The sequence below is a fragment of the Eleutherodactylus coqui genome, chromosome 1, assembly GCF_035609145.1.
Source record: "Eleutherodactylus coqui strain aEleCoq1 chromosome 1, aEleCoq1.hap1, whole genome shotgun sequence".
In the NCBI taxonomy this organism is placed as follows: Eukaryota; Metazoa; Chordata; class Amphibia; order Anura; family Eleutherodactylidae; genus Eleutherodactylus; species Eleutherodactylus coqui.
Window position 1 is genome coordinate 121,923,408 of NC_089837.1, and position 1,053,194 is coordinate 122,976,601.

Here is a 1,053,194-nt window from a genome sequence, read left to right on the forward strand (position 1 = left end):
CCATGTCTAAAGGCAGTATCACGTTCTCTACAAGTGCATACCTGGCCATTGTAAAGATACAAAACGTAATAAATATTAATATAGTTCACATTGGAGTACTTGCACCCCATTCTCGTGTATACTTGGTGTAGAGTTATAGTATGTTGTACACCATTTTTGACTGCAAAGTTACACTTTAAAGACATATCCCAACATGGAGAGGTATCAAAACCCCCCTCCGTTTCCTAAGACACAGACTTACACTGCTGCAACAGTTTTTGTAAAGTTTTATTTGTAATTTCTTTTTTTTTTTTTTTTTTACAAAACGCACCAAATGTACACTGCTTTTTAGGTAGGTCACATTTTGTTACAATACCTATGGTTGCTCAGATATCTAACCACCGGTAAAAATGGAGAGAGAGTGGGTTCTTGTGCATGCAAAAGAAATAGGCTAGACAGTAATAAAAGACTTGAGAATGCGTCCACAGTATTTTGAAAAAGGCCAAAAGCGGCTTGAACAGACAGCTCTACGGTTGGGGTGATCACACAGGTCTGCACCCACTCTTCCCCATCGTGTAAGTGACCATAGCAGTCCACTGTGCAGCTTTGCTCTCGATCACCCTTCTAGTGGGCACCTGGGGAGTGGCACATAACAGGTGCTTTTTTTTTTTTGGCAAAAAAGAATAAAAAGATGTCTTTCTAGAGAACTAAGTGCCTCTATGCAGAAAGCAAACGGCTGAAGATGAGCGAGAACACGACACAAGTTTTCTTGCAGCATATAGAGAATATTCAATGACTCAGTTTTCCAGCTTTTGATTCTTAAATTAAAAAGAAAACCAAATTTTATACATTAAAAAGGTAGAATATTTAACAAACAGATAGCTTTCGACACAAACCCTACTTGGACTACAGGTATCTACATTGCATACAGATTAGTTCCACACAGATTGACGCTTCACTGAATAAAGTAGCTCCACAACAGCAGACCTGCTTTTATTGCTCTTATGCATATGGTGCTCTCTGAAGGCACTGTGGTATGGATTAGAAAACTTGGAATGACTTTGGTGGAATAGTTTGGAATGACTCGGATGATCGTTGTTTACGTCGTCATTCTGGAACAGGCAGTTTTGTGAAATCCGTTTTTCGTTGTCCAAATTAACAGAAAAAATAAATCAGAGTCCATGTTATACTTCACACAGGAGAATTGGAACGGCCGGAGAGAGGTTTACATGCCCATCCTAATGCTCTGAATGATCTGGAAGATTGCTGTGGAGAACAGAGAAAGAAAAAAAAGTTAGTCAAGGCAGAAAAGTTTGTAAGTGTAGCTTTTAGAATTCATGCAGCTATATGATGCATATTATACTGTAGCACCGCCTGTATGCTAAATGTGGCAGAATATGCAACAATTCGAGTACACGCCTCGCACTACATTATGCATTTTTAGACATTTTACTTCTTGCTCTACAAGGCGGCATTGCTTAAAATGTAACAACTAAATTTAGGTGTAATGCCAACCAGCAAGAGGTGTAAATTAGACAAGTGTGTCTGAAGATGCAGAAAGTTTATCATCCAGCACAAACTACAGTGATAGTTTGTGCAATTTTTTTTTTTTTTTTTAAGACTTCCTAGCAGGGCTGTGGAGTCAGTAAGCCAAAACTTCCACTTAGATCTTGACGCCTCTAGACTCCAACTCCTTGATATGACATATGTTTAAGTGATAAGTTCACTGCATTAACCCTTTCCAATCCAATTTGTATCCTGGTTTTCCTAGGGGGCTTACTCTCTTTCTGCTGTTATACAATGGCGCTATATGCTGGCTAAAGCCAGTACTGCATGAGGTGACACGTTGGATAGGCTCTAACAGCAGAGAGGCTGGCAATATACAGTAAGAGAACCCTGACGGACGTCTTCCAACATCAGAGCTGTACAGCCTTAAATCATAATGTCTTCAGAGGTCAGACAGTGGATTGGAAGAAATCACCAAACTAGAACTAAATATTTATTGGAATACAATTTCAGGACCCGTCACTAAGTTGTAAATCTGCAGTACACTATGTGTTTAGTAAGTCAAAATAAAAAAAAGTTGAACAGAAGTGTAGTAAATGACTTTTGAGCAGTCTATGAATTTGTTAAATACTATTACATTCTTCTGTTTAGAGGACCTCAAATCTGATCTCATTAAGCCCACTGGCTTCTTCCTCTGCAGCAGCTTCACTACTGAGCATGTGCAGATAGTGGGTGAACCTGTACTGTAAGCCTTGAAGAAGCAGCTTAAGGATACTTTGTCTAATGCAGGGGAAAGGCAAGATCTGATTTTCTAGTGCCGTTTCTACATACCAGGTACCAATGTTTTTAATAAATAGAAAATATTTATAGGACATTCCAAAACTAGTTTACTACAGTGGACAGATGTCAGCCACAAAGATCAGACACCAACTGTGGTCACAGAACATTTCCTTAGGGTATAAGACCCTCCAGACAAGACACCATATACTGTTTAGCACGGTACAAAGAACTACTGATGCCAAGATTACTTTTAGCACTTCATATGCACTCAGCCATAAATGCCATCTTGCTGCAAGTCTTCTGCCAATCGCTACCAGCTGAGGGAACACCACCGATCTCACGGAAGTAAGTTCACCTGTTACCATATGGTAACAGGTGAACTACTAAAAGGGGTTGTCAGATTTCCCCCATAAAACCCAGATCCTGCCGCCACAAACAAAGTTCTATATTCACCTCTTCCCGTTGTGTCCCGTGCCACTGCGACATATTTACAGGCTGCTGCAGCCAATGGCTTCCCGTAAATAGGAAGGGCTGCAGCCTGTAAACAATGGAAGCGAGGACGCAGGGCGATACAGTGAGGACAGGAGAGTATGAGTTTGTTTTCTAGCAGGGAGAGCTGGGTTTATAGGAGGACACAAAAAAAAAAACCTGCACTTTAAAGAGGATTCCATCACATCCTCTGATCAGCAGGCTGCAGACCTCTACAAAACCAAAAAAAGTGCAGAACACTAGTTTGTTTTTTTTCGTGGCATTCAAAAAAACTGGATGGAAGATCATAAATCAGACATCCTCACATAATAGAAGTTGAGATACACATCAAGCACACATGAATACATATCAGTAAAGTGTAATTGTAAATACACAAATACTTAACGCATATGTTTGTAGTGAGGCCTGACATAGTAGGTAACATACGTGGGGCCCCATCTGCCGTTTCAGCTCTCCCTACAGACACGTGATAAGTATTTGTATTTACAGTTACACTGTAATGATTTTTACACATTATGTGACTTGATGCAAATCCTAGTTTCTGGTTACAGCCCTGCACCCCACGACACTTTAGTCCTTATGTGGCATACTGTAACGATTCTATTATATTGCTATTAGGCGCATTTCATTTGCTAGAAATTCTGTGCAGACACTTTGAAATTTGACTATTATTACATACTATTACCTATGATGGTCAAGCGCCCCAATAGTATTGTAGATTACACTGTAAACCCTTCACAGCTGCATCCCTACCCACTTAATCATTTCTTCTAAACCCACCCCAATCAGCTGCCGTTACATAAGGAGCTCAACACCATCTATCAAGTGGGTGGTCTCCACTGTTCAGTGTCCATGACCTCCAGTAACAGATAGCAGCCACTTGACAGAAGTGGCTGAATGAGTACAGGGGGCCTAAAAGGAGACCCCCCCCCCCCCCCCCCCAAAAAAAAAAAAAAAGAACAACCCACATACTGTGCTAGAATCAGTGGTGATGTGGCTGTAGGAGACAAGCAGCTCACCCCACTGCATGCCATTACAGTAGCTCACCCATTACCATATGGTAACTTGCACACTAACTTCAGATACCAGCTATGCGCCCATTACAGCTGCTAGAGCTTGGCAGATGGCATTCATGTAGCCTTGGCGTTGGTAGTTCTCTGCACCATGCAGGTCCTCTAGAACATCCGCACCTCAAGAAGTTCTCTAGAGGAAGACTAATATTCAATGTAGCAGTCTATTTTGGCATTGGCACACCTCTGTATGACACTGTAAATGCTATCAGGGGCTGCAGAAAGCAGGATTCCAAGCCCTAATGTAGTCATCATCCGTGATCGGCTACCAGCACAGCAGACCAACATGTCAGACCGGGTCCAATCTGTTGTATAAAATGCAAACATGAAACGTTTCAAAGTCCCAACATGTTACAAAGAATCCTCATTCTGATGACGCTCCACTACGAGGAGGAGATAGCGGAGGCAGAGCTCCAGAGTGTCGGTGACCTGTACGTGCCGGACTTCAATGGCACAAAGATCAGATTTTGTAACCTGTGGCTCAAATATACTTGGACACCTCAATGAACCAGCAGCAATGCAAATACGAGCAAGTCAAAACCACTCACTAATCAGTTATTACAAGAGTACCCCTATAATAAAGTGTAACATGGCGCATCAAAGAGGGCACCCATCAACAAAGGGCCTTCCATATGGCATAGGAATGTAACATGCTTGAGACCCCTCCACTATTGGCCCAGCCAGAGGGAAGCAGAGGTGCAGGCACCCCAGAAGTCCTAGTAATGACCCAACACCTCCATGTCACTAATGTTATGGCAGCCGATGCCTTCCTTCTAGACACACCGGTTTCTGCTTCATCGTTGGAGAATATGGTCCTAACCACTCCACAGGTGAAGGAATAAGATACGGATGTGGCTGATCACCATCCCAGATATCAGGAGGCCATCAGTGTCAGCTGGAAGACTGCCTCCAGCAGGAATCCGGTGACCAAGTGCTTCTACAGTGGTTTTCCTTCTGGGGTTCCATCCCAGCTGTCACCATGACAGGGAATGGCTCTGTTGCAGTGGTGTCACAATCCCTGATGTGTAGGGAACACAATGCCACATGAACATCCCTCCAGTGGTGGCATGTCACATCCACCGCATTGTCACAGGATCATGACAGCTTGGGTGACACTGACAGGCTCACCAAGGAGGGACTCTGAGATGGTCTAGTCATCTCTTAAGACTCTACAACATCCCCCGTATACGGGCAACTGAGGACCAACCAATGGAGGACCTAAAGCCCACCCAGTAACAAGTGCTTCCCGGCATCGGTGACATTATACCATGTGGACGGACTCGCCTGTCAGACATGGTAAAGGGCAACTCCATCCTGACATACGGCCGGAGAGCCCAAGTGTAACAGTCACTAAGTAGCATCCAACACTGACAGATTTCAGGCTACGTTCACATCTGTGCCCCAAAAACTACCCGGGCGCAGATCCAGCGCCACAGCTCAAGAGACCCCCATTATAAGTCAAAGGGGTCCATCAAGCAACCTTCACATTCCATCTGCAACAGGCTGTGTCCTGATCCTACGCCACAACAGCTGAGGGAGCGTTCACATGGTGCTATACTACGGGCTCGGTGACCGCGGCTGAAAACCGCGCTGTGATGGAATCCCCGAAATGACACAAAAGGAACCGCCCCCTCTATTGTGACTCACGCATATCTTCACTGTCCGTTCTACAAGCTTCCCCTTATAGAGTATAGAATGGTGCAGCTAGTTACGTTATTCTACAACCCCAAAGGGAAACTTGTAGAACACAATAGAAGTGACGGTTCCTTTGGTTTCAGTCGTAGCGCAGTTTTCAGCAGCTGTCCCCAAATCACCCCATGGGGGGGGGGCGCTCCATACCGCCTATTTGTATGCGCTAAAGATACATTTTTTTAAAAATACACATCACAAGTGCATAAAAAAAATTAAAAAAAAAAAAAAAAAAAAAGCTAATACTTCATTTTCTGTACGTTTTTCGTTAAAAATACCCATTAACACATTAGAAAAAGCATTTACGGAGAGGATCTTGGGAGTTCGCCATCATCTGTCTGTTTCTAAACATGTATGGAGGATTGTACGGCGCAGCATACGGCACTATACATTACGCCATAATAAAGAAATATACTAATGCGCAATTGTTTTAGCGTGGCAACAATGTAGCGAACGATACTAGACTGCAAGACAGAAGAATGGATGTACAACCCACTAAACACAATGTATATATATATCCTACACTGTAACAGCATAACCGTGCCCAGCCAGCAGGCAGTGTGCCCGCCGTCCGAGTGCCAACGTCACCGGCTGTCAGGATGGAGCTCCCCCGTACGCCGGCTGTACTCACCGGAGCCGCACACCACGAAGATGAAGAGCGCCAGTAACCAGGGTCCTACCGACGACTTCTCGTCCACCGTGCTCCGCTGCAGGGAAGAGACACACGTTAGCCCGGGCACACATACACACCCCGCCGGCGTCCTCCCCGCACACCTACCCCGGTCTTGGCCACGTTGCCCCGCTGTGTGATGTTCTTGCTGTGTTTCTCGTTCGCCATCCTGATCCTCTGTTTGGCCACCATAGCTGCTAACGGGAGAGCGGAGGAAGAGCGGAGCGGTCACCACTGGGTGTGTGCTGAGCTGTAAGTACCGAGCCGCCGAGCTGCCAGCGTATGCAATTCCACAAGCCCCGCCCCCAACGGAACTACGTCCTCCTACTACCGCACACACGTCATCACTTCTGCTCAGATAGTCCGCGCAGTTTTACACGTGAGCTTGCACCAACCAGCGGTGGAAGGATACATGCAAACTCAAGCGGAAGTGTCCAGCGCTCTTAGTGATACGGCTTGTAAGGGTTACGTGTATCACGTGGAGGCTCCTCCTCCGCTCGCCTTACGTCACCTCTCTCTTTCCGGCACAAGATGGCGCCTCCCATACCGCTTATGGCAGGTTTGTCTCTTTAAATATCTCCCGAAGCCGGTGTTTTGGTGGAAGAGGGAGCAGTGTGCTGGCTGCACCGTAGTGCTAACTACATGGGAGACAGTGCCAGCTGCTGGGATTAAATGGTTTATACTGGACTGAAACTAATAGGCAGGGGATAGTGGAAGAGAAAAAGTAGTGCTCTCTTAAAGGGGGCTTCCAGGCAAATACCTGCTGTAGCCTCAGGATAGGTAGTTGATCGCAGGACTGTGCAGTCGTTACAGAAAACTTCCGGCTCCGACATACATGACCCGTGTCCCGGTGTAAGTTTACATACTGTTGCATTAAGTATCGCCCAGCTGGGACGTAAGCTTACATTCTGTGGCATTAAGGGGTTAAACGACCTCCCAGTGCAGTCATGTGGGTCCAAGAGATGCTGCCATTGTTATACACACAGCTGCTCAGCCAATCACAGGCTTTAGCAGTGACACCGCCAAGAACGCCGCCGACCAAAACAATATTATTATTGCCTTATTATCCGACCCGTCTGCCTTATTTTTCACTGCATAGTAAAGCACAGGCGCGTCTGCTTCCCTGCGCCAAGGTATCCTGTAACAGGTGTAAAGTGTAAAAAAGTTGCAAAAACAGAAAACCTATATAAATTTGCTATTGACATAATCGTACCGGCCTGCAGAATTAATTTAATATTTATTTTTACCGCACCGTGAATGCTGTATAGAATAAAAAACATGCCAGAATTGCAGGTCAGGTCCTTGGCCGAGGACCCAGAGCAGAAGGTAGAAGTGTTTTTGACTGCTTTTGCCTTCTTTCCAGGCTACATAGCACTCAATGAGCTCTATGTACTAAAGACTGGAAGTACAGCGATCACATGACCGCTGGGATCCCCTGCTGTAGCAGAGCTGCAGGATCCTACAGACCCTGATCAGCTCTGCCAGTGACTACTGTCACTACAGGGAATGCTTTTCCCTGTAACTGGGACTCCTATGGATGCCCCATCTACAGTGGAAAAGTGTGAAATTAAAAAACAAGGACCATGTAAATGTCCCCCAGAGGTCTTACATGACATCATGGGTGTCATAGATGGTAAAAAAAATTACAAAAATAAGTTTAAAAAAAAATTTACAAAATAAAATAAAAAAATATATACATAAAAAAGGGAATGACCCACTGCCGATGCCAACTAAAATTGTTGCCTTTTCCACCTTGTAATCTGAGACTATACAAATTATATATCAAAACAAAATGAGGAACCTATTCCTGTACTTTATTTTTAAAATTAGTATATTTATGCTAAAATAATTCTCAATTGAAAAAGTCATTTTTTTTACCGCTAATAAAACTAAAACAAAAGTCAGTGAAAAAAAGATTTTAAAAAATAGCCCTATATGACACGGAGGGGGGATGGGGGGGGGGGGGCGGCTGCATAAATAATTTTGGCTCCATAAATAATTTTGGTAGCTGAAGAAAAAAAATAGGGCAGCAAAATCCCTAAAAATTGCCTGGTTCTTTAGGACCAAAACAGTGAGGTCCTTACGTGGTTAAAGGGGTTGTCCCGCGGCAGCAAGTGGGTCTATACACTTCTGTATGGCCATAATAATGCACTTTGTAATATACATTGTGCATTAATTATGAGCCATACAGAAGTTATAAAAAGTTTTATACTTACCTGCTCCGTTGCTGGCGTCCTCGTCTCCATGGTGCCGACTAATTTTCGCCCTCCGATGGCCAAATTAGCCGCGCTTGCGCAGTCCGGGTCTTCTCCTGTTCTCTATGGGGCTCCGTGTTGCTCCGTGTAGCTCCGCCCCGTCACGTGCCGATTCCAGCCAATCAGGAGGCTGGAATCGGCAATGGACCGCACAGAAGAGCTGCGGTCCACGGAGGAAGAGGTTCCCGGCGGCCATCTTCACCGGTAAGTATAGAAGTCACCGGAGCGCGGGGATTAAGGTAAGCGCTCCGGTAAGCTTTCTTTAGGTCCCTGCATCGGGGTTGTCTCGCGCCGAACGGGGGGGGGGGTTGAAAAAAAAAAAAACCCGTTTCGGCGCGGGACAACCCCTTTAAGCAAGGTCACTAGTGATCTGATACCTGCCAAAGTCTCACAACATTACTGTGCTCCTCTTTCTCCACTCTTGACACAGGCGACTACTCCATCCTGTTACGAATTCTCTCATCCTTCGGCATCACAGACGTGGCCCTCTCCTCTCAAAACCTACAAATAAGGACTTAGGGTGGTTTCACATCTGTGTCCGGGGTTCTGCTACCTGGCTCCATTCGGGGTGCAAGAAAGCGAATTTCCCGTGGCTTAATGGCTCCGTCTCAGGACCCCATTGACTATAATAGGGTTTCCGCTCAGCTTTTTTGTATAGCACCAACTTATTCCGCAGTGCTTTCAAGTAAATAATTTATTAACCTTCCCACCCCCCACACCAAGCCGGGTACTTATTTTTCCAACCTCGGAAGGATGGAAGACTGAGTCAACCTTGAGCCGGCTACCTGAACCACGTGGGGATTAAACTCACAACCTTCAGGTCGTGAGCAAGAGCTTAGGACTTTATTTCTGCTTCTTTAACACTGTGCTTCATGAGGCTGTACACAGCAAGAGAAGAGAAAGTTGATAACCTCTTTATTGAAACAATACACTAAAATGGCAGAAGGAAAGTCATAAAGAAATAGCAAAATTGTGAGGTTACCAAAAAGACCTGTAATATGTGTATAGTATTGTAGCTCGATCTCATCGGGTATCGTAATAGGACTCATCCAAGCTAGCTCCAACATTCACAGTGCAACACCATATATAGCAGCGGGGAAGAAAAGCACAATACAGCAGATGTAGATGCTAAGATACATACAGACCCTCAGGTGTGGCCAGCCACCACCTGCGTTTCGCACATCATCTGCGTGAAGTCTAAGGCTGGATTCACATGGGGTGGAAGTTCCATGCGAACATTCCGAACTGAAATTCCGCATGCATTCTAAACCCCGAGCCTAAGCAGCAAAGTGGATGAGATTTGCAAAACTCATCCACACGCTATGGACAGTCCGCTGCAGGCAAGCCATGCAGACACTGACATGCGGCGCGGAATTCAAATCCGCGACATGTCAATTGTATCGCCGTCTCCGCTGCGGGCTCTCTTCTCTCTATGGGGAGAGATTTCGGCAGAAGAGTACAGGCGGACCAGCCGCTTCAAAATGAAGCTGCCTTTCCACTGTAGAAATCTCGTAGAATTTAGGTGGGGTCCTGCTTCGGACATTCTGCGAGATTTCCGTTCCTTGGGAACGCGGCCTAACTGTAATAAGTCCTGCATCTGTGTGATCATCGCAACAGAACAGATTTTCATCCAAGAAAATAAATAATAGATCATTTACAGCATACAGTGAATAAGCTTTTGGCCTTTCCATTAGGAAGTTACATGTAAAGTGGCGATATGCGTGGGGCTCGGGGCACTACTACAGGCATATATTTTGTGCCTATGTCAGCCTGGATTTATCATCCACTTTCTGGAGCATGCATGGTATTTAGGACTTTTTTGCTACTTTCCAATACCGGATCCTTCTATTCTATGTGGGACTTTTCAGTTCTGCACTTTATTATACTTTATTACTAGAGATGAGCGAGTATACTCGCAGGGCACATTACTCAAGCAAGTAGTGCCTTAGCCGAGTATCTCCCCGCTTGTCTCTAAAGATTCGGGGGCCGGCGCGGGTGACAGGTGAGTTGCGGCGGTGAGCGGGGGGAGAGGGAGAGATCTCCCCGCTTTCCCCCGCCGCTCCGATACTTGGCTAAGGCACTACTTACTCGAGTACTGTGCCTTAGTGAGTATACTCGCTCATCTCTATTTATTATCCTTATCCATTGGACTGTATGTGCACTTTGGTTGCTGCTCTTGTTAGGAGGTTTAGGTTTGTCCTTGTAAGTTGCCTGTAATGACTGTTTGCCTTATTGTAGCATAAACGGCATGTCTTTGGATTTAAGTTTTTTTAATGAGTATATGTGTTTTTTAAGTAAAGGTTGGTCATTTCATTTTGGGTGTGCGATTACTTTTTTGGATGGGACTTCTTGTTACGTCAACATCCTTTTTCGCAACCCTATTTTCCTTATAATTGTGGTTCCCATCTGTTGTGGATTACTGAAAAGGTGAAGGCTTCTGTGGATCGGATCAGGTAACTTAGGTTGTTGAACATGAGAGTGTACGTTTTCAGAATGTAACTTTTAGGGGTTTTTAGGAATGAAAGCTCCAGTAGTTGACAGCCTAGAGCTGTCACCTGGGCGGCAGTGTGCGATCCCCGGTCATGTGATCGCTGTTATTTAATGGATAACGGTGATCACATGAAAGTAAATTAAAAAAGGTTCAAAAAGTGAAAGTTTCTATGAGGGAGGCTAAGGCCTCCGTGATGTCCTCCGACAATCTCGTTATGCAAGGACCTTTTCTGCATATGCGCCGGCCAGCAAAATGGCAGACGCATGCACAGAAGCCGGGGAAGGCCAGCGAAATTTAAAATCTTGCTCCCGGCTGGCCTGGACCAGTAACCAGAGGCCTCGGTGAGCAGTCCCCGGTCACGTGATCATCGTCACCCAATGCTTTAAAAAGGCATAGCTCTACTTAATTTGGATCACTACTTGTAATGCCTACCTAATTTACAAGAAGCCCCGGGAACGCTCGCCTTACTGCAGTTCCAGGAGCAGCTTGTTGAGCGCCTTCTGTGTGAGACCGCCGCACTGCAGCAAGATAACAAAGCCTCACAGAGCGTCACTTTTTACACCCCATCCATGACGTTGAGGTCAAGAAATACCCCTCAAAAAGTGTCTGGTTTGCAGCAAGCAAGGGACGAGGAGGGATACCATGTTGCCAACCAGACCTTCATAATAACCCCTGGTTTGAGACCTACCACACAGTTTTACATTATTAATTTTATCTAAGATTTAGGGAGTGCCAAAAAGTAGGGTTGATTCTTTTTAGGTAGTCAGTCTTTTTTCTTTTTTTTTTCTGCGCAAGTGAGCAACGGGGCCTGGAATTTATTCAGTTGTCCCCTGAAATCCAATGGGTGTGCCCACCATTACAGGCCTAGCCATGTATCCAGTAAGTAGATTGGGGCTACAATGGGTATCCGGGGTATCCATTTTGGGGTGCAAGTCTTCATTCATATGTACGCTGTACAAAAAAAAAAGTTTTTAAAATGACCCAATTGCCAAAAAAATGAAAATCGTGATTTTGTTTTTTCCTTCTGCATTGCTTAGATACATTCAAAAACTGTGGGGTCAAAATACACAGTACACCCCTAGATGAATTTGTTAGGATTTAGTTTTCCAAATGGGCAATTTTTGGGAGGTTCTCTATTGTCTTGGCCGTTCAAGGGCTCTACAAGTGAGCTATGGGACCTAAAATACCTTCAAGCAAAATGTCTGTTCTGAAAGCCACTGGATGCTCCTTTCGGTTGGCGCCCCGTTGTGCATACTGATATAATATTAGGGCCACAATGGGTATGTTTCTGAACACTGGACAAAGAGGGGTATCCATTATGGGATGTAAATCCTCATTTTCATGTGCATTATATAAAAAAAACTGCCTTTAAAATGACATTTGCAAAAATCTGAAATTTTATATTTTCTCTTATCAATTGCATTAATTCTTGAAAAAGACTGGGGTCAAAATACTCCTGACACCCCTCAGTAACTAGACTAAGGGGTGTATTTAAAAAAAAATGGGGTCATATGTGGGGGGTATCTATCATTCCGACACCTATGAGCCTTTGCAATCTTAGTGTAGGAAAACAAAATGTTCCTCAAAATGTTAATAACATCGGGGAACAAATAAAAAAAAAAATTCATAACAGAAATTAATTGATATGTTTCTGTAAAATTAAAACCTGCTGATTCCACTGGTGACATTGAATACTAGCAGAATATCTCATTTTTAAGTTACAAACCATTTCCTTTATTGAAGATAACAGTTTAGACGGGCCGTAATATTACAATACAACTATTTTTGGTGGAAAATGACGCTTGGATCTTGACTTCCTCCTGTAAGAAACAGTCCTCCCTCTCTAGTGACCCTTAGGGCTCATGTCCACGGGCAAAATATGATTTAAGATCCGCAGCGGATCTCCCGCATGCGGATCCGCATCCCATAGGGATGCATTGACCACCCGCGGGTAGATAAATACCCGCGGATGGTCAATAAAAGGCATTTAAAAAAAAATGGAGCATGAAAAAATCTGGACCATGCTCCATTTTCGTGCGGGTCTCCCGCGGGGACGGCTCCCGCGGGCTTCTATTGAAGCCTATGGAAGCCGTCCGGATCCGCGGGAGACCTAAAATAGGAATTTAAAAGTATTTACCCATCCGGAGCGGACCGCGAAGGTCTTCTCTTCCTCACGGCCGCATCTTTGTTGCTTCGGCACGGCGGATGTGCCCGGCGCATGCGCGCGGCCCGTCGACGGCGTGCTGGCGACGTGCCGCCGGCGTGTCGAATTCATCCGCCGGCCGAAAAAGAAGATCCGGCCGTGAGGAACAGCTGACCTTCCCCGCCCGCGCCGGATAGGTAAATGCTTTTAAATTCTTATTTTCAGCGCTCATGTCCGCGGGGCAGGAGGGACCCGCTGCAGATTCTCCATGGAGAATCTGCAGCGGATCTGATTTTCCCCGTGGACATGAGGCCTTATAGTAGCCTCAGTAGCAATAGTAACCCCCACATTGGCCACATTAGTAAGTTTCCCCTATAGGGGCCCCAGTAGTAACAGTGTCCACTATATTGGCCTGAGCAGTAATAGTGATCACCATAGTAGTCCCAGGGATGCTGTCCAGCCACAGGCCAATAGCAACCCTCCCATTGGATAAGAAATAGGTAATCTGGCGTCACGAGGCACAGGTTTTATTGCAGAAGGTATATGTGGATACAGATTGTTACCAAAGGTTTCTCCAGTATACAGAATGATATTTGTCATGCAGAAATACCAGTCAGTATGGTGGTCTCTTTGTTCTCACCATACCATTGAAATGGCGAAGGGCCTTCTACTCTTGTCTTTCAGCCCCTGTGTGAGATGAGTGTTACATCACACACAGATGATGACGGTGCCACTACTTATCTTGGCCACCAAGCTTTATTCCCAAATACTTGTGATAGGCCCACTTTACCAAGGATGTTATTTTCCTCCGCTGTGTCTTTGTTGTGAACTGTCTGCAGACACGGCAGAAATTGTCTGGGTTGTTCAGACATCCGTGTGGCTCAGGCATATTGTTATTACATTTTGAAAAATAGTCCCAGTCCTGTAAAAACACAGTTCATTAATTACAACTTACTGATGGAGGATCTGCAGTGTTTCCGCTACGTGGAAACATACCCTATATGTTACATAAACCTACCCTTATAGTACTCAGTCAGCATGCGGTGTGTAACAGCGATTGCAAAATAGTTGCGCAATCACTATTGTTATTCCATTTATTAAGCAAGGTTAATGGTGAGCTACTGGATTAATTGTATGGGCAGATTTCCAAAAACTAAAGTACAACAGCAATTGGATTACATTATTCCCCATAACTGGAAAACCTTATGTGGCAGAAAAAAAACGGATATCATATTTGAATTCAGCGCACTAAAGTTACTATAAGCCGCCTATCTGTTTATCGGTTACAAAAACTGTGTTAGACAGTGTATTAATGTTAAATTTGTACGTCTCCTAAATGTTAAAATTCTTCTTAATTTTGGCACTTTTAATAAATTTATACAAATTCTATCAGCCTATTTTCACCCCCTAAATGAAGTACAATATGTGGCGAAAAACAATGTCAGAATCACTTGGACATGCAAAACCTTTACAGAGTTATTCTATGTTAACCCCTTGAGTGGCACGCCCGGAAAAGTTCCGTGACGAGCTCCACTGCTCATAGCAACATAGCCCGGAAGATTTCCGGGCTATGTATCACTATGGGAGCTGCAGAGCACACTGCCACAAGCTGTGACAGTGTGCTCTGCCTGCACAGTCCCACACAGAGCAGTGCAAGGGCTTTGAAAAACCAGCAGAAGATATTGCCGACATGTCGGCAATGTCCTGCTTTGTTTACAGGTTGCCATAGAGACCATCGGCTTGTCAGAAGCAAGCCGATGGTCTCTGTGGCAGGGAGAGCTGGTTGTTAGCTGTCAGAGGACAGCTAGGTACTAGCTCTTACAGCAGAGATCAGAGAAAACCTCCGATCTCTGCTGTGTTAACCCTTTACATGCTGCAGTCTATGTGACTGCAGCATGTAAAGGGCTGTCACTGCAGCATGTAAAGGGCTGTCACCATCGGACCCCTGGAATGTGATCAGGGGTCCTGATGGGTCCCTGTGGAAGTCCCCTAAAGGGACAAAAAAAAAAAAAAAAAATTAAAAAAAAAGTAAAAAAATTATTAAAAAAATTAAAAAAACACTTGTCTCCCTTTACTTTGTAAAGAATAAAAAATACAATCACACATGTGGTATCCATGTGCGTCCTAATGACCCAGAGAAGGAAGTTAATACATTATTTAACCCCTTAATGACATGGCCCCTTTTTTCTTTTTTCCCCCATTTCTTTTTTTTCCTCCCCCCTGTTTAAAAAATCACAACTTGTCCCGCAAAAAACAAGCCCTTATATGGCCATGTCAATGGAAAAATGAAAAAGTTATGGCTCTTGAGACGCAACTGCAAAACTAGTTGAAATTCAATGATTAGACCATTTTAAAAAACCTGCCCTGGTGGGCACGACAGGGTGGTAGGAAACCTGCCACTCAAGGGGTTAAAGTGACACATGTCATATTTCCAAAATCTGGCCTGGTCACTATGTGGTTAAACACAAGCCAGCAACAAATGAGAACCGCGAGGTTCTAGTTTGCCGTTGATTTTCGTCCGGCATAAAAACCAGCAGCAGCTCAGAGCTTATCGTGCCATTTAAACACTGATTGTTAGGTGTTCCCCATAGGAATGGTGCAGAGTAAACGGGCTGCCCAAGCGAGCTGCTGATGACGTCACCTGATCGTTCTGTTGGGCAAACGAGAACCGTGAGATTCGTGGCCTTTGTAAAAGGACCGTTACATATTTTAATATATAAAATTTTAATATTTAAATTTGTCTTGATTTCCTTTCAGTCAGAGGATCTGATGGAATCCATATGATCCAGGGGCCCCCAAAGATTGCAAAGTTTGATTCATTTTCATGGTAAGATTACTTATGTTTTCATACTTCTGCAGAAGTACAATGTTGATGTTGTAACTCTGTTGTTTGTGTTTGTACTGCATCTTCATTGTGTTCCTTGTCCGTATACATGTGGATTCAGTACATTGTCATTAGCACAGGCATTGATAGGATGTACCGTCATGGTCTGATTGGTGGGGATTTGACAGCGGGGGAAATGTTTAGAAAAATCTTCATGAACGGGAATTTATAACATTCCATTGACACACCGCTGACACATTCATCCGCTGAAGATTTTCTTTATTTTGAGTGTGTTTTGGGGATCCGGATTTGCAGTTTTCACTTACGACAGATGTTGAAGGGAAGAAGGATCCAGCATCTTGCGATACGAGTCTGAGACCGCTGTTGCGCTTTTAACTAGAGATGAGCGAGCATACTCGCTAAGGGCAATTACTCGATCGAGCATTGCCCTTAGCGAGTACCTGCCCGTTCGGAAGAAAAGATTCGGCTGCCGGCGGCGGGCGGGGGAGAGCGGAGTGGAACGGAGGGGAGATCTCTCTCTCCCTCTCTCCCGCCCCGCTGCCCACTGCCACAACTCACCTCTCGAACCTTTTCTTCCGAGCGGGGAGATACTCGCTAAGGACAATACTCGCTCGAGTAATCGTCCTTAGCGAGTATCCTCGCTCATCTCTACTTTTAACCCCACAATTTTCACTGTGAGCGTGATGCAATTTTTCGCTCACCCATAGCAAATAATGGGCAAGATTTCTGCAATATCAGAAAAAAATAGAACATGCTGCAAGACAAAAATCGCACATGTGATTACACCCATTGCAAGTGATGGGTTGTATTGCCGTGTGCCTTGTGAGACTATGGGCAATGTAAATACAGCCTAATAGAGGGGCATCTCAAGCGTAGTACCCTGTCTATGATACTCATATGCCTTATTAGGGCCTATGGACCGGTTATAGTCATGAGACAACCCCTTTCATAAATAAATTATAGCTCATACCTTGTTTTTCTTTTTTCTTTCATTCCAGGGACTGCAACAAAAGTTGTAAAGTATGCACTTTCAATCAGGATGGGAAGCTCTTCGCGTGGTGCAATGGGGAAGTGTAAGTCTTCATGCACTTTGGGATCAGTTTGTCAGCAACACAATAATAATGGTCATGACATTAATGTGTGCAAATTAGTAAAAATAAACCTGCCATAAGTATAACATAGGAGGGGTATTGTGCAGCTTAGATGAAATGTTATATCTAGAAATGAGCGAGCGTACTCGCTAAGGCAAGGAGCGGGAGGAAGAGAGTGAGAGAGAGATCTCCCCCCCGTTCCGCACTGCTCTCCCCCGCTGCTCTCCGCCGGCACCCAAATCTTTAGAGATGAGCGGGTAGGTACTGGCATAAGGCACTACTCGCTCAAGTAGTTTGCCTTATCGAGTATGCTCGCTCATCTCTAGTTATATCCTAGAATTCTGTGATCTAACATTGCATCCACTACTCCTATGTTATACTTTGACATGGATGCATAAAAGGACAGACCAACTGAAGCTGTTTCTGATTTTCACAAAATACAAGCTTGTTCTGTAATAGAAACTGTCATTTTTTTTTGCATTTCCCTAATGGCATGTAGATTCACTGCAAGTTCTTACTTCCCTTTAAGGGCCAAACTTGAGGCCCTTTTAGACGGGATGATTGTCAGGTGCTTAAGCACCCGACAGTCGTCCTAGTGATTATCACTTCTGTACCTTCACAGGAGCGAATCGTTCAGTGACTGGAGGAGTGGGCTGGATATTGCTTCCAGTCACCTGCCTCAATTCACTGTAAACAACAGGCAGTCATTCATAGATGAACGACTGCCTGTTTATACAGGCTGATCATTGTTTGATTCCATGCCGGCTGATACTGAACGATAAGCGAACAAATTGTTGCTCGATGTTCAGTTGCTGGCAGCATTTACACTGAATTATCGTTCAATCTTGCATTATTAACCCGAAAAAAGTTTGGACGTTGTGTAAAATGTAAATGAATGTAAAAAAAATTTAATAGAGAATGCATTGATTTGGAAATCTCATATATACACATCTTATTCACAATAGAACACAGAACACATATAAGACATTTCAAATTTTGATTTTTAGAATGGTAGAGTTGGAAGGGACCTCCAGGGTCATCGGGTCCAACCCCCTGCTCAGTGCAGGATCACTAAATCATCCCAGACAGATATTTGTCCAGCCTTTGTTTGAAGGAGAACTCACCACCTCCCGTGGTAACCTGTTCCACTCATCGATCACCCTCACTGTCAGAAAGTTTTTTCTAATATCTAATCTGTGTCTCCTCCCTTTCAGTTTCATCCCATTGCTTCTAGTCTTTCCTTGTACAAATGAGAATAGGGCTGATCCCTCTGCACTGTGACAGCCCTTCAGATATTTGTAGACGGCTATTAAGTCTCCTCTCAGCTTTCTCTTTTGCAAGTGAAACATTCCCAGATTCATCTGACCACAGAACATTTTTGCCATTTAGCCTTAGTCCATTCTAAATGAGCTTTGGTCCAGAGAAGTTGCTGGCATTTCTGGATTTTGTTTATATAAGGCTTTCTCTTTGCATGATACAGCTTTAAGTTACATTTGTGGATTGCATGGTGAAGTATGTACACAGACATTGATTTTTGGAAGTATTCCTGAGCCCAATGCAGTGAGTTACATTACAGAATCGTGTCTGGTTTTATTTTCTCACTAAAATTTTTTTTAAAACCATTCAAGGTAAATACAGATTAACGGCATATGCCACAGTGAACGTCGTCCGGAAAAAAAAAAACCCGCCAGAAATGCACTTTTTCAGTTACCCTGTCTCCCAGAAAAAACGCAATAAAAAGTGATCAAATGTTGTACGTATTCCGAATTAGTACTAACGGAAACTACTCGACACCCCGAAAACAATGAGCCCTTACTCAACTATGTCGACGGAAAAATAAAAAGGTTATTGTGCGCACAAGATGACCGCAGACAATAATTGAAAAAATTAAATGTCTTTGAAAAAAAAAAAAAAGAGTAGTACAGTAAAAAAAAAACTATACAAGTTTGGTATCGTAGTAATCGGACCGACCCATAGAATAAAGTTATCATGTTGTTTTTGTTGCAGTTTGTGTGCCGTAGAAACAACACGCACTGAAAAATGGCGAAATGCCGGGTTTTTTTTTCATTTTGCTCCACTTAAAATTTTTTAAAAGTTTTTCAGTACATTATATGGTACTTTAAATAGCACCATTGAAAACTACAACTCATCTGACAAAAAAACAAGCCCTCATACAGCGACGTCGATGGATAAATAAAGGAGTTACGATTTTTTTTAAAAGGGGGGGGATGAAAATGGGGGGGGGGGGAAAGGGCTGCATCATTAAGGGGTTAATGCAGTGACGCCTAAGTGTCTGTAGATCTCAAGCATCCAGTATTTACCATCGACCTTGTCACTTGTGCACATGAATTTCTCCAGACTCGTGGAATCTTTTGATGATATTATGTACTGTAGATAGTGGGATAGGCAAAGTCGTCACAATTTAACGTTGTTAACGTTTTTCTGAAATAGTTTCACAAGTTTGGTGTATTTTTCACAGATTGGTGAACCTCTGCCCATCTTTGCTTCTGAGAGACTCTGCCTCTCTAACATGCTCTTTTTAAACACATACACATGGCTTAGTAGAGCATTAACCCTCCAGCTGTTTTTCATTAGTGCCACTTACTTTTTCAGCCTTTTGTTAACCTCATCCCAACTTTTTTGAGATGTGTTGTTGCCATCAATTTGGAAAGGAGTTAATTTTTTTTAATAAAATGAAAAAAATGTCTCACTTGCAACTTGTGTTCTGTTGTGACTAAAATATGGTTATATGAGATTTCCAAATCATACGTTGCATTCTTTCTTTTTTAACATTTATTTACATTTTACACACCATCCCAACTTTTTGCAATTGGGGTTTTAAAAGGGCCGTTACACCAAGGCCTTATTGAATAGCTGTGACTGTAGTGTGCCTGATTTCTAATTTTGGATTTTGTATTGGCAGCATTGAAATGCATGTCAGAAAAGTTTACGGATGTGTAATGTGGTGTCCTTATCCAGTACTGCATTGGACCGAACGAAGATATAGAGTAGACCTGACGTGTGGCTTAATGATTAATGTGTTAAATCGCAATGCCTTCACATGACCCTTGTCTTTTCAGAATAAATATAGTGAGCACGGCTGACTGCAAGTTACTGCACACCTTTGATTTGCCCAAAGTTGTTGCCTTCGAATTCTCTCCAAAGAGCACAATCCTGGCAACGTGGCAGAGTTATACCAGTGAGTAAACGTCATCCTTATCGTTGGTGTTGTTCTCCTCTGCTGCTACTTGTAGCTAGCGTATATCAGCTCGGAAGATCCAGTTTACATATAGAATTACCCATCACTGGGAACTTTCCATTGACGTGTGTAAATAATAATTGTGTACACACCGCATTCACGCAGACATGAGTGATGCTAATCTGTTACTGCAGAAGTCACAGGTGACTTTTGTAGAAAATTCCTTCTCCCGTGACAACAGCCAATTTAAAGATATGGTACACTGTGTATATTATATAGAAAAAAATAACGCTTCTGAGCGCCACTTTTATAAAAAGGTTGAAGGCATTTGACACCAATCGATTGGGACATATAGTTCTGCCCCAAAAAAAAATTCGGCAGCAGCTGAGGTCAACAGAGAACTTATCACTATGATGACGTAGAAATGCTACAGGTAGCTACGATGAAGAAGAGATGTAGTATTACAGGGTGCCCATTCTTATAATAGGTGATGATGTAAAACATCATTATGTAGAGTCTTCCAGAGCAAGATCCCTCCTTGTATGACATCCATATGCCCTGATAAGACATATGGACAGGGTTATATGCCCTTTAACATACTGTTGTTCAAGAGGACCACTCACTCTGATTTACACTACAGGTAAAGGGGTTGTCCGCTTGCAATATGATTTTTGAAAATTACCATATATAAGCCAAGTTTTTTAGCACAACAAAAAGTGCTGAAAAAGCCCCCCTCAGCTTATACTCAAGTGAGGTTAAAAAAAACCTCGCAATACTCACCTCTCAGTCGGTGTCTGTATCCCCGGCGCTATGCTCTTCCCCGCGGTGTGGCAAGCTGCTTTAGAATGATCGGCTCGGTCATTCACAGCCATTCAGTGAATGGCATCAATGAATGGCTGTGATTTGTTTATCGAGCGCCGGCTGTGATTGGCCGGCGCTCGATCCAATCACAGCGCTTAGTTACACAGCGCTGACGGCGGGGGAATTGAAAATCGAACCAGAGAGATGACAGTGGGGAGAAGTCTGAAGCAGCTTGCCACACCGCCGGCTGAGAGGTGAGTATTGCGGGGTTTTTTTTTTACCCAGTATATACTCAAGTATAGCTCGGCTTATACTCGAGTCAATAAGTTTTAACAGTTTATGTGGTAAAACTTATTGACTCGGCTTATACTCGGGTCGGCTAATACTCGAGTATATACGGTAGATCTAAATCGGTTAAAACAATAAAATCCATAGTGATTACCTTCCCTTGGCCTCAGCGATCAGGCAGTGCAGTCCCACAGTCTTCCTGGTCTTTTTTGTGGAATGGAGGCCACGTAACCAATCAGAGCCCAGAGCAGTCGGATACCGTTCTCTTAGCATATCTACACAATGTTGAAAACTATAACGCCAGAAGAAAGGCACCTGACTGCTAGGGTCTCTGATTGGCTGCAGTAGTCACATGGTGTCTGTTCCACAGCAAAGACCAGGGATGGTCGGTGCTGGATTGCCAAGGCTTCGGGCGGGTAAGTACCACTGGTTTTATTGTTTTAACTGACTTGGATTAAATTTTAAAAAGTAACCCATTTAAGGGAAGTGTTAAATATTACAGAAATGGATTTGTATAATTTGATAGTCCAGCACATTTCACTGTTATTGGGCATTTCTTTCCCAAGAACGGGGAGGTCTTTCTCGGAGTTAGTGCGTTGTGCAGAGTTTGAACCGCACTAATCCAACTTTTATGGCATATCCGGTGGGCTTGTAGAGGGGAACTTTAAATTTTTTTTATTTGGTTCTTTAAAATAAAGGAGCAGATCTAACAGGTTCGATTGGTTGATGTTTTGTGAAATATTGTTTGACAGAACCTGGAAGTGTCTGTTTGCTTTAGGACTAGTGTAAATATAAGAAGCAGCTTAGAAACGTCTTCAGTGATCTCAGATGACAGCATCTAATCTTATTTGTACTTAAAGGGAATTTGTCAGCCCCTTGAAGCTCTATAAGCTAAGCTAATGGGCTCAGAGTAGCTGACCCGCTGAGTCCAGGGATGTAAGTTTTATACTTGCATTCCCTGCTGTTATTCATTGAGCTGCACGCAAAGTAGTCCTCCCATTCTACACCTAGAAACGGATGACTACTTAGTGTGTACCTCATTGCACTGCTGCAAAGAGAGGGAAAGGTAAGTATAAAACTTATGGGTTCAAAGTAGTGGGTCAGCTGCCTTGAGCCCATAAGTTTAGCTTATAGGACTCAAAGTAGCTTACAGCCTGTTTAATATACAACCATATGGATAGACCTAGGAATGATATATTCCGCCTTTATTTCGTATTGCGATTTGATAACTTGTGTTATTATTGAAGTCTGTTGAAGAAATACCAATTTTTCCAAATGGCAAAAACTTTGCATGATAACTTTTTAAGAATTTAAAGGGATATTCTCAAAATGTAAAGTGATGGCATATCACAGGAAACACTGTCACTTCTTAAATGTTGGATAACTGACCTCTGGGATCCTGCGGATCAGCTGAAGGAACTTGGAAAAAGCCACATTTTGGATTTTTTTAATTCACGTGCATGGAGCTTAACTAGTGCTGTGGCTTGGTGACAGACAAACCCCTTGCCATAATCTACTGATCACATCTAATAGGGAACACCTTGCTGTTTCTATAGTCCTCAAATACCCCCAACAGGTCATGATTTGAGAATATTCAAAAGAGTGGAACACTTTGACCCCAGCCGTTTAACCCTTTATTTTCCGTGGTCAATGCGATCATGGCATGTAAAAGGATGATAGAGGGGGCTTCCTCTGTCACCCATCAGCACCCCAAGATGTGATCACTGGGTCCCAATGGGTTGCTCTGGTACCCCGGTGACTTGAAGAGGGTCTCATAGTCTGCCATTTACAGTGGACTAGAAGTCATCCCACAAAAAAACAAGCTTCCATAGAGCTTCATCATTGGAAAAATGAAAATGGTAAGGCCCTTGGAACGTGGTGATGCTAAAGCAAATCTTAGAAAAAGTATTTTTAGGGTACAAAAATGGCAAAGCATAAAAATAAACTGTATAAACTTGGTATTGCTGGACCTAAAAAACAATGTTATAACATCCTTTAGGGCTTAGTCACACGGGCGCCCATGTGAGTGAGCCATTACTGCAGGAAGAAGGCGGACGTACTTCAAGACGGACGACTCCCCGCAGTGCTGAAGAAAGAACACATGACCGCCAATGAAGCCGGTCACATGTTCTTTCTCCCGGCGCTGCAGAGAAAGAAGTGCGGCCGTCTTCTTCCTGCAGTAACACGGGCGCCGATACTAAGCCCTTATTCTGAATGCTGTTAAACTGAAATCCATTCCCCTTAAAAAATGTATAAATTATACAACACATTATATGTACCCCAAAATGATGCCATTAAATAAATGCAACTTGTCCTGTATAAAAAACAAGCCCTCAGTTATGGCTCTAGGAATGTGATTAGAACCTGAAAAATGAGTTGGTCATGAAGGCGTGAACAGGCTTCGGTACTAATGGGCATAAAGTCGTTATTTGCTGGAATAACAACCTTGTTTCATTTCAGCTGGAAAAGATGGAGCAGCAGGAGTACCAAACCTCCAGTTATATGACTTGAAGACGGGGAAGTGCGTGAAATCGTTCATCCAGAAGAAGATGGAGAACTGGTAAATATGCAGAAAAAAAAACTCAGTCATCACAATAATAGTCTTATCTTAGGGCTCATTTACACGACTATGATTTCGATGCGTATTACACCCTCGATGCATGGCCATGTGACAAGCGATGAATGGAGTCAATGAAAATACATAGATTTTCATTGATTCATTCACACTAGCGTGTAAACACTGCGTGTAGCTACATGCGAAAAAAAGATTGCAGCACGCTTTTTCTTGACGTATCACGCAGTGTGAACCCTATACTTTTCTATGAGCAGCATATGCAACACTGTCCATATGCAATACATTGCATATGGGTAGTAATACATACGCAACCCCTCTATGAAACAGGGCGGGTAAATAAAAAAAGACAAAGTCACACTGCGCATGACTGCGTGCGTGAGATATGCGGTCATGCGCAGTGCTCTCGCTGTTATATGGAGTCTATGCAAGCTCACACAGACCGCGAAAACGTTGTGGGACCCCTGCAGCGTTTTACTCATATGGTCGTGTGAATGAGCCCTAAGCTAGTAGAAAAGTGTAGAAGAAGAAGAAAAATCGCTGTAGGCATTCTCCTGAAATGGTGACTGAGTATTGATCTACCTAGGCAGTGCTAGACATGACCCTCAGTCTTATGGACCCCTTTACAATACTTCAGCATTCTCCACTAGGAAAGCTTAAGAAGCTTATCTCTCTTAATCACCAGTTTATCAAAGTGAATGGCCACTTTCTGGCAACATTTGTAATCTGATCTAAACGTGTGTTTTATTATAGGGGAATCCTATAGATCAGGGGTGTCAAACTCAGACAAACACAGACGCACACTATTATACATATATACGCACAGACGCACACTATTATATACATACACACATATATATGTACACAAGGACACTTCTGCATTTTTATACTTATCTGCATCTAATATGGTCCCACTGGCAGGTATACCGGCTGCTATCAGTCTTTTTTGGGGCCATACTTGGGCCCCTCATGTCCCCCCAGGCCTGCAGCCATGAACAGAGGGAGGGCCAGTGAGAGGAGTTCAGCGCTGACCGGGCTCTCACCCTGCAGCTGCTCCTCCTCAGCGCCGCTCTCCTTGCATTAAAGATGATGTCTTCTGCAGTCGTCTACCCTCCTCCGCGGCTGTTGTCATGGTGATATGGGCACTCCTCTATTACTGTCTGCTGTACTGAGACAGAACAAGCCGATAGCAGATCGCATACTGACAACTGCACAGAAGATGAGGGAACTTGCTACACAGCCGTCCGGCCACAGAAAATGAGGTGGCGGGTCGTATTCGGCCCGCGGGCCTTGTGTTTGACACCTGTGCTATAGATCTTTAATAATTACCCCAGTTCTTTAGAAGGGCACCTGCCACCTGGTAAAAAACATTGAATGTGGTGCTTACCCACCCATACAAATGAAGATGGCAGCAGTCATGGCTATTCCCCCTATCTCCGTCCACTTCTGTGCAGTGTTCAGCACAGGTACAGACCGCAAAAGAACCTGTATCTATGCCAAAATGGATGGAGCCATGGAAGCCATCACATGGTTAGTTCACATGACCAGAGCCATCTTCATTTGCACGGACGGGGATGCATGGCCCCTACCCCTGATGAAGCTGGGTCATCAGTGAAACATGTATGGGGATGGCACAAAAACTTGACTTTTATTTAGCTGTTCGGCAGCATAGCAGTTCACTATTTCTTTCTGATTACTGTAGCAGTGCGCATACACCTAGTAAATACACTATGCTAGATTTTACAAATACACAGGCCACATGAACTTGGGACAGATAGGTCCATTCGGCCCATGTATATGTTATTCTGAAACTCTGCTACATTTAAAAAAAAACTGCTTAGGAGTTTGACTCGGAGCTCAGCTAGCACGGAGCGCACTGTCCTTTCCTTGTGAACACGCAGGGAGATGATCTGTCATTCGTGTAGACATTGACGTAGAGAGCAAGGTTTTTTTCCCGTGGCATAAGGGCTATTTTTTATATCTTTTTTTTTTTCACTGTCTGTTTTTTTGTCTTTTTGTTTTATTGGTGGTAAAAAGCTGAAATGTTTTTTTTTTTTTTTACATTTATAGTTGTTTTTTTTTAATTAGTTTTTTTACGCTAAAATAAAGCATGGGAATGGGTTACTCATTTTGTTTTGGACGTTTTGATATATAATGTGGTTTTAGATTATGAGGCGCATACAGCGATGGTTTTGATTGGCGTTGGCTTTGGGTTATTTTCTTTTTTTGTCTATATTTCTTTTTTTTATTCTGTAATTTTTTTTACTTATTTTTGTAACAATTTTTTAGTTCAATCGGTTTTTATTGGTTTTCAAAGAAAAGTATTATATAGACATTGCACAACATCGTTGATATCAACATGTGTCCGTATAAGCACAACAAACAACATATCTTGATTTCCTAATACTTATGGCATGAACTAGATTGTATAGCTTAATCTCTTGTGTCTCGTATCAGAAATTGGGAACTACGCAATGTAAGATTATAACAAATCATGAACATAACTGGGGGGGTGAGGGGGGGGGATGAGTGGAGAGGTGAAGCGGGGGTAGGGGAAGGGGGGGCAAGGGAAAAATATCAGCCTCGCTTACCCGCTCCTAAAGGTTGTTATCAACCTAACCGACCTGTTTCCAGCCATTTTTTAAATTGGTCTGAGTCTCTCATTGCGATCCAAGGGCTCCAGAAATCGTGGGAGTACAGTCGTTCCTGCTCGCAATCAGCCCCCTCCTCTTCATACCTCATAAGGAGGTTCAGTTTCTCAGCCCAAACTATTCTAGTGGGAGGGGTCGTGGATCTCCACAGCCCAGGGACAGACATCCTTGTCGCCAGTATCACCATCCTCAATAAGTCCGCCTTGACTTTGGCTATAGGTCCGGGGAGCATCAGGAGCAGGGTCATTTCAGCTGTCAGGGACACCGCCGACCTGGTCATCTCGTTGTATAATGTTTCTATATTATACCAGAGTTCTCTAACTGGGGGGCAGACCCACCAAATGTGCGACATTGTCCCAGAGCCTTTCTGGCACCTCCAACAGGTTGGGGGTATTTGTTTATCGAGTTGATGCAGTCTCGACGGTGTCCAATACCACCTGGATAGGACCTTATAGTTTTGCTCCTGGAGTCTCCCAAATCTGGAACTTTTGTGGCATAGAAGGAACGCTCTCTGCCAATCTGCCCTCGTTGGGCTTCTGCCCAGTTCTGATTCCCACTGGGCTGTGTAACTGGGTGGTTCGTCCCCCGTCTCCTTTGTCAGCAGCAACTTGTAAATAGTTGATATTCCATCCTCGGTAGGAGCCGAGGACATGCACAGGTGCTCAAACGGCGTCAACTGCTTATTACCACACCCCTCAGGCGCCAGGGACCCCACAAACTCCCTAACTTGAAGGTATCTCAGCCAGGCTCCCGGGTGTGGGATGGAGTTCCCGTGAATCCCCGTCAGGGACTTCATTCCATTTTGGGTCAGTACATCTCTGACTCTCGGTATTGGATGACTAGGGAGGGATAGTATCGATATAATGCTTCTAGTTGCTGGGAATTGAGGGTTGGCCAGTAGTGGTGTAAGGGGGCCCGGTACTGTTGCTAGACCTAGCTTTGATGCGAATGTCCCCCAGATCTTGAGAATCCCCTTGACAAGGGGTGACAGGGAGGTGAGGTCTCCCATGTATTGTCTTGGGATCCATGGGGCCCCCTGTATCGCCCTAGCATCTGATTCATGTTCCATTTCCACCCACAATTTTGTCGCCCTCCCTTGAAGTAGTGTGAGGACGCAATTGGCTATACTTGCTTTACAGTAAAGCGCAAAGTCTGGAAGCCCCAGCCCTCCCTCCTCCTTGGCTCGGGTGAGCACTCTGTAGCTAAGCCTCGATCTACGCCCTGCCCATACAAAATTAATTATTAGGGAGCGGATGCTGAGTAAGTATTGACGACCTAGGTGTATCGGCATAGTCTGACACAGATACAAGAACTTCGGAAGGGCGTCCATCTTTATGGAGTTAATCCGCCCCGTCCATGAAACATACAGTGGGCTCCACCTGTTTAGGTCTGCCCTCAGCCTATCTGCATAGTGGAGGAAATTTAGTTCGAATATCTGTGCCGGGTCCGCCGGTAGTTGAACCCCCAAGTATTTTATATAGGAGTCTTTCCATTTGAAGGGGAAGGAAGCAGCGAGTGCCTCGGCCTCCTCCTGAGGGAGGGTTACATTAAGAATTTCCGATTTCTGGAGATTCACTTTAAAATTGCTGACCTGGCCATATCTTTCAAACTCCTTCATCACCACCGGTAACCCCACTCTAGGGTTTGACAAGAACAGGAGGAGGTCGTCCGCAAATAATGCTAGCTTGTGTTCGGAGGGGCCCTCCGCCTGACCTCTAACCGATCCATTTTCCCTGATGGCATTGGCCAAGGATTCCATAGTGAGGGCGTACAGCAGGGGCGATAGAGGGCAGCCCTGCCGCGTCCCATTCTTTATCATTATCTCATCCGACAAGGCACCGTTTACTCGTATCCTTGCGGAGGGTCCATTATACAGCGCCATAATCCACTTTCTCATCCTTTGCCCCAATCCCATTCGGCAGAGGGTCCCCTCCAAGAAGCTCCACCTGACCCTGTCAAACGCCTTCTCAGCATCTGCTGCTAAGAGGCATAGCGGTTTGTCCGTCGATCTTGCGCGCGTAATTAGGGAGATGGCTTTGATGGTATTATCTCGCGCCTCCCTGCCCGGGACAAATCCTACCTGATCTTTGTGTATTAAGTCAGGAATGTGTCTACTGAGCCTGTTTGCTAAGAGTTTCGGACTCTTAGCAAAGGACTCGCGCAAGGCGGCGACCACATTTGTCCCCGGTCTCGTACACTTCCCTCCGCATTCTGTCTCTAAACGCTAATGTCTTTTGATCTAAGATTGATATTATTTTTTGTCTAAGTGTCGATAAGTCTGCCCGTAGTGTGTCGCTTGGGGACCTTTTGTTTGCTATTTCTTTTTCCTGTAGTGTGGTAAGTAGGTTTCCCAGTTCCTTTGCGCGTTCTCTTTTTAGCCTGGCTCCTTGTGAGATTAGGGTGCCTCTCAGGACACATTTTAGCGCTTCCCATTTAAGTGGGGTCCGTGTGGGGTCATTATTGTGGTCAATTAGGAAGTTATTTATGGTTGATTTGATCTCTTGCGCACATGTGGGGTCTTTTAGGATATTATCGTTGAGTCTCCACCCACGTGCCCGGGGGTCCCTAAGGGGGCCGTCCAGGTCTACGTATACCAGGGCATGGTCTGACCAAATAAAAGGTCCGAATGTGCATGCCGGCTTAAAGTCTAGGAGAGCGTGGGAGATCCAAATATAATCAAGCCTGCCATAGCTGTTATGGGCTGCTGAGTGGAATGTGTAGTCCCTGGCGCCCGGATGGAGCAAGCGCCACAGATCTACCAGGTGCATGTTCCCCAGCTCCTTAACCAGGGCCCGTGCTGCCAAGTGGGAGACCGAGGACTTACCTGAAGACGAGTCTAATTCGGGGTCCATCGCCAGGTTGAAGTCGCCTCCTAGAATAATAGCGGTTCCGTCCGCGAATTCCGATAATTCCCTCATGGTACCTATTCCAAAGGCGATCTGTCCCTGGTTTGGGAAATATAAGTTAGCTATTGTAATTATCCTGCTCGCGACATCAGCTTTGAGGAAGAGGTATCTGCCCTCAGGATCGCTCTTCGTGCCAAGGGGTTGAATTTGCAGGGAGTTGTGTAAAGCAATGGATACTCCTCCTGATTTGCGGTTTGGATTAGAACTATGGAACCATGTGGGGTACGCTCTCATGGAGCAAGACGGGATTTCCCAGTCTTAAAGTGTGTTTCCTGAAGGAGGAGTACCTTTCTCCCTTTTTTCTGCATGTGATACAGGATTTGCCCCCTTTTAGAGGGGATGTTCAACCCCTTGGCATTATAGGAGCACACCGTTAGGCTAGCCATAGGCCCAGATATTATGCAGGTTTCCTATGTGGCGTAAGCGAGGTCGTGGTTGGGTAGGGGTGGGAGAGAGGGGGGTTGGGTAGTGTCTGGGGAAGGCCTGGGAGGGGAAGATACAAACCAAGAACATTAATTGGCCTGTTAGGCCACTCAAATCAAAAATACTAAATTAACTGAAGTAAAATAAAGTGGAATACGCTATCCGTAGATGCAGCTTTGAGCTGCCTAATCTAGGTGGAGGAGAGGGGAGACCGACAACAGAGGTCTGCCCCCGCCTTCACCGCCGAGCATATGTATCTTTTGTTTTCTCCTGGGGAGAAAGAGGTAAGGTGGATCGGTAACAATTTTTTTTAAACATTTATGATTCCCATGATGTCCTGTAAGACCTCTGGGGGACATTGACAGGTCTTTTTTTTAATTACACATTTTTCTACTGTAGCTGAGGCATCCATAGGAGCCCCAGTTATAGGGAAAAACATCCCCTGTAGTGACATCAGTCATTAACAGAGCTGGTCACGATCTGCTAGGACCGTGTAGCTCTGCTGTGCCAGGGAACTTCTGGCAGTCACATAGTGGAAGTTATACTACCGCTTTCACTTCTTAGTACATAGTGTTCATTGAGAGCTATGTACCTGGGAAAGGAGAAGGCAGAACCCGTTAAAAACCGCTTCTCCTTTCTCCTTTGGGTTCTCAGCTGTGATCAACAGCTGACAACCTGACCTGCTCATGATTGATTGCAGAAGCAGAGACTTTCATCCTGCGCCGTACATCTGCTATCAGGTGGGATTAAAGCCCAGGACCAAGCGCCGCATTTTTACTGCGCTTGGTCCTTAGGCCTCATGTCCACGGGCACTTATGGATTCCCAGTGCAGAATCTTGCAGCAGTTCCCAGCCGTGTCCGCATCCATGAGGTCAAAAAAGACATTTTCTCACCTGTCCAGACGCGTTGTAGATCTCCACCATTGCGGCCAGATCTTCTTTCTTCTGCATGAAGGATGCATCCAGGCGCACTGGCGGTGTGCCACGCGCCTGCTTTCCCGCGGATCCACGGCACAGCCACAGTGTCACTTGCATCTGCGCTGTGGATCGAACGGCTTCCATCGACTTCAGTGCGGGAAACCGCAGAAAATGGAGCATGCTGCGATTTCCCACCCATGTGATTCGCACACCAGGATACAAATACATCTGCAGGTATTTAATTATCTTCCAATGTCCAATGAATGTCCATGGGCATATTGAACTGTGGCTTATTTTCCACAATTCAATTTTGCCCATGGACATGAGGCCTTAAGAGGTTAAAGGGGTTGTCCTGCGCCGAAACGGGTTTTGTTTTTTTTCAATAGCCCCCCCGTTCGGCGCGAGACAAACCCGATGCAGGGGTTAAAATAAAAACCGGATAGTACTTACCCGAATCCCCGCGCTCCGGTGACTTCTTACTTACCTTGCGAAGATGGCCGCCGGGATCTTCACCCTCGGTGGACCGCAGGTCTTCTGTGCGGTCCATTGCCGATTCCAGCCTCCTGATTGGCTGGAATCGGCACACGTGACGGGGCGGAGCTACGAGGAGCGCTCTCCAGCACGAGCAGCCCCATTCAACACGGAGAAGACCGGACTGCGCAAGCGCGTCTAATCGGGCGATTAGACGCTGAAAATTAGACGGCACCATGGAGACGGGGACGCTAGCAACGGAACAGGTAAGTGAATAACTTCTGTATGGCTCATAATTAATGCACGATGTATATTACAAAGTGCATTAATATGGCCATACAGAAGTGTATACCCCAACTTTGTTTCGCGGGACAACCCCTTTAATGACATTGGTTTGGTTTTTTTTGTTCTGCTGCAGAATAAATGTGGAGTCAATCAGATGTTGTTTTTGTTTTTTAGAAAAATCCTTATTTTGCAGCATTATTTCCACACCTGCCTAAAACATATACACAGCACTGTATGTATTTTTTATTCTAATGTATACAGCTACTGTCTCCATAAAATTAAGACATGGGCTAACAAACAAACAAAAAACGTAAGGACTCAGGGACAGATTTCGTGTAAATCAGGGTAGGTCAAGAAGATATGTTAGGGACCCAATAGACAATTGACCTATCTCTGATTATGATCCTGTAATTAGATCTGGGCAGAAATAATAAGATGCCCCTGTCACCTTTGTGGTAAGGTATCTAGAGCGTTTGCAGCAAACTCTTAATGCAATGCATAAAGGATATTGATGTCCTTCTGATATTGCATTGCGCTAATATAGTGTAAGGTGCACTACATATAAGAACTAATTCAAGCGTAAATGGTTGAATTGCTGCCTAAAGAAAAGTACTATCCCTCATATAGCATCAGAGTGCTGTGATACCGAACCAAAACAAATCAAAAAAGTAGTAGAGCCTGTGACTCTGATGGTGACTCATATGCCTTGACTCACCAACAGAATCACAGGCTCTACTATTTTTTTGATTTTCTAATTGGGGCAATAACTACCTGCCCCTGACGTATTACTGGCAAATTAACTTTTCTTGTTTCGTCCATACATACCTTGGGCAATACCTGGCTCCTGATGGACTACTGGTAATCACAGTGGGGAAACGCGTTGAGCTGCTAAATTTCTGTTGTTCCATCACATCTCATGCCAGTTATATCTAACACTCTGGGCTATTGGATAGTACAATAGACCCAGTTACAATATTGTCCTTACAGGATCATAATCAGAGATTGGTCAATTGTCTATTGGGTCCCTAACATATCTTCTTGACCTACCCTGATTTACACGAAATCTGTCCCTGAGTCCTTACGTTTTTTGTTTGTTTGTTAGCCCATGTCTTAATTTTATGGAGGTATAAATAAAAGTTATATTTTAGTTTGTCTATATCTGTGAAGGGCTTGAATTCCTACTACATAGACATATTTCTGCCCCTGTGATTCTCTATACAGCTACTGTAGTTGATGAGAAGAGGTAAGCTTCACTGATCTTAATTTTTTTTATCTGCTCTAGGCGTCCTCACTGGTCGGATGATGAGAAGATTTGTGCAAGGAATGTAAATAACGAAGTGCACTTCTTTGAAACCAACAATTTTGGTATGGTAACGGCCTGACCTGTATAAAGTAGCCCCATCCTTAGTTTAAAGATTACCTTATTACTATCTAACAGAGGGTACAAAACCATCACATTCTAAAACTATATGCTAATGTTCTGTTGTTTATGCAAAATGAGTCTCATGTATCAGAATCTAGTGATTTTGTGTGCTTACTATATTTCCTCCATAAGCAGACGGCTCTGTCTGACTTGGAATATAAGCCCTACCTCAAAAGCTACACTACGTGAAAAAAAGCAATACTCACCTAACAAGCGCCGTCCGGGTCCCTCCCTCTGTTTTCCGTGTGTCCCTGCAGGCTTCCGGGCACTTGTCATTGCTGACAGAGCATCTCTTGATAGTAACTGGGTTTAAAGACCATGCCTCCAGCAAGAGATTGCTCTGACTGGTTCATCGAGTGCTGGCTCAGCCAATCAGAGCCATCGCTCAATGCACCAATCACAGCCATTAAATGAATGGCTGTGACTGGTGCATTGAGCGCTGGCTCTCATTGGCTGAGTACGTGGCTCAGACAATCAGGGCAATCTCTTGCTGGAGGCGATGTTCTCAAATCCAGTTACCATTAAGAGAAGCTCTGTGAGCAATGACAAGTGCCCGGAAGCCTTCAGGGTCACAGAAAACAGAGGGGGGGACCCGGACGGCGCCTGCTAGGTGAGTATAAGGCCTCCCTCAAACAGTTTTGGCATTCAGCTTCTTTGGCAGCGCTTTCAGCTGTGCTGACAAAACGCATGTCAGCTCTGCTGAAACCGCAGTAAATGCAGTGTTGAAAAGGGAGGCCTAGGACTACAGTTGTCGGCATTGTTTGCAGCAGGCAGCTAATACCTTATGTAATGGGAGAGATTCATGAAAATTGTATTACAGAAAAACTATTTGCTGCTACTTTTTAAGAATAATAATCACCCTTATATAGTGTAATATTCTACAAGATGATCTTTCTAGCTAACACTGCATTGTCCAATGAGGAGCAGATTGTATTCCTTCAATGCATTAATTTCTGTATTTTCTATTTTTGCCAGATACCATTGCTAATAAATTGCACTTACAGAAAGTCAGCAACTTTGAGTTGTCGCCTGGAGAACATCCCTGCAAGGTATGCTTCATCATGTTCTAGAACTCTCTACTCTGTAAGCAACCAATTGAGCTAACATTCTGCGTATAAAATTGTTATAAGGTGTTAGGTGGCTTTTAATTTGGATTTTTCTTCTTTTAGAAAGTAGAACTCCTGAATGGAAATAAAAGTGCAATGTATGTTTTAACCCTTTCCAATCCATTTATTTTTTCTCACCCATTCTCCCCAGCTCCAAATAAATTGGAGCTGGGGAAAATGGGTGAGAAAAAATACATTTTCCCTGCACCCTCCTGAACTGACAGAGTTCAGGAGGGTGCAGGTGCTCACTGCACCGTGGAGGGACCTGCTTACCTGTCAGGCGTCTTCCGCATTCTCCTTCTGCCTCCCGCCTCGGCGATCATGTGACCGCTGGGCTCAGGTGGCACCTGGCGGTCACATGATCGCCGGGCTGGGAGACAGAAGGAGAATGCGCAAGACGCCAGTCAGGTAAGCAGGTCCCACAGTGCAGGCTCCCGGCTCGGAGTTCATGTGACCGCCGGGGGTCAGGTAACACCGGCGGTCACATGATCGCCGGCCGGCCGGAATCTCTATGCATTACATAGCGCTAATTGAGTGCTATGTAATGTGTAAAGGAGAAGGCAGAAAGGGTTAAAAACCCTTTCTGCCTTCTCCTAGGGGGTCCTCGATGGGGACCAGTGCACAAGTGTATCTGCACCCGATGTGTCTGCCGATCGGGTGCAGATGCACTCCTGCACTGCAGTGTCGGGCCTGCCCCGACATTGGAGCTGTGGAGGGAAATGATTATGTCGGGGCAGGCCCGACATTGGATTGGAAAGGGTTAAGACCAATCGCTCACTTTCTGAGTCATTTGGTTTTTAGCAGGACTAAAAACCAAGTGACTTTTGGCCCATGTAAACAGGAGTCGCTCAGTCTATGAACCCCTGCTTACAGTGAATGGAGATGGGCGCCGGAAGAGGTCTTTGGCCTGCTCCACCTTCGTTCACAGAACAACTATCGCTCCTGTTTAAGAGCAAGGAGTGATAGTCGCTGGGATGGCTTTTGGGCATCCCATGTATGCGTACCTTTATCCTTAGGATAGTTCTTTAATGTTTGATTGATGAGAGACTCCATCATCAGAAAACTAAGGGACACTGGGCTTGAAGCATATCAATGGGGGACTTCTGGCTGGCACCCCCACTGATTTAAAGAATAGGGGTCCCGTGTCTCCTCTATTTCACAGTTGAAGATGCCGGCTCCCATTTCTGTGGTGTAGTGGGGGATGGAGCCACTGGTTGGATATGCACAGCAGTGGCTCTATTCCTCTTAGTGGTGCAGACACAGCTGAGATCAGCTATCTGTCTGCCCCATAGAAATAAATGGAGCCTGCATCATCAACGGGTCCCCCATTCTTTGGATCAGTGATAGTCCCAGATGTCGGTCCCCCGCGGATCTATCACTTTTCACTCATCCAGCTGATAGGTGAAAACTTGAAAAAAATGACTTATAACTGGAATACCCCTTTAAGGATCAGTGGGGTTCCAATCTCTAGGATCACCACCAATCTTGAGAATAGAAGGGTGCAGTGCTTATTCAGTGCTGTGGTCTGTTCACAATCCTTCCCTGCACAGCACTACTTGGCGGATTAGAAAACTGCAGCCAGTCCCATTCATTTGAGTGGAACTGTAGAGCATTACCCCTACACAACAGGTATGTGGGCAGTGCTGTACAAGGAAGGTTTGTCACTGTACCCTTCTATTCTCAGGATTGGTGGGGGTCCCAGATGTCTGACCTCACCTTTTCATAAGGTGATGGGTATATCCTAGCAATATGCTGTCACTTCATGAAATAAATTTACTCTGGTTCATTTAACATCTAGCACTGTTTTTTTCCCCTAGGTAGCAGTATATGTTCCTGGAAGTAAAGGTGCCCCCTCATTTGTGAGATTGTACCAGTATCCCAATTTCACTGGCCCTCATTCTGCCCTTGCTAATAAAAGTTTCTTCAAGGCTGATAGAGTGACAATGCTGTGGAATTCAAAAGGTAATGATGGAGACATTGCTGACTGTGCTCTGATTGTTGTTAATATCTGACATCACTAACCTCGAGCCCTGTGGATGTTAACAATGGGTTAAATACAAATATCCTATAGCAATGTTTGCGTCGTTTATCAAACCTGTGCATTATACTGTGATCAGTGGTGTACCTACAGGGGTTGTAATTGTGACCCAGTCCCTAAGTTAGTGATGGTGAAGAAGAGACTGTAGTCCACGGGCTATACGGTACAACGAGGTATGTACCGCATGTAATCTTGTATGTATCACTGGGGTAAGTTATACCAGCTGTAAAAATATATAATTATATATAGTAGATACCCAGGTTATACCAGCTGTACATATATAATTATATATAGTAGATACCCAGGTTATACCAGCTGTACATATATAATTATATATAGTAGATACCCAGGTTATACCAGCTGTACATATATCATTATATATAGTAGATACCCAGGTTATACCAGCTGTACATATATCATTATATATAGTAGATACCCAGGTTATACCAGCTGTACATATATCATTATATATAGTAGATACCCAGGTTATACCAGCTGTACATATATCATTATATATAGTAGATACCCAGGTTATACCAGCTGTACATATATCATTATATATAGTAGATACCCAGGTTATACCAGCTGTACATATATCATTATATATAGTAGATACCCAGGTTATACCAGCTGTACATATATCATTATATATAGTAGATACCCAGGTTATAGTGGTTTCAGACCTGCAGTGGGGATTCCGCTTTTATGCTCTGTTTGGAGATCAGGAAAGGGGAATCACCACGTCCGAACGTCTCTGTCTCTGGACAGAAGCGAACAGTGTCGGACAGACCCTATTGACTATAATGCGGCCCGCCCGCTTTTCACACAGCTGCCCAGATTTTGGACGGAAGCAAGAGAGCTGCATGCAGCACTTTTTCTCCCAGTATTTTGAGCCGCATCTGTGACGGAACTCCAACATTCAAACAAAACAAAAACATGAATACATGAACACAGCCTACGGCCGGGCTCACAGGCTTTGTGGGTCACGCAGTATTTTACCGCTGTGGAGCCGCCGGGGACCTGCCCTACTGCCACATATGACAGCAAAATTGTACTGCGCATGAGAGCATATCTCACACACTGTCATGCTCAGTCCACCAGTTGTTTTTTTTTGTGTATGGAAGGGGTGGGGGGGGCATTGCTTGCACGCCGATAGAGAACAATGGGCTCTCGCGTGTAATATGCTGCAAAATAGAACATGCAACATTTTATGCAATTCCTACACGCAAATGTGAGCGGAACTACGTATGGCAATGTTTTTGATTACCTGCATTTTACAGCAAGCACCTTATACGTGGTAATCATATGCTTGTGTAAGAGTGGCCTAAGGGGTGCCAAACAAATATTCACATAGTGCAGGAAATGAGTCATGTTTGGAAAGCTTGTGCCAAGGGGCTAGATGATGTATTTAAATTCCCTTTGCAGTTGTATACTGCGCGGTTTAGGTACGGGTACAGGTGCGGAGGGGGGCAAGCTGAACTTTTGCTCCTGGACCCCTGAGCCTTTAGTTACGCCACTGACTATGATAACTATCTTTTTACCTGTGTTATTATCTCTTCCATCGTCTATTTCTTTGCTCCCCTCTGTGGCATATAAACATTGAAGTATAAAGCCGACATACTTGTCCTGGAGGCGTCATATTTGTGGACGGTGCAATAAATGTAACTCCTCTGTTAAGCCAGGGGTTAACTAGACTTATAAAGTTGGTAATTTACTACTATATTGTTTATATCATTGTAAGCAGTTTGCAAGAAGTCTTCACGGCCCTGACAACCCAGACATGCCCAGAGTGGCTCCATTTTTAGCTGGAGTGGCTCTTTTTAAGGATATGGGTGATGTTAGGATGTGTGATTGCTGTATGTACATCCTATCCTGATGGCTGATGTCCATGTACTGCTGAAATTCGGTATCCTTGTTACATAGCTTCACATTTCTTTATGGACATTAGGAGGTTCCATCTTGTTAAATGTAATTGATATATTCTTCAGATTTCTGGTTGATTTGAATTGATAAATGATGCAGAATGTTTTAGGTTAGAGAGATGGTAAGGAAACGGCGCTTCTTCTTTGCCTGCGATCTCCACCTTCATTGCTTTTATGTATCCTCCACTTAAAAGATGTCGTTACTTTCTGTTTTATAACAGCCACTGCCGTACTTGTGACTGCCAGCACTGATGTGGACAAAACAGGAGCCTCATATTATGGGGAGCAGACCCTGCATTACATTGCGGTAAATGGAGAAAGTGCCGTTGTACAATTACGTAAGTATAGAATCTCACATCCCGCTAGAACATCACTGTATGATAAAAAAAAATGTATAAAATTTTTTTTACTAAATAAAGTAAATATATACATATTCACATAAAATAAAACCTTGTGTGGCACAGTGTTAGCAGAAATGCACTCCTAAGATCTTGCTCACGACCTGAAGGTTGCGGGTTTAATTCCCGCGTGTTTCAGGTAGCTGGCTCAAGGTTGACTTCCATCCTTCCGAGGTCGGTAAAATGAGTACCCAGCTTACTGGGGAAGGCAATGGCAAACCACCCCACAAAAACAGTCTGCTAAGAAAACGTCATGATGTGATGTCACCCTTGGAGTCGGTCATGACTTGGTGCTTGCACATGGGGACTTTACCTATACACATAAAAAAGAAAATGACCCACCGCCGATGACCACGAAAACCTTCACCGTATGCGCCCTGTAATACAAAACTTTACAAATTATATATCAAAACATCCAAAACAAACTGAAGAACCTCTTCCCGCACTTTATTTGAACGTAAATATACTAATTTTAAAAATGACTATCAATTAAAAAGCAAACCCTTTTTCTTAGCTTCTTGCCCCTAATAAAACAGGTAAAAAAAAGGCCGTGAAAGAGGATATAAAAAATATCCATATATGTCAGGGGAAAAAATGCAGCAAAAATAATTTTGGTACCTGAACAAAAAAAGGGCAATAAAACCACCACATGGGTAAAATTCCAAAAAAGTGTCGGGTCCTTAAGGTACAAAACACCCTGGTCCTTAAGGGGTTAAAAACAAAGGCTGTAATCGGATTAGTAGCTATTGTCAACACTAGCATTTTTTTTCTAACTATGTCAATTAGTCCTCCTTAATGTTGGATGACACATAAGAGTGACACCACATACAAAACGTCGTCTTCCATGTTTAGGTGGTAGCAGACTTTTACCTCGATCACCCTGTCATGCTGCAGGACCGTTTTTGTCACTAAGTACATATACGGTATTACCAAATGATCCAAAAAGTCTTATCTGCAGAATGTCAGAGTGACCGGTTCTATTGGGACTACAGCTGTTAGCAAATTTGTGCTTCAAATTAAGGGACTAATAGCACTAATAACTGTTCAAAAAGTTAAAACTACTGTTTTATAAAACTTTTGACACGTTGGAAGTTTTGATTGGTGGATTTCCAGGTGCTGAGACCCCAGTGAAGGGACAGAACTGTTCATCTGAGCACTGTGCCTCTTCGTCTGTAGTTGACTCTCCTTGGGGAGCTGGGGACAGTAGTTGGCTCTCGTAGACTAGCTGCGATCACTGAGATTGGAGCTAATCTATTGGGCCATTACACAGACTGATTTGGATTTGGGGACAAACTATCATTAATATAATCCTTCATCCCCATAGAGCTGTCAGTGATCAGCTGCCCATATACCGGTTTACAGGGTCTGAGTCTCAGCAATAATGTGCCGAAGCACTTATTTGTAGTCAAGATGTAACATATTATACTTGGCGGAAAAACGAGTTTATACACTTGCCTCACAGGGACGGTGGGCCTGCAGTAGTAGGGAACATTTCTGGTTCTTGCTATATATACACATGTAATTGATTGCATAATTAAGTAATATTGTATTTTATTTATTTATTTTTTCTGAAATGCTCCTTTCTTCAAGCAAAAAATGGTCCAATCTATGATGTCGTCTGGAACAAAAACGCAACAGAGTTCTGTGTGGTCTATGGGTTCATGCCTGCCAAAGCCACAATTTTCAATCTAAAATGTGATCCCATATTTGATTTTGGTACCGGCCCTCGGAATGCTGCTTTCTACAGCCCTCAAGGACATATTCTGGTTCTGGCTGGTTTTGGGAACTTAAGAGGACAAATGGAGGTGTGGGATATGAAAAATTATAAACTTATTTCAAAACCAACAGCTTCCGACGCCACGTTCTTCTCCTGGTGCCCTAATGGGGAGCATATTGTTACTGCTACTTGTTCCCCAAGATTACGAGTTGGCAACGGATATAAGATTTGGCACTACACTGGCTCTATATTATATAAATATGATGTGCCGAACAACACAGAACTGTGGCAGGTGTGCTGGCAACCATTCGTAAATGGAGTCTTTCCTGCAAAACCCATTATTTACCAGCCTGTGCCAGGGGAGATTCCAGCTGAGGAGAACAAACCAGCCCAAGCTTATAGGCCACCCGCTCTGAGGAATAAGCCAGTGACTAGTTATAAACTGGTAAGTAACCCTTGTTCTAATTGATCACAGTTCAAAGTTCACATAGAAACCAGAGAAGAATGTATTTCTAATGTTACAACATATCTAGCCGGGTACAGTAGACACAATCTTTGAAGAGTAACTAAAGTTTTGTAATATAGTTTATGGCAAAGAAATGCCCTTTCTCCACTTAAAAGCCACTTCTCCCCATCCTCGACATCAGCAGTGATCACTCACTCTGACTGTTCTGGTAAGGTCTGTACACAGAAGTCCTTGCACAGAGAGATTAGATTACAGCTGCAGCCCATAGACGTCTATGCACAGGAGGAGGGAGAAAGAGAAGGGCACTGCTGGACGGAGACAGAGGCACAGAAGCAATGCTGCAGCTTCTAGTAAGTGTTTTTTTATTTTGGCAACAGTGCTGGATTGACTTCTCTATGTCCTTTGTGGTGCTGCTGCTTTTGAGGGTATGCGACAAAGAAATGGGGCAGCAGGATCTCCTCTTCTCTATAGGTATATTTATCATTACACTCTTGGATTACTCCCAGAGTAATCCGTGGCATCTTAGAGTGAATCATGTGACCTCCTGGAGTGCTCACGCTCCAGCAGATGCAATGATGAACAAATCGAGCACCAGCAACCCGAACACCCATGTCCGGAAGTGTGAAACAGATGTAACCTAGTTATCGTGAATTATTTGTACATTAATAGTGACAAGCTGAACATTAACATTCACTTATGCCCGATGCCCACGGATGGATTTTTGCGACCGGACACCCGCCGCGAATTCCACAGCAATGTCCATCCGTAGCATGCTATGTTAAAAGATTCTTCTACTCCCACGAGCGAACATCAACTGCAATTTTTCGCTTGCGGGGAAGAATCGCAGCATGCTCTATTTGTGCGGAAAATCGCACAGATGGCTTCCATTGCAGTCAGTGGAAGCCGTCTGATTCGTGGTGATTCCAAAATGTCAATTTTGAAGTCGCCACAGATCCGCGTCATCATCAGCAGAGTCATGTCCTGCACAGCGCATGCTCGCCGGCCAAGACACTCGCCGCGGATCCGGACAGGTGAGTAATATGGTCTCTGGCCCGCTTCGGGTCTGGTTCCGCTGCAGTCGGAATCCGACCTGGCCGTGGGCATGAGTCCTTATTAAGTTATGAAATCTGCAGTGATCCAACATAATACCTTAGCTTATACATGCTTCTATCATCAGCCTATACATGCTTTTAAATCGGCAGACATAAAAATAGCTTCCAAGTGGTGCATCTGTGCTGCTTGTTCTGCTTCTGCATCCAATTCAATGCTGTACAACTGCTGTGCAGGATAAAGGGGATCAGAGCCTTTGCACGCTGGCATTTTGATGCTCTGCTTTGAATCCTGTTTTTGAATGGAGCACAGCTAGCACAGTCTGAGTATGCTCTGTGTCGTGTGCTCCAGTAATGATGAACAGCCAGAGCATGTGTTCTGCACTCCGAGCATGCTTGTAGTGCAATGATGAATACACCTTATGTGTGCAGAGACAACATAGCAGCTAGTGTTCACCCTTGTGGAACTGAGCTAAAGAAAACTGATAATTGGAAATTGGGCCTACAGAAGAGAAAAAATGGTTAAAAAGAGCCAAATACAAGTCCTATAGTGGCCAGAAGTCCTTTTATTCCTCATGTACACACACTTTTTGGCTTATTCTGAAAAGTCATCCACAAACGTTTAGTTACACTTTAAATAATTAGCTGTGATTTACTTATTGTTGGAAAACTGCCATAAAAGTTGTACTGCGATGTGAAAAATAATTTTTTTGCCAAATCAAACAGAAGCTGAAGATTATTTCACTTTCTGTGCACCATAGCAATGTATGGCACTTGGTGCAAGTAATGGAAGGCTGATTGTTGCTGGGATAAGGGAATGCAAAAGGGGATCTTTTTCTGCTGTTGACACACTGAAACATGATATGCCAGGTTTAACCCTTACACTGTCCCAGACTGGCAGAGATTCGGGCATTACCATCCAATCCACTAGACCAGCAGGAATGCTGACAGTAATCTCCTCACTACACTAAACCAACCAAAAGATACAGATTATAAGTTTCAATACACTAGATTATTTTGCATGCTGACATTGAAGGGATTGGCCACCTTTATATATAATTAGTACTAAAGGGAGTAGGAAATTAGGTTATTGGTAACTTACTAATATGCAGTCTTGAGATGTTCTGCATTACCTCACGTGATCTAGACTCTATGCTTCTCTTAATACATCCCGGAATTGTGTTTGCCTTTTTAGCTGCTGCATCACATTGCTGACTCATGTTCAGTTTGTGATCTATTAGTACACACAAGTCTTTTTCACATGTGCTGCTTCTTACCTCAATTCCTATGATACATAAGTCGATGCTAGAGGAGTAGCTCTTGCTGTGGAATATCCACTATATAAAAGGGAAGGATCCAACGGGGAAACTTTATTTCCTTTTTGCCTAAAAGAACAGATGCCTATACATATCCCAAGATGTTCTGCAAATCCTTGTGGGTTTTTATCTGAATGTATGGGCCTCGTGACCCGGAAAATGAGGGTTTTAACATTTTAAACAGATAGACCTGGAATATCCGTAAGAATAAGCCATATAAGCAATTGTTGTTAATCTAGAAATATATGCAATTTATTTGTCTTCATGGAATTTGAACTAGTCACTACATTTGGTATTTTTCATGTAAATTTCAGCATGAAGAGGAACCTCCGCAGAGCACAAAGCCCTCAAGCACTGACAAGCCTATGTCCAAAACAGCTTTAAAGAACCAAAAGAAGAGGGAAGCAAAGAAAGCTTCTAAGCAGGTATTCCAGGGCTTGTCTTTACATTGTGGAGATGTCCGGACCAATAGAAGTAAGACAAGTCACACACAGAAGAGCTGTTGCCGCACAACACTAATGCGTGCCATGATAGTCGCTACCTTCTTTGATGTTCTCCTAGATCAGGCCTGCACAACTTGGCAGTAGGTAAGGGACAAAATTAAAATGGCGAACGTCTTGGGGCTGCCGATAGGTTTATAGCGGCTCACTTTGTACGTAATGGCCCTTTTACACGGGACGATGATCGTTCAGAATCGTGATGATTGTTCCATGTAAAAACATGCAGCGACTGAATGGCAGAAAACTGAATGATGTGTCATTCAGTATGAACAGCAGTCATTCATTTTTCAACAACTGCTTACTGTAAATGGAGGTGGGGGGCTGGAGAACCCTCCCATCCCCAGCCCGATTCGCCTCCATGCCAGCAGCACTGTGAGCGATGCCAACAATACTCGCTCCTGTCTAACGGCACAGGAGCAAGCATCACTGGGATAAGCTGCTGGGCATTGTTTGCCCAACAGTTCGTCCCATATGAAAGGACCATTAGCCACTAAAAACCTACAGCCTAATGATTAAACTATTTTGCCAACCCCAGAAGGCTCTGCAGCTAGTGAGTGGATATGAGCATGGACCTGAGTTGGTTCATGCTGCTATGTAGGGCTCATTCAAAGCGTATTTGTGTAGTGTATTACGCTTGCACTTTGCAGTGAATATAACCCATTGATTTCAATGGGTTCATTCATATGAGCTTATTTTTTTTATGGGATGTGCGATTGCGGGGAAACATAGGCAGCATTTCCCTTGGTGCATATTATGCACTGTAGAAGGCTATTGTAATCAATGGGCGTGCGTAAATACGTGCAAAATATGCTGGAAACCTGTGTATTCGCTGCATCTTCATGCACAAAATCAATGCAATCTTGTGCTTTCTTTTTCCCGTGCACAAATATGCAGTGTATTTGCACACACAGAATATGCTGCAGCGAGCGAAATACACGGATGTGAGCGTTTTTCACTCGTGTAAAAATGCAGCGAAAATGCGCTGCTCCCATTTTAACCGGCTCTTAGACACAGAATGTGTATCAAGGTATTTAGTAAAATTATAACTATGCACACTGCTGCACTATATGTACTTAGGAGAAAAAGCCTAAGCAGAATCGCATAAGATTTTTTACCCCACAGCGCACTTACTGCAGTGTAAACACAGTGCCAAATACTGTAGGACAGGCTGAAAGATTCTGCCGCACCGCCGCTCCCAGGGGCTACAGGACCTTCCCTGACTTGAGTGGTAGTCATGTGGCTGGTTGTATAACTGTCATTCACTGAAGGTCCTTTACCCCGCACAGTCATGTCATGCCAGCTGCTACTGCTGCCAGCTGTAAAGTTTAGGCTTTACTACTAGCAGCAGCTAGTGTGACATGACTGTGCGGTGGACTGTGGGATGACTGTGGCGTCAAGAAGCTGGCAACTAGCCTCCTGGCGTCATAGTCATGCCACAGTCCACCAGAAATACTCTGCTGGGCCGCATGTCACCCGTGGGCTGTATGTTGTGCAGGCCTGTCCTAGATGTTGCTTGGCAAGAAAAGTATACTGCCATAAGGAGATGCAGTGAACTTGTAGGTATACAGTTGGCGACCATCTAAAGATCTGCTCGCTTAACATTTTACGTTTTTTTGTAGTATCCTATGTGTATCTTTAAAAGTTGTGTAGCTTACATTTTTTTCAATACAGGAATAAACAACCAAAAGCTTTTGACAGATGTCTGCCCCATATGCATTGATGGATACTGTACCGTGTATATTCGGATTCCTTTTTTTCTCTCTCTCTCAGACATACACTTCCATTTGTATGGAAAATCTGAATGTGAATTGAGTGTAAGGAAGGTGTCATTTGTTCTTCTAGGAGGCCAAAGCAGATGACCCATCTGATGAGTCGGTACTGCAGCTTGGCGAGAACATTGCTCCAACAAGTGTAACAACTGGAGACCCTGAGACTGATAAAAAGATTAAAAACCTGAAAAAGGTGAGTATATAGTAGTGATGATTCCACAAGTCTGACATTTCCCATTAATGTATGTCATGTCCATCTTGTCCTTCCTCTTCAAGAAAAAGCATTGATTAACAATAAGAACATGAGGCGATGTGATACTGGTAGCATAATTCACTACGACGTCTTGCAGTGTGTTTCAGTACAAATGCACTTGATGGCTTTCAGGTATTACTTAGAACAAGATGAGTTGCGGACATGCTGCTCAGATAGGAAGCCAAGTTACGCTACTGTAGTGCAGACTGAGCTACATTTTAGTACTGACCTAACACAACCCAACTTCACTGCAGATTAATACTTGAGTTGGTGCTATAGACTTAATAGACTTATAGACTTTTGTACTCCGCTGTCCTAATGGCTGTACTTCCAGATCTAGCAGTAGATTAGCACTATTTTCCTAGAAGGTGTCTGTATCCAAAATACACATCACGGTCACATTTAGCTCATATACTAAAGAGTAAGGGTGGGTTCACACGAGCGTGTTTTTGGAACCGCTGCTGCCGGCGGCTCCATTAAAAACAACGGTCTACCGGCACTGCTGCATTCTTTTTCAGGGAAGGGTTTTACATATAAGCCCTTCCCTAAAAAAAGGAAACCTTTTAGTGTAAAAAAGAAAAACTTACCTCTTCGCCGCTGCCGTGACCCCCGCGGGCATGAAGAACACATCTGCTGCATGCGGCAAATGTTTCCTTCATCCCGCTAGTTAAAAGAATTCCCTGCTGCTAAATCTGCCACAGCTGTGGCAGATGCAGCAGAGGAACTCTTCAATTCTCAACCGCAGCTGTCACACATGACAGCTGCGGTAGAGAATCCTGCTGCCGGCATCCCCGTCATTGGGTTTCAGGGAAGGGCTATAAACATAAGTCCTTTTGTGAAAATCCAAGGAAAGTAGTGTTTAAAAAAAAAAAAGCAAGCATACTCACCTCCCTTCAGCTGCCGGGCTCAGCCGCGACTTCTGGCACTGTCCCCGGCTCTGTAGTTCTCAGCTATCGGCAGCCGGGGATTTAAAATCCCCACCTGTTGGAAGCTCTGATTGTGATTGGCTGAGTGCTTCAGTTCAATTACTATGATACCAAATTTTATTGGCTTGAAATATAAGCCCTCCCCCGAAAATAAGCTGTAGCTGAAGAAAATTAAAAAAAAAAAAAAATACACATACATCACCTTAGAAGCGCTGTCAGCCCGGCCGCATCCTTTCCCCGGGTCCCGGCACTGACGTTTTTTTTTCTCTTCTGGCCGGGGATTGAAAAATTCCCGCCTCCTGGAAGTACTAGCTGTGATTAAGCCTTTGCAATCCAATTTTGGATTCAGGGTTTCCTAGGGGGCTTCCTCTTTCTGCCATTATCCAATGGCGTTGTCTGCTGGCTAGAGCCAATACTGCGGTATGGGACATGCTGGAGAACCCCCTCTGACAGCAGAGCGGCCAGTAATATACAGTAAGAATACCCTGACGGACATCTCCCGACATCTGAGCTGTACAGCCTTCAATCAGAATGTCTTCAGACGCCAGACAGTGGATTGGAAAGGGTCAATAGACGCTTAGCCAATCAGAGCCAGCACTCGAATGCCTGTGATTGGCTAACCGTCAGCCAATCACAGTCAGCGCTTCCAGGAGGCGGGGATTTGTTAATCCCAAGCCAGAAGAGAACAAGAAGATCAGTGCCGGGACCCGGGGAAAGGATGCGGCCGGGCTGACAGAGCTTCTAAGGTGATCTATGTGTATTTTTTTCCTGCAGCTAGGGCTTAGGTTATGGCTTTGACAGTAGGATTTCCTACTGTCAAAGTTGCATCACACCACACAAAAACAGAGAGGAAGGCTCCATAAGGAAACATGGGCTAGAAAACCTCACGAGTCACATGCATATCGCAGGACCCATGAGGTTTTTGTGTCAGGTTGCTGCATGCTACAAAACGTGTGAAGGAACCCATAGAACAGCAGGCGATTTGTAGCATTGTAGTAACGCGACTTTGTCGCCCGTGTAAACAAGGCCTAACTCTCAATGTTCTCTGTCAAGACTATTTTTCCTTTGCACAGCCAGGCATGTGCTTTGATATTGGGGTCTTACGAAACTGCTGTATTTTGACCATTGAACATAGATATTGTTTTACAGAAACTGAAAGCTATTGAACAACTTAAAGAATTACAAGCATCAGGCAAGACATTGGAAAAGAACCAGGTAATCTATCCTCCTAAATGCAGCATGGCTGTGCAATGACATATTCTGATCACTTTTTATTCCATTTTTATTGGGAGATTGGGTGACAAACTGCAACTCTGCCATTATGTAGGTTGTTTCTTTTGTTTGTTTTCTGTAAGACTGTGTATACAGAAGTAGCTGTCAATCACTGACAGGACCGCCCACTGGACCCCTGGGCTCAGAAAGAGCAGAGATGTAAAGAACTGAAATAAGTTATGGTATACTGCAGTGATGGCGAACCTTTTAGAGACCTAGTGCCCAAACTGCAACCCAAAACCCGCTTATTTACCACAAAGTGCCAACACCCCAGGGCCTTATCACGAAGTATGATTTTACCCCCGTCATGCTAAAGAGTATTGGGCTGCTTCAAAATAGACAGCGTGCAGATTTTAACTGCTTTTTGGATGCAGAAATACTGCAGAATGTCCTCAGCGGAAATTTCTGTGGAACATTCTGCAGCATTTCCGCATCCAAAAAGCAGTTAGTCTGCACCCTGTCTATTTTGAAATAGCCCTGCCCATTTCCACCACATGTAAACATACCCCAGCGATAATAGTGACACCCCACAGCAGTAATAGTGACCCCCCAGCGATGATAATGACACCCCCCCCCCCCCAGCAATAATATTGACATCCCACAGCGGCCCTCAGTATAATAGTGATTCTCCCCCAGCGGCCCCCCAGCAGTAATAATAGTGACACCCCCCAGAGCGGCCCCCCAGCAGTAATATTAGTGACACCCCTAGCGGCCCCCTAGCAGTAATATTAGTGACACCCCCCAGCAGTAATAATAGTGACACCCCCCAGCAGGGCCCAGCAGTAATAATAGTGGCACACCCCAGCAGTAATAATAGTGACACCCCCCAGCGGCCCCCCAGCAGTAATAATAGTGACACCCCCCCCCAGCGGTCCCCCAGCAGTGATAATGCCCCGCCCCCCAGCGGTCCCCAAGCAGTAATAATGCCCCCACCCCAGCGGTACCCCAGCAGTAATAATGCCCCCCCAGCAGTGATGATGCCCTCCCTCCCCCAGCAGTGAAAATGCCCCCCCACCCCCGCCCCAGCGGTACGCTAGCAGTAATAATGCCCCCCCAGCAGTGATGATGCCCTCCCTCCCCCAGCAGTGATAATGCCCCCCTCCCCAGCGGTCCCCCAGCAGTGATAATGCCCCCCCTCCCCCAGCGGTGATAATGTCCCCCCACATACTTACCCCTCCTCTTCTGCCCGATCTCTGGTGCACACTGATGTCAGTGTGCTGCCGGATGCCTCCTCCCCCGCTCTCGTGGAACCAAGTAGGAGACGTTGGGGGACGGGGGAGGAGGATCCCGGCTGCACACTGATGTCACAGTGTGCGCCGGGATTAGCGCAGATAGCAGCACTTATGGCAGCGCGCTGATGAGAGAATGCCGACAGGGGAGCCGCGGCCCCTGCAGGCATTCACTGATGTGGTGAGCGGCTGATGGTGACGCGTGCCAGCAGGGAGGGTTCTGCGTGCCATAGGTTCGCCACCACTGGTATACTGAATCTTTTCACATAAAACTATATATCATTCCTGCTCAGCTCCTCCTGCTACCTGCAGTTTGGAAAACCTTTTTAAAGTGACAGGTTCCCTCTAAAGGCATTCTGTCACCAGGTTCATGCTGCACAAACAGGACAGCTATTGTCCATTACATGTTTTATTCTGATACGCTGCAGTGTTTTAGAATAAACACACTTTGAAGTTTGACTCTGAGTTGAGTCACATAGCATGATTTTCCAGAATTTTTGAGGATGCAAAATGATTTTTCAGGCTTTTTGAGGATGCTTCAAATATAAGCCCTACTCCAAAATTAAGCCCTGCTAACAGTTAATTAAAAAATTCAATTTAAATAGTGTCCAGGCAGCTATACATGTAAAAAAGTTAAACCTTTTTGAACAAAAATTAATATAAGACACTGTCTTATTTTCGGGGACACTATATATATATAATATAATATAATTATAGTAATTAATTATACACACACAGCTATTCGTAACAATAAAACTTATATTTGCCACTGACCTCTCGCAGCAAAAAGCAGATACCAACATTGATACAACTGCAGTGTGTATATACACCACCTCAGTTTGTAATAGGAGATTGTGCAGTCATAATATTTACGCCTTTGGCTCTGGCCTTTATAGATATCCTTGAGTTCAATGTTACCGCTGTTGCACTCTTTTATATTTTGGATCTCACCACCCACATATACAAACGCAGCACATCAGTGTTTGATATATTTGCCGTCGTCCATGGTCTGTACGTTGCCATTCTTTATCTTGATATGGGTATAGAATACTCCAGCATTGTAGTGCAGTTAGAGATTGAGGCCACTCTCCCACATGCGCTTTTTAATGCGATTACCGTGGCGTTTGGTACAACAGTCCCATTGATTTCAGTGGGACCTTGCAGACCTGCGCGCAAACACGGCATATTCGAGCCCCGTTGGCTCTATTTTGCTTCGTTTTCATGCTTTTTAACGCACCTTATCACCCATTACAGTGATGGGGTGCTTTAAAAATTGCTGTCGGACGCAATAGTCTGTGTCGAAAAATGGCGGTAAAATCACAGCAAAATGCCACAATCAAAATTGCTGCATTTTGTCAACTCTATGCGTGAGAGTTGCCTAAAGCGTTCTTGGTAGAACCGCCGGTACTGCTGAAATGTCTGCCGACTGCAGCACAATTACTACTTGCCAGCCTTGCTTATTATATGCCCAGACACTGGTGCATGCGTGTAGATGTTGAATGTGCGCCCTGGATGCAGTCAGATTGCCCAGCGCTATGGGATGTCTGTAAACCGCACCAGGTCTATTGCTGCTTGCATGCATTTAACTCCTCAGTGCCTGTGTTTGATTTTAGAATGGATCTCCGGTATCCATAATAGTTTGCAAGAACCAATGAATATACCCAAATTTACCAGACCTGTTTTGGAGTCATGGGACTCCTTCGAGCCCTGGGAGCCTTCACCAGGCCCATGGCTATCATAGCAACCACCAACTCCAGGGGACTGATAGTGACTCCCTTCCCTCCCCTCCTGCTGTCAGCAGGCATGTAAACTGTCAAATGGCCATGATTAGAGTTACCTGCGATTGTGGCTTCTGTCAGTTGTGTCACACAGCTGGAACCCATCGAGAATGCTCCCAAGCCTGCTTCATACCCAACCTCCACCTCTGTAACATACGTGTACGTCACAGAGAATGAAGGGGTTAATTATCTCCCCTTCTGATTTTGGTTTTATCAGTTGTAAACGCGTTCTATTCTATTTCACGAAAACTGCATATTAATTTGTAGCCAAGATGTTGTGATTTTTCTATAACTTTCTGTTCCTCTGTCAGCTTGAGAAGATGCAGAAGGAGGATGCTCTTCTGCAGGAGCTGGAAGACTTGGAGCTCGGAGAGTGAAGAACCGATTAGATGAACCATATCCTCTACAGCTGAAAAACCGTGGATTATGATTGACATACTAAATCTTGTTTTGTACATGGAAGCAAAGGGTTAACGGACATTGTTCTAAATTCTATTTTATGTTGGATTTACAATACAGACATTTCAACCATATGAGGAGTTCTGAGTTTTTATTATACTTACAGGAACACTATCTGAATATCCATCGCTTCTCTTCATTAGATCCGGTTTGCCTGGGGGCTTGGAGCATTTAAGCAATAGATGCTTAACCCCTTAGTGACACGGCTTATTTTGGCCATAAGGATACAATGATATTTTGGGGCTTTTCATCTTCATTCTTTGAAAGCCATAACTTTTTAATTTTTTTGTTGACATGGCCGTATAAAGACATGCTTTTTGCATTGGTAAATTGTAGTTTTATTACTACTATTTTTGGGTGCATACGGCTTTTTTAAATCGCTTTAATTGCACGGTTTGTTTGTTTTTTTAGGCAAAGTTAACAAAATAAGCATTTTGCCTTTGGTTTTTTGGGGGATTTTCTCTTTTTATGGTTCTTGCCATGCAGGATATATAGTGTGTTCAATGTATTGTACAGGTCATTACAGATACAAAATATGTGGGGTCTTTACACTTTAAAAAAATTTTTTTCTTTTTATACAAACAGGGGAAACTGCGCAAAAAGTTTTTTTTTGAGTGATATTTTATTTTTTTTATAGCCAGGTTCTTTTACACTATTTTAATCTTTTTTTTATGTCCCTCTAGGGCAGTGTTTCCCAGCTCCAGTCCTCAGGGACCCCCAACAGGTCATGTTTTCTGATTATCCTATAATAAGAACACCTGTGACAATGTCCGAGGCACCAACAATAATTACATCACCTGTGCAATACTGAGGAAATCCTGAAAACATGACCTGTTGGGGGTTTATGAGGATAATGCATTATCACAAACAATAGTGATCAGAGGCCATGGCAGGCCTGGACATCAGTGTATGGAATGGCAACCCAAACCCCCCTACCCTTCCATGAATACATCACGGAGGGCTGATGACATCACAGAGGGAGCTGTCTCTCTTTGTGAACCCTTTACATGCCTCAATGTCCATTGATCGTAGGTAGGAGGTTAAAAGCAGGGATCGGTGTTCTCGATCCCCTCTGTTGTAGCATGAGGCCGTATGTCAATCACAGCCGGCCTCCTGCTGCGGAATGGTATGGGCTTGCTTCTGAGCCTGCGCCATCCACTGAATGTGAGTTTATGTCCTGTTGCTTTGACTATCACCCTGCCAGGGCATAAACTTATGTCTTGTGGCATTAAGGTATTGTGTCAACATGCAATTACCCCTTTCAGAATAGAGTCCCCTGGACAATCGCCCCCCCCAGCATGCAGCTAATTTTACTGGAAAAAGCCTTGGCCAGTGAGTCATTTTCATGGCAGCATCCGCTGTAGGGGAAAGATAGTATTAGACGACAGGCTTTCACATAAATCGACCTGGCTACCCTTACAGCGTGGCTCTCTGTTCAGGCAATAGAGGGAGTTTGTGAACCTAATAGGGCATATAACTGAGATGCCATCTTGGCACCACCCCTTTAAGGTATCCATACACATTAGATGTATATCTGTAAACAATACTTACTTTCATGCCGTATGACTGGACTGTGGCAGCCAGAGTCTAATAAAAGGTCACCTCTTTAAAGATTTGCCTGTACAGAGAGATTTGCATAGAAGATAACTGATACATTGTCTTATAAATTGCTCATTTCTATTATTGGCTAGCGACTCTGGCCTCCCTGGTTACAAAGTCTCTGTGAGGCTGTATTTGCAATATATTGTTTGTGACATTGGTCCTGAATAGTCTTGTGCGTGGGTCTTATAGCTGCCTGCACATGGCAGTAAAGCAGCTGCAATGACATAGGTAATTACACTATTCTATACCCCAAACATAATGGAAACAATCGTGAACCTTGTAAAACTAATAGCAGTGAATGACCCCGTTTGTTTCAGTTTGGGGATTCCATCTCTGCACTGTTTTCAGCAGCTGCTACGGAACCCCCGGAGTGTATCACAGTGTGTTTGATAACGATAGATTGTGTTAAACTATTCAGTGTCGGGGTACTCGCACACGGACTGAAAAAAAGTTGCCCGTGAGATTCTTGGGCCGCACGCAGTCATGGTGTCCATGTATTATCCGTTGTTTCAGAGACTGCACACTGACGTGCTATTCTTGTCTAACATCTGTCATGCTGTGATAGCTTTTACTTGGACCACTCGTCTGTTTTGGGGGTTTTTGTTACTCAATGGCGTACACTCGTTCAAATGAATGAGTGCTATTTCCTTCCGATTTTCATACCAATTTTGCATCCTGAAAATCAGAAAAAAGACCGTGTGCATGCACCCTCAGCAGCGCCAATGACTGATCGACGAATGATAAATCGTTTGCTTGTCGTTTGTTGTTCTGTTTATGCAGGTAAAGCCTGTGGATAGTGGGCCCGTGTGAACCTGCTGTGACCCACGCGGGGATGAAGAACACATCTGCAGCATGCGGCAGATGTTTCCTTTATCCTCGCTAGTTAAAAGAATTCCCTGCTGCTACATCTGCCACATCTGTGACAGATGCAGCAGAGGAATTCTTTAATTCTCTACCGCAGCTGTCACACATGTCAGCTGCGGTAGAGGATTCTGCTGCTGGCAATTGATTTCAGGGAAGGGTTTAAATATAAGCCCTTCCCTGAAAATCAAGTAAAAGTGGTTAAAAAAAAAAAACTCACCTTGCTTCAGCTACCGGGGCTCAGCCACGTCTTCTCCAAATGAATGACGGGTGAGAGCTGCCTGTGATTGGCTAAGCACTCACATTCAGCTCTTTCAGCAGGCGGGGATTTTAAATCCCCGCCTGCTGATAGATCAGCACCACAGTGCAGGGGATAGCAGGAGAAGACGCAGCTGTGCCCCGGCAACTGAAGCAAGGTGAGTATCAATTTTTTAGATTTTTAAACCACTTTTACTTGATTTTCAGGGAAGGGCTTATATTTAAAGCCCTTTCCTGAAATAAATTGCCAGCAGCAGAATCCTCTACCGCAGCTGGCATGTGTGACAGCTGTGGTAGAGAAGTGAAAAATTCCTCTGCTGCATATGTCACAGATGTGGCAGATGTAGCAGCAGGGAATTCTTTTAACTAGCGGGGATGAATGAAACATCTGCCACATGCGGCAGATGTGTTCCTCATCCCCGCGGGGGTCACGGCAGCGGCGGACAGGTAAGTATATTTCCCCTCGTCATCCTGACAGCATACACATGGAGGTTGCCTGCTGGACACCTGTTGGGACAGGAAGCGGAAACTACAAAAGGCAACTCCCACCACCGGCTCACCAGTGTCTTCCTGTCCCTACAGGACAGTCCAAGCGGGCCTCCAGGTGTATCCTGGAGGTGAATGAAGAAAGAAGACTCCCATGCAGCCTGTCCGCCCGTGGGGGGACGACTCTCTGTTCGGGCTGGCAGGGCTTGCGCGGGTGAGACCCTACGAGGGGACCCTCACCCGCAGGATCTACCCAGCAATGTTCCCCCAGTGGGAAAATCCTCCCCCGGTACGCTGCCCAGTGGGGTTGTCGTACCGGTAGGAAGCAGCCCCGGTACCTGCAGGCTCGGACGCCGGTGTCTCCAGGGATCCACGTCTAGAGAGGTATGCCAGCAGCGCTCGAAAAAAAAAAAAAAAAAAAAAGTGCTCGCTTCGGCAGCACATATACTAAAATTGGAACGATACAGAGAAGATTAGCATGGCCCCTGCGCAAGGATGACATGCAAATTCGTGAAGCGTTCCATATAGCGCCATGTGTGTCTCCTAGGCGGCGGGTCCGGTCGGCGTCCCCACGTGTGTGCTGGTCGGCGGGCGTCCCCACGAGTGTGCTGGTTGGCGGTGTCCCAGTGTATGCGGTGTATCCCCCGGGTCCGGCGCGGCGGCGTGACGTCAGCGCGGCCGCATCACGGGGGGCGGGGCCTCACTTAAAGGGGGCGTGTCGGCGCCAAATTTGAAAATTTGAAAATTTAAAAGGACTGGATTCCTCTGCATCTCTCCTGACTGCACCTTACTGAAGATGTCAGCCAGAGAGGACACTGAAAGCAGCCTGCTGGTGAGTAGACTGCTTTGGGAGTACCGGGGAGGGAGGATTGAGACATCAGGATCTGGTGCTGGAAGTCCTTTTTGCTGTCTCCGTCTCTTAGGACAGAGATGCACAAAAGGTTAGAGAGGCGAAAAAGCGAGTGCGCAAATGTCCAGTTGGCTTGCGGCGGCTAGAAGAGGGCCACACCAAGCCACTATGCGCGGACCCTACGGAGAAGGTGATCCGCAAAGAGGGCTCCTCGGGCATGTCGGACATCCGATCCATGATCCGCGAGGAGATTGAAGCCTCGCTCTCCTCTCTTTCTCTGCCGCCCCCCACGGAAAGGGTAAGGCGGGCACGAATGGAAGAGTCAGACTCTGAGGAGGTCCTAGAAGATTCTCCTTCAGAATCCATGCCGCCCATGAAGGATACAAGGAAGTATTTCTTTTCATCGGTGGACTTGGGTCAGCTGTTAACTGCAGTCCGGCGCACCATGCAGGTGGAGAAAGAGGTGCCGCAGCAGCCATCCTTTCAGGATTGCCTACCACAGCCAAAACCGTCATTTCCAGTTAATGACACTTTAAAACAGCTGATCCTGACAGAGTGGAAACAGGCAGATCAGAAATTCTTCCTGTCCAAGGAATTCAAAGATCGGATGGTCTTCACACCAGAAGATATCGAGTTCCTAGAAACCGTCCCTAAGGGGGATCTGGCGGTTGCCAGGGTCTCAAAAAGCAGCCCTCCCCTTTGAGGACATTTCCAAACTGCGGGATCCACTAGACACCAGAGTGGATTCTGCGATGGAAAAGGCCTGGGAGACCGCGGCCCTGACCGTCAAAGCCAACATCATGGCCACATCTGTGGCGAGATCTATGTCAGTCTGGTTAGACCAACTCCAGACGCTGATTTCTCAGAGGGGCTCTAGGGAGGACATCTCCAGCTGCCTTCCCCTCCTCCAGAGGCAACCGGCTTCCTGGCAGACGCCTCTATGGAGTCAGTGAGGTTCAGGGCCCGTTCAGCAGCCCTCTCGAACACAGCAGGAGGGCTGTCTGGGTTAAGGCCTGGACAGGAGATAACGCCTCCAAGAATAGACTCTGTTCCCTGCCCTCCCAAGGACACAGAATCTTCGGGCCTTCCTTGGATACTCTCCTAGAGAAGGCATCGGATAAGAGCCAGGGACTACCATCGGAGAAATCGTTTAAGCGGCTTCCTCCTCCTACCCTCCTCCTTTTGTTCCCTCTAGAGCATACAAGGGGAAAGGGAAAACCGGACGCTGGTCCTATCCCAAAGGCGGAAAGGGTGAGAATCTGCCTTCCCGGATCCTACAAGTAGGGGGTAGACTGAAAGGGTTCGCCCTTAGATGGAACGAGGCGACCTCCAATCCCTGGGCCTTACGCCTAGTCTCGCATGGCTACAAAATTGAAATTTCCTCCCCGGAGGTTCATAGTCACCCCCTGCCAGTCACCTGCGTCTGCTCAGGCCCTCCAGTTGGGGGTGCAAGAGCTGTTGTCCCTAGGGGCCATCACTCGGGTTCCCGCAGAAGGACTATTCAAGGGGTGCTACTCCCCCTTGTTCCTAATCAAAAAAAAAAAAACAATGGATCCTATAGAACTATAATTAATCTGAAATTCCTGAATAAATCTATCACGTATCAAAGATTTAAAATGGAATCGGTGCGGTCAGCAATCCCCTTAATTGCGCCGGATAGTGTCATGGCCACCGTGGACTTAAAGGACACATATTACCATGTCCGTATACACATAGATTCCCAGCGGTTTCTGCGTTTTGCCTTGGTGATAGATGGCTCTGTCTCTCACTTTCAATTTACGTGCCTGCTGTTCGGGATTTCCTCCGCACCCCGGGTGTTCTCCAAACTGGTGTTAGAGATGGTGGCGGCACTGACAAGGTGTTGATTGTCCCATACCTCGACGATTTCCTGATCATAACAGGATCGGCTTCAGAACTCCAGTTCCAGGTCAACCTCACACTCCGTCTGTTTGAGTCATTAGGCTGGATCATCAACTCCTCTAAATCCAGTCTTCTGCCCGAGCAGAAAGAAAAAAAAAAAATTCTGGGAGTGATTCTGGACTCACACCATCAGTGCTCATCCCTTCCCCTAGAAAGGCAAAAAACGATCCAGGATGAGTGTCGGGCACTTTCTCTAACCACTAAAGTCTCCCTTAGGAGAGGCATGAGGGTCCTCGGCCTAATGACCTCTTGCATCAGGTAGTCCCTTGGGCCCAGTTACATTGTAGAACCCTCCAAGACTTTATCCTAAACAACTGGGATAAATCCCCCGGCTCCCTGGATCGGAAAGTCGTCCTTACCTACAAGATAGACATCCACCATTCCAAGGATGATTTTATCTCTAACCTTGCCAGAGCCACGGCTTGGTACCCCGCATCCCCAGTATCCATCTTTACTGACGCAAGTGCAACTGGTTGGGGGGCCCACTTAGGCCGTCATTACGTCCAAGGGGGCTGGAACCGGGAGGAAGCTGCTCAATCCTCCAACTACAAAGAACTTTGCGCTGTCTGGAAGGCCATTCGGGGCCTCGAGACAGAGATCAGGGGTAGACACATTAAGATCTTTTCGGATAACATAACAACTGTGTCCCTCATCCGCCACCAGGGATCCACGCGGAACCCCCGACTCCAAGACCTGGCGGCAAAAGTTCTCGGGTGGATAGAGCAGCGGATGCCTTCCGTCACAGCGTACCACGTAAGGGGCCCAGAGAACTCCATGGCGGACCATCTCAGCCGCAGGAAGATAGACCCCGGGGAGTGGACTCTACATCCACACGCGTTCCAGCTAAATTTAGAGAGATGGGGGACACCCAAGGTGGACTTGTTCACCTCTCGGGAGAACACCAAGTGTCCCCGGTTTTTCTCCATGGGAGCAGACGGGGGCTCCCTGGGAATAGATGCACTATCCCAGGCCTGGGATTGGGACCTTGCATACGCCTTCCCACCTATCCCCCTGATTCCTCGAGTCCTAAGAAAAATTCAGGAGTCCCCAGGCTCCGTTATCCTGGTGGCCCCATTCTGGCCCAAGAGACCCTGGTTCCCGCTCCTGGCCGCTCTCTCAACACAGGATCGCCTCTACATCTGCCGCAGAGAGACGACCTCTTTCAGCAGGGTCCCCTGATATGCCCAAAGGTCCGACAGTTCAGACTGGCGGACTGGAAGTTGAGCGGGTAAAATACCTGAGCCGGGGCCTATCAGAGGGGGTGACCACTACGTTATGTGAGAGCCTCAAAAAATCCACCTGAAAAATATACTCCAGGGTGTGGGATACCTTCTCTAGGTGGTTGGGGCATGGTATACATGACCACCAACAGCCCGACAGTAACAAAATATTGGAGTTCCTACAGGATGGTTTGGACATGGGGCTAAGACCTGGTACCCTTAAGGTCCAGGTGGCCGCCCCTGGGGGCCTTCTTCGACTTCCCCTTAGGCGACCATAGGCTAATTAAGAAATATCTGAAAGGGGCAGTCAGACTCCATCCCTTTATAAGAGAAACCATGCCCCCATTGGACCTGAACCTTGTTTTGCAGGCCCTCTGCGCACACCCCTTTGAGCCCCTGGAAGATCTATCAGTAAAGATCCTCCCCCACAAAGTTGCCTTTTTAGTGGCCATCACATCTGCCAGACGGATCGGGGAGATCCAATCCCTCTCGATTAGGACCCCATACATGACCACCTTCCCAGATAAAATAGAGTTCAGGCCTGACCCCTTCTTTCAACCAAAAGTTCTCACAGACTTTCACAGAGAACAGCGTATAGTACTTCCCTCCTTCTGCCAGGAACCCCGTAATACCACGGAACAGAGGTTCCATAATTTAGATGTTAGACGAGCAGTCCTGAAGTATTTGGAATTCACACATTCCTTCAGGAAGTCTAACAACCTCTTCATTCAATTTCAAGGTCCACGCAGAGGAGGGGCCGCTACTAAGGACTCCTTAGCGCGTTGGGTCAGGAGGGCCATAGAATAGGCGTATAGATCCCAGGGGACCCCACTCCCGGGCGACGTTAGAGCCCATTCCACTAGGCCGGTCGCCTGTTCCTGGGCGGAGAGAGCCCAGGCGACAACCGACCAGATCTGCAAAGCCGCCACGGGTCGAGCACACATACTTTCGTTAAACACTATCGCCTGGATTTGGAGGCCAACCGGGATATGGCCTTTGGGCGGAAGGTGCTACAGGCAGTGGTCCCTCCCTAAAGCCCTTGGTCGTTGGTATTCCTCCATGTGTATGCTGTCAGGATGACGAGGGGAAGACAGGAATTAGGTCCTACCTGTTAATTCCTTTTCTTGAAGTCATCCTGACAGCATAGGGGCTTTTCCCTCCCCTTCGGTTATATTTTACATGAAGTAACGTATTGTACTATGATTTCCATATTAGAAATGATTGGTTAAGCAAAGCCGGGTCACTGTAGTTATTTGGTACACACTGGTGAGCCGGTGGTGGGAGTTGCCTTTTGTAGTTTCCGCTTCCTGTCCCAACAGGTGTCCAGCAGGCAACCTCCATGTGTATGCTGTCAGGATGACTTCAAGAAAAGGAATTAACAGGTAGGACCTAATTCCTGTCTTTTTTTATTTATTTATTTTTTTTACACTAAAACCTTTCTTTTTCAGGGAAGAGCTTATATGTAAAGCCCTTTCCTAAAAAAGAATGCAGGGGTGCCGGCAGGCCATTGTTTTCAATGGAGACACCGGCAGCAGCCGCGGCTCCATTGACAACAATGCGTGCATTCCCTATTGTGCACGCATGTCCTATCTTTGCAGGCACATGCCTGTAAAGCACGGACATGTGAACACACCATAGGGAATGCATTATTGCAAATAGAAGCATGTTTTTGTGTGTGCGTATGCACACACAAAAACACGCTCGTGTGAAGCCACCCTAAGAGTCAGGGCTCAGCTGTCTGTGGATAACTGATTCCTGCTGTAACGACCAGGATCGGAGAAATCGCCGATCCTGGCTGTTTTAACACCTTACATGCCGTGGTCAATGGAGACGATTGCATGTTAGGGATTTCCAGGAGGAGACTTCCCTGCCAGCATCCTGCATGTAATTCTGGCTTTTCAATGGGTTTCCAGGGCAACAGTGGGCCAGATCAAGATTTCCTAGTCTGCCATTCAAGCCTCTAACAGGGTCTATTAGGACAGCTATCAAAGGCATACTAAAATAATAATGCTGTGTTGTAGACCATCGATTGAACGATCGCATCTTCAAGTCCACTTGAGGGAAAAAATGTGTTTATTAAAAACTTTTATTTATTTATTTACTTAAGAAAAAAAAAGTAATAAAAACAGACATTTTTTTCCACATAATCCTCCCTTTTTTTATGGAAGAAAAAAAAATTGGGTATCACAGTACCCACCCAAACTACAAAAATATTATGGCATGTATGCTGCACAGTGAACGATGTGAAAAAAAAAAGAGTTGTGATTTTCCATTTATCCACCTCCCAAAAAACACAATCAGGGCTCCTTCACACTGGCGATAAAATCGTGCGATGCGAGAGTGAGTGAAAAGGCAGAACTATGAAACCAATGTTTTTCAGTGGTTTCCTTTACATTTACGATGTTTTCACTCATTCAATGCTGCATGAAAACAAATTGCGGCATGTCCTATCTTTCTGCATTTTGCTTTTTTTTTATCTCCCATGTTCCCCCATGGAGCCTTTTTCTCACATCACAAAGCACAAACTTGCGATTTTTAACAATAAAAAATCCTATTGACTTTCTCGCTAAAAAATCGCAGCAAGATCGCAAGTGGCAGCAATGTTTTTGCGAGAATACATGGACACGCAACTAGCTGCAAAATAGGGCTGCTGTCAAGGAGGGGGGCATTATTAATATTATTAGATAAAGGTTGTCTGTCACCTAATTTTAGTGATACGAGTAGATTAGACAGTTACACATGAGCTGTTATGATTAATCCATAGATACCGTGTTAAATAAGTACTACTCCTAAAATAAGCCCCCCCCCCCCCCATCCTGATATTTGGAGGGCAAGCCCAGCTGTATGGGTCCTTCCCACTGGTCTCCAAAGGCCCGGCACTCTTGCCTCAGTCCTCGGCAGCTGGCAGAAGAGTGCTTGCTGGTAACAGGGTTTGTAAGCCCCGCCTTCAGCAAGCGATGGCTGTGATTGGTTCTTCGAGCGCTGCATTGATTGGCTGAGCCGTGGCACTCTAGAACCAATCAGAGCCATTGCTTCTGTTGCCAGGAAGCGATCTTCTGTCAGCAACTGAGGACTGAAGCATGAGCAGCAGGAAGGACCCGGGCTTTGCCTGCTAGGTAAGTATGATAAGACATGCCCTGAAAATAAGACCCTGTGTCTCTTTTGGGACAAAAATTAATATAAGACCGAGTCTTATTTTGGGGGCAACATGGTACCTTTATCAGTTTCCCGTGCAGTACCATTCCTGAGATATTCTTCCTCAATCGTGTCATGTGTGCCTTATGAAAATTAGCCCCAGACCATCTGATGGGTGGTCCATCTCTGTCTGCGGGCCGCATTTGCTTTCTTCCCATCGCCTGAAAAAACGCCCTTTCCATTTTGGGGGACTTCTCTAGCTCCACCCTGGAAACATCATGCATTCTTCTGTAATGTGTCTGCGCCCGCTCTGAGTGATCAGGCACATGTGTAGTCGCAGCACTGATGTCACCATGCATGCACGTTGAGGTGAAAAACTAGGATGTTTATTCAGGTGGTGGGAAGGGAGCAAGAATAGACCGGGGTGGACCGCCCATCGGACAGTCTAGGGGTTAATTTGCATATGGTGCATAACATTATTGAAGAGGGGTATCTCAGGAAAGGTAACACACTGGGAACTGACAAAGGTGTCTATGGATTCATCATAACAGCACATGTAGCTGTGTCATCTGTCCGTATCATTAAAATCAGATGAAAGGATCCTTATTGGTGGGGGCGTGGCCTAGGCATGGAGGAGTAAGGAAGAAAGGGAACGAGCTCCTCCGCCGTTAACAGCAGTAGAACAATTCCCCGACATCTCAGAGGAGAAATCCAGCCAAATGCCGGGAGGAAGACGCAGGGGAGACCCCCCACCAACCACAAACACGTCGCTGAGGAGGTACCTACAAGGAGCGGGAGCCACGGAGACGGACCGCAAGTCAGGGAACATGGCGCCGGGCAGACACGTGGAGCGGCATTCCCCGAGCTCCGCTGGTAAAGCGCTGCCGCCGGCGCGGACCGCGCCGGAGACACAGAGCGGGGACAGGAAAAAGAGCGGAGCGCTGACAGAGGAGGTTCCCGCAGTCATCCCCACACAAGAAGGCGCCCAGCCAACGGCGGGAAAAGACGGGAGGGAGAGCCAGTCACCGCTACCAGGCAGAGGAAGCTCCACAACACCGCAGGTACCGGGAGGGTCTCCCAGGGGCAGCCCAACACAAGTGCAGGAGGGCACTCAGAGCAGCCCCATGAAGAGAGCAGCTCAGCAAGCAGAAACACCTGCTCAAGATATGCAGAGAAAGGGGCTTAGCTGCAGAGAACACCCCAGTCAAGAAGCCACAGAGTGCCCACAACAAGTAACAAGCATAGAGGACAGGGCAAATGGAACAACTACTACCCCCTCCATCCTCACAGCAGCCCCAAACTCAGATGGCCCTGGGGGCTTGGGGAACAGCATACCCGCTAGTAATGCATATACAGCACCAGCCAGTGCCTCCCAAAAACCGCAAGAACCCCCGTCAGATGACACCCAGACCCTAAAGGCTCTATGGCAAATGATGCGTGAACTACCCACTAAATTGGATCTTGAAACGCACCTGAGGCGTATCGAAGAGAAACAAGAAGCAGCCATGTCAGCGGTGAAGCTCTCAGTACAAGAACTTACGGAACGGGTCAACACCCTAGAACAGACAACAGGCGCCCCGAGTATGGACTTTCAACATCTTGCTGAAACAGTGGAAAAGCAGCAAAAACAAATCAGAGATCTAACCCTGCACTTAGATGATGTAGAAAACAGAGGCCGCCGCAACAATTTAAAACTGAGAGGCATCCCAGAAGACATCCCGCCAGAAGCGCTGCACGACTGCGTCACGGCAATATTCAATAAACTTCTACAACGATCAGAAGATAGAGCAATAGAGCTCGACAGAGTCCATCGCCTACTGGGGGGGAGAACGCGGAATACGAATTTTCCCAGAGATGTCATCTGCCGGGTACATTTTTACCGACAAAAAGAGGAGATTTTGCGACTGGCGTGGGAACAAGGCCCGATCAGATTCAGGGGAAACGAGATCACCATCCTGCCAGACGTATCCAGATTTACCTTAAATAGCCGGAGGCTGATCCGCCCCCTATTAGACGCAGCAAGAAGAGCAGACGCTACCTACAAATGGGGACACCCCTTCCACCTGATCTTGCGCAAAAGAGGCCGCCTATACACGGTCAAAACACCATCCGACCTAGAAGGGGCGTTCGCATTCCTGGAAGAGCAGCCAGTCCCTATTCCAGATTGGACACAACCAATGGACTCACCTGGGATATCCAATTAAGGCGATGACTCCAGCAATTACCAGCAACCGAAAATAGTTACCAGCCACGAAGATCACCAACATCCTCAACGCAGAAACCCAAAGGAAAAAGAACTTTTACGCGGGCATCTTACACCGAAGCACGGAACTCGGTACTATACCCGAACGGGCACAAAGAGAATGGACCTAGCAAACACCACTCATATAGCCCGTTAAAAAAGCATAAAGCGGCCCCATAGAAGGAACTCCCGTCAATTCAGAGCTGTTATGCCTAAGAGCTAAAGGACAACCCACTTGAAAGGTCGGGGCTCCACAGACGTGGACAGACAAGCTACGGCGGAGCAGCTCACACCCATAATAGAGCGAATTAACCACCCTTCGCTTACGCCGGTCCGTGAAGACTACACTGCCGAGAAACATCTCAGAGAACGGACCAGCGGCCCTCTTCTCTGACCAGAGCCTTACCTCGTACCCCCTAATAGGGCGCCGGAGACCTTGGCCCAGCCTTCTTCTGGGGGGGGGGGGGGGGGGGCCAGGCCTCCAGATAAACTTAACCCCATAGTGACGAAGCCTGTTTGCGCCTTAGTGACGGAGCCAAATTTTGGAAATCTGACATGCGTCGTTCAACGTGGCGCCTTAGTGACGGAGCCAAATTTTGGAAATCTGACATGCGTCGTTCAACGTGGCATAACTCCGTAAAGGCTTTACATATCCCAGTGATTCTGACATTGTTTTTTCGCCACATGTTATACTTCATTTAGATTGTAAAAAGAGACCGATATAATTTGTGTATATTTATTAAAAGTACCAATATTGGAAAAATTTTGAAAAAATTGTCATTTTTTCACATTTTCAACCGTAATATCTCAAATATGTCCAAACATACTGTACAAATTTTTGATAAGATATGTATTTCCATCTGTTTACTTTATTCTGAATGCACACTTGAAAAACTTTTGTGTTTTTTTTAACCATTTAGAGGACGTACAAATTTAACATTACTTTTCAGCATTTTGAGGAGCACTTTGTTTTCCTGCACCAAGCCAAGTTTGCAGAGGCTCATAAGTGTCAGAATAATAGATACACCCACAAATGACCCAATTTTAAAAACTACACCCCTTAGTGTATTCACTGAGGGGTGTCATGAGTATTTTGACCCCACCAGTTCTTTTCAGGAATTAGTTCAATTTAGGGGACAAAAAATAAAATTTCATATTTTTGCAAATATGTCATTTTAAAGACATATTTTTTTCCTATAGAGCCCATGAAAATGAGGATTTACACACCAAAATGGATACCCCCGTTTCTCCCGTGTTCAGAAACATACCCATTGTGGCCCTAATCTTATGTCTGGATGCATAACGGGAGCCAAAATGAAAGGAGTAGTCGGTGTCTTTCAGAACATAAATTTTGCTTGAAGGCGTTTTAGGCCCCATAGCACTTTTGTAGAGCTCTTGAGTGGCCAAAACCAAAGAGAACCCCCACAAGTGACCCCATTTTGAAAACTAGACCCCTTAACGAATTTATCTAGGGGTGTACTGACCATTTTGACCCCACAGTTTTTGAATGAATTCAAGCCAAGCAAAAGGAAAAAATTGTGATTTTCATTTTTTTGTCAATTCTGTCATTTTAAAAACAGCTTTTTTTGTACAGCACACGCAAGAATAAAGCCTTTCATCCCAAAATGGATACCCCTGTTTCTCCCGTGTTCAGAGACATACCCATTGTGGCCCTAATCTTATGTCTGGATGCACAATGGGGCCCAAAACGAAAGGAGTAGTCGGTGGCTTTAAGAACATAGATTTTCCTTGAAGGAGTTTTAGGCCCATAGCACTTTTGTAGAGCTCTTGAGCGGCCAAAATCAAAGAGAACCCCCACAAGTGACCCCATTTTGAAAACTAGACCCCTTAATGAATGTATCTAGGGGTGTACTGCCCATTTTGAGCCCACAGTTTTTGAATGAATTGAAGCAAAGCAAAAGGAAAAAATTGTGATTTTCGTTTTTTTGGCAATTCTGTCGTTTTAAAAACTGCTTTTTTGGTACAGCACACACATGAATGAAGACTTGCACCCCAAAGTGGATACCCCTGTTTGTCCCGTGTTCAGAGACATACCCATTGTGGCCCTAATCTTTTGTCTGGATGCACAACGGGGCGCAAAATGAAAGGAGTAGTTGGTGGCTTTCAGAACAGAAATTTAGCATGAAGGTGATTTAGACCCCATTGCACACTTGTAGAGCCCTTGAGCGGCCAAAACGACAGAGAACCCCCACAAATGATCCCATTTTGAAAACTAGACCCTTAACGAATTAATCTAGGGGTGTACTGTGTATTTTTACCCTACAATTTTTGAATAAATCTAAGCAAAGCAGTAGGAAAAAAAATACAATTTTCATTTTTTTGGCAGTTGTATCAATTTAAAAACTGTTTTTTTTGTACAGCACACATAGAAATGAAGACTTTCACCCCAAAATGGATACCCCTGTTTGTCCCGTGTTCAGAACCATACCCCTTGTGGCCCTAATCTACTTAAAGGACGCATGGCTAGGCCTATAATGGAAGGAGCACCCGTTGGATTTTAGGGTACAACGGAATAAATTCCAGGCCCCATTGCCCACTTATAGAGTCATTGAGCGTCCAAAACTATAAAGACCCCCACAAATATCCCCATTTTAAAAACTAGACACCTTAACGAATTCATCTAGGGGTGTACTGCGTATTTTGACCACACAGTATTTGAATAAATTTCAGCAAAGCAGAAGAAAAAATTACAATTTTCATTTTTTTGGCAATTTTGTCAATTTAAAAACTTTTTTTTTTGTACAGTTTACATAGGAATGAAGACGTTCACCCCCAAATGGATCCCCCCGTTTGTCCCGTGTTCAAAAACATACCCATTGTGGCCCTAATCTACTTACAGGAAACATGGCAAGGCCTGTAATGGAGGGAACACCAGTTGGATTGCAGGGCATAACTGAATAAATTCCAGGCCCCATTGCTCATTTGTACGGAATAAAAATTGACTCCCTAAAATCCCCCCCCCCCCCACGCCCTTTTCGGCGTTCCCCAAATCTTAGATAAAAGTAATAATGTGAACTGTGTAGTATTTCCAAAGACGGGTAATTATGGAGGCTGGTTGGGATGGGCACATGGGGCAATAAAACCGGGTATCCCCCCTCCTCTCATGCTTTTTGGGAGTCATTTCTTGACCTCAGTGGCGGGTATGGGGTGTAAAAAGTGGCGCTCTGTGAGTCTCCGTAAGCTTGATGAGGTGCGGCGGTCTCACACAGAAGGCGCTCAACAAGGTGCTCCTGGAACTGCATGAAGGCGGGCGTTCCCGGGGCTTCTTGTAAATTGCGTATTACAGGTAGCGGTCTGAATAACGCCGGGCTCAGGCAGCCGTATGGGGAATCCGCTTGTGGAGGCCCGCAGCGGATCCCGGCTGTGACCCTGCGTACGGCCGCGTAATGTACTGCGCATAACTGCGTACTTACACGGGCGGTCATGCGCAGTACACTTTTTTTTGTTGTTGTTTGTATTTCCCGCACCGTCGCTTAGCGATGACGTGGGTACCCGCAGCCCGTATACAACGTAGTTGCGTATGGGCTGCGGGTATATCCATGACCATGGAGCACAATGGGCTCTATGTTGCGGATATCCGCGGTAAAATAGAACCTGCTGCGTTCTCTTTTCTGCGAGTGGATTACGTAATTCCAACCTGCTAATGTGAGCGGAATTGTGTAATCCAATGCGATTGATCTGCGTATTACCGCTAATCAAACGCATGCGGAATCCGTAATTCCTATCCGGTCATGTGAGACCGGCCTAAGGTAGATCGCTACCATTTTTTCACGTGACTGGGGACCGCTCAACGAGGCCACCCGTCACTGCTCCAGGCTCTCGGTGACCGTTGGTCGCCGAGAGCAAGGAGATATTAAGTTTCCTGGGCTCCCCGACTCCTGCGCATGTGTCCGGTGTTTTGCCAGCGGTCGCATGCGCAGAATACGGGAAAGTTCACGGAAGAAGATTGCGTCGGGGTGTAAATATGGAGACCTCCGGTAAAATTTTTTATCTCCTCTCACCGATCGCATCAGTGAGGGGAGATGAAGCTTCACCTTTTTTTAACTTTTACGTGATCGCCATTATTCTTTGGATAACGGCGAACACGTGATCAGGAACCGCTCACCGCGGCCCTCCGTGAGATCTCCAGGCTCTCGGCTAGGTTTTGTAGCCAGGAGCAGGGAGATTTTAAAAAACCACGGCTTTTGCGCATGCGCCTGCCACATTGGTGACGGGCGCGTGCGCAGAAGCTGGGGTGAGGTCCGCGGATAAATCCGCAGGCCTTAGGTACGTCATTTCATCCTCCCTCACGGATATGATCCGTGGGGGGAGATGAAACGCAAGCTTTTTTTAACTTTTTAAAACTTTTTTTTTACTTTTTGCACTTTTTTTTTTTACCTTTTACCCCTTTTTTTATTTATTTTTTTTTACTTTTTGCACTTTTTTTTTTACTTTACATGATCACTGTCATCCATTGGATGACAGTGATCATGTCCCTGGTGACATCCCTCTGCTCTTGGCTACACATGGCAGCCAGGAGCAAAGCAATTTTGAATTTCCCGGGGCTCGAGCCCCTCTGTGCACACGCCCGATGGCAATCATCGGGCGCGCATGCGCAGACGGGGATTTCGGGTCCCGGGACATCGCAGAGGACCGGGGGTGAGTATCTTCACCTCCCCTCATGGATCCGATCCATGAGGGGAGGTGAAACTTTACTTTTGTTTTACTTTTTAAACTTTTTCGCGATCACCGCTATCGCAATGGATAGCGGTGATCGCGGGCCCGGGGACCGCTCACAGTGGTCCCCGGTAACACCTCCTGGTTCCCGGCTACCTTCAGGAGCCGGGAGCCAGGAGATTTTAAATTTGCCGGGGACTCCCGGGCTTCTGCGCGTGCGCGTGACGTCATCGTCAGGCGCGCATGCGCAGAAGGCCGCCGGCGGGTCCGGGAGGACCAGATCTCCGGGGGACACCGCCGACAAGCCGTGTGAGTATTTTCAGCTGCCGTGATGGATCCGATCCATCATAGCAGCTGAATTACTACTTTTTAACACTGTTTTCTTTACTTTTTTGCGATCGGCGCTATTCATTGTATAGCGCCGATCGCAATGCCGGGGGGGACTGCCCGCATCCTGGGATGACAGCTCCATGCTGTCGGCTACCTGCGGGCACCGACAGCATGGAGCTGTCACGTCCTCAGGCCAGTGGGCATCAATCCAAAGAGGATGCATAAAACTACGTCCTCTAGGATTAAGGCCCACTTTCTGAGGACGTAGTTTCCCGATGGGGCCGTCGTTAAGGGGTTAAAGTATAGAGTAATTAATAGTTTATTCTTACTGTGTCTGTCAAATCCCCTGTCCACTAACCACCCCCTCTTACCCTCCCCTCCCATCCCTCCCCACATCTACCCAAGTTACTAACCACAAGTCTTTAATAACTGTCTTTGACTTCCAGGTTACCTAGCCAATTGACCATGTCTACAGACCACGCTAACCTCTCGGTGATTTCCATTAACGCGCAGGGGCTCAACATTCCGGAAAAAAGGTCCTCTATCCTCCATCTCCTCTGGAAGAAAAGGGCAAAGATAGCCTTTGTACAAGAAACCCACTTCCGCACAGACGCCGTCCCGAGGTTCGAGAACGCGAGATTCCCGAAAGCGTATCACAGCACAAACGCAGAGGCCAAAACAAAGGGGGTGTCAATCCTAATATCGAACATCATCCCGTGGGAGCATGGGGAGACGCGCGGTGATCCGGGAGGAAGATTCCTATACGTCAAGGGTAAGCTCGCAAATACACAAGTCACACTGGCAACCTTGTATCTTCCCAACTCCAACCAGGCGTCCTTCTTGGAAAGGGCCCTGGAGGACCTGGGTGAATTCAAGGAGGGCACCCTGATACTTGGGGGGGATTTCAACATGTCACTAGACCCACAAGTAGATACATCAAGAGGAAGCATCTCCCTCCCAACATCCACGCACCGCAGGTTCAAAAAGATCCTACACAAGCACCAGCTGATTGATGCTTGGAGGATCTTACACCCGACCACTAAGGACTACACCTTCTTCTCCCCACCACATAATGTGTACTCCAGAATCGATTACTTTCTGGTACACCACTCCTCCTTGGCCCAGCTCATATAAGCTGAAATAGATAGCATCACATTCTCGGACCATGCCCTAGTCACCCTCACACTAACACTCCCCACTATACACAAAAGAGAATGGAATTGGAGACTAAACGAATCCCTACTTAGAGATCCGACAGTAGCAGAGAAACTAAGCCTTACTCTACAAAACTACTTCGAACAAAACAACACCCCAGAAATAAACCCCATGTCGGTATGGGAAGCGCATAAGTGCGTTATACGGGGGTCTCTCATTAGCTTGGGGGCTCACATCAAAAAACAAAAAGGAGCACAGCTACAAGAGCTATTAAAACGCATACAAACCCTAGAACTGGCCCACAAATCATCACTAGATAGGACGCAAGGAGAGGAACTAGCACAATTGAGGGACAAAGTACGTAAAATAAGTCTAGACCAGGCGAAGACTAACCTGTTAAAGTGCAGAAGGAACTTCTTTGAATTCGGCAACAAGCCTAGCCGGACACTGGCACGGGCATTACGCAACGCCAGGGAGAGAACATATGTCCCACAAGTCACAAACTCTAAAGGGAAGACTCTGCACATACCTAAACAGATCTCAGAGGCATTTAGGGAATATTACCAGGAACTATACAACCTCCCCCCCCCCCCCAATCAGAGCAGGACAGAGAATCACGCAAAAATCGGATCAAGGAGTACATCCAACAAGCAAAACTAGGTAAATTTACGCAAGGAGCAATAGAAGTAATGGACGCCCCAATAACGAAGAACGAATTATCCAAAGTTCTGTCAGAAGCCCCCTCGGGGAAAGCACCAGGCCCAGACGGTCTAACCTCACCATACTACAAAAAATTCATAGAAATCCTATCACCCCAGTTCTTAAGGGCATACAACTCACTGACAATGGGGCACGAAATGCCCAGAGACTCACTGAGAGCCCACATAACTGTGATCCCAAAGGAGGGGAAAGACCCGGCGCAGTGCCAGAGTTATAGGCCCATCTCTCTGTTGAATACAGATTTAAAAATTTTTTCCAAGATACTAGCAAACCGAATATCCCCTTACCTACAGCAACTGATACACAAAGACCAAGTGGGCTTTGTCCCACAAAGAGAAGCCCGCGATAACACGATAAAGGCCATAAACCTGATCCATCTCGCGGAAAAATTATCCACCCCCATGTGTATACTGTCAACGGATGCAGAAAAAGCATTCAACAGGGTGGACTGGGACTTTCTATTCGCCACCCTGTCACAACTCGGGACGGGACCCCACATGACACAGTGGCTAGCGAGTCTGTACTCCAACCCAACTGCAGAAATCAGAGTAAATGGTCTGCTCTCATCCCCCTTTCCCATCACAAACGGGACAAGACAGGGATGCCCGTTGTCGCCACTGATTTTCGTCATATGCCTCGAACCTCTCCTAAACCATATCCGGTCCAATCAAGACATAGGGGGGCTAGCCCTTAAAGACACAGCGTATAAAATCGCGGCCTACGCGGACGACCTCCTATTTTTCATTACTAAACCGCGAATATCATTACCCAACCTGGTAGCAGAAATCGATAGATACACTAAATTATCAAACTTTAAGATCAATTACCAGAAATCCGCGGCAATGAATATCTCACTCCCACGGACCCTCGCGGAAGAGCTCAAAGACGCATTTTCATTCCCCTGGAGGAGAGACAAAATCCTATACCTAGGGATCTACTTGACGCCCAAGGTGACAGAGTTATTTCCCGCAAATTACCCGAACCTAATAAACAAGATCCGCATAGATCTAAATTCTTGGACAAAGGGGCTCTTCTCATGGTTCGGGAGGGGGGCCATATTTAAGATGAACATCTTACCGAGAGTGCTTTACCTACTTCAGGCACTACCGATACACATACCCAGGCAATTCTTCCGGCAACTACTCTCCCTTATGTCTAATTTCATCTGGGCATCTAAACCTACCCGGGTATCTCGCAACATTTTGACTAGATCAAAAAGGGAGGGAGGGATGGGCCTGCCGAACTTCCCCCGGTACTACCAGGCAGTGCATCTTGCTCGCATAATAGACTGGCACAGACACAGGGGAGCCAAACAGTGGATAGACCTAGAACAGATGGCGACATCGGTACCCCTAGTAGTACTCCCATGGAGGAATAATCTGACCACAACAGAACTGACAAACCACCCAACCATCGGCCCCACACTAACAAGTCTCGCTAGGATCACGGAGGAGGCGGGAGTATGTCCTAGACCCTCCCCCATGTACCCGATATTGGGCAACCCGGATTTCCCACCGGGCAATGAGGGCAAAATATACCAAGAGAGGCTTGCGAGAGGGAATTTCAGGGCAAGCCACTTCCTAAGAGAGGGCCAGTGGTGTACGGATGAGGACCCGGGAAGTGAGAGAGACCTAGCTGGGCTAACATTCTGGCAAAGTGTTCAGCTAAGACATTTTCTGCGATCCCTCCCCCACGCCAACCTGTACACGCGCCCTAAGACACAATTCGAAACAGCGTGTAGCGAAGAAGGTCCCTCTAGGCACACACTGTCAAGGATGTATAATATGTTAAACACACAAGAGGAAAACCCACCCCCGAGATACATGCTGCAGTGGGAGGAGGACCTAAATACAACATTCAGCCCAGAGGAAAGGGAGAGAATATACACATTGACGCACACAACTTCCCTATCAAGTCAAATACAAGAATCAGGATACAAGATCCTGTCCCGCTGGTACAGGGTGCCCTCCCACCTACATAAGATGTTCCCCTCGGTCTCCCCATTATGCTGGAGATGCGGATCAGAACAGGGGACACTACTGCACATATTCTGGGACTGCCCGTTGTTGACGAGTTACTGGGCGGAGGTGTGGAGAATTACATCCAAATTCACCACATACACCTTAAGCAAAACACCGGCCCTCTTCCTCCTGCACCACTGCGAGGTACCCATTTCTACATACAAGAACTCAATGCTTCGTCACCTAATTAACGCAGCGAGATCCTGTGTCCCCAGAATGTGGAGACAGACAGATCCCCCTACTGTAAGGATGTGGTTAAACGCAGTAAACTGGACGATGGAGATGGAGGACCTTACGGCCACACTGAGAGGTACGCAAAACAAATTTAGGAAGACTTGGTACCATTGGATAGAATTTCAGAGCACGACAGAGTTCGCTCAACTTTGAGATCATTCGTAGACGTTTGTGTACCCCACCTGCTCCTCCCGATCCTTTCCGCCCCACTTCCTTCCCCAATAAATGTGTGTTCTCATTAAGGTGTTACCCTGAGTAGTTATGCAGCAGAGATTAGTGGAAAACCAAAAGTTCAGACAGACTCGGTCCAGGGAAACAAGACTCAATTTCTGATAGAAATACAACTCGGACCAGCTAGAGTAATCACAAGCTGTTACGGGAATATCTGTCAAAGTTACCTAAATATTATAGTATCCAGTTGGAATCATTTAACAGTTAATCGATTGTATGTAAACCATAATGAAAATGTTTAATAAAGAATTTAAAAAAAAAAAAAAAAATCAGATGAAAGCCTTCATACTAATCATACTGGCTTTTCATCCAGCTGTTGCACATATGGACATCAGAAGTGGTTCCGGACCTGAACTTGTATGATGCTCTGAGTTTGGGGCTGTAGACCCAGTCTGCCTCGGACATGCTTCTGAAGTCCCTACATTAAACTGCGTGATGCACTAAAAATGGGCAATTTAGTCGTTCACAACCCTGAGCGACCCTGAATGCGAGCCTCCTCCATCTATAGTTAGTACACATTTACTTCTAAAATATAGTAGTGGGGGCACTGTGCCACCAGCTGGTACAGTAATAGGGGCAGATAGGGCAGCAACAGGCACAGAATTAGGGATAGCGTAAGGTAAAGGGTTTCTGTAGGTTGGGAAACGGTTTGGGGATGCTGGAGAGTGTGAAGCCAAAGGTATCCGATCTGCCCTGACCCTAGAAATGCCCCTGATGCTGCAGTGTGGAAGTACAAGGGTTAAAATTCACAGCAGATCTGCAATGACCACCATGGCCAAATCCACACTGTTCAGGCCGCTTCACTCGGGCATATTTGCTTGCGCTAAATTTATGCATGCAATACGCAGATAGTAGAACCCATTGATTTCACTGGTTCATTCACATCCCCGTATTTAGCGTGTGCATTTCAGTCGTGCAAAAAAAATAGAACATGCTCTATTTTCTGCGTATTTGTGCACCAGAGGACCCATTAAAAGTCAATGTGGGGTGCGCAAATGTAATACACAAGGAGGTGCGCCAAACACTGCGTCGTTCCACAAGACACTGAACACGTCTGGAACTCATTAGGGATTTCAATCTGTGTTTACTGGCCGCACACACATGAACATGCCTGGCAGGGACAGACAGTAAAATATACCGATGCGTGTGCAATACACGCAGTGCTCAGACACACGCAAAAGCACTTGCACTCATGAGAAGCTGGTCTTTGGTGCAGATTTGGCTTCAGTGCATTTTCAGAGTTTGCTGTGGGGAGCCTGTAGGAGGTTGGGTCTAGGAAGTGACCCAAAAGTTGCGAATACCCCAAAATGGTACCAAGAGGAACTGCAGCTCACTCTGCAAAAAAACACCCAAGGTTACTGAAAGATAAAAAAATTCATTCACACAACTACAATTGTATTTTTTCAGTGTTTTTCTTGTGCCCATATGGAGACACAGCCTGTATTTGGTATCACCAGAATCATATCTGCCTGCCATACTATGAATGGTGTAATAACCTCTTCAGTGTATGGGGGACATTACAGCAGCTAGTCTCCACCCTGCAGCTCAAGGACGACAGAGAGCCAGAGATGGAGCATCCAGAGAGGAAACCTGGTAATAAATACAGAAGCCCTCATAGAACGGCCACAAAGATTTTGAGAGGTCTTCTGAGACACGCAAGCCCCGCCCATCTCCATCCACAATCCCAGCCTGTCTGTGACGTCATGACGTAGTACTGGCACGCCTCCCTCAGTAGTCATGGTGAGCGACACTATTGGCCCCGCACTCTCTGTATACGTGATTACGTCACACAGGGCTGTCCCCGGCTCGCTGTAGTCCGGGATCAGGATGGCTGCTCGGTGCGTGCCGTGGCTGCTGCTGGTGAGCGGGGTGCTGGCCTCTATGCTGAGCGCGGCCTGGGCGGATGGCGACGGTGTCCCGAGCAGGAAGCTGCGCATGCAGTACACGGCGGGGCCGCTGCTCAAGTTCCAGATATGGTGAGTGAGAGCCCACCGGGTGTTTGCACAGCGCCGGGTCCTAGCGCCGTTCCGTATGTCCGCGGCGGGGTCACCTTGTGTCAGGGGGGCTCCAGGGCTGACCCCGGTGTTGAAGGGGGAAGGGAGTGCTGAGTAATGGCTGCACCTAGCGACGGGGCGGCCTCAGGGGAGCCGGGCATGTGCAGTATGGAGGCCGCTGCTTGTGCAACACTGTGCAATGGCTGCGTTGTGACAGAGGGGACTGGCTGCAGCCCCAGTCACTGCAGGCCTGTGCTGAGGGTGATGCAGGCTGATGGAATAACAAGTCCGCCTGGTTACATAGTATACAATGGTGATGTAGAGGGGCTCCATGTGGGGGGCTCCAGAGGGAGGCGCTGCTGTCATGGCCCCGCCGCTGCACTGATCTCACAAGTAATGTCACATCCGTGTCGGATCCTCCGCCGCAAAATCCTGCATGCTATTCGTCGGGGAAATGCCAGAAAGCGGGCCTGAAGCTGTACCAGCCCAGCGAATGGGGGTTATGGCGTGCCGCCCCTGCCCGGCGTGTCCAGATCCGGAGCGTCGGCGCCTATGACGGCTTGATCTAAGGAAATAATAGATGGCGGGGTGAGGTCTAAAGTGTTTTTTCTTTTTCTCCCAGTGTTGGCGGCCAGACTTATTTTTTTTGTTGACCGCCTCCCACTTAAAGAGAACCTGTCAACAAGTTTTTACCATAGAACCAAGCTCTGTGTGTAATAGCGCTGGCTATAAGATTTCCGTATCGCTGTGTAATATGCCGCGCCCGCCGCCTCCACAACCACCGTACAGTTTTCCTCCCTCGCACAGACGCGCCGGCATGTTTAATTTCTTCTTAGATGAGATCTCATGCGTGCGTTCTCCTGTACTCGCTGTGACTTCCAGAGCCGCGTGCGTCTTCACGACTGTTACCCGCAGTGTCACCTGATCTCATACGCCGTTCGCTGTTTAATGCCGAGGACCGTCACGCGGGCGGTGTTTTTTGCAGCGTATGCCGTGTGTGATGCACAGCAACAAGCTTTACATCACTTTAATTGTGCTTCGCGCACAGCGTGTGATGTGCGCACACTAAAAGGATCCCGGCATGCACTATCCTGGCGTACGAACACGCCAAGATGGTATATGAGGATCGTCAGCTAGTAAGCAGTGCATTGCGATCTGCTGCCTGCTCTTGCTTGGAAAAAACTCCCTTTACGAGAGCCCTAGGGCTGCCCCTGCTGTCACCGGGATGACGCTTACGTTGCGGGGATCCAGGCAGCAGATAAGGGGGAAGCATTAGGCGGCGGGCAGTGTCTGAGATGAGGGGACGCTGCAAGCAGTGGTTGTCACAGCAAGTAAAGCATGGCGCTAGTATGCAGTGGGGGAGCCTTTGCCATAACGTAGGTGATTAATATGCCTGTCCATCAAGAATGAAGGGCGTGCCAGTGCAGGAGAATTCGGGTTCTTCTCATCTCATTTTAGTAAACCCCGGAAAAAGGACACAGCTAGTAGTGATGTGGAGCTCGTTATCAGCATTATTATAGCTTGGCTTGTATAGTAAAAACTTGATGCCTCCATGTCTGCCTGTATCACATCTTGTATCCAAGCTAGAGGTGGTACAACAGGGTACTAGAGCCTCCATGCCCGCCTGTATCACAACTTGTATCCAACCTAGAGGTGGTACAACAGGGTACTAGAGCCTCCATGCCCACCATTTTTCTAGTGGACATGAGGCCTAAGGGCTCCTTCACACTGGTGAGGGCGACTTTGGGACGTGAATCACGGCCAGATATTGCCCTCACCATCATGTGGAAACAGCCGTGCATTACTGCGGGGATGAAGGAATCCCCCTCTGCAGAAGAGGATTGCGGAGTTCTCCCATTGTGTTCAATGGGGTCGGCGCTGCTGCCACCGACCCTTTTAAAAACCAATGAGTGAAACAAACGCGGTGCCATGCAGGAAAACATCACTAATGTGAATGAACCCATTCAGAAGACTGGGGTTTATATCTGTGCGAGATTTGTGTGTCTCACAGTGCACAAATCTCGCACTATTTCCGCGCCAGTGTGAAGACCCTCTTAAGGCAGCCTTCACACCTGCGGCTGGGGTGCCGTTTTCCTGCTCCATTCAGGTAGCAGGGATGGGGGGAATCCCCTGGCTGACCGGGGTCCGTTTTATGACGAGACCGAACAGCGCTGAACGGACCTCATGGACTATAATGGGGTCCGTTTGGTTTCCGCTCAGCTGCCTGGGATTTCTTTTGGTATTTTGTGCTGGGACTGTGATGGAAACTGAACGGAGGTCCCAGCGCAAATGTGAAGGCAGCCTTAGTATATGTGTTATGATCATCTCTTCTTTTTAGCTTTATTAACAAATGTAATAACAGGTAGCCCCATTCCATCCAGTTTCCATTTCTTTGGATGCAAAAAAAAGTCCTGCAATTGACTTAAGACAGTGGTCCCAGCGATGCCGGCTCCTGCGCCTTTCATAAGGAGTGAATGGAGGCAGAGAGGGCCAGAGAGTGTTCCAGCTCGCCTGCGCCCAATCACCGTAGACAGGCAGTCGTCCATAGATGAATGCGGGCCGGTGGTCTCCTGATTTACGTCCATAGATGAATGCGGGCCGGTGGTCTCCTGATTTACGTCCATAGATGAATGCGGGCCGGTGGTCTCCTGATTTACGTCCATAGATGAATGCGGGCCGGTGGTCTCCTGATTTACGTCCATAGATGAATGCGGGCCGGTGGTCTCCTGATTTACGTCCATAGATGAATGCGGGCCGGTGGTCTCCTGATTTCTTATTTTTTGTGCCTGCACAATCTGAACAATTTACAACTTATGGCTCGCTGTTCAGATTTGTGTCGGCATTTACACTGAAGAATCATTCAGATTCCTGACATCCAGCGAAAATCTGAATGATCATTCATTGTAAAGGAGCCTTAATATCTGCAATTGGGGAGATAGTTGGCTGACCTCGACACAGTGCTAAAATGTTCTGAGCGGTCTTTAGACTCCTTTCATTCAGAATATGTTGTCTGAGATGAGATATACGTGGTCTCATACACATCAGACACCTCAGAAGCCGTGCCTCCAGAGGAGAATACCGAGGCTCCATAGAGCTCCTTAATGTGTCCATACCCGTGCCATATGTTGCCTGATTTTGGTGAGACTGGCCAAATATCTGGCATCTATGAGGGTGTCTCACCTGACCACAGTTATGAAGGGGAAGAGGGATTGGGCATATTGGATTTCAGTATGCCTGATACTGTTCTCCAGGGGCAGATGAGCCGCTGTCTATGGTGTATGGGCAGATTTGGCAGGCTACGAGCAGCATATTTTCGGTAATCTGGCATGAGTCCACCTTGGAATCGTATCTGAGCGCAATTTTTTAACTTGTGTAACCAGTTTTCAGTGTTTGCTATGGAAATGATCTGCTGAAGCTTTCTACCTGTCTGTTTGGGTGCGTGCGGTGTAATATAAGGATGGTCTTGCTAATGGCTCCTCTGCAGTGCCGTTAGATGGGATGGTAGTTTGCAGGGCTGAAAAAACTTTTATAAATACACAACTAAAAAGACAAAGTGTGACGTGTTTATCACGGAGTGCACCTCAACTCGGACACCAATCTGTTATCAACTGATTATAATCAACACCTTCACAATTATCAGATGTATAAAGCAGCTGTAGTCGCGGGGATTTAGTAGTCAAACACTGGGGTTTTTTTTGTTTTTTTTTTTGAATCTTTAAAAAAAACAAAAAAACTTTGTTTTTCTTATGACCTTATGCCCATGATGGCACCCATGAGAGACCCCCTCCCATATACAGGAAACAGGAACCTCCCAGATCTCTATAAAAGTGGGAACACCCTTCATTTCCTCAGTTCTTGTTTCCTGTCCGTGGAACAGGTTGGAAAATGCTGCAGTAGCTGTTTGGCCACCTCAGCTCCTCCAAGGCTCTCTCCAGGTCTCTAAGGGCTCATGTCCACAGCGGGTTTGAATTCCGGGATTCATGTGGGGCACACGTGCGGATGATCTGGAGTTCAGGCCTCCCATAGACAATCTTCGGCGCCCGCAGCTTAATTATAGCATCCAATAATAAAACAAATTGCTGTGTCTTCCTGTGGATCCCGCAGGGACAGCTTCCGATCGATGGACACACACGGAACTGTCACTCTGGGTGTGCTGTAGGAAAGCAGGAGATTTAGAAAAAAACAAATCCCCACTGCACGTGTGCAGGGGGGGGAGGGGGGGATGCTGGCCGGCGGGCTTGCCCACATGCACGGACGAGACTACAGACAACCCACATGCAACCGGACTGGTACTTAATGCCCTCCTGTCCCAGGCAGGGTGGGATTCCGCCACGGGGCTCCCGCCCGTGTACATGAGGTCTTAAGGTGTCAGAAGTGGCATTACCTGATCAGCAGCGCTGCGCTCACTAGATGCCCCTGGGTGAAAGGCTGCAATGATGGCATGAAAAATTCAGAAATATGGGGAGTGCTGGGTCTCTCGAAGTCAGATGTGTCAACTCTGTTTTAGATGCTGAAATTTCGCAGAATTTTCTGCTGTGTAAATTGCCCAGCACTTCCGCCCTGCGTGAACCTACCCTAAAGAATACCTTTGACTGAGGTAGGACTGCTCTGATGATGGCATATGAGCAAGATGAGAAGAACATTATGTTCAGCTTTGGGTATACAGAGGTTGGGTAATGCCAGGTGAATGTTACCTCCCATGGAAGGTTTAGTATAAGAACTCCTCTGAAGCCACATCATAATGTGAAGGAGTAGTTGTAAGGTGCCTTTACCCTTGACTTTTTTTTTTGCTATCATTAGGATTGGTTTTTGTTACTCCCGTTGTGAGCTCTTACATGATGAGGTATCTACATGAATCTGCCTAATTTTCCTGTTTAGGGGTGTAACTCCAACCTCTGCTTGGCTTGTCTTTGGGTCGTATCATTCCATGTGCCATGTCTTGGTGTAATATTACATTATTTTCCTTTCTTGGAATTGCCCTTCCCTCTTATCTGGATGGCAGTGATGGAGAAAAGACTACAACACGGGCCAGTTGGGTGCTGGGGCTACCCAGCTGGCATATATTTGGGATAGTGCCTATACACCTGTGTGGCATGGTTTCTATGTCAGGAGTAGAAAATACCAGTATTTCCATTTATCAAATCTGCAAGGGCCAATGCCCACTGACGAATTTCTGTCGCGTTTCACGCGGCAGAAATCCGTGGTATTATCCTGCGGCTATTAGGTTCTATTGAACCTAATAGCTCAATGTTCATGCTGCGGAATTCCGCAGCGTGAAAAAAAAATTGCGGCATGCTCTAATTGCCATGGAAAAACTCACGTCCGGCTTCCATTGTAGTCAATGGAAGCTGTCCGTCACCTGATACTTCCGCTGTGCCCACAGTGGAAGTATCGCGTGATTACGCCTCGACGCTGGCCGCGCCATTGCCCACTGCCAGCGAGTTATGCGCTGTACTGCACATGCGTGCTGGATTGCGAGACTCACGCGGCGGATACGAGAGGTGAGTATTGGGTCTTTGGGGGGCGCCGTGTCGCTGCGATATTCCACTGGCAGAGTCCGCCACGGCTGTGGGCATGAGGCCTAAGACTGCTTCTTGGAGATCTGCTAGTACTCTACTGGTGGGTCCTCCGATCCAAGAGGCTATTAGCCATCAGTAGTGTAGTAATTAAGGCTAGCAACCACCCTAATTAATTATCTAGTTTAAGCTTTCATAGGACTAGTTGCCGGTCACTGTACCCGTGAATGAGAATAGCTGATCGATCCTGTTAAAGATAAATTGTATATTTGTTTGTCTAAACTGACCACCTGAGTAAACTGTGATGTCGGTCGAGTGAACGATAATCGTTTCGTGTAAAAGCACCTCAAGTAACCCTGGTGTTTCCCTGTAGTTGGGATACTTGTTTTAAAGGGACATACACGCAAAGATGTTTGCAATATGACAGTTTATTCCCAAGAAAAATTGTTACTAGAAATAACCTGCATTTACCTGAACTTTTTTTTTTTTGTTTCCTCCTTCCCACAGTATCTCCTGAGGTTATCGGCGGGTGTTTGAGGAGTACATGCGGGTAATAAGCCAGCGGTACCCAGACATCCGCATCGAGGGGGAGAATTATCTTCCCCACCCTTTTTATAGGTAAGTTGTGTGCGGTATTTGTTGTTCTACTCTCTCAGCTTTCTTTATCTTTATATAATGAAATGAACTCTGTATGCTCCTGTCCTTTAACCCCTTCAGTGGCAGGTTTATTATTACCATGTCAGCGCAGCAAGCCCCAGAGATTTTCCTAAGGTAATTCGAAGTGGCAAACGTGTACAGTGGCACAATAACTGTGTGTTCCGGCCAGCATTTCAGCACTAGAGCTGTCCACGGAAATCTTCCGGGGTTTAACTGCATGGTCAGTGCAGCAAGCCCTGGAGATTTTCCGGACGCGCCACTAAAGGGGTTAATGGGGACTGAATAACGTGAAATAATGAAACATTCCTATGACCACCGCTAAGGGTGCTGCTCTGACTTTCCAAAGGCCCTCCGAGAAATGAAAGATAGAGTTGAATTGCTAAGGGCAACTGCAACATTTATTTATTTATTTTTTACTAATTTGAGCCATCTTCCCGAATGTGCTTGTTGGCTGACGAATCAAACCATAGCATTATTATTGACCTATACCATACCTTTGTGTAGGCAAATGTTTTTTTCCCATAATTGCCACTGCAGTGCGTTGTGTTGTACCAAGTTATTCAGCTATTATATCATTCAATGAAAAGTCACATAAGAGCCACATTAAAGTGGTTGTATGAGATCGAGTGTGCGCTTTTTTTGCCCCAGAAAAAGAACACCATTTGACCATAACTAGTATCTCATATTGCAACTCATCCACGTTCAAGAGAATAGTGTTGAGTTGCAGTACCTGACACAGCCTGTAGACAAGAGTGGCACTATTTCCCAAGCTCGAAATTGATATATGTCAGTACCTACAGGCTATGACTACTTTTCCTCAGGTTTGCTCTTTGGCTGTATTAGGACAGAGCTGTTATCTGTGACTATATACTAGTTTAGCCACACTGTGTCTAATCTGTAGTAGTCTGTGACACAGCCCATATCTGCCTTTACTGCAGCCTAAACCAATGATGAGACAGGGTGTGTGCCAGACTACTTCAGATTACACAGTAGATAAACTGTAGTCCAAAATCACAGCTGTGCCCTAATAAAGCTCAGCTAAAAAGCAGCCAAGGAGCAAACACTGAGGAAAAATAAATGGCAGGTAATCATCCCCTGTAGGTACTGACTTAAAGGGGTTCTGCACACAAAAAACTATTGATGACTAGAGATGAGCGAGCGTACTCGGAAAAGCACTACTCGCTCGAGTAATTTGCTTTATCAGAGTATCGCTGTGCTCGTCCCTGAAGATTCGGGTGCCGCTGCGGCTGACAGGTGAGTCGCAGGGGAGAGCGGGCGGGAGAGAGGGAGAGAAAGATCTCCCCTCCGTTCCTCCCCGCTCTCCCCTGCAGCTCCCCGCTCCGTGCCGGCACCCGAATCTTCAGGGACGAGCACAGCTAAACTCTGATAAAGCAAATTACTCGAGCGAGTAGTGCTTTTCCAAGTACGCTCGCTCATCTCTATTGATGACCTATCCTCAGAGTTGTTCAGCTAGGGTCTGCTGCCTGACATTCGGCCAATCAACTTGCAGGTGTCTGCTGTCACACCAAGGAGTCAGAAGAAACCGCTGCTTCAACCCCTGTGTAGCGGTTAATGCTTGTAACTGCAGGCGCAGCTCTCGCTGAAATCAGTGGGAACTGCGCCTGCAGTTACAAGCACCGTCTGCTACATGGGTCGGAGTAGTGGCCTCCTCTCTGACCCTGTGTATTGCAGTGCTGACCGGTCAACCAGCACTGGATACTCCGGCCGATCAACCCATTGATAACCTATTCTGAAGATCGGTCAGTAATTGCATTTTGCATGAGAAATCCCCTTTAAATCAATTTTGAGCTGGAGGGTTGGTTTAATTTATTTTTTTTTTTTCTCATTTTAAGTTTACTACTACTTCTACTTTTAAAGAAGTCGTACTGGAGAAGAAAATACACTTTTTCTTCCAGAAACAGCTGCACAGCTGTCAGTGGGTTGTCTGGTATCGCAGCTGAGCTTCAGTACCGCATAAAGCCTGTGGACAGTGTGCTGCTGTTTCTGGAAGAAATGGTTCTTCTAGTTCTGTATTGTTTCCTAATAACTTCCACTGAAAGGTTTTTGTTGCCACCATCCGGGTATTGATCTGTATGCAGCTTCTACTGACCTTATGAGCTGAATACGCAGTCGGCAGATGCGTAACTTCACGTATGCTGCTGACGTCCTAGGAGCTAATGTACTCCTTTGTACAGAAAGTCAACAGGACTATTAATCATACTACTAGGGTTATAGGAAGTATTGTAGTGCGTATAATAGATGAAATGTAATGGTTTGTCTTCCCTTTAGACACATTGCATCGTTCCTGTCAGTCTTCAAGCTAGTATTAATAGGATTAATAATCGTTGGAAAGGATCCCTTTGCAGTTTTTGGCATGCAAGCGCCTGGTGTCTGGCAGTGGGGACAAGAAAATAAGGTTGGTGACCATGTACGAGTGACAGTAGGTCATGTACAGACAATCGGGCAATGATACCCGTTGGAGACACTTGGTATATCTTTATGCTTTTCATGCCTGGGGAAGGGGTTATGGATTTCTCGGTGCACACATACGTTGTTACTTGTTATATAATGATACCTGTTGCTGGCGGTTGCATCATCTTGTTCTCTGCGTCCAAGGAACAAAGTGTCTGCTTTGAGACCAAACATTGCATGCTGAGAGCAGGAAGATGAAACAAATAGACACAGTAGTTACTCAGGAAATGTTTGCCAATACTGTAAGACAAGGAAATCTTCTTAAGACATAAAGTGACTGTCTTTAACCCCTTGAGGGCACTGACATTTTTGTGTTTTATCGGTTTTCTCCTCCCCGCTTTAAAGTGGGGCACTCTATTTGGCACTGGGCATTTAAATGCCATTGCACAAATTGACAGCGGCTTTTAAATGGCTAACAGACGAGAATGGAGTTCTCTTCAATTGCATCCGCTATGGCCAGGTGTCAGCCCACACATGCCACTTATGGAGCTGGCTCGGCTCTATTCCGCTCTGTACATGTATGACGGATGTCTCCAATGGGTTAATAAATTCAGAGTAAAGCCTCTTGGTAACAAGGCAGATATGCTTGCATATGATATAAAAGGAGTGAAGGTGGGAGTTTAAGAGGACTAGGGTTTTATACTTGAGCCTTAGGCTGCTTTCACATGGGTGACAAAATCGTGCAATTTTTCTAGCAATGCGACAGTGCTACTAATCGCATGTATGTGAAGCCCAGGCTTTCTTATGGGTTTCTTCACACTAATGTTTTGTAGGCACTGAATGGCTGTGATTGGTTCATCGAGTGCTGCAGTGATTGGCTGAGTCGTGGCACTCAAGAACCAATCGGAGCCAGCACTTCTTGGAGGCGGGGTTTTTGAACCCCCCAAACTAGAGACTTCAAACTAGTGCCAGGGACTTGTGAGAAGTGCGGCGGAGCGGACAGTGGGTGTTAGATGAAGTATTGTGTTTTTGTTTTTCTTTTGTCTTTTTTTTTTTATATGTAGCCAGGCCTTATATTTCATGCCATGTACAACTATGTAGTGACATAAAGGCGCAATATCACGCAGATGCGATATTCTCGCGGGGATATCGTTGTCGCTTGTGTGAAAGGGGCCTTAATCTAAAGTACTTGGGTGTAAAGGGTAAAATGCATCACTTTTTTTTTTTCCCCCAACACCAATTGTTCTAAATTAATTAAGAAATTCCCCCAACAACTTTCAGCTGTGAAATGTTTGTGTTCTCTTAAACATGGATTATGGTAATGTGGTGGTTGACTTAATTTTACAGTTTGTGAATCTTGTGACATTGAGTAGAAATAATCGCAATATCCATTGTTTCTTGCCAGATCTATGCCTGTATGATGGTTTTCTTCCTCAGCAACATGATTGAGAACCAGTGTATGTCTACTGGAGCCTTCGAGATCACTTTGAATGGTAACTATTATACATTGTTCACGAGGCGCAGAATGGAGCGATTTGCATGTAGACCCTCAGCATGTAACTCTGTGAATGCAAAACTTTCCTACATATTGGATCTTGTATAGTCCTTGGGGGCTGGCAGTCACTTTTGCATTACTTTAGTTTCTTTAGCTGTCCTGTAACACAAACTGGATCACGTGGGAGTATTGTGAGGTCATTAACATAGTGATGCCCAGTAAATAGCTAAAGAGGTTTTTCATTAAAAATCTCCTATGGATGTGTAATAAATGCCTAATCGCTGGCGGTCCAACTGCTGGGAGCCTCAGCAATCCCTACACCAGCACACCCAAATATTCCATGTGAATGGAGCTGTGGTGCAAATGTGTGACTACCACTCCATTCACTTCTGTGGAATGGAGGGAGATCGCTGGCGTCATTCCCCACCTGCCCAATAAAAGTACTTCTTTACTGTAGTGCCGGTCTTGTGGCTAGGGAAGAAATGTCTTTAATGGGTAAATCCCCTCTAACGGTGTGTTTGGTGCTGTAGGTATAGTGTTACCTCTGCTGGTTAACCTTTGCACGGAGAAGTTACAGCCCGTCACTGCTTCTACCGTTTAAGTTACGAATAATTAACTAGTTAACCCTTTGTACTCAGGTCCACAAAGCGATCATAAAACTTAATAACTGATGCTGTTGAATCAAACCGTAATACATGCGTCACTGGAAAATATACGGTTTTCAGTGTATATTATGTATATTGTCTCTGGCATGTTTCCAGTTCTGAACACACCAGCAGTGTAAGGTAGTTGGATAAATCCCTAATGTAGAGCTATTGGTAAGCGTGTCTTAATTTAGCAATGAATGCATAGATAAATGAGGTAAATGTAGATTTCGAGGTTTCCCATCAGCCTCCTCATCTCTGAACTCTTCTGACTGGCACTTTCAAATTTTGATGTTGCAGCAATTTAAATACCTCCCCATTGGTCCACCAAAGGAGAAATTGTCTAAAATGATCTCTGGGTGGGATGGTGACAAGAGCTATTGCAGCACCTTTCAGGACTTGCTTTAACAGGGATGCATATAGGTCTCCCACCATAGAGTTGGCTCGCTCCACAGTTTCTGGGTCCTCCCGTAAGCCACACAACTTGTGTTCTACTACCACTTTTTGTAACATGACGGTGTGAGATACAGCCGCAGTTCAATTTGGACCATTTTCTGATGACTGTTCTCACATTTTTGTACTGTTTGGGCATTTTTGGTGGTCTTTCCCTGCATTTGTTAGCATTAGACCACTTGGAAAGTTTCTTCTGCCTTGTGTCACTATAGAAGCCCAGGTCACGGCAGGGATTGATTGACGATTCGTCAACCAGAGCATTCACCCTCACAGACAACTGTGAGCGGCGGGTGATTCAGAAAAGTTAGGTCTTTAGTTGTAATGTATAGCGAGCCCCAGCTACCCTTCCTCTTTCATCTTTCCCCCTATAGATTGTCTGAGTAATCCTTCACATCTTCTTAGTAAAACAATGTTGTTTTCTCTTGTCATTAAAAATTGCTGTATGTTTTCCAGATGTACCTGTGTGGTCAAAGCTAGAATCTGGTCATCTCCCATCAATGCAGCAGCTTGTCCAAATTATTGATAATGAAATGAAGTTAAATGTTCACATGGATGCGATTCCCAACCACCACCGTTCATAGCCACATCTTCCAGCACCAGATTAATCTTGTAAGTGTATGGATGCTTGTAGCCATCAGCAGAAGGTCTTATGCGGCAATAGTATGCCTGGTGTAAATGTAAAATACGATGAAACTAGAGGAGAATGTGTGAACTGCATCCGAATCTGCCATATTAATGATTACTCCTCCTGTTGTATAAATTCAAGGGGATTTCCAGGACTGAACTATTGATGAGCTATCCCCTGCATAGGTCACCTGTAGTTGATCGGCAATGGTCTGCTGCTCAGGACCCCTGGGGATCAGCTGTCATCCAGCCTGCGCACCGTATGGACAATGCGTCCACACTGCAGCGGCCCGGGGTTGGTAATGCAGGCACAGCTCCAATTGAATACCAGAGGATAGGTCATGGATAGTCCAGTCCCGGAAAATCCCTTTAAAGTTTTAGAGCATGGCACTAGAGAACAACATTTACGACTTACCTGTTAGTGTGTTGTAAGAAAACAGTAAAGAGAAGTATTAACAGGGGAAAAGGCAAATGCCTGCTCCATTACAGTAGATGTGGTATTAATGATAAAGCTGCTGAGGCTTTAGGCCAAAATTACAATTTCTACATTAACCAACACCTTAAATTTCAGCGTAGGGCAGTTTCACATGATCTGAAATTATGTGACCTTAACAGGGGTGACTTTCTCTATAGGTCGGCTAGACATTTCTGTGGATGCTAAATGATGCTTGAGCCTCTTGTCTAAAATAATGATCAGTTTGGGGAAGTTCACCTTGCAGCTGCTAAGACCCCAGCTGATGGCTAGAATGAGGGGGCTACAGCGCTCTGCCCCCTCTGCTATCTACGCTGTTTTTCGGCTGCTTTTGGCAACTGAAAACGGCTCGCATAGGTGTATAGAAAGCACTTTGTATGTATGTGCATAATATTGTGCAAAAGTTTTAGGCAGGTAGGGGAAAATGGCGAAATTGGACTGATTTCAAAAATAGATAGGTGAAAAGTTTTAGTTTTTTTTTCCCCTCGTCATCCTGACAGCATACACCTAAAGCCTCTATGCTGTCAGGATGACCTCAAGAAAGGGAATTAACAGGTAAACCTAATTCCTGTCTTTTTTTTTTCCAATTCACAAACTGAAGTGAATTAGCAAAAAATCTAAATCAAATCCTCATTTGGTGTGACCTCCCTTTGCTTTCAGAACAGTATTCTCTGTACATTTGCACACTGTTTTAGAAGAAACCCTGAAAGCCTTTTTATAGGCCAAAGGTGGGACCACTTTTAGGGTCTCAGGTGGTAAGACTGTTCATCTAATCGCCACAACTGTAATCATTTGGATATCTGCCTGAGATGTAACCACAAGTTTTGTAACAAAAAGACAACTCCTTAGGGGCTTCATTTTTTTTTTCTTGAGGAGTGTATATAATACTATATGGCAGTGTTGTCCAAAAAAATAATTCCACTCATGTAGCAGTACCCATATCCGAGGCATGGCAATTCATCAGTGTCTTATTATATGATACTAGCAGTGTACTAAATCATACTACCTTGTTCAAGCTGTGCTCCTCTCACACGTAGATGATGTCTTCCTGCCTCTTTCTTTGCAGTTGAGACTTGGTTGCTATCTTCTTTCCTCTACCAGGGAATGATATGTAAGCTCTGGGTCAGTGACACAGCTTTAGCTGGATGGTCCCATAATCCTAAATTGTGGGGTTGGAGGCTAATAAGCCTATAGTAGTAGGAAATAAATAAAGCACATTCATTAAATCGGTATTCATTAGTGATATCTTCTAATGAACTTTTGTTTTTATACTTTCCAGGCATGAGGTGGACTTTTGTGAAGGCATCAGCGGGGCTGGTGTTTATGAAGGCCTGCTCTGAAGACAGTTCCTGTTAGTGCAGGCTGGATGTCTCTGCCATCTCGTTGTACCTTTTAAAGTTCTACATGCAAAGTTTTCCTGAGTGCTGCCATCTTGTGGAGTTTTACAGACACAGTGCAATGAATTCTGTGTAGATTCAACCCGGTTTTACTTTAAAAGGGTTGTCCAGTTGTAAACTATTGATGGTCTATGCTCAGAATAGGTTATCAATAGTAGATTGGCAGGGGTCTGCCGCCTGGGACTCCTGCTAATGAGCAGTTTGCAAGGTCAGTGCACTTACAAGCAAAATTCCCATTAACTTTCTGCATAATACCAAAACTGGTCAATGCAGTGGAAAAAGAGCCGTTTGGGTCCTGCAGAAGTCAACTCTGTGCATAAGTGCAATAATTTGGCAAACCGCTCCTTGGGAGGAAGTCTGCTGCCTTTGACTTCCACTAATCTACTAATAAAGGGGTTGTCCAGGGTTAGAAAAACATGGCTGCTTTCTTGCAGACACAGTGCCACCCTTGTCCATAGGGTTGTGTGTGGTATTACAGATTAGCTGCATTGAAGTGAATGGGAGCTGAGTTGTCATACCAAACACAACCCTGTGGACAAGGGTGGTGCTCTGTTTGGAAGAAAGCAGCCATATTTATCTAATCCTGGACAACCCCTTTAATGGCCTATCTTGTGCCTAGTCTATCATTAGTTTATAACTAGGTAACTCCTTTAAAGCCATTCTTTCATTGTTCCATACGTCACATAATGCTGGCATTAAACCTTGTTTTATATTCATCCTTTACAGTGTTGGAATAGGTTATCTAATTTACTTTCCTCCTGAAAATTTCTGTCTTTGATATCTAATTTTTATAAGAATCTGTTCTTTTTATAGTTTCAAGTGATGCTCTAACGAAAAGGACTCCAACAACCCGAAACTGTTAGCGTTGTTTAGTTCTGTCGATGTTCTGTATAATAAGATTATATTGCAGATCACTAAGTTATTCTAAATTATAAACAAATTTTTTTGCCATTGAAGATATATCAGCGACTGTTTAAGATGGAGCTATTCTGTTGTATTCGACTTAATGTAGAGTTTTTAAACTGAGCCTTTATACTAGTCCTCTTTACAGAAGATGCAAATTAAGTTAAATAAACCTACCATTACAGTAAAACATCAGAACGTGTGTGGACTCCATTTGTATTATACATGTACACAGAAATCATGGGGCCCCATAGCAAGAACTAGAATGGGCCCGCAAAAATATACTGTGCTAATGTAGTGGTCTGGAGTGGCACTACGTATTTCATAGTCTTTTTTTTATGCATTTATGATATAGGATTTTGGTTGGAGAATAAACAGTTAATCACAATCTGCCTGGCAACCATTCCATTTCACTATTGGCTGTCCGTCACCCAGCTCCCCACTGGCTGGTAGACAGTTGGGTGATTGTGAGAGGAAGCCTGTGATTGGTGGAAAACTCTGCATGGGATGATATTTGAAAGCCAGGAAAAATCAGTTAGTGAGGAGTGAAAGAGGAAAGAGCGAGCATCAAGAAGGAGGAGGAGGAGGAGGAAACAGTGCTGTGAGAAGGAAAGGTGTAGGGTAATACAAAAGAACTTTATAATAGAAAGGCAGTATAAAAAAGAATTGTACTAAGAAAAAGATATTCAAAAAGTATTATATATTCAGAAGGATAGAGACAGTAGATTATAGAGGAGAAAGAGAGAAAGAGTTAATAGAGGAGAAAGTTATTGAATTTATGAAAGAAGAAAATCTCCAGTCATCAAACTTAATAAAGGACACCGACTACATGCCAACTGCCTGAAGAAAAGTGAGTTTTTTGTTTCACTCATTACCCTGATTCCTGGAGTTTCCTTCACACCAAAATAACTTAGCAGTGGCCTCAGGCCCGCCTGGTGTCACAATAGTTACCCTCATTACCTACTCGACAGAGTGGCAATTAAAGTCGTACACCAAATATTCCGTCGGCTGCCACCGTTTTGGGGAATAGCAGAGCAACTGCCACTGCCATCACCACAACCCCCCATTTTCCCCTAATACTAGCTGATCAGCCTTCATTTGACAATTTTTGTTAATACGTGGTTCCCAAAGAATATACACTTTATTCAATGACGCGAGAGAGAAAGCGTAACTAGATGTGCCATTTGGGAGTTTCGGAAAGCTTGCTGACAACACCTATGGGGTTAGATGATTGTATCGTTGTTACCCAGCTTTCCCAGAATCCTGACTCTACCAGTAATGAGGGCATGATCTGATAATCCTATCATGCTCTGCTTGGTAGATTCTGGGAAAGCTGGCTGCTTACCAATATGATCACCAGATCTCATAGGGTTGGTCATTTAGCTTTTATAGACTTCTGAATAGGATGTCATTTGATATGCCATTCAGAAGTCTGGGAAAGCTGGGTGACCACCGCTATGGGGTCTTGTGATCCTACTGGTTATCACCCAGTTTTCCCACTTGTTAGTATAGTGCAGTGGTGGCAAACCTATGGCACACATGCTAAAGGGGGCACACCGAGCGCCTCTCTGTGGGTACGCATGCTGTTCGTTACTAGAAAGCTGGGGGAGGGGGCCTGGGCTGTTCCCCTCCCCCACTTCATGCGCACATGAAGACATTTCTCACATCACCCGTTCCTCACCCCAACGCCAGCTCTTCCTTCTTCCAGTCTTGGGGTAAAGTGGCTGACGTGAGGGGGCAGCGTGGATGGCAGCCTGTAGCAAAGGTGATTCCGGTGGTGGGGTTGGAGGGGAGCGTAGCTCACAACGTGGCATAGCTGGAGGGAAACAGCGCTTGGGCCACATGGAAACATAAAACATGTAATTGTTGAGAAATGATTGAAAAATCACCCAAATGTGATGAATATTTAAGATGCCTCAGTTATCAGAACCCAAAGACCAGGCCTGGTCACCCATAGCAACCAATCAGAACTCAGCTTATATTTCTAAAGCTGCTGTGGAAAATGCAAGCTGCTCTGTGATTGGTCGCTATGGGTGATGGACTGCATATCTTAGAAAGTGATTTCAGTGCCGAAGGTTGTGCCATATTCACCCCTCCAAAAGAAAGCTTTCTTTCTTTGTCTGCGATTCCATACGTTTACCATGGTAGCACAGTTCATGGGATGGGCTGCACCTTCCTAAAAACAAAAAAACACTTCTCCATCCTATCCATGTGACCATGTTTCAGGTTCCTCATTTCAGACTTTTTCACAGTGGGGTTGCTCCCCTTCATCTTTTTCTACATAGTAAATCGCAACATGAAGGACAGAACAAGCATGCTTGTGTTATGCCTATGCTTTTCACATAGAAATGTACAACCCTGAACGACTAGTGCATGAGAACTGCGCAATTCTCAAGAGTCATGCAGGTGGTGATGACGTCATCAGCTCGTTCACTCGGGTACATGAGAATTGTAACCTTCTCGGCCTGTGTAAAAGGGCCATTAATCTGACGTCTTGTCTTGAGGAAGGAAGTTTGGAAGTCTTAGGATTAGTGATGAGCGAACATACTCCCTAAGGGCAATTGCTCGAGCGAGCATTGCCCTTAGCGAGTACCTGGCCGCTCGAGAGAAAAGGTTTGGGTGCCGGCAGGGAGCTGTGGGGGAGAGCTGGGAGTCTTCCCCCCCCCCCCCCCAGCTGACTGCCGCTACTCACTGCTCCCCCACGCCGGCACCTGAACCTTGTCTCTCGAGCGGGCAGGTACTCTAAGGGCAATTGCCCTTAGCGAGTATGCTCTCTCATCTCTACTTAGGATCCTTTTTACAAGTGACAACTGTCTCAGTGATAATCGTTCAGTGACTGGAGGTGGAGAGGGCCAGGGATCACTCTGACCGCTCATCTCCATTCACAGTAATCAGACATATGTTCCTAGATGAGTGAATGACTGTTTACACAGGCCAAATGTCATTTTGATTTGTATGCCTGCCTAAACTGAGTGTCAAAGAATTATTGGTCGTGTTCAGTTGCTAGCAGTAATTACACTGTGGGAGATATCCTATATGTTCACCATTTTGTATATATTTTCTGTTATCAACTGTGAATATAATGTATTTTCTATAATGGTCTGAACTTCTGGGAGAAGGGAACATCACCTCCCCCCCCACCTCCACAGCTAGTGCCGTGTGCTCAAGAACTGGAAAAACCGGTTCTAACTGGCAGAAAGCACATGGCTTAGGAATGTCTCTGTCCTTGGCAAACAGAGAGGAGATACAGGATGTTTCTCTCATGAAGCTAAATTCAAGAATGAACTGAGCGTGCTCACTGAAGTTCCTCCCAGATGGATGACATCACAAGCTACCTCACAAATACCTCCCTCTGAGAATAACCAATCGGCTCCCTAAATACTGTAACTGTAAATTACTTCATTTCCTGTGTTAAGATTATTTAAGTTTACGCGCGCTGAATAAAGACAGAGTTTGCTTTTTGGGGCACATGATGTAGCCGTGTGTTTCTTTGAAAGGCTCTCCAGGCCTGTACATATTATCTTAATTTGGAAACGCACAGTATATCTAAGATAGCGAATTTTGCGCTAACAAATTTGGAGGCACTGCTGAGATAATGAAGATACAGAGATATGAAGATATTTCATCGTTATCCGGACACAAGGGGACTTCGAAGCAGAGACGGACAGATAATGAACTCAAACAAGGTAATAAGCTATTCTTGTACCTGTCCCATCTCTCCCTCTCTGCTATGATCCGCCCCAGGCCGGGTGAGTTGAAATATGATAAGTCTGTATCAAAAGAACTATGAAATAGATATACTGTGTTGTTTTTATGTTGTCTGTGAAGTAATGTCCTGAGTGTAAGAAGGTGTGAGCTATGGGGGGTTATATTGTCTCTGTAGTAGTGAATGGTGTGAACAGACTGCAGGTTAATAAGGAACAAAGAAAGTAGAATAACTTGTTAAAAGAAAGCAAAAAGGAAAGTTGATATAAGCAATTTTAGCTGAAGGTTATAGTAGTGAGTAAAGTTGCTGAGAGTGTCCATGCGGTGAGTTTCCATTGTTCAACATGTGGCTGAAGAGGTCTCCCTTTGTTATGTGGGGGGAGGGGTGCACATGGAGTGCTTGCATCTGCCATGTCTGCATACCTCAACTCAAGGGAATTTGGGCTTGGAGTAAAGATGTAGGCTAGCCAGAGATTCTGCTCCGATTATGGCAGGCCAAGCAGGCTGTTGAGGTTCCACAATGTGGTGCCAAAAGTACAGATCTGCGCCATGAGGTGCGGGAGTAGAGAATCTCAATTAATTATTTTTTCCAATTACGACAAGATGGGCAGGGGTGAAATTGTAAGTGCTTATTAGTGGTAAGCCAGACCTGTGTCGTGAGTTGTGGGAAAAAAATATGACTCGCAAGCAAATTCAGTGAGATGATGTTTGTAAACATAACTGGACACACAAAAATGGGAAAGGAAAAAGCAAGTCAATGAGTTAAGGAAAAGTAGAAGGTTTAACAATGAACGGTGATAATGGTTGCTATCTGGAGTGGTGAATATAAGTATGTGGGTGGAAATGGGCATAAGTTGTGTTGTGTTTGTCATTGAATAGCCTATTCTGAACAAAATATGTAAAAACCGCGGTACATAAGAGTTTTCTTATATATATACTTTGTTCAATATGGGAAGTTCTATGAACAGTAAATACAATCCCAGTTTCTATTTCACATGAGATACTTATCAGTCTATATATATGAGTGAATTAAAACCCCAGTGAGTGTGAATTTGTGGGTATAAATGAAGGGCCCGTATGAGAGTTAGATTGTGTTATATGGTGTGTACTGTCCGTAACCAGGAATGAAATGAGGCAAGAAAGACCAAACGCTGAGCCAGGCCACAGGGGGTGGAGCTAGGTGATGTAAGGAGATGGGAGGGAAGAACAATAGGAAGAGGTCCTGCTCCACCCTCCACACAGACCAGCCTAGGAGAGAAGAGTGTCTCCATTTTAAGTGGATGTTGGTATATATGTATATTGTGGTAATGTATAGAGGGAAGGTCACTCTTAGACTCCATGTTAAGTCTCTCACTTGAACAAATGTAGGTGGCCAAAGGAGGGGCATCTAATTTATTTCTGAGGGTAGTTGTGTGAGATAATAGTCCAGGATTGCCACAGTATATATATATATATAGGTTCTTTGAGTATGTGGAGAATTTAAAAATATTGAGTTGTGTTATTTTGAATATCATTGAATTAAGATACTAAAATGAGATAGTTGTGTACTTGAGACATCTGATAAGTACTTTGGTCAAATTAATAACAAAAGTTCTATTTTAGAGTGTATCTCATTTTCAATTAACAACAATATTTTACATGAAAATAGTTACATTTGAAAAATAAGTAAATTTTTAATGACAGAATTTGAGTATATCCCAAATGGTATCAGGGGTACGAGTCCCTTAGTAAACCAGTAGTTAACCATCATTGGTGCAGTTGTTATGGTTGCAGATTGTAATAACAATATTTCCTCTCCTGTTTGCAGTATGTTTCGTACAGGTACCAGAGGTGGTGTGGGGCCCCCGTAACATCATGCTCCCTCAAGGGGTCATAAAATACTGTATAGAGTGCAAACTAAACATCTTTCAGCTTCCAGACTAGCTATGTATGAGACTGCCCTGCTAGCACCCTCACATATCGCAATCAGGAGGGGTAGAGTTCCAAATGTCGTTTCATGTCTTTTACTGAATTTAGAAGGTTGAGAGGAGGGGCAGCAGGTGCAGACCATGACATTAAATAGCAAGCACATGGTTGTATGATTGTCGGAAGATTAATGAAAAGAGAAACTAGGGGTCCTAACAATAATGTTGTAACTGCCATGATTAATGTAAATCTTGAGTTTTACCCATAGATGGTTCCAAATATCGACGAAATGGACAAGTAAAACAGGCTATGCAGTGGTAACCGACAGAAAGAGGTAATTGTACAAAAACCACTCTTTCCCTCCTGAGACACTCAGTTACTCAGGAAATAGGGGTGATGGCGCTCACTGAAATATGTAAGCTGGCTGCAGGTAACACTGTTTGTGTCTGCCCCGACTTAAGGTACACATTGGGAATCGTACACGATTTCACATCTTATGGGGCACAGTGGAAGTTTCATGGGGTCCTTGAGTAAGCCAATCCAGAACGCAGAAGCAGTGTCTTTGTTCTACAAGGTTTTAGCTCTTTCCGCACAGGTGACTTATCATCAGAGTCCAGGCTTATGCCACAGAGACAACCACTGAGGCTGGAAGGAACCAGAGAGCAGGCACCGCAGCAGCCTGACTTCCCTTGAATGAGGTAACGGCTGGTAACCTGCTTGCACCTGAAACAGGTGTAGATATTTCTCTGTTGCTTGAATTACAGGAACAGGCCTCAAAAGAAGAAAAAGGAGGAGTGGAAAAGCGAGCAGAATGCTACTGGGGTCTGGCAGAAAGGTAAAAGCCTGTGCCTCCCCTGCACACTGTACTCCATGATGTCACACCTGATCTATGAGCTAACCCATTCATCCAAGGAGGTAATGTGTGGTATGGTGTCTTCTGCTTGGCTTACCCCAGGGTTCAACACTGCTGCAATAGGGTTTGTACAGGGATGCATAATATGCGCCCATTACAATCCAGGCCAATTGGTCAAGGTACCTTCTCGGTGCGAGCCAGACAATCTGTATCAGTGACTGCAGAATGATAACATACAGCTACCACAGGTAGGTGTTTGGAGTTGTTGGTTTGCATAGACCTCTTTTCATGTTATTTGGAGGCGTGGCTTGAGAAATAAAATATAAATAAAAATAATTTTTAACACGCCAAAAATATGACCTAAGAATATGTTTTATGAAAGTAATTTTGAATATTTGGGTACACCAGAAGTAATAATAAATAATAAAGGTAAACATTTTATTAGTCATCTACTTGGTTAGAACCAGGCCTAAATATAAGACTAAGTTGAGGCCCTATGAAGGTTTTGTTTGGTAATGCTGCTGTAATAGGCCTACGCTTATTCCAGGCCAAAAAGGAGGGCCTCACCTCCCATGTGAGTGCCTTATATCAGGAGTTATATCATCTGTCACTCATAAATGTGTATTCTCCGTGTTTCCAGATCAAAATGCAAAGAATCCTTTCAAGTACTGTTAACCACTAAGATCACAGTGAAACTTCAAGAAAAGCTAATTTGGGTTCATGTCAGACATTGAATAAAGATAATCAAGGAAGGAGACAAATGTGGCCCATAATCCTTTGTTATATGTAGGACCCCTGCGGTCATTGGGCTGTCATTTCTCTTCTTCCTCATAAGGGATGTGGTAAATACATAAGTATTGATGAAGAGGATTATGACAAATCTAGGAATATTGCATTGTGGTGCAAATAATAATTGGCTATTTGTAGCCCTCCATTTTGTCCTTCATCCTCCATTTTGTATTTTCTTTTATTCTCCATTTTGTATCTTACATACGAATAGCTATGAACATTCATGTGGCCTTCAAACCTGTTTGGTGTAGGAAGCTTTGATGTAACTGAAATGTGACAGAACAATGCTACCTGCTTTTACTACAATTCCATTTGTATAGGTTTGTTTGAGCTCTGTCCATATACATTGTATGGCCAGGAATCTGTTGTCTTGTTAATCCTGTGATACCATCAGCATTGTCTAGGGAATTGAGTTGTTGATTCTGAACCTTTGATCAATGAAACTGGCTACTTCAGATGGTGGGGGGTCTCAGACTGATAACATCTTGGTTTACAAAGCTTGGGTATGACTAAGCAAGTTTTAGTGTATAAAATAGGACAAAAATGTCAACAGATACAATAAGGTAGCAGTAAGTGTACCAATGTTTCAGCCATATTGTGTAATCAGACCAATGTTAACATGTAACAAACAATATAACCTGAGATCACACTTAAAAAGCCGATCACAATAGACATGTTATATCATCTAAACTATGAACAAGGTGGCTTATGCAGAAAACGTGAAATAAAGATCAATCTTTCAGGAGCCATCTACCTAGAATACCGGTGGGAAACTGTAACGTGTTGTGTGGTATTTTCCTTATCCTGGATATCACCCAGCAGTAGGCAGGGATAAGGAAGGTGACAGCTAGGGTCCCCTGTAGGCGGTAGGGAAAGGCCCGAGAACATAAATAGGAAGGAAAAACTATCCAGGAGAATGAAAATACGCACAACAAAGGAGGGAATTGTGGGAGATATCCTATATGTTCACCATTTTGTATATATTTTCTGTTATCAACTGTGAATATAATGTATTTTCTATAATGGTCTGAACTTCTGGGAGAAGGGAACATCACCTCCCCCCCCACCTCCACAGCTAGTGCCGTGTGCTCAAGAACTGGAAAAACCGGTTCTAACTGGCAGAAAGCACATGGCTTAGGAATGTCTCTGTCCTTGGCAAACAGAGAGGAGATACAGGATGTTTCTCTCATGAAGCTAAATTCAAGAATGAACTGAGCGTGCTCACTGAAGTTCCTCCCAGATGGATGACATCACAAGCTACCTCACAAATACCTCCCTCTGAGAATAACCAATCGGCTCCCTAAATACTGTAACTGTAAATTACTTCATTTCCTGTGTTAAGATTATTTAAGTTTACGCGCGCTGAATAAAGACAGAGTTTGCTTTTTGGGGCACATGATGTAGCCGTGTGTTTCTTTGAAAGGCTCTCCAGGCCTGTACATATTATCTTAATTTGGAAACGCACAGTATATCTAAGATAGCGAATTTTGCGCTAACAACACTAAACAGTTATTGTCCAGAAGTTCACAATCCAGCAAGAATCGCCCATGTTTCCGTATAAAGCCTCCTTTTTATCTCATCGCACGATTTTGCGTTTTTTGTGAGATGCGTTTTAAACATTAGATATTCCTATTGACTTTCATGCTAAAAAAAAATCACAATCTGCAGCGATGTGTTTGCCAGAAAAAGAAGAGCCGACACTCAAGAAATCGAGGGGACAAAGCTGCAATTTTGCTGCAATTTTCTTGCGACGATATCGCGATCACCTGGGTGAAACTATTCTTACTGTTCACTGTCCTGCCAAGTTGTAGACTCACGATCAGGTCAGCTGGAGACACTTCCTAGATGGGGGAAGTATTATCTCAATATTGGAAGGTATTTCGCATAAGACCTCCTTCACACACCAAATTTTTATTTCATCTAGAAACCCCCATTAACATGTTGCATCTTGAATTTCACTGTTGTAGTCTGAGCAAATTGAAGTAGGTGTAGGGTGCACCACGGAGTCAGGGAAGTGGGGCCGCCATCTTTGTCCAGGACTGGATGATTGCTTCAAACACACTGATTTCTTCTGTGATTTTCTTCTGGAAATGTTGACATTTCTGTGACGTTATTATATATCTGAATGAAGCTTGTAAATATCAGTGCACATCCAACAATACTCCATGTGTAAGCATACCCTTACAGCTACAAGACCTGGATGCCTGTAGTCCTAGTGTACCGAAAGCAGATCACCATAGAATCCTGTAGGGATCTAAATCCAGTTCAGAAGACCAATGGGGTTTCAGGTATTGCAGCTGTAATATGAACTTAAGAAGCCAGCTAAAAATGCCATATTGGGACTTTTTTTTTTTAAATTCAGGATCATTTGAAGGCAGACGGCTATGATCACACAGACCGGAGCTGGAACACCTGAACAACGAATATGAATAAATTAACAGCCTTTTCACGCAGAGGTTTTTATGTCTGTTTGGCTGTTTCATCGTGGATACAGCAAAAGGGAAATAAAATGTTTCTGCTTTCTAGTCCACAGAATTGTATTGAAGTGAAAGGTCTTCAGTTTCAATCCATTCCTTTTTTTCTGTCTCCATTCTGTTTTTTACACTGGGTCAAAAGCAGTCTGCTGCAGCGTGTCTTCAGAATACTGTTTTTAATTTCTGGCAGCTCTTCTATAAATGTCGCTCAGTGGTTAGCACTCTTGTATTGAAATGTTGACTAGTCCTATGTTGAAGGACAATATCAGCTTTGAAAACCTCTATACAGCCATTACCCTCGGTTAGACTAGAACCTACAACTGTAGCACAGCAAGGCAGTAGTGCTAACCACTGAGCCACCACAATTGTTTTTAAATTGTTAGAGAACTAAAAGAGCAAGAAGAATAAACACAAAGAGAACGTAGCCCAATACAGATATCATTCTTGGTCAGATTTAGACCTACAATTCCAGCGCTGATGACTGAGCTACCATGCTTGAGAAGAATGAACACAATGAAAATATACAACCTCCATGCAGATGTCGTTCACAGTCAGACATGAACTAGAACCCCAGTGTTATGAGGCAAGCATTAGCCAGCAAGCTTTAAGCTTCTTCTTTCTATTTCTATTTCCCTCTTCTGCTTCTTCTTTCTTCAGAAGAGACTTAGAAGGGAGAAGAAGAATAAGATATTCTTCTCCCCCTTCAACTCCTTCTCCTTTACTTTATTCTTTGCTTTTTCCTCTGAAGGAAGAGGCAGAAAGATAAATAGGAAGAAGAAAGAAAAAGCATGGTGGCGTAAACATTACTATTGTTGCCGTGCTGGGGTCCTAGGTTCAATTTTGACCAAACACAACATCTGCATGGACACTTTGTGATTCTTGTTCTCCTCCAGAGAAAAGAGAAGGCAGAACAAGCATGGTGGTTCAGTCCATAGCATTGTTGCCTTGCAGTGGTGGAGTTGAAGGTTCATATCTATACAAGGGTGATGTCTGTGTTGGCTTTTTATGTTCTCTTTATTCTTCTTGCTCTTCTATTTCTCAAGTGTGGTGGCTCAGTTCTTAGCACTGCTGCCTTGCAGTACTGGCTTTGTAGGCTCAAATCAGGCCAAAGGTGATGGCTATATGGAGTTTTTCAAAGTTGATATTACCTTTGATGAGATTTGACCCTAGGACCCCAGCATTAGTAAGTCAACAGCACTAACCTCTGAGCCACGTTCATTGAACAGGCAACACAGCTACTACTTAAATGCTAAAAGAGATGCAAGCAGAAAGCTTACAAATGCTTTGCATTTTCTGATTTCCGTTTTTAATAATACTGGATCAGTCAAAAAAATACTAGTGTGACCGTAGCCTTATAATTCCCTTTACTGAACTTGTATCAGTGCGAACCAGTACGTTTTCTTGATGACCAATGCTTAATTTGAAGGAGATTGGTCATATGATACTTTTAACATTAACACTGAACTGTATCTGTGTATACTATATATCTTTCTATCGCCAGCAGAGGGCATGAGATTCTGTATTTGTGGAAGCTGTGCAGCTGATGCTTTCAATCTTTTTCTTGGAAATCTGCTCTCGTTTTCCTTGATATTGATAGATAATGAATAGAGATGAGCGAGTATACTCGGTAAAGGCAATTGCTCAATTGAGCATTGCCTTTATCGAGTATCTCCCCGCTCGAGATGGAAGGTTCGGGTGCCGGCGCGGGGGAGCGGTGAGTAGCGGCTGTCAGCAGGAGGGAGATTTCCCCTCCGTTCCGCTCCGCTCTCCCCCGCAGCTCCCTGCCCGCCGACGGCACCCGAACCTTTCATCTCGAGCAGGCAGGTACTCGCTAAAGGCAATGCTCGCTCGAGCAATTGCCTTTAGCGAGTATACTTGCTCATCTCTAATAATGAAGCATCACAGGGACTGCAGCACACATTTGCGTATTTCTTGCGCTTTTTTACATGCAAATTAACTTTTACATTTGTGCGTTGCGAAATGCACAAATCTCGCATAAATTTTGAATGGGGTCATACACCTGAGCAAACTTTCCCGCATGGCCACCACAACATTATAAATCACATAGTACATTGACCATAGGCCCTTATAACTAGTGTTGTGATCTGCCGGGTGATAAAATCGTACCAATTTTTGCAAAATCACTACATCACGCTCAGATTATCACAGTCCCGTGAATCCATCAGCCCTAGTCTGGCCAGAGATTTCACATTATGCAGTCTTGGGGAATATAGTACATTCACGCTTCCTTGATACACATTTGGCCATTCGCTTCTGCTTCTCTCTTCCTCTGTGCTGTCTCCAAATCACAGACCTTTCAAAGCATGCGTGACATATCTTTTTCACCACCGTCGCGATGTCAGGCACTGCAAGTAATGAGACTCCCTCTCCTCTTATTCATTGCAGGGCCCTTCACCCCAAACGTCTGTCTGTTTCTTCATCTGTGTGGCTTCTTCGACCCCAAGGTCTTCAGGGCCCTTTGATCTCTCTCTGGCCAGCTCCTAAATTCCAGGAAACTTCGCACTTTATGGTTCCTCTTCAATGGCTGAAACATAGTATGTAAGGTGGAATGAAGACAATGTCCATCTAGTCCAGCCTGTTTATCCTCCTATATTGTTGATCCAGAAGAAGGCAAAAAACCCCAAGAGCAGAAGCCAAATAGCCCTTTTAGGGAAAAAATTCCTTCCCAACTCCCTAATGGCAATCAGACTGTTGGCTGGATCAACCCCTAATAGTTCCTACCTGCCTGTATACCCGGATTAACAATTAATCTAAGATTTATATCCTGCAATATCCTTCCGCTGCAGAAAGACATCAAGTCCTCTTTTAAACTCCTCTATGGATTTTGCCATCACCACTTCCTCCACAGTCTAGCTGCTCTTACAGTAAAGAACCCCTTTCTATGTTGGTGATGAAACCTGCTTTCCTCTAAACGTAGCGGATGCCCTCTTGTTACCATTGCAGTCCTGGGTATAAACAGATCCTGGGAGAGATCCTTGTATTGTCCTCTCATGTACTTATACATAGTTATTTGATCACCCCTTAGCCGTCTTTTTTCTAGAGTAAATAATCCCAATTTGGATAGCCTATCTAGGTATTCCAGTCCCGTCATTCCATGTATTAGTTTAGTTGCCCTTCTTTGAACCCCCTCCAGTACTGTAACATCTTTCTTGAGCACCGGTGACCAGAACTGTGCGCAGTATTCCATGTGGGGCCTGACAAGTGCCTTATATAATGGAAGGATGATGTTCTCGTCCTTCGCCCCTATACCTCTTTTAATGCACCCCAAGACTTTATTTGCCTTTGCAGCAGCTGATTGGCATTGGTTACTCCAGTTTAGTCTACTATCGACTAGTACCCCCAGGTCCTTTTCCATATCACTTTTTCCTAGTGGTACTCCATTAATTGAATATTGGTGACATCTGTTTCTCCTGCCCATGTGCATTTAACAGGTCTTTGCTGATGCTGCTCTCCTCTGTTCTGGCTGCATCACTCCACACAGTGCTGGAGTTAAATTCCCTTTTTATAGAGCATCTGCTGCATCCAGAAGTCTCCTGAACCTTCGGGGCTAGTGGCGAGGCTCAGGTTGGTCTAGCCCCATACACTATCCCTAGCCTGGTGGTGTTCTTCTGGCGATGACATGCTAGCTGCATCACCGCTGTCTTCAAAAGGGAGTAGAACCCCTCACACAAAGCGTTTTCAACACTCTAAACAGGGCGCTCTTTGCACCATTCCCCTTCCCTCCCCGGATGAGGCTTTGGCTGCCAGAGGAGACTCTCTCACACAGTGCTGAGAATAGGACATCCAAAGTGCAGTGTCCATGGAGATGAGAAAACACATATATGGGTGTCAAGTTTACCGTCTGATGCTGGTTACGCCCAAGTTACTTGGGCACGACTCACACATGACCATGTGTATCCAGCCTAAGCTCTTATATACTCATGCATATGCAAGTTGCCTCCAAGATTCCCTGGTGCAACTCGCATTGGACATTGAACGAATAAATGTCTAAATACTGTCTGAGCCCCAAGGGTAGTGGACATTGCACATCCTACTTTTGTCCATGGTACGGACTAGAATAGGACATGCCACCAGGGGCGTAACTATAGAGGATGCAGGGGATGCAGTTGTACCCGGGCCCAGGAGCCTTAGGGAGCCCAGTAGTATGAATAAAGCATTATAGTTGGGGGCCCTGTTACAGGTTTTGCATTGGGGCCCAGAAGCTTCAAGTTACGCCTCTGCATGCCACAATATTTTGACATGGACCGGAGTTCCGTGTAAAGAATCACATGTGTGGAAGTGCCTATTGAAAACAATTGGTCCGTGTACTATCCGACTGTAGCCTGTTGCAAATATATACTGCACATGAACAAAGTATACAGATGTGTGAATAAACCCCTGGGATACTAAATAGTTAGCTGCTGTATAAAACTAGATGTGAGGATTTTGTATAGATGCTCTAAATTCCGTTGGTACAGTAGGTGTTGCGTACCGTATAGATATAGGTTGAGGCTATATGTTATAAAGGGAGAAGCAGTGGGAGATATAGATGGGTGCTGTTTATGTTATAGGAAGGAGCTTTATACTATATGCTGCACTACTGTATACAAAGGTAATAAAATTAAAAATGTATACACTATGTAGAACATGGCAGCTATCTGGTGATCATGTGAGCACACCCCATGCCCCGAAATCCTAATGCCATAAATGTTTGTAGCTGGCTGCTAATTACTTGTTTCCAGCACCAAGGTTACAAAACAAAAGCTGAGCTCTGATTGGTGGCTATGGACAAGAAGGTCAATTTTATTTTAAGACTTTTTTGATCATTTGTGACAGCGGTCATCATTCCATCAGATGACTGTCAGACACGACCAACATCTTCTCAGTATATGCGATGGAAGATCTTCAAGCGGTGACTCCAGATGGCTCTGTAGGAAGGATCGTATCCCTGTTGTATGCTCCTCTGTAAGGTCCCAATCACATCTGCATTAGACACTGCATTTGGAAACGGCAGAAAATCCTAGATGAAATAGCGAGTTGTGCTACAGTGTTTCATCCAGGAAAGTGCCAATCAGAATGCGGGACGTTGGATGGACCCCATCATAGTCAATGGTGTTTGTCTGCCGTTGTTCGGGTCAGGCATGTGCTGGATCTGGCGGTTCCTGTATTTTCATTGTTTGGCGCTGAGGCTGGAGCCGATCAACAGAAAAATAGCAAAACTGCAGGCGTGCATGTGAACAGGCCCATAGACAGGGAGTGATTTGTCAAAACCGTTGTTCCTTGTTTCATAGCTATTTCTTGTATAGAAACGAGAGATGAGCGAGCGTACTTGCTAAGGCAAACTACTCGAGTGAGTAGTGCCTTATTCGAGTACCTGCCCGCTCGTCTCTAAAGATTCGGGTGCTGGCGAGTGGCAGGGAGCGGCGGGGGAGAGCGGGGAGGAACGGGGGGGAAGATCTCTCTCCCACTCTCTCCCCCCCACTCCTCCCTGCTCACTCCCGCAGCTCACCGCTCATCCCCGCCGGCCCCCGAATCTTTACAGACGAGCGGGCAGGTACTCGAATAAGGCACTACTCACTCGAGTAATGTGCCTTAGCGAGTATGCTCGCTCATCTCTAATAGAAACAACCTCTTCCGGGCACATCAGGAGTTCTCTACATACATAGTCACTGTAATGACACTGGGGACACTGTTATGTCTCAGAAACCCTTATGATGTCCTTTCTGGGACATCATACACACCGTACATAATAGTCCGATGCACCCCTGATTGTAGAAATGCCAAATATGGCATGTATGAGAAGAAAGTGTTAAGTGTTATGGAGGATGCTGCCTGTATATAACATGTCTGAATATACCATTGGTCCCTAAGGAGAGCACCTAGAAGGTGTGAGGAGGCTTACAAGGCCGTGCTTGCTCCTCTGCAAAATAAGTAAGATGGAACAATACCTCTGCAGCGCCACCTATTGGATGGCAGTATTGTTGCAAGTCATTTTCCGTCTTTTGGTTTTGAATTCCCAATCGTTGTTATAAAGACTCAGACATTGATTTGCAGGAATGCTGCCATCTAATAGGCGGCACTGCAGAGGTTTTGTGCCATATGCATATACTATTGTAACTAAGCAAAAACAACTGAGAGAAATCATCATACACAGATAATATACTAGAAAATGTTCTATATTACTGTTGCTATGGCTTATACAACCTGAATACGGGAATATATCCTTGACATTACACACAGTGGTACGGTTTAGCTACTGCAACCCTTTGTAGTTGTTATTGTTTAGGAATATTGGTACCTTCAGAGTTAAACTCATAAAGTTATAAAGTAGCTGTTATATTATATGTTCTTGCTTGATATATTTTAGCTATTTTCATTTAGTTTTTTCTTGGTGACCAAAAAAAAAGCGCAATTTTGGCGTTCAGTTTTTTTGCAGGATAAATGATGTTATATTTTAATAAACTGAGCTCTTACTGGCATGGGAATACCAATTTAATTATTAATGTGATGACTAGAGATGAGCGAGCACCAAAATGCTCGGGTGCTCGTTACTCGAGACGAACTTTTCGCGATGCTCGAGGGTTCGTTTTGAATAACGAACCCCATTGAAGTCAATGGGCGACCCGAGCATTTTTGTATATCGCCGATGCTCGCTAAGGTTTTCATTTGTGAAAATCTGCAAAACCCAAGAAAGTGATGGAAACGACACAGCAACGGATAGGGCAGGCGAGGGGCTACATGTTGGGCTGCATCTCAAGTTCACAGGTCCCACTATTAAGCCGCAATACCAGCAAGAGTGGGGCCCCCCCCAACAACTTTTACTTCTGAAAAGCCCTCATTAGCAATGGATACCTTAGCTAAGCACCACACTACCTCCAACAAAGCACAATCACTGCCTGCATGACACTCCGCTGCCACTTCTCCTGGGTTACATGCTGACCAACCACCCCCCCCCCACGACCCAGTGTCCACAGCGCACACCAAACTGTCCCTGCCCAGCCTTCAGCTGCCCTCATGCCACGCCACCCTCATGTCTATTTATAAGTGCGTCTGCCATGAGGAGGAACTGCAGGCACACACTGCAGAGGGTTGGCACGGCTAGGCAGCGACCCTCTTTAAAAGGGGCGGGGCGATAGCCCACAATGCTGTACAGAAGCAATGAGAAATCCAATCCTGTGCCACCTCCATCTGGAGCTGCACACGTGGGCATAGCAATGGGGAACCTATGTGCCACACACTATTCATTCTGTCAAGGTGTCTGCATGCCTCAGTCAGACCGCGGTTTTTTATAAATAGTCACAGGCAGGTACAACTGGGAATCCCCAACTCCGCAATGGGAATTCCGTGTGCACCCACAGCATGGGTGGCTCCCTGGAACCCACCCGCTGCACATAAATGTATCCCATTTCAGTGCCCTGGACAGCAGAGCTAACGTCAGATGAAATGCAGGTGGTCTTCGGCCCACACTGCATGCCCCAGTCAGACTGGGGTTCTTTAGAAGTGGACACATGTAGTTACAACTCCGTGTGGACCCACAGCATGGGTGGCTCCCTGGAACCCACCGGCGGTACATAAAAATATCCCATTGCATTGCCCATCACAGCTGAGGTAATAATGTCATGTTTAATGCAGGTGGGCTTCGGCCCACACTGCATTCCCCAGTCAGACTGGGGTTCTTTAGAAGTGGACACAGATGCATTTACAACAACCTGTGGACCCACAGCATGGGTGGGTGCCAGGAAGCCACCAGCGGTACATAAAAATATCCCATTGCATTGCCCATCACAGCTGAGGTAATAATGTCATGTTTAATGCAGGTGGGCTTCGGCCCACACTGCATGCCCCAGTCAGACTGGGGTTCTTTAGAAGTGGACACATGTAGTTACAACTCCCTGTGGACCCACAGCATGGGTGGGTGCCAGGAAGCCACCGGCGGGTTAAATACATCCCATTGCAGTGCCCAACACAGCTGATGTAACGTCAGCTGTAATGCAGGTGGGCTAAAAATTAATTTGCTTACACTGTAGGCGAGGGCCCCCAAAAATTGGTGTACCAACAGTACTAATGTACCTCTGAAAAATTGCCCATGCCCAACCAAGAGGGCAGGTGAAACCCATTAATCGCTTTGGTTAATGTGGCTTAATTGGTAACTAGGCCAGGAGGCAGCCCAGTTAAAATAAAAATTGGTTGAGGTGAAAGTTTCAACGCTTTAATGAGCATTGAAACGTATAAAAATTGTTTAGAAAAATTATGACTGAGCCTTGTGGGCCTAAGAAAAATTGCCCGTTCGGCGTGATTATGTGAGGTTTCAGGAGGAGGAGCAGGAGGAGGAGGATGAATATTATACACAGATTGATGAAGCGAAAAGGTCCCCGTTTTTGATGGGGATACAGAACGATGCTTCCATCCGCGGGTGCAGCCTACGTATTGCTTAGGTATCGCTGCTGTCCGCTGGTGGAGAACAGAAGTCTGGAGAAATCCAGGCTTTGTTCATCTTGATGAGTGTTAGCCTGTCGGCACTGTCGGTTGACAGGTGGGTACGCTTATCCGTGATGATTCCCCCAGCCGCACTAAACACCGTCTCTGACAAGACGCTAGCCGGAGGACAAGCAAGCACCTCCAGGGCATACAGCGCGAGTTCAGGCCACGTGTCCAGCTTCGACACCCAGTAGTTGTAGGGGGCAGAGGCGTCACGGAGGACGGTCGTGCGATCGGCTACGTACTCCCTCACCATCCTTTTACAGTGCTCCCGCCGACTCAGCCGTGACTGGGGAGCGGTGACACAGTCTTGCTGGGGAGCCATAAAGCAGTCAAGGGCCTTAAAGAGTGTTGCCCTGCCTGTGCTGTACATGCTGCCTGATCTCCGCACCTCCCCTGCTACCTGGCCCTCCGAACTGCGCCTTCGGCCACTAGCGCTGTCGTATGGGAATTTTACCATCAGCTTGTCCGCCAGGGTCCTGTGGTATAGCAACACTCTCGAACCCCTTTCCTCTTCGGGTTTGAGAGTGGAAAGGTTCTCCTTATACCGTGGGTCGAGCAGTGTGTACACCCAGTAATCCGTAGTGGCTAGAATGCGTGTAACGCGAGGGTCACGAGAAAGGCATCCTAACATGAAGTCAGCCATGTGTGCCAGGGTACCTGTACGCAACACATGACTGTCCTCACTAGGAAGATCACTTTCAGGATCCTCCTCCTCCTCAGGCCATACACGCTGAAAGAATGACAGGCCAGCAGCATGTGTACCCTCACCAGTGGGCCAAGCTGTCTCTTCCCCCTCCTCCTCATCTTCCTCCTCCTCCTCCTCCTCACCGCGCTGAGATATAGACAGGAGGGTGCTCTGACTATCCAGCGACATACTGTCTTCCCCCGGCTCTGTTTCCGGGCGCAAAGCGTCTGCCTTTATGCTTTGCAGGGAACTTCTCAAGAGGCATAGCAGAGGAATGGTGACGCTAATGATTGCAGCATCGCCGCTCACCACCTGGGTAGACTCCTCAAACTTTCCAAGGACCTGGCAGATGTCTGCCAACCAGGCCCACTCTTCTGAAAATAATTGAGGAGGCTGACTCCCACTGCGCCGCCCATGTTGGAGTTGGTATTCCACTATAGCTCTACGCTGCTCATAGAGCCTGGCCAACATGTGGAGCGTAGAGTTCCACCATGTGGGCACGTCGCACAGCAGTCGGTGCACTGGCAGATGATACCGATGTTGCAGGGTGCGCAGGGTGGCAGCGTCCGTGTGGGACTTGCGGAAATGTGCGCAGAGCCGGCGCACCTTTCCGAGCAGGTCTGACAAGCGTGGGTAGCTTTTCAGAAAGCGCTGAACCACCAAATTAAAGACGTGGGCCAGGCATGGCACGTGCATGAGGCTGCCGAGCTGCAGAGCCGCCACCAGGTTATGGCCGTTGTCACACACGACCATGCCCGGTTGGAGGCTCAGTGGCACAAGCCAGCGGTCGGTCTGCTCTGTCAGACCCTGCAGCAGTTCGTGGGCCGTGTCTTATCTCCTAAGCTGAGTAGTTTCAGCACGGCCTGCTGACGCTTGCCCACCGCTGTGCTGCCACGACGCGCGACACCGACTGCTGGCGACGTGCTGCTGCTGCTGACACATCTTGATTGCGAGACAGAGGTTGCGTTGGAGGAGGAGGAGGAGGAGGGTGGTTTAGTGGAGGAAGCATACACCGCCGCAGATACCACCACCGAGCTGTCGCCCGCAATTCTGGGGGTGGGTAGGACGTGAGCGGTCCCAGGCTCTGACTCTGTCCCAGCCTCCACTAAATTCACCCAATGTGCCGTCAGGGAGATATAGTGGCCCTGGCCGCCTGTGCTTGTCCACGTGTCCGTTGTTAAGTGGACCTTGGCAGTAACCGCGTTGGTGAGGGCGCGTACAATGTTGCGGGAGACGTGGTCGTGCAGGGCTGGGACGGCACATCGGGAAAAATAGTGGCGACTGGGAACTGAGTAGCGCGGGGCCGCCGCCGCCATCATACTTTTGAAGGACTCCGTTTCCACAACCCTATACGGCAGCATCTCCAGGCTGATAAATTTGGCTACATGCACGTTTAACGCTTGAGCGTGCGGGTGCGTGGCGGCGTACTTGCGCTTGCGCTCAAACACTTGCCCTAGCGACGGCTGGACGGTGCGCTGACAGACATTGGTGGATGGGGCCGAGGACAGCGGAGGTGAGGGTGTGGGTTCAGGCCAGGAGACGGTAGTGCCTGTGTCCTCAGAGCAGGGTTGGATCTCAGTGGCAGGTTGGGGCACAGGGGGAGAGGCAGCGGTGCAAACCGGAGGCGGTGAACGGCCTTCGTCCCACCTTGTGGGGTGCTTGGCCATCATATGTCTGCGCATGCTGGTGGTGGTGAGGCTGGTGGTGGTGGCTCCCCGGCTGATCTTGGCGTGACAAAGGTTGCACACCACTGTTCGTCAGTCGTCTGCACTCTCAGTGAAAAACTGCCAGACCTTTGAGCACCTCGGCCTCTGCAGGGTGGCATGGCGCGAGGGGGCGCTTTGGGAAACAGTTGGGGGATTATTCGGTCTGGCCCTGCCTCTACCCCTGGACACCGCACTGCCTCTTGCAACCTGCCCTGCTGCTGCCCTTGCCTCCCCCTTTGAAGACCTGTCCTCAGTAGGCATAGCAAACCAGGTGGGGTCAGTCACCTCATTGTCCTGCTGCTCTTCCTCAGAATCCTCGGTGCGCTCCTCCCTCGGACTTAATGCCCTTACTACTACCTCACTGATAGACAACTGTGTCTCATCGTCATCGGCCTCCTCACCCACTGAAAGGTCTTGAGACAGTTGCCGGAAGTCCCCAGCCTCATCCCCCGGACCCCGGGAACTTTGCAATGGTTGGGCATCAGTCACGATAAACTCCTCTGGTGGGAGAGGAACCACTGCTGCCCAATCTGAGCAGGGGCCTGAGAACAGTTCCTGGGAGTCTGCCCGCTCCTCAGAATGTCTCATTTTCATGGAGTGAGGAGGCTGGGAGGAAGGAGGAGCAGCAGCCAGAGGATTCTGAATTGCAGCAGTGGACGGCGCAGAACTGTGGGTGGACGATAGGTTGCTGGAAGCACTTTCTGCCATCCACGACAGGACCTGCTCACACTGCTCATTTTCTAATAAAGGTCTACCGCGTGGACCCATTAAATGTTCTATGAATGTGGGGACGCCAGAAACGTGCCTCTCTCCTAATCCCGCAGCAGTCGGCTGCGATACACCTGGATCAGGAGCTCGGCCTGTGCCCACACCCGGACTAGGGCCTCCGAGTCCTCGGCCGCGCCCACGTCCTCTAGGCCTACCCCTACCCCTCAGCATGCTGTATTACCAGTAATGCAGAAACAGAACGCTGTAATTAAATGTGCCGCTTATTGGCCTGTGGTTGGAGGCTGAGTTCGCTTACGGAACGCCAGGAAATAATTTGGCGCAAGCCTGCTGTAACACTTAGCTGGCTGCGTATGATTTTGTAGAACTACTACACCCAGCACACACGGACCCAGAACACTGAGCACAGTGACAGGCAGGCCAAATAGATTTTTTGCCCAATATTTTTTAGAAAAGGCCCACTGCGTATATTCAATCAATAATATATGTCTTCTGGCCCTGCCTCCACACTTCTGTCCCTGGAGTATTACTGCAGAGCGCAATGCTCTGCACGGCCGATATACCAAAAAAAAAAAAAAGTGCAACACTGCAAAAGCAGCCTCCACACTACTGCACACAGTTAGATGTGGCCCTAAGAAGGACCGTTGGGGTTCTTGAAGCCTACAATAACTCCTAACGCTCTCCCTGCCTCCACACTTCTGTCCCTGGAGTATTACTGCAGGGCGCAATGCTCTGCACAGCCGATATACCAAAAAAAAAAAGTGCAACACTGCAAAAAGCAGCCTCCACACTACTGCACACGGTTAGATGTGGCCCTAAGAAGGACCGTTGGGGTTCTTGAAGCCTACACTAACTCCTAACACTCTCCCTACAGCAGCTCCAACACGATAGCACTGTCCCTCAGCTATGTCACAACGCATCTGAGGCGAGCCGCGGGAGGGGCCGATTTTTATACTCGGGTGACACCTGATCTCCCCAGCCACTCACAGCAGGGGGGTGGTATAGGGCTTGAACGTCGCAGGGGGAAGTTGTAATGCCTTCCCTGTCTTTCAATTGGCCAGAAAAGCGCGCTAACGTCTCAGAGATGAAAGTGAAAGTAACTCGAACATCGCGTGGTGCTCGTTACGAGTAACGAGCATTTCGAACACGCTAATACTCGAACGAGTAGCAAGCTCGGACGAGTACGTTCACTCATCTCTAGTGATGACCAAAAAAATTTTTTTTAACATTCAATATTTTTTAATGTGCTAATAATTGAAACAAAACTTTATTAATCTCATTTTTACAGTAACCATATGGGATTTGAACCAGGACCATATTTACAGCTCATGCTGCCCTAGGCACCAAGCCTGGTTACACCCCCATTAAAGGCACATTTACACTTGACAATTATTGTCAGGATATGTTGGTTTCTGAAAAAAATTATGAAAATTGCTGTTTTGAATCAGTTATAATAAATGTTACGTTTTAGGTTCGTTTCTGAGATTTGACTACTTACATGTTCAGGAACCCTTAAGGTTTCGTGAGAATTGCTTGTGTTAAAGAATAAGAATATTAACAATAAACTTATAGTTTCTCATTGGATATCAACTGCAGCAGCATTAAAATAAACATTGATAAATGTGAATCCCATTATGGTAATGGGAAATCCAGGGGACACCGTGCTGTACTAAAATCTGTCATCTGTATGCGTAGATTAGTCCCCATATAATAATAAATACAGTAACTAAATATTACCACCTGTTATCACTCTTAGCAAATAACTCCACCATATTGTGACTTACCAACACCTCATACAGTTACTGAATAAGACCACCATGGCCCTCCAGAGTCGGGGGCTCAGCACTGTCCCGAATGAGGGTAGTCTCCTGTATGCAAAAATGTCATTCCAATGTAAGGTAAAAATCAAGTGTATCCAAAGGACGAAGACACAATTGGCTGCACTGGATGACAAATTCTGGTCCCAGGTGGGCTCTCCTATCAATGGGACCACCTAGCGGCAGTTTAATCTTCACTGCTGCCAATTACCAATCAGCCAGGTGCAGCCAGGAACTTACACAGGAATGGCACTAACTTGGGATACAGAGTCTCCCCTCACTTCTTCGCGGTGCAGGACCCTCCATTGCCTGCCTAGTGCAACACCCATGGATATCTTCCAATTTTTTGAACAACGAAAAGAGGGACAACTGTAACAGTAAAGCCACGTCTTCTGTATCCCATAATAGTGTCCTTCAGTGACCTGCCCACAGTGATCGGGAATGAAACTGACTTATATTAATCGGTAATATTGAACCAAGGGGTATAAACCTCTGGGACCCTCGGCTTTATACACTATAAGGACTTGTCTGGAATTGCTGCTGATCTTTCATCTGAGAAGTAACAATGCCAGTGCATATCTGCAGCCTCTGTCCCCCTGTCTTCATCCCTCTCGCTCACACTGGGACTGAAGCCTCTCAGCACGACTGTATATATGGACTCCAACCGCTCTCTAACAGTGGGGAAATGTACTAAGCCCAGCATTTGCGACACCGGGCTTAGTATAATTTCCCCTGGTGCACGCCTCTTCATGTATTCAGTGCATCCTAGCATCTATGTGTGTCTTCTCAAAAATGTATGCCAGGTCCAACCTGACGTACATTTCTGGTATAATTTACGCCAGTTTCTTACGCCATTTAGGGCTCCCACCCATTGGCGATTTTTTTCACTGCGAAATTCGCAGGTTTTTTTTTCTGCAGGGGGTCTATGGGACTTGTAATGTAAAAATCGCGATCGCGCAAAATCGCGATTTACCGCGATATCGCGATTTTGCGCGATCGCGATTTTAGCTTTGCATGTCCCATAGCCCAAAGACCCCTGCAGAAAAAAAAAACGCTGCGAATTTCGCAGTAAAAAAACGCTAGTGGGTGGGCACCCTTATATAGAAGTTATTACCATCCTGCCCAACCTTTGACCAGACCCCCTAATAGAAAACAGGCTCCATATCCAATACACTAAAGAAATATAGATCCTAGACCCCTAAATACAGACCATAGATCAAAGTCCCCATCAATATAGATCACCACACCAGCCCTTCCCCTTACTACAGACAAGGCTTGCAAATACTCCCCACTGCCTGTTCTGCAGTCCTCTTCACTCCCTGTTCCTCCAGCCTGGATCCCTGTTCCTCCTCGTACCATCAGACAGGAATAGTCTGTCCTGCGTAAAAGGTCCCAGAAGCTGGATGCTGCATACCGACATTGGGAAAGTCAGCAGCATCCTATAGGATTACAGAACTTCTGAAATAGCAGCCTTAGCTATTGTGGGATATTCAAGCGACTGTCTGCCTGCTGCACTTATGTGAGAAAATCAAAGTATATTCATAATTGAACCATAAATAGTTACCCCCCCCCCCCTCCTTCCAGACACCCCAGACATGTGCCATCATGTGCCTAGTTATAAATATGGCCCTTGCTGGAATGACATTTCTTTTATTCCATGAATAACACTTTTAAGAGCCAGTTATACAGATTATGTGTTCTTTTTAATACATATCAGGCTGATATGCAATGGTTGTACATCTTTGTATATTATGATTATTATGTTATAAACCTAGATATGCATCACATTGTAAATTGTTGGGCTCTGAGAAGAAACAGTAAGGCTAGTTTGATTTTGCCGACAAAAATCGTGTCTTTGTTCTCATGATTTTTGAGCATCAGTGTTGCTTTTTTTTTTTGAGTAATCTCGCATCGCTGCCACCCGCGATAAAAATGCGCAATTTTTTATTGCAAATGTCAACAGGACTTTCTAATATTAAAATTGTATCGCATCACAATGCTTGTCTCGTGTTTTGCGATGCGATAAAAAAAGCATTCATAGAGAAACATGGGCAATAAAAAAAGGCAAAACGCAGAAAGATAGAATATGCTGCAAATACGAAAATTCGTATGAGTGAAAACATCGCTAATGGGAAGGCAAGCATTGTAAATGATTGGATTCTTCATCTGCTTTTAGCTTATGCTGAGATGGCGCAATCTGAAGCGTATTTTTCCACACGAATAAGCTGAAAATTTCTACCATGGATTGGCAAACAGACGTAAATGCTAATTTATCGCTGTCAATGGGCAAAATACACAAGCGAAATGACAGGTTCACATGGATCTGTATCATTACCTGCCCACGGACGGATTATCACTGCGAATTCCACAGCAATGTCCATCTATTCACATGCTGTGTTAAACTATTCTCCCCTGCCCACGAATGGAATTCCGCTTGCGGGGGAAAATCGCAGCATGTTCTATTCCATATGGAAAATCGCACAGACGGCTTCCATTGCAGTCAATTGAAGCCAACCGTCCTGCGATACTTCCGCAGTGAGCACTGCAGAATTATTGCGAGAATCCGCGTCATAGCCCAGTGCCAGCTTGATAAAGACTCATCTAGTTGAAACGTCGCCATTTTTATGGAGCAATAAGGCCTCATGTCCACGGGGAAAATCAGGCCCGCTCCGGATTCTCCATGGAGAATCCGCAGCGGGTCTCTCCTGCCCCGCGGACATGAGCGCTGAAAATAAGAATTAATAAGAATCAACTTACCCGCAGCGGACCGGGCACGTCTTCTCTTCTTCATGGCCAGATCTTCTTTCTTCGGCCTGCGTATGCACTCGGCATGTCGGCGGCGTGCCGCACGCATGCGCCGGGCACATCCGCCGAACCGCAGCAAGAAGATCCGGCCGTCAAGAAGAGAAGAGCTGCCCGGTCCGCTGCGGGTAAGTTGATTCTTATTTTAGGTCTCCCGCGGATCCGGACGGCTTCCATAGGCTTCAATAGAAGCCTGCGGGAGCCGTCCCCGAGGGAGACCCGCACGAAAATGGAGCATGTCACGTTTTTTTACATGCTCCATTTTTTTTAAAATCACTTTTATTGACCATCCGCGGGTATTTATCTACCCGCGGGTGGTCAATGCATCCCTATGGGGTGCAGATCCGCGTGCGGGAGAAGAGTTAAAATCCGCTGCGGATTTTAATTCTTCTTTTGCCCGTGGACATGAGGCCTAAATCTTTTTTCTATTTTACTACACCATTGATGCTGCTACTTCATTGCTGACTGCTGGATTAGTTTGGGACTGGAGATCCGTGGTCCCACAGGTGGCTTTGCATTTCCCTTTGCTGGAACCTCTGCATATGACTTGCGTTATAAAGGTGTGCTGCGGGACTTTTCACTTGCAACATTGAAGCCCAGCGCCAGCGTGTCACGTGCTACACTGAGCATGCGCGGCAGTTTGCTGAGCGAGACACTTGCTGCGAATCCGAAGAGGTGAATATAGGATCTCTGAGGGGTGTTGAGTCTGATTGGAATCCAACCTGGCCGTGGGCATGAGGCCTAAATATACTTAAAAAGAAAAAATAAACAGCTTCTTAGTCAATAATGATCAACTATACTAGAAAGTTCTTCTATTACTCCTAGATATTCAGCAGATTCATTACACATTTTTTCCTACTTACCTTTAATGGTGAAAACACACCGATATTGGAGATGGACAGGTGGGCTAGAGGGGTTATGGAGGAGGCCTATGCTTTTTAATTAGATTTTTTACTTGGTGTGCTTTCATCTGTTTGCTGAGAATATAGGGAAAAAAATTAGCTTAAAAGTGTAGCTACAAGGGCGTAAAGGTAGTAGGTGTGAAGCATGTGCCATTACTTGGGCCCTTAAAACTTAGGGATCCGTGATGTCTGTCTCTTCCTCATATGAACAAACGAGTAGTATAGATTGGAAGGAGTAACTAAAGTGCTTTTTGGAAACTGTAGATTTTACATGATATCAATGTGAGCCTAAACCTCTGTATGGGAGAGAACTTAGCTGATGCTTTGACACTACAGATTAACAGTTAAGTTCATCCTTTTGCTGGATTGTCTTAAAGTTTAGAGAATATTTGACTTCATTTTTCAATCCTGCTTGGATAAGTATGCCCAACGCACATTTTTGACATGCACTTGGTCATTAGGGGTTAAACACACTGTATTTTGTTTCGGCCATTTTATTTACGGACTTTGAAGTGTGTATCTGCCTGACCACTTTTCTCCAGACTCGAACTTCAACCATCATAAACGTTTATGATGCTCCTAGTTTGTGCCTGGAGACCCGCAGTCAGTCCAGGACACACTTCTGCAATCCTTAAATAAAATGAATGACACAAAAGACAGCGTGGTTAACCCCTTAGGTATTTTCTTTGAGCAGATGTGCAATGTTGATAATTGATGGTAACATATAAGTCTGAGCTCACATCTGCATTGTGCTTTCCGTGTATAACTACTGGAGTTTCTCTAAGTATTATCACAACGACAATATTACCGGCGAACCGAATTGCGTATGCCTGTGTATTGTTACTTACGTGTTCGACTTTGCACACAGCATACAGCATATGTTACTTTCGCAAAAATGACTGCAAGCAGGTAATGATGTCAGAAAGTTGCCCGACCCCTAGAAACAGCCTTCTAGCACTCAGGTGACCACTTGGCGACATTTTCTTGTGCTTTTGTCATGGTGAGAGCTATTACCTTTGCTCTGAGGACCGTGCCTTCAATATGGGATACTTCTCTCTGGGCTTGGCTGGTTTATACAACTTTTCTGGAACAGTCACGTCCAATGCTGGAGAAAGAGCCCAGAAGAAAGAAGTGGAGGTTCTGTGTTCACCCTTTGGTGTTATAGTGAGCCAGTAAGGGCAATTTCAACAGCCTTTGCTGCGATTTGTTAATGCATCTGGAAAAGTTCTCTGCCTTCTGCCGCATGTCCATGTCATCATTCGACAAGCTGCTGGAGGAGGTCCATTTCAGATTGAGCTACACCGACACTAACATGCACCGGTGAGCAAGCACGTTTGCATGTGTCTTTTGTGGTTTAGAGATCCTTTTCCCCTAGAATGTGTTTCCCTTTTTTCTTTTGTAATATCTTTAATATTTGTTTCTCTCTTTTCTTTTCATATTCCTCGCCCCCGGGAACTCATTTGCATCACTGTATTTTGAGTTCCTGCTAGGCCACTCCAGCATTGGTGGGATCATCAGGAGGACCTGCCATCACCCTCTCTGCAAGCCTGGCTGGACATCGCCAAGGGATTCCAAACAGCCTCAGGGCCCTGGATGTGACAGGGGCATTCCGCCATAGAAGACCTGTCAGAGCCCTAGTTCCGGTGGCGTCAAGATATACCAGTACCATTGGTGTGCAGTAGGTTGCTGGCTTGGCTAGTTAGAGTCCTGAAAGGGTAAGGTTTCACCATAGGGAAGAAAATTATAAGGCCATGCATACAGGAAGACAGAACAATACCTCTACAGCCAAAGAATGGCCTTATAAGTCTCTTCACTAGGTGCTCTCCCTGAGGAGGAACCATACCTTTCCTTACCATTATCATAGGCCTCTCACTAGCCAAGCCAAAAACCTATAACACACTAATGAGAGATAAAAACCCTGAAACAGTCTGTCTGTTATTGACTTGCAGGTCTGACATTGACTTGCAGGAATGTTGCCGTCCAACAGGTGGCGCTGTACAGGCATTATTCCATCTTCGTATTTGCATGAACTGGACATATGTATGTTTGTATGAACTATATTCATTCAGGTAATGCCAGAGCATGTTTTACAATAGCGCAGTGTTGTACTGTTATCAGGTTTAGTGCCGTGGAGTCCCTACATTTTTGCCTCTGTTTAATTAAGTTCTTTAAAAACCTGACAGCATCTCCTTGGCTTATAGAAGACGGCCCTTTACTTACTTATGGCTTAAACATATGGGTGTGTTTTATCCTGCTGTATGTAAAAAAGTATAGTTCTAGGTGCAGACACGTGTACAAATCAACCTCGTTCATAGCGCAAATCGTTGTGCTGAAGCGTGCACATCTACGCATATGCTCGTGTGAAGCTACCATGAAGACTTCTTCAAAGGAGCATAAGCGCAAAAACGCCCAGGTACTGCAACTTCACATGGGTGGGGGAAGCGCCCAGCCCCGATTTAAATGGCTAATTAGCCAAATAAGGGGCAATATTTGGAGAACACCTTGCATACATATGTGCGCATCTGCACACCCCATAGACTTCTTTGTACACAAAACTAGAGCATGCTGCTTTTTTTTTTTGTGCGAAGGGTCAAGCTGCAGTAAACTCCACACCAGTATGTGCAGGATGCCTGCAGATGTTGATATGGAATTGAAAATGGCTTAAAACCTGCCTGCAATTCCGCATCAAAATCCGCAGTTAGGGCGGCTGCACACGAGCGCATTTGTTTCAGTATTTGCACTCAAAAAATCTGTACAGGACATGCAGCAAATACGACGTGCTCTGGGCACATCCTGCTCCGATTACAAGGACTGGCACCATAAGTACCAGTGTTGGCTGGATGTGGAGCAGTGGGTCACAGTCAGCGCCCTGCAGAGAAGGCAATTTAGTTAGTGTTTAACCCCTTCCCTCCCCATGACGTAAGGGTACGTCATGGGAGCCGGGTACTTCCCGCAAAATGACGTACCCTTACGTCATAGGAATAGCGCGAGATCATGACTCAGCTGTCAGTGATAGCCGGCCTCCTGCTGCAACAGCCGGGGTGCTTCGGAGATGCGCCCCCGCTGTTAACTCCTTCCCTGCCGCAATCTATATAGATCGCGGCATGGGAAGGGTTCACAGAGGGAGAGCACTCCCTCTGTGAAGTTGTCGGGCTCTCGCGATATAATCGCAGAGAGCCCGGCCTGTTGCCATGGCAACAGGATGCCAGATACTGGCGTCCTGTGTTGCCAGTGCCTGGGATCGCTGTATAAGCGATAAGGCATGGCAGGGCAGAAGCGCAAAAGCTGGGGAGGGCAAGGGGAAATTTAAAATCTCCTTGCTCCTGGCTACTAAAGGTAGCTGAGAGCCTGGAGATGCCACAGGGGGTCAAAGTGAGTGGTCCTCAGTCACATGATTGCCATTATACAATGGATAATGGCGATCATGTAAAAGTTAAAAGACAGTTAAAGTTTGATGCTCTTTTTAGTTTGGACCCCATTGTGCATCCAGACAGAAGGTAAGGGCTATAATGGGTATGTTTCCAAACAGTACACCCCTAGATGAATTCGTTAAGGTATCTAGTTTTCAAAATGGGGTCATTTGTGGGGGGTCCTCCATTATTTTGTCCGCTCAACGGCTCTACAAGTGGGCAATGGGGTAATGGCGCCTTCAAGCAAAATGTCCGTTCTAAAAACCATCGGCTGCTCCTTTCGGTTTGGTCCCCATTGTACATACGGACATAATATTAGGGCCACAATGTTTCTGAACACGGGACAAACGGGGGTATCCATTTTGGGGAGCAAGTCTTCATTCATATGTGTACTGTACAAAAAAACCTGTTTTTAAAATGATAGAATTGCTAAAAAAAAATAAAAATTGTAATTTTTTACTTCTGCTTTGCTTAGATTCAATGAAAACGCACAGTACACCCCTAGATGAATACGTTAAGGGGTCTAGTTTCCAAAATTAGGTCATTTGTGGGGTCCTCTGTCGTTTTAGCCGCTCAAGGGGTCTACAAGTGGGCAATGGGGGCTAAAATGCCTACAAGGAAAATGTCTGTTCTGAAAGCCACCGGCTGCTCCTTTCGGTTTGGGCCGAGTTGTGCATACAGACAGAAGATTAGGGCCACGACAGATATGTTTCTGAACACAGGATAAATGGGGTATCCATTTTGGGGTGCAAATCCTCATTTTCATGTGCACTATAGAAAAAAATCCTATCTTTAAAATCACATATTTGCAAAAACATGAAATTTTATTTTTTCTCCTCGAAATTGCATTAATTCCTGAAAAGAAACTGTGGGGTCAAAATACTCATCACACCTATCAGTAAATATATTAAGGGGTGTTAGTTTTTAAAATGGGGTCATTCCTGGGGGTATCTATCGTTCTGACACCTATGAGCCTTTGCAATCTTGGCTAGGTGTAGGAAAATAAAGTGTTCCTCAAAATGTTGATAATTAATGTTAAATTTGTACGTCTCCTAAATGGTTAAAAAAACGAAAGTTTTTCCAATGTGCGTCCAGAATAAAGTAAACAGATGGAAATATATATCTTATCAAAAATGTCTATATTATGTTTGAACATATTTCAGATATTGCAGTTGGAAATGTGAAAAAAATGACGATTTTTTCCAAATTTACCCAATTTTGGCACTTTTAATAAATATACACAAATTCTTTCGGTCTCTTTTTCTGCCTAAATGAAGTGCAACATGTGGCGAAAAAACAATGTCAGAATCACTTGGAAATGCAAAACCTTTCTGGTGTTATTCCATGTTAAAGTGACATGTCAGATTTCCAAAATTTGGTCTCGTCATTAAGGCGCAAACAGGCTTGGTCACTATGGGGTTAAACAATCCAAGCACACATAAGTCCGTTTCACACGAGTGACAAAATCGTGCAATTTTATCATGATGCGACAGTGTTACAAATCGCATGTATATGAAGCTCATGTTTTCCCATGGGTTCCTACATATTAGTAATGTTTTGTAGGCTGCAAGAAAAAAAATTGTGTGTTGCTAAATATTGCCGCGATTTGTTTTGTAGCCCATGCTTCCCTATAGAGCCTTCCTTTCTGTTGTATCACATCGCACAAAAACAGTGTTTTCGTGCAGTGCAGTGCAACTTTTACAGTGGGAACTCCTATTTTTTGTCCCTAAACTAAGCCCTGCCTGCATTAAAAAAAATACAATGCATCACCTAATACCCGCTGTCTGCTCCACTGCACATCTCCTCGCAGATCCCTGACACTTGTTGAAGGTCTTAAGGCAGCGCTTCCTGGATTGTAGGTTTAAAATCCCGAGCTCCAGGAAACTCTGGCTCTGATTGGCTCTAATCACTGCAGCGCTTGATGAACCAATCACAGGCATCACATTGAATGGCTGTAATGGTTCATCAAGTGCTGCAGTGATTGGCTGAGCTGCGGCACTCGAGAACCAATCAGATGCAGCGTTGAATGGCTGTGATTGGTTCATTGAGTACTGCAGTGATTGGCTGAGCCGCAGTGCTTGAGAACCAATCAGAGCCAGCGCTTAATGGAGGCAGGGTTTTTAAATCTCCAATCCAGGAAGTGCTGCCTGAACACTTCAAACAGGTGCCAGGGACCTGCGAGGAGACGTGCAGTGGAGTGGACAGCGCCTGTTAGGTAATGTATTGTGTTTTTAAAAAACTTTTTATACAGCCAGGACTTATTTTTGGGTTAGGGCTTATATTCCTTGCCCCCATGAAAATCCTGGCAAAAGAGTGGTACAAAGTTACATGACTTTGTAGCACCACGTATGACTTTGTAGCGACACAAAATTGTGATATTGCCAAAAATGCAGAACACAGATGCGATATTGCTGCGATTTTCTCGTGGCGATATCACTGTCATCTGTGTGGAAGAGGTCTGAATGAACAAAGGACATGTGCCGTCTTACAAGTTTCAGGCAAACATATTGCCCTTAATCATATATGATTATTTCAGTAGGGTTGTTGATCCGGGAATTATTCCGATTGCCAGATTGGAGTCATGGAGAAATTTTTTTCCCTTAAATGGGGAAAATTGGCTTTTACCTCATTGGGTTTTTTTTGTATTCCTCTGGATCACCATTGGGGGGTAATAGGCTAAACTGGATGGACATGTCTGTTTTTTCAGCCTTACATACTATCCCACTATGTTACTCTGATGGTAACAAATACATTAGGTATTTGCTAGCTCTGATACACTGAACAATCAGGACAGGTTTTTAACCCCTAGATATAAACATGAATATTTACATTCACTGACAGGAAGCAGAGGTTTTGAAATAGTTTTGAGCTGAACCACATTGGGATGAATCTGCAAAATAGTTTACGCCAGATTTTAGCATTAATGGTAGATACGCTGACTAGCACTGTGAAGGGAGTGCAATCACAGCCCATCACACACGAATGTGCACCTTCTACTGTACTTTTCTACGCTGTCAGATCTGTTCACATCATTACAGGACACACCCGCGCCATGATTGAATCGGCTGGGCAGCCTAATTAGTCTCTGGTGTTATAGATTAACACAGTGAACTCACTGAGTTCCTGCGATGTGAGAGTGAGTGAAAACGCATAATTATGAAACCAATGATTTTCAATGGTTTCATATTCATTCGCAATGTCTTCACTCCAGCCTCGCAGCGCTGAGAAAAACCTGCGATATCGCCCATTGTTTTTAATACCGGCGATCACGTAACCGGGAGGCGGGTCCCGTGGCCCGGGATGACAGCTCCAAGACGTCGACTACCTCTGTTAACTGACAGCATGAAGCTGTCACATCCAGAGCCTGCAGGGCTTTACTCCCCAGAGGAAGCATGTTTTTATGTCCTCTGGGAATTAAGCCCAGCAGGCCAGGATGTAAAAGGGCTATGGGCTGGTCACTAAGGGGTTAATAAAAACTGAAAGCGCTTAAACCAACGCTGGACTTTCCCCATTTTCCTGTTTATCAGGCCTCATTCACACAAACGTCTGCATGCAATATAGCCGCGCAAAAAGATTGCGGCTATACTGCTCTAAAGATCGCGTGAAAGGATTAATTCAAGCTAGCCCATTCACATGATCTGAGGTGCGTGGTGCATGCTTTTTCAGCTCCCATAGGAGTCTATGGAAGGCATGCACCAAAGATAGGTCAGGACGGTCCTATCTTTGGAGGCTCCATGGAGCTTACATACGACATGCAGTCACATGTCCTATCTTTGTTAGGTGCGCGCAGTTAGCGCGCCTAAGAATTATTAATGTGAACGTATCTATAGGAACCGATTGGTTCCTATAGAAGTGCATTCAGTGTGCACCTCTAATGCGTGCCCACAGCGCTCATGTGAAAGAGGCCTCACTTGTGGTTTTTAGACAGTCCTTGTGTGGGAGCTTCTGCAGAGGAGCTGGATTCTGGTTTGCATTTCTCATTAATATCAGTGGGTTTGTAAACATTTCCCAGTTTTGTGTGTGCATTTCTTGCGTGCACAAAAAAATAGGACATGCTCAATTAATGTGCATTTGCGCACCAAAAGGACTCATATAAGTCTATAGGGGTGTGCAAATGCACATGTAATGTACAACGGGGTGCGAACGCAATATGCATGAAAAACAGCACACACCCGTGGGAAAAAGAACTTATCTGGGTCCAAGTAAAAATAGCTTGTGTATATTATCTCACTGAAATCAATGGGTTCTATTGTCTGCAGTTTGTGCGAACGATTTGGCACGCGCAAAAACGCAGAGAATAGAACCCATTGATTTCAATGGGTTCCCTCACATTCTGCATTTTTGCTCACAGATTTCTGTCTGAGCAAAGCAATTCACAACATGCTCTATTTTTGTGCACATTCGAAGTTCAATAGGAGTGTATGGGCATGTGCAAAGGGGCATGCCATCTGCACAAAATTACATGCCCAACTGCGCTATTTCGCTGTGTTAATTGCTAACACCTGGGACTAATTAGGCCGCTGAGCTGGTTCAAAATGGCAGCGCAAAAAAGGACAGTAAGCTGTGTGGAAACGGTCCCATTTACACGTGATAGTGCTTCATTCAGGATGTCTATCTCCTTGGTAATTCACTGCCCTTGAATATGTCAATTATCTAGCTTCACCCCGAGTCCCTCTCCTGGCACCGCCAGCAAACAGCTTACATATTGCAGGGACAGACCTATCTAGGCAGGTGTGTCCTCTGCTGCGGCCACTGCATGGGAAATGCAGTATTACTGTATGCAGTGGCCGTTCACTGTCCATGTAATACAAGGGTGACTCAAGTCCATCAGAATGACAGACTGACTGAAGATGTCTTCATGAGATAGCCCCTTTAAGTTTTGATCTGGAAACACTTCTCAAATATTTTATGTTATTATCATGATTGAAGTCACTTCCTGAAGTCTTCTGCTAAAGGACAGGGGGATAGCTATAGGGGGCAGCAATGGTACCCTGGGCTCTGGGGAATTCAGATGTCCATAACTGCTGAACCCATCAGCATATTACCTGCTGTATGAACTGTACATGATACACATGGGCTACAGCCTGCCATAAAACAGCACACATTGACTATCAAGGAAGAATTGGATATTATATACAAGGAGGTGCTGATAAGTCTTTGGCTTTTTGTTCTTTTTTTGTTTCTATGGTAACGAATGTTACATTACATGAAAGCCTTATGTGTCTAATATATGTTTTCAAAATTTTGTGTTTGTAGCTCATGACAACAGTGATCTAGGCACGCGGGAAAACTAAATGGCGGAGTCTAAGGCGATATTCACAGCAAATGAGAGCAGAGGAGTGATAAAATTCTTGTTTCTGCAAGGAAAGTCCGTGAAGGATATTCATGGTGATATGTCGCAGACATTGGGGGATCAATGACCTTCATATTCTACAGTTAAGAACTGGGTTGCCAAATTTAAAACGGGCCACTTCAGCACCAATGATGAGGAACGTCCTGGATGACTGAGAGAGGTTGTTGGTCCGGAGATCGTCGATGCTGTGCACAACCTCCTATTGGAGAATCGGTGAATTTCAGCTGAAGGAATAGCAGACATCATGAGGATTTCTTGTGAACGGGTTTGTGTCATTATCCATGAGCCTTTGAACATGAAGAAGCAATCTGCAAAGTGGGTCCCCAAATGTTTGACAACAGATCAGAAAAGCATGCGAGTGAAAACTTCCCGGTCCATTTGTCAGTGTTTCCGGACTGATAAGAACTTCCTGGATCGACTGGTCACTATGGATGAGACCTGGATTTATTTGTATGACCCTGAAACAAAGGAGCAGTCAAAAGAGTGGAGGCACAGTGGTTCCCCTCACCCAAAAAAGTTCATGGTGCAAAAATCAGCCACTAAGGTGATGGCGTCTGTGTTCTGGGATAAGGAGGGCAGGCTGCTAGTGAACTACCTTCAAAATTCTTCTACCATCAATGCAGGGTATTACATTGAACTTTTGGACCAATTGAAGGCAGCTCTGAAGGCCAAAAGGTGCTGCAAGCTGTCCCAAGGAATCTTGCTTCTGCAAGACAATGCCTCCACTCACACTGAACAAGCAACCACGGCAAAATTGGTGGAGCTAGGCTTCCAGCTGGTTGACCACCCACCTTATTTACCAGATCTAGCTCCCTCCGACTATCATCTGTTTCTAAACATGAAGAAACACCTTAAGGGTGCTGAATTTCACACCATTTCCAATGCCATGGCTGCTACGGATGGCTGGTTTGAGGCACAACCGAAATCCTTCTTTTTGCAAGGCTTACAGAACTTGGAATACCGATGTAAGAAGTGTGTTGACATCAGTGGAGAGTATGTGGAATAAATGTAAAGAGTTATCTTCCTATCTCGTGTCTTTCTGGGTAAAGCCAAAGACTTATCATCACCCCCTCATATATAGTATAATGCTCATCTAAAGGCAAGGACTATAGTTGCATGCTTGATCCACCTGGAACTGTCCTGGGTGCTGAAGTCAGTAGTACATAGGAGAGCTCCCAGAACAGGCAGCAGTGACATTGTGCAGACTCCTGTCTTCTCCTCCAAAAGGATTAATATGTGTTTATCTGTTCGGTCCTGTCTCCCTCTGTCTCTTGTGTCTCCATCAGGAAGCAGAACTCCCCCGCAGCCACTCCTCTCCTGCATACAGAGCAGGGATTACAGAGGGACTGGACAGAGCTCATCTAGACAAGTCATAGAGTATCCGAGGAATGGAGGCCAACCAGAGCCCCCTGCATGCAATCAGAGTTCTCACCACCAGTGTCTCATGGTGGCCCTTACACTTCTAGATAAAGGTGCCTCAAGAAGATGAGGTAGGATTAAGGTGAAGATGGGTCGTGGAAAGTACTTGTAGGGTTTTCACAAGATAGAAGATGTCCAACTTCATCTATGCTGCTCTCCATATTGCGCTCAGTATCCTCATCCCAGCGGCAAACATCCTGGTTATTGTCATCTTGTCCAAGCTGCTGAAGAAGAAGCGCTACAAGAGTTACATCTTCATCCTGAACCTGGCTGCAGCAGACCTCTTGGTTGGACTCATGTGCATCCTGGAAGCCCTAGATGATTTCTTGGATGATGAATTTGATACCAGCCTGTTCCTCTGTCTGCTAAGGTTGTGCTTCACAGTCACTCCTTGTATTGGATCCATATTAACCCTACTCCTAATCTCCCTTGACAGATATCTGGCAGTGATGATGCCCCTTTACTACATCAAGATTATGAATACTAAGTGTGTTGGCATTTCTCTGGCAGTTCTCTGGGTGGTCTCCTTCTTTGTTGGCCACATGCCTTTAATAACCCCCTCACTGCAGCACAGCAATTACACAGGAGTTTGTGGACTCTTCTATGCAGCAAAAAGTGACTATCTGTATGTTCTATGTTTCGTTATTTTCCTCCCAGCCTTAGTGACTATTGTGTGTCTACACACAGCTGTTGGAAGGGTTGCTTATCTTCACTACAGACAGATTCAGAGGACTAGAGCTGTTAGTGGGCTTCCCAGCAACCACCCCGCACGTTCATCACACTTTAAGGCAGCCAGAACTGTTCTTATAGTCATTATCTGCTTTGCCTTATCATGGGGTCCTTACTACATCATTGGAATAATCCAAGCCACCTGCACCTCTTGCAAGCTCGTGGACATGCTAAAGGACATCTTATTTGTCTTGGGGGAAGCAAACTCTCTTCTAAACCCTATCATCTATACCTTTTCTTGCAGAGACATAAGAAGCAACTTATACAAGTATGTTATATGCAGAAGGAGAAAAGTGAAGCCCCAGGGGCTAGCATTAGTGCACTTCACCAATATTGGAAAAGCAGCCACGCATGAAGACTCTACATTGGCCCACACGTCTGGTGAAACCATTCATAACCTGTCCATTTTCATAGGCAACGGTGACTATTGTAAAGGCACATCTTGAAAGGCACATTGCAAATAATGAAAGAACTACCTTCTAGATACAGTCTGCTGACTCTCATAGAAGCACAAGATTCTGCACTGCTGAGATGTGATGTTCTGTAACTTCCACAATACTGCTTGTTCAGGCATTATACCCTTCTCCTATTGTGATACTGCAGCCAGCATTGTAGTTTCACAGCTGGAGAGCCACAGGTTGCCTACCTCTGCATTAGACTTGGTGCTATGGACATATACTGTTCAGGGTTTTCATTCTTGCAATACAGTAGAAATGTATTTCTGTGCCAAACTGTACTTGTCTGATGTCAAACATAAAGCACAATTGTTGATCACAGGGTTGGTGATTGCAGATAAATCTATGGTGAGACGGCTCTGGAATCTCAGGATATTTAGTTCTTAATCTGCTGTGTTCCTTGTGTTGTCAGGAATTACATTTTACGGGATTTGCAGAACACGGCTCACGGTATTCCCAATGTTTATTCCGTAGCTGTGTGATACAGGGCAGGGGGATGCAGCTGTATGTATCGATTTATTTGCATTTGCAATGTCACTTTGTGATTTGGAACATTGTTTGGATACATAGAAACATGCAAAATATTTTAGCTAATTTGATTGGATGAAATATACAGCCGAGGAATACGCCAGGCATCCTTGTGCATTCTGTTCTCTCTCTGTGCTACTTTTACAAATAATTACTAACAAAGTGCAATATGTGTTGACATCCCGTAGTAACTGACCCAATGTTTGGATTTATTGCGCTACACAGCAATGAACACAAATTACGATGCGTTGACATTAACCTATTGTGAGATAATATACATTTGCACTGAGAATTGCACATACTTATTTTTTTTTTTAAATGGACCCACTGTGATTGGTCACAAATAGCGGTTTATTCTACAGCCAAACTCAATGGTAAGTGATTGAGGCGCAGATTGAACCCTGGTGCATTTCTACTGATCCATTTTTAACATTATTCTAGGAATTGGAATGAATTGTGTCAGATCTGTATTTTTACAGGACCAAAGTTGCAGTTATCTGTAACACGTCGGTATTACGGATCCGTATTAAACACACGGGCATCTCTTTGTCCTTTATCACAGCCGCATAACGGGACAAAACTATACCATTTATTTCAATTTGATTGGCAATTGACAACCTAATGAGGTTCAGCTGTCTTCTTCTGTGCGTTTTGCACAGTGGCAGACCCTTCCTCTTGCGCAGTTTCGCCCCTGCCATAGACTTGTATGGCAGTTTTGTTGAGCAAAATGCAGGAAAATAGAGCAAAACATGCTTATGAGAACAAACCCATTGAAATCAATGAGGTCTATTCTCTGTATTTTGCACGTGAAGGTTTTGCGAGTGCAAAAGCGTGCGCAAACAAGGAGCCCTTAGAGTAGTTTTAGATACAGAGTTTTTATGCCACAATGAGTCAAAGGCTGAAATGGGTTAAAAGGAGGACTGGATGTATGTCTTTCTCAACCTTACAAACTATGCAGTAATATAAGGGAAGGGCTTTAATTCCCCTTCCTGATTGATCCACTCCTGGCTTTGTCTCAAAAAACTGCATGGAAAATTGCAGTGTCGTTTTTCTAAAAAAAAATAAAGCAACATGTTACTCTATTTTTTCCCAGCATGTTTGGCAGAATGGCCAACTCAGATGCGAACAGAGCCTTAAGAGTGTTCTGTGAAAGTACCCCGACGTATTAGGGCATGCCTTCCTCTCGCTTTTTAAAAACATACTTCTAGGTTAACTGGACTTCTACTGTATGAAATAGTTTCTAGTCTGTGCGTGATATGGAGCCCGATTGGGATAGTTTTGAGTGATAATTTGTGCAAGATTATATGATGGATGCTGCACAGCTAGGGAACACCAATGAAAGTCTACTCACCTATTGCCCATGAAGGGGGGCGCTGCTTAAAATTCTAAATTCACACAAATATGGCTTCTACACTATGCCAGACACACGGTTATGTGTAATGCACCACGCTGGCTAAGGTTGGTTTCACATCTGCGTCGGAACCTCCAACCGAAGGTTCCGTCACAGATCCGTCTGAAAATACCAGAAGCAAAATACCCAGCTGGGCCAGAAGTGTGTGGACCCTATTATCGTCAATGGGGTCCGTCCGCCGCTGTTTGGTTCCATCCAGAGACAGAGCTGTTTAGTCACAGGAAATCCCCTTTCCTGCTCACTGAATGGAGCAGGAAAGTAAAATCCCCAGCGCATATATGAAAGCGCCCTAGTATGCTCATGTCTATACTATTAGATCAGGTGGGCTGCCCATGCTCAGCACCTTGTAAAAACACCCCACAACCTACTGACAGTCTTCCCCAACACCCCAAGCGCAGGCTGTATCCTTCAAAAAATGCTAAATATCAGGTACAAGCTGATAGCTTGGCATAATATGTAAAAAGAACTCAAATTTATAATATATCACTGAAAACTGCATACTGACTGCTAAAAGGGCAGGTAAAGCATCAGCATCAGCAGGATGGAGACAAGCCACAGAGTTGTATGAGGGAGGTGGGTGCATCCTGCTGGCACCTGGCGTTATTCTGTGATATGTTGTAAATTAGATTCTTCTTCCAGTGATGTAATTTGTGTGCAGCGATATAAGCAGAAGGAAATAAATGAATGCTATGTTTATTAGTAGAAATTACTTATGGGACATGCTTACAGAACGGCCTACATTGCACATAAAATGATACACGTAATTACTTATGTCAGGACTGCAGCATGTGACGTGAATGTGAAGTATCACTAATTGGGTAGATCACAGGCTACGTAATTGCTTAAGATATCCTGGATTGATGAGCAGACCTCCTTGTTAATGTCATAAGCGCTGCAGAGGTAGATTAGCTTCTGTGCCTGAGCCACCAGGAACGATGGCGGCTTCACTCTGTCCCACTGCTTTTTAGATGGGAAATTCAGGCACTCATGACATTTATTGATTAAGCTCAGAAACTTGATCTTGATGGCGAGCAGCATTAATTCCTCCTCTGCTGTTTCCTTCTGCACGTCGCTTTCTCTTCCCTCCACCTTTCAAATAAAGAGAATAGTAAAATTGTGAGAAAAAGCCATAAGAACATTTACAATTAAACTGCAGTATCTGTAATGATCTAGTCAGATCGTTTCCTGCTTCTACAATAAGTTATTTAGCGCAATTCAATGTTGAGTAACCTAGTATACACGATACATGTATATATGTATTTTATCACAAACCTTGGCTAAAAGTGATTACTGTACGGTCCAATGTCCATGGGTGGATGTGATTTGCAGAACCCCGCACGGGAGATCCACAAATCAAGCCGCGGATGTGATTTTTTTCCTGGTGTGCGGAAATGGATCGCAGCATGCTTCATTTTGTCTGCGCATCCCACGGGACGGCTTCCATTGAAGTCAATGGAAGCCGTCCTATTTCTGGCACAGCCACAGCTGTCACTGTGGCTGTGCTGCAGATCCGCAAGAAATCAGGACATTAAAAAAAATAAATAAATAAATTGCACTGTGCAAGCGTCCGGCATGTCTGGACGCAACCGCTGTGCTGAAGAAAGAAGATCTATCTGGCTCTGCGGAATACCGATGGCCACGCCGTTTCAAAAGCTGCGGCGAAAGGCTGCGGGTTTTGAAGCTACATTTCTCCGCTGGAAATCTTGCAGAATTTCCATGCGGTCATTCCACGAGATTTCCGCAGGATTTCGGAAAGATGCCCTGTGTGACCCCAGACTAAGGGTGTGACCCTGCGTAAAATGCAACAAAAAAAAGACAACATTTGGCACTAATTTGGTAACCATTCTATTCCACAGAAAGGGAGTAACACATGTGAGTATAAACTGGCATTTCAAGCGCAAAAGTGACATTGATATGCACTGGCTCGTGCATATCCGACGGATTATTGCCTCCCAAAACCTTGTTAATGGGCAAATACACTCCGTTGCAGCGAATGTATTTGCACATATGTTCGTCTGTGGAAGCCCTCAAGGAAGCTTACCGTCCATGTGCATGTCCAGATAATCCGAAGCCTGGAACCCACATAGCCAGGGAAAACATGTAGTAGAGGAACAGTATCCAGCTCCACAGACAGGGGACAGATCCTTTATTGGAGAACTTTAGAATGCAGACACGGACATCCCAAGCACCAACAGGTTTCAGACGTATGACAAATCCTTATTTATTGCCAACTGAATAAGGACGTGTCATCCGTCTCAAAGATGTTGGTGCCAGGGTCTCCCTTTAAAGTTCTCCATAAGGCCACTTTCAATCTCGTGTGAAGCCCATTGCTCTTTCTCATGTGAAAGAACCCACGGGCTTCACATACGTGCGTTTTGTAGCAATATTTTGTAGCCCGTGTGAAAGAGGCCTAAAGGATTTGTCCGCTGTCCGTGGAACTGGATACTGTTCCTTGACTACTAGTAAGAACTGCAACTGAGCTCAGAGCAAGGCTACAGGAAGGTATAAATATGGCTGAATGACCAGGCTGCCCTGCAGAGACACACATTAGCATTTGGAACCTGCAGACTGGCGATGTGACATTAATAAGACATTTAAGGAGTACAAGGCTCTGAAGCAATGGACAATCTGTACGCTCATGTAGCTTTTCACATGCTGCCCTCTACTACTACTTCTTTTTTGATGCAAGACACACGGGGAAATAAGAGATGAACTTGCATCATACATCCTTTTTCGTGTCCCCTCAACAAGTAGACATCGTCTCGCTTTTTGTCATTGCAGAATGTGAGGGAGGAGAATCCCAGATCTTTCCAAGAGACCCACAATTGCCAGATGCAACCCTGGCTGACAGCAAACTCTTTCTACCTTTTAACTATTACATTCAAAGTGTCTGATTTACAACAATGGATATCTTATATACTTAAGAACTGAAGCTGTCCTATGTATGTTCTTCTACAATTATCTAGGTCCTGTTTTGTTGCGCTTTTTGCCCCAATATCAGTACGCCCTCGTTTTGCAATGAGGCTCATAAACATTACCTCGGATATCAGTTTTTTAACACCAACACCAAATTTTGCTTGTTTTCCCATTGCCAAAAATGTAACATACATCCGGTCTTGTTCAAATATTCTGATGCCTACTTGATGATTCAAGGCTATAAAGATTGGTTTGAACGGAGCACAAAGCTTCACAATGTCAGGCCTCTTCCACTGCCATCGCCTTACTTTGCTACCTGTGCTGTCCAGGTACTGTCCACCCACAGCGTTCACGCTTATCCTGGATATTTAAAGACATAATAAAGCAATTAATGCAACTGAAAATGAATGTTAGCAGTGCACAAGGTAGCAGCTTGTCACCGCTGTCACACTATATACATAGTATTAATGATATGTCACTATCTACATGGTCTTACAGAAGACTCAACTGCAGTGCAATGCCATAGTATAGCAACTAATTTCAGTTCTGTGTAAAAGTTTTAGTCAGGTGTGGAAACATGCTGTAAAGTAAGAATGCTTCCAAAATAGAAGTGTTAATAGTATTTTGGTCAAGTAACAAAATGGAAAGTGAATGAACAAAAGAGAAATCTGAGTCAAATCGATATTTGGTGTGACCGCCCTTTACCCAAAAGAACTGATGCTGTTTTGAAGGCACACTTGTACAGAGATTTTGTAGGAACCCAGCAGGGAGTTTGTTTGAAACATCCTGGAGAACCACAGATCTTCTGTGGATGTTGTTTTGCTCAAATCCTTCTGTCTCTTCATGTAATCCCAGACTGACTAGATGATGATGAGATCAGGGCTCTGTAGGGCTAGATCATCACTTCCAGGACTCCCTGTTGTTCTTTACACTGAAGATAGTTGTTAGTGACATTAGCTGGATGTTTGGGGTCGTTGTCCTGCTGCAGAATACATTTGGAGTCAATAAGATGCCTTCTATTTTTTTTTTAAATACTTACTTTGCAGCATTTTTTCCACACCGGCCTAAAACTTTTACACGAACTATATCTCATTTGTCCAGCATGCTACACACTTGGGACATGTGGACTGTCCAGAATACTATACAATTGCTTTCTTTTTTCCTATTTAACACCCAGTTACAATTTCTTCAACTTGGCTGTCAGTGACAGCTTTGGGCATCATATGTGCCAGCAGACACTGGGCAGAAAAAGTACCCAGCAACTCTTAGGGTGGACACTCACTTGCGATTTTTTTCTCTGCGATGCAACAGCGATGAATATAAACCAATGATTTTCAATGGTTTCATACTCATTTGCATTGTTTCAGCAGAGCTGCGCATCGCAGAGAAGAAATCTGTGATATCGCTCAGTGTTTTAAATGGGGGAAGCAGCAGCAGCGCTAGCCCCATTGAAAACATAGGGTGAATATCACAGACTTCTGCCGCAGCTGTCACAGCTGTGACAGAAATCTACCATGCTGTCCCATTGCTTCCAATAGGTTTGGCGCTACTGCCGGCCCTATTGAAAGCAGTGGTTTGTGGCAGCCCCTGCAGTATGATTTTTAGGAAAGGGCTTGTGCTAATTGGCTCCTCAGCCAATTACAGGCTATGCTTTATGAATAGCTAAGCGCTGCCTGTAATTGGCTGAGTGCTCAGCCAATCAGCACAGCCCTTTCAGGAGGCAGGGATTTTTAAATCCCGCCTGCTGAAAGTGCTGGACAGCAGTGCCGGGGAGCCAGCTGGAGGACATGTCTGAGCGGCGGAGAGGTGAGTAATTTTTTTTTCTTTTTTTAACCAGTTCATGATTTTCAGGGAAGGGCTTATATTTCAAGCAGCGCCGAACCCATTGAAAGCAATGGGACAGCATGGTAGACTACTGCCACAGCTGTGGCAGAGGATTCCTTCATCCCCACGGTGATGAAGGAAACTCCTGCCACAGCTGTCACAGCTGTGGCAGAAGTCTCCTGTATACTCCTATATGTTTTCAATGGGGCTAGTGCTTCTGCCTTTGGCCGCATTGAAAATACTGGCGACATCGCAGTGTTTTTCTTGCGCTGCGAGGCAAGTGTTTTCACTTGTTCTCGCAGCGCAAGAAATAAAAAACGCCAGTGGGTGTCCATTCTTAATAGATAAATGCTTCCTTACTAGTGATTTTTTTTATTGGCAGAGACTAATTCAGGAAGAGGACTCTACATGCAGCAACTTCTGGTGTAATGGAGCGACCCGAGCGGGAGGCCCGCCGCGACGGGGGAAGACAACGTGGAAACCAAGATGGATGTCATGGGTGACTCTGGGATCTCTCTTGTCAACGGCACCAGATGGGCCTGGCTCAGTCGGCCGCAGTACATAAACGTAGCAATGAAGAATAAGAATGTCACGTGACGCCAGCACCCCTTCAAGGCCGCTATCCACATGGCGCGAAATAAAGAGTCCACAGTCCAATCATGAATTTTGCAGAAAAACAACCAGAGGTGCACGGTTGTACTTTTCACTCACAACTTGGCAGCTTTGATCCTTTATCAAGTAGTTACTGATGGGAAAACAACAATTTTCTGTACAAAATCTTTCTTCACTTGCACACCTTCACTGTTACACTCTTACTAAGAGACAGTCTTTCCTCCGGACCCTGAACTTCTTCAGTCCTAGTTATCCGATAAGACTGTCCATGGGGTATGCACTCCCGACTCATTAGCAGCATTCACTTAAGTTTCTTTGCTTTTGTTCTTCTAAATGACTTCCCATCTCTTTCTCTGGCAGGAGGACCAATACGCCATGCTTAGCTTAGTGCAGACATGTCCATCTCCTCTGACTACATTCTCTCAACCTCCTCTTCTAAAATCTGCTTTCCAACGACTCACGTCTCTCAACCACATCTCTCACGCAGTTAAAGGGATACACACACAGAACTTACTCACAGCAGTCATCCATATACATGCACACTACAGCTTTGGGCTATTACACTGGTGTACGGTTTGTTATCCAGTATGCGTTACTGACTGCCAGTTCAGGATGCAGCACAGGGATACTGGTCCTTAGGCTTTTGTTAATGCCAGATCTGGAGGCCATCATTTGGCCTCCGAATGCCCTAGTAACCATTGACACTCTGAAATTGTATCACGGGACAGTTTATGGAGTCACCTCTGTAAAGTGTAGTGTATACTGTAGTCAGCACTGACTGTGGCATTTAATGAGTTAAATGATTGAGAATGGCATTAGGTCTAATCCTGGTCAGAATGCGACAAAGGGACCCTTTCCCTGACGAGCATGTATGCGATATTGCGTTAAGGGGCTAATGACAAAGGTTTCTAGCAATGCATAGAGTAAAGCAGTTTTGCTGACAGTTTCTATGATTTCTTTCAGGTCCCTGTCATGTTCCTGGAATCTGATTAATTCAGTGCCATCATTTAACCCACCATGTATATTTATGTCTGAAATACATTTCTGATGTCAGCATACGCAATTAATCCCACTATATGTGGGCCAGTTCACTTACATGGTTTATTCAATCTACACCTCATTTTGGTGTAAATTGTGTTAAAGTTGCAACTAATGCTAAAAAAAGAAAATGTGAAAAGAGGGAGTGGTCAGATGGAAATGTTCTTTTAGCTTTGTTCATCAATGGCAAGGGTTACACATTTGTATCCTAAAATACAAAGCATTAAGAGCCCTACACTTTCCAAGCCACTAGCACTGTTATACTACATCCTTTATAAAGCAGATACCATTATCACAGTGCCGTAGAATGTCAAATCATGAACACAAACTCCCCAAAATAATCTATGCCGAGTGTTTGTACTTTCGTTACAAAAAGTCATATATTCAGCCATTAGGTTAATCATTCCCCATTAGCATTGCAACCCTGGGGCTGTTTGGACCCCTCTGACTAACATACAAACTGGCAGAAGTTAGAAACTTTTCTTTGCTGGTCACTAGTTGCTCCATGGTAATAGTAAAACTCCACTCAATGACTAATGATACTCCAAGCCTAAGGCCCCATTTACATGGGACGACTGTTGGGCAAGCGATGCCCGACACTCGTCCCCGCATGTACATTTTAAGCTGCATCAAATGCTGAATGATGATCGTTGAGTATAAACAGCAGATGTTCAGTACTGAACAGCCGCTGTGTTGTGAATGGAGAGGGGAGGGGGAAAGAAGTGAAATCTCCTGCAGCTGCCCGGCTGTGAGCCAATGATACTCTCTCCTGTGCAAAAGCACGTGAGCTAGTATGTGGGGATGAGTGTCGGGCATCGTTTGCCTGGCAGTCGTGTCATTTAAATGGGGCTTAAGCCTAGATCCAGACAATGACCATCAATTAAGCAAAACAGAGACGGACTTATCTTTCCATGTTGCAGATATTTCAGTAAAGTCATTTGTAATTGTATAATATAAAGGCGAGTACTTTCCAGGAATTGTGACGGGAAGATCAGAAAAAGAGTATGAAGTAGGAGTATGAAGTGAGCCAGGGGCATAACTAAAGGCTCAGGGGCCCGGGTGCAAAAGTTCAGCTGCCCCCCCCCCCAATCTATATCCATAACCAGAGACGAACTTGAAGATTCAGGTCCCCAATGCAAAATCTGTAACAGGGCACCCAACTGTAATGCCTTATTCATAGTACTAGGCTCCCTATGTGGAGAAGATAGGCGTTATGGGCCCCCTACGGCTACTTGGCCTGGGTGCAACTGCATCTGCTGCATCCCCTATAGGTACACCCCTAAAGTGAGCACAATGACCCTGAGTGGCCCAAAACAGTGGACATGAGTGGGCCAAAAAAGAAGACAAAATATGGTACATATATGAGTCAAAGAAGTAATGTTGTCTCTAGAGATGAGCGAGCGTACTCGGAAAAGCACTACTCGCTCGAGTAATTTGCTTTATCCGAGTATCGCTGTGCTCGTCCCTGAAGATTCAGGTGCCGCTGCGGCTGACAGGTGAGTCGCAGCGGGGAGCAGGGGAGAGCGGGCGGGAGAGAGGGAGAGAAAGATCTCCCCTCCGTTCCTCCCCGCTCTCCCCTGCAGCTCCCCGCTCCGTGCCGGCACCCGAATCTTCAGGGACGAGCACAGCGATACTCGGATAAAGCAAATTACTCGAGTGAGTAGTGCTTTTCCGAGTACGCTCGCTCATCTCTAGTTGTCTCCAATGATCGTGGACATTAGAGTGTTCCAGAAATTGAAAGGTGTCGTAGCTAAGCCTCTGGATAAAGTTTATGTAGGTTCTTACATTCATATTTGGGACCAAAACAGACCATGTTATTTATGGGTGCTACCCTTGTATATTCACTGGCTCCACCCGGTCATTCACTGGTGTTTTGGAACTTTTATTTTTCTGTGCTTAGTTTTGTGTAGATGATGTTTAAAGGGGTTTTCCAGGGAGAGTACTATTGAGTATGAATCCTCAGGATAGGTCATTAATAGTTAATCGGCTGGGGTCTGTCGCTCAGGACAGTGCCTCAAGTACACAGAGGTCAGAACGGAAGTCTTTGCTCTGGCCTCTGTGTAGTGGCTGGCTCTTGTAACTGCAAGTGCAGCTCTAATTGAAATCAATGACCTCTGTGTATTTGTGGTGCTGTCAGTGGGTGTACAATCAGCTGATTGGTTAGGGTCCTGAGCGATGGACCCCAGTCAGTCAACTATTAATGACCTATCCTGAGGATAAGTATAGCATCAATAGTATTCTCTGTGGAAAACCCCTTAACGACAGGAACTCAGAATTCCTTCTCTTGTGACTATTTGGGGGTCCTTTTGTAGTTCTTGAAGCAAAAACAAAGAGGACAATTAAAATTGGAACTCAGCAAACATCTTAAATGGTCGTTCACTGTGACTTCACCCTACTATATCCTCAGGCCTCATTCAGACAGGCGATGCATTTTTATGTCGGCTGCATCACAGTAGAAAATTGCGTCTATAAAGAATAGCCACAATCGAGTTTGGAGATTAATTGACGTTTTTTGTTCATTCACACGGGCGTATTGCATGAAAAATACGCTGCAGCGCAGAATTCCGTTGGTCGGCAGAAATCCTCGTAATGACTTCTAATCCTTAAATAGAGAAAGCTGTCTTCTTTCCCGAGTGCCGGACGCAGGTAAACTCCCTCCCTTTTATTTCCAGCTGTCATAGGAGTCTATGGGAGCCTCCAGCGTTTTTCATCAAAAGATAGGTCAAGACAAATCTTTTGATGCAGCGCGAAAAATCGACGATTGAAAACGGATACGGATTTGACGTTTTTTCACGTGCCCGAAAAGCACCCATGTAAATGAATGCATTGCAATCCAATGCTTCACATGGTCGCGATTTTCGGCCGACATTTTATCACAGCTAAATAGTTGCATAAAAACGCTTGTGTGAATGAGGCCTTAGGCTGGGGTCACACGGGACGGAAATCCTGCGCAATGACCGCACCGAAAAACCGTGAGATTTGCGCAGCTTCCAGACGCGAGTTTTGAAGCAGCATCACCGCCTGCATTTCCGCTGCATTCATCTCTCTCGACAGAGCTGAGAGAGGCCAATGCGGAAGTGAAAAAAGAATTGACATGCTGCGTCTTTGTTTTCCGTGCCGCATGTCTGTTTCCGCACGGCTTGGTCGCAGTGTGTGGATGAGATTTTTGCAAAATCTCGTCCACTTTGCTGGCTAATCCCGGGATTAGGAGCCGCGGGCAGAATTGCCGTGTGAACCCAGCCTTACAGCGCTCACAGCGACAGCACACTGCAAGTATTAAGCTATGAATGTATCAAAACTATTGAATGCTCAGCACTGACAGACAACCGTCTGTGAATCTGCTATATGGCTTCTTACTGCTTGTGTCTTGTTCACTTCCAAGAAATGTTATTTCAGTGATCATCAACCACACACTATAATCCTTCTGGCCGAAGCAACTATGTTAATACGTGCACTAGGCTTTGGGAGACTGCCAGCTTAGTTAATATTAGCAGCACTGGAACAGTGAAAATGCTGTGAATGTGCTGATCTGCAGCAGTCAGCAGGGAGCCGGCTCCTATCAATATCTGAGCATTTTAGCATTAGTACACAGATCTAATGATCACAGCATGGTTTGCTCAACTGAAAGGAATCACATAACCCATAGGGTAGTACAGCGTCATTATATAAGATGCACATGTGGATTATGTAAACCAATGTAACATACCATACATTCTTGTTTGGGTGGTAGCAAGTAGCTTTCCCAGAAGATCCGAATACTGCAAGGATGTCGGCGCTGTGCTCTTTGTCTTCTTGAACAATGCAGACAGATTCTTTTGTTTTACTTGGAATAATAATAATGGCCAGATTACCCGATGGATAGCTGCAAGATGAGGCCAATAACCAATATTGCCACAGACTTGTGCCTGTATGATACACACATTCACAGGGGTGTATTTAATTTTTGTGTATTTAGGGAGTTAAAGGGAATTTATCAGTTGCCACTTTCTGACCAAACTGCAGGCATGATGTTATAGAGCAGGAGGAGCTGAGCAGATTGATATATAGTTTTATGGGGAAAGATTCAGTATAAGGGTGGCTTCACACAAGCCATACGCGCGCACAAAAACACGCTTCTATTAAAAACAATGCATTCCCTATGGTGTGTTCACATGTCCGTGTTTTACAGGTGCGTGCCTGTAAAGATAGGACATGCGTGCACCATAGGGAATGCACGCATTGTCTTCAATGGAGCCGCCAGACAATGGTCTGCTGGCACCCCTGAATTGTTTTTCAGGGAAGGGCTTTACATATAAGCTCTTCCCTGAAAAACAAAAATTTTAGTGTAGAAACAAAAAAACAAAAACAAAAAAAAAAAAACTTACCTGTCCGCTGCTGCCGTGTCCCCGTGGGGATGAAGAACACATCTGATGTCAGATGTTTCCTTCAACCCCGCAAGGAAAAATAATTCTCTGTTGCACCTGCCACATCTGTGACAGATGCAGCAAAGGAATTCTTCATCCCTGCGGGGAATAAAGAATTCCCTACCACAGCTGTAACAGATGACAGCTGCAGTAGGGAATCCAGCTGCCGGCATCCTGTAATTGTTTTTTAGAAAAGGGCTTTAAATATAAGCCCTTTCCTGAAAAACAACAAAAAATGGTGGTACAAATAAAAAAAAAATCTATACTCACCTTTCTTCAGCTGCCGGGGCTCAGCCGCGTCCAGCCAGCTCTTCTCCTGCACTGCTGTGAGAAGTATTCAGCAGGTGGGGATTTAAAATCCCTGCCTGCTGAATGGGCTACCTCTGATTGGCTGAGCACTGTGACCAATCAGAGGCAGCTCACAGCTATTGAATGACAGCTGAAAGCTGCTTCTGATTGGTTTCAGCACTCAGCCAATCACAGGCAGCACTCACTCACCCAATTATGAATGTATGTGAATGAATGCATTGGAATCTAATGCTTCGCATGGTCACGATTTTCGGTTGACATTTTGTCACGGCTAAAATAGCCATGCAAAAACACTTGTGTGAATAAGGCCCAAGGCATATAACTATAACAGTGATGCTATAGAAGAATACTGGTTTTTGTTGCATATTGGATCCGGAGTGGGAGCTGCCCCAGCACCTCCTATTAACGGAATGGCGTGATTTACAAGACATTTATCATAAAAAGAAATGGGAAGTTTGGACTACAAAGGATACAAAATCTGTGCAGTTCCATCTGGAAAAATTGTGAGGAATTTCCTTCCTGTCCTGTAGTATTTTTCGACAACTCTCTCCGGCAACATCTGAAATAAATCATGAAACAGACTCATAGTGCCAACAGCATAGCATTAATATTCACACACTAGCACAACTGCTTTATTACTAAGGAAGAGACATAAATAAGACACCGACAAGATAATTGGAATAGGGATATACAGTATTTTTTAGTTATGTCATCTAATGGTATGTGTTTACTGGTCCTCGTCACCACCAAAGCCTATATTGATTAGATAAAAGTATATTAAGGTTTCATTTGGTTAATACAACTTACTATGACAGTGGAGTACCACTCCCAACAAAACAAAAAACAGATCAATTGGCCATTATGTAAAAAATTGTTTTAAAATTGTTTTTACTGCTGCCTATAGCAACCAATCTACTGAAGAATTCAATTTTCAGAGCAGGTTAGAAGAGTGAAAGCAGCAATCTGATATGGTTGCTTTGGGCATCACTGCTATTTTTTGTTAGAATAGTTTTTAGGCATATGGCTCATGATGCGCAGATTGAGAGTGATCTCTACTGCCAGCCACCCATTGTGTACTGTACTAACTGTATTTGCAAAAAGCATTCATTATAGAGCTTTAAGATTCTTTTAACATGTAACCTGACTTTTTCCAATACTCAAAATATGTATCACAGTAACTAACCATGAAAAGGCATTACACATACAGTGGGGGAAAAAACTATTTAATCAGATACCAATTGTACAAGTTCTCCCACTTAAAAAGATGAGAGAGGCCTGTAATTGACATCATAGGTAGACCTCAACTATGAGAGACAACATGAGAAAACACATCCAGAAAATCACAGTCTGATTTTTAACGAATTTATTTGCAAATTATGGTGGAAAATAAGTATTTGGTCAATAACAAAAGTTCATCTCAATACTTTGTTATATATCCTTTATTGTCAATGACAGAGGTCAAACGTTTTCTGTAAGTCCTCACAAGGTTGGCACACACTGTTGCTGGTATGTTGGCCCATTCCTCCATGCAGATCTCAAGAGCAGTGATGTTTTGGGGCTCTCGCTGGGCAACGCGGACTTTCAACTCTCTCCAAAGGTTTTCTATAGGGTGGAGATCTGGAGACTGGCTAGGCCACTCCAGGACCTTGAAATGCTTGTTACAAAGCCACTCCTTGGTTGCCCTGGCGGTGTGCTTGGGATCATTGCCATGCTGAAAGACCCAGCCACGTTTCATCTTCAGTGCCCTTACTGATGGAAGGTTTGCACTCAAAATCTCACAATACATGGCCCCATTCATTTTTTCATGTATACGGATCAGTCGTCCTGGGCCCTTTGCAGAGAAACAGCCCCAAAGCATAATGTTGCCACCCCCATGCTTCACAGTAGGTATGGTGTTCTTTGGATGCAACTCAGCATTCTTTCTCCTCCAAACACGACGAGTTGTGTTTCTGCCAAACAGTTCTACTTTGGTTTCATCTGACCATATGACATTCTCCCAATATTCTTCTGGATCATCCAAATGCTCTCTAGCAAACTTTAGTCGGCCCTGGACATGTAATGGCTTAAGCAGGGGGACACGTCTGGCACTGCAGGATCTGAGTCCCTGGCGGCGTAGTGTGTTACTGATGGTAGCCTTTGTTACGTTGGTCCTAGCTCTCTGCAGGTCATTCACTAGGTTCCCCCGTGTGGTTCTGGGATTTTTGCTCACCGTTCCTGTGATCATTTTGACCCCACAGAGTGAGATCTTGCGGGAGCCCCAGATCGAGGGAGATTATCAGTGGTCTTGTATCTCTTCCATTTTCTAATTATTGCTCCCACAGTTGATTTCTTCACTCCAAGCTTCTTGCCTATTGCAGATTCAGTCTTCCCAGTCTGGTGCAGGGCTACAATTTTGTTTCTGGTGTCCTTCGACAGCTCTTTGGTCTTCACCATAGTGGAGTTTGGAGTGTGACTGCTTGAGGTTGTGGACAGGTGTCTTTTATAATGATAACAAGTTCAAACAGGTGCCATTACTACAGGTAATGAGTGGAGGACAGAGGAGCCTCTTAAATAAGAAGTTACAGGTCTGTGAGACCCAGAAATCTTGCTTGTTTGTAGGTGACCAAATACTTATTTTCCACCATAATTTGCAAATAAATTTGTTAAAATTCAGACAATGTGATTTTCTGGATGTGTTTTCTCATGTTTGTACAAAAAAGAAAAAAAAGTTCAACACTACCAAATGGAAATATATCCCAATAGAAATGTATAGGTACACGTTAAACCATGGCTGCAACACACAGTAGAAGCGGAAACCAAAAAATGGCAACAGCACGCAAAATAAATTTACTATCAGGGGTATACTTACCTATAATCAATACTCTAACCAGATTAAATAATGCGGTGAGATTATTGGCCAATGTAATTCGATCAAATTATATACCAAGAGCCTTGCATTATTTAATGGGGTTAGAGTATTGATTATAGGTATGTATACCTCTGATAGTAAATTTATTTTGCCTCCTGTTGCCATTTTTGGTTTCCGCTTCTACTGTGTGTTGCAGCCATGGTTTAACGTGCACCTATACATTTCTATTGGGATATATTTCCATTTGGTAGTGCTGACCTTTTATCTTTTTTTTGTACAAATATTGTGAAGTTTTGGCTGCCTTCACTTGGTCGTGCACACCTGCCACCCATTTACCTTCTGTGCCTCCTACTGGAGCATGTAAATGGTATCCTACCTTCCCTGGTTTTATTTGTATGCTTAGTCCCAAGAGAGGAGCATTCTGAGAGGTAGGAACCCAACTTTTACCACCTGATATTAGCGTTAGGACTAGAGATGAGCGAGTGTACCCGCTAAGGGCAAATACTCGAGCGAGTATTGCCTTTTGCGAGTACCTGCCCGCTCGTCTCAAAAGATTCGGGTGCCGGCGGGGGTGAGCGGTGAGTTGAGGGAGTGAGCAGGGGGTAGTGGGGGAAGAGGGGGAGAGAGAGATCTCCCCCTGTTCCTCCCTGCTCTCCCCCGACGGCACCCGAATCTTTTGAGACGAGCGGGCAGGTACTCGCAAAAGGCAATACTCGCTCGAGTATTTGCCCTTAGCGAGTACACTCGCTCATCTCTAATTAGGACCCATTTGAGTTTGGTCACCTGGACGTTGGTAGATGGGCCAACGTAATTTGATCAAATTATATACCAAGAACCTTGCATTATTTAATGTGGTTAGAGTACTGATTATAGGTATGTATACGACTGCCATTTTTTGGTTTCTGCTTCTAGTGTTTTCTCATGTTGCCTCTCATAGTTGAGGTCTACCTATGATGTCAATTACAGGCCTCTCTCATCTTTTTAAGTGTGAGAACTTGTACAATTGGTATTTGACTAAATACTTTTTTCCCCCACTGTAATGGGTACAGCAAAGCCATTAAACTAACAGAAAAGGTTTCGGCAATGGAGCGAATGCAGACTGCACAACTCATGAAGGAGTGCTATATTAAGCCAACATGCCATATTCTGACAGACCATGCGTGTGAATGGCACACTACTCAATTTGCTGCTATGGGAGATTGTCGAGTGCATTGATCTTTGCCTGCCCCATAGATGAATGGAGTGCTGATGGGGCATTAGTAATGAGACAGGTCTGTTCTTTACTGTCCTCACTAAACTATCTGGAGCACTATAGTATAAAGGAAAGGAAAAAAAAACAAGACAACAGTCATCTTTTATTGACGAATCATTTTAGGTGATTATTCATCAGCAAATCATAAGTTAGGTATATGAGTACATAGGTTTACCTGCCCACGCCCTCTTGTAAACTGCTGTTTTTTTCTTTCTTCAGTATTTAATATGTATTCCTTTAATAGTCAAGGTAATGAACATTTATGAATGTTGTAGATTTTAAGAATTACCGTGTAACTAGTAAAGTCGTACACTAGTGGCTCTTGATCAGAAGATTCTGCACCAGATATTTCATGTTCATTGTTTGGAGGAATTGTCCAGCTGTCTCCTGCAGGAGGGGCATTGGAAAGCTGGTACGAAAGGGTTTTCATCGGCCTCCCATCTGTCATAGAAGTAGACAGTCAAATACTGTGAGTAGCTGCATTTATTCTCATATAATATAAGGATATATACCCTTAAATACATGGTTCACTGTTATTTCACAATCTAATTTGAATACATTGATTAATGGGCCTTCAGAATTTTTTAGTTGTTCCATTGGAACTTAAAGGAGTATCCTACCTTTTTTCAACTACGACCTATCCTCTGGTTAGGTCATCAGTAGTTAATGGACAGGGATTTGCCGCTTAGGGCCCACATCCATCTGATCGTCCAGCCAGCTGTCAGTGTAGAGAGGCCATGCAGCTAGATCAGTGGACAGGGGAGGAAGTGAAAGCGCCGATTTCACCTCGATAGAAATCAATGGGAGCACCGCATTTCTATTACACTTCCTGCTCCTGTTCCAGACAGGACTTGACATCCACAGCATAGAAGCATGGTGCTCCCATTGATTTCAACGGGAATGTAGCCAGTGCTTCCACTTCTTTACCAGTTCACTGATGAGTACGTCCGGCCCTGCTACACTGTCTGTGGGCTGGACGATCAGCTGATGGATCGCTGTCCATCTACTACTGATGATAGGACAAAAGACCAGAATAGTCCAAAAAATTTAGATACAAACAGCAAAACAAGCAGTTAGAATTCTTGTCTTTAAAGTTAACTTTCACGTTTCTTGTTTTGTCCTATCTGAGGAAAGTGCAAGGTTGAGGGGTGCACTGAGCTCCCATATACTTAGTTTTACATTAATTGATATTTAATGTTAGTGTAAAAAGTACTGAAATCAATATGTGCCATTCTCTGCAAAATCGCCTGTGTGCAGAAACCCTTACTGTGTAATTGTGTGGGCACTGGAAGTTGGACTTGTGGCTCTCTTCGCTGAGTCCGGGTTTGAACAAGCAATCACAACTATACGGTTTAGTCTGGAAGTACATTTGGACAGTGACACAGTTATATAGTTTAGCCTCCGTGCAGTACCACAAGGGATTTGAAACAAAGCTATGAAGATGTGATTGATATGAAGGCTTTTGGTCTTAATTTAAGGGATTAACAAAAATATTACCCTTGACAAATATTGCCCTCCATATATTATAGGCCCATAAGTGATTGGGGAGCAATTTGGTAGCGGTTTATGAAAACTCTAAATATGTGCGTTAAAAAGCTGTCAACGCAAGTGTAAAAAAAATACTCTATGGGAGGTAAATGAAAATGATGAAAATTAAAGGTAAGCTATAAGCAGCTATCAGTTCATATCTTGTCTGGATCCTCCTTACGGTCTGTGTTTTTGCCTATTACCTGTTTGTACTATGCAGTTACCAAGCCTGGCCACTACAGTGGGAATGGAGCTGCAGATATCGGCTCAGTGCACAACAATCAGCTGATCGGGGAGTGTTCTGGGTGCCATACCCAGCCGATCTACTACTGATGACCTATCCTGAGGATAGGTGATCAATAGTTTACAATTAAACAACTCCCTTAAGTAAAGTGGGATCAGTTATGGCCGGTAACATGTAGTTACAGTACATTTAATGGCACTTGAAACTGAAGCGCTTATTATGTCATATGCTTGCACAATAAAAGCCATATGAAGCAAATGAGTGTATTCTGCCACTAGTTAAGGACCAACTCTTCCTCATTTAACCATATCAACACAGCAATCTTTCAGCCATCCAAAGAAAATAAATATTGCCGGTTATAGTCCATTATAGCAGACCCTTCTTGTAATAGTAACATAATCCTGAGGATAAAGCTTTTTTATAGTCTGAAATAGAGGCAGCGTGTAAATACAGCTACAGCTGGGCACACACTGCTCCTACCCATGCTGCGGCTTAAAACATATCTAATTTTAGACCCGCACAGGCAAACATGTTACTGTATAAACAATGCATTATGTGAGATCTAGTCCATACTGACCTCGTGTCCACTCTTGTAGGAGATAGGTAGATAGACAGACAGACAGAGACAGATAACTAGATAGAGACAGATAGATGAGATTAAATAGATAGATATAGATGAGATAGATAGATAGATAGATAGATATGAGATAGATAGATAATATTAGATAGATATATAAGATTAGATAGATAGATAAATAGATAAAGATAGATATGATATAGATAGATAGAGATGAGATAGATAGATATGATATAGATAGATAGAGATGAGATAGATGTGAGATAGATAGATAGATAGATAGATAGATAGATAGATAGATAGATAGATAGATAGATAGATAGATAGATATGAGATAGATAGATAGATAAGATGAGAATAGATAGATAGATAAGATGAGATTAGATAGATAGATAATATATATAGATGAATAGATAGATAGATAAATGTAAGATATATATGAAATAGATAGATAGATAGATAGATAAAATGAGATTAGATAGATACATAGATATACATAGATAAGATGAGATTAGATAGATATGAGATAGGTAGATAAGATTAGATAGATAGATAGATAAAATGAGATTAGATAGATAGACAGATAGATAAAATGAGATTAGATAGATATGAGATAGATAGATATGAGATAGATAAGATGAGATTAGATAGATAAATAAATAGATAAAGATAGCTAGATATAGATAAGATAGATAGATATTATATAGATAGATAGATATCAGATAGATAGATAGATATGATATAGATAGATAGATATGATATAGATAGATATGAGATAGATAAGATGAGATGGATAAATAGATAATATATATAGATGAGATAGATAGATATGATATAGATAGATAGATATGATAGATAGATAAGATGAGATGGATAAATAGATGAGATTAGATAGATAGATAATATATATAGATATGAGATAGATAGATAGATAGATTAGATATTTCTCCCTCTTACATTCATTAATAGTTGTTGGCTCTGTCACCAGTGATTCGAAAACCCTTGCCATATGTCTTTGTCTTAGCCTGAGAAGAATAATACATACTTTAGGCATTTTGCACTTTGTTTTAAAGGACATCTGTAAGTGTCTAAACCAGCAGAACCGCAGGGACACTCATATCAGTGGCAGATTACACATATCTCTCCCACTCCTCAGCCTGCCTCAGGGACCCAAAATCAGCCCTTAAAACTGCTACATGTAAATAATGCCAGAGTGGTCTGAAGGGTGGATCCTGGGCTTTCTGAATTTAGCATTTAGCCTTCCCCTGGCTCTTGATTACCTACTAGCATCATACTATTGCCATCAATCAAGAACCAGTTGAAGGGGTTGACGGGATGCTGACAGATGTCCTTAAGGGTACTTTCACATGGGACAGAATATTCCGCAACAGAAAATAGCAGAATTCTTTCAGTAATACCGCATCAAAACTTGCAGTTAGTCGCCTGGATTTTGGATGGCATATTCCATCCTGTGCGAAAGCATCCTTAATCAGAAAAATCACGAGTAACGGGAACTGATCTTTTCACTCTTTTCTTCGTCTTTTCATATAAGATTATAAGAACAGTGACCAATTGAGGTTTTCTTTATATGCCTGTTAGACTCTGATGCACATAGCACACATTACCATAATGCATTCAACTAATCTCTTTCATGGAGGCACTTCATTTATTATTGAGGTATATTCTCTGAAGACTTGGGAGCTTCTTCCTTTGCTGCGAAAATCTATTCGGTTCTGAATCTGAAAAACAGCTTGTTCTATTTCCTGCCTATTTACGCATCAAAGGTTCCCATATAAGTCAATGGGAGGTGCAAATACATACGCAATGCACAAGGAGATGCGTAATATGCTGCGCAATTCTGCTGGAAAAGAACACATCTGGAATTCATTAGCCTTTTCAAATCGGTACATCTTTTTTGCCACGTGCAAATGTACATGCCCTGCGGGTGGAAAAAGTATAGTAACTATGCCAACATGTGCACAAAGAAGCATAGTTCAGCGCGCAAATACGTTGGGCTGCGGCACGCACAAATGTGTATAGGCTTCTGTAAAGGGGGCCTAATAGTTTAGCTTAGTTCCACAAGGAGCAGAAGGTAAAGTAAGAGGACATAAACCTATGAAAGCAAAATTTGTAAATACAAGTGTTCAGTGAGGTGAGTTTTGGTAATAAATGTAGTATGTTCATGTGCATTTAACAAGTATCAGTTTTAGTTTAAAGCAAACCTATCACTACAAAACAAAAATCACAATCACTTTTCCCCCAAAAAAGTGTGGATAGAAATTAAATGTTTTAGGGTATTCTCTAGAGATCAGCGAGCGTACTCGGATAAGCACTACTCGCTCGAGTAATGTGCTTTATCCGAGTATCGCTGTGCTCGGGTCTAAAGATTCGGGTGCCGCTGCGGCTGACAGGTGAGTCGCAGCGGGGAGCAGGGGAGAGCGGGCGGGAGAGAGGGAGAGAAAGATCTCCCCTCCGTTCCTCCCCGCTCTCCCCTGCAGCTCCCCGCTCCGTGCCGGCACCCGAATCTTCAGGGACGAGCACAGCGATACTCGGATAAAGCAAATTACTCGAGCGAGTAGTGCTTTTCCGAGTACGCTCGCTCATCTCTAGTATTCTCCCATCCTTGTCAATGACTTTTGAAAATACACATTTTCTATCTTTGTAGTTGCTAAATAACCTGTTTTTTCCTTTTGTGAAAAACCGGGTGATCGACTGTTTTGGTTCACTTAACACTTAAACAAAAGAAAGGGTAGGTCCACATGGGACGAAAACGCTGCAAATTTTAACGGTGGATCTGCGCAGGTAAAATTAGCAGTGGACACTACCAAGCATGGGGATAAGATTTTAAATAATCTCATTCATATGTTGCTAAATTTTCCCACATGAAAACTGACCTGCAATACACATCTTTAAATTCAGATCCTGTCAATTTCCATCGCGTGTTCTCACAGCGGATTCAAATCCACAGTGAATCCACAGCAAAATCTGCATGTTATGCATCCTGATCTTTCTGCAGATTCCCCAAGCATATGCGGTACAAAGAAATTGCCACATGTGCACCTACCCTAAGGATTAAGTCACAAAGGATAAAATTACCTGCATATTTGTGCAGGTAAGGGCTTATACAGACAACCGTATATCGGCCGGGTATTCACGCCCGGCCGATATACGGTGTCCCTCTCTGCAGGGGAAGGAGGCTGGAACAGCATGGAGCAGTGTTCTGAGCACTATTTGCAATTAGAGGGGACTTAGCTCCGCCCCCGTCCCACACCTCTTATTGCAAATAGTGCGGGAGCTCAGTGCACTGCTCCCAGCTCTTCCAGACTCCTCCCCCTGCAGAGAGGGACACCGTATATCGGCCGGGCATGAATACCTGGCCGATATACGGTCGTCTGAATAAGCCCTAAAATCCACAGTAGAATACAGCAAAAGGTAACTGGATGAGATTTTTACACGATTCCCTAACACCAGGTTATATATTCCTAGCAATAAGCCGTATTAAATCACAAGCAGACATCTAATACAGTAGGCAGAGGGTACGAATATGTCACCTAGCACTACTCAAGGATAGACATTTTGCTGCAGTTATGGCCTGAAAGAGTTAATGTGAATTTTGATAGGAAATACATTTTTTTTGCAAATACAATGTCACTATGAAATGTTCCAGGTCATTTTATTCCCATATTATGCCAGAAGTGAGTATTTAGTCTTGACAAGTATTTCCATATAAACAATGCTTCATCATTAGTCTACCAGGTTTCAGAAGCTCTGAGAATAGCATGTGGGAAAGAGCCGTGGAGATGGGATGTTACCTCTGTGCAGTTTTTTCCTTTGCTTTTTGTCTCTCAACTTCAGTTCCATAAGGCCCATGGGGGGCAACCGAGATTAGCTCAATTTCGTCTTTTTGAAGCCGACACTTCTCTTCTTTGAACCGATACTGGAACGTGTCTCTAAACTGCCTGCAGCAAAAAATCTGAAAGTGTCTTATGTTAGTTTTATTAGCTTCAAACTGACTGCGTTCCCCGTATGTCTAGAGTAAATATATGCGGCTGTGCCCTGGTTTTGAAGACCAGTGAGATTGTTGCATGGTTTTTAGAACACAGCTGATCCTTTGAAATCCATCTAAATCTATTTTCCCTGTTTATCTCAGTTCTCAATGACTGCAATAAACGCTTTATCCCCTGCTGCCTTTACAAGGCTTATCTTGGCTTTTAACTCTACAATATACAAAACAAATCCATACAGTTGACACAGGACACTTCCACATTATCCAGCCTGTCCTTTCCGCTGCATCGGCTTGTAGAATTTATGCGCTGGCTACAATGTTCATTATGATCTCTTAATATACTAGTTTTATCTGTGTCCTGGAGATACTCAGATCCCTTGTCTTAGCTTCAGCAGGATAGGACTCAAACGGGAAATCTATATTAAATAGAGCAACTAGAGTAAGAAAAGGTGCCTTTACACGGTACGACTATGGGGTCCATAAGCACACAACAGCCATTCCAGTGACTATCGCTCTTCTGCTTTTACACAGCAGTGATAGTCGCTCAGAGAATGGAGGTGGAGCAGGCTGGGGATCTCTTCTGGCTGCCCGCCTCCATGCACTGCAAACAGGAAGTTGATCAGAGATTGAGCAACTCCTGTTTACACCGAGTGAAAACTTGGTCAGTAGTCGCTAGCTGGCATAGCCAGCAACTACTGAGCAACTCCTCGCTCAGTATCCTGTCGGGGTCCTGTGTACACAGGCCAATAGTCGCCATTACTGCTCTTTTGATTTTTTTGGGCAACTTTCGGCACATGTAAAGGTACTTTGCCTGATTAGGTTACATTTTTGAGTATCTGTAAAGGGAAAGCTGTATTAAAAATTCCACATAAAGATAAAATGATTCTCCAATTACAGATGCCCCAGCAATAAGATAGTTGCCAGAGGTTCAGCTCCTAGAACCACTAGCAATTACCTGTAATCACAACAGGAAGCTCCAGCTAGTCGTACATTTCTGCTACAGGTGAAATATAGTGGTACATCCTGGACTATTTAAATGAAAGGCCAACGATGTAATATATGGACAGGCCAGGTCTGCCAGAGTGGAAGCTGCTCTCACTTAGGGCTCATGTCCATAGGCGGTTTTTCACCGCGTAATATGCATGCATTGCACGCATGCGTGATACAAGGTGAATGGAGGTAATGAAAGTCGATAGACTTTCATTGTTCCATGCACACCTGTGTGTGGACACTGCGTATAAACGCAAGTGAAATAAATCCCAGCATGCCCTATTTCTCTGCGTATGATACGCAGCCCTTCTATGGGCTGCATATGATATGTTGTCCATACACAATACACACACAAAAAAAAAAAACACATAGCACATGTCTGTGATGTCAGATTCGCGGGCATGCGCAGTGCCATACTCAACCCGTATGTTGCCTCTGTTGGCAGAGTGTATGGGCTGTGTATGTGTAAAACACACATATGGACAAGTTTGCCTTTATGATATAAGCCATTTAAAAAAATACTAAGCAGTAGCGAATGCAAATGTATTCTTGTTGTGACTTGATACTATATTGTTGTTCAGTTACTACTGGTTAACAAAGAGTGCCTGTTTTACCATAATTCTGGAGTGCAATAAGTCTAAAGACTCGATGCAATGTGATGCGTCTTTAACATCAGAAAGTTCTAATGACTTTCACGTTAAAAAAGCGTGATTTTCTCACGATTCTATTGCGGATGGCAGCGCTGCGAGATTATTCTAAGACAAGAAAGGAATTGTTGATGCTCAAAAATCGCAGGAACAAAGTGTCACATTTTAAAAATTCAGAAAAACAGTTGCTTGGCTGATGATAAATGTCTCAAAGGCCAATTTCACGGAATTGTAACATAGCTACATTTACAGTGACCTGAAGGCTAATTTTAATTAGTAATTAAATTAGTGTGAAAAATCGGCGACTGAAAACGGTAGCCGGCACGATATTTTCACATGACTGAAAATTGCTCACGTGAATGAATGCATTTGAATCCAATGCTTCACATGGTCGCAATTTTCAGCTGACGTATTTATGTGTCTAAATAGCTTGTGTGAATAAGGCCTAATACCCCATTTACACTTAAAGGGGTTGTCTCGCGAAAGCAAGTGGGGTTATACACTTCTGTATGGCCATATTAATGCACTTTGTAATATACATCGTGCATTAAATATGAGCCATACAGAAGTTATTCACTTACCTGCTCCGTTGCTAGCGTCCCCGTCGCCATGGATCCGTTTAATTTCGCTGTCTTCTGGCGTTTTTAGACGCACTTGCGCTGTGCGGTCTTCTGCCAGATGAATGGGGCTGCTCGTGCCAGAGAGCTGGTCACCGCGTCGTCATCGTAGCTCCGCCCCGTCATGTGTGCCGATTCCAGCCAATCAGGAGGCTGGAATCGGCAATGGAATGCACAGAGCCCATGGTGCACCATGGGAGAAGACCCGCGGTGCACCATGGGAGAAAACCGCAGTGCATCCCTGGGAAAGGACCGGCGGCCATCTTAGGGAGAAGATTTATATAACTCCATATTTCGTCGGATCTGTGAGTAGCAAGCGGTTTAAAAACAGCTTTAAATTGCTATTTTATGCCAGGGGGGTGACAGGGGGAATGGGATAATGTAAAATTTTGATGTTTGCCGCGAGACACCCCTTTAATTCACAGCAGGACACAGGCACAGAGAATCTTATCAGTGCAGCCGGCTGATTACAGCCAGCTCCGCTGATAACAGCTGATCGCTCAATTCTAGCAAGCTAGAATTCAGCAATCAATGACTCGTACACGAAAACTGCACGATGTCAGTGCATTTAGACAGAACGAGAATCGCTCAAAAGATTCTTTTGAGCGAATTTTGAGTGATTATCGTTGTGTCTAAATCAGCCTTGACTCTTGAAAGTTTCCAAGATGCTCGATGCACTATACTAGAAATAGAAGATCCAGCCAATAACTGGAAAGCAATGAGTGATGTTAGATAAGCTGCATTGTTTTGACAACCTCTCCAGTACACACAATGGCATGTACTCATTGTGTTATTTCCTGTGTTATTAAGGGCTATTCCCATCTTATAAAGTGATTAAATATTGCTAAGATATGCCATTACCTTATGATCAGTGGGGGTCTGACCTTTGGGACTCCCACCAAAACCTGAGAATGAAGAGGTGGCATTGCTGGTTTGCTGCCAAACGCATTCTAAGTTTTTTTTACACAGTGGTGTTCCCGGCCACTCGGCTATACAGGGAACTGCAGTAAGTTCTATTCAAGTGACATGTTTGAACATTTTTGGGTGTGTTCAATGACTTCCTAAGTCACTATCTATATTCAAGAAAAACCTTAAAATGTTGAAGTTTTCACATGAACCAACAAGCACGTAGTGGAACTAGACTTTTTGTCTCAGCAGTCATCTCATTATCATCACAGGTAGGATTACAATAGAAGGTAACACCACTGTTATAAAGCTAGAGGCAAATAAATGATGGTCACAGTTCACCTCCTCCTCCTCCTCCCTGCACAGTGATCTCTGCACTGGTTATAAACAATGCACACAAAACTCTCCAACAAAAGTCAATGCATTTTCTCTATTCTATATCCATGTGGCTGCTGTAAACACAAATGCTGAAATAAGGTTATATACTACAAGCGATGTTCATGCCCATGCAAAAACCCCTTTTGGAATACAAAGTTCAAGTGTTTTGGGTGTCATAAACAACTTCCATAAATCTCTCTACAGGTTGATAAATATGGAGCAGATATTATGTTTTCTACTACTGTATAACCTCTGCAATCTGACAGGCAGAATGCTTCTCTGCTTCATAAAATGTCCCTGCTGGTTGGTGCACCTCTCTCGCCCTGCCACAGTTTTCAGATCCTTAGGACGTAGTCATATGGGTGTAAGCGCATGTATGTGCACATTTGCGCCATGTATTTGCTGAAGGAACGTTGTGAATTTGCACATGCATGTTTTATTGCACTGTCTGCATGAGCAAATCGTGTACATTCGCGCAAACACAAAAAGCACGCAACCATGCTCTCATTCATTAAAATGAGCAATCAGTTCAATTTGTGATCTTCCCCTGCGCAAAGCACACGAAAATAAAGCGTGTTGCATATGTTTTTGCTTTAACAAAATGTCATCGCAAAATACGCTTATGTGAACGAACCCACTGAAATCAATGAGTTCTATTCAATGTGTATTGCAAATTTATCTTTTGTAATATGCTGTGCAAGTGCGTTCGTGTGAATCCAGCATTAGGCCTCATTAGGTGATAACATGTAGGCCGAAAATCGCAACCATCTGAAGCATTGGATTCCAATGCATTCGTTCAGATGGTCAATTTTACGGCATATAAAATCAGTCATCCAGAAAAGAAAGCACGCTTGTTGTGGATTCTGGCTGGCCGCTTTTACGCGCGGCTGCAAAAGATAGGTCTTGCCTGCAGCTCCCATAGAAGCATATTGGAGCTGCCGGCAACGAGAGGGGGGGGGGGGGGGAGTTTAGCAGAGCGAACCGCTGCTAAAGGGGGGGGGACTTTAGCAGTGGTTTGCTCAGCTAAACTCCCTGCCCCTACCTTTGCCAGAAGCTCCTATAGGCTTCTATTGCCACAATCAGCTAGCAAAGGGAGGGGGAGGGAAGGGGAGACAGCTTAGCAGCGCTTAACTCCACCCCACCTCCCCGGCCAACGAAATTCTGGGCTGTGGAGTATATACGCTGCACCCAACCGTGTGAATGGGAAAATGATAGATTTAGCCGCGATTTGGTCATGGCATTCTCTCGTTCATGCGATTTTCAGCTGCGATGCGGGCGGCTGAAAATCGCAATGCTCGTGTGAAAGCTGCAAAGTACTGATAAATCTGCCCCAATTTATCTGGAACTAAACCCAGGGGCCCAATGTCTGTTTCATACAGCAATAATTGAAGAAATTTACCTCATTAGAGAATGCTTCGTCTATGGTGCATTCTAGAGGAAATGGCTTCAGCTGCTTTCCACAGAATTCACACACTTCTTTCCCAGACTGCTCCCTTAGGATCTACAGCAGAAGAGAAGTACAGGCAAGAGAATAAGTGTGACAGTTTCACACTCAGCCTATTATATACATTGGGAATAATAGGTCACATAACTACTGGGATTGCTGAAATGTTCTAATAAGATTTCCTGGTACCTGATACCAGTGAGGATTCACGTCAGCACTATTACATTCATGACCTTCTTATGCAAATGATACAAGTGACTAATTAACCACCTTCATCATTGCCAGTAGACGGTGGTCTTCTGAGGATTCTCTTTTGTATGCCAGGATAGTAGGAGGACCAACACGAGGCAAAGTCTTCAGGTGTTTCTCAAAATATGTCCTGTAATCATAAGAGAACTACAAGAAAACTTCACATTTTGTATTAGATGATTCAGCAATGTATTACGTAAAAAAAGGATAAAATCCCATTACCTCCATGTCACAAAGGATGCTCAGCTCACTCAAGTCTTCTGACAAGGAAGAGTATAAGTCTGTAAGCAATGCAAGACATTTATGATAATAGCTAATACTATCAGTACGATACACAATTATTTCTGTGCTCTTCCTTACCTTCCTCTTGCTCAGTCACAGCAGATTGAATAACTGTTGGAGGAGAATCTGCCTCTAAAAATGGAAAATACGATTAAAACTACAAGAGCACCAGAATAAACTTCGATCAGACTGAAGGGCTTATTCACACGGGTGTATATCGGCCAGGTTTTCACGCCCGGCCAATATAAGCTGCCCCTCTGATGCATTGGCTTACAATGCATCAGTGCACAGTGGCGTATTTCCGTGGCGTAAAAGTGCCCGACTGGGCGCTCTCATGCCGCCGGCAGTAGCTGCATAAATTTCTATGGGAACCTATGCTAGATGCCGGAGAAGGGAAGTGGGAGGGAGTTTAGCAGCGTGACTGCTAAACTCCCTCCCCCTTATCTTCTCATCTCTACCCCTTGCAACTGTTTGCAATGGGAGGGGGTGGGACAGGGCCAGAGCTAAGCATTGCTAGCTGTGGACAAGGGGCAGGTGCTTAGCTCCGCCCCCTTCCATTGCAAACGGAGGAGGTGAGCCAGCGAGGGGGAGAGAATAGGGAATGTTTCCCTAGGCCCCATGGTATTGCGGCCTTGGTGTATATGTGCCCGGGCCGATTGCCATTCAGGCATTTTTACGATGCCGGCGAGCGCATGTCAAACACCTTAGGGCCGTATAAATGGGCCCTAAGGGTATGTTCACACAGCAGAATTCGAATAAAACAGGGTGTAGGTTTATGTCCTGGCTGCAGGGTACTTAACAGGACTTATCAGAAGTGAGCCCACGCAATCGCTCAGAAAGAGCAGGCTGTAACTGATAGCTGGCCTCCCGCTGCAACAGCGGGGTACATGAGTACAGCGACCCCCACTGTTAGCCCCTGGCAACAGGACACTATTACTAGCGATAAGGCATTGCACTACTGAAGTCCTGCAATGCCTTATCATAGCTGCTTTGGTTCACATCCTCTTCAAAGACAAAAAAATGTAAGAAACACCCCACATATTTGGTATCTTCGTGTCCGTAATGACCTGTACTATAGTTTGAGAAAACTATTTATTCTTCGAGGCAACAACCTTTAAAAAATTGAGGCAAAATGCTTATTTTGTTAGTTTTACCTCACAAAAAGTGTCATAAAAGCGTTCAAAAAAGCCATATGTACCCTAAAGTGGTACAAATAAAAATGACAGCTCGTGTCACAAAAAATAAGCCCTCACAGAGCTCCAGGAATAGAAAAATAAAAAAGTTATCGGACTTTGAATGCAGCGATGTAAAAATATTCATAATTTTCAAAAAAAAGGTTTTTTATTGCGAAAAAACTAAAAAAACTGATATTTTTGATATCGTTGTAATTGTACTGACCCACATAAAAATGTATTGTGTCATTCATGCTGCATGATTGACTCTGCAAAAATAATTAAAAAAAACAATGGCAGAATTGATGTGTTTTCTCTCTCTGCTATAAAAAAAGAAATAATAAAAGTTTTACAATACATTATATTCAGCCAAAAATAACACGCAATAAAGAAGCCCTTATATGGCCATGTCAAGGGGAAAATAAAAAAGTTGTGGCTTTTGAAAAGTGGAGATGAAAATCCCCCAAAATTCGTTGCGTCCTTATGGCCGAAATAGGTCATGTCCTTAATGGTTGAAAGGGGTTTTCCAGGAACTTGATGAACTATCTTCAGGATAGGCCATCAGTGGGGTTACACTACTCGGGGGGGATATCTGACAATCATCTGCGCACTGTCTGTGTAGCCAAACCGGATGTCTACATTGCTCCTATTATTGACTTTCCAACGTATTCTACTCGCCCACCTGGTTAAACTATTTAACAAGGCTTTCAACGGTATCCATTCCCAGCACAAACTTTAATTACATACGTATCAATTATATATTAATTCATAAAGAAGTGAAATAAACATGCATGCTCAGGTGGGTGGAGTCATATCCGTTGGCTGTTCGAAGAACAAGGCCAGTTAAGTTACTGTTATCACCAAACAAGATGTTATATTAGCCCTCGGCAACAAGTGATCAAGATTTGAATGGACTTAAGGCCCATTTAGACGCAAAGATTATCTCTCAAAATCCGTCTTTTTTTAGTGATAATCGTTGTGTCTAAACGCACGGCAATTGTGCACTGTTCGTGTAAGCTGAAAGAGAACGATGGGCCTTATCAGTGCCACGCACTGAGTTCTCAGCGGGATACGGCTGATACTATTGTTTCAGCTGGTATCCCACTAGGGGAACACAGTCGGAGTATGAAGAAGACAGCGGTCCAGCTGTGTTATGCATACCCCACTCAGAGCGTTCTGCTGGATACCAGCTGAGAGCTCTGAGAAGACAATAGCTGTATACAGAAGACAAGCAACCCGGCTTGTCTTCTACATACCCCACTCAAACCACTCAGCTGTGAACAAGCTGTGCGCTCCGTGAACACAGCCAGAGTATGAAACAGACAGCGCTCCAGCTAGGTTCTGCATACCCTGTTTGGAGCGCTCAGCTGTATACCAGCTGAGCGCTCCGAGAAGATAACAGCTGTATGTAGAAGATAATGGTCCCGCTTGTCTTCTGCATACAGTGTGAGCCTTCATTTACACACCTATGCAAAGTGAACACTCAAAACTGTCACTCAAACTGCTGTTTGAGCAAATTTTGCGTGATCATCTTGCCGTGTAAATGCACACAACGATTATCGCTCAAAAGATGTCTTTTAAGGCTTCTACCCACTTGCATTTTTTTAATGCTGCGATATCGCTGTGTTTTTTTATGCAGATGTCAATGGGACTTTCTAATGTTAAAATCGCATCGCACAAAAATCACAGAAGCGCAAACTTGCAATTTTTGTGCGATGCGATTTTAAAATTAGAAAGTCCCATTGACATGCGCATTAAAAAACGCAGCGATACCGCAGCGTTAAAAAAATTTTGATCGATAATAGTTGTGACTAAATAGGCCTTTAGGGTGGTTTCACATGAGCAAGAAAAACGCTCAATGTTCACCTGCTGCCATAGTCAGTAAAAAAGCCGTTTAGGAAACCAATGATTTACAAATGGTTTCCTTTCCATCAGCGATGCTTTCACCGATCCAACGTTGAAAGATAAAAAAATTTGCAGTGTGCTCTATCTTTCTGTGATGTGCGATTTTTTATCTCCCATGTATCCCTATGGAGCCTGCGTTTTATCACATCGCAACACAACAAACATGCGATTTTAACATTAGAAAGTCCCATTGACTTTTTCGGTAAACATTTTTTATCACGGGTGGCAGCGATGCGAGATTATTCTCTAAAAAAGCATCGCTAATGCTCAAAAACTATCCCCATAACTCCTGCTCATATGATAGCCAGTGTGATAACTAGCAAAACTACAATTTACTTTATTTACCTAAAATAATGTTTTTGTGCTGAAATATCCCTGTAATGTACTGGTCACTAGGGGTCTCCCTTTCTCCTAATTTCAGGTCCACTGCTTGCTGTCAAGTGATGTTGTCTGTGTAGTGGGAGATGCCATAAGAGGAAGTGTAGGGGAATGAGTCATTTTGCTAATTTAAGTCTATGAGAGTAGAGGGGAGGGTGAGGCAGAGTGAAGCAGAGAATCACATAGACAATCTACTAGAGTGAGTGATTTGCTGCTATTCAGTCACATCTCCAATGCTCAGTAGCGCTGTACACTGGTCTACATGATGATGTTTTATGTGTGAGTGTTTGTACTAGAGACAGTTAGGACCACAATCTGCAGTTCTCTGTGCAGTGTATAGAAAGCAGCTTAACAGCAGGCTTCTCCTGCCTAACCTGAGAACAGAATATAAAGCCTGCAGATGGGTAAATGGTGCTAAATACAGGATAGAAGCCAGACAATGGTCAGAAATAGTGTTATTCCTAATGCGCACACACACACAGAAGCTCATTCTAAAAAAAGGCATCTGAAAAACTAGGTATGTTTTAACTCTTTCCAATCCAATGTCGGACCTCGGCCGTCATTAAGATTTCCATGCATAGCTGCAATGTCCAACACATGGTTCTAACAGTATGCAGGACAGCGCTCCAATGTCAGTGGCTGTTCTGCATATGTATGCTACAGTATACAGGACAGCACTCCGATGTTTAGCATACTGTAACATACACATGCAGAACAGCCTCTGACATTGGAGCGCTGTCCTGCATACTGTTAGAAACGTGCTATACACATTGTATGCAGTTAAAGGATGCCTCTTTATCGCACTGTATGACAGGGATATCTATTTATCTATCATTAGAGAAAATTAGAAATGCACATGGTCTTATTATATAAATGTATGTTACATTAATATACTGTACATATATTTACAGGATTATTGCAAATGATCTTCCCCATGTGAAAAAAAACTCATAACTCACATTGAATTTTCAAAAGAATTGCTAATAAAATCATCATTTTTATGTGTTTCTGTTGCGTAATTCCAAAGGAACCCATAATGTGCTTTTCTACCCTAAATAAATAAGAGTTGGGGATTGTGCGGGGGCGGCAGGGAAATTGGATTAGAAAGGGTTAACGCTTGTAAATTAGCCATTTAGAAATGATTGTTCTTTCAAGTACATTTCACAGTTTAAAGGCTGTGTTTAGCAGCTTACAGTCCACAGGTTTATCATTGAGGTCAATAGGCGCTGTGAACGGGACCTCTGACGCTGATGTAAACATGCCCTTAAGAAGGATTTACGCATTTGATACAAATAGCCATGAAGACATTGTTACTGCACAACATATTTGTAGGCATTTAAATTCGAAGGTGTAACTTGGCTCCTGGGCCTCAGTGCAAAATCTCCAACAGCACTCCTACATACAATGTGCCATTTATGATACTGATGTCTAATTATGTGGCAGACGTGCCCTCGGGCCTCTCTTCTATCCAGAGCTGGAATGCATCTGCTATCATTGCACCCCTTATAGCGATGACACATCCACTTTTAACTTTGTCACTGAGACATGCCAGTAGATAGCATCAGTAGGGGACCTAAGGTGGGATCCTTCACTAATCACTAGAACAAAGGGGCCGGTTGAATTACAGCGGTGTTGTACAACTTTGGCTTTTAGCTCTCGGATTCCATATGTCTGAGAAAATCTACTTAAAAAAAACTAAATCGATATAACTTTAATAAGACATCAGAACATAGAAATATGGCTTTTGCTTAGACTGCGTGACACAGAGCAGATTTCCTGCTTGGAAAGCTCGAAAGAAGTTACTGTCAACATTTACTTCCATGTGAAAAACCAGTTCAGGTACAACAGTGCCCTAAGAAATCCGTGTAACTTCATATTCTCAGTGACATTAAAGGACAGCTCATTATTTAGACTCATTTTAAAGGTGCTATTACACGGGCGCCTGTATTAACCATCTTTAAACCCACTCATGTTCTTCTTGAGTACTGGTGCCCAAAACTATACACAATGGGGGAGATTTATGATATGGTCTAAAAGAAAAACTGTTTTAGTGGCCCATAGTAATCAATCACAGCATAGCTTTCATTCTGTGTTCTGCTCTGGTAAAATGAAAGCTGATGTATGATTGGTTCTTATGGGAAACTAAGACAATTTTTATTTTAGACAGTTTCCTAAATCTGCCCTAATATTCCATGTGTGGTCAGACCAGTGACTTGTAAAGATGAAGAACAATGTTCTTGTCATGCGCCCCTAGACCTCTTTTGATGCACCCCATGATCCTATTTGCCTTGGCAGCAGCTGCCTGACACTGGTTGCTCCAGTTAAGATTAAAGTTAACTAAAATCCCCAAGTCCTTTTCCATGCCAGTGTTTCCTATTTAGCATGTAATGGTGACATGTATTTTCCCTGCCCATGTGTAGAACCTTATATTTATCAGTGTTAAACCTCATTTGCTACTTTTCTGTCCAATACCAACTTATCAAGATCCTTTTGCAATAGCCTTCTGTCCTCTCTTGTATGTTAACACAAATAACAAATATGGAAAATAGGCAGAGAAAAATGCAAGACCAGCTCTATCCTTTTTTCATGATGACAACAGATAAAACCCACACGTATTCAGCAATACAATTGTATTGGTCTCAAACACATTTGAAAGCATAGAGTCCCTGCATCAGGTACAGTGAACCCGATTAGGAGGGTTCTACCTGCCAAGATTATAACTTACCATTTTTCTCAGGATTCTGCTCTTGTTTTAGGATAGTGCGACTTGTTCCGTCACTAGGACAGAAAGACACATTAACAGAGGACTCCGCAAATGTCAACAATATGCATTAGATCTCATTCATATAGTGAGCCAGAAGTTGATCCTTAACACAGAAAACATGTAACGCATATAGTGATACTGCTACTTTCTATTCTTTGATTTTGCCTATAAAGATTGATACAAACTGCTAATCAAATATGATTGTATGAACGGCGCCTTGAGAACTTATTAAGATGCCAATACTAATGTTTAGTAACTTGATTGCCCAGGTTCTGGTGACTTTTATGACATTTTGAAAGAAATGTATATTTCCAAGTCTGATGGTCAACTACCTGGGACATGCAACTGTGTGGTCAACAGATGGTAGCCTCAAGAAGGCATATGGCACTGTGTGGTACAATATAGTTGCATATGTGTGTGCTATACAATATGTTCAGTGTAAGGCCTTAGTCACACAGGCGTTTTTTCACGCGATTTGCGGATCGCATGACGGATGCGCATCCGCAAATCGCGTGACCGGTGTGCGCAAGTCGCCCGAAAATCTGCTCCTAGCCGCGTTTCATTAGAAACGGGTCGGAGCTGTCCAGCGCATTGCATTCAATGGAGACGGCAATAGAGCCGGCTCCATTTAAAGCAATGCGCTGCGGGCGAGCCCGGGATGAATTGTCGGGAAGGGCTTAAATATATAAGCCCTTCCCTGCAATTCATCCTAAAATGTGTAAAAATAAAAAATATATATATACTCACCTTCTCCCGGCAGCCGGAGCTCCACGCGGCCGTCCTGCAGTGGGTGTGAAGGGGGTGTGAGTCAGACCTGCCCCCTGATTGGCTCAGCGCTGAGCCAATCAGAGGCATGCCTCACTCACACCCATTCATGAATTCATGAATGGATGTGAGTCAGACCTGCCCTTGATTGGTTCAGCGCTGAGAGGCAGCAGTCACTCACCCATTCATGAATTCATGAATGGGTGTGTGAGTGAAACCTGCCTCTGATTGGTCAGGGCTGTGACCAATCAGAGGCAGATCATTCAGCAGGCGGGGATTTTAAAGCCCCGCCGGCTGAATAGTGCCGAGAAGCAGTTCAGAAGAACTGACAGCGGCCGCGGCTGGACTCCGGCTGCAGCGGAAAGGTGAGTATACAATTTTTTTTTATTTTAACACATTTGAGGATGAATTGCAGGGAAGGGCTTATATATTTAAGCCCTTCCCGACAATTCACCCCGCGCACGCCGGCAGCCCATTGTTTTCAATGGAGCGGCTGTATTGCCGGCTCCATTGAATTCAATGGGCAAACATCGTTCTTCTCTGTCACGGCTGTTACAGCTGTGGCAGAGAAGAATGATTTGTCTTCTATATGTTCTCAATGGGGTCGGCACTGCTGCCGCCGGCCCCATTGAGCGCATATAGAGAAGAGAACAGGAATCGCAGATCGCAGATAGGTGCGATCTGCGATTTCTGTTCTATAATAAAAAGCGCTCATGTGTCCGATACCATTGCAAAGCAATGGTTTTATAAAATCGCTGGACGCATGCGCAGGCGCAAATCGCGGCTAATAACGCCCGTCTGACTAAGGCCTAAATGTTGGGAGTTTTTCACATTGTATGTGCTGCATGTAAATCCAAAGAAAAAGAGTTAGCATTTAACTCATAGTAATTTTTATTCGTGCACAATAAATAGCATTGTATCACTTGCTATGGTCACAAGCATATCACATTTTTATGTTTTTTTATTGCTTTTATTTATTGTTATTATTAGTAATAATAATAGTGACAATAATATTCTACATTTTATTTCCCGTAAGTTTATTTAGTCCTATTAGGCATTGTTACAGTACAGTCCTGGGGATCTATGTTAAAGGGGTTTTCCCAGTAAATGTCTTTACTGGTAAATACCTGATCAAATGGGGGTCTGACCACTGGGATCTCCAACAATCATTCCCTGTGAATGAAGCAGCAGTGCTCTTGTGAGCAACGCTCCATTCACTTCTGTGGGACTGATGAAAATAGCCTAATGTGTTAATCTCCCTTGGTGCTATCAAAGTGGTAAAGCCCACTTGTCCTCGTAGAGCCCCGCACAGAAACGTCACTCACCGTCCGCCGGCTCCGGTCTGCGCATGCGCCGGCTGCCCGGCAGCTGGCACATGAAAGATCCGGAGCTGCGGGGCGCGGGTGAGTACGTGCTGCTCTCTGCAGGCGCTAGGGTCGGGTCCCGCGGCGAGAATTCTCGCTGCCGGATCCGACCCGGCCAGTAAAGTGTAACATTTACATTCGCTATACACTTATGCCTTGAATAGTATCACAAAGTAGTACATGAGACTGACAAGTAAGGACTAGTGTAGCATGTTATAAGCAGTAGATGGGAGAAGAACTCAATGCATTTTCTTTTATAGCAACTACATACTGGAATTTTTTGTTTACTTATTTTTTCTTCAATACTTAAAGGGGTTGTCCCGCGCCGAAACGTTTTTTTTTTTTTTTTCAACCCCCCCCCCCGTTCGGCGCGAGACAACCCCGATGCAGGGACTTAAAAAAAAAACAGCACAGCGCTTACCTGAATCCCCGCGCTCCGGTGACTTCTATACTTACCGGTGAAGATGGCCGCCGGGATCTTCTTCCTCCGTGGACCGCAGCTCTTCTGTGCGGTCCATTGCCGATTCCAGCCTCCTGATTGGCTGGAATCGGCACGTGACGGGGCGGAGCTACACGGAGCCGGCATCCTGCACGAGAGGCTCCATTGAAGAAAGCAGAAGACCCGGACTGCGCAAGCGCGGCTAATTTGGCCATCGGAGGCCGAAAATTAGTCGGCACCATGGAGACGAGGACGCCAGCAACGGAGCAGGTAAGTATAAAACTTTTTATAACTTCTGTATGGCTCATAATTAATGCACAATGTACATTACAAAGTGCATTATTATGGCCATACAGAAGTGTATAGACCCACTTGCTGCCGCGGGACAACCCCTTTAATTAGTTGAAGAGTTCTATTAGTGTATGAATTTGTACAAGCGGGAAAACAGATGGCCGCATGCAGTATGTTCTGCACATAGTAGGGTGCTTACACCAGGCTCTCATAAGGTCAACCTCTAACAAATTTCCTGGCAGTTAAAGAGGTGTTCTTGTACTCAATGCAGCAACAACTCACTTAAAGAGATACTAATAGTTCTGTTTATGTCCTGACTTCGTTGTCAAGTACATTTTGTACCGCATAAGTGATTAATAAAATATCGTCTGTACGATGGGGTTGTCGGTTTCAATTTTGTTTACTAAAGCCATTGTTTGTCATTCAGCCTCCATGGAGCAAACGGTCAGGGAGTGAAATTGTGCTTGTTGATGGAAACAACGGGCAGCAGTTAGGGCCAAAACAGATGGACGTAATTTCCTCATGCTTAGCGGGCATGTAAATCATGGCCCCAAAACATGACAAAACGAAACCATTGCGTTTCAATGGTTTCGTTTTCACTAGTGGGATTCTCATGCGTTAATACTCTGCGCGAGAAAAGATACAGCGGGGTCTATCTTTCTGCCTTTTTTTAACCGGTGAGCAATAACGTGAAATTTTAACGGTAAAAAAAAAAAAATTTTGCCTGGTTCATGCTCTAATACGCAACGTAGGGGCGAGCGTATTTGAGCATGCTCCAGTCTGTTTTAGTCCTTAGACTGAAGCAGAGTAGTCAATGATATGTATTACTCTCGTCCATGATTATGGAATTTAATAGGACATGCTGCGATTTTTTTTCACGTTATCGATAGGTGCATGAAAATATGCTCATCTGAACATCCCAATACAAATCGATGCTGCCTGTACTGTGGTCTTAAACAGGTTTTTGCACTCGTGAAATTCACACCCATAAAACGTGATGAAGCGAAGCCATTGATTAAATGGATATGTTTACGTGAGTGTTCTTCTCCCATGCCAAATCTGCGTGTGAGAAAAGACAGGCCAAGCCTTATCTTTGCTCCGTTGCGCCGAGCCTATTTATGTATACGTTCACCGGTTTAAGCCCTACATCCGTAAAAGAATATGGATGTTATATAGATAGAAAATACGCCCATGTGAAAGGGCTCTAATGGAGTGACTGGATTGTCCTTACTCAGTCTGAGGGGTTTGCTTTTCCATAAATGGGGATTGTTCTTCTCTTCTTGCTGTCATTATTGCTCGTGGGTAAAGCGGAGCTCCTGAAAGAAGAAGTGTAAGAGATCTACTGAAATACACAGTTTAGGAAAAAATGGGGTTCAATCCAATACAAATAATCTACAGATATATCTCTATCACAAAACAATGTACTCTGGATTGACCTACTGGGGGTAACGAACAGCTATTTTTTTTACGTTTTCTAGAATCCTTTAGGGATTAAACAGACGAGTGCATGTGATAATGAGCTCGCCGTTACTGCGCGTGTTATTGTGTTAGCCGATATACACTGTCCCTCTCTGCACTGAGCTCCTGCCCCTCGCCACTATGTGCAATGGGAGGGGCAGAGCTAAGTTCCGCCCTGTCCCATCCCTCCCATTGCAAGTAGTGGCGAGGGGTGGGGAAAGGGTGGAGAGGAGGCGGGGAGAGGGCGGAGATGGGGCGGGAGCTCAGTGCACTCCCTCCTGTACACATGATGTACAAGAAAACATGATTCATCAGACTAGGCTGCCCTCTTCCATTGCCCTGTAGTCCCGTTCTGATGCTCACATGCCCATTGCAGGTACTTTAGGTAGTACACAGGTGCCAGCATGGGCACTCTGACAAACTTGTGGCTAGACAGCCCTAAACTCAGCAAGCTCACCAGTTATTCTTCCTTGGACCACTGGAAATTACTAATCGCTGCATACTAGGAACACCCCACAAGACTTACCGTTTTGGAGATGCTCTGAACCAATCATCTAGCCATCACAATTTGATCCTTGTCAAACTTCTTAGAATCTTACACTTGACCATTTTTTCTGCATCCAACACATAAATTTCAAGAACTGACCAACTGCTACCAAGCACATCCCACTCCAGGTCCCTAATGTATTCCATCCCAATTCCATAATATATCCCACCCCAGGTCCCTAATATATCCTACCCCTGGTCGCTAATATAACCCACCCCAGGTCGCTAATATAACCCACCCCAGGTCGCTAATATAACCCACCCCAGGTCCCTAATATAACCCACCCCAGGTCCCTAATATAACCCACCCCAGGTCCCTAATATATCCCACCCCAGGTCCCTAATATATCCCACCCCAGGTCCTTAATATATCCCACCCCAGGTCCCTAATATAACCCAACCCAGGTTCCTAATATATCCCACCCCAGGTCCCTAATATAACCCACCCCAGGTCCCTAATATAACCCACCCCAGGTCCCTAATATAACCCACCCCAGGTCCCTAATATAACCCACCCCAGGTCCCTAATATAACCCACCCCAGGTCCCTAATATATCCCACCCCAGGTCCCTAATATAACCCAACCCAGGTTCCTAATATATCCCACCCCACATCCCTAATATAACCCAACCCAGGTCCCTAATATATCCTACCCCAAAGTCCCTAATATATACCTTCCTGGATCATTAATATATCCCACCCCGTATACCTAATACATCCCACTCTGCATCCCTAATACATTCCAGCCCAGGTTGATAATAAATTCCACCCCAGGTCTCTAACCTATGCCCCACAGGTCCCTAATGTATCCCATCCCAGGTACCTAATATATCCCAGCCCAGGTCCCTAATATATCCCAGCCCAGGTTCCTAATATATCCCACCCCAGGTCCGTAATATATGTCACCCCAGATCCCTAATATATCTCACCCCAGGTCTCTAACATATCCCAGCCCAGGTTTCTAACATATCCCAGCGCAGTTTCCTAACATAACCCACCCCAGGTTCCTAACATAACCCACCCCAGGTTCCTAACATAACCCACCAGAGGTCCCTAATATATCCCAGCCAGGGCCTTAATGTATCCCTAATATATCCCACCCCATGTTCCTAATATAATGCACCCCAGTTCCCTAATATATCTTACCCCAGGTCCCTAATATATCCCACTTCAAATCCTTAATATATTCCACCTCAGATCCTTAATATATCACAGCCCTGATCCCTAATCCCATGCCAGGTCCCGAATATATCCCACGCCAGGTCCCTAATATAACCCACCCCAGGTCCCTAATATAACCCACCCCAGGACCCTAATATAACCCACCACATGTCCCTAATACATCCCACCTCTGATCCCTAATATATCCCACCCCGTATTCCTATTATATCCCACCCCAGGTCCCTAATATATCACATACCCCCACCCTGATTTAAAAGGCTATTTATCCTAGTGAGGTCCAGATGTGTTCTTTTTTCCTGTGGTTTTTAGCTGTATTTCACGAATACCATTGCGCATTGTGCGTGCTTTTTTTGTCCCCCCCCCCCCCATAAACGTCTATGGGACCCTTTGGTGCTAAAATGCATGCAAAATAGTGGATGTTCTGTTTTTCTTTGTGCACTGAAAATAAGGGAATGTGAATGAACCCATTGAAACCAATAGATTCTATTCTGTGTGTTTTGCGCAGCTAATTACGCCCGTGTGAAGGAGCCCTTAGTGAATGAGAACGATCGGTGTTTAAACAGAACGAATAGTGAACAAGCCAACGCTGATTTTTATGCCGGCATGGAATAAATCAAAAGCAAACGAGGTTTACACTGAATCATTCATTTCTGCTCATTTGAATGAATCGTTCCAAGTAAAAGGGCCTTTTACACGCCCAATACGTCGAGAGTAGGACACAATGATGTCAAAGGGTTTGCACATATTCTCCGATTTTGTGCGCACAAACAAACAGAACATACTCTATTTTCCTGCGCATAGAAGTCTATGAGGGCTGCACAAATGCGCTCCGGAATGTATGGAACGCTGTGCAGTTCTGCGGGTAAAAGAACACATCTGGACTCGTCGGACTAAACAGCCATTTAAATTGGGGCGTGTTCATCTGCCATGCGCACATAGAATACTGTATATGCCTTGAATATTGCTCGCGCACTTGCAGACGCCCACAGGCACCTTTCCTGCGCATGAAAATAGAGAAGGTCCTAATTTTTTCCGTGCGAGAGACAAGTGCGTGCAAAATCGAGAAAGGTGTATGAACCCATTGATAAAAACGCGTCTAAATAAGCCCGAATGAAGGAGACCTTACTTTAATAAAAGCAATACAATGTAAAAGAATAACGGAGCCAGTTTTATGGCTCCTGCATAGGGGCGATTTTGCATACGTTTTGGCACGCACAAAATCACTTTTGCAAACCACTGACAATAATACCCATTGATTTCAATAGGTTCCATCACATTAAGTGTTTTTGCACCCGCATTTCCGTCAGGCCAAAAAAATATGCGTCAAGTTCTATTTTTTTGCGCACCCCAGGCACCAGTTTAGTTTTAATTAACAACACCAGGGACTAATTAGGTTGCTAACTGTCGCGGTTCTGTCCCACTCTGTGAACGGACCGACAGCGCAAAAAGGTATAGTAAGCAGTTTGGATATACTCGCGAGAACGCGTGATAGAGCTCTATTCACAGCGCAATCATGTCATCATCTCGCGAGCGTATCTACCCATACGCATTTGTGCAGGAGCCCTTAGTTCAGTCCTGCAACCTCTTAAAAAATAAACAAACAGCAATGGCTGCTGTTTTGCGCAGTGTGCGATGGTGCCGTGTGTATCTGTGCCAGCACTGCTAGTTCACATGGGTGGGAGAATCACCCCTGCCCGCATTTAAATGGCTATTGGGGCAAAAACACCCAGGCACATGCGCTATTACGCTCGCTGCAACAGAGCGCTTTAGCGCAGGAATCAGGTTTTTTTTTTCTTCTTTTTTTGACTAAACTCCATGTGAGTTTGAAAAAAACGGATATTAACTACGTGAGTGAAAGACAGGGCAGGTCCTATCTTTTGTCACACGTTGCAGTAACGTGCAAAAATCACGATAGTGAAGACAAAACTATTGAAATCAAAGCTTCGTCCTGTTATGCCGCCATGATTTTTTTACGGCCGCATAAAGGGACAAAAACACGATCATCTGTTTAAGCCCTAAAGCCAAAGAAGGTGCCGGTGTGCGTGTACTTGCGTACCGTATTGCGCATACCAACGCGTATATATACGTGCGCACCTCCCATTAACCTCTACGGGACACTTTGCGCACAAGATAAAGCTAGTCCTGTTTTTCACACGCGAAAGAATCGTGCCCGCAAAAACGACAAATGAGAATAAACCCATTGACATCAGCGGGTTGTATTCTCCGTGTATGTGGCGTAGAATTTTTCTGCATGCAAAAACACGATTTGGTCATTTCAAGAAGCTCTTATGCAAAATAAAGAAGATGCTTTACTCCATTAAGGCGAGGAAGGGGTTAATTGTTGCTCCAGCTTTATAAATATGCCGCATAAGGGTGACGACTCTCCTACAGTATATAGCTCTCCCTCATGAATGTGCCACTGCGGCCATGACAGCCGCCTCAGTCCCTCCGCACAGATTTCCAAGTGCCGCCATACTAAGCTAAAGTTCTGCCAAGTTGTGCTGTGAAGTATGGCGGGCTGTCCGCCTCCGTCTACACCGGGCCCTCCACACAGCCGGTACACCAAGCACTTACCCGTCGGGCCTCCTCCACCCTGTCCGCACTGCGCCCGGTGTTGTGGCCCGGTCTCCATGACAACCGGACATGGCTGCGCGCGTCTTCCTCATACACTGCAATGGTAGCAATGCGCCTGTCACAGACATGTCGTGATTCCTGTAGTATCGTCCTCAGTGCGGACATTACTGGCAGGTCACAAAGCAGGGGTACATATATGGCCACCAGAAGCTGCAAGCATAGATATGCCTAGGCCTCGTTCAGACAGGCGAATACGTATTTGCACGCGTTTTTGCATCGCATTGGCAGGTTCAAACGAGCGTGGGCACAACTACGCTCAGCGGCACTGAGCGGAGCTACACCCGAATGAGGGGAATCCCTTTCTCTTCACCGGCTTTTCAAACTCCGCACCAGAGCGCAAAAGTTTGAAAATAACTGCAGGAAGATAGGCGCACAAATGCGCACTAAATAGAGCACGCCCTATTCTTCTGTCCACGCGAGAAATGCCCACGGAAAAATGAAACGTATGATACCAATGGGTTCTATCCTCTGCATATTGCTCCCGCGAATCTTGCGTGCACAAATACGCCCGTGTAGAAAAAGTGCTACATGTCTTATTTTTGTGTGATTTTTCTTGAAGAAACTCACTCAATATTTTATGTGGAAACGTTCTAAAAACATATCACAGCCCCGTGCCGTGCGATTTACGGAGCGCAGTAGTGCATGAATACGGCTTTTTTTGTTTTGCGCGCAAATTTGAAAAAAAGTGGGAAGATGGGTCCTGCTCTATCTTTATTGCACGTGCGAGGAAAATAGGGCCGGCCTTAAAATTAACGTGAGAGAATTGCGCTAGTGAAAACGAAACTACTGAAATCCCATTGAAATCTGTGGGGGTTTTTTTGTCCCGTTATGCGGCCATGATTGTCCCAGCCATATAAGGAAAGAATACCGCGCTAATCTGAATAAACCCTGAATGAGGCTTTTTAGTTAAACCGTAGTTAACTAAACGGTTTGCGCATAAGAGGCATGGCCTTTTGCGCACAGGACACAACTACGCCCTGCTTTAACTGGCTATTTAGCTTAATGAGGTCCAATGGAATTGCGCAGTGCATCCACTTGCGTATTGCGCACGCAATTGTTCACCACCATAGACCTCTATAAGGATGTTTGCGCAGAATAATAGAGCATGTTCTATATTTTTGCACGCACGAAGAACATGTATGCAAAATATGGAAATGTGGACGAACGCATTGACAATGGATTCTATTCTTTGGATATTGCGCATGCGAACGTACCTGTGTGAAGAAGCCCTTAGTTGTAGGGGACGCAGGGGCGGATATGGCTACCGTGGGCCCGGGCCTGTATGAAAATTGTGATTCCGCCCCCCTTCCCTGATGAGTCTTAGGCCACTTTCAGCCACACATATATTCGCTCCGTATTTTGTGGACCGTAATATGGAGCTAATGTTAATCTATAGATCTACATACATATACATATTTTTCATGAACGTTTTCTAAAGTGCTCATGCCCACGACCGTGCTTTGACAGTGTATTAGGTGTGCGTAGCACGGCCGTGTGAAACACAGTGAATGGAGTCAAAGAAAGTCAATGGACTTTCATTGATCCATACACACCGGTGTGCAGACAGTGCGTATCGATGCGCATGAGAAATAGATCGCGGCATGCTCTATTTCTCCGCGTACCACACAGCATGAGCCCTGTATATTGGTATAGGGAGCAAATGAAGCACTGTCCATATGCAATACATTATGTGTGGGCGGCGTTTTGATACACTTCCCCAGTCTGAAACAGAGAGGAATTCGGAAAAAAAAGAGTCACACTGCGCATATCCGTGAGCGTGTGATACGCGCCCATGTGTAGTGCACTCACAGCCATGCACAGTCTCTGCCGCCTCTCTGCCAGCAGATCCAATGTTTAAATATCGGTAAAATGCTACTGGCAGACCCACAGAATTTTACGTATACACCCGTGGACAGGAGCCCAAAAATGGAGTATGACTTATTTTTTCCATTTTTGCCTTTGTATTGCTACTATTTCCTATTGTCCAGTAGAAAATAAAATATATGGCAAAAACAGATGAAATACTGATGACATACGGTTGTAATGTCATCTGTAATACGGATTCGTTATAATACGCTTGTCAAAAACTGGCCTAAAGTTTTAAAATAATCTGACATTTACTACATAGAGACAATACCAGAACCAAGCTTATTACATAGATATATCACAACCAAGCTTGCTACATAGTTATGGTACCAGAACCAAGCTTGCTGCATGGATATAATATCACAACCAAGCTTGCTAGATAGTTATGGTACCAAAACCAAGTTTGCTACATGGATATAATATCACAACCAAGCATGCTACATAGTTATGGTACCAGAACCAAGCTTGCTACATGGATATAATATCACAACCAAGCATACTACATAGTTATGGTACCAGAACCAAGCTTGCTACATGGATATAATATCACAACCAAGCTTGCTACATAGTTATGGTACCAGAACCAAGCTTGCTACATAGATATACAAATACGCTTATGTTTCCCTCTGTAAGAATTAAGCTGGGGATACACAGCAAAATTTAATCATGACCGGGGTTGCATAACCAAAGGTTGCTGTATAGTCCCGTGACCTCATATTCTCATTGAGGTCAACGGTGTCACGCTGCAAGTCACCTTGACCCATAGGTCACAAGGAAACAATATATAACCTCAGTGGATATTTTGTTGACCTGCAGGTTGGGGCAACTTGCAAGTCGCACTGTGAACGCATTAACACAGAATAGCACAAATGAATGGAAACATATCGAAACGGAGACCTACTTGTCTCTGTTTCAACGGTTTTCTGTAGTGACTAACATAGGTTCCATCCAGGCTCTAGCCAGGGATGCCAATTTTAAGATTTTAACCCCTTAGTTACCACTCATACGTGTTTTCACATCTTGGGTGTCTGGGTTTTATTTTACAGGGCCGTAAAAACACGACAATGGATAATGGCGGTGGCATGAAAGTTTAAAAAAAGTTATCCATGGGGGGGAGATGAAACTACTCACCTCCGGTCTCTGCGAGGTCCCGTGACAATCTGGTATTGCAAGGACCTGCCACCAGCTTCTGTGCATATGCGCCCCCGGCAAAATGCCGGGCACATTGGCGGACACCAGGAGAGCCCAGGAAATTTAAAATCTCCCTGCTCTCAGCTACCAAAGAGAGCCTGGAGATTTCACGGGAACCACGGTATGCGTTCCCTGGTCATGTGATCACTGTTATTCAATGCATAATGGTGATCGTGTAAAAGTAAAAAAAAGAGTTAAAGTTTCACCTCCCCTCATGGATCCAATCCGTGGGGGAGAGGAAATTACTTACCGATGGGCCATGGATTTGTCCCTCGACCGTATATTTATCCACGGAACTTTCCCTGGGTTCTGCGCATGTGCCTGTCAGCAAAATGGCGGAAGAAACCGCAGAAGCTGGGAAGAGCCCAGGAAATTTGAAATCTTTTCCTGGCTACCAAAGGCAGCTAAGAGCCTGGGGCAGTGGCTGGAGGCCTCTTTGAACAGTCCCCAGTCATGTGATCGCCATTATCCAATGGTATAATAAGGTAGCGATCTACCTTGGATAACAGCGATCACGTAAAAATGTAAAAAAAATTTAAGTTTCATCTCTCCTCACCGATGCAAAACTTCTTACTGGAGGCCTCCACATTTGTCCCCTGACATGATTATGCTCCACAGACCTTCCCCAGCTACTGCGCTCGTGTCCGCCGGCATAATGGCGGACACATGCACAGAAGTCGAGGTATGCCCGGTAAATTTAAAATGTCCTTGCTCCTGGCTACCAAAGGTTGTGCTCTATGGTCGCAGAAATACCTGCAGCCCATACGCAATTACATTTCGTGTGGGCTGCGGGTACTCGCGTCATCGCTAAGCGATGGCGCGGGAAATATAAACAAACCAAAAAAAGGTGTGCTGCGCATGACTGCCTGCGTGAATACGCAGTTATGCGCAGTACATTATGCGGCCATACGCAGGGTCACGGCTGGGCTCACAGCTAGAATCCCCTGTGGGCCTCTGCAAGCGATTCTACATACGGCCGTGTGAGCCTGACATTATTCGGATCACTACCTGTAATGCCTACCTAATTTACAAGAAGCCCCGGGAACGCTCGCCTTACTGCAGTTCCAGGAGCAGCTTGTTGAGCGCCTTCTGTGTTTACCAATTTGAGGAAGTGGAAGGCTCACAGAGCGTCACTTTTTCCACCCCATCCATTTTACTGAGGTCAAGAAATACCCCCCAAAAAAGTTTCGTGTTTGTAGCAAGCATGAGAGGAGGAGGGATACCCAGTTTTATTCCCCCATGTGCCCATCCCAACCAGGCCTCTATAATTACTCCTGTTTTGAGACATACCACAGTTTTACATTATTAATTTTATCTAAGAATGTGAACAAATCCATTGAAGACAAAGGGTTCTATTCTCCACGTATTGCTCCCATGTGAAGTGGGCCTAAGGTAGTAGTCGGAAGTGAGGGGTGCAAAGCCTATAATTTGGCCTCCATTTGCCTCAGCTGTCAGAAAGCCATTACACATCGTTTAATGGGGGATCTTCTCCCACACCAGGATCAGTGCATCAGTGAGCTCCTGGATAGTTTGTGGCTCTACTAGGCGGCGCTGGATGCACTCATACAGAATGTCCCAGAAGTTCTTATTTGGATTCTGGTCTAAGGAACCTGAGGACCAGTCAATGGCCTCAATGCCCTCATCATCCAGGAACTGCCTATCCACCCTGGCCACATAAGGCCGGGCACTGTCCTTCACCAGGAGGAACTCAGGGCCCTCTGCGCCAGCATAAGGTATTACAATGGTTCTGAGGATTTACTCCCAGTGCCTACCATAACAGCAGTCAGCATACTAGCGTCAATCACATGGATATTTCTGCGACCCTCCAAGATATGCCTTCCTAGTCCATCGCCAAACTGGTCATGCTGAATGATGTTGCAGGCACCATGGCTTCTCCAGACTCTTTTACGTCTGTCACATGTGGTTAGTGTGCAGCTCCTCTAATCTGTGAAGAGAACAGGGAGCTAATGGCAGATGTGCAAATTCTGGTGTTCTATGGTCAATGCCAATCAAGCGTCATGGTGTTGGGCTGTGAGCACAGGTTCCACTACAGGGCATTGGGCCCTGATGCCAGCCTCATGGAGTCTATTTTTGACAGTTTGAGCAGAAACATGCCAACCAGTAGTCCACTGGAGGTAATTCTGTAGGGCTCTGCGTACGTCCTCACTCAAAGGAATAGATACCGGTCCTGATGCTGGGGTGATGCCATTCTAATAGCCTTGTCCAGCTTTCCTTGTGTGATGACCCGTAGATCTGCTCTATGCACTTAAGTACCATCTTTCCAAAACTTACTTTGTAATGCCCCTGAAGAAATTGTACCTGCAGAAATGGTGTTTTAAAATTTTCCGGAGGCGCATGCAAATATATGCAGACTGGTTCAGTGGGCAGGACAGACCATCTCTACTGGTGGCAGCTTTCCTGATAAATACTCCCCTCTCTGCTTGTGACATTTGGGTGACATTGGAGATGTAATTCACTGAGCTAACCAAATCTAGCAAATACATTGGGAGTTCACCCACCAGCGCATGCGTAGATGACCGCGGCAAATCTGCCCACAAAAGGGAGAAATGTTCAGCGCATGCGCCGGTCCGCAAAAATCTGGTATACCTGTAAGCTTTGGATCACTCGTAATCACATACACGTCACTACCGCAGAGAGGGGCATGCTTATTAGGAAATCTCTGGCCAGCAGAGATGTTTCGGACCACCCACCGGACCCATCTGCATGTATTCACATGTGGCATGGAAAACTGTTAAAGCACTATATCTCCAGGTATGATTTAGTCTGGAGCAGAAAAAAACAAGTTTTTGAAAGCGCGATACTTATGTATTTTGCTGCTGTAGGCGGCTTAATATGTTTGGAAGTGATGATAGGTTCCCTTTAACGTGAACTCAATACTCGTTGCACACATTATGCAAATATAGTCAAGGAGTAGAAATGTATTACTAGGTAATTATTAGAAAGGTTATGGGAGGGATGGGCTGTAGGGTGAACTATTAGAACCATAATATGCCACTTACCACATTATGTAGATGTTTCCCACAGGATTTGACCTCCATTGAAACACAAGGAAGAACAGTTAGCATTTACTTCCCAGGATGCATGAGGGCTATCCTATCCCAGTGCCTTCACTTTGCATACCAATAATACATCTCATCCAGAAACTATAGTTTCCCTTATCTAATATTACATTTCACTTAAAGATTAGAAACTGTTCAGTGTGAAAAATCTAATATATGTATAAACAGTACAGCTTGTGCAACTCATGTATGTGTATATATATATATATATATATATATATATATATATATATATATATACTATGTAACTACATGTCCTGCCCAGCAGCAACCAGGATGGACAGAGAGGTTGTGCAACAATGTTAAATAGTCTGATAGCCCCTTTAACCCCTTTAGGGGCATGCCCGGAAAATCTCCGGGGCTTGCTGCACTGACTATGGAGTTAAAACCTAAAGGATTTCCGTGGACAGCTCTAGTACTGAAATGTGCAGAACACTGAGCTGTCATCAGAAATCTTTCTGGGGTTTTACTGTATACTCAGAGCAGCAAGCCCCGGAGATTTCCCTGCCATAATATGGTAATAATAAACCTGCCAGTGAAGGGGTTAAGTCCTGTGAAGTCATGGTACATCCTTGAATATATAGTAGCGAAGAGGAGCGCTGAGCTGCACAAGCAGAGTGAATAAGACAATGAAAGGACCTCAACGTTGGTTTGCCTTGGTTATTTTGTGTATTCAAAATAGCTGACACTTTTGTATTATAACTATTCCTGAGTATGTGTGTATATATATATATATACACACACACATACATACATTGCAGTCGCATCAAGAATTGGGGTGGAAGCTGTTTTCACTGCTTTGTACCTCAAGGCCAAAATGCGTTATGAAAAAAATTTAAGTTCCCTGCAGCAGCACTCCTCAAAATTAGCACTTTCTGTACTGAGTTTTATCAGTGACCATATGCATGCTGTAAGTCATTTTGAAACTAATGATATGTTTTCAATTCTTAATTATTTTTTTTTCTATTTATTTTTCAGTAATTTTTTTTCTTTAGAAAAACACCGAAGTTCAACTCATTTCAATGGAGCTGCTTTTCAGAGAGTAAATCAGGCCAATGATGAAAATGCAGTGGATCATAAAACCTGCGGTAGGGTCATTATATTAGCTTATGTGAATGTGACAAAAACTACACCACTCATATGTACTGCCGGTGGAGAGCTGTGACAGCTGTGATTGAGTCTTTTACAGCTAATGAACTCTGACGGATATCATTGACTTGTGTCCATCAGGTTTCTGACATTCTTTTTATGGCAAAAATAGCACCGCAGACAAGACTTGTTGCTGTTTTAATGAGATGACATTATGGATCTTTTTCCATTGCCATGTGAGCAGTGACATGCAAATACAAGGCAGAGGTCATGAAATACAGCACTGTGTAAAGATTTTAGTCAGGTGTGGAAAAGTACGGCAAATTAAGAATGCTCTCAAAAATGGAAGTGTTAATAGTTTATTTGTCAATTAACAAAAGAAAAACCTAAATCAAATTAATATTTGGTGTGACCACCCTTTACCTGCAAAACAGCATCAATTCTTCTAGATATACGTGCACATTTTTGAAGGAAGGGAGGTTTTTTTCATACATCTTGGAGAACTAACCTCCGAACTTCTGTGGATGTAGCATGCGCAAATCCTTCTGTCTCTTCATGACTGAGATCAGGGCTCTGTGGGATCCATATCATCACTTCCAGGACTCATTGTTCTTCTTTACGATAAATATCGTTAATAATGACATTAGCTTTATGTTTAGAGTCGTTGTCCCGCTGCAGAATAAATTTGGAACCAATCAGACACCTTCTATTTAAAAAAAAAAGAAAATTCTTACTTTGAGGCATTTTTTTCCACACCGGTCTAAAACTTTTCCACAGTTCTGTATTTTAGTAGAATTCCCCTTTCCTTAAAAGCTTTTCCCAATCTTTTACTATCGATGATCTATGCTCAAGAAAGGCCATCAATAGCTGATTGGCAGGATTCCATCTCTCTGGATCACTGAGGATCAGCTGATTGCATGACCCTCTGTCAGTGTAGCGGGCTGGACTTCATCATCTGGGTCCGAGCCGAAAGTGTTTTTTAGAAATCAATGGGAGGGAAGCCGCCTATTACATTTCCAGCTCCAACCATGATGGCAATGTCCAGCCCTGCTGCACTGACAGCGGGCCGGTTGATCAACTGATTGGTGGGTGCCCGAATGGCAGATCCCTGCCATTCAACTATTGGTGACTTATCCTGAGAATAGATCATCAAGGTAAAAGCCAGAAAAATGCCTTTAATTCCAATTTGAGACAAGTAGTAACAAAAGCAAATCAAATGTTAGTACACCTAAAATAAGACATTGGGTTTTCTGCTATATTCTATTCACTTTTCATTATTTACAGAATGATACAATGTGTTATATCATTTTACTGTTCGCTAACATCTTAAAGTTAACTATATGACCTTTCATGCACAGCATTTCACTCCATTATCTTCATTCATCAGTATGACAGGAACTTCACATGACTACTCTGTGCTGTTCCCTCAGTCCGCGGCTTCCTGTTTTTCTCTTTTCTCGACATCGTGACACTTATTACGCTCAGCTCAACCATCGTGATCACACGCCTGGACAGGTGATTGCCTTCTGCAAAAGCATCACACTGATCTGATGACACATAGAGATATTTGTTTGCATAGCATTTGTTTGCTGTCAAAGTAGAGTATACACCAAGCTATAAAGCATGGAAACGGAAAAGCCAAGAAAAGGTCTTTGACTATAAATCTCGGCCTTGAAACATTGAAATTTTAATGTAAAATACTTACAAAAATATTTCTGAACGATTAAAATATTCGCTAAAGATAGAGGAATTAATACATGCTGTTTATTGCTGTTCCAAATACACGTTAGAACAGCCTTAGGGCCACAAACAGCAATGAATCATTCAGTGTCCCTGGCGCAGTAAATACAGTAGACACGAAAATCAGTATATATTGAATTTGAAGAATTTGTCTATTCCGCTGTGACACGAACCTGACATTTACAAACGATTATCATCTGCAAGGTATGGGTGCCTAAATTATCGGGTTTAAGAATGCCATTTGTCGAAAGGAAGATAGGTACAAACCCCCTGCCTGGAGCAAAATAAATAAATCAGTATTCAAAACCTTTGCATTACCATTTTATTAGCCCTAGTCAGCTAGACCAGAGGTGCACAACCTTTTCTGGTCTGACAGCCACATTATCATATTAAACCACTCCCAAGGGTTGCAGTAAAACTTACAGGGGGTGGACAAAAATATGGAAACACTGTACGAAATACATGCCTTAAAATTGGTCTCTACTAGAGATGAGCGAACGTACTTGGATAAGCACTACTCGTCCGAGTAATGTGCTTTATCCGAGTACCTCCCCGCTCGTGCTGAAAGATTCGGGACGCGCTGCGGAGCGGGGAGCTGCAGGGGAGAGCGGGGAGGAACGGAGGGGAGATCTTTCTCTCCTTCTCTCCCGTCCGCTCTGCCCCGCTCCCCGCTGCGACTCACCTGTCAGCAGCGGAGCACCCCGAATCTTTCAAGACGAGTACAGCGGTACTCGGATAAGGCACATTACTCGGACGAGTAGTGCTTATCCGAGTACGTTCGCTCATCTCTAGTCTCTACCTGTCTTACTGAAATATGATTTATAATCCCATGTAACTTAAGTGGAAGTAATATGACACAGATGCTGCCGGGCAGATGTGAACATCTGCCAAGCAACAAGTTCCATTGGTCAGGGGTTTGAGTCACTCAGCTGCTGTTACCAGCTGGCTCCCAAAACCACCCAGAGCAGGGCAAGAGGTAAATACAAATTTGGCAAGAAAGCTCTCAGGGGTCAAAAGGGCAGCTCAGTGCTAATGGTTAAAATCTCATGCATTTCGTACAGTGTTTCCATATTTTTGTCCATCCTCTGTAGAAGGGTATTACCATCTGAGACATTATGGCATAACCCTCAACTAGCACTCCAAAAAGAAGTCCCTGCATGTGTATCTCTTCAATGTAGGTTATGAGTATTGTGGATACAGTCTAACATTTTACAACTAAGATAAACTACAATAGAGAGAGCTATGTGCAAAAATGGTCACTTCTCTAAAAGCTCATTTACACGCAAAGACAATCTTTCAAATGATTGAAAGATTGACAGTTCTAGCGATCATTTTGCATAAAGTGCTAATGAACATTAATGTCCATTAGCACTTTATTAGCTTCATTTGCATGTAAACGAGCCTCCAGGAGCTGTTTACAGAGCTCAGACTATCTGCTGTGTTCTGCAATCAGCTCCATTATTCTTGTACGGGGCTGTCAGCTGAATACAATGTAATCAGCGCTCCTGTGCAGAACACAGCGTGCGGTCTGTGTTATCTCTTCTCTGGCTGAAGGATGGATTTTAAGCTCTCCTACAAATCATCGTTCAGCTGACGAGTGAGAAATGGAAGCATTTACACACTACGATTTGCTCAAAAGCCATCATTTGAATGAATTTTGAGCGATAATCGTTGTGTGTAAATGGAGCTTTACTCATATACTTCTTTCTGGGGTGCCAAATGGGTCCAAGGACTCCTTTTGGCTAAAATATGGGAGAACTAGAGATGGCTACACAGTGCACCATTGGTTCTTGCCCATTCCTGTGCTTGAGATGTGTGCCACTCTTCTTCTGTCCCGCAGGTAAGCAGCCACGCACAGACAAGCATATCTGTATCAAGACGGTTGCGTGCCATATAAAATGCCATTGCTGGCTGTATATGGCATCTGGGCTGCAGGTTCTCCTCCTCTTCCCTAGACAGTAGAACAATGAAAAGACAGCCGGGTGCACGTCTCAACCCCAGATACCTATCACAGATGACCCATGAAAATCTAGATAGCACCTAGCTCTTGAGGTATGAACATTTCTCTGATGTGGAGTGTTCATCAATGCTTTAGTCAGTCATCGAATCAGTTATGGATAAATGAGCAGGGTGCAGATCATGAAAATCAGTTGATGTGGTACCAGAAATTTGTTACTTTAACCCTTTCCAATCCACTGTCTGACCTCTGAAGACATTATGATTTAAGGCTGTACAGCTTCGATGTTGGAAGACGTCCATCGGGGTTCTCTTACAGTATATTGCCAGCCTCTCTGCTGTCAGAGCCTATTCAACGTGTCACCTCATGTAGTACTGGCTTTAGCCACGATATAGAGCCTTTCGTAACAGCAGAAAAAGAGTAAGCCTCCTAGGAAAACCAGGATACAAATTGGATTGGAAAGGGTTAAAGCTAAGACACTTTAAGGGTATAGTCATGTATGACAACCACTTGAAAAGTAGTCTGGCAATGTAAGTGTTATAGAAGGATAAATTGTATTTTGACACGATAGCAGTTAGCAAACAGTGACCTAGAGGGTGGAAAAAGTCTATTTAATGACAAATCTAAGGCCACTACAATTTCTCCAATTGACTATGAAATATTTTTAAAGTAAAGGGCAGCAGACTGTAACCGGAAAATCATACCAGTCAGAGTGTAAATGTCTTATTGTAACCGTGGGAAGCTCAGTCATGCATATGCTTGCCATGATAATTATCTCATATATGCCCCACGGATGCAAATATTTGACATGTCATCAAGCAGCTGTATTTGAGACTAAAATAGAAATGTGTGCGCAGGAAGTATGTTCCTCAGGTACCTCATGATCTATCAATAGTAACAGAACAAGTCCAGTAATGGTGTGAGAGGTCTTCAGCCACGGAGCCCCTGGGGAACTATTAATATGGACTCACCGAAACGGGGCATGTTGAAAATCCTCTGAACAGAGTAGCTTGTATCCAAATAGAAAAATAACCAGGCAAATAACTAGAGTAATGAGAAAATTCACAATAATTTGTGCAATATTGAAGTCTAGTAGTTGTCTACAAATATTTTGTGCTGCATTGATATGCACAATGCAAAATTCTAACTTGAAACTGGAAAAATATCAGATCTGTGTCTACTTGGTTAAGCAGTATGCTGGAGTTGTTAAAGGGGTATTTCGGGTACAGACTAACATCTTAAAATTGAATGTACATCATCACAATAAGCTATTTTGTCATAGGTTCAATACCTGGTCTGGCTACTTTCTTCATTTCTATGTCACGTGACCCTCCACCCGAAAAATATCTCTACTTCCTCTGACATCTTGTTTGCATTTTCTACTTCTTCCCCTGCCCATAGCCTCCAACATCCTGTGAGCAGAGCATGATGGGAGGACAGGAGCGGAGGCACTGCACTGTATTGCTCATGTGCAATTCAGAGTCCCGGAAGGTCTAGTCTGCCTCAGCAGTTTTTTATGGCACTGTCAATGAGAGGGAGACTGGTGCTGGTAAGTTGCAGGACCTGCAATCTATGAGCGGAGCTACAGCACTGGCCAGGAGATAAGCCCTATGCATGCTGGAAGTTGCTGGCAATAGTCTGCTGCTGTGTTTACTGCGGAAGTGATGAATATAAAGACCGTTGCAGATCGGCAATTACACACGATGAAGTTGAGGGTCTAAAATGACAGATAAAAGGTACAGGCTGCTGCTACTTAGCTGTACCTCCTAGATTTCAGCATTTCAATATTTCCATTTTGTGCCTGGAAAACCCCTTTAAAGAGATTCTTTCATCAGGTTCATGTGGCCTGAACCACGGGCAGCATGAACCCAAGACAGTGATGCTTGTTACCCCATTCTGCATTTTATTCTGATATGTTGCAGCACTTATACACTTTAAAGTTTGACTCCAAGCTGAGTTCCGATTCATATGGCAGGTCGCACTGACCTCTCCCTGCCTGCTGCATGAAGGCTGGCAGCTTTCTTCCTATAGATCAAAAGGAGGAAACTGTCACTCGCTATTAGTGCATCTTGACGCCACCAGCATATGCTGGTGGAGCCAAGATTGACAGGGGGCGACGCCCCCTGTACCTGATAGGCTGTACAGCGGGGTCGGCTGCAGGTCCTGGTAGTCCACTAACGAAGAATCTACAAAGCACACAGCAGGACTCCAATGCAGCCGCGCAGGCCCATGTGAAAGTGCTTCACAAGGAGGCACCCCCCGTATGTGTTGCTCTGCGAAATGCTGAGCTGGGTTGCCAGGATGAAAGCCACCGCGGCGTGAGGCAGCAGTACTGCCGCCGAGCAGCTCCCCCCTTCTGCTCCAGATGTCACCTTCACCTCATGGATGGCAGTGGGGATCCGGCAGCGCCGGCAAAACACATTGTCAGAGCCAGCGGCCGCTGACAGCAAGAGTACAGCAATTAAATGTCACCTTCACTTTGGCCTCGGCAACGGGGAGCGGAGAGCGGCGGCGACACACGCAGTGAGAGCCGGTGGCCGCTGACAGCTGCAGCACAGCGCGGAAAGTAAGACAGAGCCGGCTAACAGCGCACGAGCACTGCACCAAGTAAGAGTGATTGAGCACATGCAGGGAGCCAACAGCGCGGGGACTGTGAGAGCCGCCGGTCGCTGACATCTACAGCACATCACGGTAAGTGAGACTGAGCCGCATAAAACTGAGGGACCTAACAGCGCCGGGACTGTCACTGACAGCCAGCTTACAGGACTGCAACACAGTGGCATTGCAGCAGCTTTTAGCACCTTGTGGTCTTCCGACAATCACGAGCTAGGGGTGTAACTGGGGCGTTCCTCCATGGAAGCCCTGTCAAACCCCTAGCTTCCGGTGGCGTCAAGATACACTAATACCCTGTCACTCTACATGCTGCAGGTAGGTTGAAGCTGGCACGGCCCACTTCTGTGACTCAGAGCTCAGTCCCAAGTCAAACTTCAAAGTGTATTTATTCTGAACAAGACCCCCAGGGGGACAATAGGCAAACATGTCGCCGGTTTATGCTGCTAATGGTTCAGACAGCATGAACCTAATGGACACAATCCATTTAATATATTCCTAGATGTGAATTAAAGCGTACCTAAATTTTCAGATGGCTTTTCAATATATGCTTCCATGTGTGTGCATGAAGATTAACCCTTTGCAATCCAATTTTGGAGTCAGGGTTTCCTAGGGGGTTTTCTCTTTCTGCCATTATACAACAGCACCATCTGCTGGCTAGAGCCAGTACTGCAGTATGGGGCATGCTGGAGAGGCCCCCGACAACAAAGCTGCCAGTAATATACAGTGAGAATACCTCTGAGCTTGTTGCTGAAGACTGCTATGATGTCATCTACACTATATGGACAAAAGCTACCTAAAAATGGAGCAGTTACAAGAGGGATGGGGTGCATTTTTTGTAGTGGAAAAGCAGCTGATTTTTGTCAAAATCGCATGGCAGAATCCATGAGAATTAGGCTGGATTCACATGGGTGTATATCAGCTGGGTTTTCACGCCTGACCGATTTACGCTGGCCCTCTGATGCATTGGTTTACAATGAAGTACTTCATAAGCCCTTCAAAATCTTGCTGCAATGTGAAGCCCGTGGTTTCCAATGGGTTCTTTCACATGAGCGATGTTTTGTAGCGAGATTTTGTAGCCCGTGCAGATACAGCCCCAGCAGTAGATTTTTCTGCAAATTTCATCTCGCTCATTTCAAGGGGTGAAATCTGCTGTGAAGATCCACAACATAAATTGATGTTCAGGTTGATTTACATTGCGTTTTTTTATGCAGCATGTGGTTGAGATGTCATGTGGGCTGCATTCACACGAACGTATATCGGCTTGGTTTTCACGCCGAGCCGATATACGATGTCCTCATCTGCAGGGGGGAGGATGGAAGAGCCAGGAGCAGGAACTGAGCTCCCGCCCCCTCACTGCCTCCTCTCCGCCCCTCTGCACTATTTGCAATGGGCAGAGGCGGGACAGGGCGGGGCTAATTCTCAGAACTTAGCCCCGCCTCCTTTCGCTGTGCCAAAAAATATGCATGTTCTACTTTCCTATGTATTTGTGCAAGGAAATAGAAAATATGGAACTAATTTAGCTAATTAGCCATTTCATTGTATGAAACCATGACTGCAAGTTTTTTGCGCACACAAATGCGTCCGATTTGCATGTGCGAATGTACAGTAAAAAAATGCAGTTGCAAATAGGCAAGCCTTCATGTGCAAAAACATCGTGCAAATACACATACGCTAGTGCGAATTCAGCCTAAAAGGGTATATGGCAAGAAGAGAAAAAATAGCAAACCCTACAGATTAGATGATCAGCAGGTTTGACCGATCTAAATCTAATAACCCTTAGGGCTTATTCAGACTGGCGTATATCGGTCGGGTTTTCATGCCCGTCCGATATACACTGTCCCTCTCTGCAGGGAGAGGAGGCGGGCCTGGCCGGGAGCAGTGAACTGAGCTCCTGCCCTCTTAGGTCTGTGTCACACAAATGTATTTGCACCCAATTTTGTGCACAGTGAATAGAACCCATTGGTTTCAATGAGTTTGTTTGCATGGACGTAATTTGTGTGTACATTAAGCTTGCGCAAAAAAATATGCATACTTGTGTGTTTTTTGAGCGCGTAATTGTGCTTGTGTAAAAAGTACAGTAAAACATGCACTTACATGCATAAATACATACCACTAGAGATGAGCAAGCATACTCGCTAAGGGCAATTGCTCGATCGAGCATTGCCCTTAGCGAGTACCTGCCTGCTCGGGAGCAAAGATTCGGCTGCCGGCGGCGGGTGGGGAGCGGCGAAGGAGAGTGGGGAGGAGCGGAGTTGAGATTTCTCTCTACCTCTCCCCCCCCCCTTCCCGCTCACCCCTGCTCATGGCCGCAACTCACCTGTCACCTGCGCCAGTAGCCAAACCTTTGCTCCCGAGTGGGGAGATACTCGCTAAGGACAATGCTCGCTCGAGCAATTGTCCTTAGCGAGTATGCTCGCTCATCTCTACATACCACCCATTGCGCAAATGTGCAGCACAAAAGCGTGCGTACAGGTGCTTGCACCATGTGACACCAGCCTTAGTCTTTCAAAGCAAATAAAGGAGCAAAATATATTCAAAAACCGATCTGGTTACAAGTTATGTCCCATTTACACAGGATGATTGTCCCTCAAAATTTGTTCAAATGAACTAAATTGAGCGATAAGCGTCCCATGTAAATGCACAAAAATTGTCTACTATTCGTTCACTTCTCGTTAACACTGACTGTGTCAGCATAAAAAAAACATTGCTGGATCATGGAATTCTCACTCGCTGTAAATGTAGAAGGTGATCTCTGCCTATCTAAATGCTCTGCATGAGCGCTGATGACCTTAGTGGTGACGTCAGCGCTCCTGCAGTCGTTTAGACCAGTATTTCCCAACTCTAGTCCTCGGGGACCCCAACAGGTCATGTTGTCAGGATATTCTATAGTACGAACACCGGTGGCAATGTCTGAGGCACCGAGAATAATTACATCACCTGTGCAATACTGAGGAAATCCTGACAACATGACCTGTTGGCGGTCCCTGAGGACTGGAGTTGGGGAACACTGGTTTAGACAACAGTTGTCCCATCTAAATAGGACATTAGGAAAAAAGCAAAATGAATCCTTGTACATAACTACTGTACTTTGACGTAATAAGACTCATATCAATATCTTGTTCTGCACTACATGTCCTAAAGCCTCAGGATGAATGTACAATACAAGTAATGCCTTCACTCCATGTTATTTTAGTAATGACCTTGGCACTTTTAGTAATGACCTTGGTTTAGAAAACTGCTTTTCATGAAGTCTATTAAACAGATTTAAAAAATTAATTGGACATCTCTGGAGGACCAGCTAATTTTGCCTTACTAATAGTTTCAGTGACAACTGTGTAATGCTTAATTTCCTATGTGATGGCACTGCAAGGAAACTGCTCTCCTGCTCCAGACTGTCTCTCTATGAGTCGGGGTGAAGAGCCCCCACAATGTATACCTCTCTCTGTCAAATTCATGTACATCGTCCTACCAAAAGTATTGGGACACCCCTTTCAATATAATGATAATGACAATAATGTGCTACCAACAACAAGGCAATACTCTGGTAATGGTCAGCAATACTTCCAACAAAGATAGGCCCGTAGCATGCAGCCACGTAGGGGTGTAATATATTCTATAAAGGAACTTAACTTGTACTAATCTATCCCAAGCACTAATCAGGAGAGGGAGGGAAGGGCGGGGGAGGGGGGGATCCGGAGGCATCCAAAAGGCCACTTCAGTCATCCGAGTCCAGGTCCAGTATATCTGAGCTCCATTTCTCAAGAGTCTAATCCTGAAGTAGAGTAAAGACCAATTTAGACAGGTTGAATGTCGGGCAAACGATGCCCGACACTCGTCCCTGTCTGTCCTCGCTCCCGTGCTCCTGCACAGAGCGACCAGCAGGTGGGCGGGTGGCTACAGGAGATTTCTCTCCTCTCGCTCCCCCGCCCCTCTCCAGTGCTTTAACATAGTGGCCGTTCAGTACTGAACAGTTGCTATATACACTGATCGATGAGCGATCAGCTGATCGTCCATCGTTTATGCTGTATAAAGCCAATTATTAAGTCAATGGAGAGGGTCTGGGGAGAGCGAGGAGTGAAATCTCCTCTGGCTACCCCGCTGTGAGACAGCGATACTAGCTCCTGTGCAACAGCACGAGAGCGAGCATGTGCGGGGACGATTGTCGGGCAAACGATGCCCGACATTCGTCCTGTCTAAATGGGCCTTAAGGCTACGTGTCAACTGCCTATAAAAACTAGAAAACTAGCGGTTTCAGGAGGTGAGCCATCTGTGCCAGGTTTTGCAGCTTTGTCAAAGCAAAGGGGATGTTCAGGCCCCCAAATTGGGCTCTAAGCATATGTCACAGTTGGAAGTATCTAAAGATGGAACTACTAGAGAGGACAAAACGTATCCGCAGTTGTAAGGAGCAGAGATTTCCCCCTTCCACTATATCAGAGAGAAGTGATTCCATGACGGCTGCAGAAGATGGTGCCTGGTGTACATTGTAAATGTGGAAGATTGAGATTGTTCCATAGGGGAGTGTGGGGTGACCATTTGGCTACTTCACCGAGTATCAGATGGAGGGCGATATTCCAGACCTTGAGTCACCTACATAGGTTTAGGTAGAGTACTTACACGTGATGTTTTTCCCCTTAGCAGCAAGCCCCTCAGACCTTGTTCAGGACCTATTATTCTGCGGTCAAGTCCTATCACTGGGTTATAATCAGTGGATGACAGCCACTACCTCGTGCACACCAACTGGCTAGCTAAGTAATAACAGTAAAAGTGGGGAAGAGCCAGCACCCCCTCTTCCAGAGATAAGAAGAGGATCTCCAGTTTAATTCTCATGGAGCCTCACCACAGTATACAAAGGAGTATCTTGCGCAGTGTTGTGAAGAATATTTTAGGGATTAAGGCAGGGGTATTCTGGAATACGTACAAGAATTTGGGCAGTAGCTTCATTTTAATTAAATTTATGCGACCCACTAGCGTCAATTGGAGTGAAGCCCAGCGTGTTGCCATATCTCCTGCCCATTCCAAAAGTGGAGCTAGATTGTCTGTGTAAAAGTAGTCAGTGGACCTCCGTACCACTATGCCTAAGTAGGTGACACTGTCTCAGAGGGGCAGGGAGGGTTAGAGAGGCCGCAGGGCTCTCAACTGCCATCAGTCCAGTCTTATCCCAGTTAACCTTTACTCCGGAGTAGGCTCCAAAGGTATTGAAAATAGAAATGACTGAGCGCCACGCGATCTTTATTGGTTCTCAACCAGAAGACTAGATTTTGATTGCAAGTGGCTCAATTGCAATAGCAAAAAGCGCTGGGGATAGAGGGCAGCCCTGTTGTGTTCCCCTGGCAAGAAAAACCTGCTTGGATATGTGGGTGTTTGTCCGTATCTGGGCTACATGGAAATAATATAATGCTTGTACCCATTTAATAAAAATTGTCCCAAATCGAAAGCAAGATATCACCTCCCACAAATATTTCCACTCCACTGAGTCAAAGGCTTTAGCCTGATCAATAAAGACCAACGTACGCTTCCCCCCGGTTGGAGTGTGACAATGCTACGTTAGTATAAAGTCGTCTGATGTTCATGGCTGCACTTTTACCCTTAATCTGAATTTGACTGATCTGCCTCCTCTCTACTTGACTGTCGAGCAATATTTCATTTAATGTCATAATCTGTGTGCAATGGTATGTTCCACTGCTTCATATAAACTGAATTTACTCCATTTGTTACCACATGTAATTTTCCCTATCACCTCTCCCATATAATAGCATTTTTCTCTCCTCTGTCTCATCTTAGTGTTGCTGGTCACATTTATGTTTATTTAAAGAGGCCAATAAACCTGTGTTCACTCCCCCTCTTCCCCCTATCTTATTCAGCAGCCATGCAAAGATGGAGCCAGCTTGTTGACTAGTGAAATCTAACTAGCCACTCCCAACTGAAGTCCTGCAGTCAGAACTTTGAAGCTAGTGATAGCCTCATTGCCATAAATGTGGTTGGCATGCATGGGTGTCCAGTAGTAAGTGTCCGGGAACAAGTGTCTTATGCAGTTGAATGATGCAGTTATACAGCGCAGTTCGCCAGAGCAGGAGACAGGTAAAATCCACAATCACCCATAGTCTGGAGAAAAATACCCTCCTATTTGCACTATCCTCCACCGCTATTCTCCTTTTAAGTCTTAACACTTTCTTCCTACGCCCAGCCCCAACACACTCTATCCACTTCAGCCCCTCCCTCCTCTCCTTACCCATGCAAAGCTCCCATGCACTTTTCACCTTCCTCAGATGCCTCCAACCCACCCATACCGCCAAGAAACCCCTCAGCCACCCACACAAATCCCCTAACCACGTGCTCACCCTCGCTACTCTGCAACTGCTAGCTGCAGGAGACATATCCCCCAATCCAGGCCCATCCCGTACTGCTCTCTACCACAATGCCCCCCCGCAATGGAACTCCCAATCAGCATGCAACAAACTCCCAACTATCCACAACCTCTTCACCACCAAACACTTAAACCTGCTCGCCCTCACCGAAATCTGGATACAGCAGTCCGATTCTACCTTCCCCGCCCCATTGTCCTATGATGGCCTGCAGTTCTCAAACACCCCCAGATTGGACAATAGGTGCGGCGAAGGAGTAGGCGTCATCCTTTCGCCGAACTGTACCTTCCAGGTCATTCCCTCGCTCACCTTCCAGTCATTTGAAGTCCACACCCTATGAATCTTCCGCCTACTGTCCCTGCGTGTCACAGTTATTTACCGGCCCTCAGGTCCCACCCACCTGTTCCTTGACCACTTCACCGCCTGGCTTCCCCATTTCCTATCCTGTGAAATCCCAACCCTCATCCTTGGCAATTTCAACATCCCTACTAACGACCCCAGCTTTGAACACTTACCTCTTCCCTTAGCCTATCACAAATCTCAGACTCCCCCACAGAGACAGCAACACTCTCGATTTAATCTTCCTCTGTCTCTGCTCTGCTTCTCACTCTACTAACTCCCCCCTTGCACTCTCAGATCAAAACCTTCTCTCTTTCTCCATCAGGCACCCTAGCATCTCTCATGACCCTCCTATCTATCGCACCTCTGGGAACCTCCAGTCCGTCTGTACCCAACAGTTCGCCGAGACCATCCAGTCCTTCATGTCCCATATCTCTCTCCTCCCTTGCCCTAACCTGGCAGCCGAACACTACCACACCACCCTCAGACGTGCCCTGGACGAAGTGGTAACACCCCGTGACCCGAACCGTCAACTGCAGACCACTGCAACCTTGGCTCACATCCCAAACGCCCTTCATCCGGTGGTGCTCTAGGTGCGCTGAGCGTCTGTGGAGGAAAAGCTGCCAGCAGACTTCCTCCACTGCAAATTCATGCTTAAAACATATAACCTAGCCCTTCACCACTCCTCACTATCCCACAACCCCAAACAACTCTTCGACACCTTACACTCCCTCCTCAGCCCCAAGGAACAGGCCCCCGAGCCGGATCTCAGTGCTGGAGAACTAGCCACCTATTTCAAAGAAAAAAATCGATAACATCCGAAAAGAAATCTTCAAGAACTGCACGGCTAGCCCCGATCCCAGTCTCCTCAGCACTGCATCCAGCACCCACTCACTTTCTATGTTGGAACCAACAACAGAGGAAGACTTCTCCAGGCTGCTTGCCCCACCACCTGCGCTAGCGACCCTTTCCCCAGTTCTCATTACTCACCTCACCACCATCTGCAACCTCTCCCTAACCTCTGGCACCTTCCCCTCATCATTTAAACACTCCATCATATCCCCTCTTTTTAAAAAACCAGCCCTGGACCTGGCCGATGCCGCCAGCTACCGACCCGTTTCAAACCTCCCCATTCATCTCCAAATTACTAGAATGCCTGGTCTACTTCCGCCACACATGCTTTCTATCTGACAACTCTCTCCTCCACTCCCTCCAGTTTGGTTTCCGCTCTCTACACTCGACTGAAACCACCCTCACAAAAGTATCAAACGACCTGATGACGGCAAAGTCGAGAGGCGACTACTCCCTACTAATCCTCCTTAACCTCTCTGCTGCATTTGACACTGTCAACCATGACCTCCTTCTCCCTATGCTTTGCTCTATCTGCATAAATGACACTGTTCTCTCTTGGTTCTCCTCCTCCTTCGCTGGCTTTATCTCCTCTCCACTTCCTTTCACTGTCGGAGTACCCCAGGGCTCTCTATTTACATAGCCCCAATTGGACAAACTATCCTCAAATTCGGCCTCCAATACCATCTCTACGCTGACGTCACCCAACTATACACCTCTTCCCCTGAGATCTCTGAACCATTCCTCCAAAATATCACCGACTGTCTGTCTACTGTCTCTAATACTATGTCCTCGTTTTTCACAAACTTAACCTCTCTAAGGCCGCCTGCAGACGGCCGGGTCGGATCCGGCTGCGGGAATTCTCGCAGCGGGACCCGTCCTGCGCCCCTGCACGGACCAGCGCGTACTCACCTGCTTCCACTGCTCCAGCTGTTTGATGTGCCGGCTGCCGAAGCCGGTGGCCAGGAAGTGAGATTTCTGTGCGGGGCTCCACAGAAATAGAGCAGGCCGCGTGAGATTTTGCGCGGACAAATTGCGGCTGTCTGCCTAGGATTACGTTTGCTAACGCAATCCTATGGCAGCTTCCACGGGCGGAAATTCTGCGGGAAATCCCACCGCGGATTTTCCGCCCGTGTGCACGAGGCCTAAAACTGACCTCGTCTTTCCGCCTTCCAACAACCTCACCTCAACATCTCCATTCCAGTATCTGGCACCATCATAACCCCCAGACAGCATGCCCACTGCCTTGGGGTCACACTGGACTCTGACCTCTCCTTTATCCCCCACATCCAATCTTTGACCCAAACATGCCACATGCACCTCAGAAATATTGCTAAAATTTGGCCGTTCCTCACCACGGACATGCTAAAGACACTCGTTGTCGCCATCGTCCACTCCCGACTCGACTACTGCGACTCGCTATTCATTGGCCTTCCCCACACCAGACTCGCTCCTCTCCAATCCAAACTAAATGTGGCAGCTAGGCTCATTTTTCTATCCAGCCATTACTCAGATGCCTCTGCACTGTGCCAGTCACTGCATTGGCTGCCCATCCACTGCAGAACTAAATTTAAACTCCTCACCCTCACCCACAAAGCTCTCCATGATCCCGCGCCACCGTACACCACCCAGCCTGCACACTTCGATCCGCTAACACACTCAGACTAAACACCCCTCTAATACAAACCTCACATGCTCGGCTCCAGGACTTCACCAGAGCAGCACCCATCCTCTGGAACGCTCTATCCCAAGGCATACGGACAATTCCCAATGCACAAAATTTCAGATGTGCCTTAAAAACTCACCTTTTTAGGGAGGAATACCGAATACCCTGACCTAGTCCCCCTGCCACTCCCTATGGTTCCCCACACCTTCCACCCTGCTTATTGCATTCAAACTCTACTCCCTCACCTTCTTACCGCCCCACCCCGTTTGCTTTCTAATTGATTTCCACATGTAATTCCCGTACTGCCTGTATTCCCCCCATGCCTTATCCCCCCCTCCCCTTTTACCGCCCCTACCTTGTTTGTTTCAAACTGATTGTATATCACATGTAATTGTTCTATTGTCTGTGTCTCTCTCATGCTTGAAAGCGCTGCGGAATAGGTTGGCGCTACACAAATAAAGATTATTATTATTTTATCCAGCATAAATACCAACTGATCGGCATGTATATGACTGAGGGTCCTCTTAACATCACCAATACTTGGGCTAGAATTTTAATATCACTGTTGAGGAGACAGATAGGGCGGTATGAGCCACAGTCCTCTGGGTCTTTCCCGGGCTTAGGAATTAAAACTCAGGTCCTCTCTCATAGTCCCCTGCCAAAGGATACTATTGTATAGAGCAAGGAGCTTTGGGGGCTATAAATTCTACATTCTTCTTGTACCATTCCCACAGTTTCATTCTACTACCTTATTAAATATAGGAATGTAAATTAATGAGGACTTTCCAGATGTGAGCTTAATTTGTCCTTGAGTTATATGTTACCCTACTTGGACACTTCACACCCATCAGTCTTTTCTGTGATTTCCTAATTATCACCTCTCCCCCTTTCATCTTATACTCAAGCCTAAGGGTGCATTTACACGTAATGATTCATCAGTCGCACGAGCAAATGATGTCAGAATTCGCTGGTGCATCCCATTTATACAGGCAGATAAATAGTGCGCTCACTAAATCGTTCACATTCACTGTAGCAGTCCATGAGAACAGAATGATCAGTATTTAAACTAACCGATTAGCAAACGAGCCAACGCTTATTTTCATGCTTGCAAGCAATGAATAATAAATGATAAGCAAACAAATTATTGTTCGATCATTAGCTGTGATTACAAACTTAAACGATCCAGTGGGGGTTTTTTTTTTTTTTTCAAGACTGATCGTTCCATCTAAGTGCACCTTAAGGCTGCATTCACACGAACGTATATCGGCTCGGTTTTCACGCCGAGCCGATAAACGTCGTCCTCATCTGCAGGGGGGGAGGATGGAAGAGCCAGGAGCAGGAACTAAGCTCCTGCCCCCTCTCTGCCCCTCTGCACTATTTGCAATGGGGAGAGGCGGGGCGGGGCTAATCTGCGGGAATTTAGCCCTGCCCCCGTCCATTGCAAATAGTGCAGAGGGGCAGAGAGGAGGCAGAGGGGGCGGGAGCTCAGTTCCTGCTCCTGGCTCTTCCATCCCCACCCCTTGCAGATGAGGACGATGTATATTGGCTCGGCGTGAAAACCGAGCCGATATACGTTCGTGTGAATGCACCTTAATGCTGCGCTTAGACAAAACAAACTTCAAAGGAGCAAAAGTAAGCAAAAATCGTTCAAGTCTGATACGTGAACCAACGCCTGAAGGACAACTGAGAATCATTCGCTTTTCATTTGTTGTTCAGTTTCTGCAGGCGTAAAAATCATTGTTGATTTGTTCGCTTTTCATTCGGTTTAAACAGTAATTGTTCAGTCCCTGCATTCGCTTAAAGAGGGACTGACTCGTTTGAATTAGCCAACAATGCATTTGTCTTTCTAGTCCAGTTGTGGCGAACCTATGCCACGTGTGCCAGAAGCGGTATGCGCCGCCGTCAGCTGCTCACCACGATAGTTATTACCAGATGGGGTGACGCAGCTGTCCGCCGGTAATCACACCACGCTTTATTACTACCATGGCGAATAATACTACTGTGGGGGGTTACTATTATTACTGGGGCTACCGTATATACCGGCGTATAAGACGACTTTTGAACCCCGAAAAATCTGCTCTGAAGTCGGGGGTCGTCTTATGCGCCGGTAATACAAAAAAAAAAAGTGTAAAAAAAAAAATCATTACTCACCTCCCCCGGCGTTCTGTCGCGCTCCGGCAGGATGTCGCTCGCTCCTCGTCCCCGGCGCAGCATTGCTTTCTGAATGCGGGGCTTGAAATCCCCGCTTCCAGAAAGCTAATACACACGCCGTCAGCCGGTACAGCTATTCAATGACAGCTTTGAATGGCTGTGATTGGCTAAAACACACGTGGCTTCAGCCAATCACACTATTCAATGACATCATTGAATGGCTGTGATTGGCTGAAGGCGCACGTGTGTTAGCAATCACACCCATTCAATGATGTCATTGAATAGTGTGATTGGCTGAAGCCACGTGTGTTTTAGCCAATCACAGCCATTCAATGATGACATTGAATGGATGTAACTGGCTGACGGCGTGTGTATTAGCTTTCTGGAGGCGGGGATTTCAAGCCCCGCATTCAGAAAGCAATGCTGCGTCGGGGACGAGGAGCGAGCGACATCCTGCCGGAGCGCGACAGAACGCCGGGGGAGGCGAGTAATGATTTTTTTTTTCTCCATTGTAATACCGGCGTATAAGGTGAAAGTTGGGGGGGTCGTCTTATACGCCCCGTCGCCTTATACGCCGGTATATACGGTACTTTGATATTGCTACTGAAAGGGTTATTATTATTGGGGCTACAGTGGAGGGGCACTATTGTTACTGAGGCCATTGTGGAAGTCACTATTGTTACTGAGGCCAGTGTTGGGGGACACTTACTACTGGGACCACTGTTGGGGTCACTATTACTACTGAGGCCACTCTGCACGTGGCAGCATACCTCAAGCTGACTCGGGGTAGGTTTACACATGGCAATTTCTACAGCAAAAACTGTCAAAACCGCACTATTGCTATGGCTTTTGACTAGAAATCAGTTGCCACAGCTGATTTCATCCTGTGCTGCGCTCCCCCTCACCTTCTCTGAAGTCTTCCTGACGTCAGCGCTCCTCAGCGCTCTGGTCAGATGCGGCGCCACTGGTCAGGTGAGGCTACTACAGGCCGCTGAGAACCAGAAGCTGGGGAGCACTGACAGTGGGAAGCCTACGGAGGAAGTGAGGGGGAGCGCTGCATAGTATAAAAATCGTCTATTTTGAAACTGCCCCGTCGTTTTTATAATAACTGAAGTAAAAATCATACGGTGTGATAAGCCCCGCCCCCTGACATGTTGGCACTTTGGGATAAATAAGTGGGTTTCAGGTTGCAGTTTGGGCACTCGGTCTCTAAAAGGTTCGCCATCACTGGTCTATTCTAAACAGGCTTAATTGACTTAGCAGGGATGTCGCTCGCTTGTTCAAGCGTGAGTTGGCTTGTCCAAAAGGCCCCTTATAGTCCTATACCTCTAGTTTATCATCACATATGCCATGTTCTTCATCCCATTTGTCATCCTGCCTTTTTTAAATGTGAATCAATCACACTATGTGTCTGTTCTGTATAAAGGTTTCCTCAGTTTCAGGCTACATTCAAACGGGCAAGCGCGAGCTCAGGCCGAGAAACTAGGCTCAATATCGAACTTGCCAACTGCTGTCGTTCGCACCGATGAGAGGCATTTTTCATTGATGCGCATCAGAGGGGGTGCAAGTGTTTCCTGGTGATTTCAATGGGAAATATCCTACTCGCTTGCACAGTGAGTGCCATGCAATATCTTTAAAGGTCCCACTGAAAACAATGGGCAAGGCGTTCTGCGGGAACATGGAACGATAGAACATACTGCGAATCGTAGCCTTGCCGCATCGCTGCAACGGGGGGGAAAAAGAAATTAAAAAAAGTAAACTCGAGTCTAAGGCCATTCCAAAGAATGGAGTTCATATTCGTGCGAGTTTTGTGCATCTCACAACGCATAATACGCATGCGAGATTCTCACACGTGGGAATGTAGCTTCAATCTGACATAGCTTGATGAAGAGACATTAACCCCTTAAGGACATGGCCCTTTTTCCCCTATTTTCATTAACCCCTTAATGACATGGCCTATTTTGGCGTTGAGGACCAAGCGATTTTTTGGTATTTTTCCATCTCCATTTTTCAAAAGCCATAACTTTTTTATTTTTCCGTGGACGCGGCCGTGTAAGGGCTTGTTTTTTGCGTGGCGATCTGTAGTTTTTATCGGTGCCACTTTTGGGTATATAGACAATATCGTAAATTTTTTTTTTTTTTTTTTTTATGATAACAGGGAGAGAAAACGCATCAATTCTGCCATAGATTTTTTTTTTTTTTTTTTTTACAGCGTTAATCATGCAGCATAAATGACACACTAAAATTTTTCTGCGGGTCGGTACGGTAACAACGATACCAAAATTGTTATATTTTTTTTAGGTTTTTACACTTTTTTGCAATAAAACCCCCTTTTTGTGGAAATCTTTTTTTTTTCTCTATAGCTGCATTCAAAGTCCTGTAACTTTTTTATTTTTCTATGTACGGAGCTCTTTAAGGGCTTATTTTTTGCGAGACGAGCTGTAGTTTTTATTGGTACCATTTTGGGAAATGTACGGCTTTTTTGATCACTTTTATTGCATTTTTTGTGAGGCAAAATGCTAAAAATTAGCATTTTGCCTGTTTTTTAGCGTTTTTTTTTACGCTTTTTGTCGTACAAAATAAAAAGCGTGTTCAACTTTTTGTACACGTCATTACGGACGCGTCAATACCCAATATGTGGGGTTTTAGTTTTTTTTCCCCTTTTTTTATGCTAATATTAGAAAAAGCATAAAAAAAGGGGTTTTTTACATTTTTTTTTTTACATTTTTCTTTTTTTTACACTTTTCTTTTCTTTTTTTTATACTATTTGAGTCCCTCTGAGGGACTTACATCACTGTGCCTATGATCGCTGTCATAAGGCATGGCAGAGCTACTGCTCTGCCATGCCTTATCGCTTGTACAGCGATTATAGGCACAGGCAATACAGGACGCCAGTGTCTGGCGTCCTGTTGCCATGGTGACAGGCCGGGCTCTCGCGATAACATCGCGAGTTCCGGCCGGAGACACACAGGGATCGCGATCCCTCTGAACTCTTTCCCTGCCGCGATCTACTTAGATCGCGGCAGGGAAGGGGTTAACAGCGGCGGGCGCATCTCCGATGTCCCCCCGCTGTTGGAGCGGGACGCCGGCTGTGACTGACAGCCGGCTCCCGCTGCGGGATAGCGCGGGATCACATGTGATCCCGTGCTATCTCCAGGACGTACCAGGTACGTCATGTTGCGGGAAGTACCAGGCTGCCATGACGTACCAGGTACGTCCAGGAGCGGGAAGGAGTTAAAAAAAACAACTAACTTTTATTTATCCATCACCATCGCTGTATGAGGGCTTGTTTTTTACAGGATGAGTTGTATTTTTGAATGGTACTATTTAATGCGCCATATAATGTACAGAAAAAAAACAAAAAAATTCTAAGGAGTGAAATGGAAAAAAAAACCAAAACAAGTAATTCTGCCATCTTTGAGTGCGTCTTGTTTCTACGGCGTACATACTGCAACAAAAATTACCTGATAATTTTATTCTATGGGCCAGTATAACTAAGATACCAAATATATATATTTTTTTGTTTTTTTTTGCTGTACTACATTTATTTTTTTTCCCTAGAGATATATTTTTTTAATATTTTGTCATCATCTTCTGACTGCAATAACTTTATTTTTCTGTTGACATAGATGTCGAGGCTCATTTTATGCAGGACGTCCTGTAGTTTGTTACTATTTTTGAATACGAGTTTTAATAGCTTTTTATTCTTTTTTTTTTTATTGGAGACGTGGTGACCGAAAAAGCACAATTCTGGCGCTCTTTAGTTGTTTTGTTTTATGACGCTGCCCGTGCAAGACAAATAATGCATTACTATGATAGATCGATTGTTACAGATGCAGCAATACCAAATCTGTATTTGTTTTATTATTTAGATATTATAAATACAGCAAAAGGGTTATTTTATAAACTTAGGCCGCCTGCACACAGGTGGAAATCCCGCGGCGGGATTTCCGCCGCTCAAAGCCTGCATAGGATTGCGTTAACAAACGCAATCCTATGCAGACGGCCGCGCACAGAAACGTCACTCACGCGGCCGCCGGCTTCGGTCTTCGCATGCGCCGGCTGCCGGCACATGAAAGAGCCGGGGCCGCCGGGCACGGGTGAGTACGCGTTCGTCCCTGCAGGCGCTCAGGTCAGGTCCCGCACCGGCCATCCGACCCGCCATCTCGCCACCGGATCCGACCCGCTCGGCTGCAGGCGGCCTTATTACTTTTTATAATTCGCAAAACTTTTCAACTTAATTTTTGTTTTAGCCCCCAAAGGGAACAAGAACTTGCAATGCTCTGATTGCTCCAGCAGTGTAATGTAATGCCATAGCATTACATTAAACCACAATCTGACGGGCACGGCTCGATAGAAATTCTGCTACAACAAACCTGGAAGGCGCCCGGCTGCCCTGGCACCCGCACGGGAGGCCATACGGGATCCCCGGACATCGTTCAGAGCATTTAAAGGGTTAACAGCTGAGCCGCGCGGCTTATCAAAGCTGTTGCGGGCGGGTGCCAGCTGTAAGAGCCGGCACCGCGATCTACCTTTATATATACCCTGGATCTGTAGGACGTAATCGTGCGTCTTGTAGCATTAAGGGGTTAAATAACCTTGAAAGCTTGCATTTGTTAAGATTTTCCTGGTTCACCAAATACTACTTTTGTCTTTGGCAGTACTGAGATTTTTCTAACAGTATAACACACTACTTTTGCATAAGGGATTATTCACACTTGTCATTTTGGATACATTTTTAATGTCCAAACCAGATGTACCTTTTTTGTATCTACTCCTGAATTGGGATTCAAAATACTGATTAAGTCACAATTGTGAATTTAGCCTTAAGGCCCTTTGAACAATTTTTAGAAATGCAGCCAGCTATCCAACGATAGTTTGCTTTTCATCCATTTAGCAGGTCTAAAAAAAAAAACAAAACCCATAATTTGCTTGTTTGGTTTAAAAATATTGCTCGTTCAGTCGTTTGCATTTACTTGTACAGTGAATGTGAACGACTGGATGATTTTCCATTTGAACGAGCCAACGATGTATCTGCTGTATAAACAGGCTGCTGAGCGAACTCCATCAGTCACTCATTCAATTGATAAAGCGTTTGGTGTAAAAAGGACCCCAAGAAAGAATGGTCGATTTAGCACAACCCCCGGGTGTACAGTTATAAATGCAGATTCTCCAATTCACTTAAAGAGGGTTTCCAGACGCAAAATGGAAATCCTTAGTCAATCAGAAGGTACAGCTAAGTAGCAGCAACCTACACCTTTTATCTGTCACTCTGGACCACCTTCATCCCATGTAGCCACCGATCTGCTGCTGTCTTTATATGCATCACTTCTGCAGCAAAAACAGCAAGAGACTGCTAACTACAACTACCAGCATGGATAGAGTTTGTTTATTGGCCAGGGCTGTAGCTCCACCCCCAGCTCACAGGTCCTACAACTTACCAGCACCAACCTCCCTCTCACTCACAAAAGCTGAAGTAGACAGGACCCTCCAGCACTGTAAACTGCACACGAGCACTTCCACTCCTGCCCTCCCATCATGCATTGCTTACAGGATGTTGGAGGCTATGGACTGAGGAGGAAGTAGCAAAAGATGTTAGAGGAAGTAGAGATTATTCAGGCGGAGGGCACGGGGCACAGAAAATGAAGAAAGCAGCCAGACCGGGTACAGTGGACCTGTTACAAAATAACTTATTGTGATGATTAAGTACTTTAGCTTTTAAAAGGTTGTTAGTTTGTGCCCGGAATACCCCTTTAAATCAACTAAATATACTAAATGGCAAAATTCGCACATAATCTGATCAGATTAGCAACATATTAATCCAAGTATGCTTCATTTTATTATACAGATGGTCAACCAGCACAACTAAAGAATCTGAAAGCAAACTAGGCTCATGATTCTGGATGAAACACTGCAAACTGTGTGCTTTACTATAAAGTTTGAAAGAAAAAAAAGAAAAAAATAGACTCTGGCACATAGAAGATTTGGTCTATACAATCGCTCACAAAACATTACACAGCAATGTTCCGCTGAACGGGGTTCTTTAGCACATACAAAACTTGACCTTTTTTATGACACAGACACCATGCAACAATGCTTAGGTTTCTCCTGTAGTTTCAAAAACTTCCTGACATCTTTTTTTAAATAAATCAAAAAAAAAAAAAAATTATAATAATGACAGTCACTTCTCATGGGAAATAATTTAAGGAAAAACAAACAAACAAAAAAAACATAAAAAAACCCCAAAAATCAGTATTACTTAGCTCTTTAGGTAACAATTCACAGCCGTAGTAATAATATGCAACTATTTACAGTCTCTATAAAATGTTGGCAATGGTTATTGGAAAAAGTGATTTCACTTTAATAAAATATAAAATGCAGACAGCACTATTCCAAATGAGCCACATAAATATCTAGACCACAAGAAGTTCACGGACAACAAGTAGATATGGTCACATTGATGCCCAGGTTCCCGTTATCAGCAAAAAGGTGTGCAATCGCTGTATCAAAAACTAAACAATCACTGTTCATGATGGCCGCTGCAACCCCATCATGGATGGACCTCGGGGTGGCTTCCCAGGTGAGACGCCTACGGTTTCCATTCAGTTCAAGTCTGTAGGCAAAGTTTTCAGCTTGTTTTCGTGTGCCTATTAAAAGGACGATGGCAAAGAACTGCTGGTGTCCCTCGTACTTCTCTTGTTTCTCCAGTACCAACATGAAGTGGTGGCTGAAACAGAACTGCATCATGACCCAGTCAACAGCTCCTGGCAAGTTAATGTCGGTAGCCAGGAAGACTATGTCTTCTCCTTGTAGGGTGGTAATGCTTTTGTGAGCATGTGTGAGGTGGGGCATAACCGCTTCCAGGGAACCTTGCCATTTACAAGAAGCTCCCGGGCAGGGGCAGGAGTAGGGGCGATATTCACAGACATCCTCGTGTTCAGGTTTTTCCGTGTGATGGAGAGACAGAGAGCATCCTGTAGAAGCATACTGGAAGAGAAAAGAGCAAAGAGTAAGCATCAATATATGATTCTAAGGTTGAAATGATGGTCATCGTAAATAAAACTGCATTGCATGACTTGTGGGCAACCTGCTAAAACAATAGATAACTTTACTCAACGATGTTGAACCAAGTGTAGTTCCCACTTCAAGTATATGCAAACATACTCGAGGGGTTTTTAAGGGGTAGTCTGAGAAAATATGTAATGTATTCACTGCCAAAATGCTGCTCTCGATCACATCTCAGTGATACAAGAAGGTCTGGAAAGCTCTAAGGGTCACTGGAGCAGAATTGAAAGTGCTCTGTTATCCACAGGATAGGGAATAACTTGCTGATTGGTGGGGGTCTCAATGCAGAAACCCCCACCAATCCCAAAACTAAGGGTCTTGTGTCTTCCCTCTTCCTCACTGCACCCCCCCAGCAAGGAGGAAGATGAATTGAGCGCATGGCCATACCATTTTAAAAGGGGACTTGGGAGATAGCTGAGTAGCAAGCACTTGAGTTTTTCCGTCAGCCTCATTGAAACAAAAGGAGCGCCAACTGCGCTCCATTCACTGCAACGTCCCTGCAGGAGGAAAAAGCATTCCTGCAGTGACGAGAAGAAGGGGACACTGGAACCCTGTTAGAGATTGGTGGGGTCTCAGCAGTAAGACCCCCACCAATCAGTAAGTTAGCCCCTATCTACAGGATATTTGATATAACTTGTAATTCTGGTACAGCCCCCTTAAGGCTGGGTTCTCACAGGGCAGATTCTCGGCAAGATTTCCGCCAGGAGAACCGCCGCTGCAAAACCCGTGGCGGCTTTGAAGCGGCCCGGCCGCTCGCTCTTCCGCTGCGGCCGGCCCTCCCATACAGGAGAGTGCGGCCGAAGTGGAAAAAAAAAAAATGAATATGCTGCGGCCGGCAAATCCGCGCCACAGCAGTGGCTTCTGCTGGCTTAGCCGCAGCTGATTTGCAGTCCCGTGTGGACGAGATTTCTGAGAAATCTCGTCCACATGGCTGGCTAATCCCAGGATTAGCGGCGGCGAAATTCCGCACGGAATTTCCGCGGCAAATCTGCCCCGTGTGAACCCAGCCTAACGCATCCAGATACCCCCGAAACCATCATGAACTTCTGCATCCCTAATACATCTATACACAGGCTAAAGTTGATAAAAACAGACAATTTCAACCTAAAAGAAGATCAATCCTCGTGTGATATATAACAACGCACAATCATTTTAGTCTCCTGAAGACAGAACATCATCGTCTGGAAAGAAGTCTCGTACAATTGAAATTTCCATCCGATTATTAGACGAAAGAGCTTCATTTGAATGAATGTCCCCAGAGAGATTGTTTGTCCATCGCCCGGTCAACACGTATGGCCTGTTTGAACTGTGACAATAAAACAGACAAAACCGTGTGTGGGCAAGTCTATGAAATGAACTACCATCCATCTATGGCCACCCTTAGTTAGGTGCAATGGATGCAGCCATGTGGTTCCAACTGGCCAGTCAGCTGAGTGGAACTGTCATTTACCATACTGGTCTTGATTTCTGCAAGATTGTGCTAGAATACCCAGGGGTTCTACAGCCAAACGTTTAAAGGAAAAGGCCTGACTACATCCCCCCAAAAAGTCTATCTGGTGAGAGTCTCATTAGTGGATGTGCCTATCTTTTTCTGCATCTTCCACTGTGACCAGCAGTAGGCAGTCAGTGGAGGTCCTTTCAGTAGGGCCAAAATGATAAAGACTGCCATAAATACACCATAAGAGTATGTGGCTGGAAGGACACTTCAAAAAGGGAATCTGTCACCTGCCTAAAGCACCATAAAATGACTTATGCCGGTGTTAGGGCAGGTGACAGGTCGCCGGCTGCTAGATTTTTCACACTCACCCGCTTTGTACCTGTGAAGTCTACACGCCGGCCGAAAATCTGATGCTTTTCATAGTCCCATGAGCGCTCTCCTATACAAATCTATGGGAGAATGCATGCGACTCAGGTTTTTGGATGGCTCGCAGACTTCATAGACAGGCACCGGGGATACCAGGAAGCGGGCGAATATGATAAATACAGCACCCAGCGACCTGTTTCAATGGCATCATAAGTTCATTAATGGTTCTGTAGGCAGGTGACAGAAACGGTGGGGGTCGGATCCCACAGTGGAATCCCAGTCGGTGACCCCTGCGTACCTGTCTGGGTTCTTGTTATCTGTGCTGCGGATGTGGTGGACGCCGCACATGGACAGATAATTTTGCGCCATCACTAGACAATGCTGCAGATCGGACGGCTTCTATTGACTTCAATGGAATCCCCGCTGGAATAGAACATGCTGTGATTTTTCCTTCGTGAGCAGGAAGAAAAAAAAACAAACAAAAACAACAAAAAAAAAGCAATTGACTTCCGCTCATGGACATGGAAAAGCTATTTTCAATAGCATGTCTATACACGCCATTTGCTATGAAATCCGGAGACGAACGCCTGCTCCAGATTCCGCAATGTAAATACGCCCGCGTGTATTTGGCCCTTAAGGGCTTAAATACATTTTAGTATGCACAATGAACATTAGCGCACCTCCCACTTGGAACACGACTCGAATAGATAGTTGTGCGGCAAGATAAACAAGAAGCGTGAATGCCTGATAGCATTTTACAATTATCATGTAATCTAGTTATAGAATTACAACCTGGCCTTTAATTAATGAAGCCTTTTGACCTGCCTTCTGTCAGCCGTGGAGACCACACAGCGTGCCTTCATCACCTACCCCTTCTAGCATGCGTGTCGTCAAAGAGCCACGTAGAACAGCCTGATTTTACTTTGAAGAAGTTGAGCACACAAAGGACATCATTGTGCAGTCGGGTAATCTGCCTCCATCGTGAGGTGCCCTACATACTTAAAATACCTTTTTCAAAGCACACATTTACTGGAAACTGATATTTCCCCAGACATCTGCTGAAGAATTAGACCTGAGCTGAAGACTTACACTTAAGGTGGCCATACACCTTAGATAGCGTTTTTTGGAGACCGATGCCTCCCACCCCTCCCACGTACAAGCCGAATGCGCTTGTGTCCTCAATATGACGCGGGGGATATGCTGCTGGCAGACTTATCACACTTGAAAACAAAGGATTGAGACTGCAATGTTTTCCTCCACATCTACTGCTGAGGGAGAGTTGGGACACTCCTGTACAAATTAGAGGGGTTGTCCGGTTAACAAATCTTTCCTCTATGGGTGCAGCTGTGCTAAACTAACAAAATGAGAATTACCTGTCCTCAGTCCCTGTGATCCAGCCTCTTCCCCCTCCATGGTCCTGGCATTTGTTGTGGAGGATGACGTCACCTGACCAATGCAGAATCATTGATGTGAACTACCGGCACCCAGGATGTGAGCGCTAATGCCAGGAGTGCAGAACAGTGATGCAGCAGCCTCCGATTGGCTGCAGCGGTCAAGTGACAGTGGGTGACATCAACCTCCACAACAAATGCTGGGACCCCGGTGGGGTTGAGGACGGGTAAGCACTGCTCCTTTTCTTATTTTAGCCCAGCTGGATCCATAGAGAAATTATCTGGTAACCAGACAACCCCTTTAAACCGTCGGTCCCATAGAAGTCATCTGGTTTAGCCGATGTTCATTTAATGGGCACCTCTAATCTTTTGATATATATTCCTTTGGTAACAAAGAGGTCTTATTGTTTTACAAAACAGAGTCCAACAACATATGACAAGACTGCAGACTAAAGTGTAGCCTTTGCTGAATCTATACTTATTAGGCAACTGCAGATTAAGACGTGGATCATTGTCCATAATCAAAGCATACGTTTATGGTATATTCATTCATGGCAGATTTAAGCATTATAGGGCTTTTCAGGCAGCGCTGGGATATACCGGGATCCAAGCGGAAGCCACTGCTCCGACACCTGTGTAGTGGCCAGTGCTCGAAATTGCAGGCGTAGCTCTCATTCATTTTGAGATGTACCTGCAATTACAAGAGCCATCAACAACACAAAAGAGACGGAGCAGTGTCTACCACTCAGACCCTAGTGTATCCCAGCACTGACAGACAGCGCTGTCTGGAAAACCCCTTTAAATTATGACACTATTCCAATCATCTGAACGGGAGTTACCCAAACCCATGTGATTACCAGTGAAAAACCCATTCAGCTGAATGGAAAAGATTTTCCAGCACAGAAATTGATGGTACAAATCTGCCATGTGAGAATTGTTCTTTAACCCCTTAAAGGACCAAGCACGGTCAAAATACAGTGCTTTGTCCTGGGCTTTAATCCCAGGCGATACTAGAAGTATAGCGCAGGATTAAAGCCTCTGCTCCAGCAATCAAGCAGGAGCAGGTTGGGCCCTTGGCTGTCAGATACAGCCGAGAACCTGGAGGAGTTTTGTAACTACTTCTGCCTTCTCTTTTCTAAGCTACAAGCTATGTACTAAAGAGTGAAAGCGGAAGTATTACTTCCACTATGCGACCTGGCGATTATGTGACCTCTGGGTGCCCTCTTTCACAAAAGAGCTGAAAAGACCTAGCAGACCCCGATCAGCTCCATTAGTGTCTATTGTCACTATGTGGGAATGTTTACTCCTGTGATTGAGGCTCCTATATAGCTGGGATGCCCCAGCTACAGTGAAAAAGTATGACAAAAAAAGTATGACAAAACATGAAGGTCCCCCAGATGTCTTATATGATGTCATGACCGGGGAGGGGGGGGGGGGGGGTCACAGAGGTTAAAAAAGAAAAAGATAATTTTGTAGCTGAAGAAATATATTATTGCAGTAGAACGGCCACATGGTTAAAAATCCTGGGTCTTTAAGGGGTTAAAGAGCAAAAAAACATTTCTCCTACTAGATTAGAAAAGCATAGTGGACATCAAATTCCTTACCATTTACTTGCACGTATCTCAGCAGAGGAGAGACAGCAGTTTAATGCAGCCTGTATCTTGCCTATATTGCACCAAAAACTGTACCACACTACGGGCTGCAAGAAAGCCACAGAGAATTTTCATGCCCCATAGCTATGTTCCTATGTTACTGATCACCACCTCTTAAAAGGGCTGGGCTACTTGGAAAAAAAAATAAACAAAAATGATTGAACTGATACTGGTGTCCTATGTCTCCACCAGAATGTGTGGAGACATGGTTTGGCAGTCCTGAGTACAAGGAAACTCCCCCAGCGGTTGATTGGCTGCCGCAGACGTGCCCCTCCTGAGCTTGGCCTCCTGTCTCATCCTCCTGGCCCCCACGAACGCATGCCGCTGCAAACGGCGCTGGCACTAAAGCTCTGCCCACTACTGCTGTTAGCCAACTTCCGCAGCAACCCCCCCTCCCACCGACCAGGAACACATGCCATTGGAAGCGACGCCAACACTCTGCGGTCGCTTCTGCTGCTGGCCGCCCAGCTCCTCCAACAACCCTCCTGGCCCCCCCATCAACACACGCTGCTGGAAGTGGCACCGACACTGAGGCCGCTACTGTTGCTGCCAGCCCAGCTTCTCCAGCAACCCCCCCGCCCGGCCCTCCACGAACTGTGCTGAAGGCTGCATGTGTACTACTGTAGCGCAGCAGCCAATCCACAGCTGGGGGCATGACCTGGCCATTCCCTGTCACTGAGCCTGGCCAACCCACGTCTCCACCCATAGTTCCGGTGGAGACATAATGCACCAGCACCCATTGTCCCAAGTCTCTTTTCCTTTAGAAGCTCTCTGGTTAGACACAAGACAGATCGTGGTCTTTGGAGAACATTTTTTCATATCACATAGTTTAAAAATTCAGTGGCCGGACGCTTTCAGATGTGGGTGGAAGGGTAGAGTGTGCTTTTGGAAACTGGGATGGAGAGGTGTTATGGGGAGTGTCGCTGTGACTACTGGAAAGGCTGCAGTCATGGAAACATTGCAGCAAAGCACATGTGGTGTAGTCATGGTATGCTAATAGTGTGTCGCTCTAGAAGTAGTTAGTTGGAGGGTAGATCAGAAACAGTGTTAGTACTTTCAAGAAAGTACTGTGTTTCCCTGAAAATAAGACCTATCCTGATAAGCCATACCCTAACTTGAAATAAGCCTTATGATAAAAATAAGTCCTAGCTACACTACATAGAAGGAAAAGAAAGTAATACTCACCTAGCAGGCGCCATCCGGGTCCTGCCTACTGGCCTCCGGCAGGCTTCTGTACAGACCTCAGTTTCGACAGAGCATTGTTTGCTGGTAACAGGGGTTTGTGAATTCCAACAAGCAATAGCTCCGATTGGTTCATCGAGCGCGGCGGCTCAGCCAATTGCATAGAATGGCTGTGATTGGTTTATCAAGCGCAAGCTCTGATTCGTTCTTGAGCGCTGCAGCTCAGCCAATCAGAGCAATCGCTTGCTGGAGGCAAGGTTTTCAAACCCCGTTACTAGCAGAAGATGGTCTGTCGGCGCTGAGGTCTGCACAGAAGCCTGACGGAGACTAGCAGGAGGGACCCAGACGGCGCCTGCTACGTGAGTATGAGACACCACTGAAAATAAGACCCTATGCCTCTTTTGGGGCAAAAATTAATATCAGACAGGGTCTTATTTTCAAGGAAACATGGTAGTAGATGCTTGCTGAACTTCCAGCACACACAGTAAGGCCGCCTGCAGACGGGCGGGTCCCAACCCGAGCGCCTGAAGGAACCAGCGCGTACTCACCCGCGCCCGATTGATGTGCCGGCTTGCCGGGCAGCTGGTGCATGTGCAGACAGGAGCCAGCGGCAGGTGAGTGACGTTTCTCAGAGCCCCGCACAGAAATAGAAGATGCCGCGGTTTGTTTGCCGCGCGAGATTTCACGCGGCCGTCTGCATAGGATTGCGTTTGTTAATGCATTCCTATGCAGGCTTCCAGCGGCTGAAATCCCGCCGTGGAATTTCCGCTCGTGTGCAGGCGCCCTAAGAAAGTCACCAAATGAATACAAGCTGCCTGGGATAAGGATATGATGTATCTATCAGAAATAAAAAGGAAACACCAGGACCAGGCGGTCTTTTATGTCTGTATGAGGAGGGAGCACCAATGTAGCAAACAAGGGGAGCTTCATTCTGACTACTGAAGGAAGAAACCATCCAGGAATGTGTACAATTAGTATTGCACATCGCAAGTTAGTGTAAAGACTGTTCACGCTATACGTTCGTGATTTCTGTTCCTCTTTTCCATTGTTTGGGGGGAGAAGAGAAGCTGAAATCAAACTGAATTAAACACTTCTGTCCCCACCTCCCGTTCCCCCCACCCCACCATTGGCTTCAATGGTTTTTCACAGACAGACGTTTCCATCCGACTCTTTTCTGTTACATTCATTTTTAAAATGGAGCAGTCACCAAATGAGGCCCTAATTCTAGTCTTACCGCGCCTTGTTTGTTGGCTCCTACCCCTGTTGTAGTTGTACCTTTAACATATACATTAAATACACGAGACAAATGGATACAAACATTTTAAGCATAGCTGTACATTTTTTTAAAGGATACCATACATTTCTATAGGTTTGTGTCCATTTTTACATTAAAATCGTATCGGCTTTTCACTGTAAACTCTTTTTTTAGCAAAGTTTTCCTTTGAGGCATTTGGCAACAAAGTGTATATGTTAAACAGCCATGGTTTCCATAGGTTGTCCACTGACACACTTTTTTTTTTATTATACACATTTCCATATGCTTTTTTTGTGGGACAGAAAAGTTCACAATTGTATGGGAGTTCAAACGTAGTCAATAGTATACATTTTTCAACCATGTTTGGCCCACACTATCCTATGAGTATTGTTCTTTTGTGTAAAAGCATATACGATTCACAAATGCTGAAATCCTAGTGTGAATGGCTCTCAGTTAGGCCGAATGCACTACAGAATCTGGAGCATGCTATGATTTCCTCTACAGGAGCAGAATTAGATTGTGATTTTCCGCTCGCGGAGGAGAAATCACAGCATGTTGGGATTCTGTGGGGATTCCACACGGATAGCCTCCATTGAAGTCAATAGAAGCCGTCCGACCCACGGCACTTCCGTAATCATCTTTACGGAAAGGTTGCGGGATCCACGTCATCGCCTAGCGATAGCATGGCATTATGTGTACCGCACATGTGCGGCGGCCGGCACATCCACAATACAGGTCAGAAGGATCCAGACAGATAATCGGGGGTCACCAGCCGGCACAGGTCGTGTGCATTCGGCCTTAAGGTGTTGAGTACAAAAAGTATCCACAAAAGCCAAAGTCATATACCAAGCCGGCTTGCCATATGTGTTCGAGGTATGAACTCGCTCTGTAAGTAACTTATCCTGGATCTGATTAACAGCATGCAATGGAACACAACAGTGACCAGGTAGAACAGTATATCAGTATCACATTACCACTGGAGTTATCTGGTTGCTTTATAGCCTAACCATTTGTTTTTGATCATTTGCTTTGGAGCGCTGAGCTCATTTATAGGCTGCAGCCACTGACAGCCAGTAAACCAGGCAGGTCTGTAACTGTCAGAGAGCGGAGGACCGAGCACGGGATACAGTGGGAGCGGGGAGTAGATCACCAATTTACTGCATGGGGTAGGTGTTATCCATTGATGTTTCAAGTTGGCCAACCCCCTTAAATTTTATTGAAGGCAGGGAGGAAACAAAATGTAAAAATGTTTTTTTTTGCACCACTGCATTCAAAAGTCCTAGAATGGTTTTGACATTTTATTATGTTCTTTTTGAAGGTGAATAGAATTTTTTGAAAAAATGCATTTAAGCATTTGCAGTGCAGGATAAAAAAGAAAAAAATAATTAAAGAATTGTGTAGGTCGTTACGGATGCATCATGGACTGACTGATTGGCTGACACAGCGCCGTCTTTCATTCACTGATTCTGCGCTGAGTTAGCCAATCAGAGCATTAGCTTTCTGGAGGACGGGCATTCAAGCCCCGCATCCAGAAAGCAATGCTCTGTCGGCGTGGAGAAGGGAGCGACAGCCTGCAGCAGCGCCGCAGATCATCACAGAACGGCGCGGGAGGGGAGTATTGTTTTTTTTTTTCTACAGGTAGTTAGTCCTGCGTATAAGACGACCCCCGACTTTGAGAAGATTTTCCTGGGTTAAAAAGTCGTCTTATATGCCGGAAAATACGGTACTTTTTTTTTTATGTCCCTGTAGGGGACTTGAACATGCAATACTATGACTGCACCGAAAATACACACCTTGTAAAAAAACATCAAGAACCTAGAAGGAGTTAACGTTTTGCAAAACTCAGCATGCAGTTACATTTAAAGGCCCAACACTCGTCCCCGCACATACTATACTAGCTCTCATACACCATGCAGTTACATTTAAAGGCCCAACACTCGTCCCCGCACATACTATACTAGCTCTCATACACCATGCAGTTACATTTAAAGGCCCAACACTCGTCCCCGCACATACTATACTAGCTCTCATACACCTGCAACTGTTTTTTTTGAAAAAAAGAAATTCGTTTTCTTTTGGATTTCATTTTTACGGTGTTCGCATGGAGAATAAATAATGCGATAACTAGAGATGAGCGAACGTACTTGGTTCGGGTGTTTTTGGACCTGAGCACCATTTTTTCCGAGTAACTGACTACTCGGACGAAAAGATTCAGGGGGGCGGCGTGGTGGAGCGGGGGGGGGGGGGGGGGGGTAGCAGTGGGAAACAGGGGGGAAACCCCCACTTCCCTCTGCAACCCCCCTCACACCCCCCGAATCTTTTCATCCGAGTAGTCAGTTACTCGGAAAAAATGGTGCTCGGGTCCAAAAACACCCGAACCGAGTACGCTCGCTCATCTCCGATAACTAGAGATGAGCGAACGTACTTGGTTCGGGTGTTTTTGGACCTGAGCACCATTTTTTCCGAGTAACTGACTACTCGGACGAAAAGATTCGGGGGGGGCGGCGTGGTGGAGCGGGGGGGGGGGGGGGGGTAGCAGTGGGAAACAGGGGGGAAACCCCCACTTCCCTCTGCAACCCCCCTCACACCCCCCGAATCTTTTCATCCGAGTAGTCAGTTACTCGGAAAAAATGGTGCTCGGGTCCAAAAACACCCGAACCGAGTACGCTCGCTCATCTCTAGTGATAACCTTACTCTCAGGGTCAGCACGATTCCGGTAATAAATTTATACAGTCAGTGTCGCAAATACACAGAGGTCGGAGTGGAAGCAGCAGAAGTCTCCGTGAAGACCTCTGTGTACGGGAGAGCGTTTGTAACTGCAGGCACAACTCGCGTTGATTTCAATGAGCGCCGTGCCTGCAGTTACAAGCGCCGGCCACTACACTGAGGTCGGCGTGGAGACTTCCGCTGCTTCTGCTCCAACCTCTGCATATTTACGGCGCTGACAGCATGCCCCCGCTCAGCTGATTGGTCAGGATCCCGTGTGATGGACCCCAGCCGATCAACTATTGATGACCTATCCTAAGGATACATCATCAATAGTATTCTCCCTGGAAAACCCCTTTAAGGCCTTGAGAGCCGATTTTCATTTTATATTAGGTCTTTTTTTGGGTGCGTTGCTAACCATAATATGCACTCTGTCATGCGGTTGAACTGCCCATTTTCCTTATATTCCTTTTTACACTACCTAAAGCTTGCAATACACACAGCCTACTACTAATCTCATGTCTATTAGGACAACCCAGCTGTCTCCCGGATATAGGCATCACAAGGGATTTTGACCAGTGCAATCCTTTTTCTCTCCCACGATAAGCGGCATGCCTGATGGGCAGCTTCTCTCCAGTCTGCTAACATATGTGACATCTGGGCAGCGTCAGTGCAGTCCACACTGGAGCACGTCTGTCTGCACTAAGTGATGCACAGCAGAGGTCTATATAAGGCCGTGCGGTGACTTCATGGAAAGCTGGGGCTAATTATATGTTCGTACAGTAATAGCACATCTCTCCCCCGGCTCTATGCCACCGTCGTGTGTCAGCGGGCAGCCCTGGGCACAGTACACACATTGTGACCACGTATGACCTCAGCTGTTTATGGCACGATGTTTTGGTTCCAGATGCGGCGCAGATCGCTGAGGTTACACGCGGTCTCACAGCGAAGACTCTTCTACTTCACATTACTTTATTTTCACTCACTTATAAATAGCAAGAATGTGGCAGAGTTATTTTTTTCCTGAAAAATCACACCATTTAGGGTAAGTGAAAGATGAACGCCTAGAATAACGAAAACAACCTGTTCTTGGCAAGTCTGCATTAGATGAGCCGTCAAGTTTTATGGCATATAAAAAAAGATATATATTTGTGATGGTCCGACCTCCGGGACCCCGACGAAGAGAACAAACGTTCCCCTTGGCTTTACCCTGCACAGAGACGCTCCGGTGCGGAGAACGGCTATACTGCTCCACCCGAGTCACTTGTAAGCCAGAGGATGGTGGGGGCTCCAGCAGGCAGACATGATGGCATGTCTTGGCAAGATGCCCTTGCTTCTTCTAGTGGGGAAGCTCCCATTGGAGTTACATATAGAACATACATGCATATGTAAAGACAACAGATAACACTGCCTAAGGCCCACAGCTGGGTCGGATTCAGACTGCGAAATCAGACCCGGTACCCAGCCAGAGATACATCCTCACCTGTCCGGATCCGCCGTGAGTGTCACAGCCGGTACACCTGCAGGGCATGACCCGGATCCGCAGTGATTTCAAAATTGACATTTTGGAATTGCCGCGATTGAACGGCTTCCATTGACTGCAATGGAGGCTGTCTGTGCAATTTCCTGCACCAAACAGCGCATGCTGCGATTTTTCCCCGCGAACGGGGGAAAGAGAAAAAAAAAATAAAAAATCTGTTAATTTCCACTCGTGGGCATGGAAGAATCTTTCAACCCCTTCCAATCCACTGTCTGACCTCTGAAGACATTATGATTTAAGGCTGTACAGCTCCGATGTTGGAAGACGTCCGTCGGGGTTTTCTTACTGTATATTGCCAGCCTCTCTGCTGTCGGAGCCTATCCAATATGTCACCTAATGCAGTACTGGCTTTAGCCAGCAGATAGCGCCATTGCATAATGGCAGGAAAAGAGTAAGCCCCCTAGGAAAACCAGGATACAAATTGGATTGGAAAGGGTTAACATAGCATGCTATGGACGAACATTGCTGTTTAATTCACGGCGGGCATCTGGTCGCAAATTCAGCAGTGAAAATCCGTCTGTGGGCATTAGGCCTTAATCTCTGTAGCAGACAGAGACGTAACAGCAGCATGTAAAGCCGTATACAGCAATACTGAGCAGTGTAGATGTGATTCCAGTAGCTGTTGTAAATCACTTACTGTTAGCTCCAGCAGTGTCCATGCAAACCTCTACTTGGCTCCCCCCATAGACTTCTATGTGCAGCATGAGTCATGACCCTCCTTTACTTCATATTATCCATCTTGTCATCTCTGTAACTAGGGATGAATTTCACATGACAACAGGCAGTGGATAACAGATTAGAATAGAGTGGGCAGAACGTTAGTGAACTGCATCGGCTTGCACTTTTGCTAGTTATCCCATAAACATAGGTTTGCTGAAAGTTTAGTGACCATTTAAGAGTAGTGCTAAAACGAGTGTTGGTAAGGGGCAGGGGTGTCTAACTTACAGAAGCATAAAGTATACCAACCAGCTTAGAGAAAGCTGAAACTGCAGGTGCAGCCTGGAGAACTGGTGGAAATGTCATGTACAATCATGTAATGGTCAGATATAGTATTATTTCTCATGTACACAAGACCGCTTACTCTGAAACAATCAGGTACATTTAAGTTCTCTTTAGAGAATGATCCATGGGGGAAACTGCAGCTGCTTTTCTCACCCTACGGGAGGGTCAGCTTTCTTGCCTGCCTGTTTCTAACCCTGAAATATATCTAAAGACACCGTGCGGTAGATACAAACTGGATCTCATCACTTGCACTGTCACTGTTTTCCTTCTACGACTAAGAGGGTCTATTTCTCAAAATGCATCCCAGAGAAACTGCTTATGTGAATATAAACAGGACCGGCGGGTCATTTAATGGGCATTATAATGGCATGCTACATTATAACGGCCTAACTGGATATTCATACTATGTGGTCAACTCAAAATCACAAAACTGCAGTCAGACTGTAAATACAGCCAACGAAAACCCAAGTAATGAGGGAGCCGGCTCTACACGGCTTCTGTAGAGAGCGACACAATCAATTATACCAAGGGCTAGGTGGGTTTTATTTGTATTGCCTATTACTAAGAGATTGTACCTCAATAGCCCACTTAGTCAGCAAAGGTGCAAAAATGCAATATTGAAGGGGTTTTCTGGACTTTAGTATTGACCTATCCATAGTTGATCGGCAGGGGTCCGCTGCTCAGGGTCCCCCACAGCTCTGTCTCTACTGCAGTGGCCTGGGCTTGTAACTGCAAGCAGAGCTCCTCCTATTGCTGACCCTGCAATTACCAACCCGGACCGCTGCAGTGGAAATGGAGCCGTCAGCTTCTGGCTCCGTCCCTAATGACAGCAGGCCAGATATCAGCTGATCACCAGGGCTCCGGAGTAGTGAACCACGACGATCAGCTATTGATAGGTCACTAATAGTCAAGCTCCGGAAAACCCCTTTACCACACACAGTATTTAAGAAAATATATAGGATCCGCTTTGCTTTTCAGGAACAGCGCCACAATGGACATATAGGTTACATCTGGTACTGCACATGGACAATTGTAGCACTGTTTCTAGAAAAAGGCACCCTTCTTCTATCTTTAATGTCCGCACACAACTGGCTGTGATACACGCCAGCCACATGTTGTATAGAGTAGAAACATATTTTATCAGCTGCTAAAGACGATCGCACATCCCCAACACAGTCCTCTTCAGAAGTGCCCAAAACGGTCCCTCGTTCTGTATCGCCGTACGACCTGAAATATAACAGATCCGTGTCTGCTGGAACCATCCGAGCTCTGACTATCATCGTACACCAGCAACAGGCGAGAAGAGTTCCGCAAGTCTGCAGTAAACTTTTCTCACTTAGCGAAGCTGCAAAATGGACCTTTGAAAGGGGTTATCCCCAAATCTAAAGTTATTCCCTATCCAGGGGATGAGGGGTATTTTATTTTATTTTTTATCAGTGGGGGTCTGTGCCCCCCATTTGCTTGTCACTTCGCAGATGCTTCTGCCACCCGCAGGGACGGCAGATAGAACGGAGTGCAGACCACACACGCTGCCCTCCAGTTGCTGACGGCTTGTACCTGACACTGCTCTGGCAGTCCTGATGAAAGTGAACGGCCCCAATGCTGCATTCTACCTGACATCACTACGGTGGGGTGAAGTAAGGAGGGGGGAGACACAAGACCCCTATTCTCAGGATCAGTGGGGGTCTTAGCAGTGAAACCCCCAATCATAAAGTTACCCCCTATTCTGTGGATAAGGGATGAGATCAGATTTTGGAAGAACCCCTTTAAGGCCTTTTCACAGACACGATACTGTCCAATCAGCAAACAAATACATAGACGCTCCATCAGCCAATCAGCTTGTTTGTTAGAGCGCGAGAACGCTCATTGGTCAGCGGTGTAAACGGGGAGGTGTGCACCCACGATAGCTGTATGGGGGCCAACTATCGTGTTAAGGGTACGTTCACACGTCACGAAATTAGTGATCATCCGCAGCGGGGTATCCACACTAAAATCTGCAACATTGGCGCGACTTGACGCAAATCCGCAATCTACTGACAAAAACAGCACCAACCGCTGCAGATTTTGGCACGGACCCGCACCAAGTTTCTGCTACGTGTCCGTGAACGCTAAAGGAGTTTTCTGAGACTTGCGCCGCTCTCACACATGCCGTCAGCAAAACGCCGCAATTTTACCGCTGGTTTTGGACGCTCTAACAGTGGATTTTAACGCACGCCATCATTGGGATGAGGCGCGTTAATTGCGGTAAACAAATGTGTGATAGCGGCTGAAGTCTATGTGACCCATCAGGATAGGCCATCGTTAGCTGATCGTCAAGGCCCGCCCCCAAGGATCCCACCAATCAGCTGAGTCTGTAGCGCTTGCCTGTGCTCCGGGGCCTCTACCCAGTCATGTGATGGCACGTTCAACGGTCACATGACTCGAGGGCCGCCAATTCACATCTAAATGAGCAGGACTGAGCTGCCATGCCAGGTCCAGCATGGACTGAAGTAACCAGGGCACTCACAAGCGTGCCATCAGCACCACCCCACCTGACAGTGGCATGCACCACATCTGCACAGGGCAGGTTTGAGGCTGTACCCACCTTGCAGGGAAAGAGGACAGCGGAGGCCACCTTCTCCATCGCCAGGTTGCGGATGCTGGGGGTAAGGGATGCCCTACACGAGGGGCAGCAGCTCAGCTTCTGGCGGCATTGGTTACACACCAGGTGCCCAGCCTGGCACTGCAGGATGGGGGGCAGCACGTAGTCAAAGCATACTGGGCACTCGAACAGGGAGGTCAGCTCGTGGTGCTGCTGCTGGGACACTTGTCCCGAGATCGCCGCTGCCGCCGCCGGGGACGGTGGAGGGGCGGCAGGGCCGGACGCAGCGGAGATCGTGGTGACCGCAGGGGACGGGGTGTGCGGCGGCGGTGGAGGCGGCTTCTGCTTCCCGCACGGCTTGCTAGCACACGGTCCGGCGGAGGACGGGCGGCTCATGTCGGTCCGAATCAACCATGGAAGTTGGCGGAGCGCTCGGGGGAGCGGAGAGGAAACTTCCCGAGACCGCGGCGACAGCGAGGACGGACTCAACAGGCGCGATGTGTCCCCGTCAGCAGGCAGCGGCTCCCGTCACTCGGCTCCACAACAGTCCGCCCCTCCAGCGCTGACAGCGGCCACACGGCGGAGACGGCCCACGGCTCTGCCTACCTTCTGGAACATTGTCACACGTCATCCTCACTGACGTAACAGCCGCCATGTGTGAGAGGACAGGGGGCGGGGCCGCCGAGATCACATGACTAGGGGATGTGACGTCAGCGGGCTGTTGGCGGGGAATGTGTACCAACCAGACGGGAGTCACCTGATGCGGGGCGGTCACGTGACCCCGCTCTGTGCTCAGCGCTGCGGCAGTTGTGTGGGGCTTTCCTGCGGGCTGTGGGGAGATTATAGCTAACGGGGCTGTGCAAAACAGCGTCTCCCCGCCTGTGGGTTGTGTGGAGTACTGCGGCGCAGCCATAGTCACTTCAATGGAGCGGAGTTACAGTACCAGACCTGGGTGAATGTGTTAAGCCGGGCTCACATGAACGGGTCGGATTCTGGCTGTGAGCCCGGCTGGTGGCCCTATGCACTGTGGAGGGTCGCAGGTGGTCACGCACAGTACAGTTTTTTGTTTCTACTTCCTGGGCCGTGGCTTGGCGATAACGCGAGTACCCGCAGCCCATATGCAATGTTAGTAGCTGATGGGCCACGGGTTGGACACCTCCATTGATGTCAATGGAGGCCAGCCACGCGGATTCCACAGTAAAAATAGAGCACGCTGCGATTTTTTTCTTCCACTTGTGGAATACGCAATTTGTATCCGCAAGTGTGAAGGAGAATTCATGACTTTCAATACCCGCGGGTCGTCCACGCAAATGGCGAATACGCAATTCAAATCAGGTGGTGTGAGACCGGCCTTAACCCAGGGATGTCACAGAGTGATGGCGGGGTCACATGACAAGCGGGAGCGGACGTCAGGGCCATGGCTTATACAGAGGGGTGTACTACAGTGGGGGGAGGGGAAACTGAGGGCGGAGAGAGAAGACAGGGTGAGAAGAAAGAGAGAGGGAGAGGAAAAGACATTTTTCCTGGCCTGACAATTATTTTAGCTGCTTTTTATTTTCATCACATATAGGGCTACGTTTAGAGACGAGCGAGCGAACTGGGTAAGGACAGATATTCGAGCGAGTATCGTCCTTACCGAATACCTGCCTGCTCGCCCGCAAAGATTCGGGTGCCAGCGGGGGGGAGATATCTCTCTCTCTCTGTCTCTCTCTCTCTCTGTCTCTCTCTCTCTATCTCTCTCTCTGTCTCTCTCTCTCTCTGTGTGTCTCTCTCTCTCTCTGTGTGTCTCTCTCTCTGTGTGTCTCTCTCTCTGTGTGTCTCTCTCTCTCTCTGTGTGTGTCTCTCTCTCTCTCTCTGTCTCTCTCTCTGTGTGTGTCTCTCTCTCTGTGTGTGTCTCTCTCTCTCTGTGTGTGTCTCTCTCTCTCTCTCTGTGTCTCTCTCTGTCTCTCTCTCTCTCTGTCTCTCTCTCTCTGTGTGTCTCTCTGTCTCTCTCTCTCTCTCCTTTAAAATCTATAGTTCTCTATTTTTAAAACGCTTATTATTTAAAGTGATTTAATTTTAGAAGTTAAAATAAAGTGCAGGAATGGGTTTGCCGTTTAGTTTTGATATATAACTTGTATAATCTCAGATTCCAGGGTGGATATGGCGATGGTTTATGTTGGCGTCAACTGTGGGTCATTTTCTTTTTTTCATATATATTTTCATTTTATTTTTTACTTGTTTCCGTAACTTTTTTAAACATCGATGTCCCAATAATGCCCTATAAGACCTCGGGGGGACATTCACACTGTATTGTTTTCTTTTTACTTGTGATTGTTCCCAGCAAGAGAAACCAAGTAATCTTGTAGATATGATACCTTTTACTGGCTAACAACAATACATGATGTAATAGTGAGCTCACGAACCTCTTGGCCCCTTCATCAGGCTAAAATGGAATCGATCCGAAGAGGCATGAATATTTATACACACTTATAACATACATACTTATGACATGGCACAGATATGGATGGGATTGGTTTGCACTTAACAGAAATACTGCAACAGAGACAAACATTTTTGACTAGGCTCTGAAGTGAAAGGGAGTGAAGGTTTTATGGTCCCTGAATTACTGCTGGAGGGTCACCAGGCCAGCAGTCTTATCTGTGCTATAGATGTTTTATACCTGCCATTCACCCATAAAACCTCGGCAATAATTCAATCCGCAATTGAACGTGTCAGAAGTTGTTATAAATTTATGCTCCCAGATTCCCCTATGGTTTTGTGACTTAAAACCACCCTTTAATATCAAAACTCTCATATCCCCTAGGTCAGTGGTGGCGAACCTATGGCACGCAGAGACCTCCCTGCTGGCACAGGTCACCATCAGCAGCTCACCACACTAGTGAATGCCAGCAGCCACTCAGCAGCTCTATATGCGCTGATCCCGACGCACACTGTGATGTCAGTGTGCAGCCGGGATCCTCCTCCCCTATCCCCCAATGTCTCCTACTTGGTTCTGCAAGAGCAGGAGGCGTTCGTCAGCACACTTACGTTAGTGTGCACCAGCGATCAGGCAGAAGAGGAGCAGCGCTTCCACGAGGAGGAAGGGTAGGTATGTGGGGGGAGGGGGGCATTATTACTGCTGAGGGGCGGGGGGTGTAACTATTATTACTGCTCGGGGGGGTCACTATTATTACTCCTGGGGGGGGGGTGTCACTATTATTACTGCTGGGGTCCTGTCACTATTATTACTGCCGGAGGGCCGCTGGGGGGTGTCACTATTATTATTGCTGGGGGACGTCACTATTAATACTGCTGGGGGGGGGGGTCACTATTATTACTGCTGGGGGGGTCACTATTATTACTGCTGGGGGACCGTTGAGTGATGTCACTATTATTACTGCTGGGGGGTGTCACTATTATTACTGCTGGGGGACCGCTGAGGGATGTGACTATTATTACTGCTGGGGGGTCACTATTATTACTGCTGGGGGACCGCTGAGTGATATCACTATTATTACTGCTGGGGGAGGGTCACTATTATTACTGCTGGGGGACCGCTGAGTGATGTCACTATTATTACTGCTGGGGGGGTGTCACCATTATTACTGCTGGGGGACCGCTGAGGGATGTCACTATTATTACTGCTGGGGGGTGTCACCATTATTACTGCTGGGGGACCGCTGAGGGATGTCACTATTATTACTGCTGGGGGCGTGTCACTATTATGACTGCTAGGGGGCCACTGGGGGGTGTCACTATTATTACTGCTGGGGGAGGGTCACTATTATTACTGCTGGGGGGGGGGTCACTATTATCGCTGGGGCACTCGGTTTCTAAAAGGTTCGCCATCACTGCTATAGGCCGAGCCATGATTAGAAAAGTGCTCGGCCACAGGTAATTCTGTATTCATCTGTTTAATTGTATGGTGGTGAAATCTCATGATATTAAAGACTGGTTTCAAGTCACAAAGCCATAGAGGAATTTGGAAATTCGTTGCTACCGCTTGTGTTTTTGCACATACGGCCATGTGAGTCTGCCTGAAGGCTTATATTTTGCTGACTCAGGAAGATTGTTATTAGCCTAACGAGTATTACCGCTATCTAGAAGGCCGCCTTAACACAAGATGTACAGTGCAAGCCTTGTGTACAAGATATGAAAAATCTCGTCCAAAAGAAGCAGAAAAATTCTGCTGTGACAGCTGTGGCAGGGGATTCCTTCATCCTCGCGTGGAGTCCCCACAGCACTGTCGCAGTGTTCAGTGATGAGGGGTCTGCAGTGGGGACAAAAGAATCCCCTGCCACACCTGTCACAGAAGACATCCTTCAAAACATACCCTTTTTTGATGAGCAGCTATATTACACCCTAAGGCCCCGGTCAGCCGAGCCATTTTTTTATGCGTGTCTATGTGTGCAAAAAAAAATTGCGCCTATTAGAACCATTGCTTTCCTATGGAGTGTTTACATGTCCATTTTTTTAGAGGCGCAAAATACTCGCACCTGCAAAAGATAATATAATAATAATCTTTATTCATATAGCGCCAACATATTCTGCAGCGCTTACAAGACAGGGAAAATAAAAACAAGACTACGGTTACATGAAGTGATCAATTGATGGAAACAGTAGTGGTGAGGGTCCTACCCATAATGCACACTGGAAAGGTCCATGCTGTGCGTAAAGACATCGTGTGATGTCCGTTAATCCCCGCGGGAAGTCCCCTCATCACTGAACTCTATGACAGCACTGTCACAGTGTTCACTGATGAGGGGACTCCCCGTGGGGATGAAGGAATTCCCTGCCACAGCTGTGGCAGAGGAGCACAATGCTAACCCATTGCTTTCAATGGGGCAAGTGCTGCTGCCGCCCCATTGACAACAGTGGAATGAAGGCAACCCCTGCAGAGATTTTTTTTCCGGGTGGGTTTGAAATATAAGCCCTAGCTGCAGGAAAAAAAAATAATACATCACCTAGAAGTGCTGTCTGACTCTGGTGCATGCTCTCCACGAGTCCCTGGCACTCTTCTTCTTCATTTTCCTATGACCTGGGATTGAAAAAACCTTGCCTCCTGGAAGCGCTGTCTCTGATTGGTTGAGAGCTTTGACCAATCACAGCCATTCAATGATGAACAAAAATTTATGTCACCCCCTACCTTGGAACAGCAAGATAGGCAGAAGAAGCACAGATTTTCTTTGTTGCTCACTTGCCCCCCCCCCCTCTGTTCCGCATACTGACTGGAAATTGACAGCTGTAAAATTCAGTATTCCCGACCCAAGTTTAAATGGCTGTAACTCCAGTTCTGTAAGTGCTCCCGACATGCTTTTATAGTGTTAAAATGACACCAAAAGCATGTCAGTAGTTAGAGCCAATTGAAATAGGACAAGCTCAGTTGGTCTAAAACTGTAATATCCTTTTCCTGCAGAAGAAACAGAGCTCGCCTTAAGGCCTCATTCAGACGAACATGATTTACACGCTGCTACAGCAGTGTGTAAACCACGCTGCTGACATGCAGGAAATTTGCGGTGAACAAGCTGCTCCGTGCTCCATGGAGCAGTCCGTTTACATGTCCGTGCCGCAAACAGAGTGCTGCTGCGGCTCCCATAAGAGCCTGTGGTCAGCACCATGGACAGCGCAGCAGCACGAAGCTGACAGGCGAGTCAGCACTCGTGGCCTATCTTTTTTACTAGCGCAGATTCTGCGCTTGTAAAAAAGCTCCGTGTGAGCGCTTCCATAGCAACCTATTGGCTGCTATAGAAGCGTGGCTTACACGCTGCTACAGCAGCGTGTAAACCACGCTCGTCTGCACGAGGCCTAAATTGTAGGAGGAGTAAATAAATAGAGCAATCTATAGGTTTTACTCTGTGTTCAAGAAATTCCATGCAGTGTATTTAAGCCTCATTCACATGACAATATTCTAGTCGGTATTTTGCAACAGTATTTGTTAGTCAGAATTAGGAATGAAATCTACAGATAGAAAGTTTAGCTTTTTTTCTGTATTTTGGACCCACTGCTGATTCTGGCTTACAAATAATTATTCACTGAAAAGGTCCTTTTCAGTGAATAAGAACCCTACTGTCTCAGTGAATAATGGCTTACAAATAATGATGCAAAACACTGACCAAATACTGCCAAATGAATGGGACCCTTTTTTATGATGCCTCATATTCCTAAATTTTGCATTACCTGATGGAATCAGGTGACAAGGCTAGTACGTATAATTCCTAGAGATGAGCGAGCGTACTCGGAAAAGCACTACTCGCTCGAGTAATTTGCTTTATCCGAGTATCGCTGTGCTCGTCCCTGAAGATTCGGGTGCCGCTGCGGCTGACAGGTGAGTCGCAGCGGGGAGCAGGGGAAAGCGGGCGGGAGAGAGGGAGAGAAAGATCTCCCCTCCGTTCCTCCCCGCTCTCCCCTGCAGCTCCCCGCTCCGTGCCGGCACCCGAATCTTCAGACCCGAGCACAGCGATACTCGGATAAAGCAAATTACTCGAGCGAGTAGTGCTTTTCCGAGTACGCTCGCTCATCTCTAATAATTCCAGCATTGCCTATGTTCACCACTGAGCCGCAGTAAATACACTCATGCTATATTTCCCTTTAAAGTTTATGATAGTTCCATTTCAAATTCCCTGTCTGCATATAAATGCCGAACAATGTGAGTCACTCTTCAGGGAAGTCAGTATTATATGGAAAATTATGTTGCCAGCAGTTGCTATAGAAATGGATAAATGACCTACATTTTTTTCCTGGCACAGGAAAAAAAATTTCCTGAGAATTTTTTTTACATGTCCTTGCTGAAATATATACTACACGTATTATAATGCTTACCATAACTCTAAATAGGACTAAATACACACCAAACAACTTAACAAAGTCTTGCAATCTACATCTCTTAGGCCACGCGATTTTACCGGTGTTTTCAGACGCAGTAACCTGCGTCCAACAGTGGGTTATAACGCACCCCATCATTGTGATGGGTGATGAGGTGCATTAAAAAGCGCAAAATTATGATTTCCGCAGCGTTTAAAATGCGGTAAAAAGTGCATGTGTGAGAGGTGTAAGACTAGATCCACACAGGTCAGCTCGGTTGCAATAAAAACCTCACCAAAAAGTGCTTTTGCAAAACTGCATGCAGTTTTTGCCACATTTTACTACAGACATAGTAAATACATGGTTTCACCAATGCACTTTCTGGTGCGGTTTTTATTGCAATCGAACTGCCCTGCAACGCCATTGAATGTAATGGGAGAAGAGCCCCGCTACTTACAGCAGGACATTTAAAAAGTGCTGCCTAGAGGCACCTTTTAAATGTCCCGCTGTTAACTCCTGTTAGTCCCCGCGAGGATGAGGATACACCCCAAGAGTTCCATTAATCCCCGTGGGGACTAACAGGATTTTACAACGGGACATTTAAAAGGTGCTTCTAGGCAGCACCTTTTAAATGTCCTGCTGTAAGTAGCGGGGCTCTTCTCCCATTACATTCAATGGGGCTGGCGCTGCTGCCACTCCATTGAAAGCAGTGGGATGAAGGCAAGCCCCGCAGAAATTTTCAGGGAAGGGCTTGAAATATAAGCCATACCCTGAAAATAAGCCATAGCTACTGTAAAAATATTTTTTTAATTTTTTACAGCAGCTATGGCTTAACTCTGCTAAGCTGTCTTCCCCCTTCCCTCCCCCTCGCTGACTCACCTCCTCTCTCCTTCCCTCCACCTGTTTGCAATGGGAGGGGGTGGAGCTAAGCTAAGTCCCCTCCCTGCAAACAGCAATGGGAGGGAACGGGCTCAGAGCTTAGCTCCACCCCCACCTGTTCCTGGCATACAGCCAGAGGAGAGGAGATAAGGGGGAGGCAGTTTAGCAGTCATGCCCTTCTCCGGCCGCTGTCATTGGCTCCCACAAGAGTCTATAGCAGTGGCCGTAGTCCAGCCAGGAAGAAAGTCCAAGAGCGATCTTTTTTGCCCGGCATAAAAGCGCAGGCCGGGCGCTTTTACGCCATGGGAATACACCTGTGTGATCTAATGCATTGGAATCTAATGCATCAGATGGTATCATATATCAGCCGGCCATGAAAATGCCGGCCGATATATGCTTGTGTGAATAAGCCCTTAGGCCCCCTTCACACGAGCGTCTTTGCATTTGAGCTCACCTCAACGCAGTGAACGAAGCTTTTTAGCACGCGCATTGACATTTTATTGTACTTTTTGCACAAGGCATGTTCATTTGCACGCGGCAAACAAAGACACACCAATTGAAATAGCTAATTAGTAGAGATGAGCAAGCACCCAAATGCTCTCTCTCTCTCTCTCTCTCTCTCTCTCTCTCTCTCTCTCTCTCTCTCTCTCTCTCTCTCTCTCTCTCTCTCTCTCTCTCTCTCTCTCTCCCTCTCTCCCTCTCTCCCTCTCTCCCTCTCTCCCTCTCTCCCTCTCTCCCTCTCTCCCTCTCTCCCTCTCTCCCTCCCCCTCTCTCTCCCTCCCCCTCTCTCTCCCTCCCCCTCTCTCTCCCTCCCCCTCTCTCTCCCTCTCCCTCTCTCTCCCTCTCCCTCTCTCTCCCTCTCCCTCTCTCTCCCTCTCCCTCTCTCTCCCTCTCCCTCTCTCTCCCTCTCCCTCTCTCTCCCTCTCCCTCTCTCTCCCTCTCCCTCTCTCTCCCTCTCCCTCTCTCTCCCTCTCCCTCTCTCTCCCTCTCCCTCTCTCTCCCTCTCTCTCTCTCTCTCTCTCTCTCCCCCACCCTCACCCTTCCCCTCCCTGCCAGACCAAAAATTTTCAAATTACACGCGCTGCGTCGTGGCAGGGAGGGGCCAAAACAGGAACGTCACAGCGGGGAGGAGCCAAAAGCTGGGGCAGGGTCGAACGCGATTTGATGCTCGTTCGAGTAACGAGCACCATCGAGTACGCTAATACTCGAACGATTATCAAGCTCCGCAGAGTATGTTCGCTCAACTCTACTAATTAGTCTAAATAATTCAAGATGTGTTCTTTTTACAGGAATTCTGCAGCTTATCTTGCAGATTGCGTGCATTTGCGCCTCGACCATTGACCTCTGTGGGGACCTTTGGTGCGCAGATTCGCAGGAAATTAGAGCATGCTGCCTTTTCTTTGAGCAGAGGAAGAATACACGCAAGTGAACAAACCCATTGCAATAAATGGGTCCTATTGGGACCCATTAAAGGGGACGTGGCCACTTCGGACTGACACATTTATGTATAATTGACACCAGAAATGTGGGCTAGATCAGATCTGACATTCCTTTCTAATGTACAGTCATACATATAATACAAGTGGAGGATTTACAGGTCAGGCTGCCTGCTCATTGCTTGTTCCTTGCATTGAGTGTCTGCAGCACAGATGCAGTCATTTATGGGATACATAACCCGGTTAGTTGGCTAGGTGTATCATATTATTAGGGCTAACATAACCCAGGCATTACCTTGAGTGCCTACAGTATATAAGCAGCGATCCGGTGTGTTTTTAAACATGAATCTCTTTAGGTTTTAATACAAATCTAATAAAAGTTAATTTTTACTTGTAGGACACAACCTTGGCCAAAGGTTTGTCTTTATGGAAAGTCGCGGTGCAGAAAAAAACAAACAAAAACACAGCGTGTTCTATCTTTGCGCGTTCCCTTGTAACGCCTCTCATTGCCCATTGTGTTCAATGGGGCAGCCACAGCATCTCACAGCGTGCGAGGTGCATGTGAGTGCAATGTGAGGTTTACCCATTGAAAAAATTTTAGACGCGGCGGAGGATCGCTACATCCCTGAAGGGATGCAATGCAGTTTTAATACGAAAACGCCTCGCATCCATGGGGGCATCGATGTTGACAAGTGCGATATCAGGCTGAGTATCATGGTCTGATATCGCACTCGTCGTGTAAAATTAGCCTGAGGCCACTTTCAAACGGGAGACAAAATTGCACAATTTTCTTGCAATGTGACAGTGCTACAATCCGCATGTATGTGAAGCCCATGCTTTCCTATGAGTTCCTTTACATTAGTTTTGTGTGATGCGATGTTGCAAGGAAAAAACAACTGTGATTTGCGAAGTTTTGTAGCTCATGTTTCCCTATTGAGCCTCCTTGTTTATCGCATCGCCTCTCCTAAACTAGCGATTTTCACAAGATGCGATTTCCTACTCCTAAAATAAGCCCTAGCTGCGTTCTCAGAAAAAAAAGGAATACTTACGCAGCAGGCGTGGTCCTGATCCTCCTGCTGCTCTTCGGAGTTTAGCCGTCCTCGTTCGTCCACAGAAGATCACTTCCTGGTTGCGGGATTCAAAAATCCCAACTCCAGGAAGCAATGGCTCTGATTGGTTCATCCAGCACTACTTAGCCAATAAATGCAGCACTCAATAAACCAACGCGAGGACTGTGATTGGTTCATTCAGCACTGCATTGATTGGCTGAGCAGAGTTTGAAGAACCCATCACGTTGTGAAGGCGGGATTTATGAATTGGCCAATCAATGCCGCAGCTCAGCCAATTCATAAATCCCGCCTCCACAACGTGACTGGTTCTTCAAACTCTGCTTAGCCAGTCAATGCAGATCTGGATGAGCTGCCGCCGGTCCTATTGAAAACAATCGGAGATGTGATGCGAGGACACCCCAAAAAATAGGACGTGCCACGATTTCTCACATCGCATTGTAATGTATTGCGGAAAAAAAAAATCGCAAATGTGTATGACCCCATTAGAATGGGATTCATATTTGTGGGAGTTTTGTGCGTCTCACAATGCACAAATTGCGCAGGATGTTTTCGTCCGTTTGAAAACAGTGTTAAGGTAGTTTTCCATTTCTAAAAAAAAAATGGTAATCAGTAGCTGACTGGTGAGGGGCCATTGCCAGGCAAAACCCCCTGATCAACTGTTTGGTGGGCCATTGTCACAGTGTATGGAGCAGAAATCAGATAGCTCTGTACATTGTGTAGTGGCCCAGCATGGTATTGCAGGTACAGTTCCAGGAGAGTTCAAGAGAATAGTATCTGTGCCTGTACAGGAGTGTGTTAATACATTATTAGTTTAAGATAAAGATGTTAAACAGTAATGCCTTATTGGGGTTTGAAATGTTACAAGAAAAAAAAAGACCACATATTGGGCCCAGTATTTGCTTCTTATGTCTGTATGGGTGTAATTGTCAGGCGAAAGCTGTTCTTGGTGTATGCACTAACTCCGCCTCTTCTGTAGTTTATCTATGGAATGCTCTTGTTTTTCAGGTTATGTACAATCGGCAACTACATATTTATTTTGCACTCGTTTATATACTTAGACAAGTGATATATTATATGCTGAATCATCTCATAATTTGAAAATTGTGTAAAAAATGTAAAATTATTTCACAGAAGACCCACAAATTTCTTCGGTATGGTGCAAACTGTCCCGGCTCAAGAAAATCTTCAGACAGGATATCCACTGGCTGGTAGCCAAATTTAATAAACAGAAAGTGTCCAGTGCTGAATATTATCATATCATTAATAGACTTTGTTTCCCTTAAAACCCATAGATGCTTAAAAAAATGGCACCGTCCCATGCCAATTTATAGCAGCCCCTTCCCATTTGGTTCTAATTATCATCTCCAATGAAGGCAATTTCTTTTCATGATCACTTTCCTCTATTTTGTAAGATCCCTCCCAGTGATGTGAATGGGTATCTGAAAGAAAATCAAGAAGCAGGCAGTAATACATAAAATAAACTACATGCTCATTTGTGAAATCCCATTAGGGATTAATCGAACTTCACATAACGCATAAGGCCTCATGCACACAGTACCCCATTACAGCTCTGTATAAACCTATGGAGCCGTAATACAGCAACTATAGAAGTCTATGGGGCTTTACTGTACTTTTGTTCACCTGTGATATGGATCTCTTTTTTTCTGTAGGATTCCTTGTTTATTGGGCAGAATTTTTTTCATGCTCCATGCGTAATATGGAGATTATATTGTATATGGTACCATGTGGAGGCACTATATGGCATGCAGAGCCTACAGTTACAAAGCCATGGGAGACCTAGTGGGCTAGTGTTGCTAGTCTGGGCTGCACAATGTTCCATTTTCACGATAGATAGCTGTTGGTCCAAGTCATGTAAAGGAAAAGTTCAGTTTGTATGTGTGATTGTCTGGTAACAATACCGTCTAGGTGTTTGTTGCAGTAGCATGTCATTTCATTCTATCCTACAATTTTATGTCATTGCAATGGTCACAATTTTGGTGGCACTACCACAAGACTCAGTCCACAAATAAGGTAGATTCATCTTACTTTTGCTTTATAATGGGTCGTTCAAGTCAGTTTGGGGAATAGCGTAAATGTCTGATGATTTGGGTCCTGACATTTATAAAGTTTATTCCTGCGTGCTGCTACAATAACCAAAAAATGATACCAACTGCAACCTTTACTGATGCAGTAACGTTTTTTTGAGATGTTGCATTTATAGAAGCAACATAGTAATTCCGTTTTTAAGGTATATTAAGGCGCCTGCATACAGCTGGGTCGGATTCCACATGTACCTCTCCGGATTCTTCTTATCTGTGCTGCGGATGTGTCGGCCGGCGCACATGCGCAGTATAGATAATGCCGCGCCATCGCTAGGAGATGACGCGAATCCCACGGCCTTTCCGTAGTGGGGATTGTGAAAGGGCTGTGGGTTGGACGACTTTCATTGACTTAAATGAAAGCCATTCGCACTGAATCCGGCTCAAAAGAGAGCATACTGTGATTTTCCACACAGAAACGGAAAATCACAATTGATTTCCGCTCGTGGACATGAAAACCCACTTTTATATTGCATGCTTATGGCAGGTATTTGCTGTGAAATTTGGAGGCGGACGCCCACTCCGGATTCCACAATGCAAAAGTGGCCATGTGCATTGGGCCCTAATGTCATGTTGCAGTGATGACCACCTCTAGTTGTTTGGCACTTGCTGTTATAGAAATCAAACCTATTTCAGTAGGATATTAGCAACTCCTCTTTGTATTCATGAGGTAGACTGTGAAATCTGACATCTACAGCAGCTAGGCCAAGCATTGCATGGATATGTGATGGATACTTACCGACTGTCAGACGTGCGGTTTGCTTTTGTGAAAACTGCCCATTGTAGAAATAGAGGTCAAACATATGCTCCATTTTCCAGTCCGATAATAAAGACATATTTGTTCCAAAAAGGACACTGTAAGTTCCATTAATATGGCAAAGCCAGATAGGGTACTTTGGCGTTTTTAGCATGCTGCCAACCTGTCAAACATAAAATGATGTAGATACATTAATCAAATAAAAGACAAGCATTATTAATAAATTATTGTACGGGAAATGCATTGCCTGCGCTACAGATGACCATGCAGGCACAGTGGGGTCAGTCCAGGGCAAATCGCCCAAACATTTTACATTTATTACAAAACTTTGCACATTTGTTTGTTAATAGAATATATATATAAAAAATCAGATAGATTATCACACTCTTCAGGTCATGGGGTCAAGAAGTACAAGGGGGTCACCCAAAACCAACATTTTTAGTAATTCGTGTCCCGGAAACTCTTAGGCTTCATGTCCATGGGCAGATCAGATTCCGCATGCGGGAGACCACAGCAGAATCCGTACCTGCCCAAATAATTCTGCACTGTTGCTAGGCGATGACACGGATCCCACTGACTTTCTGTAATGATGATTGTGGAAGGGCTGCGGGTTGGATGGCTTCCATAGACTTCGACTGCGTACCTGTCCGGGTTTCCTGCGTATCTGTCTGGGTTTTCAATTTTCTTTACTGCGAATATGTGCGGAAGCGCCGTCTGGCGTGAAGCCGCATATGCGCAGTAGATTTAGATTTTTTTGAAACTCGTGTTTCCTGCGGAATCTACGGCCTGTTCGCAATTCAATTGTAGACGGGCTGCGGATCGGACGGCTTTCATTGACTTCAATGAAAGCCGTCCATGAGGGAACCACAGTGAAATGGAACATTCTGCGATTTGATTTCCAGACCGAAAGGTCCGCAAAGCAAATCCGCATGCTTTAATTCATGTGTGGACACCCATGCTTCCCTATGGCTTGATTTGCAGATCTTCCGTGCAAGTGATCCGTGCAGATTCAGCAAATCGGATCTGCCCGTGGACATTGGGCCTCAGTGATGAACATGACAGAGATTGCAGTTTCAAGCCTCCTTGTGGGAGGAACAACTGTGGTAAAAAAAAAGAAATAAATATTTTCAAGTGTAAACCCCTCTCCTTTAAAAAAAAAATCCCCAAATCTTTATTTTTCCAATAAAACACTATTTATTATTGGAAAAATGCAGATAAAAAAACTAAAACACAATTTCGGTAACACTTGTAATGTTTGGTTCGATTAAATTATGATATTTATTCCATGTGGCAATCGCTGTTAATAAATAAATCAATAAACACAGTGCCAAAATCGCTGAGTTTGATTATCCTGCCTCAAAAACTGAAATAAAAAGCGATCAAAAAGTCATATGCACCCCAAAATGGTACAAATGAAAATATCAACTCATCCCACAAAAAATAAACCTTCACACAGCTCTGTAGAGGGTGAACATAAAAATGTTATTACTCTGAATGGAGTGATGCAAAAAAATGATGTCTGTGTTACCAAACCCGCTCTCGTTGCGTCAGTGCTTGAGGGAGGGGAGTTAGAGGGGGCAGGGAAAAGTAGTAAGAGTAAGAGAAAAAGAGGAAAGATTTAGTCGGAGGAGAGAGACTCGTAGAGGGGGCTTAGGCCTCCATGAGGTCGTGTGGGCTGAGCTCATGCCTGCCCCACCTAGGGTGAGTTGCGATCCCTACGAGAAAAGAGGAGGGACAAGATCAGAGAGAAAGAGGGCCAGCGGAGTATTCTGTGAACTCCCCTGCTTAAATTGAGACTTCAAGCCAGAGCAGACTCAGTGTATTCAAGTTGGAGAATGCACCTAGTGTGAGTGAATGTACAGCACATCGATTAGGTCAGCGGTTGAAGGTTCTCTATAACAGAACAAGCTTGTCCCATTTTCCCTCCAATCCCCTGAGTACACTCTCCGAGTTCGCCCTCGGATAACTGAGACTAACGGCTACAATGTCCCTGGGAAGGAGAGTTAACAAGCAAAGGTTTATCAGTGCCTGATATTGGAAAACTTGTTGGAATTGTTGTTACCCAAGATTGTCGCAGCATGTATTGAAACCCAACTTTACAAGTGTTAAGTAAACCGTGTGCCCCCGGTTCAAAGAACACTTTGACTACTAACTCTTCATTTTGTCCTGATGTTACGTCATACTCAGAAGCACTGGCGTCACGAAGAACTTCTGTTACTGGGTTCATCGACTATATTTGTGTGAGCCGTTAGCTGCACGGGCTCTTGTTCCAGGCAGAGTAACAACCACTGTGACAGAGCCTGAATCAGAAACAATCCGCTCGGGTTACACCTACTAACTTCAGCTCGCTGCAGATGGGAAAAAATCTTTTTCTCTGAACATATAGGCCTCATTTCCATGGCCATATTGGTAAAACACTGTGGGTCGGCCTGCAGTGGTTTACCTTTGTTTGTAAATTCCCCTCTCTGTTTCATAGAAGGGCTGAGTATAAAAACGTCACCCATACATATGGACAGCATTGCATACACTTGCCTATACAAGTGTATAGGGCTCACGCTGTGGGGTATGCAGAGAAATAGAGCATGTGTGTATCGACACGTAGTGTCTACATGCATATGTGCATGGATCAATGAAAGTCCATTGACTTTCATTGACTCCATTCGCCGCATATCACACGGACGTGCACCGCACACCTAATACGTGGCGAAAAAAACGCCTGTGGACATGAGCCCTATGGTGGTGAGAAATTTGCCTAATAAAAGGGAGGCCCCAAAATTCAGCAGGTGTTCCATCATTTTGCGGCCTGTGTTTGAGTCATGTTACGCACTGTGGCCACATATGGGATATTTATAAAAACTGCAGATTCGGTGTAATAAGTACTGAATTTTGTTTATCTGTAACTTCTGCTATGGTACAAAAAATATTCAAATCAAAAATCTGCAAGACATTTTTAAATCAATCCTCCAGTTTGCTTTAGTTCCTTTGAAACACCTAAGGAGTTAACAGAATTTCTAAATGCTGTTTTGAAAACCTTGAGGGGTCCACTTTTTAAAATGGGGTCTTTTGAATATATAGGTCTCTTAGGATCTCTTCGGATTTTATTTGGCCCCTAAAAATAGATTTTGGTTACTTCTATCAAAATTAGAAAAATTGCTCCCATGCTTAACAAGCTTTCTGACGTTGAAATAAATAAAAGGACAGTTTCCAAATGGTATCAACATACAGTGCACATATGTTAAATGTTATTTATTAGCTATTTTGTGTAGTGTGATTATCTTACCAGCAGAACAATTCAGAGTTTGAAAATCTGTAAATTTAGGATATTTATATAAATAAATTTGAAACGTATTGACGAAAATTCACCACTAACATTAAGTACAATGTGTCATGAAAAAAGCTCAGTATCACTTTCATAAGTAATAGAATTCCAAAGTTATTACCACTTAAAGTGACACATGTCATTTTTGAAAAATGGTGCCTGGTCAGGAAGGCCAAAACTGGCTGCAGGAGGAAGGGGTTAAACATGAAACTGAAATATTTTTCACATTTTTAAGGGATTGTACTATTCTAGAAAGAAGGTTCTGTTTTTTTTTAACCAGAAATAGCACCATGTCCATCCATGGGTCTTATCTGGTGTTGCAGTTCCGCACCATTGAGTTGAGTAGTACTGAGCTCCAATACCAGGCCCTGCCATGGATAAGAGCGTTGCCGCCCCTGGAATAACAAAAAGCAGACCCTTTGAAATTCTGAAAACTGGAATAGATAGAACTTCATATGGGATATAAGGATCTCATCTCTTACCTGGGGAAGTTTGTTCTGCTCCATTTGCTCTCTACTCCAATGTAGGTAGCCCACATCACTGCGTCCAAGGACTCCGTGATACTTCTGCTCCACGTTCTGATCATCCACTGCTTGGTCACCATTAAAGACATGTGGACTCGCTCTACCAGATAACATTAGGTTCAAAACTGCCTACGAATAAAATAGTCAAAGCATGCAGTAACTTTCTTCCCTCAATCATTGATTCAGGTTTTAATTCTAATGTATTGTTTCCTTACAGATCTGAAACAATTAACTGTGACATATATACAGTATACATACAGAATGGAATTATGGGAAATAGTCTTCCGCATCACTTAAATATATTGTTGTATGGCCCTGTGTAGTAGGGTCATGCACATAAGGCCTTATGGTCACTCACAAATGGCGAAACTCATCTCAGGGAGGCTATAATTGTACAATATTCCCGTGCGAGTTCTTGCGATTCCGATATGGATGGAACTCACGCAGGAAAGGAGCCCTTTGATTTGAATGGTTCATGCACACAAGTGATTTTTCACTCGGACTGATGTGCTATTTTTATTTGTGCGAGAATAGGGCTTGTAATATACATTGTCCTCCATATGAGACAGCTCAAGGATGGAGAGTCCATGTGCTATGTAATGCGAGTTACGCATGAGACTCTCGGGTGCAGCTCGCTTCGTTCATGTAAATACCTCCTGAAAGTAAATAAGCCATTTATGGAAAAATTAGAGATGACTAGAGATGAGCGAGCACCAAAATGCTCGGGTGCTCGTTACTCGGGACGAAATTTTCGCGATGCTTGAGGGTTCGTTTCGAGTAACGAACCCCATTGAAGTCAATGGGCGACCCGAGCATTTTTGTATATCGCCGATGCACGCTAAGGTTTTCATTTGTGAGAATCTGGGCAATTCAAGAAAGTGATGGGAACGACACAGCAACGGATAGGGCAGGCGAGGGGCTACATGTTGGGCTGCATCTCAAGTTCCCAGGTCCCACTATTAAGCCACAATAGCGGCAAGAGTAGGCCCCCCCCCTCCCAACAACTTTTACTTCTGAAAAGCCCTCATTAGCAATGCATACCTTAGCTAAGCACCACACTACCTCCAACAAAGCACAATCACTGCCTGCATGACACTCCGCTGCCACTTCTCCTGGGTTACATGCTGCCCAACCCCCCCCCCCCCCGCACGACGCAGTGTCCACAGCGCACACCAAAGTGTCCCTGCGCAGCCTTCAGCTGCACTCATGCCACACCACCCTCATGTCTATTTATAAGTGCGTCTGCCATGAGGAGGAACCGCAGGCACACACTGCAGAGGGTTGGCATGGCTAGGCAGCGACCCTCTTTAAAAGGGGTGGGGCGATAGCCCACAATGCTGTACAGAGGCAATGAGAAATATAATCCTGTGCCACCGCCATCAGGAGCTGCACACGTGGGCATAGCAATGGGGAACCTATGTGCCACACACTATTCATTCTGTCAAGGTGTCTGCATGCCCCAGTCAGACCGCGGTTTTTTATAAATAGTCACAGGCAGGTACAACTCCGCAATGGGAATTCCGTGTGCACCCACAGCATGGGTGGCTCCCTGGAACCCACCGGCTGTACATAAATGTATCCCATAGCAGTGCCCATCACAGCTGAGGTAACGTCCGATTAAATGCAGGTGGTCTTCGGCCCACACTGCATGCCCCAGTCAGACTGGGGTTCTTTAGAAGTGTACACATGCAGTTACAACTCCCTGTGGACCCACAGCATGGGTGGGTGCCAGGAAGCCACCGGCGGTACATAAATGTATCCCATTGCATTGCCCATCACAGCTGATGTAACGTCAGCTTTAATGCAGGTGGGCAAAAAATTTATTGGATTACACTGTAGGCGAGGGCCCCAAAAAATTGGTGTACCAACAGTACTGATGTACCTCAGAAAAATTGCCCATGCCCAACCAAGAGGGCAGGTGAAACCCATTAATCGCTTTGGTTAATGTGGCTTAATTGGTAACTAGGCCTGGAGGCAGCCCAGTTAAAATAAAAATTGGTTCAGGTGAAAGTTTCAACGCTTTAATGAGCATTGAAACGTATAAAAATTGTTTACAAAAATTATATGACTGAGCCTTGTGGGCCTAAGAAAAATTGCCCGTTCGGCGTGATTACGTCAGGTTTCAGGAGGAGGAGCAGGAGGAGGAGGATGAATAGAATACACAGATTGATGAAGCAAAAATGTCCCCGTTTTGGATGGTGATAGAGAACGATGCTTCCATCCGCGGGTGCAGCCTACGTATTGCTTAGGTATCGCTGCTGTCCGCTGGTGAAGAAGAGAAGTCTGGGGAAATCCAGGCTTTGTTCATCTTGATGAGTGTAAGCCTGTCGGCACTGTCGGTTGACAGGCGGGTACGCTTATCTGTGATGATTCCCCCAGCCGCACTAAACACACTCTCTGACAAGACGCTAGCCGCAGGACAAGCAAGCACCTCCAAGGCATACAGCGCGAGTTCAGGCCACGTGTCCAGCTTCGACACCCAGTAGTTGTAGGGGGCAGAGGCGTCACTGAGGACGGTCGTGCGATCGGCTAGGTACTCCCTCACCATCCTTTTACAGTGCTCCCGCCAACTCAGCCTTGAGTTGGAGGCTCAGCGGCGACAGCCAGCGGTCGGTCTGCTCTGTCAGACCGTGCAGCAGTTCGTGGTCCGTGTGCCTCTTCTCTCCTAAGCTGAGTAGTTTCAGCACGGCCTGCTGACGCTTGCTCACCGCTGTGCTGCCACGCCGCGCGACACCGACTGCTGGCGACGTGCTGCTGCTGACACATCTTGATTGCGAGACAGAGGTTGCGTTGGAGGAGGAGGAGGGTGGTTTAGTGGAGGAAGCATACACCACCGCAGATACCAGCACCGAGCTGGGGCCCGCAATTCTGGGGGTGGGTAGGACGTGAGCGGTCCCAGGCTCTGACTCTGTCCCAGCCTCCACTAAATTCACCCAATGTGCCGTCAGGGAGATATAGTGGCTCTGCCCGCCTGTGCCTGTCCACGTGTCCGTTTTTAAGTGGACCTTGGCAGTAACCGCGTTGGTGAGGGCGCGTACAATGTTGCGGGAGACGTGGTCGTGCAGGGCTGGGACGGCACATCGGGAAAAGTAGTGGCGACTGGGAACCGAGTAGCGTGGGGCCGCCGCCGCCATCATGCTTTTGAAAGCCTCCGTTTCCAGAAGCCTATACGGCAGCATCTCCAGGCTGATAAATTTGGCTATGTGCACGTTTAACGCTTGAGCGTGCGGGTGCGTGGCGGCGTACTTGCACTTGCGCTCAAACAGTTGCGCTAGCGACGTCTGGACGCTGCGCTGAGAGACATTGCTGGATGGGGCCGAGGACAGCGGAGGTGAGGGTGTGGGTGCAGGCCGGTAGGCACTCGTGCCTGTGTCCTCAGAGGGGGGTTGGATCTCAGTGGCAGGTTGGGGCACAGGGGGAGAGGCAGTGGTGCAAACCGGAGGCGGTGAACGGCCTTCGTCCCACCTTGTGGGGTGCTTGGCCATCATATGCCTGCGCATGCTGGTGGTGGTGGCTCCCCAGCTGATCTTGGCGCGACAAAGGTTGCACACCACTGTTCGTCGGTCATCAGGCGTCTCTGTGAAAAACTGCCACACCTTAGAGCACCTTGGCCTCTGCAGGGTGGCATGGCGCTAGGGGGCGCTTTGGGAAACAGTTGGTGGATTATTCGGTCTGGCCCTGCCTCTACCCCTGGCCACCGCACTGGCTCGGCCTGTGCCCACACCCTGACTTGGGCCTCTGCGTCCTCGCCCGCGTCCACGTCCTCTAGGCTTACCCCTACCCTTCAGCATGCTGTATTACCAGTAGTGCAGAAACAGAACACTGTAATTAAATGTGCCGCTTATTGGCCTGTGGTTGCAGGCTGACTTCGCTTACGGAACGCACAGCAGAGGCAGGAAAGAATTTTGCGCAAGCCTGCTGTAACACTTAGCTGGCTGCGTATGAATTAGGACAACTACCCCCAGCAGAGACCCAGTACACTTGTGGACAGGAATACAGCGGTGATGTAAGAGGCAACACAGAGGCAGGAAAGAATTTTGCGCAAGCCTGCTGTAACACTTAGCTGGCTGCGTATGAATTAGGACAACTACTCCCAGCAGAGACCCAGTACACTTGTGGACAGGAATACAGCGGTGATGTAAGAGGCAACACAGAGGCAGGAAAGAATTTTGCGCAAGCCTGCTGTAACACTTAGCTGGCTGCGTATGAATTCGGACAACTACCCCCAGCAGAGACACAGTACACTTGTGGACAGGAATACAGCGGTGATGTAAGAGGCAACACAGAGGCAGGAAAGAATTTTGCGCAAGCCTGCTGTAACACTTAGCTGGCTGCGTATGAATTAGGACAACTACCCCCAGCAGAGACCCAGTACACTGAGGACGGTCACAGGCAGCCCAAACAGATTTTTTTTCCCAAATGTTTTTGGAAAGGCCCACTGCCTATATACACTAAATATGTCTTCTGTCCCTGCCTCACCACTACTGGCCCTGGACAATGTAAAATTACTGCAGGACGCAATGCTCTGCACGGCCGATATACCAAAAAAAAAAAAAATGTGCAACACTGCAAAAAGCAGCCTCCACAGTACTGCACACGGTTAGATGTGGCCCTAAGAAGGACCGTTGGGGTTCTTGAAGCCTACAATAACTCCTAACACTCTCCCTATAGCAGCTCCAACAGGATACCACTTTCCCTCAGCTATGTCAGAACGCATCTGTGGCGAGCCGCGGGAGGGGCCGATTTTTATACTCGGGTGACACCTGATCTCACCAGCCACTCACTGCAGGGGGGTGGTATAGGGCTTGAACGTCGCAGGGGGAAGTTGTAATGCCTTCCCTGTCTTTCTATTGGCCAGAAAAGCGCGCTAACGTCTCAGAGATGAAAGTGAAAGTAACTCGAACATCGCGTGGTACTCGTCTCGAGTAACGAGCATCTCGAACACGGTAATACTCGAACGAGTATCAAGCTCGGACGAGTGCGTTCGCTCATCTCTAGAGATGACTTTATTACTTGAACACCATGTAAAGGCCCTTTTACATGGTCTGATCCCTTATGTACACATTCGAACATCTCTGTAAGAAACTCTCTGATGACCAATTTAACAAGGTTATGCTATCTGCCTATCACTACTCCTGTAACTACAGTGAAAAACCTTTTTCAATAAAAATTGAATGTTTAACCCCTTCTCTCCACATGACGTAAGGGTACCCCAGCGATAAGAGTGACTTCACCCCCCCTCCCGCTTCGCGGCCCGAGCGATAATAGTGACCCCCACCCAGCGGCCCGTGCGATAATAGTGACCCCCCCAGCGGCCCCAGCAATAATAGTGACACCCCCCCGCAGCGGCCCCAGCAATAATAGTGACCCCCCAGCGGCCCCAGCCATAATAGTGAACCCCCCAGCGGCCACAGCAATAGTAGTGACTCCCACCCCAGCAGCCACAGCAATAATGGTGACCACCTCCAGCAGCCCCAGCGATAATAGTGACCCTCCCCAGTGATAATAATGACCCCCTTCACCCACAGCAGCCCCAGCGATAATAGTGACATCCCACAGTGGCCTCCAGTATAATAGTGAACCCCCCAGTAGTAATAGTGACCCTCCCCACAGCGGCCCCCAGTATCTCAGTGACCCTCCAACAGCGGCCCCCAGTATCACAGTGACCCCCAGCAGCGGCCCCCCAGTAGCACAGTGACACCCCACAGCAGCCCCCCTACTGCACAGTGACACCCCACAGTGGCCCCTCAGTAGCAAAGTGACACCCCACAGCAGCCCCCCATAAGCATAGTGACATCCCACAGCGGCCCCCTAATAGCACAGTTACACTCCACAGCGGCCCCCCAGTAGCACAGTGACACCCCACAGCAGCCCCCCAGTAGCACAGTGACACCCCACAGTGGCCCCTCAGTAGCAAAGTGACACCCCACAGCAGCCCCCCATAAGCATAGTGACATCCCACAGCGGCCCCCTAATAGCACAGTTACACTCCACAGCGGCCCCCCAGTAGCACAGTGATACCCCACAGCGGCCCCCCGAGACCCACATACTTACCCCCTCCTCCTCCTGTAAGTGCGGCTCCTCCTCTGCCTGGCGTGCATATTAACCTTTTCCACACCACTTCTGCCCTATTCAGCAATTCCAGCAACCTGATTGGTTGTGTGGGTTGGCTGGTTCACAATTCCAGCAACCTGATTGGTGGTTTGGGTTGACTGATTCACCAAACAACCAATCAGGTTGCTGGAATTGCTGAATACGGCAGAAGTGGTGTGGAAAAGGTTAATATGCCTGCTGGACGCCTCCTCCCCCTGCTCTCGCGGAACCAAGTAAGAGACGTCGGGGGAGGTAAGAGGTGGATCCCGGCTGCACACTGACGTCACAGTGTGCGCTGGGATCAGCGCAGCTAGCAGCGCTGCTTAGTGAATGCCGGCAGGGGAGCCGCGGCCCCTGCAGGTATTCACTAACGTGGTGAGCGGCCAACGGCGACATGGGCCAGCAGGGAGGGCTCTGCGTGCCATAGATTTGCCACCACTGCTCTATATATATTATCTTAATTTTTAGATGATACACGTAAAAGTTTAATATTTTTTTTTCATAACTGCTAAAGTTTCTTATTAAGTAATGTAAGAGCACTTACCTGTCTGACTGTGTAGTTTCCCAGACCAAAATGTAAGAGGTGAGATGTTGTGTGATCCAGGTCTTGTTGAATTCTAAAGAAACAAAAATATTATATTACCAAACTAATAACATGTGTCCTTATAGCATGTACTACTCATTTGAATAGATTCATGCAAATAAGTGATTTTTCACTGTGACTGATAGCCTGAGTTTGAAAAATCACTGCATTTGGGAATGTAGTAGCCCCCTCAGTAGCCGGCTCTTGCCTTGGACTATTCACCCTCTGGGTTCTGTCAGCCAGGCATATGTGCTCATATAGCGCAGCCAGCAGCAAGGAGCTACAAGAAGACTAGTGATGGGGACTCTGCAGCAAAGTTGAGAAGGTGGGCTCAAGGAAAGAGGATCCTGGCTGGTTTGTCAATGCACCACTCATCCAGGGAGGCTGGGGCCCCACTTTTGGGTCAGGACACAATGGGGGATTCACCTGTTACCCTGTCCTGGCCTGTTCATCTTATACTCCAAATATATGATTAAAACAGTCTATGTCCGCTTTTATAAATGTGCCCCCACTATGTGTTTTGAAAAGAGGTGTCTATTAGGGTGTTAACACATCTGCATTGGGGATTCCACTTCACTGTTCTGTACGGGGAGCAGGAAAGGGGAATCCCCGCGGCTTAACGGTTCCATCTCTGGACAGAACCGAACAGTGCTGGACAGATCCCATTGACTATAATGATATCTGCCCACTTTCCACCCAGCTGCCCGGCTTTTGCAGTACTTTTCCTTCCATTTCTTTTCAGCCGGATCTGCGATGGAGCCTCTGGCCGGAGGTTCCGACACAGATGTGAAACCAGCCTAACTCACTTCTCAGCTAATTTACTAATTATTCCTATTTTATGGTTATACAGTAATTCACTGTTTACGATTTAATCCAAACCAAAGTTGGAAGAGAAATGTCTCACCTTGCAATTGTCCTGGAGAAAAGCAGACTGTACAAAAACAATATCACTCCGTGGCTCCCCTCATCTTTGAACTAACATGAAAATAAAAAAAAAGGCTATTCAGCTATGAATACAGAAAACTGTGAATTTCCAATTATGGCCCTTAGGTGGCAGTACTGCTTCATGTTCAATGCTTCAAGCTATTTCCCAATCTATAAGAAGGCAGATGGGGATAAATCTATCACCAGCAACAAAAGGCTAGTGCATATTTTCAGTGCTGTCTAAGAGTAGTAGTAATGGGCACTAATGGCTCACCAAAGTACAGATAGTCCCCTACTTGCGAACATTCGATTTACGAATTTCGCAAGATGCGAACTATGTGTCCTGCGCAGTATGATGTGGTGCTGTGGCATTACATCATACTTTGCAGGGACTGGACAAGCTTCTATCAAGCCTGGTAGAAGCCTGTCTGGTCAGATCGCGGGACACTGTGCGGTTGCTAGACAGCCGGGGGCCTTCTGAAAGGCCCTAGGGCTGTCTATGCATGGCGCCTAGCAAGCCGTGCGCTTGATGGGCACTCTGCATAGGCAGCCCTGGGGCCTTTCAGGAGGTCCCCGGCTGTCTAGCAACCGCACAGTGTCTCCCGATCTCATCGTGGAACGCTGTACGGGCCCCCTGAACGTTGGGTGCCGGCTGTTTCTTACAGCGGGCACCCGGTGGTAGCAGTTCCGACAAGCCGTGCCGCTCGTCAGAACGGTTAACGTATTTAAAGTGTTAACAGTTCCGACAAGCAGCGCAGCTCGTCAGAACTGCTGCCGCTGGGTGCCCGCTGTAAGAAACAGCCAGCACCCAACGTTGTATGGAGCGGGATCCACCCGCGATCCCCTCCATACAGCCATTTGTTCGGACTTGCGAACAGGCTCCTGGAACGGAACCTGTTCGCAGGAAGGGGACTATCTGTATTGAAGAATGGATACCAACATAATAAAACTACATGAATATTTTTATCTCAATAGACTGACACAGACAGACTCGGGTGCCTACAGCCCACCAGTAAAATTAATACTGGGGGTCCACGGTACAGCTTCACGCAAATATTATAGTTATTGCAGTTCGCCGCATTCTCTATACGTGTCAGTGGAAAGGTGGCTGCATTTGTATGCGACCATGAGTATTAGTGTATCTTGACGCCACCAGAATTACAGGTGGAGCCAAGATACAAGGAGTTTGACAGGCCCTTTAGCCACCACTGGAGTATATGATGCCAGCCCTGCTGTGCCTTTCCCTGGCTGCACTCTCCGACCTCCTGCTGCGTGGCAGTGTCCCAGCTCCGCGCACCCCACACCTGTGATTGCTGGCAGCCCTGCTTAGGCTCTCCCCGCAGACAGTTTCCCAGCTTAGTAGCATCCTGCTGGTTGCCCAGTTCCTCCTGCTGCTGTGCACGTCGCCTGTCATAGGGAGGGAGCTAGCAGCGCGGCAGCCGACAACGGAGGAGGGGAGTGTCAGCGCAGCTATGCGGCCCGGCCTGGTGAGTCCATTCACCAGAGGAGCGACGGACATCACTGGGAATGGGGTATTTCAGGCCGGGCCACGGGTCACCGCTTCGTGCAGAACAACCGCTGTCACCTTCCTGCACGCCCTCGTCAGCTGCCCAGCACTGCTCATAAGTTGCGGTGGCTACAGGACCTGTGAGGGCGAGGACAGGAAGCATGCAGGACAGCAAAGCAGTAACAGGGGGCGTCAACCCCCTGTTAAACTCCTTGTATCTTGGCTCCACCTGTAATTCTGGTGGCGTCAAGATACACTAATACCGCGACCATGTTTACACTGAAGCATATGGAGAATGCGTTAAGTGGGAATTAGTGGACTTTGGTGGCTTTTATGGTGTATCCTGTAAGAGCAAGATCACACATAACAGCCACAGCATGGCCAAAAACTGTACCAACATGTAGTTTGAGTCAACTCATACCTGCGTTAGGGCTTCGTTCAGGGTTTCCATCTCTCTGCTCCATTTTTCCCCCCACTGATTTCAATGGGATTTTACAAAAACAGAAAACAAAAGGAAAGGTTTCTGTTCTCTTATGTTTCTGGTTTTTTTTTTGGACAGAAAAATCGAGCAGTCTGTAGTTTCTGTTTGCTTTCCATTTTTTAAAAACCCCATTGAAGTCAATGGGAAAAAACATTTTTTTCCGTTTTGTTTCTATTTTTTTCTCCAAAAATGGAGCAGTGAGATGGAAACCTTGAACTAAGGACCCACTCTGGCTCAGGGCCTATCAGGGAAATCACCTGTACCCCTGTAGGCCAGTCCAAGCCTGGATTGGTAGGTATGGCCAAATAGATACCATTCAATGCTTATTCAATGTAGGATCATAACCAACAACATTGTGGTTGCAGCACATCTTAAGACTCACGCAGTGTATGTGGGCACAAAGGAACTTCTCTAGTTTGCCCTTTTCCACAAACTCAAATAACTGGAGCTGTCAATTTAAAGAAATATAGTTAAGAGTAATAATCAGCTGCACTAGTTTGCAGAACAGTTATTTGTCATATGTTACATTTTGCTCTTATAGCAACCAGTCTATCATTCTCCATTCCTTTTTTAATATATTGAGAAAAATACCGTAAAAGCAAAGATCCATCAGTTCTATGTGATGACATCCAATTTTGTATAGACAATACAGAGCAGAACACTCTTCTGGGTAATAGTGATACAGGGACACCCTCATATTATCTGATGGCCGCAGACCTGTCCTTTTGATTAAATATTACATTTCATTGTTGGATCGCACAAAACATAACTATTCAAATCATTTTTAAAAATTGCCCCTATGCCTACACATTGTTCTTGCAAACTTGTATCTGACACCTCCTGGTGTTCATTTCATTCCCCTCTCAGAACATCCTTAGGCTAACCTCACACAGGCTTAGTTTTTTTGTGTGCCGCACCATGCTGCTCACTACCTCACTGCAGACTCTACATGCTGGCTGTTCTCACTGCAGACACTGCACTTTAGCTGCGCTCTGCCCCCTTTTCAGATGCCGGTCCAGAGTTTCACAGAAAATCTCTGCATCCTGCATCCTCCTTAAAGTGACATGCACGAATTCAGGCACAATGATCACAAACATCCTTCACACAGCAGAAAATGCATACCGTTACATTTAAAGTTCAAGATGATGCTCCTGTCAACCAATCAGATCACCTGCTTCATGTTCAAAACTGCTGTTGGAAGAATGATGGCCGTTCCCTGAACGGCTGCTAATATTTTGCCTGCACTAGTTTTCATGTCTGATAATTACCTAATTATTAGTAATTCAATCACATCATGTTAGCAACAGAATTACTTATTTTGCCAGTGGAAATTTTTGAATAGTGAATCCACTGTAATTTGTGTTGGAACTCAAAAGCGAGTGTTTAATAGGAGTCTGTCAACTTGAAAATACTGTCCAAACTGCAGGTATCATATTATAGAGCAGGAGGAGATGAGCAGATTGAGATATAGTTTTTGGTTACTTGCACATGGACTATATTTCTGTCTGATTTTCTGAAAATCGGACAGAAATAGCACCCATTCATTTGAATGGCTGTATGCACATGGGCTGTTTGTATACTCCGAGGAATAATCAGAGGAGAAAAAAAATCACAGCATGTCCTATTCTTGTCCAATTATCAGATGAAAACAGCGCATGTCAACGTGCGTTGACCATGTTTTACGGAATGAAAGTTGCGCCCGAAGGAACTCGGGCAAAATGTTTAATCACTTGTACTAATGGGAAAAGATTCAGTGTAACTTGCATTTTATTCATTTACATCTCTGCACATTCTGAGCTGAACAGTCCAGTGGGCGGAGCTATCAGTGATTGACAGCCTTCCCTGTATGTAAAGTCATACACATATTGCTGTCAATGACTAATAGCTCCACCCATTGGACTGTTCAGCTCAGAATCTGCAGAGCTTTATATGAAAAAAAAAATGTAGGGACCTTTCACGTAGGATGGATTTATGCTTCAGGATGAAGCCAAATACATAGCTGCGGAATTCCATACCAAAATCTGCAGGTAGCCTGTGGATTTGGGGGTGGAATTTACTGTGGCTCATGGTGCGTCATGCAGCCTATTCCGTCCCATGTGAAAGGTCGCTTACAGTAAATCCTTCCCCATAAAACTATATACTAATCTGCTCGGCTCCTCCGGCTCTATAACATGCTGCCTGCAGTTTGGACAGCATGCTCAGGGCAAAAACAGACAGCCGTTCATGTTTTATGCAGTCCTGATTAATGAATACTATTAGGGTGCTATCACATGGGACGGAATATTATACAATCCCACATCAAAATCCGCAGTTGGACATGTGGAAGTCCAAGACGGCATATTTACAACATTGGCGCAGGAATATTGGGTCCCGTGTGAAAGTACCCTTAGGAGCGTTGCTCTTACATACTCTTTCTGTAAAGTTATCTGTTTTATAGTCAGGGCTCTCTGTAAAGTATGAATCACTGGTGATGAGGCAGACGGAAGCTCTCTTCATTTCTCCTGCTGTCCATAGGATATCCGCCATGGATGCCGCCAGGGCTCGCTCTTGCTGTCTTTGGCTTAATTCTGATAAACTAACAAGAGAAAACACAAAATGTAAAGCTTCTTGTAGTAAAATGTAAATTAATATGTGAAGGTCTACATATGTGAACTATAGGGTTACCAAACAAAGCGGATCGCATTCCTTAGAGGGACACTGACAATTTTTGTTCTAAAGGTCCCCCCAAAATAAACTGATCATAAGACAGCCTTCACACGGGTAGTAAATGTGAAAAAGTGAATGAGATTTGACAAATCTCTTTCATACATTGCAGATTTTTTTCTCCTGCAAAAAAGCATGAAATTTGAAAAACGCAAATCACACCTATTTATGTTGCGGAAACTGCGCTTATATGCTGCGGATTTCACCAAAAACATAAAATCTACACCATAATCAGCAAATAATTTAGTTGCGGTTTTTGAAGTGTTTCAGCTGCGGAAACGTTTTGAATCAGCCTGAAAATCCGTATTTATTGATGTTTGTTAATACAGTTTGCCGGTGCGGCCGCCTTCGCATGGCACGCACGGATTCCACATAGGGAATCCTGCCTGTGCCCGCTACTGGCGACCCTGCTTACCTGTGATTTCTTCTGTACTGCAGATGTGTCGCTTGTGCACAAGCCCAGTACGGATTTCTCTGCACCATCACTAGGTGATGAGGTGGATCCACGACCCATCCACAATGCTCATTGTGGAAGGGCCGCAGGACGGATGGCTTCCATTGACTCCAATGGAAGCCGTCCGTGCATAGCCCACTCTAAAATAGAGCATGCTGCGATTTTATTTTCAGCACATTGTGTCCGCAAATAAAATCCGCATGTGTGCGTGGAGCAGAGGAATCTACAGATACATCTATGGACAAATTGAGCAGAGGATCGCCTGCGCCGGTGACAAGCGTGGGATCCGCAGTTCAATTTGCCAGTGTGCATGAGGCCTTAGTGCAGGAATTACCACTACCATATCATAAAAACGCAACACATTCCGTGGCAGAAAATTCACACATAACTGCACAATTATATATACAGAATCCGCAACAAACGCAGTAAATTCCGTACGACACGTTAGTTCTGCCCATATGCAGAAACGGAACAGTAATTCTGCAGCAGATTTTGACAAAGCTCATTAAATGTCCTGTGTGAAGGTACCCCCAGGGTTCCCCTCCATCCCTATTTCCAGTATTGTATATTTTCAGTCCCTCCCATTTGGCGTGGAAAGATCACAGCCGAAGCTCGGGACTTCAGTGCAGAAAAGTCGTCCTCCGTTCATAGGACTTTCAGCAGCTATAGTTGTGATTTTCCATGCCCATGTGAACAAGCCCTCAGGTCGTTTTCACATGGCCGAGAAAATCGTTGATTCATGGCCGATGGTCGATTCATTGCGAAACGCACAAATCTCACATTAATATGAACCCCATTTTTAAAAAAAAAAAGGGGTCATACACATTAGCGATTTTTTTGGGGGCGTTCTCTCGGAATACATCGCATCGCCCATTGTTTTCAATGAGGTTGGCACAGCATCGCCAGGCGTGCAAGCGGCAGGCGAGTACAATGCGATATTTACTCATTGAAAACAATGGGAAACGCTACTTCTCAGAAGTAATGCGAGGCTGCTCTAACACAAAAACGCCTCGCATCTGTGGTGGACGTCGCATGCTGTTAAGCACGATATCTGGCCGAGTTTTACGGCCCAATATCACATTCACCTGTGTGAAATTAGCCATTGTTTTAAATGGTAGAAGATCGCACAACAGCCTTGGAATCCCCCTTAGCGAGGAGAGAGAGGGGGCCGAGCTACAGGGGATCTCTGACATATCTCCCCATATTTGGAGAGATAAGGGGCTCGGCTAAAGGGCCTTCCCAGGGTTTCCCCAAGAGTGGGGAAGAGGGATGAGTGATATTGCAGCGTTTTTGTATCGCAGAATGAAGACATCACAAATGAGAATGAAACCATTGAAAATCATTGGTTTCATAATCATGCGTTTTCTCTCACTCTTGCATCGCTAGAAAACTTATAGTCAGTGGGTTAGAGCCCTAACAAACAGAATTATGCTTATTTTATTGGTAATGACATAACTACTATTAAAGGGCCACTCTGGTGATATTTTTATTCATTCATTGTGTAGCTATCTCCCCCATTATATATAAGTCAACTTGTGTTACTTTGATTTGTTGTTTCTTTCTGTCTGAAACGCCTAGCCTTTTTTTTCTCAGAAGGTCATGTGATCTCCGTTCCAACCAGTTTAGATTTACTTGGGGGTTATGTATTCATTTTTTAGTCAATTTTACAGTCTTCGTGATGCTGTTACATGCACCTACCACAAAAAAAACAAACTGCTTAGAGGGGAATACAGACACTCCGGTCACTGTTACTGATGATAATCACACAGATCCTGTCACATAGGTATAATAGAGGAGATCACAGCTCATCCTCCTGACGGTATATTTATGGTCTGCAGCTTATTTAGGTGAATATATAGAAGGTAATAATAATTAAATTGTCCCCCAACAGGCAAAAATGGTATTACTTCAGCTAATGTAGATTTTTTTAGGGTGTAAAATACCTGTTCATCAAAAAAGACTATGTTTTGAAGGATGTCCTGAACTATCTATTATCACATTTTCACCTTTTGTACTTTGCTGTGGTTTTTATTTCAAACATGTTGCCATTTAGAAACTATATATATATACTTTTCATTCCTCCCCAATTATTTTCTTACCTCTTTACAGAAGTGTATTCATGTTTATTCTTTGTAAACAACAGGTACTTAATGATGTGAGCTTGTACCACTAGCTGTATGGCCCTTGTTCCACCCTTTAAAATATACATTTATACTATTATTATTATTTAGAAGACATTTGTTAGCCACACATACTTATGTTAAAGGGGTTCTGACATGAAAAAAAAAATTTACTCACCTTGCCTGGCCAGGACTGCTCGCCAGGCATGTCCCCTCCATCCGGCTTCTTCATCTGTGGCTTGTAGAAGCAGAGCAGGAGCAGTCAAAATGACCACCTCATGCTCTGTTCCGTCCGTCAGCCACTTCCGAGGTGAACAAATGGGCCGCCCACAGCAAGCACGTCACAAGCAGTGCTTGCTGTGGGCGGCCTGTCCGTCCTGGCTGAACTCCGAGATTCTGCGCATGCGCAGCGGAGACACGGCCTGGCCCGATTCTGTGCGCAATAGCGGAGTGGGGTGGCTCGTCGGAGGAAGAATAGGAAAAAGAGAGCCTGCTGGGAGATGACCCCCTGATGACAACAGAAGACAAGGTAAGTATTATGTTTTTATGCTTTAACAGCCAAAAATCGTGGGTTCCCTGTGTCCATTAGGCAGACCAGGGAACAATGGCTGCTAAAGCATAAAAACATTTAGTGTCAGAACCCCTTTAAGCTATCAAATAGTACATATAAAAAATCTGTATTTTTCACCTTTCTCTCTTTACAATCAACCTAATATTGTGGACACATTATAGTAGAATAGTCCAGCTCCACTGCAGTCTACCATATACACCGCCACTAGGGTGGTCTTTCTAACTGCTCCACTAATACCACTTTTTTCTGCTAGTTGCTTTACTGCTTTCTGTTCGCCTCCAAAATTTCACTTTTAACTTCTTACTGTAACATTCAAGATGCTCATTAATGATGCAGCAGTCTATCGTCTCTACTATCACCTCAGGTACACTGCGGTCTATCTGTCTTCCTTGACTATCACCTTAGGTACACTGCGGTCTATCTGTCTTCTCTACTATCACCTTAGGTACACTCTGCTCTGATGAGGACTGACTGTCTTCATCTGTGCTAATGAACTTCCTTTCCTGTATCCAAGACTTTTCTTGTGCTGCCATCTCTAACTTGTGCCCATTTACGCACACAGATAATCTTTCAAAAGATTGAAAGATCAGCGATCATTTCGCATTAAGTACTGATAGGCACTAATTGTTATTAGTACTTTATCAGCTTAATTTGCATGCAAATGAGCTTCTGGGAGCTGTTGCAGAACTCAGCAGGAGGTCTGAGCACTGTAATTAGCTCCATCGTTCAGCCATGGCCTGCTAAGAGAAAACAATGTATCCTCCTGCTCCCCATGGAGAATTCAGCATCATGGACAGCAGACACAGTGTGTGGTCCTGCTTATCAGCTGTTCTGCAGGCGGGGCTAACAGCTGAGAACAGCTTAAACAAAGCAATCAGCTGTTATCAGCTCTCCACCCCCCCCATATAAGCTGTTCTGCCGAACGATGATTTTCAAGCAGAACTTAAAGACATTTAGACACAACGATTATCGCTCAAAAGATAGCTTTTGAGCAAATTTTGAGCAATAATCGTGTCTAAATGAGCCCTTATTCCGCCGGGATCTAGCGGAATTTGCTGCTGTGCAATTCCGCTCAAAAATCTATAGGGCTAACTACGGATTTTGATGCAAGTTGCAGGCTGATTTAAGCCATTTTCTTTCCGTATCAAAATCCACACAGAGCATGCAAATTTTGGTGCGGAATTTACCGCAACTTGTGTGGAATGTAGATAATTTTGCCCGTGTGAAAGATCCCTAAAACTCTCCAACGGTGACTGTCGAAATTGCTCTCATCAAGGAAGCCTACTACAATACCAAGCTAATAAACCATAACTCTAGGTCACCTCTTTGACTATGTGCATCCATAGTGGATTGGATTCTGGTGTGCATCTCTGACTCTCTGTCAAAATTCACACTAAGAGCTTCTTCACATGACCATGTTTGTACAGGTATTTGCACACGCAGCCCGTAAATATGCAAGGCAGCCCGTCTGCAATTGTCAAGCAGGAGTTTGAAATAAATGTACTAGGCATGTGCGGAGCCGTGACGGACAGCACTTCCGCACACATCCGCAGTACAGACCTTCAAGACACGGACGGGTATGGAGGTTCGCCGGCTGTGTGCACAGACGGATTCAGTGTGGGATTCCCCATGCAGAATCCGTGCGTGCCCATGGACATGAGGTCTAAATCTACCTCTTCAAACCTCATTAATGCACAAATCTGCTGCGGTGTGGCAAACGTTTTTGTGCAAATGGTCATGTGAAACCACCCTAAGATGCACATAAAAACCCGCATGTAAGGGCTCGTTGACACGGGCATATGCGTTTTTGCTCACACATCAGTGCAACATATTTGTGCTATGTACGAGACTTTGAAGACTAGAGTTGAACCCAAAAAGAGTTAACCAAAAAGCTAATATGGACAGCTTCCTGATATACAGCAGCATTTGTGTTCTAGAAGAATTCAGTCCTAAGCTCTCGCTCACGACCTGAAGGTTGCAGGTTCAATCTCTGACTGGTTCAGGTAGCTGGCTCAAGGTTAACTTAGCATTGCATCCGTCCGAGGTCGGTAAAATGAGTACCCAGCTTAGTGGGGGGTAATAAATTACCTTAAAAGGGCCGTGGAATAACTTGGCGCTATACAAATAACAAGATTTATTTAGCATGTCCTATTTTTGGGCAATTCTGTTTAACAATTATCCATTCTACGCTATGGGAGCAAAAAAAATAAATTGCACTGTGCTCCCATGTACAAGCAAGTTTCATGCGAGTGTGATGAGATTCTTTTTTGCTCCCATTGGGAATAATTGGCACTTTTCATGTGTATTTCATGCACGTGAAAATTGCAAGTGTGGTGATTTTTCTCACAAAACGTATTTTATTTGCATTAAAAAATCACGGGTTTGTAAGTGTGATTTGGGTCCAAGTTAACTATTTGAAAAATGACTCACCTTCTCTGCTTCAATAGCATAAGCCAGTTCGGAAAAGGCCTCTCTGAACTTGAAAAATGACTTTTTCCATTCATAGTTGAACGTTTGAAATGTGTTTCCAAACAGAATTTTTTTCAGCGCCTTAAAAATATTGAATAATGATTTGTATAGTAATTATATCATAAAAAAAACAGTTTTCCCACATGGCAGTCAACTTTTTAAATTGTGCCTCCCTTCTGATCTGCAGATCCTTGCTATTCTATTTTTCTGCAATCCAAAGGGCCTATTAACACCAGTGTATATTGGGCGGCATTTTCACAGTCGGCCGATATACGCTACCAGCTGATGCACGGGCTCAGCGTATATGCCGTCGGAGAAGGGGAGACAGCTGAGATCTGCTAAGCTGTCTCCCCGTTCCCTCCCCCTCGCCGGCTCACCTCCTTTCTCCCCCCCTCTGGCTGTTTGCAAGGGCAGGGGGTGGGACAGGGGCAGAGATAAGCTCCCGCCCCTTGTCCGCAGCCAGCAATGGAAGGAGATGTGAGGGGGTGGAGCTTAGCCCCGCCCCTCCCATTGCAAACAGCCAGAAGAGAGGAGACAGGAGGAAAGAAGGAGGAGGAAGTTAAGCAGTCAAGTATACGTTCAAGATGTGTGCATCTCACAACGCAGAAATCTTGCACCATTTTCTCGCCCCTGTTGAGAAGCTTGCCTAAGATGTTGGTGTTTCTCTTTTTGCAGCTGCACTCCAGTCTGGCTAGTGGGGGACACCCATCTTTGATGTCCATCTGCTCTAATTGTCACTAATCACACGTACATGTGTAGGATCAAATTCCTAAATAGATATGACTACTGCAAAGCAGCTCCTGGAAGCCACCAGGCAAAAGACTGAAACAAGAGTTTTCATTCCATCATGTGTAACTGTTTCTTTATCTCCTGTGTGTACAACCTCCCTCGGACTTACTTGTGCTAATAACATTCTACTTGTTTTGGTACAACAGATCATATTTCCCGGGCTCTTTGTTGGTCCGGGTTTAGATTTCATCTGTTGCCTTACTGCCAAGCTCTGCTTACCGTTGCCATTTCTATTGAGATGGGCTGACCACCGAGGTCGGAGGCTATTATCAACTCTCCTGGAATAGAATAGAAAATACTGCCTGGAAATATCCCATGCTTCTTGCTTCTCGACGTCTCGGCTCTCTCATCGCTTTCCTCATCTGCTTTGTGGTGATCTTGGTTTGTCTTGAACAACAACACACAAAGTTAATGAGTGGAGAGCCAAGCACCATTGGATGTTGCAGACATCCGAGTATTTTACAACATACCATATGCAATGTGCAAGTTCAACAAATTTGGCTTGCAAACCTTTATTAAAGAGAGGGCTAGCTACATAGCTTTGCAGCTATAGCTCTGCTGAGTTTATTGCATCTTTCCTTTTTATCGTATACCCTGCTGGTCCCCTGCACTGACCTATGTTTCTTCCACCCACGGATGTCATCCATTGATAGTGTCACCTATTTGACAGAGTAAAAGCTCCAGAAGACAAATGTAATGGAGGTCAGTGCAGGGCAATGGGGAGGCATACAGAAAATAGAAGAGGTGCAATACAATCCTCAGGTACGTGACTGTAAAGCAATGCACCTGGCACACCGATCAGAGGGCATAATATGTCCTCTTTAAAGACCCACTAAAAGTATGAAGAATGAAACCACTAAACATAAAGAAATCTGAAAACTTACCCTAAAAGGCTGGCCCAGTTGTAAATCATTGTTGGCCTGTCCTTAAGATAGACCATCAGTACTAAATTGACAGGTGTCTGCCACCTGGAAGCCCACCGTTTAACTGTTCTCTGGACTGATGCTCTCATGCAGTGAAAGGATTTCTGCAGGAAGCAGACAGCTTTGTTCCCACTGCAGTGGCCTAGCTTGGTATTGCAGCTCAAGTACCCATTGAAGTAAATGGGAACTTTACCTGGATCATAGCTTTCTGCAGAAATCATCTTACTGCATGAGAGCATCAGCCCAGAGAACAGCTGATTGGCAGAAGTCCCAGGTGGCAGACACACACCAATCTACTGCTGAGGATAGACTGTCAACTGGACAACCCGTTTAATACTTCATCCTTTATGACCCCGTTCTGAAAATATTGTCAGAAGATATCCACTTTCCTTCCCACACCCTTGTACTTCCATGTTGAACTGCTACAACCCTCCATCCCATTGTCTAGAAAACTTAAGCCACATTGGTGACTACTAGTTTAGTTAAAGACAGTAATGTGGGTCCTGCAAGGGGAGCACTACTAAACTTAAAGGGGTTGTCCAAGTTATACAATTGTGATGTAAACAGGCTCTCTGTGGGTTAAAAGAACAAATAAGTTTATAATCACCTCTCCAGACTCCAAGCTGTGTCCAGCTATGCCACTCCGGGTCTCTTCTATGATGTCATGTTTACAGGCTGCAGCAGACTGCTTGCAAGACATCACAGGCTGCTGCAGTCAACGATTCAATTGGCGAGCTCTGTCATTGGCTGCAGCAGCCTGTAAACAAACATTAGGCTCAGACACTGTCCTGCGTGGGAGATGCAAGAAGCTGGGAGAGGTGAGTATAAGCTGAATTGCAGTTTCGACCCACAGAGAGCCTGTTTACATCACAATTGTATAATTTGGGCAACCCTTGAAATAAATGTTGTCATTTTTTTTTGCAAAAGTGTAGCTTGCTTAAGTTTGCTCACTGTGATCTTTCCAGATCTGTTGGCGTTAGGACTTTTTTTAGATCATATACAGTTATATAGTCATATACAGTGTACTCAGAATAAATATAATCAGTGCTAAAATGCAAATATTCACACAATGCAGGTCACACACACAAAACCTAGCAGTGATACAGATGACAAGGATAGGTACGTAAGAAGACAGAGCTGTTTTGTGAGTTTATTGTCAGGGAGCTGGGGTCCGGGTAACTGCAACCCCTGTCCCTACATACTTACCCCCCTGGGATAGGCCCCAGGGTGACAACTGTGTGACAGTCCTTAGGCTCACTAGGGATGCGGGGCAGGGAGTCAGACTAACAGACAAATACTGAAGGGAGTCAGACTAACAGACACATATAGGGAAACAAACAAACACAGAAGCAGGTCAGACAATCCGGGTCGGGAACAAGCGAGAGCGCAGTACAAGGGGTCAGGCGAAGGCAAAGTCAGGGTCAAAGCAGCAAGTCAAAACAAAGCATCAAATCAGGGATACGCGGGTGTAGCTGGAGACCAAACATACACTGGCAAACCTGAAGGAAACTGAGCAGTTTAAATGCTGTGAGAGCTCCCGCACCAGCAGCTGATTGGGACGGGGGAGCCTGACAGCAGCAGGACCCAATTACAGAACGCTGGGAGACAAGCCCCTTGCACCTGCAAAAGACGAGAGGGCAGAGCAAGCGCGCCCTGGAGTCATGGCAACGAGGACGCGGCACAGTCCTCGCCGCGTCCCTGCAACCCGGCTACCTAGGCGCCCGCCCCCTGAGCACGGGAGCGCGCCCGGAGCAGGCGTCCCGGACTATGGCGGCCAGGGGAGGTCACCAAGACCAGGGCTCCCCTGCGCCGCACCTCTGCAGCCTGGGTGATAGGACTGGTGGTGCGGGCACGGAGACCCCGAGAGCCGCTGGTCCTGACATTTATTACACTTTGGTCACATTTACCTCATTGCATGTTACATTACGGTGCTACTGATAATTTTTCTTTCATGTCACGGGGACAATTTGGAATTAAATTAACATTAATATGTTATAATATGATAGGCTGGGCTCACATGAGTAAAGATTACCACGTAACACGCGTGTAATGTATGTGCATGTGATACGTGGTAATTCGCAAGCAATCAAATTGCCTCAGGCTGTTTCGCTCACATTTGCGTGTAAGAATTGCTTAATGCACAAGCACAAAAAATAACAAAGCATGTTCCGTTTTGCTGCATTCTCTATAGGTGTGTAATCATCACCGCCCATAGGCAATTACCTTGTGGATGGGTGGAGTATAGAAGCTCCGTTGCAAAGCGACAGCGCAGGAACTTTAGACAAAAAAAAAAGGAAGCCTGCGCATGAAAGCATATCAATATCACTGCCATGTTAGGCTGGCTACCCACGTTTGCTGCCCTTTTGCTTTTCCTGGCAGATGCAGGTGTCGCTCTACTCCTCCTATATGAGTGGGCTTGTAGCTGTGTACTTTCCATTAGTATTGTAGTAGTTAATCCTACCCAGTGCTCTCAGCCCAGCTGCAGAGCAATAGACTATTGCCCTCCTATTTAGCTGAGCTGGGGATCTTCCTCCTTACCTGAGTATTGGTGTGCGTTGTTTCAGTCACCTAGCAAAGGTCTTCTGCTTCTGACTCCTGTGTCTGCCCAGATTCTGGGACTTATTACCTGTATTACGATTGGATTGGATTCTAGCTGTCTCGCTGTGCATTGCACCGGTGTCTCTGACTCCCGTGAGTCAGCTGTCAACTACACCGGACTACTCCAGGAGATAGCGGCCTGCTCAGTTTACCACAGTGAATTCCAGATCCCTGTACAGGGGTTAAAGGGTGAAATCCAAGGAATCGTCAGAATAATGCCCTTAGGATTTGCCCAAAGCCAAACTGGTTAGTTGGCACAGTGGGTACTCACTCACTGTCCGTAAAATGCTATATGTAGCGATAGGTAGGCTCACTGCCGGATCCACAGTGGTAAAGCCCTGCTTGAGTCACACAGGTTTTTGCGCATAGGGCCATGTGAGCCCAGTCTTAGGCCTTTTTCACACGAGAGTATATACAACAGCTATTTTAGCTGCGTGCAGAAATCGCGACCATGCGGAGCATTGGATTCCATTGTATTCATTCACATGTGCGGTTTTCAGGTGTTGAAAAAATTGAGCCGTCAAAAATGGAACATTTTCGGTCGCTGATTTTATACAATGCGTGAAAAGATAAGCCATGCTCTATCTTTTGCCGAGAAACGCTGGAAGCTCCCATAGACTCCTATGGGAGCTGAACAAATAGGGAGGGAGTTTAGCTGCGTACAATGCCCGGAGAGAAGATGGCTGGCTCTATCTAAGCATTAGTAGTCATTCCAAGGATGCCTGCCGACGGAGGGATTTCTGTGCTGCAGTGTATTTTTTTTGCAAATACATCTGTGTTATTCAACGAGAAAGCGCTAATTAAGACTGGACTCGATCGCGGCAATTCTTCATGCATGCAATTTTCGGCCGTGGTGCGCATCACTCGTTTGAAAGAAGCCTTAGAAGTACTTTTTTTCTAAAATATTAGGTTTTCCTTAAACAAACTAATTTCACACATGTGAATATATTTAGAATAATATAATATAATTAAAATTAATTATATAAAAAAAAACCACACAAATCCTGCAAGCATATTTTGAATGACATTACCATAAATTCAATACCTGACGCATACTTGTGCAAGGATCTGTACCAAACTACTACTGTTGCATTTATTTAGCTCTCGGTTGCAATAAAGTGGGGGGGGGGGGTCACTTACTATTGGTCTCCTCCTGACTTCTTCCTGCAGTAATTCAATGTAACTTAACTTTGTGGCGCCTCCATTTGGATGGACCTTTGCACACATATTCATAATAGCAATGTAACAGAAGAAGTCACAGATGGAGGCACTTCTTATCATGACTAATGGAAACTGCGGCCTCCCTACCAAGACCTGCCAAGATATTTCCTTCCCAAGTCTTCTCGATTACCAGATAATAAGACACTTTAAACCTTGGTGAATGGATAAGGTGCGCCATGGATGGAGGTGTATTTAACAAGACAGTGCTTCATGCAGGCCTGCAAAGCTCGGAACACCAAAGGAATGTGGAAAATCAGGCAATAGCAGAAGAAGCCTAAAAACCATTTGAACTATAGATCCACGCCTTAAAGATCTAACGTGTGATACAATATCAAAACTATTTGGGAGTAAATGAATCAAAAGAGGGAAAGGGTCAATGATAGCATACCTGGCAGTCTAAGGTGCAAAAAAAATTCCAGCATCCTTGTTGGTCAAAAGTTCTCAGCAGACTAATACTAGTAACTCTGGTGGGCTAAGGGCTCAGTCAGAAGGGCGTTTTTTGCTGCGCTTCGCGTCTATTAGAACCAATGCTTTTTAATGGCAGCGGTCACATGTCCGATTTTTACCTGAGCAAAAAATTTGCACAGGTGAAAAATAGGACAGCAAATTGCAAAATGCAACTAACTGCGGCATCAGGATTCTTTGCATGCAAAACCCCTGGATGCTGTCACATCCAGGGGTTTCACCTTCTGGTCAATGGGGCTGGCGGTAGCAGCAGCGGCGGCCCTATTAACAACATACAGAGAAGATCGCGATCCTCTGCCACAGCTCTGAACACTGTGACTGCACTGTCACAGTGTTTAGTGACAAGGGGACACCCCACAGGGATGAAGAATTCCCCTGCCACAGCTGTCACTTGCTGTGGCAGAGGATTGCAATGCTGTCCAATTGAATTCAATGGAGCCGGCACTACAGCCGGCTCCATTGAAAGCAGTGAGATGCTGGCAACCCCTGCAGTGATTTTCGGGAAAGGGCTTGAAATACAAGCCCTTCCCTGAAAATAAGCCCTAGGTGTAGAAAAAAATCCATCACCTAGCGGCGCTGTCAGGGGTCCGGCGCGTTTTCTTTCTGTAAAGCCGGCACTGTACTAAAGCATTTTCTTCTGGCAGGGGATTTAAAAATCCCCACCAGAAGAAAACTCTGCCTCTGATTGATTGGCTGAGCACTGTGACCAATCAGAGGCAGCGCTCAGTCATTCATTGAATAGAGCTGAGCGCAGGAACCAATCACAGGCAGTGCTCAGCTGTCAATAAATTTAAAAGTCTTTAATAGTAGTTCTGCCGACCAAGGAATTTTGGGGCTGCAGCGCAATTTCCCTGCAGTTCATTGCGCAATTGTGCAGGTATTGGATGCACATTTGTGCACCCCCACAGACTCCTATGGTGCCTTTGATGTGCAAATGTGCACCAAAATAGAGCATGCTGGTTTTTTTCCCCGAAAATTAGTTTTTTCAAAAGTGGAAGTGAGAATGAACCCATTGAAAACAATGGGTTCTATTATCTGCATATTGCACGTGCACATTTTATGTACGCAAATGCGTGCACAAACACGCCCATCTGAAGAAGCCATAAGGGCTCTTTCACATGAGCGTAGGCGATTTTTGGTCGGCCCTGTCACGGCCATAGAGCGACCAACAATCGAGTGAATGAGTGCGTCCGTTCAGATGGCCCGGATCCGGCAAGTATACAATGAGCCTGGTATACCGTTGGGCAGAAATTCGACAGTGCAACTGCTAAACTACCTCCCCCTTTCTGTCCCCTCTCGGCAAGGGGATGGGGTGGGAGCTTTTGTGTTAAGCTCTCGCCCCCTCTCTGCCCCTTGTCGGCTACCGGCAATGGGAGGAGGCGGGATGGAAGCTTAGCAACTTAGCAAACAGCCGGGTCATTCCATGTCAGTTCAACCAACGCTCCCAGTCGACCATCTCAGATTTCAGTGAAACTTTGCACAAAGATAGAACTTGACTAGAGATGAGCGAACGCACTCGGTAAGGCCGATTTCGCAATCGAGCACCGCGATTTTCGAGTACTTCACTACTCGGGTGAAAAGTACTCGGGGTCGCCGGGGGGCGGGGCGTGGCGTGGTGGAGCGGGTGGTAGCAGCGGGGAACAGGGGGGAGCCCACTCTCTCTCCCTCTCCCCCCCACTCCCCGCTGCAACCCGTGGCTCACACACAGCGCCCCCGAGTACTTTTCACCCGAGTAGTGAAGTACTCGAAAATCGCGGTGCTCGATTGCGAAATCGGCCTTACCGAGTACGTTCGCTCATCTCTAAACCTCACCCTAAACTAAGATAGCCAGAATATTAGGCTTCAAAGTGCTTTGGTTCACGAGCTACAGGTCTTAATCTAGGGGGTTGTCATGTGATTACAGCGTGCAACCTGAAAAAAGTGGCGATTTCAATCCATTGCCAAGCCAGTTCCAATGACTCTACAGCAATGAAACTTCACACACTAGGAGAACTTTTGGTGCTGAATCCAGCTAAGCTCCTCAGACTGCCACTCTTATCATCATTCTGCCACCATTGCATGTCAAAGTAGCGGAAAAATTCTATCGTGCAAAATAAAACTCATATTTTAAGCAGTAATAACTCATAATCAATGCAATCCAACTCAGCTCTGAATTTATCAATGTGTACTCCATAGAAATGTTTCTCATTATTCACATTATGGACCCAAAAGGATGCATAGCTCTTAAGATACAATGAGTCAAAAATGGCAAAAAACATTTTTATGCAAATTTTTACCTTTTTTCAGAGGCAAAAATCGGAATGTACTCCATTTTTTTTTTTCATTTTTGTTCTATTTGGAAGAGAATTTTTTGCTCTACAAGATTCGATGTTTTTCATTTTGTTCCCAGACCTTCTAGATGGGAAAATATCAATGCCTGTGAAGGTCCTATGCACTCGCGGAGGTCAAATAATAAAATAAGTGTAAGTTTTGCATGGATGTATAATTAGTTTAGAAATCATGAGAAGGTAAATTATTTTTGGAATGAGACAACTTTTTGTGCTCAAGAAACTTATGTGATCAAAAATTGCATGGCGAGTTCAGGTGAGCCACAAGCTTTGGCCTAAGATGGTCAGAATATCATTGAGTGTTGCATAATGATTGTGGTATATTACAGTGATCACTGGGCTTATTTAGCACTCTATCCATATTGGATACTAAGATTATCTAAGGCTAGCATTTGTGTAATAAATAACTATAGCTTACAAGTGACTGATTGTGAAAAATGAGCAGAAAGGAAGCGCAACTGCTGGATGCCATGTCAAGCTGTAGCATGCCGGCTGATCAACAGATCTTATGAAGCAGCTTAATGACAAAACGCAAAACAAAAATTTCCCATCTAGAAGGTCTGGGAACATAATGAAAAACATCGAATCTTGTAGAGCAAAAAATTCTCTTTCAAATAGAGCAAAAAAAAAAAATGGAGTACATTCCGATTTTTGCCTCTGAAAAAAGGTACAAATTTGCATAAAACAGTTTTTTGCCATTTTTGACTCATTGTATCTTAAGAGCTATGCATCCTTTTGGGTCCATAATGGGAATAATGAGAAACATTTCTATGGAGTACACATTGATAAATTCATAGCTGAGTTGGATTGCATTGATTATGAGTTATTACTGCTTAAAACATGAGTTTTATTTTGCACGATAGAATTTTTCAGCTACTTTGACATGCAATGGTGGCAGAATGATAAGAGTGGCAGTCTGAGTAGCTTAGCTGGATTCAGCACCAAAAGTTCTCCTAGTGTATGAAGTTTCATTGCTTTAGAGTCATTGGAACTGGCTTGGCAATAGATTGAAATCGCCACTTTTTTCAGGTTGCGCGCTGTAATCACATGACAACCCCCTAGATTAAGACCTGTAGCTCGTGAACCAAAGCACTTTGAAGCCTAATATTCTGGCTATCTTAGTTTAGGGTCAGGGTCTATCTTTGTGCAAAGTTTCATTGAAATCTGAGATGGTCGACTGGGAGCGTTGGTTGAACTGACATGGAATGACCCGGCCGGCAAGGGGCAGAGAGCAGGAGGGAAGGAGGTGGGAATTTAGCAGTCATGCTGCTAAACTCCCTTCCACCTCCCTTCTCCTGCAGCTCCCATAGGCTCCCAAAGGAGTATATGGGAGCCGCTGTCGAAAGATAGTTCTTGAACTATATTTTCTGGCCGGCGTAGAAACGCCCGACTAGAATGCGCACCGTATGCACTATCTTTGCCGGCCGGACATTTTCACGCCGCGGGAATACGCCCATCTGAACTGATGCATTGTAAACCAATGCATCAGATGGGCAGCGTATATCATCTGGCCGTGAAAATGCGGTTGATGTACGTTCCTGTGAATAAAGCCTAAATCACACAAATTAGTGCAGACAGGGGATTGAAAGGACTGATGTTTGCCCCCCCCCCCCCCCCCTTCCTGACCACCCGTTACCTTGGGGTCTAGTCATTTAGACAGATTGTGTATATATGTTTCCTAAATGCATTTTGCTCTATTCAATACTATGGCCAGCCACAGTAGGAAATTACATAAATAGTAATTCCTTAGTAGTATGTACTTGTCAAACTAATGTGAGCACAACAGTGGTAACTCTAGAGTTTTATATTCTCTACACTTTTCATGTGGGACTGTTCAGAAGAAGCATTGTCAGCTAATAATGTCTTATAAAGACTATTCCAAATCTTTACAAGTTTACATGCAATTTGCTAATTCTGCTCACATTCCAAGGTGAATAATGCACTATTACTGCTTGTACAGGAGCCGTTTCAGATATTAGGGAATTGTTACTCATGTAATTACCTACTACAAATCTAAAGATGGAGCATTACTTTGATTACAGAAAGCCTCATCTGAACTCATGTTAAAAGAAAACAATATGGGTGCACTCTCACCGACATGTTGACCCTTACACGGGACGAGCTGTGGGGAATATGATGCCGACACTCGTCCCAGTGATGCCCAATCCAGTGCGGTTACACAGTAGCGAGTATTGCTGGCATCACACACAGCGCTGCAGCAATGGACTTGGAGCAGGCTGTTTTTGCTAGTTTTTGTGTGCAGGAAAATCCCATCTGCAAAATGCAGAGAACAGAACTAATTTTTTTCAATGGGTTCATTCCCATCTCTTTTTTTCGCGCTTGCTGTTTTCGCAGGTTCAAAAAAATAGCACCTGCTCTATCTTGTGCGTATTTGCGCACCATAGAGACCTATAGAGGTCTATGGGAGGGGCGCAAACATTCACATCTGAGTGCGCGGGCATGCGCTAAACACTGCATAAACCCATGATCACGAACACCATGTTAGGCTAAATAGCCATTTAATTCAGGGCAGGGTGATTCCCTCGCCTATGTGAACGAGCAGTGCCTGTGCAAATACGCTAATTTGTGCAGGTATGCGCACAAAATACACTTGTTCACTCTGCAAAGAAAGGAGTGAGCATATTGCAATATATACTCGTCTGTTTAAGCCCTAAACAGACAGTTGCTCAGAAGCAAAAGCAAAATGGATTTCGTTCGGTTGCTGCATGCGTTTACACGGGACGATTATTGTGGGTGTGCGGGAATCTAAATGATTCTGAATGATAATTGCCCTGTGTAAAAGGGCCATTAGGTCTCCTGCAGACGAGTGTTTTTGCGCACGTTTTCACACACGTAAAATCGCTTGTGCAAACCGCAGACAATAGAACCCATTGATTTCAATGGGTTTCATCACATTCTGTGTTTTTATGCAAAATGTTTGCGCACGTGAAATATACGAGACATGCTCTATTTTTGTGTAAAGGAGTCTATGGGGGTGTGCAAATGTACATCCCATCCGCACAAAATTAGGCTACTCAGTCAGCTCAAACACGGCACGAGTGTGTCCTGCGCCGATGTGAATGAGCTCAGCAGCGCATAAAAGAACATTAACTCGCGATGCTAAAAGCACGTGATAGCACTCCCTTAACAGCGCAACCACGCCATGCTCTCGGGAGCGTATATACACCTACGCTCGTCTGCAGGAGCCTTTAGGGTAGCTTTATACAGAACAACAATAGGCTAAAATATCACTCAAAATACAATTTTCATCGGCAGTTGCACCATGCAAACATGGAACGTGACACGGCGCTAAGCAAGAAATCACTCAGTAGTCACTATTCACTTTGTTTCAGCTCACTGGAAGTGAGTTCTTGCTCAGTGTTCATTTTTGTACAACTACCTGTTCACAGTGCATGGAGATGGGTGGCTGGAAGAGATCTGCAGCCCCATTCACTGAACGACTATCACTCCTGTGTGAAGGCACAGGAGAGATAAGTCGTTGACATGACTGTTGGACGTTTATGTGCCCAACAATCATCCCATATATGAAGTCACCTTAGGCGTTGAGTTTATTTTAGACATTTCTGATTATAAGCCAGTTTCATATATTCCAAGCCTAAAATGCATTTATAAACCTAGGACTTTTTTTTTTCCCTACATCTCAAGATCCTCTTTTCCATTCAAGAAAATGAAGTTTTGTTTGGTAATTAGTGAGGAAATGATGCTGAGTATTGGCAGAAAACTAACAATTCCTGAAAGCAGACGTAATGACATTCATCTTTTCATTCTGTAACTTCTGTGTGATACAGACATTTGTTATTATAAGTTACGCTTCTCTGCACAATGCTCTGCTGTGAAAATGTTACATGCAGATTCCTAGATTATACAATCTCAATGCTGGGAATTCTCCCATCCCCACAGACAGTCTGGATCTTCGGCAGCCAATCAGCATGTGTATTTCACTGGTAAAACACCTGTATCCCAGAAGTACATGCTCTGATTGGCTGTCTAGTAGAACATTTCTACTGCCGTGCGATCCTACATGTTCTGTGCTATTCCTTTCCCTGAGCCAGGATCAGCTGTCTCTTTGGACACCAAATGAGAGTAGCTCCATGTTATTTTCCTGGTACACTGTGTTCTGTACAGAACCCCGGAGAAGCTCCTGTCCTCAATGCAGAAAGTAATTTAGAGCATCCAGCAGCTCTTTCTGACTTTTATATGTCAGAACTTGCTTATTTGTATCAGTTATGTGCTCCGTTGTAATGTTGGGGGCTTTGGAACCAATTACCAGATTTTCATAGAGTTACGGACAATATTTTAAACATACAGCGGTCATCTCTGAACCAATTAATATTGTATGTTGAAGGATCGCTGTATTATTATAGAGAATTGGGGGAAGCAATCTGTACATTATTTCCTTACTATCCTTGCTGTAGAACACTATAGAGAAGAGTCATAAGTGTCTGTGCAGTTCATCTACAGCATGTTGGGACAGCTACTGGGAATCTGTAATCCCCTGCCTTGTGCTTCTTTATGTTGAGAATGTGCCCACTGCTGTTTATGCAATTCCTATGAGACGTTTCTCATGCAATTTTTTTTTTTAAAGCCACAGTATCTCTCACAGTGTTTCATGCAGTTTTTTTTTGGCCCAAGCCAGAAGTAAATTAAAGAGAATGGGAAGGTTTACACATCTACTTCCTGCTGGATTAATTTTTGAATTTGACTCAAAAACAGCCTCAAAAAATTCTGTGGTGTTTTTCCCAAAAACACTACATTTGAAACCACCCCAATACTGTGTTTACAGTCTCCATATACCATACTGTTCATTACAGATCTTTGACTGCTGTAGTGCCATGCTTCTAGGAAAGTATATCTCTATAATATGGCATGCAATGACATCCATGAATAAGAAAACCTCTGTGTGCCTCAGTGTAAAATTAAAGATGCTTGGATATATAGTATGGACCAATAGGATACTAGGGTCGATGTATTACTGCACTGCTATGTGCATGAGCCTTTATACAATGTGGTTGTAAACTGGAGGAATGCATTCAAAACACATGATTATAACATTAATGTACATTGTAATTGTTTGTAACAAATACACCCCTGTCTCACAATATTTACCTGCCAACAAGATCTCTGTAAATTGCTATTCTAGACCTTTATATTTATTTATATATTGTGCTTACCTCTGTGTATATGACATTTTGTATAAAGAAGATACTGTTCTTGCCAAATACAATAACTACTTGAACAGAGATGATGGCAGAGCACCTGCCAAGGCCTGGCAGCCCTGATACTTTGTTGCATCATGTAAACCTGCCACCTTGCTAGTCATATATTTCTGCATCTCACATAAGTCAATGGTGATTATTGCACTATACACTAACTATAATTACCTGATATCCTGGATTTACAACCTCCAACCTGTCAACAACAAAAGATACTTTAAATATATTGCAAATTTCTGCTGGAGAAATAAATCAATACTTGCAATGTAATTTACCCTCCTAGTATGATTGATCACCTCACCCTCGAGAACTGAATATTGCTCTCCATTTGTCCAGTGCAGAAATTTTGGTTTCAATTTCTTCTAGTTCCATTGCTTTTAATATAGGATCTGTGGCCAAAGGTCTCTTGTCCATGTGAAGCTGGTGGGGACATAGAGAAGCCGAATAAGTAGATCCCTCTTTTATAATGGACATCAAAGGTTGACATTGCATCCTCAACAAAGGCCAGCCAGAAAGTTACTGACGAAGTGTCACCATTGAGAGTAGGCTGTAAACTCACACCGATACCTAATGATTAAAGTTTTATCAGCGATGGACGTACTTGTCTGCTCTTTCTCCTCACTGTACAAATTTAGATCATCAGCCCTTTTTTTAACAAAACACACGTTTAATTTTGTCTGAGAGTAAATATCTGTTTCCTCGGAGTATGAATTATTTAAATGTGTGAATTGTGCTCAAAGAAGAGATTATTTTATGGCATATTGTGTTGCATTTACTGCAATGAAATGGAGACGAAGATTGATCGGTTCTGACCTCTATAAACCTACACTAAAGACGCATGACTTTATATCAGAGAAAGGCTCTCCTCTTCACATTACATGGTAGTAAAGCATTTTTATTGAGTGTTATAAATATAAGTTCGTTTTGCAGCTATACACAGCACAGTTTAGGTATGGGTACGGGTACAGTTGGGGGAAAAAGTTGAGCTGAATTTTGCACCTGGGCACCTGAGTTAAGCTACGCCTCTCACCACATTCAATTGTGACTATTTTTTACAAGTCCATACTAGTTCTTGATCAGGGCTTATTTACACGAGTGTATACTATCTGATGCATGGGCTCGGCATATATGCCATCGGGCAGGAGGAGACAACTTAGCTCTGCTAAGCTGTCTCCCCCTTCCATTCCCCTCGCTGGCTCTCTGCAAGGGAAGGAGGTGGGACATGGTGGGAGCTAGTTTGCCTAGCTCCTGCCCCCTCTTTGCCCCTTGCCGCTGTTTGCAATTGGAGGGGCGCCCTGCCCTCTCCCATTGCAAATAGCAGCAAGGGGCAAGGAGGAGAAGAGAAGGTGGAGGGAGTTTAGTAGTCACACTGCTAAACTCCCTCACACCTCCCTTCTCACGGCTGCGCCAATAGGAGTCTATGACAGCGGCCGTAGTCCAGTCAGGGAGATAGTTCTAGGATTATCTTTCCTGCCCAGCGTAAAAGTGCCCGGCCGTTTGCTTCTACACTGCGGGAATACGCCTGTGTGATCTGATGCATTGGAATCCATGAAAACACCGGCTGATATTTGCTGGTGTGAATAAGCTCTCAGGCAGTGGAAGTAGAGTCTCACTGCAAAAACATGAAATCTTCCCAGACCTTATTCCCTGTGTTTGTGGACAGGATCTTCAGTACTTCTTTTTGCTTCCTCTATTATAAATGGGATTTCATTTGTATAGGCTAATTTATTAGGAGTTTCTGCAGCAGCTGTGGTTTGAATTTGGAGGTTCTGCTGTAGGTCCTTTAATCCTGTCCCGAGGTGAAGAAAGGGACCTGCCACGATGAAAGTTCATAAAAGGTTCCCAGACTACTTGTGTACACAAAATGCCTGTGTGTGCAGGGGGTATAGCACTGGCTGCTGCAGTAGCAACAAAGCGGATGGGATTTTGAGACACTTCCTTTCACATGTTGAAAAAAATGACAGTATAAATTGATCTGTTGTTAAATCCATACCACGTCAATTTATGCTGTGGATTTTCAGTGCAGATTTCACCAATATTTGAGCACATAGCCTAAGGTGGGCTACACACAAGGCGGATTTGCTGCAGAATTTCTGTGCAGACCCTCCGCACGAAAATTCGCAGCATTTACAGTAGCAGCAAAGTGGACAAGATTTTCAGAATCTCGTACACAAGCTGCAAAAATAACCCACACACTACCTGTGGAGAAATTGGCTTACAGTGTGGAATTCAATTCAACAGCATACCATTTGTATCGCTGTCTCTGCTCTCAACGAAGGGGTGAATTCCGCACAGGAATTAGTGATGAAATCCACTTCAAAACCAAATGGTGTGAGTCTGGAGGCAGGCCTTCTACGGCCGATCTGCAGTGGAATGCCGCTGAGGACATTCCACTGGAAATCAGTCCCGTGTGGACCCAGATGACTATGTCATCAAATCACTTCTGAATCCTTCACTACTTCAGTGTCTCCCCATAATGTCCCACATTGTGTTAGGGTCTTTAGGATCCCATGGAAATACTCTCTATGCAAAGTTGAGGACCATAAAATAGTTTTCCGACTCCAGATATGATTTTATGAGATAACAAAGATACATGAATACATTGTAAATTTCTCATGCATTATTTAAGCAAGAACTGATGAAAGGAACACTTTGATATGAGCTCCTAGGTAGATTTGTTTAGATCAAGTGAGGGCAAGCCTTTCTGCCATGGCAAGGTAACCGAGGTTATCAGGAACGCTTGGCTCCCTGGCTGCTTGTGCTACAGCTAAAACCTTCAGCTTTCATTCAAATCTGTCATAGCTGTGATAATGCCAGTGGAGGACAAAAGCATATTAACAAAGGTCTGCACACTAATGACTTCTCATATTCCACTTCCCGTTTTCTGGTATCTTTCAGCACGTTCTTAAAGTATCTGAATATTTAGTTATATGATACCTAAACAAATTTCACAGGACACTGACTGCCGTTATTTGCCTGTGCTTCAGCTTCATAGGGCTGGGTTCACACAGGGCGGAATTGCGGTGGAATTTCTGTGCGGACTCTCCGCACGGAAATTACGCTGCATTTACAGTAGCAGCAAAATGGATGAAATTTTAAAAAATATAGTCCACATGCTGTAGAAGTAACCCCCACAAAACCCGTGCGGAAACTTCATTGCGGCGTGGAATTCAAATCTGCAACGTGTCAATTGTATCGCCATCTCCACTACAGAAATTGTCCCCTCTCAATGTGGGGTGAATTCTGCACAGGAATTTGTGAAGAAACCCGCTTTAAAACCCGCACCATTTGGGGGCAGGCATTCTGCGGCTGATCTGCAGCAGGATGTCCGCTGCGGACATTCCGCCCCGTGTGAAGCCAGCACTTGCTGTATTTACTGCTGATTACACATCTCGTTATGTGTTCTATGTTGTAGGTTCGGTAAGTAAAAACTCTGCACATTGGACAGACCAAGAGAGAAGGCTCGCATCTGATAATCATGTGTGGGCCTCTTGCTGGGGTGACCTGCACCCATCCAGGGTCTGGAAAAATAAGAGGAATGTACATTTTCAGCCAATTCGCTGGTGCTATTTCTTTGAAAGTCTGCATGTTCTGCTCTATGAGCAAACTACAGACCACCATAAGTAACGGTATAAAGTAGTTGTGCTTACTGTACAGTAATGTTCTTTATTGTATCTGCTCTTGCTTTGGTACAGCTTGACTAAAGGCTATTGGCCTGACATTTTGACATTAAAGGGGTATTCCCATCTCAGGAATCCTATTTCAATGTGTTTGAAATTGCAAAAGAATGCACTCACCCATAAGATGTTTATTTCCACAATGCTCCGTTCTCCAGATATTGCAAATATTGATTCCTCTGCTCTCTGGTTGTTTACATCTGGTTGCCAAAGAAACAGATCACCTGTTCTATGGAAAGAAATAGCAGAGGAGGCCCCCACTTGTGCATTTTTAAAAAATCTAAATCTGACAGCTTGGCCACCAGCTACCGTTGTGCGCTACTATTGAAGAGGTGGCCTGTTTCCCTCACAACAACCAGAGGACAGAGGAATCGATAACTGCAATATCTGGAGAATGGAGCATATCTCCTTTCTCGTATCTCATTTTTCCTGTCCTGTTGATCATTAGTACCCCGACAATGTACAATGCAAATTTATGAAAACTGGATTCTACAAGGTGGGCATCTTGTCACTCCCTCCTGTTTGGCTGTTGTTTTCCTTTACATGAAAACAAGCTGTAAAAACATGATGTGAACATAGATTAACTGCATTCCTCCAAGCCACCCCAGATTCTAAGCAGCAGGAGGCATGTCTCGCGCCCCAGGTCTGACCTGGACCGAATATTCAGCTCATGCCATTCTAAGCACTCGTCCTGATTACACCCCATTAAAGGCCCATTTATACAGTATGTGCCAGCTATCACCATGATTTGTTCATTTCTAATAATTGGTCAGTGTTAACAAAGGCGAAGATCAATGATAAAACTGTTGTTTAAAATTGCTCATAAATTCTGATGCTCTAAAATTATTATCAGTGCCATGATAACTGTAAATGCCGCCTCTGGTTGCCTAGCTATGTGGGCTGTGCAACCACCATACTGTGACTGGATAATACCACTATATCGTGTCCATATAGTGCCCCCATACTGTGACTGGATAATACCACTATATCGTGTCCATATAGTGCCACCATACTGTGACTGGATAATACCACTGTATCATGTCCATATAATACCACTATATCGTGCCCATATAATACCACTATATCGTGTCGATATAGTGCCACCATACTGTGACTGGTTAAAGGTATTCTCCGAGATACTTTTTCCTTGAAACTATGTTCACACTCCAAGAACATAATACGCATACACTCACGTCTCCCAGCTCCCTGTGTCTCCTGCACTGCTGCTTAGTCCTCCATTCCCTTTGTTTGTTTACAGCCTGCTGTGAGCCTGTCAACGGAGCCTTGACTTCAGGGGAGATTGGTGGGATCAGGAGGGATGGCGAGCAGAGAGGCAGTGAAACAGTGAGGTAACTGGGCCCACTAATGGTGGTACTATTACTGCTGGGGCAGCTGACAAGGACAAATAGCTGTGTTGGGCCTTGTTTACTGTGGAAGGAGACATAGTGTTTTTTATTGCTACCATTTTAGGCTAAATGCAGATTTTTTATCACTTTTTATTGTATTTTTTTGGAGGGGGATCAATAGTAATTCTCGCTTTTTTTTTGTTTTGTTACACCATTCACCATGCATTATGAGGGCATATTCACATGACCGTGTTTACACAGGTATTTATCTGCGTTAAAAAAACGCCCAAAAATCGCGACCATGCGATGCATTGGATTCCAATGGATTCATTCAGATGAACAATTTTTGACCGTGTAGAAAAATTGCGCCGGGAAAAATTGCACATTTGTTACAGTTTTTGATCGCTGGTTTTATATGTGGTTTGAAAAGATAGGTCTTGCCCTATCTTTTGCCGAGATTTGCAGCAAACTCCCATAGACTTCTGTGGAAGCTGAAATAAAGGGAGGAGGAGGGAGTTACTTGCGTACAATGCTGGGAAAATAAGACAGCTGGCCCGATTTTAAGCATTATCATTCCGAGCATTTTACAACGATCAATAGTTTTCATTACTTTTGCGTATTCTTTTGCCGTTACACAGCAGCAGTCCGTGTGAATGTCGCTGCTTAAAATTTAGGAGGTATGCCTAACTGTGTTGGAAGGTTTTTCAGGGTAGGTTCACACATAGTGGAAATGCTGAACATTCCACGGCAAAATCAGTATTTCAGCATCAAAAACTGAGTTAAAATCTGCTGTTGATTTCGGCCTCCCACTCCTCTCACCTCGCAATCGGCACCACCTCACTGCAGCACATGCAGCAGCCTTCACCTGGCAACTGCTACTAAGCCCCCTCTTGCACATCCCATGACTGGCAGCCATGGCACTTAGTAGCAGATGCGGGGTGAGAGATGGGAGGGTGCGAGGTAAGAGGAGCAGCAGGCTGAAGTCAACTGCACCACAGCATTTCCACTATGTGTAAAACCTACCCTAATTTTGCCACAGAAGACCTTGCTGAAATGTACTGTACATTAGCGCTGGCGTCATCTCAGTACGAGAAGACGCTAATCACTTGATCATTTTCTCTAATTAGTACTTTATTAAGGTGCTTTTACATATAACAATTAATCATCCAAAAAAATCATTCAAACGGGCAAACATGAACAAAATAATCGTTTGGTCTAAACACGAACTAATGACTAAACAACTAATAAGAATCATTCACTTTTCATTCGTCATTCATTTTATGCAGACATAAAAATCATTGCTGGCTCGTTTGCATATCATTTGGCTTAGGGCTTATTCACCCGACGCGATGTAAAAATGTGTGAACGGGTGCACAAATCTAATGTTTGCACGCCTGTGCAGATGGTCTGAACCCGGCACATATACACCGAGCCTGCAATGCTGTTGGGCGGGGCAGACAATTTAGCTCTGCTACACTGTCTTCCCCTTCCCTCCCCCTTGCCAGCTCTCAGCAAGAGGAGGAGGTGGGACGAATTGGGAGCTCTTGTGGTAAGCTCCTACGCCCTCTCTGCACCTTGTCGGTAGCCAGCAATGGGTTGGGGCGGGAGCTTAGCAGCTAGCTCCCGCCCTGTTTCGTGCCCTCACATTGCAAACAGCCAGCAAGGGGCGGAGAGAAGAGGGAGGGAGTTTAGCAGTCACGCAGTTTAGCAGTCCCCTCCCTTCTCCAGCAGCTGTCATTGCCTCCCATAGGAGTCTATGCAGTGCCCATGTATTCCGGCCAGGAAGATAGTTCCAGGACTACCTTTCCTGGCTGGCGTAAAAAGTGCTTTAACATGGCGGAAATTTGCTCATGTGATCTGATGCATTGGAATCCTGTGCATCAGATGGTAGTGTATATCAGCCGGCTTTGAAAACAGTATACTCATACTCATGTGAATAAAGACTAAAACCACAATTGTTTAGTCGTCCTCAATCAGTTATACAGCAACTGAACTATTCTGAACTATTCTCTTTTGAACGAGCCAATGACTGCACAAGTGCGTACAAGTTAGCGGTGACATCACTCAAATGAGAATTGGCTCTTCTAAAAGGAGCATTACTTGTCTCTGATGGTTTGTGACCCCTTGAGGTTACAGTATGGCCGGCTGCACACAAACGGGTCAGATTTTGGTTCTTCTTTCTTCTTCATCTGTGCTGCGTATGGCCCGGACAGCTTGCCGTCACGCATGCACAGTACAGATTTCCCTGCGCCTTCGCTAGGCAATGACATGGGTCCCACAATCTTTCCACAATGTTAATTGCCGAAGGGCTGTGGGTCGGATGGCTTCCATTGACTTTAATGGAAGCAGTCCGAGTGTAATCCTCTCAAAAAATCCCCCCCCTCCGCTAGCAGAAAATCGCGGTTGGATTCCGCTTATGTGCAGGAAAAAGTGCTTTTCCATTGCATGCTATGGAAGGTATTTGCTGCAGAACCTAGGGGTGGACGAGTGCTCTGGATTCCGCAATGCAAATATTCCCATGTGCAGGCGGCCTTATGCATTGTACACTTTATGTAACAGCAGTTTATGTGTGATAGGAGCTAGTCATATTACTGCCGCCTTGACTATGTTGGTCCATCTTGTGTAGCACTGAGCACCTAACAGCATTGTATGAATATTACAATTACTATTACATGAATGTTACTGCTTTTATATTCTCCCCTTTTGGTGATGCTTCCTCCTTCTGCTGTGCAATACATTCTTAACCTTGTATTGTATCATTCAGTAAGGACTGTCATTTTATGTCCATATATTAGGCATTTATAGCCAATAGTGCTTGCAGGTGTTTGTTTATTTTAGGGCTTTGCCATGTGTTGATATACATGTGGTATACCACATATATGTATCTGTTGATAGTTTGTTATATATGTTAATGGGTGCACGGTTCTTTTAGTACTTGAATTCGAATATTTATCCTTGCCCTACAAGTGAGTGCTCTAATAAGAGACAAGGAGCTTAAATGTCACTAAATCACTTCTGAATATTCATATTTTTTCACTAATCAAATTCTAAACTTTCATAGGTTACACATGAATAGCTGCTAAAGCTCAGTCCTTGATTCCTGGGCACATTGTTGGCAGTACATGAACTAATGAAGGTATTATATGTCAACAAAGATTTCTGTTACTAGGAGACAAAGCGAGAAGTAACAAAGTATCCAGTTTGCAAATAGAAGATACTACATTAAATAATTAACACTCGGCACATGTATTGTTTCTTGTTGTTACAGCAGCTACAAGTAGAGTTAAGATTCAAGGTTTTTGCATTGTGTGATATGTGTATGTTTTATCCCTGCATTACAATTAGAATACCTACGGTAGTACACAGCTATGGGTTAGATTAGTTTATTCTTTATATGAACAAACCTTGTAATATACATCCTGCAATTTGGATACAATACTTTTATGAAAAATAGGAAAAAAATAAAACAGGGAAACAATGCTGTTGATTTCCTGTCAATACTAGGAAACACTTAGGCTAACTTCACACGGACAAGTGAGATATCGCCATATTGCACTTGCCAACATGAAATTTCTCCACGTATGTGAGACGGTTTTATGTCAAAATTGCCTTCCAGCACTTTGGGGAAGTAGTCATCCTCCACTATGGAGGATGTTCAGTGGGGAAACCTTGCATCACATTGCACCGCGTGCAAGTAGTATGTGGTGCGATGCTGCCGTCTGTCCCATTGAAAACACTGGGAGATGCAATGCGAGAGCACACCCAAAGATACGACGTGCCGCGATTTGTTTCCCGCTTCGCTCCTGTGTATGACGCCATTCAAAAGAATAGGGTTCATATTAGTGCAAGATTTGGAAACTGGAACTTTTTGGGCCTGTGGATCAGCAGTGCGTCTGAAGAAGGAAGAATAAAGCATACACTGTAAAGAACATGGTGAAGCATGGTGGTGGCTCGGTGATGCTCTAGGGCTTCTTTGCTCTCTCTGGAACTGGAAACCTGCAGTGTGTGGAGGGCAAGATAGATTCAACAAGTGTCAGCAAATCCCAGGAGAAAATGTCATGCTGTTACGATCGTGTGGGCAAACTGAGCACGGGGCCCACACGATCACGGCCAAGAGGAGGACTGTGTATGCACACGGGTTTCACCAGGGTCACACAGTTTTCAGGCAAACTGACCCTGTGCTACAGGGGAGGAATGGCATGGCTCTACCTAAGTGGGGACATTGCCCCAATAAGGGCAGTCCAGCGGTCTTTGGATCTGGGACCTAGCTGATCCTAGGAGCCACACATCAGAACAGGGCACATTCACATGCCACATGACAGGGACTGAACAACAGGACACACAGAGCCAGCATACACAGCATACAGCAGCCAAAATGCAACCACTAGGAACAGATAGGAAGCTGAATATAAATACCAGGTATTAGTTGACATTTTGTACAAAACATGAAAGCTAGCAGGCCACTTCACGGCTCCTGGTTATACTGCTAGTCCCTACACCAACCAGGAGTCCAGTAGAGCTGGACACAGTTCACACAGAATGCTGCAACAGGACAGGACACAGATAAAAAGTCACACAGCAAGCTAACACAAAACTGACAGAATATAAACGAACAAACGGACATGAACAAGCAAGACACACATCACACAGCAAACTTCAACAGACAAGGATTAATGACTGCTCACCCTGAACACCAGACAAAGACTGACCAGGAGCTGGGTTTATATGTGAGCACAGACCCAGGAGATTAGCTAGCAGGAAGAACCACACCCAGCCAGCTCAATCAATTAACCCTGTGAGGGCTGTGCTGCTAGGAAGCTTAGTACTACAGGTACCAGCAGCACACGTAACACATGCCTTCTTTGAGCAAGTCGAAGCTTGGGCATCATTAGATCTTCCAATAGTATAATGATTCCAAGCATATCTCATAGTTCATGAAGGCTTGGTTTCAGAAGAAGTCCTGGAAGATTCTGGAGTGGCCATCACAGTCTTCTGCATTGAACCCCATAAAAAATCATTGATGGGGTTTGAAGAAGGTGTTTACAGCATGAAAACCCAAGAATACTAGTGAACTAGTGCCATTACCCATGAGGAATAGGGTAAGATTCCTCAATAGTGGTATTAAAAGTTGCTGTCTGGCTAATCATCATGTCTGCAGCAGGTCATAACAGTAAAGAAGTGCTCTACTACAGTGGATATAAAAAAACCTGCACATCCCTGTTAAAATGCCAGGTTTTTGTCATGTTAAAAAATCCGACCAAGATGAATCATTTCAGATTTATTTCCACCTTAAATATAGCCCATTATTTGTACAATTCCATTTTATGGTGGAAAAATAAAAGTAAAATAAACAATGTGGTTGCATAAATACACACTAAGGCTAATTCGTGGCAAAATCACATCTTTATTCACTGCAATTGTGAGCATCAATGATGCTTTTTTTGGAGAATAATCTCGAATCGCTGCCGTCCGCGATAATATTGCACAAAGTCAATGGGACTTTGTAATGTTAAAATCGCAGCATGTATTTTTAGCGTTGTGATGCTATAACAAGAAGCCCCTATAGAAATATATTAGAGATAAAAAAATAGCACATGGCAGAAAGAAAGAGCAAGTGACGATTTGTTATCCTCTCAACGTCGCATCAGTGAAAACATCGCAGATGGGAATGAGACTATTGTAAATCATCGGTTTCATATTCTACTCTTTTACTGACTATCGCAGCAGGCGAAAATCACGCAACTTTCTCGCTCATGTGAAAATCACCCTAATACTAATATTTTGTTGTTGTACCCTTTGACTTTCTGACAGCATTCAGCCTTTTTAGTTAGATGTCTATCAGCATAGCACATCTTGACTTGCAATAAACCTCCAAATCAGTCAGATTGCGAGGGCATCTCGTATGGTGCCCCCTCAGACCAAACTTCTTCTGGTCTTTTCATTTATTTTTTGGAACCTTCTCCTGACTCATAGCTTTCAACAGTCAGATCCCTTTGATGTGCTATAAGCTCTTTATGGCTTTTGCTGACACATGCAACTTAGAAAATGTCAGGAACATTCTACTAGACCAGCTGAACTTTACATAGTGGTAGCTGTGTACTGACTTCTTTTCAGGTCAACCCACAGATTTTCAATTGGATTGAGGTCTGGGCTCTAGCTGGGCCATTCCAAAATCTTGTTCTTCTTTTGGCAAAGCCATTCTTGGAACCGTTCATAATACCGTCCACCTTGACTAAAGCCCAAGTTACATCAGCAGGAAACCAGCCCTAAAGCACAATGCTACCATACTTCAATGTGGGTATGGGGGTCTTTTGGTGATGCACTGTGTTGGCTTTGCACCAAACATATCTTTCGAAATCATAGCCAAAACGTTCACCCATAGTCTCAGCAGACCATTACGCGTTCTCCTACATACTTTTGGCAGACCTGATGTAGGTTTTGGCAAAACCTAGCCGGGCTTGGATGTTTTTCTTTGTTAGAAAAATCTTCCATCTTGCCCCCCTCCCCCACAGCCCAGACATATGAAGAATATGGGATACGGTTGTCACATGCACTGTACAACCAGTACTTGCCAGAAATTCCTGCAGCTCCTTTAATGTTGCTGTCGGCCTCTTGGCAGCCTCCCAGACCAAACTTCTTCTGGTCTTTTTATACATTTTTTGGTACCATTCTCCTGACTGATACCTTTCAACAGGCAGATCCCTTTGATGTACTATAAGCTTTTTATTGGTTTTGCTGACACATGCAACTAAGAAAATGTCAGGAAAATCCTACTAGACCAGCTGAACTTTCTATGGGGTCAATCAGAATCCCTTTCAGTAATGGCAGCGGAGTGCTGACTACTATTTATCATGAGTTTAAATGTGATTGGCTAATTCTGAACACAACCACATCCCCTAATATAAGAGGGTGTTCTCACTCATGTAACTACATTATTTTAGCTTTGTTATTTTTATTTTTCCACTTTTTAAAGTATTTCAGTTTGTTTTTCAGTCAAATTGCACAGATTATGGGTCACATTGCAGGTGGAAATGAATCTGATTTATCTTTTTCAGATGTTTTAACATGACAAAAACAGGGGTGTGTAGACTTTTTGTAACCACTGTAAGTATTGAAACCGCTTGTCATGAAGAGGTTGAACAATTCTGAGACTGCGGGAGTCACTGAATTTGACATTTTGTGTTGAATTTGATAAAACTGCTTGTTATATTCATTTTGCAAACTGCTGAAAGTTTGTAAATTTGACAAAGCTAATTTGCAATGGGGATTGAATCCTTTTGATTATAACTGTACTTTATTATTTTAGGCTTGTGTCTATTACATTGTACCAATGTAGGCATTATTTCATGGGATGCAGTACATTTCAAAAAATATACAAAAACAATCTATGATCACATTTTATCATGCTGATGTTGCTACACTATACACTAACAGTATGGGATTTTCTTGCAAGTGTGCCAGTTGTTACTACAATTTCAGTCAAAAGTTGACCCCCTTCTGACTGTATAGGAAATGACATAGACTTACTATACTGCTGAATACCACTTCTTTAGAAGAATGAGTGTATTTTTTAGTTCATGTTTGCACATCAAATATTTGAACACCGCATAACGTGTCACTGAAGCTACTTTGTATCTTTTGAGACACACAGCAAAAGTGGTGTGGTACCTCTGGGCTCCAAAACTTGCAAATATAATCTTTCTGGTTAGCCTATAAAGGTATCACCTCTATACCTTTTATACAAGAGTATTTACCACCACATTAATTTTTTTTGTGGAAACTGAGACCGTACTACAATACCATAATTGGAATAGTCTGCAGATGGCATTCTAGTAAAGAAGGACACGATGCACATTAACTCACACTTTATCCAGCTCTCCTGTGGCTCTACGAAGACTTGATCTTGTGTTGATCTCATAATATGCTTCTTCCCATGGAATAAAATGGGTTACACAGTGACTTTTGGAGGTGTCGTTGCACAATATGCTAGTGAATTGAAAGTGACTCGGAAATATGGGCCCTCCTACTGTCACTATGGATACATGAATACTTAAGCCATTAGTTTTGTCTTTGTTCTCCGCTATGAATCATGAAGCGTGACAAAGTGTGAGCACTGAAACCTCTCAAGGACGTGACTGAGCAGGCTCTGATATGCATAGAATTAGTATTTTCATATCCCTTAAAGACAAATGTTATCCCCCCGGTGGAGTCAAAGAGTTAAAACTATTTTGTGACTATTCTGGCACATCGGTGACGACTGAATTTAGCAATTGCTTAAATGATAGTTCCATAATTTAGTATCATTTTCATAATTGTTCATTTTATTTGTGACAATAGACAGAATTCCAAATGGGAGTACAAATAATGGAGTAGACTGTGTGCACCGAACCCATTCTGCATCGTTGGTACTCTATTCTCTTCAATCTTCTTCTATGTAAATTTATTTAAGAAATTATCACAAATAGGGAAAAAATAGTCATTGCAATGGAACTAAAGCTGGTCAAACTCCAGAGATAAATGTCCAAAACAACAGATTTCAGCCTGAGTGGCGTACAGTCTCATGTACATGGGGCCTCCCCTGACAGTGGGACATTGAATTTCAACATGTCTAATCTTTTCTTTCTGTTAGTGATAACCGGCTGCATGAGGGCACTGGTCCCTTTAATATGTGCAGCAATGCGAGACCTTAAAAACTTGCCCCACTCAGGGAGAGTCTGCACGATCCTCTTGTACACTAATTTATCAGTGTAGGGATAGAGCAGAAAGTTGAATCACATGTTGCATGACAGATGGGGGACAGTCTGTGACATATGGGACAAAAGAAGCAGTCTGAGAGAGGGGTGACCATGTAGAGGAGTCTATAGCAAAGGGGGTATTGGAAGCAGTGGTGTACTATGAGGGGTCGCAATGGCAACCTGGCCCTTGCGCTGAGGGAGCCCAGAAGCCCCGCCATATACAAAATGCACATTGCATGCATTATCGGCACTGTCGGTGCGTGATTGCTTCAACCGAAAGTGTGTGGTTGTGGGAGGAGGAGGAGGAAGTGGGAGGCAGAGAAGAGGAGGGAGGCGGGGAGACAGCACCGCAGGTCAGCACTCGCAAAGGGGAGGGCTGTTACCCAGGGTGCGGGCAGCCAATTACAGGCTGCAGACTCCCATGGCCATCCTACTGAGAGACTGTAGTTGTGAGTTGTCACAGCTGCAGTCTATCAGTCACTGCAGGACCTTTGATCAGCACAGATCAAATGAGCCGGCTCCGGTCATGTGATCAAAGGTCCTGGACTTTAATTTACAGGCTGCCCAGACACCGTTCCAGAGGTGAGTAGAGTGGGCAGTGTACTTAAATATGTATAGGTGGTATAAGTTATACCAGCTGTACATATATAATTATATACAGGAGATACACAGGTTACACCAGCATGGTCCATATCACTTTATACAGAGACACAGGGGGATATACATCTGTAAAAAATTATGTTTGTACAACTGATATAAGCTATATATTCTGTAAATAGTGATATAGACCACACTGGTATCACCTGGCCCAGTTTATATCAGCATGGTTGATATTACTATATACAGAATGTATAGCTTATATCAGCTGTGCATACATAATTTTATACAGAAAATACACAGTTTTGATAGGAGAGCAAGGATATGCCACAATATTTTCATGCGATGCGGGGAAACAAAATAGCTAATGTGTATGACCCGATTCAAAAGAATGGGCTTCATATTCTCAATGCACAAATCTCGTGCGATTTTCGCTGCCGCGTGAAAGTGGCTATGGGGCTGCAAACAGATTTGCACAGAAAATTTGTCATGTTTAGAAAGCTTATGCCAAGGGGCCAGGGGCGTAACTAAAGGCTATGGGGCCCTGATGCAAAACGTGAGCTGGGGCCTCCCCTCTATCTGTTTCTGTACCCGTACCCATACCTAAACCATGCTGCACAGAGACATAAGTTGAAGCTTCTGGGCCCCGATGCAAAACCTGTAACAGGGCCCCCAACTATAATGCTTTATTCATAGTACTGGGCTCCCTATATGGAGAAGAGAGGCATTATGGGCCCCCTAAGGCTCCTGGGCCTGGGTGCAACGACATCCCCTGCACCCTCTATAGTTACGCCCCTGCAAGGGGCTACATCATGCATGTAAATTAGCACAGTTTAGGTATCTGTACAGATATAGGGGAGGGGCCCAGCTGAACATTTGCACTCGGGCCCCTAAGCCTTTAGCTACGTCCCTGATTAGGAGCATACTTTGAGACATAGGGGGCAGTCTGTGTAACAGAAGGTGCCACGTGGAGCAGTCTGTAGAACAAGGTGGGCATGGGGTATAGTCCATATAACAGAGGAGATGCCATGGAGAACAGTCTGAGAGAGAAACCATGGAGAGCATCTCTAACAGAGTGGGCATGGGGAGCAGTCTGTGAGAAAGGGGCCATGGAGAGCAGTCTGTGTGACAGAGAAGAGCATTGGGAGCATGTGTGTAAGGGTGGATGTCTGTCCATTCTAGTATCAGCTTTCCTGTCACAGGAACACTAACATAGCCTGGCGGGCTGAGTAAAACACTGGATGCCAGTATGCAGCATTAACCCTTTCTCTGCCGTAAACCACCAGGGAAGTTACCATAAACCCATTAGCTACCCTAGCTAATTATACCAAATAATGTTGCACTCTTCAGCAATATCTATTTGCCACTGTTTTGGGTTTCTGAATTTGGAAGGCCCATCGCCCAGGTCTCTAACGTCTCTGCTCACTAGTTACAAAGGCTTAAGAGAGAATATTGCCTGAGGCGTTTGGTTGCAGCTTATTTCCCTCTTTTTTAAATAAACATTAAAACTCCACCAAGCCAAGTGAATGTTTATGGTGGAAGGCATGCCAAACAAGCTTTCGACCTGAAAGCTACATTGTGTCAAATGAATAACTGGCTTAAAACAAACAAATATTTACCCTTTTCAGCCCCGGCGATTCAGAGTTGCAGCACCGTGATTCTCTCCATCTTTGTTGACAGCAGATATAAGGTGACCACTGCCTACCAATCAGAGGCTGCAGCATCACTGCCCGCACTCCTGGCATCAGCGCTTACATACTGGGTGCCATGATACCAGGAGCTTGGAACAGTGATGCCGCAGTCTGACTGGCATGCAGCGGTCAGCTGACTAGTTCCATGCACACAGTCGTATTATGAGCAGGAGCCTTATTTTTAGTGCTGAGGATGGGACTTAGATCATGTCCTGTAAGTTCAGGTAAAGACAGGGATGTAACTATAGGGGATGCAGGCCATGTAGTTGCACCTGGGCCAAGGAGCCTTACCCATAAGGCCTTTCTTCTCCATATAGGGAGCCCAGTACTATGAATAAAGCATTTAGTTGGGGGCCCTGTTACAGGTTTTGCATTGGGGCCCAGGAGCTTCAAGTTACGTCTCTGGGTAAAGGCATTCCCACATTAATATGCCCTTGTGTATGAGCCTTAAGTAAGTGATGTGGAGCATGTCTTTCTGTCAGAGGCGTATATTTCAAGAAGAGTGCAATGAATGACAAAAAAAACAAACCAAGAAATATGTTGCCATTTTTATTGACTTTATTATTAAATTCTGATTTGTCTAATAAAAACATTCAGTTATCTCACATGCTTATCACCAAAATGTTTGGCACGATCATCATCATCATCAACATGAGATGTTAAATGAGGATTTCTACTTGCTACTTAATATAACGGGAGGTGTAGCTAGAGGCGATGCAGAGGGTACAGTCACACATGGGCCCTGGAGCTTGAGAGGGACCATGGAAGGGGACCAATGCTACAAATGACATGTGAGAATCGGAGAGCCCTGTTACAGATTGTGCACTGGGACACAGGAGCTTCCAGTTTCATATCAGTTTCATTTCATATCACATGTTTCAGTACATCGGCAGTTTGAGTAATAGCCAGAGTTCAATTTTTATGTTTCATGATTTTAGGAAATTGACTAAGCCCAGCATTTTCTGCACCAGACTTAGTACAATTTTTCCGGGCCCACCGTGCGCTGAACTCATGAAAAGGCGAACACCTCTTCATGTATTTGATGCATTCTCGGCAGCTCTTTGCACCTATTCAAAAATGTACGCCAGGTTCGACCTGGCGTATATTTTTGGTATAATAACTCCAGTTTCTTGTGTAAATTATGCATAAACCTTTTGGATCGGGGAAGCCACGCACCCTTTGACAAGCCCCACCCACTTTTTAAAAAAGTGTCAAGGTACAGAAAGGAGAAAAGTAAATAGTTGGAGAAAATACATGGTTGTACAAAAATCTGTGACTTTTTTAATATCAGAAACTGGTATAAACCCTTTCATAAATGTGCCCTATTGGCTTTTTTAAAAATTCTGTTATTATGACCATTTATGCAAAGGTGGCAACAGTAATTGCAGCCATGTTCCTTGTCACTTTCAAAGTAACTTCTCAGAAGCTGACAACAAATCTCTGCCTGTACAATGAGGTGACGCTTGCTGAGATGTTATTATAAAGATGAGGTGAAGACCTATGAATGTCCTAAAGGGCGGTTCCCCATTCTGTACCCCGTTCTGTAAGGCACAACAGAAAGCCACTCACAAATTGTGTTCCAGTGGAATCAACCAGTCCATGTACTACTGGGCCAGCCATTTACAGTATATGAATCAGCACATGTAAAACTACATTTCTCTTGCAGCAGAAACAACAGGGAAAATGTATATCCAATTGTAGCTTCCCCAGAAATGGATAGCACACCGGCAATCAGCTCCTTGCAGATACGGCCTTCTATGTAAAAGGCGTTGCTTATGGAGACAAATCTTTAGTGAACTTAAAAGGTATTCAGATTATGTGACATTATATCAAATTTTCACCTATCCACTGGATAGATTGGTGGGGGTCCAACCACAGGGAATCCCACCTATTGGTAGAAGGGGGTTTTGGTATCCACCCTGTTTGAATGGAGCTGTGGGTGTGCATGCACTATCACTCCATTCATCTCTATGGGACTGCTGGAGATACAGGAGTTCAAGCGCTTATCTCCATCAGTCTCATAGACGTGATTGGAGCAGCTGTGAGACTGCTCTATTTAAATGGGGTGGACACAGGACTCCTATTGATCTATCAGTTAAAAGGTTCCACCCTGCAGTGTCCTGAAACCACCAGCAAGTGAGTGTCAGTGGAGTGTTTTGTCCCCCTCCAGAGTGTGTGTGTCCAGGAGCGGAGTCATATAGATAACTTGACTGTAGGCCCGGTGTCATCTTGTGTCCATCTTTGTTCTTCCTGGACTGGTGTGTGAAATTCCCACAAAGAATTGTGAGTGTGTATCCAGATAATCTATCTGCAAGTAAAGTTCCAGTTGTTGACCTTCCCAGCAACTGAGTTTCTCAAGTTAACTGTGTGTGGGCTCTCTTATTTTTTCCCGTCGGATATCCTACGGACTAAGGATCGATGGCGTCACCCGTGACAAGATTCTTCCAGTCCACTACACTATTTCTTCAGGTAACCGCTGTCCTAGTGTTGCCTGGAAGAGGCCTGTCGGTGCCTTGGCCGAGTGTCACACGCGTCCCTCCGGGGAGGGCTTGGTAGTGCCACCGTGACATCCCTAACAACTACCATGCCATCTCCTCAGGGTGTGCCTTGTGCCTCGGTCGCTGCAACTTTACCAAATAAACTTTTATCACCTATCCAAAGATAGCTGTTAGGGACTGTTCACACAGGATGCTGTTACGCCACAGGACAGCCAAATCCACAGCTGTGGAATTTTACACCAAAATCTGCAGGCCTTTCTAATCAGAATTGCAGGCAGGTTTTGAGCTATTTTGAATTCTACATCAAAAACCCCAAATAGCCCAAGGTTTTGGTGTAGAATTTACAACAGCTTGCGATGCGTCGCGTGACCTCATCCGTTCCATATAAGAGATCCCTTAAAAGTATAATCTATGGGGATCTCACCACTGAGACCTCCACCAATCCCAAGAATGGAGATTCCATATCCCCTCTTTTTGTCACAGCGAAATCGTTGCACCCAACCGCAGTGATGTGGAGACTGAATGGAGCGTCGATCACACGTGCGCAGTGCCACTCCATTCATTTTAATGGGACTGATGGAAATAGCGGAGTACAAGCGCTCGGCTATGTCTGGGAGTCCCATTGAAGATGAACAGGGTGGTACCATGCATGTGCAATCACCGCTCAATTCAATCTCATCCTCACTGACGGTGGGTGCAGGAAGCCTGAAGTGAGGAGGAGAGGAGAACCACTGTTATGGGGATTGATGGGGTCGAAGTGGTGAGACCCCCTACTGATCAGACTTATTTTGGTACAGGCCCTTTAAGTTTGGGATTGCACACAGTCCATTTAATTTTCAGAGAGATAAAGACATGTTCATATTAATCCTGCATACACGAGCAGTTTATATCCCAATGTGGACTATTTTACCTTTCGTGCAATGAGAATGCCTCAGTGTGGTTATGCAAATAGGAAGATGGAACAATGCCTCTGCAGCGCCACCTATTGGAAGGCAACATTCTTTAAAGTCCATTTCAGACAAGCATTATAACAATGACTGGGAATTGTAAGGCAAGCCTGAACACCATACACAGACAGCTGTGCAGTAGGTTTCTGGCTTGACTAAAGAGCGCTATAGATATGGGTCAGAACTAGAGATGAGCGAACGTACTCGGTAAGGGCGATTTCGCAATCAAGCACCGCGATTTTCGAGTACTTTACTACTCGGGTGAAAAGTACTCGGGTGTGCTGTGGGGCGGGGGGTTGCAGAGGGGAGTGGGGGGTAGCAGCGGGGAACAGGGGGGAGCCCTCTCTCTCTCCATCTCCCCCCCACTCCCCGCTGCAACCCCCTGCTCACCCACAGCGCACCCGAGTACTTTTCACCCGAGTAGTGAAGTACTCGAAAATCGCGGTGCTCGATTGCGAAATCGCCCTTACCGAGTACGTTCGCTCATCTCTAGTCAGAACGGGTATTGCTTCTCTTTAAGGAGGACACCTAGAAAGTATGTGATGAGATTTATAAGGCCATCCATGCTCCTCTGGGAAATATGCAAATGGGATGATGGACAAAGATCTCTGCTGTGCCAGTCATAGTTATAAGGTTTATCTAAAAAGACTGACATTGACTTGCAGGAATGCTGCCTTCCAATAGGTGGTGCTGTAGAGGTATTGTTCCATCCTTCCATTTACATATTTCGCAGAGGAGCATGCATGGCCTTATAAGTCTCCTCGCTTACCTTCTATTTACTCTCCTCAAGCAGAAACTATACCCTTCCTCACCCTCAGTGCGGTTATATAACAAGATACAATCTGTCAGTAATTACCTGCCTACCACAACACTAAAGTATTATAATGGACTGTGAAATCATCCATTTTTTTTCATAAGAGACGTCTACTCTTACAGAACAGCGACAAATCTGTTCTGCGGGATATAGTTTTTTGCATGATTTTTAGTCTAGTGTTATAAATGGCTTACATTTGAAATGCAGTACAATGGCTTACATTCTCATAACACTGAATAGCCCATGTCCCCATGCTTTATGCAATCACTTTCGATGCTGTCCTGCTATTAAAGCATGAGGATTTTTCTTCAAAATGGCATCAGGGATCAGAACTAGAGTGGTTTCTGATATTTGGAATGTTTCATTTGAATCTCTCTACAAATACATATAGACCGCAGGGTGCTGAGTAACGTGCGCCTCATGTCTCATGCAGAACTAATCTCAGTACATCAGATCAATTGCTCCAGAACTTGTATCAAGCTCCTTTGATTTTGAGAAAGGAAAATCAAAACCAGCTAATCGAATTAGAAAAACGTTTGAAAAATGTACCAGAGTGCAAACCAGGACAATCCAAAATGAATTCTCAAAGTGTTCTGTCTGAGTCTTAAATAAAAAACCTCCTTCTTTGTAATTAGCTATCTTCTCTGACAGCTTATGCATCTTCACTTCAGAAGAGAAGAGGATTAGGACAAGACAGCCGCAGGAACCTATAATACAAGAACATATGCATCTATCAATGTGCAGTTGTGCTAGTGAAATATAAATATATATATATTTATTTATGGTATGCGGGGATGAAGGAAACTCCAGCCGCAGCTGTCACAGCTGTGGCAGAAGTCCCAGACATTCTATCCCATTGGTTTCAATGGGATCGGCACTGCTGCCAATCCCATTGAAAGCGGGATCGGCACTGCTGCCGATCCCATTGAAAGCAATGCTTTCTGCCAAGCCCCGCAGAATGATTATCGGGGAAGGGCTTGAAATATAAGCCCTTCCCCGATAATCAGCAAAAAGTGGTGGTAAAAAAAAAAAATATTACTCACCTCTCCGGTGCTCCGACCCGTCCTCCTGCTGGCTCCCCGGCACTGCTATTAAGCTCTTTCAGCAGTCGGGGATTTAAAAATCCCCGCCTCCTGAAAGGGCTGTGCAGATTGACTGAGGGCTCAGCCAATAGCAGCTAGTGCTTAGCTATTGGCTGAGCGCTCAGCCAATTACACATAGCCCTTAGCTATTCATTCATGTATTTTTTCAATATTTAAAAAATTTTTTTACCACTTATATTTCAAGCCCTTCCTCGATAATCATTCTGCGGGGCTTGGCAGAAAGCATTGCTTTCAATGGGATCGGCAGCAGTGCCGATCCCATTGAAAGCAATGGAATAGAATGCTGCGGACTTCTGCCACAGCTGTCACAGCTGTGGCAGAGGATTCCTTCATCCCCGCGGTCCCCGCGGGGATGAAGGAAACTCCTGCCACAGCTGACACAGCTGTGACAGCTGTGGCAGAAGTCCGTGGCATTCACCCTATGTTTTCAATGGGGCTAGCGCTGCTGTTGCTGGCCCCATTGAAACCACTAGCGACATGCCGGTTCTATACCGGCGTCTTTCTTGCGCTGCGAGGCAAGAATTTTCTCGTGCTCTCGCAGTGCAAGAGAGAAAATATCGCAGGTGAGTGTCCACCTTAGGGCGTCTACCCACTTGCGTTGCCGATTTTCGCTGCATTTTTTGCAGCCCTCCATTGACAATCATGGGTGCATTAAGAGAAAAATAAGGAGACATATGCAACTGACAGTTCCTATGTGAAAAACGCCACAAAACGGAAAAAAAAACCCAGATGGACAAGAACACATTCTATACTAATTGCTCTTGAGAAAAAACGCAAAACATCACAGGAAAAAAAATCGCAAGTGGGTAGGCACCCTTAAAAGGTATTTTGCCTTTTCTACATGTTGCAGACAATTAGTGTGTGTACTTTTTGTAAGAGACCTTACACACAAGCGGAATTATTCTGCACCAAAATCCCCAGGGCTAAGGGCTCATGTCCACGGGCAAAAGAAGAATTAAAATCCGCAGCACCCCATAGGGATGCATTGACCACCCACGGGGTAGATAAATACCCACGGATGGTCAATAAAAGTGATTTTTAAAAAAATGGAGCATGAAAAAATCTGGACCATGCTCCATTTTTGTGCGGGTCTCCCGCGGGGACGGCTCCCGCGGGCTTCTATTGAAGCCTATGGAAGCCGTCCGGATCCACAGGAGACCTAAAATAGGAATGTAAAAGAATTTACCCATCCGGAGTGGACCGGGAAGGTCTTCTCTTCCTCACGGCCGGATCTTTCTTGCTTCGGCTCGGCGGATGTGCCCGGCGCATGCGCGCGGCCCCTGTCGGCGACGTGCCGGCGACGTGCCGCCGTTGTGAAGAGTTCATCCGCCGGCCGAAAAAGAAGATCCGGCCGTGAGGAAGAGAAGACTTTCCCCGCCCGCTCCGGATGGGTAAATTCTTTTAATTCCTATTTTCAGCGCCCATGTCCGCGGGGCAGGAGGGACCCGCTGCAGATTCTCCCTGGAGAATCCGTAGCGGGCCTGATTTTCCCCGTGGACATGAGGCCTAACTGCGGATTTCGATGTGGAATTGCAGGCATGAGGGATAACTAGCTGATTGATGGGGGGGGTCTGACTATTGGGTCTACACTCCCAATCACTTCTGCACCACAAGTGATATCACTCGGAATGAAGTCCTGGCCGCACATGCCAATTGCCACTTAATTAATTTCAATTGAAAATAGAAGACTATTTCAGTCAGCCCCACTTAAATAAATGGAGCAGTACCACGTAGGTGCGGCCCACTCTCTATTCACTACAGTTGGGGCAGCAATACTGCTGTGACCAGAAGCTGGGCAAATGGGACACCTGTTCTCATGATTAATGGAGAACCCAGTAGTTGGAGCCCCACCTATCGGCTACCTATCCCCTATTCTTTGGATTAGTGAAAACCCCCAAAAAACGCCCCCTTACCGGAATACTGCTCTAACATGGTAATTGCACTTTAATTGACCTCCAGGTTGTACTGTAGGATGTTATAGGCAGGCACATGTATTTTAGTTTTGGAGTTCCTCAAGTACAAACATGATAAGTAAAAGGTAAGTACAAATAACAGAAGTAAGTGTGCATTAGGGCTCGTTCTGACAAGCATGTTTTTAGCTCTGCTAAGCAGAATTTAGAACACACTTCTATAGGAACCAATAAGTTCCTATAGAAGCGCTCACATGGACAATTGTTAGACACGCAGAATCAGCGCATCTAACAAAGATAGGACATGTGAGTGCAAACTCGCATGTTGGCTCCAAAGTGCGTGCAAAGATAGGACATATCCTATCTTTGCTGCATGTTTTCGATGGACTCCTATGGGAGCCTTGAAAGCACGCACCTCGCGCCTCGGATCGTGTGAACGGGCGACTTCACGGAGCTTGAAAACGCTCGTTCACGCGATCTTTTCAGGACCGTAGCAGCGCTGTTTTCTCACTGCTTAGCAGCGCAAAAACAGAGTTCGTCTGAATGAGGCCTTAGCAATATTTGCAATATTTGTATTTTATGTAATGTGAATAATTTAGCTTGTCAGTAAATATATGTTCACAGTCTTACCCTCTAGCATGAGAAAATTGTCTGTATAAAAAGCAAATTAACTCCATATAAATCTGAGTTACTGTAGGCACACCACTTGCAAAGTGAAGAATTAGTCCCCTAGGAGGTGTCCTCACCCAACCATAACCCTGAATTCTGCTGAAGCATAGTAGGATTATATGTCTGCTGTATAATCACTTACATGAGATGAAGCACCAGAGGTATAGTCCCACTGGACCATGTAGAGTTTCATATGGTTTTCCGAAGGCATTGAACATGAAGAAGCTGGTCCCCACCAGAGCAAAGACAATGAGCGCGGTGGTGAATATAACCACACTGACATGCATGCTGGCAGGAATAACATTCAGCAAGTCTGGAAAAACTAAAGAAAACAAATGTGAGGTGTTTTTTTGGAAAGACAAGTTTATTTTCAGTGAGTAGTCCAGTTGTAAACTTTTGATCCTTAGGATAGGCCATCAATAGTAGATCGGCGGGGGTTCCAGCACCCAGCATCCTAGTCAGTCAGCTGTAAGCATGGCTAGTGTGCTCATGCACTGAGCTAATTTCTGCAGGAAGCAGATGGCTCCATTCTCACTGCATTTGCAAGACTTCATATTACAGGTAAAGTTCCTCATTTACTTAAATGGGGACTTGGACTGTAATATCAAGCCTGGTCACTATAGCGAGAATGGAACTGTCTGCTTCCTGCTGAAATCAACTCAATGCACAGGCTCACTGACCCACCAAATAGCTGATCAGTAGGAGCTTGGGGCAGCAGACTCCCATCGATATACTGTTGATGACCTATCTTTCAGATAGGTCATCAATAGTAGTTTACAACTGGGCATCCACTTGTACCCCTTAATAACTGCCCATACACCATTTTGTTTGCTCAAACAACGGGGACTGGAGACACCTCTGATCCCCTCTGTCACCCATGAGATCCCCACAATGCAATCACGGGCTTCGAATGGGTTGCTATGGCAACTGGAGACTTAAATATGGCCTCCGGGACTGCAATGTATAGTGGCCTTTGAGGCTCAGCCTCTGGCTGAGCTTGATAGGCTTTATAATACACTAAAATGCTGAAATATAGCAGTGTATTATAAGGATGATGAAAGCTGCTGATATTCAAGTCCCCTAGTGGGACAAAAAATGAAAACATAAATAAGTATATTAAAAAAGTTAAAAAATTCACAATAAAAAGAATTGAAACCCCACCTTTCCCTCTTTACTTTGTGATTTTTTTTATTTTATGTTTTTTTACAAATCTGGTATCGCCACATTCGTAATGAGCCACAGAAAAAAGTTAGCATATTATTCAACCCCCACGGTGCACACCATGAAAAAAAGTACAAAAAAATCATAGCAAAAATAGCAAAATTTGCCTATCTTGTCTTACAAAAAGTGGAATAGAAGGCAAGCAAAATGTGGTATGGATCAACAAAAATGGTACCATTAAAGTACCACTCATTCAACAACAGCTAGAAAAAAAACCCTCACACAATACTGTTGACAAAAAAAAGAAAGAAATGTTAGGGGTCTTTGAATGCAGTGATAAAAAAAAAAAATTTAAAGTGTGAAAGAAAAAAAAACAACTATGTGAATTTGGTTTCGACATAATCGCACTGGCCTGCAGAATTACTTTAACATATTTATACTACTTAACCTATGATGTCATTGGAAAATTTTAAAAGTTACGGCTCTAGTAATACGACTATGAAAAAAGCTGGAAAATTAGTTGATCATTGGGGTGCAAACAGGCTTCGTCACTAAGGGGTTAATTGGATGTTATTACTTCTGTATAGGTTGAGATTATACATATATCTTGAAGAAATTAGGATAAGAAATGCAATTATAGCTGTCAGTCCAGTGATATCCCCAAGAACAGGGGCGTAACTATAGAGGATGCAGGGGATGCGGTTGCACCCGGGCCCAGGAGCCTTAGGGGGCCCATAAGGCCTCTCTTATCCATATAGGGAGCCCAGTACAATGAATAAAGCATTATAGTTGGGGGCCCTATAACAAGTTTTGCATCGGGGCCTGGGAGCTTCAAGTTACGCCTCTGCCTAAGAACATACCTTAACTTCACACTGGCAAGCTGTGAATCACACCCCCAAATCGCGCTCCCCACGTGTGATTTCCCCATGGATGCAAGGCTTTTTAATGTCAAAACAGCCTCGCATCACTTTGGGGATGTAGCAAAGCTGCAGCGGAGGATCGTAGAGTTTCTTCAATTGTTTTTAATGGGAGACCTGGCATCGCAATGCATGCACTTAGCACATGGTGCTATGCTGACAGCCGCAGTGAAGGATCGCTACATCCCCAAAGTGATGCGAAGAGTTTATATGGTGGGGAGTGCGATATGGGAGCAGGATTCACGTCCCCATATCGCGCTCGCCTGTGTCAAATTAGCCTCACAGTAGGATCAATTGAAATAAGGCCATGCAAGTATAATTTTAAAGAAATGTATCAGAGTAAACATGAATTTTGGCCAGTTTTCCACAAGCGTATGATAACACGTAATACCGACCTGTAATATAGGTATATTACAGATAAAATTACATCCATACTGCGTCAGTATTTCATCTGTGTTTGCCTCCATATTTGCTTTCATCGGTTTTATTTTCTACTAGGCAAACTTGGATCCACTTTTTGCCCAATAGAAAATAATATCAGTCAATGAAAGTACAGATCAAACCCTGATGAAGTACGAATGCATCCGTATTTTAATCGCTTTCCATGGACTTTAATGGGCATAGATTTAATAAAAATTGGCTGTGAAATATGTGGCCATGTAAACAGATTTGTGGACTTTCATCAGCTCTGTATAACAGTCCATAAAACACATATGGATTAAAAGGATGCTCATCTGAAAGTGGACTTTAAAAAAAATAGGTATGTCCAATCGGGGCTCCACTTTGCTTCTCCCTGCTTGGCTCAGCTTGATTGACAGGTCTCTCCCTACTTCTGTATAGGTAAAGAACTGTCATCAAGCCAAGTGAAGTTATTGGAAGCACAGTGCTATCACTATTGTGTATTATGCTGTCACAAGTCTTTATATGGTTCACAGTGCCCACATTGTTTATGTCGGGCGCTCGGCTGAAATATTCATTATTTGGCGCAGTCTGCTGACACTAGCTATGTATAAGACTTTTTGGGAGGCCCTCTGCGGGCATTGTTTATTGGGTCAGTCTGATTGCATTGCCATTGGAAACACTTTGGCTTTCCTTTGGGGGACATGGCCCGTAGAATTGGGCAGGGTTTACATAGGAAAAACCCTATGTTTCAAATCTTAGGCTGTGTTCACACCACTGTTTGGAGCTTCTTTTGCCTTTTTGGTATTTTGGACAACAAGAATAGTGCAGTCCACATCGCTATTGCCAGACATATAGCTGTAGCAGAATCACCGGGCAGGTTCAGCAATACTGTAACATATTCTGGTGCTGCTGGATTTAAAAATGGTCATTAATTTGACTTTCTGTGCTGCAGCACTATCAGTAAGTGTTATTAATGTACTCGAAATCCATTTTACAGACACACTGATAAATCTGCTCTACTATGTTGCTATTTATATGTTACACTAACAGATAATTGCGTTTCTCCCTTTTACTGTGAGCCGCAGTCCGCCGCTTGGTGGAAGATTGCAAATTGGATTTCCTTATTTATGTGGCCCAATGTGACATTTTGTTGGCAGTTCAGCAAAGGCATCATTAAAATTTTACATGGGACGCCAATACTCCACTAGGGGAAAAAAGGCAGTAGAGAAAATAATGAATAATTGTCTTATTTGTGTGGATGTCAATGACCTTTGTGAAAATAAACTGATGACCCAGAAATTGATGGGAATTAGCAGGGGTAGCTGAGACAGATGGGTTTTCCCACAACAATCAAGCTTACAGGACAAGCAAATTCCTCCACAATTAAGGGAGAGATTGGTTAGCAGCGAAAAACGTAACGCCTCGCCTCTCTGGAAGTGTGCAGTGTAATGTGCACTGTATGCCCTGCTATGTGTAAATGCAGAACTAATTCATTTATACAGCAAAACCTACATATACAGTAACATCTGGACTATTCATAAGAGTATGTAGAACAATAGTGTATATCGCTCATCTGGTAAAAAGACGTTCGACAAATAGTTAATAGTGTAAGAGTATCTCTACAACAAGTGAACTGTCCATGAAATATAAAGTGACTCACCACCGCTTACAAACAAGGAGAGATCCCGATCCAGGCAACGTGATATATATTCCCATTACTCTTTTTAAAAAGACAGAATTTCCAGATCTTAGGCCCAATGTCCACGGGCGGATCTGATTTGCGGAAGATCCGCAAATCGAGCCGCCTATAGGGATACATGGGTGTTCATAAGTGAAATAAAGCATGCAGATTTCATTTGCGGACCCTTTGGCCTGGAAAAAAAAAAATCGCAGCCTGCTCCATTTCACTGTGGAGTCAATGGAAGCCTTCCGATCCGCTGCCCTTCTGCAATTGAATTGCGGCTAAAATTGGGCTAAAAAAGTTTCACATGGAATCAGGCAATGGCAGTCCTGTATTGGTATCTAACTCCTGCTAGTCCTACCCTGTCATCCGTTCTTTTTGGAATGTGATTTTTGATCTTGTTTATACTGTATCATGTCATTTTGTGGCCCGGACCCCGCATTGTTTCTTTGTTTTTTTGCATCTCGTCTGGCAATTGCCAAAAAATGGAAATCCTCAGATGCACCTTCTTTGAACGAAGTTATTAATTCCATTAATCTTGTGTATCATTTAAAGGAACTATATTCTTATAGAAATGTTACGAAAACCTTTTCATTTTATTCCCGAATGTACACATTACCTACACTGTTCTTTTTTCAGAGATGCCTTGCCGGGGCCAGGCCTGTATACTATGGGAGACAATATGGTCTCTTTCGATCTGTTCAATCCCTGCATCTTTGTGCTTCTTTTTCCTTTATATGGTACTGAGTAGAGATGAGCGAGCGTACTCGCGAAGGCAAATTACTGGAACGAGTATTGCCATTTTCAAGTACATACCCACTCGTGCCAAAAGATTCAGGGGCCGGCGGGGGTGAGTTGCAGGAGTGAGCATGGGGGAGCGGGAGGGAGGGAGAGAGATATTCCCCCCCGTTCCTCCCCGCTCTCCCACGCCGCCCCCCAAATCTTTTTGGCACAAGCGGGCATGTACTCGAAAATGGCAATACTCGCTCGAGTAATTTGCCTTAGCGAGTACGCTCGCTCATCTCTAGTACTGGTAATGGTGGACACTTTACTCCTATTATTATTTTTAACATTTACCCCCTATCCTTTTGTACACTCATGCAATAATTTTAAATGTACACACTCTCTTTAGCACCCATTCTTCCCATATTAGGATATGTCTACCAAGCCTTTGTTTTAGTTTTGGGCTGTTACTATTCAAGTTTGTTTGTTCTGCTAGTTATTTCAAAATAATTTCAATGAAGCGATTTATTTAAAAAAATTAAATAAAATTAATATAGGAGATATGGTGTTTGACTATATTTAGGGGGTCTTGCCTAGGGTCTGAATTAAGTTAGGGGTTTGAGTATAGGAGGTCTGTGCTCTGAATATACAGTGTATGTATAGATATATGTAACAGAGGCCCTGTGGATGCACTTCCATGATCCCCACAGCAGAGACAAAATTAAAAAGATTCAATTTTTCTCCCGTTAATCTCAATGGAGTTTTAAAAAACAGACAGCAAAAGGAAAACTCTCAGTTTGCTTCAATTTCTTTTGGTTTCCGTACTTTAAACCGAACAAATAGCTCAGTCTGCAGTGCAATTTGTTCCATTTAAAAACAGAAACCAAATAGAATAGAGGCAAACTAAAAACTTTCCATTTGCTTTCCCTTTCCGGTTTTTGAGACCCTATTGAGATGAATGGGGTAAAAAAAAGATCAGTTTAATTCTGTATTAATTCCGTCTTTCTGCTTCAAAAACGGAACAGAGAGATGGAAAGTCTCAACGGAGGCAAAAGCTAGTGTGAATGAGCCCTACTAACTTCTAAGTGCACGCTGCATGGTATAGGAGTTTCATTAATAGTCATCACATTACACGAAACTAAGCCCTCATATATAGTTAGCCAGCATTGCATAGCTTCTGAAACTTGCCGATACTTAAATAATAACGGCTAAAGGAAAGCACCACAAAATGGATATGTATCCCACAGTATATATTCTGAAACTATTAGCCCTTTCCAATCCACTGTCTGATGTCTGAAGACATTATGATTTAAGGCTGTATAGCTCCGATGTTGGAAGACGTCCATCAGGGTTCTCTTACTCTATATTGCCAGCCTCTCTGCTGTTAGAGCCTATCCAACATGTCACCTCATGCAGTACTGGCCCTAGCCAGCATATAGCGCCGTTGTATAATGGCAGAAAAAGAGTAAGCCCCCTAGGAAAACCAGGATACAACTTGGATTGGAAAGGGTTAGTAGTGACCACCAATAATATAAAGTTAGAAGAACAGATCCTGCACTTGACATTCAGGAGAGAGAATAGTTCCCTGCAAAGGTCAATGACCAATTTAGCAGCAAATCTTGCAATTCCTATTTCAATCTTTAGCCTACAGTAAGTGACTGCCTTTAGACTGCCTTCTCACATGGCAGGATCGTGGTGAGCATTCCACAATGAGATACCTGCAGCAATTCCACAGTGGATTTGGCCACATTTTCACTTGCGGAATTGAACCCTTGTATTTCAAGGCTTCAATTCCACACCATAAATAGGCATGCTAGGGATTCGTTTCAGAAAATATCTGCACCATGTGAGGGAGATTTTTTAAATCCCCACCACATGGCTTGTATTGTAAGCACTGTGGAGGTTGCAGAAAGAGTGCAGCTCACTGTGCTATGCCCTATCATAACTTAGAGTCAGGAACGATCTTTTTTGCTTAAATGGGGAAAATTGGCTTATACCTCATTGGGGGTTTTTTTTTGCCTTCCTCTGGATCAACACTGGGGTGAGGGGAAGGTAACCGGCTGAACTGGATGGACATTTTTTTTTTTTTTTGGCCTTTTGTTACTTTGTATGTTACTGTCTTTTTTCGCACTGCTGTATATGATTTAGATGAGAGACAGAATATTCTGTGGATGTTGTAGGATATTGCTGATTTTGATGCAGAATTGCTGGCAGAATTCTATTTTCAATTCTAGATCAAAATCCACACGCTATATGTATGCAGATTTTGGTACAGATTTTCAAGCCGCACAAGACATTCCACAGCATCCTGCGGATATTCCATCCCATGTAAAAGTGACCTTATGGAAGAAAAATGTATAACCACATTTGTGAAACTCCGGTGAATGTAGTGTGTCTCAGAAATCTTCTCCTTAAGCTTTATTCACACATGCGTATATACGCGACTATGTAGTCACGTTTTCACGCCCAGCTGATATTTGCGACCATCTAAGGCATGGGTTTCCAATGCATTCGTTCACACGGGCAGATTTATGGCGCATAAAAAGACTCGCACGGTAAAAAATAGAACACACGCGACCGAAATCTGCGCCTACTATTATACGCTGGGTAAAAAGATAGTTCTGGTTCTATCTTTCAACCGATATATGCCGGCCGCTCTCATAGACTCCTATAGAAGCTGGAAAAAAAGGGAGGGGGAGGCAGTTTAGCAGCATCCAATGCTGGGAAAAGCTTACAGGTGCCTCTATTTAGGCATTTGAAGTCATTCTAAATATTCATGCCGAGCGAGGGATTTCTGGGCTGCAATGTATTTTTTCAGTAAAACGTCGCACCCAGCCACGTGGACGAGAAAACGCTAATTATTTCTGGGCGTCATTACGGAAAAACGTCTATTCATGCGATTTAACGGTGCGCCCAAGTGAATATAAAAACGTAGATGCTCGTGTGTAGGAGCCCTTAGGTTGTACAAGTATGATATGGGTCAGTGAAAATCGAATCTATATTGCATTCGTAAGACTGCGACTTTCATGCTTCTGTGATGCAATTCGTGTTAATGTGCGATTCGCAGTACATGCGTTTTTCATGAAAAAAAATGCATGTATCTTTAACAGTTAGAATGGAAAAAATGCATTGCACTGGCATGCAGAAACCCAGTTACATGCGATTGCAATGCCTTTTTTTTTTTTTTTTCGGCTTCCATAAGAAATAATAAACAATTCTCACTGTGGAATTGCCAAAAAAAGGACATGCTGCGATTTTTTTTTTAGTACGACGGAGAAATTGCTCATGTAAATTGACCCATTAAAAATAATGGGTTCTATTCACGTGTGGGTTCTTTTGCGACGCACAGAACTCGCCCACGTAAATATAACCTGAATCTTAGAGAAAAATAGGGCAACTACGGTAGAGTGCTACAGGTTCAGCAATCATTAACATGACTGATGCTTTATAGTAACTCCATTTCTAGCGTTGTAGTACAGTACATTTTAAATGTCAAGCTAACGTTTGCTCCATCTTTAGTTGTGAAAGCACAGGTCCTCTTAAATGGCAGAAAATCGGACGGCCACAGCAAACGTTTTTCTTTGCAGATCGAATTGTGAAAACTAATATAGACTGTTTCCCTGGTTCCGAAAATAATAAAACATTATGGATTGTGCCTCACGGCCCATGTAACACATAAGTGTGAATTGCAATCACAATGATGCAACTTTACATGTTTCCTATAGCTGAAAAGTCTCAAGTGACCACGTGTCAATCGCAAATTCACCGTTTTTTGAAAATTTGCGACATTCTCACAGTCACATCATTTTTTTCCTGAAGTCGCATTGTGACTGCACTTTTCCCATCATTCCTATCCAACTTTTTGTTACTGTGCAGCCCAAACCTAAATAACATGTACAGCCCTATAATAAAGCATGTAATATCAAAAGATGCCACAACTTTACATGCATCAATGCATTTGACACAAACATAAATTCACATACTAGTTACAATTTGTAGATTTGGGGTACTGCATAGGGAGTGAACTGGAATTACTGTAAATTACCACTATTCTCCACAGCTGTGGATCCTGAATTCAACATTTGGGGGTGAAATCTAACAAAATGTTGAGCAGTGCTCATTTTCTGTTTTCTGTATACACTGCCCAATACTTACAAATAAAGAATAAAACAAAGATACCGCACCAAGGGTACTTACATGAAAATGTAGTAGGTCTCCCACCAAGTCCACACTGCTTCACTCTCTGTCCATAGAACAGACCATACTGGATCTCCCCAATAAACTTTTGCAGTTCATCTCCTGTAGCATTGACTAAGAGGGCTCCAGTCTTACACAATACTGTTCCTCTTACCCATAGCTGAATGCCTAATGCTGCTGCAATTGCAAGGGCACAGGCGAAGCTTAGTGTACCAGCCAGACAAAAGAGAACTTTCTTCTGCAGTTTAGGCATGACTGCACTAAAAGTCTAGTTATTGTAGATGCAATTAGCACTGGAGTGCATAGAGGAGACTTGAGTTCATCCAAGATGCAAGCAAGTCATAGGTCACTGACTGCAGAAAGCAGAATAGTCTCAGTGGTCAACAGGATCTATCTGTAACCATCACAATACAAGAGCAAGCAGAAAGAACAAAGTGCTATTCCTTATTTCTTCCCTTTGACTTCACTCGGGCAGCAGATGGAACCGCTGTGTAACCTGATAGATGCTTCCTCTCTAAGTAAATGCATTCTGCCTGACTGGCGCAGATGAAATTCCAGAAACGGGCAACATTCCCATTTTAATTCACTGTGTATTAGAAAATGCACAAATCATCCTGTAATGTCCCAGGAGATCCATAGATCCTTATGAAAAGGTTGCTTTAAATCTCATGTCATGTTTACAATAACCTCAGCCTCACGCATCTTCATAGTCCCTGGCTCCTGTGTGGATCCTTGTGCAAAACTACACAATGTATCCCTGATCTAATTGTTTTGTTTCAATAGAAGGCATCACTTGTTGATCCTTAGTTTGGCTACGCTTAGACAATGGCCATCTACAACTACAAAAATGCTAACAAAACAATCGCAGCAAGTTCTGTATTTGGGCGTTCCCTCAGAACGCCTCCCTTGTGGTTTTCAATGGGACCTTCAAATACATCGCATGGCACCCATATGCTGTGTGATGTATGTGCAAGTGTGATGCGATATTTCCCATTGAAGTCAATGAGAAACACGTGATCCTTCCACGTGCGGCATGTGCCCAAGAATCACAATTTTACGAAAGCGATGCAATGTGATTCTTTTTTTCTTTTTTTTTTCAAAACTGCTCACATCACCATGAAAATCGCTGTCGCGCTCATCCGTGTAAATGTATCTTAGGCTGGTTTCAGATAAGCGTATTAGGCGGGCTTCGTGCATGCTGGAAATGCTGTGGCAACATTTCAACTATTAGCCGTGTGCAGGAGATTTCTAAAATCTCCTCCACACGGAGCAGAAAACTTCCACAATGAAACTGCAGTGTTTTTAAAAAACACTGAGGACTCTAATTCCGCAGTGTGTGTATTTATTTTACAAATGTATCCTGCAGTTCTCAACCCTTGACATAGGCCTTCTGCAGAATTCTCGCAGCGGGATCCAACCCATGCCCCTGCAGTGACCGCTGTGGCTCACCCGCTCCCGGCGTCTCCCCTCTCTGCTAAGTGCCGGCTGCCAGCCAGTAGATGCATGCGCAGAGTGGAGCCGGGGCCACCCGCACAGAAATAGAACATGCCGCAATTTGTTTTCCGCACGTGTTTTCACGCGGAAGCATCGCGGCTGTGTGCATAGGATTGCGTTATCTAATGCAATCCTTTGTCAGTGGGCATGGGCAGAAATTCTGCAGAAATCCTGCCGTGGAATTTCTGTCCATCTGCAGGAGGCCATAGAAGGGATAAAATCTGCAGCAGATCCGCAAAAAAATCCACAGCAACTTCCACACCATTTAGGTGTGAATTCGGCCATTGCGGATTTTCTGCATATTTGCTACTAGTTTTCCGCTGTGGAAAGCCCGCAGCAGATATAACGTGTGTAAGTTCTGCGTTGGTCATACCGACATTGTGTCCTCGCCCGGTGCAGGGTTACTGACCCAAAATCAGAGTGGTCAGATGTTAGTTCATTTGTACAAACTAAAAAAAACTTTCTGATGTACAGTTATGTGTTACCACTGCCTCCTGCCTATCTGGGGTGATTGGGTGAGAGATTACATGATTGCTGCGGTTAGGGATGGTGGGCAACAGTCTTATTGTTTGAGTACGGCAATAATCTTCACCGTACAGAAAAAATATAAAGAGAAGAAATCTAGCACAAAATAAGTTAATTTAAAATAAACTCTGCAATAAAGTATATATAGCAAAAATCTATAAACATGTCTAGCAAAATCCGTTGGTCATGATGTGGTTCGGCTTTTATCACGGTTTCCAATATTTCTCAGCAAGTAAATCCTGTGTGAAGGGTTATCTTCTGCTTATTGGCAGAGAAAGAACAGTAAGTTGTAGGACTTCACAGCACCACCTGCTGGCCGCCTTCAGCATTACACCAGTTGCATTAATAAAAAGGATAAAAGTCACCAGATTCAGTGTCACATTTTTCCATGATAGTGAAAAATAGAGATTGAAATTCAGACAAAATGTACATTGTCTGACCCGTGATTGACAGCAGCGGTAACAGAATCTCAATTAATTGCAGCATGAGTCTGTCACTTAGTGCTGGAGCTACATAAATACTATAGATTTAGAAATCTGCCCCAGTATATTTATAAGGGTGTACCATGGTTATACAGGGTGGCCACAAAAAAGAGTCGCGGCCCATACTGTTATAAAAGCTGTTTGGAAAAAATCTGCCTGTGTTGCCCATAGCAACCAATCACAGCGCAGCTTTTATTTCTTATACTGCTGAGGTAAAATGAAAGCTGCGCTGTGATTGGTTGCTATGGGCAACACAGGCAGATTTTTTTCAGACAGCTTACATAAGAGTGTGGTGCCGGCCTACTTTTCTGTGGCCATGCTGTATTATTAGGTCATCGATATCAGGTGATGGGGCCAATGCCCGGGCCCCCTGATGGCCAGCTGTACGCCGGAGCTATAAATAACACATCTCCGTAAACTGTACAGCAGCCCAGGATGGCGCAACAAGGGAAATTTAAAAATTTTGAATTTTTTACTTTATTTGCGACAACTAACTTTCACACGGGCGAGCGCTTGCCACTGCGTGTTTTTCACGCCGATGTGAGGCATTTTTAAATCAAAAACGCCTCACATCGCTTCTGTGACATAGCAGCGCCATGTGATGTCTTTGAAGCTCCCATTGAAAACAATAGGCGATGTATTTCGAAGGAACGCCAAAAGATGGAACATGCTGCGATTTTTGTCCTCACAGCATCGCTGCAATGGGGAAAAAGAAAAAAAAAAATACATTGCTCATATGAAAAGAATGGAGGACATGTGAGTTTTGTGCATTTTGCAACGCACAAAACTGATGCCAGATTCTCGCCCGTGTAAATGTAGCCTAAGGCTAGCTTCACACGGCCAGTGCGTTATCAGGCCATGATTCACACTCGCGACATACAATTTCCCCGTGGATGCGAGGCGTTTTAATATCAAAACCACCTCGTATCACTTCGTGGAAGTAGCAAGGTAGCTGTCAGGCGTGGCGGAGGATCGAGGAGTGTCTCCTATTGGTTTCAATCGGAAGGCCTTGCATCACATCGCACTCGCATGCACCGAGCACACAGTGTGATGCTGCCACCAGCCCCACTGAAAACAATGGGTTATGCGATGCAAGGACACGGCCAAAGATAAGGCATGCCGTGATTTTTCCTCTCTTATCGCATCGCGATGTGATATGGAAAATTTAAAAAAAAAAAACACTAGTGTATGACTCCATTTAAAAGAATAGGGTTGTAACGCACAAATCCCGCCCGTGTGAAGCCGGCCTAAGGGTGCTGGAAGGCAGCAGAAATGTGTCATCTTTTTCATACCATGCTAATTTTAAATGGTTTTCCTCACATGTCTGTTGGTCAGGGTGTCCGATCTTCATCCATATGGTTTGGAGGTGATCCATGAGCTGGATCCTTTTTTTTACTTTTTCATAGTTTGGAAAAAAATGCAGATGACCTTAAAAAAACATACAAATTCCGAGAAACCAAAATTAATTGTATACATAACCAGCATCACCAGTCCCTGTCCACAGTATTGGGAATTAGTTGCTGATCGGTGGGAGTCTCACCGCTGAGACTACATGCGTGAAAATATACGGGACATGCTCTATTTCTGTGCGCACCCAAAGCACTATAGGAGTCTGCGCGATTTTGTGGTGTTAATCGATAAACCGGGGACTAATTAGGCAGCACAGCCAGGTTAATCACGGCGCGGGTGTATCGTGCGCTGATGTAAACAGGACTGGCAGAGGAAAAAAGTGCAGTAAAATGCATGGATACGTGTGAGGTAATAGCGCAGTCGAGAGAGTACTATCGCGAACGTTTGTATGCCTACGCTGGTCTGCAGGAGCACTGAGTATGCTTACACGAGACAGAAATGCTGTGGGCTTCGTGCAGCAGAATTGGCTGCAGAGAGTCAGCAGCATCTTAAAGTGCTGTATAAGGCCGTGGTCAGACGAGCGTAGTTTACATGCTGCTTAGCAACATGTAAAAACTACGCTCCTGACATGCAGGAAAAGATCGTGTGACCGGGCTGTCTCTAGCTCCGTGGAGCAGCCCGGTCTCACGTTCGTGGTGCGAGCAGTGTGCTTCCACAGCTCCCATAGGAGCCTATGGTAAGCAAACTAGACAGCATGCACCATGGAGCTGACAGGCGAGTCAGCACTCGCTGTCTGTCCTTTTTTAGAAGCACAGATCCTGCGCTTCCAGAAAGGGTCCGTGTGAACGCTTCCATTGATTGCCACAAAAGCATGGTTTTAGACGCTGCTGTAGCAGCGTGTAAAACACGCGTGTCTGACTGAGCCCTAAGCATTGTAGATGGGATTCCAAGAAAGCTCAGTTACTTGACCCATGCAGCAAATTTTAGATCCACAGCATGTCAATTTATGCTGCCGTTGTTCATGGTGAAACCACACAATTTCATGCAGATTTGGTCCAGACTTTGCTGCGAATTTACCACTGCAGACCCATAAGTTGTGAACATGCCCTTAGGATATAGCCACACAGGGTGTATACAGTGTGTATTTTCTGCAGTGGAATTGTATGCAGAAATTCCAGAGCATTTACAATAGCAGCAATTTTAACAAATCCCATCCACTTTAACACACTGATGTTGGTGGCTCCCTGTAAACTGGAATGGGTCGTATATCCCAGTGTTCCCCAACTCCAGTTCTCAGGGACCACCAACAAGTCATATTTTCAGGATTTCCTCAGTGTTGAACAGGTGATGTAATTATTGACAGTGCCTCAGACTTTGCCACAGGTTTTCTTACCATAGGATATCCTAAAAACCATGACCTGTTGGTGGTCCCTGAGGACTGGAGTTGGGGACCCCTGGTCTATCTGAACCGCTAGGTACCTGTGAGAGGAGCAACCAGGCGTCTGCTTGTTTAGTAACCCATCAGACTGGCTGAAAACACTTTGTGATCACATCCAAACAAGGATGACAGGATGCTTCCGAAACGTTAGCAACAAGGATCTTTACAACTGCAATTCGTACAGTTGGTGATACGTCTCACTGCTTTCTGAGTCCGTGCGCTGGGCCTTATATGATGGAGACCTTGCAAGAAAACAGTCTCAATACTTTTACAAAATTTCTTCAATCTGTCAATACCATATCATTTAATCCCACAGGGATTCCATAGCGCCTAGACTGTATCCCTGTAATCAGCACTCTGATCTTCTGTCTCCACACTGCACATGCGTACACCACTGTGATTTTCAAGCGAGCTTCTCTCGGATGATCTCTTTACAAGGCCCATGCATTACACAAACTTAAAGTAACATATACTTTATTATTGTGTTATAGGCCTATTACCACAATGAATTCAATGAATGGCTGAGCGCTGCCTGTGATTGGCTAAATGCTCAGCCAATCAGACGCAGCCCTTTCAGCAGGCAGGTATTTTAAATCCCCGCCTGCTGAAAGAACTTCATTACAGTGACTGGACCCAAGGAGCTGGGCGTGCCCGAGCCCCACAGCGGCGGACAGGTGAGTATATATATATTTTTTATTTTTTACACATACTATGGATGATTTTAAAGGAAGAGCTTATATTTAAAGCCCTTCCCCGAAAATCACTGCGTGGGTTGGCAGCAGACCATTGCTTTCAATGGGGCTGTCAGCAGCAGCCACGGCCCCATTGAAAGCAATGGTGCACGGACCATGCATTTCCCACCCTAGGCTTATACTCTAGGCACCTAATTTTCCCAGTTTTTTGTGGGAAAATTAGGTGCCTCAGTTTATACCCAGGTCGGCTAATACTCGAGTATATGCGGTATATAAGACGGAGACTTGATCGCTATTTTTCTTCCATGCGATTATCTGGCAAACGTAAAAACACATACGGTTATGTGAAAGAGGCCTAAGGGTCGGTCGTAGGAAAGATTGGCGGCAGTGATAAGTTTGGTCTTGCTTTCTGACTTTATCATACTTTTCGGCTCCGATCCTGCTGATTGTATCATACTTTCAGGACAGTGGAGATTAGTGCTGCCGGTGTTTCGACCGTACAGAGGAATGCCTGCAGTTACAAATGGATACAATTATAGGGAACTTGGAAGTTTTAGATCTGTCCAGGTTTTCAGCCTCTGGGTGTCAACAAGATTGTTCCTATTCCGAATATTCAACATGCTGAGGGATTGAAACAAGTATCCGAGAAAGTTGCTGAATCTTTTATTACGCAATGATTAAAGATTTATTTGCTTGAAAGCACTTAATTTATATAACTTCCCTGTATACGGTTATTATCCAATATCTATGAAAATCTCTTCGACACAAAGAAACAGCATAATTATAATCAACCATTCCCATGAGCATTGCTGTGTGAGCTTAGCCGACACAAAAGAGCGTCCTTTCCCTTTAATATCCCTGTGACGTGGCCAGCTGTGAAGTGGGTTGGAAGCCGGCAGCCTGACAGACGTCAGCTTGTGCAGCTGGAAGAGCAAGTGCATGGTGGTGCTTTGATTCTGCGAGGAGCCAGGACTCTGCAAGCACTGCAGTACTCAGTGGATCCCTCCCAGAGCCTGCAGCACAGGGCTGCTCTGTTTACTGACCTGTTCTCTATAACCGCTGCAAGCCTTGTCATCACTCTCCCAGCCCCCTGATGCACTAAATAAGGGAGGAAAGCAATAGCAGTCCTGGAGTGCCAGCATCCTCCGCATGTACCACATTACTGGTGACACCTGCAAGTAGCCTGACTATAGAAGGTCTTCACACCACCAAGAGGCCGGATACCGCTTCTACATACCCTCAGGCCAAGGCAAGTAAAAGTGCACACATAATCCAGCAGCTGGTTGCATAAATAGTTCACTGCTGTTGTGTAGGAGTTAAAATTCTGCTTAGCAACTGCAGTCAAAAACTACTACAATAGTGTCATAGAATAATAAAGACACGTAGGAGCTCTCGGTTATTAACCCCGTCATTGCGTTAGCCGAGCAGAAATAGTTAATTGGTTAATTCGTCAACAACTATACAAACATAGATTTAATTGCTGTACTTATCAGCTTGCAAAAATAGCCAGCAGAGGATCAAAAGCTTCAATCAGGCTCTTTGGGACATTGTTTGCCAAGATTCATTCTTTTGTTCCTGATTGAACGATTCTTTCATGGAGCAAAAGCCTGTAGAGCCCAAAAGTTGCAATGGTGGAAGAGGTGCATGTTTAATGGATGTATTGTGGTAATGTAATATTCCTTGTGTGTTGAGAAAATTGGGTTTATTTTTAGTCATTTAAATAATTTTGATATTATACATATATTCTGTCGGAAAAAAAAAGAAGCCCCTAGAAGAAGTTGTCGTTTTGCTGCACAACTCGGCATGCAGTTACATCTCGGCAGGTATCCAAATGTTTAGAGTTGTGGCATGATTAGATGAATGGTCTTGCTGCCTGAGGCCATAAAAGTGGTTCCACCCTTGGCCTATAAAAAGGCTTTCAGAGGCTATTTGAGTGTAGTGACCTCTTTTTCCGCTTGTGTAGAGCTTGTTGACCACTACACGCCTCTATGACGCAGAGAAGAGATTTCACCCTGTTAACAGAGTTTGAGAGGGGCGCATTATTGGAATGTGAGAAGCTGGATAGACATATAAATTGATTGCCACCACCTGGGCCATTCTGAGCAAACTGTTAGGAGGTGTTGGGGGATGCATGAGAGCGTGCACACAAGGATGTCCTCGACAGACCAGTAGAGAGAGTCGTCTGAAAGTTCACAAGCAACAGCAGTTACAAATGTTTCATTGTCTATCATTCAGACAGGTGGCACCATTGTTACAGGCCCCTGTGTCTGTTGGAGCCATTTTCAGGCACTTGGCTGAAGGATATTTGGTCTCATGATGCCCATTATGTCTACTGTCTTTGACAACCACCATCACCTCCGTTTACAGTGGTGTTGTGGGCAACAAAATTGGACTGTTATAGAGTGGAAACGGGTTCAGGTTTAGTTTGGGCACTGACTATAATCATGTTCGTATCTAGAGACATCAGCGTGAGCACCTCAATCCTGCTTTTGCTGTGGAGCACACTGCCCCCACTGCTAGTGTGATGATTGGGGGGGCATCGCATACGACATTTGGTGATACGAAGTGGTGGTGGTACGAGGGACAATGATAGCTCAGCAATATGTTCAGGACATCCTGCAGCCACATTTGTTCCTCCCATGGCAGCTTCCAAGAGGCAGTCACAGCAGGATAATGCTCGGCCGCACACGCAAGGGGGTCACAGGATTGCCTGCACAAGCTTGTCACACTCCTGTGGCTACCCGGTTGCCAGATTTATTGTTAATAAAACATGTATGGGACCATCTGTTACACCAACTTCGACAGCTGACAAGTTTACACAATCTATAGGCTCAGTTACAGCAAATGCAGACTGATATGCTGCAGGATACCATATGGAACCTGTACACCTCCACGTCCACCTGTATCACATCTTGTATCCAAACTAGAGGTGGCCCAACAGGGTACTACAGTCTCCGTACCCACCCTATGACATCTTGTATCCAAGCTAGAGGCAGTACAAATGGGTACTAGAGCCTCCACACCCACCTGTATCACATCTTGTGTCTAATCTAGAGGCGGTACAACAGGGTACTAGCACCTCCATGCCTGTCCGTATTACATCTTGTATCCAAGCTAGAGACAGAACAACAGGGTTCTAGAGCCCCGATGCCTGCCTGTATCACATCTTGTATCCAAGCTAGAGGCGGTACAATAGGGTACTAGAGCCTCCTTGCCCCACGTATCACATCTTGTATCCAAGCTAGAGGTGGTACAACATGGTACTAGAGCTCCATGCCCGCCTGTATCACATCTTGTATCCAAGCTAGAGGCGGTACAATAGGGTACTAGAGCCTCCTTGCCCCTCATATTACATTTTGTATCCAAACTAGAGGCGGTACAACAGGGTACTAGCGCCTCCATGCCTGTCCGTATCACATCTTGTATCTAAGCTAGAGATGGTACAACAGGGTACTAGAGCCCCCATGCCTGCCCGTATCATATCTTGTATCCAAGCTAGAGGTGGTACAACAGGGTAGTAGAGCCTCCATGCCTGCCCGTATCATATCTTGTATCCAAGCTAGAGGTGGTACAACAGGGTAGTAGAACCTCCATGCTCGCCCGAATCATATCTTGTATCCAAGCTAGAGGTGGTACAACAGGGTACTAGAGCCTCCCTTCAAGTGTTCAGTTTTCCACAATAAATTCTTCCTTTGCTCTGATATTATAATCACTTATATCAATGTAACAATCACACAGAGAAAGTTTCATTCAATTTCGACAACTCCTTGCAGGGACATATGTTTTTTTGTATATTTTGGGGATGTCCATGGAGTCCTAAGTTAGCCTTCATGTCACCTAGCAGCCATTCAGGCACCATTAAAAATTTTTCTTCAGTTGTAAAACATACATTTATCAAAAATTTGAATGGTTGTGATTGGTTCATCGAGCACTGGCTCCGAATGGCTGAGCGCCATAGCGCTCAGCCAATCAGAAACGGCGCTTTCTGAAGGCGGGGTTTACAAATCCCTGCCCAGGGAGAAATGCCTGAAGATGCGCGGGATCTGACAGCGCTGCTTAGGTGATGTATGTGTTTTTTTGTTTTTTTTTGTTAGTTAGTTTTTTTATGCACCTAGGGCTTATTTTAGTGCTTTTACAGTAGGATTTCCTACTGTAAAAGTTGCAGTGCACAAAAAGCGCATTTTCATGCGATGCAACACAAAGGAAGGCTCCATAGGAAAACGTGGGCTACAAAAAAAATTGCAAATCGCAGATGTATAGAGCATGCCGCAGTTTTGTAGTCTCGCAATGTCGCAGGCTACAAAACATCGCTCGTGTGGAAGAATCCATAGGAAAGAATGGGCTCTACATACATGTGATTTTTAGCGCTGTTGCATTGCGACAAAGTCGCCCGTGTGAAAGAGGCCTTATGGATTTTCTGTAAATCTTTGGTCATGTTTTAGCAACACAAATACAATCCTCCATTTATTGTCTCTTAGATTGACAATGTAGTATGTTGACATGTAACAGATTTGCTGTGGATTTTCTGCAGTAGAGAAAAAGAAGACATACAGACTTGTTTGTACCAACTTTTTATGCCATATGTGAATCTACCTTTAGGCACTATTCACACGGCCGAGAGCGAGTTGCACCCAAGATTTTTTAGACACAACACGAGTACACCCCGTACATGTGCCACCCATTGTGTAAATAAGGAAGATGGAACAATATCTCTGCAGCACCACCTATTGGAAGTCGGCATTCCTGCAAGTCAATGTTAGACTCTTTATAAAAGCCTTGTAACAATGGGACACCACACTCTACATGTGCTAATCTCATGCGAGTCTCACAAAAGAATCAGACATGCAGCGATTTTTCAAACTTGAACCACTCAGAGTAAATTAACAACACTTGTGTAAAAGAACTCATTCAGATGGATAGGTTCCTTCCATGTGAGTTCTGTCCATCTCGGACACGGACCAAACCCACGTAGAAATCTTGTCAGTGTGAACACACTTTAAGGGTACAGTGACACGTAGCGGAATTGTTGTGGACTTTTCCACAGCGGAAAATTCTGTGCAAAATCTGCAGCATTTTGCCATCAAACCCATTGGGGTGAATTTTGACTCAAAATCAACTACAGATCCGCAGCTGATGCAGCACCGTAGGGCTTAGTAGCGCTTGTCAGGTAAGGGCTGCCTTGTGCGCGGCAGTGAGGGGCTGCTGTTTGCAAAGAGGAGCGGCAGGCCGGAGTCCGCTGTAGATCCTCAGATGATTTTGATGCAGAAATGCTGTAGAATTTTGCACTGCAGACAATCTGCAGCATTTCCACTCAACTTTTCAGTATTCATAGATTTTGCACTATGCAGAATTGGAATGTTGAGTACATGTAACTGAAGCTGTGAAAGTATGGTTAGCTGGCAGATTTCCTACTGAGGAGATATCTTTTAAGCATATAAAACAATGGAGGCTGAAATCCATCATACTCCTTGTCTTTTATAGGGTTAATATATAGGGCTCCTATATGGCATTGGTACCCTCTAGTAGGTTTAGGGGCTCAGCTGGTTCCTGGATGAACTATAGGGTTCTGGTGGATTCCTCTAGTAGTGGGGAGGGACCTCTCTCCAACCAGGGGGTCGCCTCTGGTACCTGGCCTTGAAGCTCTACCATGGACTTGCACATCTTGAAGTGCATCTGGCTCCACTCCTGTATCATACGGCAAAGCGGCTTGTGGGGAGACACAAAGAACGAGCCAGCCCTAATGCTGCTAAATGTTTTATTCCAACAAACATGGTAAACAGCTTCCGAGTGTGCAGAGCTTAAGTCTTAATCTCTCAAACGTTGCAAACCTATCATGTAAAGTCCCTTAGGCAATAAGAAGTGTAAGTTCCACTCACCGCCGATCACACGGACAGCGTCTTATTAAGTTTGAAATAAAATAACACTGGAGCATAAACAAGTAGTCGCACTAACAAACAGGGTTTGAATCGAGTTTGTGTGTTATCCAGTGAGTAGAAGGAATCCACATAGCAAGATCCAGAGTTGAGGTTGTTTTTTAGCAATTGTGTGCACAATAGAGATGAGCGAGCACCAAAATGCTCGGGTGCTCGTTACTCGGCAATACAGCCGGCTCCATTGAAAGCAATGGGCTGCCGGCGATCGCGGGATGAATTGTCGGGAAGGGCTTAAATATATAAGCCCTTCCCTGCAATTCATCCGGAAATGTGTAAAAATAAAAATCTGATTGGTCCCGCTGAGCCAATGAGAGGCAGCAGTCACTCACCCATTCATAAATTCATGAATGGGTGTGTGAGTGAGATCTGCCTCTGATTAGTCAGGCTGTGACCAATCAGAGGCAGCTCATTCAGCAGGCGGGGATTTTAAATCCCCGGCTGCTGAATACTACTCACAGCTGTTCAGAGCAGTTCAGGAGGACTGCCGCTGGCCGCGCTGAACTCCGTCTGCCGGGACCAGATGAGTATATATATTTTTTTTATTTTTACACATTTCTGGATGAATTGCAGGGAAGGGCTTATATATTTAAGCCCTTCCCGACAATTCATCCCGCGATCGCCGGCAGCCCATTGCTTTCAATGGAGTCGGCTGTATTGCCGGCTCCATTGAATTCAATGGGCAAACATCGTTCTGCCGGGACAAGGTGAGTATATATATTTTTTATTTTTACACATTTCTGGATGAATTGCAGGGAAGGGCTTATATATTTAAGCCCTTCCCGACAATTCATCCCGCACTCGCCGGCAGCCCATTGCTTTCAATGGAGCCGGCTGTATTGCCGGCTCCATTGAATTCAATGGTCAGTGCTCGTTTAATCGAGACGAGTACCGCGTGGTGCTCGTCTCGAGTAACGAGCATCTAGAGCACCCTAATACTCAAACGAGCATCAAGCTCGGACGAGTATGCTCGCTCATCTCTAGTGCACAACTCTTAACTCTTCACCTACGTGAGTCCTTGTATCCAGTCCTAAGTATCGCAGTTAGAGACACAAGCTCACAATGGTAGGGCATAAGGGTAGTCACTAGAGATGAGAGAGCACCAAAATGCTCGGGTGCTCGTTACTCGGGACGAAGTTTTCGCGATGCTCGAGGATTCGTTTCGAGTAACGAACCCCATTGAACTCAATGGGCGACCCGAGCATTTTTGTATATCGCCGAGGTTATGCTCGCTAAGGTTTCCATTTGTGAAAATCTGGGCAATTTAAGAAAGTGATGGGAACGACACAGCCACGGATAGGGCAGGCGAGGGGCTACATGTTGGGCTGCATCTCAAGTTCCCAGGTCCCACTATTAAGCCACAATAGCGGCAAGAGTGCCCCCCCCCAACAATTTTTACTTCTGAAAAGCCCTCATTAGCAATGCATACCTTAGCTAAGCACCACACTACCTGCATGACACTCCACTGCCACTTCTCCTGGGTTACATGCTGCCCAACCCCCCGCACGACCCAGTGTCCACAGCGCACACCAAAGTGTCCCTGCGCAGCCTTCAGCTGCCCTCATGCCAGAACACCCTCATGTCTATTTATAAGTGCGTCTGCCATGAGGAGGAACCGCAGGCACACACTGCAGAGGGTTGGCACGGCTAGGCAGCGACCCTCTTAAAAAGGGGCGGGGCGATAGCCCACAATGCTGTACAGAAGCAATGAGAAATATAATCCTGTGCTACCGCCATCAGGAGCTGCACACGTGGGCATAGCAATGGGGAACCTATGTGCCACACACTATTCATTCTGTCAAGGTGTCTGCATGCCCCAGTCAGACCGCGTTTTTTTATAAATAGTCACAGGCAGGTACAACTCCGCAATGGGAATTCCGTGTGCACCCACAGCATGGGTGGCTGCCTGGAACCCACTGGCTGTACATAAATATATCCCATTGCAGTGCCCTGGACAGCAGAGCTAACGTCAGATTAAATGCAGGTGGGCTTCGGCCCACACTGCATGCCCCAACCTGACCGGGGTTTTTAATTCATAGACACAGGCAGGTACAACTCCCTATTGTGAAGTCCCTGTGGACCGACAGCATGGGTGGGTGCCAGGAAGCCACCGGCGGTACATAAATATATCCCATTGCATTGCCCATTACAGCTGAGGTAATGTCATGTTTAATGCAGGTGGGCTTCGGCCCACACTGCATGCCCCAGTCAGACTGGGGTTCTTTAGAAGTGGACACATGCAGTTACAACTCCGTGTGGACCGACAGCATGGGTGGCTCCCTGGAACCCACCGACGGTACATAAATATATCCCATTGCAGTGCCCAGCACAGCTGAGGTAATGTCAGCTTTAATGCAGGTGGGCAAAAAATGTATTGGATTACACTGTAGGCGAGGGCCCCAAAAAATTGGTGTACTAATGTACGTCAGAAAAATTGCCCATGCCCAACCAAGAGGGTAGGTGAAACCCATTAATCGCTTTGGTTAATGTGGCTTAATTTGTAACTAGGCCTGGAGGCAGCCCAGTTAAAATAAAAATTGGTTCAAGTGCAAGTTTCAACGCTTTAATGAGCATTGAAACGTATAAAACTTGTTTACAAAAATTATATGACTGAGCCTTGTGGGCCTAAGAAAAATTGCCCGTTTGGCGTGATTATGTGAGGTTTCAGGAGGAGGAGCAGGAGGAGGAGGATGAATATTATACACAGATAGATGAAGCAAAAAGGTCCCCGTTTTGGATGGTGATAGAGAACGATGCTTCCATTCGCGGGTGCAGCCTACGTATTGTTTAGGTATCACTGCTGTCCGCTGGTGGAGAAGAGAAGTCTGGGGAAATCCAGGCTTTGTTCATCTTGATGAGTGTAAGCCTGTCGGCACTGTCGGTTGACAGGCGGGTACGCTTATCCGTGATGATTCCCCCAGCCGCACTAAACACCCTCTCTGACAAGACGCTAGCCGCAGGACAAGCAAGCACCTCCAGGGCATACAGCGCGAGTTCAGGCCACGTGTCCAGCTTCGACACCCAGTAGTTGTAGGGGGCAGAGGCGTCACGGAGGACGGTCATGCGATCGGCTACGTACTCCCTCACCATCCTTTTACAGTGCTCCCGCCGACTCAGCCTTGACTGGGGAGCGGTGACAAAGTCTTGCTGGGGAGCCAGAAAGCTGTCAAAGGCCTTAGAGAGTGTTCCCCTGCCTGTGCTGTACATGCTGCCTGATCTCCACGCCTCCCCTGCTACCTGGCCCTCGGAACTGCGCCTTCGGCCACTAGTGCTGTCGGATGGGAATTTTACCATCAGTTTGTCCGCCAGGGTCCTGTGGTATAGCATCACTCTCGAACCCCTTTCCTCTTCAGGTATGAGAGTGGAAAGGTTTTCCTTATACCGTGGGTCGAGCAGTGTGTACACCCAGTAATCCGTAGTGGCCAGAATGCGTGTAACGCGAGGGTCACGAGAAAGGCATCCTAACATGAAGTCAGCCATGTGTGCCAGGGTACCTGTACGCAACACATGGCTGTCCTCACTAGGAAGATCACTTTCAGGATCCTCCTCCTCAGGCCATACACGCTGAAAGGATGACAGGCAAGCAGCATGGGTACCCTCAGCAGTGGGCCAAGCTGTCTCTTCCCCCTCCTCCTCATCCTCCTCATGCTCCTCCTCCTCAACGCGCTGAGATATAGACAGGAGGGTGCTCTGACTATCCAGCGACATACTGTCTTCCCCCACCTCTGTTTCAGAGCGCAAAGCGTCTGCCTTTATGCTTTGCAGGGAACTTCTCAAGAGGCATAGCAGAGGAATGGTGACGCTAATGATTGCAGCATCGCCGCTCACCATCTGGGTAGACTCCTCAAAGTTTCCAAGGACCTGGCAGATGTCTGCCAACCAGGCCCACTCTTCTGTAAAGAATTGAGGAGGCTGACTCCCACTGCGCCGCCCATGTTGGAGTTGGTATTCCACTATAGCTCTACGCTGTTTATAGAGCCTGGCCAACATGTGGAGCGTATAGTTCCACCGTGTGGGCACGTCGCACAGCAGTCGGTGCACTGGCAGATGAAACCGATGTTGCAGGGTGGCAGCGTCCGTGTGGGACTTGCGGAAATGTGCGCAGAGCCGGTGCACCTTTCCGAGCACGTCTGACAAGCGTGGGTAGCTTTTCAGAAAGCGCTGAACCACCAAATTAAAGACGTGGGCCAGGCATGGCACGTGCGTGAGGCTGCCGAGCTGCAGAGCCGCCACCAGGTTACGGCCGTTGTCACACACGACCGTGCCCGGTTGGAGGCTCAGCGGCGCAAGCCAGCGGTCTGTCTGCTCTGTCAGACCCTGCAGCAGTTCGTGGGCCGTGTGCCTCTTCTCTCCTAAGCTGAGTAGTTTCAACACGGCCTGCTGACGCTTGCCCACCGCTGTGCTGCCGTGCCGCGCGACACCGACTGCTGGCGACGTACTGCTGCTGACACATCTTGATTGCGAGACAGAGGTTGCGTAGGAGGAGGAGGAGGAGGGTGGTTTAGTGGAGGAAGCATACACTGCCGCAGATACCACCACCGACCTGGGGCCCGCAATTCTGGGGGTGGGTAGGACGTGAGCGGTCCCAGGCTCTGATTCTGTCCCAGCCTCCACTAAATTCACCCAATGTGCCGTCAGGGAGATATAGTGGCCCTGCCCGCCTGTGCTTGTCCACGTGTCCATTGTTAAGTGGACCTTGGCAGTAAGCGCGTTGGTGAGGGTGCGTACAATGTTGCGGGAGACGTGGTCGTGCAGGGCTGGGACGGCACATCGGGAAAAGTAGTGGCGACTGGGAACTGAGTAGCGCGGGGCCGCCGCCGCCATCATACCTTTGAAAGCCTCCGTTTCCACAACCCTATACGGCAGCATCGCCAGGCTGATAAATTTGGCTATGTGCACGTTTAAAGCTTGAGCGTGCGGGTGCGTGGTGGCGTACTTGCGCTTGCGCTCCAACATTTGCGCTAGCGATGGCTGGACGGTGCGCTGAGAGACATTGGTGGATGGGGCCGAGGTCAGCGGAGTTGAGGGTGTGGGTGCAGGCCAGGAGACGGTAGTGCCTGTGTCCTGAGAGGGGGGTTGGATCTCAGTGGCAGGTTGGGGCACAGGGGGAGAGGCAGCGGTGCAAACCGGAGGCGGTGAACGGCCTTCGTCCCACCTTGTGGGGTGCTTGGCCATCATATGTCTGCGCATGCTGGTGGTGGTGAGGCTGGTAGTGGTTGCTCCCCGGCTGATCTTGGCGCGACAAAGGTTGCACACCACTGTTCGTCGGTCGTCTGCACTCTCAGTGAAAAACTGCCAGACCTTTGAGCACCTCGGCCTCTGCAGGGTGGCATGGCGCGAGGGGGCGCTTTGGGAAACAGTTGGTGGATTATTCGGTCTGGCCCTGCCTCTACCCCTGGCCACCGCACTGCCTCTTCCAACCTGCCCTGCTGCTGCACTTGCCTCCCCCTCTGAAGACCTGTCCTCAGTAGGCGTAGCAAACCAGGTGGGGTCAGTCACCTCATCGTCCTGCTGCTCTTCCTCCGAATCCTCTGTGCGCTCCTCCCTCGGACTTACTCCAATTACTACTACCTGAGTGATAGACAACTGTGTCTCATCGTCATCGTCCTCCTCACCCACTGAAAGCTCTTGAGACAGTTGCCGGAAGTCCCCAGCCTCATCCCCCGGACCCCGGGAACTTTCGAAAGGTTGGGCATCGGTCACAACAAACTCCTCCAGTGGGAGAGGATTCGGAACCATTGCTGCCCATTCTGGGCAGGGGCCCGAGAACAGTTCCTGGGAGTCTGCCTGCTCCTCAGAACGTGTCATTGTAATGGAGTGAGGAGGCTGGGAGGAAGGAGGAGCAGCAGCCAGAGGATTCAGAGTTGCAGCAGTGGACGGCGCAGAATTCTGGGTGGTCGATAGATTGCTGGATGCACTTTCTGCCATCCACGACAGGACCTGCTCACACTGCTCATTTTCTAATAAAGGTCTACCGCGTGGACCCATTAATTGTGAGATGAATGTGGGGACACCAGAAATGTGCCTCTCCCTTAATCCCGCAGCAGTCGGCTGCGATACACCTGGATCAGGAGCTCGGCCTGTGCCCACACCCTGACTTGGGCCTCCGCGTCCTCGTCCTCTAGGCCTACCCCTACCCCTCAGCATGCTGTATTACCAGTAGTGCAGAAACAGAACGCTGTAATTAAATGTGCCGCTTATTGGCCTGTGGTTGGAGGCTGACTTCCCTTACGGAACGCACAGCAGAGCCAGGAAACAATTTTGCGCACGCCTGTAGTGAGACGTAGGTGCGTATGACTGAGCTAGTGGAATTCACAGCGCAGAAGCAGTCAAGTGGCCAAAGGCCAGTAGTAGGCCTTAAGTATTTTGCTTCTATTTTTTTAAAATGCTGAGCTGATACAGCAGACAGATACTGTAGGCAGCGTATAATATTATGTATACTGTTTCCCTCTGGCGGGATGACGGTGGTGATGTAACGGAGACAGCAGAGCCAGGAAACAATTTTGCGCAAGCCTGCTGTAACGCTTAGCTGCGTATTAATTAGGACTACTACCCCCAGCAGACACGCAGTAAACTGAAGACGGTCACAGGCAGCCCAAATATAGTATTTTTCCCCAATTTTTTTGAAAAAGCCCACTGCCTATATAGACAGTATATCTCTTTCCCTGCCTCACCAGTACTGGCCCTATACTCTGTACAATGACTGCAGACTGAGGACGCAATGCTCTGCACGCCCGATATAAAAAAAAAAAAATTGTGCAACACTGCTAAAAGCAGCCTCAACAGTACTGCACACGGTCAGATGTGGCCCTAAGAAGGACCGTTGCGGTTCTTGAAGCCTAAAATCACTCCTAACGCTCTCCCTATAGCAGCTCCGGCATCAGCAGCACTTTCCCTGATCTCTGTCAGAATGCATCTGTGGCGAGCCGCGGGAGGGGCCGATTTATATACTCGGGTGACACCTGATCTCGCCATCCACTCACTGCAGGGGGGTGGTATAGGGCTTGAACGTCGCAGGGGGAAGTTGTAATGCCTTCCCTGTCTTTCTATTGGCCAGAAAAGCGCGCTAACGTCTCAGAGATGAAAGTGAAAGTAACTCGAACATCGCGTGGTGCTCGCCTCTAGTAACGAGCATCTCGAACACGCTAATACTCGAACGAGTATCAAGCTCGGACGAGTACGTTCGCTCATCTCTAGTAGTCACAGACATCTGAGGCTGAATCTCTGTTGATCCCAACAATGTGAAGATATCTTGGAACTTGCTAATCTCCTTACAGGCTGTAGGCCAAATAGCCATAGGCCATGCCATCCTGATGATAGGTAATCAATAGTATTTATGCCTGGAAAACCCCTTTAAGGGTCCAAAATACAGCCACCTGAAGCCCTTAAAGCAAACAGCTAGACTTAATTTCCCCTGTAGCAACACTGCTGGACAGTCAAGCACAACATACTACCTTATTGAAGTCTATGGGCCATTCATTTAATGCATGAATGTTTTAGTTCCTCCAGATGGACAGCAATTCTTTACACCTATTCTCTGCTCTGGCTAATAGAGGGAAGGAATCCCACTTTATTACATCCATATACCCTAATAGGACATATGGAAAGTGATTTTCTGAAGCAGAGAACTCCTTTTATTAGAAAGAAGTATTCCAGGACAAAACTATTAATGGCCTGTCTTCAGGATAGTTCATCAATAGTTGGTCAGCGGGAGTCCAACACCTGGGATCTTCACCCATCATTGAAGTGACATTATTGCTTAGGTGACCACCACTGCACCTTCAGTACATACCAGGAACAGTGCCATACATGGTTTACCAGCTATACCTCGTATTGCAGCTCAGTCCCTTTCACTTGAATGGGACTAAGCTGCTCTCAGGCCATTTGACTGATTAATGTGATGCTACATGACTGAGAAGAGGCCGCAGCGCTAACCCAAGTACCATGGCCTCTACAATCCACTGATCAGTGGGGATCCCAAATGGTTGCCCCCCCCCCCGGATGATCAACTATCGATGACCTATCCTGAGGATGGTCATCAAATAAAGAGGAGTATAGCAGCAGAGAGATGCAAAAATAAAACCAAAGCTTTATTCCTCCATTGAAAATTCATGAGCAGCAACATTCCGACCATGTGTTGGTCTTTCTCAAGCTATCCTGAGGATGGGTCATCAATAGCTTAGTCCTGGAAAACCCCTTTAAAATGTTGAAAATAAAATAAAATGATGTATTTTTTGCCCAGAGGACCATTATAGTTCAATGTCTTCTAAGCTAACTAGAGAGAGGTTCAGTTATGTATGTTTAACATTTTATGGACATCTACAAGCTCCCATATTGCAATTTGAGTCCTCTAGGTAATCAGTTTGTGTTGCTTATCTACGAGGAAGAGAATATACTAGAAGCCACATGAAGAACATTTGTATAATATGATCATAATTTTTGACTGCGTAACCTGCAAATTAGCTTTATAGTAAGTATACAGATCTGTAAAACTTTTTCTCCCTTTCAGACTTGCACACCGTTTTTTATTGCAGGTTCATTTTGTTTAAGCAGTTATAGAGCTTCCATAGAGATGAGCCCTTAAGGCTGCCTGTCCACGGGTTACCCGCGGTGATAATCTGTCCGCAAGTAAGCGCAGCTGCGGCGTCCACAAGCGGAGAATCATAGCGATTCTCCGCTCGCGGGATCTAAATCGCAGCATGCCGTTATTCTCCGCGGTGAACCTATCTGTCAGATAGGCTCATTGCTGAGACCTGTCAGGGCTCCACCCTGCTCCCCCTCAACGGAATATTGCTGGCGATATTCCTCAACGGCCGTGAACAGGGGGCCTTAGTGTATCTCCATATTTCCCCGTTTACATACAGAGGCTTTTTCTGTTGGACTCCATAGCCCATGCCCAGGCATCTACCATGTGCCCGAGGTCTTATTGCATGTTTTTCATAGTGAATGTTTTATGATCTGTAAACCGTTTTCAGAGAAAGGGAACCTAATGTTGTAGCACCGTTTTTATTTGCTACTGCATTTATATGGGCAACAGACATATCCAACCCCCTTATATAATAAAGGGTGTATTCGTACAGTTCGGTTCTGCAGTAGTTTTTAATATATGGTCAAGAATTGCATGACAAAAAGTGCATGGAGTTTTACTGTAAATGGCACAAAAACTGAGATAAATCATGGAAAACCCCTAAGTATTTTTTGCAGTGGGGTTCTTGGCCAAGCAGTAAAATCTTTGGCACAACTGCACCCTGTTACTTAATATACAGAAGTCTGGGTACGTTCAAGGAGGGAATAGAATGCATTTTAAATTTGTTCATTTGGTTGATTGATTCCTGCCATGAATGTGAAGAATGCTATCCAATGATAAAAGGAATTAAAAGACAAAAATAGTTGAAATATATCAGTCTGGAAAGGATTGCAAAGTTGTTTCTAAGGCTTAGGGGGTCTATTGAATCACAATGAAAACCACTTCAGATGGCGAACATATAACACAGTTACAAATATTTCTGGCCTGACTGCCCGAATTACCTCAAGGGCACAGTGACTACTTGGCTAGGAAATCACAAAACATCCTGTAAGAAAATCCCAAGAACTGCAGGATACAGCTAATGATGTGGATCGGGACCACAAAATAAGAAAGACTTGGCAAAAACTCATTAGAATCGTCAAGTTAACAACCACTATTACCAGTAGTGATAGCAATTTATATGGATGTAATATTAAGATAGCACATACTCTAAGTGCAAAAAAAAGATTTCTTAGAACTAGTCCTTTTGCATTCGGTTCCGAGTGTGTTCTGTCTGCTCTCTACGTTCTACTGCATCTGAAGTCGGTGACAGTGTGACTTCTGGGTATTGCACCACATTCTGAGCAGTTTAGAGTTCCCTACCATCCATGCAGAGTGATTATATGCCTGATCACCATGCAATGTAGCCTAAAGTTCTATTAACATATGAGCTAGGCTTTGGACAACTAAAAGGCCTGTAACGTCTGCTAAGAAAGCAAATGCAGAATTTCACAGTAAAAACCTCATATCGGCATTCAAACATGCTGATAATGATGTGTGCAACTTTTCAGTATTCATAGATTTTGCACTATGCAGAATTGGAATGTTGAGTACATGTAACTGAAGCTGTGAATGTATGGTTAGCTGGCAGATTTCCTACTGAGGAGATATATCTTAAGCATATAAAACAATGGAGGCTGAAATCCATCATACGCCTTGTCTTTTATAGGGGTAATATAGCTCCATAATATGAAATCCATGATGCTAATGTTTACATTCACTAATTTCTAAAATTCTGCATTTCTATAAGCTGACAGCAAAGCATACAGAGCAAGGAATTTGGTTATGAAACAAGAAAAAAAAACACAAGAGGAAGTTTACTGGATAGCTGAATGGTGGAGTAGGAAAATTTTAAGTTTTACATTGGTCTAAATAAGGTCCTGGATAATCTTGAAAGATAACACTAAGGGCTCACTGACTTAAGTGTATTTAGCCTGCGTATCACTGCGTACAGTGTATTATGTATGTTAAGAAAAAGTGTGTAATACGCAGGCTGAATACACTAGTGTCAGTGAGCTCTTGATGTGGAAGGAGCAGACAAGTAGTTCATCAAAAATAAGCCTACCTGTGTGTCTAAATAACACACCTAGGGCTCGTTCACAGGGGCGTATACGTACAACGCTGCCACTCTGCGACAGCGTTGTACACATTACAGCCCATATGTATACGGGCTGTGATTGGCACTGACGTCACAGATATGTGCAGTGTGATTCTTTTTTTCAGAGCGGGGAATGCATATAGAAACGCTGCCTATATGAAACGCTTGTGTATGGACAGCGTTTTATATGTGGCCCATTCATATGATACATGAAGAAATAGAGCATGCTGCGACTTGTTTCTCCTGCGTATCGATACGCAGTGTCCACACGCAGGTGTGAATGGAGGAGTGAAAGTCTGGGAAATACACATGTGTAATATGTGGTGACAATACGTCAGTGTGTATGACCCCTTATGCAAGAAGATTGAGCCTTCATAGTGATGCGGCATACTGATATGAAAGTGTAGGAAGCATATGTTTGCAGTTGTGGCTTCTTAAATTGCGCAAGCACTTATAATTTACACCTGGGTGACATGGATGTTCAACTTGAAGTGTTCACTCAGGTTTCCTTTGGCTAACATCATATTTTATGTAAAATTGTTAAAATGTCTTTATAGGAACAATCTTGAAGGGGCAAATACTTTATAATAATTCTAGGAAGCAATAGATATAACTTCTGAACTTCTGTCTTCTTTCTTTTCAAATTTAGTGGGGAATTGTCCTGTCTTTTGTCTCACTCCAGCACGTTATCATGAAAGATCATGGCTGCTTTGGGGATTCTTAGCTATGAACAAAGACCTCTGAAAAGACCTCGTCTTGGACCGCCTGATGTCTACCCACAAGACCCTAAGCAAAAAGAGGTAAGCATTTTTCTGTTTAACAAAATCCTGGGGAACACCGATAACTATTCCCATCAGTATATATGAGTGGGCTAGTGTTACGTTGGTTAGTTATTTCTATCTGAAGCTCCTGGCCTCCTTCTCCCTAGGTGGTCACCTGATCTCAATTCTAACCAGTTCAGATTTACTTGGGTTTAGGTGTTGTCAAGCTAGCCGGTTTCTCAACCAGCATAACTCCTATGTGATGAAATTACATAGAGGTAATGCAACATGCTCTATCTTGTCGCATAGCACGTGTGCCTACATGCCAAGATAGTGTATGGGGATCTGTCGGCATGCAATGCATTGTGTACTGCTGTGTGCTGCCCGCGCAGGAGATCCACTCATGTGAGATAGCCCTTAGTCCATTAAATCAGACACAATGACTTGCCTGCTCCACACCTCTGTTTTTCTGCCATAAACAGGAAGTTACAAGTCAACCCTTTTGCAACTTCCTGTGCTGATCTGTCAAAAAGAGGGTCTGCAAAGAAAGGATCATTTTAGATGGGGAAATAATTTAAAAACTAATTAAAAATTAGAATGTCATCCATTAAAATAACAGAAAACATAATTTGAACTCCAAATTCGAGCACCTAGCCTAAATCATATATTATGTTCTATAGCAGATAGAGATCAATGAGCAACCTATTGTGCAACTTACTCCCAGCTGTGCTCTAAAATGTCTAATTACAGGTTCAAATGTACAATTGTCATACACTACAAGTAACAGGGGATCTGATTATTTTTTTATCACCTGCTGTCCAAAGTTACCACATACAGAACTGAACTTTTTGGTAGGAATGACTTAAAGGGAAGGGAAGCCCCCAGGAGGTAACTAGCCAATAAGAGTGCAGAGAATAAAGAAGGCTCTCTGAAAACTAAGCCATAATTATGATCTCTGGGGAATGTGCAAATTCCTCAGGTAATATAATGTTTTGTTAATGTCATCACAGCTGCCAGGTCTCAAGTGGGCATTTAAGCATCTGTACTTTAGCTTGTGTGAGTCTACGTTCCCTTCTGCATTGTGAATACTGGCCTGACAGGTTTAACATTTCTCTACGGGTATGCTGAAGATAAACAATGTTAGTCTCTCTGAAAAACCCTACAATTTTTGCTCTGTTAGAATTAAAAATGACATAAGCATTAACCATATAGTGGAAAGAATCTGTGAATAGAGTGAATGTTCAGAACTTACTATCTAAAATATACACTTATCACAGAGACGGGAAGTCTATATGTAAATTTTTCTTAAAAGCCCTTCACAGGTATAGACTAAAAGAATATAGTTTATTAGAAACTCTTAAAAACATATACGGGCTGACTAACAGTACTAACATACATTAACACAAAAAAGAGGAGAAGATATATTTCGGTGCAAGTTTGAATTATGCATCCAATGTCTCCAATGTAGATAATGGTCACAATAGCATGGTCAGTATAAGTGGATAACTTTAGTGCATATACAGAGTTCCTGCACTGAATGACTGGTGACAGTCGTATGTAGAGGTCGAAGAGAACTACGGCTCTGAATGACTGGTAAAGTCACAGAGAAATACGGCTCAACGCGTTTCTCCGCTCGCTTTAGAGCGGTTCATCAGGAGCCACAGATGTATATTTGACCAAAAAATCTTTAGTGGGATTAATAGCGTCAATCATTTAATTGACTAAGCTATCTTCCTCTTTTAGGATATATAATCAGTAGGATTAAATTGGCAAGAAAGTGGGTTGTCTGCGAAGATGTCGCCAACAGGTATATATATATACCAGACACCGTTAGACAAAAAGCCAGCAGGGTACGATGGTATAGTGGCTACGTTGGTAAAGAAGGAAGGAGGACTCGGATAAAGAACTTATGCACTGACAGTAGTCACAAGTCAGATGCGTGTTTAGATATGTCAGCTATAAGGATCCTGTATTTAGCGCTGTATACCTATCCTCCTACAAGTGTTGCAATGTTAGCAGCACTAATGTAGAATTTCTAGTCATATGCACTGACATTAATAGAAAGTCAGGTGCATGTTCAGATAGGTCAGCTAAAGAGGATCCTGTATTTAAAGCTGCATACCTATCCTCCTAAAAGTGTTGCAATGTCAGCAACACTAATGTAGAAATGCTAGACTCCTATCAAAAGTTCAGACAACCAATCTAATATTCAAGCAGGCAGCCAAAAATAGGCTTCAACAAATGTTTCTGCTCAAACAATAGGTCCCCAAGATAAGGCTACCTAGTGTGCCAAACATAGAGTAAAATAACAAACAGATAAAGCCTGTGGCCCTGATGGTGAGCCACAGGTAAATGGTTAGCTAGTGTAAGATCAGCGCTGTATATACCAGGGAGAGAACCTCCCTGTGGGAGGGATTTGATGAATACACCAATGAGGGCTGCTGAGAGGAGAAGATCTGTCAATCATTCTTAATTAGGCCAAAAAAAAAAAAAACAAAAAAAAAAAAAACACTTCTAGGTTTACAAACATGTGGCCAGGTAGAGTACTTAATCCTTATGTCGATTATCTACCATTCGTGCTCCTTGATCATGGTGCAGTACCGGCGATTGTCCGTTAGTGATACGAATATAATGCCCATAACACGGACGCAGAGCAGTGACTCTGCGCATGCGCCCGTGACGTGATGACGTCAGAGCGTCAGATCATGTGCTTACAAAGGGGCGGAGACCCGTTGTTGTATCTCTCTCTCCGTGAGAGTATTCTTCCTTTGGTAAATAGATAAGGGGCACGTCATAGTTATGCTAATGTGTGGGCGGTGTTTCGCTATAGGTAAGCCGATCATTCTATTCATAAATATGTTGAATGAGCGGACATCGGGTAATAGTGACAACTCGAGATACAAACGGGCTGTTCTTTCAAATACTTTATGCACCATAGATGTATAGCTGATATAGAATATCTATAGATTGATTAAAAAGAAGATTTTTGCCTAGCACATTAATAGTTGTAAACTCTTTTTTTTTTTTTTTTTTTCCTTTTTTTCCCTTCTCTTCTTCTTTCTCCTTTCTTTCTGCCTAGCACATTAGTAGTTATAAGCTCTATTCCGACCTAGTGTGAAAATAATAGCATCTGAGAGTGATGCCATAAAGGTACTGATAGAGCAGTCAGGCGTTGTTAAAGGGGAAGTAAATAATGTGCTGCAGAGAATGATTGTTTATATCATTTGTACTAAAAGGAAGACCTCACAATAAGATGTCCAGTTTGCTTCATATAAGGTTAGGAGGATACAAATACAGCAGCAGCCTCATTGAGGAGTATAGGAATATCGGTATAGTGCTTGCCATCAATCGGTATGGAAAGAGTTAATGATGTCTATATTATACATAGTTTCAGATGATGTTCCTAATAGAATTGGTAAGGATGCCGTAAGATCGATATTCTCAGGAGGGATAGTGCGGAACAAATAATGAGAGTTGCGGAAAGGGGCTATTTTACAAAAAGCAGTTAAAACATAAACTCTCATTCAAGCCAGCAGGGCTTAGGGTATTCATACGATATATCCAGGCTGCCTCTTTTTGTAAGAGGTGCCTGTCAATGTCACCTCTGCGTCCGAAAGTCCTCAAGAGTTCAACTCCCTGGAATTTGAGTGAATTTGCATCACCGCCATGTAGGGACCAAACATGGTCGGCCAATGGTGTTGACTCTTTGCGATTTATATTGCCCACATGTCCCAAGATCCTACGTCGGAATTCCTGAATGGTTTTCCCCACGTAGACCTTGGGACAGGGGCACGTCGCCATGTACACTATGTTTTTGGTCCTACAGTTAATGAAACTGCGGCACTTGTATACTTTATTGTTGGAGGCACATTGGAAAGTATCACTTTTCAAAATGTATGGACAAGCCAAACAGCCATGGCAGGGGAAGGTACCGTTTGGTCTAGCAGATCCTAGCCAGGTTTTTTTGGTGTCATCTTGATACAAATGGCTCTTGACCAGATGGTCTTTGAGGTTATGGCCTCTCCGATATGTAATTAGTGGCATGGGTGATATTGAATCGCCAAGATCCATATCATTCTTCAAAATATCCCAGTAGTGACTTACGATGTTTCTGACTTGTTTGGAGGCCATATCGAATGTGCCTATAATGCGTGTGTACTGGTCAGTTGGACGTTTGCGAGGTGTTAAGAGAGTAGTCCTGTTTTGTTGCATAGCATGAGAGAAGGCACTTTGAATGACGTCTTCTGGATAATTTCTATCTCTAAAACGTGTCATCAGTTTTTGGCTTTCTTCTAGGAACGTGGAATCGTTCGAGCAGTTTCGTCGGAGCCGCAAGAATTGTCCCTTAGGGATTCCGCTTTTTAGAGGGACTGGATGATAGCTCTGCCACCCCAGTAAACTATTTGTGGCGGTAATTTTGCGGTACAATGTTGAGGAGATAGTGCCGTCCTCGTTCTTCTGGATCATTAAGTCTAGGAAAGGTAGACTGGTGGTGTTAAATTCACTCGTGACATGCAGATTTAAGGAGTTCTGGTTCAAAGAGTTCACAAAATCTTGGAAAGAGGATTCTGTTCCTCTCCAAAGGACAAGAATATCATCAATAAATCTAAGCCATAGTATGATATTATTTGACCATTCCATATTGTTGTAGATGACCCTTTCCTCCCACCAGCCCAGGTACAGGTTAGCATAGGATGGGGCACATGGCGTCCCCATCGCTGTACCCCTGAGCTGGTGGAAGTACTCGGAGTCAAACAAAAAGTAGTTATGGCGTAAGGTGAACTCAAGGAATTCCAGTATGCACTCATTGTGATTGATGTAATGGGAGCCCCTCTGTTCTAAAAAGAATTTTACTGCCTCAAGGCCTCCTTCGTGCGGGATAGAACTATAGAGTGCTTCTATGTCGAGTGATGCGAGGAAGGTATCTGGCTCAATTGAGATTCCATCGATAAGACGAAGAACGTCCATTGTATCCCTGATATGTGAGCGCAGGGATACGACAAAAGGGCGTAAGATGTTATCTATGTATGTACTTAGATTCTGGGTAAGGTTGTTGATGCCCGATACTATTGGTCTCCCTCTGATCGGGTCAATACCTTTGTGCACTTTTGGCAACGAGTAAAAAGTTGCCACTGTTGGATTAGTTGGATAAATAAATCGAAGTTCTTTCTCACTTATGCACCCCAGATCTCGTTGTCGTAGCAGTAGGTTCCTCAATTTGAACAGAAATGTATTAGTAGGATCGTTAGTCAAGCGACCATAGGTCGATGTGTCGCTAAGAAGTTGTCGACACATGTTGACATATTGCGATCTACTCATTACAACAATATTACCGCCTTTATCGGCGGGTTTCACAATAATTTGTTGATTAGATTCGAGGTTCTTTAGTGCTACGAGTTCACCTTTTGTTAAATTAGGATGTACGTTCTTTGGAGTACGAAGTGCCTTCAGATCTTTTTTTACTAACTTCTCAAAAATGTCAATTTCTGGACTTTTCAAAGCTGGAGGATTTGATTTATTGGAGGGTTTAAGGGTCGTGCAGGGGCCAGTACCCTGGTCTCTCTGGTTTTCAGCTTCTAGATCTAATAGGACTTGTAGTCCCAATTGGTCAGAGGGCTCTAGGCCCATTTCATTTAGCTGTTCTCTGTTTTTGATGCTGAAATACTTTTTCCAGCGGAGTTTGCGTGTGAAGAGGGAGATGTCCTTCGTCCACACGAACGGATCATAGCGGGTCGTGGGGACAAAGGACAGCCCCCTCTCCAACAGGCGAATCTCCTCTTTAGTCAGGTTACAATCTGACAGATTAACAATCTGTAACCTATCTTCAGAGATGTTGGCATCGATATGTGTAGTAGACTCAGTGGTTCTATTATTTAGACCATATGCTGACATGCTGGAGGGATGTATAAGGGAGCCAGGGATTGGTTGGTCCTGTGATGTCATTTCGATGTTGGAATGTCCCGTCTGCCCCTTAAAAAATATTGAGTAATGGGGGGCTCAGGACAAACACTTTCCTGTGGTCTCCTGCCTCTACCCTTATTGCGTGGTTGATGTCGGCTTTTATAGCGTCTATACCCTAATCTGTTAGAAGAGGAAGTATCACTTTCAGACAGATCTTGGTCTGAGGAACTAATCTCTGTTTCCGAGCGAGTAGAGGGATCAAAGTATGCTCTATTTTCTTTAAAATCCTGTAAATCACGCCCGAATTGTAGATGTTTCCTATCCTTTATTTGAGCAGTAAATTTCTCGATGTTGGAGTGTAGGATTTTTTCTTTATTTACAAATTCGGGGTCAGAGCTGAAGATTTTTACAGCTTCTATCTGTTCTTCTAGCTTTTTTTGATTAATTACAAGGGTTGATTTTTCCTCTTCCAACAGTAGGTTAATGAACCTAAGGGAAGACTGTGTTGATTCTTCTTCCCATTTTTTTAGGAAGGTCGTATTACGCAGTCTTTTGGGGGGCAAAATAGGGTTTCTCAGGCCACGTGGTACTATGCGATGTTCAATGTATTTATTTAGCCCTTGGACCTCCCACCAATTGCGAACATATTCGCGATATATTAAGGTGAGATCTTTAAACCCCTTTTGAATAGATTGTTCCTGGGGTGAAGCTCTGAATTCCCCCTCAGAGAATACTGATCCGGCATCGGTTAACCATTGCGTGGTACTTTGTAAGCACATGATCTGACGCTCTGACGTCATCACGTCACGGACGCATGCGCAGAGTCACTGCTCTGCGTCCGTGTTATGGGCATTATATTCGTATCACTAACGGACAATCGCCGGTACTGCACCATGATCAAGGAGCACGAATGGTAGATAATCGACATAAGGATTAAGTACTCTACCTGGCCACATGTTTGTAAACCTAGAAGTGTTTTTTTTTTTGGCCTAATTAAGAATGATTGACAGATCTTCTCCTCTCAGCAGCCCTCATTGGTGTATTCATCAAATCCCTCCCACAGGGAGGTTCTCTCCCTGGTATATACAGCGCTGATCTTACACTAGCTAACCATTTACCTGTGGCTCACCATCAGGGCCACAGGCTTTATCTGTTTGTTATTTTACTCTATGTTTGGCACACTAGGTAGCCTTATCCTGGGGACCTATTGTTTGAGCAGAAACATTTGTTGAAGCCTATTTTTGGCTGCCTGCTTGAATATTAGATTGGTTGTCTGAACTTTTGATAGGAGTCTAGCATTTCTACATTAGTGTTGCTGACATTGCAACACTTTTAGGAGGATAGGTATGCAGCTTTAAATACAGGATCCTCTTTAGCTGACCTATCTGAACATGCACCTGACTTTCTATTAATGTCAGTGCATATGACTAGAAATTCTACATTAGTGCTGCTAACATTGCAACACTTGTAGGAGGATAGGTATACAGCGCTAAATACAGGATCCTTATAGCTGACATATCTAAACACGCATCTGACTTGTGACTACTGTCAGTGCATAAGTTCTTTATCCGAGTCCTCCTTCCTTCTTTACCAACGTAGCCACTATACCATCGTACCCTGCTGGCTTTTTGTCTAACGGTGTCTGGTATATATATATACCTGTTGGCGACATCTTCGCAGACAACCCACTTTCTTGCCAATTTAATCCTACTGATTATATATCCTAAAAGAGGAAGATAGCTTAGTCAATTAAATGATTGACGCTATTAATCCCACTAAAGATTTTTTGGTCAAATATACATCTGTGGCTCCTGATGAACCGCTCTAAAGCGAGCGGAGAAACGCGTTGAGCCGTATTTCTCTGTGACTTTACCAGTCATTCAGAGCCGTAGTTCTCTTCGACCTCTACATACGACTGTCACCAGTCATTCAGTGCAGGAACTCTGTATATGCACTAAAGTTATCCACTTATACTGACCATGCTATTGTGACCATTATCTACATTGGAGACATTGGATGCATAATTCAAACTTGCACCGAAATATATCTTCTCCTCTTTTTTGTGTTAATGTATGTTAGTACTGTTAGTCAGCCCGTATATGTTTTTAAGAGTTTCTAATAAACTATATTCTTTTAGTCTATACCTAAAATATACACTATCCTATCAAAAGTAATTGGACACCTGAGCAAGTAGTATTTATTTACATATGTTACATTGGATACTCAAATAAGAGAGATGGAATAAATCCTCCACAGTGCCACCTATAGAAAGTCAGACCTTTTATACAAGCCTTGTTACAATAACCGGGAATTAAAAGCAAAGCCAGACTCCATGCACAGACAGCTGTTTCAGGATTTATGTCCTTCATCAGTGTACAGTAGGAGTCTGGCTTTGCTAGTGAAAGGCCTGGGATGGGGGTCAGAAACGCTATCTTTTCTCCTTAGGGAGAGCAACTATATACTATAAACTAAGTGAGAAGACTCAAATGGCCATGCACGCTCCTCTGGGTAATATGCAAATAAGGGAGATGGAATAAATCCTCCACAGTGCCACCTATTGAAAGGCAGCATTCCTTCAAGTCAAAGTCAGACTTTTTATACAAGCCTTGTTACAATGACCAGGAATTAAAGGCATTAATTAATTAATTCCTGGTCATTGTAACAAGGCTTGTATAAAAAGTCTGACTTTGAGTTGAAGGAATGCTGCCTTTCAGTAGGTGGCACTGTGGAGGATTTATTCCTTCTACCTTATTTGCATATTACCCAGAGGCGCGTGCATGGCCATTTGAGTCTCCTCACTTAGTTTACAGTATATAGTTGCTCTCCCTAAGGAGAAAAGATAGTGTTTCTGACCCACATCAGATACTCTCCAAGGCATACTTTCTACTGACCTCTGATACACTTCAGCTGGTATTTCCCTCCATTCATACTGCAAACATCTGGCAACTTCTCTTAAAGAAGATGGGTGCTGTTCTGTTCAGGTCAGGACTCTGTGCAGCCCACTTCAATCATGGAACATCCATATCCTCAGACCAACATAAAACAGTAATGGTTTTGTGACAAGGCGCGTTGTTTTATTGGAAGTATTGCTGACTATTTCCAGAGTGTTGCTATATTGTCAGCAGCACACTATTGTCTAGAATGTCAAGGTCCACCTCCTTGTTCATGGTTCTTGTCACTAAAACCAGCAGTCCAAGAACATGCCATGTAAACATTTAAAGACCATAATGGAACCCCCACCCTACTTAAAGGGACTATATTACTTTTTTTTTTAAATTAATTATAACCAGATAGAGAAAAATATATTCCATCTTTTAATCTGTTTTAATATTCTTATTGTAGATTTTTTTTATCTTGTTGTCTGTATATGACAATGGAGGTGACCATCTTGCTTCAGCTATATTTAAGGGCATGTAAAGCATTTGGAAGATATGCTTTACAGCAGCTTCATGGGCCATTCACACAATCACCCATGAAGCTGCTGACTTGTATGGGAGACTGTTCTAGGCATGTTCTGCGACCCGTGCAGAGGTAATTTTGCAGGGAAGGGGAGGAGATAGTCACAGCTGATCATCTAATCTGAATGGTGGATTTTGTGTTATCTACATAGAGGTGTTACATTTCAGTGTAATCCTGCCTGTGATGTCAGTGAGATGAGTGCTGAAAAGCTTTCTTATAGATCAGGAAGTGACAGAGTATTATTAGGTTCTGTGGTCAGTGTGAAAAAATGCTGCATTTTAGTTTTTTTTTTTTAATACAGATTGTGACCAAAAAAATAATCTAAATTTGTAAATGTTTAATATAAAAATGTGATTTAATTAATAGGTTATTTTCTGATGACCTATTCCCTTTAACTGTTGGAACATGCAAAAGGTGTTCCCAGGTATCGGAGTAGCATGACTGGTCACTCTATAGAACACTCTTCCAACAACTGTTCAGTTATGAAGTTTCTTGCAGAATTTTAGATGGGACAATGCATTGTGCTTCATGATAAGCGGCCTGTGGGCAGCAGCATAACCCATATATCCAATAGCATGTAGTCCTAACCTTACCTAACGGTATATTGTAGCATTACTTAGATTCTTAGTTTTTTCTTAAGTGGATATACTAATGATTGCTCATCAATATTTTAAAGGGGTTTTATCACTTTTTTCTGTTGATGACCTATCCTCAGGCCAGGTTGTAAATAGATGATCTGTGGGTATCGGCCAATCGATATCCCTGCCAATCAGCTGATTCCAATTTTGCCATTGTTGCAATTGGCAGCACATGCAGCGCTGACCATAGTGCAGCAGTCCAGGTTGGTATTGCAGGCGCATCTTCCACTGCATTCAGTGCATGTGCCGGTGCATGTCACTTCACTGCGCATACCGCAAATTACTTCGGAGGTGGCTTGTGATGATCTAAAGGTTCGTAGAGAAATTGATAACAGGAAGTGTCTGGATATATTTTGAGCTTGCCTTAGGCCCAATGCATACGGCCAGATTTGCATCGGGGAATCTGGAGCGGGTGTCCGTCTCTGGATTCCACAGCAAATATCTGCCATAGCATGCAATGTAAAAGCAGGTTTCCATGCCCACAAGCGGAAATCAATTGCAACTTTTGCACTGACGAGGGGAAAATCGCAGTATGCTCTATTTTGAGCCGGATTCCATGTGGACGGCTTCCATTGAAGTCAATGGAAGCCGTCCATCCTGCGGCCTTTCCGGCACGGTCACATCTGTACTGCGAATGTCCCACCAGCACACTGGCCAGCACATCCACAAGACAGAAGAAAAAGCATCCGGACAGGTACGTAGGGCTCACCAGCCGGGCACAGGGTTGAATTCCGCTACAGGGTCCCGCATGCGGAATCCGACTCAGGTGTGTGCATTCAGCCTTGGTATTAGATAGTCTGTGTATAACACTAACGGAGAGCTTTCTTAACTCATTACAGGATGAACTAACTGCATTGAATGTTAAACAAGGATTCAATAACCAGCCAGCCTTTTCTGGAGATGAGTATGGATCAGCCAGGAATATTGTCATTAACCCATCTAAGGTAATAGTCTTTCATGCTTTGATTCCTTGTGTACAATTCTACTAACCATTGGAGACCATTGTATAACCAGTATGACCTGTGTGATAGTGTGCATCATGCTACCAGCGCCAGTAAGCACCATCACCTCTCCTACAACTATGTAGCTGCTGACGCAGCACCTAATTAATTGCCAATATGCATTTGTTCTATTCTACAATGTAATATGTGTTAGGGTGCAGTCACCCCTAGCTGATTTTATTATGGATCTGCACAAACATCTGCATCAAAATGACCGATGTAGCTACTTTGTGAACCATCCCACAGCTAGGTATGCTGTAGTATGTAGTTCACGGACATAATAACCGGAAATGAGTTAGTGCAGAGAGGTTAAAGGGGTTGTCCCACGACAGGGTAGGGTGGATCGACTCCTATTAAACCTCCAGCTGCTTGTTATCGATACCTTTCTCCCCATTCAGTGTTCGATTTTTAGAGTCCCATTGGTTGCTATAGTCACGGTCAGCCAACCGTGGTTACTAGGAGACAAGGATGTGGGATTTCTGATAGGCTGCTTAGATGTGCCGATGCATGCACAATTAGCACTTGATGCTGCTGCATCTCCCCAGACTGAGTTTTAGTTGATGAAAACTATTTTTATAAAAAGACATGTTTTTGAGTAATTAGTTATTTTATTTAACCATGCAGCTTGTCTGTAAGACATTTGCGGAATACGGACAATTCTTAATATACAGTATTTAATTTTGCGCAAGTTACGGGTTGGGTATACTCATTGTGATTGGTGCAATCATTATATTGAATCTATATATACCCTGTACTTGGTCATTTTGATATGCCTAGCAAAGACCCTGATAGGGACAAAATATACTGGGCCATACATATGGATGCTGTCGCATGTGTATGGGTTATGGATTTTACTCTAGTGGTTTCCTGGATATAGGTGACTTTTGCAGAGTATGTTTGACCCCATATTGTGAGATGTACAGAGTGCTGCTGACTTCCTCTGGTTTGTAGATAGTAATTCTTGCTGGTATGCAGACCAACCAGGAAGAATCAGTGCACTAAAAGTAACCTCTGCTCTCTACCACTGGACACATTAGGCTGGCTGCACACTGGCGGGTTGGATTCCGCATGCAGAATCCGACTCTGTGCCCAGCCGGCATCTGCGCATACCTGCTTTTTCTTTCGCTAGCTGTACTGCGGATGGTCTGCACGGTGAGCTGCTGGACATGTGCGGTACAGGTTTTTTTTTCCTTTTTTTTTTTTTTAATCCCGGCTTTTTTGCATCATGACCTAGCGAATCTGCGACCTTTCTGCAATGTCATTGGATGGCTTCCATTGACTTCAATGGAAGCCGTCTGTGCGGAATATGCACAGAAATGGAGCATGCTGGGATTTCTACTCCGTGAGTGGAAAAATCTCAATCGTTTTATAGTTGTGTAGAAGAAATTGCGTTTTGCCATAGCATGTATGGGCGGTGCCCACTCCGGATTCCGACATGCAAATCTGCCTGTATGGAGGCAGCCCTTGGTGGGTGTTCTGAGAGGAAGTCAAAAGAACACATGGAGACCCTCTAAGAAGCATACTGTACAACAGAGATGTATGGACACAGGGACATTTTTATATGATTCTAAATAAACATGTAGGTTTTACTTGATCTAATAGAGTAAATTAATATTTAATTGTGGGATAACCCTTTAAGACACGGATCTTTTCTTTTCACGGTCTTTACAGCTATACACAGAGCTTTGGACCCAAGATGCTACTGTTGATACATTGAGTGGGACAAAGCTGCAATACCAAGCACAACCATTACAAAGTATGGCATATGCTGTACCAACTAGTGTTGCACTTGATATAAAGTATGTAGAAGCTGCAACACTCTGATGAGCACGGAGGCCCCTTCAAGCAGCTGATTAGTGGGGGCATTGGGAGTCAAACCTTTAACGAGCGAATATTGATGACCTGCCTAAAGATAGGCCAGCAATTCTAAAATCCTGGATGACCCCTTTTAATAGCAACCTCCTTAAGTGTATTCCCCTTATGTAACTGTTTTTATACTTCTGTAATGAACATATTTTCTCTTTTTTTCTAGATTGGAGCTTACTTTAGCAGTATTCTTGCTGAAAAATTGAAACTAAACACTTTTCAAGACACTGGGAAGAAAAAGCCACAAATTAATGCCAAAGACAACTATTGGCTGGTGACGGCTCGTTCTCAGGGTGCTATTCACAGCTGGTTTACGGAGTTAGCTGGTAACAAACACCTGACTGTTTTAGCTAAAAAGGTATGACATAGTATTGTATTGTTTAGCCAGAACGTTGTATCATGAATCATTTATTTAAAAGCCATGACGAACAATGCATGTAAGCAAAGTTTTTGGCACATGGTTGCAAAATTGGCCCCCCAACCATTTTGGGTCTGGCAGAGCAGTCCTAATTTAGGGGACTGTTCCACCATCTTGGGAGTCAGAAACACCATCTTTTCTCCTTAGGGAGAGCACCTAGATGGGTGCTATCCCTAAGGACAAAAGATGATGTTACAGGCCTCTCACTAGCAAAGCCAGACTCCTGCTGCACACTGATGAAGGGCAAATACCCTTAAACAGCTGTCTGTGCATGGAGTCTGTCTTTGCATTAATTTAATTAATGCTGCCTTCCAACAGGTGGCACTGTGGAGGTATTATTCCATCCTTATTTGCAAATTACCATCCTGGGAGGCATGCCACATGTTTTGCCTTTAATCGCACCACCAGGTCATGCTCCAATAAACTGTCGAGCTGCAGCTATAGCTTCATCACTCACTAATGCCGAATTGTGCATTCTGTACACAGCCTGACTCCTCCCTCTCCTGCTCTCAGTATGTCTAGAGACTGAGCAGCAGTCAGGCTGTTTGCTGCCTGACTCCTCCCTCGTATAGCATATATTTATTTATTTGATGAGAGTAGGGGCAGGGGAAGGGGGAGCAAGTCTGAGTTTTGCTCCTGGGCCTTTGAGCTCTATGTACACTCTGGTTGTGAACACTGCCGGATGCAGTGTATATGTACCCCCCATAACATCAGTGCACATATACACACTGAGAGTCCCAGAGCTGCCATAATAGGATGGGGATATGGCCCCTGGCCCAGCGTGAAACTTGGCTCAGCTATCGACTTCCCAACTTTCAAAAAATTAAAACCTTTTATTTTTTCATTGACATAGCTGTTTGAGGGTTTTTCTTTTTGCAGGATGAGTTGTATTTTTGAATCGTACCATTTAATATACTGGGAAAGTGGAGTGAAATAGGGTAAAAAAGGTATTTTGGCATGGTAGGGTAGGCATTGTTTTACAGTGTACACATTGTGCCAAAAATCACAGGATAACTATTTTCTGTGGGTCAGTACAATCACAACAATGCCAAATTTTTTTAGTTGCACTAGTTAAAAAAAGCTAACAAAAAGTCTTTAAAAAACAAACAAACCATATATACTGTATATTTCGCACTATAAGCACACTTGAGGGTTAGACAACAGAAAGCAGGAAAAATATTTCATACTAATTTAAACCTATTTGGGGGTCGAACAAAGTGAAGGGGCTATCACAATTAACTTTGGTGTTCTAGTACAGTGGTTCTCAACGTGGGTGTTATTGCCCCCTGTGGGGCTTTATTACTTCTCAAGGGAACGGTAGAATGAAAAGGGGTGGCAGGGAGGTATTGGAACCTTAAAGGGGTTGTCCCGCGCCGAAACGGGTTTTTTTTTTTTCAATAGGCCCCCCGTTCGGCGCGAGACAAACCCAATGCATGTGTTAAAAAAAAAAAATGTTTAGTACTTACCCGAATCCCCGCGCTACGGCGACTTCTTCCTTACCTTACTAAGATGGCCGCCGGGATCTTCACCCACGATGCACCGCGGGTCTTCTCCCATGGTGCACCGTGGGCTCTGTGCGGTCCATTGCCGATTCCAGCCTCCTGATTGGCTGGAATCAGCACACGTGACGGGGCGGAGCTACGAGGACCAGCTCTCCGGCACGAGCGGCCCCATTCACCAGGGAGAAGACCGGACTGCGCAAGCGCGCCTAATCGGGCGATTAAATCCAAAAAGAAGCAGGGTCAGGCAGCAGGTTAGGTGCTTAAAGATTTTAATGCATAAGCATCAGTTATAAACACCTCATAGCCATAAAATAGCGACGTTTCGACCCTATATAAAGCGGGTCTTTGTCAAGCCTGGAGATTAGACGCTGAAATTAGACGGCACCATGGCGACGGGGACGCTAGCAACGGAACAGGTAAGTGAATAACTTCTGTATGGCTCATATTTAATGCACGATGTATATTACAAAGTGCATTAATATGGCCATACAGAAGTATATAACCCCACTTGCTTTCGCGGGACAACCCCTTTAAGGGGGCAGTAGGGGGGCGTTCTGTGTTTGCTTTGTTAATTTTTTAATTTTCCATATAGTAACAAGATTTTTCTAAAAATTAGTAGTGATACCTCGGTTTTTGTGGATTTGAAAACAATTGGTGAAAACTGAAACCGATAAAAGCCAAGGCAATTATTTCCATATGAATCACTTACATGTAATGGGAGTTGTGTGCAGACTTCGTGCCTGTATCATAAAATGTATGACTTTTATAACTGCATGACTCCGCTACAAATCGGTCACACTTCATAACACTGGATAACCTACAGCACAACCTAACCTGCTGCATTCCATAATGTTGCCGATTGGCTGGAGCTGCTTCGAACTTTTAATTGTGTGGGTTTCTGAGAGTTGTAGTCTTAGTGAACGCCAAGTGTCTTTTCACTGATATAAAACTCCAAGAGACCCATACAATTAAAAGTTCCAGCCAATCAGCGGCATGATGGAATACAGCAGGTTAGGTTGTTCTTTTGGTTATCCAGTGTGATTGATCTATAAGCGCTGCGGAATAAGTTGGCACTATACAAATAAAGATCATTATCTGTAGCGGAGTCATGGAGTTGTAAAAGTCATACATCATTATATGATAGAGTGACATAAGCAGTGCATTCTTGAAGCATACTTTATAAAAATGACTGAGAAGAAGAAATGCCATCAATATTCAAATGAATACTTGAAACACGGATTCATCCCTTCTCCTACAAAAAGGACAGCTTCTCTTGTGCCTCATTTGTGAAAGGCATTTTTAAATGAAGCTATGAAGCCTTCGAGACTAATTACCTTGCAAAAATGCATTCGGACAAAGTGGGTAAGCCTATTTCATTTTTCCAAGGTTTAAAGTCAAAGTTTGAGAACTGCAGCACTGTAGGCAAGCTATTTGGAAAATCTGCTCTTAATGCTGACCAAGGCTTCCTTGCTTCCTATAAAGTCTCTTTATTAATAGCGCAATGTGACAAATCACATACTATTGGGGAAACAATAGTGTTACCCACAGTTAAAGAGATTGTCAGTACTATGCTGGGGCCTGACGCGTGTGCCATGGTCCAATCAGTCCTTTGAATAATGACACCATTTCAAGAAGAATTGGTGAGTTGGCTGCTGATGTGGAAGAAATGCTTTTGGACCTTAAAGAACATAGAATTTGTAATGCAAATTGGTGAGTCAACAGTTATAGACAATGAAGCATTGCTGCTAGCTTACGTTTGTTTCATTAATCGGAATGAAGAAGTAGGGGAGGAACTGTTGTTTACCAGAAATGTAACTACCGAAATGAAAGGCTCTTCTATATACAAAACAGTGGAAGAATTTTTCCCAGAGAAAAACATCCCTTTAACAAATGTACTTGCTTGTGCAACCAACGGAGCTGCATCCATAATTGGTCGATATCGCGGATTTAAAGCCCATTTAAAATCTACTATACCTAGCATAATGGCAGTCCACTGTGTGATCCATCGGCAGCACCTTGTTGCTAAACATTTATGTAAGAGATTGCATGATTCTCTGTGCAATTTCATTAATGCTGTTAACAAGATAAAACTCTTTGAACGAATGTCTTTTCCACAAGCTCTGTCAAGACCATGATGAAGAATTCGAACGTCTACTCCTACACACTGAAGTGAGGTGGCTGTCAAGAGGAAATTGCTTGTGACACTTCTATGAACCTTTTGACACAGTACTTGTCTTTTCGGCCGATTGACCCAAGCTTTTGTGATGGAATCGAACTACGACATCTTGAGTTGCCCATCTCGCAGACATATTTGACAAACTCAACGAGGTTAACATAAAGCTACAAGGAGACAAAATGAATTTCAGGCTAAAGGTATAATCTCTTTCTTCATTACCAAACTGGACCTTCATACCAATAACCTGAGTTGATGTGAGTTCTGTCAGTTTCCGAGTCTTCAAGAAATTGCACGTGAAGACTGAGACAAACTTCAAGATGCAGACTTAGACGTTTTTTGCTCACACGTCAAACAAGCCAAAGAAGACATGCAAACTAAGTTTCATGATCTATATACCCTTGAAATACCAACGTGAGTATTCAATCCATTTTCAACAGACGCGGGAGATTTTCATCCCAGATTACAAGAGCAGTTAATCAACTTGAAACACAGTAGTGAAGCCCAAGCACTTTTCCAACAATGTGGCTCGGAATGTTTTTGGGTGAAAGTGAAGAATTCCTATCCTGTGGCAGGAAGTTAAGTTGCTCGTGCTAGCTTTTATATCTACGTAATTAGTGGAGAGGGGCTTCAGCGTGGTTCAGCAGCTCCTGACAAAAGCGAGAAACAAACTTTAGATATGTGTAAGGGGCGACTTGAGACTGCGGTTGACAGAGATAGAACCAGATATCACTAAATTGGCTTCCGCTCATCAGGCCCAAGGCAGCCATTAATGCCACAGATTGATTGTGGCAAATATTATTATCATTAGTACTAGTCGAATTTCATTGTTCTTGCATTTTAATTAGTCTTCTGACCATTAAGGATTAGGGTGCACCTTGCATTTTCTTTATACATTGTATGTTTTTATCGAATTATAATTAAAAGTGGTATTATTGCTTACTTCCCCCCAAAAATTATCTTCTGCAATAAAACCTGTTTTTAAATATTTAGCACCTACATTTTAGCAGCTAAAATTTAGCTGATTAAAATAATTCTTTGGTAATTTTTAAAGACATGTTTTCACAGTTAATGCTAATCTTTTTAACACTTTCAAACTTTCCAAAAAAAGTATTTGGTATTTTAATTTGTACTTTTAATTGGGAAACAAGGTAAACTTTTGACTGGGTTTAATTAGTAAGGCTTGGGGGACGCTGACTACCATCTCCATACCTAAAGGGGGCGCTGGGCTGAAAAAGGTTGAGAACCACTGTTCTAGTATAAGAAAGGGGGTTAATAGTTAACAGTCGTTTCTTATCAAACCTAGTGTGTCCGTCCATTCAAACAATGGCACAAGCACATACATTCACATTATACACATGCTCATTGTACATGCACACAGTTCTGCAACACACAACGCTACTACATACTCACATACAGCTGTGCTGCAAACATGTTAAACACTGATTTTTATTAACATTAAAGGTAACCTGTCACCTGCCTAAAGCACCATAAACTAACTTATGGTGGTGTTGGGGTTGGTGACAGGAAGCCAGTAGCTGTATTTTTCACCACAGGAACCAGCAAGTTAGTTTATGGTGCTTTAGGCAGGTAACGGGCTTCCTTTAAATCCCCACATACAAGTGTAGTGTGACAACTTGGGGGATGCTAGCTCAATGGATCGCCATTTTTCCTCCACCTAGACAGATGGCTGCACATCAGTAACCCACATCCACCCCAGATGTTTGGCAAAGACTCATAAATCCATCTTTCATTTTGGCACATTGATAGAACTCATAACAGTCTTCACACTGTTATACATCATGCACTTGCCATCTGGCCACTAAATAATATTTTGCACTTTTCTAACAAACAGGCCTAGTGCGTCAATCATAGAGCATTGTACATAACACCATACCCATCTAGGGTGTCAGTCTAGGAGGCGTCCTCCCCTGCCAGACTCATGGTGTTCAGCCACAGCACTCCCATGGACCCTCTCAGGGACACTGGACTTTACAAGTGTGGAGGGCTTGGTGAGACTCACCCTGTCCCAGAAAGCCTGCATTCCAGCCCCGTAAAGGCTATTTTCGGTATTGCATTATCACAGTAGTAATACATGACCCCCTGCTTCCTGGTCATCGGGTTAAGACATCATCTATGGTCCTGCTGCTACTGTAAGACCTTTTATCTATGCTTTGTCTGCCCCTGTGTGTACAGAGGAGGATCTGCACCCCGGGGAAGATGTGATTTATGACATACATACCCCGCACCTGGAGGACATACATGTACGTCCTTTTTTGGGAAGTGGTTAAGCAGCATTTACACAGTGTTTGTGTACACTCTGTGGGATTCCATCTTGTGGTTCCATCACAGGTGTTGAAAATGGCATTCCTTGTTATTAATCAAACGGATAGCCCTTTGGTATCTGTTTGACAAGGATTCTGTTAGATTCCAGTATGTGCGAATTCTGCGCGGAACTTCGCTGTGGCAAATCCACCTGCAGCTGTTAATCCCAGGATTAGCCAGCCATGTGGATGAGATTTCTCAAAAATCTCGTCCACACAGGATGGCCAATCTGTCGCGGCAAAGCCAGATTCCCCGGCCTCAGCATGTCTATTTTTTTTCCCCATTGCGGCCTCGCTTCTCTCTACGGCTAAGTGCTGCGGGTTTTGAGGCTGCGCTTTTCCGGTGGAAATCTTGCGGTTTTTCGCAGGAATACGACCCGTGTGACTCCAGCCTAAAGGCCCTTTAACACGCAATGATTATCACTGAAAGTTTATTCAGACAGCCAAAAGTGAGTGATAATCGTTACGTGTCAGCGCGGGCTGTCGTGCACTGTTCATTCACTTGTTGTTTAGCTCTGTTTTTTAGCTTAAAAAACATTGTTTGATCGCTCAAAACTCATTGTGTTTGAATGGACTTTTGATCGGCTGCAAGATGGGGTTTGTTTGCCTCCCATACATAATGAGTACACTGTTTATTCATTATGTACTCTGCTGGGAGGAGAGAATGGAATCCTGCTACCATTACATAAACATACAACCAGCTGAGCAAACAACTCATTGAGGAAATGCAGATGATTAAAAGCCATTATCTGTACGTATAATTTTATTCAAAAATGTCGGCAGTTGGTTCAGTCATGCGGTTGTCAAAAGCGATAATCGTTTGTGTAAAAGGGCCTTTAGCATGATATCAGGGTGGTTTATTAACACTTTCAATTACTTTATAGTGGGTTTTGTTGTGTTACCATAAGAGAAGAATAGCTTTTCAATGTGTTAAGATAAGATAAGTATTGCTGGAGCCCAGTTGGTAAACCTATTACTCAGGTGTGCTCATTTTGCTCTATTTTCCTGTGCATTTGAGCATGAAAAGAGCACATACTGAACAAATTACACTAATTGACCATTTCAATGAATGGGAGCATGGTTCCATGTGTTTTTTTTTTCTTTTTTTTCTTTGCGTGGAAAAAAAGTACAGTAAAACACGCCTATGCGTGCGCAAATGCCAATTCCATAAATACATGGCACAAATGCGCGTGTAAATGTTCTTATGCCCATGTAACACTGCTAACTCTTGCGTTTACCTGAAAACTGCCTGGCTACATCTGCAAGTCTATTACACAAGTATTAACGGCATGTAATAACACTTATTGCCGGGCCGCACCTGTAGTCCCGTAGTTATCAGAAAAATGCTAACTCTAACGGCTGCCACTAGAGCTTGTGTAATAGCAGCCTAAAGGCCCATTTACACTGGATGATTATTGGTCAAAATTCATTCAAACAAACAAATTTGATCAATAATCGTGCAGTGTAAATGCACAGAAACCGCCCACTATTCATTCACAGGTTCTAATTCCTGACTTTCATCTATTGTGTCATGGTTAAATAAGAGTTATTTCAAATTAATATTTAATTTGCTCAAGCAAAATACAGGATACAAATGGCATAGGCTTATGTCACTTATGCTGCTTTCACATCTGCAGTGGGGGTTCAGTTTTCCAGCTGTATTCGGGGAGCAGGAAATCCCCACGACCGAACGGATCCGTCTTATAACGGAACTGAACAGCACCGAACGGATGCCATTGACTATAATGGGGTCCGTTCGGTTTCTGCTCAACTAAAGAAAAAGTTCTGCATGCAGCGTTATTTCTTCCCGGATTTTGTGTCGGATCTGCGACGGAACCTCAGCAGATAATTAAGGGCAGGAAATGTGAGACTGGGGAGGGGGCAATGACCCCCACCCTTTTAATTATACCGCTCTGATCCAGGCAAAGAGATATATAGTGTATAGTCTTCGAACTAGAGACAGTATGGCTGCTGATGACAAAATGGCAGCCTATTCTTTCACAATCGCATGGTACCACAATAGCATAAAATGCTAAATATAATGCAATCATGAGTAATAGGGCATAAAATGATCTGGAAGGGATCACTTCTGCTGTGCCACCCCTATAACATAATCTTTTATTTATTATTGCAGGTACCTATACTTAGTAAGAAAGAAGATATATTTGGCTACCTTGCCAAATATTCAGTGCCACTTTTACGAGCTGCTTGGTTGGTGAAAACAACCTGTGCGTACTATGCTGCTATTTCAGAAGCTAAAATAAAGAAGCGTCAATCAACTGATCCAAATATCGGTAAGCTATTGATTTGGGAAGTTGGGATTAATGATGACCGTGACTTTTCTCCATGCACACAAATATATGCAGCGATGATCAGTTTGTCGGTGCAGGAGATTTGAATTTGTCACTTGCCCTAAAGGGGTTTTCCCACAACCTCTTAGTTGCTGCTGACCAGGACATGTGACTGCTGTAGCCAATCACTGTCTATAGAAGGTCACTGCTGTGGCCAGCAATTGGCTGCAGTAGTAACAGGTCCGGGTCAGCAGCAACCAGGAAGGGCTGTAGTCATTTTAAGTTATGGAAAAACCCCCTTAAAGGGTTTGTCTGAGTTATATATTTTTTCTTTTAAAATTGCTGCTCATGCTGAAAAACACCAAGCCAGCATATTCTCATCTGTCCTGGCTCCCTGCTGCTCCAGTGCTGCCTATCTATTCACCCTGTCAGCTCTCTGTTTACAGGCTATAGTCAGCCTATTGAGAGGGCATCGTAGGCTGCTGCACCCAATCACAAGCTTGGGTGGTCAACTGCTAAGGTCTGTGCTTGGCTGTAGCAGTCCTGTTAATAGGTTGACTACAACATCAGCGGGTGAACGGAGAGGCAGCAGTAGAGCTGCAGGAAGTTGTGACAGGTGATTATAGTCTGCTGTATTATTTTTCTACATGATCAACATTAAATGAAAACCCCCTTTAAAAGACACTGTCTCTGCATACACAGTATTTATTAAATTCAATGAACTAGAGCATACAGGAGAACGCAGCACTGATCAGATAGGCACAGGCTAAAAAAACCCCCACAATTCTATCCAGTGACCTCTTCTTATTTTGTAGATGTTCTCTTTTCTATAAACTCTCCATTTGGCTCAGACCACCATGATGCTTTTTCTGTCTAAGGAGTTTGCTGTCCTGACACCTTCCAAAACAAACTCCCCTTCATGGTGCTCCAGCAGTGTTCTCCTGCTGCTACCCCTGATGCTGTACCTGTTATCCTGCTCCGTGGCCCCAAATACTGTACTGCAGAGACACTAGCTACATAATTATAGTCCACCTAAAATAATGCCATACAAACAGTGTCCCCCAAAATAATTGTGCACAGACAGCGCCCCTAACAATACTTAGTGCTACGCATAGCAAATTAATAGTGCCAAGCAAATATTTCCCTGAAAGGATTAGGGCACATTCACAATTCCGCCTGTGCCCCTGCCTGATTTCTGTTATTTGGCTCAATCCTCAGAGGCAAACAATAAAAATATCAGAACTGCTAGATCCAGCACATGTCGGACTTGAACGGTGCTGGACAGACTCCTTTGACTATAATAGTCTGTCTGGTTTCTAGCATTCCGATCTGCATTTTCCTTATGAAATAGCTCAGCCTGCTGCACTATTTCATCCAGAATTTTATGCTTGATCTGCAGGGGGGGGGGGGGGGGGGGGGGGGAACCTCCGATGTAGATGTGAAAAGAGCTTTAGTACCACATATCGCCAGCCAAAAATAATTGTGTTCAACAGATCAACCCTCAATCAGTAATAGTGGTAAATCACAGTACTGTGCAGTGTTGGAGCAGGGTACATGTGGACCCACCAGACAGTATAATTCAGAGAGACCACCCTATACATTCGCAATGCATGCCCACTTTTAATTGGAATATAAATGTATGGGTATGAGAAAAGATCATATCCTATCAAAAAGTTGTTTTCTGCTGGACCTCATGTGCCCTCTTGTGATTGAACCCAATTATTCTTGGCCCACCTTCTCTGGTTGGCCGGTCCGACCTTGGCACTGTGTGTTTAAACTGTTAAAATGTTGAGCTGATTCTCATCACATATTATTTACAGATAAGGTTGTGGGTGATGTAAATGTGAGATGGTGTGAGACACACCAGTGTACCATAAGGGGCTGCAGTTGTGAGCTGGCCCCTTAGTGAATAGAGGCCTACGGACCCCACCATATACTATATGACTGCTGCAGCCTGGCTGTGGCAAGCACTCAGGGAGGGGAGGCTCGTTACCCAAGGCAGCTAGTAGCCAATTACATGCTGCACACCTCCCTGGGACGTCCTTCCATTGAGAGAATGCAATTGTGATTGGACACAACTGCAGTATATTAGTGTACTGCTGGCTGCACGATTGGTCCGGCAGCTGGTGCACTGACAGTGTCTGATAGCGGAGGAGGGGAATGACGATCATGCAGTGCAACCAGGTATGTACTGGATATAATCATATATGTATTGCTGGTATATGTTATACCAGCTGTACATACATAATTATATACAGGAGATATTGAGGTTACACCAGCATGCTCCATATCCCTATATACAGGACATATACATATATAGGTATATAGTGATATGGAGCATGCTGGTGTAACCTTCATATCTCCATTATATAGTTATATATGTACAGCTGGTATAAGTTATAAATATCCTGTATATAGTATAATTATATACAGGAGTTACCCAGGTTATACCAGCATGGTACATATCACTATACACAGGATGTATAAGTTATACCAGCTGTACATATATAATTGTATACAGGAGGTACCTAGGTCATACCAGCATTCTCCATATCACTATATACAGGAGATGTATAACTTATACCAGCTGTATGTACATAATTATATACAGAAGATATCCAGGTAATACCATCATGGTCTATATAACTATATACATGCTTTTTATCACTATACAAGACTACGTATATATGTCTCCTGTATATAGTGATATTAACCATGTGGTGAAACAAGGTATGTACCACATATAATTATATATGTATAGCTGGTATAAGCTATACCAGCTATAAATCTACAATTTTATATACAGAAGATAGCCAGGTTATACCAGCATGCTCCTTATCACTATATACAGCGAGATGTATAACTTAGAGCATCTGTACATATATAATTATATAAAGAAAGATACCCAGATTATGGTGGTTTCACACCTGCAGTGGGGATTCCGCTTTCCTACTCCATTCAGGGGGCAGGAAAGCAGAATTCCCGGGCCGAACTGCTCTGCCTCTGGACAAAACTGAACAGCCACAGATGGACCCCATTGACTATAATAGAGTCTGTCCGCTTTCCACCCAACTGCCTAGCTTTTGGACAGAAGAAAAAGCACAGCAAGCGGGATTTTGACGCTGGCCTGTGACAAAACCGCCAACCAGAAGCTCTGACGCAGATGTAAAGCCACCTTTCACCAGCATGGTCAATATCACTATATACAGGAAATGTATATACATCTCACTGTATATAGTCATATCGAGCATGTATATTCTGATATGGACCATGCTGGTATAACCTGGGTATCTCCTGTATATAATTATATATGTACAGCTGGTATAAGTTATACATCTCCTGTATATAGTGATAAGGGGCATACTGGTATAACCTGGGTATCTCCTGTTTATAATTATATATGTACAGTTAGTATTAGTTATACATCTCCTTTATATAGTGATATGGACCATGCTGGTGTAACCTGGGTATCTCCAGTATGTAATTGCACTTTACACACAATTAAAAAACACATTGCTCAATGCAGGATTCACTAAATCATCCCAGTCAGATAATTGTCCAGCCTCTGTTCTATTGAAGGAGAACTCACCACCTCCCATGGTAACCTGTTTAACTCATTGATCACCCTCACAGTCTAATATCTAATTTGTGTCTCCTCCCTTTCAGTTTCATCCCATTGCTTCTAGTCTTTCCTCATACAAATGAGAATAGGGCTGATTCCTCCGCACTGTGACAGCCCTTCAGATATTTGTAGACGGCAATTAAAGGGGTTGTCCCGCGAAAGCAAGTGGGGGTATACACTTCTGTATGGCCATATTAATGCACTTTGTAATATACATCGTGCATTAAATATGAGCCATACAGAAGTTATTCACTTACCTGCTCCGTTGCTAGCGTCCCCGTCTCCATGGTGCCTTCTAATTTCAGCGTCTAATCTCCCGATTAGACGCGCTTGCGCAGTCCGGTCTTCTCCCTTCTGAATGGGGCTCGTGCCGGAGAGCTGCTCCTCGTAGCTCCGCCCCGTCACGTGCGCCGATTCCAGCCAATCAGGAGGCTGGAATCGGCAATGGAACGCACAGAGCCCACGGTGCACCATGGGAGAAGACCTGCGGTCCACCGTTGGTGAAGATCCCGGCGGCCATCTTAGCAAGGTAAGTAAAAAGTCGCCGCAGCGCGGGGATTCGGGTAAGTACTATCCGTTTTGTTTTTTTTACCCCTGCATCGGGTTTGTCTCGCGCCGAACGGGGGGCCTATTGAAAAAAAAAAACCCGTTTCGGCGCGGGACAACCCCTTTAAGTCTCCTCTCAGCCTTCTTTTTTGCAAGAAAAACATTCTCAAATCCTTTAAAACCAAATGTATTCTTTGAATCCACATGTGGTTTTTAATAGTGTCTGCAGTTTCTTAAAAACGCACATGGTTGTTGAATACCGCATGCACATTTTAAAAATGTGATATTTAATTGTGGTTCAAAAATGCAACAAAAAAACATGAGCACAGCTTAAAGGGGTTGTCCCGCGGCAGCAAGTGGGTCTATACACTTCTGTATGGCCATAATAATGCACTTTGTAATATACATTATGAGCCATACAGAAGTTCTAAAAAGTTTTATACTTACCTGCTCCGTTGCTAGCGTCCTCGTTCCCATGGTGCCGACTAATTTTCGCCCTCCGATGGCCAAATTAGCCGCGCTTGCGCAGTCCGGGTCTTCTCCTGTTCTCTATGGGGCTCCGTGTAGCTCCGCCCCGTCACGTGCCGATTCCAGCCAATCAGGAGGCTGGAATCGGCAATGGACCGCACAGAAGAGCTGCGGTCCACGGAGGTAGAGGATCCCGGCGGCCATCTTCACCGGTAAGTATAGAAGTCACCGGAGCGCGGGGATTAAGGTAAGCGCTCCGGTAAGCTTTCTTTAGGTCCCTGCATCGGGGTTGTCTCGCGCCGAACGGGGGGGGGGGGGTTGAAAAAAAAAAAAACCTGTTTCGGCGCGGGACAACCCCTTTAAGGGCCCTTTCACATGAGCATAGGAGATTTTTTTTCAGTCGGCTGTGTCACGTCCACAGTGCAACCAAAAATCGGGTGAATGGGCGCAAAAATCTCCCGTTTGTGTGCCTGTTTAATTCCCTTCCACCTTCTCCGGCAGCCCCCATAGGATTCTATGGGAGCCGCCTCTGTATTCCGGCCAGAAGATAGTTCCTGAACTATCTTTTCTGGGTGGCATAAAAACACCTCACTGGAATGTTCACCATATGCGTTATCTTGGCCGGCCGGGCGCTTTAACGCCATGGGAATACTCCCATCAGAACTCATGCATTGTAAACCAATGCATCAGATGAGCAGCATATATCGGCCGGGAGTGAAAGTGCGGCCGATATACGCTTGTGTGAATGAACCCTAAGAGGCTACAAACAAATTTTCATGTAGTCCAGGAGTCATGTTTGGAAAGCCAAGAGGCTAGATCATGTATGTAAATTCGATTTGCAGCTGTATGCAGCATGGTTTAGGTATGGGTACAGTTCGTGGTTGGGGTCCCAAGCTGAACTCTTGCACCTGGGCCCCTGAGCCTTCAGCTATACCCTTCGTGGGACATTATAATTATACATTCTGCATCATAAAAGTGAAATAAAGATTAGCATGATGATAACTTTGAGATAAATGTGGCAAGCTACAGTTAAAGCAACCCTCCAACTGGACAAAGCAAGATGTCCACATCGTTTCTCTGACTGGCTGATGTATACTGTGCATTTGTAGTTCATTGGTAGTCTAAGGCACTGCATGCCACTTTGATTGGCAAGCACTGCTCACGTTATGGGTAATGCTTGTGTTTTACTGCTAAATGAGAAGCTTGCAATTGTCCCACATTGCAAGTCCAGGCTCAGCCCTGCAATTAGTAGTAAATGTGAATAAATCAAGGCAGATAACACATGTGCTAGCACCCTTAGAAATAGATCCTAATGGCAAGTAACATAGTATGTAAGGCCAAAAAAAGACATATGTCCATCCAGTTCAGTCTATTATCCTGCAATATTGATCCAGAGAGATTGGCACTAAAGCACCCAAGTAAAGCCAGTTATAAAATGTCACCCATATGTGAAATGTTCTCAGTCTTTTTAATGCTTTTTTGCAGAATGGACTCAGATCTTAACAAAATATCTCCGAGATCAATTGGTGAAAATTGCTGATTTTTATCATGCCAACTCCAGCCAATGCAACAATACCTTGGTGGTAACACAGGATATAGAACAGGCCTTAAAGCACTGGGAATACAATGAGAAGTTGGCATTTTACATGTTTCAGGTTGGTGTCATGAAATTCCATTGCTGTGATAAAAAAATTTAGTTGCTACTAAAACAAACCATATAAAGTTATATTAATATTAAACTTATTGAACAAGTGTGTAAAGGCCCTTTTACATTGGACGATTATCGTTTAGCTCGTCCTGTGTAAAAGCATGCTGAAACTGAATGACTGGACGGGAATCGTCTGCTCGTTCAGTTTAAGCATGCTTAAAATCCTGAATGACGATCATTCAGTGTAATGGAGAGGGGCGGGGGGGAGAGCGGGGAGAGGACTCTCCTCCAGCCTTCCTGACTCCCTGCTAGCCTCGCCGTGAGTGATCCAGCGATACTTGCTCCTGTGTAACAGCACGTTTGCCTGACAGTCGTTACATGTAAAAGGGCCTTAACAATGGCTCTCAAGTAAGAGACAGTTGATGTAGTTCAACAGGTTTGAACTGGAAGTCTTAACCAAGGTTGTGGATGTCAGCTCCATAAGATTTCTCACCAGGTCAGGTTCTGCCAAAGTGACTGTAGTGCATTTAGATTGTTCTACTCTGCCACTGTGGGTGTCTGAGTGGCTACCCTTTGCCTCACCTATACATCGTGGGGATGTACCAGTCACTTTGCAGAGCATTGGCTTGCGCCTCCTTCTTTCCTTGTGGCAGGTATGTCGCTACCTTTCATGGACTCCGACTTTCCTAAGGACACAAATGTTCCTCTCTTGCATACTGTAATATGTATACCATATACATATGTATATTCGGGCTCCCACGCACTTGTGTTTTTTTTTAAGGCTGTGTTAATGCTGCGTTTTTTTAACACGCATGTCAATGGGACTTTCTAATGTTAAAGACCCATCACATGGCAAAGCACAAACTTGTGATGCGTTTTTAACATTAGAAAGTCCCATTGACATTCGTGTTAAAAAAATTAAAGTGTGTGGGAGCCCTTCTACATCCATACTAGTGTTATAAATGGGAAAGGAACTGTCTGTCTGTTATTTTTCACGGCTAAACCGCTGAAGCGATTTTGATGAAATTTGGCAGTCAGATAGCTCGCACCCTGAGGACGGACATCGGCTACGTTTTATCCCGAAAATGTATAGAGTTCTCTAGGGAGAAGACGATTTATTTGGTGATGCACAGGCGCACTTCCACTCCGCTGCAGGTGCCATGCTGTGCGGCGAGGCAGAGGGGAAGGGGGTGAATCATAAACTATGCCTACACAAACGGGCAGACATTGTTGCTGCATGTATGAGATTATTAAGCTAGCAGGGGTACCCGGCATTGCCGGATTAAAACTTGAACAAAAGACGCATTAACATGGATTGAGATTTTAAAGAAAATATGTATTGCCCAAAGCAACCAATCACAACACAGCTTTTATTTTACCTCAGCAGTATAAGAAATAGCAACCAATCACAGCGCAGCTTTTATTTTACCTCAGCTGTGTAACAAATGGTTTCCTTTTTGATAATCGTATTTCCTATGCATTTTTTAGTCGTCTTTTAATATGCAACACAAACGGATGTCAGATCTAGCGTGGAGCTCTAGCAAAGCTGAGCTGTGAAAATAACTAGAACCCAAGAATCTGACGACCATGCTGAGGCAAGAAGGCATCAACAAGCTGAAAGACAAGCTGCTCTTAGAGCAGTAGAGACCCCTAAGAAGTCTCAGGCGCATTGGACTTTAGATTACGAGCACGTGTGGTATATTAAAAGACGACCAAAAATTGGATAGGAAATACGATTATCAAAAGGAAACCATTTCTTACACAGCTGAGGTAAAATAAAAGCAGCGCTGTGATTGGTGGGTTGGTATACTTTATACTGCTGAGGTAAAATAAAAGCAGCGCTGTGATTGGTGGGTTGGTATACTTTATACTGCTGAGGTAAAGTAAAAGCAGCACTGTGATTGGTTGGTTGGTATTTGTTACACTGCTGAGGTAAAATAAAAGCAGCGCTGTGATTGGTGGGTTGGTATACTTTATACTGCTGAGGTAAAATAAAAGCAGCACTGTGATTGGTGGGTTGGTATACTTTATACTGCTGAGGTAAAATAAAAGCAGCGCTGTGATTGGTGGGTTGGTATACTTTATACTGCTGAGGTAAAATAAAAGCAGCACTGTGATTGGTGGGTTGGTATACTTTATACTGCTGAGGTAAAATAAAAGCAGCACTGTGATTGGTGGGTTGGTATACTTTATACTGCTGAGGTAAAATAAAAGCAGCACTGTGATTGGTTGGTTGGTATTTGTTACACTGCTGAGGTAAAATAAAAGCTGCGATGTGATCTGTTGTTATGGGCAACACCAATTTTCTTTAAAATATCAATCCATGTAAATGTGTCTTTTGTTCAAGTTTTAATCCCGGGCAACACTGGTATCCCTGCTAGCTTAATAATCACATATGTGCGGCAACGACGTCTGCCCTCACGGGTCTGCCCGTTTGTGAAGGCCTAGCTTATGATGTGCACCCCTTCCCCTTCACCGCACTTAATAATCGCATATGTGCCGCAAGAATGTCTGCCTTCAAGTGTCTGCCTGTTTGTAAAGGCATAGCTTATGATGTACACTTCCTTCCCCTCCGCCTCGCCGCACGGAGGTGCGCCTACGCATCACAAAATACATCAGTCTCGCCGCGCACCCTAAAGAACTCTATACATTTTCAGGATAAAACGTAGCCCATGTCCTTCCTATCGAGCTATTTCGTCAGAATCGCTTCAGCTGTTTAGTCGTGAAAAGTAACAAACAAACAGACAAGAGTTACTTTCGTATTTATAATATTAGTATGGATCGCACGCAATACAGTATATTATAGGGAGAAGTATATACAGTGATGAAAACGTCAAAAATCAAATATTAGAATACGGAGCCACACAGGCATCTTTTGCCAGACTACATGTTTTTAGTTTACCCTGCACATGTCCTGCTGATCTTCTTCTGTTGTTATCCCTTGGTGACATACAGTATATTCTGCACCTAACCCCGACATAGGTGTTGTAGATGGGAATGTAGGCTGATGGCGCAGAATGGGTTTTACTCTATTGTTAACAGATATGCATTGCACTCTTTTTTCCATTTGCTCTATACATTCATGAAGAAATGGAATTACTAGAAGAAATGGATGTTCTCTTGTAGAAATCCCAAACCAGTACCACAAGGGGGCACTGTGCTTTAGGAAATGAACTGAACAACTAAGCTTACTATTTTTTTTTTCCACAGGAAGGTTTGCTAGAAAGGCATGAATACTTAACATGGATGCTGGAAGTTTTGGAAAAAGTCCACCCACTGGATGATGAGCTTCTCAAAATCTTATTACCCCTTGTTCTGCAGGTATGAGATATTTTTACTGCCAGATTTTATAGTAAAAGATATTAAATGGGAACTGACTTTAGAATTATGGGATTTTTCTAATAAATGTAGCAGCAGTTCTGTCAATAAAAAGGATGCATGTGAAATCCAAGTTCCTGCAATGAACACTGTCACCAAAAAATATAATGGAATGGTGTAGCTACACCTCTATTAAAGGGCCAAGGGACATTTTCTTTTCCATTCATTATGTAACTCGCCCACCAGTACATATAAGTCAGCTAGTATCGCATTTTTTTTTAGTTATTCCTTTTAATTTAAATATTCATGGAGATCTTCTCCTCAGTTGAGTCATGCGATCTAATTGTGACCACCTGGGAATTATTTGTTTCTCAGCTCTCTTCAGAAGTCATTATTTCAGTCACCATAACATCGTGTATGATGAAGCTGCATGTACTGTACATGTACTGTCCTTCAGGGAAGAACATAAACTCCTATCACAGTTACTGTTGATTAGACAACATATTTCACATGGTTCTAGTGAATGAGATGACAGTTAATACTCTGACCATTTACTTATGGTCTTTATAAGGCAATGATAATCACACATGGTATTGCATCTAGCTGCCCATGTGATGCTGTGCTTATGCATCATGGGAATGCTAGCACCGCATAAGGGCGAGCACCCACTGGCGTTTGCGTTTCCCGCGATTTTTCCGCGCGTTTTTCGCGGCGTTTTCGCGGCTTTTCCATTGACTTTCATGGGTGCATTAGGAGAAAAATAAGGACACATGTGCAACTGACAGTTCCTATGTTAAAAACGCAAACGCAACGCAAAAAAAACGCCAGTGGACAGGAACACATGTTATCTCTATGCCTGTGCAGGAAAAACGCAAAACGCAAAACGCAGGTAAAAAAACGCCAGTGGGTGCTCGCCCTTAAAGGAGGAGAAAGCTAGGAGAAATCTAAAACTCAAGATGGTATCTGATAAGTATCAGACAGGATGCTGCACTGCAGGGAGAGAAGTACAATATACTGTACATAGGAGACATCCAGAGTGTGACAGAGAATCAGGTGAGGGGTGTATTCAGGAGAAATGTGTGTTCACTGGAGTGGCCCTTTAAAGTTTGGAAATAAAATTGGAAAGTAGATTTCACCTGTCTGACCAATCAAAATACATTATCCTTTGCCATCATTATGCTGCCAGTTATGCAACTTTTGCTACTCTTAGTACCTGGTCATATACGTGACTTTTGATTTATAGTCTCACTTTTCCTTGCTAGTCTACTACCTCATTCCCATGTATTTCATATGACCGTTACTTGTTGACCCTCTGCTTTGATTTTTGTAAAACTTGTGCCTGACAATTTTGTGCAAGTCTTAACTACCAGCTCCATGTTTGTAACTTCTAGGGGTAAACTGGGTAATTGTAGTCACAACAGAAGTCTAAGCGCATAGGGATTGCTTTAGGTAATAAATGCAATCAGTTTTGACCTTTTGGTTAATATCAGTAAATCTACCACAATAAGAATCCGTAAGCTAGGTTGGTCGTAGCTTACAGATGGAGACTCAGTAACTGATTCTTTAATGATTGTGGAAACTGGACAAATGGCCACAACCGTAAGGCAACAGTCCTTTACAACCTGGCCCATACAGCCAACAACCTGGATAGTGACAGTACAGAACAGCCACAGCTACTAGGCTCATTACACCTGGACTGGTACGGGATTGCGTCAGGCTTTAGAACTATTGATAAGTGAACTTTTGAAAAGTTTGTTTTGGCTGGTTTGCTACACTTTTGCAAAAAGTTCTGTTTGGTCTGAATTCGTTTGAACTGAACCAAAAGTTCAAAACTGGTGTATAATAGAGATGAGTGAGCACGCTCGGATAAGTCAGTTACTCGAGCGAGCCTCGCTCTTCTTGAGTAACTGCATTCTTGTCCGAGCATGCGCAAGGGGGGTGGCAGGGGTAAGCGGCGGGGGGGGGGGGGGGGGGGGGGGAGAGAGATCTCTCTCACTCACTTCCCCCCTATCCCTACCCCCCCCCGAGCACGCTCTGACAAGAATGCAGTAACACGAGAAGAGCGAGGCTCGCTCGAGTAACTGACTTATCCGAGCGTGCTCACTCATCTCTAGTGTATTAACACTGTCTATGAGCCATGAAAGTCCTGTAAAACACTCTGTATAAGCCCTGTATAACACTTATACACTAGTGTTCAGGACTACCGTTGAGTGAACCAAACCAGTTCAGGTTTAATCCGATCCGAAATTTTAGCAACGTTCGACTGAAACCGAGTCTTACTGATTCAGTTCCTCAACACAGGCGTTTTTATACAGTGTTTAGTGCTGTGTTTTCAGCGCTGCGCTAAATGCTGTACAACGCACCTATTCATTTCAATGGGGCTGCTCACCCAAGGCTGAAAATGCTGCGTCTTCAACCCTGCGCTTTGACAGCGTTGCATGCTCTATCTTTGGACGTTTTCAGCCCTGCGCCGCCCATTGAAATGAATGAGCAATGGTTTTAGCACTGCTAAAAACGGGGCAAAACTTGGTGCTGCGTTTTTGGCAGCGTTAACCGCACACTGATTTTCGGGGGGGAAGGCTTGCAATATACGCCTTACCCCGAAAATCAGTCCTAGCTACACTAGATTGAAAGAAAAAAAAAAGCAATACTCACCTAGCAGCTGCCGTCCAGGTCCCAGCCGCTGATCTATGCCGCTGCTCCAGGCTTCCCCTGCACTGGCAGAGCTATTGCTGTAAGCGCAGTTTGAGAACCCCGCCTCAGCAATAGATTGCTGTGATTGGTTCTCGGCACCGGCTTGATGCCCAATCACAGCCATTCATTGACTTTCTCAGTCAATCAGCACTTTCTCAGCCGGCAAGCTTTGATTGGCTGAGACAGTCAATGAATGGCTGTGATTGGTTCTCAGGGGTTGGCTCTATGCCCAATCACAGCAATCTATTGCTGGAGGTGAGGTTCTCAAACTTGGCTTACAGCAATAGATCATCTGTCAGTGCAGGGGAAGCCCAGAGCAGCGGCAGAGATCAGCGGCCAGGACGCGGACGGCAGCTGCTAGGTGAGTATTAATATTTTTTTTTTATTTTCCTTGGCTGCGTTTTCAGCTGTGCTGAAAACGCAGCCAAAACGCTGGCATAAAGAATGCCAGCGCTGCTGAAACCAGGCGGAATCTGCAGTAAATGCAGTGTTAAAAAACGCTGCATTTTTGCAAATGCCTGTGTGAGGGAGGCCTTAATGTTGTCAATGCTCTCTGCACTTGCACAGCCAAGTCTCCTGAACTCTCTTCAGCAATCTCCTGTGCAGCGATCTGTGTTGAGGACTGTCTGTAGCCCCTATAGTATCACACCTTGCTGTAATACTCTCAACATTGTCAACAAAATGTCACACTGTCACTACTACGCCACACACAGTGCTGGGAACTGGACCTCCATACATGGCCTACTCTCAGTAACATGTGGGTGATATGCATATAACCATCTGCATGTGGCCTTACCATTTTATGAAATATTTAATTTGATGTCAAACAGGAAAAAATATCCTTTTCCATAAGGCATAAATTATGAAATAAAGCCCAAATTCCATGTTGGGTGTCTGCATTCCAGTTCTAATTATTCATATTTACAGATGCTTAACCAAAAGTGAAAACTTCCAATGCACAAATGTTTGTCATGTGGAATGACATCTGGAGTGAATGATGCTTGTATTGGAGCTTCATTATGGACTAATATGCGAAGTATTAGAGCTCTAATTAACAATTCAAAACATAATCGCTTGCAAAAAACATATGCAGGAAGCCACACTTTAGTACATTTACACGCAGTAGATGTGCTGGGACATTCCAATATTTCAACAACTGTCTCATTCAAATGAATGGAGTGATTTTCTGATACAGAGATTTCTCCAACTAACCTGGTGTATGAGTATATACCCTTAGAAGACTGGTTTCATACATAGCTTAAAAAAAAAAGTTGTAGCTTTTTTGTTGTTGTTCTTTCAGTCAAAACCAGGAGTAGATTCAGCAGGAGACATTTTCCGCAGCGTTTGAGTTCACTTCTAGCATTGTCTCAAACAACTGCAACAACTGTTACTATTTAGGTGACCAGCAGGGTTGTTGATCTCAAATGTTGATCCACGGATTACTCTGGCTGCCATTATGGAGTCAGGAAGGAATTCTCCTCCATAGTAGCTAATTGGCTGGCTGTTTTTTTTTGGCCTTCCTCTGGACCAACAAGGGTGGGGGTTAAAACAGGTTGAACTAGATGGACATTGTCTTCATTCAGCCTAACCTACTATATAACTTATTCAGTGCTGCAGAAGTGCAATACACATCATCTTCATGCAACATGAAAGACACTGACAATACATAGGCACGATACAAATGCATTCATACATTATGGAGGGGCCTCTTTAACTCCTGCCCACTACAAACATCAGCATTATGATAATGAATAGACTATGGAAAGGAAAGAGTTTAATCAGTGATTATATCCCTTCTAGCACTTTATAGTGGCAGGAACTGTACAGTTGCTAGGTATTAGTGTATCTTGACGCCACAAGGAAGTCCTGGTGGAGTCAAGATTGACAGCGGGGTGACGCCCCCTGTCATTGATTGGATGCTTATCAGCTTGGCCTGTAGGTCCTGGAAGGCCACTAAGCAGTCCACGAGGAAGACAGGAGAGACATAGGAGAAACAACTCGGCGGCCGGCCCGCTGTTTCGGAGGTGGAGCAGCACATGTGTGTGGGAGCGGGCCACAGGGAAAACCAAGGCAGTGGCGGCTAGAGGGACGCAACAGTGAAGGGGCGGCCGCCCGGCTGTCCGGCCAGCAGAGAAGCAGATGCGTGGGCAGCATATACCTTTTGCAGCGGTGTTGGCGGTGGATCGGCCATTAGGAAGCAGAGAATTCAGCTGGCGGCCGGCAGGCCGTCCCGCCAGCAACTGATGCAAGGTCAGCAGCAACATGGGGGATGAGCTGGTGAGTGGCGGTCATGGAACAGAGTGGCTGTGTTGGCTTCCGCACTCTGCAGTCAGGCATCGGGCGCCTGGAAGCCTGGGACGGCCGCTCCGCTCACACTCATCGCTGCAGTGTTTGCATTGATGACTGGCTGCCCTGCTTCTTTCGCCTGATGGTTAATTCTGTTCTTAAGCGTACATTATGACATGTTTGTGGTCCCAGCTTAGACTGGTAACATTGAAGTCACCGTCAGCCTAAGGCAGCAGGGCAGCTAGTCTTCAATGCACACTGTGCTGCGATGACCTTAGTGTATTGACCCTATCAGGAGCCGGTGGCATCAAGATACACTAATACCCAGTTGCTAACTATATTCATTTGGCTTTCAAAATGTAGTTTTTCTGACGTCTATCCCAGCCCCAGAAGATGCTGACACTCAATTAGTAACCATATTCTTGCAGCAATGTAATATATAGTATATTTGGTCTTAGGGAGGATAGAAAGGAGCTAAAGTTCCAATTTAATAGAGATTAAACCAGGCACTGCTCAGATGAGCCTGCAGCCTGTGATACTGGCCATTTATGACACCCACATTATTCTATAGCTGTTATTTTCCTATGGAAATCTAATATGTATTCATAGGTGGATCCATGGCAGAAATCTGCAGCTTTAGGGGTCTGGCCTTTACATGATGCAAAAACATTAAAAAACAATGGGTGTTGCGGGCATGAACAAGGTGGAACATATTGAGATTTGTTTCGTGCATAGCATTGCATTCCCGTGCAAGAAAACATTGCACATGAGTATGACTTCATTCAAAAGAATGGGGTTCATATTAGTGCAAGTTTTTTGCTTCTCGCAACACACAAATTTTGCAAGATTTTATCGCATGTGTGCAGCTGACCTTAAAAAGATCAAGATCTTGTTTTAAAGAAAGCAAGAGAAGTGAGTTAACGACAGACGGTCATTGTATAGCTGTCTTTCCAAATTATTCAGAGGACAGACAAAAAAATGGATGCAGCTTTAAGATGTTAAGAGAAGGTTACAGGGTTTACAGCTGCCTTATGCTACATTGTATCTGGCACGGTTGAGAGTTCTGATGCAGGGGGAGACTTTTTTTCTTTGATAATTCCGGGGATGTCGCCTCCTGGACTGATAAACATGAACAATACTTATATAACAGTGATAAGTAGTCCTTTTTATTAGTGGATTACTGATGGTGTATTTGACCGTCTGAAATGAGATTATTTGTTAGATAGGTGGGAGGCTCCTGGGCACTGCTCCTTAGTATTAGAGATCTTACTGTGATATTAGGATTTTTGTTTTACCATTATCATTAGAGCCCTAGGGCATATGGTATATGTTTATGAGGTTGGGTATGCTAGGGTGTTTTTTTCTTCTCCTCTACCATGCAATATGGCTGTCGTTTTAAATTCTATGTGTAAAACATAAATAATATCATTTACTACAGTTCAAGATGTTAACATAATTTTGTGGAATGTGCTGATTGTGGAGAACAAAACTAAAAGATATTATGTTTTTTCATCTTTCCAACAATTTCTCTCTGTCCAGATCATCTGCCCTCACCTTCCCATAATACAGTTGGCTTCTATTTTAGTTTAGCTCCTATCCCACCGCGTTGTCATTAGATCTAGAGATCTATTGTATTCTGTTACCACACCACTAGAGATGAGCGAACGTACTCATCCGAGCTTGATGCTCGTTCAAGTATTAGCGTGTTCGAGATGCTCGTTATTCGAAACGAGCACCACGCGATGTTTGAGTTACTTTCACTTTCATCTCTGAGACGTTAGCGCGCTTTTCTGGCCAATAGAAAGACAGGGAAGGCATTACAACTTCCCCCTGCGACGTTCAAGCCCTATACCACCCCCCTCCAGTGAGTGGCTGGCGAGATCAGGTGTCACCCGAGTATATAAATCGGCCCCTCCCGCGGCTCGCCACAGATGCATTCTGACAGAGATCAGGGAAAGTGCTGTCTTGCTGGAGTTGCTATAGGGAGAGTGTTAGTAGTTATTTTAGGCTTCAAGAACCCCAACGGTCCTTCTTAGGGCCACATCTGACCGTGTGCAGTAGTGTTGAGGCTGCTTTTTGCAGTGTTGCACTTTTTTTTTTGTATATCGGCCGTGCAGAGCATTGCGTCCAGAGCATTGCGTCCTGCAGTAATTTTACATAGTCCAGGGCCAGTAGTGGTGAGGCAGGGACAGAAGACATATACAGTGTATATAGGCAGTGGGCCTTTCCAAAAACATTTGGGGAAAAAAATCTATTTGGGCTGCCTGTGACCGTCCTTAGTGTACTGGGTCTCTGCTGGGGGTAGTTGTCCTAATTCATACGCAGCCAGCTAAGTGTTACAGCAGGCTTGCGCAAAATTCTTTCCTGGCTCTGCTGTGCGTTCCGTAAGCGAAGTCAGCCTCCAACCACAGGCCAATAAGCGGCACATTTAATTACAGCGTTCTGTTTCTGCACTACTGGTAATACACTATGCTGAGGGGTAGGGGTAGGCCTAGAGGACGTGGACGCGGCTGAGGACGCGGAGGCCCAAGTCAGGGTGTGGGCACAGGCCGAGCTCCTGATCCAGGTGTATCGCAGCCGACTGCTGCGGGATTAGGAGAGAGGCACGTTTCTAGCGTCTCCACATTCATCTCACAATTAATGGGTCCACGCGGTAGACCTTTATTAGAAAATAAGCAGTGTGAGCAGGTCCTGTCGTGGATGGCAGAAAGTGCATCCAGCAATCTATCGACCACCCAGACTTCTGCGCCGTCCATTGCTGCAACTCTGAATCCTCTGGCTGCTGCTCCTCCTTCCTTCCAGCCTCCTCACTCCATTACAATGACACATTCTGAGGAGCAGGCAGACTCCCAGGAACAGTTCTCGGGCCCCTGCCCAGAATGGGCAGCAATGGTTCCGAATCCTCTCCCACTGGAGGAGTTTGTCGTGACCGATGCCCAACCTTTGGAAAGTTCCCGGGGTCCGGGGGATGAGGCTGGGGACTTCCGGCAACTGTCTCAAGAGCTTTCAGTGGGTGAGGAGGACGATGACGATGAGACACAGTTGTCTATCACTCAGGTAGTAGTAATTGGAGTAAGTCCGAGGGAGGAGCGCACAGAGGATTCGGAGGAAGAGCAGCAGGACGATGAGGTGACTGACCCCACCTGGTTTGCTACGCCTACTGAGGACAGGTCTTCAGAGGGGGAGGCAAGGGCAGCAGCAGGGCAGGTTGAAAGAGGCAGTGCGGTGGCCAGGGGTAGAGGCAGGGCCAGACCGAATAATCCATCAACTGCCACTGAGATCCAACCTCCCTCTCAGGACACAGGCACTACCGTCTCCTGGCCTGCACACACACCCTCACCTCCGCTGTCCTCGGCCCCATCCACCAATGTCTGTCAGCGCACCGTCCAGCCGTCGCTAGCGCAAGTGTTGAAGCGCAAGCGCAAGTACGCCGCCACGCACCTGCACGCTCAAGCGTTACACGTGCACATAGCCAAATTTATCAGCCTGGAGATGCTGCCGTATAGGGTTGTGGAAACGGAGGCTTTCAAAGGTATGATGGCGGCGGCGGCCCCGCGCTACTCAGTTCCCAGTCGCCACTACTTTTCCCGATGTGCCGTCCCAGCCCTGCACGACCACGTCTCCCGCAACATTGTACGCGCCTTCACCAACGCGGTTACTGCCATGGTCCACTTAACAACGGACACGTGGACAAGCACAGGCGGGCAGGGCCACTATATCTCCCTGACGGCACATTGGGTGAATTTAGTGGAGGCTGGGACAGAGTCAGAGCCTGGGACCGCTCATGTCGTACCCACCCCCAGAATTGCAGGCCCCAGCTCGGTGGTGGTATCTGCGGCGGTGTATGCTTCCTCCACTAAACCACCCTCCTCCTCCTCCTCCGCAACCTCTGTCTCGCAATCAAGATGTGTCAGCAGCAGCACATTGGCAGCATTCGGTGTCGCGCGGCGTGGCAGCACAGCGGTGGGCAAGCGTCAGCAGGCCGTGCTGAAACTACTCAGCTTAGGAGATAAGAGGCACACGGCCCACGAACTGCTGCAGGGTCTGACAGAGCAGACCGACCGCTGGCTTGCGCCGCTGAGCCTCCAACCGGGCATGGTCGTGTGTGACAACGGCCGTAACCTGGTGGCGGCTCTGCAGCTCAGCAGCCTCACGCACGTGCCATGCCTGGCCCATGTCTTTAATTTGGTGGTTCAGCGCTTTCTGAAAAGCTACCCACGCTTGTCAGACCTGCTCGGAAAGGTGCGCCGGCTCTGCGCACATTTCCACAAGTCCCACACGGACGCTGCCACCCTGCGCACCCTGCAACATCGGTTTCATCTGCCAGTGCACTGACTGCTGTGCGACGTGGCCACACGGTGGAACTCTACGCTCCACATGTTGGCCAGGCTCTATGAGCAGAGTAGAGCTATAGTGGAATACCAACTCCAACATGGGTGGCGTAGTGGGAGTCAGCCTCCTCAATTATTTACAGAAGAGTGGGCCTGGTTGGCATACATCTGCCAGGTCCTTAGAAACTTTGAGGAGTCTACCCAGATGGTGAGCGGGGATGCTGCAATCATTAGCGTCACCATTCCTCTGCTATGCCTCTTGAGAAGTTCCCTGCAAAGGGGGGGGGGGGGGGAGGAGGACGCCTCTGCCCCCTACAACTACTGGGTGTTGAAGCTGGACATGTGGCCTGAACACGCGCTGTATGCCCTGGAGGTGCTTGCTTGTCTTGCGGCTAGCGTCTTGTCAGAGAGGGTGTTTAGTGCGGCTGGGGGAATCATCACAGATAAGCGTACCCGCCTGTCAACCGACAGTGCCGACAGGCTTACACTCATCAAGATGAACAAAGCCTGGATTTTCCCAGACTTCTCTTCTCCACCAGCGGACAGCAGCGATACCTAAGCAATACGTAGGCTGCACCCACAGATGGAAGCATCGTTCTCTATCACCATCAAAAATGGGGACATTTTTGCTTCATTAATCTGTGTATAATATTCATCCTCCTCCTCCTGAAACCTCACGTAATCACGCCGAACGGGCAATTTTTCTTAGGCCCACAAGGCTCAGTCATATAATTTTTGTAAACAATTTTTATACGTTTCAATGCTCATTAAAGCGTTGAAACTTGCACCTGAACCAATTTTTATTTTAACCGGGCTGCCTCCAGGCCTAGTTACAAATTAAGCCACATTAACCAAAGCGATTAATGGGTTTCACCTGCCCTCTTGGTTGGGCATGGGCAATTTTTCTGAGGTACATTAGTACTGTTGGTACACCAATTTTTGGGGGCCCTCGCCTACAGTGTAATCCAATTAATTTTCTGCCCACCTGCATTAAAGCTGACGTTACATCAACTGTGATGGGCACTGCAATGGGATACATTTATGTACAGCCGGTGGGTTCCAGGGAGCCACCTATGCTGTCGGTCCACACGGAGTTGTAACTGCATGTGTCCACTTCTAAAGAACCCCAGTCTGACTGGGGCATGCAGTGTGGGCCGAAGCCCACCTGCATTAAACATGACATTACCTCAGCTGTGATGGGCAGTGCAATGGGATATATTTATGTGCCGCCGGTGGCTTCCTGGCACCCACCCATGCTGTCGGTCCACAGGGACTTCACAATAGGGAGTTGTACCTGCCTGTGTCTATGAATTAAAAACCCCCGGTCAGGTTGGGGCATGCAGTGTGGGCCGAAGCCCACCTGCATTTAATCTGACGTTAGCTCTGCTGTCCAGGGCACTGCAATGGGATACATTTATGTACAGCCGGTGGGTTCCAGGGAGCCACCCATGCTGTGGGTGCACATGGAATTCCCATTGCGGAGTTGTACCTGCCTGTGACTATTTATAAAAAACCGCGGTCTGACTGGGGCATGCAGACACCTTGACAGAATGAATAGTGTGTGGCACATAGGTTCCCCATTGCTATGCCCACGTGTGCAGCTCCTGATGGCGGTGGCACAGGATTATATTTCTCACTGCTTCTGTACAGCATTGTGGGCTATCGTCCTGCCCCTTTTAAAGAGGGTCGCTGCCTAGCCGTGCCAACCCTCTGCAGTGTGTGCCTGCGGTTCCTCCTCATGGCAGACGCACTTCTAAATAGACATGAGGGTGGTGTGGCATGAGGGCAGCTGAAGGCTGCGCAGGGACACTTTGGTGTGTGCTGTGGACACTGGGTCGTGCGGGGGGGGGGGGGGGGCGCATGTAACCCAGAAGAAGTGGCAGCGGAGTGTCATGCAGGCAGTGATTGTGCTTTGTTGGAGGTAGTGTGGTGCTTAGCTAAGGTATGCATTGCTAATGAGGGCTTTTCAGAAGTAAAAATTGTTGGGAGGGGGGGGCCACTCTTGCCGCTATTGTGGCTTAATAGTGGGACCTGGGAACTTGAGATGCAGCCCAACATGTAGCCCCTCGCCTGCCCTATCCGTTGCTGTGTCGTTCCCATCACTTTCTTGAATTGCCCAGATTTTCACAAATGGAAACCTTAGCGAGCATCGGCGATATACAAAAATGCTCGGGTCACCCATTGACTTCAATGGGGTTCGTTAGTTGAAACGAACCCTCGAGCATCGTGAAATTTTCGTCCCGAGTAACGAGCACCCGAGCATTTTGGTGCTCGCTCATCTCTACACACCACTAATCCCTTGCCCCTAGCAAACAGTATAGGAGATAAATTATGTGGTATTGAGTGGGTGTGGCTACACAGTCTCTGAGATAGGAAAGAGAGGCAGCTGAGCTTGTGCTAATTCACGAGAGACCACCTAAGCAGTGCTGGGAACACCTAGCAGCTAGAAATCGCAATTGAGAATTTAAGGCAATGTCAGTGTAAGGCATTCTAAGTGCATGAGAACAAAAACTCAAAACAAAAAAAAATAGATAAATGCATTTTTTTTTTACTTCAGGGACTTTGTAAGGTATGTGTGTATTGATTTTTCATGCACAAAGCTTTCCATAGGCTTTACCTTTTTATGTGTAGCCATTCCCAATAGTCACAAAGCCCAATTCCACTGATCACAACCCCAGTTCTCAAAATTGTCATGTTTTCAGGGCCTTTTATGGCTTCCAAGCTGAAACTATCCTGCAGAAATAAGAACAGTTTGTAAGAATATACTCTATAATATTCTTAAAAAAGTATTCCAAATATGACAGACCAATAAATAGCTCAAATATTCCCAAAAGATAATCTGACCATATTAATAGACATGGTTTCAAAGAAAGACATGAGAATGCTTTTTTGTGCTTAATTCCCCAGAATTTGCAAGTTCCCTGCAGCTACAGAATTTTCCTCTTAGATCTGCACATTCTGAACGCGTCTGTGTAAATTTAACTAAATATATTTTGGGTTTGTATATATGCTGATTCGCGTAGTAGGAATGCACAAAATCGGACAAAACTCAGCACACAGACCGATAATTAAGTTCTGAAAAAATCAATTTTAATTTCAATGACAGGACGATCAGTAAGTAGTGGGGTACCATGCTGGGGGATGCAGTTGTTAACATGGCATGGCATTGATTCACTGAGTATGCAAATACTGCTCTTGGGTAGTGTTGACCATAGTCCGCAGTTCATCTTCATCACAAGGCTGTTGGAGAGCATTCACTGGATGTTCAGTCATGTTCCACAGATTCTTGTTTGGAGAGAGATCTGGAGATCATACTGACCAAGGAATCACATGGACAGCTTGCAATGCATACATGCTGATGTGTGCTGTGTGTGGCTGCACGTTTTCGTGATGGAAAATGGCTTTAGGTATGCTCTAAATATATAGTAGTGTGAAAGATTGAAGTAGATCGTCAACCTAATGCTGTGCCATGATTGTGCCCCTGAGGCATACTAGAAGTGATCGGCTGATGATGCTTATGGCACACCAAACCATGACTTTACAATGACAAGCTGTGTGGATTTACAAAATGACAGAAGGATAAGCCCAATTGCCTCGTTGACTCCAAACTCTCACTCAATGATTATTGTTGAGATGGAATCTCCATTTATTGCTGAACACCACATGGTTCTATTCATCATGCTAGGTAGCTCTGGAGCGACACCACTGCAACGTTCAGCTAATCTTTGAGAAACTGTCATTGTCGATATTATGGCATCGAAATCTGTCCTTACACCCTGTAGAATGTTGCCAGCTGTGGATTGTGGAGCTGCTACTGCATGACATTGGATGTGTCAATCTGTGCTTTGTGCATGGTAACAGTATCCCCCTACAAGGTAATAATGTCTCATTGTACCCCACAAAGTACTAGTGTTCCTTTTGTGACCCTCACAAAGCAGTAGTGCTCTTTGTGTTCTGCACAAAGTAATAATGCCCCTTTAGTTGTCTCACATGGTAATAGTGCAACATGATGTAATACTGCCCACTAAATGCCCCTTTTTCATTCCCATAAGGTAACAGTGTATTCTATGTACTTCCTAAAGTGATAAATGACCCTTTTTGCCTTCGATGAGTTCCTCTCTGCCTCTCCCTGGCTGCACTATTAATCATTTAACAATGAGTTGGATCCTTACTTCTACTTCACACCCTGTTGCACTGTGTGTATCCTCAATGATCCCCTTCTGTTTGCACTCTGCCCTACTCCAAAGCGTAGAACAGACAAGAGAGGATGATTAGTGATACACACACTGCTGAAGGATGTGGAGTAGAAGTAGGGAACCAACCTATTGATAAATGATTGACAGTGTAGCGAGTGTTAGTGTGGTGGTGGGGGGCCAAGGGGCCTGGTTGCAAGTGTGACCCCTGTAGCTACACCACTGACTTTCAGTATAAACTGACACCAATTGGACACATTTATTGTACCTAGTACTTGGCTGTCTTTGGCAGTTTCATTCACATAAATACAGTAGTAGTGTGCAAACATGACCACCTCTTTATCTGTTTGGGCATACTGTACACCCCAGCTCTCGGAATCAGTGGGTAGGGGTGGGGGGAGAAGTCCCAAAAGTCCAGCCCCCACCCACCAGTTACTACCCCTTAACCTGACTGTTTAAAGGGAATCTGTCATGTCCTTTATACTGACTTTATGCCCCACTGAGGGCAGCATAAAGTAGTGATGGACACACTGATTGCAGCAGTCTGTTGTGATTGATAGTTTTCTAGCTATTACACTGTACAATGAGAAAACTGCCAATCATGGAGGGTGAAAAACAACAAAAAAAAACCACACAATAACTGGCCATATACTTACTGTTGTGCTAATGCAAGAGGGCAGGTAATGCACCCATTTTTTTAACATGCAGACAGCTAAACTGCTATAATGTTGGAGCACAGGTGCAAGATACTGATAAACAACCACTCACACATCCTACCTAAATATAGGGGGACGGCTACCCAGTACCATACTTGCACATGGGTAAAGCATGCACAAGGTTTCAGGCCACATATTATATGTAGTACACCATGCAGACTCACAGCCTATTCATGACGCCATATTTGAATCTAGCGGGCTGCCCTGCAATTCTTAGGTGAACCGCACTGGCACTGGCACTGGCACCCCGGGCTTCCCCAGCATTCAAAGCTGCACTGTATGTTACTAATACATATTAACAATTCTTGATAAATACAAGGTATTGGTTAGTATTTTGGCAAATTAATTACATCCTAGGATACTAAAGGAAGCAGAGGAGGTAACTGCTGTACCACTCCCCATAAACTTTGAAAATTCCTGTAGAAAACAGGAGAAGTCTCAGAAGGTTGGAGAATGGCAAATATTGTCCCTATCTTCAAAAAAGTGAAGAAGGTGGATCCAGGAAACTACTGGCCTGTGAGCCTGACTTTTATAATGGGAAAGATCTTTGGACAAATTATTAAAGAGCATGTATGCAAGTACTTGGATGAGAATGCAGTAATTAATCAGAGCCAGCATGGGTTTGTAATAAGCAAGTTATGCCAGACTAAACTAATTTCTTTCTGTGACAGAATCACTGACTGGGTTGATCAGGGAAATGGCAGAAGCCAACTGGGAGATTTATTGACTTCCCAGTGGGCCAATCTAAGCCTGTGCAGTATGCAGGTTGTACAAAGTGTAGATCTGGGTGCTGTAGTTAATAGTTATAGCCCTTTTACACACAATGAGAAATGCCCGATTCTCATTTGCCCAAGCGAACAAGCTGATGACGTCATCACCAGCTCGTTCACGCTCGTGCAACCTGTTTAGACAGGCAGATCATCGTTGCAAATTATTCAGTTTCCATTGTTAAGCACTGAGTGAGGAGTGTTTAACCCTTTAGTGACCACCCAGACGTGTTTTCATGTCCTAGGTGTTTGGGCTTTAATCCACAGGGCCAATAAATACACTGGCCCTGTAGACTAAAGCCCCAGGGTCTGTGCATGTGGAAACTGTTATGGAGAGCCTCTGTGTGCGGCCCCCAATTTTTGAAAAGTAAAAAAAAAATAAAGTTTCATCTCCCTTCACAGATCCGATCTATGAGGGGAGATGGAAGTACACACCCCTGGCCTCCGCGATGTCCCATGGTGATCTGGTCCTGCAAGGATCTGCCGCCGGCTTCTGCACATGCACGCCACTGGCAAAATGTCAGGCACATGTGCAGACGCCACGAGAGCCCGGGAAATTTGAAATCCCTCTGCTCCGGTCCACCAAAGGTAGCCGAGAGCCAGACGATTTCATGGGGGGCTGCGGTATGCAGCCCCCAGTCCCTTGATCCAATGAATAACAGTGATCATGTAAAAGTTTTTTAAAAAGTGTAAAAAATGGAAGTTTCACATTCCCTCACATATGCGATCCGTTTCACAGATGTTGTAGTGACAGAGGCCCAGTGGTGAGGGGTCCTTGGTCACGTGATCACCATTAGCCGATGGATAATGGCGATCACGTAAAGGTTTAAAAAAAAATTTTACGTTTCATCGGTGAGGGGAGATGAAACTTCTTATCGGAGGCTTCCACATTTGAAGCCAGACACTGTCATCCTCCATGGACCCTCCCTGCAAAATAGCGGATGCATGCACAAAAGCCGGGAAGGACCCGGGAATTTAAAATCTCCTTGCTAAATCTCATTTTGGCAACTTAATGGCTCTACAAGTGTGCAATGGGGCCTGAGATTTATTCAGTTGTGCCCTGAAAGCCAAAGGGTATTTCCTTCATTACAGGCCTAGCCATGTGTCCAGTAAGCAGATTATGGCTACAATGGGTATGTTTCTGATCACAGGATCGACAGGGGTATCCATTTTGGGGTGTAAGTCTTCATTCATATGTGTGCTGTACAAAAAAAAACTTTTTTCTTTTCAAATTACACCATTGCGAAAAAAAATGAAAATTGTAATTTTTTTCCTTCTGCTTTGCTTAGATTCATTCAAAAACTGGGGGGTCAAAATACACAGTACACCCCTAGATTAATTCATTAAGGGATCTAGTTTTTAAAATGGGGTCATTTGTGGGGTTCTGCATTGTTTTGGCCGCTCAAGGGCTCTACAAGTGGGCAATGGGGCCTGAAACACCTTCAAGCAAAATTTCTATTCCAAAAGCCACCGGCTATTCCTTTCATTTTGGGCCCCGTTGTGCATGCAGATCTAATATTAGGGCCACAATGGGTATGTTTTTGAACACCGCACAAACAGGGGTATTCATTTTGGGATGCAAATCCTCATTTTCATGTGCAATATAGAAAAAAAATCTGTCTTTAAAATGACATATTTGCAAAAAGAAGAAATTTTATTTTTTCTCCTCTAAATTGCATTATCTCCTGGAAAAAAAACAGTGTGGTCAAAATACTCATAACACCCCTCAGTGAATATATTAAGGGGTATATTTTTTAAATGGGGTCATTTGTGAGGGTATCTATCATTCTGACACCTATGAGCTTTTGCAATCTTGGCTTGATGCAGGAAAACAAAATATTCCTCAACATGTTTCGAATTCTCTGAAATGGTAAAAGGAAACGACTTTATTCTGGAAGCACATTGGTTTCCTATGATGTCTTCACATGTGCGTGTTTTACAGGCGTGCAAACGCGCGCAGCTGCAAAAGATAGGACATTCATGCACATAGGTCAGTGCTGCGTATCAATATTTCACATAGGGAATTCCCTCATCACTGAACACTGTGACAGCACTGTCAGCAATGATGGCACTCCCTGCGGGGAGTAAAGAATACCCTGTCACAGCTGTGGCAGAGGATGCACTGTTCTCTCATTGGAAGCAATGGGCTGCGGTCTCATCACTTGCAGTGATTTTCGAGGAAGGCCCATAAATAGAAGCCCTTTCCTGAAAATTATTCCTAGCTTGCGTGAAAAAATATATACTCCCCTTTCTGCCGCTGTCAGGGCTCAGGCGCATTTAGCCACTCGGTCCCCCTGCACTGCTCTTAAGCTCTTTCAGCAGGTGGGGATTTAAATGAATGACTGAGCGCTGCCTGTGATTGGTTGAGCACTCAGCCAATCAGACACTGCCCTTTCAGCAGGCGGGGGTTCAGAGCAGAAAGAGCTTCAGAGCAGTGCAGGGGGACCAAGCTGCTAGACGCGCTTGAGCCCCTACAGCGGTGGTGTGAGTGTGTGTGTGTGTATATATATATATATATATATATATATATATATATATATATAAATTTTTTTTTTTTTTACACATTCTAGGGATGATTTTCAGGGAAGGGCTTAAATTTAAAGCACTTCTCTGAAAATCACTGCAGGGGTTGCCACTGGCAGCAACAGCCGCCCCATTTAAAGCAATGGGCACGGTGCTTCGCTCACGCGTGTTTTGGCACATCCGTGGACGTGCGTATTTGTGTACACATACGCGTACGCAAATGCACGCTCGTGGGAATGAGGCCTCACAATTAATTGGATATGCAAAACCTTTACGAAGTTATTCTATGTTAAAGTGACATGTCAGATTTCCAAAATTTGGCTTGGTCATTAAGGAAGCAAACAGGCATTGTCACTAAGGGGTTAAAGGCAAAGAGAAATGAAGGAGCCAACAAAGATTTTTTATGCCGGCTGAAACTGAATGACGATCAAAAAACAAAAGATTCTCTTTCGTCACTCAGTCATTGGCTCGTGTCTAAACTGAGCGATTATTGTTCACTTTTGTGCGTTTTAACAACTTTTTTGAACAACAACGTTACTTCTAAACGCATCTTCACTCATGCAAAGTGCGTGTAATTGTACTGATATATGTAAATATGGTGTTCAAAGCTTCCTTTTCTTTTAGAGGATCTTGAAAGTTCGTTGCATATAAAATACAGCTGAAGGCTGTTTGTTTGCAGAGGGTATCTGGATTTCTCATAAGTTTCTCACATTTGTTGGTTGATAGGAATGTGGCTTAGTTTCTTAATAATATATAATATAAACAAAGCATTAATACTGAAAATGATGTTGTTTCATCAGACTCCAATTTCTATGTAATTCGCCATCTTAAAAGAATGTGTTTTGAGAATGACCATGACTCTCACCTCTGACCGTTATGAGAATACTGGATGACTAGCATTTTAATATTCTTTTTCACGGTTGTGGGTAGTAGATAAGGAGGTTGCAGCTGTGTCTACTGGATGTGAATACATGAAATCAGAATAAAGTATGTAGTGCAATTTATTAAAGGGCCACAATGGGGATTTGTATTTTTTATTTTTCATTCAGTTTGTGGCTATCCCCTCGGTGTATATAAGTGAACTAGTGTCACTTTAGGTTGCATGTCCACGTGCGATGTAAATCACCGGCGAATCACACTGTCTGAAGCTTTCCATAGCGTTGCCGTGGAAAGCGCAGCTGCGGCGTCTGCGAGCGGAGAATCATAGCTTTTCTCCGCTCGCGGGATCTGACCGTGAGCATGCTGTGATTTGCCGCGATTCTCCATGGTGAGCTTATCTGTCAGGTAGGCTCAGTGCGGAGAACCGTCAGCTGTCTCCTGCTCCCCGGCAGCCACTCCTGCAGTGGAGATATGCCGCGGGATATCGCTACGCCCGTGGACTGGCAGCTTAAAGTTAGTTAGTTCTCTCTAAATGAAAATCCCTGCCACTTTTTCCTCAGATGGTCATGTGATTCAATTCTGTCCAGCTCAGATCTGCTTGGGGCTATGCTGTCTGAAACTAATCCATTTCCAAGTATGAGTGATGCTATGACATGGCCCCTACCACAGAAACATCCTAGATAGGGACAAATATACTCCTTTCACAGTTACTGATGATGATCACAAAGCTCTTGTCACATAGTTATAATAGAGCTCATCCTACTAACGGTTCTGCTGTATCTTGTCTCCACCGGAACTGTGGGTGGAGACCTGGCTTTGTCTGGGTGGAGTTAGAGGGAACGCCCACAGCTGGCGAGTGCCTATCTGGACGGAGGTAGAATAAAGTGCCTGACACCTGGCGGGGAACGGGGATACCAAAAGCTGCGTCAGCTTTTGAGGTGCCGGGGAGACAAAGAGCATGGCTGGCTTCTGGTCAGCTGCCGGACAGCATGACATATTGTATGAGAGTGACAGGAGGGGACATTGCAGAGATCCCGGCGGTGAGAGTCACAGCGGCGGAGGGGGAGTGCACGGAGACCAGTGGTGAGAGTGACAGCGGGGGACATTGCAGAGATCCCAGCGGTGACAGTCACAGCAGCAGAGGGGAGTGCACGGAGGCCAGCGGTAAGAGTGACAGCAGGAGACATTGCAGGGATCTCGGCGGTGAGAGTCACAGCGGCGGAGGAGAGCACACGGAGACTGGTGGTGGGAGTGACAGCGGGGGACATTGCAGGGAGTCCGGCAGTGACAGTCCCAGCGGCGGATGGGAGTGGCCATGCCGGCTTCTGGAGAAGAGATGCCAGACCACACTGACAGCGCCACTAGGAACCACGACGCTATAAGCGGAGAAACCAGACGAGGGGGGAGCTGACATGGCAGAAGTGTGGCAGCGCCAGTTGCAACAGTGGCACTCGCAGTGCACAAATAAGGCCAGCAGGGAGCTTACATGGCAGAAGGCTGACAGGGAGGCTAGCAGCAACGGCGCTAGCAGCTGAGAAATTAACCCAGCAGGGAACTTGCATATCAGCACCGCTACGAACATTGTCAGCTTCAATCTGAGGAGGAATTTAAGGTAGCCAATCACCAGCTGTGGGCGTACTCTTTCACTCCCCTGGACAATCCCAGGACTCCACCCATAGTTGTGGTGGAGACAAGATGCACCAGTACCCTTCCTAACTGTATACTTATGGCCTGTAACTTTTTTAGGTGAATATAGTAGGTAATGATAATTAAACTGTCACCTCAGCAGGCAGAGTGGTATAGCCTCAGCTAATGCTGTACTGATGTGTTATGAGATAGATTTAAAAGTGAACAGAAAAAAAATCTCAGCATGAAGATAGTGTGAAATAAGCATCAGATGGTGTGGGGTGGATTTTACACTGAAGCGTCCCTTTAAGACTTTGAAATAGCTTTCTAATATTGTCATCAAATGGGCCATTGGAGGTTCTTAATAAACCAGTGGAAGTGGCTGAAACTTAGGCTCCTTTTAGACTGAACGATTGTCATTTGAACGAGCCAGTGACATCCCCACTAGCTCGTTCACTCTTATGCAGGCTGTTTAGACTTGTTCAACGAAAATCATTTAATATTGTTTGGTGTTTCACATAAGTGAATGTAAAAGACTTAATGATTGCTGTTTAAACTGAACGAGCCAATGATGATTTTTATGCCTGCATAAAATGAACGACGAGCGAGAAGTGAACGATTCTCCTTCACCGTCAGTCGTTGTCTCGCATTTAGATTGAACGATTATTGTTCACTTTAAGGGTGCCTGTCCACGGGCATGACTTACGCCAGCCGACGCTTCCCATAGCATTGCAATGGAAAGCGCCGGCACCTGTCCACCTATCAGATAGGGCTGACCGGCGGAGAACTGGCGGCGCCTCCTGCGGCGGAGATCTGCCGCGGGACTTCGCATCGCCCGTGGACAGGGGGCCTAACTCGTTTGAACAATTTTTTGAACTGTAATCGTTTTGCCTACAAGCCCCCTTACTTTGAATAAGTCGTTTATATAATAATTAAATATTGTCAGCAGTTAACTATTTAAGTTACTATTTCACTTTGTGCCAGGAATCCACAGACTTTTGTGGTGATTTATTGCCAAAGATTAGTTTCTATCTTCTTGGCTGCAAAATATGTCTTAAACAGTAGATCAAATGGAGCAACACATCTGTTTCCTATCAAAAGGCTCTTTATTTTTTTAAGAGATGTATTGCTATTTTATTTTTTACCTCCTTAATGCTAAATATTGTACTTTAGGGACTTAAGAATTTCTGTAGATAGAAACTGTATTCTAAGTTTAATTATAATTATAAAAATAAATCCCAGTAAAGTACAAAACACCCTTGTGTATACTTTGCCATAGAAATATTAAGTGTTCTGTGAAAATGTTAGCAATGTGATGCACAGTGAGCGTTAATCTAAAAAAAAGAAGAACCTTGGACAAGCATTTTTGTGCCAAATGTTGGTAAAGATGTGCACATTTTGGTGTGAATTCTCTGGATTAGCATTTATTTTGTGTTCTAGAACCTGATTTGCAGTAGCCTAACATCTGGTGATTTGTCGAGTACCACTTGATATAGTGTGCAGTAGTTTTGGATGCTAGTCCCAACTACCCATTTGTTTGGGGGGGGGGGGGTGTCCCTTTTTAGTGTCTAATCATTAGTTGCCTTCGTTGCTTGTATACAGCATTTAGTGCACTGTTTTTTTGTGCTGACATACATGTTTATGCAATAAGTCAATGGACTCAGTGTCCCTAAAGATAAAGTTGCAGTCATCTAACAGTGGTTTTATCTTGTCCTCAAACAGCTGCTAATGGATTAATAACTGAGATTATTGTCATCTGTGTCCTTTAAAAAGAGGCGGTTGCGGAGGACGGGGTGGTGAGCACATGTAAGATGCTACTGGGGCATTACATGGGTGTTCCCTGTCACTCTGACTTCCCAACCCATGTCTACACCCCTAGTTCCAGTGGAGACATAATGCACCAGTACCCGTCAATGGATACCCTCCTGTCAATTGTGTTTATTGTCATGAGTTCTTCTGTAAGGCATCTCTAAATGATGTTAACTGCGGCAAAGGCAAGGTAGCTGTCCCCAAATTCATGTAAAAAAAATAGAATAAAAAAATCTACAGTCAGAAAATGAAACCAAATAGTGAAACATTCCATTTTTCTAAGTTACTAAGAAAAATGATAACTGCTACATTTAAGTTGTGTTTGACTAGCCTCTGACCATGGTAAAGGCCCGTTTACACATCGATTATCCTAAAACAACCGCATGACTGAACGAACGGACGACATTTTTGAATAAAATTATACGTACGGTGTACTCATTATGTATAGAAGGCAAACAAATCCTATCATGCAGCCACTCAAAAGTTGTGCAAAATTCCATTCAAATGGAATGAATTTTGTACGATCAAAAGATGGTTTTTATGCCAACTAAAAACCAGCGCTAACCGAATGGTGCACGAATCTGCATGTTGACACATAACGATTATCGCTCACTTTCGCCCGTTTGAACAAATTTTGAGCGATGATCATTGCGTGTAAAAGGGCCTTAAGAAGCCGTTCATTAGTGTTGACCTCAAACAATTGGCTTAAACTTTTTTACTACTTGCCAAGTAACTACTGACAAACATACTAACAGTTTCAATGTTTTTCTATTTTTCTTTTTAGCACTCTGAAGAATTTGTACAATCTGCGTACCTGTCACGACGCCTTGCCTACTTCTGCTCCAGACGCCTTTCTGCACTGCTGAGTGATTGTGTTAGTCCTGCCGCTACGCATACACCCATTGTAATGATGGGGCCTAATAATCCTCCTCTATCTGCTCCAAGTCCTAATACTGCAGGACCAGTTGTCAATTCTGTCCATTTGCCCTGTGCTGATTTCCAGACGTGTCCCCAACACCGCCCATTAGTATATGGTCTTAGCTGCATGTTACAAGTAGGTAAACATTCCTAAATGTCATAACGCAGCGTATGTTAATGATGAGGCTACGTGAATGGGCTTGTTTGCAATAGTATTCCATTCATATCCTTTCAGTGGTCGTCCACAGATGTTGTTGCTGTTAACTCAGAAGCCTAAATTAGCGGAACTGGCTGCCAGAATGCCTTTGGGGAATACACAACTTATGGTTTCAGAATGAAAGGGGCATAAAAATAGTAGCAATGTTTATTTGATGTGTTTTCATTAAATTGTGTGACTATCTTGAAAACCTACAGCTAAGTAAATACGTTCAAGTACGGACGTAAGAGGTGCTAACCTGAGCGGTCTTAATTTGGTTTTCTGGGAATTTAATATGAAAATGCCTTTGTATAAATAAATATTACTGGAAGAGACCGGAAGCTTATTTGTCACGAGGAAAAATCAGAATGCTGTGCTGTATTTTTTATGTTCACTTGTGGCAAATTTGTTGCAAAGTTTCCCTGACTGAAAGTCCATTCCATGAAAATGAATTTGACTCCTTCTGCCACGTGTGAACGGATTTTTTGCAAACGTGGTAAAGTAATGGAACAGTTTCGCAATACATGAACTTGTTGGGAGCTTGATTCTGGGGCTGTACTCTTGTTCTGGTGCGCTATGTATATTATGAGCTTGGTTCTGGCACATTATTTATTCACTGAGCTGTTTTGGTGTGGGTGTACTGCTAATTTTCAAAAGCACAATACATACAAACTGCCTATCAGTGCAATATATATAGTTTGTTTTCTTATGTGGGGGGAGGTGTTGCGTCACAGAAATTATGCATTTAACTGAAGGCCATCACTAGTAATGTTTGTGAATGCAACTGCTTAATAGCCTCCAAATCTGCTGGATTTTTATTTCCATATCACGTGACTTTTCCAGCATAGAGTTCAATATACTGTAAGTCAGGTGCGACTGACTAGGGTCACGGTGTAGCCATAGCTTTAGTGTTTCTACTTTTTTTAACTAAAGCTACATCAATGTGTGGAAAAAACAGTCTTCAGAGCTTTGTGAATTTATAGATCTCTCACATCAGGATCGGTCTATAAAATATTTTCCGCTAAAACATTATTTAATTTGGCCGTACTTATGAGTTCAACATTCATCTTGGGATTAGATTCTCATTGACTTTGCACTTCCATGTAGGTATTATAGTGATTAAAAACCCATCCCAACTCTCATGAAAGGAATAGATAATAATTCCAGCACCTCTGAGGAGGTGGATAATGAATGTTCATTTTAGGGAAGGAAAGAATCCACGTCTCACAATGCTGGCAAACATTTGTGACCGAGATACTCCCAGCCTCTCCTAATTGTCTTTTGTATTCGATCTGTAATATAGAAAGGAGTGGAGTGATTATGTGGGGTTATATAATAAGTAAAGTAGAATCCCAGCAACCACGGTGTAACATGGGAGTTGCTTACAGGTCATGGGGCTATTTAGGGTGGTTCATGACTCTCAATTGTTCTGGATTCCCAGAAGATTCCAACACTCCATATGTTTTTCCTGATGGTATCAAATGATAGTAATCTGGTTCATTGCTCTAGTTATTAGATTTTGATGTTTCCTTTAGACACAAGTTGTAATTTTATTAGTCTAAATGCTGTTCCTTTTGTGACTAACTAATGGAATAAGCCTAAGGTCAACAAATATTTCAAATATGTTCTATTTAATTATAGATATGTGTGTTCGGTGGAAGGGTCTACATTTCTTGCATATGATCAGTGATTATGACTGCTTAAACAACATTTACTGCACTGTTATAATCTCTATTAAATAATCAACTACAAGAGAAATCACTATTGCATTACTTTCTGCAGACTATCACTCTTTGCTGTCCAAGTGCCTTGGTGTGGAACTATTCCACAAATGAAAGTAAAAACACAAATCCAGGTTCTCCACTGGATCTTCTTCAGGTCGCCCCATCCAGTCTACCTATGCCCGGTGGAAACTCGCCATTTAATCAACAGGTATGCATCAATGATGAGAGCATTTTACATGGGGTACTTATCATGCATAAATTGGTAATATTGAGTTTGAGAGTTTAACCTCAAGACATAAATTATTATAACCCCAAGACACCTGCTGTCTTGGGGCTCTATTCGACTGCAATCTCCCCTTTATCCTCTACATGTCAGCTGCACCTCAAGAACATCGCAAGAGCATGCTCTTTTCTCACCATGGACACGCTAAAAATGCTTGCTGTTGCCTTTATCCACTCTCAGTTCGCTTATTGCAATTCGCTGTTGATCAGCCTCCTCCGCGCCAGACTCTCCCCTCTCCAATCCTTCCTGAATGCGGCAGCCAGGCTCATCTTCCTGACCAGCCGCTACTCAGACGCCTCTGCCCTGTGCAAATACAGAATTCAATTCAAACTCACTACCTTCATCCACAAAGCTCTCTTTTGCACCTCCCCGTCCTACATTGCCTCCCTCATCACAATCCACCACCCAGCCTGCGCCCTCCGCTCCACTCCGCTAACAAAATCAGATTAAGTGCCCCATTAACTCAAACCTCTCATTCTTGTCTCTAAGACTTCTCCAGAACAACACCCAAAACTATCCAGGAAATTCCTGGCACACAAGACTTCAGGTGTGCTCTAAAAATGCACCTCTTCAAGGAGGCATATCATATCTCCTATACCAAACCCCTCTTTCCTCCCCCTGATAACATGCTCCCTGTCCTTCTTACTGTAACCCCTGCTAGCCGTAATCCACCTCCCCCCGGTAATCATACTGATTCGAATACTACACGGCTCAATTTGACCGTTGTCTATTTGTATAGCATCCTTCATTCTCCTTGCCATACCGTGCACATTTCCAGCCCCTTGACCTTCTGTATCACCCCATTATCTGTAGTATGTAAGCTCGTTGGAGCAGGACCCGCACCCCTATTGTTTCCATCAATTGATTACTACATGTAACCGTGGATTCTGTTTACCCTATTTTGTAAGTGCTGTGGAATATGTTGGCATTATATAAATAAAGATTATTTGCAAATATTAGCTATTAAGGGGTTTTCCAACTAATATTTATCTTCTATCCAAAGTAGAAGTGAATATAGCAGTAGTCATGCATGCTCACCACCACTCCATTCACATGGAAGATTTGGCACACACAGATCTCAAGATCGCTGGGGGTCCCAGCAGTTGAACTCCTAACTATCAGACTTGTATCCTCTATCTTGAGAATAGAATATAAATGTAATTTGTGAGAAATCTCCTTTATAGTACAATAAATACATTGTCAACCACTCAGTATGTAATTGATTGGCACCTGGTTTCTCCAATTTTATCTTCACATGTAAAAGGATCCTTGAAAATTGAATAAAATCCCAGGGTATTCTACTAAAAACTCTACACATACTACTAAACTGAATGCATATGAGCTGCAAAAAGTAGTAAGGCTTATCTTGAATCTGATAGTCAGATCATATAAGGGTGCTTACAATAGTAATAACCAGTATTGCTGTACATTATATTACTTCAGTTTATGGGGATGGGCTGAGGGGACAGAGTCTCTTTAATGGTACAGTATAAAGGACATGGAGTTGAAATCTGTGATATCAGTTTTGTGCTTTCACAAAGGAGTTATGATTGAGCAGTGAATGGAGGCGGTGCGGGCTGTGGATCGCTCTGGCTGTCCGCCTCCCTTCATAGTAAACAGACAGTAGGTAGTAGATGAATGACTGCCTGTTTACACGGGCCGATCATCAATTGATTTTTTTTTTATGCATGCACAATCCAGGAGGAGACTGAATGGAACACTGGTAGTGCAGGCACGCTGCTGCTTCATTCACTGTCAATGGGACTGCTGGAGATAACTGAGCGCTAAATGCTCATCAGTTTCTATCAGCCCTGTTGAAATGAATGGAGCAGCAGCAGTGCATGCTCACCAAGCGCTCCATTCATTCTGACATCACTATGGGGTAGAAGCGACCCTACAGTGACAGGCAGAGGAAAGCTCCCGTTCTTGAGATCATGGGGCTTTCAGGAGTGCGACCCCCACCAACCAGCAAGTTATCCCATATTCTGTGGATAGGGAATAACGTGATCTTGCTAAACCCCTTTAAGGAAAAATAAATATTTACAGAACATTAATTAAAGGGGTTCCCTGGTTTGGATAGACCCTTGATAGTCCGGTCCACATGATAAGCTGATCGAGGGACATTCCTCTGATATGGGCTGTCCTCGGTAAAGGCTCTGCTCTGGCTAAAATAGGGGGTCTGAAATGGGAGACCACCTCTTTTAACCCTAAAATAGGATATGAGAAGGGGCTGTATAAACCAGGCAATTCCTTTTTATATACTGTTTACTAAACGAATGCTGCTCTTGGAAAATGAATGTCTGTACTGCAGAACAGTGGGAACAGCTAAAAATGATCTGTAACAAATTGGTAACATGTGTTCACTTATTTTCCTAAACAGTTCTGACCAGCTTTGGGAGCATTTGCAGTATTTTTCCAAAGCCATTAAAGACAAGGAGATGGTCAGAAGTTTGTGCCAAAACTATGATTGTTCTGTCTGGTTAGTGATTGATAAATGGTCTCTATTCCTCATTGCATGACCAATACACTGAGAAGCCGGACATGAGAAAATACAATAGTTGTTCTGCGCTTTATTCTGAATTAGTTTGTAACTCAAAAGATAAGAATTTCTTGAAATTCCCTATTGAAAGAATATTATTTATTTTCAGGTTCGAGCTAAAATTTATGATGTTGAACAGCAGATTAAACAAAGGGGTCAGGCTGTGGAAGTCCGGTGGTCATTTGATAAGTGCCAAGAATCAGCTGCAGGTAAAGTGACACCTACATGACATTCTGAAGACCATCTTTCTTTCTTAAATTTGCAGATTTTATCAACCTATTCTCAGATGGTTGGTACGCCCGGAGCCAAGCAGGTGAAGCGGTTAATGTTTTTGGTAGCTTACAGATTCGGCTGTTATTGTGTGGGATCCTCTATGTAAGGCCAGCTTCACAGGGGCGTATTTGTGCGCGCAATACGCAGTGAACAGGACCTATTGATTGCAATGGGCTCGTTCACATGCACATATTCTCCTGCACATTTTGGTCACGCCAAAAATAAACGAGAGCATTCTACATTTGCTCTCCCATAAAAATCAATAGGGATGCGCAAAAGCATGCACAATACACTAAGAGCTGTGTGATACACTGCGTAATTGTGTAGGAAAAAGAGCACATATTGAACTTATTAGACTAATTAGCCATTTCAATGCCTGCCTTGTGCACTGAAAAAACTGCACATTATATGCCAATGCTTGCACAAAAAGCATAGTTCATACCACAAATACACGGCGATATGAAGCCAGCCCAAGTGCTAATTTCCCCTGCGCAGCACTAAGTATACTTCTGCCAAAAGCTGGTTAGGGTAATACACTCTATTAGACAACTTTAAATTCTTGCTGGTAATTCCAAAATTTTAGAGAGAGCTTTTCCATGAAGGTCATTTATGGCATATCCTTTGAAAGAACACAACTTTGCCTTTAGTGAGGTTAGCAGATGGTATTAGTTATTAAAAAACACAGTAATGAAATGATTATATAAACATTTGCACATCGTTACTTTGTTAAATTCCACGACGTGTATGAGAATAACTATATGTATAACTATTTATGAATTGCTTAGAACCATCTTGAGAGGAAATTGGAGAATTCTACAAAATGGCTCCTATGGGTATATTTATAAGAAAACTTGGCACAGAATCTGTGTAGATTCCGTATCAAATCCATGGCAAATCTGCACCCCGTTACTTTCAGTGAGGCTCTGCACTGAAGTCTATACGACACAGATTTTTTTCCACATGTGGTTTCTAAATCTATGTGGGCAACAAAAAGTGACACGTCACGTCTTGACGTGGATTCCATGCTCCCATTGAAAATAGCAACATTCTCATGTGGATCTCTGGGTATAAATGTGCATAGCCATGGCAAAGATCTACAGTTTAGCCGCATATTTCTGCCATGGTTTTTAGAGGCGGAATCCACAAATGGTCTCATATGGATTTCACTGTAAAACCATCCTACCAAAGAATCAGGAGATTATTCAGTGCTGAATGGTGTGTGTCAATCATCTAATCAATATTTATAGCTTTCTAGTACTTCCTTGTAAGGAGTGATCATAAGAAGAAGTTGACTTAAAGGCATTAAAGTATCGGTTAAAAATAGGCAGCTCTAAACTGTAATGGTTTGATCATACAGAACAATCCCTAAAAATATGTTTCGAGGACAGAGCTCAGGAAGGGTATAGTTTCTCCTTAGGGAGAGAACCTAGAAAGTGTGAGGAGACTTAAAAGGCCATGCATGCTCCTCTGGAAAATGTATACAAATGGGAAGATGGAACAATACCTCTACAGCACCACCTATTAGAAGCCAGCATTCCTGCAAGTCAATGTCCAATTTTTTCATTTTTTTAACCCTCTCAGGGTAGTAAATGATTCAGTTGAATTTGTGGGCAATTTAAAAATATGGGGCAAATATGTCCCTTGGTACTCAAAAGTTTAACAAGCCGCAGTAGAGGCATGGTTTCATCTTCCCATTTACATAGGCAGAACTGTGAATGTTGCAAGGTGGTTGGACAGTTCATGTTATAGGAAAGTATACCAAAGATTAGGTGCACCACAGAAGAAATCAAGGAAAAGGGAGATTTTGATAAGGGGGAATGATAAATGTAGACCACTGGTGGATTACAGGGCATGGAGGGAGGTCTAGAAAAGATGTGCAAAGGCAAATAATTTATGAGAGCTTTTTAGGTGAGCAACAGAGTTTTGAATCTTATTCTATAAGGAACCAGAAAACTAAGAAATTGTTGGCAACTGCACTTAGGATGGATTTAGGTAAACGGTTATTTTTAAAAAAAAGAAACAACAAAAAACAAAAAAAAAAAAAAAAACAATTGGTACTGAGTTACAATAGTTGATGGGAAATGTGTTAAAATCTGAATAATAGTTTTAATTTTGGCAATGAGTGGAAAATGATCTTTAGATGATGGCAACGGGATTTGGCAATTGGATACAGGCAAGGTCTAGATCGCTGAGCCTGATATAGGAAGAATTGTAAAACAGAAATGTAGAATTCAGGTTTGGCATTTGATGCAGTTTCTACTATCAGCTGGAATTAAATCCCAGGACCAAGTGCTGTATATTTACTGTGCTTGGTCCTCAACAGGTTAAAAGGGCTGCGCTCACAAAAACCTGTTCCATATTTCATTTCGGCCTCTCACCTTAACCATTGCTCCTGTATTCAAACTTCCAGCACTAAAAACTGTCCATTACTATGTGTCGGTGGGAGAACACAGGACAATCTTCAAGAGTCCTTTTACTAGAAATCACTCAACTAAATCATACAAAACTATATAATCTCAGGATCAGTTTATCGTCTTTTCAATGCTTTTCCTAAGAACAGGAGAGCTGTTGGAGACGCATTATCATTTATTGTGCTATGTCTATTGGTTATTAATTTAGAAAGACACCAAGAGCCTCACGTCTTGAAGTTAACTCATTTCTATTTCTCTTCCAGGTGTTACTATTAGCAGAGTTTTGCACACATTGGAAGTTTTAGATCGGCACTGTTTCGACAGATTGGATTCCAGTAACTCTTTGGATACCTTGTACTATAAGATATTTTGCACAAATCAAAATAAGGACAGCCAGGAGGTAATATGACATGTTATAATAAGGGCTTCAATATATAAAAATAAATGACATTATGCCAAACCCCTAAAATACTCTGCAGATTTGATTCTATATTTCTGTGGCTCTTTTCTGTGTTATTGACCGTAAGACTGGAGGACATTTACTTAGGCAACCTACCATTGTAAAACAAACCTTTTGGTAACACTAATATTGTGTTTAACCAAACATACATTAAAGGAACCTGTCACCAGCTTCATGCTGTGCCATCCCAGGACAGGTAAACCCATTGCTCCCCTGTATGCCTTATTCTGCATTTCAGAATAAACACAATTTGACGGTTGTCTGTGAGTCATGGGCGGGCCGTGGCGGCCTCTTCCAACCTCGATCATGTAGATTGACCGCTATCTCCCTAAAAACAATTGATCCATGCTGTATAATGTGCTTCTATCTTCATGTCCATGGGCGGGTCGGAGTCCGCACGCGGGGGCCTGCAGCGGAATCCGTCCCTGCCCGGGCTGAGCACTGTGCTTACCGGTCCAGGTCTTCACTGCGGATGTGTCTGGAAGTCGTGCACACATGCCCAGTGGAGATTCTTTTTTTTAAATCTCTTGCTTTCCTGCTGAATTCGCGGCCCGTCTGCAATTCAGTTACGGAGGGATAGAGGATTGGACGGCTTCCATTGACTTCAATTGAAGCTATCCGTGCAGGAACCGCAGCAAAATTGAGCATGCTGCGATTTGTTTTCCAAACCAAGGGGTCTGCAAAACAAGTTTGCATGCTTTAATTCAGCTGCGGATCCTCATGTCTTCCTATGGGCAGCTTGAACTGCGGATTGTCTGCCCGGGTGCCCTGCCTGGATTCCACAATTGAAATTTGCCCGTGAACATCGGGCCTTAGTGGCATATGCAATGTTTCACCTGTTTTTGAAACCTATTGTTCTGTATTGTCCATGGGGAACTACTTATATGTTACATCCGTATTGTCCTCTACTGTCTCTACGTTCACAGTAGTGTGAAACCAGGAAGCAGAAGTGGTTTAGTAGGATGTGTCATTTTCAGAAACTGCATTTCGACTTCTTAGATTATTATCTTGACAAACATCTAATAGGAATCGCTCAATGTGTTTGACTTTGTTAAAGGAATTTTCAGTTTGGACAATTTCCTTTTTTGTAGAAGGGTCTCTAGATGATAAGCTGATCATGTGGTGTCCTACTGCTCGGACCTCTAGCCATCAGTTGTAATCCATAGAGCAATCTGGTAGCAAGCGTTTAAAGGGGTTTTCCAGCAAAATACTATTGATTACTTATCCCATAAAGTGGATCTGTTGGGGTCCAACTACAGGTGCAGCTGCTCATCTGTCCATGGGTTATCATTGAAGTGAATGGTTCCAATCCCCTCCATACAAAGTCCAATGCATAGGACATAACTGTGTGTCCTGTGTCATTAAGGGGTTAAAAGCCTTAGTAACCACCCTTTTTGCACCTTAAAGACCAAGTAATTTTATTTGTTCTTTTTCCCCAATGTTGTATTACAACAGCCATACCTTTTTTTTTAATCAGCTAGGGTTTCTTTTTTGCACAAAGCAGTTGTATTTTCTAATGACAGCACTTTGGGGTACATGTAATATGTTACATTTTTATCTGGGGTTGATTAAAAACTGAAATGCCTTTTTTTTTTTTTGCTCTTACAATATTCACCATCCAGTAGAAATAATATGTTATTCTCTGGATCAGCGTGATTACAGTGATACCAACTTTATATAGATTTTTTGTGTATTACTACTGTTTCACACTAGAAATACAGGAAAAAAAGAAGTTTTTCTGTGGCTGCATTACAAGTCCCATAACATTCTTTTATTTTTTTTATTGCCAGATTATTTTTGTAGGACAACGTGTAGTTTTTATCCGTACCATTTTGGAGTACAGAAGACTTTTTCATCGCTCTTTTATTCCGTTTTTTTGCGCGATAAGATTAGCATTTTTGTAGGATAATTGTGGTAGGTGTTTTTTGTGCTATGGTATTCACTGCGCTGAATAAATGATATTTTAGGTTAATGTGAAGTTCAACTTCTTTAGGGCTCCCACACACTTGCGTTTTTTTAACACCGCGTTAATGCTGCGTTTTTTTAACGCGATTGTCAATGGGACTTTCTAATGTTAAAAACACATTGCACAAAAATCGTAAAGCACCAACTTGCGATGCGTTTTTAACATTAGAAAGTCCCATTGACATTCGTATTAACCCCACAATGATTTTTGGCAGATTTTCTTCTCCATTTTTCAAAAGTCATAACTTTTTTATTTTTCCGTCGACACAGCCGTATAAGGGCTTGTTTTTTGTGTGGTGAACTGTAGTCTTTATCGGTGCCACTTTTGGGTACACAGATAATATTGTAAAACTTTTTTTTTTTTAATGATAATAGGGAGAGAAAACGCATCAATTCTGCCATAGATTTTTTTTTTATAGCGTTAATCATGCAGCATAAATGACACAATCCATTTTTTCTGCGGGTCGGTACGGTTACAATGATACCAAAATTCTTACATTTTTTTTAGGTTTTTCCACTTTTCTGCAATATAAACCCTTTTTTTTGGAAATCTTTTTTTTCTCTATCGCTGCATTCAAAGTCCTGTAACTTTTTTTATATTTTTATGTACGGAGCTCTGTGAGGGCTTATTTTTTGTAAGATGAGCTGTAGTTTTTATTGGTACCATTTTGGGGAACATACAGCTTTTTTGATTACTTTTATTTAGGGAGGCAAAATGCTAAAAATTAGCATTTTGCATCAGTTTTTTAGCGTTTTTTTAACGCTTTTTTCCGTGCACAGTCAAAAGCATGCGCAACTTATTGTATGGATCGTTACACACGCGACAATACCAAATATGTGGGGTTTTAATTTTAATGGTTTTAAGGGTTTTTTAAACTTTTTTAAAACCTTTTTCTTTTTATTCATTTTTTAAATCTTTTTTTACACAATTTGTGTCCCTCTGGGGCTGTCTGTCATTAAGAGGTAAAATTTAGTAATAAGAAAGGTCTTTTTTTTTTACATTTTTTTTTAGAGAAACCACTGTTGTCCATGAGTTGCAGCTCATCCCTATTCACATGACAAGAGTCTTATATCCTCATCTCATACATCCCCTTTTTAAGTAAAAAGGCATATGACACATTTTAAATATTTAAGCCCATTTTCCTATATCTACATGTGTAAAAAAGCATAAACAATGCAGTGTCCCCTTTTTTGTTGTGACCTCTTACCTGTAACTACATAATATTGCTTGTTATCAGACCTAAAATAAAGACATTTTGTAGGCTGTAAGATATGAGTTTAAAAAAAGGTACTGTCCCTTTAAGAATGTTGTAGCCAGTGTGCAGCTCTCACTTTCTCTTCTGTCAGTCATGATTCACTGCAGTAACTGAATTTCTTATATTACGGAAAAGAGAAATATCAGACACAGGGAATTTCCTCCACTTAGCTGCATCGTCATTGCTACGAAAAGGAAGTGAATCCAAATTCATAGAAAAGAACATGATTACCCAACTCTAGAGCGCTTTACTTCTGAAATGATTTACACATTAAGGGCCCGTTCAGACGAGCGTGTTTTCGCGCGCATATATGCGTGCACAAAGCTGAGCTCCTATATAAAACTATGGAGTTCCTATGAAGTGTTCACATGGCCGTGTTTTTAGTGCGTGCGAACGCGCGCAGCAACGAAGAAAGGACATGCGTGGCAGTTTGGTCCGTACTGCGCTGCTCTTAACATTGGCTCCTATGGGACACGCTGCACGCGAGTCCGGTCTTGTGAACGACCCAATAGGCAGCAATGTTATTTATTTTTTTTTTTTAATGCTAAAGCTAAATGCTTTTGTGTCTTTCCCTTTGCATAAAGCACTTCATGTTGTGTTCCGGATGTGTTTGGTTGTAAAGACCAATAAACGATGTGCAGCCTGTCATATAAAGGAAAAAGCTTAGTAATCCAAAGTTCGCTGGGGCGCGAAAAATCGTGTGTCTCACAACTATCAATACTTAAAATACTGGCGCCGTGTATATTGGCTGGGATGCTGATACAGCTCAAGGTATGAAGCGCATCTACATGCGCTCCATGCAGCCAAAATCACATTTGCTAACACGCATATGTAAAGCACGGACCTTCGTTCACGCGCATTTTTTCGCGCACGTTCAAACGCGCGCATGTGCGCGCACATTAGCGCATACGCTCGTCTGAACGGGCCCTAAGCCATGGCATAAATAAGCTTGAGATTTCTTTATGAAAAGATGAACCAGTGTGCCGGTGAATATTGACCCAGGGTATTATCGTACTTAGTTTCCGGTGGTGTCAAGATACAATAATACCGACCCAGTGCAACATTTGGCCATTATCCCCAGTTTAGTGAATGGCAATGCTTTTCATGTGGAGGAGACTTCAGGCACAAAAAAGATCATTTTCCCAGTCTCTGATCATTCTTACACAATGGGGCAAATTTATTAAAACTGTCTTGAAGTTAAACAGTGCTAAGACAGACAGCATTAAATTGTGCAGTTAGTTCATCACAGCTTGCTGGTTAATCTTTCAAACTTTATCGGCGGACTAACACGAGCAGGTCAGATTACGCATGCGAGAGGCCTGCAGGGGATTCCGGTTGTGAGCCCGGCCGATGACCCTGGGTATCTCACTTAACTGGATTGTGGATGACACTGGAAGCTCGCAGGCAGTCATCCGCAGTTCATTTTTTTTTTTCTGTTTGGATTTCCTTCCCTGTCGCTTAAGGATGACACGGGTATCTGCAGCCCATACACAATGTTAATTGCGCACGGGCTGCGGTTCGGACGCCTCAGTGGGCATCAATGTAGGCTGTCCAAGTGGATTCAGCAGTAAAATAAAGCATGCTGCGATTTTTTTTTTTCTTCCGCTCGTGGAATATGCAAATCATATTCTAAAGTGTGAAGGAAAATTAAAAAATGCATGCCTTTCAATGCCTGCGTTTTACCATGGAAAGTCCATGTAGCCTCCGATCACGGAATCCGCAATTCAAATCTGTTCGTGCGAGCCCGGTCTTAGATTGATTAGTCTAAGTTTAGACCACTTATTAGGTGCAATTTAGCACAATTTTTGTTGCAATTTAGGCCACGCCCTTTTTTGGACAAGTTAGAAAAAGTGTCTAAAAGATATGAAAGCGTATAGTAAGGTCTCACACCAACTTGCGTTTTTTTAATGCTGCAATATCGCTGCGTTTTTTTTCACGCAAATGTCAATGGGACTTTCTAATGTTAAATCGCATCGCAAGTTTGTGCTTTGCAATTTTTGTGTGATGCACTTTTAACATTAGAAAGTTTCATTGATAATTGCCTGAAAAAAAACGCAGCAATATCGTGTGAAAAAAACGCGCAAGAAAAGCACAAGTGTGCAGGAGCCCTAAATGTGAGACATGTAATACAATTTTCTGGCATAATTTGAGCCAGAAAAGTGTTGTATTTTAAATATTAAATCTGCCCCAATGGTTTTATTAGAAACCGGATATATTAAAGTGCCATCCAGTAAGTTAACCAAGCATATATCTCAATAAGCCCTACACATGTACATTGCATACTTCACCCTAAGGGCGTTCATAAGTGCATGGGTGTAAGCGCATATACGTTTGTGATAGCATAACATATATGTGCTGTGCAGAGAGCGCGATCATGTGCTATCATGCCCGAAATCTGAGCTTTTTACTGTGCTTTTTGGTGCTGCTGCGACTGCTCACATCAGTGCAGTCCTGGCAGCGCCATGTGTGAGTAGGCAGGCGAGCCTTGGTTCCAGTTGTTATCGACTTTTCACACGAAATCGCAGTTCAATGTGCAATTTCATGCAGACGGGGGTCTTTGGTACACAACTGCACACCAAAATAGATCATGTCGTGTCATCTAGCCTAAAGGCCCATTTAGACACCGATCATCGTTGTGTCATTTACAGCGTAAGACGATCGCTCAAGATGAGCAATTACCTTGCGCTGCCAACGGAGGATGCAGAGGACAAGCGGGGACACCCTGCTTGTCTTCTGCATCCAGCTGTTCTCTGCTCCGAGCGCCCGGCTGTTATACAGCTGAGCGCTCTGAGCGGAGGATGCAGAAGATAAGCAGGGTGTCCCCGCTTTCCTTCTGCATCTAGCTGTTCCCTTCTCTGAGCGCCCGGCTGTCATACAGCTGAGTGCTCGTAGTGGAGTATGCAGAAGACAAGTAGGGTGTCCCAGCTTGTCTTCTGCATCCAGATGTTTTCTGCACAGAGCGCCCGGCTGTTATACAGCTGAGTGCACAGAGCGGAGAATGCAGAAGAAAAGCGGGGTGTGCCTGTTTTTCTTCTGCATCCAGATGTTTCCTGCAGGGAGCGCCCGCCTGTTATACAGCCGAGCGCTCGGAGCGGAGGATGCAGAAGACAAGCTGGACAGCTGTGTTCTTCATACTCAGCCTGTTATCAGGGAGCGGGATACAGCTGAAACAATGGTATCAGCTGTATCCAGCTGTGAATCCCTGATAACGACAAGGATGAGCAACGGCATAACGAAAACTGCATGATGTAAGTGCAGCTACACATAACGATTATTGTACAAAAGACGGCTTTTGAGTGACTTTTGAGCGATAATCGTTATGTCTAAATGGGCCTTAAGGCTGGCCGTGGTCTGCCATTATATTGAGCTACCAGTTGTAATCACAGGAAGGGAGGGTTTGTGTATAAACTTCATCCATTCCTACTCATTAAATTTAATACAGTGGCCTGAATCTTTTGAGCACATTTCCAGTTTCCATATTTAAACACAATGCACTTGTACAGAGTTAAAAAGTAGCAAAGGTGGAAGAGATTCTAAGGAATTCTTGGAGTCATTTGGCTTTCACATAATTGTCATTGCTTTAGGGCTTTCCAGGATGCTACAAACTCTCGCAGCAGCCTGTGGCATAAAGTGATGATAAGCCCGTACTTGCCTTGTAATAGCTGTTGTCTCTTGTCAGTCTGTTAACACCACTGCAGTGATAGTGAGGTATACCGCTGTGGCCAGTAGTAATGTGCTTGGTTCATACTGACAGAGGACAGGCATTCCTCACCACCGCAGCAACGTAAGCACAGACTGCTACTTGATTGGCGAAGGAGAAATGATTAGGTACCTCCTTGTAAGCAGGTTCCAGGATTTTATCTTATAGTTGGACAAACCCACATAAGGTCCCTTGAAAACTTGCTTCTTCAATGTTAATGCCACATACAAACATCTCTTCGCATTAAAAAAAAAAAATCGTACCCTTGTTGCATTACGACATGCTTTATATTTATTTGTATTGACACAGGAATTGGCTTTCATCATACCAGTGTTCTCCAAACAGGAGCTGGGGGAACCACATGTGGCTCTTAGGCACCCTGTGTGTGATTTTCAAGCTACTGATGGCACCAAATGTTGGTATTCCTTAGTGGGAAGAGGGATTTCATATTACTGAAACTTGTCTCTACGGCCAAAGCTTTATCACTACCAGTTCATGTAACAGGTGTGATATTGGTACCTGCAATAATAGGTGTGCAGGTACCTGTTTTTAAAGGACAGTTATCCTCAAGTGATAACGGTCACAAAAAAGTCCACCCTGACCAGGGGTAGTACTCAGACTGAATCAGAGTTCATACTGGTAGTAGCTCATTCAGTATACTAGCTCTGAAGTCTCTGGTAACACTTTAAGCAGTTCCTGGTAGATACTTTCTATCTCCTAGCGGGTATATACAGTCTCCTTAGGATAATCCTTATCCACACACTAACATGTGGGCACAATAGCTCAAACTCTACACTATCCTTTATGGGTCACTCAAAGTGGTTGGTGAGCCGAAAAGCTGGGAAACCTCTACATTTTACCATAAACTGACTGTTCCCCTGGACAGAAGTACCGTTTTAGACATGTATTACTTTCCTCATCTTAGAGTGTAAGGTCTTACGGCCAGGGTTCTATCTCCTTCATGCTCACTCCTTTTGTTCGCTCTCCTTTTCTACTCGCTTGTTAATGTTTGTTTGTAGTATTTTTATTCAATATGTTTTGGCGCCATTTGTGAATACTGTAGTATATTATTTGTCTTTATAAGGTGCCTCCTAGTGATGAAGCAGTGGTCACTTTACTTTGTGAGTGGGCTGTGAGCTGCAAGCGGTCTGGAAAACACAGAGCCATGGTGGTGGCTAAGCTTCTTGAAAAGAGGCAGCTGGAAATAGAGGCAGAGGTAAGTGGAACTTGCAAGTTGTGCTCAAGGGCTTTATACTTATGGTTACATATGTTTGTAGGTTTATGTTTAGAGATGAGCGAGTAGTGCCTTAGCCGAGTATCTCCCGGTTCGTCTCTAAAGATTCGGGGACCGGCGGCGAGCAGGGAGCGGCGGGGGAGAGTGGGGAGGAATGGACAGGAGATCTCTCTCTCCCCCCTGCTCCCCGCCGCAACTCACCTGTCACCTGCGCCGGCCCCGAGATCTTTAGAGATGAGCGGGGAGATACTCGGCTAAGGCACTACTCACTCGAGTAATGTGCCTTAGCGAGTATACTCGCTCATCTCTATTTATGTTACATTTATTTCTCCTCAGAAGACCTACAGTTGTTGCAAAACTACAACTCCCAGCTTGCCCTGGCATCCAAAGGCTATGTGAACACGATGGGAATAGTAGTTTAATTTAATAATGCACCTTTATAGCACTTAGCACTAGTGATGAGCGAGCATACTCGCTACGGGCAATTGCTCGAGCGAGCATTGCCCTTAGCGAGTACCTGCCCGCTCAAGAGAAAAGGTTCGGGTGCTGGCAGCAGGCAGGGAACGGCGGGGGAGAGCTGGGAGGAACGGAGGGGAGATCTCTCTCTCCCTCTCTCCCCCCCCCGCTCCCCCCTGCTGACTGCCGCAACTCACCGCTCCCCCGCGCCGGCACCCGAACCTTTTCTATCGAGCGGGGAGATACTCGCTAAGGGCAATGCTCGCTCGAGCAATTGCCCTTAGCGAGTATACTCGCTCATCTCTACTTAGAACCCTTGATACAGAGAGCCAAACCTCCTACTTAGATACAAAGTTAAAGTGACCCTCTGGAGCTGAAGCAACAGAGATGGCTGCACCACCTCTCTGACTACCTGGTGCGCACTGTGCATTAGTATGCATCCTTATTCTAAGACACTACACCTGCTTTGTTTACACCGTGTAACATCATTTTTGTAACAGATAAGCAGATAGGCGGCTTGCAGTAACTTTAGTGTGCTGAATTCAAATATGATATCCGTTTTTTTCTGTCACGTAAGGTTTTCCAATTATGGGGAATGATGTAATGCCCGCCCACTCACTTCAATGGCTTATTGCAGTGTATAATACACTCCAACAAGGTCATGCTGCGTAATTTTTAACGCAGTTCTACATGGTGTGAAAAAATACTGTCATGTGAACCAACCCATTGAAATCAGTTGGTTCTATTCACTGCGTATTACACACACAAGACATCTCAGTTATTGAAGCCCGTTACAAAGAGAAGTACAATCCGAATATGATTGGCGACATGTTTCTCACCGGAGGAAGTCAAGATGCAAGCGTCATTTTTCATCAAAAACAGTCAAATAGTAATATTACGGCGCATCCAAACTGTTATCATAACCCCTTAGTGACCAAGCTTTTTTTCCATTTCTCCATTTTTGTCCCCCCCCTTTTAAAAATTCGTAACTCCTTTATTTATCCATCGACGTCGCTGTATGAGGGCTTGTTTTTTGCAGGATGACTTGTATTTTTCAATGGTGCTATTTAATGTACCACATAATGTACTAAAAAACTTTTTAAAAATTCTAAGTGAAGAGAAATGGGGGAAAAAAGGAAATTCCGCCATCTTTCTTTGCGTCTTGTTTCTACGGCGCACAAACAAAAATGACATGATAACTTTATTCTATGGGTCAGTACAATTACTTTTTTTCTGTACTACTTGTATATTTTTTCAAAGATATTTAATTTTTTTAAATCATTTTCTGCCACCATTTTTTGTGCGCAATAGCTGTTTTTTTATTTTTCAGTCGACATAGTTGTGCAAGGGCTCATTTTTTGCAGGGCATCCTGTAATTTCCGTTGGTACCATTGTGGAATACATACGAGTTTTTGCTCGCTTTTTATTGCATTTTTTTCTTGGAGACAGGGTGACCAAAAAAGTGTTCTTTATTTCTATTTTTTTCTGATGACATTCACCGTGCGGGGTAAATAATGCATTATTTTGAGAGATCAGACTTTTACGGACGCAGCAATACCAAATATGTATTTTTGTTTTATTAAAAAGCATATTAGCGGTCATGAAGAAGTTAAATAAAGGAAATGGTTCATAACTTGAAATTGAGATGTGCTGCTATTCAATGTTACCGATGTCATCAGCAGGTTTTACAGAAACCTATCAATTACTTTCTGTTATGAAAACTTTTTAAAAATTTGTTGCACAGTGTTATTAACCAGTGCTACCCATATGAACAGCGCTGGCCAGTCAGAGCAGTGTGTAGGGTCTTAGACTACCAATGCATACTAACGCACAGTGTGCATCAGGTTTTAGTCAGAAAAGTGGTATAGACATATATTTTTCTCCAGGCCTGAAGGGTCGCTTTAAATATAGAAATTCTGCCTGCAGTCACTACTAGATACCATTATGGGCTACATATTACTTTTTGATCACTTTTCATTTTACCCCTTCCCGCTCCAGGACGTACATGTACGTCCTGGAGCATCGGGGTGTGTATGCAGAGAGGTCGTAGGGCAATCTGTCTTCATACAGCGCGGACGTCAGCTGTTTATTACAGCTGACACCCGCGGGCAATAGCTGCTATCGTGCGTGCGGCCAATTGTGGCTATTAACCCTTTAAATGCCGCTGTCAGTTCTGACAGTGGCATTTAAATTTCCCGAACGATGTTCGAGGGTCCTGTACGGCCCCCCGCGGTGAGATCGGGGGAGCCGTGCAGGTGTCATGGCAGCCGGGGGCCTTCTAAAAGGACCCAGTCCTGCCTTAGGAGACTGCTTATCAATCATCCCCCTTGTGCCATATCTGTAATTAAAAAATCTAAATCATAAAATAAAAATACATATTTGGTATTGCCGCGTCCGTAAAAGTCCGATTATTTACCCCGCATGGTGAACGGCGTCCGAAAAAAAAAAAAGAAAGAACACCAGAAATGCACTTTCAGTCACCCTGTCTCCCAGAAAAAAATGCAATTAAAAAGCGATCAAAAAGTCGTGTGTATTCCAAATTGGTATTAACGGAAACTGACAGTGTAGTGTCTCCGTCACTGTTCCCCCCTGCTTACTCTGCTGCTCCTGGCTGTTTACTGTCCCTGGCGCTGTGCTGCCCTCCTTCTGCAGCAAACGGAGAACACGCCGTCGGTTTCACCCTTCCACTGCAGTCTGACTGGGTGCCGAAGCTCCAGCCAGTCGCTCCTCCGCAGTGCCTTGCTGCGGTGCCGCTACAGATGCTCCACGTCGCTGCTGTGTCCCGCTGCTGTTAGACTGCGCACCAGAGCTCAGGTCAGTCACTCCTGTGCTGGGGCTTCCGGCGGTGCCGCTGCTGACGCTCCCCGCCACTGATCAGTGACTCCTCTGCTGGGCCTTGTGCTGGTTGGCGCTGCTGACGCTCACCGGCGCTGTGTCTCGCTGCTCCTGCTGTGGCACTTGCATGCCCTCAGCTGTCAGTAGGGCTGCCGCTCTACCTTCACTCCGCCATGCTCCACCACTGTCTCCTTGCCAGCCTCCAATGAGGGCACAGCAGACAGTGACAGCGCAGGAGTCGGCAAGGCAACAATGGCGAGCGGCAGAGGGGGATTCCAGGGGAGCCAACAGGGCAGATAATGGCCACAGAAGATGATGGCCACTATTGTCCTGGGCAGCCAATTCTGGTGGGAGTGTTGGTTCAGGGCGTGTATCTTGTCTCCACCCATTCTGCTGGTGGCGTCAAGATACACTAATACCAAATACTAGTTTGGAAATTTCCCCAATGCACTTTGCAATAGTACTCTCTATTGGTTCGGAAAGTTCCAGATCATCTGCCTCCATTTTGACTCTCCCATTGGATCCAGAATTTATCTCCTCTAGTTGAGCTACTAGTCTTACCAGATATGACTGTATCTTCATATATCGTTGTCTGGCAAATTTTCTAGAAAAAACTGTAATTTCTTATCTTGTGAAAATTTTACGGAACTGAGAATTGTTTTATAGAAAGACGAATTATTCTTGAAGATTCCCTATGCACTTCCTACATTGATCTGGGCCATGTGCTGTCCATGTATCCAACGTGCAGTACACATCCTCATAACAAACTTCGATGGTCCATTTGAAAAAAATTGCTGCGTGTCCCATTGTGATCCATAATGCGTTTGTGTGTAGTGTCCAAATTTTATAATGTATTTATCTTTTGCATTCGAGTTCTTGGACTGAACAGAGCAACCCAAAGGGTGCTTCTACATGGGACGTGCATGAGTTATCGGGCAACGGATACCAACAGGTCATCCCAGCAATAATCTTTCCTGTGCAATGACACAGGAACCAGCATTACTGATGCGCTGACTGAATGGAGGCGGAGCAGCTGTGGATCGTTCTGGCCCGCCCGCCTCCATTCATAAATGGACAACTGCCTGTTTACACGGAACGATAGGTCAGTTTTCTGCATGCAGAAACGAAATGACGAAAGAGAAGTGAATGAGTTCTTGTTCCTCCTTCAGTAGCTGCATGCATTTACACTAGATCATGGGAATCCGAAGAATAATCGTTCCATGGAGTTCTGCAGTTGAGCTGTTAGTAGGTTCTTTTTGTGTTAGGCAGAGTAAAGAAAGCGATTTGTTACTTTATTCCCAAACATCTTTGTGTAAACGATTCCGACTAATGCGGGAAGCAATAGAGAGGTCGCTTTGGGGTGATTTCGAAGTTTCATAGAAACCTTAGACTAACACACTTTAATCCAGTGTATGAGCTCTGTCGTCTCTGTTTATCATGCCGTGCTTTGTGAACATTTTGGGCAGATGAGATATTGCTTAAAGTATTTGGGGTTTTTTCTTTGGTTTGTAACTAAAAATTCCAGTCCATACAAATCATGTGCTATAGTGCAAATAATGTTATGATCCAGTGTGCAATAATCACAGAGAAACTTGTTTTAATATCTACAATTTCTGTATCCATACAACACATAGTCTTTCTTTCCTGTGACCTTTCTGCCAATTAGAAGGGTAACATTTGTATTCCTCTACCAAGCAGTCACAACTTGTTTCTTAAACTTTTGGATCATTCTTATTTAATAAAGTTTTTTTCTGACTTCCCCCAGCGATGCAGTGAGTCGGAGGTCTTGGATGAAAAGGAGTCTATCTCTTCTACTTCTCTGGCTGGATCCAGCTTGCCCATCTTTCAGAATATCCTACTCCGATTTTTAGATTCACAGGCTCCATCTCTCAGTGAGAACTTTTGTCCTCTATATTACTGTTTTGTGTAAAACGTGTATTTAAAATAGTGGATTGAAGGGAAGAAAAAAACAGACCACATAACAAAAACATAATCAAACATACACTTTTTATAAAATAAAAGTTAACAAGTTGCCATTACACATTTGGTATCCCCATTACCGTAAAAACTTGACAATGAAATTGACCATTTCCAATCCACTGTCTGACGTCTAAAGATATTCTGATTGAAGGCTGTACAGCTCTGATGTCGGAAGACGTCCAGCAGGGTATTCTTACGGTAGATTACTGGCAGCTCTGTTGTTAGGGGCCTCTCCAGCATGTCCCATACTGCAGTACTGGCTCTAGCCAGCAAATGGCGCCATTGTATAATAGCAGAAAGAGAAAGCGCCCTAGAAAAACCCTGAATCCAAAATTGGATTGCAAAGGGTTAATATTCAACCTAAGGGCGAGCACCCACTGGCGTTTTTTTTACCTGCGTTTTGCGTTTTTCCTGCACAGGCATAGAGATAACATGTGTTCCTGTCCACTGGCGTTTTTTTTGCGTTGCGTTTGCGTTTTTAATATAGGAACTGTCATTTGCATATGTGTCCTTATTTTTCTCCTAATGCACCCATGAAAGTCAATGGTAATTTATGGAAAAGCCGCGAAAAACGCGCGGAAAAATCGCGGGAAACGCGCGGAAAACGCAAACGCCAGTGGGTGCTCGCCCTAACAAAAGTAAACGTATATGGACCAGCTCTCAGAGGATTGCTACCTCAAATGTCTACCTGAAAGGGGTGTTTTGTGCAAAAAAACACAACCCTGAGGGTTGCCGTTGCCATTTTTGCATTTTTGGTGCATTGCATTTTTAACATTAGAAAGTCCCATTGACAATTGGGAAAAAAAATGCAACGAATTCGCAGCGGAAAACAAACGCTAGTGGGTAGGCACCCTAAATCTAGATCCTCCTGAATAGTGATCTAAATGGTCAATAGCCAGATGTGTATAACAGGAAACCTAGTCCAAGATTATTGCTAATAAAGTATGGCTACTAGGGATGAGCGAGCGTACTCGGAAAAGCACTACTCGCTCGAGTAATTTGCTTTATCCGAGTATTGCTGTGCTCATCCCTGAAGATTCGGGTGCCGGCACAGAGCGGGGAGCTGCAGGGGAGAGCGGGGAGGAACGGAGGGGAGATCTTTCTCTCCCTCTCTCCCGCCCGCTCTCCCCTGCTCCCCGCTGCGACTCACCTGTCAGCCGCAGCGGCACCCGAATCTTCAGGGACGAGCACAGCGATACTCGGATAAAGCAAATTACTCGAGCGAGTAGTGCTTTTCCGAGTACGCTCGATCATCTCTAATGGCTACCCATGATATAAATTCAACGTCTTTCAAAGGTCCTACCAATAGTGCCTTCAGACCTACAACAAAGCAGCATCATTGTCAAAATACAAAAATTGACTGTTGTAATTCTGGATAAACCATGTCCCTATGAAAACACTGGAGTGGCGGGTCACAGGGCAGGGAGTGTTGGCATGGGACATGGTTAGAGAATCTCTTTCCTCACTGACACAGAAAAATAAGAACAGGAAAATGGTGTTTTCAGATTTTTCTTTTAGTTGCTTCAGAGCTTCTGTGCACTATTTTCGGAATGTGAAGACCCCGTTGTATTAGTGCTGCCTTCTTAATTCCGTTATTTACTTGAATATGATTAATGATGTGTGGCACAATAAATTATAAGACTTTTTTCTTTTTTTTGCAGATGATCCAAATGATGAACATGAGAAAACGGAATTTATAAACTTGATTTTACTTTTCTGCGAGTTCATCCGTCATGATATATTTTCTCATGATGCGTATATGTGTACTCTGATATCACGTGGGGATTTGTCAGCCAGTAACCGATCTCATTCACCAAATATGGAACATTTAGATGAGCATTACACTAAAGATCTCAGTGTCAAGCTAGAGGTAATTGTCAATATGTTATTAAGAAAAGCTGTGTCTTATGTAATACAAAAATCTATATAAAAATCATTTTCTTTCAGCTAAGATAATTGCATAATTTTGTAAGACTGAAGAAAGACATGTGTCCATCCAGTTCAACCTATTATCCTGCATTGTTGATCTAGGACCCAAGCATGACTGCTACTTCTGTGCCCCTTTTTATTTATGCCCCTGACTCTACAGCATGTATAAATTTACTTACCTGGTCAACCATCTCCCACGAATGGAGACCATCGGCTATCTTCCTGCTCTGAAACGCAGACTGGCAAACGAGCTGGTATGGACCATCGATACATGCTACCAACACCTCCTCCAACATAGAGTGACAACATTTAGTCTACACAGCTGCGTGAAGAGCAAGTAGCCTCAATCTAAGTTTATATCTGCATAACAAGCTGCATAAGATGACAGACATGACAGAAACACAACTAACTTTGTTATAGTCTACGAGGTCTGACCGGTGCTGCTAGTGTCCATTGTGATGGGTTCCATATTGTAGCAGAACTACAAAATAGACATAAAGTGTACATGTGACCATCCTCAGATATACACGTGTACACGGCCCAGCGGAAATAGATATAATCATAAGAGGAATCTCCGATTTATTTTTTCTAGTTATTTTGTAATACGGTTATTTTTACACGTGCGATAATTAAAATCAGGATATACATTTTTTTTTAATCTTTAGGAACAAAGTTTCGGAGACCAAATGGAGATTGACTCAGGAACAGCCCACCTCTTTGACGACATAGAGAAAAGTGATTTCAAGACAGAATTTGGCTCAGAATTGCCAGTAAGTTTATCTGTAAGATTACAAATGATGACCTAACCCGTGTGAACACTAATATGTGTACAGTGTGTTATATGGCTAATGAGGTGTGATCATATCATATTATGTTTGTGGTTCCAAATGCATTTTTTGCAGAGCTGTTAATTAGATCTATACACTGAGAGAAGCACTATATAATGCTAACTTTTAAATGGGGCAATTATTGCCCAAATTGCTGGAAACAGCGAATTTGGACAATAGCCATCCCGTGTACACACGGCCATCGAAAGGGTGCTAAGCGAGAAATCGCTCAGTTGTCAGAGTCACTTGGTTTTTAGATAATTTAAAAGCTACTATTGACCTGTGTAAACCGTCAGTCATTCATCTTCATGTTGATAGTGAATGGAAGTGGGCGTCAGATAAGATCTGTGGCCACTGCAAGTCCATTTCTGAATAACTATCTGATCCCTGCTGTTTAATCCATTGCATGCCGTGGTCAATGTGACTGTGGCATGTAAAAGGCTGACAGAAGGAAGAGGCTCTCACTGTCACCCATCAGACCACTGCAATGCGATCACAAGGTCTCAATGAGTTTCCATAGCACTTAGAGGTTTGAAGATGGCCCCTGGGTCTGCCATGTATGGTGGCCTATGAGGCTGAGACTCTGGCTGAGCAGTGTATTATAAGAATCAACAAAAGCAAAGATATTGAAGTCCCATAGTGGAACAAAAATAAAAAGCTTAAAAAAAGTGTAAAAAAGAAAAAAAGTTAAAAAAAATATAAAAAGAAATAAAATGTTAAAACCCCACCTTTTCCCCTTTAGGCCGCCTGCAGACGAGCGGAAATCCCGCCGCGGGATTTCCCGCGGGATTTCCGCCGCTGAAAGTCTGCATAGGAGTGCATTACAATACGCACTCCTATGCAGACGGCCGTGGTTTGGCCGCGCGAAATCTCGCGCGGCAAACAAACCGCGGCATGTTCTAATTTTGTGCGGAGCACGCACTCACCTGGCCGCCGGCTCCGGTCTGCGCATGCGCCGGCTGCGCGGCAGCCGGCACATCAAAGAGCCGGGGCCGCCAGGCGCGGGTGAGTACGCGCTCGTCCCTGCAGGCTCTGGGGTCGGATCGCGCGGCGAGATTTCTCGCTGCCGGATCCGACCCGCCCGTCTGCAGGCGGCCTTACTATGTAAAAAAAATTACAAATTTGGTATCATTGCATTTGTAATGACCCACAGAAAAAGGTTAGTACATGATTTAACAGGTGCGGTGCACGCCGTGAAACAAAATGACAAGAAACATACCGAAAATAACTAATTTTGTATATCTCGCCTCACAAAAAACAGAATAAAAAACGATCAAAAAGTCATATGGATCACTAAATAGTACTGAATTCGAATTCGACCCCCAAAATAAAAAAAAAACTCAAACAGCACAGTTGACAGAAAAAAAAATATTGGGGGTCTTTGAATGCGACTATAGAAAAAAAATCATCTTTAAAAAAAAAGAAAAAAAAATTGGTATTGGTGTAATCGTATTGACCCACAGAATTGGTTTCCTTGTTATTTATGCCACATGGTGAACTTCGAAAAAAAAGAAAGCCCAAATTGCAGATTATTTATTATTTTGGCCTTTAGATAAGATCTGAATAAAAAATGTTGTACGTTATGGCTCTTGCAATGTGGTGACACAAAAACATATCTTAAGTAGAGATGATCGAACATGTTCGGCCCCGCCCCTTTTCGCCCGAACACCGAACTTTGCGAGTACTTCCGTGTTCGGGCGAAAAATGTTCGGCGGTCGCCGTGGCAGCGCGGGGGGGTGCGGCGGGGAGTGGGGGGGAGAGGGAGAGAGAGAGGGCTCCCCTCTGTTCCCCGCTGCTGCCGCCCGCGCTGCCACGGCGCCCCCCGCCCCCCGGCGGCCCCCGAACATTTACGCCCGAACACTGAAGTGTTCGGGAAAGCCGGTGTCCGGGTGCGTAAGTGTCCGTAACGGACACGTTCGATCATCTCTAATCTTAAGCGTACAAAAATAGCAAAACATAAAAAACCTGTATAAACTTAGTATCATCGGAATTGTGCTGACCCAGAGAATAATGTTATCGCATTATTTATTCTGCATGCTGATCACCGCAAAAATGAAATAAAAAAAAATATTGTGGAATTACCCCCACCCTTCCAAAAAAGTAAATAAAAATTATACAATCCATTTCATGTACCCCAAAATGGTGTCATTAAAAATTACAACTTGCCCTCATTGGGCTATATTGATGTAGAAATTCAAAAATTATAGCTCTTCGAATGCAACAATAAAAAGAAGCTGAAAACTTGGTTGGTCGTTGGGCCATGAAATGGGCCAATCACAAAGGAGTTACATTAGAGTATTGTTTACCTGTCCGTGTTTACCTGGACATAGGCTTGTATGTAAATACCCTGGCCCTGACATAGTTCCGTGTTGGCTGCCACATTGGCACACAGGGCACATACTTTACTAGCCCCCCTCCACTTGCTACGCCGTGGTATGAGGGGATATTTTGTAATATACTGGGCCCCTCAAAATAGATCTCATGGAATAGGATCTGTGAACCACACTTGGTTTGTTTAGACATAGGATGAGGTATCTGTATATAAGTATGGGTGCGTTTATAAGGGACGATCATCGCTAGTGAATGGAGGTGTAATGGGATGGGGATCGTATCGGGCTTCCTGCTCCATTCACAGTAAGCAGGCAATCGTTCATAAGCAAAGGACTGCCTGTTTACACGGAGCGATAGAGCGTTAAATGTTCTGCGTGCAGAAACTGAACGACGAACTAGAAGTGAAAGACTTCTCATTTGTCGTTCAGTCGGAGCATGCATTCACAAGGAATGATAATCCTTCACATTTTTGCTGGATCTTGGGAATCCAAACGATATAATCGTTCCATGTAAAAGCAGCTTTAGAGAAACAATCAAAAGTAATGGAGGAGAAAGATTATATTCATTAGTAAGTCTGATGGTCACGCAAGTGAACAATAACAAAGGCAAATAGTGTTTTTAACCGGAGTCTCGTAATGCTCATGCCATCTCCATACCCACCTCCTAACTTGTCTATACCTGGTTTTTAGATCTTTTCACCGGTGTCTGGAGACTGCCATAATTATGACTCTCCATCACTTCATAGAAGAGTTTCTGCTTCCAGTGAAAAGTCAGTAAAACGAGAAATCATTTACCCTTCTACTTACGAGCTCCTGCGCCATTTACAGTATGCAACACACTTTCCCATTCCTCTGGTAAGTGCTTTAAAGTTTTCAGTGGGAGGACATTTGACTGTAAGTGATATTTGCTATTGCAAATCCTACTTCTTCCTACACAGGCTTTTATTCTAATGCTTCATGAATGTGAACTGAAGTGAGTTTCGTGAAATGTCCCATTTCACCTTTTCGGCTTTCAAGTAAGCTCATTGCTTACTAATATTCCAACTGCATTTATCTCTGCTTCCTCCGTCTTACTTCTGACTCATTTTAAACTTCTGATGTTATTGAATAATACCCAGCTCTCTACTTCAGTTCACGGCATAGACAGAGCTACATTTACCTGCTAGGCTATTCTAGTGCCTAGGGTAGAGGTTCTTAACCAGGCGTTTGTGGAGTCCCAAAGGGTCAATGGATAGATTTCAGGGGAGCCATAAATTTATAAGATTAGATTATATGCCTGTTTGCATTGCTTATATAACGCCAACATATCACATTAAACATTTTCTTCACTTATCGATATCTCTGAGTGTTAGGGGGCCACTCGCGTGCAGGAACAGCATGTTGGCTTTATTCTCCCAGGTACTTTTATGTGGATTCTCCTTTGTGCAGAAGATTTGCTATGTGACTTCTATCTGTTGTTACTGTTGATTGTTGCTCAAGTAAAAATGGTTATGAAGCCTTTTGCATTATTGTACTTCAGTTTACTGTGAGGTAGGTCATGGGGGACCACCCTGCTGTTTGAATTACACCATTGCTTCAGATATAATTGAATGTCATTTATATTAAACTCTTCTTCTAGGGCAAGAAGGAACAGTAAAAAATGTCATTTTTCTTTTTGACTTGAATTTGATTATCTTTTATATCACCCCCGCCCCCCCTTCTGTAAAAGGGTTCATACTAAATTGAAAAAAGGGTCTTATATTTACAGGAATGGTGCCACCCTTGTCTTTGGTCTGGTATTGTATAGATTGTGTTCCCATTCAAGTGAATGAGTTTTTGTTGCATTGCCAGATATAGCCAATGGACATGAGTTGTTCCTAGTCTTGGAAACCTCTTTAATAATTATCTGATTTTTACTTAAAAGTATTAGGACTCATGCCCACGAGCGTCGCAGGATACGCCCGCGGATTTATGCGGCGGGAGTACCGCATTTAAAACCAAAAAGTGCCTGCTGGTGATTGTAGAATTCCACGCAGAATTCTGTGGTCTCCTTTCATGCTATATTAATGGAGACCTCCTGCGGTGTAAATCCACGGCAAATAGAACATGCCGCGATTTATTTCCCGCTGCAGAAATCCGTGGTAGAATTCCGCATGTGAGCATTAGCAGGCAGAAAGCTATTAGGTTCAATAGAACCACGGGAAACGCGGTAGAAATCCGTCCGTGGGCATTTACACTTATATGGCGGAAATTTATTGTCCAATGTGATATGCAATGATACAGTTTCTAATGCAGGTTCCATTGATGTGCAGCACCTAGGCCAGAACCATACAACCCAGATTAGATTACATTTCCCTACAACTACCATATGTATGATCATTTTTGGATAGCTTTTATAATTTTTGGTTCTACAAATCCAGCAGTGTCCTACTTTAAAGAAGGAAAATTAAAAAAAGGCTATCATAGTTGACTCTTAATACATAATAGAAATATCCTCTGATCTCATATCACAGAAGGTTTAAATAAAAGTGTTTTACGAGGTAAAAAATTCTTCCAAAATACTTCTATTTTAAAAGGAATTTTTAGGCTTTGTTGTTTTTCAAACCCCTGGAACTGGCAAGAGAAAAAAGCTGATATTCTTCTCTTGCTAACAGCACCTCAGTGAAGCTTTGTCCATAGCATAGTAATCTCACCACTTTGTCAAATGGCTTTTCCAGGACATTATGCCACTATGAAAGGCAAAGGCAAGGGAAATGGTAACGCCCAGTTGTCAATTCATTTCTGTATTTCCAAAAGGTATAACAGAAGAATGGCACATTGAGGAGTTCTAAGATTGATTTAACAAGTAACGATTTATGGTTGGCACAAACTAACGATGTCAGAGTTTGCTTGTTCGCTCGCGCAGCCTGTTTATATAGGCAGATAAATCATTCACTCGCTACTTCGGTCAGTCATTTACATTCACTGTATCAGTGAATGGGAATGATTGAACAATCAATATTTAAGCTGAACGATTAGCGAATGAGCCAACAATGATTTTCATGCTTGCATGAAATAAGCGATAATCGAACAAATTATCACACATCATTCCATCGTTAGCTTCGTTTACACTGAATGATTATCTGGTGGATTTCTTTGAATGATAATCGTTCCATCTAAACACACCTGAAGTAAAGATGCCTCAGGGCCACATATTCCATTTAAAAAGTGTATCAGATACCAGAAAATCACTTTAATGTAACTTTGGATATCCTGTTTGATGGTGTATTCACTGGCCTACCAATAGGGGATGCAGGGGATGTGGTTGCACCTTGGCCCAGGAGCCTTAGGGGGCCCATAAGGCCTCTCTTATCCATATAGGGAGCCCAGTACTATGAATAAAGCATTATACTTGGGGGCCCTGTTACAGGTTTTGCATTGGGGCCCAGGAACTTCAACTTGCGCCTCTGCGTTTATTAGATGGTCTCCTTTAATCAGAGTAGTTCTTAATACATCAGTCAGATTTTCTCTCTAGTAGCCATGTTTTGAGCACTTTTCTTGCATGTCAGCCACACATATTTATCTAATCATTGTATATCTTTATTCATACAATACAGTTTGTAAAATTCACAAATGTTATTAGATGACATATATTGTAACAATTTGCCAGTTGTACTCACGCAATTACCATTTTTATTTTTTGTTTGTTGCCAATGTAGTTCTAGCTGTTGGATAAATCCCAATCTTCTAAACTCATAGTTCAATTTTCTACACTGCTGTATCAGTGGCATTCTCTCTCACAATCTCAACTCTTTCCTGTCTCTTTAAGGAGAACGTTTTACTTATTTTAGACCTAAAGTTGTTGGAGAAGTAGTAATACACAATAGGGTCAAAGCAAAGATTTGATACTGATAGTAGAAAGGTTGACTCCTTTGCAAGGAAGAGCACTTGCTTCAGGCTGCAGTCTGTGATCACATCATTCTGACTCAAGGTGTATGGGATTCGTACAATGTGGTAAGGAAGGAAACATATGATGTATCCTGCTGTTACGAGTAAGATTTTAATCAAAGCTGATTTGATGTTACTGGCTTCTTCACAATCCTTTTTGCTGTAAAGTTTCTTAATAGTAATGAAATTCGAAATCAGAATGATAGCTGAGCAGTTCAGAAATATAGCAATGCTGATAAAGTTGCTGAGTACATGCCAGTTTCTTCCCATCTCTGTTTTTAAGTCAATGCACCCCACATGTTCCCTCTCTGCGATGCTCTTTGTAGGTATCAGCATGTTTGGTAACATTATGGACAGTACAAGAATCCAGACGACTGTGGACAACATTGTTGCAAATCCTCGTTTCTGTATTTGGTACAATTTAGCGCTCTGTATAGTCTGGAGGCAGCGGTCCATACTGACAAATCCCAGGAATGTAATTGAAATGTACATGTTGATGTAAATGATGCAAGCCGTTACCTGACAGTGGAATATCTTCAACTGCCAAGATGCATATCCCATATCTACAATGATCTTGAATGGTAAGGCCAATGTCAGCAGGAAATCGGCTATTAGTAAGTTAATGAGGTACACGCTCAAACATTTCTGGTTGCTGTCTTTCCAAGTGAATGCCCACAATGCAAAGCAACTTCCAAAAAATCCTACCATAAATATCAACCAATAAAAATACGTGAATGGTTCCAAGTCTTTGTTCACGTCACAAGTCAAATTCGTACTCTTATATGTGTCCATTGTTGTGAAATAACTCTGTTACGTCCGAGGAAAGCCTGAAATAAGAAATGAGGAACAGAAGCAACATAGTTTATGATCGTTTATATGTGAAATCATCTTTTTAGAAAATGTTATTTTTCCTGTTAAATTTAGGGTAAGATGACATTTCTAGTGATGAGGTTGACTTTGTTATCGATCATATTCAGAAAACTATAACTGTATATCCTATTCCAAGCATATTTACTTAGAGCAGCTTGTTCATTAAAGGGATTCTTTAATTTTCATAATATTTATCATGTAGTAGAACTCTACATGTGATGCTATATATTGTCAAAAAACAAAAGTCAGCACACACAACAAAAAAAAAATGAAATATGAAGGAGCATGTAGGCTATGGCTACGAGAAATACAATAAGCTGGATACCCAGCTATGTACTTTCATTGATGCACCCCGGAAAGATGGGTGAATGGAGTGCAAGACATAAATGAGGGCTGCCACTTCCCCACCAATAAATTAAATGTGAAGGTGCACATTAGCCATGGCTGTGACAAATACAGTAACAGAAACACATGCCTCACAACTGTTGCCTCCACATGGTTTGCTCAAAATATGCACTATATGTGCCTTGGATTTTTATCCAGTTATTATAAACAACAGTTGTGCAATTTTATTCCGATATTAAAGGTGTACGAGTGCTGAAATTTAATCCTTGAACCTAGGACTGCTACTAAAGGCCTATTTACACGGAACGATGATCGCTCAAAATTCGCTCAAATGATTGTTTGAGTGACAGTTTTGAGCGATTATCTTTGCATAACTCTAAGTAGGTAATTAGCTACTAAAGAGTTAATGCAGGCGGAGCGGGATACCGCCACGATAGCTCCGAGAACAATGCAGCTGTTTTGTATATGCAAACAGCTGCTTTTTCTCAGCGCTTTCAGCTGGTGTCCAGCAGAGAACTGCCTGCGGGATACCAGCTGAAAGAATACTATCAGTGCTGCCCGCTGAGATATCAGCGTGCGGCGCTGATAAGGCTCATCGTAATTTCTAGCTGGCTAGAAATGAGCGATAAACGAACACGATGGCTGTGCATTTAGACGCAACTAGAGATGAGTGAGCATACTCGCTAAGGCACATTACTCGAGCGAGTTTTGCCTTAGCCGAGTATCTCCCCGCTCGTCTCTAAAGATTCGGGGGCTGGCGGGGGGCGGGGAGAGGTGGGGGAGAGCGGGGGGGGGGGGGGGCAGAGGGGAGATCTCTCTCTCCCTCTCTCCCCCCCGCTCCCCGCCGCAACTCACCTGTCACTCGCGCCAGCCCCCGAATCTTTAGAGACGAGCGGGGAGATACTCGGCTAAGGCACTACTCGCTCGAGTAATGTGCCTTAGCGAGTATACTCGCTCATCTCTAGATGCAACGATTATTGCTCAAAAGACGGCTGTTAAGCGAATTTTAAGCGATAATTGTTGTGTCTAAATGGGCCTTAAAGGAAGTGTGGAGCAGTGATCATTTACATACAAAGGGCATTCATATAGGTTGCTATAAATTAACACATTGCCTGGCTGAGATTTATATACACAGACTGTATTTTAACATACAATATATAACACAGTTGGGCCATAATTAACAGATTTTGGTATTAAATATAAAACTCCTTTTAATTATATACAATAAGAGCCACAGTACCGGGAAACTACAAAATTCTATCTCCGCCCCCTGTTACTATAAGGGCAGAAATCATGTAGGTAAAAGTGACAATACCTGGGACTGTCCTAATCGGGTGCCTGGTAGGACTGCACTGTAGTAGTCATCACATTTTCTGTATCTGATGCACACTACCTTCCTCCCCCTTTTCCTTTGCTGTAAACATACAGCATTGCGGTCCTAGTGGTTTCGCTTTTAACATGACTATTGACGTAGTTGAAACTGAAGTCTAGAAAAAAAAATTCCACCCTTGCTACAGTGAAAACAGCAGTCAGCTCTGTGATGTTTTACTCTACTAATTACTGAAAATTAATGCTTTTAATTAGAAATTATTTGCAGTAAATTTATAGTACTGTTATGAAAAACATCTGAAAATATTTAGGAGATGCTTCACTCCTATTTAATGTGCAGTAATATTAGTGGTATTTATTCTCCATAGACCACATATATCACTTAGAGCTCCCACACACTGACAATCGCAATATTGCTGCTTTTTTTTAGTGCAAATCTCAATAGGAATTTCTAATGTTAAAAACACATCACACAAAAATCGCAAAACACAAACTTGTGATTTTTGTGTGATGCGTTTTTAACATTAAAAAGTCCTATTGACATTTGCATTAAAAAAACGCAGCGATACTGCGATCAACAGTGTGCAGACGCCCTTATACAGATAAGAGCTGGCAGATTCCCTTTGATAAACCTGTGGATCCCATAAACTAAAATTAGGAGCTCACAAGAGATGAAACACTGAATTTTGGGATGTGGCTATTATAATTACCCTGCTTAGCATTCCCCGCTGTTCTCTTGTATTGCCGCAGCTACATGCAGACTACATAGGCTTGCCTCAGCTATGTTTCATAGTAACATTTCCTAGACTTTGATATTTGCCTGCTACCAGCCCTGACCTTTCCCTTGATGCCATTATTGAAGTTGCACTGCCAGACTTCACAACTGCTAGTAATACAGATAAGACCCTGTTCACAACATCATCTCTTGCACCGTGACCCAGCAGTAAAGACCAAATCTCACTTGGAGGGTCAAGGGTTAAAACCTGAGGTTTCTGGAGTGCAGTCTCCTTAGATAGCCCAAAGTCAAATAGGTGTGTTATAACTCCTGTCTGACGCCTACCTTTGTAGCCGGGATTCAAACTCTTTAGTTTGTGGACCTCATAGAAGTTGAAAGATTTCCTTTTTAATGGCTTGTATTACATCACTACTAAGAACTACAAGTTGGAAATCGTTTCTTATGTATTGAGGTTGTGAACATCAATTGGTTTCCCTGGTAGCTTTGTTTTAGAGGTGCTTTAAAATGTATTATACCTACATGTACAGTGTTGGGCTGGGGTTCTTAGGAAATGATTTTGAGGTCCAATCCTCCATCTCTACGGAACTTGTCAAAGTCTACTCTTAATTCTATTGCAAGCTTTGCTTTTATAAATTCGCACAGAGGGCATATCAATTAGATCTAATATGTTACTTGTTATTCAACCCTCATAAGATAGACTATGAAGGCAAGTGATTGGTTCTAAAGTCAACTCCAAATGAGGGTCTTACACCGGACCCTTGTGGCCTTGTTCTACTTGTAGCCCATTATTGTATCAGAGACAGAGTCAACTGGTGATTGCTCTGGTATGCCAACCTGATCCTGTGCAATATGGTTATTTTACAGTTCAGTCTGAGAGATCTGAGCTTAGGGGCTTTATTGACCCAGAAAACATATTGGCAAGTTCCAGGGTGTTATAAGCTAAAGTAAATTAACCCTATTTTTAACTTCCATAAAACAATTTTATACAAACACTAACCATAATAACATCTTCCGTGTGTACTTTCTACTATGTCACTAAGAAGAAATTAGTAAAATGATGGTGAATTCTATATTTTTAATGATCACAACATCAAAAATAATTTTAGACTGCATGATCTATGGAACAGTATGTATTTCGTATATCCGCTTCAGAATGGTAATTTAGTTATGTAGTCCTCATTATTTTTACTAGGTTGATACAAAGCGTAATATACTATAGGCTTGGGCACTGAACTGTATGCATTTATACATTAGTATTGGGTGCCAATGGAATACTTGGAAGCAGTCCTCAATACATGCAAAGATACCATACAGCACTCCAAAGATCCTTGTGAATGTAGTATTTTATTGGCACATGAAGTTCAAAGCTTTATTATCATAAGTTTGCAGTGTTAGTACATAGCAACCAGATATTGTTCAACGTTTCAGTACTTACGACCTTTATCAACAATGATGGCTGTACTCTTTAACAGTAATGCCTTGACCGTGCCCAGACCGTCGAGGCATTATTGTACAATACTACAATCAACATTGATAAAGGTTGTAAGTACCGAAACATCCAGTAATATCTGGTTGCTATGTACTAATATTACTTGCGTATCATATTAAAGCCTTGGACATCATATGTCAACAAATCACTATTTTCACAAGGATCCTTGAAGTGATGTGTACTTGCTTTATACTATAGACTTAGATATGATAAAAAATGTTACGGTACCTGTCTCCTTTGACGTCTTGTTTAGAGGCAGTGAGGTATAAGGTACATCATGAGAACATTACTGAATGAGCTGCTAGCTCGTACTACAGAGAGTATATTTTCAGACAGGCTGTTAAGAACTTGATCACTGCAGGAGGAACTGAAAACCTCTGAATTAGTAGGAAACCACATAAAAAGTATTTGAGCCGGAAACTAAACATACAATCTCATAGTAACAGACCATTTGTTTGAACAAAGAGTTACTCTATTCTACATACTGATATCTGCAGTTTACCTGTGCAGTTTTTTTCTTTTGTCTTGTACTGTAAATTTATCCATAATAGTACCCCTTTACTGTTTTAGGGAACAGTAAAGTACAGTATACAGCATATGGAAATAAAGCAAATGAATAGACCACACAAGTCATGTAGAGATAGGGATAGAGGAGGAAAGGTCCATGTACCTGGAAGCATCAAGTTAGTAAATGTCAACCTCAGACAATCCGTATGGAGAAATCCAAAACAGAGACCAAAAAGCCAACATAGTCTTTACCGCTTGGGAATGGTTACTCTCGGCTGCAATCATAGATTCCATATTTATGATGTGGTTAAGGGTATTAACTAGAGATGAGCGAGCACCCATATGCTTGGGTCCGCGTTATTCGAGTCGAGCTTTTCGTAAAATTCGAGAGCTCTACTCGAGTAACAAACCCCATTGACTATAATGGGAGACTCGAGCATTTTTGTATGTGGGACGCCGGTTCCCGACCTTTTTCGTTTTCAAGGTTCGTGTTCTCTCTCTCCCTCTCCCTCCCCCTACCCCTCCCTCTCTCTCTCTCTCCCCTGCCTGACTGCCAGACAAAAAATTTGCCATTGACGCGCGCTGCGGCGGGGAGGGGCCAAAACAGGCACGTCACAGCGGGGAGGAGCCAAAAACTGGGGCGAGGTCGAACACGGCTTGATGCTCGCTCGAGTAACGAGCACCATCGAGTACGCTAATACTCGAACGAGCATCAAGCTCGGCAGAGTACGTTCGCTCAACTCTAGTATGAACCCATTGGAGTCTCCTATCTACTTGCCATCACAAATTGGTATGAGATGCCCCTTCTCACTCTTTTAATAGAACTGGGAGACAGTGGGAGAATTGCAGGCAATAGAAAGGCCTGAACCTAGGCTAAAAATGTATATTATTGTATAGATCAAAGATGAAAAACCAAAATAGACTGGTACTAGGACAGGTCCAATGGATATGCTTTATAGTACTTGCTGTAGAATGGCATCTCCAGTAATAAGGAAAAATAAATGGGAAAAGTGTATAGTGTCTGTGTCAGGTACTACACCGCCATGATCAGATCATGTATGACTTGAACTAATCCTTCTCAGAGAACGCATGGCACAACTCTCTCTCGTGAACGGTGAAAGGAGGACTCAGTGGTGGTTGCTTGGCCTAATAACAGACCATATACAATATGAGCAGCCATTTTTGACTAAATATTTATTAGATACACCCTGTCCATAAAGAAATCATGCAGTTTATTCTATTAATGCTATCAGTGATACCACTCTTAAAACAGTCTGTGGTTGTCTCAGCCCCATACCTGTATCTTGCATCATTTAGTAATGATCTAAAGTTACTCACTTGTGTCAATATATATCCATTTGAGTTCGGGCTCACGCAGCCGTAAGCGTAAAACGCTGCGGGGATCACATATGTATGACGGCAAAATTGTACTGCGCATGACAGAGTATCTCCTGCATGCTGTCGTGCGCAGTACACTTTTTTTGTTTACATTTCCCTCGCCATCATGAATGCAATTGCATATGGGCATGTGTATATACGTACCCATAGAGAACAACGGGTTCTATTTTGTGTATATATGCGGCAAAATAGAACATGCTGCGTTCTTTTGTGTGCTCGCATATTATGCAATTGCGACACACTAATGTAATCGGAACTGCATAAGACAATGTAATTGATTGCCTGAGAGTTGCCACGTATCACACGGGCGTACAGCGCATGCGTAATACACAGTAATCATAGGCCATGTGAGCCCGGCCTATAGCACGTCCACATTCTTACAGTTTACATCTAGATATCTAAATAACATGTTGATTAGTATTATAAATACATTACATACTGATCCCTAGCTACATCACGCATTACACCCAATTTTCTTCCAGTTATGCAGTTCTTCAAGCTGCTGAGCTAAAAGAATTCCTGCGTGCCTCGCTGGCTTGTTGAGCTTGCTAAAATAGTTTTTAATCTGGGAAATAACTAATTCATGCATAATGTAGTGTAACCCTAATCCTTGCTATAGTGACTGGTATTTTGAGATGCTTCATATACTAAATACCTGAGCAGGTGTACAGCCTGCATTGTGCCTCCACAGGAGCCAGGCCCTTCTTCTCTGGTCTCCTCCGCCAAACTCCTGTGACCCATACTTTGGATTGCCGTGTCTTTAGGTTCCAAGTATCCAAGAGCAGGGAAGACTCTGGAGCCTGGCGCTGCTCTCTGCTGCCTATTATTATGATAAAGCACAAAGCCAGCCCAAAAAGCAGCGTCAACGGGATGCATCTTGTTCTTCCTGGTCATCACTGCCAGAATCGGGCAGTGTAATTGGCCAGTTGATCCCTGCATGCCTGCTACAGCAGACTACAGGCATGTACATTAACACTATCCTCAGTGTTTGACATATATTATAATTTATAATACTGTATGTGTATGTGTAACATAAGCATATATTGTTGTCTATACCCAATGAAGTTGAGCTGAATATGGCTGCAGTTACACACTGCGAATCTTCACTGTAAACGCAGATTGCCGGCTGGCACTTATAGTTGTCTCTGGTTTATTTAGTGAGTCCACGTGCCACAGAGCAGTCAACAGGGAACTGTATGGACTTACAGTGGGAATGTGTAATATGTATGGGTACCCTAATACCTCAACGTTTAATTGCAATGGGTTAAAGAAATTATACTTAAATATAATTAGCATGCCTCTACACACTGTGGTTGACCTGCTATATTTGCATGCGCATCACCACATGTTGGGCAGCATCCGGGCTTGTTTTTCAAGTTCAGGGGCAAACCAGCAACTGGCAGTGATCTGCAGGTGGTTAGAGTGGATCAATGTGTACAGGCACCTTTAGGGCAGCTTCACACACAACCAATCTGCAGCATGCCTATGTATGCTGCAGATTCCAATCCTTGAAATATGAGGGTTAAAATCCGTAGCAGATCTGCTACAAAAACTGTGCTTTTCAAGTCTGCAGTGAATATGGCCTGTATGAAGTTGGCCTTAGGGTGCAATTACCACGATCACTATTAATGCTCGTGTAATAGAGCTAACTGCTGTGTTGCACCTGCTCGTATAATAGCAGCCTTAGAATTATATGAACTATACAAATCTAATTATAAATAAATTTTAGGGGGCACAGTGTATACTATTTATTTCAGGGGCATAATACATACATTTTAGGGTGCACAATGAGTAGCACTCTTTTCAGGTGACACAGTATGTAGCATTATTATTTTCAGATGAGCCTGACATATATGGGCTGCAAGCTCCACAAAGAGAGCAATTAAAATTGGAGAAATCATGAAGGTCTGGAGCAGTAGGAGAAGAAAAGGAACAAGCCCAGAGGACATCACCTGTGAGTCACTCAGTGTCATTGTGCATTCTTTCACTGATCAGTATTGTGTTTACATGTAAGGTCCGCAGCATTCTAACTGGTGAAACTGCAAATCCTTACCATTGTAACATTACACATGCAGCAGGCACTTTTATTGCAACACTCATTTTGTAGTTTTCTTCAAATGCATTGTACAACTGACATGCTAATAGGCCCCCTGTCTATAATTCATGTATAATTCAGCAATTGTGTTCTGTTTACTATATATCTCTCTTCCTGTTAGATTGAAGGAACTAATTGTTTTAGCATTGGAAGGAGGAAATATATAAAAATAAAGGTATTTATTCTTTGGGTGTATTCACACAGGCAAGTTTCTTCTGTGAATTTTGTGTGTTGCGAGACGCACAGAACTCGCCCTGAAATAGAACACATTACTTTCAATTGGTGTATTTACATGGGCAATGTTTCTCTTGTAGCAATGTTGCAAGATAGAAAAACCGCAGCAAGTCTTAATATTTTGGGTGATATCGCCCATCATTTTCTATAGGCCGGTTTCTTACAAGCGGTAATCTCGCATGAGTTTAAAAAAATTGTGGCATGTTCTATTTTTTCACATTCCTTAGAACACATCACCCATTGATTTCAGTGGGACCTTAAATACATTACATGGCTCTCGCATGCCGTGCAATGTGAAGTTTCCCATTGAAATCAATGGGAAACCCTTCCAATTCTCTGTCGGGCATGAAACTCGCGCAAGAGACATTTTTGTCTGAAGATCACCTTGGATCCGCAGCTAAAACGCACGCTGACGTGTGCAACATCGGCCCGAGTTTCTTGCCCGTGTGCAATTAGCCTTCAAGTGTGATATCAGTCACTGTTTCTCGCTCTTGTTCGTGCGAAGGCACTTGGAACACAAAGACCGTATTCATCTATTTTTTATTTTAGAATTCTGGGTACTTTTTTAAAGAAAAACCACAAGTTCCTAGAAATGATTTTCACAGATTAGCTTTAATTTCTATGGGAGCCTTTAAAAAATGTATCTCAATCGAACGCCATGGCATTTGCATGCAGTTTTTCATTGACCAAAATCGCATTCGATGGTGTGAATATAGCCTTACTACTTTATGAAAATAACCAGTATGACAAGTAAGCAAATGTGCACAGAAATGCATCAGACCAAAAAGTCCAACTAATGTTGTGTATTATTGTTGTATTTAGGACATCTTACGATTTTTAACTTATGTATTCATTACTAAATGAATGGGATTGTTCTACATTCTATAATCACTCCATGTGGGTTGTCATAATTGTTGTTCCAATTAGGTTACCAACTAATGGCTACTATAGGCACCATATAGGGAAAGGGACTTGTTGTTTGTATAGCGCCAACTTATTCCGCAGCGCTTTCAAGTAATTTATTTATTACCCCCAACAAGCTGTGTACTCATTTTACCGTCCTCTGAAGGATGGAAGGCTGAGTCAACCTTGAGCCTGCTACCTGAACCATGTGGGGATTGAACCTGCAACCTTCAGGCCATGAGTGAGAGCTTAGGACTGCCTTAACACTCTGTCAATTATCCTGGGGTGCTTAGGGCTAATCAATAGAATGGATGCATTGTACAGCTACATTGAAATGTTACCTGTTGATGATTAGGGCTTCAGAATGCAGTAGTTTTTATGTCCTTTCAGTGTACCATTACAAGAGCAATACCTTTTTATTCCTGATGCTGTGGCCTGATACATATTATTTATTGATTTACTTTTATGCCATATTGTTTAATGAATCGTTACAATTGCATCAACACCAAATACATATTTTTTTTTATAGTTTATCATTTTTAGTTTTTACTAAATGAAATTATTTTTAATGTAAACAATGTGATGCGGTTGGGAAGGGGTTAAAGTGACCGGGAAAGTATATTAGCAGCTATTGATACAACAAGACCATCAATTTAGAATTGTAACTTTATACAGAAATAATTTTACATTGTATCACATTTGGACATTCCTATATCTGCATATAAACCTTTCTATACAAGATCTATAAATATGTTATAGTAAAAAATAAGAAGCTCAGCTTTTACAATAAATTAAAGAGGTTTTCCAGGATAAAAAAAAGTTAGGAGCAGAAAATGTTGGAAAATAAAAAAATACTGCAGTCTTACTTCCTCATGGCCGGAGTCACACGGACATATTTGCATGCAAAAAATATGCGCAAGCAATTTACAGAAAATAGAGCCCATTGATTTCAACAGATTTGTTCACATACGCATATTTGTCGTGCGCGACAAAAAATACACAGCATGCTCCATTTTCCTGCGCATTTAGCAGGGAAAGAACACATCTGGAACTCGGTAAACTAATTGGCCCTTTCAATGGCTGAGAGTATTGCTACATGTTTTGTGTGTGCAAAAAGTGCAGTAAAAACACTGTTGCCCATACAAATACGCAACGCACTATGTGCAAATATTCAGCGCAAAGACACTCCTGTGAATCTGGCCTAACTGCCCCTCCATCCAGTACAGGAGGCCCGGTCCGTGTTGCTCTGATCCTGGAAGAAGCCATAGTGGTCACATGCTGTTAATTTTGCATGTGATCATTCAGCCAATCACAGGCTTTAGTGGTCACATGCTGCTCATGGCATTGCTCTTCCAGCATCGATACCAGGACACCTGCTCTGGATGGAGGGGGGCAGCACTAAAGGAGGTAAGTATGCCTTTTTTTCTTTACATCATTTTCTGTCTCAGTTTTTTTAGTTGTGGAAAACCCCTTTAAGTTTTGGGTTAATAACCATTTTTGCACTGTATTAATAATTTAGCATGACTCACTGTACACAGTATAGCATACAATATATACACTCAGCATTTCACAGAAAACATGTAGAAGACATCAATGAGAGAAGATGGAACATGTTTCATTTAAAATCACTTCTAATGAATGCAGTGAAAGGACGGCGAGAAACAAGCACTGGACTCAATGGGGTTAAAATCTGTACACATTGTTGAGTGATGTTGTAGATATTTTGCTCTCCATCACTCAACTACAAATCTTGTATTAGTTTACATGATCTTTTCTTCTTTATTTACGTACAAAGTTAAATCCAGATCTCTGAGCACAGTGCATTGTGGGAGTGTAGATGGCAGTTCTATAATTAGACCCTGTTCTCATTTTTATGGTAGTTTTCCTTCAAGCAGTTTTTTTTGTTTAACAGTAAGTGTAGCACAATCTGCAGCTAAAATATTGGAACCCCGATATACAGTAAAGTCTATGGGGGTCAGGACTAAATACCATTCATTTAAACATACTGCAGGAAATGGTGTTGCATGCAACACTTTTTCTTCCAGTAGATTGCCGAGCATCTGAGCGTAAACTGAACAGACCCCATCATAGTCAATGGGATCCGTTCAGCGCTATTTGGTTCCATCATAAGACAGACCCATTTGGCCAGTGGATTCCCCTTTCCTGCTCCCCAAACAGAGCAGAAAAATAGAATCCCCGCAGTAAATTTGAAAGTAGCCTAACTTTTCATTTGATATACGGTAGCTATGAGGGCTTGTTATTTTGCAAGATGTGTTATACTTTAATTGGAACATATAATGTTTTGAGTAATTTCTATAATTTCATAATTCGAGGGGGTGTTGAGGTTTTTTCCCTTATTTCTGATTTTTTTAAATTAAACCTTCTTTGTCTAAATATAAGGCTTGAATATTTGATTGCTTCTATAACAGTATGAAGTGCTTGTTGTTGTAGCATTTAGGCAGGCATTACACAGGGCCTAATAGGCTCCGATCGCAAAGCTGGAACCCTTCTAAACCCCTAGGTGCCATCATAAGCCAGTAATTGTAGGGACTTTGACAGGCAAGGGTGAAGGGGTAGATATGGATTTACACTATAAAAACACTGGGTCACGTGCCTAAAAATCAGTGCAGTCAAAAGCTGGATGTGTAGCTCACTGCAACCAATAAAAATGTAGTTGACATTTTAACCAGCAGGTTAGACAATTAAGGCAGCGTCTGTTTGGTTGTTATTTGTATCTGCTCAGGTTTCGGTCTACACTATGTTTTAGACCTAAGATGCTACATTTGCAATATCTAATCTAGTCCCGTGGTCGCCAATCAGGTGATGTGGAAGAAGGTGCATCACTTGACAGGCAGCTGCAGCGCCTAGTGGCGGTTGGGGCTGCTTGGTGCCCTGCCTTGAGGGACTGCTGACAGCACGCTGGGACAAACGGCTGGCCAAAATCATGTGCTAATTTTGACTTTGTTTTTGTTACATAAATGCTGCAGATTTTGACGCAGAATTTTCTACTGTGTGAAATCCGCAGCACTTCTGCTACATGTGAGCGTACCTGTAGAGTTGGACTTCACCTTTGAATTACCTATTGAAAATATATCAAGGAACTGCTTGTTAAAGGGGAATTCCAAGCACAGACTAGAAAACCCTGTTTTGTGGAAAATGTCATTTATTGGATTTAGGTTCTTTTGGATATCACCCCTTAAATTCTCTAAAGTAATTTGATTTTCTCTATTTTACCCTTTAACATTATAAGTGTTCAGATTATCAAAGAAAAGGTTATGGAGAATTTGTTGCAAAATGGTTTGTTTCTCTGGATCTGTATGAGGCCGTAGGGATTTTTACATTCTTTTCAGCCCTGCCTGTTATTACCCAAACACTCCTTCAGCTGAAGAGATGCTATGACTATTATTATATTTCAGGATCGTATTGAAGTAATTCCCTACAGTATTCAATGTTTAATATTGCATTGATGATGTTTTGTTAAGCTAATGAAAGAAAGATGCAGCAAGATTCTACTATTGTCTCTCAGCCTGGACAATAGAATTAATATCCAGTTTGTCTGTACACATGGATAGCTACTTACCAAACCCGCACTCCCTTCCCACACACGTCTGCTCATCTGGATTACTGAAATTCATAATGCTTCTATAATTAATGTAGCCTACATGTGTGGTCCAGCACATCTGGACTGGGGCTTTTGGTGGTGCTCTTCTGGTTTATATTTTCTACTTTCCAAGTAAGGATCAGTTGGATGTCCTTTAACCCAATTGATGTTGTAATATCAGGACATCACCTATACACTATGCTAGGGGAAAAATTACATGAATTTAAAAGGGCTGCCCAGTAGCGCTAGTTACCTGTCCTCTCCCCTGGCGATCCAACGCTGCAGTCCTGTGGTCCTTGCAGTCTTTGTTTTGGAATGGTTACCACCTGACTGCCAATCAGAGGCTGCAGTGGTAACCTAGCATCCTCCTGGCATCAACACTGAGATTCTAGGAGCCACAATGCTAGGAGAAGGGCATCTGACCAATGCATCCTCGGACTACAGTGATCAGGTGGTAACCATCCCGAAACAAGCAGCAAGGAGAATGCGAGGCTGTAGTGCCGGATCACCAGGAATGACAATGAGTAAGTACAGCTACATTTATTATCTTAACAGATTCAGATCTATTTTATTTTAAAAAATTGTATAACAATGGACAACCTGTTTAGAGTAAATTCCCTTATCTCCATAACTGCTATTGCTGGGTCTGTAATCTGTAGAAGGGCAGTGGTTCAGGAATCAGTATATCCAGACTCCTCTCTTTTTGCAACACCTTGAGTCTTGAGCTGAACCTCTTGTCCTATTGTATGTATGAGAAATATAATGGTAACTGTATGTTTTCATTGTTGTATCCAGATGTAATGTAACATAAAGGGTACATCATGATAGCTCAATTTACCGCATTGTAGTATATTGTTAGTTATGATGATGTCTTAGATGTCAAGTTAAACATTGCTACATCTGTACGCGTTATACAGTGTTGTGAGCAAGAGATGAACTATTAATACTAACTTTACTATTTAATCAGATCTTCTTTGACAATAAAAGTTTCAGAAATTAGGAAGTAAAAGCAATCGGTTCTCTCCCTGCCGTCTCCTCACCGGCTGTGCTTGTACTGGACCCGTTTCCCTGTTTCATTTTTTTATAGAGCTATAGACCTTAGCAGCACATAACAAACCACTCCTTGCTGCTACCAGAAAAACGTTTCTGTCCAATAGGGGATTACCCTTTAATTACCCTGCTCATTTATACCGCAAACAATGGAAGATTGACTCTATCATTATTTTTTAAGTAGAAAACTGAAATGCTGGATTTACGTTGTAGAGAACAAACGGTTAAAGGAGATGTCCCGAGGCAGCAAGTGGGTCTATACACTTCTGTATGGCCATAATAATGCACTTTGTAATGTACATTGTGCATTAATTATGAGCCATACAGAAGTTATAAAAAGTTTTATACTTACCTGCTCCGTTGCTAGCGTCCTCGTCTCCATGGAGCCGACTAATTTTTGGCCTCCGATGGCCAAATTAGCCGCGCTTGCGCAGTCCGGGTCTTCAGCTTTCTTCTATGGAGCAGCTCGTGCCAGAGAGCGGCTCCGTGTAGCTCCGCCCCGTCACGTGCCGATTCCAGCCAATCAGGAGGCTGGAATCGGCAGTGGACCGCACAGAAGAGCTGCGGTCCACGAAGGTAGAAGATCCCGGCGGCCATCTTCAGCGGTAAGTATTGAAGTCACCGGACCGCCGGGATTCAGGTAAGCGCTGTGCGGGTGGTTTTTTTAACCCCTGCATCGGGGTTGTCTCGCGCCGAACGGGGGGGGGGTTTAAAAAAAAAAAAACCCGTTTCGGCGCGGGACATCTCCTTTAAGGTTTATTTTAGAAAATAAGAATAGTGGAGTTGTCTATAGCAAGCAATCAGGACGCCACTGTCACTGTCCCTTCTCAGTGGAGTTCCCAATATTTACAAATCAACAATCCCTTTTGTAAACACAGTTTTACTACATACAACTAATAGCGCATTTTAGAAAGCTATAGCATAACCCAATGATACAATAAATGACTATGTAGATGCACAAGTTGTATGTCCACCTCAGGCCTATTTCTTATGGGAAAACTATAATGTAAACTTTTATCTGTGGCCTTCAGCTAAAGCGAAGATGGAAGACTTTGCACACTAAGCATACATACTCTTAGAGTAATACACCGCCTGCATTTTGATCAATACCTGCTATCTGACTCCATGTGAATAAACAGTGTCTCTGTTTTCTTAGCGATTCTTGAGATTGGCTCTTGGGGATCAAATTTTGAGAGCATTTATATTACTCAACACTTTTTGTGCTCTATTTATCCATGCTGTCAAATATTTTACATAATTAGTGGGTTGAAAACATGACTTAAAGGGGTTGTTCAGCCTTTTTTACTTGTATGACTTCTGTGAACCGGTGCCAAAACCTGAAACCATATTTGGTGCTGTATGAAGGAGTAAAATAACATTTGCTTCTGTAGAAGACACGCTCTTTCTAATAGAAGGCACTTTTGTTAGCTTTTGATGCAGCAGAGTGGCATAGAGGGCTGTAATTTATTATCCATAATTACACACAAATCTTTCTCCAATTGAAGTGGTTGGTCAGCCTATTAAAATGTTTTTTAAAAAAAGGTTCCGAATAGCGTTAAATAGTACATGATATCATACCCCTCTTACCAAACCCCTGCAATTCCCGTATTGACATTTTCTGGATCTTCCACCAGTCTCTAAGACATGGTCCCTCAGGATATGTGACTACTGCTACCAATCTCTGGCTGCAGTGGTGGCCTGCTAAATTACCTATTGACTACAGCCTTCAAGTCCATATTGAGAGGGTCCAGGAGAGAAAGACCAAAGAGGAACCCGGCAACCATCGGACAAGGAGCTGTGGGGAATCTCTAAGGGGATTATGACTTATTGTACTATTTTAAATTATTCTGAGCCTATTTAAAAAATGGAATCAGCTGTACAGCTACTTTAAGTATATCATATTCAGGTATCGCAAAGCTAAAGAGCTTAGTCCATTAGTGACAATAGACATTCAATAAGTGCCTTAATGAGAGATACATCACAGTATGCAGGAATCGTTTGGTGCAAATACACCTTTGCAACAACTTTAACAAAGCAGTGAAGAAATAGAATATTTCATTATATAGTATTGTAGTACGTGTCTCATGCTACAAACATGTCAAGCAAGACGATGGATAGCCAATCATAACACTACATGAATGGTATGCCAGGTTAGAAGTTCTCAGTCATGGATGAAAATTGCGTGCAATGATTCCATATCTTGGTGAAAGTGACATGTATAATGAACATGGAATGATTCCATTAGCACCCTATTATATGTTTAGCCCACTACGCTTCACAGGCCATGAATCATTAGGAATTCAGTATTTGTATCTATTATGGTATGTTTGTATACTTTTTTTGCAATTTTTTGCATTTTAGTGTAAAAATATGAAGAGAAAAAAAGTGCAAATCCACATGCCAAATGGCAGCAGAATGCCATGGGGGAGATCTAAACTAAATGCATCAGAATCCTGGCTCAGTTTATGCTCAAAAAATTGGCGTACATGCCTTGCACCACATTCATTTTGCGTTTTAGACTATTTCTATACATTGCGAAATAAGTCCATGGCTTACATGAAGGGGTATAACTTCACTGCTCCATAATTGTGCCAAAATATTGTCATAAAGTAAACCAGTTAATAGGTGTAAAGTTTGACAAAAGTGCCTAAAGATGCACCAAATTTCTCATCCAACATGTGTTGCATTTTTAGACTTCCTGACATAAGTTTACACTCTCTGATATAACACAAGATTAGTTATTGTGCCTTCATGTGTACATACCCATGAGTGTAAGTGCATTTGCGGTCGCCTGAGTGCTGTCTTTTTACGGAATGAACTATGCTTTTTTTGCACGCACATCAGCATATTTTACTGTACTTTTCCCCCCTGCAAGGTACGTGGCAAACGCACACACCAATTGAAATGGCTAATTAGTTCTAGATGTGTTCTTTTTTCCAGCGCAATTACACAGTGTTTCACGCATCCCCTTGTGTATTGGGCACAACTTCGCGCACCCCCTATTGACTTCCATGTGCATACAAACTACAGAAACGTGAATGAACCCATTGAAAGGGATTCTATTTTCTGTGCATTGTACTCACAAATTTGGCATACACAAATACACTTGTGTGAAGCTGGCTTTAAAGGGGCTCTGCCAAGTTATAAAGTAATTCCCTATCCAGAGGATAGGGAATAACCTTATGATTGGTGGAGGTCTGACCATTGGAGCCCCCACCAATCCCAACAACAGGAGGTCCCTGCATGTATAGAGCAGAGATTGCACGTGTACTCCACTTCCTCATTCATATCAATGTGAGTGTTGGAAATTGCTGAGTAGAAACGTTTGCCAAACTCTGGTGCTCCCACTGAAATGAATGGAGTAGTGGAGCACAAGTGTGGCCTACACTCCATTCATTCAGGGACCTTCATGACCCTTGTTTTTGGGATTGGTGGGATCCCAACGGTTGGCCCCCCACTGATAATAATGTTACCCCCTATCCTGTTGATGGGTGATAACCCTATAGCTTGGCACAATGCCTTTTAAGTATCTAGCAATGTCCTAACATCTATCTTTGGTTTCATCTGGTAGATAGAAAATTGCTTTTAATTGGTAAGTAGAGAAGCACACAAGAGTCATAACACTATGACACATTAGTACTTGAGGTTACAGCTGAAGTATCACTACTATAACACATATTGCCCTTTTAAATTGATACTTTTTAAACCTTTCTGTCATTGTATGTGTTTTAAATATTACATCAGATTTGCACTATTTATGGAACCATTTGAGTGACATTTTTGAGATATGGCACTGGGGTTGCCAGGTAATTTATAAATTGTAAAAGATTATTACTGCCAATTACTGGTACTCTCTGAGAGCTCATACACACGGCTGTATTAGAGATCCCTGTTATACAGATATAGCAGTTGTTAAAATGACTGGCGTATTGTCAGCTTACCCTATGACTGACATATTTTCCTTTACAGGGAAGAATACAGTACTTTGTGAGATACCATATGGTGCCGAAAGGTATGCAAAAGGCTCCATAACATAGCAACATAGTCTTCAGTCCTTAAGAGGGATGAGATTTGTAAGAAGAAAAACAGTAACAATAATTCTACAGTATATGCAAACTGATGATACAGAAGGGATGCAACATAAATAAAAAAATGTTATTAAAGGTGTTATCCAACTTTTTTTAAGTAGCTAGCCAGGCCATAAAGTAATAAAAGAATCCGGATTTGCTTTTCTTCTTTCCCCGGTAAACAGCGTAGCAGCTCCTGTGTCCCCTCCTGTTTTTACGGAAAGCAAAAATCAGGTGACTGCTGTATCCAATCAGAGGCCACATCATCACTGTCTGTTCTCCTGGCATCATCAGCCCTTGCACTCTGGGTGCCATGATGCGGGAGTTGTAAATTGTGATCCTGCAGCTTTTGATTTTCCGCAGTGGTCACCTGTCTTCCACTGTCATTATAGACCGGCATGGCAGTAGTAGCCACTGTACCGTTTTTCACAGGGAGAGGCGTGTATTGCTTCTTTTGTTTATTTTATGGCAATGCCAACTGTTACATTTTTTTTCTACGTCGGACAACCTTTTTAAATGCCTCCATCCCTGTTTCTCAACACCACCATCTTCAATTGGGTTTTAACACAGTTCTTTTAGCTTATATCAAGCCTGGTTGTGAGGAAGAAACTTTACATGATGCTTTGTCCGTTTCTTGAAGCCTATCCTCAATGCCCAGTTTCTTAAATAGCATTTGTCGGAAGGGTTGACACATGAAGAAATAAATGACGGGATCGAGACAAACGTTTGCAGCTGATAGAAGCAAAGTCACCTCTTTTACATAAAACAAGCTTTTCTTCTGTTGACAAGTATAACCATTGTCCGTCTGACTTATTGTATACGGAATTCGACAGAGGTGATATGGCACAAAACAGACAAAGAATACAATCAAGATGCTGTATATATTGCGTGTGGACTTCCTACCAGCGTTTGAACCCCTTCGAAACCTCTGATGGGATTGGTAGATTTTCCTTGAGATCGAAACATAAAATATTAGCAGCAAAGAAAAGACCAGCACAAATATACCAATGGAGATATAATTGGAAATGATATGCCATGTTATGCCCAGGTCACTCTTTAGCTTGGCACACGTGACCTTTTTTGTTGTGTCGTATTGTTGGTTGGTTAAGATCATATTGGGGATTGAAATAAAAGCCATAAGTGTCCATACCAGTGCAGATATGAGCTTACTGTAGAAAACACTCTGAACAGAGGAAGAGCCATTAAGTGGTCGCACAACTTTGAAATATCTATCAGAGCCTAGAATGCCCAAGAATATGATTCCGATGTACATGTTCAGATAAAAAACTACTGCGGAGAAGCGGCAGACAAACACGCGCAATTGTTCATTCCCAAATCCGGCGTCGCTGATTATCTTCACCGGGAATGTGAAGATCATTAGTAGATCAGCAATTACAATGTTTTTCAGGTAAACAACGAAGCTCCTGTTACTGGGGATGTAGCAGAATATCCATAGGTTGAGTCCGTTTAGAAGTAGTCCTACAATGAAGACGAGCGTGTACATGGTAGGCAGAACTTTGGTGACTACCTCTGCATTGGGATCACAGTCGGAATTATTTTCCTTCGGCTCCTCAGTCACATTACTCATTTTTAATTTTCGGATGAGTGTGTTTTGGAATCGACTCTTTTATTACAGCAATTACAAGATACTGAGATTTGATTAGGGATATCAATGTCTCCTGTTAATGGACGACAATCTAATTTGTGAGCTTCCACATAAAAAGATGCAGCTAGCAGGAAACAAGCAGCAAATTCAAAGCTGCTGTAACTTAGCAAATGCCTTGCTTTGATTCATTTCTTTCTTCAGGTCGAGACTCCTTGGGAAATCCATTCTAGCTGTTATTGTGGCAATTATCCATAACCATCATTAAATCAAACAAAAGGCTGCTTCTTTAGGATTGAAGTTGCTTGGATAACTTTTTTGTCAAGCATTGTAGATTAGTACAGGGTGTTTATTTTGGATTTGTACCTCAATTCAGTTAACAATATTCCCAAGGGTGCTTTCTGCAGGTTAAATGTCTTCCTCTTCCACATGTAGCGCCTCTGTTTCCAGGAACAAGCAGCTGCAGAGAGAAATTCAGTTTATTTAGTTATATGATGCAGCATTTATTTCATCTTAACTATTATTAAATAGCAATCTCTATAATCTGGGATATCTGTGGGTAAGGTGGCGCCCGCAGCGGAATCCGGCTCTGACCCCGGCTGGCGACCCTGTGTACCTGTCGTCTTTTTTCATTGTCTGTACTGTGGATGTTCTGGACGGCAATTCGTCAGACATGTGCAAAACAGATTTTTTTTTTCAAATGCTTATTTTTCCCGCAGGTGACCCAGCAGCGAAATCTGACCCTGCCCGTGGCAGAGGACCCTGCTTACCTGTCCGGGTTGTAAGCGAAACACACTATACAAAGACCAATACTACCAATAACAACACTATACAGGGACCATAGTTTACTGCCACATCATGACCACTAGATAATCACCACCATAATTTTACTGAATAATAAACACAATACAAAAAACATTATTACCACCATTCAGTGACCATATATTGACCATATAGTGGTAGATATCAACTCTACAGATGCGCTCTGCAGATCGTTTAAGTGATTACAATACTGTTATATCCAATGATGACAACTAATTTTTCTTTCTCATCCAGCCCAGACAGCCATGATGACGTCTCACAACCATGGCTTCTATCTGCAATGTTTGCAACACATACATGCTTTGCTCCTTGCCTTTCTAGCACCATCTCTAACTTTTACCATTTTAAACAAACTCCCCATCCTGCCGCTACTCTCAATTCTATCTCTGTTATAGTTTCATCTGCTTCTATTACTGTACCTGCTGTGCCTCCAAATACTGTACCCCCAAAACTGCTGCCACAGTCAGTGCCCCTAAAAACAATAATGGCAGCTAGAAAGTGCCATCTTCTGTATCTCAAAGAGTGATGGTGATCCACACAATAACAGTGCCCCATTTGTTCTCCCACACAGTAATAATGTCATGTTTGTGTGCAAAGAAATGGTAGTGCCCCTTACAACATAACAATATCCATTTCTCTCTAGACAGTATAATTGTCTGTGTGCCCCTAGAAATAATGTCCCCATTTTTGCCTCCCAAGACAATCATAATGTCTCCAGGATGCCTTTTTGCATGTACTAATGCCTTTGAGTGCCCCACTGCGTGGTTCCCTTATGTAGTTATAATGTCGATACTCAGCTCCTTATAAAATGTTAATGCCACTGCGTGGCCCTCTTATAAAGTTATAAGGCCATTGCCTGGCCCCTTTAAAAAAAATTATTATAGCACTACGTGGCCCCTCCAAAACTATTAATAGTGCTGCAAGGCCCCTTATGAACTGACAATAGCAGATACTGATGAATACTGTGCTTGCTGGGAATTCAGGGCACCAGGCCAGAGGTTCGGGGCATGTGCCTGGGTCTCTGGCACTAGTTTACTCCACTTAATGAAGCGGCCCCATGAAATTTCCTTTGCAATATTTCTGTTGAAATGGTTCCAGTATGTTTTATATGACGTTCTTTACAAATCCTCACAGGAATATTGTTAATAAAATATCAATGCCATATATTCTTTTAAATATTATAAAATACCACAAAATATCTCAGAAAAAAAGAACCATTTTTTTATTTACACTGCTCCAGTAGATGACATGTACAATCCAATCCCATGTGTTTTTGATTTTTTTTGCTTTCTTTATTTTCTTTTCATTTTCTTTTGATTAATTAATAAGATAAAATAGGTGACAAGAAGAAAACATGGCAGGTCCGCAAAGTAACCTGCGTTTCTTACGTTATTAGTAAAAAAAAACAAAACTCTCCAGCATTCATACAGTTACGACAAACTTCTGTCCCAGGACTGGAGGGTATAGAGGGTATATTAGCTGCACCTGATCTTCTCCCCTGTCCCTCTGTTGCTCCAGTTCCAGTCCCATTTTTGAGTGGCCAAGAGGACCGCCACCATCTTTCGACTTGCTAATAACCCATATTGCATCAATAGTGTTAGACCACCAATGCACCATACCTGCTCTGTTATAAGCTAGTGCTGCTCACATGCTCAATGCTGGCCTATCAGAGAATAGTGTATAGTCTAGTTAGAAAATGGCAGTGGGCAGTTTAGCCACCCAAGAATGGAACAGGAACAAGCTCAATGGCGAGATGGAGGAGAAGATTAAATACAGGTAATATGCCCCCTCCAGTCCTGGGACAGAATTTTGTCCCTAAACCAGAGGGTCGCTTTAAAATTTTTCAGGTTTTATTTATTGCAAGACTCAATAAACCTAAAACTGATCCAGGTATATACATATTAATACCAGAACATACTTAACTAATCCTAAAGACCGACACAAACAAAAATATGCATACTGCCCAAAAGTAGGCAGAAATATGCAAATTTTATTACATTAGAAACCTACAGCTTCAAACCAGAATCCACCCATATGAAAGAGCGGAAACCGCTACAATATAATGAACATCCATAACCAACATAGTATGAGGTGAAGCATCCTTCCATGATCATAAGCCATACAGAATCATGAGAGTTATCATATAAATATTCACAATAAACAATATAAAAGTATAATGGTCAAGAAAAGCCACATATTACCTTTAAATGGACGCAACCCCATGCTCATATTGCGTGTTTTGACAAGCTTCGCAAGGAGGCGTAATCTTAGCAATGTCTGACCAAGTTTAAGAATGGGAGCGGAACCTATCCAAAAGCCAGATTGAAACCATCTGATCAAAGAAATGATGTGATATAAGAACCGATATGGTATACCCTGTGGTGCTATACTAAAGGACGGAATTCCTAGTAGAGCGATCATGTGGCAAGCACACGTGATCACTGCAATAGGGAAATGGCCTCAGCGATCACATCATCACCCTACTTGGAAGTTAACAGGTGAGCTGTGTGGGCAGCGGAAGGAGTGGCACAACAGTTGAGTAGCTTTCTTTTTTCTTCTTCTTTTTTTTACACCACTACTGAGTGAAGGGTCGTTGCTACTGAGTTGAAGAACTGGAGTCTATGAGGTTCACTGCTACTGAGAGGGGGGCTATGTGGGCCATTAACACTCAGTGGTGACCTGTAAGGGGTATTTTTACTGAATGGCGACCTGTGAGGGGAATAATTACTGAGTGGGGGCCTATATGGAACATTATTACTGAATGGGGGCCTATATGGGGCATTCTTACTAAGTAGAGCCTCTGAGGGTCATTATTACTGAGTGGAGACCTATATGGGGTATTACTGAATGAGGGCTAATGAGGGGGAATATTTCTTAGTAGAGCCTGTGAAGGGCATTATTACTGAGTGGGGGCCTATATTGGAAATGATCACTGAGTGCCAGTCTACATGGGGCATTATTGCTGAGTGGGAGCCTATATGTAGCATTATTACTGAGTGGGGGCCTACATGGGGTGTTATTACTGAGTGGGGCCTTATTTGGGGTGTTATTATAGAGTGGGGGCCTATGTAGGGCATTATCAATGAGTGGAGGCCTATGTAGGGCATTATCACTGATTGGGGACCTGTGAGAGCCATTATTGAATGTGGGCCTATATGGAGCATTATTACCGAGTTGGGGCCTGTGAGGGGTGTCATTACTGAGTGGGGGCCTATCTGGTGCATTATTACTGAGTGGGGCTTGCGAGGGGGATTTTTACTGAGTGGGAGCCTATGTGAAGCATAACTTCTGAGTGCGGGCCTATTTGGGGCATTATTATTGTGAGGAGGGCAATTTTACTGTGTGTGGGACATGAAAAGTAGCAGTTACTATGTGGGGCCTACAGGGAGCACAAAAAAGGGGATGCTTTTACTAAGTGGGTCACCTCAGGTAGCATTACTACTATCTGGGACCCTATAAATAGGAAGATAATGTGGTATTTTTTAAAACAAAGCTAGGTCCCTGCAAAATTGAGGAGTTAAAGATGTCTGTGTGTCAAATTCTGCAGACACAAGTTATAACCGTGAGAAGTTATTATGACTGTCTAGGCCAAATGAAGAAAAAGGGAAAGTGAATGATCCCAGTCAGAGGAGATATGGCGTGTGATCATTGGATATAACAGTACTGTAATCATTTATACGGTCTGTGTTATACATAGCGTTGTTATTGATAATATTGATTTTTGTAGTATTTTTTATTTAATCAAAGTGCTAACGTCCACTTGTCTGTCTTTCCGTGTGTGACGTGTGAGTTTAATGCAGAGCCTGAGAGCACCTGTAATGTCAGTTACCAGCTCTTAGATCCTCCCCCTGATCACATGACGGTGACATCATCATAGGTCCATTATCCTTGTGCAGTGAATGAGGGATTATGTGCCGACTACATCCCCCACAAACCCCCATGCCCTCAGTTGCTATGAATACGACAGTCCTCAGTCTGGCAGTTTGTAGCTGGTTGTGAGACAGCTGCACACTTGTGTGGAGACGCCAATAAATGACACCTCACAAATGTTCACATACATAGCTGGCAGTGCATATTGTCCAACAACATTGAAGCATAGTCCTTCCCCACTGTCTTCACATCTCCTGAACGTGATATCATGTCATCTCAAGTGCTAATGCCGCCAACACCAGTCCAGCCTTCATCTAATCATCAACCGCTGTCCAGTGTTGGAACTAACCATCGCTGTTGTGCAAACATGTCACCACAGAGGGTTCAACACCGCCGTGAAGATATTGCAGCTTACATGACACAGCGACAAGCTGCGATGTCACCTCAGCCACCAGCTGGAGTTCGTAAATCACATGTAGCTTATATGTGAAAGCAACAAGCCAACGTGTCTCCTCAGCAAGCTGCTGAAGTCTGTAAACCGCATGCAGATCATATGCGAAAACAGCGTAGCAGAGCTGTGTGTGTGACATGTGCATGTAGCAGAGCTGTGTGTGTGTGTGTGTGTGTGTGACGAGCATGTAGCAGAACTGTGTGGCACATTGTGCCAAGAGAAACACTGGTACTATAATTTTCTAATAATTACTAGTAACAGTATGTTGGCGAAAGTTGATCCATAGGGTGACCCAGAGTCGTCAACGACTGAATGGTTAATCATCATCATGTTGGTATTAATCAACATGGTATGTGGTGGCATAATGTGATCATTGTGTAGTGGTATTTTGTCCTTTTATATACTGTTACTCTTAGTAATGTTGCTTTTAGCATAGTGGATTTTGCTGAGTGACAGACAGTATGTAGCTAATTATATGGACCATGATGATTACAGGGATACTGTGTGTGCGGTTTATATTTAACCCATCAACAGGGTTCATTTACATGCAGCAAGTTTTGATAGTATGGTGCCACAAGGTAAACCATATTGGCACTCCTATTACATGATTTCTTTGATCAGATGGTTTTAATCTGGCTTTTGGATATGTTCCGCACCTATTTGTAAACCCTTTCAGACATCTGGCAAAGCTTGGGAGCATGCTGCTGCGGCTATTTAAAGTTAATACCTGGCTTTTCTTCACCATTAACCTTTTATATAGTTTATTGTGAATATTTATATGATAATCTTGGTGATTCTTATAGCATATGATCATGGAAGGAGGTTTCACCTCCTAGTATGTTTGTTTATTGACACACTACTGATGTGTTATGCAGATTTAATCTTGTTATAGATGCAGGGTTTCACTGGATATGATTATATTGCAGCTGCTTCCCCTCTTTCATGTGGGTGGGTTCTTGTTTGAATCTATGTTGTTAACTTCATAAAATCTGTATATTATTGTTGACTTTGGGTGATATGCTTATTTTTGTTTGTGTCGGTCTTTATATAAAAACTCCATTAAAATTCATCACAAAACAACAATCACAGATGTATTTTTCAGTCACACGTCTAAAATCGGGATACACCGAAGCATAAGTTATCTCCTAATATTCCTGGTAAATACGTACCTAACTCTCCTCCCAATTTGTGACAGGACAGCTTCAGAGGACGTTTTTTGTGCGTTCTTGTGTGCATAAAATAAGTAGAGAATAGAACCCATTGAAGTCAGTTGGTTCTTTCACGTTAATGACTTTTTGTACGTGTTTCGGCTACATACAAGAAAAATAGGACCTACTCTATTTTTCAGCATTTTTGCGCACCAAAGGGCCCCATAGAAGTCTATGTGAGGTGTGCAAATGGAGGTGGAATACGTAACAGGATGCGTGAAACGTTGTGCAAAACCGCTTGGAAAAGAATGTATCTGGACCACAGATACACGCGCATATGAACAGGCCCTGTGTGCGCAAAAATGTATTAAGAACACACATGCAAATTACCCTCGTTCACTGCGTAGCTACACTGCGCTGAGGCAAGTGTGTTTTGCGCATACGCTTATCTGAAGCCGCCCTAATGGTGAAATGTTTTCCTTAAGGGTATACAGAGGGTTAAACCATCAGACCGCGGTGTAGATATCATGGCAAGCTTCTTCAGTAGAGAAGAATTTGGGATATTCATCCTTGGAATCCAAAATTGCTTGTACTGTAAAATGTGGCAACTTTTCCGCATGTGCGCATACTCAACCGGTAGAGTAACAGGCGAGGAAACTGAGAAAGTATATAGAGGGGTAATGGGGTGATTTAGCAGTTTTAATAAGATGCATTGACATATTACTGTATTGTTAGCTGTTAGCAAAACTGTCATGTAAGAACATTCTCTGTAAATGGTAATTCAACGGTATTTTGCTGTGCCGTTTCTCCTAGTCGCCCTCTAATACTGGATTTATAAATGAACATAACATAACATGCTTCTCCTAAAAGGCTTTAATGTTTTCAGCAAATGATTAGTATTTTTTATGAAAAATGCGCAATTTTCTAATATATATATGGTGCATTAATTCAGGCTGACTTTCAAGAGCTCTGCTTGCATTAATTGAATTGGAGGCTTTGTTGTTTGCCTGCAGAGAATGAAGACCTGTCCTGGTCTTGTGATGGACACACAGGTGCTCAGCACATTACATTGGATCTGATCAGTGTACTGTAACTCTAGCGCCCCCATACTTGTGTGATCATCACATGACCAGTGCAGGTTTTCATCCTCTAGAGGAGAACAATGAAGGTTTCCATTCAATGTCCACAAGCTGACATTCGAAAACCATAAGAACTGACAAGAATGGCAATCATTATAAAATAACAAACTTATTATTATTAATAACAAAATTATTAGCAAACTATTTCAAAACAATCAGGACGGTATTCAGCCATAATAAAAACCAGACCAGAGGTAAGCAGGGCGAAACGTGCGTCGGGGCACCAGACTTTAAGTTTGCTATCATATTTGCTGCTATTGTATTTTTTGGCTAACTGATATAATTTAACACCTTAACGCTACAGGACGTACATTTACATTCTGGAGTAAAGGGTTGGTATTGAAAGGGATCGGGGGTCAATCCCGCTGCATACAATGCTGTTTCTTATAGCTGGCTCACAACAGCTCTGATAAGCAGTGCTGCTGATCAGAGCTGTTGACACTTTAAATGCCCCAATCGAAGTTCAGGGGTCCTGCATTCCCCCTGTGATCTCAGCAGTGAGGTTGTCATGGCAGCCAGGGGTGTTCTATATGGCCCCTGGGCTGCCATTGCAGATAGTCTATCAAGCCATGGCTGTCAGATTGCAGTGTAATGTAATAGTATGGGATTACATCATACTGCTGGAGCGATCAAACCAACACAAGCTCTTGTCCCCTACGAGGACTAAAAATTGGTTTTAAAAAGTTTTAATAAGTGTAACAAAAAAAAGGTAATAAGCTTAAGAAAAAACACTTTTGCCATATTTAAAAGAATATTCGCCATAATAAAAGAATCTAAATAATAAAACTCAAAAACATATTTGGTTTCGCTGCGTCAGTAAAAGTCTGATCTAACAAAGTAATGCATTATTTATCCTACATGGTGAACATCATCTGACCAAAAAAGCACAATTCTGGTGTTTTTTTGTTTTTCTACCGCTCTCCAGGAAAAAATTAATTTGAAGTGATCAAAATGTCACATGTGTACTTCAAAATGATACCAATACAGAACGTGCTGCAAAAAATGAGCAACAACTATGTCAACAGAAAAATAAAAAAAGTTAGGGCAGTCAGAAGATGGTGGCAGAAAATTTTGAAAAATTAAAGTAGTAAAGCAAAAGAAAACTATATAAATTTAGTATCGTAGTAATTGTACTGACCCTTAGAATAAAGTTATGTCATCTTCATTGCGGTGTATACGCCGTAGAAACGAGACGCACACAAAGATGGTGAAATTTTAGTTATTTTCCATTTCACTCCACTTAGCATTTTTTTTTAAAGTTTTTCAATTCATTATACGGTAGACTAAATGGTATGATTGAAAAATACAACTCGTCTCGCAAAAAACAAGCCCTCCTACAGCCATGTCGATGGGTTAATGAGTTATAATTTTTTAAAAGGGGGGGATGGAATGGAACGAAAATCCTGCGTCTTTAAGGGGTTAATACTTTCTTTGGTTATTTGTATTAAACTTTATAGAACACATTGTTTTCTCTCTAAGTACTGTTGCACTTGCACTTTACTATTGTTATGAGGGAGTGTTCTTTCAACTGAATACTATTTGTCTTTTAGTAGCCATTTGTCTGTTGTTTGCACTTTAGGCTTGTTGTTTGCTTACCTTTAGGCTTTATTCACACGACTGTATTTACGCTAGTATTTAGCCATGTTAAAATAAAATCGCCCCGAAATTGTGTTCATCCGAAGCATTGATTCCAATGTATTCATTCAAATGAACGATTTTTGGGCACGTAAAAAAATCACGACGAGAAAAATGGCACATACGTGACCATTTCTGGTTGGAGGTTTAACGCCTTCCGCTCCAGGACGTACATTTACGTCCTGGAGCCACGGGGTATGTATGAAGAGAGGTCTTGCCCTATCTTTTGCCGTGATACCCAGGAAGCTCCCTTTAAGCATTATTGGTCATTCCGAACATTTTACAGCGATCAATGGTTTTCCGCGCTTCTGTGTATTTTTTTGCCGATGTGCAGCAGCGGCCCATGTGATAGGCTGAAAATACGCGGCTAAAGTTCATAATTAATTTGTGCGATAATACGGTGCATATGGGCGCACTTAAAAACGCATATGGTCGTGTGAAGGAGGCCTCAGGCTGGTTTTTATTAGGGCTGTTTACCTTCCTGGTTATTTTACAATAGCTTACTAACAAAGGTTGTCTTGTTATTTTATACTGATTCTTGTGTTGGTGTAGTTTGTGTTTTGTTTCTAAGCTATTTACTATTGGTGTCATTATAGGTGTTATGCTTTCTGTATCAGTTCTTATGCTATATAGTAGAACATTGTTTTGTCCATTATACAATGAATAGCTTCATTTTCTGAAAACTGAAAACCACATGAACTAGGGCTGCATATTATATTGACAGATTCATTAGAGTAATTTAAAGAGGAGTTAATTAATTATATCGTTAAATATGATTAGAAACACAAAGAGCAAATCTCCCCAGACATGTCCTATGATGAATTGCAAACGAGTTATAGTATAGATGGAACATAGCTCTGTGACTCGCTGCGACTTACATAAGACTGCATATCAATCTACTACATTATCTTAGCTTGAAAAATGATGAAGATACATCGTCCATCCCAAATGTCAATGTACTATAGCAATTCGTATTCCGAGTATTGAGTAGGTGTTAGTCACCAGCAGGAGTAGCCTGGATATTTAGCAAACACAGACGGATCCTTCACCTGTTAGCGCAGTGACGAAGAAGCTGGAATTCTTTGTCGTCTTAAGTAAGCCAGTTATTTTGGAAATATGAATTAACTGTACACAAAATAGCTGCCATGATTCAATGCTTTACTAACAATAACTAAGTAGGAGGCGGAAGCCGCCATCGAGAATGCCAGCTGTTCTATTCCCAGTCACCTGCATGACTGCCATCTGTTAGTACACGCTTCAATAGTAAACGTATTACTTTGCTACTAACCTGAATCCACTGAGCTAGCTGAGCAAGTCTCATTTATTCCCGAGATCCACGAAGCTCCATTTCCTCTCTCTCAGGACTTCGTAACGTTCAGCAGGACGTCTTCAAAATACTTTTACAATTATTAAGCCGCGTGATTAAAAAAAGAGTGTTTTGGAAACGTCTGCCAAGAAGCTGCTTAAAATGTCAACTACTACAGATGTGGAGAAGGAGTTGGATACAGGGAGTGGAGTCTACGCTGGGTTTATTATAAGGAAATATACAAAGGTTCAGCCCACAAACCTCTAAAAGAGATACATGAAGAATATCTTTCCCATGTCTGCTGCTGACCTCTACACTACCATTGACTTCCTAGCTAACCACAGGACACATTGGAGGATACAGACTGCTCCTTCACTTCTCAGTTATTGGAAGCTCTGTTAGAACACAAGTTAACATCAGTCTGTAATGCTTTTCAGATGCAGTGAGTGAAATGAACCAGATTTCTTAAATAGAGCACTTGGTAGACCTGATTAGATTCATTGGATGCAAGTAAGACCCCATTTACACTGAAAGATGATTGCTCAAAAATCGCTCAAATGACAGTTTGAGTGACAGTTTTGAGCGATCATCTTTGCACAGTCTATAGTAGCTAATTAGTTACTAAAAAGCTATGCAGGCGTAGCGGGACACCGCGGCGTAAGCAAACAGCTGCATTGTTCTCCCCATTTACAGCTTGTGTCCCACTGTGAAGTACCAGGGGGACACAACCTGAAAGAATCTTATCAGCGCTGCCGACTGTGATAACAGCCTGCACTGCTGATAAGAGTTCATCACTCATTCAAGAAAACTCAAATTGAGCGATGAGCGAATCGTGCACGAAAACTGCACAATGTCCGTGTATTTAGTCACAACAATTATCACTCAAAAGATGGCTTTGAGTGAATTTTCAGTAAGAATCGTTGTGTCTAAATGGGCCTTTAGGGTCCATTCACACCTGCATTAAGTATTTCAGTCATGATTTCTCTGTTCCGATTACTTAAGCAGAAAAACAGAATTAAGCTTTTTTTTCCAAATGATTTAAATCGGCTTTAAAAAAAACGCAGAATGCCTTCAGTTTGCTTCTATTCTGTTATGTTTCTCTTTTTACCGGAACAAATACCGTTGCAGACTGCGCAACTCGTTCCGTTAAACAAAAAGAAGCCTCACAGAACAGAAGCCGAATGGAAGCACTCGCCTTTTTTTTAAGAACCTATTATAAAGAATGGGGGAAACATTTAATTCTGTTTTTCAGCTCCAAAAATGTAACCGAGAAATGTAATTGTGACTTTGTTAAATTCACTGATGGTTCTGATCTTGTCATGGCAAGTATTTGCCAATTAACCATTTGGATTTCTTTTTTCAACACCTACATTATATATGTAGGTTGGCACCCAGGTGAAACTTGGACATGTGGCTGTTACTGGGTTCACAAACTTATGGATTGAACTAATTTTACCTTGATTGTGATTGCTGAAAGTTCTCTTAAGGGTCATTTACACAGGTCGATTGTCACTATTAAAAAAAACCGATCCAACGGTGACGTCTGTCAATGTAAACGCTCTGCGCGAGCGCTAACGACCTTGGCGGTGATGTCGGTGCTCGTGCAGTCATTTAGCTGACTATCCTCCTGTCTAAAGATCCTTTTACACAGGCCGACAATCTTTTAAGCGACTACTTGAGCGCTGACATCACCACTAAGGTCATCGGCGCTTGTACAGAGCACTTAAACTGAAAGACTTGCCACCGGCTCGCAGGCTTCTTGCTCAATGCTTCCCACTCCTATGAAAAGCGCTGAGCGGGCAGTGTTTACACAGGATGATAAGTCAGTGACGTTTTTTTAAGCTGACTGAAAAGTCAGCTTAAACAACTGCGAACGACAAGTGAGCAATTTTTTTTCCCGCATTCACAAATACTTACTGTATTTCAAAAAGCCTTTTGTGGTCTATTCTGCCAGTGGAAGAGTTCTTCTTTTTGGCATATGATATTGCATGTGACCACTTGTAACCACCTTATGGGGTGTTTGGTTTCATTATACATACATTTCGCAACAAATTATCTTTTCCTTATCACAATAAAAGCCATTGAAAAGGCAAATAACAGTGATACAGAACTTAATCTTAATACATAAAATCTCAAGTTAAACTTTGCTATATCTGTATATTGGATGCTGGTGTTACAGCGCATTAGTAAAGTTTGCTGTTTTAGTATTGTTGACTAGCCATGTAAAGAGGCAACTGCATTGTTGCTAACTTTGCTATGGAGCCTCCTCAACATACTGTATCTCCTCCTTCAGCAACCAACTTATTTAGTACATTGTTAATCCGTACTTGTTATCTGTTTTACTGTTAAATATGGTTTACTCTATCCATTCTGGTCATAGTTGTCATTAAACCAGACTTTATCCTTGGTAATATTCAGGAGATTCCATCATCTGAAGGAGACTTCAGATGATGATTACAAGAATGAAGTGCAGCAACTCTGAAAACGTCTTGTGCCACGTTGTTTCTTGTTGAATCAGCTAGGTTTTTTTTCAGGTGGCCATTGGATTTCCAATGATCGCTGCCACTTCATTCTGGCTATCAGTACAGGCATAGTGATGGGACTGCAGTAACTTGAGCATATAGTGATATGCCATCAATGTCTATAATTGATATCTAATATAATTGATGTCTTTACTTTACATGGAATGACCGGCATCCCAATGACTTATCACTACTGTGCTTTCACACAAGAGCGATAGTCATTCAGTGTATGGAGGTGGAGCGCACCAGAGACCTCTTTCAGCCGCCTGCCTCCATTCACTGTGAATGGGCAGTTGCTCAAAGAAGAGCAATTGCCTATTTACATTGAGCAAGAATATTCGCTCACTAGCCACTTTGTTTCAGTGAGCTGAAACAAAGCAACTAGCCACTAATGAGCAATTTCTTAAGCCCCATTTAGACACAATGATTATTGCTCAAAATTTGCTCAAAACCCGTCTTTTGAGCGATAATCGTTGTCTAAATGTGCCCATCTTTCACTGTTCTGCCTAACGATGGTTTTCAGTTCTGCTTAAAAACCGTTGTTCAGCAGAACAGCTAATAAGCAGGACCGCACGCTGTGTATTGCCCGGGAAGCACTGATAACATTGTTACAGCTGTTCTCAGCCCCACCAACAGAACAGCTAATAAGCAGGACCGCATGCTGTGTTCTGCCCTGGTAGAGCTGATTACAGCTGATAACATTGTTACAGCTCTTCTCAGCCCTACCCTCAGAACAGCTGACTAGCAGGACCATAGCCTGTGTCTGCTGTCCATGGTGCTGAATTCTCCACGGGGAACCTGTGGCTGAACAGTGGAGTTAATTACAGAGCTCAGACCTCCTGCTCAGTTCTATAACAGCTCCCAGAAACTCATTTACATGCAAATGAAGCTAATAAAAGTACTAATAGCAATTAGTGCCTATTAGTACTTTATGGAAAACGATCTCTGATCTTTAAATCTTTTTAAAGATATCTGTGTGTAAATGGGCATTTACTCAGTACCCTGTTGGATATCGTGTTCGTATGGGCCAACTATCACTGACAGTTGATAGTTAAAGCGATTTTTCGGTCGACCATTCTTCCATGTAAAACCACCCTGTAGGAGGATTATGGGGAGCATAATTAAAAGGTCCAATCACCCTTTTAGTTATCAGTCCAGCATCTTCGGTGTGTCCCTAAATAAAGGGTGAATAACAATCAGTGATGTCCTTCCCCTTCAGCACACATTAGACAGAAGGCTTTGCCAGGGCTAATGATTCAGTAAAGTCATCTGCAAGGCACTGTTCAATTTTTCATTCTTCTAGTCCATGTAGGAACAGAAGAATAAAAACAAAACTGCTTCGGATGCCTTAAGGAACTCATTGACTATGATGGGTTTTATCTGTTTACGTCTGGGGGTTCCATCATTTTACCAGAAAAAAAACACATACTGTGCTAATTTTTCTTCTTGCATTACTGAACCTTTGGATGCAACAAGCGGACGAAAATCTGAATACAGCTTTACACTTTTTTCCCTCAAAATTTCTCTGAAGCAGCTGGATGAGAACAATACAAAATTGCCATGAGGTTGATGAGGCGAACACCCACATACTGTAGTCTGCATTATAGAAAGGAGAACACACAGTAACAAATGGCAAAACATCGGAAGAAATAAGCTAACACAATGCCCCATCAGATGCATCGTACCAGATTGTTAAAATTCCAGAATCTAGTAATTTCAAAAGATTTTCTATTCTTCCTTATACAAGATTGATAGCATAAATAAAAGGGGTTATCTCAGCAGGTTTTAATCTCATGCAGACACGCCAGTTGCGGCTCAGTCTTGAGGTGTAAAGTAGCTGCTGCTGTTCCTGCAGAGGGACTTCTAGAGATAGATGGTCCCATTGAAGTGAATGAGAGCAGTGGTGTACATGTGCAGCCACCTGCTACCTTATACTTTGGGACTGAGACATGGTAGGGGTATCTGCCTGACAGGTAAAACCTGTTGTGAGACAATCCCTTTAAGAGCAGAATTGTGCTGGTCATTAGCTTTTAATTAAACCGGAATTTTGCAGGCCACTAGCTTTTAATTAAAGCAAGGTATTACTTTCCATGACTATCGAATAGACTTTGAACCTGCATAGCTAGTAGGAAGGAAAATCATCACAGACCACCAGCTATTCAGGGCACCTTGACAAATTAGTTCATCTTCCCTTCCTAAACTGCTACAAATGTAAATGCTAGGACAATTGTAGCATTCTGGCTTTGTTTCAATAGACTGACGTTTTAAGAGAGTTTAAAAAAAAATGCAACTTCAAGTTATGTGAAATATCCTCATTACCTTCATGCAGTTTTTGGCTTTGGATCTTCTTTCATTACAACAGGTTTTCCTTCTCTTTAGTGGCGGAACTCCAGAATAAACCTTCCAGGCTGTATATACAGATTCTCTTGTCAGCAGAGTCTGATTGATTGTTGACTAGCGAGGTGGTCAGCATTGCTGTGTCTCCTATAGAATAACATACAGGATATTCTGCCCTCTAGCAGCTTGTGTTCCTCCCGTCTTATTGATGTGGTCACTTCTTATCATGCCTGGCGAATCATATGCTGCATCACAAGAATACACAGTCATTTATACAGAAGTGCTGGAAGTTCTACTTTCTGTATAATAGTTCTTCACACACGATCTCATCATCTCCTTTCCTCCAATTCTAATAAACAGAAAGTCATGGACGTTTGTTTTGTTTTTATATTGTAGGTAACAGAAAGTTGTATAATGTAGTTCAGAAAAGAGTCTGCTTATCAAAAGCAGCATTGTGCTATGTGAGGGCGCCTACCCACTTGCGTTGCCGATTTTTGCACGTGAAAAACGCGGCGTTTTCGCTCGTTTTTTGTGTGTTTTTCGCGGCGTTTTTTGCAGCCCTCCATTGACAATCATGGGTGCATTAAGAGAAAAATAAGGAGACATATGCAACTAACAGTTCCTATGTAAAAAAAACCCCACGAAACGGAAAAAAAACCCAGATGGACAAGAACACATTCTATACTAATTGCTCTTGAGAAAAAACGCAAAACATCACAGGAAAAAAAATCGCAAGTGGGTAGGCACCCTAATACAGAGTTTTGCCATTTAATGTAGTTAAACTAAAAATGTGTATATTCTCATAGTGTCTCACGTAAAAGCCTATATTATGGCTTTATACAACCTCCGAGTTGTAAAGAGCCATAATACAGCATCCATACTGGGCCATAAGGAGTTGTAGATCCTCTCTGTTCTGCCATACAGCCTCCCTCACATGGCTATAGCTCTGCCTTGGATCAAATATGGATGGTAGTGTACATGACCCAATGATATCCAGATGATAACCATACCTCAATACTCCATGCAAAGATAGGGAGAACATACAAACTCCATCAAATGTTGCTTTTAGTTAGGTTTGCATCCAGAAACCAGGTGCTAACCACTGAGCCACAGGGCTAACAAAAATGACAAGAGGCAGCAGTTTATAGAAATGCTTTATTTCAATGAACTGTAGTTGCATGTTGAGGTGCAATCTTCTGTTCTTATTTGTGTTTAATCTCTAAACCCAAAAGTAATATTTCACTGCTTACTGAAGTTTGAATGAATGAGAGAGGCTACAGCATGTCTAACATACAGGGATGAAGCATTATTGGTGCTTACATTGTTTTCTAGGAGGATATTCACATGTTGTGTTTTTAGATTCTCATCCATGTGTATATTGTGCTGATCCACAGCAAAAACCATGTCCAAATCTGCACCATTAAAGGGGATTTTGACACAGTTTTTTCCCCCCATGGAGCCACCGTATATTTCACACTCTCAATTAAAGGGGTGAAGTCTGTTGTTAATCCACAGCAAATTCTGGGACAAAATCCTCAACAATGGTGCAAATTTTGACATTTTTCACTGGAGAATTCCTGGTGCAGAAATTCTGCACTAATTCTGCTACATGTGAACGTACACCAAGATGTACTGTACTTCTTGGGATCGTTAAGAAAAACATATAAAGTGTATGGTTAAAAACTTAACTGCATGTAGTAGTAAAATAACTAGTACATGAAGCCATAGTGAATTACATTTTTTATAGTTTTTCTTATATGATCCCTCTTAAAGGGGTTCTGACATAAAAAAAAAAATTGTACTCACCTTGCCTGGCCCGATCGCCAGGCATGTCCCCTCCAGCCGGCATCTTCTTCTGTGCCTTTAAAGCAGAGCAGGAGCGGTCAAAAAGACCGCTTCCTGCTCTGGTCCGTCCGTCAGGCACTTCCGAGGTAAACGGACGGACCGCCCACAGCAAGCACGTCACAAGCAGTGCTTGCTGTGGGCGGCCCGTCCGTCCTGCTGAACTCCGGAGTGCTGCGCATGCGCAGTGGAGACGCAACCTGTCCTGACTCCTGTCAGAGGGCACCTCTCCACTGCGCATGCGCGCGATCCCGGAGCGGCGCGGCTCATGCAGACAGAAGAGGAGGAACAGCGCCTGCCAGGAGATGACCCCCCCCGATGTCAACAACAACAGGAGACAAGGTAAGTATTATCTTTTTATGCTTTAGCAGCCATTAAACCATGGGTTCCCTGGGTCCATTAGGCACACCAGGGAACAATGGCTGCTAAAGCATAAAAACATTATTTGTGTCAGAACCCCTTTAAAGCCAGCTAAAAAAGAAAGAATTCATGTATTTTTATTAGAACTTAATGACTAGAGATGAGCGAGTACACTCGCTAAGGCACATTACTCGAACGAGTAGTGCCTTAGCCAAGTATCTTACCGCTCGTCTCTAAAGATTCGGGGGCCGGCGGAGGGCGGGGACCGGCGGGGGAGAGTGGGGAGGAACGGAGGGGAGATCTCTCTCTCCCACTCTCCCCCCAGCAACTCACCTGTCACCCGCGCCGCCCCCCGAATCTTTAGAGACGAGTGGGTAGATACTCCGCTAAGGCCCTACTCGCTAGAGTAATGTGCCTTAGCGAGTATACTCGCTCATCTCTAGTAATGACTTTTTATTTTTTTGTGTAAAACACTGATTTTTGTTTTGCTTATTGATACTTAAAGTAGAAAATTGGCTTTTAGGGTGCCTAATAAAGATGAGCGAACGTACTCGTTTCGAGTAATTACTTGTCCGAGTACCGCCATTTTCGAGTACTTCAGTACTCGGGTGAAAAGATTCGGGGGGCGCCGGGGGGCGGGGAGAGGCGTGGCGGTGCGGGGGGTAGCAGCGGGGAACAGGGGGGAGCCCTCTCTCTCTCCCACTCCCCCCCCACTCCCCACTGCTACCCCCCGTGCCGCCACGGCGCCCCCCGAATTTTTTCGCCCGAGTACGGAAGTACTCGAAAATCGCGGTATTCGGGCGAAAAAGGGGCGTGGCCGAGCACGTTCGCTCATCTCTAGTGCCTAACCACTAGCGATTTTTTTTTCCCGCTGCGTATTTGCTGCGTTTTTTTTTTTCAATTGTCAATGGGACTTTCTAATGTTAAAAACGCAACGCACAGCAACTTGCGTTTTTGGTGCGTTGCGGAAAACAAACGCTAGTGGGTAGTCACCCTGAGATGTGAGATTTTCTTACTTTATTTGTCCTTATCCATCTAATCTAAATAGAGTAATATATTTTTATGAGTGCCAAGAGATTGATGCAAATCAGCTCGTAAGCTGTTTAGTGTCATGTGAATGACATTACTTATTAGCTTGTTTTTATTCCTTATTGGCTAATAAATGAAAGTTGTGATTTTGTACTTGAAAGGTCTTCTAAGTTCATGTACAACAGGGATGATGAATCCGGATAGGAAGTATTCAGATTTTTACATCTTAAGGGAAAACACCAATACAGCCGCACAAATTTGGGTTTTGGAGTAATAGTGAAGAGTTTTGAAAAAGCAAAAAAGTTAAAATATAGTTTTTGAACATATTTTCTTTGTTTCTATTAAATTATTTGGGAACAACCATCTCAAAAACTTCCGTGAGGACCAAAAAAACATAATCCTTGTATTGGGAAAATGGGAATTTAAAACATTTACATTTTGGGTGGTTGCACGCAATGTTTTTTTAATATTTCTTTAAGATGCATTTTTTGGTGTTTTTTCATGCATTTTTTTTATTGAAGGTCAGAAATGGATTCTAAAACTAATGGAGAATATAAGAGAATACTTTTAATTCCTCCTCAATCCACTTCTGGCTTTGGTTCAAAAACTGCATCAAAAACCTCAGTGGCACCTTTCCAAAAAGCAGCGTGTGTAAAACCACCCTTATGTTTCACACTGCGGTATTTTACATCTACAATCAGATTACAATGGCCCCAGGATACAATATTTTTAATTTACAGTGTTTTTTCCTAGACCATAATCAAGTGCAACCAGATTCCTGTGTAGTTAATCAAAAAGGCATGTAATTGGCTAGAAGATCCAGCCAAATAAAGCGATCATTTAACTGGTAATGCATCTGTGAGTGGCCACCAAGGATGGCCAAGTATAAGTGCTTTACGTTTAGAAATAAGTTTAGTGATTGAGGGCTTAGTCACATGGGTGTTTTTTCGCACAATTTTTTTGTGCTCATAACTGATGCGCTCAAAAAAAATCGTGTGACCGAAGTCAGCACCACGGAGGAAAAAAACGCTGCTAGCAGCGTTTATCCGCCCAAAGGGCTCAGTCACACGGGCGTTTGTACGCTTACAAAGAGCGTTGCCCGATATCCTCTGCCACAGCTGTGGCAAACGAGAATGATGTTCTCCCATTGAATTCAATGGAGCCGGCAATACAGCCAGCTCCATTAAAAGCAGTGGGCTGCCGGCAAGCGCTGTAGTAATTTTCAGGGAAGGGCTGCAAATATAAGCCCTTCCCTGAAAAGCATCCTAAAAAAGTGTAAAAAAAAAAAAAAAATACTCACCTCTCTGCAGCTGCCTGGGCTCAGCCGCGTCCAGCCAGCTCTTCTCCTCATCTGCTTTCAGTAGTATTCAACAGGCGGGGATTTTAAATTCCCGCCTGCTGAATGGGCTGCCTCTGATTGGTCACAGCGCTCAGCCAATCATAGGCAGCCCAGGATGGTTTTCAGGGAAGGGCTTATATTTGAAGCCCTTCCCCGAAAATTAGTACAGCACTTGCTGGCAGCCCAATACAGCCGGCTCCATTGAATTCAATGGGAGAACATCCTTATCCTCTGCCACAGCTGTCACAGCTGTGGCAAAGGAGAACGATCTTTTGTATATGTTCTTAATTGGGTCGGCGCTGCTGCTGCCGGCCCCATTGAGCGCATATACACAGGAACACGGATTTGCGCAGAACGCAGTTACATGCGTTCTGTGAATCGTTGTGTCCTATAATTTTCACCACATGCGTTTGTGTGCATGAAAAATGCGCACATGTGAACGCTCCTATTGCAAAGCATTGGGTCTATCTAGATGTGGATCGCAAACATAGCTGTAAATAATGCAAAAAAACGTGTGACTGAGCCCTAAGCGGATGTTGCATTTTTGGGGTTATTTTCTTAATGTACATTTTTATTTATTTTGAGTTATTGTTGTTGAAACTCCAAAAAAATATCAGTTCTCTATTTAGTTACAATGGACTTTACACTATTTATTGGTTACAGTTGTAGGACTAAGTATTACTGTAAAATGAGGGAGTAATGCGTGCATACCATCTAGTGGTATTTTTTTAAGTGTCTTTTTGTATAGGCATTTTTCAGTTGTTTTTGCATTTATATTGAACAACTTATTGAAGTATATGGAAAAGTCACCAGGAAAAAAACACCCCATATTTTCAGCATGCTGCATTTTTTAAAAAAGCCACTGTTTTCAAAAGCAGCATGAAAGCCCCACAAACCAAAACATTGTCTGTAGACCTTCTAACCATTTTTACAGACTCCCAACAAACATCAGGTCATAGAATGCGCCAAAACTGAGGCCAGCGACCCTGCGTACTTTATTTTCCTCTAATTAGCATGACCACAGTGGCTCGCCATCGGTTATGCGCAGTACGTTTTTTTTTTTTTACCCCCAACATTTTACCGTGCCGTCACTAAGCGATGATGTGAGTGACCATAGCCCATATGCAGTGCTAATTGCATATGGGCTGCGGGTTGAACAGCCACTATTGACTTCAATGGACGCCGTCAGCACAGAGCCTTCAGCAAAATAGAGTGCGCTGTGATTTTTCCTCCACTCGCGGAATACGGAATTCATATTTGGGAGTTACATGCCTTTCAACGGCCGCGTTTTGCCATGGTTCCTCTGTGTGGACACCGATCGCGGATTCCGCAATTGGAATCCGCCCATGTGAGCTTGGCTTATGAGTGAAAATTTAATAACCATTTCATAATAATGGAATATACGGTAATGCTTGAAGGTTGTGAATCCTTCAGAATTTTCCATATTTCTGCTTATATTTGACCTAAAACTACATCAGATTTTCACACATGTCCTAAAAGTAGATAAAGAGAACCAAAGCAAACAAAGGAGTCAAAATATTCAAGTTGGTCATTTATTTATTGGGGAAAAGTATCCAATATCACATGTCTATGAGTGACAAAAGTATGTGAACCTTTATGATTAGCAAATAATTTGTAGGTGAAATTAGAGCAAGGTGTTTTCAATCAATCGGATAGCAATCAGGTGTGAGCAGGTGACAGTTTTATTAAATGGGATCTATTAAAATTTGATCTTCACAACACATTTGTGGAAGTGGGCAGGGGGTGGACAAAAATATGGAAACACCGTAAGAGATGCATGGTATTTCAATCATTAGCTCTTAGCTGCCCTTTTGACACTTGCTTGGCCGAGAGCTTTCCCGACAAATTTGTGTTTATTTCACCTCTTGCCCTGCTCTGGTTGGTTTTGGCAGCCAGCTGGTAACCACAGCCGAGTGGCTAAAACCCACGACCAATGGAACCTTGTTGCTCTGATAGATGTTCACTTTTGCCCAGCAGCATGTGTGTCATATTATCTCCACTTAAGTTACATGGAGGATTCTAAATCATATTTCAATAAGACATGTAGAGACCGATTTCAAGTAATGCATTTTCTACGGTGTTTCCATATTTTTGTCCCCTGTATCATGGCATGAACAAAGGAAATTTCTGAGGACCACAGAAGACGAGTTTTCGGTGTTCATCGGGCTGAAATAGGTTATAAAACCATCTCAGAAATGTTTGGACTTCAAAAATCCACATCCACTGAGGAAATTGAAGACCATTATTACTGTTGGTCGACCATTATAGTGGTCGACCAACAAAGCTCACACTGTATAATGGTCTGCTAGTTCACAAAGGAACCCGTTATCCACTTTGCCTTTATCTACTTTTGGAATCTGATAGAGTTTTAGTCAAATTTAAGCAGAAATATGGCAAATTCTGACGGGTTCATCTCTGTAGAAATGTATATGTTAAATATACTCTGAGATCTGTCTAAAGACTGTATCATATACTATCAACTTAGCTACATCAATCCAACAGGAAACAAAATCCCAGCAATTATTCTATGATGTAGGTACATGCATGACACCCTGAATTCGAAAGAGTTTGTAGGTCTGGAGGTGGTTGAGTCATTGCATCATGTGCATATACTTCCCCAATTTCATATTTTTAGTAATTCTAGGACATGCGTGATAATTTCTAAACTCTGTGATTAAATTCTTAATAAGATACGTCATGTCTTGCCCAGACATAGCAATGTGAATCCACGAACGGGAAGCCTGCTAACAAAAGCATTTTTGTACCAAATCCAACTACTAGCCAAAACACAAACAAATAGCACTTAGTACGGAGGACAGGATACGTTTCTGTGCTTGAGTACATTTAAAATGATCTACGCATGGACAATAGCACATAGTTGACATCTTCCTAATATTTAATGCACACAAAACTGCACACTGGTTTACAATTCATAAATCACTCAAACAGGATGAAGATTTAGCTTTGCATTTATTACCATCTGCAGGTCTGCAATATACAAATTGATGTTATTACACTTTCATATTAATACAGTTCAGTATGTCTTTTCCACTCACTGATACAGAATGCATCAGCCTGTCCCTTATTTATGTTTTGCATAAACTGTTTTTTAGTGCCATCTAATGATAGATTATCAGTGCGGTTCCTTCTTCTGTGATGACACCATGCTGTATGTTACTTGTAAACTAAACAAATGACACAAGTGTATTAATGGTTAGCCATGTATCCCTATTTATTGCCCACCAGCTTTGTGTTCCTAATTGGTCACAGCGGTCAGCCAATCAGTTCTTAATACTTAACTTTATGCCTCTGATTGGTCACAGCGCTCAGCCAATCAGAGGCATCGCTTTGAGTCTCCGGCCACCAGAATACAGAAGAAGACTACCGGGGATGGGGATAAGAGCCGAACAGCACTTCTAGGTGACTGACTTATTTTTTTTCCTACAGCTAGGGATGATTTTTGGGGTATGGCTTATATTTCAAGCCCCCTCCCCCCCTCCGAAAATCATCACTGCAGGGGTTGCCTGCATCCCATTGCTTTCAATGGAGTGGCAGCAGCACCGGCCCCTTGAAAGCAGTGGGAGAACATCACTGTCCTCTGTGATAGCTGTGGCAGGGAATTCTTTCATTCCCCACTGCAGACCCCTCATCACTGAGCACTGTGACAGTGCTGTCACGGTGTTCAGTGATGAGGGGACTCTCCACGGGGATTAACAGAACCCTCTGCCAGTCCCCTCATTCCCTGTCACCTCTGTAACCTCACATGATGTCTTTAGGTTCAGCACGGACCTTACCGATGTGCATTATAGGCACGCATGTCCTATCTTTTGCAGGTGTGAGTATTTTGCGCCTCTAAAAAATGGACATGTGAACAGTTCACAGTAAACCAATGGTTCTAATAGACGCAATTTTTTTTGTGCACATAGGCGAGCAAAAAAAATTGCTCTTCTAACCGCAGCCTAACTCATCTTCTTGCATTTTGCTGCCTTTTTTACCACAGTGAGTCTTTCATTTATATAGATTAAACCATTTGCCTAAAGGCGCATTTACACGCCAAGATAATCGTTCAAAAGATTGAGCGATTGTTTTGCATAAACTGCTAATGGACACTAAGATCAATTAGAAGCTTTTCACCTTTATTTACATGTAAATGAGCTTTGGGAGCTGTGTGCAGAGAACAGCAGGTGGTCTGTTCTCTGCATTCATCCCCTTTTTACTGCCATGGGCTGCTGCGGGGGTTTCTGCTGAATACAATGTAATCAGCTGCTCCCGTGGAGAATACAGCAACATGGACAGCAAACACAGCATGCGATCTGTGTTATCTACTCTCTTGATGCTGATTTTTAGATAAGCATAAAATCCATCATTCAGCCAGAGTGAAAGATGGGAGAATTTACACACAATGATTATAGCGCAAACGATTGCTTTTGAGCGAATTTTGAGTGATAATCGTTGCCTGTAAATTCATTAGGAATACCAGATCATAAAGCATTAATTGACATTGCGCGCTGATTGCTCCATTGTAATGATTTCACTAATAAACAAAGTGGTCCAACCCTCTAATAATCTCCAAGATCCCTTGATTAGCCACACTAGTAGTGGTCACAGTAAATGGATTTATGAGATAAAATTCATCTGCACTTACCAATTTTTTCAGGATTGAAGATCTTGAAGGCAGATGTCAGGGGGAGGAGGGATTGGGCATGATGGATTTCAACATACCTAATCCTGTTATGCCATTTAAAAAAAAAAGCTGCTAACCGAACTGTCTAGCAGTGGCTATTTCTAACATCATCCACTTGAAACTGCCCACTTGTCTGAATATTCTAATAACGCTGAGCTCCACATCAAACGGGAGCCGGCACGGGAAACCTGATGTCATGCACTGAAGAATGCCTAGTTGTTTGAATACTGTACTAACCGAGAGGTTCTACATTTAATGGAAGCTAGCATGGGAGAAGGGAGAGTAGGAAATAACTATGCCAGAAAGTCAGTGGGAAAGCGGCTGCAGCCAGCCCTTCTGATCAACTTTTTTGGCTTAACAACAGCCTTAAAGCTGTATTTCACTGAAGTGTGACTGCCACAGCTTCCGAAGTCTGCACTTATGCTATTGGACAGAAGCATGGACTACTGGTTGGGATGTGGCAGTGTAAACCGCAGTGTTCCTGTTAGACGTCATCCTGTCGGGAGTGTTCAAAGCATGGTTAATGTGTATATGTGTGTGTATAAGTAAAAGTATGTGAAATGTAGTATGTAAAAGTAAGCTTTTGTGTATATTCATGTCTGTGTAAAAGCGCACCTATGTATATGTTCTGGTACTGTCTCTATGCAGTAAGCTTGGTTCTGTTATCACATCTATGTAGTAAACTTGGTTCTGATACTGTATGTAGTAAGCTTGGTTCTACTACCATATCTATATACTACACTTGGTTATGGTACCGTATATATGTAGTATTTTTGGTTCTACTACCATATCTATGTCACGCACTTGGTTCTGGTACAGTATATATGTAGTATATGGTCCTGGTGCCATATCTTTGTAGTAAGCTTAATTATGGTACTTTAAGAGAAAAAAGCTTATTACATGGATAGAATAACACATGCAAGCTTACTGAGTAGATCCTTTATATATGCAGTAGGCTTGGTTCTGGTACTATATCCATGCAGTAAACCTGGTTCTGATAGTGTATCTATGTAGTAAGTGTCAGTTCATTTTAAAACCTTGAAATGGTGATGGGGGGCACAATCTTCAAACAGCCCAGGGCCCCTGGTAGACTTAATCCACCCCTGCATGTTACAATAAATAAAATTACAATAGGAGGAATACACTACCCTGTTTTCCTGAAAATACGCCCTAACCCGAAAATAAACTGTAGTCTAATTTTCAGGGAGGCTTGAAATATAATCCCTACCCTAAAAATAAGCCCTAGTTACACTTCATTAAAAAATGAGAATACATTACCTAGCAGGCTCAGTACAGGTCCTTCTTGCTGCTTTCTAGAGGTTCGGCACGGAGCTGTGGAGAGCAGTGGGCAGAACCTGGACCTAGCCTGCTAGGTAAGTATAATAAGATCTCCCCTGAACATAAGACCTAGTGCCTCTTTTGGGGCAAAAATGAAAATAATACAGGGTATTATTTTCGAGGAAACACGGTAGTTAAGAACATAAGGCTTTCTCCAGACTCCACCAGCAGAATAAGAACATACACAAACAAATATAGGATAACACAACCTAAAATACAAACTCCAGTCTCCTAACCCATGAGGGTCTCACCCACGCTTTACAGACCTACCACACCAAGGCTCCTGTATATAACTGTCATTTTACAAGCTTACAAACCTACCATGCTTACTGTATATAATGCTGTGAAGAAGATGTTGCATTGGAAATGAAAATATTGATCTACAAATGCCAAACCAAGCAAAAGACGATCAGCCATATCTAGACCCTCTACAATTTATAGGCTTAGTATGTGTTACTTTAGAATTTCTTATAGCTAGTAATGTTCTCAAAATAAAGACTGCTATCATGTAACATGGTTATAAATCAGACATAACTTTCAAAGTGATGAGAACTTTTGCAGAATAGCTGGAGTTTGTCCAGCAGGTGGTTGTGTTGGAACTGTTGTAAGATCCCTGCTTGAAATTATTTAGATCCTTTTGGAGCAACCTGATTTTGTGTTGGCCTTAACAAGTTTTTCCTGTTCATCGGTGCCAAAAACGTGAATTATAGAGTTTATAGAACAACATAATTACACTCTTCTGGGTGTGATTACTTTTTGGGCTTGGATACATTTATTATATATGTATATAAGAATTTCTTAATCTTTTCAAGCCAAAGACCCCTTACTGAAATAAATAACATTAAATTACCCCCAAGGCTATGATTATGCACTGGTGCTCATTAGAACCAATGCATGAGGACAGTACAAATACTCTCTAAAAATGTAACGCGTTGCATGCATCACAGGTTGAGAACCTAGGATGTATATCATGTGTGTACATGTGCTAGATACGATATGCAGTAGGAACTGCTTTCATATACAATGCACTACTGCTACCTTTTGATATGTAGAATTACATTCCAGATTTTAACAGGAAGTTCTTAGAAACCTGAAAATCCCTTTGTTTATACTAGTATATAATATTGCTACTACACATGAGGAATGGAAACCATCACTATTTGTGGGAAATACATCACCACATTTCATAATGGAATTAATAGCTTTTCATTTGCATTGCAGAGTTTTGGAATTTATGAAACATTAAGAAAGAATTCAAAAATTGTTCATTTTCCAAAAAAGTTCAACTTGGGTTTCTCTATCACTCCAAGAATTCTTGCAAATATATCTTTGAATGTCATGTTGATGGTGACATCTGCTTTCATGGTAAGAGGGGTTTATCTAACTGTACAACAGCTGAGCTGTCTCTGCCGACTCGTTTGCTATCAAGGGAAATTGTTTGAATAGGGTCACGGTGTTTAGTGATATTGGGAGCCTAGTGTTGTTTACTGGAGAGGAAAAGGCTGTTACTTACTGAGCTTGTAAATAATGACGTCTCCTGTTTTGTGTCTAAACAACAATACTTCATTGGCCAAGAATCCAATATGAAACATCCCAGGAACTGTTATATGTCATCTGAACTAACTGACAGAGTATTCTTCATAGTTATTTATTGTGAAAATAAATGCAATGCTTCAGTCTAATATACTGTATGTTTAACTTTATAAGACACATTCATCCCCCTCCACAGTGTGGGTGAGGGGACAGCGTCCTGCAGGCCCCGCTCAGTTGTGGGGGAGGAAAGCAGTCCTCCTCCTCTCCCGCCTGCGCTTACCACCACAGCTGATTGGTGGTGACTGCCGACGGGAACTGCTGCTGTTCCCCCATCTCCACCAATCAGCTTCCTCTTGCTGTATACAAGAGCTGCTGTTACAGAGCTCTGCTGCTCCTGCTGTGGAAGAGAAAGGAAAGGATTTGTAGTGGCCCTCCATTACCCTGTATTATGACTGGCACTATCGCTTATAAAGTGAAAAATATGGTACCTCTCGAGTTCTATATGCCGAAGCTTTACAAGTTTCCAAAATTCATTATCTTCCCTGTGAAATACCCTGACGACTTTATTACAGACACTGGCCCATACATGGTTGGAGAACTTAGACATGTGACTAGAGATGAGCGAGCACCAAAATGCTCAAGTGCTCGTTACTCAAGTCGAACTTTCAGTGATGCTTGAGAGTTCATTTCGAGTAACGAACCCCATTGAAGTCAATGGGTGACTCGAGCATTTTTGTATATGACTGGTGCGCCGCTAAGGTTTTCATTTGTGAAAATCTTAGCAAATCACCAAAGTCATGTAAAAAACACAGAAATGGATAGGGCAGGCAAGGAGCAACATGCAGGGCTGCATTTCAGGCTCCGAGGTCTCACTATTAAGCCACAATAGTGGCAAGAGTGAGACCCCCCCCCCCCGCACTGATTGGCTCAGCTCAGCTGTCATTCAGCTGAGAGCTGTGCTGAGCCAATCAGAGGCAGCACTCACTTACCCATTCATGAATTCATGAATGGGTGTGAGTGAGAGCTGCCTCTGATTGGTCAGGCTGTGACCAATCAGAGGCAGCTCATTCAGCAGGCGAGGATTTTAAATCCCCGGCTGCTGAATACTACAAAGAGCAGTTCAGGAGAACTGCCAGCTGGCCGCGGCTGAACCAGGTGAGTATATTTTTATTTTTTTATTTTTACACATTTTCGGATGAATTGCTGGGAAGGGCTTATATATTTAAGCCCTTCTCGAAAATTTATTGTGCGATCGCTGGCAGCTAACATCATTCTGCCGGGACAAGGTGAGTATATATTTTTTTTTTACTTTTTACACATTTCTGGATGAATTTCAGGTAAGGGCTTATATTTTTAAGCCCTTCCCGAAAATTCATCCCGCGCTAGCCGGCAGCCCATTGCTTTTAATGGAGCCGGCTGTATTGCCGGCTCGATTGAATTCAATGGTCAGTGCTCGTTTAATCGAGACGAGGACCGCGTGGTGCTCGTCTCGAGTAACGAGCATCTCGAGCACCCTAATACTCGAACGAGCATCAAGCTCGGACGAGTATGCTTGCTCATCTCTACCTGTGACCTTAGAGTGCAGCATAAAATCAAGTGAGAAGTTTTCTGTGGATCAGTTTCAGAATGAATCCACATTAGAATTGGAAGATTGAGTGATTTGAGCTACTTTGAAAATGACCTGGTCGTCAGTGCTAGATTCGCAGGCCCAGGATTTCAAACACTACTGACCTTGTGGGGTTTTCTTCTAAGACAGTTTGAAGAGTATGCCAAGAAAGGGGTGATTGAAAAAATAAAAAGCACATAGAGAAAGGGGATACTGTGAACATAAAAACTTGTTGCCGAAAGGGGTGAGAGGAGGGTGTCAAGACGAACAGGTGCTGCATAGTCAAGAAAATTGCAGCTGAATACAATATTAGTTCTCCAAATAATGTGTGGAAATGTACAGCTTGTCATTCCTTAGCTCAAATGGGCAGACAACCAGTTCCTGTGCTATAGTGTCTAAGAGAAACAGAAAGGCAAGACTCCAGTAAACAGAAGAGCACCAAAATTGGATCACTGAGCAATGGAAAAACATCATCTGGTCAAACCAGTACAGATGTCTTTTGCAACGTTCTGATGGAAGGGTTGGAATTTGGCACAATCCGTATGAATCGATGAATCCTTCCCGTCAGGCATCAACAATTCAGGCTGGTGGAGGTGGCGTAACATTGTGGGGAATGTTTTCTTGGTCCACACCCTGAGTCCTCTGATTCTTGTGGATGGACACCATGAAGATTTGCTGTGATTTTGAAGGCCAATGTGCTGCTAGATGGGTGTCTATAATAACATGGTCATTCATTGTATAATACAGTTCTTTATAGCACATTGACTACATAGCTGCCATATGCTTCCAGTCATCAGGGTTAGTTTAAAATTTGACCCTTTTAAGATTCTACTCCACTTTCCAAGATGTCCCTCTGCTTTGTGGTGTTCCATGTTTGCAATAACATTGTTTCTCTGGCCTTTTTAAAGTAATTGGCGACTTTGGGTAATCCATCATTATTAAAACAAACTGATCAGAGGAAGTCCTACTGTGGGACTCCTAGGTATCAGCTGTAATCTGTGAAAAAGCCCTTCAGGAAGTATTTCTTTCCCCTGTAGCTTTAAATAGTTCCCATCTCTCAAGGCAGAACCCCATCGTACACCAATAAGAATTACACAATGTATTTAGTGTACTCTTAATTAAAGAACGCTGAGATCTTTAGTGTTTAAGGTTCATGCAAACAGTAAAACCACAAGCCTTATGCTGGAACACCTGGGTGATCTCCACGCATTGGAGAATAGGTATTGTGTGTAAGATGAAAATCCCCTACATTAATAAAGCTGATATACAAATCAGTTCCTCTATGTGAGTGGTAGCTATGATGAAAGAAACCTTATTATCAGACTGTGAACTTCCACATTTATTCCAATATCCCCCATATAGAAATCAGAGGACCCATGTACTGATAATCATATTGTGGATTACATATTCTCATCATAATGTAGTTTAAGAATTTTAATTCATGTTTTCCCGAAAATAAGACCCTGTATTATATAAATTTTTGCCCCAAAAGAGGCACTAGGTCTTATAATACTTACCTAGCAGGCTCGGTCCAGGTTCTGCCCACTGCTCACCACAACTCCAACGCTTACTTAAAACATTCCTCCTGTCACATATATATCTTTTCTCCCTTCAAGGATCATGAGTAGCACATGAACAAAGTGCCGGGTCTCCCAGCCAATGGAGAAGGGCAAAATATTTAAACTTACATTATACCAGCCGCAGTGGCAGCTATAAGATTTAATACTGATGTTAATTCTTATTCACTAGGGTTTCCTTGCTTTGTTTGCGAACAAAACTTTTAGGAGGCTCAAGGGCCGACTAGGGTTAAATTGTAACCAATCCCACCACAGTCTTTGCCATAAGCTGAAACCCACAGTTGGGTCTCCTTAAAAAGTAACCTTTATTGAAATGTAGTAAAATATATTGTAGTAACAATGAATTAAAAAGATCCGAGTCTCAGTATAGTGTGAAAGAGTGTAATATATTAGACAAAAAAGAAACAATATCCTGCCTTCTGATTATGCACAAATATCAGGGTCACGCCTATAACACTTGCTGCAAATGGTGCATGCTACTATGCGGCTGTACACTGCTATGTACTGAAGATTCAGCAAGTGATTAGGTCCCTGCACAAACTGCCAGCATGTGTGATAAATGCTGCCAGATAAACGGCATCTAACATAAGCATAGCAGAATAGACTACATGAGGCTCTGTGCCAAAAGACCAGTTCCCCCAACATGCTGGCAACTACCTATTAATAAAGGTAACTTTTTAAGGGGACTCAACTATAGGTTTCAGCTTATAATAATAATAATAATCTTCCTATAGAGCCAATTTATGCCACAGCTTTTGGCAAAGGCTGTGGTGAGATTCCTTGCTTAGACTGACCCAACTAGTTTGACACTTTTGCTATGCCACACTGTACTGCATACACATGCCACTACATCCCCTTTACTGAATCTTGGCGTGTCTTGATTACCCCCTCCACTACTGCTTTTGTATTGCCTAACCAGCTGTACTTAAAGGGGTTGTCCCGCGGCAGCAAGTGGGTCTATACACTTCTGTATGGCCATAATAATGCACTTTGTAATGTACATTGTGCATTAATTATGAGCCATACAGAAGTTATAAAAAGTTTTATACTTACCTGCTCCGTTGCTAGCGTCCTCGTTCCCATGGAGCCGACTAATTTTCGCCCTCCGATGGCCAAATTAGCCGCGCTTGCGCAGTCCAGGTCTTCTCCTGTTCTCTATGGGGCTCCGTGTAGCTCCGTGTAGCTCCGCCCCGTCACGTGCCGATTCCAGCCAATCAGGAGGCTGGAATCGGCAATGGACTGCACAGAAGAGCTGCGGTCCATGGAGGAAGAGGATCCCGGCGGCCATCTTCACCGGTAAGTATAGAAGTCACCGGAGCGCGGGGATTAAGGTAAGCGCTCCGGTAAGCTTTCTTTAGGTCCCTGCATCGGGGTTGTCTCGCGCCGAACGGGGGGGGGGGGGGTTTGAAAAAAAAAAAAACCGTTTCGGCGCGGGACAACCCCTTTAACTAATGTTTTACAATCCTGGCTACCCAACCATGTTTATGCCTCGTCCCAGGTACCACCTCTGTAACTGCCTGATTGCTGTTGCCAAGAGCTGTACTGCTAGACTTTACTTTAGTTCTCATCTTTGTGCTACACCTTTCTCAGAATGTTTATGAAGACATACATATGACATTGCTCACAGAAAAAACATATCTCTGATCACTCCTTCATTGATTTATCCATCAATTTAACCGAAGGAATTTTTTTTCTGGACAGCTTATCCAAAAATCACAGCCAGACAACATTTTTGACAGACACATTGGAAAACCATAATGTAAGATAAATATTCTAATTGATAACATGTTTATAGGCCAGATACTGAGGTGAACTCATTAACAAAATGTATTGTGAGCTGTAAAATTATAATAATTACAGACATTAAAATAACCTGCTCAAGTACCAACAACCTCAAAAAATTCACACCCGCATCTAATTTTTTTTCCACAGACACTAATAAATGAACTCTATTATTATAGGCTGTCCAGGAATATCTGGACGGTTGGCAACAGTGTGCAGAGCTAACTAGGTGTGATTGTTCTCAATAAGAGAAACCAAGTGATCTTGTAGATATGATACCTTTTAATGGCTAACAAAAATACATGATGATATAGTTAGCTTTCAGACCTCATAGGGTCCTTCCTCAGGCATTAACCCCTTGAGTGGCACGCCCGGAAATTTTCCGGGACGAGCTCCACTGCCCATAGTGATATACCCCGGAAGATTTCCGGGCTATGTATCACTATGGGAGCTGCAGAGCACAATGCCACAAGCTGTGACAGTGTGCTCTGCCTGCACAGACCCACAGAAAACAAAGCAAGGGCTTTGAAAAACCAGCAGAAGATATTGCCGACATGTCGGCAATGTCCTGCTTTGTTTACAAGTTGCCATAGAGACCATCGGCTTGTCAGAAGCAAGCCGATGGTCTCTGTGGCAGGGAGAGCTGGTTGTTAGCTGTCAGAGGACATCTAGGTACCAGCTCTTACAGCAGAGATCAGAGAAAACCTCTGATCTCTGCTGTGTTAACCCTTTACATGCTGCAGTCTATGTGACTGCAGCATGTAAAGGGTTGTCACTGCAGCATGTAAAGGGCTGTCACCATCGGACCCCCGGAATGTGATCAGGGGCCCTGATGGGTCCCTGTGGAAGTCCCCTAAAGGGACAAAAAAAAAAAAATAAAAAAAAAAAAAAAAAAAGTAAAAAAATTATTAAAAAAATAAAAAAAACACTTGTCTCCCTTTACTTTGTAAAAAATCAAAAATACAATCACACATGTGGTATCCATGCGTCGTAATGACCCAGAGAAGGAAGTTTATACATTATTTAACCCCTTAATGACATGGCCCCTTTTTTTCTTTTTTTCCCCATTTCTTTTTTTCCTCCCCCCTGTTTAAAAAATCACAACTTGTCCCGCAAAAAACAAGCCCTTATATGGCCATGTCAATGGAAAAATGAAAAAGTTATGGCTCTTGAGACGCAACTGCAAAACTAGTTGAAATTCAATGATTAGACCATTTTAAAAAACCTGCCCTGGTGGGCACGACAGGGTGGTAGAAAACCTGCCACTCAAGGGGTTAATGGATGAATTTAATAAATACACATGATCACATGGGAGGGCAGGAACATGGTGAACTTAATTTGCACTACATAAATACCAGAAACAGAGAGTAAGAGGGCACAGACATGTTGGGATCAATAGCATTTAGATAAATGGCAGGGAGGGATGACCATAACAGTAAATAATCAGCTAACTAGGAACACCTAAGTCCTAGACCCAGTTAATTACATCAACCCTAATTAAAGTCATGGGAATGAGGGTGCTGTAGGTGAAATTGTGTTATCCAGCTGCTTCTTTCTGAGTATCAGAGATCAGACTGTTACACGTTCACTTACAGAAAACTACTGATATAACATAGAGACATAGCCGAGCTTTCCATTGCTCAATGCTACTGTTTTTTACAACAAAGCCGCATAATGACTTGTTGAAATAGCATTACTCAGGCATACTGAAGACAGGCCATAAATTGTTGCGTCTAGATTAATTAGAAAGGGGTTGTCTCAGGAAGACTACCTGTTCGGTTCACAGAGGAAGGCTTGGGACCCCCTCCATGTGCCAGAATGGAGAGGCACTGTAAGAGCAGTCCATGTTCTACCAGAAGCAGGACTTTCATGCATCACATAGACAGTCATTCATTTCAAAGGCTGTCATGTATGCCTAGACATGGTTTTCACCGACCATCACAGCCAAATGTCGAGGGTAAAAGAAGCCGGAGCCACTGTCATCAGTTGATTGCCACACTGGCTTTACTTTAAAAGTGGCTGTTTTTGTTAGACAACCGTTTAAATGCTAATTGCTGAAAATTAAAACTGGAATTTTTAACCTTTTTTCATACTGGTTTTAACGTAGGGAAATTAAAAAAATATATATTTTACAAAACTGAAAACCTCTGCATCTAGAAATAATCACATCTAGAGGCTCGAAGTTCTGAAATAGGCCTCTGTGTGCAAACTTTTTTTATGCAGTCAGCTCCATTATCTTTTGATGAAAGTAATAGCCCCATCTGTTCCACTGGAAGGCTACTGGTTTACGACAAATACTACCTTCTAGAAGTTATTTATGCTCCCACATATCTAATCTAAAACAGCAATAACAAAAAACAACTTCTTCCCTTTGGCTATTTCCACACAAGTGAAAACAGGTGCATTTCTGGGACCTTATTACAGCTGAATGTCCCGGGCAGACTGTAGATGTAATGACCTGATGTGATGTCAGTTTGAGTCATTAGACCCCCAGTTGTGTTGCGACATTTGGCCATAAAATGGGTGCATACACTAATACCCCAATATTACACTTATATCAAAATAGCCTTTTGCAAATATTCTACAGAAGATCTTTCTTTGAAGAGTTGCAGAAGCTTCATGTCAGTCATTAATTCATAGGAATGAAGCTCCTCCCACACTTAAGGAAGAAAAGCCTCAAGATACACCCATAGAGATCACAGACGTTCAGTGCGAACACAACAGGGGTCTACTTTGGGTCAATCAGTAAGGCTGCATTCAGATGGCCGAAGAGGAGTTGTGCCTGAGATTCTGGGATGCAACTTGCATGGCACAGCGCACAGACACCCCTTTTGTGTTCTGTCCAATGTGCAGGAAAGTGTGTATTGCAAGTTGTACTCTTTTCCTTGAATTGGACCAGAATAGGACACGCTGCAATGTTTTTTACATGATCGTCTGAAAAACCTCATTGATTTTTATGGGTCTGACTTCTGTCTGAGTTTACTCAGTTGCAAACTTGGACAGAGCTCTGATCTAAAACTCGCCTGTGGGAGTAGGGCTTAATTGACATATCTTCCTAAATTTTCTTAAAGGCAAATTTTCTTAAAGGCTAAAATAAAAAAAAAATGTATCTGATCTTCACATCAATGTGGATACAGTGCTCTTTAGGTTACTACATACAGACCGGTCACACAATGTTTTGTGGTATTTTTCAGTTTCTACCAAGATTGGGCAGCTACGGCATTAGTCCTTGTGACCTACTTGTTTCTGAGTAGTGGGAATACCCTAACTAATCCAGATAAAATGCCACAAACTGGAACTTCTGCCTTTTCAGGTAGTGAGAGCTGCCAGTCTCTGTTACACACTTGACCATGCTCAGGTCCTGTGGTTACGAGGCATTTGCAGCTCGTTCTTTTTGGCATGATGGGTCGTGTGTCTTTTCTGCACTTTGCTGTAAACCCCGTAAGGCAGTTGTCAGTGAATGTGATGTATTCGTCTACAATGTCCATTTTGGGGACGGTCCAAGATGATTTAAATTCTGGACTCCTGGATTAACAGCACCCTACTCTATATATACAGAATCTAGCTTCCAAATCGGGAAATAAACTTTCAGATTTAACCAGTTCTGTGGAAGATGCACTCTTACTTAGTGCTAGCTTTAACTGGCTGATTATTGATCTACAGCATATTACAATAGTAGCAAAGTAGACTTAACAAATCTCATCAACCCATTGCGTAAGAAATCCATGTGAAAATTGAACAGCAATGTGGAATTAAAATCCCCACCAGGTCAATTTAGGCTGTGGGTTTTTACCACGGTTTCACCCCTTTTAATGAGCTGAGTGAAATCTGCGTTATACCTGCAGTAAAATCCACGGCAAATTCACTTGTAACACAAAAAAAGGGAAGTTTGCCATGGATTTGTTACAGATTTTCCTGCAGAATTGTTTCAGAAAATCCTCCCCAAGTGGCAGTAACTCTTGGATCGTTTATATAATACACAAGCATGTCATTTCCCAAACTTTCGGCACAGCATAGAGATCAGGACGCCGGCCTTTCTCTCTCATCCATTATTTGCCGTAATGACTACAAATCATCTTTCTTTCTCTTTCTATATTCATGGTACGTTTTACCCGTCTTATTTTTTCTAAAAGCATCACTATAACACCACTAGATGGCGCCGACTTAAAATTGTTCTCTTTTGCATCTTGTTCTATTTACTCAATTACTTAAAGTCATTAAACAAATAGTGTTTTTTTTCCTTATAAACAGGAAGCAGATGTATTGTACATATATTTACAGTAACGTTTCAGAATTTAATTAACTAGTAGGAAAATCTGAACATTCGGAATTCATTAAATGTATCAATTATGTAGGTTTAGTTTTCCTGACACTTGTAAATTTAGCTAGCAATTATTTAGCGCTATAATAAATGAAAAGAACGGATAAATGACAGAAAGATGGAGTGCCTTACCTGTTCTATCATGATGCCTTAATGTACTCTGTGGTCCCCTATACTGATGCTTGCCAACCCTGTCATGATCACAAGAGGAAGCACAGCGGTGCAGTCCAGCTCCAGGACTCCGACAGACTGAAGTCTGGGTCCTCCCCTTCTTCTCAGTGCTGTTGTACAGTAGTTACGTTACACAGATCCGTACTTCAGCAAATCCTGCTGTTTACCTAGCAGTCTAATAAAAACCTTTTATAGATGACCAGAAATCTGCAGAGATGATTAACTCAGCAAGAATTATTAAGGCTTGGCAAAAAGTGTAATATAGAAGAAAATCAAGTACATAAGCAATAATCAGTAATATATCTATTGCAGCATTTTCCAGGAACACTGGGGTTTCTTCAGCCCCGTTTAGGGGCTCCCCAGAAAACAAATTATAGCACTGCACAGCCATTATAAAAGGCATGGCTGACCTTAGCTATGCAGGGCACAGGTTGTAGGGGACACTGGCAGATTTAGGTTCACTCCTCTTAATTCCAGAGAATCTTTTCCCTCTGCCCAGGCATGTGGTAGAATCTTGTAAAGCTACATGAATCATCCTCCTTATGGCTCTAGGTCTTGCTCTACAATTACTTGGAACATCAGAAGGAAGGAGCGAGCGCCAGGAGTATAGAATAGCAGAGTAGACTTCACTATTGCATAGAAAGGGCTTAGTTCTGGTGCCATATCATGTACTGAGGTTGGTTCTGCTGTTGTATTTGTTATGAGCTTGATTCTGGAACCATATTTATTCACTGAGCTGTTCTGCTGTTGGTATACTACTATCTTACAAGCAGAATACAAACTGCTCATCAATGCAATATTCTAGATTATATGTATATATAATCACATCGTCCTGCAGCTCTGTGAATCGGGGTACCTCCAACAGACATCCAAAGACGCGTCCCCTACATCATGGTGCCAAACGTGTTGCAGATATGTAAGCGAGGTAGGCCCTAAGGAAAAAGCCAGCCATGTGCACACGACTAGTGACTTAAAAGCAGGCTGCATCGTACCCTGAGTCCTGTGTCGCCTGCCCCTACCTCAACACAAGAGCGATATTAGGGGTTCTCTTGGAGTAGAAACTATTTTTTAGTGGTTTCCTGTGGTAATAAAGTTAGGAATCACTGATATAGACTTATAGATGTAGCAGAGATGGATTAAGTCCTTTCAAAGTTGTACATTTGTGCATTGTGATAAATCTTTAAGGAGTTAAGATGCTGTCCTAGTTCTGCCAAAGAAACTCATTTTTATTGCATAGGCTTTTGTGCAGCATTTATGTACTTCCTACTTTCAGGCCGCTCTCACACAGCCCGCTTTTTACCGCAATTAGTGCAGGGTTTCAATCACTACGCTAATCGCGGTACAACACCTCCGCTGATTTCATTGGGGCCTCACAGACCCGCGCTTGAACACTGCGATTTACAAGCGCTGTCTGCTCCGTTTCTGAACATTTTAGCACTTTTTAACACACACATCACCCATCATAATAATGGGGTGTGTTAAAATACGTTGTCAAAAGCTGTACAATGCGGTGTTTTATGAACGCATATGTGAGAGCGGCCTTAGGCTGGAACGGCAAAAGAATAGAAATGCAGCAAATTTTGCCTGTGGATTTGCACTGGTGTTGTTTTTCACCAAAGATTTCAATCCGCAGTGAAATCCATGGTGGATCCACAGCAAAACCTGCTTTAATGAATAATTCTTGCCGGACTTGCCATAAACTCTTGCATAAAGCTGATGGTATATACTGTAGTCCTTTCCCACCACCAATACATCACTTCTCACTATATTCCCCACACGGCTGAGTCACTGTGTAATGACATATGGCACGGTATAGCATGCTGCTATTACACTGATCAGACCTTCACAGTAACAGCCTGACCCCAGTAATGTGTAAGGGAACTGAAATTGATTACTTAAGGATTACTTGAGTGTCATGAATAAGACTATACATACCTCTTCACCTGACCACTGTGCCCTTGTACTGTATGACAATGAGCTTGTTTCCTCTTTTGGGGAAATCCAAATTATCCTAATAATGCACATGATTTCCCAGTATCACGGGGCAGTGTGTGTGTGGGGGGCAGGGGTTCCTTTCTTCCTCATCTCAAATATGTATATTACTGACAATAGTGATCAGTACTCTTAAGGCCCATTTAGGCACAACGATTATCGCTCAAAAGCCGTCTTTTGAGTGATAATCGTTGGGTCTAACTGCACAGACATCGTGCAGTTTTCGTTAAGCTGTTGCTGATCGCTGGTCTTTCGGCATGCTTAAAGAGAACAATCAGCCTTATCAGAAGTTTACAGTGGGATACAGCTGATACTATTGTTTTAGCTGTATCCCGCTCCCTGAACAGCTGCGTTCTTCATCCCCCGCTCGGAGCGCTCCGCTGTATACCAGCTGAGCACTCCGTGAACAGCCGGGGTATGAAGAATACAGCGGTTCTGCATACCCCGCTCGGAGCGCTCGGCTGTATAGCAGCTGGGTGCTCCGAGCAGAGAACAGCTGGATGCAGAAGACAAGCGGGCCGGCTTGTCTTCTGCATCCCCCGCTCGGAGCGCAAAGTGATCACTCCATGTTTGAGCGATCACCTTGCGCTTTAAGGCACACAACAATTATTGCTCAAAAGACATCTTTTGAGTGACAATCGTTGTGTCTTAATGGGCCTTTAAGGTACGTTCACACATAGCAGAATTCGGTACAGATCCACACCAAAATCTGCAGTTCATTTTGCACTGTGGATTGTGGTTCAGCTCTGAACCAAAGTCCACATCAAAACCCACATCATTTGGTGCAGATTTTGACACACATCTGCAACAGATTTCACCTTTTCAATTGAAATCTGATGTGGATTCGAGTCAATATCCATGTTAGAATCTGCACCAATTGTGACGCAGATTTTGGTGCGGATTTGAAATTCCACAGCAATTCTGCTACGTGTGAATGTACCCTTAAGGACTTTTTATATGGAATGGAATTGATCTTCAGCACACAGCAAAATTTGCCAATGTGGAAATCTGTCTGAAAATCCTTATGTCAAAATGCGGATTTCGATGCGGAATCGCTGGCAGAATTAGGCCATTTTTAAATCTGCATCAAAATCTGCAGTTCGGCTACATTCACACGGGCGAGTAAGATATCAGGCTGAGATATTCGGCCCGATATCACGCTTGCCAATGTGCATTTTTCACGTCAATGCAAGGCGTTTTTTTTAATTCAAAAACTCCTTGCATCACTTCTGTAAAATTGTGATTCTCAGGCGAGTGTTTCATACGTCAGAGGTTCGCAAATGTCTCCCAATATATCAATGGGAAACATTGCACTCACATAGACATCGCACGGCATGCAAGTGATGTCTTTTAACCCCTTAGTGACGGCGCTATCGTAAAACTACGTCCTGCTGTTGCAGGACGTGTATGGAGGGAGGTAGTGCCGCTATCTCCCTCCATACAGCGCGGGCGTCAGCTGTTTATTACAGCTGACACCCGCGGGCAATAGCCGCGCTCGGCCTATTAACCCTTTAAATGCCGCTGTCAATTCTGACAGCGGCATTTAAATCCCCCGAACGCTGTTTGGGGGTCCCGCACGGTCCCCCCGCGGTGAGATCGGGGGAGCCGTGCAGGTGTCATGGCAGCCAGGGGCGTAATGAATGGCCCCAGGACTGCCTTAGCAGACAGCCTATCAAGCCATCCACACAGGGTGGCTTGATAGACTGCCTGTAAAAAAGCAGTATGACGTAATGCTATAGCATTACGTCATACTGCAGGAGCGATCAAAGCATCGCATGTTAAAGTCCCAAAGGGGGACTTCAAAGTAAAGTAAGAAAAAAGATCAATAAAGTTTTTTAAATTGTAAAAAAAAAAAAGTTATAAAAGTTTAAATCACCCCCCTTTTGCCATATCAATTATTAAAAAATCTAAATCATAAAATAAAAATATGTATTTGGTATCGCCGCGTCCGTAAAAGTCCGATCTATCAAAGTAGTGCATTATTTTTCCTGCACGGTGAACGTCGTCTGAAAAAAAAAAAAAAGAACGCCGGAAATACACTTTTTTAGTTACCCTGTCTTCCAGTAAAAATGCAATAAAAAGTTGTATGTATTCCAAATTGATACTATCGGAAACTACAGGACATCCTGCAAACAATGAGCCCTTGCACAACTACGTCGACAGAAAAATAAAAAAGTTATTGCGCGCACAAAATGACCGCAGAAAATAATTGAAAAAAATAAAATATCTTTAAAAAAAATACAAGTACTACAGCAAAAAAAAAACTATATAAGTTTGGTATCGTGGTAATCATACTGACCCAAAGAATAAAAATATCAGGTCGTTTTTGTTGCAGTTTGTGCGTCATAGAAACAGGACGCCCCAAAAGATGGTGGAATGTCGGGTTTTTTTCCATTTCTCTGCTAAGAATTTTTTAACAGTTTTTCAGTAAATTATATGGTACAATAAATAGTGCCATTGAAAAATACAACTCGTCCCGCAAAAAACAAGCCCTCATACAGCGACGTCGATGGATAAATAAAGGAGCTACGATTTTTTAAAAGGGAGTAGGAAAAAACAAAAATGGAAAAAAGCAAAAAAGCTCCGTCACTAAGGGGGAAAGGTCCCATTGAAAACAATGAAAGAGGCGTTCCAAAGATAGAGCATGCTCATGTGAATAAGTCCATTTAAAAGAATAGATTTCATATCCGTGTGAGTTTTGTGCGTTTCGCAACACACAAAACGTGTGCGAGATTCTCGCCCGTATGAATAAGCCCCTAAACAAATTCCACTGTGTGTTGTGGAACAATTCCACCCATATGAGAGGTCCCTTAGGCCACTCTCATACGAGCATTTTTTTGTTGCATATTTCATGTATGCGAAAGATGCAGCACTAAACCTCCATGTTTTTCATTGGGGCCTCTTACATTAGTGCTTTTCCAGTGTGTACTTTACGTGCGCAAAATCACATGTGGCATGTCCTAATTTCAGAGTTTTCAACTATAATGCCTTATTCATACTGCTAGGCTTACTTTATGAAGATGGGCCTACTGGACCCTGATGCAACTGGATCCTCTGCATCCACTATAGTTACGCCTCTAACAATAATCACAAACCTATAATATAACCTATACAGGTTGTGTGTGCTTTTATCTGTTTAGGGCGAGGAAAGGCGTGCATACATACAACAATTTATCTTCATTTGCAATCTATAAGATTTTAAAGACTCTCTTGGAAATCAAGTGCCGAGGCAAAAGCAACAGTTAGGCCCAATGTCCACAGGCGGATCTGATTTGCAGAAGATCCGCAAATCAAGCCGCCCATTGAAATACATGCCTTTCGGTCTGGAAAACAAATCGCAGCATGCTCCATTTTATTGTGGATTCTGCACAGATGGCTTCCATTGAAGTCAATGGAAGCCGTCTGATCCGTGGCCCGCCCACAGCTGATACTGCAGGCAGGCCGCGGATACTGCGGGACAGCAGGAGTTTAAAAAAATGCGCTGTGCACTGGCCGGCGCTTCCGCACACAAACCAAAGGGAAAAAGAAAGAAGATCCGGTTGGGACGCAGGAGACCTGCATCTGGGCCGGGCAGGTAATTATGTGTCCTTGGCCACAGGCAGGGTGGGATTCCACTGCGGGCTCTCGCATGCAGAATCTGACCCGCCCGTGGCCTAAATTAGCCATCATTTGCATGTACTGTGCAAAAATAGTCCAAGCATAAGGGTATGCATGTATGTATCTCACATCACATGGGATGTATTTTTTGCAGTGGACAATCCGCCATCAAAGATTTAACCTCATTCAATAAAATTGGTGAAAACCACAGATTCAAAATCTGCACTGCAGGTTCATTTAGGCTGTATACACACGGGATTGTAAACCTTTGATTTTCTATGCAAGTGCAATACATTGCGCCCCAAAAAATATTTCAATAGGAAAAAATATATATCACTTGGCAGTCACATGCAAATGGCATCTGCTATCAAGTGCAATGTGTTTTTTTTTCTTTTTCGGTCCATAGAAAATAATGGACGATATCGCCCAAAATTAGGGCATGGAATAATTTTTCTGTCTCACAGCATTACTGCAAGAGAAAGATAGTTTATGTGAATAAACACAATGCATTCAATGTGTTATTTTCACGTGTGGATTCCATCCATATTGCTTTTGGACGGAACTTGAGTGTGAAAATCGCCGGTGTGAGAAGATCCTGATACTGCAGAATGTTTTCTACAGTGTGGGGATGAGATGCGCTATAACCTCATCCGCTTTGCTGGTGCTGTAATAACTTGTAAATATTGTGCAGCCTTAATGATGATGCTTGGTCCGCAGTAATGGAATCCCATGCTGTGCTTTACGCTTCTGAGGTTCGTGGGGCTGGAGGAGTTTTGTTTGCTCTTGCTTTGGAAGAATGTGAACCTGATTCTGCTCTCTTTAAATCCTCACAGCTGAAGGTCAGATACATAAACCTCTGTCCTTCCTATTGTCCTTCTGATCTTCTGGACAAACCGAAAACATGTTTGTATGGATAAACTCTAAAACCATAATACAGTGATTATTGCATCGCTATGAAGGTAAGGCCGTGCTCACGCAAACTGGTCAGATTCTGCATGCGGATTTCCGCAGCGGAAGACCTGCGATACTTCACAGAGAATAATTGCGAATGATCGCGGTTTGCTGTGCGGATGTACGCATGTGAACAGCGTATCGTTCGTGCAGAAGAAAGATCTCCCTCACCCCTCTAGCCCCTCTATGTGTTCTCCTATCAAGGTGGGGGTGTTTCCGCCGCTCATTCACAATGTTAATTGCGTATGGCCTGAGGATCGCTGTCATCCATTCTTATGTGGAATTCGCATTAAAATAGAAAGAAATGTGAAAGAAAATTTGAAAACACGTGCCTTTCAATGCCACGTTTTACCGCAGATATTCCACCAAATCCTTTAGTGCGAGAGCCACCTAATTCAGCTTTACCTTGGAGCTTTAAGGTTACATTCATGCATGCAACTGTCCCAGGAGGGTGCAGAAAGTCATGCATATTGCTGAATCAAATGAGACAGACTTGTTTCAATGAATTGACTTACTAAGGCTAGTATCACACGGTCGAGCGCGATATCGGGTATTGAAACTTGGGCCGATATAGCACTTGCGAACGTAGGATGTACCTGCAGATGTGAGGCGGTTTTGTGTCAAAAACACCTCCCATGACTTCAGTACAGTTGCGATACTCCGGCACGGAGAGGTTTGGTAATTGTTTCCCATTGTTTTCAATGGGAAAACTCGCATCGCCCATTCTTTTCAATGGGGCCGGAAATACACATCGCATGTTGAGTGATGTGTTTTCCGAACCCATTGGAATGGGTGAGGCGTTTCAAAGAAATGCCCAAAGATAGGACATTATTTTTCAAAAGAACGGGGTTCATATTCGTGAGAGATTTGTGCATCTTGCAACGCACAAATCTCATGTAATTTTCTAGGGCGTGTAAAAATGGCCTAAGCGTGTTTTTACACTAGCATTAGTGGCAGCGCTGGCACTCTTCAGTTCCTGAAATTGCTGAGCTGAACCTGGAAGCACAGGTGCAGCCCAGCAATTAGCACTATTACAGAAGCATTAACAGTGCTTGTGTCATTGCACCCTAAGGTACTATTACAGGGCTACCTTCTCGTATGGCGGAGACACTGCAGCATTTTTACTGCAAGCTACATGGAGGGGATTTTAAAAATCTTCACATGGTATGGATATTTTCCACACCAAATCCATAGCATTGTTGAAAAATGTCTATTTATACTGTGGAATTGCGCGGTAGAATTCAATCCTTGAAATACAAGAGCTAAATTCTACAGCTTTTCCGCAAATAAAAACACGACTAAATCCACACCATTTAGGTGCAGATTTGGCCACCGTAAAATTCTTGCAGAATGTCTGCAGCGATTCCGCCATGTGAGAAGGTGACCTTAGGCTATATTCACACAGACGAGTGCGATGTAGGTTAGTGACTGACCATTTTACGTGGGATTTTGCAGCAATTTTCATCAGATTTGCATTAGATTTACATCAGTTTTTCATGGTCGCTTTCTCACGCTCTTGAAAGAATCTCATGTGATTCAAATAGTAAAATGCCTTAAAAAATGTATCACAGTTGCATGCAACTACCATGTTGTGTGACTGACACATTTTTTTTCACACTACAGTAATTGGGGATACCCTTGTGCTTTTTAGAATGTTTTATTGTTTTCATGAAACCTATGGTTACATTGCATCATATTGGTGACTGTTTCTTTAATGAATGACTGTGCATTGACACTGGGGGCGGACTTCTCCTGGAAGTGGGTTCTGGAAGAGGTAGGCCCAAGGCCAGTAGAGGTAGCACGCTACTGAGGCAAGTTTCCAAGTTTTGTGCAAAGCTTTGTTTTCCTGGGACTCCGTCATACGTTGGAGCTTGTATGAGGGAACGGCACTCACAGATGAAAGAAAATGAGTCTAACACAACTCCGGGTTCTGCTCTTGGGATAGAGCGCCACAATTAAAGTTTCTTCAAAGCACCAGCTTGTGGAGAAGATGTGGTCTCGACCCATCACCACGCCACTCTATGCTGCATATCTGGTGGATTGTTGGCAGTTCACTGCCATTCTTCCCACATTGGTTGCTGCACCCACCTCCATCCACATCCACTCGGCCCACTGGCTACTACACTACTGCAAAAAGTAATGGGCTATTCTTACACAAGAATCAATGAAAAATAGGACTGCAGCAATTTTTCCAACTCAGATTATCTGTCCGGGAGAAAAATTGCCTGTGTGAATTAACTCATTCAAATTAATGTGTTCCTTTCCTGTGCAATTGTTGTCCATCTTGGAATCAGACAGAACTCACATAGGAAATCCGCCTGTGGGAATATTCCCTGAGGCTGACTTCACATATTTGCGCACGCAAATTGGGTTTGTTCACATGTGCATATTTTGCGTGCGCCTTTTCGGCAGCGCTCTATCTTTTTGTGTATTTTGCAGTAAAGGTCCACATAGAAGTCAATTGTGAGTGTGCAAATGCGGGTGTAATACGCAAGGAGATGAGCGAAACACTTGGAATTCCACTGGAAAACGAACACATTAGTTAGCTGTTTCAATTGGAGCTTTTGTTTGCCGCATGCAGTGAACATGCCCTGCGGGCAGAAAAAGAGTCAAGTAGAATAGGGCAATATGCGTGCAAAAATACCTAAGGCTCCTATTACACAGCAGTGTCTCTTCTGTAACATTCTAAATCCACAGCGTGACTATTTGTGCTATGGATTTCAACTCTTGAAATACAGGGGTTAAAATTTGTGCCAAATCTGCAGCCGTTTGGCACAGTGTCTGCAGTTTTCTACTACAGAGATTCTGCAACAAATATGTTGTTTGAGAAGGCGGCCTAAGGATCCACACAATACAGATTCATCTGTGGCTTTCTGCAGCAGAATATCTCATAGCTAATCTTTACTGAGGTTAAAGGTGTTTTCCGGGCTTCTAAAACAATATATAGAATAATAGATGATACCACCATAGCATAGTAGTAATTTTTCCTTTTCATTGCCCAGCACCACAGTTTTAGAATATACTACTATTGGCATAACAGAAAAGACCAGAGGACCAAAGCAATAGCAATGCCTTTATTAATAATAAGCATTATATATTAAACCATAATAAACATGAACAACACTAATAAAGCATAACCAGCACCATTCAGAGTCTGCAATAGAGGACTAATTCTCCCTCGTAACGAGTGTGGATGAGGACTTGCCCACATAATAAACCTACACTACAAACAAATACAGACACTACGATGGCTCTACAGAAAACATGAGACATCACTGTTACATAAGGCTGCCTGCACACGGGCGGGTCAGTTCCTGCAACGGAGTTTGACCCGGTGCCCAGCGGGTTACCCCCAGTGTACCTCTCCGCTGGTCTGCTCCTCTGCTGCGAATGTGCCGGCTGGCGCACATGCACAGTACAGATGACGTCGCGCTGGCGATGACACGGATCCTGCGACCATTCTGCAATGATGATTGCAGAATGGCCGCTAGATGGACGGCTTCCATTGACTTCAAGGGAAGGCGGCCATGCGTAGCCCGCAAAAAATCGCAGCATGCTGCAATTTCTCCCCCGCGAGTGGAAAATTGCAATTGATTTCCGCTTGTGGGCAGGAAATTCTGTTTTCTCATAGCATGATATGGGCTGGATTTGCTGTGGAATCCCGCTCTGGATTTCACAATGCAAATCTGTCCATGTGCAGAAGGCCTAAAGTAATAGCTCTAGGAGACAGAAACACACCACCAAATTTACAGTCCTGTAATCTAGACATTGCTCAACACACCGACAACACCTTTAAGTCTTCATGGCCCAAGAAGGAGCTCTATGGTGGGCATACATTTGGTCTCAGTCAGGATCATGTTAACAAAACTGCGTCAAACTGCTGGCTGGCTTGGGGGAATATCTTTGGAAAAATAGAAAGGTTCATAGTTGCCATACAGGATCAAGTCATAAATACAAAAACTACAGAAAACATATCATAAAAGACACCACACTTACTTAATGACCCGTGTAGAAAATGCCACATGGTGGCAAAAACCATACCACACATTACCCCCAGTTGTAGCTCTTGGCACAGACAGATTTGCACAGATATAGTCAAATGGCAAATATAGTCCACCAAAAGTCTAGAAACTTTACATCTACGGTCCCCTGTCCACGGCTGTGACACGGGGAGCAGGGGGGAAGAGCTGTCTGACAGATAGGCTTACTGCGGAGAATCGTGGCAAATCGCGGCATGCCACGATTTGAATCCCGCGAGCAGAGAATCGCTAGGATTCTCTTCTTGTGGACTTTGGGGCTGCGCTTTCCATAACAATGCTATGGAAAGCATTCCCCGCGTCCAAATTATCGCCGCGGATAATGCAATGAACTATCGCCCGTGGACAGGAGCCCTAAAAAAAACTGCTCTTGTTGTTGCAGAAAGCAATTGTTGGGAAGTTTGTAGACCTGGACAAACGAATAAAACACACAGGTTTAATTTCTGCATTGTTTTGGTTGCTCTGCCTTGACCGTTGTCTGGCTCAGCACTTGGTATCAGCTTTAACCAAGTTAAACATTTTGCACATAGTATTAGATATTAATAAATTAGTTTATCACCGACACCCAACAATCGTCCCATCTGAAAGGACCCTTAGCTCATTCGCTAAGATTAATGAAGTTGTTATTTATTGAAGCAAACCATTCTTCACATCACATTCCATAGGTGCACATAATACATGGAAATGGATATACCCTCAATGCTCCATCAAAAGTTATCGCTGATTAAAACGTGTTCGCTGATGAAAAAATGCCCATGGACCTGAGGCCTAAGGTTACTTTTAGACAAGGTGATTCTCGTTTGAGCAATCAAACAAGCAAGTGACGTCACTGCTACCTCATTCGCTCGCGTTCAGCCTGTTTAGACAGGCAGACACATCGTTGGCTCATTCCAACAAGAGTTGTTCAGCTTCGCTCAGTTTCAGTATAAGCGAATGTGAAAGACCGAACAAGCGCTGTTTAAACTAACGACTAGTGAACGAGCTAATGATTGGCCCTTCTGGTCATCTGTGGCACTTGTGGGTGCAACAGATAGGCAACAGTATCTCCTCTGACATCTACACTGAATGGAACAATGCTCTTGGTCGTGGTCATTCCAGATCGACATTACGGACCCTTGCCGTCCAAGTTCAATAACTAACAAAATGAATGGGGAGTGAAAAGCGAACTTTTGTCATTCATCATTCAATTGTCGGCTTGCTTTTAGACGTTCACTTCCGCTCGTTTAAATTAATTTTTGAACGATAATCGCCTTAAGGCACCTTGTACACGGCTGGACAATCGGGCAAAAATGTCCGCCTCAAAACTTTTCTGCTCCATTATCGGGTTGTGTAAAAGTGCAAACAATCAGTAAATCCTCATTCGTCAGCTGATCTTTTTGTTTATGTAAGCATAAAAAATACTCCTTGTCAGCTGTACATATCCTTGTGTAAATCCTTAAGAAAAACAATTTGCATGCCTCCTTGTGAAAATGCCAGTCTATGAAGTTACAACATTTGTGTGTGCCATGTTATAGGTCCAAACATCATGGATTCGTAATTCAGTCCTGCACCTGAGCCCCCAGGGAGAGAGGTGTGACAGCTTCCCATTTTTGGTATGACAATAGAATGGTTGTCACTCTGGACCTGCTAACAATGAACAATGTCAGGCTGATGAGCTATTCTCTATTGTAAAAAAAGGAACTGGCAGAAACCTTACAGACACATTATCAGCTGTATGACCTGCAAATCTGTCATCGCCTTCATGGCTCCAGGAATAATGGAAGCTATGTCACCAGTGTAAACAGCACTTTGCACAGGTTAAATCACTTTTATTTACACTGTCTTATGTCACCCATGCAAAAGGTGAAACATCCAACAAAACACATCCATTAGAGGCTTCTTAAATGTTGGTGCACCTTAAAAGAGGCTTCTACCTTTGCAAGGGCATTATAAATAATGTAGATCATCAACTTAAAAGGAGATGCATGGAGAACGGACAAGCATGTAGAGTCAATGCGATATCAGACTATCGCCCCAGCTGTCATAGAGGTACACAGGATATTCTATATACAGTATAACCACAATGGTTTTCCTGTTTTAAATTTTACTTATTTTGAATGAAGAAGCACTTTACAAGTGAGAGACGTCTACAATGAAGTGTCTGCCTCAGCATGTACGGGCGGGCGCATTCATGGAAGGAAAAGGAAATGAAAGCAAATGTTGACAGATTCTATGCCCACAAAGTGGCAGCAGTCAGGAATTGTGTGTTGACCAGATGACTGCAAATCCATAACTTGTAAAAGTGCAAAAGAGCAAAACTAAAGTCATCAATTTTTTTTAGACGTTATACTGTATAGGACGTAAAGAGAGGGAACTTGTTTACAGGACAGCAGGAGAGAATTACTGTGTCAATGTAAAAGGGTCCTGGCCATGATGGTTCTGGTGCTAGTGAACGCAGATATACAAATATTTTTTTTTTGTAAAACATGTTAGATTCTTGCAATAATAAGAAACTTTAAGGGAAAAATGCGATTATTATTTTTTATTAATTTTTTTTAAACTTCTTTTTTCCCTAGACCTTTTTTTAAACTTTCAGATTTAGACTTTTTTGAACTCTATTTTCTTATAGCTGCACTAGGGAACTTGAATATGCTGTATGTTACAGCTGATAATCGCTGCTGATGGCACTGGCTTAGCTATGCTGTACAAGTACATAAGCTGTGAGGAAGGAGCTAAAGGGGTAGTTTATTTTGGACAATCTCTTATTGTTAGAAGGGACCGTTGGTGATAATCCAATCACATTCTACCGTAAATAGGCAGTCTATGGAATAAAACATGTCAAGTCCTCTAGATCAGTGTTCCCCAACTCCAGTCCTTAGGGACCCCCAACAGGTCATGTTTTCAGGATTTCCTCAGTATTGCACAGTAATTATTGTCGGTGCCTCAGACATTGCCACAGGTGTACGTACTATAGAATATCCTAAAAACATGACCTGTTGGGGGCCCCTGAGGACTGGAGTTGGGGACCCCTGCTCTAGAGTGAGAGAACAGTAGCTCTTCACTTTGGCTGATAGAAGATCCTTTTGATTAATTCAGAATTCCCAAGTAAAGTATTTGAAAATGTATTTTCTAAGCCTAATAACTGAATTTACTTTAAACACTTTTTTACTTAAACTTTATTTACCTTTATTTTATATATTTTTTTCAGGCCCACTTGGAAACCTCACAATGTGATCTACTGATCGCCTCTGTAATGCTTTAGAATACTCAGTATTTCAAAGCATTATGGCCTGTCAGTAATAAATCGACAGCAAATCTATTAGACGTTCAGCCAACATACAACTGCCCCCTCCAGTCTGGCTTCTGCCCCATACACTCGACTGAAACCGTCCTCACAAAAGTATCAAATGACCTCATAATGGCAAAGTCGAGAGGCGACTACTCCATACTAATCCTCTTTGACCTCTCCGCTGCATTTGACACTGTTGACAAGGACCTCCTTCTCACTATGCTCAACTCTATTGGCCTAAAGGAAACTGCTCTCTCCTGGTTCTCCTCCTACCTCTCTGACCGCTTTTTCAGCATGTCCTTCCATAGCTCTATCTCCTCTCCACTTCCTCTCACGGTCAGGGTCCCCCAGGGCTTGGTCCTTGGTCTCCTTCTCATCTCTATCTACTCAGCCCCAATTGGACAAACCATCTGCAAATTCGGCCTCCATAACCATCTCTATGGTGATGACACCCAGCTATACACCTCTTCCCATGACATCTCTGCACCATTCCTCCAAAACATCACCCACTGTCTGTCCGCTGTCTCTGATACTATGTCCTCCCTCTTACTCAAACTTAACCTCTCAAAAACTGACCACCTTGTCTTTCCGCCCCCAACCAGCTGACCTTCCCCCAACATCTCCATATCAGTATCTAGCACAACCATAACCCCCAGACAGTATGCCCGCTACCTTGGGGTCACACTGACCTCTCCTTTACCCCCACACCCAATCTCTGTCCTGAACATGCTACCTGCACCTCAGAAATATTGCTAAAATCCGGCAGTTCCTAACCACGGACACTCTAAAGACACTGCAACTCACTGTTCATTGGCCTTCCCTGCACCAGACTCTCCCCTCTCCAATCCATATTAAACGCAGCAGCTAGGGTCATTTTTCTAGCCAGCCATTTCTCAGATGCCTCTGCACTATGCCAGTCATTGCACTGGCTGCCCATCCACTGCAGAACTAAATTTAAACTCATCACCCTCACCCACAAAGCTCTCCATGGCACCATGCCAACATACATTGCCTCCCTCCTGTCTGTACACCACCCAGCCCGCCACTCCGATCAGCCAACACATTGAGATTAAACGCCCCTCTAATTTAATCGTCACATGCTCTAGACCTCTCTAGAGCAGCACTGATCCTCTGGAACGCTCTACCCCAAAATATCTGGACCATACCCAATGCACGGAACTTCAGACGCGCCTTAAAAATACACCTCTTCAGGGAGGCATACCAAATATGCTGACCTAGTCCCCTTGCCCCTCCCTTTGGCTTCCCACACCTTCCACCCTGCCTATCGCATACGACCTCTACTCCTACACCTCTTTACCACGCCCACCTCGTTTTCTTCTTATTAACTGATTTCCACATGTAATTTCCGTACACCCTGTGTTTTCCCATGCCTTATCTCCCCCCACTGTACCTCCTGTATCACCCCCACCCCTGTTTGTTTCAAACTGATTGTATATCATATGTCAAAGCGCTGCGGAATAAGTTGGCCCTATACAAATAAAGCTTATTATTAATGTACACCGATATCCTAAGAGTGTAATGGTAGGCCCAAATACAGAAGAGAGCAAAGAGTAGCTTCACTTTTTAACATAATGTTACATTCACGGCCGGCTTCACACGGGCACTAAAATCACCCGATATTTGAGTATTGTGAGACACACAAATGTGAACCCCATTCTTTTGAATTGATTCATACACATTAATGATGTTTTCCCGCATAGCATCGCAATGCCGCACTTTGTTTCCTGCATAGCACTGCATGTTCTATCTTGTGCATGCTCTTGCATCGCACTGCTCATTGTTTTCACTGGGGCCGGTGGCAACATCGCGGTCCCATCAAAAGGAATGGGAGAAACTTCGCGATCCTCTGCCGCGGCTGTGACAGCTGCCCCAGTGGATCCCTGCATCCCCGAAGTAATGCTGTTCTGCAATGAAAACGCCTCGCATACATAGGGATTTCATTGATATCAAATTTATGTATCTGAGGGTCATTAAATGTGAGTTATGGGGGTTTCAAATTGGGAAGATCATTTGTAATAACCCTGTATTGTGTTGTGCCCAGTGCAGAGACCAAGATTGGGTTTATGACCCGGGTATTCTCTTCGGGGTGTTCTTTGAATCTCTATGCCCTGCACAGCCTTTTTTTGGTCCCCAGGCACACAGAAATTCCATGTTCCAATAGGAATATTGCAGTGCAGTAGTGCACTTCTTATGCTACCAGGTGCATGAGAAACCACAGTCTCCTCTATGAACAGTGTTTTTGGGGAGAATACATCTATAAAATGGCGTGCTTTGGAGCATGCCCTAATTTTTTCATGAATTCTCACACTTGTGTAATATCAAAGACCTAGAGGGGTAAATTATGGGAGCATACAGGCAACGGGTGCCATATTTAGGGTCTGTGTGTTCTATGCATGAGGCCTAATCCAGCAGGTCTTCAATATTTTATACATATAGTAATCAAGCAAAGCATATGGTTTTAGTGTTTTATTATGAATATTTACATATGACATTAGTAATCTTACACATTATTTTCATACCTCTGTATAATCGCAGTATATCCGCACATCAGACTTCTTCACACTTTGTAGGGACCTTATGCTTTCACTCCTAGATCTGATGCTGGATCTGTTAAACAGCTTGTGAGAGAAGGATCTGCACATGAAGAAGTAGATGATAGGATCCAAACAAACATTGCAGGCAACAAGAATTAGTGCCCCTTCCTTGCAGTATAGCAGAATGGCATACATATGTTTCTCCAGGATTGAGTCCGGGTTGCTGAATAGGAAAGGCAACTCACATATATGATAGGGCAAAAAACAGGTGAAAAATACAGCCACCACTACACGTATACTTTGGTTATGTCTTCTTGTCCTACTGGAACAACTGACAAAGGGTTTACTAGATTTCTGTATGTGTCGAGATATTGAAATGTAACACACAATTAGCACAATCATCATAGTAAAAAATATGAACATATCAATATAAGAAATAGCTGTATGCCAATGAACTCCAAAAGGGCTCTTCAGCTTAGCACAGTCATTGATATTGTCTCTAGTTGGTTCGGCATTTGTCAAGATGACATTCGGCAAGGCAAGCACGGACATGAGTAACCAAACACCCGTGGACACCATCTTTGTGAACTTAATGCTGTACATTTTTGAACTGCCGAAAGGTTTCACCACTTTCAGGTATCTATCGATGCTAATTAGTCCGAGAAACACAATACTAATGTACATGCTTGTATAGAACAAGACATTGGTGTACCGACAGAGGTAGAAGTTGAAATTCCATTGTGCAATCCCAGCAGTCTGTATGATTTTGAATGGGAAGGATGTTGTCATCAAGAGGTCAGCACCCATAATGTTCTTCAGATACACAATGAAACTTGTTTTGCTTCGGATTTGGAAGAAAATCCAGACGGCAAGACCGTTGAGTATGACACTTCCCAGGAAAATGATGAGATATACCACAGGAAAGATGATCCTTAGCAATTCTTTGAGAGTTGTAGCATTTCCTTCATGACTTGTAATGTTACCGTGGAAGTCATTCTTTAGGTGTTCTGTGCAAAAGGATAGAGAAATTAGTTAAAAAGAATACTGGTAGCTTTGGAAACCTTTCTGCACATAACAACTGGAAGTAACCTCTTTCTGATGCTATCAACAAGCGGAATTAAAACGAACATAAACGGGGTCTACTCACAGACCCATATAGCTTGATGGACAAGAATATTTATCTGGCCATATGTTAGGTACAGTATTTGGGCACCAGATGACTTCAGAGTGGCTGCAGTCATCATGGAGGTCTGTAACACATGGACGTATTTGCACACACAGATTTTGCGCGCAATTGCGGTACACAAAAAAATGCAGCATTCTCTATTTTCCTGTGCATTTGCACAAGAAAAGAACGTTTCTTGAACCCTGAAAATTGATTTGCCATTTCAATGGCTAAGAACATCAGTGTGTGTCTTTGTGTGTGCGCAATTATAAAAGTACAGTAAAAAGTGCCGCAAAAACACGGCACTAATGCGCATGCACTCAACTGACTCCTATAAGTACTTGGATTAATTTTGCAACTAAACTCTGCAATATCAAACCAGTAACTTAACATTGGTGGTACAGTATTCACGGACAAGATAATGGAAACTCCCAGTTTCCTGTGAGAGAGCCTGGGACGAACAGTATGAAAAACCCAGGTGGACAGGCTGTGTTTTTGAAGAATATAAGCTTCCTTGAAAGTGAAAGTTCATCCATGAATTCCATTGCATCTAGATAGGTCCAAATAGGATCTTAAATAGGGATAATAAACTTCCTAATATATGTTATGGACCAAACTTTGATTTTCTGATATTAAGGTCCAGATCCTCCGTATAGATGTACAGTAAAGTTATACAGCTCTGGCTGATTGCAGCAATGATTCGGGGAAATTACATGCTTGTTGCGTGTGGTTTATGCATTTAACCGAACAACAGGATGCAGTAAGATGATACATTACCTCTAATATCTTTTGCAGGGAATTGCAATAATACAATTTAAGCCAATGTAATTTGTAATAGAAGAACAGCACTCCACTATACAGATATAATTAATCCGTACAAAGTGTCGCACCTGTTAAAAAGTGGACATTCACTTTAAAGCCTAAGGCCCCTTCACTTTGCACATGCAATATGTAGAGAATTTTCTGGGTATTTTCACACAAAGTCCCCATAAAAGGCAATGCAGGATGCGCTCAGAATACGCTAGGAGATGTATGAAACAGGAACTCACTAGACTAATTAGCCATTTCAATCAATGTGTCTTTGTTTGCTCCACGCAAATGAATGTGTCTTGTGGGTGCAAAAAGTACGGTAAAATACGCTGATGAAAGCATCATTCATTCCACAAATACGGAGTGTTCAGGCTTCCGCAAATATACATACGCTCTTGTGAAGGGGAGCTAACTCCATGCAAAACTTCTTTTTTTCATTTCACACTTAAAGTACCTCAGGTTGTTGAGATATGCAGAGTTTGTTGGTGGTGTCTCCACACAAGAGATCGGCTTTACCTTTCCCTGTCTGTATCATGGAGGCAACACAGTTTACCACATTTACTAAGTATTATATACATCTGAATTAGTGCAAAGCCCTTTAATAAGATGCAAAAAAAAAATATTAAGAGGAGCATGTATGAGGGTATGTAAAACATTGGGCTTGAAGGTCATCATTGGGCTTAAACTACATTATGGGGCTCAAAGGTGATGGAACTGGGAGTCCGGGGAGCTGTGTTTCCTTGAAGTTGCCGTTCACACACAACCTGACTTTTTTCAACTGTCTCTGGCATAAAGAAAAAGGGAGGATAAAAATAAATATTGTTATTTGTATAGCGCCAACTCATTCCGCAGCGCTTTCAAATAATTCATTTATTATCCCCCACCAAGCTAGATACTTATTTTACCGACCTCGTAAGGATGGAAGGCTGAGTCAACCTTGAGTCGTCTACCTGAACCACGCGGTCATGAGCGAGAGCTTAGGACTGCATACTGCTGCTTTAGCACTGTGCGCCACACGAGGCTCTAATGAGCACAAGCCCACTGTAAAGAGTCACACTGTGCATGTGCAGCAACTTCACGGGTACACGGCGCAGGAGTGGGGGGCTGTCCAGTGAGCATGAAACACAGCTCTCTAGACTCCCTCTTCCATCACCTTTGAGTGATACCATAGTTTATGGGGCTCAGACTACATTATAGTTTCCCTTTAAGTGCAGGCAGCAGAATAATTAGGTTTTGAGTTAAGACCCTATTCCTAGGAAATATTTCCTGATTCATAGTTCTTCAGTTTTATTCACTTCACAAAATGATCAGGTTTTAGAAGAACTGCCTGTACTGTGTTTTAGTAATAGTTTTGGTAATACATATTTTAAATGATTACTGTATGCTTAGCTGTGTATTTATTGTATTGGAGTTGCTGATACTAAAACTTTAATTTGATCCTATAAAAAACACTTAGGGTATTTTATGTAGAAGTTGTAGATTCTGCTGTCACAGCATCTAGAGTACAATATTCTATGCTAATGACGCATTATGGGATTCTATCATTAAACTACTAATAATTTCACGGTCTTGTATTAGGGACGCGGTAAATCATGTTCATGGAGTAGTTTAAGGAAATAAATCTTTTTCATTGCATAATTAAAATCTTGTCATTTTCTAATATACTTTGTCTAAAAATTGCTCTTGTTTTTCAAGATCCTTGATTGTAATTAGAGATGAGCGAACGTACTCGTCCGAGCTTGATACTCGTTCGAGTATTAGCGTGTTCGAGATGCTCGTTATTCGACACGAGCACCACGCGATGTTCGAGTTACTTTCACTTTCATCTCTGAGACGTTAGCGCGCCTTTCTGGCCAATAGAAAGACAGGGAAGGCATTACAACTTCCCCCTGCGACGTTCAAACCCTATACCACCCTCCTGCAGTGAGTGGCTGGCGAGATCAGGTGTCACCCGAGTATATAAATCGGCCCCTCCCGCAGCTCGCCACAGATGCGTTCTGACAGAGATCAGGGAAAGTGCTGTCTTGCTGGAGTTGCTATAGGGAGAGTGTTAGGAGTATTTTAGGCTTCAAGAACCCCAACGGTCCTTCTTAGGGCCACATCTAACCATGTGCAGTAGTGTGGAGGCTGCTTTTTGCAGTGTTGCACATTTTTTTTTTTGTATATCGGCCATGCAAAGCATTGCGCCCTGCAGTAATTATACATAGTCCAGGGCCAGTAGTGGTGGTGAGGCAGGGGCAGAAGACATATTTATTGAATATAGGCAGTGGGCCTTTCCAAAAACATTTGGGGAAAAAAATCTATTTGGGCTACCTGTGACCGTCCTCAGTGTACTGGGTCTCTGCTGGGGGTAGTTGTCCTAATTCATACGCAGCCAGCTAAGTGTTACAGCAGGCTTGCGCAAAATTATTTCCTGGCTCTGTGTTGGCTGTTACATCACCGCTGTATTCCAGTCCACAGTGCAACAGTTTGCAGTTATTTTACATACTGTAGGGCCAGTAGTGGTGACGCAGAGAGAGAAGACATATACAGTGTATATAGGCAGTGGGCCTTTCCAAAAACATTTGGGAAAAAAAATCTATTTGGGCTGCCTGTGACCGTCCTCAGTGTACTGGGTCTGTGCTGGGGGTAGTTGTCCTAATTCATACGCAGCCAGCTAAGTGTTACAGCAGGCTTGCGCAAAATTATTTCCTGGCTCTGCTGTGCGTTCCGTAAGCAAAGTCAGCCTCCAACCACAGGCCAATAAGTGGCACATTTAATTACAGCGTTCTGTTTCTGCACTACTGGTAATACAGCATGCTGAGGGGTGGGAGTAGGCCTAGAGGACATGGACGCGGGCGAGGACGCGGAGGCCCAAGTCAGGGTGTGGGCACAGGCCGAGCCAGTGCGGTGGCCAGGGGTAGAGGCAGGGCCAGACCGAATAATCCACCAACTGTTTCCCAAAGCGCCCCCTCGCGCCATGCCACCCTGCAGAGGTCAAGGTGCTCTACGGTGTGGCAGTTTTTCACAGAGACGCCTGACGACCGACGAACAGTGGTCTGCAACCTTTGTCGCGCCAAGATCAGCTGGGGAGCAACCACCACCAGCATGCGCAGGCATATGATGGCCAAGCACCCCACAAGGTGGGACGAAGGCCATTCACCGCCTCCGGTTTGCACCACTGCCTCTCCCCCTGTGCCCCAACCTGCCACTGAGATCCAACCCCCCTCTGAGGACACAGGCACTAACGTCTCCTGGCCTGCACCCACACCCTCACCTCCGCTGTCCTCGGCCCCATCCAGCAATGTCTCTCAGCGCAGCGTCCAGACGTCGCTAGTGCCACTGTTTGAGCGCAAGCGCAATTACGCCGCCACTCACCCGCACGCTCAAGCGTTAAACGTGCACATTGCCAAATTGATCAGCCTGGAGATGCTGCCGTATAGGCTTGTGGAAACGGAGGCTTTCAAAAGCGTGATGGCGGCGGCGGCCCCGCGCTACTCGGTTCCCAGTTGCCACTACTTTTCCCGATGGGCCGTCCCAGCCCTGCACAACCACGTCTCCCGCAACATTGTACGCGCCCTCACCAACGCGGTTACTGCCAAGGTCCACTTAACAACGGACACGTGGACAAGCACAGGCAGGCAGGGCCACTATATCTCCCTGACGGCACATTGGGTGAATTTAGTGGAGGATGGGACCGAGTCAGAGCCTGGGACCGCTCACGTCTTACCCACCCCCAGAATTGCGGGCCCCAGCTCGGTGCTGGTATCTGCGGCGGTGTATGCTTCCTCCACTAAACCACCCTCCTCCTCCTCCTCCTCCTCCAACGCAACCTCTGTCTCGCAATCAAGATGTGTCAGCAGCAGCAGCACGTCGCCAGCAGTCGCTGTCGCGCGGCGTGGCAGCACAGCGGTGGGCAAGCGTCAGCAGGCCGTGCTGAAACTACTCAGCTTAGGAGAGAAGAGGCACACGGCCCACGAACTGCTGCAGGGTCTGACAGAGCAGACCGTCCGCTGGCTTGCGCCGCTGAGCCTCCATCCAGGCATGGTCGTGTGTGACAACGGCCGTAACCTGGTGGCGGCTCTGCAGCTCGGCAGCCTCACGCACGTGCCATGCCTGGCCCATGTCTTTAATTTGGTGGTTCAGCGCTTTCTGAAAAGCTACCCACACTTGTCATACCTGCTCGGAAAGGTGCGCCGGGTCAGCGCACATTTCCGCAACTCCAAGACAGATGCTGCCACCCTGCGGACCCTGCAACATCGGTTTAATCTGCCAGTGCACCGACTGCTGTGCGACGTGCCCATACGGTGGAACTCTACGCTCCACATGTTGGCCAGACTCTGAGCAGCGTAGAGCTATAGTGGAATGCCAACTCCAACACGGGCGGCGTAGTGGGAATCAGCCTCCTCAATTCTTTACAGAAGAGTGGGCCTGGTTGGCAGACATCTGCCAGGTCCTTGGAAACTTTGAGGAGTCTACCCAGATGGTGAGCGGGGATGCTGCAATCATTAGCGTCACCATTCCTCTGCTATGCCTCTTGAGAAGTTCCCTGCAAAGCATAAAGGCAGACGCTTTGCACTCGGAAATGGAGGCGGGGGAAGACAGTATGTCGCTGGATAGTCAGAGCACCCTCATGTCTATATCTCAGCGCGTTGAGGAGGAGGAGGAGGGGGAGGAGCATGAGGAGGAGGGGGAAGAGACAGCTTGGCCCACTGCTGAGGGTACCCATGCTGCTTGTCTGTCATCCTTTCAGCGTGTATGGCCGGAGGAGGAGGAGGAGGATCCTGAAAGTGATCTTCCTAGTGAGGATAGCCATGTGTTGCGTACAGGTACCCTGGCACACATGGCTGACTTCATGTTAGGATGCCTTTCTCGTGACCCTCGCGTTACACGCATTCTGGCCACTACGGATTACTGGGTGTACACACTGCTCGACCCACGGTATAAGGAGAACCTTTCCACTCTCATTCCCGAAGAGGAAAGGGGTTCGAGAATGATGCTATACCACAGGGCCCTGGTGGACAAACTGATGGTAAACTTCCCATCCGACAGGGCTAGTGGCAGAAGGCGCAGTTCCGAGGGCCAGGTAGCAGGGGAGGCGCAGAGATCAGGCAGCATGTACAGCGCAGGCAGGGGAACATTCTCCAAGGCCTTTGCCAGCTTTATGGCTCCCCAGCAAGACTGTGTCACCGCTCCCCAGTCAAGGCTGAGTTGGCGGGAGCACTGTAAAAGGATGGTGAGGGAGTACGTAGCCGATCGCACGACTGTCCTCGGTGACGCCTCTGCCCCCTACAACTACTGGGTGTCGAAGCTGGACACGTGGCCTGAACTCGCGCTGTATGCCCTGGAGGTGCTTGCTTGTCCTGCGGCTAGCGTCTTGTCAGAGAGGGTGTTTAGTGCAGCTGGGGGAATCATCACGGATAAGCGTACCCGCCTGTCAACCGACAGTGCCGACAGGCTTACACTCATCAAGATGAACAAAGCCTGGATTTCCCCAGACTTCTCTTCTTCACCAGCGGACAGCAGCGATACCTAAGCAATACGTAGGCTGCACCCGCGGATGGAAGCATCGTTCTCTATCACCATCAAAAACGGGGACATTTTTGCTTCATCAATCTGTGTATTATATTCATCCTCCTGCTCCTGCTCCTCCTCCTGAAACCTCACGTAATCATGCCGAACGGGCAATTTTTCTTAGGCCCACAAGGCTCACTCATATAATTTTTCTAAACAATTTTTATACATTTCATTGCTCATTAAAGCGTTGAAACTTGCACCTGAACCAATTTTTATTTTAACTGGACTGCCTCCAGGCCTAGTTACCAATTAAGCCACATTAACCAAAGCGATTAATGGGTTTCACCTGCCCTCTTGGTTGGGCATGGGCAATTTTTCTGAGGTACATTGGTACACCAATTTTTTTGGGCCCTCGCCTACAGTGTAATCCAATTAATTTTTTGCCCACCTGCATTACAACTGACGTTACATCAGCTGTGTTGGGCACTGCAATGGGATATATTCATGTACCGCCGGTGGGTTCCAGGGAGCCACCCATGCTGTCGGTCCACACGGAGTTGTAACTGCATGTGTCCACTTCTAAAGAACCCCAGTCTGACTGGGGCATGCAGTGTGGGCCGAAGCCCACCTGCATTAAACATGACATTACCTCAGCTGTGATGGGCAATGCTATGGGATATATTTATGTGCCGCCGGTGGCTTTCTGGCACCCACCCATGCTGTCGGTCCACAGGGACTTCACAATAGGGAGTTGTACCTGCCTGTGTCTATGAATTAAAAAGCCTGGTCAGGTTGGGGCATGCAGTGTGGGCCGAAGCCCACCTGCATTTAATCTGACGTTAACTCTGCTGTCCAGGGCACTGCAATGGGATACATTTATGTACAGCCGGTGGGTTCCAGGGATCCACCCATGCTGTGGGTGCACACGGAATTCCCATCGCGGAGTTGGGGATTCCCAGTTGTACCTGCCTGTGACTATTTATAAAAGACCGCGGTCTGACTGGGGCATGCAGACACCTTCACAGAATGAATAGTGTGTGGCACATAGGTTCCCCATTGCTATGCCCACGTGTGCAGCTCCTGATGGCGGTGGCACAGAATTATATTTCTCATTGCTTCTGTACAGCATTGTGGGCTATCGCCCCGCCCCTTTTAAAGAGGGTCGCTGCCTAGCCGTGCCAACCCTCTGCAGTGTGTGCCTGCGGTTCCTCCTCATGGCAGACGCACTTATAAATAGACATGAGTGTGGCGTGGCATGAGGGCAGCTGAAGGCTGCGCAGGGACAATTTGGTGTGCGCTGTGGACACTGGGTCATGCAGGGGGGGGGGGGTTGGGCAGCATGTAACCCAGGAGAAGTGGCAGCGGAGTGTCATGCAGGCAGTGATTGTGCTTTGTTGGAGGTAGTGTGGTGCTTAGCTAAGGTATGCATTGCTAATGAGGGCTTTTCAGAAGTAAAAATTGTTGGGAGGGGGGGGCCCACTCTTGCCACTATTGTGGCTTAATAGTGGGACCTGGGAACTTGAGATGCAGCCCAACATGTAGCCCCTCGCCTGCCCTATCCGTTGCTGTGTCGTTCCCATCACTTTCTTGAATTGCCCCAGATTTTCATAAATGGAAACCTTAGCGAGCATCGGCAATATACAAAAATTTGACTTCAATGGGGTTCGGTATTCGAAACGAACCCTCGAGCATCGCGAAATTTTCGTCCCAAGTAACGAGCACCCGAGCATTTTGGTGCTCGCTCATCTCTAATTGTAATCTATAAACGGTTTAGTTCCTGAGGATGGAAAACTGTGCTGGTCCTATAATGCTTATCGACAGAATGAACTATATGAATGCATCAACATTAATGACCAGGGCAGATTTTCGTCTTTTAGAGGTAAACCATGACTATTACCGCCCACTGACTGGCCGAAGGGACCGCAGTGCTCGTGCGAGTGCTACACTTTCTTGAATGTTTATGTCTGAACACAATCCTGTCAGTGCTCAGAATTCTATATCACTTATAGTGGCTCTTCTGAGTACGACAGGATTGTCCCAAAGTCCTATGAGACAAGACTTTACTACTCATAATGGCTGCTATAGATAATATGATGTCCTGAGTACCAACAGATGCAAATAAGGAAAATGGAACAAAACCTCTGCAGCACCACCTATTGGAAGGCAGCATTCCTGCAAGTCAATGTCAGAGCTTTTCTACAAGTCTTTATAACAATGATTGGTAATTGAAAACCAAAAGCCAGAAAACCTTACACAGACAACTGTTTCAGGCTTTTTGCCCCTCATCAGCTTGCAGTAGGATCCTGGCTTGGCTGGTGAGAGGCCTGTGACGGGAATTGGGAGGAGTATCATCTCTCCTTGAGGAGACTTAAAAGGCTATCTTTGCTCCTCTGGGAAATATGCAAATAAAGAAGATGGAGCAATACCTCTGCAGCGCCACCTATTGGATGGCAGCATTCCTGCATGTCAGACCCTTTTCTACAAGTCTTTATAACAATGATTGGGAATTGAAAACCAAAAGCTAGGATCAGTGGGGGTCTCACTGCTGAGACCCTGACTGTACCTGAGAACGGGGGTGCCATGCTCCCCTCTCCTCCTCAATATGGATAGTTGATAAAAGTCAATTCTGGTAAAACTGCTTTAATATGAATGCTGTATTCATTTAAGTATCACTATATGGGGGATGCACAGCTATGTCTTGGACCAAGCAAACATTTTAAAGAGACAAGCATGTTTTAAAATGGAAGACAAAAAGGGAGAAAGATAATAAGTTGGGTTTATAGCATTGCTTCGAAAACTGTGCGGAAAGTCTCACTGGTGAGTACCTCTACATGTTAGGGAGTTACAGCTAGGTAGTCAGACGTGATTATAATCTGTTGCACAGACCTTTCTATAGTTGCAGTAAGTTCTAGTTTAGCAACATAACTGACTATTTTTCTCTTTATTTCAAAATTTTACTGGGTTGATGGGACACTTTTTAAGCAAAATTTAGGTAATTTTAAAAATTGTTGGCATGTGCTATGAACAATGGTGAGGCCTGGGTATCATTCTGTTCTGGCTGATGAGGTCCCAGTAGAAAAAGATTGAAAAGCTGTTGGCTAGAGTATGGCTTGAACAAAGGTTGGGAGCCAAACATGCCCCGGGGTGGTAAATCCGGTACTGTTATATAGGATAGGCTATCAATAGATAATTGGCGGGGGTCCGCTGCTTGAGATGCTGGCTGATCAGCTGATTCCCTGTGCCGCTGTTCATATGGTCAGTGCTAGAAACAGATAGTGCTTACAACATTGCAGTGGCCCATTTGGTACTGCAGGCGTGGCTCTCATTGAATTCAATGAAAGCTGTGCCTGCAATACAAACCTGGGCCATTGCAACTAGTTACAGTGGGGAAGAGAATTAACTAATTGGCAGGAATCCCGAGTGGAGGACCCCACCAATCATTTATTGATGACCTATGTGGTGAATAGGTCACCAATAAAAAAAAATGCTGTAAGTCCCGGACAACCCCATATAAGCAATGACAATATTTAATATCTTGTATTTAACTGATATTTCTTAGGGCTTATGCCTACTTCTGTATGTGTACAACTCTGATGGTCTCCCCGCGATATATTTTACACATTGTCCCTATGCACTGCCCTCTCTGTTTCAGAGCGAGAATGCATATGAAAAATGCTGCCCATACGCAATGTATTGCATCTGGACAGCATATCATATACAGCCCATACAGTAATATAGGGCTCACACTGCATACGCACGCAGAGAAATAGAACATCCAGCGATTTATTTCTTTTGTGTATCGATACACACTGTCTACATACCGGTGTGCATGAAGCAGTGAAAATCCATTGACTTTCATTGACTCCACAGCCGTGCAACACACACGCAACACACACGCGACACGGGGTGAAAACACTGTTGTGGACTTGAGCCCTTATAGATTGTGATATTGTGTCAAAACATCAGTATTGCAGTGTTTGGGTTACGCTACTTTTATTTTGGTGCCATTTACCCCCTTGGGCCTTTCCAGACATACTGTAGGGAAGGAATTTGCCCTCCTTTAACCCCTTAACGCTCCAGGACGTACATTTACGTCCTGCAGTGTCGGGGTATGTATAAAGAGAGATTGCGTGGCGACCTCTCTTCATACAGCGCGGGCGTCAGCTGTTTATTACAGCTGACACCCGCGGGCAATACCTGCAATCAGCTGCGTGGCTGATCAGCGCTAGTAACCCTTTAAATCCCCCCAAACCAAGTTCGGGGGTCCCGTATGGGCCCCCCCTTCCCGCAATAAAATCGCAGGGAGTCGTGCAGGTGTCATGGCAGACAGGCGCCTTCTGAAAGGCCCCAGGGCTTCCTAGCAGACTGCCTATCAAGCCGTCCCCATGGGGGGGCTTGATAGAATGCCTGTCGGATTGCAGTATGATGATATGCTATGGCATTAAATGATACTGCAGGAGCGATCAAAGCATCGCAAGTTGTGGTCCCCTGGGAAGGGGTAAAAAAAAAAGTAAAAATAAGATCAATAAAGTTTTACTAATTGTAATAAAAAGTAATAAAAGTTTAAATCACCCCCCTTTTGCCATATCTATAATAAAAAAAAATCTAAATCATAAAACAAAAATATGTATTTGGTATCACCACATCCGTAAAAGTCCCATCTATCAAAGTAGCACATTAATTACCCCACAAGGTGAACGTCGTCCGAAAAAAAACCCAAAGAATGCCAGAAATGCACTTTTTCAGTCACTCTATCTCCCAGAAAAAATGCAATAAAAACCGATCAAAAAATTGTTTGTATTCTGAAATGGTACCAATGTGAACTACAGAATGTCTCGCAAAAAATGAGCCCTCGCACAACTACATAGACGGAAAAGTAAAAAAGTTATTGCGCAGAGAAGATGGCAGCAAAAAATTATTTTTAAAAATGAAATGTCTAGAAAAAAAATACAAATAGTACAGTAAAAACAGAACTATACAAGTTTTGTATCGTAGTAATCGTACTGACCTGTAGAATAAAGTTATCATGTCATTTTTGTGGCAGTTCATGCGCCGTAGAAACAAGACACACCAAAAATGATGGAATCGTGTTGTTTTTTTTCATTTTACTCCACTTAGAATTTTTTAAAAGTTTTTCAGTACATTAAATGGTACATTAAATAGCATCATTGAAAAATAAAACTTGTCCTGCAAAAAAACAACAATCCCTCATACAGCGACGTCGATGCTCAAATAAAGGAGTTACGAGTTTTTAAAAGGGGGAGAGGAAAAAATGAAAATGGAAAATAAAAATAGGGCCGCATCCTTAAGGGGTTAATAGAACTAGTTTGCGATTGATGAAATGCAGTAACACGCTAATAATTCCTGACCGTGCTGATAGCTTCATATGACTATCAGTTTCCAGTAGTCTTCACTAAGGTTTATATCATTTACACTTGGTTTAAATATTTGAAAAGCAGTTGAGCCGTAATGCCTTGCTGTAAGGGAAGTCAGTCTGGTCATGTTGTAACCCATCTGGGTGTTCCTCTTTTACATTGCTGAAGAGCGTAGGTGGCTTTTTTGCTGAAGTAGGGTAATGTTGCAACATTTTCTGCTTAAATCCCTTCTAACCGAGAGCAGAATGAGTGCATACCAGGATGCCAACTGTTGTATCTTTAGTTTTGCTAGTTTGAATTCACTTCTAGCATTTTTTTTTCTCATGATAAATATGTAAAGGAAAAATAAACTGTTTAAATGTTTAATTTGCTTCCAAAATATCTTTTGGCACATTGTAGTATTTACAGTTTTGTTGTGTTTTTATTATTTAATAAAGCTGCACTTTTTTAGTACTTTAATCCTTTGCAATCCAATTGTGGATTCAGGGTTTCCTAGGGGGCTTTCTCTTTCTGCCATTATACAATGGCGCCATCTTCTGGCTAGAGCCAGTACTGCGGTAGGGGACATACTGGAGAGGCCCCCTGACAATAGAGTGGTCAGTAATCTACAGTAAGAATACCCTGCCGGACGTCTTCCGATATCGTAGCTGTACAGCCTTCAATCAGAATGTCTTTAGACGTCAGACAGTGGATTGGAGAGGGTTAAGGCCCAATGCCCATGGACAGATTATTGCTGCAGAATTCATGGCCAGATACTCGCCGTGAATTCCGCAGCAATGTCCGTCCGTAGACATGCCATGTTAAAGGATTCTTCCCTGCCCACAAGCGGAAATAAGCTGTGATTTTCTGCTCGCAAGGAAGAATCTCACCTGATTCTATTCTGTGCAGAAAATCACATGGACAACTTCCATTGCAGTCAATGGAAGCCGTCCGTCCTGTGGCGAGTTGTCGCGGATCCGCATCATTACTGGGCGACGGCATCATCATGCCCTGCACTGTCCATGCGCGCCAACAGCCAGCCAAGACTCTCGACACGGATCTGGACAGGTAAGTATAGGGTCTCCGGGGGGTGCTGGGTCTGATTCCGCTGCATTTCACAGTCAGAATCCCACCCGGTCGTGGGTATGAGGCCTAAATATTTTTAAACATTAATTGATGTAAAGTATACAGGCGTTGACATTCACCTACAGTGTAAACATACTGTATACTGAGACAGTGTCCAGCTATAAATGTGCTTGCCATTAAAGGGACACTATCCTCACCTTTTGAGCCCCATACACTGGGGCCCAATGTGAGGGGACGGGGAGTCCGTGGGGTGGTGTTTTATATTCACTGGGCACCCTGTTTCAGTACTGTATTCCTGAGAAGTCAGCGTGCTCCAGCAGCTTGGCTATTCCCACGCACACATCTCCCATAGGCTGGGGTCACACGGGACGTATTCCCAGTGGTTTTGCCGCAGTGAAAAACTGCGAGATTTCCGCAGGGAAAGCACCACTTCCAAACCTGCGGCACTTAGCCGCAGGTTTTGGAGCGACTTGGCAGCACGCTTTTCCGTTCTGACAGCTTTGCCTCGACGGATTGGCTGTCCCGTGTGGACCAGATTTTTCACAAATCTGGTCCACATGGTGGCTAATCCTGGGATTAGCACCCACATGCGGATTTGCCGCAGCGAAATTCCAGATGGAATTTCTGCTGCAAATCCGCCCTGTGCTGTTGGCACATGCTGACTTCACCAGGGACAGAGTGCTGGAATGCGGTGCCCAGTGAGGATGAAATACAGCTCCCTGGACGACTCTGTTCCCTCACCTCTGAGCTCCCTAACGTAGTTTATGGTGTTTAAAGGTGATGATAGTGCCCCTTTTAAGTTTCCTTGAATTGTGGTGTTATACAATATGTTCTGATACCTGCTTAATGCAACTGATGCCATCCAATAAAAAAAAGCTATAAGTGAAACATATATGTTTGTTAACATGGGCAGCGAGAACATGTTCAACATGTCATGCCAGTTAGATGGATATTTCCATCTCATACTTTTATGGCATATCCACAGGACTTTTAAAGCATAAAAGCCTAATAGGAGCAGGTCCTAGAGGTGGAATCTGTGCCTATCTCGCGTTAGAGCCCTGCTCACCCTTGGCCACTCTGAATATGGTGGTCAGGAGGACGTAAATAGCTGACCACCCTTTGCTATACTGTTTTTGTAGATCCTACAGAAGTTAATTAGAGTTATGTAACCAGTATAGCTCGCTATGCTGTTTGTGTAACTCCCTTTGACTTCTCAGCTTGGCTACCTTGTAATCAGCGATGCTCCCATCTTGGCCATGTGTACAATATATATGTTCTGTTATGTGGCAGAGGAACCTTGGCCCAATCTCAGGCTCCAGAGCCTGGGTTTGACTGCTACCTCTACACCCCCTATAGCAATGGACTTTTTTTTCTTTCCTTTTGTTCAACCTTATTAGCTATGCTTCTTCTGCTTCAGTCCTTTTAAAAACCGAAGTAATTTACATAATAGTAGCAAGTAGTCACACGTAAATCATAGTTCTAATACTAAGTATCCCTGGCAGTGTGAGGAGACTACATGTGCTATTTCCATCACCTTCATTCTTCTTGATAGGGAAGAAGGGCTCTCATGATGTACTACTAGGCAACCAACAGCCTCAATGCTCTTTCCATTGATAAATACTGATTGCGGAATTAGTCTTTGGAATCTGCCAAGGGGAGCATTCATGACTGTGATAACTATTACTCAAATCGTTTCAACTCGTAAAAACAGTGATTCCATTTATTTGATAGTATTAAGGAATAGCTGTGTATGCGATCTTCTAATATACAAGCAACCGTTTTCCAAGGCATAGCTATTAGAGATGAGCGAGCATACTCGCTAAGGACAATTACTCGATCGAGCATTGCCCTTAGTGAGTACCTCCCTGCTTGGAAGAAAAGATTCGGCTGCCGGAGGGGAGCGGTGGGGGAGAGCGGGGAGGAACGGAGGGGAGATCTCTCTCTCCCTCTCACTCCCCCGCTCCCCCTGCTCACCGCCGCAATTCACCTGTCACCCGCGCCGGCAGCCGAACTTTTTCTTCCGAGCGGGGAGATACTCGCTAAGGACAATTCTCGCTCGAGCAATTGTCCTTAGCGAGTATGCTCGCTCATCTCTAATCGCTATCATTACAGAAAGATAGCAATGTTGGTTGGGCAGGACCTTCCTGATGTCATGCTAGTGCAGCACTCAACCTCTCTTTTCAGAGAATGCAGTCTCACAGATACAGAAGGATTTCAGTCAGATATCACATCATTAAGAGGCATCTAGCTTAGTAGCAATATATGCTGTAGTCTTACCTGGTGAGTTAACATGCAAGTTGACATCCATATTTGTGCTTGCAGAATTCCAGGATACACTAGTCGCATTTGAAATCATTTGCCTCCTCTTGGCTCTGGGGTGAAAATGTATTAATAACAATTAGTGTGGAGCAGCACCTTTTATAAATCTATGATGGTATATTACAAAATAGCATTATGAGATTTCCTTATTGTATATCTATTATTCTAGACCTCCCCTCTCCCATATACACACCCCAACAATATGGGCGTTTAAGGAGAATGTCAGCAGGAGATTGTTTCCTTGTAGTTGCTGGTGTCATTGGCACCCCATCTGAGGGAAGGGACATTGTCAGGATCTAGCATGAGCCTACCTTAAGGGACCGATCAAAGGAATCAGCTTTGACGGTAGTCATAACCGTAATCCAAGTCAACTGTGGGAACTTTGAGAGTACTCCTGGGTGCATGGTTGCCAGGGAAGCAGCTAATGAGGTAGTAAATGATGAGCGTTGGGCCACATTCTTGGAAGTAACTTTATTAACGATAACTAGCAATCTTTGCTAACGCCAGTAGTAACTCTAGAGCGTCATCTCAAGGTGGTGGTAGGCAGCACTCACAGAGGCAGTACTCAGTGGCAAACCCACTAGCTATCCTTACCGCTAGATAACAAACCAATCACAACGCTCCACATGCGTGTTCTTTTCCAAGGAGGCTTGCGCAACTCTTACTCCTCTCTCACTTACTACATCACAGACTTAACACAGACGGTAACTGCTTCCTGTTTCCTGTAGCCTGTCCAGCTAACATAAAATGACACACCAAATGTACTCTTCATACTGCACCACCACTTCCCAAAACATGGCTGTCCTTCTTAAAGACACACATAATATCATTTTGCAATTACCATTTCCGCCCCCCCCCCCACCTCACCTCTGTCTTTTACCATCAGCAAAATACAGGCATTGGTTAGAGCAGAGCTGTTGCCATGTTGTTTTGATACAAAAACAGTCGTCTTCTCTCCCCAAAAAATATGCCAACATTGAATATATGAATTTGAACTGCATTACTGTGGTATTTTGTATGCATACAAATTTCAGGTGCTTGGTGGATATTATTGACAAATTTTGAGAGCCCATATGCCAGTGACAAGGTGACCTCATTAGAAGGGACCCAACACTAAGAGACTCACTGGGCCTTGGGCCTAGGACCCCCAAATGAGCTTGGGCATGCAGGGTCTAAGCTTCTAACTTAAAGAGTTATCTCAAAATGTAAAATTATCCACATGATAGGGGATAACTTTAGGATCAGTGGGGGTCTTCCCCCTGATCCCGAGAATTGTAGATGGGGGATAACTTTAGATTTTGGAATAACCCCTTTAAATTCCGTCTTGGCCAAAAGGGAAGTCTACAACAAGAATAGACTATGCCACATCCTCAAATGTGCAATTCAAAAATAAACATTTTTTACAGCTCATCCAAAATTAAAAACATATGTAGTTACTATGTACTGTAATGCAAAAAAGCATTTTTCTTGCATTGTGCACTCCTTCCCATTGTCCATGCTGATTTTACTTAGAATTTGGCTCCGACATGCCCTTGCTCACTTGGAGGGCCAAAGAGAGATGGTTCTGTTAGTGCAGGTCTTATAGAAGATGGTTGTTTTGTCACCGGCAGCAAATTGATCACAGTGTGTTCTAGGAGCCTCACATTTATATGCATAGTAAATGCAGCAGTAATACAGTTCAAATTAGTGTATTCCTTGTTGGCATATTTCTTGGCACCTGTAGTGTGCTCTTACACTCTGCTTGGCTCTTTACTGCATAAAGGTATGCTAATAAAGGTGACTACGAAGGCGGAGCACCAAATCAAAATTTATTAGGCTTTCACACACTATCGCACCTTGGCATTAATCTTCATATACCTCTGCATGCCTCGGTTCCCTGTTTTAATCAAAAACAATAGACGACATTGGGTTCTAGAGGGGTATATAGATATAGCCTGCTTCACATTTGATTTATCTACTAATCACTAAAAATGACCCCGATCAGTATCTGCTTTCTATTGATAACGTCCTCTATCTATATAAAACTAGAATAAAAGCTTGTGGAGGTTATATGGAAATCGGTATAAAGATGCTGTACTACTGTATGTCATGTGAGTTGGGGCTGCACATGGGCTTTTGTTACTTAACAACATGAACAGCAACTTGCTTGCCACTCGTGCAACTTTTTGCACCCCATGTCTTTTCAGTTTTTGTGCAACTACTGCAAGAAAATCCTTGCAAATAAAATTGCACTTACATCCGACTCCAGATACTTCTATGCCTGACAGTGACTATGTCATATAACTTCTGCAAATATCATCTGCTGTTTCAGCATATGTATAATAATAAAGCAAGCATTCCTATTCTGCGTGATGCTGCAGTCCCCTCTTATCATGCATACATCTCCGTAATGAATAAAAGATACAAAGAAGGATCTACAGGTTCATAAATGACTAAGTTGTTGGGATTCAGATGGTCAATGCTTTATATAATTTATACTGGCCTTGAAACATCGATAATTGCTTCATAAAGGTACTTACGCGCAGTGCTGTGTAGTCAAAAGGATATTATTACTGTATGACTTTCTATAACGGACTTATCAATTACGGTTACTAAAATCCGTTTACAAAACATTTAAGCCGCTTTCACATGTTGATATTCTAATTAGTATTTGACATCGGTACTTGTAAACCAACACTGAGTGGATCCGGCCGACAGAAACTAGAATGGAAAGATTGGCATCTCTTCCGTATTTTGGACTCTCCAGGTTTTGGTTTGCAAGTACTGATGCTAAATACTGACCAAAATACTATTGTGTGAAAGTGACCTTGGATTCAAAGTCAGGTCTTTACTAGGTGTTTTTAATGCTTTTACCAGCTACTTGATATCATATACTGTAGTAATGTCAGTTTTCTAGTCCATTTTTTGCATCACTATTTGTTACTAGAGATGACTGAGCACGCTCGGATACAGCAGTTACTCGAGCAAGCATTGCTCTTCTCAAGTAACTGCTTACTGGTCTGAGCGTGCTCGGGGGGGGAGGTGGTGGTGAGCGGTGGACAGCGGGGAGAGGGAGAGAGAGATCCCTCTCACTCTCCCCCACGCTACCCCCCGCCGCTTGCCGCTCATCCCTGCCCCCCGCCGCCCGCCGCGTGCTCATCTCTAATTGTTACCCAAAACCAGAAATAGAGCATAAACAGAGAAGAGTATAATGGTGAGTCGACACATGGCAGAGCTGCTGCGGTATTTCAGGTGAGGAATATGGGCTAAAATGGCACTGCAATGCACAGTACAATGTCAGTAGATGGGCTTTTAACAAAACCCATTCACTTAGGCTCCCTTCACACAAGCATGTATGTATGTGCGCACACATGAGTCTATCGTTTTTGCGGAATGAGCTATGCATTTTTGCACACACATCACTGTATTTTACTGTACTTTTTGCACCCGCAACGTATGGTCATTTGCCCGAAGCAAACAAAGACGCACCAATAGACATCGCTAATTTGGTCTAATGAGTTCCAGATGTGTTCTTTTTCAAGTGGAATTACGCAGCATATCACACATTTCCTTGCACATTACACGTGCATTCGCGCACTTCCCGTTGACTTCTATGTGGATCTTTTGGTGCGCGGGAACATACAGCATGCTGCGTTTTTTTTCTTCCCACAACCGAAATGCTCAGGAAAATATGCGCTTGTGGACAAACTCATTAAAATCAATGGGTTCTATTTTTTGGGTATTGCGTTTGCAAATATCCGCCGGTGTGAAGGGCTGCATTCACACGACTGCATTTGCACATGCAAACTTTGGGCGCAACACGCAGTGAATACAACCCATTGAATTCAATGCGTTTATTCACAAACATGTTTTTGTGCCTAATAAGATCACATCTTGAACTCATTAAACTAATTGGCCAATCAATGGCTGAGTGCTTGGTTGTGGTTGTTATTGCCCATGCAAATGCACTTGATTTGCAAGTGCAAACAGTACAGTAAAAAACACAGTTGCGAGTGCAAATATGCAGCGCCCGATACACAAAACACTGCGCAAATGCAAAAACGTGAATGCTAAAGTGAATCTGTCCTCACAGCGCAAAAAATTCCACAGAGGAAGACAGTCATGCTGTGTATTTTCACATCTGCAGCATGACTATTTGTTGCAGATATGCCGTGGATCTTCACTGCAGCATTTAGTCATTGCAATGCATGTGGATTTTGGTATGGATCTTCACTGCAATGTGTGATCATACTCTAATGGAACCATTTGCACCACCTCCATTTTTGGACACACTCCTGCTTTTCAATTACAATTCCTGATCCAAAATACTGACCCAAATGCTGCCTTGTAAAAGTTGCCTATAGTAAATTTCTCCGACCTCTAAATCATTCTGTTTTGTACATGCAAAGGTATAAACTCCAGACATAGATTAGCTGAATTCTATGTAAATCCAAGAAATAGACCTAATTTCTTGAATTTACATAGGATCCCTTTTAGACTACAAGTTAGATTTATAATATTCCGCCTATATTATGCATTAGTAAATGGGAAAAAAGTAAGTAAAAAAGTAAGAAGAAAAACCTACCTTTTCTTTCTGCATGGAGAGGCGTTTAAAGCTCAGTAGGCAGCAGCGTCTGATATGTGAAAAATACTGTGTATTTACACCAGGTAGCAGCAATAACACACATAGAAATCAGTGGCAGCGGAGCACATGTATAGCTTGCAAATGTTTGTACACCTTTGTATACCCAACACGTCTTAAGCTACAGGTTGGAACATGAAGGCAACAGGATACGTCTGAATTAAACGCTTGGCCATGGGACGTTACAAGAGTATTATTTTCATGTGTTTTGAATTCAAAGATAAATAGCTAAATTATATATGCAGAAAAATAAAAGCATGAGCTCATGAAAATATTCTGTTATTAAGGCAGACTAGAAAACAACAGACATTCAGTCTACCCTGCGGATGAATTAAAGATGACAAAACTTGTTTAGCAGCAAAACCCTCTGCAATACAAGATTGTCTGTAGTCATGAAATCCATGAGAAAGGCCAACTATATTATTAGTGAAACATTAATATCCCTTGGCATCACTTGGGTTTCGTGCTCTGGCAGGGATACAATTCCCTAACGATACAATTTACAGCCTCATCGCAGGCATACGCTGTGAGGTGCCCAATTACAGACACAGTTCATATACAATTTGAAAGTTAAGAAACTTTGCATAGACATTCCAGAGAGTTTTGCTTCAGTACAGATCACTATAGACATATCCTATTAACATTGACATAACTACGGAACATGGCAGTATACTACGTATTAAAAAGGCTCATGTACATAGGTGCATTATGACTCCATATAGCTTTTCAGTTTGGACTTCTTCAATGGGGCTCTACTGTCCCTCAGTATGCCTCCAATTTTATGCAGAGGCAGCTGGAGGTTTTTATATGCAATATGACAAATTAAGTTGTGGTATGCACTATTCAACATACTGGTAGTACTGCAGAGCTATGTTTCCCTTATAGCATTGCATCTACAAGGGAAAATCATGTAATTGGCGCAGAACTGAGTGGTTAGCGTTCTCTAAAATATAGAAAATGAAGGACCCTAATATAATGACTTGGCAATAAGGTTTGTGAAGTTTCCATCGCCTCTGCCTCTATGGCTGTGGTTCCCTAGCACTATAGGTGGACATTGCAGAAGCATGTAAACTATCTCAGTTAGCAAATTAATACATTTATATACACTATGATACATTTGATAGAATGGCATCACCCATGGCAACAAGTGACATCATTGGAGGGGTGCCTAGATATTTAGCTCAGGCACAGATCCAAACTATACCACTTAAACTATTGCTGAACACATTAAATGATAAATGGGAATAGATACTAATGCACAGAGAATGCAACTAGTAAAAAAACATTTATACTTGACATCAACTTTGCAGTTTTATGATGTTTTGGGACAGCAAACAAAGTAAATTCTCGCTAAACGCTAATAAGCAATTATTATAGTAACACAGAGCAATGTATCACAAAACTACAGAACACATTACAGCTTTACCTTCTTTTGGGGAACACACATATAGTTGTTCCTTGCAGGGGAGACCTGGTGTAGATACTTCTGAACTTGTTCCCAAGCCCATAATGTTGGTTGAGGCTTATGATTAGACGAGCCAAATCTTTATCATCTGAAGCAGAACCAAGCGCACAAGCTTAAACTACCCAGGGCACCTGCTGGGAGAGTCGAAAATCTTTTTATCCATAAAGAACCTACATCTCTCATTAAGAGCAGTGAGTCACTGGGAAGTGTAAAGGAGACCTATAAATTAATTGCTTATTCAAGTCTGAACTTCTCCTCTAACCAGCCTCTAGAAAGGTGTGTTTGTCATTTACTGGATCATGGGGCGGATGTGTATAGAATAATAGGCTCAGAATTGTCTTTAGAAATGTTTTGTAACTTGATTTAACTTTTTCTTCTTTGCAAAACCTTCTGTAAACTAGCATTAGATCATTATCTTTTACCAACTTGCAGTGCACATTAAGGGCAGTAGGCCTGAAATTTCAGTAGTTGCCACACATGGTGCTTAAAAACAGCCATTTATATTTTTTAAATCATGATATTAGCATACCTAACACTTAGATGATTTTTCTGAATAAGCTTTCATGCATATGTACAAGAGGAATAATATCACATCTGCCCATTAAATGACTTGCATCCTGTATTTTGTTTCCCATTGTCACCCTCTGCACCTGTATATCTGATTCTCAATTCTCTCAGGAAAGGTGGGGGGAACCTGGCTGCTGTGCTGTGTTCTTTAGACTGTACAGAGAATTGTAGATTCTGGTCTCTGACCGTCTGTAACACACACAGATGTCATCATGGAGGACACTACAGCAGTACTAAGCAGTGGAGATGTGATTTTAATAGCTAAAACACAGTAAACAGTCACTACCTATTAGCTGTAGGCAGTGCCTATGTGAGTCTCCTCTTCTCTCCTCCTCTTCCCCGACCCCTCTGCTCTCTATACACTTCATTGAGGTGACTCACCTCCCTCTTCCACTTCCTGCTCTGCTGTTGTCCTGTCTCCAATGACACACTTAGAATCAGGGAGTGGACAAAAAAATTAGGAGGGGAGACCCCTAGTAGGGTTAATTTTAGGTAAATAAGCTTAACTTGCGTTTGACTTGTGCTTTTAAAGCTGAATAAGGCGATGTGTTTGGATGGCGTCTATCCCAGAGTTCTCGAAGAACACCAGTCTGTAATTGCTACACCTACGATTTTTTTGACCAGTCCCTTCTAACAGGTGATGTTCTTGATGATTAGAATAGCCATTGTTGTACCCATCTATAAGAAGAGTAGTAGAGAAAAAGTTGGGAGTTATAGGCCAGTTAGTTTGACATCTGTATTAGTTAAATTAATAGAAACTCTCCTGAAAAAGAGGATATTTAACCACTTAAAAGCTAACAACCTGTTGGACCCTAAATAGCACGGCTTTACTGAGAGCAGATCATGTCAAACTACTCTCATTCATTTCTTTGACTATGTCACAAAAGTGTTGGATGAAGGTGGTGCCATGGATATCACCTATCTGGATGTCAGTAAAACGTCTGATACAGTTCCACGTAAAGAGCTTAAAGATAAGTTATTGAAATTTGGACTTAATCCTTTGATAGTCTGCAGGATTCATTGGTTAGAAGACAGATACCAGAGTGGTGGTGTTAGCTGAGTTTATTCTGAACAGGAATGAGTTACAAGTGGTGACTACAAGGGTCCGTTCCGGGTTCTGTTCTTTTTAATATTTCCATAATTAACGTAGGAGAAGGTTTAACAGGTAAGGTCTGTCTGTTTGCTGATGACACAAAAGTGTGCGATAGAGTTGTTACTCTTGGTGGTGTCTTGAACATGGAGACCGATTTTAAGGTATCTTTTCATGGTATAACATTGACTATCACTCCTGTCCTTTACACAGGAGTGATAGTCTTTCAAGTGAATGGAGGCAGAGCGGCAAGGGATCAATGGATAAATTATAAAAATATTGGAAACTGTAGTTCAGTGTTTCCAAATATAAAGTAATGCACTTAGAGGAGTGAGGACGTGCAAATCCTCCTCTCCTCCCCTATAATAGGCAAAATAGCTGGTAAAAAACAGAAGAAAGGTACCCAGAGATAGCATGGGAAACAAAAGTAGGAAGGCGTCATCCCATACCTGCTTCCTGATGAGAACGCCGTCTGTGTGAGGAATTCTGCGCTATCTGGCTAGTTCGCAGCAGGTAGAGGAGCAGCCAGCAGCGGCCAACATAGCAGCCCGAACTTCCCACGCGCCCAACCCAAGCACAGCAGCAGGGAAAACTACCGTGTTTCCCCGAAAATAAGACAACACCTGAAAATAAGGCACCCCCTGAAATTTGCAGAAGTCCCAAATATAAGGCACCCCCGATAGTAAGGCATAGTAAAGTGTGCAGGCAAGTCAAGAGGCCTGTCCCCTGCTGCCATCCCCGTTGTCTCCTACCTCCAGATGTATAGGTAGATCTGCAGACAGTCTGCTGTTATCCTGTCCCTGCTGTGCTGTACGAGTGTGCTGTTGTGAGCTCCCCTTGCTGGCTGGAAAAGTCCCTACTGTACGTTCTGTTCCTGCTGTACATGTCTGCTGTGATGAGCTCCCCCTGGTGGCCGGAAGCTGCAATACCATCCCTGCTTACAAGTGGTACAGGACCTTCTGTCTGCAGACAGGTACGTTACTTTACAGCCCTTATTTTTTTTATGGCTCTGTGTGTGAGTCAGGCAACCTGTGTGTGATTCTTAAGGCTGGGTTCTCACAGAGCGTATTTCCAGCGGAAATCTCGCAGTTTGGCCACAGCGATAAACAGCGAGATTTCCGCCGGGAAAGCGCTGCTTCAAAACCCACGGCACTCAGTCGCTTGTTTTGAAGCGACCTGGCTGCACGCTTTTCCGTTTCGATGGCCGGTGAATCCGCACCACAACACCGGCTTCTCCCAGCTTTGCTGTGACAGATTTGCTGTCCCATGTGGACGAGATTTCTGAGAAATTTCGTCCACAAAGCTGGCCAATTGAGGGATTAGCAGCCACAGATGGATTTGCCGCGGCGAAATAAGACACCCCCTGAAAATAAGGCGTAGCGCATATTTGGGAGCAAAAATTAATATAAGACGCGTCTTATTTTGGGGGAAACAGGGTATGCAGCTTTTGGCTACAGCTTCGCTGGAGTCAGCAGGCACAGGGAAGCAGCCACGAACAGGAGAGAAGTGCCCTGCACTCCTTCAGTACTCACCAGAGTTTCCATGTGGCAAAGTCTTGATGGAGAGGGAAAGAACACCAGGGAATGCATATTCTAGGGTACAGAAGCTAGATCCACCTGCCAGTCCTAAAGTATGGGGTTGCTCTCCATTCCCCTGCTCTCCCACCATTACACCATGCACTTCTGGTTAAATAATTCCCCCTAGCATGGAGCATAAACCAGCACACTGCACCCTAGTGTCAAAAATTTCAGCTACCAGCTTGCCTGAAAGTATTTAAGGCATTGCAGTATTATCTGAGATCAGAGATCAGTGCATATATCAAAACCATACCGACTAAAGAGCATGTGGAAGAGTATATAGCAAGATTGGAAATCTCATATAAAGTTGAATTGGCCACGGTCTGTGCAGACATCCACCAAGTCGACAGAAGACTCATTGCAATGGAGTCCTCCCTGGATAACTTAACAAAACGTATTGACACACAGAAGTCTCTGATAGTGGGCCATACCCACCAGATGCAAACCTTAATGGATTCCATGGACAACGTAGAAAACAGGGGAAGGAGAAATAATATGAGGATCAGGTGTGTCCTTGAGGAAGTGGAACAACAAAAGCTGGAGGAAACATTACGTCACATCTTTAACTCCATCCTAAAAGGTCTTGAGCTTGATTCGGCTCACCAATCCCTCTGACCCATGTCTAAAGCCCCTGAATGTCCCAGGAACATTATATATAGAGTCCTCTGCTACCAAGTAAAATAGGCTATTAAGCCAGGGAGTGCCAGCCGATACATCATCAGGGCAGGTGAATTCAGGTACTCCCAGACCTGTCTCAAGTGACCCTACTAAAGAGAAAAGCCCTCTGGCTTCTCCTGAACTCCCTGCATCAATATAGGCTCTCATACACCTATGGGGCATCTTAATCCAACATGAAACAAGACTCAAGGAGGAAAGGGCATTCCAAATATCGAGGCTTCTCCAAAAAATCCACACACCAGAAACTTCACACAAACAAACATTGTCTCCAACTATATTAGCAGACCTAGTCAAGGCCAGGAGACAATTACAGTCTAAGTTGGATCAAAAGTATCTTCACTTCAGGGAGCAATGCAAGAGATTCTAGTATAAATACTCTAACAAGGTGCGGAGATGCCTACCTCGCTTAATACACCCCCATGCGGCACACACATTCCTAGGATCCAAAACATTGTGTGTCTAGACACTCATAGCCCCTTGGAAATACTTCGCTCAATTATATGATACTACAGGACAGTTCATTGACATGAACTCATCCACTTTACTGTAACGTACTGTATCTCTGGATACATAGCAGAGACGGCTCTCCCAACACTTGGCAGCAACTCTATGGAGGTATTGGAGATAGATTTCACAGAAGGGAGGTTAAGGAGACAAATCTACGCAAGTTGGAATAAGTCCAGGGCCTGTTGACTTTACACCAGCCTTCTATACATTATTCCAGCAGCAACCTACTTCTTTCCTAGCTAAGGTCTTCTCTGCAGTCTCCCTAGAGTCCCCATTATTGCTAGAGGCACACATTAGGGTCTTACCCAAACTAGGCAAGGACCTCACAATTGCTACCATCTACAAACTTATATCCCTGGTAAATGTCAATATAACTTATTTTTATAAAATATTTTGGCAAATAAATCCTCTTACCTCCTTTCCATCATCCATACAGATCAGGTAGGATTTGTTAGAGGCAGGGAGGCAAGAGATAACATATTAAAAACTCTGTTGATAGTCTCCAAGACGCAGAAAGGATCAGATCCCTGGAGCCTTTCTTTCTGTGGATGCAGAAAAAGCGTTTGACAGGGTCCATTGGGGATTCCTTTCGAAAACACTCAAACCAATTGCTCTGGGCCCAAACTTCCTGGCTAGGGTCCTTGCTATCTACAACTGCCCTACAGTAAGGATACAGGTGAATGGCATGCTGTCTTCCCCCATATCCATAAAAAATGGCACCAGACAGAGCTGCCCTCTCTCACAACTACTTTATATTATAGTAATGGCAATTAGAAATAATCCTTCTATACAAGGTGTTCAAATAGGGGGAACCAATATAAAACCGCTATCTATGCAAATGACCTTTCATTGTATCTTTCTTTATCAGCCTTGCATCTCAATTATTCCAAAACTGAAGCCGTAAACATATCCTTCCCGATGTCAGATAAGCAACACATGTGGCAACAGGAGGCCATAAAGTACCTAAGGGTGTTTGTTCTCACAAATCGATCAAAATTGTTTACCGAAAACTACCAGACACCACTGGAATGCACATTAAAGGAGCTCTCTTCATACGCGACACGAGACCTATTGTTGTTTGGGCGAATAATTACGCTTAAAATGGATGTGTTGCCCAAGTATTTATATATCTTTCAAGCTGTCCCTATTATACCTCCTACATCCGTTTTCAAATCACTGCGGTTGGCTACGATTACTTTCGTATGGGGCCGTTAGAGACCAAAGTTTGGAATTCATGCCTTATTCTGCCCCAAAACAAATGGGGGGTAGGCCTGCCGAACCTTAGACTATATCATGCAGCTGCAGTTTTAATGCATCTAATAGACTGGCACCATCATGCTTCCCATAAACAATGGATGAATATAGAGCAGGAGGACTTCTCAATCCCATTAAGACTTCTCCTCTGGATCAGACCTTGCGACAGAGCCCAAATCTTCACCTATTGACCTATTGAAAGGGATGTCTAGGCTATGGGACTAAATATTAAAGCAGATATTATCACAGGTTAGTGGACCCCTTACACCGCTATTTTCTAACCTAGTATTCCCACCAGGCAATACACAGGAACATTTTCTGGGATGGGAAGCAAGCGAAGACACACGGGTGCACCAGGCACTGAATGTCTCTTTGTCCCCATCATTTCAATAGATTCAGAGAGTATAGCCTCTCTTGGTGGGAGTTTTATAAATTGTGCTCCTTTTTCATCATTCAAGGGGATGGAGGACTGTTTAGGGTAGTGCTCACTCCCTTTGAGCGTCTGTTTTCATGTCAGACCCTTTGACACATGCAGTCTCTCTGGTTTACGATTTGTTGATCCGAGAGACCTATGCAACAAAACCTAGCTTTAAGTGGGCCTAGGAACAGGAATTGGGAATTACAATACTGCAGAAAGATTGGCACACAGAGTTCATCTTTACCCATAAATTATCTATAGCCTGTGCCGCCCAGGACAAAAAAAATTACAAGATCAAGATAGTACAGACATCCAGTCCACCCTCTTGCCATGTTCCCTGCATTGACCGAGATGTGTTGGAGCTGTGGAACTGATAAGGGTACCATGGTACATGCATGGAGAAGTTGTGGAGTTGTAGCTTGCTGAGTTCATTTTGGGATAAGGTAATCTCCACATACAACTGAGTTAAGGTCCATTTACATACAACTATTATTGCTCAAAATTCATTCAAACGACCAAAAATGAGCGATAATTGGTACATGTAAACACGTACATCGTTTGAACGATCATTTAGCCACAGAGACATAAAGTGTCTCTCAATAGACCGCATGCTGTGTTCTCCACGGGAGATTACATGAGATTACATTGTAACCTGCCAGCAGCCCTGAGGAGAACAAGAAAGCTGTGCACACAGCTGGGCGTGTAAGTAATCATATGCTGGGCTCTGCAAACAGCTCCTGGAGGTCCTTTTACATGCAAATCCAGGTGAAAAAGTGTTAATGGCAATTAACACTTTATGCAAAAAGATCACTAAAACTTTTAATCTTTCAATTGTTTGAAAGATTATCTTTGCGTATAAATTGGCCTTTAGTCAATAATCCCCAAATTGCCCTGCTATCAATACTGCCTGAATTGATCAACTCACAAAAGAGCTTATTTAGTTTCTGGCTGGTGGGTACTAGGACAGTTATCCAGCACCATTGGCATTCTACACAAGTTCCCTCCTTGTCTCAATGGCATCAGGAAATGTCTCACTTATGCCACATGGAGGAATTTTGCGCAGAATATTCAGTGGACAATTAGAAGTTCCCGAGTGTGGCAATCTTAGATTGAGTTTGAGTGCATTCTGGAGTTTCAAAAAATTTCTTGTAGAGGCCCCTGGGTTGGCGTCTGGGGGATGCTTCAAGACTCAGACGAGTAGTGAGAAGCCATATTAATACTACTATTCCTACAATGATCACTACGGTTCTCAGGTGCAAAATTCCCCTTTTCCCACTTGTTACCACCTCCCTTTTTGGGAGGGGGGGGGGGGTAGTTCCTTCACCCTCCTTTTTCTCCCTCTTTTCTTCTTCGTTGTTTATACTTATCTATTTCTATACTCAATACCTCCTGGGACCGTTTCTCAGAAGATCAATTCTATGCTGTGAACAGGTATATTGCAATATTTCCCCTGTTAACAGGTTTTCTCAGTTCCCAGTTGGTGACCTAGATCACAAGCTAATAATTTAATACGTCAGGAATAATTAGAGTCCATCGTATACTTAAGTTCATTGCTTGTTTGAAATGTTAAATGTCTGATTCTTATACGTTTCACCATGTCCTGCGTGACCTTTGATGGACATTTTGTATTGTATTCCTGCAAAAAATGGAACGCAATAAAAATGGATTAAACATAAAATAATGCACTTTGGGAGAAGGAATCCTCAGAATATTGTATTGTTCTGTGTTATTCAGGACTTTAACAGAGAAGTATTTAGGGGTTCAGATTTCTGACAGCCTGAAAATGAGCCCATATTGCAATGAGGCAGCAAAAAAAAAAAGCAAGTAAAATGCTTGACTGCATAGCTAGAGGCATAACCAGTGGAAATAGGAAAATTGTGATCCCACTGTGTAGAGCTCTGTTGATACCGCATCTGGAATACAGTGTTCAGTTCTGGAGCCCTCATCTATAGAAAGACATTGGTAAAATAGAACAAATCCAAAGACAGACTACAAAAATGGTGGAAAGTCTCAAGAACACAACTTATCAGGAAAGACTTTAAAAACTTGATTTAGCAGAGGAGAGAATGGAGAGGGGGGCATGATCCAAGCTTTTATATATGTTACAGATATAACTAGGGTTCAGGAAGGAAGTGGTTTTATTAGGAAGCAAAGCCCTAAAACAATGGGGCACAATCTGGGAATAGCTGTGTGTGTGTGGGGGGGGGGGGGGGGGGGGGGGCAGACGATCAGAAATAATAAACACACCTGGGATAAACATAACAGAAAAAGGAAATATTGTGATGGCAGAGTAGATGGACCAGGTGGTCTTTTTCTGCTGTCAAGCAGATTGGAGAATAATTTAAAAAAGCAAACTATGCAGAGTATTTTAACTATTTAACCCTTTGCAATCCAATTTTGGATTCAGGGTTTCCTAGGGGTCTCTCTCTTTCTGCCATTATACAATGCCGCCATCTGCTGGCTAGAGCCAGTACTGTGGTATCGGATATCCTGGAGAGGCTCCCGAAAACAGAGCAGCCAATAATACACAGTAAGAATACCCTGCTGTACGTCTTCCGACATCGGAGCTGTACACGCTTCAATCAGAATGTCTTTAGACATCAGACAGTGGATTGGAAAGGGTTAAACTATGCACAGTATTTTTGTGTCTAACCATATATACAGCTATGCATCTGATGGTTAAGGGTATATTTACATTCGGCACTTTTGTTGCAAAATTTTCTGCAACTGTCCTATTTATCTGAATGGTATTTGCAAAAATCCATGCACGTGCTGCAGAAACCACCCTATCAAAGTAATCACTTATTTTAGGTGATACTCAATGGGTATCATAGCCTTATCAATCAGGTAAGCCTAATTATATATAGACGATGCATCGAAGAAGAGTTCAATGAGAAACACCAAAGTGATGTTTCCAAGCTCTTCTGTTTTATTCTTGCAATGCTAGAGGTTATATAGTGTGACAACCGCCACAAAGTCAATAAGTCAACAAATCAAAGTCTACAGCATGTTTGATACATCTATGTCAGTAAAAATACAAAGGTTGATTATGACAAAGTAGCATGCTTAGAGTCTGATACGGTTAGTTAAGTTTTCATTACAATATGTGTTTTTTTTACTCGTACTTCTTGATATACACACAACACTACTGCATACAATTTAATTCAATACGTCTACAATATAATTCAATACTTTGACAACCCTAACAATGTGAGGAATGGATTTCAGTTGCAGAAATCAGTGTAGCAAATTCATTTTATGAACATACCCTTACCTTTGCAGGTGCTGCGTTCGAGAGTTACCAAGCTTGGACCCCAGGGGTCACTGTTTCCTTTCCAAATCTCTTATCTTCATTATTGGTCCCTGAATGATAATATGTAATTTGTTTGTCACCCAAAGCATATAAAATTCCAATTTTATTTAGTGTTACAATAATTGCTACCATAGTTATAGGACCCCAAAAAATTATTTGGTTAGCCTTGCAGTTCCAAAGTGAACCCAATATGTGTAGGACATATTTTTTTCCACTGCTAGTCTAGAATAATAATGGGAAAGTAGCAACTAGTCTACAGATCAGCAGTTCAACTTAGAACTAGGCCATATTTACTTAGCACCTGCAGGGCATCAGCTGCCAACTCCAGTACTTATTTGATTGGATTTAATTGGCATGTTTGTTCAGCCAGTGTATCATATTATGGGCTGTAGTCTTATGCATGGTGCCAGGTTTCCATTTATAACCTGATTAACTGTAACTTCTATTTGTAATGATGGCAGCAGCCTAATATGTTAATTTCTACACTAACTTTATTATTTACATCTGATATCAGTTATATCAATTATACTTTATTATCAGTTATATGAATTATGCCATATTATGTCTTACTTGTAGCTATGCATTGTTATATTTACTCTGCATATTATCACATAGTATTGCATAGAGAACAAATGGGGATTTTAACGGCACACGTAGGAATACTCCACTGAAGGTTTTTTCATTCACTATGTGGATACACGTGTGTCGTTAAAATCCCCTACAAACCTATATGCCACATGATCTGTTTTGAATGCAAATTTTAATACAGGATAGGTGATAACTAGGTGATCTTTAATGGGAATCTGTCACCATGTTTTTGCAGTCCTCACTAAGATCACCATAAGGTAGTGTCTGTCACCCGGATTGCAGTGATATGTCTGCTGTGTGTATCTGTTTAGTAATTTTAGAGAAACCTATTTTATTAGTAGCAGCCAGACACAGAATTAGTCCTGCATATTGATGAGCTGTAGCCTAGCCACACCCACCTCACCCTCCAGCCAATGATTGGCAGCTCTCTCACTATGCACAGTAATAAGTAGACAGCAGTCAATCAGTGGCTGAAGGGTGGAGTGGGTGTAGCTAGCTGACTGCTCATGAATATCCAGGACTTTAAGTAGTCCTTGATCTATGTGCTGCTACTGAAAAAATGCAAGTTTCTCCACATCTACTGCATAGATCCACTCAGCAATCATATCGCTGCAACTAGTGTGACTGTCTCTACCTTATGCTGTGGGGGTGCTCTCTGCAAAAAAAAGTCTGCTAAGGTCTTACCAAAGGGATCCCCACTGATTGGGAAAACTGGTCCACTCACACCCGCATGCATGGAATGATGGTCAAACGTGCACACCACCGCTCCATTCATTCATTTCAATGGGACCGTCTTTGATGGTTAAACTGAAATGAACAGAGGTGTTGTGGATGTGTGACTATTGCTCCATTCATGTGGGGACACTCTTAAATCCCGTTCTATGAATTGGTGACCCCCCCAATTACCCTTTATCCTTTGGGCAAGGGATAACTTAATTTGATGGGACAAACCCTTCAATATCTGTGAATGATTTATATCCATATAGCAATTTTTTACAATAAGCAAACTGCTCTTTTCCAGTATCGCTATGTAAAAATGTAATGCTTGGGTATATTGATATACCATGTACTAACAATTAGGACACGCAAGTGAAAATCAGCATCTTGCTTTCTGCACATTTTGAAGATTGTAACTGAGTTTGCACATTGTTTTTATCCAGCAGCTGCTTTCTCCATCGGTGAAATCATTGCAATGGGCTCTGTTGCTAAGACCCCTTGCAATTAAAAGACTTAGAAGAAAGGGTCTGTGTTTCAATTCCCGCTCAATGTTACAAGGCTTATATAAAGAGTCTGACATTGACTTGCAGGAATGCTGCCTTCCAATAGGTGGCGCTGTGGGGGTTTTGTTCCATCTTCCTTATTTGCATTCTTCAGAAACAGCATGGCTGTTGTCTATTGACTGTATCTGTTCAGGTGCAATCAAGTGAATGGTGCTAAAAGTTGCATGGATAGGGGTGGTTCTGTCTCTGTGGAAGAAAGTCAACCTTTTTTTTTGCTCTCAGATGACCCCTTTATCCAACTTGTAAAACCTTTTTAAAACAGCTGTAATGTTCTGAAACATTTTAAGAATTACTACTCAACCATTCTTTTAACTGGCAGTCAAGTGTTTATGCTCGGCAGTCCTCCTGGTCTTTATAAACTGTCATTTTTATTAAAATACTTTAGATATAAAAAAGGAATATACTATTATTTTTTACAGGAGCTAGGGATGATTTTCAGGGAATGGCTTATATTTAAAGCCCTTCCCTGAAAATCACTGCAGGGGTGTCGGCAGTCCATTGCTTTCAATAGGGCCGCCGGCAGTAGCTGCGGCCCCATTGAAAGCAATGGGAGAAACTCAAGACTCGAGTATAAGCCGAGGGGGGCTTTTTCAGCATCAAAATGTGCTGAAAAAGTTGGTTTCTACTCAAGTATATAGGGTAATAAAGAAAACAAAATATTTTACGGCCATGCAAAGGCAATTGAGAAGAAAAGTAGGTTTAAAACATTAATACCTACCATAATTCTGGCATGAAAAAGTTACAGTTGTGGAGCAAAAATTATGAACTATTTGAGGGTTTATTCTGGGCCCACCAGATTTGGTATAACTTTCTCCATAAACTCTTGATAATAGCTGAAACCTAACTGACATATCTGGTGAAGGTTTCAGTCTGGTGCATGGAGGTACCACCAGATGCTACAAATGTGTTAGGAGAGTTACCATTCATCACATTTATAATGGTGGGAAGTTTACTTAGACTGGTATATGAAACATCATTCTAAGTAAATATGCCCCATTGTTTTAAAGACGATTTTCGCTCCAAATGTAGAAATGTACATAAACCAGAAGTCAGAACAGAAAAAGTTTATTGATATCTTAGGAATGGCAGTTAGTTTAGGAGAAGATAAGGAAACAAGTGACAAATGACTGTACTTCTTTGTATCACTTTGGCAAATATGGCTACTGCGACAAAGCAGAAAAATGCCAATAAATAAAAGAAACATAATAGCCAAACCTTGACTGTTGCCCTAACATCTACTAATGCGTGCGCAGCTTAGGGTGGAAATTCTCTTTTGCACTTAGTAGTGGCTTTTGCAAATAAATGTTTTATTCTATAACTTGCTTGTACTGATGGAGCAGAAATTACTTTATCATTTGGCACTATGTGTAGACTGTAGTTTCCCATTGAACTGCAAAGAAAGCCTAGTGAGTTATATTATCCCACAAGATACAGCTGAATGCATCTCTGCCACACGTGTAGCAGTCAGACAATTATTCTATTCTTTGGCTGCACAATTACCTCATCGGGATTTTATGTTAAATTTCATGGTGACTGGTATAATGATCCAGCTGGTCATGTATCAGGTAACGTCAATTATCACTGAAGACTTTGCACTCACTGCCAACATAACATACTGTCTATTTTGTACAGGTGTGGCAACTATTATAATGAGGGAGAACTGTGGGTGGCAATTTGGATAGAAAAGCAAGAAGTAAGAGCAGGGCCGGCTCCAGGTTCATGTGGGTTCTTGGACGATAGTCTCAGTGGGCCCCCTTGTGGTATTGCACAATACGGTGCTCCCTTAAAGGGGTTTTGTCATTAAACAAAACCCCTGTCTCCCAGCTGGGCCCTACCTAAAATTAAAAATGAGGGTATGCTGACCCTTTCTGGAGCCCTGGAACACAGCTAACAACCTCCACCGGTCTTGGTGTTGACTTCCAGGTAGACAGCCCGATGGAAGCACGTGACTGCTGCGGCTTGTTAGAGGCCGCAGCATCACGTCTCCAAACTCCTAGCATCATGACACCCAGGATATGAGTGCTGATGTCGAGAGTGCCGAGAGTGACGCTACAGCCTCTGAATGAATTCCACCTGGCTGTCTACCTGGAAGTCACTGCTGACACCGGTGGCTTTCTGCTCCACCCCAGGGCTCCACGAGAGGTGAGTATGCCCTTATTTTTTATTTGCCCGGCAGAGAGACAAAAAAGACCGCTCACCGCTGTCCTCGGTGACATCTCCTGCCTCCCGGCTACCTTCAGGTGCCAGAAGCCAGAACATTTTGAAATTGCTGTGGCTCCGGGCCTTCTGTGCATACGTGTGATGTAATGCTGCCTGGCACGCATGCGCAGAAGGTCGGCGCCTGGTCCCAGAGGACCAGATCAGCGGGGGACAGCACAGAGGACTGGGGTGAGTATTCTCAGCTGCCCCCATGGATCCGATCCATGAGGGCAGCTGAATCTCTAACTTTTTTTAAACTATTTTTCACTTTAATGTGATCGGTGCTATCCATTGCAGCCCAGGATGACAGCCGTTAGCTGTCAGTTACCTGCGGGCAACGACAGCATGGAGCTGTCACGTCCACAGCCCACGTGGCTTTAATCCCCGCAGGAAGCATGTTTCTACATCCTCAGTGATTAAAGCCCACTTGGACAGGACATAAAAAGACTATGGGCTGGTCACTAAAGGGTTAAAATCTCAATCCATGTTAATGTGTCTTTCGTTCAAATTTTAATCCTTGGCAACAACAGGAAACCCTGCTAGTTTAATAATCCCATACTTGTGGCAACAACGTCTGCCCTCACATGTCTGCGTGTTTGTGAAGGCATAGCTTATGATGTGCACCCCCTTCCCCTCTGCCATGCCGCGCTGCGCTGCGCTGGCGGCGGGGTGGAGGTGAGCCTGCGCATCACCAAATAAATCTGTCTTGTCGCACCCCCCTGAGATCTCTATATATTTTTGGGATAAAGCGTAGCCCATATCCTTCTTTAAGATCTAAGTTCCCTGCTAAATTTCATCAAAATCGCTTTAGTACGGATGTGAATCCATCCTAAAACTGGAATTCGCTTTGTCTCCGAAAGGCTAATATGTTTACTGTTTACATGTAATAATTATTTCCTATTTATTTATATGTATTAAAATGGAAAATAGAACTTTTAGGTTTTCAATACAATAGTAGAGTGTCAGTTGGCCCTATTTCCAAATATGCCTGGTATCACATGGCTGAAGGTTTTTTTTTTTTTTTGCTGGTGTACAAATTTATTGGCTTTCAGTGATCAGAAAACAATTTTTAAAATATTCAGAACTCTCATGTCTGGAGTTGTCTGCCTTACTTTATCTTTAGCTAAATAGACTTTTCGCTATGTCATGTGCCACCGCTTCAGGTCTCCCTTGTGACATATTTACAGGTGGCAGCTGCCTGTGTACGGGACATCACAGGTGGCTGTAGCAAATGACAGAGCTTAGCACTTGAACACAGTGAGTAGTCTTCCGTGGCCCAGTTGGAGAGCCTAAGGTTGGCCTACAATGGTACTTCCTAGTGATATGCAACACTTTATGAGATGGTAATACCTCTTTAGTAGTGATAGAGCTTCCCTTGGTTATGATTAAGGACTCAAATGAGTACAAAATGTGCCACCTTGTTTTTAAGATTTGCATACCATGAATTTTTAAACCTGTTTATAAATAAAACGTGAAGTTTTAATTTTCTCTTTGTCACTGGAGTCTACCATTGCTACAGCATATCCTTACCTGAGAACCAGCCTGCCACCCCCTCCTCCTTGCATTGATTTCTGAATATGAAGCATATGTATCCTCCTGTATGAGTGGAGTGCCGCTGATGTGTTAAGGCCCATTTACACGCAACGATTATCGTTCATAATTTACTCCAAAGCCATCAGTTGAGCAATAATCATTGTGTGTAAATGGTCCCATCTTTCACTCTTTCTCTGAATGATGATTTTTAGGTGAGCATGAAATTTATCGTTCAGCCTGAGAGAAGATAACACAGACTGCATGCTGTGTTTCCTGTCCATGGTGCTGTATTCTCCGCGGGAGCTGCTGATTACATTGTATTTAGCAGAAAGCCCATGGCAAAACAAAGGAGCTGAATGCAGAAAACAGACCACCTGCTATTCTCTGGATACATCTCCTGGAGACTCATTTACATGCAAATGAAGGTGATAAGCTGCTAATGGACATTACTGTCCATTAGCAGTTTATGCAAAACAATCGCTCAAAATCTATCATTTGAAGGATTTATCTTTGCGTGTAAACGGGCCTTTACTTTGCTTATTTATACCTTATCTTGCATAGTTGAATGAGGGTGGTGAATTAAAGGGGACCCGTCAAAGCCGCACAGCACATAAACTAATGTGATAGACTTGCAGAAATCTATTCACATGCTATAGAAACAACTCCATTCAGAGAGATGGAATGACATTTTTCAGTTACAGCTATTTCTGCAATGAAGCTACTGTGTGTGAATATAGTCAATATAGTGCATGCTGGTGATATAATCCTCTTCATTCACATATCACTGTCATGTTAATTTACAGTACCTCTTTAGATGTCATCAACTATCAAAATGTGATTTGGATGCGATAGCACACCCTGGTGATGCATAATGCAGTATTCTCATCCTCTTCCTGTTTATTTCAAGTACTTGATTTTCCTGATGAACCAGAATACAATTTTTGAAATCTACATTACACTACAGTATAACTCAATAACTTTCAGATTGTGGCACTCAGGAATCGTGTCTCCTGACAGTGTTTGCTCTATAGATCACATATTTATCAGCTACATCAGAAGGGCACAAGATAAAGTAGTCAGACATACCCTCTAGGCCAAATCTATGCAAAAGAGGGGGCCTACCGGCATTTATTTATTAGGTAACATGCACACAGCCTTTTAAATTGCATAACAACACAGAAAATGGCATATACTATAGTAAACGTCAATAGACAGACATCCAGTTGTATGGTAGATAGCCTTATATACATTTGGCATACAGCATGTATTTTGTGGAAAAAAAATAATTTTACTATATGCAACAAATGTGGTGTAAATGGAGGCTAAGAAGCTTTTCAGTGACATAATTACTTAAAGAGGTTATACAGGCTTTAAAATTGATAGCCTATCTTCAGGTTATGCAATCAATACTTTATTCTTGGGGTCTGCTGTCTGAGACCCAGCTAATCAGTTGGGGGGATGGGTTGTGGTGCTCATCCGAGTGCCACAGCTGCTTCAATGTCCAGAACGCCATGATTTTTATAGCAGCCATTTTGAGTAGTCTTACCGCATTGAAGTGACACATAGCAACACATGGTACAATTACACTAGACAACAAAAAAAAAGCGATTTTTGTGTCTAAGAAAAGTTTGTGTTCCTGTTAGCTTATTGTAAAATATAATGGAAGATAACTTTCATTTCCGAAAAAAGTTTGCTTTTGTGGTAAGGACATCGATAATTAACACTGAATTCAATGAATGGCTGAGCGCTGTGACCATTTACAGCCTCACTCAGCTGTCATTTAATGAATGGCTGAGCGCTGCCTGTGATTGGGTGAGCGCTCAGCCAATCAGACACAGCCCTTTCAGGAGGCGGGGATTTAAAATCCCCACCTGCTGAAAGAGCTTCAGTACAGTGTCGGTGAACCAAGTGGCTAGATGTACCAAACCCCGACAGCGGCGGAGAGATGAGTATATAAATATAAATAAATAAATAAATAAATATATATATATATATATATATATATATATATATAATTTTTTTTTTTTTACACAAGCTAGGGATGTTTTTCAGGGAAGGTCCTATATTTAAAGCCCTTCCCCGAAAATCACTGAATGGGTTGCCTGCAGCCCATTGCATTCAGTGTGGCCACCGGCAGCATCGGTGGCCCAATTGAAAGCAAGGGGAAACATTGCGTTCCTTTGCCACAGCTATGACAGTTGTGGCAGGGGGTTCTTTACTCCCTGTGGGGAATATTTACACGCAGCATGGACCTATGCGGTGCACGCATGTCCTGTTTTTTCAGGTATGTGAATTTGCACGCCTGTAAAACACGGACATGTGAACACACCAAAGTGAACCCATGGTTCTAATAGACCCACTGTTTTGTGTGGACATACATGCGCACAAATACATGCTCATGTGAACGGGGCCTAGGACTGTTTTCCTTCACATTAAATAACTCTTGCCGCTAAAGATTCTGCCCCGCCGCAGCTGCCAATAGCCTCTTGATTTTGCTAATATTATTGGCAAGAGTGTGTCGCCATTGGCTGCCTTGACTGAGCAGAGTTTCGGCCCAAGGGGTTTTTGCTATATGGGAGCGCTGCCTTATTATTTCAAATGTTAGTATATTACTTTTTAGCATCCAGATGGGTATCAATGTGGGTCAATATTAATTTTAAAAAGTAAGATGTGGTTCTGAACACTCTGGAATAAAATCCCTAAGGGTGCATTTATGCAGGGCAGTTTGGATAAGGTAAAAACTGCACAAAAAACACATCAGCAAAACCCATGTGTTTTTGCCATGTTTTTTTTTTTTAACCACAAATGCTGCAAAAATGTATGCTGTTTTGCTGACCAAATTTTGGTGCAATTTTTACTGCATCCAAACAGCCCCATGTAGGTTTTATTAGCCTATTCTGCACATTTTTCTTATATGCAAGTAAGGTGTAGACAGGGCTGAGAAATCGGTATTCATCTAGTACAACATCCAGCTGTGTCTGCACCTGTTCCTTATAGAACCGCTGTAGACACAACTATTCTGTTCATTACAGTTTATTGATAAGTGTCTTTTTTATATAATTTATTCTTAAGAGACTGTGCCTCCTGTGTCCCACCACCCCATGTGTTTTACAGCTCTCCCCTCTTGCTCATAGGTCAATGTCCCTGGGAGCTGTGAAGGAGAAGCTGTTCAATTCTGCAAATGGCTTCTCCTCTGCATAGTGCTATCTCCTCCCCAAACCCGATGCACTGACAAATTCAGAGCTTCAGATTGTGACATACAGTAGTGTACACCTGATGCACTAGTATGTGAGTGGGACGGGAGAGCGGTAAAACACACACAAATAATGGGACACAGGGCTTGTGAAAATAAGTTATATGTAATAGAAATACTTAACAAACTGTAATATGAGAACAGGACAGTTGTGTCTACAGCTATTCTTCAGAAAACATGTAGAAACAGCTGGATGGAGCGCCCTCTACTGTCCTACAGCTGGGTGAAGTTTGTTTTCTCAGCATCTTCTTCACCTAGCTGCATAGCAGTTAAAATGTACAAAATAGGTAGTAGGTAGTGTTTAACAATTAGCATACACAATAATGTCACTTTTAGAGAAGACATGGCCATGAATACACAGATCATTTTAATTGTGTGTCCATTATACAAAGTATTGTAACAGTTGTAATACACATTCAAACATATTAAGATATTGTAATCCTATTTATTCATTTAATAATGTAGTTTATAATGGGAAAATGTAATAATGTATTTAGGGAAAAGATTAAACAGGATCGAAAGACCACAGCAAGATAAGTCATGGTCTCACACAGGGCGTTTTTTTGGAAAAAGGCCACATTTTTGTGGCAGTTTTTCATATGATTTATTTGAGCCAAAGGCAAAAGTGGATTCAAAAGGAATAGTAAATATTAAGGAAGGACTTCTACTTCTCCTTCCTGCTGGATCCACTTCTGGTTTTACTCAAAAAACTGCATGGGTGTTTCTACAAAAGGCACTGTATGTGGAATCACCACTACAGTCTTAGAGAAGGTGTAAGGTGACAAGCCATAAAGACAGACCTGCAAATGGTATTACTGCGCATGTTGAGGGTGGAAGCATAGCTTTCATACGGATTCCTACTTCTAGTTATACAATTTATAATATACTGTCCCTTTATAATATGGCTTACATTTATTCTTATATGCAGTTTTCACCATTAATAAATATGTTAAATTAGTGCCATTGGTATGGAGGGTGGGTAGGTGCAGATGTCACAGTCTTGCCTAGGCTCAGGTACCTAAGGTCAACAAAGCCCCCCTTGTCACATGAGAGAGCATGCATACCATAAATACCATGGTAGAGGGTCTTAGTACAGACCTTGCATTGTGAAACAGAAACTTCTAGGTACATCTTTATGTTTTTTTTTGTTTTTTTTTACAAGGGATGATCTGTTGGGCAACAGATGCCTAACATACCGTCCCAGTAATAATCGTTCCTGTGCTTTTACACAGTAACAAGCGTCATTGGTGAATGGTGGCGGAGTGGGCCGGGGATCGTTCTAGCCCACCCGCCTCAATTCACAGTAAGCTGGCAGTAGTTCATAAGCCATACTGCCTGTTTACACGCGACAATACATCATTCATTTTTCTGCATACAGAAACTGAAGGACGAATGAAAAGTGAACAACTTCTAGTTTGTCGTTCAGTGGCTGCATGCATTTACACTGAACAGTTAATCTTTCAGATTCTCACTGGATCGCGGGAATCTGAACAATAGTCATTCCATGTAAAGGTATGTTAAGTACTTAGTCAGCCTCACATAAACACAAATGCATTTCACCTACACATCATAGTCAGACAGTACTTCCATGAATACTTTATATCACCACTGTTTTTCTTAATAAAATAATAACACTAGGAGATTAGGGCTATCCCCAAGTACAGTTCAGGGGCTGGCAAATTGTAGCCTGGGGGCGAGCACACAACACTGGCCCATGAATACAGACCCACTCCAAAGGTGGACACACAGTGCAGATGGCTGCAGAAGCCAAACTATGCCTGCTAACTGTGGCCAATGGCCAAACACATTATTACCACTTTCGTGCAGCCTTTGACCATTGTGGATGGGTGTAATTTTTCAATATACAGCCAGCTGCACTGCGTATTTCCACCCATAACCTGTTTATTTATTTAACATAAACATGGTATCAGAACCAACGTCAGTATATACATTCAGAACCAAGCTTGTGCCGTAAATACCACACCAGAACTATATTCTGTTTTTACTATATGACCAGTTTCAGACAAGCGTATTACAGATGCATTTGTGTTCCAGCCTTACCATGGGTCTACTGACCTGAACTCACAGCATCATAGAGGCACATCCTAATCAGTATACAAAGATCAATATAACCCCCATACATTGACCACAGGTGCTTTGTAAACTATATAAATGATTACTGTACAGTTATATTTAGTGACTCACTGATGACGTCCTCTCTGGAGTCATTCACTTTTCCTATCTTTTCCATGTGGCCCAAACCGTCATGTACTTTTTTTTCACAACTTGTCTCTGTAAAGTTTGTAACACAGACATATTTGCTTCTTTGCTTTTCCAGCATCACACTAATCCATTCTAGGCCTTCAAGAACTCCACTGCTGCCCCAATTAAGTGCCTGTTGTCCTATTTGCACGATTACTGTACCTGCTGTGTAGCATCGTCCCCAAAGTACTGCAATTCAGAAATAATGTTGTCATAACTATAATTACACCCCAAAATAGTGCCACACAGACAGCACTTCTAAAATCTGTAGTGCCCAATAGTTACTACTCCTGGAAATAACAGTGACAGACAGATAGTGTCCTGTATCCCACATACTGTAATAGTGTGCCACACAGTAAAAGTGCCACCTTTTGTACCACAGACTGTAATAATGCTCCTCTTAGTGCCCTGTTTATGCTCTCAAACAGTAATAATACCCCTTTTGTGCCCCCACATAATTATAATGCCCACCTTTGTGATCCTTACAAAGTAATAATGCCCTTTTATTACTAAAAGTGATCCCAAATTTCTCTATTAATAATAATAGTGCCCCAGAGTGCACACTTAATATTAAGTTCCCCCATGTGTCCCATTAATAATAGTTGCCCAAGTGCTCCTTTAAGAGTAATACTGTTCCCAAGCACCTCCTTAATAGTAATAGTGCCCCCAAGTGCTCTTCAATAGTAATAATGCCCCCAAGTAACCCTTTTATGGTGCCCTTAAATATGCTTTAGTAATGATAATCCCAACAAATGCCGCCCCCCTCCCCACAAAAAAGAGAAAAATTATACCTTCCTAACATGACGGAACTATTCTCTTCTGACCCGGCCGAGGCGACGTGATGCAGTGACAGCATTACGCTGTCTGCGTTTGGGATGATAAAAGTCCTGGCTTCAGTTTCTGAGCTCCTCTAGTCTGTAGGGTCGCCCGGCGTCCTGACCTTTTACTGGGACACTTGTCAGGATACTGGTAGAGAAAAGTGGCCATAGCACAAGTTAGGTCCCCAGTGACCCGAAATGTCTGCTGGGAGCCTGGCCTGGGGAGCATCTGCCTCTCTGCCCCCAAGCCAAGCCTGCCCTTGAGTACAATCACATGGTTAGACAAAGCTGCATCCAGGGCATATGCACCATAGAGGCAGCCATCCCTTTTTTTTGGATGCCACTATGTTTTGTACAGTGAAGAGGCCAAGGTGAGGTTTTCAGAGGTTCAACCTCCACACACTGATGGCTAATCTTAAAGATAGGATTTACATTTAGTGCTATCCATTTGATAATAACAGCCCCATTCAGTAAATGGGACCATTTTCCTGTATGTGTACATGTCCCTTATAGAACTGAATTATAAAATAAGAGAACTATTACTACAGAATAACAAAACCATTATTTACATATTCTAGCTGTATAACTGAATAGACTTACTGAATTGAACACACAGTACTACAGTACAACATATAAGGTTTATATAAGGGGGAAGAGTGGGCTATCCATTGTCTATGATTATAATTTAGATATGCTTAATTCCCTGCTGGAACTGGGTGAACTCTTAAATCCCGGTATCCGCTTTCTAAAGGGCCTGCAGAGCATTACATAGATCAGTGGATCCATTATCACATTGGTGGCTGCAATCCACTGAGTGGTTTCTTTTGCCACGTATAAACGGTTTTGCATTTGGCAATCTTTTATCATTCCAACCTGACTAAACGTATATGGCAACCTTAGAATGTGGTAAGGGGCAAAACACAAGAAAAACACAACAACCACAATAAAAACTTTAAATCTTATCTTCTTTCTTGAAGGCTTGACTTTATGCTTGGATTTAACGTAGGAATCATAAACCTTCTTGCTGATTATTGTATAAAACAGGGTCATGGAAATGAAGACAACCCAAAAAATGATAACCCCTATGTAGCTAACAGCTTTATGCCACTCTACCCCCAGCGGTGTTTTTAGAAGGGTACAGTCATGACTATCTTGCAGGTCTACATTTTTACTGCTCAGAATTATATTTGGTAGTGATAGTAGAGAGATGACTGTCCAGACTGCTACAGAAATCATCTTGGCCTGACTCACATTGTCCATCTCATTTATGCTGAATGGTCTTACAGTCTTTAGAAACCGGTCTAATCCAATGAGACCAAGTAGTATTATATTTATGTACATCGTTCCATAAAATATGACTGCAGAGAAGCGACAAACAATAACTGACATCTGCGATGGTCCTATGCCAGAATCGGAGAGAATCTTGAAAGGTAATGTGAGGATCATGAGTATGTCAGCTACCACAGTGTTTTTAAGGTAAACAATGAAAACACCTTTACTCGGAACGTTGAAGAAAATCCATCCAGATAGGCAGTTCATGATTATTCCTAACAAGAATATGACCGTGTATAAAACAGGGAAGACATATTGTGTGATTTTGTGATCACGAGTGCAGTTTACAGAAGTTGAGCCATTGGTGGTGTTGAGTGTTTCCAGGTTCATAGCTGTAAAATGAAAAAAATATATATTATTGAGTACTGTACTATATACATGTGTACCAATGGTTGAATGCCCACTTGGCAGACAATATTAAGCCCCATCCTATTTCTGCTCAGGAATATTTGCATACTGTATAAAAAGGATCTCCAAATTATCTACTGACATTGTACAACAATCACAGTACCACCCTTAAGAATTGAAAATGCAAAGTCAGAAAAGGATCCGCGCTCAAAAAATGGAGTAAACTGAGGACAGGTTCACATGTACGTAATAGAGAGGTCTAACACTTGCTTGAAAGGAGGGGGGTATGATGAACAGATGCCCCCTCCTCAGAGTGTCCTCCACAAAGTGTAAGATTATGCTCCAGGGTGCATAGTGATAATCCAGAAGTTGAAGTTCAACAAAACTTTTAATGAGGCAACGCGTTTCGGTGCAAAACAGGGCACCTCTCCCTGACTTTGCATATTCTGACTTTGCATTTTCTGTTATATCTGGGGGAGTTCTGGCCTCAGAACCCCCAGTTTGTATCTGCAGCTCTCCTTTGAATCAGAGGATTGGAGTACTGAGGTAAAGTCGCATTGTGACCGCATCCGCACATTCCAGCAAGGTCGGATTGGATATACCTGTGGCGCTCTCTACCTTTTTTCTGACTTTCAATACCCTTAAGAATGGGAGACATGGCACAACCTTCCAAAGAAGATTTGAAGACTAGAATCCGTGATATCTAACTTCTCTATTATTTAAAGCAACCAGCAGTGCTTTAGATAAAAGTTGCATAGGCTACTTTGGAAGGTTACACCATGTCTCCAGTTTTTGTTGCTCATTGCACTTGTATTTTCTCACGTTGACCTAATGGCGCGTTTACCTGGATGACATCATTTCCATAGCATCTCTCATACATTTTTTTTCTCCATCCCTCATGATCTTCACCAAGTATTTTAGTCTTTATTTTCACTACAGGTTTGCTGCATCCACTTCTTCTTCTGCACCTATACCCTTCAATGGGTTGTGCAAGATAAAGCTTCTTTACAAAAATGGGTGCCCCTTGTGGAAAATATAATAAAGAGCTCATATTCACCTCTTCCTGTTCCCCCTGAGTACAGAGGTCAGTATGAACTCTATATTATTATGTTTTACAATTGAGGGACTCGTACGTATAAAGAAGCTTTATCTCAGACAACTCCTTTAAGAATAATCAATGTAAAAGGGTAAAAATGGGGAGTGAAGGAAATAAGGAAACAAAGCAAGGTACTCAGTCAGAGATATGTACAAAAGTATTAAAGGGGTTGTCCCGCGCCGAAACGGGTTTTTTTTTTTTTCAACCCCCCCCCCGGTCGGCGCGAGACAACCCCGATGCAGGGAGGTAAAGAAAGCTTACCGGAGCGCTTACCTTAATCCCCGCGCTCCGGTGACTTCAATACTTACCGCTGAAGATGGCCGCCGGGATCCTCTGTCTCCGTGGACCGCAGCTCTTCTGTGCGGTCCATTGCCGATTCCAGCCTCCTGATTGGCTGGAATCGGCACGTGACGGGGCGGAGCTACACGGAGCCGGCATCCTGCACGAGAGGCTCCATAGAAGACTGCAGAAGACCCGGACTGCGCAAGCGCGGCTAATTTGGCCATCGGAGGGCGAAAATTAGTCGGCACCATGGAGACGAGGACGCCAGCAACGGAGCAGGTAAGTATAAAACTTTTTATAACTTCTGTATGGCTCATAATTAATGCACAATGTACATTACAAAGTGCATTAATATGGCCATACAGAAGTGTATAGACCCACTTGCTGCCGCGGGACAACCCCTTTAAATGAGTTTTCTGGGACTTTACTATTGATGACCTATTCTCAGGATAGGTCATGAATAGAGATGAGCGAGCTCCAACATGCTCGGGTGCTCGTTACTCGGGACAAAATTTTCGTGATACTCGAGGGTTCGTTTCGAGTAACGAACCCCATTGAAGTCAATGGGCGACCCGAGCATTTTTGTATATCGCCGATGCTCGCTAAGGTTTTCATTTGTGAAAATCGGGGCAATTCAAGAAAGTGATGGGAACGACACAGCAACGGATAGGGCAGGCGAGGGGCTACATGTTGGGCTGCATCTCAAGTTCCCAGGTCCCACTATTAAGCCACAATAGCGGCAAGAGTGCCCCCCCCCCCGCACTGTCAGCATAAAGATCGTTCTCCTCTGCCATAGCTGTAACAGCTGTGGCAGAGAAGAACGATGTTAGCCCATTGAATTCAATGGAGCCGGCAATACAGCAGGTTCCACTGAAAGCAATGGGCTGCCGGCGTGCGCTGGATGAATTGTCGGGAAGGGCTTAAATATAGAAGCTCTTCCCTGCAATTCATCCAGAAATGTGTAAAAATAAAAAAAATATACCATATATACCGGCGTATAAGGCGACGGGGCGTATAAGACGACCCTCCAACTGTCACCTTATATGCCGGGAATACAGCGGAGCAAAAAATAGAAATCATTACTCACTTCCCCCGGCGTTCTGCGGCGCTGCTGCAGGATGTCGCTCCCTCCTGGTCCCCGGCAGAGCATTGCTTTCTGGACGCAGAGCTTGAAATCCCCACCTCCAGAAAACACACGTGCCTTCAGCCAATCACAGCCAATGACAATGATGTCATTGAATGGCTGTGATTGGCTGACGGCGTGTGTTAGCTAATCACAGTAGCTTTCTGGAGGTGGGGATTTCAAGCCCTGTCCAGAAAGCAATGCTCTGCCAAGGACCAGGAGCGACAGCCTGCAGCAGCGCCGCAGAACGCCGGGGGAGGTGAGTAATGAATTTTTTTTTTGACACTTTCTTTTTTTTTGTATTACCGGCGTATAAGATGACCCCCGACTTCAGAGCAGATTTTTCGGGGTTCAAAAGTCGTCTTATACGCCAGTATATACGGTATATACTTACCTTGTCCCGGCAGACGGAGTTCAGCGCGGCCGGCCTACAGTGGGTGTGAAGGGGGTGTGAGTCAGACCTGCCCCCTGATTGGCTCAGCACTGAGTCTGACTCACACCCCCTTCACACCCACTGCCGGCCGCCGCGGCTGAACTCCGTCTGCCGGGACAAGGTAAGTATATATATATATATATATATATATATATATATATTTTTTTTTTTTTTTTTAATTTCAACACATTTCTGGATGAATTGCAGGGAAGGGCTTATATATTTAAGCCGTTCCCGACAATTCATCCCGCGCACGCCGGCAGCCCATTGCTTTCAGTGGAACCTGCTGTATTGCCGGCTCCATTGAATTCAATGGGCAAACATCGTTCTTCTCTTCCACAGCTGTTACAGCTGTGGCAGAGAAGAATGATTTGTCTTCTATATGTTCTCAATGGGGTCGGCGCTGCTGCCGCCGGCCCCATTGAGCGCGTATAGAGAAGAGAACAGGAATCGCAGATCGCAGATAGGTGCGATCTGCGATTTCTATGGCCTAAGAAGGACCGTTGGGGTTCTTGAAGCCTAAAATCACTCCTAACGCTCTCCCTATAGCAGCTCCGGCATCAACAGCACTTTCCCTGAACTATGTCAGAATGCATCTGTGCGAGCCATGGGCGGGCAGATTTTAATACTCGGGTGACACCTAATCTCGCCAGCCACTCACTGCAGGGGGTGGTATAGGGCTTGAACGTCGCAGGGGGAAGTTGTAATGCCTTCCCTGTCTTTCTATTGGCCAGAAAAGCGCGCTAACGTCTCAGAGATGAAAGTAACTCGAACATCGCATGGTACTCGTTTCGAGTAACGAGCATCTCGAACACCCTAATACTCGAATGAGTATCAAGCTCGGACGAGTACGCTCGCTCATCTCTAGTCATGAATAGTTCATTAGCGGGTGGGGCGGAGGAGTGGGGAGCGGGTTGTTGCTTGGGATCCACAATTTATATCTACCATTTATAATTTTAATGAATTTATTGTAATTAAATAAGTGTTTTTTTTCTCCTTTGTTATTGATGACCTATCCTAAGATAGGTCATTAGTAGTAAAGTCCTAGAAAACGCTTAGGCTCATTTCTTTTTTTTATCATAATATTTAAAGGAAGTCTGTCATCCATTTTTTTTGCTATAAATGGACTATACTATACAATATGCATTGTTACATGCATAGATACTTTTATTAGTTTTTAAGCGTGACTCTACTGTCCAGATTATAGCCTTTATGTTTACCCCGTGCCATATACAAAATATGCGGCACAAGCACGGTGATGATGGAATGCGTGACGTCTCCAGCTGTCACTAAGGCTGGACATGGGCGGTTTATCAAACACTGATAGCGTGGCTGTCTACTTTTGCCTTATTTTTTTCCATATCTTACTGTTAATACCGCCTTGATTTCGTGCTTCCCTCCTTTTCCCGCCTTTATTGTTCTGTCTATGTTAATTGTTTCTTGTCAGATCCATTAGCACACCACAAGCTTTTTTACTGCATCCAATTGTGAGTCAATTTACATCAGCAAAACAATGTTTATTATACAATCATACAAATACAGTCTCAAGTATCCAGACACAATGCAGGTAACTTACTGATCCCATTAAGAAATCCTTTTTTTCTGGCATCAAATCAAGATGGCAGAGCAGAGTAACAAGTGACGCCAGTTGCCTTTATGAAATGTAGATGCACATGAAATGGCTATTGTCCTCTACTTCACTCTGCTGTGCCATTTAGATGTGATGCCAGAAGTCATAAACTAGTTTGCTAATTTATTGTAAAGGATGCCTTCCTTGTAGCAGAATATAATTGTACTGCCGTTACAGGATTAGCACTGCTGCAGCACGATATGGCTTCTGACCGCCACGAGAATGTCTTCTCTAGTTAAAAAGGGATTAGGAGCACAGGGCAGGCTAAATGGGTCTTGGTAGTGGTGGTCTCAATTATTAAGGGAATATAAAGAAATGGTCAGGGAGGCGCTTCAGGTGGCTAATAGGGAGAGTATATTAAGGTGTCCATATGATGAAAAACGTGATAAATTGTAATAAAGTGGAATAAAATAAAATAAAATAAAATGACTCACCGGGTGTATGGTGAAAACTCCTGTGGAGAGGAGTCTCACCACCACCTCCAAGTCCGAGTTGGCTTATCAGATCTCTATAGGATCTTTCCTATGGCGTCCAACAGGTTCCCTGGTCGCTGGAGTCCGCTGCAGGGCTTCTGTGTCCAATACTAGATTGGACTCACGGTGTAGTAATAGGGTTTAAAAAAATAAAAAAATACTCCTGCGCTGCCTCAAACAAACGACCGGTTTTGACAATAGTGATTTTGTCTGAAAGGTTTATTTAGGTACAACGCGTTTCGTCGCTAAAAACGACTTTATCAAGTACTTGATAAAGTCGTTTTTAGCGACGAAACGTGTTGTACCTAAATAAACCTTTCAGACAAAATCACTATTGTCAAAACCGGTCGTTTGTTTGAGGCAGCGCAGGAGTATTTTTTTATTTTTTTAAACCCTATCAATTATTAAGGGGACAGACGGCAATCTGCCACAAAGACCGGGATTGAGGAGTGGTGTGTTGTCTTCTAGGTGCTTAGGTTCGACACATCACAGATTGGGTTGACAGATTAATGAGAGGGGCTGGTGAGGATCTATCAGTCATGGGACACATTAGGACCAATGACAGAGTTCGTGGTAGGTGAAGGGTACTTAAGCATGATTTCAGGGACTAGGATGTAAGCCTAGGACAAGGACCTCTAAAGTAATAGTTTGTGAAATACTATCTGTACCATGTGTCGCACCACAAAGGCAGAGGGAGATTACAGAGTTAAACAAGTGGCTCAAGAGTTGGTGTAGGAAGGAGGGTTTTGGTTCCTGGAGAACTGGGCTGACTTTGTTGTTGGCTACAGGTTCTATAGTAGGGATGGGCTGCATCTCAATGGGGAGGTTGCAGCTGTGCTAGGGAAGAATATGGCTAGAAGATTAGTGAAGGGTTTAAACTAGGGAATAAAAGAAGGGCATCCACAAAGAGAGGGGAAGACCATATAGAAAAGTTATCAGACATTAAGTAATAAAAATGGGGGTGAAGTGTTGGGATGGGTTAATACAGTTAGAACCGTTATTAGGGATACACTTAAAAAAAGAAAATAACCAAAACCTTCTAAACTATATGATGATTAATGCTAGAAGTCTGACCAATAAGGTTGACAAACTGAAAGTAATAATGTCTGAGGAAAACTATGACATAGTGGGAATAACTGAAACCTGGTTGGATGAAAGCTGTGGCTGGCTGGTGTACTTACAGAGTTATAATTTGTTTAGAAGGCATCATAAAAATGGAATGGGATGAACATGTGGAGTCTGTATGAGTAGAGATACATGAAGGAAAAAATTATAATAAAATCCTCATAGGGTTTTCTATAGGCTGCCAAATACAACAGAAGCCACCAAAAATATGTTACTGAGGCAAATAGATGAGGTAATTATTATGAGAGACTTTAACTATCCAGATATGAATTGGGAAACCGAAACCTGTTGATCTCATAAAGAAAATTAGTTTCTGTCAATAACTGTAGATAATTACCTTTACCTGTTGATCACATAAAGGAAATTAGTTTCTGTCAATAGCTGTAAATAATTACCTTTACCAACTCGTGAAGGGCCCAACTAGAGGGATGGCCGTATTGGAGTTTATATGTAACGGGTCTGGTGCGAGTTCAGAGTCTTTCTGTTGTAAACTGAGCAGACAGATACCGTAGTCAGAGGAAAGCCAGAGGTCGGTAATGGGTAATATCTGTTATGGTACAAAGGAGCACGCACATAGCATAGTCGGAAGAAAGCCAGAGATTGGTAACGGCCGGGTAATAACAATTCACGGTATGGAGGAGCAGGCAGGAGGTGAAGCTTGACTATTGACTGGGAGCACAATAATCACGCAGGGAGGAAGTGGCAGGGCAGGCTTTTATAGGACGTCCAATTAAGGGGGCAGAGCAAGTCAGGAAGGCAGGAACTGGATCAACAGGAGCAAGGACTAGGCTACAATTTAGCAGGGGAGCTGTCCAGCAAGCTAGTAGAGCAGCTGCATGGAGCACAGGAGTTTCCAGGTTCGAGTGCTCACATAATATTAGCCAATAGACCTGTCAGAATAATTAGGCGCATGTTGGGGGACACCTGGCAAATAGTGACCATAATATACTAAATTTCAGCTTGTCTTTCAATAGGGCTAATTGGGGAGCTACTAAAATACTAAACTTTAGGAAGGCAAACTTCAATCAGCTTAAAGATGCCCTTAACCTTATTGACAATGTCCTCAGAAATAAGAGTACAAACAACAAATGAGGAATTTTTAAATACTTACTGTGAGCAGCTCATATCATAGGAGTAGGAAAAAGATGTGGCTCAATAAAGATATAAAGGGGGCAATAAACAACAAAAAGGAAGCATTTAAACTACTATAACAAAAAGTCAACGAAAAAGCATTAAAAAGCTAGAAGAAAAAAATAAATTAGGTAAAAAGCAAATAAAAGCAGCGTAAGGGGGAGAGAGACAATACCAAAGAGAGTTAAACTAACTCTCTGTTTATCAACTATATAAATAGCAAAAAGATTAAAACGGAATGCGTTGGCCCTTTAAAAAGTAATGAGGGAAAAATAGTAGAGGGTCATGTGGAGAGAGCAAATCTGCTATTTTTTTTTGCCAGTGTATTCACTCAAGAAAATGAAATGTCAGTTAAAATTGAGAGATCTTTCCATTAAATTTCATCAGTCTAACCCAGGAAAAAGTGCAAAAATATCACTGGGTCGTGATGTCATACACCCATGAGTTCTAAGCGAATTAAGTAATGTGATAGACAGACCATTGTTTCTTATATTTAAGGACTCTATTGTGATGCGGTCTGTTTCACTGTGTTGGCGCCTACCAAGTGTGGTGCTGATATTCAAAAACGGGTGAAAAAGTGAACCTAAAATTTACAGGCCGGTAAATTTAACATCTATTGTGGGTAAAATGTTTGAAGGGTTTCTAAGAGATGCTATCCTTGAGTACCTAATTGAAAATAGATGTTTGAGGAGTCATTCCTGGCAAACCAATCTGATTAGCTTCTACGAGGAGGTAAATTCTAGATTGAAGCAGGGAGAGTCATTGGATCTCGTGTATCCTGATTTTTTAAAAGTGTTTGTTTTTTCCCTTTACAAATCTCTGGTAAAGTCGCATTTACACACAACAATTATCGTTTATTAATTTGTTCAAACTATGGCTTTTGAGCAATTATCGTTGCGTGTAAACACTTCCATCTTTAACTCTTCGTCTGAACAATGATTTTTAGGTGAGCTTAAAATCCACCATTCAGGTGGAGAGGGATAGCAGGGAACGCAGGCTATGTTCTCCATTGGAGCAGCTGATTACATTGTATTCAGCCGACAGCCTGTGGCAGCCCCTGAGAAGACAATGCAGCTGAGTGCAAAGTCCAGACCACATGCTGGGATTTGCAAACAGCTGTTGGAGGCCCATTTACATGCAAATGAAGGTAATAAACCACTAAAACTGTCAATTAGCAATCGTTTTGCATAAACTGCTAATGGACACTAATGTCCATCTTTCAATTGTTTGAAAGATTGTCTTTGCATGTAAATGGGCCTTAAGACTACACGTGGAATATTTTGTACAGTTTTGTGCATCGATACTCAAAAAGGATATATCAGAGCTTGAGCGGGTTCAAGAATGGGCAACTAAGTTAATAAATGGAATGGGTCGACTACAATACCCAGAGAGTTTATCAAAATTGAGGTGTAAAGACTGTGGATGTGGAATCACTGTGTCAAACTACCGGGTAGGTAAAGATCCGATCCAGCATGGCTGACAGCCAACCCCAGCATGGGAGGTAAGATGCCAGATGAACAGCCCTGTATATGGATGGAAACTAGGGAAGGTATCTTGACCTGAACTGATAACCAGGAGAGGGAGACCCCTGCCTTTAAGCGGAGCACTCGTCCTGATAAGGATGACCCCCACGGTCTTCCTCTAGGCGCTGACCTACCCTGATGGCCCAGAACACCTATAGGACAAAGATAGAACAACACCAGGGAGTACAGAAACAAAGGAGGAACAAGATGACAAGGATAAACAAAAGCGGACATTAGGAATAACAGACCACAGAGTACACGATCGAAGAACACAGAACATAAGCAGACAGCAAGGTAACTGTTAAAGCAGTGGCTGGACATCAAAAGATAGGGACAAACTCTCATCAACATTCCAGCAAAGTCTGGAAGGCCCAGGACAGCTATGTAGGGCTGTGATTGGAAAACGTGCAATAGCTGAACAGGAGGCCTGAAGCTATTAACCTTAGGAGTGAATATTAGCTCAGGGAACAGATAGATTGGGACGACACCCATGTTTGCCAGACACAGAAACAGAAGATTGTGTCTGAACAGTGCACCTAACATAGGGTTATTTAATTTAGAAAAGGGTGGCTGAGGTGAGACCTAATAACTATATATAAATATATCGGGGGACAATACAGAGATCTCTCCCATGATCTATTCATACCAAGGACTGCGACTGTAACAAGGGGGCGCCCTCTAAATCTAGAAGAAAGAAGATTTCTACACCAACATAGAAAGGGGTTCTTTACTGTAAGAGCATGATTACTTTAAGAGCATGATTACTTTAAGATTATTAAGATTATGGAACACTCTACCTGAGGATGTGGTGATGGCGAACTCTCACTAAAGGAGCTCAAGAGGGGCATGGACACCTTTTTTGAGTGTACAGAGGGTCCCCTACTTGTGAACAGGTTCAGTTCCAGGAGCCTGTTCGCAAGTACACTTGTTCGTAAGTCTGAACAAATGCTTGTATGGAGCAGGATCGCGGGTGGATCCCGCTCCATACAACGTTGGGTGCCGGCTGTTCTTACAGCGGACACCCAACGGCAGCAGTTCCGATGAGCCGCGCTGCTCATCAGAACTGTTAACACAGCGGTACTTAAAGTGTCAACAGTTCCGACGAGCGGCGCAGGGCTCGTCGGAACTGCTGCCGTTGGGTGCCGGCTGTAAGAAACAGACGGCACCCGACGTTCAGGGGGCCCGTACAGTGTCCCGCTGACGCTGTGCTGTTGCTAGGCAGACGGAGGGCCTTCTGAAAGCTTGATAGGCGCTCTGCATAGGCAGCCCTAGGGCCTTTCAGAAAGCCCCCAGCTGCCTAGCAACCGCACAGTGTCCCGCGATCTGACCGAGCAGGCTTCTATCAGGCTTGATAGAAGCCTGCCCAGTCCCTGCAAAGTATGATGTAATGCCATAGCATTACATCATACTGTGCAGTACAGATTGTTCGCATCTTGCGAAGTTCGTAACTCGAACGTTCGCGAGTTGGGGACTATCTGTAATAATATTACAAGTTATAGTCACTGGTTACGCGGGTAACGCATGAAACTTTTTCCATAGAATAACTATAGAAAGTGCAGCCCGATGTACACAAGCAGAAATCCGCCGTGATTTTCCGCTTGCGTATAAAAACCGCGGCATGCCATGATTTTCCGCGATTGCAGAAAAGCGCGGTGACTTTAAGTGTTCTCCCATGCTGGAAATACTCTTGCATTAAAATGCAATGCCCATGGAAAGGCTGCCTAATGGGGGATATATGTGTTGTGACGACTTTGGGGTTGTTAGCTCATCGAATCGCCATCCTTCATTTACCAGATGGATGGTCCCACACCAGTAAACCACGTTCAGGCCAGAAGTTTGATGGAAACTTAGGAAATCCATCCTTTTACTATGGTTAATCAACAGAAAACATAGCACAATCTCCAAACTGTTATTTGCCATAGTGTACACAAACATATGCGACTCCGTGCCCGTCTAGCTGCTAAATAACATAGTTTTTGGCACTTAAATAACTAACAGGCCTAATGCCTTACTATGCCTTAATCTTAGCCTAAGGGTTGTCCACCCTTGTAAGACTCCTGCCTCTTCTAGATAGTCGCAGGAGTTCCACCAGACCGGTGCTTGGTCTCCAACGGACTAGAATGTGCTTTGAGCTTCGCAAGTCAGGAGGTTTTCTTTCCTAGAGCTACACCCAATTGACAGACTAGACTCTTAAGGTCCATTTACACGGGAAGACTGTCGGGCAAATGATGCCTGACACTCGTCCCTGTGTGTCGGCACTCCCGTGCTGTCACACAGGAGCAACTGGTGCTGGCTTGCTCACGGAGCGGCCAGCAGGGGGCTAGGCAATGCAGGAGATTTCTCTCCTTTCGCTTCCCTGCCCCTCTCTATTGAGATAACACAGCCGTCGATCACTGCTGAACGACCGGTATTTAAACTGAACGATGAGCAATGAGCTTATCGCCCATCGTTTATGCTGCACTGCTCTGTCCCCCTGCTGGCCACTCCGTGAGCGAACCAGCTCTACTAGCTCCCGTGCAACAGCATGGGAGCAAGGAAACACCGGGACGAGTGTTGGGCATTATTTGCCTGACAGTCGTCCTGTGTAAATGGACCCTAACTCACTGGATGTTTTCTCAAACAGGCTGCTCTCCAGCCCCCTAAAGGCCATTTTCAGTACTTCACTCCTATAGTGTATATATATTGTTTATAGATAAATAGACTGATATTATAGGGGTGGAATGTGGCCACTGCTTCCATACTCTCCCAAACTGATTGTTAACCCTTTCCAATTCACTGTCTGACCTCTTAAGACATTATCATTTACAGCTCTGATGCTGGAAGACGTCTGTCGAGGTTTTCTTACTGTATATTGCCAGCCTCTCTGCTGTCGTAGCCTATCCGACGTGTCACCTTATGCAGTACTGGCTTTAGCCAGCATATAGCGCTGTTGTATAACGGCAGAAAAAGAGTAAGCCCCCTAGGAAAACCAGGATGCAAATTGGATTGGAAAGGGTTAAAATTCAAGCTGCTTTGCAGAACTGGAGAGAAGCAGGATGCCCACTTTACCCCCTTCTCTTTATGCACTTGTTTTCACGCCTTAAAAGCTTATTTCCACCACAGCAGGTTATCCCCTATCCATATCTTCTTCCTTTAAAGTTTCTGCACAATCTATGATACTGAGTATGTATATACAGAAGGAGTGTAAAGTAAAGGATGAGTGTAAGGTTTTAAATTCTAGCCTGGCAGCTAGCACTCAGTTTGATAATTTATAGGAAATGACTATTACAATATTTATTTACATCCAACATTAATGTATGAAATATTGTAATCGCTGTATTTAGTTATAGAAGTAGGAATACTTTCTGCTTCACTCCGGGCAACCACACATATATCTTTGTCGTCTTTGTTAAAAACTTAAATCCCACCCCTGGATGCATATACATATAATTATTTATAGCATGCTTACTAATTTAACTTTGTGCATACTGTAGCTTTACATAAAACATCATGTTCAGATACAATTATTTCTATAATATATTTAGCAATAAAAAAGGAAAAAAATCATACAATACATATTGGCATATTGGAAGGATAAGGAATAGAGCGGTCTCCTTACCGACACTGTATTGTCCTTGTCTGTCTTCTCTCTGCTTCTGGGATGTTTTCAGACAGGCAGAATAATGGAATTTCTCCGATATTTGTTTTTTTTTTTAACGTGGCGAGCCCCTCTACAGGTAAGGCTGTGTACGTGATGTTGCCTGTACTTTGTGGATATTGCTTCAGCTTTTACGGCTGTACTTGTATTACAGGAAAGATTTTCTTCATGGAACTTCTTAAAATCCTGCAGGGTAATGAGATGATCTCCAACACATAGCTGTGAAGTAAATGATTCACCCTTGCCCGGATATTCTTCATGGTGTTTGGGTCAATTACCATTAAGAGAAAGGAAGTCATTTATCAGATTTGCACTTTACATACAGTAAATAGACCACACATTTCTAATGTTTTGTTATCTTCTATGAAGAATCTGAAACATTTATGAAAATTCATGTAATGGAATTATTCATTTTATGATTAATGCTTGGCTTTAGACTTGTAGTTTTATCAGGTCCATATTTTGCCCGGGGCAGTAGAGGTCCAGTGTTGGATTAAGGCAGGTGGGTGGTATATGGCGCAGCAACTTCTGCTCACTGATGGTCCCCACTTGCTGGGTAGAAGTAACCCCATCAACACCGTCATCTCCCTTCTATTCCCTGTGTAGCGGCCCCTCCTTCGGCCTTCAGAACTGCAGCAAATTGTCATAGCATCCACCTACAGGTATCAGAGAATCCAGGGTGTGCCAGGAAAACCTTCTTCGCACCATTACTCTACCTCCACCAACAGAAATCTGCATTTACGCATGTTGGAAGGAGAAATATGGAAAAAAATAGTTACATCAATTGGGCCTTCTTGCGTTTCTTTACCTGCGTGAAAAACTGTGAATATGTGCACAGGTGAACTGGTGAAAGGCCTGGACTACACAGTTAAGCACCTGGACTCTTCTACTGTGAAGCCATGCTGTTGTGATGGATGCAATATGTGGTTTAGCACTGTCTTGCTAAAATATCCAAGACCTTCCCTGAAAAAGATGTTGTCTGGACAGGAGCATATGTTGTTCTATTGCCTCTATATACTGCTCAGCATTGATAGTGCCTTATGTACAAGTTGCCCATGCTATGGGCCCTAATTAGAGACGAGCGAGCATACTTGCTAAGGCAAACTACTCGAGCGAGTAGTGCCTTATTCGAGTACCTGCCCGCTCGTCTCTAAAGATTCGGCTGCCGGCGGGGGGCGAGGAGCAGCAGGGGAGATCTCTCTCTCCCTCTCTCCCCCCGCTCTCCCCTGCTTACCACCGCAACTCACCTCGAAATTTGCAGCGTTTTTTTTTTTCTGCAGTGGTCTATGGACTATGGGACTTGTAAAGCTAAAATCGCGATCGTGCAAAATCGCAATTTTAACATTACAAGTCCCATAGACCCCTGCAGAAAAAACGCTGCGAATTGCGCAGTGAAAAAAAACTGTAGTGGGTAGTCACCCTTAGGGTAGCTTCACACAAGCGTGTATTTGTGCGTGCATACGCGCGCACAAAAAAACACGCTTCTATTAGAAACAATGCATTTCCTATGGTGTGTGCTCATGTCTGTGTTTTACAGGTGCATGCCTGTAAAGATAAGACATGCGTGCACAATAGGGAATGCACGCATTCCCTTCAATGGAGCCGCTGCTGCCTCCAGCAGCTCCATTGAAGGGAATGGTCTGCCGGCACCCCTGCATTCTTTTTCAGGGAAGGGCTTTACATATAAGGTCTTCCTTGAAAAACTAAAATTTTAGTGTAAAAGAAAAATAAATGCTGGCATTCTCTTTAATGGAGCCGCTGCTGCGGGTGGCTCCATTGAAGGCAATGGTCTGCCGGCACCCCTGAATTGTTTTTCAGGTAAGAGCTTTATATATAAGCTCTTCCCTAAATAACTAAAATTTTAGTGTAAAAAAACAAAAAAAAAATAAATAGTACCTGTCCGCCACTGCCGTGTCCCTGCGGGGATGAAGAACACGTCTGCCGCATCCCTGCGGGCAATAAAGAATTCCCTACTACAACTGTCACAACTGACAGCTGTGGTAGGGGATCCAGCTGCCAGCATCCTGTAATTGTTTATCAGGGAAGGGCTTTAAATATAACCCCTTCCCTGCAAAACATGAAAAAATGGTGATAAAAATAATAAAAAAAACATACTCACCTTTCTTCAGCTGCCGGGGCTCAGCCGCATCCTGCTGGCTCTTCTCCTGCACTGCTCTGAGGAGTATTCAGATTTTAAATCCCCGCCTGCTGAATAGGCTGCCTCTGATTGGCTGATTGGCTGAGCTATTGAATGACATTGAGCTATTAAGCGATGAGAATACCCCTTTAATAGTCATAGGCTTCCTTTGAAAATTTGAATAATTATAGTGAATTAAACATAGCAGATTTATTCTTCTGATTGGGACTTGCAGAAATTCATACACAGGTTGCAGAGACAACACTATTCTGATTTATAGAATGGCTTTTTCACTCACAGAAATTTCTGTGTGTGAATATAGTCCACATAGTGCATGTTAGTTATGCAATCATCTTGATTTACACATCACCTCCATGTTATTTTACAGTGCCTCTTTATCTGTCATCACACATACTAACTATCAAAAGATGATCCGGAAGTGATAGCACACAGCAGTGATACATAATGCAGTGTTCTCACCTTCTTCCTGTTGATTATCCTGAGAAACCCGAATATAAACCATACTCTGAAATCTACAGTACACCACATTGTACTTTAGTAACTTACAGATTGTGGTGTTAAGAAATTATGTCTCATGACATTTTTTATTCTACAGTATACAGCTTTATGAGCTACATCAGAAGTTCACAAGAAAAAGTAACCAGCATTCAGTTAATAGCTAAATGCCATAACATGCACACAGCTTGCTAAATTGTATAAGTACTAGAGATGAGCGAGCACCAAAATGCTCGGGTGCTCGTTACTCGGGACGAAATTTTCGCGATGCTCGAGGGTTCGTTTCGAATAACGAACCCCATTGAAGTCAGTGGGCGACCCGAGCATTTTTGTATATCGCCGATGCTCGCTAAGGTTTTCATTTGTGAAAATCTGGGCAATTCAAGAAAGTGATGGGAACGACACAGCAACGGATAGGGCAGGCGAGGGGCTACATGTTGGGCTGCATCTCAAGTTCACAGGTCCCACTATTAAGCCACAATAGCGGCAAGAGTGGGCCCCCCCCCCCCTCCCAACAATTTTTACTTCAGAAAAACCCTCATTAGCAATGCATACCTTAGCTAAGCACCACACTACCTCCAACAAAGCACAATCACTGCCTGCATGACACTCCGCTGCCACTTCTCCTGGGTTACATGCTGCCCAACCCCCCCCCTCGCACGACCCAGTGTCCACAGCGCACACCAAAGTGTCCCTGCGCAGCCTTCAGCTGCCCTCATGCCACACCATCCTCATGTCTATTTATAAGTGCGTCTGCCATGAGGAGGAACCGCAGGAACACACTGCAGAGGGTTGGGACGGCTAGGCAGCGACCCTCTTTAAAAGGGGCGGGGCGATAGCCCACAATGCTGTACAGAAGCAATGAGAAATATAATCCTGTGCCACCGCCATCAGGAGCTGCACACGTGGGCATAGCAATGGGGAACCTATGTGCCACACACTATTCATTCTGTCAAGGTGTCTGCATGCCCCAGTCAGACCGCGGTTTTTTATAAATAGTCACAGGCAGTTACAACTCCGCAATGGGAATTCCATGTGCACCCACAGCATGGGTGGCTCCCTGGAACCCACCGGCTGTACATAAATGTATCCCATTGCAGTGCCCTGGACAGGAGAGCTAACGTCAGATTAAATGCAGGTGGGCTTGGGCCCACACTGCATACCCCAGTCAGACTGGGGTTTTTTAGAAGTGGACACATGCATTTACAACTCCGTGTGGACCGACAGCATGGGTGGCTCCCTGGAACCCACCGGCGGTACATAAATATATCCCATTGCAGTGCCCAGCACAGCTGAGGTAATGTGATGTTTAATGCAGGTGGGCTTCGGCCCACACTGCATGCCCCAGTCAGACTGGGGTTCTTTAGAAGTGGACACATGCAGTTACAACTCCGTGTGGACCGACAGCATGGGTGGGTCCCTGGAACCCACCGGCAATACATAAATATATCCCATTGCAGTGCCCAGCACAGCTGAGATAATGTCAGGTTTAATGCAGGTGGGCTTCGGCCCACTGCATGCCCCAGTCAGACTGGGGTTCTTTAGAAGTGGACACGTGCAGTTACAACTCCGTGTGGACCGACAGCATGGGTGGGTCCCAGGAAGCCACCGGCGGTACATAAATATATCCCATTGCAGTGCCCAGCACAGCTGAGGTAATGTCATGTTTAATGCAGGTGGGCTAAAAATTAATAGGATTACACTGTAGGCGAGGGCCCAAAAAAATTGGTGTACCAACAGTACTAATGTACCTCAGAAAAATTGCCCATGCCCAACCAAGAGGGCAGGTGAAACCCATTAATCGCTTTGGTTAATGTGGCTTAATTTGTAACTAGGCCTGTAGGCAGCCCGGTAAAAAAATAAAAATTGGTTCAGGTGCAAGTTTCAACGCTTTAATGAGCATTGAAACGTATAAAAAATTTTTTACAAAAATTATATGACTGAGCCTTGTGGGCCTAAGAAAAATTGCCCGTTCGGCGTGATTACGTGAGGTTTCAGGAGGAGGAGCAGGAGGAGGAGGATGAATATAATACACAGATTGATGAAGCTAAAAGGTCCCCGTTTTTGATGGTGATAGAGAATGATGCTTCCATCCGCGGGTGCAGCCTACGTATTGTTTAGGTATCGCTGCTGTCCGCTGGTGGAGAAGAGAAGTCTGGGGAAATCCAGGCTTTGTTCATCTTTATGATTGTAAGCCTGTCGGCACTGTCGGTTGACAGGCGGGTACGCTTATCCGTGATGATTCCCCCAGCCGCACTAAACACCCTCTCTGACAAGACGCTAGCCGCAGGACAAGCAAGCACCTCCAGGGCATACAGCGCGAGTTCAGGCCACGTGTCCAGCTTCGACACCCAGTAGTTGTAGGGGGCAGAGGCGTCACGGAGGATGGTCGTGCGATCGGCTACGTACTCCCTCACCATCCTTTTACAGTGCTCCCACCGACTCAGCCTTGACTGGGGAGCGGTGACACAGTCTTGCTGGGGAGCCAGAAAGCTGTCAAAGGCCTTAGAGAGTGTTCCCCTGCCTGTGCTGTACATGCTGCCTGATCCCTGCGCCTCCCCTGCTACCTGACCCTCGGAGAACTGCGCCTTCTGCCACTAGCGCTGTCAGATGGGAATTTTACCATCAGCTTGTCCGCCAGGGTCCTGTGGTATAGCATCACTCTCGAACCCCTTTCCTCTTCGGGTATGAGAGTGGAAAGGTTCTCCTTATACCGTGGGTCGAGCAGTGTGTACACCCAGTAATCCGTAGTGGCCAGATTGCGTGTAACACGAGGGTCACGAGAAAGGCATCCTAACATGAAGTCAGCCATGTGTGCCAGGGTCCCTGTACGCAACACATGGCTGTCCTCACTAGGAAGATCACGTTCAGGATCCTCCTCCTCCGGCCATACACGATGAAAGGATGACAGACAAGCAGCATGGGTACCCTCAGCAGTGGGCCAAGCTGTCTCTTCCCCCTCCTCCTCATCCTCCTCATGCTCCTCCTCCTCCTCCTCAACGCACTGAGATATAGACATGAGGGTGCTCTGACTATCCAGCGACATACTGTCTTCCCCCGCCTCCGTTTCCGAGCGCAAAGCGTCTGCCTTTATGCTTTGCAGGGAACTTCTCAAGAGGCATAGCAGAGGAATGGTGACGCTAATGATTGCAGCATCGCTGCTCACCATCTGGGAAGACTCCTCAAAGTTTCCAAGGACCTGGCAGATGTCTGCCAACCAGGCCCACTCTTCTGTAAAGAATTGAGGAGGCTGACTCCCACTACACCGCCCAAGTTGGAGTTGGTATTCCACTATAGCTCTACGCTGCTCATAGAGCCTGGCCAACATGTGGAGCGTAGAGTTCCACTGTGTGGGCAAGTTGCACAGCAGTCGGTGCACTGGCAGATTAAACCGATGTTGCAGGGTCCGCAGGGTGGCAGCGTCCGTCTTGGACTGGCGGAAATGTGCGCTGAGCCGGCGCACCTTTCCGAGCAGGTCTGACAAGCGTGGGTAGCTTTTCAGAAAGCGCTGAACCACCAAATTAAAGACGTGGGCCAGGCATGGCACGTGCGTGAGGCTGCCGAGCTGCAGAGCCACCACCAGGTTACGGCCGTTGTCACACACGACCATGCTCGGTTGGAGGCTCAGCAGCGAAAGCCAGCGGTCGGTCTGCTCTGTCAGACCCTGCAGCAGTTCGTGGGCCATGTGCCTCTTCTCTCCTAAGCTGAGTAGTTTCAGCACGGCCTGCTGACGTTTGCCCACCTCAGTGCTGCCACACCGCGTGACACCGTCTGCTGGCGACGTGCTGCTGACACATCTTGATTGCGAGACAGAAGCTGCGTAGGAGGAGGAGGAGGATGGTGGTTTAGTGGAGGAAGCATACACCGCCGCAGATACCAGCACCGAGCTGGGGCCCGCAATTCTGGGGGTGGGTAGGACGTGAGCAGTCCCAGGCTCTGACTCGGTCCCAGCCTCCACTAAATTCACCCAATGTGCCGTCAGGGAGATATAGTGGCCCTGCCCGCCTGTGCTTGTCCACGTGTCCGTTGTTAAGTGGACCTTGGCAGTAATCGCGTTGGTGAGGGCGCATACAATGTTGCGGGAGACGTGGTCGTGCAGGGCTGGGACGGCACATCGGGAAAAGTAGTGGTGACTGGGAACCGAGTAGCGCGGGCCCGCCGCCGCCATCATGTTTTTGAAAGCCTCCATTTCCACAAGCCTATACGGCAGCATCTCCAGGCTGATAAATTTGGCTATGTGCACGTTTAACGCTTGAGCGTGCGGGTGCGTGGCGGCGTACTTGCGCTTGCGCTTAAACACTTGCGCTAGCGACGGCTGGACAGTGCGCTGAGAGACATTGGTGGATGGGGCCGAGGACAGCGGAGGTGAGGGTGTGGGTGCAGGCCAGGAGACGGTAGTGCCTGTGTCCTGAGAGGGGGGTTGGATCTCAGTGGCAGGTTGTGGCACAGGGGGAGAGGCAGTGGTGCAAACCGGAGGCAGTGAACGGCCTTCTTCCCACCTTGTGGGGTGCTTGGCCATCATATGCCTGCGCATGCTGGTGGTGGTGAGGCTGGTGGTGGTGGCTCCCCGGCTGATCTTGGCGCGACACAGGTTGCACACCACTGTTCGTCGGTCGTCTGCACTCTCAGTGAAAAACTGCCAGACCTTAGAGCACCTCGGCCTCTGCAGGGTGGCATGGCGCGAGGGGGCGCTTTGGGAAACAGTTGGTGGATTAATCGGTCTGACCCTGCCTCTACCCCTGGCCACCACACTGCCTCTTCCAACCTGCCCTGCTGCTGCACTTGCCTTCCCCTCTGAAGACCTGTCCTCAGTAGGCGTAGCAAACCAGGTGGGGTCAGTCACCTCATCGTCCTGCTGCTCTTCCTCCGAATCCTCTGTGCGCTCCTTCTCGGACTTACTGCAATTACTACTACCTGAGTGATAGACAACTGTGTCTCATCGTCATCGTCCTCCTCAACCACTGAAAGCTCTTCAGACAGTTGCCGGAAGTCCCCAGCCTCATCCCCCGGACCCAGGCAACTTTCCAAAGGTTGGGCATCGGTCACGACAAACTCCTCCGGTGGGAGAGGAACCATTGCTGCCCATTCTGGGCAGGGGCCCGAGAACAGTTCCTGGGAGTCTGCCTGCTCCTCAGAATGTGTCATTGTAATAGAGTGAGGAGGCTGGGAGGAAGGAGGAGCAGCAGTCAGAGGATTCAGAGTTGCAGCAGTGGACGGCGTAGAACTCTGGGTGGTCGATAGATTGCTGGATGCACTTTCTGCCATCCACGACAGGACCTGCTCACACTGCTCATTTTCTAATAAAGGTCTACCGCGTGGACCCATTAATTGTGAGATTAATTTGGGGACGCCAGAAATGTGCCTCTCTCCTAATCCCACAGCAGTCGGCTGCGATACACCTGGATCAGGAGCTCGGCCTGTGCCCACACCCTGACTTGGGCCTCCGCGTCCTCGCCTGCGTCCACGTCCTCTAGGCCTACCCCTACCCCTCAGCATGGTGTATTACGAGTAGAGCAGAAACAGAACGCTGTAATAAAATGTGCCGCTTATTGGCCTGTGGTTGGAGGCTGACTTCCCTTACGGAACGCACAGCAGAGCCAGGAAAGAATTTTGCGCACGCATGTAGTGAGACGTAGGTGCGTAGGACTGAGATAGTGGAATACACAGCGCAGAAGCAGTCAAGTGGCCAAACGCCACTAGTAGGCCTTAAGTATTTTGCTTCTGTTTTTTGAACAGCAGAGCTGAGACAGTAGACAGATACTGTAGGCAGCGTATATATATATACTGTTTCAATGTGGACAGGATGACGGCGGTGATGTAATGGGCACCGCAGAGCCAGGAAACACTTTTGCGCACGCCTGTAGTGATACGTAGCTGCGTATGACTGAGATAGTGGAATTCACAGCGCAGAAGCAGTCAAGTTGGCAAACGCCACTAGTAGGCCTTAAGTATTTTGCTTCTATTTTTTGAACGGCAGAGCTGAGATAGTAGACAGATACTGTAGGCAGCGTATATATGTATACTGTTTCAATGTGGACAGGATGATGGCGGTGATGTAACGGGCACCGCAGAGCCAGGAAACACTTTTGTGCAAGCCTGCTGTAACGCTTAGCTGCGTATTAATTAGGACTACTACCCCCAGCAGACACGCAGTACACTGAGGACGGTCACAGGCAGCCCAAATATAGTTTTTTTCCCAAATTAGTTTGAAAAAGCCCACTGCCTATATAGACAGTATATCTCTTTCACCTTTGCCACTGTCCCTGCCTCACCAGTACTGGCCCTATACTATGTACAATGACTGCAGACTGAGGACGCAATGCTCTGCACGGCCAAAAAAAAAAAAATGTGCAACACTGCTAAAAGCAGCCTCAACAGTACTGCACACGGTCAGATGTGGCCCTAAGAAGGACCGTTGGGGTTCTTCAAGCCTAAAATAACTCCTAACACTCTCCCTATAGCAGCTCCAGCATCAGCAGCACTTTCCCTGATCTATGTCAGAATGCATCCGTGGTGAGCCGCGGGCGGGGCAGATTTAAATACTCGGGTGACACATGATCTCCCCAGCCACTCACTGCAGGGGGGTGGTATAGGGCTAGAACGTCACAGGGGGAAGTTGTAATGCCTTCCCTGCCTTTCTATTGGCCAGAAAAGCGTGCTAACGTCTCAGAGATGAAAGTGAAAGTAACTCGAACATCGCGTGGTGCTCGCCTCTAGTAACGAGCATCTCGAACACGCTAATACTCGAACGAGTATCAAGCTCAGACGAGTACGTTCGCTCATCTCTATTCCATATATATTGGACCTATGACAGATCCCAAGTATATATTAGAGTTATGACACATACGAAGGATCCCATTGACTTAAGGGTCAATGTCTCAGAGATGAAAGTGAAAGTAACTCGAATATCGCGTGGTGCTCGTTTCGAATAACGAGCATCTCGAACACGCTAATACTCGAACGAGTATCAAGCTCAGACGAGTACGTTCGCTCATCTCTAATAAGTACACAAAAAACATTGTATACTATAGTAAAGGTCAATAGACAGACATCCAGTTGTTGATATACAGCTTCATATGGTTTTTTAATGCAGTTCAAATAAGGGAGATGGAATAATACCTCCACAGTTCCACCTATTAGAAGGCAGCATTCCTTCAAGCCAAAGTTAGACTCTTTTTACAAGCCTTGTAACAATGACTGGGAATTGAAAGCAAAGCCAGACTCCATGTACAGACAGCTGTTTCAGGGTCTTTGTGCACTCCCTAAGGAGAAAAGTTAGCGTTAATACAGTTCAACATGTAGAAAATCCTAACCTACATACAACAAACATTAGGGTGATTGGAGCCTAAGAAACTTTTTAGTGACATTCTTACTTAAAGAGGTTATACGCTCTTTAAAAATTGATAACCTAGCCTCAGAATATGCCATCATTATTTTACAGGTGGGATCTGTCATTCAGCACCACGCCGATCAACATTGCAGCCGCTTCAACATTTACATCTGAGAGTGATCCTAGTCAGAATATTATTTTTAATAATGGCCATTCTGAGTGTTTCAGGCTTGTCCCATTTAAGTGACACACAGAAACATATGGAACAATTATGGTTTAAGCAAAAAATAATAAGACTGCATCCCCACACAGGAAAAACCCTTTGCAATTGAAACCCCACCAACCCAGAGCTGCTAACAGCCGCATGATCTTGTCGAAATTATTGGTACCATCGTGGGGCTATTGGCTGTTGCGGCTGTGTGGGGTTCCAATTGCAAGTAGTTTTTGCTGTATGGGAGTGCAGCCTTATTATTTTAAATATTAGTTTTTAGCATCCAAAAGGTAACGATGGATAAGGTAAAGATGAGCATCCCTGAGGATGCACTCACATGGTGCTATATGGACATGGTAAAAATGGCACTAAAACCTGTATTAGCAAAACTGCATCCTGTGTGAATGCTCCCTGAGAGTTATTTAGAAAATAGCAACCATGTTGTCATTTAAAGGCTATGGAAACCTTTGAGTATGAAACATCAATGCATACGTATCTTAGTCCCTGCAGAAAAAAACTGGAATTTATCTATTTGGGGTTTTCTTGCATTGGGTTTTCTTTCTCATGCATTTAGAAAGCTTCATACTTGATTTGCAGGCTCTCCTACAGTCATATTTCTGGCTCAGGTGCTTTATCAGCATGGATCAGCTGGTCTTGCACAAGCTCAGCTCAATCTCCCCACTCCTCTTTCAGAGGCTGAGAAGCATAACCAATACTACACAGCTAACTCTCATCTATCTCATCCTCTTTCTGAGTAGCTGCTTGTCCTTTCCCTTTCATTGCTGGTAAGAGCAGAAAATTTACCCAGAGTGAATTGCAGCCATCTGTAATAGTAGCTTTCTCTGCTGTATGTACTGCTCATCTCATCTACCATCCCCCAGCACTGTCATACTGTAATAGCTCAGTAGAAATGCAGTGAATGCATGCTCACAGTAGGGGGCAGCCTAGGGGAGGAGCTGTCAGTTTACACTTGCTGACAGAATTTGCTAAGATTTCAGTCCTCCAGTCTGCAGTGCCTTGAAAAGCAATGCAAGCATAGAAATCAAACAATATAAAATTTTTAATGAAAACCAGTTACAAAAAGTTTAATTTCCAAAAACATTGATTAAAAAAAGAGCCAAAATTGCAAGTTATCCCATGTCCACATGATAGGGGATAGTTTGTTGATCGGTTGGGTTCTCACCACTGAGACTCCAAGGATCTCAAGAATGGGGTTCCCTTGTCTCTCTTTCTCCTCACTGCAGGGTTATTGGATCTTCCGCACAAAAGGGGAGACTAAATGGAGCGCCGGTTGCATAAGCGCACTGGCGCTCTATTTACTTTCCAAGGGACTGTGGAGATAGCCAAGCAGCACCCACTCTATAATATCCGTCAGCCCCAATAACATGAATAGAGTGCCAACTGTGCATGCTCGCCCAGTACTCCATTCACAGTGACATCAGTGCAGGTGGAGTAGCTGTTCTTACAGTGACAGACAGAGGGGAACATGGGAGTCCTGTTCTTGAGAACGGCGGGGATCTCAGTGATGAGACTCGCACTGATCAACAAGTAATCCCTTATCTTTTAATTGTTCTAACTAATGCAGAAGCTCTAGGGTGCCTTTAAAAATATAACAAAATGCAAATTATTAATAAGTATAGTTGCAGCGATCATTTACATGTTTAATAAATTGCATATGCAATAATATCCGTTTCAGATAGAGGACAGCCATGTCAATGAATACACTGATGGTTTTAAATACGTCCGTTATACAGGCAATGTAGCAGTTGTAATAAACATACAAATTACATAAAGAAATGTTTGCATATTTACCATGTGAAATCATACATAATACGTTAAAAAATTTAATTAGAGAAAAAAAACAGGTTAGCAACACTGCAGAAGTCATTTATCTCTATAGGGCGATCTCTAACGCAGCTGTTTTTGGAAAAAGACTAGTTTTTATACACTTTTTTTTAGCAAAACCAAAATTGATTCAAAAGAAATAGAGAATATGAAGAAAGAGATTCATATGGGCATATGCAAGTTGCACGGGACCACACACAGTTATGCGTTGTCCAAGCCCCATGGGGAGAGGGGGCACATTATTGGAAAGCCAGAAGCTGGATGGTCATATCGACGAATTGCCCTCTACCCAGGCCATTCTGATCAGACTGCTAGGAGGTGTAGGGACAAATGGATGTGTGAGGGCCATCCAGAGACCATCATTACAGGTCCCTGTGTCTGTCAGAATAATTTCTGTGCTTGGCTGAAGGACATTTGTTCTCACGGTGCCCATTACATGTACAGCTTTTGACACCAACTGTTGCCTCTGTTTGGAGTGGTGTTGTGAACTATGGAATAGAACGGGGTTGTCTTGAGTGATGAATCCAAGTTTAGTTGGACCCTGACGATGGCCTGGAGATCTAGGAGTGAGCGTCTCAATCCTGCCTTTACTGTGGAGTGGCACAAGGAGGCTGTTTCAAACAACTTGCAGAGCTAACCACTAGAGATGAGCGAGCATGCTCGTCCGAGCTTGATGCTTGTTAGAGCATTAGCCTGCTCGATGTACTCGTCACTCGAGCCAAGCACCATGTGGTGCTCCAGTGCTCGAAAAAATGTCACCCTCTCCTCCCCAAATGTTTTCCGGCACCCCTGAATTGTTTTTCATGGAAGGGCTTTTAACATAGGCCCTTCCCTGAAAAACAATCATTTTAGTGTAAAAAAATAAATAAACTTACCTCTCTGCCACTGCCATGTCCCCCACGGGGATGAAGAACACATCTGCCGCATGTGGCAGAGGTTTCCTTCATCCCAGCTAGTAAAAATAATTCCTTGCTGCTACATCTGCCACATCTGTGACAGATGCAGCAGAGGAATTCTTCAATTCCCTACCGCAGCTGTCACAGCTGCGGTAGAAGATCCTGCTGCCGGCATCCTGAAATTGTTTTTCAGGGAAGGGTTTTAAATATTCATGAATGGGTAAGTGCTACTCTGATTGGCTGAGCACAGGGAACAATCAGAGGCAGCTCTCAGCTGTCATTCAATAGCTGAGAGCTGCCTCTGATTGGTCACAGTGCTCAGCCAATCAGAGGCAGCCCATTCAGCAGGCGGGGATTTTAAATCCCTGATTGCTGAATATTACTGAGAGCAGTGCAGGGAGAAGAGCTGGCTGGCCGCGGCTGAGCCCCGGCAGCTGAAGAAAGGTGAGTATTCTTTTTTTTAATTTATTTTATTCACAATTTCTTCTTGTTTTTCAGGGAAGGGCTTATGTTTAAAGCCCTTCCCTGAAAAACAATTACCGGATGTCGGCAGCAGGATCCTCTACCGCAGCTGTCATCTTTGACAGCTGTGGTAGGGAATTCTTTATTCCCCACAGGGATGAAGAATTCTTTTGCTGCATCTATCACAGATGTGGCAGGTGCAGCAGGGAATTCTTTTTCCTTGCGGGGATGAAGGAAACATCTGCCACATGCAGCAGATGTGTTCTTCATCCTGCGTGGACATGGCAGCAGCGACAGGTAAGTTTTTTTTTTTTTAATTTATATTTTTTACACTAAAATTATTGTTTTTTAGGGGAGGGCTTATGTTTAAAGCCCTTCCCTGAAAAACAATTACCGGGTGCCAGCAGCAGGATCCTCTACCGCAGCTGTCATGTGTGACAGCTGCGGTCGGGAATTGAAGAATTCCTCTGCTGCATCTGTCACAGATGTGGCAGGTGCAGCAGCAGGGAATTCTTTTTACTAGTGGGGATGAAGGAAACATCTTCTGTGCATGAGGCAGATGTGTTCTTCATCCCAGCGGGGGACATGGCAGCGGTGGAGAGGTAACTTTATTTATTTATTTTTTACACTAAAATTATTGTTTTTAAGGGAAGGGCATATATGTAAAGCCCTTCCCTGAAAAACAATTCCGGGATGCCGGCAGACCATTGTTTTCAATGGAGTCGCCGGCTCCATTGAAAACAGTGCAGAACATGGGTCACCTTGAAAGATGCTCGAGTCTCCCACTGACTTCAATGGGGTTTGTTTTTCAAAAGGAGCTCTCGAGCATTACAAAAAGCTCGGCTCAAGTAACGAGCACCCGAGCATTTTGGTGCTCGCTCATCTCTGCCCCATCCACAGAAGATCTGTGGTTAGTAAAGATTTCAAAGGAGACTAGGGTTTCAAGATTGGACCTCCATACACTGATGGCTAATGTTAATCATAGGATTTACATTTAGTGCTATCCATATGATTATAACAGCTTCAGTCAGTAAATGGGATGATTTTCTTGTATTTGTACATGGTCCTTATAGAACTGAATTATAAAATAAGAGAACTATTACTACAGAATAACAAAAAAAACTATATACATATTCTAGCACTATAACTGAATAGACTTGCTGAATTAAACATACTCCAACATGGGGCTAATGCCCACGGCCATATGTGTAAAACTGTGTGTATTAGGGTGACTACCCACTAGCGTTTGCGAATTTGCAGCATTTTTTTCAGGTGTCTATGGGGCTTTCTAATGTTAAAAAAGCATTGCAGCAAAAATCGCAATTTACCGCGAAATTGCGATTTTGCGCGATGTGATTTTAACATCGACAAGTCCCATAGACCCCATGAGAAAAAAACCGTTGCAAATTTCGTAGAGAAAAAGAACTGTAGTGGGTAGGCACCCTTACTCAGCGTTTTACTGCTGTGTGAGCCAGTGGTAAGCCGGCTATCACGTGTATGTTTGCTGTTGTGCACTGCGCATGACAGTGTATCTCACACACGGTGTCATGCGCAGTGTGACTATTTTTTTTCTTTTGTTTTTAAATTCCTCGCTATGTTTCATAGCAGCATTGCCTATTCAGTGCCGTAGATACGCAATGTATTGCATACGGACAGCGTTGAATACGCAACCCATAGAGAACAGTAGGGCTGTACGTGCGTAATATGCTGTAAAGAACATGCAGCGTTCTTTTTAGCACGCACATTACACGCAATGAATATTCGCCAGTGTGAATGGATCAGTGAAAATCAATGTACTTTCATTTAGTCCATTCACCATGTATTACACGGTGAACATACGTTCATGGGAATCAGCCCTTATTCTCAAAGGTATTTGTGGTGAAAAGGGGGGACTGTCCGTTATCAATGAATAGTTGGATATATATGTGACTCTCATTTTATGTCTGCTTCTTGGTTGGAATTACTTGAACTCTTAAATCCCGGTATCAGCTTTCTAAAGGGCCTGCAGAGCATTACATAGATTAGTGGATCCATTATCACATTGGTGGCTGCAAGCCACTGAGTGGTTTCTTTAGCCACATATATCCTGTTTTGCAGCTCGCAATCTTTTATTATTCCAACCTGTGTGAACGTATATGGCAACCTTAGAAAGTGGTAGGGGGCGAAACACAACAAAAACACAGCAACTACAATGAAAACTTTAAGTCTCTTTTTTCTTGAAGGGTTGACTTTTCGCTTGGAATTAATGTAGCAATCGTAAATCTTCTTGCTGATTATTGTATAAAACAGGGTCATGGAAATGAAGACAAACCAAAAAATGATAACCCCCATGTAGCTAACAGCTTTATGCCACTCTACCCCCAGCGGTTCTTTTTGAAGGATACAGTTGCGACTACTTTGCAGAATGATATTTGGTAGCCATAGTAAGAAGATGACTATCCAGACTGCTACAGAAATCATCTTGGCCTGACTCACATTGTCCATTTTGTTCCTGCTGTGTGGTCTTACAATCTTTACAAAACGGTCCCATCCAATGAGTCCAAGTAGTATTAGATTTATATACATAGATTCATGAAATATGACTGCAGAGAAGCGACAAACAATAACTGACATCTGCGATGGTCCTATGCCAGAATCGGAGAGAATCTTGAAAGGTAATGTGAGGATCATGATTATGTCAGCTACCACAGAGTTTTTAAGGTAAACGATGAAAACACTTTTACTCGGGACGTTGAAGAAAATCCATCCAGATAGGCAATGCATGATTATTCCTAACAAGAATATGACCGTGTATAAAACAGGGAAGACAGTTTGTGTGATTTTGAGATTACGAGTGCAGTTTACAGAAGTTGAGCCATTGGTGGTGTTGAGTGTTTCCAGATTCATAGCTGTAAAATAAAAAAATATATATTATTGGAGACTGTACTATATACATGTGTCCCAATGGTTGAATGCCCATTTGTCAGACAATATTAAGCCCCATACTAGGTCTGCCCAGGAATATCTGCATAATGTATAAAAAGGATCTCCAAATTATCTACTGACACTGTACAACAATCACAGTGCCACCCTTAACAATACAGGTGCAATGAGCAAAAAAAAAAATTGGAGACATGGCACAACCTTCCAAATAAGATTTGAAGACAAGAATCGGGTATATCTCAACTCTCTTTTATTTAAAGCAACCAGCAACTTTTAGATAAAAGTTGGATATCACTCCTTCTCACCTTCATGTCTCCAGTTTTCATTGCACATTGTACTTGTATTTTCTCACACTGACCGAGTGGAGCATTTACCTGGTTAACAGTTTTCCATAGCATCTCTCATACATTTTTTTTTATCCATCCCTCTTATGACCTTCTGTTGGGACTCGAACCAGGGACCTCCTGTGCTCCAGACAGTGGCAATCCCCACTGAGCTATCCAACTTGCTATTTCTAATTAGGACTTCCTTTAAAAGCCTGGCCTTTACTCAACTCCCTGCGGGATTATTGTGCTTCAGTCGTGATAAAGTTCCTCTCCTCCACAACAAGCAAACCTGAGACCCCCTGATACTGACCTCTGACTTTCCTCCTGACAACGATACCTACCTCCTCCATTATACTACTAACCTGAGACCACCTGATACTGACCTCTGGCTTCCCCCTAACTACTCTCTGGACCTGCAAGGTAACTACACTTGTGGCTCTGTACCTATCCAGTGCTGGAAGATGTTACAAAATAATCTCGCCTAAACATGGGGCCCATAGTGACCACCTTGCGGAAGCAAGTTACAGATCTCCAGAAATTTTGTGCCACCTATCAAGATCAGTTAAGTGGATTATAGGCACTGGTGCTGGATCAGCAGAAGGAAATCATCAGTTTACAGAGGCAACTTCTGGACTTACATCAATTAGACTCAGATGTCTGCATGCCACTGCCAGCAAGGTTCAGCGGGGATTGCCATCAGTATCGAGGGTTTTGAACCAATCGCGAATCTATTTCCAGATGCAGCCCACCTTGTTTATTGGTGACAGGAAGAAGGTATTTCTAATCATCAACCTCCTCACTAATGAGGCGCTTACATAGGCCTCGCCGCAATTAGAGACCAACAGCAACCTCCTCGACAACCTTGCTGCCTTCACTACTGCTATGGATCTGTTCTTTGATTATCCCAATCGCTGTGCTCCAGCTGAAGGAGGGTTGCATAATCTCCGGCAAGGGCGACGCTCCATTGCAGAATACATGGCAGAATTTCGATGTTGGGTGACTTATACCACATGGAACCCTACTGCCCAGCAGAGCCAATTTCAACGTGCATTATCTGAGAGTATAAAGGATGAGCTTGCTAGAATGGAGACCCCTGATAACCTGGGAGACTGTATTTAACTATGTATTCGAAATGACCAGAGACTTTCTGAGTGTCGAAAAGAGAGACTGCCGGGTTTTGGCAATTACCCCATCTTCTCCTCCGGCCAGTCCTCTTCGAGTCCCAGGCCCAGGACTGAGGCCACACCGCAACTAATGCAGCTGGACGTCTTCCATAAACCCCTTTCAACCACTGAAAAATAAAGGTGCTCTGCTGAAAATGTATGCCTTTATTGTAGAAGCCCGGGACATTATGCCTTAAACTGCCCAAATGAATGCCAGAGGACAGTTGGCCTAACCAACATCAAGGTTGCATCCAATCCAGCTGCTACGAGACAACGGGATACTGCCGAACACACCTTGTCACCCATAGTGAATGAAAACCTGTCCTCTGTTCCACCATTTTGTTCTCCAAAAAAAGATCTCAATGGGAGATCAGAAGATACAGTGCTCACCAATGTTAGATTCGGGAACAGTAGAGAACTTCATGGACTTAGGAGTCGCTCTTGACAAGAGCACTACAAGTGGACCAAAGCCCATACCTGTCGATACCGAAACTCTAGATGCAGGGGCGTACCTAAAGGCTAAGGGGCCTGGGTGCAAAAGTTCAGCTGGGCCCCCCCCCCTCTCCATCTGTACCCGTACCTATACCTAAACCGTGCTAATTTACAAACATGATGCAGCCCCTTGGCATAAGCCTTCTCATTATGACTCCTTTCCTTGACTACGTAAAAACCTGTTGGTAATGTCTTCGGCTGCTTTCACACGGCCGCAAAAATTGCGCGAGACTTGTGTGTTGCAAGACGTACAAATTGCACATGAATATGACCCCATTCTTTTGAATACGGTCATACACAGGAGCGATTTTTTTTGTTGTTGTTGTTTGTTTTTTCTCTGCATCGCATGAGAATATGATGATCCGCGGGGACGGCACACGTTGGCGAGTGTGGTATGGGGCATAGTTTCACCGCCTGATATCAGACTCACTCGTGTGAAATTAGCCTAAGGCTGGTTGCACACGGCTGGATCTGCATTCTGGAATATGGAGCAGGCGTCCGCCTACGGATTCCGCAGCATGTACCGCCCATAGCATGCTATGGAAAAGCGTTTTTTCCTCTACACGAGCGGAAAGCAATTGCGGTTTTCTGCTCACAGAGGAAAAATCACGGCATGCTCTATTTTAGTGCAGATTCTGCACGGACGGCCTCCGTTGAACTCAATGCAAGCCGTGCGACCCGCTGCCCTGACATTGCAGAAAAGTCGCAGGCACACGCGTCATCTCCTAGCGACGGCGCTGGAAGTCAGTGATTAAAAGAAAAAAAACTGTACTGTATACCAGCTGCACATATATAATTATATACAGGAGATACACAGGTTACACCAGCATGCTCCATATCACTATATACAGGATGTATATCCCCCTGTATATAGTGGTATGTCCTATGCTGGTGTAACCTGTGTATCTCCTGTATATAATTATATATATACAGGAGAGGTATAACTTATACCAGCTGCACATATATAATTATATACAGGAGATACACAGGTTATACCAGCATGGGACATATCACTATACACAGGATGCATATCCCCCTGTATATAGTGGTATGTCCCATGATGGTGTAACCTGTGTATCCCCTGTATATAATTATATATATACAGCTGGTATAACTTATACCAACCATACATATATAATTACAATTCCTTCTCTACTCACCTCTGCAGCAGTCTCTGGGCAGCCTGTAATGGAAAGTCCCCCGTCTTTTGATCACATGACCAGGCTGATCACATGACCAGAGCCTGGTCATGTGATCTGCAGCCACAGGTCCTCTCCCAGGTCCTGTGCATCCAGCGCTCCGGAGGTGAGTAGAGCCGCAGTAGCCCCTCCCCCTGGTAATCGCTGGTCGGCAGAGACTGATAGACTGCAGCCTATCAGTGGGAGGGCCTCGCCGTGGGAGTCTGCAGCCTGTAATTGGCTGCCGACTCCAGTTGTAACAGCCCTCCCCTCTGCTCTTGCCAACCTGCGGCGCTGCCTCCCGTCTCTCTCCTCTCCCTCCTCCCCTCTCAGCCATCATGCGGCCGATGGCGCCGGTCCCCTGGGCCCCCTCAGCTCAAGGGCCGGGTCGCAGTTGCGACCCCTGCTTCCCCCCACCGTACACCAGTGTCTTGATGGGTCACCCTTGTCCTTGGGGACTGTCACACAGGAGACAATTGAACTCGAGCTCTACATGAAACCTGACCATTAAGAAATGATCAGCTTCCAGCTCATCTCATCCCCTAAATTTCTGATGATTTTCAGGATTCCTTGGTTCTCTCCTCATGATTCCTTTATTGGCTGGGAATCAAGGACCATTGCCTTCCCTTTGTAAAGAGAACTGCAAGATGGCACCATCCGCCCTTAAACCAGTGCAAGACCCTGAGGAATGTCAACAGGACAAAGCAGGGGAAACAGTGCTGTATCCACATTTCGGTGAGGGCAAGCAGGTTGAGACATTTAGTGAAGCGGTTGTGTATAGTTGGGAGTTTGTTGCACACAGACTGGGAGTTCAAAAGGGGGAAATTGGAAGAGGACAGGGGAGGGTGCGCCAGGGCTAGTGGTTGGGTTTGGGGGGTGTTTTAGTGTGGTTGGTGGGCGGTTGTGGTAGGTAGCAGTAAGGCGTGGGCCAGGATTGGGAGAAATGTCCCCCACTGCTAGAAGTAATAGGGTGGAGAGCGTGAGCATGTGGTTGGGGAATTTGTGAGGATGGCTAAGGTATTTCTTTGCGGTGCCAGGGGGATTGAGGCACTTGAGGAAGGTGAATAGTGCATGTGAGCTGTGCATAGGAGAGGAGAGATGTGCTGATGTGGATGGAGTGCATTAGAGGTGGGCATAGGAAGAAAGTATTAAGGCTAGCAACTAGGATGGTGATAAAGGCTATACCAGAGATGATGATGTTGATGTGCAAGGTGTTAGGGTAGTTAGTGTAGTCCACCTGTCTACTGCCCCATCAAGCTGCCATGCTCGATTGACCAGTTGCGTTGTTAAGGCAGGGTGTATGTGGAGCAGGCTATTGCAGGTGAGGCATAGACAAAGGAGGATGGGGTCAGTTAGTACGGAATATGGTGCAAAAACAGTGGAGTGGAGATGCAGTCTTTGTAGATTATGAAGTATGTGCAGTAGAGGGAAGAAGTAAAGTCCTGGAAAACCCTGTTAGTTCATATCCATCTGTCACCCATTTTTTGCGTTATAAACGGACTATACTATACAATGTGTGATGTTACATGCATAGATACCTTTTTTTTGTTCATCATGACTCCACTATTCAGATATCAGCTTTTATGTTTGTCCCGCACCATTGGCAAAATAGCAGTGGATCGTCTGATGTGCCTTTTATCAATGTGGCAGAAGCACAATGATAATGGAACATGTGACATCTCCAAATGTCATTAGGAATGGAAATGTGAATTGTATAGAAAGGGAGCAGCCCTAGGATGTACCTGGCTAAATAAACATAATTTCCAAAAAATTGACAAAGGCAAAAAGATAACCTAATGGTTATACCCTCCCAAAAGAGATTATTATAAAATAATGTACTTGATTGATTATATATGCACTCAAAGCAAATGCCTGCTTCTTTTGTGTCTGTCTCTGACAGTGTGGCTGGCTGCTTTTTCCTTATTTTTCTTATCCATATCTTAAGGCCCATTTAGACACAACAAGCCATCTTTTGAGCGATAATCATTGTGTCTAAACGCGCTGCCATCATGCATTGTTCATGCACTATGAGTTCATTGCTGATTTCTAGCAAGCTAGAAATCACTGATGACTGTTAACAGTGCCGGACGCTGATTTTCTCAGTGGGCGGCGCTGATAGTATTCTTTCAGCTGGTATCCAGCTGGGACTTCTCAGCAGGATACCAGCTGAAAGCTCTGATAACAAAGCAGCTGTTTGCATATATAAAACAGCTGCTTTTCTCTGAGTTATCAGCGGTGTCCTGCTCTGCCTGCATTAAACTCTTTAAGTAGCTAGTCAGCTAGATCACTCAAAACTGTCACTCAAACTGTTGTTTTAGCGATTTTTTTTGAGCGATCATCTTTCAGTGTAGATGCACCTTTTCTATGAATACCTCTTGATTTCGTGCTTTCATCCTTTTCTTGCCTTTATTGTTAGGTCTATGTTAATTGCTTTTTGTCAGCAGAGCACAAGCTTTTTTACTACATCCAATTGTAAAGGCCTGTTTAGACGGGACAAGTATCGGGCAAACTAGCTCTAGCTAGTATCGCTGGTTCTAATATCACAGGAGCTAGTATCGCTGGCTCACAGCGTGGAGGCTGCAAGAGATTTCTCTCCTCGCGCTACCCTGCCCCTCTCCATTGACTTAACATAGCGGCTGTTCAGTACTGAATGACTGCTATTTACATTGAGCTGATCAGCGTTCAGCTCATCGTCCATCATTTATGCTGCAGGTTCACGGCACTCGTCCTGCTAAATGGTCCTTAAGTCTGTGTACCTCCGCAAAACAATGTTTATTATACAATCGTACAAATACAAATTCTCTCAAATATCCAGACACAGTGCAGGTAACTTATTGATCCCATTACAAAATCCTTTTTTCTGGCATCAAATCAAGATGGCAGAGCAGAGTAATAAGTGACGCCAGTTGCCTTAATGAAATATATATCCATATAAAATAGCTATTGTCCTCTGCTTCACTCTGCCGTGCCATTTAGATGTGATGCCAGAAGTCATAAACTAGTTCTCTAATTCCTTGTAAAGGATGCCTTACTTGTAGCAGAATATAATTGTACTACCATTACAGGATTAGCACTGCTGCAGCACGACATGGCTTATGACCGCCAGGTGGATGTCTGCTCCAGTAAAAAGGGGAATAAGACAGCAGGGCAGGCTAGACAGGTCCTGCTAGTTGGAGACTCAATTATTTGGTGTAGAAAGGAGGCATTAGTGTTCCTGGAGAACTAGGCTGGCTTTGCTGTTGGCTACAGGTTCTATCGTTGGGATGGGCTGCATCGCAATGCGGAGGGTGCAGCTGTGCTGGCGGGGGAGAAGATGGCTAGAAGTTTGGTGGATGTGTAAACTAGCGATTGGAAGGAGGGCAACCACAGAGAGAGGCGAAGAACAGTATAGAAAAGTGATCTGGGATTAAGTAATGCAAATGGGGGTGGAGTGGTGGGAGGGGTGAATACAGTTAGAACAGATATATGTACTTTTGTATCTGAACATTCAGCGCTTTACTCTGTTTCCTAAGATGGTTGAGTTCTTCTCCATTGTTTGCAGAATTAGCATGTTATAGAGCCAATGAGTCTTCCACCTGTTTTAACTTCCTTCTCTATAATCTTTTTCTGTAGCTCATGCACTATAACTGAAGCAGATGACTGAGCCTGAATCTGAGAATAGTATTTCTGTATCTGAACATTGAAGGCTTTATTTTGCTTCAGTAACTCCTGAAGGCTGTCATTTTGTCCTTTATCTATATGTTGCATGAGTCTCTCTTCCAGCTGCTGGTTGGGCACTATAGTGTTTATCAGTTTGCTGTTCAAGCTCTGGACTTCAGCCTCCTTATACATAAGTTTTCCTTGAAAATCTTGCTGACTCATTTCTAAATTGGACAACTGTTCCCTTAAATGTCTTTTAACTTCTTCCCATTTCCTTTTTGCATCTTGCATCTGAGCCTTCAGTCCAGCAACAGTCTGTTCATGGTTCTTCGTCTGATCAACAGCTTGCCTCTCTAGCTCACGGTCTCCAGTCTCTCTTGCTCTCTCTTCTTCCAACTCTTGAGCTTTTCTAATCTACTCTGATTATTCTCTTTCTGCCCTCTTTGTCTTCTCTTTATACTTATGCAACCCAAGCATGAGGTCCTCCTTTTCCTTTATCATGAGTTCCTTCTGCTTCTCAACTCTGGCATAGCCCTGATTAAGCTTAATAAACTCATTGGATTGCTTACTTTTCATCTGGTTGGTGGCTGAGCTCATAGCATCTCTTATAATACTCTTTTCTTGCTTCAGATGGGTGATCTGGCTCTCCAGCTGCTCAAGGAACTGCAGAAATGTATGCTATATTTGTTGAACTTCCTGTTAACTACTATGTATCTTGCCCTAGAAAACTCCATGTTCTTTCTCCAACAAGATGATTCGTTTTCTTGCTTTTATTTCAACTACAATGATAATCGTCCCTTTTAATAGGACCTTTAGTCCATCACCTCATACCCATCCAGGGTGCCAGTTTAATTGCTGTCCACTCTTGTAAGACTCCTGGTTTTCCCAGGTAACAGCAGGAGTTTAACAGCAAACCAGTGCTTGTTCTCCAATGGACGAGAATGGGCTTTGAGCTCTGCAAGTCTGAAGGTTTTCGTGTGTGTGTGTGTGTATGTGTGTGTGTATGTATGTATGTATGTATGTGTGTGTGTATATATATATATATATATATATATATATATATATATATATATATTTCTGATTATAGATAGACTGATATTACAGGGGTAGGATGTGGCCACTGCTTCCAAGCTCTCCCAAACTGTTTGTTAAAATAGAAGCTGGTTTGCAGTACTGGAGAGTGGTGGGTGCCCACTTGGCCCCCTTCTCTGGATTCAATTGTATCCACTCCCTAAAAGGGTCATTCCCACCACAGCAGTTTATCTCCTATCCCATGGATAGGAGATAACTTACCGATCAGCAAGGATCCAACCTCTGGGCTACCCAGGATCCTGAAATTTCAGCCTCTTGGTATTCAGAAGTGTAGGCAAAGGAGGTCGCTTACGAGTGCCTCCACTCGATTTACTTCAATGGAATTGCAGCAGATAGTTAAGGGCTTGAAATTGGCTATCTTCAGAACTTCCATTTAAGCGAATAGATTGGAGGCGCGCATGTGCAGCCTCTATTGGCCACACTTTGGTATGTGTCGGGGCTTAAATCTCACTTTTATTCAAGGAATTAAAAATACAAACACCACCACAGTTGGTGGCTTTGCTATCTTTTTGTATTCTTTTCTTTGGTTGTGCAAGGCAGTGATCTCTTCTCTTAGCTTTTTAGATCACTCTCATGACTTGACTATATTTCTAACATGCAGTAAATATTACAGTGAATGAAGCCCTAGCCAGTTACGGTATTTGATGTGTTTTGTCTAAAGCACACCAGATGCAACTAATGAAGCTCTTGATCAGGTGTGCTTGGGACAACACCTGATGGTCAAATGTGTGCTTTTATGAGGGATCTACTCAGGGATCTGAATAATTCTGAGACTGCAGTAGTCATTAAAAGTGGCATTTTCTTCCATTACCCCCAACCCCTCTCTCCCCACTTCCTCATACAGTAACCCCTCACCCAGCTCTTCAACCTTTCTTTTCCCTCTCTTTTTATACATTTCCCCCTTTTTTTCTTCCTTTCTGATCTTCTTTCTTTTTGTATATCTCTTCTCCTCTACCCTTTTTGATATACAGAGACAGGGTACTAGCAAACGTCTTAAAATGTTTTATAATGACTAATGTGATACTGATACGCAATAAGATTATGGACAATATGTTCAAGGCTTGTTCTACGAGCGACAGAGGGATTCTTAGGGGTCCTTTTCTACGACTAATAAAACAATTTAAACATAAAAGTGGCATTTTGTATTGAGAAACCACTTGATATATTAATGTGTTGAGGTATTTAAATTGATCTTGTTTGCTTTTCTACAAACAGATGAAATTTTGTAAATTTGGTAAATAAACTAAATTTGCAAGCGGGTATAGTTTTGATTGCAAAGACATAGTTTATTGATTAACTAGCCCCGCAGATAATTTACATATGATTCATTATACATTATGGGGTTAAATTTTGTGTGGAGAAGAGGGGGGTGACAAAACGCTTGGGGATTTGCCCAACAGGTGCCGCACAACTCAACTTCCTTTAAACTTCTTGCACAATCTAACTAAACTGATAGCACAATCTATGGTACTGAGTATGTGTATACAGTAGGAGTGTGACGTAAAGGATGAGTGTAAGACTGCATGTCCACGGGCGTTGCGGCATCCTGTGGTGGATCTCCGCCGCCCGGGAGCAGGAGCCGGCAGATGGATCTCCGCTGTCAGCCTGACAGATAGGCTGACCGTGGAGAATCGCGGCAATTTGCCTCATGCTGCGAATTGCCGGCCGCGAGCGGAGAATTGCAATGATTCTCCGGTCGTGGACAAGGGGGCTGCGCTTTCCATAGCAACGCTATGGAAAGCGTGCATTGTGTTTCCTGTGGCCGAATTATCGCCGTGGGGAACGCAATTCAATAACGCCTGTGGACAGGCAGCCTTATGTAGTGCATTGGGTGGTAAGTATATACTCATAGTGTATCAACTGAATTTAATCCCTTAGTGACCACCCTATAGTGTTTTGCAGCTGCAGGACGTGTATGGAAGGGGGTAGTGCCGCTATCTCCCTCCATACAGCGCGGGCGTCAGCTGTTTATTACAGCTGATACCCGCGGGCAATAGCTGATCGCGGCTATTAACCCTTTAAATGCCACTGTCAATTCTGACAATGGCATTTAAATCCCCCGAACGCTGTGCGGTGGTCCCGCACGGCCCCCCCACGGTGAGATCGGGGGAGCCGTGCATGTGTCATGGCAGCCGGGGGCCTAATGAATGGCCCCAGGGCTGCCTTAGCAGACTGCCTATCAAGCTATCCACACAGGGTGGCTTGATAGACTGCCTGTAAAAAAGCAGTATGACGTAATGCTATAGCATTACGTCATACTGCAGGAGCGATCAAAACATCGCATGTTAAAGTCCCCCAGGGGGACTTCAAAGTAAAGTAAAAAAAAAGATCAATAAAGTTTTTTAAATTGTAAAAAAAAAAAAAAGTTATAAAAGTTTAAATCACCCCCCTTTTGCCATATCAATTACTAAAAAATCTAAATCATAAAATAAAAATATGTATTTGGTATCGCCGCGTCCGTAAAAGTCCGATCTATCAAAGTAGTGCATTATTTTTCCTGCACGGTGAACGTCGTCCGAAAAAAATTTAAGAATGCCAGAAATACACTTTTTTAGTTACCCTGTCTTCCAGAAAAAATGCAATAAAAGCGATCAAAAAGTTGTTTGTATTCCAAATTGATACTATCGGAAACTACAGGACATCCCGCAAAAAATGAGCCCTTGCTCAACTACGCCGACAGAAAAATAAAAAAGTTATCGCGCGCACAAAATGACCGCAGAAAATAATTGAAAAAAATTAAATATCTTAAAAAAAAATACAAGTACTACAGCAAAAAAAACACTATACAAGTTTGGTATCGTAGTAATCGTACTGACCCACAGAATAAAAATATCAGGTCGTTTTTGTTGCAGTTTGTGCGCCGTAGAAACAGGACGCACCGAAAGATGGTGGAATGTCGTATTTTTTTCCATTTCTCTCCGCTAAGAATTTTTAAAAAGCTTTTCAGTACATTATATGGTACAATAAATAGTGCCATTGAAAAATACAACTCGTCCCGCAAAAAACAAGCCCTCATACAGCGACGCCGATGGATAAATAAAGGAGCTACGATTTTTTAAAAGGGAGTAGGAAAAAACAAAAATGGAAAAAAGCAAAAAAGCCTGGTCACTAAAGGGTTAAATTGTAACCAGGCAGGTAGCACACAGTTTAGATAGTAAATGACTATTACAATATTTATTTACATCCGACAATAACATATAGGATATTTGGAATATTGTAATCACTGTATGTGGTTATAGAAGTAGGAATACTTTTTCATTTCACTGCAGGCAACCACACATATATCTTTGTCTTCCATGAAGGGAACTTGTTTAAAACTTGAATCCCACCCCTGGATGCATATACATATAATTATTTATAGCATCTTTACTAATTTAACTTTGTACATACTGTAGCTTTACATAAAACATCTACAACTCCGCTTCATGTTCAGATACACTTATTTCTATAATATATTTAGCAGTAAAAAGGATAAGGAATAGAGCGGCCTCCTTACCGACACTGTATTGTCCTTTGTCAGTAGTTCTCTGCTTCTGGGATGTTTTCAGACAGGCAGAATAATGGAACTTCTCAGATTTTTCTTTTTTCAAACGTGGCGAGCCCCTCTACAGGTAAGGCTGTGTACGCTATGTTGACTGTACTTTGTGGATATTGCTTGATCGTTCACTACTCTACTTGCATTACAGGAAGGATTTACCTCATCAAATTTTTGAAAATTTTTAAAAAACCCCACAAAACTGTTTTAAAGTAGCAAAAATTTGCCTTTTGCCAACCTGCACATAATCTGCAGTGTTATGAGATGATCTCCAATGCATAGCTGTAAAGTTAATGATTTACCCTTGCCCGGATATTCTTCATGGTGTTTGGGTCAATTACAGAGAAAGAGAAAGGAAGTCATTTATCAGATTTTCACTTTGCAACGGAAACATTTTTAAAAATCTACGTAATGGAATTATTCATTTTATGATTAATGCTTGGCTTTAGACTTGTAGTTTTATCAGGTCCATATTTTGCCCGGGGCAGTAGAGGTCCAGTGTTGGATTAAGGCAGGTGGGTGGAATATGGCGCAGCAACTTCTGCTCACTGATGGCACCCACTTACTTGGTAGAAGTAACCCCATCAAGACCGTCATCTCCCTTTTATTCTCTCGTTCACACAGTTGTTTTTTTTCTGTCTCTTTTACACTTGTATTATCTACACTTGTAATACGGACGACATAAACCTCATTAATTTGCATTGGGGTATTCAGATGTGCGGTTTTTAGGTGCATGAAAATAATTGCAGCATGCCCTATTAGAGTTTGTATCACAGGCCAAAATTGTCCATTAAAGTCTACTGGATCACATAAAAATGCAGCAGATACATAGTTGCAAGTATATTCACTGCGTTTTTACACATCTTGGCAGGAGAAAGTATGGAAAAAAATAGGCACATCAATTGGACCTTCTTGTGTTTCCTTACGTGCACAAAAAAATGCATATTCTCAAATACGTGTACATACAACCCCGATTCCAAGAAAGTTGGGACGCTGTATAAAGTGTTAAAAAAAATAATATATATATATATATATATACTGTATATATATATATCAATGATTTGGAAGTCTTATATAAGCATATTTTATTCACAATAGAACACATATCAGAAGGTGAAAGTAAAACATTTCTGCATTTTATTTTAAAAAGTTGGGAGTTGGGAGGGGTAACATCATTCCTTAGGGAGACCACAGAGAAGGTGAGTGGAGAGACTTATAAGGCTATCCATGCTCCTCTGGGTAATATGCAGATAGGGGAGATGGAACAATACCTCTGCAGTGCCACCTACTGGATGGCAGCAGTCCTTCAAATCAATGCTTGACCCTTTATACAGGTCTGTAGAGCAATGATTGAGAATTAAAAAGCAAGCTAGAATCCATACACATCTGTTTTGGGCTTTTCAATCATTGACTCTTTCTGTGTGTAGATCTCCTATTCATCTCTATGGGAGGCGCGCTTACTGAAAGATTGAAGCTGCTGGCGCTCCACAACTTCACAGTGAAACAGCACTAGAATGGGGCATCGATGAGTATAAAACACAGCTCCCCGGACTCCATATTCCCTCACATTCGAGCCCCATAATGTTATTTACGGCCTTCAAAGGTGATGACACTGTCTTTTTAACCCCTTAATGACGCGGCCATTTTTCTTTTTCCATTTTCGTTTCTTCCTCCCGCCTTTAAAAAAATCGTAACTCCTTTAATTATCCATCGACGTCGCTGTATGAGGGCTTGTTTTTTGCGGGACAAGTTGTATTTTTCAATGGTGCTATTTAAAGTAGCATATAATGTACTGAAAAACATTTTAAAAATTCCAAGTGGAGCAAAATGAAAAAAAACAAACGACATTTCGCCATCTTTTAGTGCGCCTTGGTTCTACGGCGCACAATGATAACTTTATTCTATGGGTCGGTACGATTACTACGATACCAAACTTGTATAGTTTTTTTTTACTATACTCCTCTTTTTTTTTCAAAGACATTAAATTTTTTTCAATTATTTTCTGACCTCATTTTGTGCGCGCAATAACTTTTTTATTTTTCCGTCGACGTAGTTGAGCAAGGGCTCATTTTTTGTGTAATGTCCTGTAGTTTCTTATAGTACTATTTTGGAATACATATGATCGTTTTTTATTGCGTTTTTTCTGGGAGACAGGGTAACTAAAAAAGTGCATTTCTGGCGTTCTTTTTTTTTTTTTTCGGACGACGTTCTCTGTGCGGGAAAAATAATGCACTACTTTGATAGTTCGGACTTTTACGGACGCGGCGATACCAAATACATATTTTTAGTTTATTATTTAGATTTTTTAATTATAGATATGGCAAAAGGGGGGGTGATTTAAACTTTTACAACTTTTTTTTTTCAATTAAAAAAAACTTTATTGATTTTTTTTTTTACATTACTTTGAAGTCCCCCTGGGGGACTTTAAGATGCAATGCTTTGATCGCTCCTGCAGTATGATGTAATGCTATAGCATTACGTCATACTGCTTTTTGACAGGCAGTCTATCAAGCCACCCTCTGTGAATGGCTTGATAGGCAGTCTGTTAAGGCAGCCCTGGGGCCTTTCATTAGGCCCCCGGCTGCCATGACACCTGCACGGCTCCCCCGATCTCACTGCGCTTCAGAATTGACAGCGACATTTAAATGGTTAATAGCCGCGATCGGCTGCGCGGCCGCTTGGGGCTATTGCCCGCGGGTGTCAGCTGTTATAAACAGCTGACGCCCGCACTACATGAAGAGAGGTTGCATCGTGGCTGTGGCAGAGAAGAATGATTTGTCTTCTATATGTTCTCATTGGGGTCGGCGCTGCTGCCGCCGGCCCCATTGAGCGCATATAGTGAAGAGAACAGGAATCGCAGATCGCAGATAGGTGCGATCTGCGATTTCTGTTCTATAATTTATCGGACGAGCGCATAAAAAGCGCTCATGTGTCCGATACCATTGCAAAGCAATGGTTTTATAAAATCGCCGGACGCATGCGCAAATCGCGCAAAAAAACGCCCGTCTGACTAATCATTGCAAAAGGAAGGGGTGTCTACCGACATTCAGTTAGTAGCTTAACACCATATCATGCACACAGCTTGCTAAATTGTATATTAGAGTGGTTTCACAACTGCGTTGGATCCTCCGGTTGGCACAAAATACTGGAAAGAAAGCAGTGCATGCAGCACTTTTTCTTGCACTAAAATGCCAGGCAGCTGAACGGAAACCGAATGGACCCCATTACAGTCAGTTGTATCTGTTCTGTGCTGTTCGGTTCCGTCATAAGACAGATCTAGACAGCTAGGGGATTCCCCTTTCTTGCTTCCCGAACTGAGCAGGAAACTAGAACCCCCGGCACAGATATGAAACCAAAAAAGTTGTATACTAAAGTAAAGGCCAGTAGACGGACATGCAGTTGTGTGGTATACAGCTTCATATGGTTTTTGCATACAGTTGAGCACATTTTGGGGGAAAAATAAGAAGATTCTAACCTGCATATCATAAATACGGGGTGAGTGGAGCCTAAGAATCCTTTCAGCTACATTCTTACTTAAAGGGGATATCTAGGCTTTTGAATTTGATAGCCTATCCTCAGAATAGGGCATCATTATTTAATTGGTGGGGGTCCGTTGTTCAGGACCTTGCTTCAGCCGCTTCAACATTTACATCTGAGTGTGATCCTGTTTGTACTCACAACACTGTATTTTTCATAGCGGCTATTCTGAGTATTTCAGGCTTGTCCCATTGAAGTCACACACAGAAACATATGAAACAATTATACAAGAAATAATAAGGCTGCATCCCTCACACAGGGAAGAAACACCAGCAATTGGGAGCGCAGCCTTACTATTTAAAAAATTAGTTTTTAGCATCCACATATAAGTCAAAATTTGGGAAGTATTAATAACGAAAGGTAATGATTAGAGATGAGCGAGCACCAAAATGCTCGAGTGCTCGTTACTCGAGTCGAACTTCCCGCGATGCTCGAGGGTTCGTTTCGAGTAACGAACCCCATTGAAGTCAATGGGCGACTCGAGCATTTTTGTATATCGCCGATGCTCGCTAAGGTTTTCATTTGTGAAAATCTGGGAAATTCACAAAAGTGATGGGAAAGACACAGAAATGGATAGGGCAGGCGAGGGGCTACATGTTGGGCTATATCTCAAGTTCCCAGGTCCCTCTATTAAGCCACAATAGCGGCAAGAGTGCCCCCCCCTGCACTGTCAGCATAAAGATCGTTCTCCTCAGAGAAGAACGATGTTAGACCATTGAATTCAATGGAGCCGGCAATACAGCCGGCTCCATTGAAAGCAATGCGCTGCCGGCAAGCGCGGGATGAATTTTCGGGAAGGGCTTAAAAATATAAGCCCTTACCTGAAAATCATCCTAAAATGTGTAAAAAAAAAATAAAAAAATTTATGTCAGCATACAGATCGTTCTCCTCTGCCATAGGTGTAACAGCTGTGGCAGAGAAGAACGATGTTAGCCCATTGAATTCAATGGAGCCGGCAATATAGCCGGCTCCATTGAAGCAATGGGCTGCCGGTGAGCGCGGGATGAATTTTCGGGAAGGGCTTAAAAATATAAGCCCTTACCTGAAAATCATCCTAAAATGTGTAAAAATAAAAATAAAATGTATACTCACCTTTCTGCTGAAGCCGGAGTTCAGCTGCGTCTGGACGGCAGTTCTCCTGAACTGCTCTGTGTAGTATTCAGCAGCCGGGGATTTAAAATCCCCACCTGCTGAATGAGCTGCCTCTGATTGGTCACAGCCTCACCAATCAGAGGTAGCTCTCACTCACACCCATTCATGAATTCATGAATGGGTGAGTGACTGCTGCCTCTGACAGCTGAGAGCTGCCCCTGATTGGTCCCTGCGCTGAGCCAAGATATCTAAGATTACTTGCTTTCTCTTACTGAGAACAATCACATTTTACTAATGCAGCTTATATGACACAGTGGCAAGCCACAATTTCAGCTGTGCCACCAGCTGAAGTTTGTAAATCTCATGCAGCTCATATGCTAAAGCAATGTAGCAGAACTGTGTGTGTGTGACGTGCATGCAGCAGAGCTGTGTGTGTGCCGTGCATGTAGCAGAGCTGTGTGTGTGAGACGTGCATGCAGCAAAACTGTGTGGCGCAGTGTGCTACCAGAAACACTGGTACTCTGATTTCCTAATTGCTTATATATATATATATATATATATATATATATATATATATATATATATATATATATATATATTAGTAATAAATTGCTACTTGTCTTTCCATACGATGCTTTATCTGGGAGCCACAATAATACTAAACTTCTGGAAGGCAAAGTTTGATCAGCTTAATGAGTACAAACAATAAATTAGACATTTATAAAAAGTACCTTAAATACTCACGGTCAGTGGTACAAACCCTCCAGGAATAAAAGGGTTGGAAAAAGGAGAAAACCAATGTGGCTATATAAAGGGGGCAATAAACAGCAAAAAGAAAACACTTAAAACTGCTAAAACAGGAAGACAGTGAAAAGCACCAAAAACCTATAAGGAAAAATCTAAATTATGTAAAAAAAACTGGTAAAAGCAAATCTCATTTGTACTCATGTTAATTTACTGTTGATCTCTAAAAATATGACAGAGGAATTATTGATCTCTCTGACAGACTTTACACGGTCCTTGCTGAAGGATGACAGCTGTGAATCTGGGAAGGTCTTAATTTGTCCACATTACCAATCAATGAGAACACATAGAAAATGAGGGTAATAAGCCTTTTTCCTGCAACAGGAGGCCGCCACGCTCTTATCTTGCTGTAGAGAACTCTCCGTATACTCCTGCCCATCTCCGTTATAATAAATACCTCCAGCAATAAACCAGCATTTTTCTTGTGGCACAGTGTTGTATAACTAGAAGCATTCCAGAAGCCCCAACTATAAATTCTGCCAATTGGAGTCGTTATAAAGTGCAATACGAAGTTATTGGCTCTTATACTTGTTGTTATTTCATGTGTGATAGAGCAAAAATACAAAGTGCAAATGACATCTGGTTCTGTGTTTCACTAAGACCATCAAAGATAATACTATTGTTTGGTCACGTTCAGTTGGATGGAAGAGAGTCTTCCGAGCACACAAAATATTAATAACCTAATAGGAGAAGATAAAGTATGTGACCATCAACTATAAATGCAAGAATGGCATGTTCAGAAAAAGACTGAAACACACATTGTTTATTTACTGCTCTTTCATAACCGCTACGTGGTGTAGATACAGTCAGCTCTGGTGACGCCTCTGCCTAGGAGGCTACATTTCAATGTTCCTGGTAATGTGGATTATAGGGGTGTTGCAGTATCTTCCTGGCAGCATATAAGAGAAGCTGACATTTGGACACTAGAGGGAAAACAAACTGCTAGTCATCTGGGGAGAGATAAAAGAGATAAAACAGAAACCACTGACTGTAAGCATCAAACCACGGGACATCAGGGATAGACTGAGGCACAATCTACTAGGCATAGCCACTTGTCATCGGAGACTTGAGAAACTACCTGAGGACACCTTAGAAGGGTACTAAATCACTGAGCACCTAAGGATAAGATATTGACCACTAAATTGTTGGATTTCTAGGATGGACTAGCAGTATAAAATTAGTTAATGTTAGGAAATTCCCTCTAGTGATTGTTGACTTCCTAATAAGTCATCCTATACAAGGCTCAAATACTAAAATTATGGATACATATTCTTGACTCTAAATGTCTAATATGGGGGGCGTGCAGTTCACAGATAAGGTAAAATGTAAGAGATTTGGTCATTTTTTCAAGCAACTGATCATAAGGGACTGGTGAAAGAAAATGCATTAGAAATAGACTGAATGCAACACGTAAGTGGGTGTGAGGGAGAGAACGGAGCAACTGGGCATTAGGAACGGACTAGGGTACTAAACCACTGGACCACAAAAAAAACAGAAGCACCACAATACTGAACCTCAGAAACCTTTAGCCACAAATCTGGATAACAGGACTGTCACAAACTGGGCCATTACATCACGTGACATGGACACAGCTGTACGGGGTCGACCTAATTCCATTCCCTCAATCCTGCACTTGTTGCAAGATGAAGCATAATTCATACCCCAGCACAGTCCTACACACCCCAAAAATACATACGGTCACCAATGACTGGTCTACTGAAAGGCCAGTCAACCACCTAAATTTTGGGTACAGGCACTCATTGCACTCCAATGGTCAAAGTTACATTCTTGTCGGTGTCTGTAGGTCTTTTGGCTTAGAAAAGTCATGTTAATTCATGAGCTGCCAAGGTAACCATGTGCCCTCTCTCTTATTGCCAATTACACAGGAAGTTCTATCCATTTAGAGAAAGGGGGCTTTGGCTTGTACTCCTCATCTCATCTACCATCCCCCAGCACTGTCATACTGTAATAGCACAGTAGAAATGCAGTGAATGCATGCTCACAGTAGGGGGCAGCCTAGGGGAGGAGCTGTCAGTTTACTCTTGCTGACAGAATTTGTTAAGAATTCAGTCCTCCGGTCTGCAGTGCCTTGAAAAGCAATGCAAGCATAGAAATCAAACAATATAAATTTTTTTATGAAAACCAATTACAAAAAGTTTAATTTCCAAAAACACATTGATTAAAAAAAAGAGCCAAAATTGCAAGTTATCCCCTGTCCACATGGTAGGGGATAGCTTTTTGATCGGTTGGGTTCTCACCACTGAGACTCCAAGGATCTCAAGAATGGGGTTCCCTTGTCTCCCTTACTCCTCACTGCAGGGTTATTGCATCTTCCTCAAAAAAGGGGAGACTAAATGGAGCGCGGGTTGTATAAGCGCACTGGCGCTCCATTTACTTTCAATGGGACTGTGGAGATAGCCAAGCAGCACCCACTCTACAATATCCGTCAGCCCCAATAACATGAATAGAGAGCCAACTGTGCATGCTTGCCCAGTACTCCATTCACAGTGACATCAGTGCAAGTGGGGTAGCTGTTCTTATAGTGACAGACAGAGGGGAACATGGGGGTCCTGTTCTTGAGAACGGCGGGGATCTCAGTGATGAGACTCGCACTGATCAACAAGTAATCCCTTATCCTTAATTGTTCTAACTAATGCAGAAGCTCTAGGGTGCTTTTAAAAATATAACAAAATGCAACTTATTAATAAATATAGTTGCAGCGATCATTTACATGTTTAATAATTTGCATACACAATAATACCATTATAACTTCATTATACAGTCAATGTAACAGTTGTAATAAACATATAAATAACATAAAGAAATGTTTGCATATTTACCATGTGAAATCATACATAATACTTTTAAAAATGTAATTAGAGAAAAGATTAAAGAAAACAGGTTAGCAACACTACAGAAATCATTTATCTCTATAGGGCGATCTCTCATAAAGCTGTTTTTGGAAAAAGACTGCAGTTTTATGCACTTTTTTTGAGCAAAACCAAAATGGATTTACAGGAAATAGAGACTATGAAGAAAGGTCTCATTCATATTGGCATATGCAAGTTGCACAGGACAGCACACAGTCATGCGTTGTCCAAGCCCCGTGGGGAGAGGAGCGCATTATGGGAATGTGAGAAGCTGGATGGTCATATTGATGAATTGCGCTCTACCCAGGCCATTCTGACCAGACTGCTAGGAAGTGTAGGGACAAATGGATGTGAGGGCCATCCAGAGACCATCGTTACAGGACCCTGTGTCTGTTAGAATGATTTTTGTGCTTGGCTGAAGGACATTTGTTCTCACGGCGCCCATTACTGCTTTTGACACCCACCATTGCCTCTGTTTGTAGTGGTGTTGTGAACTATGAAACTATGGAATAGAACAGGGTTGTCTTCAGCGATGAATCCAAGTTTAGTTTGGTCCCTGACGATGGCCATGTTGGTGTCTGGAGATCTAGGGGTGAGCGTCTCAATTCTGCCTTTACTGTGGAGAGGCACAAGGAGGCTGTTCCAGACATCTTGCAGAACTAACCACTGATCTTCTGTGGATGTAGGCAAAGCTTTCAAAGGAGACTAGGGTTTAAAGATTGGATCTCCACACACTGATGGCTAATCTTATAGATAGGATTTACATTTAGTGCTATCCATATGATTATAACAGCTCCAGTCAGTAAATGGGATGATTTTCTTGTATGTGAACATATCTCTTATAGAACTGAATTATAAAATAAGAGAACTATTACTAAAAAATAACAAAAAAAAAACTATATACATATTTTAGCTCTATAACTGAATAGATTTGCTGAATTAAGCATACTTCGACATGGGGCTCATTCCCACGGCCATATGCGTAAAACTTTACTCAGCGTTTTACTGCTGTGTGAGCCAGTGGTAAGCCAGCTATCACGTGTATGTTTGCGATTGTGCACTGCGCATGACAGTGTATCTCACACACGGTGTCATGCGTAGTGTGACTAGTTTTTTTTTTCTTTTTTAATTCCTCGCTATGTCTCATAGCAGCGTTGCCTATTCGGTGCCGTAGATACGCAATGTATTCCATATGGACAGCATTAAATACACAACCCATAGAGAACAGTAGGGCTGTACGTGCGTAATATGCTGTAAAGAAGAACATGCAGCATTCCTTTTTGCACGCATATTACACACAATGGATATTCGCCAGTGTGAATGGATCAGTGAAAATCAATATACTGTACTTTCATTTAGTCATTCACCATGTATTACGCGGTGAACATACGTTCATGGGAATCAGCCCTTATTCTCAAAGGTTTTTGTGGTGAAAAGGGGGGACTGTCCGTTATCAATGAATAGTTGGATATATATGTGACTCTCATTATATGTCTGCTTCCTGGCTGCAATTACTTGAACTCTTAAATCCTGGTATCAGCTTTCTAAAGGGCTTGCAGAGCATTACATAGATCAGTGGATCCATTATCACATTGGTGGCTGCAAGCCACTGAGTGGTTTCTTTAGCCACATATATCCTGTTTTGCAGCTGGCAATCTTTTATTATTCCAACCTGTGTGAACGTATATGGCAACCTTAGAAAGTGGTAGGGGGCGAAACACAACAAAAACACAGCAACTACAATGAAAACTTTAAGTCTCTTTTTTCTTGAAGGGTTGCCTTTTCGCTTGGAATTAATGTAGCAATCGTAAATCTTCTTGCTGATTATTGTATAAAACAGGATCATGGAAATGAAGACAAACCAAAAAATGATAACCCCCATGTAGCTAACAGCTTTATGCCACTCTACTCCCAGCGGTGTTTTTAGAAGGATACAGTTGCGACTACTTTGCAGGTCTGCCTTTTCACTGCTTAGAATCATATTTGGTAGTGATAGTAAGGACATGACTATCCAGACTGCTACAGAAATCATCTTGGCCTGACTCACATTGTCCATTTTGTTCCTGCTGTGTGGTCTTACAATCTTTACAAAACGGTCCCATCCAATGAGTCCAAGTAGTATTAGATTTATATACATAGATTCATGAAATATGACTGCAGAGAAGCGACAAACAATAACTGACATCTGCGATGGTCCTATGCCAGAATCGGAGAGAATCTTGAAAGGTAATGTGAGGATCATGAGTATGTCGGCTACCACAGAGTTTTTAAGGTAAACGATGAAAACACTTTTACTCGGAACGTTGAAGAAAATCCATCCAGATAGGCAATGCATGATTATTCCTAACAAGAATATGACCGTGTATAAAACAGTGAAGACAGTTTGTGTGATTTTGAGATTACGAGTGCAGTTTACAGAAGTTGAGCCATTGGTGGTGTTGAGTGTTTCCAGATTCATAGCTGTAAAATAAAAAAATATATATTATTGAGGACTGTACTATATACATGTGTACCAATGGTTGAATGCCCATTTGTCAGACAATATTAAGCCCCATCCTATTTCTGCCCAGGAATATTTGCATACTGTATAAAAAGTATCTCCAATTATCTACTGACACTGTACAACAATCACAGTACCACACTTAACCCCTAACCACAGGTGTGATGAGGAAAAAAAAAATTGGAGACATGGCACAACCTTCTAAATGAGATTTGAAGACAAGAATCGGGTATATCTAAATTCTCTTTTATGTAAACCTGTGGCTCCATACCTATCCAGTGCCGGAAGACGTTACAAAATAATCTCGCCGAAACATGAAGCCTGTAGTGACTGCCTTGCGGAAGCAATTTACAGATCTCCAGAAATTTTGTGCCTCTTATCAAGAGCTGTTTACTGGATTACAGACACTGGTGGTGGATCAGCAGAAGGAAATCATCAGTTTAGAAGCAACGTCTAGACATACATCAATTAGACTCAGATGTCTGCATGCCACTGCCAGCAAAGTTCAGCGGGGATCGCCATCAGTATTGAGGGTTTTGAACAAATCCCGAATCTATTTCCAGATGCAGCCCACCTTGTTTACCAGTGACAGGAAGAAGGTATTTCTAATCATTAACTTCCTCACTGATGAGGCGCTTACATGGTCCTCGCGGCAATTAGAGACCAACAACAACCTCCTCGACAGCCTTGCTGCCTTCACTACTGCTATGGATCAATTCTTTGATTATCCCAATCGCTGTGCTCCAGCTGAAGGAAGGTTACATAATCTCCGGCAAGGGCGACGCTCCATTGCAAAATACATAGAAGAATTTCGACGTTGGGTGACATGGAACCCTGCTGCCCAGCAGAGCCAATTTCAATGTGGATTATCTGAGAGTATAAAGGATGAGCTTTCCAGAATGGAGACCCCTGGTAACCTGGAAGACTTCATTTAACTATGTATCCGAAATGACCAGAGACTTTCTAAGTTTCGAAAAGATAGAATGCTTGGTTTTGGCAATTACCCCATCTACTCCTCCAGCCAGTCCACTTTGAGTCACCAGCCAAGGACTGAGGCCACACCGCAACTGATGCACGTGGACGTCATCCATAAACCCCTTTTCACCACTGAAAAAGAAAGGTGCTGTGCTGAAAATGTATGCTTTTATTGTGGAAGCCCAGGACATTACGCCTTAAACTGCCCAAATAAATGCCAGAGGACAGTTGGCCTAACCAACGTCAAGGTTGCAACCAATCCAGCCGCTATGAGACAACTGGATGCTGCCGAACATGCCTGCTCACCCATAGTGCAAGACGGAGTGAAAACCTTTCCTTTATTCCACCATTTAGTTCTCCCTATAGAGATCTCAATGGGACATCAGAAGATACGGTTCTCAGCAATGTTATGTTTAGAACAGTAGAAAACTTTATGGACTTAGGAGTCGCTCTTGACAAGAGCATTACAAGTAGACCAAAGCTCATACCTGTCGATAGCGAAACCGTTGATGGGTCACTCTTGTCCTTAGGGACTGACACACAGGAGACAATTGAACTCGAGCTCTACATGAAACCTGACCATTAAGAAATGATCAGCTTCCAGCTCATCTCATCCCCTAAATTTCTGGTGATTTTTGGGACTCCTTAGTTCTCTACTCATGATCCCTTTATTGGCTGGAAATCAAGGACCATTGGCTTCCCTTTGGAGTGCTGTAAAGAGAACTGCAAGACCCTGAGAAATGTTAACAGGATAAAGCAGGGGAAGCAGTGCTGTATCCACATTTCGGTGAGGGCAAGCAGGTTGAGACATTTAGTGAAGAGGTTGTGTATAGTTGGGAGTTTGTTGCACACAGACTGGGAGTTCAAGAGGGTGCATTGGAAGAGGACAGGGGAGGGTGCGCCAGGGCTAGTGGTTGGATTTGGGGGGTGTTTTAGTGTGGTTGGTGGGATGTTGTGGTAGGTAAGGCGTGGGCCAGGATTGGGAGAAATGTCCCCCACTGCTAGAAGTAAAAGGGTGGAGAGGGTGAGCAGGTTGTTGTGGGATTTGTTAGGGTGGCTGAGGTATTTCTTTGCGGTGTCAGGGGGATTGAGGCATTTGAGGAAGGTGAATATTGCATGTGAGCTGTGCACAGGAGAGGAGGGAGGTGCTGATGTGGATGGAGTGCATTAGAGGTGAACGTAGGAAGAAAGTATCAAGGCTAGCAATGAGGATGGTGATAAAGGCTATACCAGAGATGATGATGTTGATGTGCAAGGTGTTAGCGCAGTTAGTGTAGTCCACCTGTCTACTGCCCCGTCAAGCTTGCATGCTCGATTGAGCAGTTGGGTTGGTAAGGCATGGTGTATGTGGAGCAGGCTATTGTGAGTGAGGCATAGACAAATGAGGATGGGGTCAGTTAGTACAGAATATGGAGCAAAACATAAGCAGGAGCAAAAACAGTGGAGTGGAGATGCAGTCTTTGCAGATTATGAAGCATGTGCAGTAGAGGGAAGAAGTAAAGTTCTGGAAATCCCTGTTTGCTCATATCCATCTGTCACCCATTTTTTGTGTTATAAACTGACTATACTATACAATGTGTGATGTTACATGCATAGATACCTTTATTTCTGTTCATCATGACTCCACTATTCAGATATCAGCTTTTATGTTTATCCCGCGCCATTGGAAAAATAGCGGTGGATCATCTGATGTGCCTTTATCAGTGTGGCAGAAGCACAGGGATAATGGAACATGTGACATCTCCAGATGTCACTAAGGATGGAAATGTGAATTGTATAGAAAGGGAGCAGCCCTAGGATGTACCTGGCTAAATAAACATAATTTCCAAAAAATTGACAAAGGCAAAAGGATAACCTAATGGTTATACCCTCCCAAAAGAGAATATTATAAAATAATGTACTTGATTGATTATTTATGCACTCAAAGCAGACAAAGACACTTTAAAATTAAGGAATAGGTGGCTGAACTAAATGCTTACTGAGAACATAAAAAAACTAAATATATATTTCTAGGCAGGGCAATCGTCTTTAACCACTAATATATTCACACAGAATGCAGTGTTTGGGTGAAAGATGTAACTGTTGGCAACCAATAATGGAGTGCACAGGGTGTTAGTTAATAGTATAAACAGCCAAATTATAAGCTTCCAGTGAACTGCTATGCTGATTATGCATCAGTCACAGTTGTGACAGAAGCTGAAGATGTCAAACCACAAAAGATTGCCTCAATGCCTAGCTATCTATAATAATTTTTTGCATAGCTGAGCCATCCCTAAACCTAGTCTAAAAGTTGTGTTACATGTTTTTTAGACTAGGTTTTAGAATGGCTGAACTAGCCGTTGCCACAGTCTTTTGTGGTTTGACATCTCCAGTCTCATAACATTATCATAACTTATGTTTTAATCATCCCTATGCTTCAGCACTGTTGCTCTAGGTCCTGGCTTTAAATGAAGCATTGAAATCATGTTCATTGTTCACTTGACTGATGCAGCTAATCACTGGCTTCAATGGCCATGTGTGCATGAACTGAATATTTGCATATGCCTGCTTCTTTTGTGTCTGTCTCTGAAGACAGTGTGGCTGTCTGCTTTTTCCTTATTTTTCTTATCCATACCTTAAGGCCCATTTAGACACAACGATTATCCCTCAAAAGCCATCTTTTGAGCGATAATCGTTGTGTCTAAACGCGCTGCCATCATGCATTGTTCGTACACTATGAGTTCATCCCTGATTTCTAGCAAGCTGGAAATCACTGATGACTGTTCTCAGCGGGCGGCGCTGATAGTATTCTTTCAGCTGGTATCCCGCTGGGACTTCTCAGCAGGATACCAGCTGAAATCTCTGAGAACAAAGCAGCTGTTTGCATATACAAAACAGCTGCTTTTCCCTGAGTTATCAGCAGTATCCAGCTCCGCCTGCATTAAACTCTCTAAGTAGCTAATTAGCTACTTAAGGGTTATGCAAAGATGATCGCTCAAAACTGTCACTCAAACTGTTGTTTTAGCGATTTATTTTGAGCGATCTGCTTTCAGTGTTAATGCACCTTTTCTGTGAATGCCTCTTGATTTTGTGCTTTCATCCTTTTCTTGCCTTTATTGTTAGGTCTATGTTAATTGCTTCTTGTCAGCACAGCACAAACTTTTTTACTACATCCAATTCTAAAGGCCCATTTAGACGGGACAATGTCCGACACTTGTCCCCGCACATACTCGCTCTAGCTAGTATCGCTGGCTCTAGTATTGCAGGTGCTAGTATCGCTGGCTCACAGCGAGGAGGCTGCAGGAGATTTCTTTCTTCGCTCTCCCCTGCTCCTGTCCATTGACTTAACATAGCGGCTGTTCAGTACTTAATGGCTGCTATTTACACTGAACAGCGTTCAGCTCATCGTCCATCGTTTATGCTGCAAGTGCATGGGAGCTAGTATGTGTGGGAACGAGTATCGGGCATTGCTTGCCCGACACTCGTCCCCTCTAAATTGTCTCAAATATCCAGACACAGTGCAGGTAACTTATTGATCCCATTACAAAATTCTTTATTCTGGCATCAAATCAAGATGGCAGAGCAGAGTAATAAGTGACGCCAGTTGCCTTAATGAAATATATATTCATATAAAATGGCTATTGTCCTCTGCTTCACTCTGCCGTGCCATTTAGATGTGATGCCAGAAGTCATAAACTAGTTCTCTAATTCCTTGTAAAGGATTCCTTACTTGTAGCAGAATATAATTGTACTACCATTACAGGATTAGCACTGTTGCAGCACGACATGGCTTATGACCGCCAGGTGGATGTCTGTTCCAGTAAAAAGGATAGGACAGCAGGGCAGGCTAGACAGGTCCTCATAGTTGGAAACTCAATTAATTGGTGTAGGAAGGAGGCATTAGTGTTCCTGGAGAACTAGGCCGGCTTTGCTGTTGGCTACAGGTTCTATCGTAGGGATGGGCTGCATCACAATTGGGAGGGTGCAGCTGTGCTGGCGGGGGAGAAGATGGCTAGAAGTTTGGTGGAGTGTGTAAACTAGAGATTGGGAGGAGGACAACCACAGAGAGAGGGAAAGAACAGTATAGAAAAGTGATCTGGGATTAAGTAATGAAAATGGGGGTGGAGTGGTGGGAGGGGTGAATACAGTTAGAACAGATACATGTACTTTTGTATCTGAACATTCAGCGCTTTACTCTGTTTCCTAAGATGGTTGAGTTCTTCTCCATTGTTTGCAGAATTAGCATGTTATAGAGCCAATGAGTCTTCCACCTGTTTTAACTTCCTTCTCTATAATCTTTTTCTGTAGCTCATGCACTATAACTGAAGCAGATGACTGAGCCTGAATCTGAGAATGGTATTTCTGTATCTGAACATTGAAGGCTTTATTTTGATTCAGTAACTCCTGAAGGCTGTCATCCTGTCCTTCATCTATATGTTGCATGATTCTCTCTTCCAGCTGCTGGTTAGGCACTATAGTGTCCATCAGTTTGCTGTTCAAGCTCTGGACCTCAGCCTCCTTATACATACGTTTTCCCTGAAAATCTTGCTGGCTCATTTCTAAATTGGCCAACTTTTCCCTTAAATATCTTTCAACTTCTTCCCATCTCCTTTCTGCATCTTGCATCTGAGCCTTCAGTCCAGCAACAGTCTGTTCATGGTTCTTCGTCTGATCAACAGCTTGCCTCTCTACCTCTCGGTCTCCAGTCTCTCTTGCTCTCTCTTCTTCCAACTCTTCAGCTTTTCTAAACTACTCTGATAATTCTCTTCCTGCCCTCATTGTGATCTCTTTACACTCATGCAACCTTTTCCTTTATCATGCGTTCCTTCTGTTTCTCAACTCTGGCATAGCCCTGATGAAGCTTAATAAATTCATTGGATTGCTTGCTTTCCATCTGGTTGGTGGCCGAGCTCACAGCATCTCTTAGAATACCCTTTCCTTGCTTCAGATGGGTGATCTGGCTCTCCAACTGCTCGCGGAATTGTAGAAATTTGTGCTATACTTGTTGAACTTCCTGTTAATTACTTTGTATCTTGCCCTGGAAAACTCCATATTCTTTCTCCAACAAGTTGATGCGTTTTCTTGCTTTTATTTCAACTACAATGATAATCGTCCCTTTTAATAGGACCTTTAGTCCATCACCTCATACCCATCCAGGGTGCCAGTTTAATTGCTGTCCACTCTTGCAAGACTCCTGGTTTTCCCAGGTAGCAGCAGGAGTTTCACAGCAAACCAGTGCTTGTTCTCCAATGGACCAGAATGGGCTTTGAGCTCCGCAAATCTGAAAGTTTTTTTCATCCAGCCACACCCAATTAGCAGACTAGGCCCTTTTCCCACTACACATGATCTCAAACACCCTGCTCTCCAACTCCCTAAAAGCCATTTTTGGTACTGCAGTTCTTCAGTTCTATAATAAATAATTCTGTTTATAGATAAATAGACTGATATTACAGGGGTAGGATGTGGCCACTGCTTATAAGCTCTCCCAAACTGTTTGTTAAAATAGAAGCTGGTTTGCAGTACTGGAGAGTGGTGGGATGCCTACTTGGCCTCCTTCTCTGGATTCAATTGTATCCACTCCCTAGAAGGGTCATTCCCACCACAGCAATTTATCTCCTATCCCATGGATAGGAGATAACTTACCCATCAGCGAGGATCCAACCTCTGCGACACCCATGATTCTAAAATTTCAGCCTCTGGGTATCCAGAAGTGTAGGCAAAGGAGGTCGCATACGAGTGCCTCTGCTCGATTCACTTCAATGGAATTTCAGCAGATAGCTGAGGGCTTGAAATTGGCTATCTTCAGAACTTCCATTTAAGCGAATAGAATCGAGGCACGCAAGTTTGGCCTCTGTTAGCCAGACTTTGATATGTGTCGGGGCTTAAATCTCACTTTTATTCAAGTAAATTAGAATACTAAGGTGCATAGGAATTAAAAATACAAATACCTGCCTAGCAAACCTGGGAGTGCTAAGCCACCAAATTAAACAGAAAATGCCACTGTATATCTAGGAACAGTTGGTGGCTTTGCTATCTTTTTGTATTCTTTTCTTTGGTTGTGCAAGGCAATGATCTCTTCTCTTAGCTTTTTAGATCACTCTCATGACTTAGCTATATTTCTAACATGCAGTAAATATTACAGTGACTGAAGCCCTAGCCAGTTACGGTATTTGATGTGTTTTGTCTCAAGCACACCTGATGCAACTAATGTAGCTCTTGATCAGGTGTGCTTGAGACAACATCTGATGGTCAAATGTGTGCTTTTATGAGGGATCTACTCAGGGATCTGAATAATTCTGAGACTGCAGTAGTCATTAAAAGTGTCATTTTCTTCCATTACCCCCAACCCCCCTCTCCTAACTCCCTCATATAGTAACCCCTCACCCAGCTCTTCAACCTTTCTTTTCCCTCTCTTTTTATACATTTCCCCTTTTTTTTCTTCCTTTCTGATCTTCTTCTTTCTCTTTGTATATCTCTTCTCCTCTACCCTTTTGCATATACAGAGACAGGGTACTACCAAACATCTTAAAATGTTTTATAATGACTGTGATACTGATATGCAATAAGATTATGGACAATATGTTCAAGGCTTGTTCTACGAGCGACAGAGGGATTCTTAGGGGTCCTCTTCTACGATTCATAAAACAATTTAAACATAAAAGTGGCATTTTGTATTGAGAAACCACTTGATATATTAATGTGTTGAGTTATTTAAATTATTCTTGCTTGCTTTTTTTACAAACAGATGAAATTTTGTAAATTTGGTAAATAAACTAAATTTGCAAGTTTTGATTGCAATTGCATAGTTTATTAATTAACTAGCCACGCAGATAATTTACATATGATTCATTTTACATTATGGTTTTAAATTTTGTGTGGGGAAGAGGGGAGGCAACAGAATGCTGGGGATTTGCGCAACAGGTGCCGCACAACTGTACTTTCTCTAAACTTTCTGTACAATCTAACTAAACTGCTAACACAATCTATGATACTGAGTATGTGTATACAGTAGGAGTGTAAAATAAAGGATGTCCAGCTGTGTTCTTTGTCCCCTGCTTGGAGTGCTCGGCTGTAGAACAGTCAGGCGCTCTAACCGGGGAACAGCTGTATGCAGAAGACAAGCGGCCCAGAGCTTGTCTTCAACAAGCCCCGCTCGGAGCGCAAGGTGATCGCTCAACGCATGAGCGTTCACCTTGCACTGTAAAAAAGCACACAACGATTATCGCTCAAAAGCGAATGAATTTAAATTGTAACCAGGCAGGTAGCACACAGTTTAGATAATAAATGACTATTACAATATTTATTTACAACCGACAATAACATATAGGATATTTGGAATATTGTAATCACTGTATGTGGTTATAGAAGTAGGAATACTTTTTCATTTCACTGCAAGCAACCACACTGTTTGTCTTCCATGAAGGGAACTTGTTTAAAACTTGAATCCCACCCCTGGATGCATATACATATAATTATTTATAGCATGCTTACTAATTTAACTTTGTACATACTGTAGCTTTACATAAAACATCTACAACTCCGCTTCATGTTCAGATACACTTATTTCTATAATATATTTAGCAGTAAAAAAGGGAAAAAATCATACAATACATATTGGCATATTGGAAGGATAAGGAATAGAGCGGCCTCCTTACCGACACTGTATTGTCCTTTGTCAGTAGTTCTCTGCTTCTGGGATGTTTTCAGACAGGCAGAATAATGGAACTTCTCAGATTTTTCTCTTTTTAAACGTGGCGAGCCCCTCTACAGGTAAGGCTGTGTACGCTATGTTGACTGTACTTTGTGGATATTGCTTCAGCTTTCACTACTGTACTTGCATTACAGGAAATGGAATTTTTGAAACTTCTTCTTAAAAAAAACCCACAAAACAAAAACCGTTTTAAAGTAACAAAAATATGCCTTTTTATGAACCTGCACATAATCTGCAGAGTTATGAGATGATCTCCAACACATAGCTGTAAAGTTAATGATTTACCCTTGCCCGGATATTCTTCATGGTGTTTGGGTCAATTACAGAGAAAGAGAAAGGAAGTCATTTATCAGATTTGCACTTTACATACAGTAAATAGACCACACATTTCTAATGTTTTGTTATCTTCAATGAAGAAAGTGAAACATTTATGAAAATTCATGTAATGGAATTATTCATTTTATGATTAATGCTTGGCTTTAGACTTGTAGTTTTATCAGGTCCATATTTTGCCCGGGCAGTAGAGGTCCAGTGTTGGATTAAGGCAGGTGGGTGGAATATGGCGCAGCAACTTCTGCTCACTGATGGCACCCACTTACTTGGTAGAAGTTACCCCATCAACACCATCATCTCCCTTCTATTCCCTGTGTAGTGTCCCCTCCTTCGGCCTTCAGAACTGCAGCAAATTGTCGTAGCATCCACCTACAGGTATCAGAGAATCTAGGGTGTGCCAGGAAAACCTTCTCCACACCATTACTCTACCTCCACCAGCCTGAACAGATATCTGCATTTATGTGACCAGGCAATGTTTTTTGACTGATGAGTAACCTAATGTTTGTGCTCTTTTGCCCAACGGAGTCTTGCATTGATGCTTTTCTTAGGGCTCGTTCACACAGTTGGTTTTTTTCTGTCTCTTTTACACTTGTATTTTCTACACTTGTAATACGGACGACATAAACCTAATTGATTTGCATTGGGGTATTCAGATGTTCGGTTTTTAGGTGCATAAAAAAAAAATTGCAGCATGTCCTATTATAGTTTGTATCGCAGGCCAAAATTGTCCATTAAAGTCTATTGGATCACATAAAAACGCAGCAGATACATAGTTGCAAGTATATTCACTGCGTTTCTACACATCTTGGCAGGAGAAACTATGGAAAAAAATAGGCACATCAATTGGACCTTCTTGTGTTTCCTTACATGCACAAAAAAATGCATATGCACCAAATACGCGTACATACAACCCCGATTCCAAGAAAGTTGGGACACTGTGTAAAGTGTTAAAAAAAAAAATAATAAAAAAAAAAAAATATATATATATATATATATGATTTGGAAATCTTATATAAGCATATTTTATTCACAATAGAACGCATATCAGAAGGTGAAAGTAAAACATTTTTCCATTCTATGGAGAGTTGGGAGTTGGGAGGGATAACATCATTCCTTAGGGAGACCACAGAGAAGGTGAGTGAGTAGACTTATAAGGCTATCCATGCTCCTCTGGGTAATATGCAGATAGGGGAGATGGAACAATACCTCTGCAGTGCCACGTACTGGATGACAACAGTCCTTCAAATGAATGCTTGACCCTTTATACTGGTCTGTAGAGCAATGATTGAGAATTAAAAAGCAAGCCAGAATCCATACAGACAGCTGTTTTGGGGTTTTCAATCATTGACTCTTTCTGTGTGCAGATCTCCCATTCATCTCTATGGGAGGTGCGCTTACTGAAAGACTGAAGCTGCTGGCACTCAACAACTTCACAGTGAAACAGCACTAGAATGGGGCATCGATGAGTATGAAACACAGCTCCCCGGACTCCCCATTCCCTCACATTTAAGCCCCATAATGATATTTACGGCCTTCAAAGGTGATGACATTATCCCTTTAAGGGCGCCCACCCACTGGCGTTTTTTTACCTGCGTTTTGCGTTTTTCCTGCACAGGCATAGAGATAACATGTGTTCCTGTCCACTGGCGTTTTTTTTGCGTTGCGTTTGCGTTTTTAACATAGGAACTGTCAGTTGCATATGTGTCCTTATTTTTCTCCTAATGCACCCATGAAAGTCAATGGAAATTAATGGAAAAGCCGCGAAAACGCAGCGAAAACGCCGCGAAAAACGAGCGGAAAAATCGCGGTAAACGCGGCGAAAACGCTGCGTTTTTTTCCAGCGGAAAACGCAAATGCCAGTGGGTGGGCGCCCTAACTAAGCTAATAGTAATTGAACAAAATAAACATTTGTATTATTCTGTAGTCTCCTATGGCAACTAGACAAAGTGGTTTGTACTTTTATACAAGTGTTTGTAAAGAAACACAATTCATTAAAAAATGCTTTTTAATAGCATGAACACTGTAATTCTCTGTATAGTGATGATCTCTGGATAACCTGCCATAACGCATTTCTCTATTGCTTGTTTTGTACACTGGTGAAGGCTACATTAGAGTTGAGCCAATGTACTCTGCCGAGCTTGATGATCGTTCGAGTATTAGCATACTCGATGGTGCTCACTACTCAGAGAGCATCACGCCGCGTTCGACCCCGCCCTAGTTTTGGCCCCTCCCCGCCACTGACGTGTCAGATTTGACCCCTCCCCGCTGCGACGCTGCGCACGTCAATGCTAGTTTGTGGCTGGCTTGAGAGAAAGAGAGAGACAGAGAGAGAGAGAAAAGCTTGGCAACTGGCCGGTCACATACAAAAATGCTCGAGTCTCCCATTAAAGTCAATGGGGTTCGTTACTCGAATAGAGCTCTCGAATTTTATGAAAAGCTCGACTCGAATAATGAGGACCCGAGTATTTTGGTGCTCGCTCATCTCTAGTGCACATTTAAAACCATTTTCCCGTTATTGCAATATGCTGTGTATGCAGCTCTTATGCAGACCTATGTGTATCTATGGTTACAAAATACACAGAAAACATGGTGTAGTAGTATTTTGCAAGCAAGTGTTAAGATACCTTAAGGGGCAATTGTGACGTGAACAATCACTGGAAATCGTGAATTCGGGTGATAGCAGTCTCATCTACACATGGCACCAACAGCAAGAAACTGCTTCCTTCTTAGGCAGTTTTTACATGAAAATCACACAAGATTTGTACGTAACGAGACACACAAATCTTGCACGACTATGAACCCCATTCCTTTGACATCCTTATTATAAAAAAATGCTGCTTGTCCTATCTTTTCGGGTTCCTTGGAACACATCGCCCATTGTTTCCAATTGGACGGTAAAACACAAATCGTGGCACGTTCTATGTCTGGGTGTTGCCTCATAATGCATCACCCATTATTCTCAATGGGGCCGGAAAATCATTGTACAGCGTGTGATGTGCATGCGTGTGCGATGTGAGGTTTCCATTGAAGACACTGGGAAACACTTGCCAATCCAGTAGTCTATAGCCATGAATATATAAATTTGCATAGGGGCTATAGACACTAATTAGTCAGTTTTGTGTCAGCAATACTATTTGAGGGCTTTTATATGTATTCGAGTAATGTACAAATGGTAAGAGGTATAAATACTGTTTAAAAGGATACATTCATTATTCTTTATAAAGGAACATATTATTTTCCCATTCATGTAGCTTTCTATGGGATAAGCTGCTGCTTCTATTCTCCTATTATTCTAATAATATTCAACATACTTTTTAAAGCCTATAGATACTTATGCATTTAACTTCTTACTGTCCATGTGCTGGATGATGGGGAGCGTGATTAGTGGAGACTGACTAGAGCCAAGCCAGGATCGAGTACCATTGCCGTACACTGATTATTGCCAGAAAGAGACCGCCTTTTACTCCTGTTCCTTGAAAGTCTCTTCAGTAAGGAACTGTTAAAGCATCAATATATAGCGCTATCTCTTTCTCCACCGTCACCCTGTCTCACCCCATGAGACACAACCTATGACTTGGTAAGACTTCATGAGATGCGAATCGCCTGCAGGTGATGTGGGTATGCCAGACATGGCAACACTAGCTGTCCGTTCTCCATGGCTCGGTTGGTGAGCCTGAAGTTGGCTTACAATGCTACATCCTAGCAATATGCATCACTTTATATGATGGGAATACCCCTTTAATAATCATAGGGCTTCCCTTGCAAATTTGAATAACTATAGTGAATTAAACGTGGCAGATTTATTCTTCTGATTGGGACTTTCAGAAATTCATTCACATGTTGCAGAGACAGCCCCATTCTGTTATATAGATACATCTTTTCAGTTACAGAAATTTCCGCTATGAAGCTACTGTGTGTGCATATAGTCCACATAGTGCATGTTAGTTATGTAATCATCCGGATTTACATATCACCTTCATGATATTTGACAGTACCTCCTTATCTGTCATCACACATACTAAGTATTAGAGATAATTCGGAAGTGACAGCACACCCCCGTGTTACATAATGCAGTAGTCTCATCTTCTTCTTCTTTATTTCAAGTACTTGATTTTCCTAATAAACCAGAATACAAACTTTGAAATCTACAGTATAGCTCAATAACTTACAGACTGTGATGTTAAGGAATCATGTCTGACAGTTTTTATTCTAAAGAATAGACTTGTTTATCAGCTACAGATGGATCCAATAAAAAGTAACCAAATCTACCCTCTTAGGCAAATCATTGCAAAAGGAAGGGGTGTCTACCGACATTCAGTTAGTAGCGAAACACCATATCATGCACACAGCTTGCTAAATTGTATATTAGGGTGGTTTCACAACTGCGTTGGATCCTCCGGTTGAAGGTTTAGGCCTCATGTCCACGGGCAAAAGAAGAATTAAAATCCGCAGCAGATTTTAACTCTTCTCCTGCCCGCGGATCCGCACCCCATAGGGATGCATTGACCACCCGCGGGGTAGAAAAATACCCGCAGATGGTCAATAAAAGTGATTTAAAAAAAAATAGAGCATGAAAAAATCTGGACCATGCTCCATTTTTGTGCGGGTCTCCCACGGGGACGGCTCCTGCGGGCTTCTATTGAAGCCTATGGAAGCTGTCCAGATCCGCGGGAGACCTAAAATAGGAATTTAAAAGAATTAACTCACCCGCAGTGGACCGGGAAGGTCTTCTCTTCCTCACGGCCGGATATTTCTTGCTTCGGCGCGGCGGATGTGCCCGGCGCATGCGCGCGGCACGCCGGCGATGTGCCGGCGACGTGCCGCTGATGTGCCGGCGACGTGCCGCCGGCGTGACGAGTTCATGTGCCGGCCGAAAAAGAAGATCCGGCCGTGAGGAAGAGAAGACCTGCCCGGTCCGCTGCGGGTGAGTTAATTCTTTTAAATTCCTATTTTAAGTGCTCATGTCCGCGGGGCAGGAGGGACCCGCTACTGATTCTCCATGGAGAATCCGTAGCGGGCCTGATTTTTCCCGTGGACATGAGGCCTTAGTTGCAGAACCGGCACAAAATACTGAAAAAAAAAGCACTGCATGCAGCAGTTTTTCTTGCACTAAAATGCCTGGCAGCTGAACGGAAACCGAATGGACCCCATTACAGTCAGTTGTATCTGTTCTGTGCTGTTCGGTTCCGTCATAAGACAGATCTATACAGCTAGGGGATTCCCCTTTCTTGCTTCCCGAACTGAGCAGGAAACTAGAACTCCCAGCACAGATATGAAACCAAAAAAGTTGTATACTAAAGTAAAGGCCAGTAGACGGACATGCAGTTGTGTATAATTAATTAAAATAGATGGTTTTATGGACATATCTATCAGTCCAGAACAATAGGCTCTATAAGTATTCAACTCGAAGGATAGTTGATTTCAAGTACGTATTCCATAATTATATGGGTTTAAATGAGGGCAGGCACCCGGGTTAGGCATAGCCGGACAACTGAGATCGGCATTTGACCATACTATATCGGTCCGGTACACTCTAACTATTCCCGATTGGGGGAGATTTAGTTTTAAGGGACCTCTCGACCCTAACCAAGTCCAACACTGGTGCATACCCTATTAAACCATCTGCTATTTATGCTCAAAGAAACGTTATGAAGCCCTGTTCTATGTATAGTTTTTAATATTGTAATTAAAGGTTACGTTTTATTTTCGAATAAAAGATTTCAATCTGTGAAAATGTTTCTCATATTAGCATAAAAAAAAATCCCACATATTTGGTATCGACGCGTCCCTAACAACACGTACAATAAATTGAACATGCTTATTATTCTGCACGGCAAAAAGCGTTTAAAAAAATGCTAAAAAACTGCGGCAAAATGCTAATTTTTTAGCATTTTGCCTCCCAAAAAACACAATAAAGGTGATAAAATAAACGTATGTACCCCAAAATGATACCAATAAAAACTACAGCTCGTCTCGCAAAAAATAAGCCTTCATAGAGCTCCGTCCATGGAAAAATAAAAAAGTTACAGGACTTTGAATGCAGTGAGTTTAGAAAAAAAAATTTCCAAATAAAGGGTTTTTATTGTGGAAAAGTGGAAAAACGTGAAAAAAATTTATGTAACAATTTTGGTATCATTGTAACCATACGGTCCTGCAGAAAAAATGTAGTGTGTCATTTATGCTGCATAATCAATGCTTTAAAAAAAGAACAAAAAATCTATGGCAGAATTGATGTGTTTTCTCTCCCTATGATCATAAAAAAATAATAAAAGTTTTACAATATACTCTATGTACCCAAAAATAGTACTAATAAAAACTACAGTTCGCCACGCAAAAAACAAGCTCTTATATGGCCGCATCGACGGAAAAATAAAAAAGTTATGGCTGTTGAAAAATGGACATGAAAAAATACCAAAAATCATTTGGTCCTCAACGCCAAAATAGGCCATGTCCTTAAGGGGTTAAACACTCCTATTGTCTATTGCGTGAAAAAATTGCGGGCGGCAGAGATACAGTGCAAGATTTTTAGGAAAAAGGATCGCTGATGCTCAAAAATCGCCTAAACACAAATATTGCGCTTGCCAGTGTGAAGGAGCCTGAAGGCAAATAGATAAAGCAGCAAATCACAAAGAGGTAATTATAACTATCCAGATATAAACTGGGAAACTGAAACCTGCAGGTCTTAGAGAGGTAACAGCTTACTTTAATTAAAGGTAATTACTTTCCCAGCTTGTACAGGACCCAACTAGAGGGACGTCCATTTTAAACTTAATGTTAACTAACAGACTTAACAGAATAGTAAAGGTGCAGAATAGACACCTATGAAATATTGACCACTAGGTGATATACCCATGTGTTGCACGGCGATTTTATGAATGGCAGACCTGGAATATACAAAGTGGGCCACAAAAATGAGTCACGCACCGCACGGTTATGAAAGCTGTCCAAAAGAAATTGTGTGTTGCCCATAGCAACCAATCACAGCACAGCTTTTATTTTACCTCAGCAGTATAAGAAATGAAAGCTGAGCTGTGATTGGTTGCTGTTGGCAACAAAAATTACAGTGGAAGTCCATGAGTTTCGATTTTTAATTATGCCAGTATTCGTCGCCTGGTGCTGCAGAACGCTCATGCAAAATGTCACTCAAATCGGACCAGAACAGGATTTGTATACAACACAAACAAACAGATTTTGCATTTTATCAAACTACTAATGACTATTTGTCCATCCAATTTGTGTATGTGACGTGTGAGTTACATGCAGAGCCTGACAGCACCTGTGATGTCAGTTATTACCGACTTAGCTTCACCCCCTGTCACATAATGGTGATTTCATCACAGGTCATTTATCCCTCTTCTGCAGTGAATGAGGAATTATGGGCAGACTACAAACCCCTGCAGCCTCAGTTGCTATGGATACAGCACTACTCAGTCTGCCAGTTTGTACCTGGTTGTCAGACTGCTGCACACCTCCAATAAATGACACCTCACAAATTTACACATACTGGCTCTTAGCTCCGCCTCCCTAATGACATGACGGTGATGTAATCACAGATCCTTTACACATACATAGCTGGCGGTGCATATTGAATAACAACATTGAAGCATAGTCCTTCATCGCTATCTTCACATTAGTATCTCCAGTGCTAATGCCACCAACACCAGTCCAGCCTTCATCTAACCATCAACCGCTGTCCAGCGTTGGAACAAACTGTCGCTGTTGTGCAAACATGTCACCAAAAAGGGTTCAACACTACCGTAAAGCTAATGCAGCTATAATGAAATACGTTTGGCACCGTGTTAGCCAGTGGAGCAAAATGTGATTGTTTCCAGCAAGAGAAACCATGTAATCTTGTAGATCTGATACCTTATGCTTTGATGAAGGACTCAGAGTAAGTCTGAAAGCTTGCTATAACATCATGTATGTTTGTTAGCCATTAAAAGGTATCACATCTACAAGATTACTTGGTTACTCTTGCTGGGAACAATCACATTTTGCTAATGCAGCTTACATGACACAGTGACAAGCTGCGAATTCAGCTCAACCACCAGCTGAAGTTTGTAAATCTCATGCAGCTCATATGCAAAAGCAGCATAGCAGAGCTGTGTGTGACGTGCATGTAGCAGAGCTGTGTGTGTGTGACGTGCATGTAGCAGAGCTGTGTGTGACGTGCATATAGCAGAGCTTTGTGTGTGTGATGTGCATGTAGCAGAGCTTTGTGTGTGTGACACGCATGTAGCAGAGCTGTATGGTGCATTGCACCACCAGAAACAATGGTACTATAATGTCCTATTAATTAGTGTGTGTGTGTGTGTGTGTGTATGTATATATAATATGATAATGTAATGTTTTATCTGGGAGCCACAATAATACTAAACTTCTGGAAGGCAAAGTTTGATCAGCTTAGAGAGTGCAGACAATAAATTAGACATTTTTAAAAAGTACCTTAAATACTCACTGTCAGTGGTACAAACCCTCCAGGAATAAAAGGGTTGGAAATGGGAGAAAACCAATGTGGCTATATAAAGATGTAAGGGGGGCAATAAACAGCAAAAAGAAAACACTTAAACTGCTAAAACAGGAAGGCAGTGAAAAGCACCAAAAACCTATAAGGAAAAATCTAAATTATGTAAAAAAACTGGTAAAAGCAAATCTCATTTGTACTCATGTTAATTTACTGTTGATCTCTAAAAATATGACAGAGGAATTATTGATCTCTCTGACAGACTTTACAAGGTCCTTGCTGAAGGATGACAGCTGTGAATCTGGGAAGGTCTTAATTTGTCCACATTACCAATCAATGAGAACACATAGAAAATGAGGGTAATAAGCCTTTTTCCTGCAACAGGAGGCCGCCACGCTCTTATCTTGCTGTAGAGAACTCTCCGTATACTCCTGCCTATCTCTGGTATAATAAATACCTCCAGCAATAAACCAGCATTTTTGTTATTTACTCTCTAGCCACTTGTGACACAGTGTTGTTTAACTAGAAGCATTCCAGAAGCCCAAACTATAAATTCTGCCAATTGGAGTCGTTATAAAGTGCAATACGAAGTTATTGGCTCTTATACTTGTTGTCATTTCATGTGTGATAGAGCAAAAATACAAAGTGCAAATGACATCTGGTTCTGTGTTTCATTAAGACCATCAAAGATAATACTATTGTTTGGTCACGTTCAGTTGGATGGAAGAGAGTCTTCCGAGCACACAAAATATTAATAACCTAATAGGAGAAGATAAAGTATGTGACCATCAACTCTAGATGCAAGAATGGCATGTTCAGAAAGAATGTAACACACAATGTTTATTTACTGCTCTTTCATAACCGCTACGTGGTGTAGATACAGTCAGCTCTGGTGACGCCTCTGCCTAGGAGGCTACATTTCAATGTTCCTGGTAATGTGGATTATAGGGGTGTTGCAGTATCTTCCTGGCAGCATATAAGAGAAGCTGACATTTGGACACTAGTGGGAAAACAAACTGCTAGTCATCTGGGGAGAGATAAAAGAGATAAAACAGAAACCACTGACTGTAAGCATCAAACCACGGGACATCAGGGATAGACTGAGGCACAATCTACTGGGCATAGCCACTTGTCATCGGAGACTCCTACCTCAGGACACCTTAGAAAGGTAATAAATCACTGAGCACCTAAGGATAAGATATTGACCACTAAATTGTTGGATTTCTAGGATAGACTGGCAGTATAAAATTAGTTAATGTTAGGAAATTCCCTCTAGTGATTGTTGACTTTAGTTCCTAATAAGTCATCCTATACAAGGCTCAAATACTAAAGTTATGGATACATATTTTGGACTCCAAAGGTCTAATATGGGGGGGCGTGCAGTTCAATCTCTTATGCTTTAGAAATAGACTGAATGCAACATGTAATTGGGCGTGAGGGAGAGAACGGAGTAACTGGGCATTAGGAACTGACTAAGGTATTAAACCACTAGACCCCAAAAAAGACAGAAGCACCACAGTACTGAACCTCAGAAACATTTAGTCACAAATCTGGATAACAGGACTGTCACAAACTGGGCTATTACATCACGTGACATGGACACAGCTGCACGGGGTTGACCTAATTCCATTCCCTCAATCCTGCACTTGTCGCAAGATAAAGCATAAATCAGTCCTGCACACCCCAAAATAAATACTGTCACCACTGACTGGTCTACTGCAAGGCCACTCAACCACCTATATTTTGGGTACAGGCACTCACTGCACTCCAGCAGTCAAAATTACATTCTTGTCAGGGTCTATAAATCTTTTGGCCAAGATGAGTCATGCTAATTCATGAGCTGCCAAGCTAACCATGTGCCCTCTAAAAGTGTCACTATTATACTGGGGGTCGCTATGGGATGTTACTATTATACTGGGGCTGTTGTGGGGTCTCACTATTAGTACTGTGGGCTGCTGTGGGGTGCCACTATTACACTGGGGGCCACTGTGGGCTGTCACTATTATACTGGGGGACTGCTGTGGGGTGTCACTTTTATACTAGGGGGCCGCTGTGGGGTGTCACTATTATACTGTTGGCTGCTGTGGGATGTCACTATTATACTGGAGGCTGCTGTGGGATATCACTATTATACTGGGGCCGCTGTGGGGTGTCACAATTATACTGGGGGCCTCTGTGGGATGTCACTATTATACTCGGGGCCACTGTGGGGTGTCACTATTATACTGGGGCCAATGTTGGGTCTCACTATTATACTGGTGGGCTGCTGTGGGGTGTCACAATTATACTGGGGGGCTACTGTGGGATGTCACTATTATACTTAGGGCCTTTGTGGGGTGTCACCATTACTACTGGGGGCCATGTGGGGTGTCACTATTACTGCTAGGGCCGCTGTGGGAGGGTCACTATTATCATTGTGGCTGCTGGAGGGGGGTTACTATTACAGCTTGGGTATGTTTACATGTGGCGGAAATGGGCAGGGCTCTTTTAAAATAGACAGCATAGAGATTTTGACTGCTTTTCAGATGCGGAAATGCTGCAGAATTTTACAAAGAAATTTCCGCTGAGGACATTCTGCAGCATTTCCGCATCCAAAAAGCAGTCAAAATTTGCATGCTGTCTATTTTGAAGCGGCCCTGTACTTTTTAGAACGCGATGGTAAAATCATATGTCGTGATCAGCCTCGCCCCCCCGACATGTTGGCACTTTGCGATAAATAAGTGGGTTTTGGGTTACAGTTTGGGCACTCGGTCTCTAAAAGATTCACCATCACTGCTATAGAGGATAGAAAGTGCTGGTAACAAATCCGTGGAAAAAAAGTCTAAGGACAGTAAACCATTTAACACTGGGGAAGTTAGAGGTAGAGAAAACTAGCAGATACTGGACAAAAATTTGTGTCAGGTAAACCAAAAAAAAAGTCACAATGGAACACCAAACTCCTCAGCAACATTGTCTGGTGCACTGAACCACAACAATACCGCTTGACATATATCTACAAAACTGGTATGATTAAGGAGGAAGCGAAGAAGGTTTTGACAGGTTTGCCTGGGGACAAGAGAGCTTATTCCTTTGCTTCCAGATATATTATATTATATGAGCCATAGGCTTGGTTCACATTTACACTAATTCCTTTATGTCAGGTTTTGTTGCTTTTTTACAGTCCAAATAGGGCAACATGTTACCCTATTATAGAAAGTAAACAAATGGAAACATGATGGATCTATTATACATTCTCACTGATCCCCGCTGTTGCAGCAGGAGGCCGGCTGTTAGTCACAGCTGCCTACCACTGCAGGATGGTGCTGGCTCACTTCTGAACCCGTGCCATCCACAGGATGTACATTTCTATCCTGTTAAGTTAAGTACCACCAAGCTAGGACAGGTCATCAATAGATGATTGGTGGGGGCCGGTGCTTAGGATCCCCGCTGATCAGCTGATTCCTGACGGTACTGTCAGCTCAGAAGCAGATTGTGCTTACTATAGTGTAGTGGCCCAGGTTGGTATTAAAGGTGCAGCTCCCATTAAATTCAGTGCGAGCTGTACTTGCAATACACACCTAGTCTGCTGAGCTATGTTTAGCGCGATCTGCTTTTTGCTCTGACTGCAGTCACAGCAGTGCTGGAAATCAGCAGCTCAACACTGATCCTGAGCGGTTGACCCCAGTAGAAGAATTCCAAAGAGGCCTGGAATACCCCTTTTACAGAATAACATAAAAAACATCTAAAATTTCAGTGACCCTTCAGGAATAGGGTTTCCATTGTAATTTCTTTACATCAACAGAATGGTTACATTCTAACAGTGACAATCATTTGGTTGGTAACATACATTCTGCTCAGCTAATCCCTTAAGAAATGACAAACTTACAGTATATACAGCATCTTACCTATATAATAATAAACGTCTTGGGCATAATATATAGCGCATACCATTAGTTGTATTATTTTGTGCAGTTGAACCCTCCAGATGTCCTCTTTGTGCACAGCTGCAACGGGTGCATTTGCTTGCTGCAGTCTTAACCTACATACACTTCATTACTACTACCATTTCAGTGTTTCTTTTTTTAAAACTTCATCCATCCACACCTTAACATATCTTGTCTGTTATTTAGATAAGCAGTTATATTAGGAATAGCCAGTATTTAACAGGAACAGTGTAATTTGTGTTTGTTTTGTAACTGTCTTAGATACATTGTGTTTGTATGTATGTGAATGTAAGGTTAGGTTCACACTAGTGCTGTGGATATCAAGTATTTGGCTCCATCCTAGGAACTGAACAAGGGAAACTGATGCCAGACCTGGAGGGTACTAAACTCCATTGACTTTGTCACTGGTGAAATAACATTTTTATAAGGGATTATATGCTGGATCAACACCAAAGACTCCAATCAGAGCTTCCAGCATAGATGTGAACCTAGCAAGGCCGGTTTCACATGGCCGAAAACTCGCAAGCGATTTGTGCATTGTGAGACTAACAAATTTTGTGTGAATGTGAACCTCATTCATTTGCGTGGAGTCATATACATGAGCTGTGTTTTTAAAAAAATTGCTGCATGCCTTATCTTTTTACATTCCTTGGAACGCATTGCCCATTGTTTCCAATAGTACAGTAAAGGCCCTTTTACACGCAAAGATAATCTTTTAAACGACTGAAAGATTGAAAAATTTATTTACATAAAGTGTTAATGGTTATTAACAGCTGCCAGCACATTCCTTTGTTCTCCTACTTGCTAGTGTAAACAAGCTGCAAGGAGAACAGCATGTAGTCTATTAAAAGATGAGCGATATACATTCAAATGGAATGTATTTTCTCAGTCTTTCAGACGTGCGAACGATGGATTTTATGTGAACTGAAATCCATCATTCAAATGAAAACTGCACAATGCCCGCATTTACCTGTAATGATTATCGCTCATTTTGGGCAATTTTGATGGATTTTGAGCAATGATCGCACCAGAGAATCGCTAATTTGCAGAAGTGATGGGAGGCATTTTTGGGCATTTAGGCTACCTACACACATTGCGTTTTCCCGTGTGTAGGTAGCCTAAACATAGAAATTTTCAGCTGTAAGCCAGTGAAGAAGTCACAGTTTTCATAACCTGTACTACTGGGACTGTATTATAAAGTGCAATATAGTATGTGAGTTCCATGCTCCGCTCCTCGTGACATCACTCCGCCCCCTGGCGACATCATCAAAGGTCCTACAACATATATAAAACACAGAGCCTGACCGACAGAAGAACAGCACACTGACCTACCTCCACCACAGAGATCTGGTGAGCTGAGGAACCTGTGGTGATATCACTGTTGTGGGAGGAGTCAAGCTGTGTTTGTCTTGTGTGGGAATCATGATGCATGTAGTAGAGGTGTGTGTGTGGATCATAATAGATGTACCAGAGCTGTGTGGTGCATTGCGCCACCAGAAACACTGGTGCTATAATTTCCTAATAATTACTAGTAGTTACTGACTGAGCATGCTTACAATATTTCACCAAACATCAAACATTTTGAGGGGGTAATTCAAAGATGGCAACAAAATGGCTGCACTCCCTTTTAAACCCTAGCAGTTGAGGACAAGCTCTGTTTGTTCTGCAGGAAAGGAACATTGCAGAGCTTGTTTCACTTTAAGCTGCTGTAGATTTGGTTTTATCAGAGTTAACAATATGATGGTGTCATTTTAAAGCTAATTAAAAGCTTTAAACTGACACAAAAGTAGCACTTACAGAACTGGAGCTACAACTGTTTTAAGTGGTGTCAGGAATATTGAATTTACAGCTGTTACTTTTCAGTTGGGGTGAGAGGATGAGAAGACAGCAAAGAATATTTGCGATTCTCCTATCTCCCTGTCCCAGGGGAAGGTTGATATGAATTTTTGTTCATATTATCACCCCCCCTCAAGCAGAGAATATTTTTACTCTCTGATTGTCATATATGGGGGTCTTTTTTCCCCAGAAAAGGAGTGAAATAAGTACTTGCTCATCACTCCTCCACATCGTTTAACCACAGATGTTGCAGTCATTGTTGATCGTAGCATCTAATTTTTTAGATACCAAGTCTTACACAAGACTTGGTATCACCACATCCATAAAAACCTGTACTATAAAATGATACATTTATCTAGCACAGTAAATTATGTTAAACAAGAAAATAAATTTGGTGTCATCTTAATAAATCCCAAAAAACAATGGCAAAATAGTTTTTTCCTATTGACAGCAAATAATAATGAAAAGTTTTTCAATACATTATATGTACCCAAAATTGGTTCCTATAAAAACTAGAACTCAATCAGCTAAATATAAGGTGTCAAAAAACTGCAAAAATAGTATGACCACCAGAACACAAAAGGGGAAATGATTTGCTCTACAGACTAAAATTAGTTATGTCACTAAAGTATTATAAGTACACTTAACCCCTTGAGTGGCGGGTTTCCTACCATCCTGTCGTGCCCACCAGGGCAGGTTTTTTAAAATGGTCTAATCATTGAATTTCAACTAATTTTGCAGTTGCGTCTCAAGAGCCATAACTTTTTCATTTTTCCATTGACATGGCCATATGAGGGCTTGTTTTTTGTGGGACAAATTGTGATTTTTTTTAAACAGGGGGGAGGAAAAAAAGAAATGGGGAAAAAAGAAAAAAAGTGGCCGTGCCATGAAGGGGTTAAATAATGTATTAACTTCCTTCTCTGGGTCATTACGACGTATGGATACCACATGTGTGATTGTATTTTTGATTTTTTACAAAGTAAAGGGAGACAAGTGTTTTTATAATTTTTTTTATAATTTTTTTTTTCCCCTTTAGGGGACTTCCACAGGGACCCATCAGGACCCCCTGATCACATTCCGGTGGTCCGATGGTGACAGCCCTTTACATGCTGCAGTGACAGCCCTTTACATGCTGCAGTCACATAGACTGCAGCATGTAAAGGGTTAACACAGCAGAGATCGGAGGTTATCTCTGATCTCTGCTGTAAGAGCTGGTACCTAGCTGTCCTCTCACAGCCAAGCACCAAGCTCTCCCTGCCACAGAGACCATTGGCTTGCTTCTGACAAGCCGATGGTCTCTATGGCAACCTGTAAACAAAGCAGGAGATTGCCGGCATATCGGCAATATCTTCTGCTGGTTTTTCAAAGCCCTTGTTTTGTTCTCTGTGGGTCTGTGCAGGCAGAGCACACTGTCACAGCTTGTGGCATTGTGCTCTGCAGCTCCCATAGTGATACATAGCCTGGAAATCTTCCGGGCTATGTCTCTATGAGCAGTGGAGCTCGTCCCAGAAAATTTCCGGGCGTGCCACTCAAGGGGTTAAGGTGGCTAACTATAAACCACAATAAACGGCGCTGCAGTGTAGCAGAAAATGGAACTTACTGGTACAGGCAACCTCCTAACTTGAGGAACTTTATAATCAGGAGTGCATTACCCTCTGACACAGAAAAAGGAACTTATCCCTGTAATGTAAGGAGCTGCAAGACCTGCTCACATATATACTGACTGCGGACAGGATACGGATCCCCAACACACAGCAGGACTATAAGATCCCAGGGACATTCACATGTTCCTCGTCAGATGTTGTGTACCTGATCATGTGCAGTAAATGTCCTGTTGGGGGTCTTTATGTTGGAGAAACAGGACAGAAACTGAAAGCAAGGATGAGATCTCATCGCCACACGATTAAACACAGAAAAAGAGAATTGCCTGTGGCCGAGCACTTCTCTAACCATGGACATGACACAGGAGACATGAGAGTTTTGATATTGAAGGGTGGTTTCAAGTCACAAAACCACAGAAGAATTTGGGAATATAAATTGATAACAACCTTTGACACGCTGAATACTGGGTTAAATTATTCCCCAGGATTTATGCGTGAATGGGAAGTGTGAGATATTAAGTGCACAGATAAGACCCCCATCAACAGTAATTCAGGGACCATAAACTTTCACTCCCTTATCAGTGTTTAGCTAAAAATGTTTGTGCACCTCTTGTAGCATTTCCAGCCTGTCCGACCCCCCCCCCCCCAACAGTAATTCAGGGACCATAAAACTTTCACTCCACTGTCAGTGCTTAAGTGCTTAGACAAAAAAGTTTGTTTGCTGTTGCAGAATTCCTTTTAAGTGCGAACCAATCACATCCATATCTGTGCCTTGTCATAAGTATGTATGTTATAAGTGTGTATAAATATGCATGCCTCTTCAGATCCAATCCATAAGCCTGAAGAAGAACCCTGCGTTGGTTCACAAGCTCGCTATTATTACATCATGTATTTTTGTTAGCCATTAAAAGGTATCATATCTACAAGATTACATCGTTTCTCTTGCTGAGAACAATCACATTTTGCTCTACTGGCTAACACGGTACCAGATCTTTGTTTTCATTATACCTAAAAATCTTAGAACCTTTCTCCTTTCAGTGATGTATGTATTGAGTACCTGTATTTTGTAGTTTGTTTGTAATTAAATCCCCAAATCTGCTCCTTCTTGTTGAATAACCCTGTATTTCACTATGGTCATCTACACCAAACAGTCAAAGGTACAAAGACACTCTTCCTCATTAATAAAGTGAGAGTATTTCTGCCATACCCTGCTTACAAAACTGGCAAGGGCTATCCTGTGCATGCACCGCCTATGAAACCCCTACTGCACCTTGATATAATGTGAGTTTGTGACTAATTGGCTTCCTATATTCATTATAACCTTTCCGACAGTTGCTTATTCAGTTGGTAAATCTGCCCTATTATTGTGAAGTGGAAGGGTTTAGCAGTAACGTCAGCTCAACCATGAAGCAGTATACCATGCTAAATCAGAGTGGGGTCATTGAGTCTTGAAGCATGTGACGTGTAAAAGTCTCCAATCCTCTGTTGCATCACTCATTACAGAGTTCCAAAATGCCTATGCAAGTGACAACAGCAGAAGAATTGTGCATTGATAACTTCACAAAGTGGATTTCAATAGTTGAGTGGCTGCACAGAAGCTTAAGATCACCATGATCAATGCCAAACTTTGGCTAGAGTAGTTAGAAACACATTGCAACTGGACCCTGGAGTAATGAAAAACATGATTTCTAGAGTGATAATCCACATTTCACTATTTGGTAGGCTGATGAATGAATCCAGGTTTAGCAGATGCACGGAGAACACTATCTACTAGAGATAATGCTTTTTACTTTAAATATTGGTTGAGGAGGGATAATCAGGGATGTAACTAGAAATGGCTGGGCCCCATAGCAAATAAGTGAATGGTTCCCCCAAGGCATGAACATATAACAGCCCTATGTATAAGTTCATGTAAGGACACAGTTTTCTGCCAGGTTGTGCCTAAAAATCCCTGCCAAAAGTCAGCTAGGCTGCTAAATGAGCCATGGTGTAAGACTATTTTTTATGGTTTCAGTTATGCCTTTAATTTCCAGTGAAGAGTTTTGCTAAGCTAATGTTCAAGGGGAGAGCGAGATTTCAGACAATTACTACAAGCTTTGTGGCAACAGTTTGGGGAAGGCCATTTCATGTTCTATCATGACTGTGCCTCTGTGCATAAAGTAAAGTTCATAAAGACATAGTATGACACGCTTGATGTGAAGGAACTTGAGTGACTGCCCAGATTTTAGACCTCAACAGCACCAAACACCTTTGGAGTGAACTGGAAAGCCAATGTCCCATCTGAACGGGACTCGCTGGATACGTAACCGGAAACCCTACGCTACTGTACACCAAACAGTACAAAATAAAAGACAATGGCAATAAGGAAACTAACTCTCCCTAATGAACTTTACCCAGGGAAGGGATATGCCTATCTGCAGGTAAGCTGTCCTGACAAGGATGAACCTGACCATGTACCTAGGCCTTTAGTTGTCCCTATGAGGGATAGGGGAATAATGCAGAAAACAAGATGAAACAGAAATAAACTGCTGTACTTAGTTTTGCGTAGTCATAGATAAACAAGAGAACCAGCCTCAAGCTCTAGCTTCATCCACAGCCAGCGGATGACTGAAAATAAACCACACCGAAGCCAAGTACCAGGCCATACTAAATAGCCCTGACAAATTACCCACAGGTGAGATCAAGCATGTCTCTCTAATACCACTCCCACCAGAGCCAGAAGACAGTCTGGTACAGGTCTTGTGTGTGTTTCTCTCTCTAGAAGGAAAGCGATCCCAGAAACGCCGCAACAGTCGATTGCAAGACCTTTTTTTCCAACATCTTTACATATAATAAGTGTTGTGGAGTAACATATTACGTCCAGCAATAATATACATAGATATTTATGCATAGGTATTTGTTTTCTCTAGAACCATCAGAAAAGTCACATGACTGTGTTTTACTCTAACTTTGAGCTGTCCTTTCATTGACTGATGGGCTACTGTATGTATAAAAGGCAGGTAGGTGGTGACTCTGCAGTTTTTGCAGAGAGCCTTGTGAGTGGTAAGCTGCCCCAGTGCTGCTGAAGAGCTGGGTTTTTCTTTACCATAGGGAGAGAGAGTTCAACTTGAATTCCTGGAGTGGTGCTACTCAGTTGATACAAAGTTGGTGTCAGAGGGAGGTCTGCAGACCATCGAAGGAAATGTCTGCTGCATTTACTGACCACAAGTGGTGAACTGTCACTAGGAGAGAGACCACCAGTGAGAGCTGATAGACCAACAGATGTTATCCAGATATTATGGGACAGTAACTGCATATTTCAGTTAGTGGATTTGGTCATTTTGTTAAGCAAAGTTACTGCCAAACTTTGTTACTTCAGAGGAGACTCTCATTTTCAAACCGCATATTTGGAGCTTTTATCCTGGCTGGGGTAAATCATTTATTGACTGATTCTATATTGCATGTACAATATTAAGGACACCCTATTCGTAGGGTACGGACTGAGTTAATTGAACTCTGTTTGTATTGTATGCAAATAACAAATCAACAGTTTTACTAAAGGCTCATTTACACGCAAAGAAATCTTTCAAAGGATCGAAAGATTGACAGTTTCAGCGATCATTTTGCCTAAAGTACTAATGGGCACTAATGTCCATTAGCACTTTATCAGCTTAATTTGCATGTAAATAAGCCTCCAGGAGCTGCTTGCAGAACACAGCAGGTGGTCTGAGCTCTGCAATCAGCTCCTTTGTTCTCACACTGAATGCAATGTAATCTCTGACAGCCCATGGAGAATACAGAGAACACAGCTCACCTTAAAATCATTGTTCAGCCGAAGAGTAAACAATGGAACCATTAACACGCAATGATTATCGCTCATATGCCATCCTTTGAACGAATTTTGCGCGCTAATTGTTGCGTGTAAATGGGGCTTAAGTGTTTTTATTCTTGTATTTCTCAGGTAAAACCTGAAAGTACCTCTAAAACCCAAATATACACTGATTTTGTGTGTAACGCTAGATATGTATATAATATTAGTAGAGGGGATAAAAAAAAAGTATGCCTCAGAGTTGAAATGGAGGAAGACCATATAGTAAATTTCTAATACACAAATCACTGCCCAAGTTCTAATATATTAGTGCTTTCAATATCTGAGGCCCCTATCACATCTGCGCTTTTATGTAGTCTCCAGCCCAGATGTGAAAGGGGCATAAATATCTAAAATGTATATTCCATGATCTGTAACAGACTGCAGTGTAACCTGCTGTAACTTGTGAGATGCCTTCCCATACTCCTGTCTGCATTAAACCAAAATGAGAATGTAATTATATCACTCAGTCTCCTGAAAATCACCGTGTTGAGGTATAAATGTCACCAGAATGTCAAGTTTTGCAAGTTAAATTGAAAGCCGTAAACCACTCAATTACAAGAAGCTTATCAGGTATCTTAAGAAACTTTTAAAGATTACAAAGTAAGCATAACTAGAATGTTTAATTGTAGTAATTTATGTAAAATAGGTATAACGCTGTACTGTGGATTTGACACTCTTATGGCATATTAGAATGTGTTTTTAAGGGTATTTTTTTCTTCTATTTAGATGAAGTACAGTTTGGGAGATTAAATCTCAATGGAATTAATACATTTTACTGACAGTAAAAGCTATGAACTATGTAAGAATTACATTCTACTCAGTTATATGATTTACTGTCATTTATGTCCTTATTCGCTAGGTTGATGACTTGACATTGGCTTCCAATGAGCTCCCTCTACTGGAAAGAAAACAAATGACACAATTAATGTATGCGTGCGGATACAATGCCATATAGCTTTAATAATTGCTTATTTTAACAACATTTCTACTAAATGAATGAGTTTAGTTTCTCTTAATGAAAACACAGGCTTATTACAAATGATCTTCCCAATTTTAAACACTCATAACTCACGTTTAATGATAATATTTGATATCAATAGAAACAGAAATTCAAAAAGTTTTGTTGCACAACATTTAAAAATGTTTTCCACATCAAAGATGCTTTCTGTGAGCCCCCTTTGTCACTCAACACAGATCCAGCCTGTATTCAGGTTTCTGCCATACATGTTGTAGCATATCACAATTGACTGATGTAATGGCTTCTGTGATACCCGTTGATCATACACGGTGGGCGATAAGGGGGGCATGTAGACTCTATCTTTAACACTACAGAGAACAAATTCGAAGGTGTAAGGACCGAGGATCATGGAGGCCAAGTAAGAAATTCTCTATTGTCACAACCTGCACGGCCGATCCATCTGTTTGGTAGTTGCCTACTGACCTCACTTCCGACTTCTTTGTAAAAATGGGGGGCGCCCCGTCTTGTTGTAATATGAAACCTGGGATTTCCTGTTCCAGCTGTGGCAGAAGCTGTATCATGTCCAGGTCCGAAAGCCCTGTGACTGTTTCCTCATGGACAACGAAGGGGGCCATACACTTTCCTACATGTTATAGCGCAAAACACATTCACCTTGCGGAAGTCCACATATGCTCCACGTAGACAGGTAGTTTTTCCCTCCCCCAGATTCTGACATTATGCTTGTTAACTGTGCCTGAAAGGCACACTAAACACTAAAGATTCCATCAAACCTTCGATATCCATTAGAGTTTGCATACTCTGACAGAGCGTTGTCTCACTTTGTGGTCTGGGTTCAGAGTCTGTAACAATTGTAATTGGCCATAGAAACCAGCTCCTCTGCAGTTGCTCCCATGCAAGGACTGGCTGGAAACCACAACAGATGCACATGGAGTAGGTCCAGCGTAGACCAATGTAAAGGAACTAGAAGCATGTCCCAGTGTAGTGGCCCAGTACATCATCCTGATCCCCTCCATAGATGTCATACATGTCATGTCTTGTGTTGATGCACTGTGCAAAACTGTCTTGTCATTCTAGTATGTGTATTGCACAGCTGCAGCAAATGATGAGTTAATGTCTGCAAAAGTGAGCTATCTGTAAATGTAGAAGAAGGACCTGGTACCGCTGTATGTGGTTCCCAGTCACATGATCACCATTATCCATCGGATAACAGTGATCATGTAAAGGGAAAAAAAAGTTAAAACAAAACGTTTAAAAAGTTAGTCGTATCTGTGAGGGGAGATGAAATTACATAACTAAGGTCCCCGGATTTGTCCCACATTGGGATCTTTATTCTCGGACCTTACATTGGCTTCTGTGTATGCGCACGTCAGCAAATTGGCGGACGCATGCGCAAAAGTCAAGGATTGCCCAGGAAATCTAAAGTCTCCCTGCTCTTGACTACCAAAGGTAGCCGAGAGCCTGGGGATGTCACGGGGAGCTGTGGTATGCAGTTACTGGTCATGTGATCGCCGATATCTAATGGATAATAGCGATCACAAAAAAGTTAATGCGATCGGTGAGAGGAGATGAAACTTTTTACCGGAGGCCTCTATATTTGAACCCCCGACGCGATCCTACTCCACGATCCTTACCCGGATTCTGTGCATGCAGCTGTCGACAAAATGCCGGACATGTGCAGGAGGAGGGCCAGGGAAATTTAAAATCTCCTTGCTCCCGACCAACAAGGGTCACTGAGAGCCTGGAGCAGTGACGGGTGGCCTTGTTGAGCGGTACCCGGTCACATGATAAACAGGTAGCGATCTACCTTAGGCCGGTCTCACATGACCGGATAGGAATTACAGATTCCGCATTCGTCTGATCGGCAGTAATACACAGATCAATCAAATGCATTGGATTACACAATTCCGCTCACATTAGCGGATTGGAATTGCGTAATCCACTCACAGAAAACAGAACGCAGAAGGTTTATTTTACTGCGGATATCCGCAACATAGAGCCCATTGTGCTCTATGGTCAAGGATATACCTGCAGCCCATACACAACTGCATTGTGTTACAGGCTGCGGATACCCGCGTCATCACTAAGCGACGGCGCGGGAAATATAAACGAAAAAACCTGTACTGCACATGACCGCCCGTGTAAGTACGCAGTTATGCGCAGTACATTACGTGGCCGTACGCAGGGTCACAGCCGGGCTCACAGCTGGGATCCGCTGCAGGCCTCTGCAAGCCGATTCCACATACGGCCGTGTGAACCCGGCGTTATTCAGACCGCTACCTGTAATACGAGAACGCTCGCATATCTGCAGTTCCAGGAGCAGCTTGTTGAGCGTCTTCTGTTTGAGACCGCCGCACTTCATCAAGCTTACGAGGCCTCACAGAGCGCCATTTTTTACACCCCAAAAAGCATAGGGGGAGGATACCCAATTTTTTTTTTCCCCATGTGCTCATCCCAACCAAGCCTTTCTAATCATCCCTATCTTTGAACATACCACATAGTTTACATTATTACTTTTAGCTAAGTTTTATGAAGTCCCAAAAAGGGTGCGGGGGGGGGGGGGGGGGGATTTTTTAGGATGTCAATTTTTTTTTTCAGCACAAGTGAGCAATGGGGTCTGGAATTTATTCAGTTGTGCCCTGAAATCCAAGGGGTCTTCCCTTCATTATGGGCTTGGCCATGTGTTCAGTAAGCAGATTGGTGCTACAATGGGTATATTTCTGAGCACGGGACAAACGGGGGTATCCATTTTGGGGTTAAAGTCTTCATTCTTATGTGTGCTGTACAAAAAAGACTGTTTTTAAATTGACACAATTGCCGAAAAAAATGAAAATCGTAAGTTTTTCCTTCTGCTTTGCTTAGATTCATTCAAAAACTATGGGGTCAAAATAAACAGTACACCCCTAGATGAATTTGTTAAGGGGTCTAGTTTTCAAAATGGAGTCATTTGTTGGGGTTCTCTGTCATTTTGGCCGCTGAAGGGCTTTCAAATGTGTCCAGAATAAAGTAAACTGATGGAAATATATAGCTTATCAAAAAATTGTGCAGTATGTTTGCACATACTTGAGATATTGCAATTGTAAGGGCGCCCACCCACTGGCGTTTTTTTTTTCCTTTGCGTTTTGCGTTTTTTCTCAAGAGCAATTAGTTTTGAATGTGTTCCTGTCCACTGGCGTTTTTTTTTTCGGTCCGTTGCGTTTTTTAACATAGGAACTGTCAGTTGCATATGTGTCCTTATTTTTCTCGTAATGCACCCATGAATGTCAACGGAAATGGCGCGAAAAAGCCGCGAAAATGCCGCGAAAACGCCGCGTTTTTCACGCACGGAAATCGCAAACGCCAGTGGGTGGGCACCCTTAATGTGAAGAAATGATAATCATTTCAAAATTTTCCCAATTTTGGTGCTTTTAATAAATATACATAAATTCTATTGGCCTATTTTTATCACCTAAATGAAGTACAACATGTGGTGAAAAAACAGTGTCAGAATCACTTGGATATTCAAAAGCTTTACGGAGTTATTCTATGTCGAAGTGACACATGTCTCCCTCACTAAGGTGCAAACAGGCTTGGTCACTAAGGGGTTAAAGCAGACCTGTCAGCAGACCTATGATATTTCAATTATTGCCCCTGGCAGGTTTTTCTGGCTGTCCTCCCTTTCACAGTTCTCCAACTCAGCTATCATGATGTGCAAGCACAAGTCTGAGTATCTTTGCCCATATATTCCTGCACTTTGGAAAAGTTACAGTGGTCTATGCGACCTTAAAGGGGCACCAACTTTTACAACAACTTCTTCATATCTACTAGTGGATATTAATCTCACTATTTCTGAAATACAGTTGCATTAAAAAATGTGTTACTTTACCACTGTAAATCACATATAAAGTGGCTGCCACTAGGGGGCCCCTTCCAGCCTCTATGCAATCTACTCTGTCCTTAGATGCAGAACTTCTATAATAACAAGGACATGGGTGTTTCCATAGCAACAGGAGGAGGGGCGGTCTTCACTAGTGGCTCCTGTGCACACAATTCAGGGTGAGTCTGCAGACACTGTGATAGCAATCTCCACAGTCGCTGTTTTTTCATTTGTACTTTTTCTGCCCACAGGGTTTTTTGGGGGGCACACCGGGCAAAAACCGGCACAGATTGAGATTGCTAATTCATCTAGTTCCAGATATGTTTTTTCCAGTGGAATTACACAGTGTTTCACGCATCTCCTTGTGTATTGCATGCACTTTAGCACATCCCCTACTTACGTCTATGGAAACCTTGAGTGCGCAAATACACAGAAAAATAGAGCATGTTCTATGTTTGGTTTTTTTTTTGCATGACCGAAATGCGTGCCGGAAAATACAGAAGTGTGAGCGCACCCATTGAAATCAATGGGTTACAATCTCTGCGTATTGTGCACACAAACATCGCATGTGCAAATACGTCTGTGTGAAGCTGGCTTAACTGTTATGCTTGTACACAAATGTGTGTGTGTGTGTGTATATATATATATATATATATATATATATATATATATATATATATATATATATATATATACAGTATATATATTACACACACGGAGCCGATGTATTATGCTGAAGTCTGCTGGTTTTCTTATCAAGGCTTTACATAATTTCCTCAGTAATGAAGTAAGTTCTGCATTCTGTATACTTTATACACCTTCTTTATGTACTCACCTCTGAGTGCTGGTGATTTTGGTCTTTTGGACTTCCTCAGTATTGTGTTTTTATAGCTGTCGGTGTACATAAGGCTAGAAGTAAAGGTGGTTAAGGTAACAGTTACTGTAAATTGGTGGAATTTTTAGCCCTGTGCTTTTTTTCTTTTTGCAGTTTTTTGACTAGTTTTATCAATACCAGTTTCTATAGAGTTTAGATGCTATATTTCTCTAGTATCATATGGAACTTACAAATGTAGCAAGTGTTAGCTTGACATTTAACACATTCTGGTAACTTGATTAAGGCCTAATTCCCACGGGCGGATTTTCGCCACGTATCACGTGGTGGAAATCTGCCGCGTTGCCCTGCAGCTATTAGGTTCTATTGAACCTAATAGCGCAATGCTCACACCACGTGAACGCACCCGTAATCACCCGCGGCATGTTCCATTTGCTGCGCGTGTACGCGTGGACGGCTTCCATTGCAAAGCGGAAGATAGCGTTAAAACGCTTCCCCGCCCACCGACGCCAGCGTCATATGATGCGGCCGGCGCGTCATGTGACGCTGTTGGCGTGTCATATGACCCTGCGGGTGCGTCATGCGGTCTATCGCGCATGCGCGCTGCTGTGTCATGCGGGACGTCGGGCAGTGGATCCGGAGGTAATTATGGGGTCTCTGGGGGGGGGGGGGGCGGGGGCCATGACAGACTCCACTGCAGAATTCCGCTTGCAGAGCCCATCACGGCCGTGGGCACTAAGCCTTACAGCATAGTAGTACATTATAGTGATCATGCTGTGCCAGTCATGTTAACAATCTGTACAACATTTGTAAACCAACTGTTATTTATAGATAGTTTTAAAGGATAATATGGATTTAAAATGATGGGAGTTGGTCATAAAGCTACATATTCCTGAGAATTCCACCTTATGCTGGGTTTTCACGGGTCAGTTTCACAGCGGAAATCTCGCGGTTTTGTCACAGCAAAAATACGCAAGATTTCTGCAGGATAAGCGCAGATTCAAAACCCGCAGCACTTAGCCACGGGTTTTGGAGCGGCTTCGCTGCCGCATGCTTTTCCCGTGGAGAGGAGTGAGGCCACAATGGAAAAAAGAAAGAATTGACATGCTGTGTCCCGGGAATCGGCGCCGCAACACTGGCTTTGCCGCGACGGGTTGTCCGCCCCATGTGGATGAGATTTTTGACAAATCTCATCCACATGGCTGACTAACATCGGGATTAGCAGCCGCAGCAAAAACTCTGCAGGGAAATTCCGCAACAAATCCGCCATGTGTGCACCCAGCCTTGAGGACACGGCCCTCTTTTTTTTTCTATTTTTGTTTTTTCCTCCGCCCTTTTAAAAAATCATAATTCTTTTATTTATCCATTGACGTCACTGTATGAGGGCTTGTTTTTTGCGGGACGAGTTGTATTTTTCAATAGTACAATTTAATGTACCATATAATGTACTTAAAAGCTTTTTAAAAAAATTCTAAATTGAGTGAAATACAAAAAAAAAAACTAAATTCCGTCATCTTCAGGTGTGTCTTCTTTCTGCGGTGTACACACCGCAACAAAAATGGCCTGATAACTTTATTCTATGGGTCAATACGATTTCTACAATACAAAATTTATATAGTTTTTTTTTTTAGCTATTTAATTTTTTTAAATTATTTTCTGCCGGCCATAACCTTTTTACTTTTTTGTCGACATAGCTGTGCAAGGGCTCATTTTTTTGCGGGATGTCCTGTAGTTTCTGGGGTACCATTCTGGAGTGCATTCAACTTTTTGATCACTTTTTATTACCTTTCTTCTTGAAGACAGGATAACCAAACAAAATCACAATTCCGGCGTTCATTATCTTTTTTCTGACAACGTTCACCGTGCGGTGTAAACAATGCATTATTTTGATCGGACTTTTACAGATACAGCAATAAAATATATATGTGTGTTTGTTTTATTTAGATCCTTTTATTATAAATATGGCAAAAGTGGGGGAAGGGGGTAAACTTTTTTTACCTTTATTTATTTATTTTTAATTTGTAAAACTTTTTTTAAACGTATTTTTACTTTTTTTTTTATTATTCCTTAGAGGGGACAAGAACATGAAATGCTTTGATCACTCCTGCAGTATAATGTAATGCTATAGCATTACATTATACCATGATCTGACAGGCATTCTATCAAGCCATGCCACAGGTATAGCTGATAGGCATTCTACTATGACAGCCCTGGGGCCTTTTAGAAGGCCTCCGGCTGCCATGACACACGCACGGCAACCCGTGATCTCCTGGCAATTCATGGAACATCGGTTGGGGGATTTAAATGCCACTGTCAGAATTTAAAGAGTTGTGTCTGTGATGAGACACGCGGCTTATCGGAGCTGTTGCTGATGGGTGTCGCCTTTTTTTAAATGCTGTCTGCTCTATTCTAGTACAATTCAGCGATTTTTGTTGATCAGGAGGGGTGTCATGTCTCTTTAGGAAGAGCACCCAAAGAGTGTGTGGAGACACCTTGGGGGTGAGTGGGTCTGGGGATGGCATAGTCTCTCCCCATGGAAGGCACCCAAAATGGGTGTGGGGACAACTAGAAGGTGAATGGCTTGGTTTCCTAGTCCCAATCATTGTTAAGACTTGTTAAAAAGTCACATTGATTTGTATGAATGCTGCCATCCAATAGGTGGCGCTGCAGTGGTATTTTTCCCATCTTCCTTATCAACAATTTTTAACACACCTCATCACCCATTGCAATGATGGGGTGCATTTAAAAACACAGTCAAATGCCTTTTGAAAACGCAATTTGAAAATGCTGTTAAATGCCGCATTTAAAAACGCATTGTTTTTAGACGCCTGTGTGCGAGTAGCCTAAGGGTTTAACTGCTCTCTCCGTTAATGATTGGGATGAGTGCTCTGGATATCAATAGACAAGAAATATGCTCTCAGGTCACAGCAGATATATTTCCCCTCTTTGTCTTTTATACACATTGTACATGTGAGGAGAAAGGCAAAATGGAACTGTAGTGATAACGTCCATTAACCCCTTGAGTGGCGGGTTTCCTACCACCCTGTCGTGCCCACCAGGGCAGGTTTTTTAAAATGGTCTAATCATTGAATTTCAACTAATTTTGCAGTTGCGTCTCAAGAGCCATAACTTTTTCATTTTTCCATTGACATGGCCATATGAGGGCTTGTTTTTTGCGGGACAAGTTGTGATTTTTTTAAACAGGGGGGAGGAAAAAAAGAAATGGAGAAAAAAGAAAAAAAGGGGCCATGTTATTAAGGGGTTAAATAATGTATTAACTTCCTTCTCTGGGTCATTACGACGCATGGATACCACATGTGTGATTGTATTTTTGATTTTTTTACAAAGTAAAGGGAGACAAGTGTTTTTATTATTTTTTTTTATAATTTTTTACCTTTTTTTTTTTTTTTAATTTCTTTTTTTTGTCCCTTTAGGGGACTTCCACAGGGACCCATCAGGACCCCTGATCACATTCCAGGGGTCCGATGGTGACAGCCCTTTACATGCTGCAGTGACAGCCCTTTAAATGCGGCAGTCACATAGACTGCAGCATGTAAAGGGTTAACACAGCAGAGATCGGAGGTTTTCTCTGATCTCTGCTGTAAGAGCAGGTACCTAGCTGTCCTCTGACAGCCAAGCACCAAGCTCTCCCTGCCACAGAGACCATGGGCTTGCTTCTGACAAGCCGATGGTCTCTATGGCAACCTGTAAACAAAGCAGGAGGTTGCCGACATATCGGCAATATCTTCTGCTGGTTTTTCAAAGCCCTTGCACTGCTCTGTGTGGGTCTGTGCAGGCAGAGCACACTGTCACAGCTTGTGGCATTGTGCTCTGCAGCTCCCATAGTGATACATAGCCCGGAAATCTTCCGGGCTATGTCACTATGAGCAGTGGAGCTCGTCCCGGAAAATTTCCGGGCGTGCCACTCAAGGGGTTAAACATGCTGCACTTACACAAGGAGAGAGGGATGCGCAACTTTTTTACTTTGTTTCTAATGGCAGCTGCCCAGATATTTATTTATAGAGCTCTCAGTGAATTTAATGGGAGTCTATATGTAGTAAACACCAAGTAGTAGCATCTGCAGGAAGACAGAATTTACTGTATTATTTAACCAGCTTGTGAATGGCAAAAAAAGTGAATAGTATAGAAAAAGAAGGTGGAGCTACCCAAATACGAAAAAAGGACATGCAGACTGTATTCTTTGTAGGGGTGTGTGAACTGAATCCCTTAAATAGGAAAGCCTTTTCTGTATAAGGGCTCCTGCACACAAGCCTATGCGCATATACGCTTACGAGAGCATGATGTGATTGCCCTGTGAATGGAGCACTAACGATCACGTGTTCTCGCAAGCGTATCTGTGCTGCCTAATATACTTTTTTGCACTGCCGGGTCTGTTCACATTAAAAGCATAAGTACACACCCGCACCATTTTTGAACCAGCAGAGCAGCCTAATTAGTCATTGGTGCTATCAATTAACGCCTTTTGTCGGAGGGGTGTGCAAATGCACATTTGGTTCCTATGGTGCCTGGGTGAGCAAATGCGCACAAAATAGAGCATGTCGTGTATTTGTTCGGACATGCGTGCGCACAAACGCTGGATGTGAAGGAACCCATCAAAACCAACGGGTTCTATTGTCAGCGGTCTGCACAAGTGAAAACGCACACAAAACTGCCCGTGTGAAGGAGCCCTAACAGGTGCAGCCAACCCCAAGCATCTTCTCTATGGACATGTCGGCTATACATGGCTCCTTGCTCCTAACATATGTCCCCTGCAAATGCCGAGGAAGAGCTTGATAGCCTCAAAGCGTGTATATATGCTAATTTTACACTAAATAGATAAATTAAGCAGAATTTCCCTTATGTATTCACATATGTTCCCAGGTTGTGCCTTATATCCAATTTTTTAACCCTTCTGGTATCAATAACAAAAAAAAAAGGATTTGAAGTAAGCCTTGACCCCTGTAAAGTTAGTTCATACAATTAATCCGCACAGGGGACTAACTAGCAAATACAAGCACACAAAACTGGCTTTTGAGTGGAAGCCACCATAAAGGTGCAAAAACATAGTGCAGATGGCTGCACAATGCCAAACCATGCCCACCAGCAGTGGCCAATGGACAAAGAAATTATTGCCGATATTGTGCTGCCAATGGCCACCATAGGTGGACGAAATTTGGCAGTGTGCAGCCAATACTCATATGTTTCTACCTTTAACCTATTTATCTTTTCCCCATAAGTACAGTACCAGAACTAACCTCAGTATATACATGTTACAGGTAATGTGTGAAAAGCTGGCATTGTATAGATTCCTTGACAAAGTACAAAATGCGTGTTTTATTTAAAGATACAATACACTTGCCCTAGGCATTGTACTTAGACAAAGAAAGAAAAGAAAGTCAAGAAAAGGCCTTTTACAGAAAAAATAATGTACTGAGAAAGCAGGAAGGAATACAAAACTAAAGTTCAGAACCTTCTTACTGAAAAAAAAAACAAGAGAAAAAAACTGTATTGACCTAGCAGTGCCAAGTGCCTGCCTTTCCAAGTTCTTTTAGGGCCCCACAGTGGCAGTGAGTGAGCCCTCTTGTATCTCTCTCTTTTTCTAAGTCAGATTTCCGAGGTGGTGGTGCCTGGGAAAAGGGAGCGGCTATTCTAACGAGCCCTGGCAGCACACAAGGACCCTGGTAGGTGGTAGTGCATAGGGCACTAAGTGACGAGAGCCGAAGAGGACCTGCATCTTGACTCAGCATCACACTGACAGACGGAGGGCCAGACCTGTCCAGCCTCGCATGTAGGCTCTGTCTGTCTCTGGAGTCTGGTCTGTCTATTGACATGAGTGCAGTGGAAGACCAAGACAGCAGGGGGTTTGGGGTGGCAAAGTCAGTGGACTGTAGAAGTGCACTTTGAAGGAGGATGAGGGTTGAATTGTGGGACATTGGAAGAAGATGATGCGAGGTGGATTGTGGGACATTGGAAGACAGTGGTGGTTTATTGTGGGACATTGGAAGATGATGATGGGAGTTGACGGTGTGAAAAGTGGAATCATATCTTTTGGTGTAGGGAAAAAATTAGGGTGCTTAGGGGGAGCTGAGACAGTCCACAGGTGGCAGGAGTATTTTATACTTTGCTGGTTTGTCTTTTCACTTTGCATAGCATGCCTAGAAAATTTGTGACATCTTCATCATTTCATGTTTTGATATCCCATTTTGGGCATTCTATACAATGACTCATTTCATACACTTTCTGTAACAGCACCAGAACTAATTTCAAACCATATCACAAGATCCAAGCTCATAACATAGGTACAGTACCAGAACCAAGCACATACAATAAATACCATCAAATGAAAGAACTCTATTCCTTCTCTAGATGGTCAGTTTCAGGCAAACATTTTATGAATGCACTTTTGCACTCAAAATCCCGGCAAGTGTCCGAGCCTGACTGCATGGTGACACAGATTATTTGAATGCCAGCACTATAAATATAATATATAATGACACAGATATTATGCATCTATGTGTAAGTGTAGCACATGTGCATAATCATATCCATAAATCGCCTTTACAAAATCCTTCAAAATCAAAATGTTAATAAAAACGAATCCCCTACAAATAGTTTGACCCCTCGCCACATATCTTGTGCCAGACATTTAATTGTTTTTTGGGGAAAATCTTGCCATAGATTTGTATTGTAAAACATGTTAGCTTTTTAGTCTTGCCAAGTTTATAAAACAAGTGAACATTTTATCCATGTAAAGCATTTTCTTATTTCTTCCTATGAAAAAGTAAGTATTCTGTTTATATTTTGTCCCGATACCTTGGTTACTACATTTTTTGAGTTTCACCTTACATTCTCAAGTGAAAGAGCAGCAAGATGTGCCTGTACTTTTTTCTGAAGTATTGTAATCGAGAACAAATACTGAGACTTGAACCAGCTAATTGTAGGTGATGCTTTTATTCTCTTCCAGCATGTACGAGGGTTGGGAGTCACATTAATATCAGCTTGGCGAGCAGCATGCTGGCATTGTGCAAAACACATTTACTTTCTTCTGCACCACTGCAAAAGACAAACAACTAAAGTATCCCAGCTACAGATGTGTTCTTTCTTGTTTCTCAACCTGACATATTTCAAGATGCATGGCATGAGATGCTAAATATGAAACAAAAGTATACATCTGATGCTTCAATGGATGCCATCCATCACCCATAGAATGCCATGCAGAAAAAAGCTTATTTACTGGCTAGTGCATTGGTGTCCTGAGAAGTTGTATAACTTAATGAAATTCAAGCTAAGTTAAATGGATTGTACCAAAATCTAAAGTTATTCCCTATGTGCTGTCGTTAAAATGAATTCAGCAGCGATGCAGATGTACGACTGACATTCATTGAAGTGGAGGCCATCATGACCCCCTCAGTACTTGTGATCGGAGGGGATCCCAGTAGTCGGACCCCACTGATCATAAAGTTAATCTGGGAGGAAAAATACTGCTTAAAACTGGGAATGATTTTGGAACATTTGCAAACACTTTGTAATATTAAATTATATTACGAGTCTTATGGCAGTTTTCATTGTCAGCTACCTAATAGCAATCCATTATTGGGTTAATTTACAGCTAAACTGGTAATAATTGTTCACAGTGGAGTTATGGCACAATGCAATGACATGTGAAACAAGAAAACGTCTACTATTAAGAGCACATAAAGTTTCCCTTTAACTAATTGTGTTAATATGTGTTAATTAGAAAAAGACACTTTCAGTTGCAGAAAGAATTTTGACAGTCCTCCACATCCTGAGTTTTGGTCGTAAGTTGTAGGTAAATGGCCAGTACTGAACGCAGCTCTTTCACATTTGGCGACAGATTCTTTGAACAAACACTTAATTTGGAGCCAACAATAAGAGGTAATTATGGAACAATGAAGTCATCTATTTCTTTAGGAGGAAGCTGGCAAATTCTTTTGAAAAATCTCTCATCATTATAGCAAAAGTTTGGATAAAGGAATATTGTCTGTTACATATGTATTCCTTGAAACTCTTTAGCATCCATGTAAATATTCTGAGAACCAAACCATGGGATTTGACATCAGGAAACAACCAGCTTCTTCTTCTATGTGCATCACTGCACTGTTATTCTAAAAAAAGAGGCGATTTTAAACATTTTTGTAATTTACTTAATTAGCAAATTCTGGAAGCGTTTAATAGAATGTTGCTCTAGAATGACTACTCTTATGTTGCTGAAGACCTGTTGCAAAGGAGAATCCATCTTCCGTTACATAGCTGACTAGAGCTACCCACGAGGGGAGATGCATTTAGCTTCTCCTGACAGTGCCCTGTATCCACTCCCCAAGTATCCTGTGCACTGTGTCTCATTGCATCTGGTATAATTCCAAGACAGTTTATCGGGTACTCAGTAAGTGAAGATGGGCCGTGACCATTACTGGAGCTAGATAACCTCTTCAATCACCAGTAATGCTGATATACAACTCAATATGCTGTTTATCCTTGTGAACCTGAGATTAACCACTGTGTGTTAGAGTTGCTTGGTCTAACTAGTTCCAACTCAGCTTGCATTGTAACAAATTCCTATTTAGATAAGAATAAGAAATCGTAAAAGAATACTAAAGTGAAGCAATGAACGGTTTGTTTACTGATCCTGAGTTACAACCTCTATAGTGTTTAGACTGAACAATTAATTGCTCAGTTGGCCTGGATATGTGTGAACAAAGCCTTAAGTATGTACGGTGATGTATGTGATTGGCTGTTGGAAGAACAAAAGTGAGTTTTAACACGCCCACAAAGTGCTTTACTATTGGCTGTTACACTATAAGGGCATCATAAAAACTTCAAAGAATAATTCGCCATTCCGATCTCCTGGACAGTGCTGTTGTGAGATGGTTCACTTTGCTATTTCGAGAGATACTTCAACTTCTGCACAACAGAATGAGGATTACTTCATGTGATCACCTGGAAGTATCGCCCTCTTCTTTGAAGGAATGTTTTAAATCACTTAAATGGTTCGAACTTTAAAGGTACATTCTGTTACTCCATAGCCTAAAGTACTATTACCCCAAAAGATCTGGGGCTGGTTTGGATGACGTTTACACACCAAGACACTGATACTACGACCTCCTGGTTTTCACTAAGGACTAGGAGGTTTCACGTCCTCCACAATGTGTTCTGAACATTGCTGAAGATGTTGTACTGGAGCCTAGCTGCGTATATACAATACAAGCAAGCCAGCCTTGGACAATGTAAGTACATAACTAGATATATCTCAAATAGCACACTAGTTATGTGCCTAACTAATGGTATTTTTTTAAATATTTTCCTCAGAGCACAACAATTGAAGACATGAACACCTGTGAACAGACCATCCAGAAGCAGACTACACCAATCTCTCAAGGCCATCCCACCTGACCCCCAAAAGAGCTTAGGAAGCGGAAAAGAGACGCAATGAGCTATTTGAGTAGGCTAAACAACTTTTCAAAAAGCAATCGGATGAGTTTGATGATATTGGCATTGCTCTGAAATTGAGGCGCATGACCGAGCATCAGAGGATACATTATGAGAGGCTTTTGCCAGACTTGAATACTAACTGAATACTTGGCCAACTTCATGAAGACAGTTGTATTGCAAATCGGAAACAGCCTGTGCAGCCTTCGTGCCGAGCTATCTACACTGTGGACCAAATGCCTGGGTATGGCTTCCAGCCTACAATAACTGTGCCGCTTAATCTGTGGCCACCACTTCCACCTCTGTTTATAAGGCCAATGCATTCCGTTCGGGACACTGCATACAGCTACCATATGTTGTAAGGAAGTACCATTTGCTCAAAGGTCATAACAGGTTCCCTTTAATGCCACTGGATGCAAACTTTCGTGACAGCACCAATCTAACTGTTAATGCCTTACGTGCTGAAATCAATGTAGATCATAAAAAAGGTAAAAAAAAACAAACTAAAAATAGTAAAAAAATAACAATTTACAAAAAACCTCATTAAAAATATAATGAAAGAAAAAAAAAACATATTTGGTAACTTCGTATCCGTAACGACTTGTTCAGTAAATGGAACATAGTATTTACCCAGCGCGGCATAGACTGTAAAAAAATATTAAAAACTGTCTAAATTGCGTAAATGCTTTTTATTTTAGCTTTTATGCTTTTAATTATTTTGTTCATTTTGCCTCCCCTAGAAAAGCCAATAAAAGTCATCAAAAAAGCCATATGTCCCCTTAAATGGTACCAATAAAAACCTGCGTATTTGCTGCAATAAGAAACCAATGTTATTTTGTGTTTTTGTCTTTTTTAATGCATATAAATAAACATGAACGTATTTGCACTGCGTATTGTGCTTACAAATTTGCACACGCAGAGAATAGAACACATTGATTTCAATGGGTTCATTCACAGCATCTTCTATTTTCCTTCCCTATTTGCGCAGGGAAAGAACACATATTGAACTCATTAGCCATCTCAATGTATGGGAGGAGTATTGCGTTGCTTTTTTTGCGTGCACAAAATGTACTTGCATTTGCGTGTGCAAATGCACGATGCCCATTCCGCGAATGCGTGCTTAAATATACATACACTTGTGTCTACATTGCAAGTCTATGGACGCATGGCAACCACACGTAATTGTGTGCGCCTGGCATCGCACACTCTTTGTATATATTTTGCTCTGAAGTTCACGTTTTCATACCCATGCAACATCCAGCCATGAGCCACAAGGGATCGCCACTGTGACGCTGGGAGACAATACTGCTGGTCCAGCGGATAGACCAGTATGATTATGATATGAGGAACGGACCCTATCAGCAGCCTAATCTCTGGGACCAACGGATCCCGAGGAAGGTGGTATGCGCGCTGCAAAGGAAATCTGGCACCGCCCGCAGCAGGGAGCAGCTGCAGAAAAAGTGGAGCGACTTGAAGCGCAAGGAACCGGACTGCTTGTGGGAGATCCTCTGGGAAATTGAGCACAAACATGGAGGTAAGCAGTGGTGGGGTATGTATGGAGCAGTGGGCGCTGTGCATGTGTCGTGGCAAATTTTTTTTCGTTTGCCTGAGCACAAACTTGGTGAACGGTTTTCTGGTTCTCTGTGCACAATTTCTGCAGTTGCCATTCACTGAAGGGATTTTCATTTTTGTGAACCTAGATTCGCAATGGGCGTAAGAGGGGTTGTGGTGTGGGGGTGCATAGTGTTCCCATTGATATTGGAGAATAGGTTTGAGATATGTATTGAACTGCGCACATATTCAGTTTTTTATTTATTCTGGTTGTTTAAGTTTTTATTGTTTATGCCTGCATCATTTTGCCAAATGTTTGTTAACTGTGGATATCGGGTTAGTGTGGGATTTCAGTTATGGCAAATATCTGTCCGTTGGTATACAGTGGGTGCCATCCACCATCTATTTGCAGCAGTTTTTGCATCCTTTTTGTGTGATGTCATTGCTAATGTCGTTTTTCCTTTTGTTTTTTGGCTACAGGTGAACACCACAGAGGAAGGTCATCATAGACTTTCTCATAGAGAGGGGAGGCCATGACATCATGCACCTCCACCACAGCCATCCATGAAGGAACTGACCAGTAGGTAGAAGTGCAGCACGAGTTGTTGTCTAGCTCTTCAGTGCTGCACTGAATTATATTGCTGACATGCTTTTTTCCTTTCAGTAGAGTCAGCAGAGAAAAAGTCACCAGCCCAGTTTTCTCCGCAGCTGGTGGCTTCAAGGTCCCCACGGCCCCTGGTGTGGTGGTGGTTGAGTCCCGCTGTGTGCCTGGTAAGTGCCAAACAATCTCATTAAGACCAGTTTCAGATGAGTGTCTTGTTACTTAGGCTTCCACTCACAAAGTGATTTTTGTTCCTGTGTAAAAGCATAGGAACCAGGGGCGTAACTATAGAGGATGCAGGGGATGCGGTTGCACCCGGGCCCAGGAGCCTTAGGGGACCCATAAGGCCTCTCTACTCCATATAGGGAGCCCAGTACTATGAGTAAAGCATTATAGTTGGGGGCCCTGTTACAGGTTTTGCATCAGGGCCCGGGAGCTTCAAGTTACGCCTCTGATAGGAACAATCATCGTTGGGATGACCTTCTGGCATCTGCACCCGACAAGTCATTTCGTGCAAAAGAGCCCTAACATGTTCGTAATACAGTTCCATATTACCAATGGTCTTTCAACAGAAAACCAGTAAGCAAATACGGACCTAAAACACGCTATTCTGAAATTGGTCAAAAAATTCACACTTCACAGTTTTTGTCTCCATTCTTGGAACAGAGAAATGGCAAGTATCCGATTTCTTGTGTTTCTTTGCTTCAAAAATGGAGCAGAGTGCTAAAAAGTGTGAACTTAAGACAGCAGCCCGAGTCCCTGTGAAGGTAGAATGCAGACAAGAAGTGACTTTTTTTCTATCTAGTCTGTGCATGTGCGCTTCCATAGAGATGAGTGGGAGAGCACAAGCACAAAGGAGACTGAAAAGAGTCACTTATAAGTTAACAGGGGATGCGGTGAGTATGGAACAGCACTCCCTGATCTTAGCAGACCAATATGTAGGCTTAAAGGTCATGACTTTTTACAGGGACCCCGTTATGACTTTTGAGCACCATTATGGGGTCAAAGGTCAGGGAACAGGAAGTACTGTTTTATACTCATTGCATTCCCTGTTCCTGCGCAATGAATGCCCAATGCTACAACACCTTTTTACTAACACGGTTTTTTAAAACTGGCTGTGTCCCTCGTTAATAAATTGTTAACAAAATTGTGTTCTAGCATTGTACATTCGTAGAAGGATGCGATGAGCATCGAGCAGTGCTCCCTGTTCCCTGTCCTTTGAGCCTCATGACAGGAGCAAATATGTTGGGGACAACAGATTACTGATACTTATTATTTATCCCACAGCGGTGCAAAGAAATCCACCTGCCAGGAGGGCAGAAGTTTTCTTCGAGACCATCCAACGCTGCAGATGAACAGCATGCAGACACAGCTAAGGAGCATACAGGAGGAGCTGGCCTGGCCCCAACAGTAGGGAGAGGAGGAATTTCCACTATGAGCTTCAAGTCGCTCCACTTCATTTGTGTTGGGTCCTTGCAGTGGGCGCTGCAAAACATCCTTTCCAGCGGCTGCAGAACTTTGATGAGGATCTGCTGCTTCCAAGAAGTCGGGTGCTGATAGAGTCCGTGTCATGTATTAACCCCTTGAGTGGCACGCCTGGAAATTTTCCGGGATGAACTCCACTGCCGATAGTGATATAGCCCGGAAAATTTCCGGGCTAAGTATCACTATGGGAGCTGCAAAGCACAATGCCACAAGCTGTGGCATTGTGTTCTGCCTGCACAGTCCCACAGAGAGCAGTTCAGGATTTTGAAATAAGAAGCAGGGAGATACTGCCGATCTGCCGGCAATCTCCCGCTTTTAATTGTAAACTCCTGCACTGGTTTGTTTACAGGTTGCTATAGAGACCATCAGCTTGTCAGAAGCAAGCCAATGGTCTCTGTGGCAGGGAGAGCTGGTGCTTGGCTGTCAGAGGACAGCCAGGCACCAGCTCTTACAGCAGAGATGAGAGAAAAACTCTGATCTCTGCTGTGTTAACCCTTTAAATGCTGCAGTCTATGTGACTGCAGCATGTAAAGGGCTGTTACCATTGGACCCCCGGAATGTGATCAGGGTTTCCTGATCGGTCTCTATGTGAAAGTCCCCTAAAGGGACAAAAAAAAGTAAAAAAATTATTAAAAAAATAAAAAACAAAAACACTTGTCTCCCAATTTTTTAAATTTACAAAAATAGCAAAACATAAAAAAACTGTATAAACTTGGTATCACTGGAATCATGCTGACTCACATTAATTATTCTGCACGCTGAACGCCGAAAAAACAAATGGAAGAATTTCTTTCTTTTTCCCCAATCTTTCTACAAATTTTTTTACAAAAGTTATGCAATACATTATATATACCCAAAAATGATGCCATCAAAAAGTACAACTTGTCCCGCAAAAAACAAGCCCTCATGGCCGTGTCAATGGAAAAATGAAAAAGTTATGGCTCTTGGAACGCAACTGCAAAATTTGTTGAAATTAAATGATTAGGCCATTTAAAAAACTTGTCTCCTGGCGTCCCAGTTAAATCAGTGTTTCTTGGGGGGGGGGGGGGGGTTGTACATTTATTTATATGACTTTTCCCATAAAATTATATATCAATCTGCTCAAGTTCATGCTGCTCCATAAAATGGGGTCAAAGGGAGTTTTTCATCTGAAAGAAGCTGTCCAAGCTGCAGGAAACATGCTGTAGAGTAGGACGATGTAAGCAGGTTGATAAATAGTTTTACTGGGAAAGATTCAGTATTTTATTCATTTTATATTTCTGCACATCCTGCCGATTGGACTGCAGACATGGTTTGCAGATATATCCTGTGTTTCCCTAAAAATAAGACCCTGCCTTATATTAATTTTTGCCCCAAAAGAGGACAGGCTCTTGTTTTCAGGGGGGGGGGGGGGGGTGTCTTATACTCACCTAGCAGGCGGCATCCGGGTCCATGACACTGGTCTCCGTTGCTACGGCAGGCTTTCGTGCAGTCCTGAATGCTGAACGAGTATCTCTTGCTGGTGACGGCCTTTGAATGCCCAACCTCTAGCAAAGGAGTGCTCTGATTGTTTCATCAAGCGCCGGCTCTGATTGGCTGGGGAAGCGCTCATGAACCAATCACAGCCATTCATTGATTGACATTTTCATGGCATTATTTTCGGGAGAGGGCTTATATTTCAAGCACCCCTTTCCCGCCCCCTCACACTACACCCGAAAATCAGGGTAGGGCTTATTATTGGAGTAGGTCTTATTTTCAGGGAACACGGTAAATGAATAAAGTACAGCTAAGGGGTCATTCACACAGGCGTATTGTCACTACGTATTATGCCCACGTATATCTTGTAGTGAATGGAGGCAATGAAAGTCAATGGACTTTCATTTTTCCATTCACACCTGTGTGTGGGCACAAGAGAAATAAATTATATGTGCTGTGTCTGAAAGGCTGTCCATATGTGTTGCATATGGGCAGCGTTTCCATATGCATCCCAGCTCTGAACAGAGTGGGAAATTAAAAAAAAATTAAAAAATCACACGGCATGTCTGTGATCGCGTCATTCGTGGGCATGCGCAGTGCCATACACAGCCCATATGCGGTCTCTACTAGCTCTACGCCAGGAAAGCATATGGCCTGTAACATTAACAACACTGCGGGAGACGTGCAACGTTGTACGCATACACTCCTGTGAAAGAGGAGTGAATCTTTCCCCATAACTATACATCAATGTGCTCTGTTCATCCTGTCCTATAAAATGCTGCCGGCAGACTTCCTTTAAAGGGAACCATTCATATAACAAGCATTGTATAGCCGACATATAATTCCAACTTGCCATGACACTCCACCAACACTGTTGAAATATGCTATAAATTGCTGATGAGACTGAATGGCACCCTTACAGGCACGGTGAACCTGAAGGGGTGGAGGGGTACGATCCCTTGTGTTTCTGAATGCCACTCTCCATAGTTGATTTGCAACGTGTTCATATTTTCGCTATCAAGTATCGCAGACGGGGAGTATGACAATGTATCCCCTCATTGTAAGAAGTTGTACAAGACACAACAGACCAGCCCTGCTGTATCGATTTTTTTCTGAAAGGAGTTTGCCTGTGATGTTGAAAATGTGGAATTGGTTAGCCATTATGCCAAAAGTGTTCTCCACTACATGTCCGGTTCTTGACAGCTGATAATTAACTATTTTCTTTTCTGGATCCAATAGTCTTTGAGGGAAAGGTTTAAAGGGGTTGTCCCGCGGCAGCAAGTGGGTCTATACACTTCTGTATGGCCATATTAATGCACTTTGTAATGTACATTGTGCATTAATTATGAGCCATACAGAAGTTATCAAAAGTTTTATACTTACCTGCTCCGTTGCTGGCGTCCTCGTCTCCATGGTGCCGACTAATTTTCGGCCTCCGATGGCCAAATTAGCCGCGCTTGCGCAGTCCGGGTCTTCTGCTGTCTTCAATGGGGCCGCTCGTGCAGAATGCCGGCTCCGTGTAGCTCCGCCCCGTCACGTGCCGATTCCAGCCAATCAGGAGGCTGGAATCGGCAATGGACCGCACAGAAGAGCTGCGGTCCACGGAGGGAGCAGACCCCGGCGGCCATCTTCAGCAGGTGAGTATGAAGACGCCGGACCGCCGGGATTCAGGTAAGCACTCTCCGGTTTGTTTTTTTAACCCCTGCATCGGGGTTGTCTCGCGCCGAACGGGGGAGGGGGTTAAAAAAAACAAAAACCCGTTTCGGCGCGGGACAACCCCTTTAAGTAGATGTGTCTGCAGTGGAACGGCCTCATCTTCAATGAACACAACATTTTAATTTGCTTTTGTCTCTGCATTGCTGGGGAGTCCTAGTGTGTCTGTTTGCAAAAGCTCCATGAATTTGGTGTGCTCCAAAACACCGCCATCCAATACCTGTCCGTTTTTTTGCCAATATCTACCTTCAGAAATTCATAGTTATAATTCAGGAGGTCCCTCAAGATTATACTGAAGTAACCCCTGTTACGCCCTGACAAACAGTCATCTCTTCCCTCGAGTCTGCGAACGACTGAATGAGCGCTGTTTAAACTGATCAATAAGTGAATGAGCCAACGATGACTTTTATGCCTGCATAAAGCAGGCATAAAAGCGAGTAGCGAACGTTTCTCATTCATCATTCAGTCGTTGACTTGCCTTTAGACTGAACGATATTATTCACTTTCGCTTGATTGAATGTTTTTTTTGAACAATAATCATTCCATCATAAAACACCATTAGCAAGCTGCCAAGGATTACATGCATTAGGCTAGAGCTACATAGTGACTCTGGCCGTGACCTAAAGGTCACAGTCGCAGCATCCTGCAACTTAACGCCCTTTTTCACACAAAGATGATCGCTCAAAAGATGTCATTGAGCGATCATTTTGCATAAACTACTAATTGGTACTAATGCCTATTAGTACCAATTAGTAGCATGTGAGCCGCCGAGAGCTATGTTCAGAGAACAGTGGGTGATCTGTTCTCTAAATACATTCTCCTTGTTCTACCGTGGGGCTGACAGCTGAGACAATGTAATCATCGCTCCCCGGGCAGAACACAGCGTGCGGTCCATCTTATCAGCTCTTCTGCCGAACGATTGATTTTATTCCGAACTGAAAATAATAATTCGGCAGAAAAGTGAAAGATGGGCCCATTTACACCCAATGATTATCGCTCAGAAGATGGCTTTTAAGCAAGTTTTGAGTGATAATCGTTGTGTGTAAAAGGGCCTTTATACTACAGCTTCACTGACTTCCCTGTCACGACCAAAATCACCATGTAGCCCCAGCCTTAAAAGAACACTCCATGCAACTGATATGTTCAGTGGTCTGTGTGTATTTTTCTCAAGCTGCAAGCAGCTGAATAACAGATGATAACTTGATCGCCTATTGTTCGTCATCCAGTTTAAGCAAGCGATGAAGAACGATCGGCCCATGTAAACAGGTGGTCATTCATCTATGAACATCTGTTTGTTTACTGTGCTTACAGGTGGATGGTCGGAGTGATCTCAGCTGCTCCACCTCCATTCCCAGAGTGGCTATAGCTCCTGTGTAAACGCACAAAAACGACTATTTGACTGTGACTACTGGTGAGCGCATCTGCGCCTGACAATCATCCCATGTAAAAGGGTCCTATCATTAGTCCTGGAGTATCTGGTCATAGAAACCAGTTTTTATTAAGTGTAACTACTAAAATATCTATAATTTATCAGCTGTAATGTCACATAGAAATAAATAAAAGCAATGTCCAGCAATTTGTCACTTAATTATCTTCTTACCTTTGATCCTTTTTAGTCTCATATTGCAATTAAAACTTATATAAAGAAATATTCTGCACCAATAGTTTAGCGATGCCCACTCTCCCCTCCTCCCCATACTCTGTATGGCTGTAATTTATCTCCAGAAAGAAACACTCGACCGGTTCCATCTGGTGAGACAGCCACTGGCCACCACATCTGCTGGGCAATGGAATTAGATAGGTTGCCAAGATTTCGGGAACAGCTGAGCAGGTGATTTTACCACACCATGCACAGCATAAAAGCTAAACCCAAGAACAATGGCGCAATTCTATTTTTTTTCATTTCACACTGTTCAAAAAATGTTTCACTTTCAGTACATTAAATGGTAGTGTGTGTTAAATGGTACTATTATATAATATAACTTATCCAGCAAAACACAAGCTCTCATATGGCTATGTCGATGGAAAAATAAAACGTTATAACTCTTGGAAGGTTAGGAAAATAAAATGAAAATGGAAAATGCAAATTGACTCGAAATGAAGCGGGGTATTAACCAAGTCCATCTTGGTAGAGTCTGTAAGCATTCCCTTCTGACTAGGTGCGCTGTAGCCATAAGGACGAGTTGCGTTGGAGAGGCTCGGACACAACTAACATTGGACAGCATACGGACAGTAGTCTGTGTACTGTCTGATACACACAGGCACAGCACAACATATGCATTGGCATTTCCTCTATCTCGTCTGTGTCTCCGGCAGCGGTGCGGCAGGCTGCGTGAATTCTCTCCACTGTCATCCCCCGCCGTCCTCTTTGCTCGGCTCTGTCATCCCCCGCCGTCAGCGTTGTGTAAATAAGAGCTGTGATTGGATCGAGCGTCAGCCAATCACTGTTGGTGCTCGATCATTCACAGGCAATCAAGCTGCTTTAGAATTCTCCCCGCTGTCATTTCCGTGCTCGGCTTTCAAATCCCCTGCCGTCAGTGCTGTGGAAGTAAGCTCTGTGATTGGATTGAGTGCCGGCTGTGATTGGCTGGCGCTCAATCGAATCACAGCACTTCCTTACACAGCACTGACAGAGCCGAGCAGAGAGGACGGTGGGGAGAATTCAAGCAGCTTGTCGCACAGACACAGACGCCGGCTGGGAGTATGGAGGTGAGGCTTTTTTTTTTTTACCTAGTATATACTCGAGTATAGCTCGGCTTATACTCGAGTCAATAAGTTTTCACAGTTTTTTGGGGTGGAACTTATTGTCTAGGCTTATACTCGGGTCGGCTAATACTTGAGTATATATTGGAATTTGTGTCTTTGCTGCAAAGTAAAAAAGCTGGGTGAAGGTTCACTTTCTAATTATGATGTTCTCATATTTTTGCCAGAGGTTGTGTTTTTTGGGCTAATGGTAGAGCAAACCTGTTCTCTTACTATGTTGTCCTTCAATGGTGCAGTATAATATGAAGAAATACCGGTTTTAATATATCCTACTTTTACCTGGCATAGAGCGACATCATTCTCCAGAGTACAAACAGTACCACTCAATTCAGAGAAATAGTTCAGCTGTGCTTAGAAAACCCCTTTGTGTGTATACATAACACCGCAATACTAAGAAGCACAGACTCCTGCCGGATGCTTACACAACCGGGAATGAAAGAATCAGGCTTTTGTAGAATGGAGACCGTTTATCTATAACTTGGCACAGTCTCTACCCTTATTATACAGCCTTAGTTTCATCTATTAAACTATTGTTCCTAAAATTAGCTAGAGCTTATTTGGTGCCAATAGCTGCTGCAGCTAATTCTAAAGAGACACAAATTAAGACATATTGCAATTAAAATAATACAGGTAGGATGGATGCTTTGTGGTCAGTAGTTATTTGTGATATCCAGACAGTCCTACATTAATGTATAAATCATCAGTGTCCTATGTAAAACTGTATTTCTAGATGAGGTTAATGTTATCTTGATGCAGGCCGTCCAAAGGGTTTCAGGGTTACCTTGAAAAACCATACAAGGAAATAGCAACAAGTTATTACAGTAAACATTTCTAGGTATCTGTGACACCTGAATACGTTGATGACCTAAAAAGCTATTCAGCCTAGGAGTTGAATACCCAATATTCCTAGTTGTTGATGGCAATTTAGGTGTCATTACTTAAGGCCCATTTAGACACAACGATTACACAGGTCTGCGATGAAAAAAATTGTAGCATATTTAATTAGTGGGTTTAACAGTATTTTTTGTGCTGATTACGGTAAAAATAGTGAAAAAATTCCATCACCCCTAGTCACAAATTTCACCTGAAATTTTCTTATTTTCAGGGTTTTTCAGGTTCGGTACGCGTACGACAACGAATCTAAACTGTCTGCTAGGCGTGACCTTGACTGCAGTCAGTGACTCAGTGTGGAGCCAGCCACTGTGGTGTACGCATCAAACAGTTTTGTGATACGGTATTTAGAAGAAATGGCTACTAGAAGATGTGTCAACTCTCCTAACTGTTTCTGTTATATTTGTGGGTCTTATACCATCAAGAAGCAACAAAGGAACATTTCTAATTTTGTTCAGAAGGTGTATTTTGCATACTTTGGTATGAAATTAGGGGACCAAGATAAATCTTGGGCTCCCCATATAGTGTGTTCTGTGTGTGTTGAAGAACTGAGACAATGGTTTCAAGGTAAGAAGAAATCATTTCGTTTTGGAGTATCCATGGTTTGGAGAGAGCCTAAAAATCACAGTGATGACTGTTATTTTTGTTCTTGTTCAGTACAAGGTTTCAATTTAAAAAACAGGAAGGACATTTCATACCCAACCAACATACGTTCGGCTATTCGCCCTGTTCCTCATGGACCTGACTTGCCTATTCCTTCACCTCCAGATACCCTGGACAATATTTTAGACGATTTAGACCAAATGTCACATAGTAGCAGCGATAATGATGACAGCTATGATCCAGGTTCCAATGACCCTGAACTTTTCTCTCAATCAGACTTGAACGATTTAGTACGAGATCTGGGCCTACCAAAGGATTCAGCGGAAGTGTTAGGGTCTAGACTTAAAGGGGTTGTCCCGCGGCAGCAAGTGGGTCTATACACTTCTGTATGGCCATATTAATGCACTTTGTAATGTACATTGTGCATTAATTATGAGCCATACAGAAGTTATAAAAAGTTTTATACTTACCTGCTCCGTTGCTAGCGTCCTCGTTCCCATGGAGCCGACTAATTTTCGCCCTCCGATGGCCAAATTAGCCGCGCTTGCGCAGTCCGGGTCTTCTGCTCTCTTCAATGGAGCCGCTCGTGCAGAATGCCGGCTCCGTGTAGCTCCGCCCCGTCACGTGCCGATTCCAGCCAATCAGGAGGCTGGAATCGGCAATGGACCGCACAGAAGAGCTGCGGTCCACGGAGGGAGCAGACCCCGGCGGCCATCTTCAGCAGGTAAGTATGAAGACGCCGGACCACCGGGATTCAGGTAAGCGCTGAGCGGTTTGTTTTTTTAACCCCTGCATCGGGGTTGTCTCGCGCCGAACGGGGGGGGGGGGGGGGGGTTAAAAAAAAAAAAAAACCGTTTCGGCGCGGGACAACCCCTTTAAAGAAAGACATATGTTAGCCTCCGGTGTTTCATTTTCATGGTACCGACTTAGAGAAAAGGAATTTGTCCCTTTTTTTACACAAGAGGGTGAACTAGTTTTCTGCAACAATGTACCTGGAATCATGGAAATGTTCAACATAACGTATGACCCAGAGGAATGGAGACTTTTCATAGATTCGTCAAAAAGGAGTTTGAAAGCCGTACTTCTTCACAATGGTAACCAATATGCTTCTGTGCCTGTTGGACACTCAGTCCATTTGAAAGAATGCTACGAAAATCTTGGGTTTGTTCTTAATAAGCTCAGCTACTCTGACCATAAATGGACCATTTGTGGGGATTTGAAAGTTATTTCCATGTTACTAGGTCAACAAAGTGGTTACACAAAGTTTCCATGTTTCCTCTGTGAATGAGATAGCCGTGACAGGAAACAACACTATGTCAAGCAGACCTGGCCAATCAGAAATGCTCTTATTCCTGGAGTTAAAAATGTTGAAAGACAAAGTTTAGTGGATCCTAAAAAGATCTTACTTCCACCACTTCATATCAAATTGGGACTAATGAAACAGTTTGTGAAAGCATTACACAAAGAAGGAGAGTGTTTCAAGTAACTTTGTGAACAGTTTCCTGGTCTATCAGATGCTAAGCTGAAAGAGGGAGTCTTTTTTGGGCCTGACATAAGAAAACTTTTAAAAGATGAAATCTTTGTCACTAAAATGGAAATGGAAGAAAAAAATGCCTGGAATTCATTTAAACTTGTTGTAACAGGCTTTCTTGGAAATAAAAAAGACCCAAACTACAAAACTTTGGTTGCTGAATTGTTACAAAACTACAAAATCTTGGGCTGCAACATGAGTGTCAAAGTCCATTTCCTTCACTCACATCTGGACTACTTTCCAGAAAATCTTGGGGCTGTAAGTGAGGAAGAAGGAGAACGTTTCCATCAAAATCTAAAAGAAATGGAGTGCAGATACCAAGGTCGATGGAATGTCAACATGATGGCAGACTACTGTTGGATGTTAAAAAGGGAAAATTCACAAGAACACAGCTGAAAAAGTACCAAAAGAAGCTTTGATGGAAAAAGAAAACGTTTTTGCAAAGACTTATAATAACTTTGCAACACATGTGTATCACTATTATGCTTATTTTAGCTAGGTATTATTGTTGTTTTTTTGCTTTTACTTCATGTTAAAATAATAAAAACAAATAAAACATTTTCCGTTTTTTGTATTTTTTCCAAATACTTCAACTTTATTTTGCAGGCAAGCCTTACGTGATAGAAAAAAACCCGTGTTATTTTTTAAATCTGTGCAAAAAACTACATAAAGATGATTTAACAAAATCAAAACAATTTTTAAAAAAGTTTTTTTTTGCAGACCTGTGTTATTGCTCAAAATTCGCTCAAAAGCCATCTTTTGAGCGATAATTGTTGTGTGTAAATGTGCCCATTTTTCAGTTTTCTGCCGAACGATGGTCATCATTTTGGCTTGAAAACTATCATTCGGCAGAACAGCTGATACGACGGACCGCATGCTGTACTATGCCCGGGGACTGCTGAGAACAGCTGATCGCATTGTCTCAGCTGTTCTCAGCTGTCAGCCCTGCCGGCAGAACAAAAGGAATTTATTCAGAGAACAGTGGACGGTCTTCTGAATAAATTCAGCTCCCAGCAGCTCACACGATGCTAATTGCTACTAATAGGCATTAGTACCAATTAGCAGATTATGCCAAATGATCACTCAAAAGCCATCTTTTGAGCGATCATCTGTGTGTCTAAACGGGCCTATAGTTTATGAGGGTCTGTGAGAATTAAGAGGTTAACTTGCATGTTGTGTCTATATAGCCTAATTGCAGTGTTTCTCAGGTGGTATTTGATTCAGGGTGCTTTTACATAGCGTAATCCATCGGGCAATAGATGCCCGACAGGATAATCCAAAGATAATCATTACTGTGCAGTTACACAGGACTGAATGGAGGTGGAGCGGACCGGGGATTGTTGCAGCCCACCCTCTTCCATGCAGAGTAAGCAGGCAATTGTTCATAACTGAACGTCTGCCTGTTTACACGTAATACTCCATTGTTCAGTGTTCTACATGCAAGAACTGAATGACGAGCAAGAAGCGAACGACTTGTCGTTCAGTTAGTGAATGCATTTACACTGAACAATCATCGTTCAGATTGTCACTGGATTATGGCAATCCAAACTATATCATTCCATATAAAAGCACATCTAGGAACACTATTTGAACAAGCTGCATTAGAATACCCCAAGACTATAATCATTGCTGCCTAATAAAAGCACAGCATAAGTACAGTATGAGTGCTTCCTAGAGCCGAAGGCCCCAATTTGTAGGATGTGAGACAATTTCAAATACAACAGGTGAGGTTGAGCTACAGAGCATCAAACGGGAAAAAAAAAATTAAAATTATGGACAAGTGATATGACTATTACCCTAGGGTGCACCGCCATTAATATGTTCTGATCCTGAAACCAGGTTTTAGTGCTGTGACCTCCAAATAGTGTACAACTAGATCTGCTACTGCCAAGTTGAATCTGAGATAGTTCAAAGTTTTGTAAATCCCCCATATATCATTTTCACACACAAAAAAAGAAAATGTTTGGGGCTTAAGGGGCTTGCCCCAGGAAAATACCTTATCCCGTGTACAGGGGATAAGTTCTTTCTGTGGAACAAGCCCTCTAAGAAACATTGAAGAGGGTTGATCATGACTGCTATTCTTTTCACTAAAATTAAATTTAAAAAATTGTCAAAATTATACATGTGCCCCAAAATTAATCTAATCTGTGAGCCGAAGCTAAATGGATGATTTTACAAAAATAAATACTTGACAAAAATAACCAAATGACCCCAAAACATCTGTTTTGTAATTTATTTCTAGTTTGGGACTTGCTGCATTTTGGCTTGGAGAAGCCAAATGTTCCAACTAGATCACGTAGCAGAAAGTGGGTTTTGCCCTAGTAATCAAAAATACAATTCATTACTAATTGTATGTGAATAATTGATTTTTCAAGGTGAAGAAGTAATTTCATTCAATAAGAACATCTCCCCAGAATTTATGAATAATGGGATTGCAGAGCAGAATAAATGCCCATTTACACGGAGCGATGATCGATTAAAAATCACTAAAAAGCGATCATTTTAGTGATAATCATTGCGTCTAAATGTGCGCCCATCATGCACTTTCAGTGCACTGCTAGCAGATCATTAAATTCAGTCCAACCTAAAAATCAACGTTCAGCCTTATTAGCAGTTTTCCACGGGGAGTGCTGATAGCATTGTTTCCCATTGGAGAACAAAGGAACTGAATGCAGATAAGAGCCCTTCGGCTATTACCTGCTTTCAGCTAGAGCTTCATTTGCACACTAAATTGCTATTAAGTAGCTGAGTAGCTACTTAATAGTTTATGCAAAATAATCGCTCAAAGCTGTCACTCAAACTGTCATTTAAGCGATCATCGCTCCGTGTAAATGGGCCTTAAGCAAAAAAAAAAAAAAGAAAATCACAGAACCAGGCATTGACAAGGGACTCTCCTTCACCAGGAAGAATATCCAGTTTGTTGCTCTGGCCTTGTATCTAGCTACCCTCCCTTCTACATTGTTATTGATTGGATTACTTTATCTTATAACATTTCTGTACTGTACACTTCTGAAAACTTAAAAAAACCTTTTTATATATGTCTGTTTATTCATGCCACAAATTACACAGCTTAACATAAAATCAGTATATTGTTTATATTCATACTTCGTTCTATCAAGCTAGACTGCCAAGTTCATTGCTGAAGAGTTCATATCTTTGTTTCAGCATTAGTTGTGTTATATTCCTGCCTTCGTGTATATAATGACAAACTCCCCCGTCTTTTCTTCCACATTGCAAGCAATGAATTTCGGAATGATCTGCAAAGAAAAAAGTAGATAAAGGGGTCCAAACAGGCATTTAAGGATGACAGGAACAAAGTGCTCTCTTTGACATAGAAAAGAGTATAATGAGCTGAGCATCGAAACCCATCCCGGGTTTGACTCAACGTATACGGAATCCTCGCAAAATGATATGGCACAAATGAAACGAAGAACACCCCGATGATAATGAACACCTTCATGTTGACTCTTTTCCTGCATTGTGTTTGCTCCCTTCTGGTCCTTTTATATGACTGAAATAGCTTTTTGGTTATGAGGAGATAACATACCACTATGATAGCAAATGTTACCCAAAAGATGATCTGGCATGTATAGTTCACAATTTCATGCCAAACCAGCCCAAATTCAGACTTCAGTTTTGCACAGCTCCGAACAGATTTAGGCGTCAATTCCTTGTTAGTTAGAATCATATTGGGTAACGAGAGAAGAAACATGATGATCCATATTGAAGCTGATAAGATCTTGGCTGAAAATAGATTTTTTGTGCATGATTTGTCAAAAGGTTTCACAGTTTTCTTATATCGATCTATAGTGATAAGGCCCAGGAAAATGATGCTAATGTACATAGTGAAATAGAACACCACCGAGGTAAATCGGCAAGCAAATCCTTTCAGTGGCCAAAGTCCAAGTTTTGCATCTCCTAGAATCTTGAAAGGAAATGTCATGATCATTAAAGTATCAGATATAACTGAGTTTTTCAGAAAAATGATGAAATTAGATTTGCTTGGTAACTGGAAAAACACGATAATTGCTAAGCCATTCATCATAGATCCAGCAATGAAGAGAATAGTGTAGGCCACAGGGAAGAATACTTGGTTGACTCTGCTATCTCTAGAGCATGTGATGGTACTTCCAGGATCAGTATTATTTTGTTCCGTAAAGGTCGACCCGAAATCTCCAAGTCCTGAAATGAAATAATTCTTCCAATTAATTATTCATTTGATATTGAGGAATACTGTAAATATAAATTTATCTTCCTGACTATGACGTAAAAGTAAGCTTGATATAAATAATACATAAGCTCTTTGCGCTTGATAATCATGATTTTGAGTTTGTGAATAAGTCATCATTTCTCTTCACTGTGATACTTCCAGGGCTGGTTTTGCAATAGACATACAGAAAAGACTAGAAGCAGTGGGATGGAACTGAAAGGGAGGCGACATAGCTTATATATTAGAATCTTTTTGACAGTGAGTGTGATCAATGAGTGGAACAGGTTACCACTGAAGGTGATGAGTTCTCCTTCAATGGTAGTCTTCAAACAAAGGCTGGACAGACATCTGTCTGGGATGATGTAGTGAATCCTGCACTGAGCAGGGGATTGGACCCGATGACCCTGGAGGTCCCTTCCAGCTGTACCATTCTAGGATTCTAAGAAACATCATTTGTCAGCTTGATCAACAGTGCACTAAATTAATAGCATAGTGCACCATGGAACTCAAAATCACACGCAGAGCACGGCTCATTTATTTTGAATTGGCAACAGACTACACAAATAGCCACATTCTACAAATTAAGGTGGGAAATGATACATTGGTATCATATGTGTAGCTTGTGCAGTTGCATGAGGGCCCAGTAGGTAACGGGACATGTTGTCACTTTAATGTCACCCTCCAGTTCTTTAAAATGCATGTAAGGGACTGGGTTAATCAATTTCATGTCTCACAATTACTAGTGAACGTAAGAGGTGCTCTATGATGTAATGCACAAGAGCAAGGGATCCATATACTATTCTTTTACAGTGGCTCTCTGCTGTCTCTGTCCATCCCTCAGTTGATTGATAAATTTATACATTTTTTAAGGAATGTGCTAATCATTGTATTATCATGATATACTCCAGAAGAAGACATCCATATTTTAGACATTTCTACTATTTCAGAAGTTATTTGTCCAGATGGATACAAGGCTGCTGCTACCCTCTCATTTACTTTAGGAAAATGAGATCCAAGTTATTCAATAAGCAAAGAAGGCTAACTGTCTCAAGATTTGTTATCCTTTATGCATCTTGAAACAAATTCACTTGTTTACATCTTTAATAACTCGCACTTCAATTGCCTACATTATTCGAAAGGGTATCACGGGTTCTTAATCCTTCTGAACAAGCATCTTCTGAAAAAAGATCCAGATTTGGTCATATAAATAATACAGTTGACCCAGTAGGGTCTGCAATATGAGTTATACTATTCTACATGCCAGTAGAGACCTCTGCACCATGAGTTATACTATTCTACATGCCAGTAAAGGCCTCAATATGAGTTATACTATTCTACATGCCAGTAAAGGCCTCAACATGAGTTATACTATTCTACATGCCAGTAGAGACCTCAACATGAGTTATACTATTCTACATGCCAGTAGAGACCTCAACATGAGTTATACTATTCTACATGCCAGTAGAGACCTCTGCACCATGAGTTATACATGCCAGTAAAGACCTCTGCACCATGAGTTTTTCTATTCTACATGGCAGTAGAGACCTCAACAACATGAGTTACACTATTCTACATGCCAGTAGAGACCTCTGCACCATGAGTTACACTATTCTACATGCCAATAAAGACCTCAGCAACATAAATTATACTATTCTACATACTAGTAAAGAGTTCAACATCATGAGTTATAGTATTCTACATGCCAGTAGAGACCTCTTCCCCATGGGTTCCACTATCCTCCATGCCAGTAGAGACCTCAACAATATGTGTTAAACTATTCTACATGCCAAATTAGTCGTGTTTATCACATAACCTCAATAGGTGAGCAAGTGTCCACCAGTTTGCCTTGACAATATGCCAATTGCTGCAAACCATCCTCAAGAAGTTTCATTATTTTATTTTGATTCTTTATAAAACGTTAAAGGGGTTGTCTCGCGAAACAAAGTGGGGTTCAGCACTTCTGTATGGCCATATTAATGCACTTTGTAATATACATCGTGCATTAAATATGAGCCATACAGAAGTTATTCACTTACCTTCCCTGCGCTGGCGTCCCCGTCTCCATGGCTCCGTCTAACTTCAGCGTCTAATCGCCCGATTAGACGCGCTTGCGCAGAAGGGTCTTCTGCCTTCGGCTCGGTCTGGCACGAGAGACATTCTGGCTCCGCCCCATTCTACGCATCATCGCGTAGCTCCGCCCCGTCACATGTCCCGATTCCAGCCTCCTGATTGGCTGGAATCGGCACACGTGATGGGGCGGAGCTACGCGATGACACGTAGAAGGGGCGGAGCCAGAACGCTGCTGCTGCCGAACCGAGCCGAAGGCAGAAGACCCTTCTGCGCAAGCGCGTCTAATCGGGCGATTAGACGCTGAAGTTAGATGGAGCCATGGAGACGGGGACGCCAGCGCAGGGAAGGTAAGTGAATAACTTCTGTATGGCTCATATTCAATGCACGATGTATATTACAAAGTGCATTAATATGGCCATACAGAAGTGCTGAACCCCACTTGCTTTCGCGAGACAACCTCTTTAAGTAATAAGAGCACCAGCCAATACACAGAGGTTGGCACGGAGACTTCTGCTGCTTCCGCTCTGACCTCTGTATATTTGCGGCGCTGACCACACCCACTCAGCTGATCGGTCGGGGTCCCGAGCGACGGACTCTAGCCGATCACCTATTGATGATCTATCCTAAGGATAGGTCATCAGTAGTATTCTCCCTGGAAAAGCTCTTTAATATCTGATTAAAAATGCACAATTGTTGTTTATACTAACCACATAAAAAGGTAGTTCAATGACAGTTATCCAGATTTCCCATTCATTTGGAAGCTTTTTCATCTAAAGAGAGGTACTTATAGCCCTTGGACCTCAACCAACAAGGTTCATCTAAACGTTGCGGATGGGCCCACATATTTTGATTAAAATGTGCACTAAGAACCTTGCATTTTTTATGCGGGTAGTATAACTGACATATGTAAATTTTATGCAGATATTACATGTGTATGAATGCTGAAACAAATGTTTCTTACTATCATCAGCTCATCCATAGTTAATTTGTGGATTTTTACCTGTTGGGATCCCTGCTGATCGGCTGGGCCCCAAGCTCACTATCAGTGTGGACAGTGCTAGAAGCAGATAGTAATGTCTGCATTGCGGAGGCCTAGTTTGGTATTGAATTCACTGGGAGCTGTACCTGTAGCATCAAAGCAGGCCAATGCAATGTTGCCAGCTCTATCTGTTTCAAGCACTGTCCACACTGAAAGCAGGTCTGAGGATTAGCTGATCAGTGGCATCCCCACCCATGGACCCCTGCCAGTCAACTATTGACCTATCGTGAGTATAGGTCATCAACTGAAAGTTATAGACATTAACTGTAAGTTATAGACATTTCTATGTCCAATAAGAGGAGAGATCCAGCACTCAGTTTATCTTCTAAATACTAGATTCTATCTACTATGATGACTCATGTGTTTAGAATTGAGTAACCAGATGCCGTGTTGTGGGAAGCTGAGTTACTAGATCATACAAGAAAGAAAAGGACTAAATACCCACATGTCCCCATATGCATATCGACATTCAGCCAATTATCCTCTGCAGCTGTATTCACATCTGTTTCTGAGCCACCGCTGCAGATTTCATCGCATTTGGTAAAGTAAATAGCACTGCATGCAGCAATATATCTTCTATCACAAGGATGGACACGTTGGCATAGCTCAACAGACTTCTTTAAAAGCCATTGGTATCCATTGTATGACAGACAGATAGATAAAAACAATGAACACAGCCTACATGTATACTGAACATGCCTGTGTTGGGGAGCAAAATAATTGATATGATAGCAAGATAGCAAGTTACCCTCCAACTTTTAGAACTAAATGTTTCCTAAATCAGAAAAATACATTTACTTCAGATCTGTATGGTGATAAAATATATAAACCTACCTGAATATTCCATGGTTACACTTCTTGCTGTCTTTTTGGAACAGAGCTAATATGTTGGTCATGGAGTCAGGATGTTTTCACTTGTTTCCATCCAGAAAGCAATAAAGTAATTGTAGTCTGATTTTTCCATAAAAATAACTAAAGTTTAGTCCGTTAAGCACAGAGCTGCTACTTTAGGCTTTAATTAAATGCACATGAAGTATTTATTAATGCAGTGTGTAGCACCATGTAGGACTGTAGATTTTACTTGTCAGTTTTTGTTCCAGATGAAGACATACACACTTCCGCTTTTACTTATTTAGCTGCAAGAGAAAAAAAAAAGTTCCTTAATATTGGGAAAGAGTATACACACTCTTATTTGCATTGCAAAAGGAGTCAAGGCTTATGAACAGTATAGTCAAATACTCTTCATTAACATCTTAACTACCTTATCTAAACCGGACATGTACATAGCATAACAGCTTAAAATATACTAATAATGAATACATGAAATTGAATTGCAATTCTGCTAATTATACTATGTAAATAATGAGTTATCAGCTCGTATTTTGATCAATTGTGAGAGCCCATCTGCCAGTGGCAAAACGGCTCCTTCAGACGCGGCCCTGACTATAAGACTCACCTCTCTTTGGGCCAGTAGCCTCCAAATGAAAGAGCATGTAGGATCCAGGCCAATTAAAATGTCTTAGACAGATGGGCACAGAGTTCACATCCAATATGGAGGCCACTCCTCCAAATGTTCAATGCAAAGGAAATCAGACAGCACATCCAAAATTAAATAAATATAGGTACATGTTTATTTAATTTTGGTCCACCCCTTGGGATCCTTGCCAATCAGCGGTTTATGGGTTGCTGTCAGTGCGCAGAGTGCTGGAAATAAAAAGTGCTGTCTGTACTGCAGAGTACTGAGTTAGAACTGCAGACAGACTTCTCATTGAACTCAATGGAAGCTGTGCATGAAGTACCAACCTGTTGACAGCATTATCTGTTTCCAATGCTATCTACAATGACAGCAGGCCTGGCGACCAGCTAAATGTCGGGGATTCAGAGAGGCGGATCCTTGACAATCAACTATTAATGACCTATCCTGAGGGTAGGCCATCAATAGTAAATGTTCTGGGCAGTGCCTTTCACTGTTACTGTCCATTCAGAGAGAAAGACAATTTATGAGAACTATCAGATGCTTTCAGCCAATTAAATAGCCAATTAGTTTAGTAAGTTCAAGATGTGTTCTTTTCCTGTCCATTTGCACTGAAAAACATGCAAATACGGTCATATGAATCCGGCCTAATGTATGTTAATTGTAAATATCAAGAATGTAAATATCCTCAATTAGATAATGTGATTTTAATTCTTGATAGCTTTTAAGTGAACCATTCTTAACAGTCTGTGCAATCATAGACACCAAGTCATTTCCAGAATCCCAGTTCAGGAAGAACACACAATTCTTTAATATGAAAGTTACAGCAAAGGTATGAAATGCCCACCACCCTGCCAAAATGCCATATACCTTTATCTGCATACCACACTTGTGATAGGTTGTCCCTAGGCATTGTCACACCTTTCATACATCCAGAATCCTATATATCATAGAAATCCATTTTGACCATAATAACCAAGGAGAATTGGATTGTAGAACACTGTATAACAAAGAGATTAGAGTTTTAGTTTTGTGATGGTCGCCTTCCTTTAATGTTGCAGGATGCAACGATAAAACGTTGGCATAGACATCTTCATTAGAACAAATGTAGAATGGGGAGAATTTAAGAGCACCATTTCTTACACCGCTCTTAATATGAACCCCACATTAGCAAGAGGTCCCTAATGAAAGGCACATTGGTAGATGAAGAAAAAAAACCTGGTGTAAATTATACTTTAATGTAATAGGCTGGAAGTCCATGCACCCTCTCATAAAAACAAAGCAGGTATAAGTGTCGTAGATTTTAAGTCACTAATTTTTTTTTTTGTAAGAAACAAGCACTAAAATGTACAACTTTTTTTTTTTACACTACTTTTGCCATGATGAATTCCCTCTTGTAAGCTGCAATGCAAGTTCTTTCCACTCTTCCTCTCTAGCTATGACTAGTGGTGCACAATACCTTATTTAACATTGCATTGTAGACCACAAAAGAGTTAATAGCAGATGCTAGCCACTTTTGTTTGTGTACTTAAGCGGCATATGTTTACTTTGAAACAATAATTAAACGAAGCAAATATCCGTTTATAAAGCGATCCCCTTTGTACAAATATTGATGCATATGTTGTCTTGATACCATTAGGAAGCCTGTTTCTAATTAGTATCCTTCCAAAATGTTACGTTTACTATTTATCAAACAACACTGATATTCTACCCATTTTACTTAATACTATAGTATCTGAACTGTATAAAGCGCACACAATATAGGGTATAAAATGCTACTGGAATCTTACAAAAATTAGTAAACTATCAGTAAATTAAGGGTTTGGTTCAGGGAATAAGGCTGTCCACATACATAAGATAGTTGCTTGTTTGGCTAACAGCTACTGGTACCTTTCCCAGAAACCGCATACACATGCATGCTTGGTTTGACTGGTTCGGAAAGCAGAGGAGAAAACCACCAGCAGAGTTGCTTATCTCCCTGAGTAACCATAGAATGTGGCGGTTGGACTATAACTGCCCAATTCTTTTCTCTGCTTATATCTGCCATTAAGGGAGCATTAATAACTCCCATGAGCAATAGATAATGGGCTGGACCCAGCAAGATCATCAGGTTCAGGCCATCAAAGTCTAATATGTATTACAAGCCTAACAATAATTTTCCTAATGAGAAGGTCCCAGTTTTTAGTAGAAAAGGTCCCATCAGCTCTCCTGATATGGTTGTTTTAGTAAATATTTGTGTTCCCCATAAAATAATGCTAGTGCAACCTTTCTTACAACATGGGTGTTACCATTGCCCATGTTAATTCGGTCTGCCCCTATTGTGGCAAGGCATTACACAGACTGACCTGCAGAGGGCGGTAAAGAAGGCATACTGTGTACTAATCAGCAGGGACAGCTGAATGGGTGTGTATGGAGGGTACTGTCAGCACTAATTGGACAGTGTTTAGACATGTCACATTTAAAAGGGGGAATAATAATGCCCAGTTGTCACTTTATTCATACATTTCCAGGAGGAATACAAAGGAAAAGCACAACACAGAAAGGGAACATTTATAAAGACTATTACACCAGGTTCTGCTTGCACTAAAAAATTATTATTATTTTTTTTTTGCTCCTCCACACTACTTTTCCGAAAAGGGGGCATGGATGCCCTGGATGACACATTTGTATATAATTTAAGCCAGAAAGTGGTGTAAATTATACCAGAAAGTTGTGGCAGAGTGGATCTGTCGTAGGAATATGGAGTAGCTGAGACGCACATAATATATGAAGATGCATGTGCTGACATAAATTATGTGAAGACCGGCGTTTCAAATTCCAGTCTTAATAAAATTTCCCTAGAATTCTTAGAAAAAATGCTTCAGAATTATTGTCTAAGCGAAAACCAGCAATTACAGAAGCAGATATGTTAGGAAAGCCAACAGTTCCTCTTTAAGAGGCGGATTGTGAACAGGTATCTTCTGTAATTCTCATCAGGTTGAAGATTAATGAGGATCCCGGTTGCTGGCTTCCCACAAGTTTGATTTTTATGAAATATCTAAGTGACATACATAAAGATAAGTACTTGACAGCATCCATGTATAACTCACGCTTGACAGAAGGCTGTAGTGTCAGCTCATGGGTTGCTGTATGAGGAACCCACTGGGCAAATTATTACAAAACATGTCTTGTCACTTGTTTTATAGAGGACTTGCATTACAAACATCTGCCTTAGGGCTTATTCCGACGTGCGTATATCGGCTGGGTTTTCACGCCTGGACGATATACGCTGTCTTTCTGCAGGGGGAGGAGGCGGGTCGGGCCGTAGCAGTGCACTGAGTTCCCGCCCCTCTCCACTATTTGCAATGGGAGGGGGCAGGATGGGCGAAACTTAGCTCCACCACTGTCCTGCACCCTCTTATTGCAGACAGTGGTGAGGGGCGGAGAGGGGGCGGGAGCTCACTGCTTTCGGCCCGGCCTGGCCCGCTTCCTTCCCCTGCAGAGAGGGACAGCGTATATCGTCCGGGCATGAAAACCCAGCCAATATATGCACGTCGGAATAAGCCCTTAAGTCCAATGTCCACAGGCGGATTTGACTTGCGGAACCCATGAGGTGGATCCACAGATCAAGCTGCCTATAGGGATGCATTAGCATTGGCAAAGCAGCAGAAAGCATGCGGATCAGACACGCAGGAAGAAATCGCAGCATGCTCCACTTTTCCTGTGGATCCCACAGGGACAACTTTCATTGAAGTCAATGGAAGCCGTCTGACCCGCTGCACACCCGCGGCTGACACTGCGGACGTGCCGCCGATCCACAGGAAAGCAGGAGATTCAAAAAAGAAAATAAGGCACTACGCATGTGACACATCCACCATGCGGAAGAAAGCAGATCCAGCCGTGATGGAGGAGACCCGCGCTGGTTCCAGAGAGGTAAGAAACTGCATTTTTCTGTCCATGGCCACTGGCACGAGCGGATTCTGCTGTGGGATTCGGCAATCTGTGCGTGCAAGTGGACATGAGGCGTTAAGATTATTTTACCCAATTCACAATGTGCCTAATATATGAAGAAGCACATGCCTCTTCATTCATCCTGGCATCTCCTTGCGCCAACCAGCAATGTATACTAGGTCTTATTCGACATATATTAAAAATCAAAATGTGTTATTCCTGGGCAGTCATGCCCTCTCCTAACAGACTATGTCCGCTTTTTGGGAAAGTGTCGTAAGGCAGCATAGTGGTCAAAAGTTGGACATTTTTTTGTGCAAGCAACTTTTGCACAAAATTTAGCAACTTTCTTACACTAGAATCTGGCATAAGATGCTTTGTGAATTTCCCCCATGTGCTATTGCTTCCTCAATTGGATATAATAAATGTTGAGTAAAGTTTTGAAAAGTTAGTTTTGTCCAGTTTGCTGAACCTTGGAAAAGCTTGGTTTGGTCTAAATTAATTTGAACCAATACACCTAAAACTGGTGTATAAAACTCTCTAAGAGCCATGAAACCCCTCTTCCTCTGTCTCGGTTACCTTGCTCTGCAGCACTGATGTCTAGCTTCCTAGGTTCAAAGCTGACCAAGGACAGCATCTGCATGGAGTTTGTATGTTTTTTCTTCTTAATAAATACATGTAGTATAAAAGTTGATTATTATGAGATAATCAGAAGAAACTCACAGAAGCATGGGGAGAACATACATGCAGATGTTCTGGTCCAGATTTGAACCTAGGAGGCTAAAAATCCAGTACTACAAGGCAACAGTGCTAACGAACAAGAGGAGGAGTTTTAATGGGTTCAGTAGAGGCAAGCGATCTGAGGTTCAAGTTCGTGCCAAACTTTTAGCAAAGTTTGACTCAAAACAGGGTTCAAATGTTTTGCTTCGCTCAACACTATATATATATATATATGATATCTAATCATATCATAAAACATAGTTATTGGAAAATTCTGGTAAATAAAGTATTGTAATTCTAAAGGAATGTAGAATGACTTCTCTTCTCATGTCTCTATGAACTGGATATAATATACCTTTATATATAATGTGCTAAGTTAATTAAAAGGTATAAACGGCTTCTACAATGCCTCAGCTATCATGCTGTATATAGTTTATTTTTGAGGTAAATGTCACAAAGGAAGTTGCAAAAGACATCCTCAAATGTGAAACTGTCACCTAATGAATCTTTTTTTCACTCAATACTTCTCTAATTAGGCTTGTTCTATAGAAAATATTTACACTAGTAACAGTTTTATATGTGTTGTGCAATATCCTTTAAACTCAAACAAAATGGTTATGACTTATAAAATGGTTTTAGGAACTAATCATTTGCTTCTGCTAACACTTCCACTGATTATTTTTCTTTGATAATCAGTAAGATTCAACAATTCTCATCTGGTTTTGTTATACAATGGATACAATGTTATCAGCACTCCTGTGGAGAACGTAGCATGTGGTCCCTGCTATCACAAAGAATGGATTTCATGCTCAATCAGTTGGCAGGAAAGCAAATGATGATTATTGCTCAAAAGCCACCATTTTAATGAATTGTGAGTGATCGTTGCATGTAAATCAGCCATAGGTCTTTGATGCCTAGTATAGATGAGCGAGCACGCTCGGATAAGTCAGTTACTTGAGCAAGCCTCGCTTTTCTCGACTAACTGCGCTCTTGTCCGAGCGTGCGCAGGGGGGGGGTGGCGGGGGAGAGAGTGAGAGAGATCTCTCTCTCTCCCCCCCTGCGCTAACACCCGCCCCCCCACCCCCCGGCAGTTACTCGAAAAGAGCAAGGCTTGCTCGAGTAACTGACTTATCCGAGCGTGCTCGCTCATCTCTAATGCCTAGCAAACTTTTAATGCCCATGTACATAGGACGATTATTGCTCAGAGTTGTTCCAATCCCAGTGAATCTGCGGTGTTTTGAACAATAGCCATCCCATGTAAATGTATGCAGGGCTCGAACGTCTGTCTGCTTACTGTGAATGGAGAAGGATGGGGGGCGGACGCTCTCCAGCTCGCTCAGCCCCAGTTCCAGCAGCACTGTGATCGATGCCAGCGATACTCGCTGATGTATAATAGCACAGAGGTGAGCTTCACTGGGACGAGTGTTGGGCACCATTTGCCCGACAGTTCATCCCATGTAAATGGGGCATTACCTGAGCAAACAAAGATCTGACAGGATGGGTTTTTCTTGTTCAATACTTTAGTCTATCATTAGAAAGGATTTTCCATCCATCCAGTTATCACAGGACTGTGACCAGATAAAGGAATAATAAAGATAGAATTAAATAAAACCAAACAGGAGATAATTTAGCCCTCCCTGTTTGTCAATCTGCAGGATTTTCAGACTATCCCTGAAACAAAGAGTCATGTAGAAACCCTGAAGAGTTCCATTTTTGGCTGGAAAATGGCTGAGAGGGTGGGGCTTAGCAAAGGGGGAAGGACTTATCAAACTTTTTGTCTTACTGCAGAGAGGTGAGGCTGCTGTTTCAGCCTTACAGTCAGGAACAGGGCAATGAGAAAGGAGGAGGACATGCCTGAGCTCCTAAGGCATATAGAGAAGATTTCTTCGTAGATTTCTCAGTTTTAATTGTAATATGAGACAAAATAAAATCATAGGAAAGGAGGAGTGCTAGTGTGGGGTTTGGGCATTTTCCATATTTAGCGTTCTTTTAAAAGGAAGCCACATGAAGACAGCTCCTTTCCATATAGCCTAACAGGACTGATGGACATCAAAGAGAGGGGTCCCCTAATGAGCTTCCATGTATCACAGAGGTGTCTGGCTAGACAAGGATTCCCTGGCCAAATCAGTTGTATGCGGAGGATGAAGGGAGCCTAACCCTTGACCATCAACTGATTTCTCGAAGTGGCCAGCTCTCATGGTGGTTGTCTCTAATAAGGGTACTTTTACATGGGACGATGTATGGGGCAACAAAAGCCCAACAGCTCGTCAGTTATAATTGTTCCTGTCTAGGAATGAGCATTGCTGACTGCACTAACTGAATGGAGGTGGAGCGGGTGGAGATTATTCCGGCCCACCCGCCTCCATTCACAGTAAGCCGGCAGTCATTCATAAGTGAACTGCTGCCCATTTACACTGAACGATACAGCGTTCAATTCTCTGCATGCAGAAACTGAACGAGAAGTGAAGGACTTCTCGTTCGTCGTTCAGCCGGTGCATGCATTTACACTAACAATTACACTGATAAACAAAGATTTTGCTACTTGGAGTAGAATATGTTATTCACATGAAATCGAGTGTGCTGACTCAAAATATGCGGTCAAAAGTCACCTAGGACATCTAGATCTTATAGTTCTAGGCCAACTATAGTTAGATGACAGCTTGGTAGATTGGCCCACGTACTGATGCAAGGCAGCATTATAACTACTGCACCATTACCTGCTTAATGCCTTCCATTGTAACACCTCCTGGCAGCAGCGGGTTCCTGCAGCATCTGGGCATATCTGAGCACATCTGAGCAGGTTGGTAAGCTGATGTCAGCAGTTACTAGGCCTATATAATGCAAGATGGGCCAAGCACAAGCTTATAGCTTACAATACTGTTTTCTTATATAGCTGTTATGTCTGTTTTAGCCTAAAGATGATCAGGCAGAGCTGTTAACCATCCAGACAATTGTTGCTACATTTGTGGCAAATACACCACATGCGTTCAGCGCAAAAACCTGACAAAGAGTGAAGATTGCTTACAAGTACTATCTTGGGTGTAAAGTTGGAGATCAAGACAAAACGAACTCACTACAAAAATGTACAACTTCACACTTTCATGATGGTCATGCAAAATTAATTATCATCATATTACAAGCTGGAAAATGACATTTGTTTCTGTACTGATGTGAATGGCCTTATGCTGGAGCTAGATTGCAACTATGTACCTGAGCAGTGCAGATTTTTTATAGACTCTGGCAAAGCTAGCCTGAAAGTGGTATAGCTGCACAATGGCAACAAATAGCTTTCTTGCTGTGGGAATGACAAAAAAACATTTGGTACAGTGTTAGCCAGTAGAGCAAAGTGTGATTGTTCCCAGCAAGAGAAACCAAGTAATCTTGTAGATATGATACCTTTTACCGGCTAACAAAAAAACATGATGTTACAGCAAGCTTTCAGGTTCTTCTATCAACCCTTCATCAGGCTATTTAGAAACTGAAAGCTCGCTGTAACATCATGTATTTTTGTTAGCCGGTAAAAGGTATCATATCTACAAGATTACTTGGTTTCTCTTGCTGGGAACAATCACACTGTGGGAATGAAAGAGACATACGAACCAATGAAACACCTTTTGAAGCTGATCAACTATTCCAATCATAACTGGAACATTTGCTGTGATCTGAAGGTTGTGGCACTCCTGTTAAGTCTATAGTTGGGGTACACAAAACACATGCTTTCTGTGCCTATGGAACAGTTGTGATGACAGCAATCGTTAGAAAGTGACATAGCGGCCGTCCAGAGCTGAGCACACTGTTGGCATATACAATAAGCTACATGCATCACTGGTTGATCCAATGATAGTGTACTTTCCACCACTTCACATTAAGTTGGGCCTAATGAAAAACTTTGCTGTGGATATGGATCATAATAGAAATGCTTTCCAGTATCTGAAGGACAAGTTTGAAAAAAAAATGGAAGTCAAACTTCGAAGTCAATCCGTGAATTAATGAGCGATGACACATTCAGATCCACATTGGGCACGCTTGAACTCACCACTTGGGATGCACAAATGCTACTTGTGCAAAACTTTCATGGCAACCATCAGCCTGACATCATGTTAGCAGTGTATCAGCAACTCGGATTTCAATGTCGCTCAAAATTCATTTCTTACATTCTATTCTCATTTGGAATTTTTGTGTCACGTGATTGATGAACATGGGAAAGATTCCACCAGGATATTGTTATCATGGAAAAAAGATATCAAGGGCTCTTCAACGCCAACATGATGGCGACTACTGCTGGCTTCTGCAGCAGTCAAGAAAAGACACTCACAAGCACAAAAACAAGTGCCAAAAGCACTTTCGAACAGTGTGTAAAGTGTTGCGTAAAGACTCAAGTGAACTTTTTATTTACACATTTGTTAATGTAACAAGTAATCTCTCAGTTTTGAAGCACAATTTATCTATGTGCAGTGGCTGTATAGCAAACATAAAATCAGTTTCTCGCGTCTGTATGAGTAGCCAATGATACCATGTAGAGCTTCAGAGCCTGATATCCTAGGCAAAATTTAACTACAGATGTGGGCTCTACAGACTCGATTTAGTATAGGACACATGAAATACCCCAAGTAGCAGGCAATATTTTTTTTCTATGATTCAGTGTTATCATTTAGATTCTTGTTGAAGTGCAGGAATCCGAGCGATGATCGTTCCATGTAAAAGCAGCTTAAGACAACCTTTTGGCCGCAGCGAAAAACCGTGAGATTTCTGCTGGGAGAAGCACTGCTTCAAAACCCGCAGCACTTAGCCGTGGGCTTTGAAGCGGCCCGGCCGCTTGCTCTTCCGCAGCAGCTGGCGCTCCAATAGAGGAGAACGCGGCCGCAGCGGAGGAAGAAAAAGAATGAGCATGGTGCAGCCAGCTAATCCGTGACGCAGTGCCGGCTTCTGCCGTCTTTGCCGCGGCAGATTTGCCATCCCGTGTGGACGAGATTTCTCAGAAATCTTGTCCACATGGCTGGCTAACCCCGGGACTTGCCGCGGCGAAATTCTGGACGGAATTTCAGCGGCAAATCCGCCCCGTGTGAACCCAGCCTAAGGGTGGCTTTACACAGGATGCCTATTGTCTGCATTATCGCTTGAATGAACACACGTGATAATTTCCTCTAGTTGTTTTGTTTCAGCTCACCTAAAAAGTAGTCACACTTGTTTGTATTTGACCGACGTGCGAACAGATTTGCACAGAGATATCCCCTACAATCAATAGCTCAGCGAGCAACTAATAAACAATAAGTGCTCTGTATAAAAGCTTTCAAATAACTGCCGTTCATACTTCATAAAAGCATACTTCAGCGAGTTTTCTTAGCGACTGTCTGAACTATAGTTGCTCAATGTAAAGTCTACTTATCACGTAATACTTTCTGTATAATAAAGCAAAAGTGTATATGGTTAATCAATCTCTGGTTACTTCCTTAAGGCCCATTTAAACAACGATTATTGCTCAAAATTCGCTCAAAAGCCATCTTTGAGCGATAATCATTGTGTCTAAATGTGCCCCTCTTTTAGTTTTCTGCCAGCTTGAAAACCATTGTACAGCAGAACAGCTGATGCGACGGACTGCATGCTGTGCTATGCCTGGGGACTGCTGAGAACAGCTGATTGCATTGTCTCAGCTGTTCTCAGCTGTCAGCCCCGTCGGCAGAAGGAATTTATTCAGAGAACAGCGGGTGGTCCTCTGAATAAATTCAGCTCCTAGTGGCTCACACACAACTAATTGGTACTAATAGGCTTTAGTACCAATTAGCAATTTATGCAAAATGATCGCTCAAAAGCTATCTTTTGAGTGATTGTCTGTGTGTCTAAAGGGGCCTTTAGAAGGGCTGAATAAACCCAGTTTAAAGATATCAAGAGAATCCCCAAATAGCCACTTAATAGCTAGTTTGTATTTCTATAATTTTTCACTAGTGTTCTATTTAGGGTGCGTGCACACGAGCGCATAAACGGCGCGTTTTTGCGAACAAACGTATATACGTGACCATCTGAGGCAATGGTTTCGAATGTATTCGTTCACATGGGCGATTTTACGGCGCGTAAAAACAGCAACCCGAAAAAAAACCGGAACATATGCGACCGAAATACGCGCCAACGCATATTCGATGGCCGAAAAGATAGTTTGCAAAGTAGGAACAAACGAAAATACGCTTTCTAGCTCTGGTCGTGATCGGTGAAAAACTTTCTCTTGGGCGATTATACGTTGCGCTCGTGCGAACGTAAATACGCCTACGCTCGTCTGCCCGCACCCTTAGTGTTAGCAACAAGGCAGACCCACTGATAATGTTTAGGACTTCTTGCATTCTTGTTCTAAATGCAAATCCTAAATTTAGTCAGCTCAAGCTTATCTTAAATAAACCATTTGACAATCTGCTGAAAGATAAACAAGACCTTGTAATGCATTTACTAGCTCAACTCCTTATCCACACTCTCTGGAACAGCCCGTCCCCTCCATCAATAGGCACATGGATTGCCAAGACTGACTGATATGTAGACTGATGAAACTCCCACAATGGGGGTTGAACACTTTCTCCACTTTTACAAGAATCGTTTTTAGGCTACCTACACACGGGCATTTTTGCATTGCGGAATCCGGGGCGGGCATCCACCCGTCAGATTACGCAGCAAATACCGCCCATAGCATGCAATGGAAAAGTTCTTTTGCCTGCACATGAGCAGAAAGCAATTGCGATTTTCCACTTGCAGACGAAAAATCGCAGCAGGCTCAATTTTTGAGCAGATTCCATTTGGACGGCTTTCATTGAAGTCAATGGAAGGCATCCGTCCAGTGGCCCTTCCACAATTAACATTGCGGAAAGGTCATTGAACCCGCGTCATCACCTAGCGATGGGGTAGGAAAATCTGTGCAGTGCATGTCTGACGGCAAGCTGTCCAGACCATCCTCAGTGCAGAAGAAAGAAAAAAAAGACAGGTACAGAGGTTACCCGCCGGGCACAGGGTTAGATTCCGGTGCAGGATCCCGCACCCAGAATCTGACCCATTCATGTGCAGCTGGCCTTAGTTGGCTAAAATATTGAGAGTCTTTCTGCACTAAGTGATTACAGACAGGCCTTAAAGCAACCTTCCTGTCCTCGGCAAAGATGGCTGCACCACCTCTCTGACTACCTGATGAACTGTCCATTAGTATGTATCATTAGTATAAGACACTAACTGGTCTTCTGACTGGCCAGTGCTACTCATGTAGGCAGTGCTGGCCAATCAAAGCAGGTGTAGGGTCTTAGACTAATGATGCATACTAATGCAGAGTTGTGATCAGGACCAGAGGGTCGTTTTAAGTTTTCTATACCCATTAGAATAATTTTGATGCATCCTTTCATTAGGGTAACCTTACTATTGTTGCAAGCCGAGTGTGCATGTTTATGACAAGATGTTATTCTTTTTCTGAAGGAGCATTCTTTTTTTTCCATCAATTAAGTTATTTAAGCATGAATTAAAAGTATGAAAGTAAAGTTGCATTGTAAAATTAAAAACAACAAACATACAGTAAAGCTCTATATTCTTTGGCCGTAGCTGTAGCAATCCGAGTATAAACACCTATTGTTTATACTTTTGGTTGAACTGAAGAGAACCGGATAAGGGTGAAAACTGGGGAGTATCCAAAAGAAAGAAGAACCATCTTCTGGTAGACAGGACATTACTAGTACAGGCATCTGTTGCTAGTGGAATGTTTGATAAAACTTAATGAGGTGGTATGCCAGCTGATGTTGTTGGGAATGTTCCGCTTGGTTGCAGTGTTTTTTTTTTCAACAAATTGTGCAGTTTTTTTTGCCTATTTGTGATGACTGATTAATAAAAATAGCTGTGAAATTTTGTGTCACGTTCGTTTTGGACTGCCAACACGAACAAGGTATGGGGAGGAAGCCAAGACGGACGTGGGAAAGCGCTGGTACAGGTGGTTAGATGCAGAACAGATAGAGAGCACCACTGCAGGAGGGTAAAGGCCTGTATATCTCAACTGTGCAATGTAAAAGCAGAATTAACTAAGGGAAATCCTTTCCCTGCAAACCCCTACCCTGGGAGGGAGCCCTGCCTAATCGGCGGGCCGATTGCTTCTGACAGGTGCGGACCCACACTTGTACCTAGGCCACTACAAATCCCTACCAGGGAGCCCTGAATACAGAGGGTACAGTGCACGGAAAGAAACAGAACAGGTACAGAAAAACAATAGACACAGACAAGGAACAAACCAAAGCATCAGAGCCAGATACACAGCAGCTCTGAGCAGGGGGACTGCTCAGGGATTACTGAAAATTAATGGGCCGATTGGCCGATTGGCTGACAGAAATGTCAATCACCAGCCACACCTCTCAGACACTAGAAGGACTAATTAACCTAGACTAGAAAGCAGAGGAGCTGTTAACCCTGGCTAGTCTGGATAGAACCTACAGAAACTAGGTGTGCTGGCAAATAATTAATCATGTGCTGACTGAGACGTGACATTTTGTTTCCATTTCCATTGCTCAAAACACTCATAAACAGCAGTCACATGGAGTGAGATTGGGTGAATACGGAGGGTGAGGCAAGGGTGTCATGTTTTTTTTTTCATCAAAAATTGCTTAATACTCAGCGCTGTGTTGGTAAACAGGTGATTTGTTCCTCCATTATGACAACTCCCCTGCCAACACAGTGCTGAGTGTCAAGCAATTTTTGACAAAAAAACGGCATTGACACCTTTGCCTCACCCTCCATATTCATTCGATTTCGCTCCATGCAATGCAACTGTTTACACAAGTGCTTTGAGCAGCGAAGACTGAAACATAATTTCATAACTGGATGTTCTTCAGATGAATCCGCCATCACAAAATAGGCAAAAATCTGAACAACTTGTTGAGAAAAAAAAATCCCTGGAGCCAAATGCAACCTTCTCCAACAATGTTGGCTGGCATACTGCCTCAGAAGAGTTCTGCAGATATTGACCTAGCAACAAAAGTCTTGACAAACTAATGACCCGACCACCAGAAAAAGATTATTCTTACATTTAGGTAGCCCCTTGTAGAGCTAAAGCTCTTTTTACATGGGCTGAGAATCAGATATATGGGGACAAACAAATGTTACTATGATCATTCATTCCCATAGAGCTGTCATTGGTCAGCTGTCATGTACCCGATCACATGGAAAGATAAGCAGATGACCAGTGCGTATTTTAAAATTCGTACAAAGACATGATCAGGTGACGAACGAGCACTTGCTCATTGGTCATAGTTACATAATAGGTCAGGCTGAAAAAAAAAATGTCTATCCAGTTCAGCCTGTTTCCATCCCACCCCACCTTGTTGATCCAGAGGAAGGCAAAAACCTCTAATGAGGCAGAAGCCAATTTACCCCAGCCTGGGGGGAAAAATTCCTTCCTGACTCCATAATGACAATCAGAATAATCCTTGGATCAACACTCTTGAGAGAAGGTTCCTTTCAGACCCAGGTCTGGTCAGCTGATCGTTGTCCCTTTGATATAACAAACTAATATCCGTGTCTGATCATATCATGTAAAAGGGCCTTATATTACAAATGTACTTATTTTCTTTTACATGGCTAAGAAGGTTAACAAGTTTTATAACCATTTTAATCTCTGGGAATTTTTAGGAATAGTCTTCTAAAACTTGAATAGAATTATAAAGCGGATCTACTTTCTTCTTTCCACAATTGGTGCCACTCCTGTCCTTTGCTAAGTCAAGTGAAGGAGGTTGAGTTGCAGAAGCAGCCACCTGCCATGGACTACAGTTGCACAGTTTCTGTAAATAAAATCAAAAAGATCCTTTTTCTACACTTATGATACATTTCCTGGACTTCTACATCTAAGTGACTCACTTATTAGTAATGCTTCTCATATATGCTTTGTACAGTCGATCGTGTGAAATAATAGTTACCAAAACCTCATGCATAATGGTGCATATACTGGGTGTAGTCAAAAAGACTAATCCAGTGCTATATCTCAATACTGGTGCCCTATAATGAAATAACAATAGCATACTTTAATAGGAAGGCATGGATGCGCGTCACATGTTGGTATGCTGCATGGGTTTCTGGGGGCCCTGGAATATGGATTTCAATTTTGTGTTGTTGCCCCTGTAAGAGATAGAGAGTAAAACTCAATTGCAAAGTTGAAGAGTAGCATGTGAGAAGCAGGAATCCAATTTCCGCATCTTTCTAAGTCCCATTAGACTGCTGCTATGAGTGAAGTAAGGAAAATGTACTTATAGTGGTCTTCTTCTGCTACAATTGGGCAATTGGGAATTCATCCACCATTGTCTGCAAGAGATTCAGGTATTGATCCACATTGAGAGTCCCTGGAATGAACACAAGTCCAAGGACGGCTGCATGCATCGTAGCTAGAGATGAGCGAGCATATTCATTAAGGGTAGATACTCGAGCGAGTATCGTCCTTTTCGAGTACCTGCCTGCTCATCAGAAAAGATTTGGTGCCAGTGGGGGGCGGCGGGGGAGATCTATCTCCCCCCCCCCCTCCCGCAACCCACCGCTTACCCCCTGCTCGCTCATCTCTAATCGTAGCAGAAGGAGACCACTATAAGGGGGCCTTTACACTGGCAAGAAAAATGTGTCATTTTCTCGCGATGCGAGAGTGAGTGAGAATGCATGATTATGAAAGCAATGATTTTCAATGGCTTCATTCTCATTTGTGATGTTTTTACTCCTGTGATGCTGCATGAAAAAATATCGCAGCATGTCCTTTCTTTTTTGTGATATCGCCAAACAATAGGAGAACATCGCAATCCCCTGCCGTGGCTGTGACAGCTGCAACTAGGGATTCCTTCAGCCCTGCAGGGAATCCTTTCAGAAGCGGCGGGGAAAACCCTTCAGCCACGGCGGTGGTGAAGAGATTTCCCGCAGTGATGAGGGGATTCCCCGCAGTGATGCAAGGCTGCATTCAAGGGTTTCACATGGATTGCGAGGGCAATATTGGGCTGTGAATCACGGCACGATATCGCTCTTGCCAGTGTGAAGGCGGACTAAGTACGCTTTCCTTACTTCAGTCATAGCAACAGTACCATAGGATTTAGAGAGATGCGGAAAGCGGATTTCTGCTTTTCTTCAACTTTGCAATTGGGTTTTACTCTCTATCTCTTACAGGGGTCACAACAGAAAATTGAAATCCATGTTCCCTCTGGGTCCCGTACACCATACCATCGTTTAGCATATCCATGCCTTCATGTAAGCTATTGTTATTTCACTATAGGACACAGTAGTGAGATATAGCGCTGGATCACTCTTTTTGACTATACCCTGTATACAGCTTATAACTATAGACAATGGTGTAGCTTTAAATATACAACCCTGTGTGACTGTTCTGCTAACTTTCACTAATGTAACCTCATTTTAATTTACAGGAGGCGTCATCAAGTCATGAATGTAATCAAAGAATGATACTACTATATGGAGTAGGAAAAGAGCGAGATGAGGCCAGACATCAACTTCGCAAACTTACCAAAGATCTCTTAAAGATTTTGAATACGAATGGCACAAGTGAATCTACTGGTAGGTCCTTTTACTGAATATATACCAACCTTTTCTATCAAGAGTTGCCATGTCTGTATCAGAAGGGGATATGTCAGTAAGAAGCATTGGTTAGCATGTGTATGTTCATCGTTGCAATGATTTCTATTCCACAATATTGTGATATTATAGGGGGTGCTGCATGAAACACTTACTGACTTCGGAAAAGACCTATTTTCAAATTAATGAGGCTCATATTATGTTGCCCCTTCACATACTTTAAATGGCTGTTAACTGGGTGTCAATTCCATGCTCAGTGCACCTCAATATGTTATCCTACAAATTTACAAGAAACGCACACTGGTGACTTGTTCCTGGTTGCTCACACCTTGTAGTATCTACTAGCCTTCCTATATTGTGCTATTGCCCACATGAAATTATTGCTCGTGCTATGGCTGTGCTTGGATATACTGTGTATTTGTTCATTTATTGTACTATGTGCCATGTAATAAATGACGGTATTAGTGTTTCTTGACTCCACCGAAAGCTAGGGGTTTGACAGGGGGAACTCCCCTCTCACACCCCCAGCTCCTGATTGGCGGCATTCCTGAAGGAGCTCGAAGGTCCTTAAACAGTGTGTAGCAGCTGTGGCTGCGCTCGCACAGTGCTCTGTTAGCCCACAGTATTAAGTGTCGAGTGGGAGCTGTTCTTGGAGTTTTGCCAGTCGCTTTGGGGACAGAGAGCACAGCTGTCACTCTGCCGTCCCTGCTGTTGGGCTATGTGCGGCTCACAAGTGTGAGGATCCCCCGGACTCCCGTGCGCGGTGTTCAGAGTTGTGCGGCAGTCACTAGTCCCCGGAGTCCGCAGCTCTAAGTGTGCAGTGGCCACACTACAGCCATGTGTGGCCATTGGCTGTGATGCGCTCTGCAGAGAGCCCTTGTCTGCAGCATCCTGGCTGCCTTGCCATTTCACTACGTACAAGCTTTTAATTTAGGTCCCGACCCGGCTGACACTGTCCGCCCTGAGCAGTGTAGCACTGAAGAGTGTGCTGGGGAAAGAGAATTGTGTCACCGCCCGGTACATTACATTGTGCAACGTAGCCCTGGGGACTTATTGCAGATGTTTCCCCGGAGCCTCTGCCAGCGGCGCTGCCGCTTCCGCCGTGTGCCCTCCCTGTTGCCGACCCTGCTCTGTGCTTTTGCACAGAACGGGGTGCCGCTTGCAGTAAAGGCCCTTGCACCTGAGGCTGCATCGGGGCCGCTCTCTCCAATATCAATCCATGGAGCTGTAGGCAAAGGTTAGTGGCCTGGCAGGACCTGTAGCCCAGCCTGCTCTGCAGCCTACCACGTACATGGGGCATCAACCCCCCTCACTCTTGACTCCACCAGCACTTGCTGGTGGTGTCAAGAAACACTAATACCATGGATGACATACTAAATGAAGAATAAGTTCCTGTAACCTGCATTCTGGTTATTTTCAAGTACATTAGGTGTGATGTGATTCACAGAATGGTAGAGTTGGAAGGGACCTCCAGGGTCATCTGGTCCAACCCCCTGTTCAGTGCAGGATCACTAAATCATCCCAGATAGATGTAAGTCTAGCCTCTGTGCAAGGTATTGGATGTGAACCAATGCGGAAGAGTGTGGGCACTGTTTTAAAACAATCCCATCTCTTGGACTACTTCATTAGTCTTTTTCAATGCTCCTAAAGGCCTATTTACAGGCAACAATTATCCATCAAAATTAGTTCAACTGGCCGAAAGTGAGCGATAATTGTTACATGTAAATGCGGGCAGTTGTCATTTATCGCTAGTTTTTATAAAAATAGTCGTTAAGCAGCTCAAAAGACATTCCATTCAATTCGTTCACTCTTTTGAGCGGTTGCTGACTTGAGGGTAGGTTAACAATGTACTCATTTTGTTTTGCCTTGCATACATAATGAGTATATTGTTTACTCATGTTGGATGAAGACAACAGAATCCTTCTGGTCAGATAATCCCTTGCAAAAACACACGCCCACCTGAGTAAACAACTTGTACTGAGTTTACTTTAGCGAATGAAGAAATGGAGATAATTAAAAGCCATTATCTGTACATGTAATTTTATGCAAAAATGTTGACAGCTCGTTTAATCCTGTGATAGAGATAACTGTTGTGTGTAAAAGTGGTCTTTACATAAATAAACTAGAACTAAATACCCCAAAGCTGTGATTTTGCAGAATGAGGGACAATGCAAGCATCCCTTACAGGTGTGGCATGTATGAGCTGCAAAACACCTATGACAGGTTGGGAAGCTAGGCTGTACACTACTAACATGGATGTTCTACTCCTTCTTTAAACCTTGTGCTCTTCACATTCTGTCATATAATAGCGTTTACTTCTGCAATATATTCAACATAATTTGGCTCCTTATTTATCCATAACTCTTGTTACGTTCTTCAAACCTCTGCACAATCCATAGTGCCCCAGATACTAATGAGGCCTCACGCTGTAAGTGCTACTTTTAGTGCCCTACACACTAAAGTGACCCCTTTACTGCCTCTTCAGTATTAATGGTAACTCTTCTACCCCATAATTAAAAATGTCCCTTTTCTGCCCCTTAAGTAATGATGCCTACTTTCTGCCCCCATGATTACTAATACCGCTTTTTCTGGCCCCTGTATTAATACTGCTCCTCTTCTCTCTTCTCCTCCCGTATTAATGCCATTCTTCCTGAACTCATAATGGAGAAGGCTCCCACTTCTACACACATAAATAGTAATTTCTGTCCCTGTAATTATTACTGCTCTTCTTCTACTTCTATAATAAATAATGCCACTCTTTCTTTTAATAGATAAGGCCACTACTTTTGCGCCTGTAGGTAAAAATGCCACCTTTTCTGCCCTAGCAAGTCCGTTGTCCGTTATTACTAAGGCAGCCTTTTCTGCCCCTGCAGGTTAACTGTCCTGTTATTAATAATGCCTCCATTTCTGTCCCTGTAATTAATGTCACCTTTTTTGCTTCAGTAATTAATACTGCCCCTCTTCTCCTGTAATAATGTAACTCTTTATGTATCCGTAATAGATACGACCACCACTTCTGCCCCTGCAATTAAACTGCCGCTGTAAGTAATATTGCCTCAATTTCTGCTCATTCTTAATAATGTCACCTTTTCTGCAACCCTAATTAATACTGCCCCTCTTCTGCTCCTGTAATAAAAATTGTCACTCTTTCTGCCCCCATAATAGAAAAGACCACCACTTCTTCCCCTGTAGGTAAAAATACCCCCTTTTCTGCCCCTGCAGATGAACTTCCCCATTATTAGCAATGCTACCTTTTCTGCTTCTATAATTAATAGGGCCCCTTTTCTGCTCCTGTTATAATGCCACTATAATAGATAAGGCCACCGCTTTTGCCCCTGTAAGTAAACTGCCCTTGAAAGTATTCATGCCACCTTCTCTGCCCTCATTATTAATAATGTCACATTTTCTACCCGTGTAAGTAACAACGCCGCCTCTTCTGCCTCCATTATCAATAATAGTGCTGCCTTTTCTGCCCCCGTAGGTAATAATCCTGTCTTTTCTGTCCCCATTATTAATAGTGCTGCCTTTTCTGATCCCATTATTAATAATGCTGCCTCATCTTCCCCCATTATTAATAATGCCATGTTTTCTCCACAGTTATTAATTATGATGGCTTTTCTGCCCCAGAGGTACTAATGTCGCCCTTTCTGCTTCAACTATAAGTAAAGTTGCTTATCAATAATGCCACCTTTTCTTGCCCAGTTATTAATAATGCCACCTTTGTTGCCCCTGTAGGTAATAATGTTGCCTTTTCTGCCCTGTTTTAAATCACGCTGCCTCTTCAGCCCTATATCAATCATAATGGCACTTTTTCTGCCCCCGTAGGTAAAAATTCTGCCTTTTCTGCTTACGTTACAAAGTATGTCGCCTATTCTGCCCCTGTAATTATTAATGCTGCCTTTTCTGTCCATTTTATTATTAATGTCACATTTTCTACCCCTGTAAGTAACAACGCTACATTTTCTGCCCCTATATTATATATAAAACACTAAATCTGTTTGTGTTGTATACCAATCCACAGTTCTGGTCTGATTTGAGTGAAGTTTTGTATGGACGTTCTTCAGCACCAGGTGACGAATACTGCCAAAATTAAAAATTGAAAACTCATCGACTTTCCCTGTAATTTTTGTTGCCAATAGCAAGCAATCACAGCCCAGCTTTCATTTCTTACACTACTAAGTTAAAATCAAAGCTGCGTTGCGTTTGGCTGCTAGAGCTCAGCTTTCATTTCTTACACAGCTGAGGTGAAATGAAAGCTACGCTGTGATTGGTTGCTATGGGCAACATAGATTTTCTTTTGGACAGCTTTCATAAGAGTGCGGTGCTGGGCTACTTTTTGTGGCACACTTTGTATGTTCATAAAATCTTATATTTAAAATGTAAAATCTGTTTGTGTCGTATACAATTCCACAGTTCTGGTCCGATTTGAGTGAAATTTTGCATGAGTGAGGCAAGAAATAAAACTCTAGACTCCCCGTGAAGAGATCAAAAAACACGTTTTAAGGCCTACTTCTACTTTCCCCACCTGGTACTTTCCCTCCAGTGTCCCCTCCACCTCACACCTTACATATTGGACTGTTTATGGAAGACTGGAAAGAAAAACCATTGACTACTTGCGTGAACGCTACACTTCTGTTTACAACGGAATTAAAACTACCTACTGAGAGGGAATACGCAAATTGGATTTTACAGATTTGTTACAGAAACTGTTTGATCGAACAAATGATTTGGGACAACTGCAAAATGGCGTAATAACATCAGTTATTATGTAGAAGAAGGAAATAACTTTGAAAGCCCAATTTTCAATAAACAGTCGCTGCGCTTATAGCGCTGTGCAACGCATGGGTGTATCACCTAGTTATTCATAATGCCACCTCTTCTGCCTCCGTTATTGATAATAATCCTGCCTTTTCTGCCCCTGTTATTAATACTGCTGCCTTTTCTGCTTTTTTTTAGCTAGCTGAAAATTAGGCCTCACTGGATCTACCAAAGCAGTGAGAGACAGTCTTTGAGGGCCACATCAGTCCACTGGAGAGCAGTTAGTCTGGAGGCCCCCTGAACATAGGGGATTGCAGGGCCAGGAACCAGTGCTCCATTGGCACAGTTGTTAATCTGGCCCTGATCCTGTGGCAAGACCCAGATACTCAAATACTGAAAGTCCAAATTGTCAGGCACAAAATAATAGGAAGTCCCAGTCCACAGTTCATTACCAATTGCTCAAGCCTTCCTTCTATAACAAATGTCCCCAATAACTAGTGTTATCTTGCTACCCTAAAAGCAGGCCTGCTAATCTCTGAAAGTTACTATGAGTGCACACTGTATTTGGCTTTTAATGAGGCCAACCTCACTTACAATCCGTTGACTTATTCCATTGGTGCAGTAACACGGTATCAAGCTCTCTCTCTTTCAATGTCGTAGGTGAACATACTCTGTCTCTGTAGCTTTACTGCTGTCAGCAGTCCTTGTGGGCTTTCACTCCAGATGTTCTCACACAGCAGTCTTGCTCTTGAAAATCATCTGCTCTTCAGCTGCAGTTTCTCTCTATCCAGTAGCCTTTGGGTTCCCTGCAGATCATTTTATCACTGCTCTGCTGCTGCTCCAAGTGCTCCTCTTCTGCAGGCTATTGTGCCCTCCCCCCCTAGTTCTGACAGCGCACTTTCTCTGCACTCTTTTGAGCTGTGGTACAGCTCAGAAGTTTTATATACAGTCTAGCCCTAGAACATTCAGACACTTTCCTGGGGGTGGAGCTTAGCCCTGCTGCTATTCCTTTGCTATGTGGGCTGTTCCTGCAGTTATGACTTCAGTGGGAGGGGCAGAGCCCTCCCTACTGATTCTCAGAATGTCTATTTCCCTGCAGGGACATATGCACAAGCAGGGGATGGAGCTTAGCACAGCAACTTTCTGTGGTGGCTGTGAGCTGCTTAGTTGTAGAAGGTAGAGCCGAGCATTGCTCCTCCTCTACATTTGCAATAGGTTCTACACTTTTTGCGTCTGTCTTTAAAGGGAAAATTCACTCAAAAGTGACCTTCTGACATGTTATCAAAATACTAACGACCACCTGTCTGTGATTGATGAGTGACTGTGTGAGTTACATGTGATGACGTCACTATCATGTGAGCAGTCACCGGGGCTCTGAGCTCCGCCCCTGATCACATGATGGTGACATCATCACAAGTTCTTCATCCCTGTGTACTGTGTGGAGACTCCAATAAATGACACCTCACAAATATCCACATACATAGCTGGCGGTGCTATTGTCCAACAACATTGAAGCAAAGTCCTTCACCACTATCTTCACATCTCCTGAACATGATATGTCATCTCAAGTGCTAATGCCGCCAACTCCTGTCCAGCCTTCTAATCGTCAACCATTGTCCAGTGCTGAAACAAACCGTTGCTGTCGTGCAAACATGTCACCACAGAGGGTTCAATGCTGCCCTAAAGCTAATGCAACTTATATGACACAGCGACAAGCCACAATTTCACCTCAGCCACCAGCTGAAGTTTGTACATCTCATGCATCTGATGTGTGAAACCAATGAGCGAACATGTCACCTTAGCGAGCTGCTGAAATTCGCAAATCACATGCAGCTTACATGCAAAAGCAACAAGCCAACATGTCTCCTCAGCGAGCAGCTGAAGTTCGTAAATCACGTGCAGCACATGGAAATATTTTGACCAACTCCAATCCCTTTCACTATATTATATATTAGTAAGTGGCGCTTTGTGCCACCGGAAACACTGGTACTAGTGTGTGTGTATATGTGTGTGTCAAGAGAAGAAATCCACAGTGTATGAACTTGGATCCCCACCAATTTTCAAAACTATAGTACTTGTGTTTCCAGATTTTTACAACTGGAAATCTCTGGCATTGCATAGATGTATTTGCTATTTATGTTTTGAGATAAAAGAGAGAGAATTTTACCATACTTGTCTTTAATGCTTTATAAACAGCCATACCATAAGAGGATATGGAATTTCTTTTGATTTCACTGGAAAGCTGACTGTTCACTAAATTGGAACCTATTTTTAAATGGCTTATCCCACTAACCTCATTTGTCACCCAGATAATAAGTGTTTGATTGCTAGGAAATCCAGGAATCAAGAGATCAACACAACTTGAATCCTCCAAGGGAATGTATCAGTGGAGCCACAAGCATGACCACTGCCCAATTCACTTTTATGAGACTGAGGGAGATAGCCAAGCACATTATCCAGCTGTCTCCATGGACTGTGAATAGAGTAGCAGTCACAATGCGCACCACTACTTTATTCCCTAGGGGGCTTGGGGTGCGCCTTACTCATGATCTCTATTGTCCCAATTGTCCAACTCCAAGCAATCAAACATTTTGTTTGGCTAACCCTTTTAATATTGACCTTTAAGCTGCTGGGTCTCCATTTGGGCCTTGAAATACATTTGATAGACATGATTGTTGTTGATAAACTCTTTAACTTGGTTGTTCAGGGATCAGGGCAAAGAAATAGTAACAGAGGCTCAAACGCAGAGAACCTGTCACATGGTACATGCAGTCCTATCAGCGGGCAGCATGGTATAAGAGCAGGAGGAGCTGAACAGATTGATATAAAATGTTGTGAAAAAAGTTTCCATATAGCTAGTATGTCATTTAATTCCTTTTTTAATCAATGAGTCCAGTGGACAGTATTATTAGTGATTGGCAGTTACCTCTGTATGCACAGTCCTATGGGGAAGGCTGTCAATCAGTAAGTAGGACCGCCCACTGAACTCTTAAGCACAGAAAGAATAGGGGCTTAAAAAATATTGTACTTAATCTTTCCCCACAAAACTATCAATCTGTTGAGTTCCTTCAAATCTTTTGCATGCTGCTTGCAGATCAGATCCTGTTTAACCCATTTTACCATCATTGTTATATTATTGCTAATGTAGCGGTCATTTGGAACCCCTCCCTTCTCTCTTACAGCAGAGCTGTTCTAATCACCCATCCTTGGACTGTCACGTCTCACATGTACTTCCCTCTGGTACAGTTACAGAACATCAGTGACATTATGGAAAACAGATGCCCTTTTTATAGTGAAATTAGTATTTGATAGTGTGCTGGTAGTCTTAAGATGCATGTGCTGAAGGACCTAATGATATTACTCTACTCTGCAGGTCTAATCATAGATCATTCTGAAAACAAGCCAAAGCAAGACCAAATATTAATATAAACAAGTCTGTAGTACAATTAATGTACTGCAGACCGCATAAACACAGGTTATGTACAAGAATACATGCTATATGGATATTTTGAGGGTATTATATTCCAGAGCTGCATTCACAATCCTCATCGCCAGAAAGAAACAACAAGCCTGTTCTCAGATAAATACCTAACAGCTCTTATAATGTGTTAGAACTTAAACCCCATTTACACACGATTATCGCTCAAAATTCGCTCAAGCAATGTCTTTTGAGCGATAATCATTGCGTGTAAATGCTACCATTGTTTGCTTTTCGTCTGAATGATGATTTTTAGTTGAGTTTAAAATCCATTGTTTTGCCAAGAGCCGATAGCTGCGACCGCAGGCTGTGATTCTCAATGGGAGCGCTGATATCATTGTTTTCAGCTGCAATCCCATGGCAGAACAAAGGGACTGTATGCAAATAACAGACCACCTGCTGTTATCCGCACACAGCAAAGGGAGGCTCATTTAAATGCAAATGAAGCTAATAAGCTGCTAATGGCCATTAGCAGCTTATGCAAAATGATCTGTGATTCTCCCTATCTTTTGATCGAATTTTCAGTGATCATCTTTGCGTGTAAATGGGGCTCAACTTAGAAGAGTTATGGCCAATTTGCACCATAAGATTTTTCATTTGAATGAGCGAACAATGTCAGAGTTCGCTTATTTGCTTGTGCAGCCTGTTTATACATGCAGATACATCGTTGGTTCATTCAAATGAAAAATCTTTCTGTCATTCACATTCACTGTATAAATGAATGAGAATAACTGAATGATTCGTATCTAAATTGAACAATTAGGGAATGAGCCAATGATAATTTTCATACCTGGATAAAATAAACGATGAATGAAAAACATCACAAAGGATTTATTGATCGTCAATCAGTTGTTGGCTGCGTTTACACAAAACGATTCGTTCACTTTCGCTAGTTTGAATGATTTTATTGAACGGAATCGTCCCGTGTAAAAGGGCCTCCAGTATTTCTTCATCATATTACTGTGTAGTGTGCTGTGTACAGACCACACATCCCATAAGGCAAATCAGTAGAGGAACCCAAGTGCAAGAACTGATGAGAGATCTGAACTCCGCAGCCTGCACAATTGCGGATACAACTTTGGACATAAATGGTTAATTACACAGGCATTCATTCAGAGTAAAAATATTTGCAAAGTTACTCAACTTTTCATCTACAATATATGCAATATGTCAAGCTGTGAACATACAGTAAACCAGCTTCTTCCATCTAGGGAATTACAGCTTGTGAAGTGACTAAAATATTGTCTTTTTTCTATTGAAGATGATGGACAGCGTATGAGAAAGGGCAAACAGGAAGCGTTTCCAACTCTAGAAAGCACATTTTCCAGGCTGCAGCACTTGTCCTACTTTGATCAACATCATATAACATCCCAGGTATTTTCATTACTCTTTTATATGAAACAATATTGCAGGTCACATTGAGGAACCTTTTATGTGGGTCAGTACAGCACGAAGATTAATAGGATAGTGTTAGTGCTTTGTCTGACTATTCTTCCCAGTGCTGTAATATACTGACTATCATACAGTCATGAGAGGACAGGGTCAAGGTCAACCGAGGAAAAACAATTCCTCCAAGCACTTTTTTCACAAAAGTAATTGTCCCCTACATACAGAAGTGACCGACCTTAACTTTTCTAGGCTTTCCAGTTCAGGTGGTCTCACATATACCATTTTTTGGGGGAAAAATTCCACTGCGGTTTATTAAAGTAGATTTTGAGCCAAAGTCAGAAATAATCCAGCAGGAAGGAGAAGTAGAAGGAGTGTTGACTAGAGTTGAGCGAACATACTCTGCCGAGCTTGATGCTCGTTCGAGTATTAGCGTACTCGATGGTGCTCGTTACTCGAACGAGCATCAAGCCGTGTTCGACCCTGCCCCAGTTTTTGGCTCCTGCCTGCTGTGATGTGGCTGTTTTGGCCCCTCCCCGCCGCGACGCTGCACGCCTCATTGGCAAATTTTTTGGCTGGCGGGCTGGCGAGAGAGAGAATGAACCTAGGAAAAAAAAAAAAAAAGTTCGGGACCCAGCGTCCCATATACAAAAATGCTCGAGTCTCCCATTGTAGTCAATGGGGTTCGTTACTTGAGTAGAGCACTCGAATTTTACGAAAAGCTCGACTCGAATAACGCGGACTCAGGCATTTGAGTGCTCGCTCATCTCTAGTGTTGACATGTTGCAAAAATGCTTTGGATTTTCCACTGTTGAATTTGCTGTGGAAAATCCACAGCATTTTCCAGGACCAGCCATAAGGATGCGCTTCCAAGAAACCTTGTCCTCATGCTCAGCAACACATCCACACTATAAATTGACCTGCGCTGCATGTCAGATTATGCTGTGCATTTTTACTACAGATTTCAACCCTTCAAATGAGGGGGTGAAATCTGCTGTGAATCTACACTATGTCCGTACCAAATCTGCACTATTTGCTGTGGATTTTCTGCCATGTCTGAATATAGCCTAACTGCAACCGATATTTCCGTTAATTTAAAAATCCTTTTCTTTTTTGGTAAAAAAAGTATCAAAGGTCACCTCAAAAAAATGTAACGCTACACATGGCAGATTTGCTGTGGATTTTGCGCAACTGAAAAAATCTGCAGTGAATCCATTACAAAATCCACAGAAAATCCACACCATTTAGTGTGGATTTTGATGCGCATCTACAATAGCTTTCACTGCTGTGGGTCAAAATCTGCATCAACTGTGGATTTTCATGAGGATTTCCTGTAGATCCTTCCATTTACAGAAAATCCACAGCAAAGCTGCTATGTGTCTGCACACCCTTAGAACTAATGCCCATGGCCGGATTTCTGCCACATTTTGCCCTGCAGCTATTAGATTCTATTGAACCTAATAGCTCAATGTTCACACTGCGGAATTCCGCAGCATGAAATAAACCGCAGCATGTTCTAAATGCCGCAGGAATACGTGCGGACGGCTTCCATTGTAGTCAATGGAAGACAGCCGTCACGCTATACTTCCACTGTAGCACAGCGAAAGTACCGCGCGAATACGCGTCCCCTCCCACTACGTCATCTGACACTGCGGGGGTGTCATGCATTGTACTGCCGTGCCCGCTGGCCCTCTATGCGGGGCGCATATGGCAGATCCGGAGTGGTAAGTATGTGGGTTTGGCGGGGCACCGTGGCAGACTCCGCTGCAATATTCCGCTGGCAGAGTCTTTCACGGCTGTGGGCATGACGCCCTAATCGTGGCATTTTTATCTATTTTTTAAAATGGGAGCCTATAGCCAAAGAATGCAATCCACCTGGGGCATCCGTATTGGTGGATGCCACCCCTCGGGTATAGGTATTGTTTTCTAACATCATGTGGTGATGGATGGCTGACGGATGACAACTATGGCAAGTATTGTAATCTAATCATCCATCAGACGTGTACGTTTTTTTTTTCTCATTTCACTTCACACATGTGGGGAAATGTTGCTTTAAGGGAGGACATGTCACGTTAAATGAATGACTTCATAGTTAAACAGGTTGTCTGGGATAATATGTCTTCAGATAGGCTTACGCCAGCATAATACGGATGCATTTCATACTACACTTGTGCCTCTTACTGATCCTTCTCACACATTTTAAAAGGTAATGTATCCAACCAGCTCCAGCATTCCCAGAACTGAACACCTCATCATGTAAAGGTTGCAAGGGCACAAAATCCGTATATAATCCTCTCCCTCCCAGCTTGTGCAATGTTATTTTTATTATTGCAGAAGCTGGTGGGTTGAAGATTTCGTCAGAATGACAAAAGCAAAAAATTCTACTTTGTTGCCCTCTCAGTTCTGGTTAGGAAGCTTTGTTCCTCTTATTGGCATGTGCCCCGTAAACTGGAACTGCTGAGTCTAATGAGCTGAGGATGTCTTCACCGCGCAGTCATATAGACAAGCATAAAAACTAGCTTCCCTTATTGTATTGCAAATATTACCATTTAATAGCAAGTAATATGATACTTTAAAAGACTATCTGAGTATAAATGTACATATAATATATTCTAGATGTATTACTCCTAAACCCGATTACCATGGAAATACACTTCTTTTGATTTGATTTATCACTAATCGATTTACTTACTGTGTAAGCCGAATACACCAGAATTCTGACTCAAATTGCAGCAGTAAACTGGTGTACATGCCCCACTACAGATTTGTTGTACGTTTTAGACACTTTTTGCTCTTACTACATGTTTTTCAAAAGTGTCTAGAAAAGGGAAAAGGGTGCACAGCTAGGTGGGCGTGTAAAATGCATCATATTTGTTAGCGGCACCAAAGTTTTGGCTGAAAATTCTGGTCTAATATAAGTCAACCAATAGAAAAATGGCTAACATATCTATCAAGATGCACCAAATCCATAACACAGCCTGTGCCATTATATTTAATTTAGTACACTTTGCGCCTGTATCGTCCAGTATGCTGTCTTAATTTTGAACAGAATGAATAACTCTGCCCCATTGTACTTATTTAGGTAGGTCTGTGACTGTATCACATAATTGTCTATTCACATGACACAGATTCATTGCAGAACATTTGACTGAACAATTCATTCCATACATCTGAATGAGGCTGTTTCTGCAGCATGTAGATAGATTTGTGCAAACCGCATTCAAAATGGGACTGTTCTCAGTAAGAGAAACCAAGTAATCTTGTAGATATGATACCTTTTACTGGCTAACAAAAATACATGATGTTATAGTGAGCTTTCCAACCTACTCAAGGTTCTTCCTCAAGCATAATAGAATAGATCCGAAGATATTTATATATACACACATACATATAAGGACGGTCTCACACAAGAGTTTTTTACTGTGCACTATACGCACGGGTTTTGCACGCGTCGTACGCGTAACAGACTTACATTACTTTCACCGATGCCTCTCACACACAGTGCACGAAATGCTTGCACAAGAAAGAACATGACATGGCACTATATTGACACATATTATGCATGCGTACACACAACACAAATTAATCAGACCATGTCTGTGCCATATATATATATATATTTATATATATGTGTATATATATATATATATATATATATATGTGTGTTTATGTATATAATATGATATATATACACACCCGATCAATTACACTATGTCTGATGAAGAACCCTAAGTATTTTCGAAAGCTCCCTATAACATCATGTATTTTTGTTTGCCATTAACAGTATCATATCTACAAGATTACTTGGTTTCTCCTATTGAGAACAATCATATTTTGCTCTGCTATCTAACACAGTTTAAAACTTTTTTAAAATTCTTTTTATCACCATTGAGATTAATGCAGTGGTCACAGAAATGTCTGCAACAAATCTGCCATGTGTGAGCATATCCTAAGAGCAAAAGTAACGTCTGCTTCATAATATGCCACCTGGGGCAAATATATGAAATGCATTAAGTAATAATTTGCCTGTCTCTCCAATAACTGTATGTCCAGGAAAATCTAATCTACTTTTTCCCATTTCACTACATATATACTGTCAATAATGAACTAGCAGTGAGCAATATTATAAGCTGTACAAGGTCATGTATGGAAGGAAACAAATATAATGTAATTCTTCTTATCAGAGAAAATGTCTCAGCCATGTGACCATTAAAGAAAACTATCTCCCCGTATGAGGGGTTACTGTGCAGTACATAAAGTGATAACAAAAGTTTACGATTTTACCTTTCCAACATTTTGTACACTCATCGTCTATTACTGTCATCCTCAACAACCTGCACTATTTGCCTGCATATTATAAAACAATATATCTAATGTCAAAATATGAAATATATTACCATTTGACAGAATGTATCTAGTTCTAGTGACAGGAAGCACACATCTAGCCATTGTTAAAGCGAAGCAAAGTACTTACGTCCAGACTATGTGATGTGCAGTAATTAGCTGTTGAGAAATGATTCTTCTGAGCTTTGGCTGCTTGTGTTCACAGATATCTTGTAATGTGCTGGAACAAATTACAAGCTTCGCTTCTGGGACTTCTTACCATCTTCCTTTGGCTCATCATGTCCAACTTATATTTGATTTAATGGAACCTGCCCTCAACATCAATGGTCTCATTGATTTTGCTGTACAGGTAACAACAGAGACTTCTCTCAGGCTAATGTTGTTCTTGGGTGAATGGAGATACCGGAAAGCTACGTCGTTCCAAGGCAGTAAATAATAGCAGCCAAGCACTGGAGATTGTCTTATTAAACAGACTGTGCCTGGAGCCAGACATTAATCTCATTGTGCTACCTTGCAAATAGAGGAGTTCTATAGAAATCCTGTGTTCTTTTTGATATACTGCACAGATATGGAAACTTTCAGATATCTGGCTTCCAATAATTAGTTTGGTCATTTTAAAGGACCCGGGGTGAAACACTTAATTATGTTTAAAGCTTGTAACATGTCTAGCAGAAACAACCATGATAGTTTATGGCCTCTCTGGGGCTTTACATGATATGCTGTACATGCACCAAACATTATGAAAGACCCTGTCAAAAATATACAGGTAACATGCACCTTTATGAGAGTGAATGCTATTGTACATGTGTGATGCATACGGAAAGATAGCAACATGAGTATAATAGCAGGTGAATGATAAAAAAGGAGAAATTTGCCATCTGCCAGTAATATCCTCTTTTAAAGAAAATTAGTTTGAATCTTCCTCTATAGAAATCAGGTCTTGATTTGCCCCGGTGCCTATAAAATAAACGTTTATTGGACATCTGCAGGGTGGGCCATAGAAAAGTAGCCCTGCACCACACTATGAGAGCTGTCTAAAAAATATCTGTCTTTGTTGCCCATTTCATCCAATCACAGCACAGATTTCATTTTCCCTCAGCAATATAAGAAATGAAAGCTGTACTGTGATTGGTTGTATGGGCTATGGGGTTCTTTTAGACCACTTTCATAAGAGTGTGCTGCCGGGCTACTTTTTCATGCCCATCCTGTATATAATCCAAGGCACGTGGAGGGACAAACTGTAGATCCTTTCTATGGGATCTGTATTATGGATGGATGCAACACTGATTCATAATACTTTTGTGTGCATGAGTCCTCCAGTAGGACATGCACATCAGATTAACCCCTTAATGACATAGCCCTTTTTTTTCATTTTTTTTCCCCATCAATATAGCTATCTGAGGGCTTATTTTTTGTGGGACGAGTTATATTTTTTCAATGGTACCATTTAATTTACCATAAAAGGTACTGAAAAACGTAAAAAAAATTGGAAGTGGAGTGAACTGGAAAGAAAAATTTAATTCTGCCGTCTTTGAGGGTTCTTGTTTTTACGGCATACAAAATGCAACAATGATGTTATGGCTTTATTCCGTGGATCAGTACGATTAAATACCAAATTTATATAGTGTTTTTTTTTTTACTGTACTGTTTATAAAAAAATAAAATATCTTTGGAAAAAGTAAAATTATTTTCTGCCACCCTCTTCTGACCGCCATAACTTATTTTTCCATGGACATACTTTTCCTGTTCATTTTTTTTGCAGGAAGTCCTGTAGCTTCTATTGGTACCATTTTGGAATACATATGACTTTTTGATCGCTTTTTATTAAATGTTTTCTTGGAAAGAGGGTGACCAAAACCACGCATTTCTGGTGCTGTATATATTTTTTCCTGCCGACGTTCACTGTGCAGAATAAACAATGTATTACTTTCATAGATCAAACTTTTACGAATACGGGGATATCAGTTATGCTTTTGTGATTGTGTTTTTTGTGTTTTTTTAATTATAAATATGGGAAAAGGTTTTTTTTCATTACTTAATTTTTAATACCTTTTATTTTTTTTCTAATAAATAATAGAACTTTTTTAAACTCATTTTTACATAATTTTTTTATTGGGGACTTGAACTTGCAATTGTTTGAGTGTAATACAATACCATAGTATTGCATTATACTGCTTTCTGGCAGGCTATATATCAAGCCATGCTACAGGCATGGCTTGTTGCACAATCGGCCACGGAAGTCCTAGGGCATGGCTACTGAGTGGCACCAAGCCATCTTATCGCATAGGGATCGTTCAGGACCCTGGAATATGGGCTGGGGAATTTAAATGCACTGTCAGAACGGACAGCAGTATTTAAACGGTTTAACAGACACAATCAGCATCAACACTGATCGTGGCTGTTGTGGGTTGAGTGTCAGTTGTCAAAGACAGCCAACACCCACATTGTATGAGTGAGATGGGCTCCCAGTCCTGCTCCATGCAAAAGCCGAATCCAATGATGTACTTGGGAGAGATATTCCATAGGTGTCTGGGAGAGAGTTATTTTCCTCTTCCCATTCAAAACACATGCATGTTCGGCCAAGTGTGCTTTTACTGTATGTAGGGTAGTCATAAGGAATAACTGCACAGCTGACTAAAGTGTATGGCCAGTTTTAGGCATCAAAATTAAATTAGTCACATAGAGTAACTAAAGCAAACTGTCTTTGTGCTCTATAAGCAAAAGGCCCATTTACACGCAACAATTATCGCTTAAAATTCGTTAAAACAATGACAAATGAGTGATAATCGCTGCGTGTAAATGCTACCATCGTGCACTTTTCGTCTAAACGATGATTTTTAGGTGAGTTTAAAAACCATCATTCAGACCGCATGCTGGGAGCAGTAGATAACATTGTATTCTCTCTACAGCCAGAGGGAGAAAACAAACCGCACACTGTCTTCTGCTCGGGAGCAGCTGATTACATTGTATTCATGCTGGCAGCCAGTGTGAATACAAAGGAGCTGATTGCAGAGCTCAGACCACCTGCTGAGTTCTTCAAGCAGCTCCTGGAGGCTCGTTTGCATGCAAATGAAGCTGATAAAGTGCTAATGAGCATTAGTGCCAATTAGTACTTTATGCCAAATGATCGCATGGTTTAAAAGATTGTCTTTGTGTGTAAATAACCCTTAAAGGGGTTCTGTCATTAAAAAAGAAAAATTCTATACTTACCCTTTCCTCCCAGCTATTCCTTCCGACTCACATCCCAATGTAGAAGGAGTTGTCTGCATCCGCCCACTGCAGTGATGGCATGGCCTGAGGACTGGTCACCAGTACTGCAAGGGGTTAAATGCTTGGAAAACCCCTTTAAATATACAGAGGCATACTTTTGGAACCTATATTAAAAAAATTGCATTTCCTGATTTTACAATGCTGTTGAGTAGGATTTTTATCAAGCTGATTCTGATTCACTTGCTTAAGTAAAAAAAATGTAATTTTAAATGCATGGCATGCCCAATCCGTTGCAAATATCCTGTGGGAATCACCATGGACTTTACTGATTGCATTATATTATGAAGTCGTCGGTGTAATTCACAATAAAAGCGGCATGCAAATCCAGTTAAAAGATGTTCCAGAGCACTGATGGAGATGTATCCTTATGAAGAAACAGCCACTTTCATCTAGTTAAAAGCCGGTAGCGGCTGCACCCTTAGGGTTCTGTGTGTACAGATATAGAAATTATAATATAACTAGTTTTAATCTCTGTAAATCAAACTGGCAGCTCATGAATTTATAAGAGCGAGTAAATAAGGAATACAGGGATGAAAGCTATAAATGATTGAAACATAATTTAGTTAAATGGATTGTAAGTTTCTTCAATAGACAAAACCTTTTTGTCAGGGAACACAAAACCTTTTTTTTTATAGCTATTTTCATAATAACGTTACTTATGATGTAACATTGTATACCTAAGCTTAGCTATTACATAGCGTATAATCATTCCACTGCCAGGACAATTTTCACACTTTTGGTAAACAAAAATAAATCCTAAATTATAAAATAAAAAGTAAACATTGTGTAAATGCTGCCCAGAACTTTACAATCACGGACGCCTTCATGCAGTTTTGCGTCAAACTGACATTTTTTAAGAAATGTATAACCAGTAGAGATGAGTGAGCACCAAAATGCTCGGGTGCTCGTTACTCGGGACGAATTTATCGCGATGCTCGAGGGTTCGTTTCGAGTAACGAACCCCATTGAAGTCAATGGGCGACCGGAGCATTTTTGTATATCGCCGATGCTCGCTAAGGTTTTCATGTGTGAAAATCTGGGCAATTCAAGAAAGTGATGGGAACGACACAGCAACGGATAGGGCAGGCGAGGGGCTACATGTTGGGCTGCATCTCAAGTTCACAGGTCCCACTATTAAGCCACAATACCGGCAAGAGTGAGGCCCCCCCCTCCCAACAACTTTTACTTCTGAAAAGCCCTCATTAGCATGGCATACCTTAGCTAAGCACCACACTACCTCCAACAAAGCACAATCACTGCCTGCATGACACTCCGCTGCCACTTCTCCTGGGTTACATGCTGCCAAATCCCCCCCCCCCCACGACCCAGTGTCCACAGCGCACCCCAAACTGTCCCTGCCCAGCCTTCAGCTGCCCTCATGCCACGCCACCCTCATGTCTATTTATAAGTGCGTCTGCCAGAGGCAAAGCAGGCACACACTGCAGAGGGTTGGCATGGCTAGGCAGCGACCCCCCCATAAAAGGGGCCGGCTGATAGTCCACAATGCTGTACAGAAGCAATGAGAAATCCAATCCTGTGCTACCTCCATCTGGAGCTGCACACGTGGGCATAGAAATGGGGAACCTATGTGCCACACACTATTCATTCTGTCAAGGTGTCTGCATGCCCCAGTCAGACCGCGTTTTTTTATAAATAGTCACAGGCAGGTACAACTCCGCAATGGGAATTCCATGTGCACCCACAGCATGGGTGGCTCCCTGGAACCCACCCGCTGTACATAAATGTATCCCATTGCATTGCCCATCACAGCTGAGGTAATGTCGTGGTTAATGCAGGTGGGCTTCGGCCCACACTGCATGCCCCAGTCTGACTGGGGTTCTTTACAAGTGGACAGATGTAGGTTAAACTCCGTGTGCACCTACAGCATGGGTGGCTCCCTGGAACCCACTGGCGGTACATAAATATATCCCATTGCATTGCCCAACACAGCTGTGGTAATGTCGTGCTTAATGCAGGTGGGCTTCGGCCCACACTGCATGCCCCAGTCTGACTGGGGTTCTTTACAAGTGGACAGATGTAGGTTAAACTTCATGTGCACCTACAGCATGGGTGGGTGCCAGGAAGCCACCGGCGGTACATAAATATATCCCATTGCATTGCCCAACACAGCTGAGGTAACGTCAGATACAATACAGGTGGGCTTCGGCCCACACTGCATGCCCCAGTCAGACTGGGGTTCTTTAGAAGTGGACAGATGTAGGTTAAACTCCGTGTGCACCTACAGCATGGGTGGCTCCCTGGAACCCACCGGTGGTACATAAATATATCCCATTGCAGTGCCCTACTCAGCAGAGCTAACGTCAGATACAATACAGGTGGGCTTCGGCCCACACTGCATGCCCCAGTCAGACTGGGGTTCTTTAGAAGTGGACAGATGTACCTTAAACTCCGTGTGCACCTACAGCATGGGTGGGTGCCAGGAAGCCACCGGCGGTACATAAATATATCCCATTGCATTGCCCAACACAGCTGAGGTTATGTCGTGCTTAATGCAGGTGGGCTTCGGCCCACACTGCATGCCCCAGTCTGACTGGGGTTCTTTACAAGTGGACAGATGTAGGTTAAACTCCGTGTGCACCTACAGCATGGGTGGGTGCCAGGAAGCCACCGGCGGTACATAAATATATCCCATTGCATTGCCCAACACAGCTGAGGTAACGTCAGATACAATACAGGTGGGCTTCGGCCCACACTGCATGCCCCAGTCAGACAGGGGTTCTTTAGAAGTGGACAGATGTAGGTTAAACTCCGTGTGCACCTATAGCATGGGTGGCTCCCTGGAACCCACCGGTGGTACATAAATATATCCCATTGCAGTGCCCTACTCAGCAGAGCTAACGTCAGATACAATACAGGTGGGCTTTGGCCCACACTGCATGCCCCAGTCAGACTGGTAATATGTACCTTAACAGTAACCTTGTTGGTGGTAATGTGGTAGTGACTGCGGACCTAGTAGCGCGGTTTTATGTAGTTGGTTTTCGGAATGTGGCCATGATTAAGTGGTCCGTGGCGGGGGGATGGTGGTGGTGCTCTCTTGTTGTGTCGTTAAAGGTGAAATTCTTGGACTGCCACCAGACGGACCAATGCAAAGGTATTTGCCAAGAATGTTTTCATTGTTGGAGGAGGAGGGGGATGTTTTGCAGGCACTATGTGTCCTCTCCACGTGTCCGTGGTTATATGCACCTTAACAGTAACAGCGTTGGTAGGAAATGGCCTCGCCGCCATCATGTTTTTGTGAAGCCTCTGTTTCCACACCCCAGTGACATACCATTAGCTGCGGTATAGGCAGAGCCCAGAATTATTAACATTTCAGCGGTAGTATTAGGGACAGGCCCCACTAACATATCACTAGCAGCAGTATAGGGGGAGCGCAGTCTTAGTTCCATTTCAGTAATAGTAGCACTCAAGACAGGCCCCAGTAACAATTCCGAAGCAGCAGTATAGGAGGAGCGCAGTCTTAGTTCCATTTCAGTAATAGTAGCACTCAAGACAAGCCCCAGTAACAATTCCCATTGCAGCAGTTTAGGGAGATAACAGTCTCTTTCACATTTCAGTAGCTGCAGTATAGACAAGGCCCCAGTTACATTTATGTAGCAAAAGTGTAGGCCAACCCCACACACCTTTCTGTACCATGAGTGCAGGCGAAGAACATAGAAATTACAATGATTACACTGTAGGTGAGGGCCCAAAAAAATTGGTGTAGCAACAGTACTAATGTACCTCAGAAAAAATTGGCCATGCCCAACCAAGATGGCAGGTGAAACCCATTAATCGCTTTGGTTAATGTGGCTTAAGTGGTAACTAGGCCTGGAGGCAGCCCAGTTTAACGAAAAATTGGTTCAAGTTAAAGTTTCATCGCTTGTAAGAGCATTGAAACGTATAAAAATTGTTTGGAAAAATTATATGAGTGAGCCTTGTGGCCCAAAGAAAAATTGCCCGTTCGGCGTGATTACGTGAGGTTTCAGGAGGAGGAGCAGGAGGAGGAGGAGGAATATTATACACAGATTGATGAAGCAGAAATGTCACCGTTTTGGATGGTGATACAGAACGATGCTTCCATCCGCGGGTGCAGCCTACGTATTGCTTAGGTATCGCTGCTGTCCGCTGGTGGAGAAGAGAAGTCTGGGGAAATCCAGGCTTTGTTCATCTTGATGAGTGTTAGCCTGTCGGCACTGTCGGTTGACAGGCGTGTACGCTTATCTGTGATGATTCCCCCAGCCGCACTAAACACCCTCTCTGACAAGACGCTAGCCGCAGGACAAGCAAGCACCTCCAGGGCATACAGCGCGAGTTCAGGCCACGTGTCCAGCTTCGACACCCAGTAGTTGTAGGGGGCAGAGGCGTCACGGAGGACGGTCGTGCGATCGGCTACGTACTCCCTCACCATCCTTTTACAGTGCTCCCGCCGACTCAGCCTTGACTGGGGAGCGGTGACACAGTCTTGGTGGGGAGCCATAAAGCTGTCCAGGGCCTTAAAGAGTGTTGCACTGCCTGTGCTGAACATGCTGCTCGATCTCCGCACCTCCCCTGCTACCTGGCCCTCGGAACTGCGCCTTCTGCCACTAGCGCTGTCGGATGGGAATTTTACCATCAGCTTGTCCGCCAGGGTCCTGTGGTATAGCAACACTCTCGAACCCCTTTTCTCTTCGGGAATGAGAGTGGAAAGGTTCTCCTTATACCGTGGGTCGAGCAGTGTGTACACCCAGTAATCCGTAGTGGCCAGAATGCGTGCAACACGAGGGTCACGAGAAAGGCATCCTAACATGAAGTCAGCCATGTGTGCCAGGGCACCTGTACGCAACACATGGCTGTCTTCACTAGGAAGATCACTTTCAGGATCCTCCTCCTCCTCCTTCTCCGCCTCCTCCTCCTCAGGCCATACACGCTGAAAGGATGACAGGCAAGCAGCATGGGTACCGTCAGCAGTGGGCCAAGCTGTCTCTTCCCCCTCCTCCTCATCCTCCTCATGCTCCTCCTCCTCCTCCTCAACGCGCTGAGATATAGACAGGAGGGTGCTCTGACTATCCAGCGACATACTGTCTTCCCCCACCTCCGTTTCCGAGCGCAAAGCATTTGCCTTTATGCTTTGCAGGGAACTTCTCAAGAGGCATAGCAGAGGAATGGTGACGCTAATGATTGCAGCATCGCCGCTCACCACCTGGGTAGACTCCTCAAACTTTCCAAGGACCTGGCAGATGTCTGCCAACCAGGCCCACTCTTCTGAAAAACATTGAGGAGGCTGACTCCCACTGCGCCGCCCATGTTGGAGTTGGTATTCCACTATAGCTCTACGCTGCTCATAGAGCCTGGCCAACATGTGGAGCGTAGAGTTCCACCGTGTGGGCACGTCGCACAGCAGTCGGTGCACTGGCAGATTAAACCGATGTTGCAGTGTCCGCAGGGTGGCAGCGTCCGTGTGGGACTTGCGGAAATGTGCGCAGAGCCGGCGCACCTTTCCGAGCAGGTCTGACAAGCATGGGTAGCTTTTCAGAAAGCGCTGAACCACCAAATTAAAGACGTGGGCCAGGCATGGCACGTGCGTGAGGCTGCCGAGCTGCAGAGCCGCCACCAGGTTACGGCCGTTGTCACACACGACCATGCCCGGTTGGAGGCTCAGCGGCGCAAGCCAGCGGTCGGTCTGCTCTGTCAGACCCCGCAGCAGTTCGTGGGCCGTGTGCCTCTACTCTCCTAAGCTGAGTAGTTTCAGCACGGCCTGCTGACGCTTGCCCACCGCTGTGCTACCACGCCGCGCGACACCGACTGCTGGCGACGTCCTGCTGCTGCTGACACATCTAGATTGCGAGACAGAGGTTGAGGAGGAGGAGGGTGCTTTAGTGGAGGAAGCATACACCGCCGCAGATACCACCACCGAGCTGGGGCCCGCAATTCTGGGGGTGGGTAGGACGTGAGCGGTCCCAGGCTCTGACTCTGTCCCAGCCTCCACTAAATTCACCCAATGTGCTGTCAGGGAGATGTAGTGGCCCTGCCCGCCTGTGCTTGTCCACGTGTCCGTTGTTAAGTGGACCTTGCCACTAACCGCATGGGTGAGGGCGCGTACAATGTTGCGGGAGACGTGGTCGTGCAGGGCTGGGATGGCACATCGGGAAAAGTAGTGGCGACTGGGAACTGAGTAGCGCGGGGCCGCCGCCGCCATCATACTTTTGAAGGACTCCGTTTCCTCAACCCTATACGGCAGCATCTCAAGGCTGATAAATTTGGCTATGTGGACGGTTAACGCTTGAGCGTGCGGGTGCGTGGCGGCGTACTTGCGCTTGCGCTCAAACACTTGCGCTAGCGACGGCTGGACGGTGTGGTGCGAGACATTGGTGGATGGGGCCGAGGACAGCAGAGGTGAGGGTGTGGGTGCAGGCCAGGAGACGGTAGTGCCTGTGTCCTGAGAGGGGGGTTGGATCTCAGTGGCAGGTTGGGGAACAGGGGGAGAGGCAGCGGTGCAAACCGGAGGCGGTGAACGGCCTTCGTCCCACCTTGTGGGGTGCTTGGCCATCATATGTCTGCGCATGCTGGTGGTGGTGAGGCTGTTGGTGGTGGCTCCCCGGCTGATCTTGGCGCGACAAAGGTTGCACACCACTGTTCGTCGGTCGTCAGGCGTCTCTGTGAAAAACTGCCAGACCTTAGAGCACCTCGGCCTCTGCAGGGTGGCATGGCGCGAGAGTGCGCTTTGGGAAACAGTTGGTGGATTATTCGGTCTGGCCCTGCCTCTACCCCTGGACACCGCACTGCCTCTTGCAACCTGCCCTGCTGCTGCCCTTGCCTCCCCCTCTGAAGACCTGTCCTGAGTAGGCGTTGCACACCAGGTGGGGTCAGTCACCTCATCGTCCTGCTGCTCTTTCTCCGAATCCTCTGTGCGCTCCTCCCTCGGACTTACTGCCCTTACTACTACCTCACCGATAGACAACTGTGTCTCATCGTCATCATCCTCCTCACCCACTGAAAGGTCTTGAGACAGTTGCCGGAAGTCCCCAGCCTCATCCCCCGGACCCCGGGAACTTTCCAATGGTTGGGCATCAGTGATGATAAACTCCTCTGGTGGGAGAGGAACCACTGCTGCCCAATCTGAGCAGGGGCCCGAGAACAGTTCCTGGGAGTCTTCCCGCTCCTGAGCATGTGTCATTGTAGTGGAGTGAGGTGGCTGGGAGGACGGAGGAGCAGCAGCCAGAGGATTCGGATTTGCAGCACTGGACGGCGCCGAACTGTGGGTGGATGATAGCTTGCTCGAAGCACTTTCTGCCATCCACGACAGGACCTGCTCACACTGCTCATTTTCTAATAAAGGTCTCCCGCGTGGACCCATTAATTGGGCGATGAATGTGGGGACGCCAGAAACGTGCCTCTCTCCTAATCGTGTAGCAGTCGGCTGCGATACACCTTGATCAGGAGCTCGGCCTGTGCCCACACCCTCACTTGGGCCTACGCGTCCTCCGCCGCGTCCACGTCCTCTAGGCCTACCCCTACCCCTCAGCATGCTGTATTACCAGTGATTTCCCAGCCAGGAAATAAATTGGCGCAAGCCTGCAGGCCAAATAGAATTTTTCCCTTTTTTTTAAAAGGAAAGGCCCACTGACTATATTCAATCAATTAACAAATGTGTTCTGTGGCCCTGCTGTGTGTCACAGAAGTGCAGTGTTATTAACTGCAGCAGAGCGGTGATTTTGCAGCCAGGAAATAAATTGGCGCAAGCCTGCAGGCCAAATAGAATTTTTCCCCTTTTTTTAAAAGGAAAGCCCACTGACTATATTCAATCAATTAACAAATGTGTTCTGTGGCCCTGCTGTGTGTCACAGAAGTGCAGTGTTATTAACTGCAGCAGAGCGGTGATTTCGCAGCCAGGAAATAAATTGGCGCAAGCCTGCAGGCCAAATAGAATTTTTCCCTTTTTTTTTAAAAGGAAAGGCCCACTGACTATATTCAATCAATTAACAAATGTGTTCTGTGGCCCTGCTGTGTGTCACAGAAGTGCAGTGTTATTAACTGCAGCAGAGCGGTGATTTCGCAGCCAGGAAATAAATTGGCGCAAGCCTGCAGGCCAAATAGAATTTTTCCCTTTTTTTTAAAGGGAAGGCCCACTGACTATATTCAATCAATTAATCAATTAACAAATGTGTTCTGTGGCCCTGCTGTGTGTCACAGAAGTGCAGTGTTATTAACTGCAGCAGAGCGGTGAGTTCGCAGCCAGGAAATAAATTGGCGCAAGCCTGCAGGCCAAATAGAATTTTTCCCTTTTTTTTAAAAGGAAAGGCCCACTGACTATATTCAATCAATTAACAAATGTGTTCTGTGGCCCTGCTGTGTGTCACAGAAGTGCAGTGTTATTAACTGCAGCAGAGCGGTGATTTCGCAGCCAGGAAATAAATTGGCGCAAGCCTGCTGTTAAACTTAGCTGGCTGCGTATGATTTTTTTACGTTCTCCACCCACCACACACGTACCCAGAACGCTGAGGACTGTCAGAGGCAGGCCAAATAGAATTTTTCCCTTTTTTTTTTAAAGGGAAGGCCCACTGACTATATTCAATCAATAATATATGTCTTCTGGCCCTGCCTACACAATTCTGTCCCTGTAGTATTACTGCAGGGCGCAATGCTCTGCACGGCCGATTTTGAAAAAAAAAAAAAATGTGCAACACTGCTAACAGCAGCCTGCACAGTACTGCACACGGTTAAATGTGGCCCTAAGAAGGACCGTTGGGGTTCTTGAAGCCTACACTCACTCCTAACACTCTCCCTGCCTAACCACCACTTCTGTCCCTGTAGTATTACTGCAGGGCGCAATGCTCTGCACGGCCGATTTTGAAAAAAAAAAAAATGTGCAGCACCGCTAACAACAGCCTCCACACTACTGCACACGGATAGATGTGGCCCTAAGAAGGACCGTTGGGGTTCTTGAAGCCTACACTCACTCCTAACACTCTCCCTACAGCAGCTCCAACACAATAGCACTTTCCCTCAGCTAACTCACAACGCATCTGAGGCGAGCCGCGGGAGGGGCCGATTTTTATACTCGGGTGACATCTGATCTCCCCAGCCACTCACAGCAGGGGGGTGGTATAGGGCTGGAACGTCACAGGGGGAAGTTGTAATGCCTTCCCTGTCTTTCAATTGGCCAGAAAAGCGCGCTAACGTCTCAGAGATGAAAGTGAAAGTAACCTGAACATCGCGTGGTGCTCGTTAAGAGTAACGAGCATCCCGAACACCTTAATATTCGCCCGAGCATCAAGCTCGGACGAGTACGTTCGCTCATTTCTAATAACCAGTCATGTTTATGGCTAAAAGTCTGAACTAATCAAAGCCTAAGACATACAAACTGCTTTAGTAGAAAAATAGAACCCCCCTCCCCAATGTGAGGCACAAGCCCTCTATGATTGGTATGGGTACTGGCAGACATGAAGGAATCCTTTCGATAGGTGATTGAATGTTTTTGGTCGTATAATCCTCAGGTCTTCTGTCTTGTCTATTTTAGTAATTATTGAATTCCCTATGAAAAAATTATTCTGGAGAGTCTCTTAGAACTGCATTGTGTTGTTTGTTATTCCCCCTCGAAAGTAATTTAAAAATCACAACTGGGTGCCACTGTTCCTCTTGCTAAAGAGTTGTGTAACTCAAGGCTAGGTGAAAAAGGGGGTGGGGGCAAACTGGGCTACTGCCCAGGGAGATTTTCCCAATGGGCCCCCTGGAGGAGGGGAGAGGCAGTACAGTATATGGGAGCTGTAATGACTCAGGAGAAGACAGTATATGGAATCCATGATGAGGGAAAAGAGACCAGTATATAGAAGTTGTGATGACTGGGGAGAGGACAGTATATGAGGGATGTGATGGAGGGTGAAGGGACAGTATATGGAGACTGTGATAATGGCGAGGTACAGTGTATGGGGAATTACAGAAGAAGGAGAGAGGACAGTATATGGAGGCTGTGATGAGGGGAAGAGGACAGTGTATCGTGGCTGCAATGGCAGGGAAAGGACAGTAAATGGAAGATTTGATGGGGGAGGGGAGGAGTACAGTATATTGGGGCTGTGATGAGAGAACAGTATAGGGGGCATGTGATAACTGTGGGGGGGGGGGGGGGTGAGAGAACAATATATGGAGGCTATGATGAGGGGGAGAGGACAGTATATGGGGGTTGTGAGGAGTAATGAGAGAGGACAGTACAGGATTATTACAAATGATCTTTTCGATTTGAAACACTCATAACTTACATTTAAAGGGGTGGTCTCGCGAAAGCAAGTGGGTCTATACACTTCTGTATGGCCATATTAATGCACTTTGTAATATACATCGTGCATTAAATATGAGCCATACAGAAGTTATTCACTTACCTGCTCCGTTGCTAGCGTCCCCGTTGCCATGGTTCCGTCTAACTTCGGTGTCTTCTTGCTTTTTTAGACGCGCTTGCGCAGATGCATCTTCTCCCTTCGGCTGGTCTTGGAAGCATCGGCGTTTTGGCTCCGCCCCCTTTTCGCGTCATCACGTAGCTCCGCCCCCGTCATGTGCCGATTCCAGCCAATCAGGAGGCTGGAACCGGCACACGTCATGGGGCGGAGCTACGCGATGATGCGTACAAGGGGGCGGAGCCAAAATGCCGATGCTGCCGAGCGGAGCCGAAGGGAGAAGACGGATCTGCGCAAGCGCGTCTAAAAAGGCAAGAAGACACCGAAATTAGACGGAACCATGGCAACGGGGACGCTAGCAACGGAGCAGGTAAGTGAATAACTTCTGTATGGCTCATATTTAATGCACGATGTATATTACAAAGTGCATTAATATGGCCATACAGAAGTGTATACCCCCACTTGCTGCCGCGAGACAACCACTTTAATGACACTCAGATACATACAGATCAGGAGTGCTCACTGTGAGCCACCTCTGTCACTCGACACATATCGAACCTGTGGTCAAGTTCCTGACATACACGTTGTAGCATATCACGATGGACTGATGTAATGGCTTCTGTAATGTGTACTCAAAACCATGCATGGTAGGTTATACATAGAAATGAGCGAGTATACTCGCTAAGGCACATTACTCGATCGAGTAGTGCCTTAGCCGAGTATCTCTCTGCTCGTCTCTAAAGATTCGGGGGCCGGCGGGGGGCGGGGAGCGGCGGGGGAGAGCGGGGAGGAACGGAGGGGAGATCTCCCTCTCCCTCTTCCCCGCCCACTCCCCCCCCCCCCGCGCTCGCCGCAACTCACCTGTCACTCGCGCTGGCCCCTGAATCTTTAGAGACGAGCAGGGACATACTCGGCTAAGGCACTACTCGCTTGAGTAATGTGCCTTGCGAGTATACTCGCTTATCTCTAGTTATAAGGTGAGCATATAGACTCTATCTTTAACACTCCCCCAGGCATATTTAGGATTTCAGCCGCAGTTCTGCAGCGCTGCTGATTAGAGCCACCTAATTGGCTCTTCGGCACCATGTGACTACACAGCGTGAACGCGGATTGCCTTCAGCAGCCGTGCACTACACACTACACTTAAGCAGCACGGGGTTAGGGTTTAGGGTTAGGGTTTAGGGTTAGGTTTAGGGTTAGGTTTAGGGTTAGGGTTTAGGGTTAGGTTTAGGTAACCCTAAACCTAACCCTAAACCTAACCCATACTGCTTAAGTGTAGTGTGTAGTGCACGTCTGCTTAACTGTAGTGTGTAGTGCACGGCTGCTGAAGGCAATCCGCGTGCACGCTGTGTAGTCACATGGTGCCGAAGAGCCAATCAGGTGGCTCTAATCAGCTGCGCTGCTGAACTGCGGCTGAAATCCTAAATATGCCTTCCCCAGAGGAAAAAAATCATAGGGCGTAAGGTTCAGGGAGCGTGAAGACCAAGAAGGAACTTCACTATTGTCACTACCTGCATGGCTAATTCATCTGTTTGGTAATCACCTTTTGAGCTCGGTTCTGACTTCATTGTGAAAATAGAGAAAAGAGGGCAGTATATGGGGGCTGTGATGACCGAGGAAGAGGGCAGTATATGGGGGCTTTGATGACGGAGGAAGAGGAGAGTATATGGGGGCTGTCATGACCAGGGAAAGAGGACAGTATATGGGGGCTGTGATGACTGAGGAAGAGGGCTGTATATGGGGGCTTTGATGACGGAGGAAGAGGGCAGTATATGGGGGCTGTCATGACTGGGGAAGAGGGCAGTATATAGGGGTTGTGATGACTGGGGAAGAGGGCAGTATAAGGGGGCTGTTATGAGGAATGAGAGGGCAGTATATGAGGGTTGTGATGATGGTGGAAGAAGACAGTACATAGGGAGCTGGGATAGCTAAGGGTGTGATATAACTAGGGGGGATGGAACCCTATCTTTCATGTGTATATAAGTTCATAGTCCATTATTTTACATAAGAGAATGGAATGAACAATTCCTTGATAAGCACTGATATCTGAGTTATTCCTTTCAATTCTAATAACACTGGTCAACAAATCAAAACATTCTTCTTTGTATCTGTTTTGGAAATAGCTTGATTCAACTAATCTTGGGGTGGGGAATTCAGTGGAAGAATCAGATTCTATCGATCACGTAACATTTCTGAGATACATAGCACTATTACATAGGCAATAATATGGTATTGCCAAATAATGTCTGGTTTTAAATGCAAGAAAAAAAAAAATTAATTATATACTCGAGTATTAGCCAACTCGAGTATAAGCCGAGTCAATAAGTTTCACCACAAAAAACTGGTAAAACTTATTGACTTGAGTATAAGCCTAGCTATACTCGAGTATATACTAGGTAAAGAAAAAATGCAATACTCACCTCCAAGCCGGCGTCTGTGTCCCAGGCGGAGCGGCAAGCTGCTTGAGAATTCTCCCCACTGTCATCTCCCTGGCTCAGCTTTGAATTCCCCCGCCATCAGTGCTGTGTAAGTAAGCGCTGTAATTGGATCAAGCGCCAGCCAATCACAGCCAGCGCTCGAAAAACCAATCACAGCCAATTCAGTGATCTCATCGACTGAATCGCTGTGAATGATTGAGCGCCGGCTGTGATTGGCTGGCGCTCGATCTAACCACAGTGCTTACCTACACAGTGCTGATGACGGGGGAATTCAAAGCTAAGCAGGGAGATGGCAGCGGGGAGAAGTCTCAAGCAGCTTGTCGCACCACCGAGGAGACCATCGCGCCGGGGACACAGACGCAGGTGAGTATTGCGGGTTTTTTTGTTGTTTTTTTATTACCTCACTCGAGTATAAGCCGAGAGGAGCTTTTTCAGCATAAAAAAATGTGCTGAAAAACTAGGCTTATGCTCGAGTATATATGGTAATTTTTCTCTATCTGGCTTGGAAACAGATCAATTTAACTAATTTGGGGGTGCTGAATTCAGTGGAAGAGTCTGATTCTGTCTATCACATCACATTTCTGAGATGCATAGCACTATTACATAGACAATAATACAGTATTGCCAAATATTGTCTGGTTTTAAATACAAAAAAATAACACTCAGAACTCAATAATGTCTTTCTGGCAATGTATTTGTGAATGACTCAAAAAATACCAATATGCTGAGGTAATAATCAAGAGAAGTGCTTCATGCAGATTACAACAAACACTAAACAGCAGTACAGATAGGCTCATGTCGGTAACCTTCCTGCTCAACTACATTGTTCTGCCATCTAGTGACCATTTTTAGAACTTCATCCACGGTGTATTACATTCAAATAAAGAGTTTAGCTTAGTCACTGATTTAATTTTATATAAATAATTCAGCAGAAAATGAGCACAAAACACAAACTTTTTTTTTTTAAAAATTGAAAAAATCTAAATTACATAAGAACATTATGTGATACATAATTTCGAAAGGTAAATATTAGAGATGAGCGAACGTGCTCGGCCCCGCCCCTTTTTCGCCCGAATACCGCGATTTTCGAGTACTTCCGTACTCGGGCGAAAAAATTTGGGGGGCGCCGTGGCGGCGCGGGGGGTTGCAGCGGGGAGTGGGGGGGAGAGGGAGAGAGAGAGGGCTCCCCCCTGTTCCCCGCTGCTACCCCCCGCACCGCCGCGCCTCTCCCCGCCCCCCGGCGCCCCCCGAATCTTTACGCGCGAGTACTGAAGTACTCGAAAATGGCGGTACTCAGGTGCGTAAGTACTCATTACGAGTACGTTATCTCATCTCTAGTAAATATGGATTCTACACCCAAAAATCCATAAGAATTGATATATCGCGCATCAGATGCAAAAATGCTGTTGAGCAGTATAATCCGTATATATTAAGGAATTTCTGAGATTCCCTTATGTAAAAAAAAGTATCCTGGTATGTTTAGTTTGCTTAAAAAAAGGAAAACTGAGATTACAACTGAAAAAGATTTTTTAAAAATCAATATTTTAATTTTAGACCAAATTGCCCAGTCCTAACTGTATGGTGGTGATATTTGGCCCTGGTGTAGTAGTTTTACTTGATATCTATATATGTATAGAAATTTTTGTTGTGTGTAGGGGGAAAACATATGCCTTGGGATTTGGGCACCTCCTGTCACGCGATAGAATCATCTGGGCTTTCTGACTCTTTCACCCTTTTATTCCTATACTCCTCTCACTTCACCCAGTGGACCTTTTTTAGGTCTGGCTTTCAGCAATGTTTCAAGTGTAGAAGGAGAGAGACCAAAAATGGCTGGTAGGTTGGCGCAACCCTCTTTGGAAAGATGTGCATGCACTAAAATATATAAGAGAAGTGGTTCTTTATTTTGTAAAAGCCATCCTACCAGCCATTTTTGGTCTCTCTCCTTCTACATTATCACCTGTTAATCATCATAGGTTGTACAGTCACTGGCTTGGCAGCACTTGAATTTAGATGCACATCTTTGTTCACACCACACGAAACTACTCATCGGAAAAAAAAATGCCACTGTATCACTGGATCCTCATTGGGTAGCTCCAATTTCCTACTCCTTTTTTTCTTCACTGCTGTTCCAATGTTTCAAGTGGGCAGTCTTCCCTGCTTACTCCCAATGAGTTTACGTCAGACTGTCAATCAAGTTTGATGTTACCCATTCATAGTGACCAGTGGGGACCACCCACTTGATACATTGAAACACGAGAGTCGTCTGGTCTCACCAAAATCAGTGTGTTTGGATGACTATTGTCAAATGCATGTGTGGGCCTTGAAAATTCTCTGTTTTGTATAAAAGTATCTATTGACATACATGTGACAATATTGTACCCCGCATATGTCTCTGAATTCATAAAGGTGCATATACAATGCCTTGCTCCATTGGATGCAGTATTAGGGATATAGAGATAAGGTGCCAAGTGGCGGCACCATACTGCGGCAAACAGAGAGCCTAAAGGTGCTTTTACACTGGCTGACAATCATTCAGATTCCCGCAATCCAATATTGCAGCTGTACCTGAAAGAAAACTAAAGGGGTTGTTCTATCATAGACGACCCCTTTCAGTATGCAGTTCCTTGACTGAACAGCCAATCACCATGGATCCCTCTCCCAGCTCCTCCAACAAATTTTGCTATTAAAGTTACAGCCGGCACAGAGGAAATTTAGTATGACAAAATGCAAATTCAGATGAATTGCCATCCTGTAATACAAAGACGATTGAAAGTCTGTCAGAATGGGATACTGAAGGGGTCCTGAGCGGATATAAGTTGTCTTTTTTTTTAATTGGGGGTCATGCCTAAGTAATTGACCTATGCCAAATTTATTACGCACCCTAGCACAGGTCCACACATATGTTGAAGATTTCAGGGCATCACTTTTAGTAAAAATGTCTGCTACATAAACACTGCATGACCCTTATTTGTTCCTTACCATAGCGATTGGTACACAATGTTACCGTCTTGCACTTTGCACTTTTGAAATTGCTTATGTGGACTTTTTACATTCAATTGAGATATATTTCTGGATTGGGGAAGCGTTTCTTGGTTCAGATCTTAATGTTTTGTCTGCTTTAAGGAAGTGAAAACTGGTAAATGTATCTATAAATGTTAGAAACCAAAGAGGTCAGCCGGATGAGACTAAAGTCAAACATCTGGCTGTTTCCTATGATATGCATTTACGTTAACCAACCCATCTCATGTGTTTCAGCTCCTGAATGAACTGAGCGTGGTGGAAGCAGAGTTACTGTTGAAATCGTCCAGCCTGGCAGGATGTTACACAACTCGTCTCTGTCTGTATATAGTCGCCGTCCTCAGGCGTTACCATGCTTGTCTAATTTTAAATTCTGATCAAACAGCACAAGTTTTTGAAGGGTTTGTAATTTGTTCATGAAGACTATGGGCTTTAGATCATGTTCATGCATCCTGTAGAGCTAGCTGTGTACAGAGGTCTTATGGATCATTAGTACAGAGCTGCACTGCTTCTGTACTGTCATACACTCTTTAGGATAGAACTGTTGGCCCCACTGTGGCTCTAATAACCCAAACTTACATATTCATAGACATATATATGTGAAGCCATAATGTCAGATCACAAGGCTAGTGATCAGGCTGGAAATTTCGGCCTTAATACAGATGTTAAAACGCAGCTATGCAGTAGTTGTCTGACTTAGTCCTAAGGTAAGGTGACCAGATGTCCCAATTTAGGCGGTATAGTTCAGCTTTGGGAACCTGTGTCCCACTTTCCCCACAGTCCCTAAGCAGGGAAGTCTTTTGTCCTGCTTTTGGGATGCCGGGTTGACATGAAGGAGATTACTAGCCAGGGTGCTGCGGCTCCCCGGCTGGTAACCACTTAGTGTTGCCATTGTGTGCACTGAGGATCCTCCTCCACTGACCTGTCTTCCTTGGTTCTGCAGGAGGAGAGGAGAAGGGAGGAGGAGTCTGGATGCATACACTTCCACATGCAGCAGCGCTGAGCAAAGGAACCCGGCGCTTTGAAGATGTGGAGGAGGTAAGTATATCAGTCTCAGGGAGGATACTATTGGGGTCACTATTAATACTGGGGCCGATATAGGGGACACTATTAGTAATAGTGTTCCCTATATCAGCCCTAGTAGTCATAGTATTACTACTGAAGCCACTGTGGGGGTCACTATTACTATTGAGGCTAATATAATGGACATTATTACTACTGAGGCTCCTGGGGGGGGGGGGGGGGGGGGCACTATTACTACTGAGGCAACTCTGCATGTGGTAGCATACCTCAAGTTGACTTAGGGTATGTTTACACGTGGCGGAGATGCTGCAGCATTTCCGCAATACAAAAAAGTAAAAATCTGCACCATTGGTGCAGATTTAGACTGCAAATCTGCTGCGAATCCGCAGCTGATTTTATACCATGTGGCGCTCCCATTCACCTCCTTGGTTTCCCGCTGTTAGCACTCCCCGGTTTCCAGTCCCTAGCTGTCTGATCAGGTGTGGCACCACTGGTCAGGTGATGCTGGTCAGGTAAGGCTACTACAAGACGCTGGGAAATAGAAGCCATGGAGAACTGACAGCAGGAAACCTACAGAGGAGGTGAGGGGAGCGCCACATAGTATTTCCAGACAAAATCTGCACCAATGGTACATATTTTAACTGTAATTTTGGATGTGGAAATGCTACAGAATTTGCTCCCTGAAATGGCCCTGTACTTTTTATATTGATGGATGTAAAATTATACGTCATAAGCCCCACCCCCTGACCACACCTCTCTGTCCCGCTTTGACCCTGGGTAAATCTAGTCACCTTACCTAAGGCTTAATTCACCACAAAATTCACAATGAATTCCAACTGATAGGACCAATTTGACAGGATCATGTCTAAAATCTGCTGATGAACTCTATTCACTTCCATTGTACTGTACTTTGTTGTGGACTTTAATTGCAGATTCAGCAAATGAAATTCTGCAACAAGTACGTGATATATAAACCTAACTTTGTAATTTATTGATCAGTCAATACTTCACTTCAACTTAGGTCACATATATGAAGTGGTTGAATAGCTGTATCCACAATATGGTCAAATAACGACCTACATAGAAGTGTAATCTTTGAGCAGATGAAGCAGTGTCTACACAGTATGAAGTAGTGCACATACAGTATAGTGTGCCAACCACATCAATGCCCATACATTTTTCAGCAATGCTTATGCCACTGAAGCTACTAGCCCCCCATGCAATATCTGTGTATCAAACAAAGTCCCTTAACTATCATGTGCCATTTATTGGCAAGGTTCCCCCTGGCAACAGGTGGAGCTGTACTTTCTGCATCCGTGTACCTCAACTACAAAGATTATTATTGCTGATGACTTTTGGATGTTTTGAAAGAATAGAAAAGTATATTTTATTCCTGCTCTGAGCAGTGTAGATGCCAATATCATCTAATATTGTACCTGTAGCGTTATAGAAGTTTGCAATATGAAATGGGCACTAAATCAATATTAACTACACAGTCAAAAGATTTAGGCTTGGGCAGCATGCAGTGTAAATATCCGCTGTAAATTCACCAGCAGTTTTTGTCTTGATACTGCAGCAAAATCCACATATGTAACATGGTTTTTGCCTCGAATATCACCCCTCTCCAATTGACATGCTGCAGAGCACAAAAGCGCATTGATTTTGCATATGAATATGCAGTGAATACTTATGTTTATTTATGCAAACCCATTGCTTTCAATGGGCTTCTACAGTACATAATACGCACCAAGATAGGACATGACATGTATTTTTTTTTGTGCAATCGCAAATTGTGTGAAAAAATACACTAATGTGAACCAACTCAATGAGATCAAAAGTTTGATTCCCTGCATAGTATAGTCTTTCTTCAAACTTACATATATGCTATAAGCAAGAGGTACATGTATTTTAAGAGATGCTATATGTTGGATACTTTTTTACCACTGAAATCTTGAAAACACAGCAAGATTAAGGCTGGGTTCACACAGAGCGGATTTGCTGCGGCAAAACCATGAGATTTCCATGGGATAAGCACAGCTTCAAAACCCGCGGCACTTACCCGCGGGTTTTGGAGCTGCTTCACCACATGCTTTTCCGTTGCCATAGAAAAGAGCGAAGCCGCAACGGAAAAAATAAAATAATTGGCATGCTGTGTCCCGGGAATCTGTGCCGCAATGCCAGTTTATGCTGCTATGCCGCGATGGATTGTCTGCCCTGTGTGGACAAGATTTTTGACAAATCTCGTCCACATGGCTGGCTACTGCCGGGATTAGCGGCCGCAGGTGGAATTGCTGAAGTGATATTCTGCACGGAAATTCTGCAGCAAATCCGCCCCGTGTGAACCCAGCCTAAAAGGTATCAAGGATTTGCATGTAATCAGTTGGCTTTTCGCCACCTCATAAATGATCAAAAATGAGGGGGTAAAATATATAGAGTCTAGTAACAAAACTTATTGTATTATGTAAAAGTGAATAATACAGTGCTTTACTAGAAAATAGGAGCTGTGATCTGTTCTGTTTGCAGATTGTGTGGTGTGGTCAAGCATGTGGTCAACCCCTCAGAATGCTCCTCTCCAGAACGCTGTATTTTGGCCTATTTGTATGACCTCTATGTCTCATGTAGTCATTTAAGGAGTAAATTTGGAGATCTATTCAGGTAAATACAAACATTGCCATGTAAATACAATTGCAACAACACAGTCAATAAAGAAAAACATATCAAACTTGAAACAACATTACCAATAATATCCCTATGATTTAAGGCTGAAGATAGAGATGAAAATATTAGCAGTTACCTACTTCCAGCTTTGGATAGCCTTCCTTTGCAGATGTATGTTGTGCATCTCTAGTCAGGAATCTGCATGTCATTCCAGTTCAGGGATTGACTATTTCACATTTCTCCTCCACTTGGCAAACCATAATTGTAATCCATAGCAAGTAACCGCCATGATAAGGCTTCCGCCCTCGTCTTCTCAAGTACTGCTGGACTTTGTTGAGCTTTGCTTGTTAATAAACCGAATAAACAACCAAGTCAATTTACTTTGCTTGGATGCAGCAGTCCTGAAAACTGTCCATTTAAGTGTTTACACAAGTAAATTATTTAGAATTGTTCAGAGCAATGTGTAATCAACAGTAAATCCCAACTAATGGTCCAATGCCTGGAGAGCTGGAAACAGATGGATAGTTTGCCATCTGCCATAAGATAAGGTGTCCGTCCTGGGCTTCCGATACAGCGCTATAAAAAGGTGCATGCGTCAAAATAAGGCTCATTAGTGACTACCATAAAAAGGCATAATGGTGGTCACTAATGGGTTAAGCGTATGAGGGCTTCTGCCATGAAAAAGTTGGCTTACTATTGATTTCAGAGAATTGTCACACCATGCAGTAAATTTGCCAATTATCTGGCTAAATACATAGCACATACACCTTTTTATGCACCAAATTGTGTGACTTTTCTTTGATCCTGTTTTTTAAAGACGGCATAGATTTTACTTTAGGTGCAGGCAAGTAAAAGATGCGTAACATATTTTATTAGGTGTGCGCATCTTAAAAAATGAAACGCATGTTACTCCAGTGCACTTTACATTAAGGGCTCAGTCACACAGGTGCATCGGTGCCCGTGTTACTGCAGGAAGAAGACGGCCGTACCTCAAGACGGACGTCTCTCTGCAGCGCTGGGAGAAAGAACATGTGACTGGCTTCATTGCTGGTCATATGTTCTTTCTTCAGCGCTGCGGGGAGTCGTTCGTCTTGAGGTACGGCCGTCTTCCTTCTGCAGTGAGGGCTCAGTCACACGGGCGCATCGGCGCCGGTGTACGGGTGCCGATGCGCACGTGTGACTGAGTCCTAAGGCAGGCATAGGAAACGCCTGTAGTTTATAAGGGCAGTGTATCCAACTTTTTTCCCATTAAACATTTCTTATAGAAATGATAGCGCTCTACAAAATGTACTCTCCAGCGGTCCACAAGCAGGAATACTTCTATGTTTTCATTGGCAACATCAACTGTTTGTGTTTTATTTGCTGTTTCCAAAATACCTGATAAAAGTTAAACATCTTGTAATATTTTGTCCCAGCTGTTGTTTGATTCATAGTAGCAGATTCATGGTCACCGCAAACATGTGTCCTAAACTGAACTGGGCTAAACACTAATTCACTATGTCCTACTTGAAAATACAAAACAATTAGCTTTGATCAGTCCTATCAGTTCCCAAAATGAATTTTATTTTTTGCATTTTTCACTTGCCTGTAGATAGGAGACAAGATTTTAAAACACACATATCTTGCAAAATAATTTAAAGAACATCTTCCTAAATTTAAGGCCCATTTAGACACCCCGATTATCGCTTAAAATTCGCTCATCTTCCATCTTTTGAGCGATAATCATTGTGTCTAAACGCGCGGCCATCGTGCACTTTTCACTGCTAAAAGTCAGCGATGAGCCTTATCAGGGCCCCGCACTAAGTTCTCAGAAGGATACCGCTGATACTATTGTTTCAGCTGGCATTCCGCTCGGAGAACAAATCACAAGTATGCAGAAGACAAGCGCTTCAGCTGTCTTCTGCATACACCCCTCGGAGCGCTCAGCTGCATACCAGCTGTGCACTCTGAGAAGAAAACAGCTGTTTACAGAAGACAAGTGGCCCTGCTTGTCTTCTCTATACCCCACTCGGAACACTCAGCTGTATACCAGCTGAGCGTTCCAAAAAGAGAACAGCTGTATACAGAAGATAGCGGTCCTGCTTATCTTCTATATACAGCTCAGAGCTTCATTTATACACTAATAAGCTGTTAAGTAGCTAATTAGCTACTTAACAGCTTATGGAAAGTGAGCGCTCAAAACTATCACTCAAATTGCCATTTGAGCGAATTTTGAGCGATCATCTTGCCGTGTAAATGCACACAATGGTTATCGCTCAAAAGATGGAAGATGAGCGAATTTTGAGCGATAAACGTTGTGTCCAAATGGGCCTATATACGATATATGTTCAGCACTATACATATTGTTTAACCCCCTGAACTTTTGTTCGGCACCTTACGCTAGTTGAATAGCCCCATTGTAGTCTACTGACTGCTGGGCTACTGGCTATGCCAATCAAGTTAAAGAAAAATACATCTATATGTGCAAGGACAGATTTCTTGGTGCATATGCCAAACATATTCATAGGCTCATATTCATCCGACAGGTGCCATAACAGTGTCCTTTCAGTGCCTGCCTCGCTTGTATATGTTCGTATACCTTTTTTAAACTGTGTGGACTATGTAATTCCATACATAGGAATGCAGTTTTTCTTTTTCTTTTTTCTTTTTTTTTTACCATAGGACCCTTATAGAGTAGCATATATTGAAGGTATGCATTGGGAAATCCTTCCAACATATACCTCTGAATTACACTACAAACACAGTGTGAATAGACTATTAGCCATTTAGGATGTGCACATGTGCACTAAAAGTAGAGAGTGACTAGATAACAATTATAGTATTCATCATTACGTCAGAGGATATGGAGTGCTGAAAACATGCTGTGCCTGTTCATCATTGCTCCAGTATCTCTAGAGTGCATGCTCAGGCCATTCATCATTACTAGGCTACACTCAACCGAGTATGCTCAGAGCAGAGGCGTATGTTGATGCTCCTGGGCCCCAATGCAAAATCTGTAACAGGGCCCCCAATTATAATGCTTTATTCATAGTACTGAGATCCCTGTATAGAGAAGAGAGGCCGTATAGACCCCCTAGGGCACCTGGGCCCGTGTGCAATCACATCCTCTGCATCCCCTATAGTTACGCCCCTGGCTCAGAGTGTGTGTTGCTGTGCTCCATGCAAAAGTGGCGTAGAAGGCAGAACATAAATATGGTGGTACCCAATTTAAAAGCTATCGTTCAATTTAAGATCAATACACAGTTGTACGTCATTGAATTAGATGCAGAAACTGCAAAGATGTACCATTCAAAAGGCATATTCATTTTTACATTGTTGGATTGCTCCCAGAGTAACCTGTGACATCATAGAGTGAACAGCGCTTATGCTCCAGCCGATGCAATCATGAACAACTTGTAGAGAGAGGATCTCCTACAGCCCACTCTCTTCTAACCTGCTTGGTACAGACCAGCCAGATCACACAAGTAATTATCACACTGAGAACTGCCTTTATACTGACTTGACTGGTACATTCTTGCAGTTTCTGCACAGCTGTCTGTTCAGGATAAACTGCATAAGATTTTTTTCACTGGCCGGATGGAGCACAGCCAGCACAATCCGAGTATGGTCCATGGGGTGTGCTCCAGTGAAGCAGGTGGGGGTGTTGTGTATGGCACAGCGGTGACAGATGGAGGAGGAGATGGCATACATTTTTAAAAAATATTTTAAAAATAAAATAAACGAACTTTACTAAAACATAAACGGTGGTTTTGTATCAATCCATAGGAGGGTACTTCATACTTGAACGTTACATCGTTTTAACAGAAATCCACACTTATACATTCACATATCAGGGGCAAACCTTGACGAGACGAAGCACTTTAAATTTCTCTCATTGCTTACTATTGTCCTTGTAGTACTCCACATTTTCTTCATGCTCTGTAATACTTTCTAGAAGGTCTGTGGCATTCCAACATTGCGATTTCATGCACTCTAGACACCTCCAGTAGATTATTGTCTCATGTCATCTTTTACTAGTGCATTTTGTCTTGCATCATCTCTTACATATCTATCACATCACATATTAACGGTAAAGGTCAAACTCTTGTATAAACCAGTAGCCCATAAATATCGCGTCACAATTCTCATATAACTACAGTTCCTTTAGGGAGGTACTCGCCCAATGCATATTCGTCTGTCAATGTCCCTAGTGTGTCCACACTACATTGCTTTTGGACCAGAGGAGTAACTTGAAGCTCCTGGGCCCCAATGCAAAACCTGTAACAGGGCCCCCAACTGTAATGCTTTATTCATAGTGCTGGGCTCCCTTTATGGAGAAGAGAAGTCTTATGGGCCCCCTAAGGCTCGTGGGCCCGGGTGCAACCACATCCCCTATAGTTAAACCCCTGCATTGGACTGTTATTACGTATCTTGAAGCTCATCTGCTCTAGGACCAAGTCCCAGCCTCCCTCTCCTTCCATGCAGCTTTTCAGCCCCAGGTAATCAAGACCTTTCTCCATCCTCAATTTCACCCCCCAAACATCAAGGCTCTTTTCATTCATCTGTCCTATGCAGCTCTCCCAGCATGGGGACAGTGCTCCAATCACTGCACTCCTATGGCCGCTGCATGGCTTCGATCTCTCCTGTATGCTCCTGTGCAGTACACACTCCTGCTGCTACTGTCTCTGCAGCTCGGAGACTTCTGTGACTGTGCTCTCATGGCATAGGTCTATCTCTCTATACAGTTTTCCCTATCTGGGGTTGGATCTTCACAGCGCTACATCATCTAAGGAGCAGAACCCCCTCCACACAAACTCACATGACGCTTCTGCAAAATGCCTCCCAATGTGCCCCTCTCTTCCACCCCAACTGGTCAGTGGAGGAGGCCTCTGGCACAGCGCTACATTATTCACCAGACACATACTGGAATGCGCCAGTCTCCTCTCTTTCTGCTCTCCCTTCCCACCCAGGTATCAGGCTGGAGGGGGTGGAGCTAAATGTAGCCTTGCTCAGGTCACTTCCCAGTGGCTGCATGCTACTTCTCTGTAAGGGGGAAAGCATGCAGCACTACCTCCTTACACCAGTACTGATGAGCAGCTAGAGAACAAGCTCAAGAGATGCTCCTGGCAATGATGAACAGCCAGAGCATGTGATCTGCACTCCGAGCATGCCTAAGTAAATATAAAGCCAGTTGTCTCTCTGATCATGATTTAGAAGCATGTAGAAGTTAGGTTAAACATCATGTTCAATCTGCTTGGTTCACTTTACAGTATGTATATCATCACTCTGCTATGTTTCATTATTTTCTATGTTGCTGGATTATATGTTCAACATACTGTATAAGTATTATTGCTCAATATGTTTATCATTGCATCTGCAGGAGTATGAGCACTCTGCACTCCAGCAGGTCACATGATTTACTCGATGTCACAGGTTGCTCTGGGAGTAACCCAAGAGTGTAAACTTATGAATACACCTAGTGATAGTGTCAGTTTAGATTTCGGGAGGCTGATTGCCTGAGAAGCCCCGTCGTCATGTGAAACATATCCACTGGAAAATTGTCACTCTTTCTGGCTAATCAAAATCCTTACCATTAACTTAAGTCAATAAATTAATGAATTTCAGCCAGCCATTCTCTGCAGTACATATTTGTGTTTCCACTGAGAGCTACTTGTAACATCGCTGATTATTGCTTATGTAAACAGCACAAGTTGCTCTCTGTAACTCGACTAATTAATACTAATAGAAATAACCTTCTGTTTGCATTGTTTCTTCCTCTCCAGTAGTGCTTGCTCAAAGGTAAAGCAGATAATATACAGCAACGTACAGCCGTCTAACTCCAATGTGTTGTGGGATCCAGACTTCATGGCAGACTTTATAGAGAACCCTTCTGTACATAACATCAATCACATAATGCTGGGAAAGATCCTCAGTGAAAATGCAGCAAATCGCTACAGTTTTGTCTGTAATGTCCTCATGAATGTTTGTATGGGGCACCAAGATGCAGAGAGGTAAGCACTGTCCATTCGTCCATATCCCACTTATAAATAGTATACTATATACTGGGTCACACTTTTTTTTAAAAGAAAATTTATGTTTACTAAATGTAGGTTTTTAGTCTATTTTCCTTACATGATTAACAGAGCAAACATCTTACCTGGGCAGTTCAACTAAAAAGAAACTATTGATTTCTATGGGAAAGTGTTGTGGGCATGCTCTGTGACATATGTAGAGGTACCTGTCCAGGGGAGGGAACATTGAGGTCTAGCTATCCTATTGCTTGTTTCCAACTTTTTAAAATTAGAGGTGTTACATTATAGTCCTTCCTTCTGAGGATAGTTAGATGACTGCTGACTGTGTAACCAGAGTTACATAACACACACATACATTGGGTATATGAACATTCATGGATGTAATAAATATTCATGTATCAATGCAGAAACAAATGCTATACAAACTCAATGTTTTCCTGCCCCCAAGATGTACTCCTTGCCATAAAGTACAGATGTAACAAAGTTTAACTTGACTGTGATAACTTTCCGCTACAAGTTATATAATGTTAAGCCATTAAAAAACTTTTTTCTCTTATATCAGCACGATAAAAGCCATTGTGAAGTAATTAGGAGGTTAAACAAACCTTGGCACAGAAAGTTCTCCTAATGCATTAAATGTTTCTCGATCTTTCTGAGCAGAGAACTTCTAGTCAAAGAAATTTGAACCAAGTAGATCCAAAGCTACAGTCCATAGTGATGGAATAATTCCATAATATATTGTGATGTGTCCATTTGGTCATTAATGGCAATTGATGCATAAATCACAACCAATGAAATACAATTCATTCAACAATGTGGAGATTCATCGGATTACCCTGATTTATACCACCATACCATGCCTACTTAGTACACCAATATAGTCTTCAATTTATAGACCCCAAGCAATTATTAATCAGTTCATGCCACAATTGAGTGTCTTATATGGTACTGTATGCTGGCAGTGCTCCTTTATTGTTACTACTGTAATTAATGCTGTCACAGAAAGTACAGTTACTTCAGCCACACACAATACAATTCAAGCCACCACCTACATGCAGTGCAAGTAATTCCAGAATCCACCTGATGTACAATTGATGATACCTATACACACATCTAATATAAAAAGCCCACAGACTCTTTCTTGCACCACGCTTTGACCCCTTTGCGTGAGCTTTGGCGGATGATTTTGGTGTCATTAGATTTGTGACATCCTCAGCACCGCTGTAAAATCATAAAATTTGATTTTGAAATATCGAATGACCTGTGAGGCCAGGTCAAAGTTCCTGTGTTAAGTCTAATGACACTTTTGTGCTTCAGCCAACATTGCTGCTATGGAGTCAGGGCTCCTTCACACTGGTGAGTGAGATATCGGACCGTGTATCTTGGCCCGATATCACCCTAGCAATCCATGTGGAAACCCCTGGATGTAAGGCTGAAGGAATCCCCCGACACGGCTGTCACAATCGCTGCAGAGGATCACTGTGTTTTCACATTGTTTTCAACGGGGCAATATCACAAAAACAATGGACATGCTGCGATTTTCTTCCCTACATAGCATCGCGTTGCCATGCAGGTAAACATCGCAAATGTGAATTAACCCATTTTATGTTTGCGTAGCGAACATCACGTCAATCTAGTTACAATAAATGCTGCTACTGACTCTCATTACAATTAATGTTACCCTCCTACCCACAGGACAATTAATGCTGTCACCTCTGGTACAATTAGTGCCCCCACAAAACCTCTGTACAATTAATGCAGCCACACACAATACAATTAAAGTTCAAGCAATCCACAGGAAATGCCATAAATATTTGACAATGCTGCTCGGCTGTTTTTTACTTCCCATTCATGCGTTTGACAAAATTGTGTCACTGCACCCGTGTAAATTCCACTAGATTATGAAATTCCCACCAGATAATAAATGTCTATTATAGGAGGATGGTTTCAAATGGCCATATGCATGACTATGCTCTCCACTACGGAGAATAGTTGTGCATAAACGGGTTTTGTTTTTTTTTCTCCAGCTCTTCAAACTCTGCACTATAGCGCAGAAGTTTGAAAAAAAACTGCAGGAAGATAGGGGCTGCCCTAACTTTACTGCACATAGTTAGTACTACATGCGGGAAAGATAGGGTAAGTCCTATCTTTTGTCGCCTGTACTGTTAACGGACGAGAATACCGGTAGTGAAAACAAAACCAATGAAATCAATGGTTACGTGTATGGCTGCATAATGGGACAAACATACGCTCATCTGAAGAAACTTTTAGAATGGTTTCCAACACAGATTTTTGTAGCAGTTTCTTGAGCCAAAGGCAGAAGTGGATCCAGCAGAAATGAGAAGTCTTTCCTTTATATTTCCCGTATCTTCTGAATCAACTTCTGGCTTTTGCTAAAAAAAAAAATGCACAAAAACGTGCTTTGTGGTTAATTTATGAAAATAATGATAAAAGGTTAGGACTGTGCTGTGATTTTCAGAAAAGCTCAGCAACACCACAGCATTTTACTGTGATTTTATTTTTCTGTGAAAATTGCAAAAAATTGGCAATAGTTGCAGGCTGCCTTCTGTATACCCCTAGCTTACATGGTATGTACCCTTAGGGCATGCATACCACAAGTTAAGAACTACATCACCAAGATGTTAATAAAATGCTTCTTTTAAAGAGGTTATTATTATGACAGTAATCCCTGTTGTAGCCCAGATGGCCCACAACTACAGAACAGTCTTGGTGGTGCATACTAGAAGCAGATGTAATAATATAATTATAATATATAATTTCCAGTTCTTTGTGAGAACTTGAAAGCCGTTTCACAGTGTAAGTTAAATGTGATTGTTCGCAGCAAGAGAAACCAAGTAATCTTGTAGATATGATACCTTTCAATGGCTAACAAAAATACATGATGTTATAGCGAGCTTTCAAACCTCTCAGGGTCCTTCCTCAGGCATAATGAAATAGATCCAAAGAGGCATGCATATAGATATACACATACTTATGACAAGGCACATGGATGTGATTAATTTGCACTTAGAATACCGCAACAGGATGAGTTGAGAAATAAATACATACTTAAATAGTCCACTGATAGAGATGTGAAGGTTTTATGGTCTCTGAATTAGTGTGAATGGGTCACCAGGCCAGAGTGTTATCTTGAAATAGATCGGAAGAGGCATATAAATACTGTAAATATATATATATACTTATTACAAGGCACAGACATGGATATGATTAATTTGCACTTAAAAGAATAAGGCGGAATTAATGACACCTTAAAAAGGTGACTTAAAAATAGAAATTTCCTTCACCTGGGTAGCCTTCAAAGGTAGCACTATAGATCAATTAATTTCACCATTTTTACTTGAATTATGGTGAAGAGCAGTTGGACAACAACTTCTATCCTGTTCACCATTCCTCATACCCCTGCACCAGATAGCTTTGCCCACATTCTAAATGTTTCAATCATGTTCATTTCAAAGATCTGTTCCAGGAAAAGCCATTTTATAAAACCAGCTTGTCCTCTAGGTACAGAATCCAATAATTTAATTCCAAAAAGAACTGAAGATAAAGAAACTTGTATGCTCTTTTTGCAGTATGTTTCTTTTCCCGCGAAACAGAAAATAACCAGTGGTATCAGTCTTCTCATTTTGTCATCCATTGGCCTCAATGACATAATTATTTTTCTTTTCAAAGATCTTTATATTTATTTTAAAACAGAAAAGAACAGGTTGTGACAAATGTAATAAGCCAAATGACAGAGGATGTGAAGGCGGTGGTGTAAACCAGAGCAATGCCCTTTTTACACCAGACGACCTGAACGATTCTGAACGATAATCGTCCTATGTAAAAGGATTAGGAACAAATTTAGTTGTTAGCAATATAGATAATAGAAAAGCAGTATTTTTTTGGAGTAATCCAGGTACTTAAAAGGTTATCTGGGGACATAATATTCTGTAAAACTTCGCTTAGCCCCTAGTATTAAAATAACAGAATACTCACCCTTCCACACTCCCCCATCGCTGCCATCTCACCAGCTCTCCGAGGAACTTCACTTCCGGGAGGCGAGTGATAACAATCCGATACTGGGTCATGTGAGCGTTGCAGCTATTTACTAGCTGAAGTGAGCCAGTGATTGGCTACAGCGGTCTTATGGCCCTTTTGTCGGGGACGTCATTGCCGACTCTCTGCATCAGGTAGTGAGGACTAGCGGAGACCGGAGAGCCGTCGAGATGACAGCGACGGGGAAGTGCGGAAGGATGAGTATGTATCCTGTTATATTAATACTGAAGACTTGGCAAAATTTTAAGTTTCTGGGTAATCTTTTTTTAAGATACCTTCACACGGGGTGATTATCATCCAAATATTTGCTGGAAACGATAGATTTGGGTGATAGTTGTCCCATGTAAAGTGGCTGCTGACAGAGCACTGAGTAATAACTAGCTCATTTGTCAGAGTCACTTGGGCTTTAGCTCACCTATAAACCAAGCGACTGTCGGCCCATGTAAACAAAAGTTGCTCAATTTTTGAGCAACTGCCTCTTTAATATGACTGAGGGCGGGCAGCTGGAAGAGATCTCCAGCATGCTACACCTCCGTTCACTGAATAACTATTGTAAAAGCACAGGAGCAATGGTCATTGAGACAAGTCATGCCCTGTAAACGTACCTTTAGGGAAATGAGTTTCAATTTATATATATATAGTAACATGGAAACTTTTTATCTTAGTGCCCTTTCATACAGGAGGATTATCGGGTGCAAAAGTGCCCAACATTCATCACAGGAGTGCTGATCGCTCAGTGAATGGTGGCAGAGCGGGCTGGAGATCGCCACCTCCATTCACAGTAATTAGGCCATTGTTCATAGATCATCATTGTTCAAGTTTTATACCTGTCTAAACTGAACGACGAACGATAAGCAAATTAATTATTCTTCATCATTCAGTTGTTGGCAGCATTTACACTGAATGATTATCGTTCAGATTCCCGTAATCCAAAGGGGCCCTTAGAACAAAATTCGGATGTCTTGGGTCAGTGAATACAACTACGGTAGTTGCCAGAGCTTAAATAGGTGAACAGGGAGAAGGGTAAAGGGGGGGGGTCAATGAACAGCATAGTATTACAAGGGTTGTAGTCAATTTGTGATGGTTGGTGGATTTTCAGCGGTTGTTAAGGGCAGTGAGTGGTCAAGGAGAGAAAAATAGCGGAGAGGCAGAATTTCCGTAATCGGTCCCATAGTTGTTTAAATAGCTGAACAATTGTGAGGCTAGGGCTTTATTCACACAAGCATAAATATGCGGCTATGTTGCCGCGTTTTCACACACGGCCTATAAATGCGACCATCTGAGGCATTGGTTTTCAGTGCATTCGTTCACATGGGCAAATTTGCGGTGCGTAAAAACGTTGCACGATAAAGAATGGGGCCAAAGGGTTAATTCACATGTGGCATAAAAATACTCCACAAACAGATCCACAGCTGTTTTACATGCAGATTTTGATGCAGATGTGGATTATCTGTGGATATGATGTAGAGTCTACTGTTCGCAAAGGACAAAATCAGCGGTGGTTTTGCTACAGTTTCATGGTACTTTGCACTATTGAGTGAAACGAAACATTAGAACTCTGTTTTGGGTTGAACTTTGCCAAAAAGCTCAGTTCAGCAAAAACCCGAAGGGGGAGGCAGTTTAGCAGCGTCCAATGCTGCGAAAAGCTTACACGTGCCTCTATTTAGGCATTTGAAGTCATTCCGAGGATTAATGCCAAGCAAGGGATTTCCGGGCCGCGGCATATTTTTTCACTAAAACATTGCACCCCGCCATGTGAATGGCTGAGAAAATGGTAATAAAGATCACAGAAAATCATCCATTCATGCAAATTTAAGGTGCCTCCGAATGAACGCAAAAACACATATGCTTGTGTGAAGGAGCCCTTAACCTCCTGTTTCTGCAATCAGGTATAATTGGTCCTCTTTAATTAACCAGCTACGGACTGATGGGCATTGCGAGAGGGGAGGCATTAATGTCATGATGATTTTTAATACCTGTACTGTGACTACATCCTTATCTTGTTCCATTGATAAGGGGGCCTCCTACAACATTGCTTTTGATTCATAGAACTGATTTATTATTGCTCTGCTCTCCAACAAGCAGTATTAATGTAATGTCTTATTTCCATAGGATCAATGATATATCTAACCTTTGTGCTGAGCTGACTGCTTGCTGTACAATACTCAGCTCAGAATGGCTTGGAGTACTGAAGGCTCTCTGTTGCTCCTCCAATCATGTTTGGGGATTTAATGATTTACTCTGCAGTGTGGACGTAAGTGCTGTTATACCAATATGTCCACCTCTTTATCTACAGGTGACCAATCAATAAAACATCAAGACCTTATTAGTACTTACGGTATAATAAAGGGGTTATACTAAGATCACAAGCTATCCGGGGGGGGGGGGGGGGAGGGGTCCCTTGTCCCATTGCTCCTCATTGTGGGCTTACTGCACCCTCTACGGTGAGGAGGAGACTAAATTCAGTGCTGGTTGTACAAGTGGGCTGCTGCTTAATTCACTTTCAGTGGAACTGCAGAGATAACCAATTGGCAAGCGCTCATGTTTTTCTGTCAGCTCCATTGAAATGAATGGAGCGCTGAACGCGCAGGTCAGCCAGTGCTCCGTTCATTCTGACATCACTGTGGGCGGAGAAGCGATCGCGCAGTGACAGCCTGAGGAGGACACGGGACTCCCATTCTCAGGATTGCTGGGGGTTTCAGCGGTGAAACTCCCACTGATCAGCAAGCTATCACTCATCCTGTGGATTGGGAATAACCTGTGATTCTGGTACAACCCCTTTAAACTATGAGTTGCAAAGTATTAATTACTGACAGTGTAGGCTCTGCTGATTGTCCACCAGGAGAATGCGTGGGACGAAATAGGCAAGTCACAGGCTTTACCCTTTACTGTTAGTTCTTCTATAACATGGACTACTGGGAAATGCCAAAGCAACAGATTAATGTTTACTATGTAAATAAGGCTGCACAGTAAATTGAAGAAATCCTACAAAATCTGTTGGACTACCAATAACCTTCCATCCCAGTAGGTGTTTACTATGACATACATCATAAGTTGTGTTACAGTATCTTGTACTGATACTGAGGTAGAGCCTGCATTATAGAGCTACAGGCTCGATGTCTGCTCTGGATATTGTGTTATGGTACGTTATCTGATGTAGGAAAAGCTAACTGTTCCACTAAATTATAGGACCTCAGCTAAATTGCCAAAGGGGAATAAAATGCAAAACAGTGTTCAGAGGTGGATATAAAATTACATTTTCCCAAAAAACTTATTTCCGTCAAAATGACCACTTGCATGCAGAAAGTTAGGGTGATTATACACATTTGCTGTCTATCAGCAAAACGTGTTAATTTCTGTGGGTCTGGCCAATCATCTAATGTGTATGGAGGCCTCCCGACTCTTCCTGATGGCAGATGTTGGGATAAGTATGAGGCAGTTGGAATTCAACTACCGGATTCTTTTGTTCCCAAGGAGTTCAGCTGCTTTCTCATTATTCTGAATGCATGTGCAGCGCCCCATAGGGACACCCCGGACACTTGACATACTTGGGGAGTTGGGAGGGTTAAGTGATGGCTTGTCATTGCGGCACCTACCAGGCTCCTTTCCCAGAGGGATAACACATAGCCAAGGCCAGAGTACAACTGCATGCCACCAAAGACACCCCTAGGATAGGGAATGCCAATAAACAGGATGATGGGGTCCTAATTGTCACGGGTGACGCCACCGTTCCTACACGTATGATATGAATAATCACAGACACACAGTCTTTAAGTACCTCGGGTCCCTAGGAACGGTCAGGGCCTGGTATAAACTTTACTTGAGTAAACTTGCAGAAACAATTATCACAAGGCAATTTAGGTACAGTCTTTACAGTGCAGTCAAAGCAAGAGATCAGATTTCAGGGAGGAAACACAGTATGACACCGCTCCTGCAGTCTACGTTATCTGTCAGGGACCGCTCCTGGAAGGGGAATACTCTGGAGGAGGAAATGGGGTAGGGGTCACACTGCAGACACTCTCGCAGCAATTATTGACTTTGAGTATTTTCACCACTCTCTGGAGACGCATGGGTGTAACAACTGGAGAGAGTACTTCTACGCGGTGATCCTGGCTCTGGATGGCCGTTTAGAAAAACTTGAAGAGTATTTACTTAGTACCTCTGCACTGACCTTGTCAGGAAACGTGATTACTTACAATGTCTCTCTCTATTTAGGGCCCACTCCACTCACATCCAGAATACATTCATCCCAGGATATCTCTCCTCTTCCTCCATCTTCACCACAAGGAAGCTGAAGGTGCTTCCCTGTGGCTATGTGTTTTAGACTCTCTCAACCTCAGAAGATGGGCTCCTTTTTCCGCTCTCAGTCACTCCTATTTATACCTTCACTCATACTACATGACATGACATACTGATACATTTACATGCAGACTATGATTTTATTAAAGTTAACCTCTCAAGCGCCGCAGCTGTGCAACTCACACACTGGAAATGACAAGACAGCTTTGCACAGTGTATCAACATAGGACAAACATGTATGACATTTATGGGGACCAGGATGATGTACTTGGCCACTAGACATGCATGCTCAGTAGCACCAAGCGTGTATGTATAAGGGGGTGTATCAGCCGAAGAAGCATACAACAGTCATGTCTATAGTAAAGTGTAAGGTATTTAGTTCTGATAAATACAAAGCAATGAAGTTGTTCATTAGTACATAATTAACACACATGCAACAGTACGGGAGATTTCTTTTCAATTGTCTGTGTTTTCAGAAGTACCTACATTTGGATTAATGTGCAGAATGAATTATGCTGGGCAAACTAAAATCTTGTATTGGATGATGGTCATACCATTGTATGTTATAGCAATGAGTAACGAGCAATTTACCTGCATGTGCTTGCCTTTCTAATCAGTAGGAGACCTAATGATCAAACATTGATGGAATATCCTTAGGCCCAAAAGTCTACTTTAATCCTTTTGTCATGCCATATTAGAAAAACCAAATTCTTAAACTGAGGTTTCCTTTTATTTATCAAATGAGCCTTGGGTGATGATTACATAGAGACTGGGTAAAATACAGTGACTGGATTATAGCACGCATGATTAGTTTCAGTCTGTATTCAGAGTCGTACCCAAACTTTACTTGACTTTATTCTAACTTTCCTCTTCTTTTCTAGGTTAGTGACCTTTCATTTCATGACTCACTAGCCACTTTTGTTGCTGTTCTAATAGCACGGCATTGCTTTTCACTGGAAGATGTGGTCCAGCATGTTGCGCTTCCATCCCTACTGGCTGCAGGTAGCATCCTTAAATTACTAGGCTTAAGATAGATGACATTAATGATCTGATTACTAGAATAACCTGTACGCTATTACACCTCTAGATTTCCCCTGATTGTTTTGTAACACAAATTGATGTTTGAAGGAACCTTAAGGCCTTAAAATCACGCATCTTGTAGTCTTTATAAATATGTAAAATGTATTGCAATCATAGGTGGTTTGCTTATTTGCTCACCAATACCAGTGGCAGAAGAACTTATGAAGGCTTCAAAATATGCTTCCAACCTTGGTTCCTGAAGATCAGGATATATTAACACAATGCAGACTTGTGTGGCAGAGAGAAATGCCAAAGCGTCAAGGGCAGGTTCATCTAGAATATGTTCTGCCAGAACATTAGTAATACTGAAGTCCATAGTTAATATTTGTAATTCTCCTGCTCCCCTAGTTCAGATTCTATGTCGCTATCTAGGAAGCCAGTCTAGTTTTTTCAAAAGCCCATCTTAAAACACTTTAGGACTAGAGATGAGCGAGCACGCTCGGATAAGTCAGTTACTCGAGCGAGCATCGATCTTCTCGAGTAACTGCATTCTCATCCGAGCAGGCTTGGGGGGCAGCGGGGAGGGAGCGGGGCGGGGGGGGGGGGGTGAGGGAGAGTGAGAGAGATATCTCTCTCTCTCCTCCCCCCCCCGCCGCCCCCCCCCGCTCACCCCTGCCACCCCCCCCCCTATTCCGAGCCTGACCAGTTAGCAGTTACTCGAGAAGAGCGATGCTCGCTCGAGTAACTGCCTTATCCGAGCGTGCTCGCTCATCTCCATTTAGGACTCTTACATTCAAATTCTACCTGCAATTATGTTTGACTATTTACATTATTAATAAAGGTAAGAAAGAAGCACTTTTCACAACTTTAAAAAGACGCACAAGTGGAATTCTATCTTTAATTTTCTGAAACTGTCATCCAAATGACTAAAAATTGACGGCACTTAAGTTGTCAGTAGGCAGTTTTTCCAGGTTGTCTCATTCATTTCAGTGGATGAAAGACATCAGGGATCCAGCCCTGGAACAACATCAGTTGACATCATCCTTGACAGTTGTGATTTTCATCATTAGAGTTTTAAACCTATTTACATCCACATTATGATAGAAGGAAGAGGCTGACCTCAGGGATGTACATCTTTGTATTATTTAATTTATTTCTCATATAAAAGGTTGTTTAAATGCTGCCAGGACTAAGAGAGGAAGTCTGTGAGCTCCGCTGCCCCATCCTAAGAGTGAGCAGCTTTCCTTTATGTTTATGTGTATACAGATAAAACAACGTAGAAGATCCAGATAATCTGTTTAAGGCCCCATTAAGACAGCGATACTCTGGTCAGTATTTAGTGTCAGTATTTGTAAGATGAAACCAGGAGCGGGTCCAAAACACAAAAGAGATTAGAATCTTTCCATTATACTTTTTCTGTATATGTTTCATTGCTGGTTTTGGCTTCCTAATATCGATGTAAAACATTAACCAGAATACTGCCGAATTAATGGGGCCGAAGGGTTAATTCACACGGGGCATAAAAATACTCCACAAACAGATCCACAGCTGTTTTACATGCAGATTTTGATGTAGATGTGGATTATCTGTGGGTATGATGTAGAGTCTACTGTTCGCAAAGGACAAAATCTGCGGTGGTTTTGCTACAGTTTCATGGTACTTTGTACTATTGAGTGAAACGAAACATTAGAACTCTGTTTCGGGTTGAACTTTGCCAAAAAGCTCAGTTCAGCACAAACCCGAACCTTGGTCATCTTCATTTTCTCATTCTTCTTCGAAGACGAAGGATCTTCTTTAGAGATGAGCGAGTAAACTCGCTAAGGCACATTACTCGAGCGAGTAGTGCCTTAGCCGAGTATCTCCCCGCTCGTCTCTAAAGATTCGGGTGCAGCGCGGGTGACAGGTGAGTTGCGGCGGGGAGCGGGGGGGGGAGAGAGAGATCTCCCCTCCGTTCCTTCCCGCTCTCCCCCGCCGCTCCCCGCCCCCCGAATCTTTAGAGACGAGTGGGGAGATACTCGGCTAAGGCACTACTCGCTCGAGTAATGTGCCTTAGCGAATATACTCGCTCATCTCTAATCTTCTTCCTTTTTTTTCTTCTCCTAAGAAGGAAGAAGAAAGAAGAAGACTCTGCTCCTTCATCCCTTTTCTCCTCCCTTTCTTCCTCCTTCTTCCTACTTCCTTTCCTCCTTCTTCCTTCTTTTTTCTTCATCACATGACTACATCTCTAACTACAGCAGTGCACAGTATTGGGAGGTGAGAGGAGTGCAGCACAGGCTGAAATCAATTGCCAATGGTATGGATTTTGCCAGGTTTTTGACGTAGAAGAGCCACAGATTTTGCTGCCAAGTTTTTTCCGTTACAGAGATTCCGCTACTTGTGACCATGCCCTTATGTTATTTTCACATGTACAGTAAAAGAAAAACACCAATTTGCTTTTTTTTTCTTTTTTTTAAGACATATCAAAATGTGTGCCAAAAAGCTACCCCAAGAAAAGCTCTAAACAAAAAGCAAAAGATTAATTGTGTTTTTACAAGGCAAAAAAAAACCACCACAAAAGAGTATGTGCCTAAGGGCTTACTCAGGCAGGTGTATAATAGGTCTGACTGCTGTCCGTATATTTCAGGGTCACCACATAGATCCATTATAGTCTATGGGGTTATTCAGATGGTTCACATGAAAGAAATTGCAATATGTCCTATTCTTATCTGTTTTAAAGTTTTCTATAGCTCATATAGTACACGCCTGGGTGTCCATGTGCTCTTCAATATGTGTTACTCAGGGCAAAAGATACTGCGGTTTCAAAAAAGGCTACAGATGACACCTCTGGGGTGGTACTTTAACCCCTTAGTGACCAAGCCTGTTTGCGCCTTAATGACCAGGCCAAATTTTGCAAATCTGACATGTGTCACTTTAACATGGAAAAACACCAGAAAGGTTTTGTATATCCAAGCGATTCTGACATTGTTTTTTCACCACATGTTGTACTTCATTTAGGCGGAAAAAAAGACCGATAGAATTTGTGTTTATTTATTAAAAGCGCCAAAATTTGGAAAATTTTGAGAAAATCGTCATTTTTTCACATTTCCAACTGCAATATCTCAAATATGTGCAATCATAATATAGAAATTTTTGCTAAGATAAATATTTCCATCCGTTTACTTTATTTTGGGCGCACATTGGAAAAACTTTCGTTTTTTTTTTTAACCATTTAGGAGACGTACAAATTTAACATTACTTTTCAGCATTTTGAGGAACACTTTGTTTTCCTACATCAAGCCAAGATTCCAAAGGCTCATAGGAGTCAAAATGATAGATACCCCCCACAAGGGACACCATTTTAAAAACTACACCCCTTAACGTATTCACTGAAGGGTGTCATGAGTATTTTAACCCCACAGTTTTTTTTTCAGGAGTCAATGCAATTTAGAAGAGAAAAACTAAAATTTCATATTTTTGCAAATATGTCATTTTAAAGACAGGACTTTTTTCTATAGTACACATGAAAATGAGGATTTGCACCCCAGAATGGATACCCCTGTTTGTCCCGTGCTCAGAAACATACCCATTGTGGCCCTAGTATTACATCTGTATGCACAATGGGGCCCAAAATGAAAGGAGCAACCGGTGGCTTTCGGAACAGAAATTTTGCTTGAAGGAGATTTAGGCCCTATTGCACACTTGTAGAGCCATTGAGTGACCAAAATAATGGAGAACCCCCACAAGTGACCCCATTTTGAAAAGTAGACCCCTTAACGAATTTATCTAGGGGTACGATGACTTTTCTTACTTCACAGTTTTTGAATGAATCTAAGCCAAGCAGAAGGAAAAAATTATGATTTTCATTTTTTTGGCAATTGTGTCAATTTAAAAACAGGTTTTTTTTGTACAGTGTACATAGGAATGAAGATGTTCACCCCAAAATGGGTACCCCTGTTTGTCCCGTGTTCAGAAATATACCCATTGGGGCCGTAATCTACTTAAAGGAAACATGGCTAGGCCTATAATGGAAGGAGCACCCGTTGGATTTCAGGGTACAACTGAATAAATTCCCGGCCCCATTGCCCACTTGTAGAGACATTGAGCGGCCAAAACGAAAAAGAAACCCCACAAATGACCCCTTAACAAATTCATCTAGGGGTGTACTGCGTATTTTGACCCCACAGTATTTGACTGAATCTAAGCAAAGCAGAAGGAAAAAATTACGATTTTCATTTTTTTGGCAATTTTGTCAATTTAAAAACTGTTTTTTTTGTACAGCACACATAGGAATGAAGACGTTCACCCCAAAATGGATACCCCTGTTTGTCCCCTGTTCAGAAACATACCCATTGTGGCCCTAAACGGATCCCAGCTGTGAGCCCGGCTGTGAGCCTGCGTACGGCTGCGTAATGTACTGCGCATAACTGCCTACTCACACAGGCGGTCATGCGCAGTACTTTTTTTTGTTTGTATTTCCCGCACAGTCGCTTAGCGATGACGCGGGTACCCGCAGCCCGCATACAACGTAGTTGCGTATGGGCTGCGGGTATATCCACGACCATGCAACACAATGGGCTCTATGTTGCGGATATCCGCAGTAAAATAGAGCCTGCTGCATTCTCTTTTCTGCGAGTGGATTACGCAATTCCAACCCGCTAATGTGAGCGGAATTGTGTAATCCAATGCGATTGATCTGCGTATTACCGCTAATCAAACGCATGCGGAATCCGTAATTCGTATCCGGTCATGTGAGACCAACCTAAGGTAGATCGCTACCTTTTTATCATGTGACCTGGGACCACTCAACGAGGCCACCCGTCACTGCTCCAGGCTCTCAGTGACCAACGGAGATTTTAAATTTCTTGGGCTCCCCGACTCCTGCGCATGTGTCCGGCGTTTTGCCGGCGGTCGCATGCGCAGAATCCGGGAAAGTTCATGGAGGAAGATCACCCCGGGGTGCAAATACGGAGGCCTCCGGTAAAAAGTTTCATCTCCTCTCACTGATCGCATCGGTAAGGGGAGATGAAACTAACTTTAAAAAAAAAAAACTTTTACGCGATCGCGATTATAAATTGGATAACGGCGAACATGTGATCAGGAACCGCTCACTGCAGCCCCACGTGAAATGTCCAGGCTCTCGGCTAAGTTTTGTAGCCAAGAGCAAGGAGATTTTAAGTTATCCTGGCAATCCACGGCTTTTGTGCATGCGTCTGCCGCTTTGGCGACGGCCGCATGCGCAGAAGCTGTGGTAAGGTCCGCGGATAAATCTGGGGGCCTTACATACGTAATTTCATCCTCCCTCACGGATATGATCCGTGAGGGGAGATGAAATGTAAGCGTTTTAAACTTTTCTTTTTACTTTTTAAACTTTTTTAAAAACTTTTTTACACTTTTTTTAAATTACTTTTTTACACTTTTTTTTAACTTTAAATGATCACTGCTATCCATTCGATAACAGTGATCATCTCTGCAGGGACATTCCTCTGCTCCAGGCTACACATGGCAGCCAGGAGCAGAGGGATTTTAAATTTCCCGGGTCCTGAGCCCCTCTGTGCATGCGCCCGATGTCAATCATCGGGCGCGCATGCGCAGAAGGGGACTCAGGTCTTCCGGGACGCCGCTGAGGACCTGGAGTGAGTATTTTCACCTCCCCTCATGGATCGGATCCATGAGGGGAGGTAAAATTAAGCTGATTTTTACTTTTTTTTAACTTTTTCGCGATCGCCGCTATCCACTGGATAGCGGCGATCGCGGATCCGGGAACTGCTTGCCACGGTCCCCGGGGACATCTCCTGGTTCCCAGCTACCTTCAGGAGCCGGGAACCAGGAGATTTTAAACTCCCCGGGGTTCCCATTCTTCTGCGCACGCGCGTGACGTCATTCGTCTGGCGCGCATGCGCAGAAGAGCCGCGCCGGATCCCGGAGGACCCTTTCTCCGTGGCAGACATCGGGGAACCTGGGTGAGTAATTTCAGCTGCCCTGATGGATCCAATCCATCAGGGCAGCTGAATATTTAACTTTATTTACTTTTTTTTACACTTTATTGCGATCGGCGCTATCCATTGGATAGCGCCGATCGCAATGCCGGGGGGGGACTGCCCGCAGCCCAGGATGACAGCTCCATGCTGTCGGCTACCTGCGGGCACCGACAGCATGGAGCTGTCACGTCCATAGCCCACGGGGCTTTATTCTCTGCAGGACGCATGTTTTTACGTCCTCAGAGAATAAAGCCCACTTGGGCAGGACGGAAAAACACTATGGGCTGGTCGTTAAGGGGTTAAAGCGATCCTCTGGTCCTGGACAAACACTGTGCATTAGTATACATCAAAGTCTGATTGTTTTCAGTGAGAGAAACCAAGTAATCTTGTAGATATGATACCTTTTACCGGCTAACAAAAATACATGATGTTACAGCAAGCTTTCGGATGTTCTATCGATCCTTCATCAAGCTAAAATGAAACTGCTTTGGATTGGGCACATATATAATATACAAATAACTCTATTTACTCATAACTCAGAGTCCCACCTCCTGTATGTGGAAAACAGGATCCACAAATTAATCTTTTGCTACCTTGTGGATGGTAGTACTGCCCAGTAAGGGCAATTCAGACAAGCAGGACTTAAAAGTGGAATACGGTTGATTTCATGCGCAGGTTTTTGTGCCAATACCAGAAGGGGATCCAGCAGGAAGGAGAAGTATAAGACCTTCTCTTAAAATTCACATAATATCTTTGGAATTCATTTATGGCTTTGGCTCAACTGTCAAAAAAACCTTGTGTGTAAAACTGTCCTACGGGTATATTCACATGTAGCGGAAAGCCTGTGGATTTTCCGCATTGCCTTCATTGGGAGCACATCTCCTGGCAGAGATGTGCTGATGACAAGTGAGCATTTTTTGCCCACACAAAAGAGCTGACAAATGAGCCTTTTCTTGTTTGTTGGCTGATCGTGGGCACATTTACATGAGATGATGATAAGATAAACAAATGTTCATTCCTAATCATTGGCTTAAGAGCTACCCAACTGCAACACAACTAAAATCATTGAATATACGTATGTAAAATGCATTAGTGCAATATTCTGTTTATACAAAAAAGTTCCAACCACACTTGTCTACTTGTCAATGTAAGGATGCAGTGCAGGTGATAGTCACCTTAAACACGGACATACTTAATGATAGAGCTTTTCTTTACAGCTTGTGGGGACCCAGATGCTGAACCAGGTGCTAGAATGACATGTCGCCTCCTTCTACATCTGCTGAGAACACCGCAGATCAGCACATATGGAGTGACAAATGGTGAGTTCGTTCTGTAAGCTAAAGCAAATGGAATACTTGGAAAATAGATTGCCTTAAATGTAATTGTGTGGTCTATGGCTGTATGCGTAATGGTACTGCACTTTCTTAATTACATACATGAATGGGTTGACCTTTAAAAAAACATTATACCACACACAAGGCTGATAATAACAAAGCCACATAGTCATATGCCAATAGTTCAAGAGTTCCTTAAACATAGTAAATGGTTAGAACCGGCAGCAGATGGGTAGACGAGCTGAGTCAATGCCAAGGGGTATAGCTTTTGCTGTTAACAGATACCTAAAGGGCCTTATTTCAGAGACCCAGAGCTATGAGGGAGAGTCCTTTATAAAACCCAGGGCAGCAGGTGTTTTGGGAATGACAAAGGAATTAGCGCTACTGGCGCCAGGGGCCACATGTGCAGATTGCCAGAAAAGCCAGAAGACCAAAGTGAGCAGCTGTGGCTCATTGAGGGGAGGAGGAGAGCACACCAGATAGGAACCCAATTCCACGGAGAGGGTGACCGCTGCCTGACCATATAGAATTAGGTAGTGAAAAAGTAGCATGAATATACTGTAGAACATGTAAACTTCATGGTGATTTTGCTCCAGTCAAAACTGAATGCATAGCTGCAACAATGCAAATGTTTATACTTCCAGGAAGCCCTAGAGCAGTCCAGGACTTCTGAAGCTTTTTTCTACTACGGCCTAACCAGACAGAACATTGTGATACCAAATTTATATAGGTTTTTTGTTGTACTAGTTTTAAATTTTTATTTTTTTTAAATAAGTTTCTCTCTGTTGCCATATTTTCACATTCATACCTTTTTTAATTTTTGCGTGAATGGTCCTGTGTATTGATTTGTTTTTTGAAGGATGACCTGTTGTTTCTAATGGTAGCATTTTGTGGTATATATGACTTTTTGGGTGACCAAGAAAACTGCAATACTAGTGTTATGTATTTTTTCTGTCTTCACCTTTATAAGATAAATAGTGCTTTACTTTAATAGACATGATTTTTATGGATGGGATGATACCAAATATATATATTTTATTATAAAAATGGGAAAAGGGTATTTTTAAACTTTTTATATATGTTTTATTTTTTTATATTACCGTATATACTCAAGTATAAGCCGACACGAGTATAAGACGAGACAATAAGTTTCACCACAAAAAACTGGGAAAATTTATTGACTCGAGTATAAGCCGAGCTGTACTCCAGTATATACTAGTTAAAAAGAAAACCTCCATACTCACCTCCCAGCTGGCGTCTGTGTCTGTGTGACAAGCTACTTGAATTCTTCCCGCTGTCATCCCCCGCTGTCCTCTCTGCCTCTGCCAGTGCTATGTAAGTAAGCACTGTGATTGAATTGAGCGCCAGCGAATCACAGCTGGCGCTCGATCCAATCACAGCGCTTACTTACACAGCACTGACCGCAGAGGATTTGAAAGCCGAGCAGGGAGATGACAGCCTGGAGAATTCTAAAACAGCTTAATTGGCTGTGAATGATCGAGCAATGGCTGTGATTGGCTGACGCTGGATCCAATCACAGCTCTTACTTACACAGCGCTGACGGCGGGGGATAACAGAGCCAAGCAAAGAGGATGGCGGGGGATAACAGCGGAGAGAATTGAAGCAGCCTGCCGCACCGCCGCTGGGGACACAGACGCCAGCTGGGAGGTGAGTATGGAGGTTTTTTTTTTAAGCCGTCCCTGACTCGAATATAAGCCAAGGGGGGCTTTTTCAGCACAAAAAAAATGTGCTGAAAAACTAGGCTTATACTCGAGTATATACAGTAATTAAAACTTTTTAACCTGTTATTATTTTTAGTCCCTACAGGTATTGCGTAAAAGGCAGGAATACATGGCGGCCCTGGAGGCCTCCACAAGGCCCCAGGCTGCCATGACATCGGGAACAGGTGCCAGCAATCTCATTGTAGGTGAGCTTTTACAGTGACAGAGGGAAGTCCCTCTCATTGTTGGGATATTTAAATGCTTCTGTCAGGATTGACAGCGACATCTAAATGGTTAACTTCTGGGATGGGAGTAATCTCCAATCTTGGCAGCTAAAAAATGAGCCAACACCTGCCAAACTTGAAGCGGGCATGTTGAACTTGACTGGGATGAATCCAAGTCACTTAAAAAAATTTATGTATGTGTGCAGTTAGACAAAAGTAAATTTTTTGATGCTACTGTCTATAAAGGCAATCATCTCCATGAGGATTCGGTTTTATGACATGCCCAGTAAAAAATTTAAATGCACTTGTTAGATTTTGTAGTTTTTTTTATAACCCCTTTCCTGTGTTTTATGGAGTGATGGAAACAGACCTGAGGTAAATGAATAGATGTATGATCAGTCGCTAGAACTTCTAACTGCACATTGGAAAAAATAAAGTTTGTGTACGAGCACCTGAGTTGTTGGAAGTATGTCTGACCAATCCAGCACAGTGCCCTCAGCGTGGAGGTCCTCCACCCTAATGAGATCTCCATCCGACCCTGTACAATACAGTCCAGTTTGGGACACAACTTCAATGAAAAAAAGGTTTAGGGAGCAAAATTCACAAAAGGGCAACTAAATTAAAAAGGGATGATGTCAGTTATGATTTTCTCCATGTACTCTATTCACCCTATAGAGTAAAAGGCTATTTATCTTGATAAAAATGTGTTAACAGTCTCTACATTTCTGTGATAGCGGACTGTATTTGTGGAGTGTGTGTATTTATATGCATATGTGTGTATTTATTGGCTGTGCTACATTATGATTTCACAATAGAGGGAATCATAAATGAAGCAATTGTGTATTTATAAGCTGCATATTCTTTTGTTATTACAGTAGAGTGTCTGCAAAGTAAATAAACAAAGTCTTGTATTTGTACACTGAGCTCTATTGTATCACAATAAAGCACCTCATAAAAATAAATGTGAAAAAGCCCTCATGTTTCGATGTCCTCGTGATGGTAGGATCAGAAACATTAAATTCTAAGCTGCCGGATCCCTTAATGATTTGAAAAACAATCAAAAAATAGATATGTTCACTTTACAATGTGGGCAGTCTCATTGCATATTTTCTAGAAGATTCTTACGTAAGATGATGGAGCAGCTCACTGATTGGGGCTCTGTGCCCTCTACCTTGTCAAAGTTAGTAAAGTTGTTTAACATTGTTGAAAAGGTAGGTGTTTTAATGTTCAGTGGTTATGTGAGAGTGCAGTATGGGGCTTGGGCTATAAAAACCATGTTCCCAAGCTGAAGAGAGGTTCTTCACATATTAGGAGAGTAGAACGGTTGGGCAGTAAGTACATCATGGTGGATTTCAAGTTGAGTGCTCCTGTAGAAGAATCCTCAGCAGTGCAGAGTTGTAGCAGTGGTGTGTGTACAGACAAAGTGACTATTGGAAATTATTGCCCCTGAACCATTGCCTGGGTTCACCCGAGTCTGCTAGAAGAGTGAATTCCTGGGAGGTAAAGGCTGCTGTTGTAGTGTATGAAGAGTGATCCAACTGGAGTAGCACTAAGCCAGTGCCAAGGCAGTAAACTATACTGCTGTTTCCATCATACAGTATCTACTTTTATACCAACATTCTGAGTTATCTTCAGTAAACAAACTGTGCAAGCAACGTATCATTATCTGTTTTCTCTTGTGCTATTTTGTCTGACCCCACGAGACACAAGCAATGATCGATATGACTTTTGCTCAGCTTGTACCACATCCATATATTTTGCACAGATCAGATATTGTTACCATAGCTGATCGAGGACCTCCAGACCCATTTGGTGAGTCGGCAGAATAGCTCTTAGTAGAGTTGAGCGAGCACCCAAATGCTCGGGTCCTCGTTATTCGAGTCAAGCTTTTCGTTAAATTCGAGAGCTCTATTCGAGTAACGAACCCCATTGACTTCAATAGGAGACTCGAGCATTTTTGTATGGGGCCCGCCGGGTGCCGAGCTTTTTTTTTTTCCTGTGTTCGTGTTCTCTCTCTCTCTCCCCTCTGCCAAGCCAGCCACAAACTACCGTTTATGTGCGCAGCGGGGAGGGGTCAAATCTGACATGTCAGCGGCGGGGAGGGGACAAAACTGGGGCAGGGTCGAACACGGCGTGATGCTCGCTCGAGTAGCGAGCACCATCGCAAATGCTAATACTCGAACGACCATCAAGCTCGGAAGAGTATGTTCGCTCAACTCTAGCTCTTAGCCAAAACAGTTATGTTATGTCCATGGACAGCCAGGAAGCACTAGAAAATGTTTATTTTTCAGATAATATAGTAATGGACAGTGATATAATGTGGTAATTCACAACATATGCCTATTCAATATTATGTATTTGTGTCAGTTTTGCCTTTTAAAACATATGACAGTTTTGATTACATAGTTTCCGCTCTTATAGGTATTGCCAACAACATTATGAAGAATTGTGTCTTTGACTGTTTTTTTTACATCAACTCGTGATATGTGACCACTAAAATAAAAAGCATCCAAATTTCTGGGGGGTGAGAAAGCAATACTGCTATCTAGAAAGGGATGTACCTAGCATATATGGAAACCAGGCAAGCAGCATAGGAGCTTTAACTGCTGAAGCTGGGAATCAGAAGGACCTGTCGTGTGTAACTAGCAAACAAAGCATTGCAAATTAAAGGGGTTGTTTAGGGTTAGAAAAACATGGCTGCTTTCTTCCAAACACAGTGCCACCCTTGTCCATAGGGTTGCGTCTGGTATTGTAGCTCAGCTCTCATTCACTTCAATGGAGCTGAGCAGCAATACCACACACAACCCTGTGTTTAGAAGAAACAGCCATGCTTTTTAACCCTAGACAACCCCTTTAATTAAGTTTTTGGTACACTTATTTTAGTACATCTGTGTGAAATAGAACTGTATTGAAAAAGGGAAAGACTTTTTGCGCAAGTTGTTGTCTGAGTTCACATGGTTTATTTGGCAGCATTGGGCTGCTTAAAAAGATAGAAGTTGACTAGAGATGAGTGAGCACCAAAATGCTCAGGTGCTCGTTACTCGGGACGAAATTTTCGCGATGCTCGAGGGTTCGTTTCGAGTAACGAACCCCATTGAAGTCAATGGGCAACCCGAGCATTTTTGTATATCGCTGATGCTCGCTAAGGTTTTCATTTGTGAAAATCGGGGCAATTCAAGAAAGTGATGGGAACGACACAGCAACGGATAGGGCAGGCGAGGGGCTACATGTTGGGCTGCATCTCAAGTTCCCAGGTCCCACTATTAAGCCACAATAGCGGCAAGAGTGCCCCCCCCCCCGCACTGTCAGCATAAAGATCGTTCTCCTCTGCCATAGCTGTAACAGCTGTGGCAGAGAAGAACGATGTTTGCCCATTGAATTCAATGGAGCCGGCAATACAGCAGGTTCCACTGAAAGCAATGGGCTGCCGGCGATCGCGGGATGAATTGTCGGGAAGGGCTTAAATATATAAGCCCTTCCCTGCAATTCATCCAGAAATGTGTTACAATAAAAATATATACCGTATATACCGGCGTATAAGGCGACGGGGCGTATAAGACGACCCCCCAACTGTCACCTTATACGCCGGGAATACAGCGGAGCAAAGAATAAAAATCATTACTCACTTCCCCCAGCGTTCTGCAGCGTTCTGCGGCGCTGCTGCAGGCTGTCGCTCCCTCCGGGTCCCCGGCAGAGCATTGCTTTCTGGACGCAGGGCTTGAAATCCCCGCCTCCAGAAAACACACGTGCCTTCAGCCAATCACAGCCATTCAATGACATCATTGTCATTGGCTGTGATTGGCTGAAGGCACGTGTGTTTTCTGGAGGCGGGGATTTAAAGCCCTGCGTCCAGAAAGCAATGCTCTGCCGGGGACCAGGAGGGAGCGACAGCCTGCAGCAGCGCCGCAGAACGCCGGGGGAGGTGAGTAATGAATTTTTATTCTTTGCTCCGCTGTATTCCCGACGTATAAGGTGACAGTTGGGGAGTCGTCTTATACGCCCCGTCGCCTTATACGCCGGTATATACGGTATATATTTTTATTGTAACACATTTCTGGATGAATTGCAGGGAAGGGCTTATATATTTAAGCCCTTCCCGACAATTCATCCCGCGATCGCCGCCAGCCCATTGCTTTCAGTGGAACCTGCTGTATTGCCGGCTCCATTGAATTCAATGGGCAAACATCGTTCTTCTCTGCCACAGCTGTTACAGAGAAGAATGATTTGTCTTTTATATGTTCTCAATGGGGTCGGCGCTGCTGCCGCCGGCCCCATTGAGCGCATATAGAGAAGAGAACAGGAATCGCAGATCACACATAGGTGCGATCTGCGATTTCTATGGCCTAAGAAGGACCGTTGGGGTTCTTGAAGCCTAAAATCACTCCTAGCACTCTCCCTATAGCAGCTCCGGCATCAGCAGCACTTTCCCTGAACTAATGTCAGAATGCATCTAAGGCGAGCCGCGGGAGGGGCAGATTTCAATACTCGGGTGACACCTAATCTCACCAGCCACTCACTGCAGGGGAGTGGTATAGGGCTTGAACGTCGCAGGGGGAAGTTGTAATGCCTTCTCTGTCTTTCTATTGGCCAGAAAAGCGCGCAAATGTCTCAGGGAAGAAAATGAAAGTGACTCGAACATCGCGTGGTACTCGTCTCAAGTAACGAGCATCTCGAACACACTAATACTCGAACGAGTATCAAGCTCGGACGAGTATGCTCGCTCATCTCTAAAGTTGACTATTGCTATTGTGGATAAGCACTATGCAACCTTTGCATATAAAACAGGCACAATACTGTGTGTGATGCTAGTTGCATGGTCACAGTAATCATTTTATTGTAATCATAAATACAATGAAACCTCCCCAAGACATCACTTCTTTAAGAAGACCACCCCTTTATCCAGATCACATGTTCTGAGACATTATATATATATATATATATATATTAAATGTCTTCTCTGTGAGTAATACCCCCTACAGAAGACAGGCTTTCAATGATCAATGTAAATTTGGATGGCCATCTAGATGCCATTCTTCCCTATGGGAGAAAATGCCTTGCGTTTTTCTCCCAATACACATCGCACTTGCATACAAATTGCAGCTTTGCAAGTGCAATATCAGTCCGAGTTTCATAGACCGCTATCGCACTTGCACGCAACTCGCTCTAACAAAGAACTGTGGTATGACCCCTCCAAAATGCTTTACATGTTTCATATATTATAAAATCCCGAGAGACCCTCTTAATCTGTTTACCTAAAAAGCATATTTATTAAACATTAATATTTTAATTTCTTAGGAAAACTTGCTCCCGGATTGTGCTCTTCATGTGATAGACATCTTTTGGCAGCTGCTCATAACAGCATTGAAGTGGGAGCTGTATTTGCAGTCCTCAAAGCAATCCTAATGCTAGGTATGTTTTAATTTCTAATGTACATATGTTCTAGTATAAGTTCCTGGGATCACCTTGTAAAATCCACAACTGTTGTATACTACAATGTACAGCTTTATTACGTTATATTGGACATGTGGTTAGTATAATGTTTCCAATATTAGCTGTAATTAGACTATAGTCACATCTGCCGTTATGAACAGAAATCACATCTTCAATTATACAGTCATTGTAAAAAAAAATATCAAGCACCTAGAAGGAGTTGTCAGAATCAAACTTTCTATGTGTGATTGTAACCTTGATATAAGTAAGTGAATATCAGAGCAAAAGGATAATCTATAGCATAAAACTGAACACTTGAAGGGAGGCTCTAGTACCCTGTTGTACCGCCTCTAGCTTTGATACAAGATGTGATACTGGCAGGCATGGAGGCTCTAGTACCCTGTTGTACCTCCTCTAGCTTGGATACAAGATGTGATACTGGCGGGCATGGAGGATCTAGTACCCTGTTGTACCTCCTCTAGCTTGGATACAAGATGTGATACAGGCAGGCATGGAGGATCTACTACCCTGTTGTACCGCCTCTAGCTTAGATACAAGATGTGATACAGGCTGGCATGGAGGCTTTAGTACCCTGTTGTACCGCCTCTAGCTTAGATACAAGATGTGATACAGACTGGCATGGAGGCTTTATTACCCTGTTGTACCCTGTTGTACCCTGTTGTAGTGCTATATGGGGCATTCTTCAGCTGCTTGCTGGAAGGAGTCACAAACATCCGAAAGATCAGAAGTACTCTTATGAGGAAAGTGCAGGTACTCTTTAAATTTAGGCTTAGCAGGCTCTGCCAAACTGTCCATCATATTGACAGGCAGATAGCCGTGCATGTGAACATAGCCTTACACTCAGCTGATCAGGCACCCACTATCAGTGCCGCAATACACAGCGGTCGGAGTGGAAGCTGCTGCTCTAACCCTTGTGTCATGCTTAGTACTAGTAACTGCAGGCTGTGGTCTCATTAAAATCAATTGGAGCTATAGTTATAAGCACAGGCCACTACACACAGGTCTGAACCCTGTGTATTGAAGCGCTGACAGCAGGCGCCCAATTAGCTTATGGACTGGGGTCCCTGAGGATAGGCCATCAATAGTATGTTCCTCTTTAAATGCATAGTCATATGTTTTGTCAGCTTTAACATAAAAAGCAAAACATCTGTCACTGTATGGCCTTAGTCACACGGGCGTAAATACGCGCGTATATACGCGTGACCATGTCCATTGCCACCAATATGTTCTATCTTTTGTAGGTGCGTTTTTACGCGCGTAAAAACGCCCGTGGGTTTTTATGCGCGTATGTACGCGCGTATTTACGCCGTGTGACTAAGGCCTAAAGCTGTATTTTAAATAAAGTTTTGTAGTTGAACACTTTTTTTTCTATTTAGCATTTGAGAACAAAACAATTTATATGTTAAAGGTAAAAAAAAAAAAAGTTTGACGTTTCCTCTTGACTGCTTTTATATCCCACAAAACAATGTAGACAGACATAATGGAGGTCAAACATAGTCAAAAGTATGCACATTTAAACTACATTAATCAATATTCTATGGATACGTCAAGCAATACTTGTAAATACTACTTTTTGTTTTCAAAACATATCCGCTTGACTGACGGCTAAAACATGATGTGAATATTTTAACACTCAATTGTCTTTTAAAAATTGTTGCCATTTATTGTTATAGTATAATGATCAACAATGCAGTAATTAAAATATAGACTGCAATTTAGTATTGCACATAAAATAGTAACATTAAAGGGGTTGTCCCGCGAAAGCAAGTGGGGTTATACACTCCTGTATGGCCATATTAATGCACTTTGTAATATACATCGTGTATTAAATATTGGCCATACAGAAGTTATATACTTACCCCCCCCCCCCCCCCGGTGTTGGCGTCCCCGTCTCCATGGCGCCGACAAAAGCCTTCTTCTGCCTCGATTAGACGTGCTTGCGCAGTCTGCCTCTTCTGTCCCGTTGAAGGCGCTGCTCCAGCGTGCTCGCGACTCACAGGTCTTCTTCGCATGCGCAGACCAGCTCTCCGGCGCGAGCACGCTGGAGTGGCCCCATTCAACGGGACAGAGAGGCAGACTGTGCAAGCGCGTCTAATCGAGGCAGAAGAAGGCTTCAGTCGGCGCCATGGAGACGGGGACGCCAACACCGGGGGAGGGGGGGTAAGTATATAACCTCTGTATGGCCAATATTTAATGCACGATGTATATTACAAAGTGCATTTATATGGCCATACAGAAGTGTATAACTGCACTTGCTTTCACGGGACAACCCCTTTAAGTAAGAGAATTGACAACATTACTGAAATTTTGTACTCACAGCTTAAGACTCCATTCACACGGAGCAGTTCAGTTGCAATAAAAACCATGCCAAAGAGTGCATTGGTGAAACCAAGTGTGTTTTTACTATGTTTGTAATAAAATATGGCAAAAATGCACACGGTTTTGCAAATGCACTTTTTCCTGCGGTTTTTATTTCAACCGAACTGCCCAGTGGGAATGGCGCCTTAAAGGGATTTTCCATGGCTTAGAAAAAAAGTCAAAAGGGCTTAACCCTTTCCAATCCAATTTTGGAGTCGGTTTCCTAAAAGACTTTCTCTTTTTGTTGCTATACAACGGTGCCATCTGCTGGCTAAAGCCAGTGTGTGTGTGCCCCAGAGAGGCTCAGACAGCGGACTGGCTGGCAATAGATGGTAAGAGTACCCTGTTGGACGTCTTCTGACATTGGAGCTGTACAAGCTTCAATCAGAATGTAGGAAGACATCAGACAGTGGATTGGAAAGGGTTAAAATAAATAGAAATTAAATTGAAAACTCGCCTATCCTGGCAGCTCCTTGTGTAGCATAGCCCCCAGCACTGGCCACATGGAATCTGGAAGAAGCGGCGAGCGGTCACGTGACTTTCGTTATGTACATGACTGCTCAGCTACTCAGACTTCAGGATAGTTGACTATTCAATTTTTGTTGATTTTTAGCCCTTCTAACTTTTTTGCTTAAGCCACAGAAAATCCCTTTAAGCTACTTTAAATTGAAAACGTAACTGCACTTTTTAAGAGCTTTGACATGTCAGTGTAACATGCCAAAGTTTTGATCAGTGGGTTTCACACTGCTGAGACCCTGCGGACCACTGAGCGCTGTGTCCATTTGGCTGTTTTTGCTGCCTGTCGGCTGCTCTTTGCAACTGAAGATGGGCACATAAATGTCTATAGAAGTTAGTGCATCTGTCTTTAGCTGCTGAGAGGAAATGACATGCAATAAAGACAGCCGACAGGGCACAGCGCTTGGGTCAGCACTGCAGCCCTTCATTTCCGCAAACAGCAAGGGTCTCTGCACTCGGACACCCCACTAATGAACACCATTGGCATGTCGCTCTGACATGTCAAAAGTTTTTTAAAAGTGTAGTAACTCTTTAAGCAATTGTAATCTGTCCTCTTAAAAATATTATTATATTTTTTGCATGAATTAAAATAATTATCATGATTGTTAATCCTTTTTTTTCATTAGGTTAAAGCAGAAAAACAAAACAGCCAAGTCTCAGCTATTAAGACAAAAATTGCATGTATACATCTTTACATCTCATGGCCATATTATAGATCCATTTTGCCGTAATAGGGCTTCCGTAGAGGTGCACAAGGCCTCTACAGTACCTCCATATATCTTCATACAGATGCATACTGTAATTTCTTCTGTCAGCTTTAGTAGAAATCTAACAAGGGCAATTGATATGTTCCATCTGATTCCCTATGTACAGAGGAAGGTACTACCCCTTTGAAGCCACACAACCTCCGTACGTACAGCACCTCATTGAAGCCTCGGTCAGACGACCGTTTTTTGCCGCGATTTGCGGATGCGCATGCGATCTGCGCATATATAGAACCATTGCTTCGCAATGGGATCGGTCACATGTCTGCTTTTTATGCAGATGTCCGATAAATTATAGGACATGACGAATCGCAGATCGCGCCTATCTGCGTTCTGCGATTCCTTGTGTTCTATATATGCGCTCAATGGGGCCGGCGGCAGCAGCGCCGACCCCATTGAGAACATATACTATAAAGATCATTCTCCTCTGCCACAGCTGTAACAGCTGTGGCAGAGAAGAACAATGTTCGCCCATTGAATTCAATGGAGCCGGCAATACAGCCGGCTCCATTGAAAGCAATGGGCTGCCGGCGAGCGCGGGATGAATTTTCGGGAAGGGCTTAAAAATATAACCCCTTACCTGAAAACCATCCAAAAATGTGTAAAAATAAAAAAAAATATATATACTCATCTTGTCCCTGCAGCCGGAGTTCAGCCGCGGCCGGCCGGCAGTTCTCCTGAACTGCTCTGTGTAGTATTCAGCAGCCGGGGATTTAAAATCCCCGCCTGCTGAATGGGCTGCCTCTGATTGGTCACAGCTATTGAATGACAGCAGAGAGCTTCCCCTGCGCTGAGCCAATCAGAGGCAGCACACTCTCACCCATTCATGAATTCATGAATGGGTGTGAGTGAGAGCTGCCTCTGATTGGTGAGGGCTGTGACCAATCAGGGGCAGCCCATTCAGCAGGCGGGGATTTTAAATCCCCGCCTGCTGAATACTACACAGAGCAGTTCAGGAGAACTGCCGGCCGGCCGCGGCTGAACTCCGGCTGCAGGGACAAGGTGAGTATATATATATTATTTTTTTTACACATTTTTGGATGGTTTTCAGGGAAGGGCTTATATGTTTAAGCCCTTCCCGAAAATTCATCCTGTTCTCGCCGGCAGCCCATTGCTTTCAATGGAGCTGTATTGCCAGCTCCATTGAATTTCAATGTGCGGACAGCGCTGCTTTGATCGGGCCCGTTTCGCCGAAAACACTGCTAGCTGCAGATTTTTCGGTGAATCGTCGGCCCGGTCACGCGATTTGCGGATGCGCATCCGTCATGCGATCCGCAAATCGCGGCAAAAAACGGTCGTTTGACCGAGGCCTGAAGCAGTACGGCAGAACACGGAGTTTGTGTGTCTTCAGTCTGGGGAGTTGTAACGCCTCTGTGCATTGCTAAACTGACTCAAGGAACAATCCAGGTGCTAAGACAGTAATGTTCCTGTCCTGTAAGAAATACTCATTATGCATGTACAGACTGCCATCTTGTGGTTACATGTTAAATTGTTTCTCTTAAATGCATCCTATTTTGCAGGAGATGCTGACATTGGTAATAGCAATATCAGCTCTTCTAAGCAGAGTAATGCTGATATGACGGAACAATCATTGGATGAAGGGATAACAGAGCCTCAACCACCTCTGCCGCCATCTGGGAAACCATTTGTTGTAGAGACAGCAAGTTTAAGCGAGTATGCCAAGTATGTTCTGAGAACAATTTGCCAACAGGTAATTCAGATGTGAAACTCCTAATTTCTTTGGACTGAGAAGGATTTGCCCAGAATATAACTGTTCTATTTTTCCTTGGGGAATAGGAGTGGGTTGGAGACCACTGTTTAAAAGAACCAGAGAGGCTCTGTACTGATAAAGACCTCATCTTGGATCCCGTCCTCTCAAATAAACAAGCTCGGAAGTTACTACAGTTGATTTGTTATCCTCATGGAGTAAATGATTCAGTTGAAGGAGATAACATCCAACGGCTCCATATTAAGCGTATACTACAGGTAGTATATTGGTTGGGATGCTTATATTGGTGGGCAGGTTATATCTCTCCTGTATTAAGGAGACCATTGCTGTAAATGATATATAATAGTTGAGGGACTATTAGAGATTTAGCATTTGAGTTTCTGACCTGAAATCCAATGTACCATAACCTGAGATACTAGATGTATATCTGTTATTATTCTTGGCTAATAGGACAGCAGCTAGCTCACAGAAAATACCTGTTTATTTCACTGGCGATTGGTGTTTAACTGGATCCCACAATCTGCATTGTCTAGGTGGGCTTCAATCACAATTGTTAACTCTAAGATGAACTAGTAGTAGCACTGGCCATATGATTATATCAGAAGTCCTAAACGTTACGTCCTTTGTATAGTTGTTTAACCCCTTAAAGATGGGTCCATTTTTGTTTTACTCATTTTTGTTTTTTTCTCCCCCATTTAAAAGAATTATAACTTCTTTATTTGTGTTCGACATGGCCATCGGAGAGTGTATTTTTTTGTGTTGGAGGAGTTGCATGTTTCAATCGTACCATTTACTAAACCATATAATGTGCTGAAAAAACTTAAAATTTTTTTAAAAAAAGGGGAATGAAATGGGTAAATTCTCAATTTCACCCTTTTTTTGGTAGGAGGGGGTGTCTTGTTTTTATGGCATACACTTTAAAGCAAAAATTACATATTAACTTTATTCTGTGGGTCAGTACGATTATGGCAATACCAAACTTATGTTTTTTTCTCATACTACTGTTAAAAATATAATTTAAAAAATTTCTATCGCCATTTCTGACCCCTCGTAACTAGAGATGAGCGAGCGTACTTGCTAAGGCAAATTACTCGACCGAGTATTTCCTTTTGCGAGTATCTGCCCGCTCGTCTCAAAAGATTCGGGTTCTGGTTGGGGGCGGGGAGCGGCGGAGGAGAGTGGGGAGGAACAGAGGGGAGATCTCTTTTTCTCTCCCCTGCTCACTCCAGCAACTCCCTGCTCACCCCCGCCGGCACCCGAATCTTTTGAGACGAGGGGGCAGGTACTCACAAAAGGCACTACTGGCTCAAGTAACTCTTTTTTTTCATCAATAGAACTATGTGAAGGTTTGTTTTTTGCAGGAACACCTGATATTTTTATTGATCTAATTTTGAGGTACATAGGACTTTTTCACCACTTTTTAGAACATTTTTTCGTGGAGACGGGGTGACCAAATAAGCACAGTTTTGACATTGTGCATTTTTTCTTATATTGTTCACCATACTGCGATCAAAGTTAACATAATAACATAGTAATGCTGAAAAAAAGACATACAGTATGTCTATCTAGTTCAGCCTATCCCCCCCCCCCCCCCCACAATATTGATCCAAAGAAAGGCTAAAGACCCCAATGAGATAGAAGCCAATTTTCCTAATTTTAGGGGAAAAAATTCCTTCCTGACTCCAATCTGACAATGAGAATAATCCCCGGATCACCGACCCTTCTAGAGTGATTACTGATTATTGCACATAATACTATCACACTCAAGAAAGGCGTCCAGGCCCCTTCTAAACTCTTTTATCGAATTCACCATTACCTCGTCCACAGGTTGAGATTTGCCTAGTCTCACTGCTCTTAAAGTAAATAATTACCCCCATCGCTGTTGGTGTAGAAACTTTCTTTCTTCTAGATGTAGATGATGCTCCCTTGTTACAGTTGCAGTTCACCAAAAAACAAAATCCCTCCTTCCTACACCAACCCTTAAGACATTTGATTACCACCCCTAATCTCCTGCTGCCTTTTCGGTGTGGCACGTAGTACAGGTAACATTCAGGAAGTACTACTTTGGAGGTGCTTGCCCTAAACTTATATCCTAGTTCCCTGAAATCATTTTTGGTTTCAAGTACTTCATTGGAAGTTTAAATAATACAAATTAGGCTAAATAGCCAAAATAATCTCCATGCAAGGGCTGCAATTTAAACAAAAACATAAAGAACAAAGAAGGACCATATATTAAATAGAAGCATTGGGTTATCAAATGAGATTGATAAATAACAAATAAAGAGAGTAAGAGAAATTGAGAGTCCGCAAAGTCTCTTTTAGGACTGGGTGTATAGGGGCTTCCTTTAAGTGAGCAATCTTCGGTGTAAGCGTGGAATACGTAACAAAAAAGTAGACCAAGGTTGCCATGTCTTCATGAAGGCCTCTATCCTATCATCTTTCATAGTGGACAGTTTTTTATATAACATCATCCTAGAGACAAAAGCTTTGACAGATCGGACCAAGAGATTAGCGGACAGCCATTGTGCAACCAAAGCTGTAGGACAACCATATGACCAAAGGTGTAACAGGGGAGGATTTTTAGAGAACTCTAGTGATCAAGTTGACTATCTGACCCCAATACAAGTGTATATTGGAGCAAGTCCACCATATATGCAATGTCGACCCCTGGTCCAGACATCCTCTAAAATAATTAAGGGGAGCATCTGGGGAAAATTTCTGTTATTCTCATGTGAAGCATATATGATTTGATCCATGTTAAATTTTTAAGGAAGATTCAGCCAAAATAACCTGGTGACTTCCCTTTGATATGAAGATGCAACAGTGATGCCATGTGGGAAGTGATAGGGAGATGTTCAGATCCTGTATGCAACGTTGCATGTAAGGCAACTTCACCCAAAGAGTTGGTTGGTTCATACCAGAATACAAAAGAAAAATCACCTCCAGTTGAAGTGGCCATAAACCTAGTCTCTTGAGGGAGAAGAACCAGTTAGAGACTGGCTAAAGCTATATATGTGAGAGAGTTCAAGCTACTTATGGTTAGGTAGTACATACTTTTCGGAGAATTGCTGGGGAGTAAGGAGCCTAGACATTAGCATGAAGTGACAAAGCTGAGTTAATCCCCTCTCTCTATACCAGCTAAACGTATCTGGCAACATACTCAGGAAAAAGGTCTGTTTGGGAATGATAGGGGGAAGTGAAAAGGGGGCCAACATGAGGAAATATCTGTACCTACTTCTTCTCCAGAGTGAGAAAAGATGATGGGTAAAAGGTGAGGTTGGGTGGATAGGTGAGGATTCAATATTTCTAGGTCGTCATCCCGACGGCCCCATTTACAATGGAGGTTTTCCCTCTGACCTTGGTAGGGACAGGAAGAGCCCTTAAAAGCACCTCCCTTCCACTATTCCTTAGTGTCTTCCTGTCCCTACGGTGGCCAGATGCAAGCTCCAGGGAGGTTTACCTACCGGAGGCACGTAGTGCTAAAGATCCCCTGGAGAGAAGAGGTCGGGGCAGCAGACCTTAGCAGTCCCTGCATCCCCGACTTGCGCCGCCATGGAGCTGTCAGTCGCCGAGCAGCGCAGGCCTCCTTGAGCAAGTCGGCATCTTCCGGCCGCCGCTGCCGCAATCAGGTAGTTCCTCCTGGCAGGGGAATGGCAGCGGCGGCCTCCCTGGTCCTCGGGGCTCGTAGTGGTGACGTCATCCGGTGTGGTGATGTCACGCGCACAATGTAGGGGGCGTGGCTACTGGCGAAGACCCGGAAATGGCGCCAAATTCAAAAAACTTCTTCATAAAGCAGGCTCTACTCCTCATAGAAGTTATCCTACAACTGCGAGAAGTGCCTTAGCATGTCTACACGCGACAGCTTAGCACGAGATGGGGAAGCAGATACCCTACAAACCGTGAGTGGCTATATGCCAAAAAATGGAATATGAAAACTTGTCATTGTGATCGATTGGATGCATATATGTTCCCTTTTTCACTTCTCCCCCATTTCTTGTATGGGTTAGACGGATAAGGACTAAAGCGGACCCCAGGAAAAAATATAGAAAGTGTGTTATCTGTAGTAAGAGACTAGAGGATAACTACAAAAAACCCTTATGTGAAGAGTGCACCAGGAAAATCTTAGCAGAGGAAAGGGCGGCGTTTAAAACAGATATCAGGTGCATGATCAAAGAGGAATTGCAGGCCTCTATGGCGTCCTTCTCTCACCCTCAGCCTGGTCCATCAAGGGCCCCTAAAAGGTCAAGCCAGGCGGAATCGGCAAGCACTATCTCCTGTGAGTCCCTGGAACTCCTATCAGAAGGAGAACTAGAAGATCCGCTGTTCTTACCAGAGGATGAGAAAAAATACTATTTTTCCTCAGACGACATAGGGCACCTCATTAAAGCGGTGAGGAAAACTATGCAGATCGAAGAGGACCGCCCGCCCAGACCCGTCCAAGACTAAATGTTCGGGGGTCTTCGGTCAAGGAGGAAAACCATGTTTCCTGTTAATCAAAGCCTGCAACAAATTATCGGGGATGAATGGCAGGAACCAGAGAAGAGACTATCTGTCTCCTGAAGATGTCCGCCTGTATAGAGAGACCCCAAAGGTCGACATGCAGATCGCTAAGGTGGCCAAGAAAACTCTACTACCCTTCGAGGATGCATCTCAACTCTCAGACCTGATGGACAAAAAGGTCGACTGTCTGGTGAGGAAGACCTGGGAAGCGACGTCCTTTACCGTTGAAGCTAATATTGCGGCAACGTCAGTACCCAGATCCGTGGCTGAATAGAATGGAAACCTCAATTAAAGACCGGGCTCCCAGGGAAGAATTAGCCAGCTGTTTCCCTCTTTTGAAAATGGCCACTGCTTTTCTAGCAGACGCGTCAGCAGAATCCGTTAGATACGGTGCAAAACCCGCAGTTCTCAGTAATACCGCAAGAAGAGCGTTATGGCTAAAATCATGGTCAGCAGATGTAACGTCCACAAATAAACTCTGTGCCATTCTGTTCGAAGGTAAATATATGTTCGGGCCCATCTTGAATAAGATACTCGAGAAAGCGGGAGACAAAAGCACGACCCTTCCAGATAGAAAATCCTATAGGAAGCCATCCTTTCCAAGGAGGATGTGACAGCCACCTCCAGAAGTCCAAGGGAAAGAGAAAATGGGGAGATGGTTGTACCCCAAAGGAGGTCGGGGTAAGGAAATTCAACCCATTTCTGACTCAACAGAGGGTAGACTAGCACGATTCCTGGTCCAGTGGCGGGGGATAACATCCAACCCCTGGGTATTTCAGATAGTTGAAACAGGGTATTGAATCAAATTTAACTCCTTACCTCCTAAGAGATTCTTCCTAACCTCCCCAGGGTCCCCACAAGAACAGAAAAATCTGCTAAAAGGCATCCAGGAACTGAAGGCGGAGTGCTACCATAAAAGCCCCTTGTATACCAACCAAGTACCGCAAAGAGATAGTTATGAGCGGTTGTCAAATGCCTTTGCAATGTCAAGGTCCAATACCACCATTGGAATTTTGTGAAAATTAGAGTTATGAATCAACTTTAATATCTTTCAGATGTTATCTGGTGCTTGTCTTAATAGGATAAAGCCTACATGGTCTTTATGTACAGTGTAAGGGACATTAGGTAATGGTTCAGACGTGAAGCAAGAATACTTGTCATGAGTTTATAATGTATGTTTAGTGGTGAAATCAGATGGCAATTCTTAGGAGAGGTGTAATCTTTATCGGATTACAGAATAACTGTAATATGAGCTTTAAGAAACTCATTTGGTACACGTTTACTGGAGAATATATCATTATAAAATGCATTCAAAGGTCAGGTAAAGGACCTTAAAGCTATCCGGTCCTGGGGCTTTGCCTAGCTTGAGGTTTTTAATGGTCTCTTCTACTTCTTCTTCATCTCTGAGCTGGTTGAAATGGGATCATTGATGTGCTGTAAATTGTGAAAAGGAGACTATTATAAGAGAATTATAGGGAGCCTTTAGAAATCATAAAAGGTTCTGGCTATTTCAGTTGAATTAGATGTACAATGCCCATTATTGGATCTGATAGCATATGCAGTATGAATATCCTGGCGAACCCGAAGCTTAGCTATCAGAAATCTATCAGGTTTGTTAGCTAGCTTAAAAAATGTGGACTGAGTCCAGTGAATGGCCTTTTCAACCCCGGCAGCATACAACAGATTACGTTGGAGTCATGTTTTGGATCTCTTTAATCAGAGCTAGATATGGTCTCTGCAGATTAGCTATTTCCAGAAGTGCTAGTCTCCTGTCTAGCGTCTGCTGAGTTCAGGATTTCTCCGCTTTCGTTTGTCCTGCAGTCTGAGAAATTTGTCCTCTCATAAAGGCCTTATGATCAAGCCAAATCCATATGGGTGGCAAATCAGAAGTTATATTAGAAATAAGGTAGGAATTAAGTTGTTCTAAAATTGTTGAAGGAGTTATAGGGTCCTTCAAGAGGGTTTTGTTAAGTCTCCAGCATCTGAAAAAGGGTGTTTTGTCTGAATCGTCTATTGGGACATTACTATAGTGTGGTCAAACCAGGCACAGGGTATGTGCCTAATGTGGGCCAAAGAGGGAAAAGCAGGTATAGAGACCAGCATCAATATGGGAATAAGATTTGTGAAAGACAGAATAGAATGTGTAACCCCTATGAGAACTATTAACCTCCCTCCAGACATCTGCCACGGCTAAGTTTAGAGGTCAGCAGGAATTACTGAGTACCACAGAGGTCATCAGGGCCCATCGATGTACAGTCTATCTATCTATCTATCTATCTATCTATCTATCTATCTATCTATCTATCTATCTATATATATATATATATATATATATATATATACAGTGTATGTATATATATATATATATATATATATATATATATATATATATATATATATATATAGTAACATAGTGTCCTCCAGGGGAGGGGCGGCAATGACACGCAGGACCAGAAAGTGCAATAAAACTTGCTTCCGTTTTATTTTTCCAGCACAGCCACACAGAAAAGGTCTTTCAAAGTAGCAGAGGCACCACGCAAGGTGCTCAAGACCATACAAAACACAAATGCAAGTTGCACCATACAAGGTGGTCAGAGGCTTCCTCCTCAGGCTGTCAGGCTGTATGCCTCTCCTAAGGCTGTGAGGCTGTACAGCCACACAAAAGATCCATATGACATAGTTCATCCAAATCTGCACCACGCAGGGTGCTTAGCTCCACCAGGCAAGTGGTAATCCCACCTCAAGCTGTTAGACACTGACTCCTGGGAGCTGCAGCCTTTTATGCTCCAGTAACGAGGTCAGTGCCTGCAGCGGAGGTACCTGAGAACCAGAGTGTAGTAGTGGACTGGATCTCCACCCTGTCCAGACTAAGAGCCTGGGAGGGAGATATACTCCATGCACAACTTTACCCTTTAACTACCTACAATATATATACTGGTGACTTGACGTTCCTAGAGTTTATTATATAGATGAATGAATAACTTAAATGGGTTGGTGACTGGGGCATAGGAATTTACTAAAACGATGCGTTGATAATTAAGGGAACCTTTTAAACTAACAAATGTGTCCTGAGGATTAGACTCTACCTTGTCAATCGTTATTGGAAGAAACCTATGTAAGAGGATCGTGACCCCCTGATGGTTTTTTTGAGTAGCAGATAAGTTTTACTTGTGAAAACAGGGAATCATAGTACCGTGGTACTGAAGAGTGAGAGAAATGGGTCTCCTGGAGACAAATAATATCTGGTCTATATTTGAGATAAAACTATAAATGCCTTGCATCTTTTAAGTGGTGATTTAAATCCCTTAATATTTTGGGAAATAATAACTAAAATAAGAAAAAGCTGGGATATCTGATGTCCCAGAGAGAAAAAAAATTGATATAGATCTGGCAGTGAGTGATCCATCTGCCAATGGGAAGAGGAGGCCTCCTTTGGGGAGAAGGAGCCATGGGCTGGGATTTTGTAACTTGTGAGCTATAGAATAGTTCTAGAAGGGTGCTTTGAGTTAAAGCTATGTGGTTTTTGTTCTCTTTGCCACTCTTGCTGGTCATTCTAGTTAAATCATGTAGATAGGGTCAGGCCAAAAAAGTATGCAGTGGGGTACATAAAGTTGTGCTAATACGAGGCATGAGCAAGACTCATGGAAGGGGGTTAGGCATTCCAGTTATCGTGTATGTGTCCTCCCTGTTGGGAGGTCAATGAGACTCACTACATAATCCCTTTAGTGTTCAAGAAGCTTGAGAGTATAATGCTGAGAAATGGCAGAGATTTTTTGCAGATAAACTGATCTGTAATTGGCTACAGGACAGCACTTGTAGTGTACAAGAGGACTTCCATAGAATGGGCCTCAAGATTTATGGTGTGTAGCTGGAAAGATAATAGCTGACTAGCAGCCTTGCAAACTAGGTGGGGTAGCAATGAAAAGTATTCATTAAATTGCTTTTTTAATGGTGTATAAGCTTAAGGGCTCCCACCCACTTGCGTCAGCGAGTTGCGTTTTTTTAGCGCTGCGATAGAGCGCTAAAACTTTATAGTTTGAAACAAATGAGTTGTAATGTGGCTATGCACATTTGCGTTTTTTCTCGCAGTGCGGTTGCGTTTTTTTATCGCTTGCGACTGCCCTATATTAGTGCAATGTCCTATTTTTTTCTCGCCCATGTAAGTCAATGGAGTGCTGTAATATCGCATCGCAAAACGCATAATGCGTGCGAGAATGCGATGCGATGGTGCTATGTTTTTTGTGTGGAAGTTTGGACAAAAGCAAGACCATAAGAAAACGGCAAAATACTCCTACCATGCGATGAGAGCTTTCAGAGAACAAAAACGCATTGCAATCGCACAAAAAATGCAAGTTCACACTTGCGATATCACTGCGATTTTTTTTTCTCGCAAAAACGCTAACGCAAGTGGGTGAGAGCCCTGACAGTGCTCTGCTACAATGTGCTATATCAGTATCTGCAGCCCAATCTCCTCAGAGGTAGGAGTGAAGCAAAGATCTCACCTGGTCTCTATAGCCGCATACTCAGGTCACTTAAGGCAGCAACGAAAACAGGAAGGAAAAGTAGAGGTGGCCCGGGCTCCAGCTAGAAGGATAGAGGTCAGCGGTGTGCTGCAGCAGGCCTTCGGCTCAGCCTCCTCCTCACTGTGTCTGCAGAATGTGTGGAACTGGATTCCACCACGGTCACAGGAGCGGTCCGACGGATGTCCTCTGGAACAAGTGTCCAGTCAAACTTTGGAGCACAGGTGAGTCTCCGTGCGCAAGTTTTGGTCCTTTACAATTCCGGCAGCAGGCCCAAAGCGATTAATCGGGCCTCAGAGCAGAGTCCAAGCTGAGTTCAGGCAGTAAGGCATCTGAGTTTTGAGTATTATGCTATATTTTGGGGGTTTCAGGAGAGAGCTTGGTGGATATGTGTCTACACATCTTGGTTGCTAGCCACACCCGCTCCCTGAAATCATTTGGAATAAAGACCCACCATCTACCTCTAACTTTTTCATTAATGTCAATGTGTACCATGCCACTGGATTCTCACCAGCCCCTCCCAGTAATCTGGCAACCCAATCCAGATGTTTTGAACTCGAGCGCCAGGAAGACAACACACCGTTTTACGATTCTCGTCTTTGTGGCAGATTGCCTTGTCTATTCCCCTAATAATTGAGTCTCCCACTACCAGGACCTGTCTAGCCTGCCCTATCCCCCTTCATAATGGAGCAGACATCCCCCTGGTGGTCAAAGGGGATGTCATATTGCAGCAGTGCTAATCTTATAATGGCATCCCCCTCATCTGCCAACTTTGCAAACTTGTTGGGGAGTGCCAGTTCCGGACTAGCCTCCCCGGATCTCTTCCCTTTACCCCTCCTTCTGACTGTCACCTAGCTAGCTGCCTGATCATTCTGCACTCCCATGCTAATATCCATCCTCACATCTACCCCAGTGAGTGCCCGCTCAGTAAGCAGCAAACACCTTTCCATATTGCCAAAGGATCTCAGTGTTGTAAGCTGCTCATTTAGATCCAGGATTGGGGCTTCCAAATGTGCAGTTATCTCCAATTGCACTTGTCGGCTGTTAAAGACAGCTGGCACCTACTCTGTACAGAGCAGGCTCAGCTCCTGGGCCCACTCTATACCAACCCCGCAACCAGAGGGCATACATGTACGCACTTTAGCGTTAAGGAGTTAAAAGTCTGGAAAAGTTGAATGACAACCAATACAGCATTACACCTTTTACCGAAAATGTTTGTGCCTAGTTATGTAGCAATATAAGAGGGGGCTGTAGATCATGGCTTATATAATTTAACATAGATTAAACAGCTTGTAGGAAACCTTCATTGTGAAGCTGAAGACGTATTAAATGGGTTGCGCAACATATAAAGTTATCCCTCATCCACAGGGTAAGCAATAACTTTTTGAAAGGTTGGAGTCTGACGACTAGAACCCTCAGCAATCCTCAGAAAAGGGGTTCTGCAAGTCCCCAAATGAATTGAGCTGAAGTTGAACTTGTGCACCACCACTCCATTCATTTCAATGGGATTGCCAGAGATAGCTGATGATAACTATCATGTGGATAGAATATAACTTTATATGGTGAAACAACCCATTTAATAAGCCATATAAGTTGGGTTTTTTGTTGTTGTCTTCAAATCGAAATGCAATGTTGATCAAATAAATTATAGTGGAAACAGAACTAATAGTAAAGCATATAAGTTAACAGTACACAAGTTATAGATGATTACCAAAGTTGTTACAACTTTAAGATGAACATTTATACCTTCATTACTACCATGTGCACTGAGTGGCTTAATTGCATATTTACTTAATTTCATACCATTTTCCTCACTGTACAGGGCCGCCTGGACATGGGCGGATTTGCATTGCAGAATCCGGGGTAGGTGTCCGCCCTTGGGTTTCGCAGCAAATACCATCCATAGCATGCTATGGAAAAGTGATTCTTCCTGCACATAAGCGGAAACCAATTGTGATTTCCGCTTGTGCAGAAAAAATCGCAGCATGCTCCATTTTTCTCCGGATTTTGCGCAGACGGCTTCCATTGAAGTCAGGGGAAGTGTTCCGACCCGCGACCCTTCTGCAATTAGCATTGCGGAAACATCACGGGCACCCGTGTCATCGCCTAGCGTCGGTGCGGGACAATCTATACTGCACATGTCCGACGGCGAGCCATCCGGCCATCCGCAGTACAGAAAAAGAAGATGACTTACAGGTATGCAGGGTCATTGGCCGCGGTCAGGGCCGGATTCCACTGTGGGATTCCACATGCGGAATTCGGCTTTGCCATGCGCAGGTGGCCCAGCAGTACTTTGGTTGCTATGAATAGCTGTAGACTGTACTATTAATTATGGTCTATATTTTCTCTATTTACTAGAACCTTGACCAGTGGACACTCAGGCAGTCATGGCTGGAGATTCAACTGATGATCAAGCAATGCATGAAGGAACCTGTTAGTACTTTATCTCTAGACTCCACATAACATTGTATGTAATAGAGATCATGACTTCTTATTACTTGGATCTTTATGAAGGCAGAACTATTAAACCAGGATTGTAATGCACTTTTCAGGGCTCCAACTCAGTGACTGAGATGAATGCACTTTTGGATAATATTGCCAAGGCCACCATAGAAGTATTCCAGCAGTCCGCAGAATTAAACAGCAGCCCCAATAATCCTGCCAGTGGTCTCTTCAATGCAAACTGTGCTGCACATGCGGAGACAAACACCACAAGATATAATGTGAAGTCAGCCTTCCTCAGGTAATTTTTACAGGATACACTACTATAAATTAAATAGATAAAGTGCTGTTATTTAATAAATTGGTGGCCATGCCACAACAGAAATATGAACTAGTCTGTGAACTAAATAAGACCTAATTTAAAGGGGTGGTCCAGTTACCAGACAAGATTTCCCCAATACTACTAACTATGCTAAAAAACCAAAAGGGTACTTACCCCTACTCTCCCCACCTCTGCCGCCGTGATACAGCACTACTGCGCTGTCATGGTCCTGGTGTTTGATGTGGCAGATTACGTCATCAGAAGTCACCTGACTGCTGCGTCCAGTCAGAAGTTGCAGCATGACTGTTCTGAACTCCTGGCATCACGTTGCCCAGGGTGTGAGCACTGATGCCAGTAGACTAGGAGGTGATGCTGCAGCTTCTGATTGGCTTCAGTAGTCCGGTGACCTCCACAGACGTTATCTGCCACAACAAACATTGGGACTGCAGTGTGGCTGCAGCATCGGGTCGTGGTGGCACAGAAGGGGGAAGTACTGATCCTTTTGTTATTTTAGGATCTTTGGTGGTATAGAGGGAATCTTATCTGGTGACTGGACAATCCCTTTAAAGGGTTTTTCCACAATTAACATACAGTACATTAAATTGTTCTATTGAAAAATATAACTTATACCCCCCAAAAAACGAGTTATGACTTTTAAAAAAGTGGATACGAAAACCAAAATATGGAAGAAAAAAAAAGGACTGTCATTAAGGGGTTAATAAACTGTCTTCTACTGTGATGTTGTTAGAATAGATTCTTCATTTATATGCTTTGTTATACTTTGTATCCCAGTAATCAGCATTTGAATCTGTAAACTGAGTTCTGCTGTAATGATGGCACAATACTCTGCATCTTTTAGCTTTCACAGTGATAATGTCACAAATTCCTATCTGTTCTTCATCATCTGTTTTTCATTTTGATTGTCAACACTGATTTCACACATAAATGGATCTGTTGCATTTTAACAAGAGCATAGATTTTTTTTTTAAGATCATACAACCCCCTTAAACTCATTTGTTCTGCAAAGCATTAATGGCACATAGCTGTTTGTTCCTTTAGAGGTGGCTTTTCTGCAGTGGGTCTTCCCTGCAATCTGCAGCAAATCCTTACGCATTACAAACATCCATGGTAATTATCTGCAGCTTAATTAGACTTGCTGCAAATATAAAATCTGCACTGTTGGTCAATTTCCACTGCAGATCTTCTTCGCAGTGCGTGGACGAGAAGTCTTAAAATCCTATTCTTTTTTTCTGGCACTGTAATACTCTACAAATCTTTAAAAGGTTGTCCCATTATAAACTATTAGTATATGCCATCAATAATAGATCGTTGGGTTCTGCCGACCAGAACCCCCGCTGATTTCTGCAGGAAATATTACCCCAGAAAGTTTCCATTCACTTCAAATGGAAACTTTGCCTGTAATACCAAGCCTCACCACTGCAGTGGGAATGGAGCTGTCTGCTTCCTAAATAAAGTAGCTTAGTGCATAAGAGCACTGGCCCAGTAAACAGCCCATTAGCAAAGATCCTAAGGAACACCGCCCACTCTATCCCCGCAATTAATAGTTTACAATTGGACAACCCTTTAAGCATGCAAATTTGCATGTGAACATACCCTAAGTATGAACATACTAGGAGAATAAGAGGATCTTCACATTGTTAGATGATGACTTGATACATATAATATCTGCATATTAATTTATCTGTATGATAAATTATATGATTTAACCCTTTCCAATCCACTGTCTGATGTCTAAAGACATTCTGATTGAAGGCTGTACAGCTCCAATGTCGCAAGACATCCGGCAGGGTATTATAACTGTATATTACTGGACGCTCTGTTGTTGGGGGGGCCTCTCCAGCATGTCCCATACTGCAGTACTGGCTCTAGCCAGCAGATAGCGCCATTGTATAATGGCAGAAAGAGAAAGCCCCCTAGGAAACCCTGAATCCAAAATTGCATTGCAAAGGGTTAATGGTTTAAAGTTATATAACACTATCTAACTCTTTTTTGGTGCAGCTCTTCAGAACGTAAAGGTGTCTGGCTTGTGGCACCTCTAATTGCTAAATTACCCACCTCAGTCCAAGGAAGAGTACTAAAGGCAGCAGGGGAAGAACTGGAGAAAGGACAGCATTTGGGGTCATCCTCAAAGAAAGAAAGAGATAGGCAAAAGCAAAAAAGGTACGTTACATATCTTTTTCACTTTGTTTTACTGAGATGCAATGATGATGATATAACATTGTCCTTGTATGTATAACAGAATTATATTTACAAGAAAAAGTAAGTGAACACTTTGGATCCACCTGCATTGATTACCAATAAAATGTGGTCTGATTGTTATCTAACTCACAATTATACACAAATATCTAAACTAATAACACAGAAACAGTTGTACCATTCATATATTTTATTGAGCACATTCATTAAATATCCACAATGCAGGGAGAAAAATAAGTGAACCTCTGTGTTAAAGGAAACCTGTCATAACCTTTGACCCCCATAAATTACATCATGAGGCTCAAAGGTCAGGGAATGGGGAGGCCAGGGAGTTGTGTTTGATTCCTTTAATGATAGGTTTCCTTTAATGTCTTCTCCAAGAGCTAACTGACCAAAGGTATTTCATTTAAGGTAATGAAATAGGAAGTGTGGTTCTCACATGTGCGTTGCTCTTTAAATGAAGGCACACAAAGAATGGTTACCGACAAATCTGTTCTCAAGACAGTTTGTTTAGTATAAACTGTGCCTTAAGACAAACAACTTTCAGAAGATGTGCTATAGAGAGGCATGTAGCTGGGAAGTGCTACAAAAGCATTTTCTGGGATTTTCTGATGTATTTAGTAAAGAGTAAAGAATAAATAAGACTAATGTTTGTGTATTTTCCATGAAGCATGTCTTTGCTAAGTCAGCATCCATTCCTATCCTTGGTGCTCACCTGTTTAAAAGGACAAGATGAACAGAGAGAGGGACTCCTGACATCACTACAAAACCAAGTAAATCAGGTAACTTATCTTAGTAATGCTAGGATATCCATATGTCATTTATCCCCTGGAGCTACATAATTGTACAATATACTGTACGTTTGTGTATACACCATTTAAACAAAAATCATTTTCTATGTCACATTCAAGAAATCTCCTTGTTCTAAGGCACTGAAAGGTAACATTTATTAACATGGTTTTGATTTTAAAAATCATTTCTCATTTATACAATTTGAGGAAACACAACAGTAGTAAGATTCTTTATAACCCACTAAGTACAGTAGAACCTCAACTAACGTTATTAATCCATCCAGAAGCAGTGGACTTTAGTAGAAATCAATGTTAGTTAAGGGCATTACTTCCATAGGAATTAATGTAAATCCAATTAATTGGTTCTAAGACGTTCCAAAAAACACACCAAACCCCATTTAATAGAGAATAACTCTGGTCTTTAATACCCAAAACAGTAACAATAACAATACTGAATGAGTATAAAACACAACTGTAAATAATTAATTAACATTTAACAGGTTTTTGGACATTTAGCATACAGTAGTACTGTACAGTATTATTCTTTGGAGGGGACATTTGGTCTTTTGGCACTAGGACCAGGAGGCAGGCAGACACAACAACGTTCAGCCGACACTGTGCACTGTGGAGAGGGGAGGAGTAGGCGTGCGCTGATGCAGGAGAACCAGGAAGTGACCGGCATCAGCTGCGCGCCGCCTCACTGAGCGGCGCCCGGGGTCATGGAGCGGTCGGCGCCATTATCTGAGGAATGCAACTTTATTTGAGGGACCGCCGCTGCCCTGACACATCGATGTTAGTTGACAACAGCCTTACTTAAGAGCAACACTACTCAAGGGTTTACTGTATATTGTATACAACATTAATATTCCTGGTGCAGCAGGAAAGAGGCTACTGAAGTGTGTGCAGAGTATGTTACTGTATCGAACTGTTGCTGTGGATTTTTTATGCCCGGCTGCCTGTGTATAGACCAAACACTAATTAATCAATGAACAAATGGTCTATTAGGCTTCCTTCACACATACAAGTTTTTCAGAATTTTTAAACACTTGGTATTTTTTACAAGTGATTTTGAAGACATTTTATAATTTAGTAACATTTAAAACATGTGCCTTTAATGCAAGCTTTCAAGTCCGATAGAGGAGCGTCAGATCATGCCACATTAAAAAAAACCAAAACAGCAGAAACGCTGTGTATAGCATGTAGACTTTTCAGCTATTTGCTGAGGACATTAAAATAACATCTAGTTGACGTGATTTTGACCTTAACAAGAAATTCTAAAAAATAAACTCAAAAATGACAACAAATTCACAGTGAAAAGCGCTGCAAAGCGGTGTATATAAGGCCCAATTCACATGGGTGTATTTGCACTGCGGAATCTGGAGCAGGCGTTCGCCTCCAGATTCCGCGGCAAATACTGCCCATAGACATGCTATGAAAAATCGTTTTTCCATGTCAATGAGCGGAAACCAATTGTGATTTTCTGCTCGCGGAGGGAAAATTGCAGCATGTCCTATTCCAGGCGGATTGCTTCCATTGAAGTCATTGGAAACCCTCTTATCATTGCGGAAGGATCACGGATTCCGCCTCATCGCCTAGTGATGGCGCAGCATTTTCTATACTGCCCATTTGGGCAGGTACGCAGGGGTCTCTGGCCAGAAACAGGGGCAGATTCCACCGCAGGATCCAGCATGTGGAATTCGACCTGGCCGTGTGCAAAAAAAATCAAGCACCTGGAAGGAGTTGTCAGATTGCAATGAAACTTTCTCTGTGTGATTGTAACATTGATATAAGTAAGTGATTACAATATCAGAGCAAAAGGATTTTATTGCAGGAAACTGTTGGGCCGCCTCTGGCTTGGATACAAGATGTGATAGGGTGGGGATGGAGGCATACAGGTTTAATATGCTATCCTGATTCATATCGATCTACATTTGCTGTAACTGAGCCTCTAGGTCCTGCAAACTTGTAGGCCTTTGAAGTTGCCGTCCCAGATCGTCATGTAAATGTTCTGTTGGTGATGTCTGGTGGTCAACAAGCTCTACACAAGCAGAAAAAGAGGTCACTACACTCAAGTAGCCTCTGAGAGCCTTTTTATAGGCGAAGGGTGGAACCACTTTTATGGCCTCAGGTGACAAGACCGTTCATCTAATCATGCCACAACTCTAATCATTTGGATACCTGCCTGAGATGTAACTGCATGCCGAGTTGTGCAGCAAAACGACAACTTCTATGGGCTGGATTTCTTTTACAACGTATAGATTTAGCTGGATATGTGACAGCTCTATTTCAATGGAGTTCTACTGTGTAAGACTTAACAAATACTGATTTAACTATTGGTACCTTCTTAGATTCTCAGTAATTGGAAAGAAGAAAAATACCAGGATGACGTGAAAGCGCGGCAAATGATGCACGAAGCTCTTCAGCTACGACTTAATTTGGTAACATTAGCTCTTCTACTCACATTATTAGTTATTTCTCATTGAATATATAGCCTTATCTCCTTCAATAGTGCTGTACATAGATTGTCATCACTCATAATTTAGTCGATTAAGTTTCTGTTAGAGTCTCCATTGTACATATATTATTTTCAAGGTGACAGCTTTCTGTACTTTCAGGACATTGTATGAGGTCCTACAATATATTCAATATCCTAAAAGTTCAAAATCTGCTTTCTGTTCTCCTCACATACCAGTAACAGCCCATACACGTATTTGCTTTCGGCAGTGACACCAAGGCCACCATTAGAAATACAAGCGACATAGAAACAACCCTGAGAGTGTGTCCATATTGCAGGAATTTGCCGCAGATTTTTCACATGGAGTCTCCGCCCACAAAATCTGCGGCATTTCCAGTAGCTGCAAAGTGAATGAGATTTTAAAAATCACATTCTCACTCTTCAGAAAAAAACAGCTGTGGAAATGGACAGGAGATGTGGGATTTAAATCCCCAACCTGTCCATTAAAGCAGCGGATTTTCAGTGCGGAGTCAACCTCTTCAAATGAGTGAGTGGTTCCTGCACTAAAATCCATTTTAAAAACTCCACCAAATGATGTAGAATGAAGATTTGCCCTGAAGATTTGCTGCGGACATTGCTAAGCAAATTATGCCAGATGTAGACATACCCTAATGCTGATTCCCACGTTTAACATCCCTGTCTAGTAGCTCGTGTCCTATCTAGAGATGAGCGAACACCAAAATGTTCGGGTGCTCGTTATTCGGAACGAACTTCCCGCGATGCTCGAGGGTTCGTTTCGAACAACGAACCCCATTGAAGTCAATGGGCGACCAGAGCATTTTTGTATTTCGCCGATGCTCGCTAAGGTTTTCATGTGTGAAAATCTGGGCAATTCAAGAAAGTGATAGGAATGACACAGAAACGGATAGGGCAGGCGAGGGGCTACATGTTGGGCTGCATCTCAAGTTCACAGGTCCCACTATTAAGCCACAATACCGGCAAGAGTGGGCCCCCCCCCCTCCCAACAACTTTTACTTCTGAAAAGCCCTCATTAGCATGGCATACCTTTGCTAAGCACCACACTACCTCCAACAAAGCACAATCACTGCCTGCATGACACTCCGCTGCCACTTCCCCTGGGTTACATGCTGACCAACCGCCCCCCCTCCCCCCCACAGCGCACACCAAAGTGTCCCTGCGCAGCCTTCAGCTGCCCTCATGCCACGCCACACTCATGTCTATTTAGAAGTGCGTCTGCCATGAGGAGGAACCGCAGGCACACACTGCAGAGGGTTGGCATGGCTAGGCAGCGGCCCTCTTTAAAAGGGGCGGGGCAATAGCCCACAATGCTGTACAGAAGCAATGAGAAATAGAATCCTGTGCCACCGCCATCAGGAGCTGCACACGTAGGCATAGCAATGGGGAACCTATGTGCCACACACTATTCATTCTGTCAAGGTGTCTGCATGCCCCAGTTAGACCGGGCTTTTTAATTCATAGACACAGGCAGGTACAACTCCCTATTGTGAAGTCCCTGTCGACCCACAGCATGGGTGGGTGCCAGGAAGCCACCAGCGGTACATAGAAATATCCCATTGCATTGCCCAACACAGCTGAGGTAGTAATGTCGTGCGTAATACAGGTGGGCTTCGGTCCACACTGCATGCCCCAGTCAGACTGGGGTTCTTTACAAGTGTACAGATGTATTAAAAACTCCGTGTGCACCTACAGCATGGGTGGCTCCCTGGAACCCACCGGCGGTACATAAAAATATCCCATTGCATTGCCCAACACAGCTGAGGTAGTAATGTCGTGCTTAATGCAGGTGGGCTTCGGCGCACACTGCATGCCCCAGTCAGACTGGGGTTCTTTAGAAGTGGACACATGTAGGTTAAACTCCCTGTGGACCCACTGCCTGGGTGGGTGCCAGGAAGCCACCGACGGTACATAGAAATATCCCATTGCATTGCCCAACACAGCTGAGGTAGTAATGTCGTGCGTAATACAGGTGGGCTTCGGCCCACACTGCATGCCCCAGTCAGACTGGGCTTCTTTAGAAGTGTACAGATGTATTAAAAACTCCGTGTGCACCTACAGCATGGGTGGCTCCCTGGAACCCACCGGCGGTACATAAAAATATCCCATTGCATTGCCCAACACAGCTGAGGTAGTAATGTCGTGCTTAATGCAGGTGGGCTTCGGCCCACACTGCATGCCCCAGTCAGACTGGGGTTCTTTAGAAGTGGACACATGTAGGTTAAACTCCCTGTGGACCCACTGCCTGGGTGGGTGCCAGGAAGCCACCGGCGGTACATAGAAATATCCCATTGCATTGCCCAACACAGCTGAGGTAGTAATGTCGTGCGTAATACAGGTGGGCTTCGGCCCACACTGCATGCCCCAGTCAGACTGGGGTTCTTTAGAAGTGTACAGATGTATTAAAAACTCCGTGTGCACCTACAGCATGGGTGGCTCCCTGGAACCCACCGGCGGTACATAAAAATATCCCATTGCATTGCCCAACACAGCTGAGGTAGTAATGTCGTGCTTAATGCAGGTGGGCTTCGGCCCACACTGCATGCCCCAGTCAGACTGGGGTTCTTTAGAAGTGGACACCTGTAGGTTAAACTCCCTGTGGACCCACTGCCTGGGTGGGTGCCAGGAAGCCACCGGCGGTACATAGAAATATCCCATTGCATTGCCCAACACAGCTGAGGTAGTAATGTCGTGCGTAATACAGGTGGGCTTCGGCCCACACTGCATGCCCCAGTCTGACCGGGGTTCTTTACAAGTGGACACATGTAGGTTACACTCCGTGTGCACCTACAGCATGGGTGGCTCCCTGGAACCCACCGGCGGTACATAAAAATATCCCATTGCATTGCCCAACACAGCTGAGGTAGTAATGTCGTGCTTAATGCAGGTGGGCTTCGGCCCACACTGCATGCCCCAGTCAGACTGGGGTTCTTTAGAAGTGGACACATGTAGGTTAAACTCCCTGTGGACCCACTGCCTGGGTGGGTGCCAGGAAGCCACCGGCGGTACATAGAAATATCCCATTGCATTGCCCAACACAGCTGAGGTAGTAATGTCGTGCGTAATACAGGTGGGCTTTGGCCCACACTGCATGCCCCAGTCTGACCGGGGTTCTTTACAAGTGGACACATGTAGGTTACACTCCGTGTGCACCTACAGCATGGGTGGCTCCCTGGAACCCACCGGCGGTACACAAAAATATCCCATTGCATTGCCCAACACAGCTGAGGTAACGTCAGCTGTAATGCAGGTGGGCTAAAAATTAATTTGATTACACTGTAGGCGAGGGCCCACAAAAATTGCTGTATCAACAGTACTAATGTACATCCCAAAAATTGGCCATGGCCAGCCAAGAGGGCAGGTGAAACCCATTAATCGCTTTGGTTAATGTGGCTTAAGTGGTAACTAGGCCTGGAGGCAGCCCAGTGTAACGAAAAATTGGTTCAAGTTAAAGTTCCAACGCTTTTAAGCGCATTGAAACTTATAAAAATTGTTCAGAAAAATTATTTGAGTGAGCCTTGTGGCCCTAAGAAAAATTGCCCATTCAGCGTGATTACGTGAGGTTTCAGGAGGAGGAGCAGGAGGAGGAGGAGGAATATTAGACACAGATTGATGAAGCAGAAATGTCCCCGTTTTGGATGGTGAGAGAGAACGTAGCTTCCATCCGCGGGTGCAGCCTACGTATTGCTTACGTATCGCTGCTGTCCGCTGGTGGAGAACAGAAGTCTGGCGAAATCCAGCCTTTGTTCATCTTGATGAGTGTTAGCCTGTCGGCACTGTCGGTTGACAAGCGGCTACGCTTATCTGTGATGATTCCCCCAGCCGCACTAAACACCCTCTCCGACAAGACGCTAGCCGCAGGACAAGCAAGCACCTCCAGGGCATACAGCGCTAGTTCAGGCCACGTGTCCAGCTTCGACACCCAGTAGTTGTAGGGGGCAGAGGCGTCACCAAGGATGGTCGTGCGATCCGCTACGTACTCCCTCACCATCCTTTTACAGTGCTCCCGCCGACTCAGCCGTGACTGGGGAGCGGTGACACAGTCTTGGTGGGGAGCCATAAAGCTGGCCAGGCCCTTAAAGACTGTTGCACTGCCTGGGATGTACATGCTGCTCGATCTACGCACATCCCCTGCTACCTTGCCCTCGGTACTGCGCCTTCTGCCACTAGCGCTGTCGGATGGGAATTTTACCATCAGCTTGTCCGCAAGGGTCCTGTGGTATAGCAACACTCTCGAACCCCTTTCCTCTTCGGGAATCAGAGTGGGCAGGTTATCCTTATACCGTGGATCGAGCAGTGTGTACACCCAGTAATCCGTCGTGGCCAGAATGCGTGCAACGCGAGGGTCACGAGAAAGGCATCCTAACATGAAGTCAGCCATGTGTGCCAGGGTACCTGTACGCAACACATGGCTGTCTTCACTAGGAAGATCACTTTCAGGATCCTCCTCCTCCTCCTCCTCCTCAGGCCATACACGCTGAAAGGATGACAGGCAATCAGCCGGTGTACCGTCAGCAGCGGCCCAAGCTGTCTCTTCCCCCTCCTCCTCATCCTCCTCATGCTCCTCCTCCTCCTCCTGTACGCGCTGAGAAATAGACAGGAGGGTGCCCTGACTATCCAGCGGCATACTGTCTTCCCCCGCCCCCGTTTCCGAGCGCAAAGCAGCTGCCTTTATGGTTTGCAGGGAATTTCTCAAGATGCATAGCAGAGGAATGGTGACGCTAATGATTGTAGCATCGCCGCTCACCACCTGGGTAGACTCCTCAAAATTACCAAGGACATGGCAGATGTCTGCCAACCAGGCCCACTCTTCTGAAAGGAATTGAGGAGGCTGACTCCCACTGCGCCGCCCATGTTGGAGTTAGTATTCGACTATAGCTCTACGTTGTTCATAGAGCCTGGCCAACATGTGGAGCGTAGAGTTCCACCGTGTGGGCACGTCGCACAGCAGTCGGTGCACTGGCAGCTTAAAGTGATGTTGCAGGGTGTGCAGGGTGGCAGCGTCCGTGTGGGACTTGCGAAAATGTGCGCAGAGCCGGCGCGCCTTTACGAGCAGGTCTGACAAGCGTGGGTAGCTTTTCAGAAAGCGCTGAACCACCAAATTAAAGACGTGGGCCAGGCATGGCACGTGCGTGAGACTGCTGAGCTGCAGAGCCGCCACCAGGTTACGGCCGTTGTCACACACGACCATGCCCGGTTGGAGGCTCAGCGGCGCAAGCCAGCGGTCGGTCTGCTCTGTCAGACCCTGCAGCAGTTCGTGGGCCGTGTGCCTCTTATCGCCTAAGCTGAGTAGTTTCAGCACGGCCTGCTGACGCTTGCCCACCGCTGTGCTGCCACACCGCGCGACACCGACTGCTGGCGACATGCTGCTGCTAACACATCTTGATTGCGAGACAGAGGAGGAGGAGGAGGGTGCTTTAGTGGAGGAAGCATACACCTCCGCAGATACCACCACCGAGCTGGGGCCCGCAATTCTGGGGGTGGGTAGGACATGAGCGGTCCCAGGCTCTGACTCTGTCCCAGCCTCCACTAAATTCACCCAATGTGCCGTCAGGGAGATGTAGTGGCCCTGCCCGCCTGTGCTTGTCCACGTGTCCGTAGTTAAGTGGACCGTGGCAGTAACCGCGTTGGTGAGGGCGCGTACAATGTTGCGGGAGACGTGGTCGTGCAGGGCTGGGACGGCACATCGGGAAAAGTAGTGGCGACTGGGAACTGAGTAGCGCGGGGCCACCGCCTCCATGATACTTTTGAAGGACTCCGTTTCCACAACCCTATACGGCAGCATCTCAAGGCTGATGAATTTTGCTATGCGGACGGTTAACGTTTGAGCGTGCGGGTGCGTGGCGGCGTACTTGCGCTTGCGCTCCAACAGTTGCGCAAGCGATGGCTGGACGGTGCGCTGAACTACACTGCTGGATGGGGCCGAGGACAGCGGAGGTGAGGGTGTGGGTGCAGGCCAGGAGACGGTAGTGCCTGTGTCCTGAGAGGGGGGTTGCATCTCAGTGGCAGGTTGGGGCACAGGGGGAGAGGCAGGGGTGCAAACCGGAGGCGGTGAACGGCCTTCGTCCCACCTTGCGGGGTGCTTGGCCATCATATGTCTGCGCATGGTGGTGGTGGTGAGGCTGTTGGTGTTGGCTCCCCGGCTGAGCTTTGCGCGACAAAGGTTGCACACCACTGTTCGTCGGTCGTCAGGCGTCTCTGTGAAAAACTGCCAGACCTTAGAGCACCTCGGCCTCTGCAGGGTGGCATGGCGCGAGGGGGCGCTTTGGGAAACACTTGGTGGATTATTCGGTCTGGCCCTGCCTCTACCCCTGGCCACCGCACTGCCTCTTGCAACCTGCCCTGCTGATGCCCTTGACTCCCCCTCTGAAGACCTGTCCTCCTGAGTAAGCGTTGCACACCAGGTGGGGTCAGTCACCTCATTGTCCTGCTGCTCTTCCTCCGAATCCTCTGTGCGCTGCTCCCTCGGACTTACTGCCCTTACTACTACCTCACTGCAAGACAACTGTGTCTGATCGTCATCGTCCTCCTCACCCACAGAAAGTTGTTGAGACAGTTGGCGGAAGTCCCCAGCCTCTTCCCCCGGACCCCGGGAACTTTCGAATGGTTGGGCATCAGTGACGATAAACTCCTCTGGTGGGAGAGGAACCGCTGCTGCCCAATCTAAGCAGGGGCCCGAGAACAGTTCCTGGGAGTGTTCCCGCTCCTGAGCAGGTGTCATTGTAGTGGAGTGAGGAGGCTGGGAGGAAGGAGGAGCAGCAGACAGAGGATTCGGATTTGCAGCAGTGGACGGCGCAGAACTGCGGGTAGACGATAGGTTGCTCGAAGCACTTTCTGCCATCCAGGACAGGACCTGCTCACACTGCTCATTTTCTAATAACCGTCTCCCGCGTGGACCCATTAATTGGGCGATGAATGTGGGGACGCCAGAAACGTGCCTCTCTCCTAATCGCGCAGCAGTCGGCTGCGACACACCTGGATCAGGAGCTCGGCCTGTGCCCACACCCTGACTTGGCCCTCCGCGTCCTCGGCCACGTCCACGTCCTCTAGGCCTACCCCTACCCCTCAGCATGCTGTATTACCAGTGATTTGATTTCACAGGCAGCTAATAAATTGGCGCAAGACTGCAGGCCAAATATAATTTTTTCCCTTTTTTGAAAACGAAAGGCCCCACTGCCTCTAGTGAATGTATAATCTAAGTTTAATAACTGTGCTTTTTTCCTGCTAATGTGTCACAGAACGTGAGGGTAGCAGAGTTATTAACTGTGGCAGAGCAGGTATTTTTTTTCCCAATTAAGGAAAGCAAATGGCGAAGCCAGGAGTAAAACGTAGCTGGGTGCGTCAGAGTTTTACAGGTTGCACACGCAGCCGACACGTGTCCACCGCCCTTAGGATGGACAGAGGCAGGACAAATAGAATTATTTTCCGTTTTTTTGCACCAAAAGGCAGCACTGCGTATATTCTATGAACATGAGAAGTTTAATAACTGTGCTGTTTTCCTGCTAATGTGTCACAGAACGTGAGGGTAGCAGAGTTATTAACTGTGGCAGAGCAGGTATTTTTTTTCCCAATTAAGGAAAGCAAATGGCGAAGCCAGGAGTAAAACGTAGCTGGGTGCGTCTGATTTTTACAGGTTGCACACGCAGCCGACACGTGTCCACCGCCCTTAGGACGGACAGAGGCAGGACAAATAGAATTATTTTCCGTTTTTTTGCACCAAAAGGCAGCACTGCGTATATTCTATGAACATGAGAAGTTTAATAACTGTGCTGTTTTCCTGCTAATGTGTCACAGAACGTGAGGGTAGCAGAGTTATTAACTGTGGCAGAGCAGGTATTTTTTTTCCCAATTAAGGAAAGCAAATGGCGAAGCCAGGAGTAAAACGTAGCTGGGTGCGTCTGATTTTTACAGGTTGCACACGCAGCCGACACGTGTCCACCGCCCTTAGGACGGACAGAGGCAGGACAAATAGAATTATTTTCCGTTTTTTTGCACCAAAAGGCAGCAATGCGTATATTCTATGAACATGAGAAGTTTAATAACTGTGCTGTTTTCCTGCTAATGTGTCACAGAACGTGAGGGTAGCAGAGTTATTAACTGTGGCAGAGCAGGTATTTTTTTTCCCAATTAAGGAAAGCAAATGGCGAAGCCAGGAGTAAAACGTAGCTGGGTGCGTCTGATTTTTACAGGTTGCACACGCAGCCGACACGTGTCCACCGCCCTTAGGACGGACAGAGGCCGGACAAATAGAATTATTTTCACTTGTTTTACAAGCAAAAGGTAGCACTGCGTATATTCAATGAATAATAACTGTGTTGTGGCCCTGCCTATACAATTCTTTCCCTGCAGTATCAATGGAGGGTGCAATGCTCTGCAGAGGCGATTTTGAGAAGCAAAAAAAAATGCAGCACAGCTAACAGCAGCCTGGACAGTACTGCACACGGTTAAATATGGCCCTAGAAAGGACCGTTGAGGTTCTTGAAGGCTACACTCACTCCTAACACTCTCCCTGCCTATGCAGCACTTCTGTCCCTAATGCCAGGTGCAACGCTCTGCAGAGCCGATTTTGAGAAAAAAAAAATTGCCACTGCTAACAGCAGCCAACACACAGCTATCAGTGGCCCTAATAAGGACCTTTGGGGGGTCTTGAAGCCTACACTAACTACCAATTCTTTCCCTACAGCAGCTCCGGTACAAACAGCACTGTCCCTCATCTAACTCACACGGCATCTGAGGCGAACCGCGGGACTTTTATGTTCGGGTGACACCTGATCTTCCCAGCCACTCACAGCAGGGGGGTGGTATAGGGCTTGAATGTCACAGGGGGAAGTTGTAATGCCTTCCCTGTCTTTCAATTGGCCAGAAAAGCGCGCTAACGTCTCAGGGAAGGAAGTGAAAGTAACCAGAACACCGCATGGTGTTCGTTACGAATAACGAACATCCCGAACACCCTAATATTCGCACGAATATCAAGCTCGGAAGAACACGTTCGCTCATCTCTAGTCCTATCCATTTACCACCATTTCCTTTTTTTTACTTACTTTATCATTGGTACTAAACTACACTGTAAGGCCTCTGTCACACGGGCGATTTTTCGCGCGATTTGCGCATGCGACCGGCGATTTTATAGAACCATTGCTTTGCAATGGTATCGGACACATGAGCGCTTTTTATGCAGTTGTCCAATAAATTATAGAACAGAAATCGCTCCTATCTGCGATCTGCGATTCCTTGTGTTCTGCATATGCGCTCAATGGGGCCGGCGGCAGCAGCGCCGACCCCATTGAGAACATATACTACACAAATCATTCTCCTCTTCCACAGCTGTAACAGCTGTGGCAGAGAAGAATGATGTTTGCCATTGAATTCAATGGAGCCGACAATGCAGCCGGCTCCATTGAAAGCAATGGGCTGCCAGCGAGCACGGGATGAATTTTCGGGAAGGGCTTAAAAATATAAGCCCTTCCCTGAAAATCATCCAAAAATGTGTAAAAATAAAAAAAATATATATACTCACCTTGTCCCCGCAGACGGAGTTCAGCCGCGGCCGGCTGACAGTTCTCCTGAACTGCTCTGAGTAGTATTCAGCAGCCAGGGATTTAAAATCCTCGCCTGCTGAATGGGCTGCCTCTGATTGGTCACAGCCCTCACCAATCAGAGGCAGCTCACACTCACCCATTCATGAATTCATAAATGGGTGAGTGAGTGCTGCCTCTAATTGGCTCAGCACAGGGATCAATCAGGGGCAGCTCTCAGCTGTCATTCAATAGTGAGAGCTGCCTCTGATTGGTTAGGGCTGTGACCAATCAGAGGCAGCCCATTCAGCAGGCGGGGACAAGGTGAGTATATATATATTTTTTTACTTATACACATTTTTGGATGATTTTCAGGGAATGGCTTATATTTTTAAGCCCTTCCCGAAAATTCATCCCGTGCTCGCTGGCAGCCCATTGCTTTCAATGGAGCCGGCTGTATTGTCAGCTCCATTGAATTCAATGGGCTGGACAGCGCTCCTGTGCTCCGGCCCGTTTCAAAGGAAACACAGCTAGGAGCAGATTTTTCCGGCGATTTTTTTGGCCCCGGTCACGCGATTTGCGGATGCGCATCCGTCATGCGATCCGCAAATCGCGGCAAAAAACGCCCGTCTGACCGAGGCCTTACGGTTAAGAGAAACAAATCCAAGGGGGGATTGGTCAAAGCACTAGCAAATTTTGGTACATGATTAAAAAAAAAAAAATTGTGACATTATTTGTTTTTATACTATGAACACTTTTCCAAATCTAGATGGGGGTTAGCTGAGGGTCCATGGAAGTGGTCTCCCACATATAACAAATCTTCTATAACTTATGACAGTAAATTGCACAAATTATGGTACAAATCTATTCCAGCTTAAAGTTGGCATAGATTTGATTTACTATACGTGGACTACCAAAGGATGGTCTGCACTAGAGATGAGCGAGCGTACATGCTAAGGCAAACTACTCGAGCGAGTAGTGCCTTATGCGAGTACCTGCCCGCTCGTCTCTAAAGATTCGGGTGCCAGCGAAGGAGAGTGGTGAGACGAGCGGGTAGGTACTGGCATAAGGCACTACTCGCTCGAGTAGTTTGCCTTAGTGAGTATACTCGCTCATCTCTAGTTTGTACCTCTAGTTGTAATAAATTTGGTGCACCTTATTTGAGCTCATTTATTACTAAGATAGGCATGATTTGAACCATATGCAGACTTCTAAACTGTACCATGAAAAGAACTCATCAAATCTCAGCATGGGAAATTCATGCAGAAATATTAGCAGTATTTTGAGGAAGGCACCCAGCAATGGCGGTACATCTCTTTCTTCCATCTTCTGCTGTTTCTTGTCTCCCACTTTCTTGATACCAATGAGGGCAGTTGAATTGCTAAGATTGGTGGCATGAGCAGCCTGTCAGATCATAGGCATATCCTATGGGCAGCACCAACAAGAGGACACCAATGGGGCCTATCCAGTTCTCTCTGCAGAAACCTAAGTAACATACGCAGCTGTATTCAATATATAGGAGGTTAATGGAATGGCTAGAATAGAACCTTGAGAAATTCAAAAAACATTGATACATTTACAAGTACAATTTTTTATCAAATGGTGTCCAGAAGTTCAAGGATGCATTAGATCATGTTAGTAGAGTCATGCATACAGTTATTTATAATATTCTCTGCTTTTCTTGACCAAAGGTCGGGGGTATGTTTGATACGGTGCAGAGAAGCACACAGTGGACTGCAGATTGGGCTGTTTTGCTCCTTCAGATTATTACTTCGGGGACAGTTGACATCCAAACTAACAAGTAAGATCTGTGAAGTTATCTTTGTTACCAGATTCTTTATCCTTTGATCCCTTATGCTAAAAAAATACCAATTGGATTCTTTATTAGAGATGAGCGAGCACCAAAATGCTCGGGTGCTCGTTACTTGAGTCGAACTTTCAGTGATGCTCGAGAGTTCGTTTCGAGTAACGAACCCCATTGAAGTCAATGGGCGACTCGAGCATTTTTGTATATGACTGGTGCTCCGCTATGGTTTTCATTTGTGAAAATCTTAGCAAATCACCAAAGTCATGTAAAAAACACAGAAATGGATAGGGCAGGCGAGGAGCAACATGCAGGGCTGCATTTCGGGCTCCGAGGTCTCACTATTAAGCTACAATAGTGGCAAGAGTGAGACACCCCCCCCCCCCCCCCGCACTGTCAGCATAAAGATCGTTCTCCTCTGCACAGCTGTGGCAGGGAAGAACGATGTTAGCCCATTGAATTCAATGGAGCCGGCAATACAGCCGGCTCCATTGAAAGCAATGGGCTGCCGGCGAGCGTGGGATGAATTTTCGGGAAGGGCTTAAAAATATAAGCCCTTACCTGAAAATCATCCTAAAATGTGTAAAAAAAAAAAATGTATACTCACCTTTCCGCTGCAGCCGGAGTTCAGCCGTGTCTGGCCGGCAGTTCTTCTGAACTGCACTGAGTAGTATTCAGCAGCCGGGGATTTAAAATCCCCGCCTGCTGAATGAGCTGCCTCTGATTGGTCACAGCCTCACCAATCAGAGGCAGCTCTCACTCACACCCATTCATGAATTCATGAATGGGTGAGTGACTGCTGCCTCTGATTGGCTCAACGCAGAGACCAATCAGGGGCAGCTCTCAGCACCCCTCTCGAGAGCATCAAGCTCGGACGAGTATGCTCGCTCATCTCTATTCTTTATTTGAAAATATAATTATATAAAACAAACAGCTCAAAATATGTAGAAATCTCCTGATAGCTCTTCTTTACATAGTTTGATGAGCTATGTACAGCACAAATGTCACCATATAGAGCCGAGACTCAAACAATAAATATTAAAATGTTCTATGCTAAAAACATAAAAATTGCTTTACTGGTGTCCTGCCAACAGGGGGAGCAGGAGGCTATGATATTTGTAATTCTTACTAGAAAAATTGAAATAATGAAAGAAGCAAAAATATTTGCAGTGAGCATCATATAAGGTACAACATCTGTTTATATATATACACACACACACACACACACACACACACACACACACACACATATATCTATATATATCTATATATATAAAATTGAATGTATGTCTGTGTGTCTGTCTGTTTGTCCTTTATGCACTACTACACCATTCATCCGATCGCCATGAAACTTTGGGAAGTTGTTGAGTACACTCCTGGGAAGATTATAGGCATAGTACATTTATGCTACAATAAATGGCGCGCGTGCGTCGTCGACAGTTACGACCCCCCCACGTAGATCGTTCGATTTCCATCATTGCCACTAATTCTCTCACTTCCCGATATTGTAGAAACGTGAAATTTGGCACGAGCATTGATTATGCCATAAATAGGAAAAGCTAATGGGTCCCAACTCGATTATTCAATTCTAAGCACCAAAGAATTAGCGTCCAAATTTTACGTACGGAATCTAATTTTCTCGCTTCCCAATGTCATAGAAACTTGAAATTTGGCACGAGCATTGATTATGTCATAAATAGGAAAAGGTAATGGGTCCAAACTCGATTATTCAATTCTATGCGCCAAAGAATTAGCGTCCAAAGTTTACGTACGGAATGTAATTTTCTCACATAGAAACTTGAAATTTGGCACGGGCGTTGAATATGTCATAAATAGTAAAAGCTAATGGGTCCCAACTCGATTATTCAATTCTATGCGCAAAACAATTAGCGTCCAAATTTTATGTACGGAATGTAATTTTCTCACATAGAAACTTGAAATTTGGCACGGGCATTGATTATGCCATAAATAGGAAAAGTTAATGGGTCCCAACTAGAGATGAGCGAGCGTACTCGGAAAAGCACTACTCGCTCGAGTAATTTGCTTTATCCGAGTATCGCTGTGCTCGTCCCTGAAGATTCGGGTGCTGGCACGGAGCGGGGAGCTGCAGGGGAGAGCGGGGAGGAACGGAGGGGAGATCTTTCTCTCCCTCTCTCCCGCCCGCTCTCCCCTGCTCCCCGCTGCGACTCACCTGTCAGCTGCAGCGGCACCCGAATCTTCAGGGACGGGCACAGCGATACTCGGATAAAGCAAATTACTCGAGCGAGTAGTGCTTTTCCGAGTACGCTCGCTCATCTCTAGTCCCAACTTGATTATTCAATTCTAAGCGCCAAACAATTAGCGTCCAAATTTTACGTACGGAATGTAATTCTCTCACTTCCTGATATATATAAATGAATGTATGTCTGTCTGTCTGTCTGTCTGTCCTTTATGCATTACTACACCATTCATCCAATTGCCATGTGACTTTGGGAAGTTGCTGAGTACACTCTTGGGAAGGTCACTGGCATAGTACAGCTATCCAACGATAGGTGGCGCGCGTGCGAGCATCGTCGACAGTTATGCCCCCCAGACAAAGATCGTTTGATTTCCATCTCAAGCACGAAAGCAAAAGGCATTACGAGCAACGGGAGGCGTGTTCAACTACAAAATGATGCATCCGCCGAACGCTTCGCAAGACAATTGCTGGATATTGAGAATGCTGAGGTAACATGAAAGCTGTGCTGTGATTGGTGGCTACTTCTTATACTACTGAGGTTGCATGAAAGCTGTGCTGCGATTCGTTGTTATATATTATACCACTGAGGTAACATGAAAGCTGTGCTGTGATTGGTTGCTATATATAATACCGCAGAGGTAAAATGAATGCTGCGCTGTAATTGGTTGCTATTTTTTATATTGCTGAGGCAGAATAAAAGTTGCGCTGTGATTGGTTGTTATTTCTCTTACTGCTAAGGTAACATGAAAGCTGCGCTGTGATTGGGTGTTATATATTATAAAGCTGAAGAACATGTAAGCTGTGCTGCGATTGGTTGTTATATATTATACCACTGAGGTAACATGAAAGCTGCGCTGTGATTGGTTGTTATCTAGATATATAAAAACGAATGAATGTATGTCTGTCTGTCTTCGCAGCAACGCGCGACGGGTAAGCTAGTATATATATATATATTGTACGTTCATAACAGAGTGATTAATCAGGGATCAGAGGGACCACTGATACCAGAAACTTAACATCCTAGATGCTTAGGTCAACAGTAGTATCTAACAAGCTTGAGGGAGGCATCCACACCCCACAACTCGATCACAAAGTGCTAGTATCTATATGTATATATATATATATATATATATATATATATATATATATACATGAGATAAAATACAGAAATACGGAAGATACATAGCTTGTAGGCATGATACAATGTATTACAACATTTTGCTGGACGCACAAATGCAGTTTTTGATGCAGTTTTTTGAGAAGTGGATCCAGCAGGAAGAAATAGTAGTAGAAGTCCTTCCTTCATATTTTCCATTTTCCATGTCTCTGTGTGTGGGAGGCCTATGCTGGCTTTCTGGATTTATGTTGATAAACCTTATTTGGTTTCCGCCAGTGCGGATAGTGTATCTTGCAGTTGGGTGTTAGTTTCCACTTTGTGACATACAGAACATTTTTGTCATATTGATCTCACTAGTGTTAGTGAATGCAGAAAAAAGTGACAAAAATGAAACTGTTACACAAGCGTACCTTTTGCCAGGACAGGAGATGACCCTGGACACAGCCTTAGTTGCCACGGTGAATGGCAACCTCATATCTACAGTATGGTGTTTGACAGAAGGGGGGCACTTCCTCTGTCACCCCATTGTCACCTCTCGTAACACAATTGCTGGGTGCTGATTGCTCTAACAGCCAAGGGTCCAACAATGCTCCCCAGCTCTGTCATCTTAGTGCACCCTCCAGCAGAGTCTTTTAAGGTACCTGTCCATGTCTTACCGACAAGCATAATACACTGCAATACAGAAGTATTGCTGTGCACACTGACATAACTATAGGGGATACAGGGGATGCGGTTGCACCCTGGCCCAGCGGGCCCATAAGGCCTCTCTTCTTCATATAAGGAGCTATAGCCCAGTACTATGAATAAAGCATTATAGTTGGCGGCCCTGTTACAGGTTTTGCATTGGGGTCCAGGAGCTTCACGTTACTCCTCTGGCAGTGCATTACATGATTGATCAGAAGATTGTATGGCCAAGTACCTTAGTAGGACTAAAATAAGTGTTTAAAAATATAATAAAATGTTGTTTAAAATATTAAAATATTCCCCATTAAAAATACTTTCTTATGTAAAAAAAATATTAAAAAGTACACATAATTGATTTTGCTGTGTCTGTAACATCCCAGGCTATAAAATTATCATATTATATGACCTTTACGGTGAATACTGTTTTAAAAAAATGCCACAATTGCTGTTTTTTGTTCACTTTTTAATCCATTTTTTGGGGGGGACAAGATGATCACAAAGTCATACGTACCTAAGATGATACCAATGAAAAAATAAACTCTTCCTGCAAAAATATAAAGCCGTCACACAGCTCTGTCAATGAAAAAATAAAATGTTATGGCTCTCCGAATATTTCATGTTGAAGCGGAATGTACAGGGTTCAAATCCCGTAGGTACGGACAGGAGGTAAAAGATTTTGCGCTGCACATGCTTCTAAGGTCTTCCTAACGTCTCAGACTGCACTATGTGCTCCATGTGAATACTATTAGCCTGAAATCTACTGGCTAAATCAATCATATTTGATCAAAATGTACAATTCAGTGAACAAATATGAGACTCTTAGAACATCTGGAACAAGATCAATAACTAAACAATTCGTATTTGGAGAGCATTTCAGATTTTCTGCTTGGTGATCTCTCCCCTCGGGCGGTACAGGGCAGCACAAAGCACACTTGTTACTGTTCTGTTTCAGAGTAATGAAAAAAAGCTCATGTGTCTTTTCTTCTTTCACAGTGAATTATTCACGACTGTTCTTGATATGCTGGGTGTCCTTATAAATGGGACCCTTGCCTCTGATCTCTCCAGTGTCTGTCAAGGAAGTTCAGAGGAGAACAAAAGGGCTTATATGAATCTGGTGAAAAAGCTTAAGGTAGTACTGCATGCTGACTCCTACTGTGCTGATGACGATGTGCAGAATAGACATAAAATATGTGCTTTACTGAAAAACATATGTCAATGTTAAAGCATTTCCCAATTCGTACACTTAAGAAAAAATTTACTAAAGATTGGCAATCTTACTCCAGTCTTTAGTAGCTGTGTGGAGTAAGATGTGCCAGATCCAGCAAGAGGTGCTCATGAATTAAAGAGTACCTGCACCTTGCCCTTTGGAGTGCTTCTGCTCTGTTGGCTGCTTTTGGTTTCTTTTCTTATATAGTGCTATATGGATCCGTCTTCAGCTGGCGGAAGGAGACGAAAACATCTGATGGAGCAGGAGGGCTCAGAAGGGGAAAGTGCAAATACTCTTATAAAGTTGCTGCATCGTTGACCAGAGATGCAAGCCTACACCGGCCATAGATTAGGAGTAAAGTTTACACCAGTTTTAATTTGGGTGTAATAGATTTCTGTGACACAATAGCTTATATTAAATGGGTTGTGTGTGTCCTTTTAATTGTTGCACTTTGTTGTATCAGGAGAACAATACCTTTTTAATGGCTTAAAGGGGTTGTACCAGAATTAACTTTTATCTCCTACCCATAGGATAGGTGATAAAAGTCTGGTAGGTGAGGGTCTCAGCACTGAAACCCCCACCAATCCCAAGAACAATGGACCTATGCCCCCCTCTTCTATCACTGCAGGGATGCTTTTCTCACTTGCAGTGATGTTAGATGGAACAGAGCAATGGCCACACTTGCTTGGCTGCCGCTATATTCATTTTAATGGGGCTGATGAACATAGTCGAATGCTTGTACTTTACTTTCTCCAGTACACCCTTTGAAAATGAATGGAGAAGCAACATGCATGCTCTGCTATTGCTGGCAGTAAGCATGCAAGTTAGGAGGAGTGGAGGCATGGGACCCCTGTTCTCAGGATCGGTGGAGGTCTCAGCGGTGAGTCCCCCACTGATTAGATTTTTAACACGTGATAAAGGTTAATTCTGATGCAACCCCTCTAAATCATTAAAAATGTGTTGTTCTCCTAATACAGCAAAGTGTAACAATTAAAAGGATAAATACATTTTGGCACTAAAAGTTATCTTAATGCTTTAGAAGGGCTTTTTGGGGACCTAAAGGATATAGAACTTAAATTAAAGAAAATCTGGATACTCACCCATCCTACATGTTCAGTACTGAAGCCCTGGTGCCCGCGTCACAGAACCCACGAGAAGCGGTGGGTGGTCACATGCCGTTCATTGTGCATGTGACCGCTCAGCCACTTGCAGGCTTAAGCAGTGATTCTTCCAAGGCCGGGGAAGGCTGTGAGTGGCTGAGCGATCACATGCACAATGAACGGCACGTGACTGCCTGTCATTTCTTCCGGGTTCTGTGCAGTGAGCACCAGGGCTCCATATGTCAGTGTTAAATTTTTCTTTATTTTAAAGAGCTTTTTTACATCCCGGAAAACTACTTTAGTTCTCAAGTTAAATTTTGCAACATCTGTACATAGAAGACACATAATTACATTATCACAAGTTCAGGGGCTTCTCATGGGTTATATTTCAAGATAACTCGCTAAATATTTTTTGCAAATAAAAACAATATGCTTCTTGATCACAATTTTCCATCAACATGCAAACAACCGACTGCAAAAATGGATTAGATCTAGAGATGAGCGAGCACCAAAATGCTCGAGTGCTCGTTACTCGAGTCGAACTTTCAGTGATGCTCGAGAGTTCGTTTCGAGTAACGAACCCCATTGAAGTCAATGGGCGACCCGAGCATTTTTGTATATCGCTGATGCTCGCTAAGGTTTTCATCTGTGAAAACCTGGGAAATTCAAGAAAGTGATGGGAACGACACAGAAACGGATAGGGCAGGCGAGGGGTTACATGTTGGGCTGCATCTCAAGTTCCCAGGTCCCACTATTAAGCCACAATAGTGGCAAGAGTGAGACCCCCCCCCCCCGCACTGTCAGCATAAAGATCGTTCTCCTCTGCCATAGCTGTAACAGCTGTGGCAGAGAAGAACGATGTTAGCCCATTGAATTCAATGGAGCCGGCAATACAGCAGATTGGTCCCTGCGCTGAGCCAATGAGAGGCAGCAGTCACTCACCCATTCATGAATTCATGAATGGGTGTGTCAGTGAGATCTGCCTCTGATTGGTCAGGCTGTGACCAATCAGAGGCAGCTCATTCAGCAGGCGGGGATTTTAAATCCCCGACTACTGAATACTACTCACAGCTGTTCAGAGCAGTTCAGGACTGCCGCCGGCCGCACTGAACTCTGTCTGCCGGGACCAGGTGAGTATATATATTTTTTTTATTTTTACACATTTCTGGATGAATTGCAGGGAAGGACTTATATATTTAAGCCCTTCCCGACAATTCATCCCGCGATTGCCAGCAGCCCATTGCTTTCAATGGAGCCGGCTGTATTGCCGGCTCCATTGAATTCAATGGGCTAACATTGTTTTGCCGAGACAAGGTGAGTATATATTTTTTTTGTTTTTACACATTTCTGGATGAATTGCAGGGAAGGGCTTATATATTTAAGCCCTTCCCGACAATTCATCCCGCGCTCGCCGGCAGCCCATTGCTTTCAATGGAGCCGGCTGTATTGCCGGCTCCATTGAATTCAATGGTCAGTGCTCATTTTATCGAGACGAGTACCGCGTGGTGTTCGTCTCGAGTAACAAGCATCTCGAGCACCCTAATACTCGAACGAGCATCAAGCTCGGACGAGTATGCTCGCTCATCTCTAATTAGATCCAAATATTTCCTATGGTGAATAACTGTGCGTCCTATCTTCTACCAGAAAGAACTCGGTGATAAACAGTCAGAGAGCATTGATAAAGTTCGCCAGCTTTTGCCATTGCCAAAACAGACCTGTGATGTCATTACCTGTGAGCCAATGGGATCCCTTATTGACACAAAAGGCAACAAAATCGCTGGATTTGACTCTATTGACAAGAAACAGGCAAGACTATGCATTTTATATCGTATCATTATTGAGTGTTATCTGAAATGTATAAATAGAAAAAAATACAAAGCAGACTTCTGACTTTTTTTGGAGGGGCCTAAAATATAGTCTCTTTATCCATTCACCATATTCACATATTTAATATTTTGACTTGTTTTTCACTTTTGACTTGTTTGCTCTTTAAAATAGGGCCTTCAAGTTTCAACTAAACAGAAAGTATCTCCTTGGGACTTGTTTGAGGGTCACAAAAACCCAGCTCCTCTCTCCTGGGCCTGGTTTGGGACTGTTCGTGTTGATAGAAAGGCGATAAAATATGAGGAGCAGCATCACCTTCTTCTATACCACACTCATCCAAAGCCCAAACCTCCAAGTTACTACCTTGAACCATTGCCACTTCCTCCAGAAGATGATGACGATGAAGAAGAACCATCAACTCCGGTATCTGCAGACCCAGATGGAAAAGCAACAGATTTCCCTGATCCTGCTAAATCAGCTACTGAAGAAGAAAAGAAATCCAAAAGCAGAAAGCGCAAGAGCAAGGCCAACCCACGAACAGATGTATGTTACTATTTAATTCCTTGTGTGCTCCTAATTTGTAGCAGAGCGCTTACAAGTTCCAGCGTTTTACCATAGTTCTTTGAGCTATTTTTTACTTTGTTCACTCACTTGAAAGTTCTATTTTCGTGTCCTTTGATGAGCAGCTCATCGGGAATAAACATGAGAAAACTAGACTACAAAGTAGGCAGCATACTATTTGATGGATTTATAGCTAAATGAATTATATGCTAGAAATACATGAGACATTACTGTACAGTAAACCTATAGAACCCAGATTCACAACTTACTTCACATACAAAGAGATTAAATGATTTTCCACTAGTAAAACCTCGCTGAATGATTCCCAATTCCCTCACTGAAGTGACAAAATTCATTTTCAGGATACTGCAAATGCCCTTTTACATAGGTCATCTGTTGGGCGCACCCAACAACCATCCCACCATTGATCGTTCCTATGGTTTTACACAGGAGCAATCAATGTTCCAGCCCGCCATAGATGAACAACCGCCTGTTTTGAATTTCTGGTCTACATGAAAGATCTGATCAGCGATTTGTCTGTGACCGGTCTTTTACTGCATGCGTTCACACGGCATAATTATCCTGCAAACCGCTCAATCTAACGATCAATTTGCATGATAATTGTGCTGTGTAAAAGTGGCGTTAGATGCAGCTCTCCATCAACTGAAGACCCATATAGACACACTGATTATTGCTCTAAATTCGCTTAAAAGCCATCTTTTCGGCGATAATCGCTGTGTCTAAATGCGCGGCCATCATGCACTGCTCGTTCATTGGTGATTTCTAGTAAGCTAGAAATCACTGATGACTCTTATCAGCGCGTCACGCTGATTTTCTCAGCGGGCAGCGCTGATAGTATTCTTTCAGCTGGTATCCTGCTGGCAGTTATCAGCGGGACACCAGCTGAAAGCTCTGAGAATAATGCAGCTGTTTGCATATACAAAAGAGCTGCATTGTTCTCGGAGCTATCGCAGTGGTATCCTGCTCCGCATGCATAACTCTTAAGTAGCTAATTAGCTACTTAGAGTTATGCAAAGATGATTGCTCAAAACTGTCACTCAAACTGTCATTTGAGCGTATTGTGAGCGATAATCATTCCGTGTAAATGGGCATTTAGTTTTTTGAATTGGAGGATTTTAATATAAATTGTGTGTCATGCATATTGTATTCTGAAACTCTGCAATATACTTTTAAAAGTCACTTGGAACGAGCCTAGGAGTTTTGAGGATGGGGTTCCTAAACTTCTCCTTGCCTGGTGTAGCTAACTGACAGATCTGTTTCTACAGTTTATACAAATGGGGTGACAGGTAGGGACCTGTCAATATAGCCGATTCAGACTGGGAAAAGTCGTCTGGGACCCACCCCTAGTTCTGGCTTTTAAAGTATGCTTTTTTTTCTGAAATTCAGGAACATTTCAGAATAAAACATACATGCCTACAATAGCTGTACCTTTCCTGAGTTCATGCTGTCTGTGCTTATTTTTATCATGGTCAGCTTACCATAAATTATTGTGGTTAGTATAACCCTAGTGACAAGTTTCCCATAAGGAACAAAGTTACTCCATTTACTCCATACCCGTCGTCAATGCAAGATATAGAAGGTGTAGTGCAGAAAAGAGTTTTGTGGTTTAAAATACATAAAATCCTTTGTGTAGACATAACTTACCTCCAGAAATATATAATTTCAATAGCTGACAAAATGATGACAATTACCAAAAAATGTTCATCATCTTTCATGGGCATGACTATCTTGGCAGTAGGCATTGCACTGTAGCCATTCTAAAGTAAGGTGCAGTTAAAAGGATTATCCATTTGTAAAGTATTGATGCCCTGCCCACAGAATAGGTAATCAATATATCTCCTGGAGCCCCTGCCAATCAGCTGTTTGCTGGCCCAGTGCGTCTGTGCACTGAGCTGATTTCATTGCAGTGGCCAGAGGGGGTATTGCAGACTAAGTTCCTATTGAAATTAATGTAAACTTTTCCTGTAATACAAAGCCTAGCCACTGCAAAGAGAATGGAGCTATCTGCTCCCTGTATAAATCATAACATATCCCATGGATGGACCATCGATAGTTTACAACTGGCCAACTCGACAACTCTTTAAAGAGACATTCCTATTGCTAGCATTCTAAAATTGTTATCGATGGGGAATTGGACCTTTGGGACACCCAGCAATGCCAAGATCAAAGAGACCAAAGTCTTTTTGGATGTTCTCCAATACAGCGGTGTGCTCTTGTGCTCCTGCTATGTACATAATTGGAAGATAGACTCATTCAAGTGAATGTGTTGCAGATTCTTGCCCAGTTGTGCACCTAGAAACTATGAAGGAGCTGCATCACTTAAGAGCCATCCTGTCATCAACTGTAAGCACCATATACTAAGCTATGGTGTTTATAGTTTAGGTGACATGGAGTCTGTGTAGCCTCTGTTCATACTCTCTGGGTTCCATGTTCTTGTGGTGCCCCCCTGGTAAAGTCAGCGCTGGCACAGCCAATGTTATTCTATTCAGAAGGTTGTGTGCCTACTCCCATTCATCTCTATAGGCGTTTGAATGCACAGACTTCTGAAAACACTCAAGCCGATTGTGGACACACTGACTTTGCTGGAGGATTGGTGGGGTCCTGGAAAATTGAAATTCCACTAGCCAGAAAGTGTTGACATATCTTAACAATATTGTATCACTTCTTGTGTCGGGAAAATCCCTCTGATGAGCATTACAAATGACGGAAAATCTGTGTAAGCTTGCAAAGGAGTGAAAGGCAGAGGAAAATGAAGTCCAGGTATTTAACACTTTACCTACTAGGTATTTTTCAAGTTTTTGTTTTCATTTTCCTCATCTTTGCCTTTCAAAAGCCATACCTTTTTTATTTTTGTTGTAGGAGAAAAATGGTTGTAGGCGCAATCCCTTTTCTTAAAGAGACATATTTCTAAGCTCGACCCCTCTGTTCTTATTAAGAATTAATCCAACATGCAATAGATGCGTTTCGAGGTCATTATGTCCCTTCCTTAGTATTTTAGCTGCGGACACACAGCTGGCACTGGTGTGTTCTCTTTGCAGAGGAGTGGAGCACTCAATTTTTAATTTTTCTGTCAACACCGCCATATGAGGACTTGTTTTTTGAAAGATGAGTTGTATTTTTTGCGCTGAGATGGTGGAGGATTCTGGAAAAATACCCAGTAACAACCTTATCGCTTTGCTCTCATTATGGTAAAAAGAATATTCACGCTGATTCCACATTTTTGTTGGAAACTTGTTAACTTTAATTTCAATGACAGTTTAATCACAAGTGTAGCACAGTTTAGTACAAGCTTTGGTTCAGTTTGGTCAGTGGGGTTCTTGGGAACTAGTGAAAGCTGTTTACTTTCTGGTCTCCTTTAAATTCCAGATCACTTACTTCAGTCAGTCCTTGCTGTACCACCACGGGGTAATAGTCCCATCTATGCCTGCAGCCGGATCTCAATCTCCACATCTTAATGTTCTGAGACACAAAGTTAAACTGGCCCATGAAGATGGCACGGACGAAACTTCTCTTTTTTGGTTCTTGAGTCTCCTGCCGTACCAAACTTAAAGAAACAGCACAAATAAAACAGACTACTCATAGATACAGCAAAGTTTAACTTTTTCTTAAGGCATTATGATAACTTTCTGTGCAGGTCTTTGTTTACCCTTCCAATTACTTTACAAAAAGCTTTGTTGTGTTAAGATACAAGAACAATAGCTTTTTAATGACTTAAAACAAGATAACTGTTTTTGTTACATGTTATCACAGACAAGTTAAACCCTGCTGTATGTGTATAATAATACAAAAGAAAACAAAAAATTAATAAAACCAGGGTATACCCTATTATATGATGATACTATGTTTATCGGCTTTAAAAAAATGTCGCTATATTCAGAGCACTATAACTTTTTTATTTTTCCATCAATGGGGCTGTGTGATGGCTATTTTTTAAATTTTTTTTTTGCAAAACGAGTGATAGTTTTTATTTCTATCATGTTTGGATACGCACTACTTTTTGATCACTTTTCATTCAATTTCTATTGGGAGCTCAGGTGACTGAAAAACAATTACATTTTTTTTCAGACAATATTTACCCACTTTTGGATAAATAATGCAATACTTAGATAGCTTGGAAGTGGTAATATCAATTTTGTTAATGGTTTTATTTTTTTAGTTTAGTTTTGTTTTAATTAGTTTTTTAAGAAATGGGATTTAAAAAAAGATTTATCTATATTTCTTTAGCCTCCCCCCTTCCCCGGGGGGCTTGAACTTGCGATCATTTGGTCACTTCTACAATATACTGCAGTAATTCAGTATTAGGCCTCAGTCACACGGACGCATCGGCGCCTGTGTTACTGCAGGAAGCAGACGGACGTACCTCAAGACGGACATCTCTCTGCAGCGCCGGAGGAAAGAACATGTGACCGGCTTCATTGCCGGTCATGTGTTCTTTCAGCAGCGCTGGAGAGAGACGGCCGTCTTCTAACTGTCAGTCACATGGGCGCATCGGCGCCGGTGTGCGGGTGCCGATGCCCCCGTGTGACTGAGCCCTTACAGTATATTGTATTTTTAATGTTCACCTATTACAGCAAGGTGTAATAGAGTTGAATACACGGCAGCACTGAGAGCCTTCACTAGGCTCAGGGCTATCATGGCAACATTCAGCACCCCATGCACCGTGGTGGATGAGGGTGAGTCCACGGGGAAATCTCCCCTCAGCTGATGTTTTATATGCCACAGTTTGGATTGACAGTGCATGTAAGTTGTCAAACGGCTACGTTTGTGGCTGGTTTTGATCGCTGCTGTTTGTGATAGGTATCTCTGTTTTGAGCTCCTGAGCCCACCTCATACCCAGCCTACACCTCTGTGACGTACATGTATGTAAGACATCAAGAAACTCAGAAAAAGATCATAGATAGACATATCAAATGTACAATCTTTGCAGTTGCATACAGAGTGAGCCAGAAGGCCAGAGGTCCACTGTAACCTTAGTACCGTAGTAGCTTCCCACTGTCTATTAGTTACTGACCTACTGAATTTCATAGCTTACAATAATAAGTGGATTGTGAGTTAAATAGAAAAATGTGATGGGGTGTTATAAGTTAGGTGAGAGAAAAGGGCTCACATGCTTTTCTTGCAAAGGGTGCTTTGCTTTCTGTGTCTACCCCTTGAAGAGATACAGGGATAACCAAAACAATGCTAAACTTCTTATATCCTGGACTCACTGGCTGCATCTGATGCTCATGGTGGTTTTGGACGCCATTCCAAGTTTTACTATAGGGCCCCACATTTACTTGTATGTCTCAGTTAGATACACTTTAAAAAAACAATACAGATTGATGTCTCTTTAGGTTAATGTACATTTCATGTGAAACGTATGCTGCTAAATCTGTAGAGCATTAAAATGAATAACACTTGTGAAATAACGGAGTACATTTTTTGCAATGTTGATACATGTGCACTTAGTGAGAGGCAAGAAGATGCCAAATACTGTAAGAACTCAGACTGACACATGTATCCGATTACATCCCCTCCACTGTCTCTCTCTACTCCCTACAACCACACAGACATCTCTGGTTCCTCAGGCTGGAGGTGAAAGTGGAGACTACAGAGGAATGAAAAACCCACAAATCTTTTTCCACAGGCTAATAATGAAATCTGGGCTTTCAAATAGGAAACAGAGATGGAGGAGGTTAAATCCTAGTAGGAAATCCTCCAGATACCTTAAGGTACCTATACATCTTCAAGAACTGTTGGACAAATGTCCAAAGGCTTTTTCCCCTGGCTGTTTCTCCACCCCACGCAAACATTTGGATCAGCCAAATGTTCATATGTTTAGGGAGGTAAGCTGCAGCCAGAAAGCTCTGGTGGCAACTTACGAGGGGTGTTTATTTAAGATTTCCCCTGACCCACTTCTGTTTATCGCAGGATGAAGAAACTGCACATATGTAAGGATATACGCCTCCATAGGTTACTTGCCAATTTGCATCCCAGAACGTTTTTTCTTTTACAGGCACTGAAGTGGTGCGAGGTCTGATAATAGACCCCATGGAATATGGAGCAGTCATCAAGTTTCTTTACTTGAATGGCAGCACACCAAGGGAGATGTTCAAATGAGATGAAAGAGGTTTATGGACAGGATTCCCCATCATATGATGTAGTCAAGAACTGGCATTGTCAATTCAAATTTGGTCAGACTTTAGTGGAAACGGCTCCAATTCCAGGGCGATCCCACTCCGCTATCGATGAACACACCATCTAACAAGTGGAGGCTGCCATTATAGAAAATCAACACGTAGCCATCCGTGACCTAGCCCAAAATGTCAAGATTAGTGTTGGGTCTCTGGAAAAAATCATCCAAAACCATCTTCATATGCATAAGGTATCCGCTCGCTGGGTTCCCCGGCTGCTCACACCTTTCCAGAAGCAGGAATGAGTTGAATGCTCCCAGGCTCTTTTGCCGATGTGCCATGGAAACCAGGAGGACTTTTTCAACAGACTGATCACGCAGGATGAAAGCTGGGTCCATCACTATGATCCGGAGACTAAAGTGCAGTCGAAGCAATGGAAGCATCTGGACTCACCCTCCGAAGAAGGCACGTGCCCAACCCTCGGCAGACAAGGTCATGCTCACAGTCTTTCGGGACCAGCATGGAGTAGTCTTGATGGGTTACTATGATTCAGTGCTGAGGAAATTGTGGAAGGCCATCAAAACCAAGAGACGTGGCATGCTCACCAAAGGTGTCTGCCATCTGCAAGACAATGCCCCAGTTCACAACTCACATGTTGCCCAGTTGGAAGCACACTGCTGCGGGTATAAAATTCTATCACATTCCCCTTATTCACCCGACCTCGCATCATCAGACTTCCACCTCTGTCTGATTTCCAAAGTCACAACGTGGCTTTTGGAGCAACTTGTCGACTTCTACAAGCAAGGTGTTTACATTTGCATAAAGAGATAAGAGAAGTGTGTGTCCCTAGGTGGCACCCATGTAGAGAAGGACTAATAACTGTGCCAAGTTTCGTTGCTCTCAGTCCACAGGAAGTGGATCAGGGGAAATCTTTAATGAACGCGTCTCGTATCTTCTGGGGAACAAAAGGATCACGTATTGAAATTCAGTCGCTCTGATGCTTTTTTTTCTCAATATCATTGTCAGAGGAAAGTTGTGCAACCACCATACATATTAGAGAATCGTCCGAACCTACCATTAGTAGCAGGTTTGGATTGCTAAAGTGTAATGTGTATGGTGGACTTCAGACTGAAGGTAAAAACCTGGTATTGCAACCAATAGATTATCCACAAGTGCTTCATTTGGTCCCTGTTAACTCGTGATGTCCAGCTGTTGATATACAGGAAGCTTAAGAAGAAAGCACATCTAATCTTATGACCGTTATAAAAAAAACCTGAATCCATATGTATGTGAATATTTACCGTAGCCCTTGTAGGCATACAACAACTTCGTAAGCAATAATTGGCCCCCTGTGAGGGGATTTAAGACTTCTAAGCCTATTTCATGTATTGGAAGACAAGAAATCTTATAGTTTCCCTCTCAACTATAAAAACTAAAGGTACTACCTAAGACAGGGGTGTAAAAGTCATTTACACAGAGGGCTGTGAAGGTCTGGGAAGAGGGCAGCACCAGATACTCCACTGTCCACCAGTGTTCTACACCACAATAGAAGAGTACATTGGATGTGTATATAATTACATACATGCACATACAAGTACACAGTATACACAGTGGGCTGGCAATTACTACTATGTTCGTGCCTTGTCTGAGTGAGTTATACAGAGGAGTACTACTACTCCTTTCTGACTTCCATCTAACTCACTCACACACAGCAGGAATATAAAGCTGAATATCTGATTCATTTGTACTAGATTTCTTTTGCGTCTCTGTAAGGCTGCATTCACATGGGCAAGAAAATGAAATGCACAAAACTCACAGTAAAGTACATGGCAATTATTCTCTTGCACAGATGCTGCAAATGGAAAAATTGCAACATGTCCCATTTTCGTGCGACTCTCGAATGAGGATAGAACATGCAGATGTACGGTCTCCTGCATATCGTACGGCACACAGATGGGATTTCAGTGTGCTGTGTGATACAAGTCGTGCTTGAGAATGTTGGGCTTGACTTGCTCTTGCCCATGTGAATGCATCCTAAGGCTAAGGCTACACAGCGGCTTTGGGTCACGATAGCGATTGTGCAACATCACTCTAAGGCCTTAGTCAGACGGGCGTTTTTAGCCGCGATTTGCGCATGCGCATGCGTCCGGTGATTTTATAAAACCATTGCTTTGCAATGGTATCGGACACATGAGCGCTTTTTATGCGCTCGTCCGATAAATTATAGAACAGAAATCGCAGATCGCACCTATCTGCGATCTGCGATTCCTGTTCTCTTCTCTATATGCGATCAATGGGGCCGGCGGCAGCAGCGCCGACCCCATTGAGAACATATAGAAGACAAATCATTCTTCTCTGCCACAGCTGTAACAGCTGTGACAGAGAAGAACGATGTTTGCCCATTGAATTCAATGGAGCCGGCAATACAGCCGCTCCATTGAAAGCAATGGGCTGCCGGCGTGCGCGGGGTGAATTGTCGGGAAGGGCTTAAATATATAAGCCCTTCCCTGCAATTCCTCCAGAAATGTGTTAAAATAAAAAAAAATTGTATACTCACCTTTCCGCTGCAGCCGGAGTCCAGCCGCGGCCGCTGTCAGTTCTCCTGAACTGCTTCTCGGCACTATTCAGCCGGCGGGGCTTTAAAATCCCCGCCTGCTGAATGATCTGCCTCTGATTAGTCACAGCCCTGACCAATCAGAGGCAGGTTTCACTCACACACCCATTCATGAATTCATGAATGGGTGAGTGACTGCTGCCTCTCAGCGCTGAGCCAATCAGGGGCAGGTCTGACTCACATCCATTCATGAATTCATGAATGGGTGTGAGTGAGACATGCCTCTGATTGGCTCAGCGCTGAGCCAATCAGGGGGCAGGTCTGACTCACACCCCCTTCACACCCACTGCAGGATGGCCGCGCGGAGCTCCGGCTGCCGGGAGAAGGTGAGTATATATATATTTTTTATTTTTGCACATTTTAGGATGAATTGCAGGGAAGGGCTTATATATTTAAGCCCTTCCCGACAATTCATCCCGGGCTCGCCCGCAGCGCATTGCTTTAAATGGAGCTGGCTCTATTGCCGTCTCCATTGAATGCAATGCGCTGGACAGCTCCGGCCCGTTTCTAATGAAACACGGCTAGAAGCAGATTTTCGGGCGATTTGCGTGCACCGGTCACGCGATTTGCGGATGCGCATCCGCCATGCGATCCGCAAATCGCGTGAAAAAACGCCCGTGTGACTAAGGCCTAATACTAAGATCCACAGGTTCACAATGTTGCAGGGAAACAATGCTTTACTGAATGTACGCTAAATAATATGCAGTAACAAACAACAGTATTATTTGGTTACAATGCAAAGAGTTTAGTAATGTTCAATTGACACCATAACTCTGTCCATACCCTACAAATAGGGTGTCCTTAATATTGTGCGTGCAATATAGAATTATGACAGTCAATAAATGGTTTAGGGCTCGATCACACAGGCATTTTGATGCACAAATTTTTGAATGCATAACTGAAGTTGGCGTCACAGCGGAAAAAAACGCTGCTAGCAGCCTTTATCCGGTTAAAAGGGCTCGGTCACATGGGCGTTTCCGACTATCCCCTGCTGTGGCTATGACAACTGTGGCAGAGGATTTCTTCAGATTTCTCCGCAGGGAGTCCCATTGTCACTGGACACTGTGACAGTATTGTCACAGCGTCCAGTGACAATGGGACTCCCCACGGAGATGAAGAAATTCTCTGTCACAGCTGTGGCAGAGGAGCACAATGTTCTCCTATTGAATTCAATGGAGCCAGCAGTACAGCCGGCTTCATTGAAAGCAATGGGCTGCCGACAAGCGCTGCAGTGATTTTCGGGGAAGGGTTTCAAATATAAGCCCTTCCCTGAAAATCAATCCAAAAATGTGTAAAAAAAATTTAAAAAAATCTATTCTCCCCTCTCTGCAGCTGCCGGGGCTCAGCTGCGTCCAGCCGACTCTTCTCTTGAACTGCTTTCAGTCGTATTCAGCAGGCGGGGATTTAAAATCTGATTGGCTGAGCACTGTGACCAATCAGAGGCAGCTCTCAGCTATTGAATGACAGCTATTGATTGGTCCCTGCGCTTACCCAATCAGAGGCAACACTCACTCATTCATGAATTTATATAACCCTTGTATAACCCTACCACAGAGTCTCATGGGACCCAACCTAACATACTCCTGGCCCATGGGACTGGCTATTGTTCTGCCAATAGTTAGCCCAGCCATTAGAGACAGCCTACTGAGCTCTGTGCACCTAATCTAACTCCCTCGTCTTGGTTTGGCAGGGAGCCAAGGTTGAAGAAATAAGTAAATGAAAAATAAAGATTTCTTGGCAGCTCTTGGGCTGCCCCCTCCAGTCCCTAGTGGTAAATATGGCCATGGCCAGTACATACTAAATGGGAAATCGTTGGGTAAAACTGACAAGAAAAAGAACTTGGGGATTTTTGTTAACTGTAAACTTAACTGCAGCAACCAGTGTCAGGCAGCTGCCGCCAAGGCAAATAGGGCCATGTGGTGCATTAAAAGAGGCCTAGAGGCACTTGAGGAGAATATTGTTCTTCCTCTTTACAAATCACTGATCAGATCATACGTGGGATATTATGTACAGTTTTGGCTACCAGTGCTCAAGAATGACTAAAGTAATGAATGGAATGGGTGGACTACAATACCCAGAGAGGTTATCAAAATCGAGGTTATGTAGCTTAAAAAAAAATCCAAAAAACTTTAAAAGCAAGAGTCCCCAGAAATAGGACAGTGGCAATTATTTTCTAGTTCAACCCACCTTGAAATGTTTTTAAGTTTTCCATTACATTAGATGATACATTAAATGATATGATTAAATAATACAACTCCTCCCACGCGAAACAAACGCTCACACAGCTATGTTGACAGAAAAATAAAAGTGTTTTGTTTTTTTTTTAAACCAGAGTATATAACAGCAAGCTGTATAAATTAGAAAACTGTTTATTAGAGATGACTGAGCACCAAAATGCTCGGGTGCTCGTTACTCGGGACGAAATTTTCGCGATGCTCGAGGGTTCGTTTCGAGTAACGAACCCCATTGAAGTCAATGGGCGACCCGAGCATTTTTGTATATCGCCGATGCTCGCTAAGTTTTCCATTTGTGAAAATCTGGGCAATTCAAGAAAGTGATGGGAACGACAAGAGTGGGCCCCCCCTCCCAACAACTTTTACTTCTGAAAAGCCCTCATTAGCAATGCATACCTTAGCTAAGCACCACACTACCTCCAACAAAGCACAATCACTGCCTGCATGACACTCCGCTGCCACTTCTCCTGGGTTACATGCTGCCCAACCCCCCCCCGCACGCACAGTGTCCACAGCGCACACCAAAGTGTCCCTGCGCGGCCTTCAGCTGCACTCATGCCACACGCTGGCCTCATAGCCACACCACCCTCATGTCTATTTATAAGTGCGTCTGCCATGAGGAGGAACCGCAGGCACACACTGCAGAGGGTTGGCACGGCCAGGCAGCGACCCTCTTTAAAAGGGGCGGGGTGATAGCCCACAATGCTGTACAGAAGCAATGAGAAATATAATCCTGTGCCACCGCCATCAGGAGCTGCACACGTGGGCATAGCAATGGGGAACCTATGTGCCACACACTATTCATTCTGTCAAGGTGTCTGCATGCCCCAGTCAGACTGCGGTTTTTTATAAATAATCACAGGCAGGTACAACTCCGCAATGGGAATTCCGTGTGCACCCACAGCATGGGTTGCTCCCTGGAACCCACCGGCTGTACATAAATGTATCCCATTGCAGTGCCCATCACAGCTGAGGTAACGTCCGATTAAATGCAGGTGGGCTTCGGGCCACACTGCATGCCCCAACCTGACCGGGGTTTTTAATTCATAAACACAGGCAGGTACAACTCCCTATTGTGAAGTCATTGTGGTCCAACAGCATGGGTGGGTGCCAGGAAGCCACCGGCGGTACATAAATATATCCCATTGCATTGCCCATCACAGCTGAGGTAATGTCATGTTTAATGCAGGTGGGCTTCGGCCCACACTGCATGCCCCAGTCAGACTGGGGTTCTTTAGAAGTGGACACATGCAGTTACAACTCCGTGTGGACCGACAGCATGGGTGGCTCCCTGGAACCCACCAACGGTACATAAATATATCCCATTGCAGTGCCTAGCACAGCTGAGGTGATGTCATGTTTAATGCAGGTGGGCTTCGGCCCACACTGCATGCCCCAGTCAGACTGGGGTTCTTTAGAAGTGGACACATGCAGGTACAACTCCGTGTGGACCGACAGCATGGGTGGCTCCCTGGAACCCACCGACGGTACATAAATATATCCCATTGCAGTGCCCAGCACAGCTGAGGTGATGTCATGTTTAATGCAGGTGGGCTTCGGCCCACACTGTATGCCCCAGTCAGACTGGGGTTCTTTAGAAGTGGACACATGCAGTTACAACTCCGTGTGGACCGACAGCATGGGTGGCTCCCTGGAACGCACCGGCTGTACATAAATGTATCCCATTGCAGTGCCTATCACAGTTGATGTAACGTCAGCTTTAATGCAAGTGGGCAAAAAATTAATTGGATTACACTGTAGGCGAGGGCCCCAAAAAATTGGTGTACCAACAGTACTAATGTACGTCAGAAAAATTGCCCATGCCCAACCAAGAGGGCAGGTGAAACTCATTAATCGCTTTGGTTAATGTGGCTTAATTTGTAACTAGGCCTGGAGGCAGCCCAGTTAAAATAAAAATTGGTTCAGGTGCAAGTTTCAATGAGCATAATGAGCATTGAAACGTATAAAAATTGTTTACAAAAATCATATGAGTGAGCCCTGTGGGCTTAAGAAAAATTGCCCGTTCGGCGTGATTACGTCAGGTTTCAGGAGGAGGAGCAGGAGGAGGAGGATGAATATTATACACAGATTGATGAAACTAAAAGGTCCACGTTTTTGATGGTGATAGAGAACAATGTTTCCATCCGCGGGTGCAGCCTACGTATTGTTTAGGCATCGCTGCTGTCCGCTGGTGGAGAAGAGAAGTCTGGGAAAATCCAGGCTTTGTTCATCTTGATGAGTGTAAGCCTGTCGGCACTGTCGGTTGACAGGCGGGTACGCTTATCTGTGATGATTCCCCCAGCCGCACTAAACACCCTCTCTGACAAGACGCTAGCCGCAGGACAAGCAAGCACCTCCAGGGCATACAGCGCGAGTTCAGGCCACGTGTCCAGCTTCGAAACCCAGTAGTTGTAGGGGGCAGAGGCGTCACGGAGGACGGTCGTGCGATCGGCTACGTACTCCCTCACCATCCTTTTACAGTGCTCCCGCCGACTCAGCCGTGACTGGGGAGCGGTGACACAGTCTTGCTGGGGAGCCAGAAAGCTGTCAAAGGCCTTAGAAAGTGTTCCCCTGCCTGTGCTGTACATGCTGCCTGATCTCCGCGCCTCCCCTGCTACCTGGCCCTCGGAACTGCGCCTTCGGCCACTAGCGCTGTCGGATGGGAATTTTACCATCAGTTTGTCTGCCAGGGTCCTGTGGTATAGCATCACTCTCGAACCCCTTTCCTCTTCGGGTATGAGAGTGGAAAGGTTCTCTTTATACCGTGGGTCGAGCAGTGTGTACACCCAGTAATCCGTAGTGGCCAGAATGCGTGTAACGCGAGGGTCACGAGAAAGGCATCCTAACATGAAGTCAGCCATGTGTGCCAGGGTACCTGTACGCAACACATGGCTGTCCTCACTAGGAAGATCACTTTCAGGATCCTCCTCCTCCTCCTCCTCCTCAGGCCATACACGCTGAATGGATGACAGGCAAGCAGCATGGGTACCCTCAGCAGTGGGCCAAGCTGTCTCTTCCCCCTCCTCCTCATCCTCCTCCCCCTCCTCCTCCTCCTCCTCCTCAACGTGCTGAGATATAGACAGGAGGGTGCTCTGACTATCCAGCGACATACTGTCTTCCCCCGCCTCTGTTTCTGAGCGCAAAGCGTCTGCCTTTATGCTTTGCAGGGAACTTCTCAAGAGGCATAGCAGAGGAATGGTGACGCTAATGATTGCAGCATCGCCGCTCACCATCTGGGTAGACTCCTCAAAGTTTCCAAGGACCTGGCAGATGTCTGCCAACCAGGCCCACTCTTCTGTAAATAATTGAGGAGGCTGACTCCCACTGCGCCGCCCATGTTGGAGTTGGTATTCCACTATAGCTCTACGCTGCTCATAGAGCCTGGCCAACATGTGGAGCGTAGAGTTCCACCGTGTGGGCACGTCGCACAGCAGTCGGTGCACTGGCAGATGAAACCGATGTTGCAGGGTGCGCAGGGTGGCAGCGTCCGTGTGGGACTTGCGGAAATGTGCGCAGAGTCGGCGCACCTTTCCGAGCAGGTCTGACAAGCGTGGGTAGCTTTTCAGAAAGCGCTGAACCACCAAATTATAGACGTTGGCCAGGCATGGCACGTGCGTGAGGCTGCCGAGCTGCAGAGCCACCACTAGGTTACGGCCGTTGTCACACACGACCATGCCTGGTTGGAGGCTCAGCGGCGCAAGCCAGCGGTCGGTCTGCTCTGTCAGACCCTGCAGCAGTTCGTGGGCCATGTGCCTCTTCTCTACTAAGCTGAGTAGTTTCAGCACGGCCTGCTGACGCTTGCCCACCGCTGTGCTGCCACGACGCGCGACACCGACTGCTGGCGACGTGCTGCTGCTGACACATCTTGATTGCGAGACAGAGGTTGCGTAGAAGGAGGAGGAGGAGTGTGGTTTAGTGGAGGAAGCATACACCGCCGCAGATACCACCACCGAGCTGGGGCCCACAATTCTGGGGGTGGGTAAGACGTGAGCGGTCCCAGGCTCTGACTCTGTCCCAGCCTCCACTAAATTCACCCAATGTGCCGTCAGGGAGATATAGTAGCCCTGCCCACCTGTGTTTGTCCACGTGTCCGTTGTTAAGTGAACCTTGCCAGTAACTGCGTTGGTGAGGGCGCGTACAATGTTGCGGAAGACGTAGTCGTGCAGGGCTGGGACGGCACATCGGGAAAAGTAGTGGCGACTGGGAACTGAGTAGCGCGGGGCCGCCGCCGCCATCATACCTTTGAAAGCCTCCGTTTCCACAACCCTATACGGCAGCATCTCCAGGCTGATAAATTTGGCTATGTGCACGTTTAACGCTTGAGCGTGCGGGTGCGTGGCGACGTACTTGCGCTTGCGCTCCAACACTTGCGCTAGCGACGGCTGGACGGTGCGCGTCATAGACATTGGTGGATGGGGCCGAGCACAGCGGAGGTGAGGGTGTGGGTGCAGGCCAGGAGACGGTAGTGCCTGTGTCCTGAGAGGGGGGTTGGATCTCAGTGGCAGGTTGGGGCACAGGGGGAGAGGCAGCGGTGCAAACCGGAGGCGGTGAACGGCCTTCGTCCCACCTTGTGGGGTGCTTGGCCATCATATGTCTGCGCATGCTGGTGGTGGTGAGGCTGGTGGTAGTGGCTCCCCGGCTGATCTTGGCGCGACAAAGGTTGCACACCACTGTTCGTTGGTCATCTGCACTCTCAGTGAAAAACTGCCAGACCTTTGAGCACCTCGGCCTCTGCAGGGTGGCATGGCGCGAGGGGGCGCTTTGGGAAACAGTTGGTGGATTATTCGGTCTGGCCCTGCCTCTACCCCTGGCCACCGCACTGCCTCTTCCAACCTGCCCTGCTGCTGCACTTGCCTCCCCCTCTGAAGACCTGTCCTCAGTAGGCGTAGCAAACCAGGTTGGGTCAGTCACCTCATCGTCCTGCTGCTCTTCCTCCGAATCCTCTGTGCGCTCCTCCCTCGGACTTACTCCAATTACTACTACCTGAGTGATAGACAACTGTGTCTCATCGTCATCGTCCTCCTCACCCACTGAAAGCTCTTGAGACAGTTGCCAGAAGTCCCCAGCCTCATCCCCCGGACCCCGGGAACTTTCCAAAGGTTGGGCATCGGTCACGACAAATTCCTCCGGTGGGAGAGGAACCATTGCTGGCCATTCTGGGCAGGGGCCCGGGAACAGTTCCTGGAAGTCTGCCTGCTCCTCAGAATGTCTCATTGTAATGGAGTGAGGAGGCTGGGAGGAAGGAGGAGCAGCAGCCAGAGGATTCAGAGTTGCAGCAGTGGACGGCGCAGAATTCTGGGTGGTCGATAGATTGCTGGATGCACTTTCTGCCATCCACGACAGGACCTGCTCACACTGCTCATTTTCTAATAAAGGTCTACCGCGTGGACCCATTAATTGTGAGATGAATGTGGGGACGCCAGAAACGTGCCTCTCTCCTAATCCCGCAGCAGTCGGCTGCGATACACCTGGATCAGGAGCTCGGCCTGTGCCCACACCCTGACTTGGGCCTCCGCGTCCTCGCCCGTGTCCACGTCCCCTAGGCCTACCCCTACCCCTCAGCATGCTGTATTACCAGTAGTGCAGAAACAGAACTCTGTAATTAAATGTGCCGCTTATTGGCCTGTGGTTGGAGGCTGACTTCCCTTACGGAACGCACAGCAGATCCAGGAAACAATTTTGCGCAAGGCTGCTGTAACGCTTAGCTGCGTATTAATTAGGACTACTACCCCCAGCAGATAGATACTGTAGGCAGCGTATAATATTATGTATACTGTTTCCCTCTGGCGGGATGACGGCGCTGATGTAACAGAGACAGCAGATCCAGGAAACAATTCTGCGCAAGCCTGCTGTAACGCTTAGCTGCGTATTAATTAGGACTACTACCCCCAGCAGATAGATACTGTAGGCAGCGTATAATATGTATACTGTTTCCCTCTGGCGGGATGACGGCAATGATGTAACAGAGACAGCAGATCCAGGAAACAATTTTGCGCAAGCCTGCTGTAACGCTTAGCTGCGTATTAATTAGGACTACTACCCCCAGCAGACACGTAGTAATTTGAAGACGGTCACAGGCAGCCCAAATATAGTATTTTTCCCCAATTTTTTGGAAAAAGCCCACTGCCTATATAGCCTGAATATCTCTTTCCCTGCCTCACCAGTACTGGCCCTATACTCTGTACAATGACTGCAGACTGCGGACGCAATGCTCTGCACGGCCGATATACAAAAAAAAAAAAAGTGCAACACTGCTAAAAGCAGCCTCAACAGTACTGCACACGGTCAGATGTGGCCCTAAGAAGGACCGTTGGGGTTCTTGAAGCCTAAAATAACTCCTAACGCTCTCCCTATAGCAGCTCCGGCACCAGCAGCACTTTCCCTGATCTCTGTCAGAATGCATCTGTGGCGAGCCGCGGGAGGGGCCGATTTATATACTCAGGTGACACCTGATCTCGCCAGCCACTCACTGCAGGGGGGTGGTATAGGGCTTGAACGTTGCAGGGGGAAGTTGTAATGCCTTCCCTGTCTTTCTATTGGCCAGAAAAGCGCGCTAACGTCTCAGAGATGAAAGTGAAAGTAACTCGAACATCGCGTGGTACTCGCCTCTAGTAACGAGCATCTCGAACACGCTAATACTCGAACGAGTATCAAGCTCGGATGAGTACGTTCGCTCATCTCTACTGTTTATAGAAAAATTATGTGCAAATTTCTGCAATTTTTTTCGCTTATTATCTTTTTGTCCTATAGGAATATCCTCCAAATACTGTATATCGAGCACCATCTAATTTTTCACCCCTGTCATCTCAAATGTTACATCACACCCCGGTTACGACATGGAGTTACAATATTGCAGGGCAGCAACAAGCAAACTTCTACTTGCAGAATCCGTCCCTCATATCAGGTATGTAGAGTAGTCGTTTATTACTTCTTTACAGTCACAATCTGTATATTCTGCATACCTCAATTTGCTTATATTGAGGGATTTAATTAATAAACGCTACACTATTCTTCATGGTATACATAACTCTAGCTAATGTATTCATCATATTCTTGCTATAGCTGGCTCCAGATTGGATCCTGCAGGTCAGTTTCTTCCTACCAACACAAAGCAAGCCCTGTCAAACATGTTACAAAGACGTTCAGGCACAGTAATGCAGCCGCCCTCCATGCATGTCATCAGCCCTCAACAGCAGCTGTTACAACTAAAGTTATTGCAACAGCAGCAGCAACAACGGATCCTGCGGCAGCATGTACAAGCAAGAACGCATCAGCAGGTACACGCGTAACGTTTATCACGCTTCACCATATTGTACCGCTACATTTTTACCTAATGCATTCTGCATATGAGTTGTGTGGGTTTTTTGTACATGAAGTGTAAGGATGTATTTACTCAGGCTATACTTCTGCAAAAGGTTCCATCCCATTGTGTATGGACAGAACTCTCAGGGGAAAAGACCCATTCACTTCAATAGGTTCATGCACACAAGTGATTTTTCATTTGGATCGATGGTCTGAGTTTGAAAATCACAGCATGTCCTTTTATTGTGTGAGTCTTGCATGAGAATAGGCCATATAATGTGTGATGTCCCAATCATGGGACAGTGCACGAATGGAGTGTCCATGTGCTGTGCAGTGCAAGTTTTTCCACAAGATTTTGGGGCACAATTCACATTGCTGTATGAATACACCCGGAATTGGATCACTCCAATATCATGGTAATATAGATTTAATGTGCACTTTTGATGTTACAGTCTCAAATGTAGTTGAATTTATATATACCATATGTTATAGCCAAAATTTTATCTGCTTGTAAAAAACATGATATTTTGCTATAATACATTTAGTGTCCTACAACCTGTATTTCTGGGAAATAGAAGAAAATTGTTATAATAGAATAGAATATTGGTATAGATGAATCTACAATCCTTATTGGAGCCTTCTTGAGAAATATGCAAATTATATATATTTTTTAATAAATTGAAAACTGGTACGAGCTGAGAATCACAATAACAATGATATTGTGATATTTTCATGGTAAGTACAGTCATTAGCCTTGGGCTACATTCACACGGGGGGCGTGATATGGGGTCTGGTTTCTCAACATGCATTTTACCCATGCAAAAACACCTCGCATCACTTTCCTGAAGTTCCGATCCTCCAACTTGCATGAAATAAATGCTGGGGGATCGGAACTTCATTGTTTTAATGGGAAACATCACATTGCACGCCATGCAATGTGTTTGACTGTCCCATTGAAAACAACGGCGATGTGTTCCGAGGGACCCCGAAAAAAAATAGGATATACAATGATTTTTTTTACCTCACAGTTTCGAGTTTCTCGTTTGTGTGAATGTAGCCTCAAGGAGTGTTTTTTTTCTCAGCATAATATATATACAGTGCTAAGCAAATATTGGTACCTTGAAAATCTGCTGTGTTGTCTGCCATGTTGTTAATTTGGAGGCCTTTGACCCAAACAGAGGTATCTTTTAGACTTAGGGACCCATTCAATAAGGTTTGCCTGGACGTGGCATATGGGGCCACATATTTTGATCAAAATGAGCACTGATAACCTTGCATTTTTATGTAGCTAGCATAAACAAGAGTTTTGCAATTTTATTCAGATATTTAATGTGTATTAGTGCTGAGGCGTGTGTTTCTATTACTTTTTTATGTTGTCCATATAGCCTAATTATTGTGACATGCAGCCAATCCATGTATTAGAAATCATGCATATCATATGCCTAGGTATTTTTGTCACTGTAAACCTTTTTTTGTAGTTCATATAATCCAGTAAGCCTTGGGCTCCACAACCAAACTTGGAATGGGGCCCTACTTATTCATGATCACTTTCGGCAACAGTACAGAACATGAAAATTTATAATTATTTTAGAATTCTGCCTGTATAATGTGTCTCTCCATAATGCACTTAAATGATGCACAAAGTGATGTCACAGTACAAGAATAAAGCACACAGTTCTAGCATAGCATAGATATAATAAACACAGCAGTGTCACAGTAAAAGGGATAGTTAATTTACTGTACTTACAACATAGCACATGTGCACAGTGATATAACAGTGCAGGGATTATCCATTCAGTAACGTTACAACATGGGAACTATACAATCCGGGATCTCGCAGTACATGGGTAAAGCCCCATTTACATGGGATGAATGTTGACAAATGATACCCGACACTCAGCCCTGTGTGTACTCGCTCCTGTGCTGTCACACAAGAGCGAGTATTGCTGGCTCTCTGACAGAGCAGCCAGCACGGGGGCGGGGCGTCCCTCTCCATTCATTTAACACAGTGGCCCTTCAATACTGAAGGCCACTATTTACACTGAACGATCATCATTCAGGGTCATTGCTCATCGTTTAGGCTGCATAAAATCCTGAATGATGATCATTCAGTGTAAATAGAAGCCTTCAGTACTGAACGGCCGCCGTGTTAAGTGAATGGAGAGGGGCAGGGGAGCAAGGAGTGAAATCTCCTTCAGCCGCTCCACTGCAAGCTAACGATATTCGCTCCTGTGCATCAGCACGGGAGCGAGTACATGCGAGGATGAGTGTCGAGCATCGTTTGCCCGACATTCGTCCCGTGTAAATGGGGCTTAACTCATAAAAGATCATATCAAAGGAATAACAAGGGTTGCACAGAAAATGATGCTATAACAATAAGGCTCTTCTTTATTTCCATTGTTTGCTCTGTCAGAGCAGAACAATGAAAATTACAGAAGTGCAGGGTCCTGCACATGACAAAACACCTACAGAACAAGACGTACCCCATTTAGTATAATGAGGTCCTTCATATTTCTGTTATGGATAAAAATAACACACCATGTTGCACTATTGTGTCCGGCTTTTGTGACCAGACCTGCAATGGAGGCTCCTGATAGAGTCTTTAACATAGATGTGGACAGAGCCTTACCAGAGCTGCGCAGTCATCACTAACTGTACCTTACCTCTTTGTGGAAATGGACGTACTAATAATTCTCAAGGTGTTGTCAGGTTCTCTTTTTTGTGGAACCAGAAGTTCGGTCCTATTTTGTTGTTCTGCAAAACAAAATGCTTGTTGAACGATATTCTCCATATATTCCCTTTGAATAAATTTATCTCTGAGTTTACTGCCCTCCAGCCGAAAATCCTCATCCGAGGAGCAATTTCTCTTTAAATGCAGGAACTGTCCCTTCGAAATACCCCTACGTGGTGGGAAAGGGTGTGAACTATCCCACCATAGCAAGCTGTTAGTTGCTGTCGATTTCCTATACAGAGTGGGAGTCAAGGTGCTTTGAGGTGTTTTTGTAATTTTAATATCCAGAAATGCAATAGATGTTTCCTGTATTTCAGATGTTACTCTTAAATTGATATCATTTCTATTAGAAAGTTTTACAAAATTGTCAAAGCATTCCGTTGTTCCAGTCCAGAGTATCAACACGTTGTCGATATATTTTAGCCAGGTTAAAATATTCTCAGTCCAAGCCTCATTACTCTCAGTGAAAACTAGCTGTTCCTCCCACCATCCCAGGAACAAATTGGCACCACAATGGGGCATACGGGCTCCCCATTGCGGTGCTCCTGAGCAGGTGGAAGAATTTGCCATCAAACAAGAAGTAATTCCAGATGAGTATGAAAAAAAGAAGATCCTCCACAAACTGGTTATGTCTTATAAGGGCATTGTCCCTTTGTTTTAGAAAATAATTTACAGCCTTCAGGCCTTCCTTGTCTGGCATAGAACTGTATATTGATGTCAAGGGTTGCCAAGAGTACGTCTGGTTCTATCTGCAATCCCTCAATATAGCAGAGAACATCAGTGGTATCTCTGACATACGAGTGAAAGGCCTGAACCAAGGAGAGTAAATACCAATATTTTGTGTCAGATTGTCCAAACCTGAGACAATTGGCCTTCCTTTCAGAGGGGACGGGCCCTTGGGGACCTTGGGTAATGAGTAGAATATTGCTATGTTTGGGTGTGTTGGTAATAAGAAGTTGTACTAAACTTCATTAATGCACCTGTCTTCTTTTGCCTGACCCAGAAGAGACTTCAAATTACCAAGAAAAACATCAGTTGGATCTGATGTTAATATCCTGTATGTTGACTTGTCCCCCAGGAGATTCATACATATACTGACATAGTCTTTCCTTGCCATGATTACAATATTTCCCCCTTTATGCTTTGATGACCAAACCTGGATTATTTTCAAGTTGTTTCAAAGCTTTTGTTTCTGCCGGGGTAAGGCTACCTTCTTGATTTCTTGGGGTTTATATATGTTTTATTTCTTCAAATTTAACTTTTTCAAATATGTCGATGTATGGTAATTGTCCCTGCAGGGGATTTCTGGTGCTTGTGAATTTCAGGTCAGTAAAGAGACCTTCAGCCAATGCTCGTTGTCACTCTAATTCTAAATCCTCAAGATCTCTTTGCCCTGGTAGGTCACTCAATTCCAATCCCAGGCTTGACGCTGTATTGAGATCCATATTTAGATGGAATTTTCTCCATCTAAGTTTGCGTAAGAAAAGGGCCATGTCCTTCATGCAAATAAATCTGTTGAATTGGCCAGTTGGGACGATGGACGGGCCCCTCTCCAAAATGCTTATCTCCCCTTCTGATAGCACTTGGGCAGAAAGATAAATAACCCTTATTTTGTCTTCTCTCCTTCCTTCCAAGTCATTTCTAGTTGAGTATAGGGGTCCATCTTCTTCTGGACCACTTATTATTTCTCTGTTCTCTAGACTCATAGAGGGTCTCTCCTTCTCTGAGGAAGTAATGCCTGATAGGTTGACCCAGAAAACCGGTCGTTCTCCCTGACTGAGGTCTCCCTCTCCCCCGATTTCTTGACAGATATTTGCCTCGGTTTTTCCCTAAAAAAGGTAATGATCTTTCCTTTCTACTTTGCTCCCCTTCTGATTTATCCCCTTCAGAGGAGCTTCAGAAATAGAAGTAAGCTGGGAACTTCACTTATGCTCCACTAGTTTTTGGATCAGGTGACTTACGTGGTCACGTGAGTGAGCAGAGGCCCACTGTGACTACACACACCTCCCGGCGTTGGCACGTAGTGACGAGGTGAACCCATGTGATGGTATATCCCAGCCGAGACCCCCCCCCCCCCTCTGCGTCATAGTGTTTTGACACAGGAGTATTATGTGACAGCGAGTTCACATGGACAGCGGCGGTGTTTATTACAATCTAAGGAGGATCTAATGTGGCCGCGGAGAATAAGAAAGGTCCATATCATCTTAAATCAGGTCATGGATGAGAAGTGGGTGCCGTATAACAGATGTTGGTCTGCAGATCGGTCTGTACATTACTAACTAGTGATAACACACCCGTCAATCCCGCCCACTGGGGCGTTCATATAGATTTGGTGTACCATGATAGGCGAAGCAATGAAAAACCTCCATAAGGGGGTCACCAAAGACAGCCTTAAAAGTGAGCACCGGATCTCAGTTTGGTTATTAGTGTCCAGCCTACCATCAAGGCTGGAGGCTCTGCTAGGTCCTCTATTTGTTTTTTTTGTTCTACTATTTCTTCTACAAACAACCACTCTTGGTTAGAGCTAGATAATATTTCCTTGGGGGTATTATCCCGCAATATAGAAATTAGCCTAGATTATTGTCTTCTATACCAAGATATGATGTAGCAGTAAGATATTGAAAAGATAGCACTCTCAGTTATAGGTAGATCATTGTTGGGTGTTTTATTCTGGAACTTCCTAGTACAAACTAAAGAGAATTCCTGGAGAACTGGCCTGTACAGGCTAGAGTGTTCAGGGAATAGTGTAATACAACACCTGCATTGTTCAGGATAAATTGAATTGGGTTCTGTAAATACGAAGGTCCCTAATGAGTCCTGTAGGCGACAGAAACACGTTGCACCAATGAAAATAGAACCAAAGCATCTGTGATAACAGTTGTAAAGATCTGAGAGAGAGCTAATTTTATTAGAACCAAAATCCTTACCCCAAAGGGGATCTCTGTATCTACTAAAACAGTAGAAACAGTGCCAGCACACCATCCGTATATGTATTCACTGATACCGCATCAGGTTGTTCTATAGATGAGTCACAGAGTTCATGTGGTACATCGTTGTGGCTCTGTAATAATATCAGTTGGAAGGGCACCATATTTTGTTTTAAATATTTATATACGCTTACATCCTTTTATAGATAATGGGATTGGAATGTTGTATCGTTAAACCATTACATAGTGATAGGTGTCCCAACGAAATATTTCTGCTCTTTGGCAACAAAGGGAAGATAGAATTTGGAAAGGGTGGTGGGCGCTCCATCTACCTATATAGGTATTTTGACTTATGTTCATTTGTCTTTGGTATTTTTTAATTCTATCTAGAATTTAATAAAGGTTAAAGGGGTTGTCTCACGAAAGCAAGTGGGGTTATACACTTCTGTATGGCCATATTAATGCACTTTGTAATATACATCGTGCATTAAATATGAGCCATACAGAAGTTATTCACTTACCTGCTCCGTTGCTGGCGTCCCTGTCTCCATGGCTCCGTCTAATTTCGGAGTCTTCTTGCTTTTTTAGACGCGCTTGCGCAGAAGGGTCTTCTCCCTTCGGGACGGTCCGGGCACGAGCGGCGTTCTGGCTCCGCCCCCTCTACACGTCATCACGTAGCCCCTCTACACGTCATCACGTAGCCCCGCCCCGTCAAGTGTGCCGATTCCAGCCAATCAGGAGGCTGGAATCGGCAATGGAGTGCACAGAGCCCATGGTGCACCATGGGAGAAGACCCGCGGTGCACCATGGGAGAAAACCGCAGTGCATCCCTGGGAAAGGAACGGCGGCCATCTTGGGAGAAGAATTTTATAAGTTCATCTTTCATCACATCGGTGAGTAGTAAGCGGTTTAAAAACCGCTTTAAAATGCTATTTTATGCCAGGGGGGTGACAGGGGGAATGGGCTAATGTAAAATTTTGATGCTTGCCGCGAGACAACCCCTTTAAGTTTTAGGATCAATCCTGTGAAAAATTTGTAAGTCTAGTTGATTCCTCTGCCCCAGTGACGTCATAGCCTACATAACATCTAAAGTATTTGCAAAGACATACATTCCAGATGTCACGTTTAACTAGACAAACTGTGAAATCATTTCATAATGGAAGATAGAAAGGCCTCTTTTCATGACCATTTTGTACAATATTTCACCCCCCCCCTTTTCCTAAGCAAATATTTTGATAGTCTATCTTATAGCCTTAAGAGAGAAATACAGATTTCAATTATTGACTATCTCCACTATTGAGCTTTATTTGTGCAGGCATAACTTATGCATTTTCTCAGACTATTCCCATTATTTTCTTATGACTCATTGGCGTTATCATAAAAAGGGTCAGGCTTATCCGTGGTCTTTAGGAATCCAAGTGTATATTACTAGGGTGAAAAGCCACCAACATAGTTAAGAGATAGACAGAGCTGTCCAATCCAGATATTCAAGCAGCTGGTCTATCGTATTATCTCAGTTGCAGTCTGCATTCCGATACTACATGTCTGCTGCTAAAAACAACCTCACACAACATGGACCTTCCCTTGAGCAGGAGGTTTCTTTCCCACAAAGATGACAATTTGGCGATACTAGAATGTCATTTGCATGTTATTATGCTGAGCGGAATAATTCCAGAGTTCACTTCATGCCAATCAACAAACTCTGTATTCTGCCTTTAGTATATGGGACAAAAATATGAGATTTACTGTGTAATAAAATAAATTATTAGAAGCAACATAAGCAGGTGGTGGATGAAGAAAAAGAGCAGAGAATTTCTGGGCAAGAATAGTTTAACATGGGATGACTATTGCTTCTGTGCTTTCACAGAGCAGAGATAGTTGTTCAGTAAAAAGAGGCGGAGAGTGCCAGAGAGAGCTCTTCTGTCTGCCCGCCTCCATTCACTGTGAACAGGCAGTCATTTATAGATGAATGACTGCCTGTTTACTCTGAGCGAGACGTTGCTCATTAGTCGCTTAGTGTCAGTAAGCTGAAATGAAGTGACTAGCGACTAATAAGTGATTTCTTTCTCAATAACCTGTTGGGTCCTGCATTTATACGGGACAACTTAAATCGATCATTTGAGTGATTTTTTTGGTCAATAGTTGGCCCATGTAAAAGTACCTTAATGGAAGGGCACAATAGATAAGCTCAGACAGTATATAGCCAATTTGGTTCATATAATAGATATCCCTATATACACATTTGTAGGTGTGAAAAATGTGCCTTTATGGACATTTTAGACAAATCTAGTCAGCTCAGTAATCAGACATTTCATCCAAAGCTCCTCAAAGTTACAATCAAATCCTAAAAATTTAGGACTATTCCTGACTCAAACTTTTATGGCATATTCACAAAATATGCCATGAAAGATTGATGGATGTGGTTCTGACCTCTGGGATCCACATTTATTTCACGAACATAACTCCCAAGGCCAGCTGATGTGTTGGCGTGTAGTGGTTGAGATTATGGGAACATCCAAGTGGGCTGCTCTACACTTTTTCCATAACTGCCATAGTGAATGGGAATTACAAAACATGGCAGTACAGTGAGCTGTTGCTGTTTCAGTACAGTGAGATGGGTGCTGTTTCTATAGCATCCATGTTGTTGAAACAGCAAAGCTCGCTGCACTGCCATGTTTCCGTAACCCCCATTCTTTTTTATGGGCATAACAAAAAACGCATAGCATAGTAACACAGTATGCTAGGCTGAATGAAGACAATGTCCATCTAGTTCAGCCTGTTTCTGCCCGCCCCTGCCCCTTGTTGATCCAGAGGAAGACGAAAAAACCCCAATGAGGCAGATGCTAATTTAGCTCCTATGGAGGAAAGAAAATTCCTTCCCAACTCCAAAATGGCAGTCAGAATAATCCCTGGACCAATGTTTGAGTTCTACCTAACTCCAAGACTCAGATATACAACCCCCCTGGTCACCTAATGTCTATATCCTGTAATATCATAGCGCTCTAAAAAGACGTCTAGTCCCCTCTTAAACTCCTCTACTGATTTTGCCATCACCACGTCCTCAGGCAGAGAGTTCCACAGTCTCACTGCTCTTACAGTAAACCCCCTTCTGTGTTGGTGATGAAACCTGCTTTCTCCTGGACGTAGAGGATGTCCTCTTGTTACCATTGCAGTCCTTGGTATAAACAGATCATGGGAGAGATCCTTGTATTGTCCCCTAATGTATTTATACATAGTTATTTGGTCGCAGTCTTTTTTCCAGGGTAAATAATCCCAAATTTGATAGCCTCTCTGGGTATTCTAGTCCTCCCATTCCGTATATTAATTTAGTTGCCCTTCTTTGGACCCCTTCAAGCACTGTAACATCTTTCCTGAGCATCAGTGTCCAGAACTGTACACAGTATTCAATGTGAGGCCTGACAAGTGCCTTATATAGTGAGAGGATAATGTTCTCATCCCTCGCCCCTATACCTCTTTTAATGCACCCCAATTTTTGCTTTCGCAGCAGCTGGCATTGACTACTCCAATTAAGTTTATAGTCAACTAGTACTCCCAGGTCCTTTTCCACCTCATTTTTCCCTAGCAGTACCCCATTGAGTGTATATTGGTGACATCCGTTTCTCCTGCCCATGTGCATAACCTTACATTTATCAACATTGAACTTCATTTGCCATTTTTCTACCCAAGCCCCCAGCTTATCTAGGTCTGTTTGCAGCCGCATATTGTCCTCCTTTGTATTAATTGTCTTGCATAATTTTGTATTGTCTGCAAATATTGATATCTTACTGTGCAGCTGCCCTATCAGATCATTAATAAATATGTTGAACAGAATGGGGCCTAATACTGAACCCTGTGGCACCCCGCTAGCAACGGTGGCCCAATCTGAGTATGAACCATTTATTACCACCCTCTGTTTTCTATCTTTGAGCCAGTTCTTTACCCAGATTCACACGTTTTCACCCAATCCAAGCTGCCTCATTTTATACATCAGCCTGTTATGCGGCACAGTGTCAATTGCTTTAGAGAAGTCCAGATATACGAGATCAATAGACTCTCCCAGGTCAGCTTAGAACTTACTTCATTGTAGATGCTGATCAAATTGGTCTGACATGATAGACCCCTCATGAAGCCATGCTGATGAGGACTTATACCATTGTTTTCCTTGAGGTATTCTAGGATGGCGTCTCTCAGAAACCCCTAGAATATTTTTTCAATTATTGAAGTGAGACTTACCGGCTTGTAATTAACAGGTTCTCTTTTAGACGACTTTTTGTATATTGGGACCACACTGGCAATGCGCCAATCTAGTGGTACTGGCAGAGCCTGATTAAACATGATTAGCTGGGATGGGAAAACCCCTTTAATGCAAATGCCTTTAATATGCCAGCTGTTCAAGTTCATACTTACAGGGGTTCGGGAAGAATGACTCTTTAACTTTGCAGAACCACTGTTTTATTAACTACAGAAATGAAGTCACCAATGAGCACTAGGCCTGCAATGTGAGGACCTTGCCAAACAGATTCCCATATCTCAGCTTCCTGGACCCTTGTGAGTGTGACACAGGATCAGTGGGGAATTGGAGTAATCTGTACTTGACTTTCCAGAATTCAATATTGAGAAGCGTCGGGCTCCTAAACTCTTCTCCATCATTAGCTGAGAAAACAAATACTTGCTATTCAAGGTTCCTGAGATTACTTAACCTTTTCTGCAGGATCACAATATAACCCCATATGGCTGTAAAGGAGTGCCAAGCTCTCTGATGATGTATTAAGACTGATTTGAAATGTTCTCTTCAGCCATGCTATGTATACTGAATTACAGAATTACATTGATTACTATCTCTCTATATAGCCCTACAAGTATAACTTATTTCCTGCCAGAGTTATATCAGCAAATGACAAAAACATCTGTGTTCTGCGTTTCTACAATGCCTGCCAGAACTGACGTGAATTTGGCAGCATGCAGAATGCATGATGAACCCACTCAAGAGACCATAAGAGTAGATCATTAGCCTTTTAACATTTTAGATGTAATTAATTATGTTAATACATTCTACATATGTACATGTAATGTGGATTATAATTGACTACAAATTACGGAGGTTTTTCCGTCTTCTAGTTTCTTCTCGCCTTCCCATCCATAACCCTGAACAAAGGTTGACAACATGCTGAGATGCAAATTGTAAATGTTAGCATAGAAGTACAAAACTGACCTCGAAACTTCATGGAGGTATTAACTTCTGCAACTTTAACATTCTACATTGACATCCATTATGTCCAGTTCAGAAAACAACATTTTCATATACCCTATTAGGGCGCTCTGGGTTGAAGGTATTATCCTACCAAAAAACATTTATTAGCTATTCACAGAACGGGTGATAAATGTATGATCACTTGGGGTCTGATCATTGGAGCCAAAAGGCATCATGAGAATGGTGCCCCCATAGTGAATAGAGTGTTAGTACCCATGTATGTCCACCAGTCCACTCACTTCTATGTGACTGTTGGAGATAGCCGAGAACATTGCTTGACTTCTATAAACAGTGAATGGAGCAGTCGTCATGCATGCGCATCACCGTTCTATTCTCTAGAAGGACTTGGAGGGGGGCGGGCACTGTTCTCTTGATCCTTCGGGGTCCCACAAGTTAGACGCCCAGCAATCATACATTTATTGTCTATTCTGTGATGAATAATAAAATAGGTTCCGCCACTCTGGATCCTTCTCCCTTGACCAGACTGAAGAGTTGTTACAAAGAATATCTCTCACTCTGAAGGACACGTCCTGGCCTGCATTACACTTACAACCCATTGATTTAATTGGGCTCATGTTTAAAGTGGTTATCCAAGAAGTACAAAAAACTAAAAATGTCAATATAAATTCCTAATTATCTTTTCCTACAGGTAACAGGGGGTAAACTAAAATGTCTACCAAATGTATCGCTTCTCAGACATCCATCCGACTGTAACTATGGTTGAAACCTGAAAAAATAACGAGGGGCGAGAAATCACACTTCTAGCAACAATCAAATATTTCATAATAGTCTAGAGGTGAAGGAGCTTTCAGACAGTAATAAAAGGTCACACAAGATCCATAGCCTAAGATTAGTGGGATTAGATATATGATAAATGTTGGAAAAGGAAACCAATTACCTCTTCTCAGAGAGAGTGTCACATGAGATGAGTCCATTGTGCCTTGGAGCCCAGGGACTTAGGATATTAATCAGTACTTTTATTACCAAGATGATGCAAAAATGATCCAAAAATGACATCTTCATTTTACAGGAAAAATAGAAATTGGAAGTCGGTGAAGCCTTAAGAGAGGAAAGAAATGGCTGCAAATATTTTATTCTTTGGATAAGATCTTATTGAGCATTTCTCATAAATTTCTGCCGTTTATGATCTTTCCCCGGCTCTATGATTCACCCATATTTTTGTATTGTATTGGTAAGGCAGATTTCATTTTATCATCAAGATGCTAAAATTGTGACACTAAGTCGTATCTCACTGATAAGAGGTAATAAAAGACTGACAGCTTCAGCCCTCCATATCGATTCTGCATTCCTCAACTTATTTTAGTAATAATAATGATTCCCAGATCCAAGTGTCTTGTCCCAAATGATGCAGTGCAGATGGAGCATTCTTCATATATGTGCAGGAAATAAATTATAGGTGATAACATTTTGACATTTCACCAAAACGGCTTCTTTTTTGTGTATAGGGTCAAACAGTAGAACAGGCTGCTCTATTTTCTCAGCAAATTCGATCTTCCCAAGCATACCCAGGCATTCAGCAAGCACAGGTATTGTCACTACTACTACTTGTAATATCTTGGGCATGCTGTTTCTGTATACTATAGTCAGGAACCTTCTATTACCTGTAACATAACACACTACAGTTGTCTCTGAACTATAGATGCTTGTACAATGGCCAATTGACAAAGAATGGTGGGTCTTGCTATATGTTGCTAAGCAAAATATAGGATTGTAAAGGGCAGGTGTATGGGTGTAAAGTATGAAAAGACACATCCATATACGATGGGAATGTACATTTTATTATTACATGCATAGATGTGCCATTATATGTAAAACAGTTAAAAGTACTTTAAACAATGTACTCGTAAGGCAGTGGCATATCTAGGCCAGGTGGAGTATGGCCAGGTTTGCTGTAGTAACACCATAATGGCAGAGGCAACGTGGGAGCATAGGAGATGCCAAGTCACACTGACCAAGAGGACAATATCAAAAATCAAACACCTAGTAGGAGTTGTCAGAATCGAATGATACTTTATATGTGTGATTGTAATGTTGATGTAAGTGATTACTATAAGGGCTCATGTCCACGGGCAAAATAAGAATTAAAATCCGCAGCGGATTTTAACTCTTCTCCTGCCCGCGGATCCGCATCCCATAGGGATGCATTGACCACCCGCGGGGTAGATAAATACCCGCGGATGGTCAATAAAAGTGATTTAAAAAAAAATGGAGCATGAAAAAATCTGGACCATGCTCCATTTTCATGCGGGTCTCCCGCGGGGACGGCTCCCGCGGGCTTCTATTGAAGCCTATGGAAGCCGTCCGGATCCGCGGGACACAAAAATCTGATTTTACTCACACGCTCCGGTTCTTCTCTTCGCCGCAGCGCCATCTTCTCTCAGTCGCGGCCGGATCATTTTGCTTCGGCCCGGCGCATGCGCGGGGCACATCACCGACGTCATCATGCACATCCGCCGAGCCGAAGAAAGAAGATCCGGCCGCGACGAGAGAAGATGACGCCGCAGCGAAGAGAAGAAACGGAGCGGGTGGGAGGTGAGTTTATTCTTATTTATTCTTATTTTCAGCCCTCATGTCCGCGGGGCAGGAGGGACCCGCTGCAGATTCTACATGGAGAATCCGTAGCGGGCCTGATTTTCCCCGTGGACATGAGGCCTAACAGTGCAAAATAATAATTTATTGCAGAAAATGTAACACTTGAAGGGAGGCTCTAGTACCCTGTTGGGCTACCTCTACCTTGGATGTAAGATGTGAATGCTGCACTGAGCGGGGGGTTGGACCAGATGACCCTGGAGGTCCCTTCCAACTCTACCATTCTATGATACGGGTGGGCATGGAGGCATACAGTTCAGTATGGTATTCTGCAGCATATCAGCCCACATTTGCTGTAACTGAGCCTCTAGAATGTGCAAACTCAAAGCTGTCAAAGTTGACATCACAGGTCTCATACACATTCTATTTTCTATAAATCTAGTGACTGGGATGGTCATGGAAGTTTGGCAAAGTTGTAAATGCGTTCCTGTGACTCCCCTATTGTGTGTGGCCGCGCATTATCCTATTGGAAAATGCCTTTTGGAAGCCCTGCCATAAGAGGAACACATGTGGCTACAGGATGTCCTGAACATATCACTGAGCTGTCATTGTCCCTTGTACCACTACTGGGATAACTGACTGTCTAATGCAATAGCCCATCAGACCATCACACCAGCAGTGGGGACAGTGTGCCACCCCAGCACAAAGGCAGGATTGAGGTACTCACCCCTATATTTCTAGATAAACCTGGATTCACCACTGTAGACAACCTGATTCCACTACATAGCAGTCCTGTTTCATTGTTCCTGACACCATTGCAAACTGAGGTGACAATGGGAGGGTGTCAAAAGCGGTACATGTAGATCATTCATCTAATCACACCACAATTCTAATCATTTGTATATCTGCCATATCAGCCTGAGATTTAACTGCATGCCGTGCTTTGCAGATAAATGAGAATGCCTTCTAGGTGCTTGATTTTTTTTTGTTTACAAAGATATGTGTGTATATGTGTATATATATATATATATATATATATATATATATATATATATATATACATATATATATATATATATACATATATATATATATATATATATATATATATATATATATATATATATACACACAGAGTCCTTTCATGGTACTGTGTAGTAGAGAAAAGGCATGTTGAAATACTCCTTTAAATTTAGAATTGGCATTACGGCTACCGGAATCTCAGTTCTCCCATGTATTTAAATTAATTGATAATTATTGTCTAAAAAAGAACAAGAGACATCAGCTGTGTGAAGTCACTACTGACCTCTTTCTGAGGGACCAATTCAGTGTTAACTATATTTATTGTGCAAAGTAGAACAAAGAAAGGTATAGTGTTCAATCATGGGAGATGAAATTACTGATCCTCTCTTCGAGATACACCGTCCACATCCAGACGTATATCCCTAGTAAGTACTGAGGAAGAGGTTCACTAACCTCGAAAACCCACATACATGCTGATTTTAATCAATAAATACAGAATTTTGCCAATAAGTAATTATATGTAATTATATTACGCCTAGAGGTCGTGCCATATACACAAGATAATTATTTTTCTTTTATTTTCCTTGTCTATATAATCATGGAAGACAACATCTGTCAATGGATACAATGACTAAATATGGTCTCCAGAAAACACTCAAAGCCCAACTACAAGGATACACTGCTTCTATGAGCTTTGGACTAAGCTGTATTAACCCCTAAATAAGTGAAATACAGGTCATCTTAATACTTCCACATCTTCTCCCATTTTGTTTACACTTTTATTCCCAAATTAGGTATATCCCATGGGCTAGTACCACAGGGAAGATTTCAGTGCCTCACATATCTAGAGCTAGTCTTCAGGAAGGATTGGTCTTCACGTCATTGCTCATTTTGAGAACTCCTCTGGGTTAATTAAACCTTGAACACTGGATGACAGATTTATTTGTGACATGAGTGAGCGTCTTCACATGAACGTTCCTTAGGGCTCACAGCTTTGGTAACTTGTTTGGTTTGTTTCTTATACAATGTAAGCAGATAAGGTATACAAACAATTAAGATTTTAAATGCAGTATTAACAGCTGAGCTTAGCAATAATACTTGAAATAAAGCTTGAACTATACCGAACACTGTAAAATTCTGGTCATCTAGATCAGCGGCTTCTACTAAATTGTCCCACATTTAAAGGGGTTGTCCCGCGCCGAAACAGGTTGTTTTTTTTTTCAATAGCCCCCCCCCCCCCCCCCCCCGTTCGGCGCGAGACAAACCTAATGCAGGGATAAAAAAAAACAAAACGGGTAGTACTTACCCGAATCCCTGCGCTCCGGTGACTTCTTACTTACCTTGTGAAGATGGCCGCCGGGATCTTCACCCTCGGTGGACCGCAGGTCTTCTGTGCGGTCCATTGCCGATTCCAGCCTCCTGATTGGCTGGAATCGGCACACGTGACGGGGCGGAGCTACGAGGAGCCGCGCTCTGGCACGAACGGCCCCATTCAGAAGGGAGAAGACCGGACTGCACAAGCGCGTCTAATCGGGCGATTAGACGCTGAAGATTAGACGGCACCATGGAGACGGGGACGCTAGCAACGGAACAGGTAAGTGAATAACTTCTGTATGGCTCATATTTAATGCACAATGTACATTACAAAGTGCATTAATATGGCCATACAGAAGTGTATAACCCTACTTTGTTTCGCGGGACAACCCCTTTAAGCATTGCATAGAATTCAGAAAAAAAATAGCATAAAAGCAAAGCTATTTTCACATTGTTTTCTCGTCTTATAATTCTAATAAATGCCCTAGTCCTTGTGTAATAATTTTTCCAGCTGCATACCTTCTGTCGGGGAAGGGTAGGTCTAATGACCTTTATGCTCCGCAAATGAGACTAAAGGTCTTATGATTGTCCACTAGAAAACACTGCCTTGCTCCATAATATTGGCATATCAGACACTCTCGGATACTCTTAGGCCATGTCTTAAGACATAAAGTATATTTGGCTGTCTCTCTTTGTTGAAGATAAGTTGTCTTACAAAGAGAAGGGGTGCTTGTAAGTTTGTAAGTATTGGACTGGCATCATTGACAGATCTACTGTTATGAAAAGCAAAACAAGGTGTAAATATTTCCAGTATATGTATATATGTGTGTGTGTCCATTCCCTTTTCAGGCAGTGCTGGAGCAGCCAACATTACCTCAGTTAGAGGCAACAGAGCTGAAACCTTAGCAGCTTCATCTGCCCTCCTTTTTCCTCTCACCTCTGAAATGATCTCTTTGGTGTGAGCCTGGAATTTGACAATTACAACCTTTTTGAGTAGATTAAATGCTGACAACAGATCTAATACAGACCCTTCATTTTTGATTGACTTGCCCAAGGAACCCACAAGGATTTGACTATGCTTATGGACCTATAATTGCGAGCAAAGAGTACCTGGACCTTGTGTGCAGCTTACAGTTTTACCTCCAACTATCTTACGTGCCTCAGTGAGTGCCATCAGCTCCACCTCCTAGGCTGACATCCTAGGTGGGAGTGGTTGTTGTGGTAGTACGTCATGTTGCATGGCCAGTGCATGAAAATGTTACGGCAAAAATATATGGCCGTCTAGGGAAAGCGGAGTGTACCTTGTGAATGACGTCATATGACCAATGTTACGGCGATAGCCTGATGAGGGACAGCAGAGTGTACCCTGTGACTGAAGTCCAGGTGGCCCATACAGTAGGGTTGCCACACCTAGAGTTCAGTATGTCATATGACGGAGGAATTAAATGACAGAGCCCACACAGTTATGGATTCATCAAAGAATTCCCAACAAATGGAAGTTGGGCTTTTTATTTATAGCCCCCTTACATTGGGGTATCACAACATCATTGGACAATTAACTATGCAAGTTTATTGGTTAGTTTCCAATCCAACATTTCTCATAGGTCAACTTAACCCTTCTTAGTGTCCATTGGTTACATCTAGAGATGAGCGAGCACCAAAATGCTGGGGTGCTCGTTACTCGGGACGAACTTTTCGCGATGCTCGAGGGTTCGTTTCGAGTAACGAACCCCATTGAAGTCAATGGGCGACCCGAGCATTTTTGTATATCGCCGATGCTCGCTAAGGTTTTCGTTTGTGAAAATCTGGGCAATTCAAGAAAGTGATGGGAACGACACAACAATGGATAGGGCAGGCGAGGGGCTACATGTTGGGCTGCATCTCAAGTTCCCAGGTCCCACTATTAAGCCACAATAGTGGCAAGAGTGTGCCCCCCCCCCCGCACTGTCAGCATAAAGATAGTTCTCCTCTGCCATAGCTGTAACAGCTGTGGGAGAGAAGAACGATGTTTGCCCATTGAATTCAATGGAGCCAGCAATACAGCAGGTTCCACTGAAAGCAATGGGCTGCCGGCGATCGCGGGATGAATTGTCGGGAAGGGCTTAAATATATAAGCCCTTCCCTGCAATTCATCCAGAAATGTGTTACAATAAAAATATATACCGGCGTATAAGGCGACGGGGCGTATAAGACGACCCCCCAACTGTCACCTTATACGCCGGGAATACAGCGGAGCAAAGAATAAAAATCATTACTCACTTCACCGGGCGTTCTGCGGTGCTCCTGCAGGCTGTCGCTCCCTCCTGGTCCCCGGCAGCAGAATGGTACTTAGTTTGTGTCTTATGAAAAATTTCCTGAACTCCATTAAGGACCAGTGGAATTAAATCAGGATTATATCTGTGACTTTGTCTGAGAGATGCAGCTACAGCTATGGCTCTAATACAAGAAAGGGGTCAGCATATAGATGTATAGAAATAAACCACCTATCTATGGCTTGTGTGTACACCTCATACATAAGGGCTGATGTCCACGAGCGTCGCGGAATATTCCCGCAGATCTACGCCGCGGGAGTACCATGATTAAAAGCAAAAAAGTGTCTGCTGGTGATCGCGGAATCCTGCGGTCTCCATTAATGCTATATTAATGGAGACCTCCCGCGGCGTAAATCTGCGGCCAATATAACATGCTGTGATTTATTTTCCACTGCGGAAATCCACGGTAGAATTCTGCATGTGAGCATTGGCGGATAGGAAGCTAATAGGTTCAAGACGTATAAAAACATACAGCAACTGCAAGATCTCTGGAGGCACAGTACATGCATTACAACAAACTGATGAAAGCAGTGTTTCTCAGGGTGATGGCTCAGTTCTATTCTCCCAATGCAATAATCGCCAGTCACTTGGCACTCAGTATGTAGCCTCTCTCTATCTCTAACTGTTTCAGACACAGTGTGCATTGCTTGGGTCACAGTCCAGACTGATTTGGTCTCTTCCTAACACACCTGCTGCACCAAACATCCACTGGTCATCTTAGAACTACACTCATTCACTATGCTCTGTTAACTCCCTTGAGAGAAGGATGTACATAGTAAGGACATAACCTGACAATGGCTTCAGCACTAGCTAAACCTATTAAAGGCCCATTTACACGTAACAATTATCGCTCAAAATTCGCTCAAAAGACCGAAAATGAGTGATAATCGTTACATGTAAACACGGGCATCGTGCACTTTTCGTTTGAACAATGATTTTAAGGTGAATTGAAAGTCCATCGTTCAGCTTCTGAGAGATAAAGCAAACACATTTATCTCTCCCTAAACTGCATGCTGTTATCTCGACGGCATGTTTACAGTAGTCGGGAGATAACAATGTAATCTGCCGTCAGCCTCCAGCAGAACAATGCAACTGTTTGCACAGCTGGGTATGTGTTTAAACACATGCTGGGCTCTGCAAACAGCTCATGGAGGTCCTTTTACATGCAAATGAAGATGATAACGTGTTAATGGACATTGACATATGCAATGGACATATGCAAATAGATCACTAAATCTTTCAATCTTTCAGTCATTTGAAAGATTATCTTTGTGTGTAAAATGGCTCCTCCCACAGCAGTGACATAACCACAGGTCCTTCAGCCCAACAGATCTCTTTTACCAAACTGCACAATGTCAACTCCTTCAGACCACCGGATCTCTGTGGTGGTGGTAGGTCAGTGTCTTCTGTCAGGACCGCTGAGTTGTATCTGAGATAATAACTTCTTAGTTGTATTCTCATTTTGTTATTTTGTCTTTGCCTTCCAAGAGCCCTAACTTTGTTGTTCTTCTGTTGGTCAGGCTCTGTGTTTTATATATGTTGTAGGACCTGCGATTACATCACCAGGGGGCAGAGCAATGACGTCACCAGCGGTGGAGCATGAGAAGCACCCATACACAAACATACATACTCAAAGTGGTCTTTAGTAGTTTGAAATGGGGAAAATTGGCTTCTACCTCATTCGGGTTTTTTTTTGTCTTGCTCTAGATTACCATTAGAGGGTAATAGGCTGAACTACATAGGCATATGTGTCTTACATACTATGTTACTATGTTAATGTAGTTTCTGTTCTGAATGTTTCTGCACTATGAAGACAGAAAACCAGTAAGGCATCCTCCATTGTTATTATGCTGGATGCTGATGCTACCCTTCGTATCATTAATATTGAATTCTAAGTGTTATTACCGGCTTCATTTTTTTTTTTGCAGCCAGTTCCTCATGGGTATACAATGTACAGTACTCAGGAGCCAGTTCAACAGCATCATGGTGGAAGTTTACTACTTACTCCCAGTTATAACCCAAGGGCAACCACTGCGGCTCCTCCTAGTTCTGCTCTTATGGAAAGGCTTCGGCAGATTCAACAACAGCCCTCTGGATATATGCAACAAGTAGCTTCCTTCATACAGCCAATAGCAAGTAATCAACGGTAAGTTTTGTAAAGATGTATTACCAGGATAGATTGCTATTATGGAAGTAAACAGTGAAGATTTGTATTCTATACATGCATGCATGAACTATACTGGAAAACTGTGTACTGTAATTGTAATTACACAAAGAATGGTGTTTATTTCCTGAAGCCATTATAAATGGCCTACTGGATTATTTACTACTTACAGCATAAGTGAATTGCATGTACTATGATCATTAGAATATTTGATAACCCAGCACCTGTCAGATCCCAATTACACTAGAATAAAGCAGTCAGCTGAACGCTACCAAGTACATTTCTTATCATCACATAGTTACAAAGCGTGTTTTTCTCATTTAGGTTTACTTATCAACCCTTGCAGCAGAACCCCTTGATCGGAGGAGGCCTGGAACCGGTCGCTGCCCAAGTTCCACATTCAAATATTAGTTCTGGGCAGTTGAATCAGGAGCAGTTGAGACAAAGACAGCAGCAAATTCGTCAGCAGAGACTTGTTCAGGTAAAAACGATAAATTGGCAGATTGTTAACACATTAGGGATCCAAAATAACAGCGAATCATTCATCCACGGTAGAAAGGTCACATGGCGTCATTAAATCCATGTGTTTTAGGTATTACTCTTTTATTCGCTTCTAAAGCTGGGCGACTCAAATGCACATTCTGCAAATGGTATATCAGTATGGAAAGAACATACTAAAGAATGGTATGATAACATCCATCAGGGAATTATCCTACTTAATGAGTTCTGAGAAGATCTTTCAACGTGTACATAATAAAATAAATATTATGGCATCTGTATATTAAATAGGCTTAGCTACAATATATAGTTTCCAGATTTTGGTGATGCATGGCAATTATCCAGGGTGACTATAACTTATCCAAAAGATCTCTAGTGTCCTTAATAATAGCCAGAACTGAATAAAACCCCATTTGCACGCAACAATTATCACTCAAAATTTGTTAAAACAATGGCATATGAGCAATAATCGTTGTGTGTAAATGCTACCATCATGTACTTTTTATCTGAACAATGATTTTTAGGTGAGCTTAAAAACCATCATTCAGACCTCACACTTGTGTTCTTCATGGGAGCTAGAGATAATATTGTATTCTCTTAGCAGCCCCTGCCTGAACAGTGAAGCTAATTGTAGAGCTCAGACCGCCTGCTGAGCTCCACAAGCAGCTCCAGGAGGCTCATTTGCACCTAAATAAAGCTGATAAAGTGAAAAAGGGCATTAGTGCCCATTAGTACTTTATACAAAACGATTGCTAAAACTTTCAATCGTTTGAAAGATTTGCATGTAAATTGGCCTTTACTAGGTGGATAACTGTCAGGTAGGATAATGTGGTGAACCTCCATTTATGAGAAATATGAATATAAGTGTCCTTCAGAATGAATGAATGGATTTGAAGAAACTTATATTGCATGTTTTCAAGTCCCCAGAGTCTCTCTCTTAGAAGATAGGTTGTTAATTAAAAAAGTCCTAGGAAAAGTCATTCATTTTACTCCTGCTGTCTAGCATTACGCCACAATCGGCACATTCTCAGACAAGTCCACCAGACATATGAAGTATAGCCCATAAATCATATGCAGTTAATTTTAAAGAGGAATATGTAGCACTTGTATATGTTTTGTTAATACAATACAATATATTCTGTATTTCAGCTACAACAACAGCAAAGTCAGCTTCAAGTAATGCAAGCACAGCAGCCATTGGTATGTATAAAAGAATAGTACATGTGTTGGTTCTATGTAGATACGTACAAATAGCCAGGCAAGACCTTTTTCTATTATTAAATCATGTGGTGAGAAAAAGGGATTGTCTTCTTCAAGTTCTGTATTAGGCCTTAGGGCACCTACCCACTGGGGATTTTTTTTCCTGCAATGCTAAATTGCGTTTTGCGTTTTTTCTGAAGAGCAATTAGCATAGAATGTGTTCTTGTCCATTTGGATTTTTTTTTTCGTTGCAATTTTTCACATAGGAACTGTCAGTTGCATATGTCTCCTTATTTTTCTCTTAATGCACCCATGATTGTCAATGGAAATTAACGAAAAACGCTGCGAAAAAGGCGCAAAAAACGCTGCGTTTTTCACGCACGGAAATCGGCAACGCCAGTGGGTAGGCGCCCTTTGTCGCCCTTAGTCAGACGGGCGTTTTTTTCGCGCGATTTGCGCATGCGCATGCATCCGGCGATTTTTTAAAACCATTGCTTTGCTTTGCAATGGTATCGGACACATGAGCTCTTTTTATGCGCTCGTCCGATAAATTATAGAACAGAAATCACAGATCGCACCTATCTGCGATCTGCGATTCCTGTTCTCTTCTCTATATGCGCTCAATGGGGCCGGCGGCAGCAGCGCCGACCCCATTGAGAACATATAGAAGACAAATCATTCTTCTCTGCCACAGCTGTAACAGCTGTGGCAGAGAAGAACGATGTTTGCCCATTGAAATCAATGGAGCCGGCAATACAGCCGACTCCATTGAAAGCAATGGGCTGCCGGCGTGCGCGGGATGAATTGTCGGGAAGGGCTTAAATATATACGCCCTTCCCTGCAATTCATCCAGAAAAGTGTTAAAATAAAAAAATATATATATACTCACCTGTTCCCGGCAGCCAGAGTTCCCCGCGGCCGGCCTGCAGTGGGTGTGAAGGGGATGTGAGTCAGACCTGCCCCCTGATTGGCTCAGCGCTGAATTCATGAATGGGTGTGAGTCAGACCTGCCTCTGATTGGCTCAGCGCTGAGCCAATCAGGGGGCAGGTCTGACTCACACCCCCTTCACACCCACTGCAGGCCGGCCGCGGGGAACTCCGGCTGCCGGGAGCAGGTGAGTATGTATATTTTTTTGAATTCATGAATTAATGAATGGGTGTGAGTCAGACCTGCCTCTGATTGGCTCAGCGCTGAGCCAATCAGGGGGCAGGTCTGACTCACACCCCCTTCACACCCACTGCAGGCTGGCCGCGGGGAACTCCGGCTGCCGGGAGCAGGTGAGTATGTATATTTTTCTTATTTTAACACTTTTCTGGATGAATTGCAGGGAAGGGCTTATATATTTAAGCGCTTTCCGACAATTCATCCCACACTCGTCCGCAGCGCATTGCTTTCAATGGAGCCGGCTGTATTGCCGGCTCCATTGAATGCAATGCGCTGGACAGCTCTGGCCCGTTTCTAATGAAACGCGGCTAGGAACAGATTTTCGGGCGATTTTCGGGCACCAGTCACATGATTTGCGGATGCGCATCCGTCATGCGATCCGCAAATCGCGCGAAAAAACGCCCGTCTGACTAAGGCCTTAGGAGTTTGAATGCTCTAGTTGGGTATTTCCAAACCCAGTGTTCCCAACTCAAAGAGATGATATCAAAGTAGCCCCAAGTCTTTGATCATACACTGCGCTACACATTATAAGCCCAGTATGAAGAAAGTCTAAGGGCTCATTCGTTTTGATCCATGAAATACGCGGCGTTTTTACAGACCAAAACTCTGTGTATTCATTAAGTATAGCAGGTTGTTTTACTCGTGTATATACTGCATATTTTTATACACGCAGAAAAGACGCAAGAAATGTCATTGATATTATGCGTAAATACATACTGAAAAAACTGCTGTGAATACCTCAATGCAAACCAATGGGGTTCCAGCAGTGCGTATGGCACACATGAAAAATACGCGCAAAACACACTGCATATATACGCCCATGTGAATAAGCCCTAGGAGTGGGAGGGAAAGTAGATTTACTAAGGGCTCTTGCACACTTGCGTTTTTCTTGCGCGTTTTTTCACGCGATATCGCTGCATTTTTTTTTCACGCGATTGTCAATGGAACTTTCTAATATTAAAAACGCATCGCACAAAAATTGCAAAGCACCAACTTGCGATGCGTTTTTAACATTAGAAAGTCCCACTGACAATTGCGTGAAAAAAAAAACGCAGCGATATCGCTTGAAAAAAACACGCAAGAAAAACACAAGTGTGCAGTAGCCCTTAGTAAATCTACTTTCTCTTCCACTTTTAGGGCTTATTCACATGGGCGTATATATGCAGTGTGTTTTGCGCGTATTTTTATGCGTGTAGTACGCAGTCCTGGAACCCCATTGGTTTGTATCGAGGTATTTACAGCAGTTTTTCATTGTGTATGTACGCATAATATCAATGACATAAGAGAGTTAGTGTCTTTACTATATTGTCAGAAAGTGCAACACAGTACAAAATCTTAGAGACTAGTTTAACCCCTTAAGGACCAAGTGCGGTAAATATATAGCGTTCTGCAATCAACGGGTCAGGTTCTCAGCTGTTAGTCATAGTCGAGGACCCAGAGGAGAAGGGAAAAGCGGTTTTTAACCACTTCTGTTTTCTGCTTTCCAGGCTACATAGTACTTCATGAGTGCTATGTACTGAGAAGTGAAAGCAGTAGTGTTTGTTCCACTATGCGACCCATTGATCACATGACCACCGTTGCCCTCTGTCACTGCAGAGCTGCAGGGTCCTACAGACCCTAATCAGCTCTGTTAGTGACTGATGTCACTACAGGGGGATGTTTTTCCCCATATGGATGCTTCAGCTACAGTGGAAAAGTATGAAATAAAAAAAGACAATGTGAATGACCCCCCCAAAGGTCTTATATGACCTCATGGTGGACATAGATGGTAAAACAAATAGTTAGAAAAGTAAGTTGAAAAAACTTACAGAATAAAATAAAAATATACACATAAAAAAGAAACTGATCGCCCGCTAATGTCAACCAAAACTGTCGCCATATGCTCCCTGTAATCCGAGACTGTAGAAATGATACATCAAAATGTCCGAAAAAATAAGCAACTATAAAGTTAACGAAAAAGTGAAAAAAAAAATATACCCCTATATGTCACGGGAAAAAAATGCAACAAAAATAATTTTGGCAACGGAAGAAAAAAAAAAACGGCAGTAAAACCACCACATGGGTAAAGTTCCTAAAAAGTGACTGGTCATTTTGGACCAAAACACCCTGGTCCTTAAGGGGTTAAATTATTCTGGGATATTTTAATAATTATCTTTTAATGCATTCTGGCATGGATGTAACTCCAGACTTATTAAAGAGTGATGCATGCCATGATGAACCTAGAGGCACTCTGCTCATGGTGAGCGTGTACTTACTATAGAGGCAGCCCATCCAGCTGCTAAGGGGCTCATGCGGAGAGGGAATCCCTTCTTCACTTTAGAGATGATAATCTATGCAGGGATCCTGTCTGTAAGATTTACAAATTAACCCTTTCCAATCCACTGTCTGATGTCTGAAGACATTATGATTTAAGGCTGTACAGCTCCGATGTTGGAAGACGTCCATCGGGGTTCTCTTACTGTATATTGACAGCCTCTCTGCTGTCGGAGCCTATCCAATGAGTCACCTCATGCAGTACTGGCTTTAGCCAGCAGATAGCGCCGTTGTATAACGGCAGAAAAAGAGTAAGCCCCCTAGGAAAACCAGGATACAAATTGGATTGGAAAGGGTTAAGGTATGGGAAATGTACCCAAGGATCCTAGAAATTGATAGGACAAATCAGCACAAAATCCTTCTACTACAGGTATGTTAGTGTTAAGAAGCACTAGAATTGGGTCTTCTTTGAATCTTTGATTTGGGGCCAATGTTCCCACCTCTGGGTACACCACTATCTTTGAGAGTTGAATCAGGCATTCAGCCATCATGCTCAGCTGAATTTCTTGTCTAATAGTGAAGTTTGAGCTCCTATCTCCTGACTTTGCACAGTCATTAGTGACATTAGTATGTGTCAAAGGGACTCTCTTCTTGAGGATGTGAAGAGAATTCAAAATGTTATAGGGTTTCCTATATATTTTGGCAGCCCTGAATGGCCAGCGTACATGTGCAGTAGAGATGACAGGGCGCAGTCAGTATGGCGATGTTGCGGCTCCCTCGACTATTCTACAATGATGATTGTAGAATGGCCATGGGATGGACGGCTTCCATTGACTTCAATAGAATCTGTCCGTGTGTAGTCCATACAAAATCTCAGCTTGCCGCAATTTCTTCACCGTGAGCAGAACTTTGCAATCGATTTCCTCTTGTGGGCAGGATATTGCGTATTGTCATAGCATGCTGTGGGCTGGATTTGTTGCAGAATCCGGAGGCAGATGCTGCACTGGATTCTGCAATGCAAATCTACCCGTGTGCAGGCGGCCTAAATAAAATGACATACTCATGCATGCCTAATGTTTGCTCTTTTCCTATACAGTTACTTGCCATATGCATGGTCATCTTACTCATTTTTTTTGCTCTTATGATGGTTTTGCCTGTAATTTATCTTTTCGATCAAGCCTCATAAGATCCACACTGCAGCAGTCATTCATACATGTACTTTTTTACTTAGCATTTTTTGTATTCTGAGACCTATAGACTTCTCAGTGACTTGACTGATACTTCACTCCCTGCTGTGCACTTAGGTCTTGACTTTGTCAAATAAATATTCCTTGTCAGCCCTTTTAAGTGTAGGCAACTGGTTACTGCATGGAATGTAGAACTGAAAAATACTAGTGTTTTCCCGAAGGTAAGACATTTCGCTGACAAAGAGGGATGCTATGAAACATGACTTTATAGAGAGTTACAGTAGGGTGCTGTAGAGACTGCATGCCAATGTTATATTTGTACAAGACAAACGGATCTTCCCCGTATGTGTAATTAGAGGGACATGTGATATCTAATAACTTGATGTGAAATTTAGTGGGAACAGACGTTTAGTGAGAAGTTACAGTTTCCAAAGTCATTTTCCCTAATGAAGCCCTGGAGACCCTTCTAACCTCATTGAAATGTAACTTGTTCCATATTGTTGAAATATACTGCAGTTAGGTAAAGGAAAGTAAAATATTTGCTTTGTAGTGTTTTTCATGTTTGTGTCATAATTAATAATTGAGTATCACATTCACTGAAGAAATAGTTTTTGCGGATGGAGATGATTTAAAGGAACGTACGGCAGGCATGACAGGAGTCATAACTAAATAGGGTCTCTGACGGGGTAACATTTCCTTCTGTTACACTCCCTGGTGCCACCTATTCAGAATGTCTTCATTCAAGTACTATAAATTATAATCTTTAAACCACCGCTGGAAGCCAGCGGCATGTAAGCTTCTAATTTTACAAGACTGGCTGGACAACGCAAGATTTTTTCAGGTCTGTCTATGTCTTTTTTAAAGTGGGGTGCCCCTAACTGGACACAGTATTCCAGATGAGGTCTGACTAAGGAAGAGTAGACGGGAATAATGACCTTACGTGATCTAGACTCTGCTTCTCTTAAAGGGGTTGTCCCGCGCCGAAACGGGGTTTTTTTTTTTTCAATAGCCCCCCCGTTCGGCGCGAGACAAACCCGATGCAGGGGTTTAAAAAAAAAAAACCACATAGTACTTACCCGAATCCCCGCGCTCCGGTGACTTCTTACTTACCTTGCGAAGATGGCCGCCGGGATCTTCACCCACGGTGGACCGCAGGTCTTCTCCCATGGTGCACCGTGGGCTCTGTGCGTTCCACACAGGGGCGGAGCTACGAGGAGCAGCTCTCCAGCACGAGCGGCCCCATTCAGAAGGGAGAAGACCGGACTGCGCAAGCGCGTCTAATCGGGAGATTAGACGCTGAAATTAGACGGCACCATGGAGACGAGGACGCTAGCAACGGAACAGGTAAGTGAATAACTTCTGTATGGCTCATATTTAATGCACGATGTATATTACAAAGTGCATTAATATGGCCATACAGAAGTGTATACCCCCACTTGCTTTCGCGGGACAACCCCTTTAATACTTCCCAGAATTGTGTTTGCCTTTTTGGCTGCTGCATCACACTGTTGACTCATGTTCAGTCTATGATCTATTAGTATACCCAAGTCTTTTTCACATGTGCTGCTGCGTAGCTCAATTCCTCCCATTCTGTATGTGCTTTTTTCATTTTTCTTGCCCATATGTAGGACTTTGCATTTCTCCTTTCTAAATACCATTCTGCTAGTCACTGCCCACTGTGCAAGCTTTTCTAGATCCTATGCCTCCTAGCTTTGTGTTGTTGGCAAATTTGATCAGTTTCCCATTAATTCCCTCCTCCAGATCATTTATAAAAATGTTGAACAACACTGGGCCTAGGACAGAGCCTTATGGTACCCCACTTGATACATTCTTCCACTTGGATGTACAGCCATTTATGACCACTCTTTGAGTACGATCACTCAGCCAGTTGTGAATCCACCTAATCCTTGCGCCTGGCTTGTTTTTAAACTGTTTGCTTGGAAATCCTGCAGCGTTAGTAAAACATATATGTGTTTAACAAGGAAGCCTGTCAGCATTTTATGATGCCAGGGTTTATGCAACATGAATTTCCTGACAGGTTCCATTTAATCAGTAAATGAAAGTGAATATTATCCTTATGGCGAGTGCGTTTAATTTTCTAGTCAGAGTTTGCTATAAATATTTACTTCAACAGCTTTACGTGTTGAATATTTCCAGTTACATCTGATAATACTGCTTTTTCCCCTTGAGCAAAATAATATTCCAGACCTGTCCATGTTTTTGTTGTAAAGATTTAATGTATTTAGCAGCAAACTCTGATTCTAACAGTTTTAACCCTTTATAGATACATGGTCAATAGGATTGCAGAGTGCTGCTGGATTGCTATGGCATCTGGAGGCTTGGTAATGGCACAACCTAGTAGGCCATCTATGGTGGCCTATTAGATCCTGCCAGAGGCAGGCCTGTAGAACACATGGCAAAACTGAAGCGTTGCAGTGTATTATAGAAATGATTGTTCCTAATTAGGTTCAAGTCCCCTAGTGGACAAAAGTGAAAAAAAAGTTTTATTGAAATTCAAAAAAAATATCAAAGTATAAAAAAGTCAATACCCCCTCTTACTCCCTTACAATATGTAAAAAAACACATCACAAAAGCACTTCTAGAACAAAATCTATATCCTTGCTAATTAAGCCCTAGATTGGAAAATAAAGTAACAGTTTTACATGTGTCCATCTTCCATTTGACTTGGGCTTTCCTCATCTTCTACAAATATTGGCTGCCGTACATAACAAAAGTAATGCAAATAACATAATATCTAAATGAAATGGTAAACTTTTTGGAAAATATATTTTTCAGTTCCCAAGACAAGGTTTACAGCAGACTCAACAACAGCAGCAAACCGCAGCCTTAGTCAGGCAACTACAAAAACAGCTTTCAAGTGAGTACATGAAGATGTCTATTCCAGATCCTTTTTCACACAGTAAATGTAAATTTAACATGTTGTATTTTTCAGTTTTGTGCCCTTGTTACATCTTATAAATAATACATTTATGCATCTTTGTTATCAGGTGTTCATGACTGTAATTCCTACAACTACAAAGCTGCTTCTTAAAGCTACTTCCACACAATGGGTAATTTGGACAGAAAAATATCTTACAGATGTGCTGCAGAATTTGAGATAAAATAGCTGTAAAATCTGCTTCTTTAGCATATGCCTGTGTTGTGGATTTGGATTGGATTTCATGCTATTCATTGCAAAGCATGAAATCCTCAGTAAAAAAACAAAAAAAAATGGATACGCTACACATTGAAAATTTGCACCCCATGTCAGTTTACTCACAAATTTTTCCCCGCAGGGTGTGAATGCGATTTGTTACTGTAATACTTAAATTAATCAGATGCTCATAATTTGGTCACTATTTAAGCACTGCCTCTGATTGACTGAGCACTGTGACCAATCAGAGGCAGCGCTCAGCTGTCATTCAATGGCTGAGTACTGCCTTTGATTCGTCACAGCGCTCAACCAATCAGAGGCAGCGCTTTATGGAGGCAGGGATTTTTACATTCCTGGCCAGAAGAAAATGCTGAAGAACACTGCCGGGAAGCCAGAGAGCAGAAGCGCCGGAGCCCTGACAGCGCCGCTAGGTAATGTATTAATTTTTTAAAATTTTTCATTCAGCTAGGGCTTATTTTCAGCAAAGGGCTTATATTTCAAGCCCTACCCTGAAAATCGCTGCGGTGGTTGCCTGCAATGCATTGCTTTCAATAGGGCAGCAGCAGCACCGGCCCCATTGACAGCAATGGGAGAACATCACGATCCTCTGCCACAGCTGTGACAGAGGATTCTTTTGTCTCCACTGCAGTCCCCTCATCACTGATCACTGTGACAGCGCTGTCACAGTGTTCAGTGATGAGGGGACTGCAGTGGAGCAGCTGCGCTTCTACAAGCACAGCTGCTGCAGTAGCATGGAACTTCAGTCATGCGCATTTTACACAGCTGTGCAGCGCATTTTTTGTGCACATAAGTGCACAAAAAACGCTCATCTGACTGCTCCCTAAAATTCATATTACAGCCTCAAGACCCAAACTTCCACTGGTTCTACTATACCAAACTTAAATAGTCACTAACTTTTCAAAAATCTTGCATTTATTTGACTGTGATAACTAGTAGAGATGAGCGAGCATACTCGTCCGAGCTTGATGCTCGTTCGAGTATTAGGGTGCTTGAGATGCTCGTTACTCGAGACGAGCATCACGCGGTACTCGTCTCGATTAAACGAGCACTGACCATTGAATTCAATGGAGCCGGCAATACAGCCGGCTCCATTGAAAACAATGGGCTGCCGGCGATCTCAGGATGAATTTTTGGGAAGGGCTTAAAAATATAAGCCCTTACCTGAAAATCATCCTAAAATGTGTAAAAAAAAAAAAAAATGTCAGCATAAAGATCGTTCTCCTCTACCATAGCTGTAACAGCTGTGGAAGAGAAGAACGATGTTAGCCCATTGAATTCAATGGAGCCGGCAATACAGCCGGCTTCATTGAAAGCAATGGGCTGCCGGCGAGCGCGGGATGAATTTTAGGGAAGGGCTTAAAAATATAAGCCCTTACCTGAAAATCATCCTAAAATGTGTAAAACTAAAAAAAAATGTATACTCACCTTTCCGCTGCAGCCGGAGTTCAGCCGCGTCTGGCCGGCAGTTCTCCTGAACTGCTCTGAGTAGCATTCAGCAGCCGGGGATTTAAAATCCCCACCTGCTGAATGAGCTGCCTCTGATTGGTCACAGCCTCACCAATCAGAGGCAGCTCTCACTCACACCCATTCATGGTGAGTGCTACCTCTGATTGGCTCAGCGCAGGGACCAATCAGGGGCAGCTCTCAGCTGTCAATCAGAGGCAGCACTCACTCACCCATTCATGAATTCATGAATGGGTGTGAGTGAGAGCTGCCTCTGATTAGTGAGGCTGTGACCAATCAGAGGCAGCTCATTCAGCAGGTGGGCATTTTAAATCCCCGGCTGCTGAATACTACTCAGAGCAGTTCAGGAGAACTGCCGGCCAGACGCGGCTGAACTCCGGCTTCAGCGGAAAGGTGAGTATACATTTTTTTTTTTACACATTTTAGGATGATTTTCAGGTAAGGGCTTATATATTTAACCCCTTCCCGACAATTCATCCCGCGCAAGCCGGCAGCCCATTGCTTTCAATGGAGCCAGCTGTATTGCCGGCTCCATTGAATTCAATGGGCTAACATCGTTCTTCTCTGCCACAGCTGTTACAGCTGTGGCAGAGGAGAACGATCTTTATGCTGACAGTGGGGGGCGGGGGGGGGCACTCTTGCCGCTATTGTGGCTTAATAGTGGGACCTGGGAACTTGAGATGCAGCCCAACATGTAGTTTCTCGCCTGCCCTATCCGTTTCTGTGTCGTTCCCATCACTTTCGTGAATTTCCCAGATTTTCACAAATGAAAATCTTAGCGAGCATCGGCGATATACAAAAATGCTCGGGTCACCCATTGACTTCAATGGGGTTCGTTACTCGAAACGAACCCTCGAGCATGGGGGGAAGTTCAACTCGAGTAACGAGCACTCGAGCATTTTGGTGCTCGCTCATCTCTAATAACTAGCCAATCTGATATCATGCTAATGTGATAATCTACAAATATTCAAATTGCTATATTTACCTAAAATTATGTTTCGGGCTGAAAAAGCACTCTAAAGTGTAAGCCACAAGGGGTTTTGTTTCTCTCTAACTTGCTCGCTATAGCTTGTGAAATCCATCTCAGAGCAGAGACAGCAAGACAGAGTACAAGAAGTATGTGTGTTTGTGTGTGTGTGTGTGTGTGGGGGGGGGGCTTTGCTTGCTGCTATTTTATGCTGCTAATAGACACCTATAGAGAGGAGAGATGGGAGAATGTGGAGACAGCTGCAACTTCAAGTAAGTATTCTATTTCACTTTAGTGCTGGATTCACAGCTACACTGCTCATTACTCCTGTGTAATGTCCTCCGTGTGATTTCTGCTACTCTGTATATGGCATATAGTGATAGGGGAGCAGGATATAGTTTTCTCTGTAGTTGCACTGTATATAAAACATCATAACAGCTAGTCAGCACCCACCAGCTCTGGGAAAACTGAAAATTAAATATAGAGCCTGCAGATAAGGAAAACTAGTGAAAATTGCCATATACAGGCCCAAAAATAGTGCTATTCCTTCTATAGACACATGACCGCTTTTTTCTGAAGGGTTAGGTGTGATTTAAATCATTAAAGGAGTGTCTATATATTGCAGACGTAATACAAACATTGAATTGCATCCACATTACTGTTATCTGCAAGTGACCTTTGTCCATTTCAGTGGTGGTGTTTGGGATAGTAGTCTTGGCTCTTGGCTAAGCCATTCCAAATCTTTGATCTTCCTTTTCTTAAGCTAATTGTATGTTTGAGGTTGCGATCATATTGGAAGGTAAAGTTGCTCTTTTCCTTAGTTTTCTTTATGGCACTTTTTTGCCAAAATATTTGGACAGCTCTGCTGCCAATTCTAGTAAGGTTTTTGATATTTGATCTTATGCAATAGAGAAGGTGGAAGACAGGATATTCTTCCAAGATTAAATATGCTTTCCATTTACCAAGTATAACTTTCTTCAGAATAGCTTCATCTTTGTATGTATAAAAGCGAGAGGAGAAATTTTGAGAATCATTTTAAGTCTTACAGATATCCATTTATCAGTGTTTTTCTACAACATTTTACTTTTAAATCCACTATGGGTCATGTGCAAAACTAGTAGAAAAAGCAGAAACTGATTGTTAGTCTGAACGTCAACCTATGAGCATGTGGAAAAGCTCATTTTCACATAAATATGTAGTGAATTCATATATTTTAGATCTGAAATCACAGTTTATCTTTGTTTCATGTTTTTGCTGTTGTAGAGAATATTAAGCGTCTTTTCTAAAAACTAGGACATGAGATTCTTGATTTTGTGTATTTTGGCAAAAACACAGAGAGTTCATGGAAACTTTCCATTGGGTGAAGGTTTTCAGTTACAGTACATCCAGAAAAATGTGAATGAGCGAAGGTCTAATGGCTGAAAAATAACAAGTGAAAATACTGTATGTCTGTTACAGCATATGTGGGTATTCCTGGCTATTAGCAGCACTCATTCATCATTCTTACTCCTAAGCTCTGTGAACTTTTATCTAGGCCATAGCACCTGATGTCTCCTACATTCATATATTTCAGATTGCTTTGAGGAATAAATAGCTAACAATATCCCAACAGCTTACATAAATGTAGTTTGAAACAATCGCCAACTATTGCACAATGTATAACCAAAGTTATAAGCATACTTTGCAAAGGTTATATTAGTTGGATCAACATTCACAAGAATCCAAATTATTGTTCACCAAAGAGCTTCAACATATCTAGAACTTCATCACTTCTCTGTTGGAATGGTCTGTTGCAGTTGTGTAAATATGGCCTCATCCTACTAGATGGAAAAGCTTAGAAATCTGTAGGTCTGAGAAAGGTCAGCTCTCATGCAGCAGTGATTTGATAGACAAGTTAATAAATATACACTGAGCGATCACTGCATTAGGAACACCTATTCAATAACTGGTTGGTATACTTACTGGATGATCACAGCTTTCAGATATCAGGCAAACATCTTCCATACTTAACCCATGCCCACTGCAGCAGCTCCATCAGTTGGTGCACATTTTGCAGATAATTTGGAGCAGATCTCAGAGCCCTTTTCGGCATATCCCAAATATGGCACTGTGGAGATTTCATAGTCGTGTTCGTCCAACCATTCTCTAGTGATCCAAGCCTGATGACGCAGAGTGTTGTCCGGTGGAAATATGGTGAGAAAGAGGGGAAGGAGCCTTTTTTGTTTGACCTTCAACTCCTAATACAAGTATGTTTCCTTCCAACATAGCCCAGGACCGGGAGCCATGTCTTGTACAGTAATTACCTCTGGCTTTATGGAAGGAGTCACCCTGCTTCTGTTTCTCCAAGGTCTTTGTATGATTTATTGTCTGTTAACAGGACAGTTAGGTCTGAGACTAAACTTTGTGGCCACTGAGACAAGAAGTAATGTTATTTGGTTGAGCAATACAAACATGAAGATATCATTTGGAGGAGAAGAAGCATTGCACAGGAATATGTCTGCAACCATAGTACATGTCATGTTATATCTGTTTTTTGTCACAGAACTTAGACTTTAGTTTAAGGTTTGTTTTTTATCAGAATACATATTTTATCTAAGAGTATACAAATGTGCTGCACTTTACAGCATTGGAGAAGCAATTTAGGGGTTGTCCTATGAAAGTGCTTATTATCCACAGGGTAGGGGGATTAGTATCTGGGGTCTAACTCCTGGTACCCATACCAGTCACAAGATTGAGGGTCCCTAAAAGAATGGAGCGATGGACACGCATATGCACTACTATTCCATGTATTTCAATGGGATTGCTGGAGATGGATGAGTGTTTTTACTCTGCTATCTTCAGTAATCCCTATAAAATTATTGGAGCATAATGTGATCATCACTGTTCATTATGAGATGCTGAGGACCCCCGTACTCATGATCAGTGAGGCTCTCATTGGTCAGACCCTTAAAGATCAAATTTTTACTTGTACCCTATCCAGTAGATAGGTAATTGATTTTGTGAGACAACACTTGACTTTTCATGCAGGAGTAACTATATATATATATATATATAGTTTTTGACATTTTCCCCCTCCATTCTACCATCAGCAAATTATTTATTTAAATAACACAGAAAGAAATAAAAATGAAATACAAAAGCCAAAAAACAGAAGGGAAGCTGGGGCTCCACTATTTCAATGAGAACTGGGTCAATGGGCCTATTCTAATGAGAATTATTTTAAGTTTGGCGTTTTAGGTGGTGTTAACTCCTGTGAGAAATCCCGCATCTATATTCCTCATATTGTCACTGAGCAGAAGTAATAGAATTATTCATTGACCTGTATTTCTGTGCATACCTATTCCTTCTCATATTAGTTGGAGCGTAGGGGGAGCATGTTGTGCCTTCCTTAAAATTGTGGAGAGGGCTGCGATATCATGCTCATTACCCAATAATATATTCAAAATAGGTGACTCAGATACGGTACTACATATTGGAATGGTAGAGCATACATTCTGCCTGAAGTACTTTTTTTTTTTTTTTTAAATCCAAATTTTTATTAGGTTTTAAAAACAGATATGAGTACAATAAACATAGTGCCAGGACTGTGGGTCAAACATCAAATAAGCATGACTGGAACTATAATAGAGAGTAGGACGATGACCCTACCGAGTGAAACCAAACTAGCTTGGCATGGCACAACCAAACAGGGGGCGACAGACAACGACAGACGGGTAGGGAAGGGGGGGGGGGGAATAAGGGAAAAGGGGAAGGGATCCTAAGAAAATGCCCGTTGTGGGGGGGGGGGGAGAAGGATCCCGGCGTGGGCGATGCCCCAGGCGCCAAAGCCTCTCCTCGTCTCTCAGATACCGCGGACGTGTCTCAGTCACTCTCCTCCAAAGCTTTAAGAGCTTATCATAGTGCGTATGACACTCCATGGGCCCCAGATCTCCATAAATTTTTCATGAGAACCCTTAGACCAACCAGAGAGTTCCTCCAGGTTGTAGGTCTGATCCATTCTGTCCTTCCATTGGCTCAAGAGAGGAGGGGTTTTTTGCAGCCACATAAGAGGGATAAGTACCTTGGCAGCATCAATCGCATGTGCTAGCAATTTTTGTTTCAGGGGGTTAAAGTTGCTCGAGGGCTTCCACAAAAACAACACCTCAGGGGTGAGTATGAAATTAGGGGCTATTTTTTGGAGGGCCTCTGTTATCCTTTGCCAGAAGATGTTCAGGGCTGGGCAACTCCACCAGATGTGTAAGAAGGTGCCTGTATCTCCTTCGCATCTCCAACATTTGCTGCAGGGCGAGAGTTTATGATCCGAGAGCCACTGTGGGGTTCTATACCATCTAGCAAGAAGCTTATAATGAGCTTCCTGTGTGATGATGCAAGTAGAGAGCCCATACGCGAGTTTTAAAATTAGATGGGTCTCATGAGATGTCAGAGTGATATGTAGCTCTTTTTCCCATGAAAAGAGAAACGCTGGTTTAGCGTCAGATAGGGGAGGGAAGCAATGTTTACGGATAAACGCAATTCTCCTACAGTATGGCCTATTCTCTTTCACAGCTCTCTCAAAGACTGTGAGGGGTCTAGTGGAGGCAAATGTCCTGGTGAAATCACCAATCACTCCCTCTACCTGTGTTTGTTGGAGGAAAGTCAGTGGCTGGCCGGGCAACAGGGTCCCCACTATCTCTATAGGGCTCAGATGGCTCAGGGACTGAAGCTCGCTGAGAGGTTTGCTTCCGAATTTCAGCCAGAGTTTATTTGTGCACGGGTCCTGCGGTAGTCCCAGAAGGGCGGGTAAAGAACTTAGAGGTGTGATCGGAGAGGGCGTTGAAGCCAGCGTCTCCCTCCGTAGGTCCCACGCCTCACAGGGTCCCCTTAACAGGGGATTGAACTTTCTGTTCCTATATATAGCTCTCCTGGGGAACCACAGATTCCCCATAACTGAGGTTCCATACAATTCGTTAGTCATCTGGTACAGCAGGGGGTCACCTGAGGGTGAGATTAGTCTCAGCCAGTAGCTAATGTGGGCGGCTATGTAAAAATCGTGGATATTGGGCATTCCTATTCCACCTTCCTCTCTCCTTCTCATCATCAAGCTGTAGGCCAGCCTGGGGCTCTTCTGTCTCCATATGAATTTTATAAACAATGAGCGGAGGGTGTTGAAGAAGGTGGAGGGTAGTTGGATCGGGAGGGATCTGATATGGTATAGAATTATAGGGAATATGTAGGTTTTTATTAAATTGTTCCTCCCGAACCAGGAAATGTAAGGGACATCGTAGTTCTGTAACAAGGTTTTGATTTTAGCTAACAGTGGGGGGAAGTTTGCTGCATAAAGATCGCCAACCTTCCTAGTCAGTTTTACCCCCAGAAAATCGACTGCTGTGTTGGACCAGGAAAACGGGGATCCCGACATCAAGTTCCTGCATCTAGCTCCCGGGATAGAAACGTTCAAAACTGTTGATTTGTTGAAGTTGATTTTAAAGTTTGAGAGGGTCCCAAAATATTCCAGACTTGCAATCAGTTTGGGTAAACCTCTCTCAGGGTTAGTGATTAGAAAAATGATGTCATCTCCGAAGGCCGTCGCAGAAAGTGTGCAACCCCCAGCATTCAGTCCCCGTATCTCCTGATCCATCCTAACACTCTGAAGTAGGGGTTCCAGGGCTAGTATAAACAGAGTAGAGGATAATGGGCACCCCTGGCGCGTGCCATTTTTTATCTCAAAGGAGGGAGACAAGATATTATTTATTTTTAGCCTGGAGTAGGGCTCCGCATATAGTGAGAAAATGGCCTCGACAAAGGGGGGAGGGAAATTGAAGTGGAGCAGGACAGATCTCATATATGTCCAATCGACTCTGTCAAAAGTCTTTTCGGCATTGGTGCTTACTAGGGCTAGTGGGATTCCTTTTACATTCGCATAATGCATTGCATGTAGGATGCTCATGCAATTGTCCCTCCCCTCTCTTCCCTTCACGAAGCCCGCCTGCTCCCTATCCACCAGAAGCGGAATGTATTTCTCCATACGCTTGGCGAGTAGTTTGGCCCATAACTTAACATCGAGATTTATCAAAGAGATGGGCCTGTAACTGCCGCACATCTCCAGGTCCTTACCCTCTTTATGTATTAAAGTAATATGGGCCTCTTGGGCCTGCTTTGAAAGAGAGCCGCCTTTCAGGAGATTATTAAACATTTCCGTTAGGCGCGGAACTAGAGTGGAGCGAAGAGATTTATAGTATATAAGGGAAAGGCCATCTGGGCTGGGACTCTTTCCTGGGGGGGAAGAGTCGAGGACCCCGTTCACCTCCGCCTCCGTCGCCGGGGCTAAGAGTTCATTGGCTGATTCTGTCTCTAGACATGGGAGGTGGAGCTTTTTTAAGAATTCTGTTATCTGGCCGCTGGCTTTTGTAATGTCGTCTCGGTCCCCCTGGTGGCGTAAATTATATAGTTGGAAGTAGAATTGCTGAAATTCCGCCGCAATGTCGGAAGAGGATGTGACTTTCGCCCCTGTGCAGGTTTTTATTGCGTTAATCTGATTCTTAGTGTGGGCTTTTTTGATCAATGCTGACATATATTTACTACCCCTGTTACCTTGAGCAAAAACTAGATGCTTAAGATGGAGGCGTCTTTTGTTGAATCTTGACTTCAAGCATAATTTCAGTTCTTTTCTAAGGGTGATCAATTTGGTTTGGTTCTCTTTGCATAGTGAGAGTTTGGTGGAATATTCTAACTTTGCGATTTGCTTCAATAAATCGTCTATTTCTCTCTGTTGGCTCTTTTTCTTCCTGGCGCCCAGGGCTATCAGTAGGCCTCTAATGAACGCTTTGTGCGTTTCCCACACTAGAGTTGCTGACTGATCCCCTCCTGTATTGAACTTAAAGAATTCGTCTAGTTGTTTGGAGAGCGAGGCCTTGTCTTCCTCGGAGTCTAACAGGGAGGGGTTCAGCCGCCATCTCCACTCTCAAGGAGCATTGCATAGTGGTTTTAAATCTACATGTAATGGGGTGTGGTCAGAGATGGTAGTAGCGGCGATGGTTGAGTCAACCAGGAAGGGTAGGAGCTTTGAGGCTATGAAAATATAGTCTAGCCTCTGAAATGAGGCCTGCACCTGAGAAAAGTAAGTATAATCCTTAACGGAGGGAGAGCACTGGCGCCACGCGTCAACCAATCCCAGCTCTGAGAGAGATCGGTGCAAACGCCTCAGTTTAACTTGAGAGATCTGAGAGCGTCCCACAGACGAATCCAACAGAGGATTCATTGTGAGGTTCAGATCTCCGCCCAGTATGATGGGGCCCACCGCGAACTCCCTGAGGGTCTCCATTTGCCCGACCAGCCACGAGACCTGATTTGCGTTTGGAGTGTATAAGTTGGCCAGGGTGATCTTGAAATTGTTAATGTGCCCTCTTAGGTAGATGACCTAGCCCTCCCCATCCGTATTTTGCGCTTCGCAAATAAAGGGAATAGACCTATGAAGCAGGATGGAAACCCCCTTGGAAGCTGATGTTGGATGTGGATTGTGGAAGCCCTGAGAGAACTGTTTGCCTGGTAAGGCTAAGCACTTACCCCTCTTGTAGTGGGTTTCTTGAAGGAAGGCGATTTTTGTACCATATTTTCGGAGTAGCTGAGCTACATTATGCCGTTTGAAGGGAGAATTGATCCCTCTCACATTAAAGGAGGAGAGGCGAAGACTATCGTTCGCAGCAGGTCGTAGAGACGGAGGCATAGCATATCACAGAAGTAACCTAAAGAGGCGAGAGACTGGTATGTCGGTAAATCTGTATGTACTATACACAATCTTAGGGATGAGGAGGGTAGATATTGGGAGAGGACAGACACCTGGGGTGGGAGGAGGACACACAAGGGAGGGGTAACACAACAACTGAATATATAAACTAGTTATGAGAAAGACCAATTAGTCCTAGGACAGTCAGTGGGGGTGGTGTGCAAGGCGGTATATCCCGTTAAAAGTGGGAAACTGGTATGCAAGCGATACCACGCAGAGGTACCGAGTTGCACGAAACCTGTCCTGACAGACACCCAGGAGAATCTAGTTAAAAGGCAGAATACAAAACAAGAAAGTTATAACTTAAGTGAGTCAGGGTAGAACGGCAAGAGAAGCCCTCAGCAAATTGCGGAGAGGAAAGAAAACAAGCGGTAAGTCCAGCAAGGCCAACGGGGAACTCCTTGTGAGTCGGCAGGGGCTGCGGAGTGAAAACTTCGGGACTCAGTCCGATTCCAGTCGCTGTCCCAGGGCGTCCCGCCATATAATACGTTAGGTTGGAGCGGACAGACCTTCAGCTCCCCACTGGGAGTTCCGCGGGGGATCAACCAAACCATAGGGTATATAGATAGAAAATTCAGTCTCCTGCTGGAGTGGCATCTCGGCTTTTCATTTTCTTGCTCCTGGGCGACTTTGCAGGACCAACCGTATTCCACACCGCCGGAGAAGGGAGCTTAGGCAAATTGGGCAGCTCCGGGAGCGGGAGCCAGCACGGGAGGTCTACCGGCTCTATCTCCAGAAACTGCCAGCATGCCGACAGATCCCCCGGATCTCTGATGTTGATCCTCCGTCCTTTGTGTGAGATGCCCAGGCCAAACGGGAATAGCCAGGCATACTTGATTCCTCTTTCCTTGAGAACGTCCAGGAGTGGCCGGAGGAGGCGGCGCTTAGCCAGAGTAGTGGGGGCAAGGTCCTGGAAGATCTGCAGGGACGCCTCTGAGTATTTTAAATCTATGTAGCTTCCAGCGGCCCTTAGCATGGCGAACGCGTCCTAAAAGGACAACAATTTACAGATCACGTCCCTTGGAGGCTCTGTGTTCGCCGGGAGGGGTCTGAGGGCCCTATGGATCCGTTCTATCGTGATGGGGGCAGCTCTCTCTGTGCCTAGCAAGGTTGAAAAAATTTCTTTGGCCACCTTAGGGAGACAGTCCGTGGCCCACGATTCCGGCAGCCCTTTGATGCGTATATTGCACCTCCTGTTTCTATTTTCTAAGTCCTCCTGCATCAATAGGGCTCTATTAAGATGGTTATGGTGCTCCTGCAGGATCTGTGCCATTTCGGTGGCATGGGTAGTTAAGGAGGAGGTAGAGGTCTCAAGGGTCTTCCACCCGCCGTCCCAGATGCCTAGATTATGGGGTGTAAGGCTTTCATAATGAGGTCTTTCATAAAGCCTCTTGAAACGGCCTCTCCATCATCACTGTCTGAGATAGCCCCCTCCTCCCCCTCCTTACTGTGAGCTGCTGCAGAGGTCTGTGCCGGCGCCATCTTGGCAGGGAACAGCGGTGAGCGGGAACTCTTTTCTTTTAGATAGCGCTGCATATCCACCTGTCCCCTGCTCGCCTGCGGGGTCCCCATGTGCTCCGAGCCCTTCTCCTTCCCGACTCTCCTCATTTCTGCGCTTCAGATAGCCGCTGTAATCCTCTGTAGGTGTCTTGCCATCGGAGCTCTGCTCTCACACGGCCATACAGCGCAGCGGTCAGGCTCCGCCCCCCCTGAAGTACTTTTTTGACAAGAATCATTGATAATTGTGTTTCTGATTATCTGTCATGTCCTGTTTCTGTCTTTATCATACAGGTAACCAGCCACAACAAACGGTGAATTTATATGGAGAGCCTTCCAGTTTCTGAACTACAAACTCAACATATGCTTTCTGTGTTCTCTTTACGATGTGCATTTTTGAAATTCCACATTATATTCCCTTTCCTTATTCTGTTGAGTGTGTGGATAGCCTCACAAGAGGAAGTTTTTTGGTATTTCCCAATGTTTTACTCAAAGACCTAAAATACAGTCGTCTTTGTTCTCCATTCATTTTGCTGCTATAACAATAAGGACATTGTGGATGTGAATGTATGACGCGTGAAGAAGACCAAACTACTGAGCTGAAAAATACTTGGATTTTTAACTTAAATAGGCTTTTATGATAATGTTGTATTTAGTGGTAGACTTTACTGTACCTTCCTATTAGAGCCCATAAATGTTTCCTTACCTTTAGTGCTTTTAAGCACTTCACAATGTTTTCTTTGTTCTTGCATTGTCCATTCTCCCTGCATTCTGCTATTCAGATTAATTGGAGTAGTATAGTACGGTGTGTGTATACATGACAATGCAGTGCTAAAAATGTAAAGCCAATACTTAACACTGGTAAATGTGCGCTTCCTGGAAATGGTAACGCAATATATTGCTTTACTGCTAAATCGTCTTTGTCTCAGGGATCATTTCGGACTATCACCCTTGTAAATAGACTTAGTGCACATAACACATTTATTAAGTTGGAGTAATTAATTTTGAAGGGTTTGTGCAAGATTAGTAGAAAAAAAGGGCTCTACTTTTCATCAGAAACAGTACAACTTAAGTATGGGCCATGTCTGGTAATGTAGCGAAGCAGCACTAGAGTAAATGGGGCTCAGTCGTCATACCAGATGGAGCTAATGGACGAGAGTGGCTCTTTTAAGAGGGTTATTTCTTGGTGAGGTCCTTGTCCTTTATTGCAGGGCCCCACTCGAATATGGCGCAGTGAGGGAGCAGACATGTAATGGTAATTTCAAATTATTTTTTCTCCAACAAGAGTTGATAGGCTTAATGATTACAGTACAAGATACAAGGCTTGGGGGCAGGGATGTAGATAAAGGCTCATGGGCCTGGGTGCAAAAGTTTATCTTGGGGTCCCCCAACTTCTCATAACCCCTTGACGCAGAGGTGTAACTTGAAGCTCCTGGGCCCCAATGCAAAACCTGTAACAGGGCCCCCAACTATAATGCTTTATTCATAGTACTAGGCTCCATATGCGGAGAAGAGAGGCCTTATGGGCCCCTAAGGCTCCTGGGCCCAGGTGCAACCGCATCCCCTGCATTCCCTATAGTTACGCCAGTGCTTGAGGGTCATCTTACAGACACAATTTTCTACAGAGTGTGGTGGTTCAAAGTCTTTTAAAGGCACAGAGATTGGCAGATACTATTGGCACCAAACCAGGGCGCACACAGTATACTGATTACAATTTCTATTGGAGAGCACTCATAACTTGGTCACAGTCTCTGTTAAGTAAACTTAGTAGGATCCCTTGGGTTGGCACTCGCACAATCTCTGGCCAATACAAAATTATTCTCCAGGGCTTTTCCTGAGTCAACAGTATAGTCTCTCTCTCTATGTAAAGGTTCCCAAAAGCCCCAGTACTTTAGGGACACTTTCATTTGAGGAGTTTCCTTGGGCTAGCAGCTCCACACAAGGCGACAATCAGTGCAGGTCAAGATGAGAGGGCAGTGGGTTAACACTTAACAGGATTCAGACTCGCTCTAGCAGGATTCCATGGACAAACCCAACTCCACAAATCCAGCTGCCGATTTTTCTTAAAGAAATGGGAAGGGTTTACTTACTGATGTCATAAAACCTGAACCAGAACAAGGGAAATACAGTGCACAGTCACTAATACCCTTCACGGTTCACGGATCATATTGCGGAGAACAAATTAGAGCCAGCCTAAAAAATGAGATGATATTAGGTAATAACAGCTTTTAATATGTTTATTGATTTTTGCCTTTGTAACTGAACACATTAAAAAAAACAAAAACAATTAAAACTCTCCATTTCACTCATTGCTCTTAATCTCCACAGTAATGTTAACTGGAAAAGAAATCAATCTGCTTTAGTATTACACATTCTACCTTGCTCCTCCTTGCTTATCCTCCTACATGGCAATGACAGAACAGCTTACATCAGTCTATATTTGTTGTTACCTTACCTTTTATTAGTCGGGATGCTCAGAATGAAAATGCTAAAAGCAACCTCCAATCTCCAATCCTGGACAAAGATGGCCAAACCACCTCTCTGACTCCATGGTGCATACTGTGCATTAGTATGCATCATTGTCTAAGGCACTCCACCTGCTTTGATTGACCACTGCTGTCCACATAAGCAGTGCTGGTCAATCAGATCAGCATGTGGTGTTTAGTGTTTGTTCACACTGTGTGCGGATTTGTTGCTAATTTTGTGCAGATTTTGTGCGCGTAAAATCTGCTTTTCCAAACCATGGCTACTATTGCAGATTTTGCAGTGGATTATCTGTGTATCACACAGAAAATCAGCTCCAAATCCACAGCTATTGTTGTGGATTTAGTGTGGACTTACTGCAGGTTTTGTCCTCTCTATTGAGGTTGGGTTCACATGGGACTGAAATCTCGTGTAATGACTGCATTGAAATAGCACGAGATTTCCACAGAAGAATTGCAGCTTCAAAACCCACGGTCTTTTGCTGTTAGTTGTGGAGCGGCTTCGCCACCTGCATTCTGCTGCGACCATCTCTCTCCATAGATTTTTGCAAATAGATGGATTTTTGCAAATCTCTTCCACTTTGCTGGCGAATCCCAGGATAAAAAGTTGCAGGCGGAATTTCCGAGAAGAAAGTCTCCACGACAATTACACCCCGTGTGAACTCATTCTAAAGGCTATTGCCGAAATGTGCAGCATATATGGCGTTATAATTGACATGCTGCAGATTTAAATTCCACCCAGCATGTCAATTTCCATAGCAGTATGTGGATAGGAGTTTGAAAATTGTATCCACTTTGCTAGTTCTGTAAATCCTGTGGATTTTCTATTTGGAAAGTCTGCATGGAAAATCCACAGCAAACCAACCCCATTTGAACATACCCTAAGGCCTCCTTCCCACAAACGGATTTCCGCCGCGTAATTCGCGGCGAAAATCCGCTGCGTTGCCCGCAGCTATTAGGTTCTATTGAACCTAATAGCTCAGGGCACACAGTGCGGAATTCCACCGCGGAATTCCGCACCGTGAAATCTCCCATCCTCACCCGCGGCATGCCCTATTTGCCGCGGGTGTACGCGCTGACGGCTTCCATTGCAGTCAATGGAAGCCGTCCGTTCACGCTATCTCCCGCTGTAGCACAGCGGAAGATAGCGTGAAAACGCTTCCCCGCCTACCGCCGCCGCGTCATATGACGCCGGATCTGCTGGTAAGTATGGGGTCTCTGGGGGGCGCCGTGACAAGCTTCGCCGCGGAATATTCCGCGGCGGAGCCCGTCACGGCCGTGTGCAGCCGGCCTAAGACTACTGATGCATACTAGTGCACAGGGTGCATCACAAAGTCAGAGCAGCCGTTTGGCCATCTTTATTTGTCCAGGACCAGTGGGTTGCTTTAAGATCCTAGCGAGTTTGTAAAGTATGGTATTGCAGTGGGAAGCCAAACAGTTGGTTTAAATAAAACCTTGCTACGATTAGTAAGCAATGCATTTACCTTGGTTTATGTATTGCATTGCAGAACCTACTAAAGAAGTGTTCAGTTCAAAACAATGGGCAAAAAAAGACTAACGTTTACCAGATGTGTGCAAGGAAACAGGAAATTTGATTTATGAACTTTATGAATCTGTTAAAGTGGAGATGATCTGAAAATGTTGCCAGTTGCAGACAATTGCAAAATAATTTATGTTGAAAAATAGTTTTTTTCTCCCTAACCAATATTGTGCCAGTTTCACTGGACATGAATAATAAACCTGCACATCTGTTTGGCTTTGATTTAATCGTTTGCTTCTGTATTGAGGCTGCAGATGTAATCCAGAAGCTAAAATGTGGGTATATTATACCCATGTGAAGCACAATCTAAAATCCCCTTGAACATGGCTACCATGGTCCCAAGTCAGCGTACCTCATCCTTTGTTTTCCATGAGTTTTTTTTAACTTCAAAGGCAAAATGCATTGCATACAAAGTTTCTGGGAAGAATGCTATTATATTTTTGCATGGAGTTTTGCCATGCGATTTCACAGAACTGGTCTGAAGAACATTTCATAGAACTACTTGGAAAGTAAAAAAAATCCCAAATCAGATCTATTCAACATATGGGGGATATTTATCCATGCCATAGCACACATGCATTAAAAATAGTGCACATGCCATGATAAATTGGGTGCAGGAATGTTACACAAATTTCTCCTTATGCCACCTGATAGCTGCCATACAAATACACAAAAAAATGTCATGCATCTTTAATAAATGTGGTGCATCGTACAAATCAACTTCTTTTTCCGCAACCAGTTTTTTCCAAAAACTGTAGAAGCAAGTCAGAAAAGGGTCTAAAACACTGAAAAAAATCATGCATGCCATGTATTCATTTTTTGGGTGCAATTCGTTACATAATTCAGCATTTTCTTTCTTTTCGGTTGTATGTAGTCTCTTGTGTGAACTAACACTCTGCATATTTCACCATGTGGTCTAAAGAAGATTTTCCAATCTCATGAAGTGATGACATATTACTAGGTATTCCCACTTTGTGACCTCTGTGTTCCCCTTCGATCCTGAGAATAAAGGATATGCAGAGATGCTGTAATGTTGCATCCTTTTTGGCGCTTTTTCCCTGCACAGTAGGCCCCAGCTACCCAGCTATCTAGGGACCTGCAGCATGGTCCTATTCAAGTGAATGGGGCTGACTGTAGTTCTATGTAAAGTCAGGTGACTGGGAACTATGCTGTGCAAACATTGGAAGGGCTGCAAGAAAAAAAAAGACAGACCAAAGACCATAAGGAAGCACCAGGGTTATATTACCACCAAAAAAAATGATTGTCCATACAGGCAAAAATATACCCAACTGGTTATATCCCTTAAAACATAAACTTTATTAATCTTCTTGTGTGTATTTTTCTAGGATTGTCACTGGACATTAATGTCAGTAGGGTAAGATCTCAGCAAATTGTTATATACCTATATGGGAACGTAGCCTGCAGTTTTTTTTTGTGTTTGTTGCAGCATTGACTTCAATGTAGCCCTGATCCTCATCAGGAAGGCGAATTGTATAATGTTCTTCATTCAGGATATTGTAGGCATAGTTTATTAATGAACAAAGTCCTGAATCGGCAGTGGGGACATATTAATATAGTTAGAGGTACTATCTTATATATCAGGCTAAGATCTTGGGAATATAAGGACCCCTAGGATCAGTCTATAGGTTCATAGGACAGTAGTATCAATACCATAATGGGGAGTAAATAATCTGAAGTACACAACAAACTGAAGGCTGCATTCCTGTATTTACAGGGTGGTGACAAATAAACTGATGTAGTGCTGTATCTCAATACTAGTCTCCTACATTACAAAACAATAGCATACTTGAATAGGAAGGCATGGATGCATTACATGATGGTATGGTGCACGAGCCCCTCTGGGCCACAGAACATGGATTTTCAGTTTGGTGTTGAGAGAAAACCCCAATTGAAAAAGTTGAAGAGTAGCATTTAAGATGCAGAAAGTCGCCTTTCCCATCTCTCTAAGTCATGTGGGACTGTTGCCATGACTGAAATAAGGACATGCAAGTAGTGTTAGTATGGCCTATTCGAAAGTGTACCTTCCAATATGATACATGCAGAGAGCCATTTGATAGTGCAATCTGTGATGTTTGTGCTCTTAAGACATGTAGTTATATGGGTTTTCAGGAGCATACTGGTGCAGGTGTGGTTGATTTGGCTGCTGATGATGTGGATTTCTCCAGCCAGCCAATCACTACCAGTCTTGTGCATATAAATACCAACCCCTCTTACTAGAGCGTATGGGCCATTTATTCATCCTATCTCATTCCCACTCAGAGCTTGGTGCATGTTTGTCTGAAGTGTTAGTCTGAAGTGTTTTTCCCACTTTCCCTGAGGATAGTCTGGACACCTGTATTCCCATCAACATGTTATGCGGACTCCTTCTCCCTTCCCCTTTGACAGATGTGGCCTCCAAACGTTTGATGTCATATGTGTTGTCAGATGGGTGATGCCTGACACGGTTTGCTTTACGTCAGTTTGGTGTATTATGCTCTTTGCCCTTGGTGTGAGGACACTTGCACTAGCTATAGTTTCATATCTGTACACATGAGTTTTCTGAGTGAGGTTTCGGTCATTTGTTTGTGTGAACAGCGATGTGTTCAGTGTCTGTTGTAGATGACCAGACATTTGAGGTGTGAACAGTTACATATTGAGGGTGTATATTCCTTGTCTGTTGGTGCGTGTAAACGTTGTCATGTCTCTTAGCATCTAGGGCGAGCCAGGCTCCTAGGTTCCAGTGTGGGGCCATCCCTATTGGGACTCGAGGACAAACAGAACCCTATGTACTTTAGCTATTCTATTTGCTTATGCGTGTTGGTATTCTAGGTAGGTGTGTTTTGGCATTCGTCAGTCAGTCGTTGTTGGATGTCTGCTTGCAAGTTTCATTTGCAGTTTAGTTTGTTTTGGTGTACAGCATGTATGCATGTTCCCCTATCCAAACCTTTCCCTCCAACACATATTTGGGTTGTGTTCAGGTAGATCGTTTTTCCCACGGCCTGCCCTAATGCAATATAGTCCAGAGCTGATGCTATTATTGTAGGAGTAATCAAAACTTTTCATTGTCTTCTGACTGGGTTGTGCAGCTCCCAGGTTTTGAGAACACTTTCCGCTGGCTCTGCGAACCACGCATACCAATGTACTGTGGGTTCTATGGCATTTATGAGACACCTGAAGTACAGTTAGACGACCAGGTCCGGCATGGCCACGCGTTCAAGGCGTACACATCATAGCAGCAGTCCCACGGCACTTAGAGATTGTTATTTCAATATAGGACACCAGTATTGAGATATAGTACTGAATCAGTATTTCTGACATCACTCTGTATAACAATTTACTGAGAGCTGACCCTACTGACATTAATGTTAAGTGATGATCCTAAAAAAATATGAACAGTTGGACCTCTTATCAACAATGCTGTGTTACATTCCTATTGTTCTAATTTTGCATTTTCCAAGGTGTTTTTGTTTCAGGATTAATAAAGGTTATATTTTAGGGGATGTAACCAAAAGGGTATCTTTTTGCCTATATGGGCAAACCTTAGAAGGGGATCCAACATTACATCAACATTGTGTACTCTTTAGACTCAGGATTTATGGAGAAATCGGTGGCTGGACCCCCACTGATCGTAAAATGATAGAATATCCTAATGATATGCTATCATTTTATGAGATGGGAAACCCATACAAAGAATATTTTTTTAAGAATAGGACATATTTTATAAAATCCCTCAGATATCATTAAGGCTGACTTTACAAACTAAGAATAATGAGGAAGATTTTGCCCATAGCAGCCCAGCAGATTGAAAGTTTGATTAGTTACTATTGGCGACTCCTCAACTTTCCCTTTTTAATACATCTCCCTCAATTTTGCTATGTAATTGCTATTACTTTGGTTATTATATACATTAATCATTAAATGTGTCACACTGTACAATACATTCTATGGCCTTCACATAAGGTAACGAAATACATCTTCTAACTCAAACTGTATATAAAATGTTTTTGTTCCTATAAATGTTTGACTAATCAAGAGACTGCTCCATTCAGAAAGACTGATGGTTTAGAATATAGAAATGCTGTGCTAGAGAAGTCTTGTCCTGTTAGACAATTCGCTGATGACCCTTGTACTGCCATGTTGCTGCTCTTGTAGCAGTATGTAAATAAAGCGGTAAATATTATTTGCAAACTGTCTCACGTGTGTTATTAACCATTAAGCATCATACAAAATAATATGTAGGAAATTTAGTAAGGAGTAGTTTAATTAAAATTTTCAACCATTTTTTAAAATTTTATTGATGATGTGATCTTAAAAATATTACAGCATATTTAATCTTCATTTGTAATGAAATATAACAGAAAAATAATTGTCTTTTGTATATTACTGAATAAAAATATATATTTTTTTATGTATATAAAATGCAATTTCTATTCACAGTTTAATTATTGTAAGGAGCTTCCAGAAAGGTGCCTTGAAGAAAAGTTATCTTAATGAGATAATTGCTGATAAAATCCAATTTACGGTCCGATTGGAAAACTAATCAGATGTCTCCACCCGTTTTAGACTTCTTGGGAAAAGTGTATAGGATTTATGTCTTAGCCATTTTGTTCAGATGACTTTTAAATATGTTGTACTGCTATCTGTACCCAATAGGTTCTTAGCAATGCATCTGTACATTCCAGAGTCTGAAGTTCTTGGATTCTGCACAACTAATGCTCCTTGTGGTTCCACAAGCTCAGTTCCCATTGGTCGTCCTTTACTATCAGTTGTTAATATTGATAAGTCTGGTAACTCCCAAGATATCTCTGGTTTTGGTATTCCAATGGCCATGCAGTTGAGATGCACTGGAGATCCTTCTCTTGTGTGAATATTATGTGGGGGTTTATTTGTAATCCTTGGCGGATAGGCTACAATCATAACAGCGACACTAATAGCCGCCTCTCCAGCATTATTTTTAGCTTTGCACAAATAGTTTCCACGATCATGTATGGATGTTTCTTGGATGACCAATGTGCCATTTTCCAGTAATGAGTATTTCCCATGGCCATGAGGCCTGTCTATTATGTATCCATTTGGAATGGTCCATGTAACACTGGGCCTTGGTATACCATCAGAAAGACAATGTAAAGATAAAGTCTCACCAATTATATTCTTTATTGTCCCCCTTGGGTGTGTCAGAATATTAGGTTTCTGACCTACTTCCAAAATTATGAGCTTTTCAATGTAACCCACGTTATTCCTGGCTGCACACCGATACTTTCCTGCATCATCTTTGGTAAGACTATAAATTATGAAGGTTCCATTGGCTCCTGCATAATATTTGGAAAACCTTTGCCCATTTACAAATCTGGTACCATTTGGTAAAAGCCATGTTATTTCTGGAAGAGGATGCCCATCTGCAAAGCAATTAAGTATGGCCATTTTACCTGGTTTAGCAATGATCCTCTCGTTGAATGGATTTTTAAACATAGGTCTTCGAAGGACATCATGAACTTCTAATTGAACTACCAACATACTTTCACCTTCATCATTACGAGCAACACAGGTAAATTCAGCTGTATCAGAGGGTCTAACATTTCGAATTTCCAAAGTTCCATTCTTGTGTACCATAATCCTGCTGCCATGGTATGGTGCAGTTAGATATATGTTGTCGGGCATAATCCACATTATTTGAAGAGGAAAAGTCCCTTCTGCACTACAGGGGATCAATTTTCTGGAGTGCTTTAAAGCAGAATCTTTAATTATAGTCTTGTTGGTATATAAGCCATTAATTACAGGTGGAGTTGAAAGAACATCTAACTTGAGCAGCCTTGTGTCATCTCCTGCTGGATTGCGTGCCACACACATGTATTCTCCAGCATCTAATAGTTTGATTTGGTTGATAGATAAAGATCCGTTTTCATGCAATGTATATCTATCATGAGAAGTTGCAATCATATCACTAGATGGAAGCAACCAGAATATCTTTGGTTTTGGTTCTCCAGTGGCTTGACAATTAAGAATTGTACAAGACCCAGCTCTTGCTTGAAACTTTGTTTTTGGATTTATTTTGATACGTGGAGCTGCAGCGACAACGCTGATATGTACTTTCATCTCATCTTTTCCCAATGTATTTTCAGCATAGCATGTATAATCTCCTTCTTCAGACATCCCTACTTTGTTGAGGTACAAGGTACCATTGTCAAACAGAATATATCTTCGTCTTCGCCTACCACTGTCATCGGCTTGCAGAACATTGTTTATCATTGTGCCATCTGGTAAACTCCATGATATTTCTGGTATTGGAGATCCTGAGGCTTTGCAATCAACTCTGAAATCTTTGCCAAATGGAACTTGCTTTGTCAGGTACTGCTTTTGAACTATTTTAGCTGGTTTCATGTTTATGTTGACCTTCATAAGGATTAAATCATCTCCCAATTTATTTCTTGCCACACACAAGTATTCTCCAGCATCTTTTTCATTGACAGATAGAACAACCAATGAACCATTTGGATATACATGTATTCGACTTCCCAGTCTGAAAAATAAAAAAGACAATTTATGACACTTATAGTCGTCTTGCCTTAATAAATTAGAATATAAATATGTTGGATGTAATAGAGCTAGATGTGCAATTTGACTTTCCGCTTGCGCACAGTAATTGCTCTCAAAGTATGACTAGCAGTCCTGTGGAAGACCATTCACAGCACATCAATGGGCTATCGCAACCTACAAATTCTGCTCTACTAAATCTTTATAGACAGCAATAAACTACACCAATATATGGGAATTTTGCAAACACTATATACCTGCTCAACAAATGATGGCACAAATGATGTCTTATCTTCCTGTTTTTAAAGAAGCGAAAAATTGTAAATAGCAGAAGAAATCAAAGGTCTTATAAATGTACGTTTGGTGCATAGTTTAGTTTCTATTCTAATACATTAAAGGGGTTATCTGGACAGAAAAAAAATGAAAACAGCTCAGAATGCTGCTCAAGCATGAAATAAGCCATACTCCTCTCTCCTGATCCCCTACCACTCCTGTTCCACCAATGCAAGGTTCCCTCCAGCCATACTCCTCTCTCCTGATCCCCTACCACTCCTGTTCCACCAATGCAAGGTTCCCTCCAGCCATACTCCTCTCTCCTGATCCCCTACCACTCCTGTTCCACCAATGCAAGGTTCCCTCCAGCCATACTCCTCTCTCCTGATCCCCTACCACTTCTGTTCCACCAATGCAAGGTTCCCTCCAGCCATACTCCTCTCTCCTGATCCCCTACCACTCCTGTTCCACCAATGCAAGGTTCCCTCCAGCCATACTCCTCTCTCCTGATCCCCTACCACTCCTGTTCCACCAATGCAAGGTTCCCTCCAGCCATACTCCTCTCTCCTGATCCCCTACCACTCCTGTTCCACCAATGCAAGGTTCCCTCCAGCCATACTCCTCTCTCCTGATCCCCTACCACTTCTGTTCCACCAATGCAAGGTTCCCTCCAGCCATACTCCTCTCTCCTGATCCCCTACCACTCCTGTTCCACCAATGCAAGGTTCCCTCCAGCCATACTCCTCTCTCCTGATCCCCTACCACTCCTGTTCCACCAATGCAAGGTTCCCTCCAGCCATACTCCTCTCTCCTGATCCCCTACCACTCCTGTTCCACCAATGCAAGGTTCCCTCCAGCCATACTCCTCTCTCCTTATCCCCTACCACTCCTGTTCCACCAATGCAAGGTTCCCTCCAGCCATACTCCTCTCTCCTGATCCCCTACCACTTCTGTTCCACCAATGCAAGGTTCCCTCCAGCCATACTCCTCTCTCCTGATCCCCTACCACTCCTGTTCCACCAATGCAAGGTTCCCTCCAGCCATACTCCTCTCTCCTGATCCCCTACCACTCCTGTTCCACCAATGCAAGGTTTCCTCCAGCCATACTCCTCTCTCCTTATCCCCTACCACTCCTGTTCCACCAATGCAAGGTTCCCTCCAGCCATACTCCTCTCTCCTAATCCCCTACCACTCGTGTTCCACCAATGCAAGGTTCCCTCCAGCCATAATCCTCTCTCCTAATCCCCTACCACTGCTTCTCCACCAATGCAAGGTTCCCTCCAGCTCTCAACTTCTTGCTAAAGTGAGATAACATGCAGAACAAAAAGAGAAAGTGACACAATAATATATGTGCACACCCAACAGCTATATGTAATAAAAAGATAAGATAAACAAACAAGAAAAACAATTAAAAAACAGACAGTTGCATAAGTACAAGAATGTCCTTATAGCAAAGGGCAGTTCAAACTATAACCAGTCTCAAGAAGACATACAGATAACTCATATGACCACCAAAAGGTCCATCAGCAAAGGATAAATTGGCAGATACAGTTCATCCAGAAATATAAATATACGAAGGCTATTATAAATAAATACAATAGTTATAGAAATACATTAATCCTTGTTTGTTCATTGTTTACGAATTTCTGTAAATATTATATTTATTAGTTTATAATAATAGCCTTTGTCTATTTATATTTCTGGATGGAATTTATCTGTCTACTTATTTGTATGTCTTACTGAGGCTGGTTGTAGTTTGAATTGTCCTTTACTGTAAAGGACATTCTTGTGCTTATCCAAATATTTGCTATTTAAGTGTGTTTAATGCTTTTTTTCTTTCCTTATGTGTGATAGAATAACCTAATCTTTTTATTACATATGGTTGCTGGCTGAGCACATATATTTTTTGTTGCTTTCTCTTTTTGTTCTGCATATGATCTATGTGGAAACATTACTAGCACCCTATCTGTGTTATCCTTTAGTGTTGTCACATTGATGACATCACCAATGCCAGGGACATATGTGACTGCTGCAGCCAATCACATGCTCACTTCATGGTTAATAAACTGCAACGGTCACACATCCCATTGTTGTGATGTCATCCCCGCTGCAGCTGTAATTGTAAAACAGTAAGGGACAAGGAAATGGCGGAATGGGAGCAGCAGGGGAGATACTCGTCTAGGCTGGTTTAGAGAATTCCATCTGGGGACTAGCTATTTAGTTATTTATGAGGTGTTTTTCTGATGACTGTGTATGAGGCCATGAATGATAAGGGATGCGTGTTTGAGGTTAAGCGGAGACTACTTTTATTTTAGCTAAATGGTGAGTGAACTGAATCCATCACACACAGAAATAGACTTTCACTGTATGGCAGGCACCCACTGTGACCAACAAGCACTTCCCTGTGTAGTCAACTCCCACTTAGTTTTGGTGTCAGTTGTTGTCCTCCACTGTAGCTCTAATTACAAGCAAAATGTCTGCTGTTCTGCTTTAGTAGCTTGTGTTGCCAGCATATTGTATAGGTTTTGTGCTCTCTGTATTCATTGTCACAATGAGGGGCTCTCCAATAAAGGGGTCGTTCCACTTCTAGTTGCTTTGCTGCAGGAAACAAACAGCTCCATACATTGCGCTGTAACCCAGGTTGGTACTACAGGCTGACTTCTACTGAAGGGAATGGGATTCAGCCTACAGTACCAACCTGGGCCACAATGCAATGTACAGATCTGTCAGCTAGAAGTGGGACAACCCATTTAAGGCAGCTAGAATCTCCATGACACATTCTTTTTCATTACTGGTTTCCCCCCTTTTATATTGATTCATGTATAGCATATGGCATTTATAGAGGCAATATAAAGAGGGGAGTCGTGACGGGATTTATGATGTGTATGAGCAATCAGCAGGTTATATTATAATCATGTTTAGTACTGTACAATATACAACAGACCATCTAATTCATCCATTTAGAAAAGTAAAAACTTTGTGAAGAACTTTGTGCTGTGAAGAAGTCAGAAAAACTGTAATCAAAAAAGCATAAAGGTAGGTTTGTGTAAATTGCATGCCTACTGACTTTGCTCCTTAACCCAAAATTATTAATGGAACCTGCACCAATTTGAAAATAAGAGGTAGAACGAAAAATCGCCTCCTACGCAGAGCAGTGTTCATCCAAATAACTGAAGCCCTGTTGACATATGGAAACTTTTAATCATAAGTTCCCTAAAACTACAAAGATGTATTTCATGCATGAAAGAGTTTCCTTTTCCTTGAATCCAGGAGAAGGAAACATAGAGGATTAGAAGGCAAGTAAATAATTCAACTATCCAATGAGAGAGATTCAAGAGAGCCTGGAGTAAATAGCAGAAGAAATCAAAGGTCTTATAAATGTACGTTTGGTGCATAGTTTAGTTTCTATTCTAATACATTAAAGGGGTTATCTGGACAGAAAAAAAATGAAAACAGCTCAGAATGCTGCTCAAGCATGAAATAAGCCATACTCCTCTCTCCTGATCCCCTACCACTCCTGTTCCACCAATGCAAGGTTCCCTCCAGCCATACTCCTCTCTCCTGATCCCCTACCACTCCTGTTCCACCAATGCAAGGTTCCCTCCAGCCATACTCCTCTCTCCTGATCCCCTACCACTCCTGTTCCACCAATGCAAGGTTCCCTCCAGCCATACTCCTCTCTCCTGATCCCCTACCACTTCTGTTCCACCAATGCAAGGTTCCCTCCAGCCATACTCCTCTCTCCTGATCCCCTACCACTCCTGTTCCACCAATGCAAGGTTCCCTCCAGCCATACTCCTCTCTCCTGATCCCCTACCACTCCTGTTCCACCAATGCAAGGTTCCCTCCAGCCATACTCCTCTCTCCTGATCCCCTACCACTCCTGTTCCACCAATGCAAGGTTCCCTCCAGCCATACTCCTCTCTCCTGATCCCCTACCACTTCTGTTCCACCAATGCAAGGTTCCCTCCAGCCATACTCCTCTCTCCTGATCCCCTACCACTCCTGTTCCACCAATGCAAGGTTCCCTCCAGCCATACTCCTCTCTCCTGATCCCCTACCACTCCTGTTCCACCAATGCAAGGTTCCCTCCAGCCATACTCCTCTCTCCTGATCCCCTACCACTCCTGTTCCACCAATGCAAGGTTCCCTCCAGCCATACTCCTCTCTCCTTATCCCCTACCACTCCTGTTCCACCAATGCAAGGTTCCCTCCAGCCATACTCCTCTCTCCTGATCCCCTACCACTTCTGTTCCACCAATGCAAGGTTCCCTCCAGCCATACTCCTCTCTCCTGATCCCCTACCACTCCTGTTCCACCAATGCAAGGTTCCCTCCAGCCATACTCCTCTCTCCTGATCCCCTACCACTCCTGTTCCACCAATGCAAGGTTTCCTCCAGCCATACTCCTCTCTCCTTATCCCCTACCACTCCTGTTCCACCAATGCAAGGTTCCCTCCAGCCATACTCCTCTCTCCTAATCCCCTACCACTCGTGTTCCACCAATGCAAGGTTCCCTCCAGCCATAATCCTCTCTCCTAATCCCCTACCACTGCTTCTCCACCAATGCAAGGTTCCCTCCAGCTCTCAACTTCTTGCTAAAGTGAGATAACATGCAGAACAAAAAGAGAAAGTGACACAATAATATATGTGCACACCCAACAGCTATATGTAATAAAAAGATAAGATAAACAAACAAGAAAAACAATTAAAAAACAGACAGTTGCATAAGTACAAGAATGTCCTTATAGCAAAGGGCAGTTCAAACTATAACCAGTCTCAAGAAGACATACAGATAACTCATATGACCACCAAAAGGTCCATCAGCAAAGGATAAATTGGCAGATACAGTTCATCCAGAAATATAAATATACGAAGGCTATTATAAATAAATACAATAGTTATAGAAATACATTAATCCTTGTTTGTTCATTGTTTACGAATTTCTGTAAATATTATATTTATTAGTTTATAATAATAGCCTTTGTCTATTTATATTTCTGGATGGAATTTATCTGTCTACTTATTTGTATGTCTTACTGAGGCTGGCTGTAGTTTGAATTGTCCTTTACTGTAAAGGACATTCTTGTGCTTATCCAAATATTTGCTATTTAAGTGTGTTTAATGCTTTTTTTCTTTCCTTATGTGTGATAGAATAACCTAATCTTTTTATTACATATGGTTGCTGGCTGAGCACATATATTTTTTGTTGCTTTCTCTTTTTGTTCTGCATATGATCTATGTGGAAACATTACTAGCACCCTATCTGTGTTATCCTTTAGTGTTGTCACATTGATGACATCACCAATGCCAGGGACATATGTGACTGCTGCAGCCAATCACATGCTCACTTCATGGTTAATAAACTGCAACGGTCACACATCCCATTGTTGTGATGTCATCCCCGCTGCAGCTGTAATTGTAAAACAGTAAGGGACAAGGAAATGGCGGAATGGGAGCAGCAGGGGAGATACTCGTCTAGGCTGGTTTAGAGAATTCCATCTGGGGACTAGCTATTTAGTTATTTATGAGGTGTTTTTCTGATGACTGTGTATGAGGCCATGAATGATAAGGGATGCGTGTTTGAGGTTAAGCGGAGACTACTTTTATTTTAGCTAAATGGTGAGTGAACTGAATCCATCACACACAGAAATAGACTTTCACTGTATGGCAGGCACCCACTGTGACCAACAAGCACTTCCCTGTGTAGTCAACTCCTACTTAGTTTTGGTGTCAGTTGTTGTCCTCCACTGTAGCTCTAATTACAAGCAAAATGTCTGCTGTTCTGCTTTAGTAGCTTGTGTTGCCAGCATATTGTATAGGTTTTGTGCTCTCTGTATTCATTGTCACAATGAGGGGCTCTCCAATAAAGGGGTCGTTCCACTTCTAGTTGCTTTGCTGCAGGAAACAAACAGCTCCATACATTGCGCTGTAACCCAGGTTGGTACTACAGGCTGACTTCTACTGAAGGGAATGGGATTCAGCCTACAGTACCAACCTGGGCCACAATGCAATGTACAGATCTGTCAGCTAGAAGTGGGACAACCCATTTAAGGCAGCTAGAATCTCCATGACACATTCTTTTTCATTACTGGTTTCCCCCCTTTTATATTGATTCATGTATAGCATATGGCATTTATAGAGGCAATATAAAGAGGGGAGTCGTGACGGGATTTATGATGTGTATGAGCAATCAGCAGGTTATATTATAATCATGTTTAGTACTGTACAATATACAACAGACCATCTAATTCATCCATTTAGAAAAGTAAAAACTTTGTGAAGAACTTTGTGCTGTGAAGAAGTCAGAAAAACTGTAATCAAAAAAGCATAAAGGTAGGTTTGTGTAAATTGCATGCCTACTGACTTTGCTCCTTAACCCAAAATTATTAATGGAACCTGCACCAATTTGAAAATAAGAGGTAGAACGAAAAATCGCCTCCTACGCAGAGCAGTGTTCATCCAAATAACTGAAGCCCTGTTGACATATGGAAACTTTTAATCATAAGTTCCCTAAAACTACAAAGATGTATTTCATGCATGAAAGAGTTTCCTTTTCCTTGAATCCAGGAGAAGGAAACATAGAGGATTAGAAGGCAAGTAAATAATTCAACTATCCAATGAGAGAGATTCAAGAGAGCCTGGAGTAAATGTCATTCAGGAAGGGCAAAAGTGTCAGCAAAAAAGTAATAGGCCTAGTGTATATGCTGGACAAGTTATCTCAGGTTTAGGTTTTTTCTTGTCTTTTATATTTTAAGTTAACTTAAAGGGGTTTTCCTACTTAAACTACTTATTTTTTCATTTCTGTAGATTGTTAGGTTTCCACCACTGGGACTCCCACCAATTGCAGTGAGGAAAGGTATTGTGGAGCAGCTGTCAAGTATGCACAAATAAACCACCACTTCTTATATTCACTCTAATTGTCACTTAGTTTTGAAGCTATAAAATATATCATATATGTTAAGACTTCATTTACAAGTTCATTGAGTGATGATTGGTTGATATACTGTTTTTTAAAAACATTTTTCAGCAAGGTAGCTCTAGCTATTGTGGTGGAATATATAGCAGGTAAAATTGAATACATTTCCAATGTTTGTGTCAAATAAACTGTTTTATAGATGCAGTTAAATTTGTGGTCAATGTTGTGGACCATATTTTTTTGCCAAAAATCAGGTTGGATGCAAGCAGATAGAAGGAACATCTTTTCATTATTCCATTTCTTGGGATCCAATCTTCTATTTTTGGCCAAAAAATATGGACCTCTATTCTTCCTTTATTGGCTATGGCAGGGATATTATTTTATTATATTCTATATTGTCACAATATTTGCTTCCAGCACCCTACTATTTAATCAGAAAGAGGTTAAAGGAAATACGTAATAACATAAAATGTTATTCTGAAAGAAGACAATGTCCTTCCAGTTCAGCCCATTTTCACCCCCCCTCCCCTTGTTGATCCAGAGGAAGGCAAAAAACCCTATGAGGCAGAAGCCTATTTAGCCCCTTTTTTGGGGAAAAAATGTCCTTCCCGACACCATAATGGTAGACAGCATAATCCCTGGATCAACATTTGAAACCCTGCTGGTTATTTAATCTATATCCTGCAATGTCTTAGTGCTCTAAAAAAAACATCTAGTCCCCTCTTAAACTCCTCTATGGATTTTGCCATCACCACGTCCTGAGGCAGAGAGTTCCACAGTCTCACTGCTCTTACAGTAAAGAACCCCCTTCTGTGTTGGTGATGAAAACTGCTTTCCTCTAGGTGTAGAGAATGCCCTCTTGTTATTGTTGCAGCCTGGGTATAAACAGATCATGGGAGAGATCCTTGCATTGTCCCCTAATGTATTTATACATAGTTATTTGATCGCCCCTTAAACATTTTTTTTCCTGGGTGAATAATCCCAATTTTGATAGCCTCTCTGGGTATTCCAGTCCTCCCATTCCATTTATTAATTCAGTTGCCCTTCTTTGAACCCCCTCAAGCACTGCAACATCCTTCCTGAGCACCGGTGTCCAGAACTGTGTGCAGTATTCCATGTGAGGCCTGACAAGTGCCATATATAGTGGAAGAATAATGTTCTCGTCCCTCACCCCTATACCTCTTTTAATGCACCCCAAGACTTTATTCCCGAAGAGGAAAGGGGTTCCAGAATGATGCTATACCACAGGGCGCTGGTGGACAGCGCTAGTGGCAGAAGGCGCAGTTCCAAGGGCCAGGTAGCAGGGGAGGCGCAGAGATCAGGCAGTATGTACAGCGCAGGCAGGGGAACATTCTCCAAGGCCTTTGCCAGCTTCATGGCTCCCCAGCAAGACTGTGTCACCGCTCCCCAGTCAAGGCTGAGTTAGCGGGAGCACTGTAAAAGGATGGTGAGGGAGGACGTAGCCGATCGCACGACCGTCCTCGGTGATGCCTCTGCCCCCTACAACTACTGGGTGTCGAAGCTGGACACGTGGCCTGAACTCGCGCTGTATGCCCTGGAGGTGCTTGCTTGTCCTGCGGCTAGCGTCTTGTCAGAGAGGGTGTTTAGTGCGGCTGGGGGAATCATCACGGATAAGCGTAGCCGCTTGTCAACCGACAGTGTCGACAGGCTAACACTCATCAAGATGAACAAAGGCTGGATTTCCCCAGACTTCTCTTCTTCACCAGCGGACAGCAGCGATACCTAAGCAATACGTAGGCTGCACCCGCGGATGGAAGCATCGTTCTCTATCACCATCAAAAACGGGGACATTTTTGCTTCATCAATCTGTGTATAATATTCCTCCTCCTCCTCCTGCTCCTCCTCCTGAAACCTCACATAATCACGCCGAACGGGCAATTTTTCTTAGGCCCACAAGGCTCAGTCATATAATTTTTGTAAACAATTTTTATACGTTTCAATGCTCATTAAAGCGTTGAAACTTTCACCTGAACCAATTTTTATTTTAACTGGGCTGCCTCCAGGCCTAGTTACCAATTAAGCCACATTAACCAAAGCGATTAATGGGTTTCACCTGCCCTCTTGGTTGGGCATGGGCAATTTTTCTAAGGTACATTAGTACTGTTGGTACACCGATTTCTGGGGCCCTCGCCTACAGTGTAATCCAATTAATTTTTTGCCCACCTGCATTACAGCTGACGTTACATCAGCTGTGTTGGGCACTGCAATGGGATATATTTATGTACCGCCGGTGGGTTCCAGGGAGCTACCCATGCCGTGGGTCCACACGGAGTTGTACTTGCCTGTGTCTGCTTATAAAGAACCCCAGTCTGACTGGGGCATGCAGTGTGGGCCGAAGCCCACCTGTATTTAATCTGACGTTACCTCAGCTGTGCAGGGCAATGCAATGGGATTTATTTATGTACCACCATTGGCTTCCTGGGACCCACGCATGCTGTCGGTCCACACGGAGTTGTACCTGCCTGTGTCTCCTTATAAAGAACCCCAGTCTGACTGGGGCATGCAGTGTGGGCCCAAGCCCACTTGCATTAAACATGACATTACCTCAGCTGTGATGGGCAATGCAATGGGATATATTTATGTACCGCCGGTGGCTTCCTAGCACCCACCCATGCTGTGGGTCCACACGGAGTTGTAACTGCATGTGTCCACTTCTAAAGAACCCCAGTCTGACTGGGGCATGCAGTGTGGGCCCAAGCCCACTTGCATTAAACATGACATTACCTCAGCTGTGATGGGCAATGCAATGGGATATATTTATGTACCGCCGGTGGCTTCCTGGCACCCACCCATGCTGTGGGTCCACACGGAGTTGTAACTGCATGTGTCCACTTCTAAAGAACCCCAGTCTGACTGGGGCATGCAGTGTGGGCCCAAGCCCACCTGCATTTAATCGGACGTTACCTCAGCTGTGCTGGGCACTGCAATGGGATACATTTATGTACAGCCGGTGGGTTCCAGGGAGCCACCCATGCTGTGGGTGCACACAGAATTCCCATTGCGGAGTTGTACCTGCCTGTGACTATTTATAAAAAAACGCGGTCTGACTGGGGCATGCAGACACCTTGACAGAATGAATAGTGTGTGGCACATAGGTTCCCCATTGCTATGCCCACGTGTGCAGCTCCTGATGGCGGTGGCACAGGATTATATTTCTCATTGCTTCTGTACAGCATTGTGGGCTATCGCCCCGCCCCTTTTAAAGAGGGTCGCTGCCTAGCCGTGCCAACCCTCTGCAGTGTGTGCCTGTGGTTCCTCCTCATGGCAGACGCACTTATAAATAGACATGAGTGTGGCGTGGCATGAGTGCAGCTGAAGGCTGCGCAGGGACACTTTGGTGTGCGCTGTGGACACTGGGTCGTGCGGGGGGGGGGGGGGGGGTTGGGCAGCATGTAACCCAGGAGAAGTGGCAGCGGAGTGTCATGCAGGCAGTGATTGTGCTTTGTTGGAGGTAGTGTGGTGCTTAGCTGAGGTATGCATTGCTAATGAGGGCTTTTCAGAAGTAAAAATTGTTGGGGGGGGGGGCACTCTTGCCGCTATTGTGGCTTAATAGTAGGACCTGGGAACTTGAGATGCAGTCCAACATGTAGCCCCTCGCCTGCCCTATCCGTTGATGGCTCGTTCCCATCACTTTCTTGAATTGCCCCGATTTTCACAAATGGAAACCTTAGCGAGCATCGGCGATATACAAAAATGCTCGAGTCGCCCATTGACTTCAATGGGGTTTGTTACTCGAAACGAACCCTCAAGCATCGCGATAATTTCGTCCCGAGTAACGAGCACCCGAGCATTTTGGTGCTCGATCATCTCTAATGTTGAACTTCATTTGCCATTTTTCAACCCAAGCCCCTGGTTTATCTAGGTCCATTAGTAGTCGTACATTGTCCCAATGAAAGTCATATCAGAAATGTGAACATATATATATTCTTACCTGTGCCATTGATCTATCACAGCTTTTGATGGCAGTCTCCATATTATTCTTGGCTTTGGTTCTCCAGTTGCACTGCAGTTTAGCATCAATGTGTCACCAAAGTTCATTTCAGTGGATATTGTAGATGCATGGATTATCTTTGGTGCAATATCATTTTGCTCCACCCTGAGAGTGATGACCCTTCTTTCTGAGCCAGTAGAGCTCGTTGCTATACATTCATAGTTTCCACTGTCAGAGGGTGCTACATTCCTTATGTAGAGCGTCCCATTAGAGAAAAGAAACAACTTTGCACTTACATAATGTAATGGTTTGACCTTTGTACCATCAAATGCTACCCAGTGAACACTTGGTTGAGGGTTTCCTTTTGCTGTGCAATGAAGTTTTACATTCTCACCTGGAAGAACTAGTACAGTTTGTCTTTTGTCCTCCAAAATGGCAGGTGGGGCAGCAATCACTTGAACTTTTACTGTAAATGTGTCTGCTCCAGCTAAGTTAGTAGCAAAACATTTATAAATTCCTCGCTCATAAATGGTTATTTCTTTAATTATAAGAGTCCCATCAGGTTGGACAAAAACTTTGTTGTTGTTTTCAGATTTTTCTGATGCGATGGTCTCATTAGCTAGTATCCAGGTGATAGTAGGAAAAGGTCGACCTTCTGCCTGGCATTTAATACTTACAGTACTCCCCGAGTGCACTGTAATCTCTCTTGATTTGCCCTGTATAATACTTGGAGGGTATGTAATGACAGAAAGTGTAACAAGCTGTCGGTCTGAGCCATACTGGTTATTAGCAACACAAAGATACTGCCCACGGTCCTGGATGCTCACACTTGAAATAGAGAGTGTTCCATTTGGAAAGACTTCCATCCTGTTTCCCCTTCTTGTTCTGGACACGAAAGTCCCTGGCGAGAAAACAATATTTTTTCATTGAAATACAAAAACCATTCAAACATGACCTCAGTCATTAAATATAAATTTAACAGCTGTGGAATTTTTTTTATTCCTTTTCATCCTGATGAACACTGTACAGTGCTGACTGTGTTTGCACTAAATATCACATTTAAAAAGTATTGTTTGCTAAATTTTAAACTTTTTGCACTTTCTAAAATTTTTTTACAGAATAGGATTAAAAAATATTATTTTCACCGTATGCACCCTATAATCTTAAACCATACATATTATATATCAAAACGTCCAAAACAAAGTGAGGAACCCGTTCCCACACTTTATTTTAACATAGATATACTAATAAAAAAAATAACTATAAATGTAAAAAAAATGATTTTTTTAGCGTTTTACCCCCAGTAAAGGCAAAACAAGTCAGTGAAAAAAAAAAATTTAAAAATTTGCCCTATATGTCATGGGGAAAAAAACTAAGCAAAAATAATTTTAGTAGCTGATAAAAACAAGATAGGGTAGTTAAACCACCATGTAGGTAAAATTCCTAAAAAGTGTCTGCTCCTTGTCCTTAACGTACAAAACAGCCTGGTCCTTAAGGGTTTAAAAAATAAAGACTAAGTTATAACATAGCATGACCCACCTTGCAAAGTACCACTATATATCTATGGATCCTCTCTTATCCTCAGTGGAAACCCAAAGCGAGAGCTAGCCCAATGGTTGCTACCTAGGCATGATGCTCACAAATGGGTTCCAACATTATGTCAAAGACTCTACCAATGGTGGGTGATCTAATTACTAGCCAGGCTTAGTTCTGACTTAGCATAGCCCACCTATAGTATACCTAGTGTTTATGGATTTACTCTGAATTAACAGTGGAAAACCAAACTGAGAGCCAACCAAAAATGGATACTGACTGTGCATAACACTCGCAACTATGTGTTCAATGTGTTACATAAGATTCAGAATACCATCATGTATCCACAGACTTGATCTAAATCCTCAGTGGAAAACCAAAATGAGTGCCAGATTGCTCTGCTTTTAATCTAAGACAATAATAGTTATCTTTTATTTCTATCCTGTGAAGAAATTTTTGAGGTAATTAGGATTTTTTATGCCTTCTGTGATCTCTTTTGTGCTTTATGTCTGAACTTTATAATATGAAACATGCATAGTGAATAGAAACAAGAATGTAAGACCATTAAGTATGCACATTTCTTAGTAAACTAATGAAAAATGAGACTCACCTGAAGCCACTTTTGTCCACAATATGCTGGGTATCGGATCTCCAGTTGCTTCACATGGAATTAAGGCATCCGAATTAGCAAGGACTGTGAAACTTGCAGCTTTGCCACCCAAAATGTGAGGTTTAGAGTGAACAGTATTGGGTGTGATTTCACCATTTTTACGCGAAGTAACTTTCTTTTCAGTTTGCTGTATTATTGTGGAAGAAATGTTATATTGTACAGGTTTTCTCGCATATCCTACTGTGTTCACATTTCTCTGAGTTGTTTTTGGGGTATTGATACTTTCCTTTCCAAATCCAGTTGATGATGGTTGGGTTGACTTTGGACTCACTGTGGGTGCTGGGAGAGTCACGCTCTTGATTACATTAGCTGTTACTGATAGTGGCGAGTGTTCACTAGCCTTAGGCCTTGTCGTATATGTTGAGAAGGCTTTGGTTTTGTATGTTGCGATAAATGAATGCTCATGTGGAGAGTATTTTTTGATCGTTTGGACAGTTGTGGCCATATCATTTATGTTTGATGGTTCTAGGTATGGAGGGGTTAAGGTATCAATGCCATGCATTGTATGTGATGTTTGAATGGATGAGTTATCGTTCTTGGTCAGATTACTAAAGAAAGACTTGGCCAATGTCTTTACAGGAATATCACTTTTTGGACTTGATAATGTTATTGGTGCTCTTGTAATAGTAGTGATTGTGTCTTTTGGTGTTGAAGGGATTCTACTAAATGTTGCAGTATCTTCGGGAGAAGTAGTTGACAAGTTGATATTTGTTGAAGACTTATGAGTGTGTACCGAGTTGAATAAATTCTTTTTTCTTGGTCGTTTTCTTTTCAGAAATCTGTGTCGATTGTTGGCAGCAACAGATGTTTTTGGGGTTAATGTAGTAGAGTCATATCCTGTGACAGGGATCAAAGTGACTTTTTTGGAAGATTTTACCCCTATAGTGCTAACTGGATAAGAGCCACTATTTTCAACTTTAGAACTTGTTGGTTGAACTTTTGTTACTGCAAAATTGATACTGGTTGGAGCTTGTATAGTTGCTGGTACTGCAGCATTTGTTTGGGAAATTAGCCTATGTTTTTCACTAGTGATTGTTGGGTAAACTGCAGTTAGTCTTCCATTTGATTCTTTCGTAATAGTTTTTGGATAAGCAGTTGTTTCTTCTACTCTAGCAGTTGTGGGATGTGTTACTGTTGCTGATGATTTGGCACTGATTCCAAGAGCAGTGCTCTTAAGATAATTCACCACGGCCACAGTAGAGCTGCTTGGGTTTCTTCTTACTGTTCTCTCTTCCTTTGTATAAGGTACATTAATCTCTGTCTTTAAACTGCCTGATGTAGACTGGGCTGATGGGGTTGTGCTTCCAGGACTTTTAGTAACCATTAATTTTGATGTTGGATCTGGAGTAGTAATTGTATATGTTGGATGTGAGTTTTTTCTGAGTTTCTTAAGTATCTCCCTTTGAATAAGCTGATTGTTCCCAATCAGTCGATGCCAGGGAATTTTTCTTCTAATTATTTTGGAGACTGCTGTAGGTTTGGTGGTGGGTTTGGGAGAAGTGAATACCAGCACTTCATTTTTTCCAACTACAGGCATAGTTGTTGCAATGGATATTCTTGGAACTTGGGTATAAGTTAATCCAACTTTGAGCTTTGAAGCAGACCTGTCTGTATTGCTTAATTGTAGAGTGTTATCCGTCACTGAATGAGATGGTGTAATAAGATTATTAGTTGATTTATCAGTTCTAACTGTGTCTTTGATTTGTGTAGTCATCGGCATAGTTGCTTTTTTCTTCTCGATCGTTTCTGGAGCTGTTATAGGGTTCTGTTCCATTGTGAATGGAGCATTTGCTATTGAAGGTATGGTGCTATGCAAGAGCTGTTTAAATTTACCAGTTTCAGAAGCAGTAGTGTATGCTGTTGTGGTTTCAGTAAAGTCATTTACGTTTTCTAGTTTCCCAAATTTAAATTGATGAATTCTACCACTTGGAATACGATCTGGCCTTACAATGCGTCTTCTTCCTGGGATTCGTCTGCGACCATAACGTCTTAGAGTTGGCACAAATGATGTAACATCTTTTATTATCTCAGTCAGTGGAGGAATAATAGTGGTGGGGCTAGCTGAGAGCCCTGGACTGATAATTTTCTGAGTGCTATGAAAGTAGATGGAACCAATGTCAGTTTGTGGGAAAAATATTTTAGCACTTGACTTGGTGGAGGAATCAAAGCTATGAATAGTTTGATCTTCCAAATCATCTCTTGCTTCAGAATAATGTGGAATCTTTGTGGTGTGAATCTTTGATGTAGAAGAGTGTAAATTGTCCGGTGTTGTCTGTAACTTACTTGGAGAATAACCCTTTATAATGTCTGCAATATTTGCCAAAACGTCTGACTGAGTAGTAATGGTGGGTAAAGACATTGGTGTTTTTGAATGTGAATTAACATTGAATAGGGATTGTTCATGAGATGCTGGAGTATTTGTGATGAGGTTCATAACTGGTGGTTCTATAACTTCCAGGGCTGTAGGAATGATAGAAGTTTCTCTGTTTGAACTGGTTGGTGGAACAGAGGTTTGTTCAAGAGGTGGTGGCTTACTAAGAACATTCGAAGAAGTTACATTAAGATAGCTAGATGTGGTTGTTTGATCCATAAATATATTTTGTGGTACAGATGAATCATATGATGATGTAGTTGGATTAATTATAATATTTGAAGATGAACTACTGACATAAGGTATTTCTTGTTCTGGAAAAGTAACCACATTCTCAGATAGGCTGTTCAAATAACTAGATGTAGTAATATTGTTGTTGTAATCATACCAAGCTGTTGTTTGTAGTCCATTTTCCAGAAGGACGGAGTTTGAGATATCATTCTTAGCAGTATAATGAGAATTGGTTGGGGCAGTTACAGAAGGCGTTATAATTTCTTGTGTTTCAGTATGAAGATAACTGCTAGAAGTTGTTGGACTTATAACACCAGATGTTGGAGTTGCAGTTAATGATCTTATAGTAGTGACAAAAGTATTACTGTCAGATTCAAGTCTCCCATATTTCGTAAGAGGAATAGATTGTGACACCAAATTGGTTGTGTCATCTGTGGGTAATATGTCCAAATCACTTGTAGTAAGTAGTGATTGAAATATTGCCTGTGCTGATATGTTTAAAATGCTCAATGTCGTTGGTTGTTCACTATCATAGTTACTTGTAGTAGGGTTTGCTCCGGAAGTTAAAGGTTCTGATATGGTTGGCTCCTGACTGCTCACTGTGATGTAAGTACTAACTTCTGGCATTTCTGTGTAACCCTCATCCATATTAGTTTTGGTTGGCGCTGTAGATATTATATCTGTACTCCATTTAAGATTATTAGAATCAGTCACTGAAGAAGACACTATTGGTCTCGTACCTTGCATGTCTGTACTTGAGTATTTTTTCGTTACTATTAAAAAGTTTTCATTCACTGGAAGAAATCCTTCACCGGAGGGTTGTTCTGCATCCCCAGATACACTTTCTATATCATTTTCTTCTTTGACTGTTTTCATAACTTCTGTTATTGTTTTGCTATTAATTGAATTTTGTTTCGTTTTTTGTAATATCTCTGTCCAGCGCTGCGGATCAATTCTCCTTGTGTTTTGAGTAAACTGTCTTCTATGGCCTCTATATCTGTGGTTTATTCTGTTCCTTCTCTGTGCTGCTACATTTGTGTTATGTTGCCCATCAGATTTGATAGGAATTCGTCTGTTTGGATATCTTTTATGTTCAATGGCCTTCCCTGTTGCAGAGTGAAGGTTTTCTTTAATCTCTTGATTGCCTGATCCTTCATCATTTTCATCTTCACTTTGATCCAGCTCTATTTTTTTAATGACTGTGTTGATTTTTCTATCTCTCACCAGGACTTTGTGTGTCAGCATGTCAAGACCATATGGATTAGCTGCTAAACATCTAAAATGTCCCCTATCTCTTTGTGTTACACCTTGGATTTTTAGCGTGCCATTGGAGAAAATAACTTTGTTCTTTGAAGTTTCATGTAGGATAGAGTGATCTGGTAATATCCAGTTCACAGATGCATCAGGAACCCCGTATGAACCACATGGAAGATGGAGAATATCCCCATGACTGACTGAAAGCTCAATCCCATTTACAGCTTCCTCCTCCACATCACCACTCACCACAGTAATTCGAAATGTAAGTACATCTGCATCCACATAATTTGTAGCAATGCAGTGGTAAACTCCAGTGTCAAAACTATCAGCTGCACGTAATATAAATTTTCCATTTTTTGTAATTGTTATCCTCCCTTCTTCGCTCATGTACGGAGCTCTAACTTTACTTCCATCAGGAAGAACCCATTCAACATCTGGTACCGGTTCACCCACAACTTGGCAGTCCATCTCCACTGTTCCTCCTATTATAGCAGAATGTTCTGTCTGTGTCTGGTTGTCCTTGACAATCATAGCCCATCCATTTGTTAAAGGATATTCAACAGAATTGGGGATTGTGACATATATATCTGTCAAGTAGCGAATATGCAACATGCTGAGGGTCGTGATTGTCCTGTCAAGTTGTAAGGTTACCAAGTCCTGCATCAACCAGTTAGTTTCGGCTTGAATTTCGGCATTGATGTCAGTGAACACATCCTCACCAGAACTCACTTGCTTGTATTTGTAGCTGATAAAAGGTGTCTTTGCAAGCAATAGTTGTCTTTTAAGTTTCATTGGAGAATCACTATACATCGCTAATATTCCCCATAACTTCTGGATATGATCATAGTCAATGTTGCATACCAGAAAAGAAGAAAATGTAGTCCTCATGATGGTGTATTCCTCCTTTCTGTCCAACGTTATCTGACCAATATTTGTAGGTCTTTGGACACTACAAGCCAGGTTCGCTTCATTCCCAGACTGGTCTGTCATGTTTAAGATCAGAGACCCCATGGGAGCTACAAAGTCCTTAGCTGATATGGCAGTAAAGCTGCTTTCTTCCGGGATGGAAACATTTTTTAACTTATAGATGTTCTCTATGGTAGGCTTAACACAGGTAAGATCTTCAGATGATATTTCATTTAAAGATTTTCCTTGATTCTTTCTAGGACTGGAGCATACAGGGCATTGAGTCCCTGATCGATCTCTTTTGCACTTGATGAAGTCTATGGAAAAAGAAAAGGATTGGAAAGTGTTGAGTTTCACTTCGATCCCATTTTAATTGTAACAGACACCAGTTATATTTTATATTGGGTAGATTCACACAGTAAAACCCAACATGGATTTTTCAGTATTGAATCTGCCTCTAAATGCTGTGGCCGAAACCTGCTGTAGATTTCTGCTGTGGTATGCAAATGTATGGCAGTGGATCCACATGCAGAAGACCAATCCATGTCCAGAATTCTAATGAAGATTCAAAACTTTTTAGCTATTTATTGTTAGAACTAATATCATAGCAATAAATAACATATACATTATCTGAGATTTCCCAATGTGGGAAAAATAATACACGGTACTGATTTTTTTATACTATTGCAATGATTTTTTGCGAGCCACAAAAGCATCTGTGTATTACAAAGACAGATCATTGATTTCAATGGGCAATATGTAATGTTTCATTTATCATGTGCTGCCATTGAAACAGAACACTCGATGCCACAAACAGAAAAAAATTGTCCAAGATAAACAATTCCTTTAAGTACGAATTTTCTTGGCAGAAAATTGGATATCAATATAACTTCTGCTTCTGCACTCCATCAAAGCTGGGTGCCAATGATAGGCTTGGAATAAGTCCTCAATCCAGACAAAGAAAGTGCACAGCAGTCCAAAACATCATGCGAAGATACACTGTATTACAACGCTATAGCCATCATTGACGACAAAGGTCATAAGTACCAAAACATTCAATAATATCTAGCTGCTATGTACTAACTCTACTAATGCATCCTAGTAAAGCCTTGGACACATTTGTATGTTAATAAGTCATTATATTCACGTGAAGTTTTGGAGTGCTGTTGACTTTCTTTGTGAGAAAATTGGATAATTGTAGGTCTTACTTGAAGAACAACCTAATTGATTTTTTTTTTGTTAAACCAGCCGCCTCTCATTGTGCTAATAGTTACAATACTGCACATTAGTATTAGGTAAATCTTATAGGACTAGGAATATACAGTAATATAAAATACCTTTAGACTGCCGTCCCGGTTTTGTGAGCCACTGGAGGTCACAGTCACAAGACCAAGGGTTTCCATGAAGGTAAAGTCCTTCCAATTCATTCAAGTAGGAGAACATCTCTTCAGGCAATGAAGATAACTGGTTATCTGACAGGTAGATGTGCTTTATAGTTGATGTTTTAAATATCTGTATGAAACGCAAAGTGACAAAAGTGTCCGCATGCAGCTGCCGCAGTTGATTTCCTTCTAAGTGCACCAGTCTCAGGGTTGTAAGCCCGTAGAATGATTCTGGGGGCAGGAACTCCAGTTTATTGTTGTCTATGTGTAGCCTGACCACACTTTTCAGTCCCTGGAATGTGTTCTTGTGGAGCGTTTTCACTTTATTGTAACTCATTTTCAACACCTAGTAAATGTGGAAAAAGATAAAAAGTTGCAACTTTTTATGTCAAGAACCGAAAGTAGGAATATTACACATTTCTTTCTTGAATACCTTACACGGTTTTCCATAGTTTCAGTGAGATATCCACATCTATTCACTATTTGGACCAAAAAAGGGACCATAACATAATTTAAAAGAACACTCTTGGCAAAATTGAGATGCTGTATTATACCTAGTGCAGCTTTTTTGAGGGGTGGTGCATAACACTGAGATTTAAAGGGGTTCTTCAAGACTTGTTCTACATATCTTCAAGATAGGTCATCAATAGTTAATTGGTGGTGGTCCAAGGCTAGGGATCCCCACCGATCAGCTGAACCCCAGACTTGCTGTTATTGTGGACAGCGCTAGAAGCAAACAGTGCTGTTAACATTACAGCAGCCTGGTTTGGTTCTACAGGTACAATTTATATTGAATTCAATGGAAGCTGTGCCTGTAGTACCAAGCTGGGCTAATGCAATGTTGACAGCTCAATCTGCTTCCAGCACTGTCCACACTGATAGAGGGCCTGGCGATTAACGTATAGGTAGGGATCCCAAGTGGTGGACCACCACAGATCAGCTAGTAATGATCTATTCTGAGGATAGGTCATCAATAGTAAAAGTCTTGGAGAATCCCTTTATTGAATGCTAAAGATAACACCCTTGTTGCATCCTCTTAGGTACTGTGCTAAGCAAAACACAAAATAAAAAATAAAAAAATATATATATTTTAATTTCATCTTGTGTTTCTGTAATATTTATGGTTTACACACTGGCAGAACACCCTGATCTCACAGCAACTGCATGAGACTGTAAGGCCTCATGCCCACCGGATTACGACTTCAAGATTAACGCAGCGGGATGCGACCCATGCCCCAGCATTGACCTCCCGCTTACCTGTCTGGCATCTTCTCTCTCTGCTCAGCGATGTGTCGGGGGGTGCACAGCCGCGTATGTGCAAAGCAGAGCAGGCGCGTCAGCGGTAACATAGGAAATAGGACATGCCGCGATTTTAATACTGCACGAGTTTTCAAGCAGTCAAATCTCGGCTGTCAACATAGGATTGCATGAACTAATGCAATTCTATGGCTGTGTGCAACGGCGGAAATTCTGCGCGGAATACTCTTTTTAGGCCCTTTATTGTGAAAAAGTATAAAACACTATATAAAGTTGAAAAATCCTACATAAAGACAGCTATAATCCCACAAAAAATGTCAGTCCTGCATATTTATTAATTTGACAACCCCAAAATCAATGTCCAAGACAGGACTGGGGTGCAGAGGTTTCAGGACCCTTGATCACGCTTTAAATATAAGTCCTTCCCTAAATATCATGCCTATCTGGTGTACAAAAAAAAAAAACATACTCACTTCTTCGCCACTGCCTAGTAGAGGCGTGTCAAACTGCTTGGGTCCCATCACTGTAATGAAGTTCTTTCAGCAGGCGGGGATTTAAAATCCCCGTCTGCTGAAAATGCTGCGTCTGATTGGCTGAGTGCTCAGTCAATCACAGTCAGCACTCATTCATTCATTAAATGACAGCTGAGCACTGCCTGTGATTGGTCACAGTGCTCAGCCAATCACAGGCAGCGCTTGGCCATTCTATTAATTCAATGAATGGCTGAGCGCTGCCTTTGATTGGCTGAGCATAGGGACCAATCACAGGCAGCACTCAGCTGTTATTCAATGGCTAAGAGCTGTCTCTGATTGGTTATAGCACTCAGCTAATCAGTGGCAGCACTTCCTGGAGGCGGGGATTTTCAATCCCCGGCCACCAGAAGACAGAAGAAGACTGCCGGGGATGGAGAGAAGAGCCTAAAAAGTGCTTTTAGGTGAGTTAACTTTTTTTTCTTTTTTTCTACAGCTAAGGATTATTTTCAGGGAAGGGCTTATATTAAAAGCCCTTCTCTGAAAAATCCTTGCAGGGCTTGCCATCATCCTATTGCTTTCAGTGGGGCTGCAGAAGTGTCGTCCCCATTTAAAGCAACGGGAGAACATTGTGCTCCTGTGCCACAGCTGTGACAGGGGAATTATCCCCCCCGGGGAGTCCCCTTGTCACTGAACACTGTGACAGTGCTGTCACAGTGTTCAGCGATGAGGGGACTCCTCGCAGAGATGAAGAAATCCTTGGTCACAGCTGTGGCAGAGGATCGCGATCTTCTCTGCATGTTCTCAATGGGGTCGGTGATGCTGCTGCCGGCCCCATTGACCACAAGGTGAAACCCCTGGATGTGACAACATCCAGGGTTTTAACTCCAAGGATTCCCCTGCTGTAGCTGTCACAGCCGCAGCAGGGGATAGCAATAACACCTCACTTTATATGCAAATTTTGCCATCGTGTGACCGCACAAGTGCAAATTTAAAACGCGCCAGTCACTTCGGTCATGCCAATTTTTGGCGCATGCATTTTGCGCTTCTTTTCACACACCTAAATACGTTCAAAACGTTTGTCTGACCAAGCCCTTAGACATTGATTTTGGGGTTATTATATAAGGTTGGTATCACCATAATTCTAATAACCATCAGCACAAGATGATTGTAATATGTCATTTAGACCAGTGTATCTGGGAAAGGAACTAAAACATCTGCAGGCAGTGAGTGCAAATCATCCTGAGCTGGCTATTATATTGTATATTTCTCTACCCCTTCCTCTGTCCCACCCTGTGGCCCTCCTCTTTCTAAGTACTTGGTATTCACGTTTTGCACTGTATATCACATCTCATACCTGTAATGCAGATAAATCCTGGAAAGCATTTTCATGGATTATCTGGATTTCATTACTGTGTAACATCAGAAGCTCTAATTTCTTCAAGCCGGTGAAGTCATTCTCTGTCAGTTTGGTCAGGCTGTTGTACCTGTTTTCATTCAGGGGATTATAGGGAACAGAAGCAGGAATGTTATCTGTATAGAAGATACTAGACATGAAATAATCCTATTCTGGAATGTTGCGCAGGGTATACAGTACGTGGCTGTCTCTCCACAAGTATGAGGTCATCTAAGAAAGGATACATTAGAGAGTTCTTGCCTAGAAAATAACTTCATCGTTTTTCTTGGAAATTACACATGCTACATTCTCTTTACAAGTGTTTCTTTTATTCACTGGATTGTTGCCACCAGTTCTGGGTGCTGTGATATCTCTGAGCACTGAACAGCTACAGCCAGGAAAGAGTACATGTACACATATGGGGCTTATTTAGTAATTTACATATGGTTGGATCAAGTACACAAAGTCTTTGTACTTTTAGTACTACTTTATAGTCAATCTATTGAAAACTAACTGGCAATTGACCACCATGTACTACTCTTCCCTCTTAAGCTGGCCACAAACATTAACATTTTTTTTCGACGTGTGCGACATAAGTTTCTTATTAAGACACAAATACAGTATACACAGATAATAGCTATTAACTCATGAACAAATTACTGATATTATAGACAAGGCTTAAGATATAAAGCACATGCATCAAACTCAAGGCACACTGGCCAAATCTGGCCAACCGCATCATTTTATTTTGCCCATGATGAGATCTGGATGCAGAAGGAACAGCTCTGCACTTTCCCAGGCAGATGCAATCAGCACTTGGCAGAGGGGGCAGTGCCATCACAGGGAGCGGTGCCATCTTGGATTCTGAGCTCTGGCGCGAACCTCCACACCGCTCTTAAGCAACTCAGGTGCCCTAGCCTCCCTTCATGGTAGGAAGTAGAGATGAGCGAGCACCAAAATGCTCGGGTGCTCGTTACTCGGGACGAAATTTTCGCAATGCTCGAGGGTTCGTTTCGAGTAACGAACCCCATTGAAGTCCATGGGCGACCCGAGCATTTTTGTATATCGCCGATGCTCGCTAAGGTTTTCATGTGTGAAAATCTGGGCAATTCAAGAAAGTGATGGGAACGACACAGCAACGGATAGGGCAGGCGAGGGGCTACATGTTGGGCTGCATCTCAAGTTCCCAGGTCCCACTATTAAGCCACAATAGCGGCAAGAGTGCCCGCCCCCCGCACTGTCAGCGTAAAGATCGTTCTCCTCTGCCATAGCTGTAACAGCTGTGGCAGAGAAGAATGATGTTTGCCCATTGAATTCAATGGAGCCAGCAATACAGCAGGTTCCACTGAAAGCAATGGGCTGCCGGTGATCGCAGGATGAATTGTCGGGAGGGGCTTAAATATATAAGCCCTTCCCTGCAATTCATCCAGAAATGTGTTACAATAAAAATATATACCGGCGTATAAGACGACCCCCCAACTGTCACCTTATACGCCGGCAATACAGTGGAGCAAAGAATAAAAATCATTACTCACTTCTTCTGACGTTCTGCGCCGCTGCTGCAGGCTGTCGCTCCCTCCTGGTCCACGGCAGAGCATTGCTTTCTGGACGCAGGGCTTGAAATCCCCGCCTCCAGAAACACAGCCAATCACAGCCATTCAATGACATCATTGTCATTGGCTGTGATTGGCTGAAGGCACGTGTGTTTCTGGAGGCGGGGATTTAAAGCCCTTCGTAGAGAAAGCAATGCTCTGCCGGGAACCAGGAGGGAGCGACAGCCTGCAGCAGCGGCGTAGAACACCAGGAGAAGTGAGTAATGATTTTTATTCTTTGCTCCACTGTATTGCCGGCGTATAAGGTGACAGTTGGGGGGTCGTCTTATACGCCCCGTCGCCTTATACGCCGGTATATATTTTTATTGTAACACATTTCTTGATGAATTGCAGGGAAGGGCTTATATATTTAAGCCCTTCCCGACAATTCATCCCCGCGCACACCGGCAGCCCATTGCTTTCAGTGGAACCTGCTGTATTGCTGGCTCCATTGAATTCAATGGGCAAACATCGTTCTTCTCTGCCACAGCTGTTACAGCTGTGGCAGAGAAGAATGATTTGTCTTCTTTATGTTCTCAATGGGGTCGGCGCTGCTGCCGCCGGCCCCATTGAGCGCAAATAGAGAAGAGAACAGAAATCGCAGATCGCACATAGGTGCGATCTGCGATTTCTATGGCCTTAAGAAGGACCGTTTGGGTTCTTGAAACCTAAAATACTCCTAACACTCTCCCTATAGCAGCTCCACCAAGATACCACTTTCCCTGAACTAATGTCAGAATGCATCTGTGGCGAGCCGCGGGAGGGGCAGATTTTAATACTCGGGTGACACCTAATCTCGCAAGCCACTCACTGCAGGGGGGTGGTATAGGGCTTGAACGTTGCAGGGGGGGAGTTGTAATGCCTTCCCTGTCTTTCTATTGGCCAGAAAAGCGCGCAAATTTCTCAGGGAAGAAAATGAAAATAACCCGAATACCGCGTGGTACTCGTTACGAGTAACGAGCATCTCGAACACCCTAATACTCGGACAAGTATCAAGTTTGGACGAGTATGCTCACTCATCTCTAGTAGGAAGCTAAGGAGGTGGAAGTGGAAACACCCCATCATAGTGCACAAAGTTCCATAGCCATGTTATGGAGTAGCTACCTTTAGGTCTCATTCACACAGGCGTATGCTGTTTCGGTCAGTGAAATACATAGCATTTTCATGGACCAAAACACTGTGTATTCACTGTGTATTTGGACCTTCTGCATTTTTTTGCCCATATTCACATGTTCAATACAATACAAGGTCCCATAGATTTTTCCTGCCTTCGCGTATAAATACACAGTGTATACACATATATCATGCATATTTATGCTATCTCATTAACTGTAATGGGAAATTTTGGTCCATAGTATGGACCAAAATAGAAAATACTGAGAATTTATACACACGTGAAAAATGCATGTCTGAATACCCCAAAGCAAATCAATGGGGCTCAAGCAGTTTGTATTGCACACGTAATAGAGAGCACAAATACGCCTGTGTCAATGAGCCCCTATAAACCACCCTTTGAAGACAACCATCATGCTGATCTGGCCCTCAGTGAGTTTGACACCCGTAGTATAGAGGGATAGTATAACCGAAACAGAGAAAAAGTATAAAGAAAATGCTAAGGGAACATCACATGGCAGAATCAATAAATATTTAGTGCTGTACAGTGCAATTTTTTGCTATAAAACCCATAAATAAAATTGTAAATGTCACAAACTTTACCCATTATATTGACGTAATTAAAATGAGTTGAGTTGTATGTATCCATCATACAGTGCCCATACAAGTGGATTGACTATTACTGTACCTCTGTCTCTGATTTCATACAAAGTCATACCAAGGGTTTCTTCTATTGGTTTTTGCATGAATCTGTTCCATTATGTGGCATATATATGAAGTATTATTCTAGGGAATAATCTCTATACATAGGTCACCTGACTAAAACTGTATGGTCAGTTCATATGGACAGCTTCACATTATGCCTGAGGAAGGACCCTGAGTAGGTTTGAACGCTCGCTGTAACATCATGTATTTTTGTTAGCCATTAAAAGGTATCATATCTACAAGATTACTTGGTTTCTCTTACTGAGAGCAATCACAATATACAGCTTCTGTGGAATGCCATGTAGGCTACATGAGCCCTAACTTATATGGGATCAGTTTTCTTTTTAGAGGTATAAAAGGACATCAGACTATGTTAGTCTATTGAGAACAATGGAACATAAACTCCAGTAGCAAAATCTTTTCCAAATCAGAACCTTTAATAATCGTGTATATAATTATCCCACTTTAGGATTAAACTACTGGATGTACATGTAACAGATAGGAGACTGTCACCAACATACCAGTGTTATTTCTCTGCTTGAGGACATCTGGAGTTCATTATTCACTCTTAGCTTTTCCCTCAGCTCACTTACAAATGGATTTAACCTCGTATTAAGGCATGTTTTTCTTCCTTACTCAGGAGAAAGTTGTCCTTTTTATCATTGAAGTAGCAACTTCCGCACAGTGCATTCAGAAATATTCTCTCCTATATGTATTGGAAATTCTTTTAGTGAGTATTTAGGAAAATAAATATCATAATTAATTGCTATGGTTCATGATTAGTGATGAGCAATTAGTGAAATAATTGGCCTGTGTGAGGATGGGGCCGGTTTCAAGAAAATCATTGTGAATAGGGACAGTTGATTCCGACTCCCATTAAAGTCAATAGGAGTAAAAATCGGGTTCACCAATTTGCCCTCCAGAAGGTCCTTAATTAACCCAAGTTCCCCAATTTACAGGGAAATACAGCTACACATCTTGGGAACACTGTGTTCCTCCAAAAACTTGGTGAAAATAGTGTACAGTTGTGTAGGGGTCAATCGTAGCACACAAGTGTAAATAAAAACAAAAGAAGCCACACAGGTCTCTTAAGGCTCTTTTACATGCAACGATTATTGCTCAAAATGCGTTCGAACGTCCGAAATGACCAATGGTTGTGATTTTAAAGTCTTTCTGTTTGTTTGGACTTCCCATCCATGACACTGAATAATCAAATAGGTCTTCAGACTGATCCATGTGGCCTGCTTCAGAGGGTGAGGGGAATTTGGCATGGGGTGAAGTAGAGGGGGGATGCTCATAACCAACTGACCTGTGGTACTTGAGGGATACTGTGTCATCCACTTTACAATCTGTTCTGCATACTACAGATGTAACATACAGGCAGAATCACTTCCAAGGAATGGCAGTGAGCTTACCTTGCTTCCTGCATAATATGGAGTTATTGCTTACTTGAGTACCAACTTGACCTGTCCTCTACCACCTCCACCTCCAACACGGAGTGTAGTTTTATGTAACTTATCAGCTAACTTTGTAGTTTGCAGAAAACCACAGATATCTGTGTAAGGCCTGCAAATCATTCATAGTGACCAGACTGGCAACTTTGAAAAATATACATTGACAGCTGCAGCAATATACCCTCTACCAATGTACAACCACATTGCGTATAGGCATAAACGTGATGCAACTTCTTTCTCTGTTTCCTCCAATATAACCCTAGTATACAAGTTTTTGCACCAGCAGCAATATATCCTCTGTAGAATATCTGGCCCTTAAAACAGACCATGTGTTATATAGGCATGTAGATGTGTTACAGCTTCTCTGGCCTGTGCCAAACTGGCCTCTCATTATACTGTGTGATGTATGGCTGGATCATATGATGCAGGCGTCCAATTAAACTTCTGTCCATATACATTTTGTGACATCAATAACGATCCCTGGCTGTACTCTGACCTCTGCGGCAGGCATTATGAGATATTCAATTTTCCTGCGATTTTCACCAAAAATCGTTTTGGACTTGCCAGACTTGATTTTGCTGAAATTGAGGCAATTTTTGTACCAGGAAAGCATTGTGGATTGCTGGTGAAATATGTGCATAGTGCTTCGAGGTTAGAAACACAGAGCTGGTTTGTATGACCAATTCATAGCAGGAAATACCTTACAACTGTGATTATTAGGCTGCCATGACACAGGCAGTAAATGCTGTGAAATTTACAGTACAAGCCTTGTGGAGGAGATTTCAGAAATCTTCTTCACATGGTGCGGAAATTGTCTATGATTAATCCACAGCATGTCTATTTATGCTGCGGAATGATGCTGCAGAATTCAACTTTTGAAATGCGGGCGTTAAATTCTGCAGATGGTCCACAGTTAAAAATGGAGCCAAATCTGTAGTTAATAGTACAGATATTACACCAAAACAATGATCCAAAACATACTTCTAGGTTATGTCAGAACTATTTAGGTAGACAATAAGAAGCTGTTAGGCTTCAAAAAATGGAATGGCCTGTGCAGTTTCTAGACTTAAACCCCAATGGGCTTGGTTGGGATGAGCTGGATAGAAGGGTGAAAGCAAAATAATCTGCAAATGCAGCACATTTGTGGGAACTTCTACAACAAAGTTGGGAAGAAATATCTGAGCAATTTCTGAATGCAATTGTAGGAAGAATGCCTCGGCTGTGTGAAGTTGTTAAATCAGCGAGAGGTGGCTACTTGGAAAAGTCAAAAATCTAAATTCAATTTGGTGAAACAAAGTCAATCTATTATTTTTATTCATCTTAACTTGTTTATTTGTTCTAGGCTTTCATCACAAAGTTCATTTGAGACATTAAACTGTGTAAATATCAATAATAAAACTGTTATAATTACAGTTGTAGAGTTTTAGCATACTAAGTAAAGTACATTAGTTGCACAATAGATTTTTTTATATTTCAAGAGATTTTTCCACAAAAAAAAATTTTTTTATCAGCTGTCCTTAGCATAGGTGTTAACTGTTAGATTGCTGGAGGCCCCACTGCCTGCCTGATGGTTCAGTATGTGTATAGCACTACGTACAGCTCTAGTGGAGGTAACAAACACTCTGACTCCTTACTAGTGATCAGTGGGGATCCCATCAATGTAACACTTATCATCTATCTACGATAGATGATAAATGTTCTTTTTGAGAAATCTCCTTTAACTTATTAACTCTGCTATATTTGTAAATTGCTGACACATTATACATAATTTTTCTATTTATACATTCAGAGGAGCATGACTATGTAGAATTTAGTTTCGTACATTTACAACGCATTCATAGTTGTAAAGCTCCATTTGCACGCAAAGGTAATTATTCAAAAGATAGGTTTTGACTTGAGCAATTGTTTTGCATAAACTGCTAATGGACACTAATGTCTATTAGCAGCTTATTACGTTCATTTGCATGTAAATGAGCCTCCAGGACCTGTATGCCGAGAACAGCAGGTGGTCTGTTCTCTGCATTTAGCTCCTTTGTTCTGCCATGGGCTTTCTGCTGCATACAATGTAATCAGCAGCTCCAGTGGAGAATACAGCAAACACAGCATGCGGTCTGTGTTATCTTCTCTCCAGCTGAAAGATGGTTTTTATGCTCACCTGAAAATCGTCGTTCAGCCGAAGAGTGAAAGATGGGAGCATTTACACACAAAGATTATCACTCAAATGATGGCTTTTGAGCGAATTTTGAGTGATAATCGTTGTGTGTAAATGGGCGTTAAGAGCCTTCTGTATTCCTAATGGGGTTGTCCAGTTGTAAACGATTGATGGTCCATCCTCGGGATAAGTTATCAATAGTTGATTGGCAGGAGTTTATCGCTCAGGACCCCCACTAATCAGCTGTTCTCTGGGCTGAAGCGCTTGTGTACTGAGCTGATTACTGCAGGAAGCAGACAGCTCCATTCTGACTGCAGCGGCCAGGCTTGGTATTACATGCAAAGTATTTTGATGGACCTTGGCCTGCAATACCAAGACTGGCCACAGCAGTGAGAACGGAGCTGCCTGCTTCCTGCAAGAATCAGCACAGTGCGCAAACATCGGCCCAGAGAACAGCTAATTAGTAGTGATCACTGGTCACAGAACCCCACTGATCTACTATTGATGACCAATTCTGAGGATAGCCCATCAATAGTTCACAACTGGTCAACCCCTTTAATTTTAATGGAGATGCTAACTAGAATCTATATGTTATGTATTTGACAATATGGGACATACCCAAAATTGATGCGCTCCACATCAGCCTGGATTTGTTTAGGGATGGCATTCAGATATCTAAAAGTGCAATGGACTTCTGTCTTAACATAACAGGCACAAGGTCTGGGACACGCCGTACCATGTGCAGGAAGTAGGGCAAACCAGAAGAGAATGAAATAGCCAGGTACACTTGCATGACATCTGCCTATTGGTTGCATCCTTAATGGTTATTTGAAAGCATCATCACACTGTTGAGAGAACAAAAGAAAGATTTCAATATAATATGCTATCTGTGATACAAAACCAAAAAAAGAAACTGATTTGACCATATACCCCTATATATCCAAACTACATTACTGTATATGCAAACCATGAAGCAGATAAGTAAGAGATCACTACGAACTAAGCTTCATTCAGGTCTGATGAAATGTTAAAGGTTTTTTTATGGTATGCAAAAATGCTTAAAGGGGTTGTCCTGCGGCAGCAAGTGGGGTTATACACTTCTGTATGGCCATATTAATGCACTTTGTAATATACATCGTGCGTTAAATATTGGCCATACAGAAGTTATACACTTACCCACTCCGTTGCTGGCGTCCCCGTCTCCATGGCGCCGACTAAAGCTGCTTCTTAGTCGCACGAACAGTCGTGCTTGCGCACCGCAGGATTCTTCTTCTGTCTCCCTCCGGGCTCACGAGCTGCGTGCTGGCTCCTCCCTCTTCTCCGCGTCATCGTAGCTCCGCCTCCGTCACGTGTTGCCGATCAGCCAATGAGGTGGCTGTATCGGCAGTGGAACGCAAGACAGGAGAAGAAAATCCATGGTGCACCATGGGAGAAGACCCGCGGTGCACCATGGGAGAAAACCGCGGTGCATCCTTGGGAAAGGACCGGCGGCCATCTTTAAAAGAAGAAAAGAAGAAGCTGCAGAACGGTGATGCAGGTAAGCGATTTTTTTTTTAATAACAAAGGGATTGTTTTTAACGCTGCACAAGGTGGGGGTATGTTTAAAAAAAATTTTTGCATTTCGGCGCGGGACAACCCCTTTAATCATTGTATAATGTAAAGTTATGTATCCTCTTCATATACTTTCATATCTGATGATACTCTGTAGATTGTGATCCCGCTGTATAGAGCTCTAGTGAGACCACATCTGGAATATTGTAGTCAGCTCTTGAAACCTCATCTATGGAAAGACCTTGATAAAATATAAGGGGTCCGAAGGCAAACTACAAAAATGATGGGGGGTCTTAATAACAAAACTTATCAGGAGGGAATTAAATGGTCACTAATGATAGAGCAAACTTTGGAAAAATCAATATTACAAGCGAATATAAGGAACTTTGTAATAAACTTTGTAAATAAAAAAAATCCATCCCCTAGAAGGAGTTGTTGGAATAAAGCAAAACTTCATATGTGTGATTGTAACCATGATATAAGTGATTAAAATATCAGATCAAAAGGATAAATTTACTGTGGAAAAATGAACACTTGAGGGGAGGCTCTAGTACCCTGTTGTACCACCTCTAGCTTGGATAATAGATGTGATACAGGTGGGCATGGAGGCTCTAGTACCCTGTTGTACCACCTCTAGCTTGGATGTAAGATGTGATACCAGCGGGCATGGAGGCCCTACTACCCTATTGTACTATTTCTAGCTAGGATACGAGATGTGATACAGGTGGGCATGGAGGCTCTAGAACCCTGTTGTACCGCCTCAAGCTTGGATACAAGATGTGATACAGGCGGGCATGGAGGCTCTAGTACCCTATTATACCACCGCTAGCTTGGATGTAAGATGTGATACAGGGATCATGGAAGCGCTAGTACCCTGTTGTACCACCTCTAGCTTGGATTCAAGATGCGATACGGGCGGGCATGGAGGCGCTAGTACCCTGTTGTACCACCTCTAGCTTGGATACAAGATATGATACAGGTGAGCATGGAGGCTCTAGTACCCTGTTGTACCACCTCTAGCTTGGATACACGATGTGATACAGGGATCATGGAAGCGCTAGTACCCTGTTGTATCACCTCTAGCTTGGATTCAAGATGCGATACGGGCGGGCATGGAGGTGCTAGTACCCTGTTGTACCACCTCTAGCTTGGATACAAGATGTGATACAGGTGAGCATGGAGGCTCTAGTACCCTGTTGTACCACCTCTAGCTTGAATGTAAGATGTGATACCGGCGGGCATGGAGACCCTAGTACCCTGTGGCACTATCTCTAGCTAGGATACAAGAAGTGATACAGGTGGCCATGGAGGCTCTAGTACCCTGTTTTACCACCTCTAGCTTGGATACAAGATGTGATACAGGGAGCATGGAGGCTCTAGTACCCTGTTGTACACCTCTAGCTTGGATACAAGATGTGATATGGGCGTGCATGGATGTGCTAGTACCCTGTTGCATCGCCTCTAGCTTGGATACAAGATGTGATACAAGCGAGCATGGAGGCATACAGGTCCTGTGTGGTATCCTGCGGCATATGGTCTACATTTACTGTAACTCAGCCTCTAGATTAGTAATAACAAACCTTTTAGAGACTGAGTGCCCAAACTGCAACCCAAAACCCACTTATTTATAGCAAAGTACCAACATGACAGCGGGCGGGGCTTATCACGACATATGATTTTTTTTATACTCCTCTAATAGCCTGTGTGCCTCATCAATCTAGTAACATATGTTCATACTACTTTTTTTTTATTTTACCACTATCAATCAATGCAGAAGTGCAGCCCCTCTGCAATCCACTGCTTTCCTTAGGCCCTCCGTTATTATAAAAAGGACAGCGAAACTTCAAAATAGACAGGGAGGAACGCCCTGTGTTTTTTTCCCTGCTAGAGCACTGGACTACCATTGGTGCGGATTTTGACTGGAAATAAGCTGCATACCCACAGCTGATTTCATACTATGCGCTCCCCCCACCTCCTCCAAAGGCTTTCCACTGTCAGTGCTCCCTGGTTTCTGTTTCCCAGCGGGCTGTAGTGGCCTCAGCTGACCAGCATCACCTGACCCGAGGCACCGCACCTGACTAGGCCACTGCAAACCAGGAGCTGTGGAATGCTGACAGCATGTCAGCTGGCAGGTGTCAGAAACAGCCGCCACCCACCCTGTATGATCAGCTGCCAATCTGGCACCTTACTAACACCAATACTGGACAACTCACAAGTATACCCCAAATCATAAAGGAATTGTAGGCATTATATGTGTCTCCAGTTTGCTGTGGGTCAAGCAGCAGAATGTTTTTTGGATTGATTTTTATTAGCTGCTTAACTAGCTCTTGTGCATTTGTATAGTCACAGCATAAATGGAGCATATATTGAGATGTATTGTGATCATAGAAATGCACAAAACCTAGTAGAGCAACCAATAAGGATCAATTTAATAACAATTATCCCGCTTTGCCCACAGCAAACTGGTGACAGATATAATGTCTACAGCATTAATATAATTGTGCATACCAGGTTAGAAAAATAAAAGGTGGAAGAGGCAGAGATTGTGTACACACTGACTGCAGGTCTGAGAGCTGTGTGAGAGCAGGGAAGCTGAGCCTGTGAAGACAGCCCCCCCCCCCCCCCCCCCCCAGCCAATAAGATGTCCAAAAGTCCCAGTTGCTAGAGAAACTGAGGGCCTAAGGAAAGCAGTAGATTGCAGAGGGGCTGCACTTCTGCATTGATTGATAGTGGTAAAATAAAAAAAAAGTAGTATGAACATATGTTACTAGATTGATGAGGCACACAGGCTATTAGAGGAGTATAAATTATCTGACAACCTAGTGTCCTTTTAAGTATGCTACAAGTATACATTAGCTATAATATAAGTTGCTTGAAAAGTTAGTGTACTCAACATATAATACATTAAATGCACTGCTGCAGCAAACTTTAACATGACTTTTTCAATGGGTGTGTTTTGTTAGGCCAAATTCATGTCAATACCCAATGCTCTCATTGAAATGAATGGATCAGCTGCATGCCCAGGTGACCTCCTCTCTATTTTTTGAGATCCATTGGGCCCCAGCAGTTGGTCTCCCATTGATTAGTTATTTATCCCCTAACCCATAGATAAGGAATAACATGTTCTAACCAAATACCCCTTTAATAAGTTTGAAGGAACTTTTTATTTAATGTGCGAAGTGTCAGGCTAAAGGTTGTTACAACCGTATTAATAGTTTGCTCAAAGTTCAGTTTTGTGCTGAGTTTCAATAGCCAATAGTTTCATCTAGTACAATCTCGGATATGGCTGACAATTGTAGGATTAGTTACACCATGGAGACATATCAGTGAACTAGGTCATTCCTGGAAATTGCCATCTAAGCACATTCTATGATGAAAGTCAAACCTGAATAACCCCAAGATTTGTAGCTTACAAACATGTTTCATCCATTAACAATATTCTGAAATTGTCTGTACACAGAACGGTTCCAGAGAACACGTCAGCTTCGTGGTTGCCAAGCAGGCATTCCAAGGAAAACTAATTTATTAAAAGATGGATGGCCCTGGCGAGGTAGGCTTCCAAGAAGAAAATGTGCTGATATTTCATTGACTTTCCTTTCCCCTCCTCTGCAGAACGTGGGTTCAAATAGTTATGCTGCCTTGTAGATGAAACATGAAGCCTTTGTGTATGTAAGTTTTTCTGCTACGGGTGGGAATGAGGGCATGGATTGGAAGAGTGGCAAATAACTACATATAGAAGTTTTAAAGCCATGATACATACCTAACACGTGTCTCGCTTTTGGAGGGACAGTCCCTACTTTTGACCCAGGTCCATCTTTTTGACCTGGGGAATAGGTTTGCATTAATAAACTTACTATATTGCTCCAAAAGCCACAAATATTTTAACAAAAAGTATTAATGCATGTAAATATGCATGGGAAAATGGATCTTCTACGCAAAGAATCACAAGTGTCCCTCTTTGACTGTCCATAAAGTTGGGAGGTATGATGATAGTGTCGAGTGGACAACATGCAGGTATGCTGTATGTGTGGTGAATGGCTGAGTTTAATATTTTAGATTACTAATACTTCTATGCAGTTACTGCGTTATATCCATATTACATCACTCCACATACATGTGTAAACTATTTGGTGTAATCCAATCAGGACAAGGACAGCAGTCTCTAAAGTTATTATTTACCCTATTCTCTCTATTCTTATTGTGTAAGAGCATCATAACGTATGACCAGGTTCCCACAGAGCAGATTTGCTCAGTATTTTTAAGCCAAAACCAGAAATGCATTGAAAAAAGGAAATTGTATTTAAGTTCCTGTTTTGTTTTTTTTTTAATGCACATACAGTACTGTCTATACTTGCATAATACAGATTTTGATGAATTCCATTATTTCCATTGAAAAAAATGTTGGCAATAAATTCAAATAACTTTATTCCCACTTCAATTTTTTGTATGAATTTTTTTGTGCATATTACTTTTTTCCCAATACATAGCATATTCCAAATGGTCCGTTTGGGTGCTATTTTAATCTATAGAGGTGAATTGCCAATTTATTAAAACTGCCATTTCAGTTTCAGGACATTTGGTCCAATTTTTCCATCCAATCCATAGATTTTGTCCATTGCTTTCCTTGTCCAATAGGATATTTTGTCCAATTTCTTTCATCCGATCCACATGTCGCCCAATTGCTTTCCTCGTCCAGTAAGACTTTTGCCATTGATACTTCATGGTATACTTAAGAAAAGAGATGTGTGTTCTCCTCTTGAACATATAGTCTATATGAAATCTCTGCTTGAAGGACGACTTTGGATGTGACCACCTCTTTCAAAAGTGAAAAGTTTCATCTCCCCTCACCGGTCCGAACAGTGAGGGAAGATGAAATGCATAAGGGGATCCCTCTGGGATGTCACCCACACACATTGTGTGTCCCCTGCACCGGCAAAATGGCGGGCGCAGGCGCAGTAAGGCTAGAGTCACATGGGGCAGATTTTCACTTAAATGTCTGCAGCTGACATTTTGTCGAAAATCTGCAGCTGCAGACTCTACCTCTGAGTCGTGCGGAAATAGAGGCAGGGAAGACTCCTCCACCTAAATGCCAGAGCATTAGGGGTGGGGTGGGGGGGAATCTGCAACGGAGTCGTCATACAAATTATGCCACCTAAATGAAGTACAATATTTGAAAAAAAAAACTTTCAGAATTTGCGAGTTATTTTATGTTAAATTGACACACATCAGATTTTTAAAATTTGTACTAGTCATTAAGGCGCAAACAGGCCTGGTCACTATGGGGTTACAACTAGAGTTGAGTGAACGTACTCTGCTGAGCTTGATGCTCGTTCGAGTATTAGCGCACTTGATATTGCTCGTTACTCGAACGAGCATCAAATCATGTTCGACCCTGGCCCAGAGAGAGAGAGACAAGCAAAAAGCTCAGGACCCGGCGTCCCACATACAAAAATGCTCGAGTCTCCCATTGTAGTCAATGAGGTTCGTTACTCGAGTAGAGGTCTCAAATTTTACGAAAAGCTCGACTCGAATAACGCGGGCCCGAGCATTTGGGTGCTCGCTCATCTCTAGTTACAACAAGTGGCTCAGAATCACTTTTTGCATTTCCAATGCTAAGTGGATAAAATCTAGGTTGGACACAGTGATATATAGGACAAATTCAGATTGGGCGAATTGTCCACCCAGACGAGTTTTTTCTTGGACAAACTCATGAAAGGACAAGAAATCTTGGACCAACTGCCCTCAAACCATTTCGGTTTCATGAAAAGGTTAGATTTATTTGTGTTAAATATATTAACAGTTACACACCTTTTAATATATTTGGTTTATTTTAGACTACCTGAAAGTCAGAAAATGAACAGAAATAGTTTGCAGCATTTTCTGTCTTTTTTCTTCAGCTTCAGGCAAGTTTAAAGGGGTTGTCCCGCGAAACAAAGTTGGGGTATACACTTCTGTATGGCCATATTAATGCACTTTGTAATGTACATTGTGCATTAATTATGAGCCATACAGAAGTTATTCACTTACCTGTTCCGTTGCTAGCGTCCCCGTCTCCATGGTGCCGTCTAATTTTCAGCGTCTAATCGCCCGATTAGACGCGCTTGCGCAGTCCGGTCTTCTCCGTGTTGAATGGGGCTGCTCGGCTGGAGAGCCGCTCCTCGTAGCTCCGCCCCGTCACGTGTGCCGATTCCAGCCAATCAGGAGGCTGGAATCGGCAATGGACCGCACAGAAGACCTGCGGTCCACCGAGGGTGAAGATCCCGGCAGCCATCTTCGCAAGGTAAGTCAGAAGTCACCGGAGCGCGGGGATTCGGGTAAGTACTATCCGTTTTTTTTCTTCAACACCTGCATCGGGTTTGTCTCGCGCCGAACAGGGGGGGGGGCTATTGAAAAAAAAAAAAACACGTTTCGGCGCGGGACAACCCCTTTAAGCCTGTAATACAGATCCATATTATGGACATATTACAAATGACATTATTTCCCTATGTCATCAGTATTTCATCATTATTTGCATTATTTGCCTCTGTATTGTTTGATTTCCTAGTGGGAAAATGCTCATCTGCATTTAGCCAATTGAAAATCATAGGAATGCATAACAAATACTGAGCTAAAATACACTCTTCTGAAACTGGCCTAACACTTTGAGGCCATGCCAGTCCATAAAAGCCATGTTTTCTTTTCTCTCAGTTTACAAATCTGGTGAGTGTTGAAAAAAGCAACACATTTTTGCATAAAAATATGTTTTTGTTTAAGATGTTTTTATTAACTATCCGTTGTCCATAAAGCATCATACATATTAAATCAATATGAATTAAGTCAAAGCAAATAGAAGCATGGCACATTATGAAATCGAAATGTGAACATGTCAATGTTCAGAGGTCATAAGTTTGCGAACCTCAGTAACTAACTAAAATCCAAACCTAACAAGGGAGAAAGGTAAAAGAAAAAAAAAGGGGGGGGGGAGGGAGAAGGGAGAGGGTTTGGAATATCTGGACTAACAGCAGTATGAATGTTACAATATGTAAGTGTTTAATCAGCTTAAGTAGCTTAAGAAAAGAGCGAGACCAATGAGAAGCATCCTTAAAGTCCTTTGTGGACCTGATCAAAATCCATGGTTGCCATATAGCACAGAACCCTTCGAAGAAATTGTCTTCAGCGGTTCTCATGTCCTCAGAGCACATCAATGAGTTGATGGCCTCTGCCTACAGCGGTCAACGTTTTTCTCGGGACACAGACCCAGGGAACACTGACCAGAGGTCTATCTCAAGAGTGCGTACAACAGAAGACTGACATAGGACGTTAAACAAGGCAATAACATCTTGCCAAGGGGTGGCAATGGGAGGGCAGCTCCACTAAATGTGCAGCACAGTATCTGGTTCGACTGAACACCAACATTGTAAGTGAGAAGCATGATTATACATATTTTGTAGGTTCTCACTGAGTAAGAATTTTATAATTACGTTCTTTCAATCTGCAAGACACAGCTAGCTTATGTGAATGGGGAAAAGATTTATTCCAAGAGTTGGCTGGAAGGCTCTGATTCAATTCTCTGTCCCAACTCCAGATGAAACCAGACTGTGAGTTCCCCACCTCCATAATCAACAACCTATACAAAATGGAGATACTGGAGTGGTTCAGAAGAAACACGTAGCTCCTTGAAAAATGTAAGGCTGACATTTAAACTAAGAGTCTTCAAACAAAGGCTGGACAAATATCTGTCTGGGATAATTTAGTAATCCTGCACTGAGCAAGGGGTTGGACCAGATGACCCTGCAGGTCCCTTCCAACTCTACCATTCTATAATTCTAAGAGAAGGTGTCAAGGAGTGCACAAAGATTTTCAGTAGAAAATATTGTCTCTGGAGGTGCCTGTCACCTAGGATATCAGTCAGGGGTTTCAAACACATTGGGCCCATCACATCCCTCAGCTGAGGGATAGATTCAGAGGGGAAGGTAATGAGTACATGGCTATCAAGCGTAGCTGCAAAGCTAGGGTGGCCAACTAAAGGAGTGAGCAGACATGGGGATAAACTAAATCAAATTATGTGCCAAAATCATTTCAAATATTTTTGAGGTGGGATAAGAAGGGTGAGAGTGCTAAGGTGCCCTGGACCTTGCCACATGGAAGCTAAAACATCCTCAGCATGGGTTTAGGTCAGGAGATGAGACATGTTCCAGATCATCGGCGAAAAACGTCTTATGCTCAAAAGGGTCTACCAAGACACTTCTTTGAATAGTTTTTTCTTAACACGTTGGCCAGGGCTTTTATTGCTAAAACATAGAGGAACGTGAAAAGCCCTGTCTCTTGCATTCAGATAAGGCACTATTCACTGTCAGTCAGTCTGTGGGGTTATGGTATAATGCATTATCCATTACCTCATTAAGGTTCCCAGGCCAATTCACTGAAGGGTTGCTTCCAGGAACCCCGAAAGCACCACATTGAAGGCCTTTTCCACATCAATCGCCAGGAGGCACAGCGGGTCCCTGAAGTGATGAGCCATCATGAAGAAATACAGAGATTTAAGTGTATTATCCCTGGCCTCTTGGCCAGGGGCAAACCCCATCTGTATTTTTATGAATCAAGTCTGGAATAAAATATTTTTTAATAAGTTTAATGCCGACGTTATTGAGGGATATAGGACAAAAATTACTACAGACCGTCACATCCTTACTTGGTTTTGATATAACCACAATGTGCACCAGGAGAGCCTGTGGAGGAAAGGGCCATCCTATGAGAGGCTGCATTAAATGATCTACTGAGAAATAGTGCAAATTTCTCTCTGAGCAGCTTGTAGAACCAAAAGGAGAAGATGTCTGACCCGGGCTCTTTTCCACCATCATTTTTTTAATCCCTTCCAAGATTACAGGTTCTGAAATGTCACTGTCTTAATCTCTTATGTCGTCGACCCCCAAGCTACCTGGGGCATGTCTATCTAAGACTCCTTCATGGCACTCTGGGCAAAAAGAAAATAATTGTCACCCTCAACATTTATATTGTATAGCTTATCATAATTATGCCCCAAATGCCACCAGAATCCTTGAGGTAGAGTGGACCAAGCCCCCCGTCCTATATTAAATCACTTGAATGTGAGTTTGTGGTACTCATGAGTGGATAGTGTGTGCTAATCAACAGCCATATTTATCGCCATATTTAAAGTACTCCCTCCTGACTCGATCCTAATAGGTGTTGCACAGACTCGCACTTACAGTTCCAGGGGCCCTTTCCTCCTTTTTTTCAGGGCGCCCTGCAGCAGTCTCTCTCAGCAGTGCAATTTGTTCCTGCTGCACCTGGAGTTGCCACTTAAACACTTGTTGCTGGCTCAGCGTTTTCCTGTTACAAGTGAGTGTTTGCTTGCATCAGCTGCTTGCCAAGCCCTTCTAGAGCAATGGACTGTGATGGCATAGTAGAAGCAAATTTCACCGAAGACATAAGCAGAGATAGTCCCTTAACATCAATAGGCTGTCATTCTGTTACCCCAACAACCAGGTTGGCCCACATTCTCCAGCATATGTGACAATGTCTGTGTTGGGAGGGGGGGGGGGGGGGTTCGGCAAGGATGCAGTCACTTAAATAGTCTGTATATAGAGTCCAAACAGCATTATTTTATTCTAACAACAGAAGATCAGATGAGAAACAACCACTTCCAGCACATAAATTTTGTACAAATAAACAGAAATAAAACACCTGCTCAGTGGGGCACTAACTAGACAATGCTGTGCTCAGCTAGTAATAATATGCAGCATATTTTAGGAAATAATCAGAAGTTGACACTGGACTTGCATTTATTCCCAGGCTCTGACACAGACTGTCTAGTCTTGCAGTCTTTTCTGTCCCAGTAACGAGCTTAGTAGAGACAGTTGAGCTTACTGGGGCCTAAGGAGAAGACCTGTACTGGGTTGGGAGAGACAGTGATGGTTCCACCAACCCACCCATCACTCCAATAAAATCCAGCCCATAGTATACTTGAATAATAGCTCAGTAAACTTTGATTACTGAACAAGACCATAATTTCTGGATTTTCATCTCACCCAGACTAAGATATACACTCTTTACACTCAAAAAAATATTGCCTAGGCGAAGTTGCCATTTTGCTGCAAGATTTGGCATGGAGATATGCAAATGATTAGAGTTGTGGTGGGATTAGATGAGCGGTCTTAGCACCTGAGGCCTAAAAGTGGTTCTACCTTTGGCCGATAAAAAGGTTCTTAGAAGTTACTTGTGTGTAGTGACCTCTTTTTCTGCTTTTGTAGAGCTTGTTGACCACTAGACGTGTCTACGACATAATGGAAGAGATTTTGCCCAGTGAATAGAGTTTAAGAGGAAGCACATTATTGTAATTTGAGAAGCTGGATACTCATATTGACAAATTGTCCACCACCTGAGCCATTCTGACCAGACTGTTAGGAGGCGTTGGGACCGGTGGATACATGAGTGTACAAAAGGCAACCTTGCTCAAGACGCCCTCGACCGACCATCAGTAGAGAGGATTGTCTGATTGTCTGGCAAGCATGAGCAGCTCCAACTGTTTTGTTGTCTGCCATCCAGAGACAGGTGGCACTATCATTACAGGCCCCTGTGTCAGTTGTAACCATTTCCAGGCACTTGGCTGAAGTCTCACATTGCCTGTTATGTGTACTGCCTTTGATACCCTCTGTCACCTCCATTTGCAGTGGTGTTGTGAATGACAAAACTGGACTGCTACAGAGTGGAACTGGGTTGCCTTCAGCAATGAATGCAGATTAAGTTTGGGCATGGATGACAGTCATATTTGTGATAAGTCCAAAAGATAGTTGTGTCAGCAGCACATCCAATTTACCGTATAATGGGAAGCAGGAGCTATGCAATGCTCAAATAGAGGATATGACTCCACAATCCACAGGAACTTGATAAACAGAAGAGTTATGAACAGCATAGAAGGTCCAAACCATAATGCATCAAAGTTGATGTTTCTTTATTTTCTCAAGGATAAAACATTATCATGGAGAACATAAAGAAGCATCAACTTTGATGCATTATGGTTTGCACGTTCTATGCTGTTCATGACTCTTCTGTTTATGATGGTCATATTTGTGTCTGGAGACCTAGGGGTGAGCGCCTCAGTCCTGACTTTGCTGTGGAGCAGCACACTGCCCCCACTGCTGGTTTGATGGTCTGGGTCTAGTAGTGGTACGAGAGACAATGACAGCTCAGCGATATATTCAGGACATCCTGCAGACACATGTGTTTCTCTCATGGCAGGGCATCCAAGCAGCATTTCCCAGCAGGATAATGCTCAGCTGCACACAGCAAGGGTATCACAGGAATGTCTCTACAACACTGTCACACTTCTGTGGCTGCCCGGTCGCCAGATTAATCACCAATAGAACATTTATGGGACCATCTGGGATGCAAACTTCAACGGCCTACAAGTTTGCATGATCCAGAGGCTCAGTTACAGCAAACATGGAGCGATATGCCACAGGATACCACATGGAACGTGTATTCCTCACTGCCCACCTGTATCACATCTTGTATCCAAGCTAGAGGTAGTACAACAGAGTACTAGAGCCTCCATGCCCGCCCGTATCACATCTTGTATCCAAGCTAGAAGCAGTATAACAGGGTGCTAGAGCCTCCATGCCTGCCTGTATAACATCTTGTGTCCCAGCTAGAGGTGGTACAAAAGGGTACTAGAGCCTCCATGCCTGCCCATATCACATCTTGTATCAAAGCTAGAAACAATGCAACTGGGTACTAGCGCCTCCATGCCTGCCCATATCACATCTTGTATCAAAGCTAGAAACAATACAACTGGGTACTAGCGCCTCCATGCCCCCGTATCACATCTTGTATCCAAGCTAGAAGCGGTACAGCAGGGTACTAGAGCCTCCATTCCCACCCGTATCACATCTTGTATCCAAGCTAGAGGTGGTACAACAGGGTACTAGAGACTCCCTTCAAGTATTTAGTTTTCCGCAATAAATTATCCTTTTGCTCTCAAATTGTAATCACTTACTTATATTAACCCTATGTAATCCAATTTTGCACTCAGAGTTTCCTAGGGGGCTTTCTCTTTCTGCCATTATGCAATGGCGCCATCTGCTGGGTAGAGCCAGTACTGCGCTATGTGACATGCCAGAGAGGCCCCTAACAACAGAGCGGCCAGTAATGTACAGTAAGAATACCCTGCCGGACGTCTTCCGACATTGGAGCTGTACAGCCTTCAATCAGAATGTCTTTAGATGTCAGACAGTGGATTGGAAAGGGGTAACATTACAAGCACACATATAAAGTTTCATTCGATTCCGACAACTTCTAGGTGCTTGATTTTTTTGATGAATATATATATATATATATACATACACATACATAAATAATGTAGAACATACATGTTCAAGGCCAATGCAGAACACTCAGGTACTATCAGTAATCAATAAACTAGTTTTGCTCATGATTTCCAAATACAGTTAAGTACATACACTTGAATAAAATGGGAACAGTACCTGGTACTTGGATGTTGCAGGAGATTCCCTTATGTAAAGAGAGCTCACAAGTAGACGTCCTCCCCAATAACACAGGTTAATGCTGCTATTATTCCTCTCCAGATGTCAGTGCGGTCTCTTTGCCTTTATGGCTTTAAACCTCTCCATAGTGATCCTGGGACATGAGCAGTAAGTACTCCTCCTGGCATTGTAGTACATGCAGCGCACACTTCATTTATGGCTCTTATTTGCCTCCCAGTGATAAATCTGCATGCAGCCTGTGTGATTTGTTGTGTCCTCTCTGGAGCTTGCAGCACTTCTGCTCCTCACAGGTCTCTCTCCATCTGTTTCCAGTAAAAGCAGAAGTTGTCTTTCTATCTTTTCATATAGTTTTGGAATTCTTTCCTTAAGTCATCTGTCTATGTCTCCTTTCTGCCCCCTGCAGTCTCCGTCTATGCTGGAGAGGATATAAGAGCACAATGCTGCACAGCGCCCCATCCTAAGAGTTCACACGAACAGGGCAAGCACAACTTCTGATGTCACTGACACCCGATATGCTCCCTGTATTTTTGGTAACACAATGCATGCATCCTTCCAAATGTTAGCGTAAGGAGTTAAATCTATTCTGAGTTACAGTAAATCTTGATTAAAAGAGTTTGTCCATCAGTGCAGTGATAAGTCATTAACAATTCTCCCAAGGAACCACCACTGGTGCCCAGTCAGGAATTATTAATGCAGGATAATGAAGGCACTCCAAGACTTTTCCTAACAACTCCTTCATTGCTGTCCATGTTTAACACTGGTCAATAATTTCAAACATTCACGGTATTTACTATAACAATATTTTGCAAGATTATCTCCCTATGTAAAAGTTTCCTTATGAAGTTATCAGGATAGACGAGAAGCAGCAAGGTTACAAAATGAGTGCAGCTACGGTAGTTGACAAACTCTGAACATATGCAGGTATTTAGAAGAGAATGAGACTTGTCTGCTCAGTTCTCTGCAGAAAATCATATACAACATATATAAGTGTAAGTAGGAGTGCAACATAAACAATAGAATATATATCTGTAAAATAAGTCTCAGTCTGGTCATAATCTTATGCTTTGGAGACGAAGACGTCCACTTGTGAGCTGTCTGCATAGATGAATTGTGAAAGCAGCTAAGCAGAAGAAATAGAGGTCACCATCCACCTGGTGGTCTAAGCTTTCCCCACCAGGTCGTAAATCACTAACAAGCTGTCAGTGTGATAATGGCTGCTCATAACTCCTGTACTGTCTGGTGTAAAGTGTGTGCTAAACCAGCAGAAAAAGGTTTGGTACTGTGTTAGCCAGTAGAGCAAGAGAAATCAAGTAATCTTGTAGATATGATACCTTTTAGCATGATGTTACAGGAAGCTTTCAGATCTTCTATGGCCCCTTCATTAGGCTAAATGAAACTCATTTGGATGGGGCACATATATATAATATACAAATGCAGAGACGACACATTTGCACTTAAAACAGTACCAGACAAGGTTAGCAGAGAAATAAATACCTAATCAGTCCACTGAGCTAAGGAATGTGACAGTTTTAGAATGTCTGTCATTTCTCCTTTAACCCTGCACATAAAGTAGATAGAACAATAGTTCTGCAGCGCCACCTATTGTATGGCAGCATTCTTTTAAATTAATTTCTGAAGTTTTATGAAGTTAAAAAAAAAAAAAAAAAAAGTATATCGCCTTACCGAGTATGCTCGCTCATCTCTACTCACCACAACTAAGGCTGGTTTCACATTTGCGTCAGAACTTCCGGTCAGAGGTTCTGTCGCACATCTGGCTGCAAAAACCAGAAGAAAAATCGCTGTATGCAGAGCTTTTCCTCCATCCAAAAGCCGGGCAGCTGGGTGGAAAGTGGGCTGACCCCATAATAGACAACTAGTCCATGCAGCACTGTTCGGTTCTGTCTCTGGACCCCAAATGGAGCAGGAAAGTGGAACCCCCACACAGATGTGAAACCCTAATAAAACTAGTGGATCCTCCAAATTGAACACAAAATGACACTTTTAATGAATACTGTAGTCTCAGAATTAGTCAACCCCCTCATGACAAACGTATTTAATATTTAGTAGAGCACCTTTTGCTATGACCTGCTGAAAGGTGATGATTAGCCAGACAGCAGCTTCTGATAGTCTTCCAGTCTTCATGGGCAGTGGCCTTCAGTTCACTAATATTCTTAGGTTTGCATACCTTCTTTGCATTCCACCAAATATTTTCTATGGGGGTTCAAATCAGGTGACTGTAAAATTCTAGGAATTTCTAGTACTTCTTCTGAATCCAAGCTTTGGTGGACTTGGAGGTATGCTTAGGGTCATTGTCCTGTTAGAAGATCTAATGACCTCAGTTTCCTCACAAAGGTATAACAATTTTTCTAGGATTTTCTAATACAGTACTTGATTGAATCCATCTTGCCCTTCACATGCTGCAGGTTTCCAGGCCATAGGGTACAAAGCAGCCCCAGAGCATCACTGAGCCACTGCCATGCTTGACTGTAGGCATGTTGTTCTTTTCATTCTTCCTCCTCCAGACATACAACTGATTCATAGGCCCAAAAAGTTCCTGTTTTGTTTAATCGCTCGACAGAAGAGAATCCCAAATCCTCTGTGATCTTCAACATATTGGAGCTGCTTTTGAGTCAATAGAGGTGTACATCTTGGAGTTCAAACATGAAAACCTTGAGTGTTTAGTATGTACCTTACTGTGCAAATAGAAAGCTCTGTGGCTACTGCCACCAAATCTTGCTACAAGTCTTTTGCAGTCACGCGAGGACTTTTGACTACCTGCCTCTTCAGGAATCTAGTGGCAGCCAGTGATAGCTTCCTCTTTCTGCTATGTCAAGTGTTCTGTTAATTTTGAACTTGCAAATGGGACACTGCAGGCTGCCAAGAGAGACTCCTATATGGCGGTTTCAGGGGTGTAGCTAAAAGTTCACGGGCCTGGGTGCAAAAGTTTATATTAGGGCCCCCCAACTTCTCTTAACCCCTTAACGCAAAGGCGTACCTTGAAGCTCCTGGGCCCCAATGCAAAACCTGTAACAGGGCCCTAACTGTAATGCTTTACTCATAGTACTGGGCTCCCTATGTGGAGAAGAGAGGCCTTATGGGCCCCCTAAGGCTCCTGGGCTCGTATGCAACCGCATCCTCTATAGTTACGCTGGTGGGCAGTTTGTCATTTTACTGCATAGAGGACATATTTTTGCAAGAAAAATACAATTTGGACAATCCCTTTAAGTTGGCAATGGGAATATAAACAAAGATGCATGAGCCTTTATCTGCCAGTATGTGCACCAACATAGATATAAAGTCCATAGTGATGCAACAATGGGACCTAGCTGAGAGGGTAGGGTCAGTCTGTGCATGGGCTGTGGTTTATGGTTGCATAGCATTGGCCTACAGAGCAGTGAATTCCATAAAATACAAAATGCATGATAGATGGATTATATAACTAAATAAATATACAACTATGAACAGGAATAGATAAATGTGTCTAAACAAATTGAATTCCACATATAAATATATAAAATGTCATAGCCCTCTCACTGACCAGTATATTTTATATAGTTCATCAACATGTTGAAGTACATATTTCTGTCAATCTTAATCTGTAAAACTGTCCAGAATCACTTAGAACACAGTGACCACAGCTGCGGTAATAATAGATACTTTGCTGTTCCCAAACAGACATTTATGGCTTTTTCAAGTGCATTTCAAACTGTCTTCCTGGTTAAAGATGGGTTGTGGGTTGAAAAAGATATTGCGATAAAGACATTTCATTCGAGGCATTTAAAGTAATGTTCCCATTAACTAGCTTGGTAAGTGAAGGAAATGTTTATCCCTTGTAAAGATTGTAACTGGTTCATTTTTACGATCCTAATTCTGCACCTTCCCCTATATGTGCAAGTTAAGAAACCCACTAAATTAAAGCAGATTTTATTCTGGTGGACCCAGTGGCTTTTTAAAAAAATGATTGTCTTCATCAGACAATCCCTTTATCTTTTATGCATAATGTAAGATATAAGCAGAATACAGTATATAGTGTAGTCATATATTAGCACAGCCATAGCCCCATAGCAGGATATACATATTATTAGCATTTGTGCATTCTATCACATTGCATTATCTGTCTAGTATGTAAAAAAAAGTTTGGCACCATGTTAAACAGTAAAGCAACATGTGATTGTTCTCAGTAAGAGAAACCAAGTAATCTTGTAGATATGATACCTTTTACTGGCTAACAAAAATACATGAAGTTACAGCGAGCTTTCAAACCTACTTAGGGTCCTTCCTCAGGCTTAGGCCGGGCTCACACGAACGGGTCGGATTCCACATTTGGGGGGCCCACAGTGGATTCCAGCTATGAGCTCAGCCAGTGATCTTGCGTACCTCATTAAACTGTATTGCGGATGACTGCGGAGGCATGCTGGCGTTCATGCGCAGTACAGTTTTTTTTTTTGTTCGTTTATATTTACTGTGATGATGTGAGTATCTGCAGCCCATACACAATGTTAATTGTGTATGGGCTGTGGGTCGGACGCCTCTATTGACTTCAATGGAGGCCGTCTGCATGGATTCCGTTGTAAAATAGAGCATGCTGCAATTTTTTTTCCACTTGTGGAGTACGCAATTTATACCTGTGAGTGTGAAGAAAAAAACTCGAAAGTACATGCCTGTCAATTACCACAGATCGTCCGCTCGGATGCTGAGCATTATATATATATTTGAAAAGGCACAGACATGGTGTGATTAATTTGCACTTAACACAATACCAGAACAGAATGAATAGAGGGATAAATACTTAATTAGTCCACTGATAAGGATGTAAAAGTTCTATGGTCTCTGAATTGGTATTGGGGGGATCACCAGGCCTGTGTGTTATCTCTGCTTTAGATTTCTCATATTCTCCACTGTTGCATGAAGCCACTTGAGATGTAGTATATCACATGGCAGTATACGTACAGTGGCATACAGTACAGTGAAGGCAATTAATTCAAACGTTATGTGTCAAAAATCACAGCTTACCCAGACAAACATATATTGAACTAGATAATTATATGGACATTTGGTTGCCTATACTAATCATATGGTCCACACAAGTTTAATATTCACATCATACAATTGATCCAGTAGGTTTACTCCATGCGATAAGACAGTGGCTGCTATTCTTCTACTAACTTCTGAATTCTTCTTGTCACTGTTATCTGCTTATGCTGAATTCTTCTTCCTGTGCTAGAAATATATAACACTATTCTTTGTTGTCCAGCTTGTTGTGACTGCTGACCCAATCCAGATGCCATCCACACGCACGGGAACCATCAATGTCTTTTATTTCCTCAGGAATAGAGATAAGCCCATCTTTTTTTTGATAGAACTTATATAATTAGGGTGCATTTATGTTCAATTGACATTTCATTCTTCTGATTTTCACCTGGTCCTCTATCTCATCAGGACTAATAATTTCAACTACTATATATATATATATATATATATATATATATATATATATATATATATATATATATATATGTTTCCACCATCAATTGCATTATAGCTAGCTATTTGTACAGGAGCCATATGCATGGGACAGATCCATTTTTATTCCTGCATTGTTTACAAAGCTTCTTAATGGGAAGTACATCCACATGGCTTAACTGGTAAAGCTTAATCTTTGAAAGGGCTTTCCTGTCTTATACACATAATGCTTAAAACAACCCCCTGGTTTCGGGTAAAATTGTGTACCTTCGCTGGGCAGGGGGTATATTACCTGTATTTGTTCTTCTCTGCCACCCTTCCAATTTCTGGGTCTTGTTTTAGTTATTGATGGCCGACACAGTCTCCAGAATACCGAATCTCCACAGTGCGTTGATAGTGCTAGGACTACTAATGCATCATATCTGCTCTCTGATTAGCCAGAACTACTAATGTGATCAGCACTGGACAATCAGAGAGCAGTGTGCAATGTGCTTTTGCTAGATATAAAATTGCTACAGCTTTCTTAGACAGCTGAAAGCAGGCCCGGCAGACCCGAGGGGCGGCAGAGAGGAGCACCTGCAAGTAAGTAAAAATGTGTTCCGAAACTGGAGGGTCACTTTAATCACTGTATACATGAAAAGTTCTACAACTTGCAGCTTTACTTTGTGTGTCCTTTCCTCATCACTTTTAAGATCTTTTTTTTGGCTTCTAGTACCGTAAATGGAAAACCTAACTGGGCAGTGTTATAACCAGTCTTCACAATGCTCTGTGAGCTAAATACAGCAGCAGTACAGTTCTTTATTTGCCACAATATATCAGTCTGAAGTCCAACTATTTAGCTCACACAGTTTTTTAAGGTTCGATAGAATTGTATCCACTTTGTGTTGAAAGCAAAATGCGGTGAAAGAGGTGAAAGAAAAAATGTACAAAGACATAACTCATAGAACATAGAAACATAGTATGCTAGGCTGAATGAAGACAATGTCCATCTAGTTCAGCCTGTTTCTGCTCCCCCCTTCCCACTTGTTGATCCAGAGGAAGGCACAAAAACCTCAATGAGGCAGATGCTAATTTAGCTCCTTTGGAGGGAAAAATTCCTTCCTGACTCCATAATGGCAGTCAGAATAATCCCTAGATCAACATTTGAGTTCTACCTAACTCCAAGACCTGGATCAACAACTCTGCTGGTCACCTAATGTCTATATCCTGCAATAGCATAGTGCTCTAAAAAGACATCTAGTCCCCTCTTAAACTTCTCTATCGATTTTACCATCACCACATCCTCAGGCAGAAAGTTCCACAGTCTCACTGCTCTTACAGTAAAGAACTACCTTCTGTGTTGGTGTTGAAACCTACTTTCTTCTAGATGTAGAGGATGCCCTCTTGCTACCGTCGTAGTCCTGGGTATAAACTGATCATGGGAGAGATCCTTATATTGTCTCCTGATGTATTTATACATAGTTATTTGGTCGCCTCTTAACCATCTTTTTTCCAGGGTAAATAATCCCAATTTGATAGCCTCTCTGGGTATTCCAGTCCTCTCATTCCATTTATTAGTTTAGTTGCCCTTCTTTGGACCCCCTCAAGCACTGTGACATCTTTCCTGAGCATCGGTGTCCAGAACTGTACACAGTATTCCATGTGTGGCCTGACAAGTGCCTTAAATAGTGGAAGAATAATGTTCTCATCCCTCACCCCTATGCCTCTTTTAATGCACCCTAAGACTTTATTTGCTTTTGCAGCAGCTGAATGGCATTGACTGCTCCAATTAAGTCTACAATCAACTAGTACCCCCAGATCCTTTTCCATATCACTTTTCCTTAGCAGTACCCCATTTAGTGTATATTGGTGGCATCCACTTCTTCTGCTCATGTGCATAACCTTACATTTATCAATATTGAACTTCATTTGCCATTTTTTAACCCAAGCCCCCAACTTATCTAGGTCCATTTGTAGCCGCACATTGTCCTCCTTTGTATTAATTACCTTGTATAATTTGTTATTGTCTGCAAATATTGATATTTTATTGTGAAATCCTTTTATAAGGTCATTAATAAATATATTGAACAGAATGGGACCTAATACTGAAATCTGTGGCACCCCACTAGCAACGGTGGCCCAATCAGAGTACAAACCATTTATTACTACCCTCTGCTTTCTATCTCTGAGCCAGTTCTTTATCCAGATACACACGTTTTCGCCCAGACCGAGCTGTCTCATTTTATATATCAACCTATTATGCGGCATAGTGTCACATGCTTTACAAAAATCCAGATATACAAGATCAAAAGACTCTCTCAGGTCCAGCCTAGAACTTACTTCATTGTAGAAGCTGATCAGATTGGTCTGACATGATCAACCCTTCATAAACTCATGCTGATGAGGAGTTATTCCGTTATTCTCCTTGAGGTATTCTAGGATGGTGTCTCTCAGAAACCCTTTGAATATTTTTCCAATTATAGAAGTGAGACTTACCGGCCTGTAGTTAACAGGTTCTCTTTTAAACCCCTGTTTGTATTTTGGGACCACACTAGCAATGTGCCAATCTAGTGGTATAATCCTGGTCTTGGTGGTGTCTCTAAATATAAGAAATAGCAGTCTATCTATCACTGCTATTACCTGATATACTGCAGGGCAGGCTCAATCACCACATTCCCTATTAGCATGTAGAGAGCTAGATTACAATATGAGGCAGCTAAATGTTCATGTGCCGACTAATGTGGAGCCACTCAGCTCCACCCAAGATTGGGGGAGGGGTGACTGCAGACAACATAGTCTGCACGTATGAACTGATACCAAGGATGTGAGCCATAGATAAGTGCACCACACCATACAGGAATACAACCCCTACTGGCAAATCAGTGGGTTGCCCTGTATCACCACAATGCACCACACTGGCATGACATCCTGGGCTCACCCAGCATCTATAGCACACTACATGCAAAAAACACTGCGGGTGTTTGTTTGCATTTTGAGCTAAATACAGCAGCAGTATAGTTCTTTATTTGGCCCAATGTATCAGCCTCAGGACTTATTCACACAAGTGTAAATCGGCTGGCGTTTTTTTATGGCCGGCCGATATACGCTACCATCTGATACACAGGCTTGGCGTATATGCTGTTGGGTGAGGAGAGACAGCTTAGCTCTGCTAAGCTGTCTCTCCCTTCCCTCTCCCTCGCCAGCTCCCCTCCTCTCTCCTCCCCTCCGGCTGTTTGCAAGGGAAAGTGGGTGGGATGGGGAGGAGCTAAGCTCCTGCCCCTTTTCTGCAGCCAGCACTGGGAAGGGGCGGGGTGTAACTTGGCTCCACCTCCATCCTGCCCCCTCCCATTGCAAACAGCGGCAAGGGGCAAAGAGGAGAAGAGAAGGGAGAGGGAGTTTAGCAGTCACGCTGCTAAACTCCCTCCCACCTCTCTTCCCTGGCCACTGTCATTGGTTCCTATAGGAATAAATGGCAGCGGCCGTAGTCCGACCAGGAAGATAGTTTCCTGCCCGGCATAAAAACACGCGACCGGGTGCTTTTACGCAGCGGAAATACACCTGTGTGATATGATGCATTGGAATCCAGTGCATCTGATGGTAGCATATATTGGCCGGCCGTGAAAATGCCGGCCGATATACGCTCATGTGAATAAGCCCTGAAGTCCAGGCTATTTTGCTCATACAGTTTTGCAAGGTTAGATAACATTGTATCCACTTTGTGTTGAAAGCAGGACTAAGTGTTAACAAGAGTGTTCTGATTCACTGAAAGCAAGCAAAAACCTTGAAAATGATGAGGAATTAAAACACATATTACAATATTTCTTCATTGCTACATTGCTTAGGCTTTAAGGGCAGATGTCATTGCTGGCATCTTGGATATGTAGCAGTTAAATGATTAGCAATTAAGGACAATGTTGGGCTGTTGGGCAATAGATATTCATTTCCAACCAGGGGAACATCAACATAGTTTGTGTGTGTTCTCTTTTTGCTTACATGAGATTCAGTATTTGTAAGTCACTAATCAGATAGGACTAAACAGATTTCAGTTTAAAAAATGTTCAGTTTATGATACAATCACATTTTGTAGATCTGCTATTTTTTCAGATAATTAGGTATGTATTGTCCCATTAATGGAAAATTACCAAATCTTATTTATAAATTATAAGAGACCATTTATTTTGAAAGACTGTTTTGTAAATGTTTCCTAGAGGACAAATATGTGATAAAATTTTTTATTTGTTTAGTTGATATTTGAATTTCAGCAATAAATATAAACATTTCTAAAAACAGAGCTGTTTCCAAGGGGATTAACATGTAATAGTGTACGGCACACATGTGCGCAAGCTACAACTTGTAGAGTGGGAGACAATAACCATGGCAGAAAATAGGTTTGTTAATTCATAGCATGTGCTTCTTGAAGGAAAGTGAATGGTTTTCATTATCTGGCTTAATAAACAAATTAAATACACTTCGCTTGATTTGAAGAAACAATAAATCTTCCCAAATGAAACTACTCGCCTGTTATCTTCTTAGTCAAGAGGGGGCAGTATATGGTTGCAACTGGATCTGGATAAGTAGAGGGTTTGGGCAGAAAAGAGGTTTAACACTGATAAAAGTAAGGTTATGCACATGGGCAGGGAAATCCATGTCACCATTACATGCTAAATGGGAAACCACTAGGTAACACTGACATGAAAAAGGACTTGGGGGTTTTAGTTAACTGCAATCTTAACTGGAGCAACCAGTGTCAGGCAGCTGCTGCCAAGGCAAATAGGATCATGGGGTGCATCAAAGTGGTCTAGGGGCACATAAGGGGAACATTGTTCTCCCACTTTACAAGTCACTGGTCAGACCACACATGGAATATTGTGTGCAGTTTTGGGCACCGGAACTCAAGAAGGACATATCAGAGCTTGCATGGGTAGAAAGGCGGACAACTAAAGTAATAAATAGAATGGGCGGACTACAATACCCAGAGAGGTTATCAAAATTGGGTTTCTTTAATTTAGAAAAAAAACAGCTGATAGGAGACCTAATAACTATGTATTAATATATCAGGGGACAATACAGAGATCTCTCCCATCATCTATTTATACCAAGGACTGTGAGCGTGACAAGGGGGCGCCCTCTATGTTTAGAGGAAAGAAGGTTTCTACATCGACATAGAAGTGGGTTCTTTACTGTAAGAGCAGTGAGACTACGGAACTCTCTGCCTGACCACATGGTGATGACAGTTCGATAAAAGAGTACAAGAGGGGCCTGGACTGGACTCCTTTCTGGAGCATTACAATATTACAGGTTATAATCACTAATTTCTTCAGAAGGGTTGTTGATTCAAGGATTATTCCAATTGTCAGAATTTGAGTCGGAAAGGAATTGTTTCCCCCTTAAATCCGTAAAATTCTCTTCTACCGCATTTGGTTTTTTTGCCTTCCTTTGGATCAACATGCAGGTGTGTGTGTGTGTGTGTGTGTGTGGTGGTGGTGGTGGGGGGGGGGTTATAGGCTAAACTGGATGGAAATAGGTCTTTTTTCAGCCTTGCACACTATGTTGGTGAAAATCTACAACTAATCCAAGCTCAACCTGCAACTGAAGCTGACATGGTAAAGAATTGAATATCTGCAGGGCTGGTAATTTTCTGCGCAGAAAAAATTCCATAGCATGCGGGTTAGATGTATTTAAATCTCATCCACTTGCCTACTACTATATTCTTCCGCAAATCTTCTCATCTTGCATCTGCCAGAAAAATCTGCAGCATTTCAATCCTGTAAACCTACTCTCTTAATAATTACATGCAGGCTTCATTGTGAATTGAGATGTGAATACAGGGATGGATTTCACTCATTGCATTGCAATGAATGAAATGCATTTGTGAAAATCATGCATCTGCATGTACTGCTTCATGTTCACATCATAGTGCATTCAAATTTCCACAGGAGATAGTGCATGCTGCAGATTTTAAGGACCTGTATGGACAGGTTAATCAGGTTGAGAGTGTAAGGGCTTACAAGGGCAGGTAAAAAAGTCAAAAAGTGTCAATCCCATGAAATGTTAAAATAGTTAAATATTATTGAAATGTATCTCAAAATGTTATGAAGTTATTTATGGCACTGTCACTAAAGTAATGACATTGCAGATATGTGGTGGCGAATACGTGTTCTGGGTAGACGTGGCTGTGTGAATTTGAAGTGTAGTTTGCATGAACAATGTGTTATAAGAGTTTCTTTCCTGCACAAAGGACCAGTTGATGATGTACTGCAGAGCAAGAATGGATGTGCAACGGGGAACCTGATTTGTTAAACCACATTTATATACTTTGGTGTGGATTCTGCAACTCAAATTTCATAACCAATATGTGATGTGTGCACACAGCCTCTGAGAGCATCCTGGAGGTGTCTGTATTCAAACCTTTGACAATTAGGTTGGTTTGCTGCTTGTTGTTATGTGGGGTATCACTATTCTTAAATGCAAAAGGGGCCCCAAGACCTTCAGAAAAGAAGGCTGTGATTTTGGAAACAGATTTAAAAAGATCACCAAACAATTGGTCATCAATTATTCGTATATTCGTAGATTATCTACAAGTACAGAAAAATTTCAAACAACTGTTAGCTTGCTCAGACTAGAAAGTCCAACAAACTCAGCCTGAGAACAGAATGTAAGATCCTGAAAAAAGTTTCTCCAAAAGAACACCAAAATTTCATCACAGCTAACTGTCACCACGATTAATGTAAAAGTGCATGAATTTGCCAAAGGCTGCTGATTGAGGCTGCGTAAATTAAATCTAAATGAGAGCTGCCAAGAGGCAAACTTTGCTAACGTGCTGTACAGACTACTGTGATTTTTTTTCTTGTTAGTGCCTTTTGTTCAATTGCATCACCGTTATATTTATATGCTATTGCAATAAAATCAAATAGTGATGTCTACATATGATTTCTAAAAAACTGTACATCTATCTATCTATCTATCTATCTATCATTTGCTGTGCACACAGTGTCATGTCTCATCTACTTGACTATTCATTGACATGTATAAGCTGTACTGTATCTCCAAGTGTTTGCCTTTAGTTTGCCTTTTTAGTTTGTCCCTTCTGGTTCTCTGTACCCCCTGTGTTGTATAACTCCTCCTTTTCCTCCCGTGAAGGAGTTTCCTGTCTACAGCCCAGGCTCGTGTTAAGTCTCTACTCTGTGCTTTGGCTCATCATCATTCTTTTTACCTACTACTGAATGTGCATTCTACAAGATTTCTACCTGAATAAACCCTGGAATCTTCTCATATTCCTCTGCAGTCGAGTTGGATGCTGTCTGACAACATATACCTGGTGTGAATACTGGTCTATAACTACAAGAACAGTTTCCCCAGCCTATACGCTTGCAGCCATGTTATTGAGTCCGAATACACAGTCTTAATTAGATATGCTCTATTTATGACGTGAATACTTCATACATAGATTATAAGCATATTCTAGCAGTGTGGAAAATTTCATAGAGGAGAATTTAGCTTCTTTGGATAAATCTTGTGCTTTCATCCAGGGATGGAGGGAGCAACTAGCTTTTAATATTTTAACACAAGTGACAATTTACAGTGTTATAAAGAGTATTCTTGTGTTTGATGTGGGTTTAAAAAGCTTTTTTATGGTTCCACATATGGCCTTTTTCTGTTGCATACCAGGCTATTTTCATCATGGAAGTAAGCTTTGTTTGCTCCCCATGGTGTAATATATGCAGGTTTTTCTCTAAAAGACTCTTTTGTTTTTGTGTTATCCAACTTTTTTTTTTAACTTGAAATTCTTGGTCAGTATTAAGTACAAAGTGATGATATTTGGTGCTACAGATGCGTCTGACCTACATCTACCATGATTCAATGCCAGGAACACTGTCAGTATTAGTATCCCACGGGAAAGCCATCATGGAAAATACTGTAAGCAGTATCTAAAGCTTGAGAAATATTCGGTATTATAGTCTTTTTCTACCTTCAATACATAATATCCGTTCTTATGTGTAGTTCAGTTTTCAATTACTTCTACATAAGTATATTTAAGCATTGTAAGTAGAGATGAGCGAACGTACTCGTTTAGTGCGTTTTTGCAATCGAGCACCGCTTTTTCCGAGTAACTGACTACTCGGACGAAAAGATCCGGGGGGCGGCGCGGTGGAGTGGGGGGTCGCAGTGGGGAACAGGGGGAAGCTCTCTCTCCCCCCCCCCCCACTCCCCTCTGCAACCCCTCCCCCCCGGCGCCCCCCGAATCTTTTTGCCTGAGTAGTCGGTTACTCGGAAAAAGTGGTGCCTGAGTTCAAAAACGCCCTAAATGAGTACGTTCGCTCATCTCTAATTGTAAGTCCTTTGCTTTTTGTTATACTGTTACATTTTTATCTATTTGTAGACAATAGTAACATTCTTGGAAAATAAAATAAGTGCATACAAAGTTCTGATATATAATAATACTTAAAGGGGTTGTCCCGCGAAAGCAAGTGGGGTTCAGCACTTCTGTATGGCCATATTAATGCACTTTGTAATGTACATCGTGCATTAATTATGAGCCATACAGAAGTTATTCACTTACCTGCTCCGTTGCTAGCGTCCTCGTCTCCATGGTGCCGTCTAATTTCAGCGTCTAATCTCCCGATTAGACGCGCTTGCGCAGTCCGGTCTTCTCCCTTCTGAATGGGGCCGCTCGTGCCGGAGAGCTGCTCCTCGTAGCTCCGCCCCGTCACGTGTGCCGATTCCAGCCAATCAGGAGGCTGGAATCGGCAATGGAACGCACAGAGCCCACGGTGCACCATGGGAGAAGACCTGCGGTCCACCGTGGGTGAAGATCCCGGCGGCCATCTTCGCAAGGTAAGTAAGAAGTCACCGGAGCGCAGGGATTCGGGTAAGTACTATCCGTTTTTTTTTTTTAAACCCCTGCATCGGGTTTGTCTCGCGCCGAACGGGGGGGCTATTGAAAAAAAAAAAAAAAACGTTTCGGCGCGGGACAACCCTTTTAATCGAAGCAAGCTCATTGATGTGAATTCTTTGTGACTTTAGAGTTCATACTATGACAAAAAAAATAGAAGCAGCACATTCTTTTATCATGTAGTAGTCAGATAACACATTGCCAATCCAAACAATGAAAATTTGGAATCAATAACAAACTAAGCTGTGACTGTAGACTTTTTATTTCACAATATACACAGATGTGTCCACTCTTCTTTTTCTGCAAATTGTATTGAGGACTCCAGTTTCACACAATACAAAGTCAATACAATATCATAGCATGCTAGCAAAACCCTTGTTAGGCTGCAAATCACATCACAACCAGTGGGTGGCCATATATAGACACATATGGCTTATATATTTCTCAACTAAGAATGCAATTTCATGTTTATTTCAGTATGTTGTGAGAGAACAGGTAAGGAAAGACACATCTGTACATATAAAACACAGATACATGTTCAATATTACCTGAATTCTGACACACAATACTTGCTAATACACTTTCCTACCAAAAGTAATTAGATATCTGAGCAAGAATCAAAAGTAGTATTTTTTTTACATATGTTAATACATAGTGAGTCCTCCTTTGACCCTATTGACAATGGATACTCTGTGACATATTTTCTACTAACGTCTGATACACTTTAGCTGGAATATCCCTCCATCCATCCTGCAAATGTCTAGCAAGTTCTCTCAAAAAAGATGGATGCTGTTCATATTTCCGGACCCGACATTTTGGTTCATCTCAAAGATGTTCAATAAGGTTCAGGTCAGAGCTCTATGCAGGTCAGTCCAATCGTGGAAAATTCATATCCTCAAACCAACGTAAAACATTGTTGGATTTGTGACAAGGCCAGTTGTCCTATTGGAAGAATTGCTGATTATTTCCACAGTATTGCCATATTGTCGGCAGCAGGTTTGTCCAACTGACCATAACAATGCCATGTAAAACATCCCCAGACCATAACAGAACCTCTGTTATACTTAACTGTTGGCACAACATGCTCAGGCAAAATGCATTCCCCAGACATCCTCCACATCCAGGTATAACAGTCTGATTTGCAGGTGGAGTAGCATGATTCATCACTCCATAGAACATTCTTCCATTGGTCAATCGTTCAATGACGATACTCCTTGCAGGATGAATTGAGGGAAAAAACAGCTGACATATATTGGATGTTAGTAGAAAGTATGCCATGAAGAGTATCTGATATCATTAGGGCCAAAGGAGGCCCCATTAAGTATTAACACATTTAAATAAATACTACTTTTGATTCTTGCTCAGGTACCCAGTTACTTTTGGTAGGATAGTGTATGTCCATACAATGCCTAGACATTATTACCATTTACTGCCTACATAACACTGCTATACCTCAATGCTGAAGGAGCTAAGCATGAAGTACCAGGTGGTCCCGGGCATTAAACGTTTAAATGTTGCATTCTCAAATTGCGTTGGAGTTTCAGTTCTAGGTGAGACTTAGGAAATGGAGGCCCTGGGCAACTGCCCAGTTTGCCACCCCTTAAAACAGGCCCTGCTTAGCACTATATAAGGACCATCCTGTATGCTCCAATATATTTATTTTGTTGGAAAAACATGGTAACAAGCACTCTTAAGTTAAATTAGCAATTAGCATTGCTTCTTCTGTGAATTCCTAAATGTTTCCTGTAAAGCAAGCAAGCTTCTTATGCATCAGATATAAATTCTTTTTTACAATACCCTAATGTGTCCTGCATTAGAAACAACATAGAAGTATGTGCAAACTGTGTAACACCTACAGTCCAATCAATCAACAGTCTCGCTTACTTTAGATTTATTAGTGGTACGTTTACATCTGTTTTCAGTTAGTAAGGAGTGCTAAATGTCAACTTGCATACAGTATGCAGCTGCCTAGACATACCTGATGACTTGTACATGTGTGCCTATTAAAAAAAGTATTCATGTTGCTTGTAGTGGAGACTAGGCTGGCACTGACATTGCAAGGTTCAGCAAAGACAAAATGCCCTGGAGCAAGCAAGATATCTGACATGACGCCAAGTTGTGTGTGTATATATGTATATTTTATTGCTTACAATGGTTTTAATGTTTAGTGCTAACTTGGCATACTTAGAGTCACCACCGTGGTAACGCCAAGAGGCTTCTGTTGGTTGATTGATTATACTATACTGTGAAGCATACCTTAATGTATAAATGTGCGCAATGCAAAGAGGAACCAGCGTAAGGCGTCAGGCATTGCTCTGTACTAACTACCTATTTAACACAGACATAATACAGCACCCATATACTTCTACCTACGGGGCCTTATGTAACATAAACAGTTGTACTGAGTCTTTTTCTGTCATATTCTGAAAGAAGCTGAAAGGATGGAAATTGCGTCATGCTCCATCAGACGCCATATTACAGGCATGTTATTGCACCATATAGCAGCACACTGAGTAAGAAGCCACAGCTCCCTAGTAAGAAGCCACAAAAGCACAGTAGGGCAGACTTACATAATGGTTTTTGCCACAAAAGGGACATTAAAAAGTAGCAAATACTGGTGCACACCAGGTTGTATGCAAAATTGAGACTTTTTGCATTTTTACGTCAGCGTCACTATTTCTTTGTTAGTGCCTTGCGCTTACTTTTATGGGGCGTGACCACTTGTGTTCTGTAACATTTACTATGCCTTACACCAGAAACTGAAATAAATTACAACTGAAATCTATGCCAGCTCATAGCTATAGCTGACATTAGATGCATGGACGAGTGCGCTAAATATATATTAAAAGGCATACCCCCTTTGGGGCACTTCACCCCAGTGCAGTGTTTACTTAGACTCAACCGCTGAGTTACATACATTTGCTCCAATGTACATCTGTACAGGCTTTGGGTGTATGAGGTGTTATTACACTTATTTTATAGAAGATCAAAGGAAATGATGAGTCTCTCTTGTACAGGTATAGTGTTAGTGTAAGGGGGTATGCTTTTTTTGTAGGTATGTTGTGTTTTCTGTTATCGCATTGTTCTGAAGGACTATGGCTTTAAGAGGGGACGGGAATGAGGAAGGAGTCTCTGAGTGGAAAGGTGAACTAGAAGTAATGTGTGCAGCTTTGCTGTAGAGAGAGGAGCTGGAGCTTATCTCCTGTGAGACACTGCAGGGAAGCAGTAACCGCTCTACGGGCACAGACTTCTCAGAAAACAAAAAGGACACCATTGAAAGTTGTCTCACAAGGCATACGTCTTCTTGTTCTCCTTCCCAACCACGTTGGTTTGTTGCAGAAAAGAGACTCCCCTCCCTGGTAAGTGGGTAAGGACTGTGATCAATTTGGCAAACAGGCAGAGACTTTTCAATCAATACCTGTAATGCGAATCCTCCAGATTTGTTAATCCATGCAGGAACTTATTTGCCCCAGGAACGCAAACTTTAATTGTTCAGTTGTTAAAATACAGAATTAAAGTTTATTAAGCAAAGATGTCGACTCCTGAGCAATATGTTAGCTATTCATGTAGTCTAAAAGCTGCAGCCATAAACAAGGCCTAATTCCAGACTTAGTCCTCTCCTGTACTGCTATGGTCAGAGCTGGAACACAAGTCCATACTACCACTCCTGCCTATGTATGGGGACAGCGGCACAATGGTGTCTCTGAAAGAGCTGGGCCTGGCACTACTGATCCTGGAAGCCTCCAAATTGGCACCATCTCAGAGTAATGGGGAAACCCCGTTACATTAATGTAGAGACCCACATAAAAGTTATAATAACACTTTAAAAGTTTAGCTACATTTTGCTACATATGTAGGCTCACAAAATGTCATCAAAATGTGCAACTATATTGTGCTACTTTATCTTTGTTGACTTTTGCATAGCAATCACAGCAGATTTGCACCTTCACATTTAATTCTCTTTTTTAGGAGGTTCATTTATGAATGCATAAAATGAAATGTTTCACTTTAATTCTATTGTTTCTTATAACTTTGCAAAAGGGTTAAATCAGAGTCAGAGCTGGATATCTGCAAACAATTTACAAGAATACTTAAGATGCCATGTGAGACTGCTTTAACCCTTATAGTGGCAGGCCCGAAAAATCTCTGAGGCTTGCTGCACTGACCATGCAGTTAAACCCTGGAAGATTTCTGTGGACAGCTCTAGTGCTGAAATGTGCAGAGCACTGAGCTGTCATCTGAAAACTTCTGGGGTTTTTACTGCATACTCAGCGCAGCAAGCCCCGGAGAGTTCCCTGCCATAATAGTAACTGTCAAAGTTGTACAGTAGCATAGCGACTGTGTGTCCTGGCCGCGGGAGAACTGTGTAATAACTTTATCAGTTGACAGACAGCACAGTGCTGAAATGTGCGGAGGACTAGCGCTGTCAGTCAATTAATAAAGTTAGATGTTTTCACGCTGGCCAGAACACACAGCCACTATACACCTTTGCCACTTGGAATTACCTCAGGAAAATCTCGTGGGCTTGCTGCACTGAGTATGAAGTAAAAACCCCAGATGATTTCAGTGGATAGCTCAGTGCTGAAATGTGCTGAAGACTACCTAAACCTGCTACTGAAGGTGTTAAAGTACTATATCTACCATTAAAAATTTCTGAAAAAACAGTCTCAAATGGCATCTAAAATATTCTGTAAAAGCTAGAAAGGACCTCAACTGATATACTATATAAGCCAGAATAAACAAAGCAAACAAGCCTCCTCTAGTGACATTCTTGTCATTCATTAATGGAAGCGTCCTTCCACCAGCTCAGTCCTTATTTAGTGCCATTTCCATTTAGTGAAACTAAACATTCACTCTCATCAGCGCAGGAGGCCTATGAGAATTCCCGGTATGGCATAGGAAAGTATTCTCACACGTATCTGGTTATTTCCAGGAGAAATATTCCCAGCAAGTATCTGTGTACCACATGCTGAAAATACATAGGTTGTCACTGATCTGGGGAAACCACTGATTTACATATTAATTATAGACATGCATACACTATTCTCAAACAGAAATAGAATATTTTTCTCTTTATTCTGAGCCATGAGAACAATTCCATATCTTTATACGGAGTTATTAAAAAAGGAAGCAGACTTGAGGATTTAATTACAAACAAACTACAAAAGAGTTGTGTACAATCTGCACATCACTGAGAAGCGGAAGGTTCAAAGTTTTTTATGACATGCCAGTAAGTTCCATTTTCTGCCACATCACAGTGTTGGGCGTCTCGTTTACAGTTTTATGGTCCCTGAGGTGAGTGCTTTTCTGTTTGCATATGCAACCAAATTCAAGAGATTTCCAGTGCCACTCATAAATGTGCTTGTGATGAGGCAGCTCTTTTGGGAATCAATGTTGGAATTCATGTTGCACTTGAATAATGGATTCATGGGGACTAGGGGAACTATGTTATATATACCCTAAGATTATAATAGCAGCCAGATAGTTAGGAACAAGAATCACACTAACTATTATGACAGAGGTTAAGCTAGAGAGGAACTAGATTTTATTTTTTGGGCTATAGATCTAACCATGTTATAGCTACCAGGACATAACAGTGTCCACCACACTGGTTCAAACATAAATCAGGTGGTGTTAGAATTAAGCACACAAACTATCAGTTGGTTTTGTTATCATCAGATCCCTATAGGTGGATCACTACTTACTAAATTATCTTGCCTGTGTATAGGCTATAATTCCAACTGATAGTGCTAACAATAGGCTCTAATGAGAAACCATATATAGGAATACATAAGTGGAATCAAGGATATTGCCCTATGAGTGTGCTGTGAATCAGGAGTATTGACCTATATGCGATATAACAAGACATAAATGTGATCTAACTCCTGCTTATTAAATATAAAAAACAATATAAATAAAAATACAGCTCGTACTATAGGTATCTTTTGTCAATCAGGCCCAGGTACAGAACTATGACACATCTTGTGCTATAACATTTACCAAGTTGAGTCAATAAAGAGACACACAAATTGTCCAAACATCAGATCTCAACTTTTTTATGTTGTCTGTGGATACACCATTTTTTAGAAATTTGAAATAAAGGTTATATTTTAATTTTATTGGTCCTTTCGGTGAATAATTGAATAATGGATTCACACTTAGCAAACTCAAGCACACAAAACAATTTTCCTGTGGTGTTGAAATTTTCCTATAAACAACAGAAACACTGCTGTGGCAGAAAATAAAACCTATTGGTATGTCATGTTATGGGAAACAAATTGGTTAACTCTGACTTCACTGTACTGCTCCAATTTGGTTATTGAGGAGTACATGCATGCAGAGTCACTGAGACTGACACAATGCGCTTCTGATTTATTAATAGCATCATGGTACATGTATACTCCAAATGACGTAGCAATAGAAATATATTCCGCTAAAATCATAAGAACTCTTGATTGGCTCTAGGTTCTAATGATTAACATATGTTAATGCCTTAAGGTGTGTTTAACTACTAAAACATGTGATTTCTTATCAACAAAACTTATACTGTGTTCATTATTCCAAACACACGAAGATGGGGGCATGAGTAGCTTCTCTTATCAGCGGTAGGGGGCCCCAGAGCTCTCTCATGAGAAACACCTATCGGAGGGGGGCATGAACCTGAGAACTGTGTGTAGGAGATAGAACACAAGAATATAATACATACCATTGTATAATATTGAACAAGTTAACCATTTAGATGCTATTATTTACTATATACCAATATCTATCTATATCTATCTATCTATCTATCTATCTATCTATCTATCTATCTATCTATCTATCTATCTATCTATCTATCTACGTGTTTGCATAGGGTGATGTGAGAAACATATGAAAAGATATATATACAATAGAATAGATATATTATTACTATAACAGTCATAAAAAACTTTAAACCTTCCTCTTTTTATTGATGCATGGATTGTGTTCCTGTCTTTTGTAGTTTGTTTGTAATTAAATCCCCATATCTGCTCCTTCTTTTTGAATAGCACTGTATTATGGTATACAGTAACCCTACAGTAAATGCATAAATGTCATTCTAGAAAAAATAAAGTAACAGATGCCTTCACCTAAAACATGTGACTATAGTATTGCGCATCTTTGTCTCAAATGATAATATAGTGTGAGCATACATTAGCAGGGCATTTGTTTGGTTATTGCTACAGGATGGAGCAATAAATACATAAATACATCACAATAAATACGAGGCAGTAGTATAGGGACTCACTACGTGCAAGGAACCTTGACGCGGTTAGTGAGCTGATGTATCTTGGCCAAAATCGAACTAATGCCTTGCATTTATTATTAGAGATGAGCGAGCACCAAAATGCTTGGGTGCTCGTTGCTCGAGTCGAACTTTCCGCGATGCTCGAGGGTTCGTTTCGAGTAACGAACCCCATTGAAGTCAATGGGCGACTCGAGCATTTTTGTATATCGCCCATGCTCCGCTAAGGTTTTCATTGGTGAAAATCTGGAAAACCCAAGAAAGTGATGGAAACAACACAGAAACTGATAGGGCAGGCGAGGGGCAACATGCTGGGCTGCATTTCAGGTTCCCAGGTCCCACTATTCAGCCACAATAGCGGCAAGAGTGCCCCCCCCCCTAACAATTTTTACTTCGGACAAACCCTCATTAGTAAGGCACACCTTAGCTAAGCACCACACTACCTGCAACAAAGCACAAGCACTGCCTGCGGGACACAGCCCTGCCTCTTCTCCTGGGTTACATGCTGCCCAACCCCCCTGCACGACCCAGTGTCCACAGCGCACACAAAAGTGTCCCTGCGCAGCCTTCAGCTGCCCTCATGCAACACGCTGGCCTCATAGCCACACCACCCTCATGTCTATTTATAAGTGCGTCTGCCATGAGGAGGAACCGGAGGCACACACAGCAGAGGGTTGGCAGGGCCAGGCAGCGACCCTCTTTAAAAGGGGCGGGGCGATAGCCCACAATGCTGTACAGAAGCAATGAGAAATCCAATCCTGTGCCACCTCCATCAGGAGCTGCAAACGTGGGCATAGCAATGGGGAATCCATGTGCCACACAGTATTCATTCTGTCAAGGTGTCGCATAGCTCAATCGACACTGTAAGGGGAAAGCCATCTGTGCTCTGCCCCCTACCCAAGTCAGTCAGTTTCTTTGTGCCAGACAGGTCAAACACCGCGATGGGAACTAAGTTTGCACCAGCAGCATAGGTGGGTCCTAGGAAACCCAAGACATGAACAAAAAATTGATCTGAGCGGCCAAACATGGCAGACTTGTACCGCGCCCACGACATAGGCCTCGGCCCACAGCTTCAGCAATCCTAGGCAGGAAGCTGATTTTCACTGCACCCAGGACATAGGCCTCTGCACAAACCCTCAGCAATCGCGGGCCTACAGTGGACTCCAATGCTAGCGTAGCTGTGCGCGTCTCATTAGCGCTGTAGTGCCCCGGATAGTAGAGCTAACGTCAGATTAAATACAGGTGGGCTTCGGCCCACACTGCATGCCCCAGTCAGACTGGGGTTTTTTATAAATAATCACAGGCAGGTACAACTCCGCAATGGGAATTCCGTGTGCACCCACAGCATGGGTGGCTCCCTGGAACCCACCGGCGGTACATAAATACATCCCATTGCAGTGCCCTGGACAGCAGAGCTAACGTCAGATTAAATACAGGTGGGCTTCGGCCCACACTGCATGCCCCAGTCAGACTGGGGTTCTTTATAAGGAGACACAGGCAGGTACAACTCCGTGTGGACCGACAGCATGCGTGGGTCCCAGGAAGCCAATGGTGGTACATAAATAAATCCCATTGCATTGGCCTGCACACCTGAGGTAACGTCAGATTAAATACAGGTGGGCTTCGGCCCACACTGCATGCCCCCGTCAGACTGGGGTTTTTAATACATAGACACAGACAGGTACAAATCCCTAATGTGAAGTCCCTGTGGACCCACAGCATGGGTGGCTCCCTGGAACCCACCGGCGGTACATAACTATATCCCATTGCAGTGCCCGGGACAGCAGAGCTAACGTCACATTAGAATACAGGTGGGCTTCGGCCCACACTGCATGCCCTAGTCAGACTGGGTAAATGTTTTTTGGGCCATGTACGTGGAACACCGCGATGGGAACACTTAGTGCACCCATAGTATGCACCAACCCCTGTAATACTCCTGTAGCTAAGGTATACGCACACCCCACTAACAGTTATGTTGCAGAAGTCTAGGGAGACCCTATTAACACTTCTGTAGTTACAGTATAGACAGACCCCAGTTACATTTCAGTAGCTGCAGTATAGGCAGAGCACAGTATCAGTTACATTTTAGTAGTAACGGTATCGACAGACCCCTGTAATATTTCCGTAACAGCAGGATAGGCATAGCCCAGTATTAGTGGGATTTCAGTAGTAACAGTATAGACAGATTGACAACATCTATGTGGAAAAGCTAGTATTTTCTAAGACAAGAGAGTGGCATTTGATTGCAATGAAAAGGATACTCAAGGTACTGAAAGTCTGCACTCCTTCTCATCTCAAGCTGGAAATGGAAAGGCTACATTCCTATGGTTTCCGTTGTCCATTTCATTTACAGCAGTATTGACAGACCCCAGTAACATTTTAGTTCCAGCAGTGCAGACAGACCCCAGTAACATTTCAGTAGTATCATTAGGGACAGGCCCCAGTAACATTTCTGTAGCAACAGTATAGACAGACCCCAATAACATTTCAGCAGTAGTAACAGTATAGAAACAGTACAAATGTACCCCAGAAAAATTGCCTATGCCCAACCCAGAGGGCAGGTGAAACCCATTAATCGCTTAGCGTACTGTGGCTTAATTTTTAACTAGGCCTGGAGGCAGCCCAGTCAAAATAACAATAGGTTCAGGTGGAAGTTTCAATGCTTTAATGAGAATTGAAACAGATAAATATTATTTAGAAAAGTTATATGAGCTTTTTGGCCCACAGAAAAATCACCGTTCGCGGTGATTACGTGAGGTTTCAGGAGGAGGAGCTGGAGAAGGAGGACGAATATCATACACAGATTGACAAAGGTCTTTAGGTATCGCTGCTGTCCGCTGATGGAGAAGAGAAGTCTGGGGAAATCCAGGCTTTGTTCATCTTTATGAGTGTAAGCCTGTCGGCACTGTCAGTTGACAGGCGGGTACGCTTGTCCGTGATGATTCCCCCAGCCGCACTAAACACCCTCTCTGACAAGACGCTAGCCGCAGGGCAAGCCAACACCTCCAGGGCATACAGCGCGAGTTCGGGCCACGTGTCCAGCTTTGACACCCAGTGGTTGTACGGAGCAGAGGCGTCACGGAGGACGGTGGTACGATCGGCTATGTACTCCCACACCATCTTCTTACAGTGCTCCCTCCGACTCAGCCTGGTCTGGGGAGGTATGACACAGTCTTGCTGGGGAGCCATAAAGCTGGCAAAGGCCTTGGAGAGTGTTCCCCTGCCTGCGCTGAACATGCTGCTTGATCTCCGCGCCTCCCCTTCTACTTGGCCCTCGGAACTGCGCCTTCTGCCACTAGTGCTGTCAGATGGGAAGTTTACCATCAGTTTGTCCACCAGGGCCCTGTGGTATTGCATCACCCATAAACCCCTTTCCTCTTTAGGAATGAGAGTGGAAAGGTTCTCCTTATACCGTGGGTCAAGCAGTGTGTACACCCAGTAATCCGTAGAGGCCAGAATGCGTCTAACGCAGAGGGTCACGAGAAAGGCATGCTAACATAAAGTGAGCCATGTGTGCCAGGGTACCTGTACGCAACATATGGCTGTCCTCACTAGGAAGATCCCTTTGAGTATCCTCCTCCTCCTCCTCCTCCTCAGGCCATACACGCTGAATGGATGAGAGGCAAGCAGCATGGGTACCCTCTGCAGTGGGCCCAGCTGTCTCTTCCTCCTCAGGCTCCTCCCTCTCCTCCTCCTCCTCCTGCTCAACGCGCTGAGATATAGACATGAGGGTGCTCTGACTATCCAGCGACATACTGTCTTCCCCTGCTCCGTTTCCGACCGCAAAGCGTCAACCTTTATGCTTTGCAGGGAACTTCTCAACAGGCATAGCAGGGGAATAGTGACGCTAATGATTGCAGCATCGCCACTCACCATCAGGGTAGACTCCACAAAGTTTCCAAGGACTTGGCAGATATCTGCCATCCAGGCCCACTACTCTGTAAAGAATTGAGGAGGCTGACTCCCACTATGCCGCCCATGTTGAAGTTTGTATTCCACTATAGCTCTACGCTGCTCATACAGTCGGGATAACATGTGGAGCGTAGAGTTCCACCGTGTGGGCACGTCGCAAAGCAGTCGGTGCACTGGCAGATTAAACTGATGTTGCAGGGTCCGTATGGTGGCAGTGTCCGTGTTGGACTTGCGGAAATGTGCGCTGACCCGGCGCACCTTGCCGAGGAGGTCTGACAAGTGTGGGTAGCCTTTCAGAAAAGTTAAAGACGTGGGCCAGGCATGGCACGTGCGTGAGGCTGCGAGCTGCAGAGCCGCCACCAGGTTACGGCCGTTGTCACACACGACCATGCCCAGTTGCAGGCTCAGTGGCGAAAGCTGGCGGTCGGTCTGCTCTGTCAGACCGTGCAACAGTTTGTGGGCCATGTGCCTCTTCTCTCCTAAGCTGAGTAGTTTCAGCACAGCCTGCTGACGCTTGCCCACCGCTGTGCTGCCGTGCGACACAGACTGCTGGCGACGTGCTGCTGCTGACACGTCTTGATTGCGAGGTAGAGGTTGCGTTGGAGGAGGAGGAAGGTTTAGTGGAGGTGGCATACACTGCTGCAGAAACCAGCACCGATCTGGGGCCCGCAATTCTGGGGGTGGGTAGGACATGAGCGGTCCCAGGCTCTGACTCGGTCCCAGCCTCCACTAAATTCACCCAATGTGCCGTCAGTGAGATATAGTGGCCCTGCCCGCCTGTGCTTGTCCACGTGTCCGTTGTTAAGTGGACCTTGCCTGTAACCGAGTTGGTGAGGGCGCGTACAATGTTGCGTGAGACGTGGTTGTGCAGGGCTGGGACGGCACACCGTGAAAAATAGTGGCGACTGGGGACAGAGTAGCGCGGGGCTGCCGCCGCCATCATGTTTTTGAAAGCCTCAGTTTCCACAAGCCTATAGGAGAGCATCTCTAGGCTGATCAATTTGGCTATTTGGACATTTAAAGCTTGAGCGTGCGGGTGCGTGGCGGCATATTTGCGCTTTTGCTCCAACGATTCTCTTAGTGACAGCTGGACGCTGCGCTGAGAGACATTGCTGGATGGGGCCGAGGAGAGCAGAGGTGAGGGTGTGGGTCCAAGCCAGGAGACACTCGTGCCTGTGTCGTGGGAGGTGGGTTGGATCTCAGTGGCAGCTTGGGGCCCAGGGGGAGAGGCAGTGGCGCAAGCCGGAGGCGGTGAACGGCCTTTGTCCCACCTTGTGGGGTGCTTGGCCATCATATGCCTGCACATGCTGGTGGTGGTGAGGCTGGTGATGGTGGCTCCCCGGCTGATCTTGGTGCGACAAAGGTTGCACACCACTGTTCGCCGGTCGTCTGCAGTCTCAGTGAAAAACTGCCACACCTTTGAGCACCTTGGCCTCTGCACGGTGGCTTGGCGCGAGGGGGTGCTTTGGGAAACAGCTGGTGGATTATTCGCTCTGGCCCTGCCTCTACCCCTGGCCACCCCACTGCCTCTTCCAACCTGTCCTGCGGCTGCAATTGCCTCCCCCTCTGAAGACCTGTCCTCAGTTGGCTTATCACACCAGGTGGGGTCAGTCACCTCATCGTCCAGCGGCCCTTCCTCCGAATCCTCTGTGCGCTCCTCCCTTGGACTTACTGCCCTTACTACTACCTCACTGATAGACAACTGTGTCTCATCGTCATCGTCCTCCTCACCCACTGAAAGCTCTTGCGACAGTTGCCGAAAGTCCCCAGCCTCATCCCACGGACCCCGCGAACTTTCCAAAGGTTGGGCATCGGTCACGACAAACTCCTCCGGTGGGGGAGGAACCATTGCTGCCCAATCTGGGCAGGGGCCCGAGAGCAGTTCCTGGGAGTCTGCCTGCTTCTCAGAATGTGTCATTTTCATGGAGTGAGGAGGGAGGAGCAGCAGCCAGAGGATTCAGAGTTGCAGCAGTGGATGGCGTAGAAGACTGGGTGGTTGATAGATTGCTGGATGCACTTTCTGCCATCCACGACAGGACCTGCTCACACTGCTCGGTTTTTAATAAAGGTCTACGACGTGGACCCAAAAATTGTGATATGAAGCTGTGGACCCCAGAAACTGTCCTCTCTCCTACTGCCGCAGCAGCCGGCTGCGATTCACCTGGAGCAGGAACTCGGCCTATGTCCACACCCTCACGTGGAACTCCGCGTCCTCAACCGCGACCGCGTCCACGTCCTCTACCCCTACCCCTCAGCATGGTGGATTAAGAATCGAGCAGAGACAGAACGGTGTAAAAATGTTTGTGAATTATTGCCGCACAGTTGGTGGCTGCCAGCGGTAATATAACGCAAAATGAATCTAGAGATAAATTATAAGGAAGGCTGCATGCAAGCCTTGCTGTGCACTATGCAGTTTCAATCTATGGGTGTCAGACACACCGTGCACTTGTGAGACAGCTGGAGTGTAAGACAGAGCTGTGTAAAAATTTGGTGGTTTCTTGGTGTACACTTGGAGGCAGACAGCGCAGACGTTACACTAACTGCGGACACTAAATATTTAAATGAAGGCTGCATGTAGGCCTTGCTGTGCACTATGCAGTTTGGATGGACGTGAAGTCCCACAGGCCACACAGGCAAATGCACTGAGTCACCGGTAGCCGTAAAAAGGATTTCCTTTTTAAATTTCCTTTTTTTTCTATGCAATGCAGGCTCAGGCTATGCAGTGTGTATTGCACTTTCAATCTATGGACGTCTGACACACCGTACACTTCTGAGGCAGCTGGCGTATAACACAGAGCGATGTAAAAAATTTGTAGTTTCTTGGCGTACACTTAGAGGCAGACAGCGCAGACGTTACACTAACTGCGGACACTAAATATTTAAATGAAGGCTGCACGTAGGCCTTGCTGTGCACTATGCAGTTTGGATGGACGTGAAGTCCCATAGGCCACGCAGGCAAATGCACTGGGTCACCGGTAGACGTAAAAAGGATTTCTTTTTTAAATTTCCTTTTTTTTCTATGCAATGCAGGCTGAGGCTATGCAGTGTGTATAGCACTTACAATCTGTGGGCGTCTGACACACCGTGCACTTCTGAGGCAGCTGGCGTATAACACAGAGCGGTGTAAAAAATTGGTGGTTTCTTGGCGTACACTTGGAGGCAGACTGAGCTGACGTTACACAAACTGCGGACACAAAATATTTAAATGAAGGCTGCACGCAGGCTCTGCTGTGCAATACTGAGGTACTACAACTCCCAGCAACCACAGAGTTAAATGCACACGGTCACAGGTTGCCCTAAGAAGGACCGTTGGGGTTCTTGTAGACAGGATTCTACACTACCACTGTCCCTGCCTGACCAATACTGCCCCTATACTCAAGTACAGACTGCAGCCTGAGAACGCTATACCCTGCACGCCCAATATACATAAAAATAAAAAAAGTGCAAAATTGCTCACAGCAGCAACAACGGTAATGCACTACGTGAGCTGTGGCCCTAAGAAGGACCGTTGTGGTTCTTGAAGACGCTAAAACTCTCCCTATAGTAGCAGCAGCACTTTCCCTGATCTCTCTTAGCGTGTGTCTGTGGCGAGCCGTGGGCGGGGCTGATTTAAATACTCGGGGGTCACTTGATCTCGCCAACCACTCACTGCAGGGGGGTGGGATAGGGCTGGAACATCACAGGAGGAAGTTGTAATGCCTTCCCTGTGTTTCTTTTGGCCAGAAAATGGCGCAAATTTCTCAGGGAAGGAAATGTAATTGAGTCGAGTGCCGCGTGGTGCTCGTCTCGAGTAACGAGCGTCTCGAACACACTAATACTCGAACGAGCATCAAGCTCAGACGAGTGCGCTCGCTCATCTCTATTTATTATCTATTATTCACATGCAGCGTGGCTTTAAAACTCCAGGGGGAGCCCAGGGTGACAGTACCAATGTGGTTCACTGTTTGAAGTGCAGAGCAACCCGCCAAACTATTATGTCATCATTAATAGGTTGCTGGTCTGCATGGTGCACTACATGTATCAGAAGGTCTGCCACTTTGTATCCACTCTGTGTGGGATTATACACCAAGCAGCTACCCCACTCTATATTAAGAGGCTGTGTGAGTGTCTGTCTCATTGGTGTCCCTCACAGGTGCAATTAGCTCCCTCATTTGGTAGTCTGCTATCTGCATGGTGAGAGAATGCAGTTATATGCACTCCTTAGTCAGTAAGTATATGGCTGTTATCTGTTATTGTTAAACAGATAAGGAAAGTTGAATATTTCACATATTATTCTGGCCATACACTATGCCAGGACCAACAACAGTCTATTTGTCCTTCTTGATGAGAGTAAATTGGGAATATACGAGGGATGTACTAATTAAATTTGGTTTCTCACCTCCATTTATCACAGCCATTTACTCCCTTTATACATAACCATCTGCCAGAATCCAAGGTAATGGCACTTTTTTCAGCCTTTTATGATCAAACACGATACCAGACAGGGATGCCCTCTCTCCCTAACTCTGTGCTAGTGATGGAGACTCCTCTTCAAAAAATTATGCAAACCCTTGACATCAGAGGGTTTGCCTAATGCAGAGGGTCAGCTCACAGGTTCCTGTGTTGTTCACCATTCAAAGATTGTGGCATAACGTTCAGTGATCCTAGGCTATCCCAGCAAAATACTTCTCAGACCATCACACCACCACCACCTGTTGAACTCCAGTGGTGCACCCATGGGATATGGCTTCATGCTGCTTTCGCCAGATCCACATGGTTCAGCAGGAAACAGAACTCAACACTATAGATGTCCTTCTGTCATATGTTCAAGGTCCATTGATGTGTTTCTTAGGCCCATGCAAGGCATTATTGGTGATGACATCGGGTCATCAGAGGCACCCTTGTTGGTCTTCAGCTATCAAACCCCTGGTGATGCAAAGTATGTAAAATGTTCTGAGAAACAAGTGTTATGTAAAAAAACGTAGAAAAAAGGAGATGAGATGAAATAGTATGCAACACATTCTGTTTAAGACATGAGGGATAAATAAGTAGAAGTCTAGTCAGTGTGTATAGTAAATAATCCTACTGTGGTCAAACAACAGCCTGCTCTCATTATCTGTACAGTACATCCCGAAAACAAGGCAAAATGTTCCTTCAGAGATGATGCCATTCTATACCCAGGTTAGGCTGGAATAAAACGCTCTTGGCAGAATACACTTTTACAATTTACAGTAAAACCAGCCAGTCAAGTCTTAAATTCAGCAAAAAGGATTTTTTTATCACTTCCAGATACTATAATAACACAAAGTCTGGGTAAAGCTTCTAGTAGTGTAGTCAGCACTGCCAGCCACAAAGCAGTACTGACTTAGAAACACAATGTTGATATATTTGATGCTTTAGCCCCATTTTTCATCCTTTCGTTGCAAAATCTCTTTCGATGAAAAATCTCTGCCTTCCAAAAGCTATAACATTTTTTATTTTTCTGCTGACATAACCAAATGAAGGCTTGTTTTTTTTGCATGACATATTGTATTCTCTAATGATAATATTTAATGTACTGAAAAACCTTTCCAAATTTTTTAAGTTGGGTGAAATGGAAAAGTAGTACAAGTTTGAAATTGTTCTTTGCTTTTTATTTTTACGACACTTATTGTACAGTAAAAATGACTTGTTATTGCTAATCTGGGGGTCAGTGTGATTATGATGAGTTTATATATACTTTTATATAAATACATATTTTTATTTTATATATATATATATATTTTTTATTTTTTTGTTTTGTTTGTTTTATGCTTTACTACTTTAAGAAAAAATTCAAAATTGTTAAACAAAATAGCTTTCTATCACCATATTCTGACCCCTGGAATTGTTAATTTTTCCATCAATGGGGCTATATTAGGGCTTGTTGTTTGCGGGTTGAGCACCAAAACTATGCAAGCAGAGATTGAGAAAACCACAATTTAGAAAACCTGTTTAAAAAATCATCACCACTTCAGAAATAGTGGGATTGCCCTAACAAAGTATCTGAAGATGCCTGTTTATTGGCATGCATGGAATGAAAAAAGGTTTTATTGGCTAAGATATTGATGACCTATCCTCAAACCGTTGGGAGGGGATTCACCACTTGGGACAATCAGCTGATTGGCAGGAGTCCCACATGGCCTACCCCCAGCAATCTGATATTGATGACCTATCATGAGGTGATCAATATCTTAGTCCCAGATAAACCCCTTTAATTGCATGTAAGATGATAACTAAGAATGTCCTGAGCACTGGGCCCACACAAATGTTGCCATGGATAGGGAACTCCATGTGAAACAAACACCGATTTACACCTCTCCCTATCCTCTAGAAAGAAAGATGACCAAGGACCTACTTGAGTGGGGAGATTGCCCCAATAGGGGGTGGCCCAGCAGTCTTTGGATCTGGGCCCTTGCTGCCACTAGGAACCCACGCACCCAGGCTAGGATACATACACATGCCACCACCAACAGGAACAAGTGGACAATTTAAGAAAACACTCAGAGCCATAATCACACCATACAGCAGCCGATACACAAATACTAGTAGCAGATGTTAATGCTATAAATGCCAGATATTTGTTGACATTTTGGCCAAAATCTGGAAGCTAGTGGACCATGTCACTACTCTCGGCAATACCACTAGTCCCTACACTAACCAGGAGTCCAGCGACATAACCAAACAAAACCACAAGACACAAACCTTTCTTGCAGCCACCACACATAGCACCTGCTCACACCACACACAGAGATAGAATGAGAACAGAGGAAGCTGAACACACCCACACCTGGGAAGACAGCTTTATGTGTACTGACCTGGAGTGATTGGCTGACTGGCTGATACAGATGCCCAGCCAGCACAATCCTCACACCTGAGCAAAAAAACGCCAGAGAATCTATAGAACCACAGATCTCAAGAGACAGACGTATACAATGTCACTATTTCGGGTGATATAGTGATTATTTTTTAAACAAGTCTTCTAAATTGTGAACTTCTCCTTCTCTGCTTGCTTAGTTATGGTGCTAGCTTTCCCTTAAAGCGCCCCTAGGGTCCTATACTGTTCGCAATTTTGTTCAAAATTGCATTCACAAATTGTTGACTGCATAGGCAACAACATGTGCACGAGCGAACAATTATTTTTATGCCTGCATAAAATAAATGACGAATGAGAAGCGAATGAATTCTCCTTAGTTGTTTAATTGTTGGCTTAGAATGAATGATCATCATTTAAACTTAAACGATTCAACAAGTTTTTGAATGATAATCATTCCATGTAAAAGGACCCTAAAATACTACATGCTGATCTGTGCGGCCAGCAATGCTCACATGGACAGTATTGGCAAATCAAAGAAGTGTGTAGCATCTTAGATTAATGATACAGATAAATCCACAGTGTGCATCAGGTATTCAGAGAAGCTGGTGCAACCATCTTTGTTCAGAACTAGAGGATCGATTTAGGACAGTCTAATGTGACCATAAAAGTTCTACTAATGATATGAATATTCTCATAATATTGGATAACAGTCTGTGAAGTATTATGTAATAGTGGATGGGTAGTGTTCAGAGACAAAACTACAAGCTCCTGGACACTAATGATAAATCTGTCACAGGGCCACCATTTATCATATGTCATTTATAACGAGTTTCATATAGCAGAGGGGTCATTGGGTAAGCTTAGTTACTTAGGTCTGAGTGTGACTATTACATTCAGACTTCCTATATCTATAGCCATGGTTATGCTCTTGTAGAAAAATAAATTAATAGAAATTCAAATATAAAGAAAATTGTGTGCCATGTGATGATTCACGATACACAAAATAAGTGGCCAAGACTGCAATATCACAGTAGTGCGGCCAGGAAGCTCTAAATCAACAGGTTATAGGCCGTTTTCACGCTGTACGATCCTAGATGCGGAATCCGCACGAAGGATCCGCGGCAAAACGTGTGCATTGAAAAGCATGTTAAATCGCTTTTTCGGTTACACTAGCGGATATGAATTGCGTATTACGTGAGTGGAGGAAAAATCGCAGCATGTTCTATTTTGCTGTGGGCGTCCTCCATTGACATCAACGGAAGCCGTCCTACCTGCAGCCCATATGCAATTAACATTGCATATGGGCCGCAGGTACCCGGTTTCATCGCTTAGCGATGGCACGGGAAATACGAAGAGTACAAACAGAAAAATTCTGTACTACGCATGACTGATGGCCTGCCACTGCGGTTATCCACAATACAGAAATCACAGGTATGCAGGATCACCAGCCGTGCTCACAGCCGCAATCCGCTGTCGGCCTCCTGCATCCAAAAACTGGGTCGCCCGTGTGAAGCTGGCCATACTGTGTGGTTACCTGCTGTGACCACACGTTAGGAACGTTTTCTATTCTCCTCTGAGCTTGAATTCTAGTGTGAAGAACTCATATGGAAAACATACTGCAATAAATCCATTACTGGAAAGTCAGTATATGTTAGGACTCTCTCACACATGCTGATTTTTACCGCAATTACCGCAGCATTCCGAGCACCACGCTAACCGCAGTACAACTCCACCGTTGATTTCAGCGGGGCTTTGCAGACATGCGCTCGATTTTCGAATGTTGTTTGACATTTTTCGCGTGTTTTAGCACCTTTTAATGTACCACATCACCCATCACAATGATGGGGTGCGTTAAAAAGGATCGTCAAACACTGTGACATGCGTTCAAAAACACCACTCAAAATTGCACTAACAATGCTGCGATTTCGAGCCACATTTTCTGAACGCATGTGTGAGATTGGCCTTATTTACATGAAAAGTTGTAATACACTAAGTCACTGGAGGCTTCATGGTTTCTATCCTGGGAACAGTTACTGGTATTGACTTTTTGGATCATATTTTTTTGCTATTTTAATGGTGCCAGACAACAGCAGTACTATAAGTGATACATGCTAGTGGTGGGGCGCTGTTACCTGCATCTGGACCCAGGCGCCTTTGGCTAAATTGTTTTGTGCTACAAAAATGATAAATAAAAACCTTGCTTAGAAGTGATAAATTCTACAATATGGGATGGGGCAGGGCGGAGCCACATCAGGAAACTTAGCCCCGCCCCGTCTCACCCCTCCCATTGCAAATAGTGCCGAGGGGCGGAGAGGGGGTGGGGGATCAGGGCACTGCTCCCGGCTCTTCCAGCCTCCTCCCCCTGCAGGGAGGGATGTCGTATATCGGTCGGGCTGAAAACTCAGCCGATATACTGTTGTCTGAATAAGCCCTTAGAAGCAATCAGCTCTACCAAATGTTTCCCGTAGGTGGAAATAAGATTTGCACAACACTGAGGAGGAATTTTAGATCATTCCTCTCTGGAAATTTCTTTCAGTCCACCAATATTTCCATGATATCTTACATGCAAAGTCCTCTTCAGGCCATACTAGATTATCTCCACAGGGCTAAAGGGTTTGTCTTTAGCCAGGTTTTACCTGTCATGCAGTAAGTCCTATTGTGAGACAAACTGTTAGGTTGTGCTGCTGCATTTTGTTGTTCTACAGGGTTCCAGGAGCACACCTGCACAGGTGAGGGTTAATCCCCTGGGTCTGGGTGTAGATATATACCCCAGACCTTCTATAATGAGGAAGCTGTATTTCCTCAGTTTGCTGTGTGAGTAGTGTCTGGTCAGCTTGCTGTGTGTGCGGTGTTTGGTCAGCTTGCTGTGTGTGCAGTGTCTGGTCAGCTTGCTGTGTGTGCAGTGTCTGGTCAGCTTGCTGTGTGTGCGGTGGTTGGTCAGCTGCTGTGTGTGTGGTGTCTGGTCAGCTTGCTGTGTGTGAGGTGTCTGGTCAACTTGCTGTGTGTGCGGTGTCTGGTCAGCTTGCTGTGTGTGCAGTGTCTGGTCAGCTTGCTGTGTGTGCAGTGTCTGGTCAGCTTGCTGTGTGTGCGGTGGTTGGTCAGCTGCTGTGTGTGTGGTGTCTGGTCAGCTTGCTGTGTGTGATGTGTCTGGTCAGCTTGCTGTGTGTGCGGTGTCTGGTCAGCTTGCTGTGTGTGCGGTGTCTGGTCAGCTTGCTGTGTGTGCGGTGTCTGGTCAGTTTGCTGTGTGAGTGGTGTCAGGTCAGCTTGCTGTGTGAGTGGTGTCTGGTCAGCTTGCTGTGTGTGCGGAGTCTGGTCAGCTTGCTGTGTGTGCGGTGTCTGGTCAGCTTACTGTGTGTGTGGTGTCTGGTCAGCTTGCAGTTTGCTGTGTGTGCAGTGTCTGGTCAGCTTGCTGTGTGTGTGGTGTCTGGTCAGCTTGCAGTTTGCTGTGTGTGCAGTGTCTGGTCAGCTTGTGTGGGTGCAGTGTCTGGTCAGCTTGCTGTGTGTGCAGTGTCTGGTCAGCTTGCTGTGTGTGCGGTGGTTGGTCAGCTGCTGTGTATGTGGTGTCTGGTCAGCTGCTGTGTGTGTGGTGTCTGGTCAGCTTGCTGTGTGTGTGGTGTCTGGTCAGCTTGCTGTGTGTGAGGTGTCTGGTCAGCTTGCTGTGTGTGAGGTGTCTGGTCAGCTTGCTGTGTGTGAGGTGTCTGGTCAGCTTGCTGTGTGTGTGGTGTCTGGTCAGCTTGCTGTGTGTGCGGTGTCTGGTCAGCTTGCTGTGTGTGCGGTGTCTGGTCAGCTTGCTGTGTGTGCGGTGTCTGGTCAGCTTGCTGTGTGTGCGGTGTCAGGTCAGCTTGCTGTGTGTGCGGTGTCAGGTCAGCTTGCTGTGTGTGCGGTGTCTGGTCAGTTTGCTGTGTGAGTGGTGTCAGGTCAGCTTGCTGTGTGAGTGGTGTCTGGTCAGCTTGCTGTGTGTGCGGTGTCTGGTCAGCTTACTGTGTGTGTGGTGTCTGGTCAGCTTGCAGTTTGCTGTGTGTGCAGTGTCTGGTCAGCTTGCTGTGTGTGTGGTGTCTGGTCAGCTTGCAGTTTGCTGTGTGTGCAGTGTCTGGTCAGCTTGTGTGGGTGCAGTGTCTGGTCAGCTTGCTGTGTGTGCGTTGTCTGGTCAGCTTGCTGTGTGTGCGGTGGTTGGTCAGCTTGCTGTGTGTGCGGTGTCTGGTCAGCTTGCTGTGTGTGCGGTGTCTGGTCAGTTTGCTGTGTGAGTGGTGTCAGGTCAGTTTGCTGTGTGAGTGGTGTCAGGTCAGCTTGCTGTGTGAGTGGTGTCCGGTCAGCTAGCTGTGTGAGTGGTGTCCGGTCAGCTAGCTGTGTGAGTGGTGTCGCGAGAGTAGGGACTGCAAGACATGAGGAGCCTTGTCACGGCCTTGCAGCTGAATTGCATACCAATTAGCAATATTATGCTAACAGGATCAACATCTCTAGTGTACTTACTGGCTGAACTCAACTCCACTGCCACAAATCAGGTCAGTTGATGCATGCTAATATCAGTCAGACTTGTGCATCCATTGCAGTCACACACTCGCTGTACTCTTCACTGCTAAGTATGTCACAAAACACCAAAGATGCCTAAAAGGAATCAATATAAAGTCCTTGGCCCCATCCCGAAAGGAGTCTATGTAGTGCTATGCACCCATGACCAAAGAACCATACACAATCAATACAGCCAGCGGTGAACTGTTAAAGGGACCTGTAAGGAAAAGTAGTTTTAGCACATATTGACAAACAATGCAAAACATTACTTGGCATTAGCAAATAAAGAAGATGGAACAATACCTCTGCAGTGCCAACTATTGGATGGCAGCATTCCTGCAAATCAATGTCCGACTCTTTATACAGGTCTTTGGAGCAATGATTTGGAATTGAAAACCGAGCGAGAATACCATACACAGAGGGAGGGATGTCGCTTTGAGGTGTTTTTCCCTCATCAGTGTGCAGTAGGATTCTGGCGGGGCTAGTGAGAGGCCTATGAAATGGGTCAAGAGGGGTATTGTCACTCCTTAAGGAGAGCTGCCCACTGATGAGGGACAAGCACCCCAAAACAGCTGTCTGTGTATGGATTCTGGCTTGGTTTTCAATTCCCAATCATTGTTCCAAAGAGTCATTACATTGATGTGCAGGAATGCTGTCATCCAATAGGTGGCGCTGCAGGGGTATTGTTCCATCTTCCTTATTTGCATATATTTCCCAGAGAAGCATGAATGGCGTAATATGTATTCTCCTTAATGAGTGACGTTACCCCTCCCGATTTGGCATTAACAATTCCAGTTAACGTCAGTGAACACTTTTAGTCTAGTACACAGTAATAATGTTTAGTTGAGATATATAGTTGGTAAGGGTGGTGTAGTTCATGATTGAAGGTCGTTTATCTCAACCACCTACATACAAATTTGACAAAAAACTTTAGGTAAATGTTAATATGGAGAGTGTTCATGAAATGTGATTGATTTTTTTTTCAGAAATGTGCTTTGTAACTGTTTGTTTAAGGTCAGCTTACTGGAAAACTGAAAACAAAAAGAATAGAACTCAGACTGTGGTTTGTATCTATGTGGGTTTTTGGCAATTTATAAAACCACCATTGAACCAAACTAAATATTCCTCATAGTCTAATGACCACAGTTATACAAAATCCCTTATTCTAACACATTATGTGCCAATTTCATATCATGTCTGGTGCTTCTACAATGTGCTTTTACTGCTGTTCCATTTCATGCACTGAGGATTTGTGAATGGTCACTTCATTTGATTGAGGCTAAAGTGAACAAGAAAACATAAAAATGGCGTGCGCTCTCTAAGTTAGTATCAACTGACATAGAACATGGTTGGTAAAAAATAAATAAAGTGAAGGGAGGACGCTGATGTGGGATAGTAAATGCAAGAGACAACTGATAGAATGAACAGCGCACAATAGTTAATGCTCACACCTGATGTGGTTGTGTTAAAATTTCCATGACTACTTAAGGTCACAGGGGTGATGGACGGGACCTCGGTAGGTCCATTGTAGAGCCTTTTCCAGGCAATGTATTGTAGGAAAGCAACACATAGTTTTGTATTTTATGTTCGTGTTTCCATTAATTAAGTGTGAATTGTAATTGGAAACAAGTCTGGCATCATAATCATTGGTGCCTGAGGAGTAACACCTATAGCGATGGTTTTGGCTTTGCTACAAAGAAAGTAGTTGTGAATGTTCTCTCACCTGCTCTAGTTGCTAATGACTGGTTGATGTCAAATTTTGCATATTTTAGATATTAAGAGCCTTGTGTGGCACAGAGCGTTAAGTCAGCAGAAAGCTCTCGCTCACAACCTGAAGGTTGCAGGTTCAATCACTGCATGGTTCAGGTAGCTGGCTCAAGGTTGACTCAGCCCTCCATCCTTCTGAGCTTGGTAAAATTAGTATCCAGCTTGCTAAGGGTAAAAATGACTGGGGAAGGCAATGGCAAACCACCCTGCAAAAACAGTCTGCCAAGAAAACATCACAATGTGATGTCACCGTAGGAGGCAGTCACGACTCGGTGCTTGCACCAGGGGACTTTACCTTTATCTACAAAATGCTAATTATTTTGAGGCCCCACAATCTCTCTGAAAACTAAATACATAATGCTCAGCTGTATATTGCAGCACCCTATAAACTGCAGTCTGTCAGGTTTCTCTGTTAAAGGGGTTGTCTCGCGGCAGCAAGTGGGGTTATACACTCTGTATGGCCATATTAATGCACTTTGTAATATACATCGTGCATTAAATATGAGCCATACAGAAGTTATTCACTTACCTGCTCCGTTGCTAGCGTCCCCGTCGCCATGGTTCCGTCTAATTTCGGTGTCTTCTTACCTTTTTAGACGCGCTTGCGCAGATCCGTCTTCTCCCTTCTTCTCCCTTCGGCTCCGCTCGGCAGCATCGGCATTTTGGCTCCGCCCCCTTGTACGCATCATCGCGTAGCTCCGCCCCATGATGTGTGCCGGTTCCAGCCTCCTGATTGGCTGGAATCGGCACGTGACGGGGGCGGAGCTACGCGATGATGCGAACAAGGGGGCGGAGCCAAAATGCCGATGCTGCCGAGCGGAGCCGAAGGGAGAAGAAGGGAGAAGACGGATCTGCGCAAGCGCGTCTAAAAAGGTAAGAAGACACCGAAATTAGACGGAACCATGGCGACGGGGACGCTAGCAACGGAGCAGGTAAGTGAATAACTTCTGTATGGCTCATATTTAATGCACGATGTATATTACAAAGTGCATTAATATGGCCATACAGAAGTGTATAGACCCACTTGCTGCCGCGAGACAACCCCTTTAACTTCTTATGTATTAGAATTTCATTTCTAGATTTTGCATTGGCAATAATGAATGTTTATTTAAGGCATTATTTTATGTAGGTCATGACAATAGAGAACTTTTTTTCCTCTGGGGGAGTGTTAGAGTCTACATGCCCCCTTACCATGCATGATCTGCAAGTATCACAGAAGACATTGCATCGGTCAATCATGATAAGCTACAATGTGTATGGCAGGATCTTGACTTGGCTCACAATGAACACCTCTGATGTGCAAAACATTTTTGATGTTGTGCAACACAACTTGTTTCTATTGATATGAAATGTATGTATCTGAGTGCCATTAAATGTGAGTTATGAGGGTTTTAAATCATTTCTAATAACCCTGTACTATGGCTAAAAGACTGGCATGCCATCTACAGAACCAAACGTATATCACTATAGAACTCTATGACGATCTACCATTTGATTCAATGGAACAAGGTCTTGTAGTCATAAAATGGTCAATAAAAAATTAAAAAAGGAAAATGACGGCATCCTTGTTTAATGCACAATGCTCTTTTGGCTGGAAAATTTTAGTGCTTCATAAGTAGAAGATTTATTTCTGGCAAGAAGTGGTTTGCCAGCAGAAGAGATGTGTTACTTCTCTCTCAACATACAGATGATACATAAGTTTATTGCTTGGCTGCTATAGATATAGTTCTAGACTACTGATGAGCTATTCCCTTTTTTGTGGTAAAGTTGAATTAAGGTAAGCGAATACACTAAACACCTGACCATGATAACTAATCATTTATAATTAAGGGAGATGGAATAAATCCTCCACAGTGCCACCTAGTGCAAGGCAGCATTCCTTCAAGCCAAAGTCAGACTTTTTATACAAGCCTTGTTACAATGACCGGGAATTACAAGCAAAGCCAGACTCCATGTACATACAGCTGTTTCAGGGTTTTTGCTCTTCATCAGTGTACAGTAGGAGTCTGGCTTTGCTAGTGAGAGGCCTGGGACGGGGGTCAAAACGCTATCTTTTCTCCTTTTTGAACTAATCATTTGTGATTAAAGCAGAACCCTTTTTGTACACGATATTTAGTATATCTATATATCTTGAAATTTACTGTACTTACAAACATACCATGGATATTTCTGATGATTGACAGCAAAATTATGGCATTAGCAATGGTTACAGATATGAAACATGGTCTCCTATTAGCATTAATGTTAATGAGGAGAAGGTATTTACTTGGCAAACATTCAGCAAGCCTAGTTAGTGGCATAATCATACATATTTTGCACTGCTGTGCTATGATTATTGGTTTCATTATCCTCTTTTGTGCCATTCATTTTAATTATTTCTTCAATAAAGCCAGAGTTTTATAGCAGAATATTCCATCATTGAAGCTGGATTTGTATTTATGGAATTTTATGTGGACTTGTGGTACTCCACGTAGTTCTGTGCTCAGGCCTGTGAATATTGAATATATATAAATTCATGGAATCATAAAGTTCGAAGGGACCTCCGGGGTCATTGGGTCCAACTCCCTGCTCAATGCAGGATGGCTAAATCATCCCAGACAGATGTCTGTCCAGCCTCTGAAGACTTCCATTGTAGGAGAACTCACCACCTCCCGTGCCAACCTGTTCCACTCATTGACCACCCTCACTGTCAGAAAGTTTTTTTTAATATCTAATTCAATGGTAAGCTGACTCCCCGTTGTCTTATTGGCCATATTGGTGAATGGGACAACCCCAGGTATTTTTGTCATGTGTATATGTGCCCTAATTGAGCATAATGGGACATTTCCACAGTTAAAGTATTTCCCAATATTCCCATCAAAAATACGCTAAAAAACTGTATATTGTGTTTGTACACGTAGGCCATTCTATCTGTCCTGGATAGCAAATATGTCCAGTTGTGTATTAATGTGAGAGGGGGCATAGATATGTAGATTTGCAATCAAGAATTGTGGGTTAACTGAGTGGTAGCTCTTATGGGAGCTGCAATGGATAACCAAATGCGACATGACAACAATTTATATATGTAGTTTTCTTTTTTAGTTTTAGAGAGAATTACTTTTACTTCCAAAGTATGCAATTCGTATCCACAATCCGCAATTCAAATCCGGTCATGTGAGACTGTCCTTAGGCCTTGTTCACACAGTTGTTTTTTCTGACTTTTATTTTGTAAGAATTTTTTTTTTTTTTTTAAGTCAGAAAAACCACATGCGTTTCTGTTGATCATGCCTGCATTTTATACAGTTCTTTTAATGGTGGCATTTTTTGGTCCCAAATGCATTTTTGTTTTTTTTTCTGCTGTAGGAAAATGCCAGAAAAATTTCCAGACCGTTATTATGTGATCATTTTAAAACAATGTAACTGACCCCAAAACTAACAAAATTGAGGAAAAACACCACTTCAAAAATGCTGTTTATAATGCACTTCTTAATTCCCTACTGACATTTAGATGCTGTGTTTTTTTGCTGAAAACAAAACTATTGCCAAAAAGTGCCAGTATAAAAAAACACCAAAGTTTTGATTTTAAGAAATTGAGACACCGACTTTATAAAGTTTATATTTTGTGCACAGAAAACATCTTGTGGAGCAGCCAGCTGTGCTAGTTAATATGCCCCTTCATTCTTTGTCAGTCCAGAATTCTCCAGATGGTAATGACAAAAGAGGCTTTAGTGATATATAGACAGGAGGTCTGCAAAAATTAGAATTCTAGCCAAAATCCCATACACGAGGATGTTGGCTCTTTTACAGTGTAAGCTTGAGAGTTTTTATATCCCCAAGCCAAAGAGCACACAGTGTGACTTGGCCCTTAGTTCCACCCAATAAAAATAGTATTTCATGTTTCATCTGACGGCTCACGTTACATATGCCGCATGTTTTAATGATGGTAAATAGCTCTGTTTTTTCAGTATTCACATACAGTATGTAAGTTTTCTACTGGAATTTGATCATACTTAATAGGGCGTAACACAAGTCAGCAGAATTACTGTTGACTAAACCTACATTGAGGTCACATTCATTGAATTAATTGTACGTTAATATACTTTCAGGCTGGAAAGACGTTAAGCAGAATGATATTCTGGAAATATAAAACATTTCTGCAGCAGCTTAAAGTGATGGCTTGTGGTACCTGATGTTATGTTTTCCCTGACTGGTATCTAATTGCACGAAATCAGTGGTGAAGTCATGCCAACCAACAAGGTACAATATGTAAAATGATGCCATGCTACTGGATCCAGTCTACCAATCATGATTCCTTGTGGAATGAACATTGGAAAATTAGACATTATAAAGAAAGAAACACAATGATTAAACATTGACCTTCTGGGGATCAGTGAACTTCACTGGACAGGAAACGAATACTTTTCCAATGGCGATTTCACAGTTCACTACTAAAGAAATGAAAGTATCCTAAGGAATGGTGTCACCTTCATCGCGAACAAAAAGATTAGTAAAGCTGTCCATGGTTTCCTTGCTACATCATTGGCGCAGAATTTCAATTCAAAAACTTGGCGCCAAAGAAAATACATCAATAGTAGGGACAACTGGATGTCTCTTACAATATACCATGCAGAAATGTTATAAGAAAAACAACCCGGCTATAAGCAGACATCATCCGAATCACGGCTGCTATTAACGAGTATGACCTCTGTTTGCCAGCCAGCTCCCATTGGAGTCTATGGGAGCCGAGGGCACTGTGCCATTAAAAGATAGGGCATGTCCTATCTTTTGACGGAGAGAAATCTCGGCGTAAAAAGATTTTTTCGGCACATCAAAAAATTGATCATCTGAAAGAACTCATAGGCAACCATGATAATATAAAGAAAAGCTGAACTGAGCTGCCTTCATCCTTTCGCCCGGCCCCGTAGCATGGCCACCCGGGCTCTGAAAATGCAGGGACTATATCATAAGATAGAAGAAGGCAATTTACAAAAATGAAAAATGACTTGTGTGATTCTATGATCATTTCTCAGTACTTCAGAGTTCCAGTTCACTGTGTGTACAATAAACACGGCATTCTTTATCATTTAATAGACTGTATTTGGATGACTAAGAACCATTTCTAAAAGATATCAAATCATCTGGAAAACCACAAAATAACAATGTGCAAAATGAGTAAACACACTCCAAAGTAAGAACATTAAGAGCAGAAAATAATGGAGATTGCTTGGATTATGTCCCTAAAGGGGTATTCCGGTCGTGATGTGAATTTTCAATAATTCCAGATTTGAAAGATGTTTGTGCCATGTTTATAAACAGCTGGCTATGGGTATAAATTGCTCAGCCATTACTTCTTACCCTGCCCTCCATTTTTGATATTTCCCCATATTGCTACTTTCCATGATGGCTGTCGAATTCCTGCTTACATGCAGCTTGAAACTACATTTACCACAATTCCCTGTTCTGCACTTCCTTCCTGTGCATCTCGCCACTATGCACTGCCTTGTTATTGGTCAGCAGTCCGGTCTCGAGAGCTGAATAGAAAATAAGCCATCCCTGGTTGTTGCTACTGGGCAAGCCCGACCGGTAGCTCTGAAATGCCTGCAGGTCGTATCCATCCAGTGTATAAACACTTCTGATGTACCCAGAGAAGGGGATGGTTTACAGAGAGGTACAGACACAAAATACAAAGCGGAACTACATTGCAAACTTTAATAATATCATTCATTTGACAGCAACTTTGCAGAACTGAAATACACCCTTAGGGCGCCCACCCACTGGCGATTTTTTTTTCTTTGCGTTTTGCGTTTTTTCTCAAGAGCAATTAGAATTGAATGTACTCCTGTCCACTGGCGTTTTTTTTTGCGTTGCGTTGCGATTTTTAACATAGGAACTGTCAGTTGCATATGTGTCCTTATTTTTCTCCTAATGCACCCATGAAAGTCAATGGAAATTAATGGAAAAGTCGCGAAAACGCCGAGAAAACGCGGCAAAAAACGCCGCGAAAAACGCGGCGTTTTTCACGCACGAAAATCGCAAACGCCAGTGGGTGGGCGCCCTTAAGCTAAAGCAATAAGTGGAAGAAAGAAGAAAAAAAACAAGCAGAGGTTGATATGTGCATATATATATATATACACACACACACACACATATATATATAAATATATATATATATATATATATATATATATATATATATATATATATATATATATCTCTTCTGGAGGGTGATATTGGCACAATCTTTTTTACATAAGTAAAATTAATATGAGAGAGGTGTATTAGCCTGAAAGATCTCAGTTTATTATTAAAACCAGATTGTATATGCGTTTTGAGGTATTGGAATCTCTTCCTTAGTGCTTGCTAGGGTTAAACATCTGAAGATGTTAACCGTATGCATGGAGAAGCGTGTCCTGTTCTGTTTTCATGTCGTTTACCATCTTTGGCGAGCCATGCTACTAGATTCCAGTGTGGGGCCGCCCCTATTAGGATGATGGCCACACTTGCCGGCCTCCCTGGGGTTTGAGTTGTCTTGTTAGAGAAGGAATTCATGAGACAACGAGGACACTTGTCATCAAGCTTAAGTATCTTGGTCAAAATACAAACCAATACCTTGCACGTACTTTGGCCATTTCATCTGCTTATGCATGTTGGTATTCTAGGTAAGGGTTTTGGTGGTTGTCAGTCGTTGTTGGATGTCGGCTCACAAGTCCTGTTTGCAGTTCCCTTTGTTATGGTGGTCAGCGTGTATGTACTTTTCCTCTATCCTCTGTTCCAATCCTTTCTATTCAGTCCCTATTTGCAGCCCTGGGCGTGGTGTGCATTGCGCTCAGCGCGAATGTGCAAATTATACTGAATCAGCAAGGTCTCTCCCAGGCAAAAATTTTAAATCAGACTGGGGTTTTAGGATATGCTGCTAAGATACAGACGGCAGCAGAGTGGCTAAGAAGCATAAAAACTTGCCTTTATTCCATCCTTAAAACGATGCACACTGCGACGTTTCGATCACTCAGTGGTCTTTATCAAGCATACATCAATATACAACCCACCACCTTAAATACTAAAATGTATATGCTTACCAACCAATTAGTGGATTGTTCACAAACTCCACCCCTTTACCTATTAATGATTAATCAAATGCAGCTGTGATTTAATCACAGGCAGGCGTCCGGTTTCCATATAGCAAAGTCTATGGATGTCCCCTCCATACTCAGGCACGATACCTCATCCATTGTACCTGCACCGAGGCATATCTGCGAAACGTCATCATGTCACAAACGCCGCATCCACACATCATCCAGCCGTGACGCATGACGACATCACGCCACGCACGCAGCACCAACGCATCATCACACAGTAATGCGTGTCGGTCCCGCCACGTGACGTTATGACATCACTGCGTGTCACCGCGTGCACCCGGCGTCTCAACATCATGTGTCATAGCTCACATCTGAGTCTGCGCCCATCAACCTTTATTGCGCATGCGCGGAATGCCTTAACCCCATATAGAGACGTATCCTAGTCTCAAATCTATTATGCAGATAACCTATGCCCTTTCAAATCTGATAGATCGAGCCCAATACACAGGTAATGATTAAAATTACATAGAACAATACTGATCCATCATAATCTGTAAGTACAGTAGACCAATGTTTAGAAAGTATAAATGTCTAGGGAACAGTAATCATCCTACAATCGGCCCCCTAAATTATTTTCTGCTCAAAAGCCAGGAGACAATCAATCTGATAGGTGAACCACCACATCAGATCTAGCCCATCCATAGCTCTGATTTCACCAGTGCATATAATTGCACATCCTTTCAATTTCTTCAAATGTCAGCAACTGTTTCTCATACAACATGATGCAAATACCAAATGTGTAACATGTCAACAAGAAATACACATTCCAATTTCAACCTAAGTCATTTTATTATGCTGTGAGAATATTCCAATCGCATGACATCACAAACTGACTGAACCCGACATATATATCAGATACGAGCAAAAGTTGGTACATTGTCCACATCTGGGGTCAATCAACTCCCTTTCAGGGTTATAAATCATGTCCCTGATTCAGAAAGGGGAGGGGATACGGCCCTTTTACTGAAACGAAAGGAACGCAGGTGGATCTACACACTAGATACTATGCAGCCTAAAGGGCTTAATTTGGAGTACAGTTATTTACCGCATATTTAGGCCATGTCTGTCAATGTTATGTTTTTAAGCATATATGCTTACTGTGTTATACTTGAAATTTTTTTTTTTCTAAAACACGTTTTTCGTTATTTTGCAGTTTGTTGGCTAATCGGATTCCCTATTGCAGAGTTCTACCAATGTCTTATTGACCCCAGATGTGGACAATGTACCAACTTTTGCTCGTGATAAGGGATACTGATAATGAAAACAAAGATCTGGTACCGTGTTAGCCAGTAGAGCAAAATGTGATTGTTCTCAGCAAGAGAAACGACGTAATCTTGTAGATATGATACCTTTTAATGGCTAACAAAAATACATGGTGTAATAATAGCGAGCTTCCGAACCAACGCAGGGTTCTTCTTCAGATCCATCCATAAGCCTGAAGAAGAACCCTGCGTTGGTTCGGAAGCTCGCTATTATTACACCATGTATTTTTGTTAGCCATTAAAAGGTATCATATCTACAAGATTACGTCGTTTCTCTTGCTGAGAACAATCACAAGGGATACTGAGCGACGGCACCCATTTGATTAACTATTGTTATCAGACCACACCGGTACCGATCTGATGACCTCGTTGCCGGGTGCCAAATTGGTAGATATGGAAGCCCGTGATGAGAAGATTTGCTAGCAATTATCTATCAATAGCATGAAATCACTCCATGTTATGTCAAGACACTTCTCCATGAGAACTCAATGAATTCTACTTTATTATCAACATTACCAAATCTTATACAGAAAGAAGAGGGCGGATTCACAAGTTACTTGGTACAAAGATTAGTGTTACATAGGTGACAAAGCTAATTGATCATAAGGCTTATTGACACCTACCAAATAGTCTCAAAGCTCTTAAGGCCCGTCTCAGACATAGAAATTACTTAAGTCAGGATATTGCTGTTGCATTAGACAATAGTTCTGCAATAGTTGTGTGTCTTCTCTGTTAACATAGCTTAGCCTTATTTAATTTGTCTGTTGACTTCTTATCTTAAAATCCTAGGTACCAGCACTACGAAGCATAGGTTTTAGTTTTCTATTTAAGGATCAATAGTCCAATACAAGGTAAGAAACATACACTTATTGCATTCTGAAACTTAACACTTTATATTCCATGACACTATTGATGACCTATCCGAAGCATAGGTCAATAAGGAAATTTGTCTGTAAAACCCCTTTAAGGTAGGGTTGACCAAATTAAATCAGTCTACACACCATTCAATCATCAATAATTATGTTGTTGTATACTTTTCCCTGACATTTGCTCACTTTTTCACACATTCACACCATCTAATCTCTTCATCAGATTGTTAGATCAGGGCATCTCAATGCAGTAATAGTGAGAGGGTCTGACTTGGGTATTATAATGACCTGATAGCCAGTCCCTCAGCTATGATGTCACCAACATCGGAGAGTGGCAATACCATGTGACGGCTCTTCAGAACTCAGCAGTAAGTGGCTGTTCTGACTCAACAAGTGCCAGTGAGTGCTTTAAATCCCTGGATAGCCTCTTTAAACTCACTTATGATGTCAGAGGTTTAAAATGATACACATACATTTCTGATGTCATAAAAGTTTACTTGCCTTAATGGGGTTTTCCCACTACCTAAAATTGCTTCACAGCCACTCTGTCCTTCTTTGACTGCTGCAGCCAATTACTGGCTATAGAAGGTCACTGTGTGGCCACGGATTGGCTGATGCAGTCACATGTCCTGGTCAGCAGCAACCAGGAAGGACAGAATGGCTGTGAAGCAATTTTAAGTAATGGTAAAACCCCTTTAAACTCACTTATCATTTCACAACCGCTTACCTGCTTCTACAGGTATATTTTGAAACCTGATAATAATTATTTGACTACATTTCATTATTTGGGGGCCATTTTCAATTCTACAGTCAGAAACGTATGACAGATCAAACTTGCGTACATTTTTAAAATGTTATACTATGTGCATGGAGGTGCCAGGGATGCACTGAATACATGCATTCGCCGGGGGAAATCTTACTAAGCCCAACACAGGAAATGCCAGGATTAGTAAATTTCCCCCATAATAAATGTGGTGCAAAGTATGTACATGCAGCTTACACCAGAAAACTGTCATCTTTTGAATAGTAAATCACCTCCATTGACCTTAACCCCTTCAGTGGCGGGTTTCTTACCACCCTGTCAGACCCACCAGGGCAGGTTTTTTAAATGGTCTAATCATTTAATTTCAAATAATATTTCAAATGTCTTTGAAAAAAAATACAAGGACTACAGCAAAAAAAAACTATACAAGTTTGGTATTGTAGTAATCATACTGACCCGTAGAATAAAGTTATAATGTCATTTTTGTTGCAGCTTGTGTGCCGTAGAAACAAAACGCACTGAAAGATGGCGGAATATCATTTTGTTTTTCATTTTACTTCACTTAGAATTTTGTAAACGTTTTCTGTACATTATATGGTACTTTAAATAGCACCATTGAAAAATACAACTCGTCCCGCAAAAAACAAGCTCTCATACAGCGATGTTGATGAATAAATAATAGAGTTATGATTTTTTAAACAGGGGGAGAAAAAAAAGAAATGGGGAAAAAAGAAAAAAAGAGGCCGTGTCATTAAGAGGTTAAATAATATACTAACTTCCTACTCTGGCTCATTATGACGCAGGGATACCATATGTGTAATGTTATTTTTAATTTTTTACAAAGTAAAGGGAGACAAGTGTTTTTGTTTTTTATTTTTTAAATAATTTTTAGAGATGAGCGAACACCAAAATGTTCGGGTGTTCGTTATTCGGAACGAACTTCCCGTGATGCTCGAGGGTTCGTTTCGAACAACGAACCCCATTGAAGTCAATGGGCGACCAGAACATTTTTGTATTTCGCCGATGCTCGCTAAGGTTTTCATGTGTGAAAATCTGGGCAATTCAGGAAAGTGATGGGAATGACACAGTGACGGATAGGGCAGGCGAGGGGCTACATGGTGGGCTGCATCTCAAGTTCCCAGGTCCCACTATTAAGCCACAATAGCGGCAAGAGTGCCCCCCCCCCCCCCCCACTGTCAGCATAAAGATCGTCCTCCTCTGGCACAGCTGTAACAGCTGTAGCAGAGAAGAACGATGTTTGCCCATTGAATTCAATGGAGCGGCAATACAGCATGTTCCACTGAATGCAATGGGCTGCCGGCGATCGCAGGATGAATGGTCGGAAAGGGGTTAAATATATAACCCCTTTCCTGCAATTCATCCAGAAATGTGTTACACTAAAAATATATACCGGCGTATAAGGCGACAGGGCGTATAAGACGACCCCCCAACTGTCACCTTATACGCCGGCAATACAGTGGAGCAAAGAATAAAAAGCATTACTTACGTTTTTAGATGATCTGCGGTGCTCCTGCAGGCTGTCACTCCCTCCTAATCCACGGCAGACAAGCTTTCTCTATGAAAGGCTTTAAATCCCTGCCTCCAGGAAGACACGTGCCTTCAGCCAATCACAGCCAATGACAATGATGTCATTGAATGGCTGTGATAGGCTGTGTTTCTGGAGGCGGGGATTTCAAGCCTTGAAATCCCCGCCTCCAGAAACACAGCCAATCACAGCCATTCAATGACATCATTGTCATTGGCTGTGATTGGCTGAAGGCACGTGTGCTTCTGGAGGCAGGGATTTAAAGTCTTTCGTGGAGAAAGCAATACTCTGCCGTGGACCAGGAGGGAGTGACAGCCTGCAGGAGCGCCGCAGATCATCTAAAAACGTAAGTAATGATTTTTATTCTTTGCTCCACTGTATTACCGGCGTATAAGGTGACAGTTGGGGGGTCGTCTTATACGCCCTGTCGCCTTATACGCCGGTATACATTTTTAGTGTAACACATTTCTGGATGAATTGCAGGAAAGGGGTTATATATTTAACCCCTTTCCGACCATTCATCCTGCGATCGCCGGCAGCCCATTGCATTCAGTGGAACATGCTGTATTGCCGCTCCATTGAATTCAATGGGCAAACATCGTTCTTCTCTGCTACAGCTGTTACAGCTGTGCCAGAGAAGAAGGATTTGTCTTCTATATGTTCTCAATGGGGTCAGCGCTGCTGCCGCTGGCCCCATTGAGCGCATATAGAATGCATCCATAGCGAGCAGCGGGAGGGGCAGATTTCAATACTCGGGTGACACCTTATCTCCCCAGCCACTCACAGCAGGGGGGTGGTATAGGGCTTAAACGTTGCAGGGGGAAGTTGTAATGCCTTCCTTGTCTTTATATTGGCCAAAAAAAAGCGCTAACGTCTCAGGGAAGAAAGTTTAATTTACCAGAACACCGCATGGTGTTCGTTACGAATAACGAACATCCCGAACACCCTAATATTCGCACGAATATCAAGCTCGGACGAACGCGTTCGCTCATCTCTAATAATTTTTAAACTTTTTTTTTTAAACTTTTTTTTTTTTTGTCCCTTTAGGGGACTTTAACAGAGACCCATCAGGACCCCCTGATCACATTCTGGGGGTCCAATGGTGACAGCCCTTTACATGCTGCAGTCACGTAGACTGCAGCATTTAAAGGGTTAACACAGCAGAGATCAGAGGTTTTCTCTGATCTCTGCTGTAAGAGCTGGTGCCTGGCTGTCCTCTGACAGCCAAGTACCAGCTCTCCCTGCCATAGAGACCATCGGCTTGCTTCTGATAAGCCGATGATCTCTATGGCAACCTGTATACAAACTAGTGAAGGAGTTTAAAATTAAAAGCGGGAGATTGCCGGCAGATCGGCATTATCTCTCTGCTTATGATTTCAAAAACTGCTCTGTGTGGGTCTGGGCAGGTAGAGCACAATGCCACAGCTTGTGGCATTGTGCTCTGCAGCTCCCATAGTGATACATAGCCGGGAATTCTTCTGGGCTATATCGCTATGGGCAGTGGAGCTCCTCCCAGAAAATTTCCGGGCATGCCACTCAAGGGGTTAATAGGCCTGAGGCCTCAGTCACATGGGCGATTTTCCATGCGATCTGCGCATGCGATGTGTAATTTTATAAAACCATTGCTTTGCAATTGTATCGGACACATGAGCGCTTTTTATGCGCTCGTCCGATAAATTATAGAACAGAAATCGCAGATCGCACCTATCTGCGATCTGCGATTCCTGTACTCTTCTCTATATGCGCTCAATGGGGCCGGCGGCAGCAGCGCCGACCCCATTGAGAACATATACTAGACAAATCATTCTCCTCTGCCACAGCTGTAACAGCTGTGGCAGAGAAGAATGATGTTTGCCATTGAATTCAATGGAGCTGGCAATACAGCCGGCTCCATTGAAAGCAATCGGCTGCCGGCGATCACACGATTAATTTTCGGGAAGGGCTTAAAAATGACAGCTGAGAGCTGCCCCTGATTGGTCCCTGCACTGAGCCAATCGGAGGCAGCACTCACTCACCCATTCATGAATTCATGAATGGGTGAGTGAGAGCTGCCTCTGATTGGTGAGGCTGTGACCAATCAGAGACAGCTCATTCAGCAGGCGGGGATTTTAAATCCCTGGCTGATGAATACTGCTCACAGCAGTTCAGGAGAACTGCCGGCGGCCGCGGCTGAACTCCGTCTGCAGGGACAAGGTGAGTATATATTTTTTTTTACTTTTTTCACATTTCTGGATGAATTTCAGGGAAGGGCTTATATTTTTAAGCCCTTCCCGAAAATTCATCGTGAGATCGCCCGAAGCCCATTGCTTTCAATGGAGCCGGCTGTATTGCCGGTTCCATTGAATTCAATGTGCTGGACAGCGCTGCACTGCTCCGGCCCGTTTCTAATGAAACGCGGCTAGGAGCAGATTTTTCGGGCGATTTTTCGGCCCCGGTCACGCGATTTGCGGATGCACATCCGTCATGCGATCCGCAAATCGTGTGAAAAAACGTCCGTGTGACCGAGGCCTGAGTTCTATTAGTTTCAAACTTGCACAGAATACGGATGTTAAAATAGCCCATGTGAATAATACCTTAGTATTAAGCTCAATTTCCATAGGGTAATAACAATATAATAAATAATTATTATTTATAGAGTTGTTCTGTACACATTTATGGATATGATTAGAGATGAGCGAACGTACTCGTCCGAGCTTGATACTCGTTCGAGTATTAGCGTGTTCGAGATGCTCGTTATTCGAAACGAGCACCACGCGATGTTCGAGTTACTTTCACTTTCATCTCTGAGACGTTAGCGCGCTTTTCTGGCCAATAGAAAGACAGGGAAGGCATTACAACTTCCCCCTGCGACGTTCAAGCCCTATACCACCATAGGGAGAGCGTTAGGAGTGATTTTAGGCTTCAAGAACCCCAACGGTCCTTCTTAGGGCCACATCTAACCGTGTGCAGTAGTGTGGAGGCTGCTTTTTGCAGTGTTGCACTTTTTTTTTTTTTTTGTATATCGGCAGCGCAGAGCATTGCGCCCTGCAGTAATTATACACAGTCCAGGGCCAGTAGTGGTGGTGAGGCAGGGACAGAAGACATATTTATTGAATATAGGCAGTGGGCCTTTCCAAAAACATTTGGGAAAAAAAATCTATTTGGGCTGCCTGTGACTGTCCTCAGTGTACTGGGTCTGTGCTGGGGGTAGTTGTCCTAATTCATACGCAGCCAGCTAAGTGTTACAGCAGGCTTGCGCAAAATTATTTCCTGGCTCTGTGTTGGCTGTTACATCACCGCTGTATTCCAGTCCACAGTGCAACAGTTTGCAGTTATTTTACATACTCCAGGGCCAGTAGTGGTGACGCAGAGAGAGAAGACATATACAGTGTATATAGGCAGTGGGCCTTTCCAAAAACATTTGGGAAAAAAAATCTATTTGGGCTGCCTGTGACCGTCCTCAGTGTACTGGGTCTCTGCTGGGGGTAGTTGTCCTAATTCATACGCAGCCAGCTAAGTGTTACAGCAGGCTTGCGCAAAATTATTTCCTGGCTCTGCTGTACGTTCCGTAAGCGAAGTCAGCCTCCAACCACAGGCCAATAAGTGGCACATTTAATTACAGCGTTCTGTTTCTGCACTACTAGTAATACAGCATGCTGAGGGGTAGGGGTAGGCCTAGAGGACGTGGACGCGGGCGAGGACGCGGAGGCCCAAGTCAGGGTGTGGGCACAGGCCGAGCCAGTGCGGTGGCCAGGGGTAGAGGCAGGGCCAGACCGAATAATCCACCAACTGTTTCCCAAAGCGCCCCCTCGCGCCATGCCACACTGCAGAGGTCAAGGTGCTCTACGGTGTGGCAGTTTTTCACAGAGACGCCTGACGACCGACGAATAGTGTTGTGCAACCTTTGTCGCGCCAAGATCAGCTGGGGAGCCACTACCCCCAGCATGCGCAGGCATATGATGGCCAAGCACCCCACAAGGTGGGACGAAGGCCGTTCACCGCCTCCGGTTTGCACCACTGCCTCTCCCCCTGTGCCCCAACCTGCCACTGAGATCCAACCCCCCTCTGAGGACACAGGCATTACCGTCTCCTGGCCTGCACCCACACCCTCACCTCCGCTGTCCTCGGCCCCATCCAGCAATGTCTCTCAGCGCAGCGTCTAGACGTCGCTAGCGCCACTGTTTGAGCGCAAGCGCAAGTATGCCGCCACGCACCCGCACGTTCAAGCGTTAAACGTGCACATTGCCAAATTGATCAGCCTGGAGATGCTGCCGTATAGGCTTGTGGAAACGGAGGCTTTCAAAAGCATGATGGCGGCGGCGGCCCCGCGCTACTCGGTTCCCAGATGCCACTACTTTTCCCGATGTGCCGTCCCAGCCCTGCACAACCACGTCTCCCGCAACATTGTACGCGCCCTCACCAACGCGGTTACTGCCAAGGTCCACTTAACAACGGACACGTGGACAAGCACAGGCGGGCAGGGCCACTATATCTCCCTGACGGCACAATGGGTGAATTTAGTGGAGGTTGGGACCGAGTCAGAGTCTGGGACCGCTCACGTCCTACCCACCCCCAGAATTGCGGGCCCCAGCTCGGTGCTGGTATCTGCGGCGGTGTATGCTTCCTCCACTAAACCACCCTCCTCCTCCTCCTCCTCCAACGCAACCTCTGTCTCGCAATCAAGATGTGTCAGCAGCAGCAGCACGTCGCCAGCAGTCGCTGTCGCGCGGCGTGGCAGCACAGCGGTGGGCAAGCGTCAGCAGGCCGTGCTGAAACTACTCAGCTTAGGAGAGAAGAGGCACATGGCCCACGAACTGCTGCAGGGTCTGACAGAGCAGACCGACCGCTGGCTTTTGCCGCTGATCCTCCAACAGGGCATGGTCGTGTGTGACAACGGCCGTAACCTGGTGGCGGCTCTGCAGCTCGGCAGCCTCACGCACATGCCATGCCTGGCCCACGTCTTTAATTTGGTGGTTCAGCACTTTCTGAAAAGCTACCCACACTTGTCATACCTGCTCGGAAAGGTGCGCCGGGTCAGCGCACATTTCCGCAACTCCAAGACGGACGCTGCCACCCTGCGGTCCCTGCAACATCGGTTTAATCTGCCAGTGCACCGACTGCTGTGCGACGTGCCCACATGGTGGAACTCTACGCTCCACATGTTGGCCAGGCTCTATGAGCAGCGTAGAGCTATAGAGCTATAGTGGAATACCAACTCCAACATGGGCGGCGTAGTGGGAGTCAGCCTCCTCAATTCTTTACAGAAGAGTGGGCCTGGTTGGCAGCCATCTGCCAGGTCCTTGGAAACTTTGAGGAGTCTACCCAGATGGTGAGCGGGGATGCTGCAATCATTAGCGTCACCATTCCTCTGCTATGCCTCTTGAGAAGTTTCCTGCAAAGCATAAAGGCAGACGCTTTGCACTCGGAAACGGAGGCGGCGGAAGACAGTATGTCGCTGGATAGTCAGAGCACCCTCATGTCTATATCTCAGCGCATTGAGGAGGGGGAGGAGCATGAGGAGGAGGGGGAAGAGACAGCTTGGCCCACTGCTGAGGGTACCCATGCTGCTTGCCTGTCATCCTTCCAGCGTGTATGGCCGGAGGAGGAGGATCCTGAAAGTGATCTTCCTAGTGCGGACAGCCATGTGTTGCGTACAGGTACCCTGGCACACATGGCTGACTTCATGTTAGGATGCCTTTCTCGTGACCCTCGCGTTACACGCATTCTGGCCACTACGGATTACTGGGTGTACACACTGCTCAACCCACGGTATAAGGAGAACCCATCCGACAGCGCTAGTGGCAGAAGGCGCAGTTCCGAGGGCCAGGTAGCAGGGGAGGCGCAGAGATCAGGCAGCATGTACAGCGCAGGCAGGGGAACATTCTCCAAGGCCTTTGCCAGCTTTATGGCTCCCCAGCAAGACTGTGTCACTGCTCCTCAGTCAAGGCTGAGTTGGCGGGAGCACTGTAAAAGGATGGTGAGGGAGTACGTAGCCGATTGCACGACCGTCCTCGGTGACGCCTCTGCCCCCTACAACTACTGGGTGTCGAAGCTGGACACGTGGCCTGAACTCGCGCTGTATGCCCTGGAGGTGCTTGCTTGTCCTGCGGCTAGCGTCTTGTCAGAGAGGGTGTTTAGTGCGGCTGGGAGAATCATCACGGAAAAGCGTACCCGCCTGTCAACCGACAGTGCCGACAGGCCTACACTCATCAAGATGAACAAAGCCTGGATTTCCCCAGACTTCTCTTCTTCACCAGCGGACAGCAGCGATACCTAAGCAATACGTAGGCTGCACCCGCAGATGGACGCATCGTTCTCTATCACCATCAAAAATGGGGACATTTTTGCTTCATCAATCTGTGTATAATATTCCTCCTCCTCCTCCTGCTCCTCCTCCTGAAACCTGACGTAATCACGCCGAACGGGCAATTTTTCTTAGGCCCACAAGGCTCAGTTATATAATTTTTCTAAACAATTTTTATACGTTTCAATGCTCATTAAAGCGTTGAAACTTGCACCTGAACCAATTTTTATTTTAACCGGGCTGCCCCCAGGCCTAGTTACCAATTAAGCCACATTAACCAAAGCGATTAATGGGTTTCAACTGCCCTCTTGGTTGGGCATGGGCAATTTTTCTGAGGTACATTAGTACTGTTGGTACACCAATTTTTTGGGGCCCTCGCCTACAGTGTAATCCAATTAATTTTTAGCCCACCTGCATTAAAGCTGACGTTACATCAGCTGTGTTGGGCAATGCAATGGGATATTTTTATGTACCGCCGGTGGGTTCCAGGGAGCCACCCATGCTGTCGGTCCACACGGAGTTGTAACTACATGTGTCCACTTCTAAAGAACCCCAGTCTGACTGGGGCATGCAGTGTGGGCCAAAGCCCACCTGCATTAAACATGACATTACCTCATGGGCAATGCTATGGGATATATTTATGTGCCGCCGGTGGCTTCCTGGCACCGACCCATGCTGTCGGTCCACAGGGACTTCACAATAGGGAGTTGTACCTGCCTGTGTCTATGAATTAAAATGCCCGGTCAGGTTGGGGCATGCAGTGTGGGCCGAAGCCCACCTGCATTTAATCTGACGTTAGCTCTGCTGTCCAGGGCACTGCAATGGGATACATTTATGTACAGCCGATGGGTTCCAGGGAGCCACCCATGCTGTGGGTGCACACGGAATTCCCATTGCGGAGTTGGGGATTCCCAGTTGTACCTGCCTGTGACTATTTTTAAAAAAACGCGGTCTGACTGGGGCATGCAGACACCTTGACAGAATGAATAGTGTGTGGCACGTAGGTTCCCCATTGCTATGCCCACGTGTGCAGCTCCTGATGGCGGTGGCACAGGATTATATTTCTCATTGCTTCTGTACAGCATTGTGGGCTATCGCCCCGCCCCTTTTAAAGAGGGTCGCTGCCTAGCCGTGCCAACCCTCTGCAGTGTGTGCCTGCGGTTCCTCCTCATGGCAGACGCAGTTATAAATAGACATGAGTGTGGCGTGGCATGAGGGCAGCTGAAGGCTGCGCAGGGACAATTTGGTGTGCGCTGTGGACACTGGGTCGTGCAGGGGGGTGTTGGGCAGCATGTAACCCAGGAGAAGTGGCAGCGGAGTGTCATGCAGGCAGTGATTGTGCTTTGTTGGAGGTAGTGTGGTGCTTAGCTAAGGTATGCATTGCTAATGAGGGCTTTTCAGAAGTAAAAATTGTTGGGAGGGGGGGGCACTCTTGCCGCTATTGTGGCTTAATAGTGGGACCTGTGAACTTGAGATGCAGCCCAACATGTAGCCCCTCGCCTGCCCTATCCGTTGCTGTGTCGTTCCCATCACTTTCTTGAATTGCCCAGATTTTCACAAATGGAAACCTTAGCGAGCATCGGCGATATGCAAAAATGCTCGGGTCGCCCATTGACTTCAATGGGGTTCGTTATTCGAAACGAACCCTCAAGCATCGCGATAATTTCGTCCCGAGTAACAAGCACCCGAGCATTTTGGTGCTCGCTCATCTCTAGATGTGATGTAAAAAACATGGATTATAAGTAATCTGACTACAGGAGGTTTTATTATCCTGAACTTCCAACAAATCACATCATAGGGCAGACAGGCTATGAGATTTAGCAAAAGAGGAAGTTGGTGTTTTTACTGTATGTTTACTTTAGGTAGCAACGATTTTTAAGCCTTTCCATTGCACTGTAGTAATGTTTAGTGTATAATTCTGACAGGTTATTGCTTGCCTCTATGGTAGGTACACTGCTGGTATCACAAGCCCATATTCATGCCAAACTTCCCTCTTCCTTAGCATGCTGCTTGCACATACAGTAGCATGTTTGACCTGAGGACAAGGCAGGCCATAAGACAATTCTAGTTTATGTCCACATAAATACTTTATGTAATGATAACCGTCAAAGCAAAAATCATTAATGGATCACTGCTAGAACTTTGGCTAATTTAGCAAACTTCTGTCCCTAGTTCTCTAAGAAAACTGGCTAGCGTTCTTGACATATGAGAAGCCCAAAGCAACAAAAGTACAAAAGGTTTGCCAACTACTCACAGCCGGATTAGTGCTACAGTGGGTATTATTTAACATAAGCTGATATGACAGTGCATCATATATGACATAATGTATATACAATAAGTTATATACACTTCATCTAGTTCCATATATGTGCTAGGCTGCTGTCACACCTGCGTTACGTCTCAGTTAAGGGTCTCTCTACTTTATTTTTGGAGGAGAGAAACTGAAATAAAACAGAAAGGGGTTAAAAAAAAACAGAAAGCAAACGGAAAGGCTTCAGTTTTGCTTCCATTTCATCAGATTTCCGTTTTTTTGGACAGAAAAATAACACTGCAGGCTGCGCAATTTTACCATCCCAAAAAAACTGGAAACCGAGCGAAATGGAAGAAAACTGAAAGCTTTCTGTTATTTTTTTTCAAACCCTGTTGAAATCAATATTTATCAGTTTTTTCCTTTTTTTTAGTTTCTCTCTTGGTACAGACAGAAGGAAACCCTAAACTGAGCCGTAATGCAGGTGTGACAGCAGCCTAAGCCTACCTTCACACTGGCAAACGTGATATATGGCTCCATGAATCCCGCTCGCATATCGCTATGGGCGTAACTATAGGGGATGGAGGGGATGCGGTTGCACCTGGGCCCAGAAGCCTTAGGGGCCCCCAAGGCCTCTCTTCTCCATATAGGGAGCCCAGTACTATGAATAAAGCATTATAGTTGTGGGCCCCATTACAGGTCTTGCCCTGGGGCCCAGAAGCTTCAAGTTACCTCTCTGCATATGGCGCTCTCCACCATGTAAATTCTATGCGGATGCGAGCCGTTTTTATGTCAAAACAGCGTTAGATCACTTCGGGGAAGATGCAATCATTGGCCGCAGCTAACAGCCGCATTGGAGAATTGCAGAGTTTCTCCCTTTGTTTTCAATGGGAGATCTTGCGTTGTGTGCACCTAGCATGTGGCGCTATGCTGCCGCCGGCCCTACTGAAAATAATGGTCACTGTGATGTGAGAGCACACAGGAAGATAGAACATGCTGCGATTTGTTTCCTGCATCGCGGTGCCATGCAGAAAAATATCACTCATGTGTATGACCCCTTTCAAAAGAATGGGGTTCATATTTGTGCGTCTCGCAATGTACAAATCTTGCGCGATTTTGAAGCTCGTGTGAAGGCAGCCTTAGAAACGAAACAGTTACATACAGCTCTTCTGTACAGTCATAGCATTGTTTTATATTATTGAAACCTCAAGCTATTACACAAAAGCATAGAGCGCTACTGTTTGCATCTTAGTATCAATGGGAAAATCTATTTCACTTCTTGATAAGTGTGTAAAATACTTCAATAGCCCTGAGAATTATACCAGCAGTTACAATGGAGAAAACCATTCCAAGTTAAACATGCAGTTGCAGAATAGCAAAGAGGTTTTAAGACCTCACAGTAGTTGTATGACTCTTCCAGCAATTACTCTGCTGGTAACCTATTACATGTCTGCTGTGCCTCCACATCGCTGGTCTCCTACTACTAATAGCTTGATGGAAAAATCTGCAGATTTGGGCCAAACCACTGACTTTATTTTGACTAAAAGACCCTCTGCAGAATGGGAAAGCTAAGAGGCAGCAGACTTCAGGTCATAAAAGTAATCCCATTAATCCCATGCCTCTTGTCTCATTACTATCATATGTGTTGGCTCATACTAATCCCTTTCCCTCAAAATCATAAAATAACATTTTTAGCAGATTTTTTTCTTATGTATTTCTTTGAGCTTGAAAATTATTGACTTTAAGGCATAGTTTTTAAACTGTTTAAAATTAGAGATGAGCGAATGTACTCGTTAAAGGAGATGTCTCGAGGAAGCAGTGAATTTTTTTTTTTGCCCAGTCCCCCTAATTAAGCAAACATTACTAATTACCCCTGTAAATGACATTTCTAGCTGGTTTGTACTTACCGTTCCAGCGTTTCAGCAACTTATAAAAGTTTCCCCAAGATGGCCGCCGGCTCTTTTCCCTTCGCTCGCTGCAGCCCGACGTGCGCGCTCCCGAGATGCTACCAGCTGTGTCTCCATGGCAACCAGACGCCCCGCAGCCGCCGACCGGACCCCTGGAGTGAACACGGCCGACCAGTCACCCACCGCCAGGCAGAAGGTAACCGGCGCAGCGCGCCCCCCCCATCACAGCGGCAGCCCCCCCAGCCCAACGACAGCCCCCCCCCGGCCCAGCGCTAGTTCCCCCGGCCTAGCGACAGCCCCCCCCCGGCCCAGCGACAGCCCCCCCCCGGCCCAGCGACAGTTCCCCCGGCCCAGCGACAGTTCCCCCGGCCCAGCGCTAGTTCCCCCGGCCTAGCGACAGCCCCCCCCCCGGCCCAGCGCTAGTTCCCCCGGCCTAGCGACAGTTCCCCCGGCCCAGCGCTAGTTCCCCCGGCCTAGCGACAGCCCCCCCCGGCCCAGCGCTAGTTCCCCCGGCCTAGCGACAGCCCCCCCCGGCCCAGCGCTAGTTCCCCCGGCCTAGCGACAGCCCCCCCCGGCCCAGCGCTAGTTCCCCCGGCCTAGCGACAGCCCCCCCCCCGGCCCAGCGCTAGTTCCCCCGGCCTAGCGACAGTTCCCCCGGCCCAGCGCTAGTTCCCCCGGCCTAGCGACAGCCCCCCCCGGCCCAGCGCTAGTTCCCCCGGCCTAGCGACAGCCCCCCCCGGCCCAGCGCTAGTTCCCCCGGCCTAGCGACAGCCCCCCCCGGCCCAGCGCTAGTTCCCCCGGCCTAGCAACAGCCCCCCCCGGCCCAGCGCTAGTTCCCCCGGCCTAGCGACAGCCCCCCCGGCCTAGCGCTAGTTCCCCCGGCCTAGCGACAGCCCCCCCCGGCCTAGCAACAGCCCCCCCCCCCCGGCCTAGCGACAGCCCCCCCCGGCCTAGCGACAGTTCCCCCGGCCTAGTGGCAGCCCCCCCCCGGCGCAGCGACAGCCCCCCCATCGCAGCGACAGCCCCCCCCATCGCAGCGATAGCCCCCCCCATCGCAGCGACAGCCCCTCCGGCACAGCGACGACAGCCCCCCCCGGCACAGCGGCAGCCCCCCCCGGCCCATCACTTACCAGGACGGCAGGACAGCTGGGCGGCTTCTCCGGACAGCTGGGCGGCTCTGCACCTTCCTCTAACAGAGGATGGTACAGAATGGCCGCTCCAGCGCGCTCCCGAGCAGTGACAGCTCGTCTGCGCATGCGCAGAAGAGCTGTAGCGGGGAGCACACTGAAGCGGCTCGTGCTGAAAGGAGAAGACCGGACTGCGCAAGCGCGTCTAAAAAAGCAAGCTGCCAGCGAATTTAGACGGAACCATGGAGACGAGGACGCTAGCAACGGAGCAGGTAAGTGGAATAACTTCTGTATGGCTCATATTTAATGCACGATGTATATTACAAAGTGCATTAATATGGCCATACAGAAGTGTATAACCCCACTTGATTTCGCGAGACAACCCCTTTAAGGGTGATTTCGCAATCGAGCATCGCTATATTCGAGTACCTGGGTACTGGGGTGAAAAGATTCGGGGGGGTGCCGGGGGTGAGCGGGGGGTTGCAGAGGGGAGTGGGGGGGGGGGGGGAGAGAGAGAGGTACTCGAAAATAGCGATGCTCGATTGCGAAATCGCCCTTAACGAGTACGTTCGCTCATCTCTATTTAAAACATTAATATTAAAAGTTCCGTACATGTACATTCATATACATAATGTGAACCTAGTGAAGGAGCGGTAGTCCAAATAAGCCTACTTTTCCTAAAACAAAAACAGTTGCCCAAAAGTCGATTCCAAGAGGTATATACATTCTGGGCATGTATATTTTAGGCTCCTTCGTACGGGCGTATTTGCGTGCAAATTTGCAAGCGCAATATGCAGAGAATAGAACCCATTGATTTTACTCACATTAACTTTTTTCGTGTGCACATTTTGCATTTGCAGACCAAAGGGACCATAGAAGTCTATGGGGGGTGAGCAATACGCTGTGCAACTCCATGAAAAAAAGAACACATCTGAAACTCACTCGGCTAAATAGCCATTTAACCCTTTGCAATCCAATTTTGCATTCAGGGTTTCCTAGGGTTTTTTTCTTTCTACCAATATACAATGGCGCCACCTATTGGCTAGAGCCAGTATTTCGCTATTGGACATGCTGGAGAGGCCCCCGACAACAGTAATATACAGTAAGAATACCCTGCCGGTCATCTTTCGACATTGAAAGCTGTGCAACTTTCAATCAGAATGTCTTTAGACATCAGACAGTGGATTGGAAAGGGTTAAACTGGTTGTGTACCGTGCCCAAAAAGGCCAGTTAAATAAGTTGATGTGCGCAAAAAAAGACTAATTCATAGCGCAAATACATTGAGCTGAGTCGCGTGCAATTGAGCATACACCCATGTGAAGCCGCCATTATGACTTAAACCCCCTTTCAGAGTGAAAGTTCATAGGATGTTTATTCTGAAAAGCATGTTGCCTGTGATTTGGGCACTAAATCACCAGATCCCAACAGCACTGAGGTACAAAAAATGGAAGGTTTTGAGTGCGATTCCAGTTTGCATGCAGTGGAGAATACATATTATACTTGCATCCTTCAATATAAGACAGATTGTCCCCTTTTTTAGCTTGAATGGTGTTAGCAGTATTAATGTCTGTGAGTTGCGTGCCAACTATATAGACCCTTTATAAAGAAGGAGTACATATCTACAATCATCAGGCTATCAGGTGAAGGCTTCTGTAAAGGAAAGTGTATTGATGTAATCACGTTTTTTTTACATTTCAGTATAAGAAAAAGAATGTTAAACTAGACACTGGAAAAACATTGTAACTGGGTTCTTGTAATGTTTCTTGCATCCCGTCAGATGTTTTCAAGATGTAAGTCATAGCATATAATGATTCCCAGTGTTGTTTGCAGTAACCATAGAACCTCTTCGATATTCATTTATGAGATTACAGTTGCTCTGCATCTTCATTCACACAAAACATAATTAAACAGCAATTGTTGGAACATGTCAGATTCTTCCGCACAAGGTGAACAAGTTATTCCATTACATGGTTCCTGAATTATAGTTTGTTTGTGCGAACATAAATGTCTTTAAAGTTAATGAGAGTTAAAACCACCATCTATAGAACCATCATAATCTACAAAGCAGTCACCATTTACAGAACAGCCAACAGCCGGCATCTACAGAGCAGCCATCATTTACAGAACAGCCAACAGCCGGCATCTACAGAGCAGCCATCATTTACAGAACAGCCAACAGCCGGCATCTACAGAGCAGCCATCATTTACAGAACAGCCAACAGCCGGCATCTACAGAGTAGCCATCATTTACAGAACAGCCAACAGCCGGCATCTACAGAGCAGCCATCATTTACAGAACAGCCAACAGCCGGCATCTACAGAGCAGCCATCATTTACAGAACAGCCAACAGCCGGCATCTACAGAGCAGCCATCATTTACAGAACAGCCAACAGCCGGCATCTACAGAGCAGCCATCATTTACAGAACAGCCAACAGCCGGCATCTACAGAGCAGCCATCATTTACAGAACAGCCAACAGCCAGCATCTACAGAGCAGCCATCATTTACAGAACAGCCAACAGCCGGCATCTACAGAGCAGCCATCATTTACAGAACAGCCAACAGCCGGCATCTACAGAGCAGCCATCATTTACAGAACAGCCAACAGCCGGCATCTACAGAGCAGCCATCATTTACAGAACAGCCAACAGCCAGCATCTACAGAGCAGCCATCATTTACCATTTTTCTATTGCCTAGTCAAGTTTTTATGTTAAACATATTTCATACAGATTTTTAATGATTTTCTTTTTACTCTTGGTCACAATTGATATTTAAAAAAAAACATCCAAAAATCCTTTATTGTTCACACTGACCACAGAGACTAATAAAAAGTCTGACACTTCCTATTCTGTAGAGAAAACTTTTCAGCACTCATCTCATTATCATCACAGATAGGTAAACCCCTCTATGTAGAAAATACAAGATTCACCATTCACAGCAGGTATAAGCTGTGACTGTTTACTTCTCCTCCTTGAAAATTGAACTCTGCACAGGTCACAGAACATGCATAGAACAGTCTCATATAGAAGTCAATGGGTCCTCTTCTGTCTATTATGAAAAAAGCCCCAAAAATTGTGATGTAAAGCATCTCTCTAAATGCTGTTAAATGTATTTTGTACAAATATGACTTCCCCATTGTCATGTATGGGGAACAGAATAAAAAAATCTACAGAATAAAAACAGATTAGAAAAATGTAATGTTTTACTACCAGATTAGCAAAAATACAAGTGTTATACTTATTTAAAGGGGTTGTCTCGCGCCGAAACGTTTTTTTTTTTTTCCATAGGCCCCCCGTTCGGCGCAGGACAACCCCAAAGGATGTGTTAAAAAAAAAAATGTATTACTTACCCGAATCCCCGGTCTGCGACGTCTTCCTTCTTCCTTGTTCTTCCTTCACCAAGATGGCCGCCGGGATCTTCACCCACGATGCACCGCGGGTCTTCTCCCATGGTGCACCGTGGGCTCTGTGCGGTCCATTGCCGATTCCAGCCTCCTGATTGGCTGGAATCGGCACACGTGACGGGACGGAGCTACGAGGACCAGCTCTACGGCACGAGCGGCCCCATTCACCAGGAAGAAGACCGCACAGCACAAGCGCGTCTAAAAAAGCAAGAAGACAGCAGAATTAGATGGATCCATGGCGACGGGGACGCTAGCAACGGAGCAGGTAAGTGAATAACTTCTGTATGGCTCATATTTAATGCACGATGTACATTACAAAGTGCATTAATATGGCCATACAGAAGTGTATACCCCCACTTGCTTTCGCGAGACAACTTCTTTAAGTGTAAAGGATTATTCCCATCTTGCTAAGATATGTCCTCACTGTATGAATGGTGGGTGTCCAACCTATGGGAACCTTGTCAATTGAGTATGAAGGAGCCACAGTGCTGCATCCCCTTCACTTGAATGGGGCAGTGTTCCAGGTCCCTGCGCATCTGTGTTGTCAGAAGCCCTGCTGTGTAGAAAAAACATAAAAGAAGCCTCAGATCTGATTTAGTGCAGTACTTTATTCTCTGGACCAGTGGGGGTTACAAAGATAGGAGCTGGAACAATCATAAAGTAATGGGATATCCTGGCAATGTGCCATTACTTTATCAAATGGAATAATCCTCTAAATGACAAATTCAACTATTACAAGAAAACATTGAAACCACTTTCTTGGACTTTAATATCAATAGCCTGTTCTTTGGATAGGCCAAAATCATTTGATTGTGGGGGTTCGACACCTAGCAGCACCAGTGAGCCACAATGATCCACGGTAGTCTAACAAGTACCACGCTTACTTACTTTTTTTTTATCCAGACACAGCACTGTACATACTATATAGCTGTAACTATGTGTGGTACACTGGAAGACAGTGGCATTCTGCCAATGCAGACCACGTGATTGCTATGAGACCTGCAGGGCAGAGGGGCAAATGACCCCCACCCATCTCACCATTGACTCTCCTCCCCTTTCATATAACATCATGCTAACAACATGCAGTACACTGTATTGCAGAAGCAGTCAAATTGAATGCCCCAGTAGCAAAACAGAGGACTAGTAGCTAGTTCTCTCCAAGCAGACACCAAGATGACGCATAGAGGCTACAGTCTGGCAAGACACCATGGAGCATCCTGCTGCCTATTAGTCTCTTGCTGGTTTTGGAAGATGTGAATTTTCCAATCATCTGACAAGTTCCAAATTTCTATTGTGGTTACAAAAGTCAGAGCAATGTTCCCTGCACTGGCAGACTGTGAAAAAGCTCCAATACCATGGAATGTCTTTAGCGCAATGTCAAATAAATTGTGGTCAGGATGCATTAAGTTCATTTATTAAATGTTTTGCCATGGTTATAGTTAGAAATCTGGCAATATTTATTTGAGAACAGTATATCTACCATTGGTTTTCTTTACTTTTTTAATGCCATTCATCATGCAGTGTAAATAATATTTACATTTTGAATGTAACATAGTATGTTAGGCTGAAGGGAGACAAGGTCCATCTAGTTCAGCCTGTTCCCCCCCCCCCCCCCCTTGTTGATCCAGAGGAAGCCAGAAACAAAAACAGTGAGGCAGAAGCCAATTTAGCCCATTTGAGGGGAACAAATTCCTTCTTGACTCCATAATGGCAATCCAAATAATCCCTGAATCAACATTTGAAAATTGCTACCTGACTCTAAAACCTGGATCAACAGCGCCACTGGTTATTTAATGTCTATATCCATAGCGCTCTAAAGAGACTTTAAGTCACTGGCGTAACTATAGGGGATGCAGAGGATGCGGTTGCACCTGGGCCAAGGAGCCTTAAGGGGCCCATAAGGCCTCTCTTCTTCATATAAGGAGTCCAGTACTATAAATAAAGCATTATAATTGGGGGTTCTGTTACTGGTTTTGCATTGGGGTCCAGCAGCTTCAAGTTGTGCCTCTATTTTAAGGGGTTAAGAGATAAATGTTTGTACCCGGCCCCATGAGCCTTTAGCTTTGCCCCTGCTTTAAGTGTTTTACAAATGGCAGATGTTGAGTCTTTGTAAGGCCCCCAGCTGCTATGACAACCCATCAGCATCCTGCAATCATGTCAAGGGGTATAAAACGGGTGACATAAGGAGTCTCTCTCTGCTAAACTCCTTAGATGCTACAGTCGATATTGACTACAGCGCCTAAGGGGTCAAATGGCCGGGATGGGAGTTGTCTCTGATCCCAACTATTACAATGGAATGTCCACATTCTATTCCATGAATCATGAATTTAAATTAATCATTAAGTTAAATCAGGTACCCGATTGCGAGCGCACGGACCCACCTCTTGTGTTTACATCTTCATCATGATATAGTGGTATATTTTTTCATAGGATTCACCCACTTACCGTCATGTACATAATGGAACTGGAAGGGATCTATAGACCTCCATTACATTTTCATACCATTGTTTTAGGTTATTTTTAAGTTTGCATTTCTTCTGTCAATTGTTGGAAAAGTCTCCCATGGAAATCATAAATAAACAGATGATATAATAAATATGATATTTTTATCATTTGTCTTTATTACTTTTGTAAATGCATCATGGCGTACTGCTGTGAATGCGAGGTACAATAGGTCTCACATTAACACCTTCAATACTCCCGCAGCCCAACTCATTAACGCACAAACACCCAAGCAAGTATAAGGTATTCATATGTTAGACTACTTGGCTGTATAGTCTATAAAGACATAAGCCGCAATTGGAGTTAGAATGAAGCCATAAGATTCTCCAGCAGAAGCTAGTCAGTATATGGATGATTTCCAGGTAGCAACAGGAGATTGTTTCCCACACTTCACAGAGCTAAAGCAAACTAAGAAGTAAGTGGAAACAGACAAAAAGAAACATATTACACCAATGCTAGATTAAGCAGTCTATTCACTGACTATAGAGCCAAGGATAATCAAACATGGGGCTTCATTTATGAGGTGGAATACTATGGCAGAGTATTAAAGCATATTTCCAGAGACTTAAATATTAAACTGTTCAGGGCACGTGTCATGGGGTTTTGCAATAAAACAGTTAATTTTTTAAATAAAAAATCCTGTCTCTTACCTTTTTTTTCCATGCAACCATTTCCTGGATTGCAAACTATATTTCTAAAGAAACCAAAGAGGAGAAGCTAGATACTTCTGTGACCAGTATCGTAAGGTACCGGAATAACCCTCTCTGGGTAATTTTATGACTACCATAGTTTGCCCCTCCTTATTCCAGCAACAACTGAGTTTTAGTGAAAATTGTTGCTATGCAGAAAGCTCATGAACTTTCCATGTGTATTCATTTGCCTGCTCTTGCTACACCTACAGATATTGACCCATGAGAAGGTGAATATATATAGCATCGGTCAAAGTTATAGAACACCTCAACATTTTCAGATTTTATTTTTTAAATTGATATTTACATAGCATTTATCATAGAATCATAGAATGATGGAGTTAGAAGAGACCTCCAGGGTCATCTGGGCTAACCCCCTGCTTTGTGCAAGATCACTAAATCATCCCAGACAGATTTTTGGCCAGCCTTTGTTTGAACACTTCCATTGAAGGAGAACTCACCACCTTCAGTGGTAACCTGTTCCACTCATTGATCACTGTCACTGTCAAAAAGTTTTTAATATCTAATTTGTGTCTCCTCCCTTTCAGGTTCATCCCATTGCTTCTAGTTTTTCCTTGTGCAAATGAGAATAGGGCTGATCCCTCTGCACTGTGACAGTCCTTCAGATGTTTGTAGACAGCTATTAAAGGGGTTGTCCCGCGCCGAAACGGGTTTTTTTTTTTTCAACCCCCCCCCCCCCCGTTCGGCGCGAGACAACCCCGATGCAGGGAGGTAAAGAAAGCTCACCGGAGCGCTTACCTGAATCCCCGCGCTCCGGTGACTTCTCTACTCACCGCTGAAGATGGCCTCTTCCTCCGTGGACCGCAGCTCTTCTGTGCGGTCCACTGCCGATTCCAGCCTCCTGATTGGCTGGAATCGGCACGTGACGGGGCGGAGCTACACGGAGCTACACGGAGCCCCATAGAAGACTGCAGAAGACCCGGACTGCGCAAGCGCGGCTAATTTGGCCATCGGAGGGCGAAAATTAGTCGGCACCATGGAGACGAGGACGCCAGCAACGGAACAGGTAAGTATAAAACTTTTTATAACTTCTGCATGGCTCATAATTAATGCACAATGTACATTACAAAGTGCATTATTATGGCCATGCAGAAGTGTACAGACCCACTTGCTGCCTCGGGACAACCCCTTTAAGTCTCCTCTCAGCCTTCTTTTTTGCAAGCTAAACATTCCCAGATCCTTTAACCGTTCTTCATAGGACATGATTTGCTCACAATCTTAGTAACTCTTCTCTGAATTTGCTCCAGTTTGTCTATGACTTTTTTAAAGTGGGGTGCCCAAAATTGGACACAGTATTCCAGATGAGGTCTGACTAAGGAAGAGTAGAGGGGGATAATTACCTCACATGATTTAGACTCTATGCTTCTCTTAATACATCCCAGAATTGTGTTTGCCTTTTTGGCTGCTGCATCACATTGTTGACTCATGTTCAGTCTATGATCTATCAGTATACCCAAGTCTTTTTCACATGTGCTGCTGCTTAGCCCAATTCCTCCCATTCTGTATGTGCTTTCTTCATTGTTCTTGCCCAAATGTAGGACTTTGCATTTCTCCTGGTTAAATACCATTCTGTTAGTCGCTGCCCACTGTGCAAGCTTTTCTAGATCTTTTTGAATACTCTCTCTCTCTTCCCTAGTGTTAGCTGTCCCTCCTAGCTTTGTGTCATCAGCAAATGTGATCAGTTTCCCATCAATTCCCTCCTCCAGATTATTTATAAAAATGTTGAACAACACTGGGCCTAGGACAGAGCCTTATGGTACCCCACTTGATGCATTCTTCCACTTGGATGTGCAGCTATTTATGACCACTCTTTGAGTACCATCACTCAGTCAGTTGTGGATCCACCGAACAGTTGGCTTGTCAATTCCATATTTGGTCATTTTTTCAATAAGTATAGTATGAGATACTTTGTCAAATGCTTTACTAAGGTCAAGATAAATTATATCTACCGCATTTCCCTGATCAACCATGTTGGTGATACTGTCATAGAAGGAAATTAGATTTGTCTGGCATGACTTGTTTGTTACAAACCCTTGCTGGCTCTGGTTAATTATTCCATTTTCATGCAAGTACTTGCATACATGCTGTTTAGTAGTTTGTTCAAAGATCTTCCCCAGTATAGAAGTCAGGCTCACAGGCCTGTAGTTTCCTGTATCCACCTTCTTCTCTTTTTTGAAGATAGGGACAACATTTGCCATTTTCCAATCTTCTGGCACTTTTGCTGTTGGTAAGAATTAGGTCCAAGATAGCAGATCCCCTTGTTTTCTCTTCGACCTTTTGGAAGATAAAGTTGTCAGCAACTTATACATAGTTTAGTGTTTCAAATATACTTTAAAATGAAAGCATAGGACAAGTAAACAAATTATTTATACTCCAGCGTGCCTTTTGATGGTATACGAAACTGTACTGACTGCCACCTTGACTTTCTTGGCAATTTCTCTGTGGGACAGGCCTACACTTCTATGGGTTATAATTGTCTGTCTTCTTTGGTTAATTGACTTTTTCTTTCCATTATGATAACAATTTTCTCTGTCCTGAAAAGCAAAAATGTCCAACTCCTGTCCTACAGGGTATTGTAATGCAGTCTGTTCAAATACTGGTTATATAGAATCAGAGGGTTTGAAAGTAATCTATAAAAGTTGAGACACACGTAGTTATAGTTTGCATCCAATTTGAAACCATAATTTGCCTTCATTTCAGAGTAGCTGTCCTTGATGTGTTCCCTGAAAAATTGTAATTTGGTTAAAATCATAAATTCAGACTATTATTGCATTTTGGGTTAACATTTCATAATATTTTTACATTTGTAACTTCCTTTTGAACCCTTGAACCATTTCACATTATTTGCTGAACTTAAACTGTGTTAATGTTAAATATAACTGGACAAATTCAGGTCACATGAAAAACTAAGTACATCCCACTTTGAATTCTCTAGTTTTATGTATCAGGAAATAATGAAAAAAACAACATATGGTCCTTGGCAGGTTTTTAAATTAGGTAAATACAACCTCACATGAACAACAGCACATGACAAATTACATCGTGCCACTATTTATTTAACAAAAGCTAGGCCAAAATGCAAAAGCATTGTGTGCAAAATTAAGTACACCCCATGAATAAATAGCTTGCAAAACTGCCTTTAGCAGCAATAACTAGAAGTAATGATTTTCTGTATGACTTTATCAGTCTCAAAACCGTTCCAACCAGTGAAAGTGAACAATAACAGTTCAGTCTAAACGTTAGCCAATGACTGAACAATGAACGAGAATTGCATGCTTCTAATTCCTTGTTCAGTTTCTGCAGGACTAAAAATCATCGTTAGCTCGTTCACTTGTCATTCTGTTTAAATAGTGCTCGTTCAGTGTTTCACATGAGAAGTGACTAGAGATGAGCGAGCACCAAAATGCTCGGGTGCTCGTTACTCGAGACGAATTTTTCGCGATGCTCGAGGGTTCGTTTTAAGTAACGAACCCCATTGAAGTCAATGGGCGACCGGAGCATTTTTGTATATCGCCGATGCTCGCTAAGGTTTTCATTTGTGAAAATCGGGGCAATTCAAGAAAGTGATGGGAACGACACAGAAACGGATAGGGCAGGCGAGGGGCTACATGTTGGGATGCATATGAAGTTCCCAGGTCCCACTATTAAGCCACAATAGCAGCAACAGTGGGCCCCCCCCCCCAACAACTTTTACATCTGAAAAGCCCTCATCAGCAATGCATACCTTAGCTAAGCACCACACTACCTCCAACAAAGCACAATCACTGCCTGCATGACACTCCGCTGCCACTTCTCCTGGGTTACATGCTGCCAAATCCCCCCCCCCCACGACCCAGTGTCCACAGCGCACACCAAACTGTCCCTGCCCAGCCTTCAGCTGCCCTCATGCCACGCCACCCTCATGTCTATTTATAAGTGCGTCTGCCACAGGAAAAGCAGGCACACACTGCAGAGGGTTGGCACAGCTAGGCAGCGACCCTCTTTAAAAGGGGCGGGGCGATAGCCCACAATGCTGTACAGAAGCAATGAGAAATCCAATCCTGTGCCACCTCCATCAGGAGCTGCACATGTGGGCATAGCAATGGGGAACCTATGTGCCACACACTATTCATTTTGTCAAGGTGTCTGCATGCCCCAGTCAGACCGCGTTTTTTTATATATAGTCACAGGCAGGTACAACTCCGCAATGGGAATTCCGTGTGCACCCACAGCATGGGTGGGTGCCAGGAAGCCACCGGCGGTACATAAAAATATCCCATTGCATTGCCCATCACAGCTGAGGTAGTAATGTCATGTTTAATGCAGGTGGGCTTCGGCCCACACTGCATGCCCCAGTCAGACTGGGGTTCTTTAGAAGTGGACACAGATGCATTTACAACTCCCTGTGGACCCACAGCATGGGTGGGTGCCAGGAAGCCACCGGCGGTACATAAAAATATCCCATTGCATTGCCCATCACAGCTGAGGTGATAATGTCATGTTTAATGCAGGTGGGCTTCGGCCCACACTGCATGCCCCAGTCAGACTGGGGTTCTTTAGAAGTGGACACATGTAGTTACAACTCCGTGTGGACCCACAGCATGGGTGGGTGCCAGGAACCCACCGGCGGTACATAAAAATATCCCATTGCATTGCCCAACACAACTGAGGTAGTAATGTCATGTTTAATGCAGGTGGGCTTCGGCCCACACTGCATGCCCCAGTCAGACTGGAGTTCTTTAGAAGTGGAAACAGATGCATTTACAACTCCCTGTGGACCCACAGCATGGGTGGCTCCCTGGAACCCACCGGCTGTACATTAATGTATCCCATTGCAGAGCCCAACACAGCTGATGTAACGTCAGCTGTAATGCAGGTGGGCTAAAAATTAATTGGATTACACTGTAGGCGAGGGCCCCCAAAAATTGGTGTTTCAACAGTACTAATGTACCTCTGAAAAATTGCCCATGCCCAACCAAGAGGGCAGGTGAAACCCATTAATCGCTTTGGTTAATGTGGCTTAATTGGTAACTAGGCCAGGAGGCAGCCCAGTTAAAATAAAAATTGGTTGAGGTGAAAGTTTCAACGCTTTAATGAGCATTGAAACGTCTAAAAATTGTTTAGAAAAATTATATGACTGAGCCTTGTGGGCCTAAGAAAAATTGCCCGTTCGGCGTGATTATGTGAGGTTTCAGGAGGAGGAGCAGGAGGAGGAGGAGGAATATTATACACAGATAGATGAAGCAAAAAGGTCCCCGTTTTGGATGGTGATAGAGAACGATGCTTCCATCCGCGGGTGCAGCCTACGTATTGTTTATCTATCGCTGCTGTCCGCTGGTGAAGAAGAGAAGCCTGGGGAAATCCAGGCTTTGTTCATCTTGATGAGTGTAAGCCTGTCGGCACTGTCGGTTGACAGGCGGGTACGCTTATCCGTGATGATTCCCCCAGCCACACTAAACACACTCTCTGACAAGACGCTAGCCGCAGGACAAGCAAGCACCTCCAGGGCATACAGCGCAAGTACAGGCCACGTGTCCAGCTTCAAGACCTAGTAGTTGTAGGGGGCAGAGGCTTCACTGAGGACGTTCGTGCGATCGGCTACGTACTCCCTCACCATCCTTTTACAGTGCTCCCGCCAACTCAGCCTTGACTGGGGACCGGTGACACAGTCTGGCTGGGGAGCCATAAAGCTGTCAAAGGCCTTAGAGAGTGTTCCCCTGCCTGCGCTGTACATGCTGCCTGATCTCTGCGCCTCCCCTGCTACCTGGGCCGCGGAAATGCGCCTTCGGCCACTAGCGCTGTCGGATGGGAAGTTTACCATCAGTTTTTCCACCAGCGCCCTGTGGTATAGCATCATTCTCGAACCCCTTTCCTCTTCGGGAATGAGAGTGGAAAGGCTCTCCTTATACCGTGGGTCGAGCAGTGTGTACACCCAGTAATCCGTAGTGGCCAGAATGCGTGTAACGCGGGGGTCACGAGAAAGGCATCCTAACATGAAGTCAGCCATGTGTGCCAGGGTACCTGTACGCAACACATGGCTGTCCTCACTAGGAAGATCACTTTCAGGATCCTCCTCCTCCTCCTCCTCCTCCGGCCATACACGCTGAAAGGATGACTGGCAAGCTGCGTCTGTACCCTCAGCAGTGGGCCAAGCTGTCTCTTCCCCCTCCTCCTCATGCTCCTCCTCCCCCTCCTCCTCCTCCTCCTCTGGCCATACACGCTGAAAGGATGACAGGCAAGCAGCATCTGTCCCCTCAGCAGTGGGCCAAGCTGTCTCTTCCCCCTCCTCCTCATGCTCCTCCCCCTCCTCCTCAACGCGCTGAGATATAGACATGAGATTGCTCTGACTATCTAGTGACATACTGTCTTCCCCCGCCTCCGTTTCTGATTCCAAAGCGTCTGCCTTTATGCTTTGCAGGGAACTTCTCAAGAGGCATAGCAGAGGAATGGTGACGCTAATGATTGCAGCATCCCCGCTCACCATCTGGGTAGACTCCTCAAAGTTTCCAAGGACCTGGCAGATGGCTGCCAACCAGGCCCACTCTTCAGTAAATAATTGAGGAGGCTGACTCCCACTGCGCCGCCCATGTTGGAGTTGGTATTCCACTATAGCTCTACGCTGCCCATAGAGTCTGGCCAACATGTGGAGCGTAGAGTTCCACTGTGTGGGCACGTCGCACAGCAGTCGGTGCACTGGCAGATTAAACTGATGTTGCAGTGTCCGCAGGGTGGCAGCGTGCGTGTGGGATTTGTGGAAATGTGCGCAGAGCTGGCGCACCTTTCCGAGCAGGTATGACAAGTGGGGGTAGCTTTTCAGAAAGCGCTGAACCACCAAATTAAAGACATGGGCCAGGCATGGCACGTGCGTGAGGCTGCCGAGCTGCAGAGCCGCCACCAGGTTACGGCCGTTGTCACACACGACCATGCCCAGTTGGAGGCTCAGCGGCGCAAGCCAGCGTTCCGTCTGCTCTGTCAGACCCTGCAGCAGTTCGTGGGCCGTGTGGCTCTTCTCTCCTAAGCTGAGTAGTTTCAGCACGGCCTGCTGACGCTTGCCCACCGCTGTGCTGCCACGCCACGTGACACCGACTGCTGGCGACGTGCTGCTGCTGCTGACACATCTTGATTGCGAGACAGAGGTTGCGTAGGAGGAGGAGGAGGGTGGTTTAGTGGAGGAAGCATACACCCCCGCAGATACCACCACCGAGCTGGGGCACACAATTCTGGGGGTGGGTAGGACGTGAGCGGTCCCAGGCTCTGACTCTGTCCCAGCCTCCACTACATTCACCCAATGTGCCGTCAGGGAGATATAGTGGCCCTGCCCGCCTGTGCTTGTCCACGTGTCTGTTGTTAAGTGGACCTTGGCAGTAACCGCGTTGGTGAGTGCGCGTACAATGTTGCAGGAGACGTGGTCGTGCAGGCCTGGGACGGCACATCGGGAAAAGTAGTGCCGACTGGGAACCGAGTAGCGCGGGGCCGCCGCCGCCATCATGCTTTTGAAAGCCTCCGTTTCCACAAGCCTATATGGCAGCATCTCTAGGCTGATCAATTTTGCAATGTGCACGTTTAACGCTTGAGCGTGCGGGTGCGTGGCGTCGTACTTGCGCTTGCGCTCAAACAGTGGCGCTAACGATGTCTGGACGCTACGCTGAGAGACATTGCTGGATGGGGCCGAGGACAGCGGAGGTGAGGGTGTGGGTGCAGGCCAGGAGACGGTACTGCCTGTGTCCTCAGAGGGGGGTTGGATCTCAGTGGCAGGTTGGGGCACAGGGGGAGAGGCAGTGGTGCAAACCGGAGGCGGTGAACGGGCATCGTCCCACCTTGTGGGGTGCTTGGCCATCATATGCCTGCGCATGCTGGTGGTGGTGCCTCCCCAGCTGATCTTGGCGCAACAAAGGTTGCACACCACTGTTCGTCAGTCGTCAGGCGTCTCTGTGAAAAACTGCCACACCGTAGAGCACCTTGACCTCTGCAGGGTGGCATGGCGCGAGGGGGCGCTTTGGGAACCAGTTGGTGGATTATTCGGTCTGGCCCTGCCTTTACCCCTGGCCACCGCACTGGCTCGGCCTGGGCCCACACCCTGACTTGGGCCTCCGCGTCCTCGCCCGCGTCCACGTCCTATAGGCCTACCCCTACCCCTCAGCATGGTGTATTAGCAGTAGTGCAGAAACAGAACGCTGTAATTAAATGTGCCGCTTATTGGCCTGTGCTTGGAGGCTGACTTCGTTTACGGAACGCCAGGAAATAATTTGGCGCACGCCTGCTGTAACACTTAGCTGGCTGCGTATTTATTTGTAGAACTACTACACCCAGCACACACGGACCCAGAACACTGAGCAGCACAGTGACAGGCAGGCCAAATAGATTTTTTGCCCAATATTTTTTGGAAAAGGCCAACTGCGTATATTCAGTCAATATAATATATGTCTTCTGGCCCTGGAGTGTGTGACAGAACTGCAGAGTGTCGCACTGTTATTAACTGCAACAGAGCGGTGATTTCTGAGCCAGGAAATAATTTGGCGCACGCCTGCTGTAACACTTAGCTGCCTGCGTATTTATTTGTAGAACTACTACACCCAGCACACACGAACCCAGAACACTGAGCACAGTGACAGTCAGGCCAAATAGATTTTTTGCCCAATATTTTTTTGAAAAGGACCACTGCGTATATTCACTCAATAATATATGTCTTCTGGCCCTGCCTACACAATTCTGTCCCTGGAGTATTACTGCAGGACGCAATGCTCTGCACGGCCGATATACCAAAAAAAAAAAAATGTGCAACACTGCAAATAGCAGCCTCAACAGTAATGCACACGGTTAGATGTGGCCCTAAGAAGGACCGTTGGGGTTCTTGAAGCCTACAATCACTCCTAACACTCTCCCTGCCTAACCACCACTTCTGTCCCTGTAGTATTACTGCAGGGCGCAATGCTCTGCACGGCCGATATACCAAAAAAAAAAAAAGTGCAACACTGCAAAAAGCAGCCTCCACAGTACTGCACACGGTTAGATGTGGCCCTAAGAAGGACCGTTGGGGTTCTTGAAGCCTACACTAACTCCTAACACTCTCCCTATAGCAGCTCCGGCACCAACAGCACTGTCCCTCAGCTATGTCACAACGCATCTGAGGTGAGCCGCGGGAGGGGCCGATTTTTATACTCGGGTGACACCTGATCTCGCCAGCCACTCACTGCAGGGGGGTGGTATAGGGCTTGAACGTCACAGGGGGAAGTTGTAATGCCTTCCCTGTCTTTCAATTGGCCAGAAAAGCGCGCTAACGTCTCAGAGATGAAAGTGAAAGTAACCCGAACATCGCGTGGTGCTCGTTACGAGTAACGAGCATCTCGAACACGCTAATACTCGAACGAGTATCAAGCTCGGACGAGTACGTTCGCTCATCTCTAGAAGTGACCAATTCTCAACGATTAATCTGCCTGTCTAAACTAACTAGAATAGTGTAGTTCTCATTCAGAAATATAGGAGCTTTAGTCCTATAACTCTAGTTTATCATTATGTAAATGCTGTGCTCTCCTCCCATTTGTCATCCTGCCTTTTGTAGATGTAAATTAATCACACTGTGTCTCTGTTCTGTCTATAAATGTTTCCTTGGTTTTAGGACTCTTTCATACGAGCGTATATCAACCGCCGTTTTCACGGCCGGCCAATATACGCAACGATCTGATGCATTGGATTCCAATGCATCGGATCACATGGCCATATTCCCATGTCGTAAAAGCACCTGACCAGCCAATATAGAATCGAGCACTTTCACGCCGGGCCGAAAAGATAGTCCTGGAACTATCTTTCTGTCCGGAATACGTCGGACGCTGCATGGCCTCCCATGAGAGCCAATGACAGCAGCCGGAGAAGGGAGGTGGCAGGGAGTTTAGCAGCTTGACTTCTTTTAGATCATTGCTGATGTGTTTTCTCCTTGCCAATGTGATAATGCATACCTGAATGCTCCAGACTAGCAAACGGCCAAACCTCTGCATTTATAGAGGTGGTCCCACTTACTTATGATTAATTAAAAAAGGATATTCGATTAGCAGCACTTGGCTTATCCACTAAATTCTTTTGAAAGCAGTGAAGGTGTACTTACGTTTTCACAAGCTGCTTCGGCATTGTGGCTAAGTTTTTGTTAAATAAATAAAGAAATGGTGTAATTTGTCATGTGTTGTTGTTTAGTTGAGGTTTCATTTACCTAATTTTAAAATTGTAAAACCATAGGATTCAAAGAGGGTGTACTTAATTCTTTTGACGACTGTATATAATGTTGTATGTACTGTTTTTTTGTTGTTGTTCATATCACTTTATTGTAATGCTTTGGTGGTCCTCCTTTGAATAGTTGTAGTTGTCCTTGTGCCTAAGTCAGGATGGCAACAGGCAGATATGACTCTGGGTGCCATTCCAGGTTGGTAAAGACATATGTAGTTATGTGTTTACGTGGGCGACGTGCGTGGGTACATTAGTGTTGGCTATGTGGGCAGAATTACAGCATGATAAAAGAGGTTGCACTTCCCTTCAATGGGAGTGGAACATATATCTGTGATTTAGGTGTCTCAGTGTAGATCCTTGTAGATCTGCAGAAGAGTCTCACTAAATTATTGCAACATTGGGTGGAGAGAGAGCCTAACTGCACAGACAGAGAACTATAAGGTGCTTTGAAACTGGTCAGTCACACAGAAAGAAAGCTACTCATTGAGTCCTGTCCAGAACATACGGTACCCCTGTAACAGAAAAGAAAGACAGTGAGAGTGTTGGAAGGGAGAGCCGCCATTGCCCCGGTGAACAGTGACTCTACAGGCTGTTAAGCAACATTTAATTGCTAAATCTTTTGGGGAGTTTTGTCTACATCCCGTTGTGGTCAAACTCTCTATTGGCATTCTTCAGTAAATATGGCTATTGCATTTCAAGCTGGAATACTTTTTGTGCCTTGTTAAAGCTCTTTTGCATTGCAAGATAAATTAGAACGAGCATGTAGCCAGCGGTGAAGTAGAGATCATGTATTGTTCCTTTGACATGCATTTACACTAAACAATAACTGGGTAGTTTTCATCGTTCATTGGATCATAACTAGAGATGAGCGAACGTACTTGGTAAGGGCGATTTCGCAATCGAGCACCGCGATTTTCGAGTACTTCACTACTCGGGTGAAAAGTACTCGGGTGCGCTGTGGGGCGGGGGGTTGCAGAGGGGAGTGGGGGGTAGCAGCGAGGAACAGGGGGGAGCCCTCTCTCTCTCCCTCTCCCCCCCACTCCCCGCTGCAACCCCCCGCTCACCCACAGCGCACTCGAGTACTTTTCACCCGAGTAGTGAAGTACTCGAAAATCGCGGTGCTCGATTGCGAAATCGCCCTTACCAAGTACGTTCGCTCATCTCTAATCATAACATCACTTCTAGTCAACCCTTCTACAACTTTTTTTCTGCAAATCATTAGGATGCTTGTTTATACAAAAGGGTTTGCAGCAGACAAATGATGATTTTTAGCTCCGCATGAAAGATCCAATCAGCTGATTAATCGCTGATCGTTGCTGCTTGTGTTTACACCTATTATCATGCAGACTGCACAATCCAATCATTATTTGCACAATAACCTTGCAAAAGTCACGTTATTCTGCACCTCCCCTACCCAGTTCGGTGCCTTACAGTATCACTATTGATCTGGACTTTTCAGATATCTTGGTTTTTCGATTGGACACATCCCTGTTGGAAAATTAAACAACTGATCACAGATACCAGATCATGTCTGGGAGGTACTGTGGCTGATAATGCTTTAACCCCTTAAGTGGCAAGCCTGGAAATTTTCCGGGACGAGTTCCACTGTCCATAGTGATATAGCCTGGAAGATTTCTGGGCTATATTTCACTATGGGACCTTCAGAGCACAATGCTATAAGCTGTGGCATTGTGCTCTGCCTGTACATACCCACACAGAGCAGTGCAGGACTTTGAAATAAGAAGCAGGGAGATATAACCGTTCTGCCGGCAATCTCCAGCTTCTAATTTCAAACTCCTGCACTGCTTTGTTTACAGGTTGCCATGGAGACCATTGGCTTGTCAGAAGCCAGCTAATGGTCTCTGTGACAGGGAGAGCTGGTGCTTGGCTGTCAGAGGATAGCCAGGTACCAGCTGTTACACAGCAAAGAAATGAGAAAACCTCCGATCTCTGCTGTGTTAACCCTTTACATGCCCTGGTCTATGCGACAACAACATGTAAAGGGCTGACAGAGGGAGGGGGGTCCCTCTGTCAGAGGATAGCCGGGCACCAGCTCCGATTAATCCTCTGTTAACCCTTTAGATGCCGCGGTCTATGCGACTGCAGCATGTAAAGGGATGTCACCATCGGACCCCCAGAATGGGATCAGGGGGTCCTGATGGATCTCTGTGGAAGTCCCCTAAAGGGACAAACATTTTTTAAAAAAGTTAAAAAAAAAAAGTTAAAAAAATTATTAAAAAAATAAAAATAAATACACTTTTCTCCCTTTAACTTTGTAAAAAATTAAAAACAAAATTACAAATGTGGTATCCTTGCATCATAATGGCCCAGAAGAGGAAGTTAGTGCATTATTTAACCCCTTAATGACACAGTGCTTTTTTTCCCTTTTCCCTTCCCCCGTTTAAAAAATCATAACTCCTTTATTTATCCATCAACGTCGCTGTATGAGGGCTTGTTTTTTGCGGGACAATGGTGCCATTTAAAGTACTATGTAATGTACTGAAAAGCTTTTACAAAATTCTAAGTGGGGGGGCGGAGCCTGACCTCCGAGCATTATGGCTGCTTAAGACCAGTGCTCCATCTGTGAGGTGTCCTTGCGGGGTTCTTTTTCCAGCCATTAACAGCGGACATGCCGAAATCTGCCAAAGAGAGGAGCAGCTGAGCACCCCTCGGAAGCTGAAAAACCAGGTCGGAATGCAGCGCTTCTTAAAAGAATGGGACACCCGGTCCCCGCGCCCGCCAGCCAAGATGGCGCCGTCACACGAGGCTGCAGCTCCGGCTAAAAGTAAGGAGAGGGGAGGGGAGACCTCGTCTGATGAGGAAGAAGATAGTGAAATAATCACAAGGGGATTCATGAAGCAGCTTTTTGCTGATGCCCTGCAGCCCCTGATCTCGGATCTATCCGAGATCAAAGAGGACGTTAAGCAGCTGGGGCGCAGGGTGGAAGACCTGGAGGTGTCCTCCTCCTCCATTACATCCCACGCCATGGTCCTAGCACAAGTGTTAAGGGAACAGCACGAGCACCTGAATCGCGCCCTAATTTCTCAAGAGGACCTAGAGAACAGAAACAGGCGCTGCAACGTTCGCATAAAGGGGCTCCCTGAGTCATTTGATGCGGACTCCCTCTTTAAGGTAGGGGCTGAAATATTTGACCTTCTGTTGGGACCTGAAAACACTCTGCACATGGGCATAGAGCGCATCCATAGGGCTCTCAGACCCCCTCCCTCCCCAAACGAGCCTCCCAGGGACATTATTTGCAAGATGTTTTCATTCCAAGACACTCTTGCCGTCCTTAATGCCGCGAGATTGCACAAAGGGTGGAAGTTCCGAGGCCATGACCTGCAGTTTTTTTCAAGACTTGGCGCCCTCTACACTATGCAAAAGGAGACTATTGCGACCGCTTCTGGAGGCCCTAAGGGACAAGAACTTGCGATATTCCTGGTTTTTCACTTTTGGGTTAGGGATTTCCGTAGGGGGTCGCAGGCTGACAATTAGAACCCCAGAGGATCTACACAAAGCCTGGCCTCTACTGGGAATACCCCCTCTAGATCTACCGTGTTGGCTTCCACTTCCTGGCTTTCCAAATTTGCCAAAACTCCCTCCGTCTGATGCGTGGCAACAAGCGTCCAATACAAAGTCACCTAGAGGGAAAAGAAAGAAGACTAAGGAGACCCCCATCATTGATGACACTTGAAGGTTCTGCACGGCGCAGGTTTTGTTCACCTTTCGTCAGGCTGTTTTCCACACGGCCCAGTCATGCGCCCTCAAGTTTGTTAGAGCTATGACACAAATAGCCTATCTGGAGGTTGGACTTTTCGTCGCATTTTGCCACACCGGCACGGTGTGACACACTTGCCCTCCAAGTTGCTGTTAGAGTGCTAAGTTATGATTTGCGGTAATGTTAATTTTCTTGTTGTGATCTTGCTCCTCCCAGACCCAGCCTCAGCTGGGACTCAATCCTATGGACCTCTTTTCTATATGTCCTTTCCAAGAGGACCCCGTTGGACCCCTTACAGTCCAGGCTGTCCTTAGTTGATCGTTCCTTAACTCTTTAGGGATCGACCAACCCGCCTCACCCCCCCCCCCCTCTTTGCACCTCTTCTCTCTTACCCCTTGCATCCCCACGTGTAGACGACCCAGTCGCCGTGGGGAGGCACGCATTTTCTCTCAAGAGAGAGCGGTTTCGTCTTCCCATTTTTACGTACCTATAGTGTGTCTCCCCCTCCTTTCGTCTCTGTTGAGTATACCCCCCTTCCCCTTGATCTCCCCGAGGGTCTCCTTCCTCTCTCCCTCTCGTTCCCCCCTTCCTCCCCCGGGTCTCGCGCACCCAGTCAAGGTAACCCAGACTCAGCAGAGGAGGTTACTCTTTATTTCCATCCGTCTGACGCAGTCTGTTCTGTCTGTCTCTCATTACGTTCTGCAGAGCTAGGTGGCGTCTGTTCCTGCTTCAGCATGAGCGACTCGCTAAGATGGACCACGTTCAACGTTAAAGGGCTGAACTCCCCATCCAAGAGGCATCACATTGCGCTACTGCTGAGAAGGTATGGCACTAAAATTGCATTTCTACAGGAGACCCACTTCAGGGGGAATAGACGCTTGTCCCTCCCTGGGAAACATTTTACGCAGGCATACCACAGCACGCACACAACGTCTGCTGCTAGGGGAGTTGCTATACTTTTCCATCACTCTGTGGCCTTCACTTGTGAAGCTCAACACTCAGATGAAGAGGGAAGGGTCCTCTTCTTGAGAGGTAAACTTCTTAATCAAAATGTAACGATAGCGAACCTATACACTCCTAACGCGGGGCAGGTACCGTGGCTGTTAAGTCAGCTCGAGACATTAAAGCATTTTGCTGAGGGTCCGATTCTCCTGGGGGGCGATTTTAATCTGACTCTTAGCCCCGTCCTGGATTCCTCAACCGGGAAGTCCCACATCTCCCAGGCTAAGCTCAGAAGACTGTACCGTGGTCATTCGGAGTTGGGTTTGATAGATGCCTGGAGACACACCAACCCGTCAATGAAAGACTTTACCTTCTATTCTCATGTACACCTGTCCTTCCAACGCCTTGACTATATCTTTATCTCCTCGTCCCTATTAAAATCCGTTACTGGAGCCAAAATCGATCCTATTCTTATATCGGACCATGCTCCGCTACACACCGACTTGGATCTATCCCCGCCCCCCCTTCGGGAGTGGAGATGGAAGTTAAATCCCTCACTCCTCGATCTGGAAGAGGACAAACAACACCTAGGTTCCCTATTAGACAAATTCTTTCATCTAAATAATTCCCAAGAGGTCTCAACTCCTATGATTTGGGAAGCCCACAAGGCCTACGCAAGGGGCCTTTTGATCGCTCTAGGCTCAAGAGTTAAAAAAAGATTACAAAAAAGTATTGACGATAAGCTTCAGCAAATTACTAAGCTTGAACAGGCGGCTAAGGGCTCACATTGCAAGGCCACGCTAGACAAATTGACTACACTCAGAAAGGACCTGAAAAGAGACTTTGACTCTAGGTATAATAAGAAACACCTACATCTGCAAAAAACAGTCTATATTCAGGGCAATAGGGGCAGTAAATGGACTTCTTCCCTTATCAAAAAAGCCCGTAAGAGAAATTTCATTAGCTCAATAAAGACCAGCTCGGGAACTCAGGTCACCTCCTCGGCAGACATAGCGGTAGAGTTTCAGGCTTTCTATTCCCAATTATATAACATACGCCAACCCCTCTCCCCGGACGAGCAACTAGACGCCCACACAAAAATACAAACTTATCTAAGGGGGCTAAGCCTGCCCAGTCTAGACGAAGACGCGGTGTTGTCCCTGGCGAGACCAGTCTCCTCTCAGGAGGTTGAGGACCTTCTGACTTCTTCTCCTTCGGGCAAGAGCCCAGGTCCCGATGGGCTATCAGCCACGTATTATAAAGCCTTTAAATCTTGTTTGGTCCCCCATCTAACAGAATTATTTAACTCCCTCCTCGGCGGGGAATCCCTACCCAAACAAGCGCAAGAGGCGCACATCACGCTGATTCATAAGGACACCAAAGACCCGGAGGCATGCGGAAGTTATAGACCGATATCCCTTATCAATTTCGATGTTAAACTGTGGGCAAAACTTCTCGCAAAAAGGCTTGAAAAATGTATTCCATCCCTTATTAATAAGGAGCAGGCTGGTTTCGTCAGGGGCAGAGAGGGAAGAGACAACTGTGTCAGACTTCTCCATGCAATAAGGCACGCCCAAAAGCAAAATATACCTATGGCTCTAGTAGGCTCAGATGCCGAAAAAGCCTTTGACCGTGTCAATTGGTTATATATGCGCTCGGTCCTGACCCATTTTAAAATTCCCCCCACTTTCATCTCGGCCATTTTCTCCCTGTACGCTGCCCCATACGCCAGACTTAAGATAAATGACATCCTCTCGCCCCCATTCAATATCAGTAATGGCACCCGGCAGGGATGCCCCCTATCTCCCTCATTATTCATCCTTGCCCTAGAGCCGTTTTTGCAGAAGATTCGAATTGATCCCATTATTCAGGGACTAAAAGTAGGTCGGGCTCACCTCTCATTAGCAGCCTATGCTGATGATGTGATTTTCCTGGTCACGAATCCCGAGGAGAGTCTGCCGCGTCTCACTGTGCTCTTGGAGGATTTTGGGGCCCTTTCGAATTTTAAAATAAATTATTCAAAGTCGAAGGTCCTGAACATCTCGATCCCGGCAAACCGCTGCCGAGCGCTAAAGGCTAACTCCCCCTTCTCATGGGCCACAACAGACATAGATTTTCTGGGCATACAGCTCACGAGAAGAGCAGAGGATTTGTTCTCGGCTAATTTTTCCCCTCTCCTGGCTAAGCTGAAGGGTCTTCTGCGCTCGTACGACCTCTCTTTCTTGTCATGGATGGGGAGAAAGTATATTTTGCAGTCTTATGTCATTCCAATCCTTTTATATAAAATGCGTCTCCTCCCGATCCACATCCCCAACTCCTTTTTCAAGTCCTTGCACTCGATCATCCTAAATTATGTGTGGAGAGGTAGGAGACCGAGATTGGCCCACAGTCTGCTAGAAAGGAGGAGGGCTGACGGAGGAATGGATTTTCCTAATCCAAGAGCTCTATATCTCTCTATCCAACTAGGTCACTGGATGGAGCTGGCGCTCCCTTCTAAGGACCACTTAATACAAGAGCTAGCACTGTCCTCATATGGCCCCACTCTCCTCCAAGACTTATGGTTCCCGGCGCAGATTTTGCGGAGGCGTAGGACGGTTTGCCCCCTCTTCAGAGGAGCCTTGGAGACTTGGCACAAGCTGGGGGACAAGTTAGCTCCCCCCCCCCTTCTCCGCTTACCCCCCTGATCGCCCTACATAAGACAGTGAACTTACACCTGGATCCCTGCTCGGCTGGCTGCTGGCAGATCCTATCGGACAAAAAAATAGCGGACATGCAGACGAGGGCCCATCTCCCCCCTGAGGATATCCTAAAGGACTTAGCACCTAGGCACAACCTCACATTCTTAGTGACAGCACACATGATAGAAGTCATTAAAAAATTTTTAACTCAACACAGGTCGACTAGACCGCTAACTAACTTCGAGAAAACTTTGACCGATAACAACGCTTCTAGGAGGAAACTGGCGGTCATTCGAAAACAATTTATATCCCCTAAGGGTAACAATAAACCAGTGTTCATCACCTCCTGGGAGAAGGAGCTTAAGGTCTCTCTCTCGGAGAGGGATATTAGAGTCATACTCAAGAATGCTTTCGGTGCCTCGCCCTGTATTACCGCACAGGAGTCACATTATAAATTGTTGTCTAGATGGTATAGGACTCCTCAATGGCTCTATGATCACAAGCTATCACCTAAAGATTCCTGCTGGAGATGTGATTCGGCAACGGGTTCGTACCTGCACTTGTGGTGGGAGTGCCCAGTGTTGGCACCCTTCTGGAGGGACGTTGGGGGTGTGCTGAGCAAGCTCCTCCCGGGGTTGGTGCTTTCCCCTGAAGTGGTCATCCTGTGGAGGCCGTCGGCTGCCTTCCATCCGCAGAAGCACAAATTAATAGCACTCCTTTTAGATGTGGCGAAATCTCTTATCCCCCGTCTTTGGCTCCGTAAAGACCCCCCTTCCCTGGAAGTGTGGAAGGAGAAGGTTGATCTCTCAAATCTGGAGGAATTGTCCAGCTACTCCAGGGGTTCCCATGAGGAATTCTTGAAGACATGGAGCTCATGGCGCTCTATTAGGGTTGATCTCTGAAGGTGGGACAGAGGCCCGTCGGACTTGGAGGATAGGGGGGGGGGGCTCATCTGCTTCTCTCGGGTTGGGTGGCTATATTACCCTACCGGTGAATGATGGGGCGACCTCTCTATCCACAAGTCCGCAAGACCTCACTAACCTCCCGATACAGGGGCGTTGCCCTTAACCGGATCGCTACTGGCTGCTCTGGCCCTTTTCTATACTCAGGAGTTGACGGAGCGCGAGACTGGGCCCCCCCCCTCCCTCCCCTCTTGACCCCTTCCCCCTGCTTTGTTAGTTTCCCATTGTTTCTCTCGTCCCCACTTTGTAGGTTTGACAATGTGGGTTGGAGGGAGGGATCCCGATGGGGCGGCTGTCCCAGTGGTAGGGGTTTCCCCCCCCCCCTAGTGGCTTGGCCACTCTGTTGTCCTTGAATGTCTCGAAATTACCAATGGGTTTTGTATTTCGCCAATGGCTGTTTAGTACGCTTTTGCTTCCACCTTCTTAAGCCATCCGAGACATTGTTCACTGTTTGTCGATTGATTGTTTAACATTTAAAATGTCAATAAAAATTGAATTTAAAAAAAAAATAAAAATTCTAAGTGGGGTAAAATGAAAAAAAAAATGACATTCCAACAACTTTCAGTCCGTTTTGTTTCTACGGCACACAAATTGCAACAAAAGTGACCTGATAATTTTATTCTATGGGTCAGTATGAATACTGCGATACCAAACTCATATAGTTTTTCTTTTTGCTGTAGTACTTGTATTTTTCAATTCATTCAATTTTTTAAAATTATTTTCTGCGGTCATCTTCTGCGCGCAATAACTTTTTTATTTTTTCATCGACATAGTTGAGCAAGGGCTCATTTTTTGCGGGATGTCCTGTAGTTTACTTTAGTACTAAGTCGCAATACATACGACTTTTTGATTGCTTTTTATTGCATTTTTTCTGGGAGACAGGGTGACTGAAAAGGTGCATTTCTGGCGTTCTTTATTTTTTTTTCGGACTACGTATACCGTGTGGGGCAAAGAATGCAATACTTTGATAGATCAGACTTTTACGGACGCAGCGATACCAAATATGTATTTTTATTTAATGATTTGGATTTTTTTATTATAGATATGGCAAACGGAGGGTGGTTTAAACTTTTATTACTTTTTTTTAAAACTGTGAAAAAGTTGCGAAAAAGAAAAAAACTCTTACAATTTGGTATTGGCATAATCGTACGGGCCTGTAGAATTACTGTAATATATCACTAATACTGCTCAGAGAATGCAGTGAAAAATAAAAATAAAAAACATGCCAGAATTACAGATTTTGTTAATTTTGCCACTAGAAAAAATGAAATAAAAAGTGATCAAAATTTTACATGTTCCTAAAAATTAGATAAATGAAGACTAGAGTTCATCCTGCAAGAGGTCCCCTAGAGCTCTGGCAATGGAAAAAAAAAATTAATACGGCTCTTGGAATGTGGCGACACAATGCAAACCTTTAAGAAAAAAAACTGTTTTAAATGTACAAAAATAGCAAAACATAAAAAACTGTATAAACTTGGTATCGCCGGAATCGTGTTGACTCAGAGAATAATGATATCACATTATTTATTCTGCACGCTAAACGCCGTAAAAATGAAATAAAAAAAACAAATGGTAGAATTTTTTTTCCCCAATCTCTCTACAATTTGTTTTACAAAAGTTATGCAATACATTATATATACCCTAAAATGATGCCATCAAAAATTATAGCTTGTCTCACAAAAAACAAGCCTTCACATGGCTGTGTCAATGGAAAAATGAAAAAGTTATGGCTCTTGGAGCGCGACTGGAAAATTAGTTGAAATTAAATGATTGGCCCATTTAAAAAACCTGCCCTGGTGGGCACGACAGGGTGGTAAGAAACCCGGCACTTAAAGGGTTAAGCTTGCTGTTTCTGGCCCAAGAAACTGGTCTGGAAAGACTAAAAACAAACTTCTGAAGCAAACAAAAATCAAGGTATGCCACTTTCTCTACAGAGAAATGGCTTTCTTTTTTGGCATTACTCCCTTTGGGAGAAATTACCTTTAGAAGGTATTTCTTAAAACAGTCTCTGACATCAACTGCGAAGCATTCTTTCCACTCCTCTATGGACAACGTCTGTCAGATGTCTCTTGTATTCATTCCTGTTTCAAAGCCCTTTATGGTTTTATTTTCCTTTTCACTCATTGGATTTACTGGTATGTTTAGACTTATTGTCATGTTGCAAGGTCTGCACTCAGCTAAGCGTTGATTTTCTGACACGCGTCCACAGTATCCTCAAGCACCCTTTGTCACAATGAAGAATTCATAGTTGATTCTGTGATGGTGAACTGCCAAGGCATAATACTCAAAACCATCTCAAAACATGACATTTCTACCACCATGATTTATGGTTGGTATCGGGATCTTGAGTTGAAATGTTCTTTGGCTTTCATCAAGCATGTCTTGTTGTGTGGGCTAAATAATCATATTTCTGCTTCTTCGGCCCAGAAGATATTTTTCCATAGGTTCTTGTATTTTCCAAGGTGTTCCTGGACATACAATACCTGAGGCTCCCTTCAAACTCTTTCCTTGAACATTTGCTGTATTTGCTGAGAAAGCTTTCAGTGAATACGTTAAACATTCCATTGACTGTTCTTTTGGCTTATGTTGGGTGGTATACAATAGGTCACTGTATCTTTCACTGTATTTAATAGTATGGTAGGCCGATATTTCATACAGAGACTTCCAGTAAAAAATGTACACCGCATAGTATAAGGCTATGGGAGCCTATAGGTGGTGGTTACCACTGTATGGCATTAGAGATGAGTGAGCATGCTCAGATAAAGCAGTAACTCGAGTGAGCATCGCTCTTCTCGAGTAACTGCTTACTGGCCCGAACAGACTCGGGAGGACAGCGGGGGTGAGCGGGGGTTAGTGGGGGAGAGAGAGAGATCGCTCTCACTCTCCCCCCTGCTCCCCACCGCCGCCCCCTGCCGCCCCTCCCACACCCCACCCCCCAGAGCCTGCTCGGACCAGTAAGCAGCTACTTGAGAAGAGCGATGCTCACTCGGGTAACTGCTTTATCCGAGCTTGCTCGCTCATCTCTATTAATGGCATCCTTCAAAGGCATCAGTTTAAAGCTTACTATGCATTATGAGTTTTTCATATCATTTGCATTGAGTGGAAGCCATTAATGCAATATGAAAAGAGTTTGAGTCTTGTCCTCATATTCATTCTGGACAGCAAAAGTTTCTTCCTGGTAGATCTTCCATGAGCAACTAATTTGTGATGGCTCTTCTAATGGTATTCATGCATTTTGACAGCAGACGTGGAAAGAACTACTTTTAGACCTCATGTTGAAATTCTGGGGTTCTTTGAAGCCTTGTTTAGCCTCTTTCATTAAGCTCTTGTATTGAATTTGCTAGGCCTGTTATGCCCCGGGGTGGAATCTTGCTCTTTTTGGAATCTACTGAGGAATCTAAAGGCAACAACATGGAGGAGGAAAGGTCTTATATAATATATAAGTTTACTTTTTCCAGTCTGATGGGCATCACGGACCGGACTAGGCTAGACTAAATCTAGCCTAGACTTTCTGTGGCAAGCCTTTTTTCTATAGAGCAAACCAAATCTTAATGGTACAATGACATATAGCAGTAGAGATGCAGGTAAAAGGCATCAAAACTGCATCTGAAATGCCGCACATTGTTTTAAAGCTATTTACCTTGGTTTTGCAATGTGTTAATTGGCAGTGTGGTTTTTTATAAGTGAAAAATATTAGCTTTATGTGTTTTACCTATAAAAACAGCACAGCCAATCACTGCACCACAAAACCATGGCAAATCACGATAAAACTGTGTGTGGTTGGCCGTGGTGAAATATTACAATAAATATGCTTCATCTGTGAAAAACATGCAGCCAATTATCACACTGCAAAACCACTTGCAGCTTTTCAAATCGGGCTTTTACGTATTTATGACCGTATCTCAGTAATAGGACATCGGTGACCGAAAACGGCGATCAGTTTTATACGCAGCCAGAAAGGATAGGTTTTGCCTTATCTTTTGCTGGGATATGCAGGAGGCTTCTATGGGAGCTGAAAAAAAAGGGGAAGGGAGGGAGTTTAGCTGCGTCCAACACTGCGAAAAGATGACAGCTGCCTCTATTTAAGCAATTGAAGCATTCCGAGTATTTATGCCGACCGAGGGATTTCTGCGCTGCAGCGTATATTTTCGCTGATATGCCTCAGCCACCTGAATGAATGGGTGAGAAAACGCAGCTGAAGCTCGGCACTTGATCGCAGCTATCCTTCATTCACGTGATTCTCAGCAGCGGAGCGGCCTGTGTGAAAACGCATACGCTCCTGTGAATGAGACCTTATTCACATGTTATGGTCAAGGCACCAAAAGCTTCATGTCACTGCAGCTCACAAATAAATGAATGAAGTGTTAATTGACTGTGAATTGCTAATGGCGGCACTACAGGTAAATTGCAGGCATTAACTATCAGTCTTTTGACAATTAATTTGTGAATGTATGCTTTTGGACACATTATGGCAATACCTTGGACAAGCAGGTACTCCTGTGTTGGACCTTACTCTTAGGCCTTATTCACACAAACATTTTACTGTGATTGAATGTCGGCCGAAAATCGCGGCCATCTGAACCATTGGATTCCAATGCATTCATTCACATGGGTGATTTTCCGGCATGTAAAAATGGCCTTCTTGAAAAGATAGTACATACACTGCCGATTCCAGATGGCTGCTTTTATTCACGGGTGGAAAAGATAGTTCTTGCCCTATCTTTTGGCCGCAATCAGCTGGTAGCGCTGCTAAACTACCCCCTCCTCCTCCCTTTGTTAGGAGCTCCTATAGGCTTCTATGGGAGCTTCTATTGCCACGATCAGCTGGCAAAGGGAGGGGGAGTGAGGGGGAGACAGTTGAGCATTGCTAATCTCTCTTCCCCCGGCCAATAGAATTCCTGTCTGTGGTCTATATACGCCACACTTGGCCGTGTGACCAGGCAAGAAAATGCAAGATTTACCCGCAACTTGGTTGCGTCTTTCTCTCATTTATGCAATTTACAGCCACAATGCGGGCGACCGAAAATGGCAATGGCCATGTGAATAAAACCTTATGGGTGGCTTCACATGGGCATATGCGTTTTTGTGTACTACTGAGCACAATGTATTTGTGCTATGAATGAGTCTTGCTTGTGTGTCGGTACAGTTTGCTATACCTTTTTTGAAACATAGGCATGTTCATTTGCACTCAGCAGATGAACACACCTTGATTTAAATGGCTTTTTAGCCTAATGAGTTCCGGAGGTGTTCTTTTTTCATAGAATTGTGCAGTGAGTTCCATATTGCGCCTACATTTGCGCACCTTCCATAGACTTCTATGGAGACCCTTGGTATACAAATGCACACAAAAATAGTGCAGATTCTAGTTTTTTTGCACATGCCAGAAATGCATGCGAAAAAAGTGAAGAGCAAGCAACTGCATTGAAATCAATGCGTGTGTTAAAAAAATAGGACCTACTCTATTTTTGTGCACATTTGCATAACATGGGTCCCCATAGAAGTTTATGAGAGGTGCACAAATGCACACACAGATGTGCAATACGTTGTGTAAAATCCATTTAAATCAGGAAGTGTTCATCTGCTGCGAGTAAACGAATGTCCCTCGTGCACAAAAAGTACACTAAAATGCACTGATACACGTGCAAAAAAGACTTCTTCATAGCACAAATACGTTGCTCTGAGTTGCGTGCAATCAAAACATCACATAGGGAGTCCTTACTTTGCATTCCTATACATATACCGCATAACAATAGTATCCAGACACACCATTTTTTATTAGCACTGTAAATCTGTTAATATCATCAGCTTTTCACTTCTGTTAACATTCCCTTAGTCACCATTTTCACAGATTTATGTATTAGAAAACACTGCAGATGGCTCCCTGGGAGCGAGTACAGGAGATGTACAAGTTAACTTACTGAGGGATATTTATGTAGACAATTTGTATATTTTTGTAAGATCTCACATAATCCACTGCTCCAGTAGAGGTTTATTTATGATAGAATAAACTGAAGTCCCACAGGGACGTTCTGAGCTGTATACAATGAACCATTTATATCAAGTATAACAGTAGGGCTGGAATGTAATTACCTTTTATGTCAAGCTGTAAATTGTTTGTTTTAGAGAATGTTCACGGAAAGATGAGTAATGTATAGAAATACTTGAAAAAAAACATATTTTTCAATTTATTAGGTCTGAAAAACGTCTCCCAAATGTAGTAATCTATTAAGAATTTCTAAATGTATTTAGAGTGTAGTGGTGTAAGGGCCGAAGGAGCTCCCATCTGAAAATACAAACAGCGCTGCCGTTGGAGTTCATAGAAAGAAGCCTTAGGGTGGTTTCACATCTGCGTTGGAACCTCCAGCCGTTGGTTCCGTCACAGATGCGGCTGAAAAATGCATACATTGTTTTTCCTTATGTCCAAAAGTCGGCCAGCTGGGTGTAAAGTGGGTGGACCCCATTATAGTCAATAGGGCCCGCCTACCGCTGTTCGGTTCCATCCAGGGACGGAATAATTCGACCCTGGGGATTCTCCTTTTCTGCTCACTGAACAGAGCAGGGAAATGGAATCCCCATCGCAGATGTGAAAACACCCTAACCTCTTGATGGTGGTGTGTGTAATTGGTGAAGCCATAGCCATTGATGATGTGGACAAACATGTTGCTGATGATATCAACCAAAGTAGGGGCCTTTCAATAATAGACTGGTGGGTGCTACTTTTTTCTAGTTCAGCATAGTACATGCTGTGTATGAGGTTCTCAATCCCTTGCTGAACTTAATTTCTGAAGTCCCTTTTCTTCGGTAACTAATGCTATCTCCCAGTATTCACATACACTAGGACTAAAGGCCCTTTACACGCAATGATAATCGTTACATGTAGACGCCGGCATCGTTCAGCTGCTGAAAGACTGAGCAAATTTGTTCCATTTGAATGCATTTTGCTCATCTTTCAAAAGACTGCAAGATACACAGTGTACTCATTGTGTTTTGCTTTGCATACATAATGAAAACACTGTTTACTCTGCCATGAGGAGCCAGGAGGAGAACAATGGAATGTGCTGGCAGATGTTTGCTCAGCTGGGTGTGTGTTTAACTGAGCTGAGCTGAGCAAACAACTCATGGAGAAAAATGAAGATGATAAAGGACATTTTATATGCAAATGAAAAGGAATAAAGCCATTAACATTTTATGCAAATACATCGTTAAATCTTTCAATCTTTCAGCTGTTTGAAAGGTTATCTTTGTGTGTGAAAGGTAATGGACAGATTTACCCTAGCATTGTGAGATGATTTATGACTGTTTTGGAATTTGACTTTGGTCGGGGAACACCCTTTTAATTTCTAAGATGCTAATTCAAATGTGACAACCAATACGGCTGTACTTGCTGTCATTACTTTTACAAAATGTATCTTTTAAAAAGAAATAGAAAAACCCAAATCTTTAAGATACAGAAATAAACTTTGGTTACTGCTTTAACTTCTGACTGAATAATATATGGACCAAGTCAGAACTATATGGACTATGTGAGGAGTAGAAAGCTTTGCTAGTATAATTTCTGAGTACACCTTTCTAATTCCTAGTTGACATTAGTCTACACCAAGCATATTTTACACTCGTGGCAGCTCTGTCTTCCATGTGACTCACAAGTCAAATTACAACATGAAGTCCTATTTTAAAATTAATAAAAGAAAATGTATGTGAACAAAATCTGCCTTTCGTATAAAGGTAATTTAATTGATGAATGTAATTGAGTGTTAAAAGACCATTTTACCTTAAACTACATCCAAAATACTAGGAAATATAAATACTGAAAGAACCATGAAGATGCCAGAAAAAACATTTATGGTAAAAGTTACAGGATATCATGCAATATAAAATACAGGATATTAAAAACAAATTGAACGGAAGGAAATAAAATAATCCAAACATCAAATGCTAAAGACCAAAATATATGCTTTACTCATTTTTATACATACTGTACAGTATCCATCTAGATTATTGTGGATAAAACATCATGCTCAAAATTAGGGTGAAGATTGTGCTACACTGCTATAACTCTGCTTGCTTACATGCACACAGCCATATTACAACTTTGAGTCATATGTGAAGCCAAGAGTAGGCTCAAATATCCTCTTTTGGGAAGAAAAAGGAGCTTTTTAAGTCTGTGCATTCTGGAAATGTGGCTATAGGACTTTAAAATAAAAAGCTGCACGCGTTTGATATTTACAACATTATAGTATTGAATGGAAAATGCATTTTTTCGTGAATATATGGTATACAGTACAATATAAAAGAAAGAAAACTTCTGACAAAAGCAAGTACTACTTCAGGGAATTGGTAAGAGAGAACCATACACAGTATATAGCCACTGCATCTATTAGGTCTATGAAGATTAAAATAGTTGGGACTTGGAGACTTTTTGGTGTTTACACACAGTAATGGATACACAAAAGTGCAGAGGTACTAAAGACTTTATTTAATAAGCAAACGTCGCACACCTAATGAGTTAATACAGGTGGGATTCATGTTTAATTTCTTTATTCGCACATTCATCTGTCATAAGTAATGAACTTGGTCACCTAAAGCCTCGTTCACACGAGCACTGTTTTTGCGCACTAGAGGAGTGTGAAAAGAGCACTTTTATATGGTTTCCTATGAAGGAAATATAGACGCTCTAAATACTCGCACCAATCAAAGATAAGACATGCGACTGCAAAGCTCACATCCAAGATCCATGCTGCAAGAAAAGATAGGACCTGACATATCATTGGTGTATGACGTGCAGGAGTTTCCATAGATTCCAGGAGTCTATGGAAACTCCTGCTCAGGAAAATGAGATAACAAATCTCATTAGGAGGATTTCTGCCAACCGAGGGGATTCCCCGCTGCTTATTTTAAATGTCCCTCTGTAAACTCCTGTTAGTTCCTGTGTATATGAGGGGACTCCCCAAGGGTTCCCTATTCCAGCAGGGACTAACAGAAGTTTCTTCTGGGCTAAGCAGTGAGGTATTCCTCCAGCCCTACTGCTGGGCAATTCCCCTGCAGCAGGAGACAGTAGGGGACTCCCTCCACCTCTCTCCTCAAGGGATTTCCCTATAGTGGGTAGAGAGAGGGGTCGTGGTTACAGGGCTTTCCCAAAATTGTGGGAGGAGACAGCAGGGGAAAAGGGTTCTTTCCTTTAGCCAAGCCCCTCTTTCTTTGCAGTGTGGAATCCCTGTGAGAAGCCCTATAGCCCCACAGCCTCTCTCTGCACTATGGGGATATCCCTCGGGGATCCCCAGAGCAGGGAGAGAGAGAGGGAGCAGGGCTATGGGTTAATCCCCCATAGCAGGGAGAGAGAGTGGGGCTATGGGAGATTAACCCATAGCAGGGAGAGACAGAGCATGGCTATGGGTTAATCCCCCATAGCCCCGCTCTCTTGTTCCCTGCTATGGGAAAACCCCAAAGCCCTATGGAGCTTCTTCTCTCTCCCCTCCTGGAGCATTGTGCTTTTTTAAGTGCAGCTGCCCATTCACGGGACTTTTAGCGCAGCATAGGCACAATATTTTTTTGCGCATCTATACTGCACTAAAACGACGCTTGTGTAAACAAGGCCTAAAGGACAGCATCGTACAGCAGGTCCCAACCCTAGTGGGAATCTTAAGGTCTGGCTGCTCCTGGGTGAACTAGTTGGTTATTTCACAAGGGTGCCCAATTGTCTATGTCGGACCCCTGCTAGAGCCATTCCCTTACAAGCCTTATTCCCTTACCAATCAGTGCTGTTAGAGAAAAATACATTTTCTGGGTGAATTTGGTCGGTATATTAGCCAAAAAGATCTCACCTTATTGTTAAAACCAGCTTGTATATGAATTTTGAGGTGTTGGAACCTCTTTCTCAGTACTTGCTGGGTTCTTTAGTCATTGCCTAAAGAACTCTGTTTCATATACACGGTTAGCATCTTTACATGTGTAACCCCAGCAAGTACTGAGGAAGAGGTTCCAATACCTCGAAACGCATATACAACCTGGTTTTAACAATAAACTGAGATCTTTTTGGTGAATATACCTAATCTCAAGTAATTGCTATCATGTTAAAAGGTTGTGCCAAATTCACCCTTCAAGAAAATATATTTTTCTTTTCTCTCACTCACTCATTGTTTCACCCATTAGCCTATCAGGTATAACATCAGGTAGGATGGGCAGCACCTCTCAAATACGGGCTTCTCCATCTCATGGCAGCAATTCAGCTTCATACGTCTATTTTTTGTCCTATTTCCTCCTCACCGGGGTTACTCAACCCCTTTTTCTTCCATTTCTCCAAACTTTTAGTGCTGTTGACCATTGCAAGACTCTCTATGTAAAGTAACCTGCAAGGAGATCTCCTCTTCTGGAATTTTGACTCAGGGTATGGTGACTTGAACCAGGCACAGTAGATGTCTAACTGTATTTATGGGACTTCCACTCATCTCCATATTTCTGTGGGAAGCAGTGGTATGTCTGAATAGAATTCACACATTATAAGGTTTTTCCAAACGCAAAGTGAGTGTCCAACAGACTCACAGAAAACATTAACATGTATTTGTGTAGGCTGAGTTGACTTCACAAGGTAAGAATGACAAAGCTGACATTTTAATGCTTTTCTGATGTGCCATTTAGACATTTGGAATCTGCCCATCTGCTTTTCTTTACCTTCTTCTTCTGTATGCTCGTGTTGTCTTGTATATTCCAGGATTTTTTTTCTAATTTCCTTCTCTAAGAATTATTGCCTGAGCCTCTGATCTCCAGGAGCAAGTATGTCGCTATGAACCAGACTCATCCCTCATCATCTCTGTTCCACTGAGATATTAAAGAGCTGCAACTTCTCACATAATATTTAACTGTCAATTACTGTATGTTTAGGAACGAGTGTCTGAAAGCATTTTGTACTCATCCCTATACTTGGCTTCCTTACTGTTAATATACAATAGATCTGTCTGAGGGAAACATAACATTGGAAGCTGAGTGTGTAATGTAAACCTTGGGAATAGAATTGTTAGAATAGTAAGTGAACTTCTGGTAGTGGAACATAGCAATTCTCTTTTTCACTTCCCAGACTGTTTTGTTTCCAGTAGCAGCCATATATAGTCTGACTAGAGAGTACACAGAATAGCATCTGTAATATAGCAGTGAGTGCACTAAATACTTCCCATTATTTACAAAGAAACATCAAAATAACAATTATTTTACAACGTTCTCATTATAGGATTTAATTGAGGTGTTTTCAGCAATTTCTTTCATTTTGGAATCTAACCATTTTATTACTAGGAGTGTCTTGGGCCTTTATGTCACATTTTAAAATGCTGCATTCTAAGGGCTTATTTACAAATGTATATTGTCTGCAGCTTTCATGGCCGGCCAATATACGCTACCATCTGAGCTGTCTTCCCCTTTCCCTCCCCCTCGCCAGCTCTTTACCTCTCTCCTCCCTTCCGACTGTTTGCAATGGGAAGGGGCAGGACAGGGGCTAAGCTCCACCCCATCCCTTGCATTATTGGCTGTAGATGAGGGTGAGGGAGGGGAGTGTGAGCTTAGCTTCACCCCTATCCCGCCCCCCTCCCATTGTAAACAGTCGGAGGGGAGGAGAGAGGCAGAGAGCCGGCGAGGTGGAGGGAAGGGGGAAGGCAGCTCAGATGGTAGCGTATATCGTCCGGCCGTGAAAACGGTGGCCAATATATGCTGCTGGGAATAAGCCCTAAAGGTTTTTTTTTAATCCCATTTTTTTTTTCTTTCCTGTTTGCGTAACACATAGGGATTTCTTTTTATTTAAAATTGGAGTGAATACTGATTCATTCATAAAAATGCAGTTCATTTTTTTGTTTGTTTTCTCCTTTTCCCATGCTGTTTCAAAGTAATTAAATCAATAATATTTACCCCCTAAAATTAAATTACCTTACTTTTCCCGTACCCATCCATATAAAATATTTCCATGCTGTACAATGTATGATGTCACGATAGCTCTGAAAACCAAAACATATTTTAGCTTTGAATGTATATCCTTCCCATAGGTTTAGCCGCAGCCTCTGTATGTGTACGATAATCATCTCAGTGTAGAAAACTTTTAATAAAGGTGCAAAAACATATAGGATAGGAGTGGAACGGTCTAAAATTGGTAGCTGGAGTAATTACTGTATGCCTTGCGTAACATAATGCTCATGCAAATTCAGGATGTGTAAAATTGGTGTACGTGTGTTGCACTGCAAAATATTAAACTGTAGTGAGTCTGTGAGTACAAGACCAACTGAAGGATAGTTTCACACATAGTTTAAAAAAAAAAGTTTTCAGCATTTTTCATGGTGTTTTTCATAATTTTTTGTTTAAATACTGCAGCCATTGTAACTCTAGTTTTTAAGGAATTTTTCTTCCTTAATGGTTTGTTTATTGGGTACTTAAAGGGGTTGTCTCGCGAAAGCAAGTGGGGTTAAGTACTTCTGTATGGCCATATTAATGCACTTTGTAATATACATCGTGCATTAAATATGAGCCATACAGAAGTTATTCACTTACCTTCCCTGCGCTGGCGTCCCCGTCTCCATGGCTCCGTCTAATTTCAGCGTCTAATCTCCCGATTGGACGCGCTTGCGCAGAAGGGTCTTCTCCCATCTGTTCGGTCCGGCACGAGCGGCATTCTGGCTCCGCCCCTTCTACGTGTCATCGCGTAGCTCCGCCCCCATCACATGTGCCGATTCCAGCCTCCTGATTGCCTGGAATCAGCACATGTGATGGGGTGGAGCTACGCGATGATGCGTAGAAGGGGCGGAGCCAGAATGCCGCTCGTGCCGGACCGAACAGATGGGAGAAGACCCTTCTGCGCAAGCGCGTCTAATCGGGAGATTAGACGCTGAAATTAGACGGAGCCATGGAGACGGGGACGCCAGCGGAGGGAAGGTAAGTGAATAACTCCTGTATGACTCATATTTAATGCACGATGTATATTACAAAGTGCATTAATATGGCCATACAGAAGTACTTAACCCCACTTGCTTTCACGAGACAACCCCTTTAAGGCCGCTGTCACAGGCATGAAATTTGTGCATTGCAAGTGATTATCACTGGGACAACTGTCAGATGCGTGAGTCTAAGCGTAAAAGGACCCTAAGTGCTCCTTTACACTGGCAAGGGCAATATTGGGTCGTGCATCATGGCCTGATATTGCCCTCAGCATCCATCTGAAACCCCTGGATGTGAGTCGTTTTCACGGGGAAACAGCCTCTCATCACTGAAGGAATCCCCCGACACAGCAGTCTCAGCTACGGCAGAGGATTGCGGAGTTCTCCCATTGTTTTCAATGGGATCAGTGCTGCTGCTGCCAGCTCCATTGAAAGCAATGGGATAGCATCCTGTACTTCTGCCACAGCTGTCACAGCTGTGTCAGAGGATCCCTTCACCTCCGCGGTCTCCGCGGGGATGAAGGAAACCCCTGCCAAAGCTGTCACAGCTGTGGCAGAAGTCCGCTATGTACGCCCTATGCTTTCAATGGGGCTGGCGCTGCTGCTGGCCCCATTGAAAGCATTTAACGATATTGCAGCATTTTCTTTGCGCTGCGAGACGTGTTTTCGTTATCTCTCGCAGCGCAATTTAAAAAAACCGCTAGTGGGTAAAAGCCCTATCTCACACGTCACACACACAAATTGGACGGACAAGTGGTCATTAGAGATGAGTGCGCGTACTTGTCCGAGCTTGATACTCGTTCGAGTATTAGGGTGTTCGAGATGCTCGTTACTCGAGACGAGCACCATGCGATGTTCGAGTTACTTTCACTTTCATCTCTGAGACATTTGCGCGCTTTTCTGGCCAATAGAAAGACATGGAAGGCATTACAACTTCCTCCTGTGATGTTCCAGCCCTATACCACCCCCCTGCAGTGAGTGGCTGGGGAGATCAGGTGTCAACCGAGTATTTAAATCTGCCCCGCCTATGGCTCGCCACAGATGCATGCTGACATAGATAAGGGAAAGTGCTGCTGATGCTGCTGCTGCTATAGGGAGAGTGTTAGGAGTTATATTAGGCATCAAGAACCCCAACGGTCCTTCTTAGGGCCACATCTGACCATGTGCAGTACTGTTGAGGCTGCTTTTAGCAGTGTTGCACAATTTTTTTTTTTTTGTTTATGGGGCGTGCAGACTATTGCGTCCTCAGTCTGCAGTCATTGAACAGAGTATAGGGCCAGTACTGCTGAGGCAGGGACAGTGGTACAGGGAAAGAGATACACAGGCTATATAGGCAGTGGGCTTTTTCAAAAAAATTGGGGAAAAATACTATATTCGGGCTGCCTGTGACCGTCTTCAGTGTACTGCGTGTCTGCTGGGGGTAGTAGTCCTAATTAATACGCAGCTAAGCATTACAGCAGGCTTGCACAAAATTGTTTCCTGGATCTGCTGTCTCTGTTACATCAGCACTGTCATCCCGCCAGAGGGAAACAGTATACATAATATTATACGCTGCCTACAGTATCTATCTGCTGGGGGTTGTAGTCCTAATTAATACGCAGCTAAGCGTTACAGCAGGCTTGCGCAAAATTGTTTCCTGGATCTGCTGTCTCTGTTACATGATCACCGTCATCCCGCCAGAGGGAAACAGTATACATAATATTATACGCTGCCTACAGTATCTGTCTGCTGTATCAGCTCAGCATTTAAAAAAATAGAAGCAAAATACTTAAGGCCTACTAGTGGCCTTTGGCCACTTGACTGCTTCTGCGCTGTGAATTCCACTAGCTCAGTCATACGCACCTACGTCACAGTGCAGGCGTGCGCAAAATTGTTTCCTGGCTTTGCTGTCTCCGTTACATCACCACCGTCATCGCACCAGAGGGAAACAGTATACATAATATACGCTGCCTACAGGATCTGTCTGCTGTATCAGCTCAGCATTTAAAAAAATAGAAGCAAAATACTTAAGGCCTACTACTGGCCTTTGGCCACTTGACTGCTTCTGCACTGTGAATTCCACTAGCTCAGTCATACGCACCTATGTCACAGTGCAGGCGTGCGCAAAATTGTTTCCTGGCTCTGCTGTCTCCGTTACATCACCACCGTCATCCCGCCAGAGGGAAACAGTATACATAATAAACGCTGCCTACAGTATCTGTCTGCTGTATCAGCTCAGCATTTAAAAAAATTGAAGCAAAATACTTAAGGCCTACTAGTGGCCTTTGGCCACTTGACTGCTTTTGCGCTGTGAATTCCACTAGCTCAGTCATACGCACCTATGTCACAGTGCAGGCGTGCGCAAAATTGTTTCCTGGCTCTGCTGTCTCCGTTACATCACCGCCGTCATCCCGCCAAAGGGAAACAGTATACATAATAAACGCTGCCTACAGTATCTGTCTGCTGTATCAGCTCAGCATTTAAAAAAATTGAAGCAAAATACTTAAGGCCTACTAGTGGCCTTTGGCCACTTGACTGCTTTTGCGCTGTTAATTCCACTAGCTCAGTCATACGCACCTACGTCTCAGTGCAGGCGTGCGCAAAATTGTTTCCTGGCTCTGCTGTGCATTCCGTAAGCGAAGTCAGCCTCCAACCACAGGCCAATAAGCGGCACATTTAATTATAGCGTTCTGTTTCTACTCTACTCGTAATACACCATGCTGAGGGGTAGGGGTAGGCCTAGAGGACGTAGACGCGGGCGAGGACGCGGAGGCCCAAGTCAGGGTGTGGGCACAGGCCGAGCTCCTGATCCAGGTGTATCGCAGCCGACTGCTGCCGGATTAAGAGAGAGGCAAGTTTCAGGGGTCCCCAGATTCATCTCACAATTAATGGGTCCACGCGGTAGACCTTTATTAGAAAATGAGCAGTGTGAGCAGGTCCTGTCGTGGATGGCAGAAAGTGCATCCAGCAATCTATCGACCACCCAGACTTCTACGCCGTCAACTGCTGCAACTCTGAATCCTCTGGCTGCTGCTCCTCCTTCCTCCCAGCCTCCTCACTCCATTACAATGACACATTCTGAGGAGCAGGCAGACTCCCAGGAACTGTTCTCGGGCCCCTGCCCAGAATGGGCAGCAATGGTTCCTCTCCCACATGAGGAGTTTGTTGTGACCGATGCCCAACCTTTGGAAAGTTCCCGGGGTCCGGGGGATGAGGCTGGGGACTTCCGGCAACTGTCTCAAGAGCTTTCAGTGGGTGAGGAGGACGATAACTATGAGACACAGTTGTCTACCACTCAGGTAGTAGTAATTGCAGTAAGTCCGAGGGAGGAGCGCACAGATGATTTGGAGGAAGAGCAGCAGGACAATGAGGTGACTGACCCCACCTGGTTTGCTACGCCTACTGAGGACAGGTCTTCAGAGGGGGAGGCAAGTGCAGCAGCAGGGCAGGTTGGAAGAGGCAGTGTAGTGGCCAGGGGTAGAGGCAGGGCCAGACCGAATAATCCACCAACTATTTCCCAAAGTGCCCCCTCGCGCCATGCCACCCTGCAGAGACCGAGGTGCTCAAAGGTCTGGCAGTTTTTCACTGAGAGTGCAGACGACCGACGAACAGTGGTGTGCAACCTTTGTCGCGCCAAGATCAGCCGGGGAGCCACCACCACCAGCCTCACCACCACCAGCATGCGCAGACATATGAGGGCCAAGCACCCCTCAAGGTGGGACGAAGGCCGTTCACCGCCTCCGGTTTGCACTGCAGCCTCTCCCCCTGTGCCCCAACCTGCCACTGAGATCCAACCCCCCTCTCAGGACACAGGCACTACCGTCTCCCGGCCTGCACCCACACCCTCACCTCCGCTGTCCTCGGCCCCATCCAGCAATGTCTCTCAGCGCAGCGTCCAGCCGTCGTTAGCGCAAGTGTTGGAGCACAAGCGCAAGTACGCCGCCACGCACCCACACGCTCAAGCGTTAAACGTGCACATAGCCAAATTGATCAGCCTTGAGATGCTGCCATATAGGCTTGTGGAAACGGAGGCTTTCAAAAACATGATGGCGGCGGCGGCCCGCGCTACTCAGTTCCCAGTCGCCACTACTTTTCCCAATGTGCCGTCCCAGCCCTGCACGACCACGTCTCCCGCAACACTGTACGCGCCCTCACCAACGCGGTTACTGCCAAGGTCCACTTAACAACGGACACGTGGACAAGCACAGGCGGGCAGGGCCACTATATCTCCCTGACGGCACATTGGGTGAATTTAGTGGAGGTTGGGACAGAGTCAGAGCCTGGGACCGCTAACGTCCTACCCACCCCCAGAATTGCGGGCCCCAGCTCAGTGCGGGTATCTGCGGCGGTGTATGCTTTCTCCACTAAACCACTCTCCGCCTCCTCTTCCTACGCAACCTCTGTCTCGCAATCAAGATGTGTCAGCAGCAGCACGTCGCCACCAGTCGGTGTCGCGCGGGGTGGCAGCACAGCGGTGGGCAAGCGCCAGCAGGCCGTGCTGAAACTACTCAGCTTAGGAGAGAAGAGGCACACGGCCCACGAACTGCTGCAGGGTCTGACAGAGCAGACCGACCGCTGGCTTTCGCCGCTCAGCCTCCAACCGGGCATGGTCGTGTGTGACAACGGCCGTAACCTGGTGGAGGCTCTGCAGCTCGGCAGCCTCACTCACGTGCCATGCCTGGCCCACGTCTTTAATTTGGTGGTTCAGCGCTTTCTGAAAAGCTACCCACGCTTGTCAGACCTGCTCGAAAAGGTGCGCCGGCTCAGCGCACATTTCCACAAGTCCAAGACGGACGCTGCCTCCCTGCGGACCCTGCAACATCGGTTTAATCTGCCAGTGCACCGACTGCTGTGCGACATGCCCACACGGTGAAACTCTACGCTCCACATGTTGGCCAGGCTCTATGAGCAGCGTAGAGCTATAGTGGAATACCAACTCCAACATGGGCGGCGTAGTGGGAGTCAGCCTCCTCAATTCTTTACAGAAGAGTGGGCCTGGTTGGCAGACATCTGCCAGGTCCTTGGAAACTTTGAGGAGTCTACCCAGATGGTGAGCGGCGATGCTGCAATCATTAGCATCACCATTCCTCTGCTATGCCTTTTGAGAAGTTCCCTGCAAAGCATAAAGGCAGACGCTTTGCGCTCGGAAATGGAGGCGGGGGAAGACAGTATGTCGCTGGATAGTCAGAGCACCCCCATGTCTATATCTCAGCGCATTGAGGAGGAGGAGGAGGAGGGGAAGGAGCATGAGGAGGAGGGGGAAGAGACAGCTTGGCCCACTGCTGAGGGTACCCATGCTGCTTGCCTGTCATCCTTTCAGCGTGTATGGCCTGAGGAGGAGGATCCTGAAAGTGATCTTCCGAGTGAGGACAGCCATGTGTTGCGTACAGGTAAACTGGCACACATGGCGGACTTCATGTTAGGATGCCTTTCTCGTGACCCTCGCGTTACACACATTCTGGCCACTACGGATTACTGGGTGTACACACTGCTCGACCCACGGTATAAGGAGAACCTTTTGACTCTCATACCCGAAGAGGAAAGGGGTTCGAGAGTGATGCTATACCACAGGACCCTGGCAGACAAACTGATGGTAAAATTCCCATCCGACAGCGCTAGTGGCAGAAGGTGCAGTTCCGAGGGCCAGGTAGCAGGGGAGGCGCGGAGATCAGGCAGCATGTATAGGCAGGGGAACACTCTCCAAGGCCTTTGCCAGCTTTATGGCTCCCCAGCAAGACTGTATCACCGCTCCCTAGTCAAGGCAGAGTCGGCGGGAGCACTGTAAAAGGATTCTGAGGGAGTACGTAGCCGATCGCACGACCGTCCTCCGTGACGCCTCTGCCCCCTACAACTACTGGGTGTCGAAGCTGGACACGTGGCCTGAACTCGCGCTGTTTGCCCTGGAGGTGCTTGCTTGTCCTGCGGCTAGCGTCTTGTCAGAGAGGGTGTTTAGTGCGGCTGGGAGAATCATCACGGATTAGCATACCCGCCTGTCAACCGACAGTGCCGACAGGCTTACACTCATCAAGATGAACAAAGCCTGGATTTCCCCAGACTTCTCTTCTCCACCAGCGGACAGCAGCGGTACCTAAACAATACGTAGGCTGCACCCGCGGATGGAAGCATCATTCTCTATCACCATCAAAAACGGGGACCTTTAAGCTTCATCAATCTGTGTATTATATTCATCCTCCTCCTCCTGCTCCTCCTCCTGAAATCTCACGTAATCATGCCGAACGGGCAATTTTTCTTAGGCCCACAAGGCTCAGTCATATTACTTTAGTAAACAATGTTTATACGTTTCAATTCTCATTAAAGCGTTGAAACTTGCACCTGAACCAATTTTTATTTTAACTGGGCTGCCTACAGGCCTAGTTACAAATTAAGCCACATTAGCCAAAGCGATTAATGGGTTTCACCTGCCCTCTTGGTTGGGCATGGGCAATTTTTCTGAGGTACATTAGTACTGTTGGTCCACCAATTTTTTTGGGCCCTCACCTACAGTGTAATCCTAGTAATTTTTATGGGCTTCGCCTGCACTCATGGTACAGCAAGGTGTGTGGGGTTGGCCTACACTTTTGCTACATAAACATATTACCACTCTGACTGGGGCATGCACTGTGGGCCGAAGCACACCTGTATTGTATGTGACGTTAGCTCTGCTGAGCAGGGCACTGCAATGGGATATATTTATGTACCGCCGGTTGATTCCAGGGTGCCACCCATGCTGTGGGTCCACAGGGACTTCACATTAGGGATTTGTACCTGTCAGTGTCTACGTATTAAAAACCCCGGTCAGACTGGGGCATGCAGTGTGGGCCGAAGCCAACCTGCATTAAACCTGACGTTACCTCAGCTGTGATGGGCAATGCAATGGGATATATTTATGTACCGCTGATGGGTTCCAGGTAGCCACCCATGCTGTGGGTCCACAGGGACTTCACATTAGGGATTTGTACCTGCCAGTGTCTATGTATTAAAAACCCCGGTCAGACTGGGGCATGCAGTGTGGGCCGAAGACCACCTGTATTTAATCGAACGTTACCTCAGCTGTGATGGGCAATGCAATGGGATATATTTATGTACCGCCGGTGGCTTCCTGGGACCCACCCATGCTCTCGGTCCACACAGAGTTGTAACTGCATGTGTCCACTTCTAAAGAACCCCAGTCTGACTGGGGCATGCAGTGTGGGCCGAAGCCCACCTGCATTAAATCTGACGTTACCTCAGCTGTGATGGGCACTGCAATGGGATTTATTTATGTACCGCCGGTGGATTCCAGGGAGCCACCCATGCTGTCGGTCCACAGGGACGTCACAATAGGGAGTTGTACCTGCCTGTGTCTACTTATAAAAAACCCCAGTGTGACTGGGGCATGCAGTGTGGGCCGAAGCCCACCTGCATTTAATCTGACATTAGCTCTGCTGTCCAGGGCACAGCAATGGGATACATTTATGTACGGCCCGTGGGTTCCAGGGAGCCACCCATGCTGTGGGTGCACGCGGAATTCCTATTGCGGAGTTGTACCTGCCTGTGACTATTTATAAAAAACCCCGGTCTGACTGGGGCGTGCAGACACCTTGACAGAATGAATAGTGTGTGGCACATAGGTTCCCCATTGCTATGCCCACATGTGCATCTCCTGATGGAGGTGGCACAGGATTGGATTTCTCTGTATAGCATTGTGGGCTATCGCCCCGCCCCTTTTAAAGAGGATCGCTGCCTGGCCGTGCCAACCCTCTGCAGTGTGTGCCTGCGGTTCCTCCTCATGGCAGACGCACTTTTAAACAGACATGAGGGTGGTTTGGCTATGAGGCCAGCATGTGGCATGAGTGCAGCTGAAGGCTGTGCAGGGACACTTTGGTGTGCGCTGTGGACACTGGGTTGTGCGGGGGGGGGGGGGGGGGGGCAGCATGTTACCCAGGAGAAGTGGCAGCGGAGTGTCATGCAGGCAGTGATTGTGCTTTGTTGGAGGTAGTGTGGTGCTTAGCTAAGGTATGCATTGCTAATGAGGGCTTTTCAGAAGTAAAAGTTGTTGGGGGGGGGGGGCCCACTCTTGCCGCTATTGTGGCTTAATAGTGGGACCTGGGAACTTGAGATGCAGCCCAACATGTAGCCCCTCGCCTGCCCTATCCGTTGCTGTGTCGTTCCCTTCACTTTCTTGAATTTCCCAGATTTTCACAAATGAAAACCTTAGCAGAGCATAGGTCCCATACAAAAATGCTCGGGACGCTCGGTTTTTCAGAAGTAAAAATTGTGTGTGGGGGTAGGGGGGGGCGATATACAAAAATGCTCGGGTCGCCCATTGACTTCAATGGGTTTCGTTACTCGAAACGAACCCTCGAGCATCGCGAAAAGTTCGTCTCGAGTAACGAGCACCCGAGCATTTTGGTGCTCGCACATCTCTAGCGGTCATTAATAGTTTGATAAGCATCTGAAAAAACACACGTTGAACATGCCTGTATGAAAAAACATGGCACCATCAAAGCTTGTAAGAAACACATTAAAATCATGTTGGTTTTGTTTTACAAGCCCCCTCCCCCAAAAAGGCACAAAAACTGTGTGAAAGAAGCCCTGAATGTCAGTGATTGATAAAGAGGGCTGCAGTTTATGTAAGCAGTTTTTCATGCAGTTTTTTTGTGCCAAACCAGAAGTGGATTCAAAAGAAAATGGAAATATAAAGGAAGGACTTAAAACTTCTCCTCTTGGATACACTTCTGGCTTTGGTTAAAAAGATTGCATCAAAAACTGCTACAAGTCTGTTCACACATGATGAATTTGTTAAGGACTTTCTTTGCTGTCCTAATCTTCAGAGTAATCCAATATGTTGTTTAGGTGCTTTTGGTAGTTCTGGAAGTGTTGTCCTGCAGTAATAGTATGCTCACTGGTAGTCTTTTGAGCCCCCTCCAAAGCTTCTACTTGGGTGCCGGGATGATGGATATCGTGTTTGGTATCCTGAAGATCGTTTGTTATTGGTTCCAAAGTTTTATACCGTATTCTTTGGATAAGAGCGTGAAAAGGGAAGGTTGGTAACAGGTGGGTTATTACTTTCACAGTCCTTATCCTCAGAGTAAGAGTAAATATCTGATTGCTGGGGGTCTGCCACTTGAGATCCAACCCGATCACCTGATTGAATGGACTATGGCACTGATGTGAGTGGTGCAACCTCTTCAATTTTCACATTTGAGAATGAAACTGTTCGTACTCAGAATCCAATATTATTATTTATTGTGACCGTTCTGAGTAATACAGGCTTGTTGCATTGCAGCGAATGGGACAAGCCTGTACTACTCGGGACAGCCACTATGAATAATACTGCAATCTGAGTATGAAAAAAAACATGTTCAAATGTAAATACTGAAGAGGTTGCACTCTTGCACAAGTACCATGGCCATTTTAATCAGCCTATCGATAGGGATCCCACGCAGCTACAAATTTCGTAACTTGGCTGACACTCTTGTTATGGCCTGCAGATGAATGCAAGGCCTGTCTGCACCTGGTTTGAAGATCCAAAGAGGCCAAAGGATGTCTAGAAGAGCCATGGCTCCACAAAGCTTAGTAGGCTGCAACGCCTCCATACCCAATTAGCACGTGCGGTGGGCAAAGAGCATACTGGGCACATGGTACGCCACTAGAAGATAAATTCCTCACCACTGGGAGAATCTCAAGCAGTTGCTCAGTTTGTCCATGGATCACCCTGGGTTAAGGAGCCAGGAGAAGTCCAGGGTTTGACTTGATGCAGGCCACAGTGCTTCTCGCATCTCGAGAACACAGAACCACTCAAGAAACCCATCAAAAAATACTCTTTGCTTGAAAGAGGCTATGGAGAGAGGAAAAGTTGGATATATGTTCATCCGTGAATAGATGGACTAAAATATTTTGGTTGCCAATGAAGCTCACTTGAAAGACGTCTGCTTCTTCTTAAAGGGGTTGTCCCGCGAAAGCAAGTATGGGTATACACTTCTGTATGGCCATATTAATGCACTTTGTAATATACATCGTGCATTAAATATGAGCCATACAGAAGTTATTCACTTACCTGTTCCGTTGCTAGCGTCCTCGTCTCCATGGTGCCGTCTAATTTCAGCGTCTAATCTCCCGATTAGACGCGCTTGCGCAGTCCGGTCTTCTCCCTTCTGAATGGGGCCGCTCGTGCTGGAGAGCTGCTCCTCGTAGCTCCGCCCCGTCACGTGTGCCAATTCCAGCCAATCAGGAGGCTGGAATCGGCAATGGAACGCACAGACCCCACGGTGCGCCATGGGAGAAGACCTGCGGTCCACCGTGGGTGAAGATCCCGGCGGCCATCTTCGCAAGGTAAGTAAGAAGTCACCGGAGCGCGGGGATTCGGGTAAGTACTATGCGTTTTATTTTTTTTTTAACCCCTGCATTGGGTTTGTCTCGCGCCGAACGGGGGGGCTATTGAAAAAAAAACAACCCGTTTCGGCGCGGGACAACCCCTTTAAGACCAGGCCATGTCCCCTATTCCCAGCCATCTTTATGCCACACTATTTTTTCTCTCTCAACACTGCCTCAATAAAGGATCAAGTGCTAATCCACTGAAGAAATGCTCCTTTTTGTATAGTAATAAAGCCATAAGTGTGGCAATAACCGCAATAACCACACATTTTAGGTAATGGCTTTGTAAGCCAAGTACTGCTACCATATGTTGTAAAAGCATGAGGGAATCCTTTTATGAACTGGGTCCCCTGCCGTCTTTGTCTGGAGTGATCAAAACTGTTTTGAATTTTAACTCAGCGTAACCTTTTGTAATAAAAATATTGAAAGCAAATTACTAGCAGACCATTGGCCCTAGTTCCTCTTGCATAAGCAAAGATCTCGACTACCTTTTGCTCTGGTGGTTTTAGCAGCTGTTGGATAGCGTTCTTAATAGCTTTTCCTTTCATTCTCGCTTTTAAATTTGAATGATCACAGTTCTGAAAAATAAAAGGGAAGACTATATAAATGTAAGTGAGAAAACCCATTCCTGAAACATGGTGCTGTAGAGAAAGATGTTATTTTATTACAATGCTATTGCATGCATCTACTGCTCGCTCAAACGAGAGAAAGTCATTTTAAATATTATTAACACTGTAGGTATAAATATTATATGCCGAGCCAATAAGAGAGGCAAACAAAACTCATGAAGTCTAGGTAAGGCAATAAAGCAAGGATGATTGTACAGATGACCCCAATATTAAATTATAGAAAAATCTGCTATAACTTTGTAATATGATAGATCATACAGATTTGCCAAAGTACAGACTTCAAGGACTTTGGCTGCAGTTTGACGTCGTACTTACACATGCAAGTCCCCAAAAAATGGCTACCATATGTAAACAGTTCTAAAATATACATTACGTGCCAAAAAGTATGTAGATACGTGACCATCAAACCAACAGTATACTGTATATGAGCTTCTTGGACATTCTATTCCTAAACCTTGGGCATAAAGATAGAGTTGGGGCCACTTTTGCAGATACAGTAGTGTCCACTCTTCTCGGAAGAATTTCTACAATTCTTTGGAGTGCGTCTATGGAAATTTATTTTTACTAAGGCATCTAGGAGGGCGAGAGAAAGAAATATAACCATGCATGAAAAGGCTTCACTGCTGATACAGATTTGAAATAGATACAAAGCCAGATACTTGAGTAGCTGACACCGCAGTCTTTATAGCTGCAAAGTATTAAGCAGTATGCTGGAAAAAGATTACACAGCTGCCAAAATTGCCAAGCTACTGCCTTCCATCACCATTATGCATATTTAACTCTTCCTATGTTTGCCATGAGTTTGTTGAGTAAAGCTAAGTTAAATATGATGTGGTCTTTATTTCATTTTATTTGCCTTCTCATCGCTTGGTCCCTCAGAATCAATGCAATTAAAAATTCTTCTTGATGTATGTGGTCTCCATCAACAAGATGACTACAATGAGTAGCCCCAAAAAAGTTTATTACCTGTACTCTGACTGTTCCGGTATACTACCAGTGATACGCCAGCCCGGGTGCCCTAGATCTCAACCACAACCTCTGTCCCTGCCTGCTTGCCTCCACTCCTGGCTAACCCAAGGCGGGCGACTGGACGGCGATCCCTACTCTAACTAGGTACCGAAAAAGGGACACTGGCATACCTGGATGGAAAGGGTAGAATACCGACAGTAAAGGCAGATGTAAATAACCAACATGAACAATACTAAGCAGAACTGAGGCAAATGGAAAAAACCTGGCAGATAATAGCAAGGTATAGCAGATAAGCTGACAGAAGCAGGAGACCAACAGAGGCAGACTAGCTAGCACAGTGAGGGAAACCAATAACTGGCAGTGATTACAAGTCTCTGCCCGACCTTTAAACAAAAGCCTCCGCCCAGGGGTGGAGGGAAGGAGACAGCCAACTCCCAACAGAGCATAATAAAAGGGAGCTTGTGCACGGCAGCTAAACTTACAGGTGCGTGCGCGCCCAGCACCACGCGCCACCAGCACCATGCCGGCCAGGCACCCACGCCCCCGGCAGCCGAACAACAAGCCGGGAGGATGCACCACGACCGCGGGACCCCACACACCGCCGCCCCAGGAGGACCGCAACCGCTGCATGCTAACACTGACCAGTTACTGCTTTACAGCTGAGCCAGCCTGTCCTTGCCTACATCGTGATGTTTTCTTGGCAGACATTTTTACGGGGTGGTTTTTCATTGCCTTTCCGAGCTGGGTACTCATTTTACTGACCTTGGAAAGATGGAAGGCTGAGTCAATCTGAACCTGCAACCTTCAGGTCATAAGCGAGAGCTTAGGACTGCATTTCTGCTGCCCTAACACTCTGAGCCACACCAGGTTCATGTAAGGAGTATAACCAACACTTTCCCGGCATATGAAAATTTGTATACGTGTGTTTTAAAAATATTAATTGTTGCTAGACTTGTATTGATGGGACAAGTTTGTACTGTGTTGTATTGTGCCCCTGCGAAATGGGTTGCATATCTGGAATATGATTCAGATTATGGAGTGGCTTTACACCAGTTCAGTTGAATAAACAATGCTTTTACTGAGTGTAGGATAAGGAATAATATACAAGAGTACTATTTTGATTAATACTATAACTCCGTCCATCCCCTACGAATTGGGTTTCTTCAATATTTTGCACGCAATACAGAATTATCACAATAAATGGTTAATACTGGCCAGTGGTAAATACTCATAACTCCATAGATGCTGTCAAGGTAGATGGCATAAGGAATGGGTTTCATGTATGCCACCTTACAGGAAGAAGAGGTGTCTGTGTCATCAAGGACAATGAGTGAGAGTCCTAAATTGATGTGAAAGCAAGCTAAGGTACTCTTCCTCAATACTAGTTGGAGCCTTTAAAATATGGTGTCTGACAACATGTGTGTGGGTTGAAGCTACAAGATGTGTCAATGAAACCTGTACTGGAAGTATATGGAGAGCATGCATGAGCCAATCAAGAGAGTGGATTAATAGATGGAAGTCAATAACAGAGAATCTGGGAGAATTTGTGAAGAGGAAAGGGTCAGAGTTAATATAGCTGCCGGAAGATTGACAGTGCATGCTACAGTAGTAGTGGGTCCCATGGATCTTAAAAAGTAGTGAAGCTTGCACAGTAAGGCCTTAGTCAGACGGGCGTTTTTTTGCGCGATTTGCGCAATGTGCATGCGTCCGGCGACTTTTTAAAACCATTGCTTTGCAATGGTATCGGACACATGAGTGCTTTTTATGCGCTCGTCCGATAAATTATAGAACAGAAATCGCAGATCGCACCTATCTGCGATCTGCGATTCCTGTTCTCTTCACTATATGCGCTCAATGGGGCCGGCGGCAGCAGCGCCGACCCCATTGAGAACATATAGAAGACAAATCATTCTTCTCTGCCACAGCTGTAACAGCTGTGGCAGAGAAGAACGATGTTTGCCCATTGAATTCAATGGAGCCGGCAATACAGCCGACTCCATTGAAAGCAATGGGCTGCCGGCGGGCGCGGGATGAATTGTCGGGAAGGGCTTAAATATATAAGCCCTTCCCTGCAATTCATCCCACACTCGCCCGCAGCGCATTGCTTTCAATGGAGTCGGCTGTATTGCCGACACCATTGAATGCAATGTGCTGGACAGCTCCAGCCCGTTTCTAATGAAACGCGGCTAGGAGCAGATTTTCGGCATCGGTCACGCGATTTGCGGATGCGCATCCGTCATGCGATCCGCAAATCGCGTGAAAAAACGCCCGTCTGACTAAGGCCTAAGGCTTCAGTGGACCTGTAGGTAAAGAAAGATTGTTATCTTGTTATGGGAGTCTAAGATGAGAAATTGTGGGCAAGTTGAAGTCAGGATGTGAAAGTGGGACCTAAGGAAAAGCTTGTGAAAAATTAGTTAGCCCTAGTGTGGGTGCTAGTGTTAGAGGAGAAAAGGAATAAGTCTACTTAGTATCTGGAGTTAAAGCAGAGACTTTAAAAGTGTATCCTCCTCCTGCAAGCCAAGTACGTACAAGCAGTCCCAGACAGTCTTATTTGAGAGAAACAAAAGTACATTTATTTGTTACAAGCACAAAAGTGCATTTATTTGTTACAAGCCCAATTTTAGGTGTCTTATGCCATTCTTGTGAACTGTAACCATCAAGCTTGCAGTGCTTTTGTGTCAGTATAAAAAAAAAGTCACTAATAAAAAAAAAGTATTTTTTTTATCTGGGTTCCGTCATATTTCTTCCATCATATTTTGACCCCCATAAGTTTTTTTTTAATGTTCATCTGCTAAAAAGTCTGATCATGATGCTAACAAGACAATAGCCAAGAACAATACTTCTTATCTTTACAAGCTGATCCTTCTTGTGTGTCTTTTTGGATACATTACTAATATAATCCTTTAATGCAGTCTATCAGGCCATAACTGCTAGGATTCAACTTTAGCAATATGCTACAAATTATTTTTTGATACCTCGGCTTGAAACATCATCAATCATACTTAGCACTATGATCCATGAAATAAAATATACTGAATGTTTACTCCACATTTGATACAACACTAAGGTAACTGCAGACTTTATAGAAGAAGTAAGAGTGAAATTATTAACATCTGTTACAGAACAATTGGTGACCAATTTTAGGTACATATTTTGTGGGAATCATAAATAAAAAGGAATTCAAGCATCTAAGTACAGAAGCATATCCAAGTATTCAGTGTGTGTCTCCAAAAAACATCAAATTATCTTTGTTATGTATTAAAGCACCAGATAAGAACGCATTTTTCCAATATCTTGAAACTCATATATTTGGATAATGACAATGCCCATTTTCTATTCCAATGTCTAAGGTAAAGATATGCTCAATAGATGAAACCCTCGTGCAGTAGTTTGTGCATAGTATTTTTCCTTTTTTAACTAAATTATGAAAATAATTACAAAAAAAAATCAATTATAAAATCAGAAATTGTAACCCCCTTCCCAACATATGACATACATGGTGGATGCCGGCTCTATCAAAAGATTTTATGGGAATAAATCATATTCCAGGAGATTTCACTGGTTTGCTCCAGATTGGTTATAATGAGAAGCTTCATGCATGAATATATGTATGTGAACTCACAGATGCTATGCGTCAGCCCCCATACCCTTCTGGTTTATTGAAAGGAAGTACAATACAGTTATACTGAATATGACGCACCAATTACATGCATGCCCCTCCCAACATCATAACAACTCATGATTTGCCCAGTATGTAGAGATGAGCGAACGTACTCGGTAAAGCACTACTCGTCCGAGTAATGTGCTTTATCCGAGTACCTCCCTGCTCATCCTGAAAGATTCGGGGAGTGCTGCGGAGCGGGGAGCTTCAGGGGAGAGCGGGGAGGAACGGAGGGGAGATCTCTCTCTCCTTCTCTCCCGCCCGCTCTCCCCTGCTCCCCGCCGCAACTCACCTGTCAGCAGCGGCGCTCCCCGAATCTTTCAGGACGATCCGGGAGGTACTCGGATAAAGCACATTACTCAGACGAGTAGTGCTTTACCGAGTACGTTCGCTCATCTCTACCAGTATGTAATGATGCTGATGATTAACATATGTTTATGCCCCAGATGTATGTTGCTATGTGAACACGTAATTCCTACATACCCAAGTAGCATAGACTTTAATAATAATCCAATCTGGACCAAGGAGTCCAAGGGAGGAGATAAGGAGCAGCCCCCCCCCCCTCTTATGAGCGGTGGGCATCACAGGTCTTTCTCATAAAAAACACATCCCAGGACTTAACGCTGTCTACAGAACTGTGTGCAGGAGTGTGTTGGAGATACCACACAGGAATACAATACACACAGTGTACAGTATTGAACCAGTTAACCATTTCACTGCTAGCTATTTCCTATGAAGGTGGAGATATATATATATATATATATATATATATATATATATATATATATATATATATATGCCCAGGCTGATATAACACATTTATATTATTATTACAACAGCCATGATTGGAGAAACAGTAATTCCAATCCCGACTGTTTAATCCCCTACATCTTATAGTCAATAACAACCCCGGCACATAAGTGGTTTGACAGAGGGTGTCTCCTTCTGTTACCCTATTCCCCCATCCCACGGTACAATTGTGGGATGCTAATGAGTCGCTGGTTGGTATACATATGTATCCAGCACCAAAATGACTGGCATGAGGTGCTACGCTTTTTGCATAGCCCCACAGTCAATAGATAGCAATGGGCTACTCAAATAGCGTAAGGTGTCAAATGAACATTCAGCGTGCCAATCAAACGTGCTTGGCATGCCAAAAGTTCTTTTAACAATTAATCTATCCATAATAGAATAATGCTGACAACACAACATATACAATACAGAAGTGTTCAAGATAAGAAAATCAGATTTTAATGCGATCACAGACTCTGCGCGGATTCAGACGAATACTGTTTTACTGATAATCACAGCCACATAGAGATGAGCGAACACCAAAATGTTCTGGTGTTCGTTATTCGGAACGAACTTCCCGCGATGTTCGAGGGTTCGTTTCGAACAACGAACCCCATTGAAGTCAATCGGCGACCCGAGCATTTTTGTATTTCGCCGATGCTCGCTAAGGTTTTCATGTGTGAAAATCTGGGCAATTCAAGAAAGTGATGGGAATGACACAGAAACGGATAGGGCAGGCGAGGGGCTACATGTTGGGCTGCATCTCAAGTTCACAGGTCCCACTATTAAGCCACAATACCGGCAAGAGTGGGCCCCCTCCCCCCTCCCAACAACTTTTACTTCTGAAAAGCCCTCATTAGCATGGCATACCTTTGCTAAGCACCACACTAGCTACAACAAAGCACAATCACTGCCTGGATGACACTCCGCTGCCACTTCTCCTGGGTTACATGCTGACCAACCGCCCCCCCTCCCCCCCACAGCGCACACCAAAGTGTCCCTGCGCAGCCTTCAGCTGCCCTCGTGCCACGCCACACTCATGTCTATTTAGAAGTGCGTCTGCCATGAGGAGGAACCGCAGGCACACACTGCAGAGGGTTGGCATGGCTAGGCAGCGGCCCTCTTTAAAAGGGGCGGGGCGATAGCCCACAATGCTGTACAGAAGCAATGAGAAATAGAATCCTGTGCCACCGCCATCAGGAGCTGCACACGTAGGCATAGCAATGGGGAACCTATGTGCCACACACTATTCATTCTGTCAAGGTGTCTGCATGCCCCAGTTAGACCGGGCTTTTTAATTCATAGACACAGGCAGGTACAACTCCCTATTGTGAAGTCCCTGTCGACCCACAGCATGGGTGGGTGCCAGGAAGCCACCGGCGGTACATAGAAATATCCCATTGCATTGCCCAACACAGCTGAGGTAGTAATGTCGTGCGTAATACAGGTGGGCTTCGGCCCACACTGCATGCCCCAGTCAGACTGGGTTTCTTTAGAAGTGTACAGATGTATTAAAAACTCCGTGTGCACCTACAGCATGGGTGGCTCCCTGGAACCCACCGGCGGTACATAAAAATATCCCATTGCATTGCCCAACACAGCTGAGGTAGTAATGTCGTGCTTAATGCAGGTGGGCTTCGGCCCACACTGCATGCCCCAGTCAGAATGGGGTTCTTTAGAAGTGGACACATGTAGGTTAAACTCCCTGTGGACCCACTGCCTGGGTGGGTGCCAGGAAGCCACCGGCGGTACATAGAAATATCCCATTGCATTGCCCAACACAGCTGAGGTAGTAATGTCGTGCGTAATACAGGTGGGCTTCAGCCCACACTGCATGCCCCAGTCAGACTGGGGTTTTTTAGAAGTGTACAGATGTATTAAAAACTCCGTGTGCACCTACAGCATGGGTGGCTCCCTGGAACCCACCGGCGGTACACAAAAATATCCCATTGCATTGCCCAACACAGCTGAGGTAGTAATGTCGTGCGTAATACAGGTGGGCTTCGGCCCACACTGCATGCCCCAGTCTGACCGGGGTTCTTTACAAGTGGACACATGTAGGTTACACTCCGTGTGCACCTACAGCATGGGTGGCTCCCTGGAACCCACCGGCGGTACACAAAAATATCCCATTGCATTGCCCAACACAGCTGAGGTAACGTCAGCTGTAATGCAGGTGGGCTAAAAATTAATTTGATTACACTGTAGGCGAGGGCCCACAAAAATTGCTGTATCAACAGTACTAATGTACATCCCAAAAATTGGCCATGGCCAGCCAAGAGGGCAGGTGAAACCCATTAATCGCTTTGGTTAATGTGGCTTAAGTGGTAACTAGGCCTGGAGGCAGCCCAGTGTAACGAAAAATTGGTTCAAGTTAAAGTTCCAACGCTTTTAAGCGCATTGAAACTTATAAAAATTGTTCAGAAAAATTATTTGAGTGAGCCTTGTGGCCCTAAGAAAAATTGCCCGTTCAGCGTGATTACGTGAGGTTTCAGGAGGAGGAGCAGGAGGAGGAGGAGGAATATTAGACACAGATTGATGAAGCAGAAATGTCCCCGTTTTGGATGGTGAGAGAGAACGTAGCTTCCATCCGCGGGTGCAGCCTACGTATTGCTTACGTATCGCTGCTGTCCGCTGGTGGAGAACAGAAGTCTGGGGAAATCCAGCCTTTGTTCATCTTGATGAGTTAGCCTGTCGGCACTGTCGGTTGACAAGCGGCTACGCTTATCTGTGATGATTCCCCCAGCCGCACTAAACACCCTCTCCGACAAGACGCTAGCCGCAGGACAAGCAAGCACCTCCAGGGCATACAGCGCTAGTTCAGGCCACGTGTCCAGCTTCGACACCCAGTAGTTGTAGGGGGCAGAGGCGTCACCAAGGATGGTCGTGCGATCCGCTACGTACTCCCTCACCATCCTTTTACAGTGCTCCCGCCGACTCAGCCGTGACTGGAGAGCGGTGACACAGTCTTGGTGGGGAGCCATAAAGCTGGCCAGGCCCTTAAAGACTGTTGCACTGCCTGGGATGTACATGCTGCTCGATCTACGCACATCCCCTGCTACCTTGCCCTCGGTACTGCGCCTTCTGCCACTAGCGCTGTCGGCTGGGAATTTTACCATCAGCTTGTCCGCAAGGGTCCTGTGGTATAGCAACACTCTCGAACCCCTTTCCTCTTCGGGAATCAGAGTGGGCAGGTTCTCCTTATACCGTGGATCGAGCAGTGTGTACACCCAGTAATCCGTCGTGGCCAGAATGCGTGCAACGCGAGGGTCACGAGAAAGGCATCCTAACATGAAGTCAGCCATGTGTGCCAGGGTACCTGTACGCAACACATGGCTGTCTTCACTAGGAAGATCACTTTCAGGATCCTCCTCCTCCTCCTCCTCCTCAGGCCATACACGCTGAAAGGATGACAGGCAATCAGCCGGTGTACCGTCAGCAGCGACCCAAGCTGTCTCTTCCCCCTCCTCCTCATCCTCCTCATGCTCCTCCTCCTCCTCCTGTACGCGCTGAGAAATAGACAGGAGGGTGCCCTGACTATCCAGCGGCATACTGTCTTCCCCCGCCCCCGTTTCCGAGCGCAAAGCAGCTGCCTTTATGGTTTGCAGGGAATTTCTCAAGATGCATAGCAGAGGAATGGTGACGCTAATGATTGTAGCATCGCCGCTCACCACCTGGGTGGACTCCTCAAAATTACCAAGGACATGGCAGATGTCTGCCAACCAGGCCCACTCTTCTGAAAGGAATTGAGGAGGCTGACTCCCACTGCGCCGCCCATGTTGGAGTTGGTATTCGACTATAGCTCTACGTTGTTCATAGAGCCTGGCCAACATGTGGAGCGTAGAGTTCCACCGTGTGGGCACGTCGCACAGCAGTCGGTGCACTGGCAGCTTAAAGTGATGTTGCAGGGTGCGCAGGGTGGCAGCGTCCGTGTGGGACTTGCGAAAATGTGCGCAGAGCCGGCGCGCCTTTACGAGCAGGTCTGACAAGCGTGGGTAGCTTTTCAGAAAGCGCTGAACCACCAAATTAAAGACGTGGGCCAGGCATGGCACGTGCGTGAGGCTGCCGAGCTGCAGAGCCGCCACCAGGTTACGGCCGTTGTCACACACGACCATGCCCGGTTGGAGGCTCAGCGGCGCAAGCCAGCGGTCGGTCTGCTCTGTCAGACCCTGCAGCAGTTCGTGGGCCGTGTGCCTCCTATCTCCTAAGCTGAGTAGTTTCAGCACGGCCTGCTGACGCTTGCCCACCGCTGTGCTGCCACACCGCGCGACACCGACTGCTGGCGACATGCTGCTGCTAACACATCTTGATTGCGAGACAGAGGAGGAGGAGGAGGAGGAGGAGGAGGGTGCTTTAGTGGAGGAAGCATACACCTCCGCAGATACCACCACCGAGCTGGGGCCCGCAATTCTGGGGGTGGGTAGGACATGAGCGGTCCCAGGCTCTGACTCTGTCCCAGCCTCCACTAAATTCACCCAATGTGCCGTCAGGGAGATGTAGTGGCCCTGCCCGCCTGTGCTTGTCCACGTGTCCGTAGTTAAGTGGACCGTGGCAGTAACCGCGTTGGTGAGGGCGCGTACAGTGTTGCGGGAGACGTGGTCGTGCAGGGCTGGGACGGCACATCGGGAAAAGTAGTGGCGACTGGGAACTGAGTAGCGCGGGGCCGCCGCCTCCATGATACGGAGGGCCGCCGCCTCCATACGGCAGCATCTCAAGGCTGATGAATTTTGCTATGCGGACGGTTAACGTTTGAGCGTGCGGGTGCGTGGCGGCGTACTTGCGCTTGCGTTCCAACAGTTGCGCAAGCGACGGCTGGACGGTGCGCTGAACTACACTGCTGGATGGGGCCGAGGACAGCGGAGGTGAGGGTGTGGGTGCAGGCCAGGAGACGGTAGTGCCTGTGTCCTGAGAGGGGGGTTGCATCTCAGTGGCAGGTTGGGGCACAGGGGGAGAGGCAGGGGTGCAAACCGGAGGCGCTGAACGGCCTTCGTCCCACCTTGCGGGGTGCTTGGCCATCATATGTCTGCGCATGGTGGTGGTGGTGAGGCTGTTGGTGTTGGCTCCCCGGCTGAGCTTTGCGCGACAAAGGTTGCACACCACTGTTCGTCGGTCGTCAGGCGTCTCTGTGAAAAACTGCCAGACCTTAGAGCACCTCGGCCTCTGCAGGGTGGCATGGCGCGAGGGGGCGCTTTGGGAAACACTTGGTGGATTATTCGGTCTGGCCCTGCCTCTACCCCTGGCCACCGCACTGCCTCTATCAACCTGCCCTGCTGATGCCCTTGACTCCCCCTCTGAAGACCTGTCCTCCTGAGTAAGCGTTGCACACCAGGTGGGGTCAGTCACCTCATCGTCCTGCTGCTCTTCCTCCGAATCCTCTGTGCGCTGCTCCCTCGGACTTACTGCCCTTACTACTACCTCACTGCAAGACAACTGTGTCTGATCGTCATCGTCCTCCTCACCCACAGAAAGTTGTTGAGACAGTTGGCGGAAGTCCCCAGCCTCTTCCCCCGGACCCCGGGAACTTTCGAATGGTTGGGCATCAGTGACGATAAACTCCTCTGGTGGGAGAGGAACCGCTGCTGCCCAATCTAAGCAGGGGCCCGAGAACAGTTCCTGGGAGTGTTCCCGCTCCTGAGCAGGTGTCATTGTAGTGGAGTGAGGAGGCTGGGAGGAAGGAGGAGCAGCAGACAGAGGATTCGGATTTGCAGCAGTGGACGGCGCAGAACTGCGGGTAGACGATAGGTTGCTCGAAGCACTTTCTGCCATCCAGGACAGGACCTGCTCACACTGCTCATTTTCTAATAACCGTCTCCCGCGTGGACCCATTAATTGGGCGATGAATGTGGGGACACCAGAAACGTGCCTCTCTCCTAATCGCGCAGCAGTCGGCTGCGACACACCTGGATCAGGAGCTCGGCCTGTGCCCACACCCTGACTTGGCCCTCCGCGTCCTCGGCCGCGTCCACGTCCTCTAGGCCTACCCCTACCCCTCAGCATGCTGTATTACCAGTGATTTGATTTCACAGGCAGCTAATAAATTGGCGCAAGACTGCAGGCCAAATATAATTTTTTCCCTTTTTTGAAAACGAAAGGCCCCACTGCCTCTAGTGAATGTATAATCTAAGTTTAATAACTGTGCTGTTTTCCTGCTAATGTGTCACAGAACGTGAGGGTAGCAGAGTTATTAACTGTGGCAGAGCAGGTATTTTTTTTCCCAATTAAGGAAAGCAAATGGCGAAGCCAGGAGTTAAACGTAGCTGGGTGCGTCTGATTTTTAAAGGTTGCACACGCAGCCGACACGTGTCCACCGCCCTTAGGACGGACAGAGGCAGGACAAATAGAATTATTTTCCGTTTTTTTGCACCAAAAGGCAGCACTGCGTATATTCTATGAACATGAGAAGTTTAATAACTGTGCTGTTTTCCTGCTAATGTGTCACAGAACGTGAGGGTAGCAGAGTTATTAACTGTGGCAGAGCAGGTATTTTTTTTCCCAATTAAGGAAAGCAAATGGCGAAGCCAGGAGTAAAACGTAGCTGGGTGCGTCTGATTTTTAAAGGTTGCACACGCAGCCGACACGTGTCCACCGCCCTTAGGACGGACAGAGGCAGGACAAATTGAATTATTTTCACTTGTTTTACAAGCAAAAGGCAGCACTGCGTATATTCAATGAATAATAACTGTGTTGTGGCCCTGCCTATACAATTCTTTCCCTGCAGTATCAATGGAGGGTGCAATGCTCTGCAGAGGCGATTTTGAGAAGCAAAAAAAAATGCAGCACAGCTAACAGCAGCCTGGACAGTACTGCACACGGTTAAATATGGCCCTAGAAAGGACCGTTGAGGTTCTTGAACGCTACACTCACTCCTAACACTCTCCCTGCCTATGCAGCACTTCTGTCCCTAATGCCGGGTGCAACGCTCTGCAGAGCCGATTTTGAGAAAAAAAAAAAATTGCCACTGCTAACAGCAGCCAACACACAGCTATCAGTGGCCCTAATAAGGACCTTTGGGGGGTCTTGAAGCCTACACTAACTACCAATTCTTTCCCTACAGCAGCTCCGGTACAAACAGCACTGTCCCTCATCTAACTCACACGGCATCTGAGGCGAACCGCGGGAGGGGCCGACTTTTATGTTCGGGTGACACCTGATCTTCCCAGCCACTCACAGCAGGGGGGTGGTATAGGGCTTGAACGTCACAGGGGGAAGTTGTAATGCCTTCCCTGTCTTTCAATTGGCCAGAAAAGCGCGCTAACGTCTCAGGGAAGGAAGTGAAAGTAACCAGAACACCGCATGGTGTTCGTTACGAATAACGAACATCCCGAACACCCTAATATTCGCACGAATATCAAGCTCGGAAGAACACGTTCGCTCATCTCTACAGCCACATAATGGGACAAAACGAAACCACTGATTTCAATAGGATTTCAGTGGTGTCGTTTTCACTATTGGGATTCTCGTCCATTAATTGTATGGGCGAGTAAATATAGAACCTGCCCTATCTTCCCCGCATGTAGTGAATACCACGTGCGGGCAAGATCAGGCAGCCAGTATTTTCCCGGGGTTATTTTCCAACTCCTGTGTTCTGGCGCGAAGTTTGAAAAGCCAGCAAAGGGATTCTCCTCGTTCAGGTGCAATTATGCTCCGTGCCACCAAGCATAGTTGTGTCTCCACTCATTGAAATAAGCCCCAAGGTAAAGGTGCCATCATATGTGTATCAGCACATAAATATACTCGCAGAACAGTCCAATTAATTAAAGAGCGAGGGCCTTTTTACATGGAACAATTACCATTCAGATTACAGGAATCTGATTGCTTAGTGTAAATGCATGCACAATCTGAACAACGAAAGAGAGTTTTGTGCAGGCATAGAAAGCAAACAACGATTGGCGTGTTTACTGTGAATGGAGACAGATGGCTGAATATGATCTCCGGCCCGCGCCGCCTCCATTCACTGAGTGGTGATCACTCCTGTGTAAGAGCACTGGAGCGATTATCACTGGGACGAGTGTTGGGTGTTTTTGCGCTCAATCATCCTGTGTAAAACGGTGCTTACTCAGGGCTCAGTTACACGGGCGCATCGGCACCCGTACACCGGCGCCGATGCGCCCGGGTGACTGACAGAAGACGGCTGTACCTGAAGACGGACGTCTCCCCGCAGCGCTGATAAAAGAACACATGACCGGCAATAAAGCCGGTCACATGCTCTTTCCTTTGGTGCTGCCGAGAGACGGCCGTCTGCTACCTGCAGTAACACGGGCGTCAATGTGCCCGTGTGACTGAGCCCTTAACAAGCATTTCTGTTTCGTTAGTACTGTCCATCCATCAATTACTTTAAAACACAGAAGAGTCTGTAAATTAAAGGAAGAAAGTAACTAGAAATAATATCAGACAACTAGGAAAGTTACAAAAGTAATTAAAGGCTTGATCCGTCGTTGGAGTTTAACCATTTGATCCCCATATTACTTCTTTCAGTGTTCATTTGGGAGACATGTATATATATTTGTCTATCACGGAACTCGCTCAGCAGCTATAATTCATTAGATCCTTTTTGGGATTGTGCATGTGGAAATCCATGAGGTCAGAACTGTTCAGATATTTATATATTTATCATCTCATTCTACATTTCTAATTTATATAAACATGTCTGAGAACGAGCGAGAAAAGTGCTTTGAAATATGAAAATAATCAGAAATCTTCGTTTTCTACTTCACTGAGTGAAGGAATGTCTTCCTTTTCAAAGATATTTATTTTCATGCTGCCTTCTTTCTGTGGTAATGATTGACAAGATTAACGAGTTTTCAAAAACTTTCTTTTCCAATAAGTCTACAAAATTCTTCATCCCAGCAGATGGGCAAATCTTTAAAAACTGTCTTCATGTGGTTCTAAAATCTCTAATATAGAGAAAACATACATTTTGACTCAAATGTACAGTAAGACTAAATTCATGTTATGGTGACATTTATATGCTAAGAGATCCAGCAGTGAAAAAACATAGTATACAGGGTGCTATAAAATATTTGAAAGGGTTTATCTATTGAGACTTTTGTTTTCAGTGTGCAGGAATAATGTAGAAGACTTATTCATCTTCCCCACTCCGCCCCACCGATTTTGTTCCGCATGTATCAGTCCCCACTTCTCTTTAGTTTCTCATGCAGGAAGCCAGTGATGTTGTCACTAATACTATGTGACTGCTATGGTATCACCATCTTTTTTCAGTCATTGATTAGCTGTAGTGATCACATGACCTGATATTGAAGAAGTGAAGATGATTAGGTACTGGGCACAGGCAAATTGAAAGCGGTTGGGGAGCGAGAAAGGGCACTATATTTTCTTCTATGTTACTACTAAGCTAGTTTTTTTAAAGTCTCCCTTGAAAACCCATTAAATGTCATTTTTTTTAGCAAACATATGCAACTATATAGTTTTTCAGCAACTGTGAATAAATAGTGACAATCACTGAAAATGGCCATATACTTACTAATACAGAAGGGCAAATATGTGCATCACCTCAACATGCCGGCTGCTAAACTACCAAATGAGGGAGCCAGTTACACCTGTAGAGGACACCGATGAGACAGCCACTCACACAGCCTATTAATATAGAGGTGGGTGGCTGCTTATTGTATACTCCTTCACAGAGTAGATACAAAGTGCCAGACCTTCTGATACATGTAGTGCACCATGCAGACTCGCAGCCTATTAATGACGCCGTAATAGTTCGGCTGGCTACCCTTCACCTCAAAAAGTTAACCACATTGGTACTGCCACCCTGGGCTCCCCTGGCATTTAAAAGCCGCACTGCATGTGAATAATACATAATAAATGCAAGGTATTAGTTGGATTTTGGCCAAAATACTTTAGCTCACAAGTCAATCGTCAAGACTCCTTTGTCCTCCTATATAAGTAAGTATTTTTAGTGGTTGTTTTTATATTTCCCTTTCTGTGATACATTTATATTAGTGTAGGGACTCACAAGATGCAAGGAGCCTTGACAATTGGCTTGTGAGCTCTTGTATTTTGTTACTTAGTGCTTGCATAAGTAAAATGATAGAAGCTGAAGGCAAAGAGAAGAAAGTTCAGTTGAAACATTAATGTGACATGAGGCTAAGAGCCCTTTCATATGGGTTTATGTGTGCATGCTTTTGCATGCGCTATATGCAGAGAATAGACCCATTGATTTCAGTGAGTTAATTCATATTTCCTTTTTTGTGCTTTCGAGAAATAGGACCTGCTCTATTTTTGCGCACATTTGCTCACCAAAGATTCCCATAGACGTTTATGGGAGGTGCATGATGCGTGCATAGAAGCACAATACGCTGCACAAGTCCATAAAAAATAAGAACCCATTTGGAACTCATTAGGCTAAATAGCTATTCAAATCAGGGCAAGTTGGTCTTTCATGTGCAAATGGATATACACTACATGTGCAAAAATGACAGGAAAATACATCAATTAATTCATAAAAATGCCTCCTATGTAGCGCAAATACATGGTACTAAAGTATGCTCAAAAATGCATATTCCCATGTGAAGGAGCTCTAAGGTTTTATTCACATGAGCGTATATGGGCTAAGCTTTCACACCTGGCCGATATACACTGCCCATCTGATGTGCTGGTTTACAATGCATCAGTTCAGATGGGCGTATTACGTCCGGTCCCATAGACTCCTATGGGTGCCTATGAGAGCTGCCGGCAAAGGGAGGCGGGAAGGAGTTTTGCAGCATCCCGCCCCCTCCCATTGCTGGCAACCGACAAGAGGTGGAGAGGGGTTGGAAGTTTAGCACACTAGTACCCACCGCGTCCTGCCTCCTCCCCTTGCTGACAGCCGGAGAGGGGGAGGCAGTTTAGCAGAGCTAAACTGTCTCCCCCTGCCCGCCGGTATTTCGGGTGTGGCATATAATTGCAGTACTCGGCCTTCTGAACGCCCATTCACGCGATTTTCAACCGCGCTGTAGCCATGACACGGTCAGCTGAAAATCATCATGAATGAGGCCTGAATCTGTATTCACATGGGTCAGCATGATGTAGGTCAGAGAAAAACTGACCATTTCACCTGCAACTTCACTGCAATTTCCCTATGCATACGGTGCATGTTTAAAAATAAAAATGAGTTATTAATGTGTCTTTCACATATGTAAAAAAAATTATGTGGTTTTAGTAGTAAAATGCTTGAAAAGCGTATTATACTTGCATGCAAGTGTGATACATTTTTTTTTAACGCTTCCATAGAAAATAATTGGCAATTCTTGAACAAGAATCACTCAAAAATAGGGCATGCAGCAATTTTTCAAACTCGGACTATCGATCTGAGAGAAAAATTGCTCATATGGATTAATCCATTCAAATCAATAGGTTATTTTCCCGTGCAAGTTCTTTTCATCTTGCCATTGGGTAGAATGTGTGCAGGAACGTTGTCTACATAAATAAACCTCAAGTTTTGTATTATCGGTAAAAAGTATCTGAGTGAAGTTGGGCTGAAATATAATTCATTAAAATAAGAAATGGTTAAAATACACATGCAGTTATCTAAAGTAATTACAGCAGGTACAATGCTTCTTCGTTGCTTTAGGTCAAACAGGAGCTGCAGTCATAGACCTTGTATATGTATCACCCTTCATAACTGATATACAGTAGCACAGAGTCTTGGGGATGATTATGGCATACTTCTACATTCCACTGATATTTTGATAAATTATATAACCTGTATTACTTTTCAGGCAGCAAGGTTTTTCTGAAATCATATTATAAATGTGTTATTCAATCTCTTAGAACATTTGTTTTCATTTATATATACTGCAATTCAATAATAGACTGCAGATGGGGTGGAAAATCCCAGCATTCCTTAAAATACAGCAGGTGTGTCAGTATTAAATGTAACATATATTGCATACCTAGAATATAATGTAATGTATATTATGCCATAAACCAGTTCAATACAGGTATATAGAGAATGCATTGTACAAGATATAGGTTTATGTAGAAGGCTAGCAAGTTAGTTTTAAGTAAGTGAGCTTTAACTCACACCCGCACGCAGCAGGGGGCGTACGGGTTAGGTGAGTACAGAACAGTTTCACTTACTTGTTTCCTCTTACTGCACTGTATATCACTTATGCATTTCATCATATAGACATTTTATGGCTTTACTTTCTCCATATTCGGGAGGAATAAGTGGTGGAATTTTACTTCACTTTGGATATGGTTTGGAGGAAGGCCAGCATTTAGAAAAGGAAAAACCTCATTGTGGGAGAAACCTTTACAGACCGCCGTTGTAGACTTGCCTTTTCACTGGGCTTAAAAGGCTAATATCAAAATGTACTGTAAATCATCACAGCTTTAACAGAAATTTACACTGTATGAAATGTATAATGGATGCAAAGTACAAATATGGAATAGAAACAATGATACATGTATAAGCAATTATATATATATATATATATATATATATATATATATATATATATATATATATGGCAAGTTGGGGTACACTTGCCTGCGGACCGCCCACCTTTCTAGCCGGAATGACAGCCACACACAAAGAGACAGCTCAGGAGCAGTGCATTTCTTTATCTGGCTCCTGCCAGCCTTTATTTACAGTACAAACAATGTAAACAGAGTCCATATACACATCCCACCTGGGTGTTGAGGTTAGAGTGGTCTGGTCACCCATATGAACCTCTGGCCTTTGCTAGGCCACCAGACTGCAGCATGTCTCCTCTGCTGCACTGGCTCCTTTCTGGCTCTCTCAGCCAACATCCCTCTGGGTGTAGCAGGAATGTACCCTTATATCCAACTTCCTGACTACACCTATGGGCGTTTTCCCTTTTCTCAGGCACCAGAATGCCTGCCTGCTACCCCCTACAAGCCATTCTCTGTAGTGCACCTCTACAATAAATATATTGTAAATATATATATTATTGTTTTTATTGCATAAATATATATATTTTTATCATACACTTTTCTACCAGACATGGTCTGCAAAACATTTACAACAGCAGTCTTTTGAAACCTATGCTGCGCCCTTTTATGAGACCCTGGAACAATCTCCCCATTTCTCTGACTTAACATGCGGCACGGCAGCTTTTCCGGACTTTGGACACAGTTTACATCTGTAGACAGCGAGACTCCACCTGTAATCCACTCTGGGACTTTCCCTTGTCTCCTAAAGACTTGGCGACCAGCTGCACACTGAACTCCACCTTTGCACCTCCAGTAACATTTCCTCTGATTGCTGCTGACAGCCACCTGCTATCAACATCAGTCACCTGCAGCAACTATGACAGTCTGTTGTAGCCTACTGGCAGTAGCCCTCTATTCTACCTGTTCTCCTGAGGAACCGCATCGTGGACTTTTATCACAGTCTTTTGGCGGCTACACCTCCCATCGTGTCCTCAAAGCTGTGTGGTAAGCTTTCCACTGCCCCCAGTTTTTCTTATTATGCTCTTTCATTTGAGCATTCATTTGCACCATTTGTGTGAGAAGCTCTTTCATAGCTCACTCCCCCAGCAGCAAAGTCAGTCTCACAGTCTTTTTAATTTAAGGCAGTCGCCCCTTTAAATTTCTGCAGTCTGCAGCAACGCACACATTTCACCTCTTGTAACTTTATCTTTAACCACACTGGTTCTTTACTACAACATCTCTTGCATCAGTGGACAACAACATTTTTCCACTTACCGACTTCTGGCCATTCAGGACATCCCTGCTCGGTTGTGCGCTATTTTCTATGCTTGCATCTGACACCATATGTGACAACTAGGGAACTGGTCACTACTCAGGCTCACCATCTTTACTCCACCTAGATGGGTGGTCGTACCTCAGTAACCTAGATCCACAACAGATTTGGTGGCATAAATTAGGCCTCATGCCCACGGCCGTGTCGGACTCCGCCAGCGGAATTTCGCAGTGGAGACTGACACAGCACCCCCCAAAGACCCCATACTCACCTTTCCAGATCCGCCACGCAAGTCTCGTCCGGTGAGCCGGTGTGCATGCACAGTACAGCGCATAACGCTCTGGCCGTGGGCGGTGACACGTAATCACGCAATACTTCCGCTGTGCTCACAGTGGAAGTAGCGTGTGACAGACGGATTCCATTGAGTACAATGGACGCCGGCTGCACGTTTTTCCGCGGCATGTTAGAGCCTGCCGTGATTTTTTTCACGCTGCGGAATTCTGTGGTAGAATTCTGCAGCGTGAACATTGAGCTACAATGGTTCAATAGAACCTAATAGCTGCAGGATAACGCCGCGGATGTCTGCGACGTGAAACTCGGCAGAAATCCATCCGTGGGCATCATCCCTTAGGAAGTCAATTTATTATGGCAGCATAAACAATAACAAAAGGTAACAAGCTTCACGCTGTTGTTTTTAGTCACAGTGCAAACATGAAATAATAACATCCCAGCCGTCTGGCTACTAACTGAATTGGCTGCTCTCCTGGTGTCACTACACGTCACAGCACTGTCCCTCAGCATACCCAACTAGGTGTCAGTCTAGGGGCATCTTTCCCAGTCAGACACATCGGCAGTACCACAGTCTTCTCCCAGCTTTTCTCCCAGGGAGTAGCTCCAGCAGCAGCTCTGCTCTGGCTTTCAGCAGCCAAATTCAATGTGTCTGGGTTTTTTTTAAAATATATATTAGTGTGTTTTGGGCCTGTTCTTCGACAGAAAATCAACATTTTGTGGTGTGGATTTGTTTAGGATGTAATTTTCTGCCATCTAGGAAGAGACCCTAGGGGTATGTTTACACAGCGGAATTCAATTTTTCTGCATGGTCTCTGTATTTAAAAATTACACCAGAAATCCATGGCTAAAGGCCCTTTTACACATAAAGATAATCTTTTAAACTACTGAAAGATTGAAAGATTTAGCGATCTGTTTGCATAAAGTGTTATGGCCATTAACACTTTATCATCTTCACTTGCATGAAAAAAAGGACCCCAGGGGCTGTTTGCAGAGCCCAGTGTGTGTTTAAACACACGCTCAGCTGTGCAAACACCTGCCCGAACATTCCATTGTTCTCTCCCGGCTAGTGTAAACATACTGTGGAGAAAACAGCCTGCTGTCTATTGAGAGATAAATGTGTTTGCTTTATCTCTCAGTGGCTGAACGATGGATTTTAGGTTTACCCCCAAAATCAATGTTTAAACAAAAAGTGCTTGACACCTGCTTTTACATTCCACGATTCTCGCTCATTTTCGTCCATGTGAACGAATTTTGAGCGATAATCGTTGCATGTAAAACGACCTTAAGGCATGAATTTCTGCTGTGCATTCACATGTGGATTTAGCCCTGTGAATAGGATCTGTGTTAGGGTGCCTTCACACTTGCGATCGCGATATTGCTGCGTTTTTTAACACGAATGTCAATAGCGCTTTCTAATGTTAAAAACGCATCACACAAAAATCACAACTTTTTGTATGAGGTGTTTTTAACATTAGAAAGTCCCATTGACAGTCGCGTTAAAAAAACGCAGTGATATTGCAGTTGCAAGTGTGAAGGCACCCTTAAGAAGTGACCTCACTTCTGTTATTTAGCATCCAGCCAGTGTCACTACAATAGGAAAATCGAATTTCTCCATAGGCAAATTATAGGTGGATCTATAAATGGGATCTGTAATTTCTGTCCATATATATATATATATATATATATATATATATATATATATAAAAAACATGATGATATTACACAATGGATGAGTACCTGCCTGTTTTTCTCATCATTGAGGACACCATTAATACTGACCAAATCCCCAACTCCATATGCTGATATGCAGAGCCAAACTTGCAAGGAATTTCCACTGTTGCTTGCAGATACTCATTATTGTACCTTTCCCCTAGCCCTAAAGAAAGACTCCTTTCCGTCACAGCCAAATATTTTAAACTTTGACTCATGAGTCCAGAGCACCTGCTGCTATTTTTCTGCCAGATCCTATATTTTTGTACATAATTGAGTTATTGTTACGTTCACCCAGAACAGAAGATGCACCACGTCCTGATCGAAAGTAAGGCTGCTTTCACATAGGGAGCAGACCGCTGCATGGATAACCTCTCCCAGACTTCTAGGAAGAAACAGCTCTGCCTAAAAGCAAGGCTTTCACTTAAAAAAAGGCGGCTCCATGTCTCATGCCTTTTCTACTGACTCTAGCACCTAAGAGAAAGAAAACACAAATGGACCAAAATTGTCTCAACATTGCATGATAGCAGAATTAAAACAACAAAAACACTACTACGTTTAGCAGAAGTTCAATGAACAAGACCTTACTCCACCAGAGCTGGAGTGAGGTCCAGCAACAAACAACACCCATCAGCAGTCTTATACAGCAGCCCAGGTAATACAGTAGGTCAGACAAAGTTTTACATACACCAGGGTAAAATTAATGTAAGACACAAGGGAATAAAATCAATGACAGGGGAAGCAATGAGGGAATGCAGACAAACCAAAGAAACACAAACATTAACCTGTAGGATAGATTGAGATAGTGAAGCCAGCCCGTCTACGTGTCAAGACCCTCGTGTCATGACCCTGTCACGGACCAGAGACCAAGACAGTACCTCACCTCTAAGGATGGACCACCAGACTCGTAGGACCCAGTTTATCAGGATTCCACCGATGAGATGTCTTAACAACCCATGACCTTTCCTTGGGTTCATAACCCCGACAGTGCATTAAATATTGCAGAAAATTCCCTAACAGAGTCAACAATTCGACTAGCTTGAAATTGAAAATTCCCATTCATAAGAGCTGAACGAAGGGGATACTCGCCATTCACTGGACCAATGTACCTCTTAATTGATCATTTATGAAATTGGTAATTTTAAAACAACTATGAATCCCCAGCCTAAACGAGACAGGGTTAATGATCTCCTTGATCTTGTAAATACCAATAAAACGCAAGCTTAGTTTAAGGAAAGGTGTTTTCAGCTTAATATTTTTAGTAGATAACTACACCAAATCACTAACTCGAAAGGTACACTCCTCTGACCACCCACTATTAGCCCCCCTCTTGTAGTCTCTTACAAATCTTCTGGGCTTTCTCTGCACTTCCACCCAAACATTCTCGAAATAAAGAAAATGAATTTTCATCTTAGGTAGCTCACAAAGAAATCTTAAAAAAGAGACAAAACACGGATGATACCCATAATTGCACAAAAAGGGAGAAGTGCTCATTGACTCCAAAGACCGATTATTCAATACAAACTCTACCAAAAGTTAAAAACCACAACCAATCCTTCTGATTTTCGGAAACACTACAAATACTGCTCAAGACTATGATTACATCTCTCAGTTTGATCTGGACATCCTGATCTGAGACAATATCAGACAGCAACCCATGCAACCTAACCACATGAGTCAAGAACACTTTAGCCAATGTTTTAGCATCAGGAAGATTGGGCAGAGCAGTCAAATGACACATCTTGGTAAATTGTTCCACCACCACCTAAACCATTGTGTTGCCCTATAATGAAGGTAGATTAGTAATGCAATTTATGGACAAGTGAGTCCAAGGCTCTTCTAGTACGCGCAAAGGTAGTAACTTCCCAGCTGAAAGATTTTGGGGAGCCTTGGATGTAGCACAAACCCTGCAGGAAGAGACAAAACTAAAAACATCCCATCCACCAGAAGATTCTGGATATTAACCTAGTATTACTGATACCTGGATGACCTGCTAGAACTATGCATTATAGCCAAAAACTGGAGTCTTCGATGTATTGAAACAAAACGTTTTCCCTCTGGAAGGTTTGGGGGGGCAAAATCTTGAGCCTTACTAATTTGTTCCTTCAGATTCAAAGAAATTGACTTCACAACAGCCCCTTCAGACAAAATGGATGCAGGAGGTTTGTTGGAGACTACTTGGAGAACAATCCTAGAGATTTGAAGCAAGAAAAGAATAATAACCACTGAACCTGTCTAGAGTTAAGTCTCTTAGCAGATTCCAAATACACAACATTTTTGTGGCCCGTAAAGACTGTCACCATATGTTGAGAGCCCTCAAAAAGATGCTGCCGTTCCTCAAAATCCTTCTTAATGGGCAACAGTTCCCTGTCCCCAATATCATAATTCCATTCAGCTGAAGCAAACTTCTGCAAAAAGAAAGCACAAGGATGGACGTCTTTCAAGTAATCAGTGCCCTGAGACAGAACTTACTTCTCCCACTCCCACCTCCGAAGAATCCACCTCCACCACAAAAGGTTTAGAAGAATCAGGTTGAATAAGAACATAAGCCAAAGAGAAAGACGCCTTCAGAATACTGAAGACTTTCATTGCGCTTGAGGACCACTTAGAAGAAAAGGCACCCTTCTTGATCATGTCTGTCAAAGGTTTCACCATCACTGAACATCCCAATATAAACTTACTGTAGTAATTTGCAAAACCAAAAAATCTTTGAAGTGCTTCAAGTTTTTAAGCGGCACCCAATCCACAATGGCCTGTACCATGTCTGGGTCCAGTTTCAAACCTTGTGGAGTAATAATGTGACCCAAAAATGTAATATCCTGCACAGCAAAAGAACATTTTCTCTTTTCACGAACAATTCATTCTCCCAAAGTGCTTGCAGGTACACGAACCCCAAACGTCCAAAGAAAATTTGAAGCACCTCATTGATAAAGTTTGAAACATCACAGGAGCATTGGTCAAACCAAAAGGCATCCCTAAATGTTTTGTATTAAATGTAACCTTAACTGGTTGAATAGGTCAGGTATGAGTGGATCGGATTGTGTTTAGTGTATTTTAAACATCCTTGGGACATCCAGTGGAGCAGCATCAATAGCGGACAAAGGAATGGGATAAGCCAGAGGCTTTAAGCATAGCCCCAAACTTTTAGCCACATCAAGCTGAATTAAATTAACTCCAGCTCCACTACCTAAAAACACTCTTCATACATACCCCGATGCTGCATGACGTAAATGTACGTCATATAGCGGGAAGGGGTTAATGTCATCACAAAATTAAATTGACTTTTTTAATGCTGGCTCATTCCATTGAGACTCTGTGGCCCACTGACAAAGCTGACTTCAATAGTTGATCTGAAGTAGGCTATTAATTTAGCTTTCAGTCAGACAGATTCTATCTGGGTCATCATATGCCAGCCCAAAGCTGAGAAAAAATTATCAACTGATAAAAGAGTAGTAAATGACACATGCCACCCTAAGTGCCACCCCAAGACTACATCTACTTTTATAGGGGCTATGTGCTTAGATCTGGGGCTAATTAATCCAATTATGCAATTAGCACTTAAACTAAGAATACTAACTACAATAAGGGCTCTTTCCCACGAGCATATGCATTTTTACGTGTGCCCACCAGTGCTGTAAAAACGCGTGAACGGGCACACAAATCTAACATTTGTGCGCCTGTTCAGACGGCACAGGCGCATATATGCCGAGGCCACAAAGACATTGCCTCCCCTTCCCTCCCCCTCGCTGGCTCACCTTCTCTCTTCTTCCCTTCCGGCTGTTTTCAATAGGAATGGGCAGGACGGGAGCTAAGCAAAGCTCTTGCCCCCTTGTCCGCAGCCAGCAATGGGGGGCTTAGCTCCTCCCCAGTCCCGCCCCCTCCCATTGCTAACAGCCAGAGGGGAGAAGAGAGGAGAAGAGGGAGCGAGTTTAGCAGTCACACTGTTAAACTCCCTCTTACCTCCCTTCTCCGGCCGCTGTCATTGGCTCCCATAGGAGACCATGCAGCGGCTGACGTGTTCTGGGCACAAAGATAGTTCCAGGACTATCTTTGCTGCCCGGAGTAAAAGCACCCAAGCGCTATATTGGCCGGCCAGGTGTTTTTACGCCATGTGAATACGCCCGTGTGATCTGATGCATTGGAATCCAATGCATCAGATTGTAGCATATATCAGCCGGCCGTGAAAACAGCAGCCGTTATACGTTTGTGGGAATAAAGCCTTAGAAATACGTACAAATTTCCAGGCCTGTATGTATTGTAAAATGTAATGAAGATCAAAGAGTTAGACAGCTTTACGGTAACATCAGGTCAAAGAAGAACTGACAAGTAGACATGTGTATACTATGAAAATTAAACTTTGCAGCACTGAGAATGAAGATTTAGTGAACGCAGGGCTAATGCACTTGAATGACAAAGCTGCAGCATACCATGAAAATTAAACCTGTAGAGTAAAGTTAACACAATACTTATACAATATAGTGAATGTCATAAAAATAAATCCCCAAAAACTGTGGTGAAATAGATTTTTTCCATTGCTCCCAGCGAAAAAATAATAATAAAAGTTATCCAATACACTACATGGACCAGAAAGTTCTTCTTAAAAACTAGAACTCCTCCCACAAAATACAAGGTGTCATTAAGCTACCTTAAAGGAAAAGAAAAAAGTTATGACCACCGAAACACAAAAGGAGAAATGACTTGCTGGTTCTGATGGCCAAAATTATGTATGTCACTAAGTGATTGAAAATGCATTTAAGTTGGCTGAGTCCTGCATTTTTCAGAGGGCTTTTTCCAGTTTTAATGTGGCTGTTAGGGAATTAATGGCTGCAGCCATATGAAATGTACAGGTATATGTCTGTTTATAGCCCTGTGATCCTTAATGACAACCATGTAGATTCTACTAAATTGAATTTACAATATTTCATAGAAATCAGTAACAATAAAAGTTAGCTGGTATTTTGCTGCCCCCACCTGGGTCTTTTTCAAAATGCAAGAATAGAAAGACAAAGCAAAAATATGGCCAAATGAAGGTAGCTTTATCTGAAAACCCAAAGAATGAGTAGTCAGCATGTCTCCCCACTAAGTCAAGACTTAGTTCGATCTCCTATTGATCCTCAGACCCCACTTCTACATTCACGACAGAAAGTTAAACAGTCACATTTCATGTTAGTCTATGGAAGATGTACTAAGAACTGAGTGTGCTTTCTTAGGGCTTTCTTTAATTACCATAAATGTTAAAAGAGAAAGCAGATCTGCCTATAGCACCAAATGTCTGCAGAGAATTGGGCATCAATCAGCCATTGGGGTAATAGGCTGAACTAGATGGACATATGCAGTTTTTCAGCCTAACATACTATGTTACTATGATTACCCCTTTCTGATCCAATTTGTATCCTGGGTTTCCTAGGGTGCTTTTTTTTTTCTGCCATTATACTATGGCGCTATCTGCTGGCTAAAACCAGTACTGCACGTGGTGATGCATTGAAAAAAGGCTCAAACAGCGGAGTTGCTGACAATATAGAGTAAGGAAACCATGTCAGATGTCTTTGGACATTGGAACTATACAGGCTGAAATCATAATGCCGTAAGACGTACAACAGTGGATTGGAAAGGGTTAAAAGTCATACCGATAAAGACTCAAGTGCTGTTACTGCTGATCATTGACAGAATGGACTAGCGTTTTTTGGTCCACCAGAGGCAGTGATTCTGAGGGCCTTTCCATTGTAAGAGAAGTGGGCAGCACCTTGCTTCTTCCTCCTCCTTCTGACAGCAACTGCAGGCACTGTGATTAAGCTCCACCCCTTTTCAGTCTATGATGCTGCCAGAAGTGGGAGAGAAGAGGGAAATATTGGCTATGTGCCAGAATCTAGTGCACAGAAGCATCAGTGCACAGAAGCAACATTCTCAGTGCCCTACAGGCATGTTATATGCATTACAGCAGTAAGGAGGGACACAGAATAGAGGAGACCAACCTTGAAGTGGTAAAGGCCATGTTGTCCTGTTAGGGGAACGGCTGCAAGAGGCATCAATGTCCTCAGCAGTTGAGAGGCCAGCTGCAGTGAAGAGAGAGGCAGCACACGCTACAAGCATAACCAGTTTCCCAGGGGCTGGGGCCAAGCAACCCAAAAGCCCCAGGAAGATCAGATGGCCCTGATGAACCAGGGACTGATGGTAACCTGGGGGCCAAAGATGATGGCGACACGCCGCATGGAAGGATAGGGAGACTTCCTTCCCACATGGGACATAGTCTCAAAGAAGGTGAAAGCACCATAGACAAGAATTATTGAATTAGTAAGTGATGTTGTGTGTAGATGCTGTGTAATGGGAAGGCCAAGCACTTGGTAGTAGTGGTGTTATGTGCTGATAAAAGTGTACGTGGAACAGGAGTGATACATTAGAGATGTACTTTTGCACCTATGGTGCATTGAGTCCGTGATGCTGCAGAATTCCGAAAGTATAGTAAGCCAAGTTATGGAGATGGTTAGTTACAAGTGAAGTCTGATATAGAAGGGGGTTCTTTACTGTAAAAGAAGTGAGACTATGGAACTTTATGCTTGAAAACGTGGTGATGCCAAATTCAATAAAAAACTGCAAGAGGGGCTTGGTCGTCTTTCTTGAGCGATACAATATTATATGTTATAATCACTAATATCTTTGGAAGGGTCAGTGATCTGGGGATTATCCTAATTACCAGGAAATAAGTTTTTCCCTTAAATGGAGAAAATTGGCTTGTACCTCATTGTTTGTTTGTTTGTTTACCTTCCTCTGGATGAACATTGGGGGTTAATAGCCTGAACTGGATGACAAATGTCTTTTTTCAGCCTTACATACTATGTTACTATATGCAACGCCTTGCTGTTCTGAAATCGATATATATGTGTGGATTTCTGTTAAAATTTGTAACGTGTAAGTAATTTGTACCCTTCTATGAAGTGAAACCAAGCATGTTAGTAAAGCTTATTTGTAAAAAAAACCCCTAAAATTCTGCCTCTGCTTGTCAGCTGCTGCACCATCAGGCAACCTACCACATAGGTGCCTGTCCCGCGACCCATTACACCTCCATCTATACAGAGCGTTTGCAGGTCTACTTTTAATTTGATAGTTTTCTTTGGTTTATTGATTGTACACATCATCAATAAGGCTCAATAGGTTATTTGTGAAGCAACCCATAAGAAATAGACAAATAATGTGGCCAATGTTTCACTTTTACTGCTGTTCTCAGTGAAAGGGAGGTGTTAATTTTGCTGTTAACTAATATTAAAATATTGTGCTAATTTTTTTTTCTTGCTGTAATTTTTATTTGAAATTTTCAGATTTTACAATAATGCAGTAAATATTTAACTGAAATACTTCGCAATCTCCGTAATACACAACAAAAGTAGTTCGCAATGATATAGATTGGGGGGGAGAGAAAAAAGACAACACGGCTGGAATTCAATTTTTGAATAGTCTTCTCCCTATTGTCTTGTCCAATCTTGAAACTAGACTGTAAATTGAGAACAACAGAATACTAATGGCCTGGCCAGGGCCTAACCCAAATAAAAGGGGGGGGGGGGGGGAGATTTGGGAAAAGGTAGGGACGGGGGAAGGGGTGATCCTGAGACAGGTGGAGTTTTTCCCATGGGGTGGACACTACAAAAGACAGCCTTGGGCTATTGGGTGGTAATTTGATAGGCATTTGATGTTGCTTTTCTTTTCACAGGGAGGCTAGGGATTTATTATTTTGCAGGGGGGGGGGGGGGGGATATTATAGACGTGGAGTCCATATTTTCAAAAATTTCCCATGCCTATCAGCTAGAATAGAGGTCAGTTTTTCATTTGTTAGATACCCGTCCATCCTGCTCTTAACCTCGGTAAATTCCAAGAAAGCTTTATGCCACAAACGGGCAATGACTTGTTTCGTGGCCAGAAAACGGAAGGAAATTAGTTTTCTAGTGTCGGGAGGGACATTACTTATGCGTTTGTTTAACCGCACCTCCCAAGGGCTTTTGCGTATGTTGTGGCCTGTAAATGAGTAAATTAGGGAGTAAACTCAAATCCATAGCCTTTTAACCCGAGGACAGGACCACCAAGTATGGAGCATATCTCCCGAAACCGAACATCCGCGGAAACAGTTGGGAGAGCCTCCGGGTATTAATATTGCACTAAATTTTAATCATAGTGTAAACATGGCCTGATATTTCACATTTTTCAGAAACTAAAACATGAAATAGAAGGACTACTTGCTTTCGCACATTAGTTTGGGTTTCCATATTTACTGTTTTCCTCACATTTTGTACTGTTGTCGTTTATTAATTGATTTTGTGCATCCTGCTGGTGAACTGGTTCATTTTATCTGTATGGTTGGCATTTATTAATGCTCAATTATATAATAGGAATTGTGTTTTCCTGGTCCATCAAACTCACCATGCTCAAGTATGATGATTTCTCTAACAATTTTCTTCTTCTCTAAGAAGACATGAGATGTGGGCTAATGAAGAAAAACATATTGGTTTCCACGATCACCACTGCTAATATTGCTTCAATGTCTCACTACATTGCATTTTTTTTGTCAGCAGATGGCATCCTATAATAATACGACTAAGCCAACAGCTTATTGTACAAAAAATTGGCAATGTTTTTTTGGGTAGGGTTAGGCATTCTGTGAAACTGCCTACTTGCATTGGACAAGAAATCTAGAGTAATTATGCTTTTTGTATTGTTTAATTGAGATTATTGATGGAAATCAGATGTTAGCAACTTTAGAGGATGGAATTATGGATTAAAAAAAAATAATAATAATTCTCTACTACTCTGTTTCCCCCAAAAATAAGATGTACCCTGAAAATATGCCCCACCCTGATTTGGGATGATTTGGGGGGAGGCTTGAAATATAAGCCCTAACTCGGAAATAAGCCCAAGCTGCATTACATGAAAAAAACAAAAATAAATACCTTACCTAGCAGTCCAGGCCCCTCCTGCTGCTTTCCCGAGCTCCAATGCACTTTTTGCAGTCCTCGGCCGCCCACAGAAGATCACTTCCTGGTTATGAGATTCATAAATCCCACCTCCGGGAAGAAATGGCTCTGATTGCCTCTCAAGTGCTGCTCAGTCAATCCAAGCAGTGCTCGATGAACCAATGCGATGGCTGTGATTGAATCATCGAGCGCTGCATTGATCGCATTGTGGAGGCAGTATTTATGAATTGGCCAATCAGTGCCGTGGCGCAGCCAATTCATAAATCTCGGCTCCACAAAGCAATGGTTGCGATTGGTTCTTCAACCACTGCTCAGCCAATCAATGCAGTGCTTGATGAACCAATCTTCTGTGGGCGGCCGAGGACTGCAAGAAGTGTCAGAGGGACCTGGACTGAACCTGCTAGGTAAGTATAATAAGACATCCCCAGAAAATAAGACTTAGCACCTCTTTTGGGGCAAAAATTAATATAAGAGAAACTTATTTTCGGGTAAACACAGTACTCTAGATCTCTGCTGAAGGGAATATCCTCCAGAACCCAGAAAAGACAGATAAGTTTCCAGTAAAATTGTAAGTCTGGCCCCTTACAATTTAGTTGAGAAATCAGCTCCAGGAGAAGTGAGATGTGAGTGACTGTTTCTGGGCAGGGTCACTGATACCCTCAGGTTATGTTCACATGAGGTGCAATTTGCTGGAGTTTTTGCAATGGACATTCTGCAGCAGGTCTACAACACAAATTCTGTATTAAAGTCATTTGGTGTGGATTTTAATACAGATTTTGGTGCGGAATTAAATCCCTCATTAAAAGAGGTGGAATTTGCAGCAAAAATCTGGTGCTATAATTGACATGCTGTGATTTAAAATCTTCACCGCATATCAATTTCTGTATGTGTTTTGTGTGGATCTTTTCTGCAGCATGTTGATGAGATTTTTTAAAATCTTATCCACTTTGCTGCTACTGTAAATGCGGTGGATTTTCTGTGTAAATATAGCCTTAGGCCTCGTTCACGCGAGCGTTGTTTTGCACCCACGTATGAGCGCAAAAAACAACGCTGCACGCATGTGCAAAAGAACGCATGAACGAAGCTCCATGCCCGTTAGTTTCAATGGGCTGCCGCTGCTGCCAGCAGCCCCATTGAGAGCAATAAGCTGCAGGCACCAACCGCAGCGTTTTTCAGCTTAAAATATAAGCCCTTCCCTGAAAATCATCCCTAGCTTGTGTAAAAAAATTTTTAAAAAAACATATACCCACCTCTCCAGCGCTGTCAGGGCTCGACGTATCTAGCCACTTGATCCTCGACACTGCTCTGAATCTCTTTCAGCAGGCGGGGATTTAAAAATCCCTGCCTCCTGCAAGTGCTGCATCTGATTGGCTGAGCGCTCATTGAACTAAAGCTGAGCGCTGCCTGTGATTGGTCACAGCGCTCAGCCAATCACAGGTAGCACTTAGCCATTCATTGAATTCCATTGTGGGGAATATTTACAGGCAGCACGCACCTATGCGGTACACGCATGTCCGTGTTTTGGAGGTGTGCAAATTTGCACGCCTGTAAAATTCGGACACGTGAACACACTATAGGAAAACAATGGTTCTAATAGACGCGTGGTTTTGTGCGCACATAGGTGCACGCAAAACAACGCTCGTGTGAACAGGGCCTTAGGCTACATTAGGATGTGGCTTTTAATTGCAGACTACAGCGCTATACATGTGGATTTAGTTGAAAAAATCATTGTAAATTTCAGGGCATGCTGCAAATTTTTAAAGCGAATTTCATTCTTTCAATGTGCGGAACATGCGGTGCAAAATTTGCAGCAAAAAAACCTCCATAAACACCACATCTGAATCCACCCTTTAAGTCTACAAGTGCTGTTAAACGGTATATACATGGGCAATTTCCTTGCGCATGTGTCTGCAAATAACATGTGCAACAATGTAATGCGTCTTTCTAGCGAAACACATTGTAATTACAGGTAAAATCACGTATTTATGATTGTGATATCGGTCCGAGTTTCTTATGTTCATCCATGTTAATACAGCTTTAAAATGGTAAGCTGCAGTATGCTGCCCCTTGATTGCTATCTAGCTATTTTCTATAAGCCAAACAGCTAAGGGCACTTTCACACAGATGGAATAGTCTGTAGGAAGGCTGCTACAGCATGCCTTTACTAGGCCAAGTCCGCTGGTCCTCTCTCCTGGCCCTCCAGATTTAATGGACCTTCCTCCCTGGGCCAAGCACAATCAGAAGCCAGACATAATTGTGTGTGATAATGAAGCCAACCTGCTGGCAACTCTTAGCCTTCGCAATTTCACACATACCTTTTGTAGCTCAAGTGATGAACCTGGTAGTGCAGTGCTTTTTAAACTATTACCCAGGTTTACATTCACTGCTGGTGTAGTACCCTATCTGTGATAATGTCAGTGTTAAATATGTATGTTAAATGTAAAGTGTTGTGTTGTAATGATGTTCACTATAATGCACTGTGCAAGGTTTACTGGCATAGTTTTCCAGCCCCTTGGTGAGTACTGGTTACCTAGCAACAGTGAGGTGACTGTTTAGTCAGGTTCAGAGGGCCTGTAGTTGGTAGAGATCCTTTATAGGCTGGGTTAGGATTACAGTATAATAGAAGGTAGTGGGAGGAGTTAGGAGTAGTCTAGTCTAGGGAAGCCTGAGATAGAGACTGTGGAGGAACAAGGAGAACATCTTCACTAATAGCCAGTGCAGTGGTAAGAAGAACATCTGAAGTGTGAGTACTCAAGCTCCAGAACTACTTTAGGGGGAAAAAGAGTTGTGAAGAGAGGATAGAAGAAGGAGATCTAAGTCAGCTACTCAGGAGAGGAGAAGTGATTCTGCTAGTCATAGGCACAGCCAGGGAGCCAAGCTGGAAGGATAGGGACAGAAGACAAATGTAATGTTTTGCACTTCATCCCTGCATTGAGGTACCACACTGCGTACTCCTGGGGTAGTAGGAGGTTGCTTTCCCCATTATATTTATTTCTCCAACTTTTTCTATTTATTATTTTGTTCTGAATGGGTCCCTACCCGTAGACGGACTGGTGTCATGACAAAATAACATCTTCCCCTACTCGAATCCATGGGTAGCGCCCCACTGGAGTATTACCATCTTACTTTGCCCTCAGATTGTGTATGCTGCTAGCAAGCACGGTATGAAAATCAGTCACTTGACACCTGTGGATTGGCTGCATATTAAGATGTGTGTGCCATGTTAGCCTGCTTAGAGGAAGCTACCAAATAGTCAGTCATGATGATGCACTGATCAGTTTGACTATCCCTGTTACCTGCCTGCTGGACCTACAGGACCTCAGGGATAACGACATGTTGTTGTCACAGGTGGAGGACAGGACACCAATTTCCCAACTGTCTGGCCAGTCCACCATTACTCAACACAACAGGGAGAATGGCTTTGGGCAAGAAAAGGGGAACGTCTTCTCCAATATGTTTATTCAACCATTGGAGAAGTATAGAGGAGGAAGAGCAAGAGAAGGAAGGAAGGGGAAACGTCTTCTCCAATATGTTTATTCAACCATTGGAGAAGTATAAAGGAGGAGATGAAAGAGAAGGAAGAAGAGTAGGAAGAGGATCACATAGGTCCAGAGGTAGGGTAGAAGGCACACAATGTTCCTTCCATTTATCACAACCCCAGCTATTGTCTATGGATAGTGGGACCAGCTGTGGGAGACTCTTAGGCCTGACCACGAGGAATGTGGGCCATCACCCTTAGGCACTTTGAGGTATATAAGTGCTTTTATTCTGCAGTGTTTGCAGAAGGACTGTCACATAACCCACATCAAAACATAAGATTATTCCTGGGTCTCTATAAAGCCAAAATGATAAATCTCATTCTGGCAGTGGAAAGGGACCTCAAAACGTAGCACAATTAGGACAAACTGTTAAAGGGGTTGTCCCGCGGCAGCAAGTGGGTCTATACACTTCTGTATGGCCATATTAATGCACTTTGTAATGTACATTGTGCATTAATTATGAGCCATACATAAGTTATAAAAAGTTTTATACTTACCTGCTCCGTTGCTAGCGTCCTCGTTCCCATGGAGCCGACTAATTTTCGCCCTCCGATGGCCAAATTAGCCGCGCTTGCGCAGTCCGGGTCTCCTGCTCTCTTCAATGGAGCCGCTCGTGCAGAATGCCGGCTCCGTGTAGCTCCGCCCCGTCACGTGCCGATTCCAGCCAATCAGGAGGCTGGAATCGGCAATGGACCGCACAGAAGAGCTGCGGTCCACGGAGGAAGAGGATCCCGGCGGCCATCTTCACCGGTAAGTATAGAAGTCACCGGAGCGCGGGGATTCAGGTAAGCGCTCCGGTAAGCTTTCTTTAGGTCCCTGCATCGGGGTTGTCTCGCGCCGACCGGGGGGGGGGTTGAAAAAAAAAAAAACCCGTTTCGGCGCGGGACAACCCCTTTAAGTAGCTTGAAACCAAGTGTAAGGGACAGCGCTCCAGCTCAAAAGAACCACAGAGGTATAGCCAAATTTAAAGAAAAGGCAGGACTTACCAAGTGCCAGTGGGATAACCCAGGGAAGGGTCACCCACCAACACCTCCACGTCCTGGTTAGAGTGTAGAAAATCCACAAATTGGATGGTCCACGGGTATAGTTCCACAATCCCAACTTGTAGACAGGAGAGCTTGCCCAGCCTGTCATACCCCTATGTGGGGTCCGACCATTTATTCTGATGCTTTGTTAAGTAGCTTGAGCAGAGCATTTTACTGTGGCTATGAGAATGCATATGCAATGGATTGCAGATCTGTGGCTCATGGGTAAAGAGAAGAAAGCCGCCACAGCATCACCAACACTGGCGACAGGGGAAGTCTAGTTTTTTCATCCTTTCACAACCTGCAGCACAACCACAGGGTAGGACTCATAGTCTCAGGCAGCAACTATCTATGATGGTCCAAGAGTATGCCAGCTCCCACTGGATGTACTCAGACATGGTGTTGGCTCCTTTGACTTCTGGTTGTCTAAGCTGGATCTTTGGACAGAGCTTGCACATCATGCATTAGAGGTGCTTTCCTGCCCCACTGCCAGAATGCTATTAGAAAGGGTGTTCAACACAGTTGGGGGTGTGATAACTGACAGATACATTTAGCTGCCCACAGACAATGTGGATCACCTGACGTTTATGAAAGTGAACCAGGTATGGATTTTACCTGACTTCTGCATCCCCAAGGCAGATTCCACTAATTAGTTAGCATGCTGGCAATTCTTACTCACATATGACTGAGAATAGACTTATATCATGAGCACACTGTGGCCTCAAGGTGCTGGTGGTGCTGCTGCTCTTCTCCTGCTCCTGCCATGTTTCTTTCCTCCATATGAAAAACATGTCAATATGGAAATATGGATCTACAACTCTCATGTTTCCACGAAAAGCAACCTCTGACCTCAAGGTGCTGTTGCTGCTGGTGGTGGAACTGCTGCTGCTCTCCTTCTCCTGCCATGTTTCCTTCTCCTGCTTCCCACCAAATGAGAACGATATTGACATGGAAATATGGAGCTATGGTGCTCATGTTTCTATGAGGAATACATTTTGCCCTCAAAGGGCTGTTTTTGCTGCTGGTGGTGGAACTGCTGCTGCTCTCCCATAGGGAGACCCCGGATACCTAACAATCACATGGAGAATGGGGGTTGTAGTTGTCAGGGGTGATGACACTGTTCCTACACGCACCAGTATGACCCTTGGTGGATAAGAAATTCAGCCACAGACTGTTCTTAGGGTCCCTAGGAATGGTTAAAGCCCAGCAAACTTTACTTTGGAAACTTGAAACAATTATTACAAGGCAGGTCAATTATAGACTTCACCGTGCAGGTAAACAAGCTAGTCTTCAAAACGCAGTACCTCCACACGGCTATCACAAACTCAGATGCACGTGTGTCAACAGTGATTTATTCTTTTGCAGTACCTCAACCCAGCCTTGGAGACACGTGGGTGTGTCAATGAAAGGGTGTACCTCTACACGGTGATCTACTCTCCACACGGCTGCATAGGAAAATTAGACAGCGAAGTAGTACCTCTGCACTGACCTTGAGAAGAAGTAATTACTTACAATGGCCCTCTCTCTCTTGGGGGCTCACTCCACTCACATCCAGAACACAAACAGCACATGATATCTCTCCTCTGCTTCCATCTTCACCATGAGGAGGCTGAAGGTGCCTCCATATGGCTCTGTGTTTTAGACTCTCTCAGCTCCAGGAGATAGAACTCCTTTCCCGCTCTCAAACATTACTATTTATACTTTCTCTTATACCACATGACATGATAGATTTGATACATTTACATGCAAACTTGGATTTTATTAAAATTAACCTCTCAAGCGCCACAGCTGTGCAACACACACACACACACTGGAAATGGCAAGACAGGCTTGCACAGTGCATCTAAATAAGACAAACATGTATGACATTTATGGAGGGGACCAGGATAATGTACTGGGCCACTACATATTTATCTATCTCTCTTTTATATCTATTTATCCATCTATCTCTCTCATATCTAACTATCTTGCTATCTCTCTCTTTCATATCTATCTATCTCTCATATCTCTCTCTCTCTCTCTCTCTCTCATATCTATCTGTCTACCTCATATCTATCTCTTATCTATCTATCATAGCTATCTATCTCTTTATCTCATATCTATCTATCTATCTATCTATCTATCTATCTATCTATCTATCTCTTTCATATCTATCTCTATCTCATATCAATTTATCTCTCCCTTTCTCTCTCTTTCATATCTATCTATCTCTATCTCATATCTATCTATCTATCTATCTATCTATCTATCTATCTATCTATCTATCTCATGTCTATCCATCTCATATCTATCTCTTTCATATCTATCTCATATCTATTTATCTATCTATCTATCTCTATCTATTTATCTATCTCTATCTAATATCTATCTTTCTCTTTCTCATATCTATCTATCTATTTATCTATCTCTCATATCTATCTATATCTATCTCATATCTATTTATCTATCTCTATCTCATATCTATCTATCGATCTATCTATCTCATATCTATCTCTTTCATATCTATCTATCTATCTATCTATCTATCTATCTATCTATCTCCTATCTCAAATCTATCTATCTATCTCTCACATAGCTATCTATCTCTTTATCTCATATATCTCTCTCTTTCTTTCATATCTATCTATCTATCTCTTATCTATCTATCTCTCCCATAGCTATACATCTATATCTTTATCTCATATCTATCTATCTATCTATCTATCTATCTATCTATCTATCTATCTATCTATCTATCTATCTCTTATCTATCTATCTCTCCCATAGCTATACATCTATCTCTTTATCTCATATCTATCTATCTATCTATCTATCTCTCATAGCTTTCTATCTATCTTTTTCATATCTATCAATCTCATATCTATCTATCTATCTATCTATCTATCTATCTATCTATCTATCTATCTATCTATCTATCTATCTATCTATCTATCTATCTATCTATCTATCTATCTATCTATCTATCTATCTATCTATCTATCCCCCATACCAGACACATGCAGTGAGGCCTATACTTTGTCAGTGCTTGTAAGCATTTCACCTGTTTAACTCACTTCAAAACCGATAAGTCCATTACACAAATTATTTAAATGTCTCCACGGCATTCCCCATTAAGACTGGTCATGGGTTTTATGTACTTAACAGTGTGTAAGGACAAATCATTTCATGCTCATAGTTTTCTACAGCAACATAAGCCGATTATTTCTTAAATCCAATTACATTAAGCCTATTTTATTCTATTTGTGGAGCGATAGCTGAAAACTCCTGCCAGCCTCTGCGTTATCCATATAAAACCTGAGAGTAAATAGCAGAGAGAAGGTCTCTCAGGATAGAAGAGCACATTTTGGAAATAAGGAACTTACCTTGTAAATGGTTTTCATCTACATTACGCGTGAAATGGCTTATTTCTTCTGTTTATGAATTGTAATTCACGATGCAGGATTTCATCAGGACCTGTAGTGATTAGTGTATGCCTCTTTACCTTTAGGTTCCTTTAGATCTGTAGGATTCATACCTGTAAGTATGGTGTCAGACAGCTTTTTATAGCATTTTTGTGGCTTTATTATTGTTGTGGTGTGTTTTTTGGGGGGTTCATGGCATTTTTTCAAGATCACAGTATACCCTGTGTATAGCATTTTTTCTCAAACATTTTTCCATAAGCTTCTCCATAAGAAAAAAAATGTGAACAAGAAAGCTATATGAGACCAAAACATCCTACAAAAAAACTGAACAATGGAGACATCAATAAAAAAATTGTATGCAAATTTTTTTTGCCTTTCTTTTAATTAAAAAACACCAGGAAAAAGACTTTCTGAAGTAAGCCAAACTCTGCATTTCCAACAGCTGACACTTTTTTTTTTTTATCATCGTGACTACTCCAAAGAAATATCTTGTTATTGTTGTGCATCTGCTGTGCCAACAACCCAGAGTAGAACTGGAACTTAATGTTTTTTTGGCTATTAACATTAGTGCCCAGCAGTTCTGTGTTCCGCCAAGCTCTGTGGCCTGTAAGGAAAAACAGAGCTCTGATTCCTATAAAGAATTGTCATGAAATTAATCAGCACAACATTTTTGGCCTATTTAGATTATTTCAATCATGGAAAACAGTCAAGAAACAGGGATTTACCCTTGCTTTTGCTTCAGTTGATGAAGATTACAAGCCAAATTTATTATAAGAAAAGCCTATGTGTTCCAAAAAGAAGGCATGTTACAAATGTATCAAGAATAGGACAAGAGGATATGAAAAAATAGGAGAAACCAAGACACTCGGATTTAACCCTTTCCAATCCAATTTGTATCCTGGTTTTCCTAGGGGGCTTACTCTTTTCCTGCAGTTATACAACGACGCTTTATGCTGGCTAAAGCCAGTACTGCATGAGGTGACATAGTGGATAGGCTCTGACAGCAGAGAGGCTGGCAGTATACAGTAGGAGAACCCCAACGGATGTCTTCCAACATCGGAGCTGTGCAGCCCTAAATCATAATGTCTTCAGAGGTCAGACAGTGGATTAGAAAGGGTTTATAAGTAATTTTCTAGTTATATTCATTAACCCTTTCAAATCCATTTTTTCTCCTCCATTCTCCTTAGCTCCCAATTTATTTGGAGCTTGGGAGAACGGCATTCTCCCATCACCCTCCTGATCTCTGACAGAGTTCAGGAGGGTGCTGGCAGTCTGCATCTGCATTCTCTCTTCAACCCCCTGATCTCGGCTGTGGCTGATAGCTGAGATAAGGGGTTGCAAATGGTCACATGACTGCAGGGCTGAATGCGGAAGTAACACTTCCGTATTCTCTCTCCCGCCTCCTGACCTCGGCTGTGAGTGACAGCTGAGGCCAGGAGGCACCCGGCAGTCACATCATCGCTGGACGGAATGCAGAAGCATTACTTCCGCATTCTCTCTGCATTACATAGCGCTAATTTAGCAAAATACAAAGGGTAAGGAATGGAAGCAGATCGCTGCTACCTCTGTGTATTGGCTTGGGCTAGTAATTGCAGGCACAGCTTCTAGTAAAATTTCATGAGAGCTGCATCTGTAATTTGGAGTGCTAGCCAGTACACAGGGGTTAGAGCTTTCTCCTTCTGCTCTGAGCCCTTTGTTTTGCTGGTGACAGCGGGTGCGCGCAGAGCTTATTCGCCGGATTCTGAGTGGGGAGGAACCCCCAGCCGATCAAATATTGATGATCTATCTTAAAGGGATTGTCCCGCGCCGAAACAGGTGTTTTTTTTTCTCAATAGCCCCCCCGTTCGGCGCGAGACAAACCCGATGCAGGGGTTTAAAAAAAAAAAACGGATAGTACTTACCCGAATCCCCGCGCTCCGGTGACTTCTTACTTACCTTGCGAAGATGGCAGCCGGGATCTTCACCCTCGGTGGACCGCAGGTCTTCTGTGCGGTCCATTGCCGATTCCAGCCTCCTGATTGGCTGGAATCGGCACACGTGACGGGGCGGAGCTACGAGGAGCAGCTCTCTGGCACGAGCGGCCCCATTCAGAAGGGAGAAGACCGAACTGCGCAAGCGCGTCTAATCGGGCGATTAGACGCTGAAAATTAGACGGCACCATGGAGACGAGAACGCTAGCAACGGAACAGGTAAGTGAATAACTTCTGTATGGCTCATAATTAATGCACAATGTATATTACAAAGTGCATTAATATGGCCATACAGAAGTGTATACCCCAACTTTGTTTCACGGGACAACCCCTTTAAGGATAAGTCATCAATAAAAGTAGCCTAGAAAATCCGTTTAAGGGCATGATATGTGTATATATATATATTATAATAAATACTAACAGCATGGTCATAAATAGTTCATAAGAGAATAAATAGATCTGAAAAGTGTGAGGCCCAATGTTCACGGCACGCATGGATTCTGAGTACGGAATCCCGCACAGAATCCGTGCGCGCTCGCAACCATGGGACATTTTCTCACCTCTCCATATCCAGCGCGGGTCTCCTCCATCACGGCTCGGATCTTTTTTCTTTAGCTCGGCGGATGTGTCCAGGTGCGACGAGCAACGCGGCCAGAGCATGCACTTTTTTTTTTTTAATCTCCTGCTTTCCTGCGTGATCCACGGCACATCTGCAGTATCAGCTGTGGGTTTCCTGCGGATCGGAAAGCTTCCATTGACTTCAATAGCAGCCGTCCGCGCAGGATTCGCAGAAAAATGGAGCACGCTGCGATTTTCTCCCACGCGTGCGATCCAAACGCTTAGAAAAATTGACAACCACATGCTTTAAATTTTCTTGTGGATGTTAATGCATCCCTATGGGTGGCTTGATTTGTGTATCTCTGCAAATCCGTCTGTGGAGATTTGGCCTAATACAGTTTATATGTGAACACAGCAAATACCTCCACAGCAAATATCTCACAAAGATTCATATATTGCCAAATGATTGCTAGCTGGAAAGCAAAACTCATAGTCCATAAGCATTCATAATACAAAGGTGCAATCGCATATACTTAACAGTAGCTATGAATAATAATAGCAGCCATATTGGTGCTAATGTGCATACAGGGAGTCCTGGGTCTAAACATTTATAATGCAAATGTTCAATCAAATATACTTCTTAATAGCAGTAATGAATGATAACAGCACATGCATACAAGGAGTCCTGGGTATAGCTGGGTAGTCAGGGTACTGTACTAGATAAAATCAGCGTATAACCCACTGGTACCAGTAAAGCAATGAAGTGCATGTGATCATTCTTTACATGAGTGTTTCAACATAAAGACATGGCTTCCTCAGATAGCAGCCATTGTTACAAATGTAAATGATACATAAACCCTTTATAACATAATGTAATATTTATAGTTTAGCTATAAATTTGTCGACAATTTACTAAGTTTTGTAAAAATTTTATTTGAGAACTGTGTTGTCATTCTGAAAATTACTTACAAACAGTGAAGTGAAGTATGTCGGACTTGATCCAAATTTGTATTTACAGTACACACTGGTCAATGTGCAAACAGCTGGAAAGCTCTCTCAGGGTAACAATCCAGCTGATGGGTTTGAAAGTTTTCTGTTCACTGTTCTTGTATTATAAAACACCTGTTGTTATTCTCTAATAATAGAAAGTCACATATATCATTGAAATGCAAATTCAGTGTTGTATAAATTAAGTTTGTTAAAGCAAACCTGAGCTTTCAACATGCTTTCTAAAATATAACAGGTTCATAGACTCATAGATTGGTAGAGTTGGAAGGGACCTTCAGGGTCTTCAAGTCCAACCCCTGCTCAGTGCAGGATCACTAAATCATCCCAGATAGATGTCTGTCCAGCCTCTGAAGACTTCCATTAGAGGAGAACTGACCACCTCCCGTGGTAACCTGTTCCACTCAGTCATCACCCTCACTGTCAGAAAGTTTTTTCTAATATTTAATTTGTGTCTCCTCCCTTTCAGTTTCATCCCATTGCTTCTAGTCTTTCCTTGTGTAAATGAGAATAGGGCTGATCCCTCTGCACTGTGACAACCCTTCAGATATTTGTAGACAGCTATTAAGCTCTCTCAGACTTCTTTTTTGCAAGCCAAACATTCCCAGATCCTTTAACTGCTCCTCATAGGACATTGTTTGCAGACCGTTTATCATCTTGGTAGCTCTTCTCTGAACATGCTCCAGTTTGTCAATGTCTTTTTTAAATTGGGGTGCCCAGAACTGGACACAGTATTCCAGATGAGGTCTGACTAAGGAAGAGTAGAGGGGGATAATTACCTCACGTGATTTAGACTTTATTCTTCTCTTAATATATCCCAGAATTGCATTTGCCTTTTGTGCTGCTGCATCACATTGTTGACTCATATTCAGTCTATGATCTATTAGATACCCAAATCTTTTTCACATATGCTTCTGCTCTGCCAAATTTCTCCTATTCTGTGTGTGTTTTTCTCATTTTTCTTGACCAGATATAGGACCTTGCATTTCTCCTTGTAAAATACCATTACATTAGTCACTGCCCACTGTTCTCCTTAGTCTCTCATTTGCTGCTGTTTGCACCTGCTTCAAGTTTTGATTTTCAGCATTTCTTCCTAATTTTTCTGTTGCCTTGCTGTTTGCAATGCACTTTCAGGCAGTGGGTGTGTAGTAAGCTTACCCTTCTGCCCTGACTTCCCATGCTGCATTGCACAACCTGTGCTCCAATCAGCCGGGGGACCGTATCTGAATTCTTGCCACTCTGCTCTCCCAGGACGACTTAGGCATTCTGACAAAATGGTCTGTAAAGCCAATATAATGTGTGTACATACAGACACACACACACGGATAAGCGGGCATTGTGGAGATAATTAGCACAGTGTCTGCAGATCTGTCAGCCTGCAGCATTTGAGTTCATAGGAGCTGCCTGTGAAGATAGCTCCTTCCCTCATTGCTAAGGAAACATCCCTGTGTTCTTGTTAGTACAGAAGCTGTGTAATGAAATACAGTGGATTGCAGAAAAGATGGAAGGGAAGCCCCTAGTGGCAGGCACTTCCAACATGATTTACAGTGGTAAAGCAACACAATATTTAATGCAAGTATATTACAGAAATGATGAGACTAACACAAGTTGGTAGATAAGCAGAAGGTGTCTGAAAAGTTTGTATAACTTTTAAATCTTAGAAAAGAAGAGCTGGGACTCCATAAAGGAGATGTCTGTGCCAAATACCATTCCTAAATACAGATTTTAACTGAGCACATGATAGCCTGATATAAAGATTGAGTTCTAATTTGCAGCTTGTTAATTGAATTTAGTAATCAGTTTAATGTATGTAGAATTTGACATAACAGTAAAATGTTAGGATATTGTCTTATGATGATTTGTGTAACAGATAGGACTAATCAAGGTGTTCAGTAACCAAAGGTCTTGTTCGCAAAAGGGATATTTGTCATGGAATGAGCACCAAAATACAGTACAATGGATATACAGTTTAAAATAAACCCAGTAGATTTGCTGAGAATTTTCAAATCCAGAACATGGCCTATGCATTATTGATGCAGTGAGTGAAGTCTGCAGCTACAGTATATTATGCATATACAGTAACACACGTGGATTTTGGGGTGCATTTGTAGGCTGGTTCAACTGTGTAATATTGATGCTAGGTGTGACCCCAGCATTTAAATGCAATAATTCAAATGAGCAACTGAAAAAATATGCCAATACTACATAATTTGATCTTACTTAGTTTTTGATGTGACATACAAACATAATGAAAACAAGTATAACATGAAAAACTTTTTTATTATATGAACCCCAAAGACCTACTTACCTCCCTAATTGAAAACCCTGTCCCTGGTCTATGAATTGTTTTATGTTGAATATCCACCATCAAAAACATTTTCTAAATCTGGTTTCAAAATGTTTTCTGAGGGTTCTTCTTATATGCCCCATTTACAGTTGAAAAAGATGAAATAAGGGGAAAAAAGACAATGTGAGAGTCTCTCAGTGCTCCAATATGATGTCATGGGGGACAGAGATGTTAAAAAGAAAAGGTAAAAAAGAAGTAAAAATTACAGAATAAAATAAAAATATTTATTAAAAAAGAAGATGGCACATTGCCCACACCAACCTAAATCATCACCATATCTGCTGTGGGAGAGTTAGCTCAAGTAGAGCACTGGGTTGCAGTGTGAGCGACAGTCAGAGACCACAACAGCAGATAAAGTCCATACAGGCTTGGCCTGTGTTTATTAGAAAGCATAAAATAAACAAAATACAGTCTTAGGGTGCATTCAGATGACTGTATATCGGCTGGGTATTCAAGCCGGCCGATATACGGCATCTCTCTGCAGAGGGGGGGAGGCTGGAAGATCCGGGAGCAGTGCTCTGAGCTCCCGCCCCCTCTCTGCCTCCTCTCCACCCCCTCTCTGCCCCTCTGCACTATTTGCAATGAGAGGAGGCAGGACAGGGGCGGGGCTAAGTGGTGTGAATTAGCTCCGCCCCTGTCCCACCTCTCCTCATTGAAAATAGTGCAGGTGGGTGGAGAGGAGGCAGAGAGGGGGCGGGAGCTCAGAGCACTGCTCCTGGCTCTTCCAGCCTCTTCCCCCTACAGAGAGAGACGCCGTATGTCGGCCGGCGTAAATACCCGGCTGATATACGGTCAACTAAATGCGCAATTAACTTCAAGGCATAAACAAAAATCCTGCTTAACCAGCATTTACTATGCATAGTCCTTCCCTTACTATACGTACGGCTCGCTGCAGCCGTACGAAAACCATACAGTTCCGTTTTTTCCCTGGGTCAGGGATAGAGCGGCCCATGAGACCAGCAGCTTCCAGCATCTAGCTATTCCCAGCCTCAACTCTGTCTGCAGCTTTGCAGACTTTTATGGACTGGGTAATTACCCATCCTCTACACCTGGGCAGCTTGCCTCCCCATAGTAAGACCTGGAGTGGAGGGGGTGGAATGGACAGCCCCACTACCAAACCTGCCATCCATTCGGAAAAAAACAGGCCCAATACATTTTATAAAAAGCATCTCCAGCATTTTTATGCTAGAGATCACATCACATCCTTGGTCTTTCCCGTGTCCTACAATGTGAGACACTGACTCTCTTAAATCCTAACGGGCGTAATACCTGAACCCAGACAGAATATAGTGACCATCCAGAATTAACCCCTTCAGTATCTCACACTGCCCTGTAATAATTATATATTTAAATGTCTGAACAAAATGGCAAACCCACTCCTGTGCTTTATTTTAATATAATTTTAAAAATGAACTATAAATTTAAATTTTTTCTCACTTTTTGTACAAATTACCCTTAATAAAACTAAATAAAAAAAGAAACTAAAATAAAATTCTGTGAAAAAAGATATTAAAAAATATAATGAAAAAAGAAAAGCAGCAACAATAATTTTGGCAGAAAAAAAAAAAAAGGCTATAAAACCACCTCATGCAAAAATCATTAAAAAGGGTCTGGTCCTTTAGGACTGCAACACTCTGGTCTATAAGGGGTTAAAATATAAATGTTCTCCTGCAGGTTCGCTCTCGGTGATGTTGTTGAGTCTGCCCCGCTGTATACTGTTACAGAAGTGATGCAACGATACTTGACACATCAAGCGACGAGATGAAAAACACCCGGTGTAGGTAGAAGAAAGCTGAAGCAGTTGCTGGTTTCTTATCTGATCTAGCAGAATCTCCGAGGTATTGATGTCTGCAGCTGCTGCTCTGATATTGGAACAGCACATTAAAATATTTAATTAAAATAATCTACTTCAAAGTGGATATTTTAGTGCTCAGATGGGAAAGTCTATACTGCAGATAATAACCATGGACATATGGTTAGATTAAAGGAGACAATAACACTTAGAATAAATGATATTTTTAATGTAGTGTTTTGTCTTCCCCAAAATGACGCAGTTTCTTACAATCGGGTCTTTGCTATCTGCAACTGTCTGTAGAGTTATGATAATTATCATTATAATTGGCGCTACGTAAGATCCATATTCTACGCTCACTGTTCCATGTTCTGAGGCAGTCATCTCACTTTGTAATCACAAAAGTGACCTAATAATATTCTAACAGAATGTGAAGTACTATTGTGACTAAATATTCTTAGGGGCGATTTCAGCAATACGATCATTGTAGATTCCTCTTGTTTAATATATGGAACCAGTGGAAAATTTGGAAAAAATAAGGCCGCCTGCAAATGGGGGAATATTTGTTGTGGAATCCATGGCTGCCATCTGCACCGCAGATCTACAGCAAATACCGCCTATAGCATGCTACGGGAAATCGATTCATCGTGCACATGAGCGGAAATCAATTGTGATTTCCGCTTGCGGAGGAAAAATCCCAGCACACTCCCTTTTTGCGCAGATTCCGTACAGACAGCTTCCATTAAAGTCAATGGAAACCGTTTGTCCCTCGGCCCTTCCGCATTGACATTGTGGAAAGGTCACAGGTACCAGTGTCATCACCTAGAAATGGAGCAGGAGCCGCCGCGACCATCCACAGCACAGATGAAAACGAAAGAACACAGGTATGTAGGGTCGCCAGCCATGGTCAAAGCCAGAATCCGCTGTGGGAACTTGCATGCGGAGTCCAGCTCTAGGTAAACTTAAGAAATATATGATAAATAAATTGAAAAACACCATTAACTGCATTCAATGGTCAAAAATAATAAAATAAGCTAAACTCAAGGCTGTTAATCCCACCTCTCCAGTGGTGCTACTCCCATTCTCTCTGCTAGGCTCTGTTCACATGTTGTAGCAGTGACAATCTGTATACACCTGTGTCCACTACAGCAAATCACAGGCCCTAACAGTTTACAGAGGTCGGCCGTAGCAATCACATGTGTATATGGAGCATCACTGCTACAACATGTAAATAGAGCCCTTTGGGGACAACAGAAAGAGCGGCTGGAAAGCAGTGGGGGCCTGAAGCCAATGAGTATAACTGATTTTTATTATTTTTGACCTTTGGTTGCTGTTAAAAATAATTCTTAAACCATTTTTAAGATCAATGACTAAAAGGACTGTTCTAAACTACTACTAAAGAAAAAAAAAATAAAGAACAATAAAAGAACTACACATAATTAATATCAACACAACTGTAACAACCCATACTAAAATATTACATCATTTATTCAGTGCAGTAAGTTTGATTGAAAAAAAAAAGTTAAAGCCAAAATAGCGTGTCACAGCTGATAGGCAGTCATGGATCAGGAAGGTGTGTGTGTGTGTGTGTGTGTGTGTGGGGGGGGGGGTGTGTCACGGCATTAGCCCTGGTTCAGGTCATAAGCCATATTGGCGCTAGTTCATTTTCTCTCAGCACTGATCCCCAAAGAGTTAACTACTCCTTTCTATTAAGCAGTTAATTAACTGGCTGAGGTGATTGCCTGCTTAGCCTGTCAGTCAGCAGCGGTATATCTACAACAACTCTTCTGAACGGAGGGTGCTGGCTATACTTTTTATCAGAAGGTGTTTCTGGTCTTGTTGGCAGTTCCTGGGTTTGAACTTCATCTGCTTTGGTACTACCTATTAATTGGTGTTTCTACATTGTTTCCCCTGCACAATAGTGGTTTTATATACATTGAGTGTCATCTTACTTTTGCCACCATCCTTTGTTGCCATCTATGGAAAGTCAGGTCCCTGACAAGGTGTCGCCCTCATCAGGGCAACTACCCCACATATATGTAAGGTCTTCTAGTATTAAAAGCTTTGAGGTTAGATTCCCTGTTTTATCTTTCGGTGTTTCCTTATTCCATATTTGTATTCATAGAATTATAGAATGGTAGAGTTGGAAGGGACCTCCAGGGTCATCTAGTCCAACCCCCTGCTCAGTGCAGGATCAGTTAATCATCCTTTTAGGATGCAACCAATACTGTTGGGTTGGATATAATACAACTGGTTTTTGTTCATCTTGCCTCCCCAAAACAGAAATGAAAAGTAATCAGAAAGTTGCTTAAACCTCAAAATAGTTCCAACAACACTACAACTTATACTGCAAAAAACAAGCATCATACATCTCTGTTGGTAGAATAATAAAACTGTTCTGGTGTTGGAATGTGGTGACATTCTTTTTATAAAAAAGGGCTGTTTATATTGTGCAAAAGTAGTAAAACATAATAAAACCTCTATAGATTCTGTGCTGTCACAATTGTAACGACCTGTTGAATAAAGATAACATAATACGGTGAACACCATAAAAATAAATTTCAAAAAACAATGATGAAATTGCTTATTCCCATAATATAAGCATATAACATTGGTTCCTATAATAGAACTTGTCACACAAAACACAGCTACATTGAAGAGAAAATCACGAAGTGTTTTTAAAAAACATGGCAGATTCTAAACACCTACATGTCTGTTTATGCTGCACAATCAGGGCTCAGTCAAACGAGCGTTTTTTTAATGCATGAATAGGTGCGTTTACATATACGGCTGTATTAGAACCAATGCTTTCCAATGAAAGCGGTCACATGTCCGTTTTTTACAAGCTCCTGCAAAAGATAGGACAGCGTTTTTTGCTTTGCAAAAAACATGGTTTTCATGCGATGCAACTTTGACAGTAAGAAATCCTACTGTCAAAGCCCTTAAATAAGCCCTAGCTGCAGGACAAATGATAAACTAGTACATCAATAAATGGCTGTGATTGGTCAAAGCGCTCAGCCAATCAGAGGCAACGCTTCCAGAAGGTGAAGATTTTTTAGTCCCTGACTAGAGGAAAATTAAGAAGAAGAGTGCCGGGGACCCGGGGAGAACACACGCCAGAGCCAGACAATGCTTCTAGGGGATGTGTTATAATTTTTTTTTACTTCAACTATGACATATTTTCGGGGTAGGGCTTATATTTCAAGCCCTCCCCCAACCATTTCCCCCCGAAAATCCCTGCAGGGGTTGCCTTCATCCCATTGCCTTCAATCGGGCGGCAACAATGGAAAAGGAATTGGATAGCATTGCACTCCTCTGCCACAGCTGTCACAGTGGCAGAGGAGCGCGATCTTCTCCCTATGTTTCTGCTGCCGCCGGATCCATTGACAACAAGGTGAAATCCCTGGAAGTGACAGCATCCAGGGGTTTCACATCCAAGGAATCCCCTGCTGCAGCTGTCACAGCAGCAACAGGGGACTACGATCCTCTCCCATTGTTTTCACTATTTGTGTGAATATTTTAGCTTCGGACACACATTTATTTCACATCGTTTTTTGGGGTTTTTTTTAAACGCGCCTATACATGTGTGAAAAACACTTGTCTGACTGAGCCCTTATGCTATGGAATTCAACCCTTCAAATTCAAGGGTTAAATTCCGTAGCCAATCTGTAATTTAAACTTTGGCCAAATCCTTGCACCATTTAGGTATGATTTGGTCTACGGGGTTAAAATCACAGAATTTCCGTGTCCTGCTGTCATCCAGTGCTAAAAGCTTCTGCATTTGGCTCTTGGTTTAAGCTGAGAGTGCAAGGTTCAGAGCAAGGAACTCCATGCCAATTTAATATGTCCTACAGAAACATACACTGGTATAGCTGATCAAGTAGCAGGCAGACTGAAAGTTTGTTACGTGATCTGGATTGAACTGTTGTGTGCAGACACCATCACAATACCTTCTGTTTTATCAGATCAAACTATGACAGCTTGTCATATCCAAGATCAAAACAAGGGATTGGTGATTAATATGCGCTTATGAAGCACGATTTTCTTCTTGGCTGCACCTAGATAATAGATTGCTCAATGTGGAACTCCTTTCTGAATTTTCTTACCCTACAAGGCAGATATGAAGTATTAAAATATCAGTGAGCGCTGCCAGCCAAGTCAACGTAGACTAAAACCTATTCATCGTCAATGATGAATGCTTGAGAATGTGAGCCACCTGTCTGCTCTCTCAGTACATTATGTATGAAGTCTACCTTCTTCTCATTACATGACAACAGGATATAACTTGGCAGCCAAATACAATCATCACACCCCTTTAGTGTGCATCTATATTTCATGAAGGAATGTACCAATCATAGAACCCTTCTGATCAAAGAACTTTTCCAGTTCTTATTGTATGCATTGGCATATTTAGTTACATCTGATTGGATTATGTTTTTCTACTCAAACGTAAGATCCGATATTGGAGTAAAGAACAGCTTAAGGCCAATGAGAATATAAGCATGCTAAACAGTATCATAGGAACACATTCATTTAAGCACTGTTGTAGTAAGAACTGTCCTATAAGCACAGAAATATGATTTTTTATGGTCAAAGTGTTAGCTAACACAATTCTACGGCTAATTTGATATGGATGTTAGAACTATGTTGGCATTAGTGTTTGGCCTGCACTACTGCTTGGGCACTTCAATTTGGAATGCTGGAAAAGTGTCACCATTGTGTAGGTATTAATTCGCCCTAATGCGGAAACAATCTACAGTGAGCACTACAGTTTTTGTCACGCCTTCTCTAAAAATATTGAATAGAAAGTCATCACAAAGTTGCATGGACCACATAATGGTATCATTAGAAACTACAGCTCGCCCTGCAAAAAGTCAAGCCCTACAATAACCCCTTCGACAGAAAAATACAAAAGTTATGGGTCTGAGAATATGGGGACAAAAAGTAATTTTTATTGTGTTTAATTATTTATGTTATGCTATTTTTTGAAAGTAGTAGAAGAACCATTTAACCCTTTCCAATCCAATTTGTATCCTGGTTTTTCTAGGGTGCTTACTCTTTATCTGCTGTTTTACAACAGCGCTATATGCTGGCTAAAGCCAGTACTGCATGAGTTGACATGTTAGATAGGCTCTGACAGCAGAGAGGCTGGCAATATACAGTAAGAGAACCCTGACGGACGTCTTCCAACATCGGAGCTGTACAGCCTTAAATCATAATGTCTTTACTCTTTAGATGTCAGACAGTGGATTGGAAAGGGTTAAATGCAATATTGCCATAGTCACACTGAACCACAAATTAATATTGACACATTATTTTTGCTAAAGTTTTTTCAGTACTTTATATGGTAATTCAAATGGCATCATTACAAAATATAAGTTGTCCTGCAAACACAAGTCCTCATACAGCTATGTTGATAGCAAAATTAACCCTTTCCAATCCACTGTCTGACGTCTGAAGACATTCTGATTAAAGGCTGTACAGCTCTGATGTTAGAAGACGTCCGGCAGGGTATTCTTACTGTATATCACCGTCTGCTCTATTTTCGGGGGGCCTCTCCAGCATGTCCCATACTGCAGTACTGGCTCTAGCCAGCAGATGGTGCCATTATATAATGGCAGAAAGAGAAAACCCCCTAGGAAACCCTGAATCCAAAATTGGATTGCAAAGGGTTAAATGTTATAGAGCCTGGGAGGTGTTGGTGATAAAACATAGAAAGAAAAAAAAGAAAAATGGCTTGGTAGACAAGGAGTCAAAAGAAAAGTGTCACCATAATCCAAACCCTAAAATTGACTTTGTTGACTGGCAGGGGAAGAAAAATCAATAACTTCTAATGTCCTCTCTTTTCCTAATGAGCCCATGTACCTCTGCAATTAGCTGCATGAGCTGCTGAGCTATCAAAGCCCTTGATAGACAGAATTTCTTATGTAACAGATAATAGGAGCTATCTATCAAGAAAAAGAGGGCATAGTTAGCTCGGCAGCTCATATATCTGCATGACTCTTCTTGGCCAGATGACTCATCCCTCTGATTTTCATTGGGATGAGTTTGAAATCTAATTGTGGACGTACACGGGCTCATCTGGTAAAAAGAAGACATTAGAAGTGATTGATTTTTCATCCCCTGCTGGCGAGTGAAGTCAATGAGATTATGGTGACTAGTTCCCTTAAAAGCTTGACAGTAAGACAATGTTTTTATGCCACGAATAAGAGCACTATTACCCGAAATGCACAAGAGATTTCAAATATAGCTCAAAAGAAAGAGAAGAGAGAACATCACATTACATCAATGACATTTAGCAAGTAAAAACCCAACCAACCTCCCTAGATGAGCAGATATTCACCTTTCAGTGTTACATGGATAGGTACAACACTATTGTAATACTTGAAGACGTTAGTAAATTATGGCATCGTGGTCTCCCTTTGGGACTTGAGATTTGGAGTATAGAGGACCACTTCACACCAGGGCACAAAACTGCACATAATACAAGTCTATTCAACAAAACTCCATCAAAACATCAAGTTTCAGGGGCTTAACCCTTTCCAATCCACTGTCTGACCTCTGAAGACATTATGATTTAAGGCTGTACAGCTCCGATGTTGGAAGACATCTGTTGGGGTTCTATTACTGTACATTGCCAGCCTCTTTGCTGTCGGAGCCTATCCAACATGTCACCTCATACAGTACTGGCTTTAGCCAGCATATAGCGCCATTGTATAACGGCAGAAAAAGAGTAAGCCCTCTAGGAAAACCAGGAAATAAATTGGATTGGAAAGGGTTAAGCCCCCTTTCTCAAGTCACTCAGAGTAATGCCTTACTAATATCTTGTTCTGAGTGACTTTAGATACATATTACTTTTATGGAGATTTGTTGCAGAAATCTATTTGATTGCATGGAGTTTTGCATCCTGGCGTGAAGTAATCCTCTATACTCTGAAATGCATAAGGGAACTGTTGCTGTTATATGCTGGAGGTCCAATAAAGATTAGAGATGAGCGAACGTACTCATCCGAGCTTGATACTCGTTCGAGTATTAGCATGTTCGAGATGCTCGTTACTAGAGGCGAGCACCACGCGATGTTCGAGTTACTTTCACTTTCATCTCTGAGACGTTAGCGCGCTTTTCTGGCCAATAGAAAGACAGGGAAGGCATTACAACTTCCCCCTGCGACGTTCAAGCCCTATACCACCCCCCTGCAGTGAGTGGCTGGCGAGATCAGGTGTCACCCGAGTATATAAATCGTCCCCTCCCGCGGCTCACCACAGATGCATTCTGACAGAGATCAGGGAAAGTGCTGCTGATGCCGGAGCTGCTATAGGGAGAGCGTTAGGAGTGATTTTAGGCTTCAAGAACCCCAATGGTCCTTCTTAGGGCCACATCTGACCGTGTGCAGTACTGTTGAGGCTGCTTTTTGCAGTGTTGCACATTTTTTTTTTTTTTTATATCGGCCGTGCAGAGTATTGCGTCCAGAGCATTGCGTCCTGCAGTAATTTTACATAGTCCACGGCCAGTAGTGGTGGTGAGGCAGGGACAGTGAAAGACATATCCAGTCTATATACGCAGTGGGCTTTTCCAAAAAAATTTGGGAAAAAAAATCTATTTGGGCTGCCTGTGACCATCCTGACTGTACTGCGTCTCTGCTGGGGGTAGTTGTCCTAATTCATACGCAGCCAGCTAAGTGTTACAGCAGGCTTGCGCAAAATTCTTTCCTGCCTCTGCGTTGCCTCTTACATCACCGCTGTCATCCTGTCCAGAGTGAAACAGTCTGCAGTAATTTTACATAGTCCACGGCCAGTAGTGGTGGTGAGGCAGGGACAGTGAAAGACATATCCAGTCTATATACGCAGTGGGCTTTTCCAAAACAATTTGGGAAAAAAAATCTATTTGGGCTGCCTGTGACCGTCCTGACTGTACTGCGTCTCTGCTGGGGGTAGTTGTCCTAATTCATACGCAGCCAGCTAAGTGTTACAGCAGGCTTGCGCAAAATTCTTTCCTGCTCTGCTGTGCGTTCCGTAAGCGAAGTCAGCCTCAAACCACAGGCCAATAAGCGGCACATTTAATTACAGCGTTCTGTTTCTGCACTACTGGTAATACAGCATGCTGAGGGGTAGGCCTAGAGGACTTGGACGCGGGCGAGGACGCGGAGGCCCAAGTCAGGGTGTAGGCGCAGGCCGAGCTCCTGATCCAGGTGTATCGCAGCCGACTGCTGCGTGATTAGGAGAGAGGCACGTTTCTGGCGTCCCCACATTCATCTCACAATTAATAGGTCCATGCGGTAGACCTTTATTAGAAAATGAGCAGTGTGAGCAGGTCCTGTCGTGGATGGCAGAAAGTGCATCCAGCAATCTATCGACCACTCAGAATTCTGCGCCGTCCACTGCTGCAACTCTGAATCCTCTGGCTGCTGCTCCTCCTTCCTCCCAGCCTCCTCACTCCATGAAAATGACACATTCTGAGGAGCAGGCAGACTCCCAGGAACTGTTCCCGGGCCCCTGCCCAGAATGGCCAGCAATGGTTCCTCTCCCACCGGAGGAGTTTATCGTGACCGATGCCCAACCTTTGGAAAGTTCCCGGGGTCCGGGGGATGAGGCTGGGGACTTCCGGCAACTGTCTCAAGAGCTTTCAGTGGGTGAGGAGGACGATGACGATGAGACACAGATGTCTATCACTCAGGTAGTAGTAATTGGAGTAAGTCCGAGGGAGGAGCGCACAGAGGATTCAGAGGAAGAGCAGCAGGACGATGAGGTGACTGACTCCACCTGGTTTGCTACGCCTACTGAGGACAGGTCTTCAGAGGGGGAGGCAAGTGCAGCAGCAGGGCAGGTTGGAAGAGGCAGTGCGGTGGCCAGGGGTAGAGGCAGGGCTAGACCGAATAATCCACCAACTGTTTCCCCAAAGTGCCCCCTCGCGCCATGCCACCCTGCAGAGGCCGAGGTGCTCAAAGGTCTGGCAGTTTTTCACTGAGAGTGCAGAAGACCGACGAACAGTGGTGTGCAACCTTTGTCGCGCCAAGATCAGCCGGGGAGCCACCACCACCAGCCTCACCACCACCAGCATGCGCAGACATATGATGGCCAAGCACCCCACAAGGTGGGACGAAGGCCGTTCACCGCCTCCGGTTTGCACCGCTGCCTCTCCCCCTGTGCCCCAACCTGCCACTGAGATCCAACTACGCACCCGCACGCTCAAGCGTTAAACGTGCACATAGCCAAATTTATCGGCCTGGAGATGCTGCCGTATAGGGTTGTGGAAACGGAGGCTTTCAAAGGTATGATGGCGGCGGCGGCCCCGCGCTACTCAGTTCCCAGTTGCCACTACTTTTCCTGATGTGCCGTCCCAGCCCTGCACGACCACGTCTCCCGCAACATTGTACGCACCCTCACCAACTGCCAAGGTCCACTTAACAACGGACACGTGGACAAGCACAGGCGGGCAGGGCCACTATATCTCCCTGACGGCACATTGGGTGAATTTAGTGGAGGCTGGGACAGAGTCAGAGCCTGGGACCGCTCACATCCTACCCACCCCCAGAATTGCGGGCCCCAGCTCGGTGGTGGTATCTGCGGCGGTGTATGCTTGCTCCAATAAACCACCCTCCTCCTCCTCCTCCTCCAACGCAACCTCTGTCTCGCAATCAAGATGTGTCAGCAGCAGCACGTCGCCAGCAGTCGGTGTCGCGCGGCATGGCAGCACAGCGGTGGGCAAGCGTCAGCAGGCCGTGCTGAAACTACTCAGCTTAGGAGAGAAGTGGCAAATGGCCCACGAACTGCTGCAGGGTCTGACAGAGCAGACCGACCGCTGGCTTGCGCCGCTGAGCCTCCAACCGGGCATGGTCGTGTGTGACAACGGCCATAACCTGGTGGCGGCTCTGCAGCTCAGCAGCCTCACGCACGTGCCATGCCTGGCCCACGTCTTTAATTTGGTGGTTCAGCACTTTCTGAAAAGCTACCCACGCTTGTCAGACCTGCTCGGAAAGGTGCGACGACTCTGCGCACATTTCCGCAAGTCCCACACGGACGCTGCCACTCTGCGCACCCTGCAACATCTGTTTCATCTGCCAGTGCACTGACTGCTGTGAGACGTGCCCACACAGTGGAACTCTACGCTCCACATGTTGGCCAGGCTCTATGAGCAGCGTAGAGCTATAGTGGAATACCAACTCCAACATGGGCGGCGCAGTGGGAGTCAGCCTCCTCAATTCTTTACAGAAGAGTGGGCCTGGTTGGCAGACATCTGCCAGGTCCTTGGAAACTTTGAGGAGTCTACCCAGATGGTGAGCGGCGATGCTGCAATCATTAGCGTTACCATTCCTCTGCTATGCCTCTTGAGAAGTTCCCTGCAAAGCATAAAGGCAGACGCTTTGCGCTCGGAAACAGAGGCGGGGGAAGACAGTATGTCGCTGGATAGTCAGAGCACCCTCCTGTCTATATCTCAGCGCGTTGAGGAGGAGGAGGGGGAGGAGGATGAGGAGGAGGGGAAAGAGACAGCTTGGCCCACTGCTGAGGGTACCCATGCTTCTTGCCTGTCATCCTTTCAGCGTGTATGGCCTGAGGAGGAGGAGGAGGAGGATCCTGAAAGTGATCTTTCTAGTGAGGACAGCCATGTGTTGCGTACAGGTACCCTGGCACACATGGCTGACTTCATGTTAGAATGCCTTTCTTGTGACCCTCGCGTTACACGCATTCTGGTCACTACGGATTACTGGGTGTACACACTGCTCGACCCACGGTATAAGGAGAACCTTTCCACTCTCATACCCAAAGAGGAAAGGGGTTCGAGAGTGATGCTATACCACAGGACCCTGGTGGACAAACTGATGGTAAAATTCCCATCCGACAGCGCTAGTGGCCGAAGGCGCAGTTCCGAGGGCCAGGTAGCAGGGGAGGCGCGGAGATGAGGCAGCATGTACAGCACAGGCAGGGGAACAGTCTCTAAGGCCTTTGACAGCTTTATGGCTCCCCACCAAGACTGTGTCACCGCTCCCCAGTCACGGGTGAGTCGGCGGGAGCACTGTAAAAGGATGGTGAGGGAGTACGTAGCGGATCGCACGACCATCCTTGGTGACGCCTCTGCCCCCTACAACTACTTGGTGTCGAAGCTGGACACGTGGCCTGAACTAGCGCTGTATGCCCTGGAGGTGCTTGCTTGTCCTGCGGCTAGCGTCTTGTCAGAGAGGGTGTTTAGTGCGGCTGGGGGAATCATCACAGATAAGCGTACCCGCCTGTCAACCGACAGTGCCGACAGGCTTACACTCATCAAGATGAACAAAGCCTGGATTTCCCCAGACTTCTCTTCTCCACCAGTGGACAGCAGCGATACCTAAACAATACGTAGGCTGCACTCGCGGATGGAAGCATTGTTCTCTATCACCATCAAAAACGTGGACTTTTTAGCTTCATCAATCTGTGTATAATATTCATCCTCCTCCTCCTGCTCCTCCTCCTGAAACCTGACATAATCACGCTGAACGGGCAATTTTTCTTAGGCCCACAAGGCTCAGTCATATAATTTTTGTAAACAATTTTTATACGTTTCAATGCTCATTAAAGCGTTGAAACTTGCACCTGAACCAATTTTTATTTTAACTGGGCTGCCTCCAGGCCTAGTTACAAATTAAGCCACATTAACCAAAGCGATTAATGGGTTTCACCTGTCCTCTCAGTTGGGCATGGGCAATTTTTCTCAGGTACATTAGTACTGTTGGTACACCAATTTTTGTGGGCCCTCGCCTACAGTGTAATCCAATTAATTTTTTGCCCACCTGCATTAAAGCTGACGTTACCTCAGCTGTGATGGGCACTGCAATGGGATATATTTATGTTTCGCCGGTGGCTTCCTGGCACCCACCCATGCTGTCGGTCCACACGGAGTTGTAACTGCATGTGTCCACTTCTAAAGAACCCCAGTCTGACTGGGGCATGCAGAGTGGGCCGAAGCCCACCTGCATTAAACATGACATTACCTCAGCTGTGATGGGCACTGCAATGGGATATATTTATGTACCGCCGATGGGTTCCAGGGAGCCACCCATGCTGTGGGTCCACAGGGACTTCACAATAGGGAGTTGTACCTGCCTGTGTCTATGAATTAAAAACCCCGGTCAGGTTGGGGCATGCAGTGTGGGCTGAAGCCCACCTGCATTTAATCTGACGTTAGCTCTGCTGTCCAGGGCACTGCAATGGGATACATTTATGTACAGCCGGTGGGTTCCAGGGAGCCACCCATGCTGTGGGTGCACACGGAATTCCCATTGCAGAGTTGTACCTGCCTGTGACTATTTATAAAAAACCGCGGTCTGACTGGGGAATGCAGACACCTTCACAGAATGAATAGTGTGTGGCACATAGGTTCACCATTGCTATGCCCACGTGTGCAGCTCCTGATGGCGGTGGCACAGGATTATATTTCTCATTGCTTCTGTACAGCATTGTGGGCTATCGCCCCGCCCCTTTTAAAGAGGATCGCTGCCTAGCCGTGCCAACCCTCTGCAGTGTGTGCCTGCGGTTCCTCCTCATGGCAGATGCACTTCTAAATAGACATGAGGGTGGTGTGTCATGAGGGCAGCTGAAGGCTGCGCAGGGACACTTTGGTGTGCGCTGTGGACACTGGGTCGTGCGGGGGGGGGGGGGGGGCTGGGGGTTGGGCAGCATGTAACCCAGGAGAAGTGGCAGCGGAGTGTCATGCAGGCAGTGATTGTGCTTTGTTGGAGGTAGTGTGGTGCTTAGCTAAGGTATGCATTGCTAATGAGGGCTTTTCAGAAGTAAAAATTGTTGGGAGGGGGGGGGCACTCTTGCCGCTATTGTGGCTTAATAGTGGGACCTGGGAACTTGAGATGCAGCCCAACATGTAGCCCCTCGCCTGCCCTATCCGTTGCTGTGTCGTTCCCATCACTTTCTTGAATTGCCCAGATTTTCACAAATAGAAACCTTAGCGAGCATCGGCGATATAGAAAAATGCTCAGGTCGCCCATTGACTTCAATGGGGTTCGTTACTCGAAACGAACCCTCGAGCATCGCGAAAATTTCTTCCCGAGTAACGAGCACCCGAGCATTTTGGTGCTCACTCATCTCTAATAAAGATGTTTCACTCAAGGGATGTAAGAGTGCTGGATATTTTAAGAAACCATGCTCACTGGAGGCAGCTCTGTTTATTCCATGTGCCAAGGATGAATGCTAAAGTCAAGTGGTGAACAGGCACATTTGGAACAAGAGTGAGCTTAGTCTTTACTAATGTATCCATGCATAACATTGTAAGAGTTTAATTAGAAACACATGACAATTACAGATGTATGGTATCTAATTACTTATGTTTTCTTAGCACATTTGTTACAAATTCAGCCTGAGGTATGTAAAATGATTTGAAAACTGTAATTTAAAGCCTGTATGATCCTGCAAAACGTTGGCACTACATAAAAGTAGAGTAAACACCTTTGCTTTTTTGCCTTTCTTGCCAATAGCAACAAATCAGAGAGCAGCCTTCATTTCATTTCTTGCTCTTGAAAAGGAAAGCTGTGCTGCGATTGGGCAAGAAAGACAGTTGTCATAACTCTGCCCCATTAACTGCAAGACACAGAGCATTTGCAGAGTGCTGGTGTTAGGTTGTGCTGCTGGGACCTATAGTACTAGGGTTTCTAGCAGCACAGCCCACAGGTGCAGCATGATTGTGCTGGCTGGGTGTGGTGATCTCCTGCTAGCCAATCCCCTGGGTCTTTGCTCACATATAAACCCAGCTCCAGTCAGTGTCTGTTTGGTGTCCAGAGTGAGCCACCATGTAGCCTTGTTCGTTGCAGCTTGCTGTGTGTTTGGTGTCTTGTAGGTTCATGTCCATTCTTAAGTTTATTTTCTGTCAGTTTCTCTTTGCTTTGTCCTGCTGAGTTATTTGCCATTTCTGGGCTAGGGTGTCTCTTTGGGTCCTCTAGTAGATGTGTCTTGCTAGTGTAGGGACCACAAGGCATGAGGAGCCTTGTCGTGGTCTCGCAGCTTAAGTTCATTGGCCAATGTACAAACCAATACCTTGCACTTTTATACCTATATCATCTGCTTATGTGTACAGGTATACAAGGCGAGTGTTTGGGTCATTTGTCAGTCACTATGCTATGTCCGTTCATCAGTCCAGTCTTCACTATGCAGTTCTATGTCCAATTGGTGCTTCTGGCAGCATGTCCAGTCTGAATTTTGTTTTAGGTTCCCTTGTCTGTGGTATACCCAGCCTGTTTGGGCACGTTCGTGTGGGCCCTGTGCTTATTTGCCCACATGAACGTAACAGCTGGTCATGTAACTTGGAGGCCAGAAGAAAAGTGCAGAATACACAGCCCGGGGGGGGGGGGGGGATGAGCTAAATTTTGCTACTATGAAGCCCCATGATTATTAGTTACAT

At 43.8% G+C, this 1,053,194-nt stretch overlaps 16 protein-coding genes and 1 non-coding gene across 30 annotated transcripts; 4 read left to right on the plus strand and 13 right to left on the minus strand.

The window, feature by feature from the left end:
* Window positions 1-249: 249 nt before the first annotated feature.
* SERP1 (stress associated endoplasmic reticulum protein 1) lies at window positions 250-6,513 on the minus strand. The gene is made up of 3 exons (XM_066599695.1): window positions 6,292-6,513; window positions 6,145-6,220; window positions 250-1,245 (listed from the first exon to the last, which is right to left on the minus strand). The coding sequence occupies exons 1-3, from the start codon at window positions 6,373-6,375 to the stop codon at window positions 1,205-1,207; spliced, it is 201 nt and encodes a 66-aa protein (XP_066455792.1). The 5' UTR covers window positions 6,376-6,513; the 3' UTR covers window positions 250-1,204.
* Window positions 6,514-6,610: 97 nt separating this feature from the next.
* EIF2A (eukaryotic translation initiation factor 2A) lies at window positions 6,611-51,216 on the plus strand. Its single transcript, XM_066599683.1, has 14 exons — window positions 6,611-6,742; window positions 15,830-15,899; window positions 16,916-16,990; window positions 20,089-20,207; window positions 23,757-23,856; window positions 32,804-32,886; window positions 33,920-33,993; window positions 35,868-36,012; window positions 38,232-38,348; window positions 39,999-40,570; window positions 43,271-43,381; window positions 45,299-45,418; window positions 47,554-47,619; window positions 50,995-51,216. Exons 1-14 carry the CDS (start codon window positions 6,715-6,717, stop codon window positions 51,058-51,060), a joined length of 1,746 nt encoding a protein of 581 aa, XP_066455780.1. The 5' UTR covers window positions 6,611-6,714; the 3' UTR covers window positions 51,061-51,216.
* Window positions 51,217-54,772: 3,556 nt separating this feature from the next.
* On the plus strand, window positions 54,773-54,879 carry LOC136593986 (U6 spliceosomal RNA). The gene has a single exon (XR_010788437.1). It is a non-coding gene; the product is annotated as a U6 spliceosomal RNA (small nuclear RNA).
* Window positions 54,880-74,859: 19,980 nt separating this feature from the next.
* Window positions 74,860-89,849, plus strand: SELENOT (selenoprotein T). The gene is made up of 6 exons (XM_066599706.1): window positions 74,860-75,060; window positions 81,102-81,212; window positions 83,541-83,667; window positions 85,069-85,156; window positions 86,709-86,864; window positions 88,631-89,849. Exons 1-5 carry the CDS (start codon window positions 74,912-74,914, stop codon window positions 86,834-86,836), a joined length of 603 nt encoding a protein of 200 aa, XP_066455803.1. The 5' UTR covers window positions 74,860-74,911; the 3' UTR covers window positions 86,837-86,864; window positions 88,631-89,849.
* A 40,629-nt stretch (window positions 89,850-130,478) lies between these two features.
* ERICH6 (glutamate rich 6) lies at window positions 130,479-171,767 on the minus strand. 4 transcript variants are annotated; one of them, XM_066599734.1, is made up of 14 exons: window positions 171,709-171,767; window positions 167,180-167,264; window positions 163,051-163,103; window positions 156,949-157,002; window positions 156,811-156,869; window positions 156,610-156,735; window positions 156,295-156,396; window positions 151,164-151,324; window positions 148,309-148,376; window positions 145,293-145,444; window positions 141,377-141,462; window positions 139,898-140,053; window positions 133,026-133,077; window positions 130,479-130,890 (listed from the first exon to the last, which is right to left on the minus strand). In XM_066599734.1, the coding sequence occupies exons 1-14, from the start codon at window positions 171,764-171,766 to the stop codon at window positions 130,612-130,614; spliced, it is 1,491 nt and encodes a 496-aa protein (XP_066455831.1). In that variant the 5' UTR covers window position 171,767; the 3' UTR covers window positions 130,479-130,611. The 4 variants fall into 4 exon arrangements, with proteins under 4 accessions (XP_066455831.1, XP_066455823.1, XP_066455815.1 ...); XM_066599726.1 differs by having other exon boundaries at window positions 132,942-133,077; XM_066599718.1 differs by having other exon boundaries at window positions 132,840-133,077.
* A 30,720-nt stretch (window positions 171,768-202,487) lies between these two features.
* On the minus strand, window positions 202,488-219,515 carry SIAH2 (siah E3 ubiquitin protein ligase 2). Its single transcript, XM_066599760.1, has 2 exons — window positions 218,853-219,515; window positions 202,488-203,658 (listed from the first exon to the last, which is right to left on the minus strand). Exons 1-2 carry the CDS (start codon window positions 219,243-219,245, stop codon window positions 203,101-203,103), a joined length of 951 nt encoding a protein of 316 aa, XP_066455857.1. The 5' UTR covers window positions 219,246-219,515; the 3' UTR covers window positions 202,488-203,100.
* Window positions 219,516-230,097: 10,582 nt separating this feature from the next.
* On the minus strand, window positions 230,098-280,193 carry MINDY4B (MINDY family member 4B). Of its 2 annotated transcripts, XM_066589670.1 has the most exons (13): window positions 280,065-280,193; window positions 267,480-267,598; window positions 267,347-267,374; window positions 254,630-254,797; window positions 253,583-253,702; window positions 250,561-250,655; window positions 247,714-247,879; window positions 245,687-245,752; window positions 243,297-243,367; window positions 242,354-242,426; window positions 235,675-235,845; window positions 231,856-232,036; window positions 230,098-230,456 (listed from the first exon to the last, which is right to left on the minus strand). In XM_066589670.1, the coding sequence occupies exons 2-13, from the start codon at window positions 267,590-267,592 to the stop codon at window positions 230,314-230,316; spliced, it is 1,395 nt and encodes a 464-aa protein (XP_066445767.1). In that variant the 5' UTR covers window positions 267,593-267,598; window positions 280,065-280,193; the 3' UTR covers window positions 230,098-230,313. The 2 variants fall into 2 exon arrangements, with proteins under 2 accessions (XP_066445767.1, XP_066445772.1); XM_066589675.1 differs by lacking the exon at window positions 253,583-253,702.
* A 7,731-nt stretch (window positions 280,194-287,924) lies between these two features.
* On the minus strand, window positions 287,925-300,499 carry CLRN1 (clarin 1). The gene is made up of 3 exons (XM_066589686.1): window positions 300,247-300,499; window positions 291,308-291,487; window positions 287,925-288,190 (listed from the first exon to the last, which is right to left on the minus strand). The coding sequence occupies exons 1-3, from the start codon at window positions 300,497-300,499 to the stop codon at window positions 287,925-287,927; spliced, it is 699 nt and encodes a 232-aa protein (XP_066445783.1).
* A 23,023-nt stretch (window positions 300,500-323,522) lies between these two features.
* MED12L (mediator complex subunit 12L) lies at window positions 323,523-828,499 on the plus strand. Its single transcript, XM_066599797.1, has 46 exons — window positions 323,523-323,621; window positions 334,420-334,524; window positions 336,614-336,805; window positions 344,999-345,158; window positions 351,277-351,446; window positions 354,650-354,760; window positions 377,366-377,635; window positions 379,478-379,627; window positions 382,351-382,450; window positions 385,189-385,325; window positions 393,391-393,522; window positions 398,597-398,723; window positions 400,473-400,681; window positions 401,406-401,510; window positions 404,588-404,752; window positions 658,806-658,953; window positions 665,214-665,219; window positions 668,469-668,581; window positions 673,143-673,286; window positions 692,265-692,428; window positions 695,574-695,705; window positions 701,471-701,698; window positions 707,888-708,029; window positions 710,956-711,076; window positions 718,269-718,370; window positions 725,626-725,739; window positions 730,940-731,130; window positions 731,217-731,405; window positions 742,527-742,601; window positions 742,721-742,911; window positions 744,952-745,113; window positions 745,820-745,931; window positions 748,289-748,378; window positions 759,638-759,747; window positions 764,763-764,898; window positions 767,721-767,882; window positions 768,075-768,443; window positions 786,194-786,347; window positions 786,506-786,720; window positions 799,121-799,201; window positions 806,782-806,999; window positions 807,342-807,498; window positions 808,665-808,715; window positions 816,117-816,198; window positions 816,329-816,391; window positions 828,480-828,499. The coding sequence occupies exons 1-45, from the start codon at window positions 323,523-323,525 to the stop codon at window positions 816,370-816,372; spliced, it is 6,435 nt and encodes a 2,144-aa protein (XP_066455894.1). The 3' UTR covers window positions 816,373-816,391; window positions 828,480-828,499.
* Window positions 407,460-412,916, minus strand: GPR171 (G protein-coupled receptor 171). Of its 2 annotated transcripts, none has more exons than XM_066599913.1 (2): window positions 412,801-412,916; window positions 407,460-408,630 (listed from the first exon to the last, which is right to left on the minus strand). In XM_066599913.1, exon 2 carries the CDS (start codon window positions 408,593-408,595, stop codon window positions 407,624-407,626), a length of 972 nt encoding a protein of 323 aa, XP_066456010.1. In that variant the 5' UTR covers window positions 408,596-408,630; window positions 412,801-412,916; the 3' UTR covers window positions 407,460-407,623. The 2 variants fall into 2 exon arrangements, with proteins under 2 accessions (XP_066456010.1, XP_066456018.1); XM_066599921.1 differs by lacking the exon at window positions 412,801-412,916 and adding an exon at window positions 410,334-410,499.
* Window positions 423,116-464,936, minus strand: P2RY14 (purinergic receptor P2Y14). Of its 2 annotated transcripts, XM_066599889.1 has the most exons (3): window positions 464,825-464,936; window positions 443,243-443,505; window positions 423,116-428,490 (listed from the first exon to the last, which is right to left on the minus strand). In XM_066599889.1, the coding sequence occupies exon 3, from the start codon at window positions 428,013-428,015 to the stop codon at window positions 427,008-427,010; it is 1,008 nt and encodes a 335-aa protein (XP_066455986.1). In that variant the 5' UTR covers window positions 428,016-428,490; window positions 443,243-443,505; window positions 464,825-464,936; the 3' UTR covers window positions 423,116-427,007. The 2 variants fall into 2 exon arrangements, with proteins under 2 accessions (XP_066455986.1, XP_066455997.1); XM_066599900.1 differs by lacking the exons at window positions 443,243-443,505; window positions 464,825-464,936 and adding an exon at window positions 438,384-438,502.
* On the minus strand, window positions 481,183-503,775 carry GPR87 (G protein-coupled receptor 87). Of its 3 annotated transcripts, XM_066599809.1 has the most exons (4): window positions 503,541-503,775; window positions 502,058-502,106; window positions 497,452-497,546; window positions 481,183-482,270 (listed from the first exon to the last, which is right to left on the minus strand). In XM_066599809.1, the coding sequence occupies exons 3-4, from the start codon at window positions 497,528-497,530 to the stop codon at window positions 481,243-481,245; spliced, it is 1,107 nt and encodes a 368-aa protein (XP_066455906.1). In that variant the 5' UTR covers window positions 497,531-497,546; window positions 502,058-502,106; window positions 503,541-503,775; the 3' UTR covers window positions 481,183-481,242. The 3 variants fall into 3 exon arrangements, with proteins under 3 accessions (XP_066455906.1, XP_066455924.1, XP_066455915.1); XM_066599827.1 differs by lacking the exon at window positions 502,058-502,106; XM_066599818.1 differs by lacking the exons at window positions 502,058-502,106; window positions 503,541-503,775 and adding an exon at window positions 497,866-500,450 and having other exon boundaries at window positions 497,452-497,800.
* On the minus strand, window positions 525,595-539,095 carry LOC136616468 (P2Y purinoceptor 13-like). Its single transcript, XM_066594212.1, has 2 exons — window positions 539,011-539,095; window positions 525,595-526,580 (listed from the first exon to the last, which is right to left on the minus strand). Exon 2 carries the CDS (start codon window positions 526,576-526,578, stop codon window positions 525,595-525,597), a length of 984 nt encoding a protein of 327 aa, XP_066450309.1. The 5' UTR covers window positions 526,579-526,580; window positions 539,011-539,095.
* On the minus strand, window positions 554,105-567,040 carry LOC136625597 (P2Y purinoceptor 13-like). The gene is made up of 2 exons (XM_066599934.1): window positions 566,755-567,040; window positions 554,105-555,334 (listed from the first exon to the last, which is right to left on the minus strand). Exon 2 carries the CDS (start codon window positions 555,330-555,332, stop codon window positions 554,379-554,381), a length of 954 nt encoding a protein of 317 aa, XP_066456031.1. The 5' UTR covers window positions 555,333-555,334; window positions 566,755-567,040; the 3' UTR covers window positions 554,105-554,378.
* LOC136616484 (P2Y purinoceptor 13-like) lies at window positions 576,583-586,337 on the minus strand. Its single transcript, XM_066594213.1, has 2 exons — window positions 586,206-586,337; window positions 576,583-577,556 (listed from the first exon to the last, which is right to left on the minus strand). The coding sequence occupies exon 2, from the start codon at window positions 577,552-577,554 to the stop codon at window positions 576,583-576,585; it is 972 nt and encodes a 323-aa protein (XP_066450310.1). The 5' UTR covers window positions 577,555-577,556; window positions 586,206-586,337.
* On the minus strand, window positions 635,555-673,321 carry LOC136625558 (P2Y purinoceptor 12-like). 5 transcript variants are annotated; one of them, XM_066599840.1, is made up of 3 exons: window positions 673,068-673,321; window positions 642,126-642,427; window positions 635,555-638,154 (listed from the first exon to the last, which is right to left on the minus strand). In XM_066599840.1, the coding sequence occupies exons 2-3, from the start codon at window positions 642,136-642,138 to the stop codon at window positions 637,121-637,123; spliced, it is 1,047 nt and encodes a 348-aa protein (XP_066455937.1). In that variant the 5' UTR covers window positions 642,139-642,427; window positions 673,068-673,321; the 3' UTR covers window positions 635,555-637,120. The 5 variants fall into 5 exon arrangements, with proteins under 5 accessions (XP_066455937.1, XP_066455955.1, XP_066455973.1 ...); XM_066599858.1 differs by lacking the exon at window positions 673,068-673,321 and adding an exon at window positions 664,324-664,345; XM_066599876.1 differs by lacking the exon at window positions 673,068-673,321 and adding an exon at window positions 657,431-657,450.
* A 7,967-nt stretch (window positions 828,500-836,466) lies between the features above and the next one.
* On the minus strand, window positions 836,467-882,788 carry IGSF10 (immunoglobulin superfamily member 10). 2 transcript variants are annotated; one of them, XM_066599784.1, is made up of 7 exons: window positions 882,405-882,788; window positions 869,108-869,216; window positions 861,317-861,446; window positions 858,188-858,578; window positions 852,026-857,167; window positions 849,883-850,783; window positions 836,467-838,725 (listed from the first exon to the last, which is right to left on the minus strand). In XM_066599784.1, the coding sequence occupies exons 2-7, from the start codon at window positions 869,167-869,169 to the stop codon at window positions 836,817-836,819; spliced, it is 8,535 nt and encodes a 2,844-aa protein (XP_066455881.1). In that variant the 5' UTR covers window positions 869,170-869,216; window positions 882,405-882,788; the 3' UTR covers window positions 836,467-836,816. The 2 variants fall into 2 exon arrangements, with proteins under 2 accessions (XP_066455881.1, XP_066455872.1); XM_066599775.1 differs by having other exon boundaries at window positions 868,990-869,216.
* Window positions 882,789-1,053,194: the final 170,406 nt, after the last annotated feature.

Excerpts from the sequence above, each read along its gene's own strand:
- EIF2A (XM_066599683.1), top strand. The coding sequence starts at position 6,715 with ATGGCGCCTCCCATACCGCTTATGGCAG. Across the intron at positions 20,208-23,756 it reads AACGTGGCAGAGTTATACCA|CTGGAAAAGATGGAGCAGCA; the intron begins GTGAGTAAACGT and ends GTTTCATTTCAG. Across the intron at positions 43,382-45,298 it reads CAAAGAAAGCTTCTAAGCAG|GAGGCCAAAGCAGATGACCC; the intron begins GTATTCCAGGGC and ends TTGTTCTTCTAG.
- MED12L (XM_066599797.1), top strand. The coding sequence starts at position 323,523 with ATGGCTGCTTTGGGGATTCTTAGCTATGAACAAAGACCTCTGAAAAGA. Across the intron at positions 354,761-377,365 it reads TATTACCCCTTGTTCTGCAG|CACTCTGAAGAATTTGTACA; the intron begins GTATGAGATATT and ends TTTTCTTTTTAG. Across the intron at positions 742,912-744,951 it reads GTGAAGTCAGCCTTCCTCAG|CTCTTCAGAACGTAAAGGTG; the intron begins GTAATTTTTACA and ends TTTTTGGTGCAG.
- CLRN1 (XM_066589686.1), bottom strand. The coding sequence starts at position 300,499 with ATGCCTAAACTGCAGAAGAAAGTTCTCTTTTGTCTGGCTGGTACACTA. Across the intron at positions 291,488-300,246 it reads GAGACCTACTACATTTTCAT|TTTTTCCAGACTTGCTGAAT; the intron begins GTAAGTACCCTT and ends TGTTTTCTTTAG. Across the intron at positions 288,191-291,307 it reads CCTCTGGTGCTTCATCTCAT|GTTCCTGCGGCTGTCTTGTC; the intron begins GTAAGTGATTAT and ends CTTGTATTATAG.
- GPR171 (XM_066599913.1), bottom strand. The coding sequence starts at position 408,595 with ATGGACACATATAAGAGTACGAATTTGACTTGTGACGTGAACAAAGAC.
- SIAH2 (XM_066599760.1), bottom strand. The coding sequence starts at position 219,245 with ATGAGCCGCCCGTCCTCCGCCGGACCGTGTGCTAGCAAGCCGTGCGGG. Across the intron at positions 203,659-218,852 it reads CTGTCCTCTTTCCCTGCAAG|TATGCTTCTACAGGATGCTC; the intron begins GTGGGTACAGCC and ends TTTCTCTTCCAG.
- MINDY4B (XM_066589670.1), bottom strand. The coding sequence starts at position 267,592 with ATGGACAAGAGACCTTTGGCCACAGATCCTATATTAAAAGCAATGGAA. Across the intron at positions 253,703-254,629 it reads TCTCAATAGAAATGGCAACG|GCGCTGAAAAAAATTCTGTT; the intron begins GTAAGCAGAGCT and ends AATATTTTTAAG. Across the intron at positions 243,368-245,686 it reads TTTGTGCCCACATACACTGC|TTCAAAGATGAGGGGAGCCA; the intron begins GTGAGTCTTAAG and ends TTTTCATGTTAG.
- IGSF10 (XM_066599775.1), bottom strand. The coding sequence starts at position 869,186 with ATGCAACCAATAGGCAGATGTCATGCAAGTGTACCTGGCTATTTCATT. Across the intron at positions 857,168-858,187 it reads ACCGGGACGGCAGTCTAAAG|ACTTCATCAAGTGCAAAAGA; the intron begins GTATTTTATATT and ends CTTTTTCCATAG. Across the intron at positions 838,726-849,882 it reads GTGATAGATCAATGGCACAG|ACTGGGAAGTCGAATACATG; the intron begins GTAAGAATATAT and ends TTTATTTTTCAG.
- ERICH6 (XM_066599718.1), bottom strand. The coding sequence starts at position 171,766 with ATGGAGACCGGGCCACAACACCGGGCGCAGTGCGGACAGGGTGGAGGA. Across the intron at positions 167,265-171,708 it reads GGGTGGAGGAGGCCCGACGG|GAGCTCCGCTTTACCCACGA; the intron begins GTAAGTGCTTGG and ends TTCTTCTTTCAG. Across the intron at positions 140,054-141,376 it reads GATGGAACTGCACAGATTTT|CTATCCATCGGGTAATCTGG; the intron begins GTATCCTTTGTA and ends CTCATCTTGCAG.
- GPR87 (XM_066599827.1), bottom strand. The coding sequence starts at position 497,530 with ATGATTTCAAATGCGACTAGTGTATCCTGGAATTCTGCAAGCACAAAT. Across the intron at positions 482,271-497,451 it reads CTTGCATGTTAACTCACCAG|AACACCTAAAGAATGACTTC; the intron begins GTAAGACTACAG and ends CCTTTTGCACAG.
- SERP1 (XM_066599695.1), bottom strand. The coding sequence starts at position 6,375 with ATGGTGGCCAAACAGAGGATCAGGATGGCGAACGAGAAACACAGCAAG. Across the intron at positions 6,221-6,291 it reads GCAACGTGGCCAAGACCGGG|CGGAGCACGGTGGACGAGAA; the intron begins GTAGGTGTGCGG and ends TCTTCCCTGCAG. Across the intron at positions 1,246-6,144 it reads CTTCGTGGTGTGCGGCTCCG|CAATCTTCCAGATCATTCAG; the intron begins GTGAGTACAGCC and ends TGTTCTCCACAG.
- P2RY14 (XM_066599889.1), bottom strand. The coding sequence starts at position 428,015 with ATGAGTAATGTGACTGAGGAGCCGAAGGAAAATAATTCCGACTGTGAT.
- LOC136616468 (XM_066594212.1), bottom strand. The coding sequence starts at position 526,578 with ATGAACCTGGAAACACTCAACACCACCAATGGCTCAACTTCTGTAAAC.
- LOC136616484 (XM_066594213.1), bottom strand. The coding sequence starts at position 577,554 with ATGAATCTGGAAACACTCAACACCACCAATGGCTCAACTTCTGTAAAC.
- LOC136625597 (XM_066599934.1), bottom strand. The coding sequence starts at position 555,332 with ATGAATCTGGAAACACTCAACACCACCAATGGCTCAACTTCTGTAAAC.